This window comes from Coregonus clupeaformis, chromosome 1 (genome assembly GCF_020615455.1).
Source record: "Coregonus clupeaformis isolate EN_2021a chromosome 1, ASM2061545v1, whole genome shotgun sequence".
Taxonomy (NCBI): Eukaryota; Metazoa; Chordata; class Actinopteri; order Salmoniformes; family Salmonidae; genus Coregonus; species Coregonus clupeaformis.
Window position 1 is genome coordinate 36,297,954 of NC_059192.1, and position 1,153,433 is coordinate 37,451,386.

Genomic DNA, 1,153,433 nt, shown 5'->3' on the forward strand with positions numbered 1-1,153,433 from the left:
GATGGCCATTGTGTTTTGTGCACCTAACACAACTGTCACTAGCAGCCGACACACATTCTTGACATGCCCACAAAACTAGAGTGAATAGCTGTCCAATGGTGTAAGATTGTTGCTAACTTGGTAAGGTCTTAGCTTATTCTAACAGAGTCCCTAAAGCAGGGGTGTCAAACTCATTCCATGGAGGGCCTAGTGTCTGTGGGGTTTTGGTTTTTCTGTTAAATTAAGACCTAGACAACCAGGTGAGGGGTGTTCTTTACTAATTAGTGACCTTAATTCATCAATCAAGTACAAGGGAGAAGCGAAAACCTGTCTATACTCGGCCCTCCATGCAATGAGTTTGCCCTAAAATGGACAAAAGTTTTGTAACGACCTAACGCAACAGTCCTGAATGTAGCCCAGGTACCTTCTGTCCGTACAAGACCACAGCCTTAACCCCTACTTACCTTAGGGAGTTCACAGATCTGAAATAACTTGATATGTGCAAGCTATAACTTCAGGCAGAAGTCCACAGTCCACTGAATGGCTTGGTGGGGTGGTGGCCAATACCATATTGCTTACATGTGTCCAGTCCTTTGGGATATGTGAACACTAAAAGGACAGGGGCTAGGGACCAAAATGGAACCAAGCCCTGGTAGTTAGTTAGAATAAGCCAAGACAGTACCGTGGTCTAGAGCACTCAACAACTTTTTCATAAATTACACTGCAGAAGAGAAAAAAAAGAGTGGGATTATTTTCAAAGAAATCAACTTGAAATTTAAAGGACTTATTGGTATATAGCTTCAACAAAAATGTGTATTTAGATAAATAGAATACAAATTATGACAAGGAATTTTCACTGTCACTTTCACTTCCATTTTTACTTTAGGACATGACTCAGTCTTAGGACATTATGCACACGCGAGTACGACCACATCTTGAACAAATCATGGTTGGCCATCACAACTACAGGCAATAGATAAGCCAAGAATATAACCCTGTAAATAGTCCACATTTCAAAATAAAAGCCAATTCATCCACACTCAAATGTTGTTCCAAAATAAAACAATTTCAAATCAAGTTGATTTCACTGACCCCAAAAGGTAAAGCTCAGTCTCTGGTAATAAGGAGTTATTTGAGGACAAATAGATTGTCCCAATTTCCCTTCTTCTTAATGCAATATGAGGATTTAATAAGCCTACGTCTTTGGGTGAGAGGTCCAATCACCAGTGTTTCCAGGTCAATGTGAGCTGGAAAATGAGACTTGGGAACTGGTATGGCTTTCTGGAGCCTGGTTTTTAAAGCAACCCTATATACTGAGCTTTCTTTGTGAGTTTAGGGAGGGTGGGGAAAGATTAAAATTATCAAATTATCAAACACACACATTAAAAGACAAATAAAACAAATCAAATAACTTAAATAGAAGTGCTTAAAAACAATACAGTTCTGAGAGCCCTTTCAATAACCAGAAATAAAGCAGGGTGCAAGGGAACCCTGTCCCACCGCAACAGAAAAGGAGTGAGCGGAATAACGGTAATGTTAATACTAATTTGTCATCCAATGATTCACAGATGTACAGTTCACTTATAGGTCAGAACCCACCCACCCACCCACCCCGACCTTCCTTCCTTCCCAGATTTCCATAGTCAGTGGCCCACCCAGGTCTGTGAGCCCCATTCGCCCTCTGTTTCAAGTCTGTCTGTGCTAGAGGGAGAGCCCTCGGTCTCAGTGCATCCCCTCTCCTCTTCTGCCCTCTGATCCTCCTGCTCCTCCTTTTTCCTGCGCTCCATCTCCCACTCCACAAAGGTGTCGAAGAGGCTGGGCCAGGCCTCGTCCTCGCTGTAGTTGCTCAGGTCCGGCCCGATGGCCTGTGTGAAGTTGAGGAACATGTTCCAGGTGTCCCGCGAGATGCCCCGCACGCCCGACGGGTTCTCGCCCAGGAAGTCCAGCCAGTGCTCAAGGATGGCTGGCATGTCCTGCGTGAAGACCAGGCGCCACAGAGCGATGGCGATGTCGCGCTGCAGCGAGCGCTGGCCCTCCTCGGCGTCCAGGCCGAACTGGAAGGTGAAGCGGTACAGGTCCTTGAAGCTCTCCTCGCCCTGTGCCTCCAGCAGCATGCAGGTGAACCGGGAGCAGATGCCCTCCAGACTGTCCGCCTGGATCGCCCTGCATCCGTCCACAAACTCCTTCCTACAGACAGGCGGGGAGAAACCGGGCTGAGTTACAGACCGCAACATAATGTCAACCTTTGACTCAGGGCAATGAGCCATATGGAGTGAAACATGTCAGTTTCTTACATTTTCAGCTACAATGACAACTTGGACAATTTCAAGTCAATAGCTTAGTTGGGAAACTCTTACCTTGCGACTCTGATAAACATTACATAGGGCTCAACATAAATAAGTCAGGTAAAGTAAACAAAGAAATATCTGTGCCTTCTAAAGTCTCTCGACCTCATCAGTATGATAAAGATAAGCACGCTTTGCAGCACAGGTAGAGAAAGGGTAAGATGCCCCCTTGATGTATAGCGGCCATTTTACGGGCTCCTACTCACCCCGGACACACTGCTCACACCTGACCAGGCCTGAATCCCAACACGCGGAAGAGAAAGAGACTGCGATATAGAGGCTGACGTGCGGGCACCCTGATGAAACTACGGCAGCGAGTAAATAATCCGCCTCTATCCTCTGTTCTACTGGCGAATGTAGAATCACCGGAGAACAAACTGGACGACCTCCGTTCAAGACTATCCTATCAACAGGACCTGAAGAACTGTAATATCCTATGTTTCAAGGAAACTTGGCTGAACAAGGACAATATTCTAGTTGGTTTTTCTATGCATCGGCAGGACAGAACGGCAGCGTTGTGTAAGCTCAGGGGGGTGGGATCTCTCTCTGTTAACTACAGCTGGTGCTCAATCTCTAATATTAAGGAAGTCTCGAGGTTCTGTTCACCGGAGTTAGAATACCTCATAAACTGTAGACCATACTATTTACCAAGAGAGTTTTCATCTATATTTTTCGTAGCTGTCTATTTACCACCACAAACTGATGCTGGCACTAAGACCGCACTCAACGAGCTGTACAGGGCTTTAAGCAAACAAGAAAATGCTCATCCAGAGGTGGCGCTCCTAGTGGCCAGTGACTTTAATGCAGGAAAACTGAAATCAGTCTTACCTCATTTCTACCAGCATGTCACCTGTGCAACTAGAGGCGAAAAAAACTCACCTTTACTCCACACACAGAGATGCATACAAAGCTTTCTCTTGCCATCCTTTAGGCAAATCAGACCATAACTCTATCCTCCTGACTCCTGCTTACAAGCAAAAACAAGAAGTACCAGTGACGCGCTCAATACGGAAGTGGTCCAATGAAGCAGATGCTAAGCTACAGGACTGTTTCGCTAGCACAGTCTGGAATATGTTCCGGGACTCATCCGATGGCATTGAGGAGTTTACCACATCAGTCACCGGCTTAACTAATAAGTGCATCGACGACTTCGTCCCCACAGTGACCGTACGTACATACCCCAACCAGAAGCCATGGATTACAGGCAACATCCACACTGAGCTAAAGGGTAGAGCTGCCGCTTTCAAGGAGCAGGACACTAACCCGGATGCTTATAAGAAATCCTGCTACACCCTATAACGAACCATCAAACAGGCAAAGCGTCAATACAGGACTAAGATTGAATCCTACTACACCGGCTCTGATGCTCGTCAGGCGAGCTAAATGCCTTCTATGCTCACTTCGAGGAAAGCAACACTGAACCACGCGTAAGAGCACCAGCTGTTCCGGACGACTGTGTGACCATGCTCCCCGTAGCCGACGTTAGCCTTTAAACAGGCTAGCATTGACAAGGCCGCAGGGCCAGATGGATTACCAGGGCATGTAGTCAGAGCATGCGCTGACCAGTTGGTAAGTGTCTTCACTGACGTTTCTCAACCTCTCCCTGACCCAGTCTGTAATACCTCAGTTTTAAGCAGACCACCATAGTCCCTGTGCCCAAGAATGCCAAGGTAACCTGTCTAAATGAATATCGCCCTGTAGCACTCACATCTGTAGCCATGAAATGCTTTGAAAGGCTGGTCATGGCTCACATCAACATCACCATCCCAAACACCCTTGACCAGGGCTTTCCAACCCGGTTCCTAGAGAGCTACCGTCCTGTAGGTTTTTGCTCCAACAATAATCTAGCACACCTGATTCTAATAATTAACTGGTTGATAATCTGAATCAGGTTAATTACAACTGAGGTTGGGGCGAAAACCTGCAGGAGGGTAGCTTTCCAGGAACAGGGTTGGAGAGCCCTGCCCTGGACCCACTCCAATTTGCATACCACCCCAATAGGTTCACAGATGACAGTCTCTACAATGTGTGCAAAATTATTAGGCAAGTCAGTATTTTGACCATATCATCATCATTATTATGCATATTTCCCAACTCCAAGCTGTATAAACTGGAATGCTTATTGGATTTAAGCATATCAGGTGATGTGTAATTTGTGTAATGAGGGAGGGTGTGGGCTAAGGAGATCAACACCCTATATGAAGGTGTGCATCATTATTAGGCAGCTTCTTTTCCTCAGGCAAAATGGGCCAAAAAATAGATTTAACTGACTCTGAAAAGTCAAAAATTGTAAAAAGTATGTCAGAGGGATGCAGCACTCTTGAAATTGCTAAGATATTGGGGCGTGATCACAGAGCCATCAAACGTTTTGTTGCAAATAGTCAACAGGGTCGCAAGAACCGTGTTGAGAAAAGAAGACTAATTAACTGCCAAAGATTTGAGAAGAATCAAACATGAAGCTACCAGGAACCCATTATCCTCCAGTGCTGTCATATTCTAGAACTGCAACCTACCTGGACTGCCCAGAAGTACAAGGTGTTCAGTGCTCAGAGACTTGGCCAAGGTAAGGAAGGCTGAAACCCGACCACCACTGAACAAGACACATAAGTTGAAACGTCAAGACTGGGCCAAGAAATATCTGAAGACAGATTTTTCTAGGTTTTATGGACTGATGAGATGAGAGTGACTCTTGACGGACCAGATGGATGGGCCCGTGGCTGGATCAGTAACGGGCACAGAGCTCCACTTCGACTCAGACGCCAGCAAGGTGGAGATGGGGTACTGGTATGGGCTGGTATTATTAAAGATAAGCTAGTTGGACCTTTTCAGTTTGAAGATGGACTCAAACTCAACTCCCTAACCTACTGCCAGTTTTTAGAAGACACTTTCTTCAAGCAGTGGTACAGGAAAAAGTCTGCATCTTTCAAGAAGATCATGATTTTTATGCAGGACAATGCTCCATCGCATGCATCGAAGTACTCCACTGCGTGGCTATCCTGTAAAGGCCTTAAAGATGAAAGAAAAATGACATGTCCCCCTTCCTCACCTGACCTAACCCCTATTGAGAACTTGTGGTCCCTTCTTAAAACAGTCGATTTACGGTGAAGGAAAACAGTACACCTCTCTGACCAGTGTCTGGGAGGCTGTGGTTGCTGCTGCACAAAAAGTTGATCGTTAACAGATCAAGAAACTGACAGACTCCATGGATGGAAGGCTTATGACTGTTATTGAAAAGAAGGGTGGCTATATTGGTCACTGATTTTTTTATTTTTATGTCAGAAATGTTTATTTGTAAATGTTTTGTTGTTTGTTTATTATTCTCACTTTAACAGATGAAAATAAACATATGAGATGGGGAACTTTTCATTTTTCATTTAGTTGCATAATAATTCTGCACACTAATAGTTGCCCAATAATTGTGCACACATAGATATTCTCCAAAGAAAGCCAAAACCTCACTTTTACTTTCTTAAATATTCAGGTTTGAGGTTTATTAACATTTTGGATTGACCGAGAGCACTGTAGTTGTTCAATAATACAATTAATCCTCAAACATACAACTTGCCTAATAATTGTGCAAAGTGTATTGCACTACACACTGCCCTTCCCCACCTGGACAAAAAGAACACCTACGTGAGAATGCTGTTAATTGACTACAGCTCAGCGTTCAACACCATAGTGCTCATCATGAAGCTAAGGACCCTTGGACTGAACACCCCCCTCTGCAACTGGATCCTGGACTTCCTGACGGGACGCCCCCAGGTGGTGAGGGTAGGCAACAACACATCCGCCACGCTGACCCTCAACACAGGGGCCCCTCAGGGGTGCGCGCTTAGTCCCCTCCTGTACTCCCTGTTCACCCACGACTGCGTGGCCAAGCACGACTCCAACACCATCATTAAGTTTGCCGACGACACGGTAGGCCTGATCACCGACAACGATGAGACAGCCTATAGGGAGGAGGTCAGAGACCTGGCAGCGTGGTGCCAGGAAAACAACATCTCCCTCAACGTCAGCAAGACAAAGGAGCTGATTGTGGACTACAGGAAACAGAGGGCTGAGCACACCCCCATTCACATTCACTTGAGTTTCAAGTGTTGGTGTGTCCAAACACACCAACACAGTCGTGGAGAGGGCAGGACAATGCCTCTTCCCCCTCAGGAGGCTGAAAAGATTTGGCATGGGCCCTTCTACAGCTACACCATTGAGAGCATCTTGACTGGCTGCATCACCGCTTTTCATGGCAACTGCTTGGCATCCGAACGCATGGCGCTACAGAGAGTAGTGCGTACGGCCCAGTACATCACTGGGGCCGAGCTCCCTGCCATCCAGGACCTCTATACCAGGCGGTGTCAGAGGAAGGCCCTAACATGTGTCAAAGACTCCATCCACCCAAGTCGTAGACTGCTCTCTCTGCTACCGCATAGCTAGCGGTACCGATGCACCAAGTCTGGAACCAACAGGACCCTGAACATATTTTACCCCCAAGCCATAAGACTGCTAAATAGTTTAATAGTTAACCAAATAGCTACCCAAGCTATCCGCATTGACCCTTTTTGCACTAACTCTTGCCTCATCACATACGCTGCTACTGTTTACTATCTGACACTTTATTCCTAGTTATATGTACATATCTACCTCAATGACGTTGTACCCCTGCACATCGACTCGGTACTGGTACCCCTTGTATATAGCCAAGTTATCGTTACTCATTGTGTAACTATTATTACTTTTATTATTAAGCGTTTTACTTTTCTATTATTTCTCTATTTTCTTCTCTCTGCGTTGTTGGGAACGGCCTGTAAGTTAGCATTTCACTGTTAGTCTAAACCTGTTGTTTACCAAGCATGTGACGAATAACATTTGATTTGAGTAACTTAACCACATCCTGTCACATTGTTCTGCTGTCACTTCAGCCAGATATGTCCTCTGATATGCCTTGCTTTTCTAACCCGTTTTATACAGCAGATATTAAATCAGACTTGGCGTGAACAGCAAAGCAACAGTAAACATTTAAACGTTTCTGGCTCTAGGTAGCTCAGAAGAGAACATTTGTTAATAAGTCAAATGATGGTAATAGGTCCAATCTTCAGACTAGGTACAAGATTACATGAGAATTGAGAAGACAAAATCATCTGAGCAATAGACAATCAGAGAAAGACCGTCTGAGCCTTACTCTATTTCCTGTGTGCCCCCAACCTGTCAGCTAGCAAGTGCCCTGCAGAGCTGCTGAAAGCTGAGAGAAGTGGGGGTGGGGTGGCCAGCCAGACAAATGTTAAATGAAACACTGCACAGTGAGAGGGGAAGCTAGCCTAGAACAGACAGTGCAGGGCAGCAGTAGCCATTTTAGAATTTGGTTAGAGGTTTAACATCAGGCATTGGATCGGCCATGCTAATCAATATTATAGGCTAATATGGCCTCTTTTGGACCAATACATGACTTGAGGAATCTTCTCAGAACATGTTGTTTTCTGAATATCAGGCATCAACACATTGATGAAGCATTGTCTGGCTCATCCCCACCCCTTCCGATCCCATCCCCAACCCATCTCTCACCTTGTAAACTTGCACATCGTGGCCGCCTGGAACTTCCAGGCGAGGACCAGCACGCGGAACTCGGCGGGGTCCACGCACAGGTCGTTGCAGAACCTCTCCATGCCCTCCTCCAAGATGGCATCCTCCTGCGGGTCCTTGTAGCAGCAGAAGAGCTCCTCGATGCGCGGCAAGGACGGCCCCTCCCCATCCGCCACCGAGCGGTCCTCCTTCCTCAGGTCCCCCATCATGGCCGACGCAGGGATCACCGTGGTCTCCACGGTAACCTCCACGGCGGTCTTGGTGCCGTTGAACATGAGCTCGCTGGAGGCCTTGCTGCACACGGTGCCGGACTCCTCCTTGTGCCCTCCTCCTCCCGTGCCCCCACCTTTCTTGTGGTGGGATTTGGACCCTGGCTCCTTGTCGCCACTCTTGCTGCCGAGCGAGGACGATGGGTTCTTACACTTGGTGACGCACTGGCCCATGTCTCTCTCTCTGGTCCTCCCAGTCTGTCCTCCCCTCCTTCAGGCCCCGTCTGCCCCACCAAGACGCCTCTGCTCTGGCCTGGTGAGACGTCTCAACATGCCCTTGGGCCCTGGAACAGAGGAGGAGTCCAACACAGTCACACAGGGTCAACAACAACAGTGACAATGAGTCACTGAATCAACAAAGCCGTTAGTCACAAAGGGTCAAAAGCCACAACACGGAGGTAATAATTACTAGAGAAGACAACTGCTAAATGCTAAAGTAAGAAAATCATATGAAGACCATACAAGTAGGCTACATCACCAACGAAGAAGGGTGGAGTGTCTGGCAGTTTTTTAAAGCCTGGCCCAGGGACCATAGAAGCTTTGAAGCTGGTACTGTACCATGGAGAGGAGGGTTCAAATTAAACTAGAGGGCTGAATAAGTACTTATAGAGAAGAGCCTAATACAGCATGGGTTACCATAGAGACCCTGACTAAAATACAGCTACAACAAGATGTTGGTTACCTTAGAAACCACAAGATTTTAATGTAAGTGGTCCGGATCATACATACTACCAGCCTGCACAATACGCTACCTGAATAGCTCGGCGATAGCTAAGAAATGGGTTGGTTCTGATAATAAGTACTTACAGACACTTCCTCAGAATGCCTTTATCACTCTAGATGAAGGTGTCATCTTTTTCTGCTCCATCGTGGTGACCTTGACATCCGCAATGCTGAAAGACACACAGCATCTTGTCACCATAAGCATAATGTGATACAGGGGTATAATTTGCCCACATGTAGATTCAGTCTATGAACTTGTTGTGAATTTGTAATTTCAGATCGAGAAAGCAGTAATTTACTACATATTGCAGAGTATTTCCACAGCAGGGTAGCCTTGTGTCAAGGATTTACTACTTTTAATTGAAAGCAGCAAACTATAGAGATAAATATGCCTTCGCCCTCTCCTTTCTGAGATACCTTTTAATTACATAGGCCTACAGTACCAGTCAAAGGTTTGGACACACCTACTCATTCAAGGGTTTTTCTTTATTCTTTACTATTTTCTACATGTTAGAAAAATAGTGAAGACATCAAAACTATGAAATAACACATATGGAATCATGTAGTAACCAAAAAAGTATATTCTTCAAAGTAGCCACGCTTTGCCTTGATGACAGCTTTGCACACACTTGGCATTCTCTCAACCAGCTTCACCTGGAATGCTTTTCCAACAGTCTTGAAGGAGTTCCCACATATGCCAAGCACTTGTTGGCTGCTTTTCCTTCACTCTGCGGTCCAACTCATCCCAAACCATCTCAATTGGGTTGAGGTCTGGTGATTGTGGAGGCCAGGTCATCTGATGCAGCACTTCCATCACTCTCCTTCTTGGTCAAATAGCCCTTACACAGCCTGGAGGTGTGTTGGGCCATTGTCCTGTTGAAAAACAAATGATAGTTCCACTAAGTGCAAACCAGGTGGGATGGCGTATCACTGCAGAATGCTGTGGTAGCCATGCTGGTTAAGTGTGCCTTAAATTCTAAATAAATCACTGACAGTGTCACCAGCAAAGCACTCCCACACCATCACACCTCCTCCTCCATGCTTCACGGTGGGAACCACACATGCGGAGATCATCCGTTCACCTACTCTGCATCTCACAAAGACACAGCTATTGGAACCAAAAATCTCAAATTTGGACTCATCAGACCAAAGGACAGATTTCCACCAGTCTAATGTCCATTGCTCGCATTTCTTGGCCCAAGCAAGTCTCTTTTTCTTATTGTGTCCTTTAGTATTGGTTTCTTTGCAGCAATACAGCCATGAGGCCTGATTCACGCAGTCTCCTCTGAACAGTTGATGTTGAGATGTGTCTGTTACTTGAACTCTGTGAAGCATTTATTTGGGCTGCAATTTCTGAGGCTGGTAAATCTAATGAACTTATCCTCTGCAGCAGAAGTAACTCTGGGTCTTCCTTTCCTGTGGTGGTCCTCATGAGAGCCAGTTTCATCATAGCGCTTGATGGTTTTTGCGACTGCACTTGAAGAAACGTTCTTGACATTTTCCGCATTGACTGACCTTCATGTTTTAAAGTAATGAAGGACTGTTGTTTCTCTTTCCTTATTTGAGCTGTTCTTGACATAATATGGACTTTGTCTTTTACCAAATTGGGCTATCTTCTGTATACCACCCATACCTTGTCACAACACAACTGATTGGCTCAAACACATTAAGGAGGAAAGAAATTCCACAAATTAACTTTTAACAAGGCACACCTGTTAATTGAAACATTCCAGGTGACTACCTCATGAAGCTGGTTGAGAGAATGCCAAGAGTGTGCAAAGCTGTCATCAAGGCAAAGGGTGGCTACTTTTAAGAATCTCAAATATAAAATATATTTTGATTTGTTTAACACTTTTCTGGTTACTACATAATTCCATATGTGTTATTTCATAGTGTTGATGTCTTCACTGTTATTCTACAATGTAGAAAATAGTAAAATAAAGAAAAACCCTTGAATGAGTTGGTGTCTCCAAACTTTTGACTGGTACATTACATTTGAAATATTCTGTGACTCAATGAGGAATTCATGATGGTTCCGGCTGTTGCAAGATTCATAAGCCAACTACTGTACTACCATTCTTGTTCAACTAGTTTGTGTTTTATTTTTTGCCTGTCTTTCTTGATTTGATGATGAAACACTTAGCAACAAGAGAACAGTCCCTAATCACATTTATTGAAACTATTCATGAGGAATGAAACTTCCGTGGACATGTACAGGCAAAACACCTCCTGGAAAGCCTGCAGTGCTTTCAACCACGTTCACCCAATTCTAATATGATGGACTTTATTGTTGTAGCTAGCTGACTAGGAACACATCTGGCATGTATATATTGAGGGCAATATCTAGCTAAGTTAACTATCTAACTAACTATTTAGTTACCAACCCATTTATCAAAGTAACACTGCCAACAATAATCTTTAAACTTGGTAGCTAGCTCAGCTGGGCAGTTCTAGTTAGCATCTGAACGTTGGCTAACTTAACCCGTTTATTTTAGTTTGACCAGCTAACAACATGGCAACCTAATCAACATGACTGTCTAACAAATAAATCAGCTAAGTTCCCTGGTAATAATATAGCCTCGTTTGTGGCTGGTTATACTTCCCCTTCATCATCATACCTAGCTGCCGACTGGCAAGCTGGCACGTCATCATGTAGCTAGCTAGTTATCTGTAAAGTTAGCAATCTAGTAACTTATGCCATGAAACTAGAAACAATTTTAGAGCACGAACAAGAGAAGTAACGTTACCTTTTAAAAATAGTTGATTGTCGAGAAAATCACGTACATCACTCCAATAATATCAGTGAAACAAATAGCGAACTTAGGACACAACGACACAAACAGCCCCACTTAGCTAAAAAAGCTAGCCAGCTAAGCTAATGCTGGTAGCTAGTCAGCATCATAAACAAAAACGAGCGTTTCAGTTGACTTTTGCCTGATAAGAATGCACCTGGTTTGCAAACAACCGCCCTAAACGACTGACTTTTACTTTAAATTGACTACTAAATCAAAAAAGTCGGATGAACCAGTACGAAAGGCTTACAGTTTCTTTGTGTTTCCCCTTTAGTCATTGAGTGGTTTTCCCTGCATCACTTCCTCCCCACAGAGCACCAGAGACAGCTAGCAACTATGCTATCCACTGATCTGCACGGATTGGCTCCCCTGTTTAGATTTAGTTCAAAATTGTAGTGGCTGGCAACCTGACTAATACAGCTAAAACCCAACAAACATGAATCAACATTAATGTAATATTTGGTGAAATAGTCTTTGGGGTTGAACTTGAAGGGCTTTGAAAAGTGAATGAAAAATTGACTATTTAATTGTTTCGCAGCGACTTTGCAACACTGATTGCTGCGAACACACCTCTTAAATTACGTCAATTTAATCGTCATTTCTATGCGACATGTTATTAAAAAGCTAACAGCACAGCAGGTTGGTCAAGTAACAAATGCCAGATAATACTACTATTCGGTAAATCAGCATTATGACATGGTGTTATTGCAATGTAAACATACACCGTTAGATATTCCTACCTTAGACGTTCCTATTAAATGAACGATAAGCGTGTCATTAGCCAGGTACTTTGGCTTGTTAACCTGCTAGCTCACGTTTGCCCATGTTCAGAAGTGTGACGCACTGACCCCATTATGCCGCGTTCAAAACAACTGGGAACTCGGAAAAATACGAGGTAAATCATCACGTCAGTGATCTTCAGGTCGGAAAGTCTGAGCTCTAGAAAGATGGATGACCGTTCAAATCGATTTTTCCCAGTCGGAGGTCGTAATTTCCAGATGTTATGAACGCACTGAAGTCGGAAATGTTGGAGTTCCGAGCTCCCAGTTGTTTTGAACGTGGCATTAGATACCTAGATAACTACTAGGAACTCGGAAATCTCTGACTTCAGTGCATTCAAGGTAATTGGGAACTCGGGAAAATAAGAAGCTGGCAGCTATCTAGTCCATTGAGGTATAATAAGAACTATCTAGTCTCTGCTAATATTACTTCATTTCAGATGTTATATCGCCACCTAATGGTTTATTGAAACATGCACGTACATGTATTATTTTCCCACATTTCCAGCACTAAACCTACCTCTGTTTTAAAGCAATGTAATGGAATCTTTACTTTCACCAACCGCCATATATATTCTAAATGTATATGTTTTCACCTATCCAATTATGTTTGATCAGAGATTATATCAATTCAAACGGGGCCCCCAGTCTTTTGTGGTACTCTGGATCCTTTGGTTGAGTCTGGTGTTCGTTATATAGGGCAACTTACTCCTTGCATATATTTTTTATATTCCCTGCTTTGTATTGTTTTCAGACCAAATGACAACAGCCACACGTAATCAGGGGCCTGTTGCACAAAAGTAGAATTAAGACATCCGGGATAAATGACTCAGCTGAGCTCAATGAAGCCAAAACATGTGCGTCCAGGCTTAATTGGTTGCACAAAGACCAAGCCAGGATGAGCAGACACGGATTCATTAAGCCAGGTGAAACCAATCCTGGATAGGTGCGCGCTCACGGCTCACTCAAATAGACCCCGCCACAGATCACAGATTAACTGATTTACCATGGCAACTAGAGCCGCGTACTTTTCCCCGTCGGAAGCACAAATCCTCATGGAGGCATACGAGGAGGTAAAAGATATAATTAAGAAGAAAGGCAACACCGCCACAGTGATAAAGCAAAGAGAAAAAGCGTGGCAAAGTATTGCAGACCGCCTGAATGCGTAAGTAGTGCACAATTACACACTCACCGCTCCGCTGAAACATCACAATTACAATTCAAATATTTAATTCACATCTCCAAAAATGCAGTTGTACTGTAATTATGAAACGGTTAAATTTTTAATTGAAATGCACTGCAGATATGAGTGAAATTGTGTAAAGTAACTCCATCACACTGTATAAAGCTATGATAATTTTTTTATATTTTTACTGAAAACAAGACAAAAATACCAAGTAATTTTTTGCAGTGTGACTCCATTAAATGTGTGTGTGTGTGTGTGTGTGTGTGTGTGTGTGTGTGTGTGTGTGTGTGTGTGTGTGTGTGTAGATTAAACATGAACGGGCCAAAACGGACATGGCAGCAGGTCAAAATCAAATACAAGAACATTCTGCAGAATGGTATGGTCCCTGACTAATATTTAACAAAGCACAAGCATATATTGTACCCAGAAGGTGCCTGCTCACAATTGTCTGTACTGTTTTAGCAGTGAAAAAGAATACCCACAGACAAGGCACGGGTGGTGGGTCACCAAAGGCTGACCTTACCCCAGCAGAGGACATGGCCTTGGAGCTAAATAAAGGCAGGCCCGTCTTAGAGGGGATCCCTGGGGGAAAGAGACGAGCATAGGTTCCTCCCAAGATGCCACCCGCTTCATTCAAGGTATGTCCTTCCATCTCTACATGGGATACAACCACATTCATATTGAATCAATTTGGACTGTCTGACTTTGGTTTACCTATTGCCTTGCAGTGTCTGGCAGCACTGTGTTCCTGTTAGAGCCACCAGCACAAGCACCAGACGATGCTGATCCAGTGAGTACTCCATCAAAGGCATACTGTAGGCCTGGCATGTCTTGTCTACTAGCTTCAATATGAATCCGATTTAAATGTGATAGGGTGAAGGCCCCAGTGCAGCAGCAACAGCACATGATGGAGACGATGATGAGGAGGAGACCATCTCTCTGGATTCCAGAAGGCATGAGGTATCATGTTAAGACTGTGAAAGTACTATTTACTCTACAATGGTGAGGAGTCCTCATCAAAATCAAAAAATCTAATTTCTTTTACAGGACCCAGATGCTATACAGTGGGAAAACCAGCCTGGCAACATAGTGCGTATTAATAAAAGGACACCACATCCTGCCAAATTCCAGCTGCGCTAATTGTATTGTGTTCACAGAGCTCACAAGCTATCAGAAAGTTGTATGGCAACCACCTCCGGCGCCAAATAGAACTGGCAGACATAGACATTCAGTACAAGAAGAAAAAGATGGAAAATCTTGCACTGGAGTCCGAAATAAAAAAGAGGACAATTAGGAAACTGGACCTTGAAATAAAAAAACTTGAGAGGGAGGTGAGATATGTACACTGTATGCTAACTGTAACACAAATGTATTAATCATTATTTTTCTTTCCTCCCCCAGCTCCAAGAAGATGACACAGCTCAAAATAAAAATTAGGTATATTCTCGTAAAGTCAAGTGAGCCATGACATATGAGCTCTTATTGTGAGCACACAGGACGGTGGCATCTTTCTAAGTTTTTTTATTTTCCCAGCAATCAGTACAACCAAGTCATCGTTATAAGGCATCGCCCTCTTTTGCCCACCCCCCCAGCACCAGGTGTGGCCACTAGCCTATATGAAGGCCCAAAATTGTGTGTTCCTTTCTGCTCTGACAATGGCATGCCCATTCGTGCGAGATGTGGTGGATGAAGAAGCACTTGTGCTGAGGAGAGCCTTCAGGCGAGAAAGGGTCTTCAGGGACCGGTTGGACCCACTGGCCTTCCCCTGATGACCATCTATATGAAAGATACAGGTTTTCTGCAGATGGCATCAGGTATCTATGCAGACTACTGGGTCCCAGGATTAAGCACCGCACTGCACGGAGCCATGCACTGAGTGTGGAGCAAATGGTTTGTGTGGCCTTGCGCTTTTTTGCTAGTGGAGCCTTCCTGTACTCAGTGGGGGATGCAGAACAGCTGAACAAGGCCACAATTTGCCGCACAATAAGGAGTGTGTGTCTGGCTATCAAAGCATTAGCAGATGTCTTCATCTCCTTCCCTGGCCACAGAAGACTCTGTGACATCAAAGAGGAGTTCTATAGGATTGCAGGTAAGAGGATCTACAAATTACAGGACAACTGTTAACACATAGTAGGATACTCATTACTTTGTGTGACAGGTTTCCCCAATGTCATTGGTGCAGTGGACTGCACACACATAAGGATAAAAGCCCCCTCAGGTGCCCATGAGGCCGATTTTGTGAATAGGAAATCCTTTCACAGCATTAATGTTCAGGTGAACATAACTTTTTGATATTGTCCATTGACGAACACTCTGCATTGCCAGTGATGTGCATTGATTGGTGTAATATTCCTCATCTTATGATTTCAGATGGTCTGCAATGCTGACTGTGTGATCAGCAATGTTGTGGCAAAATGGCCTGGCTCAGTCCATGACTCCAGAATCTTTCGGGCCTCTGAAATCTATCAGTGCCTATCACAAGGTAAGCCACACAACCCCTATTTATAACCATCATGGCTGTGTCAAGAATATCACTGTGTTTATGAGGTAGTAATGATGAGATTTTGTGTTGACAGGTGAATTCTCTGGTGTGTTGCTGGGAGACAGGGGGTATGGCTGCCAGCCTTTTCTCCTGACACCTTTCACAGACCCCCAGGAAGCACAGCAGGCCTACAACCATGCCCATGCCAGGACCAGGGCCAGAGTTGAAATGACCTTTGGCCTCCTGAAGGCACGCTTTCACTGCCTTCACAAATTAAGGGGTCAGCCCTGTTAGGGCATGTGATATTACTGTGGCTTGTGCTGTCCTCCACAATGTGGCCTGCCTGAGGAAGGAGAGGGCCCCCAGAGTGCCACCAGCCATGGACTGGGACAATCCGGCAATCTTCCCTGATGACGACAGTGGTCGGCTGCTGAGGGGACCAATATGTGTTGAATTATTTTAGTTAGTATGTGTGCTTTCAATTTTGGTTAAATATGTCCTGCGGTGGCAGAGGAATTTGGGTTTTTTGGGGTTCGTTTTTTCTGAATTTGGCCTCTTATGATGTTTGTGCGGTATACTGTGTGTAATACAAGGCTGCAGGGGAGGCTACTGCATCCATTCATTTGTCTGTTCAGTTGATGTGTATGGATTTGTCCTGCATTTATTTTAGTGTGCAGACATGCAGGGTGTGTTATATACAGACCTTTGAATGTGTATGTATCATTTCGTATAATATGCTTGGATTCTGTGCTTTCCATCTTGTAGAGTCACTGTGACTTCAGTTTCGAAAGGAGCTGATGGTTTACCTGCTTTGTTTTGTCCTTATTCAATAAAGGAACATAATGTTACACATTGTGTTTTTATATTCATATGGAATGTGTATTTGTTTATATGACCGAGTACTAGGGCCACACTGAAGAAAAAGGATAAAGTCATAAATTTATGAGGCTGGTTCTTTCTTCAGAAAAGCTACATATTGTTTTTACAGTTTTGATACTTATGACAATGTGATACTTAATATTCTGGCACATCAGCATGTCTTTGTTTATGAAACCATACTGAAGTACAATTTCACGAAATGCCCCACATCTGTCATTTTAACAACTGTCCTCCTTTAAAACAACTGGTTACAATATTATGACTTGTGTTTTTTTCCCTCTGTGGCCCTAATATTCTATCATTTTATATATAGCCTTATAGTCTATGGGAAACTGTAAATTATCTAATGATAGCAACATCATCTAAAAATCATTTTTATCCAAAATCATTGAAATTAATGATCACAAACGTTTAAATAATGACAGTGGGTCTAGTTATATGTGATAACAATGTATAGTGAGCAGTGAAATAACTATTGGTTTCCATTTGTGGTGACTGCTGACTGACATTAGGGATGAGATTAAATAGATCCTGGAATTTAGCCTGGTCTGGAGCAGGCTAGCTCCACAGAATAAATCTCCATGGTAATTTATACCATAACATATCCTCCTGCCCCCTATCCATCTTTAGTGCAACCGGATTACGGATCAATTGAGCCAGGATCACCAAGATATCCTGGCTTAATCCCTTATCCTAGTTTTGTGCAACAGGCCCCAGGTCCTGTCACTGTATATGAGGGTATTTCGGATCGCCGGGGCTGGCAGTCCACACTCCCACAAGACACTGAGAGCGAGAGAAGGTACATTGTCCAGGAGGCCCAGACCCTCTTCAGACAGAACCAACAGGTAAAACGATAGACCAAAAGTTTGTCTGCTGTAGCTCGGTATCATCTTAATCTGTTTGGTTAATATGTTGTTCTGTGTATCCCTTTCAGTTGACAGATCAGGAATCAATAAAGAAGTGCATAGAAGAATGTGAGGCAAGGATAGAAATTGGTGTGTGTCAAGAAAAGCCTGGTTGACATTTTCAAATTATTTTAGTAATATAATCTCTGGATAAATCAGACACTGTTCAGTGTTCACACTTAAAGGCTTTGGTGTGAGAATCTGAGTGATGTTTTTCCCCACTCTGATTCACAGGTCTTCATTACAGGAATCCCTATCCAAGACCTGTAAGTGACAGACATCTAAACCAGAACAAATGTTTATATATCTCAGGCACTATTGTGTAATTTCACTATTGTCTAATGTAATGGTTTTATTTAGGTTGTATACCCTTCATTGCAGATCTACCTGCCTATAATGGGACTGGCAACCCAGAAAGGCAGGAAGCTGAAAGCACAGCAACGCGTGAGGAAGCAGGCCAAGCCAGTTTACTTACAGTCACATGACGAATACAGCTGATACTAGATGAACTCTATATTCTTGTGAAGGGTTCATGTTACCAAGGACAGGAGGAGAGTCATTGGCTGATCTCAGGAGTTGAGTTGATATGACTACTGCTGGAGATGACAAAAATCCATCTTTTATATTTATTTCCAATGTTCATCATGCACATCAATGTTCATCAATCACATTTCATTGTAAACTGCACTGTAGCATCCAATCCATGATGTATATGCAACAGTATACTGTACCAAGTATATTTATGCATGTGATTGCTGACAAAAGCTTTTATGTGGATGTCAGTATTGTCTGTCCTGTAAGATAAGTAGACATAAAGATTTATGATACTATTTTGAATTTATTTATTATTTAAATAAATAGAGTTTTGAAAAGCACCACTCCTCTGCATTCATTCTTTCAAGGAATTACAAAAAAGTCCGATGAAATCTCAGTCAGGTTGAAAAATAGACATAAGGATTTATTGAGTAAAGTGCATTAGACTGCATACACACAACAAAGGTTTTATTCATTTACCACCACCTTCAGTTGATCAACTGTTAGATTTAACTGATAGGAACAATGTCTTACTATCACCAGTTAAAGATTAGTAGGCTACTCTCTTAAAAGAAAAGCCGCACATTTAGCGGCTTTCACGTTTTAAAGGTAAAACTTTGATTCGATTTCATGTGCAACCACAAAAATGATATATGGTCATGTTGTAAAGTACACCATGGAACAGACAGACACACATATACTATGTATACAAAAGTATGTGGACACCCCTTCAAATTAGTGGATTTGACTATTTCAGCCACACCCGTTGCTGACAGGTGTTTAAAATCGAGCACACAGCCATGCAATCTCCATAGACAAACATTGGCAGTATAATGGCCTTACTGATGAGCTCCATGACTTTCAACGTGGTACCATCATAGGATGCCACCTTTCCAACAAGTAAGTTCGTCATATTTCTGCCCTGCTAGAGCTGCCCCGGTCAACTGTAAGTGCTGTTATTGTGAAGTGGAAACATCTAGGCGCAACAACGGCTCAGCCGTAAAGTGGTAGGCCACACAAGCTCACAGAACGGGAACGCTGAAGCACGTAGCGCGTAAATATCATCTGTCCTCGGTTGCAACACTTACTACCGAGTTCCAAACTGCCTCTGGAAGCAAGGTCATCACAAGAACTGTTAGTCGGGAGCTTCATGAAATTGGTTTCCATGGCCGAGCAGCCACACACAAGCCTAAGATCACCATGCGCAATGGCAAGCGTCAGCTGGAGTGGTGTAAAACTCGCCGCCATTGGACTCTGGAGCAGTGGAAACACATTCTTTGGAGTGATGAATCACGCTTCACCGTCTGGCAGTCCGACTGACAAATCTGGGTTTGGTGGATGCCAGGAGAACGCTACCTGCCCCAATGCATAATGCCAACTGTAAAGTTTGGTGGAGGAGGAATAATGGTCTGGGGCTGTTTTTCATGGTTGGGGATAAGCCCCTTAGTTCCAGTGAAGGGAAATTCTAACGCTACAGCATACAATGACATTCTAGACGATTCTGTGCGTCCAACTTTGTGGTAACAGTTTGGGGAAGGTCCTTTCCTGTTTCAGCATGACAATGCCTCAGTGCACAAAGCGAGGTCCATACAGAAATGGTTTGTCGAGATCCGTGTGGAAGAACTTGACTGGCCTGCACAGAGCCCTGACCTCAACCCCATCGAACACCTTTGGGATGAATTGGAATGCCGACTGCGAGCCAGGCCTTATTGCCCAACATCAGTGCCCGACCTCACTAATGCTCTTGTGGCTGAATGGAAGCAAGTCCCCGCAGCAATGTTCCAACATCTAGTGGAAAGCCTTCCCAGAAGAGTGGAGGCTGTTATAGCGGCAAAGGGGGGACCAACTCCTTATTAATGCCCATGATTTTGGAATGAGATGTTGTCCACATTCTTTTGGTCATGTAGTGTATGTAAACACACCAACAACCCTCTATGGTTTTTGCAACTGAGTAAACAGGTTAAGGGGATCAGTGGTGTGTATTCATGGATGCCAAGGGAAGCCATGCTTCCCAAAAAATTGACCAAGAAAAAAAAACATAAATGATTGTATCTTTCGTCTCTCTGTTTCATAATTGTCCTTCAATTCGCAAGAGGCTGAATGTTTCTCACAGGAGAAAGCATCCGAGCGAGCGAAACAGCGCCCCCTCTGTCTCTGTATGTGTAGCCCATCTATCTGATGCTGTCTGGTCAAAAATAGTATGACATTGTTGCTGCCCCTAGCATTGAATGCAAGGGAAGCCAGCGAGCATTTGGACTCCCTTGATAAAAAAAAAAACCGATACAATAATAGCTAAACTGAGTGAGCTCAACTGTGAATGGTCCTGGCGCACCAAAAAAAAAGTGTCAAGGCACGCAAGTTTTGATTTGGCTTCACACCAATCACATCACATTAAAATACCAAACGTCATTGACAGAAAACTTGAATTGTTGCATCTCATTGTGTTGTTGTCCTCCGGTGGCTATCTAGCTAGTGTGACGTCACGAGAGGCTACACAGCTTTCAGCGGGATTGCTCAAGTAGTGCAAGGAGACAAGGTTCAAACAAAACAAGGATTTTATTATAGGTCTTGGGAAATTAACGAAAATATAACAAAATTATGTTCTCTTGTGGCTCTTTAAGGGTTAACAGTTCAGGGATGTCTCTTCCACATCCAAAATCATAATTCTCACTCGCTCAGATAACTTTTCCCCAGCCTTACTGTAGTCCACGTTGCAGCTAGTGGCCAACCCAGCAAAAAGTCCTTCCAAATGTCTCTCACGTATTTCCACAGGTGCATATATCCAAAGGTGAATATTTCCCAAAGGTAAGTATCTCCAAATCCTTATATTCCTCATGGAAGTGGACGTGCAGCACTCTTGTCCTCCAGAGAGCCCAGGTTGGAGACTGTGTCTCTTCCCTTCCCAAACCTTCAGCTCATCAGCTCCTCATTTGTTTCAGCTGCGTGGGAAGATTGGCCATAGAGGGGTGGAGTTCCCGACCATACCAGCAGATGGAGCCATAGCTGTCTGGGTTTGCAGCCACCTCAGGGGGATGTAACGTCCCTCCAGGACACAGCCTCTCGTGACATCACACTAGCTAGAATTGGCCCATTCCTAAATTAGCCATGGATGGAGATTTTGACTTGTGGTTTTACTTAATTCTCCGTACTGGCCAATGATTATAACGGCGATTCTAATCTAACCATAAACTCATACATTGTGCCTCTGGCCTGAGAGGATGGAAGTTCAATATGTAGCTAGATGTCGTGGGCTAATGTTAACTAGCTGGCTCATCGTTACCCATGAAAGGAAGTTAGGTTAGCGAGCAAGAATTTTAGCCAGGTATCCTAGGACAACAAAAACTAAAAGCGTGTCCTGTATGACAGAGTCATAGACTGTTTCGTCAACATGAAAGAGAGGAGGATGGCATTGGCGTTAGGGTGAGTCAACTGTTGTTTTTTCTACTTGCACACACACACATACAAACACACACACACACACACACACACACACAGATAAATCAGAACCATGGACAGCCACATCATATTTAGCTTACGTTGATTGGACTAAATTGTTTTTGTTATCTTTCAGTTGTCACTGTATTAGACTAAGCATAGGTGATTTGATGTTGAAATGTTGAAGTTGAATTGGTGCTGGAATAGTGAAGGCAGCTCTTCTTTGCGACTTGCGTTAACGCTGTGGTTCTAAATCAATAGTTGTTTGAGTAGTCCGAAAATGTTGGAAACATTAAGTTGCTTGACCATGTTTTAGGTCATGTAACTGTTTTCTACATGCAATATGCTTTGTGGACTTCACCGGACAAAGGTTGCTCTCTGATTTTGTGATGAAACAAAGATGTGGTTCAATTTATTCTGCCACTGTGTCTTCTTATTGTCTCGGCCTTAGGCCTATATATCAGGGTGACAAGGCATATGAACCAACAAGTTATAGAGCAAACAACGCAATTATCACAACACATAGGTTGTAATATGGATTTTTTTCTGGCTTGGCTTCCCCAGTGACTTTACCCATGCACCGCTACTGAAAGGGATCCATCTCTATGACTGGCCTGGTACCAGTGTCTTTAGCTGACATTCCTCTCCTTGCCACTCCTTGTCATTGCCAAAGAGACTGGCCTTTCGGTTATCTTCAAATATGAACATTCTATCATTAATGAGCTTGAGGAGATCAGAGGATTCGATAACCTTCACAGCTTTCATCCAATCACAATGTTTATGCAAATTCGACTGATAGGAAAACATCCTAACTTAATTCATACATTTGATTGAAAACATTCTAACATTAGGCATTCTGATGTAATACATTTAATTGTAAACATAAACATTGGGCTTCGGGGAGAACAGAGGATTCCCGTTTATTGCATTTTTACCGCCAGCCATAATGTGATCACATTATACCAGAGAAGCTCTCGCCATTCAAACTTCCCCGCCAGTTCATTGTGAACGCTGTTGCCTATTTTATATCCAGCAAGCAAGAGCAAGGTGCTTCTTTGTGTAATATATATATATATATATATATATATATATATATACACACACAGTATATAAACTACCGTTCAAAAGTTTGGGGTCACTTAGAAATGTCCTTGTTTTCCATTAAAACATACATGAAATGAGTTTGAATAGGAAATATAGCAAAATGAATAGGAAATGTAGTCACTGACAAGGTTAGAAATAATGATTTTTAATTGAAATAATAATTGTATCCTTCAAACTTTGCTTTCGTCAAAGAATCCTCCATTTGCAGCAATTACAGCCTTGCAGACCTTTGGCATTCTAGTTGTCAATTTGTTGAGGTAATCTGAAGAGATGTCACCCCATGCTTCCTGAAGCACCTCCCACAAGTTGGATTGGCTTGATGGGCACTTCTTACGAACCATACGGTCAAGCTGCTCCCACAACAGCTCAATAGGGTTGAGATACGGTGACTGTGCTGGCCACTCCATTATAGACAGAACACCAGCTGACTGCTTCTTCCCTAAATAGTTATTGCATAGTTTGGAGCTGTGCTTTGGGTCATTGTCCTGTTGTAGGAGGAAATTGGCTCCAATCAAGCGCTGTCCACAGGGTATGGCATGGCGTTGCAAAATGGAGTGATAGCCTTCCTTCTTCAAGATCCCTTTTACCCTGTACAAATCTCCCACGTTAACACCACCAAAGCACCCCCAGACCATCACATTGCCTCCACCATGCTTGACAGATGGCATCAAGCACTCCTCCAGCATCTTTTCATTTGGTCTGCGTCTCACAAATGTTCTTCTTTGTGATCTGAACACCTCAAACTTCGATTCGTCTGTCCATAACACTTTTCTTTCCAAAAAATTGGCCAGTCTGAGATATGGCTTTTTCTTTGCAATTCTGCCTAGAAGGTCAGCATCCCAGAGTCGCCTCTTCACTGTTGACGTTGAGACTGGTGTTTTGCAGGTACTATTTAATGAAGCTGCCAGTTGAGGACCTGTGAGGCGTCTGTTTCTCAAACTAGACACTAATGTATTTGTCCTTTGCTCAGTTGTGCACCGGGGCCTCCCACTCCTCTTTCTATTCTGGTTAGAGCCAGTTTGTGCTGTTTTGTGAAGGGAGTAGTACACAGCGTTGTACGAGATCTTGAGTTTCTTGGCAATTTCTCGCATGGAATAGCCTTCATTTCTCAGAACAAGACTGACGCGTTTCAGAAGAAAGTTATTTGTTTCTGGCCATTTTGAGCCTGTAATCGAACCCACAATTGCTGATGCTCCAGATACTCAACTAGTCTCAACAAGGCCAGTTTTATTGCTTCTTTAATCAGCACAACAGTTTTCAGCTGTGCTAACATAATTGCAAAAGGGTTTTCTAATGATCACTTAGCCTTTTAAAATGATAAACTTGGATTAGCAAACACAACATGCCATTGGAACACAGGACTGATGGTTGCTGATAATGGGCCTCTGTATGCCTATGTAGATATTCCATTAAAAATCAGCCGTTTCCAGCTACAATAGCCATTTACAACATTAACAATGTCTACACTGTATTTCTGATCATTTTGATGTTATTTTAATGGACAAAAAAATTGCTTTTCTTTCGAAAACAAGGAAATTGTGACCCCAAACTTTTGAACGGTAGTGTATATATATATATATATATATATATATATATATTTTTTTTAATTGCTCAAAATAAGTGACCAAACTACACTGAGTGTACAAAACATTATGACATCCATGACCAGGTGAACCCAGAGAGAATTAGCGAACTCACACACACACACACACACACACACACACCCTCCTTTTAGGGGGGGTGTGTGTGTGTGTGAGTTCGCTAATTCTCTCTATGTCCATTCAGAAAGTTTCCTAAAGTAGCCTATCTTGACTCCATCTCTTAATATGAGAGGAGGGACAAATAATAGAACTGAAATGGCAACCTTGTCTCAGAGCATTTCGTATTATTCTGCTTGTAAATCCGAGACACTCCATTTAGTAAGTATGTTACGTTTGGTATGGTTTCATAAGACAGATGGTTATTTAAAGCAAAAATGAAAGAAGGGTGGTTGGTCAGTGTGGATGGGTGGGCATATAACGCGAACGTCTAGCAACCCAAAGGTTGCGAGTTTGAATCTCATCATGGACAACTTTAGCAAATTTTCAACTACTTACTACTTTTTAGCTACTTTGTAACTACTTAGCATGTTAGGTAACCCTTCCCCTAACCCTTTTAGCTATCCCTTCACCTAACCCTAACACTTTTAGCTAACCCTTCCACTAACCCTAATCCTTTAACATTACTCCTAAACTTAACAATAACCCCTAGCCTAGCTAACGTTAGTGCCCTAGCTAGAATTCGTACCATATCATCCGTTTTTCAAATTCTTAACATATTGTACATTTAGCAAATTCGTAACATATTGTACCTTTTTTGCAAATTCATAACATTTAATACAAAATAAGTAATGGGCATCCACAAATTAATAAATACCATATGAAACGTAACATATTCTAAGTGTCTCAGATTTACATACAGAATAATACTAAATGCTCTGAGACCAGGTTGCAACGAGCATACCAAATTGTTAAAATGTAAGCAATTTCATGATGATCAGCATATGTGCGAGGAATGACAACAGGTGCCAGTTTTGCGTTTCTTTCCTCTCATTAATGGGATGCAACTGAAGCAAACGTAGCTCGATTGACTCTTGTAAGCTAATATTTTCCGTATCATAACTTCACTCTCATTACGGAGTCCTCTCTAGTGTGACACTCTGGCTCCGGGACTTTTATATTTGAGCCAGGGTGTATTTGTTTTGTTGGGGTTTGGTGTGGTTATGTTGGGTTTTGGGTGTATTTCTTGTTTGCAGTTCTGTGGGGTTCTTTTCTAGGTTTGGTCAATGACTCCCAATCGGAGGTAACGAGTGTCAGCTGTCGGCTCGTTATCTCTGATTGGGAGCCATATTTATTCTGATTGTTTTCCTGTGGGAATGGTGGGTTTTTGTTCCTTTTGGTCAGTGTACCGTGGACTTCATTGAGTCGTCTTTTGTTTGTAGTTCGATAACGTTTATTTAATAAAGTCATGTTTCTTGGACACGCTGCGCCTTGGTCATACTTGGACGACATAGACGACCGTGACAGAAAAACCCACCATAATAGGACCAAGCAGCGTGTCAAGCGGCAACAGGACCCAGCTCCAAAGGATTCATGGACATGGGAGGAGATACTGGATGGAAAGGGTCCTTGGGCACAACCGGGAGAATATCGCCGCCCTCGTGAAGAGCTGGAGGCAGCTAAAGCCGAGAGGAGGTGGTATGAGGAGGCAGCACGGAGTCGAGGCTGGAAGCCCGTGGGTACTACCCAAAAATTTCTTGGGGGGGCTAAAAGGGAGTGTGGCGAAGTCAGGTAGGAGACCTGCGCCTACTCCCTGGACTGACCGTGGAGAGCGAGAGTACGGGCAGACACCGTGTTACGCAGTAGAGCGCATGGTGTCTCCTGTACGCAGGCATAGCCCGGTTCGGTACATTCCAGCTCCACGTATCGGCCGGGCTAGATTGAGCATTGAGCCGGATGTCATGAAGCCGCCCAACGCATCAGGCCACCAGTGCGTCTCCTCGGGCCGGCTTACATGGCACCAGCCTTACGCATGGTGTCCCCGGTTCGCCTACATAGCCCGGTGCGGGTTATTCCTCCTTCCCGTACTGGTCGGGCGACGGGGAGTATACAACCAGGTAAGGTTGGGCAGGCTCAGTGCTCAAGGGAGCCAGTACGCCTGCACGGTCCGGTATTTCCGGCGCCACCTCCCCGCTCCAGTCCAGTACCACCAGTGCCTACACCACGCACCAAGCCTCCTGTGTGTCCCCAGAGTCCTGTGCGTCCTGTTGCTGCTCCCCGCACTAGCCCTGAGATGCGTGTCCTCAGCCCGGGACCACCAGTTCCGGCACCACGCACTAGGCCTTATGTGCGTTCCCAGGGTCCAGCATGCCCTGTTGCTTCTCCCCGCACTAGCCCTGAGATGCGTGTCCTCAGCCCGGTACCTCCAGTTCCGGCACCACGCACCAGGCCTACGGTGCGCCTCCGACGGCCAGAGTCTGCCGTCTGCCCAACGGGGCCTGAACTGCCCGTCTGCCCAACGGCGCCTGAACTGCCCGTCTGCCCAACGGCGCCTGAACTGCCCGTCTGCCCAACGGCGCTTGAACTGCCCGTCTGCCCAACGGCGCCTGAACTGCCTGTCTGCCCAACGCCGTCTGAACTGTCCGTCTGCCAAGCGCTGCATAAGCCGCCCCGTCTGCCATGAGCCTTCAGAGCCGTCCGCCAGACCGAAGCCGCTAGAGCCTTCCGCCAGACAGGATCAGCCAGAGCCTTCCGCCAGACAGGATCAGCCAGAGCCTTCCGCCAGACAGGAGCCGCTAGAGCCTTCCGCCAGACAGGATCAGCCAGAGCCTTCCACAGACAGGATCAGCCAGAGCCTTCCGCCAGACAGGATCAGCCAGAGCCTTTCGCCAGACAGGATCAGCCAGAGCCTTCCGCCAGACAGGATCAGCCAGAGCCTTCTGCCAGACAGGATCAGCCAGAGCCTTCAGCCAGCCATGAGCAGCCAGATCCTTCAGCCAGCCATGAGCAGCCAGATCCGTCGGCCAGCCACGAGCAGCCAGATCCGTCGGCCAGCCATGAGCAGCCAGATCCGTCAGCCAGCCATGAGCAGCCAGATCCGTCGGCCAGCCATGAGCAGCCAGATCCGTCGGCCAGCCATGAGCAGCCAGATCCGTCGGCCAGCCATGAGCAGCCAGATCCGTCGGCCAGCCATGAGCAGCCAGATCCGTCAGCCAGCCATGAGCAGCCAGATCCGTCAGCCAGCCATGAGCAGCCAGATCCTTCAGCCTGCCATGAGCCGTCCAGCCAGGATCCGCCAGAGCCGTCCAGCCAGGATCCGCCAGAGCCAGCCAGCCAGGATCCGCCATTGAGTCCGGTGCTGTCCCTTAGCCCGGTGCTGCCCCTTATCCTGGTACTGCCCCTTAGTCCGGTGCTGCCCCTTAGTCCGGTGCTGCCCGTTAATCCGGTGCCGCCCCTTAATCCAGTGGGGTTTAGTTGGGGGGTGGTCATATGGAGGAGGCTACGGAAGCGGATAGTGACTAAGGTGGGGTGGGGACCACGACCAGGGCCAGAGCCGCCACCGTGGACAGACGCCCACCCAGACCCTCCCATAGAGTGTATGCTGGTGCGCCCGGAGTTCGCACCTTTAGGGGGGGGTACTGTGACACTCTGGCTCCGGGACTTTTATATTTGAGCCAGGGTGTATTTGTTTTGTTGGGGGTTTGGTGTGGTTATGTTGGGTTTTGGGTGTATTTCTTGTTTGCAGTTCTGTGGGGTTCTTTTCTAGGTTTGGTCAATGACTCCCAATCGGAGGTAACGAGTGTCAGCTGTCGGCTCGTTATCTCTGATTGGGAGCCATATTTATTCTGATTGTTTTCCTGTGGGAATGGTGGGTTTTTGTTCCTTTTGGTCAGTGTACCGTGGACTTCATTGAGTCGTCTTTTGTTTGTAGTTCGATAACGTTTATTTAATAAAGTCATGTTTCTTGGACACGCTGCGCCTTGGTCATACTTGGACGACATAGACGACCGTGACATCTAGCCACTTTGAACAACATGATCTTGCATTGACACTGCCTTCTCACCAGGGAATTACCGCAGCAGGTCGTAGCCGTTTTGTTTGTTGCTGTTCTTAAAATTTTAATTCTATATTGTGCCAAATCTGCCCCATGTTCCATAACGTTGTCATGGAAAATATTAATGTTGTTTCCAACAACCAACCAGCAACTGTGCCATAAATCCGGCTGCATATTGAACGTTGAGATTACCGTAAGACCAGTCTCTTTGGCAATGACAAGTAGTGTAAAGGTGTGGAATGTTAGCTAAAGAGACTGGTACCCAGGCTATATGACAGCCTGTGCAATCTTCAAAAATATCAAGAAATCGAGCTGAAAATATCCAGCATACATTTCTGTCTTTAATAGCTATTTAAAAGGAGTGAGTTGGTTGTTTGTCTCTCATAATATCTAACATCCTGCAAGCCGTCTGAGGAGCTGTGCCTAGTAATGCCTAGTCATCCAGCTGGCACAGACAGGCCACCCCGCGGTTGATCCAATGTTTCTGAGGCCGGTCGGAGGGCAGCTCGATAGGCATTACGTAGTTGGTGGAGTGGCCCGTGGTGGACAGAGTTCCGCGCCGGGCGCTGGTCTTGTACACGGGACACACGTAGATGTTCTCATGCAGGAACTTTGACATCTCCCCTGGCCTGAGCCAGATGATGGGCAGGGGGTCGAAGAGGATCTTGGGGAGGGACTCTCCTATGACCATCTTCTCCCGGTCCCAGCGTGCCCCCTCCAGGAAGAACCCCTTCACGTAGGCCCCATCATCTGGCTTCTTCTCCATGTGGGTCTCTTGCTTGGTCACCTGATAGAGATAGGGAAGTTATGTCATATCATGCATCCACTGGACACATAGATGAGGTTTACATTGTAGTTCATTGTACTCCCTTACTTCAAATTCAAAGCCGATGAAGTCGATGGGGACGGTGTACTTCCGGGCAAAGTTCTGAGATACTCCCGTGAGGAAGGACTGAGTAAAGTAGAACCCAGAGACCCAAAAGACTGGTGGTGGCCCATTGTTGATCCAGTCCTGTCAAACACACAGCCCAACTCCCATCCATCAGTATTTGTGTCTTTCAGAAGTATCAGTTTCACAGGAAACAAAATCCCTGTCCTCAAAACAACTTTAATTTAACATAACATACAAACACATTTGAATGTGTATTGTTGGGGTTGAGCAGCTCAGGACCCTCACTCTCTTGATGATCATAACTGACCTGTAGAAACTTTAGTCTGGCGAGGAGGTCGGACACATAGCTGCCCAGAGGCTTCAGAGACGGGTAGGACTTGGCCGACCACATGGTTGGCACCTTGCCCACCACCATACTGTTGAAGACGTTCTCCAGCTCAGAAGACATCACCACCTGACCCTTGAGAGCCTTTCCGATGTTTATCAGACTGATGCGTACCACCTGAGTTAACCTGAGGGGGGTCAAAGCATCATTATCAGCATGTTATAAACACTTCATAATTGCCAACCCAAATTCCTCATAGCCAAAAAGGCATGTAATGACCGTGTAGTAATGACTGCCTGTACACAGAGTACAAATCAACTGCTTATAGTGGTCATTAAATGTGGGACTAGTGTTGTAAAACTACCAGCAATTTACCAAATCTATGGTAATCTATGGCAATCTATGGTAACGTTGGTCATTTATACTTGAATAACTTCTTGTGGATAGACCATATGGTTCAAGAGAAAATAGCCTAATTAATGAAAGAAGCATCAACAATGGCATTATTTTCAGTTAACTCTGAAACTCTACCATCTATAGACTACTTTCACAACTGCCACCAGTTTGGCGCCAAAATATTTACAATAAAGACAAATTGACATAGTAAAAGAAGTAAAAGTGTATCAAAATGTGAAGGATATTTCATGCTGAAACCCTGATATTAAACACCAATGGTATTCACTAAGTTGATGGGTTATTTTTAGGATAATGTTTTACAGCTTTGTCATTCTATTTTTTATTATTTTATATATTTTACATGTGATGAAAATTCCATGTAGATAATAGGCAGAATATACCGATTAGCGAAGGTGCTGGAGGCAAAATGCTAAACTGGAGAAACAGGAAAAAGTCTCTGCACACTTCCAGTCAGACGCCCATTTATTTGAATAGAGGCTGAGCTTTCGGTCAGTCGACCTTCATCAGAGCATATCTCCACAAACAATAGTGGGACAGATAAGGCCACACAGAGGGTCAGAGATAATTACAGACACCTGTGATAATCTGAAGTATCCAAAAAGGCCACTAAATGTCATGTGATGAAAAGTCCATAAAATCCTTGAACGTTAGCAGTAATATACCCTCCCTTTGCAACCCTATGTGGGACACAAAACATTTGACTTTGCTTTTAATCAATTGACCATAAGACTCCAATTTCCATGGCCAGATGTAGAGTAAGTCTTATAAGAGTGCATTCATTGTATCAGTTTGAAAGGCTACACTTCCTGACCCCAGTTTCTTTAATCCAGATCATGATATCTACCTGTTGAAGCGGATCAGTTCCTGTCTCAGCACAGTGTTCATGGACTCCTCATACATCACTGGGTATTTGTTAATCACCATCTGGATGTCAAAGTCCGCTGGCAGCTTGGACAGGATGTCTTCCGCAAGCTCATCAACCACTTCCTGTAGTAATCAAAGAGATATAACTACCAGTTTAATAAATACAAAACAATTTAAGCTAATGTACAGAGCTGACATATCATGGCTTGTTCTGAGGCATCACAACCTCTTATCCACATAAAGTGCCGGTCTGTGAGAATGTACAGGTTTTGATCACACAGAGAATGTGTCCACTAGGGTTGAATATTATCCCGGTATTTTACAAATGTTCCATCCCGAGAATAAATCACTTTTCTCCCGGATAGTATTTCCCGCCAAAACCGGAAGTGTCATTCAAAAGCGTTATAAAGCATATAAATAGGCCTATGTCTGGATTTGATTAGAGCTTTGACCAAAAATTCAACCCTGATGCTACCTGAGACTGATGAGCCATACATTAAATACATTTTAGGAGCCCTACATTAAAGAAATGTAATGATCCCAAGCTCAAAAAAGCCCAACTGATTGTGCCGTTATCCAAAACATATATGATATAGGCTACTGCACATTACGCACGACAGAAAAACATAAAAGCCCATAGATGTAGCTAGCTATATGCTCTCTTGGGTAAATAAATGAAACTAGCTCCAGTAGGCTAATCTATTTGAGTGTGGACTGTATTACTGTATTGTATTATACTGGATTATATGACTGGAATTACGCACATCGTTCAAACCATGATAAAGCAGGGAGAGAACATGCGAGTATAGGCTAGCAGATTTGATTTTAATTTTGAAATATAATAGGGCCTATTTGTATAATTAGTAGGCTGACGCATATATACAGTATCTTTCATAACTTACAGTTAGTGAGTGCATACATTATTTTTACATACTGGCCCCCCGTGGGAATCAAACCCACAACCCTGGCGCAAACGCCATGCTCTACCAACTGAGCTACATCCCTTTTCAGAAGAACAGAATAGCATACTCTGAGTTGTCCTTATGTTAGGTCCTGATGTGGCTATGCCAAATTGCTGTGGGCTACACTAGTTCATTTAGCAGACAAGATTAGCTTAGAATTCCATGGCATTATTTTATATTACTTTATAGTATGAAGAATACAATTGAACAAAGCTGAATAAAATATAAATATTTTCTCCAAACGATTTGAGGGAGTGCGCACATGCGACTATTCTGTGTTGAGTGGTTAACAAAGAAATAGGTACTCCTATATGCTTAATTTAGAGTTATTCATGTAACTGTAGCTGTTCTACAAACGTTTGGCTATATGTTTAGATTTTTAATACATTTTAAGGCTGCATGATGCGACTCTAATGATGATTTGAAAAAAGTCACTTGAAAGGCACGAGCTCTGCTTTGTTTTTTGCGCTGGCTATACTCACTTCATTAGACAAGCACTTGATAATGCCTCTAATTTCACAGCGGCATCCCCTTTGTGGCTGTAATGCACCCAAAAAAAATCCATGTCTTTGTTGTACCCTTCTCCCTGAGTGCTGCGTGCTCCATCACGTGATCGGGTCTTTCTCACAGGCTACAAGTGAAGACAGACACATCGGGGACGCAACTGTGCGCGTCCTTATCCAATTCCGTGGTGCATATTGATGATATTGGAAGAACTGTCCACATTTACTTTTCATCAGCCAACAAGATGAGTAGGCCTAACGAACAGCAAAAGCACTAGCCTATGTCAATCTACTATCCCCCATTGTACAAAAGTCGACCTATTCTATTCTGTGCAATAAATAAATATTCCAAACATAGTCTGGGACAGTTGTGGGATGCAATAGATCCCAAATTAATACAACCACTAGCATCCCCAAACAATTTTTTACGCAAGGTGGCTGACACAACAGATCAGAACGTTTAGCTTAAAATTTTGATAAACTATTAGGCTATTTCTTCACATTATATGCGCAGCAATGCACACATAGCAATAGGTTATAAGCGGGAATGTTCTATTAACGGGAAAACACCATTACCAAAAGTGAGCGCAAATGCGATTATGCATGTAATGCTTTTATTATAAAGGTGCATTTTTACGGTGAAAATGATCTTCCCCAAACTTGAAACTCTCGCGCTGCTTATGTATGCCAGTTAGGCTCTAAACCCCTTGTAAAGCAGATGAATGTGCTTAATTTTAAGAGGTTTTTTGGCCACTTTAGTTGTGATACAAACCTTATCAAAACATATAGGCCTATGGGCTAGGCTACATGAAGGCTGGTGTGCGAATATGATTTGAGAAAGTCGCAGAAAAAAGGCTGTTTCTTATGCTGGGCATCATTCACAAGTGATAATGTCACACCAGCCTTCGCTTTGGCTCCCCCTTCTGTCCAGCTCAGACATTCGGCGTCGCCAGCCTTCTAGCTGCTGCCGAACCTACTGCTGGCAAACGCCCTTCACTCCTCAACCCCGGACTTGTCTCGTCATCATTACACACACCTGGTTCCAATCCCCACTCTCTCACTGTATATATACTCCCTCTGCCATTTGTCTTTGTCGGTCATTGTAAATGTTACTTGTTTTCCTGAGAGGAATCTCTTCTACTATTTCCTGAGTACTTTATATTTTGCACTTTGGGTTCGCCCTTTGCCTTTTTGTTTATTAAGATATATTTTGAGCACAACAGCGTTTGGGTTTCGTCCCGCTTTGATCTATGGTGCTTAAATAAATTCAGTAGTTCTAAACCTCCGACTGCCTCCTGCCTACTCCTCTCTACACCAGTGACAGATTATATATCATTCACAATTGATAGGCTAATATTGTCACCCATCAGACTATTCTTGATTTAATCTTGTCTTTACATATACTAAATAATATATGTGTGAGATTTGTTTTGATTTAGAATGGACCATTTTCATGCACAAGTCTTGAAATAGGGGCAGGGGGAAGAAATACATGTCATCTATGCACTTAAATAGCGGATGGAAGACGCTTTTCCTGTGATTCATTTTCATGCCAGCCAGGTAGGCTATACTCATGTTGTAAAGATAAGCAATGTGCTTAATAGTAGGAAAGTTGAGAAATAAATATAGTAGGCCTATCCTATTGAAAGCTGATGGGATCCTCCTCTATTTAGTAGAGACCATCACACTGTTTTCTCACGCAATTGCATAGCCTATAGAAATGTTGCGCAACATGAGCTCATGGGCTCTCATTAAGTGTTTGATTAGATTTCCGATTACATTTGCATTGATGTCAGAGTGATTAGAGGGACAATAGAGTGCTGAGTACCAGGCAGTTAGCAAGTTTGGTAGGCTACTAATGACCATGAGCAGCATCAGAGCTTGGAGAAGCCTAATTACTGTGACTAAACGGTCACATGGAATTTGACTGCCTTCATGACTCGTGACCGCCGGTGTGGCGGTAATACGGTCACCGCAACAAGGAGAGAGGCCAGCGGAGCACAGGTGCGTGTGTATTGCGCAAGAGACAGAGGCTATAAGTTAGAAGCTTATTATGCATAACCCATCATTAATTAGCCGAATATATGGCTAATACTGCATTGCATTTTTTACCTGAAATAGAGGCTAGGACATCTATATATAGGGCTATATATCAATCTAGAACAATATTATGTATTTTGGATGCAATTTGAATGGAGTTGATGGAGAGAGAGAAAGACTGCGAGAGAGTGCTCGCGTGTGCACTGATTTAAAGCAATGATATTCGAGTGATAGGCTGTTTTAAAACTCTGCAGCTGCAATATTTTATTTATTTATTTACAATAAAAAAATAAGGTGACCCACGTAAGCCAGATGGAGATGGTGTCACGACTTCCTCTGAAGCTGCCTCTTCTCCTTGTTCGGACAGGCTTCGGCGTTCGTCGTCACCGGCCTTCTAGCCACTGCCGCATCACATCTCATCATTCCATTTGTTTTGTCTTGTCTATTACACACACCTGGTTCATATCCCCTCATTAGTACATGTATAAGTGTTCCCTTGTCCTTATGGGTGATTGTTTAATGTGAGGAGAGTGTAGCTCGGTTGAGCTCTGTGTATTTTGTATTGCCGGGGTATATTTTCCCCTTGTGCCTGTTTTGTTCCAGTGCGCCTGTTTTGCGCACTGGACTGTTTGACGCTATTCTGCGTAACGCTTTATTCCGGAATAAACTCTGTATTCTGTGATTTACCCTCCTGTGCCTGACTCCTTCAAATCACCCATCACAGATGGGTAAATTAGACGCGCATTCAGTCTTTATATTACTGTAGTATAGGCTTTGCTGCAGCAAATGCAGGCCTACCTGTCACAAAAAAAAGTTACCATGATGAGATGATAGGTCTACATGTATTGTGAACTGCGCTCCATACTGAGATGGGTTGTCTGTCCCCACCCTGAGCGTTGGTGATTCATCATGCAGAGGCCGTAGAGAAGCCAGATTTAGACATCGCTTATAATTTAACAGTTCCATTTCACGCCATGCTGTTCTTATAAATCATTTATTATAATTTACTGGTTTCTCACAGTTATTTCTCCCGGAAAAAGTGAGTGGTTTTGGGCGGTAAATCCCGGTAAATCTCGGTAACCGGGTTCCCGCCATTCAACCCTAGTGTCCACTGTCCAACTAACCTGAGGGGATTTAGCCCCGCCTCCAGTCTGCCTGGGCAGAGTCAGAAGCACTCCATCCAGCAGCTGATTGGTCTCCTGGTTGTCCTTGGTGATGTCAGCATTGCTGTGGAGTCCAAACACGCCAGGTTCCGCTGCGATGGGTAGGTTGCGGATGTAATCAACATAGGTCTTGAAAAGAGAAACAGTACAAATGAGTTCAAATCCAATAAAATTGTATTAGTCACATGCTTCGTAACAAAAGGTGTGGACTAACAGTGAATGCTAACTTACGGGCCCTTCCCAACAATGCAGAGAAAGAAAATAGAGAAATAATAGAAAAGTAAAACACATAATAATAAAAGAGGCAGGGGACGAGGACAGTACAGGAGTTCGCGCTGGAGTTCCGGATCCTGGCAGCAGGGTCCGGGTGGAATGAGCGGGCCCTGATCAACCAGTTCCGGTGCCACCTACGGGAGGACGTCTGACGGGAGCTAGCCTGCTGTGACACCAGTTTGTCTTTTACCGAACTGGTGGACATGGCCATTCGTCTAGATAACCTGCTGGCAACCAGAGGACGTCCTGGAGGAGGTCTGCCCGTTCCCGCCCGACCGACGCGGATCCAGAGCTCATGGAGCTGGGTGTTACCGCACACCGAGAGAGCGGAGGACGACAGTGCCAGTGCCACTCAGATGGCACGAAGGGACATTCCACCACACGTTGTCGTCAGCGCTCTTTTGGGTCAGGAGGCGGCCGGCAGGGCACTCTCGCATCACCCCAGGTATTGAGCACCCACTCTTGTTCAGAGCCCTCTGCTGAGCACTGTACTATACCCATATATTTCCCTGATCACATGAGAGTTCCCCAGTGTAAGGAGCTAGTCGATTCAGGCGCAGCTGGGAACTTTATGGACAAAACTTTTGCACGCCGCCAGGGCATTTCATTAGTTCCCCTATCCATTCCACGCCCCATCAGAGCACTTGATAGTCGACCATTAGGGTCCGGGTTGATAAAGGAAGTCACGGTACCAGTCACCATGATCACACAGGAGACGCAATGTGAGCAGGTCACTTTTTCCATCATTGAGTCTCCTGCTTTCCCTGTGGTGTTAGGTATTCCATGGCTAGCACTCCACAACCCCACTTCCTCATGGCCGCAGAGGGTTCTCACGGGGTGGTCGCGAGAGTGTCAGGGTAGGTATATGGGTGTTTCCGTTGGTGCAACCACGGTGGAAAGTCCAGACGGTGCCTCCACTGTGCGCATTCCCCCCGAATACCATGATCTGGCACAAGTCTTCTCTAAAAATAAAGCGACTAAATTATCACCTCATCGGGCGGGGGATTGCGCAATAAACCTTCGGGTAGACGCTGTACCTCCCAGGAGTCATGTGTATCCCCTGTCGCAGGCGGAGACGGAGGCTATGGAGACATACGTCACCGAGTCCCTGCGCCAGGGGTACATACGTCCATCCACTTCACCCGCCTCCTCGAGTTTCTTTTTTGTGAAAAAGAAAGATGGCGGTCTGCGACCCGTGCATTGACTATCGACCACTGAACAAGGAGACGATTAGATTTAGTTATCCTCTCCCCCTCATTCCATCAGTGGTTGAGTCATAGCATGGAGCGCGCTTCTTCACTAAATTAGATCTCAGGAGTGCGTACAACCTGGTGCGTATCCGAGAGGGAGATGAGTGGAAGACAGCATTCAGCACAACCACGGGGCAGTATGAATACCTGGTGATGCCCTATGGTTTGATGAATGCTCCCTCAGTCTTCCAGTCCTTTGTGAATTATGTGTTTCGGGACATGCTTGGTCGCGGTGTAGTGGTCTACATCGACGACATCTTGTTGTATTCCGCTACGCGCGCCGAGCATGTGTCCCTGGTTCGCAAAGTACTGGCCCGACTGTTAGAAAATGACCCTTATGCTAAGGCAGAAAAGTGTACGTTTTTCCAGCAGTCCGTCTCCTTCCTTGGATACCGCATTTCTACCACAGGTGTGGAGATGGAGGACGACCGCATTGCAGCCGTGCGTAATTGGCCAACTCCAACCACGGTAAAGGAGGTGCAGCGCTTCCTTGGCTTCGCCAACTATTACCAGAGGTTTATCCGGGGCTTTGGCAAGGTTGCAGCTCCCATTACATCTCTGTTGAAGGGTGGGCTGTCCCGGCTCTGCTGGTCTGCTGAGGCGTACAGGGCCTTCAGTAACCTGAGGAAACTGTTCATCTCGGCCCTGGTACTGGCCCACCCCGATCCATCACTACCGTTCGTAGTGTAGGTGGATGTGTCCGAGGTTGGGATGGGAGCAGTCCTGCCTCAACGCTCGGGCACGCCACCCAAGCTCCGCCCCTGTGCGTTCTTCTCAAAGAAGCTCAGCCCGGCGGAGTAGAACTACGGCGTTGGTGATCGGGAGCTGTTGGCTGTTGTCCGAGCTCTGACAGTGTGGAGACATTGCCTCGAGGGGGCGAAACACCCATTCCTCGTCTGGACAGACCACCGTAACCTGGAGTACATCCGGGCAGCGAGGAGGCTGAACCCTCGCCAGGCCAGGTGGGCCCTATTCTTCACCCGGTTTGATTTCACACTGTCATACATTCCGGGTACGAAGAACGTGAAGGCAGACGCACTGTCCCGGCTGTATGATACAGAGGAGAGGCCCAGAGACAATACCCCCATACTGCCAGACTCCTGCATTGTGGCGCCGGTAGTATGGGCGATGGACGCGGATATAGCGCAGGCATTACGCACAGATCCATCTCCACCGCAGTGTCCAGCTAGGCTGCAGTACGTGCCTGCGCTTATCCGTGATCGTCTGATCTACTGGGCACACACGTCACCCTCCTCTGGTCACCCAGGTATCAGTCGTACAGTGTGCTGCCTGACCGAAAAGTACTGGTGGCCTACCTTGGCTAAGGACGTGAGGGTGTATGTCTCCTCCTGCTCGGTGTGCGCCCAGAGTCAGGCACCTAGGCATCTCTCAGCGGGTAAGTTAAAACCTTTACCAGTTCCACAACAACCATGGTCTCATTTGAGTGTTGATTTTTTAACTGATCTGCCTCTCTCTCAAGGGAACACCACCATCCTTGTCATTGTGGACCACCTTTCGAAGGCCTGCCGCCTCCTTCCTCTGCCCGGTCTCCCCACGGCTCTGCAAACTGTGGAGGCCCTGTTTACACACGTCTTCCGGCACTACGGGGTACCAGAGGATATAGTGTCTGACCGAGGTCCCCAGTTCATGTCAAATGTCTGAAAGGCGTTCATGGAACGTCTGGGAGTCTCGGTCAGCCTGACCTCTGGGTTCCACCCTGAGAGTAATGGGCAGGTGGAACGGGTTAATCAGGATGTGAGTAGGTTCCTGAGGTCCTATTGCCAGGACCGGCCGGGGGAGTGGTCGGTGTTCCTGCCATGGGCAGAATATGCCCAGAACTCTCTCCGCCACTCCTCTACAAACCTAACGCCATTTCAGTGTGTTTTAGGTTATCAACCGGTTCTGGCACCGTGGCACCAGAGCCAGACCGAAGCTCCTGCAGTGGATGACTGGTTTCGGCGCGCGGAGAAGACGTGGAACGCTGCCCATGTTCACCTCCAATGCGTTGTGCGTCATCAGAAGGCCCCCGTCTTTGTACCGGGGGATTGGGTCTGGCTCTCGACCCAGAATCTGCCCCTCCGCCTGCCCTGCCGGAAGCTGAGCCTGCAGTTTGTAGGGACGTTCAAAGTCCTGAGGAGAATCAACGAGGTCACATATAGGTTATTACTTGCCCCTGATTACCGTATTAACCCCTCGTTTCATGTGTCTCTCCTCAGGCCAGTGGTGGCTGGTCCGCTCCAGGAGTCTGAGGTGCGGGAGGTCCCTCCACCTCCTTTGGACATCGAGGGGGGCGCCGGCATACTCTGTCCGGTCCATCCTGGATTCGAGGTGCCGGGTGGGGGGCCTTCAGTACCTCATGGAGTGGGAAGGATACGGTCCGGAGGAACGGTGCTGGGTTCCGGTGAGGGATATCCTCGATCCCTCTCTGCTGAGGGACTTCCATCGTCGCCATCTGACTCGCCCTGCTCCGTGTCCTCCTGGCCGCCCCCGAGGCCGGTGTCGGCGCGCTGCTGGAGCTGCGCGTCAAGGGGTGGGGTACTGTCACGAATTCAGCCGAGGCTGCCCCTCCTCCTTGCTCGGGCAGGTTTCGGTGTTCGTCGTCACCGGCTTACTAGCCACTACCGCTCCATTTATCATCACTCCACTTGTCTTGTCTTGTCTTGTCAATCACACACACCTGGTACTCATTCCCTCATTAGTCTGTGTATAAGTGTTCCCTCTGCCCCTTGTCCTTTGTGAGTGATTGTTCGTTGTGAGAGTGAGTAGCCCAGCAGCCTTGCCAAGTGGTGATGCAGCCAGTCAAGATGCCTTCAATGGTGCAGCTGTAGAACTTTCTGAGGATCTGAGGGCCCATGCCAAATCTTTTCACCCTCCTGAGGTGGAAGAGGCGTTGTCATGCCCTCTTCATGACTGTGTTGGTGTTTTTGGATAGTGATGAAGCCGCAAAATTATATATAGGCTGGATAGAGATGTCATTATTACTAAGCAGATACCAGTATACTGCCCCTAACCACAGATGTAGGATCAGCTCACTCTACCCCCAAACCTAACCTAAACACTGCACTTCCTGACCCCTGAATCATTAAGGCGACAAAAAATATTTGAACCTTAAAGGGCAACAGGATAAAGATATCATAGACTATGGATACGACAGTCCACTATCTTGTATGATAAATGGATGAAGAGATGATGGAGGTGACAGTAGTACCTGGTAGGGTCCGTGAGGGGGGATATAGTACAGGTCTCCCTCACACACGTGGTAGCGTTCCTGCTCTATCAGCTCCCTGCAGTAGAAGATGGACAGTAGAGACACCAGCAGACGCCTGTCCTTGTCGTCCGTCACCCTGCCACCATAGTTACACTCACCTGAGAGAGAAAGGGAGAGAGAGAAAGAGAGAGAAATAAGTGGAATTTGTGTGTCTGTCTTCCACTAGTTCAGATTAGTAAACCCTCCTATGCTCTGATACAAACAGAGAAGGATCCTCTTTTACTTCTATGTGATACAGTCTCTCTCTCCCTCTAAACCAATTTACACAGCTGTGAGAGCCTCACCAGTTAGGTAGGAGAGGGCCTCCAGAGGAATCTCCTCATACTCATCCAGGAACATCTGGATCTGTGTCATACTGATCCTCAGGTCAGACTCATTGAACTCATACGGGATATTCCAACCTTGGGGTCAAATGCGGAAATAAAAACAATTACACAAGTTTTGACCCTTTAACTCAAGTTATATGAGAGGATATTCAATGCAGTGACATTATTCATTCATCATGACGTATACTGGAGGAAAATGTGTTTCCCCAGAAAGAGAGAAGGAATCAGAAAGGATGAGCGAAAACACCCAAATACCATTTCAGTGACTGGAAGGGGATGAAAAAAATGAAAGAAAAAGGGGTAAAAATAAAGAAAAGAGAACCATACAAGAGTGTTAGTCTCACCCAGCGGTCCGAAGGTCCTCCTCTCCTGCACTAGAGCATGAAAAAAGCAGAGACCAAACAGCAACTTCTGCCATGCCTCCTGTTTCTTGGAGCTGTTGAAGAAGGCGGGGTCGGAGATGGGGTCGCTGACGTAGGAGCGGAACAGGTTGGCCCTCATCCCCTTGGGGGGCTCGTTGGTCATCTTCACCCCGTTCTGCAGGATGCTGACCGGGAACTTGTCAGACGGGTAACTGGTCAACCACAACCTGTGGAGTTAGCAATGATAGTGTTGGTTTAGTTTGTTGCTCTGTACTTTGGTTTTATTTGTAGAAAATAGAAATGTATAGGATCATAAGCAACCAGAGTATTACAAACCCACAATAGACTGCCTGGCCAATGGCTATAATAGCTATAAAAACTCCCCCTGCCCTGCACTGCAACGGCTGACCTGAAGGTGGGGTTGGTGTTTTCGGGGGTGATGCCCTCCTCACAGATCCTCTCCAGGGCGGGCATCCAGCTGGTGCACAGATGACAGTTCTGTAGCACCACCCAGGTGCCATCCTTGATGGCAGCATCGATCATCAGGGCTGCGATGGGTCCCTGGCCCTGGCCCAGGGAGATGGTCTGGGTCTTACTGCCCCCCATCTCAAGGTCGTCAGCAAACTTTAGCAGACCTGGAGACCAAAGGAACATTTAAGTACTGGCATGAAGTCTTGAGCACTCAAAAATCCAATCAGATGTGACCTCTTTAATGCAGATGTATAATAGATGTATATAAAGTTGGTTAAAGACTAGTTTAGTTTTAATAATTTATTGATGCATCATAATTCAATAAGTTAACTGGGAAGGACACAAAAACCCCAAATCAATATCCAAAACCTAAGTTAAAGCACAGAATACAGCTCAAAAGTCACAGGTATCTCTAATGAATTACCTGCAGTGGGATCAGATCCCGGAGAGAGCACAAAGATGAGAGGAGAGCAGCAGTTGGAGTCGTTGTAACTCCCGGCCAGATCGAAGGTGGGTGGCTCAATGTAGCTGCGTCCCATGTTGTCCACAATGAACTCCTGCACCGCCGGCACCAGCTTGTCCGGCCTGAAGCAGCGCAGCACCACCATGCGGTGCATCCCCACCAGCATCCTCCAGCTGTCAGGCAGCTGCTCCTTGTGAGGCTTCCCCGAATCGTAGATCTTCTTCCACTTGGGAATGTTGTCTCGGACGTGCTCGAAGAGACCTTCTAAGTTTGGCAGCTTGGACGCTCTTACGATTTCTGACCAGGACTTGTCGGAGAGCCACTCAGGAGCGGGGTTGGGGTCGGGGTTGTCCAGAGTAATGCCACCGGTGAGGAGGAAGCGCCAGATGGTGTCGTCCACCTGGCCCTTGCCTTGCATGATGCCCACGGTGAGGAGCAAGGAGAAGAGTAGCTTGTCCTTCTCGAAGAGCGATCGGCACACGTTGTTGTAGATGCTGATGGTGAAGTGCTCCACGATGTTCTCGATGCGGGTGGCCAGGTCGTCACTCTTCAAGCTCTGGGCGATGGACTGCAGGTAGAGGTTGATGAACCAGGTGAGTGAGTACTGGTACATGGGCTCTATGTTGGCCAGCTCCGAGATGCAGAAGAACAGGATGGACGAGTGCTCGGCTACAGGCCGGTAGCCCATGCGCGTGTTGTCAATCTCCTTCTCCGTGACACTGGCGATCTTCTGCTTCTCCGAGATCTCCTCGGACAGCACCTTGGAGGAAGACAGGACCTTGATGGCCGTTTCGTCTTCTAGGATGTTACCCTCTGAGGAAGACAGGATTTTTAGGATTTTATCCTCAATCTCCTTCAGCTGCTTGTTGTTTGCGGCACTCTCCAGGATCAGCTGGTTCTTCTTCTCTTCTAGTTCTGGTTTCTCCTTGGCGGCCACGATGCCCAGAAGCTGGTCCTCCAAACCTAGTGGGGTGATCATGAAGTTGAGCAGGCAGACTTTAACTGCCACCTCGGGGAGGTAGTGCGGGCTTCTCAGGCTGGTGGTCATGTAGAAAAGGAAGTCTTTGGAGTACTCCACAATGTTCTCTCCTAGCTTCATGTACTCCACGCCTTGCTGTCTGAAGGTCTGCTTCAGCAGCACCGGTTCCAGTACTGCATCAAGTTCTTCTCCAATGTTCTCCAGCAGAACAGGGGTGCCGAACGCGATGGAGTTCTCCAGTGTTCTCACATAGTTACCGTCTGACAGCTTGATGACGGCCAGCTTGTTGGCCTTCTCCATGTTCTTGATCCACTTGTTGGCCTGGCCCTGCGGGTCGATCATGAGGGGCCAGCGGCGTGAGTTGGACACGATGATGCCGTTGTCAGTGGAGAAGGAGTCGACAGGCAGGCCGGCGATCTGCCATGCCCGGATGGACACCTGGTTGCCCAGGGTGTTGCTGAGGGTGAAGTCCTCAGAGCATGGCACCTTCTTGGCCTGGCAGAGCAGATGCCACTCCCGCTGGCATTCCACACGGTAGTCCACGGTGAAGGCCCCCAGGTAGGACACGGTGCCGGAGGAGAGGAGCACATCGCCTGTCAGGTTGGTGTACCTGATCCCCAGCAGCCGGGCTGCCTCCGTCCACCTATCCTTCTCCCCACCCAGCCCTCCAATCAGCTGCTCTGCCCTGATCAGCTTCTGCGAGCACAGCTCAATATTTTCTTCCAAGTCTTTCTTCTTGTTGCACATGGCCTCGAACGTGTCGTTCAGGTCCTGGAGCTTGTCCACCACCTCCTTCAGCTCAGCTCTCTTCACTGACAGCATCTGCATCTGCACCCCAAGCTCGTCCTCAGCCTCCTTCAGCTTCTCTATCTTGGGGGCCACCACTTTGGACACACGCTCGTACACCTCCATGGCCCGCACCCACTTACAAAGGCCCTCACAGGCAGAGGAGACGTTCTTGATGATAGAGGGCTGGAACTCAGGGTTGTCGATGAATTTGTCACGGATCTTCTTGATGTTGGCGGCGGCGATGTTGTCTTTGTCGTAGGCTTTGAGGTTCTCCAGGAACTTCATGTCTCCCAGGAGCTTCTTGGAGGGGCCCCAGAAGTCCTCAATCATCTTACCTGTAACACAAATAATCAAACATAACACATTTCTTCACAATTAAGCCCATGTTTTTTCAAACATATTTACAGAAAAGTATCTGCTTACGTACATAATTTCCTGTTTCATCTGTATAATTTAATATTACATAAATGATTTATCAGTTTGATTATAAATATTTAAATTAGGCCTATATAGTACATTACATTTTGATGAAACTGATTAAACAATATCAATGTCTTCTTCGCAATGCACTGAGTGCTTACCTGAGCCACCAGGATCGGGCTTCCTCTCTGGCTTGATGCCTTTCATGATGCAGATGGACTCCATGACCAGTTTGACCAGACCTGGAGGGTTCGACATGGACTTGACCACTGTGATGTCTGATGGTTTCAGGGTGTCCAGGGCTGACAAGGCAGCCTCAAGGGCAGGCATGGCCTCCGCCAGATCACCCTCACACTCATCCTGAACACAGACAGCAGGCAGTTACTCACTTGTAATACAGAAACTAATGTCATATGTCAAAATGTTGTTCCTTGCTAGCAGTTCTAACATTACAGATACAGAGCAAATTTTAATTGGAACATGCAACCCCAAATATGTGTCATTCACAGTATATCGTCTTTATAATTGTAGTGTGAGTTGATCTGAATGATACAAGATGTTGTAAAGTGACAGTGTAGACGTACCTTTATAGCTTTGGCTGCTGCAGCCGCGTCGTTGGCCACCTTCTCATCTGCCAACACCAGCTCTTTCTTAGCATCCACAACTACTGTCTCCTTCTCGATGTTGACCATCATCTTATCTGTCTCGGCTGATGTCTGGATCAGCTCTGGCTGCAGGGCGGTCAGCTCCTCCTGCATTATCGACACCTGTGGAACCAACATGGAGTCATTCAGATGGAAGGGGCAGAGTGCTTAAGGCTTGTAACATCATGTTAGTCAATTTAGGGACTTTACGATGTGAGTTTTTGCTCTTTTTATTAATCAACTAGGCTTTATTGTACGATAATGGGTTAAAGGTGCAATATGTAACTTTTTGGGCAACCCGACCAACTTCACATAGAAATGTGAGTTATAGAGCTGTCATTCTCCTTAAAAGCAAGTCTAAGAAGTGGTATATCTATTCTATGTGCGTTATTTCTATGCTTCCCATTCTTAAGTTTAGTTTAAATGACTTTTACTTTCAGGTTTGGACACCAGCTTCAAACAGCTGAAAATACAACATTTTTGGTTATGGAAAAGAAATGTCACAGTGTTTAGATTCTCTACACTATACTTGCTTGTTTTGTCACATAATTATATTATTATTATTATTTAAACAGAAATTATGCAAACTCCTCAAATTTTTGCAACCAGGAAATGGCGGAGCGATTTCTGCATAGTGCATCTTTAAGACGTGATGATGGTACACTGAGGCCTCATCATTCCCACAATGAGGATTGTTCTGCCAATCACATGTCAAAATAGGCCATAGTACCTTGGTTATCTGTTAACTCTGTACCAAAGCATTGTAACTCAGCAAATATAAATGGGCCTTATATAAGTAGACTTAGTTGACTAAACTATCCCACCTGAGATGCAGCAAAGTACAGCTTCTCCAGACCCACAATGTAGCGGTTTCTCTGAGTGTCCACCTCACTCCTCTTGGAGTTGAGCAGGACCTTGTATGTAAGAATGAGCTCCAGGTAGGATGTGGGCGTCACATAGTTGTGTCTCCTGAGTTGAGAGAAGTACCTCTCGGACAAGCCTCCCACGCTCTCCTGGAAGGTTTTACACATCTCCACCACTCTGAGAGACACACAAAACAATGACTTGGTAAAAAACTCCATGAAATGGGAGAGGAGTTGTGACAGTAAACAATGTGACTTTCTGTCACAATAAATTGACAAGAAGGGTCAAGCTCATGTACATTTTCATCAAGTGTGTGGTCATCAATTTGCAGAAACCTGAAGACAAATTGACTATTAACTAGTCCAGTAGCCTACCATAGACTACTAGCAGCCTAGTAGCTCATAGCCATTTCGTAGCTTGTAGCTAAATCAACAGAGAGAGACACTAGCCGGGTGTTATGAGTGGATACGTTTCTTACTGTAGCCTGACGTTGTCCTCCAGCTCCACATCCTCCAGGAACTTGTTGGCCACCATCTCCAGAGCGTCTTTAGGCCAGGCCTGGAACCAGTCGATGGTGCAGCAGTTGATGAGGGAGGGGAACATCCTCAACCGGTTTCGGAAGGCATCCCCTATCGGGCTCATTGCTGTCCAAAGACAAACACCATCACTGTTTAGACATGAATACTGTAAAGATTCTTAAAGCAAGGTAACTCTAAAAGCCACAATGGATGTGGGATTGAAACCATCACAATTACCAGTAAAGAGGTTGTGTATGGGTAACCTAGTAATAATACTAAATGTATGAAAGTACCCACCGAGCACAATGTGGAGGTTTGCCTTGACGCGCTCGATGAAGAAGTTGTACATGGAGAGCGGTGTAGCGTCGATCTTCTTGCCCTCCATGCGGGCAATGACCTGCACCTTGTCGATGATGTCGGCACGCTCGTCGGCTGGGAAGATGTTGGGCACATCGCCTGTGTTGAGCAGCATGTTAACGTCCTCCACGAAGGCCTCGTCCTTGATCTGGCTGTCATTGAACAGGAACACCATGTTCTTGCCCTGCAGGCCCGCCTTGAGCATCAACCGCTTTAGGTCGTCGCGCCACTCTGACACGCCGTAGTTCTTGGTGAATGAATAAATGAATGAATTGAACTCATGGACTTATTTCCAGACTTTCATGGACTTTATCACAAGGGCAAAAGAATGGGCAGGACTGACTGTACATTGGTCACTAAAAGCACTTTACATACAATTCAAATGGGAATAGATATAATACATACAATATACAAATGCATACCATCATCAAGACTACACAAGATACGTAGCCTAATTAGCATGACCTTACAGTTGCCCATGAGTACTTCTCAGAACCTTCTCTCAAACCCTCCCTCTGGCCCTGGGACTTAGAGACAAACTTTGTGACTTCTTACAGCTGAGGTAGGCTACCAACCCCCGACCTCAGCCTGTGACTATTGTCCTGCTGCAGAAGCCCACTTCACAGCTATGTGTTAGGGACCAAGTTGCCAGGGTAAAGAGTCAGCTAACCCGGTCAGCCAATCAGTGGCCTAACCTGGGGTTGGAGACCCCAGTCTGCCCCTGAACTCTTTAGTTGTTTCCAGGAGGGCAGGTTGAGACAACCTCTATAAACTCCTCTCCTCCACCTCAACTCACATCTGGACCCTTTCCACATGGAAAATCCTTCTTCTGGACTCAATGACTGGTGTTTAGAGCGTCTTTGACCATAAACCACTACACCACTATCACTACCACCACTACCACCTCCTCTGTAAAGTCGTGTGTGTGTGTCTATTTGGTGTGTGGCAATAAAGTGTGATTTGTATCCCTGTCTCCTGCTGGTCATTATCAGTCCTCTTATCAGTCCTCTTACCTATATATTTAAACCGGCACCTCTATCGGAGACCAGCACATGGTGGCGCTCTTTTTCACTAAGCTACATTCATTAACCTTCAGAGTTCTCTTGATCCGGTTACCTTAGTTAGCTCGATCTGGAAGAGGTCGTAGTCATTGATGAAGGTGCCCAGCTTGGTGGCGCTCTGCCGTCCTGAACCCCCGATGCCCACCAGGAGAAGATGCCCGTTGTTTTGCTTGAGCACACGGCAGATACGCGAGATGTGCTCGATGGCAAACTTGAACATGACAAGGGACATGGGCGCCTTGCTGACGTTGTTGAACTCGTCCAGGTAGTAGTCCATCACGTTGGTCAGAACGTGCAGGTCGGTGATCTCGTCGTAGGCCTTGGCGTCCGAGTCGGGCTTGGCGTAGTCTCCGAAGAACAGGCTGCGGATCGTCTCGTCCACAACCTTGCCGCTAGGCGTCAGGTGGGTCAGCAGCTACATACAACAGGGGGCAGTAGAATGGATTTAGAATAAATAACATCTGCATTGCTCTTGAACTAGTAACCATTAGACTACACTAAATAAATCACACTTACACTAATGCAGAAGCCTGACAGAAGATACATGGTCAATTTGAAAGACAATGATCATCCAACAATGAAGAACTGTGAATGTATAATAAGTGTAATGTGGAACTTACCTTATCCATGCTCTGCTTGAAGTAGCCGGAAGTCCTCTCCTTTACAATGTTGAAGAATGTCTCTCTGTCCTCGTTGTCGATGAGGCGGTCGTAGAACACACGGTAGACCTCATGGATCCACAGGCGGATCAGCTTGTCTCCCTCCTGCTCACACAGAAACAGATCATACATAAATGAATACATAAAACATTTCGAATCTCCGCATATTTGTATTTTCACAAGGTACAGTATTTAGTATAAAAGTGATATAGAAGTTGTTAGCTATGAGCTGTTGTCATCTGGTCTTGCCTGGAGGTGCGTGGGTGGGCTGAGCAGCACCCCGCGGATCACCCTGGCAAAGTCCCTGAGGTTGAAGATGTAGTGGGACTTGGAGGGGGTGGGTAGGAAGCTTTCCATGGCATCCTGATAGACAGCCATGGTGGCCTGCACCATGATCTTCCCCAGTCTGGACACACAGACAACATACAGTGCATTTGGAAAGTATTCAGATCCCTTGACTTTTTCCACATTTTGTAACGTTACAGCCTTATTCTAAAATGGATTAAATTGCTTTTTTCCTCATCAATCTACACACAATACCCAATAATGACAAAGCAAAAACATGTTTTTAGAAATTTCTGCTAATTTATTAAAAATACAAAACTGTAATATCACATTTACAGTATTCAGACCCTTTACTCAGTACTTTGTTGAAGCACCTTTGGCATTGATTACAAGCTTGGCACACCTATATTTGGGGAGTTTCTCCCATTCTTCTCTGCAGATCCTCTCAAGCTCTGTCAGGTTGGATGGTCAGTGTTGCTGCACAGCTATTTTCAGGTCTCTCCAGAAATGTTAGATTGGGTTCAAGTCCGGGCTCTGGCTGGGCCACTCAAGGACATTCAGATACTTGTCCCGAAGCCACTCCTGCGTTGTCTTGGCTGTGTGCTTAGGGTCGTTGTCCTTTTGGAAGGTGAACCTTTGCCCCAGTCTGAGGTCCAGAGCACTCTGGAGCAGGTTTTCATCAAGGATCTCTCTGTACTTTGCTCCGTTCATCTTTCCCTCGATCCTGACTAGTCTCCCAGTCCCTGCCGCTGAAAAACATCCCCACAGCACGATGCTGCTGCCACCACCACGCTTCACCGTAGGGATGGTACCAGGTTTCCTCCAGACATGACACATGGCATTCAGGCCAAATAGTTCAATCTTGGTTTCATCAGACCAGAGAATCTTGTTTCTCATGGTCTTTAGGTGCCTTTTGGCAAACTCCAAGCGGGTTGTCATGTTCCTTTTACTGAGGAGTGGCTTCCGTCTGGCCACTCTACCATAAAGGCTTGATTGGTGGAGTGCTGGAAGGTTCTCCCATCTCCACAGAGGAACTCTGGAGCTCTGTCAGAGTGACCATCGGGTTCTTGGTCACCTCCCTGACCAAGGCCTTTCTCCCCTGATTGCTCAGTTTGGCCGGGCGGCCAGTTCTAGGAAGAGTCTTGGTGGTTCCAAACTTCTTCCATTTAAGAATGATGGAAGCCACTGCGTTCTTGGGGACCTTCAATGCTGCAGAAATATTTTCATCCCTTCCCCAGATCTGAGCCTCGACACAATCCTGTCTCGGAGCTCCGTGGACAATTCCATCGACCTCATGGCTTGGTTTTTGCTCTGACATGCACTGTCAACTGTGGGACCTTATATAGACAGGTGTATGCCTTTCCAAATCATGTCCAATCAATTGAATTTACCACCGGTGGACTCCAATCAAGTTCTAGAAACATCTCAAGTATGATCAATGGAAACAGGATGCACCTGAGCTCAATTTCGAGTCTCATAGCAAAGGGTCTGAATACTTATGTAAATAAGGTATTTCTGTTTTTAATTTTTAATACATCTCCAAACCTGTTTTCGCTTTGTCATTATGGGGTATTGTGTGTAGATTGATGATGAATTTGTTTTATTTAATCAATTTTAGAATAAGACTGTAACGTAACAACATGTAGAAAAAGTAAAGTGGGCTGAATACTTTCCGAATACACTGTAAGTCAGAGGTCAGAATGTATTCCATTGAGTGAGATGATCCATTGGTCCTACATATAGGCTCAGATTGCTTGAATGTTTCATGTTATCTCTCTGTCCTTTCCTCAACAACAGGGATTGTTGGTTACATCAATTGTTGGTTACAAGCCATTTAGGGGCCATTTTAATTGAACAGATATTAATGAATGTCTCTGTTCATCACCAAGTTCATCACTCTACAACACAAATGGGCCTTAGAACTGCATAGCCTCTCAATTCTAGGTAAGGATAAGTTTTAGACATCTCACCTATAGAAAGCAGCATCAAATCCCTTGCCAAAATGCCAGTCGGTAATGGAGGTGAATATCTTGCTCAGCGTCTCATGGTCAAAGGAGTCGATAGAAACAATATTCAAATGACGGGTGAAGCGGCCTATGATTTAAAAGAGAAACTAACTGGTAAACTTTTACAACAAAATTATATACACATTGAGAAAACCTACCTACTTGAAAAGGAAAACAATTTATGCATACCAAATCACTGAAGCAAAGGGTCTTGTTCAGTACGATCAAAACAGGAGAAACTGTTTTAAAATGGAGAGGTACTACCTCAACTTGTTCAATAAGAAACACTAATTGTTGTGCCTTACTGAACACCACCCAGTACTTGACGGCAAAGAAAGAGTACCTGAAATGTCATTCCTCCCCCCACCAGGGGGCCCCATAGCAGATACGAACAGAATGTCCACAATGTCAATCCTGGAGGTGTCCTTCTTGTCGTACCAGTGGTAGTGGTCGATCCACTGCCTCAGCAGCTCAATGGGTGGTTGGGCGCCATAGATCTCCTTGGCAGGCATGTTGAGGTCATCTGATAGATCAAAGGTCAGACTGATCACTAGTGTGAATCTCAATTGTATTTCCTTGATTACTCACATCCTCTCTCCTTGCCCCCTTTTTAAAATGCATTGGCAAAGAATATTCAAGGTTCCTCCAATCTGACCTTCTCTCCAATGCGTTTTGAGCAGGGGAGAACAACTGTCCCCTCTCATTAAAGCCACGAAGTTCAAAGCTGACCATGGTACTGCAGGCATTGTTTGCAGAAAACAGGATCCCCCATTATAGTGAATGGGAAAATGGCAATCTTCGTGGTCAATCTTCATGTAAATAAATGAACAATTCTAAGACAACCATGGTACCAATAATTGCTTCTATTACACCAGATGTATGTCCTTGAACCACACATAGAAGAAGATCTACAGGGATGTAGCTCAGTTGGTAGAGCATGGCGTTTGCAACGCCAGGGTTGTGGGTTCGATTCCCACAGGGGGCCAGTATGAAATGTTTTTTTTTTTTATAATTATGTATGCACTCACTAACTGTAAGTCGCTCTGGATAAGAGCGTCTGCTAAATGACGTAAATGTAAATCTTAAGGATAATTTTATTTCTAATGGCAGCCTGCAGTACCCTGGTCGGCATTCGACTTGAGATACTCAATGAGAGGGCGCAGTACTAAGCTAGCCTGCAATGTCACTTCCTGGAGTAGCTCAAACTGCGCATGTTATGTATCCATGAGATGCCATCTTAACCATCTTTTTTGGCTTCAAATGCGCTATTGAGTCTTCATATAGGAATTAATGGTGTCACGTGATCAATGGCTTTGTCCATTCATATACAGTCATTGGTTTTGAGGAGGGGAGGAGAGAGGACGTGAGGAAACAAGGAACTGAGGTTTCATACACTCTTTAAAGGTGAAATGGTAGGGGAGACACTGGTTGTGTCCAAAATGGCACCCTATTTCCTATATAGTGCACTTCTTTTGAGGGGAAAAAGTAGTGCACTATATACAGAATAGGGTGCCATGTCAGACCTGTGTTAAGCATTGAGTAGCATGGACCAGAGTAACGTGCTCCACTGAGTGTCCTACTCATTCCTTACCCACGTAGACGACACACTTCTTTCCCATGGGTGGCCCGAACACGCCCTTCCTCCGGCGGTCCAGCTTGCCCATGATAATGTCCTGGGTCTGGTTGGCTGAGGTGCGTGCCGAGAAGTTGATGCAGTTGGGTGTGTAGCGCTCCTTAGGCAGCTTGAGCAGAAAGCTGTTGTTGATGACTGACTTGCCCGTGCCGGTGGGCCCCACGAACAGCATGGGCACCTCGTGGGCCAGGTAGGTCTGCAGGAAGAACAGCTGACGGGCTGTCTCCATGGTGGGGATGATCAGGTCTGACACCTAATAGGGGGAATAGAGAGCATGACAACCTGGTTACTCCCATTTCAATTCCTCCCAATCACTAGTAAACTGACAAGGAGAAGAGATTTTACAGAACATGGCAACCCAGTTATAGCCCCATTTGACCCCCTCTATTAGTCACACTCTTAGGTAAACAACTGACATTGGCTCCAGCGGCAATAGTGGACTCCTCCTTGGTGATGGAATCAGTCCATGTATTCCACTGCCCTGTGCCTTGCTTGTGGAAGTAGTAGTCATAGACGGTGCCTACAGAGGAGGAAAACTAAAATGACTAATTGTACCTTTAATTATTGTATTGAGCAAGTGAAAGAATCAATCAAACTTTATTATATAGCACATTTCTTACGACAAATGCATTTCAAGGTGCTTAACAAATAAAATAATAAAACGTGAAGAAGATAAAACCAAAAAGTTTCTATGCAAATATAAAATCAAGATAGACATCAATAAAATTAAGAGATCAATTGAAATCATAAAACAATAGTAAGATAACAGTGGATACGAGAGACTAATGCAGCAATAAATAAAAGGGGATAAAATTAGATACATAAAAAGGGATAAAATCAGATACATAAAAAGGGATATAATCAGTTACATAAAAAGGGATATAATCAGATACATAAAAAGGATATAATCAGATACATAAAAAGGGATATAATCAGATACATAAAAAGGGATAATAATCAGATACATAAAAAGGGATATAATCAGATACATAAAAAGGGATATAATCAGATACATAAAAAGGGATAATAATCAGATACATAAAAAGGGATAATAATCAGATACATAAAAAGGGATATAATCAGATACATAAAAAGGGATCAAATAAATAAAGTAGATAATATGGCTAATATTGGTAAAAGCACAGCTAAAAAGACATGTCTTAAGCAGCAACGCTTTGGGACTGTTGTCAGGTATGGTTGTCAGTCACAGCACAACTCATTGATAGGGTCATGTCACCTCTCTCAGGGAAGACGTTGTTCTTGGTCAGTTTGACACTTTTGGGCCGGGGGTGGTTGTCATCCATGCCCATGATCAGGTTCCTGTAGAAGGCGTCAAACTTATTGCGGCTGTCCCCGTTGATGGTCCCGCCCACACTCCACACCACAGCGAATAGGAACAGGCCCTGCAGCCACATGGTCACCTGCTGACTGGACATGGGCTCTGCGCCATTGGTCCCCGATGCTGCAATGTCGTCTGGTGAAGGAGTCCAGGCGCAGCAACACACATACAAAGGAACAGTCGCACACATACATACATACATACAAGGTCATCAATCAATGAGAAAGGTCTTCTAAACCTTCTCCAGACAGATAGAACACCAGTTTATGTCTGGAATTCATAGTTTGACAGTATCATGAAACAGCTGTGTGTTGGCTGACCTAGGAGACAGGTGTAGAGCCTCATCAGGCTGTAGGTCAGGTGGATGGGGGACGTTGACACCAGGAAACGACACTCTCTGGAGGTGAAGTCCAGACAGGGCTGGACCAGCCAGTTGAACATGTCCACAATCTGCAGAAAGACATGAGATGGTGTGTCACACATAATATAATGGAAAGGGGATACCTAGTCAGTTGCACAACTGAATGCATTCAACCGAAATGGGTCTTATAACCCAGAACACAATGGACAAAGTATGGTACAAATCATTGATTATGCTGTATGGTGATAATTACAGTTGAAGTCGGAAGTTAACATACACCTTAGCCAAATACATTTAAACTCAGTTTTTTCACAATTCCTGACATTTAATCCTAGTAAAAATTCCCTGTTTTAGGTCAGTTAGGATCACCACATTATTTTAAGAATGTGAAATGTCAGAATAATAGTAGAGAGAATGATTTATTTCAGCTTTTATTTCTTTCATCACATTCCCAGTGGGTCAGAAGTTTACATACACTCAATTAGTATTTGGTAGCATTGCCTTTAAATTGTTTAACTTGGGTCAAATGTTTCGGGTAGCCTTCCACAAGCTTCCCACAATAAGTTGGGTGAATTTTGGCCCATTCCTCCTGACAGAGCTGGTGTAACTGAGTCAGGTTTGTAGGCCTCCTTGCTCGCACACACTTTTTCAGTTCTGCCCACACATTTTCTATAGGATTGATGTCAGGGCTTTGTGATGGCCACTCCAATACCTTGACTTTGTTGTCCTTAAGCCATTTTGCCACAACTTTGGAAGTATGCTTGGGGTGATTGTCCATTTGGAAGACCCATTTGCGACCAAGCTTTAACTTCCTGACTGATGTCTTGAGATGTTGCTTCAATATATCCACATAATTTTCCTTCCTCATGATGCCATCTATTTTGTGAAGTGCACCAGTCCCTCCTGCAGCAAAGCACCCCCACAGCATGATGCTGCCACCACTGTGTTTCACGGTTGGGATGGTGTTCTTCGACTTGCAAGCTACCCCCTTTTTCCTCCAAACATAATGATGGTCATTATGGCCAAACAGTTCTATTTTAGTTTCATCAGACCAGAGGACATTTTTCTAAAAAGTACAATCTTTGTCCCCATGTGCAGTTGCAAACCGTAGTCTGGCCTTTTTATGGCAGTTTTGGAGCAGTGGCTTCTTCCTTGCTGAGCGGCCTTTCAGGTTATGTTGATATAGGACTCGTTTTACTGTGGATATAGATACTTTTGTACCTGTGTCCTCCAGCATCTTCACAAGGTCCTTTGCTGTTGTTCTGGGATTTATTTGCACTTTCGCACCAAAGTACGTTCATATCTAGGAGACAGAAAGCGTCTCCTTCCTGAGCGGTATGACGGCTGCGTGGTCCCATGGTGTTTATACTTGCGTACTATTGTTTGTACAGATTAACGTGGAAACCTTCAGGCGTTTGGAAATTGCTCCCAAGGATGAACCAGACTTGTGGAGGTCTACAATTATTTTTCTGAGGTCTTGGCTGATTTCTTTTGATTTTCCGATGATGTCAAGCAAAGAGGCACTGAGTTTGAAGGTAGGCCTTGAAATACATCCACAGGTACACCTCCAATTGACTCAAATTATGTCAATTAGCCTATCAGAAGCTTCTAAAGCCATGACATCCTTTTCTGGAATTTTCCAAGCTGTTTAAAGGCACAATCAACTTAGTGTATGTATACTTCTGACCCACTGGAATTGTGATACAGTGAATTATAAGTGAAATAATCTGTCTGTAAACAATTGTTGGAAAAATGACTTGTGTCATGCACAAAGTAGATGTCCTAACCGACTTGCCAAAACTATAGTTTGTTAACAAGAAATGTTTGGAGTGGTTGAAAAACAAGTTTTAATGACTCCAACCTAAGTGTATGTAAACTTCCAACTTCAACTGTATCTAAGAATATTAAAACTGAACCTCCTTAAGTAAAACAAAAAAGAAAACAGTGTGAGTTTTTGTATGTGTCTGTTCTCACCAGGTCCCTGTGTTCAGTGCTCAGGCTTTCAGGCAAGGTGTCCATGTAGGAGTCTCTAAGAGGGGCCCAGCCTAACTGGTGAGGCTCCATATAGATCATACCACATCTGAAGATACAAGGACAGCCAGCCATGTACGATTCATTAAATCTTAACTTCCACCTAAATCCACCTAGTCTTCAATTGACATTAATAGATGTCTAAGTGAACATTCTAGTTAAGTGGAAGTTAAGATTCACCCCTAAAAGCAGAACAATCATTTATTCATCAAAGTATCAACAACCAGCTACCAACTTGCTATCCTACACCTGGTTGACTCAACACCCAACCAGAAGAATGGTTTGCTCCTTTCTTCCAGTCACAAAATACAGTAAGCCACAACATATTGAATTTGAGTACTTCTCGAAAACAGTGTCCCCCCCCCACTCACCTGCTGACCGTAGCTGGGGAGGCCTGTTCCAGGTCGGCCGTCTCAAAGATCAGACTCATCTTAGCGCTCATCTGGATGATCTCACCACTCATCAGACACAGCTACAGAGAACAGTACAAAACCTACCTTAGTGCTTGGCACTAGACAAACAGGGCACTCATTATATCATCAATGGACACTGCACTACTGTCCAAAGAGGGTAATAATGGTAAAAGGTGACTTGTAGTCACTGGAAGAAGTGAAAAGAAAACTCTCGTAACAATTTACTCAAAGCAGACCAGAAATAATGCTTAATTACTTGTTATAAGCGTGTATGAGCCTCTATAACCTCTTATTATAAAGCTTATATGTTATGTCTCTCTATAACCAGATTTCCATCCAACCTTTTTAGGAGAGTAAAGTAAATGTGAGATTTAAAAAAAGATATGGAAATACTACAAGGTGGGATCTTTTTGTGTCGGTAAAATTAATAATGCGAGAAATTGTGCTTTTATGCGCAAATATTGATATAATAACCATCATATCGAAGTAAACTTTGAGTCACACGACTATATGTTGTGTGGTCCTCCCACTACGACTCGGGAAAGCATGCAGTTTATTAGGCTACAGATGAAATAAGTTATGATGAACTTCACAGGGTGGTGAAAGTGCACAGAGATGAGTTTGATGCTCCTTTCCAATAAATATCGAGGGTCTTATTCTGGTGACATGATGATCAATGCTTGGCCTTTTATCCTCAATAACACATCTCTGGCGGGAAAATGTTTTTATGTAGATTTTAGAATATTTGCATGAAAATCTGTTGCCAATTGAATGTAAACCTAGCTTATGAAGCTAACTCCCTACCTTCTTGTTGTCGTCCAGCACTGTGTTCATGTTCTCGATCCACACAGCGTCGATAGGCCCGTCGAAGAGGATCCACTGGCGGTCGTCCGAGGTGGATACGGCCTGCTCCCTGAAGGAGACGGCCAGCACCCCGTCCGACCACTCGTGGCTGACAGTGTCGAAGCAACCGTACAGCTGGCCCATGGTGATGGCCTTGGGGTTGATGATCCGGTAGTCGACCGCAAACTCCTCCATCAGACCAGCTGGTGGTAAAGAGGATGCCAGAGGATGGAAACATGATGACCGTAAAAATAGAATATATAGAGTGGGTATCATCATATTTTGGTGCAATTTATTTGTTGTTACCAAAACTGGCACTACTTTTGGCTTGATAATGTGGACTTTCGATGTCATAAAGATGCTGCCTGGTAGGACTAACCTTCAAACAGATCACCCAAGGCCCCAGCCAGGACTTTATAGGCAGAGGTCTTCCCACCCAGAGGGTCTCCCACGATCATGAAACCATGACGCACCAGCATCATATCATACACCTATCAACACAAAAGAACCAAAGGGAGAAGTTCTTACAGCATTGTTCCTTATTTAACCACAATATCGTAGAAAATAGGTGAGGTTGAGGTATCAGTGACACTGAGAAGGACATAGAAATGCTGGCATTTTGTTTTGGATTACCTGGATGATTTTGCCGATGAACCAGGGCACAGGCTGGAGCTGGAGCTTGGTGATGTTGTCATTCAGGGCCTGCATGAGAAGCTCGTAGTCTGGTTTGGGAAGGACCACTCCAGGGAAAAGATCCGATATGATACCCTATGGATACAATTCAAGCATACAGTCATGTGTGAAAGTGTGAGAGATATGACAGACAAGTTAAAATGTGAACTAACAGGTGAAAAGCTAAGAAAGCTCTGACAGAATTAGCTTCTGTGGAGAAGCATAAAATTACTCAGTTTATAATGATGACATTGGTGCATAGCAAATTGGCCAGTGTTACCTAGTGTTGATTTTTCAGTGTAACATTTCTAGTGTTGATTCCGGAGTGCAATTATCTCTGTAAATGTTAAATTAGCACTTATTGGTGTAAATTAACCTCAGTGTTGGTTTTAATAACCAGAGTTTAACTAAAACCACACCCATCATTATCATATTTCCCAGGATGCTCTATTGCAGGTTCATTTTTAGAATAGTTTATTTCAATATCTATGTTTTTGCATGTACATTGATTGATTAATTAATCTTATGCTACTCAAATATTAATAATATATACTACCGTTCAAAAGTTTGGGGTCACTTAGAAATGTCCTTGTTTTCCATGAAAACATCCATGAAATGAGTTTGAATAGGAAATATAGCAAAATGAATAGGAAATGTAGTCATTGACAAGGTTAGAAATAATGATTTTTAATTGAAATAATAATTGTTTCCTTCAAACTTTGCTTTCGTCAAAGAATCCTCCATTTGCAGCAATTACAGACTTGCAGACCTTTGGCATTCTAGTTGTCCATTTGTTGAGGTAATCTGAAGAGATTTCACCCCATGCTTCCTGAAGCACCTCCTACAAGTTGAATTGGCTTGATGGGCACTTCTTACGTACCATACGGTCAAGCTGCTCCCACAACAGCTCAATAGGGTTGAGATCCGGTGACTGTGCTGGCCACTCCATTATAGACAGAATACCAGCTGACTGCTTCTTCCCTAAATAGTTATTGCATAGTTTGGAGCTGTGCTTTGGAAATTGGCTCCAATCAAGCGCTGTCCACAGGGTATGGCATGGCGTTGCAAAATGGAGTGATAGCCTTCCTTCTTCAAGATCCCTTTTACCCTGTACAAATCTCCCACTTTACCACCACCAAAGCTTCACAGACCATCACATTGCCTCCACCATGCTTGACAGATGGCATCAAGCACTCCTCGAGCATCTTTTCATTTGGTCTGCGTCTCACAAATGTTCTTCTTTGTGATCCGAACACCTCAAACTTTGATTTGTCTGTCCATAACACTTTTTCCCAATCTTTCCTCTGTCCAGTGTCTGTGTTCTTTCGCCCATCTTAATCTTTTATTTTTATTGGCCAGTCTGAGATATGGCTTTTTCTTTGCAATTCTGCCTAGAAGGTCAGCATCCCGGAGTCGCCTCTTCACTGTTGACGTTGAGACTGGTGTTTTGTGGGTACTATTTAATGAAGCTGCCAGTTGAGGACCTGTGAGGCGTCGGTTTCTCAAACTAGACACTCTAATGTATTTGTCCTCTTGCTCAGTTGTGCACCGGGGCCTCCCACTCCTCTTTCTATTCTGGTTAGAGCCAGTTTGCACTGTTCTGTGAAGGGAGTAGTACACAGCGTTGTACGAGATCTTCAGTTTCTTGGCAATTTCTCGCATGGAATAGCCTTCATTTCTCAGAACAAGAATAGACTGACGAGTTTCAGAAGAAAGTTATTTGTTTCTGGCCATTTTGAGCCTGTAATCGAACCCACAATTGCTGGTGCTCCAGATACTCAACTAGTCTCAAGAAGGCCAGTTTTATTGCTTCCTTAATCAGCACAGTTTTTAGCTGTGCTAACATAATTGCAAAAGGGTTTTCTAATGATCAATTAGCCATTTAGCAAACACAACGTGCCATTGGAACACAGTCTGATGTAGATATTCCATTAGAAATCAGCCGTTTCCAGCTACAATAGCCATTTACAACATTAACAATGTCTACACTGTATTTCTGATCAATTTGATGTTATTTTAATGTACAAAATAATTGCTTTTCTTTCGAAAACAAGGACATTTCTAAGTGACCCCAAACTTTTGAACGGTAGTGTACATTTTTCTAAACTAATCCAATCTGTTACTTGGACATATTGCACCCGTTACTGAAATGGTTGTTCCAGTTTAGATGCTTTAGGTAGTCTCATATCTTATTCTTCCCAACCCTGGCAGTCATTCTGAATGCAGGTCGTGGGTGAATACAAATTCCAAATATTTGATATCCCCACTCTGGCTGGATTCTAATAGGAATTACACATCACTTTGCAAGCCAGCATAATGTGACTTGATGTGGCCTGTAAACCATGAGTTTGAGGCCACTGTATTAGGGTAAAACTAGGCCCTCAAAATAAGGCCTTATGAAATACGTATTGTAATAATCACATTTTAATTATAACATATTTGCTTAGGATCTCACCTGGTAAAGGCCACAGGACTGAACATGAATGAATGCAACCACCATTTCTCTGTCACTAACAAATACAGTCATGGGTGGTCACTCTACAATTCAGTCGAAAGGCAAGGCACACTGGGAAATGCAAATAAGGCTTTACACTAAGCAAAGTGGTAATTTAATACTGAAAAGTGTGGACCCGTATAGACACTGGAACTGTGTTAAATTTAACTCTCAGCGTTGAATTAACACTGGAGAATTTGCTGTGTGACAATGATGACATTGGTTACCTAGATAGAGAAATCCTGTAAAAAACAGCCCGATAAGATATACAAAATCAGGGTATACCAAATCAGTTGCGTTATCAACAAGAAGTGTGACAAAGCTGAAGAATGCTGAAACATAAGCGACATTACTTGAAACAGAGGCACATCCTGGGCCAGAAACTTGGCCATGTTGACATCCATCAGTGCTCTGAGCAGCAGAACACTCTCGTTCTCCTTTGGGTACTTCAGTTTTAGGTTCCCCGCGGCAGTCAGGACTGATTTCACGGCACGCATACCATAGTCGTAGTGATGCTGCGAGGACAGCTGCTCTGAACACAGGCGGTAAGTGGCCACAATCTTCCCGGCAAGACTGATAGGAACACCAGGAAAGGGAGTTTATTTAGTCAATGTGAGGAGTTAGAGAACTATGTATGACTAGACAACCACAGTAGATTAGTTATATATCAGTATGATTCATACCTGCGAGACTCGATAAAACCCACGGAGTAAAGTGAGATCTCACCAATGAGACCGTAGTCAGGCACCATCATAGCCACCGTACGGAAAAGAACCTGCAAGAGAAGATTCTTATTGTTTTTCTTGCAACAATCCTAATGATAAACTAGTTTAACTATACAATGTAAATTGTGACCTATCCCTTTAAGTTTCAAATAACTACTGTTGATCCTATAGTCAGTAGTATGTGTACAGTACCTTGAGGTTGTCTGGGAGCTCGGCCCTGCCTGCGTAGCCAGGGTTCATAGTGATGAAGACTGAGCAAGTGGGATTGAGGGACAACTCGGTCCCCTCGAACATGAAGGTCTTCAGGTCCCTGGCGATGGCCTGCTGGATACTCAGCACCTGCTGGGCCACCACAGACAGCACCTCCACTTCGATTCGGTTGAACTCGTCGAAGCAGGCCCAAGCCCCGGATTGTGCCAGTCCTTTGAAGAACTTACTCATGGCCTTGTAGTCCAGGCCATCAGAGCAGTTGAACACCACACACTGAGAGAAGCAAAGAACAAGACATAACAAATCAAATTGTAGTGAATGAATGCAATTAAATATGATACCTGAAGACTGACCAAACACAGGTAAACACTATCTGTTAGCTTTGGGTGAAAGTCAAGACACAGTAATGCATTATCATGTACCTGCTTAGCCAGGGCTTTGGCCAGATCCTTGGTGGTCTCAGTCTTGCCTGTGCCTGCAGGTCCCTCTGGGGCTCCTCCCAGGTTAAGCTTCAGAGCACCCATCAGTGTCCTATGGGAACACATAACATGCCACCTCCAATATGACATGACTGTTTTCTTTTCATTGACATACAGTGCATTTCAATATCCTTATGGAATAGCATATGTGCCCATGTATGTACAGTATCATTGCATTATAACCATGGTCATGGTCGGTTCATGACTAAGTTAGTGGTAAGTCAACCAAGTCGTGGTTACAGCTGATGACTGACCTATAGCAGCGGTCAGTGAGTGGGGTGATGACCAGACGGCCGGAGTTTCCCAGGTACTCGTAGCCGTACTTGACAGTGGTGGTGATCATACGCAGGCGCACGTCTCCGTCCTCCCAAAAGTACCTCAGCTGACTGATCCAGGAGAAGTCATTCAGGGAGGAGATACGGTCCTCAGCCAGTTTAGCTACCACGTCCCGAGCTGGGAGAGAGAGGAGAGTGTGTGAGTGAGAAAATGAGTGTGTGTGAGAGATTTGGCACTGACTTCCTCTGGGCTGTACTCAGAAGAAGAAGAAGAAGAAGAAGAAGAAGAAGAAGAAGAAGAAGAAGAAGAAGAAGAAGAAGAAGAAGAAGAAGAAGAAGAAGAAGAAGAAGAAGAAGAAGAATAACTAATATAAAGGAAAAAGTGGGACATACCGTGGACATCAATGACAGTGAGAGATCCTAAGGTCATTCTGGCCCCTCCATTCAGCTTCCCACGCACCAGCTCCACAATGTCAGCTATTTGGGCATTGCTCTTATCCACATAGGCCTTAGAATAGATCAACATATACATTCAATTACAACAGATGGTGACAATATAATGTATTAATTAATTAGAGGGAAGTTGAAAGACAACAGTGTTTCATCAGGAACTGGGTCAAGTGGGCGGGGCTACATTAGGTGAATAAGGATGTAGAGTAATACCACAGAGTTTCTAAACCCAGAGGCGCAACATCGCGAGACTTCGAGGAACGATTGCGAAGCAGACCAAGGGTTTGTGGTTAGAGAAGTCAATGAGAGAAGTGAAACATTCTTACTTAGTTGTTCATTTTCTCGATATCTAAAGGCACAACCTAGATTACAGCCAATGTCTTAAGCAGTTGAACATGTTATTACTCCAACCTGGTGAAAGTGACAAACTGACACGTTTTTATTTTAGTCAAAAACAACTTTATATCGAAGGCGTGCCTTTGATTTGACGGCCTGCACATGCAGAGTTCAAAACGAGACGACGGTTACACCCAATGACGTGTTTCTGCGCATGAGCTTAGCTATCCAACGTCGCCATGACATCGCCTACAAGAGTGATCGGGGATTTCTATTGGAGAAGCAGTTTCTGCCTATATTCATACTGTACTGTCTTCGGTAATACTATGTATTATGTGACTCACGTGCAGGGTATTGGTCTTGATGGCCTCAGAGACCTCACTGGTCCAGAAAATGGACGAGGCACAGATGACAACCTGACCAGGCCACTGCAACACCCACTTTTTCCTGGGGACCTGCAAAATAATCATGAGTAAAAAACAAAAATACTAAAAAAAAGTACATTTGAAGTGTAATTGTCCAAAAATGTCATATTTCATTTTTTTTATTTATGTCTTTAATGTACCTCGACATACTGGTCCACTCCTTTGTGGATGACATCTCTAACGCTGGTCATCATCATGCTCTCCATCTGCTGTAGCCACTTCTCCACCATACCCTGCATGGGACCACACCACACAATCCCATCAGAGTGTGTGGGTGTGTGTGTGTGCCTGCGTGTGTGTGTGTCCTACAATAGTACCTTAGCTTTGGCAGGGTAGAGCTTGGTGCTAAACGGCACTAACTCCTTCTCAGAGCTGATCATGCCAGTGATCTCCATGTCCTCGGTGAACTCCAGCTTGGCGATGCCCTCGAAGCACTTCTTCAGGTGGGGCTGGACGCGCCTCGGGTCCTTTGTCTCTGACAGGATCTCCAGCAACTCATCGTTGGACAGGAAGAAGAACCTGTGGATCACATTCAGTCAGAGGTGAGTCCGAGATGGCAGCCTATTCCCTATGTAGTGCACTATAAAAGGGAATAGGGTGCTTTTCCAGACACATCCTCAGACTCATTGCATTTTGGATTGAGCATAAGCCATTCATTGTGATGGAATTGAATTGAGATTGATCAGTTAAACACTAAATCAGTTGCACTGACAGTTCTCCAAGGGCCTGAATCTTCAAGGGCTAAATGGGCTACACAATCTTAACTCACAAGTCTCCCATTGACATGAATACATGATTGACGCAAATGCTCAAATGCACAAATTTCATGTGAGCATTAACATACAGTGGTACTTATATCTTAATCTCTTAATTTTAACTACAGTGGTACTTATAATTAAGACTATGTCAAAGTGACAGGCAATTTCGGAGAGAATGTTAATGGTTGTTAGAGTTACCTGGGGAAGTAGAGTCTCTTTTTCTCCAGGTAGGTGTTGAGGCCTCTCTGGATGTCCTCCAGAAATACATTGGCCTCCTCGAGACGGCCCAGCATATTGGCCTGGTCTGTGGCCACCAGCACACGCGTGTCCTTCATCTGAAAACACACATACAGGGTATTGGTCAAGATAAGGAAATCCCCACACACACATATATGCACACATACAGTACCAGTCAAAAGTTTGGACACACCTACTCATTCAAGGGTTTTTCTTTATTTTTACTATTTTCTACATTGTAGAATAATAGTGAAGACATCAAAACTATGAAATAACACATATGGAATCATGTAGTAAAAAGTGTTAAACAAATCAAAATATATTTGTTTTCTTTAGATTCTTGCCTTGATGACAGCTTTGCACACTCTTGGCATTCTCTCAACCAGCTTCACCTGGAATGCTTTTCCAACAGTCATGAAGGAGTTCCCACATATGCTGAGCACTTGTTGGCTGCTTTTCCTTCACTCTGCGGTCCAACTTATCCCAAACCATCTCAATTTGGTTGAGGTCGGGTGATTGTTGAGGCCAGGTCATCTGATGCAGCACTCCATCACTCTCCTTCTTGGTCAAATAGCCCTTACACAGCCTGGAGGTGTGTTGGGTCATTGTCCTGTTGAAAAACAAATGATAGTCCCACTAAGTGCAAACCAGATGGGATGGCGTATCGCTGCAGAATGCTGTGGTAGCCATGCTGGTTAAGTGTGCCTTGAATTCTAAATACATCACAGACAGTGTCACCAGCAAAGCACCCCCACACATCACACCTCCTCCTCCATGCTTCACGGTGGGAACCACACATGCGGAGATAATCCGTTCACCTACTCTGCATCTCACAAAGACACGGCTATTGGAACCAAAAATCTCAAATCTGGACTCATCACACCAAAGGACTGATTTCCACCGGTCTAATGTCCATTGCTCTTGTTTCTTGGCCCAAGCAAGTCTCTTCTTCTTATTGGTGTCCTTTAGTAGTGGTTTCTTTGCAGCAATTCGACCATGAAGGCCTGATTCACGCAGTCTCCTCTGAACAGTTGATGTTGAGATGTGTCTGTTACTTGAACTCTGTGGAGCATTTATTTGGGCTGCAATTTCTGAGGCTGGTAACTCTAATGAACTTATCCTCTGCAGCAGAGGTAACTCTGGGTCTTCCATTCCTGTGGCGGTCCTCATGAGAGCCAGTTTCATCATAGCGCTTGATGGTTTTTGCGACTGCACTTGAAGAAACTTTAAAAGTTCTTGAAATTTTCCGGATTCACTGATCTTCATGTCTTAAAGCAGGAAGTCAACGATTGCGCCCGGGCCGATCAGGCCCCGCAAACGGGTTTAATCCGCCCACTTAGATGATTTTGGAAGAATTTTTTTTTTTTTAAGTATAAAAATGCACTGCAATTTTTCAATAAAATAAACTGCTGTTCCAATTGCGTCCACTGGATGGCGCAATAGCAATTGTGTTAAGCAAGCAAACTGTTTATACGGGGCAGAGCAAGTAGGTCAAGCACGGCAGCCAATGAGCTACTTTGTTTTGCCCAGCGATATTTATTACGGCTTCCACATTTAACATTATGTGCTTTGGCACCCTCATTGCCTCAATATGTCTCTGTCAAAAAGAGAAAAGTGGACGAAGTGCAGAGTGTTCCAAGAAAAATGGTCATCCTATTTAATCACGGAATTGAATGGGAAAGCTGTATGTTTGGTGTGTTCAGAGCATGTTGCAGTGCTGAAAGAATATAACCTTTGGCCGCCACTATGTGAGTCTTCATGCCGACAAATATGACAACTTTCAAGGACAGCGAGATGAGAGAAGGTGAATGAGCTGTTGGCGGGTCTGAAGAAACAGCAGTCTGTGTTTACTCCAGCCGAGACATCAGTGACGCTGCAGTGAAAGCTAGCTACCTCATTGCTAATGAAATCGTGAGTGGCTTCAAAACCATTTAGGAGGGTGAATTTGTAAAAACATGCATGATGAAGGCAGCGGAGATTGTGTATGAAAAGCGGCAGGCTTTTGCAAATATCAGCCTGACAAGAAACACAGTTGCAGACAGGATTTCCGATCTTTCAGTGGATTTGGACAGCCAGTTGAAGCAAAAAGTAAAGTCATTTATTGCGTTTTGCTGCAATTGATGAAAGCACGGACATTACAGATGTTGCACAACTGGCCATTTTTTTCATCCGCGAGTTGATGACACATTGACCGTCACCGAGGAGTTTGTGGAGTTGGTGCCGATGACAGATACAACGACAGCAGCTGATATTTTTTACCAAGACGCGCCGGGCTGGCGCGCTGGACAGGGTCGGAGTGGACTGGTCCCGCGCTGTCAGCCTGGCTACAGATGGTGCGCCTCAATGATCGGGAAAAAGCAGGCGTTGTGACAAAGTTCAGAGAGAAAGTGCAATCTGCAAATGGAGGACGTGATTTTTTGACTTTTCACTGTATTTGCACCAGGAGGCTTTGTGTTGCAAGTCATTAAAGATGGATAACGTCATGAAGGTGGTCATCCAAACTGTTAATTTCATCCGATCCAGAAGCCTGAATCACCGTCAGTTTGACAGCCTTCTCAGAGAGAAAGACCACATCTATGGCCTGCCATACCACACTGAGGTAAGATGGTTAAGCCGAGGTGCTGTGCTGAGGCGTTTCTTTGATTTACGAGAAGAAATTGAACAGTTCATGGAAGAAAAGGGCAAACCAGTGTTAGGAATTTCATTTAGCAGAATGGATGCCGGACCTTGCATTTATGGTGGATGTTACAGAGCACCTGAATAACTTGAACAAACAGCTGCAAGGGCGCAACAAAGTTGTCACGCAGCATTATGACAGCATACGTTCTTTCAAGTTGAAGCTGTCATTGTGGGAGACGCAACTTGCCGGTGGTGATGCAGCTCACTTCCCTGTCTGAAAATGTGTGCGCGACCCAACATGTGGCAGACATGAAGCGGTTCAAAGATAAAATAACTGGACTGTTACGGAGTTTGAGCAACGCTTTCAGATTTGTGTTTATATGTTTTTATGTTGATGTGCTATTGTTTTTAATTGATTGTATTTTATTTGTATATTTAACCTATTCTTGACTCTGTGGTTCTTGCACTTGTTTGGGGAACAGGATTTCATTATTTTTATCTACATTTCTGCCTGAGAAATGACACATCTGATATAGTTCTGTGATCTGTGAGTATACTTCTGTGAATCACTGAGGCATTGTGTGTTTGTGTGTTCTTTGTCCTCAGAACTTTCAAATAACTTGAGGTGTGTTTATGATTAATAGTGATGTTGTGCTTTTTGGACACTGTCCTCAGGCTCCAGCTTTATGTTTATATGTTTTTATGTTGATGTGCTATTGTTTTTAATTGTTTTTATTTTATTTGTATATTTAACCTATTCTTGACTCTGTGGTTCTTGCACTTGTTTGGGGGAACAGGATTTCATTATTTTTATCTACATTTCTGCCTGAGAAATGACACCCTGATATAGTTCTGTGATCTGTGAAACAGTTCTGTTACTCACTGAGGCATTGTGTGTTTGTGTGTTCTTTTTCTTTAGAATTTTCAAATAAACTTGACGTGTTTTATGATTAATAGTGATGTTGTGCTTGTACTATTTTGGACACACTGTCCTCAGGCTCCAGCTTTATGTTGTATGTTGATCGTATTAAAACAAAGAAAACAATCTGAAGTTGTTGTTTTTAAGTTATATATACCATGATTTTTCCGGTCCGGCCCACTTGGGAATAGATTTTCCTCCATGTGGCCCCTGAGCTAAAATGAGTTTGACACCCCTGTCTTAAAGTAATGTTGGAATGTCGTTTCTCTTTGCTTATTTGAGCTGTTCTTGCCATAATATGGACTTGATATTTTACCAAATAGGGCTATCTTCTGTATACCACCCCTACCTTGTCACAACATAACTCAAACGCATTAAGAAGGAAAGAAATTCCACAAATTAACTTTTAACAAGGCACACCTGTTAATTGAAATGCATTCCAGGTGACTACCTCATGAATCTGGTTGAGAGAATTCCAAGAGTGTGCAAAGCTGTCATCAAGGCAAAGGGTGGCTACTTTGAAGAATCTCAAATATAAAATATATTCTGATTTGTTTAACACTTTTTTGCTTACTATATGATTCCATATGTGTTATTTCATAGTTTTGATGTCTTCCCTATTATTCTACAATGTAGAAAATACTAAAAATAAAGAAAAACCATGGAATGAGTAGGTGTGTCCAAACCTTTCACTGGTACTGTACACGCACGCACACACACACACACACACGCACACACACACGCACACACACACACAGTCATTTTGTGGGTATGTATGTCTCACCGCCTCAGCAATGATATCTTTCCAGTATCGGTCCACGATGGCAAACTTGCGTCCCTCCTCAGGCATCTGGGCGATGATGTCCTCAGAGCTGAAGATGGGCTCCAGATAGAGCCAGGTAGCCCTGACACTTCAACATGGAGTCCAAGATGTCCTGCATCATCAGCAACTTTTCCTCCCATTGCTGAGAATACGGGAGAAGGGAAAATAGAGATTTGAGATTTAAGTGAAAAGGATAAAGAAAGTGAGAGAGGTATAAGAGAAACTGAGAAGAAAGAGGGAGTGAGAAACACAGAAAGATTTAAAAACCCTTAGAATGTACAATACGAACGTACATTACAGGAGCACAGGAGAACATTGGCTCATATCAATTTACATGGCCATGAATGATCTCAACTGGGATGTCACCCAATCCAGTGGACCAGAGATTATATGTGCAGTGTGATGATCCTACCTTACAGTCAGCCTCTATGGGCTTGATGAAGGGTGACCCTCGCATGGTCTGGGTCTTGATGACGTGGTCGTCTAGGAGCACTTGGATGTCGTCCACTGCAGATACAATGCTCGTACCCTACACACGCACACACACACACACACACATACACACACACACGCACACACACACACACACACATGCGGAATAAGAGATGGCTTCTATCCACACACAACATAATTCAGCACACATCAAACTGAGCCAGTGTGGCCTATTAAAGGCCCAGTGCAGTAAAAATTAGTTTTATATATATTTCCACACTATGAGGTTGGAATAATACTGTACAATTGTGAACATGATGATAATGGCCATTTAGTGTAAGAGCTGTTTGTTTTGGTGGGAGTTTTGGCCTACCTGATGACATCACCAGGTGGTAAATTAGTTAATAGACCAATAAGAGAGTTCCAAAACTCTCTGCCAATAACAGCTCATTTTCAGTTTACCCCTCCCACTCACACCACTCCCAGACAGTCCTAGCAAAGTTCTTGCTTGAGAAATTGCTCTTGCTAAGAAGCTATTTGAAAACAATCACAATAAGGTACATAATTTTTACCCAGAAATGATTTGATATTGAGAGAAAAATGGCTGTATTGGGCCTTTTAGTAAGTTGATCCTGTCTAGGATGTAATAGTATCTATTATTGGCATACTTGGTTACTTTTTAATAATTTAAAAGTCCAGACGACAAATTCTGTAATTAGTTAATACTGTGTGTGTGTGTGTGTGTGTGCATTTGCGTGTCTGCTGCTGCTTACCGTGTCTCTGTAGGCAGTGAAGGCAAAGTGGAGCTCAGCCCATTCGGTCTTCATTTTCTCCATGGCCTTCTCCAGAGAGTACTCCTTACTGGCCGACGCCCCTATCTCCTCAAGCCTGAGAGTTGAGGGAGGAAAAGTCATGCTAGATACATCTTCACATTGTACAGTAAATCACAACATAACACATTTATGGAAAAGAGCAGAAATCCACTCAAAACTGTAATATCACTAGGGCTGGGACAATACCAGTATCGCAATATTCTTTCCATGGCAAAAATGAAAACATGAAGCAGACCAAACTCTTTGGTCCTTTATAAACCTGATGTATGTCAAATATTGTGTGCTATAGCTTGGAAAATAAATGAATGTGACTCTGGATGACAACATAATGATGTTTGTTTCCAACAATAGGGCTGGTTTCCTAAAGAAGTAAAATCTGCTTCGTGTTTTGTTTCCTTGCCACGGTATTAACGAGTATAGCGATACTGGTATCGCCCCGGCCCTAATCATCACTCAATATCACACTCTCTATTCAAAGATCAAAGATCAAATATCAAAAGAAATATAACAGTATAACACATTGAATCTCATTCTGGTAATAAACCACCAATACAGTCCCTGTTTCTCACCAACAATTGTTCGGATTTCAGTGCCTTAGAAGCCCCTCCTATCTATCGCAATGCTAAGGTAGAGTGTAGTGTAGGAATGAGGGGTTCTTACTTGTCGGAGAACTTGGACAGGCCCAGCTCTACCATGTTAAACAGTGAGGTGTCCACATCTGGCTTGACATCGAAGCCCACGATGGTGCTGATCTGGACACAGAGAAGCATCAATTATTCACCTTCATAGATCACAGGTATGCAGGACTCTGTCTGGTACTGATAAGGGTTGTACTGTGGCTACTGACTATGTTTATGATAATAACATATTTTAACGTATTTTATGATCCGTTTTCAGACTTACTCCAATTTTAGATCAAGCTGACACCGTTTTGTAATGTGTTATCGTACATCAATCGTTAAAAACACATGATATTCTGTCTCCTGGTTGAGTGTTGGTGCTCTGCTTCAGAGCTCCAGAGAGGCAGGGTTATGGTACTGACCGTTTCCCAGTGACGGTCCTTGATGCCTGGATTACAGATGGTGGTGAGGATGGGAAGGTGCTGCTTGAACTTGTCGATCTTGATCTTGAAGCTGTCGGCCACGCGGCGCGGCCCTGGCAGGTCGGAGAAGGACTTGGTCAGCTTGTACACGGTCCTCCACATAGTGACCAGCTCTTCTGAGATCTTCTCAGCATTCAGGTGGAGGAAAGGACCTGGGGAGTGAGGCGCAAGGTGAGAAAGTACACAAACAAGTAAGCAAACAATCGTTTCGGACCGCAATGTGTAGAAACAAAATATATACAGTACCAGTCAAAAGTTTGGACACACCTAATCATTCAAGGGTTTTTCTTTATTTTCTACTATTTTCTACATTGTAGAATAATAGTGAAGACATCAAAACTATGAAATAACACATATGGAATCATGTAGTAACCAAAAACGTGTTAAACAAATCAAAATATATTTTATATTTGAGATTCTTCAAATAGCCACCCTTTGCCTTGATGACAGCTTTGCACACTCTTGGCATTCTCTCAACCAGTTTTGATGTCTTCACTATTATTCTACAATGTAGAAAATAGTAAAAATAAAGAAAGACCCTGGAATGAGTAGGTGCGTCCAAACTTTTGACTGGTAGTGTAGTTATTACGGCAGCTCTTTCTATCAAAAATCTTATACGTGGAACTGTAATGTTGTAATATCAGTTGACATTTATCATAAAACTCATGATACATCTTTAGAGGGACAGATTTTGTTTTGTATTTTTTACAACATGGCCTGTGTGTAGTTCTGTACTGTTCATCCAGATCTCTGATTTGTTCTGGAAGTTGAGGGCGTTGGTCCACAGCTGGTCATAGGGTTGCTTGTTGCCCATCAGCGTCTGCAGCATGGGGAACTGGCTCTGCTCCTTCTCCAGCAGAGACTCCTCTTGTTGATGTCCTGGAGGTGACAGGAGAAGGTGACAAACCAATACCATATGAAAGTCATTCAGGTCATTCAGTAGCAAAAGCAGCAACAAAGCAACAAAACCCAGAAGGTGATCCGATCGCTGACATATTCGTTTCGCATAATGCTCCCTCAACACAAGCAGTTTCCAGTGAAGGCAGGTCCCAACTGAATCAGTGAAGTGAAACAATTCATAAACAGAAAAAAAAGAATTCAGTTTGAACCACTGTCTGATTCTCCTTTCACTCACGTCCAGTTCGGTGACGGCGGCATCCAGACGGGAGGTGAGCTCGTTGAGCTTCTCACGTTGTTTTCATCTCCTCCAGACTCATCAGCTCTTTCTTCTTGAAGGCCTCCACCTCCTTCCTCACACACTGCAACATCTGGTCAAACTCTGCTATCCTGACGAGGAGAGACAGGAGACTCAGTATGAGACTATAAGACGTTTATGGTTTTGGTCTAGTATTTCTGTTTTGGCTTAGTGTGTATTTTACGAAGAGGATTAGGCCATTACGGTGAAGTTTGAAGAGTGTGAAGAGAAAGAGGGCAGGGAGAGCGAGAGAGAGAGAGAGAGCGATAGAGAAGAGGAGAGAGATGGGAGAGAGAAAGAAGTGAAAGAAAAGAGAAGAGAAAAGAAGATGTCTCCATGCAAGTTTTGGAGGTCCCGGTTGTAAAGTTGACATGATGGTTCGGGATGAGGATTAGCCTTATTAGGGTTAGGACTGTCATTGTGTACTGGTGTGTAGCTACCTCTTGAGGAGGTGGTCCTCTGCATGTTCTCTCCTGGTGGCCAGACGGCTCTTACTGATCTCAAACACAGCCTGGATCTGCTCTGGCCAGTGGAACACACTGCTGTTCAACTTCACATCATCGTCTGGAGAGAGAGAGAGAGCACAGAGATATCATGGTAGGTATAGAATTAAACATGCAAAACCTCCACCACAATAAGCAATAACACTTAAAAGGCATTATCCATAAGATTTCAATTCAATTCAATTGAAATCTTCTGGATAACACCTTTGAGATCCATAAGATTTTCCCATTTAAATACCATTTCAGAAATGTGATTCCTAGAACGACTACTCTACATGACCAAACGACATATCTACTCTATGCATCTCAATTCTATGCCCAAATCCCCAACTGTAAACAACTATTGGCGGAGATCCTCCAGTACGCACGAGACAGGGTGGCGTAGTCCAGGAGGAAGCTGAGGCGGTTGGCGGCCTCGTTGATCTCCTCTTTCAGCTTGTGGACGGTCACCTCGCTGGTGTGCTTTAGGTACTGGTTAAGGGCCACCAGCTCCTCTGTGTTGCCTGGGGCCCCTGTGATAGTCGCAGCGATCTCGTCATAGCGGTGACAGATGCTAGGAAAAGGAAATCGGATTTCCAATTATTTTCTTCCAACAGTAACGGAGATTTCGCTCTTTGCTGTAAGTCAAACACTTCAAAGTTAGTAGTAACATTAGTACACAATAGTAGGAGTATTACATAATTGAGTCAACTGTGAATGAGTGGAATTACCATCCAGTCATTTTTGCGTGAAGTTTGGCCTTATGGGTAGTGTAGTTCTATCTAAAACCAAAGGAGTTCTTCCCTCTCTCACCTCTTGTTGAGCTCTCGGTTCTCGTCCACCTCGAAGACGATGAGCCTGTCCTTCAGCTTCTCAGCGCGGTCACACAGGTCCTTGTTCAGGCTCAAAACGTCCAGGCAAAACATGGACAGGGGCACCGTGATGTGCAGGGAGGCAATCTCCTTCCACAACTGCTGAACACCCTCGATTTTCTGAGAAGGGGTAGGTAGAAGTAGCCGTTATCATTCGATCTCCAAATGTGCCATGTTAAATGGTTGAATTTTTTTTACAGTATAGGTCTACTAGAGGTGTTTGAAGGAAGGAAAGCAGAGAGGCAAATCTACCTTAGTAAAACCTTGCAGGGAGTGTTTTTCTTTGAGGAACGCTACTATATCCTGCTTTGCAGTGTTGTCTAGTAGGTTGCTGTACTTCTTATACACGTTCAGGTACCTGGAGATCAAATTGTAATATTGCAATGAGTAATTTTCTTAAAAGAGCCTTCATCCACCAAACAGGTTCACATAAAAGTATTGGCAGAAAGAAGAATGTCAGATTGTTGACTCTATTTTAGGTAGTATACGTTTAGGTATGTCCCCATACTTCTTTGGTCCCACAGTGTTCTTCTGGAAGATGTTCTTGGCTCTGTTGATCAGGTCTGTGACCAGCAGCTCATCAGGTCTGACGGAGTGCAGATAAAGGCCCTGTCCTTGGATTTCTGGGAAAAGGTTACACTCCACCTGTACAGAGAAGACCAGACAAACTGTCAATCACAGATATAATCCTTTCCATGCTGAGCACCAGAACATTTCTGTAGACAGAGGTCACATTCAATATGTACAAATGTGAGAAAACAGTTTTAAAGCCCCCATGCAGTCTTTTTTATTACATTTTTTAAATCATCACTGTATGTTTAATAAATCACTCTGTGTTTTTTCCATGAAAATAACTCCAAATATTTGTTTAATCATTTATTTCCCTGAGCCTCCTTTTGCCATTGAAATGATCAGTCTGATTGTGTGGGTGTGTTGACACAAATGTAAATATATTTACATACACAGCCCTGACTGGTGGATAGGATCATCTAGACTCTCGAGCCTACCCCTCTTACCCCTTCAAAGTATGAGGATACATATGCAAATAAAAGATGACTGGTCATTTGTCAGAATAATCTGATCAGATTGTGATGTTATGATGTGGGCCAAAAACTCCATCCCATCCAAACTGAAATTCCAGGATTTTTTTCAAAATCTCTTACACTAAAAGGGCATTATCATAATTTTCACAATTTCAGAGTGTTATTTCAACCTCATAGGTTGGAAATATCATTTAAAAAACAGGAAAATCACGTTTTTGACTGTTAATAATGGAAATGGTTTAATTTCAGAAATAGATTGAACAGATTAAATAAACAACTGAACATGAATAATTAAGAACTGGAAGAACAGGGGAGGCTGAGAGTTATTTTTTTTTATACCCGTGGGAGGTTCTGGGCGCTCTTGATGATCTCCATGAAGCCCCGATGGATGAGCTCCCAGCATTCCTGAAGGCTGGGCAGGAAGACAATGCGCGGCTCCTCCACCCTCAGCTTGACCAGCAGCACCTGGGGCTGCACGAAGCGCATCTCGTCAAACACTTCGCCAAAGTCATTCCCGTCCTGTCCAACAAATCACAGAGAACAGAAAAGATAACATTGCTTTTCTTTATAATTAACTCATTGAAATATATAGGCACAGTATGTGTTTGTATATCAAGTGTAGGGCTGATCTTGTCTGATCAAACGGGTCTAATCGAGTTAGGGTAAACCATGTGTGTAGCTATAGACCAACTCATTTTGACTGTCTAGCTTTTGATGACTCTTCACAAGCTGGACAGAGTGAACAGGTCCATTATTATTGCAGGGGATGTTGGTAGAGCATGGCGTTTGCAACGCCAGGGTTGTGGGTTCGATTCCCACGGGGGGGGGGCCAGTATGAAAAAATAAAAATGAAAAAATATATAATGTATGCACTCACTAACTGTAAGTCGCTCTGGATAAGAGCGTCTGCTAAATGACTAAAAATGTTTTAAAAAATGTAATTATTTAGACACAGTTTTAGTCATTTGAATGTCGATTGAGATCGTTATAATTCTGGGGATAACGGGACGGATTGAATGGCCTCGCAGGCCATATGTTTGACACCCCTGGTATAGATGGTTGAACCGTGGTTGAACCCTGACAGATTTGAGTGGTTAGACAGACCTGGTGCAGGGTGAAGAACTGGAGCAGGTCCTGCAGCGAGGCGATGATCAGGCTGCGGAGCTGCAGGGACATGAGGGCGGCCACGCAGGAGAAGAACTCCTGGGCACTGACTGGGGCCACGTGGTCACTCTGGGGCACCAGGGGAAGCCACAGGTCCTTATAGGTGACAAACAGGGACACACAGCGCGGCAGCCACCTGCAAAACACAGACACTGGGGTATCATACAGTCCAAATGAGGGATTGTTGTATGTACACCGAACAAAAATATTAACACAATATGTAACAATTTCAAAGATTTTACTGAGTTACAGTTCATATAAGGAATTCAGTCAATTGGAAATAAATTAATTAGGCCCTAATCTATGGATTTCACGACTGGATACAGATGCATCTGTTGGTCACAGATACCTTAACAAAAAGGTAGGGGCGTGTATCAGAAAACCAGTCAGAATCTGGTGTGACCACCATTTGCCTCATGCCGCACGACATATGTCCTTCGTAAAGAGTTGATCAGGCTGTTGATTGTGGCCTGTGGAATGTTGTCCCATTCCTCTTCAATGGATGTGCGAAGTTGCTGGATAGTGGCAGGAACACGTCGATCCAGAGCATCCCAAACATGCTCAATGGGTTACATGTATGGTGAGTATGCAGGCCATGGAAGAACTGGGACATTTTCAGCTTCCAGGAATTGTGTATCCTTGCGACATGGGGCAATGCATTATCATGCTGAAACATGAGGTGGTGATGGTGGCGGATGATTGGCACGTCAATGGGCCTCAAGATCTTATCATGGTATCTCTGTGCATTCAATAAAATTAAATTGTGTTCGTTGTCCGTAGTTTATGCCTGCCCATACCATAACCCCACCGCCACCATGGGGCACTCTGTTCACAACGTTGACATGAGCAAACCACTCGCCCACTCGACGCCATACACGCTGTCTGCCATCTGCCCGGTACAGTTGAAACCGGATTAATCCGTGATGAACACACTTCTCCAGCGTACCAGTGGCGTTCGAAGGTGAGCATCTGCCCACTGAAGTCGGTTACGACGCCGAACTGCAGTCAGGTCAAGACTCTGGTGAGGACGATGAGTACGCAGATGAGACTCCCTGAGACGGTTTCTGACAGTTCCTGGACAGGTCCTGGGCTGGTGTGGTTACACGTGGTCTGCGGTTGTGAGGCCGGTTGGACGTACTGCCAAATTCTCTAAAACGACGTTGGAGGCAGTTTATGGTAGTGAAATGAACATGAAATTCTCTGGCAACAGCTCTGGTGGACATTCCTGTACTTAGCATGCCAATTGCACTCTCCCTCAAAACTTGAGACATCTGTGGCATTGTGTTGTGTGACAAAACTGCACATTTTAGAGTGGCCTTTTACTGTCCCCAGCACAAGGTGCACCTATGTAATGATCATGCTGTTTAATCAGCTTCTTGATATGCCACACCTGTCAGGTGGATGGATTATCTTGGCAAAGGATAAATGCTCACTAACAGGGATGTAAACAAAGTTGTGCACAAAACTTTAGAGAAATGTGCTTTTTGTACGTATAGAAAATGTCAGGGATCGTTTATTTCAGCTTATGAAACACAGGACCAACACTTTACATGTTGCGTTTATATTTTTGTTCAGTGTATATGCCCCCAGAGGTTGAATAGAGGCTTGCTGGCAGCGGTGTGATGCCATTTTGACACCAGTGGTTGATAGGAGAGTTGCCACCAGCGTTCTGCCACCGACAGTGGTCTGATACAGTAGGTGCTTGCTTGCTAGTCCCCTGTATGTGTGTACTATTGTTGTGACACATATACCCCTGTATGTCTGTTATTGTATGACATGTAGTTTCCGCCTCCAGAAAAGGGACAAAACCTAGCAACTGGTGCAATGTTTTGGCATTTCAACAGAACCACACCAGAACATTATGTCCTTTGGCTCTACTGTGGTTGGCAAGGGAGACTGAACTATCAGAGAACAATGGTATCCAAGCAGGCACAAACTCAGGAAAAAAATCTACACATTTTTGTGAAGTTTCAATGGCTCATATTTCAGCCACAAATCACGTTTACAGGTCCCTTGCTCTAAACACAGCAGGTTGCAATGGAATCCTTAAGTGAGAAGACGGTCAGCTAATCTCCACAAAGACACGACAGGGGTATGACACGGGTTTAACACAGTGAACAAGGAGGAAACATGAGACTTTCACTACAACACTGGGATTAGCCATGCAGACCTTGGCCTACCTGCCTACCTGTATGTCAACCTGCCTGTCTGTCTACCTGGCTGAATGACTGTCTTACAGGCTCTGACTGTCTGTCTATCTGGTTGACTTGACTGACTGTCTACCTGTCTGTCTGTCTGGCTGGCTGTCTGACTGGACAGACAGACTGACTGACTGTTTCACTGATTGTTTGATTGACTGTCTGACTGACTGAAGACATTAGGCTACTAACCTATTAGCCAGGTCGTCCCTGGTGATTTGGCACTGTCTCTGAACCAGGTCCTCAAATTCGGTGGGCAGCAGGGGGAAGTTGGCAGAGAAAAGGTCCCCCATCCTCACAAACCTCAAGGAGGAGAAACTGAAAGGAGGCGAGAGAAAGAAAGAAAGAGCGACATAAGGGTTAACTTGTACCATCTGAACTGTTAGTGTCCACTTTAATTTTGTACACCGATCAACTCTTATTTGAGACATTTAAGATATGGTTAGTAACAGTAGGGTTCATGGTGATCCACTTGGTTTGATCAACTAATGCAGGTTAATACAGGAGTTCAACAGTGCACCATGCATAGGCTCAGGAAAGTCCATTACGTAACTGTATCTGAAACTCTATCATCTGACCCACAGAGAGGAGATTAGCTCTTAGAGCATTTAAACGATTGTTTTAGCTTGTTTTATGGTACTGAGCATGGTTTTGCTTCCTTATGTTTTTTTGGTAAACAGTTCATATGCCATTTTGAGATTGGTTGCCAGAGCAACAGTGTATTCTGCCACACATAGACCTACTACCAAATGTGATCGGTGACTTAGGGGAATGTAAACCTACGCATACCATTTTATTGCCTAGTTTACTGGAACTACAAACACTGACACAAAATGGAACACGGTTACAGTTCACGCTCATTTAGAGCCAGTCTTGGCTCAGGCTACTAGGCTACCTGTTGACCCAGAGGTCCTGCAGGTGGAACATCATGGGGTTGAGAGTGAAGAGGTGCTGGCTCTGCCAGGAGTGGGCCTGGCTGTAGTTGCAGGCCCAGGGGACGGGCCCTCGGATCACCCTCCTGGGGAAGGGCCTGGGGATGCTGGAGATGAACAGACGCTGTCTCTCCGATGGGTCCCTCAGGATGTAGTCAACTGGTGGGGTCCAAGAGGGGAGACACAGAAAACATGGCGGCAAGGGAACTTTCAGTGGGTTTAGGGCGATTTGATAGACAACCACATTGCTTTGATAGGAATGTTTGCAAATATGTGTAGGCTATATTATCTTAAGTTGTTGCTGGATAGTAAAATTAAAATTACTATCTACATTATTAGTACACTCATTACAAGTAGTGTATTAATAAATGAAAGTAGTATTGTAGTACATGTAAGAAACATTGCAGTCATGTAACAAATCCTCCTGCTACTGGTAGTATTTCTCACCTATGCTCTTCCGGAGACTGAAGCCGTAGTCTTTGTTGACCTCGTCTAGCAGATTCCCCTTCAGTATCTCCATGTCCCTGCTGCTGTCCTGAATGCCAGGGGGAAGGAGCTTCATGATGTTCTTCATCTGCTGGGGGGGCTGGTGGGCCAGCATTGTGCTGTGGACCCCGTTACTAATGTAGTACACGTACCTCTGTAGAAATCAGCAGAACACTTCACATCAAGTAAACACCCTAAAATAACAAGCTGCCAAAAGAATGAAAGCAATGGAACAATTGAGTGACTAAATTGGTTGAATGGACTGGAGGCGATACTATTCTAATTCAATTCTATTGCCTGCTCTATTCTATTCCCTCTATTTTATTATCCTCTATTCTATTACATTCTATTTCATTCTATATTATATTCTATTTCCTTATCTATTCTATTTGGACGCTTACCTCCAGGTCTCTTTCTGTAGGTTCTGTCTCAAAAAGCCACATCTGTTCCTCTTGGCTCCGCATGATGTCCAGCTGCTGTTTGGGGGTCAGGGGTCGGCTGATGGGGGGCAGAGGCTCTCTGGCGCTGAGCTTAAGTCCAGGTGAGCTCGAGGTGCCAGGAGCTGAATCCCTGGGATTGAGATGACAAAGCATTACAAAGACCACTTCCATGTCACCACTTTGTCCAGATTTCAGTGGTCAACACTTAATGTTGATGTATTTTATAGGTATCTTACCTTCCCCTGGGGGTGAGTTTATGCCTCTTCTCAGCTGGGCTAGATGCTAAAATGAGAATTAAGATCAAATGTTCTATCTTGTTTTGGTTATTATTGCCTTGATGCCACTCAATTCAGCACCGGTCAGGTTGTCAGCAAAGTAGCAACAATGGGATGAATCAGAATAAGACTTATTCACATTTGAAAATTTCAAAAGGATACAAGGTGCAGGTGCATCCCCAAGCGAGTCTTTGACGGTTCCAGGTCTCCTCTGTAGGTTTCTGATCTTCAGGTGACGAGCCTGGGGGCTGTAGTTGTTCCCAATAGACTCACTGGGGGTGCGATGGTGCCGTTGTTCCTTATAAGGGACAGCCAGAGTCCAAGAGGTGTTCTGGAGGATGGGTGGGTGATGGCTGTGCCTGAGAACTATCTGGAACAATTTAAAAGTAAGGAGTTAACTTGCAGGAATAACATGGAATCGTCCTAGTAGGTATGCACACAAAGGAACACACTAATACTTTTCCACCTATCAATAGCACTTTAGGGACTGGCTTCTTTACATAAAGGTCTTACTTGGTAAAGCTCTGAAGGTTCCTCACTAGAGGCCTGGGGCTGAGGTGGGACACCAGGTAGTCCTCTTGCATGACTCATGTTATATATAGAATCATCCTTCATCTGCAGTTCAAATAGAAACTCTCACTCAGGTGTGCAATGCTCTCTGGCCACTACATTCACAAACACACTTATGTGGTATGCATAATTTAGTTATCAAAACAAAGCATAGCCTACCTCTTTTAAGCGTTCCATTTTAATTTAGGAAATTGTCAATTAAATAAGTAACGTCAAGCTAGAGGCAGTGGTTATACAGCGGTTATAACTAGTTTTAAGCCTAAACCCTTTAAAATATTTGTCTAAAACGCACGAACCCACTGCAAAACCTGCGCATACCAATGTGCCATAAAATTGTATCCACACATAATGATTTGAAACATTCCAATACACCCGAAACGTTCAATTACATTATGTCATAATTAGCCTACCTGTCGCTGGTGCTTTCGCGACAGTATTTCCATTCTGACACCATGTCGTTTGTTAGCAAATGCCATTCCTAAAATGTATCACAAAGCTTCGTTTGTGACATTTCTCAAGTGTTTTTCTTCGTCATGAACAGTTACTAAGTTACTTGTTGCATGTCTCACACAGTTTTCACAAAGTGCCACTGCCACACCGCTTGAAAGACCACATCTGGCTCAAATTCATACAGCTATTGTCATGATGAATTGTAGGCGAAGTAGCTACTGTAGTTCACCAAGCTACCCAGCTAATGTAATAATGGGAAAGTCAATGTTGATGACACTATTCTGTAGCTAAAGAACTACAATCAACTACAATGTCTCTATCCGGGGACTTCTCTCCCATGGTAACATCTGTCGTTACCTAGCAACATGAGGCACGAAAACATTTAGGCATATGTTTCAATCAAATGTTTTTACTAGAACGACCAGCAAATAGTACCAAATCTTGTGCTTGAGCTGGACTAGATAGACAGCTCTTAGCCTGTCATGAGATTTTGTTCTGACAGAGAATTGACAGAATACATTTTACTGAGCCATACATATTGGATTTGAACATTTATTTGTGCATGCAGTCATCCATAAACGCAATCATATTATGCTTCAACATGAGATGATTGTTGATAGGGAGATGTTGTCCAGCTCCCTATTGACATGGACAATTGCATGGGATTCCCATGCGTAAAATCAGTATTGCTAATTTATGAGGAACATCGATTTACAAACATTTTCTCATGGCCACCAGGGGTCACAACAAGGTAGTTCCTGGTCCACTGTGAGGTCAGTGAAGGTTTGGTTGCGCTGATGTGACAAACAGAGGACAAGCTTATTCAACTATTCTCTGAGATTTAAAAGAAAGCAAACTTTGGGATATTTGAAGATTAATATTGTTGTTTCAAGGTTGCAGAGTGAAATTGAAGACCTGCATATCAATTCACGAGAGACAAAAAAATTACTTCTCATCCTACATTTCAGGTAGGCATACGATGCCTACTTTTGCTTTTTTTTTATGCCTGCTTTTGACGAATTACCATAGTGATGAAACTATAGTGAGTGCAATATGAGTCATTTATTTTCTGTGCTGTTCTGACTCCTCTCTGGTACAGCCCGTGCTGTGCATTATGGGATACCTGTGTCTAAATCTCTTATAAAACTCAAAAAATCACCTTCAACACCCAACATGGTGCAAGCAGATTATGTCAAACTCTACCGAACTTGTCGAGTCAGGGTCATTCCAACTGTGTTCACAATTAGATTCACTCAGAGATAGACAAAAAAAGTTACAAAAACAGGTTTTGTGAACATGACATTATTTTCTTTATATTGTATAGATTAGCAGTTATATTAGCTTTGCCTGACACAAAGCTAATATAACTGCCAGTGCCACTCTATACAAGACAAGAACAGAAGAGGACTGGACTGGTAACAAACAGACATTACATGATTTGTTGTGTTCTTTCAGGCTCGTCTGGTGTAAATAAGCACTAGTGAGTACTATTTCTCCCTTATTTTTCCATTATTATGAGTGACCAATGAGGCCAATAAGTGCTGGTTGCAGCATACCTCAGCTTTACCTTGAGAGTGTGACTTTTACATGTAAAGTTCTGTTTAAGGCCATATAGGTTACAGGTAATTGTTTGGGAGTTCATTCAAGTTCAACTATAGTTTTTGGCCATACATGGGCACGTCCAGGTCTGTCTGTCGGGGAATGGCTTTTATACACATACATGATAGATGAGACAGACCCCAGGGCATTTGAGATTTTCAAAATAAAAGTCCCTGAGCAGGCCTATGATCAATTTTCGTTGTGATGTGCCATAAAGCGAATCATAAGGAAACAGGCGTCTTTTTCAGGCTTGCCTGATGTAAATATAGGTGCTTAGACACTCTCGCCTGAGAGCAATGTGGCATTACAGGGATGATGAATAAGTAGTAGGTAGCACAACAAGAGTATAACTGGCCTGGAAAGAGAAGAAGGGCGATCCATCACATGCCCCCAAAGCCCTTCACTCTGTGTCTATTATTTAAGGGATTTCAGAGAAACCCTGGGGGAATGAATGAGGGGAAGAATACTAAATAAAAGGAGGGAGGGAGAGGGAGATGGGAATGTGGTTTTGAAGAGCGCGAGAGAGAGAGAGAGAGAGAGAGAGAAGAGATCGAGGATTGACTAAGACCAGAAATCAGTTTTCTTAGAAGAACCCCATCAATACCCCATTGGTAATGTGCTGTGGTTTTTCTCTCTCACTATGGTCTATGAATGACTGCATGATCTAGGACAGCCATACTCAATAGGAACGGGGTCAGTACAGACCGCGGGTCCCGTCTTCAAAAAATTAATAACAAATAAACACCCCCCGCCCACCCAAGTTAAGGAACTCAGTCAAGCTTTCAACTTACTACTTACTTTGTTGTAATGCTTTAGCAACTCAGATATCATATGCAGTGGCGATTTTAGCATGTCAATCTTGGTGGGGCAAGCAAAAACATTTTTTTTTAGATGCATGCCAGCAAAGCCACTACACGACACAACACAACACTAAACAATACATTAATTGCACTAGAACGGTGACAAACGGTGCCCACAAACTGTTAGGGCCTACATAAAGCTGTCCCAACAGCAGTCCCAACACCTTACCACTGCTACACCTGGCTATCAGCGGAGCCTTGTCTGGCAGCAAAACAGTTAATTCAGCCTCATTTACTGCCTTATAGCTGATATGGCTGACTTGCTTAAACAAATGTGGTTTCTACTGACAATTGAGATTTCCCAGTTGTAGAACTCACTGAAGTCTGACATTTCCCAGTTCTGAGTTTCCAGTTGTTTTGAGCGTGGCAGAAATCATGCTGGATTGACAGCATGGCCAATGTTGAATGTTTATCCTTTTAAGCTTGGAAAAGACACCCTTAAATCCAGACTTGGACCACACACCCACTCCACTGAATAGCAGGCTAGTGATTGCTTTGCAATGCTTGCAGTTAGCCACTGATTCCTTCCGAACCACTCATTGTTGAATTTGCGATTTCCAACTTGTTGTGTAATGTTTATGTCCAATGGCCGAGGAGCACCGATACGTTTTAGCTATAATTTATCTTAATATGACAAGGATGTAAAAGGATTTGCCAGTAGATTGTCGACTTTATTCATGATGATGACTGCTACGGTAGATATAACGTGATTTGACGTCATTTCATCTGTGGCCAATGACCTTGAGCCTTCTTGGATGGGCACTTCTAATGTAACTCTATGGCAGCACCCAAGGGGCTTGAATTTTCGAGCTTTACCCGTAGATTTTGCGGTGACGTAGTGTCCCCATGAGTGACAGAACAATGAGCCAATCTCGGCGCAACTAGAGAACATTACCAACCCCTACGCTCCGTATTTTCCGATGGCTGCCTCACCACCACAGAAAGCACTGAGCTAGGCTGAAACACCTGCATTTTGGAGCTGCCTTACTCAAGAAAGCAAAAAAGAGACCAAGTTTGTATGCGGCTTTATTAACTCAATTATTTTTATTTATTTTTTACATTGTTTGCAAACTGATATGTGACATATATTAATGCCAAAATAACATGCAAAACAGGCAATTTTTATTTGACGGGTCGCCACTGATCATATGAACACACATAAGACATGTATTCTAAAATGTATAGAATTGCAGGAAATTTGTTTTAAAACTGGAACATTTTCTCTCAGCTCAGCCCCATGGCAAAATGTGCAGAAATACAGGAAATAAGCTTTAAAACTGCAAAATGTTCTCTCCGCCAACAAGAGGGGTGTGAACAGTTTGTGTCATGGACAGTTTGTTTGTGTGTGTGTTGTGGTGATAGTGACACTTAATCATTCGAGCCAACAAGAATAGTCCTGTCAAAATAGAATGGGCCATTATATGTAGGGATGTTTTTAGGTAACACTTTATTTGGATAGTCCATCCCCTTACCCTAACCCTTATTCTAAACCTAACCGTAACCGTAGCAAGCAGTTGCTTATCAACATAGTTTGTTGATAGTATGACCATCTGTAGAGCATCTACAGGTTGAAAATCCAGATTATCCAAATAAAGTGTGACCTGTTTTTACGCTGCTCTCCTCTTCTCTTCTCCTCTTCTTCTTTTTCAAGTGACACAATAGGAAATGAAACACAAAAACCCAGAGCTACTGTTCTATGACTAAGCATTTAATTACCCTCCCTCTGAACCAGTATTTATATGAACCTCTCCTCTCCCTCCTACTCTCTCCTTTGTTTTACTTATATTTTAAACTGTCATCATCTGAATAGTCCCTTCTTGTTTTCTTCAGTTTTCTTCCATTTGGTACGTAATGAACACGACCCAGACAGAGACTATTGTAGCCCCCTGCGGGTGCAACAGTGTCTGTAGTAGTTGAACTCTCTAGGAAACGATAACTTGGCCGTGCTAGCAGGGGACACTGCAGGTCAGAGACGGCAACCTGTGACATAATCACCCTCAAGTGTGGCTCAAGTCCTTACTCGGAGAAGATAGATGACCGTACTGTGAGCTGCATTCTTAGTAAACAGTTGCTGATATTACACGACTGTGTACGTCCATACAGTGACTTTGCACAAGTCCATGACAGAGCAGTACAACTTCTATAGTTATCCAAAATGGTTATCTCTGAACAACTACATTGCATGCCTCAAGCTTTTTGTGTAATATGCTATGATACTGTATAACATTTACAGTCTCACATCAAAATCTAATCAAAATCAAACTTTATTTGTCACATGCGCCGAATACAACAGTTGTAGAAATTACTGTGAAATGCTTACTTACAAGCCCTTAACCAACAATGCAGTTCAAGAAAGAGTTAAGAAAATATTTACCAAATAAACTAAAGTAAAAAATAATAAAAAGTAACACAATAAAATATTAATAACGAGGCTATATACAGGGGGTACCGGTACCGAGTCAATGTGCAGGGGTACAGGTTAGTCAAGGTAATTTGTACATGTAGGTAGAGGTAAAGTGACTATGCATAGATAATAGACAGTGGGTAGCAGCAGTGTAAAAACAAATGGGGGGGTAGAAGCTGTAAATAGTCCGGGTGGCCTTTTGATTAATTGTTCAGCAGTCTTATGGCTTGCGGGTACAAGCTGTTATTTTGAGCCAAGGGTGTGCTACCAAGGAATGTGGATATTATATGCTACATACAGTGATGTGTCCAGAGATGATGGGAGTCTGTGTAGATCACAGACATATGTACAGTTGAAGTCGTAAGTTTACATACACCTTAGCCAAATACATTTAAACTCAGTTTTTCACAATTCCTGACATTTAATCCTAGTAAAAATGCCCTGTCTTAGGTCAGTTAGGATCACCACTTTATTTTAAGAATGTGAAATGTCAGAATAATAGTAGAGAGAATTATTTATTTCAGCTTTTATTTATTTCATCATATTCCCATTGGGTCAGAAGTTTACATACACTCAATTAGTATTTGGTAGCATTGCCTTTAAATTGTTTAACTTGGGTTAAACGTTTCGGGTAGCCTTCCACAAGCTTCCCACAATAAGTTGGGTGAATTTTGGCCCATTCCTCCTGACAGAGCTGGTGTAACTGAGTCAGGTTTGTAGGCCTCCTTGCTCGCACACACTTTTTCAGTTCTGCCCACACATTTTCTATAGGATTGAGGTCAGGGCTTTGTGATGGCGACTCCAATACCTTGACTTTGTTGTCCTTAATCCATTTTGCCACAACTTTGGAAGTATGCTTGGGGTCATTGTCCATTTGGAAGACCCATTTGCGATCAAGCTTTAACTTCCTGACTGATGTCTTGAGATGTTGCTTCAATATATCCACATAATTTTCCTTCCTCATGATGCCATCTATTTTGTGAAGTGCACCAGTCCCTCCTGCAGCAAAGCACCCCCACAGCATGATGCTGCCACCCCCGTGCTTCACGGTTGGGATGGTGTTCTTCGGCTTGCAAGCAACCCCCTTTTTCCTCCAAACATAACAATGGTCATTATGGCCAAACAGTTCTATTTTGGTTTCATCAGACCAGAGGACATTTCTCCAATAAGTACGATCTTTGTCCCCATGTGCAGTTGCAAGGACTCATTTTACTGTGGATATAGATACTTTTGTACCTGTTTCCTCCAGCATCTTCACAAGGCCCTTTGCTGTTGTTCTTGAAGGTAGGCCTTGAAATACATCCACAGGTACACCTCCAATTGACTCTAAAGCCATGACATCATTTTCTGGAATTTTCTAAGCTGTTTAAAGGCACAGTCAACTTTGTGTATGTAAACTTCTGACCCACTGGAATTGTGATACAGTGAATTCTAAGTAAAATAATCTGTCTGTAAACAATTGTTGGAAAAATTACTCATGTCATGCACAAAGTAGATGTCCTAACCGACTTGCCAAAACTATAGTTTGTTAACAAGAAATGTGTGGAGTGGTTGAAAAATTAGTTTTAATGACTCCAACCTAAGTGTATGTAAACTTCCAACTTCAACTGTACAGTGGGGAAAAAACGTATTTAGTCAGCCACCAATTGTGCAAGTTCTCCCACTTAAAAAGATGAGAGAGGCCTGTAATTTTCATCATAGGTACACGTCAACTATGACAGACAAATTGAGGAAAAAAAATCCAGAAAATCACATAGTAGGATTTTTTATGAATTTATTTGCAAATTATGGTGGAAAATAAGTATTTGGTCACCTACAAACAAGCAAGATTTCTGGCTCTCACAGACCTGTAACTTCTTCTTTAAGAGGCTCCTCTGTCCTCCACTCGTTACCTGTATTAATGGCACCTGTTTGAACTTGTTATCAGTATAAAAGACACCTGTCCACAACCTCAAACAGTCACACTCCAAACTCCACTATGGCCAAGACCAAAGAGCTGTCAAAGGACACCAGAAACAAAATTGTAGACCTGCACCAGGCTGGGAAGACTGAATCTGCAATAGGTAAGCAGCTTGGTTTGAAGAAATCAACTGTGGGAGCAATTATTAGGAAATGGAAGACATACAAGACCACTGATAATCTCCCTCGATCTGGGGCTCCACGCAAGATCTCACCCCGTGGGGTCAAAATGATCACAAGAACGGTGAGCAAAAATCCCAGAACCACACGGGGGACCTAGTGAATGACCTGCAGAGAGCTGGGACCAAAGTAACAAAGCCTACCATCAGTAACACACTACGCCGCCAGGGACTCAAATCCTGCAGTGCCAGATGTGTCCCCCTGCTTAAGCCAGTACATGTCCAGGCCCGTCTGAAGTTTGCTAGAGTGCATTTGGATGATCCAGAAGAGGATTGGGAGAATGTCATATGGTCAGATGAAACCAAAATATAACTTTTTGGTAAAAACAACTCGTCGTGTTTGGAGGACAAAGAATGCTGAGTTGCATCCAAAGAACACCATACCTACTGTGAAGCATGGGGGTGGAAACATCATGCTTTGGGGCTGTTTTTCTGCAAAGGGACCAGGACGACTGATCCGTGTAAAGGAAAGAATGAATGGGGCCATGTATCGTGATATTTTGAGTGAAAACCTCCTTCCATCAGCAAGGGCATTGAAGATGAAACGTGGCTGGGTCTTTCAGCATGACAATGATCCCAAACACACCGCCCGGGCAACGAAGGAGTGGCTTCGTGAAGAAGCATTTCAAGGTCCTGGAGTGGCCTAGCCAGTCTCCAGATCTCAACCCCATAGAAAATCTTTGGAGGGAGTTGAAAGTCCGTGTTGCCCAGCGACAGCCCCAAAACATCACTGCTCTAGAGGAGATCTGCATGGCGGAATGGGCCAAAATACCAGCAACAGTGTGTGAAAACCTTGTGAAGACTTACAGAAAACGTTTGACCTGTGTCATTGCCAACAAAGGGTATATAACAAAGTATTGAGAAACTTTTGTTATTGACCAAATACTTATTTTCCACCATAATTTGCAAATAAATTCATTAAAAATCCTACAATGTGATTTTCTAGAAAAAAAAATCTAATTTTGTCTGTCATAGTTGACGTGTACCTATGATGAAAATTACAGGCCTCTCTCATCTTTTTAAGTGGGAGAACTTGCACAATTGGTGGCTGACTAAATACTTTTTTTCCCCACTGTATATGTTGATGATGTGAGTCCGAGACCTACAAACAGTCTGAGGTGTTAAACAATGACTCCACGGCTCTCTTGAAGCCCAATCCCAGGCCTGGGTCACAAGGTGACTGTTCGATAGGTAACTTGAAGAAGCCATCAAATATTTAGGTGGCCTCCTTTTCATGATCGTAGTATGTAAACAAGCATATTCTCTGCGTGATTGATGCACGATCTATTGGCCCTGGCACGGCAGTGAAAGCTCATACACCCCCTTAGTGTAAAAGTAAAAGAGGGCTACAGAGGGTAATTCATTATCCACTGAAGTCTTTTCAGATGTGATAAGACCGTTGGGTCGATCGTCAAGGTGTTATAAGATATTATGGACAAAATCTACTTTTGGGTAAATTCAAGGTTAAAGAAAATATGGTGCTCTTGCTCTACACACTTAGAAAATAGGGTTATTATTTGGCAAGAGTGATGGTTCTATGTAGAACCATAATGACTCAAAGAACCCTTGGAGCCATTCAAGGTCTCTTGATCCTTTTTTTGTGATAATACAAATGTAAGGGCGGCGGCTCATTAGAATATTTTGCTGCGTGTTTTGCTCACAGCTCTTTTTGTGCAACCATGAGTGAGTGTCATTCCAGTTGATCTAATCTGTTGCACATGATTACGGACAGTAATGGTGTCTTGTTAAAGACTCACGTAAGGCCTTGTGTCAATTAAGAACTGTTGTCTAAATCAGTGGTTCTCAAACCTCTCGTGGACCCCCAGATTTTCCATGTATTTGATCTATTCCAGAGATTGCACACTTGATTAAACTTGTCAACTAACACAATACCCACCGGGCACAAACGTCAGTTCAACGTCTAGTTTTTATTTACATTTGGTTGAGTTGTCAACTAACGTGAATTCAACGAAAAATCCCCCCCAAAAAGTCATTGGATTTAGGTTAAAAAATACAAAATTCCCTTATGTTAATGACTTTTTTTTAAATCCAATCAGTTTTCCATGTTGATTCAACGTCATCACTTTGAATTCAACCAGTTTTTGCCCAGTGAGTAATAACTATGGAATTTTAATTCAACACAAAAACAATGGGCTTGTTTGAGCGGATCAATTTTGTCTAGTCAGTGACCATCATTGGTCACCGCCTTTGAAAGTGTGTTGCATTATGGGGATAAAAGTTATCTGACTTGCGCTTACATGGCGACTGCATGAACTTTACAAAAAACATGTGATCAAAGGTCATGCAGGTTTTAATGAAGTCAGCAGAATAGTTATGCACGCTCAAGTTCTGTTTTTTTTGTCTTATTTCTTGTTTGTTTCACCAGAAAGAATGTTGCATCTTCAAAGTGGTAGGCATGTTGTGTAAATCAAATGATATAAACTCCCAAAAAATCAATTTTAATTCCAGGTTTTAAGGCAACAAAATAGGAAAAATGCCAAGGGGGGTGAATACTTTCGCAAGCCACTGTAGATTATAGAGAAACTTTTTTATGGTTCTTTACAGAACCTTAGGAAAGGGTTCTATATAGCACACTGTAAAAAAGCCAACTTAACCAATTGCTTGATCAGCATTATTCTGTGAGTTGAGTGCATTTCAAAAGGACAAGACTTTGAGATTATGTGTTAAAGTTTGTTTACGTAACAAACTCTGCTCGAAGTGAGCTGAATTTGTTTGCTCAAAACCACGCCCATCATTATCATATTTCCCAGCATGCTCTATTTCAGGTTGATTTTGAGAATTGTTCTTTTTAATCTGTGTTTTTGCATGTACATTGGTTGGTTGATTAATCTTATGCTACATAAACATAAATAACTAAACATTTTCTAAACTAATCCAATCTCTTAGTAGTTTGACTTTTTACACACATTACTGAGATGGCTGTTCCAGTTTATATGATTTTGGTAGTCTCTAATCAGTCTTCCCTATCCCGGCAGTCATTCTCAATGCAAGTTGTGGATGATTAAAACTTGTTGGCTATTTGTCTGGATTCCAATAGGAATTACACATGGGCCATTCAGCAGGTAACGGAATTACGCAGAAACTCTGAATTTTCAGATTAACAAACCATAAAACTCTTTGACTCTGCACTGTTCTTAAAGTAAATGTGTTTTTGTAAATCTTTTAGTGCAAATTGGTAAAAGTAGTCCTTGTGCATAGAGTTATATGGTTTGTTAAACTTTGAAATCAATGGATTTTGTTTGGCATACATTGTAAAGTAAGAAATCAGAGTCTCAGCGTAATTCTGTAACCGTGGAATTACCCACATCACTTTGCAAGCCAGCATAATGTGACTTGCAGGCCTGATGTGGCCTGTAAAGCAGGTGTTTCAGAACACTGTGTTAGGGTGTAACTAGGCCCTCTAAGAAAGGCCTCATGATATATGTAATGTATTGTCATAGAGTTACATTTTACACTGGGAAATATGCAAATAAGATCAAATACATTCTCAAGTTGAATTGTATGTTCACTCAACCTAAAATTCAATGTTGAGTGAAAATACAATTCAATTTGAGAATTTATGTTGGTTGGTTCAGCTACAGTATACAGTGCATTCGGAATGTATTCAGACTCCTTCACTTTTTCCACATTTTGTTAGTTACAGCCTTCTTCTAAAACTGATTAAATTCATTATTTTCCTCATCAATCTACACAAAGCGAAAACAGGTTTTTATTTATTTTTGCACATTTATTATAAATAAAAAACAGAATTACCTTATTTCCATAAGTATTCAGACCCTTTGCTATGAGACTCGATATTGAGCTCAGGTGCTTCCTGTTTCCATTGATCATCCTTGAGATGTTTCTACAACTTGATTGGAGTCCACCTGTGTTAAATTCAACTGATTGGACATGATTTGGAAAGGCATACACCTGTCTATATAAGGTCCCACAGTTGACAGTGCATGTAAGAGCAAAAAACAATCCATGAGGTCGAAGGAATTGTCCGGAGAGCTCAGAGACAGGATTGTGTCGAGACACAGATCTGGGGAAGGGTACCAAAAAACTTCTGTAGCATTGAAGGTCCCCAAGAACACAGTGGCCTGTATCATTCTTAAATGGAAGAAGTTTGGAACCACCAAGACTCTTCCTAGAGCTGGCCGCCCGGCCAAACTGAGCAATCGGGGGAGAAGGGTCTTGGTCAGGGAGATGACCAAGAACCCAATGGTCACTCTGACAGAGCTCCAGAGTTCCTCTGTGGATATGGGAGAACCTTCCAGAATGACAACCATCTCTGCAGCACTCCACCAATCAGGCCTTTATGGTAGAGTGGCCAGTGCCTTGGAGTTTCTCTGGTCTGTCTCTGGTCTGATGAAACCTAGATTGAACTCTTTGGCCTGAATGCCAAGCATCACGTTTGGAGGAAACCTGACACCATCCCTACGGTGAAGCATGGTGGTGGCAGCATCATGCTGTGGGGATGTTTTTCAGCAGTAGGGACTGGGAGACTAGTCAGGATCGAGGAGAAGATAAACGGTTCAAAGTACAGAGAGGTCCTTGATGAAAACCTGCTCCAGAGCGCTCAGGACCTCAGACTGGGGCGAAGGTTCACCTTCCAAGAGAACAACGACCCTAAGCACACAGCCAAGACAATGCAGAAGTGGCTTTGGGACAAGTCTCTGAATGTCCTTGAGTGGCCCAGCCAGAGCCCGGGCTTGAACCCGATAGAACATCTCTGGAGAGACCTGAAAATAGCTGTGCAGCGACGCTCCCCATCCAACCTGACAGAGCTTGAGAGGATCTGCAGAGAAGAATGGGAGAAACTCCCCAAATACAGGTGTGCCAAGCTTGTAGCGTCATACCCAAGAAGACTCAAGGCTGTAATTGCTGCCAAAGGTGCTTCAACATAGTACTGAGTAAAGGGTCTGAATACTTATGTAAATGTGATATTTTTATTTATTTTTGCTAAATTTCTAAAAACCTGTTTTTGCTTTGTCATTATGGGGTATTGTGTGTAGATTGATGAGGGGGGAAAACAATTTAGTCCATTTTAGAATAAGGCTGTAACGTAACGAAATGTGGAAAAAGTCAATGGGTCTGAATACTTTCCGAATGCACTGTATACCCAAATGTTGAGCAAACTCACAATCTTATTGCTGCTGGTTGCCTTACAATTGTACGTTGAATCAACATATTTGTTTTTACAGTGCACCAAAAACAGTTCCGCTATTCTTACAGGCCAAATAACCCTTATTTGACACTATATAGAACCATTCTTTTTAAATGTGTACCTATGTCATGGTGAGAAGTGAACTACAGTGAACTGTTACAGTAATAGTATTATATATTTTCCCATACCAAGTCACTCATCTTTATCAGTAAGGTAAGACTTTATGATTGCTGAGTTGCTTCCATTTTATGACAATGCATGACTCAAAGTGATAAAGAAAGGGGAGACAAAACGTGAATTTAGAGCCCTTTACTTTGCCTGTTCATGTTTCTTCATTTCCCATTCCTATGGCCATCCCTCTGCTGAAAAATGTCACCTCAAGTTGTACATCCTGGTCTGTTACACACTGCCTCCTCTTTCCTTTACTTCATACTGTATAACAGCATATTGTGGGGGCCACAACTAAATTAAAGCAATTGGGCAGAATACATACAGTATTTTCCATTAATTGCAGATGATAGTGGTGTGTAGTGGATGGAAAACTCATTAAAGTTTGGGAATGAATAATGAATTAAGGCGAGCTGGTATTGTGGTAGCTTGGTTTACATCTTCGCTGGGTCTGTTATGTCTCCCATGGGGAGGCAGAGAGGTGGGGAGGTGGCTAGGGGGCAGCCGGTGACAAAGCGAGGAAGGGAGACGGGTAGGCAGAGGGCCATATCAGCTTAGCACTCCAGGTGAAAGTGAGGAGTAGGCCGTGCTGATTGGCTAAGCCAGCGCTAGGCTCATCAGGCAAAAATGGAAAAAGGCTCAGCTAGCCAGGTAGACACTGAGCCGAAACATGTGGTCTGCAAGGGAACCATGACCACCGGCAGCCATTACAGTAAACACAATTTACCCTCTTTGTAGTTCAGTATTTGAGAGAGAGAAAAACTCAGTAGTGCTTACTGCAACATGAGAGGGGATGTAGATACCTGATTATGAATGTGAATGGGGTCTTAAAATACGATTTTATATAAAGGCTGCTGTTTTGTTATTTTTCTTGTATAGAAAAAGATATGGCTGACTTAAAGAGTTGATAAATCATGATGTCAGTGACTGTTTCCAAACATTGTTGTAAGACTATGCTCCATGAAAACTTGTGTGCTGATGAAAAACAATTTACCAAGTTATTTTTCAGTAAGAGGTGGAATGGGTTTGGATATGCGAATTCATATAGTCTTGTCATTTTAAACTAGCTATACCTTTCAAATGTTTGATAAGACATTTGTAATCTCAAAAGGTACCCTAACCTGTCCACCTTGCGGGGTTGCGAAAGTGACATGTGACACATAGTGGTCACATGGTGCCAGTGAGTGCCCTGTCTCATGTGACCAGCCTCAAATGGTCAGAGAAGTAAATGGAGCTGGTGTCCCCCTCGGAGAGTAAGGACACTGGCAGAGTCTATCCTCAAAATGGAGACTTGACTGGTCATCCTCCACTATCTGTATGACCTCAGTGACATGTAAGTTGACAAAAGTGATACCTGTTTCCGATTCACTGAAACTCAACTGTAGTTTAGGCAAAGATTAATAGAATTGGCACATTGTCATTGTGTGTTACCACCACACATTGTCATTGTATCAAAGGATCATTGTTGAGCCTTGGTTTCACTGGGCTAGGGTGTCACACAGCAGCAGCTGGTCAAGCCAAAGGTCAAACCACAAACTTGGATGAACAGAACAAAGAACCAAGGCACACCTAAATATCTTGTTTGACAAAGTCGGGATTTAGGAATCATAATTCTATCCTGGTCCCAGATCTGGAGTTGGCAAAACAGCACAATCCGGGACGAGGCTATGAAAATGCTATCTTGCTTTTCTTTCCCACTCATGTCATATGTCATATGATGGATAGACAATGTCCTCCTCCCCCCATCTCTCACATGTTGTTCACAGCAAGGTCTGATGTTGAGGAAGCTTTTGATAGAGTTTAGCTACTCATTACGCATTCTAACTAACAAAAGACACCTCACTTTCCATTGCAGCCCGCACATTGGGAATGCTAATCTGTCTTTTCATTGCAAGCCTTTTTAGCATTTCAGACAGAACCTCTTTGATTATTCTGCTTTACTCAATCACCATCAGTCACCATCCTATCTATAAATAAATAAAGTTAGAAATCACGTCGGTGAAAGAGGTAAGAGGAGCTGATTTCTCTCTACCTGTGGAGCACTCTATTTTAAATGTCAGATAAGGGGGTGGTAACGGAGAGGGGGGAAGAGGAGGAGGCTTAGCTTGGGTTCAGGTTGGTATGGTGCCATGACCTCTGCTGTGGGTAGACTCGGCACCCTGGTCAGGGACAAGGTACTCAACCAGCAGAGGATGATTCATTTGGTTGGAGTGTCTGTGATTGCAGAGCCCTAAGAGGAGCAGGTTAGAATGAACACTCTAGATGAATAGTCATCCCAATGCTAGCTCCCTGAAAATTAGCCATCTCTGAACCAACTCTAAGCATACAACACAGATGAATAAGAATAAGAAATTGAAACTTTGTGAATTTAATCCTTGTTGATAACCATGTGAGTTTGATTTATTGTACATGAATATGAATGTAAGTTGTAGATTAATGTAAGAGTGTGCTGTGCACCATCAAACTGCAGGGAAACCCTCATTACATGAATGCACAGACACTGTCTGGATACTTTGCACTAGCTAGTAGGTTGGACTTAAATGAACTGAACTAATAGCTATAGGCTGGACATTACAATCAGTCAGTCTATACGGGTCATAGGGACTGCATGGCAACGACGACCTAGTTGCTAAAAATGTCTCTGCCGCATAATTAGTGAGGTAACTAGATTACACGGCGTGATTGGAGAGGAGTGGACAGAGGAGTCTGGAGGAGAGGGAGAGAGGAGAGACCGGAGATTAATACAGCCTGTTCATTATATTATATATCACATCACAGGAGGCTGCAGAGGGGAGAACGGCTCATAATAACGGCCAGAAAGGCACAAATGTCATGCATCAAACACCTGGAAACCATGTGTTTGATGAATTTGATACCATTCCACTGAATCCGCTCTAGTCATTACCATGAGCCCGTCCTCCCCAATTAAGGTGCCACCATCCTCCTGTGGTTCACATGTAATGTAACTACAGTATCTCCCTTCCTCTGTAGTTAACACACAGGCAGTTGGCTGACAAAGGTAATCACAGATCAGCAGTCTTGCATTGTTGATCATGGAGGTAGTTAGAGTGTATGTGTGAATGAGTCATCATAAAGATAACAACATCAAATTGGTATACAGTTAGCCTATGAATAATATTCAAATGAGGTTGATTTCCATCATAAGAGGCAAAGCTGTTATTTTTCATTACAATAATTACCATAATCACTGCCATTTGATCCAAATTACCTTAACCAGAGCGACTTTCAGTTACTGATGTCAGATCTTAATTTGACCAATTTCATTGCAGGAAGAAAATAATCCTGCAGCAGGAGCATTTTAATGAATATTGAATATTTACACTGAACAAAAATAAAAACACAACATGCAACAATTTCAAAGATTTTACTGAGTTACAGTTCATATGAGGAAATCAGTCAATTAAAATAAATTCAGTAGGCCTTAATCTATGGTTTTCACATGACTGGGAATATAGATACAGATGCATCTGTTGGTCACAGATACCTTTAAAAAAAAGTAGGGGCGTGGATCAGAAAACCAGTCAGTATCTGGTGTGACCACCATTTGCCTCATGGAGTGAAATTAGCCATGGATTAGCCATGGATGGAGATAGGGATTTGGACTTGTGGTTTTACTTAATTCTCCGTACTGGCCAATGATTATAACGGCGATTCTGATCCAACCATTAATTCATAAATTGTTGTGCCCCTGGCCTGAGAGGATGGAAGTTCAATATGTACAGTAGCTAGATGTAGAAGGCTAATGTTAACTAGCTAACGTTGCCCATGAATGGAAGTTAGGCTAGCGAACAAGCGTTTTAGCCAGGTATCCTAGGACAACAAAAACTAAAAGCGTGTACTGTATGACAGAGTGATAGACCATTTCGTCAACATGAAAGAGAGGAGGATGGCATTGGCGTTTCTCTACAAGTAGGGTGAGTCAACATGTTTTTCTACTTGCATGAACGCGTGCGCACACACACACGCGCGCGATCAGAAATCAGAACCATGGACAGCCACATAATATTTAGCTTATGTTGATTGGACTAAATTGTTTTTGGTATCTTTTAGTGGTCACTGTATTAGACTAAGCAGAGGTGATTTCAAATAAAATAAAATAAAATTGTATTTGTCACATACACGTGTTTAGCAGATGTTATTGCGGGTGTAGAGAAATGCTTGTGCTTCTAGCTCCGACAGTGCAGTAATATCTAACAATTTCACAACATATACCCAATACACACAAAACTAATAAGGAATGGAATTTAAGAATATAGACATATATGGACAAGCAATGACAGAGCGGCATGGACTAAGATACAGAATAATATTATAGAATAGAATACAGTATATACATATGAGATGAGTAGTGCAAGATATGTAAACATTCTTAAAGTGACTAGTGTTTTCAATAGGCAGCAGCAGCCTCTAATGTGCTAGTGATGGCTATTTAACAGTCTGATGGCCTTGAGATAGAAGCTGTTTTTCATTCTCTCGGTCCCAGCTTTGATGCACCTGTACTGACCTCGCCTTCTGGATGATAGCAGGGTGAACAGGCAGTGGCTCGGGTGGTTGATGTCTTTGATGATCTTTTTGGCCTTCCTGTGACATCGGGTGCTGTATGTGTCTTGGAGGGCGGGTAGTTTGTCCCCGGTAATTTGATGATGTTGAAATGTTGAAGTTGAAATGGTGCTGGAATAGTGGAGGCAGCTCCTGTTTTCTTTGCGACAACTCTCTGTGGTTCTGAATCAATAGTTGTTTTAGTGGTCCGAAAATGTCGGAAACATTAACTTGCTTGACCATGCTGGAGGTCATGTAACTGTCTGTTACTGTACATGCAATATGCTTTGTGGACTTGATAGATTAATTATTAATGACTAATTATTACACCCTGAAACTGTGTATAATGTATTAGAACTGTGTGAGTGTAGGACCAGTAAAGGCTATGGCATTGAGCCACTATTTAGCAATGTGAGTAAGAGTTAGGCCAGACAACAAAGGACCAGGATAACTGTCTACAGACAACTGAGAAACTAAGATAAAGAGGCTTCCCAATTTAGGGAGGGGAGAAACTGTTATGAAAACATGGTGCAGAATATTGTGAGAACGGCAATAACTGAGTTATGCAGGGAGTAGGCTATGTGTGTGTGTGTGTGTGTGTGTGTGTGTGTATGTATGTGTGTATGCATGTGTGTATATGTGTGTGTGTGTGTGTGAACTGATGGTCAGGAGAGCAGTTTTAGAGTGGAAAACTACAGCCCGCCTACAGAGGGGAGGGATTTTTTTTGTATGACGTATGAGTATAAAAGATGGACTCTGAAATTGTGATGGCAGAATTCTCAATGAATAAATCTCTGACTATGCAGATCGAGACTCTGTCCGTTACTTAAATCCCAAAAGACTTACAACCTTTTGGGAGACGCACAGAGACACTGAAATAGTTTGTTAAATAATTAACATAACAGCTTGGTCCTTCGAGCCGGATTCCAATACCCTGCTTCCAGTGGCGGCTCCTGAAAAAATTCTCAGGAGGGGCAATTTTTCTGATGATTTAGGTGACCTACACACATTTTAAAAAAGATATGTCCAGCAACAACATGAAGACAGGGGCAGCATATAAGTCAATACTGTCAGAGTGGTGTGTGTAGATGAGTGGAAAGGAATCAAGCGCAGGAACCAGGATGACTTCAACCGTCTTTTATGTTACTGTTCAACACGTGAACAAAGTAGTCGCCTACCCAACCGGGTGGCGCAGAAACAATTACGCACAACACAGTGCGAAAATACACATGAAAAGCGCACGCAGTGCGAACTCTCGCGGACAAGCCAACAACGAGAGAAAATAGACCATACAGAGGCAGTCTGACAACAAACAATCACGCATAACACCTGACCCAAACACACGAACTAAATAAGGGAACAATAAAGACACAAATAAGGGACAGGTGTTATGAACAGACAAAACCAAAAGAACATGAAACATAGAACGGTGGCAGCTAGTACTCCGGAGACGACGACCGCCGAAGCCTGCCCGAACAAGGAAGAGGAGCAGCCTCGGCCGAAACCGTGACAGTACCCCCCTTGACGCGCGGCTCCAGCCGTGCGCCGACCAAGCTCGGGACGACCCGGACGACGCGGAGCAGGGCGCGCAGGATGACCCCGATGGAAATCGGTCAGTAGGGACTGGTCTAAGACGTCCCTCCTTGGCACCCAGCACCGCTCCTCCGGGCCGTACCCTCCCACTCCACGAGATATTGAAGACCCCCCATCCGGCGTCTAGAATCCAGGATGGACCTCACGGTGTACGCCGAGCCCCTCGATGTCCAACGGGGCGGAGGAGTCTCCTCAATCTCAAAGTCCTGGAGTGGACCAGCTACCACCGGCCTGAGGAGAGACACATGGAACGAGGGGTTAATATTTTTGTAATCAACAGGTAGTTCTAACCTATAACTCACCTCGTTCAATCTCCTCAGGACTTTAAATGGCCCCACAAACCGCCGACCCAGCTTCCGGCAGGGCAGGCGGGAGGGGCAGGTTTCTGGTTGAGAGCCAGACTCGATCTCCAGGTGCGTACACTGGCCCCTCACTGCGGTGTAGGTCGGCGCTCGTCTTCTGTCGACGTATGGCACGCTGCAGATGGACGTGTGCAGCGTCCCCACGTCTCCTCCGAGCGCCGCACCCACTCATCCACAGCGGGGGGCCTCGATCTGGCTCTCATGCCATGGTGCCAGAACCGGCTGGTACCCTAACACACACTGAAAAGGGGTTAGTTGGGTGGAGGAGTGGCGAAGAGAGTTCTGTGCCATCTCGGCCCAGGGCACATATCTCGCCCACTCCTCCGGCCGGCCCTGACAGTATGACCTCAGAAACCTACCCACATCCTGGTTGACACGTTCAACCTGCCCATTACTCTCGGGTGGTACCCCGAGGTAAGGCTTACCGAAACCCCCAAACCGTTCCATAAATGCTCTCCACACTCTAGAGGTGAACTGGGGGCCTCGGTCAGACACTATATCCCCGGGTACCCCGTAATGCCGGAAGACATGGGTGAACAGAGCCTCAGCGGTCTGTAGGGCAGTGGGTAGACCCGGCATGGGAAGGAGACGACAGGCCTTAGAGAACCGATCCACAACGACCAGGATGGTAGTATTCCCTGTGAGGGGGGAGGTCGGTAACAAAATCCACCGAGAGGTGGGACCAGGGTCGTTATGGAATAGGCAGGGGTTGTAACTTACCCCTGGGCAAATGTCTGGGCGCCTTACACTGGGCACACACCGAACAGGAGGAGACATAAATCCTCACATCCCTAGCTAACGTTGACCACCAGTACTTCGTGCTAAGGCAGTGCACTGTCCGGCCGATACCCGGATGGCCAGAGGAGGGGGACGTATGAGCCCAACAAATGAGGCGATCGCGTACCTCGAGCGGAACGTACGTCCGACCCACAGGACACTGTGGAGGACTCCGGGTCGGTGCGTAACGCCCGCTCGATCTCACCATCAACCTCCCACACCACCGGAGCAACCAGACAAGACTCCGGTAGTATGGGCGTGGACTCAACTGACCTCTCCTCTGCGTCATACCGCCGAGACAGAGCATCTGCCTTCCCGTTCTGGGACCCAGGGATGTATGTGATCTTAAACACAAACCGGGCTAGGAACATAGTCCAGCGAGCCTGGCGAGGATTCAGTCTCCTAGCTGCCCGGATGTACTCCAGGTTACGATGGTCAGTTAGAATGAGGAAAGGGTGTTGAGCCCCCTCGAGCCAATGCCGCCACACCTTTAGGGCCTGTACCACGGCTAACAGCTCCCTGTCTCCTACGTCATAATTCCGCTCCGCCGGACTGAGCTTCTTTGAGTAGAACGCACAGGGACGGAGTTTAGGTGGAGTGCCAGAACGCTGGGAAAGAACGGCCCCTATCCCGGCCTCTGACGCGGTCCACCTCTACTTGGAACGGTAAAGAGGATCCGGATGCGCCAACACCGGCGCCGAGGTAAACAGGTCCTTTAGTCTCCCAAATGCCCTGTCCGCCTCAGCTGACCACCGCAAGCGCACCGGACCCCCCCCTTTAACAGAGACGTTATGGAGCTGCCACCTGTCCAAAACCCCGGATAAACCTCCGGTACTAATTCGCAAAACCCAAGAACCGTTGCACCTCCTTCACAGTGGTTGGGGTCTGCCAATTACGCACAGCTGACACCCGGTCTACCTCCATCTTCACCCCTGACGCAGATAACTGGTAACCCAGAAAGGAGACCGACTTCTGGAAAAACAGACATTTCTCTGCCTTGACATATAGGTCATGCTCCAACAGCCTCCTCAATACTCGGCGCACCAGGGCTACATGCTCAGCACGGGTAGGACTATACACCAGAATGTCGAGTCGATGTACACAACTACTCCCTGTCCCTGCATGTCCCGGAAAATCTCATCGACGAAGGATTGGAAGACTGAGGGAGCATTCATCAACCCATATGGCATGACTAGATACTCGTAGTGTCCGGAAGTCGTAGCTAAACGCTGTCTTCCATTCATCGCCCTCTCGAATGCGTACCAAGTTATATGCGCTCCTAAGATCCAATTTTGTAAAGAACTGCGCACCGTGCAGTGACTCCGTCATAGTCGCAATCAGAGGAAGTGGATAGCTGTACTTCACTGTGATCTGATTGAGACCGCGGTAATCAATACACGGGCGCAGACCTCCATCCCTTTTTCTTCACAAAAAGAAACTTGAGGAAGCGGGTGAAACGGAGGCCCGTATGTATCCCTGTCTAAGAGACTCAGAGATGTATGTCTCCATAGCCTTTCTCCCTCTTGAGACAAGGGATACACATGGCTCCGCGGAGAGCTGCTCCTGACTGGAGATCTATCGCACAATCCCCCGTCTATGAGGCGGCAGCTGCGCCGCCCTAGTCTTACTGAACGCCAGTGCTAAATCCTCATACTCGGGGAATCTGCAGTGCTGGCATTAGATTCGGACTCTCCACCGAGGTCGCCACTATGGAAACACCCAGACACCGCCCCTCACATTGAGCAGACCACCCTTTAAGAGCTTTCTCTCACCCCTAATAATAGGGTCATGAGTCATCAACCAGGAAGACCCAGCACTACCGGATACGCAGGAGAGTCAATCAGATAGAGCTGAATTCTCTCCTCATGACCCTCCTGCGCCGTCATCCGAATGGGTGCTGTGACCTCCCTAATCAACCCAGACCCTAACGGACGGCTATCTAGGGCATGGACGGGGAAAGGCTTATCCACTGGAAGGAGGGGAATCCCTAACTCTATACAGAACTGGCGATCTACAAAATTCCCAGCTGCGCCTGAATCTACCAGCGCCTTATGCTGGGAACGAGGTGCAACCTGTGGGAAACAAACAGGCAAGGTTAGGTGCACGACAGAAAGCTCTGGGTAAGCAGGGCGCCTACTCACCTGGGGGACCCCCAATGCGTGACCTGCCATCTCCTCACTGGAGGACCCGCCCCAACACCTAGCCGCGGTGTGCCCTCCACGACCACAGTTGGTGCAAGGGCCGGGTCCCCTCGGGCTCCTCCTCCTCCGTTCCCTAGCGCCAGCACCTCCGAGCTCCATAGGGCTCGGCTCGGGAGGTGCTGGAGAGTGGAATGGGCGAACCCCCCCTCCGGGACGCCCACGGGTGGCGAGCAGGGTATCCAGCCGGATGGCCATGTCGACCAGCTGGTCGAACGTCAACGACGTGTCCCTGCACGCCAACTCTCGCTGGACGTCCTCCCGGAGGCTGCAGCGGAAATGGTCGATATGGGCCCGCTCATTCCACCCTGCATCAGCCGCTAGGTCCGAAACTCTAAGGCAAAGTCCTGGCGCTCCTCATCCCCTGTCGGAGGTAGAATAGAGCGTTCCCCCGCCGCCTTCCCTTCCGGTGGATGGTCGAACACAGCACGGAAGCGGCGGGAGAACTCCGCATAGTTCGTGGTAGCGGCGTCCATTCTCCTCCACTCGGCGTTGGCCCACTCCAACGCCTTGCCGGTGAGACAGGAGATGAGGGCTGAGACGCTCTCGTGTCCCGAGGGCGCCGGGGTGTACGGTGGCGAGGTAGAGCTCCACCTGCAGCAGGAATCCTTGACACCCGGCAGTGGAGCCGCCGTACGCCCTCGGGAGCGAGAGCCGAATCCCACTAGGTTCCGGAGATGAGACAGGGGGCTGACCGATGGGGCTGGTTCGGTTCTTGGAGATGTGGGAACCCCGCTGGTCTCCCATCGGTGCAGAGTATTCATCACCCCCTCCAGGGCATGACAGACCTGGTTGATGCGGTCCTCCTGACCACGAAGACGTTCAGCCATCTCGGCTGTCGGCGCGGTCGCTCCTGCTGATTCCATGGTGAAGATGCGTGATTCTGTCAGAGTGGTGTGTGTAGATGAGTGGAAAGGAATCAAGCGCAGGAACCAGGATGACTTCAACCGTCTTTTATGTTACTGTTCAACACGTGAACAAAATAGTCGCCTACCCAACCGGGTGGCGCAAAACAATTACGCACAACACAGTGCGAAAATACACATGAAAAGCGCACGCAGTGCGAACTCTCGGGACAAGCCAACAACGAGAGAAAATAGACCATACAGAGGCAGTCTGACAACAAACAATCACGCATAACACCTGACCCAAACACACAAACTAAATAAGGGAACAATAAAGACACAAATAAGGGACAGGTGTTATGAACAGACAAAACCAAAAGAACATGAAACATAGAACGGTGGCAGCTAGTACTCCGGAGACGACGACCGCCGAAGCCTGCCCGAACAAGGAAGAGGAGCAGCCTCGGCCGAAACCGTGACAAATACCAGAAGCATTTATTGACTGATCTGGGGAGATGGATTCCAGTTTCTGTGACAGATTATAAATAATCTCTGATGCCTTTGTTATATTAGCTTTTGGTTGAATGTACTGTCGTAGTAAATATATAATGTTATAGCTTGGTCTGACTAAAATCTTGTGCATGACCCATTTTGTGTTGGGCGTTTGTTTTCAATCAATGCTGTTCCTATCCTATAACAATGGACAAAAGAGTCCTATCTTGTCAGCCTTGTCAGCAGGTGGCCAAGGACAACACCCACGCCATAGGTCTCTCAGTTCTTCCAACTCACGAGTTCTTGCTCTGAGGACACACACACACACACACACACACACACATCATCACTGATAACACACACACACACACACATCATCACTGTTAAACACACACACACACACACACAAAAATCCCCTCTCTTTAGGCTGAACATTTGAAGACAGAGAACCCGACTCAGAGCCAATGCAACAGTGGAGGGGACTCGCCTAACTCATCAGGACCAATCAGAAGATCAGAACTACTAGATTCAACCTACATCATTTATTGTATAAAATGTCTGCACACAATGTTTTCGGGGCTCTCTTCAGATAGCTCCCCTAAGAGTTTGACGAACGCAGTCCGTGCACGCGATTCCAGATATCTTTACCTCTGAATAAACTGCCTTTATTATACCATATCCACCCTGTCCAAAGTCTCTACTTGGTCTCAGTTCTCCAGTAAACTTGTGATTATCAACAGTACACAACGGTAACAAACAATTGGGGGAACTCACGGGGCAGATAGTAAGGTCGCAGTGACACAGAAAGCAGTTCAATGTCGGGGTACAGAGTCGCTCTCTTACCAGGATCGATTTTCCCTGTGACTGTGTCAGATCGCGGTCCGCTCTGACCAGGGTGAAGCCGGCCGGCTCCACTTCTCTGTCCGGGACTCTGTCATCCAGCCAAGTCTCCCAGCTGTATTGGATTCCGCTGCCAGCAGCGTTTTCATTATTTAGTCCGTTCAGTAGCGGGTATGTACACGATCAACAAGATCAGTCCAAAACCCACCACTGGAAATCCATGGTTGGCAGAATGTTTGTAAACTAAGTGTACAAATTAAAAACATAAAATAACGCCACTAAGTGTACAAATTAAAAACATAAGATAACGCCACACTGCAGGTCGCAACAGAGACGCTGCTAGCCGCTATTTTCTTAGTTACGTTCATGGTTACGTCACGTATGACGAAAGCGCGTAAGTGCAAGCCCACAGACACCCATAGAGATTGTATTGAAAGCTTTGAAATTTGAAAAAATAGATTTTACATGGGAGTCTATGACAGACTTCTGGGCGATTTTCAACATGACTGAAATCGCCCCAAAAACGGGCGGGGCCATTTGAAGCACGACTTTAGCCTGATTTGACATTTAGTGGCAGTCAGATCAGATTAGAACACTGATAACTACTGTTGCCGTGATATAATTGATTAGAAAAAAAATCCCTTCCTTTTCCCGTTTGGCAGTGCGTCGCCCATATCGCCCTATTGAACACACCGCCCCTGCCTGCTTCTGTCATTCCAGGTAACTCTGAAAACCGTCGACGGGCGAATGATACATTCGTAAATAGAAAGTCCTGCCCTTTGACATTAAGGGTTAAAACAGGCCAGAGGACACCTGATTAATGACAGAGACGGTGACGGAATCCAAACCTACATTGAATCTCGGCTGCAAGGATAAGGTCAGTAGTCTTTATTCATTACTTGGTGAAATTGATTTGAGAACTTGCTAAAATATTGAAAAGTAGCAAATTGATCAATGCGTAGCCATTTTAAGTGAAATGTAGGGGACTGTCAGGAATTATCAAGATTACATTGTGGGGATAAATTCCTCCGTAGAGTAGGAGATAATTCTGGGGGACTAGTCAACCTGTTGGTGGGTCCGTAACGATTCACGGTAATAGGCCATTACCAAAAGAAACTACCCGGTGTTGAAATAGAAGGAACTATTAAAAGTACACCTATGGGATGTAACCTGTAAGAGATTATAGAACAGTCAACAAATAATCCGGGTTAAACAAATACAAAAAGTACACCAGAAGGAATTAAAATAGCATGTGTGAGAAATAGAATATTAGTAAAGTCAAAAGTCACAAACAACTGTAGATTTTGCTGTAACTCTATCCGTTCTGGAGCCTTATAAACTCCGGGTTACCGATGGTGTTAACCAATAATCATGTAAGGTTGTATACGTGTGAGACCTAATGTTTGCTCAAAAGTCACATCTATGAATAATTCCAGGTGGTTGTATAGAGAAGAGGGAGAACCCATTCCTGTTGTATGAGACTGTCAGGAATAATCAAGATTACATTGTGGGGATAAATCCCTCCGTAAAGTATGAGATAATTCTGGTGGACTAGTCAAGATTACATATACAGGAAGGGGTGAATCCAGGTGTTGTGGTGTGAAGCTGTTTTTAATTACTTGTTAAATTGACTTGTTATATAGAAGAGGTGGCTAAGGGATTTTTAACAGTACCAACCGTGGGGGGAAAATCCTCACAAGAGGTCCCAGAATTTACTGGGGACGAGAAATACTTGATGTAATTAAAATCGAATCCAGGGATAGAAGAAATCTCCATTATGTAACCAGGTGGAGGGAGAGGTATGGTTTTGAGGGACGTCTGGACGCAGGTAAACTCGAATCCATGCTTAAACAGATACATAAGATGTGTAAAGGAGAAAGAAGCAGTGAGAGAGAGAGAGAGTAGGAGGGGGCCAGTACCCAACTGATAGCCTTACCTAATCTATTGGCACGGAATGAAGGGGCCCCAGCAACCTTAGATGTATACAGTAATAATAATAATATGCCATTTAGCAGACAGGCCATGAACACAGAGGACGTGGCCAGAGCGGTAGAAGGAATGACCCACCCCAAAACAGGAATAGTAAGGTTTGGGCTGCCGTTAGAGGGCAGTGGGTTTCAGGGGATGCCCAGAGGACACTTTTGCCATGGGCCGATCACGGAGAGTATGTTGGGAAAATAACTGAATTGTGTAATAGCCTCAGAGAGACATGCAATCCATCATGAGCAGAATAACAGACAGGACAGAGCCAAGAAAGAAGAGGAAGATGCAGAGTACCTAATTGCCACTCTGGGAGAGATGGCGGGTAGAACTAGAAACCTAGGAGAGAGAGGAGATAAGGAAGGAAAGAGTGAAGGCCACGGGGGGAGAATAGGGGCTTTAACTGTAACAAGGGAGGGCACTTCGCCAAAGAATGTGAGGCCCCGTGTAAATACTGTGGCAAGATAGGCCATAACTTTTCCCGCTGCAAACATAAAGGAGAGGGCAAGAAGGGAAACCGGGGAGAGAAAAGAGAGAAAAGAGAGAAGCCTAACAGACGTCCATCCCCCAGCTTTGAGAGTGAGGGAGAAAGAGTAGACTCTAGTGAGGGGAAGACTAAGGAATCCTTTGATCCAAATTGTGAGGTGTTTGAATTGGCTACTATTGACTTAACACTTCAACAGGAACAGAAACCTTATTTGACATTGACAGTAATGGGTAAGAAAATTTAATTCCTTTGTGATACGGGAGCCTGCAGGACAGCAATCTGTGCAACAGACAAGCCAGATGGAGTCAGGATTGATGGGGAGAAAATCATAGTGTGATCTGCCTCTGGTCATCAATCTATTGAAAGGTTATCAGCTCCAATAACCCTAAAACATGACCAATCAGGAGGAGAGGCAACCATACCCATCCTGATATCTAAGCTGTGTCCGGTAAATTTACTAGGACGTGATGTAATGACTAAATTGAATGTGGCCGTCATTTCCACTGAGAGGGGAATGAAAGTACACATAGTCAGAGACAATATGGTGGTCTGTGGGGAAGGGGAGCCATGTTATTGGTATAGGCAAGATTTGTTAATGGGGGGAATAACTGATATTCCCCGAACCTTGATGGAACTTGCTGATGATGTAGTACCAGGCCCCACTAAAATGTCCCCCGATGACCTACACTGTACTCTCTGGTATAACAAACACCCAGGTCCAGATGCAATCTATGAGGAAGCATTATTTAAAACCACAGAAAGGACAATAGCCTTGAAATGGTTTCACTATGACAACACCCACGCAGCAGTGGAGGTGGAACTAGGGCCCCAAAGTTCAGGGAAAGATGGAGCCCACATGTGTCCCTAGCAAAGGAGCCAGCAGAGGACTGGAAAGACATGGGCCAGTGGGTATCCAAGGGTAAGAGGATCACTGATTGGGTCAATATTGTGAGTGGCGATCAACACAGCCCATCCACAGATAGTACATTTAGATGAGAATAGCAGATGCTGAGGAGAGGAATACCTGTTGACAGAACAACAGGAGTCAGACTTAAAAGAAGTTCCAGAGCATTTGTGGTCCAGGGGTCCAGCAGAAGTAGGATTAATAAAAGGGGTAATTCCAGTACAGGTGATACCCAAATCTAATCATAGGCCATATCAGAAGCAATACCCTATGAAACCAGAAGCAATAAAAGGTTTGCAGTTTACCAAGAGCAGATTGGGAGGGACCTTGAGGGAGGACCAATTCTCGGGGAGATAGTGAGGCCAGAAACAAAGGTGCAGTGTCCTGGAAATCACAGTCTGTTTTGTTTTTTTCAGTTCTGCTGGGAGTACATTTGATGATGGGGTTTTGTGTTGAATTAGAGGCTAGAGACTTCATAAAATAATAATTGGAATAATAATTATATATTAACTTGCTCACCCAAACGTAGACATACGTCATGGGTGAGACATAATTAATATAATATTGTACAAAGCCAATTTAGGGTTTCCATTAACATTTTAGTCATTTAGCAGACGCTCTTATCCAGAGCGACTTACAGGAGCAATTAGGGTTAAGTGCCTTGCTCAAGGGCACATCGACAGATTTTTCATTAAGGAACGTCAATCACTACATTGGATATTAATACTATGGAGATAAATTCAATATATGCTGGTCAACTACGGCATGTGTTTGGTGTTATTTGTAGCCTACTTAGAAAGGACAGTTACCTATATCTGCTGTATTCTAAACAATGACAGATTGGGGGTTTCATAAGAGGTGGCTATAATTTTTGTTGATAACAGAGGTAATTAGATTTGAGAAAGGTTGAATTGCATTGTTTAAGCAAGAATGGCATTAAATTCATGCTTTCTAGTTATGTGTATGCAAATATGTTATTCATTTTTGGTGGTGTGTGGATAGAATTTACTAATGCCAGGATTTAGTAAACGAAGCAGAGAGATGTAGTGAGAGCAGTGGAAGGGATACCCCACCCTAAGACAGGGGTACACCAGTTCAGAAGAGATATGGAAGGGCTGACCGCCAGCTTTAAGCTGAATACAGGGGTTCTAGAGTGGGCAGAAGGAGGGGCTTATGGAGATAAATTGGCACAACTCTGTGATAATCTGAGAGAATATTATCACAGACATGCCGACTTCTCCAAAGTCCACAAGTGTAAGCAGGGAGACAGTGAGACTATTAGTCAATACCTAGGAGAGAAGAGAGGTTACGGTAGCAAAGACAGACAAGAAGGAAACGGTAATAGTGGAGACAGGAGTGAGTGGAAGTGTTACAATTGTGACAAAATGGGACATTTTGCTAGAGAATGTGAGGAACCGTGTAGTTACTGTGCAAGGAAAGGGCACCAGTTAAGAAACTGTAGGCAGAAGGGGAAGAGAGAAATCAGGAGTCCTCATGACCTGGCTGTTTGGTTGTTGTTTTTTAATTGGGGTTTTCAAATAAAAAACAACACACCTAGTATGATGTTTATAAAGGGTTGTTGTTTCAATTTTGGGGGGTTTTCAGCAGGTCAAGGGTGATAGGTCTTGGAGGAGCACGCACAGTGAATTTTATGGAGTTTTTCGGTTTTGGCTGAGTTTGGGGTATATATGATTTCTTATGAGAATGAATGTCATGAGGACTTAATGAACACTTGGGATAAGTAACATTTATGAAATATTTAGAATAATGGTAATGTTTGGTATACTATGGGATGGAACAGTTCGTTGAATAATTTCAATTGCCTCTGAACTCTGTTTTAACTTTCTGGTGTTAATTAATCATCCACACTGGTCAATTCTAAAGGCATGAGAGGAGTACTTTAAGATAGTTAATTTTACCAAGTTGAGGGTAATTTATAATACTGTGAAAAGTGTGAAGAAGATTATAATTTGGTAATAATATATATGATTTGAACCATAAAATAACAGAAGAAGAGAGAGAGCTTTCCCTGAATGAGGGATACCTGTTGCTAGTCAATTGTACTAATCTTGGATTACTTTTATGGGATAGAAGTAAATTGAGGTATTATCAAATGTTGTCATTTAAATTTCATTTTTAGTATGCTTTAATAAACAACAAGTTGGTATTTGAAACTAAATTAATGCAATGAGCTGCAGTAATCAGAGGAAGGCACAATCTAATGCGAAACAGCTATTACCTAGATCATTTATTTAGTAATGGGATCAGGAAGATAGGAGCAATAAAGAAGCAAGGGACAGTCTCAAAAATAAATAAGGGATGCAATTGGATGATAAATTACAAATATTACCTAAGTGATTGTTTAGGTAGGTGGTAATATTGACACATGGGCAGTGACATGTGTCAAAAGGAGGGATGGATGGTAGAGCAGATTAGACAACACTTTGTTGCATATGGGATTACTACTTATTTAAAAAATAATAATAATCAAAATAATCACCAGGGCAGACAAAGGGCACCTCAGGGTGAGTATCCTCCGGCTAAGTACCCTTTCCAGCAATTGGAAATGGATTTTATAGAGTTATCACGGAGTGAAGGGAAGAAATTTAGAGTAACCCCAGATAAAGATGGGTTATCCCCCTTTGAGAAAGTGTTTGGAAGACCTTACAGAATGCCACAGTTGGCAGGACCAGACAGGCAGACATAGAACTAGAGAGAACCCTAGCAGAACACGTGAGAAGGTAGTTTATTAACCACACCTGTATGTCAGAGGTTTTGTGCACCACAGGTGAACTAAAGGAGAAGGTAACCCACTCCATCCAACCAGGTGACTGGGTGTGGATCCAATCCTTAAAGAAGAAAAACTGGAAGCAGCCCCGTTGGGAAGGTCTATATCAGGTCCTGTTGGTGACGGCCTTCGCTGTAAGAATCGCCGAAAGATCCACCTGGGTGCATGTCACACACTGCAAAAAGGTAAACCCAGCTACACCTGACGAACAAACACAGAGTTAGGAGAAAGAACCGATCACCACTAGGGCTCGGGGTTGGCTCCTTAACGAAGATTCCCTTACCCTGTCTGATCATCCCTGTGTGAGTTCGATAGAAGGTAAAGCAATGGGTTGGCCTCTGGCGTCTGACATGTTCTCAGGGCGAGGGTGGGGATTCACAGATCTCCTGACGGTAGGTAGCTGTCTGATTGTGGGGGCCATATTCCTAACACACTCAAACCCTGCTGATCCGCCAGAAGTAGTAGTTAACCTAACACAAGTTGATAAAATAATACCTGAGCACAGTCTACGAAGGCATAGGAGACAGCTAGACGTAGGGAAAGGGGAAGTACTAGGGATTGTAGGGAAGGACATCACCTTTTGAGGTCTTTGCGGACCAGTTGGGGAGTTGGGGACTACTGGCTGGTAGTATCGTAAAGGATGGGAGATATATATGTATGCCACCATGTACATCCTGGGACTATGTAGTTGCTCATACCGAGCGGGGGGGATATGTCAATCTCCATACACAGTTTAAGGACAGGTGTAGTATTGTGAAAGTAGGGAATTACCAGAAATGGCAGTGCGACTCATATAAGGGTAGGTACTGTCTGAAAGTCCGAATTACGCTAAAACAGGTTACAGACCTGACAAGTGAGATATCCTCTTCAACTGGGGCACCCTATAGAGTAAACCTCTCTGAGGGAGGTAGTGAGACCGGGGCTGTGGTGAAGATAGACCTGAAGGAAGTAGTACAGGTGGAGACGGGGTATAGAGATCCTAACCTGTGGTTGGAATGGATTCAGTATACGGCAAGAACTATGTCTAAAGAGGACTGTGGGACAGCCAAACCAAGGTTAACAACTACTCCGTTCCCCTTGACAGGCTTTAACTCTCCGTCAGGTTTATCCTCCATGATTAAATTGTTCAAGCCACCTGGGAATGTGGTGAAGGAATCTTGTAGTAACTTGCACTATCTGTATCCCCCGATAACAAAGTCACCACGACCTAGGTTGCCTCCGTTTGAAGTCTCAGGGGATTCTTATTATTGTTTTTCTAGGACTAATAAGATAGGATACAGGGTAGGGCATCTTAGCTTCTGCTCCCACACAGAGAATGTCACAACTAAAGAGACCATGACTAATCTCTCCTCTTTGTTGCAGCCAGAGGATTTTAGGAACCAAAACCAGGCCCGTGCTGACATCTGGTGGTTGTGTGGTGATAACAGATTGTGAACTCACCTACATACGCAAACAATCAAACGTGTCAGAGACTGGTGAGTTGTCACGTAGAAAGTGGGACCTCCTCCCGGGATCCTTTGATGAAAGGATATATATTGATGGGATGGGAGTACCTCGAGGGGTTCCAGAAGAATTCAAAGCTAGGAATCAGATCGCAGCTGGGTTTGAATCAAGTCTTTTCTGGTGGTCAACAATTAATAAAAACGTAGATTGGATAAATTATATTTACTATAACCAGCAAAGATTTATAAACCACACTCGTGATGCAATAAAGGGATTGGCTGAGCAGACAGCGGCAACTAGCTTAATGGCATGGCAGAATATAATAGCTTTAGATATGCTTTTGGCTGAGCGGGGCGGAGTTTGTGTTCTGTTTGGATCTATGTACTGTACTTTCATCCCCAACAATACAGCACCGGACGGGTCCGTGACCAAAGCGCTTCAGGGACTCACCACGCTGGCGAACGAACTGGCTGAGAACTCTGGTATTGATAGCTCCCTAAACGGTTGGTTTGATAACATATTTGGTAAATGGAAAACTATTGTTGTAACTATTCTGGGTGCAGTTATAACTTCTATGGGTATACTTGTTCTTTGTGGATGTTGTCTTATTCCCTGTGTCCGAGGGTTGGTGAGCAAGGCGATGGAGAAGGCGGTTTCCCAACAGATGGTGAGATACGGCCCAATCCCGGACTCCGACCTAAGGAATGAAGGATATGACCTACCAGGCTCGGTGGAGGACGACGACGATCCAGATAGTTTGAGACTGGATGTTTTCCTAGAACTATAAATCTCTAGTTTAAAAGTTATTGTAATGATATTTTGTGTATTAAAGTCTCGTTTTAAGTATGATGTACTAGTTACCATTTACCATTGCTAAAAAGTAACGTTACGCTTTTAATCATATAAGTATTTGACCCCCTCTCAATCAGAAAGATTTCTGGCTCCCAGGTGTCTTTTATACAGGTAACGAGCTGAGATTAGGAGCACACTCTACACAATACACAGGACGAGACCCATAAACAACAAGAGCACAATACACGGTAGCTCAATTGGTAGAGCATGGCGCTTGTAACGCCAGGGTAGTGGGTTAGATCCCCGGGACCACCCATACGTAAAAATGTATGCACACATGACTAAGTCGCTTTGGATAAAAGCGTCTGCTAAATGGCATATTATTATTATATTATTACTCACGAGACCAACGGACATGGGACAATAATCGACAAGGACAATGGGGAACAGAGGGCACATACAGTGGGGAGATCAAGTATTTGATACACTGCCGATTTTGCAGGTTTTCCTACTTACAAAGCATGTAGAGGTCTGTAATTTTTATCATAGGTACACTTCAACTGTGAGAGACGGAATCTAACACAAAAATCCAGAAAATCACATTGTATGATTTTTAAGTAATTAATTTGCATTTTATTGCATGACATAAGTATTTGATACATCAGAAAAGCATAACTTAATATTTGGTACAGAAACCTTTGTTTGCAATTACAGAGATCATACGTTTCCTGTAGGTCTTGACCAGGTTTGCACACAGTGCAGCAGGGATTTTGGCCCACTCCTCCATACAGACCTTCTCCAGATCCTTCAGGTTTCGGGGCTGTCGCTGGGCAATACGGACTTTCAGCTCCCTCCAAAGATTTCTGTTGGGTTCAGGTCTGGAGACTGGCTAGGCCACTCCAGGACCTTGAGATGCTTCTTACGGAGCCACTCCTTAGTTGCCCTGGCTGTGTGTTTCGGGTCGTTGTCATGCTGGAAGACCCAGCCACGACCCATCTTCAATGCTCTTACTGAGGGAAGGAGGTTGTTGGCCAAGATCTCGCGAAAGAGTTCAAACAGGTGCAGTTAATACAGGTAATGAGTGGAGAACAGGAGGGCTTCTTAAAGAAAAACTAACATGTCTGTGAGAGCCGGAATTCTTACTGGTTGGTAGGTGATCAAATACTTATGTCATGCAATAAAATGCAAATGATTTACTTAAAAATCATACAATGTGATTTTCTGGATTTTTGTTTTAGATTCCGTCTCTCACAGTTGAAGTGTACCTATGATACAAATTTCAGACCTCTACATGCTTTGTAAGTAGGAAAACCTGCAAAATCGGCAGTGTATCAAATACTTGTTCTCCCCACTGTATATACACATACTGATCAAGGGGAAGGGGAACCAGGTGTGCGTAATGAGACAAGACAGTCCGGGGTTGGTGGTAATGATCCATGTCAGTGACGCCTAGAAAGCTGGTGACGTAGACCTCCGGAATGAGCAGCAGTACCGGGAGGATCTGTGACAGTAATCCCCCCCCAGTCAGCGAAGCGTCCAGGATGTCCACTGCAGGAACCCAGCAACGCTCCTCTGGGCCGTACCCCTCGCAGTCGAGGAGGTACTGGAGACGCCCCGCCCGACGCCTCGAATCCAGGCTTGGTACACCGGACCTCCCCCACACTTTTTGTGGAAGGAATGTAGGGAGTGTGGTGCCAGGAAAATAACCTCTCACTCAACGTCAACAAAACAAAGGAGATGATCGTGGACTTCAGGAAACAGCAGATGGTGCAACCACTATCCACATCGACGGGACCGCAGTGGAGAAGGTGGAAAGCTTCACATCACTGACAAACTGAAATTGTCCACCCACGCAGACAGTGTGGTGAAGACGCCGCAACAGAGCCTCTTCAACCTCAGGAGGCAACCGCAGGGCTCTCCAGAGGGTGGTGCGGTCTGCCGAACGCATTACCAGGGGCAAACTACCTGCCCTCCAGGACACCTACAGCACCCAATGTCACAGGAAGGCCAAAAAGATCATCAAGGACATCAACCACCCGAGCCACTGCCTGTTCACCCCGCCATCATCCAGAAGGCGAGGTCAGTACAGGTGCATCAAAGCTGGGACAGAGAGAATGAAAAACAGCTTCTATCTCAAGGCCATCAGACTGTTAAACAGCCATCACTAGCACATTAGAGGCTGCTGCTGCCTATTGAAATCACTGGCCACTTTAAGAAATGGAACACTAGTCACTTTAATAATGTTTACATAACTTGCATTACTCATCTCATATGTATATACTGTATTCTATAATATTCTACTGTATCTTAGTCCATGCCGCTCTGTCATTGCTCATCCATATATGTATATATTATTCATTCCATTCCTTACTTAGATTTGTGTGTATTGGGTATATGTTGTGAAATTTTTAGATATTACTTGTTAGATATTACTGTACTGTCGGAGCTAGAAGTTCAAGCATTTTGCTACACCCGCAATAACATCTGCTAAACACATGTATGTGACAAATACAATTTGATTTGATTTGGTGTCCAGAGGAGGAGGCGGGGCATCACTGGGTCCAGCCTCAGTGAGGGGACCAGGCACCACTGGCCTGAGGAAAGACACATGAAAAGTCGGGTTAATGCGGTAATCAACAGGGAGTTGCAAATGGTACGTTACCTCATTAACCCTCCTCAGGACTTTAAACGGCCCCACAAACCGCGGGCTCAGCTTCCGGCATGGCAAGTGGAGGGGCAGGTTCCGGATGGAGAGCCAGACCCGGTTGCCTGGAGAGAAAACAAGCGCCTCACTGCGTTGGAGGTTGGCCTGTTCCTTGTGCAGATGCACGGCCCGCTGGAGACGAGTGTGCGCAGCGTTCCAGATCTCCTCAGCGCGCCGAAACCACTTGTCCACTGCAGGGGCCTCGGTCTGGCTCGGATGCCAAGGTGCCAGGGCTGGCTGATACCCCAACACGCACTGGAAAGGAGTGAGGTTAGTGGAGGAGTGGCGGAGGGAATTCTGCGCGTACTCAGCCCAAGGTAGAAAATCCACCCACTCCCCCGGACGGTCCTGACAGTAACACCTCAGGAACCTGCCCACTTCCTGATTGACCCTCTCCACCTGCCCATTAGCTTGAGGATGGTACCCGGAGGTGAGACTGACCGTGACCCCCAGGCGTTCCATGAATGCTGGCCACCGTGACACCCGTGGGCACATAGGCACGGTTCTCTGGGCACTGTGCAGGTGTGGGTTCCGTACGCAGGGCCTGCCGTATGTCGGCGTCCACGTCCCACACCACTGGCACGATGATACGGAACAGAGGGATGATGGGGGTCTCCTCTTCCTGCCTCTCCTCTGCCTGGGTTGGAGCAGGGGAATTCCCTGGCTTGTCACCTCCTCGCCTATTAGTGGATAGAGGGCAGGTAGGAGAGAAATCACCCCTTTCTGCACCATAGGAGCAGAGGCCCAGATTCCTCCTTCTCCTACGCTCTGCCTCGGGCAAACATGCAGAGCACACCTCCATCGGCTCTGTCCACGGAGCAGGTGTAGCCATGGGCTCTGGATTCCGCGCAGGTCTTTTTCTGGGCCGCAGGAGGTTCTCCAACCGGATCGCCATGCTGATGAGCTGGTCGAGTGACAGGTTGTCATCACGGCAGGCTCCCTCTGTACCTCCTCCTCCAGTCCACTGCGGAAAACAATGACCAGAGCCGACTCGTTCCATCCGGTGGAGTCCGCGATGGTCCGGAACTCCAGGGCGAACTCCGAGGCGGTCCTAGATCCCTGGCGTAGTCAGCGTAGACGCTCACCCCCCTCTCGGCCCCTCACAGGATGATCAAACACCGAGCGGAAGAGGAGGGTGAAACGCTCATAGGACTCGAACTCGGATCCGCCCGTTTCCCAAACCGCGGCACCCCAGTCCAGGGCCCGTCCGGTCAGTGCCGAGCTGACTGTGGCAACCCTGTCTCTCCCGGAGACAGTCTCGGCGTAGCGAGCGAGGTACAGGTTGCATTGCAAAAGGAACCCTTGCATCTCGTTGGCGCGCCGCCAAAGTGCTCTGGGAGGGACAGGGGTATTCCGCGGACTGGCACAGATGGAATGGAGGCAGGTAGTGGTGGTATGGGGGCTGGTGCCGGAACCAGTGCTGGAGACTGGAGGGACTGCACTTTCCCCTCCAACTGCAGGATGGTTGCCAGCATTATGTCCATGGCGCTGCCGAGTCTGGAGAGACAGTCCTCATGATGATGGACTGTCTCTACGATGGTCACCAGCTCTGCCTTTCCCGCTGTCTCCATTTTTATGGGTTGATTATTCTGTCACGTTGTATAATGATTAGAAGATAGGCGCAGAAATACGTATTCATTTTTTTTTATTTCTCCACCCAACACAAACACGTACACTACCATTCAAAAGTTTGGGGTCACTTAGAAATGTCCTTGTTTTCGAAAGAAAATCAATTTTTTTGGCCATTAAAATAACATCAAATTGATCAGAAATACAGTGTAGACATTGTTAATGTTGTAAATGGCTATTGTAGCTGGAAATGGCTGATTTTAAATGGAATATCTACATAGGCGTACAGAGGCCCATTATCAGCAACCATCAGTCCTGTGTTCCAATGGCACGTTGTGTTTGCTAATCCAAGTTTATCATTTTAAAAGGCTAATTGATCATTAGAAAACCCTTTTGCAATTATGTTAGCACAGCTGAAAAGCAATAAAACTGGCCTTGTTGAGACTAGTTGAGTATCTGGAGCATCAGCAATTGTGGGTTTGATTACAAGCTCAAAATGTCCAGAAACAAATCACTTTTTTCTGAAACTCGTCAGTCTATTCTTGTTCTGAGAAATGAAGGCTATTCCATGCGAGAAATTGCCAAGAAACTGAAGATCTCGTACAACGCTGTGTACTACTCCCTTCACAGAACAGCGCAAACTGGCTCTAACCAGAATAGAAAGAGGACTGGGAGGCCCCAGTGCACAACTGAGCAAGAGGACAAATACATTATAGTGTCTAGTTTGAGAAACAGACACCTCACAGGTCCTCAACTGGCAGCTTCATTAAATAGTACCCGCAAAACACCAGTTTCAACGTTGACAGTGAAGAGGCGACTCCGGGATGCTGACCTTCTAGGCAGAATTGCGGTAGGCCTATATATGCAGGCCTAACCGCTAGACCACTCCAGGCCTGTTATTTTCCTTGAAGCGGGCAAAGAAGATGTTTAGCTTGTCCAGGAGTGAACCTATCGCCCCGTAGCACTCACTTCTGTCATCATGAAATGCTTTGAGAGGCCAGTTAAGGATCATATCACCTCCACCTTACCTGTCACCCTAGACCCACAATTCGCATTACGCCCCAATAGATCCACAGACGATGCAATCGCCATCACACTGCACACTGCCCTATCCCATCTGGACAAGAGGTATACCTATTTAAGAATGTTGTACATTGACTACAGCTCAGCCTTCAACACAATAGTACCCTCCAAGCTTATCATTAAGCTTGGGCCCTGGGTCTGAACCCCACCCTGTGCAACTGGGTCCTGGACTTCCTGACGGGCCGCCCCCAGGTGTTGAAGGTAGGAAACAACACCTCCACTACGCTGATCCTCAACACAGGGGCCCCACAAAGGTGCGTGCTCAGCCCCCTCCTGTACTCCCACTTCACCCATGACTGCGTGGCCACGCACGCCTCCTACTCAATCATCAGGTTTGCAGACAACATCACAGTAGGAGGCCTGATTAGCAACAATGACGAGACAGTCTACAGGGAGGAGGTGAGGGCCCTGGCTGAGTGGTGCCAGGAAAATAACCTCTCCCTCAACATCAACAAAATGAAGGAGCTGATCGTGGACTTCAGGAGACAGCAGAGGGAGCACGCCCCCATCCACATAGACGGGACTGCAGTGGAAAAGGTGGAAAGCTTCAAGTTCCTCGGCATCACTGACAATCTGAAATGGCCACCCACACAGGCTGAAGAAATTCAGCTTGGCCCCTATGACCCTCACAAACATTTACAGATGCACCACTGAGAGCATCCTGTCGGGCTGTATCACCACCTGGTACAGCAACTGCACCACCCGCAACCGCAGGGCTCTCCAGAGGGTGGTGCGGTCTGACCAACGCATCACCGGGGGCACATTGCCTGCCCTTCAGGACACCTACAGCACCAAAAGTCACAGGAAGGCCAAAAATACCATCAAGGACATCAACCACCTGAGCCACGGCCTGTTCACCCCGCTATCATCCAGAAAGCGAGGTCAGTACAGGTGCATCAAAGCTGGGACAGAGAGACTGATAAACAGCTTCTATCTCAAGGCCATCAGACTGTTAAATAGACATCACTAGCCGGCCTCCGCCCAGTACCCTGCCCTGAACTTAGTCACTGTCACTAGCCGGCTACCACCCAGTTACTCAACCCTGCCCTATATATACAGTACCAGTCAAAAGTTTGGACTCACCTACTCATTCAAGGGTTTTTCTTAATTTTTACAATTTTTTACATTGTAGAATAATAGTGAAGACATCAAAACTATGAAATAACACATCTGGAATCATGTAGTAACCCAAAAAGTGTTAAACAAATCAAAATATATTTTATATTTGAGATTCTTCAAATAGCCACCCTTTGCTTTGATGACAGCTTTGCACACTCTTGGCATTCTCTCAACCAGCTTCACCTGGAATGCTTTTCCAACAGTCTTGAAGGAGTTTCCACATATGCTGAACACTTGTTGGCTGCTTTTCCTTCACTTTTCCGACTCATCCCAAACCATCTCAATTGGGTTGAGGTCGGGGGATTGTGGAGGCCAGGTCATCTGATGTAGCACTCCATCACTCTCCTTCTTGGTAAAATAGCCCTTACACAACCTGGAGGTGTCTTGGGTCATTGTCCTGTTGAAAAACAAATGATAGTCCCACTAAGCCCACACCAGATGGGATGGCATATCGCTGTGGAATGCTGTGGTAGCTATGCTGGTTATGTGTGCCTTTAATTCTAAATAAATCACAGACAGTGTCACCAGCAAAGCACCCCCACACCATAACACCTCCTCCTCCATGCTTTATGGTGGGAACTACACATGCAGAGATCATCCGTTCATCCACACCACATCTCACAAAGACACGGCGGTTGGCACCAAACATCTCCAATTTGGACTCCAGACCAAAGAACACATTTCCACCAGTTGAATGTCCATTGCTCGTGTTTCTTGGCCCAAGCAGGTCTCTTATTATTATTGGTGTCCTTTAGTAGTGGTTTCTTGCAGCAATTTGACCATGAAGGCCTGATTCACACAGTCCCCTCTGAACAGTTGATGTTGAGATGTGTCTGCTACTTGAACTCTGTGAAGCATTTATTTGGGCAGCAATTTCTGAGGCTGGTAACTCTAATGAACTTATCCTCTGCAGCAGAGGTAACTCTGGGTTTTCAATTCCTGTGGCGGTCCTCATTAGAGCCAGTTTCATCATAACGCTTGATGGTTTTTGCGACTGCACTTGAAGAAACATTGAAAGTTCTTGAAATGTTCCGTATTAACTGACCTTCATGTCTTAAAGTAATGATGGACTATCATTTCTCTTTGCTTATTTGAGCTGTTCTTGCCATAATATGGACTTGGTCTTTTACCAAATAGGGCTATCTTCTGTATACCCCGCCCTACCTTGTCACAACACAACTGATTGGTTCAAACGCATTAAGAAGGAAATAAATTCCCCAAATGAACTTTTAAGAAGGCACACCTGTTAATTGAAATGCATTCCAGGTGACTACCTCATGAAGCTGGTTGAGAGAATGCGAAGAGTGTGCAAAGCTGTCATCAAGGCAAAGGGTGGCTATTTGAAGAATCTCAAATACTTGTTTGCTTACTACATGATTCCATATGTGTTATTTCATAGTTTTGATGTCTTCACTATTATTCTACAATATAAAAAATTGTAAAAATAAAGAAAAACCCTTTGATGAGAAGGTGTGTCCAAACTTTTGACTGGTAGTGTACATAGACTTGGAATCATTGGTCACTTTAATAATGTTTACATACTGTTTTACTAATTGAATATGTATATACTGTATTCTACTGTATTCTAGTCAATGCCACTCCAACATTGCTCGTCCTAATATTTATATATTTCTTAATTCCATTATTTTACTTTGAGATTTGTATTGTTGTGAATTGTTAGATACTACTGCACTGTTGGAGCTAGGAACACAAGCATTTCGCTACACCCGCAATAACATCTTCTAAATATGTGTATGTGACCAATTACATTTGATTTGTTTTGAAATTACTTACTCACGTCGGCCACGGAGAACGAGATTACACAGTCCTCGTGACTGTGAGGGCCTGCATTGGCTAGTCAGTGTTATTTTCCTCGAAGCGGGCAAAGAAGATGTTTAGCTTGTCCAGGAGCGAGGCATCGGTGTCCGCGATGTGGCTGGCTTTCCCTTTATAATACGTGATTGTCTGGAGTCCCTGCCACATACATCTCGTGTCTGAGACGTTTAATTGAGACTACACTTTGTCCCTGTACTGTCGTTTTGCCTCTTTGATTGCCTTACGGAGGTCATACCTGGTCTGTTTGGACACGTCCATGTTCCCAGTCACCTTGCCATGGTTAAATGCGATGCTTCACGCATTCAGTTTTTTGCGAATGCTGCCATCTATCCACTGTTTTTGGTTTGGATAAGTTCTAATTGTCACAGTGGGAACAACATCCTCTATGCACTTCCTGATGAACCCAGTCACTGAGTCAGTGTATACGTTGATACTATTCTCAGAGGCGACACGGAACATTTCCCAGTCCGTGTGATCAAAACAATCTTGAAGCATTGATTCCGATTGGTCAGACCAATGTTAAACAGTCCTTACCACGGGTGCGTCCTACTTAAGTTTCTGCCTATAGGTGGGGAGGAGCAGAATGGAGGCTCGATCTGATTTGTCGAAGGAAGGGCAGGGGACGGCCTTGTAGCCGTCCCGGAAGGGAGAATAGCAATGATCCAGAGTCCTCGATGCGTGTGTTGTACAGGAGAGTAAGGCGAGTAATATACTCGGAAGCGTTGGATGGTATGCACGCCGCATGAGTCTGACTAGGGCCCCACTTCTTCTTCCTCTTCTCCGATGTAAGCATTTTGGTGCAGCCCCCGGGATGAATAGAGCTGCCTCGGGAAGTTCAAACAAAGGATCCATGTCAGGGAAGTCCAATTTCTGCTCGAATTTCTGGTGAGTGACAGCCGATCAAATATCCAAAAGTTATTTTCAGCTGTAGGTAATAATACAAGAAATGTTCTGAGCAAATAATGTGAGAAATAGTTTTTTAAAAGTTGGCTAGGAGCTAGAAACAGGGTGACCGTGATCTTATCATGAGACTTCCAGTGTGTTGACATTGTGTGTGTGATTAGACCTGAGAACCCCACGCGTACCGATCATCTCCTCAGCAGAGCTCCAATTACCCAGGAGATCACACAATGTTCCCTGGAGTGAAAAGGAGAGAAACAGGGAACCCAAAAGCTACAGCAGTTTCAGTGGAAAAGTTACATTTTCCACTGAATTTTCACGTTGACAGGGATTAAGGACATTCTTGAGAATTTCTCACGTCTCAAACGCTACCTCCAGAGGTCGCACATGACACTCGCTCGACAGTTGCCCCGTCTAAGCAGAGCAGTTTAAGTAGAATTGTCTCGCTGAGCCTAACTTTCCTATAGTAAAAATTGTAATAGCAGAGCAATGTTTTTGAAACAGCTAAAATGTATAGACATTTTTTATTATATTTGAGATTTGTTTTATTGAGTTTTCAAGTAATGTAACAGTTTAACAGCCTGTTACATTATGAAATTGTTGTGGTGGCTTTAAGAAACGAAATCTCAACTGTGTTTTTTTCCCCGTTGGCTGCAGTGCTCTGAGCCACCATCCAGGCAAGAAGCCATACGATCTAGCTATGCAATCAAGAAGGTGATCAACTCAATTATCAATGTTTTCGGTCGCAATTTGCATTTACCTCATATAATGACTTCCATGATATTAATAAAATGAAGTCTGGTTTGTTCTAAGGTAACTTTAATGCACTGAAATTGTAATGTAGCTCGGCCAAAGTAAGAGGTTTCTAGTTCAGCATGTCAGCATTCAGCTAACTAGCTAGTAGCTAGCTATTATGATGTAGCTAGCTAAGGAGAATGCCTAAATTATTTTGTTTAGCTTGCTACCGCGCAAGCTCTGTACTGTACTATGAACTAGACTGGATGATAACGTTACTGTACTTTCATATTCGTAAGAGAGGGGTTTGATATTCTAACGTTACTAGATATCAGTAGCTAGCTAGCTGTGCTGTATTGTTTCTGGCAAGCTACATTTAATGTGTGTACGAACGAGAAAATAAACCATTTAATTGTCTGCACATGCTTGTGGATTGTTGCATTATTTAAGAGTGTAATTTGATTTGGTTGAATTATTCAAGAGTGTAGCTAACATGTTTTAAAGGAAAAATTGCTTGCATTGTTGAATAATGCTTAGCTACTAACTAGTGGCTACTGTGATACTGATATTTTCTGTAAATTTAGAGCTGCAGAGCAAGAATGTCATATTTCCAGCCACAACTAAAGGTAAGGCAAGGATGTCATGGAAATTGAAAAGTTGATGTATACTGAACAAAAATATAAACGCAACATGTAAAGTGTTGGTCCTATGTTTCATGAGCTGAAATAAAAGATCCCAGAAATGTTCCATATGCACAAAAAGCTTATTTCTCTCAAATGTTATGCACAAATTTGTTTACATCCCTGTTAGTGAGCATTTCTCCTTTGCCAAGATAATCCATCCACCTGAAAGGTCTGGCATATCAAGAAGCTGATTAAACTGCATGATCATTACACAGGTGTACCTTGTGCTGGGGACAATAAAGAGCCACTCTAAAATGTGCAGTTTTGTCACACACACACAACACAATGCCACTGATGTCTCAAGTTTTGAGAGAGTGTGCAATTGGCCTGCTGACTGCAAGAATGTCCACCAGAGCTGTTGCCAGATAATTCTATGTTCATTTCTCTACCATAAGCCCCCTCCAACGTTGTTTTAGAGAATTTGGCAGTACGTCCAACCGGCCTCACAAACACTGACCACATGTAACCACACCAGCCCAGGACCTCCACGTCTGGCTTTTTCACCTGCGGGATCGTCTGAGACCAGCCACCAGGAGAGCTGATGAAACTGTGTGTTTTCACAACCAAAGAATTTCTGCATAAACTGTCAGAAACCGTCTCATCTGCATGCTCGTCGTCCTCACCAGGGTCTTGATCTGAATGCAGTTTGGTGTCGTAACTGACTTCAGTGGGCAAATGCTCACCTTCAATGGCCACTGGCAACCTGGAGAAGTGTGCTCTTCACAGATTAATCCCGGTTTCAACTGTACCGGGCAGTATGGCGTTGTGTGGGCGAGCCGTTTGCTGATGTTAACGTTGTTGTTACGGATACAGGTATCCTGTGTGTGTTTTTGTGTTTTTCCTCTCCTTCTGCCCTAATCACAGGTGTCCTTTATGTTCCTGATTGGTGGTCGTTGGGATGTCCCACCTGTCCGACATCCGTTTGTCTGCTGATTGCTGAGGTGGACCAATCAGTAGACATTCCTCTGTATTGCATCACCTGTTTCTGGTTTTTCACTTACACCTCCCATTGTTTTAAAAGCCAGTCAGTTGTGTTTGTTGGGAGACTATTTTTGTATGTGAGTATGGATACTGTGGTGTCCTGTTTTTTGTGTACTCACTCATTTGCTGGTTACTCTGTTTGGTAACTATGTTGTGTGTTTCTGGGAAAAGGGGGATTTAAGCAAGTTGACCTTGGGCATACATTACCCGTAGGAAGAAAATTGTCTAAAAACACTAGTTAGACCTGAGCGGACCACCCACTGTATTTTTTGTATGATTAGCAGTAGCTTAGCGGTTCTAGAGGCACGCAAGATCAGTTTAGTTTTTTTTTACATTATTGTTTCATTCCTTGGGTCCTGCTCAGCCCTTTTTCCCAAACCTTTACCGTGTGTTCAAAATAAACATCTTGTGTTTGACGGTAGCTTATGGTTGTCGGTGTATTTTTTGTTCTCACTGATTCCATGTCATGATTCTAATTTGCATGAATTATGTTACGGGTCTCTTTTCCATCCACCCTAGACTTTTAAAGCCACAGGGTTTGAACAGAGTGCCCCATGGTGGGGTTATGGTATGGGCAGGCAGAAGCTATGGACAACAAACACAATAGCATTTTATCGATGGCAATTTTTATGCACAGAGATTCCATGACGAGATCCTGACATCCATTGTCATGCCATTAATCCGCCGCCATCACCTCATGTTTCAGCATGATAATGCATGGCCCCATGTTGCAAGGATCTGTACACAATTCCTGGAAGCTGAAAATGTCCCTGTTTTTCCATGGCCTGCGTACTCACCAGACATGTCACCCATTGAGCATGTTTGGGATGCTCTGGATCGACGTTTACGACAACGTGTTCCAGTTCCCGCCGATATCCAGCAACTTCACACAGCCATTGAAGAGGAGTGGAACATTCCACAGGCCACAATGAACAGCCTAATCAACTCTATGCGAAGGAGATGTGTCACTTATCAAGAGAGCATCCCTGGTCATCCCTACTGCCTCTCATCTGGCAGACTCACTAAACACAAATGCTTTGTTTGTGTCACGATCGTTTACGAACGAGAAGGACCAAGGCGCAGCGTGATAAGCATACATGTTTATTTAAACGAATAAACACCCGACAAAACAACAAACGAAACGTGAAGTCCAAGGTAGCATACAAACAACATACCTTACACGGAACAAGATCCCACAACTAACAGGTGCCAAAAGGCTGCCTAAGTATGGTCCCCAATCAGAGACAACGAGCAACAGCTGCCTCTGATTGGGAACCACACAGGCCAACATAGATCTATACATTCTAGAATCTACACCATAGAAACAACATAACACGGAATATACACACCCTGACTCAACAAATAAACGTCCCCTGAGTCAGGGCGTGACAGTACCCCCCAAAGGTGCGGACTCCGACCGCGCCACATAAACATAACAGGGTAGGAGCCGGGTGTGACCACCACTTACTCTCCACCTCCCTGTTGCGCCCCTGGTCTGGTCTGGACCTCGGCGCGCTGCTTCCCCTCTCCTTCCTCCCACGACGTACCAAGCCCTGTCTGGACCCTGGTGTGGGAGACCCCGAACCTGGAGAGGGGCTGACGTCTGGGTCTGGACTGGAACCGCTGACTGGAGCTGGACCCGACGACGGTGGATCGAACTGCTCTGGCTCCGGAGTGGAACCGCTGACCGGAGCTGGATCAGGCACCGGTGGAGTGGACTGCTCTGGCTCCGGAGTGGAGCGGCTGACCAGAGCTGGACTGGATCCCGGTGGATCGGATTGCTCTGGCTCCGGAGTGGATCCGCTGACCGGAGTTGGACCGGACCCCGGTGGAGCGGATTGCTCTGGCTCGGAGTGGAGCAGCTGACCGGTGCCGACCAGGCACCGGTGGAACAGGCACGGGCCGCGTGCCGACTGGACACACGCACCACTGGCTGGTGCGGGGAGCAGGAACGGGCCGGACCGGGCTGACGACGCAGCACCACTGGCTTGGTGCGGGGCAGGAACGGGCCGGACCGGGCTGGCGACGCGCACCACTGGCCTGGTGCGGGAGCAGGAACAGGCCGGGCCGGGTTGGCGACGCGCACCACTGGCTTGGTGCGGGAGCAGGAACAGGCCGGACCGGGCTGGCGACGCGCACCACTGGTCTGGTGCGAGGGAGCAGGAACAGGCCGGACCGGGCTGGCGACGCGCACCACTGGCTTGGTGCGAGGGGCAGGAACAGGCCGGAGCGGGCTGGCGACGCGCACCACTGGCTTGGTGCGAGGGGCAGGAACAGGCCGGACCGGGCTGGCGACGCCGCACCACTGGCTTGGTGCGAGGGGCAGGAACAGGCCGGACCGGGCTGGCGACGCACACCACTGGCCTGGTGCGGGAGCAGGAACAGGCCGGACCGGGCTGGCGACGCGCACCACTGGCTTGGTGCGAGAGCAGGAACAGGCCGGACCGGGTGGCGACGCCGCACCACTGGCTTGGTGCGAGGGGCAGGAACAGGCCGGACCGGTTGGCGACGCCGCACCACTGGCTTGGTGCGGGGAGCAGGAACGGGCCGGACCGTACTGGGAACACACACCACTGGCTTAGTGCGGGGAGCAGGAACGGGTCGGGCCGTACTGGGAACACGCACCACTGGCTTAGTGCTGGGATCAGGAACGGGCCGGACCGGACTGGCGACGTGCACCACTGGCCTGGTGCGGGGAGCAGGAACAGGCCGGGCCGGGCTGGCAACGTGCACCACTGGCTTGGTGCAGGGAGCAGGAACAGGCCGGGCCGGGCTGGCGACGCGCACCACTGGCTTGGTGCAGGGAGCAGGAACAGGCCGGGCCGGGCTGGCAACGTGCACCACTGGTTTGGTGCGAGGGACAGGAACAGGCCGGACCGGGCTGGCGACGCGCACCACTGGCTTGGTGCGAGGGACAGGAACAGGCCGGACTGGGCTGGCGATGCGCACCACTGGCTTGGTGCGAGGGGCAGGAACAGGCCGGACCGGGCTGGCGACGCACACCACTGGCCTGGTGCGGGGAGCAGGAACAGGCCGGACCGGGCTGGCGACGCGCACCACTGGCTTAGTGCGAGGGGCAGGAACAGGACGAACCGGGCTGGCGACGCGCACCACTGGCTTGGTGCGAGGGGCAGGAACAGGCCGGACCGGGCTGGCGACGCACACCACTGGCTTGGTGCGGGGAGCAGGAACGGGCCGGACCGTACTGGGAACACACACCACTGGCTTAGTGCGGGGAGCAGGAACGGGTCGGGCCGTACTGGGAACACGCACCACTGGCTTAGTGCGGGGAGCAGGAACGGGCCGGACCGTACTGGGAACACACACCACTGGCCATGTGCGGGAAGCAGGAATGGGTCGGGCCGTACTGGGAACACGCACCACTGGCTTAGTGCGGTGATCAGGAACGGGCCGGACCAGACTGGCGACACGCACCACTTGCTGCCTAACCAGCTCCTCTCGCCGTGCCTCTACACTCTCCTTCTCCCTTATAGCCTCCTGTAGCTCCTCCCTCTGACCAAATAACTCCTGCTCCCTCTGAACCAATAGCCCCCGTAACCTGGTGGCCTCCTCTCCTAACCTGCAGAATCGCCCTGTCGCTGCCTCCTGCTGCCTCGTCGTCCACACCGTGTGCCCCCCCAAAAAATGTTCTTGGGGTTGCCTCTCGGGTCTCCGTCGTCGGCACTGTTGGCGCCGTTTCTCCTCTCCTACCTGGGCATCCTCATTCATCGCCCTCCGGTAACGGACGGCCTCTTCCTCCGTAATACTCCCCCAACCGAGGAGGACATCAACTAATGTAACCTCCCGTTGAATTCCCGCCGTTTGCTCCTGAACACGCTGCTTGGTCCTATTTTGGTGGGATCTTCTGTCACGATCGTTTACGAACGAGAAGGACCAAGGCGCAGCGTGATAAGCATACATGTTTATTTAAACGAATAAACACCCGACAAAACAACAAACAAAACGTGAAGTCCAAGGTAGCATACAAACAACATACCTTACACGGAACAAGATCCCACAACTAACAGGTGCCAAAAGGCTGCCTAAGTATGGTCCCCAATCAGAGACAACGAGCAACAGCTGCCTCTGATTGGGAACCACACAGGCCAACATAGATCTATACATTCTAGAATCTACACCATAAAAACAACATAACACGGAATATACACACCCTGACTCAACAAATAAACGTCCCTTGAGTCAGGGCGTGACAGTTTGTAAATGATGTCTGAGTGTTGCAGTGTGCCCCTGGCTATCTGTAAATTTTAAAAACATACTTTTACTTTTGATACTTAAGTATATTTAAAACCAAATACTTTTAGACTTTCACTCAAGTAGTATTTTAAGGTATCTTTACTTTTACTAAAGTATGACAATTGAGTACTTTTTTTTACCGCTGATAGGAATACCCCTAAGGTGCAAGGACATTTGCCTTTGACAGACACTGTCTGGGTTGTCCGGGTCTTTGTGTGTCTCACATAGATTTGACCTTGTCAGATGCATATTTATGGGGGGATGAATACTTGCCAATGTTGTCTTGCAGCATTGTTGTGCCTACTGGCAAGGAGATCAAATCTCTTAAACAAAACATTTTTCCATAAATTTTGTCCATACAGATTATTCTGTCAATCAAGCTTTGTAAAGATCACTATCAATGGCAGAATAAATGGTTAATCACTATTGTAAAAAATACTACTTAAGAAGTGTTATGAGAATCATTACTTGATTAATGAAGAGTAACAATCTGTAACAACTTTAAAGGGGCAGTGCAGTTAAAAACGTGTTTTTATTGTTTTAAAAAAATGTTATTTCCAGTGTAAGAGCTTTTTTTTGGGGGGGGGGGGAATGCCTGGATTTTCTGACCAATGACCAGTCATCTTTTACTTGCATATGTATTCTCATTCTCCTACTTTGAAGAAGAAAGACAAATAAGATGTGATTTGGGGGGGGGGGGGCAACTCAATATACTTTAAAATGACTAAAACCAAATCGAAACTGTGTAGAAATGATAATGGACCTACATTTATACAGTTTTTCGACTGTGTCCAGCTCACAAATAATCACCGAAATTAAAGCTAGACAGTCAGGGATTATTGATAGCAAAAGGAGGCTCAGGGAAATACATGATAAAAAGTGTTTGAGTTATTTTCATGAAATACACAGTATAAAATGTATAAGATTGCATGGGGCTCAAAAGTCATGTTGATATTCTTTCAAAACAGTAACTCTTGCTTAAGGTCACATGTCCTCAAAGTGGCCAGAAGAGATGGTGGTCTATCAGTGGGAGCTCGGCCAATCCCCAGGCTTCATGCTGGTGTCCTGCTGCCTCGGAAACTCAACGTGACACGAGGCTCAGTCCGCACAACACACCACACAAAGACACTGAGCCTCAGTGACAGCACCATACACTGCTCTCTCTCTCTCTCGCTCTCTCTCTCTCTCTCTCTCTCTCTCTCTCTCTCTCTCTCTCTCTCTCTCCATTTTCACTTTTTAAAACTTTCTCATCTGCTTTGGGATTGACAGGAACTGTCCCAATGACTCAGAAGAGTTTGAGATTAAGTTGAGGATGAGCAGAAATGAAGTTATTTACAGTTTCTTTCAGACTTCATATCTAGTTTGATTTTGAGGGAGTTCAGGCTCAGATAAAAAAGGATAGGTGCAGTGAAATGTGTTGTTTTACATGGTCAGCCATAGTAGTACAGCACCACTGGAGCAAATTAGGGATAAGTAGCTTTTTCACCTTGTCAGCTCGGGTATTCGAACCAGCGACTTTTCGGTTACTGGCCTAACCGCGAGGCTACCTGCCGCTAGGCAGTTACTGCTGAAATGTCCCTATCACTATCACTTAACCCTCACTATGGGGTCTCCAAGGGGGTCAAGCCACGAGCCTAGCGGGAGAGAGGAGATGGTTTTCAGGAAATAAGATCTAATGGCTAGAGGTACTTGCTGACATGGCTCTGACAAAGCTGTGGAGGGGATGATGGTGGATGGAGTGTTAGAGATGGGGACTATGGGTGCCACCGTGGAGCCCTCATGCCACCTCAACCCTCTCCTTCCTCACACTGCAATTAAACTAATTAGATGATACTTTATAGCTGGTGAGGGATGAAATGCTGTGGCCTGTGGTTTGTCCATCATTTACTGTGGCCTTGCAGGTTTTTCTGTTTTGTAGTGACTTTGTAATAATGTTGTTATAACATTATGTTGTTATATCATAACATTTATGATAACATTGTTATAACCTATGGTGTTATGTGAGGAGTACAGACACAGTACTGTACAGTGCTGTAATATTATGGTATTTTAAAATTAGCATGTATTAAAACTTGCCACAACTCATTCGCAATGCAGTTGAGCAATTTTGCCACATTTTTTGTTGTTGCATGAAAACAATAATGTACAGTATACCCATAACCACTTTCACTATCTTTCAGTGTAACTGTACTTACATCACTCAGCAGTGAGAATACGCTGTGCGTCCCAAAATGATGGTACAGCGAGCCCCATCTGTCACGCCTTAATGACCGGACCAATGAGGTCGCTCGCTGTACAGTTGTGATCAGTACGGGCACTTGAGTGCTTTTGTGCATGGCGGACAAAGCCAAAAATAAAGCAAGACCTCAAAAAAGGAGAGCGTGGAGCAGCGTCGCTGGAGATCTTACTGTCCTACACTGTTATTGGTTCTTACCAAAAAGTTCTGATGCAACAATGCTGGATAATCCTCGAACAAAGCTCTTACTGCACATTTCTCCCAAACTGTGTACTAGCCTTGATGTGACAATGACCATATGACCATATGTGGCAGCACAAACAGAACAATCAGTGCTTTCCGGGATCCTTAGGACGTCCCTACCCTAAACCCTAACCTTAACCCTTACCCTAACCTTAACCCTTACCTTAAGCATTTCAAATTTAAACTTCAATGGGGGGGGGGGGTATGGACGTCCCAAGGATCCCAGATAGCATGGACCCAAACAGAACAGGGACCAGGCTCAGAGTGTACCTGTTCTAAATACAGGAGCTCAAAACTGAATGCTGTTCAGATGGATAGATTGCTGGTATCAAATCCTAGATGCCATTGCCTGCCGTTGTGCCCTTGAACACTTAACCCCCCACAACAACATCGCTGCAAGCGCCAAGTGTGGCAGCCCCCCGCACCTGAATGTGGATGTACAGTATGTGTCTTTCAGAGTGGTTGGGTTAAAAGCGGAAGTCAAATTTCGATTGGACCTTGTATGCAATTGACCGATAAAGTGATCTTAATCTTAATAGTGGTACAGATAAGTCAAACCAGCTGACACCGGGGGTTAGGGAGGCCCATTAGTGAGCCAGTGACCCTGAGAGAGGGGATGTGGATAGACCAACAAAATACCAAAAGTGGATAGGCTGAGGGTATAGATTGGATAGAGTAAAGGTTTGTAGTAAGTCCTGCACCTGAGGTTCACAGAGGGACCTGGGGTAGAAGGCACAGGTGTTTGCAGGAAAAGCCAACTACTGGTGTTGAAGTGCACATTTGGTGAAACATTATAATGTAAAATCAGGAAGAGAAACTCTGTAATAATACCATAGAGATCTACTGTCCAGTAATGTATTGCATTGTATGTTCATCCAAGGATGTGTCAGGCTCATAATTATTAGTTACACTAATGTACAGGAAGTACATTAGTACATACCAATGCAACATCACTCCAACTGTCTCATTACTAGGGCCATGAGTTTTTCCTGGTCAGGTCTATCAGTCAGGAAAAACTCAGAGCCCTAAATCCCACACATTCCAGAAACCTCACATCAATTTGTACATTTAACAGCAATCCAATTAAGGGGGTTACAAAGGGGCAGGAAGTATTAGAGGTGAGACAAAACCTCAGAGGGTGTTCAATTTCCTGGGTCTTATTCACCGTCTATTGTGACTTTAATGGCATCCTCTCCCCTTTAGTGTGCTATGGAGATCACTGTGCACTGTCCGTTGGCACCTCCTCTTTCATACTTGTTAAGGCCTAAACATAATGGTGACATGAGGACTCACCCGAGGGCTCATTTTGGTAATGAGCACCACCCCACCGGTCCACCCCAATGCCTCCTGCTGTGTTGGATTGGGTTAAAGTTGCACTGCAAAGAACCAGTCCTTAAAAAAAAAAATGTGAGACAGGTTAGGAGTTTTCTTTGGTGGGGAAAGGCACTGTAGTGGGGAAGGAAGATATTAGTGTTTTGGAGGGAAGTGTGATGGTTTACGTAATACGGGTGTTTAGTTCAGGTCCATTGTTGTAGTTGGGGATATCAAGATGCCGCTGTACATTTTAAAAAGCAGACATATACACTCTTAGAAAAAAGGGTTCCAAAAGGGTTCTTTGACTGTCCACATAGGAGAACCCTTTTTGGTTCCAGGTAGAACCCTTTTGGGTTCCATGTAGAACCCTCTGTAGAAAGGGTTCTACCTGCAACCAAAAAGGGTTCTTTAAAGGGTTCCCCTATGGGGACAGCCGAAGAACCCTTTAAGGTTCTAGATAGCACTAGTTTTTCTACGAAAGTAGGCTAGAAATCTTTGGAACCCAACATTTCCAGGTGCATAAGGAAACATATGTAATTTTGCTGAACTAAATTTGCTGATCCCTTTAATGTCTGCTATCTCCATGAGCACCCACTCGCTACCATATGAAGTTCTCACTCTGCTTATGTAGCATTTTAGCTAATCTTGGGGGTGATGTCACTAACACTAACCCAGAGTCAGATTCACTGACCAAAGTCACGGACAGCATTTCAGAGGTTCCCCTAAGCGCCTCCCCACTATTACCGCATAGGCCTTCTGAATGAAAATGAGAACTCGGCAGAGAAGTGATGGGAGTCTTTAATGATCTCACATTAGTTCAAATAGACTATGGTAATCACTTGTTTAAGATGAGAATGTATTTCAACAGGGGATATTCTATGGATGTTCATTGTACTCCTCTAAACAGCTCCAATTAAAAGAGGATTGGTGAAGTATGTTAAATTAGTGACAAGACGTATTCCTTTCTCTTCCAAGTTTTTGTCTTATGTTCTTTTATGCATTATGTCAGTTTCCTTATGCTGTGACATCCACAAACAGAAGACAGTAAAATAATGACAGTGTACCTATGGGTTTACCGTAGGTCATTGACATCTAGGTTAGATCTGATTGTAGTGGCACACTAGCACATTCACAAAGCATTGACACGCACACCTTACAATTATTCGCAACTCACTGCAAACGCAATTCACAAAAAAAAGTGAATTGCGCCTCCTCGCCTCCATGTGCATCCTCGCCTATTCCCGGACCATCCTTTAAATCCGGCTTCTCTCCCGGGAACAATGGGGGACATATTTGGATTTTGGAGCCGGTGACTGGAGCCATTGAGCTGCCCCGCTCTGGGATCGGATGCAGTGAATTAGTGTAAAGCCTCGGAGAGAAAAGGGCTGACACAACGGTCAGCTATGGCCCCTGCCCTGGTTTCAGCTAACTTCCACGCAAAGCGTCTTGACCCAACCGGACCACTCCACTGGTCCCCTGGACCCCTGCTGTGGATCCATAGGATAAAAATAAGTTGATATGAGTTTGTTGTAATCTAGAGGGTGTATAGAGATAATGTGATGTAATACTATGGTAAAATTATTGATATAATAATATTGTACTAAGGAGGTCCATACAGTCCTGATGTTGGAGTGTTTAAGCAGTTTATGAGTTAATGAGTAAAATAATGGATTAATTTATTTAGGATAAAAACGATACACCTTGTATGTAACATTGTTGTAACATTAGCATCTTAGCATTAGTTCTGTGATTGAGATCAATTCTAAATGTGACAAAATAATATCATTCTTGTCTTTCATTCAGTTCTGCATTGGAAGACCTATCTTGAAGAGGTAAGCGGTTCATTCCCAGCCATTGTCAGTCGTTCTCTGGCTCTCCTGTGCCAAGGCTTGTTAGCCCAGCCTTATGAATGGCCCCTGTTCTCCTTCTCCAGAAACACCCCGAGCAAATGAGGCTTGTGGCACACCACCATATGCCTGACCAAAACGGCCATATGACTCACTGTTTAATTCATGTGTCTGTTTTCTTTTTCAGCATATCACAATGTTTCACAATGTCAAACCAGCGTATAATAAAGAAAACAGTGGATGACTTCAACAGTCTAAACTCAGTTACGTGTAATAAAATAGTTATCATTTCATCCTGTCTTGTATTAATCATAATAACTGTTATATTCCATCCTCTTGAGCTTCTCAATGTCACTGCATCTATCAGGTTAATTAAATAAAAACGCCCTGTGTAATTACATTTGTAAATCCCCTGATTATATCTACAGACTGTGTGTGTGTGTGGGTGTATGTGTGTGTGTGTGTGTGTGTGTGTGTGTGTGGGTGGGTTTGTGTGTGTGTAAGATAGATAGATAGAATGAGAGCGAGAGCAAGAGAGAGCTAGAAAGAGAAAGAGAGTCAAAGAGAGAGAGAGGACTGGTTAGATGCTAACAGACAATAGTATGCAGGCACTCCATTGTGCCGGTGTGAAACGGGGTCAGTTGATGAGTCATTCCACCAATTAGGTAGGTGCCTTTTGAGTTGTGTAATTTGATGAAAAAATATATATACACTACCAGTCAAAAGTTTGGACACACCTACTTATTCAAGGGTTTTTCTTTATTTTTACAATTTTTTACATTGTAGAATAGTAGTGAAGACATCAAAACTTTGAAATAACACATATGGAATCATGTAGTAAACAAAAAAGTGTTAAACAAATCATTCTCTCAACCAGCTTCACCTGGAATGCTGAGCACTTGTTGGCTGCTTTTCCTTCACTCTGCGGTTCGACTCATCCCAAACCATCTCAATTGGGTTGAGGTCGGGGGATTGTGGAGGCCAGGTAATCTGATGCAGCACTCCATCACTCTCTTTCTTGGTAAAATAGCTCTTATTCAGCCTGGAGGTGTGTTGGGTCATTGTCCTGTTGAAAAACAAATGATAGTCCCACTAAGCCCAAATCAGATGGGATGGTGTATCGCTGTAGAATGCTGTGGTAGCCACGCTGGTTAAGTGTTCATTCTAAATAAATCACAGACAGTGTAACCAGCAAAGCAACCCCACACCATAACACCTCCTCCTCCATGCTTTACGGTGGGAACTACACATGCAGAGATCATCCGTTCACCCACACCGCGTCTTACAATGAACCGGACTCCAGACCAAAGGACACATTTCCACTGGTCTAATGTCCATTGCTCGTGTTTCTTGGACCAAGCAGTCGCTTCTTATTAATGGTGTCCTTTAGTAGTGGTTTCTTTGCAGCAATTCGACCATGAAGGCCTGATTCACACAGTCCCCTCTGAACAGTTGATGTTGAGATGTGTCTGTTGCTTGAACTCTGTGAAGCATTTATTTGGGCTGCAATTTCTGAGGCTGGTAACTCTAATGAACTTATCCTCTGCAGCAGAGTTAACTCTGGGTCTTCCATTCTGTCACGGTCCTCATGAGAGCCAGTTTCATCATAACGCTTGATGGTTTTATGCGACTGCACTTGAAGAAACTTTCAAAGTTCTTGAAATGTTCCGTATTGACTGAGCCTTCATGTCTTAAAGTAATGATGGACTGTCGCTTTTCTTTGCTTATATGAGCTGTTTCTTGCCATATGGACTTGGTATTTTATATATGGATAATATGGACCCCCCCCACCTTGTCACAACACAACTGATTGGCTCAAACGCATTAAGAAGGAAAGAAATTCCACAAATTAACTTTAAAGAAGGCACACCTGTTAATTGAAATGCATTCCAGGTGACTACCTCATGAAGCTGGTTGAGAGAATGCCAAGAGTGTGCAAAGCTATTTGAAGAATCTCAAATATAAAATATATGTGTTATTTCATAGTTTTGATGTCTTCACTATTATTCTACAATGTATAGAAATAGTAAAAATAAAGAAAAACCTTGGAAAGAATAGGTGTCCAAACTTTTGACTGGTACTGTATATATTTCACCTAATTTTAACATTTTGTCATAAAGAGCACGTGTTCAAAAAAATTACTATAAAGTAACAGGGTTGACGACTTCATCTTAAATCATCCATAAATCCCCTCGTGACAGGGGAATGGAAGCTTGTTGTGTGCAACAGGGAGGGGCGATTGAATGCAAGCTTCAAAAAAAAACGAACATTGTTAAAACATTTCTAGCCTGTCTACCTATGCGTAACAGCGTTGACTTGTTATTCTCAACCCACTTGGGGTTAAGTGCGTCAAATTCTTCCTAAACGTCACAGAGGATGCTCAGAGGACATGTTGGATTTTAGCATTTAGCAAGTCTTTATTCATATTCAAATCACTTCCTTTCATATAATAGACTTGTCAAATTCAATATTTGTACACAATTTCTACTTAAAATATCAAATGGATGCAAAAAAACACTCATTTTGTGGAACGAACCCTATTGGTCAAATTAGGCCTGTACTCAGCACTGGGCTAGGCTGTGTGGAATCGACAGATGGAGAAAGGAACCCAGAGAGCCCAGACCTGCCACAAATAGCTCCAAACACACTCGCAAGCACACACATGTGATCACGAACACACACACACACACACACACACACACACACAGTGCAACCTAAGCGGAAGACAACAGGTACTCTATAGCTGCCAATCCTGTCACAATCACAAACTCAACATGCTACCTGACTATCACTGCTTCCATTGAAAGCCAGTGACTAGACTATTAATAAAACATTCCATCGGAATCAGAAAACCTCCTGAAGGAAATACTAAGCAGGATCAATGAGTTAGCCAGCTGACTTTGATAAATGGACAGAAATAATGGCTGATTTTCTGGTTCATTAAGAAAGCTAAACTTGGATGTATTTATTTTTTTATATATTTTTTGGGGGTCAATTAGACCATGCCCATTTCAAGCTTATCAAAAAATATAAATAATAATAATAATATTTTGTTAACTAGTAATATATAACTCCTTGATCCTGCTTTTTAGCATACCTCTCTGTATTCAGACAGACCTGGCCTGGTTTTGCCTGGCTTTGCCTGATTTCCTGAGGCTGGCGCTACGACAGTCCCTCTTCCTGAGCTCAGTGCTGGGGGCTCCATAGGAGCTGTCCAATCATATTGCAGTTAAGGCATCAAGGTCAGGGCAGAGAGACAGGAGGAACACAGAACTCTGGCGGCCTCACGACACTCCGACTCGCTCCCCTGTCCTGGTTATAACACAAACAGTGGGCTGATATGATGAAATCCTACGGTTTTATGTTTGTTTACAACTTCCATTAAAAAAGGAGATACATTTGTTCTCAACATTTTTGGCAGAAATAGCTATTTATATACTGTACATTGTCACACATTCACTCTTCACTCCTCAGTCGTAGGTAGAGACAGTTTTAGAATAATGATATAGCACTTGGACATCGGAAGAGGTGGGAAACCAGTGGTTGTGTGAGAAAACACTCATAATGAGCATGTTTTTGTTGAATTGTGCTCTAAAAATAGCAGGCAGAAACGCCTAAAGGGAGTCAGTAGAGAGAGATCAAATACATGCCATGAGTGACATCTGTTATAATGAACAGGAGAAGCCACAGAGGGGAAATAAGGTCAACTGGTACTGTATTTATACTGTCTGGTTATACTTTATTAGGGTACATGACACTACATTTTACATTTACATTTTAGTCATTTAGCAGATGCTCTTATCCAGAGCGACTTACAGTTAGTGAGTGCATACATTATTATTTTTATTTTATTTTTCATACCCCCGTGGGAATCGAACCCACAACCTAGCGTTGCAAACGCCATGGCTCTACCAACTGAGCTACATCCCCTGCCGGCCATTCCCTCCCCTACCCTAGACAACGCTGGGCCAATTGTGCGCCGCCCCCATGGGTCTCCCTCGCGGCCCGGCTACACAGAGCCTGGATTCGAACCACTACAGTAAGTAAGGGCTGCCTGTCTTTTAGACTACTTTAGCTAACATAATGTTTAAAGCAGACCACCATAGTCCCTGTGCCCAAGAACACTAAGGTAACCTGCCTAATAGACTACTGCCCCGTAGCCCTCACGTCGGTAGCCATGAAGTGCTTTGAAAGGATGGTCATGGCTCACATCAACACCATCATCCCGGAAACCCTGGACCCACTCCAATTTGCATACCACCCCAACAGATGACGCAATCTCAATCGCACTCCACACTGCCCTTTCCCACCTGGACAAAAGGAAAACCTATGTGAGAATGCTGTTCATTGACTACAGCTCAGCGTTCAACACCATAGTGCCCACAAAGCTCATCACTAAGCTAAGGACCCTGGGACTAAACACCTCCCTCTGCAACTGGATCCTGTTCTCTCTGCTACAGCACGGCAAGCGGTACCGGAGCACCAAGTCTAGGTCCAAAAGGCTCCTTAACAGATTCTACCCCCAAGCCATAAGACTGCTGAACAATTTATCAAATAGCCACCCAGAATATTTACATTGACCCCCCCCACCCCTTTGTTTTTACACTGCTGCTACTCGCTGTTTATTATCTATGCATAGTGACTTTACCCCTACCTACAAATTACCTCGACTAACCTGTACCCCCCACACATTGACTTGGTACCGGTACCCCCTGTATACAGCCTCATTATTGTTATTTTACAGCATCAGGAGGATTTAAAGCTGCAATATGTAACTTTTTGGGCGACCTGACCAAATTCACATAGAAATTTGAATTATAGATATGTCATTCACATTGAAAGCAAGTCTAAGAAGCAGTAGATCTGTTCTATGAGCGCTATTTCTATGCTTCACGTTCTTAAGTTTTGTTTTTCGTCTTTTACTTTCGGTTTTGTACACCAGCTTCAAACAGCTGAAAATAAAATATTTTAGGTTATGGAAAATATATAATACAGCGGTTTAGATGGTACAATGATTTTCTACACTATACTTGCTTGTTTTGTCACATAAACTGAAATGAGAATTTTTGCAACCAGGAAATGGCGGAGCGATTTCTGCATAATGCACTTTAAGAGGAGGATGAAGAAAGTGCATAATTTCAGCCAGCCAGGGCTAGAGGTCACGGTCAGGAAAGTAGGAGGGGCACCAGGGTGTAAGGGTGATATAGGGGACACAGGATCCTGAGCCGATTATTTTTCACACCCCCTGGGGGTGGCTGGCAGTAGACAGACAGGCGGGAGCTTTTCTCGGGATCCTGGATGTCAGTATCAGGCCCCCTGGGGGCCAGAATGAAAACCCTAGACCCAGCCGAGGCCCCCAAAGACCTGCCACCCTGAGCCTAGCACAGCCCATTAGGTAATTAGAGGTCCTGAATACATGTGGAGAAAAAGGGCACAGGGTTAGATGGAATGTTATCAAAATGCTGTTGTAATGTTACCTGTACACTAGCACTATAAGGGCTGATATTGGGCTAAGGGCTATATACTGTAGATAGTGTTGCTAATGAGACGCCTTTATGTGATGTGGCTACAGGGTTAGACAAAAGGTCAGCAGAACGCTACTGTAATTTTACGTTAATGTTATTGCAATTGAAGGAGCAATCTGCAGTTGCTACCTCCATTTTTTAAAAACGTATAATTGAATGATATGCACCCATTGATTCTTGAAGAAAATAATGTATAAATGCCTCATGAGCTCAGCTCAACTGTTGTACCCCATCAGAACCCAAAATATAAGTTTGTTTTACTCCAATGTTAGTAAACAAAGTACATGTAAACAAACACTGTATAGCCTCAAAACATGGTTAAAACTATAATCTTGATATCATGGATGGCCAGTCCTTGCATCCATATTGCTGTCTAGAAATGTGAGATTGGTTATATTTCTCCAGCCCCAACCCTCAGCTTTTTACCGAAACAGTGGCGGGAGTGCACTTTGTTATTGTTTCAACCGTGGATTGCCCCTTTAAGGCTGAAATTATACAGTGCTGTTATACTGGGACAAGTTCATATCCTTCAAAGAAACTGGTGAGTCCCGCAAATGCTATGCAAATGTAAACTGTAGTTTAAGAACTAATACAGAGTTTAAAGTGGGAGGCAAATAAATAATTAAAGTTGAGCATCCAGTTGTTGTTGGGCACTCTTTCTTTTGGTTCTGTTTGAATGTAGAAAAGTTTGAATGTAGAAAAAGGCCTGCAATCGGTAGCCTACCATCCCTCACACCCCCCTGGCCTCCGTGTCATTGTGGCCTGCGAGGCTGCGATAGAGAGTCAAGTGCTTGGACATCGCTGGAGCGTGAAAGCTCCCGTTCATCCTGTTTAATAGAGTGTACTCAGACCCTCCATTGATCCAACAGCAGTCCACCAGTTGACCACCCAGTCATAATGAGCCACAAATAGCGTCTCGCTTGCATAACTGTGTGTAACAATAGGGTTGCCTTTCTGCCCCAATGGACAATAAATTATAACAATTCCCCATCGCTGGTCGCTCATAGACTGACCGGAACACAGGAATGAGTGGGAGTTGGGAGCCGAGCCACGTTTCTCATCATGGGAGCACGCAAGGCTTTTTCCCACCACAGCAACTTCCTAAATAACTTATCTCGCCTCGCTAGCTCAGTCGCCATAGAATGAACATTAGCATTAGCGAGGATATAGATACGTAGTGAATAGAAGTGACATTAGCATTAGCGAGGATATAGATACGTAGTGAATAGAAGTGACATTGTTATGTAACACAGGATCCTAGAGGTCAGAAAGAGCCAAGAACTATGCTAATGCTAAATGCTACGATAACAACACTTTCAGTTGGTTGTTTACAGTATGCTGTGTACCTAATTGTGTGCAGTAGGGTCACAGGAAAACTTGTGGTGAGGTGGCATTTGCCATAGCCTTTTTTTATTTAGGTTAATCAAATATATCGACGCAAACTGTTAAACGGGCAAAGTGATGTTTTTAGACCGATTTGCCTCATGACTTGTCAACTCATTTACAATTTCTCTGTCCTTCACATGGAGTGCTGCTGCAGGCTCTTTGCATGTCTTGACTGATCAGATTCACGGAAATCGCAGGTCGCACGGGCCGGGCACAACGCGCAAAGCTCAAGGCACTATCTCTACTTTCCACTGTTATTTATTTAGCAAGCGTGATAACACATCACTCCCGATGGACACAAGCAAAAACTCTTACATAAATGTTGCAGCCTATACACCTAAACTTGAGCAATCTGACATGCTGTATTGTATGGAAAAAACAATTTTTCAGTCTGATCTACTGCAGGCTACTAACAGCAGCTGCATAGTGTAGCCTAGGGTTTCCCAAACTCGGTCCTGGGGCCGCCCCCCTGGGTGCACGTTTTGGTTTTTGCCCTAGCACTACACAGCTGATTCAAATAATTAAAGGTTGTAGCTGAGGCAAAAAACAAAACTTGCACCCGGGGGGACCCAGGACCGAGTTTGAGAGGGGGGCAGGACCGAGTTTGGGAAACCCTGGTCTAGCCTACTATGTGCCCTGTTCCTCTGGCCATGGTAAACAACGCCGTAGCGTTGTGTATTTATAGCCCATTTGTTTGTGAGAAAATGCGAATGGGATAAAATGTGGTTTATATTCAAACTGACTGGGCTACCAAAACCTTTTCAATCCCAAATTATTAATTGGAATTAATCAATAAACCCAATAGCTGACAGACTGTAGCAGGACTACATGATGCAAACCCTGTGAGTTTTATTGTCCAATCATGTTGCTTTCTCTGTATCTGTGTATAGGAAACCCCACCCTAGTCCTTCTTTTAGATAAAAATCATATGAACAAATGCAAGGTTGATGCAGTTTGACAGGGTTTTCATCCTCCCCAAGGCCAGGAGTTTTTCCAGGAGTTTGTTAAAACCATGTGACCTGATTAGAAAAACTCTGGTCCCATCAAAGCACATATTAAACCTTTTTACAATGTCACACCTCTGGTGTGCAGAACAGGTAACCTTAGGCTGTATCTAATTGAGCCTTTCCTGTTACAGTGTTCAGCTTGATGATGCTAGTTTCTCTAGCGATGTCTTGAGGTCATTTTATGAAAAGTGGCTAATCCATCACCAAAGGAGTATTTTCTTCTCCATCTCTCCACATTGATCTTCTCAAAATATAAGCAACTAAATCAATCATTGTTGTTCTTATAATGGTTTCATACTGGTCTCATAGCCCCTTAAGGCTTAATTCTACCAAGTCAATGACATGGCTTCCAATCAATTCAATAATATTATATTTTCTAGCACATTGTGTTGACTAATTGGGAAACTAATATGCACTCTATTCCTAAGATTTCTTAATGCAGGGCTCCCTTGGAAAGAGGCCTTGGTCTCAATGGGACTCCCTGCTAAAATAAAGGTTAAATAAGAATGAGTATTTTCATATCACTAAAGACAGCTTTAGTGTCTTTTCATCTAACAAACCAATTTCACAGTCCTTTCTTCAATTACAAGCTTTAGTCAATACACCAAGTATACACATTTTCAGATGTGAGGAATTCACAATCTCAAGCTAAGAAACTGCTTGGAAATAGTGCATAAATTGGTGAGACAGAGACTTTTCAATGAACAGTGGAAGGGCAAAATGATAAAATACAGTAATGACAGTTCTTTTTATCACTGAACAGTGAACACTCATCTATGAGTGTTGAAAAATAATCTAATTTACTACACCAGCATCCACTCAACCAAACCAGACGCTCAATTTCCATCAAACCTAATCTAATGGGAACATTCTCTGCTATAACTGAACTTTATTTGCATTGAGAAATCATTTTTCAGCTCTTACATTCAGAAACTGTGGTACGTTAAGAGCCGTCATATATATTCAAATGCCATAACAGAGACACAATTCGTTGGATGGAAGATTCTACCGTGGCTGCAGTATTAGTCTTGGGCAGGACTCATATCAGTGTTTATGGAGTTGACGAAGCAAGATAATACATCAGTCACCAGATCTCAATCTAATTGAACACTTGGGAGATTCTGGAGTGGCACCTGAGACAGCGTTTTCCAACACCATCAAGAAAACACCAAATGATTGAATTTCTTGTGGAAGAATGGTGTCACATCCCTCCAATAGAGTTCCAGACACTTGTAGAATCTATGCCAAGGCGCATTGAATCTGTTCTAACGGCTCGTGGTGGCCCAACGCCTTATTAAGACACTTTCTGTTGGTGTTTCCTTTATTTTGTCAGTTACCTGTAATTTGCGTAAGAGGTCAGTGAATATTCTATGGCCGTGCCAGTGAAGGTCGGGCGGAGTGTGGAGGCTAGTTATAGGAGATAAATGACTATCGGATCAAACCTTCATCATTATCCTCTTTCTGGACAACATAGAGCAGAGAGAGAGAGAGAGAGCTGGGGAGGAAGGAATGATGCAATAGCATTAACCGTCTTTAGCCTCACATGATACAAACATGCATGGCTCATTTCACTGAATGAACAGTACAATACACTGTACACAGGGTTGATCTCGGCACTTGTCATCAAAACTCCAAAGTTGGGTAAATTCATTTGGTCAATCGTTTCTCTCAGCAGTACATCTCAGGTATATCCTGGTAGTACCATGAATGATAACAATGGTGATATCACATCACTAATCATGTTTAATTCACACAGCCATATTACGAAGGAAATGAAGAGAGTAGGAATGAAATGGTCCCCCAAGCCTGAAATAGCGTTGTCAGCCGGGAGGCACGGAGAGTAATGTAATTGGGGTGCTTAGTGACAGCCAGAGCAGGGGAGGGAAGTAGGGGGGACAGTTCAGCGCTCTCCTGGGCTTTTACACAATAGAGCTATATCCGGTGTGGGATGAGGAGATGATCTGTTCTTTTGCCTTTCCTTTCGTCACTGGTAGCAGGCGACGCAGCACAGTTGAAAGGTAAAGTAGTGAGAGAGGACGATACAGTATTAGTGTATAGTCATCCACATTTCCAAACTGAGGATACCCCCACTGGCGGACTAAACATTAGGCAGAAGATGCAATTGCCTCAGGCCTCACATCATCAAGGGGCCTCGTGAGCTGGAAAAAACGAAAAAGTTTTTAACCTCTACGGGATCGGTGTCCCGTATACGGGACGGTTGATCTAACGTGCGCTAATGTGATTAGCATGACTGTTGTAAGTAACAGCAAACTTTCCAGGGCATAGACATGTCTTACAGTGAGGGAAAAAAGTATTTGATCCCCTGCTGATTTGTACGTTTGCCCACTGACAAAGACATGATCAGTCTATAATTTTAATGGTAGGTTTATTTGAACAGCGAGAGACAGAATAACAACAAAAAAATCAAGAAAAACGCATGTCAAAAATGTTATACATTGATTTGCATTTTAATGAGGGAAATATGTATTTGACCCCTCTGCAAAACATGATTTAGTACTTGGTGGCAAAACCCTTGTTGGCAATCACATAGGTCAGATGTTTCTTGTAGTTGGCCACCAGGTTTGCACACATCTCAGGAGGGATTTTGTCCCACTCCTCTTTGCAGATCTTCTCCAAGTCATTAAGGTTTTGAGGCTGACTTTTGGCAACTCGAACCTTCAGCTCCCTCTACAGATTTTCTATGGGATTAAGGTCTGGAGACTGGCTAGGCCACTCCAGGACCTTAATGTGCTTCTTCTTGAGCCACTCCTTTGTTGCCTTGGCTGTGTGTTTTGGGTCATTGTCATGCTGGAATACCAATCCACGACCCATTTTCAATGCTCTGGCTGAGGGAAGGAGGTTGTCACCCAAGATTTGACGGTACATGGCCCTGTCCATCGTCCCTTTGATGCGGTGAAGTTGTCCTGTCCCCTTAGCAGAAAAACACCCCAAAGCATAATGTTTCCACCTCCATGTTTGACGGTGGGGATGGTGTTCTTGGGGTCATAGGCAGCATTCCTCCTCCTCCAAACATGGCGAGTTGAGTTGATGCCAAAGAGCTTGATTTTGGTCTCATCTGACCACAACACTTTCACCCAGTTCTCCTCTGAATCATTCAGATGTTCATTGGCACACTTCAGACGGGCCTGTATATGTGCTTTCTTGAGCATGGGGACCTTGCGGGCACTGCAGGATTTCAGTCCTTCACAGCGTAGTGTGTTACCAATTGTTTTCTTGGTGACTATGGTCCCAGCTGCCTTGAGATCATTGACAAGATCCTCCCGTGTAGTTCTGGGCTGATTCCTCACCGTTCTCATGATCATTGCAACTCCACGAGGTGAGATCTTGCATGGAGCCCCAGGCCAAGGGAGATTGACAGTTATTTTGTGTTTCTTCCATTTGCGAATAATTGCACCAACTGTTGTCACCTTCTCACCAAGCTGCTTGGTGATGGTCTTGTAGCCCATTCCAGCCTTGTGTAGGTCTACAATCTTGTCCCTGACATCCTTGGAGAGCTCTTTGGTCTTGGCCATGGTGGAGAGTTTGGAATCTGATTGATTGATTGCTTCTGTGGACAGGTGTCTTTTATACAGGTAACAAGCTGAGTTTAGGAGCACTCCCTTTAAGAGTGTGCCCCTAATCTCAGCTCGTTACCTGTATAAAAGACACCTGGGAGCCAGAAATCTTTCTGATTGAGAGGGGGTCTAACACTTATTTCCCTCATTAAAATGCAAATCAATTTATAACATTTTTGACATGCGTTTTTCTGGATTTTTTTGTTGTTATTCTGTCTCGCACTGTTCAAATAAACCTATCATTAAAATTATAGACTGATCATTTCTTTGTCAGTGGGCAAACGTACAAAATCAGCAGGGGATCAAATACTTTTTTCCCTCACTGTATATGGTCAGAAAGCTTACATTCTTGTTAATCTAACTGCACAGTCCAATTTACAGTAGCTATTACAGTGAAAAAATACCATGCTATTGTTTGAGGAGAGTAGTCAAAAAACGTATCACGGCAACTGGTTTGATACAGTCACCTCTGAAGGTAAATAATGTACTTACATTCTGTAATGTTTGTCATCCTAAGGGTCCCAGAGATCAAATGTAGCATAGTTTTGTTTGATAAAACTATTTTTATATTCAAATGTAGGAACTGGGTTCTACAGTTTGAACCCTTGCTGTCTCTGGCTCCACACCCACCCCGCCCGGCCATCTTGATGTGTGAAAGTTAGTGTATAAACTAATGATCCATCATGTATGACATTTCTGGGAGTGTGTAAACTTACATTTTATATTACCATATCATTTTTGTATGTTTCTCTATAGTTATGTACTTGAAAATGTATCAATTGACCAATTTGGCACATTTGGGCAGACTTGATACAAAATAGTCCAGTATTGCAATGCTTCACTGGATCAATCTGAAACATTGCACACACACTGCTTCCATCTAGTGGCCAACATTTAAATTGCGCCTAAACTGCAATATTATATTGTGGCCTTTCTCTTGCATTTCAAAGATGATGGAACAAAAAAATAAATAGAAAACACATTTTTAATTTTTTTATTATCTTTTACCAGATGTAATGTGTTATATTATCCTACATTAATTTCACATTTCTACAAACATCAAAGTGTTTCCTTTCAAATGGTATCAAGAATATGCATATCCTTGCTTCAGGTCCTGAGCTACAGGCAGTTAGATTTTGGTATGTCATTTTAGGTGAAAATTTAAAAAAAGGGTCCTATCCTTAAGAAGCTTCTGATAGGCTAATTGACATTTGAGTCAATTGAAGGTGTACCTGTGGATGTATTTCAAGGCCTAGTAAGCCAATAAAATTTGATTTGATTTGAATTAGCATATCAGAAGCTTCTAAAGCCATGACATCATTTTCTGGAATTGTCCAAGCTGTTTAAAGACACAGTCAACTTAGTGTATGTAAACTTCTGACCCACTGGAATTGTGATACAGTGAATTATAAGTGAAATAATCTGTCTGTAAACAATTGTTGGAAAAATTAAGTCGGAAGTTTACATACACCTTAGCCAAATACATTTAAACTCAGTTTTTCACAATTCCTGACATTTAATCCTAGTAGAAATTCCCTGTCTTAGGTCAGTTAGGATCGCCACTTTATTTTAAGAATGTGAAATGTCAGAATAATAGTAGAGAGAATTCATTATTTCAGCTTTTATTTCTTTCATCACATTCCCAGTGGGTCAGAAGTTTACATACACTCAATAAGTATTTGGTAGCATTGCCTTTAAATTGTTTAACTTGGGTCAAACGTTTCGGGTAGCCTTCCACAAGCTTCCCACAATAAGTTGGGTGAATTTTGGCCCATTCCTCCTGACAGAGTCAGGTTTGTAGGCCTCCTTGCTCGCACACACTTTTTCAGTTCTGCCCACACATTTTCTATAGGATTGAGGTCAGGGCTTTGTGATGGCCACTCCAATACCTTGACTTTGTTGTCCTTAAGCCATTTTGCCACAACTTTGGAAGTATGCTTGGGGTCATTGTCCATTTGGAAGACCCATTTGCGACCAAGCTTTAACTTCCTGACTGATGTCTTGAGATGTTGCTTCAATATATCCACATAATTTTCCTTCCTCATGATGCCATCTATTTTGTGAAGTGCACCAGTCCCTCCTGCAGCAAAGCACCCTCACAGCATGATGCTGCCACCCCCGTGCTTCACGGTTGGGATGGTGTTCTTCGGCTTGCAAGTCCCCCTTTTTACCTCCAAACATAACGATGGTCATTATGGGCAAACAGTTCTATTTTTGTTTCATCAGACCAGAGGACATTTCTCCAAGAAGTACAATATTTGTCCCCATGTGCAGTTGCAAACGGTAGTCTGGCTTTTTTATGGCGGTTTTGGAGCAGTGGCTTCTTCCTTGCTGAGCGGCCTTTCAGGTTATGTCGATATAGGACTCGTTTTACTGTGGATATAGATACTTTTGTACCTGTTTCCTCCAGCATCTTCACAAGATCCTTTGCTGTTGTTCTTTGATTGATTTGCACTTTTTGCACCAAAGTACGTTCATCTCTAGGAGACGCATCTCCTTCCTGAGCGGTATGATGGCTGCGTGGTCCCATGGTGTTTATACTTGCGTATTATTGTTTGTACAGATGAACGTGGTAATAATAATATTATTATAATAATATGCCATTTAGCAGACGCTTTTATCCAAAGCGACTTACAGTCATGTGTGCATACATTTTTACGTATGGGTGGTCCCGGGGATCGAACCCACTACCCTGGCATTACAAGCACCATGCTCTACCAATTGAGCTACAGAGGAACACGGTGGTACCTTCAGGCGTTTGGAAATTGCTCCCAAGGATGAACCAGACTTGTGGAGGTCTACAATTTTTTTTCTGAGGTCTTGGCTGATTTCTTTAGATTTTCCTATGATGTCAAGCAAAGAGGCACTGAGTTTGAAGGTAGGCCTTGAAATACATCCACATGTAATAATAATAATAATGCCATTTGGCAGACGCTTTTATCCAAACACTTACAGTCATCGTGCATACATTTTTTTTGGGTGGTCATGCCCCACGTGTACACCTTCAATTGACTCAAATTATGTCAATTAGCCTATCAGAAGCTTCTAAAGCCATGACGTCATTTTCTGGAATTTTCCAAGCTGTTTAAAGGCACAGTCAACTTAGTGTATGTAAACTTCTGACCCACTGGAATTGTGATACAGTGAACTATAAATGAAATAATCTGTCTGTAAGCTACTTTTTGAAGTGATTTGTTTGACAATCAGATGAAAACATCATGACTGGTTGTGTTCATGGCACAATAAAAGGTAATACATTTTTACAGTTAAATTACATGTCTTTACTATAAATCACATTTAAAAAACTTGGTGGTTGAAGTATTCTGATGGATGCACCCACATGAAAAAATATTACTGTTTAATATAGAATACTGTACTTAACTGTAGAATACTATACTCCACACTGTAGTATCCCTCAATTATGCAGTACTTACTATAGAATTTGGTAGTATACTGTAGAATATTATACTCCACATTGTAGTATCCCTCGATTGTCTAGTGTTTAATATGGAAGTTTGTAGTATACGGTAGAATGCTATACTACCCACAGTACTATCCCTTGATCATGTGTAGTACTTACTATAAAATGTTGTAGTATACTGTAGAATACTATAGGAAATACTACAGTATTATCCTTTAAAAACAATTTTGTGGACATTACTGTAAAAATACAGTAATGTCCACAAAAACACTACGGTGTTTTATTTACATATACTGTACCTCACTCATTCCCCTCCCTCATATCCCAATTTGTGCCACCCATGAGTGAGAAACATACATGCCAAGTATAGACCATATATTTTGTTCCCTACAGGTTATAGAAAAGAGCAGAAGCTCTTAACTATCCATTCGGACTCCAGTCTTACCTACGGGTTATGGAAAATGTGTTAGTTAAATATTTTTTCCAGTAGGTTTTCTCAAGGAGAAAGCCCGACGTGTCAAAGAAAATAAAATAAAAACACTACAGTAAATACTAAAGTATACTACAATCATGTCCTCAAAAACACTACAGTAAATACTACAGTATACTAGTCATGTCTGCAAAAACACTACAGTAAATATTACAGTAAAGTCCGCAAAAACACTGCAGTGAATACTATAGTATATAAATATACTAATACTGGGGCGGCGGGTGGCTTGGTGGTTGGAAGCGTGGTGCCGGTGGCCGAAGGGTCGCTGGTTCTAGTCCCTGAGCCGACTGGGTGAAGAGTCTGTCGATGTGCCCTTGAGCAAGGCACTTAACCCTAATTGCTCCTGTAAGTCGCTCTGGATAAGAGCGTCTGCTAAATGACAAAAAATAAAATAAAATAATAATAAATAAATAAATAAATACTATACCATAGTATACTATAGTATTTTTTCATGTGGGCACCTCCACGGCTCCCACCGTGGTCACATACTTTTGTAACTTTGTTTACTTAGAAATTGGAAATAATTGATAGTTTCTTTTACACGGAGGACTTCTGAATATTTTTGATTGTTTTTAGTTTATGGACGACTGACCTCTACTTCCCTGTAGGATCCTCCTGTACTGCATAAAGCAGTTATTGGATCAAAATAAATACAGATTAAAACGGACACAATAGACAATTTAAATCACAATTACAGTACACGTACACCTGGATGGACAAATAAATCTTGATTACATGTTCAATTAAAGGGCTAAATTGTCCACTTTTTAGATGTACATTACCGTGTCTGTGTAAAAGGGCCTAAATGAGATTCCCTGACCATGATGAAGTAGAATAGAGCCATCAGCCATAATAAATCAATAACCCTTAGTAGAATGACAGAGTCTGTGTCCCAAATGGCACCCTGTTATATAGTGCACTACTTTCGACCAGAGTCCTATGGGCCCTGGTCAAAACGACTTAATTATAATAATATATGTGGTCTTTTGTAGCTCAGATGGTAGAGCATGGCGCTTGTAACACTAGGGAAGTGGGTTCGATTCCAAGGACCACCCATAAGTAAAATGTATGCACACATGACTGTAAGTCGCTTTGGATAAAAGCATCTGCTAAATGGCATGTATTATTATTAAAAGTACTAGACTATAAATGGAATGGGGTGCAATTTGGGACACAGACAGACTGTTGTCTTTGGGCGGCGTGGTCATTGGGAAAAGGATGACATGACACAATCACTATTATAATTATCAAACACTAGTGTCACGTTGCCATACCTCCAGCCTGGTTCTTGACGAGGCTAATCAAACGCTTATTCATAGGAGCCTTGTGATTAATGCAAATTAGACCTCGCTGCTGAGTACAGCTGGCTGGCAGGAGTGGGTATCTATTGCTCTCTCTCTCCTCCCTTGTGTTCTCCCTCTCTCATAGTCTCTCTCTTGTCTCTTGTGCTCTCTCTCTCCTCTTTTTTTCTCTCTCTCTCCATCTCTCTCTTCTCTGGTCCTCTCACGCTCTCGCTCTCTTATTTTTCTCTCTCTATATCTCTCTCTTCTCTCGGACGACGAGACATGGTCAGAGTGGGTCTCTGTTTGGGTGAGTGAGGGGCGGCTGGAGCGCTTTCCTCTCTTTCACTATGGTGGTATTCTCCAGTGTAGCACCGGGCAAAACAACATGGCTCATTATACTGTATGTGTGGTCCCTGTATCCATGGAAGCCGTATATCTCACTCACACCTCTCCCTAGAAGACCAAACCCTCTTGAGCAATGGATGTGTGAAGAATGGCCATACAGTACATACACTACCACCTGTCTTTCATTGGTGTTGTTCTTGTGTTCTTTACTCACACTTCATAGTGAGGCACTGAAGCAACAATACAGTGAAGTCACGCAATGGCACATTGAAGAAACCTGTGTCCTCTAGACCTCTAGCTAATTGACAGCCTTCATCATCATCTCAATGCAATGACACTAGATGACCATTATGAAGAATCAGGTTGTCCCTGATCACATTGAAAGATAAAGTCAGAGGATAGGTTGAGTTTGGGGGAAAAGAAAGAGCACCCTCAAAAAAGAGAAAGATAACATAAAAACGCACCAGAAAATGTGTGCTGATGATTCATAAGTGATAAAGATGGGCTGTATTTAGAATCTTCTCACTCTCCTCCTCCCCCTGAATAATTGTCATCTCTTTTAGGATTTGACTGATGACTGGCTCTCTGATAAATGTGAGAAAAGGAGAGCGTGCTAGCCTCGCCGAGCGTCGTCAAATATAGTGTCACTGCTTTGAGTTGTCAAGGGTAACGCAGTAAAATGTTACACAACATCAATAGCCAGGAGAGCTACAGGTTGAAATGGTTCTTAAACACCTTGAAACCAAACAAGGCACTGCTTCATTCTTCTGCATTAGAATAAGGATGGACAATTATTTACAGTTATGTGCTATAAACTCCAGACAGACCTCAGAAAGACTGCCTTAATAGAGACATTTGAAATTGAAAGGCTCTTACTGATGACTCACTGTTTTCCTTTATTCCGGAGACAGAGGAGAAGCAAACAAGAAATTAGGCCACCTGTTGATCTCCTTGTAAAACCTAATAAGTCTAGTTCAACACAGAAGGAAATTCCACTTTCGCGAGAGTGCTAGGATGCCATACATGTTGCGGGATGCCAAAACCTTCACCCTGTCCGCAGACAGACACACACACACACACACACACACACACACACACACACACACACACACATGCCCTGGGTCAATACGGATTACACACTGGGCAAGTGTGAAGGGCGTCTCTCCACACCGAGTCACCCAGCTCAGCTGCGTGGTCTATCAATACACTGTATCCACTCCATCGACACAGCGACACACTCCCACAGAGCACCAAATAATGCATGGGATACATTTAAAACAGGCATGCATGTTGAAAACACTCAACATCCTCAGCATCCTCACCCCTGACTGAAAGAGCCAGTTCAGTAACACCTGACAGTGTAGTAACCTGGGAACACAACTGATATGACCACGTTGTATGTGGAGCTATCTGATATGACTTTGTAGTCGTCATGAAATTAAACTGTGACAGGGGGCATTGAGAGGACATGAACATTGGGCAGTCAGTATGTAGCAATGTGTGAGAGCCCCAACATTAACACTCTGTGGTTCTGTAATTTACCTAAATAAAAACAATTCCCAATGTGATCAGAAGCAATCATGTATACACTGCTACACTGTTCTGGGCATTTGAATGATACGTCTGTCGATCAAGTTACTGTCCACTGACTGTGCCATGCTGTGGGAGTGGGAGAGAGAGAGAGAGAGAGACAGGGAGGGAGGGAGGGAGGGAGGGAGGGAGGGAGGGAGGGAAACGGTGGCTGCAAATGGCAGCTTCTGTGACACAACGAGAGAGAAAGGGAGTGGGAGAAGAGATGCAGGGAGCGAGTGAGTGAGAAAGAAACTGTGAGAGAAAGAGAGAGAGAAAGAGAGAGAGAGAGAACTGCTGCCAGCAGAAATAGATCAGATTGCAAATATTGATAGAGAGGCTGTTCAGCTAATAAGCAGAGGTAATTATCTTTTTTAATTCTCCATTTTTATGGGAAATGTGACAAAGGACTTCAATGTTACTAAAGATTCTCAATGAACAGAAGTGCTGAGGGAATTCAGAAGATGGGGACACAATGCCTTTTTTCACATTGGGAAATTGTTAGATACCTTTTTTACGCCCAACCGCGGAGGACAAACTGAGGACAGAGTGTTTCAGTCAAAGAAAAGAAAATGCACACATTTGTCATGATTCTGTTCTTTGTGGGGACCAATTGACCACAGTTGCATTTCATGTATGTGCAATGTATGTAGGGAGAACTCGCTGACTGACAACAACAGAGGAAGGACAGAAAGCAGATATAGAGCTCAATGATGAAGAAATTCAAAGGGTTTCTGTGTCTGTGGCTCAAGAGGATGGAGTGGTTCTACCCTTAGGAATCACAGAGGGAGAGATCAGCTCTGGTAGCTTAAACTCGGAGGGAGAATGATGCTTCACTTTGGTTAGCTGAGATATGAGCCAGGAGGAAACTGTGTTTCAGCTCAAAGTGGGGTAGAAGAAGAACCAGGTGGATAATATAAGGTAAGAAACTTCACATCATGTTTGACTCTGCTCTTTAATCGAATGCTTTTCCTCATCATTGGTGTGATATTGGAGGCGACAGCAATTACGTAATGGGGTTTAGTGTAATTATAAATACAATGTCCCTTATTTTGTCCAATCTAAATTCATATAGTACATGTATGTTGTTGTGTAAAAGAAAATGGCAACTCTTCTAGTCGATATGAAGAGTTTATTTCCAAAACGCTATATCCACCAATTTTTTACATTCGTGTTATTTCATCAGAAATGATTGCTTATAGGTACTTTCATGTGTGTATAAAATATTACTGTTCTCAGATTTTTTATTCATAGATTTTAGATGTGTATGAAAATGTTTTTAGTTTTTTTTGCAAAATGCTATATATCCATTGTTTAGCTGGAATGGAATGTTCGTATCCTGTATATTTGACCGTGATATGTGGTTTTCTCACCTAGCTATCTTGTGATGAATGCACTTACTGTAAGTCGCTCTGGATAAGAGCATCTGCTAAATTTTACATTTTAGTCATTTAGCAGACGCTCTTATCCAGAGCGACTTACAGTTAGTGAGTGCATACATTTATTTTCATAAATGACTAAAATGTCAAATGTAAATGTTTTACATACAGATCTCATATTACTGTATTGAAAAGAAAGTAACTTTTTTTTTATATATTGATGCCACCAATGTATCATTTGTACAGTTCTTTATTAAAAATGTAGTTTTTTGTTGCGTTTGACTGTGTAAAGCCTAGCTTATTTCTACTTATTTCTCTGAGAGTGAGGCGGATATATAGCATTTTGAAAAAAAAACATGATTATTTGTCTCTGAAATGAAACCATCAAGTGATACATTTTAAACAATACATATCTGTCATTGACCAACCCCATGCCATGATTAGATGATGAAAAAACACACCAATCTCTTTTTTATAATTTATTTAAGCAATAAAAGCTAATTTACCAACATTTCTGAAAATTGATATATAGTGTTTTGGAATGAAACTCTTCATATAGTGAAGTGTTCCTCATTAACAGCCCAGTATATGGGTCGTGTATATGATCCTTCTGACACCTACAGTATCACTTCACATCTACAGCTGGTATGAGATGGCTGTATGATGCTCAACTTACACCTGTTCCAGACAGTGCTACATCTAAAAATACATTGCAGTCCACATATGATGCATATATTCTACCCTCAGAATTATAAGCAAATGTCTGAGTACCAAATCAACACATATTTCTCTAAGGTTAAATCCATTAAGGAGATCATATACAATGATTATGGACCACTAGTTGCATTCGTGACAGGAGTTTTTGGCATGATGTGCACTTTGGATATACTTGAATATTCAACCGAGCATAATAACAATGTTTTATCATCGCAAAATGAAAATAGTTCATTTTTGATAATGCATGCAGGGTACCCTTGATCATGTACAGTGGGGGAAAAAAGTATTTAGTCAGCCACCAATTGTGCAAGTTCTCCCACTTAACAAGATGAGAGAGGCCTGTAATTTTCATCATAGGTACACGTCAACTATGACAGACAAAATGAGAAAAGAAAATCCAGAAAATCACATTGTAGGATTTGTAATGAATTTATTTGCAAATTATGGTGGAAAATAAGTATTTGGTCAATAACAAAAGTTTCTCAATACTTTGTTATATACCCTTTGTTGGCAATGACACAGGTCAAACGTTTTCTGTAAGTCTTCACAAGGTTTTCACACACTGTTGCTGGTATTTTGGCCCATTCCGCCATGCAGATCTCCTCTAGAGCAGTGATGTTTTGGGGCTGTCGCTGGGCAACACAGACTTTCAACTCCCTCCAAAGATTTTCTATGGGGTTGAGATCTGGAGACTGGCTAGGCCACTCCAGGACCTTGAAATGCTTCTTACGAAGCCACTCCTTCGTTGCCCGGGCGGTGTGTTTGGGATCATTGTCATGCTGAAAGACCCAGCCACATTTCATCTTCAATGCCCTTGCTGATGGAAGGAGGTTTTCACTCAAAATCTCACGATACATGGCCCCATTCATTCTTTCCTGAACACGGATCAGTCGACCTGGTCCCTTTGCAGAAAAACAGCCCCAAAGCATGATGTTTACACCCCCATGCTTCACAGTAGGTATGGTGTTCTTTGGATGCAACTCAGCATTCTTTGTCCTCCAAACACGACGAGTTGAGTTTTTACCAAAAAGTTATATTTTGGTTTCATCTGACCATATGACATTCTCCCAATCCTCCTCTGGATCATCCAAATGCACTCTAGCAAACTTCAGACGGGCCTGGACATGTACTGGCTTAAGCAGGGGGACACGTCTGGCACTGCAGGATTTGAGTCCCTGGCGGCGTAGTGTGTTACTGATGGTAGGCTTTGTTACTTTGGTCCCAGCTCTCTGCAGGTCATTCACTAGGTCCCCCCGTGTGGTTCTGGGATTTTTGCTCACCGTTCTTGTGATCATTTTGACCCCACGGGGTGAGATCTTGCGTGGAGCCCCAGATCGAGGGAGATTATCAGTGGTCTTGTATGTCTTCAATTTCCTAATAATTGCTCCCACAGTTGATTTCTTCAAACCAAGCTGCTTACCTATTGCAGATTCAGTCTTCCCAGCCTGGTGCAGGTCTACCATTTTGTTTCTGGTGTCCTTTGACAGCTCTTTGGTCTTGGCCATAGTGGAGTTTGGAGTGTGACTGTTTGAGGTTGTGGACAGGTGTCTTTTATACTGATAACAAGTTCAAACAGGTGCCATTAATACAGGTAACGAGTGGAAGACAGAGCCTCTTAAAGAAGGAGTTGCAGGTCTGTGAGAGCCAGAAATCTTGCTTGTTTGTAGGTGACCAAATACTTATTTTCCACCATAATTTGCAAATAAATTCATTAAAAATCCTACAATGTGATTTTCTAGATTTTTTTTTCTCAATTTGTCTGTCATAGTTGACGTGTACCTATGATGAAAATTACAGGCCTCTCTCATCTCTTTAAGTGGGAGAACTTGCACAATTGGTGGCTGACTAAATACTTTTTTCCCCCACTGTATGGAGCTTTGTCCAGCTGACAGCTGTCATTATCAAATCCACAGGGAACCTGTATTATCTGAGTGCATCTCCTAAAAGCACTGTACTCAAGATACAACCAAAGAGTTATATTATATTTAGCAATACCAAGAGCATTCAAGTTGATGTACAGCAGTGCTCTGTGTTTCCCAGATGGATCAATGGTCAGATCCTGCCTACCTGTCATCTCAATAGCACACCACAAACCTTAGCTTCATATTAAGTACATACCTGATGCCATTAGCTTGTATTGGATGAATCCATTCATTATACACACTTGATTTTACATTTGAATATGTGTTCAGATATGAAAATCTAATTTAAAATTCAAGACATTTAAGCTGTATTATATAATGTAGGCTACTCCTGGCCTACGCAGCATGTTGCACTATGTGCAATACAGATGTAAATCTATATTAGAGAATATGCATAATAAAGTTCATATTTTATATTTTTAAAAGTACTGAGTGGTTCTCTCAGTGACTAGAACATCGAATCACATACTAAGTGTAAGTGGGTATGAAACATGGACTACTTACATACTACATTTATTCAACTAGTGATTTCATCCCAAAACATTATATGTTGGTAAAGTAGCTTGTATTGTTTAAAGAAATTATGAAAGAGAATGGTGTGTTTTTTCACTATCTAATAAATGGCATGGGGTTGTTTAATGACAGACATGTATTTGTTTAAAATGTATCACTTGATGGTTTCATTTCAGAGAGACAAATAACCATGTTTTTTGCAAAACACTATATATCCGCCTCACTCTCAGAGAAATAAGTAGTACTGCTAGGTTTTACACAGTCAAATGTAAAAAAAATGACAACATTATTTTATAAAGAACTGTACAAATGATACATTTGTGACATCAATATAAAATAATAATAATAATAATAATAATAATAATAATGAAATACAGTAATATGAGATCTGTATGTAAAACATTTCCATTTTCCATTTTAGTCATTTAGCAGATGCTCTTATCCAGAGCAACTTACAGTAAGTGCATTCATCTTAAGATAGCTAGGTGAGACAACGACATACCACAGTCAAATATACAGGATATGAACATTCCATTTCAGCAAAAAATTTGATATATAGCGTTTTGCAAAAAAACACGTTTTCATACACATCTAAAATCTATGAATAAAACATATTTTCTGATTTAAAATACGCAAATGTGATATAGCATTTTGTAAATAAACTCCTCAAAATGTTCACTTGCTTGGTGTCATAAGCTAAGAGGTAAATTAACTACCTAAACAGCATGTGGTGTCCTTGCCATAGACTTTTATTGATCCTAGCCTTTGGGATGCCCCCTAGTGGGATTGGCCTGTAATCACTTAATTGATCAAGAGAATAAAGATGGATAAAAAACTGACCACGGGAGATATTCAGCCAGATTGTCTTTTCCAGTAACACATAAATGGAAGAGACGATGGGATGATCGTTAAATCAAATTAAACGGTGACAAAAAGAACACAGATTTGCCCTAAAGCAATGAATGATTATGATACACCCTGCATAAACACAAATACACACGCACACACACACACACTTATCTCTTTGGTTTCAGCTGAACAGTAACTTCAGATGGCTTCTCAAACACAAAATATTGTCCTAGCCGGTAGAGTTTGACTTATCAGTCTGTCTTTTATCAGGAGAGACACATACTGTTAAAGAAAATGATGGACTTTATCAGAGTTGACCTTTCCATTGCCATGGTCAAATCCTGTCTATGATAGAAATAGAATGAATAGCGGTCATTATTATATTGGCGAATGCATACAATGTAGTAACTGACTGCCCATGTAACTGCCAATGGCAGATGTACAGTACTGTACTACAAAGGCATGCTCCCTAATTGTGTCCACTGCAGTTAAGTGGTGAGCTACTCTATAGGAAAATATGTAGGTCATTTGAGACTATACGAGTGAAGAGGTGAGCCATAGGAAAATACAATGACACCTGATCCTGAGCTCTTCCTTGACAATGGACAAAGGGTGCTGGCCGCGATCCCAGTCGCCGTGTTCGATTTCCTGCTTTCCTTGAGATGGAGTGCCCCCTTTTCCTCCCTGCCTCGTGTTCCACCCCCCATCCTTTGTCATTTTTACACATAATCGAACCCCATTAGGATCATTCAAAAGCATTTCACCTTACCTGCGCACTCAAATCACCTCCATGCTTTGTTCACCTGTGTGTGATCCTGTGTGTGATCCTGTGTGTGATCCTGTGTGTGATCCTGTGGGTAATCCTGTGTGTAATCATGTGTGTAATCCTGTGTGTGATCCTGTGAGTAATCCTGTGTGTGGTCCTGTGTGTAATCATGTGTGTAATCGTGTATGTAATCCTGTGTGTGATCCTGTGAGTAATCCTGTGTGTGATCCTGTGTGTGATCCTGTGAGTAATACTGTATGTGGTCCTGTGTGTGATCCTGTGTGTGATCCTGTGTGTAATCCTGTGTGTGATCCTGTGTGTGATCCTGTGTGTGCAATGCAACTGTACTGAGTTATATTTGAGTAATAACCACATTGTGCTTTCTACAAAGATGCCCTCATGAGTTATACTTTGGTTGTTATTTCAGACATAACAAAGTCATCCTGAAGTCAGGTTATTTGAAAGTGAAAGGAATGACAATGAACGACTTACCAGAAATAGAAATGTAGCACAATTCTGTCACACAAGGTATGACTTCCCTCACGTGCCGTGGTATTCTTGGCATCGACTCTGCAGACCTGTCTTTTCACACACACACACAGAGGTATGCTGTATATGTTCCCTGGAACGTAAAGGAAACTACTACATTTTGCCACATTTCCATATCTCAATGAAAGCTATCTAACACATAAAGCAAATAGAGCTAAAGGCAGAGTTATAGTTGGTCTACTGGTCTCTCACGCATGTGTTGCATTTATAACATAGATAGATATAAAGTAAGGTAAGAGGATTGGTGACACTCTATACTGTATATCATGGTCATCCCCAAAGCCAACACCTCCTTTGGCCGCCATTCCTTCCAGTTCTCTGCTGCCAATGACTGGAACGAATTGCAAAAATCTCTGAAGCTGGAGACTCTTATCTCCCTCACTAACTTTAAGCATCAGTTGTCAGAGCACCTTACCGATCACTGCACCTGTACACAGCCCATCTGAAATTAGCCCACCCAACTACCTCATCCCCATATTGTTATTTATTTTGCTCTTTTGCACCCCAGTATCTCTATTTGCACATAATCTCTTGCACATTTAGCATTCCAGTGTTAATACTAATTGTAATTATTTTGCACTATAGCCTATTTATTGCCTTACCTCCATAACTTGCTACATTTGCACACACTGTATATATATTTTCTGTTGTATTTTTTGACTTTATGTTTTTTTACCCCATATGTAACTCTGTGTTGTTGTTTTTATCGCACTGCTTTGCTTTATCTTGGCCAGGTCGCAGTTGTAAATGAGAACTTGTTCTCAACTGGCTTACCTGGTTAAATAAAGGTGAAAAAATAAATAAAAAAAAGACTAATCTAGATTCAGCTGTGCTATAAAGATTTCACCAAAACCACCTACTGTCGGATCCGAAAAACCTTGGCATTCTAACATTCTCTGATACTTCCGAGCGACTTCTAAATCAAAGTCCACTGCCTGCAAACCTATTAATGCAGCACGTTGCTAAATACTTTCTTCAGCATAGATCTGGAGGCACTTAACTAATGACTTGAAGCACACACAGGGGGTTTTACTTTCATTTGGTATATTACTGGTATATTACTACAGATAGTATGATATGAGGACCATTGTTAGCTAGAAGATGACATAGGATACACACATAGTGAAATGCTGAATCCTTCCGTAGACTCTGTATTCATCTATGTACATTATAAACGGTGTTTTACGATATTAGTGATTAGGGAAAAAAATAGATTGGTTCAAATGATATATTGTAAGTGTGCTGTAACGGTAGTGGTGAGACGTTATCAGGGGATAATCAAATCCTTTGGAAGAGGGCACAAAAACAGACATGGCTATCTGACAAGGGGCTCTGTTAGACCTGGCTGTAGAGTACAGCCGACTGCTGTGTGTTCATGGTGAATAGAGCGAGACTGAGAGGCTGTGGTAGGGAGTGGGATGGACCGGAGGGATTTGGTAGTGCACGTCAGTGGACAGTAGTACACCGTCAAGCCTTCAGAGTGTTGATCCGGGGGATAGGGACGGGACAGGAACGTAGCCAGGTGATAAAAACTGGGGATCCAGAGGGACCTGTGGCTGGCTACTGGGGGCCTATAGACACTTTGACCCCGCTCTGCTGGTTACTCAGGAGACTGGACATGATGTGGACCAGGTGACGTCTGTGGCCCAGGTCACGTCTGTGGCCCTTGGTAGCCGAGGTCTAGTCAATTAGTAGACAATATCTACACAGAGGTGGATAAATCATTACAGATTGGCAAAGGTGTTTGTAAACCTAAGGCTAGTGTGTAGTATGGCATGTGTGTGGCGCAAAAGACGTCCACAAAATGTTATATACAGTGTGTGTTTCTCTGTGTGTTTCTCTGTGTGTTTCTGCGTGTTTCTGTGTGTGTGTGAGTAAATCTGTCATTCTTTAGTATGTACATGTTTAATTTCATTCTATACAAATCAAATGTTTTAAAATGTGAATGATTGATCCCTTAACCATGAGAAAGATTTCCGTCTAGTATTGGACATGCACACAAGCAGAGGGTGGGTAAATTCAGTATACATATACAGTATATATAGGAGGCGGTGGGAAAATGCTATAAATCTTACACCACCCCCGTTGCGTGATTAATAATATTGCAAATTATAGAGAATGAGGTCAAGTAAATGGAGCTTGAAACCTGGCTAAGTAGTGACAGAACATTTGAATTTTTAGACCAAGTGTGTCTCTCCCTCTCCCTCTGTCCCTGTGCTTAACATCTGGGATGGCGCAACCATGAAAACTGTGGCACAGGAGTCCCCTGGGAGTCCCGGATTAAACACATGCATGCACACACACAGGCAACAAAAAAAAAGACGTTCAAATGAAGTGCAATGCTGACACGACAGCCAGAAGAGCTCAGTACATAAATGAACACACCACTGAGACAGGAAGCTTTACCATGTTGAACTTTCCACTATGTCCTAGTGTTGAAGTAGCTGAGAACTGATCATTCTGCTGACCGTGTGTACTATAGTGTACAGAAGGCTGCAAAAATCGAACAGAAAATCATAAACAACTAGTGAATGATGTCTGGTTGCATCTCATCGGTGCTAAGCAAGTACATAACCGATAAAAGCACAGGAAATGCCTCGCGATAGAAGTGTCTGGATCTAGCTAGTTCCTCTCCACTTTGCCCAGCAATCAACAAAAATACTTCTGAAAGGGCCATTTGGAATGAATGTGTGAGTCGTGATCAGGCTTCTGAAGCAGGAGGTAAAGGGATGGGGTGGGGGACGGGGTGTGAGTCTGATGCCATTCATATTGAAAACGATTCATGATAAGAATCTAGCATCTTGTCAAGAGTCAAGGTAACAGCACTAAGGCCATAATAATAAGACCATAATGTACAAAACATTGAAGGAATCTTATACGGCATAGTGACTCTGTCGTAGCCGGCCGTGACCGGGAGACCCATGGGGCGGCGCACAATTGGCCCAGCGTCGTCCAGGATAGGGGAGGGAATGGCCGGCAGGGATATAGCTCAGTTGGTAGAGCATGGCGTTTGCAACGCCAGGGTTGTGGGTTCGATTCCCACAGGGGGCCAGTATGAAAAATAAAAAAATTATGTATGCACTCACTAACTGTAAGTCGCTCTGGATAAGAGCGTCTGCTAAATGACTAAAATGTTAAATGTAATGTAATGTATTGGTGTCAATGGATTATGTGAAATGTGGTTATGTGGCAATAACCTGAAGACTACCTATGAAAGTCCAGTGGCATAATGGATTATGTGTGCATGAATTACGCCAAATAAATGTCTTTGTAGTGCAGTTCCCCAGAGTCTTAAATGGTGGAGTATGATGATACTGATATGTGTAATATGACCGTTATTTCTAAGTACTGACATCCGTATCCCTCTCCTCTCTCCTCAGGGAGTGGTCGGCCCAGAGTACAACGACCCACAGCCCACCTTCTCCCTGGCTATGACCGGCTGAGATGGGGCTCTGGCAGTGATACCACTGGGAAGGACCTCTGAGTGATCAGACACTGGGACTCAGGGACCGCCCACCTACTCCGACCCTGCAGCCCGGCCTACGTGGCCAGCATGAGCGTGGGGCGGATCAACCGTTACAGCATTGTGTCATCTGAGGAGGAGGCGCTGCGGCTCACCAATATGCACGGCGGCAGCAGCGGTGGCATGAATGGCTTTGGCAACGGCAAGATCCACACGCGCCGCAAGGTCCGGAACCGCTTCGTCAAGAAGAATGGCCAGTGCAATGTGCAGTTCACCAACATGGAGGACAAGTCATCGCGCTACATGGCCGATATGTTCACCACTTGCGTGGACATCCGTTGGCGCTACATGCTGGTGCTGTTCACGCTGGTGTTTGTGCTGTCCTGGCTGGCCTTTGGCCTGGCCTTCTGGGTCATAGCGTTGCTCCACGGCGACCTTGACAACCCGGCTGGAGATGACAACTTCACGCCCTGCGTCCTGCAAGTCAACGGCTTCGTGGCCGCCTTCCTGTTCTCCATCGAGACCCAGTCGACCATCGGCTATGGCTACCGCTGCGTGACGGAGGAGTGTCCGGTCGCAGTCTTCATGGTGGTCTTCCAGTCCATCGTGGGCTGCATCATCGACTGCTTCATGATCGGCGCCATAATGGCCAAGATGGCACGGCCCAAGAAGCGGGCACAAACGCTGCTGTTCAGCCACAACGCAGTGATCGCCATGCGCGACAGCAAGCTGTGCCTCATGTGGAGGGTGGGGAACCTGAGGAAGAGTCACATTGTAGAGGCCCACGTCAGAGCTCAGCTCATCAAACCCCGGATCACTGACGAAGGGGAGTACATCCCCTTGGACCAAATAGACATCAATGTAGGCTTTGACAAAGGCCTGGACAGGATTTTCTTGGTTTCGCCCATTACGATTATCCATGAGATCGATGAGGATAGTCCGCTCTATGGGATTGGGAAAAATGACCTGGAGACAGCAGACTTTGAGATCGTGGTCATACTGGAAGGAATGGTCGAGGCGACTGCCATGACCACGCAGGCGCGCAGCTCCTACCTGGCCACGGAGGTGCTGTGGGGTCACCGGTTCGAGCCGGTGCTCTTCGAGGAGAAGAACCTGTACAAGGTGGATTACTCTCACTTTCACAAGACCTACGAGGTACCGTCCACCCCACGCTGCAGTGCCAAGGAGATAGTGGAGAACAAATTCCTGGTGCCCACCTCCAACTCCTTCTGTTACGAGAACGAGCTGGCCTTCCTCAGCAGGGACGAGGACGAGGAAGAGGATGTGGTGGGCGTGGGCGTGGGCAGTGGTGGCGGTGTCAGAGTGCTGGCCAACCTGAACAGTCCGGACCGGACCAGTCGACACGAGTTTGAGAGGCTACAGACCACTAGGGGACTGGACCAAAGGTCGTACCGCAGAGAGTCGGAGATATGACCCCTGACCTTTGACCTAACTGGGGTCAACTTTTGATACGTTTTCTTTCCTTCCAAGGGTAAAAATGCAGAACAATGCAAAGTGCCATAGGAAAAGCTGACTACTGTAATAGGATGGAAAGTAAATAGGGGGAAAGAGGGATGCTGTTTGGAACGAATAGGTGAAAGCAAGAGTACGCAGCTCGTAAAACTGTGGTAAAGAATGTCGTCAACAAAAGGAAAAGGCCAGTGAAGGACCTTATTCCTTCATGTAAACTTGAATATTTTTTTCATAATGTAATTTCAGTTGAGAGTGTTCAATGATGCATTGAACAGGTATTATGACAAGACCTAATAATCAGATCCTTGGTGTAAATATTATTGCTTAGATAAGTTATGTTTTGTGTGGAGTATTGTTTTTTCAAAAAGCATATTTATTTTAATTTTTTGCTATTTCAACTTGCTGTTAGGCACAAATGATAGTGTTACAGTTTAAAGCTACCCATAAGCTTCCCACATTGCTGGAATTCACAATCGCTGTAACGGAGTTCAATGACACATTGAAAATTCCTGTAAAAGTGCATTGCAGCATTTAGAAGCAATGAACCATGCTAAATCATCAAACCATCCATGAGCCATTGAAGCACAACATAGTTTCACAACTTGGACTTAATTTTAACCAGTTGTGATGAATACATATAATTTGCACTATTAGCCGTACTTAGGAGTAGGCCCTATAGTAATGCAGTAAATTAATTTAGAATGGGTAGGGGGGAACATCTCAAAATTCTATAAACTGAAAATAAATTGGTCATTTTGATACCCCTTGCTTAAAACATTAAAATAACACAGGATTATTCTGATCTCAACGAAGTTGGAAACAACTATAGGGAAAATATCATTATTTTATTTTATTTTTGTTTTATTCTCTTTAAAACGAATCTATGCACATCATTAATGATATCAGGGGACAGAAACTGAATGGAGTTCTGTAGAAGATGTTATGATGTCATCCAATCGTCATTGCATAATTCTACAAATAGAATGGGTTTGATGAAAGTGTGTCTGAACTTAATGAGGATTGAGGGCCTTCACATGTAAAACGTGTTTACCCTCTAATATCTTTAGAAGTAAAGAGCAATTATTGTATACTATCAAATCCCTTTTGATAGAAAAGTTCAAATAGTATGAGGTGCATGCAGAAAGAATGGGACTTTACCAGGTAAATTGATGTGTGTTAAAGGAATAATCCACTCATGATGATGGTGCAAATTACAATTTGCTTTTTGAAAGTCCTATATCTTGATTGCTGACATATAAACATTTCCGGACTGTATCAACAATGGACTAATGAAAAAAAAATACTAAATATCGTTTTTCAGTGTATTACTACTTCAAGTTTTGCTCAAAAACGGTCATCAATATTTTCCTAATGGTCTACAAGGGGTATGCATGTGGGACACGGTTACATTTTTTAAAATGATTAATCCCATGCTTTTAGAGACATACTGTAAGGGCCAAGCTATTAACCTCTATCAAGCACGAGAAACTATCTGTGATATGTTGAAAAAAGTATTTAGTTCATTTGATTCAATTACATCTAAGAAGCAATAGGCTTACATGATCAGGTGGATAGACAATATGAAAAGCAATAATACTGAAATGTACCTCCCTGTTATGTACTAAACATAAATGGTGAATGGCACAGAGCTGAATTAGGCTATCTAGAGTTTATTTGTGGAACCCACTTGGAGAGTCTAGTGACTCTATTCTCTTGTGGTGCACCTGTTATATAACTGGCACCATACTCATCTCTCTGACAGTGATGTTTCGAGGAGAGCTTTCACCAAAACATCACGCATAGACATCCTTCATCCTTCATTTACTGGAGTGCTCTTCAAAGTTAGAGAATTCAAGAAGTAGCTGAGCAGCTGAGTTAAGTTGGGTTTGGTACAACATTATAGTAAGAATGAGTACAATAATATGGGCAAAATTATTTGTAAGGTGTGTTGCTATGATATGGAAGCCTAAAGCTACCAAAACTCAATTTATAATGCAAATTGGATAATTATGCTTTGGAATGGAAGTAACAAAATGAGTCATAATTAGGAAAGGTAAATGTGTCTTGAATGTAAATAATCTAGGTTCAACTTCAAGCACAATATCAAGCAAAACATTTCTACATTCTAACCAAATAAATGTCATCTTTAAGTATCTACAGATTTGTTTTTGTCTTAGTTACATATACTGAGTAGTTTGTAATTTATCAGTATCTAGGTAAAGCAAGAAAACGAAGGTGCATGACAGACTAATTTTAATCTTTGGCATGAATCGTAGCATATGAAATGTATACCTTGAATTTATGCCTACCCATAATGCACTGCTCTACAAAATAGCACACAATTTATTATGCTGTGTCATGAAAAATATGAAGTATATTTCTTCCTCATTGAAATGTTGAGTTCATGTCCCCTAAGATACTACTTTTCCTCTTACACCAAAATCACTGCCCTTGTGTCTAAGAAAGGGGGAAATAGGAGGTATAGTACTGTAAGACTAGCATATCAAAGCAAGAAGAAAAACCATGGTGGTCATTCAGCTGGCTACAATGACTGATATTTTCTTAGTGGTCCTTTTATCCCAGGGGTATGCTTTGCCCTAAATAATTATATATAATGTGTTGCTTTTTAGAACCTTTAGGATAAGAGAGATTTTTGGGTGAGATGAATTAAGCCTTTTTGTCCCAATCCTAGCCGTTATGCTCATTGCCTTCTGGGAAGGCTCTGGTATCCAAATGTGTGACACCTTTGTACCTACTTATAATGTTTCGGTGGTATCCATGGTAAAGCATCATCAGCTTCTATGCTGCATCATCAGAATGCAAAATTCCATCATGCCTTTTTCTTTTTTATCTGAGGGATTTTGTTATGTTTTAATGTTACACAACCTGACCCCATGAAAACAGAGAATGCACTAGCTGTACACAACGTCAATAAACTATATTAGGTAACAGCTAAATACACACAAATCAACACATGTTTTAAAATTAAGTTATTTTTAATATGACAGTATTTCATTGTGATACAGTAGAACAAAGTCATCCATATTTATCGATTTTTGTACCAGAAGAAAATCTGAAGAAGAAAGAGGCAAAAATGTAATTCTTGTCTCAGGTTATCAATGATTTTGTTTCATTTCAGCACAGAAGCTTATGATTAAACAGGTATTTCTCTTAAAGGGATGATTGGAAAACCTTTGACCTCTGTAGAAGTCTTCCTATGGCCCAGGTGAAGAAATGTGCCCTGGGCTTTTTATTTTAATGAATAATGCAAAGTCAATTAAATTATTCAATTAAAACCTAATTGTAAATGAAAACTGGTTGGAGTGCATATTTTGTTAAATTAGCTTACTTCATGTACTTACCATTGTAAAACTGAAAACATTGGTATTACATTACTGTAGTAGCCCACAACACAACAGCGGCTGTGAATGAATGTAATATTCCACCATTTTGTTTCTCCCACCTAGCAAATTTCTATGTTGCGAATCAACCCTAAATGCCTGACTAATCAATCGACCAACTAACAGAGAGATGTATCATGATGACGAATGTGATCAGACTGAGATCACAGATCAACATCTGTGTTACCGCGTGACCAGATGCCTCTCTGGTCTATGGACAATTATTAGATCCAGTCGATCAATAAATCACTGTGACATACACTCACACAAACAGCCTGGCGGGTCCAGGTGCCTTTTGGGCCCCCAGGGACCCCAGGGACCAGAACTGGAGGCCAACCAAAGACAGATGTAGAGAGAGAGATCAATGGAGGAAACAGCAAGATGCATCATCATTACTCTACTGACAAAGAATAGAGAAAATGTTGGTTCTATTTCTAATACTCGTTTCAATGTCTCACTTCTGGGATTCTCTCTAGCGGATCACTAACTTGAAAAACCAATCACACAACGTCTGTTGGAGACAGACAGGTCGAGTGGCGAATGAGGTGAGCCCCTCCCCTCCTTTTAAGGCACCACTCGCCCCTCTGGTCATTGCGCCACTTTTCCTTGCGAAAGAGATCACCAACGCTCCTGAGGCTCTCCTCAGCACAACTTAATCCCGTCTTCCTACTGAACTGTTCTCAGGCGACCGTGAGTTTAACACTGCCGAATGTAGGACCTCAGCTCCTGTCGCTAGTATTGAGTACTGACCAAAAGGAAAGTTTTGCTTCGAGTAGAATTTATTTTCTACTCCTCAGTCTCCGGTAGAAGCTAGCGTCACACGGCTAGCTATCGAGACTTGGTTAGCCCACGCCGCAAGGCTTTAGCTAACTTGGCTAGCTAGCTGGAAAGCTAGGGAGCGCGTTGGAGGGAGCGCGTTGCTTACGCCCAGTTTCCAAGCCTTTAGCCCCATCTTGGGACTTGCCTATTGTGCTTGAGGCAATTTCACAGCAGCCTTTTGAGCCGCTGGAAAGCGTGGAGATGAAATCTCATCTCCTTTAAAACAGCTTTACTAATTGCCCTTACATCCGCAAAGCGAGTGAGTGAGCTGCACGCACTGTCAGTCCACCATTCGTGCCTACAGTTCTCCCCAGGGTTATCCAAGGTAATATTGTTGCCCAACCTCGTCTTTATGCCTAAGGTCAGTGGCAATTGCAATTGTCTGTAACGATTCCGGCAGTCTGAGTCGGTTCCTGTCTGTGTATTAGTTTTTCTGCTCGGGATCTCCAGTTTCCCGAGGGTTCTGGAACGCTCCCTGCCTGGTTGCCGGGCTACGTTGCTAGGCGGGAGCTCTCCTGATTTCCACACCTGCATTCCATCAGCAATCTGCACACCTGGCCCTGATCATCACCTTCATAAGCTCTGACCTGACATCCATTCCCTGCCGGATCGTTAGCCATGAACAGTATGTTTATCAGTGGATCAGCCTTAGAGCATGTAGCGTTAGTTTTGTTGTTTTGCACCTTGTTTGCTTGTTTTGTACTTACCTCCGTTTTGTTCCATCTGCAGTCACTCATCCGAACCTTCACCCAACCTCTGCCTGATGGTCGGCGGCTGCCGAGCCATTACTGGACCTACCACTGCACCCTCAACAACCCATCCACGCCACCCGCTCTGTTCCCTGGATTATTCAGCCTCACTCGTGGATCTATTAAATAAACACTCACCTTTGTTTCAACCTACCTTGTCCTGGTCTGCTTCTGGGTTCTGGCTTAGTAAACCGTGACAGAACGATCCGGCCAGTAATGAACCCAGCGGACCTGGACTCTGTTCGCCATGCCATTACCCATCAGGAGAAGATGTTGGGCCATCATAGCACGGTACTACAGGAGATCGCGTTGTCAGTTCGGAACCTTTCTACCGGTCTGACGGAGGTCCAGAACCAGCGCAAGTTTCCGGTGGAGGATCCACTACCGGTTTCACCCATCTCGCCTGCCGCTTCTGGAGCTGTGTCCTTCCGTGAGCCCAAGGTTCCGACGCCGGATAAATATGAGGGGGAGCTGGGAAGATGCCGTTCCTTCCTTATGCAGTGTGGGTTAGTGTTCGATCTACAGCCCTACTCTTATGCCACAGACAAGGCTAGGATAGCCTTTGTGATTGAGTTGCTGCGTGGTCGAGCGCTGGAGTGGGCTTCAGCCGTTTGGGAACGACAGGATCCCCTGCATGGCTTCATACCAGGGGTTCACGGCCGAGATGAGGAAGCTCTTCGACCATTCCGTCCGAGGGAGGGACGCAGCTAGGCGCCTGTTTTCGCTTTCGCCAAGGAACTCGCAGCGTGGCCGACTTCGTGATCGAGTTCAAGACGTTGGCTGTGGAGAGTGGGTGGAATGAGGAGTCTCTGCAAGCGGCCTTTTACCAGGGTCTGTCGGAGCAGCTCAAGGATGAGTTGATCTCCTATCCGGAGCCTAGTGACCTGGACAGCTTGGTAGCCTTGTCTATTCGGGTGGATAATCGAGTCCGAGAGCGAAGGAGGGAGAAGCAATGGGTCCCGTCCAACCGATCAGCTTCTCAGGTTCCAGTCGGGTCGGGATTGGACCAGAATACGTCCCGATCATCGTCCACCACACAGGATTAGTGGAGAGGTCCTGTCTCCCGATTCTGAACCCATGCAAGTGGGGCGGCACGGGTTAACCAAGGAGGAGCGCCAACACAGACGTAGGACTAACTGTTGCCTCTACTGTGGTGGTTCGGGATATTACCTCGCCACTTGTTCCCGGCGGTCGCCAAACTGCGCGGCTCGCTAAAGTTGGGAGGACTTTTAGCGAGCCAGTTTCGACCTCTCAATACCTCTGTCAGACCCCGTTTCCGGCTACCCTTATGAACAGGAATCAGAACTTAGCGATTAACGCTTTTATCGATTCAGGTGCCGATGGAAGCTTTCTTGATGCCGAGTTGGTGGAACAGCTGGGGCTTTCCAAGGAGCAATTGCCGGAAGCCATTGAAGCTACCACTCTGGACGGCAGTAGTCTGCGCACGTATCACGATGAGGACTGAACCGGTTAAGATGCTGTTGTCGGGGAATCATTCTGAGATGATTTCATTCTTCATTCTGCCGTCTTCCCATGTTCCTCTGGTCCTTGGATACCCCTGGCTGAAGGAACACAATCCCACGTTCGATTGGGTGACGGGCAAGGTAACGAGTTGGAGCCTTGATTGTCATGCTAACTGTCTCAAGACTGCCTGTCCCCATTCGGTTCCCAGTCAGGTGATTGAGGCTAAACCCCCCAGATTTGTCCCTGGTTCCCGAGACATATCACGATTTGGGGGAAGTGTTCAGTAAGCAGAAGGCTCCTGTCACTCCCTCCCCACCGACCATATGGATTGTGCCATCAACCTGTTCCCTGGAGCTGTCTACCCCAAGGGAAGGTTATACAGTATCTCCCGACCTGAACGTGAGGCTTTGGAGACCTACATCAAGGAGTCCCTAGCTGCTGGTCTCGTTCGTCCTCGTCATCACCCCTGGGGGCAGGATTCTTCTTTGTGGGTAAGAAGGATGGCTCTCTTCGACCGTTATTGATTATCGGGGGGTTGAATGACATCACGGTCAAGAACAAGTATCCCCTGCCCTTGATGAGTTCTGCCTTCGACTCCTTACAGGGTGCTACGGTGTTCACTAAGCTAGACCTACGCAATGCGTATCACATGGTCCGGATCAGAGAGGGGACGAGTGGTTGACGGGTTTCAATACACCGATGGGTCACTTCGAGTATCAGGTGATGCCGTTTGACTGACCAATGCTCCAGCGGTATTCCAGAGTATGGTGAATCGACGTCCTGAGAGATATGATCGGTCTCTTTGTGTTTGTTTACCTGGATGACATTCTGATCTTCTCGAAGGAACCTTCCGACCACGTCCAGCATGTCCGGCAGGTTCTGCAGCGATTGTTGGAGAATCGCCTGTTCGTGAAGGCCGAGAAGTGCGAAGTTTCACGCCCACACGACATCCTTCCTCGGGTACATCATCTCCAGGGAGAGATTAGGATGGACCAGGAGAAGGTTAGAGCGGTTCTGGAATGGGCCCAGCCCGGTACGAGATTGCAGCTCCAGAGATTTTTGGGGTTTGCGAATTTCTACCGCCAGATTCATCCGGGATTACAGCCGTGTGGCCGCTCCGTTAACTGCCCTTGACTTCCAGTATCAGGACCTTCAAGTGGAATCCGGAGGCGGATCGAGCGTTTCTGGATTTGAAGAGGCGATTCACCAACGCACCGATTCTCTCTCAACCGGACACGGCCCGCCAGTTCGTCTTGAAGTGGACGCGTCTGATGTGGGAGTTGGCGCCATCCTGTCGCAGCGATGCTCCACGGACAGTAAACTCCATCCCTGCGCCTACTACTCTCGTCGCCTTTCGCCTGCGGAGAGGAACTACGATGTGGGTAACCGGGAGCTTCTCTCGCGTGAAACTTGCCTTGGAGGAGTGGCGCCACTGGTTGGAGGGGGCGGAGCAACCGTTTATTGTCTGGACTGACCACAAGAATCTTGCTTACGTGCAATCGGCTAGACGTCTCAACTCCCGTCAGGCCAGGTGGGCGTTGTTTTTCGGACGATTCAATTTTTTCCCTGACGTTCCGACCTGGATCTAAGAACGGCAAGGCGGACGCCTTGTCCCGGATGTTCTCCAAGACGGAAGAGAGAGTGGGTCCAAGACCGAGACAATTCTCCCCCGGAACTGCGTCGTGGGAGCAGTTATGTGGAAGATTGAGGAGGAGGTGATGGCGGGCCTTCGGACGCAGCCCGGTCCCGTAACGGTCCACCCGGTCAGTTGTTTGTGCCTGAGTCGGTTCGTCCTGCTGTCCTCAAATGGTCCCACGCCAGCAAGATGGCTTGTCACCCTGGCGTGGCTCGGACGATGGCGTTTCTTCGCAGACGTTTTTGGTGGCCCGCCATGGCCGAGGATACTCGGGGTTTTGTTGCTGCCTGTCCAGTGTGTGCGCAGAATAAGAGTACCAATCGGCCCAGCTCTGGACTACTTCACCCCCTTCCTATTCCCCGCGACCATGGTCGCATCTGGCCCTGGACTTTGTCACTGGGTTGCCCTCTTCTGAGGGGAACACGGTCGTTCTGACTATCGTGGACAGATTCAGCAAGTTCGCCCACTTTGTGCCAATTGCCAAGCTTCCCTCTGCCTCGGAGACGTCCGAGATCCTGGTTAGGGAGGTTTTCAGGGTCCACGGTTTGCCCAGTGATATCGTTTCCGACCGTGGCCCTCAGTTTACCTCTGCTGTCTGGAAGTCCTTCTGTTTGGCCATTGGAGCTACAGTCAGTCTCACATCTGGTTTTCACCCCCAATCTAATGGTCAGGCGGAGAGAGCCAACCAGAAGATGGAATCCACGCTACGCTGCCTTGTCTCCTCCAACCCCACCTCCTGGGTCTCTCAGTTGCCTTGGGTTGAGTATGCCCACAATACTCTCCCTACATCTGCCACTGGGATGTCTCCCTTCCAGTGCCTGTATGGCTACCAACCTCCCTTGTTCCCTTCTCAGGAGAAGGAGCTCTCAGTGCCCTCTGTTCAGGCCCATATTCGTCGTTGCCACCGGACCTGGCATCGGGCCAGAAAGGCACTCCTTAGAGTTTCGGACCGGTATCAGCTCCAGGCGAATCGTCGCCGGATCCCCGCTCCCACCTATACCATCGGAGATAGGGGTCTGGTTGGCCACACGGGATCTTCCTTTACGGACTGAGTCTAGGAAGTTGTTACCGAAGTTCATTGGTCCGTTTGTGGTGGAGAAGGTGATCAATCCGGTGGCAGTTCGACTCAAACTACCGAGGACGCTCAGAGTCCATCCCACCTTTCATGTCTCCTGCCTCAAGCCTGTTTTCCTCAGTCCTCTGTTGCCTCCTCCGCCTCCTCCTCCTCCTCCTCGGATGATCGGAGGTGGTCCTGCCTACACGGTGCGACGCATCATGGATTCCAGACGGCGGGGCCGGGGTTTCCAGTATCTCGTGGACTGGGAGGGGTATGGTCCTGAAGAGAGGAGTTGGATTCCGCGGCGACAGATCCTAGATGCTGACCTCATTCGTGACTTCTACCGCCTCCATCCTGGCGCTCCGGGAGTCCGCCCGGTGGCGTCGTCGGAGGGGGTACTGTAACGATTCCGGCAGTCTGAGTCGGTTCCTGTCTGTGTATTAGTTTTTCTGCTCGGGATCTCCAGTTTCCCGAGGGTTCTGGAACGCTCCCTGCCTGGTTGCCGGGCTACGTTGCTAGGCGGGAGCTCTCCTGATTTCCACACCTGCATTCCATCAGCAATCTGCACACCTGGCCCTGATCATCACCTTCATAAGCTCTGACCTGACATCCATTCCCTGCCGGATCGTTAGCCATGAACAGTATGTTTATCAGTGGATCAGCCTTAGAGCATGTAGCGTTAGTTTTGTTGTTTTGCACCTTGTTTGCTTGTTTTGTACTTACCTCCGTTTTGTTCCATCTGCAGTCACTCATCCGGAACCTTCACCCAACCTCTGCCTGATGGTCGGCGGCTGCCGAGCCATTACTGGACCTACCACTGCACCCTCAACAACCCATCCACGCCACCCGCTCTGTTCCCTGGATTATTCAGCCTCACTCGTGGATCTATTAAATAAACACTCACCTTTGTTTCAACCTACCTTGTCCTGGTCTGCTTCTGGGTTCTGGCTTAGTAAACCGTGACATTGTCTCATCTTAGAGCTTATGGCTTTGCACCCATCGCCCTTCACTTTTACGGAAGAACAGTGTCTCCACTGTTTATGTCCAGTACAGCTTTGCATATCTACTTGGATAAAACGAGAGCATGTTGAAAGAGTGACCAGCTCTTTGTGTCTTGGGCATCCCCCTGCAAGTGTGGGAACCTCTCTCATCAATGGCTATCCCATTGGATAGTGAAGGCTATTATATTGGCTTAAAATAGCAAGGGTTTATAGCCCTGGAGGGACTGAGGGCTCATTCCACCAGAGGTAGGCAATGTTCTAAGGCATCTCATTGTGACAGATTTGCAATAAGGCATGTTGGGCCACTCCCTATGAGGTTTTACTGACTGGATGTCACTGCACCTTCGTTGGTGCATACTGTTCTCAGTGTCGGAGACTCTGAGGGGTGATGCTGTTGGGACTACACTGACTTCGGAGAGCATGTCTGCGATATGCGAATTGGCCATATCCCATAAGTGAGACATCGAAACGAGTATTAGAAATATAATTTAGGGTTACTTGCGTAAGCCAAGTTCTACGAGAATATGAGTGAGATGTCTCACCGCATTTCCATGTTCGCAAGAGCACAAGGAAGAGAGGCATGCTTGAGAATGACCAGAGGACGGGCGATTTTAAAGAACTGATTGTAGCACTGAAAGATTCCAAACAGTGGGCAATTATTTCAGGTCTGGTACCATCGCTGGGCCGCGGGTGTGAAAGATTCAGCAGGCTACTGGCATTACACAGCTGGCTAAAAGATTACTGTAGCTCTGTTTGACACCTTCTGTAAACAGAAGATACTCTAAAGGAATGACGGAGTCCATCCAAATCATCTTGGCTCCTGGACTCTGTCCACGCATTTCAAGGCTGCATTGAGACAATGATTTATCAATGACCCAAGACCAGCTCAGTTAATCCCTACCATTGTGTCGCTGAGTTATCATAATGCTGCAGCAAATGTAAATTATCCCAGGGGCGTTGGCAGACACAATGTAAGTAACTTAATTTATGTCCCCCTAACTGCCCTGAATGCCTCTGTTGATCCTACAGCTATTGTATGCAGTAATCATGTGCCTATGAACCAGAGTTATACTGTTAGCACTGAGGAGGTGTGCCCTAGTAGGAAGTCCACTGTGTGCTGCTCACCATGCACTATAATCTAAAAAATAAATAACGTGAGCATGTCTACATCTGATAAGCTTCCCAGTAAAGCAATAAAAAACAATCAAGCATCCCAGAAAAGTGCTAAAAATAACCCACATTAACATATGTAGCTTAAGAAACAAGGTTCATGAAGTCAATAACTTGCTAGTAACAGATTACATTTATATTCTGACTATCTCTGAAACTCACTTAGATAATACCTTTGATGATACAGTGGTAGCAATACATGGTTATAACATCTACAGAAAAGACAGAAATGCCAATGGGGAGGTGTTGCGGTCTATATTCAGAACCACATTCCTGTAGCTTAGAGAGGATCTCATGTTAAATACTGTTGAAGTAATATGGCTACAGGTTCATCTGCCTCACCTAAAGCCCATTCTTGTGGGAAGCTGCTATAGACCACCAAGTGCTAACAGTCAGTATCTGGATAATATGTGTGAAATGCTTGATAATGTATGTGATATCAACAGAGAGGTATATTTTCTGGGTGATTTCAATATTGACTGGCTTTCATCAAGCTGCCCACTCAAGAAAAAGCTTCAAACTGTAACCGGTGCATGCAACCTGGTTCAGGTTATCAGTCAACCTACCAGGGTAGTTACAAACAGCACAGGAATGAAATCATCAGCATGTATTGATCTCACCTTTACTAATGCTGCAGAAATTAGCTTTAAAGCAGTATCCAAATCCATTGGATGTAGTGATCACAATATAGTAGCCATATATAGGAAAACTAAAGTTCCAAAGGCTGAGCCTAATATAGTGTATAAGAAGTCATACAATAAGTTTTGTAGTGATTCTTATGTAAATAATATGTGCTGGTCTGTGGTGTGTAATGAGGAGCAACCAGACGCTGCACTTAACACATTTATGAAATTGCTTATTCCAGTTACTAATAAGCATGCACCCAATAAGAAAATTACTGGAAAAACTGTTGAATCCCCTTGGATTGATGAGGAATTGAAAAATTGTGTGGTTGAGGGGGATAAGGCTAAAGGTATGGCAAATAAGTCTGGCAGCACAACCGATTGGCAAACATACTGCAAATTGAGAAATAATTTGACTAAACTGAATAAAAAGAAGAAGAAACTATACTATGAAACAAAGATAAACTATAAAAAGAATGATAGTAAAAAGCTTTGGAGCACCTTAAATGAAATTTTGGACAAAAAGCCAAACTCAGCTCCATCATTCATTCAATCAGATGGCTCATTCATCACAAAACCCACTGATATTGCCAACTACTTTAATGATTTTTTCACTGGCAAGACTAGCAAACTTAGGCCAGCAACAAACGCTGACATCCAAGTATATCTGACAAAATTATGAAAGACAATCATTGTAATTTTGAATTCCGTAAGTGAGTGTGGAAGAGGTGAAAAAATTATTGTTGTCTATCAACAATGACAAGCCACCGGGGTCTGACAACTTGGATGGAAAATTACTGAGGATAATAGCGGACGATATTGCCACTCCTATTTGCTATACATTTAAGCCTACTAGAAAGTGTGTGCCCTCTGGCCTGGATGGAAGCAAAAGTCATTCTGCTACCTAAGAATAGTAAAGCCCCCTTTACCGGCTCAAATAGCTGACCAATCAGCCTGTTACCAACCCTTAGTAAACTTTTGGAGAAAGAAAATTGTTTGACCAGATACAATGCTATTTTACAGTAAACAAATTGACAACAGACTTTCAGCACGCTTATAATGAAGGACATTCAACAAGCACAGCACTTACACAAATGACTGATGATTGGCTGAGAGAAATTGATGATAAAATAATTGTGGGGGCTGTTTTGTTAGACTTCAGTGTGGCTTTTGACATTATGGATCATTGTCTGCTGCTGGTAAAACTGATGTGTTATGGCTTTACACCCCCTGCTATATTGTGGATAAAGAGTTACCTGTCTAACAGAACATTAAAGGTGTTCTTTAATGGAAGCCTCTCCAACATAATCCAGGTAGAATCAGGAATTCCCCAGGGCAGCTGTCTAAGCCCCTTACTTTTTTCAATCTTTACTAAAGACATGCCACTCACTGGCTTTGAGTAAAGCCAGTGTGTCTATGTATGCGGATGACTCAACACTATACACGTCAGCTACTACAGCGACTGAAATGACCTCAACACTTAACAAAGAGCTGCAGTTAGTTTCAGGATGGGTGGCAAGGAATAAGTTATTCCTAAATATTTGAAAAACTAAAAGCATTGTATTTAGGATAAATCATTCACTATACCCTAAACCTCAACTAAATCTTGAAATGAATAATGTCGAAATTGAGCAAGTTGAGGTGACTAAACTGCTTGGAGTAACCCTGGATTGTAAACTGTCATGGTCAAAACATGTTGATACAACAGAAGCTAAAATGGGGAGAAGTCTGTCCATAATAAAGCGCTGCTCTGCCTTCTTAACAACATTATCAACAACACCGGTCCTACAGGCCCTAGTTTTGTCGCACCTGGACTGCTGTTCAGTCGTGTGGTCAGGTGCCACAAAGAGGTATTTAGGAAAATAACAAATTGGCTCAGAACAGGGCAGCACGGCTGGCCCTTAAATGTACATGGGGAGCTAACATTAATGATATGCATGTCAATCTCTCATGGCTCAAACTGGAGGAGAGATTGACTTCATCACTACTTGTTTTTGTAAGAAGTGTTGACAAGATGAATGCACCAAGCTGTCTGTATAAACTACTAGCACACGGCTCGGACACCCATGCATACCCCACAAGACATGCCACCAGAGGTCTCTTCACAATCCCCAAGTCCAGAACAGACTATGGGAGGCGTACATTACTACATAGAGCCATGACTAAATGGAACTCTATTCCACATCAGGTAACTGATGCAAGCAATAGAATAAGATTTAAAAAACAGATAAAAATACACCTTATGGAACAGAGGAGACTGAAGAGACAAACACACAGGTACAGACACGCATACGCACACAAACGCTAGCACACGCACTCTACACACACGTACATTGTAATATTGTTGTATGGTGGTATTATACATTTTGTATTGTAGATATGTAGTGGTGTAATAATGTTATATGATGTACTGTTTTATATTTTGTTTAATGTGTAATGTAAGTGCCTTAACGTTTTTGGATCACAGGAAGAGTAGCTGCTGCCTTGGCAGCAGCTAATGGGGATTCCTAATAAATACAAATACAAAATACAAATAAGGAGGGGAGGGGCTCACCTCATTCGACCTGTCTGTCTCCAACAGGCGTTGTGTGATTGGTTCTTCAAGTTAATAATCCGCTAGAGCAAATCCCACAAGTGAGACATCTCACTCATATTCTCATAGAACCGGGGTTATGCAAGTAACCCTAAGTTCTGCTGCTTTGAAACCAGCCTTTAAAGTATTTTTTCATTTTCTTATGATACTATGTTGTTGAAAAAGCACATGCTTAGTTTTACACCACTCATGTGGTAAAATACTCCTGTGTAGAGTATAACAGTGGAGGCTGGTGACTTGAAAAATGTAGGAGGATGGGAGACCCGCGGTATATGCGCGGACTACACGGAAACGACGAAACGTGTTTCAAAAATCATCAAAGACAAATTATTTTAGAACCCTTTCCTGCAGCCTCATTTTTCATAGTTAATAAACATTATTTCAAAAAACCCATCGAAAATCCGCAGTTTCTATGTCAAACTGTTTTGTTACATTTCAGTCTTCTGTGATAAAAAAAATCTAATCAAATCAAATGTTATTCTGTCACATGCGCCGAATACAACAGGTGTACCGTGAAATGCTTACTTACAAACCCTTAACCAACAACACAGTTCAAGAAATACAGTTAAGAAAATATTTACTAAATAAACTAAAGTAAAAAAAAAAAAACTGTTACACAATAAAATAACAATAATGAGGCTATATACAGGGGGTACCAGTACCGAGTCAATGTGCAGGGGTACAGGTTAGTCGAGGTAATTTGTACATGTAGGTAGGGGTAAAGTGACTATGCATCGATAATGTAAATAGTCCGGGTGGCCATTTGATTAATTGTTCAGCATTCTTATGGCTTGGGGGTATAAGCTGTTAAGGACACTTTTGGACCTAGACTTGGCGCTCCGGTACCGCTTGCCGTGGTAGCAGAGAAAATAGTCTATGACTTGGGTGACTGGAGTCTTTGACAATTTTTTGGGCCTTCCTCTGACACCGCCTAGTATATAGGTCCTGGATGGCAGGAAGCTTGGCCCCAGTGATGTACTGGACCATACGTACTACCCTCTGTAGCGCATTACGGTCAGATGCAGAGCAGTTGCTATACCAGGCGGTGAAGCAACCGGTCAGGATGCTCTCGATGGTGCAGCTGTAGAACTGGGGACCCATGCCAAATCTTTTCAGTCTCCTGAGGGGGAAAGGTGTTGTCTTGCCCTCTTCACAACTATCTTGGTGTATTTGGACCATGATAGTTTGTTGGTGATTTGGACACCAAGGAGCTTGAATCTCTTGAACCGCTCCGCTACAGCCCTGTCAATGTGAATGGGGGCGTGTTCGGCCCTCCGTTTCCTATAGTCCACGATCAGCTCCTTTGTCTTGCTCATGTTGAGGGAGAGGTTGTTGTCCTGGCACCACACTGCCAGGTCTCTGACCTCCTCCCTATCATTGTCGGTGATCAGGGTTACCACTGTTGTGTCGTCAGCAAACTTAATGATGGTGTTGGAGTCGTGCTTGGCCACACAGTCATGGGTGAACAGAGTGTACAGGAGGGGACTAAGCACGCACCCCTGAGGGGCCCTCGTGTTGAGGATCAGCGTGGCAGATGTGTTGTTGCCTACCCTTACCACCTTGGGGTGGCCCGTCAGGAAGTCCAGGATCCAGTTGCAGAGGGAGGTGTTTAGTCCCAGGGTCCTTAGCTTAATGATGAGCTTTGTGGGCACTATGGTGTTGAACGCTGAGCTGTAGTCAATGAACAGCATTCTTACATAGGTGTTCCTTTTGTCCAGGTGGGAAAGGGCAGTGTGGAGTGCGATTGAGATTGCGTCATCTGTCGACCTGTTGGGGTGGTATGCGAATTGGAGTGGGTCTAGGGTTTCCGGAATGATGGTGTTGATGTGAGCCATGACCAGCCTTCCAAAGCACTTAATGGATACCGAAGTGAGTGCTACGGGGCGGTAATCATTTAGGCAGGTTACCTTCACTTTCTTGGGCACAGGGACTATGGTGGTCTGCTTGAAACATGTAGGTATTACAGACTCGGTCAGGGAGAGTTTGGAAAGACAGTCAGTGAAGACACTTGCCAGTTGGTCCGCGCATGCTCTGAGTACACGTCCTGGTAATCCATCTGGCCCTGTGGCCTTGTGAATGTTGACCTGTTTAAAGGTCTTGCTCACATCGGCTACGGAGAGCGTGATCACACAGTCGTCCGGAACAGCTGGTGCTCTAATGCATGCTTCAGTGTTGCTTGCCTCGAAGAGAGCATTAAAGCCATTTAGCTCGTCTGGTAGGCTTGTGTCACTGGGCAGCTCGCGGCTGGGTTCCCTTTGTAGTCCGTAATAGTTTGCAAGCCCTGCCACATCCGATGAGCGTCAGAGCCGGTGTAGTAGGATTAAATCTTAGTCCTGTATTGACGCTTTGCCTGTTTGATGATTCGTCTGAGGGCATAGAAGGATTTCTTATAAGCATCAGGATTAGTGTCCCGCTCCTTGAAAGTGGCAGCTCTAGCTTTTAGCTCGGTGCGGATGTTGCCTGTAATCCATGGCTTCTGGTTAGGATATGCACGTACGGTCACTGTGGAGACGACGTCGTCGATGCACTTATTAATGAAGTCGGTGACTGAGGTGATATACTCCTCAATGCCATTGGATGAATGCCATTGGATGAATCACGGAACATGTGATATTGAGATGCAAACTCAAAATTGAAAACATTCAACTCTATATCTGACGTGGTACATGTGTCTTATTTTTTTAAGCCCATAACCATGTGTGTGAGGTGTATACTTTTGTTTAAAAATAGATTTGTTTAAGACTACCAAGAAACACTGTGTCACCCTGATTTAGCCCACTGCAGTAAAAGGTTAACCTAAAACATTGTAATAATATTATGGGGAATGGAATGGAAATGAGAGGGCTACTGCACAGTGTTTGGGAAGGGATCACAACAGTGATTGAATGAGGGTATGAGGCATGAGTTGAGGTATTCAGAGGCTTGACTTCAGTGCAGGACAGGGGTTGAGGTGTTCAGAGGCTTCAGTGCAGTACAGGCTCATCATGGATGAATGGTGTAGGAGAAGAGCTCGACTCTTCAACTGAGGGCAGGACAGGATTTTCCTGGGAAGGCAAAAAAAATAACAAGATAGTTAGACAAAAGAGCTAAGAATGAGTTAGTTAAAGCAAGGATTAAAATCACATTAAAATAAAAATAGCAGACACATTCCATTACAAGTTTCTCCATGAAGTTATACTCAGACATCTAAGAATTCACAAAGTCAAATAGACTGCCCAAGAAACGTTCCTGAATAAAGCCCTGATTATCCACATACCTGACGATAACTGACAACTGCGAGTGACAGCTGATGTCTGTAGTTTCATCCATTTGCCATGTGAAAAAATGTCACCGCTTCAACCTCTTTTAATCTCACTTTTAAATGGATGATGCAATGGAAGCTATCAAATAATTCTGAATTGATTTCGACATCCCAGAGAAGACAGTAGAAACTTCCATATGCTCAGCAAGTAAAGCATAGTAACATGCAATTAACTCTGAACTTTCCCTCCCGTAAAAGCCAACTCTTACATGTCCGAAAATGCAGTAGTGTTGATGAGCTGCTTGAGAACATCCCTGTTTCTTCTTACCTTCTCATTGTGTTGCGCAGTTTGAATACGCAGACCTTCTTCCATTACATGATCAATGCATCTTTTTCCCAGAAGCTTGTATCTGATGTGGGCTATGAAAGGGGTTCTTCAACAAAAAATCCACTACATTGTCGTTAGTGTTAGCTAGCCATTCTGGCAGAGAAAACTGCACTCTGCTAGCTACTAAAGTTAGCAAGACAAATTGAAATAAATTGCACTCATTTGAAATAAAGTCCTAAAACCAAGAAAACAATATATAATCTACCTCCTCCGTCTCCTGTCGTTTGAAGAAACAAATTTGAATTGAATAATATCCTAAAATGCTCAACTATCACTATTCACTATCTCAATCTATCCAACAATGTCATCAACTCACCAAGTTTCTAAATCACACATGCGTAGTACTATATTCATTCTCTGATCCTTTGATTGGATTTCAGCTCATACTGAAAAAGCTTTGATTGGTTAGAGGACATCCTCCAGAAGTCGACATAATTACCATATAGGTCTATGAAAAGTGTTTGAGGAGCATGAGCCTCCTAGGTTTTCTAATGAAGTCAATGTAGCGAGAGGAGGACAGAAAATAGCTGTCCTCCGGTTATACCATGGTGATACCCTAGACGGTGCTGTTGAGACTACTGTAGACCTTCATCACAAAACAGTGTTTTAATTAGGTATTTGGTGACATTAATATATTTAGTATAGTTTTATCTAAAAAGGAAAACTTTTTTATGTTTCATATTTTTTTATTTTTCTGAAATTCACTAAGTAGGATGGTCCTCCCCTTCCTCCTCTGAGGAGCCTCCACTTATCGCAGTGGGTTTAACATGACAGCCGAGTTGAGCCGTTCGCTCCTAGTTAGGCAAGCTTTGTCATTGGTGTACATTAACAACTTTTTGTCTTGTGATAAATAATCCGCCGTGCTTTGCATTAGAGCCCTGGACACCAACTCTAGTAAATAATTGAGATTGGAGTGATTAAGTCAACCTCCAGTGAGTGACAGATGTAGGATTAGCGTAGCTAGCTTGGGTTGTGGTGAGCTCAGGGAGGAAGTGACACAGGGATCACAGGGTCTGGAGAAGAATCAGCTCATGGAGTTATATAATGGGGTTTTGTTGTGTTGATGAGAGGCTTTGGGGGGTTTTGGGATGTCAGTGTCACACGTATGGGGGAAGCTGCCATATGTTGGATTACTGGTGGATAGTAATAATGGGTACATACGGTATCACATGAAAACAGCCCTCTATGACGGTAACTGCAAGACATGGTCAGTGAGGTTCTGTGCATGAAAGGTAGCACACACAGATCCAAAATGGCTATCATCGCAAAATGTTAATAATAGCTGTCATGCTGATTCAAAGTTCAAGCAATGTTGTAACATGGATTTGTGTTACATGGGAGAAGATAAGCTCTTCTGTAACTGAGACTAATGAGACAAGGGTCACTTTAATTTCAGATATGTCAGACACATGTCACTCTGAAAAACTCTGACCTAAAGGACCTATTCATGGTTAATATATCAGAGTATGGAAGGGTTACAAATCTACTTTGGTTAACAAGAATGATATATGTTTGTTTGAACTTGCAATGTCTATTCCAGGGGCGGATTTAGCAGTTTGGGGGCGCGTTTCAAAATGCTGTTAAAAATAATGAACTATATAGGCCATATACAGCTGTTTTTAACACTTTTGCATTCAAAATCAGTGAGTGTGGGCCCCCTGGGCAGCTGGTGCCCGTTTCAATTGAAACCTATGAAACATAGCAAAGTCTGCTTTTTGTCTATTCTACTCATTACCCTTACACATATAAGTTTGATGGTGCTGGGAACCAAACATGGCAGAATATTACAAGGAAAAAAGGTTGAATGTGTTCTGTGTTCTTAATATTTGGCAAAAGTTAAGTAAAAAAACTAAACCACAAAAGCATACGAAAGGTGTCATTTTCTTCAGATTCCAGCATGTTCCTAGCTGTACCCCCTGTGGCTGAAAAGGCTTGAATTCTAATAGGTCTATTAGCAGCAGTCTGAGCCCCTCAGGTGAGAGTGTCACCACTGCCCCGACCTCTCCCTTGACACCCACGCCACGGTCCCTGTGAATAAAACCTATTACAGTTTTTCTCAATCGCGTACAAGCAATTTTTGGATCTGTGTTGAAAAGTATCTATAGCAGAACAGCAATGGTCAAATGCTTAAATACATTTACAGAACTTCTGATAATTTTCTTGTCTTAGTTCCTCTTGCATATCTTAAACCACCTTTTGCAAAACTTTAAATACAAAGGTCATCAGTAAATAAAAAATTCACTGATAATGATGACTATATGCTAGATGAAAAAATTCACAGATATTGTTTCTCACACAAGGCTATTGTTGCCCACACAAACTTCCTTTATTTATAGGATTGATATGTTTGGTTGTAGGCCCACCTCTTTCAAACTCATTTTGGAGTACTCTGTAGGTTCACACTTCCTTGGAACCACGAAGTCTGACAACAGGGAAAGCTCCGGTCCTTCCCAGCTCAAAGGTGTGCTTACTGCACCCTGTGTTGCGTGGTGACGTCTCCTCGAAGTTGTAGGTCCTCTTGGGTCATCTGATCTCAGGACCATTCTCCTTGGTAACCCCAACTGAGAGCCCTGTCTTCTCAACACTGCTCTCTGAAGTTCTGGGATGTCGTTGTAGTCCTTTGCAGTTTTCAATGCGTAGACACTTCACCTTCGAGACTTGTTATTGTAGATTATTGGAGTGTTGTGTTAGCTGGGGCTGTGTCACCAATCAAGCCCCCGGGGACTGGAGTTGACCATCTCTGACCTAGATCAGAGATAAAACTAGCTAGTTTTACATTTTAGTCATTTAGCAGACGCTCTTATCCAGAGCGACTTACAGTTAGTGAATACATTTTTTTTTTTATACTGGCCCCCCGTGGGAATCAAACCCACAACCCTGGCGTTGCAAACGCCATGCTCTATCAACTGAGCTACATCCCTGCCGGCCATTCCCTCCCCTACCCTGGACGACGCTGGGCCAATTGTGCGCCGCCCATGAGTCTCCCGGTCGCGGCCGGCTGCGACAGAGCCTGGATTCGAACCAGGATCTCTAGTGGCACAGTTAGCACTGCGATGCAGTGCCTTAGACCACTGCGCCACTCAGGAGAATGTTGTGTTGTACAACAGCTGACTAAAGACTGGGCATTCAGATCAAGAACAGGAGATGTGCAGTTGAGAATGTTTCCATGGTAACGGTGCCACTTTACAATTTCGTGATGAAACTTTGAAACAAGGTTGCCACTTGTTGTAGCAAACGAGTGTCATGAAATACATGCACCAGAAACAGGGTACAGTTTTAGACTTTAGAAATGTTAGCAAGCCAGACTAGCTGTGTACAGCAAAATAGCTAGCTAGCGCTCTGCTTGGCTAGCTAGTTAGCTGCTTAGCTGAACACAGAATGTTAGTGCACTGTTTCTTTGAATGGCTAAATGGATCCATCTCATCGCAAGACTTTGGCTAAAGTTGATATGTTGAATCTTGAATACTCCAGCCAATGACATGAGACGTTCTAAAACTAGACCGTTCAGATCAAACAAACTGTTGCGTCGCGTCTCATCTTATGTATCTGAACTGGGCTTTGTGGCTATTCCGTGCCAGTACACTTGTGTGAACTGAAGTAGCTAGCTAGCTAGCCAATATCAGCATGGTTTTCAGGCCACAGACATCAGAAATGTAACAAGGTCAAGTAACATTATCACATAAGGTAGCTAGTTACAACTAACTAGTGAAGCAACATTTTATATTCAAATGAAACAAACCAATGTCGCAGTCTGCTAACAAGCTACTAGATAACATTAGCTAGCTAATACAAACTATTGGACGCGTGTCTTGAAAACAATCAAAACAAGTCATCCAAAATACTACTCGCATACATATTTACAACTAAATATCAACATTTCACTTTATACCTAGCAAGATATATCCTCGAGCTAGCTATGTCTTACCCTTTCAGCAGAAAAATATCAAATTCTGGGTCGGTTATGAATCCCTTCAACTCACCTTAGTTCTCTCCAATGTGTGAACGCAAATCCGAGGTTTACTCTCATCTTGGCCCGGGCTCTGTCTCTTTCCCTTTTTACCTGTATGCTCTCCAAATGTCTGCCTAAGAACCGCTGCATCATTGCTGCTGGGTCAGGTTGTTTGGCCATCGCATCTGCAATGTCTGTAAGCTAGCTATCTCTGCTAGCCATTAGCCAAGTGTTGGGCATGGGCTAAGCTACTAGCTAGCTATCACACCCCCTCCTCACTGACGGAAAACACGTCACTCATTGTGCGTGCCACAAAATCTGGTGGGAAAATCCGACCCAACTGGGAAAATGAATATCAGTGAATACAGCGGTTCTCAGGCAGGCAAGGGGTGCACTATTGTTACTGTTGCATCACATTGGATGACCACTAGTGACTTATTGGAGCTTTTGAACATAAAAAAAAAATACAAAAGTTACATATTGCAGCTTTAAGTGTTCTGTTCACAGAATATAACACAATGTTTTCAACAAATCAGAAATGTGTGCAAATGTGTTCACTGTTTCCGCCAATCAGTAAATACTACTGCACAACATTTTAAATAAACCCATCAGTGTCATGCCATGTACAATATTTGGAAAGATCTAGGCAATGGGGACTGTCTGATTGTTATGATTATTTACAATATTGCGGACAGGCAGAGATGCAGAGATGCAGAGAATAAAGTTGGGTTACTCCCAAGTCATCATCTTCGACATTGTGACCTTCCATTATAGAGCTTTGCTCTGATGTGGATTTTTTTATTTTTTATTTAACCTTTATTTAACCAGGTAAGCCAGTTGATAACAAGTTCTCATTTACAACTGCGACCTGGCCAAGATAAAGCAAAGCAGTGCGATAAAAACAACAACAACACAGTTACATATGGAATAAACAAAACGTACAGTCAATAACACAGTAGAAAATCTATATACAGTGTGTGCAAATGTAGTAAGTTATGGAGGTAAGGAATTAAATAGGCCATTGTGCTAAATAATTACAATTTATTATTAACACTGGAGTGATAGATGTGCAGAAGATGATGTGCAAATAGAGATACTGGGGTGCAAATGAGCAAAATAAATAACAATGTAAATAACAATATGGGGATGAGGTAGTTAGGTGGGCTAATTACAGATGGGCTGTGTACAGGTGCAGTGATCGGTAAGTAATCAGATTGAGACCTATACATTCATATCATTCATATCATACTATGTTCCTCCATTGTATTCACCTTTCCTTATTTCTATTGTCAATAGTGTTTCTGTGCACCAATTGAAAGTCTACAAAACAATGAGCAAATCAGCCTTTGTATTGAATACATGGAAATAGATTGTTATGGTACCAATGAATTAATCCTGCACACAATGTGCTTTTTTTTCAGGAATAATATTTTATTTGATGTGTATGAAATTGTTTGGTGAAATATGCATAAAAGGAGAGTAATTGCCCATAGTTTTGCACCTTTGGCTCAGGGCCGGCTCCAGGCATAAGCGACATAAGCGGTCGCTTAGGGCCCCAGGAACTCAGTCGGGGTCTCAACTTACTATTGAGAGTTAGAATAGTAGAATACAAAAGGTGCAAGTTCAAAATTTGGTTCTGTATCACCAATTTTTATTTTGTTATGTCAGTCACTGACAGTCACTCAATTAGCCATGTCAGCTAATTTTTAGATTGGTAAGTTAGTCTAGCCAGCTACCTAAACTCATGGCCGAATACCGACCAGGCAAGCAGAGCACGTGCCGAGGGGCCCTGACATCCAGGGGGCCCCCATTGATTTTGTTAGTCACTCTCACTTAGATATCATCAATATGGCATAAATCATAGCAACATGTATAGAATTGCAGGACATTTGCTGTAAAACTGAAAAAAAAGATCTCTGCCCCATGGCAAAATTAGTAGAATTACATTAAATTTGTCATGAAATTGGGGTGGGAAGGCTAGAGCCGGCCCTGCTTTGGATAGTTGTACTTCCAATTTTGATCATCATTTAGTGACTGCAAAGAAAATGTATTGATTTACTGGGATTTTTTAAAGACAGATTAACTCTCTGTTTTGTCTGCTTGGACTCAAGCGTTAATCTTTTTGCAGGCAGTAGTGTTCTTTTGATGAATCTACTTGTATTTATGTTTTGAGAAGGCAACTACATTTTGAAAACGCATTCACTGTTTTGCAAAAGGCCCCAGAGTTCTGTGACGGTGAACTCTGTTTTTAAAATCGACAAAAAAATGTTTGTACGCAATTGAGAAAAACTGTAATTAACATATGGAGGCTCCCGCCTGCCACGTGACCCACCGGCCAAGAAAAAATAGCCCGCAGCTGGGGAACCAAACACAACCCAAACACTGAGACCCACTCACCAATGTGTGCCTGCCTGGCCCTCTGCTTTATACGTTTCCCCCCTGTTTTTTGAAGCACCCAGAAAATATGTCATCAGGTTTTGACCATTAATGCACTCAAAACGTCCTACTATTCTGCTAAAATGTATAAAGAGTGAAGATGATACCCATGACCCCCAAGGGAATGTCTGCCCCTTCTGTAGTCCAAGTTAGCATATCCACACACGCCCATGCCAGCTGGAGCCTTTGATTCACATGCTATGAAACAAGGAACACACACTTTTGAAGAGAGGAGACTGACTGACTATGGGAGCCAGAGTGTGTGGTACATTACTGTATAGCCAGCCATGCTCGCTGTGTGCCTGCCATATAGGTTAATTGGCCCCACATCACACTCCCAATGGCTGGGGCTCTGGCAGGGGCTCTTGGTGACAGTAAAACGATGGGGAGTCGTGTTGAAGGGGCTATATAAAGCACTACCATGTCAAGCTGTACGGCTCTCCGGCCGATTTCATTGCTCAAAGTACTCGCTATTAGTTACCGAGATGATATCCCTGAGTGATAGAGACTTTTAGCTCGGAGGTCTCTAGCTATTCAATCAGCCTACCTCCGCTTTTAAATACAGTAATAGAACATTCTTCCACTGCAAATCGAGCACCTTGTGAGGAGTGTTTGATACCACAAGGTGCTGGATTATTATCATAAGTACATTTGCATCACAATTAGGCCTAATCTAAGTGGTAAACATAGCCCTGAATCCAGGGGCTTTGCACCAAGGTAGCAAAACATGATCCATTTATTCTAACATGAGAAGCATTAGCCAACTTTATCACAATGAAATTCAGTATCAATGGTTTCTTGAGTAACTTTAGTTAGCTCTATCTCAGCCAAGTATAGTGCCCTGTGTGGTGAAGTCATGAGAAAAGACCAGCAGCTCTTTGGTCTGTCTGGGAGTGGACTGGCGTCTGTCATCACCTGCTCTAATAGCCCTTTCACTGGGAAAGAGCAGGGATGGGATTCTCATCTCTTTAGCCCTCCATCCACCCCTCCCTTCTCTCCATCCATGCCAGCAGGAGTAGCGTCTTTCTATTACAGATATCACTGTGTTCCAGGTGGACACAGGCCCTGCTCCGGCCCAGACAGAGTCTCCTGTGTAAGGCAGAATGGGGGCCATTGTGGAGGGGGGCTCTGGGGAACAGAACGTCCACACAAAGACAGGCTGCTTTGGAGGCGAGGGGTGTTTGGGGGAGACAGCACCTCGTCCAACCCGTCTATGGCTATATCCCTTTAAGGCGGGCACAACAACATTTAGGAAACCTGACCTCACAGGACACCTCACTTGTGTGGGAGGTCCACTTTCAAAACATAGTCATGATAGGACTGATGTTATTACCCTATTAGTGATAATCATGACGACATGGTATCATGTTGAGCATAAAATAGTCTAGTTTGGCACAAGCAAAAATATGCTAAAACTTGCCAGTAACATTCAAGATTGCCAGTCAAATGGAGTTTCAGTTAGAGTCCTGCATTTAATGGCATGCACTTCACTACCTTTCAACTCCAATGGTTTGTATGGTCACTAAGGGCACTTATTAAGGATGGGCCATTGGCAGAACTCTAATATGTCGCCTGAGACAGGCACACAGAGGGCATTGCTGTTGACAAAGACAAGTGAAACTGGAGACACACAGTGACAGTTCCCCATTGCTACAGACAAGGACCTTACTGAGAACCCCAAAAATGAATGGCCCTATTACATAAGAATTCCATTCTTTCTCAAGTCATTCATTCACTCTTTGGTAATCTACTGTGGTATAGTTACATTATGTAAGATGTCAGATAACACTTGTTGTTGTTCTTAGGTTTTCCAACATTAATTTAACTAGTCATGGTCTATTGGCCGAATATTCAAAACACCTCTGAAGGGTGGGGGGGGGCAGTAGGTCTATTGTGGCCTTTTTAGTGTGATATGATATACCATTAAATTAGTAATTGTGTTTCCATGTCAGCTTTATTGTTATTCTACACCTAACCTGTCCTCTGATGATTTGTTCGCATTCACAGTTCTCAGCTAAACAGTGGCAAGGAGCTCAACATAAGTGTGAAAGTGGTGACATCTAGTGCCAAAAATGGTTAATGAGCGGTTTGAACGAAAGTAACCAATGGGCCTGTTGTTCACTCAGAACTGTTTATCTTGACCAATCAGTGCATACGATGTTGTTCTTAGTTTTAAAATAGATGGCATTCATTGTCTTGTAAATCTGGATCCAATATTAGGCAACATTTATCTATAAAATTCAAACATTCTCGACGTTTCATGTAAGTATTAATTTAACTGGTTGTTTATCTAGCTAGCTACATATCTCATAGTATTCACATTGAGTACGCCAAGGCTCTCGTTGCAAGCCCCTCGTGCAACTTGCTGTGTATAGCTAACAACAGTAAGCTTGCTATGCTAAGTACTTTGCTGGGGAAGACAGATTGCTAACGAGTCATTGTTGTTGGTAGATATGTCTCAAATGTACATTGCAATACGTGAACAAGTTTCTTGCAAACAGTCTACACGGTGAACAACAAAAAGCTATATAGAAAGCCACACTCGGTACGGTAGGACGTGCATGAGCATAATATCTCTGGTCCATGGCGTTACGTGCGGCTGAGCCTTCTCTAAGAAGTTCTTCAACATCACCTTTCCAGAATTTTGTTTAGGGATGGCTTCAATATACTTTTGTTACTCGCCAAATAGTGAAGAGAGACTTCTCACCAAAGTAAAGATGTTGGTAGTGTGTGGACGAACTGTTATCTGTTAGCTTCGACCGCAACTAAGGATTCTGAGGGGACATTGCATTGGAAGGGTGTTGGGGGTCAAAATGAAACTTTGGTTCTGGTGTTGTACTTTGTATCCCGTGTTATAGACCAACTTTTCAGGAACACAGAACACTTTTTTTTCTCACGAGGATATGACTTATTTAGGTCAATATACCTAAATAATTAAATAAAATGCATTGTTGGAAGGGCTGTAAGTAAGCATTTCACGGTAATGTCTACACCTGTTGTATTCGGCGCATGTGGCAAATACAATTTAATTTGATTTGATTTGATATATACTCTTAAGGTGGTCCTTATGTTCTTTTCAGAGACAGACTGGCTCTGGCAGCCAAAACAGCCAAATACTCCATCTAAAAGTGCATCGAATCTCAATTGCGATACGGCCCTTTACTTTCATATCACATCAAAATATTTTCACAAATGCAAAATACACACTTTGTACACTGTTTTAACCAGCTTTATCACAGTTGCAGCCAACAGTATTTTTCAGTGACAACACGTTTCTGGCGGCCTTCTGTTACACACAGGTGTTCAGAGCATTTCAAATAGCTAATTAGCACAGGTGGTCCTCTGGCTTACTTAAACACGCGATGTAACATGGAGATGGCTGTGTGGGAACACTAACCCTATAAAATTCTGTATTGTCAAAGTTGCGTCAATTCAAATCTGGCATTAGGAACAAAAGAGGTCAATACACGTCTTCTAAATAGACTAGTATTTTAATTAATGCAAAACCTTCAATGGTAAATATGATGTTCGTATATACGGGCTCCTTGAAATACCTCGCAGGGCAGACAGAGAACTAATCCATTGTTTCAGATTGTTCTTCAAATACTCTTGACAGTTCTCAGTTCCCGCTCTCTGCTGGCCAATCAGAGTAGAGGCTGAGCGTGGTTTAGACTTACTCAGCCTATCCGTTGACGCACGGGCTAGTCCCAGACCCTTGGCGCATCCCGGTTGCCAGGCATAAGTTTATCATAACAACCTGTCATGGTGAGAAGAGCCAGCTCCCCTAGACACCATTCCTACGTCCAAGGAAGGTTCACAGATCACAAAGGACCAGTATAGTCTAGTATTTGGAGACACAAATTATTATCTCATTTTACCCCCTAAAACAGCTCTTCACATCAATCACAGCTTGCCAGGTGACACAACCCACATCAGCACAGTCTAGAATGCATTTTTTCTAAGTTAGTCATCCCATCAATTATGAGAATAATAAATCCCTCACAGTATCAATTGAACGTTAAGTTTTTTGGAAAATTATTTATTGCTGATATGAAAGATAAGGTCCTTGTGCCTACAAAACCAGAGGGTTGGGGCTCTTTACAAAACCCCCCCATACAGAAGAGGCCTTCCTCCAATGACTCTTATGTGTAATGTAATGGAAGTGAGAGTCATGATCAAGAGCTAGGACTTGCTATGAGATATCTTATTTTCATGTGATCAGAAAAGGTAAAAAGGTAGCGGACAGGTCAATGATTGATTCCCTTGTCAATAAGGCACCAAATCACCAGTCTGGAATCTTACATTCCAAAGAGAATTGTATTTCTTACATGCTTCCTAAACAACAGGTGTAGACCAACAGTGAAATGCTTACTTTCGGGGTCCTTTTCCAATAATGCAGAGTTAAACATAAAATTAAAATATAAATAGTGACACAAGGAATTAATAATGAGTAAAAATAACAATGTCTATATACAGGAAGTACCAGTACCGAGTTGATGTGCAGGGGTACGAGGTAACTGAGGTAGCTATCTACAATGGGGAGAACAAGTATTTGATACACTGCCGATTTTGCAGGTTTACCTACTTACAAAGCATGTAGAGGTCTGTAATTTATATCATAGGTACACTTCAACTCTGAGAGACGGAATCTAAAACAAAAATTCAGAAAATCACATTGTATTATTTTTAAGTAATTAATTTGCATTTTATTGCATGATATAAGTATTTGATACATCAGAAAAGCAGAACTTAATATTTGGTACAGAAACCTTTGTTTGCAATTACAGAGATCATACGTTTCCTGTAGGTCTTGACCAGGTTTGCACACACTGCAGCAGGGATTTTGGCCCACTCCTCCAGACAGACCTTCTCCAGATCCTTCAGGTTTCGGGGCTGTCGCTGGGCAATACAGACTTTCAGCTCCCTCCAAAGATTTTCTATTGGGTTCAGGTCTGGAGACTGGCTAGGCCACTCCAGGACCTTGAGATGCTTCTTACGGAGCCACTCCTTAGTTGCCCTGGCTGTGTGTTTCGGGTCGTTGTCATGCTGGAAGACCCAGCCACGACCGAGCTTCAATACACTTACTGAGGGAAGGAGGTTGTTGGCCAAGATCTCGCGATACATGGCCCCATCCATCCTCCCCTCAATACGGTGCAGTCGTCCTGTCCCCTTTGCAGAAAAGCATCCCCAAAGAATGATGTTTCCACCTCCATGCTTCACGGTTAGGATGGTGTTCTTGGGGTTGTACTCATCCTTCTTCCTCCAAACACGGCGAGTGGACTTTAGACCAAAAAGCTCTATTTTTGTCTCATCAGACCACATGACCTTCTCCCATTCCTCTTCTGGATCATCCAGATGGTCATTGGCAAACTTCAGACGGGCCTGGACATGCGCTGGCTTGAGCAGGGGGACCTTGCGTGCGCTGCAGGATTTTAATCCATGACGGCGTAGTGTGTTACTAATGGTTTTCTTTGAGACTGTGGTCCCAGCTCTCTTCAGGTCATTGACCAGGTCCTGCCGTGTAGTTATGGGCTGATCCCTCACCTTCCTCATGATCATTGATGCCTTACGAGGTGAGATCTTGCATGGAGCCCCAGACCGAGGGTGATTGACCGTCATCTTAAACTTCTTCAATTTTCTAATAATTGCGCCAACAGTTGTTGCCTTCTCACCAAGCTGCTTGCCTATTGTCCTGTAGCCCATCCCAGCCTTGTGCAGGTCTACAATTTTATCCCTGATGTCCTTACACAGCTCTCTGGTCTTGGCCATTGTGGAGAGGTTGGAGTCTGTTTGATTGAGTGTGTGGACAGGTGTCTTTTATACAGGTAACGAGTTCAAACAGGTGCCGTTAATACAGGTAATGAGTGGAGAACAGGAGGGCTTCTTAAAGAAAAACGAACAGGTCTGTGAGAGCCGGAATTCTTACTGGTTGGTAGGTGATCAAATACTTATGTCATGCAATAAAATGCAAATTAATTACTTAAAAATCATACAATGTGATTTTCTGGATTTTTGTTTTAGATTCCGTCTCTCACAGTTGAAGTGTACCTATGATCAAAATTACAGACCTCTACATGCTTTGTAAGTAGGAAAACCTGCAAAATTGGCAGTGTATCAAATACTTGTTCTCCCCACTGTACATATAGGTAGGGGTAAAGTGACTAGGCAACAGGATAGATAAGAATGAGCTGTAGCAGCAGCGTATGTGTAGCAGTAGCAGCAGAGTGTGTGTGTCGTCAGAATGCATGTGGGCGCATGTGATGTGTGTGTGTGGACGTATGTAGTGTGTGTGTGTGTTGGGGTGTAAGTATGTGTGTGGGTAGAGTCCAGTGTGTGTGCATGGTCAGTGCAAAAGAGTTTGTTAATAAAAAGGGTGAATGCAGGTAGCCCGGTTAGCCATTTGATTAGCTACAGTGGGGAAAAAAAGTATTTAGTCAGCCACCAATTGTGCAAGTTCTCCCACTTAAAAAGATGAGAGAGGCCTGTAATTTGCATCATAGGTACACGTCAACTATGACAGACAAATTGAGGAAAAAAAATTCAGAAAATCACATTGTAGGATTTTTAATGAATTTATTTGCAAATTATGATGGAAAATAAGTATTTGGTCACCTACAAACAAGCAAGATTTCTGGCTCTCACAGACCTGTAACTTCTTCTTTAAGAGGCTCCTCTGTCCTCCACTTGTTACCTGTATTAATGGCACCTGTTTGAACTTGTTATCAGTATAAAAGACACCTGTCCACAACCTCAAACAGTCACACTATAAACTCCACTATGGCCAAGACCAAAGAGCTGTCAAAGGACACCAGAAACAAAATTGTAGACCTGCACCAGGCTGGGAAGACTGAATCTGCAATAGGTAAGCAGCTTGGTTTGAAGAAATCAACTGTGGGAGCAATTATTAGGAAATGGAAGACATACAAGACCACTGATAATCTCCCTCGATCTGGGGCTCCACGCAAGATCTCACCCCGTGGGGTCAAAATGATCACAAAAACGGTGAGCAAAATCCCAGAACCACACGGGGGGACCTAGTGAATGACCTGCAGAGAGCTGGGACCAAAGTAACAAAGCCTACCATCAGTAACACACTACGCCGCCAGGGACTCAAATCCTGCAGTGCAAGACGTGTCCCCCTGCTTAAGCCAGTACATGTCCAGGCCCGTCTGAAGTTTGCTAGAGTGCATTTGGATGATCCAGAAGAGGATTGGGAGAATGTCATATGGTCAGATGAAACTTTTTGGTAAAAACTCAACTCTTCGTGTTTGGAGGACAAAGAATGCTGAGTTGCATCCAAAGAACACCATACCTACTGTGAAGCATGGGGGGTGGAAACATCATGCTTTGGGGCTGTTTTTCTGCAAAGGGACCAGGACGACTGATCCGTGTAAAGGAAAGAATGAATGGGGCCATGTATCGTGGAGATTTTGAGTGAAAACCTCCTTCCATCAGCAAGGGCATTGAAGATGAAACGTGGCTGGGTCTTTCAGCATGACAATGATCCCAAACACACCGCCCGGGCAACGAAGGAGTGGCTTCGTAAGAAGCATTTCAAGGTCCTGGAGTGGCCTAGCCAGTCTCCAGATCTCAACCCCATAGAAAATCTTTGGAGGGAGTTGAAAGTCCATCTTGCCCAGCGACAGCCCCAAAACATCACTGCTCTAGAGGAGATCTGCATGGAGGAATGGGCCAAAATACCAGCAACAGTGTATTAAAACCTTGTGAAGACTTACAGAAAACATTTGACCTGTGTTATTGCCAACAAAGGGTATATAACAAAGTATTGAGAAACTTTTGTTATTGACCAAATACTTATTTTCCACCATAATTTGCAAATAAATTCATTAAAAATCCTACAATGTGATTTTCTGGATTTTTTTTCCTCATGTTGTCTGTCATAGTTGACGTGTACCTATGATGAAAATTACAGGCCTCTCTCATCTTTTTAAGTGGGAGAACTTGCACAATTGGTGGCTGACTAAATACTTTTTTCCCCCACTGTATTTAGCAGCTTTGTTTAGCAGTCTTATGGCTTGGTGGTAGAAGCTGTTCAGGGTCCTGTTGGTTGCACACTGGTACCGCTTGCCAAGTGGTAGCAAAGAGAACAGTCTATGGCTTTGGTGGCTGGAGTCTTTGACAATTTTTTGGGCCCTTTCTTAGACCCTTAGACACCGCCTGATGTAAAGGTGCTGGATGGCAGGGAGCTCAGCCCCAGTGATGTACTGGGCCGTATTCACCATCCTCTGTAGCGCCTTGCAATCGGGTGCCTTACAGTTGTTGTACCGAGCAGTGATGCAGCCAGTCAAGATACTCTCAATGGTGCAGCTGTAGAACTAGTTGAGGATCTGAGGGCCCATGCCAAGTCTTTTTTTAGCCTCCTGAGGGGGAAGAGGTGCTGTCGTGCCCTCTTCACAACTGTGTGGGTGTGTGTGGACCATGTTAATTCCTTAGTGATGTGGACGCAGGAACTTGAAGGTCTCGACCCACTCCACTACAGCCCCGTCGATGTAGATGGGGGCGTGCTCGCCCCTCTGTTTCCTGTAGTCCACGATCAGCTGCTTTGTCTTGCTGACGTTGAGGGAAAGGTTGTTGTCCTGGCACCACACTGCCAGGTCTCTGACCTCCTCCCTATAGGCTGCCTCATCGTCGTCGGTGATCAGTCCTACCATCGTCGTGTCGTCAGCAAACTTCAGCGGCCACACAGTCGTGGATGAACAGGGAGTACAGGAGGGGACTAAGCACACGCCCTGAGGGGCCCCTGTGTTGATGGTCAGGGTGGTGGATGTGATGTTGCCTACCCTCACCGCCTGGGGGCGGCCTGTCAGGAAGACCAGAATCTAGTTGCAGAGGGAGGTGTTCAGAATTCAACACTTTTTGTCCAATATCTCAAGATACAGTGGTCATATTGTTATGACATTTTCAGGGCTGATGATTTCAAATAAAAGTAAAATACACACACACCAGGGGTGGTAACATATTACATATAATTGGGATTTTCATGAACAAAAAGCAGAGTTACTATTTACCAATTAGTAACGTTTTGGCTGTATATGTCACAGTTCTGTTGTATTCAGTAGCCCAACTGATTAGGCCTAGAGAGACAAATAATATGCCCAACTCTGCGCCCTTGCCACCTGCATGCGCACACAGACACACACACACACACACACACACACACACACCACACAACGCTCTCTCTCACACACACACACACCACACAACGCTCTCTCTCACACACACACACACGCTCTCTCACACACACACACACCACACAACGCTCTCTCACACACACACACACACACACACACAACGCTCTCTCTCACACACACACACACACCACACAACGCTCTCTCTCTCACACACACACACACACACCACACAACGCTCTCTCTCACACGCACACACACACACCACACAACGCGCTCTCACACACACACCACACAACGCTCTCTCTCTCTCACACACACACACACACACACACACACCACACTCTCTCTCTCTCACACACACACACACAGCTTAACACAGACACAAACTTCTCAGTATCCCCACACATTCACATAGCACCCCCACCAACATACACACCAGGGTTTGAAAAGCCGATAAAACTTCAACTGTTGCCGGCCCAAAAGAATTCCATTGCAAAATAATGTTTTTTATTCATTGCTGGAAATACCAGTGGGGTTGGGGGGTAGAAGGATTACTTTATCCTATCCCAGGTATTCCTTAAAGAGGTGGGGTTTCAAATGTCTCCGGAAGGTGGTGAGTGACTCCGCTGTCCTGGCGTCGTGAGGGAGCTTGTTCCACCATTGGGGTGCCAGAGCAGCGAACAGTTTTGACTGGGCTGAGCGGGAACTATGCTTCCGCAGAGGAAGGGAGCCAGCAGGCCAGAGGTGGATGAACGCAATGCCCTCGTTTGGGTGTAGGGACTGATCAGAGCCTGAAGGTACGGAGGTGCCGTTCCCTCACTGCTCCATAGGCAAGGACCATGGTCTTGTAACGGATGCGAGCTTCAACTGGAAGCCAGTGGAGTGTGCGGAGGAGGGGGGTGACGTGAGAGAACTTGGGAAGGTTGAACACCAGACGGGCTGCGGCATTCTGGATGAGTTGTAGGGGGTTTAATGGCACAGGCAGGGAGCCCAGCCAACAGCGAGTTGCAGTAATCCAGACGGGAGATGACAAGTGCCTGGATTAGGACCTGTGCCGCTTCCTGTGTAAGGCAGGGTCGTACTCTCCGAATGTTGTAGAGCATGAACCTGCAGGATCGGGTCACCGCCTTGATGTTAGCGGAGAACGACAGGGTGTTGTCCAGGGTCACGCCAAGGCTCTTCGCACTCTGGGAGGAGGACACAACGGAGTTGTCAACCGTGATGGCGAGATCATGGAACGGGCAGTCCTTCCCCGGGAGGAAGAGCAGCTCCGTCTTGCCAGGGTTCAGCTTGAGGTGGTGATCCGTCATCCATACTGATATGTCGGCCAGACATGCAGAGATGCGATTCGTCACCTGGTTATCAGAAGGGGGAAAGGAGAAGATTAGTTGTGTATCGTCAGCGTAGCAATGATAGGAGAGGCCATGTGAGGTTATGACCGAGCCAAGTGACTTGGTGTATAGGGAGAAAAGGAGAGGGCCTAGAACTGAGCCCTGGGGGACACCAGTGGTGAGAGCACGTGGTGCGGAGACAGCTTCTCGCCACGCCACTTGGTAGGAGCGACCGGTCAGGTAGGACGCAATCCAGGAGTGAGCCGCGCCGGAGATGCCCAGCTCGGAGAGGGTGGAGAGGAGGATCTGGTTCACAGTATCAAAGGCAGCAGACAGGTCTAGAAGGACAAGCGCAATTTATCCTACAATGTCTACAGTTCTGCGTGCACGTTATGATTTTCATATACTCATTTTCGTGGAGCACTCGTACCCTATAGGCCAATGCAGCATTGCGCTTTCACACCGAGGATTGGTGATTATGGAGGGGGAGTTTGATGGAAAGATTTTTCATATAGCTTACTGTGAGGAACTATAGTTGTAATATATTATCATTTGCAGCAGCAGGCCAGGTAGTTATATCCATGCTCAGGCGTACACGCTCCCTCAACATTATCAGGACAGAGAAACCAGACACATGCTCATTGCTCACATGGCGCATTCCAAACAAAAGACAATGAAAAAATTGACACATCTAGTAAATTATGGTTATGAAATAAACCAAAACTTGTTTCTCACAAGGGGAGCAGGTTGTGAACTCTGCAAACAATGTTTCCAATCCGAGAATTAAATTAATGTGCCCAAATTGCAGGCTTCCCAAATAGGCATAGACCTATGAGCTTGTGATTTGAAACAATCAACAGCTATTTGTTTAAAGAAGCTAATGATCCTCGATTCCTCTGTGGCTAAGTCATGCTTTCTGGTGAAGTATTTTGAAGTATTTTATTTATTTCTGTATAGAAAGGAGTAATTACACTGTATAGAAATAAGTATTTACACTGAACAAAAATGTAAACGCAACATGCAACAATTTCAACGTTTTTACTGAGTGACAGTTCATATAAGGAAATCAGTCAATTTAAATAAATTCATTAGGCCCTAATCTATGGATTTCACATGACTTGGAATACAGATATGCATCTGTTGGTAACGGATACAGTAATAAAAAAAACAAAGTAGGGGCGTGGATAAAAAAAAAGGTTGGTATCTGGTGTGACCACCATTTGCCTCATGCAGCACGACATCTCCTTCACATAGAGTTGATCAGGCTGTTGATTGTGGCCTGTGGAATGTTGTCCCATCCTCTAAAGTGGCTGTATGAAGTTGGCGGATTTTGGCGGGAACTGGAACACGCTGTCGTACACATTGATCCAGAGCATCCCAAACATGCTCAATGGGTGACATGTCGGGAGAGTATGCAGGCAATGGAAGAACTGGGACATTTTCAGCTTCCAGGAATTATGTATAGATCCTTGCGACATGGGGCCGTACATTATTATGCTGAAACATGAGGTGATGGCGGCGGGTGAATGGCACAAAAATGGGCCTCTGGATCTCGTCACGGTATCTCTGTGCATTCAAATTGCCATCGATAAAATGCAATTGTGTTTGTTGTCAGTAGCTTATGCCTGCACATACCATTACCCCACTGCCACCATGGGGCATTCTGTTCACAATGTTGACATCAGCAAACTGCTCGCCCACACTACACCATACATGTAAACCGAGATTCATCCTTGATGAGCACACTTCTCCGGCGTGCCAGTAGCCATCGAAGGTGAGCATTTGCCCACTGAAGTCGGTTATGATGCCGAACTGCAGTCAGGTCAAGACCCTGGTGAGGACGACAAGCACTCAGATGAACTTCCCTGAGATGGTTTTTGACAGTTTGTGCAGAAATTATTTGTTTGTGCAAACCCACAGTTTCATCAGCTGTCCGGGGGGCTGGTCTCAGACGATCCTGCAGGTGAAGAAGCCGAATGTGGAGGTTCAGGGCTGGCGTGGTTACACACAGTTGTGAGGCCAGTTGAACATCCTGCCAGATTCTCTAAAACGAAGTTGGAAGCGGTTTATGGAAGAGAAATTAACATTAAGGTCTCTGGCAACAGCTCTGGTGGACATTCCTGCAGTCAGCATGCCAATTACATGCTCCCTCAACTTGAGACATCTGTGGCATTGTGTTGTGTGACAAAAAAGGTGCACCTGTGTAATGATCTTGCGGTTTAATCAGCTTCTTGATATGCCACACCTGTCAGGTAGATGGATTATCTTGGCAAAGGAGAAATGCTCACTAACAGGGATGTAAACATTTGTGCACAACATTTGAGAGAAATTAGCTTTTTGTGCAAATGGAAAATTTCTGTGATCATTTATTTCAGCTCATGAAACATGGGACCAACACTTTACATGTTGTGTTTATATATTTCTGTTCAGTTTATATAATTTTGGCAAATTTATTTCCATATACTTCCATATACACCGCTATGCCATTTCTTTCCTGTTCTATTAATATAAACTTTATTTCGTTGTCCAGAAGCCAAGCCAAAGGCACAATCCTAGTCATTAACAACCCATCTTAGTTGTTGCATCTATAGATTCACCCTCTTTCTAAGTTTCTAACAGAGATTTTCATCTGTCACATATAGAACCGTTCTCAGGTGCGCTGTTTAGAATGATTTTCCCGCAATTTGGATTTTGGCAAATGTTTGAAAATGACGTTTGCATGTTCGGTTAAGATGTATTACCATAATATAAATGTGATTTCTGTCGTTTTGAGCACTGTTGGTGGACGCCCTAATGGGTTATGCACCCAATGCTTATGGGTCTGGTAAATTTCTCAAATGGCCGGCAAATTAAAATCTTCCCGGTCACGTTGTCCGGCGCCACATTTTCCTAAGGGAAACCCTGGCATGGAAAGGGTACACCCTGATGGTCATTGTAAAGCAATGCATTTCCTTCTCCATCCAAATGACCTTGTATCCATGGTTTCTGACACCGTTATCAGAATCCCACAGTTATTACCTTTCTAACAGGACTAAACATGTGTTTGTAGGACTTCGTTATTTTCAACCGAAATGTACTTAATGAGGGTAGTAAAATGTAAACGTAATGTAGTATATAATGTTATGAGTCGTTTAGAAAATGCCACCAGAGGGCATCAGAGTTTAAGACGTTAACAAAACTCCCCCGGTCAGAAGATACTATCGTCAATAGGCGCTAAAGTAGTTAGCGTCTATGAATGGGGTAGTTTCACACAGGTCCATCTATCTTGCTGTGCAGCTGGCTAGCAGGCAGCTCACTCTGTCTCTTCTGATCCTTGGCAAATTATTTGCTGTAAACGATGCAGTTTATCCTCCCATCACTGGCACTCTTGGCATTCTCTCAACCAGCTTCACCTGGAATGCATTTCCAACAGTCTTGAAGGAGTTCCCACATATGCTGAGCACTTGTTGGCTGCTTTTCCTTCACTCTGCGGCCCGACTCATCCCAAACCATCTCAATTTGGTTGAGGTCGGGGGATTGTGGAGGCCAGGTCATCTGATGCAGCACTCCATCACTCTCCTTCTTGGTAAAATAGCCCATACACAGCCTGGAGGTGTGTTGGGTCATTGTCCTGTTGAAAAACAAATGATAGTCCCACTAAGCCCAAACCAGATGGGATGGCGTATCGCTGCAGAATGCTGTGGTAGCCATGCTGGTTAAGTGTGCCTTGAATTCTAAATAAATCACAGACAGTGTTACCAGCAAAGCACCCCCACACCATCACACCTCCTCCTCCATGCTTTACGGTGGGAACCACACATGCAGAGATCATCCGTTCACCCACACAGATTTCCACCGGTCTAATGTCCATTGCTCATGTTTCTTGGCCCAAGCAAGTCTCTTCTTCTTATTGGTGTCCTTTTACTAATGGTTTCTTTGCAGCAATTCGACCATGAAGGCCTGATTTCACACAGTCTACTCTGAACAGTTGATGTTGAGATGTCTGTTACTTGAACTCTGTGAAGCATTTATTTGGGCTGCAAATTCTGAGGCTGGTAACTCTAATGAACTTATCCTTTGCAGCAGAGGTAACTCTGGGTCTTCCATTCCTGTGGCGGTCCACATGAGAGCCAGTTTCATCATAGCGCTTGATGGTTTTTGCGACTGCACTTGAAGAAACTTTCAAAGTTCTTGAAATGTTCCAGATTGACTGACCATCATGTCTTAAAGTAATGATGGACTGTCGTTTCTCTTTGCTTATTTGAGCTGTTCTTGCCATAATATGGACTTGGTCTTTTACCAAATAGGGCGATCTTCTGTATACCCCCCCTACCTTGTCACAACACAACTGATTGGCTCAAATGCATTAAGAAGGAAAGAAATTCCACAAATTAACTTTTAAGAAGGCACACCTGTTAATTGAAATGCAATCCAGGTGATTACCGCATAAAGCTGGTTGAGAGAATGCCAAGAGTGTGCAAAGCTGTCATGAAGGCAAAGGGTGGCTATTTGAAGAATGTCAATATAAAATATATTTTGATTTGTTTAACACATTTTTTGGTTACTACATGTGTTATTTCATAGTTTTGATGTCTTCACTATTATTCTACAATGTAGAAAATAGTATTTAAAAAAATAAAGACCCTTGAATGAGTCGGTGTTCTAAAACTTTTCACCGGTAGTGTACCTCATTTACATAAGTATTCAGACCCTTTGCTATGAGACTCGAAATTGAGCTCACGTGCATCTTGTTTCCATTGATCATCCTTGAGATGTTTCTACAACTTGGTTGGAGTCCATCTGTGGTAAATTCAATTGATTGGACATGATTTGGAAAGGCACACACCTGTCTTCATAAGCAAAAACCAATCCGTGAAGTCGAAGGAATTGTCCGTAGAGCTCCCAGACAGGATTGTGTCGAGGCACAGTTCTGGGGAAGGGTACCAAAAAATGTCTGCTGCATTGAAGGTCCCCAAGAACACAGTGTCCTCCATCATTCTTAAATGGAAGAAGTTTGGAACCACCAAGACTCTTCCTAGAGCTGGCCGCCCGGCCAAACTGAGCAATCGGGGGAGAAGGGCCATGGTCAGGGAGGTGACCAAAAACCAGATGGTCACTCTGACAGAGCTCCAGAGTTCCTCTGTGGAGATGGGAGAACCTTCCAGAAGGACAACCATCTCTGCAGCACTCCACCAATCAGGCCTTTATGGTAGAGTGGCCAGACGGAAGCCACTCCTCAGTAAAAGGCATATGACAGCCCGCTTGGAGTTTGCCGAAAGGCACCTAAAGACTCTCAGACTATGAGAAACAAGATTCTCTGGTCTGATGAAACCAAGACTGAACTCTTTGGCCTGAATGCCAAGCGTCACATCTGGAGGAAACCTGGCACCATCCCTACGGTGAAGCATGGTGGTGGCAGCATCATGCTGTGGAGATGTTTTTCAGTGGCAGGGACTGGGAGACCAGTCAGGATCGAGGGAAAGATGAACGGAGCAAAGTACAGAGAGATCCTTGATGAAAACCTGCTCCAGAGCACTCAGGACCTCAGACTGGGGTGAAGGTTCGCCTTCCAACAGGACAACGACCCTAAGCACACAGCCAAGACAACACAGGAGTGGCTTCGGGACAAGTCTCTGAATGTCCATGATTGGCCCAGCCAGAGCCCCGACATTAATCCAATCGGACATCTCTGGAGAGACCTGAAAATAGCTGTGCAGCGATGCTTCCCATCCAACCTGACAGAGTTTGAGAGGATCTGCAGAAAAGAATGGGAGAAACTCCCCAAATACAGGTGTGCCAAGCTTGTAGCATCGTACCCAAGAAGACTCGAGGCTGTAATCGCTGCCAAAGGTGCTTCAACAAAGTACTGAGTAAGGGGATTGAATACTTAATGTAAATGTTGTTTTTCTTATACATTTGCAAAAATATCTAAAAACCTGTTTTTGCTTTGTCCTTATGGGGTATTGTATGTAGATTTGATGAGAAAAACAACAATTTAATCAATTTTAGAATAAGGCTGTAACGTAACAAAATGTGGAAAAGGTCAAGGGGTCTGAATACTTTCCGAATGCAGTCGACGTTTCATGTAAGTATTAATTTAACTGGTCATTTATCTATTTAGCTAAGTATTATAGTATTCATATTGAGTGCAACAGGGCTCTCATTGCAAGCCCGTCGTGCAACTTGCCTGCAGATTGCTAACGTTAGCTAGCTAGCTAATAACAGTAACAGCTACTTTGCTGGGGAAGACTGCTTGCTAGCTAGTCATTGTTGTTGGTAGATATGTCTCAAATGTACATTGTAATACGTGAACAACTTTCTTGCAAACAGTCTACAAGGTGAACAACAAAAATCTAGCTAGAAGGCCACACTCAGTACGGTAGGATGTGCATGCATAGTAGCTCTGGTCCATGGCGTTACATGCGGCTGAGCCTTCATCAACATCACTTTTCCAGAATTTTGTTTAGCAACTGGCCTCAATATACTTTTGTTACTCACCAAATAGTGAAAAGAGACTTCTCACCAATGTAAATATGTTGGTAGTGTGTGGACGAACTGTTCTCTGTTGACTTCGACCGCAACTAAGGATTCTGCTGGGATCATTGGGCTTATGTCCCGTCAGTATAGTTGCGTAGCTACGCAAAATGGTATGCAGCATCATCTGGATATGTGTGCAACAAAAGTTCAACATTCACCTTCTGCTACCATTTCTGTCTAGCCGTCTTCGCATACAATTTGAGGCATACATTCGATAAATCCAGCGTATGCACCACACAGAACGCACTGCAACTGCCTCTTCAATGCAATGCAAAAGGCAAACGCAGCGTTCCATTCGAAATTAATGTACTTCAGGTGTACCATGACGCTGTAGGTGTGATCGAGGCGTTAGTTGCTGTTAGCTTCATCCTGCAACTAAGGGATTCTTCTGGGACATTGTGCAGCGCTGATACAGAACCAGAATCCCTTAGTTGCAGCAGAGTCCCTTAGTTGCGGGACAGAGCTAGTTGCGGTTGAATAAGCTAGTTCTTTGTGTATGCAGGGTGTCATTTATCCAAAATACGAAATAAACTACTTTTGAACATTTTGTTTACCGCCAGACTACTTCTGGTTCATGTGCATGTGTTGGATCTGCACTACGAGCTTCATTGCGCATTCAACGCTACATGCATGGCCTTGCATCAAAGTCGTGGACCAGCAGTGTCACTAGGCACTACTTTGTGGCTACAGTTTCACCAAGAAAAACGTACATAATGGAGCTGATGCATCTTATGACATTTTCACATGCTAAAAACTCATGCATGTGTTTGATAATGTGTTTAGCTCTTGTCGGTATGAAGGTGGTCAATTTGAAACAAGCCATCCTCCAGGCTTGGAAGGAGCGCTGGAGCGACTACCAGTGGGCCATCAACATCAAAAATAACTTCCCAAAGGGAGCCACATGGGACTACCTCAACCTGGCAGGTCAGCTGACTTATGTTGATCATCCATGTAAATGCATGCGAAGTGGAAAGTAAACAATGAATTAATATGATTTCAGGGTATGAAATAAGTAATTTCTTTATTTCCCTATGTTCCAGAGGCTATTATGGAGCAGGCAATGATTGGCCCTTCTCCCAACCCACTCATCTTGTCCTACCTCAAGTATGCCATCAGTTCCCAGGTAAGGTTGACATTTTGAAACCCGTATTTTACCCTTTACATAGCGTCAAAATAGACATATACGATCTGTATTCTTTGGTTGTAGCGATATTAAAGGGTTAATCTTCATATTCTGCACATAGTAGGAAAGACAGTGTTCAAGATTTGCTGGTGTGCTTGATTTATTATGCACAATAATTACAAATGGAAACCATTGTCTTTCCTCAGATGGTGTCTTATTCAAGTGTCCTCTTAGCCATCAGTAAGGTGAGTTTGGCCTCCTTTTTCTTTCTCTCTGGCTAATACCAACTGTCTGACTGCTACTAGACATGCATACTTTCATCGGAGGACAACTTGTCTGACAAATGCCCCTGTTTCTTCCCAAGTTTGATGATTTCTCCAGAGAGCTCTGCATCAAGTCCCTGTTGGAGATTATGGACATGTTCTCCCACCGTCTCAGGTACGCATCCTTTTATATTAGTCCTTCCTTTAAATTTGGCAGCGGTGTTAGCCCTGGAAAATGTTTCATCCTGGCTCTGCGTATCAAGAGATGCAACCTGACAAAGATGACATACCTTCTATTTACCATTTGTTATTAAATATGGTTAAAGCACTAATAGTTATGAGTCTGCTGGTCGAAGGATTTTCTCAGAGCATCAGACAGTGAGTGCATTTCTGATGTCAAGTCACCTTTTGATATTGAAAAAGAATCCCCAGAATAATCCCAAACCTCAATTCTACCCCAACCCACCCTCCACCCCAGTTGCTACGGGAAGGCGGAGGAGTGCATCGGGCTTTGCCGGGCCCTGCTGGGCATTGCAGTGTGGTTGCTGACAGGCTGTGCCTGGTACTGCGAGAGGCTTAGGGAGCTGGGGCCGTCGGCCAGCACAGAAGACAGCCTGAGGGCCTGCCAGGAGAGGCTAAGGGACCTGGTGAACAGCACCAAGAACAGGGCCCTGGTCCACATTGCACGCCTGGAGGACCAAGGTCAGTCAGGGGCTACGGAATCTTCTAAGGGGTTTTCCTATCACTACCTGTGCTTGGCTGCATATTATTTGGATCAAACTGAAATAACAACAATATATTCATATTGTTGTTGTAGCATTTGATTTGAATTAATTTCATTGGTATGTTTAACTGCACATCATATCTGAGGGCTTCGGTTTCACCCAAGTCTTGGCTCCGTCCATTGTATGTGTATTCTTTCAGTTTAGTAGGATAAATCTTATTTTGTCTTATACCGATTTTCTGCTTTCCCCCTGATATGTTTCAAAAGCCTCTTGGACCAATGTGGAGCAAGCTTTGCTCAAAGTGACAGAGGGCCTCAGCAGTCTAACCAATCAGACATTGAGAGGCAAGCTGGAGGAGTGTATTTCATTGGTGAAGAGGTGAGAATGTAGCACTTTTGGAGCACAAGCCATTGCCTTTGTAAACAATAATTGAAGCCACAATGGCTGTTTTTTAAAATAATAATCTGACCTATCTTCCCCTTCAGTATTCCTACGATGCTGTCGGAACAGTCAGACCCCCTGCACCACTCGTCGTTCCCTTCGGTCCACGCCTTCATCATGCTGGAAGGAACCATGAACCTGACGGGCGAGACCCAGCCACTGGTGGAACAGCTGATGATGATCAAGAGGATGCAGGTGAGCCTTGATTGGTCTAGAGCAGGGTTTCTTAAATATGTGTCTGGAACCAAAGTGGGCCCTGGGCATGTGAGAGGTGGATCACGAGTTATGAGAATAAATCTATAATCACACACTATTTCTTCTTAATTTGGGTCACGGGAGGACGGTCTACTTATAATTTGCATCTCGAACTGAAAAAGTTTAAGAACCCCTGGTCTAGAGTTAACGTATGCAATGCGAGTTTCACTTTTAGTTGAGGGAAATTGTAATTCAGTTTACTTCCTGAATTGACTGATTTGAAATTGAATATTGACCCAACCCCCCCAACCCTGGTGCGTTCCCCTGTGCGTTCCCCTGTGCAGCGTATCCCTGCGCCACTCTTTGTGTTGGAGATCTGGAAGGCATGTTTCACTGGCCTCATTGAGTCACCAGAGGGCACTGAAGAACTTAAGTGGACCGCCTTCACGTTCCTCAAGGTACTGGATAGTTAGTGAATGTTTTCTTTTCATTGGAGCCGATGAATTGTCACCATCTTACCATCTCTCCTCTCATCTCTAGATCCCCCAGGTTCTCCTCAGGCTGAAGAAGTATCCCCAGGGAGAGAAGGTACAGGTATAGTACTGAGTTATTCTCTTGACATCCATAACAATCAATGGTTATAATGTCTGTTTCAAGTTTATTTACCAGTAATAAATACATTGGTAATATTACTCAATCACCACTGAATGATATGAATGTAGGATAGTGAATACTGCTGGTCTAGTCTCTGTGTCAATCTGCAGCAGGACTTCATGGACGACGTGAACATTGCCTTTGAGTACCTGCTGAAGCTCACACCACTACTGGACAAGGCTGACCAGCGATGCAAGTGAGTGAAAACAAAAAACAGAACATAAGAAGCATATTATCATGTTTTATACAATGGCATTGTTGAATACTCGTTTCTGATTGGCTTGAAGGGCATGCTAGAGCGTGCATTATTTCCCTATAACGCACGATATATCAGCACGGTAGGATTCAATGGCTATAGTTAATGCTTACATGTTCTATGTTTGAGCTGCTTTTGAAAGCAAAAGTCGAATTGAAAACATTGTTGAATTCGATTTTCATAATAGCAAGCTAGGACTGATGGTTTGGTTAGCTAAACCAAATATTTGTATAACTAGACCAAGAGACCACAGCCTGTCATTTCCAATGAGGTGGGCAGAGCTAAGCACGAGTTAGTGAGATCCTATTGGCACGTTCTAGCATACGTCTGCCTATTTCCGTTAGGGAACGCCTACTCTGTGAAGTGCAATAACTCAATTTTCCATTGCACACCTAAACAACGCAATTTTTAAAAACTTTTACAAAGGGGAAACTATACAAAACTTTGTCCATACATATAGTCGTTTTGGGAACAGAAAATTGTATTGAGAGAAAATATTTAATCAATGACAAAATGAGAGGAAGCTTCCTCTCACTACCATATTTGGTAGTGAGTGGAAACGCCAAGCGGATGCTTCACATTTACACCTCTGGTGAAATATGTCTCATTGTTCTATCTGTGGCTAAACTAGCAAGTCTGTTTGTTTGGTTGCCAAGACAACTACTGTAGCTATCTAGTAAACTTGCTAGCTACTTCAGTGGATGTTGAACACATTTCTAGTGGCAAATGTGTTTAATTATAGCCATGGTATAAAAGGGATAATCAAGGGAAAGGGGATACCTTGCCAGCTGCACAACTGAATGCATTCAACCGAAATGTGTCTTCCGCAATTAACCCAACCCCTCTGAATCAGAGAGGTACGGTGGGGCTGCCTTAATCAATGTCCACGGCGCCCGGGGAGCAGTTGTTGTTGGGGGTTAACTGCCTTGCTCAAGGGCAAAACAGCAGATTTTTCCACCTTGCCGGCTCGGGGATTAGAACTAGCGATCTTTCAGTTACTGGCCCAACACTCCATGTCTCTTTTTTTTTACAGCTGCGACTGTCTAAGCATGCTACTGCAGGAGTGCAATAAGCTGGGTCTCCTATCGGACTCTAACACGACCAACCTCACTTCTAAACGGTACGTACAGGTAGCCATCCTGCCCCTTCAGATGTGTAACATCACTGGAAGAGAATGATACAGTATAAATACATCAAGTTTGGCGCTAATATCTTTCATTCTGTCTCTCCTCCTTTCACTCTTTCCTCTCACTAAATCACTGTCTGTCTGTCAGTCTCGCTCCTCTCGCTCTCTCTCGTGTGTAACCTTTTCTTCAGGGGTGAGGACAGGGAGTACGCCCCACGGCTGAAGACTGCAGAAAATGCCAACATCCAGCCCAACCCAGGCCTCATCCTGCGAGCCGAGCCCACCGTCACCAACATCCTCAAGGTCCTCCTTCTCCCAATGCCAACCTAGCCTTACAGTCAGCAGGGTCATGTTGTTCAAGAGGAGGTTCATTGCTAAATGTTTTGCTACGGTGTATCCTAATGACCACGAAGCTGACTTTTACCCGCTACTATATCCCTGGATTAGTACTGATGATAAGACTGTTAGTTCACCTCGTCCTAAAGCCATATCACACTGTCATCACTGTATCTGTCTTCCCCTGTTGTGTTAGACGGTGGACGCAGACCACTCCAAGTCTCCAGAGGGCCTGCTGGGTGTGCTGGGACACATGCTGTCTGGAAAGAGCCTGGACCTCCTCCTGGCTGCAGCCGCAGCCACGGGAAAACTCAAATCCTTCGCCCGGAAGTTCATCAAGTGAGACAGACATCAAGCCATTGACATGTATTATATTAAAGTCCATTAGGACAGTTCAATCCACTGTATTGACAGACTCAAACTATGTTACTGTGGAGAGTCTTAAAGATACAATCTGTAATTTGGTATTGGTTACTCCAGCCCCATTCCTCAGCCCCATTCCTCAGCTTAATAGAAAACCAAGTGGTGGGGCTGCCTTTTTGGTTGAGAAACAAATGACAGATTGTGGCTTTAAGGGCCAAATGGGAAAGTCCAAATGATGTAAGAGGGACATAATGTTATTATTATTTATTTATTTATTTATCTTTGCTCTTCAGGCTTAATGAGTTTCCGAAGCACATCAGTGGAGAAGGATGTGAGTACATGAGTTAAGAATGTCTGACAGTTCCAGTGTTACTGAGTATGGGACTTTTTGAATTAGATTTTACATTAATGTTGGGGACTTGCTGAGTGTGGGACTTGTTGAAACAGATTTGATAGTGACATTTGTCGTGGAAATTCTAATCAATAATGAGGAGAGACAAGGTCAATCACCAATCAGGATATTACTTTATTCAAAATGTATTAATAAGGTAGTAAGTGAGGCTGGTCGACCCAACACTCTTGACTGTTGGGTTGAGAACTCTGACATACAGACAATACAAATATATTTTATAGTAAAGATACACTGTCTCAGTCTACATGACTAACAGCAGATGTGTGGAATGGGTCAAAAGGTTAGGATTTGTATGAAAGACATGAATAATTCACAGCAGACAGTATCTGCTTTGAAGACTGTTCTCATTGTGTGGAAACCAGGGTTTGGCCCCCAAGACAAGGTTCTTACTAACATTATCCATACCCGAGCCATCTCTCCCTAGTACCTTACATTACACAAACACCAATTCAGGCTATGAAAATGCAGGCTCAGTCAGGTCAGAGACATCTCCCTCTCACACACCATTAATCATGAAATGGAATGTGGCTGTTGGTTTTATCACCTAGCCATCCCTAAATCAACTGCCAGGCCCAGCTTCAGAGGCTCATCTCAGTTCACACAGACACAGAAGAGAGAGTTTCTAAGAACCCTATTCTATTGCATAAAACAGTATTCAACATAATCTTCACATTTTTTGGTGACTATTTGTTCTATCTCGTTGCAGCCAAGTCGGCCTCTGTGCGAGCCCTGCTGTTCGACATATCCTTCCTCATGCTATGTCACGTGGTGCAGACCTACGGATCAGAGGTTGGTCTCACACCTAGTACTAATGCTATCTATCATAGGGATGTAGGTAAGTATTCATAAAGTGTCACAGAGGAGGAGAGCTGATCTAGGATCAGGTCCCTCCTGTCCATGCCAAATAACAATTACACTTTTCCTGAAGAGTTTGCATCATTGTCCTGCTCTTTCAGCACGCCACCACTAGGTGGCCAAACACCCAATAGCTTTCTGCCTGTGCTATCTGAGTGGCACAGCTGCATGTGTCTTTGCCACATTTATATGATGTGTAGTATGATTCATGTAACATAAGTGTCATGGTCAAAACCTCGTCCTCATATAAATGGATGTTATGTCCCCCACTCCATATTATTATATGATATCAATCTACGTTGTGACCCCTCCAGGTGATCCTGTCGGACCCCAGCCCCTCGGGGGAGACCCCGTTCTTTGAGACGTGGCTGCAGACCTGCATGCCGGAGGAGGGCAAGACCCTGAACCCAGACCACCCCTGCTTTAGGCCGGAGTCTGGCAAGGTGGAGAGCCTGGTGGCCCTCCTCAACAACGCCACTGAGATGAAGCTAGTGTGAGTCATCTTTCACTCTAGGGTCAGAATCAGACTGGCATTCAGTGTTTCTCAGCTGCTGGGTGAATAAGGAGGAAGGAAGAAGCCCAGACTATGGTTAAAATGTTGTTCCCCATGTTCAAACTCTTTTTTATGAGCGTAATTTAAACCAGTGAGTCCTTTCTGCACCTTCTCTTTTCCCTCGTAGAAATCTAGCTATTGGCATGACTCATTGTTTTCCTGAAGCTGTACTGATTGTTTTGTTCCGCTGTGTGTGTCAGTCAGATGAAGTGGCACGAGATCTGCCTCAGCACACCTGCGGCTATCTTGGAGGTGTTGAACGCCTGGGAGAACGGCGTGCTGTCTGTGGAGGCCGTGCAGGTGATTCCAGTATTATGTGTCATGGTCTATTTTGGCCTACTTTGCTCTCGAAACCATGTCGACGGTCAACCGTTGAATCACAGAAGTGAACTTGCTCTTACCATAGGGAAAATGAGTGGTCATAGCGTATGACTCTGAGGTAGCGTGTGTGTTATTTTTTGTCACTTCCTCATTTAAACCATTCATAAAGTTCATTCATTTGTCGAATGAGCGGCCTGGAAGCATGTTCAGAGTTCACACTTCATCTTCCCCTCTTCTTTTCTCCCCTCCCCTCCCCCTCTCTCCCCCTCCCCCTTTTCTCCCCCCCCTCTCTCTCCCCCCTCCCCCTCTGGCCCTCTCCCCCACCCCCTTCCTGAGTGTAGAAGATAACAGACAATATTAAGGGCAAGGTGTGCAGCATGGCTATCTGTGCTGTGGCCTGGCTGGTAGCCCATGTGAGGATGCTGGGGCTGGACGAGAGGGAGAAGCCCCAGACCATGATCCGTCAGCTCATGACCCCGCTGTACGCGGAGAACACACTGCAGTTCTACAACGAACGGTACACATACGCACACACGGATGGATGCTCGGTACACACACACAAGATCTGGGCTCAAATACATGTGTATTTGATTATTATTTAATACTTATTTTCTGTGTATTTGAGTATTTTCAAATAATGTGGCCCGAATCAACTACTTCTATTGGAAGTATTTTCAATAGTACCTGGGTTAAATGCATAGGAGTGTATTTGAGTCAGTTTATTTGAGTATTTTCAAATACATGCCAATACTTTCCAAGTGTATTTCTAAATACATTCCAATATTCAACTATATATTTGTCTATTCAAATTAAACATATCTGAATACTTCAAAATGTATGTGAAAGTAATTGAGATCTTTTAAATAGTATTTGAACCCAGGTCTGACACACACATACAGCTCGCTCTACACGTTCACTGCCGCTGTACAATGGTTTAACAACCAAAGCATTAGCCTTATTGTTTAGCCGCTGAGCAGATGTCTTATCAACCAGCCACATTCTAGTTGTTTACACCAGGGGAGAATGACAGCCCCCTCTCATTGAAGCCATGGAAGTTCAAGGCCGACCGCGGTACTGCAGGCATTGTTTGCCCATTATAGTGAACTGAAAAATTGCAATCTTCGTGTGAAAATAATACATAATTGAAGACAATCATGGTACCAATAATTGCTTCTAATACACCGGATGTATGTCCTTGAATCGATTATACAAAAAATCGCACACAGAAGGATCATTTAGTTGCTAATGGCAGCCTGCAGTACCCCGGTCGGCCTTCGACTTGAGTTACTCAATGAGAGGAGGCAGCACTGAGCTAGCCTGCAATGTCACTTCCTGGAGTAGCTCAAACTGCGCATTATGTCTCCAAGGTGCTAAATTTTTTTTTGAATTTTTGCATTATTTCAAATATATATATCTGGCGCTAATAATGGAATGATAGTGTTTCACAGTATTACGTACCCGCCAGTGTTCTGATTGGCTGTGATATTCGCCTATTGATCTTTCCTGCCGGAGCGGAATCTGTTATCAAACTGGGAAATCTGTTCTGACTTTGTGGCTGTGTTATGTAATGGAAATTGCTAATTTCCTGCTTGCTAAAATTCTACACTGTTCGCTCAATTTCAGTTTATGTGAGAAAACAAGCACTGAATAGTGTAGGGAATTATTGTACGATCAAAATCGTTGTGAAATATATTTTCAATAACAAAAAATATTGTTTTTACATCTGTTTGAAGCTGGTGGACCAAAACCGCAGTTTGAAGCTGGTGGACCAAAACCAAAAGTAACATTCGTTTTGGTCCACCAGCTTCAAATACCTGTAAAAACATTTGTTTTTCAAATCAAAAATATATTTCACAGCGATTTTAGATGGTGCAATTATTTATATAGCGCCTTCCGTAGTGTTCAAACCGCTTCGCATCTTAACCAGGTAACTCACATACAGGGTTGGGTAGGTTACTTTCTAAATGTAATCCGTTACAGTTACTAGTTACCTGTCCAAAATTGTGATCAGTAACGTAACTTTTGGGCTGCCCAAACTCAGTAACGAAATCTGATTACATTCTGTTATTTTAGATTACTTTCCCCTTAAGAGGCATTAGAAGACAAAAATGTATGTTACCAATTGAACGACATCTATTGCAGGATAAATCAATGTTTAAGTTTACATAGCTGGCCATATATGGATGTTAAGTTTTACTTTATGGGTTGGTTATGTAGGCTTCTTCTAACCCAGGGGTGTCAAACTCATTTTAGCTCAGGGGCCACATGGAGGAAAATCTATTCCCAAGTGGGCCGGACCGGAAAAATCATGGTGTATATATAACTTAAAAACAACAACTTCAGATTGTTTTCTTTGTTTTAATACGATCAACATACAACATAAAGCTGTAGCCTGAGGACAGTGTGTCCAAAATAGTACAAGCACAACATCACTATTAATCATAAAACACGTCAAGTTTATTAGAAAATTCTAAAGAAAAAGAACACACAAACACACAATGCCTCAGTGTTTAACAGAACTGTTTCACAGATCATAGAACTATATCAGGGTGTCATTTCTCAGGCAGAAATTTAGATAAAAATAATGAAATCCTGTTCCCCAAACAAGTGCAAGAACCACAGAGTCAAGAATAGGTTAAATATACAAATAAAATAAAAACAATTAAAAACAATAGCACATCAACATAAAAACATATAAACATAAAGCTGGAGCCTGAGGACAGTGTCCAAAAGCACAACATCACTATTAATCATAAAACACCTCAAGTTATTTGAAAGTTCTGAGGACAAAGAACACACAAACACACAATGCCTCAGTGATTCACAGAAGTATATCACAGATCACAGAACTATATCAGGGTGTCATTTCTCAGGCAGAAATGTAGATAAAAATAATGAAATCCTGTTCCCCAAACAAGTGCAAGAACCACAGAGTCAAGAATAGGTTAAATATACAAATAAAATAAAATCAATTAAAAACAATAGCACATCAACATAAAAACATATAAACATAAATCTGAAAGCGTTGCTCAAACTCCCGTAACAGTCCAGTTATTTTATCTTTGAACCGCTTCATGTCTGCCACATGTTGGGTCGCGCACACATTTTTCAGACAGGGGAAGTGAGCTGCATCACCACCGGCAAGTTGCGTCTCCCACAATGACAGCTTCAACTTGAAAGAACGTATGCTGTCATAATACTGCGTGACAACTTTGTTGCGCCCTTGCAGCTGTTTGTTCAAGTTATTCAGGTGCTCTGTAACATCCACCATAAATGCAAGGTCCGGCATCCATTCTGCGGAATGAAATTCTAACACTGGTTTGCCCTTTTCTTCCATGAACTGTTCAATTTCTTCTCGTAAATCAAAGAAACGCCTCAGCACCTCGGCTTAACCATCTTACCTCAGTGTGGTATGGCAGGCCATAGATGTGGTCTTTCTCTCTGAGAAGGCTGTCAAACTGACGGTGATTCAGGCTTCTGGATCGGATGAAATTAACAGTTTGGATGACCACCTTCATGACGTTATCCATCTTTAATGACTTGCAACACAAAGCCTCCTGGTGCAAAATACAGTGAAAAGTCAAAAAATCACGTCCTCCATTTGCAGATTGCACTTTCTCTCTGAACTTTGTCACAACGCCTGCTTTTTTCCCGATCATTGAGGGCGCACCATTTGTAGCCAGGCTGACAGCGCGGGACCAGTCCACTCCAATCCTGTCCAGCGCGCCGACGAGTGCGGTAAAAATATCAGCTGCTGTCATTGTATCTGTCATCGGCACCAACTCCACGAACTCCTCGGTGACGGTCAATGTGTCATCAACTCCGCGGATGAAAAAATGGGCAGTTGTGCAACATCTGTAATGTCCGTGCTTTCATCAATTGCAACCGAAAACGCAATAAATGACTTTACTTTTTGCTTCAACTGGCTGTCCAAATCCACTGAAAGATCGGAAATCCTGTCTGCAACTGTGTTTCTTGTCAGGCTGATATTTGCAAAAGCCTGCCGCTTTTCAGGGCACACAATCTCCACTGCCTTCATCATGCATGTACAAATTCACCCTCACTAAATGGTTTTGAAGCCACTGCGATTTCATTAGCAATGAGGTAGCTAGCTTTCACTGCAGCGTCACTGATGTCTCGGCTGTGAGTAAACACAGACTGCTGTTTCTTCAGACCCGCCAACAGTTCATTCACCTTCTCTCATCTCCGCTGTCCTTGAAAGTTGTCATATTTGTCAGCATGAAGACTCACATAGTGGCGACGAAGGTTATATTCTTTCAGCACTGCAACATGCTCTAAACACACCAAACATACAGCTTTCCCATTCAATTCCGTGATTAAATAGGATGACCATTTTTCTTGGAACACTCTGCGTCCACTTTTGTCTTTTTTGACAGAGACATATTGGGGCAATGAGGGTGCCAAAGCACATAATGTTAAAAGTAGAAGCCGTAATAAATATCGCGGGCAAAACAAAGTAGCTCATTGGCTGCACGTGCTTGACCTACTTGCTCTGCCCCGGTATAAACAGTTTGCTTGCTTAACACAATTGCTATTGCGCCATCCAGTGGACGCAATTGGAACAGCAGTTTATTTTATTAAAAAATTGCAGCGCATTTTTTGACGTAAACAAACAAAAAAAAATCATCTCGCGGGCCGGATTAAACCCGTTTGCGGGCCTGATCTGGCCCGCGGGCCGTACGTTTGACACCCCTGTTCTAACCCATCACGTTCTACTACATATAATAATACGATTAAATTATATCTTTACATTAAAAACCAAAGTCTATCAGAATTCCAGTCATTCCAATAAATGTTATACTTCTTGATCTTCAAGAATAGGACTTGGAAATATTTTACATTTTAGTCATTTAGCAGAAGCTCTTATCCAGAGCGACTTACAGTTAGTGAGTGCATACATTTTTCATACTGGTCCCCCGTGGGAATCGAACCCATGGAAGTATAGATGAGCCAAATTGTTTTACATGAGCATAACCCCAAAACGAAGGACTTATTAGCCAGCCCTACTCTGTTGTTTATGATTTTGTTGTCATGGAGGACTGATTGGCTCATTGAATCGAGTTGAAAAATAAATGCTGCGATCATGGAATGGCATGCTTTGAGCACTACTGAAAAGTGCTATTTACATGTGAAAAATGAATTCCATTTGCTATATGCCTATTGTTTACCTTTTTGTTGGTGACACTTTGATATCTTGATAATATGCAGCTGTTTAAAGGGCAAATCCACAGATGAAACAATAACCAAACGGGTGCCCTGCCTCTGTTTTGGTAAAACGCTGAGGGATGGGCCTGGAGAAATGTAACCACTCTCAGATTAATAGACAGAGCTATGGATGTAAGGACTGACCATCCATGATATCAAAATTACTGTTTTAACCATGTTATGGCGCTATACAGTGTTTGTTTATATTTACAATGTTTACAAACATTGGATAAAAACAAGCTTATATTTTGGGTTCTCATGGAGTGTGACAGTTGAACTAAGCTGGTGAGGCATTTATAAGTTATATTCTTCAAGAATCAATGGATATATATATATACACTACCAGTCAAAAGTTTGGACACACCTACTCATTCCAGGGTTTTTCTTTATTTTTACTATTTTTTACATTGTAGAATAATAGTGAAGACATCAACACTATGAAATAACACACATGGAATCATATAGTTACCAAACAAGTGTTAAACAAATCAAAGTATATTTTATATTTGAGATTCTTCAAAGTAGCCACCCTTTGCCTTAATGACAGCTTTGCACACTCTTGGCATTCTCTCAACCAGATTCATGAAGTAGGCACCTGGAGTGCATTTCAATTAACAGGTGTGCCTTGTTAATTTGTGGAATTTCTTTCCTTCTTAATGCGTTTGAGCCAATCAGTTGTGTTGTGACAAGGTAGGGGGGGTATACAGAAGATAGCCCTATTTGGTAAAAGACCAAGTCCATATTATGGCAAGAGCAGCTCAAATAAGCAAAGAGAAATGACAGTCCATCATTACTTTAAGACATGAAGGTCAGTCAATCCAGAACATTTAGAGAACTTTGAATGTTTCTTCAAGTGCAGTTGCAAAAACCATCAAGCGCTATGATGAAACTGGCTCTCATGAGGACCGCCACAGGAAAGGAAGACCCAGAGTTACCTCTGCTGCAGAGGATAAGTTCATTAGAGTTAACTGCACCTCAGATTGCAGCCCAAATAAATGCTTCACTGAGTTCAAGTAACAGACACATCTCAACATCAACTGTTCAGAGACTGCGTGAATCAGGCCTTCATGGTCCAATTGCTGCAAAGAAACCACTACTAAAGGACACCAATAAGAAGAAGAGACTTGCTTGGGCCAAAAAACAAATTAATCCAAATTTGAGATTTTTGGTTCAAACCGCTGTGTCTTTGTGAGACACAGAGTAGGTGAACGGAGGATCTCCGCATGTGTGGTTCCCACCGTGAAGCATGGAGGAGGAGGTGTGGGGGTGCTTTGCTGTTGATACTGTCTGTGATTTATTTAGAATTCAAGGCACACTTGACTAGCATGGCTACCACAGCATTCTGCAGCGATACGCCATCCCATCTGGTTTGCGCTTGGTGGGACTATCATTTGTTTTTCAACAGGACAATGACCCAACACACCTCCAGGCTGTGTAAGGGCTATTTGACCAATAAGGAGAGTGAGGGAGTGCTGCATCAGATTACCTGGCCTCCACAATCACCCGACCTCAACCCAATTGAGATGGTTTGGGATGAGTTGGACCGCAGAGTGAAGGAAAAGCAGCCAACAAACGCTCACATGTGGGAACTCCTTCAAGACTGTTGGAAAAGAATTCCAGGTGAAGCTGGTTGAGAGAATGCCAAGAGTGTGCAAAGCTGTCATCAAGGCAAAGGATGGCTACTTTGAAGAATCTCAAATATAAAATATATTTTGATTTGTTGAACACTTTTTTGGTTACTACATGATTCCATATGTGTTATTTCATAGTTTTGATGTCTTCACTATTAGTCTACAATGTAGAAAATAGTAAAAAAATAAAGAAAACCCCTTGAATGAGTAGGGGTGTACAAACTTTTGACTGGTACTGTGTGTATTCCATAGGATGGGATCCACACTATGCAGCTGTTGCAAGAGCGCATTTTTCACTGGCTGTCCACTGGTTTCAAAAACAATGATTGATAGGCAGCTTAAACTTCTTGAATTCAACCATTATTGGGTTCAAATACACATTTAGATTCGTAAACAGCCATCCACAACAACCACAATCCCTAAGGCGCAAATAGCTAAATGAGAGCGCAGCAGTGTGATTCACATCAATGCGCTATGTAGATATCAATAATAAGTGATATCCGTATCGCCGTAGACTACACCACTGCTGTCATCTTAGGGCGGCAGGTAGCGTAGTGGTTAAGAGCGTTGTGCCAGTAACCGAAAGGTTGCTGGTTCTAATCCCCGAGCTGACTAGGTGAAAAATCTGTCGATGTGCCCTTGAGCAAGGCACTTAACCCTAATTGCTCCTGTAAGTCGCTCTGGATAAGAGCGTCTGCTAAATGACTAAAAAAAAAAATAAATAAAAAAATCCTTACCTCAAGCGTTTAGTCAAATTGCATAATCTTTGGATGCCGACAGCAGTCGCACCATTGGAAGACATAGCTTGGACTGTAGCATACAAAAGCCTATTCCTGCTATTTTCCCGCGATCCATCAAACCCATTTGGTGTGTCATCATAGTGGTCTCTAACTTGTGGTCAGACTCGCTGAGGTGGAACAAACTTAAACTTGCGCCTTTTTTCAATGCTGATTTGAATGTCATTGAGAAAACAACAGAGAAGTGTCCGATTTTTTTTTTCCACAAGCATCCTTTCGGAATTTAAAATTAATCCTCTAAGTAATCATCTAGTTAATCTGATTACACATTTTTGCTGGTAACGTAACGGATTACAGGTCGTTTTTGTTGTTGTAATCCTTTACATGTAACAGATGACATGTCATCCGTTACTCCCCAACCCTGCTCACATAATTCACCACCAGTGTATAGTAGCCAGACTGAAAATCATGTAAGCTCAAGACATGTTCATTAACCCTTCCTCTCTCCCTCCCTCCCACAGGGTGGTGATCATGAGTTCCATCCTGGAGCACATGTGTGCTGACGTGTTCCAGCAGACAGGCCTGGCCCTGCGGCCGCCAATCGAGGGCCAGGAGCCCATCCCCTACCGCAACCTGCTCCCGGCCAAGGAGCCCATCCACGAAGCCCTCAGAAAGCAATTCCGCTCGATACTATGGAAGGGCTGGGTGGACAGCCACGCGCTGCACCTCTTCGAGAGCCTGCTGCACACGGGAGGGGTGTTCTGGTTCACCAACAACCTGGTCAAGGTTAGTGAACGTTATGGGAATGTTGTTTGACGGACGTATGGTGAACTTAGTTATTGAAGGGGAAAGTAAACAGAAGGTGGGGGTTGCCCTATGCAACAGTGGAGTTACTGTGACAATCAATGGGCTACGATGTCTTTCAGTGTTTTCAAGCCTACAAGATTTTCATCAAAGATATGGCACTAGTTATAAATTTTTATGCTTAATGGCTTATAGCACAATATGGATTAGACACAACCTTTAGACAAAAACACAAAATAATTCCCTGGTAATCAAATGGTCTATTATGGTTCCATGGGGAGCTGAGGTTTGTTACGAACTCCAAAGCTCTCACCCATTACTGTACCCTCTATATGAGAGTGGGCTGGCCTTCCACAGACATCTCCCATTTTATCTGTGTACCTACATTGTCTAGCAGACAATTGACAATAATCGCCTACGCTCACATGACTGTATTTTGTTGACTGTGCCTGCCCCTTACACTTGGAACAAGCTACAAAATGACATGCAATTACAGGAGCTTGTCTCTTTGAATGAGTTTAAAGCTAGGGTAAAAACTATGGTGGCAATGAAGTGGAGGGCTGTCAATGTTTTGACCTCTAGATGCACCATACCTCCCCAAAGCACCTTGCCTGCTCAATGTGTAAAGTGGTGTTTTAAAGCTGTAGTCCTTTGTGTTTTACAGAGCCTTCAGAAAGTATTCACACCCCTTGACCTTTTCCTTATTTTGTTGTTACAGCCTGAATTTAAAATGTATTCAAATGTGTCACTGATCTATACACAATATCCCATAATGTCAAAGTGGAATTATGTTTTTTTGGCATGTTTACAAATTCATAAAAAATAAAAAGCTGAAACGTCTTGAGTCAATAAGTATTCAACCTTTTTGTTATGGCAAGCCTAAATATGTTCAGGAGTAAACATGTGCTTGACAAGTCACATAATATGTTGCATGGACCCACTCTGTGTGCAATAATAGTGTTTAACATGATTTCTTTAATGATTACCTCATCTCTGTACCCCATAAATTGATCTGTAAGGTCCCTCAGTTGAGCAGTGAATTTCAAGCACAGATTTAACCACGAAGACCAATGGTTCGCAAAGAAGGGCACCTATTGGTAGATTAATAAAAAATGAAGCCAACATTAACCACGTTTCCATCCACAGTTTTTATGTGAGTAAAGTAATATCGTATAAAAAAAACAAATCACGACAGCTGATGGAAACGGGAAGTTTCGGTGTAATTTTATAAATGCTGACAGATAATTTGTTTGTTTGACATGGTGGGATCTTTTTGTGTCTATAAAATGTGTTGTGCGTTGGAAACGCCTTTGTGCAAATATTGATATAATAACCATCATATATCAAAGTAAATTTGGAGTCACGCGATGATATGGTGTGTGGTCCTCCCACTTGGGAAACCATACAGTTTATTAGGCTACAGATGAAATAAGTTATGATGAACTTCACAGGGTGGTGAAAGTGCACGGTGATGAGCTTGATGCTGCTTTCCAATAAATATTGAGGGTCTTATTCTGGTGACATGATCGATGCTTGACTGACGTTTGACAAATAAAAATATTCTTGCTCTTATCCATAATAATATCTTCATGTAGATAGCCTACCCACACTGTATCTGCGAGCTGTTGGCTGGTTTGCAGGTGCAAAGACCAGAGTAGGCACATTTGCTATATACAGTGAGGGGAAAAAGTATTTGATCCCCTGCTGATTTTGTACGTTTGCCCACTGACAAAGAAATGATCAGTCTATAATTTTAATGGTAGGTTTATTTGAACAGTGAGAGACAGAATAACAACAAAAACATCCAGAAAAACACATGTCAAAAATGTAATAAATGTATTTGCATTTTAATGAGGGAAATAAGTATTTGACCCCCTCTCAATCAGAAAGATTTCTGGCTCCCGGGTTTCTTTTATACAGGTAACGAGCTGAGATTAGGAGCACTCTCTTAAAGGGAGTGCTCCTAATCTAAGCTTGTTACGTGTATAAAAGACACCTGTCCACAGAAGCAATCAATCAATCAGATTCCAAACTCTCCACCATGGCCAAGACCAAAGAGCTCTCCAAGGATGTCAGGGACAAGATTGTAGACCTACACAAGGCTGGAATGAGCTACAAGACCATCGCCAAGCAGCTTGGTGAGAAGGTGACAACAGTTGGTGCGATTATTCGTAAATTGAAGAAACACAAAATAACTGTCAATCTCCCTCGGCCTGGGGCTCCATGCAAGATCTCACCTCATGGAGTTGCAATGATCATGAGAACGGTGAGGAATCAGCCCAGAACTACACGGGAGAATCTTGTCAATGATCTCAAGGCAGCTGGGACCATAGTCACCAAGAAAACAATTGGTAACACACTACGCCGTGAAGGACTGAAATCCTGCAGCGCCCGCAAGGTCCCCCTGCTCAAGAAAGCACATATACATGCCCGTCTGAAGTTTGCCAATGAACATCTGAATGATTCAGAGGAGAACTGGGTGAAAGTGTTGTGGTCAGATGAGATCAAAATCGAGCTCTTTGGCATCAACTCAACTCGCCGTGTTTGGAGGAGGAGGAATGCTGCCTATGACCCCAAGAACACCATCCCCACCGTCAAACATGGAGGCGGAAACATTATGCTTTGGGGGTGTTTTTCTGCTAAGGGGACAGGACAACTTCACCGCATCAAAGGGACGATGGACGGGGCCATGTACCATCAAATCTTGGGTGAGGACCTCCTTCCCTCAGCCAGGGCATTGACAATGGGTCTTGGATGGGTATTCCAGCATGACAATGACCCAAAACACACGGCCAAGGCAACAAAGGAGTGGCTCAAGAAGAAGCACATTAAGGTCCTGGAGTGGCCTAGCCAGTCTCCAGACCTTAATCCCATAGAACATCTGTGGAGTGAGCTGAAGGTTCGAGTTGCCAAACGTCAGCCTCAACCTTAATGACTTGGAGAAGATCTGCAAAGAGGAGTGGGACAAAATCCCTCCTGAGATGTGTGCAAATCTGGTGGCCAACTACAAGAAACGTCTGACCTCTGTGATTGCCAACAAGGTTTTTGCCACCAAGTACTAAGTCATGTTTTGCAGAGGGGTCAAATCAATTTATAACATTTTTGACATTCGTTTTTCTGGATGTTTTTGTTGTTATTCTGTCTCTCACTGTTCAAATAAACCTACCATTTAAAATTATAGACTGATAATCTCTTTGTCAGTGGGCAAACGTACAAAATCAGCAGGGGATCAAAACCTTTTTTCCCTCACTGTAACGCAACAGTTTTTGTGACAATACTATTGGTGGAGTTGAAAATGCGATGGAATCACATTGAACAGGAGTGGCTTCGGGACAAGTCTCTGAATGTTCTTGAGTGGCCCAGCCAGAGCCCGGACTTGAACCCAATCGAACATCTCTGGAGAGACCTGAAAATAGCTGTGCAGCGACGTTCCCCATCCAACCTGACAGAGCTTGAGAGGATCTGCAGAGAAGAATGGGAGGAACTCCCCAAATACAGGTGTGCTAAGCCTGTAGCATCATACCTAAGAAGACTCGCGGCTGTAATCGCTGCCAAGGGTGTTTCAACAAAGTACTGAGTAAATGGTCTGTATACTTATGTAAATGTGATATTTTTTTTATTTATTTTTTTCTTAATAAATTAGCAAAAATAGAAAATAAACTGTTTTTGTTCTGTCATTATGGGGTATTGTGTGTAGACTGAGGGGAAAAAAACAATTTAATCAATTTTAGAATAAGGCTGTAATGTAACAAAGTGGAAAAAGCCAAGGGGTCAGAATACTTTCTGAATGCACTGTACATTAACAAAATGTATTAAACTAATTTCCATGGCATTTCATGACCTTACAAATCCTAATTTGACAACTTGGAACAGCGCATCATGTGCATTCAGGCTAGCGCATTTTCAATCTGCGCAATCTTCATTCAGCCTACTGTCACTCACAGATTCACAGACTTAGCAGCAAATAAACATGAACAATGTGGAATCAGGAAATGAATGCCCACTCTTCATTGCTATTCAATGCAGATCCCGCCTTCATTCTGCTTTGATCAAACTTTTTTGCCTCTGTATGAATCTGGGCCGGCGATAAGTTATTTTGTATTATAGAGGAGCAGGTACACAATTCCCCAAAAATTACAGGTGCCGTTAAGTCGCTCCGGACAGCCCTGGCCAAAGTCAAGCTCTGGGGATAGAAGCTGTTCATCAGGGTCCTGTTGGTTCCAGACTTGGTGCACTGGTTCCTCTTGCCATGCGGTAGCAGAGAGAACAGTCTATGGCTTGGGTGGCTAGTCTTTGACCATTTTTTGGGCGTTCCTCTGACCCCGCCTGGTATAGAGGTCTTGGATGACAGGGAGCTCGGCCCCAGTGATGTACTGGGGCCATACTTTCAGTTGCCGTACCAAGTGGTGATGCAGCCAGTCAAGATGCTCTGAATGGTGCAGTGTAGAACCTTTTTAAACTACAGCCCCGTCGATGTGGACGGGGGCGTGCTCGCCCCTCCATTTCCTGTAGTCCACAATCAGCTCCTTTGTCTTGCTGATGTTGAGGGATAGGTTGTTGTCCTGGCACCACACTGCCAGGTCTCTGACATCCCTATAGGCTGCCTCGTCATCAGGGATCAGATCTACCACCGTCGTGTCTTCAGCAAACTTGATGATGGTGTTGGAGTCGTGCGTGGCCTTGCAGTCGTGGGTGAACAGGGAGTACAGGAGGGGACTAGGCACACACCCCTGAGGGGCACGTGGGGGATATGTTGTTGCCTACCCTCACGGCCTGGGGGCGGCCTGTCAGGAAGTCCAGGATCCAGTTGCAGAGAGAGGTGTTCAGTCCCAGGGGTCCTGAGCTTGGTGATGAGCTATGGTGTTGAATGCTGAGCTGTAGTCAATTAACATCATTCTTACATAGGTATTCCTTTTATTCAGGTGGGTGAGGGCAGTGTGAAGCGCAATCGAGATTGCGTAATCTGTGGATCTGTTGGGCCGGTATGCGAATTGGAGTGGGTCCAGGGTGTCTGGGATGATGATGGTGTTGATGTGAGCCATGACCAGCCTCTCAAAGCATTTCATGGCTATAGATGTGAGTGCTATTGGACGATAGTCATTTAGGCAGGTTACCTTGGCGTTCTTCGGCACGGGGACTATGGTGGTCTGCTTGAAACAAGTTGGTATTACATACCGGGTCAGGGATAGGTTGAAAATGTCAGTGAAGACCCTTGCCAGCTGGTCAGCGCATGCTCTGAATATGCGCCCCGGTAATCCGTCTGGCCCCATGTCCTTGCGAATGTTGACCTCTTTTTAAAGGTCTTACTCACATTGGCTATGGAGAGCAATATCCCACAGTTGTCCTTAACACCTGGTGTTCTCATGCATGGTTCATTGTTGCTTGCCTCAAAGCGAGCATAGAAGGCATTCAGCTCGTCTGGTAGGCTTGCGTCGCTGGGCAGCTCGCGGCTGGGTTTCCCTTCGTGATCCGTGATAGTTTGCAAGCCCTGCCACATCAGTCGAGCATCAAAGCCGGCATAGTAGGATTTGATCTTAGTCCTGTATTGACGCGTTGACTGTATGATGGCTCATCGGAGGTCGTAGCGGGATTTCTTATAAGTGTCCGGATTAGTGTCCCGCTCCTTGAAAGCGGCAGCTCTAGCCTTTAGCTCAGTATGGATGTTGCCTCTAATCCATGGCTTCTGATTTGGATATGTACGTACGGTCACTGTGGGGACGACGTTGTCGATGCACTTATTAATGAAGCTGGTGACTGATGTGGTAAACTCTGCAATGTTATCGGATGAATCCCGGAACATTTTCCAGTCTGTGCTAGTGAAACAGTCATGTAGCTTAGCATCCGCTTCATCGGCCCACCTCCGTATTGAGCGCATCACTAGTACTTCCTGTTTGAGTTTTTGCTTGGAAGCAGGAGGATAAAGTTATGGTCTGATTTGCCAAATGGAGGGCGAGGGAGGGCCTTGTAAAGAGTAATCTAGAGTTTTGTCACCTCTAGTTGCATAGGTGACATGCTTGCCCTCGTTCTTCAGGTCGGCAAACAGCTGGAAGAAATAGTGCGGGTCCGTTTTCATCTGGAGCATGTTGCCACTCATCAGGTTGATGATGGACAGGCAGCTGTCCCAGAAGATCTCCCTGAAGCTCTCCACCAGGAAGGGTCTCAGTGGGTAGGAGGTCTCATTGCCCATATAGGAGCAAGTCAGGTAGAGGCAGGTGATCACCACGTCCTGCAGCTGGTGCTCTGTGGCCACCTCCGAGGAGACCACGTTGCGGCAGCGCATCTAGACGAAAACCACGTTGGCCGGGGCGAGGGTGCTCTGGTTTCCCCAGCTGTGGTCGAGCAGGAAGCGGTCCACGCTCTGCAGCCACAGCCCTGGGTCGTTGGGGGGACAGGTTCTGGAGCCGGTAGCAGTGCTGGCACAGGAACTAACCCAGGCAGCTGGACCATCACCCTCTTGGGTGTGTCGGGGGCCTCAAATGAGTTGTTCAGGGGGGCCTTCTTGATCGGTGAGGAGGCGTTGTCAGAGCTCTTTACTAAGTCTGGGGTGCTCTGACTGATCCTGGGTGAGGGTGGACAGGTTGGTGCAGGACTGAGGCTTCTCCAGGGTCTCGTTGTTGAGGTGGATCACGTTCTGGTTGTTCTCGTTGGGCTGCACCTTCTTGGAGCACTTCTTCCGCTTGATTTTGATGAGCGAGCGGCGCTTCAGGTTCTTGTCTTTGGCGTTGTTGCTGTTCTGAACTGCCATGTTGTGGCCCACCGTGGCCGGCCCATCTCCGTCCTACATTTTCCCACTCATTCAACGGCATTGTGCATCGACATTAGGTTTATGTGTGTTCGTAAACGTGAGAAATATAATACAATTGATTTTGATTTAGATTATGCTTACTGATTTCAAGTCGATATGTCAAAATTACACAATGTTTCAATAATTTTTTTATTGATTAAGAGTTAACTTGTGTACATCGACTGCTGTCTAAGTTCTGAAATGTGAGTGTTCTGAAGACGAGCATCTTGTTGTAATAAAGGAGCACGTCATAGCGTTGCTGTAAACAATGAAGCAGATGTTCGTCGTGATAGACCTTTTTAACATGTCGCACTCTGTCTGCTAATATTCTTGCCTAACATTTCCTATGTTCCTGTCTTGGCTAACTAAATTACTTTTGTGTGGCTGCTAGTGCTAGCAAGCCTGTAGCGTTGCATTTCAGTCGACAGTGTATGAATAGAATGTTTGCCGATGGTTTAGCATTTGTCCCAAAAGTTTTGTGGAAACTGTGTTAGGTGCACGTCATTTAATCCCTCTATTTGAAGTGAGTGAAAATATCAAACAGTTGTAATGTGTCAGGCCTCACTGGAGGGATAAATGCGCTACAAACATACATTGCTTTTTCATGTGAAACACAACATAAGATAATTTAAATAAACTTGAAGATAACACAATCGCATTGTGTGCACATGTGCCGCGTTCACGTGCTAGTCGTAACTAGGAAACTCAGAAATGTTCGACTTGCTAACTGGTTGTAGTTATACACGTGCCGTGTTCAACCAGTCAGCAAGTCTGACATTTCAAAGTTCCAACTAGCACGTGAACGTGGTATAAAACCACCAAAAGACGCAGCCTAATTGTAAACCAAGCCACGTGTCATAACTACATTCAAAAGTAGTAGTTTTTTTTTTTTTTTTTTTTTTGGTAATGGGATGGTCTATCCTTGCATGTAACAAAAGTCACATGGATATAGATTTTTTTATTTTGACCAAGCTTTTATGTTTTTAAATGGCCTACACTTTTCGCCCAAAAAATGACTTGTCATTAAAGTATTTTTTTTATATTAAATTATTTGAACGTGTGTCTCTGTCTCTGTGTGTGTATTTACTCTAACTGTATATAATTTAGGGTATGTATCAATCCATTCCTCATTCCTACTTTCTATGTGTCTCAGGAGCTGCTGAAGGAGACTCGCCAGGAGTGGGCCAATCGGGTGGTGGAGCTGCTTTACAGCATCTTCTGCCTGGACACCCAGCAGATCACCCTCACCCTGCTGGGCCACATCCTGCCCAACCTGCTCACAGACTCGGCCCACTGGCACAGCCTGGCAGACCCGCCCGGCAAGGCCCTGGCCAAGTAAGACTGAGTCCTCCTAGTGTAGTTTCTCAGATTCTCAATGACAATGCAATGGAAATGTGCCATGTGCTAGCTAAATCATAGGGACTAGCTACCTGTCTTAATAGGTGACTGTAGGGGCCCTTTTCCAGAACACAGATTAAACCTAGTCCTGGCCAAAAAATCACTTTCAATTGAGATTCCCCATTAATCCAGGACTAGGCTTAATCTGTGCCTGGGAAGCCGGCCCTAGTTATACATGGTCCCTGTACAGCAGGGTTCCCCAACTGGCAGCGTGGGCCAAATTTGGCCCACGGGTGGTTTTATTTGGCTCCCCAAGTTTTCTGTTCAATTTGCAGTCTACAAGTTATTTGTAATTACGTTCTGGCCCCCTGACCATCCGCTCAAGAAAAAATTGGCTCGCGGCTGAATCTAGTTTATAGTCCCTGCTGTACAGTATGTAGGTAATGAATTACTGAATAAATCGGTTAGGTCGCTTTTCCTTAACCTTATTTTAACAAATGCATCTTTACTGTCGTTGGCTTTGGCTGTGTTCCGTTGTTGATGTCCAGTTGAAAGTTTTATCCAATTGTTCTCCAGGCTGGCTGTATGGTGTGCTCTCAGCTCCTTCTCCACTCACCACAAAGGCCAGGCCTCGGCTCGACAACGCAAGAGGCAGCGGGAGGATATAGAGGTAACACCACAGACAGTCAGACGGACGGACAGACAAACCGACCAAATCACAATTTATTTAAAGTGAATTTAACAAAGTCACAACACACTTTATACACGCGCACACACACACACACTATATTGTCATGTTTCCCCAGTGCCATGGGTATTGTAGTCTAACATGCCTCTCGTTAACCCCAGGACTACAGTAGCTTGTTCCCTCTGGACGACACACAGCCCTCCAAGCTCATGCGTCTGCTCAGCTCTAACGAGGACGAGCCGGTGGTCCTCTCTAGTCCAGGTTAGTCTGCTGCCCTCTGGTGTCAAACAAAGTACAGCAGGGACAGGTTCAGCAGGCAGACGTTGTGGAATGTTGCAGATATACATTTTATGAAAGAAAGTTATAGAACATGCTGCCGCCACAATACTTGAAAATACAAAGGGATCAACAACATTACATTCACTCCATATTACTGGCCGTTATGACAAGGTGAAAAGAAAGAGGCCTGTGTTAAGAAATCCACTCCAAATCATTGATTATGTTTGCAACAAGGCTGTTAAGTAATAATGCAAGACAACACAGCAAATCAATTAACTTTTTGGCCTAAATTAAAAACTACAGGGTTGGGTCAAATCCAATACAACACAGAGTGAAACCCTCTCTATTTTCAAGTATTGTGATTGCATGTTGTTAGTATGCTTGTCATCATCAAAATAAATATGAAAGGAGCAAAGCCCAGGTAAAACGTTAGAGGAAACCTCGCCTCAGTCTTCTGAAAATCTTATTTTTCAGCGAGACAATTACACAACTGTTTATGCCAAAAACACACCAGAATGGCTTTCAAAGCGGTGTTGAGTGTTCCTGAATTGTTTAGTCTCAGTCCTGACTTAAATGTGCTTGAAAATCAGAGTCAAGGTTTGAATATTGCTATCCATCAATGTTCCCAACCAAATTTAATGAGCTTGAGCAATTTTGACAAAAGTAATGGTTATATATTTCCCTATGAGTTGTGCAAAGTTGGTAGAAATTAATGGAGTTATCCCCCCAAAAAATTGGGAACATTTTCTATAACTTTCTTTCATTTTGAAAATGTGGAGGAGGTTGTGTAGATCAGTATGAAAAAATATATAATTTAATACCTTGTTAGATTAAATTTTAAGGTAGCAAAATGTGAAAAAGGTAGACTTTTCATATCTATGGAGAGCCAAGTTTGAAAATACTTTTTACTGTGCCTTAGGGGTTGATTGCATTCCATTAAGGTTTTTAAGACAGAGTAGGGTTCTGAACCGACATCAACAGCAAGTAGACACAAGTTCTCTAAACCAAATGACAGGCGAACAAAAGCTTTTTGTTACTTTGGGAAAAAACTGTGCTCAACAATAACAACGGTTTTCATATCGAAAGAAAAAGGGTAACTTTTTTTCCAATGTCACCAGGGTGATATGGGCAATTGCAAAAGCCCCACTAGGTAACCGTAATTGACTTGCGTTAACATGATTTAAACCTGCCTTAAGGTATTTGGGAAAAACTGTGATCACGGAGTACATTGACATTTGACCAATCGTGGCCACTCTGCATAGAAACAAAACTTCCCTGCGTCAAATCACACAGTATATTGCATTACTCTGGAAAGCAATTGTACACTTCTGTTGAATGACGAGGTGTAGTGGAGTAATTAGTGTCAGGTAGAAACCCAATGTGCAAGGAGGTGGTGTAGAAGGACATTTAGGAAAAACACACACTTTAAATGAAGTGGGATGTCATGTGTAGAGTACTGGAGGGGACAAGGTCATTTAGAAACTTGTCTTTCCCCACTATGGACTTGAAATGGGAGGAAGTGTCCTTATAGACTCACTCATATGATAAGACATTTTGTTTTAATTTCTTACACCAGTCCTTCAATTGAAATCTATAAGGGAAGAGGACCAGTGAAAACTTAGGGTGCCTGCCACAAGTCAAAATTGGCTATATTATAAAAAATTCATTCAAACTAAAATGTTGGTCTTAATTTAAGGTTAGGATTAGGTTTAAAATCTGATTTTAAGAAGATAAATTGTAGAAATAGGCGGGGTTTAGCCATAATTATGACTTTGTGGCTGTAGTAACTAGTGACGACCCAATTTAGGGCAAATTAGAGAATTGAGAAGTAAAGAGATTCTTTGAGTAAGGAAGTTATGTCAGAGCAGTGACGCAATGATACAATGAGTACATTTACAGTTGAAGTCGGAAGTTTACATACACCTTAGCCAAATACATTTAAACTCAGTTTTTCACAATTCCTGACATTTAATCCTAGTAAAAATTCCCTGTCTTAGGTCAGTTAGGATCACCACTTTATTTTAAGAATGTGAAATGTCAGAATAACAGTAGAGAGAATTATTTATTTCAGCTTTTATTCCTTTCATCACATTCCCAGTGGGTCAGACGTTTACATACACTCAATTAGTATTTGGTACAATTGCCTTTAAATTGTTTAACTTGGGTCAAACATTTTGGGTAGCCTTCCACAAGCTTCCCACAATAGGTTAGGTGAATTACTTGACTTTGTTGTCCTTAGGCCATTTTGCCTCAACGTTGGAAGTATGCTTGGGGTCATTGTCCATTTGGAAGACAAACATAACAATGGTCATTATGGGCAAACAGTTCTATTTTTGTTTCATCAGACCAGAGGACATTTCTCCAAAAAGTACGATCTTTGTCCCCATGTGCAGTTGCAAACTGTAGTCTGGCTTTTTTATGGTGGTTTTGGAGCAGTGGCTTCTTCCTTGCTGAGCGGCCTTTCAGGTTATGTCGATATAGGACTCGTTTTACTGTGGATATAGATACTTTTGTACTTGTTTCCTCCAGCATCTTCACAAGGTCCTTTGCTGTTGTTCTGGGATTGATTTTCATTTTTCACACAAAAGTACGTTCATCTCTAGGAGACAGAACGCGTCTCCGTACTGAGCGGTATGACGGCTGTGTGGTCCCATGATGTTTATACTTGCGTACTATTGTTTGTACAGATGAACGTGGTACCTTCAGGCGTTTGGAAATTGCTCTCAAGGATGAACCAGACATGTGGAGGTCTACAATTTGTTTTCTGAGGTCTTGGCTGATTTCTTTTGATTTTCCCATGATGTCAAGCAAAGAGGCACTGAGTTTGAAGGTAGGCCTTGAAATACATCCACAGGTTCACCTCCAATTGACTCAAATGATGTCAATTAGCCTATCAGAAGCTTCTAAAGGCATGACATCATTTTCTGGAATTTTCCAAGCTGTTTAAAGGCACAGTCAACTGGAATTGTGATACAGTGAATTATAAGTGAAATAATCTGTAAACAATTGTTTGAAATATTACTTGTCATGCACAAAGTATAGTGGGGAAAACAATTATTTAGTCAGCCACCAATTGTGCAAGTTCTCCCACTTAAAAAGATGAGAGAGGCCTGTAATTTTCATCATAGGTACACGTCAACTATGACAGACAAATTGAAAAGAAAAAAATCCAGAAAATCACATTGTAGGATCTTTAATGAATTTATTTGCAAATTATGGTGGAAAATAAGTATTTGGTCACCTACAAACAAGCAATATTTCTGGCTCTCACAGACCTGTAACTTCTTCTTTAAGAGGCTCCTCTGTCCTCCACTCCTTACCTGTATTAATGGCACCTGTTTGAACTTGTTATCAGTATAAAAGACACCTGTCCACAACCTCAAACAGTCACACTCCAAACTCCACTATGGCCAAGACCAAAGAGCTGTCAAAGGACACCAGAAACAAAATTGTAGACCTGCACCAGGCTGGGAAGACTGAATCTGCAATAGGTAAGCAGCTTGGTTTGAAGAAATCAACTGTGGGAGCAATTATTAGGAAATGGAAGACATACAAGACCACTGATAATCACCCTCGATCTGGGGCTCCACGCAAGATCTCACCCCGTGGGGTCAAAATGATCACAAGAACGGTGAGCAAAAATCCCAGAACCACATGGGGGGACCTAGTGAATGACCTGCAGAGAGCTGGGACCAAAGTAACAAAGCCTACCATCAGTAACACACTACGCCGCCAGGGACTCAAATCTTGCAGTGCCAGACGTGTCCCCCTGCTTAAGCCAGTACATGTCCAGGCCCGTCTGAAGTTTGCTAGAGTGCATTTGGATGATCCAGAAGAGGATTGGGAGAATGTCATATGGTCAGATGAAACCAAAATATAACTTTTTGGTAAAGAACACCATACCTACTGTGAAGCATGGGGGTGGAAACATCATGCTTTGGGGCTGTTTTTCTGCAAAGGGACCAGGACGACTGATCCGTGTAAAGGAAAGAATGAATGGGGCCATGTATCGTGAGATTTTGAGTGAAAACCTCCTTCCATCAGCAAGGGCATTGAAGATGAAACGTGGCTGGGTCTTTCAGCATGACAATGATCCCAAACACACCGCCCGGGCAACGAAGGAGTGGCTTCGTAAGAAGCATTTCAAGGTCCTGAAGTGGCCTAGCCAGTCTCCAGATCTCAACCCCATAGAAAATCTTTGGAGGGAGTTGAAAGTCTGTGTTGCCCAGCGACAGCCCCAAAACATCACTGCTCTAGAGGAGATCTGCATGGAGGAATGGGCCAAAATACCAGCAACAGTGTGTGAAAACCTTGTGAAGACTTACAGAAAACTTTTGACCTGTGTCATTGCCAACAAAGGGTATATAACAAAGTATTGAGAAACTTTTGTTATTGACCAAATACTTATTTTCCATCATAATTTGCAAATAAATTCATTAAAAACCTACAATGTGATTTTCTGGATTTTTTTTTTCTCATTTTGTCTGTCATAGTTGACGTGTACCTATGATGAAAATTACAGGCCTCTCTCATCTTTTTAAGTGGGAGAACTTGCACAATTGGTGGCTGACTAAATACATTTTTTCCCCACTGTAGATGTCCTAACCGACTTGCCAAAACTATAGTTTGTTAACAAGAAATTTGTGGAGTGGTTGAAAAATGAGTTTTAATGACTCCAACCTAAGTGTATGTAAACTTCCGACTTCAACTGTACATGCACGCTAATAATTAGATTTTAAACTGATTATGACAGTAGGCCGAGTATGGCATTTTACATTTTTTACATTTTAGTCATTTAGCAGACGCTCTTATCCAGAGCGACTTACAGGAGCAATTAGGGTTAAGTGCCTTGCTCAAGGGCACATTTACGTCATTTAGCAGACGCTCTTATCCAGAGCGACTACAAATTGGTGCATTCACCCTATAGCCAGTGGGATAACCACTTTACAATTATACTTTTTTTTTTGGGGGGGGGGGTAGAAGGATTACTTTATCCTATCCCAGGTGTTCCTTAAAGAGGTGGGGTTTCAAATTTCTCCGGAAGGTGGTGAGTGACTCCGCTGTCCTGGCGTCGTGAGGGAGCTTGTTCCACCATTGGGGTGCCAGAGCAGCGAACAGCTTTGACTGGGCTGAGCGGGAACTATGCTTCCGCAGAGGAAGGGAGCCAGCAGGCCAGAGGTGGATGAACGCAATGCCCTCGCCTGGGTGTAGGGACTGATCAGAGCCTGAAGGTACGGAGGTGCCGTTCCCCTCACTGCTCCATAGGCAAGCACCATGGTCTTGTAACGGATGCGAGCTTCAACTGGAAGCCAGTGGAGTGTGCGGAGGAGGGGGTGACGTGAGAGAACTTGGGAAGGTTGAACACCAGACGGGCTGCGGCATTCTGGATGAGTTGTAGGGGTTTAATGGCACAGGCAGGGAGCCCAGCCAACAGCGAGTTGCAGTAATCCAGACGGGAGATGACAAGTGCCTGGATTAGGACCTGTGCCGCTTCCTGTGTAAGGCAGGGTCGTACTCTCCGAATGTTGTAGAGCATGAACCTGCAGGATCGGGTCACCGCCTTGATGTTAGCGGAGAACGACAGGGTGTTGTCCAGGGTCACGCCAAGGCTCTTCGCACTCTGGGAGGAGGACACAACGGAGTTGTCAACCGTGATGGCGAAATCATGGAACGGGCAGTCCTTCCCCGGGAGGAAGAGCAGCTCCGTCTTGCCAGGGTTCAGCTTGAGGTGGTGATCCGTCATCCATACTGATATGTCGGCCAGACATGCAGAGATGCGATTCGCCACCTGGTTATCAGAAGGGGGAAAGGAGAAGATTAGTTGTGTATCGTCAGCGTAGCAATGATAGGAGAGGCCATGTGAGGATATGACAGAGCCAAGTGACTTGGTGTATAGGGAGAAAAGGAGAGGGCCTAGAACTGAGCCCTGGGGGACACCAGTGGTGAGAGCACGTGGTGCGGAGACAGCTTCTCGCCACGCCACTTGGTAGGAGCGACCGGTCCGGTAGGACGCAATCCAGGAGTGAGCCGCGCCGGAGATGCCCAGCTCGGAGAGGGTGGAGAGGAGGATCTGATGGTTCACTGTATCAAAGGCAGCAGACAGGTCTAGAAGGACAAGAGCAGAGGAGAGAGAGTTAGCTTTAGCAGTGCGGAGAGCCTCCGTGACACAGAGAAGAGCAGTCTCAGTTGAATGACCAGTCCTGAAACCTGACTGGTTTGGATCAAGAAGGTCATTCTGAGAGATAGCAAGAGAGTTGGCTAAAGACGGCACGCTCAATAGTTTTGGAAAGAAAAGAAAGAAGGGATACTGGTCTGTAGTTGTTGACATCAGTGGGATCGAGTGTTGGTTTTTTGAGAAGGGGTGCAACTCTCGCTCTCTTGAAGACGGAAGGGACATGGCCAGCGGTCAAGGATGAGTTGATCAGCGAGGTGAGGTAGGGGAGAAGGTCACCGGAGATGGTCTGGAGAAGAGAGGAGGGGATGGGGTCAAGCGGGCAGGTTGTTGGGCGGCCTGCAGTCACTAGTCGCAAGATTTTATCTGGAGAGAGAGGGGAGAAAGAAGTCAAAGCATAGGGTAGGGCAGTGTGAGCAGGACCAGCAGTGTCATTAGACTTAACAAACGAGGATCGGATGTCGTCAACCTTCTTTTCAAAGTGGTTGACAAAGTCATCCACAGAGAGGGAGGAGGGGGGAGGATTCAGCAGTGAGGAGAATGTGGCAAAGAGCTTCCTAGGGTTAGAGGCAGATGCTTGGAATTTAGAGTGGTAGAAAGTGGCCTTAGCAGCAGAAACAGATGAAGAAAATGTAGAGAGGAGGGAGTGAAAAGATGCCAGGTCGGCAGGGAGTTTAGTTTTCTTCCATTTCCGCTCAGCTGCCCGGAGCTCTGTTCTGTGAGCTCGCAATGAGTCATCAAGCCACAGAGCTGGAGGGGAGGACCGAGCCGGCCGGGAGGATAGGGGACACAGGGAGTCAAAGGATGCAGAAAGGGAGGAGAGGAGGATTGAGGAGGCAGAATCAGGAGATTGGAGGGAGAAGGATTGAGCAGAGGGAAGAGATGATAGGATGGAAGAGGAGAGAGTAGTGGGAGAGAGAGAGCGAAGGTTGCGGCGGCGTGTTACCATCTGTGTAGGGGCAGAGTGAGTAGTGTTGGAGGAGAGCGAGAGAGAAAAGGATACAAAGTAGTGGTCTGAGACATGGAGGGGAGTTGCAGTGAGATTAGTAGAAGAGCAACATCTAGTAAAGATGAAGTCAAGCGTATTGCCTGCCTTGTGAGTGGGGGGGGATGGTGAGAGGGTGAGGTCAAAAGAGGAGAGGAGTGGAAAGAAGGAGGCAGAGAGAAATGAGTCAAATGTAGACGTGGGGAGGTTGAAATCCCCCAAAACTGTGAAGGGTGAGCCATCCTCAGGAAAGGAACTTATCAAGGCGTCAAGCTCATTGATGAACTCTCCAAGGGAACCTGGAGGGCGATAGATGACAAGGATATTAAGCTTAAATGGGCTAGTGACTGTGACAGCGTGGAATTCAAATGAGGAGATAGACAGATGGGTTAGGGGAAAAATTGAGAATGACCACTTGGGAGAGATGAGGATTCCTGTGCCACCACCCCTCTGACCAGATGCTCTCGGGGTATGCGAGAACACATGGTCAGACGAGGAGAGAGCAGTAGGAGTAGCAGTGTTTTCAGTGGTAATCCATGTTTCCGTCAGCGCCAGGAAGTCGAGGGACTGGAGGGTAGCATAGGCTGGGATGAAGTCAGCCTTGTTGGCGGCAGAACGGCAGTTCCAGAGGCTGCCTGAGACCTGGAACTCCAGGTGTGTGGTGCGTGCAGGGACCACCAGGTTAGAGAGGCAGCAGCCACGCGGTGTGAGGCGTTTGTGTAGCCTGTGCGGAGAGGAGAGAACAGGGATAGGCAGAGGCATAGTTGACAGGCTGCAGCAGATGGCTACAATAATGCAGAGGAGATCGGAATGAAATGAACTAAACATCAGGGAAAGGAGAGAGCAGGCCTCCCTCACCAAAAAAAAAAATATATATAACTCTCCCAACTTCCACCTCAGAAACTATAATTGTTTCACTGAACCACCCGAGTAAAACTCTCCCAACTTCCACTTTAGAAATTAGAATTGTTGTAAACTACAGCAGACTGTTATCAGTAGCTGTAATTAAGTACAGCAGCTACCAACCACCTAACGTTAATGCCTCGGATGAGGTTAGAAAAACAGCTGAATGGTAGCAGCTAGCTGGCTCAATCACAGGTACTCTTAAGCATGAAATAACATTGGAAACAATTAACCACAGTTGCAAAAAGTTACCAGTAACTACCCGCTAGCTAGCTAGCTTTGTTGGTCCAAGTAGTGGGTAAGCTAGCCTCGTGCTTCGCCGGGGTCCGCCGAATACAGTCCTTACCTACAATAATTACCTACAATAACTACCTGAGTAAACTACCTATAATACCTAACTACAATACCTACCTACAATCTAAATACATGGTTTAAGCTTTACTCAACACCATATAAGAAGCCAAGCTTACCTCCTGCTAGAGAAAACACAACCTCTCCCGTCAGTGGGTCATCGGAAAGTCAAATAGTTTTCACAGAAATAACATGGTTGCTGTGGTAGAACATTTATTTTTATTGCCTATTTTCGGCATTTATCAAAGACCTGTCAGGTAGCCTGATTTCAGATGTGTCCATGTAAACAGGATTATTAGGGAAGTCATTCTTCTTGCAAAAATATAAACACAACATGTAAAGTGTTGATCCCATGTTTCATGAGCTGAAATAAAAGATCCCAGAAATATTCCATACGCACATAAAGCTTATTTCTTACAAATGTTGTACACACATTTGTTTACGTCCCTGTTAGTGAGCATTTCTCCTTTGCCAAGATAATCCATCCACCTGACAGGTGTGGCATATCAAGAAGCTGATTAAACAGCATAATCTTTACACAGGTGCACTTTGTGCTGGGGACAATAAAAAGCCACTCTAAAATGTACAATTTTGACACACAACACAATGCTACAGATGTGTGCAATTGGCATGCTGACTGCAGGAATATCCACCAGAGCTGTTGCCAGTGAATGTAATGTTCATTTCTCTACCATAAGCCGCCTCCAACTTCGTTTTAGAGAATTTGGCAGTATGTCCTGCGGCGATCGTCTGAGACCAGCCACCCGGACAGCTGATGAAATTGTGGGTTTGCACAACCGAAGAATTTCTGCACACTGTCAGAAACAGTCTCAGGGGAGCTCATCTGTGTGCTCGTTGTCCTCACCAGAGTCTTGATCTGACTGCAGTTTGGCGTCGTAACCGACTTCAGTGGGCAAATGCTCACCTTCGATGGCCACTGGCACGCTGGAGAAGTGTGCTCTTAACGGGTGAATCCCAGTTTCAACTGTACCGGGCAGATGGCAGACAGCGTTTATGGCGTCGTGTGGGAGAGTGGTTTGCTGATGTCAACGTTGTTAAGAGTGCCCCATGGTGGTGATGGTATGGGCAGGCATTAGCTACGGACAACGAACACAATTGCATTTTATCGATGATTGTCACTATAATAAACTTTAATCTTTTCCCTGTCTCCTGTGTTTGTGTTGTAGGTGACCGCTCCATGTCCACCTCCCTCTCAGCCTCCCAGCTCCACACGGTCAACATGAGGGACCCTCTCAACCGCGTCCTAGGTTAGAACCATGCACCTGTCTCAAATCTTTAGCACCTATTAGGCATTGTGGCTTACCAGTATGGCTTACCAGGGCATGCCTTTAATGTTTTAGTGCTTCTCATAACGATTTCATTCGACCTTATATGTTTGATTAAGTCGCTCTGGATAAGAGCGTCTGCTAAATGACTAAAATGTTAAAATGTGATTTTAAAAAAACGCTTAATAAATCTGGCCCCTCCATCCACCTTACTCTCTCTCTCTCTCTCCCTCTAAAGCCAACCTGTTCCTGCTGATCTCATCCATCCTGGGCTCCAAGACAGCGGGGCCACACACCCAGTTTGTGCAGAGCTTCATGGAGGAGTGTGTAGAGTGCCTGGAACAGGGCAGCCGCGGGAGCATCCTGCAGTTCATGCCTTTCACCATGGTGAGTGGGAGAGAGGGGAGTTGAGCGTGGGGGTGATGAACTGTGGTAGTCTAGGGGAGGGAGAGAAGTTTAAGTCGTGATAACATTTTCAAAACATTTATTTAATTTTTCTATGTATGTTTCTTAATATTTTGTAGTCTTTTCTTCTTTCTTTTTTTTTTGGGGGGGGGGGGGTAGATCAGCTTTAATATTGCAGATAGATTCTAACTTCCATCAATGTAATTGTCTGCATCACTTCCAATCCCCCCTATGGTTTTTTTTTCGCAAATATAAATATGTATATACAGTTGAAGTCGGAAGTTTATATACACTTAGGTTGGAGTCATTAAAACTCGTTTTCCAACCACTCCACACATTTCTTGTTAAAAAGCTATAGTTTTGGCAAGTCGGTTAGGACATCTACTTTGTGCATTACACAAGTAATTTTTCCAACAATTGTTTACAGACTTATAATTCACTGTATCACAATTCCAGTGGGTCAGAAGTTTACATACACTAAGTTGACTGTGCCTTTAAACAGCTTGGAAAATTCTAGAAAATGTCATGTCTTTAGAAGCTTCTGATAGGCTAATTGACAATTGGAGGTGTACCTGTGGATGTATTTCAAGGCCTACTGTCAAACTCAGTGCCTCTTTGCTTGACATCATGGGAAAATCAAAAGAAATCAGCCAAGACCTCAGAAAAAAAATGGTAGAACTACACATGTCTGGTTCATCCTTGGGAGCAATTTCCAAATGCCTGAAGGTACCATGTTCATCTGTACAAGCAATAGTACACAAGTATAAACACCATGGGACCATGCAGCCGTCATACCGCTCAGGAAGGAGACGCGTTCTGTCTCCTAGAGATGAACGTACTTTGGTGCGAAAAGTGCAAATCAATCCCAGAACAACAGCAAAGGACCTTGTGAAGATGCTGGAGGAAACAGGAACAAAAGTATCTACAGTGAGGGAAAAAAGTATTTGATCCCCTGCTGATTTTGTACGTTTGCCCACTGACAAAGACATGATCAGTCTATAATTTTAATGGTAGGTTTATTTGAACAGTGAGAGACAGAATTACAACAACAAAATCCAGAAGAAAGCATGTTATAAATTGATTTGCATTTTAATGAGGGAAATAAGTATTTGACCCCTCTGCAAAACATAACTTAGTACTTGGTGGCAAAACCCTTGTTGGCAATCACAGAGGTCAGACGTTTCTTGTAGTTGGCCACCAGGTTTGCACACATCTCAGGAGGGATTTTGTTCCACTCCTCTTTGCAGATCTTCTCCAAGTCATTAAGGTTTCGAGGCTGACGTTTGGCAACTCAAACCTTCAGCTCCCTCCACAAATTTTCTATGGGATTAAGGTCTGGAGACTGGCTAGGCCACTCCAGGACCATAATGTGCTTCTTCTTGAGCCACTCCTTTGTTGCCTTGGCTGTGTGTTTTGGGTCATTGTCATGCTGGAATACCCATCCACGACCCATTGTCAATGCCCTGGCTGAGGAAAGGAGGTTCTCACCCAAGATTTGACGGTACATGGCCCCGTCCATCGTCCCTTTGATGCGGTGAAGTTGTCCTGTCCCCTTAGCAGAAAAACACCCCCAAAGCTTAATGTTTCCACCTCCATGTTTGACGGTGGGGATGGTGTTCTTGGGGTCATAGGCAGCATTCCTCCTCCTCCAAACACAGCGAGTTGAGTTGATGCCAAAGAGCTCGATTTTGGTCTCATCTAAACACAACACTTTCACCCAGTTCTCCTCTGAATCATTCAGATGTTCATTGGCAGACTTCAGACGGCCCTGTATATGTGCTTTCTTGAGCAGGGGGACCTTGCGGGCGCTGCAGGATTTCAGTCCTTCACGGTGTAGGTTGTTACCAATTGTTTTCTTGGTGACTATGGTCCCAGCTGCCTTGAGATCATTGACAAGATCCTCCCTTGTAGTTCTGGGCTGATTCCTCACCGTTCTCATGATCATTGCAACTCCACAAGGTGAGATCTTGCATGGAGCCCCAGGCCGAGAGAGATTGACAGTTATTTTGTGTTTCTTCCATTTGCGAATAATCGCACCAACTGTTGTCACCTTCTCACCAAGCTGCTTGGCGATGGTCTTGTAGCCCATTCCAGCCTTGTGTACATCTACAATCTTGTCCCTGACATCCTTGGCGAGCTCTTTGGTCTTGGCCATGGTGGAGAGTTTGGAATCTGATTGATTGATCGCTTCTGTGGACAGGTGTCTTTTATACAGGTAACAAACTGAGATTAGGAGCACTCCCTTTTAGAGTGTGCTTCTAATCTCAGCTCGTTATCTGTATAAAAGACACCTGGGAGCCAGAAATCTTTCTGATTGAGAGGGGGTCAAATACGTATTTCCCTCATTAAAATGCAAATCAATTTATAACATTTTTGACGTGCGTTTTCTGGATTTTTGTTGTTGTTATTCTGTCTCTCACTGTTATAATAAACCTACCATTAAAATTATAGACTGATCATTTCTTTGTCAGTGGGCAAACGTACAAAATCAGCAGGGGATCAAATACCTTTTTCCCTAACTGTATATCCACAGTAAAACGAGTCCTATATCGACATAACCTGAAAGGTCGCTCAGCAAGGAAGAAGCCACTGCTCCAAAACCGCCATAAAAAAGACAGACTACGGTTTGCAACTACACATGGGGACAAAGATCATACTTTTTGGAGAAATGTCCTCTGGTCTGATGAAACAAAAATAGAACTGTTTGGCCATAATGACCATTGTTATGTTTGGAGGAAAAAGGGGGTAGCTTGTAAGCCGAAGAACACCATCCCAACCGTGAAGCACGGGGGTGGCAGCATCATGCTGTGGGGGTGCTTTGCTGCAGGAGGGACTGGTGCACTTCACAAAATAGATGGCATCATGAGGAAGGAAAATTATGTGGATATATTGAAGCAACATCTCAAGACATCAGTCAGGAAGTTAAAGCTTGGTCGCAAATGGGTCTTCCAAATGGACAATGACCCCAAGCACACTTCCAAAGTTGTGGCAAAATGGCTTAAGGACAAAAAAGTCAAGGTATTGGAGTGGCCATCACAAAGCCCTGACCTCAATCCTATAGAAAATGTGTGGGCAGAACTGAAAAAGCGTTTGCGAGCAAGGAGGCCTACAAACCTGACTCAGTTACACCAGCTCTGTCAAGAGGAATGGCCCAAAATTCACCCAACTTATTGTGGGAAGCTTGTGGAAGGCTACCTGAAACGTTTGACCCAAGTTAAACAATTTAAAGGCAATTGTACCAAATACTAATTGAGTGTATGTAAACTTCTGACCCACTGGGAATGTGATGAAAGAAATAAAAGCTGAAATAAATCATTCTCTCTACTATTATTCTGACATTTCACATTCTTAAAATAAAGTGGTGATCCTAACTGACCAAAGACAGGGACTTTTTACTAGGATTAAATGTCAGGAATTGTGAAAAACTGAGTTTAAATGTATTTGGCTAAGGTGTATGTAAACTTCCGACTTCAACTGTATATATACACACTACCGGTCAAAAGTTTTAGGACACCTACTCATTCAAGGGTTTTTCTTTATTTTTTACTATTTTTACTCCCACATATATTTCCCTTTATTACTTTCCAACCCAACCACCCCTCCCCTAATTGGAGTAAACTAGTGAACAACAACGCTTAGGCCTCTACTTCCAGCTTATACATACTATATACATTTAATGGACACAGTCAATTTTACAATAATTATATTTTGATTGTTAGTTCTACGCAACTTTGGTAAGATATGTGACCACTGACATGGGATTTTTACTCAACACATTCTGGGAAGACATATTCCCGCAATGATGAGTTTTAGTTATTTTATATATTTTTTTTTGATAACGATAAGTTAACAATTTCATTCTACCTTCTATGTTTGATTTTTTGTTTTTGTTTGAGTAGATCTGTCCCCTAGTCTCTAGCTGACCTCGTTCTTACATCCACACTTTTATAAAGATGCTTTTTAATGTATGATTCGTTTTTTTCTTCACTTCTCCTTCCTCTTCTTTCTTTTTTTTTGTACTTTTATTGATTTTTATTATTTTATGATTTGAAGAGCTATATAAATAGTTATAATTGAAGAATGTGGAGAATGCCACAGCTGGTAAGAAGTGTGTGTCTGTGTCTGACTGCCCTCCCCCAGGTCTCAGAGCTTGTGAAGCTTCCTGCACTGGCCAAGCCCAAGGTGGTCCTGGGCATCACTGACCTGACTCTGCCCCTGGGAAGGAGGGTGGCAGCAAAGGCCATCTCAGCCTTATAGACCCCTGATGGTTTCCACTGCCCAGGGCTCAGCTCACCCACCTCTGCCTTCTCCATGGATTATATTTCCCTAGTCACTCAGGGTCGATACCACACTTCCACTTAAATCAGCATTTTACATAGTATCACATTGACACTAATGCATGACTAAGAGAAGATTTGACGAAGTGGAAGTTTAGGATTCACCCCTCAAAGATTGGGACTCCGCATAGTGTTTCATCAGTTTGGCATAGAAATGCCAGTTTCACCATACTCCGGAGTTGGTTAACAACTGTTATGTAATCCTGATTGCGTCATCATTCATTCGAAGGCAGGTTTTCTTTCATTTTGATAGTCTCTATGGTCTGTGAAAACATTAAATTTTTACTGTTTTGTATTACTATCTTGGCATCAGTATCCATAAAAAGTGTAGATATTGTCATTTTTATAATAAATGTAAATACCTTCTACATTTCTTTTTAAAGATATTTTCAGTTTTTTTTTTCAGTATGCTGATATTTTTCAGAATTCTAATATTTTCACTTAAATACAAAGTATATACGTTAATTGACCTTCAGCACTCCTTGTGAGAGTAATGGGTTACCTACCTGTAGCATTGTTTACAGTGACTTCCTCCCATTACTTGCTTTTGTTTTTGTCGTTATCAAACATATGGCTGGTGAATGTCACTATCCCAGCACTGTGTTTTGGGTAATCATGTCACATGACCTGGATTTTAACCTTTTAAAACTTTTTCATCAAACTGTCCCCTTTTTTATGTCAGATGGTCTTGCACCATCCTCAGATTTTTTTGGTCTAATTCTCATTTCTGGAAAAGGAAAAAATCTAGGTCATATGACATGATTAACCAAAACACAGGGCCTTACCCATGATGGATGATCACATGGTATTGTTTTGAGACATACAGGGCTGTATTCATTAGAGCACATCGTAGCAAAATGTTTTGCAACTGAAAATGAAAACAAGCATTTCTTATTACTAGTTTCTCTGTTTCAGCCCGTTTTCTTTCGTTTGATGCCAAATGAATGCGACCCTGCGAAAGACCATAATAAGTAACCATAATAATCCCACATGTTCAACCTCTTCACTGTCACATGGTGGTGTGATGCTCTGTGAGTGATATTCCCCAGGCCTTTGGAGGAACACCCCATTGGTGATTCTTAGTGAGCTCGTGCTTATCAGTCATCTAGCCTTAAATAACTTCCTAAATTAAATCTCTTGATGAGGGGGGCAATAAGTGAAATCATTAGACGTAACAGTCTAAATGTTACTTTTGGTTTACAGAAGATGCTTACTCATTGTCTCGTAATCCTTCATTTCCTCTGTATATGGTCAACCAAGCATCTAGACACAAGGCTTTTAAGGAACTGCTGCTTTTAATAGACACCCCTTGTCCTGTTGGTCATATTTGGCAATTGCAAACCTAATTTTTATAAATATACTGAACAAAAATATAACACAACATGCAACAATTTCAAAGATTTTACTGAGTTACAGTTCAAATAAGGAAATCAGTCAATTGAAATAAATAAAGTAGGCCCTAATCTATGGATTTCACATGACTGGGAATACAGATACAGTGAGGGAAAAAAGTATTTGATCCCCTGCTGATTTTGTACGTTTGCCCACTGACAAAGACATGATCAGTCTATAATTTTAATGGTAGGTTTATTTGAAAAGTGAGAGACAGAATAACAACAACAAAATCCAGAAAAACGCATGTCAAAAATGTTATAAATTGATTTGCATTTTAATGAGGGAAATAAGTATTTGACCCCTCTGCAAAACATGACTTAGTACTTGGTGGCAAAACCCTTGTTGGCAATCACAGAGGTCAGACGTTTCTTGTAGTTGGCCACCAGGTTTGCACACATCTCAGGAGGGATTTTGTTCCACTCCTCTTTGCAGATCTTCTCCAAGTCATTAAGGTTTCGAGGCTGATGTTTGGCAACTCAAACCTTCAGCTCCCTCCACAGATTTTCTATGGGATTAAGGTCTGGAGACTGGCTAGGCCACTCCAGGACCTTAATGTGCTTCTTCTTGAGCCACTCCTTTGTTGCCTTGGCTGTGTGTTTTGGGTCATTGTCATGCTGGAATACCCATCTACGACCCATTGTCAATGCCCTGGCTGAGGGAAGGAGGTTCTCACCCAAGATTTGACGGTCCATCGTCCTGTCCCCTTAGCAGAAAAACACCCCCAAAGCATAATGTTTCCACCTCCATGTTTGACGGTGGGGATGGAGTTCTTGGGGTCATAGGCAGCATTCCTCCTCCTCCAAACACGGCGAGTTGAGTTGATGCTCGATTTTGGTCTCATCTGACCACAACACTTTCACCCAGTTCTCCTCTGAATCATTCAGATGTTCATTGGCAAACTTCAGACGGCCCTGTATATGTGCTTTCTTGAGCAGGGGGACCTTGCGGGCACTGCAGGATTTCAGTCCTTCACGGCGTAGTGTGTTACCAGTTGTTTTCTTGGTGACTATGGTCCCAGCTGCCTTGAGATCATTGACAAGATCCTCCCGTGGAGTTCTGGGCTGATTCCTCACCGTTCTCATGATCATTGCAACTCCACGAGGTGAGATCTTGCATGGAGCCCCAGGCCGAGGGAGATTGACAGTTCTTTTGTGTTTCTTCCATTTGCGAATAATCGCACCAACTGTTGTCACCTTCTCACCAAGCTGCTTGGCGATGGTCTTGTAGCCCATTCCAGCCTTGTGTAGGTCTACAATCTTGTCCCTGACATCCTTGGATAGCTCTTTGGTCTTGGCCATGGTGGAGAGTTTGGAATCTGATTGATTGATTGCTTCTGTGGACAGGTGTCTTTTATACAGGTAACAAACTGAGATTAGGAGCACTCTCTTTTAGAGTGGAATTTTATTCTGTCTCTCACTGTTCATATAAACCTACCATTAAAATTATAGACTGATCATTTTTGTCAGTGGGCAAATGTACAAAATCAGCAGGGGATCAAATACTTTTTTCCCTCACTGTTGGTCACAGATACCTTTAAAAAAAAGGTGTGGATCAGAAAACCAGTCCGTATCTGGTGTGACCACCATTTGCCTCATGCAGCGTGACACATCTCCTTCGCATAGAGTTGATCAGGCTGTTGATTGTGGCCTGTGGAATGTTGTCCCACTCCTCTTCAATAGTTGTGCGAAGTTGCTGGATATTGGCGGGAACTGGAACACTCTGTCGTACACATCGATCCAGAGCATCCCAAACATGCTCAATGGGTGACATGTCGGGTGAGTATGCAGGCCATGGAAGAACTGGGACATTTTCAGCTTCCAGGAATTGTGTACAGATCCTTGCGACATGGGGCCGTGTATTATCATGCTGAAAGATGAGGTGATGGCAGCGGATGAATGGCACGACAATGGGTCTCAGGATAGTGTCACGGTATCTCTGCATTCAAATTACCATAGATAAAATGCAATTGTGTTCATTGTCCGTAGCTTATGCCTGCCCATACTATAACCCCACCGCCACCATGGGGCGTTCTGTTCACAACGTTGACAACAGCAAACCGCTCGCCCACACGACGCCATACACGTGGTCTGCGGTTGTGAGGCCGGTTGGATGTACTGCCACATTCTCTAAAACAACATTTGAGGTGGCTTATGGTAGAGAAAAGAACATTCAATTATCTGGCAATAGCTCTGGTGGACATTCCTGCAGTCAGCATGTCCCCAGCACAAGGTGCACCTGTGTAATGATCATGCTGTTTAATCAACTTCTTGATATGCCACACCTGTCAGGTGGATGGATTATCTTGGCAAAGGAAAATGCTCACTAACAGGGATGTAAACAAATTTGTGCCAAAAATTTGAGAGAAATAAGCTTTTTGTGCATATTGAAAATTTCTGGGATCTTTTATTTCAGCTCATGAAACATGGGAACAACACTTTACTTGTTGCGTTTACATTTTTGTTCAGTGTACATTTGGTGAGAGCTAATGCATTGCATTTGACAAAATAAAATCAACCAATAACTCCGAGATGAAGTATAACATACAGATCCTTGCATGCAATTGTCTCTATAAAAACAGTACATTTTCATCTAACTTATGTAATACAAATGGTGGATTCATGTATCAAAATATTTTCAAATACAGTACCAGTCAAAAGTTTGGTCACCTACTCATTCAAGGGTTTTTCTTTATTTTTACTATTTTCTACATTGTAGAAAAACTCTGAAATAACACATATGGAATCATATGCGTCTCTTCTGAACAGTTGATGTTGAGATGTGTCTGTTACTTGAACTCTGAAGCAATTTATTTGGGCTGCAATTTCTGAGGCTGGTAACTAATGAACTTATCCTCTGCAGCAGAGGTAACTCTGGGTCTTACTTTCCTGTGGCGGTCCCCATGAGAGCCAGTTTCAATATAGCGCTTGATGGTTTTTGTGACTGCACTTGAAGAAACGTTCAGTTCTTTACATTTTCCGGATTGACTGACCTTCATGTCTTAAAGTAAAGATCGACTGTTGTTTCTCTTTGCTTATTTGAACTGTTCTTGCCATAATATGGACTTAGCCCTACTTGGTAAAATACCCATCTTCTGTATACCACCCCTAGCTTGTCACAACACAACTGATTGGCTCAAACGCATTAAGAAGGAAATAAATTCCACAAATTAACTTTTAAGAAGGCACACCTGTTAATTGAAATGCATTCCAGGTGACTACCTCATGAAGCTGGTTGAGAGAATGCCAAGAGTGTGCAAAGCTGTCATCAAGGCAAAGGGTGGCTACTTTGAAGAATCTCAAATATAAAATATATTTTGATTTGTTTAACACTTTTTTGGTTACTACATGATTCCATATGTGTTATTTCATAGTAAAGAAAAACCATGGAATGAGTAGGTGTGTCCTACTATATAACCCCTAAAAATACTTCCTCAATGACATCCTAGGACAAAAGTTGATAACAGCTTATGAAGCTTACTACAACGGTTGCTCACAAAGCATACAGGCGAATAATTGAGTAGGCTTGCAGTGCATTCGTTAAGTATTCATACCCCTTGACTTTTTCCCAAAAAAAATTACGTTACAGCCTTATTCTAAAATAGATTAAATGTATCTACACACATGTTTCGGAGGATGCATGACTCGACCTTCGCCTCTCCCGAGCCCGTTGGGGAGTTGCAGCGATGAGACAAGATCATAATTGGGGAGAAAAATAATATTACGTATTTACATTAGTATTCAGACCCTTTGCTATGAGACTCGAAATTGAGCTCAGGTGCATCCTGTTTCCATTGATCATCCTTGAGATGTTTCTACAACTTGGAGTCCACCTGTGGTAAATTCAATTGATTGGACATGATTTAGAAAGGCACACACCTGTCTATATAAGGTCCCACAGTTGACAGTGCATGTCAGAGCAAAAACCAAGCCATGAGGTCGAAGGAATTGTCCATAGAGCTCCGAGATAGGATTGTGTCGAGGCACAGATCTGGGGAAGGGTACCAATACATTTCTGCAGCATTGAAGGTCCCCAAGAACACAGTGGCCTCCATCATTCTTAAATGGAAGAAGTTTGGAACCACCAAGACTCTTCCTAGAGCTGGCCGCCCGGCCAAACTGAGCAATCGGGGGAGAAGGGCCTTGGTTAGCAAGGTGATCAAGAACCTGATGGTCACTCTGACAGAGCTCCAGAGTTCCCCTGTGGTGATGGGAGAACCTTCCAGAAGGACAACCATCTCTGCAGCACTCCACCAATCAGGCCTTTATGGTAGAGTTGCGAGACGGAAGCCACTCCTCAGTAAAAGGCACATGACAGCCCGCTTGGAGTTTACCAAAAGGCACCTAAAGGACTCTGACCATGAGAAACAAGATTCTCTGGTCTGATGAAATGCCAAGCGTCACGTCTGTAGGAAACCTGGCACCATCCCTACGGTGAAGCATGGTGGTGGCAGCATCATGCTGTGGGGATGTTTTTCAGCGGCAGGGACTGGGAGACTAGTCAGGATCGAGGGAAAGATTAACAGAGCAAAGTACAAAGAGATCCTTGATTAAAAACCTGCTCCAGAGCGCTTAGGAACTCAGACTGGAGAGAAGGTTCACCTTCCAACAGTACAACGACCCTAAGCACACAGCCAAGACAACGCAGGAGTGGCTTTGGGACAAGTCTCAATGTCCACAAGTGGCCCAGCCAGAGCCCGGACTTGAACCCGATCAAACATCTCTCGAGACCTGAACATAGCTATGCAGCGACGCTCCCCATCCAACCTGACAGAGCTTGAGAGGATCTGCAGTGAATGGGAGAAACTCCCCAAATACAGGTGTGCCAAGCTTGTAGCGTCATACCCAAGAAGACTCAAGGCTGTAATCGCTGCCAAAGGTGCTTCAACAAAGTACTGAGTAAAGGGTCTGTATACTTTTGCTTTGTCATTATGGGGTATTATGTGTGTAGATTAAGGGAAAAAACTATTTAATCCATTTTAGAATAACACTGTAACGTAACAAAGTGTTAAAAAGCATTTAAATTATTTTTTTCAAGCATTTTTATAAATAAACATCTAATCATAAATAGACTAAATAATAAATAGATCATAAATAAATACAAAATATATATCACCATAAAAACATGGCAATTTCAAGTCAGTTTTGGGTCAATCCCTCTCCCGATTGGCTTGGGCTATGTTCCTTAGACTGCGGACTATGTCCTGCCCAAAGCTTTGGAGCTGCACCAGGGTCAGATGTGTGGCTACCTGAACCTCATAGTCCCCAGTGAGATGAGAGGCCAGGCTTGTTGTGGCTGTGGGCTGCACCGCCACAGGGCTCTCCACCACTTGGACTGCTTTCAGCATCTGAGATAAAGAATACTCTAATTAATCAGCATTTATGTCTGAACAGTGTTTGAATCCAATGGATTTTATAATACTGTGTATGCGTGCATGATGTATAAGTTGTTTTACAGGAAGCCTCACCCTGTTGATCTGGACACGGAGATCTCTGATATCAGTCAGCAGTGCAGTGAGGCTCTCTGTGTTGGCCAGGCGTTGTACGACAGCTCTTAGCAGATCCTGGTGCAGCTGCAGTCCCTCCGACATACGACTCAGACAGGTCTCCTGATGGAGGGACCTCAAATGTCAAAGCAATGCCTTATTTCTAGGGCTTATATAATTTTCATATGCCATATTTCTTATAGTTTCTAATCAGGGCCTAGAGTTGTTCCTGGTCAGGTCTAGTAGTCACTATAGTCCTATAGACTCCAGGTAGTAACTCTTGGGAGTCAGTCAAAACTCCTGGCCCCACATATTTCATCCTGAACCTGGTTTTCATATTCACGTGAATTAGGCATAGAGGCTATAGTGCAGAGTCTGATGCTCACCAAGGTAAAGTTATCTGTCAAGGCTTTGAGTGTGGGAGCAGAGGGGATGCCAAGGTTGATCGCCAGGTATTGTAGTTTCCTGTTCTCACTTGTCGAGTTAAGAATCAGGGTCTGAGAGCCAAAAGAAGACATTATTAGAAAACCAATGTTTAGAATGAGCCCTATTGTACGTCCATTAAATACGTTACATTTACATTTAAATTGAGTGGAATTTCCAACTAAAACCATTTAGTCCACCTATCAAAAATGATGGATACATTTTGTGCGTAATAGTATAGGCTACAGTTGCAAAAAAAATTTGCGCACGGTCAGACCACCAGACATAAACACATCGTCCAGAATGGTAATAGCGTATTCAATGTTAGTGTATGCTATTAAATATCAATTTCCTGTCATGTGTAGAATGAGAGACATCTGATTGTATTAGGCCTATACAGCTCACTCTCCCCACAGAGACACAAACGGTACTGTCTGGTACAGCCTGCCACGGGCAGAAGTATTGGGCTAAGCCGAGGCCGATCCACTTACCTCAGAATGAATGCACGATTTGTGTGTCTCAGGAATAGCATCCAACACCTTCTTGGTCAAACTCTGGCTGTTTTCTACTAACAGGTTGAATTCCGGATCCTCCACTAGTTGACCGGTCTCGCCAGAATACTCCAAGATCGGTGCGCTATGACCGTAGCTGGCCATGTTGCAGAGAATGGCGAAAACTGCAGAGAAAACAACGTTGCCTCTGTTATAGCTCCGAAGTTGGCCGTGTGATGAAACTGTGTGATTATTGGCTGATATGAATATGCAATATCTGTCCCCTTTGCCCTAGCAAATTACACACATTACCCATGAGTATAACCTAGTTAAAAATAGCAACAGAGGAATATGAACTCCCCCGTCCGTTTGTCCGTCAAAAATACCTGCCACATTAAAAATAGATTCAAAGCTACAACTTCAAACTGTGTTATCTTTTACAGTGATAACTCAATGATAGCCTTGATTCCATCAGATATTTGACTTGGTCTAAAAGGTTGGTTAAAACACCCTAATGTTACACATTGCTGTCATTCTAATAAATTGTCTACTAGAATATATTCCAAAATTTGACACATTTTACTGTACTTGTTGCCTTCTTTCTCGTATCCAGTTGCTGTGCAGTCAGTCTTTCAACAGTGAAGGAGGGACTTGTACTACTCACCAATCAGAATGTTCATTGCCTTTGGGTTGATGATGACACTTCAAGGAATTCGCTGATACAATTGACCGACCAGTGAACACAAGTTGTTAGATACTATCATAGCCTTTACCCAGTATATTTATACTCGTTGATGGGAATTCCCTGGCTATCACAATAATAGCTAAACAGTATCGAGTTGAATCAGTCATCTTTTCTGAGTATTAAATGGTGTAGTGAAAGTGTTGGTGGAAGTGTAAAAATCTTGCAATTGAATGGACTGTATTTTAGACACATTTTAATTGAATACATAGATAGTACATGTATAGTAATATGAACATGAAAAGGATCTTGAACTCTGTTGGCATGGTGTTATAACTTGGCAACTGTGTGTTAAGTGACAATGGAGCCTGGGTTGACAAATTGCATATTGCCGTAATAACTTATAATGTTCATATATAACATGCATTTTATGATTTTGGTTAGGAAAAGCTGTGTAGACCAGCAGATTTTATGAAGAATATTCAAGTGAAGTGATTCAATTCTGAAACCAAAACTGTCTGGAATTTCTACATTGAGGGGTCTTATAATTGAGCCTGTCCTCAATTAGGCAATGTGAATTTATGAGGAAAACATACCTATCTGGAAGGCCCAATGAAACAGAACTGTCTGACACACTGAGTATACAAAACATTCAAAACATTCTTTCCATGACATAGACCAGGGCTCTCCAACCCTGTTCCTTGAGAGCTACCGTCCAGTAGGTTTTCACTCCAACCCTAATCTAGCACACCTGATTCTAATAATTAGCTAGTTGATAAACTGAACCAGGTTATTTACAACTGGGGTTGGAGCGAAAACCTACAGGAGGATAGCTCTCCAGGAACAGGGTTGGAGACCCCTGACATAGACTGACCAGGTAAATCCAGGTGAAAACTATGATCCCTTATTGATGTCACTTTTGAAATCCACTTCAATCAGCATAGATGAAGGGGAGGAGACCGGTTAAATAAGGATTTTTAAGACTTGAGACATGGATTGTGTATGTGTGCCATTCAGAGGGTGAATGGGCAAGATAAAACTTTTAAGTGCCTTTGAACAGGGTATGGTAGTAGGTGCCAGGCGCACCGGTTTGTGTCAAGAACTGCAACGCTGCTGGGTTTTTTCACGCTCAACAGTTTCATGTGTGTATCAAGAATGGTCCACAACCCAAATGACATCCAGCTAACTTGACACGACTGTGGGAAGCATTGGAGTCAACATGGCCTAGCATCCCTGTGGAACGCTTTCGACACCTTGTAGAGTCCATGCCCCGACGAATTGAGGATGTTTTGAGGGCAAAAAGGGGGGTGAAACTCAATATTAGGAAGGTGTTCTTAATGTTTGGAATACTCTGTGTATACTGGAGGGGGACCACCGAGAGTTCCACAGTAGTTTTCATCACAGGTCTGAAAATACTACATTTTAGTAATCCACTATTACAAAACATTACATTTCAGGAATTACATCACATTTACAAAACACATGTGCAGTGGATTCATTAATATCCCTATTCCTTAAAACTCTGGATTTGATAGTGTGGTCATTCTATTTCATGCTCTAGACCTTCTGGTTGGGGTTAGAGGGGCGTTAATTCATCTGGGTCTCTGTGGCTGAGTTTACACAATTATTGGCAAAAGATCTGATCTGATTGGTCAAAAGACCAGTAATTGGGCAAAAGATCAGAATTGGGCTGCCTGTGTAAACGCCACTTTTTTACTTAGTTTTTCACTTGTGTTCACTAAGTCTCGATTGCCATCGGTGAAAATTCTACTTAAGCGGAAGTTAGGATTTGCCCTGATGTGAGCAAGTGGAATGAGTTACAGTAAAAGAGAAATGGAATTGGGCTCTGGGGAGGTTTCATACAAGACTGCCATCGTGTGGCCTCTCTTGTTACCCAAGCCTCAGTTTCTGATTTCTCAACAGTGGCATTCATCAGCCTCTCATCTTATAGGTGTGCTTCCTAGTCTAAATTTGCTTCTTCTTCTAATGGGAAAATCTCAAGCTGACACCCAGCCACGGCTCTTCTCTTGTATGTGACTAAATCATAATGTATATAATGTTGTGTTTTATTGACTATGTTGTTATGAGTTATGTATTAATTTCAACATTATTTGTACAAATTGACCAAAGGCTGCCTTATGGATTCCAATTCTATACTAGATTCCTTGGAGTGTTTTGTCAGCACTTCTCAATCATGTCTTGTATAGTTACCTACTCCTCCTTGTAGCAGATTGGTTTAGCTCCGGGAGCTAACATGAGTCTTTAGTTCTCAGGCAAGGTCACTCATCACACATACCGTAAAGTTTGTTTTTGCACAGTCAAAGGACTGGTTGCACTTGGTGTAGACCTACTGCCTGTACACGGGTAATCTCGATTAATACAACTCTACAGCAAGTGTGCAGCCTGGAGAGATTGGCATTTCTCCCGTCTGAGTGTATGCAGGGTGAAGCAGCTTGATGTACAAGATGGCCCCCAGGACATGGGGTCTGTGTATAGAAACATTGGTCTCCCAGCAGGGCTATACCATGTGTTCCCTGATAGCGATACAAGTAATGTGAATAAGTGGTCCAAACAGCATGTAGTCAGAAAGTCAAATGTTGGGATTCGTATTTCTTTTACTTGGTAATTTCCAATTCTGACAGCCACATCCATTTTTATTTATCTCTGTGACATATCCTACGAGAATTAGGGTGTGCTGTCCTGCAGTCTTACCATAAAGCTTGAGTAGATAGGAGTCAGTACTCTGTGCTGGAAATTACAACAACCAACACTCCAATTGGAATGATGTAGATGTAATTTACTGTAATATCCTCTGACTATGATGTTGCTTAGGTAAGAGTCATGGAGGAGTTGAGCAAGAAGGATTGGTTACTATGGAAACGGGGGTAAATGTGTGTTGTGCAAGACCATGACATCAACTTCAAGAAATGGGAGACAACACTGCACGCCAAGCTATTTTGATAAAAAGTCATCCTTTTCTCAGCAGACCCAGAATAAGTATGTTCTAAAGGATATGGTTCATCCCAACCCTTCCTTCCTCTCTCCCTCGGAATTGTTAAACAGACACGCGTTCTAGTTTTTAATGTACCTACTGACTGTACTGTGTACTGTATGGACATTGAGTGATTTCATCTGAGTAGACTAGTGCATACACTTGCCAGAGTCTTGTTCAAACTTATCCAAATAAATTGCTCTCTCGTTGCAAAATCGACCCTGAGACCTATACAATTGGTGTGGTTGTCATTATTGGAGTTTTTTTACTCTGCCATCCACTTACGCATACTCAGGGACAGGGGAGCTGTGATGTACCAATAGAAGGGGAGAGAGAGTGGGGAAAAGGGAAGTGAAAAGGCTGCATCTCAACAGTCTTACACAGCTTCCTCGTCTGGTCTCCTTTCTTTAATTCACTGAAAGAATTAGACAGGTGAAAGCACATTTATTTTAGGCATCCACCATATTGCTTTCATGGGCTTCCAGATCATCATACAAGTGAAGGAAAGCAGACAGGGAGAGGAAGCAACTCTAGACTATTGAGATGTACTCAGGGACATCCTCACTCACTCCTCGTCAATAGCCTTCACTTTAGGCCGGAAGAGGAAACAGTCTGTCCATCCAGGCCCTGGTTGGAAACATTTTAATCTGCAACCCAATGCCATGTGGGGCTGCGGCGCTGCGCTCTGTGGGATTGGATGAGTAACCTTATCCCCACTTTGTGTCCCATTACCCAGCAGTTGTAATGCTCACACCAGTGTAACGTGTCTGGGGGTAGCGGGCGGGGCAAGGTGAGCTGATCTGGCCTGAAATGTAAATGAACCACAACGACAGCTACTGTATGTGCTCGGGAACACGGCGGTGTTACATTACACATATGCCACCCCACATACTCACAAAACAATACATCCAGATACACAAACACACATGCACAGGCTCACACACACACACACTCATTTGTGTTTGTTTACTCTACCACCAAGCCCCCCCCACACACACACACACACACATACCACAGCTGGCCGGTGGCACCTTAATTGGGGAGGACGGGCTCAAAGTAATGGCTGGAACAGAATACTATTCAATGGTATCGAACACATCAAACACATGGTTTCCATGTGTTTAATACCACTCCATTCCAGCCATTATTATGAGGCGTCCTCTCCTCAGCAGCCTCCTGTGACACACAGACAAGTATGTTACTGGGGAGGGCAGGACTGGCCAGCTAGCTGTGTGTGTGTGTTAGGATATGTCAGCGAGGGAGGCTTAACATCTATATTTCAGAACCTCCTGCTCGTCATGGGAGCCTGCTGTATTTGGGCTTCCTTGAGATTAGCTCTGTCAGGATCAATAACACTGTCCTGTAAAGCAAACTCAGCCAGGAGGAGTGCTGTGAATAGAACGCTGATGCACCAGAGAATCTATGTGCTCATATCAAAGCAAACAACTGATAAAAGTTCTTCCTTATTAAAGTATGTCTTAGTGTCTTTGAGTTTGCCCTCTAAACTAAGTAAAATATAGAGCAAAATGGATGAACAAGCTACTGGTGAGAGAGGACTCTTAAAGCTGAGGTGTTGCCTAAGGGACTAAGGAAGTGTAAGGCCACAAAGATCATCATACACTACTGGGCAGCTCAAGGGCACTCGGAGAGAGCTCTACCCAGACAGGACACCTCCTGGCCAGGCAACACGGAGAGGGCTAGGTGGTCCCCCTTTTTCCTCCTCACCAACAGAACAGGGTCACCCAAGTTGAAGGATTTCTTCCCAGACTTTTTCTCAAGTCTTTTTATGGCCCTCATACATAGTTTATTGGCTTGTTCTACTCTGGAGGCATGTTGTGTTTTCGACCCTTGTTGACAAACCCAGTTACAGGGTTTGCTGCTCTAACAGCCAATTTCATTATTCATCATCGTATTCTGTGTTAAATCTCACCAGTTCCTGTCGAATAGACACAAATGCAACATTTTATATGGTGTTCCTTTACTTGTCCTAATAAGAGATTCAATTAGGTATTTTGTGTCCTTTGTAACCTGCATAGTAATAATAAGGTTATTTAACACAGATAGGAGGTTTCCTTATTCCATCTTGTTTTAATGACTGGTTAAGTTTAGGCAAGAAATTCCAATTGGTTAAGATTAGGTTTAGGGGTTGGGCTACGTTTAGGTAAGACATGTGACTGGTTAAGTTTAGAGTTAGGATTCGAACCAGTGATGTTTTGTGTGGCAACCCACAAGCCTATTGTTTACTTCACTCCTACTGGGCTGACTGTCGAGCTTTCATCCAAATAATCACATTCCAAATGAATAAGGAAGCCTCAACTGAGCATGTTAAACAGGAGTTTCCTCTTGGTTTACCGCTTGCTGTGTCTTGTTCAATCTCTCCTTCTCATCTTCTCTTTCCTCTCCTACACAATTACACAGAGGGGAAATGGACATGCATTTCCTTGTGCCTGAGTCTGTCCAATTAGGCAGTTCATATCTACCACAGCAGCAACTGGATCAGCAGGTCATGGTCCCTGCAATGCAGTTTGAGAAGCCCCAGGGAAACGGCCTCGGCAGACGGTCTGGCTCCCACCATGACTCCAGGCTCTCTCAGAGACACTAGGGGGAAGAGGAGAGCAGGAGGCATCCCAATAATCTAGAGATAGCTTCCTATACCTTGTCTCTTTTTATTTGTGATATGTCTGGGCTGTTTTCCTGATCATTTGACCTTAACCTGGACATTGACCATAACTAGATTATAGGCTATAACTAGGGCCCATAATTTATCCTTGTCAGCGCACATGGTCACCAGTGCTCTTAATGGATCAAACATTTATCCCGTTCTTGTACTTATCAGTGGTATCTAAAGGGAGATATTCAAGAGTATTGGGACAGAGCCCAAGATTAGAATATCATTAGCATTTTCTGGTTTCAGGTTGGCAGTCAGTTTGTGTATTTCAGCTATCAGGTAGACTGACAGACTGGACTGACTATGTCCTACACCCCTGGGTAATAATACGTCAGTCACTGTGTTTCCCTTGTCGAAGAACAACTACGTCAGAGTATCCCAAACAATCTCATATCTCATCTCTTTCTGTTTCTTGGAACACACCACAAGGCTCATTCTGCTGAATAATCAAACTCACACAAGGGCAAGTTATTATTTTTTTTTAAAGCCCTTCGCTTCCAAATATTAAACTTCTGAATGTGTGTATTAGCTCTTATTGCCAATTTTAGTCCCAGTGGACTCAGCCCACAGTTTTGGAAGTGTTGTGCTGCGCCATGATGTGTGATTAATGCACTGTAAACCCCCACAGCAGGACCTTAATGTGCACTTTACAATACGAGGAAACAGAAGGGAACTAAAAGGAACACAGTAGGAGCACATTTTCTCACACTTGGGATGATTTCTGTGTGAAGGATCATTGTGCCCTGGTGTGTAGGCAGGAATGTTCCTGCCTGTACTGGCTGTTTCATTGTCTTGATGAGAATAACCAAAGTTTGTTACAGTACAGCTAGGAGGGGTTTCCTGTACAGACCTTCTACTACACTGTATATAACAGCAATGCAGCTTGTAGGTGTACTGTTTTATAGGTGTGTGTGTGTGTGTGTGGTGTGTGTACATCAATCAGATCTTTTTTACCGGTATGAGTGTTTCATTGATTAATGAGTATCATATTCTAGTACAGTAGCCTGAATACAACATTGACAGATTCAACTGATGGTCCAGTTCACACATGCACATACATTTGCTGAGTTTCTTGAATTTCTTGGAGGTAAAAATAGACCATTTGAACCAACGATAATTTGAAAAGAAACCCATGGAATACATTGTTTTATTGTAAAGAACTACATTTCACTGTTTATAGACTGTGTATACTGTATGGATGTTGTATGGAAAACAATAATTGTACATGGAAGGATATGGAGTGACAGAGTTGTTCATAGTATGTGTTGCTGCATGTTGCTATCCTGTTGTTCTGTTTGCTGTTTGATATGGCCAAAGGACCCTTCACAGGCCCCCTTTTGATAAGAGTGCATCAAGGTTCATGCACCACTGGATAAATCCAATTTTATCCCTTTTAAATCCCATTCACTCAGCCAACACAAACTCTTAAATGGGCCACTCCTGGTTTAATTATTCATATGGGTTACGTACAGTGCCCAGGTCTGGATTGGCTTCCTGCATACATGGACACGAATCCTAGTGCCGCCCACCTAACAGCCACACAGAACTCTCCTTGGCTGGCACTGAATGGCCTGAAGTGTGGGTGCAGCCAGGTTACGGCCCTATAATAACCACCTCCTCTGGCAGACTTAGCCCTCCAGCCTAAACTCCCCTCTGGGTTCTCCTGATCCTGGGTTATACCACAGTGCTGACGGTAGAAGAGGCCTTGGACAGGCCCGGCTTGGTGGGCAGAGACTTGAGGTACTCCAGGTGGCGGCGGGCGTCCTCCGTGTTGTGCCGGACGTAGTAGACCAGGTAGGAGATAACCATGGTGAACCAGCCGAACATGGTGACCAGCATGGCCACGTCCGTGGTCTTCTTCATCACCACGCACAGGTCCAGGTCCTGGGCCAGCAGGAAGGCCACACCCTCTGCCCCCACGTCGGGCGGATCCGACGTCTCGCACACGATGCCCGTCAGCGAGAGCGGCTCCAGATCAATGTGGGGCATGGCCATTTGCAAGCTGCAGTCGCAGTGCCATGGGTTGTTGGTCAGGTTGGCACGCGCCCGCAGCCCCTCGAAGGCCTCGGGGTTAAAGTTGACCAATTTGTTGGAAGACAGGTCCAGGAAGGTGAGTGAGGGCCCCAGGCCCCTGAAGGCCCCTCGCTCCAGCTTGGCCAGCTTGTTGTTGGAGAGGTCCAGCTCGCTGAGCAGGGGCAGACCCTGGAAAGCATTGCTGGGGACCTCGGTGAGCAGGTTGAAGTCCAGGTAGATGCGCCGCGTGTCATTGGGCAGGTCCTGGGGGATCTCGGTGAGACGCAGGTTGCTGCAGCGCACCGTCTTGCCGCCGCCGTCTCTCTCAGAGCAGTAGCAGCCCTGGGAGCAGCTGGTGGCGGCGTGGGGGAAGCAGAAGGTCATCAGCACCAGGCTGTGCAGCAGAAGACACATGACCACCGAGTGGCGCAGTAGCCAGCCGCTCGCCAGCAGGGGCATGGTGGGATATGGGCATGCTCCACGGAAGACCAACCTGGGCGAAGGGGCGGAGCCAGTGTCAACCTCCCCAATAGCTGTCAAGCCTATGGAGAAACAGGAAGCAGGATTGGTGGAGGGAGACAACACAACCCACTGATAGGAGAGGTACAATTGTTGCAATTGGTCACCAACCATGCAAAACATCTATTATAAATAGCAGATGTGCTCAAGAAAATAATGTGTTACTTCAAACACAGATGCAGGATAACTAGCGTAACTGTGGTGAGGAGGCGGAGGGGATATTGCAGTCTTCAGCACAGTTGGCTGACTAAACCATGTTTGATCCTTATGCTTTCCTTAAAGCTGTAAGTATAAAGAGTGCCATCAAGCAAAAAGTGCTTTGGTGTCAGTGTGACTATGATAATTGACATCCCTGCAGTGCTGGCCTGTTTCAGTGCATCAAATCAAATCAAACTTTATTTATCCAGCACATTTCAGACATTGAGTGCAACATAATGTGCTTTACAGGAAAAAAACGAATAAGAAAACAATGAAAATAAAAGCTGAAATATTAACTACACAAAAAACACAAGACAAAAAACAAAAGAATAACACAAACTGAACAACTTAAAAAGCACCCTGAGGAAAAGCAAAGCTAAAAAATAAGAGATCTCTTTTAAATATGTCCACAGTTTCAGCTTCCCTCAGGTCCTCTGGCAGGCTATTCCAGAGGCTGGGGGCATAATAACTAATAATAATACCCTCTCCATGCCTCTTGGTCCTAGGCTTTGGGATAGTTAAAAGGCCAGTGCCAGAGGAGCTGAGGGACCTACTCAGTACATAACTTGAAAGCATGTCTGACATTTATTGGGGTGCACAATCGTGGATTGATTTAAAAACCAATAGAATAATGAATTCTAAAACTCACAGGCAGCCAGTGCAGAGACCATAAAACCGGTGTAATGTGTGCTCTCCGTCTGGTCTTGGTCAGTACCCGTGCTGCAGCATTCTGTATGTTTTACAGTTGACCAGGAGAGCATTACAGTAGTCATACCTGCTTGTAATAAAAGCATGGATGAGTCTGACTGTATCAGCCTGAGAGAGAAACGGCCGCACATTGGCAATGTGGTAAAAAGCTATTTTGGTCACATTCCTAATGTGTGATTTGAAATTGAGTTAAGAATCTAAAATAACACCCATCTTTATTGCACGTGAATTAAAATGTGCCGCCAGATTCTCTCTCTGTGCTTTGGCTCCAACAATAAGTACCTCTGCCTTGTCTTGATTTAGCTGGAGGAAGTTGTGAGCAATCCAAGTATTTAAATCACTAATACAGTCTAATAATTTATCCGTGGAGCTAAAATCCTCTGGTGACACAGAAATGTAAAGTTGTGTATCAGCATATTGGATGACTGTCATTCATATTCCATTCACCCAGTTCAATGTAACAGCGATAGGTTTAGGCTACTACATGATACTTTAATTTTCCATATACCCATCATGAGGTTGCTACAACCTAGCCTATGAATGACAGTTTACAACGTAGGAGGACACAGGTCGAGAGACAAATTTGAGGTGACAGACAGTGACATTCAATACCGCCTTGCACACTCTTGCCTGCATCTAGCTGAAATAGGGTGTAATCATTAGTCCAACAGTTGCAAACAAGAGTTTCTATTGGACAGATTCAGGTATGTTTATCCCCGTTTTGTTCCGTTTGCTTCCATTTAAGAAACGTTTTTTAACAGAATCGGCAGAATGAATACACCCCTGATCACGCGTAAACACAGTTCACTTTCATAGCAGCCACGTTGTATTCCTTCTCGCATCTATGCACTCTTGTCCACTCACCTCTTCCCTTCGATTGTGGACTTCAATGCACAACACATCAGCTGTATGTGACCAGGCGAAAATGTATGTGACCAGGTGAAAAAACCGCTACACGCAGTCTACATCGTTGTCACCATATTAGCTAAAGTAACGTCATAGTCAGCATAGCTAATAGAACTAAAGCGTTAGTAAACCTGCTACAATCATGCAGTAATGTTACAGTGTATTAATTTGTTCAAAACTGTTCAACTACTGTCTTTCCCTCTCTTTGAGTCAACTACTCACCACATTTTATGCAATGCAGTGCTAGCTAGCTGTAGCTTATACTTTCAGTACTGGATTAATTATCTGATCCTTTGATTGGGTGGTCAGTTCATGCTGCAAGAGCGCTGATAGGTTGGAGGACGTCCTCTGGAAGTTGTCAGAATTACTGTGTAAGTCTATGGAAGGGGGTGAGAACCATGAGCCTCCTATGTTTTGCATTGAAGTCAATGTACCCAAAGGAGGACGGAAGCTAGCTGTCCTCCGGCTACACCATGGTGCTACCCTACAGAGTGCTGTTGAGGTTACTGTAGACCTTCTTTGCAAAATAGTGTGTTTTAATCAATTATTTGGTGATGTGATTATATTTAGTATAGTTTTATCTAAAAATGATAACTTTTTAAATGTTTATCAATAAAAAAAAAATATGAAATTCACTGAGGAGGATGGTCCTTCCCTTCCTCCTCTGAGGAGCCTCCACTGGGTAACATATATAAACTGAACAGTACCGGACCCAAAATATTACCTATTTTCTCTGAGCTACAGTGAGGGATAAAAAGTATTTGATCCCCTGCTGATTTTATAAGTTTGCCCACTGACAAAAACAATGATCAGTCTAAAATTGTAATGGTAGGTTTATTTGAACAGTGAGAGACAGAATAACAACAAAAAAATCCAGAAAAAAATTGATTTGTATTTTAATGAGGGAAATAAGTATTTGACCCCTCTGCAAAACATGACTTAGTACTTGGTGGCAAAACCCTTGTTGGCAATCACAGAGGTCAGACGTTTCTTGTAGTTGGCCACCAGATTTGCACACATCTCAGGAGGGATTTTGTCCCACTCCTCTTTGCAGATCTTCTCCAAGTCATTAAGGTTTTGAGGCTGATGTTTGGCAACTCGAACCTTCAGCTCCCTCCACAGATTTTCTATGGGATTAAGGTCTGGAGACTGGCTAGGCCACTCCAGGACCTTAATGTGCTTCTTCTTGAGCCACTCCTTTGTTGCCTTGGCTGTGTGTTTTGGGTCATTGTCATGCTGGAATACCCATCCACGACCCATTGTCAATGCCCTGGCTGAGGGAAGGAGGTTCTCACCCAAGATTTGACGGTACATGGCCCCGTCCATCGTCCTGTCCCCTTAGCAGAAAAACACCCCCAAAGCATAATGTTTCCACCTCCATGTTTGACGTGGGGATGGTGTTCTTGGGTTCATAGGCAGCATTCCTCCTCCTCCAAACACGGCGAGTTGAGTTGATAACAAAGAGCTCGATTTTGGTCTCATCTGACCACAACACTTTCACCCAGTTCTCCTCTGAATCATTCAGATGTTCACTGGCAAACTTCAGACGGGCCTGTATATGTGCTTTCTTGAGCAGGGGGACCTTGCAGGCGCTGCAGGATTTCAGTCCTTCACAGCGTAGTGTGTTACCAATTGTTTTCTTGGTGACTATGGTCCCAGCTGCCTTGAGATCATTGACAAGATCCTTGCGTGTAGTTCTGGGCTGATTCCTCATCGTTCTCATGATCATTGCAACTCCACGAGGTGAGATCTTGCATGGAGCCCCAGGCCGAGGGAGATTGACAGTTCTTTTAATAATAATAATAATAATAATAATAATAATAATATGCCATTTAGCAGACGCTTTTATCCAAAGCGACTTACAGTCATGTGTGCATACAGTCATTTCCCTCATTAAAATGCAAATGCAAAATGCAAAATGCAAAATGCGTTTTTCTGGATTTTTTTGTTGTTATTCTGTCTCTCACTGTTCAAATAAACCTACCAGTAAAATTATAGAATGATAATTTCTTTGTCAGTGGGCAAACGTACAAAATCAGCAGGGGATCAAATACTTTTTTCCCTCACTGTATGTTCACCAAGGGTGACAAAAAACTCTTGACCGCTTAAATAGGTCCTAAACCAATTTAGAACTGGACCGGAGAGACCAACCCACCTCTCCAGTCTGTCCAGAGGACATAATGGTCAACAGTGTCGAATGCAGCACTTAATTCTAAGAGTACAAGGATAGAGAGCTGTTTGGCATCTGTGTTGGCTCTAAGATCATTCACCACTTTAACTAAGGCTGTCTCTGTGCTGTGGTGGGCACGAAAACCAGATTGGAATTTTTCTAAAATACAGCTGGCACTTAAAAAATTATTTAGCTGTTTGAACACCAGTTTCTCCAGAATTTTCTTTAAGAATGGAAGGTTGGAGTTTGCTAAGAGCTGAAGAATCTAGATGACTTTTCCTCAGAAGGGGTTTCACCATAGCAGTTTTTATTGCAGTGGGGAAAGTGTATGTGAACAGGGAGTGATTAACAATAGCTTGCAATTCTTCAGATATGCAATTAAAAACAGTTTTGAAGAACGTTGTAGGGATAGGATCGAGAAGGCAGGTAGAAGGCTTAAGTTGTAATATCACATGTCTGTGTCAACCAGGGAAAATAAATCCATAGTCCCTTTGCGTGGTAGGCTAGGGTACATATCATCAAACTTCTCATCAGGTCTTGCTTGCCTAATGTTGGTTATCTTATCTCTGAAATATGCCGCAAACTCATCACATTTAGATGTGGAGGAAAGTTTACATAGGTTTGCGGGGGTACGATTTATCAGGCCATCAATGGTCGAGAAGAGCACTCTCTAATTATTCTGATTAATAGTGATCAAGTTAGAAAAATGAGCCCGTCTGGCATTTCTAATTGCACTGTATACAGTGCCTTTGGAAATTATTCAGACCCTTTGACTTTTTCCACATTTTGTTATGTTACAGCCTTATTCTAAAATTGATTAAATTGTGTTTTTGCCCTCCTCAATCTACACACAATACCCCATAATGACAAAGGAAAAACAGGTTTAGACATTTTTGCTAATTTATGAGAAATAAAAAACGGAAATATCACATTTACATAAGTATTCAGACCCTTTACTCAGTACTTTGTTGAAGCACCTTTGGCAGCGATTACAGCATTGCTTCTTCTTGGATATGACGCTACAAGCTTGGCACAACTGTATTTGGGGAGTTTCTCCCATTCTTCTCTGCAGATCCTCTCAAGCTCTGTCATGTTGGAGGGGGAGCGTTGCTGCCCAGCTAATTTCAGGTCTCTCCAGAGATGTTCGATCGGGTTCAAGTCCGGGCTCTGGCTGGGCCACTCAAGGACATTCAAAGACTTGTCCCGAAGCCACTCCTGCATTGTCTTGGCTGTTTGCTTAGGGTCGTTGTCCTGTTGCAAGGTAATCCTTCACCCCAGTCTGAGGTCCTGAGCGCTCTGGAGCAGGTGTTCATCAAGGATCTCTCTGTACTTTGCTCCGTTCATCTATGCCTCGATCCTGACTAGTCTCCCAGTCCCTGCCGCTGAAAAACATCCCCACAGCATGATGCTTCCACCACCATGCTTCACCGTAGGGATGGTGCCAGGTTTCCTCCAGACGTGGCACTTGGCATTCAGGCCAAGGAGTTCAATCTTGGTTTCATCAGACCAGAGAATCTTGTTTCTCATAGTCTGAGAGTCTTTAGGTGCCTTTTGGCAAACTCCAAGCGGGCTGTCATGTGCCTTTACTGAGGAGTGGCTTCCGTCTGGCCACTCTACCATAAAGGCCTGATTGGTGGAGTGCTGCAGAGATGGTTGTCCTTCTGGAAGGTTCTCCGATCTCCACAGAGGAACTCTGGAGCTCTGTCAGAGTGACCTTCGGGTTCTTGGTCACCTCCCTGACCAAGGCCCTTCTCCCCCGATTGCTGTTTGGCTGGGCGGCCAGCTCTAGGAAGAGTCTTGGTGGTTTCAAACTTCTTCCATTTAAGAATGATGGAGGCCACTGTGTTCTTGGGGACCTTCAATGCTGCAGAAATGTTTTGGTACCCTTCCCCAGATCTGTGCCTCGACACAATCCTGTCTCGGAGCTCTACGGACAATTCCTTCAACTTCATGGCTTGGTTTTTGCTCTGATATGCACTGTCAACTGTGGGACCTTACATAGACAGGTGTGTGCCTTTCCAAATCATGTCCAATGAACTGAATTTACCAAAGGTGGACTCCAATCAAGTTGTAGAAACATCTCAAGGATGATCAATGGAAACAGGATGCACCTGAGCTCAATTTCAAGTCTCATAGCAAAGGGTCTGAATACTTATGTAAATATGGTATTTCTGTTTTTATTTTTAATACATTTGCATACATTTCTAAAAACCTGTCTTCACTTTGTCATTATGGGGTATTGTGTGTAGATTGCTGAGGAAATTGTTATATTTAATCCATTTTAGAATAAGGCTGTAACAAAATGTGGAAAAAGTCAAGGGGTCTGAATACTTTCCGAAGGTCAAAAGTGGTCAAAAGTTTTGAGAATGACACAAATACTAATTTTCACAAAGTCTGCTGCCTCAGTTTTGATGATGGCAATTTGCATATACTCCAGAATGTCATGAAGAGTGATCAGATGAATTGCAATTAATTGCAAAGTCCCTCTTTGCCATGAAAATGAACTTAATCCCAAAAAAACATTTCCATTGCATTTCAGCCCTGCCACAAAAGGACCAGCTGCCATTATGTTAGGGATTCTCTCGTTAACATATGTGATTGTTGACGAGGACAAGGCTGGAGATCACTCTGTCATGCTGATTGAGTTAGAATAACAGACTGGAAGCTTTAAAATGAGGGTGGTGCTTGAAATCATTGTTCTTCCTCTGTTAACCATGGTTACCTGCAAGGAAACATGTGCCGTCATCATTGCTTTGCACAAAAAGGGCTTCACAGGCAAGGATATTGCTGCTAGTAAGATTGCACCTAAATCAACCATTTATCGGATCATCAAGAACTTCAAGGAGAGAGGTTCAATTGTTGTGAAGAAGGCGTCAGCGCGCCCAAGAAAGTCCAGCAAGCGCCAGTTGATTCAGCTGCGGGATCGGGGCACCACCAGTGCAGAGCTTGCTCAGGAATGGCAGCAGGCAGGTGTGAGTGCATCTGCATGCACAGTGAAGCGAAGACTTTTGGAGGATGGCCTGGTGTCAAGAAGGGCAGCGAGGAAGCCACTTCTCTCCAGGAAAAACATCAGGGACAGACTGATATTCTGCAAAAGGTACAGGGATTGGACTGCTGAGGACTGGGGTAAAGTCATTTTCTCTGATGAATCCCCTTTCCGATTCTTTGGGGCATCCGGAAAACACCTTGAGCGGTGAGCGCTACCATCAGTCCTGTGTCGTGCCAACAGTAAAGCATCCTGAGACCATTCATGTGTGGGGTTGCTTCTCAGCCAAGGGAGTGGGCTCACTCACAATTTTGCCTAAGAACACAGCCATGAATAAAGAATGGTACCAACACATCCTCCGAGAGCAACTTCTCCCAACCATCCAAGAACAGTTTGGTGACAACCAATGCCTTTTCCAGCATGATGGAGCACCTTGCCATAAGGCAAAAGTGATAACTAAGTGGCTCGGGGAACAAAACATTGACATTTTGGGTCCATAGCCAGGAAACTACCCAGACCTTAATCCCATTGAGAACTTGGGGTCGATCCTCAAGAGGCGGGTGGACAAACAAAAATCCACAAACTCCAAGCATTGATTATGCAAGAATGGGCTGCCATCAGTCAGGATATGGCCCAGAAGTTAATTGACAGCATGCCAGGTCTTGAAAAAGAAGGGTCAACACTGCAAATATTGACTCTTTGCATAAACTTAATGTAATTGTCAATAAAAGCCTTTGACACTTATGGAATGCTTGTAATTATACTCCAGTATACCATAGTAACATCTGACAAAAATATCTCATAACACTGAAGCAGCGAACTTTGTGAAGACCAATACTTGTGTCATTCTCAAAACATTTGACCACGACTGTATATGCCAAGTTGCTCTCTCAGAATATCATAATGGACCTGCAACTTAGACTTTCTCCACTTCCGCTCTGCTTTTCTGCAATTTCTCTTTAATTGATTAGTTTCTTCACTCTTCCAAGGGGCTCTCCATTTGGATGTGGTCTTTTTCAACTTTACTGGAGCTATGGCATTAATAGTTGCCCTTAGTTTTCTATTAAAGTTACCAATTAAATCATCACGAGGAAGGCAGAATAGGTGGTGGAGTATTGTTCATACACTCAAAATCTGTAGCAAATTCAGAGGTAAAATAGCGTTTTTTTATAATGCGTTCAGTATTACCCTGTGCTATGGGCAACAAGGTAGTAAAAAATACACAGAGGTGATCAGATAAATCAACATCAACAATAGAGGATATGTCAATAGAAAGCACCTTGTTAATAACCAGGAGAGTATGGCCGCGGTTATGGGTGGGCCCAGCAACATGTTGGAAAAGTCCATAGAGCTCAAAAGATTAATACATTCAATGGCCTTGGAGTCAGTTTCTTTGTCAACATGAATATTGAAATCGCCCAACACAATGATTTTATCATAGTTCTAAAGGACAATAGACAATAGTTCAGATAAATCAGTAAAGAAATTGGGGCAGTGCTTTGGCGGCATATACAGGGTTATGGCCAGCACTGGTGGCTGACATTTAAACAGTATAGCATGATGCTCAAAAGACCCAAAGTCACCTAATGAAACGTCCTTACAGCTGAGAGCATTAGTAAAAAATAGAGGCTGGCCCCCCACCCTTTTCTGATAGAGTATGAAATCTGTAGTCCAGGGGGAGGCTTCAATAAAAGCGGCACTACAGTCTAATGACCGCCATGTAAGAAACATGCAATCAACTTTGCACTCAGTAATGAGGTCATTTACGAGAAAGGTTTTGTTTGTGATTGCTCTAACATTTAAAAGTGCCACTGGGCAATCTGCCTCGAGATAACCAATGGAATACCAACCAAATGATTAACGTTACAACCACATTTTCTGACAGTCTCCAATCTATCACAACGGTAGGAGATGACAGTTTGTATAAACTCACTAGAAGGTGTAGTTAAAGGAACATAAATCAGGTTACTCACAATAACCATTGTGCCATTTCTACAGGAGTATGCTTTCCATGTCCTCTGTTGCTTATTCTGACAGGGAGAACTGGAGCACTACCAGACCCTGTCCGTCAGTCTCTAAAACAGTTTGCGATGTTGCTGGAAATAATCCTGGAAACCCTGTGGTTAGGGTGAATCCCATTTCTTTTAAAAAGTGCTGGTTGTAGAGCTGCTGGTTCTATTAACATAGTCCATGTTTGCACCACAGTGACAGGGATATGAACTAAATGTTTTCATCCTTAGACATATTTCAGTAAAATACCTGCCACATTATATTATACACAATGGGTATACCGCTTGTACTGTACCTCTAAATTGACATTCTACCTGCAAGGACTCCAGAATCTATAATTATCTTTGACCTTTGTATACTCTTTGTGCTATGATGAAATTGTTTACAGTATTTAGCAACACTGACAGAGCCGTTTGGCCATTTGGTCATTCAACGCCACAGCTGTGTTCAGTAGGCTAATCCATAAACTGTTTACACACTCAGAACCGGGGTCAGCGCAAGCAACACTGAGGTAACAACTTGTTTATGTGTCCTGTAATTTACACTTTTTATTTAGCATGTAAGCCTCTAAAAAATAATATGTCCTCCTACCCTAACACCCTTCATTAATACCTGAACACCAACCATCTGCTATCCCATTACTAATCCTCTTAAGGAAAAACTCACTTTACATCAATGGAACGTAATCGTATTTTGGCCACCCAACAGCATTGTAAAGATAAATGCTAAAGCTAAAAAAGGCAACAAAGGCAACCCAAACAGCCTTTGCATGTTGTGCTAGCAGCTATATCCTCTCCTGTAAAAACAATTGAACTTAAACTCTCTGACTTCGGCTGGTTCTTTAAAATGGCTGGAGACCAGAGCAAGATCCACTTACCGAGATTAAAAAATGAAATCGATCTCTAAGTACCTCTTAGTATCACATGACCGGGGGCGTCGTCTAAGGGACACATCCTAATAAGTCTCATTGCAATAGGCCAGACCAATTGAAAGATCAAGACCGTCCCTATCAGCCCTGAACTTCCAAAAGACACATTCAGATGATTATCCCCATTTCTTCATTAGAGCCAAACAAAGAAGATATAGTGGAACAGCACTGACTACAGATAATACCAAATGCCCAGGGATATGAAAAGGCTGCCTAAAGTGTTACTGTGTAAGAGAAGTACAGTGGGGAAAAAAAGTATTTAGTCAGCCACCAATTGTGCAAGTTCTCCCACTTAAAAAGATGAGAGAGGCCTGTAATTTTCATCATAGATACACGTCAACTATGACAGACAAAATGAGAGAAAAAATCCAGAAAATCACATTGTAGGATTTTTAATGAATTTATTTGCAAATGATGGTGGAAAATAAGTATTTGGTCAATAACAAAAGTTTCTCAATACTTTGTTATATACCCTTTGTTGGCAATGACACAGGTCAAACGTTTTCTGTAAGTCTTCACAAGGTTTTCACACACTGTTGCTGGTATTTTGGCCCATTCCTCCATGCAGATCTCCTCTAGAGCAGTGATGTTTTGGGGCTGTCGCTGGGCAACACGGACTTTCAACTCCCTCCAAAGATTTTCTATGGGGTTGAGATCTGGAGACTGGATAGGCCACGCCAGGACCTTGAAATGCTTCATTACGAAGCCACTCCTTCGTTGCCCGGGCGGTGTGTTTGGGATCATTGTCATGCTGAAAGACCCAGCCATGTTTCATCATCAATGCCCTTGCTGATGGAAGGAGGTTTTCACTCAAAATCTCACGATACATGGCCCCATTCATTCTTTCCTTTACCGGATCAGTCGTCCTGGTCCTTTGCAGAAAAAACAGCCCCAAAGCATGATGTTTCCACCCCAATGCTTCACAGTAGGTATGGTGTTCTTTGGATGCAACTCAGCATTCTTTGTCCTCCAAACACGACGAGTTGAGTTTTTACCAAAAAGTTATATTTTGGTTTCATCTGACCATATGACATTCTCCCAATCCTCTTCTGGATCATCCAAATGCACTCTAGCAAACTTCAGACGGGCCTGGACATGTACTGGCTTAAGCAGGGGGACACGTCTCGTACTGCAGGATTTGAGTCCCTGGCAGCGTAGTGTGTTACTGGTGGTAGGCTTTGTTACTTTGGTCCCAGCTCTCTGCAGGTAATTCACTAGGTCCCCCTGTGTGGTTCTGGGATTTTTGCTCACCGTTCTTGTGATCATTTTGACCCCACGGGGGTGAGATCTTGCGTGGAGCCCCAGATCGAGGGAGATTATCAGTGGTCTTGTATGTCTTCCATTTCCTAATAATTGCTCCCACAGTTGATTTCTTCAAACCAAGCTGCTTACCTATTGCAGATTCAGTCTTCCCAGCCTGGTGCAGGTCTACAATTTTGTTTCTGGTGTCCTTTGACAGCTCTTTGGTCTTGGCCATAGTGGAGTTTGGAGTGTGACTGTTTGAGGTTGTGGACAGGTGTCTTTTATACTGATAACAAGTTCAAACAGGTGCCATTAATACAGGTAACGAGTGGAGGACAGAGGAGCCTCTTAAAGAAGAAGTTACAGGTCTGTGAGAGCCAGAAATCTTGCTTGTTTGTTTGTGACCAAATACTTATTTTCCACCATAATTTGCAAATAAATTAATTAAAAATCCTACAATGTGATTTTCTGGATTTTTTTTCTCAATTTGTCTGTCATTGTTGACGTGTACCTATGATGAAAATTACAGGCCTCTCTCATCTTTTTAAGTGGGAGAACTTGCACAATTGGTGGCTGACTAAATACTTTTTTCCCCCACTGTAGTAGTTTTCCCATCATGATCCATGCTGCCCTGAGGAGGCGGGGGTGTGGGGAACCAAGGAAATTGGACACATGAGGAGAGAGAGAGAGAGAGAGAGAAAAAGAGAGAGATTTGAGGAGAGGAGGTAACATGACAATGGAGAAGAACACAGAGGAAGGCCCACTGAAGAGAGATTAATGAGATGCATCGAGGAAAGCGGGAGATATTAGCATGTCATGGGCTGAGGAGGACAGCTGTTAATGAAAGGTGGATGGAGGGATGACGGAGGGAAGGATATGGTGATGGAGAGATGAAAGTGAGTGAGGGATAAAGCTATGGGACAACAAGAGGAGAGAAAGAGAGCAACAACAACCTCATTAAATCAAATGATCAATAAATCAGGTTAAGTTATAAAGACATCAACAACCCAACTATAAATTACCTCTCCAGCTTTTAATTTACACTGTGCTCAAGACAAGTGCCCAAAGGTCAGTTTTGGCAGTTCATTAATTGACTGCAGTCAATATTAGAATAATAGGCTACATCTCAGTCGCCAAGTGCGCAAGAGCAATCATTTAGACAGGTCCTAAATTTGCTTCAGAACTCAGCAAAACCATTATAATCCTGAAGGAATAGAACAACAAAGTCCTCAAAGCAAACGATTGTCAAAACTGTTCATGTACTATTTTGTTGTGATTGTTCATTAAATTATCCTTCTGTCCAGACAACCAATGATAGGTCTAAATTGGCTATGCAGGTCATGAGGATGAGACAGAGACAGAGACAGAAACAGCTTTGAGGAAAATATCTAAATGTTATGTTAAGATGCAGACACTTAGATATGAGTCTAACCGTATTACCATGTTCTCCCAACACCCCTCTTCTGTTCCTATCCACCCCAATTACGAACACATTTCTGTCGGATTAGGGACTCAGATTATTGATGCCTGCCTGCCTGATTTCCATTGAAAGCCCTCATGCATTTATTCCCAGAATAATATATTCTAGTACTGGTGCTTGCCTAGCCAGCCATGTGTTAGAGGAACAGGAACACACGTTTTCATTAAAGGGGCAATCTACGGTTCAAACAATAACTAGGTGCGTCACCCAGCCACTGTTTTAGTAAAGAGCTGAGGGATGGGGCTGGAGAAATATAACCAGTCTCAAATTTATAGACAGACCTATGGATGCAAGGACTGGCCATCCTTAATATCAACATTATAGTTCTAACCATGTTTTGAGGCTATACAGTGTTTGTTTACAATTACATTGTTTACAAACAATGGTGTGAAACAAGCTTATAGTTTGGGATCTGATGGGGTAAGACAGTTTAACTAAGCTCATGAGGCATTTATACATTATATTTCTCAAGAACCAATGGGTACATATCATTAATTTAAAAGTCAAAAATGTTATTTAGCAATCGCAGATTGACCCTTTAAGCAGAACATAATTTTGATTAATCGACATGACAATTTAAAGCTGCAGGAATGAATTTACATGTTTAACTATGTGGTATCAACTCAAATGGAAGCAATAATTAAAGGATTAATAATAACGTTTTTTTTATTTAAATTCAGTTGTTCACTTTGAAGGGAATTCAGATATACAATAAATTAATGAATACAAATAATGTTTAGACTATTACTTGGCTATTAATCTACTATTGTTACTTACACACACAAATATTTTACCTACTCCTTTTCTTTGGTGTAATATTCACTATTTTCATTGTAAGCAACAAGCGTGTCAATAATAAACTCTTATTGAGTGTAGGCTACACCAATGCCTCCTGGGGAATTGATAGCCTTTTGAAGTTAGTCTTCTATCTTGTCAGGCTAAATACGGTAGGTAATAAGTTCTGTTCGCCCCATTCTTCAACAAGCATTTTTGGAGCCTGAATGTATTAAACAAGCTGCAGTTATTTCCCGTTATTTCCACAATCATAAAAGCCTTATAAATAGCCTATATCACCGCGTGCTGTATTTAAAAGTAGATGTAAATGTATGTCTATCAAATGCATGCATTTTGAATAAGAACATGCAGAAGCATTACTTACATCTTTACCGTTCTTCCTCTACTTCGCATGGCGTGTGTCACACAACAGAATCACTTTAGTTTCAAGACGCCCACTTTCAAATCTTCAAAATAGATCATTATTCATTCCACTCCAAACTGCAATTAGGTCACTATTTTCGGTCGCTTCCATGAGGTCCTCTGTTGCATATCGCCCAAACAACGGCGCGCAATGCACCTTGATTTGAGTGCTCGCTCAATGCAGCCTTTTAGTTTCCACGCAACCAGAACACTAATATTGCTGTAGCCATCGGAAAATTGGCAGGGACACAACACGCAAGGGTACCCGCCTATGGATGGCTTCATCCAAGTGTGATCCTGCCAATTATGACAAATAATTATACTGCAAGTGCAGCCACGGAGCGCAATGCATTTTAGACACTGAAAAGACGTAGTCTTCTGAAATCTGAAATCATTGTCCTAAGTGGGCACATAATAATGAAACCCCATTTGTTTGGTATTATACTCTTGTCTTCCATGAGCTTGTGTTTTGACCAACAGTTTACAGATTTCAATATATATTTGAGTTTTATTAGAACACACATACACACAGACACACAATATAACTTATAAATGCCTCATGAGCTTATTAGTTCAACTGTCATTCCCCATCAGAACCCAAAATATAAGCTTGTTTTACTCCAATGTTTGTAAATAAAGTAAATGTAAACAAACTGTATAGCTTCAAAACATGGTTCAAACTATCATTTTTATCTCATGGATGGTCAGTCCTTGCATCCATAGGTCCATCTATGAATTTGAGAGTGGTTACAGTATGTTTCTGCAGCCCCATCTCTGAGCTATTTACCAAAACACTGGCGGGGTCCCCACTTTGTTATCGTTTGAACTGTAGATTTCCCTTTTAAGAAAGTGGGGTTTGACTAATCATGTTTGATCTGCAGGTTGTTGTTTCAGTACTGTGTTGCCAGTGCTGTCTATCTTTGGCTGTCTCCGGGTCTCTTCCTGTGTGCTGCCAACCGATAAGGAAGCCATCCAATCAAAACCACAGTGTGATAACAGACACAGGCTGGGGTCCGAGAGTGGCTGCCAAGCAAAAAGGGTATTAATGGAATTTAAATCAATTGAAACACCCCACCTAAGTCCCCCTCAATGTCCCCTCAAACCATCAAATCAATGTCAATGACAGGATGTGTGTGTGTGTGTGACTGAGTGATGAATGTATGTTGCTTTTGCATAATAGCTCAAGAATAGACTTGATGGGAATTAATTTGTGTTTTATCACCCGGGAAGACTAAAGATGCTATTGTGATGTATTGGCCACATAATTACAGTGCTCCGTGAGAGTGGATTATGCCGCTTTTCCTTGTCAATTAGATACGGATTAGATATGAGGACGAGCTTATGAAGATGAAACAGCAGAACATTTGACTAGTTTTTTTATCATCGACAGGTTTTATCATCGACAGGTGCTGCGTCCCAAATGGCACCCTTTTCCCTGTATAGTGCACTACATAGGGAAAAGGGTGCCATTTGGGATGCAGAGGGAGAGGAGGAGATAGCAGCACTTCCAGTCAGTCAAATGCCTTGCCTTCATCTTCTCCATGCAGCATCAGATTACTTCAAAGGCTCGCAATGGTGGACGTAGTCATCCTGCATTAACAGAGTATACCTAACAGTGGAGGCTGCTGAGGGGAGGACGGCTCATAATAATGGCTGGAAAGGAGCAAATGGAATGGCATCAAACACATGGAAACCATGTGTTTGATGTTGTTTTTACTGTACCTTTCCCCCTATTTCGCTCCAGCCATTACCACGTGCCTGCCCTCCCCAATTAAGGTGCTACCAACCTCCTGTGATACCTAATACTGATAGACTACACTCCAAGTGTTCCAACTCCTTCAAGTGAATCAAAGTTAATTCTCCCCTCTCCGATCCAATCAGCTGAGCCCCTAAGGAGGAAGAGTAGCCTGGATCGCTCACTCCCATCAACATGGTGGTGCTGGAGTGCTGCTAAGTGTGAACTCAGCTGAGGTGCATACTGTATGTGTTAGGACATCCCTGGGAGGTTGCTGTAACGTTGTATTAACAACGGCATGGGAACGTTGTGCCAAGATTAGCGAGGCTACGCTTCGCTCTCTCTGGCACAAGAACAAAAGGAGAGTTATTAATGAGATCCAGGGTCTGTGGTCCTCCCCTCCGTCTCTCCCTCTCTCTCCGTCTATCTCTCTCTCTCTCTCTGTCTGTCTGTCTGTCTGTCACTCTCTCTCTCTGTCTCTTTCTCACTCTCGTTCTTTCTCTCTCTCTCCCTCTCTCTGTCTCCTCACTGCTCCCAGCTCACTCCAAGATCAAAGCCGTGGCTTGTCTTTGTGAACATGACATTACTTCCAACTTATTTATTTATTTCCCTGGATGTTTCACATTTCTTTATCAAAAGCGACAAAAGAGTATGTACAAATAATTCCCCCTACCACCTTGGGGAACAGAGTTACTCCAGGTCAGCCTATCTGTGAGGAACGCTCGCATCAAAGTCTACAATGCAGTTAAACAATGCACCTCACTGTGAAAATTGGACATAGTTATACTTAGTTTCCTTTGAGTTGTTATATGAATTCCCCATTGAGGCGTTGAGCAATCTAAGTCTTTTTCCAAATGTGACAGAAATAATAATAATAAATAATATGCCATTTAGCAGACGCTTTTATCCAAAGCGACTTACAGTCATGTGTGCATACATTTTTACGTATGGGTGGTCCCGGGGATCGAACCCACTACCCTGGCTTTACAAGCGCCATGCTCTACCAATTGAGCTACAGAACTAGAATTACATTGACAATGTCAGCTACCATGTCAGCCATATTGAGTGTAAGGCTATGGTCTAAGGGGCTTTACCCGTTCTAGTAATTCTATATTTATATGGGATTGATCGACCTTGTTCCTAGATAGTTTATCATATCTCAGGATGATTCCTTCATCACAAGGGAAATGTTCAGTGTGCTATATGACAAGCTTATGACAACGCTATTCAAACTTCTGCACATATGACGTGAGAAGCAGAGGCAATCAGGGTTGGGGTCAATTTATTTGAAGGCAAACTGAAATTACAAATGAATAATTGAAACAAGGGCATTTATTTTCAATTTCTCATTTAAACTGAAAAGTAGAACCTATTTAATTGAAATTATTTTAATTCAAATCACTTCCTGAATTGACTGCCTTTAATTCAAATTGACCCCAACCCTGCAGGCAATGTAAAAATGATGGAGACCCGAATGGATTTGTGAATCAAGTGTTGGTGTCTGATAGTTTGTTAAGGGCATGTAGAGATGGGGATTCGATTGACACAGACACGATGACACACGCACACATCCACTCCCAGACTGTCTAATTTAGCTTCATCTCCCTCCGAGCCTTAGTCAGACATAATCTGTCAACAGGAGTGGAGGGAAAATGTTTGTCAAAATGTGTCAAAATCAATGCAAAACAACGTCTGATTTTTCACTTCTATATTATGGCCTTGTTGAAATCCAGTCCATGCACTCGTGTTATGTTTAAATAGTGGGACAACAGTAGGCTTATGTGGCTAATGGACTTACATTGACTGGGTTGGTTTCAGTATGGGTCTATTATGTAAAGAGTGACTGAGGTTGTAAGCTAGTGCACAGTACCTCAAAGGTGAAATTATTATGGTAGCCATTGCCATCGCCTGGCCCTGTTTCCTAATGGCCTGTTTCCTAATGCCCTTTCCTATGCGCATTGTGTCAAGCATATTCACAAAGGGAGGCAGGGAGGGGCATGCACTTCAAAGGTCACTGCATGCATACCTCTCCAAATATACTTATTCTGGGAGTGACTTGGTCAAAACAGGAGTGGGACTTAAAATGTTGTCAGGTCAGATTTCAGGATGTATTAACTTTGTATATGATATTGGATAATTATCTATTTACAATGGTACTATCTACATGACTCTGTTAAAGAGTGGAGACCCTCGTGTGAGCTGAATTACATTTTTACACACCCTGAACATTTTTCATAGACATTTCTGACATGTTTCACAACTGCTCAGTAAAACGCTTTTGGAGAGTTCATTGCAAGCAGATGCTTAAAAAAACGTTGGTCTACCTCTATCCCCAACACCCACTATCCTTGTCTGGCAGAGGACATCAAGCAACTCCAGAGATCGCTGTTAGACAGCTATATCCAGCTATCCGCAGATCTGCGACAAATCCCATTTCCGTCTCCCCTGCTGCTACAACAGTCAGACTGCATCAAGGCCCAAAAAACACGCCATCAATAAGTAAACAGGAAGGGAGGCAGGCAGCGAGTGTCCATCTCACTACATTACCAATGTGCCTCTTCAACTTCAAATGGGATTCTATTTTCAGATGCTTAGCGTGCTTCTGTACTCTGAAGTCTACCCCCTGGTCTGTGTCTGTGAGAGACTGTGTGTGTGTGTGTTTTTGTGTGTGTGCTTTTGTGCGTGTGTATGTGTGTGTCTGTGTCTGTGTGGGTGTTTGTCCCTCCAGTATTGGTTCATTCAGAAAGTGGATAGTCTGTTGTACTGATTGAAACAACCACACACTTTGCCACTGAGTACACAAAGTCTCACTGCACCACTTTATACATGGACATGCCAGCTAACATTCTGTAGGTGAATAATTAATCATGCAGTTCATTTACAGCTGCTAGGGGATCCTTAAGGACCATTAACAAATTAGCATCTTGGAGTTTCTCTTGAGTATGCAGTCTGCATCATATCTGTGTATCTACAGTATTTTGTGTTGCACAGGAGGTTGGTGGGACCTTAATTGGGAGGACAATTAAGCGGAATTGGTGGAATGGTATCAAATATATCAAACATATGGTTCCATGTGTTTGATGCCATTCCATTTACTCCATTCCAGACATTATTATGAGCCGTCCTCCCCTCAGCAGCCTCCACTGTTGTGTAGGTAGAACCTGCACTTTCAGCCATATATACAGTATATACTGTATTATATGGGTCACAGCATCATCCAGTATAGTATTCACTATAGTTCTGATATAAAATAAAACATTGCCAAGACTTTGACATTATAATTCTTAGCAGGAAAACAAACCATGAAGCCATGGCCACTGACTACTAGTGAGATAAACCCATTTAGTACTGAGGGGCCTTGAGCCATGGGTAAAAGCAGAGGCTAAAAGGGCTCCCTCTCCTGGTCAGGCAGCACTCACAGTAGGAAACAAACAAGGAAACAAACTCACTCTCTGAAGATTATTTGTAGGCTTCAACAGCAGGTTAACTAAACATTGGAATGCAATTTCTGGTAATTTGCACTCATGTAAAGATAATGTCCCCCTCCCTACTATCTAAAGAACAAGTGCCTAAAGTCCCTGTCAAGTGATCCAGTACCTTTCTTTACTACTACTGCTAATTTATCGATCCTGAATCGAAGGCATTCGATTGATGTGATATTCCAGTCTCACTGATTGGGCGACAAATTCAAAGTAGGTGGAGTTTATATTTTCCCTCATTATTTTAACTTTCTTTGTTCTAGAAATGGGCGGTACAGTAATGCTCCTGGTTAGAGATCATTGGCTTACGTTGGAGGGAAAAAATCTTAACCTGTCTGATAGGTCCATCTTGTTGGCGGGAGCAAAAACGTTCGAAGTTTGAACATTTCAAATGTGCTGAGGGAAGGAATACAAGCGCACGTTAGAGTTTGCAGATATTAAGTACAGAAAGTGAATAACGTTTAGGGATATAAAAACTAGCTAGTTAAATAGGTCAGAGGCTCAGAAAATTCAAGTTGTCAAGCTTACGGGACAGAATACAGCAGAAGAATGGCTGAACCATTGAAGGTAAGATAGTTAACGTTAGCTAGCCAACTCGTGTTTGAAGGTTGATACGATAGGCTACAACTTTAACACGATGTACATGTATTTTGCATGAAAGTTAATTTCTTTCCATTTTAAAATGTTCATGGCTTTTCTGATGACTTACTATATTTTAGCTAGCTGGTAAGTGGTAGTTAGCTGGCTAACTATTATTGACAGTAAAGTAACGTAAGCTAGGTAGCTAACTAGTCATCTCAGTAGCGACAGTAACGTTAGCTTTATGTATGGCATAAACGTTTAACTTTATGTATGGCATGTTTTGACCTGATGCATAACAGTCTGGCCCATCTAAGGTAACCAGCTAAACAATCAGCCTGGCCTCAGACTAGACGTAACACGGTAAACGAACATCTGTGACACTCACATTAACATATGTTACGTTTGGTATGGTTACATAAGACTAGGGATGGTTATTTGAAATTAAAGTATTCGAATTTCTAGTTTTTATTTTATACTTCAATGGAGACTTGCTCGAACGACTCCTCTGCTTGTTTCAGCAGAAGGGTGGGGGAGGGGCGAGAGAAGAGCAGGGGCCAGTGTGTTACTGTACAGTCTGTGGCATGGCGGGAGAAAGAACAGAGACAAACCGACTCGCGCTAGTAACACAAACTTCGTGCAGCCATAACGTACCTTTACATTTACATTTACGTCATTTAGCAGACGCTCTTATCCAGAGCGACTTACAGTTAGTGATTTTATTTTATTTTATACTGGCCCCCCGTGGGAATCGAACCCACAACCCTGGCGTTGCAAACGCCATGCTCTACCTATCATGCCATCTAGTGCCTGTCTTGACTGCATCAAATCGTTGTAAAGAAACTAGCTTCATTAGCCATCAATAGCTAAAGTGGCTATTTTGCTGCGCTCCCTGTTTTTTAAAATTATTTTGTATTTTATTTAACCATTATTTAACTAGGCAAGTCAGTTAAGAACAAATTCTTATTTGCAATGTATACAACTCCATTCATATGAAACAGTCTACCGACCTGTTAGTTGATCATTGTAGCTTAATCCTTCTCATTTAGCCAGCTAAATTTAAATTCCATTTAGCATTGATTAGAAATCTCCCACTTCACTTCCTACACATGGAGCCTCTGACTGTAGCGCCCCATTTATTGACGAACAATAACAACAAGCGAAATGTGTAGGCTACAGGTGCTTTTTTTATGGGGTGCACGCATAAAAAACAGTATAAACCTGTTTTATAAAAATGGCGAATGGAATGGTCTGCCCTTGTAGGCTTTGTAGCCATGTCACTGATCATTTTAGACGATGCACCCCCCCCCTTAAAAAAACGTATATCCCAAGAAATCGAATACTAACATCCATTCGGATAACAATGGCCATCTCTACATAAGACCGAATGTTACTTAAGGCCAAAACTAAAGGAGAGAGTATGGGTGGCCTATAATATTTTTTATTTTGCAGTGGTGGCCATGCAAGGGAAACACTCCTCCTAGAGGTTAATCACCCCCCCATTGATTTCATACAGAGCTTGTTTGAGAACAAGGCGGTAGAGAAGACCAAGAAGAACCCTAACCGCCTGTCAGTGGAAAGGATATACCAGAAAAAGACTCAGCTGGAGCACATTCTGCTGCGTCCAGACACCTACATCGGCTCTGTGGAGCCTGTCACACAGGTAACGAGTGCCACACTGCCTCAATTTTCACCCAGGAAACTCAGAGCCCTGTTTGTACAGAGGCATACACATATTTCATTGTGGGGCAGGTGTGTCAAATTGGAGTAAAATATAGGCAGACAATGCTTGTCTTTAGAACACATCCCATGGTTGCTGGTTCCCGTTTATTGTTAGAATTGTCACTAACGCATACTGTCAATTTCCTCTCCAGCAATTGTGGGTGTTTGATGAGGATGTTGGAATGAACTGTCGAGATGTGACCTTTGTACCAGGTCTCTACAAGATCTTTGACGAGATCCTTGGTGAGTAAACTACTATTAAATGAGTAATGTTACTGTATTCATTTCACGGATGGTGTACTGTACAGTTAAATCATCACCATATGAAAATCCCGTAAAAGATTGTGAAGTGACTATTCTCATATTTCTTCTAACCACAGTGAATGCCGCCGATAACAAGCAAAGAGATAAAACCATGTCCTGCATCAAAATAAACATTGACGCGTGAGTATTCTCGCATATTAAACATTACACTGTTTAATATTAATCCTGAAATATTAAAGCAGGGATGACGGCTGTCCTATGAAATGGAAACATTCAAGTGTATTATACCATACTGTATATGTCACTATTGGGCTATACAAAGTTAATTAGCTGTTTAACGGTTGAAGGACAATGCATCTGGTGTATTAGAAACTATTATTAATACCATGATTGTCTTTTAAACATTTTGTTATTTACGCATAGATTCAACACCAGAATGTTATTTTTTTCCCCATTCGCTGTAATGGGGGATCCTGTTTTCTGCTAACAATGCCTGCAGCAGCGTCCGTGGTTTAATGAGAGGAGGCAGTCGTTATTAGAAATGCCAGAACTATGCATCTGAAAAAATGAACTGTGCCTAAAACTCTTCAACTCTTTCAATGGTGCTATCCAACACCTGACATCAATGTAGTTAATTGGGGGGGGGGGGGTTACCCTGACCAGGACTCAAACTGTGGTCCCTGTGACGGTCATTCCAAAACCCTTACACCAAAAGGCTAAAATCTCTTGGTACGGTCACTGTTGTACTAGGGTTGCTTTAGTATTTTTACAAGGGGTCAAATTTTTTATTCGCTCGCTCGTCTCCATTTTCAAAACATGAAATCCGTTAAACAGTTAATGGACTTTGTATGACCTTACTTAGCCTGTGCTTGGTGTTTCAGTGAGAACAACTCCATCAGTGTGTGGAACAATGGGAAGGGCATCCCTGTGGTGGAGCACAAGGTGGAGAAGGTCTATGTGCCAGCTCTCATCTTCGGACAGCTCCTCACCTCCAGTAACTATGATGACGACCAGAAGAAGGTCACCGGTAAGACTAATGCAATCAGACACTTATTGTCAATCATTCTTTACTCTCCCAGAAAAAGCGTAGAGAAGTCTTGCATAGTTTTTTGTTGCTGTTCCGATGGTTAGCTTTCTATTTCAGAAATATGTTGACGTAATTGGGCGTATTAAAAACCTGCAATCTATATCTTCACATGTTGTTGTACTCCATCTTTAGGTGGACGCAACGGATATGGTGCCAAGCTTTGCAACATTTTCAGCAACACGTTTACTGTGGAGACTGCCTGCAAGGAGTCCAAGAAGACCTTCAAGCAGGTCAGTCAAACTAGGCCAATGGCACCATACAAAACACATCAATTTCTTGAAGTCTGCTCAGGTTTGTGACGATGTATCCTATTACCTAAACCTTAATTCTATTTGTTCTTACCTGTGCTCTTTGTGCCCCTGCAGACGTGGTATGACAACATGGGGCGGGCTGGGGAACACAAGATCAGGTCGTTTGAAGGCGATGAGTTCACGTGCATCACCTTCCAGCCGGACCTGGCCAAGTTCAAGATGCAGACCCTGGACAAGGACACGGTGGCTATCATGACCCGACGGGCTTACGACATCGCCGGTGCCACCAAGGGGGTCCGCGTGTTCCTCAACGGCAAGAGGCTACCTGTAAGTGCAGGCTAACCTACTAGTAATCTAAGAACGATTGCCACACTAACAATTACTCTGCACTATAGTCACTTTAAAAAGACCCCAACAAGAGGATAACCTTTATTAAACGACAATCTGTCCATACTGAAGTCTCCAAATGTATTCCTTTGACGGTTTAAATGCTGTTGGACTACAATGTTTGTTTTGATATTAACATCTCTCTGTCCCCCTAGGTGACGAGTTTCCGTAACTACGTGGACCTGTACCTGAAGGACAAGTTGGATGAGCTGGGCTCACCCCTCACAGTGGTCCACGAGGTGGTGAACGAGCGCTGGGAGGTGTGCCTCACAATGAGCGAGAAGGGCTTCCAGCAAGTCAGCTTCGTCAACAGCATCGCCACCACCAAGGTAAAAAGGACAGTTGTCTAAGGGGCATGTGGTTTTGTGACGTGTGTACAATGTTGTGTTTTGGATTGAGCTGCGGTATGGAAGCTAAAGGCAAATGTGAATTTTACTCTTAACTGGACAATAAGGTTACGGCTTACCAACCACTTGGTTTAATAATCGGAGTCATTTCCCATTTTTGGCAACAATATTTCACCATATTGAGTCCTTTTCCAGATCTCATAATCTCAATATAGTATGTGGGACTGCTGTACATGGTTTCTTACTGTTCATGTTCTCTGGCCCCAGGGTGGAAGACATGCTGACTATGTGGCAGACCAGGTGACATCCAAGCTCATTGAAGTGGTCAAGAAGAAGAACAAGGCTGGAGTGGTCGTCAAGCCTTTCCAGGTATCTATGCCATTTAGCAGACACTTCTATCCAAAGTGACTTAGTCATGCGTGCATACATTGTACGTATGTGTTGTCCCGGGAACCACTACCAACTAAGCTAAAAAAGGACTGGGTACCCCACCATACTGTCAACCTGACCATTCTCCCTGAGATCAGATAAAACCTTATTCTCCAGAACATTTTCATAATATGGCCAATTTAATAAGATTGTACTTTGTCCAACTCTCCCCAGGTGAAGAACCACATGTGGATTTTTGTCAACTGCCTGATTGAGAACCCTACCTTCGACTCCCAGACCAAGGAGAACATGACCCTGCAGCAGAAGAGCTTCGGTTCCACCTGCCCCCTCAGTGACAAGTTTATCAAACAGGTAAACAAAGCCTTGAGTTCATTCTCACCATAGAAAGTCCATTGACATTCGTACAAAACATACTCGTTTGTATTCTTGATTGATTTTGTACATGGCTTATTTTCAATCAACCAGGCCAACTCCTGTGGGATAGTGGAGAGCATCATGAACTGGGTGAAGTTCAAGGCCCAGACGCAGCTCAACAAGAAGTGCTCTGCCGTCAAGCACACCAAGATCAAGGGCGTGCCCAAGCTGGACGACGCCAACGACGCAGGTAAATCAAATTCGTTTTGATATGCTTTTTAGTCAAGTCTGTCATGCAGCAAATGACTTATTTTCAGCGGTTAGCCCTTATAGTTTACGCCTAGTTACTTATAATCTATATAGCTGTTTTAAAACAAATCAATAAAGTTGTACATTTAGTAATGACGACATACGAATCAAAATGGTTAAGTTGTGGTGTTTCCCTGCCACCAGGTGGTAAGAACTCCAGCGGCTGCACTCTAATCCTGACGGAGGGTGACTCGGCCAAAACGCTGGCCGTGTCTGGTCTGGGCGTGGTTGGCAGAGACCACTACGGGGTCTTTCCTCTCAGGGGAAAAATGCTCAACGTGCGGGAGGCCTCGCACAAGCAGGTCAGAACAGGCGTAACAAAATGCATTACTAAAACCATTGTTAACTATTAATAAAAGTTTGTGCGCACCATAGCCATCTTATACGGTTCTGCTGGGCATAATTGGGAGTGCAATTAATAATGACTGTGGGGAAATTTAGTTCGGTGTTGAATCGATCCTCACCATATGTTTTACAAAGGGCCTCCCCTCTAGCATGTTAGGCATTTCTGTGGTCGTCCACTATTGAACTAGTTGTTAATGGTTTGATCCCTGTCTGTCCCCTGTATCAGATCATGGAGAATGCTGAGATCAACAACATCATCAAGATCCTGGGGCTGCAGTACAAGAAGAACTACAGCGACCCAGAATCCCTCAAGTCCCTGCGCTATGGCAAACTCATGATCATGACCGATCAGGTCTGCAGTCTAATGGCAAATTCTCAGTGGAATTTAGAGCTTCTCATTTATTTGTGTAGCTCATTGGAATGTATTTTTTAAAATGTAACCTTTTTATGTAGTCATGAAGTCTTATTGATTGAGATTAGTTTTCCGATGGTGACCTAGCCAGTAAAGCAGCTCTACTCTAGAACTGAAATAATACTTTTTGTCAGTGTAGACTAGTTTTCTCACTGACTAAACATTGCTCCGATCATTGATGCTCTCCTGTGTGGTTGTCTGACAGGACCTGGATGGCTCCCACATCAAGGGGTTGCTCATCAACTTCATCCACCACAACTGGCCCTCGCTGCTGCGCCACAACTTCCTGGAGGAGTTCATCACCCCCATCATCAAGGTACATGGTACGGTCCAGCTGAGACCAACGGTTGCTGTTTTGGGCACTGTGATACTTCAAGGCAACTCCCCATAGTGAACATCAATTTTTAATACAGCTATATTAAATACAGCCACGCCAACTCTGTGTACAGAACTAAGATAACGTAGAAGCTTGCTTGTACAGTATCCTGAACTAGTCTTTACATGCGACACCAGTGCCATCTGTTGGTGACACATGTAACAGTAACAAACACATACTGTATATTATAGTTTTACAGTAGCAAGCATTTTGAGATTTTTTGCAAATATAGAGATACCAGCTAAATCGGGTAATATTTACAAGTATAGCGACGAGTCAAATGTCCATTTGAATTTTTCCCAGGCCACTAACAAGAAGCAGGAGCTACCCTTTTACAGCATCCCAGAGTTCAATGAGTGGAAGGAGATGCAGCCCAACATCAAATCTTGGAAAATAAAATACTACAAAGGTTTGTGCCCTGTGGTAGTGAAGCTGAACACGTAAGCAGCCACTTGATATTTTTCCCATACCTGCCCCAATATAAGGCGGCGTTTCCAATAAACCCCCCTGTATTTAGATGTGCTTCTAACATCACCACCTGTATCTGTCCAGGTTTGGGTACCAGCACTTCGAAGGAAGCGAAGGAGTACTTCTCTGACATGCACAGACATCGCATCCCCTTCAAGTACGCTGGACCTGCCGACGACGAGGCAATTACCCTGGTACGTTGACCATTTACCTTCATTTGAATCCCTATATAAATAAAGGTTACATAATTTTTGCGTCTTACTGAAACAGGCAAGGTGTTGTAGCAAACGAGTATTCGGTTGTCTAGGCCAGGGTTTCCCAAACTCTGTCCTGGGTACCCCTTTGGATGCACTTTTTTGTTTGTTTTTTTGCTCTAGTACTAGGGCAAAAAAGTACTAGTACTACACAGCTGACTCAAATAACCAACTCATCAACAAGCTTTGACTAGTACTAGGCAAAGATACTCAGTGACCGGGTTATGTACACCACCCCATTCACAAAAATGCTTTGCTCCTACAGACATTGAGTCACGTGGCTTGCTGTATAAAGCGGGCATCGAGGCATTCAGTTACTGTTCGATTCGACGTTAGAATAGGCAAAAACGAGTGACCTAAGCGACTTTGAGCCTGGTATGATCGGTTGTGCCATGCGCGCCGGTTCCAGTATCTCAGAAACGCCCGGCCTCTTGGGCTTTTCACGCACGACAGTGTCTAGGGTTTACTGAGAACGGTGCGACAAACATCCAGTCAGTGGCAGTCCTGTGGGTGAAAACCGCTCGTTGATGAGATGTTGAAGGAGAATGGCAAGAATCGTGCAAGCTAACAGGCGAGCCACACAGGCAAATAACGGCGCAGTACAACAGTGGCGTGCAGAACAGCGTCTCGGAACGTACAACTCGGCGGATGGGCTATTGCAGCAGACGACCACACCGGGTTCCACTCCAATCAGCCTGGTACTAGATGTGCTATTCAAACGGTTATTGAGGTGACCGTGTTCATTTGGATGACCAATAACGGTCATCCAAAATTCCATGACTGTCACAGCCCTACCAGTAGGGGGATGTTTGCGATTTTATTGCAACAGTGTTTTTGACATCAATCGGTAGAGTTGAAAATGCGATGGAAACATTGAACTTCTGCTTTTTATTTGGTACATGGAAACTTAAACCCCCCAAAATGCTTTTTATTTGGTACATGGAAACTTAAACCCCCCAAAATGCTTTTTATGTGCATTACGTCATCACGCACACCATCTTATCCACACGTCAGTTTGATGGAAACACCACTGGTGTTTTTTTTTTAAATGCCGATTTTAAGAAAAAGAAAAAAATCCCAAAAAAATATTTCGCATGAGCTCTGTCGCCAATTTGGATTGAAACCTAGCTTATGATTCTGTTAGCAGTACTTTTTCCATCTGTGATGGACTCTTACCCTTTTCTATTTCTCTCCCCAGGCCTTTAGCAAGAAAAAGATTGAGGAACGTAAAGAGTGGCTGACCAGCTTCATGGTCAACAGACGCCAGCGCAGAGAGCACAACCTGCCCGAGGTACGTCACTGGTGACCTTTGACGCTTTAGAGCACAGCCCAACCATAGAAATGTAATTAGTAGAACAGATATTCCCAGTCAAGTCAACGTTCCGTGATGGGTGGCTCATTCTAGTAATTCTATTTCTGAGCCTAATTCTACCCTCTGTCATACCACCTGTCTCTTTGTGTCCCAGGAGTACCTGTATGGTCAAGCCACCAAGTCCCTGTCCTACAACGACTTTGTCAACAAGGAGCTTGTGATGTTCTCCAACTCAGACAACGAGAGGTCCCTCCCCTGCCTGGTCGATGGTTAGTGGCGGAAGGGAGTTATGTCAAGTTGAGCTTAAACAGTAGCTGTGAAAAAGAGGGTGGTGCCTGCAGCTAACATGAATAAAAAAATTGTTTGTATATTTTGTGTGCGAACCACCCTCTTTTTCTCACCGAACTGTTTGTTGGTTTTACATTGCACCAGCCAAAGTTCATCACTATAAACAGTTACTTAGTTCATCCAGAAAATATATAAATCTATGCCACTTGAAACGTTAACGATGTAGACTTACACTAGGAGAGGTAAATATGACAGTATATCAGTTTTGATTATGTGTGTCTCCCAGGTCTGAAGCCGGGCCAGAGGAAGGTGCTGTTCTGCTGCTTCAAGAGGAATGACAAGCGGGAGGTGAAGGTGGCTCAGCTGGCTGGTTCCGTGGCCGAGATGTCAGCCTATCACCATGGAGAGGTTAGACCCACGGAACTGTGAAATGTAGAGGGAACTTTCAAGATCCCTCGATTCAATTTGTGGTGTTCTATTTTGTATTTATTGTTTCATTGGTATTGTAGTCGAATGAATGCAATACTCTATCATTATTGATGGTGTGACATACCATGATAAAAATCAGGCATTTATATTATAAGTGAGACTATTACAACATGTAGACTAGAGTTTGCCTACAACCTCTTTCTGAATGGACTGTCATCCTCTGTATCCTTCTCTTTCAGGTCTCTCTCATGATGACCATCATTGGCTTGGCCCAGAACTTTGTGGGCAGCAACAACTTGAACCTGCTGCAGCCACAGGGTCAGTTTGGCACACGGCTGCACGGTGGCAAGGACTCTGCCAGCCCCCGTTACATCTTCACCATGCTCAGGTCAGCTCCACAACATGCCCTGGATATGCCACTCCCTGTTAAGTTGGCGTTATGATGCAGCGTACTTTGTTCCTTGGCTATGACTCCATAAAGAGACATGAAGCTTTTAGAATCGCCTCCATACGAAATGACTAGCCTAAACTACTGCTGCGGTCTTGGCAATGCATGGATGGTGGGCTTAGTAGGTCACTTCAATTCCAGAGATTTACATTAGCACAGTTTCGACCACTGTCTTCGCCAGGCTGCCGTGTTTCAGTAAGTGACGTAGGACTACTCTCTCCCCTCCTCCCTACAGCCCCCTGGCTCGTCTACTCTTCCCCCAGGTGGACGACAACCTGCTGAAGTACAACTATGACGACAACCAGCGCGTGGAGCCCGAGTGGTACATCCCCATCATCCCCACCGTGCTAGTGAACGGCGCCGACGGCATCGGGACGGGCTGGGCCAGCCGCCTCCCCAACTTCGACGTCCGCGAGATCGTCAATAACCTCCACCGCATGCTCAACGGGGAAGAGCCACTGCCTATGGTGAGGAGGGGAGATTAGTTAGTAAGGGCCTATGGATGGGAGCTAGGAGTTGGGGTGGGTTTTTAGATCAAATGCACTATGTGCATTCAGAATGTGTACAGGACAAGTCAATCATCAAGACATAATCAAGAATCCCATACTCGGTATTTCTTCTTTCAGATATGAAATCTAGATAAATGATGTTTATGTGAAGGTTCCTTTGCAGGTTTGGGATTGGCCCATAGTTTATCAGAGCCAGTTATAGGTTATTGACATTTGGTTACAACCAAGTTCTCGAATCAAACTGTTCCTTCTCAATGATTCAAAAATGACTTGTTCTGTTCAGCTCCCCAACTACAAGGGCTTCAAAGGCACAATTGAGCAGCTGATGACCAACCAGTACATGAACAGTGGAGAGGTGGCCATCATCGACAGCACCACCATCGAGATCTCTGAGCTGCCCGTCAAGACATGGACACAGGTTGGTACATATTAATACCCTGGTCTTGGGTAGATCAGTTGGGTGGTTTGTCTTTACTTGATAGAAGTCTGTGTCAAGTCACTGTCCTGCTATATGAATATACAGTAGCATATGGTATTGCTGTAGTGCCTTGGATCCATAAGGATAATGTTTAGAATCTAGTCATCTGTGTTTGCGTACAACGGAAAACGTAAATCTCTGTTCTTATTTGACAAGTTCAGGTAGTACCTCTCTGTTTCAAACATTTTTCACCTACTGAATACAACCCATGTACATTTCCATGTCTTTTTTTTTCTCCTCTCTGCCCTCACCCTCAGGCCTACAAGGAGAACGTTCTGGAGGCCATGCTGAACGGCACAGAGAAGGTCCCGGCCCTCATCACCGACTACAAGGAGTACCACACGGACACCACGGTGCGCTTTGTGGTCAAGATGACCGAGGAGAGGCTGAGGGAGGCCGAGGCGGCTGGCCTGCACAAGGTCTTCAAGCTGCAGCAGTCCCTCACCTGCAACTCCATGGTAATGATCACCCTACCCTACCACAAACATGCTACTACTCCCTTGAATAATGTTTAGTCCCAACCAGAATTATTCGCTACTGTCTCTGACTCCATTTTGTAATGATTGTTTTCATTTGTTTTAAATTGATACTCTGAAGGGTACTACTCATTCCCATGAAATATAATACTGCAACAAGGCCTTTTATTTTTATTTTTTAAGTGTCTATAATTATAAGAACATCATCATTATAAAAATATGTATCTGAATAACCTCTCTCCTTGCCCCTCAGGTGCTGTTTGACCATGTGGGCAGCCTAAAGAAGTATGAGTTGGTGCAGGATGTGCTGAAGGACTTCTTTGAGTTAAGGATGAAGTACTACGTTCTGAGAAAGGACTGGCTAGCCGGCATGCTGGGAGCCGAGAGTGCCAAGCTCACCAACCAGGCCCGTTTCATCTTGGAGAAGATCCAGGGAACCCTGGTCATCGGTGGGTACCAGCGCCCTCTCCTTCCCCTATAAGGGAAATGTTTGCATATCGGTCAGGTGACACCAACATGTGGGAGCCATATTGGGACTCTGCTGGGACCCCTCAGATCTGCAAACATCCAACAGTTGATTCTGTGTTTAATCCTCAGCATGTTCAAGTCCACATAAAAAGGATCTGTTTTCATTCAGCCTCGGATTGGCATAGGCAATGTAGTATTGAAAGTATTGTTAGCTGTTGTACTATTTCTGTTAATTTCCTGAAACGCCCATACCGTTGTCTCAGGTGACATTTTGTTTCTTGCTTTTAAAAGGTAGCTATTGTATGTCTCTCTCCCTTTCTCCAGAGAACAAGCCAAAGAAACAGCTGATCCTCATGCTGACGGAAATGGGCTACGACTCTGACCCCGTCAAGGCCTGGAAAGAGGCTCAGGAGAAGGACAAGGTAGTTAATTTCATTCCCCCTTATCTGGCCATACTCCTAATTTAAAGTGTTCTTGTTTTTTGTCATATAATCCAATGTACAACCCACAGTTGCTACGATATCATGAGCATAAATGGTAGCTTTTATCCTGGAAAGTAAGTTGATTTCTCAACATACATTGACTTTTAGGAGGGATTGCATGACGATTAGATTAGCAACCGCGTGACGCAGCATGACAACATTAACGCGATTGGTTGACTTTTATTTTTCTCCCCTATTGAAGACTGTGGAGGAAACGGGGGATGATGATGATGAGGAGAAAGAGGAAGACACCACTGGACCAGACTACAACTACCTGCTAAACATGCCAATGTGGTACCTCACCAAGGAGAAGAAAGAGGAGCTGTGCAAACAGAGGGATGCCAAGGTCTGTCCTCTTGCTGTCCTGTCCAGTGGCCATGTATCAGTTAAAGGGAAAAATCCACTCATGCTTTTAATTTACAATCTTTTTTTGTGAACAAATGTTTCATTTTGGTGTTATATTAAGGTTGGTAGCATCATGGGAAATTGTTGTGGAAATCTGTTGCAGCTCAAGTCGACTACAAAATCCGCAATGCTCTCTCATTGGGCTGGCTAGGTAGCTAGCAAGCAAACGTAGCTACACACAATAATACCAAAGACAATATCAGCATGTAAAGTAGCTAGTTAGTGCAGTTTAGGCGATTTTTACAGCTATCAATTTAGGAGTCTACAATCTCACCATGTTCAACCTGCAGATCGATGTGCCTCAGAGCGGAGTTTGAAATTCTCAATGGTAGATATACTTTTGAGGAGAACGTTGCCCATGCTACGTCAATGGGCTGCGCAGTGCATTCTGGGTGATTCTGGGACAAGGAGTTCTCTCCTTCAGAGTGAATGGGAGTCTATTGGGTGCTAGTTCAAAAACCCAACATTGGCACAAATTTCATCAACAAGAAGTACATTACAAATCTTTTTTGAGATGTGAAATAATTAACTTGCTATCTGTGATATCGTATAGCTTTGGAATCGTGACATTATGTACTTTCTAGGAAAATAGGCACATTTCTCGACATACATTGACTTTGAGGAGGGATTGCGTGACGATTAGTTTAGCAACCGTGTGACACAGCATGACAACATTAACGCGATTGGTTGACAATCTGCTGGGTGGGGCGTAATACGTTCCTTCATTCATTGGATTCCTATTCCCTTTCTATAATATCTCTGGCAACTGCACCATGCAATGCACCCTGGATTAAAGAGGCAGACAAATAGGAAACATTTGCTAGACCCTCCTTTTAAATTACAAGTTTCTCGGTAGGAATATCGCACAAATATGATAAATGGCTCTTTCGAGAGAAGACATCCTCCCGTGTTATGACATCAGCTAGTATTGAAATTTGACATGTATGATGTACATCTTCGCAGTCTAAAAGTCGTATTCCTGTTAACTTCCAATGTAGTGAGAGCGACTTTATCACAGTGCTACGTCATAGCGAACTGATTTCTGCCTGCTTTAACGCCAATAACTGAGAACATCAAATGACCCAGGGAATCGATAGAACATCACTCAGATGCACAAAAACAATATAACATTCAAAATGTGTGAACCTTTCCTTTTAACAGTACATCATTTTAGTTCCTTGTGGCTACATTCTGATCCTGTTACGTGGTGATGGTTCTCACCATCATAACTTCTATCCTCTCATGCAGTTGACCGAGCTGAACACCCTAAAACAGAAGAGCCCGGCTGATCTTTGGAAGGAGGACCTCGCGGCCTTCACTGAGGAGCTGGAGGTAAAACAGCATCCCCAATCAAATGTCATTCCGTAACAACACTCGTTCTTATGGCATGAATGTTACAGAATGACTATTCATGGGTTGCACGTTTCGTCACTATTGTTTTGAATACTGGGCATTCTACTCAATGCATCTCAATGAGCGCTGATTAGTCTAAAGTGCATTACTGTGGCTTGGAAACAAATGACAATTAGTAGGATAAATTATCATTGTGATGTCACCAGACTGACTTTAGATGGAGTCTAACTCTAGTTAGCTAAGATTGAGGGGACGGCACTGAATTTTAGCTCGCTAATGTTAGCATTCCAAGCAATTTTTGACAAACTTTGCTAGTTAATGGCAACCTTGCCCTCTCTATAAAGTAAGTTTGACGACAAAGACAGAACATTGTTTTTCTGTAACATTGTTATGCTGTAACGACACCACTTATTCTGTAACATGCTTTATCATTCCATAACACTTAATGGTTTGAACCTCGGTCTCATAGTTGCCGTTGTTATGAACGTTCTACAGACGCCGGAGCCATATTGGTGCCCGACTGATGTCTGAACGGAAGCTCTTTCATCTAAATTACAGATGGCTTGGAAATATGATGACTGTGCTAAAGTAGGCAAATAATTAGTAGGAAACAACTTTTCCGTCATTGTCGTCAAATTTACTTTATAGAGGGCAATGTTGCCATTAACTAGCAAAGTTTGTCAAAAATAGCTAGGAATGCTAACATTAGCGAGCTAAAATTCGGTGCTGTCCCTTCAATCTTAGCTAGCTAGCTAAAGTTATACCCCATCTAAAGGCAGTCTGGCGACATCACAATAATAACAAACGTTTTTCCTACTAATTGTCATTGTGTTTCTACGCCACAGTAATGCACTTTAGATGAATCAGCGCTCATTGAGATGCATTGAGTAGAATGCTCAGTTTTGCATCGGTCCTAAAACGAACATTCAAAACAATATAGTGACAAAACGTGCAACCCATGAATAGTCATTCTGTAACATTCATTCCATAAGAACAAGTGTAATTCCGTAACGTTCTGTCATTTCATAACACCTGGGTCAAGTAATCTGCACTGTCACCGTAACATTTGACTCTCTCTCGGGTTACTTCCACAGCGTGTGGAGGAGAAGGATCGGGAGAACGCCACCATGCCTGCGGTGAAGGGCAAGGCTGGCAAGGGCAAGGTGGTGAAGGTGAAGCAGGAGACCATGCCCACACCCCAGGGGCGCCGCGTCATCCCACGCATCACCAGCACCATGAAGGCTGAGGCCTCCAGGAAGGCCGTTGTCAAGAAAGGCAAAAAGGTCAGTGCCTCTTCTGGAAACTGGTGTCAAACACTAACTAGAGTACAATAATAATTGTAGACTTTATGTAGTTCACTGGTAATGGAACTTGTTGGAGATGGTAATTGACTTACTATTTGCTACTTCTGTATTTTTTTATAATTCCATTTTGATATTTGTGTGTTTTTTAGGGTGAGGAAGTGGTGATGAAGATGGAGTTTGAGGATGGAGGAGAGAATGGAGAGGCTGCTGCTGAGGAGATGGGCCTGGCAGCGCGACTGACCAAGAAACCCAAAGCACCAGCCAAGGACAAAGGTGAGGATTATGATTCCAGCAGAAATGTCTTGTTTATTGGTTAATTGAAACCAACAAGGACAATATTCCTGAATGGGAAACTCTGGTTTATTCTGTTTCAATGGTAGATTCTCTATGGGTCATTATTGAAATCCTGTGGCATTTGCGTCCCTTGCCTTTGCAACCATGAAAAACACTTTAAAATGAAAAATAGTTACCGTACACATCAATGGTTTTGTTTTATATTGAAATGTTTACTAATTATAAAACATAATGCAAGTCCTTTTACGTTTACATTTTAGTCATTTAGCAGACGCTCTTATCCAGAGCGACTTAGTGAGTGCGTACATTTTTCATACTGGCCCCCCGTGGGAAATGAACCCACAACCCTGGCGTTGCAAGCGCCATGCTTTAAACTGCAAAACCTTTTTTTTAATGCATTGTTTAAAGTAACTAGGGCAAGCAAATGGGCTTCTCCCAGTATTGATGAGTAGAGGTGTAGTGACATGTTTTGGGGATTTAGAGATCTATCTATTATTTTGTATGCTAGGAAGTAAACAAAAGTATTTAATTTGTTATATAGATCAGGCGTGTCGAACATACATGTTCAATCCGGCCCACGGGTGGTTTGAGTAAAACGATCTCAATTGACATTGAAATGACTAAAACCAAATCGAAACTGTGTAGAAATGATAATGGTCCTACATCTATACTCTTCACTCTGTCCTGCTTGTTAACAGTCATGGAAATGAAAGCTAGACAGGGTGTATCAAATTCAATACGTGATGTATAGAGGACTGCTTTTGCTAATATTGATGTAGAGGAAATGTAATACATTTTAGATTCGGCCCTCCAGACCTCGGTGGAGACCGAATGCGGCCCCTGGGGCAAAATGAGTTTGACACCCCTGGTATAGATCAATAAAACAAAGGCTATTAAAATACAAATTTGTCAATACAAAAAAAAAAAAAAATGTTTTTACAAATATTGTGTCTATATGTCATTGGTGTTACAGCCTACATCATTTTCAAAGGTATGTGTATGTATATATATATATATATGGACCTTGAGAATTCCTTCCATTGGCAAACTGTTATTGGGAGAGGGTCAACGTCTATATTAAATAAATTATAGACCGGGATGTAGCTCAGTTGGCAGGGTTGTGGGTTCGATTCCCACAGGGGGCCAGTATGAAAAAGAATGTATGCACTCACTTAACTGTAAGTCACTCTGGATAAGAGCGTCTGCTAAATTACTAGAATGTAAATTATTAATCGCACCATTTTAGTATGTCAGAAATTTTAGGATTCTGTTGATTTTGTATAAATAGTGTCATTGGTGTTGCTCAATTTAAAAGAAGAGGAAACAACATAGTGAGAAATGATTAGTAATAACACTTTAGGAAATTATGTATGACCTGAGATTTGTGCATCTGTCGCCTGAGGCTGAATCCTCAATTTGTCATTGGTGTCACTACTCCTACTTGTGGCATAATGTTATCATAATGGTTAAAAAAAACATTTACATTTAAACAAATGCCACCGCAATTCAAGAATGAGCTCTATGTATGTACCAATCTGTGATTCACTGACTAACCAAAGACCATATTCCCCTGCAGTATCAAAGGCATTGGGCAAACAGACCACCCTGTCGTTCAAGCCCATGGCAGCCAAGAAGGCCAAGAGGAACCCGTGGTCTGACGCATCTGGCTCAGACAGTGAGATGGAGATTCTGCTGGAAGTTGACCCAGTGGTACCCAAGGAGAAACCTGAACGCAAAGCCAAAGGTGAGACGCTATACAGAGAGGAAGAGGCAAACTTTAGGCTACTTTGGTGAATTTGAGGCATGCAAGACAATTAAGATGCAGATTACCAAGACATGCACACAGTTCTGCCTGCCCCTCTCTCAGCCTACCTGCTCTTTCTCTTCACTAATGACGCTAGTGTGTGTTCAGTCTTCGGTCTGTTGCGTGTAGAATATCCTAGTTTAGGCTATTCATGGGATCAACGTCACCGGGCCAGTCTTGCGAACACAGGCTACTCTTCGTTGCTGAATGGGTGGGGGTGTTTTTGTCTCGTATGAAATTACAGTAGGTTACCGGTATAGCCTGTATCGATGACCCTTTTCACGTATAATTGTATGTGGATGTGGCCCCTTGAAAGCGCTATGGCATATGTGTCTGTTACGGTAGGCTACACTACAGCTTTTTAAACTCCGACAACTTTCTCTGGAGACATGAATGGCATTTTACTTGTCTGTAAAGCAATGCCCCTTCTGAAGCGGGACTAACTTCCATCAGTAGGCGTCCAGAACTGTCAATCCACAGACCTCTTTCCTAAAAAAAAGTTTGTTAAATATCGTGACTTACCAAGACATTTAGTAGAAAGAAAGCACATCTAGCTATCCTACCATTTAAAAAAACATAAACATAGCAGCACATCAATCATCAACGTTTATTGTTGTCAGGGAAACGATAGAACATTCTATGCCAGAGCAGAATTCTACTGTCTGAAAAGGTAAATACGCTTCTGATGCAGCACTTTTTTAATTGTCTGAAAAGTAATCAATTATCGACATGTTACTACTGTAATGAGTTCTGTCTGTAAAGGGTCCGGGTAGATATAACTTCATTGCCAGGCCCTAGCGGTAACGCATGCGTAATAGGACCATTATTCTGCATTGTGAATTGATGTGTAATTATGTTTTTTTCTTTTTCCTTACCGATTTTTATTTTGTTTTATTTTAATGTCAGTTTTAAACATTAAGATTGTATTCCCATTTGTCACATCCCTATTCGGAACCACCCAAACTGAGTTTAAATCGGCAATTGCATTATCCAGCAGTCACTTATATTCTCATTAGCATCCCATACTCGCGTGTAATTCATCAAGCCCACCAGGCAATAAGACAGTATGGACAGTCCCGGTGCCCCAAAGTGTTATGTCTGGCTGCTTGTTCTGTTTCATGATTGGGGATCTTTGAAGACTCGACCAGAACATGCCAATGTATCTATAGCATCACTTCCTCTGCGTAATTAGCTGCACTACTCACTTCTGATTAGGCTCGTCTCAGACCTTAGATAGCTTGATTACTTCCCCATGACTCTCCTACATCCATACAGGAAGCTGTTATTTTAGCTCAACATAACAGCGACATTTTGTCTAACAGTTGCCATTTTCTACAAGGGTAGAAAAGGAAGCCTACCTTCAACAGCATGCGTTGCACTAAGTTGATGGGTGGCCTGATTAGTAAGAAAATAAAATGTAGCCAGCTAGCCGCACTTTGTGGCTCTGATCGAATACATTTATTAACCAACTTTTCAACAACAAGCTGCCTTCATCATGGGTTTGTGGTTTGACTCCCGAGTGGCGCAGTGGTCTAAGGCACTGCATCGCATTGCTAGCTGTGCCACTAGAGATCCTGGTTCGAATCCAGGCTCTGTCGTAGCCGGCCGTGAACGGGAGACCCATGGGGCGGCGCACAATTGGCCCAGCGTCATCCAGGGTAGGGGAGGGAATGGCCGGCAGGGATGTGTGGGTTCGATTCCCACGGGGGGCCAAAAAAAAATAAAATAATGTAAATAATTATAAATAATAATTGGTCATTTAGCAGACGCTCTTATCCAGAGCGACTTACAGGAGCAATTAGAGTTAAGTGCCTTGCTCAAGGGCACATCGACAGATGTTTCACCTAGTGGGCTCGGGGATTAGAACCAGCGACCTTTCGGTTACTGGCACAATGCTCTTAACCACTAAGCTACCTGCCGCCCTCACTAACTGTAAGTCGCTCTGGATAAGAGCGTCTGCTAAATGACGTAAATGTAGTAGTGTTCATGCAGTGTTAATGCAACAAGTGTTGTCTTTTCCCAAAGCTGCTGTGAAGTACAGCATGTCCAGCAGTGAGGATGAGTTTGACTGTGGGATGAGCGCCCCCAAGGCTGCAGCAGCCATTAGTGACGATGACGACGGCTTTGTCCCCGAGCCCAGCGCTGCAGTCGATAGTGAGGCAGACTCTCCACCCCCTAAGGCTCCTGAGCCCACGTGAGTCTATATACAGTATAGTTTAACAGGAGTTTTGTAAGCTTGGTGACACTGGTGATAATTGTTGGGGGTAATGCAGTGAGTTAAGCCTACACAAGCAATAGTCTAAACTCTGCACATTTTATTTAATTGCGAATCCTGACAGCAGTGAAACTGTTGCTCTCTCTCCATATAGAAAGAAAGTGGTGAAAAGCAAATCAGCGACTGTAAAAGAAGCTAAAAGCAAATCCAGCTGTAAGTATATTCCATACCTATTCCTCCCCCCTGGGGATCAATAGTGATCAAATCAAAATCACTACCTCAACTGTATAACTGAATTGATCTAACATCACAAATTTGCCACACAATTAGATGCTGACTTTCAAAATACAACATGAAATGGCACACTGTTGCAGACAACTGAGGAGATTCTCTGACTAGCACAGTTGAAAATATAATCTGAACTTGTTTCTGTGTTCTGCAGCTCAGTCTGATGGCGACGATGCGACGGCCTCTAAGCCTCCAGCCAAGCCCAAGGCAGCCGCCAAGAAACCAGCAGCTGCCAAGAAGCCAGCCGCCCCCAAGAAGAAGGCTGCAGGTACTATAGAACAGCACCTCCAACCCTGTACTAATAATGCAGTAGTTGTGACATTAGATTTCTGCTTCAATGAGTAATAAAACATATATACAGGTAACTGCCAAAATAAAGGAAATGCCAACATGGGGTCTTAATGGGGCGTTGGGCCACCAAGACCGCCAGAACAGCGTCAATGCGCCTTGGCTGGATGCGACACCATTCATCCACGACAAATTCCATTAGTCAGTAATATTCATAAAAATATACACTACTGTGCAATAGTTTGGGGTCACTTAGAAATGTCCTTGTTTTCGAAAAAAGCTTCTCTTTTTTTGCCCATTTTTAAAATAACATCAAATTGATCAGAAATACAGTGTAGTCATTGTTAATGTTGTAAATGGCTATTGTAGCTGGAAACTGCTTTTTTTTAAATAATTTTTTTATGGAACATCTAGGCGTACAGAGGCCCATTATCAGCAACCATCAGTCCTGTGTTCCAATGGCACGTTGTGTTTGCTAATCCAAGTTTATCATTTTAAAAGGCTAATTGATCATTAGAAAACCCTTTTGCAATTATGTTAGCACAGCTGAAAACTTGTGCTGATTTGAAAGAAGCAATAAAACTGGCCTTCTTGAGACTAGTTGAGTATCTGGAGCAAAAGTAATTGTGGGTTCGATTACAGGCTCAAAATGGCCAGAAACAAAACTTTCTTCTGAATCTCGTCAGTCTATTCTTGTTCTGAGAAATTAAGGCTATTCCATGCGAGAAATTGCCAAGAAACTGAAGATCTCGTACAATGCTGTGTACTACTCCCTTCACAGAACAGCGCAAACTGGCTCTAACCAGAATAGAAAGAGGAGTGGGAGGCCCCAGTGCACAACTGAGCAAGAGGACAAATACATTAGAGTGTCTAGTTTGAGAAACGGACGCCTCACAGGTCTTGAACTGGCAGCTTCATTAAATAGTACCAAAAAAACACCAGTCTCAACATCAACAGTGAAGAGGTGACTCCGGGATGCTGACCTTCTAGGCAGAGTTGCAAAGAAAATATGTGTTATGGACAGACTAATTGAAGTTCAAGGTGTTCGGATCACAAAGAAGAACATTTATGAGACTCAGACCAAATGAAAAGATGCTGGATGAGTGCTTGATGCCATCTGTCAAGCATGGTGGAGGCAATGTGATGGTCTGGGGGTGCTTTGGTGGTGGGAAATCTGTACAGGGTAAAAGGGATCTTGAAGAAGGAAGGCTATCACTAAATTTTGCAACGCCATGCCATACCCTGTGGACGGTGCATGATTGGAGCCAATTTCCTCCTGCAACAGGACAATGACCCAAAGCACAGCTCCAAACTATGCAAGAACTCTTTAGGGAAGAAGCAGTCAGCTGGTATTCTGTCTATAATGGAGTGGCCAGCACAGTCACCGGATCTGAACCCTATTGAGCTGTTGTGGGATTAGCTTGACCGTATGGTACGTAAGAAGTGCCCATCATGCCAATCCAATTTGTGGGCGGTGCTTCAGGAAGCATGGGGTGAGATCTCTTCAGATTACCTCAACAAATTGACAACTAGAAGCAAGGCTGTACAGTGAGGGGAAAAAAGTATTTGATCCCCTGCTGATTTTGTACGTTTGCCCACTGACAAAGATATGATCAGTCTATAATTTTAATGGTAGATTTATTTGAACAGTGAGAGACAGAATAACAACAAAAGAATCCAAAAAAAAACATGTCAAAAATGTTATAAATTGATTTGCATTTTAATGAGGGAAATAAGTATTTGACCCCTCTGCAAAACATGACTTAGTACTTGGTGGCAAAACCCTAGTTGGCAATCACAGAGGTCAGACGTTTCTTGTAGTTGGCCACCAGGTTTGCACACATCTCAGGAGGGATTTTGTCCCACTCCTCTTTGCAGATCTTCTCCAAGTCATTAAGGTTTCGAACCTGACGTTTGGCAACTTGAACCTTCAGCTCCCTCCACAGATTTTCTATGGGATTAAGGTCTGGAGACTGGCTAGGCCACTCCAGGACCTTAATGTGCTTCTTCTTGAGCCACTCCTTTGTTGCCTTGGCCATGTGTTTTGGGTCATTGTCATGCTGGAATACCCATCCACGACCCATTTTCAATGCCTTGGCTGAGGGAAGGAGGTTCTCACCCAAGATTTGACGGTACATGGCCCCGTCCATCGTCCCTATGATGCGGTGAAGTTGTCCTGTCCCCTTAGCAGAAAAACACCCCCAAAGCATAATGTTTCCACCTCCATATTTGACGTTGGGGATGGTGTTCTTGGGGTCATAGGCAGCATTCCTCCTCCAAACACGGCGAGTTGAGTTGATGCCAAAGAGCTCCATTTTGGTCTCATCTGACCACAACACTTTCACCCAGTTCTCCTCATTCAGATGTTCATTGGCAAACTTCAGACGGCCCTGTATATGTGCTTTCTTGAGCAGGGGGACCTTGCGGGCGCGAGTTTGGAATCTGATTGATTGCTTCTGTGGACAGGTGTCTTTTATACAGGTAACAAGCTTAGATTAGGAGCACTCCGTTTAAGAGTGTGCTCCTAATCTCAGCGCGTTACCTGTATAAAAGACACCTGGGAGCCAGAAATCTTTCTGATTGAGAGGGGGTCAAATACTTATTTCCCTCATTAAAATGCAAATCAATTTATAACATTTTTGACATGCGTTTTTCTGGATTTTTTTGTTATTCTGTCTCTCACTGTTCAAATAAACCTACCGTTAAAATTATAGACTGATCGTTTCTTTGTCAGTGGGCAAACGTACAAAATCAGCAGGGGATCAAATACTTTTTTCCCTCACTGTAATTGCTGCAAATGGAGGATTCTTTGACGAAAGCAAAGTTAGGACACAATTTATTATTTCAATTAAAAATCATTATTTCTAACCTTGTCAATGACTACATTTCCTATGCATTTTGCTATATTTCCTATTCAAACTCATTTAGTGTATATTTTCATGGAAAACAAGAATTTCTAAGTGACCACAAACATTTGAACAGTAGTGTATATATTTTGATCTGGCCTGGACCACACTTTGAGAGTCCCTGCTTTAAACCCCCCTATGCTTCGAGACCCCTCTTTCAAAGTCACAGAGCTCTTCTAGCCATGGTAGCCAAAATAATGGGAAACTGGGCATTTTTTATACATGACCATAGTCAAATTGTATTGGCCACATACACATATTTAGCAGATGTTATTGTGGGTATAGCGGAAGGCGATGTTCCCTCTAAGCTGCGCCTGTGTGGGGCCGCGCACGTCCTCCAGGACTGCCAAGCAGAAGAAATGCCAGGCCGTGCGGAGACGCAAGAGATTGAACTTCACTGAGTTCACCCTGTTAGTTTACACTATATAGATCAATGTTTTTTCTGTGATCGAATCAACATTATAAACAGTGGTTTGAGCCCTGAATGTTGATTGGCTGACAGCCGTGGTATATCACACCGTATACCACAGGTATGACAAAACATTTATTTTTACTGCTCTAATTACATTGGTAAACAGTTTATAATCGCAATAAGGACCTCAGGGTTTTGTGGTTTATGGCCAATATACCACAGCTAAGGGCTGTATCCAGGCACTCTGCATTGCGTCGTATACCACACACCCTCGTGCCTTATTGCTTAATTATATCAGCCCCTTTTCAATGCAACAAAACAAATGTAACTTTGCAAGATTGAGTCTGTTGTATGCAAAGCCAGAGCACAACTGAGTAGAATTATATTGGCTGGGGTAGGCCATGAGCGGTCTTTCAGAGCCACACGTGTGCACATTTGTTGATATTCTTTGCTAGTTAGCGAGTTATTAGCCCAGTTATAGATCAGTATAGGTCAGCAATGGGCAGTTACTGCTTCCTACAAGAGCACAAAATGTGTAGGCTACATTTCAAGCTGTCTTTGAAAAGCCAGTCAGGTAAAAAGCTTATGTCTTCATTAAAGGGGCAGTGTTATATTTTGATACAGGCTTGAATAGCCTATATTGTCGAATTATCTGTATGGCAATAATAATGAATCGTATTTTGTAAAGTGGTTTATTACATAATAAAACACAATGCAATTTACAGTCACCTATTTGGCATGTCGTGTTACAGACAAGTAAAGAGCCATTCATGTAGGCCTGCATTGAACACCACAGGCTACTGTAGGCTGTCATAGAAATCTAAAGCTATTTCCATGTGAAATGTTATGGGATTTGCTCTACATTATGCTCAAATAGCCACAATAGCCTATTGGCCACTGTCTAAAACTGTAAGGGTACAGCTTCAATGTTCACTGTAAATGCGTGCTAGAAGAGGCACAATTCTCACAGCTTTCAAGTTTCTGCTCACAAGACCAAAAATTAGCTCAGTGCCCCAAAAATGTGAGGGAACATTGACTGTAAGAATGTTAATTGCTTAATTAACTCAGGAACCAAACCTGTGCGGAAGCACCTGCTTTCAATATCCCTCATTTACTCAAGTGTTTCCTTTATTTTGGCAGTTAGCTGTATATTTACATAATGTTGTATATTCTGGATGATGTTATATTGAGAGGGGTTATGCTTTGAGCGTATAAAGCATTATCAATAATACACTTATTCTGAACAGACTCCTAACACTATCTCCCTATCAGCCCCTCTAGATGCGACGCAGCCGTCCATCATGGAAGCTCTGTCCAAGCCCAAGCCAACCTCCAAAACTGCTGCCATGAAGATCCCGTCGTTTGACTCCAGTGGCTCGGAGGGCCCGTCCAATGCCCCTGCCCCGTCTAAGGCCGCGCCGGCCAAGCGCAAGGCCCTGGACAGTGACGACTCGGACAGGAGCTCTGAAGACCTCATGTCCCGCATCAAGGGCAAGAAGACTTCCATCGCCAACAAGGTGAGTCCAAACCGAGTGGAGGTTCTAGCATTGACGTGAGCCAAGTTGTTGATAATGCAATGATATGCTGAGACATTGTTTGCCAGCTTTTACAATTGAAAAGGTGCTGGAAAATATAAACTTAAGCTTGTTAACCATGAATTCAGGTTTGCACCCTCCCACCCTGTCATATGTCAGATCCATCACTCTGAAATAAATGAACTTCAATTTGGATGATGTATTCTTCTTCCTGCGTGTCCTCGTAGAAAACCAAAGTATGGGACGATGAGAGCTTCCAGATGTCAGACGAGGAAGCTGTAGCTCCCAGGAGCAAACCAGTCCGTGCCAAGAAACCAATCGCTTATAACTTTGACTCAGACTCTGAAGAAGACTTTTAGATTGGAGCTTCCTATTCTCTTATGATCAATGTCTCCTGTTATCAAGGATATTACAACTGAAGTCCCTTTTATTGAATCAATGCTTTTATATACTCTACTGCCACTTGGCCATTTATGGCTTTGCTTTGTAACATTAGAAGTCTTGACAGCTTTTGCACAGTAGACAGTTGGTTATGTTAGAATTTTATCATAACTGGGGGGGGGAATATTACATTTAAGAATTGTTTAACTCATAGGCAGGATTATTCTTGCATTTTGCAAATAACAATATATTTGACATGTTATGCTGAATAATTTCACTAGTTTTAATCTATTTGTTACATGTTCAGTCTTCGGTTTTCATCTTTTTATTCATGTTGTGTCTTGTCATGTAAATATTTCATTGGATGTCTTTTGATATTTGTTTTGTTAAATAAAGTAGTTGCTTATGTTATCATGTGGTTGTGTGTTTGTTAGTAACTGGGAGGAGTCCCATGTAAATTTGAAATCACGCAATGTTTAACATCTTTTGGAATTTAGCGTTCCCTGTGCTATTTGCTTTGACACGTCTCAGTACAGATGTGTACCTTATCCCAAATGGGCAGAAGTGTATTCAGTGATGTGGAAAGAATAGAGCTGACATGATCCCCCTATTGTCTTACACACCTGTTCTACATGATACAGAATGTTCAGATAGAAATGTAAGGTTACATCCTCCCGAGCAGGCCCCTGAAGGAGTTGAGCTTGCCCATTCCGATCAGGCAACCATTTCAACAGTTCTACGACTCATCTTCTCTACAAACTAATTCCGGGTGAGTACTGTATCATAAGAAGTTTTGAGTCCGACAAGGATTAGGTATTGTTACCCTGTGAAATGAGAACTCATACCCTACTTGCGTCATGGAACATGGATAATCTTGAGCTGATACCTTTTGCACTGATTTGCTATGGCTGTTTTCATCAATCTAGCAAGAAGGCAATATTTTGAGTAGTTGTCGTCCCCGTCCCATATGGGTTGAAAATACACATTTCAACCCATATGATTTATTACGAAAGTATAACCAAGCATATACAAATATGATATCATAGTGAGTTCATGACGTGAATGAATAAACCATTTCATACATTATACACTGTAGAAAACATTAACACCTGTTCCTGATGTAATAACAGCCCCACTTCAGAGGCAGGATGATGTACATGAGGCCTGGAACTTGGGCAGAGGCATGAGCAGTATGAGGTTCATGAGCAGAGGCATGAGCGGTATCATGGATTCCTGGTACTAAATTTGATGTAGCCTACCCTTAGCAAGAAAAGCCATTTAATAAAATAATTCACAAACGTATTTGTCTCCCTTTTTATGGGTGACAAATGTACCTACTGGTTTCTTGTTTACATACCTGCTCCCCGTATCATATAGCTGAGACCAATTATGCTAACATAATACAATATACACTGTGCACAAAACATTAAGAACACCTGCACTTTCCATGACAGACTGACCAGATGAATCCAGGTGAAAGCTATGATCCCTTATTGATGTCACTTGTTAAATCCACTTCAATCAGTGCAGGTGAAGGGGAGGAGACCGGTTAAAGAAGGATTTCTAAGCCTTGAGACAATTGAGACATGGATTGTGTATGTGTGCCATTCAGATGGTGAATGGGCAAGACAAAATATTTGTGCCTTTGAGGGGTATGGTAGTAGGTGCCAGGTGCACTGGTTTGTGTCAAGATCTGCAACGCTGCTGGGTTTTTCATGCTCAACAGTTTCTTGTGTGTATCAAGAATGGTCCACCATCCAAAGGACATCCAGCCAATTTGACAACTGCGGGAAGCATTGGAGTCAGTCAACATGGGCCAGCATCCCTGTGGAATGCTTTCAACACCTTGCAGAGTCCATGCCCTGAATAATTGAGGCTGCTCTGAGGGCAAAACTAAATATTAGGAAAGTGTTCCTAATGTTTTGTACATTCAATGTATGTCTATATATAATTTAGTTACAATCAGTTTAAGGAACATCTACACAAAATATTTCACCTTTATTACTTTATCCAAAATATCATGACAGTAACCATGTTTCCATACACAGTTTTTATAGCCTCGTACGAACCATCCTGATCTCGCAAGCTTAGATCAGGATGGTTTGTAAGGCTACAGTTTTTATGAGTAAAGTAATGTTGTATAAAAAAAATGACAGCTGTGATGAAAACAGGAAGTTTAGGGGTCATTTTATAAATAGAGACAAATAGTAATGGCGTCTGTCTTTTTGTTGGCACTAACTCTTCCATGGTTCGTTGGACAAAGCCTATGGGGAAATGAATGGAGTTTTTGGATAAATGCCGAAAATAAGGTCTGTGGTCAACACAGGTTTAGGAGATTTTATACGTTTTGTTCTATGATATAATCTTCATCAGCTAATGTAACTTTTTGTTAATTTTGAAGCATTTGTCATTTAAAAAAGCACATAAAAGGCTTCATAATTAATACATGTCATGTTAACTGCATGATATTATCTCATAGATCAAAACGTATAAGATCTCCCAAACCTGTGTTAACCTCAGACCCTATTTTCAGCTTTTGACCATAAGCATACTGCTAAGGCAACACTTGAGTGGTTTAAGGGAAAACATTTAAATGTCTTGGAATGGCCTAGTCAAATCCCAGACCTCAATCCAATTGAGAATATGTGGTATGACTTAAACATTGCTGTACACCAGCGGAACCCATCCAACTTGAAGGAGCTGTAGCAGTTTTGCCTTGAAGAATGGGCAGAAATCCCAGTGGCTAGATGTGCCAAGCTTATACAGACATACCCCAAGAGACTTGCAGCTGAAATTGCTGCAAAAGATGGCTCTACAAAGTATAGACTTTGGGGGGGTGAATAGTTACAGTTGAAGTCGGAAGTTTACATGCACTTAGGTTGGAGTCATTTAAACTTGTTTTTCAACCACTCCACAAATTTCTTGTTAACAAACTATAGTTTGTCGGTTAGGACATCTACTTTGTGCATGACACAAGTCCTTTTTCCAACAATTGTTTACAGACAGATTATTTCACTTATAATTCACTGTATCACAATTCCAGTGAGTCAGAAGTTTACATACACTAAGTTGACTGTGCCTTTAAACAGCTTGGAAAAATCCAGAAAATGATCTCATGGCTTTAGAAGCTTCTGATAGGCTAATTGACATCATTTGAGTCAATTGGAGGTGTACCTGTGGATGTATTTCAAGGCCTACCTTCAAACTCAGTGCCTCTTTGCTTGACATCATGGGAAAATCAAAAGAAATCAGCCAAGACCTCAGAAAAAAAATGGTAGACCTCCACAAGTCTGGTTCATCCTTGAGAGCAACTTCCAAACGCCTTAAGGTACCACGTTCATCTATACAAACAATAGTACGCAAGTATAAACACCATGGGACCACGCATACTGCTCAGGAAGGAGATGTATTCTGTGTCCTAGAGATGAACGTACTTTGGTGCGAAAAGTACAAATCAATCCCAGAGTAACAGCAAAGGACCTTGTGAAGATGCTGGAGGAAACCTACAAAAGTATCTATATCCACAGTAAAACGAGTCCTATATCGGCATAACCTGAAAGGCCGCTCAGCAAGGAAGAAGCCACTGCTCCAAAACCACCATACAAAAGCCAGACTACGGTTTGCAACTGCACATTGGGACAAAGATTGTACTTTTTGGAGAAATGTCCTCTGGTCTGATGAAACAAAAATATAACTGTTTGGCCATAATGACCATCGTTATGTTTGGAGGAAAAAGGGGAACGCTTGCAAGCCGAAGAACACCATCCCAACCGTGAAGCACGGGGGTGGCAGCATCATGCTGTGGGGGTGCTTTGCTGCAGGAGGGACTGGTGCACTTCACAAAATAGAATGCATCATGAGGAAGGAAAATGATGTGGATATATTGATGCAACATCTCAAGGCATCAGTCAGGAAGTTAAAGCTTGGTCGCAAATGGGTCTTCCAAATGGACAATGACCCCAAGCATACTTCCAAAGTTGTGGCAAAATGGCTTAAGGACAACAAAGTCAAGATATTGGAGTGGCCATCACAAAGCCTTGACCTCAATCCTATAGAAAATGTGTGGGCAGAACTGAAAAAGCGTGTACGAGCAAGGAGGCCTACAAACCTGACTCAGTTACACCAACTCTGTCAGGAGGAATGGGCCAAAATTCACCCAACATATTGTGGGAAGCTTGTGGAAGGCTACCTGAAACTTTTGACCCAAGTTAAACAATTTGCAGGCAATGCTACCAAATACTAATTGAGTGTATGTAAACTTCTGACCCACTGGGAATGTGATGAAAGAAATAAAAGCTGAAATAAATCATTCTCTCTAATATTATTCTGACATTTCACATTCTTAAAATAAAGTGGTGATCCTAACTGACCTAAGACAAGACATTTTTACTAGTCAGGAATTGTGAAAAACTGAATTTAAATGTATTTGGCCAAGGTCTATGTAAACTTCCGACTTCAACTGTATGCACGCTCAAGTTGTCCGTTTTTTTGTCTTATTTCTTGTTTGTTTCACAATAAAAAATATTTTGCATCTTCAAAGTCGTAGGCATGTTGTGTAAATCAAATGATACGAACCCCCAAAAATCTATTTTAATTCTGGGTTGTAAGGCAACAAAATAGGAAGAATGCCAAGAGGGGTGAATACTTTCGCAAGCCACTGTAAATCCATTTTACCTCATTTCTACCAGCATGTTAAATGTGCAACCAGAGGGACAAAAACTCTAGACCACCTTTATTCCACACACAGAGACACGTACAAAGCTCTCCCTCGCCCTCCATTTGGCAAATCTGACCATAATTATATCCTCCTGATTCCTGCTTACAAGCAAAAACTAAAGCAGGAAGCACCAGTGACTCGGTCAATAAAAAAGTGGTCAGATGAAGCAGATGCTAAGCTACAGGACTGTTTTGCTAGCACAGACTGGAATATGTTCCGGAATTCTTCCGATGGCATTGAGGAGTACACCACATCAGTCACTGGCTTCATCAGTAAGTGCATCGATGACATCGTCCCCACAGTGACTGTACGTACATACCCCAACCAGAAGCCATGGATTACAGGAAACATCCACACTGAGCTAAAGGGTAGAGCTGCTGCTTTCAAGGAGCGGGACTCTAACCCGGAAGCTTATAAGAAGTCCCGCTATGCCCTCCGACGAACCATCAAACAGGCAAAGCGACTAAACACCTCCCTCTTCAACTGGATCCTGGACTTCCTGACGGGCCGCCCCCAGGTGGTAAGGGTAGGTAAAAACACATCCGCCACGCTGATCCTCAACATGGGGGCCCCTCAGGGGTGCGTGCTCAGTCCCCTCCTGTACTCCCTGTTCACTCATGACTGCATGGCCAGGCACGACTCCAACACCATCATTAAGTTTGCCGATGACACAACAGTGGTAGGCCTGATCACCGGCAACGACGAGACAGCCTATAGGGAGGAGGTCAGAGACCTGGCCGTGTGGTGCCAGGACAACAACCTCTCCCTCAATGTGATCAAGACAAAGGAGATGATTGTGGACTACAGGACAAAGAAGAGGGCCGAGCATGCCCCCATTCTCATCGACTGGGCTGTAGTGGAGCAGGTTGAGAGCTTCAAGTTCCTTGGTGTCCACATCACCAACAAACTAACATGGTCCAAGCACACCAAGACAGTCGTGAAGAGGGCACGACAAAACCTATTCCCCCTAAGGAGACTGAAAAGATTTGGCACGGGTCCTCAGATCCTCAAAAGGTTCTACAGCTGCACCATTGAGAGCATCCTGACTGGTTGCATCACTGCCTGGTACCTCATCCCTATATTGTTATTTATTTTGCTCATTTGTACCCCAGTATCTCTATTTGCACATCATCTCTTGCACATCTATCATTCCAGTGTTAATACTAATTGTAATTATTTTGCACTATAGCCTATTTATTGCCTTACCTCCATAACTTGCTACATTTGCACACACTGTATATATATGTATTTCTGTTGTTTGACTTTGTTTTGTTTTACCCCATATGTAACTCTGTGTTGTTGTTTTTATCGCACTGCTTTGCTTTATCTTGGCCAGGTCACAGTTGTAAATGAGAACTTGTTCTCAACTGGTTTACCTGGTTAAATAAAGGTGAAAATAAAATATAAAAAAATAAAACACTAAATGTAATTTTTCGCTTAAGTTTTCATGTACCGAATAAAAATCTAACGTTCAATGTGTTTCCATTACATTTTCAACTCTACCGGCAGGAATAAATAAACTAATATCCAGTCTTTGCTCTTTTCTTCGTTAGTATGCTGATGATTTCAAGTTCTATCGGATTTATGACATTGAACACATGTTGTTTTGTATATTTAGTACATTTAGTATGTTTAGTTTAGTTTTCTCTGTGAAAAGCAAGCTCATTTTAGTTTACTTTTCTCTGTGAAAAGCAAGCTCATTTAAAGTTATATGTGATTTGGTTTATGTAGATACAAAATGTAAATGTTAACACATAGTAACCAAAAACCTGATCTAATTTGCATTTCATACTGAGTTTGCAGCAAATTTGCAGCAAACAGTAGAATGTTCATCACAAGTTGGGGCCCCGTGTAGCTCAGTTGGTAGAGCATGGCGCTTGCAACGCCAGGGTTGTGGGTTCGATTCCCACGGGGGGCCAGTATGAAAAAAAATAATGAACAAAAAATGTATGCACTTACTAACTGTAAGTCGCTCTGGATAAGAGCGTCTGCTAAATGACTAAAACATTTTTTAAATGTACGTTTGCCAGAAGTTCACAAGTCGACAGTTTGCCACAAAACTAATTTGCATGTGAAAATATGAGCTTGTGGCAAATTGGCCAAAGGTTTGCCACAACTGTTTGCCAGAAGCCTGTTTTTTCGGTAAGGGTGTCTGTGTTGTGAGCGAGTCGACCAGGAGAGCAGCATTTCTAAGGACCGCTTCTTTGACATGACGTGGAAACGAGCTGACAAAATTGATTGTAATGACGCAGCTGACCACTGGATGGAGCCAGAGACATGTTTATTTGACGGAGAAGCCTCCGAGTGTCCTATAACTGTCTAGTTTTTGTTTTCTGACTTACATTATCAGTAATTACCAGTAAATCTAGTGGTTGAAATCGGCACTGTAGTCTTCAGAGGTTATAACCTGTTTAATTCTTTGAAGTATTTTTAGTATTTAGTAATCGATTGTTGGGGGTGAATACTATTTTTATCATTCACATTTTTACATTTTAGTCATTTAGCAGACGCTCTTATCCAGAGCGACTTAGTGAGTGTATACATTTTTCATACTATCATGGATAAATCAAAATAGACTTAGTGGTAACCCTTTTTGAATGGCATGACCACATTATTCTAATTTACCAAGTTGGCTGCTCTGTACTTTTTCTTATCTGTCTAGGTTTTTAGCTCTGGAGAAATGTCACCTTCTGCAAGCTGAATTTGTCTCCCAACTTCAGCCAAGTAACAACAGCTGGTTGACTTTTATTGGGATGTCCTGGAGGCAGAGCTGAGCGGTTTCCGCTAGGTGGGCCAGCCACAAAGTCAAAATTGTCTTTATGGTAAAAAATTCATGAAAACAAAAATGTGCTTTTTGGTCATAATTTAAGGTTAGGGTTAGGCATAAGGTTAGCAGTGTAGTTAGGGTTTGAAATCAGATGTTATGACTGTGGCTAGGCCAGCACGTGACCACTGCAGAGCAGCATCCCAATAAATGCCAACCTGCATATCGACATGGAAGGCTATGATACCAAACACGGTTAATGTAACTAAATAATCTAATCTGTAACAGGGCAAGTAGCAATTAAACAATTCACCTCAGCCCACAGTTTCAGCTGATACTGACAGAAAACTAAATTTACACCTCCCACACATGATTATGGGCTTAAAAACAGAAGACACCTGTACTATGTCAGATATAGAGTTGAAATGTGTTCCATTTTGAGTTTGCATCCCAATATTACACTTCATATATATCACAGAAGATTGAAATATAACAAAACAATTCGTTTGACATAGAAACACCGGATTTTAAGCAGGTTGTTTGAAATAATGTTGATTAATTATGAAATTATGAAAAATATTAATAACATTCCACCCATGAGGCCACTAGAGGGCGAATTTTTCATTTGACTGCAAGAAAGGGGTGTAGCCTATTTGAAACCTAAAACAAAGTCAGGGACTGGCCGGCCCACCCAATTCCAATACAAAAGCACTGGCAGCTGTTGTAACAGTAGGTCTACCAGTGCCCACTGGGCACAGACTTCAGTTCAACGTCTAGTTTTGATTTACATTTGGTTGAGGTGTCAACTAACGTGAATTCAACATGAAATCAACAAAACATTTCACCATGTCATTGGAGTAAGGTTAAAAGTTGGGTGAAAAAATATGAATTTCCCTTATGTTAATAACTTTTTTCAAACCCAATTAGTTTTCCACGTTGATTCAACTTCATCACATTACATTTTTTTGGGTTGAGATTACGTGGTAGCAACGTTGATTCAACCAGTTTTTACCAAGTTGGTGGTTTATTGATGCTTGGGTGTTCCTGTGTTCTCCCTTGTGAACTGCTCAGGCCTGGCCGATTGGGAAGTGCTGACTCTTCCTGCCATTAGAAAAAGCTGTCTTCAATCAAGAGTATGCACTCTTGGGTAAACATTAATTATGTTTGTGTACTTTGATATTCCAGATAGGACATGACAGGAATTTCCTTCACCGTTGACGCCCTAGCAAGCCAACTATTAAAAGCCAACCATTATCACTGTCTAATGTGGAGTTAGACTGTGGTAATAGTCGGCTTGCTAGGAGAAGCACACTGAAGGAACCAACACAAGTTGGCTCCAATTTTTGTGATTGCACCTTTAATAGATGGACGATATAATTCCAAATGATTCAACTTTTATCCTTTTTATTGACTGACAATATCTTGATGACTCATTGATTGCTACCAATTGATTCAAGGCTGCCTCAGGCTGAAGCACCAAGTCAAAGAAGGCACCTTCCCCCTAAACAAGGCACCCAGAGCGTGTATACCAGAGGCTAAAGTGTACTTCTACCAGCCTTTTACAGGAATCAGCTTGTTATGACGATCTACGATGTATATGGATGAAAAGTTTGGTATGTTCTCTCAGTATGTTTAACCTCTATGTGAGCAAGTTAATTATTTGTGTGGGTCGTTTTGTATGTAATATTAAGTACATTCAAGAATATACCTATGTTGTGTTGCCTATGTGCTTCTTAACGAATCCAAACCTCTGTTTTTCAATCTCATTTAAGATCACATGAGGAGCAGAGGTTTTCACTGAATTGGTTGATTTCCTAAGCTAAAAAGGAGTTGAAGCAACCTCTCATCTCCTACAGGTATTTGCTTGTGTTAATTAATTAAATGTAATGTGGATGAGGGAATATATTGGAATAGCTATTTTTATAAGTTACATACAAACTAGCTGCTGGTATTGAAAAAATACTAAATACTTGTTTCTGCATGTTACACAATCAAATATTTGATCTGTCTTGTTTCAGGTCATGTGAAGGACACATGTCCATGGAATTAGCCTTTGATCTGTAAATGAATCTGTTCAGATTTTATAATCCATTTTAGTACTTCTTTAAGGTAGGGCTTTTGAGCAGACTTGGCATTTTGACTTGGAAAGCTGACACATGACAAACCTCCGTGCCAGTAACTCATGAGGGATAACTATTTCTGAAAATGGACTGAATATAAGTTCCACTAGACCTCCAGAGACCCCCAGAGAGCCAGGAGGAGTAGCCCAGGCCGAGTCCTCGCATCATGGGTGAGTGGAGCTTCCTCAGCGGCCTCTTCGATGCCCTCCAGGTCCACTCCCCCATGCTGGGCCGCTTCTGGCTGCTGCTCATGCTGGTCTTCCGCATCCTAATCCTGGGCACTGTCGCTGGTGACCTGTTCGAAGACGAGCAGGGGGAGTTTGCCTGTAACACCCTGCAGCCGGGCTGCAAGCAGGTGTGTTACGACGATGCCTTCCCCATCTCCCAGTACCGCTTCTGGGTGTTCCACATTGTCCTCATCTCCACGCCGTCCCTCATCTTCCTCATGTACGCCATGCACCACCACAACAAGAGGACCACGCGGTTAAGCCAGCCAAGGTTCAGCCAGCTGAGCAGAAACGCCGCCAGGGAAGAGCGCCACCTCCGACAGCTCTATGTTATAAACGTGGCCTTCCGTTTGGTGACAGAAGTGGGATTTCTGGTAGGTCAGTGGTGGCTGTACGGCTTCCGGGTGGAGGCCCAGTTCCCATGCAGCCGCTTCCCATGCCCCTACACAGTGGACTGCTTCGTGTCACGCCCCATGGAGAAGACAGTCTTCCTCTGTTTCTACTTTGCAGTGGGAGTGGTGTCTGCCTTGTCCAGTTTCGTAGAGCTCCTCTACGCTTCATTGAAGTGGTTCCGTCCCACCAGGGAGCAGCCCGAGGAGCAGGTATGCGTCTGTCAGAACCTCCGGAACCTACAGCAGGAGGAGGCTGAGAGGGGGATGGAGGAGGGGGAGGAGCAGAAAAGGAGGGGAAGGACCATGTCCGAGGGTGGTGGTAATAGCGTCAGAATGAAGGAAGGGCCTGTGAGGGGCAGCGCAAGCAGGAAGGTGTCCAGCATTGGACGTAAGAGCATCGGATACCAGGGCAGCAACCAGAGCACCAAGACCAGTGTTTCTCCTATATTCATTTAGCAGATGTGGAAATTGTTGCCATTGCTACAGAAAATTATGATGGACTTTTTTGTTTTAATATATGTTTCTGCCGAGACACACTTTTAAATGGATGGTCGTTGGCTCAATGACTGGAAGTCTATGGGAACAGCTAGCATGTCATTGCGCTAACGCTAGTAGAAATGCACCCCCACTACCTTTGCCACCACTGCTGAAAAAAATCCTTTGGGAAACACTGAAGACACATTGTGTAATTTAGATTAATTTGAAAGAAGTCATATTCAATCAGACAGTGGATTTGAGTACATTTTGATTTGATTTATTATGATCCCCATTAGCCGACGCCAATGGCAACAGCTAGTTAATGCATTGTTGGTATTACTACAATAACTGTAACTGCAGTAACAACTTCTTCCCTTTTCGATTACAAGACGGGGAAATGAGAGGAAAGGAAATTGGCCCACACTTAAACTTATTTGCATTGGATTTACACCAATGAAGGCCCTGTGATAGGCTAGTTCCTGTCCAGGGGGTGTATTTGTCCTTCAAACTGCATCACACTCACGCTACAGATACAGGCGATAGGCTCCTGCCCAGTGGGCCATTCTGGCTTGGACAAGGCTACTTACTTACTTTACACAAAGGAAAGGAAAGTGATGTAATGTTATTAGGGTACGTAACAGGTTTGCAATTTCATGCACTTGGAGTACTTATTCAGTTTTTTGTTGTTGTTGGTATTTAGACATAAGTTATTCCCCTAAAATGAACATAAAGGAAATACTATTTTCTCTAATGTAAAGTGTAGCCGGAAAAGGTTTGTGTCAATACTCCATACAGGAACTGCTTGGAGACAAGACCTGTAAGGAAGTCATAACAAGACCGATTGGTCAACACTCAGCAGGATGTATGAACAACAGGGGGGACTGATATTTGGAGCATGGACACAAATAATCTCTGAAGTGCGTACAGTATTTGGCACTGTCATAACCGTGGCTCCTTGGTTTTCAATAAGACCTTCCTACATGTTTAGATTGATGGTACATCCAGCAAATGTATTTCAGGATTCTTTTGTATGGACAGTGATATTTTCCAATGGCATTCAAATGTGCTGGATTATACCAAAGTATTCTGCTGTTGGCGTTACAGCACTGTCTTATTAATCTTCATCAATTTTATGCAGAACAAGAGTGAGTTAAAATGAGGTGCAATACAGATCAAATAACTTGAATTTAATATACTGTAACTTGATATGTGTGGTTTGTATGAATCTAGCGTGCCAAATATTACCTATATGAGATCCATGGTTACATAATTGTAATCATTTAATCACTGCTCGACTGAACCTTTGCACCTGTGGAAAGAGCTAGCTACATAGTACTATGCGAGGTTTTCCATTGAGTGAGTTAAGAATGTTGCACACTGTCTGATACCATCGGTATTGTGAGACTGAGAAATATCTTTCACTGACAGTATAAAAAATGTATTGTGTGTGAGTGTGCACGTGTGTGCATGAATATGCACAAGGGTATGCAAAGCTGTTTTTGTGACATGGAAATAAAGGTTTTAGAATCAGTCTTGTGTACCTTTGTCTTATTTTAAATAGATACAGTTTGTAGGACTCTCAAAATAACATAGATGTACCTTTGTTATTACGACTATGTAATCTACTTGAATGCAAGAAGGAAACAACTTTCCTTTCCTTTACTCATCAAGCTGAGAGGCTAGGCCTGACCAGTAGCTGGTTTCTGTGGACTCAGCTAGTGTCTTTTGTTAACTGCTGTGTGTATCAGGGAACAATAGGGGTCAGCAGAGTCATAGCTATGTGGCCTGGCCTCATTTCTCATAGGCTGCGTTTAGACAGGCGTCCCAATTATTATATTTCTTTCACTAATAGGTCTTTTGACCAATCACATCAGATCTTTTCGCATCAGATATTTTTCAGAGCTGATCTGATTGGTCAAAATACCAATTAGTGAAACAAAGATCAGAATTTGGCATGCCTGTCTAACGCAGCCACGATAAATCAGAATTATACTCAACAGCAGTTACACTGAACCTGACACAAACTGCCTGGGTTTTCAGACCTTCAGAAAGTATTCATACCCTTTGACTTATTGCACATTTTGTTGTGTTGCAGCCTGAATTCAAATGGATTAAATATATTTTTCTCACCCATCTACACACAATACCCCATAATGACAAAGTAAAAACATGTTTATATACTTTTGTACTCATTTATTGAAAATGAAATACAGAAATATCTCATTTTCATAAGTATTCACACCAGAGTCAATACTTTCTAGAAGCACCTTTGGCAGCGATTACAGCTGTTAGTCTCTAAGAACTTTCCAAACCTGGGTTGTGCAACATTTGCCCATTATTCTTTTCAAAATACTTCAAGATCTATCAACTTGGTTGTTGGTCATTGCTAGACAACCATTTTCAGGTCTTGCCATAGATTTTCAAGTAGATTTAAGTCAAAACTGTAACTCGGCCACTCAGGAACATTCACTTTCTTCTTGGTAAGCAACTCCAGTGTAGATTTGGCCTTGTGTTTTAGGTTATTGTCCTGCTGTGTCTGGTGAAAAGCAGACTGAGGCAAAAAATATATATATGGAGAGTCGTACTCAGTAATGTGTTGTATTGGATTTGCCTCAAACGTAACACTTTGTATTCAGGACAAAATTTAATTGCTTTACCAGATGTGTTGCAGTTTTACTTTAGTGCCTTATTGAAAACAGGATGCATGTTTTCGAATATTTTTTATTCTTTACAGTCTTCCTTCTTTTCACTCTGTCAATTTGGTTAGTATTGTGGAGTAACTATAATGTTGTTGATCCATCCTCTGTTTTCTCCTGTCACAGCCATTTAACTCTGCAACTGTTTTAAAGTCACCATTGGTCTCATGGTGAAATCCCTAAGCGGTGTTTGAAATTCACTGTTCAACTGAGGGACCTTACAGATAATTGTATGTGTGGAGTACAGAGATGGGGTAGTCATAAAAAAATCATGTTAAACACTATTATTGCACACAGAGTCCATGGAACTTATTATGTGACTTGTTAAGCACATTTTACTCCTGAACTTATTTAGGCTTGCCATAACAAAGGGGTTGAATACTTATTGACTCAAGACATTTCAGCGTTTAACTTTTGTAAATGTTTTCGAAAAACATAGTAGTAGAGTAAATAAAGTGGTGCCATAATTTGTACACAGATACTAATATGAATTCCTGTTCACACTTTACAAGAAGGTACCGCTAAATCTCTTTATTTTGTTGTTGTAAACTACTTACAGTAACTACTTTGCTTTTGGAAACCCTTTATTAATTAAGGGTTCCTTTAAAAATAAGTGTTACCAAATTTGTTTTTGTGAGGAATTAACAAATTAATGGATTGCTAATGTATTTGAAATATTAAAACATTCAAAATAACATTTCTTAAATTTTGTAAGAATTTATCTCGTATCATGGTTATGAAAAACAAAGGTTAGTTAAGTAACTCACTTTTGATTATGTATTAAATAAATGTTTTATTGTCACACACAGGACAGGTGCAGTGAAATGTGTTGTTTTACAGGGTCAGCCATAGTAGTACCGCACCCGTGGAGCAAATTAAGATTAAGTGCCTTGCTCAAGGGCACATCAACAGATTTGTCGGCTCAGGTATTTGAACCAGCAACGTTTCAGTTATTGGCCCAACGCTCTAACCTTTAGGCTACCTGCCACTGTATTCACTGGTTAGGAATGTCGGTACAAAAGATGAATAATAGTAAATCGTTTAACCTAACAGGTTGACCCCAGGATTTCACTCTTAAGGAAATATGTGTGACTTCTAGTATTTTGCTTAAATAAAATGAGCTTACAATATAACATTGCCATGTATTATCAATATTTTATAAAAGGCATCTTTCAAATAGGCTTACAAAACTTAGGAAAGTATTGCACAATGCACAGAGAACTTTCAATGTCAAGGCTGCTACTAGCTGTTGTAAACTCTCAAAAGGCTTTATGTTACTTTGTTTGAGAAATAGACAATTGAGAAACAGCCTTTCTAAAGACTGACGGGTCCAGTCCCTGGAAATGTGGACGTCACCTCAGTCCCTTCAGTAGGCCTCTGTAGCATGTTGCTGGGTCAGGGGTTTGAACAATGGGGCTAGGGATTCTTTTTTATGTTTGGTCAGGTATAAAAGAAAGGGTTTAACCAGGTAGGAAGTCAGTTCAGGAGCAGCAACCAGCAGCACAGTTAGCAAACATGTCCAACACCAGAATGAACATGGGCAAGGTAAGCACTGGGAAGGTTTCTTATATGTTTTTTTTTTAATATATACATTAATTGTCATAGATTTATATACAAAAGGGCTCTGACTAGTGTTCTAGCACCACAAGCTACAACATCATAGTTTTACTTATCCCAATATGCTGCTGGTTACCAGTGTGACTGAATAGCATCCCACATTTTTGTTTCATACAATTGTTTAATTAGGGATTCACAGAAAAGCTGTGAAAACTATTGTTATTTTTAGATTTATTTTCCTTTACATCAAATAACTCAAGCATAGATTGGTTTAAAAAAAATCTAATTTGGCACACAGAAACTAGAGGCCACGAGTAACTCGGTAAAAAAGAATGGCACCGATTGCCCTATAGGTGGCGCTGTTATAAGCAGTCTTACTTAAACCCTCATATCCTCCACCCTGTTTGACCTAGAGACTTGAAACTTTGTATGTTGGTGTCTTTCCTCATGCTGAACAAATTTGCCTCAAGGACCCATAAGGTCCTTCAGGATAGATTTTCCTCAATCTTGGACATTTTGGAAAACCTTTGAAAAACGTATTGTCATGAACCATAAGTCAAAATGACACCAAATTGGAATGTAGGCCTATGGTACATGTATTATCTTAGTTTGAGAAAAGCTAAGGGATTGGTCAAAAGATGGCTGAGTTTTTTACATGTCCATCTGATTCATCTGGGCTCCCGAGTAGCGCAGTGGTCTAAGGCACTGCATCTCAGTGTTTGAGGCGTCACTACAGACTCCCTGGTTCGATTCCAGGCTGTATCACAACGGGCTGTGATTGGGAGTCCCATAGGGCGACGCACAATTGGTCCGGGTTTGGCCGGTGCAGGCCATCATTGTTAATAAGAATTTGTTCTTAACTGACTTGCCTAGTTAAATAAAAGTTTTAAAAAAGATACGTGTCCATGTAAATCCACTCCACAGAGGCCTATCAACTTGAAACTTGTACTTGTTATCATGGATGTCCCAATGATGAACCACACTGAATTTGGTATTTAAAAAAAAAACATGGAAACTATTAACAACTCATTCTTTGCATATGTAACTCTAATGCACAAAATCATCTGCAATCATCAGATTTGGTATATAGACTCAATGAATTAGCCTCTAATGAATTTGAGAATGAGTAGTTGCTTCATTCAAACAAATTAATCTCTAATGAGTTTAACGAAAGAAAGTCCCAGAATTAAAAGATGACCCCAATATACCAATACACTAACGCTGAAAATATTTCACAAATCTTAACATAAACCATTAGTCAAATTGACCCCAGAATTGGTATAAAAACTCAAAACATTAAGTATTGACTTTAAGAATGATTACCTGCTGCATTCAAAGATAACCAACCTACAGCACTAGAATAAACTTAACTTGTGTCATTCTTGTGGTATTGAGAGATAAACATGATTTCACTGATTGCACATAAAGGAAGATAATGCCTACATGATAGAGTGCTTGCTTTGTTATCCAACTGATCTTGTGTCCTTTCTGTCATCATGTGAACCCCGTTCATTGCTGCTCGCAGCTATATTTAAAATAGATTATTCCTTTTTATTTTCAGATCATCTTCTATGAGGACAGGAACTTCCAGGGTTGTTCCTATGAGTGCAGCAGTGACTGCACTGACATGAGCTCCTACCTGAGCAGGTGTCACTCCTGCAGGGTTGAGAGCGGTTGCTTCATGGTCTACAACCGCAACAACTACATGGGAAACCAGTACTTCATGAGGAGGGGCGACTACCCTGACTACATGCGCAACTTTGGAATGAGTGACTGCATCAAGTCCTGCCGCATGATCCCCATGGTAGGTTGAAAATATTTCTGCTTAAAATAGTCACATCTTGTCATTGAAATTAAAACATATATTAATGGTTATACTCTCATATTAAGCAATTTTATAAATAATGTATCTGATCAATGAAACCTGTACTTTTATCCTAACAGCACAGAGGAAACTACCGGATGAGGATCTACGAGAGGGAGAACTTCGGAGGTCAGATGCACGAGATGATAGACGACTGTGACTCCATCATGGATCATTACCGCATGTCCGACTGCCAGTCCTGCAATGTGATGGAAGGCCACTGGCTGATGTACGAGCAGCCCCACTTCAGAGGCAGGATGATGTACATGAGGCCTGGAGAGTACAGGAACTTCAGCATGGGAATGGGAGGCATGAGCAGTATGAGGTTCATGAGCATGAGGCGTATCATGGATTCCTGGTACTAAATTTGATGTAGCCTACGCTTAGCAAGAAAAGCCATTTAATAAAATTATTCACAAATGTATTTAATGTCTCCCTTTTTATGTGTGACAAAAAATGAAACTACTGATTTCTTGTTCACATACCTGCTCCCTGTATCATATAGCTGAGACCAATTATGCTAACATAATACAATATGTGGTTCATTGCTAATATGACTAGCTGTACCACTTTATTGAGTTAAAAAACGTTTGGATAACCCTTTATTTGAAGAGTACCTACATAAGGACTTCATCATAACACATATATAACTTTTTCTATAGAAATATACATGTCATTTTTTTTCTCCATCAAATCAGGATTTTACCACATTGTTGGCCCCTCATTGAGAAACAAAATTTCTACAATTAGAGTTAAAATCTGAATTGCCACAACCCCTAATATGCCACAAACCCTACAGGATTATGAGGAGACCACAGCTACTCTGGACTGTTTTACACCCCTGATTTATGTTGACATGGTTAAACTTATTATGCGCTCCAAGCCTACCACCTGCCAACATGACCCCATACCCTCAAAGCTGGTCAATAGGCCAACCAATGCTCAGCCTTATAAACACATCTCTCCAATCAGGGATAGTTCCTGAATCTTTCTAATTGGCTGTAAAATGAACCACCTGAAACAAAAACTAGATCCAGATTAACTAAAAAACTATAGGCTGATCTCCCCCAAAGAAATCTCCCCTTCATTTTTTTATTTTTATGTGACCAACTTTTTATTTCCTTTGTCCTTCTTTCAGAAGGTAAAAGGTATAACATTCGAAGTCATATTAATTCAGATATATTAATTTACAGTGCATTCGGAAAGTATTCAGACGCCTTGATTTTTTCCACATTTTGTTATGTTACAGCCTTATTCTAAAATTGATTAAATTGTTTTTTCCCCTCATCAATCTACACACAATACTCCATTATGACAAAGCAAAAACAGTTTAGACATTTTTGCACATTTATTAAAAATAAAAAACTGAAATACCTTATTCACATAAGTATTCAGACCCTTTGCTATGAAACTCGAAATTGAGCTCAGGTGCATCCTGTTTCCATGGATCATCCTTGAGATGTTTCTACAACTTGATTGGAGTCCACCTGTGGTAAATTCAATTGATTAGACATGATTTGGAAAGGCACACACCTGTCTATATAAGGTCCCACATTTACCGGTGCATGTCAGAGCACCGGCCACTCTTCCGTAAAGCCCAGCTCTGTGGAGTGTATGGCTTAAAGTGGTCCTATGGACAGATACTCCAATCTCCGCTGTGGATCTTTGCAGCTCCTTCAGGGTTATCTTTGGTGTCTTTGTTGCCTCTCTGATTAATGCCCTCCTTGCCTGGTCCGTGAGTTTTGGTGGGCGGCCCTCTCTTGGCAGGTTTGTTGTGGTGCCATATTCTTTCCATTTTTTAATAATGGATTTAATGGTGCTCCGTGGGATGTTCAAAGTTTCGGATATTTTTTTATAACCCAACCCTGATCTGTACTTCTCCACAACTTTGTCCCTGACCTGTTTGGAGAGCTCCTTGGTCTTCATGGTGCTGCTTGCTTGGTGCTGCCCCTTGCTTAGTGGTGTTACAGACTCTGGGGCCTTTCAGAACAGGTGTATATATACTGAGATCATGTGACACTTAGATTGCACACAGGTGGACTTTATTTAACTAATTATGTGACTTCTGAAGGTAATTGGTTGCACCAGATTTATTTAGGGGCTTCATAGCAAAGGGGGTGAATACATATGCATGCACCACTTTTCCATTATTTATTTTGTAGAATTTTTTGAAACATGTTATTTTTTTCATTTCACTTCACCAATTTGGACTATTTTGTGTATGTCCGTTACATGAAATCCAAATAAAAATCCATTTAAATTACAGGTTGTAATGCAACAAAACAGGAAAAATGCCAAGGGGGATGAATACTTTTGAAAGGCACTGTAACTGCAGGGCACTCTCACATTATATGAAGGAATGTGTCTACCTTATTTAGGGGACACAGTGAACATTGGAAGTCGGGGCCAATTTCATTATAAAACGTTTCTTGGGTGTTAGATCAAGTCTGTGAACAAGCTTGAAATTAATGAATTGATGGTTTGGATTACAGGATGCCAAGGTCATGTGTTTCCATATTCTGGTCGAGTTAAAGTATGATTCAGTTACATTTAAATCTGTGGGCCATACTTGTTTAATGGCTAGCTCAGAGTATGAACTTTCCAATAGTTGTTAATACACTGCTCAAAAAAATAAAGGGAACACTAAAATAACACATCCTAGATCTGAATGAATGAAATAATCTTATTAAATACTTTTTTCTTTACATAGTTGAATGTGCTGACAACAAAATCACACATAAATTATCAATGGAAATCAAATGTATCAACCCATGGAGGTCTGGATTTGGAGTCACCCTCAAAATTAAAGTGGAAAACCACACTACAGGCTGATCCAACTTTGATGTAATGTCCTTAAAACAAGTCAAAATGAGGCTCAGTAGTGTGTGTGGCCTCCACGTGCCTGTATGACCTCCCTACAACGCCTGGGCATGCTCCTGACGAGGTGGTGGATGGTCTCCTGAGGGATCTCCTCCCAGACCTGGACTAAAGCATCCGCCAACTCCTGGACAGTCTGTGGTGCAACGTGGCGTTGGTGGATGGAGCGAGACATGATGTCCCAGATGTGCTCAATTGGATTCAGGTCTGGGGAACGGGCGGTCCATAGCATCAATGCCTTCCTCTTGCAGGAACTGCTGACACACTCCAGCCACATGAGGTCTAGCATTGTCTTGCATTAGGAGGAACCCAGGGCCAACCACACCAGCATATGGTCTCACAAGGGGTCTGAGGATCTCATCTCGGTACCTAATGGCAGTCAGGCTACCTCTGGCGAGCACATGGAGGGCTGTGCGGCCCCCCAAAGAAATGCCACTGACCCACCGCCAAACCGGTCATGCTGGAGGATGTTGCAGGCAGCAGAACGTTCTCCACGGCGTCTCCAGACTCTGTCACGTCTGTCACATGTGCTCAGTGTGAACCTGCTTTCATCTGTGAAGAGCACAGGGCGCCAGTGGCGAATTTGCCAATCTTGGTGTTCTCTGGCAAATGCCAAACGTCCTGCACGGTGTTGGGCTGTAAGCACAACCCCCACCTGTGGACGTCGGACCACCCTCATAGAGTCTGTTTCTGACCGTTTGAGCAGACACATGCACATTTGTGGCCTGCTGGAGGTCATTTTGCAGGGCTCTGGCAGTGCTCCTCCTGCTCCTCCTTGCACAAAGGCGGAGGTAGCAGTCCTGCTGCTGGGTTGTTGCCCTCCTACGGCCTCCTCCACGTCTCCTGATGTACTGGCCTGTCTCCTGGTAGCGCCTCCATGCTCTGGACACTACGCTGACAGACACAGCAAACCTTCTTGCCACAGCTCGCATTGATGTGCCATCCTGGATGAGCTGCACTACCTGAGCCACTTGTGTGGGTTATAGACTCGGTCTCATACTACCACTAGAGTGAAAGCACCGCCAGCATTCAAAAGTGACCAAAACATCAGCCAGGAAGCATAGGAACTGAGAAGTGGTCTGTGGTCACCACCTGCAAACCAGTCCTTTATTGGGGGTGTCTTGCTAATAGCCTATAATTTCCACCTGTTGTCTATTCCATTTGCACAACAGCATGTGAAATGTATTGTCAATCAGTGTTGCTTCCTAAGTGGACAGTTTGATTTCACAGAAGTGTGATTGACTTGGAGTTACATTGTGTTGTTTAAGTGTTCCCTTTATTTTTTTGAGCAGTGTATATTACAGAGATTAGTCCTTTCGGGAGACCAGGTAATATGTTAATCTACAAATGCCATCATTGGATGGTTTGACAGCTGGGTTTCCCATGGAACTCCATAGGTCAGCGGGGCTAACCTAAGTTGGAGATAAAGAAAAAAATATTTACTTGGTAATATAAATGCTTATTTCAGATCTTGCAATGTCCTCACACAATTACTATCCATGATATCACTAAGGGTATGGATTACGGATACCGCATTTGGACCATTGGGGCAATGTGAAAGGCCATCCTCCCAATCGCAAGGCATTATTGTTAAATATTGGAGGCTGGGCATGCCATTTAGTTTCCAGTTGCATAGTTTTAAAATGTTGTGCCAAATATAAATAGTTTGAGCAATAATAGGGCCAAATCGTAGTTTACATTTTTAAAGACATAGGTCAATGAACACCACTTCTTCCAGGGCAATGGGAGTCATCATAGTTCTCTCTATTCTCAGCCAGGGAGGGGCAATTTATAATTGGGCAAAATGTTAGTGCTTGGAAATACAATTTGAAGTTTGGAACAGATAGCCCTCCAGAGTCTTTCCCTCCTTGTAAATGTGTTAATTTAATCTGGGATCTCTTACCTTTCGATATACATTTTGAAAATGCACTGTGGATTTTATCCCAATAGCCAGAAGGGGGAAACATAGGAAGCATTGAACTCATTAAATTCAACCAAGGCAATATATTCATTTTAATAATGTAAATTCTAGAAACTGGGATGTTAGTACATCTGCTGCGGTCTGGATGAATTGATTTGAGCATTCTGTTTAAGTTTTTGGCAATGGTTTTATCTAAAGAAGGAAATATATCTATTCCTAAATATTTAAAATGAGAAATGATTGGGATTCCATAATTAGAGATGGGGTCCTCTGTCAAGTTCTTGAGGGGGAGTAGGACAGATCTGGTTAGATTTATTTTATAACTTGAGATGGAGCTGAATTTGTCTATGATCTTCAAAGCGTTTGGGAGAGATTGAAATACATTGTCTAGATAAAGTAAGATATTGTCAGCATATAATGAGATTATGTGTTGTCCTGTGCAGTTCAGTTGGTAGAGCATGGCGCTTGCAACGCCAGGGTTGTGGGTTTGATTCCCGTGGGGGACCAGTGCAAAAAAAGTATGAAAATGTATGCACTCACTACTGTAAGTCACTCTGGATAAGCGTGTCTGCTAAATGACTAAAATGTAAATGTGATCTGTAGAACTGAGAGATATTGGTGTAAATACTTTTAATTGTCAAATTGCCTGGACCAGGGGCTCTATAGACAATAAAAATAGCAGAGGTGAGATGGGGTCACCTGGCCTTCTACTTATTCTGAACGGAGCAGAGCAGGTATTGCCTGTTATTACTATGGCTGAGGGATTGGCATATAGTATTTTAATCATATTAATGAAATTGGAGCCAAGTCCCATTTGTTTCAAAACTGACCAAAGAAAAAGTAGGATCATTGTAGAAGCTTTTTCAAAACCTTTTTTCTGCGTCAGATACTAGAGAAGACAGTAGCCCAGCAGCTTACATCATTTAAAAATTCAAACAGTATCTTTGAAACCTACCAATCCGGTTTTAGACCATTTCACAGCACTGAGACTGCGCTTGTCAAGGTAGTGGATGACCTACTGCTATTCTTATTAGGAGGTTGGAAGACTTGGTTGTTCTACGAGGACAGGTTCTTAACTGGTTCAAATCATACCTCTCTGAGCTGTCAGGTAAGAGGGGCAGACACTATTGAGGTTTTTAAATCACGTTTAAAACCTCACCTGTATAGCCTGTTCTTTAATCAGTGATTGTTTTAGACATCCTCTGTGTTTTATGTTCTTTTATTCATACTTTTTACTGCTTCCTTTGACTTTTTTCCTTTTATTGTTTAATGTAAAGTGAATTGCAATTTCAAATGCACTTTAAATAAAGTTTGATTTGATTTGATTTGCTACTTAGACACAGGGAATGAAAATTGTGGTTGTGACATACTTAGCGAATAATCATTCTACCCAAGGTACTGTTTTCTAACACAGTTTTAAAAAATGCTAAACCCTTATGTTAATCCTTATGTTAATCCCTTATAATATAATGCATAATATCCTGTGCACAGATACAGTTGAAGTCGGAAGTTTACATACACCTTAGCCAAATACATTTAAACACAGTTTTTCACAATTCCTGACATTTAATCCCTAGTAAAAATTCCCTGTCTTAGGTCAGTTAGGATCCCCACTTTATTTTAAGAATGTGAAATGTAGAATAATAGAAGAGAGAATGATTTATTTTAGCTTTTATTTCTTTCATCACATTCCCAGTGGGTCTGAAGTTTACATACACTCAATTAGTATTTGGTAGTATTGCCTTTACATTTTTTTACTTGGGTCAAATGTTTCGGGTAGCCTTTCACAAGCTTCCCACAATAAGTTGGGTGAATTTTGGCCCATTCCTCCTGACAGAGCTGGTGTAACTGAGTCAAGTTTGTAGGCCTCCTTGCTCGCACACACTTTTTCAGTTCTGCCCACACATTTTCTATAGGATTGAGGTCACTCCAATACCTTGACATTGTTGTCCTTAAGCCATTTTGCCACAACTTTGGAAGTATGCTTGGGGTCACCAAGCTTTAACTTCCTGACTGATGTCTTGAGATGTTGCTTCAATATATCCACCTAATTTTCCTTCCTCATGATGCCTTCTATTATGTGAAGTGCACCAGTCCCTCCTGCAGCAAAGCACCCCCACAGCATGATGCTGCCACCCCCGTGCTTCACTTTTGGGATGGTGTTCTTCGGCTTGCAAGGCACCTCCTTTTTCATCCAAACATAACAATGGTCATTATGGCCAAACAGATCTATTTTTGTTTCATCAGACCAGAGGACATTTCTCCAAAAAGTACAATCTTTGTCCCCATGTGCAGTTGCAAACCGTAGTCTGGCTTTTTTATGGCGGTTTTGGAGCAGTGGCTTCTTCCTTGCTGAGCGGCCTTTCAGGTTATGTCGATATAGGACTCTTTTTACTGTGGATATAGATAATTTTGTACCTGTTTCCTCCAGCATCTTCACAAGGTCCTTTGCTGTTGCTCTGGGATTGATTTGCACTTTTCGCACCAAAGTATGTTCATCTCTAGGAGACAGAACGCATCTCCTTCCTGAGCGGTATGACGGCTGAGTGGTCCCATGGTGTTTATACTTGCGTACTATTGTTTGTACAGATAAACATGGTACCTTCAGGCATTTGTAAATAGCTCCCAAGGATGAACCAGACTTGTGGAGGTCTACAATTTTTTTTCTGAGGTCTTGGCTGATTTCTTTTGATTTTCCCATGATGTCAAGCAAGTTTGAAGGTAGGCCTTGAAATACATCCACAGGTATACCTCCAATTGACTCAAATGGTGTCAATTAGCCTATCAGAAGCTTCTAAAGCCATGACATCATTTTCTGGAATTTTCCAAGCTGTTTAAAGGCACAGTCAACTTAGTGTATGTAAACTTCTGACCCACTGGAATTGTGATACAGTGAATTATAAGTGAAATAATCTGTCTGTAAACAATTGTTGGAAAAATTACTTGTGTCATGCACAAAGTAGATATCCTATCCGACTTGCCAAAACTATAGTTTGTTAACAAGACATTTGTGGAGTGGTTGAAAGACGAGTTTTAATGACTCCAACCTAAGTGTATGTAAACTTCCGACTTCAACTGTATATCAATATTATTCTTTGATCCTGTCGATTCCGACATGTTGGCCTACATTGTCAGTTCCTTGTGATTATTCCTCAAATGATTCATGTTGTAAAACAGTTTAAATCTCCCAACGTTCTAAATCTCCCCAAGAAGTATTTCTAGCTCAAACCTCCTCCCTCTCAGCTCCCTCTATCTTTTCCCTGGACACAGCATACAGTATATGCAGATTGTAAGGCGGTGGTGCAAGGCTTTGATGTTTCATAGAACAGAATTATAGATGTCTTTTATATAACCGCTCACTGGAGGAGAGGAAAAGAGAGAGGAAAGGAGGATTATCGGCCCAAAGTTTTCACCACTCTCTCTCTCGATCTCTCTCTCTCTCTCTCTCTCTCTCTCTCTCTCTCTCTCTCTCTCTCTCTCTCTCTCGCGTGCTCTCTGTGAATCCTGGGAGGCTCCTGTATGTGTTTCTGTCTGAAGTTGAATGTAGGTCGGCTGTTTGAGTGATTCCCTCTGTAGATTAGGAAGAGAGGAGAGGAAAGAGAGGTAGCATATTTACCCCTCTCCCAGGGCCTTTTCTTCCCTGGCCAGACATCTCAGGGATCCCCCAGTCAACACCTGTAGCCCCCTCTGCCTCCCTCTAGGATGGGGTTCAGGACTGTCGCAGTACACTGACAGCTCCATGTGGTTGACAACCAGCCAACTGATTTCTCGGCATCTCTTCCTGTATATTCTGTCCAGTACTGATATTAGCTTACAAAAACGCAGGATGTGAATATGTACTTTTCAGTGATGTGCATGGTTGACTATTCCACAGTTAATGTGACTTCAGTAACCTTGGTCCTCTGTAGCTCAGCTGGTAGAGCACGGCGCTTGTAACGCCAAGGTAGTGGGTTCGATCCCCGGGACCACCCATACACAAAAAAAATGTATGCACGCATGACTGTAAGTCGCTTTGGATAAAAGCGTCTGCTAAATGGCATATTACTATTATATTATTACAAGTTAACATGCATGTGAGTGTACCATACAGTGTGTGTAGGGTAGATATAATGGTCTAATGAATGTAACCTATGTAACACCTAGCTTAGTGCCTACCATAGAAATACAATGACTAGAACAGTCAAAGTCCCTTTAATTCTACTGTGGTAGCCCCTCTGGCCTCTGATCCCAGCCATAGAGCCCGGGGTACCTCTGTCCGGTTCATCTCACTGGAGAGTACTCCTCAGTCTATGGCGTTGCTAGAGAACACGGGTCACTGCACATCACACATCTCTGATGTATCCCCTCCCTCCGTTTCTCCTTCTCTCCTTTCCTCTTTTATCAGAACCTCAGGGTTGCTACTGTGTAAAAGTGGTACTGCTATTTTTCACCCATCACATCCCATCTCTCTCTCTCAATTCAATTCAATTCAACTCAATTTAAGGGCTTTTTTGTCATGGGAAACATATGTTAACATTGCCAAAGCAAGTGAAGTAGATAGTAAACAAAAGTGAAATAAACAATAAATATTAACAGTAAACATTACACTCAGAAGTTCCAAAAGAATAAAGACATTTCAAATGTCATATTATGTATATATACAGTGTTGTAACAATGTGCAAATAGTTAAAGTACGAATGGGAAAATAAATAAACATAAATATGGGTTGTATTTACAATGGTGTTTGTTCTTCACTGGTTGCCCTTTTCTTGTGGCAACAGGTCACAAATATTGCTGCTGTAATGGCACACTGTGGTTTTTACCCAATATAAGGAGTTTATCAAAATTGGGTTTGTTTTCGAAATCTTTGTGGATCTCTGTAATCTGAGGGAAATATGTCATTCTAGTTTGCTCTGTTTTTTTGTTAATTCTTTCCAATGTGTCAAGTAATTCTCTTTTTGTTTTCTCATGATTTGGTTGGGTCTAATTGTGTTGTTGTTGTTGTCCTGGGGCTCTGTGGGGTCTGTTTGTGTTTGTGAACAGAGCCCCAGGACCAGCTTATGTAGGGGACTCTTCTCCAAGTTCATCTCTCTGTAGGTGATGGCTTTGTTATGGAAGGTTTGGGAATCGCTTCCTTTTAAGTGGTTATAGAATTTAATGGCTCTTTTCTGGATTTTGATAATTAGCGGGTATCGGCCTAATTCTGCTCTGCATGCATTATTTGGTGTTTTTCGTTAGTACACAGAGGATATTTTTGCAGAATTCTGCATGCAGGGTCTCAATTTGGTGTTTGCCCCATTTTGTGAATTCTTGGTTAGTGAGCGGACCCCAGACCTCACAACCATAAAAGGCAATGGGTTCTATAACTGATTCAAGTAGTTTTAGCCAGATCCTAATTGGTATGTCGAATTTTATGTTCCTTTTGATGGCATAGAAGGCCGTTCTTGCCTTGTCTCTCAGATCGTTCACAGCTTTGTGGAAGTTACCTGTGGTGCTGATGTTTAGGCCGAGGTATGTTTAGTTTTTTGTGTGCTCTAGGGCAACGGTGTCTAGATGGAATTTGTATTTGTGGTCCTGGCAACTGGACCTTTTTTGGAACACCATTATTTTTGTCTTACATTTACATTTACATTTTATTCATTTAGCAGACGCTCTTATCCAGAGCGACTTACAGTTAGTCTTACTGAGATTTACTGTCAGGGCCCAGGTCTGACTGAATCTGTGCAGAAGATCTAGGTGCTGCTGTAGACCCTCCTTGGTTGGTGACAGAAGCACCAGATCATCAGAAAACAGTAGACATTTGACTTCAGATTCTAGTGGGTTGAGGCCGGGTGCTGCAGACTGTTCTAGTGCCCTTGCCAATTCATTGATATATATGTTGAAGAGGGTGGGGCTTGAACTGCATCCCTGTCTCACCCCACGGCCCTGAGGAAAGAAATGTGTGTGTTTTTGCCAATTTTAACCGCACACTTGTTGTTTGTGTACATGGATTTTATAATGTCGTATGTTTTTCCCCCAACCCCACTTTCCATCAATTTGTATAGCAGAACCTCATGCCAAATTGAGTCAAAAGCTTTTTTGAAATCAACAAAGCACGAGAAGACTTTGCCTTTGTTTTGGTTGGTTTGTTTGTCAATTAGGGTGTGCAGGGTGAATACGTGGTCTGTCGTACGGTAATTAGGAAAAAAGCCAATTTGACATTTGCTAAGTACATTGTTTTCACTGAGGAAATGAACTAGTCTGCTGTTAATGATAATGCAGAGGATTTTCCCAAGGTTGCTGTTTTCGCATATCCCACGGTAGTTATTGAGGTCAAATTTGTCTCCACTTTTGTGGATTGGGGCGATCAGTCCTTGGTTCCAAATATTGGGGAAGATGCCAGAGCTAAGAATCATGTTAAAGAGTTTAAGTATAGCCAATTGGAATTTGTGGTCTGTATATTTTATCATTTCATTGAGGATACCATCAACACCACATGCCTTTTTGGGTTGGAGGGTTTGTATTTTGTCCTGTGGTTCATTCAATGTAATTGGAGAATCCAGTGGGTTCTGGTAGTCTTTAATAGTTTATTCTAAGATTTGCATTTGATCATGTATATTTTTTTGCTGTTTGTTCTTTGTTTTAGGGCCAAAAAGATTGGAGAAGTGGTTTACCCATTCATCTCCATTTTGGATAGATAGCTCTTCGTGTTGTTTGTTTAGTGTTTTCCAATTTTCCCAGAAGTGGTTAGAGTCTATGGATTCTTCAATTACATTGAGCTGATTTCTGACATGCTGTTCCTTCTTTTTCCGTAGTGTATTTCTGTATTGTTTTAGTGATTCACCATAGTGAAGGCGTAGGCTCAGGTTTTCTGGGTCTCTAGGTTTTTGGTTGGATAGGTTTCTCAATATCTTTCTTAGGTTTCTGCATTCTTCCTCAAACCATTTGTCACTGTTGTTACTTTTCTTTAGTTTTCTGTTAGAGATTTTTAGATTTGATAGGGAAGATGAGAGGTCAAATATACTGTTTAGGTTTTCTGCTGCCAAGTTTACACCTTCACTATTACAGTGGAACGTTTTGTCCAGGAAGTTGTCTAAAAGGGATTGAATTTGTTGTTGCCTAATTGTTTTTTGGTAGGTTTCGACACTACTTTCCTTCCATCTATAGCATTTCTTAATATTTTTCAGTTCCTTTGGCTTTGATGCTTTGATGTAGACTGTGATTTTGCTGTGGTCTGATAAGGGTGTCAGTGGGCTGACTGTGAACGCTCTGAAAGACTCTGGGTTGAGGTCAGTAATACTGCCAAGAGATGAGCTATAGGTGTACCTACCATAGGAGTCCCCTCAAAGCCTACCATTGACTATGTACATACCCAGCGTGCGACAGAGCTGCAGGAGTTGTGACCCGTTTATGTTGGTTATGTTGTCGTAGTTGTGCCTAGGGAGGCATATGGGGGAGGGAATGCTGTCACCTCTCTCTCTTTCAGAAATCATGTTTACATCCAAACATTTTTGTGGATGTATTACCTAACGCATGGATGGAAATGGCAAATGTCAACAAAACAAAATACGCTAGACAAGGGTAGATATTATTTTGTTGTTGAAATAGATTATGCGACAATTGCGATGGAAACGCTTTTATGTGCTAATAATGATGTAATGACCATCATGTCGAAGTAAACTTGGAGTCACGCAATGATATGTTGTGTTGTCCTCCCACCACGACGTGGGACGTGGAAAAAGCATAAAGACTTTATTAGGCAGATGGAATAAGTTAGGCAGAACTTCACATGGTTGCATGGTTAAGTGAGTGGTGATGAGCTTGATGCAAATATCCAATAAATATTGAGGGTATTATTTGTATGCTGGTGACATGATGATCGTGTTTGGCTGCCAATTATCAAATAAATATGATCTTGCTCTTATCCATATCTCCTAATGTAACCTACCCTCTTCCCTTTGTCAGCGAACTGTTGTCTAGAGAGCATGCACCAAGACGAGATCGTCGAAGTTAGTTTTTGTGACAAAACCATCAGTGAAGTTGAAAATGTGATGGAATTGACGCATTTAACTTCTGTTTTTTATTCGGTACATGGAAACATATGCGGAAAAGTGTTTTTTATGTGCACTAAGTCATCACGCACAGCTTTTCATCCACAACAAGCCAGTTTGTTGGAAACCCTCCTATACTTTGAAATTATATTTTTTTTACGCGGATATTTGATAGTGTGTGTTTGTGCATGTGTCCTTCTGCGCTCATATGTGGACCTATGCATGTCTGTGTCCATGTACATGTGTGTGTGCATATGTGTGTGTGCGTTAGCGACCTTGTGCACTCATACATATGTGTGTGTATGTCCTTGTGTATTCATTTGTAGCCTTGTGTGTGTGTGTGTGTCTGAGTGTGTATGAGTGTGTGTGTGTCCTTGTGTGCGCATATCTGTGTGTGTTAGCGCGGGGCTCGCGCAGTGTGCAGAGCCTGTCCAGAGCGGTGTGCTCAGCAGTCGTGCTCCGCAGCACACTAACGCGATGTGACAGGGCAGAAATACCAGCTCCACCGCTCACGTCCACACATCGTCTCCTCTCACCGCGCTACACCCAACTCCCATTGGCTCCTCACCTCCGATGCTCTTGTCTTCTGCTTGGAGACAGGAGGACCTAACCTCCACTTTCCCATCCCTCCATAGCCTGTTCAACCAACTTCACACCATTAGCTATAGGTCCAGGAATTGTTAATATCATGTGGTCAGTGGTAGCTGGTATTGGATCAAACACATCAAACGAATGGTTGCCATGAGTTTGATACCATTCCATTCCAGCCATTGATGTCAGTCAGCTCACCTCCATACCCCTCACTCATTCTCTGAAGGCATTCTTGTTATTTTGTTATTTCTTTCTCCTCTGCTTGGTTGCTTTACAACAAGCCAAGGTGACAATCATGTAACATGTCATTTCACCTTTGTGGCTGTCAATGATTTGACCTCTGACCTTTAACCTACATGTGTTTGATCAGTGCTGTAGTATAGATCATAAAGGATGAGTGGCCATCAGTGGTGGCTGGTGGCACTTGAAATGGAGAGGACGGCTCATAGTAATGGCTGGAACTGAAACAATGGAATGGTAGCAAAAACACATCAAACACCTGGTTTTCCATATGTTTGATACCATACCATTAACATGAGCCGTCCTCCCCTCACCAGTCTCCTCTGGTGGCCATACATAATTCTTATCAGTTCTTGATTCTTACCTAATAAGCACTGTATTTTATAGCTGAGTGGGGAATAAAAAGGCAGATCCCCCGAAGCACAAATAGAAGGACTGTAGAAGCATTGCTCTCTTGACATTCAGATTAAAGGATAAAAGCTTCGATATTAAGTACTCTGCCTCTGTGCATACTGGTGTAGGTTATACAATATACTTTAAGGACGGTGCCCTTTAAGAAATGGCCTTCTCATTTGTTTGACATTCATATAACATGTTATTTGACCTTAGTGGTTGTCAAAATTTGACATTTCACCTACTGTAGAATATACAGCACATCGGCATGACACAATCTTTCCCACTGGGCAAACACTGGTTGAATCAATTTTGTTTCCACGTCATTTCAATTAAATGACGTTGAACCAATGTGGAATAGAAAAACAATTAAAAAATATATATATAAAATAAAAAAACGTGGAATAGACGTTGAATTGACGTCTGTGCCCAGTGGGTTGATTCTTACCAAATAAGAAGTGTATTCTATCGTTCAGTGGGGTTATAAAATGGAAAATCCCCTGAAGCACAAGTAGAAATAGAAACATTGCTCTCTTGACCTTCTCTTAAAAGCTTCTATATTAAGATGAAGACTCTCTTTTCTCCCTTTAGCTCTCTCCTTCTAAACGATGCTTTTCTGTTTCCTCCTCTCTCCTCCCTTTCTCTGTACTGTATATGTACTTTCTTTATTTCCCCCCCTCCCTCCCTCCATCTCGCCCTCCATATCTCTGTGCTGTTTTTCTCTCTGTCCTGTGGGAAAGGAGAGGGCTACATGCAGACATGGTGTGGATCACTGAACTTTAAGACAGCGCCTCTGAAGCCCTCCATTTCTCTAGATTACGGTTTCGAAAGCGCTAAGTGGGATGCAGGAGCCTGATATGATGTTCTGTACTCTGCTATTGTTACTGTACGGGGGCTACTGCTCATGTTGGGACGGTGGATTTTGCATTTGTGCTGCTCATATATAACATTGTCCGTCTACCCATGTGCTTGTCATATGTATGGTATTAACTTGTGTTTCGATATCCCTTTGTTGTTACCCCCTCTTCAAACAAAAATATTGGGTTTTACAAAATACGGTGTATGCGTATAAAACTAATCTTTTAACTTAATCCTTGGATAGAGGTCCATACTTTCGACTGCATTCTTCTCCAGTCCAGTGGGCATATTCCGCGGCTCTTCCTCAACTCATCTTTTTTCGATTCCTAAATTCTATCTCCTTGTCTCCTTCTCAACCATATTGGAGAAGAAGATTCAAGCTCCACTCGGACCTTCTTCTCCCATGTGTTTTGAGAATCAGACGAGGAGGAGCGAGCATGCGAGGAATCTTAGAAAGATGAATTGAAAAAGAGCCTGAGCCTTCGAGCCTCCCAGGAGCCCCTCTGCTGTCCATTACCCAATGTAATGACTTGATTGCCTAAGTGGACGTGTAAAATACTATTTGTAAGCTGTGGGCAAATTGGGATAAATGTACATTTAAGTCATTTAGCAGACGCTCTTATCCAGAGCGAATTACAGTTAGTGAGTGCATACATTTTTCATACTGACCCCCTGTGGGAAACAAACCCACAACCCTGGCGTTGCAAGCACCATGCTCTACCAACTGAGCTACAGGAAGAATGGGAACAACCCTGCAGAATGTGATATGTGGTTGTCACACCTAGCTATCTTAAGATGAATGCGCTAATTTTTAGTCGCTCTGGATAAGAGTGTCTGCTAAATGACTAAAATGTAAAAAATAACATGTTTAAACTGGTGGAGACATGAGATAAATCTGCTATGACACCCTTTCTCCAGAAAGTGCGCTGCTTTTGACCGGAGCCCTGGACTATTGGGGGAATAGGGTGTATAATTTGATATGCAGCCTTGGTAATAAACATAACTTGTGAAACTAAACTGTAAATACATTTGATTAATTCCTCCTTGAACGAGCTACACAGTTTTTCTTTAACTATTCACATGATGTTAGAGACCAATTCTGAATCTGACATCTACCAGTAGGTGGCGATATTGGCTGTACTGTTCTTAGGTCAAACCCAACAACTCTTTGGAAGCAATGAGCCCTTTCAGAAACTTTGGCGTGCGTGTGTGCGACCGTGCGTGTGTATGTCTGCAATGCACTGTGTGAGGATGAGGATCAGAGAGTTCATGTAGTATGCCAACGCAAGCATGTGACAAGCAAGGCAGTGAATTTCTGAATTTTAGGAAGTTTGTGCCCATGCTTGCACGTCTGTGTGTGACTTGCCTGTCCTCTAGCCCCGCTCTCTGGGTAGGTAACCTTTAGTGACTGTGTGTGACCTGCCTGTCCTCTAGCCCCGCTCTCTGGGTAGGTAACCTTTAGTGACTGTGTGTGACCTGCCTGTCCTCTAGCCCCGCTCTCTGGGTAGGTAACCTTTAGTGTCTGTGTGCCTGCCTGCCTGCCTGTCTGTCTGTTAGCGATCCGCACTGAGCCATGTGGTGCGCCCTTGTCCTTTTCCCAGGGTTCCGGGAGATGTGATGTGACATTGGGGGTGAGGAGGAGGAGGAAGGGGTGTAGTGGTGGAGCTAGGGAGGTAGGTAGTCCCTATCAGGTCCTTATGCAATGGGATCACGGAGAAACTGCCAGACAAGTACATAGAATAGTCCATATACAGACAGCCAAGCCTACAGCTAGAGTTACCCATGTGACAGTACAGACACTATGCACAAAAGCACAAAATCACATAGATAGGCCTACACAGTCACAGAGCCATGTATAGCTCTATATTGTATATGGTTTATGTACGGTAGGATGTCCAATCAAAAACGCATATTTTGACCAATGGGTAAACTGATTATGTTAATACTGTAGATACGCATCTAAGAAAACGATTAGTTACCGGAGTGTAACTCCAGTTCTATGAGTGGAGCGGAGCCCCATAGGGGAGCTCTGCTCCTATTGGTTTACCCACTGCCCTAAGGCAGCATCAGCCTGAGACAAAATTATGCACACACCTGCAGCCAATAGGAGTACAGGTGTCCCTATAAGAGGGGATGCCTCCCCTCAATCAGCCTCCCGAGATATTTATCTTCAGCGAGACTAGAGAGGGTCGGCAGGGCCTTAAGTCCTATGGGGCTCCGCTCCACTCATAGAACTGGAGTTACACTCCGGTAACTAATCGTTCTATATCGTGGAGCTCCGCCCCCATAGGGGAGCTCTGCTCCTATTGGTTTAAGGCGGAGCGTAGCGCTCCCAAAATGTACTCCCTGCCGAGCCCAACACTTCCCATCAAAATGAAAAGGTCAGGCCTAGCAATGGCTGCAACCAATTCCCGCAGTACTGTAACCACTGTCACCCTACAAGTGTCACAATATACTGCGTCATCGGTTAAAAACCCGCCCCACCTAGTCCAATGGCAACACCAATGACTAGTGGGCAGATCACCAGAATACAGGCCATACTAATCTGTACTAGCAGATAGATGGTACCTCAATATCCTGTTACAATACTACCGACCACTAATGGAATGACACCAAGTGTCACTCTACATTGTGTACACAGTAGGCCGCCTCACTCAATCAATGGAACCCCAGAGATTAGTGGGCAGATCCCAGAACATGATTCATACTAATCTGAACAAGCAGATAGATGACATCACATTCCGTCAAATTGTCATGACCGGTCTAATAGTATCGTAAACAAGTTACTACTATTATCCCCCATCATTCCGCCTCACTCCAGTGAATCACCGGTGGGCAGATCAATACATGCCCTCTACTGTACTGAACCTGTCAGTCAGGAGTCATGCCAAAAATATGTCCTTCTATCAGAAACGGACCTGATAGAGACCTTGTCTCCACAGTCCTGCATTCCTCTCCTCCTAGCTCAAAGTCTCCCTTCAGCCACGCTGAGTACAGACTGAGCCAAAGAGTTAGAAGACATATCCAAGAGATAGAAACTGATAAATGGAGACGGTGTTGACCATGACGCCGCTCTACATATATCCTCTACCCCTGTTCCTCTGAAAAGGGCAGTAGAAGCTGCTACTCCACGAGTGGAGTGAGCTCTGATACCCTGAGGCAGTTGTCGCCCCGCTGCCTCATAAGCTGTCTCAATGCCCTCACAAAGCCAATGAGACAGACGCTGTTTCGAAAGTGGTCTACCTAGTGCAGCAGCACCATGACACACAAACAGCTGAGGCGATGACCTAATCGCTGTTGTGCGCTCGACGTAACACGCCAAGGCGCGTACTGGGCACAGGCGATGGAGCCTTTCCTCACTCCTCTCTCTATGAGGAGGAGGAGAAAAAGCCCACAGTTCCACGGTCTGTGATCTATATGAGCTCTTAATAACCTTCGGCACAAATGCCGGGTTAGGACGTAACACCGCTCTGCTCAGATCGCCATTAATGGCCAGGCAGTCGGGTCTCGTCGAAAGAGCACACAAATCACTAACACGCTTAGCCGTAGTCAAATCGAGCAACAGTGCTGTCTTCATAGACAGCATCTTGAGGGGTATTTGATTCAATGGTTCGAACGGCGACTTACATAGCACTTCGAGTACCAAAGCCAAATCCCACTGAGGAAGCGTGGCTCTAGGTGTTGGCCTAAGCCGCCGCGTTCCTAATAGGAAACGTTTCACTAGAGGGTGACTAAAGACATTGTCTCTGCCAAACCCCTCGTGACAAGCTGAAATCGCTGCTGCAAACACCTTAATGGTGGCGGGCGATCGCTGCTTGTCAAACATAAGCTGTAGGAAAGAGAGAATACTCTCAACCTGACAGCTCATGGGGTCTACACCTTGTGTGACACACCATTGTGAAAACACGTTCCATCTACTGGCATACATCTTAGAAGTGGAACTGGCACGTGAACCCTGTATGGTCCTGATCACTGCATCAGATAACCCACGGCGCTCTAGCCTGTCCCTCTCAGCAGCCAGGCATTTAGTGGTTGGCCGATTATGGGCAACTGCCCTATCGTGCCCCCCGCCTGAGACAACGCGTCCCGTCGATGTGGAATTGGCCAAGGTGGCGCAATCAACATCTGACTCATCTCCGCAAACCAAGGAGCCCCTGGGCGATCGGGGGCTACCAGTATCACTGACAGCCCTCCTGACCTCACCCTGGCTAACAGTGGGAGAATGCAGGACAGCGGAGGGAATGCATACAGAAGAACTCTCGGCCACGGGTGGTGCGCAAAAGCGTCTCTTCCCAGTGGCGGTTCTTCCTGTTCCCTCAGAGAGAACCATAGGGGACATTGCGCGTTCACACGTGACGCGAATAGATCCATCTCGGCTCTCCCGAACTGTTCCCAAATTTGGAGAACAATGTCCGGATGCAGACACCACTCGTCGTCTCGAGGACCCCCTCTTGACACGAGGTCTGCTCCTAAGTTCAAGTAGCCCGGAATGTGTGCTGCTCTCAATGAGCGAAGGTGCTTGTGAGCTCACAGCCACAATTCCTCTGCCGCCCGATGGAGAACAGGAGACCTGACTCCTCCTTGGCGATTTATGTGAGCTACTGTGGTCCGGTTGTCTGACCAGACCAGCAAATCGCGACCCTGAAGGGTAGACGCGAAGTGGGTCAAAACCAGTCGAACCGTTTCCAACTCCAAGAGGTTGACGTGGCGACTCGAAAGAGGCCACACACCTCCTATCGCTTGGGTCTGACATGTCCCTCCCCATCCCGTCAGAGACGCATCTGTAAACACTGGGAGGACACTTTGCCTATCGGGACTCCGTGCGTGAGAACGCGCTGGTTTCTCCAATAGTTCAGATCTGCACTGAGCGAGAGGGGAACCACCACCAACCGATGACGTTGACGCAATGGGTCTAGTCTTAGTTGGCGAACCATCGCTGCATCCTGCGCATGTGCAGGAGTCCCAGCGGAACCACAGAGTGGGCTGACGACATGAGACCCAAAAGTGACATGATCGACAGCGCCGTCACCGTGTGATTCGGACGACACTTCCTCAGGGCTAGCAACAAGGCTACCCTTCGGGGTCCGAAATCGAGCCCTCATCATTACAGTGTCTAGCTGTATCCCCAGGTAGACAATCTGATGACTGGGCCAGGGCGCGCTCTTTTTCCAATTCACAGCGAACCCCAGACGTGTGAGATGAATCACTGTCTGTGTTGTTTGAGTGATCGCCAGCTCTGCTTACGGGGCGAGAACCAGTAGGTCGTCTAGGTAGGCTAGTAGCCGTATTCCCTGACGACGCAACGGTTCCAATGCCGCCTCCACACACTTGGAAAACGTGCAAGGTGCCAGGGCGTACCCAAATGGCATCCTCGTGTATTCGTACGCCACCCCTTGAAAGGCGAATCGCAGAAACTTCCTGCGACGCGGCTGTACCGGCACATGAAAGTACGCGTCCTTTAGGTCTATGCTCGTACAAAAGTCTCCTTTCTGGACACATTCCAGCAGACGTTTTGTCGTTAGCATTCGAAAGGGCCGTTTGGTTACGCTCTCATTGAGAATGCGTAAATCCAATATTGGCCTCATTCCCCCCGTCTTTTTGGGCACCAGGAAGTAGGGCGAATATAGCCCTTTGTTCCTTTGCTCCTGGGGAACCACTGTGACCGCCTCCTTCGCCAAAAGTTTCGTAATCTCTGAAACCAGAGCGGCCACTTTTTCGGGTGTTTTCATCACCGTCTCCACCACTCCCCTGAATGGGGGTGGGGTCCGATGGAATTGGAGAGCATAACCCTTCTGCAACGTCTGTTCTAGCCAGCGTGAGAGGGTGCAGCTTCGCTGCCACTGCCAGCAATGCAGAGAAAGCGGCCGAGCGCGAAGCTGTGGTACATTCAGTAGGAAGGACCTGTATTCCTCTATGGCCCTTGCCGCCGCTGTTCCCCAACACTGAGGTGGTGGAACAGCCCAAGGCGGGCCTCCCATGAAAGGGAGAGGAAACATTAGTGCGTTCTGAACAAGAAGGAGGGGCAGAGACGTCAGTTAAACCCGTAACCGTCGTATTCCTGCCCTCCGTGAACGCAGCGCGGGTCTGAATTGCACTGACCGAGGCCACAGCCTGCGACAGGGCACCATCCCCAGCAAGCGATTGCCTCATCGTAGATGACTGCAATTCTCTATTAGAGCCCCTCACTACAATACTCCTAGGAGTCTGTAATATGAGTTCTCTATGAGGTAACACAAGGTGGCGCCTTGATACCTTCTTAACCTTCACCTTCTGTGTGTGTTCAACTCTGCACCTCTGGTGGGTTGAGTCACGTTCAGTGTGGTGAGTATTAGCGCGTTCTGTAAGAAGTGGGGACGCCGATACATTGGTTATACCCGTAACCCTAGTAATCCGGCCCTCCGTGAACGCAGCATGGGTCTGAATCGCACTAACCGAGACCTTAGTTTGCGATAGTGCGCCATCCCCAAATAGCGGCTGCGTCATCATGTCTCCTGACTGAGACTGCAGCCTGCTATGAGAGGCACTCACTACAGTACTCCTTGGAGTCTGTAATGTGAGGTCTCTTTGAGATAAACCAAGACGGAGTCTTGGTATCTTTCCTCCTTTCACCTCCTGTGTGTGTTCAGCTCTGCACCTCTGGTGGGCTGAATTACACTCAGTGTGGTGAGCATTGGCGCGGTCAGAAAGAAGTGGGGGCGCCGATACGCTGGGCACCTTCGTGACCGTGGTAATCGGGCCTTCCGTGAACGCAGCATGGGTCTGAATCGCACTAACAGAGACCCTAGTCTGTGATAGTGCGCCATCCCCAAATAGCGACTGCGTCATCATGTCAGAGTCTGACAGAGACTGCCGCCTGCTATGTGAAGCACTTCTTATACTTCAAGTGTTATGTGTACCTACTCTGAATGCCTGTTCAGCAACGCACCCCTGGTGGGCTGAATGGCGCTTAGAGTGGTAGGGGAGAGAGGGTGAGATTTGAACGCTCTCGGACGTATTATGGAAAAGGGGCTCTTTTTTGACAAAGTCAGGTGGAGCCAACTCTTTATTAAACACATCAACCAAAGCATTAACATCATCACCCATCCCTTCAACCGAAGGGTGGGGGGGAACAGTGGTCACGTTCAAGAATGACGTGTCCTCCATTCGCTCCCCCGCGTCCCGTCATGTGCGCCTCCTCTTGTGGCCTCCCTTAGGGGCCCAGGTCGGCACTCTCACCACCTCCCTCGCTGGCTGCAATGGGGCCACCGTGGCTGCTGGGGGGGCTGGGCCCGCCCCCCTGCCTCCTGCGGCCGCCGACTGGCGCCGGATACGCCGCCTCGCTGTAGAACCTTGTCTACTCTGGGGGGCGGAAGTGGATGGTCTATGTGACGGTGCAGGGCCTAACCTCCCTGCCAGTGGCAGGTGCCTGGCCAGCTGCTTCTTCTCCTCGTCCAGCTTTGAAAACCTCTCAGTCGCCTCTTTGACGGCGACTCCGAAGAGCCCGTCGTCAGAGAGGGGGGCGTTCAAAAGGGACGTCCTGTCTGCTTCTTTCATGGTTGTCAGGGACAACCAGAGGTGTCGCTCTGCGACCACCGAGGTGGCCATGGACCTCCCCGAGCAGACGGCCGATGCCTGTGTTAGGTGTAGGATGGCGCCAGAAATCCTAGATGCCTCCTCCACCTCCTCTGGCTCCAGCTCTGTCTTACCCGTGGTTAAACGGGACAGAGCGGCTGCCAAGAGGGCAATGTTATTAGCTGCTGCTACAGCTTGGGCTCCCAAATTGAAGGACTTCTCTAACAGCTGTGCTGTGAGACGGTCCTTCTGAGACGAACCCGGTACGAGATACGCCGCCATGGCGCTCTCTAACCTGGGGATTCCCTTAGCTTGGCCCTGGAACCTTCCCTCCACTCTAGTGAATGGGAGGTACGATTTAGCCGGCGAACGCGCCGCTAAAGGTGCCTCCCATGAGCCCTCGACGTATTTTGCCAATGAAGGCATGGCTGGAGCTAGTGGCTCTGCCGCTCTTCTTGGCCTGGAATAAGGGCCGCCCTCCATTAAATCAACCTCCGGTGCGGAGGGAATAGGGGGCAGCGGTATTTCCAGCCGTGTAGCAGCTCTCTCAATGAGACCAGGAAAGTCAGTTCTCAGAGACGCTGCGGCGAAGGACAGGGCTTCTGATTTCTCAGAGCCCGTGTCGTCATCGCCATAGGAACTACAAGCCCTCTCGCTAACCAAAGGAAAGGGGGGCTTGAATGTATGAGGGACGGGGTCTGACTGTTCCATAGGAATGTCTGCCTCCTCCTCATAGTCCCCATCATCCCCTGAGTCTGCGCCGTCAGATGACGCCTCTGAAGCAGAGGCTAGTATCGACAGCACGTCCTCTAGGGGGATGTCCTCCCTAAAAAACGCCCAGCGCTGCTTCCTCTCCTTTGTAGAAAGGAGGGCGCAGGAGGCGCAGTTAGGGGGACTGCAGACGCCCTCTTTGGCATGCTGGGACCCTAAACACACAAAACATAAGTCGTGGGAGTCGCCGGCCGCCATGGAGGAGCATCTGCATTGAGCTCTGAAAAGAGCTTTTGGGAGTGGAAAATCTCCTGGTGTTCTCATTGCTGGACGACGTCGATGACTGGAAATTCGACGCCGTTTTCGTCCTGAGTCTTCTCTTCTTCTCTTCGTCTCTTCTTGGCTTCTCCAGTCTAGTCCAGTCGCTGAAGATAAAGGGAGGCTGATTGAGGGGAGGCATCCCCTCTTATAGGGACACCTGTACTCCTATTGGCTGCAGGTGTGTGCATAATTTTGTCTCAGGCTGATGCTGCCTTAGGGCAGTGGGTAAACCAATAGGAGCAGAGCTCCCCTATGGGGCGGAGCTCCACGATATAGAACCAATAGTCCAAACCTCATGTCTCTATCATAATGCGTTCAAAAGTTATTGGCGTTTTACCCTTGTAGGATGGCCAAGATTAGGGGGACTAAATCAATAAAGGCAAGACAAAAAAATAAATCTGGAAAATAGCAGTAAGGAAAATCGACAGGCTCACGGTTGAACTCGTCATCTTTCTTCTCGAATCCGGAGGACATAAAACAATATAGAGGTAAGATAGATATCGATGACGTGTTGTAATTTCATATTTTACTATGCAGTTTTCATATTAATTCAAAATTCCTCTTATTTTTCAAAGATTCCTCAGAAAAACAAGCGTATCTCTGTGAAACGTCAACAGAGCAGTGAGCGTAAAGCAAGCGTTTTTATTTTCAAAGCCTTTCACATTTATTCAAATTCAGCTCGTATCATGACAATTTAGTCGCTGCGAGAAGCTGCACTGCTCTGTCAACTGAGCTCGGTGCTTATTACTGGATGTATTAGGTTACGAAATACGACTTTTTGATAAAATTTTAATGATATGTTAGAGAAAGACCCAACTGAATGATTGTATTTTATAACATAAAGAAGTGACATTTCATCACCAAAGCGTGTTTTCACCCACTCTGGGCAGAGTGGGTGGACACCCTACATAATATAGCTCTGGGCCTACATATATTATACAGTATAGAAATCCTTACCCATACTGCATCCAACAACAGCACTTCTGGATACATGTGAATATGCATTGGCCTAAGCCAATATGATGTAACTCTTTGGATAAAAGCGTCTGCTAAATGGCATATATGATTTGTATTATTATTATTTTATTCACTCACATGGTTTGATACATTGATACAGAATATTTGTCTCTGTATAACGGACAGAGTCCAATAGACCCTTTTACCCCTCCTGCAATAACAACCCCACTGCTCAAACTCAAAGTCACTGAAACGGGGAGGCATTTGGGCGCTGCACACAGATGGGTAGAAAAAATTAAATCTATTAGTCTGACAGGCCTCCTAGAAAGCCCAGACATACCTCCTGGGAACTGCTGGGAACTGCTGGGAACGCTTAGCGAAAACCAGAGAGGATAGAGAGAGTGGGCCAAGCAATCTGAGGGAGAGGGAAGAGAGAGACAGCGATAGAGAGAGAGGTAAAGAGAGTGAGAGGGGGAGGGAAGGAGAGAGAGAGTGAGACAGAGATAGTTGGTCAAACAATCTGAGAGAGAGTGAGAGAGAGAGAGAGAGAGAGAGAGAGAGAGAGAGAGAGAGAGAGAGAGAGAGAGAGAGAGAGAGAGAGAGAGAGAGAGCGAGAGAGCGAGAGAGAGAGACCCTTAGCCAGCCAGCTGAGGAGAAAACTGCAGAGCTGAACAAAGGTGTGTGCTTTTCTCTCTCCTTCTATTGAAGGCTACTGGGATGAGAATGTTCCATCTGTCAGATCACAAAGGGGAGAGGGAGACGGTCTCTCACTGGACTGGGGCTTCAACGCTGGCCAGAGGTGAGAGTGCAGCACTGAGCTGAAAAAAAAAGAGGCAACTTTGAGCAGAGAGAGGTACAGTATGCCATAGGAGAGGGGAAATGGACAGACAAACTGTCTTTCTTTTATCTTTCACACTTTTTCTTTTGCTCTCTTTTACATCTTTGCTTTCTTTCACTTATTCATTCTTCTATATTTGTTCTTCCTTAGTTGTGAAGAGGTTAACCCCACCATAACTCCTCTGTACTGAGCTGTACTGTGCTCTACTGTACTCTGACACCCAAGTCTTCATCTGCTCCATACTGAACCCCTGTTTCACCCCAGCCCCTGCCTCAGCGTCCAAGTCCCAGACCCTGATCATGTGATTCTGACCTGCTATGTTTTACAAGGCTGCAGTGCAGCGGCAGGAGCCTCTGGAGGAGGGCTGGGCTGCGTTCAATAGCAGCAGGAAACAAAATGTTGCGTAGAGGGGAGTGGAGGAGGAGGCAGAGGGCTCTCGTCCAGTAGTGGTGTTTTGCTTCTTGAATGTCCACTGGTCTTTCAAATAAGGTTATCCGTTGAAATAGTGGGGATGCGTCTGAAATGGTTCCGTATTCCCTATAGTGCGCTACTTTTCACCAGGGCTCATGCACCCTATTCCCTATGTAACACACTACTTTTGACCAGAGCCTACTATAGGCCCTTGTCAAACGTAGTGCACTATATAGGTACTAGGGTGCAATTTTGGACTTTCCACTTAGTGACTGTGTGGTTCTTTAAAGCCCCTTATAAGTGAGGGTTCGTCTAAGCATGTAATTGGGAGTTAATCTTCTCCCTCTCTCCCTGGATTAAATCTGTGGAATCTGAAACACTGCACTCCTCTCCTCCTCTCCTCCTCTCATCCTCTCATCCTCTCTTGCTCTCATCCCCAAATGAGCTGACCTCTGCTATCATTCAGTTCTGGCAAGCAGTAACTCCTCTACCCTCCTCGCTTTCTTTCTCTACAGCTGTAATATATGCCTGTAGACATAGACATATCCTGTTGCTCCCCAGCCCCCTATATACACACGCACGCACGCACGCACACACACACACACACACACACACACACACACACACACACACACACACACACACACACACACACACACACACACACACACACACACACACACACACACACGCGCACACACGCACACACGCACACACACACACACACACACACACACACACACACACACACACACACACACACACACACACACACACACTCACTCACACACGGCTACATCTGTGTAATTCCTGAGAGATTTTGGCCCATTAACCAAGTGAAGTCCAGAGCAGCAATCGTTCAGATCGCTGCCGTTCCCCTTCTTTGTTCCCTCAAATCAGAAACAGCTGCAGTCGTCCACCGTTGTAAGTCACTCATTCATTGGAAATATATAAGCCACTAACTGAACCCCTCATCGCTAACCTGCCCCTTTACACAAGGAGGTAGGGTGTATGTGTGTGTGTGCACGTGTGTGCGTGCATTTGTGTGTGTGTGTACTCTACTTTGCATACTGTGCTAGGTTATACAATATACTTTAAGGATGGTGCCCTTTAACCTTTTACTGCAGTGGGCAAAATCAGGGTCACAGAGTGTTTCTTGGTAGTCTTAAACAAATCTATTTTGAAACAAAAGTATACACCTCACACACATGGTCATGGGCTTACAAAAGAAGACACCGGTACCATGTCAGATATAGAGTTGAAATGTATGACATTTCGAGGTTACATCCCAATAGTACACTTCATATACATCACAGAAGACTGAACTATAACAAAACCGTTTGACATAGAAACACCTGTTTTCGGCAGGCAGAAAAAATGAAAAGTTCATTCCACTGCAGGAAAGGGGTCAAAGATCGAATCGGCATTATGGGAAACAGCGCCGCTGTTCGCCCCCAGCGCCTTTGTTACTATTTTTGTTTTGATGTGGAAACAGAGGATAAACAGAGCCTCAGGCAGTGTGGTATTTTTTTGTTGCAGTATTGCTAAATGGCATATATCATTTATATATATATATATACAGTGTGGGGAAAAAGTATTTGATCCCCTGCTGATTTTGTACGTTTGCCCACTGACAAAGAAATGATCAGTCTATAATTTTAATGGTAGGTTTATTTGAACAGTGAGAGACAGAATAACAACAAAAAAATCCAGAAAAACGCATGTCAAAAATGCTATAAATTGATTTGCATTTTAATGAGGGAAATAAGTATTTGACCCCCTCTCAATCAGAAAGATTTCTGGCTCCCAGGTGTCTTTTATACAGGTAACGAGCTGAGATTAGGAGTGCACTCTTAAAGGGAGTGCTCCTAATCTCAGCTTGTTACCTGTATAAAAGACACCTGTCCACAGAAGCAATCAATCAATCAGATTCCAAACTTTCCACCATGGCCAAGACCAAAGAGCTCTCCAAGGATGTCAGGGACAAGATTGTAGACCTACACAAGGCTGGAATGGGCTACAAGACCATCACCAAGCAACTTGGTGAGAAGGTGACAACATTTGGTGCGATTATTCGCAAATGGAAGAAACACAAAATAACTGTAAATCTCCCTCAGCCTGGGGCTCCATGCAAGATCTCACCTCGTGGAGTTGCAATGATCATGCGAACGGTGAGGAATCAGCCCAGAACTACACGGGAAGGATCTTGTCAATGATCTCAAGGCAGCTGGGACCATAGTCACCAAGAAAACAATTGGTAACACATTACGCCATGAAGGACTGAAATCCTGCAGCGCCCGCAAGGTCCCCCTGCTCAAGAAAGCACATATACAGGCCCATCTGAAGTTTGCCAATGAACATCTGAATGGTTCAGAGGAGAACTGGGTGAAAGTGTTGTGGTCAGATGAGACCAAAATCGAGCTCTTTGGCATCAACTCAACTCACCGTGTTTGGAGGAGGAGGAATGCTGCCTATGACCCCAAGAACACCATCCCCACTGTCAAACATGGAGGTGGAAACATTATGCTTTGGGGGTGTTTTTCTGCTAAGGGGACAGGACAACTTCACCGCATCAAAGGGACGATGGACGGGGCCATGTACCGTCAAATCTTGGGTGAGAACCTCCTTCCCTCAGCCAGGGCATTGAAAATGGGTCGTGGATGGGTATTCCAGCATGACAATGACCCAAAACACACGGCCAAGGCAACAAAGGAGTGGCTCAAGAAGAAGCACATTAAGGTCCTGGAGTGGCCTAGCCAGTCTCCAGACCTTAATCCCATAGAAAATCTTTGGAGGGCGCTGAAGGTCGAGTTGCCAAACGTCAGCCTCGAAACCTTAATGACTTGGAGAAGATCTGCAAAGAGGAGTGGGACAAAATCCCTCCTGAGATGTGTGCAAACCTGGTGGCCAACTACAAGAAACGTCTGACCTCTGTGATTGCCAACAAGGGTTTTGCCACCAAGTACTAAGTCATGTTTTGCAGAGGGGTCAAATACTTATTTTCCTCATTAAAATGCAAATCAATTTATAACATTTTTGACATCCGTTTTTCTGGATTTTGTTGTTGTTATTCTGTCTCTCACTGTTCAAATAAACCTACCATTAAAATTATAGACTGATCATGTCTTTGTCAGTGGGCAAACGTACAAAATCAGCAGGGGATCAAATACTTAATTCCCTCAATGTATATATATACACTGCTCAAAAAAATAAACGGAACACTTAAACAACACATCCTAGATCTGAATGAATGAAATCATCTTATTTTAATAAAATTAAAGTGGAAAACCACACTACAGGCTGATCCAACTTTGATGTAATGTCCTTAAAACAAGTCAAAATGAGGCTCAGTAGTGTGTGTGGCCTCCACGTGCCTGTATGACCTCCCTACAATGCCTGGGCATGCTCCTGATGAGGTGGCGGATGGTCTCCTGAGGGATCTCCTGGACAGTCTGTGGTGCAACGTGGCGTTGGTGGATGGAGCGAGACATGATGTCCCAGATGTGCTCAATTGGATTCAGGTCTGGGGAACGGGCGGGCCAGTCCATAGCATCAATGCCTTCCTCTTGCAGGAACTGCTGACACACTCCAGCCACATGAGGTCTAGCATTGTCTTGCATTAGGAGGAACCCAGGGCCAACCGCACCAGCATATGGTCTCACAAGGGGTCTGAGGATCTCATCTCGGTACCTAATGGCAGTCAGGCTACCTCTGGCGAGCACATGGAGGGCTGTGCGGCCCCCCAAAGAAATGCCACCCCACACCATGACTGACCCACCGCCAAACCGGTCATGCTGGAGGATGTTGCAGGCAGCAGAACGTTCTCCACGGCGTCTCCAGACTCTGTCACGTCTGTCACATGTGCTCAGTGTGAACCTGCTTTCATCTGTGAAGAGCACAGGGCGCCAGTGGCGTATTTGCCAATCTTGGTGTTCTCTGGCAAATGCCAAACGTCCTGCACGGTGTTGGGCTATAAGCACAACCCCCACCTGTGGACGTCGGGCCCTCATACCACCCTCATGGAGTCTGTTTCTGACCGTTTGAGCAGACACATGCACATTTGTGGCCTGCTGGAGGTCATTTTGCAGGGCTCTTGCAGTGCTCCTCCTGCTCCTCCTTGCACAAAGGCGGAGGTAGCGGTCCTGCTGCTGGGTTGTTGCCCTCCTACGGCCTCCTCCACGTCTCCTGATGTACTGGCCTGTCTCCTGGTAGCGCCTCCATGCTCTGGACACTACGCTGACAGACACAGCAAACCTTGTTGCCACAGCTCGCATTGATGTGCCATCCTGGATGAGCTGCACTACCTGAGCCACTTGTGTGGGTTGTAAACTCCGTCTCATGCTACCACTAGAGTGAAAGCACCGCCAGCATTCAAAAGTGACCAAAACATCAGCCAGGAAGCATAGGAACTGAGAAGTGGTCTGTGGTCACCACCTGCAGAACCACTTCTTTATTGGGGGTGTCTTGCTAATTGCCTATAATTTCCACCTGTTGTCTATTCCATTTGCACAACAGCATGTGAAATGTATTGTCAATCAGTGTTGCTTCCTAAGTGGACAGTTTGATTTCACAGAAGTGTGATTGACTTGGAGTTACATTGTGTTGATTAAGTCTTCCCTTAATTTTTTTGAGCAGTGTATATATATTATTATTGAACAGTGCAGAAGAAAACCTCCCCCAACAGTAATTTTTTCTCATCAGGATCAGAAAGAAAGGAACGCCACTCAGTCGTTTCTTTTACACCTGCTACGTTAGGTTACTTTATGAAACACTTTGGAAGTGTTGTTCTCTCCCTGTAGGTTTTTTTTGACAAGCGAGTCATTTCACAGTGGTTATTTTTGTTGTGACTTGTTCAGAGTAAACATGACCTTACGTGACCCAGACTGTGACACCTCTTGCTACCAAACAGGAAAGGGTACAAGTTTTTATACCAGACCACCTCTGCATACCTGTCACCCAGTGAGTGTACTATGTACACTAATCTACATACTTCAGCCTAAATGTTTTACTTACATGCTGATGCTAACAGACATGGGACCTTGTGCTAAGAGAATGGTGTATAATTCAACAAACTTATAAGGAGGCCATTTCTTAAAGCTGAAATCCTTAATTGGTGAAACTGCCACGTCCGTTTGGGATAATACAACAACAAAGAAGTTACTGTAAACATCAAACACTGTTTTTTTCCCTCGAACATCATTGCATAAACAACCACTGTGAAATTACTCGCTTGTCAAAAAAAAACCTACAGGGAGAGAACAACATTTCCAAAGTGTTTCATAAAGTAACCTAACGTAGCAGGCGTAAAAGAAACGACTGAGCGGCGTTCCTTTCTTTCTGATCCTGATGAGAAAAAATTACTGTTGGGGGAGGTTTTCTTCTGCACTGTACAATTTATTATAATATATATATATATATATATAATATGCCATTTAGCAATCCAGTAAATGCGGAGTAGTTAAGAGTGTCGCCTTGTTAACGTCCAAAAGCAGAAGTTGCGTCACAGGCTCTATTTCTATTTTGCCCTGAAAACCGGATGCATCCAGTTGTTTCTGACCCCGAAGAGGGTGTTCATAAAGCAACCCCTTCACTATAAGCCTGGTGTTGAAATAGTTATGGAGAAATGGAGGGTTGGCAAGGGCAACAATGTTAATGTTTTGGCGTATTACTCAAAGCCCTGTCTTTCTGTTATTTTCTCTTTCTCCCCCCTCCCTCCCTCCCTCCGTTACCTCCCGTGGAGATCTCTAATTTCCTGCAGACCCAATGTTGATTTCATACTGGAGCTCAGGGCTTATACTGGGAGACCAGGAGAACTGGGGAGAGAGGTGTGTGCGTGCGTCTGTCTGTGCTTGTGCAGGCGTGTGTGCGTTCCAAGGTATTGTACAGGTTCCCCTTGGCACCATTTTAAGGTATACAGACGTCCCATAAGATAAGATGGTGGCTAAGTCATGCTATTTCCAACAGATATTAAAGTTGCACCACACTGTACCCACCCCAAAATAGGAATTGATAGTCAGATTTATGTGTGTAAGCCACAATAGTTTCAAAGGTGAGGGCTCAAAGTGGTAGTTTCACTACTGGGTGGATATGTTGCTGGTGTCAATAACACCCACTAGCTGGTTGGCTGAGTATGACTCATATATAGGAAAGATATGCTTGCTATTTCACACGTTTCTTCCTTCCTTCAGCAGCTGCAGCCGCCAAGTTTTGTTTCTCCTTTTTCTGAAACTACACATGTGCCACAACAAGTTCCCCAAACAGACCATCTCATCGTACCCTCTCCTCCCCAAAACACTGAGAAGTGTGTTTCAACGGCATCAAACTGAAAAGACAGTAGGGAAGTAGTGTTTCACGTTACGCTCAAGCACTCCAGCATTCCCATAGTAAGATTTAGACTTATGGAATTAGTCCAAACAGTTTGTGTCATGCGGTAATTCATTTGGAAAAAGTCTCACCACACCCAATGATGGTGTGGAATTAAGTTTGATGTGACAGGAACTATCGACACACTAATGATTAGAATGGCTCTTCAGGTTTGGGCATAGATCAATGAGGTAAAAGACTGCAAGAGCTGAAGGCAAATTCAGCTCTTGATTCAGTCTAGTCCGCTAGGCCCAGAGTTAGGAACATTGCTACACAGCTTTGTTGTCTCCTGCTCTGCTGTGGATACTAAAGTAAAGATTCCTAAAATCAAGATGTTGTTGGTGTCCTTCATTTTCTTGTGGTACCTTGTGGTAAGCTGTATACAAATGATGTTTCCAAAGCCCTGACGACCAGGCTCATAGGCAATGCAAAGGAAGAATTCTTAGAGTGATTGTTTTAGTAGATTCGATTGAAGTTGTGTGGGAAATGAGTGTCTTCCCATGTGCACCCTTAATCTAGATGATTATATTTCTATCTCTAATGGGGAAATTGAAGATCTTAGTAATTATGCTGGTCATGTGTTTAGCATTTCTCTGAAATTATGTAAGGAATTGAATACTTTATACAGTTGAAGTCGGAAGTTTACATGCACCTTAGCCAAATACGTTTAAACTCAGTTTTTCACAATTCCTGACATTTAATCCTAGTAACAATTCCCTGTTTTAGGTCAGTTAGGATCACCACTTTATTTTAAAAATGTGAAATGTCAGAATAATAGTAGAGAGAATTATTTATTTCAGCTTTTATTTCTTTCATCACATTCCCAGTGGGTCAGAAGTTTACATACACTCAATTAGTATTTGGTAGCATTGCCTTTAAATTGTTTCGGGTAGCCTTCCACAAACTTCCCACAATAAGTTGGGTGAATTTTGGCCCATTCCTCCTGACAGAGCTGGTGTAACTGAGTCAGGTTTGTAGGCCTCCTTGCTCGCACACGCTTTTTCAGTTCTGCCCACAAATTTTCTATAAGATTGAGATCAGGGCTTTGTGATGGCCACTCCAATACCTTGACTTTGTTGTTCTTAAGCCATTTTGCCACAACTTTAGAAGTATGCTTGGGGTCATTGTCCATTTGGAAGACCCATTTGCGACCAAGCTTTAACTTCCTGACTGATGTCTTGAGATGTTGCTTCAATATATCCACATTATTTTCCTTCCTCATGATGCCATCTATTTTGTGAAATGCACCAGTCCCTCCTGCAGCAAAGCACCCCCACAGCATGATGCTGCCACCCCCGTGCTTCACGGTTGGGATGGTGTTCTTCGGCTTGCAAGCAACCCCCTTTTTCTTCCAAACATAACAATGGTCATTATGGCCAAACAGTTCTATTTTTGTTTCATCAGACCAGAGGACATTTCTCAAAAAAGTACGATCTTTGTCCCCATGTGCATTTGTAAACCGTAGTCTGGCTTTTTTATGGCGGTTTTGGAGCAGTGGCTTCTTCCTTGCTGAGCGGCCTTTCATGTTATGTTGATATAGGACTCGTTTTACTGTGGATATAGATCCTTTTGTACCTGTTTCCTCCAGCATCTTTACAAGGTCCTTTGCTGTTGTTCTGGGATTGATTTGCACTTCTCGCACCAAAGTACGTTAACCTCTAGGAGACAGAACGCGTCTCCTTCCTGAGCGGTATGACAGCTGCGTGGTCCCATGGTGTTTATACTTGCGTACTATTGTTTGTACAGATGAACGTGGTACCTTCAGGCGTTTGGAAATTGCTCCCAAGGATGAACCAGACTTGTGGAGGTCTAAAAAAAATATTTCTGAGGTCTTGGCTGATTTCTTTTGATTTTCCCATGATGTCAAGAAAGAGGCACTGAGTTTGAAGGTAGGCCTTGAAATACATCCACAGGTACATCTCCAATTGACTCAAATGATGTCAATTAGCCTATCAGAAGCTTCTAAAGCCATGACATCATTTTCTGGAATTTTCCAAGCTGTTTAAAGGCACAGTCAACTTAGTGTATGTAAACTTCTGACCCACTGGAATTGTGATACAGTGAATTATAAGTGAAATAATCTCTGTAAACAATTGTTGGAAAAATTACTTGTGTCATGCACAAAGTAGATGTCCTAACCGACTTGCCAAAACTATAGTTTGTTAACAAGAAATTTGTGGAGTGGTTGAAAAACAAGTTTTAATGACTCCAACCTAATTGTATGTAAACTTCCGACTTCAACTGTACGTACTCAAGTTAGTCCGCTATGTTTAACATGGCTATTTCACACTGTAACAAATTGTCGAGGATATGTGACACAGGCAAACAGACACATCACACACACGTACCTCTCACCACTCACTTCATATGTCACATTTCCGGTTCTACGTATCATGGCTGTAGGGGCCCCTATCCCTCACTCACTCACACACACACACACACACACACACACACACACACACACACACACACACACCGCATGCAAACAGACACACTCACACTCACACACACACACATACACACGCACACACACACACGCACACGCACACTCACACAAACATACAGTGAGGGAAAAAAGTATTTGATCCCCTGCTGATTTTGTACGTTTGCCCACTGACAAAGAAATTATCAGTCTATAATTTTTTATGGTAGGTTTATTTGAACAGTGAGAGACAGAATAACAACAAAAAAAATCCAGAAAAACGCATGTCAAAAATTTTATAAATTGATTTGCATTTTAATGAGGGAAATAAGTATTTGACCCCCTTTCAATCAGAAAGATTTCTGGCTCCCAGGTGTCTTTTATACAGGTGACGAGCTGAGATTAGAAGCACACTCTTAAAGGGAGTGCTCCTAATCTCAGTTTGTTACCTGTATGAAAGACATGTGTCCACAGAAGCAATCAATCAGATTCCAAACTCTCCACCATGGCCAAGACCAAAGAGCTCTCCAAAGATGTCAGGGACAAGATTTTAGACCTACACAAGGCTGGAATGGGCTACAAGACCATCGCCAAGCAGCTTGGTGAGAAGGTGACAACAGTTGCCGCGATTATTCGCAAATGGAAGAAACACAAATGAACTGTCAATCTCCCTCAGCCTGGGGCTCCATGCAAGATCTCACCTCGTGGAGTTGCAATGATCATGAGAACGGTGAGGAATCAGCCCAGAACTACACGGGAGGATCTTGTCAATGATCTCAAGGCAGCTGGGACCATAGTCACCAAGAAAACAACTGGTAACACACTACGCCATGAAGGACTGAAATCCTGCAGAGCACGCAAGGTCCCCCTGCTCAAGAAAGCACATATACAGGCCCGTCTGAAGTTTGCCAATGAACATCTAAATGATTCAGAGGAGAACTGGGTGAAAGTGTTGTGGTCAGATGAGACCAAAATCGAGCTCTTTGGCATCAACTCAACTCGCCGTGTTTGGAGGAGGGGGAATGCTGCCTATGACCCCAAGAACACCATCCCCACCGTCAAACATGGAGGTGGAAACATTATGCTTTGGGGGTGTTTTTCTGCTAAGGGGACAGGACAACTTCACTGCATCAAAGGGACGATGGACGGGGCCATGTACCGTCAAATCTTGGGTGAGAACCTCCTTCCCTCAGCCAGGGCATTGAAAATGGGTCATGGATGGGTATTCCAGCATGACAATGACCCAAAACACACGGCCAAAGCAACAAAGGAGTGGCTCAAGAAGAAGCACATTAAGGTTCTGGAGTGGCCTAGCCAGTCTCCAGACCTTAATCCCATAGAAAATCTGTGGAGGGAGCTGAAGGTTCGAGTTGCCAAACGTCAGCCTCGAAACCTTAATGACTTGGAGAAGATCTGCAAAGAGTAGTGGGACAAAATCCCTCCTGAGATGTGTGCAAACCTGGTGGCCAACTACAAGAAACGTCTGACCTCTGTGATTGCCAACAAGGGTTTTGCCACCAAGTACTAAGTCACGTTTTGCAGAGGGGTCAAATACTTATTTCCCTCATTAAAATGAAAATTAATTTATAACATTTTTGACATGCGTTTTTCTGGATTTTCTTGTTGTTATTCTGTCTCTCACTGTTCAAATAAACCTACCATTAAAATTACAGACTGATCATGTCTTTGTGAGTGGGCAAATGTACAAAATCAGCAGGGGATCAAATACTTTTTTCCCTCACTGTATACAAGCATGCGCACACACACACACGCGGTAGGCACATTGCGTGACTGAGGCTTCACACATCACTCTCTCTTGGTTGGCTGAAGCATGAACAAGCCTACACCCACAGTAATGTGAGAAGTTGACACTGTGGTGTAGTGTGTGTTGTGGCATACAGACACAGGCCTGACTGGGCCCTCATCTGCACAAACACACACACACATGCACAGACCTTCCATAGCCCACATAGCTTATCTCACACTGCCGTGTCCCCTGCTTGCTGGTTCTCACGTCCTCTCAATCCTACTATGGATCAAATCCTACTATGGATCAACATTACACACCTAACGCATTAATAAACACTCATTCTACGCTGTGACATTTGGTAATAACGCCCCTTGTTTGGGAAAGAAATCACAGATGATATCCCAAACTAAAACCCTTTTTATCTACAGTTCAGATACACAACTCAGACCCAATAAACTTTAACGTTCTGAATAACCTACAGGACACAGTAGCCTTTAGTCATTTTTGTTTAAAAAGTACATTATAGATCCAAAATGGGAAATCCTTTTTTTTTTTTTTTTTTTTTTTTTACAATACAAAACATACACATACAAACGACAACATACAGACGCTCACAAACATCCACAAAATCACCCCTGCCCAGACCCACCAGCTCACACCCCCATCTCCAGCGCCCATATCACTCTCCGCCACATGGCCTCAAACTGCACCATTTAGTTTTCTCTCCGTTGCCCACGCACTTTCAACATTTAGATAATAAAGCCTTTAACCTTTCCATTGTGTTAACGATGGACTGGTTGATTTCCAGTTTTTTCAAGATGATTAACGAGAAAAGTGGGAAATCCTGTAGACATAGTTTATTACAAAACCACTATGTCTAGTTGGCTAGTATAACTCTTCCTCTTCCTCTCTCAGCATCCTCTTGTTGCTTTCCACCTGTCTGTGCCCAGGGTTTTGAAAGGAGGCGTCTTGTGACTGGGTGGCAGTGCCCGCAGAGCCTGAGTGGTTAATTGAGCTATTACCAGGGCAGGCCTGTGACAGCGTGCCACCCTGTGCCAAGATGGGGGGTTCTCAGGGCAGCAGCCCAAGAAGAGGCCTTTCATGCCCCCGTAGCATGTCCAATCGCCAGGCCCCTCTGGCACAGAGAGGGGGCACTCACTGGCAGACCCAAAGGGCATTTCACTTGTAGACCCGCATTGCAAAAAGAGTGCACTTAACCTATGCACTTTTGAGTGCACTTTAAGTGACAGTATGTGAAAGGGGGAGGTACCGGCAGGTCCGCCAATGCACACTCACTTTGAGTGCACACTTTAAAAGAGCTATTTGGAAAAAGGGATTTTTCATCAATGGCCTGTTGAGAGTGTGAGATGTTGGAGGGAAACAGAATTTCTATTTTTAATTTTTTTTGTAGCCTGTAGTTTATGATAGACTTTATTACCATTTCAGCACCTTTCAGTTGACATTTGGAGTATGAAGCTTGACATCAGAGAGTGGGAGAGAAGTGGAAACAGAAAAAAAATGCACCCAAGCATTTTCTCCAGCATAGTTGTGTGTCCACTGTGTGTGTGTTTGTATGTGTGCGTGTGTGTGCTTGCGTGTGTTTGTGCACGCATATGTGTGTTCGTACGTTACATAATTATGTGTGTGTGTGTATGTGTGATAAATCAGGACGTGTGGGTTGGTTGAGTAGGGAGTGGGCTGATCAGAGAACAGGTGGAGGCTGGAGTAATCGTTTTTGGAGGAGGGAGGGACAGAGGGGTGTGGGGGAGGATCCTTCTCCGGCTGCGAGGGATCAGTTGCAGGATTGTAAACACACTGCTCCACCCCCAAACTGCTTCATTTGAAATGTTTGAGTCATGGGTGTGCTCTTACCCCCGCTTCCCTCTCCTCTTCTGGCTAGACTCCTTTGACAGATTTACAACTTTGGGGTCAAAGTTTTCCGACGGCAGCAAGTAAATCTAACACCACCCCCTCTCGGCTACTCCCCCACCTGATAAACAGACACATTCTGAGTAGGAACCTATTCCCCTGAATCCTTTCATGTCCAACGCAAAACCAGCAACCGGCCTCTTGGAGAAAAGGGGGCTGTGTGTGTGTACACGTGTGTGTGTGCACATACACACATTGTATGTGTGTTTCGGGAGGTATGTGTGTGCCATTGTGTGTGTGAGCCAGGGTAAGTGCCTTGCAGTTTTGTGGTTAGGGGGAAAGAATGCGGGACATTGTTTTTGAACCATAAAGACAGACGGTTCATGTTTCAAGCGTTCGGGGGTTGATGATTTTTCACTCCATCTCCCATCAGATTTTTATGTTTCGCTTTGTATGATATTCGCTCTTCTCCTCCCCCAGATGGATACGAGCGGGAGTATGCCTCATTCCAACAGGATACCATCATCTGTCTTCTCTCTCTCTCTCCTCCTCTCCCTCTCTCTCTCTCTCCATCTTTCTTTACCTCTCTCTCTCTCTCTCTCTCTCTCTCTCCTCTCTCAATTCAATTTCAATTTCTCTCTCTCTCTCTCTCTCTCTCTCTCTCTCTCTCTCTCTCTCTCTCTCTCTCTCTCTCTCTCTCTCTCTCTCTCTCTCCTCCTCTCCCTCTCTCTCTCCATCTCTCTTTACCCATCTCTCTCTCTCTCTCTACCTCTCTCTCTCTACCTCTCTCTTTTTCTCTCTCTCTCTCTCTCTCTCTCTCTCTCTCTCTCTCTCTCTCTCACTCTCGCTCACTCCATCTCCCATCAGATTTTTATGTTTCGCTTTGTGTGATATTCGCTTTTCTCCTCCCCCAGATGGATACGAGCGGAAGTATACCTCATTCCAACAGCATACCATCATCTGTCTTCTCTCTCTCTCTCTCTCTCTCTCTCCTCCTCTCTCTCTCTCTCTCTCTCTCTCTCTCTCTCTCTCTCTCTCTCCTCCTCTCCCTATAACATACATTTATTTTTATTTGCCTGCCTTTTATTGCTGTATCTGTGTCGAACATCCGTTGCTCTCAGCGAGAGATAGAGGAGAGTATTGAAGGCCTGTCACAGTGGGCCTGGGGCCATGGTAATGCCCTCCCTTACATAGTGATCTCCACTTATCTACTATACCACTGATGGTGGGGGTGATCAGCGTTAATGCCGACAAGCAATTTTGAATTTATCAGGCTTTCATAAACCCTCCAACTCCAACCAATAGATTCCATAACAGTGTTATGGGAAGAGAGTTTTCTACTAATAGTGACATAATTGTCAGAGTTTCTTATATCTTCCTTCACTAGCGCTGTCTAGCATTTGCATTGTCAGTGGGTCCATTCATGCATAGGCTATGTGTACTATAGATAGTGGTCTGTATAGTGCATACAGATATGCGGCATGTAGCCTAGCGGTTAAGAGTTTTGGGCCAGTAACCGAAAGGTTGCTGGTTTGAATCCCAGATCTGACTAGGTGAAAAATCTGCAAATGTGCCCTTGAGCAAGGCACTTAACCCTAATTGCTTCTGTAAGTCGCTCTGGATAAGAGCGTCTGCTAAAAAGTATCCTTTTTCGCCTGCGTTTTGATGCGTGGAGAGCAACGTGGCATCAAGCAGGTCCCGTGTGGCTCAGTTGGTAGAGCATGGCACTTGTCAGGGTTGTGGGTTCGATTCCCATGGGGGACAAGTACAAAAAAGTATAAAAATGTATGCACTCACTACTGTAAGTCGCTCTGGATAAGAGTGTCTGCTAAATGACTCAAATGTAAAAATGTAATTGCAAGTTTTTCTTCTAACATCCTTTGCCCTTGGCCTGGTTGTGGAAACTGTAAATATATCCACCATCATTCCTCAGCCGCTGTGAGCCTTGTAAATCTCATGCTGTTTTATTGAGTAAGGGGAGAGGATACATTACCTCACCAAAGCCCTCTATGGAGACAATCACTCAAGAGTGAGCTCTGCTTATTGTTACCATGAATGTATCTACGATTCACTGTAAGCCTTTTATGTTTCTGCTCACACACTGACATATACAGTGCATCTCTAACACACACACACACATGAACACACACTCACACACACACACAGTCACGTGCTGTGGGATCAATGGAAATGAATGATCTGCTCTGGTGTTGGCAGCCCATTCCGATCAATGATCACTTGGCTGGTAGCCAAGGTTCTTCCTACTGATTCACAAAATGTACAGAAATGTGTGCCTTCCTTCCATGCCTGTTCTTGACTATTTGAATATGTGTCAGTGTTATAAAGTGTATATTTACTGTGATATATGCTATGAGTGGTGTATACAGTAAGCAATTTTCAAAAGTAATCAATTTTCAAAAGAGCACGGTCTAAGTCATTGTCTTCTGACAGATGGTGTCATTCTAACTCAACCATGTTGCATTGCAGACGGGGTCATTGCGCTATCTGATGTAAGATAATGCAGTCTACGTATACTATTGATATATAATAATAATAATATGCCATTTAGCAGACGCTTTTATCCAAAGCGACTTACAGTCATGCGTGCATACATTTTTTTTTTGTGTATGGGTGGTCCCGGGGATCGAACCCACTACCTTGGCGTTACAAGCGCCGTGCTCTACCAGCTGAGCTACACTGTACACTGAGTGTACAAAACATTAAGAACACCTGCTCTTTCATTACATAGATTGACCAGGTGAATCCAGGTGAAAGTTTGTCAAGAACTGCAACGCTGCTACTACCATACCCCGTTCAAAGGCACTTCAATCTTTTGTCTTGCCCATTCACCCTCTGAATAGCACACATACACAATCCATGTCTCAATTGTCTCAAGGCTTAAAAATCCTTGTTTAACCTGTCTCCTCCCCTTCATCTACACTGATTGAAGTGGATTTAACAAGTGACATCAATAAGGGATCACAGCTTTCACCTGGATTCACCTGGTCAGTCTGTGTCATGGAAAGAGCAGTTCTTAATGTTTTGTATACTCAGTGTATTTACAGTTTAACATGGCCCTCATAGCAATGACTAGTACATGACTCAGACTTTCCATCGTATTACAGAAGTGTGATCCTAGCATATAAACTCTTCTTCATTGTAAACAGTCTCCTCATCAGACACACCCACATATCTAACGCAACAGAGTCAAGCTGTTAGTGTATCGCAACCAGTGTGTTTTATAATATCAGAATCATGTTGAAATAGATGAAATATTACAACATTTCAGAAGCTTCACCAAACAATGTCTATAGTTATTATCACAAGTTAAAGTCATGACCTTAAAAGTTAAAAAGACCTCTTCGTAGTGGACTATTTCCCAAATACTCTCTATATGTCCTTGCCACAGAAGTGAGTGATTTGATGGAAGGAGAGACAGAATGACGGGGGTGGTGGGTACAGGAGAGAGGGGGAGGATTGAAAGGTAAAAACGGCCGGGGGTAGTTGGAGAGTGGTGCGGGTCAAGTCAAGCGTCTGACGTTCTCCAGAAGTCTTCTTATCTACAGATGTAGGATCTTAATTTAATCCCTCTTTTGTTGCTGAGAATTTTCCTGCACAGCAGGAAATGCAAACTTTTAGTGTATTCAAGGTTTAAAAAGGATTCTAAAGTTTGTAATTTCCACTTTAAAATGACAGACTTCATTTCCCCTAATGAAAAATGTATCAACCCCTACAACAAATATCCATTAATTATAATCCACATAATAATTCACATTTTCTGTTGCTGCAGGATTATTTTCCTGCTGTAGCAAACTGGCTCAAATTAAGATCCTACATCTGTAGCCCTGCTTTTTACTGGAGCGAAAGATTGGGATGAACAGATCAGGGGTATGGGGGTTTAGGGGATTAACGAATGAACAAACCTGTTGTCCTCCTTCCTTCCCCCTCTCTCTTTCTTTCTCTCTCTCTCTTTCTTTCTCTCTTACCTCTCACTCCCTCTCTTTTCCTCCATGCACCCCACTATAGCTCAGAGTCCTCGTGTAACCTTTTGTCAATTATTGCCTGTCTTTTCTCAAGTTTTCTCAAACTTTGCATTAATGGATTAAGATTTGGTTGGTGGTGCAGCCTCGAATATCCTCCCCCTTTCTCTACCTCCAACCCTGCTCTGGTCCAGTCCCGAGGGGGAACCCTGCCTAGTCCATCCGTCTGCTTTGATCGTTTATGGTTCCCTTGCTTCCAAATGTCACTCCACTGGTCCACGATTGGACGTAATTGCTAGGCGACTTTCCACTTCACCAGGCCTGTGTCCTTAAAACGAGGCTCTAAACAAGAGGGAAGCGAGAGAGCAACCAGAGATGGAAGTATAATGAGATGTGTTGATGGAGGGGTGGCAGATCGAGGTGGAGGGAAGGAGGAAAGGGAAGGGTGGGAATGGGAGGGAGTGTGGGAAGGAGGAAGGGAGGTGCAGAGGTTGATCCAAACTATGAGAGTTAGCTTGACCTTTGGGGATGAAGTTTGAGGTTAACTTTGCTTGATTTGCTCTGTGGTTTAATGCTGGACTGATGTGCATTCCTGAAACTCAGGCACTCACTGTCCAGAAATCTGAATTTGTGTTCCCTTGGATGATTCCCTAGAGGAGCTTCCCAACCCAAGAGGATACTGGGAGTTTGATTTCAGCTCACCTTACCCTCCTTCGACCACCACATCAGACAGACTGTCAAATCCTCATTCTTCCACCTCCGCAACATTGCCAAAGTCAGGTCCTAACTCTCCCGTCCTGCCGCTGAAACCCTCATCCATGCATTCATTAAATTGAATTGACAATACTACTTTGGAGAATAGGAATATACCAATCACCTTTAATGTGAATATGAATTTAATAAAAGATGAGTAACTCTTTCTAACTCTTCTCTTAATTCCCAATCTGAGAGTCCTATTCTTCCTCAGTAACGCATTATGCCTCTCAATCTCCTCCGTTTCAGGTTGTCCTCTACCCCTCACAGCTTGACACTGTGATCAATAAGCAGTTCAAAGGGACAACATCACTGGGCTCTGCTTACCTAGTTCTACTGGGTGTTTTTACACTAAACTGTGGATGTCCATATGCTTGGAAAGGGCTAATCATAAGGACTATATGACAGCTTCATAAGCAATGCATACTGTAGCACTTTCATAAACTGTGAATCATGAAACGAACTGGCTGCAAATTGGTTCGTAACCATTCCTTTACTGTCCATCTCTTGTAGTTGACATACTGACATGGATGTTTATGTGCTAATGAGAATATGATTGATTGCTTAAAAATGTATTGAGGAGTGGTCATTTGTAGGATCCCATGCACTAAAATGTAAATGAAGATATAGAGGATATTAGAATGTAAAGAAGAAAATATGATTGTTTTGGGGCTATGGTGGCAAGGGATGTGGTCACAAAAGCACCAACGTGTGAAAAAAGAAGAATGGAAAATGTGCACACGGTACAATTAGTATTTTTCAACCTCTAATTCTCCTCTTACATGACCAAACGTCTTCTTCTCTTTCTTCTCAGCCGGCACGTCTCCTTCACTCATACTAATAAGTACAGTACATTTAGACTACCCAGTTTAGACAGCGTTGTCTGAGGCATGGTGTCAGAGAGATGTGTTTATGCTTTGTGTTGTCTGAGAAGACTGCTGCACTCTGTGGTGGGAGTGTGTGGCCTGTTCTATCAGAGTGCTGACACACAGCTTTAGTCGTCTGGCCTGACAAGGCAGATGTCTTCTGTCAGCGGCACCCTCTCTCTCTCTCTCTCTCTCTCTCTTTTTTTATTTTATTTCTTTCTCTTTCTCTCTCTCTCTCTCTCTCTCTCTCTTTTCTTTCTTTCTCTTTCTCTCTCTCTCTCTCTCTTTTTTTTCTTTCTTTCTCCTCTCTCTCTCTTTTTTTCTTTCTTTCTTCTCTCTCTCTCTCTCTTTTTTTTTCTTTCTTTCGCTTTCTCTCTCTCTTTTTTTTCTTTCTCTTTCTCTCTCTCTCTCTCTCTCTTTTTTTCTTTCTCTCTCTCTCTCTTTTTAAAATGTATTTCTTTCTCTCTCTCTCTCTCTCTCTCTCTCTCTCTCTCTCCTTTATCTCTCTCTCTCTCTCTCTCTTTTTTTCTTTCTTTCTCTTTCTCTCTCTCTCTCTCTTTTTTTTCTTTCTCTTTCTCTCTCTCTCTCTCTCTTTAAGAGGTTCAAATAATATGTGTGTGTGCACGCATGCATGCATGGACGTATGATTGTGCGTTCGCTCGTGTCTGTCTGTGTGTTACAGCACAGATGAAAGAAAAAAAGTACAAAGCTGGTGTGTTTTGGATTAATGAGTGGGATAAAGAAAATCAGCTCAGTTGCTAAGGTCCAATCCCCCCACCCTTTTATATCGCTCCACAGCTTCTCCTCCCTTTCTCTAACACTCCTCCCTTTTACAGGCTTCCATTTCCACTAAATTAGTGCCCAGGGTTTTAATTGCAGTTTATAAAGCTCAGTTATTGGTGCGAGAGTGTGTGTTTGTGTGATCTGGCATCCAACGAGCCTGGCTGGGCCTTGGGCTTCTCCCAGCTGCGGTTGTTCTTTCCTCCCCCCTCCTTTTAACACCAGAATGTTGTTGTGCCTAACCGTGCTGCTGTTTTTACAGAGAATTGGCCCTCCTCATACCCACGCCTGGCTGTGTGGCTCACATTGTAAGTGGTCCCTTTAAATCGTCCCTCCGTGTTAAAATTGCTGGGGCACGCGCCATCAGTGAGTCGAGAGCCTAGTTTGTTCCTCGGCTTTGGTTCCAATCATAATACAACTACAAGACGTCAGATACTCAGGTATGGCAGGTAGCGTAGCGGTTAAGAGCATTTGGTCAGTAACTGAAAGGTCGCTGGTTTGAATCCCTGAGCTGACTAGGTGAAAAATATGTTAAGGTGCCTTTGAGCAAGAGCTCCTGTAAGTTGCTGTGGATAAGGGTGTCTGCTAAATGACTAAAATGTAAATGTTATTGTATGTAAATGTCTATGTTATTCATCTTTCCAATGGCACGATGGACCTTCTCCCAAGACCTCTCTCTCGCTGCAGCATTCATAACACTGGCAATGATGCGACCGAGTGACGGAGGTGGAACCCATACTACTTTGTCTCTCTCTCTGTCTCTTTCCTCCCTCTCTTCCTACATCTCACCTTCTCTCTATCTTCCTCCATCTCTCTCATCGGGTTCTGGAGGCACCCTGGAGGCTAATTGAGCCTTAATTACATTTGTTGGAATTGATTTGTGATTTAGTCTTGCCTCTGTTGTTCCAGCTCATTGGCCCCCATAGAAATGTCATTAATGCACCATTATTTTCACAGACAGTCTAATTAAAGGGACATATTCTCTGGGTTTCCGCTGATGAGCTGGTGGGAAAGGGGGCATGTTGGCGACTGGCCCCCCAATGATCCAAAATGGCTTCCGCAACAGGGGGCACATGATCTGCACTGCAGGGTAAATCTTCTGCAGAGATAAGTCAATTTGGAAATGACTGTAGAATGAAGGCAGTGACATACGTAACTGGGGATGTAGTATGGATCAAATGTTAATGGCTTGATAGGAGATGAAGGGGCAAGATGATGTCAGAGACCTTTATGTATTCTGCTCTGTTCTTTATCATTTCACCTTCCTCTGTCAACGCCGAGCTACCGTGGTTTCACCTTGCTTGTCATCCCTGTCACTGTCAACTCCGTAACATGTCATCGTCAACCCCGTAACCCCACTGGGCCGTAGCTGCAGTAACCTTGGCTTGCTGACATTGCGTTGGAGGTCTGACAAAAATGTATTTGATCAAAAGTGCCTGGTTGGAAGTTCGAACCCAAAGTCTGGCACTTCAATGATCTTTCCCCCCTAAAATATATTGTAAAAGGCAGAAATTAGAAGGGATATACACTGAGTATACCAAACATAAGGAACACCTTCCTAATATTTAGTTGCATCCCCCCTCCCCCCCTTTCTCCCTCAGAACAGCCTCAATTCGTCAGAGCATGGACTCTACAAGGTGTCAAAAGCGTTCCACAGGGATGCTGGGCCATGTTGCCTCCAATGCTTCTCACAGTTGTGTCAAGTTGACTGGATGTCCTTTGGGTGGTGGACCATTCTTGATACAAATGGGAAACTGTTGAGTGTGAAAAACCCAGCAGCGTTGCAGTTCTTGACACAGACCGGTGCGCCTGGTACCTACTACCATACCCTGTTCAAAGTCACTTAAATATTTTGCCTTGCCCATTCACCCTCTGAATGGCACACATACACAATCCATGCCTCAATTGTCTCAAGGGTTAAAAATCCTTCTTTAATCTGTCTCCTCCCCTTCATCTACACTGATTGAAGTGCATTTAACAAGTGACATCAATAAGGGATCATAGCTTTCACCTGGATTCACCTGGTCAATCTATGCCATGGAAAGAGCAGGATGTTCTTAATGTGTTGTACACTCAGTGTATGTGGAAATGAAAGTCTCACCCCTCCAAACATTGACCTTAATCCCTTCTGGCCAGTAGCCCAGGCCCAATAGCTCATATTCCCTTAATGGGTCACCTGAGAAATACTGAGAGTATTATACTGCTAGTTGCTTTGCATCGCCGCCCATAGGAGTCAGATATGGTTGATTCCCCATCCCCTCCCATAAGACCAAAGCAGATTTGAGGCAGCGCTGGCAGTTATTTTGCTTGTTTTAAAACACTGGTCCATCCTAAGGGAGGGCTGTGGGAGGGGAGCAAAGGGGAGATTGGCGTTGTGGTGCATTCACATGTGGAGCACAAAGTAGCAGCATGTACTCTCTCTCTCTCTCTCTCTCTCTCTCTCTCTCTCTCTCTCTCTCTCTCTCTCTTTCTTTCCCTCAGCTAAGAGCCCCGAGCAGCACCAGCAGCAGCTCTCAGTCAGTCAGTCAGTCAGTCAGTCAGTCAGTCAGTCAGTCACTGACGTTTTTCCTGTGCTTTTCGGTGTTGTCTGCATATACTCTTTCTGTCTGTTACTATTGTGTATAATGGGCTTCAATTCAGAGTGCTGGCTGGCAGGCTGACGGGCGTGTTGAACAACTGCTTCACAGTTGGCTGAGGGAGGGAGGGACTGTCGGAGGGAGAAGGAGAGCAGGGAATGGGGTCACTTGAGTTTGTTGCTCATAGGATATCAATCAGCTCTGTGTCTCCACCCCCGGAGCAGTGGAGCTGTTCTGTTACCGCCCTCTTCTACCTCATAAAACCGCCATCTTTGGGAGCGTTATATCAACAATAACAGAGTCCGTAATAAAACTGCACAAGTAACTGTATTGTTTTGATCTAGGTTTATGTATGCTATATGGAAACAAAGATGATTTGAGTATTACTAAGCTTAAACCTTTCTTTCTTTTATATTGCATTTGCTGACTGTGATATCTCATATTGCATACGCTTCATGACAACATGAAGTTGTTGTAGGCCAGATAAAACCAGAGATGTTCCTATTTGTTGCAGGTTGCTTGGGAAACAAAGAAAAGAAAACAGCCGAGGACAGGAGTTCCAAGGAGACGGGGGAAAAAGTTACCATGTCAGGAAAACGTATCATCGCTCCGCAAAGGTGTTTTTCTAATCTTTGTCAACGCCATGCTTTCGCTGAGTCATCTGGAAAAAGCTGGGCTTTTCAACATTCCGTAAAACTTGTGTAATGCAGCATAAGTGTACCTCATCTTTATCCTTACAGTCAATTACATTCAACCACACTTCAACAGGCTCCAATACTTTGAAAGTAACACAAATCGGCAGAGAGGGGCGATAAAGGTTTTGCAGGTTTTTGGATATTGCTCAAACCTTCTCCCGCGAAAGCCCTGTTAATATACGTTCTCCTCCGGCTCTGGCCAGGAAGGAAGGGGTTAAACCTGTCTGCGGACCACATCTGGGAATCATTTGAGACATTCCACAAGGCTTACCACATGTTCTTAGATGGACTAAATCCCGCGAAAGGCTCGGTTGTCAGTGGTTTGAAAATGTTTCTTTTTTTGGGGGGGAAAGAAAAAAGTGATTCCCAAAAATGCAACTTTATAATGGTGTTCTTTTTCGCAGGTGAGCCGAGATAGAGGTGTGGGTGGGTGATAGATAAGCATATATTCCTGTATGTGTGTGTTTGTATGTTTGTGTGTGTACTATGTTGTTGGCATGTTATGTGAACATGTTGAGAGTGAAACTGCTCCCCTAACAGCCGTTTTCAGCAAGGGAGGATTCTGGACCACAGTAACCAATTCCATGCCTCTAATATAATCTTGTCTGATTTTTCCTCTGATCCTCACAACCTACAACCATAAAGTGGACTGACACATAAAGTGGACTGACACATAAAGTGGACTGACACATAAAGTGGACTGACATGAAAGTTGTCTCCTTTTAACGCGCGTGTACACATGCACTTATAAACAAAAGGGACACATATTCAGATACTCCAATACATTCATCGACCATCTTATTTTATTGTATCCAGAAGGACTCTTGTGGGTACCAGCCTTGTCACAAAGAGCCTTGCCCGATGGTTTCACCATTACAGAGTGCCATGTCTATGGATGACAAGCTAATAAGGGGCCTAAAGCAGTGATGAATGGTTGGCTGCTGTGAGGTAGAGAAATTGGTTGAATCAGGGGCGGAGGGATATTAATGGTGAGGGAGTATGTGGGTCTTGATTGACCACAGAGCCTTGGCACGGCCCTGCCCTCACGTCTCCCTTCACAGCTTTCTCTCGCTGTAGGTCTGGGCCGTATTCATAAGACGTGTCAGAGTACGAGTGCTGATCTAGAATCAATTTTGCCTTTTGGAATATAATGTATAACATTACATGGACAAAGGGACCTGATTTTAGATCAGCATTCCATAAAGTGTCTCAGAGTGGAGTGGCAGTGCTGATCTAGGATCAGTTTTGCCTTTTACATTATAATGAATAAGAGGGGAGGAGACCTGATCCTAGATCAGCACTCTGAGACATTTTATGAATACCGGCCCTGGTCTTGAGGCAGATCTGAAACATTCTCCAAACCTACACCGAGCTGGCCTGCAAGGTGATAGCCTCTCATTATCATTGAAGTAGGCCACTTAGGCTCTCATGTGTCACATGGTGCATGGGGCATCTCACTCTATTTGTCCACTGACATTTGGAGACCCTGGAGATGTTGCTCTTGGGTGGGTGACACTCATGTGATGTGTGGGTGTCACATTGTCACCCTAGTCTCCCGCTCTGGCTGTGACTGGTGTGATGGCATGCGGCCCATGCTGTTGGTCAGCCACTGGAAATAGCCGGGCCAGTAAATGGTATCCTGCGTTTACAGGAGGTTGTGAGGTGGACTCAAACACCTGCTGGGGGCTTGACAGGTGCCTTGTTAAACTGAAACAGGAGAGACTATGGGACTTCTTCTTGAGAGCTGCTCCTAAAACTAGGTTGTCAGGGAGTATTTGGGACTATTTGTGCTAGCGCTGGCACTTCCCCTAAATAAAAATATGGAAAGCCGGGGGAACGAGGAGAGCCAAGGAGCAAATGTTTTTGTTGATCTATCCATTTTACAGGATCAGGATAGTACCGTGAAGTCTCTCTAAGCGCCATGCATGTCAGGCCTCTTAAAGGGGCTTATTCTTGATGCTAAAAGGATGAGCGTTTACAATGTGCGGAGTGAATGATGAATCGTGGCTAACCTTAAATAATTTCAGTCTGCCGCTTCAAAAAACGCAACCTCAGTGCTAGTCAGCAAAAATGTCATGCCAACCAAAGCCAAATATATAGGCTAAATGCATACATATGTCGACGTACATAAATCACAGTCAGCCTTTACTGACAGCTGTGTCACTCCTTGTCACATCAGGTGTGAGGTTTTAAAAAAAAGAAGCGGTTCACATTTGCAGCCTTTCAAATCAAATAAAATCAAATTGTATCGGTCACATACACATATTTAGCAGATATTAGCATGTCAAACCCTTGATTTCTCCCTTGTGCATATTAGTTTATTCAAAGCATTAAATGAAACGTGCGCTGCGTAACCCTTGACATCCCTGAGCCTAATTGATTTAGGTGTAAAGTGGATTATGCAAAGCATGCATAAAACATGCATGACATGGCACTGCACTATACACTATGCTTGACATATCTGCAGTTCTTCCATTAAGAGACAGTACAACACTCCTCCTAACATTAGAGGGTAACCTGCTGCGTCCAGGATGCAACTGTACTGAGGACACGCTGGGGGCCTTCCAACCAAACCTAGAGATAATGTCGAGGAAACACTATGGCTGCCAATAGAGTAAAGTCCCGCTGTCTGTCTGCAGGCAAATGGTAGTCTACTCTACATCTGTGCACACAAAGATATCACGCCAGGGCTCAATTTCACCTGCCACAAATCGTGTGAAAAGGCTTATCTCACACTCATATTCACTATTTTGACAGCAACCACTTCCACCAAAACATGCTTTGAGCATTTGAAGGCCTTTCACTCCGCTTCCACCCACGTCACCCCCAGCACAGCAGTCCTCATTTGTGTGCTGATGTGTGACAGTTGACACAGCTCAGTGCCACTCAAGGCTTTGTTGCAGCAGCCTCAGAGGGATTGTTGGAAAAACATCCAGGGAAGACAGGGAATCCAGTGTAGCCTCCCGCCATACAAAGCTTGCAGGGAAAGAGACAGACAGTCAACTTTGAGGTGGGCTGCTTGCAATGGGAGAAACGTATAGTATCTCACTGACTATATTGTGTCCTAGTGTGACCAAAAACACAACAATCACTCATAGAAATTGTCTTATTTCTGGCAGTAGGTTTTGACGTGGAAAGCAACAAACAAACCTAAGGGCAGAAACGTGTGCTCTCTGTCCATTGTTCACGCAACAAAATAATGGTCAGCTGACTGTACCTAATTACATTCAATTACTGTCTTTGAACTATTATAGTTGCCGTGTCAAGATTTATTGGGGAGCTGAGTTTCTAAACCATACTGTACTGTCTTTGGAAAAACTGTCCGAACATCTGGAGATAACAGGACATCCCCTTTCAGAGGAGCACCCCATAAAAGTAGAGGGGGCGGGGAAAGTGGGTTGTGTTGGAGTTCACAGCCGGAGCACGTGACCTCAATGGCTGCGGCTGCGAAAGCCGTGCAGAACTTCTCTGCACACTGAAAGCCTTTCACAGACGAATTGCCGCAGGGTAGTTTGGCTCGACACCCGTTGCTATCCACCGTTGCTAATTGTTTTACAGGTAACAACTTTGGAGAGAGTATCAAAATAATTATACGCGTCTCAACTTCCACCAACCACGGAATCAGGAGGAGGAGTCAACAGGTCAAAGGTATTTGACATTACATTTGTCGTTGGAGGTGGCGTATCTTGTCAACATTTGACAGTTTGCTGTACAGTGCAAGATTAACATTAGCTAATAGGTAAATGTCATGAATAATTGAAGTCCTTCAATACGAGGAGATTCTAACTTTCAGTTGCGCCATGCATTGCCAGTTTATTATGTGCACGAACCTTATACTGTACGATTTCGATATCATGCATACAGTTCGGCAGAGTGTTAGATGTTATGAATCTCGTGCTTGACAGTAGCTATCAACAAGCACGCCTTATCTAGTTTGATAATAAAACAGAGTTATTTGATTTGCTGTATTAATTTCCCATAATTGATATAGAGCAAGCAAGCAACAAAATCTAAACGTTGTAATAAGGGGCAGCAAGCTAGCTATAGTTCGTTGGCTTGTCTTCTATCTGGATTTTGACAGGCTGACAGTTGTCTCGACATTTAACTACATCGCTACTCCATGTCGCAAGGTCAACCAATCAGCTTGCTAACGTTTTCACAGTATTTATTTACCATGTTATGAGACAAGTGTACCCACATAAACAAGATCTAACGTTAGTGGTTTTTAGCTGCAGTTTAGCGGGAGCTAGCCATTGAACGTCAAGACAATGGAATATTAATGTTGAACAATCCCAAAACTCTGTGCACAAACCTATTCCCAAGACAGTGTGCACAAAAGTATTTTGTTCTCTGCAAATAACTTAAATGTAAGTCACACTGTGAAACAGATGCCTCCCCCAATTTGTTTACACCTTTGATGCACCTTTGTCAAGATAATATGCCCACATTTGCAGCCTCCTCAGAGGAGCATCTGACAAAATTAAATGTCACGTTTATGTATGACATAATTATTAACATTGTGGCAATGTGTTTAGTCAAAGTCTAATGTAATTTCGAAATTGGACCAATTAGGATTTCCCCATAACAGTCAACTTTATTATTACCAATTTCTTGCGAATATTTTATTAAGCTTTTATTAAGTCCTTAATTTCTGCGTGATTAAAATCCATTGTTTCCTATGTAGATCTGTAATAACATTTTCATTGGGATTCGGTATGATTATGAGGTAGCCTTATCATGGTTTTATGATATCTTATGGTGCATGATTGATATATATTAATAATGCCCTCATATCGATTAGGATGGGAAATCTGCTGCTGATGGAGCTCAGGGGCTTGGCCTCTCTGAGCTGGATCTGTTTGAGCTGACATGTGTGTGTCCTCGTTATGAAATGATCAACTTTACCCTGCATATCTAAAAATGACCATAATACATTGATTGTTTCTATTTCAATGCCCTGTCCAAGACTGGCTGCATAATGTGTACAACACAATACTGTTTTTGTTGTGAAAAAGTAATTTGCCATTTTCTCCATAAAACCTGTGACATTCAGAGCAAGATGCATTAGAGGCTTAGTCGCTGAGTGTGACATTTGGTGTGTCTGGGGATTTTCCCACCCTGTCACCTTCCCGCTTGGTGTGAATCACAGTTGCATGTTGTGCCTAGGTATGTGCAAATTTCCCTTTCAAGACGATTCGATACGCATCTAGATGCATGGGCTCCGATACGTTTTAGTTTGAATGGATGGAGCTCATGGGCTTGGCCTCTCTGAGCTGGATCTGTCTGAGCTGATGTGTGCATGTCTTTGTTATGAAATGATCAACTTTACCCTGCATATCTAAAAATGACCATAATACATTGATTGTTTTAAGCAAAACTACCAAAACTATTGCTGATGGTGAACCTGAACAATCAAAATAAAATCGAATGTAAACCCTGATCAGCATGTAGCCTACCTATAGCCAGATGAGAGTTGTCTCTGGTGGTAGCTTAGGCTACTTTTATGCCAGTAAAACACCATTTTCAGTAGCCTAGCAAATTACATTGGTTGTCACTCGACTAATAAAGCCTAATATTGCTTTACATACATTTGAATGCGTGGTTTGACTAGGCTACTAATATTGCCTGGGGTTGTTCGGCATGCAAAATGACTTGTAGATCAATGGCTGTCAAAATAATTACATGCTTAGTTCGACACTGAAGGAGAGGAGGCATTTGTCACAAAATATGAGAGGTATTTTCAGAAGGTAGAAGGAAAGTAATTTGAGAAAAAAATGTAAGTGAACCGGCGATTCGTAACGTTTTAATCGACATTCTAACCGATGCATGCTACATTTGGATCAGTGGTTTGGTGTCCCGCAGACCGATGCACTCGTATATCTTAAACATTTGAACCAGGGACCGATGCGTATCGGTGAATCGTTACATCCCTAGTTTTGCCATAACTGCAAAGACCCTAGTCAGCTTGTCAAGGCTCTGATGCGGATGTGGTGTGGAATCAAGTGCAGGACACAGGAGCTAAGTCAACCAGACTTTACTAGAATAAACAAAATAACAAACGGCTCAAATAAACCCGGAGGCGAACAATACGCAACAGTGCGTAAAACTCCAAAAACCGACTGCGCACGAAACAACAGTGCGACGGTACAAACAAGCGACTGGCAAAACTGAACAGCACCAACAGACAGGTGAAAACAATTACGCACAACACATGCCAAACAAATGGAACACTTATAGGTTACATAATCACACTAACAGGGAACAGCTGTACAAAGAAGACAAAACCAAACAAACATCGAAACATACAACGGTGGCAGCTAGTACTCCGGGGACGACGACCGCCGAAGCCTGCCCGAGCAAGGAGGAGGAGCAGCCTCGGCCGAAACCGTGACAGTACCCCCCCCCCCCTTGACGCGCGGCTCCAGCCGTGCGCCGACCCCGGCCTCGGGGACGACCAGGAGGACGCGGAGCAGGGCGCGTGGGGTGCCCCCGGCGGAACTCTGACAGGAGAGACGGGTCTAGGATGTCCCTCCGCGGCACCCAGCACCGTTCCTCCGGGCCGTACCCCTCCCACTCCACGAGATACTGGAGACCCCCCATCCGACGTCTCGAGTCCAAGATGGACCGAACGGTGTACGCCGGAGCCTCCTCGATGTCCAGTGGGGGCGGAGGAGTCTCTCCTATCTCACCTTCCTGGAGTGGACCAGCTACCACCGGCCTGAGAAGAGACACATGGAACGAGGGGTTAATATTCTTATACTCAATAGGCAGTTGTAACCTATAACACACCTCGTTCAATCTTCTCAGGACTTTAAAAGGCCCCACAAACCGCCGACCCAGCTTCCGGCAGGGCAGGCGGAGGGGCAGGTTTCTGGTCGAGAGCCAGACTCGATCTCCAGGTGCGTACACCGGCCCCTCACTGCGGTGGAGATCGGTGCTCGCCTTGTGTCGACGGATGGCCCGCTGCAGATGGACGTGTGCAGCGTTCCACGTCTCCTCCGAGCGCCTTACCCACTCATCCACCGCAGGGGCCTCGATCTGGCTCTGATGCCATGGTGCCAGAACCGGCTGGTACCCTAACACACATTGGAAAGGGGTTAGGTTGGTGGAGGAGTGGCGGAGAGAGTTTTGGGCCATCTCTGCCCAGGGAATATACCTAGCCCACTCCTCCGGCCGGCCCTGGCAATACGACCTCAGAAACCTACCCACATCCTGGTTCACTCGTTCTACCTGCCCATTGCTCTCCGGGTGGTACCCCGAGGTAAGGCTCACCGAGACCCCCAAACGCTCCATGAACGCTCTCCAGACTCGGGAGGTAAACTGGGGACCTCGATCAGACACTATATCCTCGGGTACCCCGTAATGCCTCAGCGGTCTGTAGGGCAGTAGGAAGACCCGACATAGGGAGGAGACGACAGGCCTTAGAGAACCGGTCCACAACGACCAGGATGGTGGTATTTCCCTGAGAGGGGGGAAGGTCTGTAACAAAATCCACGAGAGGTGGGACCAGGGTCGTTGTGGAACGGGCAGGGGTTGTAACTTACCCCTGGGCAAGTGTCTGGGCGCCTTACACTGGGCGCACACCGAGCAGGAGGAGACATAAACCCTCACATCCCTGGCTAACGTTGGCCACCAGTACTTAATGCTAAGACAATGCACTGTCCGGCCAATACCCGGATGTCCAGAGGAGGGTGACGTGTGAGCCCAATAAATGAGTCGATCCCGAACCTCGAGCGGAACGTACGTCCGACCCACAGGACACTGTGGAGGGCTAGGGTCGGCACGCAACGCCCGCTCTATTTCAGCATCGACCTCCCACACAACCGGTGCCACTAGACAAGACTCCGGTAGTATGGGAGTGGGCTCAACGGACCTCTCCTCTGTGTCATACTGCCGGGACAGAGCGTCTGCCTTACCGTTCTGGGACCCAGGGATGTACGTGATCTTAAATACGAACCTGGCTAGAAACATGTTCCACCGAGCCTGGCGAGGGTTCAGTCTCCTAGCTGCCCGGATGTACTCCAGGTTCCGATGGTCAGTCAAAATGAGGAAAGGGTGTTGAGCACCCTCAAGCCAATGCCTCCACACCTTAAGGGCCTGTACCACAGCTAACAGCTCCCTGTCCCCAACGTCATAATTTCGCTCCGCCGGGCTGAGCTTTTTAGAGTAAAAAGCACAGGGGCGGAGTTTAGGTGGCGTGCCGGACCGTTGAGAGCGAACGGCCCCTATACCGGCCTCAGACGCGTCCACCTCTACCTGAAAGGGTAAGGCGGGATCCGGATGCGCCAGCACCGGAGCCGAAGTAAACAGGTCCTTCAGTCTCCCAAAAGCCCTGTCCGCCTCAGCTGACCACTGCAAGCGCACCGGACCCCCCTTCAGAAGAGACGTTATGGGAGCTGCCACCTGTCCAAAACCCCGGATAAACCTCCGGTAGTAATTCGCAAAGCCCAAGAACTGCTGCACCTCTTTAACAGTGGTTGGGGTTTGCCAATTACGCACGGCTGACACACGGTCCAGCTCCATCTTCACCCCTGACGCGGACAACCGATAACCCAAAAAGGAGACCGACTCCTGAAAAAACAGACATTTCTCTGCCTTGACATACAGGTCGTGCTCCAACAGCCTCCTCAATACACGACGCACCAGGGCTACATGCTCGGCTCGGGTAGAAGAGTACACTAGAATGTCATCAATGTACACGACCACCCCTTGCCCCTGCATGTCCCGGAAGATCTCATCCACGAAGGATTGGAAGACTGACGGAGCATTCATCAACCCGTATGGCATGACGAGATACTCGTAATGACCCGAAGTGGTACTAAATGCTGTTTTCCATTCGTCGCCCTCCCTAATGCGCACCAAGTTATATGCGCTCCTGAGATCCAGTTTTGTGAAAAACCGCGCTCCGTGCAATGACTCCGTCATAGTCGCAATCAGAGGGAGTGGATAACTGTATTTCACAGTAATCTGATTGATACCATGGTAATCAATGCACGGGCGCAACCCTCCATCCTTTTTCTTCACAAAAAAGAAGCTCGAGGACGCAGGGGAAGTGGAGGGCCGTATGTATCCCTGTCTCAAAGATTCGGCTATGTAAGTCTCCATAGCCTTTCTCTCCTCTTGAGACAAAGGATACACGTGGCTCCGTGGGAGCGCTGCTCCTGCCTGGAGGTCTATCGCACAATCCCCCTGTCTGTGAGGAGGCAACTGCGTCGCCCTCGCCTTACTGAACACAAGTGCCAAATCCCCATATTCAGGTGGAATGTGCATTGCGGCCACTTGGTTTGGACTTTCCACCGAGGTTGCCCCCACGGAAACACCCAGACATCGCCCCTCACACTGAGCAGACCACTCCTTGAGAGCTCTCTGTTGCCACGAAATGGCAGGGTTATGGGTACTTAACCAGGGAATTCCCAGCACCACCGGGTACGCAGGGGAGTCGATCAGATAAAGCTGAATAGTCTCCTCATGACCCCCCTGCGTACACATCCTAAGTGGTGCTGTGACTTCCCTAATCAACCCCGATCCCAACGGGCGGCTATCCAATGCATGAACGGGAAATGGATCGTCAACAGGCAGGAGGGGAATCCCTAAATCTAAACAAAACTTCTGATCAACAAAATTCCCAGCTGCGCCTGAATCTACTAGCGCCTTATGCTGGGAATGAGGTGCAACCTGTGGAAAACTAACAGGTATACAAAAGTGCACAACAGAGAGCTCTGGGTAAGTGGGGCGTCTACTCACCTGGGAAGGCTCCCCAGTGCGTGGCCTGTTGTCCCCTCCTCCTGGAGACCCTCCCCAGCACCTGGCTGCAGTGTGCCCTCCACGGCCACAATTGGTGCAGGGGACAGCCCCCCTCGGGCTCCTTCTCCTCCTCTCTCTAGCGCCAGCACCCCCGAGCTCCATAGGGCTCGGCTCGGAGGTGCTGGAGGATGGAATGGACGGACCCCACTCGGGATGTCCACGGGTGGCCAGCAGGGTGTCAAGACGGATGGACATGTCGACCAACTGGTCGAACGTGAAATTGGTGTCCCTGCAGGCCAACTCACGTTGAACGTCCTCCCGTAGACTACATCGAAAGTGATCGATGAGGGCCCGTTCATTCCACCCTGCATCTGCCGCTAGAGTCCGGAACTCCAGTGCGAACGCCTGTGCGCTCCTCCTCCCCTGTCGGAGGTAGAAGAGACGCTCCCCCGCCGCTTTGCCCTCAGGTGGATGGTCGAACTCGGCCTTGAAGCGACGGGAGAACTCCGCGTAGGAGATGGTGGTGGCGTCTATCCTCCTCCACTCGGCGTTGGCCCATTCCAACGCCTTGCCCGTGAGACAGGAGATGAGGGCGGAAACGCTCTCGTGTCCCGAGGGCACCGGGTGTACCGTGGCCAGGTAGAGCTCCACCTGCAGGAGGAACCCCTGACACCCGGCAGCTGTGCCGTCATACGCCCTCGGGAGCGAGAGCCGAATCCCACTGGGTTCCGGACCTGGGATGGGCGGACCGACCGATGGTGGTGGTGGTGAGGTAGATGGGGGTGTGGGTACCCCTCTGGACTCCCATCGGTGTAATGTGTTGATGACGTCCTGCAGCGCGGTCCCAAGCTGACGGATCTGATCATCCTGGCCGCGGACGTGCTCCTCCAGCGACTCAGGCGCTGCTGTTGCTCCTGCTGATTCCATTAAATTGGTGCGTAATTCTGTCAAGGCTATGATGCGGATGTGGTGTGGAATCAAGTGCAGGACACAGGAGCTAAGTCAACCAGACTTTACTAGAATAAACAAAATAACAAACGGGTCAAATAAACCCGGAGGCGAACAATACGCAACAGTGCGTAAAACTCCAAAAACCGACTGCGCACGAAACAACAGTGCGACGGTACAAACAAGCGACTGGCAAAACTGAACAGCACCAACAGACAGGTGAAAACAATTACGCACAACACATGCCAAACAAATGGAACACTTATAGGTTACATAATCACACTAACAGGGAACAGCTGTACAAAGAAGACAAAACCAAACAAACATCTAAACATACAACGGTGGCAGCTAGTACTCCGGGGACGACGACCGCCGAAGCCTGCCCGAGCAAGGAGGAGGAGCAGCCTCGGCCGAAACCGTGACACAGCTGTAACCTAACCAGGCAGTAGGTTCACTTACAATTGCTACGACTATCACTAGAGTGGCCTAATCCTGAAAGGTACTGTTATGTAATGATCAAACAGCCCGTTGTGCCCCTTTCCCACCCCCCAGGACGCCTCTTCCCCAGATCTAAACAAATGTACCACGTTTTGCAAAGGTTTACTTCTGTAGTAACTAAGTTGAAATATAAACGACATGATCGACATGTTGTAGCCTACAAACTTGTTTTGTAACTATAATAAACGTAATGATCGTAACCGACATGTCGCAGCCTGCAGGGTGCTTTTTTAATAAAGTAAGATCAAAGCCGAATCAATGTCAAGATCACATAATGATTCATTAGTATTCTACATAATCACACACCAAAACTTTTCAAATTTTCAAATTAAAAGGCTATTGCACAGAAAAAACGTGGACAGTCAGGTGCATCGCAAATTCAGAACTGCTGGACAGCAACATAATTAACTAAAGCACTGGTCATTGGGAACGAGATCAGAATGACTGCTAAGGCTTTATCCATAAATTAAATAATTAAAAAGGTAGCCTAGCCTACAAAACTAAAACAATCCATATATTTAAATCAAAAGGCCTGATAAACATGACATGAACAACGCAGCCACATCCCGAGTCCCTGGTGCTGACACATTCAGAAATCAAAAGATGGTTTAAAAGCTCTGACGAAGGCCAAGAGAACAACAAACACTTTTCAATGAGAAAACAGAAATCCACTTTGGGTAAAAAAAATACAAATGATGTAGCCTACGATGCAATACTCGTGATCATTTTAAGGAGAACAAAAACTACTTAGCCTACATTTGAACACCACCCGGAAGCTTTGCTATTCGGTATCTTCCCAATTAAGTAGCCTAGTTTTGTTGTTTGGCTAATTCAAGAGAACTAGTGCCGATCACTCGCAGCCCACCTCTTTCAATGCACTGTGGAAAAGTGTACATAGAATTCTACTAGATGTAGAGCCGAAATGAGTATAACATCCTCGCATTTAAAACATACCGATTTTCGAAAATTCACATACTATAAAACATAACATTTAAGCATACTGAGAATACGTCATGCGCGATTGTGTTGTTTCCCACTAATCGTTGATTTCGGTAGCGCATCCCCATATCTAATTGATCAGCTGTTCTCAAAGCCGAAATTATTACGACATCCGGGCATTTAAAGTATACTCAATTTTCGAAATGTTACATACTATTAAACTTCATTTTTTTGCATACTCAAACGGCCTACTATTTACAATGCAAGTTATGGGTATATGGACACGGCCACTGACTGTTTAAAGCAAAACTACCAAAACTATTTCTTATGGTGAATCTGAACAATCCTCTCGTTGGTGTGAGTAGCTTTGTCTCCAGCACTGTGCACACAGTTGTTATCTGACAGCTGTTACATGCATATAAACGTTTGATAGGCTACTGAACTGAAGGAGAGGACACATCAATTCAGTCACAACAGATAAGAGGTATTTTCAGAATAAAACCATAGGAGTAAAAAATATTAGTGAACTGGCGATAATGTTTGAATCGGTTTTCTGACCGACGCATGTTTAATTTGGATTGGTTTGGGCTCCCTCATCTTAAACATTTTAACCGGGGACTGATGTGAATCGTTACATCCTTATTCGAATGGTCACATTTATTTCCCATGTGGCCAAAACTCTGCAGCGCGCACCGTTAGGCAAAATATGTGCTTTCAAGAAGATCTAAATGCGTATTCCCATGAAACTGATTGAGATCAAATGGTTGGCATGCAGATGCTGCATGGCCGCTTTACCAGTAAAACGGGAAGAATTATCATAAATAATATTATTATCGTAAAGTAGCACATGCGCAGAAGGTACGGTTGTTTAGCTATTGGGACAAGGCGTCCAGAGAATCCAGTCACGCAGCCACTCCGTATGTAATATTACCTGCCCTTGGCTTTCGGTCCTTCAGGTCAGTGGAAAATGAAACAATCATAGAAGTTTAATTTGCTGTGTCACTGTCGCAAACTCATGTTACAGGATGAGCCCTATAGGAAAGAGTAAGCCTACTGATTGGCCTGGTACCTGTGTACGTCAACAATCCAATCGTCCTTGGGTTTCGCCTGTTCTCCCTCAAAGGCAAGAGGATCTGAGATGGGTTCACCGTGTTATGAGTTTGGCAACTAAAAATCATGGTTATTAATATGGAGTTGGTCTGCCCTTTGCTGCTATAACAGCCTCCACTCTTCTGGGAAAGCTTTCCACTAAATGTTGGAACATTGCTGCAGGGCCTTGCTTCCATTCAGCCACAAGAGCATTAGTGAGGTCAGGCACTGATTTTGGGTGATTAGGCCTGACTCGCAGTCTGCGTTCCAATTCATCCCAAAGGTGTTCGATGGGGTTGAGGTCAAGGCTCTGTGCAGGCCAGCCAAGTTCTTCCACACCGATCTCGACAAACCATTTCTGTATGGATCTCACTTTGTGCACAGGGGCATTGTCACGCTGAAACAGGAAAGGGCCTTCCCCAAACTGGAAGCACAGAATCGTCTAGAATGTCATTGTATGCTGTAGCGTTAAGATTTCCCTTCACTGGAACTAAGGAGGCTAGCCCGAACCATGAAAAAGAGCCCCAGACCATTATATGGTTGAAATAGCCAAATCCACTAATTTGAAGGTGTCCACATACTTTTGTGTAGTGTAGTTAAAATGATGTGATCATAAGTTATCAACTTCAGCCTTGCAGGCACCTCAAGTCAATGTGTTCATCAGCTTCTCTTGTGGCAGATACTCTATATCTAGTCTATAGTGCAGACGTGCTATTGTTGGGTGATTGTCTATTCTAAGTTTTAGGGTTAGACCATACAATGAGTTTTAGGATTGCAGAAAACTCAATTGTATAGCCTAGTACTGTATTTTGAGTATAGATAGAATTGGAGCATCTTTTGAGCGACCGTCAAACCCCAGCGACTTGTTTGTCTTCTACGGGATGTCGGTTTCCTTCTTGTATGAGAGATGCCAGTTAGAAACCTCACTACTTGGTTTCACATGGCGGTAAATGTGTCATCACTCACTCACTTTGCCGCCTCGTCATACCTCCTCTGAAGTCAGACAGAACCCCCCCCCCTTTTCCTTCCTCTTCAAAATCATAAAGTCTAAGTGTGACACTGGAAAATGTTCTTTGATAGTGATAAACATGATAGTATGATAGTGATTCAAATGTGCTGACACTTTCTCTTTTTTCTTGTAACCTGTGGAACAAATAGTTTTTAAGTTCAAACATGTATTGACTCAGGGGGTTGAAAACGTATCTAATAAAGATATATTAGTGTTTTATTTTATTATTTATTTTTCATACATTATTTATTTTTCGTTCACTTTGACATTACAGAATATTTTGTGTAGATCGTTGACAGCAACATCACAATTAAATCCATTTGAATCCCACTTGAACACAACAAAACTGTGGAAAAAGTCAATGGGTGTGATCAATGTTCCCTCTAAAAAATTTCAGCACTGAGCAAATTTCAGGTCTGCTCAGCGCAAACTTTGTGCAACTTCTGGCGCATGTTTACTGTGAACACTGAGGCTGTACCCGCTTTAAGTTACAGTTATAACAGTGGCCAAGTAGGCTAATGTGGCTTTTTGATCATAATGTAGGCCTACCAGAGTGGCCTACCATAAAAAAACATGCATCCCGAAACAATTTAACATGGAAATGTTCTATTATTCAGCCTACTGTAGCAGTGTTCAATGTAGGCCTACAATCCATGAGACTTTTGAAAATAACATGTAGCGATTGATATGTGAACCTGAACAATCCTCTCGTTGGTGCGAGTCCTTCAGACAAGGTGACTGAAAATGTTGTGGTGTGTGATACAAGAAACCACTTTACAAAATAAGGTTAATTATTATTCCCATACCATTATTACAGAGAATCAGACAAATTATAATAATATGCTACCCTCTGCCTATTGGCTATTTAGCTTATTCAAGCCCTGCTCAAAATACAATACTGCCCCTTCAAGACAGAAAAAATGCTCTTTACCCGACTTGCTTTTCAAAGATGGCTAGAAATGCACACGTTTTGTGCTCAAGTAGGAAGTAATCACTCCCCTATTGCTGACTACAAATGATCTATAACTGGGATAATAACTCACTAACTAGCAAAGGATATGAACTAAATGTGCACACGTGGCTACATGCAGCTCTTGCTTTGATCTCAAAACAAATGCATCCTCATGCTGTAAACACAGTCCAGTTCAAAGGGAATGGCACAGATCCATATATGGCAATGGTCTTTTTGCATACAGTGGGGAAAAAAAGTATTTAGTCAGCCACCAATTGTGCAAGTTCTCCCACTTAAAAAGATGAGAGAGGCCTGTAATTTTCATCATAGGTACATGTCAACTATGACAGACAAAATGAGAAATAAAATTCCAGAAAATCACATAGTAGGATTTTTAATGAATTTATTTGCAAATGATGGTGGAAAATAAGTATTTGGTCAATGACAAAAGTTTCTCAATACTTTGTTATATACCCTTTGTTGGCAATGACACAGGTCAAACGTTTTCTGTAAGTCTTCACAAGGTTTTCACACACTGTTGCTGGTATTTTGGCCCATTCCTCCATGCAGATCTCCTCTAGAGCAGTGATGTTTTGGGGCTGTCGCTTGGCAACACGGACTTTCAACTCCCTCCAAAGATTTTCTATGGGGTTGAGATCTGGAGACTGGCTAGGCCACTCCAGGACCTTGAAATGCTTCTTACGAAGCCTCTCCTTCGTTGCCCGGGCGGTGTGTTTGGGATCATTGTCATGCTGAAAGACCCAGCCACGTTTCATCTTCAATGCCCTTGCTGATGGAAGGAGGTTTTCACTCAAAATCTCACGATACATGGCCCCATTCATTATTTCCTTTACACGGATCAGTCGTCCTGGTCCCTTTGCAGAAAAACAGCCCCAAAGCATGATGTTTCCACCCCCATGCTTCACAGTAGGTATGGTGCAACTCAGCATTCTTTGTCCTCCAAACACGACGAGTTGAGTTTTTACCTAAAAGTTCTATTTTGGTTTCATCTGACCATATGACATTCTCCCAATCCTCTTCTGGATCATCCAAATGCACTCTAGCAAACTTCAGACGGGCCTGGACATGTACTGGCTTAAGCAGGGGGACACGTCTGGCACTGCAGAATTTGAGTCCCTGGCGGCGTAGTGTGTTACTGATGGTAGGCTTTGTTACTTTGGTCCCAGCTCTCTGCAGGTCATTCACTAGGTCCCCCGTGTGGTTCTGGGATTTTGCTCGCCATTCTTGTGATCATTTTGACCCCCACGGGGTGAGAACTTGCGTGGAGCCCCAGATCGAGGGAGATTATCAGTGGTCTTGTATGTCTTCCATTTCCTAATAATTGCTCCCACAGTTGATTTCTTCAAACCAAGCTGCTTACCTATTGCAGGTTCAGTCTTCCCAGCCTGGTGCAGGTCTACAATTTTGTTTCTGGTGTCCTTTGACAGCTCTTTGGTCTTGGCCATAGTGGAGTTTGGAGTGTGACTGTTTGAGGTAGTGGACAGGTGTCTTTTATACTGATAACAAGTTCAAACAGGTGCCATTAATACAGGTAACGAGTGGAGGACAGAGGAGCCTCTTAAAGAAGAAGTTATAGGTCTGTGAGAGCCAGAAATCTTGCTTGTTTGTAGGTGACCAAATACTTATTTTCCACCATCATTTGCAAATAAATTCATTAAAAATCCTACAATGTGATTTTCTTGAAAAAAAAATCTCAATTTGTCTGTCATAGTTGACGTGTACCTATGATGGAAATTACAGGCCTCTCTCATCTTTTTAAGTGGGAGAACTTGCACAATTGGTGGCTGACTAAATACTTTTTTCCCCACTGTATAGGGATACTGCAGTGCTGATTGGTTATGGTGCACCTGTCTGTGTAGAGTACAAGCCGTGATGTGCCGTGCCTGTCAATGCAATAGAATCCTACTCCAATGTGCTCTGCCTACAAGAAAATCTCTTGCATAGTTAGTTTTTTTTTCCGGTATGTTGTATTGAAAGTGGCTAATATTGCGTTGATTCGATCACAATTCGCACAGTAGAGGGAAACGTTGATAGTTTTAACTAAAGGGGAAAACTAGAAAGATGAGTGAAGTTCAATCTCGTGCTTCTCTGCGCGGGCTGATATTTCTTGTACCAGGGAACATTGAGTGTGATTACTTTCTGAAGGCACTGTACAGGGGTACTGGAGTGGTTGAGGTAGGTTTATTTACATTTTTACATTTTTAGTCATTTAGCAGACGCTCTTATCCATCTGTACGGCCTTCCGGTCGAGGGCGGTGCAGTTGCCATACCAGACAGTGATACAACCAGTCAGGATGCTCTCGATGGTGCAGCTTTAAAAGTTCCTTAGGTTCTGAGGTGCCATGCCAAATTATTTTAGCCTCCTGCGGGAGAAGAGGTGCTGCTGTGCCTTCTTCACGACTGTTTTGGTGTGAGAGGACTATGTTAAGTCCTCAGTGATGTGGACACTGACAAACTTGACACGCTTGAGCAGATTAAGTGAGATGGGTTATTGGAGGATGGTGGGAGAGTGTTTACACTTTGAGACCTTTTCTGCAGGACATGAGATTAGTACAGATAGAACAATGAGATGGATGTATAAATGTGAAGCATCCGGTTGGCGTTTCCACTCATTACCAAATATGGTAGTGAGAGGAAGCCCAGTGGGAGAAGATGTAATGAGATGGATTTGTTACGAACAGAGTGGACAAAGTTTTGTAGACTTTACCCTTTGCCAAAGTTTCAAAAAATTGCGTTGTTTAGAAGTCGTGCAAAGGCGAATTGAGTTATTGCACACATGCACTTCACAGAGTAGGCGTTCCCCAACGGAAATATGCAAATGAATGCTAGAACGCGCCAATAGGATCTCGCTAGCTCGTGCTTGGCTCTGCCCACCTCCTTGCTTGTTCTGCCCACTATGGCTCATTTGTTCCCATTTGAAACGACAGGCTGTGGTCTATCTTGGTTTAGTTATAAAAAATATTTGAAATTAGAGCCGCTGATTTGTGGTGTCATTTTGTATTTGCGAACACCCAGTGTTATTCCTAAAAGTGGCCCTTTACTCTCTGTAGATTGTCATTCAGTGTTTATTGAAGGTAGAAATATGAGTTCAAATGATACGGTAGCTAAATAGTAAGCCTATCTACCAAATATACTCATGCCTAGCAGAATGTGGGCAGCAAGACGCCTAGCAATGTGGTGTGGTTCAGAGATTGGGAGAAATGTTTGCACAACTGATTGTAGCGATAGAAAGTACAGCTAAAGGCAACAAAAAGGCAACCTCAACAGATTTGAACTTTGGTTAGCAGAGGAACACAGTATGTATAGCCATACCACAGCCCTATCTGTCCCTTGTGTTCAGTTCAGCTGGTGACTGCCTGCTTCCCAAGGCTGAGACTGTGCAGGAGAACCTCATCAGGCTGTGACAGATGAGACAGGTCCCCCACAATGGCAGGTTACCCAGGAGATGTCACACGGCGCTCGCTAAATGGTAAACACCTCAACCGAGTCGACCCACTCACGCTGAGATGCCGGGGTTTGTGTGGGTTTTATTTTAAGAGTGAGGAGCTCCGATCTGAGCGAAACCACAGTTTCGAGAGCTGAGGCTTTGGTTCTCTTTTATGAAAGCAATACATCAGTCAGTCAGACATTTTGGGAGTTTGTTATAATGTGTGTCAGTCTTCCAACTCGCTGATGTTGTTTTTCATGGAGTTGTTTCTTTGCCATTGACTAACTGTTTACATAGGGAGAGAAACACTTGCTGAATAGAGAAGGTAGGAGTTGGAGTGCAGCTAAATAGTGTGGCTGACACTAATAAAACCAGGCATTGACCTAAATGAAACAGGCCTCAGCCCTCTTCAGAATGAGTAGAAATAAATTGCAATGTTATAGTTGTTTTGGCCGTGGTGCTCGCTGACGTAGCCGCTGCCTTTGGGAATGGAGCGAGTGTGGGAAAAGACTGAGGAGGAGGGTGGGAGCTGCTACCATGGGAGTGGAGCGTACTGGGGATTGGGGAAGTTAGGCCTGTGATGTAGGAATATGGGAGCTCTAGTCAGCCTGGCTGATGGGAGTTTGACAGGCCAGCTCACGCATACTGATTCTGTCTCCACCCGGTCCACCGTCTGCTTCCGTACTCTCCTATTCCTCCCTGGGAGCCATGAAAGGGTTAAGTCATCCCTCCTTTTATATTGCTCCCTTTATGGCTTTGATGGTATTAAATAATCTTTACGTGTCAGAGTGCACAGCTCTCCCGTGTTCATGTAGGAGAGCAATTAGATCAGAGTGGTAGCTAGAATAACTCTGCTTCATTCAAGTCTTAAAGTGGCAGGGCACCTCCCCTCAAGTTACTATTCGAATATACCTAAACCCAGATGGGAACTCAGAGATCCAAGGCCATTGTGTTACCTAAGCAGTGCTAGGAGGGCAGTGCTAGGAGGCTACGGTGAGAGATCTTTAATATTATCAGCTATTGTGTAATCTCATCAGGAAAAATGGCCTAGAATGGATAATCAGTTATGATATTTTAAGTCCCTCACCAGTTTAATATGCCTGAAGAATTAGGTCAGTTTTGTCTTCTTTTTAAATGAGGCTAACCTTAAGACTGCTCACTGAGCTATTATTGTGATTTATTGTATTGGATGTGATTGAAAAGACAATTGATTTAGACATTGAGATTATGAGCAGATTTAGCCTACATAAAGTTGTTTTTCGGATCTCTGTGTGAAAGACGAAGCTATAGTTAATTAGTACTTCATTAGTACCAATTCATTTGGTAAAGCTTACTACTTTGTCTATATTGAGTTCATACTGTCTATTTTGGTACATTTCACTTTGGTCTGGCATTGTCGTACATGCACACACTGTCGGCCTAATCTATTCTACCACATGAGACCTATTGCATTTCACAATTTGTGTGGGGATATTGTGGCAGTGTCATTTTTCCACATCCATTTTGTGCCTTGGCTTTCATAGAAGCCTCTTTTGCCCAGTCGGACAGTCCCTCAGCTTGACGGCTGACATTTCCAGTGAAAGAGCTCTATTGTCGTCAGTTAATCCACCCCCCCCCCCGCCCCTCCATAAAACAATGGTATCAATTGCTTCCACTGAGTACATCCACACTGCTGTAAAGAGCCAGGCTCATTCTCCTCCCAGCCAGGCAGCCAGTCAGCCACTCCAGGCAGGCAGTGAAACCTCATCTTCATTCCCAGTGACAGCCCCTGGTAGTTGTACAACACTAACCAATTCCAGCCCAGGCAGCTAGTCTAATAATATCTCTGTAGCATGAGAACCAACCTTTAATCGTGGCTGGCCTGCCACCTCGGAAATGCACGATTAATAATGGTCTCTGTATATATTTATTTTCCCGGGGCGGCTATCAGCGTGGCGAGACTGGCCGCTCTGGGCTCTCCTGCCCCTTTTCTAATGAATGGCTTCCATTCCATTTTCCTTCATTTTCCCCTGGACACTGACATTAACGTTGACAGATGGTATGTTCGTTCATTGAAATTGAAACTGGGATCTTAAGCACATTGTCATTGAAAATCGTATTCACCCTCCCACCTCCCTATGCTCTCATTCGCTTTCCCTTCTCTCTCGCTCTCTCTCGTGCTCTCTCCATCTATCCTTCCTCCTCTCCCTGTCTCAGTGCTCTCTGTCAGCACCCAGGGACATGCCTTTAATATTCTTGTTAGAGCAGCTCCGCTGCACAGGCTGAGGAGTTAACCCCCTCCTGCCAACAGCTAGCCTGGCGGTCACTTCAGCACAGAGTACTACACCAGCTAGCTCATTTTCTCCCAAAGGAAATAGTCCTACTAACCAAACACATAAATGTAGCTTGCACAGTATGTCTCTGTTTCATTGTGCTTGTATTTCTGGGGACCTTTTACTTGTTGGTCAATCAATCACTTTTGTAGTTGTGAAACTGTACTTCTGGGCTTCTATCAAGGCAGAGACATTGACATATTATCTGGTTGACGTCCTGCATTCCATGGGCCTTTTTAGAATGGTTGTCTGTGTATAACAGGTTCTGCCGTGTTGGCGGATGCCAGGCGGGCATAGAGGGCGGCATCACCCTGCTTCCTGCCTGCACATTAGATGAGGCCGGTGCCAGATCTGTGGGAACGGGAGGATAATGACTCAGGATGGATCTGATAATGCTTTGGCTGCTGCCTCTGCTGCTGCAAACTGAAAAGCTCAGCTCATAGCGTCATTATCATACTGCGTGCTCTGCCCTGCTCACTTCAGCCAAACCTCTTTTGTGAGCTGCTGCCTGCTGCTCCCACTGTCTCTATGGTCTGTCAACACAGCAGAGCCGGGGAGAAGCCATCCCATCTCTCTGGATCTCAGTCATGCTACACCGCTTCAGAGAGGCTGCTGTTGTTCGCTAGCTGATGAAATTCCAGTGCAAGGATCCAGAGCGGAGCTAAGTTAAGCCTCAAGTGACCAGACTCGGACCACATCAGTCTTTAATGGGCAGAATGGGTACAGGCCTTCACTGTGCCTGTGGTGATGTCTGACCATGTCAGCTGACATGATTTAGCAAGCTGATGAGAAACTTGCTGTGTAAGTGACGTAGATCGTAGTACACAGTGTGTATTGCCATTGGCCTAGGTTGTGTAAGTAGGCCTAAAGAAATCCCACTCACACATTGAGACAGTGACTTAATTGCCTTGTATCCTCTGTGTCATTTCACATCAACACGACTTTCTTTAGTTTTTGGTTAACGGAATGACCATGTAATATACCGTTCCGACAACTACACTATATATACAAAAGTATGTGGACAACCCTTCAAAGTGACTTTCGATGTGGCACTGTCATAGGATGCCACCTTTCCAACAAGTCAGTTCGTCACATTTCTGTGCTGCTAGAGTTGCCCCGGTCAACTGTAAGTGCTGTTATTGTGAAGCGGAAACGTCTAGGAGCAACAACGGCTCAGCCAGGAAGTGGTAGGCCACACAAGCTCACAGAACGGGACCGGCGAGTGCTGAAGCGCATAGAGCGTAAAAAATGTCTGTCCTCGGTTGCAACACTCACTACCGAGTTCCAAACTGCCTCTGGAAGCAAGGTCAGCACAATAACTGTTCGTCGGGAGCTTCATGAAATGGGTTTCCATGGCCGAGCAGCCGCACACAATCCTAAAATCACCATGCACAATGCCAAGCGTCGGCTGCAGTGGTGTAAAGCTCGCCGCCATTGGACTCTGGAGCAGTGGAAACGTGTTCTGTGATGAATCCTGCTTCACCATCTGGCAGTCTGATGGACGAATCTGGGTTTGGCAGATGCCAGGAGAACGCTACCTGCCCCAATGCATAGTGCCAACTGTAAAGTTTGGTGGAGGAGGAATAATGGTCTGGGGCTGTTTTTCAAGCCCCTTAGTTCCAGTGAAGGGAAATCTTAACGCTACAGCATACAATGACATTCTAGACAATTCTGTTGCTTCCAACTTTGTGGCAACAGTTTGGGGAAGGCCCTTTCTTGTTTCAGCGTGACATTGCCCCCGTGCACAAACCGAGGTCCGTACAGAAATGGTTTGTCGAGATCAGTGTGGAAGAACTTGACTGGCCTTCACAGAGACCTGACCTCAACTCCATCGAACACCTTTAGGATGAATTGGAATGCTGACTGCGAGCCAGGCCTAATCGCCCAACATCAGTGCCCGACCTCACTAAGGCTCTTGTGGCTGAATGGAAGCAAGTCCCCTCAGCAATGTTCCAACATCTAGTAGAGAGCCTTCCCAGAGGAGTGGAGGCTGTTATAGCAGCAAAGGTCGGACCAACTCCATACTAATGCCCAAGATTTTGGAATGAGATGTTCGACAAGCAAGTGTCCACATACTTTTTGTCATGTAGTGTATATAACGAATTGCAGCCTTAATGTTGATGAGTTTATTTCACCCAGCCTTTGTCGTTTATCAAGCTGTCGTTTCTTGTCAGAGACCATGTTGTCTTCTCCATGTAATACACACACTGCAGCAGGCACATTAGCATTTGAATTCTTACTGATTCATGACATTGGGAGAAAAGCATATTGATAAATACCTGGAGTACTCACTCATCGAAATTGCTAAACTAAATTGGGCAGAACTGAGACTTAAGCGACGCAGTAAATTAAACAAGCAATCTTCTCTGCTGGGTGACAGCACAATGGTGATTAGGCTTTCGTGTTAGTTGCCATTCATTATTTATGACTGTGCTGTGGGCTGCCTGCAGTTAAATAGACCCGCAGTCCATTGACTGGGCACATTATCGGAGACAGAGCGAGCGCGAGAGAGTTAAAAATTGCCTTATTTCCTCTCGAGGAGTTCCATTTTCATGAAAATGAACGTGGAAACCCCAAGCATGTAGTTTGACGTCCTGCGTGTGTGAAATGTGGGGAGTTTGCACCAGGAGGTGTTCGCTGCTTTGTGTTCCAGGGCTATTTCCAGAACGTCTTTCGTTTTGTACACACATCAGCCACTCGTCGTTTCTCAAAGACCTCTCTGCCTCTAACTTGCTGCTCCCTCCCTAACATAAGGGTATCTTCGTCTCGTCTGTAGCGCCGTGTACGTTTCCCCACAACTCGTACTTATCTTCAGAGGCTTGCTCTGTTTAACTTTTAACTATTTTCAGTTGCTTACATAACTGTGTTCAGCAAACACTAGAATCCTACATGATGTCAACATGATTTTGCTGAGCACAAGTGTTGATGATAAGGGAGTCTGAGCGGGATTGTTAAGATTGTCTTGTTTCATAAGGTTTGAAGGATGTCAAGGTTTCGTAAGCATAGGCCTATTTGATGAAGAGTGTAACCTACTTTTCTTGGCTGTCCAGTCCACACACTGTCTTTGTAGACCCAGGAATAGGCCTATTGCCAATATTTGTATTTTCTGTCTTTTTTGTCAACATGTTGACTTCACTGTGGGAATGACCTTGTAGCCTGTTATGTTGTGTTGGAGTGCTCTGTTTTTGGAATGCTCTATTACCGTATAATGTGTTGCAGTGCTCATATTTTGTACAATTATATTTGGCCTCAATAGAAAATAGCAGCAACAACGAAAAATAGATGTGACCTAATGGAAATACATGTGAGCTAATTGCCTCTCAGAAAACTGTACATTTGCTCTGTGTTAGGCAAGGCTGGACAGAATCTTATAAAAGATGGAATGCCGAAATGGAATGCATTTTCACATTGCATGCGTTTGTTCATTTGATAATTTAAATCACCAAGGAATTTTCTGCCCACACACAATTTATGAAACGGGAGCTGAAAGGAATGCTATGTTTGTTTTGCTTGTTGAATTACTGCTGTAGCTGCGTGAGCATGTCCCTCTCCATTGTCCCAGTGTTTGCGGGTCCCACATCGCACAACAGGATGCGGTCATTCTCAGTTGGCGCCTAGCCTGCAGTACCCACTCACTTTGCTCTTCTCATCCATTTTGGGCTGCACACTGTTCTGTGGGAAGGACCCCCAGGGGTGGGGTGTTCTCTGATAAGCATTTTCCAAATCTATTTCTCACATTGGTTCATCTGGATAGTTGCTAGCGCTCACCACAACACACACCTCCGGCATTGTTTTCCTATCAAGCCAAATTTAATTTTAACTGCCCTCATGAAGCATGAGATACTGGGCTTTATATTGACTCTAGCAGGTATTTAAACTTCTGATAAGATCCAGACCACATTCATTAAATCGTCAAACTGACGCAATGTTTCATTGCTGCTGCCTGATGCCAGCATGGCATGTTTTTCCATTCAGGGATTCCAATATTTGTCTCTCTCATAAACACTGGGCATCTGGTTGCCTGTAGAAAGTCTTCATTAGCGTAGAGGTTGACGTAGAAATGTGGTTGAAATTCTTTAGAGAAAGTAGTCTCCTTGGTTCTCATTTAGAAGCTAGCGGAGAAATGATAAATGCAGCCATCACCTATTGACCCATGGAGGTCAACTTGGTGCCCTTAACCCCGAACCACCTCTATCTCAGTCAGCCCGTGGATACTCTGCACCAGGCCAAATTTGATTTGATTAGATTTTGTATTTTACCTTTATGTAACTAGGCAAGTCAGTTAAGAACAAATTGTTATTTACAATGACGGCCTACACTGGCCAAACCCGGACGATGCTGGGCCAATTGTGCACCGCCCTATGGGACTCCCAATCACGTCCGGTTGTGATACAGCCTGGAATCGAACCAGGGGGTCTGTAGTGACGCCTCAAGCACTGAGATGCAGTGCCTTAGACCGCTGCGCCACTCGGGAGCTCAATTTGATTAACTATTTTTACTTTTTGACAGTTGTCTTCTACTTTGCTCTAACTTATAATTACAAGCTAACTGTGTACTGCCTTGTTTACAGTTCTCTGTTAGATTCTTCCCCAATTCCTCTTTGCAGAAATACATATTATTTGGCCTTCAGGGATGATTATTTGGCCTTCAGCAATATTCTCTGTTTTGATCTCAAAATAGGCCATCCACGTGAATCGTATAGATCTGAAGAACAAAGTTATGTTTCTCATATCGAAATCATCCCTACTCGTTCTACAATGAGAATATCAAACCGAGTTCAGAGCGTGGTGTCAGATACGTCAGATCAGAATGAGTACTTCATCCAATATCAGCTGTGATCAGCTAGCCGCATCCCATTACTCAGCCATTACTCAGCCATTACTCAGCCATTACTCAGCCATTACTCACCTGCTTCTCCGTCCGCTCTTTCTGCTCATCTCCATCAGTTTTAAAATGTAATTTAGCCGTGATGGCGAGCTGGGTTGTGCAGACAGTGATGAGTCTTACATTTTAGTCATTTAGCAGACGCTCTTATCCAGAGCGACTTACAGTTAGCGAGTGCATACATTTTTCATACTGGCCCCCCGTGGGAATCAAACCCACAACCCTGGCGTTGTAAACGCCATGCTCTACCAACTGAGCTACACGGGGCCCAGGCTCTTCTGTTGTTACGTTTGTTTAATTATTGGAGCAGCTCGCGGTGTGAGTGAAGTAGATGCACTATCTTTTAATTTAGCCTGTAAGAACCAAGAGCGCAGGCTAGTCTGACTAGGCTTCGCTGTCACGCAGCCTCTGTGTGCCATAGAGTAACAAACGGAGCACAGTGACAGTCGTGCTTATGCCTTTACATTGCTGAATACCGCGTGTCTCTAGCCCAAGCCATTCAAAAGTTATTCCCCATATCACCAGAGCTATCTTTCCACTTTCTACTTCAATTCACACGCGTTTTATATAATTGAATAAACCATGTCACGCGCCGTTTTAAACTACTGGCAGGCCACTAATTGTTGGTTTGATAACAAACAACCTTGTTTAGTCATGTTACCTAGCTAGCTAAAAACCTGGTAACTTGACCAGTAGGCTATGCCTACATTTGGACAGCACAGGGAGAACGGAAAAGGATAGATGGCCTACTCAAAGAGATCTGCTTCAAAGGTAGGATGCATATGCCTAATCAATGTCATTCTAAGCTACAGTATCTTAATAAAAAATTGTTTGATTTTTCTGTTGGTTAAATTCTGTTTTGTGCCTAACTTTTCAAAAGTTTCATAATTATGGCACCCTTGATAAATAATCTCTTATCAAGGGTGCCAATAATATGGACATGACTGTAAATGCATAATGATCTGCATGTCATTTTGGCAGCAAGGGAAAACGCACTATATGAAACAATCTTTAGCCTACTATTCAGATAACTTTATACCATCACACACACACACACACACACACACACAGACACACACACACACACAAACTGCTCCCCTTAGAAAAGTTAGGCACCAAACAGAATTGAACTAACACCAGAAAATGAGAGCATAGAATTACATTGATTAGGCATATGCATCCTACCTTTGAAGCAGATCTCTTTGAGTAGTAGGCCTTTTCCGTTCTCCCTGTGCTGTCCAAATGTATGCATAGCCTACTGGTCAAGTTACCAGGTTTTTAGCTAGGTAGGTAACATGACTAAACAAGGTTGTTTGTTATCAAACCAACAATTAGTGGCCTGCCAGTAGTTTAAAAGGATATCAAGGATCTGGAAAGATTCTGTATGAATGAATGGTCTAAGGTCCCTCCCAACATGTTCCCCAATCTCATAAAACATTTTAGAAAAATACTCAGTGTCGTTATCCTTGCAAGGGGAGGATGCTAGAGTATTGAAAAGAGGGGTGCCAATAATTTTGATAATAAAGATATATATATGTGTGTGTGTATATATGTTTTTAATTACTTAAACAATCTCTTTCTCTGAGCAATTCTATTAGTATAATATAATTGTCAAAAAAATGTTGTCGCATACAATATAGTTCAGTACTTATATTTAATTTATACAGTATTTTTTTGCTAAACTTTATCAAGGGTGCCAATAATTATGAACCTGACTGTAATTCCTTACTACATTATTCCTGCCAAATCACAGGCAGGCCTTTTGGATATGAGCAAATCAACAATTTCTGCATCATTTCTGCAGTAGCCTATTCTACTATACAGTAAACCGTGTGAAGTTAAATTCAATGTGTTGTATTGAGTATAGGTGTGAATATCAGGGACAGGTTTTTGTGAAGAACGTGCAGAATGTACAGAAAACGGAAACAGGCGTCCTGGGGGGGCGGGGCGAATAGGACGCTAATAATTCTCCCCCACCCCGTGGTATCACAATACTACTACCTATTGTGAATCTTGGCCTTGTATCGCGTCATTAGTCAAACATTGGTATCGTGACAACCAGTGCTTGACTTGGACTGAAATAGGTTCCAGGACTCATTTTGAGTGCCTGTACGGTTGTATATTTAGGTACAGGAAATCCACAGTACGTTTGAGCTAATATTCTATAAGAAGAACAGGAGCTCAAGCAGTATAAAATGTGAGGTGCTCTGTTCCGGTGAGATCCTGCCAAAGTCACTGGACAACACAACATTTTCCGTGTGGGGAAAAAAACGCACCAGTTTGGGCGTCGCCAGTTTGCATCCCTGGCCTTGTACCTTCTGAAGTAACTTTGGCTCGAGATACAAAATGTTTAGCCAGATATCCTCTCCTCCCTCAGCTTTGGTCTGACCTTGGTCCTTGAATATTGCAGTTTTTTTGGATCTGACCACGGAAATGGGGGAACCGTGGGAGATTATTGCGAAAATCATATTTAGCAAATTTGGATGAAGGAGGGGAGTGGCGCAGAGAAACTGCATAGTTGGATTCTGTTTCCCCCCTTTCCAGTCAGCAGTGTAAATAATAATAAATAAAGCAGCTTTTGTTCTTTTAAAAATCCACCTTATAATGTCTACAGCTGGCTCCGTGTGTGAGCTAGTCTGATTAAAAACCGTCCTCCAGTGCCCAGCCATCGCTACACAATACACCACCACCCTGCCCTAGATTCTGCTAAACCCAAGCCAAACTGCTCTCCACTGTCAAGTCCTCTGGAAGAAGTATATGGTACAGGTGACTGAGACAATACCATAGTGTCTTTAACACGCTGCCAAGTTGGTTTTGCTCAGGTCTACAGATAACCCTCCCCCCACTTCAGTGTTACGAGTCCCACTTTATAATGAAAGAATACTGCTAAATCAAAGCTTGACAAATCTACTTTCTCCATGTCCTCACATTGAGGATTGGGAGGATTAGACAAAATATTTTGTGGCACTATCTTTTCAGCTGCTTTTAAGAATTAGTTCCAAATAGCAAAAAGTGTTAATACAATAAAGGGTGGGGGAGTATTGTTAGGGGAGCCGGCTCTGTGAAAAGGATATTATTATCTAGCAGTTAAGCCCAAAATGTACATGAAAATATCTAGAAACTCTTTGCAGCGGTTTCGGCACCAGGCAGTTGTTAAGCGGAAGTCTTCTGAGGAGTTTCTCAAACCCCCCTCTCATGTGGCCCAAGCAGTTTGAGATTACAAATCCCGAGTGGCGCAGTGGTCTAAGGCACTGCATCGCAGTGCTAGCTGTGCCACTAGAGATCCTGGTTCGAATCCAGGCTCTGTCGTAGCCGGCCGTGACCGGGAGACAATTGGCCCAGCGTCGTCCAGGGTAGGGGAGGGAATGGCCGGCAGGGATGTAGCTCAGTTGATAGAGCATGGCGTTTGCAACGCCAGGGTTGTGGGTTCGATTCCCACAGGGGGTATGAAAAAATAAATAATGTATGCACTAACTGTAAGTCGCTCTGGATAAGTGCGTCTGCTAAATGACGTAAATGTAATGAAGTTTTTGAAATGCCACGGATCATGAAGAATTGAAGAGGACTTTTTTTTTCACTCAGTGGCGTTTTCCCTAGCTTTCCTTCGAGACCTAGATCCTGATCTGAAGTGCTGGAATGAACAGCGTAGTGCTTGTGTGCAGTCGTCTAGTTACAGACTGACTTACTGCAAGTCAGCACAGCAGGAAGTTTGTCTAGATGAGACAACCCAACTTTTCTAGAGAGGGTGACTTGTTCGAAGGTAGGACATCTAAATGGTGACAGTTGTGGCCTCTCCATCTACGATGTGTTTTGCCACTGACGCACCATCAATACAAACAGGTGTCAATATCCATCCAGACTCCCATTTAAAACAATGACAATGTGTGGCGTTTGCTGCGCATTCAGCACTTTTGAAAAGCCATCAGGGTATTGATTCGCCATTTCCTTCAAGGTCCGCATCAATTCCTCCCCTCTCTTTTGTCTGTGACAAGTGACAAACGACAAGGGGCAAATGTATGTATGTATGTATGTATGTATGTATGTTTAAAACCCAGCGCTGCTCACTCACTCAATGCACCCCTCATAAAAATCACCAAGGCAGTTTCTCTGTGATTGCCTCGCTTGAAAACTTCTCATCAGAGGAGTGTTTGGGGTGATTACGTGATTAATCAGGATATTGACCAATGAAGGCAGATGGGGGAGGGGTTAGTTAGGGTCAGGGTCTTTATGTTGGTGGTGGTGATCACCGTCTAGCAACACCCCCAAGGGCAGGAATGTTTGAGATGCGTTGTACGACAGGTGGCGAAGAGACTAATTAATTAATGATCATGGTGATATACGATCCATCCTCTATTTTCCTCCCTACAAAAACTAAAAGCAGAGAACGCCAGTGTCGCCCTGAATCATTACCAACTAGGCCAGTAAAAACCCAAACAGTTTTCTACATTGGCATATGAAAGGGAGCGGGAAATGGAGTACCGTCCTTCCAAGCTTCTGTGGTTTACCTTTAGTGAATGCAGTCGAAAAACTGAACAAGCTCTTATTTTGGTGGAACGTGGGAAATTATAATCTCATCATAATACTGACCAACCAGCCTTATCACATTATAAAGACACAATACGATTTACTATCTTGGCGTTTTTTCCATCCTGCCCTGGGGGCAAACATTACTAAATTAAATATTGGTGCAAAAATAGCTTCCCTACTTCAGTGGCTTGGTCAGATTAATGGATTGACCAATGTGATACTTTTTATTGTGTACCTTTAATTATTTTATGATTGATACTGTTCGCTTAAAATGACAGGACAAATAGTGTGAACGTTGAAATCCCTCTCACATTATTGTAAATCAGAGAAACTCTGCTATCCCCACCCGGTCATATTCTGCACATTCTGTCACATCTCATTGTCACAGAGATTGAGAGGTTCTGTTGGAGTGAGCTGTGTGTCTCTACTGACAACCCTAATTTTAGTGCTTTGAGGTTCCACAGGGTGGCGTTGCGTAACCCTCCCTGTTTGTTTTGAAGGGTCTGAAAGACAATGGCGGTCTGCGACCTTGGCGTGAATGTACATCTTTCGATCACAGCGCCATCCTTTGGGACGTGAAGGGTCCATGGCTGTGGGGGCACCACTGAGAGCCAATGGCCTGGGGGTGCGCGTGGATTTATATAGCGGGTCTGGTTAAAACAACACGTTGTGTTTGTCTAATGCGAGCTCATGACTCTGGCCACAGGGCTGCCATTTCCAGATGACCCCCAGTGAGGAGACGACTGTTGTAACAACGCTTCACTCCCTCTGCACTCATTTATTCACACTTTCATATTTCATGGCCCAGCCGCTGTCAGAATGAGTTAGAGCTGACTCCGGCCTCCTGTTGAGGGGCCCAGTCTCTTGCAGGTGGAGTCAGAGCCGTGCTCTCGATCGGCCCACTGTGTTATCATTTCAAACCCTTGCGACGGATACCTCCCGATTGAGCCGAGCCAAACGGTGTGGGTCACGGCTATCGGGTTCCATTTGAAAAGCAGATGTATGTGTTTGGCAGCCGTCCAACCTGCCCCTCCATTTGTGTGTTAAGAGGTGAGCGTCTGCGAGAGCGTGGTCTCCAACAGCAAGGATAAAGATGTGATTACCCCAGGCTACTCCTGTCTATTCTCATCAGGGTTGGCTCAGAGCCTGACACCCACCCACTCCCAGCCGTATGCAGCCACCCCCTCTGTAAATGAAGCCATGATGGACCTAGTGGACCAGCAAAAGGCCAGCCATTACAAGCAAAGCTGACACGCTGTGCCAGCAGCAGCTGAGAGGAACGTGGAGCAGAACTCTACTCAGACACAGGCCAGACGTGCAAACAGGAAGAGAGAGCTGCAGCGACACAGGAAGTGAGGTCGTGGGTTACATGGGGCCCTAGCGTGGGGCAGCTAATTGTCAGATTGGAGACACAGGATACCAGAGGAAGCGGAGCAGGGAAACTAGCTTACAGCACAGATTTTCTAAACCAAGAAATGCAACATCGTGAGACTTCTGGGAACGCTTGTCAAGCAGACCAGGCTGTGGTTTGAGGAGTTTATAATTGAAACTAGAAGTTTCTTAGTTGTGCTTTTAGATAAAAAAAAGAAATGACAACCTAGATTCAAACCAATGTCTTAAGTAGTTGAACATGTTATTACTCCAACCTCGTGAAAGTTGCATACTGACACGTTTTTATTTTAGTCAAAAAAACGTTATATCGAAGTGCCTTTGATTTGACGGCCTTCACATGCGCAGTACAGCACGAGACGACCGTTAGAACCGATTAGGTGTTTCTGCGAATGAGCTTAGCTAGCCAACGTAGCCATGACATCGCCTACAAGTGCGATCGGGGATTTCTATTGGATTTCTAGTCCTACTGTACTGTCTTTGCTTACAGTTATTATATTTGACAAAACTATTTTCCAGGATCCTTAACGGCAGTCCAAAACAGTTTTGTTATTCTTAAGGATTCAACTAAGATATCAATGTCTTTTAGGATGTCTTTTTAGATATCCAGGGCTGCAATTAATGTCATGTTCCTTTTGGTGAAGTATGGCCTGGCACATGCCACATTTCCAGTTTTCCCCTGCAAACGTGGCATGAATTATAATTTACATTTGTGGTGGGACATATTAGTAACAGTTATTTTAGCAACGGCTTCTTTAGCGTAAACAAAACCGATGCAACTGTACAAAGCGTCCCAATCAACCAAGAAGTCCCCTGGCTGAAGTCTTCTTTGTCCCTTGTCATGCTGAGGGGGATTTCTAGCCTCTGCCACCTGATTCACATTGCTGTAATTGAGTTGCAGCCGTTCACACTGCGAACTCATAGGCCTTAGGTAATCGGCACACACACCACAAAAGCACTTTTTTCTCCCACTTTCACATGATGTCGAGAGGAAAAAAAAGAGCGCCCAATCTGGTGGAACGAGAGATTACCCAGAGAGCGAGCGAGGGAGGGAGGGGGAGAATGTGAGAGAGAATTGTGAGTGAGGTGACTGCCGCTGCCGCGGTACAGAGCGAGGGAGAGATTGAGTGAGGCTGCAGCTTGTGGATAAGGACCAAAGCTCTCAGTTTGAGGGGCTCACTCTCCCAGAGCTGAGGAGCTGCAATCGATTGACTGGGAGATTTCCTTGGCCAAAAGGATTGACGTTTTTGGGGTAAGCCCGAATTTGTAGGCCCTGTCAAACTTGGGGAGCGATCAGACCGAATCCTTCTAAGAGGCAGCGAACGCTCATTTGTTTCATTTGTCTTATTCGTTGCATGCCACTGTTTATATTAGGGGGTTTTGTGGTTGATTTGTTTATGTTTAGAGAGCAGTGTCTGTTAGCTAGTTTTTCCTCTGCCTTGTCTTCCCTTGTGCTGACATGGTGAAGGTCACTTACCGTTGTATTGTTGGAATGTCTTCAAAGACTTTACCCTATTTGTCAAACTCAACACACTCACCCATTACGTACCCAGTGACATTTGGCCTATGATCTGCAAGTGTCGGATCAAGTGTAAGTTCAGTAACAGTTTTTTCCCAAGTTAAAATGGCAAAGACAAAGCAGAAATGAACAGCTATTCATTAGGTTTAGGCAGAGCAAGTCAAGTTGCGTTGGTGACCTTACAAGTGAATAGGGTCCAGTGCCCTACTTTAGGCCACAGCACACAGTAAAGCAGGACAGTGTTTATTTCAGTCAGCCAACCAGACGGTGAGTAGAGGGATGGGATTGCGGGTTTGTCCTGCCAGCACCACAGGGAGGTGATCAGGCCCTTCCAGGCAGTAACAGGAAAGACCGATAGGATGTGCATGATGACGCCAAGGCCAGCCCTACCCTGCCCCCTGCCCCAGCCCAGCCCTGCCCCCTGCCACCTGCTCCAGCCTGCAGCCAGAAGTATGCCAGCCTCTAGACAGACTGTGTGCATCCACAGAGGATGTCCCATGTGTCTAAACTATGGCTGACAAGTCACCTGGCAAAACCCCCATTAGGCTAGCTAACCACATTCGAACTGGTCTGGACTGGCCCACTGGTCTCCTGTCTTACTTTCTGTCCTTTCTATACACTCGGGACATATTTTTACTCTAGCCTTCCTATCTCATATGATTTTGAACCCTAGGAAATATCACACTACTACTCCTGGTTCCTCTTTGAGTTTGCTTCAGGGTTGAAGCAACATTTAACTTGTCTCTCAGAAGTCACAGCTTTTAGGTCGTGAGCAGCTCCAGCAGCTGATGTATAACACATGCCTTTAATGATTCTCACTCTGTGTGCGGTCTGCAGCAAGCGGTTACCTTGGTCTTCTTAATGGAAAGTATTGTGGAGTTTTCATTGTCGGGGTATAATATTGTGATTTAAGAAAAATGAAATCCACAGAGTGTCAGGCCCATTGTGCGAGTCCTAATGGAGCTTAGAATGGCTACATTATGGTATTGCTATCGCAATTCCTTTGACACTCACTCATTTTCAGGTATTATGTGATTTCTTTGGAAACGTTTCTACAGTATAGGCCTAGTTGTTGAATGGTTCAGATATTTATGTGTGTTCTTACAAAGCCCTCTGCCCTTGAATGTGCCGATATTATTGAGCGATTCCATGAAAGTCAGTAATGGAATGTTTGATTTATTGTGTAGGCTAACAAAGAACTCCACTAAAGTATTGTTTCTATGTAGCCTATGCTGACACAAAGACCGCTTTGTCATCCGTGAATTTAGCTGATCATTATTGAGTGTTGTTGCCGACAATTGAGTGGTTCTCTGCTCCGTAATTTGTTGGCGGTTAACTTCCCCTAAAGCTGTGGAATGCTGGGAATCATCACTCCCCTCTGGCGACGTGACATGTGACAGAGTGGCCCACCCAAACCTCATCACTGACAAGAGATTGCGTCCTGTTTTTGTATCACACCCGTCTCCATATCTTGTCCTCCTCCATAGTCTTTTGTTTCCCTCCCTCTATTCTTCCTCCGTCTCGCCATCCTTGGTCACACACCCCTTCCTGTCCCCTCATCTGAACCTCCTTCACCCTCCTTCCCCCCCTTTACACACCTCTCCATCTATTTCTATCTCTAAACTGTCTCGAAATGAAGACACAGTCCCGGTGCTTGACACGGCTACAGTGCCTGGACTGTAGTAGGCCAGCATAGGGCTTGAGAAGTTCAGAGGCTCATTCCTGGCCTACTGTGTCTACTGTAGAGTCTGGCTAGTTAATGGTGAGGAGAGGGAAAGTGGGGCAAACTCTCTGACCCGGAGTCATCCATAAGGGTCCTTCACAGATATGAGAAGTACTGTAATGTTTGGGATTGTCTGACGCATGTCTGGGCAGTGGTGACACTAAACTGGAGCCTGTGAAGATGTTTTGTGAAGTAAACACAACACGTTGTATGTGAATACTGTAGTACTTCGACTAAAGATAATTTAAAAACTTGATTTGGTTTTGATGTTTATCACAGACACCGCCCTACTTCCTCCATTGCACTGAGGCAGTCTGTTAAGAGCTATTGTGGAGCGAGAGTGTGGGGGGATGGGGTTAGGAGGGGTCCTCTCCAGACTCATGGAGCCCCTTCCTTATAATGAAAGCCAAACGATACAAATCCCCACAGCAGCCGTGAGCATGCAGGCGAGAGGGCGTTGCTAGCTAGAGACTGAACAGTCTGCAATTCCTCTTCTGGAGCTTTGGGGCTCCTCCTGACAGGATCTTGGCAGCGGGAAACATAAACAAATTCTCTGTGCCACTCCGGAGCGGCGGCTTGCTGAGGCTCTCCCTGTTACTCTACATGCACAGCACAGCTCGGCGTGGGCCAGCTGTGGAGAATGACAAGCTGTTAAAGGGCCAGGTGCCCCCTCAAGGCCTTAAAGGGGCGGCTGTGCCTCTTCCACGGACCGGAGCTCTGTACTGCAGCCTTGTTGCAGTCTGACAGTGATGTGTGTTGCTGCCCGGCCGGTAGACTTCCTCTGAGATTACGAACAACAAGGCTGTATTTTGCCGAACCAGCGAAAAGGCGAGAAAGATCTCCCAAGTGGCGCAGTGGTCTAAGACACTGCATCGCAGTGCTAGCTGTGCCACTAGAGATCCTGGTTCGAATCCAGGCTCTGTCGTAGCCGGCCACGTCCGGGAGACCCATGGGGCGGCGCACAATTGGCCCAGCGTCGTCCAGGGTAGGGTAGGGGAGGGAATGGCTGGCAGGGATGTAGCTCAGTTGGTAGAGCATGGCGTTTGCAACGCCAGGGTTGTGGGTTCGATTCCCACGGGGGGCCAGCATGAAAAATAATAAAAATAATGTATGCACTCACTAACTGTAAGTCGCTCTGGATAAGAGTGTCTGCTAAATGACTAAAATGTAAATGTAAAATGTAAAAAAAGTCATCAGAAATGTTGCAGTCTGGGGATGTGGAGCAAGGAAGGCCAGGCCCTGTAATCCAGTATGGAAGAAAGGGTGTGGAGGGCTCCTTCTCATAAAGCCTCGAACGAGCCAGACTCTCGCTCTCTCCCCCCTTTCATCCCCCCCCCACCCCCACACTCTCTCACTCACACACGAAGCACAGTACTGTATTGTGTGTGAGCGCTAGCTGCCCTGGTCACCCGCCAAAGCCAAGAACCCAGATCGCTGCAACAGAGGGCCCACAGCCACACAACTAAAGGGCGGGGAGGCAGGAGTTGTGATATGGTCCTGTGGACGGCCAAGCCAACAGGCACCACTCACTATAGCCATCAGAGCCCAGCAGCACTTCAGCAAAAGAGGGGGAGCCAGTTAAATAGATCTTTCACCAGCTGGAGGCGTTTTTTTCGACAGGGGAAGCAACTGGTAAAGGCATTTGCCTGGCTTTTAATAGTCACTGCGTCTCCATAACATCATCCAAACTCACAGTTTTCATCTCGCTCCTAGTGATGGTGGCGAGATATGTGATGGTGTGCAAGATCTGTGATGGTGTGCGAGACCTGTGAATGTTGTGCGATATCTCTGATAGTAAGGCGAGATCTGTGATGGTAAGGTGAGATCTGTGATGGTACCTGTGATGGTGTGCGAGACCTGTGATGGTGTGCGAGACCTGTGATGGTGTGCGAGACCTGTGATGGTGTGCGAGACCTTTGATGGTAAGGCGAGACATGTGATGGTAAGGCGAGACCTGTGATGGTAAGGCGAGACCTGTGATGGTAAGGCGAGACCTGTGATGGTAAGGCGAGACCTGTGATGGTGTGCGAGACCTGTGATGGTGAGGCGAGACCTGTGATGGTGTGCGAGACCTGTGATGGTGTGCGAGACCTGTGATGGTTTGCGAGATCTGTGATGGTGTGTGAGTTCTGTGATAGTAAGGCGAGATCTGTGATGGTGTGTGAGATCTGTGATGGTGTGCGGGATCTGTGATGGTAAGGCAAGGTCTGTGATGGTAAAGGCATTTGCCTGGCTTTTAATAGTCACTGCGTCTCCATAACATCATCCAAACTCACAGTTTTCATCTCGCTCCTAGTGATGGTGTGCGAGACCTGTGATGGTGTGCGAGACCTGTGATGGTGTGCGAGACCTGTGATGGTGTGCGAGACCTGTGATGGTGTGCGAGACCTGTGATGGTGTGCGAGACATGTGATGGTAAGGCGAGACCTGTGATGGTAGGGCGAGACCTGTGATGGTAGGGCGAGACCTGTGATGGTAGGGCGAGACCTGTGATGGTAGGGCGAGACCTGTGATGGTAGGGCGAGACCTGTGATGGTAGGGCGAGACCTGTGATGGTAAGGCGAGACCTGTGATGGTAGGGCGAGACCTGTGATGGTAGGGCGAGACCTGTGATGGTAAGGCGAGACCTGTGATGGTAGGGCGAGACCTGTGAAGGTGGAGGAGAGAAAAAAGAACAGGCTAAATTGAGTTTAGTGCCGTATTATTATATTATAGTGAATCTTGGGGAGACACTGGGGTTTTTCCTACACTGCTGGAGCTGCCAACGACACATCCTGCATCATTTATTTATTTTACTGGCCTATTGAGAGGGTCTGCAGGTCTCAAATCGCCTGATATATATATATATATATATATATATATCTCATGTTTTCAATCTCAGCTTCTTGATGGAGTGTCGACAGGCTACCCCATAGAGGTTTTAAATGTCAAGTTACAAACTAAGAGGGTTTGATCGTACATTACCCTACATTGTGTCTTAATTTAATTGCCATATCAAACTGGAAGGCCTACAGCATTGCAATGTGAAATGGCACAGACACTACATTTGTTTTAAAACAAAAAAAGACACTATGCTTAGCATTAGTTATGTCATCGGCACACATTTTGTAATACGGAAATGCAGTAATACCATTTTTCTCTCCGAATCTGACAAGACCGAGGAATAGAACATTCAGTGCTCCCTGACTATGTGCAGTCGGAGTGCGTGACAGAGTCTTAGGATCAAGCTGTTCCACTGACAGCAGGGCCCAGACAGTGGTGATGGAGCAAAGCACAGGAGGAGTTAGTCACAGCACTCAGGAAAGAGAGGGGGGGATGAGAGAGAGGGGGGGGATGAGAGAGAGGGGGGGATGAGAGAGAGGGGGGGATGAGAGAGAGGGGGGATTAGAGAGGGGGGGATGAGAGAGGGGGATGAGAGAGAGGGGGGATGAGTGAGGGGGGGGTGAGAGAGAGGGAGGGGGGGGATGAGTGAGGGGGGTGAGAGAGAGGGGGGGATGAGTGAGGGGGGGGGATGAGAGAGAGGGGGGATGAGTGAGGGGGGTGAGAGAGAGGGGATGAGAGAGAGGGGGGGATGAGTGAGGGGGGATGAGAGAGGGGGGGGGGATGAGAGAGGGGGGGGGATGAGAGAGGGGGATATGAGAGAGAGGGGGGGGGGATGAGAGAGGGGGGGATGAGAGAGGGGGGGGATGAGAGAGAGGGGGGGGGATATGAGAGAGAGGAGGGGGGGATGAGAGAGGGGGGGATGAGTGAGCGGGGGAATAGCAAGCGGCTCAACTCCGTGTTCTCCCGTTGTAGGGAAGACTGAAAGTGGAAGAAGCAAGAGATGAAAGGGGGATAGACAGAGAAAAAAACGAGGGAGAGAGAGAGAGCGACGTGACAAGCTCCTAGTGTGGTGGCGGTGGTGATATTCTCCTGGGATGCCACTAGCTAGCTGGTGTGCCCCCTCACTCTGTGGAGCGGAGCCTGCTTCAGTGGCTCCAGTGGAGGAAAATCTCCAGTAGACAAGGGAGGTAGTGACAGCGGGGAGGGCCCCAGCTGCACTCAGGCCCCACTGCACACATCTCCCATAATGGCCGCCTATCGATCCCCGGGCCCTCCTTGTCCGCACTCAATGCAGATCGATGCGCACCTAACAAAGAGTCTCGGGAGGCTACTTCACATCATGCGGTGTGTTTCTCCACCATAGAGGGGAGGACAGCTCTCAGTTTGTGTGTGTGTAAAGGGGGGCCACATACGCTTATGTGTTTGGGTACGCTGTGTGTCCACTGTCCTATGTGTGCTCACTGTGGTGTGTTAGTGTGTGGGCGTGTGTGTATGACTGCATGTATTGAAAATATTGTCCAATCACGTTAACAGACCTTGGCTGGATTGGAACAGGCATGCAACAGTTGCTAGTGTCAGAGCAAATAAAGCTTAACATAGTAAAGGGTGCAGTCACCATTACCATCGAAACTCTACCACATGACGACGTTAGCCTAGTGGAGAAAATCAGACACACAGAAAACTGTTTCGCCATGTTACAGTCCACATTCTCTCGCATCACTTCAAAACCCCAAAAGCAGAGGGAATACGAAGATGAAAAAAAAAACTATTTGAAAACGGATTAATCAATCGAGGAGCCACATAAAACTTTGCTTGTTATTGTTAACAGTTGATTTATTAAAGGTCTTGGATGTGGGTCAAGCACCTCCCTCCCCTCCTCTGTTCCTCCTTACCCAGCTCGGCTCTCACCCACCCCCCTGGTCTCTTCCCCGCTTCCCTTCTCTTCCCTTTGTCTCTCATCTGGTTCTGTGTTTTTGTTAGAGGACACTTGATTAATGATGCCAAAGCAAAAGACTCCAGTTTGAGCCCGGGCCATGGCCCAGATAGAGCTAAGGTAAATAAAAACACATGTGCTTTGGACAGCCACCGAGAGCAGGACAGGGGAGGAGAAATTGATGACAGGGCTTCGTCTGATATATTAATTTATATAGCCCTTCCTTGAGTGGGAAAAGTAGTGAGTCAAAATTCTATTTATGCCATGGGCAGGCCTAGAATGTCTGTTTGCTGTGTGTGTGCCCAACTGGCAGTGTGGACAGCTCAACAGTTGCCGTGTCATGTGACTGGGATAGAGGTCATAGGCTTTGTACATACACTACATAACCAAAAGTATTTGGAGACCTGCTCATTCCAAAATCATGGGCATTAATTTGGAGTTGGTCCCCCCTTTGCTGCTATAACAGCCTCCACTGTTCTGGGAAGGCTTTCCAATAGATGTTGGAACATTACTGCGGGGACTTGCTTCCATTCAGCCACAAGAGCATTAGTAAGGTTGGGCAGTGATGTTGGACGATTAGGCCTGGCTCGCAGTCGGCGTTCCAATTGGGGTTGAGGTCAGGGTCAGGCCAGTCAAGTTCTTCCACACCGGTCTCAACAAACCATTTCTGTATGGACCTCACTTTGTTCACGGGGGCATTGTCATGCTGAAACAGGAAAGGGCCTTCCCCAAACTGTTACCACAAAGTTGGAAGCAACAGAATCGTCTAGAATGTCATTGTATGCAGTAGCATTAAGATTTCCCTTCACTGGAACTAAGGGGCCTAGCCCGAATCATGAAAAACAGCCCCAGACCATTATTCCTCTTCCACCAAACTTTACAGTTGGCACTATGCATTGGGACAGGTAGCATTCTCCTGGCATCCACCAAACCCAGATTTGTCTGTCGGACTGCCAGATGGTGAAGCGTGATTCATCACCAGAGAACACGTTTCCACTGCTCCAGAGTCCAATGGCGGCAAGCTTTACACAACGCCAGCTGACGCTTGGCATTGCGCATGGTGATCTTAGGCTTGTGTGTGGCAGCTCGGCCATGGAAACCCATTTCATGAAGCTCCTGACGAACAGTTATTGTGCTGACCTTGCTTCCAGAGGCAGTTTGGAACTCGGTAGTGAGTGTTGCAACCGAGGACAGACGATTTTTACGCTCTACACGCTTCAGCACTCGGCGGTCCCTTTCTGTGAGCTTGTGTGGCCTACCACTTCCTGGCTGAGACGCTGTTTATTATTTTTATTTTTTTGTGTATTTTTTTTTCTATTTTCTATATATAGATATATATATATATATATATTTTTTTTTAGGCGGTAGATCAGATTAATATTGCAGATAGATTGTAACTTGCAGATAGATTGTAAATTATCACTTCCAATCCCCCTGTCACGCCCTGGCTCTAGGGACTCTTTTAAGTTGAGCCAGGGTGTGTAGAGTTTATGTTTTGTGCTCGTTGTGTCTAGTCTAGTTTTTGTATATCTATGTTGGCCAGAGTGGTTCTCAATCAGAGGCAACGAGTATCAGCTGTTGCTGGTTGTCTCTGATTGGGAACCATATTTAGTCAGGTGGTTTTCCCACAGTGTTTGTGGGATCTTGTTCCGTGTTGTTTGTTGTTTTCCCTGTCGTCGCACTGTACTGTTTTCGTGCGCCTTGGAATACTAGCCTTTTGCGCATTGTTGCGCATCGTCCGCCTCTTGTTTGTTTTGAGGCCAGTGTTTTGTATATTTTTGGTCGTGTTCAGTAAAGTATTGGACTTAGCTTCTGTGTCTGCGTTTGACTCCTTCACCACATCTACATCAGCTGTTGTGACACCCCCATATACACATATACATACATACATATATACACTTACATACATACATACATACATATCCTTTAAAAAATATATATTCCCCTTTATTACTTTCCAACCCCACCACCCTTTCCCTAATTGGAGTAAACTAGTGAACAACAATGTTTAGGCCCCGTTGTTGCTCCTAGACGTTTCCACTTCACAATAACAGCACTTACAGTTGACCGGGGCAGCTCTAGCAGGGCAGAAGTTTGACGAACTGACTTGTTGGAAAGGTGGCATACTATGACGGTGCCATGTTGAAAGTCACTGAGCTCTTCAGTACGGGCCATTCTACTGCCAATGTTTCCTATGGAGATTGCATTGCTGTGTTCTCGATTCTATACACCTGTCAGCAACGGGTGTGGATGAAATAGCCGAATACACTAATTTGAAGGTGCGTCCACATACTTTTGGTGTATATAGTAGGCCACCATTATTCATTTTCATCTGTATCTAGGCCTATGTTATGCAGCATATACGTTTTCTTTTCAGTACCATGAAAATAAGTTTCAACACCTGAATGCTTCTGTTCTCTTTCAGGCTTTACAGGAAAGAGGCTTTTGTCAGCGAGGATGTTGTAAAGAAAATTGCTCCGTTGAATGAGAAGGAAACATCCTTTATTGCAAGTCAGAGAATATTGATGTCTGTAGCTTTTAGTGTTGACAATAGTGAGGCTTGGTGCAGTGTCTTATAATAATAATAAGCGACTTACAGTCATGCGTGCATACATTATTTTTTTTTTGTGTATGGGTGGTCCCGGGGATCGAACCCACTACCCTGGCGTTACAAGCGCCGTGCTCTACCAGCTGAGCTACAGAGGACTTACTTTATTAGCCTGGGGTGTGTGTGTGTGTGTGTGTGTGTGTGTGTGTGTGTGTGTGTGTGTGTGTGTGTGTGTGTGTGTGTGTGTGTGTGTGTGTGTGTGTGTGTGTGGCAGCAATGACACAACTATAATTGGGCAATTCCACTGACACTCAGAATTTTCTCTTAAAATGTATTCCAAACAAAAACCATTGATTTCAAAGTTTAACAAACTATACAATTCTATGCACAAGGACTACTTTTAACAATTGTACACTGAAAATGTTACAAAAACACATTTACTGGAAGAACTGTGCAGATGCAAAGTTGGGTAACAGTATTTCTGTAAAATCTCCCTCAGTTTTTTTATGTGACCATATCTTCTCCGAATTAAGATTCTTCAGAAAGAATGGGGTGTCGGCTATGACGTGACTCCGTGAGTTAGAAAAAACTCTCCTTTGGTTATTGAAGTACAGTAAGTGAAGTGGATTTACATCCGGGAACAGAATTGCGATAATGGAATTTCATCATGGGTCCCTGATCTGTACTACACAGAAATACATAATTATGGATATGAATGTTATTCTCTTCATGGGGATGTATCCTAAATAGGTGAGAGAGAGAGAGAGAGAGAGAGAGAGAGAGAGAGAGAGAGAGAGAGAGAGAGAGAGAGAGAGAGAGAGAGAGAGAGAGAGAGAGAGAGAGAGAGAGAGAGAGAGAGAGAGAGAGAGAGAGAGAGAGAGAGAGAGAGAGAGAGAGAGAGAGAGAGAGAGAGAGAGAGAGAGAGAGAGAGAGAGAGAGAGAGAGAGAGAGAGAGAGAGAGAGAGAGAGAGAGAGAGAGAGAGAGAGAGAGAGAGAGAGAGAGAGAGAGAGAGAGAGAGAGAGAGAGAGAGAGAGAGAGAGAGAGAGAGAGAGAGAGAGAGAGAGAGAGAGAGAGAGAGAGAGAGAGAGAGAGAGAGAGAGAGAGAGAGAGAGAGAGAGAGAGAGAGAGAGAGAGAGAGAGAGAGAGAGAGAGAGAGAGAGAGAGAGAGAGAATTATCCTAAACTAAATATGTGTTCATATTAGTTGGCAAGGGTCTTTACATCATTGTGTTTTCAATTATTTCTAATGCCTTTTAAGACTTTTTCTGGTACATCTTTTATAAGATCCCTTTTCCCTCTGTTTGACAAGAAATCAAAGCCTTTGCTTATTCAAACATTGACATGCTCCTATGAACCTCACATGTTGTTGCTCATGCGTTATCTTTCAGGAAATATCCAGCTAATAACAAACATGTGCTCTGCTTTTACAGCTTTCAAACGAGTGTGTGTGTTCGTGTGTAATGTACTACACAGAGGGAACAATGACACGGAGTGACATACAGAGAACTTCGCACAGCAGTAGTAGATGTAATAATAGTAGTCGTCATCACGTTACTGTTTGTCACCATTCACCATCCTTAAACTTTTATAGGCCCGTTCCCTCGAGCAGCTAAATCCAAACTAGGCTATTCTTGTCTCTCTCTCGCTCTCGCTCTCTCTCTCTCTCTCTCTCTCGCTCTCTCTCCCTCCTTTCATTCGGTGTGTTGATGTTTTAAGTATTTACTCATCGTCACCACTTTACCCTCCCATGTGCCTCTGCTTGGCTGAACAGATGACTATACAGCCAAGGGTGAAGCTACAAATACAGCCAAGGGTGAAGCTACAATCCTTTTAGTCGTTTTTATCCGTTCTGTCGATCTCATCCTCCCCCTCCCTCTGTTCTAAAGTTCCACTGATGTGTCTTCGGCGCTGAGCTCTTTCCGTCTTTCCCCCAGAGGGTGTTTGTTCCTTTCTTTTTCGGGGCATTCTTTTCATTTTTGTTATGTATGCACCTGATGCCTTTGATCGCAGCCCTCCTCTGTTTTGTGTACATTGCATAACCACCCGCTGCCACCATGGCTAGATGTGTACCCTCCCCTCCTGCCCTCCCTCCCTCTCTCGTTCTGCCTCTTCTGTTTCTTGGCAGCAATCCAGGTCACCCTCTTCCTTCCTCACTCCCTCCCTCCCCTGTTCCCAAACCTTGAAAGTCGGCTCAGTTGCTCTCTCTCTCTCTTCTCATTCTCCCAGTTGTCTAATTAGCTGCCGAGGAGCCTCTGTGTATGTCTCCTCCCAGGCAAAGTCTCACTTGACTGAGCGGGCCATTGCCGTAGCAGGGTGCTCGGTACATTATTACCACAAAACTGTCGCCAATAGTATGAAGTAGCCTCTCCGCCTTGAATGAACACAGAGCCTCTTAACAACACCACAACACACACACACACTTACACACCACCCACCACCCAATCACTCTCTTCCTGGGTGTTTTGGGCACCCAACCTATGTGGTCCGAGGTGAGGAATGCACTGTGGTGGATACTGTTCCATCTTCCTCCCTGCGTGTGTGTGACAGTCAGAGGACAGTCATTGGCTCAGGTTTCAGGGTTGTGCTGGAATGGGCCTCTGCCTCATTGGCACCCTGACCCCCAGGGGTCATCGTCCATTACTACATGAAACTACATAAATGTCACCGGCCCTTCTGCTAAAGCCATTTGTCTTCTCCCGGGTCATTCGTCCACATCCCAGACCCCCACCTGCTTCAGTCTGACCAGCTCTCTATCTCTCAAACACACACACACACACACACACACACAGCATGCACAGTCATGGGCGCACACACACACAAGAGCAGAAGCGCACACACACGCCTTCCCACCATCCGAAGAAGATAAACCCAACCGCTCCACTTCAAACAGCATCAGAGGAGCAGGGGGGCTCATCCTTCCATCCTTCCCTCCCGCCGGAATAAAAACACACTGTTGAGCGCAATCTTATCTGCTCCCATTGTTCTTCATCACACACTGATACTTCACTCTGAAGGCCTTTTTGAAGTTGCAGTGTCTATTGATGCATCCCCAAGTCTTTAGGATAGTGAATGATTGTCCAAATGACCAAGGAGGTCACTTAACCTCTGACCCTCTTACCTTAGCTTGATTCATGTGGTCGTCTGAAGATTCATGTGGTCAACAGACAGAGATGGAGTTGCACTCAAACATTCAGTAGTAGTACGTGTTGGTAGTAGTAGCTCGCATATTGTCATCACAAACACATTGGGCCTAATGGAAATCCATGAGGCTGTTTTTGTAAACATGTCATACCAGGTAACATGACTCCATTCACATTCAATAGCCTTTTCACCATTATTTGAGCGCAAAATAGTTGGTTTAACCATTAACCTACATAGAAAGCCCAGTGCATTATCAGTGCACAAGGCATACATGATTACTCAGTATTATAGACCCTATCAATGGTACTTATCCATACTTATGCCAGAAGCGTACCACCCTGCATCGCACTGCTGGCTTGCATCTGAAGCTAAGCAGGGTTGGTCCTGGTCAGTCCCTGGATGGGAGACCAGATGCTGCTGGAAGTGGTGTTGGAGGGCCTTCAGAGGCACTTTCCTCTGGTCTCAAAAATATATCCCAGTGCCCCAGGGCAGTGATTGGGGACATTTCCCTGTGTAAGGTGCTGTCTTTCGGATGGGATGTTGAACGGGTGTCCGGACTCTCTGTGGTCACTAAAGATCCCGTGGCACTTATCGTAAGAGTAGGGGTGTTAACCCCCGGTGTCCTGGCTAAATTCCCAATCTGGCCCTCAAACCATCATAGCCACCTAATCATTCCAAGCTTCCAATTGGCTCATTCATCCCCCCTCCTCTCCCCTGTAACTATTCTCCAGGTTGTTGCTGTAAATTTGAATGTGTTCTCAGTCAACTTACCTGGTAAAATAAGGGGGGGGGGGGGGAATATATACTGAGTGGTTGTTTACAGGAAGCTGTCAGGCGCGCGTCTCGTTGATGATAAATATACAGGGAAGCGTCCTCCCTAATGATGGCGTACACCCAGCAATGCCACGTATTGATTGAATGTGCCTCTCAAGGGCCTTTCCAACATGAAGCATCACTCCATTGCTGTTTTTTTCTGCCTTTCGTTTTACCCCCCCTTATTTATCTTAGACGTCCACATTGGCTTCAGGAAGGGAAAAATGAACACATTAATCACTGGGGGATACCGATAGAGAGAAAGTTGGTAATATGAATGAAGAGAATGTGATAACAGATGGATAGACTATCACCCAACAGCCCGAGAGAAGTGTTTGCTATAGTGCTTACATTTTCAAATGGAGCAGTTTTTTTGTTTTCAACTGTCTTTCTTTTGAAATGAGTGGGTTAGATAAGCCGTTGACATTGTATAGTGTAGGCTATAGCTGAGTAGAGGTTAATTTCATAAATGTCGGTCAATTCAGGAATTTAACTCTACTCTTAATAATGAATTCCATGTGTCGTTCAACTAAGAATGTAAATGGAATTGACTCCAACTGCCTATACTGTCATAATGCAATGAGAGCTGCATTTTCTAGTCTGTTTTATGTACATTTCCATCTGCTCCTAGATTTCTAAAATTATGTATTGTTTCTCTCCCCTCTCTCTGTTATATGCGTGTAGAGCTGATTGTGTCTGGGGACCAGAGGTGTATTGTTGTTTTCCTATAGCAATTTTAGGAATACGTTTGTTATTTTTATCTCTGGTTCTTCTCATGCTGAGATCATAGAAAACCCTATGTTAATATGTTGGTTTGTTGAGTAGCTCAGGGAGTGCTAGTTTTTAGGTTCTCCACAGTTTCCCTACGGTTCATTTTCAGTTACAATATGAAATCAAGAATCTATTTAAACTATATCCTTTTTCTGTTGTCTCCGTCTTTGACCTACTTTAATTCTATACAGTGGGTATAGAAAGTCAGCACCCCCTTTCAAAATGTTCAACTTTTGTTGCCTTACAGCCTGAAATGAAAACACATAAAATCAGACTTCAAAATCAAATTTCCTTTATTTACACACAGTAACACACAATATCCAAGTGGAGAAAAAAAATCTAAAAAACTCTGAAAATTAATTACAATTCAAACAGTAAAATACCCTATTTGGATAAGTGAACACCCCCCTGAGTTAATACTTGGTGGAACCACCTTTTGCTTGAATTACAGCCATGAGTCTCTTTGAATACGTCTCTACTAACTTTGCACACCTAGATTGTGCAATATTTGGCCATTCTTCCTTGCAGAATTGTTCAAGCTCAGTCAAATTGCATGGTGACCGCTCATGGACTGCACTCTTCAAGTCATTCCACAGATTCTCGATGGGATTTAGGTCGGGGCTCTGACTAGGCCACTCAAGGACATTCACCTTCTTGTCCTTCAGCCACTGTACGGTTGCTTTGGTGGTGTGCTTTGGGTCATTGTCATGTTGAAACGTGAACCATCTTCCCATTTTCAACTTCCTGGCAGAGGGCTGCAGGTTCTCCTCAAGAGTCTGTCGATATTTTGCACTGTCCATTTTCCCTTCTATCCTGACAAGTGCTCCAGTCCCTGCTGAAGGGGTGAGTGTATTGGTCTGGCTGAGAGGGGGTCTCTTTAATGTTTAGTTTTTCAACAGGCCTAGTAATGTGGCTGCTACGCTGCAGCGTCGGACCTGGGAGGCAGGCTCTGACAACCTCGACCCCGGCATCATTTGTTTGGACGAGGACCCGTCAGCGCCTGTCGCACGGCCCATGATGAAGTGTCACCCGGTAATTGTCCCGCGAAGCATCCACATCTCCACGGGGCTGGGAGGAGGGGGAGAGAGGGAGTGGTGGGGGGAGCCGACAGGCAGAGAAATGATCCCCTGGGCTCCTCCTAGTCTCTCTCAGCTCCACCTTTTTTAGGGGGATGCCGTGTGATTCCAGTTTTACCAGTGAGTTCCAAAGAGTTTGCTCTGATCAGTTGTTTCAGCAGAACAAAGCATGTGTGCAGCGTGTGAATACTGTATTTGTGTGAAAGCTTATCGTAGCCTACAGTAACAGGATAGAGAGCCTGTGTGTTAAATCAAAGCAGATCCATACAAACCCCATACACACATTTCAATCTTACCGTTATATACCATAATTCTCTCTTTCCGCTTTCTGTGTTTGCATTGGCTGAAAACACGCCATACATACCGCACTTAGAATTCAAACCATATTTTTATCCTATTCCACCGAAAAAATGACACTACTCTGCTATCGGTCCCCCCAAAAAATCCATTTGTAAGGCCGGCACGGTTAGTAAACAGATTTAGCGGCTATCGATCGTGAGATGTCTCGATGTAATGAAAAGCTTTTACAGGGACACGCGTGGCTATTTATAGGCTGATCCATAACGTTGGCTGTACAGTGGGGCCTAATGTGCCTTTCTCTGGCGGCCGTTGCATAAATTGTCAGCGGGAGCATTAAGTCAGAGCTACCGCAGTAAATGGCGGGACCTGTGATGGAGAGGGTATAGGAGAGGGAGGAGATTAGGAAAGGGAAGAAGGTAGGAGGAGAGAGGAGGAGGAAAACGGAAGGAGGGATGAGAGTGGTAAGATGAGGGAGGGAGGAGAGATCAGGCCATGGAAGGAAGAGGAGAACAGTAGTACAGTAGTAGTGGGGGATTTTACAAGAGGATAAAACAGGAGAGAGACTTGAGACTTAAGAGGAGGAAAAACAGCTGAAGTGATTGTAGACCTATATTCGTTTCTATGGTTGCAGAGCAGCAGTGTGGCCCTGGCAGTGCCTCTCTAAATCAGGAGAAGGCCTCCCTTTAATTGAGGAGAAGGCCTCCCTTTAATGGGCTAGCCTGGGGCTCTCTCTCTCTCGTTCTCGCTCACGCGTTCTCTCTCGCTCGCTCTCTCGCTCGCTCGCTGCAGCTCCCCACTGGGTCTGCAGCATTAACTCCGACACACAGGGAGAGGAGAAGCAATAATGCAGCCCAAATGACCACGAAAACGCACACACACACAGCCAAGATGATGATGGATATCTCTGCTGATGAGTTAGCTTAGCTAAGGAGGGAGGGAGGTGCTCAGGCAGAAATTAGGGTGCAGATTATGTGGAGGATAACTGTATCTTCAGACACTGCTTAACAGTTGAAATTAAGGAGGGGTACTACTTCAATTTGGGGCTTCCCTGAATAGACAAGTTGCTGTTCGGGGAGATGGGCAAGTAGGGGGTACTCATCCCCATGGATCAATGAAGCTTTACACCTGGGCCCATATTAGCATCTCAGTGTAAGTGCTGAGCTAGGATCAGATTAGCCTTTTAGCTCATAATGAAAACTGATCCTAGATCAGCACTCCTGCCCTGAGACTCTTTTTGAGTACGGGACTTGATGGTCCCGTGAAGGACCATCTCCTCCACAGCTTTCACACGACAAAGAGCCTCTATTATCCAAGATGGTTGTTTTAATTAACACCGTCAAGACCCTCTTCATTAGAGGAAGTCCTCTTCAGTGGAGGGATGCTGAGCCTCCTATTAACCCCAGATGGTTATATACAATAGGAGCTAATGGTAGCTAGGCTTTAGAAGCTAGGCTAATGGAAAAGGGGTGTCTTTAATTGTGTCTTGGATGGGATCCTCTCCCCCAACACTGCTCCCAGGGCTCCCAGCTGCTCTGACGCGGCTGGATAACTGACTGCTGAAAGATTCCTCGAGCCAGAGCTTAGAGACCAAACGGTATTGGTTTGGAGGGCCTCCGCTAGCTCGGCGGTGAAATAAACGAGTCGCGGATAAGCCAATTTCCTCTGGCACGGCACCACCTGGGCCGCACAGTGATTGGCCCTGGCAGTGCGGCGTAGCGTTCGACTCATCAAAGTTTACTGAGGTATTGTTGAACCCAATTTGGTGGTTTGAATTGAGGAAAAATGTTTACTGTAAGAGAACATTTGGGCGTTTGTCTCAGAAACCCAAAGACCAATGTTGTTATTGTTCCCCTGGTAGTGTAGACAGTATGCTAAATGAGCTAAATCAACTGGGATTCAACCATCTGTAAAATCAATGTTTTTTTTCACCCATCTGATCCTCATTGGGCTCTTTGGAGGCTTCAGTTCAGCATAGTGTTGCTTTTGGTTTGGACTGAATTAAACTAGTTGGATTAATTGAATCTGGCATGTATTTCTCTGTGTTTGTGTGAAATGTTCTCTCTGTGTGGTCAGGGCTCAGTGGTCAGCAGTGGCCTAAGGATCTAGTTCACTGTGCGAAGACTGGGTACGGTGAGTTGGGAACATGGCTGTGTGTTTGTCCCTCCATTCCTCCTCTCCTCATGGAGGATCATGGATGGATGACTGCATGTTGGCTGGAGTACAGGAGAGCTGATTGCATTTGATGATAGAAATACATATCTTAGTGTGTGTGTCTGAGGAGGGGGGTGTATCTGTGTCTGAACAGAGGCAGGCTCACACGAGGGGTCTTCACAGTCCACTGCCCAGATCTGTTTCTGGCGGGCATATGTGCTTTCCTGGCCCTCTGTGCCCACTGCCTAGCCCCCTCATCTTTCTCTCTGTCTATCACTTCCCATCTATCTCTCTTTCTCTCTCTGACTCTCCCCCCCCCTCCCTCTTCATCTCCCTGCTCTCTTTATCTTTCTTTCTTCCTTCCTTCCCTTCTCCCTCCATCTCTCTTGCTCTTCATCCTCTCTCTCCTTTCCTCTACCTCTCTCTCGCTCCCTCTCTCCATCTCTCTTTGGTCACCCTGTGCTCCCTGAAGTCAAGTGTCCTCATTGTTCGGCAGTCAGCTGAAGAGGGCCCTGATCTGCTCCTTGGTATTTGGCGTCCTCTAATTCAGTTGGCGTCACTTGGCATACTCCATAAATCCCAGCTTCAAGAGAATCACGCCATTGTTTCCCACCAAATGAGAGAGTGTGTGTTCGTGTGCGTGTGTGCGAGAGTTTGTGCGTGTGTGTGTGAGAAGGGAGTTCTCTGATTCGATCGTTGGACGATTACGCTGCTGCAGCCTCATAAAGAAACAAATCATAAAGCAACAGTATTACCTCCTCTCTCTCTCAAACCCACTGCCAGGTTACATGCATCATATCTGGTCTGATCCTTCATTCATTGTGCTTTGTTGTGTTCTCATCAACAAAGAGTGAATGCGTAGCTAGCCTATCAGAATGCCAAGGGAGTCAATAAGTATGCGGAGCTAGCCAATAGGAGTGCGTAGCTAGCCAATAAGAATGCGTAGCTAGCCAATAAAAAGCAAATAAGCTTCATTCCCAGAGCCAAAGGTTATAATGAAGTAATGTGTCTTCAGTGTGTTTGACAGCTGCATCAGTTCTCAGCGAACAAACAAACCGTCTAACAGGTAACATGGAACAAATCACTTTCCAGTTCTGGCACATTATACGGTTCTACTGGGCTACCAATCAATCCAGCAGTCCATGTCTTCATTTGAGATGCAGCAGGCAGGCATCAAAATCGTTACCTTTGCTCTGTCTGTAGGACCAATCGAGGCCTGTGTAGAACTGCGCCCTGTAGTTAGCTGTTGCACATGCGTTGCACTTTAAATCTTCCTGAGCGCTTGCTTTTACAAGAGCCGAATCCAAAAAATGACCCCTCTTGTTGCAAACCGCAAACGAACCACCACCTGCACTTCTAGAGGCAGGAACAGCCAGCCTGGTAAGGAGAGAGGGAGAAGGGGAAACGAAAGAGAGAGGGATGGAAAGAAGGAGGGGAAAAAGACAAGGAACTGAAATATGAAACAGTGGAAGCTCTCTCTCTCTCTGACACACACACACACACACACACACTCCTCTTACTCTCCCTAGTGTGTGTGTCTTTGTTCTGAGTCGGTCTCCTCTTGGCACGTAAATCATAATGGATATCATTAACCAGCTGGGTCGGTTGGGCCTGTCTGTCTGGTTGCTGTGGTGCTACTGCCTACCATTTCTCTATCACACGCACCAGTCGATCACTATGTATACACACACACACACACACACACACACACATACACACACACACACACACACACACACACACAGATAGACATACTGTAGTAAGATACGTTTACTCGTACACACACACACACACACACTCACACACTCTTGTGCCAGACACGCATTTAGTCGGGCCCTCCTCGCCAGACACAATGGACATTAGTGGCTCAGCTTGCCTTCAGACTGGATGGGGGGGATGAAAAATGGAACTTATCCTGTTTTTCCCCCTTATCCACACCCCCCCACCCTCCCTCTTTCCCTCTCTCACTCCATCCCATATCTGTCACTTGTTTGGAGGACACAGGCAGCTGTGGGCTCGTCCCCTGAGGTACAATACAATACATGGGACTGAATCTCCTCTCCCTATATTAAAGACTGGGCTTTTCAATATGACTGAAGCCATGAATCCATGGTCATATTCATTAGGTACCAAACAGAAGAAAATTGACCAAAACAGGCAGGGACAACATAAACCTGTACAATAAGAAGTGTTTTCGCTACGGTGTACCCTAATGAATACTTAGTTGCCCAACAAAACACATTGCCAGTGAGTGAGCACTTTGTAGGGCTCTCAGCCTGCAGCCGACGCCGATCTATGAATTTAAAGCACTGTGTCCTAACGTTGTTACAGTAGCAAAATTTGTCAGTGTGAGTGACCATTAGGAAACCGAATGAAGTGAGGTATAGTGAGTGAGTAAGCTGTAATGTAATGTAATGTAATGTGTTCCCGTCATGGCTGACCTTCCCAGCTGACCCAGGCCCAAATGGCTGTCATTTGTGGGGGAGACTGCAAGGATACCTGGGAGCCTAGGGGTAGGAGTGGTGGTGGGGGGGGGAAGGCTCTGGCCCTCCCTGACTAAAACAGCTAATAAACTTCATTTAAGTGAATGTCCTTTTCCTTTTGTCCCTCTCTTTCGGTCTCTCTCCTCTCTCTGTCTTTTGCTTTTTTCCCCTCACTCTCTTGATCTTTTCCCACTTTCTTTCTCTCGCGCTCGCTCTCTTTTACTCCCTCTCTTTCTCTCACTATTGCTTGCTCTCTCGATTTTTTCCTGCTTTGTTCTCGCTCTCTCGCGCTCTCTCTCTCATAGAAGAGGGGTACCCATGCTATCGATGCCACCTGCCATCCACCCGGAAGCACAGTTGGCCGGTGAGCAGACCACTCCATCAGTCTGAGCACTGTCATTAGAGCAGGGGAGAGGAGGAGATCACCGGTAGGCATGCACACACACACACACACACACACACACACACACACACACACACACACACACACACACACACACACACACACACGAGACGATTACAGCTTACTGTATCACAAACACTGCACTGTGTCCTAATGGTAGTGAAAGCTACTCCTTATGGGTGATGTTGTATACACTTGTGGTTAGTTTTTGATTGCTGTGCGTGTGACATGATTGCTGTGTTTGCGTGTGTACACTTACTCTCTCCCTATAGATTCTGTGGTAGTGGGCTTTCACGCACTCGTTGGAGTGTAAATGCACTGTTGTGTGTTCATTTGGAGAGGAAGCTGGACTCGCACTGTGGTGGAGGGTAAGATGGAAAATGGCATAGGTACAGGCCCCTGTAAATGTGGTTGTTCTTTGTTTGAATGTCAACTCTGTGGCAAGGCGAGGACAAGCAAGCTTTATATTTAGCAACAGTTTCTTTTTCCTGCCGATTGCGTGTGTTACACAAGAGGAGAGAATACATGCTCACCGCTTGTACTGGAAAATGGTACGCAGGTAGATTACATTTTCGTCGTCCTTTGGATGTCAAAGTACGAAAACTCTTTCACATGACCTGTGTGTACCACCATGAATACCAGAAGATTTGCTTTACAAAATATACCAGTACATCTTTCCTCCAGCTTCCCCTAAAGTGGAATCATCTTCCCATGTGCCACAAGTCAGGACCTGTTAAGATCAACTTAGACCCCAAGAACAAGCATTTACAGGCCAAAATTAAGATAATCAGATGTGTCTACGACGAGAATTCCCCTGAGGTCGACATATCTCCTCTTCAATTTAACTCAGATCATGTATTAGATCCGGATACATAGACATTTCTATTTTCTTCTCGTGAGCAAAGCAGTCTGGGCTCCATGGATCTTGCCCCCTCATGTTGATGAGGCGTGATAATTTTGACATGTGAAATGCGAGGCTGTTCCGACTGTTGAGTATTTTGTGCAGAAAACCTAATAATATCATCTCATTTGCCGCTGAACACCGTTCCACAGGGATTTCCCTCTGCCCCTTTGATGTTGTTGAGGCCTACTCCACGCGAGAGAAACACAATGTTTAATTTCTCCGAGCTGAAAGCAGGAAGGTGGTAGGAGAGGGAGAAGGGAAAAGCGGAATCTCATGACCATGAATTATAGATCTCTGTAATTCTTGTTGGACACATTTTAAGTGCAAATGTCCTTCCGTTGCCCGTGTGTGTGTTTGAATTGGAGGTCTATTACTGTGTGTTGTCGGGACTACAAGATTTCGAAGAAATCCATAAGAAAAAGGGCTGAGGTGTGAGCTTGCCAGTCCGTCCACCTACAGGGCTCTGTGTCTACCAGTGGTAACCCACCCAGACGCGTCTGTATTTTTAAATAACGCAGCAATAACAATCAATCCTACAGGCTAATCACCCTCGGCTCTCGCCTCCAAACCGGAGCGACGCAACATTACCCAGCGCTCCCTTCAATTAGGCCATTCATCATGCGTCTTATCTGGGCGTGGGTTTGATTGAGTGTTGCGAGGGGAGGCATCGAGGCTGCATTTCGACGTGATGGGGGTGGGGAGGGAGGGGGGCTGTGGGGGGTGTTGATGGTAATGGAATTGGGAATGGTGGGGGTGTGGGGGGGTAGAAGTGCTCTCTGGAGGTGAGGGAGGGGGGTGAGGGGAAGGAGGTGAGGGAGAGATGTGAAGGAGGGAGGTGCGAGCCAGACTGAACCAGATCGACAGGAGTGTATAAATCAAACCAGATGATAGGCTCCCATCCCGCTACTCTGATTTGCTCATCTGAGCCGGCAGATTTTTCTCTACTCTCCCCTGTTATGTGTGGACGTGTGGGCTGGCTGGTAGTCCAGGCCTCCCTCTTTTTCTCTCCCCCTGAAACAGATTTGTCTGGGGCCCCTGCCCAATCTCCAGCCACGCTGGGTGTTGCGAGACAGGCGACACATTTTAATAACCTACTCGGAGGTGTAATTTAAGGGCCTGCGAGGAAGATTGGGCTGATTTATGTGGGCCAGCCCTAATGGCAACACGGATATGGCTCCCAGCCTAAATTGGTGGTAATGAAAGTTTTGTGCAAATAGAGGCTGGGAAAAGGCGTCTTCTCCCAGTCCCTGGCTGTCCATCTCTATTTCTTCATTCTCTTTCCCCCCATTTTCTTGAGATCGATCTGTCTCTCTATCCCGCTCTGTCTCCCTCCCTCCTTACCTACAGTGTCTGACTACATTATATCTCTCCCTCTCTCTTCATCTGTCCCGCCGTTTCCTTCTCTCTCTCTCTCCCTCTTTCTTTTTCAGTACTATATCTCTCCCTCCCTCTGTCTCTGTGTGGAGATGTGGGGGGTTGGTGCAGATGGGTTGAGGGACGGGGGGACGGGGGGCTCTCCGGTGTTGTCAAGACAGATTCATCCATAACCACTGACAGATGGCTGTCTCCCTCTCCTTCTGTCCCTCCCTCCCTCCCTCCCTCCCTCCCTCCCTGGAATCACTTTCAGCTGGCCTGCAGCACCGACAGTCCTGCTTGAAATGCACCAGACCAGAGATATAGATATTTGAAGCTGTTCACTATATCATCATGTCGACCTACCTCATCTTATATTCACTTTGATTTTTGCAGTATGTGTCAAGGAGCCACATGGTGAGCAGGGATCTTACTTCTGGTTAGACCCAGTTGTAGTAGACAATGAAACTAATATCGATGTGAGGATGATGTTGGTCCAGACTGGTCCTCGACTTCCTCTGACCATCATCATCGCAATAAGAAAGAAGAAAAGAGTGGGAGAGAGTGAAATAGTGAGTGGACAGAGATGGATAGAAACAGGCAGAAACAAGCACAGGGTAGGAGGATAGAGGAGTGACAGACAAAGCTGGAGGGAGAGAAGTAGTAAGAGATGATAATGAACGTTCCTGTATCATTTTTTTTATTTATTTTTATTTTTATTTTTCATTGGTGCTCATGGTTCTGAGAGATCATCCCCAGAGAGAGAGAGGGGAGGACACAGAAGAGGGGATAACTCCCATGGGAGGAGGAGAAGAATATAATGTCTTTACCGCCCCTCAATGCAACTGAACAAAATCGAATCAAATCAGATTTGATTTGATTTGAACGCGTGCCTTCCAGGCCCAGCACTGTTCCTTTCTCCCACCTCCTACCACACACACGTCTCATGTACGACTTATGCAAATGTTTTTAAGCAGCAGTGTTGGTCGCCTCCCCTCATGTCCTCTGCCACGTTGAGTTATGCACAGATCTATGATTAATAATCCATTAGCATTTTCTCTGAGGTGGTAGTGTGGCACACATAGTGCTACTTGGAAAAACAAAATGGATTTCATTATTTTAACCATGTAATAAGACTGAAAAAGGCTTTACATATAGCCTATACTAGCTACAGTACACATACAGTATAGCGAGCGGACACACAGATAAGAAAGAAGGGTTGGAGGTAATACTGTGTGTGTGGGAGTTATTGTTTCCACTAACAAAACAAAGACATCACATAAGGCACCAGAGATCTGCCAACTCTCCCCCTCCCCTCGACCGCGGCCCCCTATAAAGCCAATTTTCTAACTCAAGACGTATTGCACAACAGGCATATCCTTCTGCAACATCCTGAGCAAATATGAACAAACAGCACAGTTCGTACCACACCACACACCACACTAGTTTCCTGCTCTTCACCCAATCAATGACCAGCGTTGTGCGGTGTGAGATTATTCTTCTTTTTTCTTCAGCCAACCGTGTAAATAGTGTGACAATAGCAACCCTAGTGACGCGGAGCGCCGTCGTCGCGCTCGCCCGGGCCTGGACAGCGGTCGACGCGGCCTCGTAAATGAGTGGCGTCCGCTTGTGAAGTTGACCTTGGCCGCCGTAGAGCCGTTGATTACTCCAGCAAGTCTGCGGCTGGCTCCCAAAACACTGCTCTCACACACACACACAAACACTGCTTGCTCAGTCCTCTGAAATGGCACTAAAATGCATTTTGGGCTATGATCATACCACTAATTCAGCATCCTGTTAACGGTCCCACATGTCTGTCAGGCTCTGGTGGAGTGGCTCCATGTTCTGGGGAGCGTTGTTGCTTTGAATTGAACAACTTTTTTGTCCAAGAGATGTACTTATATTGGATACTGGTGAAGGATGGAGGGTTCCTCACTGGCTTCGGTAAAGGAATGGATGGTGCTTTCTCTCCCCCACCCATACTGTACGTTATATTAGTGAATGGTGGCGCACAGAGAGAGGTGGGGGTGGTTCTGTTGATATCTGTTACCACGTGGTGGAGGCATGGAGACAGGTTGGCATTTATTGGGATGACTCATGGACTGGAGGTAGCTCTGCAGAGTGGTCACTAGCTGGCACAGCCACAAAGTCATAAAATCGGATTTTAAAACTAACCTTAATCACACTGCTAACCCTAATGTCTAACCATAACCTTAAATTAAGACCATAAAGCCCATTTTTGTTTTCATAAATCTTTACGATAAAGCCAATTTTGACTTTGCAGCTGGCCCATCTAGCAGAAACCGCTCAGTTCTGCCTCCAGAGCAAGATTCATGACAAACGTCAACCTGCGGCATGGCGGGGACTGGTGGAGGAGGGGGGTGCCTTAGCAAAGGCGCTGATGGGAAAGAGATGAATTGCTCGCCGATGTCAGAAAGGGTCACATGACGTGGGGGGGTTGACTGATTAACCTGTTTACCTCCCTGAAAATGCTCTGGGCGCCATTCTGATTAAAGTTCAGACTTCCATCTATCACCGCCACCGCCCTAGCCACGCTGTGCAGGCAACCGGCCCCACCACCACAACAAAATGGGTGGGATCTGTGCAAAACCTAATATTGTTTGCCGGGTGGAATTATTTGCATTTGGCCATCATGATCTTCTCCGTAATGGAGGTATAGAAAGAAAATTCACTTGCAATTGCTAATGGCTTTACCCTATTCATCTTTCTCTTTCTCCATCTCCAGTTCTATCTTTCTCTCTCTTCAGTTCCACCCTTCCCCCTCTCTCTTTCTCTGGCTGTGTCATTTTTTGATTAAAAGTCCCTGAAAATGGCAGTTATGTGTTCTACCGCTGGTGACATAAGCTACATTTCCCCAGCTTGCGTCCGACTCTTAGTGCCTCCAACATAATATGATTATGCATGAATTGGAATGATTTTGTCAGTATGTTGCTAAACATAGCTCTCCCAAACCCGAAAAAGTAAGGGGAAGAAATAGAACGCTGCAGTAGCGATTGCACACAATGTTCTGGTCATTCATGCTCAAACGGGAACCCTTTAAAAGCTTTCATCGGTGTGTGTAAGGACACTGTGGGACGTGTGAGGTAGCAAGGCTCATGATCTCATAGTGGGGGAGAGCGAGAGAGAGAGACACACACACACACAGTTTTATTCAGGACATGAAATCTAAACCCATGTTGTTGTCTTTGCCTTCCCCCACACCAATCCTCATTAATCATGGAAGAATACGTCATCTTCCCCGATTTCAGATCCCTCTCAAATGTTGCTTGCTGATCTTTTTCCCCCTTCCTCCCTATCTGCGGCAGATAGAAATGAGGTCAGTATTTGATCACCATGACACTTTGTACCTTTTTCTTCATCTCCGGGAGTCCAGACTGTTTTATTTTAGGAACGCTTCTTTGTTTTACTGTTCTCTCTCTCCCCCATTGCTTATGCTCTCTCACTCGCTCTCTCGCGCTTTGTCTCGCTTTCTCTCTCTCTCTCTCTCTCTCGCGCTTTGTCTCGCTTTCTCTCTCTCTCTCTCTCTCTCTCTCTCTCTCTCTCTCTCTCTCTCTCTCTCTCTCCTGCTCACCATCTCTCTCTCTCTCTCTCTCTCTCTCGCTCGCCATCTCTCTCTCTCTCTCTCTCTCTCTCTCTCTCCTCGCTCGCCATCTCTCTCTCTCTCTCTCGCTCGCCATCTCTCTCTCTCTCTCTCTCTCGCTCGCCATCTCTCTCTCTCTCTCTCGCTCACCATCTCTCTCTCTCTCTCTCTCTCTCTCTCTCTCTCGCTCGCCATCTCTCTCTCTCTCTCTCTCTCGCTCGCCATCTCTCTCTCTCTCTCGCTCGCCATCTCTCTCTCTCTCTCTCTCTCTCTCGCTCACCATCTCTCTCTCTCTCTCGCTCGCCATCTCTCTCTCTCTCTCTCGCTCGCCATCTCTCTCTCTCTCTCTCTCTCGCTCGCCATCTCTCTCTCTCTCCTCTCTCTCTCTCTCTCTCTCTCTCTCTCTCTCTCTCTCTCTCTCACCATCTCTCTCTCTCTCTTTCTCACTCTGTGTGTGCCTCATCCATATGCCATTAAAAACTGACTGGAAACATATGTGCACGGCCCTGCCTATTCATGTCTATTCATTTGATTCCTGTTGTCATCTACTCACAACAAGTGCTGTTGTGGTGTCCTTCATACATTTGATCCATGTTTAATAGGCCTACTTCATCGTAGGAAGCCAAAATGAAATAGAATGTAACTTCCGTGCTGTTTTATAGGCTAGTTCATTTAACTTTGCACTGTATAGAGGAAAGTAATTCAATTCAAAGTCATATAGGGCTCTATTTTCGGCTGGCTTTAAGCAAGTGCCAAATGCATGCTCGTTGGCAATTTCGACTGGTGCTCGGCTATTTTCTCAAACAGTTGCGCCAGGATTGGCGATTTACCTGTCTTATATGAGCTTGCTTTCGTTGAGGTGGGAGGGGTGGCGAAATCTTAGGTGTGTCCATAGAAATGTGCGCCAAAGTGCCAATTTCAGGCAGAGCTGGTGGGGATATTTAAGACCAACCAAAAGCTGGTCTTCGCGGTAACGCAGTTGGTTATGGCATGGATTTTGACAGCGGAAGCACAGCCATGATGCACATTGCCCATATGCGATGTGCTATTTGTGCCCCTAAACCTCGTATTCACACAGGCCTACCTGCAGTGCATACTCCATTCGGCTTGTATCCATCCCCATTTCAAAAGAACGCCTCTTGTCCGGTTACCCCCAAACATATTGAAATTATTCAGTCCTATAACGCCATAGCAATGGAAGACCTGGGCTATATCTTGCTTATTGAGAATGTGTCTAACACACAATACAAGTTACGGGAGCCTAGTATTTTTTTATTTTGAGGAAAGTGCGATGCGTAAAGAACTGTAGGCCTATGCTCGTTGAAGCCAATTTCAACAATGTTGACTGTCAACACTCCAAAAATATTGAGCAAACACTGGATGTTTATTTTATTTACTGTTGTTAATACCTACTCGTTACTGTAGCCTATGCTATTTAATAAACTGTAGTATCAATCCACAACGGTCTAGGATGAGAATATTCTGTGCTCCCTGCCAAATTGGAGTTGATGACAATGCAAAGACCGTCAATAACCTACAGAATCAGTGAGTGGCCAAGCCCTCGTCATACCTCCAATTTATTTATTCATCAAAACCCAGCCCTTTTGAGCCACTAACAGCTACTGTGCCCATAATTCAGGTTGTGAAAATAGCAAAAAAACTATAGCTGTCAGTGTGATGTGTTAGGACGAAGTCAGGCGCAGGACAAAGAGCTAATCGAAAACGTACTTTACTCGTATGTAACGTAAATAACATAACCTCCACGCAGGGAGGAAACAAACCCGCTCACCAGACGACAACCAAACATGAACAAACACGCACAACATACAGTGGGAGCCAGAGGGTTAAATAGGGACGTAATCAATACCTAATGGGAACCAGGTGTGAACAATAAAGACAAGACAAGTAGAACACAGAAACATAGATCGGTAGCAGCTAGTACTCCGGTGACGACGAACGCCGAAGCCTGCCCGAGGATGGAGGAGGAGCAGCCTCGGCTGAATCCGTGACAGTACCCCCCCCCTTGACACGCGGCTCCAGCCGTGCGCCGACACCGGCCTCGGGACGGCCAGGAGGGCGCGGCGCAGGGCGAGTCGGATGACGACAGTGGAAATCCCTCAACATGGAGGGATCGAGGATGTCCCTCCTAGGGACCCAGCACCGTTCCTCCGGACCGTACCCCTCCCACTCCACGAGATACTGCAGGCCCCCCACCCGACGCCTCGAATCCAGGATGGAACGGACCGAGTACGCCGGTGCCCCCTCGATGTCCAGTAGGGGCGGAGGAACCTCCCGTACCTCAGACTCCTGGAGTGGACCAGCTACCACCGGCCTGAGGAGAGACACATGGAACGAGGTGTTAATACGGTAATTCAGAGGAAGCTGTAACCTATAACAAACCTCGTTCAATCTCCTCAGGACTTTAAATGGCCCCACAAACCGCCAACCCAGCTTCCGGCAGGGCAGGCGAAGGGGCAGGTTTCGGGTCGAGAGCCAGACCCGGTCCAAAAGGTGCATACAGCGGGGCCTCACTGCGGTGGCGGTCGGCGCATGTCCTTTTGTCGCCTGATGGCCCGCTGCAGGCGTACATGGGCAGCGTTCCAGGTCTCTTCCGAGCGCCGAAACCACTCATCTACCGCAGGAGCCTCGATCTGGCTCTGATGCCAAGGTGCCAGGACTGGCTGATAACCTAACACACACTGAAAGGGAGAAAGGTTAGTGGAAGAGTGGGGAAGTGAGTTTTGGGCCATCTCTGCCCAGGGGATCAAACCCGACCACTCCCCTGGCCGATCCTGGCAATAGGACCGCAGAAACCTACCCACATTCTGGTTAACTCTCTCCACCTGCCCATTACTCTCGGGGTGAAAACATGAGGTCAGGCTGATCGAGACCCCCAGATGTTCCATGAACGCCCTCCAGACCCTTGAGGTGAACTGGGGACCCCGATCCGATACAATATCCTCAGGCACCCCGTAGTGCTGGAAGACGTGTGTAAATAGGGCCTCAGCAGTTTGTAGGGCCATGGGAGACCTGGCATAGGAATGAGACGGCAGGACTTAGAAAACCGATCCACAACGACCAGGATCGTGGTGTTCCCTTGTGAGGGGGGAAGGTCCGTAACAAAATCCACCGATAGATGGGACCACAGCCGTTCTGGAACGGGTAGGGGTTGTAATTTTCCTCTGGGCAGGTGTCTAGGTGCCTTACACTGGGCGCACACCGAGCAGGAGGAAACGTAAACCCTCACGTCCTTGGCTAAAGTGGGCCACCAGTACTTCCCACTAAGACAGTGCACTGTCCGACCGATGCCAGGATGACCAGAGGAGGGTGACGTGTGAGCCCAATAGATCAATCGATCACGAACCTCGAGTGGCACGTACATACGACCCTCTGGACACTGGGGTGGAGTGGGCTCGGTACGTAACGCCCGCTCGATGTCCGCGTCAACCTCCCACACCACCGGTGCCACCAGACACGACGCCGGAAGTATGGGAGTGGGCTCAATGGACCTCTCCTCTGTGTCATACAGTCGGGACAGGGCGTCTGCCTTAGCGTTCTGGGAACCTGGTCTGTAAGTAAGAGTAAACACAAAACGAGTGAAGAACATGGCCCACCTTGCCTGGCGAGGGTTCAATCTCCTCGCCGCCCGGATGTACTCCAGATTGCGATGGTCAGTCAAAATGAGGAAAGGGTGTTTAGCCCCCTCAAGCCAATGCCTCCACACTTTCAGGGCCTTAACCACAGCTAACAGCTCCCGGTCCCCCACATCATAGTTGCGCTCCGCCGAACTGAGCTTCTTAGAAAAGAAAGCACAGGGGCGGGGCTTTGGTGGCGTACCCGAGCGCTGAGACAGTACAGCTCCTATCCCAGCCTCGGACGCGTCCACCTCAACCTGGAATGCTAAGGAGGGATCCGGATGAGCCAGCACTGGAGCCGAGGTAAACAGGTCCTTCAGATGACCAAAAGCCCTGTCCGCCTCAGCTGACCACTGCAGGCGCACCGGTCCCCCCTTCAGCAAGGAGGTAATGGGAGCCGCTACCTGACCAAAGCCCCAGATAAACCTCCGGTAGTAGTTGGCAAAACCCAAAAATCGCTGCATCTCCTTCACCGTGGTTGGAGTCAGCCAATTACGCACGGCCGAAATGCGGTCAATCTCCATCTCCACCCCTGACGCGGACAGGCGGTGCCCTAGGAAGGAGAAGGACTCTTGGAAGAACAGACATTTCTCCACCTTCACATACAGGTCATGCTCCAACAGTCGACCAAGCACTTGACGCACCAGGGACACATGCTAGGCCCGTGTAGCGGAAGATATGAGAATGTCATCAATATACACCACTACACCCTGTCCGTGCAGGTCCCTGAAAATCTCATCTACAAAGGATTGAAAGACTGATGGAGCGTTCATCAACCCGTATGGCATGACGAGGTACTCATAGTGCCCAGAGGTGGTACTGAATGCTGTCTTCCACTCATCTCCCTCCCGGATACACACCAGGTTGTATGCACTCCTGAGATCCAATTTTGTGAAGAAGCGCGCCCCGTGCAATGACTCCGTCATACTAGCAATGAGCGGTAGTGGATAACTGTACTTGATAGTGATCTGATTGAGACCGCGGTAGTCAATGCACGGGCGTAAACCTCCATCCTTCTTCTTCACAAAAAATAAACTAGAGGAGACAGGTGAAGTGGATGGCAGAATGTATCCCTGCCCCAGAGATTCGGAGACATATGTCTCCATAGCCTTTCCTGTGACAGGGGATACACGTGACTCCAGGGAAGTGCAGCGCATACCTGGAGATTTATCGCACAATCCCCCTGTCGATGGGGTGGTAATTGAGTCGCCTTCTTTTTACAGAAGGCGAGAGACAAATCGGCATATTCGGGTGGAATGTGCATGGTGGAGACCTGGTTTGGACTTTCCACTGTAGTTGCCCCTATGGAAACACCTACACACCTCCCCGAGCACTGACTTGACCATCCCTTGAGAGCCCTCTGTTGCCATGAAATCGTGGGGTCATGAGAAGTTAACCAGGGAAGCCCCAACACCACTGGAAACGCAGGATAATCAATCAGATAGAGACTAATTTTCTCCTCATGACCCCCCTGCGTTTTCATCCAGAGTGGAGCTGTGACCTCCCTAATCAGGCCTGACCCTAAAGGGCGACTATCTAAGGCGTGTACAGGGAAGGGCACATCCACAGGAACAATAGGAATCCCTAAACTACGGGAAAACTGACGATCAATAAAGTTCTCAGCTGCGCCTGAATCCACGAGCGCCTTATGCTGGGAATGAGGGGAAAACTCTGGAAATACAATATCAATACACATATGCGCAACAGGAAGCTCTGGGTGAGTCGGGTGCCTACTCACCTGAGACGGTCCACCAGTGCTCTGCCTACCGCCTCGACTCCTGAAAGACCCTCCCCAGCACCGACCAGCAGTGTGTCCTCTGCGGCCACAGTTGGTGCAGGAGATGGCCCTCCTTCCGGTCTCCCTAAGTGCAGCACCTCCGAGCTCCATAGGAGTAGGGTCGGAGGTGCTGGGGGATGGAATGGACGGCCCCTGATCCGGACGTCCGCGGGTTGCCAACAGGTTATCCAGCCTTATCGACATGTCCACCAGTTGGTCCAGGTTAAGGGTGGTGTCCCTGCAGGCCAGTTCCCGACGAACGTCCTCCCGGAGGCTGCATCGGTAGTGGTCGATCAGGGCCCTCTCATTCCATCCTGCGCTGGCTGCCAGAGTCCTGAAGTCCAGTGCAAAGTCCTGTGCGCTCCTCCTCCCCTGTCTGAGGTGGAATAGACGTTCCCCCGCCGCTCTCCCCTCCGGTGGATGATCGAATACCGCCCGAAAGCGGTGGGTGAAATCCTCATAGCGTACTGACGCTGCGTCTATTCCTCCTCACTCGGCGTTGGCCACTCGAGCGCTCTTCCAGACAGACAGGAGATGAGTTCGGACACGCTCTCGTATCCTGAGGGAGCCGGGTGGATGGTAGCCAGGTAGAGCTCTACCTGGAGCAGAAAACCCTGGCACCCGGCAGCTGTACCATCGTATTCCCTTGGGAGCGAGAGCCGAATCCCACTGGACCCAGGTGACGAAGGGGTGGACAGCGGTGTGGGTGGTTGTGTAGTCTCTCCCATCGCTCCATAGTGTTCAACACGCGCTCCATTGCGGTGCCGAGAGTCTGGATCATGGTCGCCTGCTGTTGGACACGTTCCTCCATTGATCCGGACGAAATGAATGTACCTGCTGACTCCATATTTTGGTGCGTGTTTCTGTCAGGGTGTCAGTGTGATGCGCAGGACACAGAGCTAATCGAAAACGTACTTTACTCGTATGTAACGTAAATAACATAACCTCCACGCAGGGAGGAAACAAACCCGCTCACCAGACGACAACCAAACATGAACAAACACGCACAACATACAGTGGGAGCCAGAGGGTTAAATAGGGACGTAATACCTAATGGGATCCAGGTGTGAACAATAAAGACAAGACAAGTAAAACACAGAAACATAGATCGGTAGCAGCTAGTACTCCGGTGACGACGAACGCCGAAGCCTGCCCGAGCAAGGAGGAGGAGCAGCCTCGGCTGAATCCATGACAATAGTGCTACCGCCAGCGCTAAGATTTATAGTTGCGTTAGGTTTGTTAAAATAGAGCCCATAGTCAAGCCATCAGGAAAATCAAAAATTCATTGATCTTTTAACCCATTTTCGCACAAAATGAACTGCCATCTATACTTTTTTTGTAATTTTAGTCTTGTAAACACACACACACACACACACTCTGTAAAGGAGAGGGGTCACAAGAGGCTAGTACAATCTCCTGGCTCGGTTGAAGGTTATTAATGCCAGACAAGACCAGCTACAACACCCACATCTCATATCTTCATTCAGAACTGGATCTGTTTTGCTGCTTGACGCGTTCGTCCTCGTGTAGGAGATCAGTAGTAATTTAACTTTATGTAGTGGCTTAATGTTTAGAGCCTGGCTCCTCTCTATGTTTCTTCCTAGGTTCCTGCCCTTTCTAGGGAGATTTTCCTAGTCACCATGCTTCTGCATCTGCATTGCTTGTTCTTTGGGGTTTTAGGCTGGGTTTCTGTATAAGCACTTTGTGACAACTGCTGATGTAAAAAGGGCTCTATAAATACATTTGATTGATTTTGATTTACTTTGTAACAGTATAGTAGCATGTGTCTGTATGTATGCCTATCTGTCATTGTTGAATGTCTGCTGCGGTGGGTATTGGGTACGCGTTTGACTGCTGTCTCTTTTTGATCTGCTTATTAGATATCTTCCCTTTACCCGTCATCCTATCTCTCTATTTTGCATTCTTCCCCCTTCCTCTCACAGATGGGGCTCTCTTAGCTTCTCAGTTAACTATAACATTGAGCTGGGAGCAATGTGTGCATACAAGTTTGAAGAAAGATTTTGGGCAGGGTATATGCAAATTAAAGCTGCAATATGTGACTTTTTGGGGCGACCCGACCAAATTCACATAGAAATCGATGTTATAGATCTGTCATTCTCATTGAAAGCAAGTCTAAGAAGCGGTAGATCTGTTCTATGTGCACACTTTCTACTGTATGCTTCCCATTCTTAAGATTCGTTTTTGCGTCTTTTACTTTCGGTTTTGTACACCAGCTTCAAACAGCTGAAAATACAATATTTTGGGTCATGGAAAATATATTTCACAGCGGTTTAGATGGTACAATGATTCTCTACACCAGGGTTCTTCAATTCCAGTCCTGGAGGTCCGAAACACCTCTGTTTTTCATCCTCTCCTTCTAATCAGGGGCTAAATCAGACCTGGGACACCAGGTGAGTGCAATTAACTACCAGGTAGAAATAAAAAACAGAAGTGTTTCGGCCCTCCAGGACCGGAATTGAATAACCCTGCTCTACACTATACCTGCTTGTTTTTAGCAACCAGGAAATGGCGGCGTGATTTCTGCATAGTGGATATTTTAAATACTGTAGTATTACTATAGTTAAAAAACGGTAGTGCTTTTATGAACATTACTGTAGTATTTACTGTAGTGTATTTGCGGACTGTAGTATTCTGTAGTATTTACTATGGTATTCTACAGTATACTACAGCATTCTATAGTAAGTACGACACATGATCGAGTGATACTACAGTGTGTAGTATAGTATTCTACAGTTTACTACAGCATTCTATAGTATGTACTGTAAAATTCCTTTGGCCTTGGTGCGTATAATTATTGTGTATGTAACACTTCTATCCAGCAAGCATCTCATTCTTATTGTGGTATTGTCTTACTGTATGCCATCATGTAGGCTAGCTTTTCAATGTTGTAAAGTAGCTGTTGACTTAGGCAGATAAATCAGACTGTAATACCAGCTGAAACTAAGCACTGCAAAAACTTGGAAAGTTTCCTTACATGCCAGAATGTTGAATAAAATTACATTTGAACTTACACTACCTGTTGTGTATGCGGTTGGTCCTTCTGCTGGTCGGAATTTGAGACAAAATATCCACGGGAAAGTATTATTTACCCAACTGTTTAGAGCGCCGGTACTGCCGTTGAGATTTCTATCAGCACATGCGCAAAACCTTGTAAACACCTGCAACAAATATTGATTGCCACACACAGAGACCTGCGTTTTGAAGTCAGTTTAAAATAATACTTTCCTGTGGATATTTTGTCTAAAATTTCAACCCGAATAAGAACCAACCCAACGGACAATTGGCAGAGTAAGTTCAAATATAATTGTATTAAACATTTGTGACAGACAAGCGACGTTTAGGTTTAAAATAAGTCATAACAGTAAAACATTATTTTTTGTGGATGGAAACAGCTGACTAAAGACGGGACGGCCGGTCATTTGTGCAGCTGAGTCCTTTTCTGCGGTAACATGGACTCTTAACAACATTATGAAACTTTGTTGCTTCTTGCTGAAACAATCAAGGTGTTGTAGCAAATGAGTCTTCGGTAGCCTAGGCAACACCCTCCTCCCTGCAGCAGCAGCACACATAGAAATATAATGAATAGAATGGGCTTGGAACCTCTAACCCTGGCAATTTGACTGGTAAACTCTGGTATTGTGATGCAATAATTTCCATGGTAATGTAAATGTTCATTCAAATAATGTTAACTGATGTGGCTCATGCAATGGAATGTATTTTTTTGTAATGTCAGTTGAGTTAAATCAACAATCACAGCATATATTTATTGATGGGTACACTTCTTGCTTTTACTTCCTGCTTTGCTCCTCGCAATGGCTGCCAGTCCACCCATTATGCCATCATTGACTTGAATGGGGACACCCGTTCTGTTCATTCTATTTATATGGCAGCTCATGCAGTCGGGAGCGGAGGATATTTTTTATTTACATTTGTTTGCTATTTCAACGGTTATTACGGTGACCACGGTCATTTGGCTGGCCAATATCCGTCATCCAAAATTCCATGACTGTCACAGCCCTAATTATGTTGTTGACTCACTGTCTCCCAGATGCCAATCAATCAATTAACCAATCAATAGTAATCTAGTAAGCCCCCGAGGACAGAGGAAAAGACTCATAGAACCACTACACTGCAATCAATTACTTTTCACCTCTTAGCTGCACAGGCTAAAGACTTGGCTAGCCAGAGAGAGAGGGTCCCCACAGCGCGCGCGCACACACAAACACACACACACACACACACATTCTGAGCTTTGAGCAGTGTGATGACACTGCAAGGGAACAGAACAAATGAGTGTGAGATTCTCAGCTAGCTCCCAGCTTTAATGTGAGCCCACAGCATAACGCAGCTAATGGATAGCCTGGCAGTGTATAGCCCTCTGTATTTTTAAATGGGACTTTTACGACCGTGAGGGGGAATTTGCTTCATATTTATTCCCTCCATATTTGTGCAAATATGGTCTTTAATGTGCCTATGTTTTATTCTCCGTCAGTGGTTACTTTAGGCTATTTCGAGAGCTATGTTTAAGGCTATGGAATACTGTACAGGAGAGCAGGATGGAGCGTGTGGCTTTAGCGCAGTCATTTGAACGCGTTTCAGTTTGAATGAGGTATGGAGGCCACACTAGAGGGAACTTGTGTGACAGTAAATGCCTATTAAAGGTTTACCCTTCCAGCCTCTAGTCTACGTCGTGTGTGTGCATGCATGCGTCTGACAGTGAAGGTCTTTGAGTTTACCCTTTGACCTTCCAGCCTCTAGTCTAGGTCATGCTGCCATTGCTGACCACTCTACCATACTGTAGCCCTATTAAGTAACATTGAGAGGAAAATGGCCTATTAGGTCATTGTGTTTAGTGGGCGTCCATCTGGTAGTGTGTGTGTGTGTGTGTGTGTGTGTGTAAGCATCCAGCTGCTATTCTCAATTTGCTTAAGCGTATTTTGGTGTGTGTACTGTACTTTATACAGTTGCCATTCTCGTGTGTGTGTGTGACTTCCAGTGTACAGTCATTGGTTATTCTGTACAGTATGTCAGCTGTACAGCTGTGAGCCTATGCACAGTGTGTCTAATGTGACTGACAAAGTAAGGTCATGGTATGCCATTGCCTAGCTGCAGCCTCCATCTGCTGCCCTCAACCCTCAACCCTGACCCACAAACCCCTGGCCCCATGGCATTCCATTCCACTACTCTACACACACACAGAGACGCACAGAGACAGACAGACACACGCACACACTGCTCCAGGCTATGCTGACATGGCCGACATACCACACTGGCCTACCACCACACTAGCCTACCACCACACTGGCGACAAGCCATGGAAGTTCATAAATCCAACACCGCTGGATAGGGAGTCATACAGTGGAGCAGTTAGCTCCGGTCCATTGCAGATAGGCTACTTACAATGACAGTAGGGAGCGACAAGAGAGGCTGATGCCAGAGCTGCAGAAAGGTAGGAAATTAGTAACATGATCTTGCCTTCTAGGGCTGTGGCGGTCATGAAATTTGGTCAGCTGGTGATTGTCATGCAAATAACTGCCGGTCTCACGGTAATTGACCGTAATTAGCATAAACACATTTAGCATCTCCTGGCTCCCATGCATAGTCTACAAGCCACTGATGCAGACCATTGGAACATTTACATTTTAAAAAGTCTAATAAATCCATTTAATATAGCCTACACCCTCACAATAAATCCATTATTTATTTTAGACAGGTCTAAAGTAACATGATGTGAAGAAAATGTAGCCAATTTCAGAAGAACAGAATAGCATATTCTGAGTTGTCCTTGTGCTCTGATCTAGCTATGCCATATGGCTGTGGGCTACACTAGTTAATTTAGCAGATATGATTAGCTTAGAATTCCGTGGAATTATGTTATATTATTTTATAGTATGAAGAATAGGCCTATAATTGAACATAACTGAATAAAATAGAAAGGATATTTTCTCCAAATGATTTCCGAGGGAGTGTGCACATGCGGCTATTCTGTGTTGCGCAGTTAACAAAGAAACAGGTCCTCCTGCATAATTTAGAGTTATTTATACAACTTTGGTTGTGATCCAAACGTTAGGCTATATGTTTATGATTTTTAATACATTCTAAGGCTGCATGATATGACTAATGATGTTGCATGAAAGGCATTAGCTCTGCTCTGTTTCTTGCACAGGCTGCACACACTTCATCAGTCTCTCACAATTTGACAAGCACTTGATAATATTCTCACCCATCAGACTATTCTTAATTTAATCTGGTCTTTACATATAGCCTATGGGTGGAATTATTTTTTATTTAGAATAGCCCACAAAAAAAAAGTAATCTGTAGCCTGCACTCGAATAGCGAATGGAGGTTATGTGCGGTTATGTTTTTAATATGCAAGCATAGGCAATGCATCCATAAGGCTAGGGGAAGCTAAGCTTTTCCTAAAGTAAAATGAATTAAATTGCCAAAATTATATAGCCTAATTAGCCTACTCCTGTCTATACAGAAAGAAAAAAAAAAAACATTCATGATAGGCTACTAAAGCATGATTTGGCTACAGAGGATCATTAGCTTATTTTAAAAAAATCAGCTGTGGATTGTTTTAAATCGTATTGCCTACAGTCGGAAGGAAAGGCCCAATTTGGCCAGATTATTGTTTAGTTGCGACTGTGTGTGAAAAGTAGTGCCCAAGCCAGGCATATGACAATATTTCAAAATACAATCGCAGGAAAACATAGTTTGGAAAGCAAATGGTTATTGCTGTAAAGAGAAGACAATGAAAATACTAATCTGTCTTTTAGTTATCAAAATTCTCAACTTAATTGAGCGAACAACAGTATAGCCTATCTTATTGGCACCAGCGGAGCGCATTTGCAACATTTCCTATTTATCATTGTTGGGTCAGTGCAACTTAAAAGTTAGTTTTTTTTTTTACAATAATTTCCTCCTCCTGTTTACATGGATGTCATATTCTATTTGTGTCTCCCCTTCTCGTAGGCAGAATTGCATGAAATGTGTTTATACATGCCACATTTTTCCCATGCAAAGAAAGTAAAAGCCTATCTGATATAGCCTAGGCCTACTCTACGCTATAAGTGCTCAGCCATGCATTGGACAGTCTTTGTTTTGTGAACAGTGATTGAGTTATATTATTAGCCTAAATTATGACTATCCAATCTGCTCATCACATGACAAATAGTAGGCTATCTTACATAAGTCTGCAAATGCCATGATGCATGGAATGCTTTATTATAAAGGTGCATTTTTGTGGTGAAAATTAGTTTCCCCAAACTTGAAACTCACACGCCGGCTATGTATATGTAATGACTGGGCTTATAAGAACTCGTTTCACTAGGCTCTGTAGGCTATGTGCTCTCTAACCGTGTTCCAGGGGTCCTAGGCCTATAGGCTACGTTTGGAGTTACTTGGCCACTTAAGTTGTGAAACAAACCTTATCAAAACATATACGCCTATGGGCTAGGCTACATGATGTGTGCGACTATGATTTGAAAAAGTCGCAAAAAAAAGGCCTGCTGTTTCTTGTCTTACTGCACATGCTGGGCGTCATTCACAAGTGATAATATTGTCACCCATCAGACTATTCTTAATTTAATCTCGTCTCTACATATACTAAATAATATATGTGTGAAATTAGTTTTGATTTAGAATGGACCATTATCGTGCACCTGTTGGAACAGGGGCAGGAGAAAAAAATACATGTCATCGATGCACTTAAATAGCGAATGGAGGACGCTTTTCCCGTGGTTCTTTTTCATGCCAGCCAGGTAGAGCGAAGCAATGTGCTTAATATTGGGAAAGTTGAGAAATAAATATAGTAGGCCTAGCCTATAGAAAGCTGATGGGATCCTCCTCTTTTGAATGGAGGCAATTGCATAGCCAATACAAATGTTGTTCATGGGCTCTCATGAAGTGTTTGATTTGATTTTCAAATACATTTGCGTTGATGAGTGACTCTCATTGCGAGCTTACAGAACAGGGCTGCGGGCAGTTGAGCGAACATGGAGGAAAACTAAACTTCCGGAGGACCTATCATCCTTTCACTCCCTCCTCTCTACCTTCTCTTCCTCTGTAGCCGATGCTAAAGCGACTTTCTATCACTCTAAATTTCAAGTTTATGCCTCTAACCCTAGGAAACTCTTCCACCTTCTCCTCCCTCCTTTTTTATTTTTTTTTATTTTTATTTTTTTTAGTCATTTAGCAGACGCTCTTATCCAGAGCGACTTACAGGAGCAATTAGGGTTAAGTGCCTTGCTCAAGGGCACATCGACAGATTTTTCACCTAGTCGGCTCGGGGATTAGAACCAGCGACCTTTCGGTTACTGGCACAACGCTCTTACCCACTAAGCTACCTGCCGCCCTTAATCCTCCACCCTCCTCCCTCTCTTTGGATGACTTTGTCAACCACTTTGAAAAGAAGGTTCACAACATCCGCTCCTCATTGAATCCACTGGTCCACACAGAACTACCCTACGCCTTGACCTCTTTCTCCCCTCTCTCTCCAGATGAAATCATGCGACTAGTGAGGTCTGGCCGCCCATCAATCTGCCCGCTCGACCCCATCCCCTCCTCCCTCCTCACTTATAATATAATATGCCATTTAGCAGACGCTTTTATCCAAAGCGACTTACAGTCATGTGTGCATACATTTTTACGTATGGGTGGTCCCGGGGATCGAACCCACTACCCTGGTGTTACAAGCGCCATGCTCTACCAATTGAGCTACAGAAGACCACTTCCCTCATCAACTCATCCCTGGCCACTGGCTGCGTCACATCTGACTTCAAAATTGCCCGAGTTGCTCCCCTACTCAAGAAACCAACACTCGACTCATCTTACGTCAAAAACTATAGACTTGTAGCCGTTCTTTATTTGATTTCCAAAACACTTGAGTGTGCTGTCTCTGATCAACTCTCTCGTTCTCTCTCTCAGAACGATCTCTTGACCCTAACCAGTCAGGCTTCAAGACTGGTTACTCAACCGAGATAGCTCTTCTCTGTGTCACGGAGGCTCTCCGCACTGCCAAAGCTGACTCTCTCTCCTCTGTTCTCATCCTCCTAGATCTATCCACTGCCTTCGACACCGTGAACCATCAGATCCTCCTTTCTACCCTCTCAGGGTTGGGCGTCTCAGGCTCTGCACACTCTTGGATTGCATCCTACCTGGCAGGCCGCCAGGTGACGTGGAAAGGATCTGTGTCTGCACCACGTACTCTCACTACTGGTGTCCCCCAGGGCTTGGTTCTAGGCCCTCTCCTCTTCTCTCTATACACCAAGTCACTAGGCTCCGTCATATCCTCACATTGTCTCTCCTATCATTGGTATGCGGATGACACTCAACTGCTTTTCTCCTTCCCCCCTTCTGACACCCAGGTTCATGCTCTACAACATCTGTTGAGTACAACCCTACCTTACACAGGAAGCGGTGCAGGTCCTAATCCAGGCACTTGTCATCTCCCGTCTGGACTATTGCAACTCGCTGTTGGCTGGGCTCCCCGCTTGTGCCATCAAACCCGTGCAACTTATCCAGAATGCTGCAGCCCGCCTGGTGTTCAACCTTCCCAAATTCTCCCATGTCACCCCGCTCCTTCGCACACTCCACTGGCTTCCAGTCTAAGCTCGCATCCACTACAAGACCATGGTGCTTGCCTACGGAGTAACAAGAGGAACTGACCCTCCCTACCTTCAGGGTATGCTCAAATCCTACACCCCAACCCGAGCACTCCGTTCTGCCACCTCTGTTCTCTTGGCCCCTTGAATGCACTAACTGTAAATCGCTCTGGATAAGAGTGTGCTAAATGACTGTAATCACTCGGACATTTACATTTTACATTTGAGGGACAATAGATCGCTGAGGACCAGGCCATTAGCGACGGCAGTTAGCAAATTTGGTTGGCTACTAATGACCATCAGCAGCATCAGAGCTCAGTTTTGGAGATGTGTAGTTACCGTGACTAAACGGTCATGTGGAATTTGACTGTGGTCATGAATTTGACTGTGGTAATATGGTCACCGTAACAGCCCTAGTTGGGGGAGACAGACAAATAACTCCTTGTGCAACCTTCTTCTTCCAACTCGTCTGCTTGCCTGCTTACCCCTTTTACACACACATACATACATATACACACTCACACAACAACCCCCCCTCCCCTCCCCCCCGGTCCACTTGAGCCATCCTTTGAATTGAATTCACTTTAATTGCTCCGGACCCGAAGCCGCTCCAAGATGCGAACGTCCCAGTAAACAAGCTTCTAAAATAGGCCCTCTGTAATACATGTGACATTTAGGTTGGCAAGCTGGACGTGTTTTTTGCCCGGCAATAAAAACAACAGCAACACTAAAACACAGCGGACTGGTAGCCATGTGGCAGCACTTGTCACGCTGTTTAGCGGGGCACTGGTTTGGGTCAGTACACACAAGTAGACACAGTGCACACACACACACGCGAGTATGCATACACACACACACACACACACAAGTATGCATACACACACACACACACACACACACACAGTGAAGGCCTAGACTGGTGTAAGGCCTCTGCTGTGCTTTGGCGCGCCATTGGATAATTTGTCATTGGAGCTTTATTTTTATTTTTGTATTATACTTCATACAAATAACTTTTTTCTGTTGCAAGAAAATGGAGGTTATACAAAACATTTCACTATGTTTCAACATAACTCCAAGGTTATACAAAACACTTCACCAGATTTCAACATAAAATCTCCAATGACAAAATAACCAATGACGCACCAAAGCACAGCAGAGGCCTCTTCCTGTTTTTAGAAAGACTCAAGTAGATAAAATAATTTACCCAGACGCATGTCTTACACATGTTTAGGCCTTCAGTGTGTGGGTGACGTGCTCCGTCCACAGACAGACACAGCCGGATATTAGGAAATTATTGAATATTAGGAGATTATTGAATGAGAACAATAAGACATCCTCTTTAGCCAGCTGTGTCACTGCTCATGAGATTGAAAAATGATGTAGTCGTCTCTTCGAGGTGTGTATGTGAGTGTGTTTGTCTTGAGTGAGTGTGTGTGTGTGTGTGTGTGTCAGTGGGTGGGGGAGTGTTGAGTCTAGCTGAAGGGGCTGTGGTTGTGTTCAGCAATATGGACCTGATTAGGAGTGGGCCTTTCCTGCACAGTGCGACGGGGGCTGGAAGCCCTTCTGCTGTGGAGAGCTGTTGTCCTCTTCCTGGAAGTGATAGATAGCTGGAAGATGGCTGTCTCTGTGTGTGGAGATGAATGTTCAAACACACACAAACACACACACACACACACAAGGGTTAAATTAATGGTATATTAGTGTTTTGCTCTTACATCTAGCCTCCCCAATTCCCAGAAGGGTTACTCCACTCCCAGTGCACAACCTTGTGATGCAGAAATTGAAGATTGAAGAAATGTTTCAAGTGTAGATAGGCCTTCTATTTAGGATTGTCTGCGTAGTTGCTGGTGCGCTGTTGAATTCTACACAGCTGACTCAACTCTTCAGGCAAGCAGGGAGAAATTACCTCTCAAGAAGACATAGAAACCAGGGAGATTCAGAGACTGGCGCCGTTCCAATACTCTGGACAAAGCTGCCTTCTCTCCTTCTCTCCTTCTCTTTCCTTTCTTCCCTTTCTTTCCTTTCTTCCCACGTGACTTGACCAAGAGAAACTCGGGGCCCTCCTGTGTAACCACTGATTAGATAAATAAAATAATTTCACAGTCATATCTTGTCAGGTTAGACTAGTGGTTGTGAAGGAAAGGAGACGAGGTCGGTAAGCTTTTGAAGACTGTTGGGACCTAGCCAGAGAGGCAGTGATGGAGGTAGTAGAGGGTAGAACTGAGTACGGAGACGTTAGCTAGTATGGGACTGACTGACTGACTGTGGGGGAAGAATAGCAAAGACCACAACCCTAGACCACAGGAGCACAACCTCAGTGTTTCTCTCTCTCCCTCTTTCTTTCTCTTTCTCTCTGCTTATCCCTTTTATTGTCCCTCTTCTCTCCCTCCTCTCTCTCGCTCTTTGTCTCCCCCCTGCCTCTCTTCCTCATGCACACCTTTTCACTGCTGTCTCCTTATATTCTCTCGCTCTCTACATTTAGCCTTTAGCTTCGCCTCCACACTGGCGCTGTATGGTATGCAAGTGATGCTTCGTTTTCCAGGAAGTAGCCTTGTAGTTTTTGAACTCTTGTAGGCTTTTTGAATGTTATTCAATGGGCAGAAACGTAGCGCAATGGATCTTCAGCGCAACAGCATAAATATAATTGTGCACCTCTTAAATGACCGTATTTTCCCGAATTTGATGATATAATTGTCAAGTGCATTCAAAAGGTTGGGGGACATGATACGGAAGTAAAGCAGAAGAGGCCCTTACTTTCACAGGGTATTTATCTCTCTACTACTCTTCTCTACTTGGCTCTCTCTCTCCCCCCCTTTTCTTCCCGCTCCCGCTCACCGCTCTGCTCTGTTCATATTTCATATGAAGCAATCCTTTCCATACGACCAGCTGTGTAAACAGTGGGACCAGCCCTTAATGTTTTCTCAGAGAGAAAGGCAGAATTGATGCCGGATAAACTTGGACACAGCGTGTGTGTGTATCTGTATGTACGTTTGTGCATATTTTTTACTGGATGTGGGCCTGTGTGTGTGTCTGTTTTTTAACTGGATGTGGATTAATGTTGTCACGATACTAGTATCGCAATACTAAGAAGTAAGGAAGCAAAGGAAACAAAACATGTTTACTTCTTAGTATCACGATACTGGTATCGTGACAACATTAATCCACATCCAGTTACTTACTTAATTTGAGGAAAGCAGTCCTAATGTTGGAAAAAACAGCATTATGTTGTCAACCTAAGTCACATTTGTTTATTTTCCAAGCTATAGCACACAGTATTTTACAAAAGTAGGTTTTAAAGTACCATAGATTTTTTTTTTTGCCAAGGAAAATCTAGTATCGCGATACTGGTATCGTGACAACACTAATATGCATGTGGGGTAGTGTGTGTGTGTGTGTGCGCTTTTTAAATCTTTCTAAACGCCACACTCTTTTGTGTGCATTTACACAGGAAATAGTACTTATTCATCTTCTCTGCTGTTGCCAGACCTACAGATACCCTAGCAACGTTGATTAGAAAGATGGAAAGGTTGATAAATGGAACAAAGCTTTGCTGTTGTGTGTTCTCTTCACACTAAACCATTGGTCTGATGTCAATCATGTGATTCTTAATATAGCTTTGTGATTTTTAGTATGGTGGTGTGATTCTAGGAATGGCTGTATGTCAGTGATTCTGATTAGTGGGTGGCAAGATGCTTAGTCTGATGGCTTACTCGGTGTGTGAGTGTGTGTGCCCGTGTGTGTGCATGCATGTATTGGTCGTAGATCTGCCAGTGCAGTGGTGTGTGTGTGTGTGTGTGTGTGTGTCTAATACGGCAAGGCTAGGAGAGGGCCACCACCCTCGGCACACACACACACACACACACACACACACGGACACACACAGAGATCATCCCTGAGCCTATTTTTGCAGGTGCATGCTTGCTGGCATTTGAGATAATTAAAGCTTGACCTTTTTGATGGGAGGCAGAAATGTCACTGTTCCTTTCTGCCTCTTCTGCTGACAAGTGGAGTCACCTCCTGTCACCTCTCCGTTCAACTACGCACGCACATGCTCACATGCGCACACGCACGCACACACAGTCACTGAGGAGGCAGGGTGCTACGCTGACATCCTTTACAAGTAGGACGTGCTCCTAAGTTGAAAATGTTAGGAGCACACAAGTAAATTGAGGCGCGCAATGAAAGTATGTGGGGAAGAGTGTTTTTATGATAAGTCACTAAAGGTTGATGAATAAAAGGTTTTTAGAGTGTTCCGTGCTCAATCATTTATAATGTACCCTCAAATATTTGAGTCACTCAGGTCAGTGGTTCCCAAACTATGGGGCGCGCACCCCCCCCCCAGGGAAACTCCCCTTAATATTTATGTAAATAGGTTTTCTATTTTTAATAAATGTGCAATAATTTCTAAAAACCTGTTTTCACTTTGTCATTATGGGGTATTGTGTGTAGATCGATGTGAAACCTTTTTAATTTTATCAATTTTTTGAATAAGGCTGTAACGTAACAAAATGTGGAAAAAGTCAAGGGGTCTGAATACTTTCTGAATGCACTGTATAAGGAAATCAGTCAATTGAAAAATGTATTAGGCCCTAATCTATGAATGTCACATGATTGGAAATACAGATATGCATCTGTTGGTCACAGATACCTTAAAAAAAAGGTAGGAGCGTGGATCAGAAAACCAGTCAGTATCTGGTGTGACCACCATTTGCCTCATGCAGCGCAAAATCTCCTTCGCGTAGTTGACCAGGCTGTTGATTGTAGCCTGTGGAATGTTGTCCCACTCCTCTTCAATGTCTGTGTGAAGTTGCTGGATATTGTTGGGAACTGGAACACGCTGTCGTACATGTCGATCCAGAGCATCACTGACATGCTCAATGGGTGACATGTCTGGTGAGTATGCAGGCCATGGAAGAACTGGGACATTTTCAGCTTCCAGGAGTTGTTTACAGATCCTTGCGACATGGGGCCGTGCATTATCATGCTGAAACATGAGGTGATGGCGGCGGATGAATGGCACGACAACGACCTCAGGATCTCGTCACGGTATCTCTGTGCATTCAAATTGCCATCTATAAAATGCAATTGTGTTGGTTGTCCATAGCTTATGCCTGCCCATACCATAACCAATAATCTGTGGCATTTATAGTGGCCTTTTATTGTCCGCAGCGCAAGGTGCACCAGTGTAATGATCATGCTGTTTAATCAGCTTCTTGATATGCTACACCTGTCAGGTGGATGGATTATCTTGGCAAAGAAGAAATGCTCATTAACAGGGATGTAAACAAATTTATGCATAACATTTGAGTAATTTCTGGGATCTTTTATTTCAGCAACTTTACATGTTGCGTTTATATTTTTGTTCAGTGTAGTAATGTTTGAGTCACTCAAATACCACGTGTCACGATCGTCATACACAGAGGACCAAGGCGCAGCGTGGAATGCGAACATACTTTTAATTTGAATGATCACACGAACAAAACAACAAACGATACGAAACGTGAAGTCCTACGGTTACACAAACCAAACGGAACAAGATCCCACAACACACTGTGGAAAACAGGCTGCCTAAGTATGGTGCCCAATCAGAGACAACAAGCAACAGCTGATACACGTTGCCTCTGATTGAGAACCACACCGGCCAACATAGAAACAAAAGAACTAGATAATAACCCTAGCACACAAAACACATAGAAACAACACACCCTGGCTCAACATAACAGAGTCCCAGAGCCAGGGCGTGACAGTACCCCCCCCCAAAGGCGCGGACTGCGACCGCGCCAAACATAAACCGAACAGGGGAGGGCCGGGTGGGCATTCCTCCCCGGAGGCGGTTCCGGCTCCGGCCTTGACCCCCACCCTCCCACAAACCCCCCAAAGCGTCCCTGGTCCGGTCTGGCCCTGCTGGCCGGAGCTGGACTGAACACTGGTGGAGCGGATTGCTCTATCTCCGGAGTGGAGCAGCTGACCGGTGCCGGACCAGGCACCGGTGGAACAGGCACGGGCTGTGCCGGACTGACGACGCGCACCACAGGCTTGGTGCGGGGAGCAGGGACGGGCCGTACCAGGCTGACGAAGCGCCCCACTGGCTTGGTGCGGGGAGCAGGAACAGGCCGGACCGGGCTGACGACGCGCACCACAGGCTTGGTGCGGGGAGCAGGGACGGGCCGAACCGGGCTGACGAAGCGCACCACTGGCTTGGTGCGGGGAGCAGGAACAGGCCGGACCGGACTGACGACGCGCACCACAGGCTTGGTGCGGGGAGTAGGGACGGGCCGAACCGGGCTGACGAAGCGCACCACTGGCTTGGTGCGGGGAGCAGGAACAGGCCGAACCGGGCTGACGACGCGCACCACTGGCTTGGTGCGGGGAGCAGGAACAGGCCGGACCGGGCTGACGACGCGCACCACAGGCTCGGTGCGAGGGACAGGAACAAGCCGGACCGTACTGGGAACACACACCACTGGCCCTACGCGGGGATCAGGAACGGGCCGGACCGGACTGGCAACACACCCCAGTACCTCTCGCCGTGCCTCTACATTCTCTTTCCCCCTGGTGACCAGTGACTCCCGTAACCTGGCGGCCTCCCTTGCCAACCCGCTGAACCACTCTATCCCGGCCTCCTGCTGCCCCGTCGTCCACGGCGTGAGCCCCCCCCCTAAAAAATGTCTGGGCGTCTCTCCTCCCCGTGGGCCAGGCCTCCATGGCTCTCGCCAGACTCTCGCTCCTCTGCTCCCAAGTCCAGCCTCTCTCCTCCTCCCGCGGCTTGACCCAGTCGAGGTTAATATCCTTTAGAGCCCTCTCTGGCGTTGGCTCCTGGACACGCTGCTTGGTCCAGTTATGGTGGGATCTTCTGTCACGATCGTCAAACACAGAGGACCAAGGCGCAGCGTGGAATGCGAACATACTTTTAATTTGAATGATCACACGAACAAAACAACAAACGATACGAAACGTGAAGTCCTACGGTTACACAAACCAAACGGAACAAGATCCCACAACACACTGTGGAAAACAGGCTGCCTAAGTATGGTCCCAATCAGAGACAACAAGCAACAGCTGATACACGTTGCCTCTGATTGAGAACCACACCGGCCAACATAGAAACAAAAGAACTAGATAATAACCCTAGCACACAAAACACATAGAAACAACACACCCTGGCTCAACATAACAGAGTCCCAGAGCCAGGTCGTGACAACATGAATACACATTAGACATGGCAAAATGTATAGAATTGCATTAAAATTAGCTTTAAAACTGCAAAATGTTCTCTCCGCAAACAGGAGGGGTGTGAGCAGTTTTTGTCATGAACAGTGCTTGTGCCCCTAGAAATAGACGTTGCATGCTCGTGCGGGGGAGGTGGGGGGGAATTGTTCCACAATGCTGGAATGGGGTCTGAGTGAAAACGTTTTGGAACCCCTGACTTAGGTGAGACAAAAAAAATTCAGCTGCCCCTTTAAGTGGCGGGACGCTACCGTTGTAACAGTGGGACTCATGTCTGTCAGAAATTTGAGCAACCTCAAACTAACATTGAAAAACAACCAAGTGTATGAGCAAGACTATGTAAATAGCCAAGAAACACAAGGGCGAAGTCACACTTTAATAGACTTTTGGGTAAATTTGGCCAGCTTCTATGCCTGTGTGCTTCTAAAAATGAATCTTTCAGCATTTCACATTGCTGCGCGAGGTGGGATAGCTGTATGGTTTTCGTAGTGATTAGCTACCAGCTGAAAAACAAAACGGAAGAAATACTTTGAAAATAAAATAAAATGAAGCAACTTTTTTTGCTATAAATCACACCTCGCACGTGCTCATACTTGACTTTTTCAGTTCGCACACATCTATTTTTAGGCGCATATGCGTGTAAAATGGTCGCACTGTAAAGCCAGTGTCTTTCCTTCCTCCCTAGCCAAACTCTGCCAGCTACAGTACAGTGAAGTTGTGCTGTAATGTCACACTGTCCTGAGGGATACTGCCATGACATGCCTAATGTGCATTTTAATTGGGGACATTACTTTTCACGTATAGTGTGTGCTGGCTTCTGCACAGACACAGAAGCATGTGCGCACACCCACACACCTACACACCCACACACCTACACACAATTGATCTGGTATGTATATGCCTTCCCCTTTATCCGCCCACACAGCCCTCTCCTCATAAAAGTTTCAGTGCATCGTGCCGATGCCGGAGCCGCTCTGTACTCTGTGTGCCAACTGCCAAGCCATATTCACTCTACTGTATATTTTCTATGAAGCAGCTGATTTCGTCATTGTGCTAAGGTGACTCTGTTACATGAGCTGATATTTGCCCCCCCCCCCCACCAGCCACTGTGCCTGAGCTGACGGTCATCACGACTGTCACGACTTCCGCCGAGGCTGCCTCCCCTCCTTGTACCCCCTCATTAGTCTGTGTTAAGTGTTCCCTCTGCCCCCTTGTTCTTGTGGGGGATTGTTTTATGTGAGTTGAGTGTAGCTCGGTGGAGCTACCCGTACCTTGTATTGCCGGGGTAGATTGTTTTCCCCTGTGCCTGTATTTTGTTGTTGCTATCCAGCGCAACTGTGTACGACGGAATAAACTCTGTATTCGGTGATTTACCCTCCTGCGCCTGACTCCTTCTAATCACACTCATCACAATGACTCTGTTTTCTTTAGACCATTCACCTCCGGGTGCGTTGTTGTAGAAACAGAGGCATGTTGCAAACATTCGGGTTGTGTAATGGTTGTAATGGCTCAGCAACCTCGCTGACCTCTTTCACACTTAGCGTAAGCTACAGTTGCGTAATGCAAAACACAGTACTGTACATGCTTGCAGCTTTTCCTGATGATTTTCCCAAGACAATAACATTGTGTACCAGACTCGCTGATCTTCAGGGGCAGGCTAATCCTCTTAGCATGTTAGCATAGCGTTAGCCTATTATAGGGTTTGTAGACTATCTCTTAGACTATGGATAGGTCTAGGACAGTAGGGCTAGTTTCATTGAACTGTGCTAGCATTAGCGCCACGTTAGCGTCATCATGCGATCGGGGTCAATCAGCCAAAGATCCCCCCCGCTTGTTTTCCAGGGCCATAGCTCATGTTTGTTTCTTCACTGACGTTGACCTTTTTACTCAGATTGTGTCTGCATGCGTATGCCTTTGCCATTCCCTGCAGACATGTTACGAATCCAGCCCTCACCTAACCCCCTCTGCCCATTGGACATTTTCGATTATTAATTCTGCATCGGCTATCAGATCCTCTTAAAGTAACTGGCTCCTGCTACTACATAACTTAACCTCCGAACTGCATTCTCCCAACGCACACGCGCGTGCACACACGCACACGTGTCAGTGCATCACAGGCACAAGAAGTGATCCATAATGTTTGTTTAGTGTGGCTCTCATCCTTTCTCCTAACAGATCAGATGCAGTCCCTTAGGACTCGGTGTCTAAATGCACTTGAGATGCGCTGAAAGAAGAACATTGAAATAGTAAACAGAACTCGAAAGAAATAGATATAGGATGGATAAATGGATGTCAGAGAGAGAGATGTCTGACTAGATAGAGGCTTTTTCATAAGTATCCATTATTAGAGAGCCCTTTGAAGGTCCCAGTATCCCCAGCCACTCGTGAGTGTGTGTGTACATACGTGTGTGTGTGTGCGTACATGTGTGTGTTTCTATGTGTGTGTGTTTTTTTGTTCCAGGGTTAGCCGTCCGTTTGATCACTATGCAGCCTGACAGCACAAGGACGTTCAGTATGATAGCCCTGTAGGGCCCCAACCATCCTTGATAGCACTGACCTTCTATGCCAGCCCTATCATATAGAACACATAGATCACATGACATGGGACAGGAAGGAGATTGGGGGTTATACATGGTAAATTGAGAGAGAAGGAAGGGGTGGAGGGGAGGTGTGTGTGGATAGTAAAAGAAGGGGAACATTTCGCTGTTCCCCATAAGGAAAAAAGTGTATTTTAGGCTTAGGGGTTAGGTTTAGGGTTCCAGTTAGCGTAAGGTTTAGTTTTAGGGTTTGGGGTTAAGGTTAGGGTTAGGTTAAGGGTTAGGATTAGGATTAGAGGTTAATGTTTTTGAAAACAAACGTGTGCTTGTGTCTGTGTGCATGCGGGTGTATATGTAGACTTATATAATAGTCTGTGTGATATAATTTGTGTGTGTGCGTGCATGTGGGACGGAGGGAGGGATGGGTAGTACATGCTGTGTGTTTGTAGAGTGCATGTCATCAGCTCTGTACAGTTTGTGTTGCGTGTGCCTTTTTCATGGAAGAATTATATAAACCTTCTTTCAGTCATGCCTTGATTACTCGTGTAGTGTGTGTGTGCGTATGTGTGCGTGTGTGTGTGCGCATGACAGCGGAGGACCCTGCGTGGTACAGGGATTACGTGTGCTCAATTACACTTCTCCTGTCCACAGAACACTGCTATGATGTGTGATTGCATGTGTTCGAAAGCCCTGAACGGCTGTCACTATGACTTTGAGAATTCATCCGTGTACATACATTTTTAAGAGTTTGAATGCATGCGTGTTTTACAATTCTAATTTGTATGTGTTTGTGAATATGTTTGTGCTAGTTTGCACTTGTATGTGAGTGAGTATGGTACTGTTTGTTTGAACTTTGCCTCACAAAACTGACTGTTGCATACAGTATCCTAGGCACTTGTTGCCATCTTTCTTGGTCCAAATGAAACAAGAGCCTAAGACTGAGTTTTTAGCTTAGGCTTATGTCATACACTTGTATAAGAAATGTCCTCTTGAGATCTACCAAGATAATGCCTACACATTACAAAATCCTATGTGCTATTTTCCATTTCAATGCCTTATGTTACCATGTGACATTCAATACATTGTCACCTTTAAGTGAACTGTAGACCTATCTCTCTCCCAGGCTTCCACGTATCGACACACAGAGAATGTAACGGAGATCTCTCCAACACAGTGAGAGCAGCTAGATGTGAGAAATCCGTATTTCTTTACAAGGGGTCTGTTGTAAGGTCATGTAGCTTATGGTTTAAAATGGCCGGCTTAGGTGACGTACGTGCCAGATGGCTTGGTGATAGAATACGTAGCAATTGACCCATTTTCATCCTGCAACCTTTCCTTGGACCTCGGTTGGCATGTTGTTGGTACACAACCTATAGCCTATAGCTAAGCTACCATATCTAAATATGCAGCAAACATGCATTTCCATGATTGTGCTGTGTTTAAGCCTGGTTATATGATTTACACTGATGCTTTGACATGTGAAACAGACCAATATGTAACTGAACCTTGGCTATTATGTAGCCTATGTCCTCTCAATATGGCTCTAAACAACAGTAAAACAGGTGGGTAGTACAAGGGAGGTTTTAAAAGTGAAATGAAACGATGAGCAGCTCCCTTGGGCTTTTAAAGATGTTCTTAAAGCTCTTTAGCTAATGCAAATACGCCCTTCGTGCAGAGCCCTCTGTTTTTACTGGAGAGAAAATGTGTGTTTGTGCGCATGTTTGTGAGTGTGAGACCGTGTGTGTGTGTCACTGTGTATCCGTGTGTCTGTGTGTGTTTCCGTCGGCGCGCATCCTTGTGTGTTTGTGGTATCCGTGTGTATCCGGCTGCCCAGCGATATGACAGGGAGAGCACTTTACCCCCCCCGATCAATAAAAATAAGGCAGTTTATATAAGGCCAGAGCCCATAAAGCCATGCTCTCAGCCTGATGAAGAGACAGAGACACACCAGGTGCAAGGCTCCATATAGACCATGTCTGGGAGATGGACTTAAACAAACGTAAACTACATGACCAAAAGTATGTGGACACCTGCTCGTCGAACATCTCATTCCAAAATCATGGGCATTAACATGGAGTTGGTCCCCCCTTTTCTGCTATAACAGCCTCCACTCTTCTGGGAAGTCTTTCAACTAGATATAGGAAAATTGCTGCGGGGACTTGCTTCCATTCAGCCACAAGAGGATCAGTGAGGTCGGGCACTGATGTTGGGCGATTAGGCCTGGCTCGCAGTCGGCATTCCAATTCACCCCGAAGGTGTTCACTGAGGTTGAGGTCAGGGCTCTGTGCAGGCCAGTCAATTTCTTCCACACCGATCTCGACAAACCATTTCTGTATGGACCTCGCTTTGTGCACAGTGGCATTGTCATGCTGAAACAGGAAAGGGCCTTCCCCAAACTGTTACCACAAAGTTGGACGCACATAATCGTCTAGAATGTCATTGTGGCCCTCTGTAGCTCAGCTGGTAGAGCTGGTAGAGCACGGCGCTTGTAACGCCAAGGTAGTGGGTTCGATCCCCGGGACCACCCATACACAAAAATGTATGCACGCATGACTGTAAGTCGCTTTGGATAAAAGCGTCTGCTAAATGGCATATTATATTATTATTATTATTGTATGCTGTAGCGTTAAGATTTCCCTTCACTGGAACTAAGGGGCCTAGGCCAAACCATGAAAAACAGCCCCAGACCATTATTCCTCCTCCACCAAACTTTACAGTTGGCACTATGCATTCGGGCAGGTAGCGTTTTCCTGGCATCCGCCAAAACCAGATTAGTCCGTCGGACTGCTAGATGGTGAAGCGTGATTCATCACTCCAGAGTCCAGCCTATATCAAAATCTTTAATAATACCATATAAGTATCATGACATTAGCTTTTATAACCTTCAATCTGTTTTCTTTTTATATTTTGGACCAGAATGAGTCTCTCTCCACGACCTATTGTTCCTGCAGTGAGGATTCAACATCTTCATTGAATGTTTTCATAATTTATCTGCAGATAATCGCCATAAAACAGTAGTAGCCTACCAGTCTGGAAATGAGGGCGCCAAATGAACGGTCGTCAATCAAAGAACATTGAATAGCCTATGCGCCCCGACTCCGTGGCTGTCTATATAGGCCTATGAAACAAGCGAAATAATTGAATGTGGCACAATACATTTATTAAATGGATTTCATTTCATCGTTACCACCTACATTACATGGGGCATGCAAATTCACTCACAGGAGACAATGAAGAAGCATCATGCTCTCCCTCCTCCGTGAAAATAAATTTGACCGCAGCCAACCACAACGCTCAAAAATAACATAGGTACCGAGAGGCGGGACTGACAAACCAGCAGTGCTTCCCTGTCATCGTTCGCTTTGTGACTGACAGGCACCTATCCTATCATTAGATCGCTAGAAGACGCATATCGTTCGTTCTAGAGGGAGAAGGCTATACAGACTTTTCTGACTAGGGAATTGAAACTTTTAAGTGAAAAGAAGCCTAGTGAATGAAGTGAAAAAAGTAGCCATTGAGTCTGTTATCGGCGCTTATGGAAAACACTGCACACACACACACTCTCTCTCTCTCTCTGACACACACACACACAAACACACACACACACACACACACACACGTACACTCTCATTGACATACTAGTTTCTCAGAATTTCGATAGATTCTTCCCCCTTGCATGATTCATGTGTGTGTAATGCTTGCTTGAGCAATTCATTTAACCAAACCCCACACCTCCATCCTCCTTGGTGAGAGGGAATAAAGTGGTTGTGTGAACCCGTTGTTAAGGTTTCTCAGGACGTTGCTCCGTGTATGTTAACACCCTTGACTCATGCCAGGGTCATTACGGGCAAAATATAAAGTCATGCAAATGTCATAAAACTGTCTCCCTGAATTATACAGAGGCCTCCTGTAGCTAGACATGCTCCAGTGTACCTGGCTGTAGCTAGACATGTTCCTGTGTACCTGGCTGTAGCTAGACATGTTCCTGTGTACCTGGCTGTAGCTAGACATGCTCCAGTGTACCTGGCTGTAGCTAGACATGTTCCTGTGTACCTGGCTGTAGCTAGACATGCTCCTGTGTACCTGGCTGTAGCTAGACATGCTCCAGTGTACCTGGCTGTAGCTAGACATGTTCCAGTGTACCTGGCTGTAGCTAGACATGTTCCAGTGTACCTGGCTGTAGCTAGACATGTTCCAGTGTACCTGGCTGTAGCTAGACATGTTCCAGTGTACCTGGCTGTAGCTAGACATGTTCCAGTGTACCTGGCTGTAGCTAGACATGTTCCTGTGTACCTGGCTGTAGCTAGACATGTTCCAGTGTACCTGGTTGTAGCTAGACATGTTCCTGTGTACCTGGCTGTAGCTAGACATGTTCATGTGTACCTGGCTGTAGCTAGACATGTTCCTGTGTACCTGGCTGTAGCTAGACATGTTCCTGTGTACCTGGCTGTAGCTAGACATGTTCCAGTGTACCTGGCTGTAGCTAGACATGTTCCAGTGTACCTGGCTGAAGCTTGAGACAAGACACGTCTGAGTAATGGACTAGAATAGATAGTGTCTTATATTCTGTTTGTCTAATGTTGGTAAAACAATGGGTATTCTTACATTACATATTCTGACATTAAATGATGTATAGAGACTCAGTTGACTATAATGTGTGTGTACATGTGTGTTGTTCAAACCTGCTCTATGGCTTTGACGTGTGTGTGTGTGTGTGTACCTGTGTATCAGTGTGTCTTACACGCCTTGGCCTGTGAGTAAACACTGCCACAAAAAACTCCCATGTGTTTAATATAACTGGGCGTTAGGAAAGACCGCGGGGATAACAACAGTCATAATTAGTGAAGTTTTCTTTTGTTTCATGTTCACTTATGTCTCTGACTTTTCCCCAGGGTTTTCACTCTGCCTTGATAATGAGTGTGTGTATTGGTAGAGCTACTGTATCACATACCCACGCATTGTGTTCATGGCTTTTAATGCTCCATAAGATAATTAAGCTGAAATTGTTGTTTTTGTACCATTTCAGATGAGACATTTCCAGTGATTAAATAAAGAGGGAAAATATATTGTTATCTTCTTAATATAATGAACTCGCTCTGTCTCTGCCCCCCTCTCTCTCTCTGTCTCTCTTTCTCTGTCTCTCTTTCTCTGTCTCTCTGTCTCTCTCTGTGTGTGTGTTGCAATTGACCTTGCTTCTTTTGCAGGTGTATATATGTGAGGGATGAAATTGAATGTTTTTTTAATGTGTTTTTGTTAGGTATGACATTGTCCCAAAGGGGTTTGTAAATTCTAAATGATCTCAATCTCTCTTTCTCTCTAGGTGAAGATTGAGGGACACTGAAAAATAGAGTTGAGACACTCTGAATGGTTGGAGCTATACCAGAGAGGACTATTCCATAGTCATAATGCCTTTACACATTCCCCATCTCTGGAACCGACTCCACAGTGGAAGACTCATTATAACCTCCTTGTGAAGCTTCATAACCACCTTCATAAGCACTATCACCACTATCCAGCACCTCTCCTCTCCATCAGTCAAAGGAGGTAACATTTTGTGGAATTCCACAACTCTAGTTTCCTAATTGAACGCATTTCTCCAAAGTCACCACGCCACTAGAATACCCCACACGTCCATCACCCGTATGGGGACTAAAACCACTCCGTAACCCACACTGACTCCATTCTGAGCCCTGTATTGCCGCAATATAATTGTTTGGGTGTCGTAATCGGTGGCGGTGGATTGAGCCAAAATGGCTGGGAAGAGCAACCCGATCCCGGGCCCCCACCTCAACGGCTTCCCCATGCCCCACTACTCTTACTTCTTCCCCCACATGCTGGGGGGGCTCTCGCCCCCCACCCTACCTGGCTTGTCCCTCAGTGGCTACAGCACGCCATCGCCAGCCAGTAAGTACCCCTACTGTACGTCCTTAAAACCTTCTCTCTGCTGTTTCATTGGACTGTGTGGTGTATTGTTAGTGCTCGCTAAAGCACATGTGTTTTGGCTGCATTGTTGACCTGTTTACCTCAGAACATTAGCCTGTTTCTGGTATAGCCAACTCCTTTGTTACTGCCATGTCAACCATAGCAGAAACAGGCTGGCACTCAAGGTATCAGAGTATTGGCCTTTTGCAGTATTTTGAGTCTGAGCATTTAGGCCTAAACAGCCTACCACTAAAGTTATTGTAGAGACTGTTTGAAAGGTCCTGTATAAAGGATCAGAGTTTTACGTTGTGAGGCTCTGAGTGGTTCTGCTCCTCAGAAAAGGGTTTCTACATTAGCAGAGAAAATGTCTCTGTGTTGCTGTGCCATGATGTCTGATGAATGGCTGTCTCATCTGTAGGTTGATGGCGGGGAATGGAATGCTATAATTTCAGTGTTACCGGCCTCCTGCAGTTGTTGGCATATTTGCCTCAACAATTTAGCTTAGCTATGTATTGATTATTGAATGTTGGAGAGACAGGAATTCAACAGAGATGCTGAGAGTGTATTGTGTGTGCGGGTGAGGGAGCTTTCATCCTCTCCTGTTTAGATCCTAAGTGAAATACTGTCTGTGTGATGGTAAACCGAGCATAGCGCCACACACTGCCTACAACACTCACTGTCCTTAGTACTCAGGCCCTCACACACACACACACACACACACACACACACACTGAATACTACCTAGATCAAACAGGACAGGAGGACAGGGTAATCAACCTGACATCTCAAAATGGACACGCCTCTAAAGCCAATCTTATCTAGCCTATGTAAAATGACTACAGATTGCTATAGGAGATGTAGTCTCCACTCTCCGGCCAGCCAGGTGGTTTGGGGTCAGTGTATTAACTTTCCATCTGGTTGTATTAGCATGGTGTTCATTGGGATTAGCAAGAGGAGGAACTGTGAAAAGTAGTCAGTCATGTCCACTTCCCCATTATTTCTCATTTGAGTTGTATCTGTATCAATTTGAATAAGGAACATTCAGATGGTAGTGGTACATTGCATAGTGTGTGTGTGTGTGGGGGACTGCATTGTTGTATGCGGCGTGTGTGTAGTGTGTGTGTAGTGTGTGTCTTGTCAGGACTCGCTCCCAGTGTTTGGCGAGAGCGGTGGCGGGGTTCCTTCCCTTTCGCAGAACAAACATTTCCTGTCAGTAAACACTGGAGAGCCAGCCAGGGACGCTGACCACCGCTTCCTACCCACTCACTCATTCATTCATCCATTCATTCACTCACTCACTGACTCACTCACTAGGAAGAGTAGCTTCTGCTAAAGCTAATGGGGATCCAAATAAACACACACTAATGCGATGCAGTGTACAAACACTCACAGACGTACACTCTCTCTGACATAATAGTTCCCCAATTTTTTTTTGATTTTCCTTCTAGCATGAGTCATGTTTTTAATGATAACTTGAGCAATCCTTTTTACCAAATGTCACATATCCTTCATCCTTCCTCTGAAGGAGTGAGGTGGTTGTGCGTATCCGTTGTCAAGGGTTCTCATGCTGCTGTGCCTGACTCATAACGGGGTCATTACGGTCAAAATATGATGTCATAAACATTTCATAAAACTGTGTCCATGAATTATATCGAGGCCACCTGTAGCTAGACATGTTCCTGTGTACCTGGCTGTAGCTAGACATGTTCCTGTGTACCTGGCTGTAGCTAGACATGCTCCAGTGTACCTGGCTGTAGCTAGACATGTTCCTGTGTACCTGGCTGTAGCTAGACATGCTCCAGTGTACCTGGCTGTAGCTAGACATGTTCCAGTGTACCTGGCTGTAGCTAGACATGTTCCAGTGTACCTGGCTGTAGCTAGACATGTTCCTGTGTACCTGGCTGTAGCTAGACATGTTCCAGTGTACCTGGCTGTAGCTAGACATGTTCATGTGTACCTGGCTGTAGCTAGACATGTTCCTGTGTACCTGGCTGTAGCTAGACATGCTCCAGTGTACCTGGCTGTAGCTAGACATGTTCCAGTGTACCTGGCTGTAGCTAGACATGTTCCAGTGTACCTGGCTGTAGCTAGACATGTTCCAGTGTACCTGGCTGTAGCTAGACATGTTCCAGTGTACCTGGCTGTAGCTAGACATGTTCATGTGTACCTGGCTGTAGCTAGACATGCTCCAGTGTACCTGGCTGTAGCTAGACATGCTCCTGTGTACCTGGCTGTAGCTAGACATGCTCCAGTGTACCTGGCTGTAGCTAGACATGTTCCAGTGTACCTGGCTGTAGCTAGACATGTTCCAGTGTACCTGGCTGTAGCTAGACATGTTCCAGTGTACCTGGCTGTAGCTAGACATGTTCCTGTGTACCTGGCTGTAGCTAGACATGTTCATGTGTACCTGGCTGTAGCTAGACGTGTTCCAGTGTACCTGGCTGTAGCTAGACATGTTCCTGTGTACCTGGCTGTAGCTAGACATGTTCCAGTGTACCTGGCTGTAGCTAGACATGTTCCTGTGTACCTGGCTGTAGCTAGACATGTTCCAGTGTACCTGGCTGTAGCTAGACATGTTCCTGTGTACCTGGCTGTAGCTAGACATGTTCCTGTGTACCTGGCTGTAGCTAGACATGCTCCAGTGTACCTGGCTGTAGCTAGACATGCTCCTGTGTACCTGGCTGTAGTTAGACATGTTCCAGTGTACCTGGCTGTAGCTAGACATGTTCCAGTGTACCTGGCTGTAGCTAGACATGTTCCAGTGTACCTGGCTGTAGCTAGACATGTTCCTGTGTACCTGGCTGTAGCCAGAGACACGCATAAGGAATAGATAGTGTCTTATATTCTGTTTGTCTAATGTTGGTAAAACAATGGGTATTCTTACATTACATATAGTGTGTGTGCGCGCTTGCATGCTCAATGGCGTTGACTGTGTGTGTGTGTGTGTGTGTGTGTGTGTGTTTGCACATGTGTATCAGTGTGTCTTGCATGTTTTGGCCTGTGAGTAAACACTGCCACAGAAACCCCCCCATGTGTTTAATCAGGGACTAACAACAGTCAAAATTTGTCAAGTTTTCTTTTGGGTAAATCCATTTCAATTCAATCACTTTTTGACAGCACGCCTTTTGATTTGAACAAAATCGTCCAAACATATTTGCCCATTGTAGATGTGGTCAGAAAGTGACTTTTTGGACCTGAATGCCAAACCATTCAAGAGATGATAAAGGTGCTCAAAGTTGACCTATTTTGCATACCCAACCATACCATGAGACATCCATGTCTTCATCACTGGAAAAGATAAACGGTTGAGATTTATATAATTTAAAAGCTTACAAACAGGGTTGTCAAACTATTTTATAATTTCTTGAAAAAAAATACAATTGTCATTTTCTAATCTTAAACATACATTATCTAAAAACGCAGAAATTCAGTTTTATTTTTTATTCGCACATGTTTTAGTTTAGACCCTGTTTTAATAAAAATTGAAATTTCAACTTTCAAAGGGTACCACAAAGATGGTTGGAGGTCCACACATCAGAAGAAGTTTCTTGAATGGGAATATCTTCTGTTTTAAATTATACTGTCAATCCTCCATAGGAAAAACCTATTGAAATCATAGAAATATAGATAATGGAATCGACATGACCATTTAAGTTGTCATTCAATGGTGGGTGGCCCGGCGGCCATCTATGTGGTAGTAATTAAAGTTTACATTTCAATTTTTTTTTTACTCTGTGGTGTACCAGCTAAATTGCTGTGGTCTGAAGGAATAGATCCATTCTATAAATTATATTTACATTTTACATTTTACATTTAAGTCATTTAGTCAATGTCTTATCCAGAGCAACTTACAGGAGCAATTAGGGTTAAGTGCCTTGCTCAAGGGCACATCGACAGATTTTTCACCTAGTTGACTCAGGGATTAGAACCAGCGACCTTTCGGTTACTGGCACAACGCTCTTAACCACTAAGCTAAATGACACCCACCCTGTATTCAAGAGCATGTTGTGCCCGCCATCGGTTGAGAGACAACACAAAAACCTCAGATGTAATGTAGGGTCTAAACTACAACATATGTGAATATGAAAAAACATGGAGCTTATGCATCTTTAGATGATTGACGTTAAAGGTTAAATGTAAAAGTTGTATTAAAAAAATATATATTTCAAGAAATTATAAAAAGTTTTACAACCCTGTTTGTAAGCTTTTAAATGATATTAAACTCAACCTTTTTTATTTTCCAATGATGAAGACATGTCTCATTGTATGGTGGCATAAGCAAAATGGGTAAACTTTGAGCACCTTTATTATCTCCTGAACATTTTGGCATTCAGGTCCAAAAAGTCACTTTCTGACCACTTTTTCCATGGGCAAATATGTATAGAAAGTTTTATTTAAATCAAAAGGGATGCTGACAAAAAGGGATTGAATTCAAATGGATTTACCTTTTTGGTTTCATGTTCATTTATGTCTCTGACTTTCCGCCAGGGTTTTCACTCTGCCTTGATAATGAGTGTGCGTATTGGTAGAACTATCGCATGCTGTCCATTGCTTTTAAAGGACAGTTCCACCTAAATTAACATTTGGGTTGTTATTATGAACTATTTAGGGATGTCCTACACATTTTCAGTCTCATTTGATGATTTCATGTCTATTGACTGTGTAGTCCTGAGCAAAATGGGAGACAGCTGCTCTATGACATAGATGAGTAGGATCCCTGCCATGATGTCATTTTTAGCGACCTACAGTTGAAGTCGGAAGTTTACATACACCTTAGCCAAATACATTTAAACTACGTTTTTTACAATTCCTGACATTTAATCCTAGTAAAAATGTCCTGTCTTAGGTCAGTTAGGATCACCACTTTATTTTAAGAATGTGAAATGTCAGAATAATAGTAGAGAAAATTATTTATTTCAGCTTTTATTTCTTTCATCACATTCCCAGTGGGTCAGAAGTTTACATACACTCAATTAGTATTTGGTAGCATTGCCTTTAAATTGTTTAACTTGGGTCAAACATTTCGGGTAGCCTTCCCCAAGCTTCCCACAATAAGTTGGGTGAAGTTTGTCCCATTCATCCTGACAGAGCTGGTGTAACTGAGTCAGGTTTGTAGGCCTCCTTGCTCGCACACACTTTTTCAGTTCTGCCCACAAATGTTCTATAGGATTGAGGTCAGGGCTTTGTGATGGCCACTCCAATACCTTGACTTTGTTGTCCTTAAGCCATTTTGCCACAACTTTGGAAGTATGCTTGGGGTCATTGTCCATTTGGAAGACCTATTTGCAACCAAGCTTTAACTTCCTGACTGATGTCTTGAGATGTTGCTTCAATATATCCACATAAGTTTCCTTCCACATGATGCCATCTATTTTGTGAAGTGCACCAGTCCCTCCTGCAGCAAAGCCACCCCCACAGCATGATGCTGCCACCCCTGTGCTTCACGGTTGGGATGGTGTTTTTCGGCTTGCAAGCTGCCCCCTTTTTCCTCCAAACATAACGAAGGTTCTATTTTTGTTTCATCAGACCAGAGGACATTTCTCCAAAAAGTACGCTCTTTGTCCCTATGTGCAGTTGCAAACCGTAGTCTGGCTTTTTTATGGCGGTTTTTGAGCAGTGGCTTCTTCCTTGCTGAGCGGCCTTTCAGGTTATGTCGATATAGGACTCATTTTACTGTGAATATAGATACTTTTGTACCTGTTTCCTCCAGCATCTTCACAAGGTCCTTTGCTGTTGTTCTGGGATTGATTTGCACTTTTCGCACCAAAGTATGTTCATCTCTAGGAGACAGAACGCGTCTCCTTCCTGAGCGGTATGATGGCTGCGTGGTCCCATGGTGTTTATAGTTGCGTATTATTGTTTGTAAAGATGAACGTGGTACCTTCAGGCATTTGGAAATTGCTCCCAAGGATGAACCAGACTTGTGGAGGTCTACAATTTTTTTTCTGAGGTCTTGGCTGATTTCTTTTGATTTTCACATGATGTCAAGCAAAGAGGCACTGAGTTTGAAGGTAGGCCTTGAAATACATCCACAGGTACACCTCCAATTGACTCAAATGATGTCAATTAGCCTGTCAGAAGCTTCTAAAGCCATGACATCATTTTCTGGAATTTTCCAAGCTGTTTAAAGGCACAGTCAACTTAGTGTATGTAAACTTCTGACCCACTGGAATTGTGATACAGTGAATTATAAGTGAAATAATCTGTCTGTAAACAATTGTTGTAAAAATTACTTGTGTCATGCACAAAGTAGATGTCCTAACCGACTTGCCAAAACTTTAGTTTGTTAACAAGAAATTTGAGGAGTGGTTGAAAAACGAGTTTTAATGACTCCAACCTAAGTGAATGTGAACTTCCGACTTCAACTGTATATAACATGTCTGTATTTTTCTGATCATATACGAACTCCCTGGTATATGTTGCTCTGGTTGTCTTCTCCTAATAACATCTGTAAATATTTTAAATACAGGCTCAAAAACCTATAGAATTACATTTATAGTCAGCTTACGCTAATATTTTTCTGTTGTTCAAGGCTCAAACTCCCATGATTCCAGTTGGCAAAACCACTCCCACCACCAGAGACTATAGAGAAAGCGAGACATTTCATTGGCTCCTTTTTTCTGGTTCAAATACAGTCAATGAACTAAGCAGACCAGACCCAGCTGCTATATCATTGTTGCCTATGGGAGAGCCACCCCTTAAGCAGACCAGAACCTTTTTTTTTTTTTTTTATGGTAATCTACCATCTTTGCCACCACCACCAACGGAGTTCTAGCTTCGGGAGCCATTGCACCCTTTCAAAATTGCCTAGATTTTCATAGTGATGTACTTGTAAACTTTTTTATTAGTTCTAATAGTGTTGTTTGGACTAATACTGTCCTTGTGCTATACCGGAGGATACGGCACACGCACAGAGATCCCCCCTCTTCTCTTTCCCTTTACTCATTATCTCTCTCCGTCTCTCTCTCTCTTTCTCACCATCACTGTCTTTCCCTGACACACACACACAACCACTCGCACGAAACACACAGTTAAGCCCCGGCCACTCAATTCATTCTGCAACAAAAAAAGTGGGAAAGAGAGAGAAAGTTTGTTTGGAGCTTAAGAATATGGGGATTTACAGAATGTCAGATTGTTGGAGAAAGTCCAATCCTTTTTGGGGGTTTATGGATTTCAACGCTGCAGTGTTCCAAATGTAGGCTGTAACACACAGAACTGGACGTTTTAGGGAAGCGATTTGTCTCTCTCGGGCTTCATAATTCTATTGCAGATCTGTGGGCAGAAATGTAGTGGACATTCTGTTAGTCCTAGCAATAGCACTGGCATCGACACAGCGCATGGCTGCCAAGTAATTTGTTTGTGTGTAGAGCATATTTTTCACTTATGAAACTTTTTTCCCTTAGCAACATGGTGTATCGTGGACTCCCCAGCCACAGGGTGTTTTGGGATTGGCAGGACGATTTAGGATCATTTATAAAATAAATGGCCTACTTCATTAGAGGATGACATAGCCAAATTATCATCAATTTCAACTGCCACCCTAATTTCTCTTTACTTTGCCAGCATTGATTCCAACATGGTTGCACACAAAACACATGACCAACTGGGTTGAGTGAAATATTATATGATCATTCAACTGTCATTTCACTATTTTCAGATGGATTATACTCACACGTTCTGACTCGCACCCTAGTAGACCTGGGTTCAAATGCTGTTTGAAATCATTTTAAATACTTTATCTGTGCTTGATTGAGCTTTCCTGGCTTAATGGACCAATAGAGTAGTCCCAAAACTGCAAACCCAGCCCATCTGGCACTTCAGGCAGGCTAGAGCAAACACTCAAAGTATTTCAATGATTTCAAATACTAGTTGAACCCAGGTCTGCCCCCTAGAGAGCCCAGCCAGTCCAGTCAGTCAGTGTTCCAGGTGCTTTTGCCTGAGTGGCCAGAGAGCAGTCACCTGGTTCAGACATAGCTGTTCTCTAGTTCAGCCCCTGCAGGCCAATTATTGGGGCCAAACAGAGCAGAAGGGTTAATCCATCCATTCTCGGCTAACACACAGCCCAGCCCAGCGCGGAGTAACCTTACCTAACCTCCAGAGGTGTCTTTACCTCCATTATCGGAAAATTGTTGGCGAAGGCAACCAACCCTGGAACTAGTCCCTAACCTAATCCATCCTTTCTTTCAGTAGGCAGCTCATTTAGCGTTTAGCATTTATGCTGCTAGGGAATGGGAAACTAGGCTAGCGGCTAGGCTACCTGTCACTCCTGGCTAATGTTTTGATGTTGGTATTATCATGAAGCTAGGCTAGGCAAGGCAACTGGGTCAACGATAATTTCTGGCTATTGTATTGATGTTGTTATTAGCATGAAGCTAGCCACGCTAGATGACAGGTTTATAAGCTAGTTAGCTGAACATTGTTACATCAGATGTAGCATGTAGGCAAACCATAGTGGCTCTAGTATTACTGGGAAACTGGTTACATCATTCCTGGCTACTGATGTTGTTATTATACCCTTATGGTGTAGTTGGCTGTATTGTTTTCTCCCCCATAGAACTCACTGTTTCGGTCTATACTCCAGTCATTGCTTGGTGGGGAAATCCAACCCTGGCCGGGCCAGTGTGTGCTGTAGATTTTGACTTTACGAGCGGCAAATTGGCATGTATTAAGCCTTTCAGAGGGGTGGGGGAATATGAAATTAGATTTTCAGAGGCCGGAAACATTAGGAGCCCTGTTCAGTTTGTGTGTGTGTGTGTGTGTGTGTGTGTGTGTGTGTGTGTGTGTGTGTCAATGTTGGCGACCTCAATAGTGTTTTAAACTGTACAAGATGGAATGTCCTGATGTGAGTAAATATGGATATGGTTGTGTGTGTGTGTGTGTGTGTGTGTGTGTGTGTGTGTGCGGCGGCCTGGTCAAACAGGTGGTGTGTCTGTCTGCGCTGGTGGTCCGCGGCACTCTGGGGACATCCCAGGGACAAGCCAGGATGCCATGTGGGTGGGCGGGGGCGCAAGCCAAAGAGGAAACTTTTGGGTTCTCTCTCTCCTTCCATTGCTGAGGGCTGAAGCAGCCAGTCACTTTTTAGTTTGTAGGTAAACTGAAAGTGGACAAACAAACAGCAGATGATAGTTTACTAGTCGGACCATATATACGCTGAAGGGAAGCCACAGTTGCAGGCTGGAATGGACAGGTTAACTCCAGATTTGGGCCTTGCACTGCACGCACGCACACACACACACACACACACACACACAGACACACACGCGCGCGCTGTTTGTGCTGTAGGGATAAAGATAACGTTGAGTAGCCTACCACTTGTGAACCACACCACACCCATTCATTTGCCACCTACTTCAACACAGGTCACACACACAATGTACCCCCAATGTAAAGCCCAAGTGTGTGACTTTGGAACCACATTGAATGTTATCTCAGGCCATATCACCCATCAGTATAGATCAATCCTGCCTATATGAGTATAGAAGGCAATCAACACAGTAGCATTGAGGTACACACACACAGAGCGAGAACCTCTCAGGAGATCAGGTCATTATTGGAAAATGGAAACTCATTTGAGCACTGCTCATGCTATGATTTAGAGGATGCATGCTTATTAAGCACGGCATGTAAAACACATTTCTCCCCAAGCCGGCTCTCCCTCATTTAGTCATTTAGCCCTAATGACTGATTAACGGTTGGTAATTAACTGCAGAGTCGAAAAGAGCATCAACTATGCTGTGATACTTTTCATTTGTACAGTAAATACCCTCAGAAAAACTTTTGGCATCATCAACTATGCTGTGATACTTTTCATTTGTACAGTAAATACCCTCAGAAAAACTTTTGGTTTTGCATTCACTCTATCTTTCATTGAACGAGGGCTGAAGTTGTGCATGTCAAATGTAGAGTACCAGTCCAAAGTTTGGACACACCTACTCATTCATTTTACATTTTTACATTTTAGTCATTTAGCAGACGCTCTTATTCAGAGCGACTTACAGTTAGTGAGTGCATACATTTTTCATACTGGCCCCCCGTGGGAATCGAACCCACAACCCTGGTGTTGCAAGCGCCATGCTCTACCAACTAGACCGCTACCCAGAGAATGGGACAGCTGTGGTCTGGTAATGTCATTCAAGGGTTTTTCTGTATTTTTACTATTTTCTACATTGTACAGAAGATAGCCCTATTTGGTAAAATACCAAGTCTATATTATGGCAAGAACCGCTCAAATAAGCAAAGAGAAATGACAGTCCATCATTACTTTTAAGACAAGAAGGTCAGTCAATATGGAACATTTCAAGAACTTTGAAAGTTTCTTCAAGTGCAGTCGCAAAAACCATCAAGCGCTATGATGAAACTGGCTCTCACGAGGACCGCCACAGGAATGGAAGACCCCCAGAGTTTCCTCTGCTGCAGAGGATAAGTTCATTAGAGTTACCAGCCTCAGAAATTGCAGACCAAATAAATGCTTCACAGAGTTCAAGTAACAGACACATCTCAACATCAACTGTTCAGAGGGGACTGTGTGAATCAGGCCTTCATGGTCGAATTGCTGCAAAGAAACCACTATTAAAGGACACCAATAAGAAGAAGAGACCTGCTTGGGCCAAGAAACACGAGCAATGGACATTAGACCGGTGGAAATTTGTCCTGTGTTCTGGAGTCCAAATTTGAGATTTTTGGTTCAAACCACTGTGTCTGTGAGATGCGATGTGGGTGAACGGATGATCTCTGCATGTGTATTTCCCACCGTGAAGCATGGAGAAGGTGGTGTTATGGTGTGGAGGTGCTTTGCTGGTGACACTGTCTGTGATTTATTTAGAATTCAAGGCACACTTAACCAGCATGACTAACACAGCATTCTGCAGCGATACGCCATCCCATCTGGTTTGGGTGGGACTATCATTTGTTTTTCAACAGGACAATGACCCAACACCCCTCCAGGCTGTGTAAGGGCCATCTTACCAAGAAGGAGAGAGAAGGAGTGCTGCATCAGATGACCTGGTCTCCCCCGACCTTAACCGAATTGAGATGGTTTGGGATGAGTCGGACGGCAGAGTGAAGGAAAAGCAGCCAACAAGTGCTCAGCATATGTGGGAACTCCTTCAAGACTGTTGGAAAAGCAGATGCTGCTGGTTGAGAGAATGCCAAGAGTGTGCAAAGCTGTCATCAAAGCAAAGGGTGGCTATTTGAAGAATCTCAAATATAAAATATATTTTGATTTGTTTAACACTTTTTTGGTTACTACATGATTCCATATGTGTTATTTCATAGTTTTGATGTCTTCACTATTATTCTACAATGTAAAAAATAGTACAAATAAAGAAAAACCATTGAATGTGTAGGTGTGTCCAAACTTTTGACTGTTACTGTATGTCGGTCATGTTTCAACTATGAAAATGTTATACCCTAAATGTATGTTCTATTGCAACAATATGGCTCCGAGATGCCAGTTGTCACAACGAGGCCACCAGTCTGATGCGTTTCTGTCTGGTCATCAGATCCCAGACCAGTGTAAGCTCTGCTAATGTCATCTGAGCAGTTAGCCCTGGAGCCTAGCTGGCATGATTGCCACTACGACAGCTCCAAGGTGACTCTGCTCTGGGTGTGTGTGGTGTGAGTTCTTTATCAGGAGGCTGGGGACATCCCCTCCGGACACCACACAGAGGGGAGGGAGGGAGAGAGAGAGTGGATAGGGGGATGAAGAGAGAGGGAGAGATGACAGAGAGCAAAAGAGGGTGAGAGAAAGGCTGGAAGAGAGAGCGAGAGAGATGGAAAGAGAGAGGGAGAAAGATGGAGAGATGGAGAGCGAACCAGACAAGGCCCCCTGTGCAGAGGCAGCAGAAGCGGGCGCCTGGGGCGTGCACACACAGGCTTTGGCAGGGGCAGTATTGTTGGTGAGAGCTGCCAACCACCAGCAGCTAAGCCAACAGTGCTCCCACAAGAGAGGCCGCAGCCCTCGGTGCCTTTCCCTCTCTCCCTCCCTCTCTCCCTCCTTTTTATCCTCCCTCCCCCCACATCAGCCTGATAGTGCTATCATTATTCCACTTAATTACTAATTTCACATTATTTCCATTTGCTTTGAGGGAACCAGGGGCCAAAACATTTTCTTGTCCCGAATACTTGAACCTAGCTGAAGCATTGTTCCGCATCCATTGGCTTGGCAAGTGTCGCCATCCCTCTCTCTTCCTCTCTCTCCCTCTCTCTCTCTCCCTCTCTCTCCCTCTTCTCCCTCTCCCTCTCTCTCTCCCTCTCTTCTCTCTCTCTCTCTCTCTCTCTCTCTCTCCCTCTCTTCTCCCTCTCTCCCTCTTCTCCCTCTCCCTCTCTCTCCCTCTCCCTCTCTCTCTCTCTCTCTCTCTCTCTCTCTCTCTCTCTCTCTCTCTCTCTCTCTCCCCTCCTCTCTCTCTCCCTCTCTTCTCCCTCTCTCTCCCTCTCTCTCCCCCTCTCTCCCCCTCTTCTCCCTCTCTCCCTCTCTCTCCCCCTCTTCTCCCTCTCTCCCCCTCTTCTCCCTCTTTTCCCCCTCTCTCTCCCTCTCTTCTCCCTCTCTCTACCTCTCTCCCTCTCTCTTCCTCTCTTCTCCCTCTCTCTCCCTCTTCTCCCTCTCCCTCTCCCTCTCTCTCTCTCTCTCTCTCTCTCTCTCTCTCTCTCTCTCTCTCTCTCTCCCTCTCTCTCTCTCCCTCTTCTCCCTCTCCCTCTCTCTCTCTCTCTCCCTCTCCCTCTCTCTCTCTCCCCCCCTCTCTCTCTCTCTCTCTCTCTCTCTCTCTCTCTCTCTCTCTTTCTTTTCTGTAGGTATTTTTTTTGCAGCCGCTTATGCAAATGAGGAACCTCCTTTTCAAAGAGCTGTCTTCTGATAATCCGGTGGATGGCTCCATTTTCTGAGCCCCACACACATTGATATACACACATACAGACACACTCACTGACACTGACACACACACACACTCAGTAAATGTAGGGCTAGTTGGACCATAACAACTTCAAAAACACCATCCTGCCGCTAGCAGCTATGCGGCAGACTAGTAAACAGAAATCTAAATCTCCCCTCTGATGTTGCAGGAACTCAACTCTCTTTATTTAAGCTTTCTTCAAAGAGAGTGTGTGAGTCAATACAAGGGTAAAGAGATACAACTCACACACACATACACTCTCGACACCCCCTTTGATGTTCTATGTAGGGTTGGGCGGTATCCAGATTTTCATATTGTCATACGGCCCTTCTCTCATCCCGGGATTTGCTAACGAGCAAATGAAAATAAACGAATTGCAAAGACAGGTAATATAGCTCATAAAGTTATACATATATAGGTAGGAGCTACTGAATGTCATTTTCGGTGAGTTTGGAAATGTACAAGCGAATGTGAACGAGAGACATTGTGCAAATGAACAAAATGTTGACGCATGCTTGTCTGAAGGAAGAACAGTACTGGAGTCTGGAGCAGCATGTGTACACACACTGTCTGTGTGGAGTCGCAAGGGGAACGGGCCTGCCTGCTCTGCTCGGAGAAGAAGGGGGAGGAGTAGACAGTCGAGAACGGAGAGGGGAAAAAACGCAAGGAAATCAAGATAGCAGTGGCCAATGTTCCCTCAAATGATTTGGGCCACTGAGCAAATTTGTGAGCGGAAACTTGAACGTTGTGAGTATTTTGTGCAACTTCCGGCATGCGTTTACAGTAAACATTGAAGCTGTACCCTTACAGTTTTAGACAGTAGCCAATAGGCTATTGTGGCTATTTGAGCATAATGTAGGCCTACCAACAAAACCAATGGAAATAGTTTTTTATTTCTATGATATAGCTTACAGTAGCATAGATGTGGTGTTCAATGCAGGCCTACATTGCATGAGACTTTTAAAAACGTTTTTACATTATAAAGCACTTGATATTATTGTATTGTGTTGTATGATGCAAGAAACCACTTTACAAAATACAATTAATTATTATTACCATACAGAGAATTAGACAATATAGGCTACCCCTCTGCCTATTGGCTTATTTACATATTCAAGCCTGTCTCAAAATACAACACTGTCCCTTTAATTAAGACGTAAGCTTTTTACCTGACTGGCTTTTCAAAGACAGCTTGAAATGTAGCCTACACATTTTGTGCTTTTGTAGGAAGCAGTAACTCCCCATTGCTGAACTATACTTATCTATAACTGGGCTAATAACTCGCTAACTAGCGGGTGATTGAAAGACCGCTCGTGGGCAACCCCCGCCAATAGAATTTTACTCCGTTGAGCTCTGGCTTCAACAAACTAACTGGGCGAACTCAGTGAAGTTCAATCTCTTGCGTCTCTGCTCGGCATTGGCGTTTCTTCTGCGCTGCAGTCCTGGAGGAGGTGTGCGGCAGCTTAGAGGGAACATTGGCAGTGGCAGCTGTACAGATAACTCATCCAAAGGGCTTTGACTTCTCAAACACGGCAGAAAGATAACACAATATGATGCCCCATCATCTTATTAAATGAGCCACTTACTTATACTGACCAAAAATATAAACACAACATGCAAGAATTTCAAAGTCATATAAGGAAATCAGTCAATTGAAATAAATGAATTAGGCCCTAATCTATGGATTTCACATGAATGGGAATACAGATATGTATCTATTGGTCACAAATACCTTTAAAATGCCTTGTCACGGTATCTCTGTGCATTCAAATTGCCATGGATAAAATGCTATCGTGTTCGTTGTCCGTAGCTTATGCCTGCCCATACCATAACCCCACCGCCACCATGGGGCACTCTGTTCTCAACGTTGACATCAGCAAACCACTTGCCCACACAACGTCATACACCTGGTCTGTGGTTGTGAGGCCGGTTGGACGTATTACCAAATTCTCTAAAACGACATTGGAGGCGGCTTATGGTAGAGAATTGAACACTCCATTTTCTGGCAACAGCTGTGGTGGACATTCCTGCAGTCAGCATTCCAATTGCACGCTCCTTCAAAACTTGAGACATCTGTGGCATTGTGTTGTGTGACAAAACTGCACATCTTAGAGTGGCCTTTAATTGTCCCCAGCACAAGGTGCACCTGTGTAATGATCATGCTGTTTAATCAGCTTCTTGATATGCAACACCTGTCAGGTGGATGGATTATATTGGAAAATGATAAATGCTCACTAACAGGGATGTAAACAAATTAGTGCACAAAATGAGAGAAATAAGCTTTTTGTGCGTATGTAACATTTCTGGGATCTTTTATTTCAGCTCATGAAACATGGGACCAACAATTTACATGTTGCGTTTATATTTTTGTTCAGTGTAGATAACTAGCAAGTTAAACAGAATTTCTGCATTTTTCTGGCAGGAAAAAAATATCTAGTTTTGTAAAGGCAAATCTAAAATGCTTCTTATTGTAATTTCTGTTCGGCATCAGACTAATTTAGTGGTTCAGTTGCACTTCTCCACTCGGATGAGAATTCACAAACAGGCCTTCTATCAGCAGACAGCAACCTGACTGATGTGTCGCTACTTTTCTCTGGCACTTTTCTCGGTATAGCCAGCCTACATTTCTCTGATAAAATGCTAGGTTAACTTTAAGAAAAACATTAGGAAATGTTGCTGGCTACATTCTTTCTGTGATAAACTTTACAAATATGATGGCCATGCATTATTTTTACAAAAAATAGACTTGCCTTTTCATTGTAAGCTCATTTACTTGTGTGGCTGCCAGCCAAATAGTGTTGCACTTCTGTTGTCATCTGATGAAAATGAAGCCATTTTCTGCCGAATGTGTTGCACTAATGTATTTTCTGTGAAGGAAAACCATAGTTGCACGTCCCTGATCACTCTATTGAAGCCAAAAAAACACCAGACTTTCAATACACAGCTGGACTCACCTGCTCCCGCTTTCTCCCATTCTGCTATTTACAAACAAACGTGAATAGCTCTCTCCTAACGTATTGCACAAGTTGACTGCAGGTATTTACTTAAAAAGTAGCTACAAAGCTTATTGAAAAACGTCACATAATTTATTTAAAAGGTGTTGAAAAACCATCCCGTGGCTATTTCCGAATACCCCAGTATACACGGTATACCGCCCAAGTATAGTTATATGTATTCAGTTCTAATATACGTAAAATGCAGTCCCATATCATTGAGTCTTCATTAAGTGTATTGCGCTGACAGTGTGTTTGAAGGTCGGTCACAGAAATATGGGCCAGTTACCTAAGGGGAAGAAAGGCATGAGGGAAGGGGAGGGGTGGTCGGATGAGAGTCATTGAATTATCAAGCAGAGGGCCCTGTGCTCATTGTCGGGGTTTGGGAACCCTTTTTTAGCGGGTAATGTGCTTTTTCACTACTCTACAGGAGCCACGGCATTGAGCGGGGGTAATTAAGAGGTCTGCTGTGCTGAGATTATTTGGGGCCAGTGGCGAGGGAGAATGGGACTGCTCTGAGGGCCCCACACCATTTACATTTACATTTTAGTCATTTAGCAAACACTCTTATCCAGAGTGACTTACAGTTAGTGAGTGCATACATTATTATTATTATTAGTATTTTTTAATTCATACTGGCCCCCCGTGGGAATCGAACCCACAACCCTGGCGTTGCAAACACCATGCTCTACCAACTGAGCTACATCCCTGCCGGCCATTCCCTCCCCTACCTTGGACGACGCTGGGCCAATTGTGCGCCGCCCCATGGGTCTCCCGGTCGCGGCCGGCTACGACAGAGCCTGGACACCACTCCACACAAACACACACACGCGCGCACACACACACACACAAAGCCAATAGAGATAAGAAGCCCCATTCATTGCTGAGGGTGTGAGTAGCACTTCATAAACAGATCTCCCTCTCACTCCCACCCTGCCTCTCTCCTGCTCTTTTCTTGATCCCCCTCTTTTGCTCTCCCTTGCTCCCACTTTTTCTCTCTCTGGTTCTCACTTTGTAGCACTCGGACCTTGACAGATCACATCCACAGCGCTCTGTTTGATTAGGTAGCTGTCCAGCTCCACTCTGATCAGTAGACTGACCTGAGGTCTACCAGACCCCATCTCTCTCTGAGGGATACCTAAACAGATGTTCTCTGTCTCTGTGTGTCTGTCTGTCACTTAACCCTATGAGACTTGCCCAAACTGCTCTGTTTGGTCCTCTGTATTGTACATTCCTATGGGCTTGGATGAGATGTCACTGGGTTTGCTGTGTTAACTTCGACCAGTCACCTCTTATGTTATCACTTTTGATCTGCACTCATAGCCAGGTCCCCCTGAAGAGATTAATAAAGTTTAACTGAATGGAATTTTATCCCTATCCTGCAGATTTGTTATCTGATTGGTGGTTTTCAAGTCCCATAAAAAAAAACACAGTGTCAGTTTCTCTTAGCTAGTGTTTTAGACCTGAGGGACCAGGAATTCGGACGCTGGGAAATGAATGACATTGATTAATTAAGTACCGTTAGAGAAGACGCAAAGCTGGCAGTGTCCTCCAGGACTAGAGTAGAACGCACACACACACACACCTTCTCATACTGTTAACACAGAGCCTACTCAGGATAAGGCAACGATGTGTTTGTGAGTAGCATTGCTCTCAATAAACATGTTTTGCTGTATTGCTAATCAGTTATTAGATAAACGATTATCTAAAGGCATACCAATTGTCAAAGTTCACTTCCCTGAGACGCTATGCAGATGTTTACAGTAGTGCTTCATGGTTGACATTGACAGTGCTTTACATGAACAGGTCTGCAGCAATCAAGGCTTCTATGTGATTGTATGTATTTAGCTGAATACCATTTTGTCCTTCAGCTCCAACTTTTGTGTTTCCACCTCCACGGCCCGGCTCTGACACACGCACACAACTGATCCTTGTAGTATAAGTACATGGACGGAGGAGAGCGGGTGATCTTGTCTTTTCCATCAAAGAGAGATCAATGTGATTAATTACCTAGAGGGAGAGCAGCCACATACCTTTAGTCCTGCAGAGACACACCCAGGAACTCCCCCTCTCACCTGGAGCCTTCTCCTCACCCATCACATCATCCATCTCACCCCCACAGAACAGAAGGAGACAGGGAGGAGGGAAGGGAGGTAACTGTGGGCCCTCCAGGCATCTTAAATCAGTCATGGCCCAGATGCACCCTTCACCAAAGAATCAAGGGACATGTGTGTTTCACATGGACTATGTGAACTACTATTAGAATGGGATGTCCAACCAAAAGTAGGTTAGTCTTTCATATGCCCAGATGGTCCAAACTGATTTTGGACACATGATCAAGTTGGATTTACGTTATCTAAAACTGTTAGTTGTTATCAGTACCTTGATTGTACTGCGTCTGAATACGAGAGGTGTGTTTACCCACCAGAAACAAGGTCAATCTCCTCATAGTGCGTATTGCTACGGCAGAGAGAGATGAGATGTGGTGGAGGTGGGATTTAGCTGATTCTATGTTTCCTGTGGGCATAAGAGCATCTCTCGCTCGCTCGCCTGCCCTCTCTTCTCGCTTTCCCCTCTAACTTTCCCCCTCTTGTTCTACTCTCTCCTAACCCTCTCCTCTCTTCCCCGCTCTTCTTTTCTCCTCTGTGTCAGGATCCTCCCTCCATAGGGGAATCTGTAATGAGGCAGAGGCCAGGCAGGGAGAAGACAAGTGAAGTGCCTCTAACTGTGTTGTTTCAAACTGATTTGATAATTGAGCTGTTTACACAGTGTGAGATGCTAGACAGGCCAGCTGGTTTGATTACATTGACGGAAGTGTGTGTGTGTGTATGCATTTCTGTGTGTGTGTGTTTGGGCGTGAGTGTGTGTGTCTGTGAGTGTTTCTTTGTGTGTGTGTGTTTAGAGGATATGTATGTGGGCGTCTGTGTGTGTGTGCTTGCATTTCTGTGTGTGGGTATGTGTCTGCAGGTGTATGTGTGTGTGTGTGTGTGCATGTTTTGGGAGAATGTCACCACAAATAGGGGCTTTGCTGGTTGTCTTCCCACGTCTGGGTTGGATTAAATGGTTTTGGTCGGGGGACAAGTATTAGTTCCCCGACCAAGAGCGTAAAATGAGACTCCAGCTGTACTATGTCACAACTGGCTTTTCTCAAACTCTTAAAGTCTCAGCCTTGAAAAATATCTCTCATGTCAAAAACAAATACACTACATGGCCAAAAGTTTGTCAAACATCTCATTCCAAAATCATGGGCATGAATATGGAGTTGGTGCCCTCTTTGCTGCTATAACAGCCTCCACTCTTCTGGGAAGGCTTTCCACTAGATGTTGGAACATTGCTGCGGGGACTTGCTTCCATTCAGCCATGAGCATTAGTGAGGTCGGGCACTGATGTTGGGCAATTAGGCCTGGCTCGCAGTTGGCGTTCGAATTCATCCCAAATGTGTTCGATGGGGTTGAGGTCAGGTCTCTGTGCAGGCCAGTCAAGTTCTTCCACACCGATCTTGACAAACCATTTCTGTATGGACCTCGCTTTGTGCACGGGGGCATTGTCATGCTAAAATAGGAAAGGGCCTTCCCCAAACTGTTGCCACAAAGTTGAAAGCACAGAATCGGCTAGAATGTCATTGTATGCTGTAGCATTAAGATTTCCCTTCACTGGAACTAAGGGGCCTAGCCCGAACCATGAAAAACAGCCCCACACCACTATTCCTCCTCCAACAATCTTTACAGTTGGCACTATGCATTGGGGCAGGTAGCGTTCTCTTGGCGTCTTCCAAACCCAGATTCGTTCGTCAGACTGCCAGATGGTGAAGCGTGATTCATCACTCCAGAGAACGTGTTTCCACTGCTCCAGAGTCCAATGGTGGCGAGGTTTCCACTGCTCCAGCCGACGCTTGGCATTGCACATGGTGATATTAGGATTGTGTGCGGCTGCTCAGCCATGGAAACCCATTTCATGAAGCTCCCGACTAACAGTTCTTGTGCTGACGTTGCTTCCAGAGGTAGTTTGGAACTCGGTAGGGAGTGTTGCAACCGAGGACAGCACTCGGCGGTCCCGTTCTGTGAGCTTGTGTGGCCTACCACTTCGCGGCTGAGCCGGTGTTGCTTCACAACACGTTTCCACTTCACAATAACAGCACTTATAGTTGACCGGGGTAGCTCTAGCAGGTAATCCTGCTATTCTACACATTTTGACATGAAGCTGAGAGAAAATTTTGCCGTTTTAAAGCAAATTACCTGCTATTCTACACATTTTGCTATGGGTTATTCCCTTTTCAAATGCTATCTGAGCAGGTATCTGATATCTATCTAGCATTTTGGTCCCCTAACTTTTGGTTGGGGGCCTCCCCAACTGCTGTCAGAAATAATAATAATTGGGTTTGGGGGCTCCCTGCGTGCCTGTCAGTAATACGGCCCTGACTACCACTGGTGTACAGAGTGAGACAGGCAAGTGCAAAGGCTATTTGCATATTGCTGGATTTTTTTAAATTGTCATTGGGAGTGAATAGGAAAGACAGGAAGATAGATCAAGATTTTACCAAACATGTTCTGTAGGTATAATAAAACCATTATTTAATTTAGTGGGGGAAAAAATGGGTAATTTAAAAAATATATGTTTTTCTCAAAGTTTTACGCGGACCCCCGCCCCCTTTGCGGACCCCAGTTAGATAACCACTGGACTAGCCTACATATGAACAGACATCAGACAAAGAATGGGGGACAGTGATTCTCTTTATCTTTAAGCCTTTCTATCCCCTCTCTCTCTCTCTCTCTCTCGCTCTCTCTCTCTCTCTCTCTCTCTCTCTCTCTCTCTCTCTCTCTCTCTCTCTCTCTCTCTAAGCCTTTGTCTTTTCCCTCTATCTATTTTGTCCTCCTTTAACTCAAGATAGGCCAAGTCTCTTGTTGCGCTCCCCTCTTCCCTCTCTCTGTCTCTCTCCCTCCGTCTATCTATCTTGCTAATTAACAGCAGCTCTTTGCCGGGGGAAGAGGGAGAAGAGAGGGGAGAGGGGTCAGACAGCTACTAATTGTGTTTCATCCACATGTGGCTCGTCCTCCATCTCGGATCTAATTGTTCCTCCCATCTCTCTATCCCTCCCGCCATCCATCCATCCCTGCCATACCGCATCTGTTCTTGATAAATGGGCTATTGGTCATAATACTTGAAGGATAGGTAGTGGGACGGAAATGAAACCGAGATATTTATTCATACTGGAAAGAAACACTCCTGATTTTTTCCGGGCAATATGCACTTGGTTTGATTAAATGGCCACCATACACCACCTAGCCTGTCGACTACCTTGTCATTTTAAGATTATGATTATCATTACTCTACTATATTGTAATGTAATATAATATTAAAGGTATATTAGGCTTTTTTCTCACTCTGTTTTAATACACTCAGTTTTTTTCACTCTAATAGCAGGCCTGTATGGTATGATGGTATTATTTTACGGTAGTTTCTTTATTCACCCTGACACACTATTCTAATAGCAGGCCTGTATGGTATGATGGTATTATTTTATGGTAGTTTCTTTATTCACCCTGACACACTATTCCACATAAGGACTACCTATTCCCTTTATAGTGCATTATGGGCCTTGGTCAAAGTAAAAGTAGGACGCCGTTTTAATGTGGTCTGTCTGTAACTAGGAGGAGTGAGAGGTGTTTAAGGTAGCACTTGCGTGTAATTTGTCTAGCCTGCGGTCTTCATAGTTGTCCTACTTGAAGCAGGTTCCAGATGTTAGGAGAGGAATGCACAGCAGTAAGACATGCACACACACACACACACACACACACACACTCTCTCTGGAGGGTTGGGGCCCAACAGGCAAGCGTGGCATATTAAGGGGGTAGAATACCCACCTCAATACACACACAAACATTCAGATAAACACACACATAAGCACAGACACACACACACACTCATAAGCAGGCACACACACACACACAGATGCACATATTTACGCATGTACACAGGCAGGCAGACACACACGGTGAGAGGGAGAAAAGCCTCCTCCGTCCTTCCTCCTTCAGTCTTTCCAGAGGCCTTCCCTTCAACTTCAAAGCTCTCAGCTCCTTGTGGACTTCAAACGCTGGCGGGAGCATTAAAACAGATCATTTATTTTCTGTAAGGTCCTGATTTATTTGATTGAAAAATTAAACCACAAACCAAACATACATTATTTTCCTTCCCTGACCTGGTTCACCAGGAGACCCCAAATCGCTACCAGGTGTGATTCCACCTAAAATGGCCCAAGCCTAGTCTGACTCAGAAGACCTTTAGCTCTCTGCTCTTTCTCTATTTTTGTCTATCTATCCCTCGCTGTTCTCTCCCTCTTTAGTCATTCCTTCATTATTGTCAGGGATGGATAGATGAGTTTAAAGTCATACACATGCACTCACGCGCACACACACTAATGTTAGGGAGACTGTGTCTGCATGTAATCCCACATACACACCATCTCTCTTTGCATCTGCTAATGCTAGACTACGGAGACAGAGGCTGTGTCCCAAATGGCACCCTGTTCCCTATATATGGTCAAGAGTAGTGCAAAAGTAGAGCACTATATGGGGAAAAGGGTGCTATTTGGGACTTAGTGTCTGCGTGTAATCAGTGGTATTAGTGTGTGGAGTACAGTATGATGGATGAGGCTGGATTAAAGGTGATCAGTCTCTTTCAGGGAGATCTGTGTCTGGTCTAACATCTATAACATCTAACCGCAGCCAGCCAGTACTGTGTTACTGCACTGGACATACACTACCGTTCAAAAGTTTGGGGTTACTTAGAAATGTCCTTGTTTTCGAAAGAAAAGCAATTTTTTTGTCCATTAAAATAACATCAAATTGATCAGAAATACAGTGTAGACATTGTTAACGTTGTAAATGGCTATTGTAGCTGGAAATGGCTGATTTTTTTATGGAATATCTACATAGGCGTACAGAGGCCCATTATCAGCAACAATCAGTCCTGTGTTCCAATGGCACGTTGTGTTTGCTAATCCAAGTTGATCATTTTAAAAGGCTAATTGATCATTAGAAAACCCTTTTGCAATTATGTTAGCACAGCTGAAAACTGTTATGCTGATTAAAGAAGCAATAAAACTGGCCTTCTTGAGACTAGTTGAGGATCTGGAGCATCAGCAATTGTGGGTTCGATTACAGGATCAAAATGGCCAGAAACAAAGAAATGTCTTCTGAAACTTGTCAGTCTATTCTTGTTCTGAGAAAGGAAGGCTATTCCATGCGAGAAATTGCCAAGAAACTGAAGATCTCGTACAACGCTGTGTACTAGTGGTCCTCTGTAGCTCAGCTGGTAGAGCACGGCGCTTGTAACGCCAAGGTAGTGGGTTCGATCCCCGGGACCACCCATACACAAAAATGTATGCACGCACGACTGTAAGTCGCTTTGGATAAAAGCGTCTGCTAAATGGCATATTATTTATTATTATTTACTACTCCCTTCACAGAACAGCGCAAACTGGCTCTAACCAGAATAGAAAGAGGAGTGGAAGGCCCCGGTGCACAACTGAGCAAGAGGACAAATACATTAGAGTGTCTAGTTTGAGAAACAGACGCCTCACAGGTCCTCAACTGGCAGCTTCATTAAATAGTACCCAAAAAACACCAGTCTCAACGTCAACAGTGAAGAGGCGACTCCATGATGCTGACCTTCTAGGCAGAGTTGCAAAGAAAAAGCCATATCTCAGACTGGCCAATAAAAATAAAAGATTAAGATGGGCAAAAGAACACAGACACTGGACAGAGGAAGATTGGAAGAAAGTGTTATGGACAGACTAATCGATGTTTGAGGTGTTCGGATCACAAAGAATAACATTTGTGAGACGCAGACCAAATGAAAAGATGCTGGAGGAGTGCTTGATGCCATCTGTCAAGCATGGTGGAGGCAATGTGATGGTCTGGGGGTGCTTTGGTGGTGGTAGAGTGGGAGATTTGTACAGGGTAAAAGGGATCTTGAAGAAGGAAGGCTATCACTCCATTTTGCAACGCCATGCCATACCCTGTGGACGGTGCTTGATTGGAGCCAATTTCCTCCTGCAACAGGACAATGACCCAAAGCACAGCTCCAAACTATGCAATAACTATTTAGGGAAGAAGCAGTCAGCTGGTATTCTGTCTATAATGGAGTGGCCAGCACAGTCACCGGATCTCAACCCTATTGAGCTGTTGTGGGAGCAGCTTGACCGTATGGTACGTAAGAAGTGCCCATCAAGCCAATCCAACTTGTGGGAGGTGCTTCAGGAAGCATGGGGTGAAATCTCTTCAGATTACCTCAATAAATTGACAACTAGAATGCCAATGGTCTGCAAGGCTGTAATTTCTGCAAATGGAGGATTCTTTGCCGAAAGCAAAGTTTGAAGGACACAATTATTATTTCAATAAAAAATCATTATTTCTATCCTTGTCAATGACTACATTTCTTACGCATTTTGCTATATTTCCAATTCAAACTCATTTCATGTATGTTTTCATGGAAAACAAGGACATTTCTAAGTGACCCCAAACCTTTGAACGGTAGTGTACATGTGGGTAGGGGTAAAAGTGACTAGGCAAACAGGATAGATAATAAGAAGAGTGTCTGTGTGTGTGTCACAGAGTCTATTAACTGGAGGGAACAGTTACTGCTCCTGCATCCAACTTGATGACTGCGACGGTAGGCAGGCAGGCAGGCAGAGAGGCAGGCAGGTCTCCATCCATGTGGCTCGGCTCCAGCCTGCAGAGTGGAGAGACAGAGAGGGAGGGGGTAGGGAGGGATCATTACTGCAGCCTGAAACTGGCCCAGAGATGAAGCCATCAGTCAGTCATCACACCACGCTCATTTACTGAGATGAGCAGCCGAGAGATTGAGTGTCTGAATGTGAGGGATAGAGGGAGAGGGGGGGAACGAACGTGGGTGTGTTGTGTTTGTAGGAACATATTGGTGGTGTTTGTGCGTGTGTGTGTGCATTTGTGTGTGTGTGTGTGGAGGCAGAGTTTATGTGAGTGTATAGCGAGAGTGTGTGTGTATGTGTACTTTTGCATGTCTGTCTGTCTTCTCATTAGTGCATCCAAGTGTGTGTGTGTGTGTGTGTGTGTGTGTGTGTGTGTGTGGTGGCCTACACGTGTGTTTGTTGATGGCATTGTCTTCTTCTCCCGGAGGTGTTATCTCACTTCCTCTGGGCTTGGGACCAGACCGCAGAGCAGAGAGAAAAGGAACTGCTTTATTGGCACGCCTGTCAGGCTTTCCTCTGGGTGGGTGTGTGGGTGTGTGGGTGTGTGGGTGAGTGGGTGAGAGGTCTGTTCCTTTGTTTATCTATATGCTGTGCATTGTAGCACATTTTCAAGGATGTGTGGCGAGGCTAGATCAGGGCTCTCCAACCCTGTTCCTGGAGAGCTTCCCTCCTTTAAGTTTCCGCTCCAACCCCAGTTGTAACTAACCTGATTCACCTTACCAAACAGCTTATTATTAGAATCAAGTGTGCTAGATTAGGATTGGAGTGAAGACCTACAGGAAGGTAGCTCTCCAGGAACAGGGTTGGCGAGCCCTGGACTAGATCATTCCTTGTTGTACATTAGCCTCTTCTATTACAAGCAAACATACTGAGAAATGTGATGGAAAACTAATTGTGAAAGAAAAATACAGTTGTATCCTTTGTTGCCATCTAACTTTGCATCAGTGGATCCGCACTATCAAGCAATGCGAGCTATTTAATTTATGTAACTCCAAGTTGACCGAAAGTCTTGTTACAGTTGATCACCTTACATTTCATGAATGTGGTGTCCATGTGTTTGCCTCTGGGTAAGTTTGGACATCGGGTTTTAAATCTGTCTCTGTAGTACAAAAATACCTTGCCAAGAGATTTGACTTTCGTGGAATCCATATCCCCTGCCACATTTTCAGAACAGAACTGGATCCCTCTCTCTAGGGTGTGTGCAACCTAGTTTGGTCCCTGTACAATATGTTGAGTATGTTGAATATGAGTACTGCGTGAGCTGGATTAACTAAACAATGGTGAGGTTGGACTTGAATTTTGGGTGATATCGTTCCATAGAGACGTTAACCAACTGAACATCCTTTCAACTTGCATTGATCAGTTGTTTGGCATACTGAATATGGGATGGATTGAAAAAGGCCTGTCTTGTGTTTGAAGTTGAATCTGCCCACCTATAGCCTTCGCTACGTTAGCTAGCATTGCTGCACATATGGACACATGCCACCAGTCATCCACTCACCTAGCCTTCGCTAGGCTACCTAGCATAGCCGCAAAGCAGACATGCACACATGCTGCCACCAGTCATCCACTCACCTAGCCTTCACTATGCTAGCTAGCATAGCCACACAGCACACATGCACACATGCCACCAGTCATCCACTCACCTAGCCTTCGCTACGCTAGCTAGTATAGCAACACATAACAGACATGGAGACATGCCTAGGGCTGGTCAGCAGACATGGATACATGCCTAGGGCTGTTAAGGTGACCGTATTACCGCCACACCGGCAGTCAGGAGTCATGACCACAGTCAAATTCCATGTGACCGTTGAGTCACAGTAACTAGGCTTCTCCAAAACTGCGCTCTGATGCCTCTGATGGTCATTAGTAGCCTACCAAGCTTGCTAATGGCCAGTCGCTAATGACCGGTATTGTCCCTCTAATCACTCTGACATCAATGCAAATGCCATCGAAAATCAAATCAAACACTTCATGAGAGCATTGGCGTTCAGAGTTTGAGCGGAATAGGATCACCTGTCGCACAGCGAGAGCCAGCTCCTCATAGATGGCTGATGCATGGAATAAAATAAGTGTTCCTGTTGAGCAACATTTCTATAGGCTCTGCTATGCAATTGCATGAGAAAACAGAGTTTTGATGGCCTCTATTAAAAAGAGGAGGATCCCATCATCTTTCTATAGGCTAGGCCTACTATATTTATTTCTCAAATGTCCATATATTAAGCACTTTGCTTCGCTTTACAATCAGAGTAGCCTACCTGGGTGGCATGACAATGAACCGCAGGAAAAGCGTCCTCCATTTGCTAGTGCATATGGATTACGTCTTTTTTTTTTACCCTGCCCCTGTTCCGACAGGTGCATGATACTGGCCCATTCTAAATCAAAACTAATTTCACACAAATTATTTAGTATATGTAAAGACCAGTGCTTAATTTGTAGCTCAGTTGGTAGAGCATGGCGCTTGCAACGCCAGTGTTGTGGGTTCAATTCCCACGGGGGGCCAGAATGAAAAATGTATGCACTCACTAACTGTAAGTCGCTCTGGATAAGAGCGTCTGCTAAATGACTAAAATGTAAAATGCAACAAAAAGTGATCTCGAGAAGGGGGTGACCTGGGGAGCTCTGAGGTACCGGAATGCATGAGAAAAATCACCTTTATAATAAAGTATTACATGCATCGCATTTACGTAGTGGTATAGGGCAGTAGAGTTGGGGAACATGTTTAGTAGCCTAGGATCCCAGAAAAATGTGTCCTTTTATAAACGCATTTCTTGCAATTCTGTCGTTTTACATGACTGGAGACTGGCAGAATCTTTTTTAATACCGCACAAATTATCGAAATGACAGGCTACTTTGACACTGAGAATCTGAGATCAGTAAAAACGACCTCGTCTTCAAACCATCAATAGCCTAGGCCTAGGTGTGTGTGGAGACGCATCTGCACTCGAAATTAGGATTTTTTTAAATCACGGAAGCAAATAAATTGTACTCGAATTTCTGTCATTGACGTTACTCCACAGCAAGTTTGGACTCTGCTCTTGATAAAGTCCGGGCTATGGACATACGTGACACATTACAAGGCAAGCACTATGAAAAAGAACAATAATTTTCTGTGGTGGGCTGTACCGCATACATTTACAGCTCTGACATTAAGAACATTATTAGACAACACTGGCATGTATATTACGAACTGTGGGCTCTGTTTCATGATCTCCCCCTGTTCACTCATTCTAGGTCCCGCAACCTAACGGACATGCTGGTGCGTGCAGACACTTATAATAATAATAATATGCCATTTAGCAGATGCTTTTATCCAAAGCGACTTACAGTCATGCGTGCATAAATTTTTTTGTTGTTGTGTATGGGTGGTCCCGGGGATCGAACCCACTACCTTGGCGTTACAAGCGCCGTGCTCTACCAGCTGAGCTACAGAGGACCACTTATGGCGCATTGAAATCTCCTAAGGAACATCTGGATGATACCCGTGGTTTCTTCCCCTGCCGGCTTAATGAGGAATTGGACCTCGTATGTTTCTTGTAGTTTTGTCTACACGCAGCAGCTCTCTGAGGTTTTTAGCCTGCTGAGTATTTCACATCTATTGCTTCTGATATTGCTATGTCGCCCAGACTGTTGTCTTTCCAATTATATGTAACATTTGAATTGTCAATTTTTGATACTCTTCTATATATTCCTTGTTAATATGCATTGACTCCCGATTCGTCTCTAATCAACTATTTGCTTGCACCTGTTGCGCCTGTTACGCACAGCAGGTGTGTCTTCTTAAGTACATGTCTTCTTCATTTGTTTGTACAGCAGTGATGAAGGCGTAAGGCGGAAACGTATGCTCCGTTCCTTTTATTTTAGGTTTATATAGCACCTTACACTTCCTGTATTCTTTCGAGCATGGATTCAATTAATTATAGTATTTTTGCATCTCGGCCTCCTTGGGTTATTCCTTTTCATGGTTTTGAGTGCGAGTACTTTTTGAACTCTACAGATACGCACTGCCGCCTTACATTCTAGCCTAAGCACAAACCCTCATACTGGCTTTCTACGTAGAATATGAGCAGGAAATTATAGTCTTAAAAATGCTTTCCAGTTTCACTGACTCACCCAAGGATGCGCAGCTCACTCGCCAGTGATGGCCGATGCGCTCGTGCCAAAAGCCCATCTCTCTTGTTTTACTTTGTAAAACAATATTTGGAAGTTGATCAAATATTTTGGTACCCTACAGCATACGATTAGACTTTTCTATTTTCAGCAGGAGCGATTTGCTTTCCAACCTGTGTTATCCCACGATTGTATTTGAAATAAAAGGTGTGTTTTGTCTGCATGTTGTTTACTGACAGATTTTCGCTACACACAATATATAGCTAGGCTATTTTGTAAAAGAAGCTATTGATCCTCTGCGGCTAAATTATAGGCCTTCTCATGGTGTAGTATGCTATTCTGAATTATTTCATTTCTTCCTGAACAGACAGCAGTAATTCTATAACTTTGGCAAATGTATTTCAATTTGTAAGCCCAGTCATTGAGCAATCGCAATGTTTTGACTGGCCACTAATAATAAAAGCGGATCCCAGCTTTCTCGTGCTGCTATATTTATTGCTCAATTCTAAAAAATTAGGTCAGTTAGGATCACCACTTTATTTTAAGAATTTGAAATGTCAGAATAATTGTAGAGAGAATTATTTATTTCAGCTTTTATTTCTTTCATCACATTCCCAGTGGGTCAGAAGTTTACATATACTCAATTAGTATTTGGTACCATTGCCTTTAAATTGTTTAACTTGGGTCAAACGTTTCGGGTAGCCTTCCACAAGCTTCCCACAATAAGTTGGGTGAATTTTGGCCCATTCCTCCTGACAGAGCTGGTGTAACTGAGTCAGATTTGTAGGCCTCCTTGCTCGCACACACTTTTATAGTTCTGCCCACAAATGTTCTATAGGATTGAGGTCAGGGCTTTGTGGTGGCCACTCCAATACCTTGACTTTGTTGTCCTTAAGCCATTTTGCCACAACTTTGGAAGTGTGCTTGGGGTCATTGTCCATTTGGAAGACCCATTTGCGACCAAGCTTTAACTTCCTGACTGATGTCTTGAGATGTTACTTCAATATATCCACACATGCACCAGTCCCTCCTGCAGCAAAGCACCCCCACAGCATGATGCTGCCACCCCCGTGCTTCACGGTTGGGTTGGTGTTCTTCGGCTTGCAAGCGCCCCCCCCCTTTTCCTCCAAACATAACGATGGTCATTATGGCCAAACAGTTATATTTTTGTTTTAATGATTACAACCTAAGTGTATGTAAACTTCCGACTTCAACTGTATACAAAAGTATGTGGATTCGGCTATTTCAGCCACACCCGTTGCTGACAGATGTATAAAATCGAGCACACAGCCATGCAATCTCCATAGACAAACATTGGCTTTGACCTGCTAGAGCTGCACCGGTCAACTGTAAGTGCTGTTATTGTGAAGTGGAAAAGTCTAGGAGCAACAACATCTCAGCCACGAAGTGGTAGGCAACACAAGCTCACAGAATGGGACCGTCGAGTGCTGAAGCACATAGCGCGTAAAAATCGTCTGTCCTCGGTTGCAACACTCACTACCGAGTTCCAAACTGCCTCTGGAAGCAACGTCAGCACAATAATTGTTCGTCAGGAGCTTCATCAAATTGATTTTCATGGCCGAGCAGCCGCACACAAGCCTAAGATCACCATGCGCAATGCCACGCATAGGCTGGAGTGGTATAAAGCTCGCCGCCATTGGACTCTGGAGCAGTGGAAACGCATTCTCTGGAGTGATGAATCACACTTCAGAAACTGGCAGTCCGACGGACGAATCTGGGTTTGGCAGATGCCAGGAGAACGCCACCCGCCCCAGTGTATAGTGCCAACTGTAAAGTTGTTGGAGGAGGAATAATGGTCTGGGGCTGTTTTTCATGGTTCGGCCTAGGCCTCTTAGTTCCAGTGAAGGGAAATATTAATGCTACAGCATACAATGACATTCTAGATGATTCTGTGCCTCCAACTTTGTGGCACAGTTTGGGGAAGGCCCTTTCCTGTTTCAGCATGACAATGCCCCCATGCACAAAGCGAGGTCCATACAGAAATGGTTTGTCGAGATCGGTGTAGAAGAACTTGACTGGGCTACACAGAGCCCTGACCTCAACTCCATCTAACACCTTTGGGATGAATTGGAACGGCGACTGCGAGCCAGGCCTAATCGGCCTACATCAGTGCCCGACCTCACTAATGCTCTTGTGGCTGAATGGAAGCAAGTCAACACAGAATAGCCACATGTGCACACTCCCACAAAAATCGTTTGGGGAAAAATACCCTTTCGATTTTATTCAGCTATGTTCAATTGTATTGCTCTTACTATAAAATAATATAAAATAATGCCAATTATAAGCTCATCTTGCCTGCTAAATGAACTAGTGTAGCCCACAGCCATATGATATAGCCAGATCAGGGCCTAACATAAGGACAACTCGGAGTATGCTATTCTGTTCTTCTGAAATAGGCTACATTTTCAAATCATAATGTTTCTTTAAACCTGCCTAAAATAACTAATGGATTTATTGTGATGGTGTAGGCTATATTAAATGGATTTAGACTTTTTAAAATGTAGATGTTCCAAAGGTTGGCATCAGTGGCTTGTAGGCTATGCGTGGAAGCCAGGAGATGCTAAACGTTTTCATTAACGGTCAATTACCGTGAGACCGGCAGTTATTTGAATGACAATCACCGGCTGACAATTTCATGACTGCCACAGCCCTAGACATGTCACCAGTGATCTTTCACTAAGCTACACTAGCATAGCAGCACTGCTCAGCACAGCAGGAGGACCAGCATTAGGCACTCACCCCGGTGTCGGCAGTGCACAGCGGGCCCAAGTCAACGCAACGCAGAAGAACAACATTGCCATTTCAGAACGCAGTCACATTGCACTTTGGGAAATGATTTATACACTACAGCAGCTGGCCTAGGGGACATCCTCCTCTTCCTCCTCCTCCTCTTCTCCTCTCTGCTGAGAGGATGAATTAGGGATGACAGAGCCTAGGTGCAAGCTTTTAGAGAAGAGAGAGGGAGGAGGGGGAAAGGAGTCACTAACGCATGATGATTTAACCGGTTTGATTTAGCGGTGTGCCTTTCTGCCATCTCAGGGTATCCTCCTGTGGATTGGGGAGGAGAGAAAGAGGGGGAGGGAGAGAAGGGGCGATTTTTCCTTTTTGCCATTTCCCTCCTTCTCTTTCTCTCGATCTGTTACTTGTGCTGTCTCTTTCTTTCTCTCTCTTTCGTTCTCTCTTTCTCTCTCTCTTTCTCTCTCTTTCTCTCGCTCTTTCTCTTGCTTTTCTTTCTCTTTCCCTCTCTCTCTTTCTTTCTCTCTCTCTCTCATCCTCCCTCCCTTTTTCTTAGCTACCCTTCGTCTCTCTTTCCCCCCCTCACCCTCTCTCCTCCTCCTCCTCTTACATTAAGATTTAATGCCCTCCAACAAGCTTTCTGTGTCGTTCCCACTGAGAGTGTCAGCAGGGGCGCTCTGTGCCCCCCTCTGCCTCCGCTGTGTGAGTATCGCTCTCCGAGCCGCTTACTCTCGCGCACATACACACACACACACACCGGCTTCGCCTCAGGACAGTGCTACTGCACAGCACGGCCGGCCCTCTCTCCTCTCTCTCTTTCTCTCTCTCTCTCTCCCTCCCCCTCCCTCTCCTCTCTCCTCTCTACCCAACAAATATGCTCCAATCAATAGGGACCTCAGTCCTATCTCCACCACATCATCTAGCTCCCATCTAGGCCAATCACATTTCACCCTGCCTCGGGGGTCCTACTGGGCACCACAGGGGGCCCAGCCAGCAGGAATTAGATCATGGAGCCCTCGAGTATTGGATTTGAGCTACACCCCTCCTCCTCTCCTCCCCTAGTCTCCTCATCTCTCTCGCTCCCCTACCTCCATGGTTCCCCATAGGCTTCGTTTAACTTCTCCCCCTCCTCTCCTTTCTCCTCCTCTCTCTCTGTTTCAGTTATGACGCTAGAGATCTCAAGGAATACGGGCCTATGTCTTTGGCCCTCCCTACCTCTCCTTTGCCCTGCTTCTCTCACTTCTCACTGTGCTTTCTTCTCCTCTCTCCTTTCCTTATTCATCCCCCTCTCCTAAAGCCCTTAATCAGAGCCCCCTCCTCCCTGTGCCCCCTGGCTTCCCAATATCCACCCGAGTGAATAATGGATGTCGGCAGGCTGACTTGATTAAAATAACACATCAAGCTTATCCCACAACCACTACCACTCCATTGAAGAGAGGCGTGAGTCAATGTATGCGTCCCAAATGGCACCCTATTCCCCTTATAGTGCACTATTTTTAACCAGGGACAGAAGTACTGCACTGTAATGGGAATAGGGTGCCATTTGGGATGCAGACAATAATGAGCAACCAGTACTGTCCCTGTCATGATGGAATGTAAGGGAGAAATGTATTGTCATTATTTTTCATTTTAGACACACTCGGATGTCAAAAAAAAATATTAGCATATTAGCTCAGTAAAGGGGAAGTATGACAGTTTCAGACTATAGGTACACAATGTGTTAAAAGTTATTCTCCCCTAATGTCGAGCTTGTTTGTGTGTAAGCGTGTGCATGGAACAGACAGTCACACAGTGTTCCCACCAAAACCCAAACCCCCCGCCAATTACCATACAGGCCTTGAAGAAGTTCCCAGCCCCAAACCCAGCTCCAGTCTCTACCCCCTGTGTGAGTTAAAGAGAAGAAGATCAAGATCCCGGCTGACACATGATGCATGTTCAATTTAGCTAATTATGTCTTAGTTCTGCGCTGCCTGGATGTCTCCTTTGATTCTCTGCTCTAGCAGCTGTGCGCCAATGTCAGCTCTGCTCTCTCTCTCTCCCCCTGCCACATACTGTACTGTAGGAGTTGTCTTTGGAAAGTAATATAAAAAATATTAGATTACTTGTAGGACTTATTGAGGCTAATGTCTAACCAGGTGGAAAATATTTGTGATTCAGTCATTGTTGCTTGCAGTGTCTTGTGTGTGTGCAACGGCATCGCTCTAGATCAGGGATAGGCAACTTTGATGGGGGTGGGGGCCACGATAAAACTGAACTCATCATGAGGGGCCGCAGGTCTGCGTACCCACATCTTGCGAGCAAAACATTCTGCACATTTTGCCATGGGGTGTAGAGAAAATGTTGCCGTTTTAAAGCAAGTTTGCTGCAATTCTATACATTTTACCAGGGGATGGAGAGAAGATTTTGCAATTTTTTAACTAATTTCCTGCAATTCTACACATTTTGCCAAAGGGTGGAGGCAAATGTTTGCAGTTTTTATTATGATAACTGATGATCAATGGGCCCCACCCCGGTCGGTAATTCGACCATGCTTACTACAAGTTTAGATAGCTGGCCGCTAGACTAATTTACCAATCTAAAATAAAATTGCTGACATGGGCTAATTGAGTGACTGCTGATGCACAACCACATTTCGAAATTGCACCTTGTGTATTCTATTGTTCTAACCCTCAACAGTAAGTTGAGACCCCAACTGAGTTCCTAAAATACAAAAATGTTGTTGTTGAAATTGGTCCCTGCGGGCTGCCAGTTGCCAACCCCCCCATACACACACACACTACCACTACAGTCAGTCAGGCTCTGTCTGCCACTGGAGGTCATTGTTTCCTGTATCCAAGGCAGTCCGTCTCTCCCTCTCTCTGTGTGTCAGTGTGTTGGTTTTTGTGGCACCAGGCCAGCTGTCCTATCAGGAGTTTACTGGAAGACGTTGTGTATATTAGAGATGACATTTAGGCCTCAGCAGGAACAGGAAGTTGGCTATTGCTTTAGGATGTTTACTGTCCTACTGGGCCAGGAGTCTAGCCTGATATGGATTATGCAATGGGACACTTGTTACATCATCGATTTGACCTATTCTGTATATTGTACTTCAGCCCCTGTCCAGATTCTGCATGTGAAGGGTTTGGAATATTATCCCATTTTCTCTCTACATCTTGTCTGCTTGGTGCTTCTTTAGCAACCCCAGTACCATACGCTATAATAATAATAATAATAATAATACAGTCATGTGTGCATACATTTTGACGTATGGGAGGTCCCGGGGATCGAACCCACTACCCTGGCGTTACAAGCGCCATGCTCTACCAATTGAGCTACAGAGGACCACGCAAGCACGTGCACACACACCCTTGAAGTGTTCAAGTGTTGTTTTTACAAGCTTCTCTCTCTCCCTTCCTCTCTCTCGCTCTCTCCCTCCCTCTCTCTCGCTCTCTCGCTTTCTCCCTCTCTCTCTTTCTTCCCTCGCTCTCTCTTTCTCCCTCGCTCTCTCTTTCTCCCTCGCTCTCTCTCTCTCTCTCACAGTTAAATTAAACTCAATTCAATGGGCTTTATTGGCATGGGAAACATATGTTTACATTGCCAATGCAAGTGGAATAGATAATAAACAAAAGTGAAATAAACAATCACAAATTAACAGTAAACATTACAGGATAGAGACATTTCAAATGTCATATTTTGGCAATGTACGGTGTTATAACGATGTGCAAATAGTTAAAGTACAAAAGGGAAAAAACAATAAACATAAATATGGGTTGTAGTTCTTCACTGGTTGCCCTTTTTTGTGGGGACAGGTCACAAATCTTGCTGCTGTGATGGCATATGGGATTTTATCAAAAATGGATTTTTTTCCCAATTCTTTGGGGGTCTGTGTAATCTGAGGGAAATATGTGTGTCTAATATGGTCATACATTTGGCAGGAGGTTAGGAAGTGCAGCTCAGTTTCCACCTCATTTTGTGGGCAGTGTGCACATAGCCTGTCTTGTCTTGAGAGCCAGGTCTGCCTACAGCAGCCTCTCTCAATAGCAAGGCTATGCTCACTGAGTCTGTACATAGTCAAAGCTTTCCTTCATTTTGGGTCAGATATTCTGCCACTGTTTACTCTCTGTTCAGGGCCAAATAGCATTCCATTTTTTTGTAAATTCTTTCCAATGTCAAGTAATTGTCTTTTTGTTTTCTCATGATTTGGTTGGGTCTAATTGTGTTGCTGTTGCTGTCCTGGGGCTCTGTGGGGTCTGTTTGTGTTTGTGAACAGAGCCCAAGGACCAGCTTGCTTAGGGGACTCTTCTCTAGGTTCATCTCTCTGAAGGTGATGGCTTTGTTAAGAAAGGTTTGGAATCGCTTCCTTTTAGGTGGTTGTAGAATTTAACATCTCTTTTCTGGATTTTGATAATTAGCGGGTATCGGCCTAATTCTGCTCTGCATGCATTATTTGGTGTTTTACGTTGTACACAGAGGATTTTTTTTACAGAATTCTGCAAGCAGAGTGTCAATTTGGCGTTGGTCCCATTTTGTGAATTATTGGTTTAGTGAGCAGACCCCAGACCTCACAACCATGAAGGGCAATGGGTTCTATATCTGATTCAAGTATTTTTTTCCAGATCCTAATTGGGATGTCAAATGTTATGTTCTTTTTTGATGGCGGAGAAGGCCCTTCTTGCCTTGTCTCTCAGATCATTCACAGTTTTGCTGATGTTTAGGCAGAGGTATAATTTTTTGTGTGCTCTAGGGCAACGGTGTCTAGATGGAATTTGTATTTGTGGTTCTGGCAACTGGACTTTTTTTGGAACACCATTATTTTTGTCTTACTGAGATTAACTGTCAGGGCGCAGGTCTGACAGAACCTGTGCAGAAGTTCTAGGTGCTACTGTAGGCCCTCCTTGGTTGGGGACAGAAGCCACCAGATCATCAGCAAACAGTAGACATTTGACTTCAGATTCTAGTAGGGTGAGGCCGGGCACTGCAGACTGTTCTTATGCCCTCGTCAATTTGTTGATGTATATGTTGAAGAGGGTGGGGCTCAAGCTGCATCCCTCTCTCACCCCACGGCCCTGTGGAAATAAATGTGTGTGTTTTTTGCCAATTTTACACTTGTTGTTTGTGTACATGGATTTTATAATGTCGTAGGTTTTTTCCCCCAAAACCGCTTTCCATCAATTTGTATAGCAGACCCTCATGTCAAATTGAGTCAAAAGCTTTTTTGAAATCAACCAAGCATGAGAAGACTTTGCCTTTGTTTTGTTTTGTTTATTTGTTTGTCAATTAAGGTGTGCAGGGTGAATACAGTCCATTCAGAAAGTATTCAGACCCCACATTTTGCTACTTACAGCCTTATTCTAAAATGGATCAAAAATAATATTTCTCATCAATCTAAAATCTAGACACAATACCCCATAATGACGAAGAGAAAACAGGTTTTTAGAAATGTTAGTAAATTTATTACAAATAAAAAGCAGAAATACCTTATTTACATAAGTATTCAGACCCTTTGCTATGAGACTCGAAATTGAGCTCGAAATTGAGCTCAGGTGCATCCTGTTTCCATTGATCATCCTTGAGATGTTTCTACAACTTGATTGGAGTCCACCTGTGGTAAATTCAATTGATTGGAAAGGCACACACCTGTCTATATAAGGTCCCACAGTTGACAGTGCATGTCAGAGCAAACACCAAGCCATGAGGTCGATGGAATTGTCCGTAGAGCTCCGAGACAGGATTGTGTCGAGGCACAGATCTGGGGAAGGGTACCAAAACATTTCTACATCATTGAAGGTTCCTAAGCACACAGTGGCCTCCATCATTCTTAAATGGAAGAAGTTTGGAACCACCAAGACTCTTCCTAGAGCTGGCCGCCTGGCCAAGCTGAGCAATCGGGGGAGACGGGCCTTGTTCAGGGAGGTGACCAAGAACCCAATGGTCACTCTGACAGAGCTCCAGAGTTCCTCTGTGGAGATGGGAGAACCTTCCAGAAGGACAACCATTTCTGCAGCACTCCACAAATCAGGCCTTTATGGTAGAGTGGCCAGACGGAAGCCACTCCTCAGTAAAAGGCACATGACAGCCTGCTTGGAGTTTGCCAAAAGGCACCTAAAGGACTCTCAGACCATGAGAAAGAAGATTCTCTGGTCTGATGAAACCATGATTGAACTCTTTGGCCTGAATGCCAAGCATCACATCTGGAGGAAACCTGGCACCATCCCTACGGTGAAGCATGGTGGTGGCAGCATCATGCTGTGGGGATGTTTCTGAGCAGCGACGCTCCCCATCCAACCTGACAGAGCTTGAGAGGATCTGCACTGAAGAATGGGAGAAACTCCCCAAATACAGGTGTGCCAAGCTTGTAGCGTCATACCCAAGAAGACTCAAGGCTATAATCGCTGCCAAAGGTGCTTCAACAAAGTACTGAGTAAAGGGTCTAAATACTTATGTAAATGTCATATTTCCGGGTTTTTTTTATACCTTTGCCAAAATGTCTAAAAACGTGTTTTTGCTTTGTAATTATGGTTTTTTTTTGTGTAGATTTATGTATATATTTTTTTTATCCATTTTAGAATAAGGCTGTAACGTAACAACATGTGGAAAAAGTCAAGGGGTCTGCATACTTTCCGAATGCACTGTACGTGATCTGTCGTACGGTAATTTGGTGAAAAGCCTATTTGACATTTGCTCAGTACATTGTTTTCACTGAGGAAATCTCAGGAGTCTGCTGTTAATGATAATGCAGAGGATTTTCCCAAGGTTGCTGTTGACACATATCCCACGGTAGTTATTGGGGTCAAATATGTCTCTACTTTTGTGGATTGGGGTGATCAGTCCTTGGTTCCAAATATTGGGGAAGATGCCAGAGCTGGGGATGATGTTAAAGAGTATAGCCAATTTGTGGTCTGTATATTTTATCGTTTCATTTAGAATACCATCAACGCCACAGGCCTTTTTGGGTTGGAGAGTTTGTATTTTGTCCTGTAGTTCATTCAATGTAATTCTAGAATTCAGTGGGTTCTGGTAGTCTTTAATAGCTGATTTGTAATTGATCATGTATATGTTTTTACTGTTTGTTCTTTGTTATAGAGCCAAAAAGATTGGAGAAGTGGTTTATCCATACATCTCCGTTTTGGATAGATAACTCTTCGTGTTTCTGTTTGTTTAGTGTGTTTCAATTTTCTGACGTGCTGTTCCTTTTTCCGTAGTGTATTTCTGTATTGTTTTAGTGATTCACCATAGTGAAGGCGTAGGCTCAGGTTTTCTGGGTCACTATGTTTTTGGTTGGATAGGTTTCTCAATTCTTCATCAAACCATTTGTCATTGTTTTTCTTAGGTTGTCTGCTTGAAATTGTTTGATTTGATAGGGAAGCTGAAAGGTCAAATATACTGTTTAGGCTTTCTACTGCCAAGTTTACACCTTCACTATTACAGTGAAACATTTTGTTCAGTAAGTTGTCTAAAAGGATTGAATTTGTTGTTGCCTAATTGTTTTTTGGTAGGTTTCTACACTACTTTCCTTCAATCTATAGCATTTCTTAATATTGTTCAGTTCCTTTTGGCTTTGATGCCTCATGATTTAGTATTGCTCTGTTCAAGTAGACTGTGATTTGGCTGTGATCTGATAGGGGTGTCAGTGGGCTGACTGTGAACGCTCTAAGAGACTCTGGGTTGAGGTCAGTGATAAAGTAGTCCACAGTACTACTGCCAAGACATGAGCAATATGTGTACCTACCGTAGGAGTCCCCTCGAAGCCTACCATTGACTATGTACAGACCCAGTGTGCGACAGAGCTGCAGGAGTTGTGACCCGTTTTTGTTGGTTGTTTTGTTATAGTTGTGTCAAGGGGGACATATTTGGGAGGGAATAATGTCACCTCCAGGTAGGTGTTTGTCCCCCTGTGTGTTGAGAGTGTCAGGTTCTTGTCCAGTTCTGGCATTTAGGTTGCCACAGACTAGTACATGTCCCTGGGCCTGGAAATGGTTGATCTCCCCCTCTTGGATGGAGAAGCTGTCATCGTTAAAGATACCACACAGATCTTTCTCTGTTGAGATAATTTCCTTCTTAATTTCTAGCCAGATGTAAAATGTTCCTGTTTTGACACATTTAATAGAGTTGGTTAGGTCTGTTCTGTACCAAATTAGCATACCCCCTGAGTCGCTTCCCTGTTTCACACCTGGTAGTTTGGTGGATGGTACTACCAGCTCTCTGTAACCTAGAGGGCAACCAGTGGGTCCATCTCCTCTATACCATGTTTCTTATAGGATGACAATGTCTGTATTTCCAATGTCTTTGATGAAGTCCAGGTTCCTGCTCTTTAGGCCAAAGGCAGATGACATCAGACCTTGTATATTCCAGGATGAGATGTAGCTCTCCTCCCTGAGAGAGAACCATAATAAAGCTTTATTAGAGCCGGGACACAGTAAACTGAAGGGGTGGAGGGAGGGAGGAGGGGCTGTTGGGGGGGTGGATGTAAATTACACTAACAGCGTCGTCCAGGGTAGGGGACGGAATGGCCGGCAGGGATGTAGCTCAGTTGGTAGAGCATGGCGTTTGCAACGCCAGGGTTGTGGGTTCGATTCCCACGGGGGGCCAGTATGGAGAAAAAATAAATAATGTATGCACTAACTAACTGTAAGTCGCTCTGGATAAGAGCGTCTGCTAAATGACTAAAATGTAAATGTAAATGTAAACAAAACTCCCTTCACTGGCATTCAGCCCCCAGAGAGAGGGAGAGAGAGAGACTGTACATAGCTGATAATATAACACTTGAAATGTCTTTATCTTTTGGAAACCTTTTTGAGGTTTTTGTTGATGTTGTTTGGTCTTCTCACTTTTGTTTATTGTATTTCACTTGCTTTGGCAATGTGAACACATGTTTCGCATGCCAATAAAGCCCCTTTGAATTGAATTGACAGAGAAAGAAAGACCGGGAGAGGGAGGAGAAGGGGTGGGGAAGCTCTGGGGAAGGAGAGAGAGAGTAGAGAAAAGACAGAGAGAAAGAGGGAGGGGAAGAGGTGGAGAAAGAGGGAAAAGAAAGAATCAAGAAAAACAGAGTGAGGAGGAAGCGAGAGGGTGGAGATGTAGGGTGGAGAGAGAGAGTGAGGAGAGAGGAGGGGGTCTGGTCTTAAAGCCCCAGACATTCTTCCAACAGCCTGCCACACCAGGCAGCGATGCTGCAGGTCACTGAGCATCTGGGCCCTATTCTTAGACCTTTTTATGTCCCTGATGACAAACCCCCCAGCCTGGCCAGCCGCACCCGTGCTGCTGCTATCTTAACAAGCCTCTTCCCCTCGCCATTCCTTCCTCGCCATCTCTTCCTCTGTCCCTCCCTTCCCTTGGCTCAATAGGCTCTAGTCTCCAGGCAATGGGCAGCTGATGGGGATTGAGCTTATAGCCCAGGAAGTAGCCCAGTCAGGGTGTATGGGCACAGCTGAGCAGCACGCCTCATGGCAGGCAGCACACAGACATGGCCTGGCCCAAAAACACCATCAGCAGACGGCAAAGCAGTTAAGTTAATTATATGGACTGGTATGGATCCCTAGTGAGAGGAAAGAGAGGGAGAGAAAAAAAAAGAGAGAGGTATCTTCCTGACCTCTCCCCCAGTCTCCCATTAGTGTGAGGAAAACAAAGGATAGCACCTGGGAAATACCGATTTCTCCTCTCCTCTTCCACACCGAACTTATCTAAGGTCAGTTTTCCCAACAGGTATAATGTGTTATAATGCAATCATGTCCGACTTGTCGTAAGCACGTATAACCCATTTATAATGTCAGAAAATCATCTCATCAGCCTCTAACAGAAGCCACATAGTGGGTGCGTCAGATATTGTGTGGACAGTGAACGGTCCTAACTCCCCCAGGCTTACAGAGCACAGTGTGGTGGTGGGGGGGTGGAAAGGCCTTGATGTTGTCCCACTCAGCTGTTTTGCCAGCCCACTGCTCTTTTGGCAGAGCAGCGGCCCATCCGCCATTGTTGTAATGTTGCTGGAATGGTCGCGCAGGTGCACGTTGCTGATGATGTGCTGCTGTTTTGTGTGGGGTTTGTTTGCCGCGTCGGACTGTGTGTCTGTCTATTTGGTCAGTGTGTGAGCTTTGTCCATGAGTCTGTATTTCTGTCTATGTACAGTAAGTAAATGTGGTGTGTGTGAGCATCGGTACGTATTTACCGTGAAACACTGTTTGTTGGCAGAGCGCTCCACACACAGCAGACAGTTGCCGTTCAGTCAGCGGTAGGTAGCATTTGCCAGCCCTCCTCATCATACATACCCAGCCTTGTGTGTGTGTGTGTGTGTGTATGGCCAGTGATTAGCCATTGTTTGTGATTAACCATTGTTTGTGGTGGCTCCACTCATATTGCAATTAAGGCCCACAGGTGGGGAGGCAGGTGGGTGGATGGCTTGAGGGGCTGCAGGGCTGACTAATCTCTAGTGCTCAACCGGCTCTCTGGGTAATTCTTTGCACTTGACCTCTGAGCTGACGGGCTGGGGAGGCAGGTGGGTGGATGGCTGCAGGGCTGGCTGATCTCTAGTGCCCAACTGACTCACTGTAGTAATCATACTGGGTATTGAATAAGCAAAAGGCTTACATACAAACACAGTAGGGGTGGGAATTGCCAGGGACCGATACGATATGTATTGCGATTCTCACAAATCTATATGTATTGCAATTCGATATTGCAATTTTGATGTTCAAAACATATTGCTCACTATATGTATGCTGCAGAGAGCATGACAAAACAACAGGTTTTGATCAGTAAAAATGAAAGTGCTGAAAACATGTTGGCTCACTATTACAAAGAAGATGGAGAACATGTACGTCCATAAGTGCGCTTGTGTGTGTGTGTGCATGTGTGTACCAGCATTTGTGTGTGTTCCTCCCTACTAACCGGGTTATTTAATGAGAATCTTTATGTGGGGCAGCTGAATGTCAGCAGATCCATTATCCTTAGAGAGTGAGAGAGAGATGTAAAAACAACACTCGAACACTTCAAGGGGGAAGGGTGTGTGTGTGTACATTGGATGTGTGGATGGAAAGGCCGCTGGTGTCCTGTGACTAACACGGCCCTGTTTACTGTCCTCTCTCTTTGTCTTTCTCTGTCTCTCTCTCTCTCTCCATCTCTCTCCTCAATGAATTATTCACACGTTATTTCCTCACCTGTGTCATGCACTCAGTATCTCTGCTCCAGTACCGAGAACTGCACACACACACAGACGAGAAGAAAGGCATACACACACACACACACACACACACACACACACACACACACACACACACACACACACACACACATACACACATACACACACACACACATACACACACACACATACACATACACATACACACACTCAGACAGACACACACACACACACACACACACACACACACACACACACACATACACACACAGACACACATACACACACATACATACATACACACATACACACACACATACACGCACACACACACACACACGCACACACACACATACACACATACACACACACAGACGAGAAGAAAGGCATACACACACACACACACACACACACACACACCACACCACACCACACTGGTGCACTGTGCACGCTTTGCACACACACATACACACACACACACACACACACACACACACACACCACACCACACCGGTGCACTGTGCACGCTTTGCACACACACATACACACATACACATACACACATACAGTTGAAGTCGGAAGTTTACATACACTTAGGTTGGAGTCATTAAAACTAGTTTTTCAACCACTCCACAAATTTCTTGTTAACAAACTATAGTTTTGGCAAGTTGGTTAGGACATCTACTTTGTGCATGACACAAGTAATTTTTCCAACAATTGTTTACAGACAGATTATTTCACATATAATTCACTGAATCACAATTCCATTGGGTCAGAAGTTTACATACACTAAGTTGACTGTGCCTTTAAACAGCTTGGAAAATTCCAGAAAATGATGTCATGGCTTTAGAATATTCTGATAGGCTAATTGACATAATTTGAGTCAATTGGAGGTATACCCGTGGATGTATTTCAAGGCCTACCTTCATACTCAGTGCCTCTTTGCTTGACATCATGGGAAAATCAAAAGAAATCAGCCAAGACCTCAGAAAAAAATTGTAGACCTCCACAAGTATCTATATTCACAGTAAAACGAGTCCTATATCGACATAACCTGAAAGGCTGTTCAACAAGGAAGATGCCGCTGCTCCAAAACCGCCATAAAAAAGCCAGACTATGGTTTGCAACTGCACATGGGGACAAAGATCGTACTTCTCTGGTCTGATGAAACAAAAATAGAACTGTATGGCCATAATGACCATTGTTATGTTTGGAGGAGAAAGGGGGTGCCTTGCAAGCCGAAGAACACCATCCCAACCATGAATCACGGGGGTGGCAGCATCATGCTGTGGGGGTGCTTTGCTGCAGGAGGGACTGGTGCATTTCACAAAATAGATGGCATCATGAGGAAGGAAAATTATGTGGATATATTGAAGCAACATCTCAAGACATCAGTCAGGAAGTTAAAGCTTGGTCGCAAATGGGTCTTCCAAATGGACAATGATCCCAAGCATACTTCCAAAGTTGTGGCGAAATGGCTTAAGGACAACAAAGTCAAGGTATTGGAGTGGCCATCACAAAGCCCTGACCTCAATCCTATAGAAAATGTGTGGGCAGAACTGAAAAAGTGTGTGCGAGCAAGGAGGCCTACAAACCTGACTCAGTCACACCAGCTCTGTCAGGAGGAATGGGCCAAAATGCACCCAACTTATTGTGGGAAGCTTGTGGAAGGCTACTCGAAACGTTTGACCCAAGTTAAACAATTTAAAGGCAATGCTGCCAAATACTAATTGAGTGTATGTAAACTTCTGACCCACTGGGAATGTGATGAAAGAAATAAAAGCTGAAAGAAATCATTCTCTCTACTATTATTCGGACATTTCACATTCTTAAAATAAAGTGGTGATCCTAACTGACCTAAGATAGGGCATTTTTACTAGGATTAAATGTCAGGAAGTTTAAATGTATTTGGCTAAGGTGTATGTAAAATTCTGACTTCAACTGTACACACACACACACACACACACACACACACACATACATACACACACACACACCACACCACACCACACCGGTGCACTGTGCACGCATTGCACACACACACATGCAAGCATGCACACTTGCAGATTGCGCGCAAGCTTGACGCGTGCGCACACACAGGCCGGGGCCTGCCCCCTGTTATCCCTGCATAGCTGGCCTGCCAGGGCCTGATGACTCATGTGTACTCAGTGAGAGCCTGTCTCCCTCTGATCACATCACACTGTGGGTGGATGAACTGGAACATGACACTGCACCAGCAGCCTGAAACTGTCATCAACATACTACATAGGAATATGACTGACCTACTAGTAATGGATTACATTTTATACAGGGTTTTCCCACTTGGTTTCAAAGCACTTTACAGTACACTGTATGGTTGTCACTCACACCATGGAATGTCCCTTTGTGCTAGACCACTCACCACACATTGTCTATCACAGAGGAGAAGTTTACTACTGCTAGTAGTATGATTATTAATTGCATGGTTACTACTACCAGATAACTAGGCCTACTACTGTCACTGAAACCATTACAACTACTACTGTACCTTACTATTACACAACACATGCTGCTACTACTGCCACCGTCATATCACTAACACTACCACTATATCCCTAACACTACCACTATATCCCTAACACTACCACTATATCCCTAACACTACCACTATATCCCTAACACTACCACTATATCCCTAACACTACCACTATATCCCTAACACTACCACCATCATATCACTAACACTACCACTATATCCCTAACACTACCACCATCATATCACTAACACTACCACTATATCCCTAACACTACCACCGTCATATCACTAACACTACCACTATATCCCTAACACTACCACTATATCCCTAACACTACCACCATCATACCACTAACACTACCACTATATCCCTAAAACTACCACCATCATATCACTAACACTACCACTATATCCCTAACACTACCACCATCATATCCCTAACACTACCACCATCATATCACTAACACTACCATCATATCCCTAACACTACCACTATATCCCTAACACTACCACTATATCCCTAACACTACCACCATCATATCCCTAACACTACCACCATCATATCCCTAACACTACCACCATCATATCCCTAACACTACCACCATCATATCCCTAACACTACCACTATATCCCTAACACTACCACTATATCCCTAACATTATCACTATATCCCTAACACTACCCCTATATCCCTAACACTACCACTATATCCCTAACACTACCACTATATCCCTAACACTACCACCATCATATCCCTAACACTACCACCATCATATCACTAACACTACCACTATATCCCTAACACTACCACTATATCCCTAACACTACCACTATGTCCCTAACACTACCACTATATCCCTAACACTACCACTATATCCCTAACACTACCACCATCATATCCCTAACACTACCACCATCATATCACTAACACTACCACTATATCCCTAACACTACCACTATATCCCTAACACTACCACTATGTCCCTAACACTACCACTATATCCCTAACACTACCACCATCATATCCCTAACACTACCACCATCATATCACTAACACTACCACTATATCTCTAACACTACCACTATATCCCTAACACTACCACTATGTCCCTAACACTACCACTATATCCCTAACACTACCACTATATCCCTAACACTACCACTATATCCCTAACACTACCACCATCATATCACTAACACTACCACTATATTCCTAACACTACCACCATCATATCACTAACACTACCACTATATCCCTAACACTACCACCGTCATATCACTAACACTACCACTATATCCCTAACACTACCACTATATCCCTAACACTACCACCATCATACCACTAACACTACCACTATATCCCTAACACTACCACCATCATATCACTAACACTAACACTATATCCCTAACACTACCACCATCATATCACTAACACTACCACTATATCCCTAACACTACCACCATCATATCACTAACACTACCACTATATCCCTAACACTACCACCATCATATCCCTAACACTACCACCATCATATCACTAACACTACCATCATATCCCTAACACTACCACTATATCCCTAACACTACCACTATATCCCTAACACTACCACCATCATATCCCTAACACTACCACCATCATATCCCTAACACTACCACCATCATATCCCTAACACTACCACTATATCCCTAACACTACCACTATATCCCTAACATTATCACTATATCCCTAACACTACCCCTATATCCCTAACACTACCACTATATCCCTAACACTACCACTATATCCCTAACACTACCACCATCATATCCCTAACACTACCACCATCATATCACTAACACTACCACTATATCCCTAACACTACCACTATATCCCTAACACTACCACTATGTCCCTAACACTACCACTATATCCCCTAACACTACCACTATATCCCTAACACTCACCACCATCATATCCCTAACACTACCACCATCATATCACTAACACTACCACTATATCCCTAACACTACCACTATATCCCTAACACTACCACTATGTCCCTAACACTACCACTATATCCCTAACACTACCACCATCATATCCCTAACACTACCACCATCATATCACTAACACTACCACTATATCTCTAACACTACCACTATATCCCTAACACTACCACTATGTCCCTAACACTACCACTATGTCCCTAACACTATCACTATATCCCTAACACTACCACTATGTCCCTAACACTACCACTATGTCCCTAACACTACCACTATGTCCCTAACACTACCACTATGTCCCTAACACTACCACTATGTCCCTGATAATACCACTATGTCTCTGTAATACCACTATGTCTCTGGTAATACCACTATGTCCCTGATAATACCACTATGTCCCCGATAATACCACTATGTCCCCGATAATACCACTATGTCCCCGATAATACCACTATGTCCCCGATAATACCACTATGTCCCCGATAATACCACTATGTCCCCGATAATACCACTATGTCCCCGATAATACCACTATGTCCCTGATAATACCACTATGTCCCTGATAATACCACTATGTCCCTGATAATACCACTATGTCCCTAACACTACCACTATATCCCTGACAATACCACTACAGTTGAAGTCGGCAGTTTACATACACTTAGGTTGGAGTCATTAAAACTCGTTTTTCAACCACTCCACACATTTCTTGTTAACAAACTATAGTTTTGGCAAGTAGGTTAGGACGTCTACTTTGTGCAACAATTGTTTACAGACAGATTATTTCACTTATAATTTACTGTATCACAATTCCAGTGGGTCAGAAGTTTACATACACTAAGTTGACTGTGCCTTTAAACAGCTTGGAATGGGCCAAAATTCACCCAACTTATTGTGGGAAGCTTGTGGAAGACGACCCGAAACGTTTGACCCAAGTTAAACAATTTAAAGGCAATGCTACCAAATACTAATTGAGTGTATGTAAACTTCTGACCCACTGGGAATGTGATGAAAGAAATAAAAGCTTAAATAAATCATTCTCTCTACTATTATTCTGACATTTCACATTCTTAAAATAAAGTGGTGTCCTAACTGACCTAAGACATGGAATTTTTACTAGGATTAAATGTCAGGAATTGTGAAAAACTGAGTTTAAATGTATTTGGCTAAGGTGTATGTAAACTTCCGACTTCAACTGTATATCTCTGATAATACCACTATATCTCTGATAATACCACTATGTCCCTGATAATACCACTATGTCCCTAATAATACCACTATGTCCCCGATAATACCACTATCAATCAATCAATCAATTTTATTTTATATAGCCCTTCTTACATCAGCTAATATCTCGAAGTGCTGTACAGAAACCCAGCCTAAAACCCCAAACAGCTAGTAATGCAGGTGTAGAAGCACGGTGGCTAGGAAAAACTCCCTAGAAAGGCGAAAGCCTAGGAAGAAACCTAGAGAGGAACCAGGCTATGAGGGGTGGCCAGTCCTCTTCTGGCTGTGCCGGGTGGAGATTATAACAGAACCATGCCAAGATGTTCAAAAATGTTCATAAGTGACAAGCATGGTCAAATAATAATCAGGAATAAATCTCAGTTGGCTTTTCATAGCCGATCATTAAGAGTTGAAAACAGCAGGTCTGGGACAGGTAGGGGTTCCATAACCGCAGGCAGAACAGTTGAAACTGGAATAGCAGCAAGGCCAGGCGGACTATGTCCCCGATAATACCACTATGTCCCCGATAATACCACTATGTCCCTGATAATACCACTATGTCCCCGATAATACCACTATGTCCCTGATAATACCACTATGTCCCTGATAATACCACTATATCCCTGATAATACCACTATATCCCTGATAATACCACTATGTCCCTGATAATACCACTATGTCCCTGATAATACCACTATGTCCCTGATAATACCACTATGTCCCCAATAATACCACTATGTCCCCGATAATACCACTATGTCCCCGATAATACCACTATGTCCCCGATAATACCACTATATCCCTGATAATACCACTATGTCCCTGATAATACCACTATATCCCTGATAATACCACTATGTCCCTGATAATACCACTATGTCCCTGATAATACCACTATGTCCCTGATAATACCACTATGTCCCTGATAATACCACTATGTCCCCGATAATACCACTATGTCCCCGATAATACCACTATATCCCTGATAATACCACTATGTCCCTGATAATACCACTATGTCCCTGATAATACCACTATGTCCCTGATAATACCACTATGTCCCTGACAATACCACTATGTCCCTGACAATACCACTATGTCCCTAGTAATACCACTATGCCCCTAGTAATACCACTATGCCCCTAGTAATACCACTATGCCCCTAGTAATACCACTATGCCCCTAGTAATACCACTATGTCCCTAGTAATACCACTATGCCCCTAGTAATACCACTATGCCCCTAGTAATACCACTATGTCCCTAGTAATACCACTATGCCCCTAGTAATACCACTATGCCCCTAGTAATACCACTATGTCCCTAGTAATACCACTATGCCCCTAGTAATACCACTATGCCCCTAGTAATACCACTATGCCCCTAGTAATACCACTATGCCCCTAGTAATACCACTATGCCCCTAGTAATACCACTATGTCCCTAGTAATACCACTATGCCCCTAGTAATACCACTATTTCCTCCAAATGTCCATAATAATAGTATCAGGATGCGGTCTCAGGAAAGAGGGGAGGGAGGGAGTGATGAAGGATCTATAGAAAGAAAAGAAAGAAAGAGAGGAAGATTGAAAATGCAGGGCCCTCAGCCAAGTAGGTTATGGGTCAGTGTTTATTTCTGCCCAGTTCTCAACTCACACACACACACACACACACACACACACACACACACACACTTATCCCTGTAGGTATAACAGAGAAGCTTGTGATTTCAATTAGCTTGTGGTCTAAACTTATCTATAGTGTAATTATTTTATAACAACTAACTTCTTGTAGCAGGCATTATGTAATTATACAGAGGTCTCATAAACAATCTCTTAAGCACAAGCCCACGTGCTAGTGACTAGCCAGCTAATCTTTATATGACAAGTTTAGCCAACTTTGATCTATTTGCTAGCAAACAAGGCAGAACAGTTTAATTGTTATGAACACACCCTTATGTCAGTCTCCAACAGTCTGAATAGCATGCTAGCCTGTACACTTTGTTCAGATGTTGTAATCAAGTGGCCTACCTTATTTCTCAGATTGAGAATGAGTTGCCAATTCCTTATATAATTGTGTTTTATGCTTATTGCCCATTTATAAAACACAGACTAGACAGTATAATAGTCTCTGGCTAAAATGCTGCTAGCACCGCAATGCCGCACATTACAAACTGACAATATATTTTTCAGAGTCAATGTTCATTGATACTCTTGTTTTAGTAGTGTCTGCTCTGCGTACAATTTGAGGAGTTGAGACATAAAAAGGTTATTGTTAGAAAGGTTAGCTACTCCAGGACCACACCTCAAATGCAAATAGCGAGTTAAAACCGCTTGTCAGAGAGGAAGAAGTGATATCTCATCTCTGTTGTTGTGAGTGGCAGGGGTTGGGGCTTGGTATGTGTGAGTGAATGGGAAGGTGCACACATCACAGAATGGAGTGACAGAGACAAGACCAAAAAGACATGAGAATTAGCAGACATAAACGGAAACAATGTGATTCTTGTGAAACGGGCATTTGGAATATCGCGCTAAATCATACATTTGAATTAATCAAATCGATATATTGCCAAGCCCTAACTGATACACACACACACACACACACACACACACACACACACAGCGCCCCACCAGCCCATTAGGACACCTCTACAGCCCATTTAATGGCTGAGGCCCCAGCAGCGAGCAGGGCATTTCAGGAACACACCAGATAACATACCGCCAGGCCATCCACCTGGCAGACCCAACTGAGGGTGCTTCAATGAGAACATAAGCCAGCCTACTGCCCAGCCAGCCAGCTGAGAGGGATGGATAGATAGACGGAGAGGTAGAACAGTTGTTTAAGTGGCAGAGAAAGAAAAGAAAGAGAGTGGTAGTGAGAGAAAAGAGATGGGGTAGGTGAAAGGGAGAGAGAGAAAAGAGATGGGGTAGGTGAAAGGGAGAGAGAGAAAAGAGATGGGGTAGGTGAAAGGGAGAGAGAGAAAAGAGATGGGGTAGGTGAAAGGGAGAGAGAGAAAAGAGATGGGGTAGGTGAAAGGGAGAGAGAGAGAAAAGAGATGGGGTAGGTGAAAGGGAGAGAGAGAAAAGAGATGGGGTAGGTGAAAGGGAGAGAGAGAAAAGAGATGGGGTAGGTGAAAGGGAGAGAGAGAGAAAAGAGATGGGGTAGGTGAAAGGGAGAGAGAGAAAGGAGATGGGGTAGGTGAAAGGGAGATAGAGAAAAGAGATGGGGTAGGTGAAAGGGAGAGAGACAAAAGAGATGGGGTAGGTGAAAGGGAGAGAGAGAAAAGAGATGGGGTAGGTGAAAGAGAGAGAGAGAAAAGAGATGGGGTAGGTGAAAGGGAGATAGAGAAAAGAGATGGGGTAGGTGAAAGGGAGAGAGATAAAAGAGATGGGGTAGGTGAAAGGGAGAGAGACAAAAGAGATGGGGTAGGTGAAAGGGAGAGAGAGAAAAAAGATGGGGTAGGTGAAAGGGAGAGAGACAAAGGAGATGGGGTAGGTGAAAGGGAGAGAGACAAAAGAGATGGGGTAGGTGAAAGGGAGAGAGAGAAAAGAGATGGGGTAGGTGAAAGGGAGATAGAGAAAAGAGATGGGGTAGGTGAAAGGGAGAGAGAGAAAAGAGATGGGGTAGGTGAAAGGGAGAGAGAGAAAAGAGATGGGGTAGGTGAAAGGGAGATAGAGAAAAGTGATGGGGTAGGTGAAAGGGAGAGAGAGAAAAGAGATGGGGTAGGTGAAAGGGAGAGAGAGAAAAGAGATGGGGTAGGTGAAAGGGAGAGAGAGAAAAGAGATGGGGTAGGTGAAAGGGAGATAGAGAAAAGAGATGGGGTAGGTGAAAGGGAGAGAGACAAAAGAGATGGGGTAGGTGAACGGGAGAGAGACAAAAGAGATGGGGTAGGTGAAAGGGAGAGAGAGAAAAAAGATGGGGTAGGTGAAAGGGAGAGAGAGAGAAAATAGATGGGGTAGGTGAAAGGGGGAGAGAGAAAAGAGATGGTGTAGGTGAAAGGGAGAGAGAGAGAAAAGAGATGGGGTAGGTGAAAGGGAGAGAGAGAGAAAAGAGATGGGGTAGGTGAAAGGGAGAGATTAATCTGTGAAACACTCCCTAATTAATCTGTAAAACACACAAGTTTTGTTCCAATTTACTTGAAGCTATCACAGATAAACACAATCACTTTCAGATACAGATAAACATGCAGACACACTCATAGGTATGCATTTGCACACCATTTCACACACATGGGCACAGAAGCCTGTATTTCCCTGTGAGAAGTAGACAGGGAGGGAGAGAGAGAGAGAGGGAGGGAGGGAGAGAGAGGGAGAGAGAGGAAGGGAGGGAGAGGAAGGGAGGGAGGGAGGGAGGGAGGGAGGGAGGGAGAGAGAGAGAAAGCTTTAGCAGCCGGTGAATAAAGAGTGTTTTTAAAAGGTGCTGCGAGGATGACTTGGATAAATCACTTCTTCTTTCATCCAAAGAGCCAGGCAGAGAGCCACGGGGTCAGGATGGGTGGGGCAAGTGTGTGTGTAGTGCGTGTGCACGCCTCTGTGTGCTTATGTGTGTGTGAGTGAAGAGAGACTTGTTTTGTTACCCCTGACACCGCCATAACATATTATGTTTTTTCTGCTAACCCCTCCTTTGAGAAGTGAGTGGGAAAAGTAATGTACTTCAGAGGGGGCATGTAAGGTGGAACAATGGGCCTAAAATGTTGAATAAGGAGTGAATGGTGGTCGGGGCTGGCATGACAATGGGGAACGACCCAGGGGTGAAGAGAGCGGGGGAGATTGATGATACATCTCCCCTGGTTAAATATTATCAGGCTCTTTTCTTCATGTATCAAACCCCCCCCCCCAAGAATAGAATGGTCCACCAGGCTAATGATCTCTCCTTCTGGGCCATTCACTTTGTAATGCACTGTTTACCAACTATTGAGAGACTGGCGCTCTCTCTTTCTCTATGCTGCTTTGCAACACAGATGGTTTGACTATCCATAGTGATTATGTATGTCTGTCACTGTCAGCGAATCTGGGAAGCATTCAGTCTCGGTTTAGAAGTTAACCATTTCCCAAGACGATAGTAAATTGATCAAAACTTGTTTTGAAGATCGAGAAACCTCTCAGAAAGAAAGTTAGTCCAGCACTATTGGCAAAATAAAATATTATTTCTGGATCTTGGTTGATTTGTTGTCTGCTAGATCTTCATTTATGGCTTTATTGAGTCGCTCCCTTGTTGCCGTTTGAGTGAAGGTTTTATTTATATTATTATTATATTATAAGGTTTTATTTGCGCATGCCTAAGCTGTAAAACGCCAGTGAAGGCCATGTAAATCTGATGGCTTGGTGACAGGTGGCTTTACAGTGGGCTATATATTTTCTTCAGACCAGATTCGAATAAATGTTCTATTCAAAACTAGGCACACAGCCACATGTGAAGCTGAAAGAGTTTGATAATGTTTTCCGGTGGTGCATTCTCAAAGTCCGACAACAGTTTATGTCATTACATTTTTTATTTGCCTCCTACTAGCTAATTTAATTAGTCAAGGGCAGGAATATGAGTGGAATTCAGAACGCATTATAATATTTTCACAGAATTTCTCCATTAGTCGTTGCGGCTAAGGACAGCCATGTTTCCTCACTTAGAGAGATATGTCAAGGGACTTCTCAAGGCTCTTCCACTGTTGAAGCTAGCAGAATGGGAGCTATAAACTGGATGAAAAGTCTCTCTCCTCTGATAGTGCACTTCCACTGTCAGGGTTGTCTCCAGTGAAGTTGACCCACACCTACCCCTGGGAGTTGTGGGTAAAAGGGCAAGCTTTTATCCAATTAACTGTTCTCTTCCAGTGGAGGAGGGATGGAGGGAGAGATTCTTCTCTCATTGTCCCCTACACACACAGGGTGACAGGCTAGTATCATCATCAGGCTCTACAGAGCCACAGGGCTTCTGCTGGGGCTGGAGAGGGGATGGAGGAATGGAGGAAGAGAGGGAGGGATGGGGGAGGAGCCCAGCCACCACTATCATCTGCATTCTCTGGCCCCCATTCTTTTGAAATGCTGATGATTGCACCCTCCACCTCACCCTCCCTCACCTCTCTCCACCACCACTCCCCATCATTGCTTCATTTCTCTTTAATGTGATTTGGGGCAATGGAGTTATCCATTCCATTACCACCTCCCCCCACCACCACCACCACCACCAATGGGTTAAACCCTAACCCCCCCCAACTCACCACACTATCAACCCCCAGACCCCAACCCTAATAGCAGCAGCTGTTGCTCTCTTCGACTGGCTTTTGTTCCCCACAACCTGCTGGCTAAGCAGGGGATTTTAGATGTTCCATTAACATTTTAACTGGCTCTGCACATTTTTACATTTCACATCACTCCCCTCCCCTCCCTCACCAGGTTAGGCCTCGACTGGGTGGATGGAAGGAAGGAAGGGGTGGTGTGGGAAGCACGAATATCACTGTACTCTACAGTATAGTACCACCACAAACAGGGCATTATGCCTAATGATACCTGTACAGCACAGCCCGGCGCTGTGCGCTCACTGCACTGTGCATCCATCCGTCCACCCACACACCAATCCGTCGGCTCACACTTCGGTTTTGTGCCGCGCAGCAATCAGCCATGGCCAGAAAAAGCTGTCACGTCCCGGGGCACGTCTCAAGTGGAGGTCACTGGCGGGGGTGTCATAATGCCATGGGCCTGGGAACAACACGGGGCAAGGGGAAAGGGAAAATCCACTTAAAGCGAACCCCGCTGGCCAGCACTTCTCAATGGGAAATCCTCCTCTTCAGCGCTCTCTTCACTTCAGTTCAGACTCCAGGCTCTGAGAGAGAGAATAAAGGGCCTAAAGCTCTGAGATGAGGCAGACTGAGACACAGCCTGCCAGGCAGCAAGGCAGGCCTGAGATCTCTGTTGGGGAAGATGGAGATGAAAGACTAAAGAGAACTACAGAGGAGAGAATCAATGCCAGCCAAGTCGGTTTTGATGAGGAGGGCTCAGACTCTGTTTTTGTCCGTTTTGGACTTCGGTGAGGGTTTTTTCGGCCGTTCGGGCACACACATTTTTTTCTGGAGGCAAGCCGAAGTTCGGAGCCGAAGTCTACGCTCCTTTGTTGTTGATTGGTCAACAGTAGAGATTATTCAATAAAGTCTTCGTTGTCATTCAACGAGAGATTACTAGTTTTCATGCACATTTTTGCATTGAGAAATCTTAGTTAGATGTAAAATTGCGCGACTAAGATCTCCTCTGCAAAAACGTCAAAATTAAAGACAGATTTCTTGAGTTATCTTTGATTAATTCTGACTATTTTGAGGAAATGTATACTGGCTACGGCGTCTCAAAATGGACAAACCGTACTATTGCCACTTTTTTCAAGCGAAGGTCTGTTAAGGGAGTATACGAGCACACTTGTTCGGCTAGCTAAGTTTGGCTAGGCGCCAGCCGAACTGAAGTATGCTGACACCTTAATGAGGTAGTAGGGCCTTGGTAGAGCAGGGCTTTTTCTGCCAGCCAGCCAGCAAGCCTGATCCATCTCTTCCTCCCTCCCTGCCTGCCTCGGCTCTTTGTCATGATTGAATCATCCTTCTCCTCAGTTAGCCCTAAGGCTCCTAAGGCTCCAGTCCAGTGTAGGTGGGTTAGGCCTAGAAACAGTGGTGTCCATTTGTGTGTGTATATACATAAGACAATGTCTCAATCCCAGTTCATGACCCATTCTATTGGCTATATTTCTAGGTTGACCTTTCGAGGTGATCCCTCTCCAATTATTTACTATCGCACATAGGCCCAATGGCCTTGTCTATGGTAGATTTTCTTCCTGAAGGCTACATAGATAATAATGTCCTAGAAGCTGAGCCAGAACAACAACCGCTTCCTCCCAGCCCTAGATCTTCAGTGCAGAGTTTTTTTCAGAATGCCTGATGGATTTATGAGCTCCCAATACTTTGGTAAACACCAATGTCAGCCTTCTTTGTCCTCCCGGCTAGTGATATAGTGAAGGTCCCCCATAAAGCAGGAAACCGGGTTATGGCCACCATAGACTGGGCCAAACAATAAAAGCATTTATGGGGAGATAGGCCTGTACCATAAATGCCAGAATCTGCTGTTTGAGGCACATTAAAGGGGATAATGACATGGGGCTTTCACAAATATCCCTGCAAGCAACTAAACAGCCCTTTAGAAAATCTCCACACCCACCACACACATACGTGCTCACATGCACACACACACACACACACACATATGGGAGTGCCTCTTCTCTGATGTTGGATCCATAGGAGGCTCCTGCCCTGTGTCCGATGGATCCATAGGAAAAAGGGGGAAGAGGTGGAAGTGGGGCGATGTCCATCGATACCGCGGCTTGTTCTCACATGCAGGGCCGGGTCTTTTACACCATCGACACACTGTCAGCGAGCGCAGCTGCTGTTTTTTTCTGGCCGCGACAAGCACGCGGGCTGCGGAAAACCAGCTGTGTAAACACACACACACACAGCAGGCAGCAGGGTGATAACAGCAATGTCACTGAGCCCATGCCGTCTCAGGTATAGTGAAAACACCTGGGCTTGTGGGCCAGACAGACAGAAACACGCAGCTCACTGTAAAGTGGAACACTGGCATGAGGAAGTTTTCCATGCAGCGATGCCAGCCGTGGGAGTGGCGGATTAAGTACTGAGCTGCACAGTCTCATAATGGCAGAGAAATGCAGGGCACACAAACTGCTGCAACACCGAAGAGTATAGAGACAAGAGCATGCACTATCTGTGTCTCAATACCTTTGCGTTTTATGTTGCGAAGCTAGTGCACCTTCTTGCCTCTACTTCCTCCTCTTTCTCTCTTTGGCCTCTCCTGCTGTTCGGCCTTATTAGGTCGCACATAAGATACTACAAGAGAGATGGAAAGCTTTGCTGAGCTGGCTTCCCCCAGCTACAGTGGGGGAAAAAAGTATTTAGTCAGCCACCAATTGTGCAAGTTCTCCCACTTAAAAAGATGAGAGAGGCCTGTAATTTTCATCATAGGTACACGTCAACTATGACAGACAAATTGAGAATTTTTTTTCCAGAAAATCACATTGTAGTATTTTTAATGAATTTATTTGCAAATTATGGTGGAAAATAAGTATTTGGTCACCTACAAACAAGCAAGATTTCTGGCTCTCACAGACCTGTAACTTCTTCTTTAAGAGGCTCCTCTGTCCTCCACTCGTTACCTGTATTAATGGCACCTGTTTGAACTTGTTATCAGTATAAAAGACACCTGTCCACAACCTCAAACAGTCACACTCCAAACTCCACTATGGCCAAGACCAAAGAGCTGTCAAAGGACACCAGAAACAAAATTGTAGACCTGCACCAGGCTGGGAAGAATCTGCAATAGGTAAGCAGCTTGGTTTGAAGAAATCAACTGTGGGAGCAATTATTAGGAAATGGAAGACATACAAGACCACTGATAATCTCCCTTGATCTGGGGCTCCACGCAAGATCTCACCCCGTGGGGTCAAAATGATCACAAGAACGGTGAGCAAAAATCCCAGAACCACACGGGGGGGACCTAGTGAATGACCTGCAGAGAGCTGGGACCAAAGTAACAAAGCCTACCATCAGTAACACACTATGCCGCCAGGGACTCAAATCCTGCAGTGCCAGACGTGTCCCCCTGCTTAAGCCAGTACATGTCCAGGCCCGTCTGAAGTTTGCTAGAGTGCATTTGGATGATCCAGAAGAGGATTGGGAGAATGTCATATGGTCAGATGAAACCAAAATAGAACTTTTTGGTAAAAACTCAACTCGTCGTGTTTGGAGGACAAAGAATGCTGAGTTGCATCCAAAGAACACCATACCTACTGTGAAGCATGGGGGTGGAAACATCATGCTTTGGGGCTGTTTTTCTGCAAAGGGACCAGGACGACTGATCCGTGTAAAGGAAAGAATGAATGGGGCCATGTATCGTGAGATTTTGAGTGAAAACCTTCCATCAGCAAGGGCATTGAAGATGAAACGTGGCTGTGTCTTTCAGCATGACAATGATCCCAAACACACCGCCCGGGCAAGGAAGGAGTGGCTTCGTAAGAAGCATTTCAAGGTCCTGGAGTGGCCTAGCCAGTCTCCAGATCTCAACCCCATAGAACATCTTTGGAGGGAGTTGAAAGTCTGTGTTGCCCAGCGACAGCCCCAAAACATCACTGCTCTAGAGGAGATCTGCATGGAGGAATGGGCCAAAATACCAGCAAGTGTGTGAAAACCTTGTGTAGACTTACAGAAAACGTTTGACCTGTGTCATTGCCAACAAAGGGTATATAACAAAGTATTGAGAAACTTTTGTTATTGACCAAATACTTATTTTCCACCATTAATTTGCAAATAAATTCATTAAAAATCCTACAATGTGATTTCCTGGATTTTTTTTCCTCATTTTGTCTGTCATAGTTGACGTGTACATATGATGAAAATTACAGGCCTCTCTCATCTTTTTAAGTGGGAGAACTTGCACAATTGGTGGCTGACTAAATCCTTTTTCCCCCCACTGTATCTCTGATCTCCTCCCATTCTGGCTGCTGGTACAGATGTGGGATTCCAGTTTGCTACAGCAGGAACACAATCCTGCAGGAACAGGAAATGTGAATTATTATGTGGATTATAATTAATGGAGGTTATTCGTAAGGGAAAATCAAGTCTGACATTTCTAAGTGGAAACTACAAAATTCAGAAGCCTTTTTAAACTTAAAATACACTACAAGTTTTACATTTCCTGCATTGCAAAAGGGTATTCATATTAAGATCCTACATATGTATTAACCATCTGTTGGCACATGTGAGAGCTAGCGTGGTGGAGGAGGAAGGTGTGGAGGACTGGGATCTGGGAACTAGCGGAAATCCAAAATTAGATGAGCAGGGCTGGACCGACTCAAATATGTCCGTCCTTATCTTGTTAGCCGATAGGTCTACTCCCTGCCAAGTGTTGTCGAGCAGACTAGCTGATGGAAACACTACTTGGCCGGCTTTTCTCCACTTTTTCCGGATTTAGCTGTAGAATACTTGACTTTTCCCTGACTTTTTGACGAATTTATGGTATTTTGATTTGATTCGTTTTGTCCACTCCGCTAAACAACATATTGTCTAATTGACTATCTGTAGCCATGAAATGCTTTGAAAGACTGGTCAAGGCTCACATCAACACCATCATCCCAGACATCCTGGACCCACTCCAATTTGCATACCGCCACAACAGATCCACAGATGACGCAATCTCTATTGCACTCCACACTGCCCTTTCCCACTTCGACAAAAGGAACACCTACATGAGAATGCTGTTCATTGACTACAGCTCAGCGTTCAACACCATAGTGCCCACCAAGCTCATCACTAAGCTAAGGACCCTGGTACTGAACCAGGTTGGAACGAAAGTGATCTATACTGTTCCGGAACAGCACCGTTATTTTAAAAGCACGGGAACCAGTTCATAATGTTCTTTTACGTTCCGGGCATTCTTTTCCACTCTGACAAAAAGCCCTCACTTTGTCATTCAGGAACTTATTCCAGTGTCTGCCTGCCTGCCTGCCAGAAAATCTTTGGCAGTGTGTGCCAGGGTTTCTGTTAGGAACATTTGGCGACAGACAACGTGATTGGGAAGATTTTAATTTACCGGACATTTGAGAAATTTACCGGACAACCATATGCATTCAGAGCTGACCTGGCGCTGCCAGCGCCATCAATTAGTGAGGGATATTGGCGAAATGAGCCACATTTACGTGTCCTTAAACAGCCTATAACACATTTACAAAAACACTTTCTTGTGTTTCGATGTGTAACATATGCTAAACGATTTTTTGTTTTATAACTTTTTTTCCTAAAACAATAATTGTCCACCTCACGGTTCAGCTGTTGGAGATTTGAGCACTAAATGCATCAGGGCATTGCATGTATAGGCATATAGGCTTAGGTGTCCACTGTATGATATTAATATTACAAAATATATATGTAAAGTAAGAGAAGCCTAGGCCCAGAGAGATAGAGAATTTGTTTTTATTTATGTGTTTTATTTAACCTTTATTTAACTAGGCAAGTCAATTAAGAACAAATTCTTATTTACAATGACTGCCTACCAAGAGGCAAAAGGCCTCCTTTGGGTACAGGGGCTGGGATTAAAAATAAAAATGAAGGACAGAACACACATCACGACAAGTGATACACCACAACGCTACATAAAAAGAGACCTAAGACAACAACACAACATGGCAGCAGCACAACATGGGAGCAGCACAAACATTGTACAAACATTGTTAGGCACAGACAACAGCACGAAGGGCAAAAAGGTAGAGATAACAATACATCACTGGAAGCAGCCACAAGTGTTAGTAAGAGTGTCCATGATTGAGTTTTGAATGTAGGGATGGAGATAAAACTTTCCAGTTTGATAGTTTTTTTGCAGCTCGTTCCAGTCGCTAGCTGCAGCAAACTGAAAAGAGTAGCGACCCAGGGATGTGTGTGCTTTGGGGACCTTTAACAGAATGTGACTGGCAGAATGAGTGTTGTCTGAGGCAGAGTATTTGAGCGGAGCTGGAGCGGAGCGTGCCCAATTTGACTGGAGCGCGACGCGAGATTCCCAAAGGCTGGCGCGTCGGCCTTCTCGCCCGCTCCAATTTCGCTCCAGTAGTGCTCACTTCACCAGCTCAGGGCATGCCCGGCCCAGCATGCATTTGTAGTCTACTTGTGTGCTGCTATAGCCCCTTGCTTTAGCTACTGTCATGGAGTTCACTAAATATTTTCATAAAGAAACTGATAAAACACACAGGTGCAAAATCAAGGTGACTTACAAAGATGAGGACCAAGAGCAAGAGAGGGAGTGCGGTGATGTAGTGTCCACAACTGAATAATCATTGTGGAATCTGAAAAGACACGTATCCTGAAAGCATGATGGTGTACTTACTACGTGCACATGCTAAAAGAAAGGAACGAGATGGGTAGATAACCAAGTGTGTCATTGTAGCAAAGTATTTCTAAACAGAAAAAATCTGATCTCTTAAATGTTTCGTTCATTTTTTTCTACTATCTATACAATAGGCCATAATTGATTTTGGCGCAATAGGCCTGGCATATTCCCATGTTTAAGGAGCTTTCCGTTTTGATTGGGATATTTTGCCTAAAAACCTTTAGGCCTACCTATAGAAAAAAAAAACTAAAAACAACTCTGCATCTCTGCCCAGCCTGGCAAGAGTGGCCAAAAGAGTGTTTAGCATCCCCAGTGGCTCTGCAAGTGAGGAGAGGATATTCTCCACTGCTGGCCTGCTCTCCAGGCACCATCGCATGAGCCTGAAGTCACAGACTGGCCAATTCTAAAAATGAATTCAAAGGCACTAATAAGTCATTTTTCGTTAATTTGTATTTAATTATAAGTAAGTCACAGCCTATATGCGTAATTTATAGACTATAATGATTTAATACAACAAACATTTTAAATGCTGAGTACTTTTATGTCCCTACCAGCCTATTGTGTCGCACTGGCAAATGCTTCACAGTGTATTTCTTTGTAGGCTATAGCCTTGAAATAATTGAAATAATATAGACTAAATAATTCATTTTTGTTCCTTCTTAGGCTCCCTGTCTGGCTCCTGACATATTTAGAGTGTTTATATGCTGTTTAATATGACATGTAGCCTATTTGAAATGATGAGCACTTCATACATTCACCTTTTCATGTTTATTCAAATACTTTTCATAAAAATCCAAATGGTTTGGTTTCAATACTTCAAAACCAAATGATAGGTCCAGGTAGTCACAAAAATAGATGGGTGTTGGTTAAATTGTGATTTTGATGAATGGAGTGAATTTTGAGCGGCAGCTCTTTTTTGTTTTTGAGTGCGGCGCGGTATTTAGCGATGTGGTTGGAAAGGGAGCGGTGGCAAGCATGGAGCGATGAGCTGGATTTCCAGCTCAACTCTGCTCACATGCTCTGGTCTGTGGAGGAAGAGGGTTGCAGTAGGTGGCATGCTACGACACCGACATGCATTTCTTTTTGTCAGATGGGTACTGCGTCTGCTATACAGATAAAGGCGTACAGGAGGCTAATTCGTAAAGTTTAGATTAGAATATTTTGTATAAAGAGAAGCATTATATTGTTAGATTATAGGAGTAAATCTGGTAGGCCTTAAAACGCTCTTCCTCACCTCAAGTTCAAATGTCGTAGTCAGTTGAAGCGCCGGTGCGCACTGCCTTCATATCATAGGCTTGCAGTAGCTAAACCTTAATAATAGCCACACCACACCAAACCTTCACAAAAGTTTTTAAACTTTATTAGGGTAAAATCAAAAGTAAGTCAAGCCATTGTTTATAGGTAAAATACGAGCAGGCTATTATATTACAGCAAACACAGCATTACAGTTAGAACTGAATTTGCATATTTAAAGAACTGGTTTCGAGGTTTACAATAATAACAATGATCTACAAAAATAATAATAAATACGAAAATAAATAAATGTCACTTCCGAAATTGCATCCTACCTGAGTTGCACAGTAGCCTGCATTTGGCCGCACCAACGTTCTTCTCCTCTTAGTCCACTACGATATTAAAACATTCCTCTTGTAGGCTTTTCACTGTAGGCATACTCTTTTACCTCTTAATGTGGTTTTAGTTCAATGAAAAAGGCCTTGATTTTGACCTGGGCCAAGGCTCCTCTTTTTTATTACATGTTTTACTTTTCTATTATTTCTCTTTCCATTGTCTCTGCGTTTTTGGGAACGGCCTGTAAGTAAGCATTTCACTGTTAATCCACACCTGTTGTTTACGAAGCATCTGACGAATAACATTTGATTTGAAGTGGAGCAATAAAAGTGTGAGAACACAAGCATCAAGGGACAGCTGATTGCAGATGTTGCTGAATCATTGCCAATTTTAGCTGAACATGAAAAAAACCTTACTCCTTTTGCATGGTTCTAAGCCTGTATGCCTAGATTTTGCGATGGTTTGTTTGCCGAAGAACCCCTTTTTGTTTTGCCTTCTCAGCACTATAGCAGTTAGCCCAATGGCATACTGACCCATTGTTTGTTCTAAGCTGTAGGACTATAGCTAGCTATCACCTGTCCTGTGGGGGGAATGGTGAGGGACCAATTTTTACTGCTTCCTAACACCCTTGATTGCGGCAAGGAGAGAGGGGCTGTAAAAATAGTTTGCCACCCTCAAGGTTCAGGCCACAATCTCCTCCGCCCTCACTCATAAAGCTCTTTGAATTCCCTCAAACCACCCCTTCTTCCACTCGCTCTCTCCCTTCTCTCCCCATCCCCCCATCCAATCTCTCCTCCATTTCTCTCCCTAAACAAGGACATCATATTCCTCTATTATTTTGTACGTACATAACAGTGCTATTTCTGCCAGGCAATAATGCCTGAATGGTGCTTTAAACAAGGCCTTTCCATCAGTGGGCTGTTGAGGCTTTAGAGGGATAGTTCAGGATTTTGGCAATGAATTTTTATGTATCTGCGTCCAGTTTGAAGGAAGTTAGAGGTAGTTTCACGAGCCAATGCTAACTAGTGTTAGCGCAATGACTGGAGGTCTACAGGAACATGCTAGCTGTTCCCATAGACTTCCACGCATTGCGCTAACGCTAGTTAGCAACTTCCTTCCATCTGACTCTGAGGAAGTAGATAAAGGGTGTCATTGCCAAAATCCCAAACTACCCCTTTAAATAACCATCCTTTGAAGCCTGAGCCGTGCAGCAGAGTAGTACACACACTCTGGTCCAATCTCTCTGAAGCCTGAGTAGCTTTCCGGATTCTCAGGAGTGTGGAGCTTTTGAAGCCGCTCTCTCTGTCTCCGGCATATTTGAACGGGTTTGTTAGCTGGCACCAGCTCCTCCTCCTCCTAGGCTTTGCCTTCACACACGGCTGCTATATTGTGCCAGAAGCCACTGACCACATTCACTTAACTGGCCGAGCTTGGCTCCTTTGGCTCAGTGTTGCGTGTGACAGTCCCTACTCTCTCACCTCTTAATGTCAAAACAAGCCACCAGGGTTGGGTAGGTTACTTTCTAAATGTCATCTGTTACGGTTACTAGTTAGCTACCTGTCCAAATTTGTGATCAGTTACGTAACTTTTGGGTTACCAAACTCTTAACGTAATCTGATTACTTTCAGTTACTTTTGGATTACATTCCTCTTAAGAGGCATTAGCAGAAGACCAAAAGGATCCATCAAACGCATTTGGTGTGTCATCATAGTGGTCTCTGACTTGTGGTCAGACTCACTCAGGTGGGGGGGTGCTGAGGGACATTTTTGTCATGGCAGTATGCCAGCAACCTCATTCTCCCAGCTAACGCTGATGTAATACCCCTATGCCGAAAGGGACAAAGTACATTCCCTCTTCTCTCTCTCTGTTTTTCTTTCTCTATTCCCCACTCTCTTTTACTCTCCTCTATCTCCCTCTCTCTCTCTTCCCCTCCTATCTCTCTCTCAATTCAATTCAATTGAAGGGCTTTATTGGCATGGGAAACATATGTTAACATTGCCAAAGCAAGTGAAATAGATAAGAAACAAGTGAAATAAACAATAAATATTAACAGTAAACATTACACTCAGAAGTTCCAAAAGAATAAAGACATTTCAAATGTCATATTATGTATATATACAGTGTTGTAACAATGTGCAAATAGTTAAAGTACGAATGGGAAAATAAATAAACATAAATATGGGTTGTATTTACAATGGTGTTTGTTCTTCACTGGTTGCCCTTTTCTTGTGGCAACGGGTCACACATCTTGCTGCTGTGATGGCACACTGGTATTTCACCCAGTAGATAAGGGAGTTTATCAAAATTGGATTTGTTTTCGAATTCTTTGTGGATCTGTGTAATCTGAGGGAAATATGTTTCTCTAATATGGTCATACATTTGGCAGGAGGTTAGTTTGGGCTCCCGAGTGGCGCAGTGGTCTAAGGCACTGCATCTCAGTGCTTGAGGCGTCACTACAGACCCCCTGGTTCGATTCCAGGCTGTATCACAACCGGCCGTGATTGGGAGTCCCATAGGGCGGCGCACAATTGGCCCAGCGTTGTCCGGGTTTGGCTGGTGTAGGCCGTCATTGTAAATAAGAATTTGTTCTTAACTGACATGCCTAGTTAAATAAAGGTAAAATTAAAATAAATAAAAGGAAGTGCAGCTCAGTTTCCACCTCATTTTGTGGGCAGTGTGCACATAGCCTGTCTTCTCTTGAGAGCCAGGTCTGCCTACGGCTGCCTTTTTCATTAGCAAGGCTTTGCTGTACATAGTCAAAGCTTTCCTTAGGTTTGGGACAGTCACAGTGGTTAGGTATTCTGCCAATGTGTACTCTCTGTTTAGGGCCAAATAGCATTCTTGCTTGTTCTGTTTTTTTGTTAATTCTTTCCCAATGTGTCAAGTAATTCTCTTTTTGTTTTCTCATGATTTGGTTGGGTCTAATTGTGTTGTTGTTGTTGTCCTGGGGCTCTGTGGGGTCTGTTTGTGTTTGTGAACAGAGCCCCAGGACCAGCTTGCTTAGGGGGACTCTTCTCCAAGTTCATCTCTCTGTAGGTGATGGCTTTGTTATGGAAGGTTTGGGAATCGCTTCCTTTTAAGTGGTTATAGAATTTAACGGCTCTTTTCTGGATTTTGATAATTAGCGGGTATCGGCCTAATTCTGCTCTGCATGCATTATTTGGTGTTTTTCGTTGTACACAGAGGATATTTTTGCAGAATTCTGCATGCAGAGTCTCAATTTGTTGTTTGTCCCATTTTGTAAATTATTGGTTGGTGAGTGGACTCCTGGCGCCTGCATATATTCAGAATGATTAGTCATGTTTTTAAGGAATTCTACAAGTCACTATTTGGCATTGACGTCTGCTTCTTTTCAAGTCCCTGCAATGTGACTTTTGTCTTTGAAGGCCTGAAAAGGAGGTTGGTCTCTCAAGCTTTCCCATGCCTCCTCTCCATTATAAACAATGATCAACAATCCATTATCTCCCGCTCTGGCTGTGCCATCACAACATAGAGGTCAAATAAATACTGCCCAAGCTGAGAAGAAAAACAGGCAAAGAAAATTAGCATTTTCTGACACCATTACTCATTGTGGCTAATCCTGTGAAGGAATTTCTCCTGTGGTATCTGCCCAGAGCCCAGAGCTGGCTCTCTGCTGAGTTATCAGTCAAAGTAAACAGTCTGGTCCCTGCATTAAATAAGTGTCACAGTCAAAGGTGGAGCAGGCCAACCCTGCTGTGGACAATGCCAATAATTCCTCTAACACCTTTTCAGTCAGGCCTAGTCATGGCCCTTTGGTTCAGGTGTGGACCAGAGGCTGGGATGTACCAATAATGAGCCCCTGATGGAGGATGAGGCACTGGCTAAACCCTGCCAGTACCGTGATATGCAGAGGTTTCAGGCCTGAAACATCATGTATTAATCAATTGGTCATCATAGTTTTGGCGTTATAGAGTTTGTATCATCTATTGTTTGGATGTCAATGGATAGTCTTGTTTCAACATGCTATTTGATTGGTGTTGTAATGGTTATTACAATGGAATAAAAACTAGTGTTGTGTATTTCTTTTTTTACAACATTTTTGCATGCTTCTGTAAGAATGTTGCATGGTTATATTCAGTAGGATGTGGCAACAATGTTGCAACCTCACCAACTTGATGTAGCAAGTTGCTTCATTCTAACTATTTTAGAACACTTGAAAACAACTTTTATATACACTACACAAACGTATGTGGACACCTGCTCGTCCAACATCTCATTCCAAAATCATGGGCATTAATATGGATTTGGACCCCCCTTTGATGCTATAACAGCCTCTACTCTTCTGGGAAGGCTTTCCACTAGATGTTGGAACATTGCTGCGAGCATTAGTGAGGTCGGGCACTGATGTTGGGTGATTAAGCCTGGCTCGCAGTTGGCTTTCCAATTCATCCCAAAAGTGTTTGATGGGGTTGAGGTCAGGGCTCTGTGCAGGCCAGTCAATTTCTTCACACCGATCTCAACAAACCATTTCTGTATAGATCTCGCTTTGTGCACAGGGGCATTGTCATGCTGAAACAGGAAAGGGCCTTCCCCAACCTGTTGCCACAAAGTTGGAAGCACAGAATCATCTAGAATGGCATTGTATGCTGTAGCGTTAAGATTTCCCTTCACTGGAACTAAGGGGCCTAGCCTGAACCATGAAAAACAGCCCCAGACCATTATTATTCCTCCACCAAACTTTACAGTTGGCACTATGCATTCGGGCAGGTGTTCTCCTGGCATCCACCAAACCCAGATTTGTCCGTCAGACTCCCAGATGGTGAAGCATGATTCATCACTCCAGAGAACCCATTTCCACTGCTCCAGAGTCCAATGGCGGCAAGCTTTACACCACTCCAGCCGACGCTTGGCATTGTGCATGGTGATCTTAGGCTTGTGTGAGGCTGCTCGGCTATGGAAACACATTTCATGAAGCTTTCGAAGAACAGTTAATGTGCTGACATTGCTTCCAGAGGCAGTTTAGAACTTGGTAGTGAGTGTTGCAACCGAGGACACACCATTTTTACGCGCTTCAACACTCTTGGTTACAGTGCCTGGTTGACTTCTGGTTTCTGCTCGGACGCTATTTGCGCTGGTTCAGTGAGAGCAGTATTTGAGGAAAGTTGATTGTGTAATAGCAGGTGTACAAGGTGGGAAACATTGAATGATGTCAGATAAGAAACGCAGAGGCGAATCCGAGTCATTGTGTGGGTCATTTGGGGGTGAGGCTACTTGCTTCCGTGGGTTCAAGAAAAGTTCAGCCACATAGTATTAGGCAAATTAGCGAGACAGGGAATGAGGGAGAAAAAATCGGAGGGTAGTCAACGATGAGAGCATGGGGAAAGGGGTCAAATTAGTTGGAAGGAGGAGCCCACATTTCTAGGAAAAGAGGTAGCCTACAGGCTCATGGAAAACTCAATTATGTTCATAAACTATCTGAAAAGACATTCGAGGTTCATTTGGGAGTTTACGTAACTTAACTCTTTCAATACGTTACTTTTTAAAGTCCCACTCACTTATACATTATAAAGCGAGGCGAGGAGCCAGCGTCCTTGTGTTCTCGCTTACATGTCCCGCTCTGTTTGAGTGGTGTGAAGGGTTAAATATGGGAGGAGCCACCAATGAAAAGGGAGTGAGGAAAAATAAGCGATTGTAGGTGGAGCCAAAGCCCAGCTGCTGTGCCTTGTCACATTCTGCAGGACATGATAGCCACACAATTTGTGTGGGAACGAATTCGGCTCCTCTCGAAATACAAACAAGAAGAACCGATTGTGTTTTGCGAAACTGTACATTGAAAAACAATAAGGGCAAGATATCTAACAAATCAAGTCGTCGTGCATTGGTGGTGTTGCGCGGTGGACAACATAAGTGGATAGGCAGACAGACAGCAGGCTGATAGTCTGCCCTTCAAGGCAAGAGCTCAAACGGGACAATCTTCCTTATCCCGGAGGACGAGTTGGAACTAAATACGGAATTCCATTCTGATTGATCTGCAACTGCTCTCTTTTGTGTGTTCTGATGTGGTTGCAGTGTTATTGAAATTGTCTGGGACCCCTTTGCGTGATTTCAGGTATTCTTGGAATTTGTAGGGTAGCCTATATTGGTTTGGATCTAGTTTATTATTTGAGCAAGGCCATTGAACTGATCTGTCGGGCTGAAGTTATTCCTGTCGGCTTTTTCGATCAAACAAATCATTCGGCGCATTCCAAACCTCACATTTGACATCATGTTGACCATTCTTTTGAACGATGTGTTCAAATTGAGTGTAGGTGAATATTCCATACAATTATTATAGGTGTGTATCGGATTGACTCTACCAACTAGTGGATCCGAAACCTCAAGTGTTGTGTCTATGAACGGATTTATTCCCTTTCTTTTGAATGTATTGCCGTTTTGACCATTTTGCACCATTTCTACTACCTCTGCTGGTAGCAAACTGAAAACCACAAGGCTGCTGCTCCTATTTTCTTGTGCCCAAATCGTTGAGCGCAGCAGACATTATTTCTCTCATCGGACAATAATCCTCACGCTTTCTCTCTACATATGATGTATGAGAGTGTGGACGTCGTGGGACTGAATCCCAGCCCGAACCCGTTTTTAATGATGGATTACTACAACCAGAGCAGAGGATGTTTGATCCCGGAGAAAGGACTTGTGCCTGGAGTGCCCCATCCCTACAGCTCGTCCATCAGAAACCAACACTGGAACGGCTCAAATCACTGTAGGTGGCATTTTCACTGCCTCGTTAACTTCATTTCACTAATTGGCGAAGTTAAGGCAAAGCCCTTTGCGCAAAACTATGCCACTGTTTTTCTATAACTGTTCATGATATTTGTTTTATGAAGTGTAGGGAATTATTGCATACATATATTATGCCTATTAACTTGATTAGAACGAATTTAATAAACACATTTATATCCCATGTAGCCTATTACACGGTCTTTACTGTACTATTTACCTCATAACACTGCCTTATAGTTGACGTATTTTTGTTATCCCAGTCTTATATAACCCACGTTTAAATATGATTTGAAATCATCTAAAATGATCTCTGTCAGTCGCATAATAGCCTACAATAGCCTATGATACAGGCAATGTTCTCCAAGCTATTGTATTTTGATTAATAACCACGAGGTTTTATCCAGGCATGCCAAATGTAATCAGATCAAACTTTGCTATCATTAACCTTCGCTGCTGCAATAATCTATTCTAGAGCCATTGCTGTAGATATGTAGCCTTGATATACTCCTCGTTCAAAATGATTAAATGCTTTTCAAATGAGGAGTGTAAAATAATAATAAAGATTAATTTGAAAGCATAGAATTTACCGATAATTATGCGGCATAATTATGCAGATCTGTAATCATTATATAGTTATTGATACTGTATTAATATCTCCATGCACGGTAAAAACAAAACAAACAAAAAAACAGAAAAACTACCATGTTGCTTTTGTGGAGTTTGCACTTTTGCAACGACATTTGGAAGAACTTTAGTTGTTTGTGTCAGACTCTGCTCTGACACTCATGTCTATGGAGTAGGCCCATATGTTAAATGGGGGCACAAGGATAGTGATATATTGCTGAACATCTAGCATTTTTCATGATTTGAGTCCAAGTCCATTTAAAAATGTTATCAGATGGAAGTTATTATTTCCTCTTGAAACACAGTAGTTTACACGTGGAGGGAAATAGTCACCCCTGCTGCACTTGCAGAATTGGCTATAGAGTGCATCTGTAGCAATTGAGATCATTTTATTGTGGCAACAAAGTATCATTTAAAGGGTCATTTCATTCTGTACCTCCACAGGGGTAACCCGCTGTGCCACTCAGTCACAAAGCACAGTGTGACTTTATGGTAGAAGTGGTCTGCTTGTTGATTACAGCTGAATGACCATAACAGCCAGGCACTCTCATATCCTGAGAAGGGATCATTTCCTCATTAAATCTGGGCTATATAAATGTACAAGAGAAGTAGATGAAAAAGTGTGTGTTTCTCATCAGGATATTGAAATATGTGCCCAGGCCCCAGGGTTTGTATATGAATATCTGTCCTGCCTGACCTGATTCTGTGTTTACTTAAGTCATGAGGTTTGGACAGAGATGGGGACTGGACATTGAGAAACACATCGACAACAACACCAATCACAGACAGAAACTGCTCACATGCTGCTGGTTTTGTTTAGGAGGTCACATCTCTACTAGGGTTAAATCAATACAGCTCCTCTGAACACAACACAGACAGCACCAGCCCTCACTGAGTTGCGGACTCCAACCCGAACGCTATTATCGTATTGGCCCAGTGAACGGCTCTAGTGGCGGCATTGATTCAAACCATGTGAGCTAATATGCGAGAGGCTAGCAGAGGGGGGGACCAGGAAAAGACCTCTGATCCCAAGCTCTGGTTCACATTGTTGTGCTAAACCAAAGAGGGCTGGGATAGTCAAACAACGTCTGGTGCGCCTATCTCCTCTTTTTATTGGCCTGTTTTTATCCCGTTCTTTTAAAAGGAACTAGCAGGGAGTCCTATGCTGTGTTATCCACTGCACATGGTTTATTAAATAGATTATACACTTTTCCCTTAGCGGTGTGGTTCATTTTAGAGGGCAGGCCTCATAGCAATATAATGTATTTTCCTTGGCATGCCTCTTCTGCATGGATCTACAGCAATTAGGCTATTCATCAGATGACCCTTCAGACGTTCTCTCAACTCTTGAGTACATTCAGTGACATCTCCACTGGAGTGAAACTGGGCTCAAAGTGCCTCTTAAGGGCTCAGACCAACTGGTAGCGTTTGCCGGCAGAGAGTACTTAGCATCTCTGAACAGAGTGCTGGCTGTAATTTGCAAACCTAGTGCGTGAAAATGTCGGAAGGCAGACGTCCACCAGCGGGTAGTCCCTAAAACGTATCGCTCTGAACGAACGGCAGATCAACATTCGGTGCAGTGTGTGTTGTCTAAGACTCAACATTATCAGCTACTACTACTCACGGTATTATATATTTACAGAATATTTCATTTCTGCTCCAAGCGAACTGTGTTATCTCTATCCAGCCATGTCAGTGAGTCGTGTTCATCATAAGGAACAGCAACAGTAACACCAGTAGTAATCTGACTGTTATTGTGCTGAAGAACAATTCCCAGTCTCAGCGAAGGGTCCAAGCAGATTAAATGCACTTGATTCCATTCCTTTCAGAGGGCTGCTTACAGCAATTACAGGCTCATGCATGAAGGAATGTGCATGGCTTTTTTCACATGACTGTCACACACACTGCACGGGGAGGGGGGTTGGTGGGGGGGGACACAAGGTGGGCCCTAGTCACAGTGAGACTCCCTCTCTCAGGCCTATTGCTTTTTCCCAGGCTGTCGTATGGCCTGTAGGGTGTGCGCCAACAGTAGCCCAAGGAGCCGAGCTTTGACTTTTTCTCAAGGCAGAGCTGGCAAATAGTGGCCTATTGGCTCTAATCACCTGTATTGGAGGGAGTTAACTGCTCGCCTAATCTGAATCATGTGGTATTTAAGTGCGGAAGTCCTTTCGGTGGGGGGTGGGGGGGGTAAAGAAGAAAAAACAGATGGTATTTTTATTCTTTTCCAACAGCAGGAGCAATTTTGGGCAGGGCGAGTGAGGGGGGGGGGCAAGAGTTTGAGGGGAAGAGTTCCAGTTTGCTGGTGAAGTGTAAACCCATGCGGTTTCTCCAAGGGTTGAAGTCTTGACGCGTCAGACGGCGTAGTGAGACCGCCTGGGAATTGTTTGTGCTGTTTTTACAGTACATGGAAACTGTGGCTGATGTGTTTGGACCCAGCGCTTGCCAAACCATTGCAGTGTTGGCTTTGCGAATGAGCTACGGATATTGTTTTTGCCCCTGACGTACAAATTGCATCTGGCAGCGTGCACCAGGGACTTGAAACCATCCATAAGCAACTTAGCATAAAAAAACGTCAGTTCCACTAAACCACAAATTGACATGGCCAAAAGCTGGTGGTTTGTGACAATGCAATGTAGAGATGCTGAGCATAACAACTGGGGGAAAATGGTCGTCCTACCAGGCTTGTTCTAGTATGGATTCACATTGTGAATCCAATGATCTACAGTGGGGTCTGAAATTGACACCCTTGATAAAGATGAGCAATAATGACAGTTAAAAATAAATAATTCAGATCCTGAGGTATATTGTATGCTGAATTTCTTTGGGAAATGATTTTCTTTAATACGAATACAACTGCTTGGAGAAAGAGATTTTGTTTACAAGTAATATTATTTTTTTCTCTAAAAGGTAGGGGGTCAAAATTCACACTGCTAAAGATTCTTATAAATAAAGTAGTCAAGTTTAGTATTTGGTCCCATATTCCTAGCACGCAATGACTACACCACTGTGATTATTATTTGACCCTGCTGGTCATCTATGAACGTTTGAACATCTTGAAGAACAATCTGGCCTTAAATGGCCATGTACTCTTATAATCTCCACGCGGCACAGCAAGAAGAGGACTGGCCACCCCCTCAGAGCCTGGTTCCTCTCTAGGTTTCTTCCTAGGTTCCTGCCTTTCTAGGGAGTTTTTCCTAGCCACTGTGCTTCTACATCTGCATTGCTTGCTGTTTGGGGTTTTAGGCTGGGTTTCTGTATAGCACTTTGTGACATCTGCTGATGTAAAAAGGGCTTTAAAAAAAAATGTTGATTGAATTTGATTGATCAAGCTTGTGACTCTAGAAACTTGTTGGATGCATTTGCAGTTCGTTTTGGTTGTGTTTCAGATTATTTTGTGCCCAATAGAAATGAATGGTAAATAATATATAGCAACATTTTAGAGTCAATTGTATTATAAATAAGAATATAATATATTTCTAAAAACTTCTACATTAATGTGGCAAAGATCATACCCCCAAGACATGCTAACCTCCCCTGTTATTGGTAATGGTGAGAGGTTATCATTACTTAAGGGTAGGATCTTTGACCCTCTGTAACTTTCTCACTCATCCTTATTCCCGATTTGAATTCAGGATTATCCGTAATCATGGTAGCATCCACATTAATGTAGAAGTGTTCAGAAACATATTATATTCTTATTTACAATAAAATTGACTCCAAAATTACACAATACATTATTTACCATTGGGCACAAAATAAATAATCTGAAATGCAACCAAAACTAACTACAAATACATCCAACAAGTTTGTAGAGTCACAAGCTTGATGTAGTCGTTGTGTGCTAGGAATATGGGACCAAATACTACACTTTTGACTACTTTATTTAGAAGAATCTTTAGGGGTGTCAATCATTTTGACCCATACCTTTTTGAGAGAAAAATGTATTACTTGTTAAGCACATCCTCTTTATCTGAGCAATTGTATTAGTATAAAATAATAACTTCCCAATTGCTCATCTTTATTAAGGGGTGTCTAATTTCGGACAACAAAACAGAAAATCACTGGTCATGCACTTGAGTTTAGGTGTTTGTTCGTTCAATAGAACACTGCAGGACTTGTTCTACCCTACCATTTTGAACTATCGCATTTGCCCTTTGTGTCAATGCCATGTCCCTATATAGTTTCTGCATTCTCTTTCATGTCCATACTTCTCGAGGACCTTTTAGTGCTTTTATGGACAGAGGATTTTTCCCTTGAGGCTATGTTGATGTGAACTTGATGGGACAGGCTAGATGGATGGACATGCTTGTGTTGGGCAAGGTCCCCTGTTTTAACAGGGTGAGCAGCAGACACACAGTCTCACATGCGTCTGCCTGATCCTGTCAGCCCCACAGACACAGTGATTTAGTGGCCCAGCCGGATGGCTGAAAGCAGAGAGTGCTGTGTCCCACAGAACGACCTGCTTTGTCATCAAGGTATGTTTGTAATGGCGCAGGGTGAAAGGAGTTCAGTGCCGTGCCTGGGAAAGGCCGCGGGGCAGCATTTCACAACCTGCCATCACTCGCCTCCCCAAATGGCACCCTGCCGTCAACCTTCAAAGCAGTCATCGCTTTAATGCGATGCATAATTTACCAAATACAGACGCCTCTCGGAACTGGGCGTTCGCCAGCCCAAGGTTACCAGGGGCAACCTGGTCACGCGGCGCGCTCACGCGTTCATGTTTTTTAAAGATGCGCCAAACGGGTGTGGATCGTCACCTTGAGTATTTGCTTCATGTACACACAAACAACAGCGCTGACTTCAACGGTTTTATTAGCTGTGAGCGGCCCATTGCAAAAACCTTTAGAGGTCGAGCATGAGGGAAATTCAGCATATTTGTGCGGAGATGGTGTTTGCACTCACGCTTGGATCCACCAACAGGCCTTGGCTTGTTTGCAGAGAGAATTAGTCGGGGGCATTGGTCAGAGGACTGTACGTGAGCTGGGTTTGACGTTAAATCCCCTAACAAGGGTGGGTTTACTCTGTAAAGCCCACTTTCATGAACAAAGCAAAGTGGACAGAAAGGATTCAGCCAGTGTCATTGATTCACCAGAGCTTAAAGTAGACAAGTAATTGCAGACATAGTGACAACAGGCCGTAATCTCACTATCAATAATTACATTCTCCCTCTTGTCCCACACACACACACACACACACACACACACACACACACACAGAGAGAACAGGAGGAGATCGAAATGGCTTAGGTTAAAGGGGTTCCACTCTAAAATATTCATAGCCTCTTCATTTAAATCAATTCGGGGTATATGGAGGCAGTCAAGCGTCAGACTGTCAGAAATTGGGCCGGCCTTTTGTAATCACTTCTTTACTTATCTCTACAGATGGTTTGCGCGCTGCTTGGCTGGCTATATAGCACATTGAGAAGAGCTCTCTCTCTCTCTCTCAATAACTCTCTCCTCCACCATCTTCGTGTCTCATCCACACTCACTCATAATAGAACATGCATAAATTCATTGAGGTATCGAACCAAGGACATTTATCAACCCAGACTTCATCTACCATGCATTCTCATTCCCATTTTTTTCCCTTCTTTTGGTTGCATTCTTTAGCATGCTGCCGAGGTGGTAAGCTAGAGCCTGGCAGTCCGTGGTATTATTCATCTTTTAAGGTCGGCTGTCCTCATTTCTTTCTTATTCTACAATCGTTTCCTGTTCATTTGCTCTCTGTATATGGGGTTATTACAGGGAAAGTCGCCTTATTTCATCAGAAACTTGTGCATAATTCTCACAGGGTGAAAGCCCCCCCCACAAACTCTCTCCCTCTGACCCAAACAAGATGGCCGTCTGCCCATCCCCATGCCCTCTGGTCCTCCTCTGGAGAGTCAGCGTGTTGCTACATCATCACACGGAGGGCCAGCCAACTGTGTACGTCTCAGGTTGTCTGTCTCCACACAATGGAATGCCCTCCTATTTAGAGAGTGGGACATCCGTACCAAACGCAGCGAAGGGCCCAGAAAATGGGCCAGAGGTTAGCAAGCTAAAAATACTGGCAGGATTCCTGCTTCTGTGAGAGAAAATAGCATAGTGTGGCCACTCGAGGAGCTTATAATACGTTTACATTATAGAGTTAGTATACTGCTATTACATCCATTTTTAGAGAAATTGGAGGTCATATCATATAACCACAATCTGCTTTATTTCTTGTCATGAAAGTGTATCCGTCTCGTTTTCTGCACCAGGACGTAGTTTTAATAACATAGCGGGCCGACCCGTGCCTGAACACAAAAAGAAACGAGACATTGAGTCTCTGTGGTCCAGATGATCTCATTGCGGTTACAGAAGCCGGGTCCTTATTTGCTTTGCCGTCACAATAGCGTTGTGTCTGTGTGTGTAAGGGCCCTCCGTGTTCCTGGGCTGGGTAGCTCATCTGAGGAAGATGAGCCGATCCTGTCCCCTGATTTATGAGCAGCTTCTGGTGGAGTAACTTAAAGGCCCAGACAGTCATAAATGTGAAAACACCTGTGTTTTATATATATTTCTACACTGAGGTTTGAATAATACTGTGAAATTGTGTAGATTATGATAATGCCCTTTTAGTGAAAAGACCGCCTGAAATGTCTGCCTGTTTTGGTTGGATGGCGTTTTAGCCTTCAATGGTGACATCACCATGAGGTAAATTTAGTTAATATACCAATAAGAAAGAGTTCCAAACCTCTCTGCCAACAGCCGCTAATTTCCTGTTTCCCCCTCCCCACTCAGACCACTCCCAGACAGTCCTAACAATATTCTTGCTTGAGAAATTGCCATTTGCTAAGAACCTATTTGTTTCTTTTTGACCATTCTAATTAAAAACAATCACCGTAAGGTACTTAATTGTTACCCAGAAATGATTTGATATTGAGATTAAAAATGGCTGCATTGGACATTTTAAGATCCCTCCACTCAATCCGGCTCCAGCTGGAGAGAAACCCTGCATGTCTGGAACAAGTCAGTCTTTCTCTGGCCAGCGACTGACTTACTCCGCTGTATCATTTGATATTCATTAGGCTCTTTTCACCCACTGTGTCTGACATTTGAGGGTTAAAGGCCCACCTGGGAACTCCTTTAACCGCCATCCAGAGATGTGGTGGTGGGAATAAAGTATGAACAACACCTTTTTAAAAGATGGAGAATCTAGAGAAGAGACGGTCTCTTACCTCCCCACCTCTTATGAAGGATATGACGGCATGCGAGGGAAGGAGAGGCTCGACAGACGGATCGTTCACCGTCTAGTGTTGAGGATATTAGTGAGGCTCGCATTGTGAGAAGTGAGAAATGTCCTCTAGCTCTACAGCTCAGAACACGTGTGGTTGGGGAGAGGTGAGAGACAGACACTATCCCTATCCTGTTTACTATGAATGGCGTTAGTGTGTAAAGTAGGATCTATGCCCATCATTAGATATAGTGTTTGTCTCTAACCGTTGCACCTTAGGCGAATCAGAGAATGGGGCCTACTGTCTTACTAAGGACATAGTTAGTGTTTCCCATGATAGTAAATGTGCAGATATCACAGTAGGTTAGCAGTAATGCTAGCTAGATAGAGAGAACCCATCTCCTAAAGAAGCATAATATCTAGACTAAAGCTCACTGCTTCATAGTCCACTTACTGGCTATTTGATATGAATACAGCCACCTACGGCTATTTCTCCTCTGAAGACATTAGACAATGTGCAGTGAAAGCGGAGAAACGACACCATGGTGATTTGAGCCTACAGCTACCAATGTTTTTGATATTTCAGACAGACATCGAAGTGGCTGTGACGGTCTGTTCCTCATTGAAGCCATCTTATTTAAACGACTGGCTGTTATCTCGGATCTGGGAGAAAAGGGAAAGTAGCGTTTGTGCCATCTGCGCAGTCGGGAGTCTGGTTGGGTTTTTTCAGGGGGAATTTCTCAGTTACCTGAGGAAAGCTTTTTATAGTAGGCTTTCTTAGGAGGGCAGAGAAAACGAAAAGGCATTTATGTGTCAGTTTATCTCACGGAAGTTAATAGCTTTTGATATTATTCTGTTTCAACTTTTATTTCGCCATCACTCTGTTCCGTTTTAGGCAAACAAACACCTCACTCTATAACAACACCATCTCCCAATGTTCCCGTATCACCGAAGTGTTGCCCAATGATAGTCACACAATGTGCTGAAAGGAGGATGTCTGGGCTTTACTGTACAGTAGATCCATCCACAAATATTACTTTGCTGCTCACACACGGTGAGTAATGCTTGCACACACTTAAGACCAGAACTGAGTGCTCTACTGTACAGCATACCACTGATCATATCAGTAGTTAGGGAAACAATCTTACTACAGGTGTTTACTTTTCTCCTTTCTCTCCACCCGAGGATGTGACTAAACGGAGAAGGAAGGTGACACTTGTTTGAACTGTAGTGACCGAGCCACTACACAGCGTAAACTAGTTTCGCTCTGCATTGGAGTATAGTGGAGTCCCGCTGTGTCTCTGACTCCCTGCTGCCTCCACGTGCCACTCGCAACACGGTGTGCTGATCCCTCATACCGTGCGTGTGAAACCTTTGCACAGTCGCGGCTGTTGCACAATAGTGCTGAATTTCTATGTCTGTACGATCAGCACCCTGAGCGGCGAGGTTTCACTCGGAGAAAAGGGGCTGCGGGAGCTGCCATTTTGAAACCCTCATCCCTCTGGCGCAGTCGCAGGGTTGAATGTCATTTTTGAGTGGGTTGAGAGATGAAAAGAGGGAGAGAGCGAGGCAGGAAGAGAGTGAGAGCTGAGGCTTTGCTAGGATGACTCATATTATTTGAATGCTCTCAGTTTCAAGTGATGGAGACTTGGCCTGGATCCAGTTAGATGTGAAACAGGCCGGTTGGAAAATGTAGTCTGGTATAGAATGGCCTATATCCCTGTCCTATTTAGCAGCGTTACACTGTTGCCAGTGTTTGTTTTCACCTGCCTGCCCCACCACCTCACATTGTCTCCTGTGACATATGGAGCCAAAGCCTCACACGGTCTTAATGACCCAGCAGGGTTGATTCTAGCCTTCCCACATGGAGCCCTCCAAACAGGGCAGTTTCCATCGACACTGCTCCACAATTTGGAAACCGCGTCCATGTTGCCCCAAAACGGAGGATGATACCGGCATACCATCGGTGTGCTGCGTGAAGCGAGATCCACTGGCTGGGTGAAAGCATGAAGCCATGCAGCCGTCACTTGTCACCTAGGGTGCCGACTGCATGGTTGCCCAAATTCTCTCTTGTGCGCAGAGTAGTTCAGTAGTAATCCCCCCCGTGTGAATTTTGGATTGGGTGTAATGCAGGGATTAGGCCCCACAAACTTCCTGGTCCAGCTGCGCTGTAGTTGGTGCATAGGTGACCAATTAGGTGCCTGCAGCAGGAGGCAGGAGACTGGAGCTCTCTGGGCCACAGAGATGAAAAGTTAGGAAAAGACCAGCTTTAAAGACCCCCTAGCTGTCCTCAGCTACTCTCCTCACCTTACATCCACAGCTGAAACGTGCAGAGGTAGACTGAGGTAAGGAATATAGTTTGAATATATATACAGTCAATTATTTGCACCCTTGATAAAGTTGAGCAAAAAAGACTGTATAAAATAAATAATACAAATACTGAGGTATATTGTATGCTCAGAAAAAATGGAAAATTATATTATTTTATACTAATACAATTACCCAGAGAAATAGATTTTGGTAAAGAAAAGTCCAAGGGCCACATTTGGAAAATTACAGAACTTGGTGGTAACTTGGGGTCTACAAAACTACAATTAGACGCCACCTTCATTCGAACAGGTTCTTTGAAATCGAAATCTGTCAGTTTAAGTTGAGATATCTGTTTTTTTGCATGGGCTGCGTCTCATTCCACAGCATCCGCTGATGTCACCCTTCCGCATGTGCGGTTAAAGGTGGCAGAGCTAGAGCGGTGTTTGTCAGACCATGAGACATCCCGGAAATTAGTCTTGTCACGAAAACATCTGTAGCGTCCAAACATTTTGGCCTACAAACTATTATGAACCCTCTAAGATGAGACTCTCACGAACACGATGGTGTTCTCCGTTTTGCTCTACGACCCCCACAAGCGTAAGTCGGTACAGCCGATCTGCCAACTTCTGTCTGTAACGTCCAAACAGTTTGGGCTACATACTAATATGACCCCTCTGGAAAGGTGAGTCTCTCACGAACACGTACATGTCTTGTTTTGCTGTAGCGGCCCAGAAGCCTCACAAGACTAGTCTAAAGGTAGCCGGGTACCAGTTTAAAAAATGAATGGAAGTATACAGTGCATTCGGAAAGTATTCAGACCCCTTGACTTTTTCACATTTTGTTACGTTACAGCCTTATTTTAAAATTGATTAAATTGTTTTTTTCCCTCATCAATCTACACACAATACCCCATAATGACAAAGCAAAAACAGGTTTTTAGAAATTTTTGCACATTTATTAAAAATAATAAACGGAAATATCATATTTACATAAGTATTCAGACCCTTTACTCAGTACTTTGTTGAAACACCTTTGGTAGCGATTACAGCCTCGAGTCTTCTTGGGTATGACGCTACAAGCTTGGCACACCTGTATTTGGGTAGTTTCTCCCATTCTTCTCTGCAGATTCTCTCAAGCTCTGTCAGGTTGGATGGGGAGTGTCGCTGCACAGCTATTTTCAGGTCTCTCCAGAGATGTTCAATCGGGTTCAAGTCCGGGCTCTGGCTAGGCCACTCAAGGACATTCAGAGACTTGTCCCGAAGCCACTCCTGCGTTGTCTTGGCTGTGTGCTTAGGGGCGTTGTCCTGTTGGAAGGTGAACCTTCGCCCCAGTCTGAGGTCCTGAGCGCTCTGGAGCAGGTTTTCATCAAGGATCTCTCTGTACTTTGCGCCGTTCATCTTTCCCTCGATCCTGACTAGTCTCCCAGTCCCTGCCGCTGAAAAACATCCCCACAGCATGATGCTGCCACCACCATGCTTCACCGTAGGGATGGTGCCAGGTTTCCTCCAGATGTGACGCTTGGCATTCAGGCCAAAGAGTTCAGTCTTGGTTTCATCAGACCAGAGAATCTTGTTTCTCATGGTCTGAGAGTCCTTTAAGTGCCTTTTGGCAAACTCCAAGCAGGCTGTCATGTGCCTTTTACTGAGTAGTGGCTTCCGTCTGGCCACTATCATAAAGGCCTGATTGGTGGAGTTCTGCAGAGATGGTTGTCCTTCTGGAAGGTTCTCCCATCTCCACAGAGGAACTCTGGAGCTCTGTCAGAGTGAGCATCAGGTTCCTGGTCACCTCCCTGACCAAGGCCCTTCTCCCCCGATTGCTCAGTTTGGCCGGGCGGCCAGCTCTAGGATGAGTCTTGGTGGTTCCAAACTTCTTCCATTTAAGAATGATGGAGTCCACTGTGTTCTTGGGGACCTTCAATGCTGCCTACATTTTTTGGTACCCTTCCCCAGATCTGTTTCTCGACACAATCCTGTCTCGGAGCTCTACGGATAATTCCTTCGACCTCATGGCTTGGCTTTTGCTCTGACATGCACTGTCAACTGTGTATAGACTGGTGTGTGCCTTTCCAAATCATGTCCAATCAATTGAATTTACAACAGGTGGACTCAAGTTGGTGGACTGAAGTTGTAGGAACATCTCAAGAATGATCAATGGAAACAGGATGTACCTGAGCTCAATTTTGAGTCTCATAGCAAAGGGTCTGAATACTTATGTAAATGTATTTCAGTTTTTTTATTTTGTATAAATTTGCCCAAAAAATCGGAAACTATTTTTGCTTTGTCATTATGGGGTATTGTGTGTAGATTGATGAGGGGAGGGGGGGCTGAAATAAGGCTGAAACCTAACAAAGTGGAAAAATGGAAAGGGTCTTGAACACCTTCCGAATTTACTGTATATGGAGATAGTTTAGTGCCTAAAATAAGGGGTTAAATGCATGTAAAAATACCTAATAGTTTCCTGATCTCTCTTATCTCGCTCAGATATAGGACAGACACTTCAGAACAAACTTCCTTTGGATTTTGAACTATGAACTATCTGTTGTTCCATATATGAAGCTGTTATTCTTTTTTTTTATATATACCTTAAGGGGTCCTGAAATTCAAAATCAAATAGATAAATTGTGTGTGCCATCTTAACCCCCCCCCCCCCCCTTCTTGGGGCCCTTGTTAAGAAACCCTGTTTGCCTCTGCTTGGAGGCTGAAACTTGTCTGCACATCAAAATCCACAAAGAAATGGTTATTTGACCACAAAATCTAAATTGTACAATGGCCATCTCAGTCTCCGGACTTAAACCCCATTGACAACCTGTGCTTTGAATTGAAGAGGGCAGTCCATAAGCGCAGACTGAAGGATCTGGAAAGATTCTGTATGGAGTAATGGTCTAAGATCCCTTCCAATGTGTTCTCCAATCTCATAAAACATGCCTTTATCCTCGCAAAGGGAGGGTGCACCAAGTATTGAAAACAGGGGTGCCAATAATTTTGACACATCATTTTGATAAAGTATTATTTGTTAAACAAAATCTACACTGCTCAAAAAAATAAAGGGAACACTTAAACAACACAATGTAACTCCAAGTCAATCACACTTCTGTGAAATCAAACTGTCCACTTAGGAAGCAACACTGATTGACAATACATTTCACATGCTGTTGTGCAAATGGAATAGACAACAGGTGGAAATTATAGGCAATTAGCAAGACACCCCCAATAAAGGAGTGGTTTTGCAGTTGGTGACCACAGACCACTTCTCAGTTCCTATGCTTCCTGGCTGATGTTTTGGTCACTTTTGAATGCTGGCGGTGCTTTCACTCTAGTGGTAGCATGAGACGGAGTCTACAACCCACACAAGTGGCTCAGGTAGTGCAGCTCATCCAGGATGGCACATCAATGCGAGCTGTGGCAAGAAGGTTTGCTGTGTCTATCAGCGTAGTGTCCAGAGCATGGAGGCGCTACCAGGAGACAGGCCAGTACATCAGGAGACGTGGAGGAGGCCGTAGAGGGCAACAACCCAGCAGCAGGACTGCTACCTCCGCCTTTGTGCAAGGAGGAGCAGGAGGAGCACTGCCAGAGCCCTGCAAAATGACCTCCAGCAGGCCACAAATGTGCATGTGTCTGCTCAAATGGTCAGAAACAGACTCCATGAGGGTGGTATGAGGGCCCGACGTCCACAGGTGGGGGTTGTGCTTACAGCCCAACACCGTGCAGGACGTTTGGCATTTGCCAGAGAACACCAAGATTGGCAAATTCGCCACTGGCGCCCTGTGCTCTTCACAGATGAAAGCAGGTTCACACTGAGCACGTGACAGACGTGACAGAGTCTGGAGACGCCGTGGAGAACGTTCTGCTGCCTGCAACATCCTCCAGCATGACCGGTTTGGCGGTGGGTCAGTCATGGTGTGGGGTGGCATTTCTTTGGGGGGCCGCACAGCCCTCCATGTGCTCGCCAGAGGTAGCCTGACTGCCATTAGGTACCGAGATGAGATCCTCAGACCCCTTGTGAGACCATATGCTGGTGTGGTTGGCCCTGGGTTCCTCCTAATGTAAGACAATGCTAGACCTCATGTGGCTGGAGTGTGTCAGCAGTTCCTGCAAGAGGAAGGCATTGATGCTATGGACTGGCCCGCCCGTTCCCCAGACCTGAATCCAATTGAGCACATCTGGGACATCATGTCTCGCTCCATCCACCAACGCCACGTTGCACCACAGACTGTCCAGGAGTTGGCGGATGCTTTAGTCCAGGTCTGGGAGGAGATCCCTCAGGAGACCATCCGCCACCTCATCAGGAGCATGCCCAGGCATGGAGGGAGGTCATACAGGCACGTGGAGGCCACACACACTACTGAGCCTAATTTTGACTTTTTTAAGGACATTACATCAAAGTTGGATCAGCCTGTAGTGTGGTTTTCCACTTTAATTTTGAGGGTGACTCCAAATCCAGACCTCCATGGGTTGATACATTTGATTTCCATTGATGATTTTTGTGTGATTTTGTTGTCAGCACATTCAACTATGCAAAGAAAAAAGTATTTAATAAGATTATTTCATTCATTCAGATCTAGGATGTGTTATTTTAGTGTTCCCTTTATTTTTTTGAGCAGTGTATTTCTCTAAACAGTTGTATTATTATAAAATAATAGACTTTTACAAGTTTTTTTTTTTTCTCAGTATTTATCTAGGGTGCCAATAATTTTGAAGGTGACTGTATATCACCTTTCTCTGGCCCGAAGCCTGATCAACCTGCTTCTTCCCCTGACCTGGCCTACTTGGAGCCTGGCTGTAGTCAGTCAGTTTGAACTCATTTTGAAGCAGCCAACAAACCCAGCGGAGGCCTGGCTGAGAGAGAGAGGCAGCAGAGGCTCCTTGATTCCCTCTCTCGCGCCCTATTCAGCTCCCATCTCTCAACCCCCTCTGGGGCTTTGTTACAGGGCTCTTGTTTCCTTACTCATAGCAGACTTGCGTTCATATTGTCCTCATTCCCCCAATATCCTCATTAGATTCAGGCTTTGTAGTGTATGAATGGTTGTCTGTCCTATCATGTAGTTTAGCATAGACACTATGGTCTCTACCTAGAGTATACTACACTACATTATACCATGGAATTGTTGAATACTCCGTTCTGATTGGCTTGAAGGGCATTCTAGAGTGTGCATTATTTCCCTTTAACGCCACTATTTATGGCAAGCTCCCGCTCTGAATAACACATTGGGGAGGCTTGCATTATGGATGGACCACTTAGCTTAATGGACAGTTAACTGGGAAGGGCCGGGATGCTCGGGTGTCGCTGCTACACACAGTACACACACGGTCAGGCGGCCATGGGTTCAAACATTGAGTTTAAGGTCAGGCGTGCGAGCAGGTTAACAGGGCCCCAGGGGGGAGGGATTAACGCCTCTCACCTGGCCGACCGCAGGCTCAGGTTACCACCCAGTTAAGTAGTCCATTGAACACACACACTCATACGCACGCACACACACGACTAGGAAAAACTAAACGCACACTGACAGAGGAAGCTAAACATGTCATTCATTAAATTCTGGAAACGTCCCTTTGCGATCCCTCTGCCTACACCGCTCTGTCTGCTCTCATCAGCCATTTTTCCTAAGTCTCTGGATAGGCCCCGGCTCCACCGACCCATAGGGCTCTGGTCAAAAGGAGTGCACTACATAGTCTCAAATCGCACCCTATCTGTTTTTCCGCATTAGCTCCCAGTGCTAAAGACAAATGAGTGCTGCTCAGCCCTGCCCTCCCCTCGCTCTGCCCAAATCCGCCGCTAAGGAGACCTCTGACTCGGCTCGGCAGACAGCTGAATGAAATGTGTGTCATCAGTCATCATTAGTGGGAATGAGGAGGAGGCTCATCTGAGGGCCGGGGCAGCGGTACTCTGCTGTCTTGTGGTCCTCCGTAATGACAGCCTAGAGCTAGGCGGCTGGTGTTCAACTACAAATGGACCTCTGTTGCTAGGTCTGTGCTGTCTGTCTTTGGTAATAATAGCACGGTTACTGTCTCTCCCCTATCTCAACCCACCCCTCACGTCACGTGGATAGTCTTAGGATTTACCACAGCAATTATGGCATGTTTTTGGCCTGACCTTGTACTTGAGGTAATCAAATCAAGTGTTATTTGTCACATGCGCCGAATACAACAGGTGTAGACCCTACCGTGAAATGCTTACTTACAAGCTCTTAACCAACAATGTAGTTTTTAAGAAAATAGAGTTATGAAAATATTTAATAAATAAACTAAAGTAAAAAAATGTAAATGTACAAATATAAAAATAAAACATAAATAAAATAATGAGGCTATATACAGGGGTACCGGTACCGAGTCAATGTGCGGGGGTACTGGTTAGTCGAGGTAATTTGTACATGTAGATAGGGGTAAAGTGACTATGCATAGATGATAAACAGAGAGTAGGAGCAGTGTAAAAACAAAGGGGGTGTGTCAATGCAAATAGGCTTGGGGGTAGAAGCTGTTAAGGAGCCTTTTGGACCTAGACTTGGCGCTCCGGTACCGCTTGCTGTGCAGTAGCAGAGAGAACAATCTATGACTTGGGTCACTGGAGTCTTTGGCAATTTTTTGGCCCTTCCTCTGACACCGGCTAGTATATAGGTCCTGGATGACAGGAAGCTTGGCCCCAGTGATGTACTGGGCTGTACGCACTACCCTCTAGCACCTTACGGTCGGATGCCGAGCAGTTGCCATACCAAGCGGTGATGCAACCGGTCAGGATTCTCTCGATAGTGCAGCTGTATAACTTTTTGAGGATCTGGGGACCCATGCCAAATATTTTCAGTCTCCTTGGTGTGTTTGGACCATGTTTGTTGGGGATGTAGACACCAAGGAACATGAAACTCTCGACCCGCTCCACTACAGCCCTGTCGATGTGAATGCGGGCGTGTTCGGCCCTCCTTTTCCTGTACTCCACAATCATCTCCTTTGTCTCGTTGAGGGAGAGGTTGTTGTCCTGGCACCACACTGCCAGGTCTCTGACCACCTCCCTATAGGTTGTCTCATCGTTGTCGGTGATCAGGCCTACCACTGTTGTGTTGTCAGCAAACTTAATGGAGTCGTGCTTGGACACGCAGTCGTGGGTGAACAGAGAGTACAGGAGGGGACTAAGCACGCACCCCTGAGGGGCCTCCGTGTTGAGGATCAGCGTGGCAGATGTTGCCTACCCTTACCAGCTGGGGGTGGCCTGTCAGGAAGTCCAGGATCCAGTTGCAGAGGGAGGTGTTTAATCCCAGGGTCCTTAGCTTAGTGATGAGCTTTGTGGGAACTATGGTGTTGAACGCTGAGCTGTAGTCAATGAACAGCATTCTCACATAGGTGTTCCTTTTGTCCAGGTGGGAAAGGGCAGTGTGGAGTGCAATTGAGATTGCGTCATCTGTGGGGGCGGTATGCGATTGGAGTGGGTCCAGGGTTTCCGGGAGGATGTTGTTGATGTGAGCCATGACCAGCCTTTCAATGCACTTCATGGCTACCGACGTGAGTGCTATGGGGCGGTAGTCATTTAAGCAGGTTACCTATGCTTTCTTGGGCACAGGGACTATGGTGGTCTGCTTGAAACATGTAGGTATTACAGACTCGGTCAGGGAGAGGTTGAAGACCACTTTCCAGTTGGTCTGTACATGCTCTGAGTACACGTCCTGGTAATCCGTCTGGCCTCGCGTCCTTGTGAATGTTGACCTGTTTAAAGGTCTTGCTCACATCGGCTACGGAGAGCGTGATCACACAGTCGTCCGGAACAGCTGGTGCTCTCATGCATGCTTCAGTGTTGCTTGTCTCGAAGCGAGCATAAAAGGCTTTTAACCCGTCTGGTAGGGTTGCGTCACTGGGCAACTCGCAGCTGGGTTTCCCTTTGTAGTCCGTAATAGTTTGCAAGCCCTGCCACATCCAACGAGCGTGAGAGCCGGTGTAGTAGGATTCAATCTTAGTCCTGTATTGACGCTTTGCCTGTTTGATGGTTCATCTGAGGGCTTAACGGTATTTCTTAAAAGCGTCTGGATTAGTGTCCCGCTCCTTGAAGCGGCAGCTCTAGCCTTTAGCTCGGTGTGGATGTTGCCTGTAATCCATGGCTTCTGGTTGGGATATGTACAGTGGGGAAAACAAGTATTTAGTCAGCCACCAATTGTGCAAGTTCTCCCACTTAAAAAGATGAGAGAGGCCTGTCATTTTCATCATAGGTACACGTCAACAAATTGAGAAAAAGAAAATCCAGAAAATCACATTGTAGGATTTTTAATGAATTTATTTGCAAATTATGGGGGAAAATAAGTATTTGGTCACCTACAAAAAGGCAAGATTTCTGGCTCTCACAGACCTGTAACTTCTTCTTTAAGAGGCTCCTCTGTCCTCCACTCGTTACCTGTATTAATGGCACCTGTTTGAACTTATCAGTATAAAAGACACCTGTCCACAACCTCAAACAGTCACACTCCAAACTCCACTATGGCCAAGACCAAAGAGCTGTCAAAGGACACCAGAAACAAAATTGTAGACCTGCACCAGGCTGGGAAGTCTGAATCTGCAATAGGTAAGCAGCTTGGTTTGAAGAAATCAACTGTGGGAGCAATTATTAGGAAATGGAAGACATACAAGACCACTGATAATCTCCCTCGATCTGGGGCTCCACGCAAGATCTCACCCCGTGGGGTCAAAATGATCACAAGAACGGTGAGCAAAAATCCCAGAACCACACGGGTGGAGTGTGCTAGAGTGCATTTGGATGATCCAGAAGAGGATTGGGAGAATGTCATATGGTCAGATGAAACCAAAATATAACTTTTTGGTAAAAACTCAACTCGTCGTGTTTGGAGGACAAAGAATGCTGAGTTGCATCCAAAGAACACCATACCTACTGTGAAGCATGGGGGTGGAAACATCATGCTTTGGGGCTGTTTTTCTGCAAAGGGACCAGGACGACTGATCCGTGTAAAGGAAAGAATGAATGGGGCCATGTATCATGAGATTCTGAGTGAAAACCTCCTTCCATCAGCAAGGGCATTGAAGATGAAATGTGGCTGTGTCTTTCAGCATGACAATGATCCCAAACACACCGCCCGGGCAACGAAGGAGTGGCTTCGTTCAAAGCATTTCAAGGTCCTGGAGTGGCCTAGCCAGTCTCCAGATCTCAACCCCATAGAAAATCTTTGGAGGGAGTTGAAAGTCCGTGTTGCCCAGCGACAGCCCCAAAACATCACTGCTCTAGAGGAGATCTGCATGGAGGAATGGGCCAAAATACCAGCAACAGTGTGTGAAAACCTTGTGAAGACTTACAGAAAACGTTTGACCTGTGTCATTGCCAACAAAGGGTATATAACAAAGTATTGAGAAACTTTTGTTATTGACCAAATACTTATTTTCCACCATAATTTGCAAATAAATTCATAAAAAATCCTACAATGTGATTTTCTGGATTTTTTTTCTTCTCATTTTGTCTGTCATAGTTGACGTGTACCTATGATGAAAATTACATTATTTCCTCTGGTTGCACATGTGACATGCTGGTAGAAATGAGGTAAAACGGATTTCAGTTTTCCTGCATTAAAGTCCCCGGCCACCAGGAGCAACGCATCTGGATGAGCATTTTCTTGTTTGCTTATGGCCTTATACAGCTCGTTGAGTGCGGTCTTATTGCCAGTGTCGGTTTGTGGTGGTAAATAGATGGCTATGAAAAATATAGATAAACTCTCTTGGTAGATAGTGTGGTCTACAGCCTATCATGAGGTTCTCTACCTCAGGCGAGCAATACCTCGAGACTACCTTAATATTAGACATCGCACACCAGCTGTTTTTGACAAATAGACAAACAGCCCCACCCCTCATCTTACCAGACGTACAGTGCCTTGCAAAAGTATTCATCCCCCTTGGCGTTTTTCCTATTTTCCTCTAAGTGTCACATGATCTGTCACATAATCTGAGTGTATATATACACCTATTCTGAAAGGCCCCAGAGTCTGCAACACCTCTAACCAAGGGGCACCACCAAGCAAGCGGCACCATGAAGACCAAGGAGCTCTCCAAACAGGTCAGTTACAGTGTTGTGGAGAAGTACAGATAAGGGTTGGGTTATAAAAATGGAAAGAATATGGCACCACAACAAACCTGCCAAGAGAGGGCCGCCCACCTAAACTCACGGACCAGGCAAGGAGGGCATTAAACAGAGAGGCAACAAAGAGACCAAAGATAACCCTGAAACTCCACAGCGGAGATTGGAGTATCTTTCCATAGGACCACTTTAAGCTGTACACTCCATAGAGCTGGGCTGTACGGAAGAGTGGCCAGAAAAAAACCATTGCAGAAAAAAGCCATTAAAGAAAAAAATAAGCGAACACGTTTGCCAAATGCCATGTGGGAGACTCCCCAAACATATTGCCATCAAGGAAAACTCTGTCTGGCGCAAACCCAACACCTCTCATCACCCCGAGAACACCATCCCCACAGTGAAGCATGATGGTGGCAGCATCATGCTGTGGGGATGTTTTTCATTGGCAGGGACTGGGAAACTGGTCAGAATTGAAGGAATGATGGATGGCGCTAAATACAGGGAAATCCTTGAGGGAAACCTGTTTCAGTATTCCAAAGATTTGAGACTGGGACGGAGGATCACCTTCCAGCAGGACAATGACCCTAAGCATACTGCTAAAGCAACACTCGAGTGGTTTAAGGGGAAACATTTAAATGTCTTGGAATGGCCTTAGTCAAAGCCCAGACCTCAATCCATTTGAGAATCTGTGGTATGATTTATAGATTGTGGTACACCAGCGGAACCCATCCAACTAGAAGGGGGGTTTATGCACGCTCAAGTTGTCCGTTTTTTTGTCTTATTTCTTGTTTGATTCACAAGAAAACATATTTTGCATCTTCAAAGCGGTAGGCATGTTGTGTAAATCAAATGATACAACCCCCCCCAAAAAAAATCAATTTTAATTCCAGGTTGTAAGGCAACAAAATAGGAAAAATGGGTGGGTGAATACTTTCGCAAGCCACTGTAGCTGTTCTGTCATGCCGATGCACGGAAAACCCATCCAGCTGTATATTATCTGTGTCGTCGTTCACCCACGACTCAGTGAAAAATAAGAGATTACAGTTTTTAATGTCCCGTTGGTAGGATAGTCTCGTACGGAGATCATCCAGTTTATTCTCCAGTGATTGCACTTCTCCCGTGATTGCTAATAGAACGGATGGTAGAGTTGGGTTACCCACTCGCTGACAGATTCTCACAAGGCACCCTGATCTCCGCCCCTTGTATTTCCTTCTTTTATTCATGCAAATGACGGAGATTTGGGCCTTGTCTGGGAGCAACATTATATCCTTTGCGTCCAAGTCATTAAAGAGAGAATCTTTGTCCAGTTCGAGGTGAGTAATCGCTGTTCTGATATCCAGAAGCTCTTTTCGGTCATAAGAGACGGTAGCATCAACATTATGTACAAAATAAGTTACAAACAATGTGAAGAAACACACAAAATAGCACAATTGGTTAGGAGCCCGTAAAACGGCAGCCATCGCCTCCGGCGGCATTCTTGTAAACATTTTATTTTTTACAAATCTATGAAAATACAGTTTTTGTCCTGTACGTGGGGCGTACACTGTAAAGAACAGGAATGTGAACTATTATCTAGCTGTGAGTGACATGATATAGAGATAAAAACATACAAAAATGAAATTATTAGGGTTTATATCACGTTGACAAGTGTTTGAAGCAATTGCGGTTATCTGCGATCTAACGTCGGAGATGGAAGCGAGATGACCCGGTCGCGATGCTAAACACATGTCAGTCAGTCACACACGAAAATTATCCAACACACAAACACTGCACTCTCGACCTCACTCCCTCGTCTCCAGTGTCAGTGTCAGGCTGAAACTAGCAGTTGAGGAGATCAAATGGTACTAATCCTGCCCCCTGTGATTGACTATTGTCTTCCACACAGAAGGAGAGGAAGACAAAGAGATAGAGAGAGGCGGGGAGTTTTAGTTTAACGTGACAAAGCCTGATTTCAGCGACCCACTCCTTCACTCCTGACTCTCTCTCTCTTTCTCTCGATCCCTTGTTCACCGAGCCCCCTCTTAACCCTCCCCTGGCTCTCCAAGTCCACTTCAACTCTCTAATGCAAATAGCCCTTTGGTCCCCTTGCATATATTTATGACCCACTTCCTCTAGTGTTGAATATGCGCTTGAGAACAGAGGGCTGAATAACTGCCAGTCACAATGGATTAGGCCCTATCAATGAGCAGATAACCTCTCTGTTTAGAGCAAGTGGAGAGCACACTTGGGTATGTTTGAGCCTCTGTCGGCTCTCACAGACATGCCCACCCTGTCACTGAGTGTGGTGTTGGGCTAGTGCAGTTTATTAGCCCTAGTTAAAATACAACTTAAGGCAGGTAGTCTAGTGTTGGGCCAGTAATTGAAAGGTCGCTGGTTCGAATCCCAGAGGTGAAATATCTGTCGACGTGCCCTTGAGCAAGGCACTTCTTAACCCTAATTGCTCCTGTAAGTTACTCTGGATAACAGCATCTGCTAAATTACTCAAATGTAACTGAAGGATGCTAGCGTACAAACATGGCATAGTAAATCCTTAGAGGGTTTTATTCATATGATTAGGCAAAATCTTTAATAACGACTGTGCTGTCCTAATCTTTAGTACCTTTTTTGTTTACTTTAGAAGAGTGAGAACTTTGGAGTGGGGATGTGTTTAGCTGTTTGCTAGTGTACAGTACAGACTGAAGAATATGGCGCCAGTGCCACCACTCTGAGGGCATCTCCAGACTTAACCTTGGCAGCATTGCATTGCCATGCCCCGCCATGCCCCATGTCCGCTGGCACAGGCCTTGTGTGTCTGCAGCTGCACATCAAAGAGAGAGCGTGTGAGAGAGAGAGACACACTCTTACATAATTCATCCAGTTAACACATCTTTTATAAGGAGGGATCATCTCAATGTTTGATGCAGCACTTTCACACTTGACACAGTTCTCATTTAAAAGCTGGTTTGATAAGACATCAGCCTAATTCACAATTGTGCATGATGATCATTGGTGTGGGCAGCATCGCTGTCCCATGACACTGGCTAGGGCTAGGCTATCCACAGCAGAAGTGTGTCACGAGGTATGAGGCGGTAAAGGCCAGGGAGTTGCCAAAAGAGGCTGTAGTTGTGCAAACACACACACACACATACACACGCATACACACATTTTAAATGTTTACATTTTAGTCATTTAGCAGACGCTCTTATCCAGAGCGACTTAGTTAGTTAGTGCATACATTATTTATTTTTTCATACCCCCTGTGGGAACACCAGTGGTGTAGTGGAGGGTAAGCGTAAGTAAACACATTTAACTTTTTTTTGCCCAACAGTATCAAATAAAATGTTATTTGTCACATGCTTCGTAAACAACAGGTGTAGTCTAGTCCTGGGCTGTATACGGTATATACCATATACTGGGGTATTTGGAAAGAGCAACAGGGTGGTTTTTCAATACCGTTGAAACAATTTACTTTTTAAGTAAATACCTGCAGTCCAGTTGTGCAATATGTTAGGAGATAAAGCAGATGCCATTATTCATTTCACCTGTCACATTATTATACATGGAGTTGACCCAGTCATATGTTGTTTGTAAATAGCAGAATGGGAGAAAGCGGGAGCAGGTGAGTCCAGCTGTGTATTGAAAGGGGTCGCGTTTTATATTGGAAGGCAATAGTGTTTTGTTTTTTTGCTTCAATTCAGGGATCAGGGACCTGCAGCTATAGTTTTCCTTCACAGAAAATAAATTTAGTGCAAAACTTTCGGCAGAAGATAGCTTCATTGTCGTCAGACGACAACAGAAGTGGCTGGCAGCCACCCAAGTAAATGAGCTTACAATGAAAAAGCAAGGTCTTTTGTTGCAAAAAATTATGCATGGCCAGCATATTTCTAATGTTTATCATAGAATGTAGCTACATTTCATTGTAGAGAAGTGCAACTGAAGCACAAAATTAGTTTGATGCTGAGCAGAAATTACAATAAGAAGCATTTTAGATCTGTGTTTACAAAACGCAGCAAGATATTTCTTATGCATTTTATATATTTTTTCCTGCGTGAAAAACTAAGAATACTGCGTTAGAGCGATCCCTCAGTTTAACTTGCTAGTTATTAATTCAGCCACTTACTTAGATAAGGTCACAGGGCATCATATTGTGTTAGCCTTCTGCCGTGTTTGAGAAGTCAAATCCCTTTGGATGAGTTATCTGTACAGCTGCCACAGCAACTTGATTTCCTTGCGTTTTTTCTCCTTTCGTTCTGGGCCATCTGCTCATCCCCTATCCCCTATCTTCTCTGAGCAGAGCAGGCAGGCCCGTTGCCCTAGCGACTCCCAGACTCCAGTACTGTTCTTCCTTCAGACAAGCATGCGTCAACTTTGTTCATTTGCACAATGTCTCTCGTTCACGTTCGCTTGTAAATGTCCAAACTCACCAAAAATGACATTCGGTAGCTCCTACCTATATATGTATAACTTTATGAGCTGGATTGCCTGTCTTCGCATTAGTTTATTTTCGTTTGCGCTCGTTAGCATATGTAGCTAGCAGCCTCCATGGAAATTCGCTATTAGTTGTGCTAATTTTGTTAGCATTCTGTTAATAGACACCAATGGGCTTTGTAGCTTTTTATTGGCGCCCCCTTGTGGACTAAGCTGGTAATACTGTAAATCCCGGTGTGAGAGAAGGACGGTATGAGGATATGAAAATCTGGATACCGCTCAACCCTAGTGTAGACTAGCAGTGAAATGCTTACTTATGGGCCCTTCCCAACAATGCAGAGAGAGAAATAGAAAGATAATAACATGGTTCAGATCATCATGATTTCCCCCATCCCTCTCCTTGCACTCCGCTCCATGGTTTGAGCCTGTGCCTGCGTCCCAAATGACACCCTATTCCGTTTCTTGTGCACTACTTTTGACCAGGGCCCATATGGCTCTGATTTACATTTGACATTTTTGTCATTTAGCAGATGCTCTTATCCAGAGCGACTTACAGTAGTGAGTGCATACATTTTCATACTGGTCCCCCGTGGGAATCGAACCCACAACCCTGGCATTGCAAGCGCCATGCTCTACCAACTGAGCCACACAGGACCAAAAAGTAGCGCACTATATAGGGAATAGGGTGCAATTTGGGACGCTGCCTGTGTCACTGCAAAGTGGATGTTAATGGCTCCTATAGAGACTCATTCTGACTCAGTCTAAGTTGCACCAACACTGGACAGCATCATGTGTGAAGGGCAAGAGTCTCCATGCCCTGGCATCCCATGGTACGGCTGCCCTTTTCCCCCTCACTCAGCCTCTGGGTTGCTGTTGTCACCATGTTGTCCCATCAGCTCATGTCTCATGTCTCTTATCACCCCGGGCAGGTGTCAGCACACATGACCCCGACGTCAATCAGCAGCTATACGCAGCTGTTGGATTGAGTTACTACACTGAACAAAAATATAAACGCAACATGCAACAATTTCAAAGATTTTACAGTTACAGTTCATATAAGGAAATCAGTCAATTGTAATAAATTCATTAGGCCCTAATCTATGGATTACACATGACTGGGAATACAGATATGCATCTGTTAGTCACAGATACAGTAGGGGCGTGGATCAGAAAACCAGTCAGTATCTGGTGTGACCACCATTTGCCTCATGCAGCGCGACAGATCTCCTTTGCATAGAGTTGATCAGGCTGTTGATTGTGGCCTGTGGAATGTTGTCCCACTCCTCTTCAATGGCTGTGCGAAGTTGCTGGATATTGGCGGGAACTGGGGCGGCAGGTAGCTTAGTGGGTAAGAGCGTTGTGCCAGTAACCGAAAGGTCGCTGGTTCTAATCCCCGAGCCGACTAGGTGAAAAATCTGTCGATGTGCCCTTGAGCAAGGCACTTAACCCTAATTGCTCCTGTAAGTCGCTCTGGATAAGAGCGTCTGCTAAATGACTAAAATGTAAATGTAAATGGAACTGGAACACTCAGTCGTACACGCTTTCGATCCTTGCGACATGGGACCGTACATTATCATGCTGAAACATGAGGTGATGGCGGTGATGACACGAAAAATGGGCCTCGTCACGGTATCTCTGTGCTTTCAAATTGACATCGATAAAATGCAAATGTATTCGTTGTCCATACCATAACTCCACCGCCACCGTGGGGCACTCTGTTCACAATGTTGACATCAGCAAACCTCTCGCCCACACAACGCCACACACGCTGTCTGCCATCTGCCCGGTACAGTTTAAACTGGGATTAATCCTTGAACACTTCTCCAGCGTGCCAGTGGCCATCGAAGGTGAGCATTTGCCCACTGAAGTCGTTTCCGACGCCAAACTGCAGTCCGGTGAAGACTCTGGTGAGGACAACGAGCACGCAGATGAGCTTCCCTGAGACGGTTTCTGAAACCTTGTGCAGAAATTCTTCGGTTGTGCAAATTCACAGTTTCATTAACTGTCCGGGTGGCTGGTCTCAGACGATCCCGCTGGTGAAGAAGCCGGATGTGGAGGTCCTGGTCTGGCGTGGTTACAAGTGGTTGCTGTTTTGTGGCCGGTTGGACATACTGCCAAATTCTCTAAAACGACGTTGGAGGCGGCTTATGGTAGAGAAATGAGCATTCAATTATCTGGCAACAGCTCTGGTGGACATTCCTGCAGTCAGCATGCCAATTGCACGCTCTCTCAAAACTTGAGACATCCGTGGCATTGTGTTGTGTGACAAAACACATTTTAGGGTGGCCTTTTATGGTCACCAGCACAAGGTGCACCTGTGTAAAGATCATGCTGTTTAATCAGCTTCTTGATATGCCACACCTGTCAGGTGGATGGATTATGTTGGCAAAGGAGAAATGCTCACTAACAGGGATGTAAACAAATGAGCGCACAAAATGAGAGAAATAAGCCTTTTGTGTGTATGGAACATTTTTGGGATCTTTTATTTCAGCTCATGAAACATGGGACCAACACTTTACATGTTGCGTTTATATTTTTGTTCAGTGTATATATAAAGTTATTCTGCCAGAGAATGTTGTTTGCCCACACTGAATAGTAGGCCTCAGCTATGTTGACCCCCTTTAATCTGGTTCAATGAACTGTAGAAGACTGTTAGCTAAATTGATGTATTCAGCTCCGAAAATGGTTCTATAACAACTCAAAAGCTGTTCTTACAGCTTAATCTTCAGATGTGGTAGACAACACGGCAATTGCAACATCGAAGCTATCTGTCGAACTCTTCTAATCTGGGTCAATGGATTGTAGACTGTTTTGTTGATGTGTTCAGATCCAAATCTAGAACGATTCAAAAGCTGTTCTTACAGCTGAAGGGTATCTCAGCTGTGGTAGACTAGACAAGGCTATCGTACCGTCAGATCCGATGAATACTTAATTTAGGATGCCTAAGATACTCTCACTCTCACTCTCACTCTCTCTCTCTCTCTCTCTCTCTCTCTCCCCACCCCCAAGTGGCCTCACCTTTACCATCTTCTCTCCTATCCTCTTCTTCTTTCCCAGTCTGGCCATATATGGTCAGTCTCCTCCATTTGCCTTTTCACCACCAAGTGATAGGCTGATAGTGAAACCATGTGCATTATTGCAATCCTGCCAGTGACGGGAAGTTATCTTGGGCCCCTGAGAAGGGGACTGGTAACATAAAGGGGAACATAAGCGGGGTCAGAGTCTCCGAAACCCTTGGCTGATTCAAACCAGACCTGGTAGATAAGAAACAGCTCACGCCACACACCCCCTCCCACTTCACTCACGTGTAAAGGCAACATAAATTATCCTCCTAATACGGAGCCTGCCGCGTTTGCCCCAATTCAGGCCCTACACAAACACTGCCATTTCCTGCCTAAGAGGAGCAATCCTGGCCCAGGCAAGAATGGGGCCTCTCTTACATGCCCCATACACGTCTGCTTCTCCTGGGGCCCTCGTCCATCAAGGGGCCATCGTCCATCAAGGGGTGCGTGCGGGTTTGACTGTGTGTTTGACTTACGATGTGGCACTTGTGTAAAGATTGGCGAGTTATTGCGAACCAATGCAAAGCACTATTCATCACTGCATGTAGGGTGAAGTAAATTAATGTAGGCAATAATAGTTTTTTAGAGTCGATGCATTACTGAGAAACTGAAAGCTGTCCACTCAGTATATTTTCCCCCCATTGCAATCTAATAGTGCCCAGACCAAAAGCGATAGGACCTAATTTCTCACTCTCCCAACCAATCGTATTAAAACAGGATTAAGGTCTGAAGTTTGATCTGATCTAAAAACAAATAATCCCCTTCCAATCTGGCTGGGGGCGGGTCATCTGGGAGCTGGTAGGGCTGTGGTTGTTGGGTCTGGGAGGTGGGGGCGGGTCATTTGGGAGCTGGTAGGGCTGTGGTTGGTGGGTCTGGGAAGCGGGGGCGGGTCATCTGGGAGCTGGTAGGGCTGTGGTTGGTGGGTCTGGGAGGCGGGGCCGGTCATCTGGGAGCTGGTAAACTGTGGTTGGTGGGTCTGGGAGGGGGGGCAGTGGCGGTTGTATAAATCTGGTATGTCGGTTCCCATTTAACCCGGTTAGAGTGGCGTGAGCCTCATGTTGACTGACGGGGCCCGCTCGCTCCTCCTCATCACCGGAGCACATGTGGCTGAGATGGACAGGGAGCCAGATTCACCGCAGACAAGCAGCTGCTTTGTGGGGTGCTACCAGGCAGGGGGGCACTCACTGGTAATCCTCAAGCACGCAAACACACATGCATGCACCACTCACGCAGGTATACACACACATACAGCCATGCAAAGTGAGGAAAGAAAGCTGAGGAGGAAGGTAGACATATTTGCTGGTAGAGCGAGAGGAGAGAATGTAGATCGGAGATATTTTCTGGCTGAAAGAGAAGGACAGAAGAGGAAGAGAATACTTTCAGACCGTGAATAGAAGAGACGGGAGGCGAGAGAATGCCAGCCACAGCAGGGGCGCACAGGTAGACCGGGTCGGAGAGAAGGGGGAGAGGAGAGAAAAGGAGAGGTGGAAGAACTGGGTCTCATAGTCCGAGAGCATCTGGTCGTCCCGGTGATGGCACAGGGCTTCTAATTTCTCTCTTATCCCACACTCACCTTTCCATCTCCTCATTTGAATTCCATGCTGTCGCTGTCACTTGCCCACTCAAGCTTAACATTGTGTCATCTATTGCCCACCAGGTGCCCTTAGAGAGTTCCTCAATGAGCTTGACACCTTGATGAGCTCATTTCCTGACAATGGCTCACCGCTCTTCTTACTGGGCAACTTCAACCTCCCGATGTCTGCCTTCAATGAATTTCTTTCCAACTCTTTCTTTCCAACTCTTTGTTTCCCTTCCTTGCCTCTTTTGACCTCACCCTTTCCCAGTCTCCTCCCACTCACAAGGCAGGTAGCACGCTTGACCTCATCTTTACTAGAGGCTGTTTGCCTACTAATCTCACGGCAACCCCGCTCCAGGTCTCTGATCACTACTGGGTTTCCTTTTCTGTCTCCCTCTCCTCCAACCCTAGCCACTCAGCCCCTACCCAGATGGTCATGCGCGGTCGCAATCTTCGCTCTCTTTCTCTCCTACTACTCTCTCCTCTTCTATCCTATAATTTCTCCCTTCTGCTAAATCCTTCTCCCTCCTGTCTCCTGACTCTGCCTCTTCGACCCTACTATCCTCCCTATCCACGTCCTATGACTTGCACTGTCCCCTTTCCTCCCAGCTGGCTCGGCCCTCCCCTCCGTGGCTGAGTGACTCATTGCGAGCTTACAGAACAGGGCTGAGGGCAGCTGAACGAACATGGAGGAAAACTAAACGTCTGGAGGACCTATCATCCTTTCCCTCCCTCCTCTCTACCTTCTCTTCCTCAGTAGCCGATGCTAAAGCCTCTTTCTATCACTCTAAATTTCAAGTTTCTGCCTCTAACCTTAGGAAACTCTTTTCAACCTTATCCTCCCTCCATAATCCTCCACCTCCTCCCTCTCTGCAGACAACTTTGTCAACCACTTTTGAAAAGAAGGTTGACAACATCCGCACAGCCTATTGAGTCCACTGGTCCCACTCACACAGAACTACCCTACGCCTTGACTTCTTTCTCCCCTCCCTCTCTCCAGATCCTCCAGATCCTGCAGCTACAGTTGTGGTCAAAAGTTTTGAGAATGACACAAGTATTGGTCTTCACAAAGTTTGCTGCTTCAGTGTTTTTTAGATATTTTTGTCAGATGTTACTATGGTATACTAAAGTATAATTACAAGCATTCCTTAAGTGTCAAAGGCTTTTATTGACAATTACATTAAGCTTATGCAAAGAGTCAATATTTGCAGTGTTGACCCTTCTTTTTCAAGACCTCTGCAATCCGCCCTGGCATGCTGTCAATTAACTTCTGGGCCACATCCTGACTGATGGCAGCCCATTCTTGCATAATCAATGCTTGGAGTTTGTCAGAATTTGTGGGTTTGTGTTAGTCCACCCGTCTCTTGAGGATTGACCACAAGTTCTCAATGGGATTAAGGTCTGGGGAGTTTCCTGGCCATGGAGCCACTTAGTTATCACTTTTGCCTTATGGCAAGGTGCTCCATCATGCTGGAAATGGCATTGTTCGTCATCAAACTGTTCTTGGATGGTTGGGAGAAGTTGCTCTCGGAGGATGTGTTGGTACCATTCTTTATTCATGGCTTAGGCAAAATTGTGAGTGAGCCCACTCCCTTGGCTGAGAAGCAACCCCACACATGAATGGTCTCAGGATGCTTTACTGTTGGCACGACACAGGACTGATGGTAGCGCTCACCTTGTCTTCTCCGGACAAGCTTTTTTCCGGATGCCCCAAACAATCGGAAAGGGGATTCATCAGAGAAAATGACTTTACCCCAGTCCTCAGCAGTCCAATCCCTGTACCTTTTGCAGAATATCAGTCTGTCCCTGATGTTTTTCGTGGAGAGAAGTGGCTTCCTCGCTGCCCTTCTTGACACCAGGCCATCCTCCAAAAGTATTTGCCTCACTGTGCGTACAGATGCACTCACACCTGCCTGCTGCCATTCCTGATCAAGCTCTGCACTGGTGGTGCCCCGATCCCGCAGCTGAATCAACTTTAGGAGACGGTCCTGGCACTTGCTGGACTTTCTTGGGCGCCCTGAAGCCTTCTTCACAACAATTGAACCTCTCTCCTTGAAGTTCTTGATGATCCGATAATTGGTTGATTTAGGTGCAATCTTACTAGCAGCAATATTCTTGACTGTGAAGCCCTTTCTGTGCAAAGCAATGATGACGGCACGTGTTTCCTTGCAGGTAACCATGGTTAACAAAGGAAGAACAATGATTTCAAGCACCACCCTCCTTTTAAAGCTTCCATGATCTCCAGCCTTGTCCTCGTCAATAGTCACCTGTGTTAACGAGAGAATCACTGACATGATGTCAGCTGGTCCTTTTGTGGCAGGGCTGAAATGCAGTGGAAATGTTTTTTTGGGATTCATTTTCATGGCAAATAGGGACTTTGCAATTTATCTGATCACTCTTCATAAGATTCTGGAGTATATGCAAATTGCCATCATCAAAACTGAGGCAGCAGACTTTGTGAAAATTAATATTTGTGTCATTCTCAAAACTTTTGACCACGACTGTAGTGAGGTCCGGCTGCCCGACAACCTCCCCGCTCGACCCCAACCCCTCCTCCCTTCTCCAGACCATCTTTGGAGAACTCATCCCTGACCACTGGCTGCGTCCAATCTGATTTCAAAATTGCCCGAGTTGCTCCCCTCCTCAAGAAACCAACACTCAACCCCTCTGATGAAAAAAAACGACAGACCGGTATCCCTTCTTTCTTCTCTATCCAAAACACTTGCGTGTACTGTCTCTGACCAACTCTCTCGCTTTCTCTCTCAGAACGATCTTCTTGACCCTAACCAGTCAGGCTTCAAGACTGCTCTTCTCTGTGTTAAGAAGGCTTTCCACACTGCCAAAGCTGACTCTCTCTCCTCTGTTCTCATCCTCCTAGATCTATCCACTGCCTTCGACACCGTAAACAATCAGATCCTCCTCTCCACCCTCTCAGGGCTGGGCGTCTCAGGCTCTGCACACTCTTGGATTGCAACCTACCTGGCAGGCCGCTCCTACCAGGTGACATAGAGAGGATCTCTGTCTGCACCACATACTCTTACTACTAGTGTCCCCCAAGGCTCAGTTCTAGACCCCCTCCTCTTCTCTTCTCTCTATACACTGTCACTCGGCTCCATCATATCCTCACATGGTCTCTCCTATCATTCCTATGCGGATGACACTCAACTACTTATTTTCTTCCACCCTTCTGACACCCAAGTGGCGACACGCATCTCTGCGTGCCTGGCAGATATCTCAGCTTGGATGTCGGCCCACCACCTCACGCTCATCCTTGACAAGCCGGAGCTGCTCTTCCTCCCGGGGAAGACTTGCCCTCTCCAAGACCTGTCCATCACGGTTGACAACTGCACGGTGTCCCCCTCCCAGAGTGCAAAGAACCTTGGCGTGACCCTGGACAAAACCCTGTCATTCTCTGCTAACATCAAAGCAGGGACTCGCTCCTGCAGGGAGCATCCGTAGAGTACAACCCTACCTCACACAGGAAGTGGCGCAGGTCCTAATCCAGGCACTTGTCATCTCCCGTCTGGACTACTGCAACTCGCTGTTGGCTGGGCTCCCTGCTTGTGGAAACAGCTTCCCACTGAAGCTAGGACAGCAGAGTCCCTGCCCATCTTCCAAAAACATCTGAAACCCTACCTCTTCGAAGAGTATCTTAAATGGCTCGTCTGTTCGTCCGTGCCTTCGTCCGTCCGTGTGTGTCTGTGTGTTGAGATGATATTGATCTATTAGTTGTTTGGGAACTGGCATCAAGTTGTGCTGTTGAATGGCAGGATTTCCCTGTGAGGTAGAAAATGGACGTATTTCCCCCCTAGCAGTTAGTAGAACGCTGACAATGCAGGCTCCTGTGTTCGTCTTCCCTGCTTACCCACATTTCTGACACAGAAATCTTTTGTCATCCATCTTAGGCCCCTCTGTGATTTCCTCCTCTAAACCATACAGTAATTGACTGCACATCAAAGGTCTCTAAATGTGAAGCATGTCTGGTCTCTTGAGACCTATGATACTTTTGACTAAAACTATATGCCGCTTGGCTATAGACGAGACACTTTCCATCCCTCAATCATGTTGTCAGTTCATTATTTTGGTCAGACTTCAAAGCATCCCTAATATGTCTCGTCTGTGTCTGCCAGCCTGTGGCATAGCCTAGTAGTCTGGTGGTCTGGACTAGAGTAGTGTCTGGAGACCGAACAGAGAGACAAATGGTTCTTAGTGACGACAGCCTGCTGTGTGTGTGTGTCGGGGGTCTAATCTAATAGGAAACACAGAAGCCTGTGACTGGTCGTAAAGGACAGTACACTGGAAGACCCCGTGAATTCCCCCTCACCCCACCTGACGACTGCTAGCCCCGCCAGCCTGTTGGCTAATGTAGTTACCATTCCCCCTAATAATGCTGAAATCTCATTAATATGCTTCACAGCTGGGCCCAATCACCCATGGGGATGATGTTAATCAAATCTCCCTAGCCTATAACCCAGACCTGAACCTTACACAGACCAGGAATAGGACAACAAATGAGGCCTGCTTTGAGCCACTCAGGCCCAACTTTACAAGATGGCCAGTAGGGTTTTCTGTATGGTTGTCTTTATACAGTCTGGGTGTCAGTCTGTTTCTCCTCTAGCCAATGACAGAGGAGTTAAACTGACTGGTTATCAGGCTAGTTTCAATTTATTGTCAGAACTTTTGATATAGCCTATTGTTTTTGTGATTATTAGATGAAATGCCTCTTCTTTGAATTATCTCTTTGTCCTGCTGTTCGGCCTAATCTACAGTGTAACTGAGTACTGAAAAGATGTCTAATGTGATCACAATGGAGTGTACTTGTGAATCTGAAGAGTGACATTGTGAACGCTCAACACTCGAGCTAATGAAATCGCTGGTGCTTTGGGTGCTGCTGCCGTGTAAGCACATTAAGTTAACCCATTAACATGTTTTGGCTGCCGACAAACACAACACACACTGTGTTTTTGAATGTTTGTCTGGGAATGTGAACATCAAAGGGCATTCTGAGAAACCAGAGAGAGAGATGTATCATGGTTAGTGCTGAGCGATTCATGCTTTTTGAGGTAGGTCCGGTTTAAAAAAAATAATAACTTTTAAATGTTATATATATTTTTTTACAATAAATGCATTATGTGGGTTGAATGCTGTAACAACACAGAATAAAACAATTGAGTTAACTTCCCATTAGGCTCTAACTATCATTTATTCACATTACTTTACTTAAATAAAATATTTTGGTTGTGTATATTACAGATTTGTTTTTAGTATGATGATGACTTTATTATTTCATTAATAAAAACCCAATGATGGTAGTGATTGCCCATTACTGCTTATCACTTATTAATAAACCATCCTTTATTCACATTACTTTAATAACATATTTCAGTTGTGTGTGTGTATATATAAATATTTTTATTTGACTTATTCCAAGTCATCATCTCATCTCTGTTCAGGCAGTAGCAGTCAGCCAGCCATCTATGACGGTGCTTCCCAAAGAGTTATCCCATTTAGGCTAGTAGTCTAGCTCAGGGTTTCCCAAACACGGTCCAGGGGCCCCCCCCTGGGTGCATGTTTTGGTTTTTGCCCTATCACACTACACAGCTGATTCAAATAACCCACTCATCATCAAGCTTTAATCATTTGAATCAGCTGTGTAGTGCTAGGGCAAAAACCTAAACATTCACCCAGGGGGGGCCCCATGACCGAGTTTAGGAAAACCCTGGTCTAGCTGGCTTGCTGCCTACTGTCTGACGAAATCACTACTTCAGTAGTTCTTCAAAGCACATAAGGAAGGCCTCCCGAGTGGCGCAGTGGTCTAAGGCTGTGCCACTAGAGATCCTGGTTCGAGTCCAGGCTCTGTCATAGGCCGCGACCGGGAGACCCATGGGGCGGCAGGGATGTTCTTGTCCCATCGCGCACTGTTCTTGTCCCATCGCGCACTAGCGACTCCTGTGGCGGGCCGGGCGCAGTGCACGTTGACACGGTCGCCAGGTGTACAGTGTTTCCTCTAACACATTGGTGCGGCTGGCTTCCAGGTTAAGCGGGCACTGTGTCAAGAAGCAGTGCGGCTCGGTTGGGTTGTGTTTCGGAGGATGCACCACTCTCGACCTTCGCCTCTCCCGTGTCCGTACGGGAGTTGCAGCGATAGGACAAGACTGTAACTACCAATTGGATACCACGAAATTGGGGAGAAAAAGGGGGTAAAATACAACAATAACAAAAAAAAGTACATAAGGCATACTTTTATTACTGCTGAACAACAACTATCAATTAGATGCATTGTCAGGTAGAGAAACCTAAGCAACTGCTTTCTATCCTTCTCGTTCGCGTCACGTCCTGTGTGAATTTCTGTCCCTCTCTTCCTCTCTGTGTCTGTCTGCTGGCCCTACAGGCTTGCCCGTGCAAGAACCAATGAGAACAGCTGTTATTTAAAAAACTAAAATAAACTGAAATTTTGACTAGTCGCTCCGCACTAATTATGGTCATACTGGTCATAGAGACTAGGAGGTTCACTGAGGTCGAGGTGATTCCGATAGAGCAGCTCGGCTAGATCCACTTCCATCTAGACGATATCTCTATAGATGATGCATTAACATTGTCCTTTACCCCCTTCAGTACAGCTCTTATCATAGACGGTTCATCAACCCACTGCCACTCCAATGAAGTACTGTATTTACAGGACTAGGGACAGCCTAGCTGGGCCTTTATACAGTATAGCGAAGCTAGCCTCTCTGTCATGGTGTCTACAGTGGCGAGCTAGCCTTATCAGTGCTAGGGAACAACAGACAGACCAATGGCTGTAGCACTGCCCAGAGGTGCTCTATTGACTGCTGTGGTAGAGCTGGTGTGCAGCCGTAGCAGCAGGCCCTGTGGGCTCGGTCTTCTGAGTCAGCCCCTCCATCCCACAGGGCCACCATTGTTCTGTTCAATGCCCCAGCTCTGCGCTCCAGAACTGGGCCATTTGTGTTTAATTACAGTAACCAGTCCCCTCGCAGACTCTTGTCCTGTGTCCCAGATTGTGTCCATTTAAAAAAAAAAGTGCTCTCATTAGGACAGTTAGTGTGTGTGCGCGTGCCTGTGTAGGTCTGTGTGGCAGGGGGGCTCAGTGGATAGCTGAAGGGCTGTTGTGCGCTTATGTACTGTACGTGTATGTGTGTGTGTGTGTGTGTGTGTGTGTGTGTGTGTGTGTGTGTGTGTGTGTGTGTGTTTGTTTGTATGCATAGTTGCATACGTCTAATGAAGGCAGCTTGAGTAGGGGTGAATAGGTCTGTGGACCTGGTAATAATGCAGGGTTGTAATATGAAGGGAAAGGGTGAATGGGTTTTTGCTAATGAGAGAAAATGTGGTGCGTTACGTAAAGAGAGGTTTAATTAGTTTGACATGAGCGCAATGACTGCCAGCCAGGGCCAATGGCATCAGCAAAGACTGAACGCTGATGACCACACCAAAGGGCAATGAAAGCGAAATATTTCCCTCTACATCCCTCCATCTTTCCTCAACCCTTCATCCCACCCCAAATGAAAAAGAGGGTGCTTTGAGTGCATCTCTCTTTAACTGCCCCTGAGACATTTATTACTATCTAGCTGATATATGGGGAAGTTTTGTTTACTAGCATGTGACCTGTTCCCTGATCCACATACTGATGGGAAGAAGAGTCTCTGAGCTCGGAGCGATTACCACACCCTGAGCCCGCTCACTTCTTCTTGTGTCCCCCCTAATAGCGGACCCTATTTCATTAATGCAGTGTTTACTGTATTTTGACTTTTCTCTAAGCTTGTCCTCTGGGTACATTAAATAAATACATAACAAGGTTAATACTGTATTTCATTTGGGTGAGCTTACAGAATGAAGCACTAGAAACTGGTGTATCAGAGCGGTAGGTATACATAACATTACGTTTTTCCTGCTCTGCCCCTCTATCACTCGTTCACTCTCTCATTCTCTCTCCGTCTCACTCCTTCTCTTTCAGGGCCATGGTGGAGGGCCATGTGAGCTGCAGTGAGTAAGACTGCAGTAAACAGTCACTGTGCCTCCAGTCTTGCCCAGGAGGGCTTATATTTAGGGGAAAGGGGGATACCTAGTCAGTTGTACAACTGAATGCATTTAACTTTAGCTATACTTTATATAGAACCTTTTTACTTTTCTTCATGCAGACTCGCTTTTGGCCATACAGGTGCTTCTGTATTGGGTGCATCCTTTAGTAGTTAGCCTATATTTCAGTACGCCTGTATCCCTTAGGCTTTGAACCCTAGTCATTTTTTGGATAATTTTCCAATGACAATAAAAAGGCCTTTTAAAATAACCAAGTGAGTGCAATGGGGGCACATACAGTGGGGAGAACAAGTATTTGATACACTGCCGATTTTGCAGGTTTCCCTACTTACAAAGCATGTAGAGGTCTGTAATTTTTATCATAGGTACACTTCAACTGTGAGAGACGGAATCTGAAAATTGTATGATTTTTAAGTAATTAATTTGCATTTTATTGCATGACATAAGTATTTGATACATCAGAAAAGCAGAACTTAATATTTGGTACAGAAACCTTTGTTTGCAATTACAGAGATCATACGTTTCCTGTAGGTCTTGACCAGGTTTGCACACACTGCAGCAGGGATTTTGGCCCACTCCTCCATACAGACCTTCTCCAGATCCTTCAGGTTTCGGGGCTGTCGCTGGGCAATACGGACTTTCAGCTCCCTCCAAAGATGTTCTATTGGGTTCAGGTCTGGAGACTGGCTAGGCCACTCCAGGACCTTGAGATGCTTCTTACGGAGCCACTCCTTAGTTGCCCTGGCTGTGTGTTTCGGGTCGTTGTCATGCTGGAAGACCCAGCCACGACCCCATCTTCAATGCTCTTACTGAGGGAAGGAGGTTGTTGGCCAAGATCTCGCGATACATGGCCCCATCCATCCTCCCCTCAATACGGTGCAGTCGTCCTGTCCCCTTTGCAGAAAAGCATCCCCAAAGAATGATGTTTCCACCTCCATGGTTCACGGTTGGGATGGTGTTCTTGGGGTTGTACTCATCCTTCTTCTTCCTCCAAACACGGCGAGTGGAGTTTAGATCAAAAAGCTCTATTTTTGTCTCATCAGACCACATGACCTTCTCCCATTCTTCCTCTGGATCATCCAGATGGTCATTGGCAAACTTCAGACAGGCCTGGACATGCGCTGGCTTGAGCAGGGGGACCTTGCGTGCGCTGCAGGATTTTAATCCATGACGGCGTAGTGTGTTACTAATGGTTTTCTTTGAGACTGTGGTCCCAGCTCTCTTCAGGTCATTGACCAGGTCCTGCCGTGTAGTTCTGGGCTGATCCCTCACCTTCCTCATGATCATTGATGCCCCACGAGGTGAGATCTTGCATGGAGCCCCAGACCGAGGGTGATTGACCATCATCTTGAACTTCTTCCATTTTCTAATAATTGCGCCAACAGTTGTTGCCATCTCACCAAGCTGCTTGCCTATTGTCCTGTAGCCCATCCCAGCCTTGTGCAGGTCTACAATTTTATCCCTGATGTCCTTACACAGCTCTCTGGTCTTGGCCATTGTGGAGAGGTTGGAGTCTGTTTGATTGAGTGTGTGGACAGTTGTCTTTTATACAGGTAACGAGTTCAAAATGATGAGGAGACCACCCTAGGTTGTACAGTAGCAAGCTAGCCACATGGGCTAAATAAGCTTCAGTTTGTCCCCTAATGCTAAAGCACTAAGAGGCCAAAGTAATAGTGGAACAGTATTCTCACATGTAGCCTCCCGAGTGGCGCAGTGGTCTAAGGCACTGCATCACAGTGCTAGCTGTGCCACTAGAGATCCTGGTTCGAATCCAGGCTCTGTCGTAGCCGGCCGCGACCGGGAGACCCATGGGGCGGCGCACAGGGTAGGGGAGGGAATGGCCGGCAGGGATGTAGCTCAGTTGGTGGGTTCGATTCCCACAGGGGGCCAGTATGAAAAATAAAAAATTAATAATGTATGCACTCACTAAGTCGCTCTGGATAAGAGCGTCTGCTAAATGACAAAAATGTAAAATGTTACAATATGCTGCTGGTCTGTTGAAGACAGCAGCCAATGGATCAGCCATACTGTAGGAACCTACATAGTGTAACCCACTTTTAAAGACTTCCACTCACTCCATCATTCTTCCTGTTTTGAGTCAGAGACTGGGGTTAGATTGTCTTTATATCCTGGGTCTGATTAGTGTTGCAGTTGGTCCCTGCAATGTGAGCTTCATTGGTGTTGTCTTTACAGTTAGCTGCGTTACTGCTATCAGGATATCTGAACCTCGGGGCTATACTGGATGTTTGCCTCATGATAAGGGAGATATTGGGAGAATTTGGGGTTGGTTTTAACAACATTTCTTTAATGTTTTTCTAGCGGTGAGCGTGTGCATATTGGTGTGCATCAGCCTGGTGTATTTGGGTGGTCTGAATGTACTCTTTCCAATAGTTTTTCGGGAGCATGCACACTGCAGAAACATGCACAGACACATTACAAAGAGAGCGCAAGCTGTGAGTGACAGAGGGAGATTATGTGGATGATGGACATAAGTGTGTTTGCGTCTGTGCACGCAAGACAGTGATGTTTCCATCCAGAGCGGCTGTCTGCTGCGTCACGTGGAGTCTGTCCCCAGCTGTACTGCAAGCCTGGTGAACCCGTGAGCCTTGAGTTAAATATAGTTTGTTTATTTACACACGAGTGCCGCCCGGGCCTCTGGGCAGCTCCGAGACCGAGACGTCACAATTCCAGTTCAATTTGTTTGTGTGTGTGTGCTACAGTGTATGACCGACGTGTGTGTGTGTGTGTGTGTGATTACAATGGTTTTGTGAAACACACAGATGATATTAAGGGCAAAGTCCACCATGCCTGTTACTTCAACCCAACAATAGCATGTTTCTACCTCCACCCTCCCAGAGGCCTGCTGTTTACTTACATTCTACAGCCCATATGCCATGCCCTTGGATTAACAGCTGAGTGCTGCTGCTCACCTGGCCCTTTAATAGCCTATCTATCTCAAGAATAATAATCTTAGGTATCATATCAAGGGCTCCGGACAGACTGTCTTCGTTAATTTGCCCGTCTTTAGCATCTTAGAGAGAGAGAGAGAGAGAGAGAGAGAGAGTCGACGTGGACAGCCTTGGGGTGTCTGGTTCTTAATGTCCACCTCGACCTTAGCTTTTGTCACCTTCCCTTTTCTCTCTATGTGAAAACATGATGATACCACTCGATTTCGCCTGGTGACAATATACACCAGGACTCGTATATCTTATACAACAGAACATTATTCCTCGCTAGAAGCACCATTCATTCACACACAGCCTAGAGAGAATACTGTTATCTGTCAAGTTCCTTCCCAGATGGGTAAACCAGTTCCTTTATACAGCCATTCAGGACATCCTTATGTGATCTCCTCTGCTGACATTGTCTCGATTGATATGTGGAACCCCCAACGTTACCGGTAAACAAGGATGGCCTGCTTTTCTCTTCGGCTCCAGCCTTGATTTGATTCACTGTGTAGGCCTATTTCTTGCCAAGTGCTCTGAGAGAGACTCTCTCAGCAATACCCAGAGTAGTCTTTCTTGTCCAAGATACGAAAGTGGCCTATCAAGATATTGTCTTATCAAGATATTGTCCTTGTCGTCTCTGTCGCTGAATGTGTTGTTAGGAAGTGTGTGTGTGTCTGTTTTGACTGTGTGTGTGTGTGTATTAAGTAGTGCGTACTAAGTGTGTGTCTCCCCCTCTTCTCTCTCCCACAGCTATAGAGACGCAGAGTACCAGCTCAGAGGAGATAGTGCCAAGCCCGCCGTCGCCCCCTCCTCCCCCGCGGGTCTACAAGCCCTGCTTCGTGTGCCAGGACAAGTCCTCAGGATACCACTATGGAGTCAGCGCCTGCGAAGGCTGCAAGGTGAGACACCACCTAACCTAATAACGATATTATATTATATGCTATATTCCATTCTATTCTATGCTATATTCCATTCTATTCTATGCTATAGTCCATTCTATTCTGTGCTATATTCCATTCTATTATATGCTATATTCTATTCTATGCTATATTCCATTCTATTCTGTGCTATATTCCATTATATTCTGTGCTATATTCCATTCTATTCTATGCTATATTCCATTCTATTCTATGCTATATTCCATTCTATTCTGTGCTATACTTCATTCTATTTGATCCAGAGTTCAAATTGTACATTGATTCTGGGGGGTGTTCTGTAAATGGTGGGCTGGCCCAATGTTCTCAATGCATATAGGGGTGCCCATGTTGACATTTCTAACACATATCCTGCTTGTCCTGGTTTGGAACGGGAGTAACCAGTCCCAGGGGCCATCACCCCAAGCCACCCCTGAAAATTCAAACGCATGCTATGCATTGCATTTCCCATGAACTTTATCCAAAGTTCATAATATATATAGACCGGTTGGGGTGGATTTGGGGGTGCCCTAAAAATAGTGGACTGGACCATCGCTTATTCAGACCTCCTATATCTAGGGAAGGGGGATAGTCAGTTGCACAATTGAATGCATTCAACTGAAATATATCTCTGAATCAGAGAGGTGCGGGGGGCTGCCTTAATCGACATCTATGTCATCGGCGCCCGGGGAGCAGTTGTTGTTGAGGGTTAACTGCCTTGCTCAAGGGCACAGCAACAGTCGAAGCGGGGATTCAAACCAGCGACCTTTCGGTTACTGTCCCGACACTCTTAACCACTAGGCTACCTGCCGCCCTATACGCTATCTATACGTGATGGGACTGCCAGATGTGGGCTATGCTTCAATAATATTGCGCTATACAGTTCTCATAAACTATATGAAGAATTTCTTCCGTTTAGTGGTTTTAGTTTGAGTGTGTGTATCTGCTGTATCTGTCCAACTCCAAATGAAGTCGTTATCTAAAGTGGGTGCAGAAGAGGGGCGGCAGGTAGCTTAGTGGTTAAGAGCGTTGTGCCAGTAACCGAAAGGTCGCTGGTTCTAATCCCCGAGCCAACTAGGTGAAAAATCTGTCTGTGCCCTTGAGCAAGGCACTTAACCCTAATTGCTCCTGTAAGTCGCTCTGGATAAGAGCGTCTGCTAAATAATGTAAATGTAAATGTAAGAGTGCATAAGAGCTGCACCCTCATTCAGCAAGTGTCAACGTGTACACTTATCATCCCCACTCTCCGTGTATGCGTCCTTCACCCCTTCTCTCACCATTGATCAGGCCTAGCGAGCCTTTCAAGTGGTTATGTGAGACGTGTTATGAAAGCAGCAGGTACACTGACTTCCACACTGTCCTGTAATTAGGCAACCGTCTGCACTCTGAAGTGGTATCTGGCCGCCTTATCTGCAGTACTGTGTTTCATAAGACAGGCATGTGGGGTTGTGTAAGCTTGTGAAAGCAGTGGTGCGCTGGGGGACTCGCTGTTCATCTGTAATGCATGGAGGTTGAGGGCTATGGGGCTGAGGGTTTAAGGGGATGGTGGTTGAGGGGTTGAGGGCAGGGCGATGGTCTGAGACTGGCAGGCAGAGAGGGAGGCTGGATGACTGGCTGTGGTGGTGACAGGTGACCATTAGGCTTGCCTCACATGGCTGGGCCCAGGGAAGATAACACCTGGCCTGGAGGGAGGGAGGGACAGAGGTGCTGCAGGAGTGAGCCCAGTTGACACTCAAAGGAAGATGGGTCACTGCATCCAGAGTGGAGATGAGAGATGAGAAAAGGGGGATTAGGAAGAGAGCGAGGAGGAAAGAAGAGCAGGAAAGATGAGAAAGAGAGGACATAAGGACCGGAGAGGAGGAGAGGAGAGATGACCGGAAGGAGAAAACAAAGAGATGAGTGGAGTTTCTGGAGCACACAGTCCTTTTTTTAATGTATAGCATTATTATGTTTTTTTAAAATTTAATACATTTAAAAAAAAAAAAATTGCCCCCTTTTTGCTCCCCAATTTCGTGGTATCCAATTGGTAGTTACAGTCTTGTCCCATCGCTGCAACTCCCGTACCGACTCGGGAGAGGCGAAGGTCGAGAGCTGCGCGTCCTCCGAAACACAACCCAACCTAGCCGCACTGCCTCTTGACACAATGCCCGCTTAACCCGGAAGCCAGCCGCACCAATGTGTCGGAGGAAACACTGTACACCTGGCGACCGTGTCAGCGTGCACTGCGCCCGGCCCGCCACAGGAGTCGCCGGCCAAACCCTCCCCTAACCTGGATGACGCTGGGCCAATTGTGCGCCGCCCCATGGTTCTCCCGGTCGCGGCCGGCTACGACAGAGCCTGGACTTGAACCAGGATCTCTAGTGGCAAAGCTAGCACTGCGATGCAGTGCCTTAGACCACTGCGCCGCTCAGGAGGCCCCAGAGTCTTGTTTTAACACATTAGCACGAGGCAAGGTCTCGCCTCTGTGTGCCTTCAATGAAACTTAACCTGCCCTCTAAAAGAGACTTAGAAAAGTTATACAGCTGCACCATCGAGAGCATCCTGACTGGTTGCATCACTGCCTGGTATGGCAACTGCTCGGCCTCCGACCACAAGGCACTACAGAGGGTAGTGCGTACGGCCCAGTACATCACTGGGACCAAGCTTCCTGCCATCCAGGACCTCTATACCAGGCGGTGTCAGAGGAAGGTCCTAAAAAGACTTCAGCCATCCTAATCATAGACTGTTCTCTCTGCTACTGCACGGCAAGCGGTACCGGAGCGCCAAGTCTAGGTCCAAAAGGCTTCTTAACAGCTTCTACCCCCAAGCCATAAGACTCCTGAACAGCTAATCACATGGCTACCCGGACAATTTGCATTGCCCCCCCCACTTATCAATTTTTTACTTAACACTCATTTTTCTTAAAACTGCATTGTTGGTTAAGGGCTTGTAAGTAAGCATTTCACTAAGGTCTACACCTGTTGTATTTTGGCGCATGTGACAAATACAATTTCATTTGATTTGAAAAAGTTAACAAAAAAAAAAGAAAACCTGCCCTTTTATGGGGGAAGAAAAGCCCCACTTGACGGAGTTGCCGGTTGCACGTCCTCAATAGCTTTTAATATGTCTCTTAACTTCACACTGCTCCTTGTTGTCTAATAGTCCCTGATTAAATAGGCTAATGACTGAATACTAGTTACTGATGGAGAGCTGTAGAGTGTGTTTGTGTGTGTGTGTGTGTGTGTGTGTGTGTGTGTGTGCGATGTGAAAGCATGGCTAAGACTTCATGTTGGCTATATCAGAAACAAACTGGCTAAAACTCACTGACTCACTGGGTGCTGTGCGTACACGTGAGCGTGCGTGTGTACATCCCTGCCGGGTGGTAGCTACCCCAGCGCCAGCTGCTAGTCACTGCCCCCAGCCGGGCGTCCCGGGGAGAGCAGAACTTTCAAAAATTCAGCATCTGCCTCCCCTCTATCCTAGTCTTCTTCACAGGAGGTGAGTGAGCTTGGCATTCGTAATAATTCAACACTACAGGCATATTCATGTAAAGACGGCCAGTCATCAGAGACTGGGGTAAGTTGAGGGTTAGCAATTTAGCATCGCCTTAACTAGCCCAACTACAAAGCCCAACCCTGGGGGGGGCGTTGAGGGATACGGTCGGACCAAGCTACTTAGAGATGACTCGTTTGTTGTTGAAGTGGAGTCTCTCTCTCATGTTCCCTGTCTTTCTCCCAGATATATAAACACTTTAGCATAACATTTGCATGCTCTCTCTTCATATTTATGTTTTTGCCTCAGAGGCATTGGTGCGCAGCATGAACCCTCTTTTTTAATGCGAAAGAGACTAGCATCTTAAACCCCCACCATTACTCGTCTCTCTGATGTTGTTGCAGTGTTTTTGGCTGTCCTTGTTAGTCACATCTTTAGGAATGTGCCTGTCGCAGACGCCGAGCGGGAGACGCAGAGTCTCTGGACATTTTCAGATGGTCGCACGAGGACACCTGCACACTCAGTGGGAGTGTGGGAAGTCTGGCTTTACTCTAGGCACAGTTTGTAACGTACGAGAGGATTCATGCTTTTCCTGTGAAGTTTCAGACCTTTCCCACTCAATCAACCGTTACCACACACACAGTTACAGTCAGGTCCCAAATTATTGGCACCCTTGATAATGATGAGCAAAATCATATAAATACTGAGCTATATTGTATGCTCCAAAACATTTGAAAATAATACAATTGCTCATAGAAAGAGATTTTGTTTAGCAAGTAAAACATATTTTTTCTCAAAAAGATATTGGTCAAAATTATTGGCACCCCTGTTTTCAATACCTTTCAATACCTCACGAGGATAAGGGCAATAACTCATGAGGATAACGGCACTGCGCCTTTTTCAAAAATGTTTTATGAGTTTGCAGAACACATTGGGAGGGATCTTAGACCATTCCTTAATAAATAATCTTTCCAGATCAATGATATCCTTTGTCTGCACTTATGGGACCGCCCTCTTCAATTAAAACCACAGGTTTTCAATGGGGTTCAAGTCCGTAGATTGAGATGGCCTCTTGTGGTTGCTGCCGTCCCTTACAATGTGCCACGTTTTTGCAATAACACTTTAATCGATGGATCAAACACACATAGCAGTGTACTGTAGTAATACTGTTCATCTCCTCCTCCTCTCGATCACCTTCAAATAGGATCACTCCCCACCTGTCAGCCTGCCATTTCTCCTCTCAGGAGGGGAGGACGAGGACGAGGAGAGCGAAGGATAGCCGATGATCCAGGAAGGACAAATTATTGGTTTTAGTCCATCTGTCGGCCAGAGAGCTAATCTCCTCCTGGAATTGTGGCGCTCCCCTGCCAGCCGGGCCCACCCAAACATGACCCACCCCCTCTCCTCCATGATTCAATATGACCCACCATCGCTCCTCCGCCCATCAATATTACCAGTGATTAACCCATTGAGTGACTAATGAAAATAACTAGAAGAGTTACCCACACTGTACTTGATACTGACGGTATCATCTACAGTATCTGCCTTGCCAGATTCTTGCCAGAATATACAAAGGGGGTAGATGCCTCGAATGGTAGATGCACTGTTTGTGAACTATTGTTATGTTTTTTTAGGTTTCGGAGCTTTGAGACGCGTGGTTTGGGGATTTTGTGTATGTGACACCCTCCTGTCCTTTAATTTTGTTTCAGATATCCGCTGAAACAAAATGATCCGCGGAGAGTGGTTTTGTTTTGGTTCTGAGATCGCTTGTAAGCATTTTAAACCAACGTTCTCTCTCTGTAATGATTTTCAGTTGGCCCCGACCCAGAATTTATTTTTGCTGGGACATTTAAATATATAAAGTAGGTCATGGATAGGTAGCTAGAGGCTCATTGGCCTCTGTGTTTCATATCCCCAAACCGGTTTGACTTACTTAAAGTCCTAAAAGCATCTCTCAATGTCCTAATGGGCCATTACCAAGGTACATGGGTGATCTCATGAGATGGCAACAGGAGTTAATATTTCTGCTCCTACAGATTATTCATTGCTATGTCTTTCAAGAGCTTAGTGTTTGGTAGTGCATTGTGGAGCACTCTGGGGATTGTTATCTATAGGTTCTTGAATCTCCCCACACTCACTGACAATGTCTTTCTCTTCTTCCCATCTCTTCTCATCTCTCTTTCTTTTTCTCTCTCTCCCTCTCCTCGCTCACTTTCTTCCTTCCTCTGTCCTCAGGGCTTCTTTCGGAGGAGCATTCAGAAGAACATGGTGTATACGTGTCACCGGGAGAAGAACTGCATCATCAACAAGGTCACCAGGAACCGCTGCCAGTACTGCCGGCTGCAGAAATGCCTGGAAGTGGGCATGTCCAAGGAGTGTGAGTAGTACTGCACTACTATACTATACTATACTATACTATACTATACTATACTATACTATACTATACTATACTATAACATCCTGCCAACCCTAACCTCAGTACACTATACACTACACCTCCCAGTCAGGACATCAACCACAGTCAGAGGCCATGCCATTATCTAAACTATGCACTGACAATCAGTTAATTTCCGTTCAACTGCCATCTGGGATGAAATGTCTGGGTATTTGATTGAGTTCTGATTGATAGGATAGCATGCATCACTGAACTACACTACACTACACCATCCAGTCAAGCCTGTACTACACAACACAAACTCGGATCACAATCATCATTCTCTATCTTCTTGCCCTTTTGTGCTGTTGTCTGTGCCCAATAATGTTTGTACCATGTCTTGTGCTGCTACCATGTTGTGCTGCTGCCATGTTGTGTTGCTACCATGTTGTTTTCATGTTGGGTTGCTACCTTGCTTGTGTTGTTGTGTGTTGCTGCCATGCTATGGTGTTGTCTTAGGTCTCTCTTTATGTAGTGTTGTGTTGTCTCTCTTGTTGTGATGTGTGTTTGGTCCTATATTTATATATATTTATTTAATCCCAGCCCCCGTCCCCGCAGGAGGCCTTTTGCCTTTTGGTAGGCTGTCATTGTAAATAAGAATTTGTTCTTAACTGACTTGCCTAGTTAAATAAAGGTTAAATAAAATAAATAAAATAATTGAGCATCAGAACAGTGTGTGTGTAGTGTACACTGCCCCGATACACAGTTTGGCTTTGCACAGTAATAGTGGTAGCATAGTGAGTCTTAGTGGACCTCTGTGATGAATATGTTAGCACCTGCGGAGAGTGAAAGAACAGGCGCCGCCTCTGATCAGTGCATCCCTGGGGCTGTGTGAACACACGCCCTCCCCTCACACACATACACACACACACACTGTCAGACCAGATGAGCTAATTGGTGGAGGTGAGAGGAAAGAGCTATGACCGGAGGGGCCTTACCTTGGCCTAACGACACACACACACAGGTCCACACTGTATACATTGTAAATATACACACGCACAGGCGGGCACACTCCTCCCTCCATCCCTCTCTCTCCCTCTGTCGTCTCTCTACTATGGTATTTACCCTCTTCATGGAGCTGTAAGCGCTCTGCGAGTTTCCCACATGGCTGGCCGTCTGAGGCCTACTGTAAAGTAAGTTATCCTCAGCGCTCCTTACCTCTGAATGGGCCCATTAATCATGATTATGAGGATTATGGCAGGCAGCTCTGCAACACCCACCACAGGGACAGACGGTGGATAGGTTGAAATGACACTGCCATCTTGAGGCTTGAATTTGGTACTGCATGGCTGAAGGTAAATAGACAGGATAGGTAGAAGTGGAACCTAACAACTGATATAGGGTCAGATGTTTTTTCTGTTCATCTCCCTAATGGTTAAGGGCCAACTTCTATCTCAAGTTCAAAAGGTAGCCATATAGGTTCACTCTTAAGGCGTCAGCATGCTTCAGTTCATTTGGCACCAAGCTAGGCGAACCGAATGAGTGTGCTCGCATACTCCCTTCAACCTTCGCTTGAAAAACAAGAAAAAAGCGACAATAATGTACTTTTTGTCCATTTTGAGACACCGTAGCCAGTATATACTTCCTCACAATAGTCAGAATTATCTAAGATAACTCAAATCTGTCATTAATTTTTACGTTTTTGATCTTAGTCGCGCAATTTTAAGATGTTTGGTGCAGTATTTCTCAATGAAATAAATTGCATGAAAACGAGTCATCTCTTGTTGAATGATTGAATGATAGCAGACTTTATTGAAGAATCCCTACTGTTGACCAATCACCGCCGAAGGGGCATAGACTTCGGCTACCGACTTCGGCTTTCCTCAAGGAAAATTGTTTTGTGTTCCCGAACAGCCGATAAAACCCTTACCAAAGTCCAAAACGAACAAAAACGTCACAAAATGTCATCATAATATACAGTTGAAGTCGGAAGTTTACATACACTTAGGTTGGAGTCATTAAAACTCGTTTTTTAACCACTCCACAAATTTCTTGTTAACAAACTATAGTTTTGGTAAGTCGGTTAGGACATCTACTTTGTGCATGACATAAGTAATTTTTCCAACAATTGTTTACAGACAGATTATTTCACTCTTTGCCTGACGACATGGGAAAATCAAAAGAAATCAGCCAAGACCTCAGAAAAAAGATTGTAGACCTCCACAGGTCTGGTTTGTCCTTGGGAGCCATTTCCAAATGCCTGAAGGTACCACGTTCATCTGTACAAACAATAGTATGCAAGTATAAACACCATGGGACCACGCAGCCGTCATACCGCTCAGGAAGGAGACGCGTTCTGTCTCCTAGAGATGAACGTACCTAGGTGCGAAAAGTGCAAATCAATCCCAGAACAACAGCAAAGGACCTTGTGAAGATGCTGGAGGAAACAGGTACAAAAGTATCTACAGTAAAACTAATCCTATATTACATTTACATTTTAGTCATTTAGCAGACGCTCTTATCCAGAGCGACTTACAGGAGCAATTAGGGTTAAGTGCCTTGCTCAAGGGCACATTTACGTCATTTAGCAGACGCTCTTATCCAGAGCGACTTACAAATTGGTGCATTCACCCTATAGCCAGTGGGATAACCACTTTCCATATCACTTCCTGTGTAAGGCAGGGTCGTACTCTCCGAATGTTGTAGAGCATGAACCTGCAGGATCGGGTCACCGCCTTGATGTTAGCGGAGAACGACAGGGTGTTGTCCAGGGTCACGCCAAGGCTCTTCGCACCGCTCAGCAAGGAAGAAGCCACTGCTCCAAAACCACCATAAAAAAGCCAGACTACGGTTTGCAACTGCACATGCGGACAAAGATCATACTTTTTGGAGAAATGTCCTCTGGTCTGATGAAACAAAAATAGAACTGTTTGGCCATAATGACCATCGTTATGTTTGGAGGAAAAAGGGGGCTGCTTGCAAACCGAAGAACACCATCCCAACCGTGAAGCACGGGGTTGTCAGCATCATGCTGTGGGGGTGCTTTGCTGCAGGAGGAACTGGTGCACTTCACAAAATAGATGGCATCATAAGGAGGGAAAATTATGTGGATATATTGAAGCAACATCTCAAGACATCAGTCAGGAAGTTAAAGCTTGGTCGCAAATGGTTCTTCCAAATGGACAATGACCCCAAGCATACTTCCAAAGTTGTGGCAAAATGGCTTAAGGACAACAAAGTAAAGGGATTGGAGTGGCCATCACAAAGCCCTGACCTCAATCCTATTGAAAATGTGTGGGCAGAACTGAAAAAGCGTGTGCGAGCAAGGAGGCCTATAAACCTGACCGTTACACCAGCTCTGTCAGGAGGAATGGGCCAAAATTCACCCAACTTATTGTGGGAAGCTTGTGGAAAGCTACCTGAAACGTTTGACCCAAGTTAAACAATTTGCAGGCAATTGTACCAAATACTAATTGAGTGTATGTAAACTTCTGACCCACTGGGAATGTGATGAAATAAATAAAATCTCTCTACTATTATTCTGACATTTCACATTCTTAAAATAAAGTGGTGATGCTAACTGACCTAAGTCGGGGAATTTTTACAAGGATTAAATGTCAGGAATTGTGAAAAACTGAGTTTAAATGTATTTGGGTAAGGTGTATGTAAACTGTATGCACGAACTCTTCCGAATGGTTTCGACTGGGAAGCATGTGGACGGACGCCTTTACTCCCCTTCTATTTATTATCTGTGTGTGTACTAGAGGGTTATGTGAGGGTGTAGTGTTGTGATGTCTTTCTCCATGTGTCCCTGTGTCCTGGCCGATGACTTTGGTTGTGTTGCGGGGCTCCGTCGGAGGGGGAAGGAGAGGATCTGGCCATCTGGGGGCCTGCAGGGAGCTACCGAGGAGGCTGGGAGGGCGGGCCGGCCGGCCGCTCTGCTAGGGGACGTCTCAGTGACCTTGCGTCCGCTCGACAGCTCCGACAACACCGTCAGGACCAGTGCCAGGTGGCCGTGCCAAGGCAGAGGGGGAGAGAGAGTGAAAGAGAAGGGAGGGATGGGGGTTACCAGGGAAAGCCTGGGAGAGGAGTCAGTGATGTCGAGGAAAGGCAGGGCTGGCCTGCAGTTTTTGGGGAAATGCTCTTTTTCAATGTCAATGTTGACTATTTTTGTTTCCTTAGGCGTGCCGTTAAAACTCAGCTGGTGACTACTGTATGCGTGAATGTAGAGTTGATTCATGTCATGAAGTTGTGGGGTTTTGAATTTGGTTTCTAACTAAGTGAGCCTGATGTACTACACGTTTGTATGATGTCTACTGGTGAACTTGTGTTTAGAATACAGTCTGTGTACGACAGAGAATGTGCCCATTCAAGTTATAGGATTTGTTGTGTTTTGAATTTGGTTATTACCATTCAGATTATATGATGGTTCATTTCATTGTACATGACCCCATCCCATCAGCGTAAACGTTCCCCGCTGTGTTACTGTGGTTGGGTGTGTAGCTCTGTTAGTTAGTGTGTGCCCTGTCGAGGGGGTAAACCTGTGCCCCTCCTTGTCGCCTCAGCTCCTCGGTCCAGCTCCAAAGGCGGGATGGCGTTGGGCCCCCAGCCGCCGCCCCCACCCTTGGAGACCGGGAGGGGACAGACTGGGGCGCCAGGGGCAGACAGGGCAGCTCCCCCGGGTAAGCAGCCACCCCCCTCCTTCCCCAACCCCCCTTCCTCCGTCCCCGCTTTCCCTCCATCCATCCCTCATCACCTGTTTTCATCTCCTGTGCAGTGCCCTAGCATCTCCAGCATCTATGAAAGGAGGAGGAGGAGGAGGGTAGGAGAGGATAGAGGGAGAATAAGTTTCATCATTGTCCGGCCGCAACAGAGCAGCGAGAGAGAGGCAGGCAGGAGAAGCAGGGGAACATTGACATTTTTATCTTTCCATTGAATTTAATCTGAGTGATGGACGACCTGTCATGGCTTTAATTTTCCTCCTTCAAATTATCCCTCTCTGTCAGCTGGCCCCCTCTCTCTTTCTCATACACACACACACACGTGCACGCACCCACACATTCATACACACACACGCAGACACATTGTCAAACCTTTTATATTATGAAATCCACTATGAGTACAAGTGATTGATTGATGGAAGTGTGTGTATTGCTTCTAGCATACCCTACACAATACAATACTGTACGCTACAATGAAGATACTGCTAGTATGTGGTTCATATCAGTAGGAAACACAATTCCACACGGTCATACCATTTTTAGAATGCTAGAAAGAATCCCTCATAGCTCAAACACATTCATATTCAAACAAAGCATTCATGTAGACACATTCCACGATTTACACACACACACACACACACACACACACAAAAGAATGCGGTCGGCTGAATTACTTCTCCCCCTCGCTAGCCCAGTTATGGATCGCCCTCCAGTTATTGCACACAGCATTTCTCTGTGAATGATCGCGAGTCCCGGCTAATAGTTATTTAATGACTGCATTAAATTGTGTTGTGCAGCTTTTGATTGCAGTGTCAATTTGTCAGCATGGGTAATGTCTCTGCATTAAGGATGCTCCACTTTTATTTAGGGAATTCATTTAACGTCTCCAGCGGGGGTGCTGAGTCGCTTTGACAGCCACAGAGAGCGGGGGAGGGCCTGAGACACACATATATATACACACACACACACACACACACACACACACACACGCATGCACAAACACACATCATTCGCAACTCTCCTCACCTGTCAACTCCTTTAAAGGTGGATGGACTTTGTGGTAAGGACAAATAGCTGTTGGCAATGCATAGTTGTATAGATGTAAGGAAGTGCTTTACTTGATTGCTTTTTATTTGTTAGTGATGCATATGAATGAACATCTCTGTAATTGTGCCAAATTTTGACAAAAGTCACATTTTCATCTGCAGTCCCTTGGGTCTTAGTGATGTGATGGTGTGCTTACTTAGCAAAGCAAGATCTGCTGTTGTGTAGTGTGTGAGCATCAGACCTGGATCCCCCTTGTCTCTCTGTAAGTTATCCCAGGGAGGGAGGCCTGTCTGTGGTCAGTTCTGTGTACCCTTATAATGGTTAGGATTTGGACAGGGGAAGCTGATCCAGGATCTGTGCCTAAGGGTAACCTCTGGGTCGAGGTCTGGGACTACTGTGTCTGCACAGAACAACCCCACTAACTGGGACTCGAGCTGGGGACTGGGGAAAGTGGGAGAAGAGGAAGAAAAAAACACAGGGAAGTCCTATCAGAGAACAAGTGAAGCTTGGAGCGAGAGAGGGGGACAGAGGGAAATAAGCTAGCTATTGAGGATTAAAGAGAGGGAGAAGAGAGGAATGCGCAACAGTGATAAAGAAAGAAAGAGAGAAAGAAAGAGAGCGAATGCTAGAGGGGGTTATGTAGCTAGTAGGAGCGGGGGCTCAGTCGAGCCCTTTAAACCATTACCGCCTGGATATTTGTCATATTATGTTATTAGATTAGCCAGGGCCTCTAATGAAAGCAGTAGCAATGTGTCAGCATTATGAACGACCTTATCCGCCAACGCAATTTATCACCTAACCTGCCCTCCCTCGTCAGACCTATACACCCCAGGGTGGGTGAGGGGAGGGGGGAGGGGTAGTAGGGAGGAGGGAGAGAGCTGGATATACCCTAATGGCTTTCCAATGCTAAACACAGCAGCGGCTGGTGTATTTGTCATTTCGGGAGTGAGTGTACCTACTTTCGCAGCAGCGGTCGACGCGCCGCAGGGAATGGCATTTCTCAGGCTTTCCTTTTGGATTATTTCCTCAGTAATATCTCTGTCCCCCCTGGGCCGACCTCTCATGGTCGTTTATCTTCCCGGATGGGATCAGAGCTGGAATGTGTTCTGGTTGCTTCTTAGCTACAGAGGCCCTCGGAGCCTGTTGTTCTCCTACCTTCACTTAATCATCCTCTTCTATCGGGTATCTGTCCTGCTAGCTAGCCTACCTACACCACCTCCTGTCCTTTTGCTACCTCAACTTTATATCTCAATCTCCATCTTAGTTTCGGTCTAGATACCGCCACAATTAAAATACTGTTCCACGATTCTTCCCCCAACACAAGTGAAATCCTGGGTGCTTTACCCGCAGTTTCATTTCACTGATGGTCTTGCCATTTGATTTCAGTTTTATTCCTGTCTTTGATATCACAATTGCTTTCTAGTTTAGGCGGGAAATGCAGTATCCTTCCTAGACTGTTTGTAAACCAACCAACTGAAACCGAGACAAACTCAATTTACCTCAGAAGCCCCCTTCTTTTTAACACACCTTTTAGACATTCCACTGCTAAATGGCCGCCCTGTTCCTAAACCCTGCTTCTCTTCCTTCTCTCTCCCGTCAGCGGTGAGGAACGACCGGAACAAGAAGAAGAAGGATGAAAAGAAGCCAGAGTGTACTGAGAGCTACGTGCTGAGCACTGAGACGGAGCAGATGATCAACAGGGTCAGCAAGGCGCATAAGGAGACCTTCCCTTCGCTCTGCCAGCTGGGCAAATACACTACGGTGAGCACCACAATACTTAGAGACAGAGGTGTGTGTGTTTCTGTATGTAAAATCTTACAGACAAACCAGGACAGTGCATTCGCTCATCTGTTGTGGTTGGTATTTTAACTGAATGATTCTTCAAAGTGTTGTTTAAGTATAGCTTCAGAACCATGTTGATGCTGCTACCTGTGATTCTCATAACCAGAGTACATTCATTTGATTTATTGTGTCATTCATGTTGTCTGTGTGGAGCCTTGAATGCAGGGGCGCAACTTTGGTTTTAGAAGTGGGGGGCATTTAAAGCTCATTTCCTGCATTTCTACACAATCCAATATGACCCATGGCCCTTCTAGCCGTCTCTATTTATAACAACAAAAACTAAATAAAAATTTCCCCAGTCATCAAGCTAGGTAAGAGATCATTTTAAAATATGTTTAAGTGATCAGACTGAACTAGATCAAAGCTAATTCAATTATCAATATTATTGCACCTTTAACCAATAGCTTAACAAATGAACAAATCTTTTAAAATAATTAAGTACATAGACTTTTGAATGTCAAATTTCAGCCAGACCGCCCAGCCAACCCCAACCAGTCTAGTCAATAACTCAACTCTCTTCCAACACAATTTTTTACTTTCTTTATTTTTTATTCCCAAGAGAAAGGTTTGGAAATAAAGTTTTACAAACATTTTAAAATAAACGCACACCTACACATATACATATTTTATTTCAGCTCATGAAACATGGGACCAACACTTTACATATTGCATTTATATTTCTGTTCAGTATAGTTTCAATCTTTTGAAGCATCTGGCTTGTCCAGTGTTTGCTGCACAGAGAGAATAAAGTGTTGTGTCTGCAAAAATTCACCTCAGCTCCATCACAAACTGGTCTTCCCTGGCTGCCTGACCCTGCTGAGGCATGACAAATAATGACCTTGGTGTACATTTATTTATACATTTTATTCTATTATTGGATAATATAATGGTTCAATAATTGAAATGAACATTATTCCCAGATCCCAGACTGTAGCTTTAAGCTTGAGCTACTGTAAGTCTACCTATCAATTAAAGATGGAACTTTGTATCATTCACTGATATTGTTAATATACTGCAAAATTCACCTGAGCTCCGTAGACTGGTCTTCCCTGGCTGTCTGACCCTGCTGGGACACCTATCACCATCTGATCCTGCTATGAAATGATGATCATAGTGTTGTGTACTGACGATGCACCATGACCGTGAAGCCTGTAGAGCTGTTTATTACTGTGTCAGTGTGAAAAGTAGGGAATTAGCTAGGGAAATTGACAAATCAATAAGATTACATTGCTATACTGACTTTAATAAAAACTCACATTGCACAAAATAAAGTAAATTATCGGTCTTCAATCGTTTGGCCGCTGGTTTCATCTCTCGATTCAGGTCTAGTGTGAATGAGGCAAAATAATACCTACTTTTGGCCAGCTCTCTCACTCTCTTTGTACATCAACTGGCGAAAGCAAGCTAAGTTAATTTACTTCTGTTGAAACGGGACAAAAATGCTACAAAACATTTCCATATAAACAACAGCTGTTAGATAGCGATATGAGGTGGCTATTATTACTATCTGATACCGATAGCTACAGGCTAGACTAGAGCTAAACTGGCTGTGGTAGCTACTAGCTAGCTAATTCATTCACCTCAGTCAAGAGGGGATGAAAAATGTGCTAACGTTACATGTCAGTTACACGACTAGCTCAGCACTGGGGGGGTACTTGACTCAATTCAGACAGAAATGCAATTTCAGAATGTGAGGTGGTCATGACCCCCCCAGTGAAAGTTGTGCCCCTGCTTGAATGTAACACCATCTTCATCCAATAAAGACTTGTTGTCTCTCTCTCGTTCACAGAGTAACAGCTCGGAGCGGCGTGTGGCTTTGGACGTGAACCTGTGGGACAAATTCAGTGAGCTGTCCACCAAGTGTATCATCAAGACGGTGGAGTTTGCCAAGCAGCTGCCCGGCTTCACCACGCTCACCATCGCTGACCAGATCACCCTGCTCAAGGCCGCCTGTCTGGACATACTGGTAAGGATCGCTTTTGGTTAGCTCTACTAATGGTGGTCTGGAACAAATGCCTACACACCCTCTCGGATCGCTCTTCATGATCAGAGTTGGTCGCTCACCAACCTTGGTCCTGGTCCATCTGAGAGGGAGTACAGGTGTTTGTTCCAGCACTAAAACACCATATCACCAACGAATCACCTTGTCAGTAGGAACTTGATTAGTTGAAACGGATGTATGAGTGCTGGGGTGGTGTAAAAACCTGTACACATCTCGTTTTTTCAGGCCCAGGATTAGTGAGTGGTGACCACTGTTATTAAATAAGATCTGTTCATAGAATTGTTGAAGTTACTACAGCTACTTATCGATTCATACCCCGTGCTATTGCATGATTGGCCTATGCATTTTATTTTTGGCATGCTCAACCAATCCTGCACTCTGCTCCCTCAGATTCTGCGGATCTGCACGCGCTACACGCCGGAGCAGGACACCATGACGTTCTCGGACGGCCTGACGCTAAACCGGACCCAGATGCACAATGCCGGCTTCGGACCACTCACCGACCTGGTGTTCGCCTTCGCCAACCAGCTCCTCCCCCTGGAGATGGACGACGCTGAAACGGGGCTGCTCAGCGCCATCTGTCTGCTGTGTGGAGGTACTGCGGCTGTTTGGATTTAACACACACCCATACACACTCAGTGATTGAAGCTGATAATGACATTGTGCCCAAGTAGGGTAGGGGTTAATCTGCCTCATCTTCATGTGGCTGTGAAGGTGTCGCTGTCTAAAACAAATAGGGTTGGTCAAATCACTTCTCATTATAGGCAATTGTCACTGTACCGTATTCCAGCATTCACATATTGGACAGGCTCAAAATTATACTGAACAAAAATATAAACGCAACATGTAAACGGTTGGTCCCATGTTTCATGAGCTGAAATAAAAGGTCCCCGAAATTTTCCATACACACAAAAAGCTTATTTATCTAACATTTTGTGCACACATTTGTTTATATACCTGTTAGTGAGCATTTCTCCTTTGCCAAGATAATCAATCCACCTGATAGGTGTGGCATATCAAGAAGCTGATTAAACAGCATGATCATTACACACTTGTGCTGGGGACAATAAAAGGCCACTCTAAAATGTGCAGTTTTGTCACACAACAAAATGCCACAGATGTCTCAAGTTTTGAGGGAGCGTGCAATTGGCATGCTGACTGCAGGAATGTCTACCATAGCTGTTGCCAGAGAATTGAATGTTCATTTCTCTACCATAAGCCGCCTCCAATGTTGTTTTAGAGAATTTGGCAGTACGTCCAACTGGCCTCACAACCGCAGACCACGTTATGGCATTGTGTGGGCGAGCGGTGTGCTGATGTCAACGTTGCGAACAGAGGTGTGCCCTATGGTGCCGGTGGGATTATGGTATGGGCAGGCATAAACTACGGACAATAAGCACAATTGTATTTTATCTATGGCAATTTGAATTAACAGAAATACCGTGACAAGATCCTGAGGCCCATTTTTTAAAGGTATATGTGACCAACAGATGCATATCGGTATTCCCAATCATGTGAAATCGATAGATGAGGGCAAATTAATTTTTCAATTGACTGATTTCCTCATATGAACTATAACTCAGTAAAATCTTTGAAAATGTTGCGTTTATGTTTTTGTTCAGGATAGAAACGTAGACTAGTGCACCATCTAGTGGTTAATAGTAAACATATAACAATCTGTACTTAGAAATTCTCATTGACCTACCTGGAGAAAGTTCAGGAGGGTGCACACTCACTGCAGCGTTAAAGAACATTCAGATAATGTAGCTAATGTAGTAATATAGTGCAAATATGATGGCTTGCCATGTAGAATACAGTTTTAGCGTGAGTTCTATTTATTACATTTCACCTCACTGAACACACCCCTGTATTGTGTTTGTGGCTATGTGTAGATCGGCAGGACCTGGAGCAGGCAGACAAGGTGGACGTACTACAGGAGCCCCTACTGGAGGCTCTGAAGATCTACGTGAGGAAGAGGAGGCCTCACAAACCACACATGTTTCCCAAGATGCTGATGAAGATCACCGACCTGAGGAGCATCAGCGCCAAAGGTGAGAGGCAGTCAGAGACATCCATCTACACCATTGACCATTTCTTACTTGTTCAAAGGTTGTCTGAAATAGGGCTAAATCAGGCATCTTGCAATTGGTTCAATAACTGTCGGTAACGGACAGGACACAATGTGTGCTTACTACCAGTATCAAATGTAGTTTCCTCAATATTACGAAAGGTGTGCCGCAGGGGTTGATTTTGGGCCCTGTTCTCGTCACTGTTTATATCAATAATATTGGTGTATCTGTTAAAACCTGTAACATTCATCTCTACGTGGATGGTACAGTTATTACTGTTATTTTGTCCTGTGCCCCCTCAGTACAGCAGGCCATTCATGACCTTCAACATGGTTTGACTCAATTCAAAAATCACTTACTGATCTTGAAACTAGTGCTAAATGCTAATAAAACCAAATTGATGTTGTTATCTTGGTCTTTGCATATTTGCATGTTCCCCATTATAAGTACTTGGGTATTTGGATTGTTGATAAACTCTTAAAACAAACATGGAAAAACTGACCAAAAAGCTGAGAATTAAGATTGGTTTCTTTTATAGAATTAAATCCTGCTTCACTTTGAAAAGTAGAAGGAAGATTGTTCAATCAACGCTTCTCCAATTACTTGATTATGGTGATATAATCTACATGCATGCCTCTGTTTTTTAAAACCTTTAGACTCAGTATATCACTCAGCACTGCGTTTTATCACTGGGGACAATTTTCGTTCACATCACTGCATTTTGTATAGTTCTGTTGGCTGGGAGCCTCTGACTACCAGAAGGGCCCAGCATTGGCTACTTTCTGTATATAAAGGATTTAATCCAGGCTCTTTCGCAGCCGGCCGTGACCAGGAGACTCATGGGCGGCGCACAATTGGCCCAGCGTCGTCCAGGGTAGGGGAGGGAATGGCCGGCAGGGATGTAGCTCAGTTGATAGAGCATGGCGTTTGCGACGCCAGGGTTGTGGGTTCGATTCCCACGGGGGGGCCAGTATGAAAAATAAAAAAATTATGTATGCACTCACTAACTGTAAATCGCTCTGGATAAGAGCGTCTGCTAAATGACTAAAATGTAAAATGTAAAGTGGTTCTTCAGAGACTCCCCCCCTTACTCAGCTCAAGTATTAATTGGAGATCCAGAAAATTCAGACCCGCTCTCTGGACTGGCTGGTTCTGGTGGTACCGCGGATCTCCACTGAGCTGGGGGAAAATGCTTTTATCCCCAGCTCGTGGATAGCCACATTGAAGCTGGACTCGCTGGTCTCAATTGGACAGTTTAGATCAATTTTGAGGAAGATAAGGTGATAGTTGTTTGTTGTGATTAATCTTGTTGTATTTATTGTATTGATGTTGCTATTTTGCTTTATGTTGTATTGAATTATGTGTTCATGTTCACAGGGCGCCCTTGAGAATGAGACCCTGGTCTCAATGGTGACTCCACTGTTTAAAAGCTTTACAAAATACACAAATAAAATACACACAGCTGTGGATTAGCCATATACAGTACTGTTTCAATAAGCCTTATATTATAATTGTCTACTATATATAGTAGTTAAAGCTGCAATATTAAGCTTTTTGGGCGACCCCGACCAAATTAACATAGAAATGGGATTTATAGATTTGTCATTCTTATTGAAAGAAGTCTAAGAAGCATAGATCTGTTCTATATGCGCTATTTATATGCTTCCCGTTCTTAAGTTTCGTTTTTGCGTCTTTTACTTTTGGTTTTGTAAACCAGCTTCAAACAGCTGAAAATACAATATTTGTGGTAATGGAAAATATATTTCACAATGGTTTAGATGGTACAATGATTATCTTGCTTGTTTTGTCACAAACTGAAATTAGGCAAACTATTCTAATTTTAGTAACCAGGAAATGGCGGAGCAATTTCTGCATAGTGCACCTTTAAGGTACTTACCTTGCAACATCCATAAAGGTTTAAACTCAATTGTAAAGGTCTACATTTTCTATTCTGTCAACTGCAATTGTAATGTAGGTCCAAGTCAAATGTGACTCATTCATATAAAGGGGTTGAATGTCCACAACTGAGGACAGTCTAACACCATATCTTGGTCCTCCCCTCCTCAGGAGCCGAGCGTGTCATCACCCTGAAGATGGAGATCCCGGGCTCCATGCCCCCTCTCATCCAGGAGATGCTGGAGAACTCTGAGGGTCTGGAGAGCGGGGCCACAGGCTCCCGGACCAGTGGGGCCCCCCCAGGCAGCTGCAGCCCCAGCCTGTCCCCAAGTTCCGCCCAAAGCAGCCCCAGCCCCACCACGCAGTCACCGTAGCAAGCCGCCCTCTTTCTCTCATCCCCCTCTCTCTCCCTGTGGTTGGGGGGTCCTGGATGGACACAGAGACTGGCGTGTTCTTGAGTGTTCCTCCCCATGTGCGACACACCCTCTCCTGCTCCACCCCCTCAAAGACACTGTCTAGAAAATGGCGGAAGGGCGGCGGCGGGATTTCTCAGTTTTCTGGAACACTGCTGATATCTCCTCCGTCCCTCACCTCACCCTTCTCTCTCTCTGTCTCCACCTGAAAGACTGAGGGAAGGAACTGAAAGGATCACTCAGAGGGGCTGGCGGGAAAGGGGGAGACGGACAGACAAACGGACAGGAGAAGCGGACAAAACTAACACCAGACACTTCTCGTTTCTCCGAGGCGGACTGCAGGCATGGACTTGTCAAAGAAGACCACACATAAAAAGACTGGGTCGTTCTCCTTTTCCATCTTTGAAAAACAGATTTCGTACAAAATATATATAAATATATATAGAAAAGTAAGGAACTATTGTGATTTGACTTCTTCTTGATGGAATAATAGGTTGAGAAGGAAAACTACTTTTTTGTGTGTTTTAATTGTTTTATACCCATGAGGGTATCAAAAGAGAATTGTTCCATTGTTTTATCACATACTGATGTTTTAATTAACAAAAGTAAAGAAGTTGAAATTACTTTTTCAATTTAAAGACAGACACACACAAATGTGCACAGAAAAGAGTTGCGATAAATATCACAAACTATTCCAGGTTGGGTTTGCTTTTTCTCTCCTTTTTATTTTCTGCTGCAAAGAGAATGGGAAAAAATGATTGTATGAGCTTGGATGTATGATATGGTCACAGGTCCTTCAAGAAATCAAATGAATGAAGTTAAGGTGTATTTTAAGTAGCCTTTGAGTTCATGTATATAAGCTGTATTCATTTCTTTAAAAAAACAACAACAAAAAAATGATTATCTTTTATGTGTTTTGTTCATAGGTTTCTGTTTCAAGAAAAAATATTTTAAGCACATTTTCCTGAAGGAAACACATCTGTTAGTTTGTCCCCTTAAATGTGGGACAGGTCCATAGAAATCACTATGGTTCTTAAAAACAGCAGCCACAAATTTAGTTCTCTCACCCCTTAAATTACAAAAGATTTCCATGAATACAAAAAAAGAAAACCAAAGCACTCATATTGGGGCTTTTTGGTGATTGGTAGCTAAAGAAAGATGTGGAGTTGGAGGGTTGAGAGCCAGGTGCTGGGTTCGTCCAGCAAGGCACAGAGACGAGACACAGCATAGGTTCCCAAATGGATTACAGTGTGAAGGATGGAGTACAGTACACTGTATTTTCAAGACAAGTGATTCCTATAAGAATCTCAACAATGATATGTGGGCGAGGGGAACTTCAGTGATCTAGTGTTCCCTCTTGATGGTGAAGAAAGTTGGCCTTGTTGACTATGCTCTCACAACTACACCAACAACCTGGGTCATATTCATTAGGCATTAAAAAGTCAAAATAAGTGATTGACAGAGGGAGAGTCTACCCCGCTTGTAAAACGTTTTACTACAGTGTGCACTAATGAATATGACCCCGTTTTGGGAAACGGGACCTTTGACCTTTGCCTCAGAACAATACCACCTGTGATTCTTCATAGAAGCCCCAACATCACCACTGAGGCTAGTTTTTGATTCTCACACGCAGCTCGCTCAAACATTCATCACTGTACACAAACACACACCGATGTCTCAGGAAGGAATCATTCTGTATGCTTTGCTTGTTCTTTGTAAGAGTTTCCACTGTGCTGCACCCCACCGCCTATCACACACACATGGACACACATGCGCATGCTACTGAGCCTTTGAATTCTACAACTCTACAATCACTCATCTCTGCTAGGCCAGTACTTTGCAGAGAGACTGGTCCGAACAACGAGAGCTTTGAAGAGGATGTCAATATGGATTCTGTTGGAATCATAAATGTGTGAATTTTTTTTTTTCTTTATTTGTATGGTCAAAGCTGCTTTTTTCCTCAATTAGGACTATACCTGTCCACAACAGCGCACAAGCCTCTCTCCCCAGCAAATCTGGAATAGCAACACACACCCCTCGATTTGAGAAGTATAGAATATGTAGCCATTTTTTCTAGATTTATCAGGCGACTTAAAATAAAAAATAAAAACAAATTGAATAATTGCAGTGATTTTTTGTGTGTGCCTGTATCAGTGTTTGATTACACATACATTTGCGTTAATACATCAAGATGTGTACCAAAATACTTTTTTTTATAGTCTTAGCTCAATTGGTAGAGCATGGCGCTTGTAACGCCAGGGTAGTGGGTTCGATCCCCGGGACCACCCATACCTAAAAATGTATGCACGCATGACTAAGTCGCTTTGGATAAAAGCGTCTGCTAAATAGCATATTATTGTTATATTATTATTATACTGCCATCTAGAGGAGTCTTCTGCACCTGAGCCTTGTACTTTGAGAAGCATTACTTGGCGTGTAAAGAAATGTCTGATAGATGAGTAGGCCTCTTCTGATAGAAGAAATACAGTGATAGCAGCAATGGCTACCATTTATTGACAATCATAATGTAAGTACGCAAGAATAAATGGGTTCCATGGTATGGTATATGTGCCGTTGCAGACTGCAGTACAATACAAGGACAACCATACAAACGTTAGGCCCTCAAACACCAATGAAGGATACTGAGTTCTACTGGTAGCAAGCAGGCCATTGAGAGCAGTTATTTGTCATCTGCCATAGAAAGTTCAATATCACTCTCGTCACAGACAGTAAACTAACACAGAGCATACTACGTCTCTGCTTGTGATTGTACTAGTTCTAGTAACTGCATGTGATAATTACAGCTTTTCAAATTTGTCTAGAAAAATGTTTGATGCAGTTACTCAAATGGCTTTATCATTTGATTGGTAGCAGATAGTGTTCCTCATTTTTTAGGAACAGTGTAAAGGTCTCTTACTTATTTTGTATTATCAGCCTTTTGAACTTTTATCAGCCTTTCCCCTCCACACTCCTGGTTCACAAGGATTTATACACTATAATAATACTGGTTATGTTTTTATGCATGGTTTGGTTTATATTATATTTTAATAAAACCTAGCGGTCAAACAGGGAAATGGTTCCAATAGTTTTTCCACCATTTATTTTTCCCAATAGGGGATTTTAGAAACACTTAAAATAAGGGCAGTGTTTCGTGTAGGCTTACCCTGGTGTGATGTTTTGTCAATCTCTTTCGGACAAGGTGACTTTTATCAATATATTCAGCTCTGTTTATTCTCAGATTCCAAAATGCTAATTAGCGTCAAAGTAGACATCATGCAAAACTACAAATCCCTGCAAGTTCCATCATGTCATCTCTAGCTGACACCTTTGCTAACAGGTATTGTGTCCATTTAAAACTTGCACAAGACAGTTCACAGAATTGTCGATTTTAAAGAAATGTAGCCAATTTATTAATTACTACATTTAACTAACATTAGATAGTTAATCCAGAGAGTCTTACCTTTGCCTCGATTCGGCAGTCTCGTCCAGATCATCATGGCATTTGTAGTTCTTTAGATAGCCACATTTGCAGCTAATTAGCATTTCATTTTAGGGTGGTAAATACAGACCAATATATTGATAAAAGTCACCTTGTCCTAGAGAGATTTACACAGTTATCAAAAACTTCACGCCAGGGTAAGCCTACACTTCTTCTTCGATGAGGTTTACACTACAATTCACTTTTTTTTATTTTTTATAAATAAATAAAACACCACCCTACTCTTATTTAAATTATTTAAATCTATTTAGTCCTACTTCAGGCCACCAGCCTGAAAGGATGGGACACCACCACTTAACACACCCTGTAACTCTTCTGGTGTCAAGTCTCGCACACCCAAATACCTCTCTGCAGCTGCAACTACAACCTCAATTTTCTGCGACTTACGCTCCATCCCTGCAGTACAGTTGATAACCATTGCTATAAAAGCTAAAAATCCAATCTTACTGAAACATATATCACTTGTTGGCCTATCCATCTGGACTGGTACACACACCCGTCGCTATGGGCGGGCCATAGGGGGCCGGGCCCGCCCCCAAAAATGCTTGTGCCCCCCCCCCACTTGAGGGAATGTATTATTAAATATACGTACTGTAGGCTAATAGACCACTTCTGGTTACCCTCACTGATTCCACAGCACCCAACTCTGTTTTCACCCACCCTGAAACCACAAATGGATCAGCCAAAAGGCAAGGGTCCACTTTTTCCAAAAACTTCACTCCTACTGTCACAGACTTATCTTTATCCTGACCCTCGGTGCAAGCCTCAGGCTCCGAGAACTTCACCACACCTACCACCTCTGATAATTTGCCCTTATTCAGCTCAATCTGCCTACACTTTCTACCATTCTTCTTTAACAAACCATCTCCCTTTTCCCCACCATTTTTAACCGACTTAAGCTCACCCTCCCTCACTCTCTCTCAGACCTCCTCTGCCTCTATTTTTCCCTCCATTCCTCCTCCATATTCCAAGTATACGTCTCCTTATGATAATACTGCACTTCTCCTGACATACATCTTGTTCTTGCCTTCTCAAGGGACGCCATTTAACCAGCTGTCACAATCTCAGTACAATCAGCACGAACCCCTCGGGATGTAACGCTCAACAGTGCATCCCACCGCATCTGGTAAGCCTACACGAAACACAGCCCTTATTTTAAGTGTTTCTAAAATGCCCTATGGGAAAAATGTATGGTGGGGAAACTATTGAAACCATTTCCCTGTTTGACCGCTAGGTATTATGACTCATACTGTGGTACTCTATTGAGTTGTGTGACAAAACTGCACATTTTAGTGGCTTTTATTGTCCCCAGCACAAGTTGCATCTGTGTAATGATCGTGCTGTTTAATCAGCTTCTTGATATACCACACATGTCAGAGCGAGCCTCTCTCTTTGGTGTGAGTGAAGTGAGTTCGGAACAATTGAATGTATGCGCCTTAGAAGTAGTTTTCACATACAAACTTTAGTTGTGTCCGAACTCTGAATCAAATATGCTTCCCAAAAATAACATGGTCGCTGTGGTAGAACGTTTATTTTGATTGGCGATGTTCTGCATTTATCAGAGTGCCATCAGGTAGCCTGATTTCAGACGTGTCCATGTAAATATAATTATTTGGGAAATCGTTCTAATTGCAAAGCATGTAAACGTTTTATAATCGAACTTTTTTTAAAATCTGACTCTCAACTATAATCGCATTATTGTATTTCTCCAGGAAATTTATTTTCAAGTTAACGTTACCTTACTCACAAATTAATTTGTTTGGTATTTTGATTAGTTCACATTGAGCATTCAGTTACAAGGAACGAAAAGACTAAACGTACCTTTTTGTTTTGGGGAATTTTTTACTTTTAACATAAAATCACTTGTTTGTCAGCAGTGTACACATTTAACTACATTGTATCACAGATAACTGTATAATTTCTTACAACATCATTCAACAAATCCGCTCTGCCTCCTCACCACTGTGGGTGTACCTTTAGAAGGATTTCAGCCAATGGACACACTTCGCGCGGAATTTCAAACGTTTTCAAATGTCTATCTGTTAAGGCGAAGAAGTGCTCCGCCGGGCTTGTAAACAAAATAGTCCTTCATATTTTAAAACACATTTGACACTTAAATGTGTAAAACGGGGTATATGTTTTACAAAATATAATATCCAATATATTTTATGACCTACCAAGTCCACCGCACAACTATGTGTTTTAAGTAGATTGAGTTGGGCGGAAGGATTTAATGTACACTGAAGTACGCTTGCACAGTTTTGCCAAGACCAATAAGGAACGGTCCACATCTACACATTAGCTAAAGCTAGGTAGGGCAAGATAACGACAAACTATTTTAGGAAGGTAATGCGAGCCTTTTAATAAGGCTGATGATTTTATCAATCATTGTTATAGTTTAATAAAGGGTAAAGTATTATCCTGTAGTTTATGGACGACCAGCTGTTTTGAAGAATATTTGAACTGCCTCAGGTAACGTTAACATAAAATAAAGTATCCTTGCTTGCTAATTTAGCTAGCTTACGCCAGCCAAAAGTTTACGACAAGGTTGAAATACCCATTCTAAATTGGTTTGTAGTTGGCTAAATATGCTTATTCTGTTAACCTTATCGATAATTCGTTGACATTGAAGCGCGTGGGTAGTTAGCTAGTTAATTTGTTGGCTAGATACTACTAGCTAGGTTAGCGCGGTGCCATGCGTGTTGAATACATGTTGGTGGGCGATTAAATTTTAAACCCAAATGTAATTACTACCAAGGCAACAGACGCTAACGTTACAATCGTCAAACGTATCCTTGCTTGGCAGTTGTAACCAGTTGGCACACAGATTATTGGTCAAATTGTTGTCTTTTTGTTACAAATCAGATCAATGTGGGTAACTACAATCATTGTTGAATCAGTCACATTTGACACGATTGCTCAATGTCTTAACGTTTATTTCTTTGTATTTAGGTAACGTTGAATTAAAAATGCCCCTGCACGGGAAAATTGTTGTTATCAAAAGGAGTGGAGGAGATGGGACTGAGTTTCCTCTGACTGCATCATGCTTATTTGGAAGGTAAGAAAAATCCTTTAAAATCTGTCAATGCGTGCAATGCTGTAGTACTGTGTCAAAATTAAATATATTCTCGGTTTTTATAGGTACTGTTAAATGTATGAAAGACCACTTTTGCGGCATGTATGGAACGTGTTTTTTACTCGGTGGTTCAATGTTGCAGTCTAGCCATTTTAAATTTGTTTTAGGCGGGCTTTCTGCTGCTTACTTCGGTCGTTGAGCTTTGTTCACTATTACAGCGTTTCATAACGTTTCAAAAGACATGTCACCGCACACACCCTAGCGATCTATTCAACTTTATCCACTGAAAATCAACAATGGATTGGATTAAACCCACTCATGTTGATAAATTGTCACGCATTTACTCAACTGGACTGTTCCTGTATGTGCTGTGTGAACCCCAGGAAGTGTAGTTGTTGGAAGAGTTTATGGTAGTGTCCACCTATGGGTGAAAACGTGCTTTGGTGATAATTTCACTTCATTATGTTAGAAAATACATTTTTATCAAGAAATGACTATTCATGTTCTAAATCTTTCAGTGGGGTCTTTCTCTAACATAACATTAACATTATATCAAAAAAGTCGGATTTGGTAACCTAATGTATCCGATAATAAGCACCGAGCTCTGACATAGCAGTGCAGGTTTCTCATAACTTGAGGATTTTGTGTTCATCTTCGGGGTTGCAAAATTAGCACGACTTGAGCTGAATTAAATGTATAAGGCTTTGAAAATAAGACGTTTGGTATACGCTCAGTTGACATTTCAGACATTGTTTTATTGAGATAAAAATCGTTTTTTTTTTTTATTCGAAAAGCGTATAGTAAAATATGAATATATTACATGTCATGTCTCAAAATAGATATCTATCTTAGCTCTAAATAGTTATGTCCTCCAGATTCGAGAAGAAAGTGAGCCTGTCAGGTAGCCTTAATTCTTGCACAAAATCCAGCCTAGCTGATGCAATGCCATTTATTTTTTATGTATCACTTTTTCTCTGGCCTCCATTTATTTAGTAACCCTAATTTTGGCCAATCTACAAGGGTAAAAACTCCCATAACTTTTGAAAGGATTATGATAGACATGAGGTTTGGACCATAGTTTTTCTCAGGATGATCTACACAATTAACATAGAACTGGAGTTACACTCCGGTAACTAATTGTTTTACCCATTGGGCAAAATAGGCTTTTTTGATTGGACACCCTACTTCTGGTGTTATGAAATATAATTGACATGCCTTCAACACTAAACATTTTCTATTGACAGAACCAAATATTTGTTTATGTATCAAAAAATGTACACAACCTTTTTACAGAATATTATGGTATTTTTGTCTCTTAGGAAACCTGACTGCGACATTCGCATTCAACTTCCCCAAGTCTCCAAGGAGCATTGCAGGATTGAGTTGAATGAAAATAAAGAGGTAACTACAGTCAGTCAATATCATTGCTGCCTTCAGTAAGTCAGTCAGTTTTTTATTTTACTGTCTGTAGAGCAAGTATTGAAAGACTGTTTTTTTTTCTTACAGGTTATTTTAACCAATTTGAGTTCAGTGAACCCGACCCGTGTCAATGGGGAGGTTTTTCAGCAGTCTGAATGTTTGAAACATGGAGATCTAATCACAATTATTGACCGTTCTTTCAGGTTTGTGCATCTTATGTCAGTTTATAACATAGTCAGAGAAATATAATTTTGATGTGTTTAATCTGCTTACTGTCTGTTTAAAATTTGATGGACATCATGTCATAATTGGACAAGCATTTTATACATACACTTGGATAGACAATATGATAATGGGTCTTTGTTTTTTTACATTTCATTTTTTATTTTTCAGGTTTGAATACCCTCCTGCACCCACTCCAAAGAAAAATAGATCTTCTACTGCTAGCAAAAGTGAAACTCCTCAGGTATTATGCATGTTATACACTAAAGTAAAAGCCTGAAGCATATTTGGTAATAAAGCATTACTTACTATTTATATGCACCGTTGAGGAAATCTACTGCATGAATCTCCCTAGAAAGTCTGTGCTCAAGCTGTCTCTGTTTGTCACAGGTTTTACATGAAACCCAAGCGAGGGATACCAGCGCTAAAGATGGAACCAACACTTCTGATGTCAAACCCAAGGAGGATGGAAGTCTTGAACAGAACAAGCCGAGCTCCCCCTTCTGTGAGCTGTACCAAATGTTCAAACAAGATCTGGATTCCAAGACTCCAAAGAAAGCACCTGGAACACCTGCTTCAAGGCTTTGCCCACAGAACCCTATCTCAACCAAGAAAGTGGATGGGGCGTCTGTCATTTCCACACCCAAGAAGGCGGAAACTGAAAATGTGTCACCTATCACTGGAGTGACTCCAAAATCAGCTCAGAAGAAGCGAAAGTCCCTCAAAGGTTTGGTTGTTGAGGGGAATGTGCCAGTTGAAGATTTCACCCAACTGCCTCAATCTATTCAAGATACTCCCAAAGGTAAAAGGCGTTCTTCAAAGTCCAGAACACCCACTACGGTTGAAGAAAAATCCACCCCTGTTTCTCAGAGGAAAAGTCGCCCGGCAACCCCCGAGAAATTCACTGCTCGTGAAGTGGTTGAGCATATTTCTGAGTGTCCGACTGCAGAAACCCATAAGACCCCCACTAGAAGGAGGAGCAAAGAAGCCACTCCTATCAAATCTTTGGTAACTGGGGTAGAACCACCTGCTGATGCTGTCATCTCAAACCAAGACCAGGCCGTACTAACTGAGAATTCCACGCCAAGTACTCCTAAGACAGAGTTCTCCCGCTCTCCAAGGTCTGCTGGGAAAAAGCTTCAAGCTCATGATGTGCTTTGTGAGCTGGAGGCGACCACACCCACCAATGGTGAGAAAACAATGCAAGGTTATTTCCCAATGGCGGTCACATTCTTTACGCATACATTTAATGAGTTCAATAATTATTAGCCTACTTTGTTTTAGTTTCAATGTCAATTCTTTGATTATTACATACTGTACGATTATTATGTTTAACCTAATGCCTGTATATACGTATGAACAAAGTTATCGATCACGTGACACCATTCATTCCTATGTGAACACTCAATAGTGTATTGAAGTCTGTTAAGATGGCTCTCATGGAGGCAACATGTGCAGTTTGAGCTACTCCAGGAAGTGACTTTGCAGGCTAGCTCAGTGCTGCCTCCTCTCAATGAGTAACTTGAGTTCAAGGCCGACCAGAGTACTGCAGGCCGCCATTAGCGACTAACTTCTTCTGTGTGATATTTTTTAATAATTGGTTCAAGAACACATCTGGTGTATTGGACGCAATTATTGGTACCATGATTGTCTTCAAAACATTTTATTTACACGAAGATTGCGATTTTTCAATTCACTATAATAGGGGATACTGTTTTCTGCTAACAATGCCTGAAGTACTGCTGTTCGCCATGAACTTCTGTGGCTTCAATGAGAAGGGCAGTCGTTCTCCCTTGGTTTAACCTAAGGGGTGCATGCCCTCTTGTGATTGAATGTGTTTGACCAGTATAATAAAAAAAAATTCATTTCCATCTTCAGTTAAACAGTCGTCTGCTAAGAAACGGAAGAGTGGAGAACTTGAAACTGAATTTCCAACACCGCTGTGCAAGAGGAAAAGGGTTTCATTCGGAGGTCATTTGGAGCCGGAACTGTTCGATAAACGTCTTCCTCCTGACTCCCCACTATGCAAAGGAGCCACTCCTGGACGGCGAAGCCTGTGTGTCCCCAAAACGAAACAGTCACTCCTCAGGAGAGCGTCTGCAATTGGTCTGATAAAGGTACGTTCAATAATATACTGTAGGTTGTGTGCTGACTTTGCTCCTCATTTCACATATATTGATGATGAACTGATTCTGACTCAATTTTTTTCATTTCATAGGAGCATGAACAATCTGCCCCAGAGAGTCTTAAAGTGAAAGGAAGTCCAGGAAAGAACGCATCTCCCAAGACTCCCTCGCCTGCCAAGAAGTCACCGAAGGCAACTCCCAAGACTCCCTCACCTGCCAAGAAGTCACCGACGGCAACTCCCAAGACTCCCTCACCTGCCAAGAAGACACCGAAGGCAACTCCCAAGACTCCCTCACCTGCCAAGAAGACACCGAAGGCAACTCCCAAGACTCCCTCACCTGCCAAGAAGTCACCGAAGGCAACTCCCAAGACTCCCTCACCTGTCAAGAAGACACCGAAGGCAACTCCCAAGACTCACTCATCTGCCAAGAAGACGCCGAAGGCAACTCCCAAGACTCCCTCACCTGCCAAGAAGTCACCGAAAGCTAAAACTCCATCTCCAGGTAAAGAGAAGACCCAGAAAACCGCTGTGAAGACTCCATCTCCTGCTCGAAGAAAGTCTCCATTAAAAGATGGATCTCAAACACCCAAGGCTGGAAAAACTCAGAAGACCCCTGCAAGTTTGCCTTCAGCCAACACAACACCCACCATGCAAGGCCGGTTCTCAGTGTCCCTCATCAGCACCCCATCACCCACCACAGACCAGGACTCTGTCCTACAGACTTCTGTCACTGTAACGCCTCGTGTTCCCTTGAGGCGAACAAGCATGAAGTCTACCTCGAAGACAATAAAGAACAGCGCAATAACGAATGCCCTGCAAGTCATCCGTAGAAGAAGTGGTGTTTCTCGGGCATCAATGAAAGGTATGCATCTATTTACTTTATTTTCTCTTTGGGATTCAATAACTTTTTGTTGATTGGGTATTGATTTTATTTTGATTGCAATCTAAGTGTTTAATTTCCATTGTTTCGAGTTGTGAATTCCTGGGCTGACATTGTGAAGTTTGGCCAGACCAAGGCCCAAGCTGTTATCCCAACCAAGAGAACTTCCACCCGAGTGACTAAGACGAAGACTGTTGTACCAAAACCCAAGGTATGCTTCGATAGTATTTTGCCCTCCATGACTGCACTTCATGAAATTTGTCTAGTGTAGCAAATATGAAGCTTGTTGTTAAGTTGACTTCAATGGTTTTGTCTTGATTTAGTTTTTCTACATTACCTAACCTGTTGATGTTAATTATGTTACAGACGCCTACGAGGAAACTCATAGGACATGTCAGCACTGGTCATGCAGATTCACCTGTGACCATTGTTGTGGGCAAAGCTCACAGGCTGAAAGCCATTCAGCCAAGTGGGGCTGCCCCAAAGCTTGTCCACAACATTGCACTGCTAAGAAATAACATGAGAATGGATGAGGATTTGTCAGGTAATTAGTCAAATTTCCTAATCCCACTACTCTATGTGCATATGTTTTTCATATGGGGTGTGTTAGTAAATTCACTCTAGTGTCAGTGCGCACTGGGACGTTCGTAAATTCACAGAGTTGTTAAGATTGTCCGTTCCTAAATTCAGAGCATTTCTCTCTGGAAGTGCACTCTGGCCGAGGAGTAGGGTTGATCCGAGCGTTCTGACCTCACAACGGCAGTCAAGCACCCAAGCTAACTGGCTAAAGTTAGCTAGCTACTTCCAGACACATGAGAGAACATCTCACTCTGAATATTTTACTCACCCTAGCAGAGCTGATCAGTGTTTTCATGTTATGAAGAGGGTTAGTGACTAACTCTGTTACTGGCAACAATTTAATTACTTTTTTAAGCTTATGTTTATGTAAACCTGTCTTAACAAATGAGTTTAGGGCCTTCGAAAATTCCTCATTTATTCTGCACTCTCAAACCAGGGTGCTCAGAATTCGGAGTAGATTGCCAGGGTGAATTTACGAACGCACCCATGGTATATAAAGGACTTGTTGCATTGTCATATTGTGCTCAAGTAAAGCAACTAGGTTTTGTTTGTGGTTTCAGGAGTTGCAGACATGTTCAAGACCCCTGCAAGGCAGAGTAAGTCTGTGGTCAATGTGCAGAGTGCCCTCAAGACCCCCCAGAGATCCCAGTCTACATCTATGATTGACTCATCACTGATGAATACCCCAGAGGAGACTAGTAAGTGATTTTGGGAGAATCTCAATTGCATACTCCTGTCCTCTCGCCTCTTCTCAAAATCCATTGGAGAAGGTCAGAGGGGCGGGACCTCTGGCTTTCTCATCTAATGGGTATTTAGGAGGAGAAGGGATGCAAGGAGTATGCAATTGAGATCATGTCAAGATGAGTAGGAATTATGAAGAATCTGGTGTGAGGGATTTCTTTGAATTGTACACTGTGTATTAGATGTTTCATACATTGTTTTCATGCTCGTCAAACTATTCATTGACCACTCGTGCCCTGTGGATGGGGGCATTGTCATCCTATGGGGGAGTAGCCAAAATAATGACCTGCCCAGCATTTTTATACATGACCCTAAGCATGATGGGATGTTAATTGCTTAACTAACTCAGGAACCACACCTGTGTGGAAGCACCTGCTTTCAATATACTTTGTATCCCTTATTTACTCAAGCATTACTGTTATTTTGGCAGTTAACTGTATCAATCATGTTGAAATCAGTTGACACTAAATATACCCTATCTGTTTATTCTCTATCTTCGCAGGTGAAATGGTGGTGTCTCCACTTTTTGTTTCTACTGCTCAACGGGGAGCATACAACAGCGATGCAGTCACTAGACTCCTTCGGGATGATCAAGAATCCAGTTTCATCACTGCAAATGCCACTGAGGAAGCTGACTCACATACTGCACAAAATGAGATTCCTGCCTTAGAGATGTCTTCCGAAGAATCGAAGGAAGAACAGCAGCCAGAATCGGAAAAAATGATTTTGACTCCCAAACAGAAGAAACCTGAACAACCCGAGTGTCTCACTGGAGTGAAGAGGATTATGAAGACCCCAAGACAGAAGGTTCAACCCATTGAAGACCTCAGAGGAAAACTGTTGAAAACTCCCAAACAGAAACTTGAGCAACCCGAATGTCTCACTGGCGTGAAGAGGATCATGAAGACCCCAAGACAGAAGGTTCAACCCATTGAAGACCTCAGAGGAAAACTGATGACAACTCCAAGAGGGCCTAAGGCTGCTCAGGAAGTAAGCTTAGATGGTATGAAGGAACTCCTGATGACCCCCAAACAAATCGCTGAACCTGTTGAAGAGATTTCTGGTAAAGCCCAAGATGATGACAATGTCCACAGCGAGACAAAAGAGGTAAAGGCAACACAGGGCTATTTCTGTGTAGTTTCAACTCATTTTTTGTAACACAGATGTTATTTGGTATAATGGTATATTTACATACCAAAATATGTAAGCATAACTTATTTGCCTGTAATGTTTATTTCATCTTATCCCATGGCTACTATAATAGGTTCTTATTTAAACTTTAAACTTTATCACATTTTTAATTACAAAGGTCTTATTTTGTTTCATTTTTTTTTTTAGATTCAAGGCGACTCTATTTCTCCTAAATGCCTCTCAGGTAACGTATATCTGCTTGCTTGCTAGCTAACATAAGCATTCACAATGCACAGTGACAATAACAGTTAGCTTTGCCCGTCAGTCCACATCAATGTTGGAATAGAAATTCTAAATTGGTGTTTGAAGCTCTGCTTATTCTGCTACCGGTAATTCGTTTACACTGAAGCGCGTGGTTACTTGGCTAGCTAGGTTGGTTAGCATGGTGGCATGCGTGTTCAATGCAGCAATGCATGTTGGTTGGCGATTTCAATTTTTAACTCATGTAACCTACGATTAGTTAACTACTATCAAGAGGCACTGCAATCATTAAATGTATCCTTGCTAGGCAGTAGTAACCATTTTGCACACAGATAATAAATTGTTGCCGTTCTTTTACGAATCGGAAGAACTTGGCTGGCTAGCTAGCGCCAGTAGCTATAATGATTGAGTCAGACACATTTCACACGATTGCTCAATGTCTTTTAACATTTGTTTCTTTTTATTTAGGTAACGTTGAATTCAAAATGCCCTTGTACGGGAAAATTTTTGTAATCAAAAGGAGTGGAGGAGATGGGACTGAGTTTCCACTGACTGCATCATGCTTATTTGGAAGGTGAGAAAAAGCATTTCAAATCTGTCAATATGTGCAATGTCATAGCAGTGAGTGCCGTTGTCTAAATTTAATATATTCATCGTTTTGTATAGATACTGTTAATTGTATCATCATCAACTTTTCCTGCACGAATGGAACATGGTTTTTACTTGGTGCTAGGCTTGGGCGAAACCCCGGTGTACGGTATATTTTGAAATACAGACAGTATGATTTTCAATACTGTAAAAAAAACGTTATCTAAGATGTCATATAATATTAATTATATCTAGCTCCAGCTATGCATTTGGTTTGCTAACTTGCTAGCCAACCAAGCTTCTTGGTTACAGCAGAGACATTCAGTCCCCTCCTGCGTAAAAAGTGTATTCTGTAACCAAGAAGCTTAATCTTGGCATCTAGCCACTTAGCTAGCAAGTTAGCAAACCAAATGCATAGCTTGAGCCCTGAGCTGGGTATGATTTATTTTACACGTCATAGATTTCTTATAGTTATACTGAACTTCTAGTTGTAAGCAGTTGCAGTTGTATTCTTTTGTTGAAATGGCGCCCCCTGTGCCCATATTCGGCAATACCGTATACCCCGGTGTGATAAAGAAATGGTATGAATGTCTGGATACTGCCCAACCCTACTTGGGTCCATTTTTAAATTTGTAAAGAGGCGGGCTTTCTACTGCTGTCTTCGGTTGTTGAGCTTTGTTCACTATTGCAGCGTTTCATAACGTTTCAATAGACATGTCACCACAGACCCTAGAGATCCATTCAGCCTTATCCACTGAAAATGAATTATGGATTGGATTTAGCCGGCTCTTGTTGATAAATTGTCAGGCATTTAGCATTTACTCAACTGAACTTTTGTTTCCATATGTGTGCTGTTTGAACCCCAGGAAGTGTAGCTGTTGCTTTAGTAACAGCTTATGGGGATAAAGATAAACCATGAAATAAAATGTAAATGCCTTAAACAGTAAAACATAATAATGACAGAATCCTATATTTGCATAGCTGCTGACAGGTATACAAAAATGTTGACAACCTTTTTACAGAATATTTATTATGTTCTTATTGTCTCTTAGGAAACCTGACTGCGACATTTGCATTAAACTTCCCCAAGTATCCAAGGAGCATTGCAGGATTGAGTTGAATGAAAATAACGAGGTAATTGCAGAGTCAGACAATATAATTGCTGCCTTCAATAAGTCAGTCACTTTAATTTTAGTCTCTGTAGAGCAAATGTTGAAATGCAATTTTTTTTTCTCTTACAGGTTATTTTAACCAATTTGAGTTCCGCGAACCCGACCTGTGTCAATGGGGAGGTTTTGCAGCAGTCTGAACGTTTGAAACATGGAGATCTAATCACAATTATTGACCGTTCTTTCAGGTTTGTGCATCTTATGTCAGTTTAACGCAATAGTCAGAGAATAATAATTTATTTAATGTGTTTAGTCTAGAGGCCGACCTATATGGGATTTTTGGATCCGATTTTAGTGGAAAATTCACTGTCAACGATATCTGCCTATTCTTTTTATTTTATATTTTATTACTCTAGCTGTATAGGAAAAAAATAACATTTTCTGTATGGATCGTGCTTAAAACAGCCCTACAAAGATACTCAGAAAACGTACTTACTCAATTTGATTAAAGAACGTTAATGTAAGCACCACACAAAATTTAGGAGCACCAGAATGACAATTTTTTTTTGTGGAAAAACTGTTACTGTAGTGAAAGGAGGATAAACTGCACAGATTCCAGCAAATAAATTTGCCTCTGAAGACCGCTGCCTCATGCTAGGCTGCTGGAAAACGACATGGGACACATTTTCAATGTATTGGTATTTACTGTAGCTATGTTGTCAACAGCTGTAGCCATTGAATTCTGGTAGTTGTCACTTAAAATGACAAACATCAATCATAACATTTGCCTCTGGCATATTGATGCGCGTTGCCTCAGTGAACGGTCCTTGCTACCCCATTGAAGTTTAAATGTAAAATGGTAAGGGTTAAGGTTCGGCATAGGTAAGGGTTATGGTTGGGGCAAGGCGAGGCGCATCAATATGCCAGAGGCAAATGTTATGATTGATGGTTTTCATTTTAAGTGACACTGCAAAAAAATATTTTAGAAGCTATAGAAATGCATTTATTAATGTCTACATTATTTTTTACCGCATTTATTCTATTACAGACACCTTTTAATTCATACTATTAAATTATGTGATCTAAGAATGCCCCCCCACACTTGACTTTTTCCACATATTGTTTGGCATGTTAAACCACACACTTGGATCCATATGGTAATGATTTACTGTTTTTAAGATTTCATTTGATATTTTCCTTTTCAGGTTTGAATACCCTCCAGCACCCACTCCAAAGAAAAATATATATTCTAAACAGAACACTCCAAGAGGGCCTAAGGCTGCGCAGAAAGTAAGCTTAGATGGTGTGAAGACCCCCAAACACATCGCTCAACCTGTTGAAGAGATTTCTGGTGACGCCCAAGAGATTTCGGATGCCATGACGACAGTGGAGGTAGTGGAAGAGCTTGCTGCTGCTCCTTCTGAGGCAGTGGAGGAAGAACAACTTGCTGCTCTTGCTGAGGCAGTAGAGGAAGAACAGCCTGCTGCTTTTGCTGAGGCAATGGAGGAAGAACAACCTGCTGCTCTTGCTGAGGCAGTGCAGGAGGTAGAAGAGCCAGTTGCTGCGCCTGCTGAGGCAGTGGAGGTAGTGCCAGTTGCTGCACCTGCTGAGGCAGTGGCGGTAGAAGAGCCAGTTGCTGCACATGCTGAGGCAGTGGCGGTAGAAGAGCCAGTTGCTGCATCTGCTGAGGCAGTGGCGGTAGAAGAGCCAGTTGCTGCACATGCTGAGGCAGTGGAGGTAGAAGAGCCAGTTGCTGCATCTGCTGAGGCAGTGGCGGTAGAAGAACCAGTTGCTGCATCTGCTGAGGTAGAAGAGCCAGTTGCTGCATCTGCTGAGGTAGAAGAGCCAGATGCTGCATCTGCTGAGGCAGTGGTGGTAGAAGAGCCAGTTGCTGCATCTGCTGAGGTAGAAGAGCCAGTTGCTGCTTCTGCTGAGGCAGTGGCGGTAGCACATCTGAACAGTGAAGAGCCTGCTGCACCTTCTGTTCCAGTAAAAGGTAGAAGAGGCAAGAAAACGGAGGGGATTGTTCCACCACCTGCCAGACCATCTGCTAGAGGGAGAGCGGCAAGGCGTAATGAAACCAGTAGCGTTGAGGCACCAGCGGAAACTATGGACTCTGTGGATGTCCCAGAGAAAATGGCAGCTGACCCAGGTCCTGCTGAAAAGCCAAAGAGAGGAAGAAAGGCCAAACAGGCTTCTGTAGAGAAAGTTGAAACAGTGCAGGAGAATGCTGTTGAAAGTGAGAGTGCTGAAATTCCTCCAATTGAGGACCAACAGCCAACTTCTGATGTCCCTGTGGAAAAACCCAGAAGAGGAAGAAAGGCCAAACAGGCTTCTGTAAAACAAGTTGAAACTGTGCCGGAGAACACTGTTGAAGCCGTGAATGTTCCTGTCACTGAGAAGGTTGAGGCCCAGACTCCAGTCTTTAGATCTAAGAGAGGAAGAAAACTGGATTCAGTAGAAAAAGTTGAAGCGGAGGTTCTTGAAATTCCTCCAATTGAGATTGTGGAAGCCAAGGAAATGCCTGCTAGTGTTGCTGTTGAGAAACCACGGGCAAGAGGAAGACGGGCTAAACAGGAGTCTGAAGAAGCCAAAACAATGGAAGAAAATGTTGCTGAAGTTGTGGCGGTTGATATTCCTCCTACAGAAACGGTGGAGGCCCTAGTCCCTGTTGCAAAACCCAAAAGAGGAAGAAAGACTAAGCAGGAGTCTGTAGAGCAAGTGGAGTCTGTGAGTGGTGAAACTCCCATCGAACAGGTTGAGGCACAGGAGCAGGCCACTGTGGCTCCAGTTGAGAAACCCAAAAGAGGAGGAAGAAAGACTAAGCAGGCTTCTGTAGAGCAAGTTGAGGATCACCCTGTTGAGTCTCTGACTGTTGAAGTCCAGGAGCAGACTAACGTGGCTCTGGTTGAGAAACCCAAAAGAGGAGGAAGAAGGACTAAACAGGACCCTGAGTGTGTCGTCCCGCCAGTATCCACAGAGACTCCGGAGGAAACGTCTGCTCCCCCTACCGAGAAACCTAAAAGAGGAGGAAGAAGGACTAAGCAGGCTTCTGTTGAGCCTGTTGAGGATCACCCCGTTGAGTCTCTGACTGTTGAAGCCCAGGAGCAGACTACCGTGGCTCCGGTTGAGAAACCTAAAAGAGGAGGAAGGACTAAACAGGACCCTGAGAGTGTCGTCCCGCCAGTATCCACAGAGACTCAGGAGGAAACGTCTGCTCCCCCTACCGAGAAACCTAAAAGAGGAGGAAGAAGAGCAAAGCAGCAGAAGGTTCCTGAAGTGGTGGAAGTTGAGAACATGGTAGTGAAGGAGGTCCACCTTTCTGCACAAACTGAGGAGGTTGATGCTAAACCAGAGCGTGAAGAGACCGTTGCTGAGGCTGAAGAACTGCTGGAAGCTCGTGTTGTCAAACCAGGATGGGGAAGGAAGGCAAGAGCTGTTGTGAAGGATGAAGTGCCTGCCAAGCGGGCACGCAGAGGAGCAGCTGATTCCACAAAGGTGACCACTGCTGCAGAAGCAACTGTCGAAGTTCCAAATGAGCCTGTCAAGCGAGCCAGAAGGGCAGCTAAATCCAAAGTCTCTGCGGATGAAACCACCATTGCAGCCGAGAGCGCTCCATTGGAGTCTGAGGTAACAGACACTGAGGTCATGACTGTTGTGGTTAAAAAAGGAAGAGGAAAAGCCCCTAAAAAGGGAAATGTTTCTGAAACTACCTCTGACAAGGCAAATTATATTGAAGGCATGGAAACCATTGACGAAGACTCAAAAAATAACTCAACGTCTGTGAATTGGAAACCTGATTTGGAAGTTACACACAAGGTCACCCCTCTTCCTAAACAGAAGAAATCCAGACGGAATGATACTGTTCCTGTTACTGAGGTTGAAGAACAGCCTGAACGGATTGAAGAACAGCAGGTTGTGAAGGCAGTGCGAGGAAGAAGGGCAAGAACTAATGTCGAGGTCAAAGAGGAGACTGTACAATCAACACCCTCAAAAAGGGCACGCCATAGCGCCCCAGAGACCGCCGCTGCTGAAGCCACGGTCCCCATTTCAAAGCCTGTAAACAAAAGAAATATGAAAACTGAAGAGCCAGATCTCTCCGATAAAGCTGTTCCGAAGGAGCCTGTCAAGAAAACAAGAGGAGCAGCAAAGTCTACTGATGCAGCTACCATTGAGGCCACTAGCACTGCTCCTGCTGTCCCGGAGGAATTGCCAGAGACCGTCTCAGAAGCCACAGTTGTGACAGCTACAAAAGGAAGAGGTAAAGCGCCAAAAAAGGGAAAAGCTGTATCTCAGGAAATTGACATTGAGCAAGCTACCGAGTCAGAGCAGCCAAGTAAGCCCCGCAGAGGTAGAGCGGCAAGAAAATAGAGCATAGGCATTCATAGATTTTTGTTTGTTTAATACTTTGGTATAAAAATGCTAATGCGTGATTGCTCAATTTATTATTTTTATTTTTTGTTGTCTGGTGTTATAGTTAGATGTATAATTGAAGTCCTTAGCAGTGCTTTACTAGATTTAGATTATTGGTCTTAATTGTGGTTATTTTTGCTACATTGTCTTACAATCCTTTTAAAATGTAAAAAAATATTATGGTTTTCTATTCAGTCTGCAAATACTTTGGGGGAAAATGGTTCATATTAAAAATCTTAAATTAAGTTGTCAGAGAATTTCTTACTGTGTTGTAGCATTATTGAGGAGGCATGATTGTTTGATTCTCACAAATTGAGTAGGCTCTGGTACTATACATTTTTATATTTGTCTTTGATTTAACTCGAACACATACAATACCACATGCATGGATGTTATCCCCCACATATAATTCATTCAAATTATTGAGGATAAATTCACTGATTTAAACATTTCCATTGTGGTTGTCTTGGCTAAAACGGCATGCCTGTTAAAGGAATAACAAGGCTTTAATGTTTGACACAACACACACAAATAAAGCAAGGAGGCAGGTCTTATATAAAGTGGCTCCAACAGAACCTGTGAAGAGAACAAATGGTGCAAAGCTCCCCATCTCTGCCCCAGACCCTCTGAGGAAACAAGTGGTCATCTTTACTGTCAAAAAGAAGCCCTGTGACATGTTGTAAGCTTTAAACATTTACCATCTGCTTAAAGCATGTGTCAAACTCATTCCACGAACGGCCGAGTGTCTGCGGGTTTTCGCTCCAACCTTGTACTTGATAGATGAATTGAGGTCAATGATTAGTTAGGAACTCCCCACATCTAGTTGTCTAGGTCTTAATTGAAAGCAAAGAACAGCAGACACTAGGCCCTCCATCGAATGAGTTTGACACCCATGTCATAAAGGAATGGACATGCTGTCTGTCACAGTTGTCTGGGAGTAAAAAAAATAAGCAATATTTCAAAAGTTCACGTACTGTGCAGAAAAATGCATCGTGGCCTAGCCTAGACTACCTCTGACTGCGTCCAGAAATAAAGATAAAGATGCAGTTTTCAGCTGCAAGTATGTTGTCCCTGCCAGATATTGTATTCCTCGTAGTTATAATTTCTAGTCTGTGCAAACAAGCGGTGTAGGCAATGTTCCATGTCTTTTAGCTGCATTATAAACATACAATAATTGTGAGTATGATCATTGACCGTCTTCTACCGAGTAGGAAGGAAGTGCATCTCCCCTAAATATCGCAGAAAGACATGCAACATTATCTGACCCATCCAGAGATAGAGGGGATGCAGTTTATAGCAGATACTCTGTGAAACAAGTTTTACATGCCATGTCTATCTTAGGTTATTAACATATTTAGATTTTAATTTGTATAGAAAAATGCAAAACAGAATGCAATATTTCCATTTCAAATTATGAAATTAATATTTCTAGCGGAACTAATAATTGAGGTTTGCACATTTACCCGGACGAGAGAGCGGATGGACTAAGGAGAAGAACGCACGGTGAACGACGGAGGGAGATTTGACTGAAGTTTTTTTTCAATAACTTTGCTGAATTGTTTATTTGTTTTCTTTCAAAATGGAAGATTTGGACAAGGACATACGAGCCACTGCGAGAGGTTTTCATTGCATCCTATGCAATGTGAATGTACCAAATAGTAAGTGAATGTCGTAGTTTAGCTATTTGATTGCAGTTAGCTAGCTAACGGCTAACCACAAACCAACCAGCTATATGGCTAACTTACTTTGTAAGATAGCTAACGTTAGCTAGCTTAACTAGATAACTGTTAACTAGCTAGTTCATTACCCTATCGTCTCTGTAAACTAATAAGCCAATCTTACAGGTGGCTAGGACAGTAACGTTAGCTAGCTAACCTTTTAGAATTTCTATGATATTTTAGCAATTTCAGTTAGGCTTAGCTAACTATATCAATTCATGACAATTGATATGCACGCTGGCTTAGTTTTACACATGTCTGCTGGATAATCTAACGTTATGCATATCAGTTTTGTGAACAATTTTCTTTACTGACTGGAAAACACTGAATCAACAGAGGCCAGTCTGGATGCCCATGTGAAAGGGCGAAAGCATGTGAAGCTGAGCACTGTGCGGGCGACTCGGAAGGCTCAGGTGGAGAACAGTGTGTTTGTCAGTGGGATCAAACCGGATACAGCTCAAGCCGACCTTGTAGACTACTTCCAAAGGTTTGGACCAGTGTCAGAGGTCATCATGGACAAGGACAAGGTGCGCTCTCTAAGTAGTAGGAGTGCTGATCTAGGATCGGGTCCCTTCTGTCAATATAATCTTATTCATTATGGTCTAAAAGGCTAAACTGATCCTATATCAGGATTCCTACTCTGACACTCCTTGTGAATATGGTGTGTTTGAGAGCAGTATGAAAGCTGGTTGGGTAGTAGCTATGGAAATAACCTTTTTATATTGCGATGGATTATCCTTGTTATGGCTTGGAATGGGATTAGTTTTCAACCAACCTTTATTTGGCGATACTTCCTTAATTCTCGACTTGGAAGGCACCAGTTCTAAACTTCCATAGTTTGTTGCAGGGGAACTTTGGAATTTAGGAAATGCTCTGTTATTAAATGAAATACATTTTTGCACCATGGAGTATTCCAACAATGTATATCTTTTTGATTTCTGATCTTCTCTCAATTATCGAGACAGGTGGGTGTCCGTCCCAAAGTGCTACACGCCATGACTGGACTCAGAAATCAAGTGTCGCTTTGAATGGCACTCGCCTTAATCGATCAATGAGAAAATATCAGAAATCGAAAAGATGGCGGCATATACATTGTTGATTACTTCATGACGCAAAACTTAATTACATTTAACGGAGCATTTGCTAAATTCCAAAGTTCCACCTGCAACTAGCCATGTGAGTTTAATAATAATATGCCATTTAGCAGACGCTTTTATCCAAAGCGACCTACAGTCGTGTGTGCATACATTTTTACGTATGGGTGGTCCCGGGGATCGAACCCACTATCCTGGCGTTACAAGCGCCATGCTCTACAAATTGAGTTACAATTGAAATCACTGGTGACTTCCAAGCTGAATTAAGGAAGTATCGGCAAGTAAAGGTTGGTTGAAAAAGAATGCCTGATGGATTGAACATCCCAAACCATAACTATTAAAGGAAAACTCCACCCAAAAACTATATTTTGGTATTTGTTTCATTAGTCCATTGTTGATATAGTCCCAAAATGTTTTGCATGTCAGCAATCAAGTTTTCAAGACATGTAACTTTCAAAATACAGAAATCTGGCAGATGTCTTTATTTTGAAAGATACGTATCTTAAACTTGATTGCTGACATGCAAAACATTTAATGGTAGGATAATCTATTGCATTATAAAGGTTATTTCCATAGCTAGCCGGAGAGGAATATTCTTTGCAGTATTCTTATGGCCCCCCACCCCTAACAGTTGGTTAATACAATCCTCGGACATACCCCTTGTCATAAGTCTATAATCCATTGTGTTCCTTCCACAGGGTGTGTATGCTATCGTGGAGTTCAGTGAGAAGGACAGTCTGCAGGCCACGCTGTCCCGGTTAGAGCATGACATGAATGGTCTAAAGCTGCGGGTGAAACCCAGGGAGAACAAGGAGTTCAAACTGATCCCTAAGAAGAGGCAGGATTCCAAGAACCTGCAGCAGATACTGGAGCGGCTCACCCCAGAGCTGTGCCAGACTGCTTCTGTGAGTGTTCTTTAGTTTAGTATCTCTCTTCATTTCATGTTCCATTACTCTTTCACTCTGGTATGCGCTAGTAAGGCTTTATTCCCTGTAAGGAATGATAAAGAGGGTAAGTATTAAAGTGCTGATGAATATGATGTTATTGAAGTGGTCCTCTGTCTCCAGGTGAATGAACAGATGCAGAAGGTGGTGGAGCGATTCCAACTGGGGGAGAATGAGAAAAAGGCCAGAGAGTTACTGGTGCAACTGCTCCAGGAGGTGTTCACAGAGTTCTTCCCAGGTAGGCCAACTCTTATTGAGCCCAACTCTCATTGAGCCCAAACATGTAGCTTGAAGTACAAATTGCCCCTAACCACAGATCAAGGATCAGATTACCCCCACTCATAATCTTAACCACAAGGGGGATGAAAAATAGCTAACCCCGTGTCAGTGAATAGGGGCAGAAATTGTGGCCGTTGATGTTTGTGTGTTGTCTTGGTGCAGATAGTCAGATCCTGGCCTTCGGTTCCTCCGTCAACACATTTGACATCCACTCCTGTGACTTGGATCTGTTCCTGGACCTGGACAACACCAAGGTGTTCCAAGCTCGGGCCAAGAGTTCTTCCGAACAGGTGTGGTGGTGTCACCTTTTATAATGTCCCCCAGCGTCTCAATGTCTTTTAAATTAGCACTCCTCTTCCTCTGATGCCCTCCAGGCAGGGGAAGGTCCGTCGGACGACGCCCGCTCTGAGGACTCCATCCTGTCCGACATCGACCTCTCCACCGCCTCGCCGACCGACGTGCTGGAGCTGGTGGCGGCAATCTTGAAAAAGTGCGTCCCTGGGGTGCACAAGGTCATGCCGGTCAGCGGCGCTCGCCTCCCTGTTGTTAAGTTCATCCACAAGGAGCTCAATCTCCAGGGGGACGTGACTATCAATAACAGGTCAGCCTATACGATGCTACTGTCATAATTAAATAGAACAAGTCATTTAATGTATCTCTATTGCTACTGTACTGTATGTGGCCCAGACCCAAACTGACCCCTAGCCCTACATCCTAGAAACCCAATAATGATCAGAAAAGTCCCCGACAACAACTCTTAGTATTTCGGGTATGAAGATAAGCGTGATGGGTCCCCACCAACCAACCTTCCTAATCTCTCTTCCTCCATCCCTCAGACTGGCGGTGAGGAACACCCGTTTCCTGCAGCTGTGCTCAGGGCTGGACTCCAGGCTGCGCCCTCTGGTCTACACCATCCGCTACTGGGCTAAACAGAAGCAGCTGGCTGGTGAGTGATCTTCACAGCACCCTGTATGAGAAACTAACATCTTAGATCAAAACCATTTTGAACTGTATTCTGTAGGGGGCAGCAGAACCTTGCATGTGGACTTTCTATCACCTTTTTGGTTACAGACAAAACAGTATTATGCCTCTTTGTGCCACATGCTTGTCATGACTGTTTTGTTTCTATGCTGTTTCTCCCATAGGTAATCCCAGTGGTGCTGGACCCTTGCTGAATAACTATGCTTTGACCCTGCTGGTGATATTCTATCTGCAGAAGTGTGACCCTCCTGTTCTCCCCACATTGGACCAGCTGAAGGGCATGGCCTGTATGTACTTCTTCCTGTCTGCACCGCTTTAAAGCTCAACACAAATACCACATGCATGCTGATAACACACATCTCATCTCAAGTCATTTCTAAACTAAACAAAAATATAAATGCAACATACAACATGTCTGGTGAGTATGCAGGCCATGGAAGAACTGGGACAGTTTCCGCTTCCAGGAGTTGTGTACAGATCCTTTAGACATGAGGTCGTGCATTATCATGCTGAAACATGAGGTGATGGCGGCGGATGAATGGCACGACAATGGGCCTCAGGATATCGTCACGGTATCTCTGTGCGTTCAAATTGCCATTGATAAAATGCAATTGTGTTCATTGTCCGTAGCTTATGCCTGCCCATACCATAACCCCACCGCCACCATGGGGCCTTCTGTTCACAGTGTTGACATCAGCAAAGGCGCCCACATGACGCAATAGACGTGGTCTGCAGTTGTGAGCCCGGTTGGAAGTACTGCCTCATCCTCTAAAATGACTTTGGAGGCGGCATATGGTAGAGAAATTAACATAAAATTCTCTGGCCACAACTCTGGTGGACGTTGCTGCAGTTAGCATACCAATTGCACGCTCCCTCAAAACTTTTGAGAGAAATACACTTTTGGTGATTATTGAACAATTCTGGGATCTTTTAATTCAGCTCATGAAACATGGGACCAACACTTTACATGTTGCGTTTATATTTTTGTTCAATGTAATTAGCGTGTACATGACTTCTATTACTATTATGACTAGTATTTGTACCCTATATTAACCGACATAGTCCACTATATGGCAGACAATAGGTTTAACCTGAGGATGTGTATAGTTTTGTACTTAGTGAATTCAATTATTATTTGTGTTCATGTTTTTTTCACTGTTCTTCTCTTCCTCTAAGGTGAGGAGGAAGTATGTGTGATCGAAGGCTGGAACTGCACCTTCCCCAGTCAGCCCATTGCTGTGCCCCCCAGCAAGAACACCCAGGATCTGTGTAGGTTACACCAGAAATTGCATGAAAAATACATCCAACCATGCAGGGAAAAAAAGAATGGGCCGCGTAAAATTATTTATATACAGTGAGGGGAAAAAAGTATTTGATCCCCTGCTGATTTTGTACGTTTGCCCACTGACAAAGACATGATCAGTCTATAATTTTAATGGTAGGTTTATTTGAACAGTGAGAGACATAATAACAACAAAAGAATCCAGAAAAACGCATGTCAAAAATGTTATATATTGATTTGCATTTAATGAGGGAAATAAGTATTTGACCCCCTCTCAATCAGAAAGATTTCTGGCTCCCAGGTGTCTTTTATACAGGTAACGAGCTGAGATTAGGAGCACACTCTTAAAGGGAGTGCTCCTAATCTCAGCTTGTTACCTGTATAAAAGACACCTGTCCACAGAAGCAATTAATCAATCAGACTCCAAACTCTCCACCATGGCCAAGACCAAAGAGCTCTCCAAGGATGTCAGGGACAAGATTGTAGACCTACACAAGGCTGGAATGGGCTACAAGACCATCGCCAAGCAGCTTGGTGAGAAGGTGACAACAGTTGGTGCGATTATTCGCAAATGGAAGAAACACAAAATAACTGTCAATCTCCCTCGGCCTGGGGCTCCGTGCAAGATCTCACCTCGTGGAGTTGCAATGATCATGAGAACGGTGAGGAATCAGCCCAGAACTACACGGGAGGATCTTGTCAATGATCTCAAGGCAGCTGGGACCATAGTCACCAAGAAAACAATTGGTAACACACTACGCCGTGAAGGACTGAAATCCTGCAGCGCCTGCAAGGACCCCTGCTCAAGAAAGCACATATACATGCCCGTCTGAAGTTTGCCAATGAACATCTGAATGATTCAGAGGAGAACTGGGTGAAAGTGTTATGGTCAGATGAGACCAAAATGGAGCTCTTTAGCATCAACTCAACTCGCCGTGTTTGGAGGAGGAGGAATGCTGCCTATGACCCCAAGAACACCATCCCCACCGTCAAACATGGAGGTGGAAACATTATGCTTTGGGGGTGTTTTTCTGCTAAGGGGACAGGACAACTTCACCGCATCAAAGGGACGATGGACGGGGCCATGTACCGTCAAATCTTGGGTGAGAACCTCCTTCCTCAGCCAGGGCATTGAATATGGGTCGTGGATGGGTATTCCAGCATGACAATGACCCAAAACACACGGCCAAGGCAGCAAAGGAGTGGCTCAAGAAGAAGCACATTAAGGTCCTGGAGTGGCCTAGCCAGTCTCCAGACCTTAATCCCATAGAAAATCTGTGGAGGGAGCTAAAGGTTTGAGTTGCCAAACATCAGCCTCGAAACCTTAATGACTTGGAGAAGATCTGCAAAGAGGAGTGGGACAAAATCCCTCCTGAGATGTCTGCAAACCTGGTGGCCAACTACAAGAAACGTCTGACCTCTGGGATTGCCAACAAGGGTTTTGCCACCAAGTACTAAGTCATGTTTTGCAGAGGGGTCAAATACTTATTTCCCTCATTAAAATGCAAATCAATTTATAAAATGTTTGACATGCTTTCTTCTGGATTTTGTTGTTGTTATTCTGTCTCTCACTGTTCAAATAAACCTACCATTAAAATTATAGACAGATTTTCTTTTTATAGACTTTTTTTCATTTCTTTGTCAGTGGGGAAACGTACAAAATCAGCAGGGGATCAAATACTTTTTTTCCCTCACTGTATACACTACCAGTCAAAAGTTTGGACACCTACTCATTCAAGGGGTTTCCTTTATTTTTACAATTTTTTACATTGTAGAATAATAGTGAAGATGTCATAACTCTGAAAGAACACATATGGAATCATGTAGTAACCAAAAAAGTGTTAAACAAATCTAAATATTTTATATTTGAGATTCTTCAAATAGCCACCCTTTTCCTTGATGACAGCTTTGCACACTCTTGGCATTCTCTCAACCAGCTTCATGAGGTAGTCTCCTGGAATGCATTTCAATTAACACGTGTGCCTTGTTAAAAGTTAATTTGTGGATTTCTTTCCTTCTTAATGTGTTTGAGCCAATCAGTTGTGTTGTGACAAGGTAGGGGTGGTATACAGAAGATAGCCCTATTTGGTAAAAGACCAAGTGCATATTATGGCAAGAACAGCTCAAATAAGCAAAGAGAAACGACAGTCCATCATTACTTTAAGATAGGAAGGTCAGTCAATACGGAAAATGTGAAGAACTTTTAAAGTTTCTTCAAGTGCAGTCGCTAAAACCATCAAGTGTTATGAAACTGGCTCTCATGAGGACCGCTACAGGAATGGAAGACCCAGAGTTACCTCTGCTGCAGAGGATAAGTTCATTAGAGTTACCAGCCTCAGAAATTGCAGCCCAAATAAATGCTTCAGAGTTCAAGTCACACACATCTCAACATCAACTGTTCAGAGGGGACTGTGTGAATCAGGCCTTCATGGTTGAATTGCTGCAAAGAAACCACTACTAAAGGACACCAATAAGAAGAAGAGACCTGCTTGGGCCAAGAAACACGAGCAATGGACATTAGACTGGTGGAAAGTTGTCCTTTGGTCTGGAGTCCAAATTGGAGGTTTTTGGTTCCAACCGCCGTGTCTTTGTGAGACGCGGTGTGGGTGAACGGATGATCTCTGCATGTGTAGTTAGGCGTTATGGTGTGGGGGTGCTTTGCTGGTGACACTGTCTGTGATTTATTTAGAATTCAAGGCACACCTAACCAGCATGGCTACCACAGCATTCTGCCATTCCCATCTGGTTTGGGCTTAGTGGGACTATCATTTGTTTTTCAGCAGGACAGTGACCCAACACACCTCCAGGCTGTGTAAGGGCTATTTGACCAAGAAGGAGAGTGATGGAGTGCTGCACCAGATGACCTGGCCTCCACAATCCACCGACCTCAACCCAATTGAGATGGTTTGGGATGAGTCGGACGGCAGAGTGAAGGAAAAGCAGCCAACAAGTGCTAAGCATATGTGGGAACTCCTTCAAGACTGTTGGAAAAGCATTCCAGGTGAATCTGGTTGAGAGAATGCCAAGAGTGTGCAAAGCTGTCATCAAGGCAAAGGGTGGCTATTTGAAGAATCTCAAATATAACATATTTTGATTTGTTTAACACTTTTATTGGTTACTTCATTATTCCATATGAGTTTATTCATAGTTTTGATGTTTTCTCCAGTATTCTACAATGTAGAAAATAGTAAAAATAAAGAAAAACTGAGTACTGTATATATCCATTTATCAGACACTTTTATCCAAAGCGACTTAGTCATGTGTGCATACATGGGTGATTCCGGGAATCAAACCCTCTATCCTGGTGTTGCAAGCGCCATGCTCTACCAACTGAGCTACAGAAGACCAGACCAAGCTACAGAAGATGTGAGAACAGTTAGCACCTTCAATTCTACTATTGATATTCTATTTGGTTTAGAGAAAAACTTAGAGGACCAAGCCGCTCTTCATAAAAGTAATTGAAATGCCTTAGTTGTATTGGCAGATAAAATCTGTTTTTAGACAGATTTTTAAAACTCTGCCGCCGTTTGGCATTCGTTAGGGCGTGATGGTGGAGTTGGATGTATTTTTTTCAGGTTCTTAATGAAATACGTCCTCCTCTTGCCCAACTTGCCCCAAGTAAATCTTTGGTTTAACACCCTCTGATGTTTTTCCACTGATTGATTTTAGGCTGAAGAATAGTGTGAAGCTTTCATTTGTTTTTCTCTGTAGGTGCCCTGCTGTCGGGCTTCTTCTCCTTCTACGCCCAGTTCGACTTTGCCAGCTCTGTCATCTCCATCAGGGAGGGCTGCTCTCTCCCCATCACCAGCTTTCTTAGCCTAGACAAGGTAAAGGGGGAAGGGGCGGCCATGGAGCAGGAGAGGTCCTCAGGCCCTAAGCTGGGCCCCCTCAACGTGCTGGACCCCTTCGAGCTGCACCACAATGTGGCGGGAAACCTAACGGAGCGCAGCCAGAGAAGCTTTCAAAGGGAGTGCCAGGAGGCAGAGAAGTACTGCCGCAGCCTGCAGTACAAGCGCAAGTCCACCAAAGGTAAGGTGTGGGGCCTGGTGCGCCTTTTCACCCCCCGGGACGAGGGCCCTCACCCCCACCACCACAAGAGGGCTGAGGGGGCGGAGAGGGAGCTAGCCATCAGCATCCCCTTCAAGGCGGCTTCGCTCCCCGAGGTGGTCCGCAGCCAGCTGCGCTCTGCAGGGGATGGCTTCCGCCTGCTCTGGTTCCAGAGGGTGTGCTCTGCAGTGGAGGGGGTGTTTCAGGGAGTCCTCAAGTGCAGCCTAACTAACACATGCATGGGGGAAAGCACTGGAGCTGAAGGAATGGATACTGCATCACCGATTGGCAAATCAACAAACAACAATGGTGAGGACACCAGCCGCCGTGCCTCCAGTGACTGCAGCCCCCAGAGCAAGGCCACCCCGGGAGCCAAGAGAGCCCTGCTGTCCTCTGAGAGCAGCGACGCCTCCGTGTCCCCGCAGGGCAAGAGGCCCAGGCTGGACAGTTACATTGGGCCCCAGCCCGGGTCTCCACGCTGGACCTACGTCCAGAGGCACAGGGTGTGGGCGGGCCGTCGGAAGGTAAGGAGGGAGCTGCTAAAAGGGGTGATGGACATGGACTCCAGGCCAGAGGGCAGCAGTGTGGAGCTGGAGACCCAGGTGACTCAGAACATAGTGGACAAGGAGCCGGAGGACAAGGAGCCGCTGGAGTTCCAGGTTCAGGCCCAGGTGGTGGGCGGCACAGAGAGCACCAAAGCCATGATCAAGTTCCGACCCTCTGCCGATTGCGCTGGACTGTTCCAGGACTTCTTTCACTTCTTGGAGATGTTCTTGCCCAAGATGGCCGACACACTGATGGGGAAGACTGGGTAGAAGATGGCAGATGATGCCGGACTGTTTTTTAAAAGGGTTCTGTGTGTTCTGATAATTATCCCTTTTTCTTTTTTTTTTCTGGAAAAGTGGCCATTTTACATTATTTTCATATTATTAGATTTTTTTGTTGTTGATAAAAGTAAAGAAGTTGTCTCTTCTTGAAAGCTGTTCCGACCAAGATGGCTCTGAAGTGTTATGAAAGGGCTTGAGTAAAGCTTGTATTGATAAAGCCATGAAAAATATTGATTGTGCGCTGTTATGGAATTAAGTTGTGTTTTATTTGTCTTAGATTAAGGTTGGCCAGTGTTTTATTTGAAGTGCCCTGCAGCAATACTCCTTTGTATTGTTTCAGTGATTTGTTTGATTTGACCTCTTGTTTTAGTGTGCCCCCTTATGAGGGGCAAAAAATTGTTTGAAGGGAATTAATGTAAGTAACAGACATTGCCTCTGCACACAACCACCATTAACTGAGGCTATTGAAAACTGTTCTCAACAGTTGGAATTAAATGAAAAACAACTTTATCAAGCAATAGGACAACTTGAATCTTTTTTTAAATTGATTTTTTCATACGCCAACTTTTGCGCTCTGTCCTGGCGGCGTTGTGCCACAGAATCTATCCAATGTTTAAGTATTGTAGAAGCTCCCATGTCCATAAATCACAATGGTAGGCAGTCCACTTTAGGTCTCCAGGAGGACTTGTCTGTTTGTTACACAGGTCATAAATACATGGTGCATGCATCATTGACCCTCTGTCCACCATTGAAACAGCCTGGCAGACACAGGTCTATGCCAGGGGAAGTGTGTTTACTGGAAGCCTGGTCCAGATAGGCCCCTCTGCTCATACGACTCAGACAAACAACTGCAGTTGTTAGTTTGAATCCCTGAGCCGACAAGGTGAAAAATCTGTCTGTGGCCTTGAGCAATGCACTTAACACTAATTGCTTCAGGGTCGCCATTGATAATGGCAGACCCTGGCCGTGACCCCACTCGCCAAACCAAATAGGACAAATATAAGCACCCACCGAATGTGTATTATTGTTATTAAGCAGGAGCCACAGCTCCGGGAGGCGCAGCGCTCACAACCCCATACTCAGATTAACATCGTACATCTCATCTTTTGGCCAAATCAGATTAATAGCAGTAGACTTCAGCTATCATATGTGTCTGTTGGTGGCCACTGGTCACATTATCTGTGTTTGATGTTGGTGTCTAGCAATGTTCTTCTTGGATCCAACCTCATTTAAATTAGAACTATGCCATGATTATGAATGGCTGGCTTGGAACCCATTTTTTTTCTCCAGTGGAATAAAAGCACTTGATAATGATGGACACCTGTGTATATTTTACAAAAATAATGTGGACACCCCTTCAAATTAGTGGATTCGGCTATTTCGGCCACACCCGTTGCTGACAGGTGTATAAAATCGAGCACACAGCCATGCAATCTCAATAGACAAACATTGGCAGTAGACTGGCTCGTAATGAAGAGCTCAGTGACTTTCAATGTGGCGCCGTCATAGGATGCCACCTTTCCAACAAGTAAGTTCGTCAAATTTTTGCCCTGCTAGAGCTACCCCGGTCAACTGTAAGTGCTGTTATTGTGAAGTGGTAACGTCTAGGAGCAACAACGGCTCAGCCGCGAAGTGGTAGGCCACACAAGCTCACAGAACGGGACCGCCGAGTGCTGAAGCACGTAAAAATCGTCTCTCATCGGTTGCAACACTCACAACCGAGTTCCTAACTGCCTCTGGAAGCAACGTCAGCACAAGAACTGTTCGTCAGGAGCTTCATGAAATGGGTTTCCATGGCCGAGCAGCCGCACACAAGCCTAAAATCACCATGCGTAATGCCAAACGTCGGCTGGAGTAGTGTAAAACTCTCCGCCATTGGACTCTGGATCAGTGGAAACACGTTCTCTGGAGTGATGAATCACGCTTCACCATCTGGCAGTCCGACAGACAAATCTGGGTTTGCCGGATGCCAGGAGCACGCTACCTGCCCGAATGCATAGTGCCAACTGTAAAGTTTGGTGGGGGAGGAATAATGGTCTGGGGCTGTTTTTCATGGTTTGGCCTAGTTCCAGTGAAGGGAAATCTTAACGCTACAGCATACAATTACATTCTTGACGATTCTGTGCTTTGTGGCAACAGTTTGGGGAAGGCCCTTTCCTGTTTCAGAATGACAATGCCTCTGCACAAAGCGAGGTTCATACAGAAATGATTTGTCGATCGGTGTGGAGGAACTTGACTGGCCTGCACAGAGCCCTGACCTCAACCCCATCGAACACCTTTGGAATGAATTGGAATGCAGACTGCGAGCCAGGCCTAATCTCTAAACATCAGTACCTAACTTCACTAATGCTCTTGTGGCAGAATGGGAGCAAGTCCCCGCAGCAATGTTCCAACATATAGTGGAAAGCCTTCCCAGAAGAGTGGAGGTTATTATAGCAGCAAAGGGGGGACCAACTCCATATTAATGCCCATGAATTTTTAATGAGATGTATGACGAGCAGCTGTCCACATACTTTTGGCAATGTCGTGTAGCTACTAGAACCATGCCATCACTAAAGACTGAAGTGTCCACAGAACATAATGTACTGTAGCATGTTCAATACATGAAACAAAGGCTAAAGGTTCTGTCACAATTGCCAATTCAGTGAGCACCCATCATTCCTGTACAGTCTTTGAAGCCTGTCTTGGCAGCTACATCAAAGACTCACAGAAACTCTGCTTCTTTGTGAGATGTTTTACACATTTCCTAGAACACAGCTATGTCAGAAAATAACAAGGCTGGAAGAAATTGAATAAAAAATGGAGTTTTGCCATATGGCAAAATACCTGCTATTGTCCTCAATGATCAGTCCCAAAGAAGTCCAACAGGGAAGCTCCATCATTGAACCCCTCACAAACCACCTAATTTAATATTCAGTGTCATTGGTGTCCATGTACAGCCACTGCGTCCATTTGTTCCCCAGACACCCTACATTCCTAGGTATTCAGACCAATGGCATCATCAATTAGTCCTAACTCCCAATAGACTTTGAGTCAATCGAAGTTACCCATGAAAATAAGGTTTATGTGGCCGTCTTTTCTGTCATCAACAGAAATATCAGGTGGCTTTCTATTAGTTTAATTAGTCAGATCTGTTTTTAAGGAGGAAAAAAAAACAGTTAATTGCTTCTACAGGCAGACTGGCTTTGTTCCTCTGGAGATGACGATTTGCATCTGTTGTGAGGGAAATCAAAGCAACGTTTCTCATCCATAGCTAGCAGAACTGATGGCTGCCGATTTGTGGTGAGAGACATGGAGTTTAATATGTTGCGTGGGTGTCATTATGAGAAGTAATATGTATACATAGAGGGATTTATGTGTAAAAAGAGTAAACCCTTTTTGGACACATAAGCTACAAATGACATACCGATAGCCAGGCATTTCTTACTATACCTATTCTCTTCCATGTGTGGTGACTCAAAGGTTATATTCCTCACATTAAAAGGATAACCCCGTCTCATTGTTTGGTTAGTGTCTTTCGATAGTGCTTCTGAGTGACGCTCAGAGGGTTTTCAGGGCAGTTCATGTATTCATCAATTATTGCGCTAACAGTCGTCAACCTCCGTTTTCTATCCAATGAAGAAGTCTGCAGTGCAAACAGACCGGGTTGACTGGATCACTGGAAAGCACTCTGCTCACATTAGTGGCTGCCTCACTTGGAAGATAAGGCTAAATAAACCTCGCAATACTACCGGAAGGAGTCAGAGATTTCTTTGGGGAGACATCCATGATATGAAGCCAGTGGGTTTCTGTCAGTGTATTAGTCCTCCCTCTACTACACTACTATATTTAGAAGCAGCAAGCGTCATGAGTACAAAATAGGGTACAATCATGTTGTCTAGTCTTCAAAGCGAGAGGTTTTTCAAACAATAGAGGATTTTGGTCTAGCATTCTAACATGCATACTAACATAGTATTAGCATATCTGGTTTTCCATGGAATATATTTATATTTAAATATCAAATGTTCACTGTTAAAGAAGGATCATCAGCACATAAATTGGTATCAGTTATATCTGTAATTGAGTAGTGGGCACAACAACATTAGTAACAAAATATGGCAAGGCCTGATGCAGATGTGAAACATCATAAATCCAGTGTACTGTAATCTCAGCCAGATTCTGTTGGCATTGAGCCAGGTTGTGACTGAGTTGGAAATGAGTTGTATCTCCTGCTGTCTTGGAGTGCATTAGCCTGAGACTTATCTGGGGGAGTTTATTGGGCCCGATGAGCCATGGAAATACTCAACTGTTTGCCTTTTTGTTATCTTCCATCACTTCTGAATGTTTACCCGTAGAGACGGAGATCTAGTGAGGAGATGAGTTTGCCTTCTGCCTGTTGTTGTTTCTTGTCATTGACTTTTATTGCGAGTAGGGTAAACAGAAAGAGGCAGCAGATTGTGATCACGGGAGAGCGGACAAGTTGTAGTGGGATACACTGTGCTTTTACTGCTATCCCATAGACAAGATGTGAGGGGTGCAAGAGAAAGGTACAGTGGGGTCCCAAATTATTGACACCCTTGATAAAGATGAACAAAAATGACTAAAATAAATAATGCAAAACTGAGCTATTATTGTGTGCTCCAGAAAATTGGGAAATTATATTTTATATTAATACAATTGCTCAGAGAAAGATATTTTGTTTAACAAGTAAAAATTATATTTCTCAAAAAGGTAGGGGTCAAAATTATTGACACCCCTGTTTTCAATACCTTTCAATACCTCACCTTGCAAGGATAACGGCACTGAGCCTTTTTCTAAAACGTTTTATGAGTTGGAGAACACATTGGGAATGATCTTAGACCATTCCTCCATTCAGAATCATTCCAGATCCCTGATATACTTTGTGTACTGTAAAATATGGTGGCAGGTCTTTTATGTTATGGTGCTATTTTGCTTCTACTGGTCCTGGGGCCCTTGTTAAGGTCAACAGCATCATGAACTTTACCCAGTACCAGGACATTTTAGCCAAAAACCTAGTTGCCTCTGGCCGCAAGTGGATCTTCCAGCAAGACAATAACCCCAAGCACACATCAAAATCCACAAAGAAATCAACATTTTGCAATGGCCATCTCAGTCTCAGGACTTGAAACTAATTGAAAACACTTTGGGTTTCTACAGCACAACAGCAGAGTCATGCCGTAAGTGTAAAACTAATAATGACTCAATAATCCATGCTTTCTGGGAATGCTATAAAGTCCAGAAATTGTGGGCGGAGCTAGAAAGCTGGCTGTCAGAAGTATTACAATGTACATTTTTAATCTGTGTGTCTGCATATTTCAAGACATGGCATATGGGGGTGTAGTGAGAGAGCCAATGGGCTGGACCCATCACACATCTTGAAAAAATGTGGAAATCAATCAATCTGCCATCATTAACACAATGGAAAAGTCAAATGATTATTGAAATATTGAAATAGCATGGGTGACTGAGAAAAACAAATGGATACAATTTGCAGGCAATAATGCAGGCGCTAGGAATGGGGGCGTGAACATGCGGGTCTGGGAAGATTAGATGCAGTCATTGTTTGCGTCTGTAAGTTGTTGTTCGTATGAATATGTTTTTATATGGAGTTGATAAAAAACATTATCATAATTGAAAAAAGAAAACCTGTGGTTTGAATTGAAGAGGGCAGTCCATAAGCGCAGACGAAGGATATCAAGGATCTGGAAAGATTCAGTATGGGGGAAGGATCTAAGATCCCTCCCAATGTGTTCTCCAATCTCATAAAAAAATTTTTTTTAAAGGCTGTCGTTATTCTTGCAAGGGTAGGGTGCTGGAATACAGAAAACGGGTGCCAATCAATTTTACCCCTATCTTTTTTTAGATTTTTTTTTATTACGTGTTAAACAAAATCTCTTTCTCTGTATTAGTATAAAATAATATAATTTCAACAAAAACAATATCATACAATATAGCTCAGTATTAGTTTTTGTTTGTTTTTGATACAGTATTTTTTGCTCTTCTTTATCTTTATGAAGGGTGCCAATAATTAATTAATTTGTATACCTAATTCTTATGAGGGATTCTCTATATATCATTTAGCATTTGTTCTCAGCAATGATTCCGATTATGCAAAAATCCTGGTATTAACACGTTTCATATTGCTTTTCAGGCTAGATAAGAGGGATACACTTGGGGATGAGCAGTCGCAAACATAGTTTCTTCCCCCATCTCTCTATGTATCGACATCACAGTCAACTTCTCAGACACCAGGAAATGAGTCTCCATGTCTCACACACACACACACGTCATAAGAATATATGCACTCACACATGCAAAAGAATGTACGCACTCCCACACGCACACCAATCTTTCTGCCTACGTACCATTACTATAACTACGTAAGTGCTGTGACTCAGTCTAATGTGTGGGACCAGGCCAATGGCCTCTGTTTATCTTAGATCTTCATGGTCAAGAACATTATGCCTATTACATTTACATTTACGTCATTTAGCAGACGCTCTTATCCAGAGCGACTTACAAATTGGTGCATTCACCTTATAGCCAGTAGTACAACCACTTTACAATGTAATTTTTTTTATTTTTTTTTATTGATTTAATTTTAAAAATTGTAATTTTTAAAAAAAAATTTAGGGGGGTGGGTTGGGGTAAGGGGGGGGTAGAAGGATTACTTTATCCTATCCCAGGTATTCCTTAAAGAGGTGGGGTTTCAAATGTCTCCGGAAGGTGACTCCGCTGTCCTGGCGTCGTGAGGGAGCTTGTTCCACCATTGGGGTGCCAGAGCAGCGAACAGTTTTGACTGGGCTGAGCGGGAACTATGCTTCCGCAGAGGAAGGGGAGCCAGCAGGCCAGAGGTAGATGAACGCAATGCCCTCGTTTGGGTGTAGGGACTGATCAGAGCCTGAAGGTACGGAGGTGCCGTTCCCCTCACAGCTCCATAGGCAAGCACCATGGTCTTGTAACAGATTCGAGCTTCAACTGGAAGCCAGTGGAGTGTGCGGAGGAGCGGGGTGACGTGAGAGAACTTGGGAAGGTTGAACACCAGGCGGGCTGCGGCATTCTGGATGAGTTGTAGGGGTTTAATGGCACAGGCAGGGAGCCCAGCCAACAGCGAGTTGCAGTAATCCAGACGGGGAGATGACAAGTGCCTGGATTAGGACCTGTGCCGCTTCCTGTGTAAGGCAGGGTCGTACTCTCCGAATGTTGTAGAGCATGAACCTACAGGATCGGGTCACCGCCTTGATGTTAGCGGAGAACGACAGGGTGTTGTCCAGGGTCACGCCAAGGCTCTTCGCACTCTGGGAGGAGGACACAATAGAGTTGTCAACCGTGATGGCGAGATCATGGAACGGGCAGTCCTTCCCCGGGAGGAAGAGCAGCTCCGTCTTGCCAAGGTTCAGCTTGAGGTGGTGATCCGTCATCCATACTGATATGTCTGCCAGACATGCAGAGATGCGATTCGCCACCTGGTTATCAGAAGGGGGAAAGGAGAAGATTAGTTGTGTATCGTCAGCGTAGCAATGATAGGAGAGGCCATGTGAGGATATGACAGAGCCAAGTGACTTGGTGTATAGCGAGAATAGGAGAGGGCCTAGAACTGAGCCCTGGGGGACACCAGTGGTGAGAGCACGTGGTGCGGAGACAGCTTCTCGCCACGCCACTTGGTAGGAGCGACCGGTCAGGTAGGACGCAATCCAAGAGTGAGCCGCGCCGGAGATGCCCAGCTCGGAGAGGGTGGAGAGGAGGATCTGATGGTTCACAGTATCAAAGGCAGCAGACAGGTCTAGAAGGATAAGAGCAGAGGAGAGAGAGTTAGCTTTAGCAGTGCGGAGAGCCTCCGTGACACAGAGAAGAGCAGTCTCAGTTGAATGACCAGTCTTGAAACCTGACTGGTTTGGATCAAGAAGGTCATTCTGAGAGAGATAGCAAGAGAGTTGGCTAGAGACGGCACGCTCAATAGTTTTGGAGAGAAAAGAAAGAAGGGATACTGGTCTGTAGTTGTTGACATCAGAGGGATCGAGTGTTGGTTTTTTGAGAAGGGGTGCAACACTCGCTCTCTTGAAGACGGAAGGGACATAGCCAGCGGTCAAGGATGAGTTGATCAGCGAGGTGAGGTAGGGGAGAAGGTCACCGGAGATGGTCTGGAGAAGAGAGGAGGGGATAGGGTCAAGTGGGCAGGTTGTTGGGCGGCCTGCCGTCACAAGTCGCATGATTTTATCTGGAGAGAGAGGGGAGAATGAAGTCAAAGCATAGGGTAGGGCAGTGTGAGCAGGACCAGCAGTGTCATTTGGCTTAACAAACGAGGATTGGATGTCGTCAACCTTTTTTCAAAGTGGTTGACGAAGTCATCCACAGAGAGGGAGGAGGGGGGATTCAGCAGGGAGGAGAATGTGGCAAAGAGCTTCCTAGGGTTAGAGGCAGATGCTTGGAATTTAGAGTGGTAGAAAGTGGCCTTAGCAGCAGAAACAGATGAAGAAAATGTATTCCATTTCCGCTCAGCTGCCCGGAGCTCTGTTCTTTGAGCTCGCAATGAGTCATCAAGCCACGGAGCTGGAGGGGAGGACCGAGCCGGCCGGGAGGATAGGGGACATAGAGAGTCAAAGGATGCAGAAAGGGAGGAGAGGAGGGTTGAGGAGGTAGAATCAGGAGATTGGAGGGAGAAGCGATTGAGCAGAGGGAAGAGATGATAGGATGGAAGAGGAGAGAGTAGCGGGAGAGAGAGAGCGAAGGTTGCGACGGCGCATTACCATCTGTGTAGGGGCAGAGTGAGTAGTGTTGGAGGAGAGCGTGAGAGAGAAGGATACAAAGTAGTGGTCGGAGACATGGAGGGAAGTTGCAGTGAGATTAGTAGAAGAACAGCATCTAGTAAAGATGAGGTCAAGCGTATTGCCTGCCTTGTGAGTAGGGGGGGACGGTGAGAGGGTGAGGTCAAAAGAGGAGAGGAGTGGAAAGAAGGAGGCAGAGAGGAATGAGTCAAATGTAGACGTAGGGAGGTTGAAATCCCCCAGAACTGTGAGGGGTGAGCCATCCTCAGGAAAGGAGCTTATCAAGGCGTCAAGCTCATTGATGAACTCTCCAAGGGAACCTGGAGGGCGATAGATGACAAGGATATTAAGCTTAAATGGGCTAGTGACTGTGACAGCATGGAATTCAAATGAGGAGATAGACAGATGGGTTAGGGGAAAAATTGAGAATGTCCACTTGGGAGATATGAGGATTCCTGTGCCACCACCCCGCTGACCAGATGCTCTCGGGGTATGCGAGAACACATGGTCAGACGAGGAGAGAGCAGTAGGAGTAGCAGTGTTTTCAGTGGTAATCCGAGGGATTGGAGGGTAGCATAGGCTGGGATGAACTCTGCCTTGTTGGCAGCAGAACGGCAGTTCCAGAGGCTGCCTGAGACCTGGAGCTCCAGGTGAGTGGTGCGTGCAGGGACCACCAGGTTAGAGAGGCAGCAGCCACGCGGTGTGAGGCGTTTGTGTAGCCTGTGCAGAGAGGAGAGAACAGGGATAGGCAGAGGCATAGTTGACAGGCTGCAGCAAATGGCTACAATAATGCAGAGGAGATCGGAATGAAATGAACTAAACATCTGGGAAAGGAGAGAGCGGGGCCTCCCTCACCACAACTCCCAAATATAACTCTCCAAACTTCCACCTCAGAAACTATAATTGTTGTAAACTACAGCGGTTCAATGTTTTCTAGGAATAGACTAACTCAGCTAGCTAACTAGGCGCAGCATTATTCCGTGAACAGCTAGTTAGCTAGAATAGCTAGCAAACTAGCTAGCCATTGCTTTCAGACAAAGAAGAACCCCTCCTTTCACGGCACGAACACACAGAGAGAGCCAAACTAACGTTAACTAGTCACCCATGTCCCGAATTCCCTGAACGACTCGGGCTATCAATATGTAAAAAACAAAACACAAATGTAGGTTATGACTGTCAAAGTCGCGTCAATTCAAATCTGGTATTAGGAACAAAAGAGGTCAACACGACTTCTAAGGTATACTAGTTATTTTAATTAATGCAAAAACCTTCAATGGTAAATATGATGTTTCGTATATACGGACTCTCTGAGATGTCTCGCAGGACACTCCAGAGAACTAACACATTGTTCCAGAAACAATACCCAAATACTCTGACAGAGGAAGTTTCCCACTTCTCTGCTGGCCAATTAGAGTAAAGGACTGAGTGTGGTTTAAACTTACTCAGCCAATCCATTGATTCAGAGGTTGGTCTCATCTCTTCGGCGCCATTTGTTACACACTTCAGCCAGGCACAAGATTATCATAACAACCTATCATAGTGAGAAGAGCCAGCTCCCTTAGACATCATTCCTACGTCAAAGGAAGGCTCACAGGTCACAAATAACTATTATAGTCTAGCATTTGAAGACACAATCCTTATCTTATTTTTACCCCCTAAAACAGCTCTTCACATCAATCACAGCCTTGCCAGGTGTCACAGCCTACATTAGCCCAGTCAAGAATGCATTCTTTCTAAGTTAGTCATCCCATCAGTTTAGGAGAATAATAAATCCCTAATATGACTTACCCCTAGCAGCTACTGTTAGCTAGTGTCGTAGTAAATATAATTTGTTATAGATTGGTCTGACTAAAATGTTCTGTAAGACCCATTTGGAGCCTGTTTTCAATAAATGCTGTGCCAGGTCAGAGAGCAAAAGGTCAGAGAACAAAGGGCAGGAGAACACCTTATCTTCTCAACAGATGGCCTAGGAATGCGATAATAGGACAACACCCCCACCTCCGGCCATAAATCAACAGAGATGCCTCACCAGTTCTTTGACACACACAGACGTCTCACTGTGGACGCACACTCATTCTCAAACCCCCCCTTCTACTGGTCGGGTGCCAAGGGCAGAGGACTCTGCCGTGCACCAATGGGGCTTCTACTCTGGACAGAGCAGACCCGCCTCCTACGCCTCGGGAACCAATCAGGGACTAGAAGAAGGACCCCTTCCTTTATGTTACATTGTATAAAGTAATGCTGTAAACTCTGTTTAATCATCCTTCTCAACTGTCTCCATAAGAGGCAATTGATTGGGGTCCATGCATGTAGCTTGAGCAGGACAAGATCTCTCTGTTTTAATAAACTGCCTTTTTGCATTAAGCAAATTCCTCTCTGTCTAGCGTCGATGGTTTGTACTCCCTCTCCTGAATTATGTGTTCACCAACACTAGCCAAGTGCAAAGCTAGCCACTGAATTGACTCAGCCAGTTCGCGTCTGTTCGCTAGGTCGTTCCAGCTATTGTTTACTAGTAGCTATCCAGGTAGCAACAAGCTAGCTATATTTCAAGCACAGTAGCCACTTGCTACCTAACGTTAACGGCCTATGTCCCTACAGTCCTTATTGTAGGGTATTGATATCAGTCAACTTGTTCCATTTAATTCAAATAACTTTTATTTCCTGAGAGGGAACTTCATGTGTGGTGACGGATTGGTACACACAAGACACATAACAACTTAGAACACAAAATCATGTTCAGTATTAAAGGATTAGAAGCATTCTATGCAATTACAGGTTATACACATTTATATTTGCTATGATAACGTAGAGATGTGTAAGATTGTTTGTGTGTTCTTTAAGGCTGTATTTTTATATGATCAGACTAACAACCATATTATTATTCTGTGACTAGTCTTTGATTCTGACCTCTCACTCCACCAGGTCATATAGAGACCGCGTCATACAGTCATTCTATCTACAGTGCATTCAGAAAGTATTCAGACCCTGAATAATGCTGTAACGTAACAAAATGTGGAAAAAGTCAAGGGGTCTGAATACTTTCCGAATGCCCTGTATAATGCAAACTGGAATTATGAGTGTTTATATTCAAAGCACAGGTGTAGGCCTACAGAATTACTGCTATTTTGGGTTTATTTGTCCCTCAGCTGGTGTATTTTATAGGCTACTTCATATGAATATTTCAAAAATAAATGACTCATTAGGGTAATTCATACATACACCCACACCAATATGGGTGCTTTTATGATAGTTTTACGCATTTCTCTGCAATTGCAAATACAACGATTTATTGGCTATTCTTGTCTACACATAACTGACTTATTTGGGTATTGTAAGCATGCAACAAAGTTATCAATGTAACATTTGTTGAAGAAAAAAAATTATAGGCCTAGTTTTGATATTAAATGAAAGAATGTAGGCTTTTATGCACTGGCCTATCCTGTTACCAAATTACACATGGAGCTAAATTCCCATTAATTACACATCCACAGATGAGACTGGAGTCAATAGAGACAATTTGAACACTGATTATAATCTTCTCCCGAGCAGCGACTCATTAAAACAAATGCTCCAGATTAATTAAACAAGCTCCTCCTGTAGGCTGGTATTACTGAACCCGCGCGCCATCCCACTGGGCACACACTTGTTGAATCAACGTTGTTTCCACGTCATTTCAATGAAATGATGTTGAACCAACGTGGGATAATCAAATCATTAATTTTTTTATTTTTTATTTTTATTGATTTTTTTGTCATTTAGCAGACGTTCTTATCCAGAATGACTTACAGTTAATGAGTGCATACATTATTTTTTTATTTTTCATACTAGCCCACTGTGGGAATCGAACCCACAACCCTGGCGTTGCAAACGCCATGCTCTACCAACTGAGCTACATCCCTACATTGTCACTACATTGTCACATGCGCCAAATACAACAGGTGTAGACCTTACCGTGAAATGCTTACTTACAAGCCCTTAACCAACAATGCAGTTTTAAGAAAAATAAGAGTTAAGAAAATATTTACTAGTTAAACTAAAGTAAACGCCCAGTGGGATGGCTCCAAATTAAATCGACAAAGGTCGCGTGCGGGGTGTAGTGTAGTCTCAATCAATGATGTCAACATGTGACTAATTTAGAGTCCCACCATTCACTCCTAAAGATCATTCTAAATACGAGAACTGGAGAATTTCCATTGCAATGCAGAACCAGATGGCGAATAGTGAATGGAGGGAGTTGTTTGGTGTTCAACTTTCATATTTAAATGTTTTATTGGCCCATCCACCACTCCCCCTATTCGGAGGACAGAAATAACTTTTAATTTTTTGTTACATGTACATTCTACACACATTTTACAAACATGGCACTTTTTTACACAGTAGTTACATAGCAAAAATATAGCAATTTGATATACATCACATCTGGATACATAGTACTTAAACACATCCGGTATACATTATATGCAGTGCCTTGCAAAAGTATTCATCCCCCTTGTCGTTTTTCCTATTTTGTTGCATTACAACCTGTAATTTAAATATATTTGTATTTGGATTTCAGGTAATGGACATACACAAAATAGTCCAAATTGGTGAAGTGAAATTTAAAAAATAACTTGTTTCAAAAAATTCAAATAAATAAATAAAAACAGAAAAGTGGTGTGTGCATAGGTATTCACCCCCTTTGCTATGAAGCCCCTAAATAAGATCTGGTGCATCCAATTACCTTCAGAAGTCACATAATTAGTTAAATATAGTCCACCTGTGTGCAATCTAAGTGTCACATGATCTGTCACATGATCTCAGTATATATACACCTGTTCTGAAAGGCCTCAGAGTCTGCAACACCACTAAGCAAGGGGCACCACCAAGCAAGCGGCACCATGAAGACCAAGGAGCTCTCCAAACAGGTCAGGGACAAAGTTGTGGAGAAGTACAGATCAGGGTTGGGTTATAAAAAAATATCTGAAACTTTGAACATCCCACGGAGCACCATTAAATCCATTATTAAAAAATTGAAAGAATATGCCACCACAACAAACCTGCCAAGAGAGGGCCGTCCACCAAAACTCACGGACCAGGCAAGGAGGGCATTAATCAGAGAGGCAACAAAGAGTCCAAAGATAACCCTGAAGGAGCTGCAAAGCTCCACAGCGGAGATTGGAGTATCTGTCCATAGGACCACTTTAAGCCGTACACTCCACAGAGCTGGGCTTTACGGAAGAGTGGCCATTGCTTAAAGAAAAAAATAAGCAAACACGTTTGGTGTTCGCCAAAAGGCATGTCCAAACATATGGAAAAAGGTACTCTGGTCAGATTACACTAAAATTCAGCTTTTTGGCCATCAAGGACAAAAAGCCATAGAGTTACATTAGAAGTGCCCATCCAAGAAGGCTCAAGGTCATTGGCCACAGATAAAATGACGTCAAATCACGTTATATCTACCATAGCTTTGATTGGACTGATCATGTGTCACGACTTCCGCCGAGGCTGCCTCCCCTCCTTGTTCGGGCAGGTTTCGGCGTTCGTCGTCACCGGCTTACTAGCTACTGCCGATCCCATTTTCATCACTCCACTTGTCATGTCTTGTCTTGTCAATCACACACACCTGGTGCTCATTCCCCTAATTAGTATGTGTATAAGTGTTCCCTCTGTTCCCCTTGTCTTTGTGAGTGATTGTTTCATTGTGAGAGCGAGTAGCTCGGTTGAGCTGTTATTGCCAAGGTGGAATATTTCCCTTGTGATAGTTTCGTTTTGACGCTTGGTGCGTTTTATTCTCTGGACTTCGGTGTTTAACCTCCTGCGCCTGACTCCTTCATTCACACCTCATCACAGAATCACTCACCCGCTGAATGGAGTCAGCAGGAGAAGACGGCATGCCTGGAGTTGTGGCAAGGGTCCAGGAGCATTCCTCGATGCTGGTCAGCTTGGGGGAAGCGATGGATCGGGTTCTTCAGGTAGTACAATGCCTGGAGAAGAGAGGACCCGATCTATCAAGACCAGCTGGTCAACCGGATCCAGCCACCTACACCCCAGCCCATGGACGGATCCAGATATCCCGGCCACCGGCGTTTGATGGGACGGCAGCGTGATGTAAGGGATTTCTGCTCCAACTAGAGTTATGTTTCTCCAGCATCAGGCCGACGCCACTGGAGCGGGAGAAGGTATCTGTCCTCGTTTCCTGCCTTTGTGGGAGAGCCCTGGAGTGGGCCAACACGGTGTGGAACGAGGGAGGTGCCGCGTTGGAGGACTACGGGGAGTTTGCTCGCCTCTTTCGGGCTGTTTTCGATCACCCGCCTGAGGGTCGAGAGGCGGGCGAACGACTGGTCCATCTGAGGCAGGGGCAGAGGACCGCACAGGACTACGCGCTGGAGTTCCGGACGCTGGCAGCGGGGTCCGGGTGGAACGAGCAGGCCCTGATCGACCATTTCCGGTGCCACCTAAGGGAGGACGTCCGACGGGAGCTAGCCTGCCGTGATGCCATGCTATCGTTCTCCCAACTGGTGGACATGGCCATCCGGCTGGACAATCTGCTAGCAGCCAGAGGACGTCCTGGTAGGGGTCTGCCCGTTCCCACTCCGGACAACTCTGACCCCGAGCAGATGGAGCTGGGGGAGCCGCCACTCGAGAGAGCGGAGGAGGACAGCGACAGTGCCACTCTGGTGGCACGAAGGGACAATCCACCTCACGTCGCAGTCAACGTTCCTTTGGGTCTGGAGGCGGTAGGCAGGGTACTCACACATCACCCCAGGTAACGAACACCCAAACTTGTTCAGAGCCCTTTGCAGCTTACTGTACCTTATCTACAGTGGGGAAAAAAAGTATTTAGTCAGCCACCAATTGTGCAAGTTCTCCCACTTAAAAAGATGAGAGAGGCCTGTAATTTTCATCATAGGTACACGTCAACTATGACAGACAAAATTAGGAACAAAATTCCAGAAAATCACATTGTAGGATTTTTAATGAATTTATTTGCAAATTATGGTGGAAAATAAGTATTTGGTCAATAAGTAAAGTTTCTCAATACTTTGTTATATACCCTTTGTTGGCAATGACACAGGTCAAACGTTTTCTGTAAGTCTTCACAAGGTTTTCACACACTGTTGCTGGTATTTTGGCCCATTCCTCCATGCAGATATCCTCTAGAGCAGTGATGTTTTGGGGCTGTCGCTGGGCAACACGGACTTTCAACTCCCTCCAAAGATTTTCTATGGGGTTGAGATCTGGAGACTGGCTAGGCCACTCCAGGACCTTGAAATGCTTCTTACGGAGCCACTCCTTCGTTGCCCGGGCGGTGTGTTTGGGATCATTGTCATGCTGAAAGACCCAGCCACGTTTCATCTTCAATGCACTTGCTGATGGAAGGAGGTTTTCACTCAAAATCTCACAATACATGGCCCCATTCATTCTTTCCTTTACACGGATCAGTCGTCCTGGTCCCTTTGCAGAAAAACAGCCCCAAAGCATGATGTTTCCACCCCCATGCTTCACAGTAGGTATGGTGTTCTTTGGATGCAACTCAGCATTCTTTGTCCTCCAAACACGACGAGTTGAGTTTTTACCAAAAAGTTCTATTTTGGTTTCATCTGACCATATGACATTCTCCCAATCCTCTTCTGGATCATCCAAATGCACTCTAGCAAACTTCAGACGGGCCTGGACATGTACTGGCTTAAGCAGGGGGACACGTCTGGCACTGCAGGATTTGAGTCCCTGGCGGCGTAGTGTGTTACTGATGGTAGGCTTTGTTACTTTGGTCCCAGCTCTCTGCAGGTCATTCACTAGGTCCCCCCCCGTGTGGTTCTGGGATTTTTGCTCACCGTTCTTGTGATCATTTTGACCCCACGGGGTGAGGTCTTGCGTGAAGCCCCAGATCGAGGGAGATTATCAGTGGTCTTGTATGTCTTCCATTTCCTAATAATTGCTCCCACAGTTGATTTCTTCAAACCAAGCTGCTTACCTATTGCAGATTCAGTCTTCCCAGCCTGGTGCAGGTCTACAATTTTGTTTCTGGTGTCCTTTGACAGCTCTTTGGTCTTGGCCATAGTGGAGTTTGGAGTGTGACTGTTTGAGGTTGTGGACAGGTGTCTTTTATACTGATAACAAGTTCAAACAGGTGACATTAATACAGGTAACGAGTGGAGGACAGAGGAGCCTTTTAAAGAAGAAGTTACAGGTCTGTGAGAGCCAGAAATCTTGCTTGTTTGTAGGTGACCAAATACTTATTTTCCACCATAATTTGCAAATAAATTCATTAAAAATCCTACAATGTGATTTTCTGGAAAACATTTTCTCAATTTGTCTGTCATATTTGACGTGTACCTATGATGAAAATTACAGGCCTCTCTCATCTTTTTAAGTGGGAGAACTTGCACAATTGGTGGCTGACTAAATACTTTTTTTGCCCACTGTATCTCCTTTCCCGATCACCTGGTAGTTTCCCAGTGTAAGGCGCTAGTCGATTCAGGCGCAGCTGGGAACTTTATGGACAGGGCATTTGCACGCCGTCAAGGCATTTAATTGGTTCTCCTATCCATTCCACTCCCCATCAGAGCACTTGATAGTCGACCATTAGGGTCCGGGTTGGTTAAGGAGGTTACTGTACCAGTCACCATGATTACACAGGAGACGCATGTTGAGCAGATCACTTTTTTGATTATTGAGTCTCCTGCTTACCCTGTAGTCTTAGGTATTCCGTGGTTAGCCCTTCACAACCCCAATTTTTCATGGCTGCAGAGGGTTCTTACAGGGTGGTCGCGTGAGCGTCCGGGTAGGTGTCTAGGTGTTTCCGTTGGTGCGACCACCGTGCGCATTCCCCCCAAATGCCATGATCTGGCGCTCACGTTTTCCAAGACGCAAGCGACTAAATTACCACCTCATCGGGAGGTGGATTGCGCGATAAACCTTCGGGTAGACGCTGTACCTCCCAGGAGTCATGTGTATCCCCTGTCGCAGGCTGAGACGGAGGCTATGGAAACATACGTCACCGAGTCCGTGCGCCAGGGGTATATACGTCCCTCCACTTCACCTGCTTCCTCAAGTTTCTTCTTTGTGAAGAAGAAAGATGACGGTTTACGCCCATGCATTGATTATCGACCACTGAATAAGGTGACGGTACGATTTAGTTATCCTCTTCCCCTCATTCCTTCAGTGATTGAGTCAACGCATGGGGCCCATTTTTTCACCAAATTAGACCTCAGGAGTGCCTACAACCTGGTGCGTATTCGGGAAGGGGATGAGTGGAAAACAGCATTCAGCACAACATCGGGGCATTATGACTACATGGTGATGCCCTACGGTTTGATGAATGCGCCATCCGTTTTCCTGTCCTTTGTGAACAAGGTGTTTCGGGACAAGCTTGGTCGCGGTGTGGTGGTCTACATCGATGACATCCTGGTGTATTCCTCTACGCGCGCCGAGCATGTGTCCCTGGTTCGCAAGGTACTGGTCCGACTGCTGGAAAATGATCTTTATGCCAAGGCAGAGAAGTGTGAGTTTTTCCAGCTGTCAATCTCCTTCCTCGGATACCGCATTACTACCACAGGTGTGGAGATGGAGGGAGATCGCATTTCAGCCGTGCGTAATTGGCCGACTCCAACCACAGTGAAGGAGGTGCAGCGCTTCCTTGGCTTTGCCAACTACTATCGGAGGTTTATTCGGGGCTTTGGCAAGGTCGCAGCTCCCATTACCTCCTTGTTGAAGGGTGGGCCGTCCCGGCTCCGCTGGTCTGCTGAAGCTGATTTGGCCTTCAGTAGATTGCGGGGTCTGTCCACCTCCGCCCCGGTACTGGCTCACCCCGATCCATCACTACCGTTCGTAGTGGAGGTGGATGCGTCCGAGTTATGGATAGGCGCTGTCTTATCCCAACGCTCAGGCACGCCACCCAAGCTCTGCCCCTGTGCCTTCTTTTCAAAGAAGCTCAGCTCGGCGGAGCAGAACTACGGTGTTGGTGATCGGGAGCTGCTGGCTATTGTCCGAGCTTTGACGGTGTGGAGGCATTGGCTCGAAGGGGCGAAACACCCTTTCCTCGTCTGGACAGACCACCGTAACCTGGAGTACATTCGGGCAGCGAGGAGGCTGAATCCTCGCCAGGCCAGGTGGGCCCTCTTCTTCACCCGGTTTGATTTCACACTCTCATACATTCCGGGTACGAAGAACGTCAAGGCAGACGCACTCTCGGCTGTATGACACAGAGGAGAGGCCCAGAGACAACACCACCATACTCCCGACCTCATGCATTGTGGCGCCAGTAGTATGGGTGATGGACGCGGATATAGCGCAGGCATTACGCACAGATCCATCTCCACCGCAGTGTCCAGCTGGGCTGCAGTACGTGCCTGTGTTCATCTGTGATCGTCTGATCTACTGGGCACACATGTCACCCTCCTCTGGTCATCCAGGTATCGGTCGTACAATGCGCTGTCTGACCGAGAAGTACTGGTGGCCTACCTTGGCTAAGGACGTGAGGGTGTATGTTTCCTCCTGCTCAGTGTGCGCCCAGAGTAAGGCACCTAGGCATCTCCCAGCGGGTAAGCTACAACCTTTACCAGTTCCACAACGACTATGGTCTCACCTTAGTATTGATTTTCTTACTGATCTTCCCCTCTCCCAAGGTAACACCACTATCCTGGTCGTTGTGGATCGCTTTTTGAAGTCCTGCCGCCTCCTTCCTCTGCCCGGTCTCCCCACAGCCCTACAAACTGCGGAGGCTCTGTTTACTCACGTCTTCCTGCACTACGGGGTACCAGAGGACTGGTTTCGGCACGCGGAGGGGACTTGGGACGCTGCCCACGTTCGCCTCCAGCGCGCCGTGCGTCGTCAGAAGGCGAACGCTGACCGCCACCGCAGGGAGGCCCCGGTTTTCGTACCAGGGTATCGGGTCTGGCTCTCGACCCGGAATCTACCCCTCCGGCTGCCCTGCCGAAAGCTGAGCCCACGGTTTGTGGGGCCGTTTAAAGTCCTGAGGAGGATAAGGGAGGTTACATACAGGTTGTTAATCTCCCCTGATTACCGTATTAACCCCTCGTTTCATGTGTCTCTCCTCAGGCCGGTGGTAGCTGGTCCGCTCCAGGAGTCTGAGGTGCGGGAGGTTCCTCCACCTCCTCTGGACATCGAGGGGGCCCCGACGTACTCTGTCCGTTCCATACTGAATTCGAGGCGTTGGGTGGGGGGCCTTCAGTATCTCGTGGAGTGGGAGGGGTACGGTCCGGAGGAACGGTGCTGGGTCCCAAGGAGGGACATCCTCGATCCCTTCCTGTTGAGGGATTTCCACCGTCGCCATCCGACTCGCCCTGCTCCGCGTCCTCCTGGCCGTCCCCGAGGCCGGGGTCGGCGCACTGCTGGAGCCGCGCGTCGGGGGGGGGGTACTGTCACGACTTACACCGAGGCTGCCTCCCCTCCTTGTTTGGGCAGGTTTCGGCGTTCGTCGTCACCGGCTTACTAGCTACTGCCGATCCCATTCTCATCACTCCACTTGGCATGTCTTGTCTTCTCAATCACACACACCTGGTGCTCATTCCCTTATTAGTATGTGTATAGGTGTTCCCTCTGTTCCTCTTGTCTTTGTGAGTGACTGTACATTTCAAAAGTGCTGAACAAATAGTTATATTGACTACGTCCGTCCTAGCTCGCTCATTAATGTCTTAATCGAAATTACGGGTTGCCTCTTATCCGCTTGTCGTCCCCTTATGCCATAGTTTGTACATCTCAATTGTCAGTAGAAACCACATTTGTTTAAGCATGTCAGCCATATCAGCTATGTTTTTTTAAAGGCAGTAAATGATGCTGAATGAACTGTTTTGCTGCCAGACAAGGCTCCACTGATAGCCAGGTGTAGCAGTGGTAAGGATTCACTCCATGGTGCTGAAAGGAAAGCTCTGCTGTTGGGACAGCTTTATGTAGGCCCTAACAGTTTGTGGGCACCGTTTGTCACCGTTATAGTGTAATTCATGTTGTGTTGTGTAGTCTCATGCATCTAAAAAAATGATGGGGAGTTAGCTCCACCAAGATTTACATGCTAAAATCACCACTGACTACATGGCTAAAAGGATGTGGACACCCCTTCAAATTAGTGGATTTGTCTATTGCACCCACACCCGTTGCTGACAGGTGTATAAAATCGAGCACACAGCCATGCGATCTCCAAACATTGGCAGTAGAATGGCCCGTACTGAAGAGCTCAGTGACTTTCAAAGTGGCACCGTCATATGATGCCACCTTTCCAACAAGTCAGTTCGTCAAATTTCTGCCCTGCTAGAGCTGCCCGGTCAACTGTAAGCGCTGTTATTGTGAAGTGGAAATGTCTAGGAGCAACAGCAGTTCAGCCTTGAAGTGGTAAGCCATACAATCTCACAGAATGGGACTGGCGAGTGCTAAAGTGCTAAAGCGCGTAAAAATCGTCTGTCCTCGGTTCCAACACTCACTACCGAGTTCCTGTGGAAGCACAAGAACTGTTCATCGGGAGCTTCATGAAATGGGTTTCTATGGCCGAGCAGTCGACACACATAAGCCAAAGATCACCATGTGCAATGCCAAGTGTCGGCTGGAGTGGTGTAAAGCTCGCCGCCATTGGACTCTGGAGAAGTAGAAAAGCGTTCTATGAAGTGATGAATCGTGCTTCACCATCTGGCAGTCCAACGGACGAATTTGGGTTTGGCTGATGCCAGGAGAACGCTACCTGCCCCAATGCATAGTGCCAACGGTAAAGTTTGGTAGAGGAGTAATAATGGTCTGGGGCTGTTTTTCATGGTTCAGGCTACGCCCCTTAGTTCCAGTGAAAGGAACGCTTAACGCTACAGCATACAATGACATTCTAGACGATTCTGTGCTTCCAACTTTGTGGCAACAGTTTGGGGAAGGCCCTTTCCTGCTTCAGCATGACAATGCCCCCGTGCACAAAGCGAGGTCCATACAGAAATTGTTTGTCGAGATCGGTGTGGAAGAACTTGACTGGCCTGCACAGAGCCCTGACATCAACCCCATCAAACATCTTTGGGATGAATTGGAACTCGCCGACTGCGAGCCAGGCCTAATCACCCAACATCAGTGCCCACCTCACTAATGTTCTTGTGGCTCAATTCCATATTAATGCCTATGATTTTGGAATGAGATGTTAGACAAGCAGGTGTCCACATACTTTTGGTATATCGTTCATGACATTTGGACGGTTGCTACAATCCATTTATAATAGAAAAAACAAATATTATGTGTGTCGTTATTGCTTGAAATCATTATTGCTTGAAATCAGACAAAAGTAGGCTATCTCTGGCTGCACTGATAAAACATATATATTTTTAAATTGTCAAGACTCCAGCCACCCAAGTCATAGACCAGGTGTTCCCAAATATAAATTGAAAAATTATATTCCCTAGTTAACGCTGTTTGATCATATTCACTCAATTTTGGGTCTGGCATGCTGTCCCAAATCATAATAACGACATGAAAGTGCATTAAAGTCCTTTAGTTGACACTGAAAGGTTGTATTTTATGCTTCGCACAGCAAGCGGTACTGATGCACCAAGTCTGGAACCAACAGGACCCTGAACATCTTCTACACCTAAGCCATGACTGACAAATAGTTAGTTCAATAGTTAACCAAATAGCTACCCCGAGTATCTGCATTGGCTCTTTTTGCACAACTTTTTTGACTCATCACATTAACTGCTGCTACTGTTTATTATCAGTCACTTTATTCCTAGTTATATGTTAAAAGTACATATCTACCTCAATACCCCTGAACATCGACTCGGTACTGGTACCCTGTGTATATAGCCAAGTTATCGTTACTCATTGTGTATTTATTATTACTTTTAGTATTACGTGTTATACTTTTCTATTATTTATCTATTTTCTTTCTCTATGTATTGTTGGGAAGGGCTCGTTTATGAAGCATGTGACGAATAAAATTTGATTTGATACTTTCAATCCGGAAAGAATGCTTCCGTACTCTGCTCGTTTTCGCTTGCGTAAATTTAGTTGAAAACGTCATTTTGCGGTGTCTCATGGCGCGCGCATCAGGTAGCCTTGTCTATATAAACCATTCGGATTTGGGAATTACAAAACACACAACAAGAACAAAGTGAAAACCGGTTAAGCAAGTCTGCTGCAGAGTGAGTAATGAATTACTTTTTGCTCTCTGTGACTAGGCTGAGTTTGGGAGGTTTTGACTGTTGAAGTAGTTTTAGCAATTGGGTCGTTTTTGAAATGCGGTGGCATTTGGGCATGCCATTTAGGAAAGAATTAACTACATTTTTCTTTATATTTTTCTTTATTTAAATGTAGGCTATTTGGGTATCTTCCCATTCTAAATCAACTAATATGGCAGCTTAATGACGACTATCAGTAACATTTCAACTATCTACTAACCCTAGCCCTAACCCTAAACTTAATCCTTATCCTTATCCTAACCCTAAACTTTACCCTAGCCCTAACTCTAACCTTAACCCTTACCCTTATTCTAAACCTTACCCTATAACACTAATCTAATTTTAGGAAGCACTTGCTTATCAACAGATAGTCAGTTGCTTATCAACAGATAGTTTGTTAATAGTATGACCGTACTATCCAAATAAAGTGTGACTAATAATGTTTACCATTATGATAACTTTGCACATACTACAAAGTAGGATCAATGAGTTAGCCAGCTAACTTTGATAAACAGCCAAAAATAACCATTGATTTTCTGGTTCATTATGAAAGCTAAACTTAGATATGTGTTTTTGTTTGTTGAGTGAATTACACCATGCCCAAAATAAAAAGTTATTTCAGAACATTTTGGCAAGTTAGTTGGCTAACTCCTTGATACTGCGTTGTAGTTAGTACACCCTACAGGTGTAGTGGAACGTTTGTGCTTGAGGGTAGTGTACTATGGTAATTTAGCAACCTAATCACTACAGATGTTATCGGATTGTTGCTGAATGTGTACTGTGCAGCATTTGTATCTAATGAAGGAAATGTAATTTCCTTTATTAGATATTCTAAAATACATAAACATATGTTATTTTAGTAGTTTATAACATCTCAAAATTGATTCTACTAGACGCTATATAGCACATAAACAGTATAGTATGATGGTGGAAGATATTAAGAAGGAAATAACAAGAGTAGAAAAGAACATGTAAGAAAGGAAGTATAGAAATGAGACTGAATTTACGAAAGGGGTCAGCATTTGGGGAATAATAGAGCTGTTTTGTGATCAAGTAAAAGCTGTGCAGAGTCCTTTAGTTCGATTTTCACCAAGAGCTTGGAAGGTCCCCAAATACATTTTACAAGGGCATGGAGAGGGTCTAGTATAATGTCATTGACACAATTGTTAAAACAGAGTGTGTTATATATAAGCCTCTACAAAGTCTCTTTGATGATTTCATAACAAGTGGCAGGTGAAGTGGGACATTCATGTATTTCTAATGAGAAAATAGTGCCCCACTTCATCTACTAAAGGGTCCCACTACAACTGAAAGACACGCTTTAGCAAAAGTAGGGGTCTGATGATGTTTTAGGGATTGTAGCATCCACAGAATAAACAGTTATCCACTTGTTTCGTCATAAACATGTAGATAAGACCTTCATTAATTAAAATAAACATTACTTGAGTAGGGTAGGCTGATTTTGATTGTCTACATAGCGATTTACCAAAACTGTCCCTCTAATGCTGACTTCACCCTAGGAGTAGTAGACTGTGCCTTAAAACAGCTTGGAAAATTCCAGAAAATGATGTCATGGCTTTAGAAGCTTCTGATAGGCTAATTGACATCATTTGAGTCAATTGGAGGGGTACCTGTGGATGTATTTCAAGGCCTACCTTCAAACTCAGTGCCTCTTTGCTTGACATCATAGGAAAATCAAAAGAAATCAGCCAAGACCTCAGAAACAAAAATGGTAGACCTCCACAAGTCTGGTTCATCCTTGGGAGCAATTTCCAAACGCCTGAAGGTACCACGTTCATCTCTACAAACAATAGTACGCAAGTATAAACACCATGGGACCACGCAGCCGTCATACCGCTCAGGAAGGAGACGCATTCTGTCTCCTAGAGATGAACGTACTTTGGTGCGAAAAGTGCAAATCAATCCCAGAACAACAGAAAATGACCTTGTGAAGATGCTGGAGGAAACAGGTACAAAAGTATCTATATCCACAGTAAAACAAGTCCTATATCGACATAACCTGAAAGGCCGCTCAGCAAGGAAGAAGCCACTGCTCCATAACCGTCATAAAAAAGCCAGACTACGGTTTGCAACTACACATGGGGACAAAGATCATACTTCTTGGAGAAATGTCCTCTGGTCTGATGAAACAAAAATATAACTGTTTGGCCATAATGACCATCGTTATGTTTGGAGGAAAAATGTGTAGGCTTGCAAGCCGAAGAACACCATCCCAACCGTGAAGCACGGGGGTGGCAGCATCATGCTGTGGGGGTGCTTTGCTGCAGGAGGAACTGGTGCACTTCACAAAATAGATGGCATCATGAGGAAGGAAAATGATGTGGATATATTGAAGCAACATCTCAAGACATCAGTCAGGAAGTTAAAGCTTGGTCGCAAATGGGTCTTCCAAATGGACAATGACCCCAAGCATACTTCCAAGGTTGTGGCAAAAGGGCTTAAGGACAACAAAGTCAAGGTATTGGAGTGGCCATCACAAAGCCCTGACCTCAATCCTATAGAAAATGTGAACTGAAAAAGCGTGTGCGAGCAAGGAGGCCTACAAACCTGACTCAGTTACACCAGCTCTGTCAGGAGGAATGGGCCAAAATTCACCCAACTTATTGTGGGAAGCATGTGGAAGGCTACCCGAAACGTTTGACCCAAGTTAAACAATTTAAAGGCAATGCTGCCAAATACTAATTGAGTGTATGTAAACTTCTGACCCACTGGGAATGTGATGAAAGAAATAAAAGCTGAAAGAAATCTTTCTCTCTAATATTATTCTGACATTTCACATTCTTAAAATAAAGTGGTGATCCTAACTGACCTAAGACAGGATTTTTACTAGGATTAAATGTCAGGAATTGTGAAAAACTGAGTTTAAATGTATTTGGCTAAGGTGTATGGAAACTTCCCGACTTCAACTGTAAATAAAATACAACGGTATTTTAATAGCCTTCTTTGTTTTTATTGATCTATACAATATATTAAAGACTTGTGTTTACTTTCTAGCATTCAAAATAATAGATAGATATCTCTAAATCCCCAAAACATGTAACTACAACTCTACTCATCACTACTGGGACAAGCCAATTTGCTTGCCCTAGGTACTTTAAATAATGCATAAACATAACCTTTTGCAGTATAAAGGACTTGCATTATGTTCTATCATTGATAAACACACAAATATAAACAAAAACATGTAGGATGTTTAAGTATTTGTAATTTGAAAGTGTTTTTCATGGTTGCAAAGGCAAGGGACGCAAAGCCACAGTAATTACAGTCGCAATTAGCAAGAGTAAAGAAGCGATTCTTCATTATCATTACTTAACACAATATAATGTTCCATAGCATTGTAGAATCAATAGGTTGAAGACCAATTGATTTCTTTCGTAAGCAACTTTGGCACACATTTAAGCACCATAGATAGTGCACCTGCTAATGTGTCTCTGATAAAGCCTGCTGTCAAAAAGACGAAATCTTACTCATCAAAAAGCTTTGCCTAAAACAAAACTGATGATAACTTTATGATTCTGATGTCAAGAATGCCAAGCTTTTGTTAAAGTCCAGCAGTCGTCAGGGAAATGCTAGTCTACATTCTTTAATTACAGATGGCCAACATACTGAGACCCTGGTTGATCCTCGTAGCCCTCGTGCTGTGCGTGCTGGTTTGTCTGGGCACCTTCACGGATGCCTACTCGACCAAGCCGGTGAGCCCCGACAACAACGCGCCTCCGGAGGAATGGGCCAGATACAACACGGCGCTGCGACACTACATCAACCTCATCAACAGACAGAGGTGAGTGAGTTCAGCACTCTGTAGGCTAACATGTTATCAACATGGGAAAACCTTGTCTTAGATATGGCACAAGAGTCAGAGATAATGCAACGTTTCAGCCTATTAGGGGGGAAAACAATTTATCAAACCAGGTTTATGGGAATGGAACCTCCTACTGACAATCAATAGATTGATAGCATATTCCTTCACTCAATTTTAATACAAAGGCAACAAAAAAATCCCACTCCTAAATTCCAATAAAATGTTGCTGATATTCTTAAGAGGGTCAAATTACCACTATAGCCAAGGTCACAGGAGAAGTTCTGAGGGGACAAGAGACATTTGAACTAAGCCTGAGAATAATGATGTTCTCTTGGCTTTCCAACCAGCCTGTTGTTCTGAACACTGTTATAACATAACTTCATTCCAGTTTTGGCAAGCCACATATGCAGCAGCATTATACAGACAGAGAGATTAGTATTTTGAGAACAGAGTGCAGTTATTAAAAATAATGATGGTATGGACAGGAAGGAAAAGGAGCCTGGTTTTGCTATAGGCATTAAGTTAATGTCCTGCCTCTGTGTTTTGTGGGCAAGAGGAAAGATCAACATGAATTGCTCCTGTCTCTCTCTGTGTGTGTGCGTGTGTGTGTGCGTGTCCGTGCATCCATGGTGTGTGTGCATATGTGTGTGTGCTGTATATGTATATGGGCTTGTACGTTTGTGGCTCAGAGATTTCATGTAGGCCTATAGAGTTTGATGGATCCTGAAACCAATCCAGTCTCAGACTGCAGTCTATCATTAAATAGATTATCCGGTACTTTTGTATACTTTTTAGGCAGTAGTTCTAAAAGCAGCACTCATGAGCCAAAAGTGGTCCCCGAAAATTGCTTACGTATGTACCTATTGCGTACATATTGCGTACATATATGCACTACGTCATTGCTCTCTCTCTCTCTCTCTCTCTCGCTCTCTCTCTCTCTCTCTCTCTCTCGCTCTCTCTCGCTCTCTCTCTCTCTCTCTCTCTCTCTCTCTCTCTCTCTCTCTCTCTCTCTCTCTCTCTCTCTCTCTCTCTCTCTCTCTCTCTCTCGCTCTCTCTCTCTCTGTGCTGTGTCTACTGAGCCATTGGGCACGCCCTGCAACCTCAATGGATAACGCTGGGCCGACTTCTTGCTAGCTGTCACTCAAATGCGAGGGGCTGAAACTCATTGGCTAGAACTCGAATTGCTAGGGGGCAGGCACACGTGGGGGGAAATTTAGGGAAAATGGCACGGCACAGCTTCAAGAAAACAGTCGCTTTCAAACTAGGGATTTCGTGGCTAATTGAGGTAAAACAGTAATTCTGCTCATAGATTATGCATGTATGAACTACACATTGACACATCCAGCCCAAAGCGCAAGGTTTAAAAAATACTTTCTTAGTCGTCAATGAACCGGAGCATGTCTTTAAGAGGGCTGGAGCTGTCAATGCACTACAAGGGCTGTGTGCCATGCAGTTCAGCCCCTCTTGTTCTCACACAAAGGGAGATTCACTCCTCATTGGCAAAGCATTGATTTCAGTAAAGATGATTTAAAAGCCTTGGCACTGTCTGTGGAGCCGAGGATTGCTTGCCTTGCTGAGCATTGGGCATTGGACTTTCAAATCTCTCCTTGTTTGGAGCTAATTGCTTGAGATATGTGTTCTTGCCTCTGGAGATAAAAAGGGTATAGGTGATTAGTGAGTACACACACTCGGGCAGGGGTCCCCATTACATTCAGCCGTGGGCCTATTTTTCCTTGCGAGGATGGTCGGGGAGCCGGAACACACAGTAGTTATAAATCATTTGTACACTGCAAATTGACAGCAAGAATTCCAAACAGATATAGTATTTGACAAAAACGGAATAATGACATACCTTCATTACATTGGGATATGATCACAAATTCCTCGCTATTTATGCGTGGGAATACTTGGGAACAGATTTCCTAAATTAAAATCACTTTGAGCTGATTTCCTGGTGATTTTACAGTCTTTTATGTCCAACAATAATATTTATCAAATATTTTGCTCAGAAGACTTGGGGGGTCAAATAAAATCCCCTGTGGGCAGAATTTGGCCCACGGGCCGCCTATTGGGGAACCCAGCAGTAGGGTATTCATACCGATAATGCCTATGTATTTTCTTGAAACTTTGGCTCTTTCTCAATACATTTTTCCTCGATTCTTGGCATCCTCTTTCTTAAAACGCATTGAGAAGGAGTTCTGAAGGGAAGGACCTCGGATCTTCTCCTCCTCCAATACGGTTGCGAATAAGGCAAGAACACGAGGAATCTCGGAAAGACAAATTGAGGTAGTGCCTTGGAATACATGGGGCTGTCGACGATGAGGTGGGCAGGCTATTCATTGCCACAAGGGGACACGATATGATCATAGGATCCCTGTTAGCATACTCCAGCAAGTAATGTAAATCTCTTGGTGACATACAGTATGTGATGGTCTCTGTGTCCACTAGGTATGGGAAGAGGTCTGCATCTGAGTCAGCTCTGGCGTGGTTGCTGTTCAGAGACGAGTCGGAAGGCGACTTAACACCACGGTGAGAGAATAAAGAGACTGGGGGAAAGGGTGATTCAAAGTGACTGTCTGCTATTTGTTACAACAGACTCATACCTTGAGTATATCAACATGACCCGTGCACACACCTGCAGTAGCAATGTGTCAGTCCACTCAGAGTTTCCAAAAAGTAGTGCCCACACTGGATAGCAATATCTAAGTTTGATCACTTGATATTGAGTTTAGTGAGTTTGAAAGGGCAGGTACTGACTTTTCTATGACTTTTCTAACAGTTTGGATGGCAGTGATCTAGGATAAATCTGGGTCCTGTCCCACTGGCATGCTGCTCTGCTGTTCCACTCAAATGGTGGGCCTTACAACAACTCAAATAGGCGGCCAACTGGAAACCTTCACTGGACTGTGTGGCACACTATTTATTTTCGACATGTATGCATGCATCTCTCTCTCTTTCTCGCTCTCTCATGCCAACACATAATTGTCTGAATATGTTTTGACATAATTTGTAATTAAATTAAACAGTGAATAATAAATACATGTGTTATAATACATCTTGTCACAGTGAGCTTTTGTTGAAAGCCTTTCTTTTTCTGTAACTCACCAGATAAGCAAAACCATATTTATATCCAAAAGCCATGATTGGAAATTATCCTCGACCACCCACCACTTCAAGCCTATTATTAACCATGGTTACAAGAGTAACATCATTGTGTGTGTCATATTCATACCACTAGGTGACAGTATATTACAAGGAAGTGCAGTTACTGCAAACATTTTCTCTTCACCTTATTTGCCATTGGAGTTGTAATTTATGCATTAGACCACATATTCTACTGACCTTGCTGCAGGACATGGACAGCCTACACATTTACCATAATTCCTCACAATGGTATTGAAGTATCAGCATTTTAATACAGTTTCCTATGGTGAAGATGAAACTCATTATTTCGAAACTTTTGGAAACAGTATAGTGTACTATTTTCTTAATTTGTTTATGGTACATTGTATATTATATTGTCTTATCACGTGTGATATTCCCCTCTTTAAATCGTCTAGACTCAAGACCTGCATTCAAACCGCAGTTCGGTGGGATCTGCACTGTGGCAAACATACGGTTTCCCCTTTTATCTTCAGCAACCGTGCTCAGGGATTTGACATTTCATCCGCGCGGTCTAGCTCTCGGCTCGAATTGGACAGTGGAAGCAACAGAAGCAAGGTAACCTAATATGAGCTCCTAAAGTAGTAATTTGTTGAATACAATGAATGATGTTGTTGATATAGAAGATGATCATTTCTTGTCGCCATCGTTTTCTTCTTTGTACCCCGGCTATTTAAAATCTATTGTGATTCTGCCGTGATGCGCGCGTGGCACCAGGTGGTTTGTTTTACGCTAGTATCCATCATATGACGAATGAATGGACTGTACATTGTGAATTGTTGATAGTGGTGGTATCGCAATATCAAGAATGATGATAGTGCACATAATAGCATACTCCCAGCACTTTACCTCCTCTAGTTTACGCTACGTCCATAGGCGATGGTTATGGTTATTACGCAGGAGCCTATTGGTGTGCATACAAAGCCCACAGATGGTGAGGAATAGTCTAAGAAAAAAGCATTTAAGCAAACTATTTTAGATTTATTTTCTTATCCCACGTACGGTACTCAATAGGTGGCAAGTTGTGTGAAGGTATACAATGTAGTCTAACTCTTGTCCGGTCTTCCATCTTTTGTGCTCGTGAACAATATATCACTGACTTTACAAGTATGAACAATAACCTATGAGTTAATGATTAATAATCAATCATACTCTTGGAAATGCAATTGGGACTGGGAGAGAATGGCTGTTTTACAATAGCAGAATTCCAGACCTTATGTAGCCATAAGGACAGTCGGATCGGACATCAAAATGAACCTGTTCCCTGGTGCATGCCACGTCACCCCCTACGCACCACATTTCGCTTACAGTTTGAATCTGATTATATGAATAAACAAACATAAAACAAACACATGATAAGGTGTAATTTTGTTCTGAGAGTAATAGCCTACAGTAGCTTATTGAGTAATAACATATTGTAGCAAATTCGAGGGGTAGCCCCGACCGGGACTCGAACTAGGGTCCAGGACTGTCAAGCAAACACTTTAACCCAGAGATGGGCACCTTGCGAGCAAACATTTTTAGAGGCCCCCCCTCTTGACAGTGGAGAGAACGTTTTCGAATTAATTTCCTGCAATTCCCTACTGTGCACAGACTTCAGTTCAAAGTCTAGTTGGTTGAGTTGTCAACTAACGTGAATTCAACGTGAAATCAACAAAACATTTCACCTTCATTGGATTTAGGTAAAACGTTGGGTGAATTCTTTTCTCCTTACATTGATGACTTTTTACAAATCGAATCAGTTTTCCACAAATGTATTTTTTGTTGAAATAACGTGGAAACTCAACCATACCATTCAATCAGAACATCATACCTGGTGGATGAGACCATGATGTAAACACTTTCAATTCATTTTGACCACTTCTCTAACAAAGTAATTGGGAGAGGGAGTAGTCTAGCTCACCTACTGAATGAGCACTGAGGAAATGGCTGGCAGGAAGAGAGGACCTTTTCAACCATCATAGTGTCCTTTAAATGTTACACTCACATTTACAGTGAGATGATTATGTCTAAAATCATAGATCATATCATATTAGGTGCTTGGGTGGAGATGAGTTGCAGCAGTTATTCAAGTCTTCTAATACAGTTTTTTACACATCAAAACTGTGAAAAGTCTTATTCTGGAGTGCTTTTAGCTCAGATTAAAGGAACTTCATCCTTCTTAATAGTCTCCTTTTGAGAACTTGCAGCTGCAACATGATTTTTGGCGGGTTTGACAGCTGTGTGATGCTGCAAGATCAGTGGGCTCCACAGAAATGCTACCTAAGCGTAGTCCCCTGTAGCTCAGTTGGTAGAGCATGGCGCTTGCAACGCCAGGGTTGTGGGTTCGTTTCCCACAGGGGGCTAGTATGAAAAATGTATGCACTAACTGTAAGTCGCTCTGGATAAGAGCGTCTGCTAAATGGCTAAAATGTAAATGTAAGCACTTCCTTACACAGTATGAAAACACAGCCAGATTTGGGGTGATTCTCAATTGGGGAAGGTCTGTCCTCTCCTAGACTCCTCTGTCATCCTCTCCATGACCGGGAAACCTATAAGTGGTCGCCATATGTAGGAGTGTCAATTTGTTAATAGGCGAATGGAGGAGTTTGCTCCTCTACTCGATTGCCTCCTCCGGCGAAGGATGTTCAGGTGTATCCTACCGCAGAAGAGTTTTGAAATCTGCCACACCCCCTTTGAAACAGCTGTTGTTTTCTCGGATGAGAAAATCATGCACACATTTAAAAACGATATGCTACTTATCCTTTTATTAATGTGTAGCACAACTAGCTACATTTCTTTTGACCATTTTACAGATGCATTTTGGGATTCCACGTCTGTAAACGTCATTTGCCTGATGACGCACTAGAGTAGGATAGCCTCATTTCATATACAAGCGCATTTGTTTCCACATTTCCTTGCCTCCTCTCCTTGATTACCTTTGACCTTTTTCAAAAGGAGACGAGGCGAAGACGTGAGGAATAGAGGAAATCCAATTGAGATTCTCCCATAGTCTTAAGCCTTCCTTACTTCTTCCTTCTATCCTTACTTCCTTTCTTCCTTGAGGCAATGACTGCAAGGTAACCAGTTTATTAATTCACAATCCAACCGTGTCAGATCAGTGATTAAGGAAGGAAGGAAGGATCTCTAAAATATTTAAACAGGGCCTAGGATAGCCTCAAATCTCACAATTGTAAGGTTATGATGGGGTAACCTAACATAGCAGGCGTAAAATAAACATTTACGTCATTTAACAGACGCACTTATCCAGAGTGACTTACAAATTGGTGCAGTCACCTTATAGCCAGTGGGATAACCACTTTACAATGTTTTTTTATTTTTTTTGGGGGTGGGGTGGGGTAAGGGGGGGGGGTAGAAGGATTACTTTATCCTATCCCAGGTATTCCTTAAAGAGGTGGGGTTTCAAATGTCTCCGGAAGGTGGTGAGTGACTCCGCTGTCCTGGCGTCGTGAGGGAGCTTGTTCCACCATTGGGGTGCCAGAGCAGCAAACAGTTTTGACTGGGCTGAGCGGGAACTGTGCTTCCGCAGAGGTAGGGGAGCCAGCAGGCCAGAGGTGGATGAACGCAATGCCCTCGTTTGGGTGTAGGGACTGATCAGAGCCTGAAGGTACGGAGGTGCCGTTCCCCTCACAGCTCCGTAGGCAAGCACGATGGTCTTGTAGCAGATGCGAGCTTCAACTGGAAGCCAGTGGAGTGTGCGGAGGAGCGGGGTGACGTGAGAGAACTTGAACACCAGACGGGCTGCGGCATTCTGGATGAGTTGTAGGGGTTTAATGGCACAGGCAGGGAGCCCAGCCAACAGCGAGTTGCAGTAATCCAGACGGGAGATGACAAGTGCCTGGATTAGGACCTGTGCCGCTTCCTGTGTAAGGCAGGGTCGTACTCTCCGAATGTTGTAGAGCATGAACCTACAGGATCGGGTCACCGCCTTGATGTTAGCGGAGAACGACAGGGTGTTGTCCAGGGTCACGCCAAGGCTCTTCGCACTCTGGGAGGAGGACACAACGGAGTTGTCAACTGTGATGGCGAGATCATGGAGCGGTCAGTCCTTCCCCGGGAGGAAGAGCAGCTCCGTCTTGCCAAGGTTCAGCTTGAGGTGGTGATCCGTCATCCATACTGATATGTCTGCCAGACATGCAGAGATGCGATTCGCCACCTGGTTATCAGAAGGGGGAAAGGAGAAGATTAGTTGTGTGTCGTCTGCGTAGCAATGATAGGAGAGGCCATGTGAGGATATGACAGAGCCAAGTGACTTGGTGTATAGCGAGAATAGGAGAGGGCCTAGAACTGAGCCCTGGGGGACACCAGTGGTGAGAGCACGTGGTGCGGAGACAGCTTCTCGCCACGCCACTTGGTAGGAGCGACCGGTCAGGTAGGACGCAATCCAAGAGTGAGCCGCGCCGGAGATGCCCAGCTCGGAGAGGGTGGAGAGGAGGATCTGATGGTTCACAGTATCAAAGGCAGCAGACAGGTCTAGAAGGACAAGAGCAGAGGAGAGAGAGTTAGCTTTAGCAGTGCGGAGAGCCTCCGTGACACAGAGAAGAACAGTCTCAGTTGAATGACCAGTCTTGAAACCTGACTGGTTTGGATCAAGAAGGTCATTCTGAGAGAGATAGCAATAGAGTTGGCTAAAGTCGGCACGCTCAAGAGTTTTGGAGAGAAAAGAAAGAAGGGATACTGGTCTGTAGTTGTTGACATCAGAGGGATCGAGTGTTGGTTTTTTGAGAAGGGGTGCAACTCTCGCTCTCTTGAAGACGGAAGGGACATAGCCAGCGGTCAAGGATGAGTTGATCAGCGAGGTGAGGTAAGGGAGAAGGTCACCGGAGATGGTCTGGAGAAGAGAGGAGGGGATAGGGTCAAGCGGGCAGGTTGTTGGGTGGCCGGCCGTCACAAGTCGCAAGATTTTATCTGGAGCGAGAGGGGAGAAAGAAGTCAAAGCATAGGGTAGGGCAGTGTGAGCAGGACCAGCAGTGTCATTTGACTTAACAAACGAGGATCGGATGTCGTCAACCTTCTTTTCAAAATGGTTGACGAAGTCATCCACAGAGGGGGGGGGGGGATTCAGCAGGGAGGAGAAGGTGGCAAAGAGCTTCCCAGATGCTTGGAATTTAGAGTGGTAGAAAGTGGCCTTAGCAGCAGAAACAGATGAAGAAAATGTAGAGAGGAGGGAGTGAAAAGATGCCAGGTCCGCAGGGAGTCTAGTTTTCCTCCATTTCCGCTCGGCTGCCCGGAGCCCTGTTCTGTGAGCTCGCAATGAGTCTATTCACCATTTGGCCCGCGGGCCGAAGGTTGAGGAACCCTGCCCTACTGTACATACTGTTCTTGACGAGAAGAAAAAAACTGTCGGTGGAGGTTCTCTTCTGCACTGTTTAACCAATCCAGTAAATATGGATGAGGAAGTTGCATCACAGGCTCTCTTTCCATTTCCTCTGAAAACCGGAACAGCCGGTTGTTGACAACTCGGGTAGTGTAATTTATGTAATTCGTTTTGGGGAAGCTACTCTGAAAATGTTGTTTACCAAGCTACCAATTACTTCACACTGGAACAAGTTAAGCTAGACTAAAGCTAGCCTTTATTTTAAAAAACTAAAAATATAGTTTACTTAACTTGTTCCAGTGTGAAGTAATTGGTAGTTTTTCAAAGTAACTTTAGTTAAAGACATGTTCCGGAACTTTGGCGACTGCTAAGTAATTTTTAAACCTCCCACCTTGGGCTGGATGTGTCAATGTGTAGTTCATACATGCATAATCTATGAGCAGAATCAATGTCTTACCTCAATTAGCGACTGTTTCTGGAAGCTGTGCTGCGCCAATTTCCCAAAAATTTTCCCCACGTGGGCCAACCCCCTAGCAATTTAAGTTCTAGACAATGAGCAAGATGCACACACAGCAGAGCGAGAGCAATGACCTGGTGCACATATCTGCACATATGTGACGTAATACGTATGTTTTGGGGACCACTTTTGGCTTGTGAGGGCTACTTTCAGAACTACTGGCTAAAAAAAAAAACGGGCGGATTGTGATACAGCCCCGAATCGAACCAGGTTCTGTAGTGACGCATCTAGCACTGAGATGCATTGCCTTACACCGCTGCGCCACTCGGGAGCCCTACATCGTGAGAACACTTGCGAAACAGACCAAGCCGACCAGGCCGGGGTTTGGGGTTTGAGAAGTCAGTAACCAGTTTTTATGCGAGTAAAGTCATACCGTATAGAAAAATCACGACACCTGTGATGGAAACAGGTCTAGGTACAATTTTATTAATGCCTACAGATAATTTGTTCGTAAACATGGTGGGCTCGTTTTGTATCTGTAAAATTAATAATGCGGGAAATGGCAGTGGAAACGCCTTAACGCACAAATATATTGGTATAATAACCATCATATCAAAGTAAACTTTGAGTCACGCGATGATATGGTGTGTGTTCCTCCCACTACGACTCGGGAAAGCATGCAATTTATTATGCTACAGATTAAATAAGTTATGATGAACTTCACAGGGTGGTGAAAGTGCACAGTGATGAGCTTGATGCTCCTTTCCAATAAATATTGAGGGTTTTATTCTGGTGACATGATGATTGATGCTTGATTGCCGTCTGCTCTTATCCATAATAATCTCATCATGTAGACTAGCCAACCCGCACAGCCTACTCGCACAGTATCTGCGAGCTGTTGGCTAGAGAACAGGTGCCAAAACCAGAGCAGGCACATTTGCTATTTAACGCAACAGTTTTTGTGACAAAACTATTTGTAGAGTTGAAAATGTGATGGAAACACGTAAGAAAAATGTATTCAGTACATGAAAACTTCAGCGAAAAAGTACATTTTGTGTGCACTACCTCATCATGCACTGATTTCTATCCGCAACAAGTCGGTTTGGTGGAACACACCACTGGTGGGAATATACGCATATTTTCTTTATGCAGATTTTAGAATATTTGCATGAAAATCTGTCGCCAATTGGATGGAAACATAGCTGGTGAGAGAAGTGAAAAAGTATTCCTTAGTTTTCTTGAAATCCAAAGGCACAACCTAGATTCGAGAAATGTCTTAAGTAGTTGAACTTGTTATCACTCCAACCTGGTGAAAGTGACAAACTGACACGTTTTCATTTTCGTCAAAAACAACTTTATATCGAAGGAGTGCCTTTGATTTGACAGCCTGCACATGTACAGTTCGGCGCTAAACAACGTGTTTCTGCATGAGTTTAGCTAGCCAATGTCGCAATGTGATCAGAGATTTCTATTGGAGAAGTGTTGATGATCACAAGTTTACTGGAGAACGGAGACCAAGTAGAGACTTTCGGACAAGGTGGATAATTGTATAATATGAGGCAGTTTATTCAGAGGTAAAGATATCTGTAAATAGCGTGCACGGACCCGTTCGTCAACCTCGTAGGGAGATATCTGAGAGAGCGAGCCCCTAAACATTGTGTGCTGACATTTTATACAATAAAATAAAGTAGGTTGATTCTAGTAGTTCTGATCTTCTGATTGGTCCTGATGAGTTGGTCGAGGTCACTTCCATTGCATTGGCTCTGAGTCGGGTTCTCTGTCTTCAGATGTTCAGCCTAAGAGAAGGGGGTTTTTGTGTGTGTGTGCTTAACAATGATGATGTGTGTGTGTGTGTGTGTGCGTGTGTGTATGTGTGTGTGTGTGTGTATGTGTGTGTGTGTGTATGTGTGTGTATGTGTGTGTGTGTGTGTATGTGTGTATGTTTAACAATGATGATGTGTGTGTGTGTGTGTGTGTGTATGTGTGTGTGTGTGTGGGGGTGTGTGTGTGTATGTCCTCAGAGCAATAACTCGTGAGTTGGGAGAACTGAGAGACCTATGGCGTGGGTGTTGTCCATAGCCACCTGCTGATAAGGCCGACAAGATAGAAGTCTTTGTGCATTGTATTAAATCCAAAGGCCCAACACAAGATGGGTTATGCACAAGATTTTAGTCAGACCAAGCTATAACATAATATATTTACTACGACAGAAGCAGTTTCTGCCTATCTTTAAACTGTCTTTGCTCTAGTGGCCCTGAGTTTTTCCAGAGCACGTGAGCTCACCTGAACAGGAAGAAAAACTCCTGTCCCTATACAGCCAATCCATACAAAAGAATGCAGCAGCCATGCCCATTTTACACTAGCTGTGTCACCATGGTTACAACCCCTAAATCCATCCAGACTGGTCTGTTGTGGTAGTGGCAGGGGAGACATAAGCATTGTTCACACTGCAGGCCATAATGGTCAAATCAGTTTTGCTTTTCAAATCCGTTTTGGAATACTGACTGTCTAAACAGCAAGTTACAAGTGACCAAATCGGATTTGTGTGTGTTCAGACAGCAGTAATTTGCTGACATGGCTACGCTAGTTGTCATAGTAACGACAGGTGTGTGCACTGTGGTGTAAGCTGATTGGTGCTGGTGCTCGTGCTTTCTATCATTCCTTATGTAGCAATCTAAGGTGACAACAATACCTGCCATGGACGTTTCCCAGTTGCTTTAAATGTGGAGCGAAGGGTGATGGGCGAAGGGGTGCCACAGGAATAGTTGCTGTACACCGTCGCTGGTTAATCTCCATGCCGACTCACCGTGCCAACAATTATGGTGGATAAATGAAGATAGTTCCTTTCAGGCCGTTTACCCTTTTAAAAAAAAGGTCACTTCTGGTCTCCTTAACGGGTGGGTCTCCCATAGATCCCAATGCAATAGCAGCTGGGTCTGGTCTACTTAGTTCATTGACTTTCATTAAAGCAGAAAAAACAGCGAGGGTGTGTTTTGCTTCCTCTTCTGTGTCTGGACATACCTCTGCACTTTCTCTGCCGACAGCTGATTCAGCCAGAGAAAAAATCAAAGCCTGGGAGGCTCAGTTCTCTCTCAGCAACACAGTCTCTCCCTACAGCTAAGGATACAGAGCTATGGAGCGGCAAAAGGAGAATAGTTCATATGAATATAGGCACAATTAGGTTTAGTATTCAAGATAGAAGTTGCCAATAACCTTTCGTGGACAGACTACATAAACATCAAAGGTACAAATTACGTGAGATTTTAGTCCTGGGTTAACTGAGATGACTGATAACCAGATCTAGGATCCAGTGTTGGGGAGTAGTGAACTACATGTAGTTCAACTAGTAATTTAACTACAAATTTGCAGTAACTTGGTGGTAGTTGAACTAAATTCAAATCTTGCCATGTAGCGGTGTAGCTAACTACTGGAAACTACACACTATTTCTTTGCAAAGTAGGCAAGAATTTCCTTTTTTTTGACAGCAGACCTGCCTAATTCTCACTTGAAACTGTTTTTGTGTTTAATCGGCTAAATTACACATTCTGTTATTAACATCTGACTTCAGAATGATCTGTTCTTGCAATTTGTAGTCTATGACATTTCAGATTTAGATATGATAATTTTTCAAAAAAACTATACATTTACATTTACATTTTAGTCATTTAGCAGACGCTCTTATCCAGAGCGACTTACAGTTAGCACATACATTATTTTATCGAACCCACAACCCTGGCGTTGCAAACGCCATGCTCTACCAATTGAGCTACATCCCCTGCCGGCCATTCCCTCCCCTACCCTGGACGACGCTGGGCCAATTGTGCGCCGCCCCATGGGTCTCCCGGTCGCGGCCGGCTACGACAGAGCCTGGATTCGAACCAGGATCTCTAGTGGCACAGCTAGCACTGCGATGCAGTGCCTTAGGCCACTGCGCCACTAGAGTACCAGAGAATCTCTTTAAGTAAACTCATCCAGAATGCCGCAGCCCGCCTGGTGTTCAACCTTCCCAAGGGCGGCGTACAATTGGCCCAGTGTCGACCGGGGTAGGCAGTCGTTGTAAACAATAATTTGTTTTTAACTGACCTGCCTAGTTAAATAAATAAAAATGTGAGCCTCTGGGTTTAGAAACTCTATGACTAGAGTATCACATCACAACATTGCCTTTGAAGGCCTCATATCGTATCTGATCAAATTGTATATCATATCATACTGTATCGTATCTGTAAAATTTGGTCAGAAACTCCCATTGCATCTTCAGTCAAGAGGTATGTTGGTGACATTGAACCAAGGCCTGTCATTACTCAGTCTTATTCCATCAGTACTTCCTTGACTGAATTACCTGCAACAGGGACCTTGACTGAATCACCAGCTACAGGGACCTTGACTGAATCACCAGCTACAGGGACCTTGACTGATTTACTGGCAGTAGAACCACTTCACTGCTAAGGCTATTGTGTGTATGGCTAAAATGTTATTTTCCAGTTGAGTTGGGGCTATCACTGTCTATCTCCGGGCAATTTAGGTAGCTAACTATAGTAACACCTTGTGTGCATCAATATACATGAGGTGCTGAGAATGAAAACAGTGTTGAACATGCATATCTCAGATCTCAGTCAACCATGTGGCACGTACTAGCTTCAAATGACATTTAAATTAGTTTGTTTCTCCTCCCTACCAAATACTATTTTGTTTTGATGTTGTCATTTCAATTTATTTTGGGCTGCTGTTGTGTGACGCAGAGTCACAGAAGGTAAAGTTAGAATAATTAATTAATTTGAGCTTGTTTAGGAGGAATTTAGGTCACACCTGATTTCACAGCTATTAAATCAATTAAGTAAAACATTTAATCTGTTATTTAAAAGCTCCTTATAAATGTTCTGGAATTCTCTACCTTTAGGTTTTCATGGAGAAATCAGGGCGGTGTCAGAGCCGGTCTCAGAGTGGGATCGGGTCCTTCCTGTCCATGTAATCATATTCATTATGATCTAATAGGCTAAACTGATCGTACATCAGCACTCTTACTCTAAGACACTTTATGAATACCGCCCTGGCCCCAGGCCAAATACACCATACGCTTGCCACTCAAATATTGCACCAGTGGACCTGAATATAAACTATATAAACTGTACAATCAGACACACACCCCTGAAGTTTATTCAAGCACTTTGGTGAGACATGATACATATCTGAAATCTGAAATCAAGTTAATCAGTCTTTCGGGTGAGAGAGTACATTCACAAATACATTTTTCATTGAGAGCTTTCATCATATACCTCTGACTTGGCCTTTTAAACTGCCATCAAAGCCAAACCTTGTGATCCAGCTTGTGTATCTCACTGTGCTGTGATCGATTCCACTGTGATTAGTTTTGAAGGCAATACTCTGGATTTCAATGGTGCTGTTCACCCTCTACAATTCATTCTCAGTATTGTTTTGATATAAAAACTACAACACAATAGCAAAGATACATTAAACTACTACCATTTACTTTTCATTTTCCCCCAATTGAGTACAATTGCAATTCGCTCTCCCCTTATGATTATTTTACGAATTTTTCCTTGTTGCCATGGCAAACCGGTGGAAAAAAGGAAAGAGGTCCTTGCGGTTGTCTTGGATACGAGCATTTTCCCCTTGTGAAGTAATGAGAGGAGGAGAGGAACCTGTGGGAGTGCGGGCAGGGTTATTTTTAGGCATGACGTGAGCCACGCGTGGATTAGGACTTGTTTGGTTGTGGTGTGTGTGTGTCTGATTCTTTCATAGTAGGTGTATGTCAGAGAGTCTGTGTGTGTCAGTAACAGTGTGTGTGTGTGTGTGTGTTAGCATCACAGCTTTAAGGTGGAATCTTCCTGGTGGGGGTAGATATAACACCTGTGTGCCAGTGCCACACATTAAGGAAGTAGGTGCTGGCTCCTGTGCAAGGGGGGCCAGTATGAAAAAAATGTATGCACTCACTAACTGTACGTCATTCTGGATAAGAGCTTCTGCTAAATGACTAAAATGTAAAAATTTAATGATGACACTCTAATGGATCCAAGACACCTAGCTTATGTAATAACAAACCTATTAAAAAGATATATCAGAGACCTGTAAATGACTGTATAGAAATGGAAACGCTACCCTCTCTGAGATTATGTGGGCTAATCCTGTTGTCGTCCGTCCCTCTGTTTGTGTGGCCCTGGCCAAGTGTCAGTATTTCTCTCCACTACAGCTGGGCTCTTCTCTTAATTGGGTAGCAGTGTGGAGAGATGATGATTGCAGGCCTGCGCTGTGAGCATGATGTCATAGCAGCTGTGGTGTAGGTGTGGCCTCGGCTCAGTATGACAGAGAACATGGGACTTTGGAGGCAGAGACAATGGATGGTTGGGTGTGTGTGTGTGTGTGTGAGTGTGTGTGTGTGTGTGGGGGGAATCCAGACAAAGCAGTTCACACAATCAATAAAAAAGACCTACCAGGAACATTTAACTCTACAAACCCTGATCTCTGTTGTAGAATCTAATGCTACTATTGTACATTCATATACCCTTATTATTTAGATTGGAAAGTGCTTTATTAAGGCTTAATCGCTTGATTGCAATTTCATCAGTTTTCATAATAGGCTAAGAAAACGATATCATTTGATGTGCAGCGTCATTGCAATCGGCTTGACTCCTAAGCTGCCTGTATACTTTTAACAAGCTCTGTAATTTGTGTGTGTGTGCGTGTTTGTTTGTGTCTATGTGTGAGAGAGCAACTGTGTGTGTGTGTGCGTCTGTGTGTGCTTTATCATGTGTGTGCGTGCGTGTGTGCTCTGTCATTTCCCAGTGCAAACACCGGAGGGCTGGGGAGGGCTGGGGAGGGCTGGGGAGGGCTGGGGAGGGCTGGGGAGGGCTGGGGAGGGCTGGGGAGGGAGGGATAAGCTGTGGGGACTGGTGTGAACGTTTTAAGAGCCAGATCTGCATAGATCAGAGTTATGCAAAGCCCTGGGCAGTGGTAGAGTACATCTCACACTCTGGGTTTCAGTATGTTTCAATGGTACAGCAGGAACTACAATTCGAGCTTCTGCCTGTTTAAGTGTTAATGTGGTGGTAATCTACTCATCTGCACAGACACACATTTTTTAGATGATGATTGTGCTTTGTGCTTTATACTGTAAGAAGTGTGTGTGTGTGTGTGTGTGTGTGTGTGTCTGTGTATCTCTGGATGAGGGGGTTGAATGATAGACTTTCCCTCCTATTTGGCTGCCACCCCTTCACCCTGACCACAGTCTGCAGTATATTGTCATGGCAACCAGGACTTAGCATCCTTGGATACTGTTCTCCCTCATCGACTTCTCTTTTTCCACCTTTGTTCCATCTCCATTCTCTCTCTCTCTCGTCTCTCACACACTCCCGTCTCACTCACCTCTTCAATCCGTCTCTACTTGTCCTTGATCTCGCACTGCTGTAATGTAATGCAATTCTTTAAATCTTCTTTGCAAATCTATCAGCAAACTATTTATTTAGCCCATGTCTGAAGTTGTTGAGCCTCTCTAGCCAGTTCCTGACGACATTAGGCCAAATGCCAATGGGTTCAATCAGATGCCTTAACGATCCTCTCCAAGCTAGTACAACATCTTATCCTGCCCACTCACTTACTGTAGCCAACCTCTCTAACTAGCGATAGTAGACTTCGTGGAAACTGAGTTGGACAGTGTGGGTGTTACCTATAATTAGACACTGACAACAGGAGAATGGGCATGTGTGGGCATGGGAAACTATACTGGGACTGGGTGGGTGTAAATAACATGAGGGAGAACTCCCTCAGTCTCCCTCTACTGCTCTTTGTCAGCTTCTCTTATCCTCCCTCCCTCCCTCCCTCCTCTTGGTCCATTTCTCCAGTTTGGGGTTTGAGGTTGGTCATATTCATAACTGATCAATAATTAATGTGTGTTTACCATGTTCTTCTCCTTCTTTTTCCCCTCTCTCATTCTCTCTCTCCAGTTGACCTAACAAGATTCAGAGAAGAGGATTTGGGAAGACCAGATTTCCAAAATGCCCGTGGCATCAGCCAGCTCAGACTCTGGTAAGTGGCTTGGCCTCACCGTGACAGAGAGATAGAAAGAGACAGAGACAGAGAGAGAGAGAAAGAGGGGTGAAAAGTGTGTCTGTGTCTGTGTGTGTGTATATGTATGTGTGTGTGTGTTTGTATGTGTGTGCGTATGTGAGAGAGAAAGAGAGAGAGAGAGAGAGAGAGAGAGAGAGAGAGGGTAGAGATCCAAAGTTTTAACCGTGGACAGGTTTTAACCTTGGGTGAGGTGAGCGAGAAAGAGAGAGGGTGAGAGCGAAAAAGAGGGTGAGGGAGAGAGGGATGTTTCAACCTTCTCTGATGAATGAAACTGGATGACTGACCCCCCACTCCAGCATATTTCCACATAACATGAGAGGGATGGAAGAGAAATGATGGAGGGACAGAGATAAAGCGTTAAAGTAGGAAAGAGAGAGAGAGAGAGAGAGAGAGAGAGTAGGGAGGGACAGTTTATCACGTGGGGCCCTGCAAGATATCTCCACTCGCACTAATGATGTGCCTAATGGAACAGTGAATTCGGACTCCAACTCAGATTTATCAGTCTGGCTGTCTGGAAGAATCTGTCTGTTATTAGCCCTCACTACTCTCCAATGGAGGCACACTGACCTTGGTGCATGCCCCCCGACGAGACTTCTCTAGTGGGTGTTAGTGTTGGGGTGAGATGGGGGTTTGGTCGTTTTGGGATTGGGTGATGAGCATTATTAACTCTTCAAATAAATGCTTTAAATTCCCTGATTGTTTGGCCAGGCTTTGTACCTGTTTTGTGGGCTGATTTATGTGTTTGCTATTGGACAGGGAGAGGGAGTGGGAGAAGGACATTGACAAGGACAAGGACACAGACAGACTTGGACAGACACATACACAAGGACAAAGACAGAGACAATAAGATCATATACATTTATCTAACCACTGGGAGGGCAAGTGAAGGAGAGAGAGATGGAGGAGAGGGAAAATCCTCTTATTTGAAGTGTTTTCACCAATGGTTGGCTGACTCAATGTATTACCGGAAGTTTTATGGCGTCTGATGTGCAGTACATGTATCTCAGGAGTTTGAGCTGGCGAGGAGAGGAGGGGAATTTAGATTTATGGCAGTTCAACTCCCCTGAGATATTGAATGTGCATTAAATCTGTTTTTAGAAATGGCCCGCATGTCAATCTCTATTTGTAAACTAGCCAAGGGAGAGGTCTCATTGACTGACGTTTTCAGTAACCTAGAATAAATTGTGCCTCGAAACAATTTCATGTCTCCTGGTTATCAAAAATGGTTGCATTTAATATTATGGATATTTTTTGGCACTGATATGCAGCCGGATACAATTACACTTTTATTTGTATTGCACTCAGTCAATGAAGCCGTAATGTTTTTATGTGTACTGCTTCGTGAGCAAAATGCTAATAGATAGCTACAGCCACAATAAAGTGCACAGAGAAGGTTAGAAATAGTTTATTGAGTTTCATAGCTTTCCCAGTCTCTCTTATTACTTGGATTTTGGCTACGTGTCGATTCTCCACCCTTTTCCAGAAGCGTGCATTTGCACAGTCCTGTCATGAATTTAAAAGTATAGGATTGGTTGGAAGGAGTTTTCATCATTGTTAAATTCATGTGGAGAATCCGGACACAGCCAATGTGTGGTGAACCATGATGATGTCACTAAACAGGAAGGAAGTTCTTGATATAAGCGCCAATCAGAAGATTCCTCCCTCAGCCCCCAAGCTCTCCCTCCCTCTCAACACACACGGTAGTGGTTAGTAGAATATCATTGTGCCTTGCCTCACCCTTCCTTTCCAAGCATCACACCCCCCTTGTGAGATGCATCACTCTACCCCTCCTCTTTCCCCCCTCTATTTCTCTCTCCCCCCTTCCTCTCTCCTCTGAGAGGCTTCCGTTCAGTGGGAGAGGCTCAGTCATCCTTGGCAGCTCTCAGGAGCTGCAGGTATTGAGAGAGAGAGAGAGAGAGAGAGAGAGAGAGAGAGAGAGAGAGAGAGAGAGAGAGAGAGAGAGAGAGAGAGAGAGAGAGAGAGAGAGAGAGAGAGAGAGAGAGAGAGAGAGAGAGAGAGAGAGAGAGAGAGGGAGGAGCTTTTCTCAGGAGCTTGTCTCAGGTGTGAGTGTGTGAGTCGTCGCTAGGTGTGTGTCGTGGTGGTGTGTGTGTACCACATGGCTGGCAGCCTGTTTGGAAGGTTCTCCCTGGAGGAGGAGGACTCTGTCATGTCCCTGGAGTGCCTGGAGCTCAGTGGGGAAGGTAAGGACAGGCGGCTGGGGTGATGCTGATGGTGATGGGGGTCATAGAAAGGATGAGGGTTTTAATGGTTTATCTATGGTGAAAGGATGAGGGTTTTAATGGTTTATCTATGGTGAAAGGGTGAGGGTTTTAATGGTTTATCTATGGTGAAAGGATGAGGGTTTTAATGGTTTATCTATGGTGAAAGGATGAGGGTTTTAATGGTTTATCTATGGTGAAAGGATGAGGGTTTTATTTGTTTATCTATGGTGAAAGGATGAGGGTTGAACTCTGTTGATAGGGGTCATAGATAGGATGAGGGTTTTGACTCTGTGGTTCATCTATGGTGAAGGGATGAGGGTTTGGATTCTATGGTTCAGCTATGTTTGGACGTGTTCCACTTACTCCTTGTATGTATTGGTCTAGAACTAGAAGTGAAGTGTGGTTGTGAGAATTATGACCTATCTGGGAGAAACAAGGGAGACAAATGAGTACTCAAGGCAATAGGGTGTGGATGTGCGAGACTCATTGCTAAGGTGTGAAACTGTATAACAGCGGAATCTCAAGCATACAATAATAATATGCCATTTAGCAGACGCTTTTATCCAAAGCGACTTGCAGTCATGTGCGCATACATTTTTACGTATGGGTGGTCCCGGGGATCGAACCCACTACCCTGGCGTTACAAGCGCCATGCTCTACCAATTGAGCTACAGAGGACCACATATGGGACTACTTATCATTTTTCATTTTGTATGGTATTCCTGTCCTTAATTTGACCATTGATCAAGTGGAATTATTACATACTGGCTAAACTAATGTATGTATCGATCCAGTGTCCCTTATGACTGAAGGAAAATGAGAGAGTGCATAGAGAGAAAACATGTACTACTTTACACAAAGCCCTCATATAGCCATAGAAATATAATCAATCTATTTGATTCTATTTCTATGATAATAACCATTATACTCTTTATGACAAATATGGCTGCCCGTAACAGTAAATGGCCGTGTGTTACAATAACCAGAAGATAGATAGTGACAGCCTCCCATAGAACAAAGCTGAATGATAATACATTGATAATACTGTATGTGCTCTCAGTGTGTGGGGCAAGTGCTCTTGTAGATTCTATCCATAATTGATGGTGGTGTTACAAATTGCATTTATTGCATACTATACTGCATCCGTGTCCATGCTGTTCACATTGATTGTTGTTTGTCATACTATTCAACATTATGTTCAGTCAGTGAAATCACAGCCGCTAAGGAAATGTATCACTGTACAAATGGATAGTGGTTGAAATGGAACATGAAGGGAAATGGGATACCTAGTCAGTTGCACAACTGAATGCATTGAAGCTTTCACAGGATGTACTCGAATCATATGCCTTTGCTAGACAAAATGTTGCGTCAACGATCATAATATGTCATTATATAATATACATTATAGAAACAGCAAGAGAGAGAGGTGAATGAGGAATGAATAAGATAACGCTTGTGGTACGTACTGCTGTACAACACAGTGCGGTCGAGATGTATCTCCTAATACCATTTGACGTGACAGACAAGACAGTCTGTCAGTTCATTCACATTAGTCCTTCATTGACGAGCTCCCTCCTACCCGGTGCATTGTGTATTCTCTATTATGAGATTATTCCTATGCAACAGTGCGCTTCTCAGAGCGGTCACATTCTGAGAAGCGTCCCAACCTTCAAATAACATCCCTCTCTGGACCAGGACCTGTCAGATGAATGCTCAATAAGTAATGTCCCAGGAAAGAGATCATTGCTTATGTCCCAAATGGCACCCTATTCCCTATATAGTGCACTACTAACCATAGGACTCTGGTCAGAAGTTGCTTACCATAAAGGGAATAGTGTGCCATTGAGGACGCACCCATCATCAACACCATTGATGATGGGTAAGGGGAGTTTTCGTGTATGACGAGGCTGTGTGGTGCCATAGAATGGTGACTGCTGAGTCCATTCTTTCTGAGTGAATTGGACTCACTGTGATGGTCTTACATCCTGATTTGATTATGTGGTTTGGTAATCCTAACAATAATACCTGGGTTTTATATAGCCATTTTCAAAGACCCAAAGATGGTTGGTTTGGTGACACAATGGTGACATCTTCCATCTCTGTCATGTTATCTCATGTCATATTGCTATTGAAATGTTATTATAAACTGGGTGGTTGATGCCCTGAATGCTGATTGGCTGACAGCCGTGGTATATTTAAGCAATAAGGCCCGAGGGGGTGTGCTATATGGCCAATATACCACGGCTAAGGGCTGTATCCAGGCACTCTGCGTTGCGTCGTGCTTAAGAACAGCCCTTAGCTGTGCTATATTGGCCATATACCACAACCCCTCGGGCCGTATTGCTTAAATATACCACGGCTGTCAGCCAATCAGCATTCAGGGCATCAACCACCCAGTATGACTACAAAGTATGACTACTCCACACATTTGTCTTTGTTTCTTTCCTGACAGCCATCATATAATAGGCCTGTTGTTCCATTCCTGTCATCTTTTCCTGGACATACTACGATTCAATATAATGGGAGGTGCAAGAGTGAAATGTCACTAAATATCACTGGTTGTTGTCTGGACTGATGACCTTCAGCTTGGTAATGAGGTTGGAGCCCTTCTGAGGCACGCAGACTGGGAGCAACGACCATCACCATGGTTTCAATGGCTGCTATACTGTAGGCCCTTCAGAGGGTTTGTTGTGCTCTCAACAGGGAAGGGGGTTTGGTAATATCTGACTGTCAGGAGGTGTTACACACATATATTGTATACTTGCATTAGACACAGGCACATGCATGCACACATGAACACACAAATGTATGCAAATACACACACACTGCATGCACACGCACTGTATGCAAAAATCAGCCCAAATCAATTGTCTTAACAGTAAACTTACTGTGTCACTGTGTGAATGTTGATTTCAACTCTGAAATCTACAAACTAGAACTCTGTTCACACACTAGGCTGGTTCAATTTATAATACAATACCTTGTGTTGGATGACATTTTGGATTCTATTTGATGTAGCCTAGATCTCAATTGACATTAAAATGACTAAAACAAAATCAAAACTGTCTAGAAATGATAATGAACCTACATTTATAGTCTCCTCACTCTGTCCAGCTTGCTAACAGTCATGGAAGCGAGAGCTAGACAGTCAGGGACCATCGAAAATTGAAAAAGCTATTTTTTTGGCAAATTGTAACGGCAAGGAAATATAATACATTTTAAATGTTGCCCTCCAGCCCTCAGTGAAGACTGAATTCGTCCCGTGGGGAAATTGAGTTTGACACCCCTGACCTAAACCATCTAAACTAGAACTATGCTGGTCTATACTGTTTTTTTCAGCAGGGAGGACAAGCTATTGATTAAAAGTGCATGTTCCATCATAAATTGTTCATCAGTGACAGATCACTCAGGAATAAGCTCCACTCCAAGACATTTACTGAATATTGTCTACTGACACTCATCTTTACCTGAGGCCTTAGTTTAATTACACAACTCTGTAGGAAAGCAGGGGAAATTATTATATTACAGTTTCATATCTCTGTCAAATGTAATGTTTTAAAGTTCTTACTCCCGATAGGTAATCTAGGCGAATTTGTCAGTCATTGTCAATGTGGAATTTATTTGATTTATAAATCGCTCCTAAGCAGTGCACTCACTTAAAAAAAGCCATTTAACAGCAATTACTTACAGTCATATCAAACACCTCATTGATTTACTTAGAGGGAGCAAAGTCGAAGAGGATTTCAGGGAAACGACCCATATAGCTTACAGAAACACTACCTGTTAAGACCCTCGAGACATGCCAGAATGAATTACTGAGTAGTCCTTTAGCACATTCAAATCCCACATTTTGGCTGTCTTCAAATGCTTTATCTCTAGACATCATTAGTCTGTATTTCCTACATCCTTCAAACCTCTACAAAACCAATATCCACTGTACATCCTGTTGTTATTGTCAGGCGCTCCATAGGGGAGTGTGTATGTGTGTGTGTGTGTGTGTGTGTGCGTGTGTGTGCATGCATGCACTAGGAAATGGCCCTGTGTAGCTCAGTTGGTAGAGCAAGGCGCTTGCAACGCCAGGGTTGTGGGTTCGATTCCCACGGGGGGCCAGTATGAAAATGTATGCACTCACTAACTGTAAGTCGCTCTGGAGAAGAGCGTCTGCTAAATGACTGAAATGTAAAACCAGTGTCTGCTCCTCTGTGCCCGGATCTGTATGTACTTTAGCCAACCCCTCTGACATATGTATGGCAAGACAACGACAGACAGATCTCAGACCAGTATATTCCCTATGTGGATTCACTACACAACAAAAACACCCACATCCCTGTCTCCCTCACTGGAGCTGTAGTGCTCCATAGCAACCGGTTGCCTCCACTAATGCTGAGCTTAATGTTCCCCACTGTGGTCCTGAAGCAGTAACCTAACGTAGCAGGTGTAAAAATGTCAGTTCTTTCTTTTCGGTCCTGACGTGCGAAAAAAAACTGTCGGCGGAGGTTATCTTCTGCACTGTTGAACCAATCCAGTAAATGTGAAGGAGGAGTTAAGATGGAGTGTTGCCTTGTTAACGTCCAAAAGCGGAAGTCGTGTCACAGACTCTCTTTCCATTTCCCCTGAAACCGTATGCATCCGGTTGTGATAATCCTGCAGAGGGTGCCGAACCACAAACAATAAGAACTTTGATTGTTTCGGTGATGTGCAACATTGGTGCTTTAATTGCAGCTCTTTTTAGAGGTGACCTCACCGCATAGCATGAGAATGCATGAGTGGGTGTGTAACTCAAGGTAGTCCCCTTTCCCTATTATATTCTGAGCTATTTTCAGGTTTAAAGACGTCTACCAGTTTCTCTAAAGCAAACAGAGGTTATTACAACCGTTATTACATCCGGTTGTATGGTTTTCGTTGTGGGACCTTAACGGCTTCCCGATGAGATCAACTGAAGCTTAGCAGTCAAAGGCTGGTCACCTGTGGCCTCATGGTGCTGTTTTGGGTGAAAACGGACAAGGAGGGAGCATTCTTTGACGTAGTTTTACCTTTTGTGATGGGGTAGCCGCCAAGCCTCCGTCTGTCTGCCGTCTTAGGCTGTTAATAAAGCCAGTGGAATGTGGTAATCTTGCTGACTGCTCTACACACTTATACAGGGCGCAACTTTGGTTTTGGAAGTGGGGGGGACAACATTATTTTATTATTTTAATTTTTTTAATCCAGTCGGATAAACACACCAAATAGCCTTCCTGACGCTCTGAGCAGTTGCCTCATTTTGTATCACATTCCAATAATAAAACTTGGGGGGACAAAAATGCAATTTCAGAATATGGGGGGACGTCCCCCCCGTCCCCAGTGAAAGTTGCACCCCTGCTCTTATTTTTTTAAAAGGGTTATTCGGCTGTCCCTATAGGATAACAATTTTTTATTCCAGGAAGAACCCTTTTGGGTTCCATGTAGAACCCTCTGTGGAAAGGGTTCTACATGGATCCCAAAAGGGTTCTACCTGGAACCAAAAAGGGTTATTCAAAGAGTTCTGCTATGGTGACAGCTCTGTGGAAAGGGTTCTACATGGAACCCAAAAGGGTTCTACCTGGAAACAAAAGGGTTCTACCTGTTGTTGAGCCTTGCGCTTCAACGCTCTTAGTTGTTGCGGAAATTGACCCACTATACTGTTTACTTTATGCATCTATGTCATATCGCTGAGTCTGTCTTTAAACCGTAATTCAAAGCAACACTGTAATAGTTGATTATTGTACAAATGCTTGCGTTTTTGACTGTTTTTACTGTGTATATCAACTGTGGGATAGAGATAAATGAGTACTTCTTTAGCGTGGTTGAAACTATTATTCTTGGCAATGGTAGTTGGACACAGTTCATAGGGGAGGATTTCATAGTAACCGGTCCCCTAGTAATTTAATATTCTGCATAAAGATTATACTGCTTTTTAATTTGAAACACAATAGCATGCATTACACAGATTCTGCAGGTCATATACTATGGGAAAGGGATCATCTGAACTAATACTGACATCTAAACCTACATATGTTGGTGAACTTCTGACCTGTACTCTTCTTATACAACTCTTTTATTGTAGTGTAGGTCAGGGAAAGTGAGCGAGGCAACCCAATCTGGCAACTGACACAGAACAGCAAGGCAGTGAGACACAAGAAGGAGGCCATGTTGGATTTGTAAAAATAAAACAATGGCAGCAGTAACCAACATACACACTGTTGAATAGGGACATTATTCTCTTGTCGCGTTACATTTACATTTACATCATTTAGCAGACGCTCTTATCCAGAGCGACATACAAATTGGTGCATTCAACTTATGATAGCCAGTGGGACAACCACCTTTATTTATTTTTAATTTTTTTATGGGGGGTGGGGGAAGAAGGATTACTTTATACTATTCCAGGTATTCCTTAAAGAGGTAGGGTTTCAAGTGTCTTCGGAAGGTGGTCAGTGACTCCGCTGTCCTGGCGTCGTGGGGGAGCTTGTTCCACCATTGGGGTGCCAGAGCAGCGAATAGCTTTGACTGGGCTGAGCGGGAACTGTGCTTCCGTAGAGGTAGGGGAGCTAGCAGGCCAGAGGTGGATGAACGTAGTGCCCTCGTTTGGGTGTAGGGTCTGATCAGAGCCTGAAGGTAAGGAGGTGCCGTTCCCCTCACTGCTCCGTAGGCAAGCACCATGGTCTTGTAGTAGATGCGAGCCTCAACTGGAAGCCAGTGGAGTGTGTGGAGGAACGGGGTGACATGAGAGAACTTGGGAAGGTTGAAAACCAGACGGGCTGCAGCGTTCTGGATAAGTTGTAGGGGTTTAATGGCACAGGCAGGGAGCCCAGCCAACAGCGAGTTGCAGTAATCCAGACGGGAGATGACAAGTGCCTGGATTAGGACCTGTGCCGCTTTCTGTGTAAGGTAGGGTCGTACTCTGCAAATGTTGTAGAGCATGAACCTGCAGGATCGGGTCACCGCTTTAATGTGAGCGGAGAATGACAGGGTGTTGTCCAGGGTCACGCCAAGGTTCTTTGCACTCTGGGATGAGGACACAATGGAGTTGTCAACCGTGACGGCGAGATCATGGAGCGGTCAGTCCTTCCCCGGGAGGAAGAGCAGCTCCGTCTTGCCGAGGTTCAGCTTGAGGTGGTGATCCGACATCCACACTAAAATGTCTGCCAGACATGCAGAGATGTGATTCGCCACCTGGTTATCAGAAGGGGGAAAAGAGAAAATTTATTGTGTGTTGTCTGCGTAGCAATGATAGGAGAGACCATATGAGGATATGACAGAGCCAAGTGACTTGGTGTATAGAGAGAATAGGAGAGGGCCTAGAACTGAGCCCTGGGGGACACCAGTGGTGAGAGCACGTGGTGCGGAGACAGATTCTCGCCACGCCACCTGGTAGGAGCGACCTGTCAGGTAGGACGCAATCCAAGAGTGAGCAGCGCCGGGAATGCCCAACTCGGAGAGGGTGGAGAGGAGGATCTGATGGTTCACAGTATCAAAGGCAGCGTATAGGTCTAGAAGGATAAGAGCAGTGGAGAGAGAGTTAGCTTTAGCAGTGCGGAGAGCCTCCGTGACACAGAGAAGAGCAGTCTCAGTTGAATGACCAGTCTTGAAACCTGACTGGTTTGGATCAAGAAGGTCATTCTGAGAGAGATAGCAGGAGAGTTGGCTAGAGACTCTAACCCAGGGGTGTCAAACTCATTTTAGCTCAGGGGCCACATGGAGGAAAATCTATTCCCAAGTGGGCCGGACCGGAAAAATCATGGTATATATAACTTAAAAACAACAACTTCAGATTGTTTTCTTTGTTTTAATACGATCAACATACAACATAAAGCTGGAGCCTGAGGACAGTGTGTCCAAAATAGTACAAGCACAACATCACTATTAATCATAAAACACGTCAAGTTTATTTGAAAATTCTAAAGAAAAAGAACACAAACACACAATGCCTCAGTGATTAACAGAACTGTTTCACAGATCACAGAACTATATCAGGGGGTCATTTCTCAGGCAGAAATGTAGATAAAAAGAATGAAATCCTGTTCCCCAAACAAGTGCAAGAACCACAGAGTCAAGAATAGGTTAAATATACAAATAAAATAAAATCAATTAAAAACAATAGCACATCAACATAAAAACATATAAACATAAAGCTGGAGCCTGAGGACAGTGTGTCCAAAAGCACAACATCACTATTAATCATAAAACACCTCAAGTTATTTGAAAGTTCTGAGGACAAAGAACACACAAACACACAATGCCTCAGTGATTCACAGAAGTATATCACAGATCACAGAACTATATCAGGGTGTCTCATGTAGCACTTTAAGTGGGGTTGCATAGTTTATTTGACTCCTGATACCTGGCATCTTTTAGCTTTCACCAGCGCATCAATATCAGGCGTCACATCCTGAGTGGCAGCCAACTTCAGGATGTGATTCAAGTGCTTGTGCGTGAGCCTTGAGCGCAGCTTTGTTTTATTTATGCTCATTACAGAGAAAACTTGCTCACAAAGATATGTGGTACCAAACATGCACAACAGTTTTGTAGCGAGGGCTGTCAAGTTGGGGTAACCTGGCAAGAGATTCTGATTAAATGTGTCCAAGCCAGCTGCGGCAAATTTGCCCTTCAAATCCGAGTCACACTGCAAGTCTATTATTTCAAGTTGGATGCTGACGGGAAGATCAGAGGGTTTCACGGTGAATGGCGAGCAAAAAACATTGAAGTCTTTCTCCAGTTCACCAAAAATCTGAAAGCGTTGCTCAAACTCCCGTAACAGTCCCGTTATTTTATCTTTGAACCGCTTCATGTCTGCCACATGTTGGGTCGCGCACAAATTTTTCAGACAGGGGAAGTGAGCTGCATCACCACCGGCAAGTTGCGTCTCCCACAATGACAGCTTCAACTTGAAAGAACGTATGCTGTCATAATACTGCGTGACAACTTTGTTGCGCCCTTGCAGCTGTTTGTTCAAGTTATTCAGGTGCTCTGTAACATCCACCATAAATGCAAGGTCCTGCATCCATTCTGCGGAATGGAATTCTAACACTGTTCAATTTCTTCTCGTAAATCAAAGAAACGCCTCAGCACCTCGGCTTAACCATCTTACCTCAGTGTGGTATGGCAGGCCATAGATGTGGTCTTTCTCTCTGAGAAGGCTGTCAAACTGACGGTGATTCAGGCTTCTGGATCGGATGAAATTAACAGTTTGGATGACCACCTTCATGACGTTATCCATCTTTAATGACTTGCAACACAAAGCCTCCTGGTGCAAAATACAGTGAAAAGTCAAAAATCACGTCCTCCATTTGCAGATTGCACTTTCTCTCTGAACTTTGTCACAACGCCTGCTTTTTTCCCGATCATTGAGGGCGCACCATCTGTAGCCAGGCTGACAGCGCGGGACCAGTCCACTCCGACCCTGTCCAGCGCCCGACGAGTGCGGTAAAAATATCAGCTGCTGTCGTTGTATCTGTCATCGGCACCAACTCCACGAACTCCTCGGTGACGGTCAATGTGTCATCAACTCCCGCGGATGAAAATGGCCAGTTGTGCAACATCTGTAATGTCCGTGCTTTCATCAATTGCAACCGAAAACGCAATAAATGACTTTACTTTTTGCTTCAACTGGCTGTCCAAATCCACTGAAAGATCGGAAATCCTGTCTGCAACTGTGTTTCTTGTCAGGCTGATATTTACAAAAGCCTGACGCTTTTCAGGGCACACAATCTCAGCTGCCTTCATCATGCATGTTTTTACAAATTCACCCTCACTAAATGGTTTTGAAGCCACTGCGATTTCATTAGCAATGAGGTAGCTAGCTTTCACTGCAGCGTCACTGATGTCTCGGCTGTGAGTAAACACAGACTTGACCTACTTGCTCTGCCCCGGTATAAACAGTTTAATTGCTTAACACAATTGCTATTGCGCCATCCAGTGGACGCAATTGGAACAGCAGTTTATTTTATTGAAAAATTGCAGCGCATTTTTATACTTTACAAAATCATCTCGCGGGCCGGATTAAACCCGTTTGCGGGCCTGATCCGGCCCGCGGGCCGGACGTTTGACACCCCTGCTCTAACCTTAGGAAGCTCTTTGCCACCCTCTCCTCCCTGCTGAATCCTCCTCCTCCTCCCCCTCCCTCCTCCCTCTCTGTGGATGACTTCGTCAACCATTTTGAAAAGAAGGTTGACGACATCCGATCCTCATTTATTAAATCAATTGACACCGCTGGTCCTGCTCACACTGCCCTACCCTATGCTTTGACTTCTTTCTCCCCTCTCTCTCCAGATGAAATCTTGCGACTTGTGACGGCCGGCCGCCCAACAACCTGCCCGCTTGACCCTATCCCCTCCTCTCAGTGTGAGCAGGACCAGCGGTGTCATTTGACTTAATATATGAGGATCGGATGTCGTCAACCTTCTTTTCAAAATGGTTGACGAAGTCATCCACAGAGAGGGAGGAGGGAGGGGGAGGAGGAGGTGGATTCAGCAGGGAGGAGAAGGTGGCAAAGAGCTAGGGTTAGAGGCAGAGGCTTGAAATTTAGAGTGGTAGAAAGTGGCTTTAGCAGCGGAAACAGAGGAAGAGAATGTAGAGAGGAGGGAGTGAAAAGATGCCAGGTCCGCAGGGAGTCTAATTTTCCTCCATTTCCGCTCGGCTGCCCGGAGCCCTCTTCTGTGAGCTCGCAATGAGTCGTCAAGCCACGGAGCAGGAGTGGAGGACCGAGCTGGCCGGGAGGATAGGGGACATAGAGTCAAAAGATGCAGAAAGGGAGGAGAAGAGGGTTGAGGAGGCAGAATCAGGAGATTGGAGGGAGAAGGATTTAGCAGAGGGAAGAGATGATAGGATTGAAGAGGAGAGAGTAGCGGGAGAGAGAGAGCGAAGGTTGCGACGGCACATTACCATCTGAGTAGGGGCAGAGTGAGTAGTGTGAGCGAGAGAGAAAAGGATACAAAGTAGTGGTCGGAGACTTGTAGGGGAGTTGCAGTGAGATTAGTAGAAGAACAGCATCTAGTAAAGATGAGGTCAAGCGTATTGCCTGCCTTGTGAGTAGGGGGGGACGGTGATAGGGTGAGGTCAAAAGAGGAAAGGAGTGGAAAGAAGGAGGCAGAAAGAAATGAGTCAAAGGCAGACGTAGGGAGGTTAAAGTCACCCAGAACTGTGAGGGGTGAGCCATCCTCAGGAAAGGAATTTATCAAGGCGTCAAGCTCATTGATGAACTCTCCAAGGGAACCTGGAGGGCGATAAATGATAAGGATGTTAAGCTTGAATCGGCTAGTGACTGTGACAGCATGGAATTCAAATGAGGAGATAGACAGATGGGTCAGGGGAAAAAGAGAGAATGTCCACTTGGGAGAGATGAGGATTCCTGTGCCACCGCCGCGCTGACCAGATGCTCTCAGGGTATGCGAGAACACATGGTCAGACGAGGAAAGAGCAGTAGGTGTAGCAGTGTTTTCTGTGGTAATCCATGTCTCTGTCAGCACCAAGAAGTTGAGGGACTGAAGGGTAGCATAGGCTGAGATGAACTCTGCCTTGTTGGCCGCAGAACGGCAGTTCCAGAGGCTGCCGGAGACCTGGAACTCCACGTGGGTCGTGCACGCAGGGACCACCAGATTAGAGTGGCAGTAGCCATGCGGTGTGAAGCGTTTGTATGGCCTGTTTAGAGAGGAGAGAACAGGGATAGACATACACATAGTTGACAGGCTGCAGAAAAAGGCTACAATAATGCAAAGGAGATCGGAATGAAATGAACTAAACATCTGGGAAAGCGAGAGAGCGGGGCCTCCCTCACTTACGTTTCACTGAAACACTCAAATATAATCTCCCTATTTCCACTTTAGAAATTATAATTGTTGTAAACTACAGCGGTTCAATGTTTTCTAGGAATAGACTCTAACTTAGTTTATTCAGCTAGCTAACTTGGTATAGTATTCTTCCGTGAAAACTGTCCAGGGCACCGAATCCTATGACGCCATAGCCAACTAGCATGCCAGCCTCCAATAACACGGTTTAGCACCAATACTCGGTTACAACAAACCACCAGTGTGTTAACACGCCAAACAGATCATTTGTGTCCGTGTCTAATGTTGTATAAAGTTTTGGGTTAGTTTTGACAGTTTGAGTGAGTACTTCGTCAGCTTATTCAGCCAGTTAGTTAGCTAGAATAGTTAGCATACTAGCTAGCCATTGCTCTCTGCCAACGAACCAACCCCTCCTCCCACGGCACGAAACACAGAGAGAGCCAAGCTAACGTTAACTAGTCACCCATGTCCCGAATTCCCTTGAACGACTCTGGTTACCAGTATGTAAAAACAAAACAAAAATAAATGTAGGTTATAACTTACCCTTGGTAGCTACTGTTAGCCAGTTAAGTGCAAAGCTAGCCACTGAATCGATTCAGCCAGTTCGCGTTCACACCTTCGCTCGTAATCTGCCAAGACAGCAAACCTATTCCAAAAGCATGGCTAGGCTACTTATTTCCCCCCTCCGTTATTTAGCTCTCCTTCATATCTTACTCAAGCCATGTAAAGAGCCTACTGTGTAACGTTACATGATGTCAGCATTGTAGGAACTGATGGGAATAGGAATAATAATAAGCCATTTAGCAGACGCTTTTATCCAAAGCGACTTAGTCATGTGTGCATACATTTTTACATATGGGTGGTCCCGGGGATCGAACCCACTACCCTGGCGTTACAAGTGCCATGCTCTACCAATTGAGCTACAGAGGACCAGGAGGGATTGCGAGGAGAGAGAGAGAGGATGAGAGAGGATGTGTGTGTGAGAGAGAGAGAGAGAGAGAGAGAGAGAGAGAGAGAGAGAGAGAGAGAGAGAGAGAGAGAGAGAGAGAGAGAGAGAGAGAGAGAGAGAGAGAGAGAGAGAGAGAGAGAGAGAGAGAGAGAGAGAGAGAGAGAGAGAGAGAGAGAGAGAGAGAGAGAGAGAGAGAGAGAGAGAGAAGCAAGGAAGGGCCCTGTAAACTAAAGTGTAAACAAACTCTGTGTGAAGCCGAAGCGGAGTAGTAGAACCGACGTTTCATGGGAAAGTGCAGAGTGGGCACACTGCGGTGGGTGTTGGTGATTAAAGACAATTATGCAGGGCCTGGAAAAGCTGGGTCGGCATTTTGATCTGTTCTCTGCAACCTCCGCTCCAGATTTTGATCTGCAACCTCTGCTCCAGATCTCCAGATGACAGTAAGGGTTTAGGGGGAAGAGGAGAAGAGAGGATGAGGGGAGAAGGGGAGGGATAACAAGCTTTTACCACTGCACGCTACATCTAATTATTTGTTTAGGGAGGCAGAGGGAGGCTGGGTTTTGTAATCATGGAGGGTCTTCCTTCCTTCCTCTTCCTTCCTTCCTTCCTGTCCCGGTGGAAACCAAGACCAGGGCTGCATCTTTATGTTTTGCTATTGACATCTGTGGGTGGATGTGTTGAAACTGCAGAAGCTGTCTAGGATGAGTATAGCTACAGTAATATCTATATTATTGGGGAGAGGTCTGTAATGATAGGACAGATGTAAAAAAATGATAGGGAACGCAACACAAACCATGAATCAGTATCCTCTTGAAAATGAACAGTATTATTCTGACCATCAGGGATTTTGTGGTAACAGACCCTTTGTGTGTGTGTGAGATTCATCATAGATTCGTAGCACGTTTCTCTTAAAATGTGACATGCCTGAGGATTTGGAGTAGACTAGAGTGTGTGACTTCCATTTATTTTGACACAAGTCAAGGCTGTGTCTGATGTACAATGCATGACAGACCTCAGAGCTCTTTATAGCCTTACTGTGATTGTGTCTCTACAGTGAGTACAGAACTACTTGTAACTCTTGGCCATGATTCACACTGACCCTCATGTTGGAAAAGATGCACAACTTCTTTACTCTACTCTCCTCTTCTCTCTATATTTTATGTCATCTTACCCGTCTGTGTCACCAGAGCTATAGTGATATGAACTAAAGTGGAGTTAGTAGAAGTTGCTCCTAGCCACTATTACAGGGTCAGATGTTCTCTTTCTTTATTGTTAAAAAGAATCTTTATTAAAGTTGTTTTAATGTTTGATTTTACAAACAAAATAGATTAATTAATATAAATACAAATCTGTTTTCACATCAAAACATAGGTTCATTATTAGGCTACTTAAATCATTTGCATATTTCATAGTGTCCAGCTTTCTAATTCTTTTTAATTCCGCTTTGATTTGTTTACAAAAAATGTTTGAGGGGACAAAAAGTGATTTTATAGTCATCATACATCATCATACATCTTGTCCTCCAAATCTTATTGTTCACAATAGATCTTTAGTGTTGTCATCCATGTGAGTATCAAAAACACGTGCCTCCCCCTTGCTTGAGGAACAATAGAGGAGCAATAGAGAACAAAAGAGGAAAGGCCCACCCCCACACTTGTGATATTTCATGACTTACCTGGACCACCTATTGAGATGTGCCTTTTGTTAAGTAAATCAGGTGATAAATTAGCTGAAAACTGGAGTAGGACTTTAAGGTTTGGATCTGTTTTATAGTTTTTTACGGTCTCTGGTAGGGTAGGGTAATCATATCCTTGATCTGTGGTTATAAGAAAACAATATTATAGTGGGAGGCAGTAAATGATCCAGGGTCGTTGTGTCTCCAAATTTGCAGCACAGTCACTCCTAATGGAGGTGATTAAATTGATAAGCTGCGCTCTAGTTGGACAGGTCATCTCTGAGTTACATATCACGCCCTCATTAGGGAATGATGCCTCGTTAGCAAGTGATGACATGGGAAAAATAGCTCTAGTGCAGGGGTTCTCAAACCTTTTGGGGCCGGGGACCCCTTTTTATGATAGCAAATATATCATGGACCCCCTCATAATGAGAACACAACTCGAGTCAGGGGCGCAACTTTGGTTTTAGAAGTGGGGGGGGACATAATTATAATTTTTATCAAGTTGGATAAACACTCCAAACAGCCTACCCGACCGCTCGGAGGTGTCCGCATGGTGGTAAAGCACACCGTTGCCTCGTTTTGTATCACATTCCAATTATAAAACTGGAGGGGGAACAAAAATACAATTTCAGCATGTGGGGGGGACATGTCCCCCCGTCCCCAGTGAAAGTTGCACCCCTGACTTGAGTGACACAGAAAAAGCATACAAGGAGTTTTACTATGACTTTGGCAGTGCATGGCAGGACAAACCAAGTCTCGGGCCCTGGGAAGGAACATTTTAAAGGCCTGCCTCTTGGCATCGGAGAGAAAATGTTGCACATTTCCTGCAATTCTACAAATGTTGTCATGGGGCAGAGAGATTTTTTGTTGTTGCAGCTTTGAAGCTAATATCCTGCAATTCTACATATTTTGCCATGAGGCAGAGAGAAAATGTTGCAGTTTTAAAGTTTAAATTACAATGCATTTATGTTTGATAAAAAAACTGCAAATTTGGGAATACAATAAGTATTGAGTTAAAAATGTATAATTGGTGGAGTACTGCAGTGGATACCAATATACCCGTGAGCCTCCCAGGCCCATGATGCCCAAGGTTAAGAACCTAAATTGTAGATTAATGATATATAATGATATTACATTGTATTATTGTATTACACCCTTTAAACTTATTCCACGGATCCCTTGGCCAAAATGTGTTTAATCTGTTGTTGTTAGTAATATTCAGTAAAAAAATGTAATGCATATACACTACCGGTCAAAAGTTTTAGAACAGCTACTCATTCAAGGGTTTTTCTTTATTTTTACTATTTTCTACAGTCTTGAAGGACTTTCCACATATGCTGAGCACTTGTTGGCTGCTTTTCCTTCACTGCTTTTCCTTCACTTTCCAACTCATCCCAAACCATCTCAATTTGGTTGAGGTCGGGGGATTGTGAAGGCCAGGTCATCTGATGCAGCACTCCTTCACTCTCCTTCTTGGTAAAATAGCCCTTACACAGCCTGGAGGTGTGTTGGGTCATTGTCCTGTTGAAAAACAAATGATAGTCCCACTAAGCCCAAACCAAACCAGTGGTAGCCATGCTGGTTAAGTGTGCCTTGAATTCTAAATAAATCACAGACAGTGTCACCAGCAAAGCACCCCCACACCATAACACCTCCTCCTCCATGCTTTACAGTGAGAACCACACATGCAGAGATCATCCGTTCACCCACACCGCGTCTCACAAAGACAGGGTGGTTGAAACCAAAAATCTCAAATTTGGACTCCAGACCAAAGGACAACTTTCCACCGGTCTAATGTCCATTGCTCGTGTTTCTTGGCCCAAGCAAGTCTCTTCTTCTTATTGGTGTCCTTTAGTAGTGGTTTCTTTGCAGCAATTCGACCATGAGGCCTGATTCACACAGTCTCCTCTTAACAGTTGATGTTGAGATGTGTCTGTTACTTGAACTCTGTGAAGCATTTATTTTGACTGCAATTTCTGAGGCTGGTAACTCTAATGAACTTATCCTCTGCAGCAGAGGTAACTCTGGGTCTTCCATTCCTGTGGCGGTCCTCGTGAGACCCAGTTTCATCATAGCGCTTGATTGTTTTTGCGACTGCACTTGTTCCGTATTGACTGACCTTCATGTCTTAAAGTAATGATGGACTGTCATTTCTCTTTGCTTATTTGAGCTGTACTTGCCATAATATGGACTTTGTCTTTTACCAAATAGGGCTATCTTCTGTATACCCCCCTACCTTGTCACAACACTACTGATTGGCTCAAATGCATTAAGAAGGAAATAAATTCCACAAATTAACTTTTAAGAAGGCACACCTGTTAATTGAAATGCATTCCAGGTGACTACCTCATGAAGCTGGTTGAGAGAATGCCAAGAGTGTGCAAAGCTGTCATCAAGGCAAAGGGTGGCTATTTGAAGAATCTCAAATATAAAATATATTTTGATTTGTTTAACACTTTTTTGGTTCCATATGTGTTATTTCATAGTTTTGATGTCTTCACTATTATTATACAATGTAGAAAATAGTAAAAATAAAGAAAAACCTTTGAATGAGTAGGTGTTCTAAAACTTTTGAGCGGTAGTGTATACAGTTTATTATTTTTTTGATCTGGCCGTGGACCCCCAGTTGGCGGAGATACTGCAGGGGGGTCCACGGCAAGATATAAAATATATATACACTACCGTTCAAAAGTTTGGGGTCACTTAGAAATGTCCTTGTTTTCTAAAGAAAAGCAATTTTTATGTCCATTAAAATAACATAAAATTGATCAGAAATACAGTGTAGACATTGTTAATGTTGTAAATGGCTATTGTAGCTGGAAACGGCTGATTTTTTATGGAATATCTACATAGGCTTACAGAGGCCCATTATCAGCAACCATCAGTCCTGTGTTCAAATGGCACGTTGTGTTTGTTAATCCAAGTTTATCATTTTAAAAGGCTAATTGATCATTAGAAAACCATTTTGCAATTATGTTAGCACAGCTGAAAACTGTTGTGCTGATTAAAGAAGCAATAAAACTGGCCTTCTTGAGTTGTGGGTTCGATTACAGAATCAAAATGTCCAGAAACAAAGAACTTTCTTCTGAAACTCATCAGTCTATTCTTGTTCTGACAAATGAAGGCTATTCCATGCGAGAAATTGCCAAGAAACTGAAGATCTCGTACAACGCTGTGTACTACTCCCTTCACAGAACAGCGCAAACTGGCTCTAACCAGAATAGAAAGAGGAGTGGGAGGCCCCGGTGCACAACTGAGCAAGAGGACAAATACATTAGAGTGTCTAGTTTGAGAAACAGACGCCTCATAGGTCCTCAACTGGCAGCTTCATTAAATAGTACCGGCAAAACACCAGTCTCAACGTCAACAGTGAAGAGGCGACTCCGGGATGCTGACCTTCTAGGCAGAGTTGCAAAGAGAAAGCCATATCTCAGACTGGCCAATAAAAAGAAAAGATTAAGATGGGAAAAAGAACACAGACACTGGATAGAGGAATATTGGAAAAAAGTTTTATGGACAGACAAATCGAAGTTTGAGTTGTTCGGATCACAAAGAATAACATTTGTGAGACGCAGACCAAATGAAAAGATGCTGGAGGAGTGCTTGATGCCATCTGTCAAGCATGGTGGAGGCAATGTGATGGTCTGGGGGTGCTTTGGTGGTGGTAAAGTGGGAGATTTGTACAGGGTAAAAGGGATCTTGAAGAGGAAGGCTATCACTCCATTTTGCATTCGCCATGCCATACCCTGTGGACGGCGCTTGATTGGAGCCAATTTCCTCTGTAGTTGCTGCAAATGGAGGATTCTTTGACGAAAGCAAATTTTGAAGGACACAATTATTATTTCTATTAAAAATAATTAATTCTAACCTTGTCAATGACTACATGTCCTATGCATTTTGCTATATTTCCTATTCAAACTCATTTCATGTATGTTTTCATGGAAAACAAGGACATTTCTAAGTGACCTCAAACTTTTGAACGGTAGTGTATATATATGCATTACGACTTTGAGAACCCCTGCCCTAGTTGACTCCCACTGTGACTTCTCTGACAATTTACATGTCTGATGCATTGCTATAGGTTGGGGATGGGACAAGACAGTGAAGATGAACGAAAAGCTATCCAGCATAATGAGGGAAGAATAATGTCGTTATTGTAAAAGAAAATGTGTTCTCAATGACATACCTGGTTAAATAAAAGCCACTCAGTCAGTCAGTCAGTTAGTGACAGTCCGTCAGTTAGTCAGTCAGTCAACTACTATGATGTGTCCCTTTTGTTGTATAAAATCAGTGGACGAACTGCACTGCCAACCTTCCTAGTTATACAAGTGGAGTTGCTTTGAAGGGAGTTGTTGACGTGACTTCCTCAGATCGTACAGTTCCTGCTGCCCCGACTCTCTCTCTGTGACTCTACCGCAGAGAGATAAGAGAGAGAGAGAGACGGAGGGGAGGTGAGATGTGGTCCCCACTGACTGAAATAAACTTCACAGGGAATTGACTGACAGTGGTGAGATTGCTTTGGAAAGGATGTGAGACATTTCATCTCTCTCTCTGTATGTCTTTACTTTTTCTCTAGGTCATTTTGCTCATGCTTCCGGTGAACATCTCTATTCTCTCTCTCTCTCTCTCTCTCTCTCTCTCTCTCTCTCTCTCTCTCTCTCTCTCTCTCTCTCTCTCTCTCTCTCTCTCTCTCTCTCTCTCTCTCTCTCTCTCTCTCTCTCTCTTCATTCTCTATGTGTTTATTTTCCTTATGAGCTGACCAATGGTGACTAATCAAAAGAAAACCATTGCACTCTCCCAAAGGGTTAGTATGTGTGTAAAACCAGCGAGTATAGATATACAAACAATATAATAGATCTGCACTCAAAAAGTTGCTGCAAAGAGCTTACTTAATTATTCATTTTTGTAAAATGATATTCACTGCACAGGGGGAAAAGTGGAACGGTGAGTAACCTGTAGTCCTAACTGTCCTCTTCTCTCCTGTGTCTGTCTCCAGCTATGCAGCAGGTTCTGGACACTCTGAGTGACAGCACCAGCTCCACCATAGCCAATGACCTGGACCTCATCTTCCTCAAGGGCATCATGGAGAGTCCTGTGGTGAGAATATATGTATACCTACAGTGCACTTACTTTTCTATGGATCTGTTCCACTGTGTTGGGTTTGTCGGTATAAGGCTATAGCTTTCTTGAACAAAAGACAACTGTATTGTCATGGGCGTTTTGATTCAAGGACATTATGAACTTCCTGTATGAGACACAAAGTAACTTCTCTGTACAACCTTACGAGGCACAAAGTTCACCAAAAAGTACAAAGAAGCCACTTTCTTGTGAGAGAAGAGATACCAAAACAATAACTTGCCTTATCCACTATTCTTTTTAATGATGACTGCAACTAGTTTTCCAACATACAGTGGGGAGAACAAGTATTTGATACACTGCCGATTTTGCAGGTTTTCCTACTTACAAAGCATGTAGAGGTCTGTAATTTGTATCATAGGTACACTTCAACTGTGAGAAAATCACATTGTATGATTTTAAAGTAATTTTATTGCATGACATAAGTATTTGATACATCAGAAAAGCAGAACTTAATATTTGGTACAGAAACCTTTGTTTGCAATTACAGAGATCATACGTTTCCTGTAGGTCTTGACCAGGTTTGCACACACTGCAGCAGGGATTTTGGCCCACTCCTCCATACAGACCTTCTCCAGATCCTTCAGGTTTCGGGGCTGTCGCTGGGCAATATGGACTTTCAGCTCCCTCCAAAGATTTTCTATTGGGTTCAGGTCTGGAGACTGGCTAGGCCACTCCAGGACCTTGAGATGCTTCTTACGGAGCCACTCCTTAGTTGCCCTGGCTGTGTGTTTCGGGTCGTTGTCATGCTGGAAGATCCAGCCACGACCCATCTTCAATGCTCTTACTGAGGGAAGGAGGTTGTTGTCCAAGATCTTGCGATACATGGCCCCATCCATCCTCCCCTCAATACGGTGCAGTCGTCCTGTCCCCTTTGCAGAAAAGCATCCCCAAAGAATGATGTTTCCACCTCCATGCTTCACGGTTGGGATGGTGTTCATGGGGTTGTACTTATCCTTCTTCTTCCTCCAAACATGACGAGTGGAGTTTAGACCAAAAAGCTATATTTTTGTCTCATCAGACCACATGACCTTCTCCCATTCCTCCTCTGGATTATCCAGATGGTCATTGGCAAACTTCAGACGGGCCTGGACATGCGCTGGCTTGAGCAGGGGGACCTTGCGTGCGCTGCAGGATTTTAATCCATGACGGCGTAGTGTGTTACTAATGGTTTTCTTTGAGACTGTGGTCCCAGCTCTCTTCAGGTCATTGACCAGGTCCTACCGTGTAGTTCTGGGCTGATCCCTCACCATCCTCATGATCATTGATGCCCCACGAGGTGAGATCTTGCATGGAGCCCCAGACCGAGGGTGATTGACCGTCATCTTGAACATCTTCCATTTTCTAATAATTGCGCCAACAGTTGTTGCCTTCTCACCAAGCTGCTTGCCTATTGTCCTGTAGCCCATCCCAGCCTTGTGCAGGTCTACAATTTTATCCCTGATGTCCTTAAACAGCTCTCTGGTCTTGGCCATTGTGGAGAGGTTGGAGTCTGTTTGATTGAGTGTGTGGACAGGTGTCTTTTATACAGGTAACGAGTTCAAACAGGTGCAGTTAATACAGGTAATGAGTGGAGAACAGGAGGGCTTCTTAAAGAAAAACTAACAGGTCTGTGAGAGCCGGAATTCTTACTGGTTGGTAGGTGATCAAATACTTATGTCATGCAATAAAATGCAAATTAATTACTTAAAAATCATACAATGTGATTTTCTGGATTTTTGTTTTAGATTCCGTCTCTCACAGTTGAAGTGTACCTATGATAGAAATTACAGACCTCTACATGCTTTGTAAGTAGGAAAACCTGCAAAATCGGCAGTGTATCAAATACTTGTTCTCCCCACTGTATATGGGATAAGTGTTCTTCGTTTGAGTTCAATTTGGAGCTTTTCAGCTTTTGAAGAGACTGAGGATGGAGGGAAGGAGGAGGGTGAGGGATAAAGGGAGTTGGGAGTAGCAGACTGGCTATTGAGAGCAGCGCCCCACTGAGCTCTGAGTTGTCTTTTTTATCCCAGAATTTAAACGTCCTAATTTTCCCGAAAAGAAAAGTGCATGATTCCAAATTTAACGCCCTTAAAAATATTTTAATTTTACAAAAGCTATTAGAATGAAAAGTTCACAGTTGATAAACAACATAATAAAAAGTCAATTTAAGTTTAGAACCTTGAGAAGGAAATTAACAAATCAAACTTGACATTAACATTGTAATTATTAAAATTACAACATAGTTCTGATTGTTACATCATCTATTCAAATGCAGTTGAGACCTAGGAACTGTCAGAAGCTCAGAGCTTTTACAGTCCCATATCCTGGGGGATACTCTGTTCTTTGCCATGCTCTCAAAGAAAGAACAGACTCGCAGGCTCACTAATGCTGTGTGGTCTTTCTCTCTCTCCGATTCAGAGCATTCAGACAGAATGTTTTCTGGAAGCGAGAAGGAGATGAGAGCTCTTTGGGGAGCACTGCATCAAATGCATCCAGTTGCATCTCTCTCTCGCTCTCACTCTGTCCTCCACTCCGCTTCTCTCAAGGCTGATTTATATTCTGGGGGAGATTTATTATTTGTGCGTGTGTGTGTCTATCTGTGTGTGTGTGTGCCCATTTTGTCTATCTATATATGGAGAACTCCTAAAGGATTAATTCACAGATGCATGCTGTAAGAACATTGTTCTATGTTCAAGTATTGAAACTGGCGTTTTGAACAGAGTGTACTGTAGCTTGCCATTGACCTCCAAGCAGGTCTATTGTATTATTCTTCATGGTATTCTTCATAGAGCAGCTATGCCAAAAGCCATTCACAAAGCTACAGTACATCATGATCAATTATCAACGTGGCAGCTACTGCTTGGCTCCTTATCAGAACTATTGCTCCTTTATTGAAACATTGAAGTAGCTCATGAGATAACAAGCGGGCAATTGCTCTTGCTCTCACTCACGTATTGAGGTGGCCTATGTCTTTTAAATGAGACGACACAGACTTAATATGCTACACTATTAGAAGAAAAGGTGCTATCTAGAACCTATAAAGGTTCTTCTGCTGTCCCCATAGGATAATCCTTTGAAGAACCCTTTTTGGTTCAAGGTAGAACCCTTTTGGTTCGGTTCCATGTAGAACCCTTTCCACAGAGGGTTATATATGGAACCCAAAAGGGTTCTCCCTGGAACTAAAAAGGGTTCTACCTGGAACCAAAAAGGATTATCCTATGGGGACAACTGAAGAACCCTTTTGGAACCCCTTTTTTTCTAAGAGTGTATGCATACAGTCCTCTCTGTGTTTGTTTTGTCAATGCTCCCATATAATATTTCCAATTTGCATATAAAGTAGCTTACAAAGCCAGACAACAACAACAGAGACTAAAGGTAGCTATTCTCGTCAATTTAGGTGGTCTACAGAATGTATTTTAAACAAGACAACAAAGACTTAAAATGCACATGCAGGTCTTTCGCTCTATTTGGATTCTTCAGCCTCCCATATTTTCAATTTGCCTGTGAAGTAGCTAACATAGCCAGACAACAACAGCAGAGAACCAAGGTAGCTATTCCACGGGGGCTGAACCTTCTGGCTGTCTGTCTCCCCACCCCCTGATCTAAGCAGCAGTATTTGTGTTGTTCTGCTGTCCAAGGGCCACTTTCTGACAGCTTGCTCCACCAGGTTGCCAGACCCGTGCCAAAGCACATTGAGTAAACCCAGTCCTCCTGCAGAAGAATCCTACACAGTGTGTGTGTGAGTGGAGGTGTTTGTGTGGGTGTGGGTGTGTGTGTCTCTTTGAGTGTGTGTCTGTGTGTTTGTGGGTCTCTTTTTCTGTCTGCCTGTATGTTCTGTCTGTCTGTCTGTCTGTCTGTCTGTCTGTCTGTCTGTGTTTCTGCGTCCGAGCGAGTGTTTGTGTGTATTCATATCCTGTTCAACAGCAGGGGTGCGTTCCCTTCCCTCACGTAAACAAACAGCCATAGCTGCCAGACCAGACAACAGGCCCATGGGAGCATGTCTCTGTGGGATTTACTGTCTCTGTGAATCTACCCACAAAACAACATGTCTATTTGTGTCTGTTTGGGAGTAATGTAGCAGGGCGGTGGAATGGTAAATGATATATGATCTATCTTTATAGTCTATGCAGCAGCAGATGAATTGCTATGCATAGAGATCCTTATTTGAGTTGACTTCTTAGTGTTCTTATTAATTTCTCTGGTGCTAATTTGAATCAACACTGTAATTACACTGTACTTGCCTCAACACTGTAACACTGCCTCAACATTGTAATTACACTGTATCTACTGTATAATGGTTGAAGCCAGCATAAGTTGATATAAAGTGGAACCATTTAATTAAGCACTATACAGCGTTTCAAACTTCTAAATGAATTAGAGGATTTTCTGTTAATGGGAAATAAACTCTTGGAGATTGAGGGGCAGGAGCACATTATGATTTAGTTCACAAGTCCAACATGGGTGGTGGGTCAGAGGCCAGTTGTGTTAAAAGGTGAGGACATGTTCAGGAAAGTAGTCCCAGTGCCCTCGGTGCGAGAGACAAAGTGAAATATTCATATAAACTAAAATATTGATGCTCCACAGCACAAGGAGAAAACACACAGTGTATATGACTGTTTTAGGGCAGACGCATATTTTTAGGTGAATCGTGACTCAAAATGGTTTGTTGCTGCACTGTGTTTCTTTAGGTGTTTTCTGTCTTTTTACAGTACATTGACTTTATTGCTAGAAAATAACTGAGTTAATAGTAAATACTATGTGACTATTTGTACGGCCTAAGTATGTCGTGAGATTTGGCATACATTTTCTATAATTTGGTACTAATGGTCCTGTGTGGCTCAGTTGGTAAGAGCATGGTGCTAGCAATGCCAGGGTCGTGGGTTTGAATACTAAAATATATACACTCACTGCACTGTAAGTTCCTTTGGATAAACGTGTCTGCTAAATAGTACATATAAATAATTACTGCAATGGGCTAAAATGACCAACAAAGATTGCTAGTTATTAACAATAACTTTTTGACCTTCAGTTCCCGTCTCCCTGCTACCCGCAGGCCCATGAGAGACTGGAGGAGCCCAAGCTGGAGGCAGTGAGTGAAAACAACATGGAGCTGGTGCAGGACATCCTGAAGGAGCTCACTCCCCTCACGCACAGGAGCAAGGCCGCAGACGAACTGGCACGCATATTGAAGGAGCCACACTTCCAGGTCGACACATTCAATGTTTTAGTTCATGCTTTATATCATAGCTGATCTAGAATCAGGTCCCTCATGTCCATGCAATCTTATTCATCATGATCTAAAAGGCTAAACTGATCCTAGATCAGCACTCCAACTCTGAGACTTCTACTCCATTCTCAAAGAAATACCTTATTGAGGGGAAACTGACCTAACTGATATAGCTACCATGGATGCCATGCTACTTTGTTTAATGTATCCAATGCAGTCTTCTTAAGATCAGTTGTGAATATTACTGTCTTACTAGAACAATTCTATCCTACAGTATGTGCCATGCCATCATCAACATCATGATCCTCTGCCCCTATTGGTCCACAGTCTCTCATGGAAACCCATGATTCGGTGGCCTCCAAGACCTTTGAGACTCCTCCTCCCAGCCCCTGTTCCTTCATGGACGCTGCCTTCAACAACCAGCCCGTGCCCCCAGACGCAGTCAGGATGGTGGGCATCCGCAAGGTGTCTGGAGAGCACCTGGTAAGACTCAGTGAGGGACAAGAAATGCTGGACACCCTGGCAGCCATTTTGAAATGGCTTACTTTACAGGGGTTTACAGTGCAACTGTTTGTTGAGTTGTGGTGTGGTTCTTTATGAAACTAAGAAACAAAATGGTGGTCCTTGTTAAACCTTTGTTAGTACTTCTATTCATGGTCATGGATGTTTTCCTCTTCTTTGACTCGGCTCAGGTAGGTAAAAACCAATGGAAACAGTAATGTAAAATAAAGTGCTACATCTTTGTCTTTGTAGGGTGTGACATTTCGGGTGGAGAGTGGAGAGCTGGTGATCGCCCGCATCCTTCACGGCGGGATGATCGACCAGCAGGGCCTCCTCTACGTGGGTGATATTATCAAGGAGGTGAATGCAAAAGAGGTGGGCAATGACCCCAAGGTGCTCCAGCAGATGCTGAAGGAGGCCAGCGGCAGCGTGGTGCTCAAGATCCTCCCCAGCTACCAGGAGCCTCACACCCCACGCCAGGTGAGTTGAGCCCTGACCCTTGATCCCTCTGTGACCCCATACATTGACCCATATGACCTCAGCAACGGCTGCCGAAGAGGTGGGGAATGACCCCAAGGTGCCCCAGCACAGAACTACTCCCTTCACAGAACAGCACAAACTGGCTCTAACCATTACATTTTACATTTACGTTTACATTTACGTCATTTAGCAGACGCTCTTATCCAGAGCGACTTTCAAATTGGTGCATTCACCTTATAGCCAGTGGGATAACCACTTTACAATATATATATATATATATATATTTTTTTTTTCTTTCTTTGGGGTGGGGTAAGGGGGGGTAGAAGGATTACTTTATCCTATCCCAGGTATTCCTTAAAGAGGTGGGGTTTCAAGTGTCTCCGGAAGGTGGTGAGTGACTCCGCTGTCCTGGCGTCGTGAGGGAGCTTGTTCCACCATTGGGGTGCCAGAGCAGGGAAAAGTTTTGACTGGGCTGAGCGGGAACTATGCTTCCGCAGAGGTAGTGGGGCCAGCAGGCCAGAGGTGGATGAACGCAATGCCCTCGTTTGGGTGTAGGGACTGATGAGAGCCTGAAGGTACGGAGGTGCCATTCCCCTCACAGCTCCGTAGGCAAGCACCATGGTCTTGTAGCAGATGCGAGCTTCAACTGGAAGCCAGTGGAGTGTGCGGAGGAGCGGGATGACGTGAGAGAACTTGGGAAGGTTGAATACCAGACGGGCTGCGGCATTCTGGATGAGTTGTAGGGGTTTAATGGCACAGGCAGGGAGCCCAGCCAACAGCGAGTTGCAGTAATCCAGACGGGAGATGACAAGTGCCTGGATTAGGACCTGTGCCGCTTCCTGTGTAAGGCAGGGTCGTACTCTCCGAATGTTGTAGAGCATGAACCTACAGGATCGGGTCACCGCCTTGATGTTAGCGGAGAACGACAGGGTGTTGTCCAGGGTCACACCAAGGCTCTTTGCACTCTGGGAGGAGGACACAACGGAGCTGTCAACCGTGATGGCGAGATCATGGAACGGGCAGTCCTTCCCCGAGAGGAAGAGCAGCTCTGTCTTGCCGAGGTTCAGCTTGAGGTGGTGATCCGTCATCCACACAGATATGTCTGCCAGACATGCAGAGATGCGATTCGCCACCTGGTTATCAGAAGGGGGAAAGGAGAAGATTAGTTGTGTGTCGTCTGCGTAGCAATGATAGGAGAGGCCATGTGAGGATATGACAGAGCCAAGTGACTTGGTGTATAGCGAGAATAGGAGAGGACCTAGAACTGAGCCCTGGGGGACACCAGTGGTGAGAGCACGTGGTGCGGAGACAGATTCTCGCCACGCCACTTGGTAGGAGCGACCGGTCAGGTAGGACGCAATCCAAGAGTGAGCCGCGCCGGAGATGCCCAACTCGGAGAGGGTGGAGAGGAGGATCTGATGGTTCACAGTATCAAAGGCAGCAGACAGGTCTAGAAGGACAAGAGCAGAGGAGAGAGAGTTAGCTTTAGCAGTGCGGAGAGCCTCCGTGACACAGAGAGCAGTCTCAGTTGAATGACCAGTCTTGAAACCTGACTGGTTTGGATCAAGAAGGTCATTCTGAGAGAGATAGTAAGAGAGTTGGCTAAAGACGGCACGCTCAAGAGTTTTGGAGAGAAAAGAAAGAAGGGATACTGGTCTGTTGTTGTTGACATCTTAGGGATCGAGTGTAGTTTTTTTTAGAAGGGATGCAACTCTCGCTCTCTTGAAGACGGAAGGGACATAGCCAGCGGTCAAGGATGAGTTGATGAGCGAGGTGAGGTAAGGGAGAAGGTCACCGGAGATGGTCTGGAGAAGAGAGGAGGGAATAGGGTCAAGCGGGCAGGTTGTTGGGCGGCCGGCCGTCACAAGTCGCAAGATTTCATCTGGAGAGAGAGGGGAGAAAGAAGTCAAAGCATAGGGTAGGGCAGTGTGAGCAGGACCAGCAGTGTCATTTGACTTAACAAACGAGGATCGGATGTCGTCAACCTTCTTTTCAAAATGGTTGACGAAGTCATCCACAGAGAGGGAGGGGGGGGATTCAGCAGGGAGGAGAAGGTGGCAAAGAGCTTCCTAGGGTTAGAGGCAGATGCTTGGAATTTAGAGTGGTAGAAAGTGGCTTTAGCAGCAGAAACAGTGGAAGAAAATGTAGAGAGGAGGGAGTGAAAAGATGCCAGGTCCGCAGGGAGTCTAGTTTTCCTCCATTTCCGCTCGGCTGCCCGGAGCCCTGTTCTGTGAGCTCGCAATGAGTCGTCAAGCCACGGAGCAGGAGGGGAGGACCGAGCCGGCCGGGAGGATAGGGGACATAGAGAGTCAAAGGATGCAGAAAGGGAGGAGAGGAGGGTTGAGGAGGCAGAATCAGGAGATTGGATGGAGAAGGATTGAGCAGAGGGAAGAGATGATAGGATGGAAGAGGAGAGAGTAGCGGGAGAGAGAGAGCGAAGGTTGCGATGGCGCATTACCATCTGAGTAGGGGCAGAGTGAGTAGTGTTGGAGGAGAGCGAGATTGGTTCCCAATCAGAGACAACGAGCTACAGCTGCCTCTGATTGGGAACCAACCGGCCAACATAGAAAACACGATCTAGAATCTAAACATAGAAAACACAACATAGAACAAACACATAGAAACTACACACCCTGGCTCAACATTTCAGAGTTCCTAGAGCCAGGGCGTGACAGTACCAAAGGCGCGGACTGCGACCGCGCCACACAAACACAACAGGGTAGGGGCCGGGTGGGTATTACGTCTCGGAGGCGGATCCGGCTCCGTGCGTGACCACCAATTTCTCTCCACTTCACCGTTGCACCCCTGATCTGGTCTGGCACCGCTGACTGGAGCTGGACCCGACGACGGTGGATCAAACCGTACAGGCTCCGGACTGGAGCCGCTGGCCGGAGCTGGACTGGACCCCGGTGGAGCGGATTGCTCTGGCTCCACCGGTCCAGGCACCGGTGGATCAGGCACGGGCCGTGCCGGACTGGACACACGCACCACTGGCTTGGGGTACTATTTAATGAAGCTGCCAGTTGAGGACCTGTGAGGCATCTGTCTCTCAAACTAGACACTCTAATGTATTTGTCCTCTTGCGCAGTCGTGCACCGGGGCCTCCCACTCCTCTTTCTATTCTGGTTAGAGACAGTTTGCGCTGTTCTGTTAAGGGAGTAGTACACAGCGTTGTACGAGATCTTCAGTTTCTTGGCAATTTCTCGCATGGAATAGCCTTCATTTCTCAGAACAAGAATAGACTGACGAGTTTCAGAAGAAAGTTATTTGTTTCTGGCCATTTTGATTCTGTAATCGAACCCACAACAAGTTTTATTGCTTCTTTAATCAGCACAACAGTTTTCAGCTGTGCTAACATAATTGCAAAATGGTTTTCTAATGATCAATTAGCCTTTTAAAATGATAAACTTGGATTAGCAAACACAACATGCCATTGGAACACAGGACTGATGGTTGCTGATAATGGGCCTCTGTAAGCCTATGTAGATATTCCATTAAAAATCAGCCGTTTCCAGCTACAATAGCCATTTACAACATTAACAATGTATTTCTGATCAATTTGATGTTATTTTAATGGACAAATAAATTGCGTTGCTTTCGAAAACAAGGACATTTCTAAGTGACCCCAAACTTTTGAACGGTAGTGTACATGAAATTCAATTAGGCTTTTCAGATAATACTGTAAAGCCAATGTTTGCCTCCTGCAGTCTTTAACCTTGTGCAAGAATACGCATCCACTGCAAACTCCTCAAGTGGGCTGGCAATTTTCCTTTGACCTCTTTTACCATGTTTTCAAAATATTTGGAGAGCTTAATCCTACTAATGGCTTTTCACTCATGAATAATGAATTAGCTACTGGAGTCACCATGAGTATGATTTAGAGCAACCCAAAAACAACCCGGGAAAAAAACGGATCTGTACAGTAGATCTGTTCCAACTACAAGGAAAATGTTTCGATGTGTGATGTATGATTTCCAGCCACAGCCTCAGCATTTCAGCTGACAATTTTTTTTGTATATAAGAGTTTTTAAGACTTGCACACCATTTGCAAGAGTTTTAACTTTTACAGTTAGTAAGTTATTCGAAATAGTGGATTGTTCCCCTTAGTATGCACCCTCAAGGAATAGACCCAAAACACATTACTGGTTACTATAAGTCCTCTTAAACTTAATCCCTTTCCATTTAGAGGCCCATTCTTTGAATTTGTTGTTGGTATAGTGTCCTTAGCCTTGTGAGTGTTTAACCCTGGAGATTAGCTAATGGACACAGGGTCTCTAAGGAGCCAAAGAGTGTGATAGACTGAATGTACACAGCGACCGCATGGCCCAAATGAAGGAGAACAAGGAAAAACTCACACCTGTCTCAAATAACAGTAATTCATGTAATGCCAATACCCCACAGTTCTATACTGTCCATCCGTTCCACTGACCTGCCAAGGCCCAATATGAGCTGGACAGCGGCCCTGGGCCAGACGCCCTTTTGAAAGAGTGCCTTTGAATCGGCCCCTCATGGCTGACTGGATAACATCAGATCTGGACTATTCCTTTAGAAATCATTTTGCCCGCATTTCAAAAGGTTCGGACAACAAAAGAGGTTACTGTCTTGAATTTCTTCCTGACGACCAACGAGGGTCCATTTTGAATTATTTTGATTGCCGGAGGCGACTTCAAGCTGTCCAAACCGAGAGCTGCTGCAGAATGTTATCTCTGAAAGGGAGAGAGATGACAGATAAGAGACGATTGTCTGTTTGTACAGACATTTCCCTTGCATCTGAAAACTGCTCCATCATCACAGCACGTTGCCAACCATGAGAAAAACTGTTTGTCAAAACACAATTCCATTCCATATAAGGATCTACGTGCAGGTGGGTGCTACAGTACATGTTGATAGTAGATAATATATTCCCCTTAAGTGCTTAATAAATCCAGTCCATTAAAGAGATGTTCAACTCTGTATATTACACAGTATCAACAATAACCATCTCTCTGTACTGTGTTCTGGTGTATGCTGAGGTGACCAAGCTAAGTAGACAACTCCTTTTACCCAGTGCCCTCTCTGACTCCTAGTGCCACGGTGCTAAAGTCACTGTAGAAGGGGTGATGGGGGCTAGAGTATCTCAGGGGCTGAGGGGAGCATTTAATTCACGCTTCAACTCACTGGCTTTGGAAATCACTGTAGAGCATAGGAAACGGTTGCCATGGCTACCCGTTTTGGCTCTACCTCCTTTCGACTTTTCCATTTTTAGGAGAAGGGATACATGGGTGGTGCTCTAGCTTTGTAATGTCTGGGAAAGTAAGAGGCAGATGAATACGTTTCAAGTGAGCAAGGCCGTCTGATTTATATGGTCTTGAGCAGATACTGTAGCTATTCACCAGGGACCATTGAGACCACACACTGGTTGACAAGATTGTGTTTATAGTAGTATGGCATGTAAACTACGGTAGTTTGACTATAATGTACTAAAGTGTTCAACTTTGCATTTTGTAAAAAGCAGTATATTGAGCAATGGATATGATATATTATGACACACATGATAAGACACGCACTCTTCACAAACGTACACATGGATGTTGTATTGTGTATTGTAAATATGTGAGAGTGGAGTAGTGGCCTGAGGGAACGCACTAAATGTATTGGGTAAAGTGTTATGAAATGTAATGTCATGTAATATTTTAAACTGTATATAACTGTCTTAATGTTGCTGGACCCCAGGAAGAGTAGCTGCTGCCTTGGCAGCAGCTAATGGGGATCCTTAATAAATACAAATACCTCTACTCAAGCTCTGATAATGGTGCCGGAGGGGATGGCTGCCGGTTTACAGGCTCCTAACCAACTGTGCCATTTTGTGTGTTTTTTCGCATTGTTTGTAACTTATTTTGTACACAATGTTGCTGCTACTGTCTCTTATGACCGAAAAGAGCTTCTGGATATCAGGACAGCGGTTACTCACCTCGAACTGGACAAATCATTTTTCTTTAATGAGTCCGACGCAAAGGATATACTGCTTCTCCGAGATCGTGGTGCCTTGTGAGAATTTGTCGGCGAGTGGGTAACCCGCCTCTACCAACCGTTGTATTGGCCAACGTGCAATCACTGGAGAATAAACTGGATGAGCTCTGTTCAAGACTACCCTACCAACGGGACATTAAAAACTGTAATATCTTATGTCTCACCGAGTCGTGGGTGAACGACGACATATAACAGCTGGTGCCCGATGTCAAATATAAGGAAGTCTCGAGGTATTGCTCGCCTGAGGTAGAGTACCTCATGATAAGCTGTAGACCACACTATCTACAAAGAGAGTTTTCATCTATATTTTTCGTAGCCGTCTATTTACCACCACAAACCGATGCTGGCACTTAGACCGCACTCAACGAGCTGTATAAGGCCATAAGCAAACAAGAAAATGCTCATCCTAGTGGCCCGGGGACTTTAATGCAGGCAAACTTAAATCCATTTTACCAAATTTCTACCAGCATGTCACATGTGCAACCAGAGGAAAATAAACTCTAGACCACCTTTACTCCACACACAGAGATGCATACAAAGCTCTCCCTCGCCCTCCATTTGGCAAATCTGACCATAATTATATCCTCCTTATTCCTGCTTACAAGCAAAAACTAAAGCAGGAAGTACCAGTGACTTGCTCAATAGCGCCGGAAGAAGATGGCTGCCGTTTTACAGCCCTCTAACCAATTGTACTATTATGTGTGTTTTTCCGCGTTATTTGTAATTTATTTTGTACATAATGTTTCTGCCATCGTCTCTTATAACCAAAGAGAGCTTCTGGATATCAGGACAGCGATTACTCACCTCGAATGGACGAAGACTTTTTCTTCAACGAGGCGTTCGCGAAGGATATCATACAGACACCCGACAAGGCCCAGATCCCCGTCATTCGCGTGAGGAAGAGACGGAGATATCGTGGACGCAGATCCGGTGCCTTGTAAGGATCCGACGGCGAACGAGTAAACTACCTCTCCCATCAATCCTATTAGCCAACGTTCAATCTTTTGAGAATAAAATTGACGATTTAAGATTACGGTTATCCTACCAACGGGACATTAAAAACTGTAATATCTTATGTTTCACGGAGTCGTGGCTGAACGACAACAATGACAACATTCAGCTAGCGGGCTATACGCTACATCGACAGGACAGAACTGCAGACTCTGGTAAGACAAGGGGTGGCGGTCTGTGTATATTTGTAAACAAAAGCTGGTGCACAAAATCAAATACTAAGGAAGTCTCAAGGTTTTGCTCGCCTGAGGTAGAGTATCTTATGATAAGCTGTAGACCACACTATTTACCAAGAGAGTTTTCATCTATATTTTTCATAGCTGTCTATTTACCACCACAAACCAATGCTGGCATTAAGATTGCACTGAATGAGTTGTACAAGGCCATTAATCAACAGGAAAACGCTCATCCAGATGCAGCGCTCCTAGTAGCCGGGGACTTTAATGCAGGGAAACTTAAATCCGTTCTACCTCATTTCTACCAGCATGTTAAATGTGCAACCAGAGGGGAAAAAACTCTAGACCACCTTTACTCCACACTGTGACGTCACGAGAGGCTACACAGCTTTCAGCGGGATTGCTCAAGTAGTGCAAGGAGACAAGGTTCAAACAAAACAAGGATTTTATTATAGGTCTTGGGAAATTAACTAAAATATAACAAAATTCTGTTCTCTTGTGGCTCTTTAAGGGTTAACCGTTCAGGGATGTCTCTTCCACATCCAAAATCATAATTCTCACTCGCTCAGATAACTTTTCCCCAGCCTTACTGTAGTCCACGTTGCAGCTAGTGGCCAACCCAGCAAAAAGTCCTTCCAAATGTCTCTCACGTATTTCCACAGGTGCATATATCCAAAGGTGAGTATTTCCCAAAGGTAAGTATCTCCAAATCCTTATATTCCTCATGGAAGTGGACGTGCAGCACTCTTGTCCTCCAGAGAGCCCAGGTTGGAGACTGTGTCTCTTCCCTCCCCAAACCTTCAGCTCATCAGCTCCTGATTTGTTTCAGCTGCGTGGGAAGATTGGCCATAGAGGGGTGGAGTTCCCGACCATACCAGCAGATGGAGCCATAGCTGTCTGGGTTTGCAGCCATCTCAGGGGGATGTAACGTCCCTCCAGGACACAGCCTCTCGTGACATCACACATCCCCCTCCTCGGGACCGACGTCCTCGTCGGGGTAAAGGCAGCGAAGAAGGCATCACGCCGGGAGAGGGCGTCCGCATTGCCGTGGTGCTTGCCAGCCTGCTCTCTCTTCAACTCCTCCACCTCTAGGACCAGGGACTCAGCCTCCTGTTGTCTCTCCTTGAGTTTCTTACTGAACGCATCAGCCTTGGTTTTAGCAGAGTTTAGCTTCTGTTGAGCAGCTTTCAGTTCCTTCTCTCTCTCTGCCTCCGCATTCTTCATCTTGTTCTCCAACACCTTGTACTTCTCCTCTGCCTTCTTCTGGACCTCCTTACTCCTGCGCAGGGTCTCCTCACACTCCTCGATGGTCCTGCGCAGCCTCTCCAGCTCCTCCTGTTGCTTAGGGAAGGAGCTCTGTTGGAGTTTAGCCTGGAGGATATCTAACTCTTCTGTCTTCATGTCTAACTGTTGCTTTAACAAACGATACCTCTCAGCGGTCCCCTTCAGACCAGACAGTTCTTTGTCCAGATTCTGTAGCTCCGTCTCTGTGTCGGTCTGGGCACCTGCCATCCCTATCAGAGCCCGGGCGGGAGTGAGTAACTCGGAGGATTGCACCGGAGCCTTCCCAGGATGAGTCTTGCCTCTCCGTTTCCGAGGTACTCGGGTTATCCTCTCCTGAGACTCTCTCCAGAGTGGGTAAAAGGCTGGGCAGTCTCGTCCAATTAGGACAGGGACGGGGAGGGAATCAACCACCCCCGCCGTCGTGTGTATGGTTCCCCGTGTGCTGGTCATTGTAAGTTCAGTAATGGGGTATTCTCTGGTGTCCCCATGGACACAGGAAACTGGGAGGACTTTCCCGGGGGTCAAACACGTTGGGCCCACCAAATCCTTACGCACCAGGGTGGCCCGGCTACCAGAATCCAGTAAGGCCTCCACATCATGGTGATTCACAGTTACCGGGCAGGTGGGGGTCGATCTGGGCCGCCATCTACGACTCCCAAGAGCGAGGCAAACGGTGTGTGGGTGCTGAGCTGGAGGACTCCGCAGTGGGCATAGGTTCATCGGCTGGTTTCCCACACTGCCAGGAGATATGTCCCATCTCCCCACACCGGTAACACTGTCGAGTTTCCCCCCTCCTGGTGTACTCTTCTTGGACCCGCCTGGTTTCTGGCTCCCCCTGGAGCCGGGATAAGTCCTGACGTGGCTGGGTTCGAGACCTTGGGGTCCTTTGGACGGGTTCTTCCCATTTGTGGTGGGGCCGCCCTCCTGGGGTCTTTTCGGGAAGCATTCAGCATCTCCGCTGTGGCCTGGTACTTTTCCACAGCTTCCACGGTCAGATCAGCCGTGGTCAAGGCCTGTTGACTGATGAACCGTTTTGCCTCATAAGGCAGGGCGCGTAGGTAACGATCCAGCACAACGGCCTCCACCACCGCCGCTGCTGTATTCCTCTGCGGATCCAGCCATTTCCTTGCGATTCGGACAAGTTCATGCATCTGCGCCCGAGGAGGTTGGTCTGGTTGGAAGGTCCAACTGTGAAAGCGCTGGGCCATACCAAACTTTGTGAGTCCATATCTGCTGAGGATCTCAGACTTCAGGGCATCATAGTCAGTAACCTGGTCAGGGCCCAGGTCCCGGACAGCATTCAGCGATTCCCCGGTTAGAAAGGGGGCTAACAGACCAACCCACTGTTGCTTGGGCCAGGCTTCCCTAGTGGCCGTGGCCTCAAATGCATGCAGGTATGCCTCAATGTCATCGGTAGCTCCCATCTTAGATATAAAGTCACTTGCCTTTATTGGGCGGGTATTTTGGACCACCCTCTGTCTCTGCAACTGCAATTCCTCTGCCTTCAGAAGGTTGGCTTTCTTTTGCTCCTCCAAGAGAGCCACGTTTGCTTGCATCTGGGCTTGCTGGCCAGCAACAAGGGCTTTCAATATGTCCTCCATTTCAGTCGGCGGGGAGCCTACGGCCAACTTGGAAAACTGGGTGATCAAACCTTCGGTATCCTCCTCTGACATGCACTATTAACGCTTGAGCGTGCCCGTATTCTCCACCATCTGTGACGTCACGAGAGGCTACACAGCTTTCAGCGGGATTGCTCAAGTAGTGCAAGGAGACAAGGTTCAAACAAAACAAGGATTTTATTATAGGTCTTGGGAAATTAACTAAAATATAACAAAATTCTGTTCTCTTGTGGCTCTTTAAGGGTTAACCGTTCAGGGATGTCTCTTCCACATCCAAAATCATAATTCTCACTCGCTCAGATAACTTTTCCCCAGCCTTACTGTAGTCCACGTTGCAGCTAGTGGCCAACCCAGCAAAAAGTCCTTCCAAATGTCTCTCACGTATTTCCACAGGTGCATATATCCAAAGGTGAGTATTTCCCAAAGGTAAGTATCTCCAAATCCTTATATTCCTCATGGAAGTGGACGTGCAGCACTCTTGTCCTCCAGAGAGCCCAGGTTGGAGACTGTGTCTCTTCCCTCCCCAAACCTTCAGCTCATCAGCTCCTGATTTGTTTCAGCTGCGTGGGAAGATTGGCCATAGAGGGGTGGAGTTCCCGACCATACCAGCAGATGGAGCCATAGCTGTCTGGGTTTGCAGCCATCTCAGGGGGATGTAACGTCCCTCCAGGACACAGCCTCTCGTGACATCACAACACACAGAGACGCATACAAAGCTCTCCCTCGCCCTCCATTTGGCAAATCTGACGATAACTCTATCCTCCTGATTCCTGCTTATAAGCAAAAACTGAAGCAGGAAGCACCAGTGATTCGGCTAATAAAAAAGTGGTCAGATGACGCAAATGCTAAGCTACAGGACTGTTTTGCTAGCACAGACTGGAACATGTTCCGGGATTCTTCAGACAGCATTGAGGAGTACACCACAACAGTCACTGGCTTCATCAATAAGTGCATCGATGATGTCGTCCCCACAGTGACCGTACGTACATACCCCAACCAGAAGCCATGGATTACAGGAAACATCCGCACTGAGCTAAAGGGTAGAGCTGCCGCTTTCAAGGGAACGGGACTCTAACCCGGACGCTTATAAGAAATCCCGCTATGACCTCCGACGAACCATCAAACAGGCAAAGAGTCAATACAGGTCTAAGATTGAATCATACTACACTGGCTCTGACGCTCGTCGGATGTGGCAGGGCTTGAAAACTATTACAGACTACAAAGGGAAGCACAGCCGCGAGCTGCCTAGTGACACAAGCCTACCAGACGAGCTAAACCACTTCTATGCTCGCTTCGAGGCAAGCAACACTGAAGCATGCATGAGAGCACCAGCTGTTCCGGACGACTATGTGATCACGCTCTCCGTAGCCGATGTGAGTAAGACTTTTAAGCAGGTCAACATTCACAAGGCCGCAGGGCCAGACGGATTACCAGGACGTGTACTCCGAGCATGTGCTGACCAACTGGCAAGTGTCTTCACTGACATTTTCAACATGTCCCTGACTGAGTCTGTAATACCAACATGTTTCAAGCAGACCACCATAGTCCCCGTGCCCAAGAACTCTAAGATAACCTGCCTAAATGACTACCGACCCGTAGCACTGACGTCTGTAGCCATGAAGTGCTTTGAAAGACTGGTCATGGCTCACATCAACAGCATAATCCCAGAAACCCTAGACCCACTCCAATTTGCATACCGCCCCAACAGATCCACAGATGATTCAATCTCTATCGCACTCCACACTGCCCTTTCCCACCTGGACAAGAGGAACACCTACGTGAGAATGCTATTCATTGACTACAGCTCAGCATTCAACACCATAGTGCCCTCTAAGCTCATCACTAAGCTAAGGATCCTGGGACTAAACACCTCCCTCTGCAACTGGATCCTGGACTTCCTGACGGGCCGCCCCCCAGGTGGTAAGGGTAGGTAACAACACATCTGCCACACTGATCCTCAACACGGGGGCCCCCTCAGGGGTGCGTGCTCAGTCCCCTCCTGTACTCTCTGTTCACCCATGACTGCATGGCCAGGCACGACTCCAACATCATCATTAAGTTTGCCGACGACACAACAGTGGTAGGCCTGATCACCGACAACGATGAGACAGCCTATAGGGAGGAGGTCAGAGATCTGGCCGTGTGGTGCCAGGACAACAACCTCTCCCTCAACGTGACCAAGACAAAGGAGATGATTGTGGACTACAGGAAAAAAAAGAGGACTGAGCACGCCCCCCATTCTCATCGACGGGGCTGTAGTGGAACAGGTTGAGAGCTTCAAGTTCCTTGGTGTCCACATCACCAACGAACTATCATGGTCCAAACACACCAAGACAGTCGTGAAGAGGGCACGACAAAGCCTATTCCCCCTCAGGAGACTGAAAAGATTTGGCATGGGTCCTCAGATCCTCAAAAAATTCTACAGCTGCACCATCGAGAGCATCCTGACTGGTTGCATCACCGCCTGGTATGGCAACTGCTTGGCCTCTGACCGCAAGGCACTACAGAGGGTAGTGCGTACGGCCCAGTACATCACTGGGGCAAAGCTCCCTGCCATCCAAGACCTCTATACCAGGCGGTGTCAGAGGAAGGCCCTCAAAATTGTCAAAGACTCCAGCCACCCTAGTCATAGACTGTTCTCTCTGCTACCGCACGGCAAGCGGTACCGGAGTGCCAAGTCTAGGTCCAAAAGACTTCTCAACAGCTTCTACCCCCAAGCCATAAGACTCCTGAACAGCTAATCATGGCTACCCGGACTATTTGCACTGCCCCCCACCCCATCCTTTTTACGCTGCTGCTACTCTGTTAAGTATTTATGCATAGTCACTTTAACTCTACCCACATGTACATATTACCTCAACTACCTCAACTAGCCGGTGCCCCCGCACATTGACTATGCAACGGTACCCCCCTGTATATATAGCCTCCCTACTGTCACTTTATTTTACTGTATATATAGCCTCCCTACTGTCACTTTATTTTACTGTATATATAGCCTCCCTACTGTCACTTTATTTCACTTCTGCTCTTTTTTTCTCAACACTTTTTTGTTGTTGTTTTATTCTTACTTTTTTGTTTAAAATAAATGCACTGTTGGTTAAGGGCTGTAAGTAAGCATTTCACTGTAATGTCTGCACCTGTTGTATTCGGCGCATGTGACCAATAAAATTTGATTTGATTTGATTTGATATGGAAGTGGTCAGATGACGCGGATGCTACGCTACAGGACTGTTTTGCTAGCACAGACTGGAATATGTTCCGGTATTCATCCAATGGCATTGAGGAGTATACCACCTCTGTCACCGGCTTCATCAATAAGTGCATCGACGACGTCGTCCCCTCTGTGACCGTATGTACATATCCCAACCAGAAGCCATGGATTACAGGCAACATCCGCACCGAGCTAAAGGCTAGAGCTGCCGCTTTGATGCTTGTCGGATGTGGCAGGGCTTGCAAACTATTACGGACTACAAAGGGAAACCCAGCCGCGAGCTGCCCAGTGACGTGAGCCTACCAGACGAGCTAAATGCCTTTTATGCTTGCTTTGAGGCAAGCAACACTGAAGCATGCATGAGAGCACCAGCTGTTCCGGACGACTGTGTGATCACGCTCTCCGTAGCCGATGTGAGCAAGACCTTTAAACAGGTCACCATTCACAAGGCCAAGGGCCAGACGGATTACCAGGATGTGAATTCAGAGCATGCACGGACCAACTGGCAAGTGTCTTCACTGACATTTTCAACCTCTCCCTGACCGAGTCTGTAATACCTACATGTTTCAAGCAGACCACCATAGTCCCTGTGCCCAAGAAAGCGAAGGTAACCTGCCTAAATGACTACCGCCCCGTAGCACTCACGTCGGTAGCCATGAAGTGCTTTGAAAGGCTGGTCATGGCTCACATCAACACCATCATCCCAGAAACCCTAGACCCACTCCAATTCGCATAACGCCCCAACAGATCCACAGATGACTCAATCTCAGTTGCACTCCACTCTGCCGTTTCCCACCTGGACAAAAGGAACACCTATGTGAGAATGCTGTTCATTGACTACAGCTCAGCGTTCATCACCATGATGGCCACAAAGCTCATCACTAAGCTAAGGACCCTGGGTCTAAACACCTCCCTCTGCAACTGGATCCTGGACTTCCTGGCGGGCTGCCCCCAGGTGGTAAGGGTAGGCAACAACACATCTGCCACGCTGATCCTCAACCCGGGTGCCCCGCAAGGATGCGTGCTTAGTCCCCTCCTGTACTCCCTGTTCACCCACGACTGCGTGGCCAAGCACGACTCCAACACCATCATTAAGTTTACTGACGACACAACAGTGGTAGGCCTGATCACCGACAACGATGAGACAGCCTATAGGGAGGAGGTCAGAGACCTGGCAGTGTGGTGCCAGGACAACAACCTCTCCCTCAACGTGAGCAAGACAAAGGAGCTGATCGTGGACTACAGGAAAAGGAGGGCCGAACACGCCCCCATTCACATCGACAGGGCTGTAGTGGAGCGGGTCGAGAATGTCAAGTTCCTTGTTGTCCACATCACCAACAAACTATCATGGTCCAAACATACCAAGACAGTCGTGAAGAGGGCACGACAACACCTTTTCCCCCTCAGGAGACTGAAAAGATTTGGCATGGGTCCCCAGATCCTCAAAAAGTTATACAGCTGCACCATCGAGAGCATCCTGCCGGTTGCATCACCGCCTGGTTTGGCAACTGCTCAGCATCCGACCATAGGGCGCTACAGGGTGGTGCGTATGGCCCAGTACATCACTGGGGCCAAACTTCCTGCCATCCAGGACCTATATACTAGATGGTGTCAGAGGAAGGCCCAAAAAATTGTCAAAGACTCCATTTACCCAAGTCATAGACTGTTCTCTCTGCTACCACATGGTAAGCGGTACCGGAGCGCCAAGTCTAGGTCCAAAAGGCTCCTTAACAGCTTCTACCCCCAAGCCATAAGACTGCTGAACAAATAATCAAATGGCCACCCGGACTATTTACATTGACCCCCTCCCCCTTTGTTTTTACACTGCTGCTACTCGCTGTTTATTATCTATGCATAGTCACTTTACCCCTTACCTCGACTAACCTGTAAGCCCGCACATTGACTCGGTACCCGTACCCCCCTCATTATTGTCTATTTCTTGAACTGCATTGTTAGTTAAGGGCTTGTAAATAAGCATTTCACGGTAAGGTCTACACCTGTTGTACTCGGTGCATTCGACAAATAACATTTGATTTGATTTGATTTGACCTACCACCAAGCTCCCTCTCCATCTTCCTCAGGCATATGTGAAGTGTCACTTTGACTACGACCCGTCCCATGACAACCTAATCCCCTGTAAGGAGGCAGGCCTGGGCTTCAGCAGTGGAGACATTCTGCAGATCTTCAACCAGGAGGACCTCAACTGGTGGCAGGTCAGTCACTTCTAATGGACAACCACTCTTAAGTCTTTCACTTTATCGTGTTCATCCTAAATAGTTTTCAATGTATTGTTGTTTAATGTAGTGATAGAACAGCTTTATGTATTTATTTCCTTCACAGGCATGTCACCTGGAGGGGGGCAGTGCAGGCCTCATCCCCAGCCAGCTCTTGGAGGAGAAGAGGAAGGCTTTCGTCAAGAGAGATCTGGAGCTGGTTACAACAGGTACTGTAAATTATATATGCATTATTCCTTATACTGTATTATAACCCATAAGGGCTGGAGGACACAAAGTAGCTTAACATCTTCTACACATTAAAGATAACGCTCTCAATTCCTAAGTTGAAAACATTTACTCCTCGACATTTGTCATGGAAATAACATAAGGCAAGAAAAACTCAAATGGGATAAGGTATGATGATACTTTTTTATTGTCTGAATGTGCAAAAATATGGTCCACAAAACAAAAATAACATGAAGCATGATGGAGACAATGGAGACAATAGAAAGGTTTGTTGCTCTGGGTGTTTTGTGTGTACACTGTGCACGTATACGCTTTAGCCGCCTGCTTGTCCCCCAGTCAACCTTCAAGACGGTTGTTTCATCAGTGAAGAGGGACTAGCAATAAGCAGCAGGCTTAGAGAGATATGACTCTCTAAGGCAGGCTGATTCAATCTGTTCCTCATTAAGCTCATTCTAAACAGAGGGGTCAGGTCACATTCCTACTGTAGCACACTAGGACAGATGGTGGGTGGTGAGTCAGCCTGCAGCTACATTCACTTCACTTGTCCCCTGTGGCTCAGTTGGTAGAGCATGGCGCTTGCAACGCCAGGGTTGTGGGTTCGATTCCCATGTGGAACCAGAAAAAAATATGAAAATGTATTCACTCACTACTGTAACTCCCAGAGTGTCTAGTAAAAGTAACTTCAGTAGGTGGCAGTCAGCTAAGGTGCTAAGACTGCTCTTGGGCCTGTTGTAGACACTTGTGGGGGCTATTCACGCAGTATATGATATAAAATCCCAAGCTACTTGTATTGATTGTATAAAGTCAATATATGAATCAAACACACAACAGTAGTGTTGCCATGGTCCTACTGACTGAGCCATTGGAACCAGCATGCAGTATATGATCACGATTTCAATGTGATCGAGCCATATTTAAAAAGCAGAAGTGATCATTGTCAAAGGGCCAGCTCTTTTAATGCATTCCATCAACATATTGATCCACTGTGTCGATATCAAAGTCGTATATCTACTCAACAAAGAGACACACATCAAAAGGTTATGTCATGCCCATTGTTGTCCCTGCTTCAAACAAACGTCCTCAAAGCCCACCTGCCAGCTATACTGAAGAGACGACTGGGCAGTGACAGTGATTCCCAGTTGTACTGTTGTAATCAAATGGAACTGCCATCCTTACTGTAATGCATAGGCATACTGCCCTCTGGTGGTACATGCTATCTATTGCACCCTCAGCAGACCGGATTTACGATTCAGAACAGCAACACTGTAAAAGGCAACAGACCCTGAATGGCAGGCGCTGTTCATTAAATAGATAAAGACTCAATTGAAGTGGGTTGAGAAGTACTGAATGAAGACCGAACATTTTGTGTGTTGCCTTTCTCAGGTCCTCTTTGTTCTGGAATGGGTGGGAAGAAGAAAAAAAAGATGATGTATCTAACGACCAAAAATGCAGGTACGTTTTTTGCACCAAAATGCCAATTTGTAAACGTAACAATGTTTGAAACTGCTGCGAATGTAGTCTTTACTTGTAAACATTGTTAGACAAAAGTGTAAACTCTTGTCAATGCAGTATGCTAGATTGTGTATGTGCAGCATTAATTAGATTAGGTAAAGTAATACCGTTAGTAATGCGGGTATCTGATATGAATATGTTGACTGTTCAGAGTTTGATCGGCACGAGCTGAGGATCTACGAGGAGGTGGCCAAGGTTTCCCCTTTCCGTCGGAAGACGTTGGTTCTGATTGGAGCACAGGGAGTGGGCCGCCGTAGTCTGAAGAACAAACTGTTGGTGTCAGACCCCATGCGCTATGGGACCACCATCCCCTGTGAGTAGTACTAACGTTCAACACTGACAGAGCCACTAACACTGACACTTTGATTTACTCTGGTTTTCTGTAATCTATGCCATATTAGAAAAGTATACAAAAAAACATAAACAATTAAAAAATACAAATACGGTATACACATTTCTATGAGATACAAAGACTACATTTGTGATTCTGTGTGCGTTGTTCAGCACTGTATTTGTCGGTTGCTATACCTTAATGTACGTAACCAAACAACAACCATCAATCTGTCTTTATCACCAGTTACCTCGAGGAAACCCAAGCTGGATGAGAAGGATGGACAGATGTACTCGTTCATGACTCGCAGTGAGATGGATTTGGACATTAAGAACGGGCGCTTCCTGGAGCACGGCGAGTACGACGGGAACCTCTATGGCACCAAAATCAACTCCATCCACGAGGTGGTGGATGCTGGCAAGATCTGCATCCTGGATGTCAACCCACAGGTAGACTATAGTATCTGGGGATCTTTGTTCATTCAGATATTATCCTCTATAAAAAAAATATGGTATCAATGTCCAGGGAAGAGGTTGATCTTTACCGTTTTTTATTTTAAAGGACAACTGAATTCTGTCCCCCCTTCGTATTTTATTGTTTTGTTGAGATTGTTGGCTGCATTACCACTATGCCAAACTTCGGCACATAGATCAGTAAAGTAATAGGGTTAATATTAGCTAGCTGTGCCACTAGCTAGCTGTGCCACTAGAGATCCTGGTTCGAATCCAGGCTCTGTCGTAGCCGGCTGCGACCGGGAGACCCATGGGGCGGCGCACAATTGGCCCAGTGTCGTCCAGGGTAGGGGAGGGAATGGCCGGCAGGGATGTAGCTCAGTTGGTAGAGCATGGCGTTTGCAATGCCAGGGTTGTGGGTTCGATTCCCATGGGGGGCCAGTATGAAAAAATTATGTATGCACTCACTAACTGTAAGTCGCTCTGGATAAGAGCGTCTGCTAAATGACTAAGACGTAAATGTAATATATAATGTTCTCATAGTTTAACTAAAGCCAGAGATTGAATTACAGAGCTGAAACTGAAGGAATGGAATCCTTTAAGGAGACACATTTTCAAGTGATTCATGGCCAATTTGATTAGCTCGTTACGTCATTAGGATCTAATAATAATATATTATTACAGCTACTTTTCAACTATTGAATTCCTTGCTGCAGGCACTTAAGGTCCTGCGGACGTCAGAGTTCCTTCCCTACGTGGTGTTTATTGAGGCTCCAGATTATGAGGTCCTCAAAGCCATGAATAAGTCTGCCAAAGAAGCCGGCGTGATGACCAAACAGTTAACGGTGAGTCCCAGACAGACTGGACAGTTGTATTACAGCTACATCATTGGTCCTGTTACTGTTAGCAGACCATGTTGTTAGACACTCAGTAAAATGTAGGGTTGGTATGTTCAAAATGCATTAACCCTAGCAATTCATCATCTTTAATAAGCCCATTCACGCCAATTAATTTCTGACTGTGGACCACCAATCTCAGTGTTTACATCGTCCCTTGTTACCTTCCCAGTCATGCCATGGGATCAGTTTGGCCTTTTAGATCACAATCAATAAGATTGTATGGACAGGGAGGACCTGATCCTAGATCAGCACGTCTACTCTGAGATGCGTTTTGAATGGGCCCAATTATTCATACGCAAACAAGTCATAGTTGTCCATGATGACCACTATCATCACCCTGTTGTTCTTCCCATGCAGGACTCAGAGCTGAAGAGGACAGTGGATGAGAGCGAGAGGATCCAGCGGGCCTACGGACATTACTTTGACCTGAACATCATCAACGACAGCCTGGAGGGGGCCTTCTGCGGCCTGAAGACGGCGCTGGAGAGACTGGGCTCAGAGCAGCAGTGGGTTCCTGTCAGCTGGGTCTTCTAAAGGCCAATCAGAGGTCAGAGCTAGAGGTCAGGATGTCATCTGGAGGTCATGAGGAGGTCGGAAGAGGCGTCAAAGGTCTGAGGAGTTGGTACAGGCTGCAGGTAGAGCGGTACCATTCAGGAGAGAGTAAATTGCAAAGGGGTAGAGCTTCCCTCCACAGCTTGTGATGCTATTGGTTGGAGGTCTGTTGTAAAGGGCCAATCCCGATGTTCCAGTGCAAGGGGTCTGCCTCATGGTAGACTTTTGCACAAATTATAGTTCCTCTGCAGACATGATGTCAAACTGCAATTTTTGTAAAAACAAAAAACAAAAAAGATGTTAAAAATAAATGAATAACAAAATATATGTTGGTATTTGTTGAGGAGGCTTTAGAGGTGATTTGACGTACAGTGCGTAGCGTGTGAGTGACAGTATATTATATATGTTGAAGTAGGCTTATATATTTTGCAAATACTGTGCTGGCGGTCTTGGAGTATAACGAATATTGTTATACTACCAGGAGTTCACTGAAAATGTTTAGCCTTCCCAAATCTTTAAAAAACTATGTAGTGCAATGTTTACATTGAATGTTTCGTTTTGTGGCCGATTTAAAGAATACAAAGGTACCAACTGTCACACTATTCTTTATATAAAATTCGGTTTATTTTGTCATATGAGCGTACGATTGTAGATAATTGACAGCTGTCCTGATGTTACTGTACTTAATCTTATTTATGTTCTCTTTGTTGAAAAAAAGAAAGCATAGCAATACATGATCTGAGACGAATACACAAATGCACGCATGAATGCATACGCATACGCACTCACACAAAGACATACACACAGCAATCAACAATGCATACACATCAATATGCTCTATTTTCTCACTCTGAGAATTGAATATTTGAATGTCATCTTTCATTTCTTTGTTCTTTGTTACCATGTTTTTATCTATTTTCTTTGTTTTTTAATCAGTTTATTGTGTGAGATGTTGGAATTTAGGCCCCTAAGAAATGTTTTAGATTATTTAAACTATGTTTAATTGAAACTGTGTAATTGTTTGATTACTGTACACACAGTTTACTTAATGTGGACTATCACTTACAGTGTCTGACTCTTTCTGGGTAGAAAGTTTGTTTTGATGGACATATTTAGTTTATTTTCAATGTTGATTATACAGGTTATATATATATATATATATATATATATAATAAGTGGCTTCCAACATGCTTACTTTGCCTTAACATGGTACAGAGGCCAAGGATATACTGTACACTAGTTATAGGTTGAATTGTTATCTATTTTTCACATGCTACAGCATGATTACTGTATGTTATCCCTCTCCCTAAGATAAAAAAAAAAATAATAATGTATAATTCCAGTGATTTAATCTCAGAATTTCGTAAATATTGTACTGTAACAAAGGTTATATATAAAGAAACACTTTAGTGCTCTGGGTTACTATACTACTGTGTTGAGGTAGTGGGGCAGCTACACAAGATTGTAATTCTGATGTTCATAGAAAAATATTAAAGATGAAAAATCTTGTAGAACATTGACTCGTCCTCATGGTTTAAGGTAGATTTTCTTCTAAATGTGCTTCCTTGTGTTACAAATGGAGGTTAGTTAAGGTTAGTTAGTAGTTAGGTGTACAGGTAGGCTGAATCCCAAACCAGCCCCTTCCCCTCACTCCTCGGCTCTCCATTTGGGCGTTCACGTACACCTCCGCCATATGCACAAGTGTCCCAAAGCTGAGGGAGTGAAAATAATTGAGGGTGTAGGTGCTAATTAGAACCTCCGATAGCCACTTCGACCAAACCAGCAAGGCTGGAGACTCCAGGCGAAGTGATATCCCAACATGCACTGCAATGTGTTTGGAGTTTGCGTAATTTCATTCAAAAGAATGGAGAGGCGTGCCTAATTATATGTCACGTGCATTTGTTTGTGTCTGATTTCGAGGCTTGACACATGTAACAAATGAAATTCCACCCAAATTAAATATTTAACTGTTACTGAGGTTTACATCTTGTAAAAGTACAGGGGGGATATGTTCATTTGAATTTCATGCTTGTTTTATTATTTAAATATGGAGCATGAATTGCATCATTCAAGTCACCAGTGTGTCCCAAGGTTTATGGGTTTATTTGATCCGCTTGCCACTCTGGAAGTCAACCTTTGAGTTTCGTCAGTGAACAAGGTACAAGGGAGGGCCCACCGAGCGAGTAGGTAGGGGCGAGGGGCTGGTTTGGGACACTGCACTTCCACACTCCATCTCTAGGTGGCAGCAGTAACCGGGTCAGGTGCTGACCTCTTCCAGGAAGCCTTGATAAGTGATGATTCCACAGGTGTGTGTGTGTGTTTGGCAATCAGTAGCTATCTATTTACCGCCACAAACCGATGCTGGCACTAAGACCGCACTCAATGAGCTGTATAGGGCCATAAGCAAACAAGAAAATACACATCCAAAGGAGGCGCTTCTCGTGGCCGGTGATTTTAATGCAGGGAAACTGAAATCCGTTTTACCTCATTTTTACCAGCATGTCACCTGTGCAACTAGAGGAAACAAAACTCTAAATCACCATTACTCCAACACACAAACGCATACAAGGCTCTCCCTCGCACCTCATTTGGCAAATCTGACCATAACGCTACCCTCCTGATTCCTGCTTACAAGCAAAAACTCAAACAGCAAGTAACAGTGACGGGCATACTGCCCCAACAGATCCACAGATGAAGCAATCTCTATTGCACTCCACACAGCCCTCTCCCACCTGGACAAGAGGAACACCTGTGTGAAAATGCTGTTCATTGACTACAGCTCAGCCTTCAACACCATAGTGCCCACCAAGCTCATCACTAAGCTAAGGACCCTGTGACTGAACACCTTCCTCTGCAACTGGATCCTGGACTTTCTGACGGGCCGCCCCCAGGTGGTAAGGGTAGGCAACAGCACATCCGCCACGCTAACCCTCAACACGGGGGGCCCTCAAGAGTGTGTGCTTAGTCCCCTCCTGTACTCCCCGTTCACCCACGACTGTGTGGCCGCGCATGACTCCAACACCATCATTAAGTTTGCTGACGACACGACGGTGGTAGGCCTGATCACCTACGATAATGAGACCGCCTATAGAGAGGAGGTCAGTGAACTGGCAGTGTGGTGTCAGGACAGCAACCTCTCCCTCAACGTTAGCAAGAAAAGGAGCTGAAGGTGGACTACAGGAAACGGAGGGCCGAGCACCCATCCACATCGACGGGGCTTTAGTGGAGCGGGTCGAGAGCTTCAAGTTCCTCGGTATCCACATCACTAAGTAATTAACATGTTCCACACACACCAACGCAGTTGCGAAGTAGGCACGATAATGCCTCTTCACCCTCAGGAGGCTGAAAAGTTTTAGCATGGACGCTCAGATCCTCAAAAAGTTCTACAGCTGCACCATTGAAAGCATAATGACTGGCTGCATTACCGCTTGGTTTGGCAACTGCTTGGCATCCGACTGCAAGACTCTACAGAGGGTAGTGCGTACGGCCCAGTACATCACTTGGGCCGAACTCCCTGCCATCCATGGCCTCTATACCAGGCGGTGTCAGAGGAAGGCCTTAAAAATTGTAAAAGACTCCAGCCACCCAAGTCACAGACTGTTCTCTCTTCTACCGCACGACAAGCGGTACCCAATGCACCAAGTCTGGAACCAACAGGACCCTAATCAGCTTCTACCCCTAAGCCATAACACTACTAAATAGTTAACCAAATAGCTACCCAGACTATCTACATCTAACTATATAACTATTTTGACTCATAACAAACGCTGCTGCTACTGTTTATTATATATACTTTTGCCTAGTCGACTCGGTACTGGTACCTTGTGTATAGCCAAGTTATCCTTACTCATTATGTATTTTATCCTTGTGTTATTATTTGTACTATATTTTTCTCTCTGCATTGTTGGGAAGGGTCCGTAGGTAAGCGTTTCACTGTTAGTTTACACCTGTTGGTTACGAACTCAATCATCAAGTTTGCAGACGACACAACGGTAGTAGGCCTGATTACCAACAATGACGAGACAGCCTACAGGGAGGAGGTGAGGGCCCTGGGAGAGTGGTGCCAGGAAAATAACCTCTCACTCAACGTCAACAAAACAAAGGAGCTGATCGTGGACTTCAGGAAACAGCAGGGGGAGCACGCCCCTATCCACATCGATGGGACCGCAGTGGAGAAGGTGGAAAGCTTCAAGTCCCTCGGCATACACATCACTAATGATCTGAAATGGTCCACCCACACAGACAGTGTGGTGAAGAAGGCGCAATAGCGCCTTTTCAACCTCAGGAGGCTGAAGAAATTTGGCACCTAAAACCCTCACAAACTTTAACAGATGCACAATTGAGAGCATCCTGTCGGGCAGTATCACCGCCTGGTTTGGCAACTGCACCGCCCGCAACCGCAGGGCTCTCCAGAGGGTGTTGCGGTCTGCCCAACGCATCACCGGGGCAGAAACAGCTTCTATCTCAAGGCCATCAGACTGTTAAATAGCCATTACTAGGCAGCTTCCACCCGGTTACGCAACCCTGCACCTTAGAGGCTGCTGCCCTATACAGATATCCTTGGAATCACTGGTCACTTTAATAATGGAACACTAGCCACTTTAATAATGTTTACATATTTTTGCCTTACTCATCTCATATGTATATACTGTATTTTATTATATTCTACTGTATTTTAGTATATATATTTCTTAATTCCATTCTTCTACTTTTAGATTTGTGTGTATTGTGTGTATTGTTGTGAATTGTTAGATACTACTGCACTGTTGGAGCTAGAAACACAAGCATTTCGCTACACTCGCAATAACATCTGCTAAAAATGTGTATGTGACCAATACAATTTCATTTGATTTGATTTGAAGCATGTGACAAATACAATTTGATTTGAGATGGACAGGAGCCTCCTGGCATGGTGGGGCCTTCTCTGAGTTTGTTTGTGTAAATACTTTTGTATTTTCCTTTTTGTATGTTATTGTTTGGTCAGCACAACTTAAAGGACTATAAGCTTATTGGGCTGGAGGAGTCAGAACTAAGCTAGCTCTCTAGAGCGCCATACAGCCATTGGGTTCTCATTCAAACCATTGACCACAGCGCTGCCAATGTGTACAACAGTCCTGACGCTTTGTCTAACCGTTAATAATCATCGCTTGCAATGCGGTTTTGGAAACCCCAGAAACTCTACTTTCATATCGCTCCAAAATAATTACAGATACACTTACTGTGCGCCATTTTAACATGATTCCCACAGAGTTGTTTTGTGTTGCACACCTTTGGGAATACCTTTGGGATTGAAATGGTTATACAGTACCAACTGTTACAAAACCACCTAGCCAGCCTACTGCTAACGCTAAACTCGCCAGGTCTAGTGGGTGCTAGGCCTGTCTGTATGTGCATTAACATGATAAGTAAGAGTATGCGGTCCATGTTGTATGTGGGTTTATAGTAGACAGCAAACTTTTGGGCGCCCTAAGAGAGATTTGGTCGGGGGGCCCCCCACCCTGCAGGCAAAATGTTTTAGTGAGTGTATATGAAGAGGTGGCTCTGAATCTAATTAATTGAATTTGGTAGCATACACAGCCTACCTTAGGAACAATTCATTCAAGACACTGTGACAAAGGGGATCTTACATTTACATTTAAGTCATTTAGCAGACGCTCTTATCCAGAGCGACTTACAGTTAGTGAGTGCATACATTATTGTTTTATTTTTCATACTGGCCCCCCGTGGGAATCGAACCCACAACCCTGGCGTTGCAAACGCCATGCTCTACCAACTGAACTACATCCCTGCTGGCCATTCCCTCCCCTACCCTGGACGACGCTGGGCCAATTGTGCGCCGCCCCATGGGTCTCCCGGTCACGGCTGGCTACGACAAAGCCTGGATTTGAACCAGGATCTCTAGTGGCACAGCTAGCACTGCAATGCAGTGCCTTAGACCACTGCACCACTTGGGAGGACATCTTGGCAGTGTTTCACTCCTATATGGAGTGGATAATGTCTTTTGTTTTTAGATTTGCTGCAGCTTCTTCCTTGAGTGCTGTATCCGCATTAGAAAGAAACAGGAGGCATCATCAGGTATAAAAGTGTTGCATAGTTTTTTTTCTCATTTTGAATAGAAATTACATCAAAATAATGTACATTAATGTAAACAATATAATTTATATCAGCACTATTTGTCAAAATATGACAAATATAAAGGTGCATTAATTCACCATTATACCTTCTTCGCTAGAAACTCTTTCCAAAAGATAAAGAGAAAATACTCCATGCAGTGTTCATTTTGGCACTCTTTTTTTAGATTTAGTCTTTTCTTAGTCATTTTGACTAAAATATCATTAAGTCTTAGTCATATTTTTGTAATTTGAATAACTATTTAGTCTAGTTATTGTCAAAATGACAAAAACAGTGGGCCATTTTAGTCAACTAAATCCCCTTTCATTTTAGTTACATTGTAGTCACATCACATTTGCCTCAACTTATAGTAAACACAAATCACTTACTTCCATGTGCACAAACATACATAACATTGTCCTACTGACATATTTTTCTGCATAACATCCTATTCTCTTCCCAACAGCAGAAACATGACAAACATATATAATAATTATATTATATAACAATTATCTGGCCATGTAAATTCCTAATTCAGCCTACATAGATATTGCACATTACATACAAAACAAACAGACAAGAGAGAGAGACAGACTCAATCACCAGATGGTGCCGCAAAGTATGAGTTGCACCTCCATCACTCGGTCGTGTCATTACCAATGTTATCAATGTTCCACAGATGCCACATTGATCTCCAAAAGTAAAACAGGGGCTAATGATTTTGGAAGGGAGCTAATAACTGTTTTGCCCAGTTATTAAAATGAGTCACTAAACCTCGAGTCTGAATCGAGTCCCAAGTTCCCTGTGCTCGAGTCCAAGTCACAAGTCGAGTCACAAGTCCCTATGGTTGAAGTCAGAGTCCCAGTGCTTGAGTCTGAGTCACTGGGTCCACACATTAACTCAAAATATAGTTATTTACCCAGTCAGATTTAGCGTGGTGTCTAGAATAACTTTGTCAATAAATTGTTTGCTATCCATTTTCCTTTCTGTGCCAGAAAATGTTTGCATATAGGCTACTGGTAGTTAGCTATAGCTAGCTAATGAAGTAACATGACTGAACAAGGTGTAGCCTAAACAACTGGTTAACGGTCCGGTCCGCAAGTAGCGTAGTTTTAGAATGACCTGCAATATGCTTTATGAATGTAAAATGTGGCCTGCCAGTGCACGATAGAAGAAAGATAAATGGAGCGCCGGTATTATGGGTCATGTCTTTTGAATGGTAGCCTAAAGGCTTAAATCAAGCCGTTTTCTCTGTGGAAAAGAGGGACACTTGACTACAGAACCTGTATATGAAATGCAGTGGGAAAAGTGGGAGGGTTGAAGGAGACTACAAATTCAAAGACTACTTTTCTATAGCCGACTCAATGCTGCTATTGTTTTTAATTTGGTAAAGCAGCTTGTATTTCTTAACCAGCAAAGAGTATTCTAGCTAAGAAGGCTGGTGGTGGTGACTGGTTAAGGTGAAGCAAGAGTATTGCCTGGGTGATGTGTATAATCAGAGGCGGAGCCAGAGTGGAGCCTGTCTGCCTGTCTGCCTGTCTGCCCACACTCATTGCTTGCTCCCCCACAACTCACCAGCTGATGAAGGCTGTGTTTGCTGTGCTGCTAATATTTATTGTGCTTATCACTGAAAAGCTCTCAATCTCTCCAAAAACTCTTGTCCAGTCCACTTAGTAGTCAGATTATAGTCACAGAGATAATTTTGTCTCATCTCGTTTTAGTCAACTGAAACAATCATTTTCGTTAAAAAAAATTCTGGGTCTATTTAGTCAGTTATAGTCTCGTCAATTGCTACTGAAAAATAGGTGTTTGACTAATATTTTAGTCACTATTTTTGTTGACGAAATTAACAATGACTACATGATGGCCCAGTCTTCTACACAAGCCAAACCAGATACTTTACAGTACAATGTCACGTCAGTGACCAAAAGTGTTCAATTTAAATAAGATACCACTATACAGTATTTCAGGTCCCGAGTTTTCACTAACCGGGAACAACTCTAGGCCCCACCTGTATCACATAAATCCAAAGTTTCCTCAAAAACATAGATTAATCAGCATTGTTCTTTGGATGGCCTGCTTATGTATGTTCAGAGCTCTATATGAACCCAATGGAGTTAGCAGACATAGCCTGGTCCCAGATCTGTTTGTGCTGTCTATAGGTGTTGGCAAGACAGCACAAACAGATCTGGGACCAGGCTGTAGCAGTGCTGTGGGATAAAACGGAATTCTCGATTGTGCAAGTTGCGTCCATGTTAGGGTCTTGGTAACGGGGGTTGGGCATAACCTGGACTTGGGTATAAGGGGGGTGAGACTGGGGGCAGTGGCGGATACCAGACAGATGGAAGGTCATCTGGCACCACCACTGCTGAGTAGACAGGTGGTATGTCCTCTATCACCGCTCGGTAGGAAGGTGGAACGTCCTCTGAGTCCTTTGGGTCAAACTGCAATGGAGAGGAGTCAGGTTCATGTTAGTGCCAAGTTGAAAGGTTATAGTCACTGATACCTCTGTTTGTGTGTAGTTTCTGTTTCTTCAAGAGTAGTAGATCACTGAATGTGAAGTGATCATATGTTTCTAGTGGTTCGGTCACTGGACTGCTTAGAAGATTGCACTGCCTGTGTTTTTAAAAGCAAGTTCTTTTTTTCTATCTTGATTCAAGTGAAACATAGTGAGTACAGCATTCAGTCTGGTTTTGCAAGGCTGATGTTTCCACCCTAAATTACAAAATGGGGGAAAGCATTGACAGCCGCTGAATGTCTTTATAATCAAGATGTCTGTTGACAGTTTGAGGAGGTCAACCTAGCAGTGGAGTGATGTCGTACCGGAGTGTATGGTGGTGCGGGGTTGATGAGGTCCACTGAGCTATACGGCGGCAGTTCCCTATAGGGAGGTCTGTAGACAGTCGTGGGTAATGGTGGAGGGGTTGGGGCCCTTGAGGGCCGAGGAGGTCTACTGGGGGGCCTTGGCTCCTCTCTCCGTCCTTCTGTCCTCTCTTCTTCATGCATAGGGATGACATAGATAGAGGAGTCATCTGACTCTTCTTCCTGAGTGCATAGCCACTTGCTACGGCAACAAAGCAGGTACAGCGCTATGCATATGAAAGGCACGATAAAGAACCTGGGAATGGTAGTTTGAGGAATGTAGGATTTAGTCAGGAGTCAGACAGTCTACTAAAACCACAACTATATATTACACAACCTCTTAAACGTCCCTATATTTGGGGACCCTATTTGATTTTTATTATTCAGTCTGGTATGAGAACGGTAGCCCCTATCTGCAAAAGCAGGGTCTGCGGAAAGCTGAGTATCTTGGCTATTGATCGGTGCCTTCAAATCTTTGGTGTGACTTACTACCATATATGGGCATACGAATTTATAAGGGCAGGCCGAGCCGACGACCTCATTTCAAGACGCCTACTACCTACATTCTGGTTAGCGTTGTGAAGCATAAACAAAATAAACATGGAATATGTTGATACACACCGAAAGCCGGGACTCCACAGATCATGATGATATCTTATTTGTCTGCCTGTGAACTACTGTTACTGATCACCAGCCCAGAGAGTCAAAATGTTTATTTTACACAACGTTTTCACCAAACAGCAAACATCTTACAAGGTAAGCTTCGATTTGGTCTGTGTTTGAACTATAGCTACATGGGGGGTATCAAATTAATCCATAGGTTGGTAGGAACAAATCTAGCCTATTGCCATCTGATGATGTATGACTTAATGCAACATCGAATGTCCACTGAGTGACTATATCTTTGCGCATCAAAAATATGATGTTACCTGCTTACGCGCTGTAGGCGTCCATTACACAGGTGATTGGCTACTATGGCATCTTGACAGTCTTGTAGCCAATGAGATAAGCTTTCCAGGGATATGCAGTCAACCTGGGTGGGACAAAGCAAGGCCTAGAACCTTTTATGCGTAATGCAAACTATTGCTACCTGGCTCAGAGACTTAGAAACGTCCCATGACCACACCTGACAACACTTACTAAAATATCGGCCCATTTCTAGTTGTTAGGTCTATCAATCCCATTTTTTTCTGATATTGTTCACATGTTGTGGAAGCCATCTGATGTGTTTCCAGCTCTAGATATCAATAATTCACTTATAGCTTGTCAATGAAAGATGACTTTCAAAATAAGAAATTATAAAAACGGGTATTTTGTGTGTGCTTAACTTTGTGTATTCTGAACTATGTAACTCCTATCTATCTTCTGATCATTTCCTCGTAATCTCCCAGATGTCTTCTTTCCAAATATACCACGTTTTTGCATGACAGAATCATGTAATTACACATGAATAGCAGTTACTTTTGGGTATGTCTATTTAGGCGAAATCTGGATCGTCACTTAGTTTTGCTCGTTGACATCTTTGTTAAACTATTCCCTGTACTGTATATCATGAAATCATAATTTTAAGTGGTCTCTCTATTGCCAGGCGAAGTTGGGCAAGTCAAACTAATGAATGTGCTCTTTTGAATGGGATTGTGTAACATAGTGCTTTAGTACAGTACATTAACAAGGTGTAATTATAGACATGCGGTGATGGTACATTTATAATTATTTTCAAATTTTTTGTTTATTGGATAGGACAGAAGAAGAGAGTAAAAATAGAGGAGAAGGTGTGTTGAAATAGCAGTGGGCCAATTTCGAACCCATGCTGAAGCAGTATGCGTGATCCGGAGGCAGCTGCTTGACCACCCTAGGTCAGATCTGCAATTATTTTTATAGTAATATAACAAAGAGCCTTTTCTAAATACAGCAACTCTTTTTGTCTTGTGTGAGGTCTGTTGCAATGCTTTGGTAGAAAATCTGCAGATATCAAAGAAACTAGAGGTAGGCTAACTTAAATGGGGAATCTGCAGTTCAAACAACTACAGTTTTGGTAAACAGTTGAGGGATGGGGCTGGAGAAATGTAACCACTCTCAAATTCATAGACATACAGTACCAGTCAAAGGTTTGGACACACCTACTCATTCAAGGGTTTTTCTTTATTTTTACTATTTTCTACATTGTAGAATAATAGTGAAGACATCAAAACTATGAAATAACACATATGGAATAATGTAGTAACCAAAAAAGTGTTAAACAAATCAAAATATATGTTATATTTGAGATTCTTCAAATAGCCACCCTTTGCCTTGATGACAGCTTTGCACACTCTTGGAATTCTCTCAACCAGCTTCACCTGGAATGCTTTTCCTACAGTTTTGAAGGAGTTCCCACTATAAAAGTAATCCTTCTACCTCCCCCACCCCCCCATAAAAAAAGTGGTTGTCCCACTGGCTATCATAAGTTGAATGCACCAATTTGTAAGTCACTCTGGATAAGAGTGTCTGCTAAATGTAGTAAGGTGGATTTACATGTAAATGTAAATAGAGTGAGCATTTGTTGGCTGCTTTTCCTTCACTCTGTGCTCCGACTCATCCCAAACCATCTCAATTGGGTTGAGGTCGGGGGATTGTGGAGGCCAGGTCATCTGATGCAGCACTCCATCACTCTCTTACTTGGTAAAATAGCCCTTACACAGCCTGGAGGTGTGTTGGGTCATTGTCCTGTTGAAAACAAATGATAGTCCCACTAAGCCCAAACCAGATGGGATGGCGTATCACTGCAGAATGCTGTGGTAGCCATGCTGGTTTAGTGTGCCTTGAATTCGAAATAGATCACAAACAGTGTCACCAGCAAAGCACCCCCACACCATAACACCTCCTCCTCCGTGCTTTATGGTGGGAACTACACATGCAGAGATCATCCGTTCACCCATACCACGTCTCACAAAGGACACATTTCCACCGGTCTAATGTCCATTGCTCATGTTTCTTGGCCGAAGCAAGTCTCTTCTTCTTTGCAGCAATTCGACCATGAAGGCCTGATTCACGCAGTCTCCTCTGAACAGTTGATGTTGAGATGTGTCTGTGACTTGAACTCTGTGAAGCATTTATTTGAGCCGCAATTTCTGAGGCTGGTAACTCTGGGACTTCCATAATGAACCTATCCTCTGCAGCAGAGGTAACTCTGGGTCTTCCATTCCTGTGGCGGTCCTCATGAGAGCCAGTTTCATCATAGTGCTTGATGGTGTGGTCCTCTGTAGCTCAGCTGGTAGAGCATGGCGCTTGTAACGCCAGGGTAGTGGGTTCGATCCCCGGGACCACCCATACATAAAAATGTATGCACGCATGACTGTAAGTCGCTTTGGATAAAAGCGTCTGCTAAATGGCATATTATTATTATTATTATTATGGTTTCTGCGACTGCACTTGAAGAAACTTTCAAAGTTCTTCACATTTTCCATATTGACTGACCTTCATGTCTTAAAGTAATGATGGACTGTCATTTCTCTTTGCTTATTTGAGCTGTTCTTGCCATAATATGGACTTGGTCTTTTACCAAATAGGGCTATCTTCTGTATACCCCCCACTACCTTGTCATAACACAACTGATTGGCTCAAACGCATTAAGAAGGAAATAAATTCTACAAATTAACTTTTAAGAAGGCACACCTGTTAATTGAAATGCATTCCAGGTGACTACCTCAAGAAGCTGGTTGAGAGAATGCCAAGTGTGTGCAAAGCTGTCATCAAGGCAAAGGGTGGCTATTTGAAGAATCTCAAATATAAAATATATTTAGATTTGTTTAACACTTTTTTGGTTACTACATGATTCCATATGTGTTATTTCATAGTTTTGATGACTTCACTATTATTCTACAATGTAAAAAATAGTAAAAATAAAGAAAAACCCTTGTATGAGTAGATGTGTATGAAAACAAAAATGTATGCACTCACTAACTGTAAGTCGCTCTGGATAAGAGCGTCTGCTAAATGACTAAAATGTAAATGTGATGTGTCCAAACTTTTGACTGGTAGTGTATATAGCTATGGATGCAAGGACTGAACATCCATGAGATCAAAATAATAGCTATAATTTGTACGCCAAATTCATCACATTTTATATTAAACTTTTATATTTGGATATTGTCTTTTGAAAATTATAAACTGGGTGGTTCAAGCCCTGAATGCTGTTTGGCTGAAAGCCGTGGTATATCAGACCATATACCATGGGTTTGACAAAACAGTAATTTTTACTGTTCTAATTACGTTAGTAATCAGTTTATAATAGCAATAAGGCACCTCAGGGGTTTGTGGTATATGGCCAATATACCATGGCTAAGTGCTGTATCTAGGCACTCTGTGTTGCGTCGTGCATAAGAACAGCCCTTAGCCGTGGTAGATTGGCCATATACCACACCCTTCATGCCTTATTGCTTAAATATAACTTCATGTTATTGCACACATACTGTTGTAATGTGTAGTATACAGTACATCCACATTTCTGTATTAATTGGAACATCAGTATGTTTGTTTCCCTTTGGTAGAGGTGATCACAAAAAAAATATGAAAAAGATAAATGAAGACTTACTTTATTATATCAAGTAACCAACTGTCAATCTGCATGATGCACAGTCTGTTGTTGTGACAGGCCTCGGTCTCCATGTGGAGAATACATAAAAGAGAATTCTAAGGTACAGTTCAAGGAAATTCCTTACATTTCTATTCAGCAGCCTTCTCATCATTATAACTTTCAAAAGATCTATGTGAACCAACAGTAAGCGCTTGTCAATCGGTCATGTTCAATTCCTATTCAATGTCAGAATCAGCTTCATGACCCAGAAATAACCCATCTCAACGCCTTTTTGTGACCGGTTGAGAACCACTTACATAGTACATTCTCAGAAGTCATTTCATTTTCTAGGTGCCCCAGATTACATAAGATGTACAGTACCAGTCAAAAGTTTGGGCACACCTACTCATTCAAGGGTTTTTCTTTATTTTTACTATTTTCTACATTGTAGAATAATAGTGAAGACATCAAAACTATGAAATAACATATATGGAATTATGTAGTAACCAAAAAAGTGTTAAACAAATCAAAATATATTTTATATTTGAGATTCTTCAAATAGCCACCCTTTGCCTTGATGACAGCTTTGCACACTCTTGGAATTCTCTCAACCAGTTTCGACCATGAAGGCCTAATTCACACAGTCCCCTCTGAACAGTTGATGTTGAGATGTGTCTGTGACTTGAACTCTGTGAAGCATTTATTTGGGCTGAAATTTCTGAGGCTGTGGTAACTCTAATGAACGTATCCTCTGCAGGAGAGGTAACTCTGGGTCTTCCATTCCTGTGATGGTCCTCATGAGAGCAAGTTTCATCATAGCGCTTGATGGGTTTTGCGACTGCACTTGAAGAAACTTTCAAAGTTCTTGAAATGTTCCGTATTGACTGACCTTCATGTCTTAAAGTAATGATGGACTGTCATTTCTCCTTGCTTATTTGAGCTGTTCTTGCCATAATATGGCTTTGGTGTTTTACCAAATAGGGCTATCTTCTGTATACCCCCCTACCTTGTCACAACACAACTGATTGGCTCAAACGCATTAAGAAGGAAAGAAATTCCACAAATTAACTTTTAAGAAGGTACACCTGTTAATTGAAACCCATTCCAGGTGACTACCTCATAAAGCTGGTTGAGAGAATGCCAAGAGTGTGCAAAGCTGTCATCAAGGCAAAAGGTGGCTATTTGAAGAATCTCAAATCTCAAATATATTTTGATTTGTTTAACACTTTTTGGGTTACTACATAATTCCATATGTGTTATTTCATAATTTTGATGTCTTCACTGTTATTCTACAATGTAAAAAATTGTACAAATAAAGAAAAAACGTTGAATGAGTAGGTGTGTCCAAACTTTTGACTGGTAGTGTAGGTAAGAATTACACAAGTCTATCAAGTCTGCTTCCTTGAAATGTATTCTAAAGGCCAAACGCAGCGGACTTTGAGCAGGCCACTGATCACTGATCAGCAGAGATAGATGTGACCAGGGGTGTATTTATTACGGAAACGGTTTACCGTTAAAGAATCAATCGGAAGCAAACAGAGCAAACGGAACGAAACGGGAAGGGACTTACCTGAATTTGTCCATTAGAAACTCTTGTTTACGTTTTCCTTTTGAAGTAAACAGTTTATGTTGCTAAATGTTTTGCAACAGACAAAACGTTTTGCAACAGAATCGGCGTAATGATTACACCCCTGAAGTCACAGACAACCGAATAAGCTACATTTAATTGTACTAATTTGACCTCTTTTACAAATTAAAACAAGTAAACTGGAGCATAAACCTTTGACCCTTTTGTCCATAAATGCCCAATGACAAAGCCCCTGTCAACAGCCCTTTAATACAATGCTACAAGCTAATGGAAAAGTTGTGCTAAAAAGCACGCTTTATATACTGTTACAAAGAGGGAGGCGTAGTTTTTATGCTGCCTCCCTCTACCAAACCATGACCATGTTAAAATAATTGAACTGGGTTGAATGATTTTGGTACTTGTATGATGTACTAATGTACTTCAAGGTCTAAATGAAAATCAGTTGGATTTGGAGTAAGACAACAGTCATACAATAGCATGCCACCAATGCATGATTACTACATTATTACTGCTTTTCATATTAATAGATGTATTCAAAATGCACCTTACCTTAACAACCAAGACCTCTGAATGTACAGTAACCTGTATGTCAACCTGTGAGTTGCTTTCATAATCTGTCACAGGAAGTACGCAAATACAAACACTTTTACAGCCGTTATTGACCTGTTCGATGACACAGCACCCTAAGCCTGTTTACTGTCAGGTACTATCAGTGACTCACAACACTTTGAAGCTACATCGGCATCCCAAATGGCACCCTATTCTCTATTTAGTGCACTACTTTTGACCAGAACTGTACCCATAGGGCTCTGGTCAAAAGTAGTGCACTATATAGGGAATAGGATGCTATTTGGGACATAGCCTACATCGGCCAATTGCTTTGAGGCACATAAAATGGAGACTGAAATGGAGATAATGCTATTAAACATACTGTATAAGAGATATGATATACACTGCTCAAAAAAATTAAGGGAACACTAAAATAACACATCCTAGATCTGAATGAATGAAATAATCTTATTAAATACTTTTTTCTTTACATAGTTGAATGTGCTGACAACAAAATCACACATAAATTATCAATGGAAATCAAATTTATCAACCCATGGAGGTCTGGATTTGGAGTCACCCTCAAAATTAAAGTGGAAAACCACACTACAGGCTGATCCAACTTTGATGTAATGTCCTTAAAACAAGTCAAAATGAGGCTCAGTAGTGTGTGTGGCCTCCACGTGCCTGTATGACCTCCCTACAACGCCTGGGCATGCTCCTGATGAGGTGGCGGATGGTCTCCTGAGGGATCTCCTCCCAGACCTGGACTAAAGCATCCGCCAACTCCTGGACAGTCTGTGGTGCAACGTGGCGTTGGTGGATGGAGCGAGACATGATGTCCCAGATGTGCTCAATTGGATTCAGGTCTGGGGAACGGGCGGGCCAGTCCATAGCGTCAATGCCTTCCTCTTGCAGGAACTGCTGACACACTCCAGCCACATGAGGTCTAGCATTGTCTTGCATTAGGAGGAACCCAGGGCCAACCGCACCAGCATATGGTCTCACAAGGGGTCTGAGGATCTCATCTCGGTCCCTAATGGCAGTCAGGCTACCTCTGGCGAGCACATGGAGGGCTGTGCGGCCCCCCAAAGAAATGACACCCCACACCATGACTGACCCACCGCCAAACCGGTCATGCTGGAGGATGTTGCAGGCAGCAGAACGTTCTCCACGGCGTCTCCAGACTCTGTCACGTCTGTCACATGTGCTCAGTGTGAACCTGCTTTCATCTGTGAAGAGAACAGGGTGCCAGTGGCGAATTTGCCAATCTTGGTGTTCTCTGGCAAATGCCAAACGTCCTGCATGGTGTTGGGCTGTAAGCACAACCCCCACTTGTGGACGTCGGGCCCTAATACCACCCTCATGGAGTCTGTTTCTGACCGTTTGAGCAGACACATGCACATTTGTGGCCTGCTGGAGGTCATTTTGCAGGGCTCTGGCAGTGCTCCTCCTGCTCCTCCTTGCACAAAGGCGGAGGTAGTGGTCCTGCTGCTGGGTTGTTGCCCTCCTACGGCCTCCTCCACGTCTCCTGATGTACTGGCCTGTCTCCTGGTAGCGCCTCCTTGCTCTGGACACTACGCTGACAGACACAGCAAACCTTCTTGCCACAGCTCGCATTGATGTGCCATCCTGGATGAGCTGCACTACCTGAGCCACTTGTGTGGGTTGTAGACTCCGTCTCATGCTACCACTAGAGTGAAAGCACCGCCAGCATTCAAAAGTGACCAAAACATCAGCCAGGAAGCATAGGAACTGAGAAGTGGTCTGTGGTCACCACCTGCAAAACCAGTTCTTTATTGGGGGTGTCTTACTAATTGCCTATAATTTCCACCTGTTGTCTATTCCGGTAGCTTAGTGGTTAAGAGCGTTGTGCCAGTAATCGAAAGGTCACTGGTTCTAATCCCCACGCCGACTAGGTGAAAAATCTGTCGATGTGCCCTTGAGCAAGGCACTTAACCCTAATTGCTCATGTAAGTCGCTCTGGATAAGAGCGTCTGCTAAATGACGTAAATGTAAATCTATTCCATTTGCACAACAGCATGTGAAATGTATTGTCAATCAGTGTTGCTTCCTAAGTGGACAGTTTTATTTCACAGAAGTGTGATTGTCTTGGAGTTACATTGTGTTGTTTAAGTGTTCCCTTAATTTTTTTGAGCAGTGTATATATGTAAGACTATTAGAGGGAGGGAAATTAAGAATAAAAGGATCATGAGAAAAACAAGGGGTCCACGTTAAGGCATGTAACTGAGGAATGCAGCCTGGGCATTGTTGGGACACGTTCGGGGTAGTTTGAATGAGCTGCTTTACATCGGTAGGAATGTGCACTTTTGGAGGGGATTTTGTGAAAGATATGTAGGCTACAGTAGCCTGGTCCCAGATCTGTTTGTGTTGTATGGTCTTCGTAGTGGTATTGTTGTTGTCAAATGAATATTAGAGTAAGTATATAACTGTATAACTGAATTACCGTATAACGGAATAACTGTATAACGGAATAACTGTATAACAGAATAACTGTATAATTGAATGACTGAATAACTGTATAACTGAATGGAGGACCATAACATAACACTGGTGGCCATAGAGGTAATTTCTGCAATACACAACAAAGCAAAATATAGATGTAAAAACTTAATTTTATGCAGAATCCTGTCATCAATATACTTGCAAATTGAAATAAATCAAATTTTGTTTTATACATATTCATAAAAACTCAATCATGATCACACACTCTATACCTGTTACATACCATATTCAGTTCAATTCATTGCTGTGCCATGTTATCATGTAATCCTTACATAGCAGAAGGTAGATAGGGAAGACATAACAATATACGTTATGGAAGAGGAGGAGGTGGGGGTGGTGGAGGAGGTGGGGGCACCTTAGTGGAGGTACCAGGGAGAGGAGGAGGTGGTGGAGGAGGAGGAGGAGGAGGAGGAGGAGCATTACCCATTGAACCAGGTGGAGGAGGCGGAGGAGGGGGGAAGCTATTTGATGAGCTGGGAGGAGGGGGGAAGCTATTTGATGAGCTGGGAGGAGGTGGAGGAGGAGGTGGAGCATTACCCATTGAACCAGGTGGAGGTGGAGGGAGTAAGCTATTTGATGAGCTGGGAGGAGGTGGAGGAGGAGGTGGAGCATTACCCATTGAACCAGGTGGAGGAGGTGGAGGAGGAGGAGGGGGGAAGCTATTTGATGAGCTGGGAGGAGGTGGAGGAGGAGGAGGGGGGTAGCTATTTGATGAGCTGGGAGGAGGTGGAGGAGGAGGTGGAGCATTACCCATTGAACCAGGTGGAGGAGGTGGAGGAGGAGGAGGGGGGAAGCTATTTGATGAGCTGGGAGGAGGTGGAGGAGGAGGTGGAGCATTACCCATTGAACCAGGTGGAGGTGGAGGGAGTAAGCTATTTGATGAGCTGGGAGGAGGTGGAGGAGGGGGTGGCGGAGAGGGAACATTAGGGGATGCATTCGGTGTAGGAGGAGGGAGGTTATACGATGAGGTCATGGAGGGTGTAGGAGGAGGAGGTGGAGGAGGACCAGTGCCCATGGAGCCAGGTGGTGGAGGAGGAGGAGGTGAGATGTTGGAGTCAAACGTGGATCCAGGAGGGGGTGGTGGGCAGTCTTGGGTGAGGTTTGAGGAGGCTGGCACGGTGGGCACTGATGGTAGGGCCACATTAATGCCAAGATTGGACCTGGGAGGGTAGAATGAGAAGGTTCCATTCAATGAATGTATCCCCTTTATATTTGAGACAGTTAAAGCGATGTAATACTAACAGGTGTTACTGGTTATAAGGGCATTATTGGATTTCATGATGAGTTTAACTACAGTATGCTAACTGGTCCATATCCCATCACCACTCACCACCCTAACTAGTGCTGTGCTTACCTATAGAGATCCTTATTGACGCTGGCTGAGGAGGGTTCCCCAGGCTGGGTATCAGGAGCAACAGGACAAGCCACAGGGCCACAGCTCCTTGTACTCCGCACGCTCTCTGTGGTCCCCGTTCTTTTCCGAGGCTGCAACTCATTGAGCTGGGGAAGACAATACATTGAGAAAAACACCACAACAATATTACTGCTCTAAAGTCATCATCATCTAGATGGCCCAATAGCATTGCTCTGGCGGGATTGAATTACAGACAAAGTAAGTAGGTGCTAATAAGTAACTAAGTGCTAGTAAGTCTAATGACAGTAATGTAGACTGCTATTTATTATCTGTGGACAGAATTGTTCATGTGCTGCTGGCATTGTAGAATCAATATCATATTACAAAAAAACTAAAATCTATGCTAAGTCTAATGGGATAAATGTATCCATAAGGGAAACATTGTCCCAGCTCTTCTCACATTAAAGCTGTGGCCCAGTGTGTCCAGTTCGGTGAAGGATATCGATCTTCTGATGTAGCAACCCTCCGGCTCCCGGCCAGCTTTGGGAGGGCTCATTAATTTGGTGCAAGCCAACTTCGTTACTATGGTGAAAACTCCCATCTCTCTCCGAGACACCTTCTCCTGATGGATAGCTACAGCCTGGGAGATAGCACAGGTATTACAACACTGAGTTTGGGTCCCAAATGGCACCCTGTTACCTATATAGTGAGGTAGTGCACTATATATGGAATAGGGTGCCATGTGGGACGCGAAACTGTACTGTACTTCGTCTATTGAGCAAAAGTCCCATACTGCACTGTAGTCTCATGAACTAACTGACCCATAAAGTGGCAGTGTTTCTCACCAGAGAGAGGAGGTTGAGGGAGTTCTCCATGTCTTTCAGCTGCATGGCCTGGGTGTCCAGCAGTCTCAGGACAGAAGTGGCTAGGCTGTTGATCTGGTAGGCCACACTGGCCAAAGCCTGAGTGGTCAAAGCCTTGGTCTCCTCCAAACCCCTCCATGTGTCCACATCCTTAATCATTTTTCAAGCATTATTTTCTTGGCAAAGATATGGTATATCAAAACTTCTTACAGTGTTCCTATACTTTTCGACACAGTCAGAATACTATGATATACAGAAAAGGGCACAACTTGCCCTTTCATATGCCTCTATGTTCCCTCAAAACGTATAGGCCTAACGCTTTAACTTAAAATGTACAATGTTTTATAACTACGTTATAAAGAAGGCATTGTACAGTTTTTGTTCCAAAGACAGAAAGAGAAAGATTACACTAAGCAAGTAAAAGTAATTAACAATTTCCCCAAAATATATTCAATAAACAAATAAATAAACTAAGCCTATTAGAATAATTAAGTTAGTTAATTCTGTTATCATTGCCAACAATGCTCACCTGTAGGCCTAAATAATTATTTTCACAGTAATCGGCCACTTTGTGAAGGTTGTTGTAGTTGTCAATAAGAGCTTTTCTCGACGTGGGAGCCTCTTTTAATATTTGCGTAGCAAGTTCAGAACACTTATTTTGCGCTGTCATTTTGGACTTTGTTCGATCCGGAAAGAATGTGCAGAAGTTAACTCCAAAGTAAAGGTGTGTCAAACTCGGTGGGTGTGTTCTTATTTCAATAGTCGAGGAGGACGAACGAAAGCGTCCCGCCAGCAAGCCAGACTACAGGGGTGCATTCATTACTCCAATTCCGTTGCAAAGGGTTTGATTTTTTTGCAAAACGTTTTGCAACGGAAAACGTTTACTCCAAACGGAAAACGTTTTGCAACGAAAACGAGTGTTTCTATTAGACAAATGCAGGTAGGTCTCTCCCCGTTTCGTTCCGTTTGCTCGGTTTGGTTCCGTTTGGTTCCTAGAGTAAACCGTAAACGGCTTCCGTTGCAAAACGTTTTGCAATAGACCAAACGTTTTGCAACGGAGTCCGACAATGAAGACACTCCAGCTGAAGTGACACAGGCGAGGCATGCTGTTGCAAGGAGTTGCTGCTGAATGCGGAATAACCGCAGGGTATGAGTTTTGACTCCAACTAGGCTACGGTGTTAATATTATAGGCTAAACGTAATAACCAACCATACGATTTAGCACGGTGGATAATAATCTAATTAGGTAGCCGAAAGCTAGGCTACTTGGATAATCATCATTTTATACAGTGAAATTATTAAATTTATAGGCCTACGTTTTTAATGTCAGCACCCAAATATATATTTTTTTATTTAATTAACAACATTGCTTAGGCTCGCCTTTTTGGTTATTTTTCTAACCTAGTCTTTATTTCAAAGACCCCAATGAAAGGAAAAGTACAAGGTCCATAAATACATGGACAAGATAATGCTATAGCCTACTCTACTGAACCTCCACTAGAGGTCAGTCTTATAATGCATTTTCTACTATGGCCTCAGCAGTTCAAATAGGTCCCTTCTCATTAGCTACCTGCCTGCCTGCCTTCCTGTCTGTGTGTCCATCTATCTTTTTGGGCTATGTGGCTAATTCTCTCTATACATCCATCTAAATCAATAGCCTACTCTATCTCCATAATGGCATAAAATGATAATAGTCAAATCTATGTTTTTACATAAAAAACCTTGTGCGTCCATAAAGGGTGCTTCCTCCTGTCTATGTGCTGCATTGTAAGGTACCTTCCTTCTTGCCATCATCCATAGATAGGCTCCTAACAAACAAGCCTGCAGCGAAGATTGTAAATCAATCAATTAATCAATCAAATGTATTTATAAAGCCCTTTTTACATCAGCAGATGTCACAAAGTGCTATACAGAAACCCAGCCAAAAACCCCAAACAGCAAGCAATGCAGATGTAGAAGCACAGTGGCTAGGAAAAACTCCCTAGAAAGGCAGGAACCTAGGAAGAAATCTAGAGAGGAACCAGGCTCTGAGGGGGTGGCCAGTCCTCTTCTGGCTGTGACGCGTGGAGATTATAAGAGTACATGGCCATTTAAGGCCAGATTGTTCTTCAAGATTATCAAACGTTCATAGATGACCAGCAGGGTCAAATAATAATCACAGTGGTTGTAGAGTGTGCAACAGGTCAGTATCTCAGGAGTAAATGTCAGTTGGCTTTTCATAGCCTAGCATTCAGAGGTTGAGACAGCAGGTGCGGTAGAGAGAGAGAGTCGAAAATAGCAGGTCCAGGACAAGGTAGCACGTCCGGTGAACAGGTCAGGGTTCCATAGCCGCAGGCAGAAAAGTTGAAACTGTAGCAGCAGCACGACCAGGTAGACTGGGGACAGCCAGGAGTCATCAGGCCAGGTAGTCCTGATCCTAGGGCTCAGGTCCTCGGGGAGGGAGAGAGGGAGAGAGAGAGAATTAGGCACCAGATAAGACAGGAGAATTACACCAGATATAACAGACTGACCCTAGCCCCCAGGCACATAGACTATTGCAGCATAGATACTGGAGACGGAGACAGGGGTGGGTCGGGGGACACTGTGGCCCCTTCCGACGTTACCCCCGGACAGGGCCAACCAGGCAGGATATAACCCCACCCAGTTTGCCAAAGCACAGCCCCCACACCACCAGAGGGATATCAACAGACCACCAACCTACTACCCTGAGACAAGGCTGAGTATAGCCCACGAAGATCTCCTCCACCGCACGAGCCTGAGGGGGCGCAAATCCGGACAGGAAGAGATCACGTCAGTGACTCAACCCACTCAAGTGACGCACCCCTCCTAGGGACAGTATGGAAGAGCACTAGTAAGCCAGTGACTCAGCCCCCGTAATAGGGTCAGAGGCAGAGAATCCCAGTGGAGAGAGGGGAGCCGGCCAGGCAGAGACAGCAAGGGCGGTTCGTCGCTCCAGTGCCTTGCCGTTCACCTTCGCACCCCTGGGCCAGACTACACTCAATCATAGGACCTACTGAAGAGATGAGTCTTCAGTAAAGACTTAAAGGCCGAGACCGAGTCTACGTCTCTCACATGGATAGGCAGACCATTCCATAAAAAAGGAGCTCTATAGGAGAAAGCCCTGCAGTCCAGCTGTTTGCTTAGAAATTCTAGGGACAATAAGGAGGCCTGCGTCTTGTGACCATAGCGTACATGTAGGTATGTACGGCAGGACCAAATCGGAGAGATACAGTGGGGGAAAAAAGTATTTAGTCAGCCACCAATTGTGCAAGTTCTCCCACTTAAAAAGATGAGAGAGGCCTGTAATTTTCATCATAGGTACAAGTCAACTTGACAGACTTAGATTTTCTCCGAAAATCACATTGTAGGATTTTTATGAATTTATTTGCAAATTATGGTGGAAAATAAGTATTTGGTCACCTACAAACAAGCAAGATTTCTGGCTCTCACAGACCTGTAACTTCTTCTTTAAGAGGCTCCTCTGTCCTCCACTCGTTACCTGTATTAATGGTACCTGTTTGAACTTGTTATCAGTATAAAAGACACCTGTCCACAACCTCAAACAGTCACACTCCAAACTCCACTATGGCCAAGACCAAAGAGCTGTCAAAGGACAAAATAAACAAAATTGTAGACCTGCACCAGGCTGGGAAGACTGAATCTGCAATAGGTAAGCAGCTTGGTTTGAAGAAATCAACTGTGGGAGCAATTATTAGGAAATGGAAGACATACAAGACCACTGATAATCTCCCTCGATCTGAGGATCCACGCAATATCTCACCCCGTGGGGTCAAAATGATCACAAGAACGGTGAGAAAAAATCCCAGAACCACACGGGGGGACCTAGTGAATGACCTGCAGAGAGCTGGGACCAAAGTAACAAAGCCTACCATCAGTAACACACTACGCCGCCAGGGACTCAAATCCTGCAGTGCGAGACGTGTCACCCTGCTTAACCCAGTACATGTCCAGGCCCGTCTGAAGTTTGCTAGAGTGCATTTGGATGATCCAGAAGAGGATTGGAAGAATGTCATACGGTCAGATGAAACCAAAATAGAACTTTTTGGTAAAAACTCAACTCGTCGTGTTTGGAGGACAAAGAATGCTGAGTTGCATCCAAAGAACACCATACCTACTGTGAAGCACGGGGGTGGAAACATCATGCTTTGGGGCTGTTTCTCTGCAAAGGGACCAGGACGACTGATCCGTGTAAAGGAAAGAATGAATGGGGCCATGTATCGTGAGATTTTGAGTGAAAACCTCCTTCCATCAGCAAGGGCATTGAAGATGAAACGTGGCTGGGTCTTTCAGCATGACAATGATCCCAAACACACCGCCCGGGCAACGAAGGAGTGGCTTCGTAAGAAGCATTTCAAGGTCCTGGAGTGGCCTAGCCAGTCTCCAGATCTCAACCCCATAGAAAATCTTTGGAGGGAGTTGAAAGTCTGTGTTGCCCAGCGACAGCCCCAAAACATCACTGCTCTAGAAGAGATCTGTATGGAGGAATGGGCCAAAATACCAGCAACAGTGTGTGAAAACCTTGTGAAGACTTACAGAAAACGTTTGACCTGTGTCATTGCCAACAAAGGGTATATACCAAAGTATTGAGAAACTTTTGTTATTGACCAAATACTTATTTTCCACCATAATTTGCAAATAAATTTATAAAAAATCCTACAATGTGATTTTCTGGATTTTTTTTCCTCATTTTGTCTGCCATAGTTGACGTGTACCTATGATGAAAATTACAGGCCTCTCTCATCTTTTTAAGTGGGAGAACTTGCACAATTGGTGGCTGACTAAATACTTTTTTCCCCCACTGTAAGTAGGAGCAAGCCCATGTAATGCTTTGTAGGTTAGCAGTAAAACCTTGAAATCAGCCCTAGCCTTAACAGGAAGCCAATGTAGAGAGGCTAGCACTGGAGTAATAAAATCACATCTTTTGGTTCTAGTCAGGATTCTAGCAGCCGTGTTTAGCACTAACTGAAGTTTATTTAGTGCTTTATCCGGGTAGCCGGAAAGTAGAGCATTGCAGTAGAAGTGACAAATCTAGAAGTGACAAAAGCATGGATGTCACGCCCTGACCTTTAAATGCCTGTTGTTTCTCGTTGGTTTGGTCAGGGTGTGAATTTCTATGTATAGATTCTATGTTATTGTATTTCTATGTTGGCCGGGTGTGGTTTCCAATCAGAGGCAGCTGTCGATTGTTGTCTCTGATTGGGGATCATACTTAGGTAGCCATTTTGCCTACCTATGTTGTGGGATCTTGACTCTTGTTTGTGTGTAGCCATTGTGAGCTTCACGTTACGTTGCGTTTGTTGTTTTGTCGTGTGTTAACTTCGTAAATAAACATGTATGCATTCCATGCTGCACCTTGGTCCAATCCTGTATTCAACGAACGTGACAATGGATTAGCTTTTCTGTGTCATTTTTGGACAAAAAGTTTCTGCTTTTTGAAATGTTACCAAGATGGATAAAAGCTGTCCTTTAGATATTCTTGATATGTTAGTCAAAAGAGAGATCAGGTTCCAGAGTAACACTGAGGTCCTTCAGTTTTATTTGAGACTACTGTACAGCTGTCAATATTAATTATCAGATCCAACAGCAGATCTCTTTGTTTCTTGGAACCTAGAACTAGCATCTCTGTTTTGTCCGAGTTTAAAAGTGAAGCATTTGCAGCCATCCACTTTATGTCTGAAACACAGGCTTCAAGGGTAGGTCATTATTGGGCTTCACCATGTTTCATCGAAATGTACAGCTGTGTGTCGTCCGCATAGCAGTGAAAGTTGACATTGTGTTTCCGAATGACATCACCAAGAGGTAGAATATATAGTGAAAACAATAGTGGTCCTAAAACAGAACCTTGAGGAACGCCAAAACGTACAATTGATTTGTCAGAGGACAAACCATCCACAGAGACAAACTAATATCATTCTGACAGATAAGATCTAAACCAGGCAAGAACTTATCTGTGTAGACCAATTAGGGTTTCTAATCTCTCCAAAAGAATGTGGTGATCGTTTGTGTCAAAAGCAGCTCTAAGGTCTAAGAGCACGAGGACAGATGCAGAGCCTTGGTCTGATGCCATTAAAAGGTAATTTACCACCTTCACGAGTGCAGTCTCAGTGCTATAATGGGGTCTAAAACCAGACTGAAGCATTTCGTATACATCATTTTCTTCAGGAAGGCAGTGAGTTGCTGTGCAACAGCTTTTTCATTTTGTTTTTAGAGGAATGGGAGATCCGATATATGTCGATAGTTTTTACATTTTCCGGGTCAAGGTTTGGCTTTTTCAAGAGAGGCTTTATTACTGCCACTTTTAGTGAGTTTGGTACACATCTGGTGGATAGGGAGCCATTTATTATGTTCAACATAGGAGGGCCAAGCACAGGAAGTATCTCTTTCAGTAGTTTAGTTGGAATAGGGTCCAGGATGCAGCTTGACGGTTTAGAGGCCATGACTATTTTCATGAATGTGTCAAGAGATATAGGTTTAAAAAACTTGAGTCTCTCCTTTGAACCTAGGTCCTGACAGTTCTGTGCAGACTCAGGACAACTGAGCTTTGGAGAAATGCGCAGATTCAAAGTGGAGTCCGTAATTTGCTTTCTAATGATCATGATCTTTTCATCAAAGAAGTTCATAAATGTATCACTGCTGAAGTGAAAGCTATCCTCGCTTGTTGAATGCTGCTTTCTAGTTAGCTTTGCGACAGTATCAAAAATACATTTTGGGTTGTTCTTATTCTCCTCAATTAGGTTGGAAAAATAGGATGATCGAGCAGCAGGGAGGGCTCTTCAATATTGCACGGTACTGTCTTTCCAAGCTAGTCGAAAGACTTCCCGTTTGGTGGAGCGCCATTTCCGTTCCAATTTTCTGGAAGCTTGCTTCAGGGCTCGGGTATTTTCTGTATACCAGGGAGCAAATTTCTTGTGACAAATGTTTTTTGTTTTTAGGGGTGCGACTGCATCTAGGTTAAATTACGATCCTCGATTTTTGTACTCCGATGTCCTTGGGTAGGTGGAGGGAGTCTGGAAGGGCATCTAGGAATCTTTGGGTTGTCCGACAACTTATAGCACGGATTTTGATGATCCTTGGTTGGGGTCTGAGCAGATTATTTGTTGCGATAACAAACGTAATAAAATAGTGGTCCGATAGTCCTGGATTATGAGGAAAGACATTTAGATCCACAATATTTATTAAATGGGACAAAACTAGATCCAGGGTATGACAGTGGCAATGAGTAGGTCCGGAGACATGTTGGACAAAACCCATTGAGTCGATGATGGCTCCGAAAGCCTTTTGGAGTGGGTCTGTGGACTTTTCCATGTGAATATTAAAGTCACCAAAAATGTGAATATCATCTGCCATGACTACAAGGTCCGACAGGAATTCAGGGAACTCAGTGAGGAACGCTGTATACGGCCCAGGAGGCCTGTAAACGGTAGCTATAAAAAGTGATTGAGAAGGCTGCATAGAGTTCATGACTAGAAGCTCAAAAGACGAAAACAGTCATTTCGTTTTTTGTAAATTGAAATTTGCTGTCATAAATGTTAACAACACCTCCGCCTTTACCGGATGTGCGGGGGATATAGTCACTAGTGTAACCAGGAGAATAGGCCTCATTTAACACAGTACATTCATCAGGATTGAGCCATGTTTCAGTCAGGCAAATCACATCAAGATTATGATCAGTGATTAGTTCATTGACTATGACTGCTTTGGAAGTGAGGGATGTAACATTAAGTAACCCTATTTTGAGATGCGAGATATCACAATCTCTTTCAATAATGGCAGGAATGGAGGAGGTCCTTATTCCAGTGAGATTGCCAAATCGAACACCGCCATGTTTTGTTTGCCCAACCTAGATCGAGGCACAGACACGGTCTCAATGGGGATAGCTGAGCTGACTACACTGACTGTGCTAGTGGCAGAGCCCTGTCTATGTTCATAGATAAGATGAGAGCACCCCTCCAGCTAGGATGGAGTCGGTCACTCCTCAGCAGGCCAGGCTTGGTCCTGTTTGTGGGTGAGTCCCAGAAAGAGGGCCAATTATCTACAAATTCTATCATTTGGGAGGGGCAGAAAACAGTTTTCAACCAGCGATTGAGTTGTGAGACTCTGCTGCAGAGCTCATCACTCCCCCTAAATGGGAGGGGGCCAGAGACAATTACTCGATGCCGACACATCTTTCTAGCTGATTTACTCACTGAAGCTATGTTGAGCTTGGTGACCTCTGACTGTTTCATCCTAACATCGTTGGTGCCGACGTGGATAACAATATCCCTATACTCTCTACACTCACCAGTTTTAGCCTTAGCCAGCACCATCTTCAGAATAGCCTTTACGTCGGTAGCCCTGCCCACTTGTAAAGAGTGTATGATCGCTGGATGGTTATTTTTAAGTCTAATATTGTGGGTAATGGAGTCGCCAATGACTAGGGTTTTCAATTTGTCAGAGCTAATGGTGAGAAGCTTTGGCGGCTCAGATCCCGTAACAGGTGGAGGAGAGACCTGAGAAGGCTCGTCCTCTGACTCTGACTCGTTGTTTTAATGGGGAGAACCGGTTTAAAGTTCTGTCAGCTGAACGAGCGACACCGGTTGAGCATGCCGACAGCATTTCTTTCCAGAAGCCTTTAGAAAATTGTCCAGCTGCGTGGGGATTTATGCTACTATCTGGTGGCACAGACGCTGTTTCATCCTTTCCTACACTTAAATTGCCCTTGCCTAACGATTGCATCTGAAGCTGTGCTTGCAACACGGCTATTGATCCACATTCAATGAGGTCAATCAATAAGTGAAGTGGTGCCATGTAGCAATGTCTAGGGCCGGACTGGCCATCTGGCATTTTGGGTAAATGCCAGATGAGCTGGTCCATTTTTAGCCCAGTGGGCCAGTCTGACTTGGGTTTTTGCCCAAAATGATCATTATCTGGCTAATAATGGGGCTGGTGTGTTAGTAAGATGGGTTAAAGAAGGATTTTAAAGCCTTGAGACAATTGAGACATGGATTGTGTATGTGTGCCATTCAGAGGGTGAATGGGCAAGACAAAATATTTAAGTGCCTTTGAACAGGGTATTGTAGTAGGTGCCAGGCATACCGGTTTGTGTCAAGTACTGCAACGCTGCTGGGTTTTTCCATGCTCAACAGTTTCCCGTGTGTCTCAAGACATCCAAAGGACATCCAGCCAACTTGACACAACAGTGGGAAGCATTGGAGTCAACATGGGCCAGCATTCCTGTGGAATGCTTTCGACACTTTGTAGAGTCCATGCCCTGATGTATTGGGGGGGGTTGCAACTCAATATTAAGAAGGTGTTCCTAATGTTTGGTATACTCAGTGTACATCTGTTGGCGATGAAATGGACTACAGATTCAATTGGAATTGTTTAGCTCGTTGAACATGATTGTAGCTGAGAAAAATAAAGCACAATAATAATGAAGTCTCCAATCATTGTTCAAAGAGAATTACAATTGGGTTGCATACAAATATAATACCTTTCATATTATGTAGTTCAGTCAGTCTATTGAGAGGTAGATACAAATAAGAGCAGAAGTTTAGGGGTCCTTTCCTTGTTCAACATTAAGCAGTAGAAGTATACTTTGTTGCATATTTACATTTACATTTTAGTCATTTAGCAGACGCTCTTATCCAGAGCGACTTACAGTTAGTGAGTGCATACATGTTTCATACTGTGCAGTATCTCCCTGAGGATGCATTCATTTGTATAAGAATACTCCCGTTTCTTCCTAATAGAGTGTTTTGTGCAGCACTAAGCGTTCCCCCCAGTCTGACATTGAGTAATGTCTGTTATTTCATAGCAAGGGTTTGTTGTTCTGATCCGTTTAATAAGCCTTGTAATGGATACCCACAGAGAGAGTAGCTTGTTACAATACGATAACACTGACTACATTTAGAATAAATTAAGCAATTATTCATATTGTGAATGATGAATTGTGATGAAATATGAATGCTTAAAAACGAATTATAATACAACGCCCTTGTTGTTATGCCGGGGACAGTCCACACTCATGTACCATAGAGACTACAATAATGTACTATAGAGAGACCACACTGATGTACCATAGAGACTGCAGAGAGACCTCAAGGTTGCTCTCTTCAGTGTTCCTCTCACTGTGTTCCCATTGACCTCTAGTCATTACATCAGTAGCTCTCTGAGCTTGTTGAGTGCAGAACAGGCCTTTTGGAACCATTAAATCAAATCAAATCAAATTGTATTTGTCACATGCGCCAAAAACAGTGTAGACCTTACAGTGAAATGCTTACTTACAAGCCCTTAACCAACAATGCAGTTTTAAGAAAGAATACCAAAAAAAATCACACAAAAATACAATATAAAATAAAACTAAATAAAAGTTACAAATAATTAAAGAGCAGCAGTAAAAATAACACTAGCGAGGCTATAGGCTATATACAGGGGTTACCGGTACCAAGTCAATGTGCGGGGGCACTGGTTAGTTGAGGTAATTTAGGTAATATGTACATGTAGGTAGAGTTATTAAAGTGACTATGCATAGATAATAAACAGAGAGTAGCAGCAGCTTAATAGAGGGGGGCAATGCAAATAGTCCAGGTAGCCATTTGATTAGTTGTTCAGGAGTCTTATGGCTTGGGGGTAGAAGCTGTTTAGAAGCCTTTTGGACCTAGACTTGGTGCTCTGGTACTGCTTGCCGTAAGGTAGCAGAGAGAACAGTCTATGACTAGGGTGGCTTGAGTCATTGACAATTTTTAGGGCCTTCCTCTGACACTGCCCGGTATAGAGGTCCTGGATGGCAGGAAGCTTGGCCCCAGTGATGTACTGGGCCGTACGCACTACCCTCTGTAGTGTCTTGCGGTCGGTGGCTGAGCAGTTGCCATACCAGGCAGTGATGCAACCAGTCAGGATGCTCTCGATGGTGCAGCTGTAGAACCCTTTGAGTCTCCTTAGGGGGAAAAGGTTTTGTCGTGCCCTCTTCACGACTGTCTTGGTGTGCTTGGACCATGTTAGTTTGTTGGTGATGTGGACACCAAGGAACTTGAAGCTCTCAACCTGTTCCACTACTTAATGATGGTGTTGGAGTTGTGCCTGGCCATGCAGTCATGAGTGAACAGGGAGTACAGGAGGGGCCTGAGCACACACCCCTGAGGGGCCACCGTGTTGAGAATCAGCGTGGCGGATGTGTTGTTACCTACCCTTACCACCTGGGGGCGGCCCATCAGGAAGTCCAGGATCCAGTTGCAGAGGGAGGTGTTTAGTCCCAGGGTCCTTAAATTAGTGATGAGCTTTGAGGGCACTATGGTGTTGAACGCTGAGCTGTAGTCAATGAATAGCATTCTCACATAGGTGTTCCTTTTGTCCAGGTGTGAAAGGGCAGTGTGGAGCGCAAAAGAGATTGCATCATCTGTGGATCTGTTGGGGCGGTATGCAAATTAGAGTGGGTCTAGGGTTTCTGGGATAATGGTGTTGATGTGAGCCATGACCAGCCTTTCAAAGCACTTCATGGCTACAGACATGAGTGCTACGGGACGGTAGTCATTTAGGCAGGTTACCTTAGTGTTCTTGGGCACAGGGACTATTGTGGTCTGCTTGAAACATGTTGGTATTACAGACTCAGACAGGGAGAGGTTGAAAATGTCAGTGAAGACACTTGCCAGTTGTTCAGCGTATGCTCAGAGTACACATCCTGGTCATCCGTCTGGCCGTACGGCCTTGTGAATGTTGACCTGTTTTAAGGTCTTACTCACATCGGCTACGGAGAGCATGATCACACAGTCGTCCGGAACAGCTGATGCTCTCATGCATGTTTCAGTGTTACTTGCCTTGAAGCGAGCATAGAAGTAATTTAGCTCGTCTGGTAGGCTCGTGTCACTGGGCAGCTCGCGGCTGTGCTTTCCTTTGTAGTCTGTAATAGTTTCAAGCCCTGCCACATCCGACGAGCGTCGGAGCCAGTGTAGTACGATTAGATCTTAGTCCTGTATTGATGCTTTGCCTGTTTGATGGTTCGTCGGAAGGCATAGTGGGATTTCTTATAAGCTTCCGTGTTAGAGTCCCGCTCCTTGAAAGCGGCAGCCCTACCCTTTAGCTCAGCGCGGCTGTTGCCTGTAATCCATGGCTTCTGGTTGGGGTATGTACGTACAGTCACTGTGGGGACGACGTCATCGATGCACTTATTGATGAAGCCAGTGACTGATGTTATGTACTCCTCAATGCCATCGGAAGAATTCCGATTCCTATTCCAGTCTGCGCTAGCAAAACAGTCCTGTAGCTTAGCATCTGCTTCATCTGACCACTTTTTTATTGACCGAGTCACTGGTACTTCCTGCTTTAGTTTTTGCTTGTAAGCAGGAATCAGGAGGATATAATTATGGTCAGATTTGCCAAATGGTGGGCGAGGGAGAGCTTTGTACGCGTCTCTGTGTGTGGAGTAAAGGTGGACTAGAGTTTTTTTCCCTCTGGTTGCACATTTAACATGCTGGAAGAAATGAGGTAAAACTGATTTAAGTTTCCCTGCATTAAAGTCCCCGGCCACTAGGAGCGTTTTCCTGTTTGCTTATGGCCGTATACAGTTCATTGAGTGCGGTCTTAGTGCCAGCATCGGTTTGTGGTGGTAAATAGACAGCTACGAAGAATATAGATGAAAACTCTATTGGTAGATAGTGTGGTCTACAGCTTATCATGAGATACTCTACCTCCTTAGATATCGTGCACCAGCTGTTGTTTACAAATATACATAGACTGTCACCCCTTGTCTTACCAGAGGCTGCTGTTCTATCCTGCCGATACAGTGTATAACCCACCAGCTGTATGTTATTAATGTCTTCGTTCAGCCACGACTCTGTGAAACATAAGATATTACAGTTTTGAATGTCCTGTTGGTAGGATATTCGTGCCTGTAGTTCGTCCACTTTATTATCAAGCGATTGTAAGTTGGCCAATAGTATCAATGGCAAAGGCAGATTAGCCAATCGTCGCCGGCTCCTTACCAAGCACCCCGATCTCCTTCCGCGATATCTCCTTTTCTTTCTACTGCGAATGACGGGGATGAGGGCCCTGTCGGGTGTCTGGAGCAAATCCCTCTCGTCCAACTCATTAAATAAAAATTATTTGTCCAGTTCAAGGTGAGTAATCGCTGTTCTGATGTCCAGAAGCTCTTTTCGGTCATAAGAGATGGTAGCAGCAACAGTATGTACAAAATAAGTTACAAACAATGCGAAAAAACACACAAAATAGCACGGTTGGTTAAGAGTCCATAAAACGGCAGCCATCCCCTCCGGCGCCATCTTCACCATTAATGACTTATTTTAGGATTATGCTGAACACTGATTACTTTGCTATGATGAAGCACTTTCTAGCTGCTATGTTACGAAATATTGTTTTTAAGATTGCAAACAGTAGTTCCGGAAGGTTCCACGTGTTATGGAAAGATCATCTCTTGGCTTGAGAATAAGGTACAGTTTCACATTTAATTTGACAAAAATCGCTAGGCTTATATCGAGGCCAGTGTGAAGTTAAATAGTACCCAGTGTGGCAGATCAGGGGGTTTGGTCAGCTGTTTGAGACCGTCGTAGTTAACGACAAACACGCGGCTAAGGTCCCAATACGCGTTTTGGGCATTCCCGGACAGGAACGGGGCCAGCAGACTGGCCCATTTCGCCCTTGGCCACCCTTCCCGGAGCGCTGTCCGTTCAAACGTGCAGAGGTATGTTTCGACGTCATCGTCCTCCGTTAGCTTAATTAAAAACTGGTTTGGATGCTATTCAGTAGGCGCTCCTTCTTGTAGCTTCCTGATTTCCTCAACCAGGCGGACATTCTGTAGCCGCTGTTCCTCCAGCGTTCGTTCCTGAACCACCTTTTGCGCTTGTTGGGTCTGGACGAACTGAGCTATCAACTCGTCCATGCTGATGCTGTATAAACGTCAACCCTGAACTGACCACGTTATCAGATTGCCCGCATTCTCAACCACTTGTGGCAGATCCGGGGGTTTGGTCAAGACGTTTACACTGATCAGACACGGACACAAGTGTGATAGCTCGGTTTCAAGGGTGTTTATTTAAATAAAAAAGAAAGAGAATGGAATAGGTCTCCTCCAGGAGACCTCCTTGGATACCGTCTTCTGGGCTCTGGGGTAACAAACCGAACTCCCTCCGTTGTCTGGTTCTGAGCACGACTATATGGGAGTAACCTCTCTTCCCCAGTTCCAACCTCCCGTGTGCTGCCTTTCTGGCAGCTTTATGGGACATGTCTGGCTGGTGAGCAATCAGCCCCTTGATTACACACCAACCTCAATCAGCACCAATTAGTCCTGGCCAGAGAGCCCGTCGAGACCTGGCACATCCAGCAGAGGGAGCCATCGTCTGCCACCAGGCCTCAACGAGTCTCCCCCTGGTGGCTAACCTGCGGTACGCCACACCAGACATTGCTATTTGAGTAATGCCATAACCACCACAAGGCAACCAATTATTTTTCTTCAGAATCTGTTTCACAGCAGTATCCCATGCATGTGTTTCTTCTACAGCCAAGAGGCTAGGATATAATATTACTCATTGGGTATAGTCATTATAGAACCTATACGCCATGTACATTCCATGTAAATTCAGCCATCCATGGACATTTAATTGGATTAAACCTTAAATGCAAATAAAGTGCATCACAAAATATTCCCAAGAGATTAAACTTCCTCAACACATATTATAATTATTTTATGATGAGGGCCAGGGAGGCTGAAACGTCTGTTAAGAAATTGATCACGATATCCTTATTGAAGTGATTTGCACTTCTATTTTCTATCATATACAGTACTACTATACTATAACCATACCAAAGACACTGATGGTATTTTGATGTTTTCTAAGATGTCACTGGCAGAAAATAATGTCAATGTTGTGTGCATCATGTTATTGTGTGATATGGATCGTATCTGCCAATCACAATCCACCGGAACAATGAAGATAGCGAATTGATTGAAAACCCCCCCACGAATAATCAGGATGTGGAGATGAGGAGAGTAGGGGACCGTGACAACATCTCTGTTTACTCCAATCCCTGCTATAGCCTCACAATATGGGCAGAGAAACGAGACACAATCCATAACAGAGTCGATGAGTGAACCATGTACACTGTGCTCTCGGACAAACCAATCCCCCCCCCCCCATCCACACACACACACACAATCCATACCCAATAAACCTATGCCTCTTTTATTTGTAGTGATTGGATGCCCAGGGCTATCACGGCTTTGCCACACTTCACAGAGTTCCATTACAGCTTCTCAATTCAATTATAGTACTGAGTGGAGGAAGGATTGACTGGGGTTGCCTTGCATAGATGGTAGTAGACAGACACTATCATTACAGCCAGCTTGCTGTCTGACACTGTTGGCCCAGGACACTTTTTTGTCCCCAGGTAACATTGACCTTTGATCCAATTCTGATGGATTATCCAACTAGCTCTCACAGTCTCACGTCAGAATTAGACGTTCATCCATGTTTCTCAAACGTGAAGTTTCAAAGTTATTGCAAATTTTAAATTTCAAAGTGTTTAAGGTTAAGTTTAGGCATTAACTCCCCCATCCCCCATCCACGACGTTGAAACCTACTTAAAAGTAACAGTGCTCACTGTTGCCCCTAGTGGCCGGTTTCCATGTCATCTCCCGACATCCTCAGACATGGATGGACGCCCAATACTGGCTTGTATCAGGGGTGACCTGGCTGGGATTATCAACTTCAGATTTACAGCACTGATTTCTCAAGACCTCAAGGCTTCTTATCTCCACTCAGTTTAGTTTGTAAATGTGTTGTTTCAGTTAATACATTTGCAAAAAAAACAACCAAAAAACAGCTTTTGCTTTGTCATTATGGGGTATTGTGTGTAGATTGATGAGGAAAAAAAGCAATTTAATCAATTTTAGAATAAGGCTGTAACGTGTGGAAACAGTGAAGGGTTCTGAATACTTTCCGAATGCACTGTACATCAATCTACACAATACCACATAATGACAAAGAAAAAACAGGTTTTTAGACATTTTAGCAAATGTATTAAAAATAAATAACTGAAAATATAACATTTACATAAGAATTCAGACACTTTACTCAGTACTTTGTTGAAGCACCTTTGGCAGCGATTACAGCCTCGAGTCTTCTTGGGTATGACGCTGCAAGCTTGGCAGACCTGTATTTGGGGAGTTTCTCCCATTCTTCTCTGCAGATCCTCTCAAGCTCTGTCAGGTTGGATGGGGAGCGTCGCTGCACAGCTATTTTCATGTCTCTCCAGAGATGTTTGATCGGGTTCAAGTCTGGGCTCTGGCTGGGCCACTCAAGGACATTCAGAGACTTGTTCCGAAGCCACTCCTGCGTTGTCTTGGCTGTGCGCTTAAGGTCATTTTCCTGCTGGAAGGTGAACCTTTGCCCCTGTCTTAGGTCCTGATCGCTCTGGAGCAGGTTTTCATCAAGGATCTCTCTGTACTCTCTGTACTCCGTTTATCTTTCCCTCGATCCTGACTATTCTCCAAGTCCCTGCCGCTGAAAAACATCCCCACAGGATGATGCTGCCACCACCATGCTTCACCACAGGGATGGTGCCAGGTTTCCTCCAAACGTGACGCTTGGCATTCAGGCCAAAGAGTTCAATCTTGGTTTCATCAGACCAGATAATCTTGTTTCTCATGGTCTGAGAGTCCTTTAGGTGCCTTTTGGCAAACTCCAAGCGGGCTGTCATGTGCCTTTTACTGAGGAGTGGCTTCCGTCTGGCCACTCTACCATAAAGGCCTGATTGTTGGAGTGCTGCAGAGATGGTTGTCCTTCTGGAAGGTTCTCCCATCTCCACAGAGGAACTCTGGAGCTCTGTCAGAGTGACCATCGGGTTCTTGGTCACCTCCCTGACCAAGGCCCTTCTCCCCTGATTGCTCAGTTTGGCCGGGCGGTCAACTCTAGGAAGAGTCTTGGTGGTTCCAAACCTCTTCCATTTAAGAATAATGGAGGCCACTGTGTTCTAGGGGACCTTCAATGCTGCAGAAATGTTTTGGTACCCTTCCCCAGATCTGCGCCTAGACACACTCCTGTCTCTGAGCTCTATGGACAATTCCTTTGACCGCATGGCTTGGTTTTTGCTCTGACATGCACTGTCAACTGTGGGACTTTATATAGACAGGTGTGTGTCTTTCCAAATCTTGTCCAATCAATTGAAGAAACATCTCAAAGATGATCAATGGAAACAGGATGCACCGGAGCTCAATTTCGAGTCTCATTGCAAAATGTCTGAATACTTATGTAAATAAGGTATTTCAGTTTTTTATCTTTAATACATTTGCTAAAAAAAAACTGTTTTCCCTTTGTCATTATGGGGTATTGTGTGTAGATTGATGAGGAAAAACATTTATTTTAATATATTTTAGAGTAAGGCTGTAACGTAACAAAATGTGGATTTTGTTGCACTGAATGCACTGTATGTAGCTATGGCAGAACTGCCGCTTAGATATTATCAAATAGACCAGCTAAAGTCATCCTACCATTAGAAGACTGTATACTAAACGCAGCAAAAAAAGAAACATCCTCTCACTGTCAACTGCGTTTATTTTCAGCAAACTTAACATGTGTAAATATTTGTATGAACATAACAAGATTCAACAACTAAGACATAAACTGAACAAGTTCCACAGACATGTGACTAATAGAAATTGAATAATGTATCCCTGAACAAAGGGGGGGTCAAAATCAAAAGTAACAGTCAGTATCTGGTGTGGCCACCAGCTGCATTAAGTACTGCAGTGCATCTCCTCCTCATGGACTGCACCAGATTTGCCAGTTCTTGCTGTGAGAAGTTACCCCACTCTTCCACCAAGGCACCTGCAAGTTCCCGGACATTTCTGGGGGGAATGGCCCTAGCCCTCACCCTCCGATCCAACAGGTCCCAGATGTGCTCAATGGGATTGAGATTTTTTTATTTCACCTTTATTTAACCAGGTAAGCCAGTTGAGAACAAGTTCTCATTTACAACTGCGACCTGGACAAGATAAAGAAAAGCAGTGCGATAAAAACAACAACAACAACAACAACACAACACAGAGATCCGGGCTCTTCGCTGGCCATGGCAGAACACTGACATTCCTGTCTTGCAGGAAATCACACACAGAACGAGCAGTATGGCTGGTGGCATTGTCATGCTGGAGGGTCATGTCAGGATGAGCCTGCAGAAAGGGTACCACATGAGGGAGGAGGATGTCTTCCCTGTAACACACAGCGTTGAGATTGCCTGCAATGACAACAAGCTCAGTCCGATGATGCTGTGACACACCGCCCCAGACCATGACGGACCCTCCACCTCCAAATCGATCCCGCTCCAGAGTACAGGCCTCGGTGTAACGCTCATTCCTTTGACGATAAACGCGAATCCGACCATCACCCCGGTGAGACTAAACCGCGACACGTCAGTGAAGAGCACTTTTTGCCAGTCCTGTCTGGTCCAGCGATGGTGGGTTTGTGCCCATAGGCAACGTTGTTGCCGGTGATGTCTGGTGAGGACCTGCCTTACAACAGGCCTACAAGCCCTCAATTCAGCCTCTCTCAGCCTATTGCGGACAGTCTGAGCATTGATGGAGGGATTGTGCGTTCCTGGTGTAACTCTGGCAGTTGTTGTTGCCATCCTGTACCTGTCCCACAGGTGTGATGTTCGGATGTACCGATCCTGTGCAGGTCTTGTTATACGTGGTCTGCCACTGCGAGGACGATCAGCTGTCCGTCCTGTCTCCCTATAGCGCTGTCTTAGGCGTCTCACAGTACGGACATGACAGGGTCCTGAAAAAGGGAAGTTTATGTGTGAATATTAGCCATGTGTAGCATGAGCTGTGCAGCGTATGTCTTATATTCCTCATATGACGCACAGCCGGATACCATCGCTTGAGGCAAGATGAGGTGTCATCTTGGTATATCGGAATATTTTACCTAACTAGCAACTGTAAGCAGTACGAACCCAGCTGCCCTGGAGACGCACCACCGGGTGCTCTTACTGAAACTAAATGAGTAATCATCTGGTGGGTCTACATAAAAAAATCTTGTCTAACAAGCAACCTTAAGTAATGTGACCCAGCCAACCCCCTGTAGCTATATGCAATGTACTTTATATCATGTTGCCAGCAAAGACGGCAACATGTAGGCTATTGACCACGGCTGACGCCATCATAGCAAACTTAATGAGGCATGGTACTGGCAGGTAAACTCATCACCATGTAGGTGTGCTCAATAGACCAGTGAAGGTCATTCTACCATTACATGACTGTCTACTAGGTATGTGTGTGAATTCTAACTATGTGTAGCATGAGCTAATGACATACCATCACATAGCATAAAACAACGTACAGTATACTAACAACACCCCCAAAACTGCAACTAAACGGTAGCTACGTATATAACCACCTGTACTATCTAATTTGCCTAATATAACTGATACATTCAGCAGTAGCTGATGCTTCTGCAGCAAGCACGAGCGTGCACAGTGAGAGTGACATGATAATCTAAAACCTAGGCCTACAATATAGAGTCTACCTGAGCTGAAGGCTATGTCTAACGTATATGCCGGTAAGCCATGAGAGAAGATAGATGATGACCTGATAACAAGAAATAGACCCCATAGATACTGAAATATGCCAGCATATTAGAGTGTCTGAAATCAGCTCATAACAGGGGTTTCCATTTGGGGCGATGAACTCTTGATCGCCAACACCTGATTGCCATGTGGGTGTTTAGCAAGCCCATGTCATGCTAGGTAGTGCTAGTATCAACAGCCAATCCAACACAGCTGGAAGCTATAGTGAGCCTTGATTGGTCATTACACCACGATACAACGTCAGCTTTCCCACTACGGTCCAAAGTGATAACTAAAATCAGAGGAAAAAAGATTAGGGTTAGCAGCAGTAATCATTTAAAAATGAGATTCTGTGAAATATATGCTAAAATGATGTATGACCCGGGAATGTTTAGCCGGTGACAGACTAACGCCATCCGAGTATCACAAGATATCACGCTGCTCGACCTGCTGGATAGCGCACGTAGCAGCCCACAGCATTTGGGCCAGCACAATGGTGGAAGATATGAGTCACGCTCAGCTACAGAAATGACTGTAGCAGAGTGAGCTGCATCAGGCTATAAGATGTATGCATATGCACAATGTACAAGTATGCATGATAACTCACGTAAATGGCTACTACTATGCTAAAAATAGTACACTCCTAAGATATGCTTAACCTGATGCTTCATGAGCACTACAGCGAGAATGAAGATGACAGAACTAATTAGTAGAAAACTGAAAGAATGCATGTTTATCCTGTAAGGGGGCAATCTGGGATAAACCAGATGATAAAATTGATTGCACCAGCCACTACAAACATCACAATGATACAGAATAAACACAAGACAAACTCTAAAAGCAGCACAGAGTTAATGAATATATACACTAGTGAGTGTGCGAATATCACCACAGCATTAAGAGTTGCAGTATAGGCGCTAAAACATGATACTTGAATGAAGCGATCATTACAATTAGCATACAATACAATAGCATATGGTAGAATAGTTGTCACTATGCTGTCACTGAAAACTACTAGACTACGAGACGGACCGACAGGGAGAGACTACTTATGTAAAATGCATGACATATGATTAAACATGGCTAATAAATACAGGGCCTACACCTACTGCTGCAGATAAGATGACTAGCCTGACTGAAAGATAATGTTAAAATGTATGGTAATAGTGTGACTCCTTGCAACAGCATGCACTAATGAGCTTGCAATTGTAGCAAGTGTAGCTATACAAGCACACTACTCCAGACCAATCTGTACTTTAAATTGAATGTGTTTCTAGCTAAACGTATAATGGAAGGTTCCAGAATGAGAAACCTAAAGTCAGAATATGTAAACAATTTTAAGTGCGACTGCCTGCGCAAGTCACACCAGTTCATGTTACTTGAAGACACCATAAATGTATTGCTGATACTAAAGTGTCTTGCATTGGTTTCGTGAACTGCGTGACACATAACTACTATCAATATTGATTGCTGCACTAAACGAATTAGAGGCCGCATGAGACCAAATGCTATCAAATCACAGTGATAAGCACCATCTCCTTGCTCATGTCATCAAGAAAACATTATGACTCACTGTATATCGATGCATATAGGTTTGCCTAGCTACTTCCTCCTATATGGGGAGGGCTGATTCTCTGTGAAAAGCTTATTTCTCTCAAATGTTGTGCACAAATTTGTTTACATCCATGTTAGTGAGCATTTCTCCTTTGCCAAGATAATCCATCCACCTGACAGGTGTGGGATATCAAGAAGCTAATTAAACAGCATGATCATTACACAGGTGCACCTTGTGCTGGGGACAATAAGGTCACTCTAATATGTGCAGTTTTGTCACACAACACAATGCCACAGATGTCTCAAGTTTTGAGGGAGAGTGTAATTGGCATGCTGACTGCAGGAATGTCCACCACAGCTGTTGCCAGAGAATTGAATGTTCATTTCTCTACCATAAGCCGCCTCCAACAATATTTTAGAGAATCTGGCAGTTCGTCCAACCGGCCTCATAACCGCAGACCACGTGTAACCACGCCAGCCCAGGACCTTCACATCCGGCTTCTTCACCTACGGGATCGTCTGAAACCAGCCACCCGGACAGCTGCTGAAACTGTAGGTTTGCACAACCGAGGAATGTTTCTGTCAGTGTGCAGACAGTCTCAGGGAAGCTCATCTGCGTGCTCGTCGTCCTCGACATGGTCTTGACCTGACTGCAGTTAAGCGCCGTAACTGACTTCAGTGGGAAAATGCTCACCTTCAATGGCCACTGGCACGCTGGAGAAGTGTGCTCTTCACGGATGAATCCCGGTTTCAACTGTACCGAGCAGATGGTATGACGTTGTGTGGGCGAGCGGTTTGCTGATGTCAATGTTGTGAACAGAGTGCCCCATGGTGGCGGTGGGGTTATGGTATGGGCAGGCATAAGCTAAGGAACAACAAACACAATTGCATTTTACCGATGGCAAGTTGAATGAACAGAGATACCGTGACGAGATCCTGAGGCCCATTGTCGTGCCATTCATCCATCACCTCACGTTCCATTCAGCATAATAATGCACGGCCCCATGTTGCAAGGATCTGTACATAATTCCTGGAAGCTGAAAATGTCCCAGTTCTTCCATGGCCTGCATACTCACCAGACATTGAGCATGTTTGGGATTCTCTGGATCGACGTGTATGACATCTTGTTCCAGTTCCTGCCAATATCCAGCAACTTCGCACAGCCATTGAAGAGGAGTGGGACAACATTCCACCACAGGCCACAATCAACAGTCTGATCAAGAAGGAGATGTGTTGCGCTGCATGAGGCAAATGGTGGTCACACCAGATACTGACTGGTTTTCTGATCCACGCCCCTACCTTTTTTTAAAGGTATCCGGGACCAACAGATGCATACCTGTATTCCCAGTCATGTGAAATCCATAGATTAAGGCCTAATGCATTTATTTAAATTGACTGATTACCTCATATAAAATATTTTAAATTCTTGCATGTTGTGTTTATATTTTTGTTCAGTGTATGTTCAACAATATATTGAACAATTAGCAAAATCAAAAATTGTATATCTTCTATAATTATTTTGTTTAGATTTGTCAATATTCATAAATGAATGTAAACATTTTTTTAAATTGAAATCAAAATACTACTCATATTACAGATATTCAGTAAAGCTTTACATGACACCCATTTTGCTTTGTAGCACCTACAGATGAAACATTATGGTGTCTTAAAGGAGGCCTGGGTAAGGTCAAAATGTCATAATTATGCTTTAAGATACAAATATGAACTATACAGTATGTCAACAATCCTTCCTGCAAAGGATTACATTTAGTGAAAATCCACCAAATCAAGGTATAATTTTGTCTGGGTTTCTCTCTCTCTCTGTATCTCCCCCCCTTCTCTCTTCCAGTGGCGGTCGGTGCCGTTTAAGATGAGGGAGGACAATTATTTTTTAATGAGCATGGCCTTATTTCTATTACAGCATATTGGATGACTGTCATGCATATTCCATTCACCCAGCTCAATGTAACATCGATAGGTTGAGGCTACTACATGATACTCAAATTTTCCCTATACCCATCATGAGGTTGCTACAACCTAGCCTATGAATTAAAGTTTACAACGTAGGTGCACAGGTCGAGATAAATTTGACTAATCAAGGTGACAGACATTGACACATTCAATACCGCCTTGCGCAATCTTGCCTGCATCTTGCTGATCTAGAGTGTAATCATTAGTCCAACAGTTGCAAACGAGAGTTTCTATTGGACAAATTCAGGTACAGTGAGGGAAAAAAGTATTTGATCCCCTGCTGATTTTGTACGTTTGCCCACTGACAAAGAAATGATCAGTCTATAATTTTAATGGTAGGTTTATTTGAACAGTGAGAGACAGAATAACAACATAAAATCCAGAAAAACGCATGTAAAAATTTTTATAAATTGATTTGCATTTTAATGAGGGAAATAAGTATTTGACCCCTTCTCAATCAGAAAGATTTCTGGCTCCCAGGTGTCTTTTATACAGGTAACGAGCTGAGATTAGGAGCACACTCTTAAAGGGAGTGCTCCTAATCTCAGTTTGTTACCTGTATAAAAGACACCTGTCCACAGAAGCAATCAATCAATCAGATTCCAAACTCTCCACCATGGCCAAGACCAAAGAGCTCTCCAAGGATGTCAGGGACAAGATTGTAGACCTACACAAGGCTGGAATGGGCTACAAGACCATCGCCAAGCAGCTTGGTGAGAAGGTGACAACAGTTGGTGCGATTATTCGCAAATGGAAGAAACACAAAATAAATGTAAATCTCCCTCGGCCTGGGGCTCCATGCAAGATCTCACCTCGTGGAGTTGCAATGATCATGAGAACGGTGAGGAATCAGCCCAGAACTACACGGGAGGATCTTGTCAATGATCTCAAGGCAGCTGGGACCATAGTCACCAAAGAAAACAATTGGTAACACACTACGCCGTGAAGGACTAAAATCCTGCAGCGCCCGCAAGGTCCCCCTGCTCAAGAAAGCACATATACAGGCCTGTCTGAAGTTTGCCAATGAACATCTGAATGATTCAGAGGAGAGCTGGGTGAAAGTGTTGTGGTCAGATGAGACCAAAATCGAGCTCTTTGGCATCAACTCAACTCGCCGTGTTTGGAGGAGGAGGAATGCTGCCTATGACCCCAAGAACACCATCCCCACCGTCATACATGGAGGTGGAAACATTATGCTTTGGGGGTGTTTTTCTGCTAAGGGGACAGGACAACTTCACCGCATTAAAGGGACGATGGACGGGGCCATGTACCGTCAAATCTTGGGTGAGAACCTCCTTCCCTCAGCCAGGGCAATGAAAATGGGTCGTGGATGGGTATTCCAGTATGACAATGACCCAAAACACACGGCCAAGGCAACAAAGGAGTGGCTCAAGAAGAAGCACATTAAGGTCCTGGAGTGGCCTAGCCAGTCTCCAGACCTTAATCCCATAGAAAATCTGTGGAGGGAGCTGAAGGTTCGAGTTGCCAAACGTCAGCCTCAAAACCTTAATGACTTGGAGAAGATCTGGAAAGAGGAGTGGGACAAAATCCCTCCTGAGATGTGTGCAAACCTGGTGGCCAACTACAAGAAACGTCTGACCTCTGTGATTGCCAACAAGGGTTTTGCCACCAAGTACTAAGTCATGTTTTGCAGAGGGGTCAAATACTTATTTCCCTCATTAAAATGCAAATCAATTTATAACATTTTTTACATGCGTTTTTCTGGATTTTGATGTTGTTATTCTGTCTCTCACTGTTCAAATAAACCTACCATTAAAATTATAGACTGATCATGTCTTTGTCAGTGGGCAAACGTACAAAATCAGCAGGGGATCAAATACTTTTTTCCCTCACTGTATGTTTATCCCCGTTTCGTTCCGTTTGCTTCCGTTTAAGAAATGTTTTTCAACAGAAACACCCCTGATCACACGCAAACACAGTTCGCGGATAAAGTTATGGAGAAGTACAGATCAGGGTTGGGTTATAAAAAAATATCAGAAACTTTGAACATCCCACGGAGCACCATTAAATCCATTATTAAAAAATTGAAAGAATATGGCACCACAACAAACCTGCCAAGAGAGGGCCGCCCATTAAAACTCACGGACCAGGCAAGGAGGGCATTAATCAGAGAGGCAACAAAGAGACCAAAGATAACCCTGAAGTGGAGATTGGAGTATCTGTCCATAGGACCACTTTAGGCCGTACACTCCACAGAGCTGGGCTTTACGGAAGAGTGGCCAGAAAAAAGCCATTGCTTAAAGAAAAAAATAAGCAAACACGTTTGGTGTTCACCAAAAGGCATGTGGGAGACTCCCCAAACATATGGAAGAAGGTACTCCGGTCAGATGAGACTAAAATTGAGCTTTTTGGCCATCAAGGAAAACGCTATGTCTGGCGCAAACCCAACACCTCTCATCACCCCGAGAACAAAATAGGAAAAACGCCAAGGGGGATGAATACTTTTGCAAGGCACTGTAGCTGCGTTTGCTAGATAAGTAAGTGAAAGTGAAATTTGTTAAATTTAATTAATTTGTTAAAAACTGTTCATCTATTGTCTTTCTCTCTCTTTGAGTCAACTACTCACCACATTTTATACACTGCAGTGCTAGCTAGCTGTAGCTTATGCTTTCAGTACTAGATTCATTCTCTGATCCTTTGATTGGGTGGATAACATGTCAGTTCATGCTCCAAGAGCTCTGATAGGTTGGAGGACATCCTCTGGAAGTTGTCATAATTACTGTGTAAGTCTATGGAAGGGGGGTGGCAACCACGAGCCTCCTAGGTTTTGTGTCCTCCGGCTACACAATGGTGCTACCCTACAGAGTGCTGTTGAGGCTACTGTAGACCATTGCAAAACAGTGTTTTAATCAGTTATTTGGTGACGTGAATATATTTAGTATAGTTTTATCTAAAAATGATAACTTTAATGTTTCACTTCTTTTATTTTGATGAAATTCACTGAGGAGGATGGTCCTCCCCTTCCTCCTCTGACGAGCCTCCACTGCTTTCTTCCCTCCCTCTTGGTTGTGTTTTCAGTAGTGAATGACTTTTTTGCCATGTAGTGGTGTAGCTAACTACTGGAACTACACACTATTAATACAAAAATGAAATAAAACATGGGTAAAGTAGGCAAGATCTTTTTTGGTATCAGACCTCCCTAATTCTCACTTGAAACACAGTGCATTCTGAAAATATACAGACCCCTTGAGCTTTTCCACATTTTGTTACGTTACAGCATTATTCTGGATGAAATAGTTTTTTCCCCCTCAATCTACACACAATACCCCATAATGACCAAGCAAAAACTGGTTTTTAGATTTTTTTGCAAATGTATAAAAAATCAAACTTAAATATAACATTTACATACACTACTGTTCAAAAGTTTGGGGTCACTTAGAAATTCCCTTGTTTTCGAAAGAAACACATTTTTTTTCTATTAAAATAACATCAAATTGATCAGAAATACAGTGTAGACATTGTTAATGTTGTAAATGGCTATTGTAGCTGGAAACGGCTGTCACGTTCGTTTAAGGACGGGTCAGACCAAGGCGCAGCGTGAAATGCGTACATGTTTATTTCACCGATAAACACACCAACAAACCAACTAAACGTGAAGTCCTAAGGCTAAACACAAAACAAGCCTACTCACGGAACAAGATCCCACAACTAATGAGTGCCAATAGGCTGCCTAAGTATGATCCCCAATCAGAGACAACGAGCGACAGCTGCCTCTGATTGGGAACCACACCGGCCAACATAGATCTACACATACTAGATCATTCACATAGATATACACAACATAGAATATTCACACCCTGACTCAACATATAAGAGTCCCCTGAGTCAGGGCGTGACAACAGCTGATTTTTAATGGAATACAGAGGCCCATTATCAGCAACCATCAGTCCTGTGTTCCAATAGCACGTTGTGTTTGCTAATCCAAGTTTATAATTTTAAAATGCTAATTGATCATTAGAAAACCCTTTAGCAATTATGTTAGCACAGCTGAAAACTGTTGTGCTGATTAAAGTAGCAATAAAACTGGCCTTCTTGAAACTAGTTGAGTATCTGGAGCATCAGCAATTGTGGGTTCGATTACAGAATCAAAATGGCCAGAAACAAATAACTTTCTTCTGAAACTCGTCTGTCTATTCTTGTTCTGAGAAATGAAGGCTATTCCATGTGAGAAATTGCCAAGAAACTGATGATCTCGTACAACGCTGTGTACTTCTCCCTTCACAGAACAGCGCAAACTGTCTCTAACCAGATTAGAAAGAGGAGTGGGAGGCCCCGGTGCTCAACTGAGCAAGAGGACAAATACATTTGTTTCTAGTTTGAGAAACAGACACCTCACAGGTCCTCAACTGGCAGCTTCATTAAATAGTACCCGCAAAACACCAGTCTCAACATCAACAGTGAAGAGGTGACTCCGGGATGCTGACCTTCTAGGCAGAGTTGCAAAGAAAAGCCATATCTCAGACTGGCCAATAAAAATAAAAGATTAAGATGGGCAAAAGAACACAGACACTGGACAGAGGAAGATTGGAAAAAAGTGTTATGGACAGACCAATCAAAGTTTGAGGTGTTCGGATCACAAAGAAGAACATTTGTGAGACGCAGACCAAATGAAAAGATGCTGGAGGAGTGCTTGATGCCATCTGTCAAGCATGGTGGAGGCAATGTGATGGTCTGGGGGTGCTTTGGTGGTGGTAAAGTGGGACATTTGTACAGGGTAAAAGGGATCTTGAAGATAGAAGGCTATCATTCTGTTGTGGGAGCAGCTTGACCGTATGGTATGTAAGAAGTGCCCATCAAGCCAATCCAACTTGTGGTAGGTGCTTCAGGAAGCATGGGGTGAAATCTCTTCAGATTACCTCAACAAATTGACAACTAGAATGCCAAAGGTCTGCAAGGCTGTAATTGCTGCAAATGTAGGATGTAGGCAAATGTTCTTTGACGAAAGCAAAGTTTGAAGGACACAATTATTATTTCAATTAAAAATCATTATTTCCTATGCATTTTGCTATATTTCCTATTCAAACTCATTTCATGTATATTTTCATGGAAAACAAGGACATTTCTAAGTGACCCCAAACTTTTGAACGGTAGTGTAAGTATTCAGACCCTTCACTCAGTACATTGTTGAAGCACCTTGGCAGCGATTACAGCTTTGAGTCTTCTTGGGTATGACGCTACAAGCTTGGCACACCTGTATTTGGGGAGTTTCTCCCATTCTTCTCTGCAGATACTTTCAAGGTCTGTCAGGCTGGATGGGGAGCATCGCTGCACAGCTATTTTCATGTCTCTCCAGAGATGTTCAATCGGGTTCAAGTCCGGGCCCTGGCTGGGCCACTCAAGGACAGTCAGAGACTTGTCCCAAAGCCACTCCTGCATTGTCTTGGCTGTGTGCTTAGGGTCATTGTCCTGTTGGAAGGTGAACCTTCGCCCCAATCTGAGGTCCTGAACACTCTGGAGCAGGTTTTCATCAAGGTTCTCTCTGTACTTTGCTCCGTTTATCTTTCCCTCGATCCTGACTAGTTTTCCAGTCCCTGCCACTGAAAAACATCCCCACAGCATGATGTTGCCACCACCATGCTTCACTGTAGGGATGGTGCCAGGTTTCCTTCAGGCGTGACGCTTGGCATTCAGGCCAAAGAGTTCAATCTTGGTTTCATCAGACCAGAGAATCTTGTTTCTCATGGTCTGAGAGTCCTTTAGGTGCCTTTTGGCAAACTCCAAGCGAGCTGTCATGTGCCTTTTACTGAGGATTGGCTTCTGTCTGGCCACTCTACCATAAAGGCCTGATTGGTGGCGTGCTGCAGAGATGGTTGCCCTTCTGGAAGGTTCTCCCATCTCCACAGAGGGTCTCTGGAGCTTTGTCAGAGTGACCATTAGGTTCTTGGTCACCTCCCTGACCAAGGCCCTTCTCCCCCGTTTGCTCAGTTTGGCTGGGCGGCCAGCTCTAGGAAGAGTCTTGGTGATTCCAAACTTCTTCCATTTAAGAATGATGGAGTCCACTGTGTTCTTGGGGACCTTCAATGCTGCATACATTTTTTGGTACCCTTCCCCAGATCTGTGCCTCGACACAATGCTGTCTCTGAGCTCTACAGAGAATTCCTTCGACCTCATGGCTTGGTTTTTGCTCTGACATGCACTGTCAATTTTGGGACCTTATATAGACAGGTGTGTGCCTTTCCAAATCATGTCCAATCAATTGAATGTACCACAGGTGGACTCCAATCAAGTTGTAGAAACATCTCAAGGATGTAACGTAACAAAATGTGGAAAAGGTCAAGGGGTCTGAATACCTTCCGAATGCACTGTATGAAGGGCCTACATATATCACATTTCACAGTATATATTCTAGTTAATACATTTTGTGCGAATGAATTTAACATCACCAAATGCATTATAAAACAAATATTGCATCCATTTAATGCAACCCTTGCTGTTAATAGATCGCAAAGCAGCATACAACTGAGCTAAACATTTGGAAATGACAAGTTCACTTTCTCATTCATAGCCTGAAAATGCATATCAAGTGCAAGTGTGCTGTTTAGCTCACATCTGAAGGCTGGGGGGTATTTAACACGTCTTCTACTGCGGATCGCTAAAATATCCTAATGATTATGATCACACTTCCTTAATTCAAATATTATGGTGACACTATACAAAAGATGGTTTCGAAACTTGGGAACCAAGCTCGAGTTATCAGTGTAGCCAGTTATCGCCCTGACTTGTTGAAATACCTGTATCTTCATGCCTAGAAAAAAAACTCCAGGCTTCCATCATAACTGTCAATTTATATAAAATTGACAGTTTTATAGATAGATAGATAGATAGATAGATAGATAGATAGATACAGTGGGGAAAAAAAGTATTTAGTCAGCCACCAATTGTGCAAGTTCTCCCACTTAAAAAGATGAGAGAGGCCTGTAACTTTCATCATAGGTACACGTCAACTATGACAGACAAAATGAGGAAAAAATTCCAGAAAATCACATTGTAGGATTTTAATGAATTTATTTGCAAATTATGGTGGAAAATAAGTATTTGGTCTATAACAAAAAGTTTCTCAATACTTTGTTATATACCCTTTGTTGGCAATGACACAGGTCAAACGTTTTCTGTAAGTCTTCACAAGGTTTTCACACACTGTTGCTGGTATTTTGGCCCATTCCTCCATGCAGATCTCCTCTAGAGCAGTGATGTTTTGGGGCTGTCGTTGGGCAACACGGACTTTCAACTCCCTCCAAAGATTTTCTATGGGGTTGAGATCTGGAGACTGGCTAGGCCACTCCAGGACCTTGAAATGCTTCTTACGAAGCCACTCCTTCTTTGCCCGGGCGGTGTGTTTGGGATCATTGTCATGCTGAAAGACCCAGCCACGTTTCATCTTCAATGCCCTTGCTGATGGAAGGAGGTTTTCACTCAAAATCTCACGATACATGGCCCCATTCATTCTTTCCTTTACAGGGATCAGTCGTCCTGGTCCCTTTGCAGAAAAACAGCCCCAAAGCATGATGTTTCCACCCCCATGCTTCACAGTAGGTATGGTGTTCTTTGGATGCAACTCAGCATTCTTTGTCCTCCAAACACGACGAGTTGAGTTTTTACCAAAAAGTTATATTTTGGTTTCATCTGACCATATGACATTCTCCCAATCCTCTTCTGGATCATCCAAATGCACTCTAGCAAACTTCAGACGGGCCTGGACATGTACTGGCTTAAGCAGGGGGACACGTCTCGCACTGCAGTATTTGAGTCCCTGGCGGCGTAGTGTGTTACTGATGGTAGGCTTTGTTACTTTGGTCCCAGCTCTCTGCAGGTCATTCACTAGGTCCCCCCGTGTGGTTCTGGGATTTTTGCTCACCGTTCTTGTGATCATTTTGACCCCACGGGGTGAGATCTTGCGTGTAGTTCAGATCGAGGGAGATTATCTGTGGTCTTGTATGTCTTCCATTTCCTAATAATTGCTCCCACAGTTGATTTCTTCAAACCAAGCTGCTTACCTATTGCAGATTCAGTCTTCCCAGCCTGGTGCAGGTCTACAATTTTGTTTCTGGTGTCCTTTGACAGCTCTTTGATCTTGGCTATAGTGGAGTTTGGAGTGTGACTGTTTGAGGTTGTGGACAGGTGTCTTTTATACTGATAACAAGTTCAAACAGGTGCCATTAATACAGGTAACAAGTGGAGGACAGAGGAGCCTCTTAAAGGAGAAGTTACAGGTCTGTGAGAGCCAGAAATCTTGCTTGTTTGTAGGTGACCAAATACTTATTTTCCACCATAATTTGCAAGTAAATTCATTAAAAATCCTACAAAGTGATTTTCTGGATTTTTTTTTCTCATTTTGTCTATCATAGTTGACGTGTACCTATGATGAAAATTACAGGCCTCTCTCATCTTTTTAAGTGGGAGAACTTGCACAATTGGTGGCTGACTAAATACTTTTTTTCCCCACTGTAGATAGATAGATAGATAGATAGATAGATAGATAGATAGATAGATAGATAGATAGATAGATAGATAGATAGATAGATAGATAGATAGATAGATAGATAGATAGATAGATAGATAGATAGATAGATAGATAGATAGATAGATAGATAGATAGATAGATAGATAGATAGATAGATAGATAGACAGGAGAATTACAGGGGGCAGTTTGGAAAAAATTAATCCCGTCCAAATCGTCCTCTAGAATAACGGACATTCAGGGGTAATAAATACATAACCAACGTTCTCTAGTAATACTAGTCCCGTGCAAATAGAGCTTAAGCCCCGTCTAAGCCGGGGGAGGGGGTGGGGTTCTACTAAGCTATATGGAATTGTTTTAAGAAGGTCATACCAAGGACCATTTAGCTATTTGATTTTGAATTTGAAGACCTCTTGAAGTATCAAAAAATATATAACAAAATAATTTGATGAACATTTGGCACATACTGCTATTAGCCCATACAAACGCATTGATAACAGATTCATGGAAGAACTGGGACATTTTCAGCTTCCATGAATTGTGTACATATCCTTGCGACATGGTGCCGTGGATTATCATGCTGAAACATGAGGTGACGGCGGTGGATGAACGGCATGACAATGGGCCTCAGGATCTCGTCACGGTATCTCTCTGCATTCAAATTGCCATCGCTAAAATGCAATTGTGTTCGTTGTCTGTAGCTAATTTGATGAGCATTTTTATTTGGCGTTACTGCTATTTACCCATACAAACGCATTGAATAACCGATTCACTACATGGAACAACAGATAGTTCCCCCACCCCAAAAAAAATCGAAATTAAGTTTGTTCTGGAGTGTCTGTCCTATATCTGAGAGATATAAGAAAGATCAGGAAAAAATTTTTTCCCATGTATTTAACCCCTTGTTTTTGGCACTAAATAGTCTACATATATACAGTGGGGAGAACAAGTATTTGATCCATGCATTTTTTTTCATCTAGGTGATGGCGGCAGATGAACGGCATGACAATGGGCCTCAGGATCTCGTCACGGTATCTCTCTGCATTCATATTGCCATCGATAAAATGCAATGGTGTTCGTTGTCCGTAGCTTATGCCTGCCCATACCATAACCCCACCGCCACCATGGGGCACGTTGACATCAGCAAACCCCTCGCCCACACAACGTTGTCTGCCATCTGCCCGGTAAAGTTGAAACCGGGATTCATCCATGAAGAGCACACTTCTCCAGCGTGCCAGTGGCCATCGAAGGTGAGCATTTGCCCACTGATGTCGGTTACCCACTGCAGTCAGGTCAAGACCCTGGTGAGGACAACAAGCTTCCCTGAGACGGTTTGTGCAGAAATTATTTGGTTGTGCAAACCCACAGTTTCATCAGCTGTCCGGGTGGCTGATCTCAGACGATCCCGCAGGTGAAGAAGCCGGATGTGGAGGTCCTGGGCTATCGTGGTTAAACGTGGTTTGCGGTTGTGAGGCCGGTTGGACATACTGCCAAATTCTCTAAAATGATGTTGGAGGTGACTTATGGTAGACAAAACTGTTGTGTGACAAATCTTCACATTTTAGAGTGGCATTATTGTCCCCAGCAAGGTGCACCTGTGTTTACCGTATTTTCCGCTTGGCCCCAGTGATGTACTGGGCCGTACGCACTACCCTCTGTAGTGCCTTGCGGTCGGAGGCCAAGCAGTTGCCATACCAGGCGGTGATGCAACCAGTCAGGATGCTCTCGATGGTGCAGCTGTAGAATCTTTTGAGGATCTGAGGACCCATGCCAAATCTTTTCAGTCTCCTGAGGGGGAATAGTCCCACACCACTTGTGTGTGTATAAAGACCCCAAAATGGCACCTTTCAAGAGACACGCTTACGACGCAGAGTTCAAGCTCAAGGCTGTCGGTCATGCAGTAGAATATGGGAATAGAGCAGTAGCGAGAGAATTCAACATTAATTAATCAATGGTACGGAAGTGGAGGAAGCAAGAAGATGACCTGCGCCAAGTAAAGAAGACTAAACAGAGTTTCCGAGGGAACAAAGCGAGATGGCCACAGTTAGAGGACAAACTTGAACAGTGGGTTGTTGAACAGAGAGCAGCAAGTAGAAGCGTCTCTACAGTCACTATTCGAATGAAGGTAACAGCGCTAGCACGGGACATGACAATCGATGAATTTTGAGGCGGTCCTTCTTGGTGCTTTCGTTTTATGAAAAGACGTAATCTCTCCATCGAACTACCATCTCGCAGCAACTGCCAAAAGATTACCAAGAAAAGCTGGTCACTTTCCGCGCATACTGCAAAAAGAAGATCACTGAAAAGAAGATCCGGCCAGAGCACATCACCAACATGGACGAGGTTCCACTCACCTTTGATATTCCCGTGAACCGCACTGTGGAGAAAACGGGGACCAGTACGGTGTCTGTACGCACCACAGGGAATGAGAAGTCATCCTTCACTGTAGTTCTCGCCTGCCAGGCTAATGGCCAGAAACTTCCACCCATGATTATTTTCAAGAGGAAGACCTTGCCAAAAGAAAACTTTCCAGCCGGCGTCGTCATCAAAGCTGGATGGATGAGGAAAATATGAGTGAGTGGCTGAGAGAAATTTACGTCAAGAGACCGGGTGGCTTTTTCCACACAGCTCCGTCCCTATTGATCTTACGACTCAATGCGCGCCCATATCACCGATGCTGTCAAAAAACAAGTGAAGCAAACTAATTCGGAGCTTGCCGTCATTCCGGGTGGATTAACTAAAGAACTCCAGCCGCTAGATATTGGTGTCAACAGGGCGTTCAAAGCTAGACTGCGAGCTGCGTGGGAGCAGTGGATGACAGAAGGCGAACACACGTTCACCAAGACGGGGAGACAGCGCCGGGCGACTTACGCCACTATCTGCCAATGGATCGTGGATGCCTGGGCTGATATATCGGTCTCAACTGTGGTCAAAGCTTTCACGAAGGCAGGAATAATCTCTGAACTGCCAGGCAACAGCAGCGACACTGACTCGGATAATGACGAGAGGGAGCCGGGCAGGTTGGATGCCGTAGTCGCCCAACTGTTCAATTCGGACACTGAAGAAGAAGAATTCGAGGGGTTCGTGGACAGGGAATGAACTGAAAAAGTGATCTTTACGTGTTATATGTAACTGAACAATGTTGAGTTATGCACTAACGTTTGATTTAGTGGTATCAGACGGTTTCTTTTACGTGTTTACTGAATCAGGGAAAGGTTCCCCTCCACGTTTGGGAGAAGAGTGAGCAAGGCTGGGAGATATTGTTAATATGCACATTAACATTTGAACAATGTTACCATGGGAGTGAACGGAGTTGTCAGAACGCTTAAAGTTTGACTTTATCTGACTGTTTTGTTGACATTCCTTTTAGCACAGCTCCATCTAGTGGATGCATAACGCAACCCCAGTCAAACGTTTGACTACAGTATCTTCTATTCTATGCGCTTTATAATCCGGTGCGCCCTATATATGAAAACAGTTCTAAAATAGGCCATTCATTGAAGGTGCGCCTTATAGTGCGGAAAATACGGTAATCAGCTTCTTGATATGCCACACCTATCAGTTGAATGGATTATCTTGGCAAAGGAGAAATGCTCACTAACTGTGATGTAAACACATTTGTGCAGAAAATTAGAGAAATACGCTTTTTGTGTGTATGGAACATTTCTGGGATGTTTTATTTCAGCTGATGAATACAACACTTTACATGTTGTATTTATATTTTTGTTGTGATGAGGTGTGAATGACAGAGTCAGGCATAGGAGGTAAATCACCGAAATCCAGAGTTTATTCAGTGTACATGAATAAAGCGCAGCAAGCGTCAAAACGAAACTAGCACAAGGGAAAAAAAATCCACCTTACTACATTTAGCAGACGCTCTTATCCAGAGCGACATACAAATTGGTGCATTCAACTTATGATTGCCAGAGGGACAACCACTTTTTTTTTTTTTTTTTTTATTGGGGGATTACTTTTATACTATTCCAGGTATTCCTTAAAGAGGTAGGGTTTCAAGTGTCTTCGGAAGGTGGTCAGTGACTCCGCTGTCCTGGCGTTGTGGGGGAGCTTGTTCCACCATTGGGGTGCCAGAGCAGCGAATAGCTTTGACTGGGCTGAGCGGGAACTGTGCTTCCGTAGAGGTAAGGGGGCTAGCAGGCCAGAGGTGGATGAACGTAGTGCCCTCGTTTGGGTGTAGGGTCTGATCAGAGCCTGAAGGTAAGGAGGTGCCGTTCCCCTCACAGCTCCGTAGGCAAGCACCATGGTAGTAGATGCAAGCCTCAACTGGAAGCTAGTGGTGTGTGCGGAGGAGCGGGGTGACATGAGAGAACTTGGGAAGGTTGAACACCAGATGGGCTACAGCGTTCTGGATAAGTTGTAGGGGTTTAATGGCACAGGCAGGGAGCCCAGCCAACAGCGAGTTGCAGTAATCCAGATGGGAGATGACAAGTGCCTGGATTAGGACCTGTGCCGCTTTCTGTGTAAGGTAGGGTCGTACTCTGCGAATGTTGTAGAGCATGAACCTACAGGATCGAGTCACCGCTTTAATGTTAGCGGAGAACAACAGGGTGTTGTCCAGGGTCACGCCAAGGTTCTTTGCACTCTGGGAGGAGGACACAATGGAGTTGTCAACCGTGATGGCAAGATCATGGAGCGGGCAGTCCTTCCCAGGGAGGAAGAGCAGCTCAGTCTTGCAGAGGTTCAGCTTGAGGTGGTGATCCGACATCCACACTGATATGTCTGCCAGACATGCGATTCGCCACCTGGTTATCAGAAGGGGGAAAGGAGAAAATTAATTGTGTCGTCTGCATAGCAATGATAGGAGAGACCATGTGAGGATATGACAGAGCCAAGTGACTTGGTGTATAGAGAGAATAGGAGGGGGCCTAGAACTGAGCCCTGGGGGACACCAGTGGTGAGGAGACAGATTTTCGCCACGCCACCTGGTAGGAGCGACCTGTCAGGTAGGACGCAATCCAAGAGTGAGCAGCGCCGGAGATGCCCAACTCGGAGAGGGGGATCTGATGGTTCACAGTATCAAAGGCAGCAGATAGGTCTAGAAGGATAAGAGCAGAGGAGAGAGTTAGCTTTAGCAGTGCGGAGAGCCTCCGTGACACAGAAGAGCAGTCTCAGTTGAATGACCAGTCTTGAAACCTGACTGGTTTGGATCAAGAAGGTCATTCTGAGAGAGATGGCAGGAGAGTTGGCTAGAGACGGTACGCTCAAGAGTTGGAGAGAGAAGAAAGGAGGGATACTGGTCTGTAGTTGTTGACATCGAAGGGATTGAGTGTAGGTTTTTTGAGGAGGGGTGCAACTCTCGCTCTCTTGAAGATGGAAGGGACATGGCCAGCGGTCAAGGATGAGTTGATGAGCGAGGTGAGGTAAGGGAGAAGGTCTCCGGAAATGGTCTGGAGAAGGGAGGGGATAGGGTCAAGAGGGCAGGTTGTTGGGCGGCCGGCCGTCACAATTCGCAAGATTTCATCTGGAGAGAGAAGGGAGAAAGAAGTCAAAGCATAGGGTAGGGCAGTGTGAGCAGGACCAGCAGTGTCATTTGACTTAATAAATGAGGATTGGATATTTTCAAAATGGTTGACGAAGTCATCCACAGAGAGGGAGGTAGAGGAGGATTCAGCAGGGAGGAGAAGGTGGCAAAGAGCTTCCTAGGGTTAGAGGCAGAGGCTTGAAATTTAGAGTGGTAGAAAGTGTCTTTAGCAGCGGAAACAGGAAGAGAATGTAGAGAGGAGGGAGTGAAAAGATGACAGGTCCGCAGGGAGTCTAGTTTTCCTCCATTTCCGCTCGGCTGCCTGGAGCCCTGTTCTGTGAGCTCGCAATGAGTCGTCAAGCCACGGAGCAGGAGGGGAGGACCGAGCCGGCCAGGAGGATAGGGGACATAGAGTCAAAAGATGCAGAAAGAGAGGAGAGGAGGCAGAATCAGGAGATCGGAGGGCGAAGGATTTAGCAGAGGGAAGATGATAGGATGGAAGAGGAGAGAGAGAAGGTTGCGACGGCACATTACCATCTGAGTAGGGGCAGAGTGAGTAGTGTTGGAGGAGCGCGAGAGAGAAAAGGATACAAAGTAGTGGTCGGAGACTTGGAGGGGAGTTGCAGTGAGATTAGTAAAATCTCTAATCTAGTAAAGATGAGGTCAGGCGTATTGCCTGCCTCGTGAGTAGGGGGGGACGGTGAGAGGGTGAAGTCAAAAGAGGAAAGGAGTGGAAAGAAGGAGGCAGAGAGAAATGAGTCAAAGTCAGACGTAGGGAGGTTAAAGTCACCCAGAACTGTGAGGTGTGAGCCATCCTCAGGAAAGGAACTTATCAAGGCGTCAAGCTCATTGATGAACTCTCCAAGGGAACCTGGAGGGCGATAAATGATAAGGATGTTAATCTTGAATGGGCTAGTTACTGTGACAGCATGGAATTCAAATGAGGAGATAGACAGATGGGTCAGGGGGAAAGAGAGAATGTCCATTTGGGAGAGATGAGGATTCCTGTGCCACCGCCGCGCTGACCAGATGCTCTCGGGGTATGCGAGAACACATGATCAGACGAGGAAAGAGCAGTAGGAGTAGCAGTGTTTTCTGTGGTAATCCATGTCTTCGTCAGCGCCAAGAAGTTGAGGGACTGGAGGGTAGCATAGGCTGAGATGAACTCTGCCTTGTTGGCCGCAGAACGGCAGTTCCAGAGGCTGCCGGAGACCTGGAGTGGGTCGTGCCTGCAGGGACCACCAGATTAGAGTGGCAGCAGCCATGCGGTGTGAAGCGTTTGTATGGCCTGTGCAGGGAGGAGAGAACAGGGATAGACATAAACATAGTTGACAGGCTACAGAAAAAGGCTACAATAATGCAAAGGAGATCGGAATGAAATGAACTAAACATCTGGGAAAGCGAGAGAGCGGGGCCTCCCTCACGTTTCACTGAAACACTCAAATATAACTCTCCCAACTTCCACTTCAGAAATTATAATTGTTGTAAACTACAGCGGTTCAATGTTTTAGGAATAGACTAACTTAGTTTATTCAGCTAGTTAACTTGGTACAGTATTCTTCTGTGAAAACCGCCCAGGGCACCGTATCCTAGGGCACCATAGCTAACTAGCATGCTAGCTTCCAATAACACGGTTTAGTACCAATACTCGGTTACAACAAACTACCAATAGTGTGTTAACACGCTAAACAGATCATTCGTGTCCTTGTCTAATGTTGTGTAAAGTTTTGACAGTTTGAGTGAGTACGTCGTCAACTTATTCAGCCAGTTAGTTAGCTAGAATAGTTAGCATATTAGCTAGCCATTGCTCTCTGTCAACGAACCAACCCCTCCTCCCACGATATGAATCAGACAGAGAGAGCCAAGCTAACGTTAACTAGTCACCCATTACTTGAATTCCTTTTGAACGACTCTGGTTACCAGTGTGTAAAAATAAAATTAAAAGTAGGTTATAACTTACCCTTAGTAGCTACTGTTAGTTAAGTGTAAAGCTAGCTACTGAATACTACATACAACCGAGCTACTCACTCTCACAATGAACAATCACTCACAAAGGACAAGGGGGCAGAGGGAACACTTATACACAGACTAATGAGGGAATGAGTACCAGGTGTGTGTGATTGACAAGACAAGACAAGACAAGACAAATGGAGTGATGATAAATGGAGCGGTAGTGGCTAGTAAGCTGGTGACGACGAACGCCGAAACCTGCCCGAGCAAGGAGGAGGGGCAGCCTCGGCCGAATTCCTGACATTTGTTCAGTGCATTTTAGGATATTGTGTATACCTGGAAATAATCAGAATTCATTTAAACATTTTTGAAAACATAGCTTGCCCCCAGGTATGGGGTAAGTTGAGCATAAGGAGAGAGTAAGTTGAGCTTGCCTGGCTACCCAGATTCCTTGCGTCGGCCAAACGCTACCCCACGCCCACAGATGTTAGTTTCTTCTCTGCAATGAGTCTGGATCTGAGTAAACCAATGGTTTGGGCCAGAGTGGGAACACGCATGGGTAATTTGGCGGTTCAAAAATTAATCATTGGCATTGATACTTTGATTGCTTAGAGATTATCCAATCACTGATGACTTTTTTTTACAACGCCCCTCGTGACCACAAACTAGTTCTATGATGGCACTCTCAGACTTCAGTATGGAGCAAACGACAGAGCAGCGGAATAATTTACTGGGAGTTGTCAGGCTAAAGTTAAGCTGCCTTGGGATAAGTAGGTGATGGTGCTGGTAGGTCAAAGTTGAATTCATGGAATGGGGGTGTGGTATATTGTATATCATAAATGTATGCCTACATTGAGATATAGAGCTCTCTGTTCAATTTCACTTACCCTTCCATTTCTTGACCAGTTGTCTGGGACAGGGATGTTGTTTTGATGTGCCAATTCGTAAGTTCTCTGCATTTGAGGCTACGCAAGATTCTTCATATGTTCAGCAAGCTCAGACTCCATGTCATCAGAATACCTCTACCTCAGTGTACCTCTGCTACTCTATCATAGCCTCTCTTTCACACAGGCACATTAGTTCTTTTTTTGTCAGTGTCATTCAGTCTATTTTTTTTCATCCCTTTCTGCTGCTCAAATGGATTTCTTCCCTTCTCTCACTTCCTTGTCCACTCTCAAGAAGCTCAACCCCTGCTTGTTTTACGTTAATATACAAGGGCCATGATGTAACAGAAAAAGTACTATCTTGAGTTCATATGCATAAAACTAAAAATACTATGCATAAAACTGACGAAATGTAATCATAATTTGTATGGGGTATGGTGGCCATTGGCTCAACCCCAAGGCAAACATTTTGACTATATTGGCACACACAGCCACAAGGATGCACTTTCATGCTAGGTTTAGGACCTCATATTGTAGCTTATAGAGACCCAAACTGATGTATAAAACAATCTTAAAACGAATGTATCTATATACTTTGGTTTAGATACAAGCATCATGAAACCTATAATAATACATTAATTTGACTTTGTGCAAAAAGATGTTGGGTACCTAACTTGCTTAACACTTTTTCCATGTGGTTTCTTCCTTCAGACTCCATGACCTCTTCCTAAATATTTGGTCACATGATAACATTTTGTGTATGGTTTCCTAGAAACTAGGGGAAGATCTCAATTGCACACTCCTCGCATCCGCTCTCCTCGCCTCCTTCTCAAAACCCATTGGATGAGAGCGCCAGAGGTCCCGCCCCTCTGACCACCTTATCCAATGGGTTTTGAGAAGGAGACGAGGCGAGAGCATGCGAGGAGTATGAAATTGAAATCTTCCCAAGGGGTGGCTCAACTAACCCTTTGAAACAACTTACCCCACTCTCCCCTACTGTTAGTAAGTGTGCAGGCAGGCAGTGCTGTAAAGTGGAAAGGGGAAGGCTGCAGAAAAGTGTGGGCTGGGTTAGACTGCTAGCCACTTAAAAAAGGAGCCGGCTGTGGCAGCTCAGCATTTGAGGAACCGACAGAGGCAGTAGGAGAAGAGAAGCAGTAGGGAGACTTGGATGTGACAAACACAGGGAAGGTGTTACTCTACTCTCTCAGCAACAAGTGTATTTTTAGCCTCCTGCTCTGACCTTCTTCTCCACTTTTCTCTAGGGCCGGAATGGCCAGAATGCTTTGGGGAGCGGTGGTGGTGTTACTGCCACTCTTGGGATTCTGTCAATTTGTCCTGCCACCCGAGTGGGTGCCAGGGACCTTCCCTGCCACAGAGGCCGGGGCCGAAGACTTTGTCACTGCCTACAATACCACCGCTGAGCTGGTTACCTACCAAAACCAAGAGGCCAGCTGGACATACCAGACCAACATTACGGCCCACAACTCCAACAAAAAGGTAGGACCCCCTCCCCCACTCAGCACACAGAGGTGTTTGAATGAAAGTTTGACAATTGTTTAATTACTTAGTTGTTGGCCTCTTCAGTTCAATGCTAACCACAATGTACAAGTTAGTTGTGGGTAAATGTGAGAGAGCTAACTGTGCTTCCTCACTAGTCCCATTTCACAGTATACATGTTGATATAATTGTTTGGTCACCTCACCAAACATTCATTTTCATTGAGTGTGTTAGCTATGTAATCTAAACTAAATCATTCTTGAACATTGAAGATAAATAACAGTAGGGGAGAGTGGGATAAGTTGAGCAATTTTTTTGCATTCAGCATCGCTTAGTCAAGGGAAATATTATTCTTTCTAACGAAGTTATCTACATATTTCAGGATGTTTTGTATCCCTGTAAATAATCAGAATTCATGTGAACATTAGTTTTGAAAACATAGCTTGTCCAAAAAGTGGTCCATTGGGACAATTTTCCCTGGGTTTGGGGTAAATTGAGCCGCGGGACTACAAATGTCTGTACTGAAATAAATACTTTTTTAACTACCTTTTTAAAACCTTGTCCATCTTTATTTCCCAAACACAATCATAATCGCATTTATCTTTTAATCATCTTTTAAGACAGGCCGAACACCAAACACTTTGTACTTTTTTAAACACTTTTAACGTAGGCCCTGTTACCTCATATCCCAGTAATAATGCCTTGCGTTACGCCTGGGAAGAAAACACTTCAATTTCCTCAACTTGCAATTTGCTCAACTTACCATTTGTTCAACTTACCCCATGGCTCAACCCTACTTGTCACACCCTGGCTCTGGGGACTCTATATGTTGAGCCAGGGTGTGTAGATTCTATGTGTTTTGTTCTATGTTCACAGTCTAACTTTGTATTTCTATGTTTGCCAGAGTGGTTCCCAATCAGAGGCAACGAGTGTCAGCTGTTGCTGGTTGTCTCTGACTGGGAGCCATATTTAGACAGGCTGTGTTCCCACAGGTGTTGTGGGATCTTGTTCCTTTTGGTTTGTTCCGTGTTGGTTGTGTTTAACCTAGGACGTCACGTTATCGTTTATTGTTTTGTTCGTGTTTATCACTTTGGTTAATAAAGTATGTTTGCCTTCAACGCTGCGCCTTGGTCTACTCCGTTCAACGATCGTGACACTACTCAAAAAATCCTATAGGATTCCAATAAAAAAAAATCATATAGAAAATCCTAACAGAATTCTATTGGATTATAATGATTGGAATCCTATAAAATGCAATGCTATAGGATAAAATCCCATAGGAGTCCAATAGGACTGGGTCCAAAATCTGATAGGATTTCTCTATTGGTCATGCTGCAAATGAACTTGCAACCTTCAATCACTCCAGGATTGTGATGGCGTGTTGAAGAGGGTGAGAACATCAGGGAATTATCACTGGTGTGAGTAGGCAAAGATATGGATATTGTGCTCTGGAGACACGCGAGAGAGGCTGTTCTTCAGTTTACTGGTCTTTAATCTCGATTACAGTTTAGCATAAATGTTCAGGTTTCTGTGCGATATTTAGCTGTGAGGTTGTCCAATAAAGCTGTATTTATCTAATTGTAGTGTCCATACACTGTGGTCTGAAATAAGAATGAATAGAATAATATCAATACAATGGCTTGATGGGTTATACTAAGTAGGCAGGGCGAATGAACGAGCTGCTGCACAGTCACTATGGGGCTCTTTCTAGAGCGGCCGGTTAAATTGTGCATAACAGAATGTTTTAACTCTGTAAATGGTTAAACTAGTGAGAAATATGTGTACACAATCAGCCTAAATTGAAATGATGATTTATTTGGACTGTGCGTGTTACTACGTTACACAACCTCATGTTTTGACCACATCGAATTGAGGATAATTGCACATCCTTTTTACCTCTGGTTAGTGATGTTAGTATAAACGTTTATAGTGATCACAATGACGCAAAATCGATTGCTTAAAACAGATCAATATCATTGGTTTTGTACCGCTGATTTTTGTCATACATGCTGGTGGTCTTAGGACGTAGTAGAATGCTGGTTGTCTTCAGCATGTTGTCCTCTAACGAGTGATACACAATATTTCCGGTTCCATGTGGTTTTTGAATTGTGTTAGTTTCAAGAGCGCATGCAACCTGATTTCCCCCCTAATCAATATGAGTGATTAATTAACACTTGTCAAAACAACAGGATTTTTTGGTGCACATGCAGATTAAGGTGCTTGTAAAAAATATAAATAAATGACATGATTACTATTGTGGCACATGTACAGTACCAGTCAAAAGTTTGGACACACCTACTCATTCAAGGTTTTTCTTTATTTTTACTATTTTCTACATAGTAGAATAACAGTGAAGACATCGGAACTATGAAATAGCACACATCGAATCATGTAGTAACCAAAAAAGTATTAAACAAATCAAAATATATTTGAGATTCTTCAAAATAGCCACCCTTTGCCTTGATGACAGCTTTGCACACTCTTGGCATTCTCTCAACCAGCTTCATGAGGTAGTCACCTGGAATGCATTTCAATTAACAGGTGTGCTTTGTTAATATGTGGAATTTCTTGTGTGTGTGTGAATGTGAAGAACTTTGAAAGTTTCTTCAAGTGCAATCGCAAAAACCATCAAGCGCTATGATGAAACTGGCTCTCATGAGGACCGCCACAGGAAAGGAAGACCCAGAGTTACCTCTGCTGCAGAGGATGAGTTCATTAGAGTTACCAGCTTCAGAAATTGCAGCCCAAATAAATGCTTCACAGAGTTCAAGTAAAAGACACATCTCAACATCAACTGTTCAGAGGAGACTGTGAATCATGCTTTCATGGTCGAATTGCGGCAAAGAAACCACTACTAAAGGACACCAATAAGAAGAAGAGACTTTCTTGGGCCAAGAAACACGAGCAATGGACATTAGACCGTTGGAAATCTGTCCTTTGGTCTGAGTCCAAATTTGAAATGTTTGGTTCCAACTGCCATGTCTTTGTGATGCGGAATAGGTGAACGGATGATCTCTGCATCTGTGGTTCCCACCGTGAAGCACGAGGAGGAGGTGTGGGGGTGCTTTGCTGGTGACACTGTCTGTGATTTATTTAGAATTGAAGGCACACTTAACCAGCATGGCTACCACAGCATTCTGCAGCGATACGCCATCCCATCTGGTTTGGGCTTAGTGGGACTATCATTTGTTTTTCAAAAGGACAATGATCCAAAACACACCTCCAGGCTGTGTAAGGGCTATTTGACCAAGAAGGCGATTGATGGAGTGCTGCATCAGATGACCTGGCCTCCAAAATCACCCGACCTCAACCCAATTGAGATGGTTTGGGATGAGTTGGACCGCAGAGTGAAGGAAAAGCAGCCAACAAGTGCTCAGCATATGTGGAAACTCCTTCAAGACTGTTGGAAAATATTTCCTCATGAAGCTGGTTGAGAGAATGCCAAGAGTGTGCATTTTTCGTGCGTCATGTCCAAATCATCCGAAAGTATCTCAAATGTATTGTGAAGCTCACCAATGTCACTTATAGATGATTTGAACATTATGCGCGAAAAATGCCAATATCAGTCCCATGGCTTGAATGGGAATTGTGCCACAGTTCCAGCCATATCCAGGGAAACTAAACCAATGGATGGATTGCTGTAAAACCCTGTACATAGACTGCTTACAGGGTAAGGAAACCAATGTGTCATTTTGTAATTTGGGTGAACTATTCCTTTAAAATAAAAACCATGCACTGGATATTCTACTTCCTGCCTCTCCTTGCTCACAAATACCAGTCAGACAGCCTGAACCATCCAGGGCAAGTAAGGGGCCTACCATCCACCCTTACAGTAACACTTTACTGTATCCTCCCTTATGTATGCATTCATAAAGGCTTTGTGAATGTTGCATAGCTGGTATAAAGGCTTTATGGGGGTACTGTAAAATGTTACTGAGTTGTGTTTGCCAGAGCCGGACTGGTTCCTTGTATGACAACAGCACCCATAGAGGGATGTTTGTTGGGTTGAGCCCCGCACGGCTTTACAACCAACACTATTCATCCTCATCCAAAATGATATGCTCAGTTCCTCCCATTTCTGCCAACTCGGCTTGTGTGTTTTCTGAAATCATCAAAAGGACCCAAACACATGTGGTTAGAGCGTCTCCGAGTCTTGAATAAAGCCTGAGGGGGGTGGGGTGTGTGTGGAGAGGAGAGAATGGGGGTAGTTATTTTGTTAAGTTCAAAAGCCTGATTTTATTTTCCAAGCTTTGTACTGGTACACTAGCAAAATGCAATTTCACAGGTTGATGCACTTGACATTTGATAACATGGATTTCCTAAGATAAACAATAAAATACTGTAGTGCGGTTTAAATTGGACTTTTCAGAGTGGAGTAATGAGACATTTGCATGCTACTGCCACCAGTTTATCTTTTACTGCTCCTCCTGTCTCACCATATGCTAGCAGGAGTACATTTGCATAACCGTATGGGCTGGGGAAGTTTGCTAGAGAAACTGCAGAGGTGTGAGGCAGCTCTGAGAGATAAAAACACACACACACCAGGCATCGAGCGTCTTTGCCTCAGAGAGTTATTCTCCCTAGCCAGACTACTGTCTCAACAGGGTTTTCCTCCACTCACCAGGCTTAGAATGGAACGATGGCTCCACCACATGTTAGCCACAACAGGTGTACCTCTCTGGAACCCAGCCTGTGTCACTGGGGTCAACTTACACAATGCCAGCTGCTTTTCTCTATCCAACAGTGAGCCGAGGATGTGAGGTGAAAGAAAAGCAAGCTCTGGCCCGACCGGTAGGTTGCCAGTTATGAGCGCTATTGTTGACTACACATCAAAGATGGGATCAAAGGGAATCCGGGGCTTTGAGTTCTATAAGATCTGGCAGGCAGAGGGGAGCCTGCCTGGTCTCTCTCCGAGTCTCCTCCCCACAGGCCCTGCCACTGAATTGGCATGACCGTCACATTGACTGGCGGGGATGTACTGAAGAGTTAACCCCAACATTCCAGTCAACTTGGGCTGGGATTACCACGTCACTGAGTTAATCTTTGTCTCCGTCCTTGTCTCAGAAATGAGCTTTGTCATAGTGGATTAGACTGATGTGCAGAATCTGAGGCCATATGTTCTCTTTATACTGTTCCATAGTAAAGCATGGTAGGCAATTGAATTAGGCTAGATGTATTCCCCCCTGCACCTCTATGTAGACGCACGCATGCACACACATAGCGCACACACACCTATGATAACCTTGCAGTCTCAGAACACATTATTTCATCTCAGCGCAAATGAGCCCAGGCCGAGGAGAGCAAAGGATCAAACAGCAGAAAATGTGTTCGGAGGGTTAATATCAATTAGGCTCTAAAAATTAAACACTCAAAGAGCACCGCTGGTTGTGGGCAACCATCAGTTACTTTGAAACGCCGATAGAATATCAACTACCCAAAAAGTACATGCAACGTGTGCACCCAGGGCTGTCAAAGCAGGTCCAAATCCATGGTGTGCTGCTTTCAACAAGGCTTCTTTAACTTTCATAGAGCACGTTTGAATGAAGCATTCGTTCTCAGAAAATCTGAAATCTTACGAAGCGATGATGCAGATTTTCTGAGAAATGAATACTTAATTTAGCCAAACACTGAGAGTGCCACTTGAAATTGACTGTGGTTCCTAGTTTTTCTGTATTTCCAATGTAAAATTGGATGGGAACATTTGACTGACTCGTGAAAGGAAATCTTTCCCTCCCCATTCCCCTCTTCACAAATTAACTTTATATTGACGAGAGGCTTAACAAGAGTGAACCACTGGGCCCTTTGTGCAACGACACTACCCTGCAAACAATAATAAGTAGGTAGGATGTCCACGGGACGTCACAAAATGGGTCTGTCTAGTTCCCGGTTGGTCCCGGGGACGTCCCTGAGGACGTTTTTAGGACGTTCTTGGGACGTTGTGTCATGGTCTCCTGGAGGTTTTGTGTAGTTCCCGGTTTGTCCTGGGGACGTCCCCAAGGACGTTTTAAGGACGATTTTGCCACCATGTCTGTACCAATGACTGATTTCACCTGTAGGCCAATTCTTACACTTTGCACTTCAATGTCAATCTTAGCTCTGTTAAAAATACACTGAACACAAACTATTATATTTACATAGTAATTCAGGGCTAACATTAAAACAGAATAATATTCCCCACCAAGTATAGTAAAACTCAAATTGTTGAAATAAGTAAATGAGAGAATAGTCAGATTAACTGATCATTTAAATAGCAGTGCAGATGTCATTATTTTGCAGAGATGTATTATAGGTAATGAATGTGTAGGGGACTTTGTGGCGCAGCAGAAAGATCAGCATACCCTAAATCATATTGGGGTACATAGTCAGTACTAAGTGATCATTTCAAATGTAATCATATTGTCATTTGATTCAATATCTTTACACTATTTTAGTTGAACAGCGTACTACTTACCTTAACCCTGATACCATTTCATTATTTTACTTATGATGGTTTGGGACACCTGGGACAATCAGGGGAGCTTCCTGGGCACAATAACACAACGTAACAAGAACGTCCTAAAAACATCCTTGGGGACGTCCCAGGGACCAACCGGGAACTAGACAAAACCTCCAGGGGACCATGATACAATGTCCCAAGAACGTCCTAAAAACGTCTTTGGGGATGTCCCCGGGACAAACCGAGAACTAGAAAAAGGTCCCCCAGAGAACATTCCCAACTTCACGCGACGTCCTAAGGACTAGTAAAATGTAAACATCCTGAGAACATCCTATAAAGGTCCTGACATGGTCCTCTATGAAGTCCTTGGAACTTACAGGGAACCAGACAAAGGTCCCCCAGATAATGTTCCCTTGGGACCATTACGCAATATTCTTAGAATGTTCTCAGAACGTCAGAGGGATAACGTCGCGCCGAAACCCTTAAGGGACATGGTGGAAACATTGTCGAATGGCCTCAGGACGTCCCCTGTTTGCTGGGTATACTATACAGTCAGGGCCTTCGAATTAGAGTCAAGCTTTCATAAGCGAGTGAACACATTCAACGGGCTTGAGAGAGAGAGAGAGAGAGGAGGGCAGTCAACAGCTTTTCACCTTATCTTTATTATCCTATAGAAAAATAGAAATGTAATTGGGTGTGGGGCAGCAAAACAGAGGTTCAAAAAGAGAGGCAAGGAGGGGGGAGGGGGAGAAAGGTCAGAGTTAATGCCTCAACACTGTTACCAGTTTTCCGTTCAGCCCACTGTTAATCAGTGGTGGTAGAGACACATTAGATAAGCTGAACCTCAATGAAAACATTATAGCAACAGAAGCTACTTTCCTGCCAGCCCTGACAGGATGTCTATGTCCTGGGATGTGACTGCAGACAGCCCCAGTGTACTCAGTGTCCTGACAGGGACTCTTTGCTCTGTGGTTAAGATAACATATAACACAACTACTGGACTGGAGTTTCTTCAACCCCTAACACATTGGAGGTAGACGGAGTGCACACAAAGGGCCAGTTTACTAAGGCCAGTCTACCCAGTTTAGGAACAAACACCTCAGGAGGGAAAGGAGTTGCTTTGTGTTTTCCCCAAATGTGATACTAGAGTAAACAGAAACCCCAAACTACTGTAGCTGGTGGCATATTCACACTAAGGGAAACATTGTAATGCATCCGTGTTAGCATGTGTGACTGTGTGCCATATTGAGGTTAGCATACACCCTGTGTTGCTGGTGAGGAATTCACTATACTGTATAAACACCCTAAACTGATAACAAAAACAACCCTATCTAATCTGTTTGTGACAGTCTAGTTTTTGGCATTATTGGTAAAACACATCAACTGTCAAAAGCAGGAAGCTATGGTGAACTGAGGCGGCATGGCTAGAGCCTCTCAACCCTGTGATGCATCTGCAATGCGTCAAAGAACTGAAAGGATAACATGTTATGTACTATGTGTGATGTTTTGAGTGGCCTTGCCTTCCAGTGTCCATCATGTATCATCGTTATAATAAAGTAGTAAGAGCAAGAGAACAATATAATGTCTGTATACCATCCTTGAGCTGTGAGTGATGGTGCTTTCCCAGTTCAGTAGCCGTCTCCAGTTCTTATGCATTAGGCACTCTGTTTTTTTTGATCCGGCGGCCAGGGTTCTCTAGCTTTGTACTCCCACTCAACCCCTGTGCTTTAACTGTTGCCACAAAGAGGGCCTTCTGGCCCCACAGCTAATTGTCATAATCCCCATTAACATTCAATATGCTGTGGGCCTTTTGCTTGTGATTGGTGCAATCAGTCTAACAACCCTAGACCAGAAGTAGGGAATAAGAAAAATACAGTAAGAAAATAATTGTGTGAGTGGCCATTATATAAAAAGGGCGACTACAGTTCATGGATTCCTTGTTTCTGGCAAGTAGTTTTGTTAGGGTTATTAATAGTTTTCTGAACAAAATATATCAATGTCCAAAATGATTGGATGTCAATGGTACCTGTGTGGAATATTTTCACCTTGGACTGTGACCACTAGTTACGTGTGCTACTTTGCCCAAGATACGGGATGCTGTGAAGCGAGGGCTGTTGGGCAGCTACACTATATAACCTCATCACTTTTCTGTGTCTACAGGTGGAATCTGATGGGATGAAGCAGGCCTTCACAGAAGCCTGGGGTAAGAAGGCCAAAGATAACTTCACTCCTACTCTGGTGGCCACCTTCAACACTACTCTGCAGAGGCGTATCAAGAAGATCAACATCCTGGGAGCGGCTAACCTACCTGCAGGAGAAAGAAATGAGGTCAGTCTCATATTGTCTACATCTTATCGGAGGAGTGTTATCACAAGCTTTGAGTCAGACTCAGAATCAGATGTGGTGTATAATGTGATTCTGAAATGTCAGAATATCTGTAGAAGATGTTATAAGACATAATAAGTTTAGTTCAGCTGTTGAAGGACGGCATCAGCAAGGTCTGAATGAAGTCAGAGTAATTGTGTATTTTCACAATCTCCTTATTTCCCCAGTACAACGTCATATTAAGCAAGATGTCTGAAATATACTCTACCACCAAAGTGTGTCCAAAGACGAATGAATGCTGGTCTATCGAGCCAGGTGAGTGGTTGTCTTCATGTAATTACAGTTAAAGACATGCTCCGGTACTTTGGTGACTAAGAAAGTATTTTTTTAAACCTCCTGCTTTGGGCTGGATGTGTCAATGTGTAGTTCATACATGTATAATCTATGAGCAGAATTATTGTCTTACCTCAATTAGCCACGAAATCACTAGTTTGAAAGTGAGCTTCAGCCCCTCTCGTGTGTGTGTGTGTAACAAAAGTACCAGAGACAAAAAGTAAAACATTTATTTAAAAATAGTAGGGGAACATCTTAACAAAGAGGGGTCTAGTTGTCCAAAAAAGAAAGACGAGAAGTTAGAAAAACCAACAGAATGGGGGCAATTACTTTGAAGAGGTCTCTGGGGGACGTGGTTCAATTTCAGCTCTTTAGGAACGTTGAAACGTCCTGCTACTGGTCATCAGACTACAGTGCAGAGCACGTCGACTTCATCAGTCATTCCCAATTACCTAAGTGTTGGTTTAAACCCTGGCCAGTGCTTTGTGAGCTGTGCCCGCCCAAAAACTATCATGATTGCCAAAACACATTATAGATGTGAGAGAAGTTTGTGTGAAGGCATTTCCATGCAAAATTCAGTAATGCACCCACAAAATCACTTTTGCACTTACTGTAAGTCATTTACCAATGTTATGCAGTGTAATGGACGGAAATCAAACATCAACAAAAACACTCTTACAGACCTGCTACACTGCATACATGTTGATGCCCTAATCTACATTTCAATCTATATCATGGAAATGGTTTCTGCTAATGTGTTTACACTCCAAAATGAGAGTCCACTTCCGCCCAAGATGATTCCTAATTTCACAATCTACTAAAGTAAACATTGGGTGGTCCAGGGTTACTCTAAAGAATCTGACCGGTGTTGCCCATCACAGAACAATGCTTTGGGTTGTATTATAATAACAAACAGGGACCCCAGTCATTGGATCATCGCTTTTTCCCCCACCAAACTCACTTTGTTCAGTGGCCTTCAACTTTCCTCACCTTCACTTCCTATGCCCAACCTGTAAAATACAGTGCCTTCAGAAAGTATTCACACCCTTGACTTCTTCCACATTTTGTTGTGTTACAAAGTGGGATTAAAATGGATTTAATTGTAATTTTTGGTCAACGATCTACAACAAATATTTTAATGTCAAAGTGGAAGAAAAAATCTAACATTCATAACAAATAAAACACTAATATCTTGATTAGATAAGTATTCACCCCCCTGAGACAATACATGTTAGAAACACCTTTGGCAGCGATTACAGCTGTGAGTCTTTTTGGATAAGTCTCTAAGAGCTTTGCACATCTGGATTGTACAATATTTGCCCATTTTATTAATTTTACAATTCTTCAAGCTCTGTCAAGTTTGTTGTTGATCATTGCTAGAAAGACATTTTCAACCCTTGCCATAGATTTTTAAGCCAATTTTAAGTCAAAACTGTAACTTGGCTACTCAAACATTCAATGTCGTCTTGGTAAGCAACACCAGTGTAGATTTGGCCTTGTGTTTTAGGTTATTGTCCTGCTGAAAAGTGAATTAGTCTCCCAGTGTCTGTTGGAAAGGAGACTGAACCAAGTTTTCCTTTACGATTTTGCCTGTACTTAGCTGTATTCCGTTTATTTTTATCCTAAAAATCTCCCTAGTGGATTTGCCCCAAACATAATGCTTTGAATTCAGGTCAAAAAGTTAATTTCTTTGCCACATCTTTTGCAGTATTACTTAAGTGCCTTGTTGCAAATCGGATGCATGTTTTGGAATATTTTTATTCTATACAGGCTTCCTTCTTTTCACTCTGTCCTTTATGTTAGTATTGTGGAGTAACTACAATGTTGATCCATCCTCATATCAGAACCGTTAAACTCTTTAACTGCTTTAAAATCACCAATGGCCTCATGGTGAAATCCTTGAGCAGTTTCCTTCCTTTCCGGCAACTGAGCTCAAAGGGATATTCAATGTCTCCTTAAAAAAAAAAAAAAGGTCAACACACCTACCAATCGGTGCCCTTCTTTGCAAGACATTGAAAAGCCTCCATGGTCTGTGCTTGAAATTCACTACTCGACTGAGGGACCTTACAGATAATTGTATGTGTGGGGTACAGAGATGGGGTAGTCATTCAAAAATGATGTTAACCACTATTATTGAATGAGTCCATGCAACTTATTATGTGAATTGTTAAGCAAATGTTTACTCCTGAACAAAGGGGTTGAATACTTATTAAACATTTTTGAAATACTTATGAATACTTATTGAAAAATGTCTACATTGACATTATGGGGTTTTGGGTGTAGAATGTAAATCAGTGACACAAAATCTCAATTGAATCCATTTTAATTTCAGGCTGTAACACAACAAAATGTGGAAAGAGTAAAGGTGTGTGAATACTTTCCGAAGCCATATGTGTTGTTTTTAGGCCAGTCTTCCGCTGTTGCATCATCATAACTCAAGGCTAATCTCTTAGAAGATGTATCTGTAATGCACCTCTCACATTGAGAGGAGATCATGAAGTCATCTAAACACTTAAATGCCTAATTGTTTAGGAAAGTTAAAACTATTTTTTTCTTTTCGTTGGCGCTGTTTGGAAATCCAGTAGTCCCCTGTGTGCTGTAGCATTTTCTGTATTCCGTAACTGAGGGTGTCTTTGACTTTGGCTCCACAGAGCTGACAGAGATCATGGCCAACTCACGGAGCTACAAGACACTGCTGTATGCTTGGGAGGGTTGGCACAATGCATCGGGTGTGTCACTCAAGGCAGAGTATCCAAAGTTTGTGGAGCTTAGCAACAAGGCCTATAAAACTGATGGTAAGAATGTGACGTTGACCTTACATATGTGTCTCACTGTGAATGTCATTATTTCTAACATACAGTATTTCAGAGGTATTTTAAGTTATGGCCATAGCTGTAGTGAAAGAGACAGGAGAGGTAGATGAGGTGAAATGTCATTGTTGATAAACATTATGGTTGTATCCTCTCTAGGTTTCGATGACACGGGAGCATACTGGCGTTCGTGGTACGAGTCAAAGACTTTTGAGAATGACCTGGAGGCTATTTACAAACAGATGCAGCCGCTCTACCAGAATCTTCACGCCTTTGTGCGTCGCAAGCTCTACGACCACTACGGCCCGAAATACATCAATCTTAAAGGACCTATCCCTGCTCACCTGCTAGGTGAGTTTACCTTTAAATGTCTGTGTTCCAGTATTTAAAAAATAATGTATGCACTCACTAACTGTAAGTCGCTCTGGATAAGAGCGTTTGCTAAATGACTAAAATGTAATGTAATGTTAACTTATAGCCAATGCAAAATGTCCAGTCACTGATTTATCAGCCATTTTTCAAACTTTAACTCAGTCCATCGCTGCTTAGCATTAGCTTTAGCTAGGGTTGATTTTAAACCTAACCTTAACCACACTGCTAGTGCTAACCCTAATTTAAAATGAAGACAAAAAAGCTATTTTTTATCATGAATTTTTACGACATAGACAATTTTTACTTTGCAGCTGGCCCATCTAGCGGAAATCTCTCAGTTCTGCCTCCAGGGCAAGATTCATGACAATAAATGTAAACATGCGTCAAGAAACCTGAGGTGCTAGCTATAACGCATTAGCGGTATTTGCTCAGTGTCTGAATAGGAAGGCTCAACCAGTAAATGTATCAAGCCTCTGGCTAATGCTAAGTGCCTGTGCTTCAATTCCTCAGGAAACATGTGGTCGCAAACCTGGAACAACATCTATGGCATGATGATCCCCTTCCCCGGCAAACCCAATGCAGACGTGACGGATGAAATGGTTGCCAAAGTAAGCTGGTGAAATTTGAGATGTTGTTATTACTGTAGATCAGTTTACTTGTAGAACAGTGAGAAATAGTGAGTTGAAAGTTAAGGAGTGACATTATATCCAAAAACGACATCCAAAAACTCTGTTTGTTCAAAATAAAATCCCAAACTCTTATCTAGCCTAGTTGAAATCACTTTAACCAAATTATTCCTAATCACTTTAACTCAGGTAAAAGTCAAAGTTTGTCCATTGGAAGTCTGTTAACATGAGCTTGGCCGTATATACCTGAAATACAATGATTTTCCTCCTCCTAGAACTGGAATGCTACTCACATGTTCCGGGTGGCTGAGGAGTTCTTCACATCCCTGGGCCTCATCAAAATGCCCCAAGAGTTCTGGGACAAGTCTATGTTGGAGAAGCCAGAAGGTCGGGAGGTGGTGTGTCATGCATCTGCCTGGGACTTCTACAATAGAAAGGACTTCAGGTGAGCAAGTGGAAATGTAGTTATGGAAATGAACTCATGGAGTGGAGAAAAGAGAGGGAGGGGATGAGAAAGAAGTTTTCCATTACCCCATGCTATGAAGTTCAAATGTCTTCATATGTGATGTTTCCTCACATTCAGGATCAAACAGTGCACCACAGTCAACATGCAGCAGCTTTTCACAGTGCACCATGAGATGGGCCATATTGAATATTACCTGCAGTACAAGGAACAACCTATAAGCTTCCGCGGCAGTGCTAACCCAGGCTTCCACGAGGCCATTGGTGATGTCATGTCTCTCTCTGTGTCCACACCTAAGCATCTGGCCAGCATCGGGCTATTGTCCAATGCGACCAATGACCACGGTATGCCCCAATATTTATTTGGTACCCTGTTTTGAAGTATATACAATTAATGAAAACAATTACATTTTTTATGGTCAGTAAGTACAGTGTTTCCAAGTAAATAAGTAAGTAAGTAGTAAATAAGTTTGTAAGTAGTAAGAAAGTCAGTAGCTTAAATAAGAAAGTAAGTCATTACGTAAGTTAGTTAGTTACTTACTGAGTAAGTTACTTAGTTACTTACTGTTATTATTGTTGTGGTAATTTTTTTTGTGTGATTTTAATTGGCTTGTTCATTGTAGAGAGTGACATCAACTACCTGCTAAAGATGGCTCTGGAGAAGATGGCCTTCCTTCCCTTTGGCTATCTCATTGACCAGTGGAGATGGAGTGTGTTTAGTGGGCGCACCCCCCCAGAGCGCTACAACGCAGACTGGTGGCTCCTCAGGTGAGTGCCACGAAAATATTTAACCTCTACGGGATTGGTGTCCCGTATACGGGACGGTTGAGCTAACGTGCGCTAATGTGATTAGCATGACTGTTGTAAGTAACAGCAAACTTTCCAGGACATAGACATGTCTTATATGGGCAGAAAGCTTAAAATCTTGTTAATCTAACTGCACTGTCTAATTTACAGTAGCTATTACAGTGAGAAAATACCATGCTATTGTTTGAGGAGAGTGCACAACAACAAAAAACGTATCATGGCAACTGGTTTGATACATTCACCTCTGAAGGTAAATAATGAACTTATATTCAGTAATCTTGCTCTGATTTGTCATACTGAGGGTCCCAGAGATAAACTGTAGCATAGTTTTGTTTGATGAAATCCATTTCTATATTCAAATGTAGGAACTGGGTTCTACAGTTTGAACCCCTGCGGTCTCTGGCTCCACACCCACCCCACCCGGTCATCTAGTGTGAAAGTTAGTGTATAAGCTAATGATCCATCATGTATGACATTCCTGGGAGTGTGTAAACGTACATTTTATATTACCATATCATTTTTGTATGTTCTCTATAGTTACGTACTTGAAAATGTGTCAATTGACCAATTCGGCACATTTGGGCAGACTTGATACAAAATAGTCCAGTATTGCAATGCTTCACTGAATCAATCTGAAACTTTGCACACAGACTGCTGCCATCTAGTGGCCAAAATCTAAATTGCACCTAAACTGCAATATTATATTGTGGCCTTTCTCTTGCATTTCAAAGATGATTAAAAAAATAAAAAATTGTTTGTTTGTGTTATCTTTCACCAGATCGAATGTGTTATATTCTCCTACATTAATTTCACATTTCCACAAACTTCTAAGTGTTTCCTTTCAATATGCTTATCCTTGCTTCAGGTCCTGAGCTACAGGCAGAAATTGTTTATATCCAAAATAATAGTGCATTTTATATAATGAAAATATGTTTCAGAAAATACTGTCAATTTTCCTTCCCTTGTTCACTTTTCAGGACAAAATACCAGGGTATATGTCCTCCCACCAAACGCACAGAGGAGCACATGGACGCTGGAGCGAAATATCAAATTTTAGGAAACACCCCATACATCAGGTAGAATTCTCTTTCAAACCATCTGTCACTTTTCTTCCTCAGATCCATATACAGGAGGATTATTATGGATGATGGATATTGTCATTTCTCAACACACACTTTAAGAATAAAGACCACTGAGGGAATATAAATATTACAAATACACATTAATACAAAATCGATCTTCAAACACCATCAAAATGAATTTGACATTTTGACAACATGTTTGATTAACGGTGTTGTTTTCTCTCCTGCAGATACTTTGTGAGCTTCATTCTGCAGTTCCAGTTCCACAAGAAGCTATGTCAGGCAGCCAATCAAACTGGACCCTTGCACACATGTGACATCTACCAGTCCAAGGAGGCGGGAAATATTTTAGAGTATGTATACTGTTATTGCCTCTCTTAGAAAATTCATTACAGCCACGTACACTATAGTGTTACCTGATCAAGTGAGGAGATGACATACACAAAAGATGGTCATTCAATCTCTTAATCACTCTAAGAAATAAATTGATACTTTTTCACATCTTAGACTGTAATTTGAACTGTGTGATATTTTCCCCCACCTGAATCAATCATAAAGCATTGTCCCTAGACTTGCTAAAGCTAAACCATACAAAGTTATAGTAAATGAGGCATGACACATTTCCCTAAGTGCCTCTGTTGACTTTTACAGGACTGTCTTTAAATCCGGAGAATCCAAGCCCTGGGAACAGGTGCTCCAGGAAGCCGTCGGGACAAACAAGATGGACGCCAGCGCCCTGATGGAATACTTTGGTCCCATCATCACATGGCTGGAGGAACAGAATGCAGCAATGAATGAGACCTTGGGCTGGCCCGATTTTAACTGGGTTCCACCCATACCAGAGGGCTACCCCGAGGATATTGGTAAGCCAGTAAACAGGTTTAACTGAAGGAGGATGCTATTTCAATAAAACATGGAGAATTTCCTTTTATGGAAATGAGGATGATGTTTCAATAAAATAATGGAAATAATTCCTTTAAGGGAAATTATCATTTTTCAATGTGATTTGTATGGTTCTTTTTGAAATCTGTAATGAAATCTGAGTATACTATAATTAGCATTTTAACGTGGTTCTTTTGTATTGAAAGTCTGCCCCCCTACTTTTGGCAGATGGATAAAACAATATTTTCCCACTTCAAACAACAAAATATAAATTCAGTTTATAAGATTGCAGGATCTATGATTTTTGTTCTGTTTGAACATTGATCTTTCGTTATGTATATTTACATATTTTTTATTTAGCTATTTATTTATACTTATGTATTCATTTTGTTGTTCATTTTTCATTAAATGTTCACTTTCTGACTAATTATGGTGTTACAAAACTCTATCTAAATCTATAGTATGAACGTTTCATTGTTGGTGATGAATGTCTTTGTTGATTGATTCCACTTAAATTTGATGAAATTGTAGACAGTGCAATTATTATTGTGATTGTTGTAATCGTTATTATTAATGATCATGATAATAATTGTAGTTATTATTGGTGATGGGTATTTTTTCCCTTGTTTGGACATTTACATTTAGAACTCTCATTGTTACAATGTGCATTGAAACGTCATGCTGAAAATCAATACAAATAGATTTACTTCTCTCTTAAATTGTGTATGGATGACATTGAAAGATGAACTTGCATACAAATACAAGCTATACTCGCTTAAGTTAGAATCGGGCCACGGTCACATAGCCATGTAGCTTGAGATACAAGAGCTATTCTGCCTTACGTGTACCTTTCTCTCTATACCCAGACATGATTGCAGATGAGGTGCTGGCGAAGAATTTCCTGGAGGAATACAACAGCACTGCGGAGGTGGTCTGGAATGCCTACACTGAGGCATCGTGGGTCTACAACACTGACATTAATGAGAAGAACAAGCAGAACATGGTAAGAGTTGTCTGGTGTCTGAATGGAGAATCTCTCGCACTCATACTGTACACATAGGCATTCACACAACAAAAAAATCCAGAAAAACACGTCAAAAATGTTAAAAATTGATTTGTATTTTAATGAGGGAAATAAGTATTTGACCCCTCTGCAAAACATGACTTAGTACTTGGTGGCAAAACCCTTGCTGGCAATCACAGAGGTCAGATGTTTCTTTTAGTTGGCCACCAGGTTTGCACACATCTCAGGAGGGATTTTGTTCCACTCCTCTTTGCATATCTTCTCCAAGTCATTAAGGTTTCGAGGCTGACTTTTGGCAACTCGAACCTTTAGCTCCCTCCACTGATTTTTTTATGGGACTAAGGTCTGGAGACTGGCTAGGCCACTCCAAGACCTTAATGTGCTTCTTCTTGAGCAGCCACTTTGTTGCCTTGGCCGTGTGTTTTGAGTCCTTGTCATGCTGGAATACCCATCCACAACCCATTTTCAATGCCCTGGCTGAGGGAAGGAGGTTCTCACCCAAGATTTGACGGTATATGGCCCCGTCCATCGTCCCTTTGAAGCGGTGAAGTTGTCCTGTCCAGTTAGCAGAAAAACACCCCCAAAGCATAATGTTTCCACCTCCATGTTTGATGGTGTTCTTGGGGTCATAGGCAGCATTCCTCCTCCTCCAAACACTGCGAATTGAGTTGATGCCAAAGAGCTCAATTTTGGTCTCATCTGACCACAACACTTTCACCCAGTTCTCCTCTGAATCATTCAGATGTTCATTAGTAAACTTCAGACGGCCCTGTATATGGGCTTTCTTGAGCAAGGGGACCTTGCGGGCGCTGCAGGATTTCAGTCCTTCACGGCGTAGTATGTTACCAATTGTTTTCTTGGTGACTATGGTCCCAGCTGCCTTGAGATCATTGACAAGATCCTCCCGTGTTGTTCTGGGCTGATTCCTCATCGTTCTCATGATCATTGCAACTCCACGAGGTGAGATCTTGCATGGAGCCCCAGGCTGAGGGAGATTGACAGTTATTTTGTGTTTCTTCCATTTGCAAATAATCGCACCAACTGTTGTCACCTTCTCACCAAGCTGCTTGGCGATGGTCTTGTAGCCCATTCCAGCCTTGTGTAGGTCTACAATCTTGTCCCTGACATCCTTGGAGAGCTCTTTGGTCTTGGCCATGGTGGAGAGTTTGGAATCTGATTGATTGATTGCTTCTGTGGACAGGTGTCTTTTATACAGGTAACTAGCTGAGATTAGGAGCACTCTCAGCTCGTTACCTGTATAAAAGACACCTGGGAGCCAGGAATCTTTCTGATTGAGAGGGGGTCAAATACTTATTTCCCTCATTAAATTGTTTTTAAAAACTTTATTTAGTAAATATTTTCTTAACTCTATTTCTTGAACTGCATTGTTGGTTAAGGGCTTGTAAGTAAGCATTTCACGGTAAGTTCTACACCTGTTGAATTCGCCGCATAACATTTGATTTGAATTTGATTTGAAACAGGGTTCAGGGGAGCTACAGAATGAGCAGGCTTTTGTTCCAGCCCAGCAGTAACGCGCTTGATTCTATGGCACATCCTGTATCTTTTCTGGCACATTTCTTGCACTTGGACAAATCAATGGCTAGTTGTGTTGTTTATTCTGTCTCCAGCTGCAGAAGATGTTGGACATGTCTAACCACACACTGACCTACGGAAACGAGGCCCGCAAGTATGACACCACAGACTTCCAGGACGGTGCCGTGAAGCGTATCCTGAATAAACTCGGTGACATCGAAAGTGCAGGACTTCCCGATGAGGAACTGAAAGAGGTAAGAATTATCGGAGTGCTTTTATTGATCAGAGACCTTCAAATGATCCCCTATTCACACACTAAATCCAGAGCAAAATCACACAGTACATTGACCTCAATGTTTAATGAAATTATTCTAAAGCAATTTAATAAGTAGGCCTATAAAAAAACTTGAAATCGCATTGGGCAGTTACAAGTTCTTATGCTGTTGGTCATTGTTTTTCTCTCAGTACAACAATTTGCTGGCCAACATGGAGACCAACTACAGTGTGGCTGAGGTGTGCAGAGCCAATGGGACCTGCCATCCACTGGAGCCAGGTAAGATCCCACAATACATTTGCCCAATCCCATGCCTGGTTCAGGGCCTTAAAACACTTGCCTAATTGAGTCCATGTGATATTTTTTTTGACATACAATATATAAAAACTATCATCTGGAGAAAAATTGAAGGAGAGGTTATTTTCCTGACACCACTCCGCCAGGGCCCTCAGCTCCTCCCTGTAGGCTGTCCCGTCATTGTTGGTAATCAGGCCTTCTACTGTTGTGTCGTCTGCAAACTTGATGATTGAGTTGGTCTGCTTTGCCACACAGACATGGGTGAACAGGGAGTACAGTCTTATAACTCATGTGGTCAAGATGCACAAACCTTTTTTAAATAGTTGGTCTGGGTCTTGTTCTTTTACATTTCTTGGTCTCGTCATGTCTGGATACACTGGTTCTGGGTCTCAAGATGTTGGGTTTTGGTCTGGGTCTCCAGGGGTCTGGTCTTGGTTTGGGTCTCGAGTTCTGGGCCTGGTTTCCCGATAGCGATGGAACTTAGGCTTATGAGTGTTTTTAACGATGCATCGTTCCTACAACAGCCGAAGATGTAACATGCGTTTCCCTAAACACCATGCAGAAAGAATGTTTGCCAAGTGTGTCGTTGGGGCGATATTGAAAGGATCGAAAGAAAGGCATAGCTGTTCTCGGATCAGCTTTCTCCATTCACATCTTACCGTAACATTAGAGTAATTCCACAATACTGAGTACGAATAAGCACCAAGAGATATATTATCACCTATATGGCTGCAAATAACTTATTCTAGCCTAATGCTTAGCCTACCCTATAATAACGCACTAAATCGTAGATTTGGCACATCATTGCACACATGTTACACCATGAAATATATTGAGGCAAAAATTTGACAGTAGCCTACAATTAGCAAAATAACATGAAATTGATTTCAATATGATTGTAATACACTGAGCATACCAAACATTAGGAACGCCTTCCTAATATTGTGGAGCCAGAGACAACAGGGGTTCAAACTGTAGAACCCAGTTCCTACATTTGAATATAAAAATGTATTTTATCAAACAAAACTATGCTACATTTTATCTCTGGGACCCTTAGGATGACAAATCAGAGCAAGATTACCGTATACAGGACACCGATCCCGTAGAGGTTAACCTGTCTCCTCCCCTTCATCTACACTGATTTGAAGTGGATTTAACAAGTGACATCAATAAGGGATCATAGCATTCACCTGGTCAGTCTGTCATGGAAAGAGCAGGTGTTCTTAATGTTTTGTAGACTCAGTGTGTATATAGGCCTATGTATCTTTCAATGCAGTCATCTCGGTTTCCATTTGAAGCATAATTGTATCCTTCACTTGTTTGTAACAATTGCAAAGACGTTGGCAACTTTGTATTTGTAGTCAACTTCGTTCTGAAGTTATCGGTGGTCACAGAGAGACAGAAAAACAACCTGATTTTATGTTTATTGGAGATCTCATGTGTATAAAATGACGTAGAAGGGCAAAAAAGTATCTAATGACGCAATTAGCTGTTCTACATGTGGTCTGAGGCAGTCAGTAGATAACGAGCGTTTTCAAGTGCAACTGTAATAACGATGGTTTTGTGAAACAGCTCTGAGATTTAACGATGCTCCTATGAAGGTACTTACGATAAGCATAGTCTTAAGATGCTTTTGGGAAACCGGGCCCTGGTCTTGACTCCATCTCTGGTTTGTCTCTTGTTTCAGACCTCCAGAAGATCATGGCTGAGTCCAGAGACTACAATGAGCTGTTGTTTGTCTGGCAGGGCTGGAGAAACGCCTCTGGCAGAGAACTGCGACAGGACTTCAAGAGATATGTTCAACTGGCCAACAAAGCTGCCACTCTTAACGGTAAGGTCTTCAAAATAACAGACCCATTCCTAAAGACATTTCAACAGAGGCTGGCAGTTACGAAGTTTTCTAATTGGTGCAGGCAGGTTTCAAGTGCTAACACAAATAAAAGAGGTGATGGGGGAAGCCTTGTCGGTTTCTGCAAATGACTTATGTGCTATTCTGGCACTGAATTCACCCTCACCCTAATGCTGTCTGTTCATAGGACACTCTGACAATGGGGCATTCTGGCGCTCCCTGTACGAGACCCCCACCTTCGAAGGGGATCTGGAGCATCTGTGGAAGGAGCTGGAGCCCCTCTATCTCAATGTGCACGCCTACGTGCGCAGGTGTCTCTACAGGAAGTATGGAGGCAAACACATCAACCTGAAGGGACCCATCCCTGCCCATCTTCTAGGTGAGACTCCATCAGAATCCACCATGGATTTCAGCAACAAAGGCCAAAACTCCTTTTACATTATGTATGACCATTGCACATTGATGTTCTGCAGTTTTGTGGATGTTTCTGGGGGAATCAGCTGGATTTCATTTGCTTTCAGAAGCATTGCGCGTGACATTGTGTGTGACAGTGACAGGCTAGGGATTGAGCTGGCTCTGAATCTAAATCCACTGGTTTGAGCTCTGTCAGTGGTGCAAGGCTGGAATATACAGTAGCTTATCCGTTTAACATTTTGTTTAGTTATGGATAAAACAGCACAGTCATGTTTCTCTTGTCCTATCAGGTAACATGTGGGCGCAGACCTGGTCTGGCATCATGGACTTGGCCATTCCGTACCCCGATGCCACTCAAGTAGACGCCACACCAGCCATGATAGCCAAGGTAAGAAAAACTTCACCACTGCAGGTTTTTCTGTTTAAGGGCTGGATATTATTACGTTTCCATGTGACCTGACCAGGAAAAACCTTTTGGGGGTTTTCCCCACAGGGCTGGAATGCCACCAGGATGTTCCAAGAGTCAGACAACTTCTTCACTTCTCTGGGGCTACTGCCCATGCCTCCAGAGTTCTGGGCCAAGTCCATGCTGGAGAAACCCAATGATGGACGCAACGTGGTGTGCCATGCCTCCGCCTGGGACTTCAACAACCGCAAAGACTTCAGGTACTTTGGAGGGATGTAGAGCCTGTAGCTTCCTTAGTACATTACAACGCCAGAAACTTTGTCAATAATTTTGGAACTCTTGGTCTAATGACTTTTCTATTGGAACTGACATGTACAGGGTTGCAGGTTCTAGTCCCGCTCAAGCTACCCCCACCGTAGTCTTTGTATTTCACCTTTCAAGATGAGTTTGTGTTCACCATGAAAAACAAAGATGACTGCCCATTAAAATGATGAATTCTTATCCTTCATTTCCAGGATCAAACAGTGCACCGTGATAACCATGGATGACCTCATCACTGTGCACCATGAGATGGGTCATGTGCAGTACTTCCTGCAGTACAAGGACCAACCTCTTTCCTTCCGCGATGGCGCCAACCCAGGCTTCCACGAGGCCATTGGTGATGTGCTGGCCCTGTCCGTCGCCACTCCCAAGCATCTAAAGGAGATCGGTTTACTGGATGTGGTGGAGGACAACCAAGGTGAGCTCATACTAATTCATTGTTTTGACACTGCCCTGCTTTTTTCACTTTCATAAATATGAGGATTTTTTTTTTAATGTAAGACCTTCTGCCAACCAGAAAAAAGGGTTATGTGGTGACCGCTGCAGACAAAGCATTAACAAAATATTATTTTTTAAAGCAATCTGTGTGGTAAACATAAATTAACTATCTATATGCTGTGATTGCACTGTGAATGTGCTATACCACTTTAAACGTGAATGTATCTGTTCATTTTCACAGAGAGTACGATCAATTACCTCATGAGCATCGCCCTGGACAAAATCGCTTTCCTGCCCTTCGGCTACTTGATGGACCAGTGGAGGTGGAAAGTGTTTGATGGACGCATCTCTCAGGAGGAGTACAACAAGGAATGGTGGAACATGAGGTAAAGGCTACTAAAAATATATATATTATAATAATAAAAAACGGAAAGGAATAATAAAAATAGACTACTACTTTTAGTGAATATCTCCATTCTCCATCCTCCCTATCTCATCTATGTAAAAGTAATAAAAACTGAATCATTTCTTTGTACTGTCTGTCCCTTCCAGAATGAAGTACCAGGGCTTGTGTCCACCTGTTGCCCGCACTGAGCAGGACTTTGACCCAGGTGCAAAGTTCCACATCCCTGCTAATGTTCCCTATGTCAGGTGTGGTGTCTGACACATTTATTACTCTTTAACTAGCATAGATCTCTTAGCGAGGTACGTCGAGGAAAATTTGATGAAATCAGTGGTACAATGTACATGCAGAAAAACAACAGTGAACCAAACATTCAACTGTAAAGCCACCTAACTTTCATTTGATCACTTTTCTTTCTTGTTCATAAAACACAAGTAGGCCTACATTGCGTTTACTGATATTCTTACTGTGTCTACCAATATAGCTGACATTCATTAAACAGATCCGTTTTGTATGTGGGATGCAGTGGGAACGTCATGTGACTGAGTGTCTTCCTATCAGGTACTTTGTGAGCTTCATCATCCAGTTCCAGTTCCATCAGGCTCTGTGTAACGCTGCCGGGCATGTAGGCCCTCTCCACGAATGTGATATCTACCGCTCCAAAGAGGCAGGGAAACTTCTAGGGTCAGTACTGTACACCCTCAATCAAGTAGCATTCTATTACCAGGACAGCACTGTCAATCTTTTAATGTGATAGATGATGTCGTTTGTATGTACATTTGTTTGACGTTATCGTTCAGATATGTGGAATGTTGTGTAGTATATAAATTGTTGCATCCGAAACATATTTGTTAGACTGTAGAAACATAGGCAGTCTTTCTGATAGACTTTTGGAGTGACTGTTTCATCCATTTCCTGTGTTTTGCAGTGACGTGATGAAGCTGGGTTTTAGTAAGCCCTGGCCTGAAGCGATGGCATTGATCACTGGAGAGCCTACCATGTCCGCCAAGCCATTGGTACAGTACTTCAAACCTCTCACTGATTGGCTGGAGGCAGAGAACAACAAAAATGGCGAGGTCAGAGGCTGGCCTGAATATGACTGGAAACCACCAAGTAAGTCTGATTGCCAGGCCCAGTGTTGGCGGGCTTAGGGGGCTGTGCCCACCCTACCGCACTACTTTGCCGATCTAAATAAAATGGTTGAATAAAATTTGGCATGACTGATTTTTGGTTGTTGTTGCTATAACAGTTAGGGTGGGTTGCACCAACATGGATTAACACTTAAACTGGGTTAAATCAAGGTTTATCTATTAATCTTGTTGCACCAAATTTTAAAACTAGGTTTTAAATTAATCCTAGTTAAATAAAATCCTTCCTCTAATCTAAATTTAGTTTTCACTTTAAACCTGGATTAATTTTAAGCCTGTTGCTCAATAATACAAAAAAAGGAATACAAATTTAGATTGGAGATTAATTCTAAACTGCCACTTGAGGTGGTTTAACTGATAAAATGGCAGCATATCTACTGTGGAGAGACCAAAATGACAGAGTTCCTCAGAGAATAATTAGAGACAGGTTAAATCCTGTTGAATTGTATGATAATGATGAGTTTAAGGCGATACCGCTTCTTCAAGGACTCTGTAATGCAACTGGAAAGAAAGGTTGGACCAACCATTAAGCATCGGAGTGATAGGAACGCAGCTGTACCCCCATTAATTCAGCTCTTGGTGACCCTGCAGTTCTACGCAACTAGATGTTTCCAGATGGTGGATGGGGACCTTTTTGGACTCCACAAGTCAACCATCTGCAGGATTGTAGTCAGTGTCCAGTGCTATTGCCAGTCTGAAGAATCAGTACATAAGGTTCAAGCCTACAGAGGAAACAGCAGCTGCATTTTACAGGAGAGCTAGATTCCCAGGTGTCCTAGGGGCAATAGACTGTACACACATTCCTATTCCCAACCCTGGTGGTGAGAATGGAGAACTATTCCGTAATCTGAAAGGTTACTGCTCCATCTACGTGCAGGCTGTCTGTGATGACAGAAATAGAAATGCTGTGAGGAGAACCTTGATTGAGAACCATTTTGCAGCCACCCTCCGGTCTGAAATAGCCCCTGCCTCTCCTCTGCCGCATTCATTTTGGCTTTCGCTTCTAAATTTTTCCAGCACGCCTTCATCCGATTTGGGTCCCTCTTCTCTTTAATCCTAGTCGATCCATTAAATCTGTCGCATAAAATGGCCCAGGTGTCTTCCTTTTTGACAGTGGTCTGTCTTTTTATCCTCCAGTATGTTACTAAATTCCTCCATCAGCTCCGACAAGGTTTTTTTCATAAGCGGAGAAATGTGAACTTCTTTTGACGTGCCATGATCAGGTGGCTAGCGGACAAATAATAAATGGCTAAATAACGTTAAGTAATGACAATAATACATAATATTTTATGCTAGCTAGCTTGGTTTATAAACTAGCTAGCTACGGTAGCTAACATTAGCTAACGAATGAGTTTTCTGTCTAGTACTGGTAAATAACAGATTTTATTTCAAATCAGCCAACCCATGAGAACCTTTCACGATGGAGTTACAGTAGTTCTAATGTTACTTTGTTATTATTTTATCAAGGAACAGCAACTTTGTGGCCTCATTTGTCATGTAGGCTAGCTACTTTGTTTCAACTCACGAAATACCTCATAATGGTGTAACGTCACTAATCATAGTTTAAAACCGTTAATCATACATTTGTGGTGCAACACATCTGATTAATTATAAACCTAGATTAGCTCTAATCCTAGATTAATTGCAACCCACCCTTAAACTATGTATTTAGCCCATTTAAAGTTTAAATTACCAAAAAAATTATTGTATTGTTGAATTAAATACGGCTCGTAAATATGACTGACGGGTTTTAGACCTATCGTGAATGCATCATGAAGTGCACGTCTCTTTTTACCCACCCTCAGCGGGCTAACATATGGAATTGTTTTAAGATGGTCATACCATGGATCATTTGGTATGATTTTGAATGTTAGGACCCCTTTAAGTATCCCCCCCAAAATATAGAATTTGGCCTTTACTACTATAGACCTTAGAAACGCATTGAATAACACATTCATAAATGGCAAAAAAGACAATCAAAAAACAAATCATAAGGTTTTGAAGTGTCTCTCCTATATCTAAGAGATATAAGAAAGCTCAGGAAATAATTTAGATATTCTGGACACATATTTTAACCCCTTATGTTTGGCACAACTACCTCCATACTTCCATTCATTTGTATGGGTTACCTTCAGATGAGTCCCATGACGTGTTTGCGAGTCATCTTTCCATAGAGTTGTCATATTAGTTTGTAGGCCAAACGCTACAGACGTTTTTGTGAGAAGAACGATTTTCGGGATGTATCCTGGTCTGACAAACACCGCTGTAGCTCGGCCACCTTCCACCACAGATGTTGAAGGCCGACATAGGCGGATGCGCCATGTAAAAAAACTAAACTGATGGATTTTGATAGGGATTGTTTTATTATGTTTATTATGCACAGACGGGTGCATCAATAGACTCTTAAGGATTAAATAGTGTTGATAGGCACGATAAGGAGTGCACACAGACATTCCCCTATATATCGTGCGCACACCGTGGGTGTTGAAGTTCAGTCACCTGCCGACATGGCAGTCATGTTTGCTACCTGCACTATCTAGTAAATGGCCTAAACTTACCCTGCTGCCGCCTCGTTATTGGATTGCACTTTCATCACGTCACGTACATAATACTGGCGACAGTGGATTCGGACTAGAGAGTAAAACGCCAAAGTGGATTTTCCTCTGCCGGCGTGATCATGGTTTTGTTTGGGACGATTGAGGAGTTTGTTGATGAAAAGGATAACTCCTGTTGAAAGGCTGGAATATTTTTTTGTGGCTAATGAAATTGATAATGCCAAAAAGAAATGAGCTGTGCTGCTGAGTGCGGATCTGCCTACTGCAAAGAGTTATGATGATGCCTGCCTGTATGACAGAGCTGGCCATACCCCGTGCACATCAAGAGGTTAAAATAATAACTGGACGGATGGAGATTGTCAGAATTCAAAAAAATATTTATTCGCCTATAAAACTGATGGTTTTAAAGGGGGTAAAACACAGGTCATGCTAAACGGTTATTAAAATAACAAAAACCTTTCCTGCTGAGTATATAGCATGTCTACCTCTTCCAAGCATTTATTTTCCCACTGTTCAAACATACCACCTTTCAAGACACACCAATTAAGATCAGGTGTGGCCAACACACTCAAAAAGACAAACTACTGACTGTTGAAGATGACGTTTATGGTAAATGTATACATCACAGGAGGCTGCTGAGGGGAGGACAGCTCATAATAGCTGGAATGGAGTAAATGGAATAGTATCAAACATGGAAACCATGTGTTTAATGATTAAGGTGCCACCAACCTCCTGTGGTATATATGGAATGGTTTGAATAATGAAACTGTTTTGGACCCAATTAACATACAAGTAACAATCACACATTTTAAAAAGGTATAAGCGAAGATGCATTGAATGCAATAAAATGCCATCTTCACAGCCTGCTTCACCCTGAAAGACCCAGTCCCCCAACTGTGTCTGGAGCATGTAATGGAGGTTGACTCAGGCTCTGGACGTTCACTGATTAGTGAGGAAACTTACCATGCATTGTGGCCTGATGAGCCACTGGAGCTCTTGCAATACAGTGGAGTGTTAAGGCAATGATCACAGGCCCAGTTAGAGGTGCGGGGAAGGATTCTTGTGGACGTGAGCTATCGAGGCGACCACAGAAGGCTACCCCTGTTCGTCATCCAGGGCTCAGGAGCCAGTTTACCGGGCCCTGACTGGTTTGAGCCTTTGGCCATTGAGGTCACAGGGGTTTATCACATGCAAAACTCACTGGATTTGATTATAAAGGAGGATGAAGAAGCTTTCCAGGGGCATGGGATTTGCAGGGGCCCCCCCTGTGTCCATAGCCACCCTAAGGTGCCATCTAAGTTCTTTAAAGCTCGCCCAGTACCCTTCACTCTCCGGCCGAAGATCGATGAGGCTCTGGATAAACTGGTGGCTCAGGGGGTTTACAAGCCAGTGGAGTACTCTAAGGCTGCGTTTAAACAGGCAGCCCAATTCTGATCCTTTTTTCACTAATTGGTCTTTGGACCAATTAGATCAGCTCTGAAAAATATCTGATGTTTTTAAAGATCTGATGTGATTGGTCAAAATACCAATTAGTGGAAAATAATCTACATTAGGCTGCCTGTGTGAACACAGCCTTTGTGGGTTACACCAATTGTGCCTGTGACCAAGAAGGATGGTAGCCTAAGGATATGTGCGGACTGTCGCTGCACAGTGAATACCGCAGTAGTCTTTACTCTCGGCTGAAGCACAGCTCAATAAAGTTGCCCTGGCAATAATTTTTGCTGTCAAGAAGTTCCATCAGTATTTGGCAGGTTGCCATTTTGTGGTCTATACTGACCATAAGCCCTGGTTGGGCCTGATTCATCATACTGTATGAAGCCCATGCCCCAGATTCTTTCCCCTTGAATGGTCAGATAGAGCCTGATACTGGGAGCCCATAGATATGAGCTCTGCTATCATCCAGGCAAGCAGCTGGCTAATGAGGATACCCTGAGTCGCCTTCCACTCGCTACCCACTTGTCTGAGCCACAACCTCCCTGGGAAGTGATGCTGTTGGAGGGGATGCCTGATGCCCCTCTCCATGCTTCTAGGATAGTCGCACTGACCTTGAAGGATCCTGCCCTGTCCCGGGTGCTTCGCTGGATTCTGCATGGATGGGCCTCCGAGTTTCCTGGCAGTCAGTTTGGGCCCTACTCGGAACGAGCTATCTGTTGACAAGGAATGTGTGTTTTGGGGCAGTCGGGTGGTGGTGCCTGGCCTGGTGAGGGAAGGGGTCCTTTCCATGCTGCATGATTTGCATCCTGGAATAGTGAGGATGAAGGCACTGGCCCGGAGCTATGTGTGGTGGCCTGGGATGTCCATGGAAACTGAGGCCATGGTGCGCAGCTGTGCCACTTGTCAGGAGTAACGCTATGATCCGCCCAAGGCCGCCTTGCACCCATGGGAGTGTACAACAAAGAAATGGTCTCGTCTTCATATAGACTTTGCTGGGCCGTTCCAAGGAAATACTTTCCTTATTATAGTGGATTACCACTTGAAGTGACTGGAAGTAGCCATAGTTAGCTCGATGTCCTCTACTGCTGTGATAAGCACCGTCCCCGTCTGATGTTTGCCACTCATGGTTTGCCTGACATCCTTGTGTCAGACAATGGAGATGCATTCAGTTCTGCTGAGTGTAGCCCTTTCCTGCAGTCAAATGACCTAGCAGCCTCAATGGTGGAATGTTATTAATATTTTTCATAATTAATAAACATAAATGAAAATCTGGTGTTCTTATGTCAAACGGATTTGTTATATTTCAGTCTTCTGTGATGTACAGTACCAGTCAAAAGTTTGGACACACTTACTGATTTCAAGGGTTTTTATTTCGTTTTTGCTATTTTCTACATTGTAGAATAACAGTGAAGACATCAAAACCATGAAATAACACATATGGAATCATTTTAGTAACCAAAAAAGTGTTTCACAAATCAAAATATATTTTATTTTTGAGATTCTTCAAAATAGCCATCCTTTGCCTTGATGACAGCTTTGCACACTCTTGGCATTCTCTTAACCAGCTTCATGAGGTAGTCACCTTGAATGCATTTCAATTAACAGGTGTGCCTTGTTAAAAGATCATTTGTGGAATTTCTTTCCTTCTTTATGCGTTTGAGCCAATCAGTTGTGTTGTGACAAGGTAGGGGGGTATACAGAAGATAGCCCTATTTGGTAAAAGACCAAGTTCATATTATGGCAAGAACAGCTCAAATAAGCAAAGAGAAACAACTTTTAAGACATGAAGGTCAGTCAATCCGGAACATTTCAAGAACTTTGAAAGTTTCTTCAAGTGCAGTCGCAAAAACCATCAAGTGCTATGATGAAACTGGCTTTCATGAGGACCGCCACAGGAAAGGAAGACCCAGAGTTACCTCTGCTGCAGAGGATAAGTTCATTTGAGTTATCTGCACCTCAGATTGCAGCCCAAATAAATGCTTCACAGAGTTCAAGTAACAGACACATCTCAACATCAACTGTTCAGAGGAGACTGCGTGAATCAGGCTTTCATGATCAAATTGCTGCAAAGAAACCACTACTAAAGGACACCAATAAAAAGAAGAGACTTGCTTGGGCCAAGAAACACAAGCAATGGACATTAGACCGGTGGAAAACTGTCCTTTGGTGACACTGTCTGTGATTTATTTAGAATTCAAGGCACACTTAACCAGCATGGCTACCACAGTATTCTGCAGCGATACGCCATCCCATCTGGTTTGCGCTTAGTGGGACTATCATTTGTTTTTCAAAAGGACAATGACACAAAACACACCTCCAGGCTGTGTAAGTGCTATTTGACCAAGAAGGAGAGTGATTGAGTGCTGCATCAGATGACCTGGCCTCCACAATCACCCAACATCAACCCAATTGAGATGGTTTGGGATGAGTTGGACCGCAGAGTGAAGGAAAAGCAGCCAACAAGTGCTCGGCATATGTGGGAACTCCTTCAAGACTGTTGGAAAAGTATTCCTCATGAAGCTGGTTGAGAGAATGCCAAGAGTGTGCAAAGCTGTCATCAAGGCAAAGGGTGGCTACTTTAAATAATCTAAAATATATTTTGATTTGTTTAACACTTTTTTGGTTACTATGTGATTCCATATATGTTATTTCATCGTTTTGATGTCTTCTATTATTCTACAATGTAGAAAATAGTAAAAATAAAGAAAGACCCTTGAATGAGTAGGTGTTTCCAAACTTTTGACTGGTACTGTATATACACATACACAGACATACATACCCACACATATCTATATATATATATATATATATATATATATATATATATATATATATATATATATATATATATATATATATATATATATATATATATATACAGGAGTGTTAAGTGTATTAAGTATAGTGGTGATGGGCACGTTAAGGAGCGCGCATGGACAGTCCCCTATATAGCATGCGCGCACCGTGGGTGTTGCACAATCTAATAAGTAACCTACATTTACGCTGCTGCCTCCTCGTTATTGGATAATACTTTCAACATGTCATGGACATAATACTGCCCACGGAAATGAACTGCACGGTAACACAGACCATTCAGTGCTTTCAGGGTGTGTATTTTCATAGTGGCAAGTGAAAATAATAGGCAACTTCCATGTAGCCTACATGTAGTGAAAAATAATATACACAGAAACTTGTAGTTAAATGCAGCAATTCAACAACAAACGCCTGCCTTTCAGCCTGCACCTATTTTACAGCATGCCATTGCTTGCATCGTTGCTCAAGTGGTTTGCAAGTGATTTCCATTTTTCTAATGGTTGTTAATTCGTTTTGGATCTTCTTTTTCACTCTGCGCATCTCTGGCTGTCGGGGGCAACCATTTGCAATGCATCAGTGCCCCAATGTTATCATCACCGCCAAAGGCACTCTCTATCCTCGACAGTTCAATTGGCCTATGCTTACGAAGCCTATAGCCTATTGCGCACAGGAACAGCTGGAAGCGAGAGGATCGAGATGTGTGGATAAAATATTAAGCTAAATATTAGCTAGATATTAGGCCATTCATTAGCTAAATATTAGGGCTATAAATATTTACCTGTCAAAGTGCAAGAAAGAAAAGTTAACAGATTATGAAATGTGCATTCAAATCTGCTATTCCCGTGCACGCAAAGCTCCACTATTGATTAGGCAATTTTTTTGTTGTTGACAATAACATTTATTGTACCTAGGCTACAACATTGTTATCAAGTGAGTAAATTCATTCTCTAGGCTGTAAACTGCAGTGTCTAATTTGAATAACCGCTCGAACATCCTCTTTTGAATGCATGTTTCATGCGGAAACTCCATATAGCCTAGGTCTGATTATGCACTCATTTGGATCAGTTGCGTGTCTATTCTCGACAGTTCACAAGATCATCAGTCTCCCAAGTCGTCCTATAATTAACGTGGCCATCAATATGCTCACGTGGCATGCCCAGTTATTCAGGAAAGCTCACCGTGCGTTCTGCCTACTCATCACTCCCACACTCCTGGAATCTCTCCTGGACAGGCTAGTAGTAGTAAATAAAATGCTTGAAGTGTACAACAAGCTAATGTAGTCTAGCTTTTCTTGAGGCTCCAAAAGCTAAGAGGAATATCTGTAGCTGAGAGGCAGCGGAGAGGCAAGTTGCATAATTGCACAAAGAGAACCTTGAAGACAGGCTAGAGACTAAGTTAGACGCGTATGCATATTAACCCATCATTCATTAGCTATATTAGGCCTAACACTACAGTGAATAGCCTATACCCAATTAATTTACATAGTGAAATATTGTTTTTATGAAATGACAGGTAGCCTAGGATACAGGCTGGGCTCCCAGTCCCAACAGACACCAAGCTCGACAATCTCCCAAATTGATTAAGCTTTTTAGGGATAAGAAAATGATCATACCTAGTCTATATAGTCATATAGTCCCCTGTAGCTCAGTTGGTAGAGCATGGCGCTTGCAAGGGCAGGGTTGTGGGTTCGTTTCCCACGGGGGGCCAGTATGAAAATGTATGCACTCACTAACTAAGTCGCTCTGGATAAGAGCGTCTGCTAAATGACTAAAAATTTTACAAAATGTATAACAGCACAATGCAATATTTTTTTCTTTTTCTAGTGAGTAAATTATTATAGTCTAGGCTGTAAACAGCTAAACATCTCAATAAAGTAGGCTGTTGGCACCACCCTGTCATCCATAGCCACATGCTATGAACATGTGTCTGTTATTCATTCAGGGTTGTGTTTCTGTGATACTCAGAGGCTGAGAAATTGGTGATTGAGCTAATATGACATACCGGTACGACCTAAGATGGCTACCGATATGGCCGATTTAGGCGATATGGACGCCAGTTCCATCACACTTTTAGCTCTATCTTTGGAACGCTATGGGCTATCAACTCGGTTCCAATTGCATCTGAAAGATGTAACTCTCGACTTGATGTAGAGACATTGACTGTGTCAGGAAACTTTCAAAGTTCTTGACATTTTCCGGATTGACTGACCTTCATGTCTTAAAGTAATAATGGACTGTTATTTCTCTTTGCTTATTTGAGCTGTTCTTGCCATAATATGAACTTGGTCTTTTACCAAATAGGGCTATCTTCTGTATACCCCCCCTACCTTGTCACAACACAATCAATTGGCTCAAATGCATTAAGAAGGAAAGAAATTCCACAAATTAACTTTTAAGAAGGCACACCTGTTAATTGAAATGCATTCCAGGTGACTACCTCATGAAGCTGGTTGAGAGAATGCCAAGAGTGTGCAAAGCTGTCATCAAGGCAAAGGATGGCTATTTTGAAGAATCTCAAATATAAAATATATTTTGATTTGTTTAATACTTTTTTGGTTACTAAATGATTCCATATGTGTTATTTCATGGTTTTGATGTCTTCACTGTTATTCTACAATGTAGAAAATAGTAAAAACTAAAGAAAAGCCCTTGAATCAGTAGGTGTGTCCAAACTTTTGACTGGTACTGTACATCACAGAAGACTGAAATATAACAAATCCGTTTGACATAGGAACACCAGATTTTCGTTTTTTATTTATGTTTATTAATTATGAAAAATATTAATAACATTCCACCATTGAGGCTGCTAGGTCATTTGACTGTAGGAAAGGGCTACACTCAGCAGAACTGAATGAATCTCCATTGTCTGACATAAGGATTAAATTGTTTGTTTTTCCTCAGTCTACACACAATAACCCATTATGACAAAGCAAAAACAGGTTTTTAGAAATGTTTGCAAATGTATAAAAAAAAAAGGAAATATCATATTTACATAAGTATTCAGACCCTTTACTCAGTACTTTGTTGAAGCACCTTTGGCAGCGATTACAGCCTCAAGTCTTCTTGGGTGTGATGCTACAAGCTTGGCACATCTGTATTTGGGGAGTTTACCCCATTCTTCTCTGCAGATCCTCTCAAGCTCTGTCAGGTTTGATGGGGAGAGTCACTGCACAGCTATTTTCAGGTCTCTCCAGAGATGTTCGATCGGGTTCAAGTCCGGGCTCTGGCTGGGCCACTTAAGGACATTCAAAGACTTGTCCCGAAGCCACTCCTGCGTTGTCTTGTCCGTGTGCTTAGAGTCATTGTCCTGTTGGAAGGTGAACCTTTTCCCCAGTCTGAGGTTCTGATCACTCTGGAGCAGGTTGTCATCAGCGATCTTTCTGTACATTGCTCCGTTCATCTTTCCCTCAATCCTGACTAGTCTCCATTCCCTGCCACTGAAAAACATCCCCACAGCATGATGCTTCCACCACCATGCTTCACCGTAGGGATGGTGCCAGGTTTCCTCCAGACGTGACGCTTGGCATTCAGACCAAAGAGTTCAATCTTGGTTTCATCAGACCAGATAATCTTGTTTATCATAGTCTGAGAGTCTTTAGGTGCCTTTTGGCAAACTCCAAGTGGGCTGTCATGTGCCTTTTACTGAGGAGTGGCTTCCGTCTGGCCACTCTACCATAAAGGCCTGATTGGTGAAGTATTGCAGAGATGGTTGTCCTTCTGGAAGGTTTTCCCATCTCCAGAGAGGAACTCTGGAGCTCTGTCAGAGTGACCATCAGGTTCTTGGTCACCTCCCTGACCAAGTCCTTTCTCCTCCGATTGCTCAGTTTGGCTGGGCGGCCAGCTCTAGGAAGTGTCTTGGTAGTTCCAAACTTCTTCCATTTAAGAATGATGGAGGCCACTGTGTTCTAGGGGACCTTCAATGCTGCAGAAATGTTTTGGTACCCTTCCCCAGATCTGTGCCATGACACAATCCTGTCACAAGGAGCTATATGGACAATTCCTTCAACCTCATGGCTTGGTTTTTGCTCTGACATGCACTGTCAACTGTGGGACCTTATATAGACAGATGTATGCCTTTCCAAATCATGTCCAATCAATTAAATTTACCACAGGTGGACTCCAAGTTGTAGAAACATCTCAAGGATGATCAATGGAAACAGGATGCACCTGAGCTCAATTTCGAGTCTCATGGCAAAGGGTCTGAATACTTATGTAAAGGTATTTCAGTTCTTTATTTGTAATATATTTGAAACATTTCTAAAAACCTATTTTTGCTTTGTCATTATTGGGTATTGTGTGTAGATTGATGAGGAAAAGTAATTTAATCAATTTTATAATAAGGCTGTAACGTAACAAAGTGTGGGAAAAGGTAAGGGGTCTGAATACTTTCCGAATTGCTCCATATTACCACAGTATTCATGATAAATGTTGTTTTATTGTTGGTAACTAGTTGCTTGACAAACTCCTAACATTTCCGAAGGATCAAAAAAGCTTTTCGAAATTGACCCCTGATTACGCTTTTTAGGGTTAATTAATTTAACTGAATTACTAAATTAAGAGTCATAGTTTAGAAGTTAGGCATTGTAGCTCAGTTGGTAGAGCATGGCGCTTGTAACGCCAGGGTTATGGGTTCGATTCCCACGGGGGACCAGTATGAAAATATATGCATTCACTAACTGTAAGTCGCTCTTGATAAGAGTGTCTGCTAAATGACTAAAATTTGATGACTTGGAGAGATGTATGTTAGGTGACAAACTATTAAGGCCTTGTAGCGTCATATTTTTAATGACACTTTATCAGAGTAGCAGTTCAGCTGACTCAGGACAGTTTTGGAACCAAAGCCAGAGGAACCTAAAGCTCAATATTGACATTATGATAAGATGGAAGTACACATTTCCTCAACAACAAAAAAAATCCAATGCACTAGAAGCACTCTTTCCAATGTACCCAGAGGGCAGTGTTTCAGTACTGCAGTTTAGCTGAAGTCGAGCCCAAAAAGACAATTCCCATAGACAAGTCCAATTTGAACATTCCTAAAAATACACTTTCGTTATCACCTTTGTGCTGAGGCCGTTTTTTAATTTTTTAAAATACTTTTTTACTCACAGCCGAAGATATTAACATTTTATTATAATAATAATAATAATAATAATATATTCAACTAATGTCTGCCATGTACAGTTGAAGTCGGAAGTTTACATACACTTCGGTTGGAGTCATTAAAACTCGTTTTTCAACCACTCCACAAATTTCTTGTTAACAAACTATAGTTTTGGCTATCTATCTACTTTGTGCATGACACAAGTAATTTTTCCAACAATTGTTTACAGACAGATTATTTCACTTATAATTCACTGTATCACAATTCCAGTGGGGCAGAAGTTTACATACACTAAGTTGACTGTGCCTTTAAACAGCTTGGAAAATTCCAGAAAATGATCTCATGGCTTTAGAAGCTTCTGATAGGCTACTTGACATCATTTGAGTCAATTGGAGGTGTACCTGTGGATATATTTCAAGGCCTACTTTCAAACTCAGTGCCTCTTTGCTTGACATCATGGGAAAATCAAAAGAAATCAGCAAGTATGTAAACTTCTTACCCACTGGGAATGTGATGAAAGAAATAAAAGCTCTCTACTATTATTCTGACATTTCACATTCTTAAAATAAAGTGATCCTAACTGACCTAAGACAGGGAATTTTTACTAGGATTAAATGTCAGGAATTGTGAAAAACTGAGTTTAAATGTATTTGGCTAAGGTGTATGTAAACATCTGACTTCAACTGTATTTGGAAGATGTGATGACATCATTGCTGCTCGCACTGGGCTCTAGTGTACAGTGAGTGCTAGTGTGCAAGCGTTATGGGCTCTGTAATGCAGATGGCAGCCTCCACGAAACGGCATATGCGAATTTGAAAATTCAATGTCCGACCGGCCTCACAACCGCAGACCACGTGTATGGCGTCATGTGGGCGAGCGGTTTGCTGATGTCAACGTTGTGAATAGAGTGCCCCATGGTGGAGGTGGGGTTATGTTATGGGCAGGCATAAGCTACGGACAATGAACACAATTGCATTTTATTGATGGTAATTTGAATGCACAGAGATACTGTGACGAGATCCTGAGGCCCATTGTCGTGCCATTGTCGCAAGGATCTGTACACAATTCCTGGAAGCTGAAAATGTCCCAGTTCTTCCATAGCCTGCATACTCACCAGACATGTCACCCATTGAGCATGTTTGGGATGCTCAGGATCGACGTGTATGACAGCGTGTTGCAGTTCCCGCCAATATCCAGCAACTTTGCACAGCCATTGAAGAGGAGTGGGACAACATTCCACAGGCGACAATCAACAGCCTGATCAACTATATGTGAAGGAGATGTGTCGCGCTGCATGAGGCAAATGGTGGTTACACAAGATACTGTCTAGTTTTCTGATCAACGCCCCTACCTTTTTAAAAAGGTATCTGTGACCAACAGATGCATATCTGTATTGCCAGACGTGAAATCCATAGATTAGGACCTAAATAATTTATTTGAATTGACTGATTTCCTTATGAACTGTAACTCAGTAAAATCTTTGAAATTATTGCATGTTGCGTTTTATATTTTTGTTCAGTGTAGTTTACCCAGGTTCAATCAGTAAGGCTGGTCTGAATGCTCTTTAACTTTATCCAGTAAGTACAACATAATTCACATTGTTTCCTATTCTAGGGGCATAGTGGGAATGTATACAAACGTATCATCAGCATATGTCTTGTTTCATCTTCTCTTTTACTATTTTGCCATGTGTGGAATGTCATTCACCCATATACCTTTTAGCCTTTGAGCACGGCACAATAATGCACATTCCTTACGCTTGTTGTTTACCTATGGGTACATCACTTTTCTCTCTCTCCACCAATGGGCGTAAATCTTGGGATGTATTTGTATGTCAAACTTACCCATGTTCTTTCACTTGCGTGTTACAACAAAAGTTAACGAAAACCCTCCACCTCCCCACCACCACCACCAGCTATAATATTAAAGGTAGACTCAGCAAAATTACGTTGCCACGAGCAGCACCACAAATATTGAGATGAGCGAGATACACGACTTCACACAGTGTCTATGCATGTGCACATGTTCGTTTCACGCTGTTTACAGCGTGGAAGCCAGGGCAACAAAACAGTAGAGAAGTTGAGCCTCGCCCTACAACGCTCTTAGTTGTTGCGGAAATTTACCCACAATGCTGTTTTCTTTCTGCATCTACGTCATATCGCTGAGTCTACCTTTTTAAAGGAAAGATTCACCCATTTTCAATGTTATATTGTATTTGTATAGTTCTAGCGATTCCCGTGGTAATTTTCATATAATGCAAAACTCGTCATACCGGCTGTATTTCTGCCTGCTTGAATGGGGAATAGCTCAGATACACATGAAAACATGAAATGACCCTGGAAATCGATAGAACATCACTCAGAGATGTACAAATATGATAAAACATTCAAAATGGGTGAATCTTTTCTTTTAATGCCCGTCATTGGAACTCCTCCCAGACGGCTACCTGTCATCTGGATCCAAGGATCATTCCTCGGAGACGAGGCCATTCCCCAACCTATTTAATAAAATGTAATATTGCATTCCGTCTCTGTTGTTCATTAATTTAAGCCTAGTACTAGATTGAAACAGGATAAGAGTAAGTCTTCTGATTCGCCTCACTCACCTCTGTGTGTGTGTTCCCCAGGTGATGGCTCAGACACATCCCCCCCAGCCCCAATCCCAGTCCCAGATAATGGTAAAGTGGATTTTCTGGGCATGAGTCTGGATGGTGCAGCAGCTGCAGCAGGCCAGTGGGTCCTACTGGTCCTGGGCCTTGTGCTCCTAGTGGCCACCATCCTCCTGGGCTACAAGTACAAGAAATCAAAACGGAATAATCTGTCCTCATCTGAGCTGGAGCTGAAGTGAGGCTGCACTTACTAGCCTAATGGGAAGATCACCTTCACCCGGTAACAGCAGTGTCATCATCAGCGTTTGTTTGTACCTTGCATCCTGATTGGTTTTGTTTATTATTTTGTCTGCTTCTCTCCTATGTTGGATGTCTTGTATATTTATTGTATACATTTGGAGTCAAAATAATTTTGACTATGCAAAGAACAAAGAATCTTAACAGTTTTGTAATTTATTTGTAATATTCGAAACGCCGAGCCTGGGGAACAAATGTTTCAACTGATTGTTTGTAAAGTAATTATTGTGTATGCATTGTTTTTGGAAATATTTGATTTTATCAGTGAATACTCTGCCTTTCGAGAATAAAGAGAGAGAAATGTAAATTTGCTCTGTATTCATTGGTCAATGAGGTTCTGTGTGGCAAGATAAGCTGGATAAAACAATTACATATTAATGTGGTCAATCGTGCCGGTAATAACAAGTGATATATTCAATCAAATAACGGGTAGTAATAAGGGGTATAAGCTGTTTAATTACAGTACATTGAAACAGCATGGTATAAAATAACACCACTAAACATCCCCCCTCCCTCCCCAGCCACTGTGCGAGTCAATGGAACCTCTGTAGCAACGACTACAGATGACCAGTTAAAGAATCTCTTCGTAGAATATCTCTGGTGCCTCAGGTGATGGCTACTGTAGTAGGCACACAACTGTCTGGCTGCATACCAAATGGCTATCCCCTATTTATTGCATTACTTTTGACCAAGGCCCATAAGGTCTGGTCAAATGTCATTAGTGGAAAAAGTACCCAATGGTCATACTTGTGTAAAAGTCTAAAAGTATTTGGTTTAAATATACTTACAGTGCATTCGGAAAGTATTCAGACCCCTTGACTTTATCCACATTTAGTTACGTTACAGCCTTATTCTAAAATGTAATAAATTGTTGTTTTTTCTCATCAATCTAACTTCTTCCATCCTGTCTCGGAGCTCTACGGACAATTCCTTGGAACTCATGGCTTGGTTTTTGCTCTGACATGTACTGTCAACAGTGGGACCTTATATAGACAGGTGTGTGCCTTTCCAAATCATGTCCAATCAATTGAATTTACAACAGGTGGACAAGGATGACCAATGGAAACAGGATGCACCTGAGCTCAATTTCGAGTCTCATAGCAAAGGGTCTGAATAATTATGTAAAATAAGGTATTTCAGTTTTTTATTTTTAATACATTTGCAAACATTTCTCAAATCTGTTTTCGCTTTGTCATTATGGGGTATTGTGTGTAGATTGCTGAGGGAAAACATTTATTTAATACATTTTAGAAAAGGCTGTAACGTAACAAAATGTGGAAAAAGTCAAGGGGTCTGAATACTTTCCGAAGGCACTGTAAGTATCAAAAGTAAATGTAATTGCTAAAATATACTTAATTATCAAAAGTAAAAGTATAAAATATTAAGCAAACCAGACAGCACAGTTTTCATGTTTATTTTATTTACGGATAGCCAGGGGCACACTCCAACACTCAGACATCATTTACAAATGAAGCATTTGTGTTTAGTGAGTCCACCAGATCAGAGGCAGTAGGGATAACCAGGGATGTTCTCTTAATAACTGTGTGAATTGGACCATTTTCCTGTGCTGCTAAGCGTTCAAAATGTAACGAGTACTTTTGGGTGTCAGGGAAAGTGTATGGAGTAAAAAGTACATTATTTTCTTTAAGGAATGTAGTGAAGTAAAAGTTGTAAAAAAAAATATAAACAGTAAAGTATAGATACCCAAAAAACGACTTAAGTAGTACTTTAAAGTATTTTTAATTAATTACTTTACACCACTGTCAAAAGTAGTGCACTATGTAGGGAATAGGGTGCCTTTTGGTATGCAACCAGACAGTTGTGTAACCACTCCAGTAGCTGTCTACACTCTGTTGACTGAGAAATGCTCTGTGGGCATTAGTGATGCAGGTTGACAACAACAAGAAAGCTCTGCTGCCTACCAAACATTCCAAATAACTTCACAATATGAAGCACAGTAATGAACGACGGAAGAAACCACACAAGTAAAATGTTACTATGTAAATGATTCAGGAGAAACGCAGTCATTCAAACAGTCAGTCATTCACACACTAGGGTAACTTACTAAGAGAATCCATAAAATCCTGTTGCTCACGCTCACAATCTACAGTACACTGTGTGGTACAGCGTTTACCGTGAATGCAGTCTCCGCTAACGCGGGAACATTGCCTTTAAATGTAAATCACACTGTAACGCTGAACTTCCACGATACGGATTGAATAGAGCCCTAAGTGTAGTGTCTGTAGCCCGCTGACATTGCTGTCACGTACAGTAATCTCATGGCAGGCCAAAGACCTGTACATTAAGTTCAGTGTTACGACTCCCTCTATATGATTACAACTTGAACAACCTACTCTCTACTCTACTGTCGTAACCACACAGTTCAGTCAAATAAATAATCATTTAGAGAAGTGTTCATCTCCTGTCGGCCATTCACAATTCAAGTTCACTACAAACATCCCATCCCACCACTGAATATTGGCTAGTTCCAAAGATGGAGCATAAAAACAAGCAACTACTAGGCTATTCTATGTCATGCTGGAGTGCTTAGGGGCCATTGTGAGAAGTAGATATGCAGAGGATGGATAAGGCTAGTAGAGTCACGTACAGTATGTACAGTCGTGGTCAAATATTTTGAGAATGACACATGTATTGGTCTTCACAAAGTTCGCTGCTTCAGTGTTATGATATATTTTTGTCAGATGTTACTATGGTATACTGAAGTATAATTACAAGCATTCCATAAGTGTCAAAGGTTTTTATTGACAATTACATTAAGTTTATGCAAAGAGTCAATATTTGCAGTGTTGACCCTTCTTTTTCAAGACCTCTGTAATCCGCCCTGGCATGCTGTCAATTAACTTCTGGGCCACATCCTGACTGATGGCAGCCCAGTTTGTCAGAATTTGTGGGAATTTGTTTGTCTTGAGGATCGACCACCAGTTCTCAATGGGATTAAGGTCTGGGGAGTTTCCTGGCCATGGACCCAAAGTTTCGATGTTTTGTTCCCCGAGCCACTTAGTTATCACTTTTGCCTTATGGCAAGGTGCTCCATCATGCTGGAAAAGGCATTGGTCGTCAGAAAACTGTTCTTGGATGGTTGGGAGAAGTTGCTCTCGAGGATGTGTTGGTACCATTCTTTATTCATGGCTGTGTTCTTAGGCAAAATTGTGAGTGAGCCCAATCCCTTGGCTGAGAAGCAACCCTACACATGAATGGTCTCAGGATGCTTTACTGTTGGCATGACACTGGACTGATGGTAGCGCTCACCTTGTCTTCTCCGGACAAGGTGTTTTCCGGATGCCCCAAACAATCGGAAAGGGGATTCATCAGAGAAAATGACTTTACCCCTGTCCTCAGCAGTCCAATCCCTGTACCTTTTGCAGAATATCAGTCTGTCCCTGATGTTTTTCCTGGAGAGAAGTGGCTTCTTTGCTGCCCTTCTTGACACCAGGCCATCCTCCAAAAGTATTTGCCTCACTGTATGTGCAGATGCACTCACACCTGCCTGCTGCCATTCCTGAGCAAGCTCTGCACTGGTGGTGCCCGATCCCGCAGCTGAATCAACTTTAGGAGACGGTCCTGGCGCTTGCTGGACTTTCTTGGGTGCCCTGACGCCTTCTTCACAACAATTGAACCTCTCTCCTTGATGTTCTTGATGATCCGATAAATGGTCGATTTAGGTGCAATCTTACTAGCAGCAATATCCTTGCCTGTGAAGCCCTTTTTTTGCAAAGCAATGATGACGGCATGTGTTTCCTTGCAGGTTACCATGGTTAACAGAGGAAGAACAATGATTTCAAGCACCACCCTCCTTTTAAAGCTTCCAGTCTGTTATTTTAACTCAATCAGCATGACAGAGTGATCTCCAGCCTTGTCCTCGTCAACACTCTCACCTGTGTTAATGAGAGAATCACTGACATGATGGCAGCTGGTCCTTTTGTGACAGGGCTGAAATGCAGTGGAAATGTTTTTTGGGGATTAAGTTCATTTTCATGGCAAAGAGGGACTTTGCAATTTATCTGATCACGCTTCATGACATTCTGGAGTATATGCAAATTGCCATCATCAAAACTGAGGCAGCAGACTTTGTGAAAATTAGTATTTGTGTCATTCTCAAAACGTTTGACCACGACTGTACTGCCATTTCATACCGCAGGTGAACATTTGTCATGAGTCTTGTCCTTGAGGCAGAACAAAGCAATTTCTCCTTAGATGCCAGCTACAAAGTCAAATTATTATATTATATTGTAAAATAATATATCAAAATATTATATTGTAGAATTTCAGGAAAACAAAAATTAGCTTTTTGGTCTTAATTTAAGGTTAGGGTTAGGCATTAGGGTTAATAGTGTGGTTAAGGTTAAGGTTAGGTTTAAAATCAGATTGTATGACTTTGTGGCTGTGTAGTTAGTGACCACTCTGCAGAGCAGCCTCCACAACAAGATTCATGACGAAAAACGCTAACCTGCTTTCATACAACTTATTTTTCTAAGTTCCCTTATGTAATGTGCTTTCTGTCTATCCAAGATCTACTGGAAATAACAGGGACTTTAAACTCTAACTTTAAACCCTGCAAATATACTATTTGTCTAAAGCTGTGCAGATACAATTTTCCTGTGTGCAGTGCACCAATATTAAACTGCTTGACCCTGCACTGGGGGGTACTGCAATACACATACACACAGTGCCTTCAGAAAGTATTCACACCCGTTGACTTTTTCCACATTTTGTTGTGTTACAACCTGAATTTAAAATTGAATAAATTGAGATTGTGTGTCACTGTCCTACACACAATACCACATAATGTGGTGGCGGCAGGTAGCTTAGTGGTTAAGAGCGTTGTGCCAGTAACCGAAAGGTTGCTGGTTCTAATCCCCGAGCCAACCAGGTGAAAAATCTGTCGATGTCGATAGTGTTTAACTTGAACATTTCTGAATGACTGCCTTATATCTGTACCCCACACATACAATTATCTGTAAGGTCCCTCAGTCAAGCAGTGCATTTCAAACACAGATTATACCACAAAGACCAGGGAGGTTTCCCAATGCCTCGCAAAGAAGGGCACCTATTGGTAGATGGGTAAAAAAAAAAAAAGCAGACATTGAATATCCCTTTGAGCATGGTGAAGTTATGAATTACACATTGGATAGTGTACCAATACACCCAGTCACTACAAAGATACAGGCGTCCTTCCTAACTCAGTTGCCGGAGAGGAAGAAAACCGCTCAGGGATTTCAGCATGAGGCCAATTGTGACTTTAAAACAGTTCCAGAGTTAAATGGCTGTGATAGGAGAAAACTGAGGATGGGTCAACAACATTGTGGTTACTCCACAATTCTAACCTAAATGACAAAGTGAAAAGAAGGAAGCATGTACAGAATAAAAAATATTCCAAAACATGCATTGTGTTTGCAACAAGGCACTAAAGTAAAACAGCAGAAAAATTGGCAAAGAAATTTACTTTATTTCCTGAATACGAAGCGTTATGTTGCGGGCAAATCCAACACATCATTGAGTACCACATATTTTTCAAGCATGGTGGTTGCTGCATCATGTTATGGGTATGCTTGTCGGCAAGGACTAGGGAGTTTTTTAGGATAAAAAGAAACGGAATAGAGCTAAGCACATGCAAAATCCTAGAGGACCTAAAACACAATACACTGGAGTTGCTTACCAAGACAACATTGAATGTTCCTGAGTGGCCTAGTTACAGTTTTGACTTAAATCGGCTTGAAAATCTATGGTAAGACTTGTCTAGCAGTGATCAACAACCAACTTGACAGAGCTTGAAGAATTTTAAAAATAATCATGCGCAAGTAAAATCCAGGTGTGCAAAGCTCTTAGAGACTTACCCAGAAAGACTCACAGCTGTAATCGCTGCCAAAAGTGATTCTAACATGTATTGACCCAGGGGTGTGAATACTTACGTAAATGAGATATTTCTGTATTTAATTTCCAATAAATTAGCAAACATTTCTAAAAACATGTTTTCCCATTGTCATTATGGGGTTTTGTGTGTAGATGGGTGAGAATGTTTATTTATTTAATCCATTTTGATTTCATACATGTAACACAACAAAATGTGGAATAAGTCAAGGGGTATGAATACTTCCTGAAGGCACTGTATAAGTGTCAACACTGAATCCATCTCTTTTAAGGCACTGTTGTTGTTCTGTCATAACAAAGTCATCCTGATGATCAATAAAGCTCTGCACAGTTCAAAATAATCTCCCAAACTACTGTTGTAGTGACATCATCGCTAAACCACTGACAATCAGTGACATTCTAAAACAAAGAGATACGAAAGGAACATGGACAAGTACATTTACATTCAATAATAATTTTTACAGACTCTCTACAGACTCATTCACCTGATTAAAAAAGGAAACAGTGACGACAAAAAACAACTTTGCTCAGGAACTTGCAAATAGATCATTTGGAAGAAAGATATACATGCAAAGGTATTTCTTTTTCAGTACTTAAATATGCAGTGGTACGAAAATAAATCAATTTACAACCAAACTGGGATTTTTAAACACACTTTCAATGTACAACACTGCTTTCATCAAAATACTTTAAACATAGCAATTTCTGAAACAGAATATTTGGCATATTGCACAAAAAAAGAAAAAAAAATATTTTGATGAAATCTACAGAGACTTATACATAGGGGAGAAACGTTCCAGAATCAATGTGGTCAGTATTCACAGTTGGTCTGTGTGCTGTGCCCTCCAAGTTGTGTGACATCCCAGAAACCCTTGTGTCCTTCCATCACAATGCTTCTGAACTTTGGCAGGGGTCAAGAGTTCAGAGTTCAGGGTCATAGGTCAGGGTTTCAGTAGTAGTAACGTTGCATCTCTGTCCAGTTGGTGATCCAGTACTTCTTGCCTGGATCCTCCGGCTGGAAGCCCATGTTAAACTGGTAGCGCTCCTCCTTACGGATTTTCACTCCATGGTACTTTGGCATAATCCGGTAGTAGATGGCTCGCTTGAAGAAGCCAAGCTGTTGGGAAGACAGACAGGCAGACAACACAGCATTAGGGAAAGCCATATAGTGTTGAACTGTTGATCATTTATGTAAGAATTGGAAAATCTGGAGGCTAAACTCAGGAATTAGACAAAGTTAGACAATTTATGTTAGTACAAGAAATACATTTTCCCATAGAGGAAAAAAGCGATTGAAGAGGAGAGAGAGTAAAGTCATTCATCAGGAGAGTGAGAGATGCTGTAGAATAGATACTTAGTAAATACGGTAGAAAAGACAAGGAGAAAATGTTAGGTACAGTACACTCTATCAGCCTGAAAAAGAAGGGAGACACAAAAGCTAGTTAGAATTGACAATGAGGAAATGTTAGTATGGAAGAAATCCAAATTCCCCTTATACACATTACTAGCCTACAACCAACTACATTCCACAATCTACAAGGCGTTATGTCTAGTGTGCTAGACGCTGCCCGTGGCGGAGGCCGGAGGACTGCATTACCCAGGAGCCCTAGTGGAGTGTAGCATCGCCCCTCAGTGGGGGCCTCTCCTGTCTCAGTAGTCCTCAGTCAGCCTCTCCGTCTCTGAGGGCTGGCTCTTCATCTCAGCCTTCTGGCCTTTGGCCTCGTACATCTCCCTCCTGCTGGCCCTCCTGAAGAAGCCACACTGGGGGACCACGCGGTACAGTTAGACTGGAGCTACATGGAGAAGCTAACGGCTAGCTAGCGGTAGCGAGCTAGCGCTATTGAGTTTAATGGGGCAGCACTTATACTGTAGGCTATTCGCTAGCAGTAGCATGCTAAAATTAGCCAGCTAGCGCAGTTGAGTTCAATGGAGTATTACTGATAGGTACAGTATAACATACTTCATACAAATACAGTCAATATGAAAAGGCAGTCACACATGTAGGCTACATAGAATAATTTATTTTACTGGTGCATTGGAGTAAACAGGATACTATTGCAAGCAAGCTGTGTACAACAGGCATGTCATAACAGGTTTACATTCAAACATGATAGCCACAAATAGTATAGTTATAGTATAGTTATTGATCAGAAAGTCCTTAGGGTTCTCACCTTCCATAGTATGATGCTGATGATTCCTAACAGCAGGATCCCTGCTCCCACGGCAACGATGATGATCCACAGGGGAACCTCGTAAGGTGTCTCCACCCCAAGAACTGGGTCAATGTCCACTCTGAACTGGAGGATAGAAATGAGAGCGACAGAGAGAGAGAGAGAGAGAGAGAGAGAGAGAGAGACAGGGGAATATTATGAGCAATATCCATATCATCCATACCATAGTAAAAAGACCATTCGTCTATCAATCAATCAATCACATTTTATTTATAAAGCCCTTTATACATCAGCAGATGTCACAAAGTGCTATACAGAAACCCAACCTAAAACCCCAAACAGCAAGCAATGCAGATGTAGAAGCACTTTGTGGCATCATCATCCTTAACCATTATCATCATCATCATTACGACACTAACCTCTCTGGTCTCACTTTCCATCTTGATGGTGGGGTTGTCCGTCACAAGTTTCAGTGTGGCCTGACCTCTAACCTCAATCCTCAAAGCATTTTTGTAGTCCTGCCAAACACACACAACCCCAAAAGGTATAGTCATGACCCTATTCGGATTTGGCAATTTGACCCTTTTGGTCCAAGAGTCTTGCTGTTATGTCTGACCTCTCACCTCTAGCATAGTACTGTTCCACACCCGTGACCTCACAATGATCTTGGCAGAGGTAGACATCTTGATCAAGGGACAGGTGAATGTCACACAGCGGGCCGTCGACTTTGAACAATCCTTCACAACAAAAACAAGCCCAGAATTAGGACCGGACACTAGACACTATATTTGCCATTATTTTTTGTGACTGACTGAAGTGAAGGCTCATCAATAGTGCTTCTAGAGCCCTTAAATTAACATTAGTGTCTGGATGAGCTTCCATGATCACAGCATCCGAAATGGTAGATCATGGACTTATGGTTAAATAGTCTAATGTCCTCACCAGATAGTAGGTCTCTTTACGAGGAGTCAGCACGGTAATGACCGCCTGCGGCTCGATGATATGAGGCTGTTCGCCCTCCACCCCTCGCTTGGAACGTTTGCTCCTGTTCTTGGACAACTGGGGAGAGAGACGGACAGGAGAGGAGGAGAAAAGGTAGAAGAGGAAGAGACAAAGAAGGAGAGACGACAGACAAAGAAGCACATTACATCATGTTACAACGCTAATTACTGGAATAGAAATAACTCCTACTAACTTCTCAAAATATATTTGTGCAGACATAGGGCTCTATTCAATCTGTATAGCTGAAGCGTTACAGATTCCAAGACAGAAATGTAAAAGTAATTTCCGATTGAGCCGACATATGCAACATTTCCCATGAATGCGGTCTCTGCTAAAGCGGGAACGTTGCCTTTAAATTTCAATCATGGTGTAAAGCTGAACTTCCGCGATGCGGATGGGCTCGATTCAATCAGATCTGCTTTACCCGACATCCGCATAGCGATTGTTTTGGCGGTGTCGGAGGTGGAACTGCGTTAGAACTGTCAAATCCAAAAGTGTCTCCTGGCATTATACCGAAAGCGGACATTGCCAGTCGAATGAAGAGAAACCCAATGCAGCCTGGATGTCAGTAGCTGAGTGTAGATGCGGTGTGGAAATCAAGCGCAGGAAACACGGGCGTTCGTGAACAGACTTTAGTAAACCAAAGCAGCACCAAACAGGCGGACAGCCAACCCAACCGGGAGGCAAAATACAAATTACGCACAATAAACACAGTGCGTAAAATGACAATAGCGCACACAGTGCGGACTCTCGAAAAACAACAAAACACGAGAGTAATACAGAGAGCAACAGCTTGACAATAAACAATACCACATAACACCTGGCCCCACACACGAAAACTAAATAGGCAACCAAATCAAACACTAACAAGGGACAGGTGTACAAACAGACAAAACCAAACAAACATGAAACATCGAACGGTGGCAGCTAGTACTCCGGGGACGACGACCGCCGAAGCCTGCCCGAACAAGGAGGAGGAGCAGCCTCGGCCGAAACCGTGACAGTACCCCCCCCTTGACGCGCGGCTCCAGCCGTGCACCGATCCCGGCCTCGGGGACGACCAGGACGACGCGGAGCAGGGCGCGTAGGATGACCCCGATGGAACTCGGTCAGCAGGGACAGGTCTAATATGTCCCTCCTCGGCACCCAGCACCGCTCCTCCGGGCCGTACCCCTCCCACTCCACGAGATATTGGAGACCCCCCATCCGGCGTCTCGAATCAAGGATGGACCTCACGGTGTACGCCGGAGCCCCCTCGATGTCCAACGGGGGCGGAGGAGTCTCCTCTATCTCATAGTCCTGGAGTGGACCAGCTACCACCGGCCTGAGGAGAGACACATGGAACGAGGGGTTAATATTCCTGTAATCAATAGGCAGTTCTAACCTGTAACACACCTCGTTCAACCTCCTCAGGACTTTGAATGGCCCCACAAACCGCCGACCCAGCTTCCGGCAGGGCAGGCGGAGGGGCAGGTTTCTGGTCGAGAGCCAGACTCGATCTCCAGGTGCGTATACAGGCCCCTCACTGCGGTGGAGATCGGCGCTCGTCTTATGCCGACGGATGGCCCTCTGCAGATGAACGTGGGCAGCGTTCCATGTCTCCTCCGAGCGCCGCACCCACTCATCCACCGCAGGGGCCTCGATCTGGCTCTCGTGCCAAGGTGCCAGAACCGGCTGGTACCCTAACACACACTGGAAAGGGGTTAGTTGGGTGGAGGAGTGGCGGAGAGAGTTCTGCGCCATCTCGGCCCACGGAACGTATCTCGCCCACTCCTCCGGCCGGCCCTGGCAATAAGACCTCAGAAACCTACCCACATCCTGGTTGACACGTTCAACCTGTCCATTACTCTCCGGGTGGTAACCCGAGGTAAGGCTCACCGAAACCCCCAACCGTTCCATAAAGGCTCTCCACACTCTGGAGGTGAACTGGGGGCCTCGATCATACACTATATCCTCGGGTACCCCGTAATGCCGGAAGACATGGGTAAACAGAGCCTCAGCGGTCTGTAGGGCAGTAGGGAGACCCGGCATGGGAAGGAGACGACAAGCCTTCGAGAACCGATCCACAACGACCAGGATGGTAGTATTCCCCTGTGAGGGGGAAGGTCTGTAACAAAGTCCACCGAGAGGTGGGACCAGGGTCGTTATGGAACGGGCAGGGGTTGTAGCTTACCCCTGGGCAAATGTCTGGGCGCCTTACACTGTGCACACACCGAACAGGAGGAGACATAAACCCTCACATCCCTGGCTAACGTTGGCCACCAGTACTTAGTGCTAAGGCAGTGAACTGTCCGGCCGATACCTGGATGTCCAGAGGAGGGGGACGTATGAGCCCAATAAATGAGGCGATCGCGTACCTCGAGCGGAACGTACGTCCGACCCACTGGACACTGTGGAGGACTTGGGTCGGTGCGTAACGCCCGCTCGATCTCTGCATCGACCTCCCATACCACCGGTGCCACCAGACAAGACTTTGGTAGTATGGGAGTGGGCTCAACGGACCTCTCCTCCGTGTCATACCGCCGAGACAGGGCATCTGCCTTCCCGTTCTGGGACCCAGGGATGTAAGTGATTTTAAACACAAACCGGGCTAGAAACATAGTCCAGCGGGCCTGGCGAGGATTCAGTCTCCTAGCTGCCCGGATGTACTCCAGGTTACGGTGGTCCGTCAAAATGAGGAAAGGGTGTTGAGCCCCCTTAAGCCAATGCCTCCACACCTTTAGGGCCTGTACCACGGCTAACAGCTCCCTGTCCCCTATGTCATAATTCCGCTCGCCGACTGAGCTTCTTAGAATAAAAAGCACAGGGGCGGAGCTTAGGTGGTGTGCCAGACCGTTGTGAGAGGACGGCCCCAATACCGGCCTCGGACGCGTCTACCTCTACCTGGAATGGTAAAGCGGGATCCGGATGCGCCAACACCGGCGCCCGAGGTAAACAGGTCCTTCAGTCTCCCAAAAGCCCTGTCCGCCTCAGCTGACCACCGCAAGCGCACCGGACCCCCCTTCAACAGAGACGTTATGGGAGCTGCCACCTGTCCAAAACCCCGGATAAACCTCCGGTAATAATCGCAAAACCCAAGAACTGTTGCACCTCTTTCACAGTGGTTGGGGTTTGCCAATTACGCACAGCTGACACCCGGTCAACCTCCATCTTCACCCCTGACGCAGACAACTGATAACCCAAAAGGAGACCGACTTCTGAAAGAACAGACATTTCTCTGCCTTGACATATAGGTCATGCTCCAACAGCCTCCTCAACACTCGGCGCACCAGGGCTACATGCTCTGCTCGGGTAGAACTGTACACCAGAATATCGTCGATGTACACGACTACTCCCTGTCCCTGCATGTCCCGGAAAATCTAATCGACGAAGTATTGGAAGACTGAGGGAGCATTCATTAACCCATATGGCATGACGAGATACTCGTAATGACCGGAGGTCGTGCTAAACGCTGTCTTCCATTCATCGCCCTCTCTAATGCGCACCAAGTTATATGCGCTCCTGAGATCCAATTTTGTGAAGAACTGAGCACCGTGTAATGATTCCGTCATAGTCGCAATCAGAGGAAGTGGATAGCTGTACTTCACCGTAATCTGATTGAGACCGCGGTAATCAATACACGGGCGCAGACCTCCATCTTTTTCTTCACAAAAAGAAGCTTGAGGAAGCGGGTGAAGTGGAGGCCCGTATGTATCCCTGTCTCAGAGACTTCGGCGATGTAAGTTTCCATTGCCTTCCTCTCCTCTTGAGACAAGGGATACACATGGCTCAGCGGGAGGGCTGCTCCTAACTGGAGATCTATCGCACAATCCCCCTGTCTATGAGGCGGCAGCTGCGCCGCCCTAGTCTTACTAAACACCAGTTTCAAATCCTCATACTCGGGGGGAATATGCAGTGCAGGCATTAGATTCGGACTTTCCACCGAGGTCGCCCCTATGGAAACACCCAGACACAGCCCCTCACACTGAGCAGACCACCCTTTAAGAGCTTTCTCTCGCCACGAAATAGTAGGGTCATGGGTAATCAACCAGGGAAGCCCCAGCACCACCGGATACGCAGGAGAGTCAATCAGATAGAGCTGAATCGTCTCCTCATGACCCCCCTGCGTCACCATCTTAAGGGGCGCTGTGACCTCCCTAATCAACCCAGACCCTAACGGACGGCTATCTAGGGCATGTACAGGGGAAAGGCTTATCAACGGGAAGGAGAGGAATCCCTAATTCTACACAGAACTGGCGATCTACAAAGTTCCCAGCTGCGCCTGAATCGACTAGCGCCTTATGCTGGGAACGAGGTGCTACCTGTGGAAAACAAACAGGCAAGGTTATGTGAACGACAGAAAGCTCTGGGTAAGTAGGGCGCCTACTCACCTGGGAGGACTCCCCAATGCGTGGCCTGCCTTCACCTCCACCGGGGACCCTCCCCAACACCTAGCCGCGGTGTGCCCTCCACGGCCACAGTTGGTGCAGGGGACGGCCCCCCTCGGGTTCCTACTCCTCCTTTCTCTAGCGCCAGCACCTCCGAGCTCCATAGGGCTCGGCTCGGAGGTGCTGGAGGGTGGAATGGGCGACCCCCATCCGGGACGTCCACGGGTGGCGAGCAGGGTGTCCAACCGAATGGCCATGTCGACTAGTTGGTCAAACGTCAACATGGTATCCCTGCACGCCAACTCTCTTTGGACGTCCTCTCGGAGGCTACAACGGAAGTGGTCTATGAGGGCCCGCTCATTCCACCCTGCATCTGCCGCTAGAGTCCGGAACTCCAGGGCAAAATCCTGTGCGCTCCTCATCCCCTGTCGGAGGTAGAACAGACGCTCCCCCGCCGCCTTCCCTTCTGGTGGATGGTCGAACACGGCCCGGAAGCGGCGGGAGAACTCCGCATAGGTGACGGTAGCGGCGTCCATTCTCCTCCATTCGGCGTTGGCCCACTCCAACGCCTTGCCGGTGAGACAGGAGATGAGGGCGGAGACGCTCTCGTGTCCCGAGGGCGCCGGGTGTACGGTGGCGAGGTAGAGCTCCACCTGTAGCAGGAACCCTTGACACCCGGCAGCGGAGCCGTCGTACGCCCTCGGGAGAGAGAGCCGAATCCCACTGGGTTCCGGAATGTGGACAGGAGGACTGACCGATGGGGATGGTCCGGTAGGTGGGGGCGTGGGTACCCCGCTGCTTTCCCATCGGTGGAGAGTGTTCATCACCCGATCCAAGGCGTGACCGATCTGGTTAATCCGGTCCTCCTGCCCACGAAGACGGTCCTCCATGACCTCTGTCGGCACGGGTGATCCTGCTGACTCCATGATGTGATGTGGTATTCTGTCAGTAGCTGAGTGTAGATGCGGTGTGGAAATCAAGCGCAGGAAACACGGGCGTTCGTGAACAGACTTTAGTAAACCAAAGCAGCACCAAACAGGCGGACAGCCAACCCAACCGGGAGGCAAAATACAAATTACGCACAATAAACACAGTGCGTAAAATGACAATAGCGCACACAGTGCGGACTCTCGAAAAACAACAAAACACGAGAGTAATACAGAGAGCAACAGCTTGACAATAAACAATACCACATAACACCTGGCCCCACACACGAAAACTAAATAGGCAACCAAATCAAACACTAACAAGGGACAGGTGTACAAACAGACAAAACCAAACAAACATGAAACATCGAACGGTGGCAGCTAGTACTCCGGGGACGACGACCGCCGAAGCCTGCCCGAACAAGGAGGAGGAGCAGCCTCGGCCGAAACCGTGACACTGGAATGTGCGATGTAATCCACATTATTTTGTTTATGACAATTTTAACATCATTATTTCTATATAGCCTACACTTTCTTGTTCTGAACTTTTAACGCAAGTGGGATGGGTGTGGCTTCGTGACAATGGTCAAGACCCAGCTAACAATTCTAGGGAGAGAGAAAATGTTTATAATGTTACCCATAATGTTCCCCTAATGTTTGAGTGTCCAGTTTTCCGTTAGTTAGGGGAACATTCTATCTATGTTAGCAAAGACCTTCTGAGAACCTTTTTAGCATGTTTTGGTGATAAAGTTAGGAGAACATTCCCTTAATGTCACACAGAACATGGTTGCCATGTTCTCAGAATATACAATATTAATGTTCTAGACACGTTTCATGGGAACGTTGCAAGAACATCCATGTGTCCAGTTTTCTGAGGGTTAGGATAATATTCCACCAATGTCCCACTAAACATACACAGCACATTATTGCCATGTTCTCAGAATATACAATATTAATGTTCTAGACACATTTCATGGGACGTTGCAAGAATATTTATGTGCTTCAGTTGTCAGGACGTGGATCCAAAGAAACATTCTTCCCCTCAAAAAAAGTCATTACACATCGTTACTGTTGAAATATTGATCCATTCACAGCTCTTTATGTCTGTCGGCAAGGTTAGAGATACCTACACACACACACAGTGCTATTAACATACAGTGTTTTCAACTTACATATTTGACATACGTGATTACATTGTGCTTGTTCATTTATACAGTAATTATTATTTAACATGTCCTCACCTGGTATTTGAACTCACAACCTCTTGGTTCACAGCTTTCGTCCTGCTACGCCACCATGTCTCTTTCAGCTATCAATTAGTTTGACAATTCTCATCACTGATTAGATTTTTCTTATTACAACAATTTAAGGAATTTCTATATAGTTGTCTAATGTTGGTGGGGCATATTAACCTGTTTTAATGATACTCCTGAATCACTATGATCAATACAAGTTTTTCTTAAGTGTACTTTTAACAGAGCTGAGATTTACTTCAAAGTGCATTCACCGTATTGCTTACACGTATCAAGTTGTTTCAGATCCACGTGTCTAGGGTGGAGGGGTTAGGGTTTCTTCTGGACAGGGCCTAACTATACTGACCCAATACACATGCTCTAGAGATATCCCTTATTGGGACTGTAACTAGGGTGTTCGTCATTGGTGGTGGCCTGGATTCTAGACCCGGTAGTGGAGTCACCCTACTCTAACTTTCTTAGCAATAGATGTTAATGTATTAATTTGGCAACAGTTACAACACACCTATCTGATCTAATTAAAATTAGTTTCTCATTGAAAGATGGGAATCGGTAGAAATCTAGATAGCTGAGCATCTCAAAGAGAACTCTATATCGTATTTTTGAAATCCACACAACATATATACTATGTAGAACAAACATGTGTCTCTGATAAGGAATCACATCAGCTCTCGTCATTGCGTTTCTATCTGTAACACTCCTAATTTGTTGCTGAAACATGGCCGAGGCAGTAGTGTTGCTTCTGATAGAAACATACTCAGAACATGGTTGCCATATTCTCAGAATATCAGAACTGTGTATATTTACAGTAGCATGTCTGTACTTTCTCACATTTGCCATTTAAGCAATGATGATGCCAGTTAAATCAAAACAATACACAACACAGAGTTCCATCTCCAAGTTTTAATGTGGAAAAATAGACAAATTGCAACAGAATCACTTGAGACCAATGTTGGAGGAAATACAGTGGGGGAAAAAAGTATTTAGTCAGCCACCAATTGTGCAAGTTCTCCCACTTAAAAAGATGAGAGAGGCCTGTAATTTTCATCATAGGTACACGTCAACTATGACAGACAAATTCAGAAAAAAATATCCAGAAAATCACATTGTAGGATTTTTAATGAATTTATTTGCAAATTATGGTGGAAAATAAGTATTTGGTCACCTACAAACAAGCAAGATTTCTGGCTCTCACAGACCTGTAACTTCTTCTTTAAGAGGCTCCTCTGTCCTCCACTCGTTACCTGTATTAATGGCACCTGTTTGAACTTGTTATCAGTATAAAAGACACCTGTCCACAACCTCAAACAGTCACACTCCAAACTCCACTATGGCCAAGACCAAAGAGCTGTCAAAGGACACCAGAAACAACATTGTAGACCTGCACCAGGCTGGGAAGACTGAATCTGCAATAGGTAAGCAGCTTGGTTTGAAGAAATCAACTGTGGGAGCAATTATTAGGAAATGGAAGACATACAAGACCACTGATAATCTCCCTCGATCTGGGGCTCCACGCAAGATCTCACCCCGTGGGGTCAAAATGATCACAAGAACGGTGAGCAAAAATCCCAGAACCACACGGGGGGACCTAGTGAATGACCTGCAGAGAGCTGGGACCAAAGTAACAAAGCCTACCATCAGTAACACACTACGCCGCCAAGGACTCAAATCCTGCAGTGCAAGACGTGTCCCCCTGCTTAAGCCAGTACATGTCCAGGCCCGTCTGAAGTTTGCTAGAGTGCATTTAGATGATCCAGAAGAGGATTGGGAGAATGTCATATGGTCAGATGAAACCAAAATAGAACTTTTTGGTAAAAACTCAACTCGTCGTGTTTGGAGGACAAAGAATGCTGAGTTGCATCCAAAGAACACCATACCTACTGTGAAGCATGGGGGTGGAAACATCATGCTTTGGGGCTGTTTTTCTGCAAAGGGACCAGTACGACTGATCCGTGTAAAGGAAAGAATGAATGGGGCCATAAGAAGCATTTCAAGGTCCTGGAGTGGCCTAGCCAGTCTCCAGATCTCAACCCCATAGAAAATCTTTGGAGGGAGTTGAAAGTCCGTGTTGCCCAGCGACAGCCCCAAAACATCACTGCTCTAGAGGAGATCTGCATGGAGGAATGGGCCAAAATACCAGCAACAGTGTGTGAAAACCTTGTGAAGACTTACAGAAAACGTTTGACCTGTGTCATTGCCAACAAAGGGTATATAACAAAGTATTGAGAAACTTTTGTTATTGACCAAATACTTATTTTCCACCATAATTTGCAAATAAATTCATGAAAAATCCTACAATGTGATTTTCTGGATATTTTTTTCTCATTTTGTCTGTCATAGTTAACGTGTACCTATGATGAAAATTACAGACCTCTCTCATCTTTTTAAGTGGGAGAACTTGCACAATTGGTGGCTGACTAAATACTTTTTTCCCCCACTGTATATTACTTTTATGATTAACGGAGTAATATAACGAGTTAATGTCTTCAAATACTGTAATATTATTACAGTTACTTTTTCAAGTAAGCCGTATATTACTTTCAGAAATATATCTCTACCAGCGTGTTATATATACAGTTGAAGTCGGAAGTTTACATACACTTAGGTTGGAGTCATTAAAACTTGTTTTTCAACCAATCCAAACATTTCTTGTTAACAAACTATAGTTTTGGCAAGTCGGTTAGGACATCTACTTTGTGCATGACACAAGTAATTTTTCCAACAATTGTTTACAGACAGATTATTTCACATAATTCACTGTATCACAATTCCAGTGGTTCAGAAGTTTACATACACTAAGTTGACTGTCCCTTTAAACAGCTTGGGAAATTCCAGAAAATGATCTCATGGCTTTAGAAGCTTCTGATAGGCTAATTGACATCATTTGAGTCAATTGGAGGTGTACCTGTGGATGAATTTCAAGGCCTACCTTCAAACTCAGTGCCTCTTTGCTTGACATCATGGGAAAATCAAAAGAAATCAGCCAAAGCCATAGGAAAAAAATTGTAGACCTCCACAAGTGTGGTTCATCCTTGGGAGCAATTTCCAAACGCCTGAAGGTACCACGTTCATCTGTACAAACAATAGTACGCAAGTATAAACACCTTGGGACCACGCAGCTGTCATACTGCTCAGGAAGGAGACGCGTTCTGTCTCCTAGAGATGAATGTACTTTGGTGCGAAAAGTGCAAATCAATCCCAGAACAACAGCAAAGGACCTTGTGAAGATGCTGGAGGAAACAGGTACAAAAGTATCTATATCCACAGTAAGACGAGACCTATATCGACGTAACCTGAAAGGCCGCTCAGCAAGGAAGAAGCCACTGCTCCAAAACCGCCATTAAAAAAGCCAGACTACGGTTTGCAACTGCACATGGGGACAAAGATAGTACTTTTTGGAGAAATGTCCTCTGGTTTGATGAAACAAAAATAGAACTGTTTGGCCATAATGACCATCGTTATGTTTGGAGGAAAAAGGGGGTTGCTTGCAAGCCGAAGAACACCATCCCAACCGTGAAGCACGGGGGTGGCAGCATCATGCTGTGGGGGTGCTTTGCTGCAGGAGGGACTGGTGCACTTCACAAAATAGATGGCATCATGAGGAAGGAAAATTATGTGGCTATATTGAAGCAACATCTCAAGACATCAGTCAGGAAGTTAAAGCTTGGTCGCAAATGGGTCTTCCAAATGGACAATGACCCCAAGCATACTTCCAAAGTTGTGGCAAAATGGCTTAAGGACAACAAAGTCAAGGTATTGGAGTGGCCATCACAAAGCCCTGACCTCAATCCTATAGAAAATGTGTGGGCAGAACTGAAAAGCGTGTGCGAGCAAGGAGGCCTACAAACCTGACTCAGTTACACCAGCTCTGTCAGGAGGAATGGGCCAAAATTCACCCAACTTATTGTGGGAAGCTTGTGGAAGGCTACCCAAAATGTTTCACCCAAGTTAAACAATTTAAAGGCAATGCTGTCATGAGCCCTCTCACTCCACTGGGTTACCACCTTAATTTTCTTCCACTCTGCTCACCACTCTCTCTACTCAGCCTAACTAGCTCCACCTGTCCCTGCTCTGCTCGGCTCTAATTACTCTGCCAGCTGCGCTGCATTACCCACTAACCTCTCCCAGTATTTATAGCCCTGTCTTTCAGCTCTCCTTTGTCAGATCGTCTGCAAAGCTCACACCCGAACCTGTGTGCTCGCGCTCTGGCTCACCCTTGTTTTGTGACCCCGGACCTGCCTGATTCCTGGATACTCTTCTGCCCCAGGAGAACCAGACCTGCTTCCTGCCATTACGACTCTGACTACTCTTCGACCCCGGTAACTCTGACCAGCCTTCTGCCTTGCTACTACGTATTTGGATTTCCCTTGAACTGTACTTCTGCCTGTTTTCATCCGCCGTTAGTGTCTGTGTTTCTCCCCCCCAGGACTTCTGGACCACCAACCACCGGCGTCATCGGACGACCGCTGCCACTGGGGGGAGGCACAGACCCAGCACATCGGACGGGATAACCCCTGGAGCCTTCACTCACTCCCTACATCCTTTTCCCCTTAAGTTTAAATAAACTTTCTGGTGTGACGCAATTGTGGTCCTCTTGTCGCCTGTCTGAACCGTGACAGTACGATCTGACCATTATGGACTCAGCGCACACTTCCCCGACATGGAAACCGAAGAACCTGAGCAACCCACCGCCATGCTACGCCTGGAACACACTGAGAGAGAGAGCTTAGGCCGCATGAGCGGCGACATCACCCTCTGCTTCAGGCCGAGCACCAACAGCATCAGCAGTTCCAGCAGCACCAGCAGCAGTCCCAGCAGCAGCAACAACAACTCGCCATGATCATTCAACTCCTCACCAACCGACCCCAGCCAGTCTGCCCACCAGCCCTGCCCCCGAGTTACCTGCCCCGGTCATTGCAGCCGCTGCCCGGGAACCCAAGATTGGAAACCCCGAGCGGTTCAACGGCGATTCTACCCAGGTCCGGCCATTCCTGACTAGCTGCCGACTTCAGTTCTCTTGCAGCCAAGGACCTTCGCCACGGAGGGGGCTAAGGTTGGGTATGCCATCACTCACCTGACGGGCCGAGCTCGACTCTGGGGAACAGCAGAGTTCGAACGTCAAACCCCCGCATGTGCAACCTTCGACCTGTTTGCTGAGGAGATGCTGAAGGTGTTTGACCTGGATTCACCAACCGCAGAGGCGTCTCGTGAACTGTTCAGTATTCGACAAGGCAGACGTACAGTCGCAGACCATTCCATCGACTTCCGAACCCTGGCTAGACGAAGTTCTGGAACACACCATCGTTGGTGGACGCGTTTCTTCCATAGTTTGGCTGACTATATCAAGGACGAAGTTGGTCTCCCAGGAACTGCCTTCCACTCTTGATGAAGCCATCGCACTGACTGTCAGGATCGACAGAAGGATACAGACCCGTCAGCCGTGAGAGGGGGCGCCAAGGTCCACCTACTACCGGCATTCGGAGAGATCCGACTGGGTTCCTGTCATCTACTGCCACTCACCCAGGTCAGCTTGATCAGTCTGAGCCTATGGAGATTGGGCGAGCCTCTCTCACTCCTGCAGAGCGCCAGCGACGCTTCACCTCAAACCTCTGCCTCTATTGTGGAGGTGACGGACATCGTGGTGGTAACCTGCCCTTTAAAGGGCCGAAGCTCACCGGGCATAGGGGGAGTCCGGTTGAGTTCAATGACCATCCAGTCCTCCGACCGCAAACCCCTGCTGCAAGTTCACCTCCGCCTCTCTGACTCAACTCACACCCTGGCTGCTCTGGTGGATTCTGGCGCCGAAGCCAACATAATGGACATCAAGCTGGCACACCAACTGGGACTGGAGAACCTCCGCTTGACACCTCCTATTCCTGCCCGGGCACTGGACGGACACTTACTCGGATCGGTCACTCATGTCACGGCCCCGGTCTCGATGGGTCTGTCCGGAAACCATCAAGAAACTATCCAGTTTCACCTGCTCCCCTCTCCAGGCCAACCCCTCATCCTGGGTTACCCATGGCTCCGCCGGCACAACCCTCAGCTCGACTGGGTGACCGGGGTGATCAGGGAGTGGGGAGAGGACTGCCACCGAACCTGCCTGCTTGCTGCCGCACTACCCCCTCGGCCAGTACCTACTAACTCCGCTCCTGACCTCTCCAATGTCCCAGAATGCTACCATGGTCTCAGAGAGGTGTTTAACAAAGCTAGAGCCACACTCCTCAGATCCGCTGCCAGCTACACTACCGGGGCCAACCGTCGGAGAATTCCTGCTCCCACCTACCATGTTGGTCAAAGGGTGTGGTTGTCATCGAAGAACCTGCCACTCAGGGTGGAGTCGCAGAAGCTGGCACCTCGGTTCATTGGCCCATTCCCTATCATAAGAGTGATTAGCCCAACTGCTGTCCGGCTCCAACTGCCTAATTCCCTGAGGGTGCACCCCACTTTCCATGTGTCTAAGATTAAGCCCGGCCCATGAGAGTCCGCTGGTCCCTGCTGCGCCTTGTCCTCCTCCTCCACGGCTCGTCGATGGTGGTCTGGTTTACACCGTCCCGCCGCCTGCTTCGGTCCAGACGGAAGGGTAGGGGTCTCCAGTACCTCATTGACTGGGAGGGCTGTGGACCTGAGGAAAGGACCTGGGTGCCAGCTAGTCGGATTGTGGATAGGACTCTCATCACCGCTTTCCACCAACGGCATCCTGATCAACCTGCAATCCGTAGGGGCCGCCCCCAGAGGGATCCCTAACCGTCCTGCCCGCTCGGCTTCCTGTCCTGTGCCTGATCCTGTCTCGGGACCTGTCCCATCTCCCCGACCACGGCCCTCCGGCTTCCTCCGAGGATGAGGACGTTCGCTCGGACCGTTCGGAGGAGTTCTAGCCCTCCTCCGGCTCCCCCTCCCGCCCGGCGTGGTGTTGCTCTTGGGACTTCTGGGGCCGTCCCTTGGGGGGGGGGTTCTGTCATGAGCCCTCTCACTCCACTGGGTTACCACCTTAATTTTCTTCCACTCTGCTCACCACTCTCTCTACTCAGCCTAACTAGCTCCACCTGTCCCTGCTCTGCTCGGCTCTAATTACTCTGCCAGCTGCGCTGCATTACCCACTAACCTCTCCCAGTATTTATAGCCCTGTCTTTCAGCTCTCCTTTGTCAGATCGTCTGCAAAGCTCACACCCGGAACCTGTGTGCTCGCGCTTCTGGCTCACCCTTGTTTTGTGACCCCGGACCTGCCTGATTCCTGGATACTCTTCTGCCCCAGGAGAACCAGACCTGCTTCCTGCCATTACGACTCCTGACTACTCTTCGACCCCGGTAACTCTGACCAGCCTTCTGCCTTGCTACTACGTATTTGGATTTCCCTTGAACTGTACTTCTGCCTGTTTTCATCCGCCCCGTTGTGTCTGTGTTTCCTCCCCCCCCCAGGACTTCTGGACCACCAACCACCGGCGTCATCGGACGCATCGCTGCCACTGGGGGGAGGCACAGACCCAGCACATCGGACGGGATAACCCCTGGAGCCTTCACTCACTCCCTACATCCTTTTCCCCTTAAGTTTAAATAAACTTTCTGGTGTGACGCAATTGTGGTCCTCTTGTCGTCTGTCTGAACCGTGACAAATGCTACCAAATACTAATTGAGTGCATGTAAACTTCTGACACACTGGGAATGTGATGAAGGAAATAAAAGCTGAAAGAAATCATTCTCTCTACTATTATTCTGACATTTCACATTCTTAAAATAAAGTGGTGATCCTAACTGACCTAAGACAGGGATGTTTTACTAGGATTAAATGTCAGGAATTGTGAAAAACTGAGTTTAAATGTATTTGGCTAAGGTGTATGTAAACTTCCAACTTCAACTGTATATTTTTAAAGCCTTTTCTCATACTAACGGAATTCATGCTGTAGGCTAACATGTTTCCAATAGGCTATTGTAAAACAGAAAATCAAAGGAAGATGGCAGCTGTGTTCTTACCCTGCTTAACCTTTTCCTTATTGAAATGCTCCCATTATTTTGAGTTAATCGAGGAGAAAGAGAACAACATTTAAGTCAAATGCAAACTCTGCAAAGGCAGCATTGATCTCTTCCTCCAGAAACACCACATCAAACCTGAAAAAGCATCTGGAGGTCGTGCACAAAGGCACAGAAATGCGTGAAAGAGGAGATATCTATACACATTATGGTAATAAACGAAGATGCATAAATAATATTTACAAGTGTTCTAACAACATTTCCATATAAACAATCTAAATGTCTGATAAATGCAATTCAAATGCCAATAATGACATTAACTGCTAGAACGTGAGAGTAGGGTGACTCCCTAGCAGGTCTCAAACCCAGGCAACCAGCACCAATGACGAATGCCCTAGCCACGGTCCCAATAAGGGATATCTCTAGGGAATGTGCTTATTGAACCAGTCTAGTTAGGCCCTGTCCAGAAGAAACCCTACCCCTCCTCCATTCGCACTTATGTAGATCTGATTGGCTCAGCAACAGTAACAAGATGTGATGTGTAATAATTTTTGGGGGAAACATGAATGTTCTTGCAGCATTCCCATGAAACGTGTCTAGAACATTAATATCGTATATTCTGAGAACATGTCAACCATGTTCTGTGTATGTTTGGTGGGACGTTGAGTGAAGATTCTCCTAACACACAGAAAACTGGACACATAAATGTTCTTGGAACATTTAACCTGTCTACGGGAAAAAAAGTATGAAAATGTATGCGCTCACTACTGTACTGTAAGTCGCTCTGGATACGAGCGTCTGCTAAATTACTAAAATGTAAATGTAGAACATTAATGCCTTATGTTCTGAGAATGTGGAACCATGTTCTTTGTATGTTTGGTGGGATGTTGATGGAATATTCTCCTAAACCACAGAAAACTGGACACATGAATATTCATGCAACGCTCCCATGAATCGTGTCTATAACATTAATATCTTATGTTCTGTGAACAGGGTAACCACGTTCTGGGTAAGTTCTATTTGACATTAAGGGAATGGTCTCTTGGAAACATTCCTTGCACATCATGGGAACATTCTTATGAAAACATTAGTTAATGACCTAATGAGACTATGATGGGAACGTTCTCTAAAGTTGTGGAAACGTTTGTTGTTAGCTGGGGAGCAGCTGATCACCGATTTGACAGCTCCAACGCAATTACACCTCCGACACCGCCAAAACATCAGCTATTTGGGTGTCGGCTATCGCCGGTTAACAGTTGAACTGATTGAATCTAGGCCATAATGAATATTTAGCCTATTTTAGACTTGTGAGTCAGGTTCAAGTCTGGTTTTATTGGCTGCTTTGTTCCAAACAGTACTCCTTATTGAAAATATTACTGATTAACTGTGGGTGTAAACAGAGATCGAGGAGTACTGCTTTAATCATGTTTTTGTAACACACTGGTCCCAGTTGGCCATAGAGATACAATATAATTCTGTGGCCTATATAGAGCCTCAGAAAGACTCTGGTAACTCACCGTGAGGTTGAGAAGATTGACGATGTCCCCTGGAGGGACACAGTGTGTCTCAGTTGTCCCCTTGGTGATGATCTCAGTCAGGTAGAGAAGCCACTTCCCATTGGTCACCTCGAAGGGCCACTGAAACTCCACGGCCAGGGTCCCCAGCGCACCCAGAGGCTCTCCCTCCACTGACACCTGGTGGTAGGAGTGTGGTATCAACGTCACCACAGGACAGACACATGGCAACAGAACAGATATGGAAATAGAAATACAATGTAAACAGGATTCCTCATTCTGTGACAGCAAAGCATGTCTGTTCTACATAAAGAATTGGCTAAATCTTTCCACCACATATTACCTCACAAAAGTGTTACGCCTACAATTACAGGTCAGAATTCAAGGGAAACATTACTCAAAGCCCACAACATGGCTGACGTTAGCTAAGTGTTGGTGTCTCACCTTGAAGGTGTATTCCACAAGACTGCCCACAACATGGCTGACGTTAGCTAAGTGTTGGTGTCTCACCTTGAAGGTGTATTCCACAAGACTGCCCACAACATGGCTGACGTTAGCTAAGTGTTGGTGTCTCACCTTGAAGGTGTATTCCACAAGACTGCCCACAACATGGCTGACGTTAGCTAAGTGTTGGTGTCTCACCTTGAAGGTGTATTCCACAAGACTGCCCACATCACTGGTGGTGTTCATAGCTGACTCTCCCGTCACCGCCCCGCTGAAGTAGGTCTGGACCAGGGGATTCTCTCTGTTTAGAGAGGGGCAGGAGAGAAAGGAAGAGGAGGAAGAAGAAGAAGAAGAAGAAGAAGAAGAAGAAGAAGAAGAAGAAGAAGAAGAAGAAGAAAAAAGAAAAGAAGGCAGGGGGGGAGGGGGACAATGGAAGTTAGTTAGTTACAGTGTTATACTTCATTATCCATTAAGACATTATTTTGAATTAATGCAGGCACACAGCACGGCATCAGGACAACATAGCGCATGTGTCCGAAGTTACACTTACATGGAGAAGGAGGTCTGGATGGAGGTCTCTATCAGCAGGACCACAGGCACAGGGTACAGGTCATTCTGCTTACTCAACCTGGGGAAACAACACCGACATAAGTGTTTATTCAGATAGTTTATTCACTTAATCATATTCATATTTCCCACTTGGACATAAAGACTGACTGTTGCTAATCTGATAATGAGTTCACGATATAGAGCAATGACAAATATCTCCTGTTACTTACGTGGACAACAGCAACTGAGACTCAATCTCCCTGGTTTGGAGGTTGATCCCTGATGTTTGAAAGATGAGCTGCAGAGAGACCTGCAAACCACGGGAGGGTCATGATTTTAACTACCACAAATCAACATTCCGATAGGGTCAAATCAATGATGTAATACACTGTATAATCTCTACGTGGAATAACAGTATGGCCTTACCATCTCATTGCTCCTCAGTGGATTCCCCAGGTCACACATTACAGTCTCCCCAGCACGGCATTCTACGTCAGGATCCTACACATAATAAACGTATGATACTACAATCTGCATGTACAGAACATACTGTAGTTAATGGAGCAATTATAGTCAATGTACCTGTCAAAAGCCAGAATTCACCTAACCCTCTGTCACCCTCCAGTGGACTTACTTGGGAGCGCACGCCATAGTAACTGAGCGTGGCTGGGGTGGAGATGTTGAGCATGGCCTGGTGGGCGTCCTCAGCTACCTTCCCAGGGCCTGGCATGTTAGTCACCTCCACTAGTAGCATCACCTTCTTCACATTACTGCTGTACTGCAGCAATTGGCGGTTCCCCTGACTGCATACAAACAGACAGAGAGCATCACAGTTCATGTATTAGGGGCCATGTACAAAATATTGCACCAGAGAGAGATTGTGTGAATCTGAAGCACTGTTGTACAACCCTATTTTTGGTGGGGGTCTACCCGGTCACACTTTAAGAGTTAGGGCTAGAGTAAGAGTTCAGTTTAGTGTTAGGATAATGGTTAAGGTTAGGGTTAGGGCTAGGGTTAGCGGATAGTTAGTTGAAATGTTACTGATACTCTTATGACAAATTCAGCATTCATTTGTATAAAATGTGTCTGTTCCCGAACATAAGTAAATAAGTAGACATATAAATGTGTATAAAATGATAAAGGGGAAATAAAGGTGCAATTGGTTGATATGTATATTGGTGCATGTGTCCACGTGTGTATGTTAGTGCAGGTGTAAGTGTGCAGATGTGTGTACTGTTTAATTTGTTGGTGTATAGATGTGTCACCATCTATTGTACATGACTGGGATCGAGTCTCGATGAATTCAATTACAACATACAGTTATTAGAGTAACATTCATTTTCAACGTATTCAGACTGACCATCTGCCCGATACCCCATGTGTTACATATCTTCCTCTGTGTTTACCACATACCTGGGGTAAGGCTTCAGTCCCTCGTTAGCAAACGTAGCTGTTAGCTGCAGGTTACTGGTGCACATGTTGTCTGAGCCACACTCCTTCTGGAAGTTGATCTGCAAAGTAGGAGAAAGCACAATTTTCATTACATACTCAATGGAATCAGGTTATTCCTAAGTCAGTAACATACCTCTTTCCTCTCAGTGACTTTCTGTTTGTGGCTCAGTACAGGGTAGGAGTCCAGGTTCTGCAGGGCCTTCCTGACTTTGAGTTTCTGCTCATCCAGGGACACGTTGAGAGAGAAAACCACCGGCTCCAGCTTGTCCCTCACAGGATCCTGGAGAAGATGATACAGATGAGTGTGTGTGTGTGTGTGTGTGCGTGCGTGCGTGTGTGTGTATATGTGTGTGTGTGTGCATTCGTGCGTGCGTGTGTGTATATGTGTGTGTGTGTGTGTGTGTGCGTGCGTGCGTGCGTGCGTGCGTGTGTGTGTACAGTATTTACCTCTACTCTGAGCTCCAGCACCTGACACTCGGTCTTGGGAGATGGCATGGTAAGGAGGCCTGTGTAGGTGGCAAGCTTATTGACAAGGAAGAGAACTCGAGGGCTCCGGCGATGTATGTCAGCTTCCACTGTGTACTTCACCACTGCACAGGGAGGAAAGACAAAAGTAGTTAGATGTACTGTATGTATTTAGACAGTGAAGCTATATATTTTTTATTTGTCTCTATACTCCAGCATTTTAGATTTGAGAGACAATGTTTCATATTAGGGGACAGTATAGCATGTCAGCTTTTATTTGAGGGTATTTTCATACATATCTGTTTTACAGTCCTCCCCATTTAAAGAAGTCATATGTACATTTCAGCAGACACTCTTATCCAGATCAACTTACAGGACCAATTAGGGTTAAGTGCCTTGCTCAAGGGCACATTGACAGATTTTTCACCTAGCCGGCTCAGGAGTCAAACCAGCGACCTTTCGGTTACTGATCCAACGCTCTTAACCGCTTGGCTACCTGCCGCCCCCTTTATTTGTACCCGGACAAATTGACTTAGAATGTATTAAAGTAGTCAAAAGCTTATTATTGGGTCCCATATTGCTTGCATGCAATGAATACATCAAGCTTGTGACTCTACAAACTTGTTGGATGCATTTGCAGTTTGCTTTGCCCAGTAGGAACTGAATGGTGAATACTGTCTTGTGCCAAATTGTAAATGTTAGCATGAATAATGATATGTGAGAAAGTTACAGAGGCACAAAGATCATACCCCACCCCAAAATGCTAACCTCCCCTGTTCTTGGTAATAGTGAGGGGTTAGCATGTTTTGTTGTATCCTCGGAACAGAATCTGACTAATCATTATTTACGATTTATTCATGACTTTTTAAAATCATGGCATTATCCGTTTGAATTATAAGTGTTTAGAAACATCTTATCTACCCACTTAGAAAGAAAAGTACTCCAGTCATCATTCACCATTCAGTTACTATTGGGCAAAAAATTACCCAAAACACAACCAAAACAAACAGCAAATGCATCCAAAGAGTTTGTTGAGTCACAAGCTTGATGTAGTCATTGCATGCAAGTAATATGGGACCATACACTAAACGATTGAGTACTTTATTACACTATAAATGAATTTGTCCAAATACTCATGACTTATCCACATGGGGAGACTAGAACATAAAGTGCCTTCATTTCTAAACGGTAAAACAGATAAGCAAAAAAAATATACCCTCAAATAAAAGGTAACATTCTGTATTCTCACCTCATATGAAACGTTTGATCTCAAATCCAAAATGCTGGAGTATAGAGCCACATTGTAAACATTAGCTTCACTGTACAACCCAGGAGGTTGGTGGCATCTTAATTGGGGAGGATGGGCTCGTGGTAATGTCTGGAGCAGAATGAGGGGAATAGTATCAAATACATCAAACACATGGTTTCCATTCACTCCGTTCCGGCCATTATTAGTAGCCGTCCTCCCTTCACCAGCCTCCTGTGCTGTCCAAATACATATGAAGGGGAGTGCATTAGGTTGTATTAGAAAGGGAATGCCACTCACTGATGTTTTTCTTGAAATCTTTGTTTCCATTGCTGAGTGTGTAGGAGAAACACACTGTCACAGTCACACTGTAGGAGACATAGAAGACACATTAGTAAAATAACAGTTGACGTTAATTGACTTTATACAGTGTGATCTGAGAGGAACCTTTCTCACCAGGATTTATTTCCAGAGGGACAAAGTTTAGGGTCCACAATCTTTGGCAGCACAGTGAAGTTCTTAGAGAGATGGATAACTGGACGAGCCCTGGAAATGAACCATGTTAAAAGATTACACAAAGAATAAGAATACATACACAAAAATAAGCATATTACTATCAAGAGAAGACATGTTGGAGGGACAGATTACATAAAATGAGACAGAAACAAGATCATGGATGAATATATCCAAGTTTGTTATGGCAGTTTTAGTTGATTCAATTCAATACATACTGTATTTATTGTCCACTACTTACCTGAGAAGAGCGATGCGGTCATCCAGAGAACCAACCAGGATGTCAGGGTAACTGTTCTCATCCATGTCCATACCGCCACTGATGGAATAGCCAAAGGTCTGGAACCCACCATTACCCACTGACTTCCCCTCAATCACCTATAGGGGGCAACACGGACACGTTACTAAACTACATAGATCACGATACAGTATCTTTACCCCATTTCCCTGCATTCACCTCCCTGTCCTTTTGGCTTCATAGCAAATAATGTATTGTGCATTACTGGGTGAATATTAATGAACTATGATCTATAAAACAAATCAAACGAGTCTAATTCCCTAATGGGTATTATTACTACTGTACCTGTTTTCATCTGATTGTCAAACAAATCACTTCAAAAAATAGGTTACCTTCGCACATTCATCCAAAATAATTCCAGCATCCGAACAGTGCACTGTGCACCGCCAACTTTCCTTTTATTCTCAAATGGCTGGAACTATCTCACCGGAGAAAGCATCGGAGCGAGCGAAACAGCGCCCCTCTGTCTTACCATATATAGCCCATGTATCGGATGCTGTCTGGCCAAAAAGAGTATGACATGCCATTCTCTTTTTTGGCTAGAGAGCATCAGATACATGGGCTACACATACATGTACATGTCCTCTGCCTCGACGACGATGGCAGTATTACCATCAGCACCTGTCTTTTTACTAAAGAAATGCGTTTTGTATCCCCCCTAGAGTCTAAGGGCCCAGGGCTGAGTTTCTACTAAGCTAACATATGGAATTGTTTTAAGATGGTCATACCAAGGATCATTTAGCTATTTGATTTAAAATTTTAGGACCACTGTAGGTATAAAAAAAAACGTATTTGATTAAACATTGAATTTGGCCTTGCTGCTAGTAGCCCATACAAACATTGAATAACAGATTCACACATGGAAAAAAAGATAGTAAAAAATGTAATCAAAAGGAAGTATGTTTTGAAATGTCTGTCCTATATCTGAGAGATATAGGACAGACAAAATAAATCAGGAAAATAAATCAATCATTTTTACCCGTATACCTTTTAAGTGGAAATGCCCTATTCACTTCCATTCATTTTCGGCAGGGTACCGGGTTACCTTCAGACGTGTTCCGTGACACTTTGTGGGTGTCGTAGAGCAAAACGGACAACACTACCGGGTTCATTACAGTCTCATATTTCCGTAGAGGGGTAGCCCAAACCGTGTGTAGCCCAAACCGTTCGGACTCTACAGATGTTTTCGTGAGAAGACCGATTTTAAGGATGTCGCCTGGTCTGACAAACACCGCTGTAGCTCTGCCCTAGCTCTGCCACCTTCCACCGCAGACGCGGAAGGCCGACATCGGCGGATGCGGTGGATTGAGACGCATTCCATGCAAAAAAACGGATAGCTTAAAAATACGGATTATTTATTATATATACAGTATATACTTTTTCTTTATGCCCAGCTCACGAGGCCCCTTGATGATGTGAGGCCTGAGGCAATTGCCTCTTCTGCCTAATGCTAAGTATGCCAGTGTGTACCTGACTAGGCTCCTCAGAGATTCCCTTCTTGCTTCCCATCCAGATGTAGACCTTCCCAGTCTCATGGAATGGGGCTCCTACTGCAAAGTCTATAAAGGAAATAGAATCATTGGAAATACATGACCATACATTTTGAAAATGAGCAATTAAGTTTGCTCAAACAATTAATCATCTGCATATTTAATGCGTATAATACATGAAGTAAGTAGTGTGTAGAAGACCATCTCTGATAGGCATATAGCAGAGAGGAAGAGGCAAAGTGAGAGGTTTTACTCTCGCCAAAATGTATTTCTATGGGCTTATTTTGGACCTAAGCTTGCCTTCCTGCCTTTGGGAAAACGACTTCCATTGTTAGGGAAGAGATATGAGCGTCTCATCATTATTTACAGATCTCTGCCTTAAGTTCCAGTGTAAGCCCTTGTGCTGGCTGTATTTAGCCACTAGGTGACAGCAGCATGACAGCAGATTTTGGGATCTACGTCCTCATTGCGGTACAGTTCCACACCTTTCAAATTCTTTAAAAGTGCATCTTTCCTCCTCCCTTCTTTGAAGAAATCACTGATTAGAATTGACTGGAGAGGTGTGGCGGAGCCCTTGCGTTCATCTGTCCAATCATGTCAAATCAACGATTACATCAAGTAAAGGAGGAAGGAATGACGCACTTTAAAGAAACCCAAAAGGTTACCCGTTATGTTAGGCCTACCTTGGAATCCATCTTGGTTGACGTCGCCAATGGCTGCCACGGCGAATCCAAAACCAGATGCCGTAGGACCCTTCAGTACCATGCTAGGTTTCTTCTGGAAAGATCCGTTCTCATTCATGAAGACGTACACCGCTCCTCCCTCCTCCTTCTGACGGTCAAAGTAGAACGGGGCACCTACGATGAGGTCATTCCAGCTAGGATGGTGAAAATTAAAAATAGCACACACAAATATTAACACACAACCATACACATACTGTATCATTGTAGCATATATAGTACATGGATCATAATCAGTATATGGTTTACCAACCATTTTACCCACCTTATTCTTCATTCTTATGTGCTTTTAGAGAGGGCGACATAGCCTATAACATACTTCACATCTTTTGGCTTGTCTTTTGTATAGCCAAAATATTTTTCTTGACAATGTGTTATTCAGTATAATCTTTTTTCTCTGACATGCTGACAGACTATGAAGACAAATGCTCAAGGTTTTATTCATGTATTATGAGAAAGAGAGAGCACACATGCCTCAGCCGTGATATCATGACAGATACCGTATCTGAGGTGGTGAAACGACAAGGACAGCCTCTCCAATTCAACCACTACAGCACAGTATTCTCTGCATCACTGGTCAGGTAGAGTGTGTATGCCAAATAGTAGAGGTAAAAGCTACAGATGATGGGCTATTGGTACATTTGTATTTTATAGAGTGATATAATTCAAACTCAATCAATCCCGTATCAAAAGAATAACAAACTCTTCTCAAAAGATTAGCATATGCTATTATTTTGCCTTTGTTTTGATTCTGACTGCTAGATAATCAAGCTATTGGCATATGGAACACTGAGAGACCCACTAATGCTGGGGATTTCCTATGGACGGTGGTGACATACTTGTCATTGTCGAGGTCGGTGACAGCTAGGCTGTTCCCAAAGTACGAGCCCACTTGTTCTCCTGGGATGATGAACTCGGTCACCAGCTCTGTGTTGCCCTTCTTAGCCAGCATCACTGAGCCCTTGGATTCATCTCTGGGAGACCCCGTCACTACCGTGAAGTCGTCTCGACTCAGCAGCTTCCTGTCCTCATAGACAGAGTAACCTGTGGTGTTAAAACAACATTAAAACAATGTTGTAACAACGTTACAGTACCATTTATGGTAGGTAGGCCTAATCATTGGCCTTAAATCTTTCAACACAAAGGTCAAAGGTAACTTCCTGTGACACAATTGCCACTATGCTAAACAGAGCGCCGCCATCTAGATAGCATCGGTAGTTCCTCTTTCTAGTTCTCTTTCAAGACATACATTCAAAGAGATGTTTATCTTTCTGAATGGGGGAGTGGTTATGTTTGAGAGCATTTTGAAATGAAAGAGCATGAGACTCTCCCTTACAGTAGGCTTCCTAGTCTACCCTGTTAATCCAGAAATGGCTCTACTAGCCAGGTCAATGATAGAGCCATACCCATGTAGCTGTATCGTCTGTTCAGTTGCCCAAAGTCTTTGTCAGTTGAGTCCCACGAGTTTCCTGGATCAGGGTCTCGCCACGTTACATGAACGTTGCCTAGGTAACAAAGACAAAAGAGAACAATACAGTTTCACATTCATTTTTAAGCTTACAGAATAAGCCTTGTTTAATATGTTACGTCTAGTCTATGAGACCAGGCTGTACAGAAGAAGCCTTGTTTACTATGTTACGTCTAGTCTATGAGACCAATCTGTACAGAAGAAGTCATGAGGCTGCAACTCTTTCTCTTTGAACTCCTTTTGCTGCCCACCTTGCCACACGTAGCTTCCCACTGAGCCGATGTAGACGTCCGTGTCGGTCATGCCCCCCGAGATGCCCATGTTGCACAAGCCCTCCAGCTCCACATCAAAGTTGGGGTTGCACACCTCGTAGCTGTAGGCCTGCCACTCATCGTTGGGGTCGAAGGTCAGGTCATTGCCCCTGACGTAGCACTTCCCCACCATCCGCCGCTGCTCCTCAATGCCCCCCGGCACCACCTTCACGTAGCGGTGCCCACACGCCTGGACACGAATTAGACATTACAATGCAGGAGTGCTATTTTGTTCTAGTAGTGGTATAGTTGAGTCAATTTCACATTTGTTTTACAGTTGCAGGTGTAATAAGATGCGTTTGCTGTAAAACCTTAGTGCATATGTCAAATGTAGGGTAGGGCTGCTCATTTGAATTTCCTGTCTTTATATGTCAATTAAAATGTAGTTTTTGTATTTAATATTATATCTTTATTGACCAAACAACAACCTTTTATTCCCATACTGTTGCATTGTGGCCATATCACTGTAGTAAATCATGAACTGTCAGTGCAGCTGAACACTGCGTCACAGTGGACATATGCAGACCCAATACATTGTCAGACAGCAGGCCACAGAGACTCTGAATATGTGACCTGTGTACTAACTTACTAGTGTTTTTCATACTGCGTGTATATAGTGTATTGTGTTTGTTTATTTGTATGCAGATTTCACAAAAATGAATTTCTATGTAAATGGACAATAAAGTATATTGTATCATATATTGTATCGTATCTAGTGTCAAAGCCTATGCTTTATCTATGGTTTTTAATTGACCTTATCTTACACTCACTTGGCTAGCCTTATCATGAACAAACTTGACGTCCATAACTCAAACTTTTGCATAAATCATGAATTGATGTCACTGTCAAAGACAGATTTGTGCGAAAATGTGAGTTATAAGCGTCTAGTATCTCAAGATAGGAGATGGTCCACTTTCAATGAGGAAAGAGAACCAGAGGGTGTTGTCCCACTCTCACCAGCACTCGGCCCCCTGGCAGGTCTCTCTGGCTGGCCACGGTCACTCCCAGCCACATCCCCTCCACCATCTCAGACGAGTCCGCTGTGGGAGACACACGTCACACTCATTGCTTTAAAGGGCAATTGTTCATGCTTTATGGTAAATAGAAGCATAAAGCTGTTAGATGTTGTCTTCTGTGACTGTTAATTATATATATTGTCATGACCGTACAGTCACGTCAGAAGTGATCAATACAAAGTTACTGGTATTTTATGTAATTAAAAGATTATAAAGCTTCCATATTTACTTTTTTTTTACACTTCCATGAAAAGTGGCAACAGAGCAGACGTACATACGGCAATGTCTGACTGTTATTTGAAACTTAACGTTCCAACTGAACAAACCCCAAAATATAACAACAGGACGATCATCATGAAAGTAAGACACCTAGCAACAAAAACAGCAGCATTCTCATCCAATGTGGATCAAGCCTGAACAAGTGTAAACCACAAAAATTTACAGAGACTGACTAACATCAAAAGTACATTATCATTCTTACTTTCAGCCTCTGAGGCTATAAATGCCTCCTAGGTGAGTCAGTCTACCATAACCTTTAATTAAGACTAATTCAATATGTTCCTATTTGGAGCATGTCTTTCAGAAATGACAGAGGTTAATATATGTTGGTTGGGCGTAGCAAATCAGGGCACAGATAAGGGTTTGGGAAGCAGGGGAATTTGTTCAATTTGATTGTTTGACAAGTCTACCTTTGGGAGCAGGAGGTATTCTGCTTGGTCTGGAATAAGTATGAGATAGCTCGACCTTGATATCAAATACAGGCTATCCTACAGTGTTTTTTTATTTATTATTTTACATACAGCGCAGTGCCAGAAACTGATCTGAGTATTGTTAACAGATTACTCAATAAAGACAATAAATGCTTTGGCAAATTTGTATGGATTGTTTTTGAAATTTTGAAAGCATTGAAAATCCCACATAGAAAATTCCACTCAAGGGGGAATCCCCACTCAGGTGAGTGAACCCAGTCTCCACTGTAACAAATGACATACAAAGCATAATTCAGTGGTTATAACAAACAAACCCTTATCTAACCACCTAAAAAGCCCTTCTCTACCATCCCAACCAAGCCCAATGTCACCCATTCAACCAGGATAACTCTTTCATATGGAGAGGACACTGTAGTGACAGTGAGTGCCAGTGCTTACTGGAGCTGACCAAGTCCATCCTTTCACAGTCGTTGAGCTCTGTGGTGACGGGGCAGGAGTAGATGGCGCCCGTCTCATTGACGTTCCTCAGAGCCAGTGCTTTCTCCTTGGGTGCTCCTGATAGGAGACTGAGTACAGACAGACATGCAGACAGAAGATAACAGCTTAAATCACAGTAATTTCCTGTTTCCTGAGACTATATAACAGAGACATAACTTCTGTTAGGTTTATAATATATATAGACTACTGTATATCAACATAGGGAACATAGGCATTCATGACAGGAACTATAATTCATGGATATTCATGATTAGGAACTATCACTCTAGGAAGTCAGAACTATTTGATACAGGAACTATTTGATACAGCAAAAACATTATTGTTCATCTTGTACAACAACTTGGGACACGTAGCTAGAGACATTTTACCTCACTTAATAATTTGGTCAGCCCGACCATGTCTTCCCCTCAACCACCCACAAAGCCTCTGGGCTGGGAGAGAGCAACCACATTACCTTTAAAATAACTCAGAGGGATGAGATCAGAGAGTGGGGGAGCCAGAGCGTGAACTGTGAACCGTGGTACAAGTCTGGACGCAACAGACAGCAGCTTAGGGAGTCAACCCTGTCTTTTTCTTCACTCACCCAGACAGCCACAACATTAGCACCAGGGTAAAAAAGCTGTGAAGCAGCCAGCGTTATCTACAAGGGAACCGAACCTGGCTAGCTGCAGCTTTCACAGTCAGCACACGATTTATCAAGCCTAATTTGTATAAATTAAGTAAGTATGTATGTATGAGGTACATTTGTATGAAATATGGTTAGCGATTAGCTAAGATGCTAACAATGAATCAATGTTGTCAATGAAGAAATAAAGAACTGAGGTGACTATCTGTTGTGAACATTCACAGCTCAATGGTCAAAATGTACTACTCTATTGCTGAATTTGGGTAATGTTACTGGCACAACTCTCTGACATCAACAGGAATACAGTGAGTCAAGTGTTTTTGGTGCCTAATATTCCCTGGAACCAGGTGGTGAGAGAACAAGGGAAGAGTTAAAACTCAAGTCTCACACCCATGTAAATATCAAGTCTCACACCCATGTAAATATCAAGTCTCACACCCATGTCAATATCAGGGCTCATACCTCACTGAGAAGTAAAAGTAAATACATTGCACTGTGGAGAGATAAGAGTCGTCCCAGAAGAAATACAGCCTTCCTTCAAGGAGAGTGCTTTATGTTGAGAAATACTACTAACAAAGCATCTGTCAAAGAGAGTTTCTAAGTAAATGTCTGAAGCTTTTGAGGGGAGTGGCAGGATTTCATTTGAGGTATAGGCATTTGAAGGGAGGAAGAGATAGTCCAGGTGAATATTTCAAAGATGTCCAGACGTGATAAAAATGACTCAGATAACATATTACAGTACACCTTGTGAGGCATACTGGTGAGAACATTAAGGGGTGGTTTGTGTATATAAAGTGGGCTAGAGTGGAGATTGTGGACCGTGTGCCTGGCACCACCACAGGCCTCAGTGTTTATTCACTTACCACAACAGCTAGCTAACCTTCTCACCCGCCCATATCAGGCAACCTTATTGCTTATCAATATATGCCATTTCCCAGACACTTTTATCCAAAGCAACTTACAGTCATGTGTGCACACAGTTTACATGGGTGGCCCTGGGAATTGAACCCACAATCCTGGCATTATAAGCGCCATGCTCTACCAACTGAGCCATACAGGACCACATTAGAAAGGTGAACGCTAACAGAAGTCTACACATAACACTTAGGCCTATACTATGTCATACACCGGCCAAGGGGTTTTTCCTGGTCGTGTGACCTGAGCAGGGAAAACCTCCTGTCCCATGTCATACAGCGACAATGAACAGAAGTCTCCCACTACTAAATGGACCAAGGTAATTCAGCCCACATAAGACTATACAATAAAGATGGCCCTGAAAGAGATATAAAGACAGATTACTGGTGCAAGGGTATCCTACTCCCAACCATTACAGGAAGTAGGACTGGCATCCCCTCTCCCAAGAGCATGGCTCTGACATACTTGAGCTAGAACAGCAATCACTGCCTTATCTGAAACACGTACGGGAGGCAATTATCCCTCCTTTCTTCTGATGTGCATTATCAGCCATTAATCAATTACCTTGCCTTGGTGATGACAACCGGGGCCAATGTGACCCAGGTCTGCACAGTGTGCCTGACACTGTGCATCTTACTGGTGCTTATGACAAGTGCTCCCACACACAGTAGGCGCCTTAGGGAGGCAGAGAGACCTTGGCTCTGGTGGTCACTCAGTAGCCAGGCTTTATCTGAGATTTCACAGACGGTTGGAGGACCGGGACCACTGACAGATACATGGGGAATCAAGGCTGTTGTAGGACCCAGCATTAGGTTTAAAGGAAGGAGAGGAGAGGCCCATTATGCAGCAATTATGTGTGTGTGTGTGTGTGTGTGTGTGTGTGTGTGTGTGTGTGTGTGTGTGTGTGTGTGTGTGTGTGTGTGTGTGTGTGTGTGTGTGTGTGTGTGTGTGTGTGTGTGTGGACGTGTTTAACTATTCTTGTGGGGATCATAAGTCCCCACAAGAATAGTAAACAAACAAAAATTTCACCAACTGGGGACATTTTGTTGGTCACCACGAGGTCAAATGCTATTTCTAGAGGGTTTAGGGTTAAGGTTAGAATTAGTGTTAGGGTTAGAATTACGTTAAGGGTTAGGGTTAGGAGCTAGGGATAGTTTTAGGGTTAGGGTAAGGGTAAGAATACGGGTTAGGGTTAGGGTTAGGGTTAGGTTTAGGGTTAGGGGTTAGGGAAAATAGGATTTTGAATGGGACTGAATTGTGTGTCCCCACAAGGTTAGCTGTACAATACTGTGTGTGTGTGTGTGTGTGTGTGTGTGTGTGTGTTTTCTGTGTGTTTCTGTGTGTGTGTGCGCGTGCGTGTGTGCGTGTCTGTTTGAAGAGTCAGACACCTATGTGTGCCTTTGTGTGTGTGTCCACACACTGGAATGTGCAGTAGCTTGTTTGAACATATGTCTGGCTGCTAAATCTTGAGACAAGGCCACCCAATGACTTATTCAACTGAAAAGTTACACCAAGTGTGAAAACAAGGACTTATGGATAAAGTCCTTTATAAATGTCAAATATGGGGCTTGCTATTCCTGTGGGAAAACTCAACACCATTTACATGGATTAGCCGACCTCGACAATACCCGGGCGACAATAGAGTTATAAAACAGTATGAAACAGGCAAAGAAGGAACCAGGCTGACCTTTGCACATTGTGAGAAGGTAAACAAAACAATACACAAAACACTAGATTCATTATTGTTGTCCAAAGCTGTGAGGAATTGGGGCACAGAGTTTGCCAACTGCTTATCTGGGAAATGGAACTGCTAGTACAGCACACTACTGAACAATACTGGATCAGTTTGACCTCATTCACAGACACATGTCCCCACAAAATGGAATTTTCTCACTATCCCTCATCTCCAGTACTGCAGCACGTGGGTCACCTTTTGTTTATTTTGGCAATTCAACCCTGCTGCTTGACAGACTTCTCACCCATAACAATTCTCACATGTAGACCACAGGAGGTTGGTGGCACCTTACTTGGGGAGGACAGGCTCGTGGTAATGGCTGAAGCGGAATAGGTGAAATGGCCTCAAACACATGTTTGATTCCATTCCATTCGCTCCATTCCAGCCATTATTATAAGCCGTCCCCCTGTTTTTGAAAGTCCCCTTAGACAACATCGAGGAAATATAAATAGAGTCAAAGTTACTAATCTGTTGCATTTAACCTCTACGGGATCGTAAAACTGAAGCGTTACAGATTCCGTATAGGGGATGGTTGAGCTAACGTGCGCTAATGTGATTAGCAAGACTGTTGTAAGTAACTGCAAACTTTCCAGGACATAAACATGTCTTCATTTTTAATCTAACTGCACTGTCCAATTTATAGTAGCTATTACAGTGAAAAGAGTGCACAACAACAAAAAACAGGCGCCTCACAGGTCCTAACTGGCAGCTTCATTAAATAGTACCCGCAAAACACCGGTCTCAACTTCCACAGCGAAGAGGCGACTCCGGGATGCTGACCTTCTAGGCAGAGTTGCAAAGAAAAATCCATATCTCTGACTGTCAATCTTAATCTTTTCTTTTTATTGGCCAGTTGGAGATATGGCTTTTTCTTTGCAACATTGTAATGTATTTGTCCTCTTGCTCAGTTGTGCACCGGGGCCTCCCACTCCTCTTTCTATTCTGGTTAGAGACAGTTTGCGCTGTTCTGTGAAGGGAGTAGTACACAGCGTTGTACGAGATCTTCCGTTTCTTGGCAATTTCTCTCATGGAATAGCCTTCATTTCTCAGAACAAGAATAGACTGACGAGTTTTAGAAGAAAGTTATTTGTTTCTGGCCATTTTGAGCCTGTAATCGAACCCACAATTGCTGATGCTCCAGATACTCAACTAGTCTCAAGAAGGCCAGTTTTATTGCTTCTTTAATCAGCACAACAGTTTTCAGCTGTGCTAACATAATTGCTAAAGGGTTTTCTAATGATCAATTAGCCTTTTAAAATGATAAACTTGGATTAGCAAACACAACGTGCCATTGGAACACAGGACTGATGGTTGCTGATAATGGGCCTATGTACGCCTATGTAGATATTCCATAAAAAATCAGCCGTTTCCAGCTACAATAGCCATTTACAACATTAACAATGTCTACACTGTATTTCTGATCAATTTTATGTTATTGTAATGGACAAAAGGACATTTCTAAGTGACCCCAAACTTTTGAACGGTAGTGTACATTCAGTAATCTTGCTCTGATTTGTCATCCTAAGGGTCCCAGAGATAAAATGTAACATAGTTTTGTTTCATAAAATCCATTTTTATATTCAAATGTAGGAACTGGGTTCTGCAGTTTGAACCCATGCTGTCTCTGGCTCCACACCCACCCCGCCCGGCCATCTAGATATGTGAAAGTTAGTGTATAAGCTAATGAACCATCATGAATGACATTCCTGGGAGTGTGTAAACTTACATTTTGTATTACCATATCATTTTTGTATGTTCTCTATAGTTATGTACTTGAAAATGTATCAATTGACCAATTCGGCACATTTGGGCAGACATGATACAAAATTGTCCAGTATTGCAATGTTTCACTGGATCAATCTGAAACTTTGCATACACACTGCTGCCATCTAGTGGCCAAGATCTAAATTGTGCCTAAACTGCAATATTATCTTGTGTCCTTTCTCTTGCATTTCAAAGATGATTAAAAAAAACTTTAAAAAGCATGTTGTTTTGTTTGTATTATCTTTTACCAGATCTAATGTGTTATATTCTCCTACATTAATTTCACATTTCCACAAACTTCAAAGTGTTTCCTTTCAAATGGTATAAGGAATATGCATATCCTTGCTTCAGGTCCTGAGCTACAGGCAGTTAGATTTGGAAATGTCATTTAAGGCGAAAAATTGACCGGTGGCGCTGTTTCCCCTTTCATCTTTAAGGAATAGGCTACATAAAAGAAATGTGACAACCACAAAACATACTTTGTAAAGAAAGTAGCTATCCTTATTGATGATATATTACACACAACACTCAATATATTATTAATATATAATATATAATAATAAATATATCTCTCAATATAAAACATCTACTGTATTCTGTAAGCAGCTGAGCTCAAAAACAATGTCATGTTCTCTATTCTTGAACTTCACTCACTGATGTTCTCTCTCTTAATCAAAATGAAACAATATGGCCACCCATATTTCCCACTCTGCTCATCACCTTTTAATAAACAGTCTCAACTCTCTCTCTGGATCAGGAACAAGGAGGTTGGAGCTGCATTCCAACTCAAAGGACATGTTGAAATGTGCCCCTCTGGCCTGCCTTAACCAAACATTTGCTATAGATCACAAGGTGCATCGCCTCCGCATTCTTGACATGTAGGGCTCTACTCAATCTGTAAAACTGAAGCGTTACAGATTCCGCGATAGAAATGTAAAGGTCATTTCAGATTGAACCGACACATGCAGCGTTTACCGTGAATACAGTCTCCACTAAAGCGGGAACGTTGCCTTTAAATTTCAATCACACTGTAAAGCCGAACTTCCGCGATGTGGATTGAATAAAGTAAAATAGAGTAAAATAAGTTGAAAAGAGAAGGAGTGAATGAATGAATCACATTCTTATCAAACGGTTGAAATAATGTGATAACATTTTCCACAAAGAGTCGCTGAGTCACAAATGACCATTCTATGCCAGACTTCCATACGACAAGGTGTCATCTTAGAACAGAGGAGGGAGAAAGAAGAGAGGAGTAGAGAAGAGAGGGGAGAAGGAGAGGGCTAGAGAAAGGCAAAGAGAGAGGAGAAGGGTGAGAGAGGACAGAGCAGCTACGTCTGGTAAGACGAGGGGCAGGGTTGTGGGTCTATTTGTCAATAACTGCTGGTGCGCGATGTCTAATATTAAAGAAGTCTCAAGGTATTGCTCGCCTGAGGTAGAGTACCTCATGATAAGCTGTAGACCACACTATCTACCAAGAGAGTCTATTTATCACCACAAACTGACGCTGGCACTAAGACCGCACTCAACGAGCTGTATAAGGCCATAAGCAAGCGGCACTCCAAGTGGCAGGGGACTTTAATGCAGGAAAACTTAAATCCGTTTTACCTAATTTCTACCAGCATGTCACATGTGCAACCAGAGGAAAAAAAACTTTAGACCATCTTTACTCCACACACAGAGACGCATACAAAGCTCTCCCTCACCCTCCATTTGGCAAATCTGACCATAATTCTATCCTCCTGATTCCTGCTTACAAGCAAAAACGAACAGGAAGTACCAGTGCTCAATACGGAAGTGGTCAGATGACACGGATGCTACGCTACAGGACTGTTTTTCTAGCACAGACTGGAATAAGTTCTGTGATTCATCCAATGGCATTGAGGAATATACCACCTCAGTCACCGGCTTCATCAATAAGTGCATCGACGACGTCGTCCCCAAAGTGACCGTATGTACATATCCCAACCAGAAGCCATGGATTACAGGCAACATCCGCACCGAGCTAAAGGCTAGAGCTGCCGCTTTCAAGGAGTGGGACACTAATCCGGACGCTTATAAGAAATACCGCTATGCCGTCAAACGAACCATCAAACAGGCAAAGCGTCAATACAGGACTAAGATTGAAACCTACTACACTGGCTCGTCGGATGTGGCAGGGCTTGCAAACTATTACGAACTACAAAGGGAAACCCAGCTGCGAACTGCCCAGTGACACAAGCCTACCAGACGAGCTAAATGCCTTTTATGCACACTTCGAGGCAAGCAACACGGAAGCATGCATGAGAGCACCAGCTGTTCCGGATGACTATGTGATCACACGCTCCGTAGGCGATGTAAGTAAGACCTTTAAACAGGTCAATATTCACAAGGCCGCTGGTCCAGACGGATTACCAGGGCGTGTACTCAGAGCATGCGCGGACCAACTGGCAAGTGTCTTGACTGACATTTTCAACCTCTCTCTGACCGAGTCTGTAATACCTACATGTTTCAAGCAGACCACCATAGTCCCTGTGCCCAAGAATGTGAAGGTAACCTGCCTAAATGACAACCGCACCGTAGCACTCACGTCAGTAGCCATGAAATGCTTTGAAAGGCTGGTCATGGCTCACATCAACATCATCATCCTGGAAACCCTAGACCCACTCCAATTCGCATACCGCCCCAACAGATCCACAGATGACGCCATCTCAATCGCACTCCACACTGCCCTTTCCCACCTGGACAAAAGGAACACCTATGTGAGAATGCTGTTCATTGACTACAGCTCAGCGTTCAACACCATAGTGCCCACAAAGTTCATCACTAATTTAAGGACCCTGGGACTAAACATCTCCCTCTGCAACTGGATCCTGGACTTCCTGACGGGCCGCCCCCAGGTGGTAAGGGTAGGCAACAACACACCTGCCACGCTGATCCTCAACACCGGGGCCCCTCAGGGGTTAGTGCTTAGTCCCCTCCTGTACTGCCTGTTCACCCACAACTGCGTGGCCAAGCACGACCAACACCATCATTAAGTTTGCTAATGACACAACAGTGGTACTCCTGATCACTGACAACGATGAGACAACCTATAGGGAGGAGGTCAGAGACCTGGAAGTGTGGTGCCAGGACAACAACCTCTCCCTCAATGTGAGCAAGACAAAGGAGATAATCGTGGACTACAGGAAAAGGAGGGACGAACAGGCCCCCATTAACATCGACGGGGCTGTAGTGGAGAGGGTCGAGAGTTTGAAAGTTCCTTGGTGTCCACATCACCAACAAACTATCATGGTCCAAACACACCAAGACAGTCGTGAAGAGGGCACGACAACACCTTTTCCCCCTCAGGAGACTGAAAAGATTTGGCATGGGTCCCCAGATACTCAAAAGGTTCTACAGCTGCACCATCGAGAACATCCTGACCGGTTGCAACACCGCCTGGCGCTACAGAGGGTAGTGTGTACGGCCCAATACATCACTGGGGGAAAGCTTCCTGCCATCCAGGACCTATATACAAGGCGGTGTCAGAGGAAGGCCCAAAAAATTGTCAAAGACTCCTGTCACCCAAGTCATAGACTGTTCTCTCTGCTACCACACGGCAAGCGGTACCAGAGCGCCAAGTCTAGGTCCAAAAGGCTCCTTAACAGCTTCTAACCCCAAGCTATAAGACTGCTGAACAATTAATCAAATGGCCACCCGGAATATTTACATTATTTACACTGCTGCTCCTCGCTGTTTATTATCTATGCATAGTCACTTTACCCCTACCTACATGTACAAATTACCTCGACTAACCTGTACCCCCGCACATTGACTCGGTACTGGTACCCCCTGTATATAGCCTCGTTACTGTTATGTCATTTTATTGTGTTCATTTTTATTGTATTTTTTACTTTAGTTTATTTAGTAAATATTTTCTTAACTCTATTTCTTGAACTGCATTGTTGGTTAAGGGCTTGTAAGTAAGCATTTCACGGTAAGGTCTACACCTGTTGTATTCGGCGCATGTGACAAATACAATTTGATTTGATTTGATTTGAGAGAGGGGGGGGAGGAGGCGATGGGGGAAAATGAGAGGGGAGCGGAGAGGAAGAGAAGAATAGAGGGGAGAGAGAACTGCATAGCCAGACAAAGGAGAAAGTGACACTACAAGCAAGGTGGAGGGTGTCTTGTTTTGGTAAACAGTCCTCTGTCTTCCAGACACCTAAGCCAACACACTTCCAGTCGTACCCCTACAACACGTTGGAATGGGGCCATATAATCTCCTTCAGTGGCCAACCGCTACCGACTCTCTCCTTCCTCAGCCTCAAATCAAACTTCTTACGGCCTTTGAGTACCTGGGAGAAGACATCATTCTGTGGAAGAAGATCCTACTACAGTCTACAGCCACAAAAATAGTTTAAATTGATGGGGTTATTTCTCCTGTTCATCTGAATGCTGCAAAATAATTCAAAGACAAAGTGAGTCCAGGCTCCACACAGTGCCAAAGAGACAGGTCTACAAAAGAGCATAGCTCCTGTCAGGGTGGATCCATCTCTCCCCAGTCTAAACAGTGGCGTGATAAGGCATGACCCAGGTCTGGTGGAGATAGATGATAGCCATCGGCCCAGCTGGACTGGCACCCTGCCCAAAGGAGGTGTGAGTGGGGGTGTGTGTACGCATGATTGCATGCGTGTGTGTGCTAATGCATGTGCCTGTGTTGTGTGTGTATGTGCATGCGTGAGTGTTTGTGCGTGCCTGTGTGTGCGTGCATGCATGTATATGCAGGTGATTGTTCACCCGTCTAGATAATCGCAGGGAACCTGTTCGTCATGGGGACCAATAGCAGGTCTGAGATCAGGTTTACAGGGACCGCATGGCGTTGAGGTTTACATGATAACCCAGTGTTCACTGCCAACCAGTGACGTGCAGTCAGGGTAGTAGGCAGGGTACGCAGGGTAGGTAGTGCTTACCATGTGATAATCTAATAAAAAAAGCTGTTATGAAAAGCCAAATAATTATTTTTGGTTATCTAATGTTTTTTTCTCAATGATTCTGGTGGTTGTTTTGCAAAAAATCTCAAAATGTGCTAAAACTGCATCAGAACCTCAGGAAAGGCACCAGGGCATTCATGCTTTCCTTTCCAGCCATTCAAATACATTCAAATCGTTGACGCCGTGGCTGATCTTGAGTCCAGTCACTGTTAATGGACAGGGTCAGCATAGGCGTCGCTGCTTCGCCTAGCTTAAAGTAGCTTCATTGAGGCGATTTCATATTTTGCGCATGCATATTGCCTAAACATGTTGCGTGGGTATTGCCTAGGGTAAGCTGTGTACATTTGGGCGTGTCTACATAATTTGGCGCTCGTTTCCCTTGAACTGAACAAAGCTAGCTAGCTAGCAAAAACAATCTGACAAATGGACACTATTGCACCTCAAACTATTTTCCATATAAATGGGGTAGTAATACTGAATTTAATGTAACGTACTGTTTGGAAAATCAGAGTTGAAGAGTGGAACGTCAACTATAATTAAAGTTAAGACCAGACAGAGGCAGCATACAGGAGCTCTACACACAAGACGTGACATGACAGGCAACCACCATGACACCATCTCCCTCACTGCTAGCTGTCAGGTAGGCGAACAGCGAGTACTGGACTGTCCACTTACCTGAAACATCATTACCCATTAATACTTTTTACCCAGACTTTTACACATCTTAGACGTTTACTTTTACTTTGTGGACGTAATGGGAATGGGAATTACTTTTTGTGTCAGTGTGAAAATGGAACCAAAGGAGGCCTTGGGGATGTGTCTCCCTGCTGTGTGCATGCAACATAATGGACACTGTGTTCTGCTTTGACTTCTACAACGCTGTCACGAGAGGTTCACCAGATGAATGGACTTAATTTCCAAGTAAAGGTAGGCCTAAATGCATTTTCCTTTGCAATTTGCAGGTTCAGCTACTGTTGAGTCATGAGAACAGACAACATCCCTTTGAATGCATTTGATTTATCAAGCAAGAATATTGTTTTGATTAAACACCCTTTTCAGTCATTTCGATTGTTGATATGGAAATTTCATTAGAACCTTATGTATTATGTGTGTGTAATTATGTGTGTGTAATGATATTTTGCATAATAATATTATTATGTGTGTATGTGTGTGTGTGTTTGCACACGCGGCACATTGGAAGACTTGTAAATCCATTATGAAAGGCTATGGAGTTTGCGTTGCGAATTATTCGGATGAAATGTGTCCATATATTGGTATTTTAGTGGCACCTATCAGTTGCAACTGTGGATGCTACATCAGTCTATAGCTGAGCTGAGTTGAGCAGTGTGTTATTTTTTCGGAAAATATCATATATGCCGCCATGGGAGGCTATCTATTGTGTTTCTTGGCTACATTGTATTTATATTAGGTGAACATTTTTGTCAATTTCAGGTTAATATCCTATGTCACTCTGGTTGTTGGGGCTATCTGTTGTATGGTGAACTTGAGATTCATCAAGATATATTTGTGAGTAAATCTGGCTTTGATAATAGCCAGTGCTTACCCAGCAGCGACCTCACTGCACGTCACTCCTGCCAACCATGCAGCTCTTACTGAATGACTCTAAAGAGTGCCACTGACATTGAGTTGGCGGCAGACAAAACCAAGACACAGCAAACAACACAACAACTAGATAGATAGTGTATACAAAGAGCAAGGTGCCTCACCTGCATTGTGACAGTACCAGTGTGTGGGCCTTGAAGAATAAACCAATTACATTATAGACGAGCAATACGACCAGATCGATTCCTGGAAAATGTTGTCGTTTGACCCGCTAAGCTAATAAATGGGGTAGTAATACTGAATTTAGCTCGACTCAATTAGCAGATTCGATTTTGCATTAGAACAAGGGGAACAAGGTTTAAAATCTATTTATCTCTTTGTAATGGTGTAATGACTGCTTTGAAAGAGCAGTAATGTTGAAATGCTAGCTACAGGAATACACAGTCCGACTCCACCCTGACTGGAAAGGGACATCTGTATCCTGTCCTCACTTGAGATGAAACGCTGTGTGTGTGTGTGTGTGTTTGTGTGTGTGTGTGTGTGTGTGTGTGTGTGTGTTTGTTTGTTTGTGAGTAGGTGGGTGGGTGGGTGGCTGAGAGAGAGAGAGATAGGAATATGTATGAAAAAAAATTGTATGCACTCACTAACTGTAAGTCGCTCTGGATAAGAGCGTCTGCTAAATGAATAAAATGTAAATGTAAAATGAATACTTATTTTCTGTGTGGGGGAGGGCTATTTGAACACAATATTCTCTGTAATTGATGTATTTTCAGCAAATACCTGTCTTTTCTTTGAACGCACACACCCTTGCATTCAGAAAACCCACGAGGGTACACTTTGCTATCGGAATATTCACTGTGTGCACACCTAGCTGTTAGCACATTCTTTGTGCACACACACATAGCTTTCAGATGAGTCTTGACAAGGCAAACAGTTTAGTTGAAACAGGCTAGTTGAAACACCTGCTGCCTCTGGAACTGTGGTTGGTTGGCAGACAAACATGCCTCCAACATTATTCATCTCCTATGATGCACTAGGTATCATTACTGACTTAGTTGACTTGTTCCTTCCAGATCCCAGTGAAGCAAAGGTCCTCAACATCATGAGTACATTGAAAATACACAAAAGCACTCACATTATTTAATGGAATTACCCTATGCAGATAGGAAACACTGACATCATGCTACTTCCACCAGATATGAAAGTGATGAAATAATAAATGCACTCAGTAGTGTGTTCATTAACTTTGTGAATGATCCCTGGATGGGGGGCAGGTAGCTTAGTGGTTAAGAGCGTTGTGCCAGTAACCGAAAGGTTGCTGGTTCTAATCCCCGAGCCAACTAGGTGAAAAATCTGTTGATGTGCCCTTGAGCAAGGCACTTAACCCTAATTGCTCCTGTAAGTCGCTCTGGATAAGAGCGTCTGCTAAACGACAAAAAAAAAAAAAATGGTGGCTAGTGGTGAACCACCTACTAATAGTAGTTGTTGTGGCTGAAATACAGCTTCTCATTCAAAAACTAGAAGTGATAGCAGGATATAGTTAAAATAACATAATATTTTGAAGGTAAATGCTAGTTTTCTTGCAACCAAAAACCAGCCAAAGATCTTTTTGAACTTAGTAAACCCACTGAACACAAGAAGGGGTCTAGATCAAATTTCAGCTAGATATCTCCAGGCTAGCTGACTGCCACTGACGCTAGGTTGCGGAGGGGAGAGTTGGCCAAGCATTTTGTTTGCTTTCCCGTCTCACTTCTTCTCTAGTCTTCTCTAGTCTTTCCAGAGGCACTTTTCACATCACTCCGCTGGTCAAACATCGCTCTTCACAATGGTGTCAGACATTTTAGACAACATTCCAGGAAACACTTGGATATGCATACAAGGCAATGGACACGTCCCAAATGGCACCCTATTCCCTATATAGTGCACTATATAGGCAATAGGGTGCAATTTAGGACGCATCCAATGAGTGAACGCCGGGGATACAGGAAATTAATGAATGCATCATTGGGATCAATGTCAACAATGCCGCGAGGGGTCCATCTAATCGGACAGGAAATACATGTTAAGAATAAGTGTGTTTTAATACGGTGCTGTACATCACAGGAGGAAATGACACACTATCCCCCTGACACGGAACAAAGACATGTTTGAGGAAAAGTTCATGTTAGGCTTCGCTTGACTGGAACATTGAATAACTCTGTCTGGTTTCTCTTTCACACAGTCACAGACCTGCATACGTCTACGCACGCACGCGCATAGGCCTACACAGACACACACACACACACACACACACACACACACACACACACACACACACACACACACACACACACACACACACACACACACACACACACAGGGGCGTAAGCATGTATACACACACTGTTTTTTTCTGGTTCAATGAAAGTCAATGAACTAAGTAGACCAGACCCAGCTGCTATTGCATTGGTGTCAATGGGAGACACACCCCGTTAAACAGACTGGAACTGAAAATGTTTTCAATGGTAAACGGCCTATTAACATATATTAATTTATCCACCATCTTTGGTGTCGCCTTAAAGTCCAAAAGCGGACGTTGCGCTACAGGCTCTTTCCATTTCCGCCGAAAACCGTATGCATCCAGATATTTCCCACCCCGCTGAGGGTGCCATTGGTCAAACAGTGACAGGAGAGCAAACTCTCATTTGGAGCCTGTGAAATAAATAGAGGGTGGTAGGTCACTCTATCATAATATACAACATATGTTTTAGTGTAACTGTCAAATGTGACAATGGCCTCACAACAAGCACTGAATGTGATTTAAACAGGGATTGAATTCCATTGACATCAATGGTTTGGCCCTTAAAGCACTGGAACACCTCACTCCACTATGCCTCACACTAAGTGCTTTACCAGACTGAGTGATGTCACAGGGTGACCATCGTTGGGGTTCCCTAATCCCTACCCTACCACTATAGACGCATAACACTGATCTATTAGAATAACTTTATTTTTCCCAAGGGAACTTCAGGAACAGTTGTTGGAATCATACCCCAACCATGCACTGTACCATGGTCCCCTGACTAGAACCCACACAGCTAGAAGTCTTGAGTCTGGACATGTGTTTCTGGGTTGACCTGGGAGATCTTTGGCCTCGAGGTCTCTAATCTTTACAAGGCTGCAAAATCAGTGGCCCACGTTGAGCAAACCAGGAACAGCCACTTCCACCTCACTCACTGCCCCCACAAAGCCATAAAGTTCCACATCGTGGAATTTCCAGCAAGTTAACCCTGAGTTGATCAAACCTGTCTTGACCACAATGTTTAGCCATGTTAGGGGGGATACGGGGGATACAGGTGGGACGGCTCAGGGGGTTATTTAAAGGCTTTGACAGTTTGCACCTGGCTAATGCCATGTTAGTATGTTTGGCTATTGAAAATGGTCGTTATGCTTTGAGTGTGCGGATTGAATGGATTGTTTCGGTGTGAACTTTGTATGATACTTCAAGACCACAACGTTTTTGTCACAGGAAACATGTAATGAAGCCTACTAAACTATCACAATAGTTACATTTGAAAGCTTCTCAAGTACCCTGTTCTGTTCTCAAGTAGCAAGAATAACTGCAAAATCATTGAAATAAAGACAGCACGTAACCTACTGATATTGTGCACTGTTTAATGAAATAAAGACAGCATGTGACCTACTGATATTGTACACTGTTTAATCCGAGGAGACATATTGACACAGCTTGTTTGTGTTCATTAAAAGGGCGACCACCAGACCAGTTATCTCATACATAGCCAAACTACAGTATCTCCCAACTGTACAATGTAGAGAGAGAGGTGCAGAGATACATGCCAAGTGTAAACGGATCTCTTCATCCATATCTCATTACCCTTCCTGAGATGAAAAACGACATGCAGAGTGAAAGATAGCATGTTGCTCCCTTGGCGACCATATATACCCCATTAGGGACCTAAGGCACCATGGCAAGTCGTAACTCCATGCTTTTTTAACCTGTTTATACAACCAGAGAGGGGACAAAGGATGTGTTCCTGTGTTTGTAGGGTAGAAGCAGAGTCATCTCTGCAGGTAGTCCCTAGTGAAAGCCCCTCTAGAGGGATTTTCCATGGTAGAGATACTGGGCGATAGTGTGTGTGGGGGGGGGGGGGCTAATGACCAGCTGGGGTTCATTCATCACAACATGTTATTAGAAGCAGTCATTCATTCTAATGTTACACACACTGAGGGATGCCATGCTATCTCTAAGCAATTTGATACGGATCGTAAATGCCATTATGACTATTGTTCATTGCCATGGATAGTCATAATATACTCAAAAATCCCATGAAATAGCAAGGAAATATGCCTACAGCAAATTTGACCCAGCATAAAAATAGACTATTTTTTTCCATTATGAGATACTGTCTAAACTAATCACAGTGTACATATGTAGGATCTTAATTTGAAACTTGTTGTGTATTTAAAAAAGCTTCTGAAGTTTGTAATTTCCACACATTTCAGACTTGATTTTCCTTTATGAAAAATGTATCAACCCTTACAAAGATGTCCATTAATTATAATCCAAATAAAAATTCAAATTTCCAAAAGGGTTCTTCAGCTGTCCACATAGGAGAACCCTTTTTGGTTCCAGATAGAACCCTTTTTGGATCCAGGTAGAACTCTTTTGGGTTCCATGTAGAACCCTCTGTGTAAAGTGTTTTACATAGAACTCAAAAGGGTTCTACCTGGAACCAAAAGGGTTCTACAAAATGATGTACTGTATATAAACCCTGGATTGATTATGTTATCTATTGGCCATTGAGAGGCTTTGAAGCAACCGGTCGGACATATTGGCACACCCTAGTAGGAGTAGTCCTCCATAGGAATGAATGGAATTCTACAGTATTTCAATTAAATGTATTAACGTTTTTTTTTTTTTTTGGTGTAGTGGGGACAATAACATTAGTTATCTCCAAAAATTATACTTTAAGGAATTTTCTTAAATATATACAGAACCAGTCAAAAGTGTGGACACACCTACTCATTCCAGGGTTTTTCTTTATTTTTACTATTTTCTACATTGTAGAATAATAGTGAAGACATCAAAACTATGAAATAACACATATGGAATCATGTAGTAACCAAAAAGGCTGTGTAAGGGCTATCTGACCAAGAAGGAGAGTGATGGAGTGCTGCATCAGATGACCTGGCCTCCACCCAATTGAGATGGTTTGGGATGAGTTGGACCGCAGAGTGAAGGAATATGTGGGAACTCCTTCAAGACTGTTGGAAAAGCATTCCTCATGAAGCTGGTTGAGAAAATGCCAAGAGTGTGCAAAGCTGTCATCAAGGCAAAAAGTGGCTACTTTGAAGAATCTAAAATCTAAAATATTTGTTTAACACTTTTTTGGTTACTACATGATTCCATATGTGTTATTTCATAGTTTAAAATCAAATCAAATCAAATTTTATCTGCCACATGCGCCGAATACACCAGGTGTAGATGTTACCGTGAAATGCTTACTTACAGCCCTTCACTATTATTCTACAATGTAGAAAATAGTACAAATAAAGGAAAACCTTTGAATGAGTAGGTGTGTCCAAACTTTTGACTGGTACTGTATATATTTTTATATTTTCATATTTTATAATTTTAAACTATGCATTAAGGTGTCTGTAATATAATAAATGTGGCAAAATTGAATGTAGACATTAATAAATGCATTTCTATAGGTTCCAATATGTTTTACAATTGTGAGGGAGTGCCAAGATGGAGGCACAGTGGCTTCAACACAGTGCCCCCTATCAGTCATCTGGTGTATATATAAATCATTGGTTCTACCTGGAACCAAAAAGGGTTCTTCAAAGGGTTCTCCTTATGGGGACAGACGAATAACCATTTTAGGTTCTAGATTGCACCTTTTTTTCTAAGAGTGTAGGCTAATAACTGCTGCTCATAATCTAAACTCTAAACTAATCAAAAATTATAAATAATTCTGTCGATTCAATGCTACAAGATCAAGCTTACATCCCATACATTACTGTGCTTTTAAAAGATGTATCTTGGAAATAGCATTGGCACTGACTTATGGATTTTGCCAATGTCCTAATGCACTACAACGGTAGACAACAGAGAAAGTTACAGAAGGCTAATGCACTAACGACGACAACTATTGACATGAATAAATTCCCATTTCCCCTGCATCAAAGAATCATCATTTACACTTCACAGCTGCTGAGACTTTCAATGAAGGTCTTATTTCAAGAGATTACTTTATGGATAAAGAATAGGTTACAGTGACTCATAAATATATTTTACTGCAATTCTCATGAAGAAAAAAAGACTTCAGATGAGTTCCGTCACAAAGATTTGACAGCAAACATGATCTGTATAGAATATCATGTCATACATGTATGTGGGCCTAATGGACACATGACAGCACAGGTCTCTGATCAGCCAGTCTTGTCACTGTGGCATGACGTTGGTGCTTTGAAAGGCCTACTTCTGAAGACAAAGCCTACAACCAGAGAAGAAATGTTGGAGCCCAGCCAAGTCCAACAAACCAGTCTTCCTCATTTGGCCATCATGTGGAAGGACATTTTTCTGCCCTAATTATTTTGTTAGTCCATATTTTACAGTTCTCAGGCAGTGGAGAAATTAATTGGAAGGAAAAAAGTAGGCCAAGCCTATAATGTACAACAATGAATCCTCATATTGTTTTACATAGAGCCTAAGCACAGCGAGAGAGGGAGGTGACATACAGTGCCTTCAGAAAGTATTCATACCCTTTGACTTATTCCACATTTTGTTGTGTTACAGCATGAATTCAAAATGGATTGAATATATTTTTTTCTCACCCATCTACACGCAATACCCTGTCATGAAAAAACGGAAAATGTCTTTACAAATCTTTGCAAATGTATTGAAAATGAAATACAGAAATAGCTCATTTACATAAGTATTCACACCCCTGAGTCCATACTTTGTAGAAGTACCTTTGGCAGCGATTACAGCTGTGAGTCTTTGTGGGTAAGTCTCTAAGAGCTTTCCACACCTGGATTGTTTAACATTTGCCCATTATTCTTTTCAAAATTCTTCAAGCTCTGTCAAATTAGTTGTTGATCATTGCTAGACAACCAATACATTTGCAAAAATTTCTAAAAACATGTTTTCACTTTGTCATTATCGGGTAATTAGTGTATATGAGTGAGAAAAAACATATATTGAATACATTTTCAATTCAGGCTTTAACACAACAAAATGTGGAACAAGGGGTATGAATACTTTCTGAAGGCACTGTATGTGTGGGGTACAGAGATGAGGTAGTCATTCAAAAATCATGTTAAACACTGTTATTGCACACAGAGTGAGTCTAAGCAACTTATTATGTGACTTGTTAAGCAAAGTGTTACTCCTGAACTTATGTAGGCTTGCCATAACAAAGGGGTTGAATCCTTATTGACTCAAGACATTTCAGCTTTTCATTTTTTATTAATTTGTAAAAACAATTAAAAACATAATTCCACATTATGGGGTATTGTGTGTAAGCCAGTGACAAAAAATCTCAATTTAATCAATTTCAAATTCAGGCTGTAACACAACAATGTGGATAAGGTCAAGGGGTGTGAATAAATTCTGAAGGCACTGTAGGTGAACTGAACTGAACCGAAGCTCAATGCTTTTTCAAACACGGGAACCTGTCAGAACAGCAAACCTGCAGTTTGTCTATAAAAGGTCTGACAGCAATCTACAGTACTTTGCACCTCAGTGAAGAGAGGAGAGAAATAGGGGAAGGCCCCATCAAATTAAAGGCAGAGTTTTCATGGCCAGGGGCCACGGCCCTCAGAGAGATGAGATGGCTAAATTGCACCTCTCCCCTCTGATTAAAAGCATTGGAGACGTGAGGAATGATGACCATTGATTGGCCTATTTAGGAGTGCTGTGATTCATAAACTTAATCTAGGTTGGGAAGTGACAGACCAGCTTGTCTGTCTATTGCTGAAGTTTGAACAAGACAGAAGATTGAAGACACGTCCAAGAGTTGCTGAATTGTGAATTCCCCCCAAACTCATTTCATCCATGTCCCAACCTGCAACCAGGCAGGTCGAGTGTTCGGGGAAGGGTGAAACATTCCAGGCATACCACGGGTCAGAGGCCTGAAAGGAGCCAATCAGAGACCAGCTGACAGCATTGCTACCTCCTCCCTCCTCCAATAGAGAACAAGAAAGACCCTCTGCAGAAAGAAATCTCTGAAGTGTGTGGTGGATGTGAATGTGATAGGAAGGGAGGGGTGAGGGTGCAGGGAAGAATGCCATGTTTGGCTTCAGACAGGTACAGGTACTGTGTGAGGAATGTGCAACGCTATCCAGGCACCAGATCTTGACTTGGGGGGTCTGAGTTTTCTCTATCTCCATCAAGCTTCTCCACAATGGCCAGAGAAACTCTCAAATCTCGTTGCTTCATCTGAGTTTAAGTACTGTCCTGGAATCAGTCAAACTGGATGACGGCATTCACTTTAAACCAGTGGTCACCAAATGGTTGAACGCGATCGACTGGTCGATCTCCAAGGCATTCGTAGTCGATTGTGAAAAATGTATATAAAAACAACGATAAAGCCTTGCATTCCTTTTTTCTGTCTCGCACTGTTAGCAGTAGGTGCACTTGTTTCAGCTGCCCTGCACGCCGGGTAGGCGAAGTGTGCCCATTTTGAACCATTTCATGTGTCTGAAGATACAAATTCCGCCTACTCGGCGTGCCTGGAGAGCAAATCAAGTGCACCTATAGGCCTACCGCTAGCCAATCGGATCGATCAGATCACCGTGTCTGCACTCTGCAGCTTCCTTGAGCACACAGCAAAGTAAGTTGATACTGTGATTTCAAAACGTCTAAAACCATGACTAGAGAGAAACTGTCAACGAATACAGCAAAGAGCTGCTGTTTTATGAGTGAGTTTATGTTTAAGTTTTTATTCAGCACTGTCAACACTTTTTATTCAACACTGTTATAAGCCATGAAATGCGCATCTCCACTCGCGCTGCAACCAGCACTGCAGCTTCAATGAATGAGTAGCAAAGTGTATCGATAGGCTTGCGTTATCATTATTATTAGCGACTGTGTGTTTTTTAATAATGAGGAATATTTCACTTTCTCTGGTCAAAGGAGTAACAACATTAATTTTTGCATGAGCCAGAAATAATGCGGTGTGACACGAGTTTCGCCATCAGCTCGAAGACGGTTTCCCCTTTTTGGTCAGTATTAGCGAAGGGGGGAGAGCTGAGCGATGGTCCGACGGTGAGAGGAGGACCCTCTGATGCTCTCCGCTGAGACTGGGTCGTCACTAGTTACCAAAGCCACAAAGTAATAAACCCGCCTATTTCTACCATTTATCTTCTTAAAATGTGATTTTAAACCTAACCCTAACCTTACCCACACTGGATCTTGGCATGTATTATGACTTAGAAAGTGATCTCGGCTCAGAAAAGTTTGGTGACCACTGCTTTAAACCATCCCAGCTCTTCTCCATTGCATGAGACAAACTGTCTCGAAACCCTTTAATCCTATCCTTGACCTGACACATACATACAGTTGAAGTCGGAAGTTTACATATACCTTAGCCAAATACAGTATATTTAAACTCCTGACATTTAATCCTAGTCAAAATTCCCTGTCTTTGGTCAGTTAGGATCACCACTTTATTTTAAGAATGTGAAATGTCAGAATAATAGTAGAGAGAATGATTTATTTCAGCTTTTATTTCTTTCATCACATTCCCAGAGGGTCAATTAGTATTTGGTAGCATTGCCTTCAAATTGTTTAACTTGGGTCAAACGTTTCGGGTAGCCTTTCACAAGCTTCCCACATTAAGTTGGGTGAATTTTGGCCCATTCCTCTTGACAGAGCTGGTGTAACACTGAGTCAGGTTTGTAGGCCTCCTTGTTCGCACACACTTTTTCAGTTCTGCCCACAAATGTTCTATAGGATTGAGGTCAGGGCTTTGTGATGGCCACTCCAATACCTTGACTTTGTTGTCCTTAAGCCATTTTGCCACAACTTTGGAAGTATGCTTGGGGTCATTGTCCATTTGGAAGACCCATTTGCGACCAAGCTTTAACTTCCTGACTGATGTCTTGAGATGTTGCTTCCATATATCCACATAATTTTCCTTCCTCATGATGCCATCTATTTTGTGAAGTGCACCAGTCCCTCCTGCAGCAAAGCACCCCCACAGCATAATGCTGCCACCCCCGTGCTTCACGGTTGGGATGGTGTTCTTCGGCATGCAAGCGACCCCCTTTTTCCTCCAAACATAACAATGGTCATTATGGCCAAACAGTTCTATTTTTGTTTCATCAGACCAGAGGACATTTCTCCAAAAAGTACGATCTTGTCCCCATGTGCAGTTGCAAACCGTAGTCTGGCTTTTTTATGGCGGTTTTGGAGCAGTGGTTTTTTCCTTGCTGAGCGGCCTTTCAGGTTATGTCGATATAGGACTCGTTTTACTGTGGATATAGATACTTTTGTACCTGTTTCCTCCAGCATCTTCACAAGGTCCTTTGCTGTTGTTCTGGGATTGATTTGCACTTTTCGCACCAAAGTACATTCATCTCTAGGAGACAGAATGCGTCTCCTTCCTGAGTGGTATGACGGCTGCGTGGTCCCATGGTGTTTATACTTGCGTACTATTGTTTGTACAGATGAACGTGGTACCGTCAGGCGTTTGGAAATTGCTCCCAAGGATGAACCAGACTTGTGGAGGTCTACAATTTTTTTTCTGAGGTCTTGGCTGATTTCTTTTGATTTTCCCATGATGTCAAGCAAATAGGCACTGAGTTTGAAGGTAGGCCTTGAAATATATCCACAGGTACACCTCCAATTGACTCAAATGATGTCAATTAGCCTATCAGAAGCTTCTAAAGCCATGAGATCATTTTCTGGAATTTTCCAAGCTGTTTAAAGGGACAGTCAACTTAGTGTATGTAAACTTCTGACCCACTCAAATTGTGATACAGGGAATTCTAAGTGAAATAATCTGTCTGTAAACAATTGTTGGAAAAATGACTTGTGTCATGCACAAAGTAGATGTCCTAACCGACTTGCCAAAACTATAGTTTGTTAACAAGAAATTTGTGGAGTGGTTGAAAAAACTAGTTTTAATGACTCCAACCTGAGTGTATATAAACTTCTGACTTCAACTGTACACAAAGAATGCCCACTTTAAATTTTATACATGTCGTGACTGGTTGGTTTATTAAGCCCTCAAACATTTTTCACATATTCGCACTCTCTCTCTCTCTACTAATGGGGAAATGTGTGTAATGAACAACTTTGTGGTCAGCCCTTACTGTGGTGACACTAGACCCATACTGTAAAGCCCAGACAACACAGAGATGGAACAGACAGGACATTGAAATCCTCCTGATTTAAACATTCTCGTGTCTCTTCAGAATTGTCCAAAAACATGCCAAATTAACTTATCCTCCAGTAAATACTGTATAGTATCATACAAAAGCATGCTGGTTCACATACTTTGCATGAATGGCATAGAATAAAGACAATATTTCATCTATTATACTTACACTAGTTAATTTATACATTGTTATAAATCTGTAATGACTTCAGTGGGATGTGCTGTTGTGAAGGTAAGGAGTTAAGCTAAGAGTGTAAATAACACTGCACTAAAAGGTGAAACCAGTGATTACATTTTGGCTGCAGGGTCTTCCACTCCTTCTACTGATAAATCTGTTACAGCTCCAAACAGGGGCCTTGTCACCAAGTCCCACAGGCTTCCAGCCTCATTACCATGGCCATGTGGTCCCCTTCTTATGTTGCAACTTCTGGACGATGACACCATCCCTCAGGGGACAGAGCAAAGATGGTGCATCGATCAAGTGTCAGCATGACACAACCATCCATTGCATTGACTGACCAAGAACGAACTCTCAGTTTAACACATCAATCCACCACTTAGAGCAGATGAAACAGACAGGCGGAGGCTTAATCGGACAAAGGGAGGCGTCATCAATTCCCAGTTCTGCGCGTCAATGGTTAGCTCACAGGAAGTGCAGGGCTTGGTTTACAATTCTCTTTCCTGCTTAGCACACGCAATAAATTACTAGCAATTACGACTAGCACAAAACAAAAATCAGAGATCAAAGGAAATACACTTCTCATGGATGCTGCAGAATGATATGGCCAGTTTAATTGGCAAGAGGAAATCCTAAATACAACTGAGGTAGTCTAGGGTTCTTCAAAGAGCACACAAAAGGACAACACTGTTTGCTGTTTGGAGGGAGATCTATCAGAGCCTCAAATATGTAGCTGTTAGGAGAGAGCAAGTTAAACTTGCCTAGAGAAGCAAGCAACCACCAATTCAAACATGCAAAAAATTCCTAACGAAATGAATGAAAAAGGAAAAGTCTGAAGGCTGACGCTATTTCTATTGCTAATTATTTCTTACTTTTTCTTATGTAAATTACTCCATACAAGCACTTCGGTAATAACAACCTCCCTGCATTGGTTACTGGCCAAGGCCAATGAACACTGTATTGCAAAACACAAACCAAGGTCTCAGCTGAGTGAAATGGCCTGGGGACATGTGGAAAGTAATGTGTGCCCTGTTTGCATTCTATAATGACTGCAAGGTACAGTGCCTTCAGAAAGTATTCATACCCTTATTCCACATTTTGTTGTGTTACAGCATGAATTTAAAATGTATTGAATAAAAAAAATGTCTCTCACCCCTTCTACACATTACCCCAAAATGACGAAGTGAAAGCAGGTTTTTAGAAATGTTAGGAAATGTATTGAAAATGAAATAAAGGAAAATCTAATTTACGTAAGTATATTCACACCCCTGAGTCAATACTTTATAGAAGCACCTTCGGCAGCGATTACAGCTGTGAGTCTTTGTAGTTAAGTCTCTAAGAGCTTTCCACAACTGGATTGTGCAACATTTCCCCATTATTGTTTTCCAAATTATTCAAGCTCTGTCAAATTGGTTGTTGATCAGTGCTAGACAACCATTTTCAGGTCTTGCCAGAGATTTTCAAGTAAGTCAAAACTGTAACTTGGCCACTCACGAACATTCACTGTCTTCCTGGTAAGCAACTCCAGTGTCGATTTTTGGCCTTGTGTTTAGGTTTCTTTCCTGCTGAAAGGTGAATTCATCTACCAGTGTCGGGTGGAAAGAAGAATGAACCAGGTTTTCCTCTAGGATTTTGCCCGTGCTTAGCGCCATTACGTTTTTTATTTCTCCTTGAAAAACTCCCCAATTCTTAACGATTACAAGCATACCCATAACATGATGCAGCCACCACTATACTTGAAAATATGGAGAGTGGTACTCAGTAATGTGTTGTATTGTCACGCCCTGGCTCTGGGACTCTGTTATGTTGAGCCAGGGTGTGTGGTTTCTATGTGTTTTGTGTGCTAGGGTGATTATCTAGTTCATTTGTTTCTATGTTGGCCGGTGTGGTTCTCAATCAGAGGCAACGTGTATCAGCTGTTGCTTGTTGTCTCTGATTGGGAACCATACTTAGGCAGCCTGTTTTCCACAGTGTGTTGTGGGATCTTGTTCCGTGTTTGGTTAGTGTCTATTGCCAAGGACGTCACGTATCGTTTTGTTGTTTTGTTCGTTGTGGTGAATTAATAAAAAAGTATGTTCGCATTCCACGCTGCGCCTTGGTCCTCTGTGTTCGACGATCGTGACATGTATTGGATTTTCCCCAAACATAACACTTTGTATTCAGGACAAAAAGTTAATTGCTTTTTGCAGTATTACTTTAGTGCCTTGTTGCAAACAGGATGCATGCTTTGGAATATTTTTATTATGTACAGGTTTCCTTATTTTCACTCTGTCAATTAGGTTAGTATTGTGGAGTAACTACAATGTTGTTGATCCATCCTCAGTTTTCTCCTATCACAGCCATTTAACTCTGGAACTGTTTAAAAGTCACCATTGGCCTCATGGTGAAATCCCTGAGCGGTTTCCTTCCTCTACGGCAACTGAGTTAGGAAGGACACCTGTATCTTTGTAGTGACTGGGTGTATTGATACACCATCCAAAGTGTAATGAATAACTTCACCATGCTCAAAGGGATATTCAATGTCTGCTTTTTTATTTTTTTTGTACACATCTACCAATAGGTGCCCTTCTTTGCGAGGCATCGGAAAACCTCCCTGGTCTTTGTGGTTGAAATTCACTGCTTGACTGAGGGACCTTACAGATAACTGTATGTGTGGGGTACAGAGATGAGGTAGTCATTCAGAAATCATGTTAAACACCATTATTGCACACAGAGTGAGTCCATGCATTTACATTTTAGTCATTTAGCAGACGCTCTTATCCAGAGCGACTTACATGAGCAATTGGGGTTAAGTGCCTTGCTCAAGGGCACATCGACAGATTTTTCACCTAGTCGGCTCGGGGATTAGAACCAGCGACCTTTCGGTTACTGGCACAATGCTCTTAGCCACTAAGCTACCTGCCGCCTCCATGCAACTTATTATATGACTTGTTAAGCAAATCCTGAACTTATTTACGCTTGCCATAACAAAGACCTTGAGTACTTATTGACTGAAGACATTTCAGCTTTTCATTTTTAATTAATTTGTAAAAATGTCTAGGCAATACATTTCTAGGCCAATTTGACATTATGTGGTATTGTGTGAAGGCCAGTTACAAAAAAATCTAAATTCCATCCATTCTAAAGTCAGGCTGTAATACAACAAAATGTGGACAAAGTCAAGGGGTGTGAATACTTTCTGAAGGCAATGTACATGTTCAAGACAGAGAAACTCCAATGCATATAAATCATACTTAAGAGAAAAACAATAGTTGCTTTTCCAATCCTTTAGCCATAATAAGTTAAACCCTTGGGGATACATTTTCTTCGGCATAGTGCACTCACCACACAGACATGCTGCAACCTGGCCACACCTGTTTCACCTGCAGCCAGGGGTGTCATGCACTACAATAATCTGAGGGGGCACAAAGTACATGAGGATTGCTGGGGGGCAGAGGGGGCTAGGCCCCCTGTCTGTAAATTGGAGTATTTTGCATTTTTCAAACACCTGAAACAGCGTTTTTACTGAAATCTAGAGCCATAATCATTATGCTTCATTCTATGTAAAAAAAAAATATATATATGTATATTTTTCTGCATATCTAAGCATACCTATTGAACTGTCTGTATCCTCTTGACTGGTGGTTCTTTTTAAAAAGAAACTAAATGTGCTGCACTGCATCTCTGCTAAATGTGCTGTGCTGCATCTCTGCATCACAGCCCACTTAATAAGGAACACGCATTTAAGTACTGATCTTATTCAACAGCTCTGCAGTTGTTTATAGTTTATAATCTCTTGGCCAGATAAATGTGCAATGTTTATTATTATTAACATCTTACAGCCTTGTAATAACCATTGTGTAGAATGAAGAGTATGGATTGTTATGACAGCCAATGAGGGACAACATCATCAATTTAAGACCATTCATATTATCATAATGGGACAAAGCCTTATTCGTTGAGCAGCAAGTTCTGCTTTTAACCACAGGCACCAAACCCATTGTTTCTCTCACACTTACTAACCAGAGAGAGCAATAGAACTGAAATTAAAGAAAGTTGAGGAAACGTGAAAATGTGTGATAGTAATGTAGGCCAACACTAAATGTAGGCTTCTTCTCAGGGGTTTGACAAAATATTTTTTTCTGGATACAGGTAAGCTACTCTTTATCCGTTCAAAAAGGTGTAGCGATATTGGTGGACCTTATTTCATGAATTGCATACACGCAAGCAAGGACAGCCTTCAGTAGGCTATGGTCACTGAAGTCTATGTTATAGCCTATGTTTCTTTTACTTCTGTTAAATTAGATTATAGGCTATGTGATGTTTATATAAAATAAGCATTTTGTGCAATTGACCAAATAAGAAGCTCTTGAATGAAAGTACAGGGTCGTTGGTTCCAGAGTGCGCACAGGTGTCTGACATGTTGAATTTGCACTGAATTATGAGATTGTAGCCAGCAGAACATAAAACACGGCGCCGATACCCGATTATTTTGGACAGGTGTTCTAGTGAACTTCATAAAGAAAGTTGGCTAATCTTAACAGGCTTTACATCAAAAACTATTGAAGTTTCAAATAACTTGGAATCTTTCCGAAACATTAAAGACTTGCGCATGAACGGAAGAAAAGTGTTTTAAAGAGCAAGAACAGATGGAACTTCTAAGTAGCTCGTTTTCATTTTATTTCGGTTCTAAACATATGATACCTATCCAAATGGAATTATCAGTGGAACGCCACAATTTATGGCGCCTGAAGAGGATAGAACACTTGCATAGGAGGTACACCGCGGATACTCACAGGTATTTTGTGGACCCTTCCGTCTGTTTGTGCAGGGCAACAGCAAATCCAAAGAAACTGCCCTTGGTTTTCCCTTCTTTGATAACTGGAAACCGTGAGTCTATATTAAATCCATTGCAGGTTAGAATCACACAAAACAAAGCGAAGGCCCCGTGGAGATATAGACTTGGGGCCATGTTTATTCCTTGTTCGCAATTATGCCTTCCCGCAGCTCCACGATCAACGACGGAGTGAAAAATGTTTCTACCACACTGAGGTCCCTGTACAGGCTATGGTTCAAAATATGCAGTCCATTGAGAAACGTCTATCCCCTCTCGTCTTGTGGATGTAACTGCCACTGCCTAGGTGTCGATGTCTGCCTCTCTCCTCCGTCCCCTCCCTCTTCTCCGCTCCTCCACACCCATTTGAACAAGTAGCCTACACACAGAATTCAAACCTGTCGCCTGAGCACTTTCACCAGTTCTTTCCGGTAGGTTGGAAGCATACAGTGATCAGTGGATGGTGGTCAGTGGATGGAATTATTGGCTTGATGGCTTGATATAAGATGTTGGTACAGCAGTGCACAGCACTTTGATAATGGCAATGCACTTTATACAATTAGATGTGTAAATTCACATCAGGGACTCTCTCTTTCTCTCGCACTCACACATGCATGCAGAACACACACACACACAATACTTGATTCCTCCAGTTGCATTTGGCTAACTTTCAAACATACCGAGCTCTGGAAGTATCAGTAAATATACTATTGATATTTCCTCAAGGTGTAGCGTCCTGTTTGGTAATTAGATGTCATACACACAAACAGCCCCCTTTTTATTTCTCTACATGGGTTGAATTAGATTTATTTGATTGTAGTAAACAATCATGTGAAGCATAATCCCAGAAGAGCTTGTTGTGCTGGAGTAGCCTTATCTGACTGGAGGTCATTCTGAGCTGAGAGAGCCCTCAGCTGGTCTCTAATGAATGTTTGTGGGAGCCAGCCTCATAAGAGCTGGGCCTCCCTCCTGACTCTCCTTCTCCAGGCCAACTGATTGGCATCGGCCTGCCCTCACATGAGTGCCCTGATAAGAGCCACCCTCCACATTCACTCCCCAGCCTGTCATTCAGACCCCTGACCTGCAATAGCCAGTTCAACCCTTAATCCCTTTAAAGACTTCAGAGAGGGGGTCGTGGATAAGAACGTACCCCCCTGCTAACTTGTTTCCCCCAACCCCCCAACCCCCCAATTCTTCTTAATTTGACTCCCTTCCTGGACCCAAAGAGTACTGGAGGGAGACAGGGAGACCACCCTCCCCTGAGACCATACTCCATCACCCTCCCTGATGATTGGGTGATTGTGTCCGCAAGGCAATATGTGATACCTCAAGATATCTGTTGTGTTGTTGGATGACTCCTGGTTCAGATCTTGTATCACTGCCCCCCTAACTGCTGAGCTCCGCTTCTGCTTTCTGGCAGTTTTTAGCTCTGGGTGTAATCTCTTCTTTCCTCCCCAAATAAATAATGACTTTGGAGATAACAGTTCAGTTCACATTCCAATGCGAACTAATAAACTGTTGTCACTTACACTGAACAAAAATATAAACCCAACATGCAACAATTTTAAAGATTTTACTGAGTTACAGTTCATATAAGGAAATCAGTCAATTGAAATAAATTCATTAGGCCCTAATCTATGGATTTCACATGACTGGGAATAAAAATAGGCATTTGTTGGTCACAGATACCTTTTTAAAAAATGGTAGGGGCGTGGATCAGAAAACCAGTCAGTATCTGGTGTGACCACCATTTGCCTCATGCAGCGCGACACATTTCCTTTGCGTGGAGTTGATCAGGCTGTTGATTGTGGCCTGTGGAATGTTGTCCCACACCACTTCAATGGCTGTGCAAAGTTGCTGGATATTGGCGGGAACTGGAATATGCTGTCGTACAAGTAAATCCAGAGCATCCCAAACATGCTCAATGGGTGACATGTCTGGTGACTATGCAGGCCATAGAAGAACTGGGACTTTTTCAGCTTCCAGGAATTGTGTACAGATCCTTGCAACATGGGGCCATGCATTATCATGCTGAAACATGAGGTGATGGCGGCGGATGAATGGCATGACAATGGTCCTCAAGGATCTCGTCACTGTATCTCTGTGCATTCAAAGGGCCATAGATAAAATGCAATTGTGTTCGTTGTCCGTAGCTTATGCCTGCCCATACCATAACCCCACCGCCACCATGGGGTACTCTGTTCAAAACGTTGACATCAGCAAACCGCTAGCCCACACAACGCCATACACGTGGTCTGCGGTTGTGAGGCCAGTTGGACGTACTGCCAAATTCTCTAAAATGACGTTGTAAGCGGCTTATGCTAGAGAAATGAATATTCAATTCTCTGTCAACAGCTCTAGTGGACATTCCTGCAGTCAGCATGCCAAATGTACGCGCCCTCAAAACTTGAGACATCTGTGGCATTGTGTTGTGTGACAAAACATTTTAGAGTGGCCTTTTATTGTCCCCAGCACAAGGTGCACCTGTGTAATGATCATGCTGTTTAATCAGCTTCTTGTTATGCCACACCTGTCAGGTGGATGGCTTTTGTGCATATGGCAAATATCTGGGATCTTTTATTTCAGCTCATGAAACATGGGACCAACACTTTACATGTTGCGTTTATATTTCTGTTCAGTGTAGATATGTTAGATATGCTATTTTTAAGATGTGCTGATATTGTTGATCTCTCATATATAACTTGTACTGTCGGTCCATAAATGGACATGCCAATTGGTTGACAGTGGCACATTTATAACATGGTTAAAACATTGTCACATGCATTCTTTACTTTAACGTCTGTCTAAAATGTATTTTAGTACAAAACAGACATAGATAGCTTTATTCATAGTCATCTCTCTACATGTTCTCAAGTTATCTCACAAGGTCCAGTAATAGTATTTAACCCAAAGGTGAGTGCACAACACACCTGTGTATAAAGTGTCAACAACCTGACGCTGCATTATCACAAATGCATCTTGTACAGCAGTGATGTTGAACAGATCCACGCAATAATGTAAACAAAGACTACAACTCTTGACCTCTCTGACTCGCATCAAGACAGACGTCCGTGTGAGACCTGAGTTGATCTCTTAAAAGGACATTGGGCGAAGGAATTTGAGATAACTAAACGAAAATAGACAAGCTACATGAATACCTCACGATCAATGCCGACCCCATTATCTCCAGAGAGAATTTACATAGGTTTGTATCACGGCTGAGTACATCCCACCCAAGCCAACACCACGCTGCCACTCAAGGAATTGCACAGGACATTATACAAACTGGAGACCGCATATCCTGAAGCTGCATTTGTTGTGGCTGGGGACTTTAACAAAGGATATATGAGATAAATTCTCCCGAAATTCCACCAACACATGAATGTGCAAAGCTTTGCACACTCTTGGCATTCTCTTTGCACACTCTTGGCTTCACCTGGAATGCTTTTCCAACAGTCTTGAAGGAGTTCCCAAGTATGCTGAGCACTTATTGGCTGCTTTTCCTTCACTCTGCAGTCCAACTCATCCCAAACCATTGGGTTGAGGTCGGGGGATTGTGGAGGCCAGGTCATCTGATGCACCACTCATCAAGGCAAAGGGTGGCTAGTTTGAATAATCTCAAATATAAAATATATTTTGATTTGTTTAACACTTTTTTGGTTACTACATGATTCCATATGTGTTATTTCATAGTTTTGATGTCTTCACTATTATTCTACAATGTAGAAAACAGTTAAAATAAAGACAAACCCTTGAATGAGTAGGTGTGTCCAAACTTTTTGACTGGTACTGTATATATATATATATATATATATATATTTACAACAAATATATATGGGGGATTTGAAATGATGCAGACAATTACATTGATGGAAGCTACAAACAAAAAAGTGTATCTGGTAGTGGTTGGGCTGGGTCTAATGCAGAGAAGTGCACTTAGGAAAGAGGGAAGGCCTGTTCTATATATACTCCTCCTCACTTCCTTGTTTCCTGCCCTTCCTTTCAGTTACCTCATGCCTGGGTCAATTGTAAATAGATTGGAGACCATGTAAATGGAAGCACACAGATCAACCAAATGGCCTGGGAAATGAGAGGAAACCTCATAAAGAGAAAAACAAACAAAATGCCCACCTAGAAAAAACACAGTTACAATAGACTGTAGCCTACAGTAGCCAACAAAATGGCTACCTCAGACAGCAATGAGCTTGAGAACAATAATAAAAGCCTTTAGCTACGTTGTACGTTATACTGTAAGTGTGAATTCAGACCGATTTGAGGCACGAACACAGTGGTCGATGGTCATTAGTGGAATAGGAAACACAGCACGCTCTCCAGCCAAGTTCTCTCAGCACCTCAGCGAGAGAGTCAGCCGTTGCCATGGAGCTCTCAGTTGCTATGTGGCCAGAATGTTGCTTGCAGTGGCTGCATTGGGAGGAAGACACTGCCGTCTATTTAAACTAAATACAGTATCTCATATTCTGAGATTTGTCCAGAAACCACCCCTGCACCAGGCCTCGATATGCACAAAAACATGCGTGAATTGCCATAGGAAGCCATATCATGTAACAAAAAGCATTGATTACTTGCATTATAACTAAGATTTAGGGTTAGGCCTAGATGTGTTTGTATGTAATTCAGTCTGTGTAATTAGTTCATGAGATTTGGCATTATGCACACTTAAGCACTTGGCTAGAGTTCAGAATATTAAGTATTACATAGTAACTCTTTCTATACCCAGAGGAGACACTTTTTTCAGTTACATTTTTTTCAGCAGAAATTTGACACAAATGGCCCAAACAAGATCTAATTTTAGAGAGCAAAACAATTTCCCGATAAAATTATTTCCCGATAAAAAAAAACTTAGAGGAAGGGAAAGGTGGTGATGTACAGTAGCATCTGGAGAGCCTATTACTCTTCAAATCAACGTTTATTGGTCGCGTACACAGATTTGCAGATGTTATCACAGGTGCAGCGAAATGCTTGTGTTCCTAGCTCCAACAGTTCAGTAATAATACCTAGCAATACAAAACAAAACGCACATCATCGAAAAATTTAAAGAAAGAAATTAAGAAATATCAGAACGAGCAATGTCAGAGTGCTGAATATTAATAAATAAATAAATATATATACAGTGGGGTAAAAAAGTATTTAGTCAGCCACCAATTGTGCAAGTTCTCCCACTTAAAAAGATGAGAGAGGCCTGTAATTTTCATCATAAGTACACGTCAACCATGACAGACAACACGAGAAAAAAAAATCCAGAAAATCATATTGTAGGATTTTTTATGAATTTATTTGCAAATTATGGTGGAAAATAAGTATTTGGTCAATAACAAAAGTTTCTCAATACTTTGTTATATACCCTTTGTTGGCAATGACACAGGTCAAACGTTTTCTGTAAGTCTTCACAAGGTTTTCACACACTGTTGCTGGTATTTTGGCCCATTCCTCCATGCATATCTCCTCTAGAGCAGTGATGTTTTGGGGCTGTCGCTGGGCAACATGGACTTTCAACTCCCTCCAAAGATTTTCTATGGGGTTGAGATCTGGAGACTGGCTAGGCCACTCCAGGACCTTGAAATGCTTCTTACGAAGCCACTCCTTCGTTGCCCGGGCAGTGTGTTTGGGATCATTGTCATGCTGAAAGACCAAGCCACGTTTCATCTTCAATGCCCTTGCTGATGGAAGGAGGTTTTCACTCAAAATCTCACGATACATGGCCCCATTCATTCTTTCCTTTACACGGATCAGTCGTCCTGGTCCCTTTGCAGAAAAACAGCCCCAAAGCATGATGTTTCCACCCCCATGCTTCACAGTCGGTATGGTGTTCTTTGGATGCAACTCAGCATTCTTTGTCCTCCAAACATGACGAGTTGAGTTTTTACCAAAAAAGTTCTATTTTGGTTTCATCTGACCATATGACATTCTCCCAATCCTCTTCTGGATCATCCAAATGCACTCTAGCAAACTTCAGACGGGCCTGGACATGTACTGGCTTAAGCAGGGGGACACGTCTTGCACTGCAGGATTTGAGTCCCTGGCGGCGTAGTGTGTTACTGATGGTAGGCTTTGTTACTTTGGTCCCAGCTCTCTGCAGGTCATTCACTAGGTCCCCCCGTGTGGTTCTGGGATTTTTGCTCACCGTTCTTGTGATCATTTTGACCCCACAGGGTGAGATCTTGCGTGGAGCCCCAGATCGAGGGAGATTATCAGTGGTCTTGTATGTCTTCCATTTCCTAATAATTGCTCCCACAGTTGATTTCTTCAAACCAAGCTGCTTACCTATTGCAGATTCAGTCTTCCCAGCCTGGTGCAGGTCTACAATTTTGTTTCTGGTGTCCTTTGACAGCTCTTTGGTCTTGGCCATAGTGGAGTTTGGAGTGTGACTGTTTGAGGTTGTGGACAGGTGTCTTTTATACTGATAACAAGTTCAAACAGGTGCCATTAATACAGGTAACGAGTGGAGGACAGAGGAGCCTCTTAAAGAAGAAGTTACAGGTCTGTGAGAGCCAGAAATCTTGCTTGTTTGTAGGTGACCAAATACTTATTTTCCACCATAATTTGCAAATAAATTCATTAAAAATCCTACAATGTGATTTTCTGGATTATTTTTTTTCAATTCGTCTGTCATAGTTGACGTGTACCTATGATGAAAATTACAGGCCTCTCTCATCTTTTTAAGTGGGAGAACTTGCACAATTGGTGGCTGACTAAATACTTTTTTCCCCCACTGTATACAGTTGAAGTCGGAAGTTTACATACACTTAGGTTAACACATTTCTTGTTAACAAACTATAGTTTTGGCAAGTCGGTTAGGACATCTACTTTGTGCATGACACAAGTAATTTTTCCAACAATTGTTTACAGACAGATTATTTCACATAATTCACTGACTGTGCCTTTAAACAGCTTGGAAAATTCCAGAAAATGATCTCATGGCTTTAGAAGCTTCTGATAGGCTAATTGACATCATTTGAGTCAATTGGAGGTGTACCTGTGGATGTATTTCAAGGCCTACCTTCAAACTCAGTGCCTCTTTGCTTGACATCATGGGAAAATCAAAAGAAATCAGCCAAGACCTCAGAAAAAAAATTGTAGACCCCCACAAGTCTGGTTCATCCTTGGGAGCAATTTCCAAACGCCTGAAGGTACCACGTTCATCTGTACAAACAATAGTACGCAAGTATAAACACCATGGGACCTCGCAGCCGTCATACCGCTCAGGAAGGAGACGCGTTCTGTCTCCTAGAGATGAACATACTTTGGTGCGAAAAGTGCAAATCAATCCCAAAACATCAGCAAAGGACCTTGTGAAGATGCTGGAGGAAACAGGTACAAAAGTATCTATATCCACAGTAAAACTAGTCATATATTGACATAACCTGAAAGGCCGCTCAGCAAGGAAGAAGCCACTGCTCCAAAACCACCATAAAAAAGCCAGCCTACGGTTTGCAACTGCACATGGGGATAAAGATTATACTTTTTGGAGAAATGTCCTCTGGTCTGATGAAACAAAAATAGAACTTTTTGGCCATAATGACCATTGTTTTGTTTGGCGGAAAAAGGGGGTGGCTTGCAAGCCGAAGAACACCATCCCAACCGTGAAGCATGGGGGTGGCAGCATCATGCTGTGGGGGTGCTTTGCTGCAGGAGGGACTGGTGCACTTCACAAAATAGATGGCATCATGAGGAAGGAAAATGATGTGGATATATTGAAGCAACATCTCAAGACATCAGTCAGGAAGTTAAAGCTTGGTCGCAAATGGGTCTTCCAAATGGACAATGACCCCAAGCATACTTCCAAAGTTGTGGCAAAATGGCTTAAGGACAACAAAGTCAAGGTATTGGAGTGGCCATCACAAAGCCCTGACCTCAATCCTATAGAACATTTGTGGGCAGAACTGAAAAAGCGTGTGCGAGCAAGGAGGCCTACAAACCTGACTCAGTTACACCAGCTCTGTCAAGAGGAATGGGCCAAAATTCACCCAACTTATTGTGGGAAGCTTGTGGAAGGCTACCCAAAACGTTTGACAATTTAAAGGCAATACTACCAAATACTAATTGAGTGTATGTAAACTTCTGACCCACTGGGAACGTGATGAAAGAAATAAAAGCTGAAATAAATCATTCTCTCTACTATTATTCTGACATTTCACATTCTTAAAATAAGGTGGTGATCCTAACTGACCTAAGACAGGGAATTCTTACTGAGTTTAAATGTATTTGGCTAAGGTGTATGTAAACTTCCGACTTCAACTGTATATATATATACAGTGGGGAGAACAAGTATTTGATACACTGCCGATGTTGCAGGTTTTCCTACTTACAAAGCATGTAGAGGTCTGTAATTTTTATCATATGTACACTTCAACTGTGAGAGACGGAATCTAAAACAAAAATAAGTAATTAATTTGCATTTTATTGCATGACATAAGTATTTGATACATCAGAAAAGCAGAACTTAATATTTGGTACAGAAACCTTTGTTTGCAATTACAGAGATCATTCGTTTCCTGTACGTCTTGACCAGGTTTGCACACACTGCAGCAGGGATTTTGGCCGACTCCTCCATACAAACCTTCTCCAGATCCTTCAGGTTTCGGGGCTGTCGCTGGGCAATACGGACTTTCAGCTCCCTCCAAAGATTTTCTATTGGGTTCAGGTCTGGAGACTGGCTAGGCCACTCCAGGACCTTGAGATGCTTCTTACGGAGCCACTCCTTAGTTGCCCTGGCTGTGTGTTTCGGGTCGTTGTCATGCTGGAAGACCCAGCCACGACCCATCTTCAATTCTCTTACTGAGGGAAGGAGGTTGTTGGCCAAGATCTCGCGATACATGGCCCCATCCATCCTCCCCCTCAATACGGTGCAGTCGTCCTGTCCCCTTTGCAGAAAAGCATCCCCAAAGAATGATGTTTCCACCTCCATGCTTCACGTTTGGGATGGTGTTCTTGGGGTTGTACTCATCCTTCTTCTTCCTCCAAACACGGCGAGTGGAGTTTAGACCAAAAAGCTCTATTTTTGTCTCATCAGACCACATGACCTTCTCCCATTCCTCCTCTGGATCATCCAGATGGTCATTGGCAAACTTCAGACGGGCCTGGACATGCGCTGGCTTGAGCAGGGGGACCTTGCGTGCGCTGCAGGATTTTAATCCATGACGGCGTAGTGTGTTACTAATGGTTTTCTTTGAGACTGTGGTCCCAGCTCTCTTCAGGTCATTGACCAGGTCCTGCCGTGTAGTTCTGGGCTGATCCCTCACCTTCCTCATGATCATTGATGCCCCACGAGGTGAGATCTTGCATGGCGCCCCAGACCGAGGGTGATTGACCGTCATCTTGAACTTCTTCCATTTTCTAATAATTGCGCCAACAGTTGTTGCCTTCTTACCAAGCTGCTTGCCTATTGTCCTGTAGCCCATCCCAGCCTTTGCAGGTCTACAATTTTATCAATGATGTCCTTACACAGCTCTCTGGTCTTGGCCATTGTGGAGAGGTTGGAGTCTGTTTGATTGAGTGTGTGGACAGGTGTCTTTTATACAGGTAACGAGTTCAAACAGGTACAGTTAATACAGGTAATGAGTGGAGAACAGCTTCTTAAAGAAAAACTAACAGGTCTGTGAGAGCCGGAATTCTTACTGGTTGGTAGGTGATCAAATACTTATGTCATGCAATAAAATGCAAATTAATTACTTAAAAATCATACAATGTGATTTTCTGGATTTTTGTTTTAGATTCCGTCTCTCACAGTTGAAGTGTACCTATGATAAAAAATTGCAGACCTCTACATGCTTTGTAAGTAGGAAAACCTGCAAAATCAGCAGTGTATCAAATACTTGTTCTCCCCACTGAGTGTACAAAACATTAGGATCACCTGCTCTTTCCAGGTGAAATCTATGATACCCCACCTGTTAAATCCACTTCAATTAGTGTAGATGAAGGGGAGGAGACAGGTTAAAGAAGGATTTTTAAGCCTTGAGACAATTGAGACATGGATTGTATGTGTGCCATTCAGAGGGTATATTATCTTTGATGAAATATTTAAGTGCCTTTGAAAAGGGTATGGTAATAGGTGCCAAGTGCACCGGTTTGAGTGTGTCAAGAACTGCAACGCTGCTTGGTTTTTCACTCACAACAGTTTTCTGTGTGTTTCAAGAATGGTCCACCACCCAAAGGACATCTAGCCAATGGCAGGCCAGTGGTCGAAACCAAGTCATTGATGAAAGAGGACAAAGGAGGCTGACACGAATTGTGCAGAGCAACAGACGGGCTACAGTTAGTAAAATGACAGTCGAGTACTACATTGGTGCCCAAAGACCCATTAAAGAATGTACAACTTGTCATACCTTGACACGAATGGGGTATGGCAGCTGACGACCTTACAGAGTTCCACTTCTTTCAGCAAAAAACAAGAAACTGCCGTTGCACTGGGCTAAAGAACAAAAACACTGGACACTGGAGAATTGGAAAAACATTGCCTGGTCAGATGAATCCCAGTTCCTGCTGTTTCACGCTGATGGGAGGACTAGGGTATGGAGAAAACCATGAGTACATGCATCCATCATGCCACTGGTGGTGATTGTGTGGTGGTGTGTTTTCATGGCACACATTGGGCACCTTGATAAAAGTGGAGCAACGTTTGAATGCCACAGGATATCTGAACATCATTGCCAATGCCTTCATGGCAGCAGTGTATCCATCTGCGAATTGATATTTTCAGTAGGATAATGCCCCATGCCACAAGGCTAGTATTATCCAGGAATGGTTCCATGAACATGACAGTAAATTCAGCTTACTGCAGAGGCCTGCCCAGTCACCAGATCTCAGTCCAATTGAGCATATGTGGGATGAGTTGGAACGAGCCATTCGGAGTAGAGAACCACTACCAGCCAACATAACACAACTGTGGGAAGCATTGGAGTCAACATGGGCCAGCATCCCTGTCGAATGCTTTCGACACCTTGTAGAGTCCATGGCCCGACAAATTGAGGCTATTCTGAGGTCAAAAGGGGGTGCAACACAATATTAGGAAGGTGTTTCTAATGTTTTGTACACTCAGTGTATATATACAGTGCATTCGGAAAGCATTCAGACCCCTTTACTTTTTCCACATTTTACGTTACAGCCTTATTCCAAATGTAATCCGTTTTTTTTTTTTATCATCAATCTACACACAATACCCCATAATGACAAAGCGAAAACAGGTTTTTAGAAATGTTTGCTAATTTATTAAAAATCAAAAACAAAAATACCTTATAAGTATTCAGACCCTTTGTTATGAGACTTGAAATTGAGCTCAGGTGCATCCTGTTTCCATTGATCATCCTTGAGATGTTTCTACAACTTGATTGGAGTCCACCTGTGGTAAATTCAATTGATTGGACATGATTTGGAAAGGCACACACCTATCTATACAAGGTCCCACAGTTGACAGTGCATGTCAGAGCAAAAACAAGCCATGAAGTCGAAGGAATTGTCCGTAGAGCTCCGAGACAGGATTGTGTAGAGGCACAGATCTGGGGAAGGGTACCAAAAAATGTCTGCAGCATTGAAGGTACCCAAGAACACAGTGGCCTCCATCATTCTTAAATGGAAGAAGTTTGGAACCACCAAGACTCTTCCTAGAGCTGGCCGGCCGGCCAAACTGAGGAATCGGGGGAGAAGTGCCTTGGTCAGGGAGGTGACCAAGAACCTGATAGTCACTCTGACAGAGCTCTAGAGTTCCTCTGTGGAGATGGGAGAACCTTCCAGAAGGACAATCATCTCTGCAGCACTCCACCAATCAAGCCTTTATGGTAGAGTGACCTGACGGAAGCAACTCCTCAGTAAAAGGCACATGACAGCCCTCTTGGAGTTTGCCAAAAGGTACCGAAAGGACTCTCAGACCATGAGAAACAAGATTCTCTGGTCTGATGAAACCAAGATTGAACTCCTTGGTCTGAATGCCAAGCATCATGTCTGGAGGAAACCTGGCACCACATCATGTTCTGGGGAGGTTTTTCAGCGGCAGGGACTGGGAGACTAGTCAGGATCGAGGGAAAGATGAATGGAGCAAAGTACAGAAAGATCTTTGATGAAAACCTGCTCCAGAGTGCTCAGGACCTCAGACTGGGGCGAAGGTTCACCTTCCAACAGGACAACGACCCTAAGCACACAGCCAAGACAATGCAGGAGTGGCTTCGGGACAGGTCTCTGAATGTCCTTGAGTGGCCCAGCCAGATCCTGAACATGAACCCAATTGAACATCTCTGGAGAGACCTGAAAATAGCTGTGCAGCGACGCTCCCCGTCCAACCTGACAGAGCTTGAGAGGATCTGCAGAGAAGAATGGGAGAAACTCCCCAAATACAGGTGTTCCAAGCTTGTAGCATCATACCCAAGAAGACTTGAGGCTGTAATCATTGCCAAAGGTGCTTCAACAAAGTACTGAGCAAAGGGTCTGAATACTTATGGCTTGCGAAAGTATTCACCCCCCTTGGCATTTTTCCTATTTTGTTGCCTTACAACCTGGAATTAAAATTTATTTTGGGGGGGTTTGTATCATTTCATTTACACAACATGCCTACCACTTTGAAGATGCAAAATCTTTTTTATTGTGAAACAAACAAGAAATAAGACAAAAAAAACAGAAAACTTGAGCGTGAAGAACTATTCACCCCCCAAAGTCAATACTTTGTAGAGCCACCTTTTGCAGGAATTACAGCTGCAAGTCTCATGGGTATGTCTCTATAAGATTGGCACATCTAGCCACTGGGATTTCTGCTCATTCTTCAAGGCAAAACTGCTCCAGCTCCTTCAAGTTGGATGGGTTCCGCTGGTGTACAGCAATCTTTAAGTCATACCACATATTCTCAATTGGATTGAGGTCTGGGCTTTCACTAGGCCATTCCAAGACATTTAAATGTTTCCCCTTAAACCACTTGAGTGTTGCTTTAGTAGTATGCTTAGGGTCATTGTCCTGCTGGAAGGTGAACCTCAGTCCCAGTCTCAAATCTCTGGAAGACTGAAACTGGTTTCTCTCAAGAATTTCCCTGTATTTAGCGGCATCCATCATTCCTTCCAGTTTCCCAGTCCCTGCCAATGAAAAACATCCCCACAGCATGATGCTGCCACCACCATGCTTCACTGTGGGGATGGTGTTCTCGTTGTGATGAGAGGTGTTGGGTTTGCGCCAGACATAGCGTTTTCCTTGATGGCCAAAAAGCTGAATGTTAGTCTCATCTGACCAGAGTACCTTCTTCCATATGTTTGGGGAGTCTCCCACATGCCTTTTGGCGAACACCAAACGTGTTTGCTTATTTCTTTCTTTAAGCAATGGCTTTTTTCTGGCCACTCTTCCGTAAAGCCCAGCTCTGTGGAGTGTACGGCTTAAAGTGGTCTTATGGACAGATACTCCAATCTCCGCTGTGGATCTTTGCAGCTCCTTCAGGGTTATCTTCGGTCTCTTTGTTGCCTCTCTGATTAATGCCCTCCTTGCCTGGTCCGTGAGTTTTGGTGGGCAGCCCTCTCTTGGCAGGTTTGTTGTGGTGCCATATTCTTTCCATTTTTTAATGATGGATTGCTCCATGGGATGTTCAATGCTTCAGATATTTTTTATAACCCACAACTTTGTCCCTGACCTGTTTGGAGAGCTCCTTCGTCTTCATGGTGCCGCTTGCTTGGTGGTGCCCCTTGCTTAGCGGTGTTGCAGACTCTGGGGCCTTTCAGAACAGGTGTATATATACTGAGATCATGTGACACTTAGATTGCACACAGGTGGACTTTATTTAACTAATTATATGACTTCTGAAGGTAATTGGTTGCACCAGATCTTATTTAGGGGCTTCATAGCAAAGGGGGTGAATACATATGCACGCACCACTTTTCCGTTATTTATTTTATAGCATTTTTTGAAAGAAGTAATTTTTTTCATTTCACTTCACCAATTTCAATTATTTTGTGTATGTCCATTAAATGAAATCCAAATAAACGTCAATTTAAATTACAGGTTGTAATGCAACAAAATAGGAAAAAACGCCAAGGGGGATGAATACTTTTGCAAGGCAATGTAAATGTGATATTTCAGTTTTTGCTTTGTCATTATGGGGTATTGTCTGTAGATTGATGAGGAGAAAAAACTATTTAATCCATTTAAGAATAAGGCTGTAACATAACAAAATGAAGAAAAAGTCAAGGGGTCTGAATACTTTCAGAATGCATTGTATGTAACTACAGCTGATTGACCCGAGTGGACCGGACCACAGCTTTGCATAGGCTATAGCATATTTACATTAAACATTTTAGTAATTTAGCAGATGCTCTTATCCAGAGCGACTTACAGGTGCAATTAGAGTGAAGTGCCTTGCTCAAGGGTACATCGACATAATTTTTAACCTAATTGGCTAGGGATTCAAACCAGAGACCTTTTGGTTACTGGCTCAACGCTCTTAACCGCAATGCTCTTAACCACTAGTCTACCTGCCGCTGATAAGGTGAATTTGTTGTGTTATAGAAGGCCTAGCCAATATATAAAGACGTATTTGATAACCAAAAGAGCAACTTGGCAGCTAAACATACTTTTTTTGTCACTTGGGTCCAATCGGTTCTGGTCTAGATCCATACCCGTTAGTGTACGGGTCGGGTCTAGGTTGAGTTGTCCATTTGGGTCCGGGTCTGATTCAGGAGCTTATCGTGGACTACAGGAAACAGGGCGGGAGAACGCCCCTATTGTCATTAACGGTGCTGCAGTGGAGAGGGTCAAAAGCGTCAAGTACCTTGCCGTGCACATCACAGATGACCTGACATGGTCCAATCACACCACCACCGTGGTGAAGAAGGCGCAACAGCGCCTCTTCAACCTCAGGCGACTGAATACATTTGTCATGGGCCCTTGGATCCTCAAGAAGTTCTACAGCTGAATAATTGAGAGCATCTTGACCGGCTGTATCACCGCCAGTTACGGCAACTGCACCAGCCTCAACTGGAAGGCTCTACAGAGGGTGGTGCGGACGGCCCAATAGTTCACTGGGTGCGAGCTCCCTGCCCTCCAGGACATCTACTCCAGGCGGTGTCTGAGGAAGGCCCAAAAGATAATCAAAGACTCCAGTCACCAGAGCCACCGACTGCTTACTTTGTTACCATCTGGCAAGCTCCTGAGTGGCGCAGTGGTCTAAGGCACTGCATCGCAGTGCTAACTGTGCCACTAGAGATCCTGGTTCGAATCCAGGCTCTGTCGCAGCCGGCCGCGACCGGGAGACTCATGGGCGGCGCACAATTGGCCCAACGTTGTCCAGGGTAGGGGAGGGAATGGCCGGCAGGGATGTAGCTCAGTTGATAGAGCATGGCGTTTGCAACGCCAGGGTTGTGGGTTCGATTCCCATGGGGGGCCAGTATAAAAAAAACAAAAAAAAAAACATGTATTCACTAACTGTAAGTCGCTCTGGATAAGAGTGTCTGCTAAATGACATAAATGTATATTGGAGCATCGGGTCTGGGACCAACAGGCTCTGAGACAGTTACTACCAACAGGCCATCAGACTGTTGAACAGCTAACCCTAGCTGTCTCCCTGCAGAGTCCTGCACCTTAGAGACTATTTGCACTGACTACACACACATCCAACCCTCACACACTTATGCTAGTCCATTGTATCCGATGATGACTTCCACTTAAGTTAACAGTTAATTATTTGGTTGCTGTAGAGTCCAATCCGAGATCCACAAACGTTATTGTAGGTGGGGCATATGCAGTCTATGTTAGCGGGGGCTGTCTCTTCGTGCTCCTCTCCTCCCACCTCTGTACACCGCTCTGGCAGAGATGCCGCAAGGTGGAACTGTCGGCAGCTGCATCCTCCAGGTCTGTGGGTTTGATGTTACACTTCTTCAGCTATGTTTTCAGCAGGTCCTTGTAGCGCTTCATCTGCCCCCCTGCACACCGCCGGCCAAGCTGTAGCTAGCCATTTTTTTTGTTTTATTTCACCTTTATTTAACCAGGTAAGCCAGTTGAGAACAAGTTCTCATTTACAACTGCGACCTGGCCAAGATAAAGCAAAGCAGTGCGATAAAAACAACAACACAGAGTTACAGATGGGGTAAAACAAAACATAAAGTCAAAAATACAACAGAAAATATATATACAGTGTGTGCAAATGTAGCAAGTTATGGAGATAAGGCAATACATAGGCTATAGTGCAAAATAATTACAATTAGTATTAACACTGGAAAGATAAGATGTGCAAGAGATGATGTGCAAATAAAGATACTGGGGTGCAAATGAGCAAAATAAATAACCATATTTGGATGAGGTAGTTGGGTGGGCTAATTTCAGATGGGCTGTGTACAGGTGCAGTGATCGGTAAGGTGCTCTGACAACTGATGCTTAAAGTTAGTGAGGGAGATAAGTGTCTCCAGCTTCAGAGATTTTTGCAATTCGTTCCAGTCATTGGCAGCAGAGAACTGGAAGGAATGATATATAGGATCTTCTGCGGAAAGTGCTCCTGAGACATTCTAATGACATGCCCGAGCTAGCGCAGTTGGTGTTGGGTGACCATGGCCTTCATACTCTTGCAGTTGGCCTTAGCTAGTGTTTACGTATGGGTCACACGGTCACGCCAGGTGATTCCCAGGATGCGCTGCAGGCATCCTATGTGGAATCGCTCTAGCTGCTTGTTGTGGCGACTGTAGGGTAAGGCTTGTAGGGTCAGGCCTGTAGGTGACCCAGGCTTCACAGCTGTAAAGAAGTGTGCTGATGCAGACGGCATGATGGAGGTGGAGATCCCTGTTTTGGAAGACCCTGTGTCTGAGTTTCCCAAAGGCAGCTGAGGCTTGCTTGATCCTGTTTTGAATTTCGGAGTGGATGCTGCCCAGGTATTTGAATGACGGGACTATTGTCAGTGATTTGTGTTCAATGGTGAAGACAGGCATGGTGGGTGGAGGGATGGATCTCCATTGGCAGACCACCTGTCTTGGTGGTGTTGATAGACAGTCCCATCCTGCTATAGACCCTCACAGCCGTTACAAGGATGGACTGAAGATCTTCCGGAGTGTGGGCCACAAGAGCACAGTCATCAGCATACTGCAGCTCAAGAACCCGCTCCGTCGAAACCTTGGGGGTTGCTTGGAGCCTCCTGATGTTGAACAGGTTTCCATCCAACCTGAAGTTGGAGAAGCTGGTTGACACATAGGAGGAAGATGTTAAAGAGTACAGGTGCCAGTACGCACCCCTTCCTCACACCAACGCATACTTCAAAGGGCACTGACTCCTGCCCTCCTATGGCCACCCGAGGCATCATCCCATCATGGAACTGGCAAAGGTTGTTGACCAATTTGCCTGGACAGCCCCATAGTAGTTCCCTGCTCACAGTGCCGAAGGCCATGAAAAGGTCTTGATGTTGTTCACGGCACTTCTCCTGGAGTTGCCGTGCCGTGAATATCACAAACATGCACACACACACACACAAACATAAACACACAGTCTTGTATAACAAACCTTGTGGGGACACACAATTCAGTCCCATTCAAAATCATATTTTCCCTAACCCTTACCCTAAACCTAACCCTAACTTTAACCCTAACCTTAACCTGAAAACCTAACCTTAACCCTAACCCTAAACCTAACCCTACCTCTTAACCCTAAAACTAACCCTAGCTCCTAACCCTTACCCTAAACCTAATTCTAACACTAATTCTAACCTTAACCCTAAACCCCCTAGAAATAGCATTTGACCTTGTGGGGACTAACAAATTGTCCCCAGTTGGTCAACTTTTTGTTTGTTTACCCCACAAGTATAGTTAAACACGTCCCCATAAACACACACACACACACAAGCACCCACATGCTGTCACAACTTCCTCCGAAGCTGCCTCCTCTCCTCATTCGGGCAGGCTTCGGTGTTCGTCGTCACCGGCCTTCTAGCCACTGCCGCTCCTCATCTCATTATTCCATTTGTTTTGTCTTGTTTATTACACACACCTGGTTCATATCCCCCATCAGTACCTGTATAAGTGTTCCCTCTGCCCCCTTGTCTTTGTGTGTGATTGTTTATTGTGGAGAGTAGTGGAGCTCGGTGGAGCTCCTTGTATTTTGTATCGCCAGGATATTTTCCTGTGTGCCTTGTATTTTCCAGTGCACCTGTTTTGCACACTGGAGTGTTTTGACACGTTCCTGCATAACTCTGTAGTTGCGGAATAAAGCTTGTTATTCTGTGATTTACCCTCCTGCGCCTGACTCCTTCAACATCACCTCATCACAGAATCACACACCCAAACATGGAGTCAGCAGGGGAGGAGCACCTGCCTGGAGTCGTGGCACGGGTCCGGGAGCATTCGACTATGCTAACCAGCTTGGGAGAAGCAATGGATCGGGTTCTCCAGGTCGTCCAACGCCTGGAGAGGAGAGGACCCTGGAGGACCCTGGAGTGGAGGACCCTGGAGTGGGTGTCACTCTTGTGGCATGGGAGGACATTCTGTTGCACGCTGTCGTCTGTGTTCTTTTGGGTCTGGAGGCGGCAGGCAGGGCACACTCGCGTCACCCCAGGTATCGAACGTCCACACTCGTTCAGAGCCCTCTGCTGTGCACTGTACCCTACACATCCACTTTTCTGATTACACGGTAGTTCCCCAGTGTAACGCGCTGGTCAATTCAGGCGCAGCTGTAAACTTAATGGACAGGTCATTTGCGCATAGTCTAGGCATTACATTGGTTCCCCTATCCATTCCACTCCCCATCAGAGCACTTGACAGTCGACCATTGGGGTCCGAGTTCGTTAGGGAAGTTACCGCACCAGTCACTATGGTTATGCATGAGACTTATCAAGAGCAAGTCACTTTTTTTTATTATTGAGTCTCCTGAATTCCCTGTTGTATTAGGTCTTCCCTGGTTAGCACTACACAACCCCACCTTTTCATGGCCGCAGAGGGTTCTCACGGGGTGGTCGCGAGAGTGTCAGGGTAGCTGTCTAGCTGTTTCCGTTGGTGCAACCACGGTGGAAAGTCCAGACACTACCTCCACCGTGCGCATTCCCCCCGAATACCTCGATTTGGCGCACAGGTTTTCCAAAATGCAGGTGACCAAATTACCACCTCATCGGGTGGGGGATTGCGCGATCAACCTCCGGGTAGATGCTGTGCCTCCCAGGAGTCATGTGTATCCCCTGTCAAAGGCTGAAACGGAGGCAATGGAGACATACGTCTCCGAGTCCCTGCACCAGGGGTTTATACGTCCCTCCACTTCACCCGCCTCCTCAAGTTTCTTTTTTGTGAAGAAGAAAGACAGAGGTCTGCGCCCTTGCATTGATTACCGATCACTGAACAAGGGGACAATATGATATAGTTATCCTCTATCCCTCATTCCATCTGTGATTGAGTCAATGCATGGGCGCGCTTCTTCACTAAATTAGATCTCCGGAGAGCGTACAACCTGGTGCATGTCTGAGAGGGGGACGAGTGGAAGACAGCACAACCACGGGGCATTACGAATACCTGGTGATGCCTTACGGTTTGATGAATGCTCCATCCGTCTTCCAGTCCTTTGTGAATGAGGTGTTTTGGGACATACTTGGTACGGTGTAGTGGTCTACATCGATGACATTCTGGTGTGTTCCGCTACGCGCGGCAAGCATGTGTCCCTGGTTCGCAAAGTGCTGGCCTGACTGTTGGAGCATGACCTTTATGCCAAGGCAGAAAAGTGTCTGTTTTTCCAACAGTCCGTCTCCTTCCTCGGATACCGCATTACCACCTCAGGTGTGGAGATGGAGGGAGATCGCATTTCAGCCGTGCGTAATTGGCCGACTCCAACCACGGTAAAGGAGGTGCAGCGCTTTATTGGCTTTGCCAACTACTATCAGTGGTTAATCCGGGGCTTTGGCAAGGTCGCAGCTCCCATCACATCTCTGTTGAAGGGTGGGCCATCCCAGCTCCGCTGGTCTGCTGAGGCTGACAGGGCCTTCAGTAACCTGAGGGTTCTGTTCACCTCATCCCCGGTACTGGCCCATCCCGATCCATCACTACCGTTCGTAGTGGAGGTGGATGCGTCCGAGGTAGGGATAGGCACTGTCCTATCTCAATGCTCGGGCAAGCCACCCAAGCTCCGCCCCTGTGGCTTCTTCTCCAAGAAGCTCAGCCCGGCGGAGCAGAACTACGACGTTGGTGATCGAAAGCTGTTGGCTGTTGTCTGAGCCCTGACCGTGAGGAGGCATTGGCTCGAGGGGGCGAAACACCCTTTCCTCGTCTGGACGGACCACTGTAACCTGGAGTACATCCGGGCATCGAGGAGGCTGAACCCTCACCAGGCCAGGTGGGCCCTATTCTTCACCCAGTTTGATTTTACACTATCTTACATCCCGGGTACAAAGAACGTGAAGGCAGACGCACTATCACGGCTGTACGACACAGAGGAGAGGCCCATATACAACACCCCCATACTGCCGGCTTCCTGCATTGTATCGCCGGTAGTATGGGCGATGGACGCGGACATAGAGCGGGCGTTACGCACAGAGCCATCTCCACCTCAGTGTCCAGCTGGGCTGCAGTAAGTGCCTGCTCTTGTCCGTGACAGTCTGATCTACTGGGCACACACGTCCCCCTCCTCTGGTCACCCAGGTATCGATCGTACAGTGCACTGCCTGACCGGAAAGTACTGGTGGCCTACCTTGGCAAAGGACGTGAGGGTGGATGTCTCCTCCTGCTCGGTGTGCGCCTAGAGTAAGGCACCTAGGCACCTCCCAGCTGTTAAGTTACAGCCCTTACCAGTTCCATAACGGCCATGGCCCCACTTGAGTATTGATTTCCTTACTGATCTTCCCCTTTCTCAAGGTAACACCACCATCCTGGTCGTTGTTGACCGCTTTTCCAAAGCCTTCCGCCTCCTTCCTCTGCCCGGTCTCCCCACGGCCCTGCAGGCTGCGGAGGCCCTGTTTACACACGTCTTCCGGCACTACGGGGTGGCAGAAGACATAGTGTCCCCAGTTCACATCCAGGGTCTGGAAGGTGTTCATGTAACGTCTGGGGTTCTCGGTCAGCCTGACCTCTGGTTTTCACCCCGAGTCTAATGGGCAGGTGGAATGGGTGAATCAGGATGTGGGTAGGTTCCAGCGGTCCTACTGCCAGGACTGGCCGGGGGAGTGGTCGGTGTTCTTGCCATGGGCCGAATATGCCCAGAACTCTCTTCGTCACTCCTCCACTAACTTAACACCATTCCAATGTGTTTTAGGTTATCAGCCGGTTCTGGCACCGTGGCATCAGAGCCAGACCGAGGCTCCTGCTGTGGATGACTGGTTTCAGCGTGCGGAGGAGACGTGGAACGCTGCTCACGTCCACCTCCAATGCTGACCGCCACCATCGCTGACCGCCACCGCAGTGAGGCCCCGGTCTATGTACCAGGTGATCGGATCTGGCTCTTGACCCGGAATCTGCCCCTCCGCCTGCCCTGCCAGAAGCTGAGCCCGCGGTTTGTGGGGCCGTTCAAAGTCCTGAGGAAAATAAATGAGGTTACCTATAGGTTATTACTCCCTCCAGATTATCGTATTAACTCCTCCTTCCATGTGTCTCTCCTCAGGCCGGTGGTGGCTGGTCCGCTCCAAGAGTCTGAGGTGCTGGAGGTCCCTCCGCCCCCTCTGGACATCGAGGGGGCCCCGGCGTACTCCATCCGTTCCATCCTGGATTCGAGGCGTCGGGTGGGGGTCCTTCAGTACCTCGTGGAGTAGGAGGGGTATGGTCCGGAGGAACAGTGCTGGGTCCCGGTGAGGGATATCCTCGATCCCTCCCTGTTGCAGGATTTCCACCGTCCTCCGAAGCTGCCTCCTCTCCTGGTTCAGGCAGGCTTCGGCGTTTGTCGTCACCAGCCTTCTAGCCACTGCCGCTCCTCATCTCATCATTCCATTTGTTTTGTCTTGTTTATTACACAGACCTGGTTCATATCCCCTCATCAGTACCTGTATAAGTGTTCCCTCTGCCCCCTTGTCTTTGTGTGTGATTGTTTATTGTGGAGAGTAGTGAAGCTTGGTGGAGCTCCTTGTATTTTGTATCACCGGGATATTTTCCCGTGTGCCTTGTATTTTCCAGTGCTCCTGTTTTGCGCACTGGAGGTCTCCCGAGTGGCGCAGTGGTCTAAGGCACTGCATCGCAGTGCTAGCTGTGCCACTAGAGATCCTGGTTTGAATCCAGGCTCTGTCGTAGCCAGCCGCGACTGGGAGACCCATGGGGCGGCGCACAATTGGCCCAGGGTATGGGAGGGAATGGCCGGCAGGGATGTAGCTCAGTTGGTAGAGCACAACAGGGTTGTGGGTTCGATTCCCACAGGGGGCCAGTATGAAAAAAGAAATAAAAAAAGAATGTATGCACTCACTACCTGTAAGTCGCTCTGGATAAGAGCGTCTGCTAAATGACTTAAATGTAAAAATGAGTGTTTAGACGCATTCCTGCGTAACTCTGTGGTTGCGGAATAAAGCCTGTAATTCTGTGATTTACCCTCCTGCGCCTGACTCCTTCAACATCACCTCATCACACACACATTCAGAACTCACAGTCAACACTGCTGTTCTTTTACATACTATTTATTCTACAGCGGAATCAAGTCATTACCCACTTTATATTTGTAAATTCAGGGTAATATTGTCTATTATTACTATGCATATTACCTCTCTTATTACTTCTATTACTTGTTATTTTTGACTTTACTCTTTTTATTGTTATTATTGATTATTGACTAATGTACTGCATAGTTGAGGGAGCTAGCACATAAGCATTTCGCTGCACCTTTTATACCTGTAAACTGTGTATGTGACAAATAAAAAATCCCAGACCCAAATGAAAGCCAGCACCAGTTTCTGTGAACTCCAGGACAAAGGGCCTAATGCAACTGCCACTACACCTAGAGACCCCCTACCCCAGACCACAACCAACACATTTATCTCCCAGTTTTCCCTCCATTCCCATATTTCGGAAAAACAAGATTTACTCTTCCATCTCATTATTTCTCTGTTTTACCTCTTGGTTATAATATCTGTCTAATAGAAGAGGTTACTTCTATATGTTTTCCAGCTTTCGTTTGGAATTTGCTTTGTGGTTGTCCCGGTCCCAAATGACTACAGTGCCTTCGGAAAGTATTCAGACCCCTTGACTTTTTCCACATTTTGTTACGTTACAGCCTTATTCAGAAATGTATTACTTTTTTTTTTCTCTCATCAATCTACACACAATGCCCCATAATGACAAAGCAAAAGCAGGTTTTTTAAAATGTTTGCAAATGTATTAAAAAGAAAGAACGGAAATATTACATTTACATAAGTATTCAGACCCTTTACTCAGTACTTTGTTGAAGCACCTTTGGCAGTGATTACAGCATAGAGTCTTCTTGGGTATGACGCTACAAGCTTGCCACACCTGTATTTGGGTAGTTTCTCCCATTCTTCTCTGCAGATCTTCTCAAGCTCTGTCAGGGTGGATGGGGAGCGTCGCTGCACAGCTATTTTCAGGTCTCTCCAGAGATGTTCGATCGGGTTCAAGTCCGGGCTCTGGCTGGGCCACTCAAGGACATTCAGAGACTTGTCCTGATGCCACTCCAGCGTTGTCTTGGCTGTGTGCTTAGGGTCGTTGTCCTGTTGGAAAGTGAACCATCGCCCCAGTCTGAGGTCCTGAGCGCTCTGGAGCATGAAGGATCTCTCTGTACTTTGCTCCGTTCATCTTTGCCTCGATCCTGACTTGTCTCCCAGTCCCTGCCGCTGAAAAACATCCCCACAGCATGATGCTGCCACCACCATGCTTCCTCCAGACGTGACACTTGGCATTCAGGCCAAAGCGTTCAATCTTGGTAACATCAGACCAGATAATCTTATTTCTCATTGTCTGAGAGTCTTTAGGCTGTCATGTGCCTTTTACTGAGGATTGGCTTCCGTCTGGCCATTCTACCATAAAGGCCTGATTGGTGGAGTGCTGCAGAGATGGTTGTCCTTCTGGAAGGTTCTCCCATCTCCACAGAGGAACCCTAGAGCTCTGTCAGAGTGACCATCGGGTTCTTGGTCACCTCCCTGACCAAGGCCCTTCTCCCCCGATTGCTCAGTTTGGCCGGGCGGCCAGCTCTAGGAAGAGTCTTGGTAGTTCCAAACTTATTCCATTTAAGAATGATGGAGGCCACTGTGTGGGGACCTTCAATGCTGCAGACATTTTTTGGTACTCTTCCCCAGATCTGTGCCCCGATACAATCATGTTTCGGAGCTCTACAGACAATTCCTTCGAACTCATGGGTTTGTTTTTGCTCTGACATGCACTGTCAACTGTGGGACCTTATATAGACAGGTGTGTGCCTTATCAAATCATGTCCAATCAATTTAATTTACCACAGGTGGACTCCAATCAAGTTGTAGAAACATCTCAAGGATGATCAATGGAAACAGGATGCACCTGAGCTCAATTTTGAGTCTAATAGCAAAGGGTCTGAATACATTATGTAAATAAGGTATTTCTGTTTCTAATTTTTTATAAATTTGCCCCAAAATCTAAAAACCTGTTTTTGCTTTGTCATTATGGGGTATTGTGTGTAGATTGCTGAGGATAAGAAAATAAACATCAATTTTAGAATAAGGCTGTAACTTAACAAAATGTGGAAAAGGTCAAGGGGTCTGAATACTTTCCGAAGGCACTGTACATAAAGTATTCTCTAGGAGACACTTTCAAAGGGAGCAGAGGGTGGCCGGGTGGGTGGGTGTGATTGTATCAGGACTTCCTGATTGTGAACATGTGCAGCAATGAATATAGTAAGTGTATCTGTGCAACAAGATCTCACTGTCTCAAGACAGAATTAGAAGTTCATCCATGTTTCTCAAACTTCAAATGTTACGTTGTTCCAAACATCAAATTTTGAAGTGTTTGGTTACTTCTCTGTATCGTACCAAGGTTAAGTTTAGGCATTAACTCAGAATTCTTAAGATTAGGCATTAACTCAGAATCCTTAAGGTTAGGCATTAACTCTGAATAGTTAAGGTAAGGGTTAAGGTTTGGGATAGGCTTAAAACAAAAATATAGAAAAACACTTTCTATCACTGGATTCAAACATGCTACCTTTGGAACCAGATGCTTATGCCCATCTGCCATCCCCATCCACAATGCCCCAGCAAAACCAAAGCCTACTTGAAGGTAACAGCGGTCACTGTTGCCCCTAGTGGCCCGTGTCCACATCATCTCCTGACGTCCTCAGAAAATGGATGGACGTCGAATACTGACTTTTATCACTGGTGACCTGCCTGATCTGGTAGTGGTTGGGCAGCGTCTAATGCAGAGAAGTGCATGCCTGGGTCAATTGTAAATAGATTGGAAACCATGTAAATGGAAGCACACAGATCAACCAAATGGCCTGGGAAATGATAATAAAGAGAAAAACAAACAAAACACCCACCTAGAAAAAACATGTATACAATAGACTGAAGCCTACCGTAGCCAACAAAATGGCTACCTCAGACAATAACAGTAATGAGCTTGAGAACATTAATAAAAGCCTTTGGCTACATTGTACGTTATACTGTAAGTATGAATTTAGACCGACTTGAGGCACGAACACAGTGGTCGATGGTCATTAGTGAAATAGGAAACACAGCACGCTCTCCAGCCAAGTACTCTCAGCACCTCAGCGAGAGAGTCAGCCGTTGCCATGGAGCTCTCAGTTGCTATGTGGCCAGAATGTTGCTTGTAGCCGCTGCATCGGGAGGAAGACACTGCCGTCTATTTAAACTCCAGCCAAGTCTCTCTGTGTGCTGATATGAAATACAGTATCTCATATTCTGAGATTTGTCCAGAAACCGGCACTGCACCAGGCCTCGATGTGCACACAAACGTGCACGAATCGCCATAGGAAGCCATATCATGTAACAACAAGCATTGATTATTTGCATCATAACTAAGATGAGGGGGGGCGATATATACTTCTCCCATGGGCAAAGAAACTCAAAAGGGGTGATGATATTAATTAACAGTAATTTCGATCCGAATGTGCAAATGTCCAAACAGATCCGCAAGGTAGATGGATTATTTTAAATATGTTATTGGACCATAAACAGATATGGCTTATTAACCTTTACGGACCAAATAATTATGATCCACACTTCTTTGACAATATACAGTGGGGGAAAAAAGCATTTAGTCAGCCACCAATTGTGCAAGTTCTCCCACTTAAAAAGATGAGAGAGGCCTGTAATTTTCATCATAGGTACACGTCAACTATGACAGACAAAATGAGAAAAAAAATCCAGAAAATCATATTGTAGGATTTTTTATGAATTTATTTGCAAATTATGGTGGAAAATAAGTATTTGGTCACCTACAAACAAGCAAGATTTCTGGCTCTCACAGACCTGTAACTTCTTCTTTAAGAGGCTCCTCTGTCCTCCACTCGTTACCTGTATTAATGGCACCTGTTTGAACTTGTTATCAGTATAAAAGACACCTGTCCACAACCTCAAACAGTCACACTCCAAACTCCACTATGGCCAAGACCAAAGAGCTGTCAAAGGACACCAGAAACAAAATTGTAGACCTGCACCAGGCTGGGAAGACTGAATCTGCAATAGGTAAGCAGCTTGGTTTGAAGAAATCAACTGTGGGAGCAATTATTAGGAAATGGAAGACATACAAGACCACTGATAATCTCCCTCGATCTGGGGCTCCACGCAAGATCTCACCCTGTGGGGGTCAAAATGATCACAAGAACGGTGAGCAAAAATCCCAGAACCACACGGGGGGACCTAGTGAATGACCTGCAGAGAGCTGGGACCAAAGTAACAAAGCCTACCATCAGTAACACACTACGCCGCCAGGGACTCAAATCCTGCAGTGCCAGACGTGTCCCCCTGCTTAAGCCAGTACATGTCCAGGCCCGTCTGAAGTTTGCTAGAGTGCATTTGGATGATCCAGAAGAGGATTGGGATAATGTCATATGGTCAGATGAAACCAAAATATAACTTTTTGGTAAAAACTCAACCCGTCGTGTTTGGAGGACAAAGAATGCTGAGTTGCATCCAAAGAACACCATACCTACTGTGAAGCATGGGGGTGGAAACATCATGCTTTGGGGCTGTTTTTCTGCAATGGGACCAGGACGACTGATCCGTGTAAAGGAAAGAATGATTGGGGCCATGTATCGTGAGATTTTGAGTGAAAACCTCCTTCCATCAGCAAGGGCATTGAAGATGAAACGTGGCTGGGTCTTTCAGCATGACAATGATCCCAAACACACCGCCCGGGCAACGAAGGAGTGGCTTCGTAAGAAGCATTTCAAGGTCCTGGAGTGGCCTAGCCAGTCTCCAGATCTCAACCCCATAGAAAATCTTTGGAGGGAGTTGAAAGTCCCTGTTGCCCAGCGACAGCCCCAAAACATCACTGCTCTAGAGGAGATCTGCATGGAGAAATGGGCCAAAATACCAGCAACAGTGTGTGAAAACCTTGTGAAGACTTACAGAAAACGTTTGACCTGTGTCATTGCCAACAAAGGGTATATAACAAAGTATTGAGAAACTTTTGTTATTGACCAAATACTTATTTTCCACCATAATTTGCAAATAAATTCATTAAAAATCTTACAATGTGATTTCCTGGATTTTTTTTTCTCATTTTGTCTGTCATAGTTGACGTGTACCTATGTTGAAAATTACAGGCCTCTCTCATCTTTTTAAGTGGGAGAACTTGCACAATTGGGGGCTGACTAAATACTTTTTTCCCCACTGTATATAATAAATGATCAACCCTGCAAGCAATACAATACTCTATTATTATGGTGGGAGATTATAATACCGTTTAAATAGCTCAATGGACTGTAAAGGAAGTCACACTACAAACTATCACCCTCATGCTCTTAAGGAAATCGTGAATGTCATGGATACAGTAGAACTAGTAGATATATGGAGGCTTAAATATCCTGATCTAGTGAGATATACATGGCGGAGTCTCAATCAAGCTAGTCATCTTGACCTAATCAAAGCCTATTGGACGATAACTTGTTTTTAACTAGGACAGAGGAATTTATAACTGATTTTATCCGACATAACGTAGGTACAGCAAATCCCCTTATTGTATGGGACACTTTTAAATGTGCCTTTAGAGGCCATGCAATTCAGTACTCATCTCGAAAACAAAAGCAATTTAGGTCAAAAGAGTCCATACTAACAAAGGAAATAGAAGGTCTAACAGAACAGATAGATAGCAATAAAAACTGTAACATAGAGGCTCAGAATAAAGAGGAAAAACTAAAATAAATGGAGAAAGTTATTCAAGAAAGATCAAGTGTAATATATTATAAAAAATAAAGCAAACTGGATGGAATATGGGGAAAAATGCACCAAATTCTTTTTTAATCTTCAACATAGAAATGCTACCAAAAATAATTTACGGAAACTGGTTACAAATGACGGAGTCACCCATGATTCACCAAATGATATCTTGAAGGAGGAAACAAAGTACTTTAAGCATATGTTTTCATTTCAGTCGCCTCCATCTCCTCTAACTGAAGCTAATTGTAGAGATTTGTTTTCTATTGATAATGTAAAATTAACAGCCATACAGAAAGACTCATGTGAAGGTGAAATTTCAGAGGAGGAACTTATGGATGGAATTAAAGACTTTAAGTCCGGGAAAACTCCAGGGTTGGATGGCATGCCAGTCGAGGTATATCAAACCTTTTATGATATACTCAGAGGACCGTTATTAGCATGTTTTAACCACTCCTATGTAAATGGTAGATTATCAGACACTAAAGAAGAAGGTCTGATTTCATTATTACTGAAACAGGATACAAGTGTAAAATATAAAGATCCAGTCCATAAAAAAATTGGAGGCCCCTTGCAATTCAGTGTTGTGATGCAAAAAGTCTAGCAAAATGTATAGCGCATAGAATTAAAAATGTATTGTCGGACATTATTAATTCTAATCAGACAGGTTTTTTACATGGACGATACATTGGAGATAATATAAGGCAAGTACTGGAAACAATAGAACACTATGAAAAATCTGGGAAACCAGGCCTGCTATTCATAGCAGACTTTGAAAAGGCATTTGATAAAGTACGACTGGGGTTTATATATAAATGCCTGGAGCATTTCAATTTTGGAGAATCTCTTATAAAATGGGTTAAAATCATGTATAGTAACCCTAGGTGTAAAATAGTAAATAATGGCTATTTCTCCTAAAGTTTTAAACTGTCAAGAGGAGTGAAACAAGGTTGTCCACTATCGGCATATCTATTTATTATGGCCATCGATATGTTAGCTATTAAAATCAGATCCAACAATAATATCAAGGGATTAGAAATCCAGGGCTTAAAAACAAAGGCGTCATTGTACGCCGATGATTCATGTTTTCTTTTAAATCCACAACTTGAATCCCTCCACAGCCTCATAGAGGATCTAGACACATTTTCTAAACTCTCTGGATTACAACCAAATTATGATAAATGTACTATATTACGTATTGGATCACTAAAAAGTACAACTTTTACATTACCATGTAGTTTACCAATAAAATGGTCTGATGGTGATGTGAATATACTCGGAATACATATCTCAAATGAAATAAATGATCTCACTCTAATACATTTTAATAGAAAGTTTGCAAAAATAGATAAGATCTTGCTACCTTGGAAAGGTACATACCTGTCAGTTTGTGTGAAAATCACCCTGATTAACTCTTTAGCATTATCCCAGTTTACCTATTTGCTTATGGTCTTACCTACGCCTATTGAACAGTTTTTAAATTATATGAGAAACAAATATTCCATATTATTTGGAACGACAAGCCACACAAAATTAAATGGGCCTGTTTATATAATTAATATGAATTCGGAGGACAGAAATGATTAAATATTAAAGTATTAGACCTATCACTAAAAGCTTCAGTCATACAAAAGTTATACTTAAATCCGAACTGGTTCTCTAGCAAATTAGTTAGATTGTCTCACCCAATGTTCAAGAATGGCCTTTTTCCCTTTATTCAGATTACAACCTCTCACTTTCAGTTATTTGAAAAGGAAATCATCTCCCAAATATCACTATTTCTAAAACAAGCCATAGAAAGTTGGTTGAAATTTCAATTTAATCCTCCAGAAACTACAGAACAAATAATGCAACAAATATTGTGGTTAAACTCAAATATACTAATTGATAAAAAAACATTATTTTTTGAAAACATGTTTTAAAAAGGTATAATCTTCATAAATGTTATCATAGGTAGGACTGGTGGAGTTATGTCGCACATGCAGCTAACAAAAGCTTATGGAAATGTCTGCTCTACCCAAAATTACAACCAAATAATTGCAGCATTACCGCAAAAATGGAAGAGGGAAGTGGAAGGAGGAAAAAGTAAGGAACTTGTCTGTCGGCCCTGCATTAAAGAACATAATTGGTTAAAGAAAATTGTGATGGATTGACAGCCGTCCCATATAGATTGCAAAAAAGTTGTGAAGAGATTTTTGACGTACCGATTCCGTGTTTATGAACTGATGCGCAAAACAACGCCGGATTCAAAACTTAGAATTTTTCAATTTAAATTATTACACACAATTCTTGCTACCAATAGAATGTTATTTATATGGGGGATACAATCTTCCCAGCTCTGCAGATTTTGCTGCGAAGAGACAGAATCATTAGCTAATTTGTTTTGGTACTGTCCATTTGTAGCTTGTTTTTGGACACAGGTCCAGGAATTGCTGGAGGATTGCAATATTTACCTGGAGCTAACCCTGCAGATAGCAGTACTGGGTGATCTGAAAAGTCATAGTCAATCGATCAGTAATATAATAATACTTTTAGAAAAAAAAATATTTTAAATTTACAATCTGTAGAAACAATGAGAATAGAAGGGTTCAGAACTTTTTTTAAACATCACAGTACAGTTGAAAAATATATGGCAAATAGAAATCCAATATGGATGGTGTTAAGAGATAGATGGGTGGTGTTGAATGGAGTTGAAGGATGGGACCAATAACAACTAACAACAACTAATAACAACAAGATAACTAATGTAAAGCATACTGTGTCCATAATAAGTATATAGGTTGAGAGCTTTGGTGAAAGAGCACAGTTAGAAAGATATGGCATATAGAAGCAAACCGGATGGACATCATGAAAATGATCAGAGAGGTTGAGGGTAGAGGAAGTTCAGGAGTAAAAACAAACAAAATAGAATTATTGTAAAATTGACTGTGTCCATAAAATGTATATAGTATGTATAAGCTGGAAGTAGAGGCCGAAGCATTGTTGTTCACTAGTTTACTCCAATTAGGGAAGGGGTGATGGGGTTGGAAAGTAATAAAGGGAAATATATTTTTTTAAAGGATATGTATATATATATATATATATATATATATATATATATATATATGTATGTATATGTATTTATATGTATGTATGTGTATATGTATGTATGTATGTATGTATATGTATATATATATACACTGCTCAAAAAAATAAAGGGAACACTTAAACAACACATCCTAGATCTGAATGAATGAAATAATCTTATTAAATACTTTTTTCTTTACATAGTTGAATGTGCTGACAACAAAATCACACAAAAATGATCAATGGAAATCAAATTTATCAACCCATGGAGGTCTGGATTTGGAGTCACCCTCAAAATTAAAGTGGAAATCCACACTACAGGCTGATCCAACTTTGATGTAATGTCCTTAAAACAAGTCAAAATGAGGCTCAGTAGTGTGTGTGGCCTCCACGTGCATGTATGACCTCCCTACAACGCCTGGGCATGCTCCTGATGAGGTGGCGGATGGTCTCCTGAGGGATCTCCTCCTAGACCTGGACTAAAGCATCCGCCAACTCCTGGACAGTCTGTGGTGCGACGTGGCGTTGGTGGATGGAGCGAGACATGATGTCCCAGATGTGCTCAATTGGATTCAGGTCTGGGGAACGGGCGGGCCAGTCCATAGCATCAATGGCTTCCTCTTGCAGGAACTGCTGACACACTCCAGCCACATGAGGTCTAGCATTGTCTTCCATTAGGAGGAACCCAGGGCCAACCGCACCAGCATATGGTCTCACAAGGGGTCTGAGGATCTCATCTCGGTACCTAATGGCAGTCAGGCTATCTCTGGCGAGCACATGGAGGGCTGTGCGGCCCCCCAAAGAAATGCCACCCCAAACCATGACTGACCCACCGCCAAACCGGTCATGCTGGAGGATGTTGCAGGCAGCAGAACGTTCTCCACGGCGTCTTCAGACTCTGTCATGTCTGTCACATGTGCTCAGTGTGAACCTGCTTTCATCTGTGAAGAGCACAGGGCGCCAGTGGCGAATTTGTCAATCTTGGTGTTCTCTGGCAAATGCCAAACGTCCTGCACGGTGTTGGGCTGTAAGCACAACCCCCACCTGTGGACATCGGGCCCTCATACCACCCTCATGGAGTCTGTTTCGGACCGTTTGAGCAGACACATGCACATTTGTGGCCTGCTGGAGGTCATTTTGCAGGGCTCTGGTAGTGCTCCTCCTGCTCCTCCTTGCCCAAAGGCGGAGGTAGCGGTCCTGCTGCTGGGTTGTTGCCCTCCTACGGCCTCCTCCACGTCTCCTGATGTACTGGCCTGTCTCCTGGTAGCGCCTCCATGCTCTGGACACAACGCTGACAAACATAGCAAACCTTCTTGCCACAGCTCGCATTGATGTGCCATCCTGGATGAGCTGCACTACCTGAGCCACTTGTGTGGGTTGTAGACTCCGTCTCATGCTACCACTAGAGTGAAAGCACCGCCAGCATTCAAAAGTGACCAAAATATCAGCCAGGAAGCATAGGAACTGAGAAGTGGTCTGTGGTCACCACCTGCAGAACCACTTCTTTATTGGGGGTGTCTTGCTAATTGCCTATAATTTCCACCTGTTGTCTATTCCATTTGCACAACAGCATGTGAAATGTATTGTCAATCAGTGTTGCTTCCTAAGTGGACAGTTTGATTTCACAGAAGTGTGATTGACTTGGAGTTACATTGTGTTGTTTAAGTGTTCCCTTAATTTTTTTGAGCAGTGTATATATACAGTGGGGAGAACAAGTATTTGATACACTGCCGATTTTGCAGGTTTTCCTACTTACAAAGCATGTAGAGGTCTGTAATGTTTTATCTTAGGTACACTTCAACTGTGAGAGACGGAATCTAAAACAAATATACAGAAAATCACATTGTATGATTTTTAAGTAATTCATTTGCATTTTATTGCATGACATAAGTATTTGATCACCTACCAACCAGTAAGAATTCCGGCTCTCACAGACCTGTTAGTTTTTCTTTAAGAAGCCCTCCTGTTCTCCACTCATTACCTGTATTAACTGCACCTGTTTGAACTCGTTATCTGTATAAAAGACACCTGTCCACACACTCAATCAAACAGACTCCAACCTCTCCACAATGGCCAAGACTAGAGAGCTGTGTAAGGACATCAGGGATAAAATTGTAGACCTGCACAAGGCTGGGATGAGCTACAGGACAATAGGCAAGCAGCTTGGTGAGAAGGCAACAACTGTTGGCGCAATTATTAGAAAATGGAAGAAGTTCAAGATGACGGTCAATCATCCTCAGTCTGGGGCTCCATGCAAGATCTCACCTCGTGGGGCATCAATGATCATGAGGAAGGTGAGGGATCAGCCCAGAACTACACGGCAGGACCTGGTCAATGACCTGAAGAGAGCTGGGACCACAGTCTCAAAGAAAACCATTAGTAACACACTACGCCGTCATGGATTAAAATCCTGCAGCGCACGCAAGGTCCCCCTGCTCAAGCCAGCGCATGTCCAGGCCCGTCTGAAGTTTGCCAATGACCATCTGGATGATCCAGAGGAGGAATGGGAGAAGGTCATGTGGTCTGATGAGACAAAAATAGAGCTTTTTGGTCTAAACTCCACTCGCCGTGTTTGGAGGAAGAAGAAGGATGAGTACAACCCCAAGAACACCATCCCAAACATGAAGCATGGAGGTGGAAACATCATTCTTTGGGGATGCTTTTCTGCAAAGGAGACAGGACGACTGCACCGTATTGAGGGGAGGATGGATGGGGCCATGTATCGCGAGATCTTGGCCAACAACCTCCTTCCCTCAGTAAGAGCATTGAAGATGGGTCGTGGCTGGGTCTTTCAGCATGACAACGACCCGAAACACACAGTCAGGGCAACTAAGGAGTGGCTCCGTAAGAAGCATCTCAAGGTCCTGGAGTGGCCTAGCCAGTCTCCAGACCTGAACCCAATAGAACATCTTTGGAGGGAGCTGAAAGTCCGTATTGCCCAGCGACAGCCCCGAAACCTGAAGGATCTGGAGAAAGTCTGTATGGAGGAGTGGGCCAAAATCCCTACTGCAGTGTGTGCAAACCTGGTCAAGACCTACAGGAAACGTATGATCTCTGTAATTGCAAACAAAGGTTTCTGTACCAAATATTAAGTTCTGCTTTTCTGATGTATCAAATACTTATGTCATGCAATAAAATGCTAATTAATTGCTTAAAAATCATACAATGTGATTTTCCGGATTTTTGTTTTAGATTCCGTCTCTCACAGTTGAAGTGTACCTATGATAGAAATTACAGACCTCTACATGCTTTGTAAGTAGGAAAACCTGCAAAATCGGCAGTGTATCAAATACTTGTTCTCCCCACTGTATATATATATTTGCGAGAAAAAAAACATGGGGGATTGGAAGTGATGCAGAAAATTACATTGATGGAAGTTACAATCTATCTGCAATATTAAAGCTGATCGTTAATAGTAATAATAATAATAATATCAGAACGAGCAATGTCAGAGTCCGGAATATAAATATAATATATACAGTACCAATCAAAAGTTTGGACACACCTACTCATTCAAGGGTTTTTCTTTATTTTTACTATTTTCTACATTGTAGAAAAATAGTGAAGACATCAAAACGATAAAATAACACATATGGAATCATGTAGTAACCAAAATATTGTTAAACAAATCAAAATATATTTTATATTTGAGATTCTTCAAAGTAGCCACCCTTTGCCTTGATAACAACTTTGCACACTCTTGGTATTCTCTCAACCAGCTTCACCTGGAATGCTTTTCCAACAGTCTTGAAGGAGTTCCCACGTATGCTGAGCACTTGTTGGCTGCTTTTCCTTCACTTTGCGGTCCAACTCATCCCAAACCATCTCAATTGGGTTGAGGTCGGGGGATTGTGGAGGCCAGGTCATCACTCTCCTTCTTGGTCAAATAGCCCTTACACAGCCTGGAGGTGTGTTGGGTCATTGTCCTGTTGAAAAACAAATGATTGTCCCACTAAGGCCAAACCAGATGATATGGTGTATCACTGCAGAATGCTGCGGTAGTCATGCTGGTTAAGTGTGCCTTGAATTCTAAATAAATCACCAACAGTGTCACCAGCAAAGCACCCCCACACCATAACACCTCCTCCTCCATGCTTTATGGTGGGAAATACACATGCGGAGATCATCCATTCACCCACACCGCTTCTCACAAAGACACTGCGGTTGGAACCAAAAATCTCTCATTTGGACTCAAGACCAAAGGACACATTTCCAGCAGTCTAATGCCCATTGCTCGTGTTTCTTGGCCCAACAAGTCTCTTCTTATTATTGTTGTCCTTTAGTAGTGGTTTCTTTGCAGTAACTCTGGTCTTCCATTCCTGTGGCGGTCCTCATGAGAGCCAGTTTCATCATAGCGCCTGATGGTTTTTGCGACTGCATTTGAAGAAACTTTCAAAGTTCTTAAAATGTTCCGTTTTGACTGACCTTCATGTCTTAAAGTAATGATGGACTGTGATTTCTCTTTGCATATTAGTTCTTGCCATAATATGGACTTGGTCTTTTACTAAATAGTGCTATCCTCTGTATACCCTACCTTGTCACAAGACAACTAATTGTCTCGAACGCTTTAAGAAGGAAAGAAATTCCACAAATTAACTTTTAAGAAGACACACCTGTTAATTGAAACGCATTCCAGGTGACTTCCTCATGACGCTGGTTGAGAGAATGCCAAGAATGTGTGTTTAACACTTTTTTGGTTACTACATGATTCCATATATGTTATTTCATAGTTTTGATGTCTTCACTATTATTCTACAATGTAAAAAATAGTAAAAATAAAGACAAGCCCTTGAATGAGTAGGTGTGTCCAAACTTTTGACTGGTAGTGTGTATATATATATATATATATATAATGCTGTGTATAGACAGTATATGAATAGAAAAGGTGTGTACAGCAGTAGTTATATAGGATGAGCGATGACTAGCATACAGTATACTGTATCCATACACGTATACAGTGGGTAAAACAGTATGTAAACATTTTTAAGTGACCAGTGTTCAATGTCTCTATGTACATAGAGCAAAGGAGTCTCTAAGGTCGTGTCTATACTTGACACTTACATCCGATTTCTGCTATCAGAATAGGAAGATCGCTTTGAAAAGACAGGTGTAGACGTACAAAAGTCTCTGTGGTCTGATTGTGTTCAGATCTGTCTGACCACTTCAGGAGGTGGTCAGGGATGCATTGTGTGCAGATTTCTCCTCAGTCTGGACGCAATCAGGCTATTGAAAGCGCATACAGTGGGCGACGTCATCAGCACTCCTCTCACAAGTCTCCAGAAAACTTGTGTTTTGGGACCGAGAGGCACCTTTTCATTATAACGTTGAAGGAAATACATTCCTAGCATGTGAGGAATGTGTTTGCTGGCCTCATAAATGCTTGCCAGTTAGCTAATATTTAAAAGGAAAAAAGATTGGTTTGGCTAAAGTTATGCTAACACGTTTACAATCCCTTTAGCGTTGCTTGCTAGCTTGCTGGCTAGCTAAATCAAATCACATTTTTATTGGTCGCATACACATACAGTGGTTTGCGAAAGTATTCACCCCCCTTAGCATTTTTCCTATTTTGTTGCCTTACAACCTGGAATTAAAATTGTTTTTTGGGGGGGTTTGTATCATTTGATTGACACAACATGCCTTGCACTTTGAAGATGCAAAATATTTTTTATTGTGAAACAAACAAGAAATAAGACAAAAAAACTGAAAACTTGAGCGTGCATAACTATTCACCCCCCCAAAGTCAATACTTTGTAGAGCCACCTTTAGAAGCAATTACAGCTGCAAGTCTCTTGGGGTATGTCTCTATAAGCTTGACACATCCAGCCACTGGGATTTCTGCCCATTCTTCAAGGCAAAACTGCTCCAGCTCCTTCAAGTTGGATGGGTTCCGCTGGTGTACAGCAATCTTTATGTCATACCACAGATTCTCAATTGGATTGAGGTCTGGGCTTTGACTAGGCCATTCCAAGACATTTAAATGTTTCCCCTTAAACCACTCAAGTGTTGCTTTAGCAGTATGCTTAGGGTCATTGTCCTGCTGGAAGGTGAACCTCCATCCCAGTCTCAAATCTCTGGAAGACTGAAACAGGTTTCCCTCAAGAATTTCCCTGTATTTAGCACCATCCATCATTCCCAATTCTGACCAGTTTCCCAGTCCCTGCCGATGAAAAACATCCCCACAGCATGATGCTGCCACCACCATGCTTCACTGTGGGGATGGTGTTCTCGTTGTGATGAGAGGTGTTGGGTTTGCGCCCAGACATCGTGTTTTCCTTGATGGCCAATAAGCTCAATTTTAGTCTCATCTGACCAGAGTACCTTCTTCCATATGTTTGGGGAGTCTCCCACATGCCTTTTTTTCTGGCCACTCTTCCATAAAGCCCAACTCTGTGGAGTATACGGCTTAAAGTGGTCCTATGGACAGATACTCCAATCTCCACTGTGGAGCTTTGCAGCTCCTTCAGGGTTATCTTTGGTGTCTTTGTTGCCTCTCTGATTAATGCCCTCCTTGCCTGGTCCGTGAGTTTTGGTGGGGGGCCCTCTCTTGGCAGGTTTGTTGTGGTGCCATATTCTTTAAATTTTTTAATAATGGATTTAATAGTGCTCCGTGGGATGTTAAAAGTTTCTGATATTGTTTTATAACCCAACCCTGATCTGTATTTCTCCACAACTTTGTCCCTGACCTGTTTGGAGAGCTCCTTGGTCTTCATGGTGCCATTTGCTTGGTGGTGCCCCTTGCTTAGTGGTGTTGCAGACTCTGGGGCCTTTCAGAACAGGTGTAAATATACTGAGATCATGTGACAGATCATGTGACACTTAGATTGCACACAGGTGGACTTTATTTAACTAATTATGTGACTTCTGACGGTAATTGGTTGCACCAGATCTTATTTAGGGGCTTCATAGCAAAGGGGGTGAATACATATGCACGCACCACTTTTCCGTTATTTATTTTGTAGAATTTTTCGAAACATGTTATTTTTTAAATTTCACTTCACCAATTTTGACTATTTTTTATATGTCCATTACATGAAATCCAAATAAAAATCCATTTAAATTACAGGTTGTATTGCATCAAAACAGGAAAAATGCCAAGGGGGATGAATACTTTTGCAAGGCACTGTATTTAGCTGATGTTATTGCGGGTGTTGCGAAATGCTTGTACCAAGTGACGGAGGTTAGCTGGCTAGTTAGCTACAGTGGTTAGCTACTGCCATCAGTTGTTGTGTTATTATCATATTTAGCCTATTCCACCATTTTTAGAATGCATACTGGCATTTAAATAAAGCACAGGAAAAGGGAATCTGGACACACTGGGGACACGGTAGACACATTTAAATGTAGGTGTAGACGCATGACACATTCAGAATTCCATGATCAGAACTTTATGATCAGAATACTAAAAGCTGCATGTTCAAGTCTAGACAGGTTCAGGGTAGAGTACCGGGTGGTAGCTGGCTAGTAACAGTGATTAAGGTTAAGGGCAGGGTACTGGGCGGAGGCCGGCTAGTGGTGACTGTTTAACAGGTTGAGGTTGAAGAAGCGCTATTGCGCCATCTTCACCACACTGTCTGTGTGAAGGGACCATTTCAGGTCATCAGTGATGTGCATGCCGAAGAACTTGAAGCTTTTGACCCTCTCCACTCCGGCCCTGTTGATGTGGATGGGGGCGTGCTCTCTCTGCAGTCTCCTGTATTCCACAATCATCTCCTTTTTGTTGATGTTGAAGGGGAGGATATTTTCCTGGCACTACTCCGCCACGGCTCTCACCTCCTCCCTGTAGGCTGTCTCATAATTGTTGGTAATCAGGCCTACTACTCCTGTTGTATCAAATCAAATCAAATTTTATTGGCCACATGCGCCGAATACAACAGATGCAGACATTACAGTGAAATGCTTACTTACAGCCCTTAACCAACAGTGCATTTATTTTAAATAAAAAAGTAGAATAAAACAGCAAAAAAGTGTTGAGAAAAAAAGAGCAGAAGTAAAATAAAATAACAGTAGGGAGGCTATATATACAGGGGGGTACCGGTGCAGAGTCAATGTGCGGGGGCACCGGCTAGTTGAGGTAGTTGAAGTAATATGTGCATGTGGGTAGAGTTAAAGTGACTATGTATAAATAATTAACAGAGTAGCAGCAGCGTAAAAAGATGGGGTGGGGGGGCAGTGCAAATAGTCCGGGTAGCCATGATTAGCTGTTCAGGAGTCTTATGGCTTGGGGGTAGAAGCTGTTGAGAAGTCTTTTGGACCTAGACTTGGCACTCCGGTACCGCTTGCCGTGCGGTAGCAGAGAGAACAGTCTATGACTAGGGTGGCTGGAGTCTTTGACAATTTTGAGGGCCTTCCTCTGACACCGCCTGGTATAGAGGTCCTGGATGACTGAGTTGGAGACGTGTGTGGCCACGCAGTCATGTGTGAACAGAGAGCACTGGAGGGGGCTGAGCACGCACTCATGTGGGGCCCCAGTATTGATGATCAGGTGGAGGTGTTGTTGCCTACCTTCACCACTTGAGGTCGGCCCGTCAGGAAGTCCAGGACCCAGTTGCACAGGGAAAGGTTCAGACCCAGGGCCCTGAGCTTAGTGATGAGCTTGGAGGGCATTATGGTGTTGCATAAGTATTTTTCTTGTCCAGATGGGATAGGGCAGTGTTCAGTGCAATGGCAATTGGGTCTTCCGCGGTATGTAAATTCTAGTGGGTCTAGGTCAGGGTTCTTCAATTCCGGTCCTGGAGGGCCGAAACACCTCTGTTTTTCATCCTCTCCTTCTAATCAGGGGCTAATTCAGACCTGGGACACCAGGTGAGTGCAATTAACTACCAGGTAGAAATAAAAAACAGAAGTGTTTCGGCCCTCCAGGACCGGAATTGAAGATCCCTGGTCTAGGTTGTCGGGTAAGGTGGAGGTGATATGGTCCTTAACTAGCCTCTCAAAGCATTTCATGATGACAGAAGTGAGTGCTACGGGGTGATAGTGATTTAGTTCAATTACCTTCACTTTCTTGGGTACAGGAACAATGGTGGACATCTTGAAGCAAGTGCGAACAACAGACTGCACATGCTCTGAGGACGCGGCTTTTGATGCCGTCCGGGCCGGCAACTTTGCAAGGGTTAACATGCTTAAATGACTTACATCGGCCACGGAGAACGAGAGCACACGGTCCTCGTGAGCGGAGGGGGCCTGCGTCGGCGGCTCGATGTTGTTTTCCTCGAAGCAGGCATTAGCTTATCCCGTCTAAGACGGTTAAATTGTGACTCCACTTTGTTACTGTACTGTCGTTTTGTTTGTACACCACCATGTTCCCAGTCACCGTGCCATGGTTAAATGGGGTGGTTCGCTCTTTCTAACCACAGTTATTGGTTTGGAGAAGTTCTAATCGTCACAGTGGGGAAAATAATCTCTATGCACTTCCTGATGAACCCAGTCACCGAGTCAGTGTATATGTCGATACTATTCTCAGAGGCGACCCAGAACATTTCCCAGTCCACAAGATCAAAACAATCTTGAAGCATAGATTCCGATTGGTCAGACCAATCAGATTGGTCAGACCAAGCTCTGCCTTGTACCCTATTGTACTGAGCAGTTGCTTGAACAAGAAGCAAGACTCCTCATTGCGTCTGCCCATTGCTGACAGATTGGCATTACATACTGTAAAAACACACTGCTGTTGGGAGTAAGTCATATTAGTATTCCATCTATGTGTTCAATTCCTCCCTAACAAATGTTCACATTCACAACAGTGGGAAAGACAAATTATGCAGCTTTATCTACCAATTGCTTGTGGCATGAAGGGGAAAGTAGTCCATATAAATATACTTTGTTGTTATTTCAAACATCCATTCATCCATCTATCCTCCAACCTTCCGAACAAAAGACAGTGCATGAAGTTATCGTTTCAATTTATCCAAATCATGACTGTCATTGATATTAATCAATGTTGATCCATGAGAAAAAGTGGTGATAATTTGTTGGGTTTGATATGTTTGAATAGCCATCTACGTATCACATATGTTATATGCATTCAATAGTATGCAATAAGCTATTGTTATATGATACCACTCCCATTGGCTGCATGATGAAATCACATTTTATAGGTTCTCATGGTTCCTGAGGTTTTCTTCTCCCTCTCTAATCTCTTGTTAAATCTTCAGAATGTGGTGTGTAAGTGTGTGTGTGTGTGTGTGTGTGTGTGTGTCTGTGTGTGTGCGCATACATGCATAAGCATTCGTATGTCTGTCTGTGGTGGAACTGAAGTGCGGCAGAGGTTTGGGACCCATACAACAGGATATTCCTCAGGTTTTACATGAGCTGAATGACTAGCTATAGGAAGGGGGGGGGGGCACATCTACAGTACTGGGTTTTGGAAACAAAACAGCTGTTACTCCAACTCATATGTAATCTATATAGCCATAATCCATGAAAGACAGATTTATAAACTGACAGTATTTGTTATAGGAGTGGGTCGCAGTTCCGGAGCGACCCACTAGGTGTCATCCTCCAACAACCATAGGCACCTCCTCACTCACAGTCGGGACTAATTATCTGTCTATTGGTGTTACCCGTGACTATCTGATTCACCTGTGTATTTATGCCCTCACTTGCCTGTGTTCCCATGCTCAGTTTTCTCTGCTAGTTCCTTGATGTCAAGCAGTACGTATCAGTGTCGGATCACGTGACAGAGTTACAGGTACTCGAGAAGTGTTCTCCCTGTGTCATTGTGTTTTTCCAGTCAGAGTTAGTATTTCGTATTGTTTGCTGTCAGACTGTTTTTTGGAGACCTATGTGCTCCTCATTTGTTTTCGTGAATAGTCCGTTGTTTTGTATCCTGGCTTTTGGACCACCAGTAAAGATCCATGTTTCACCATCCTTGCCTACTGCCTACTGTCTATTTTGCCCCGCACCTGGGTCACACCTCACACCAACCCTTACAAGTATTTGAAACTTCCTGGTTTTCCAATGTCATGGAATTGGAGCCAAAGGGCAGCATGCCATTAAGTCATTGACAAATTTAATACAGTACAACTGCCCACATTATCAGCCTTTTCAATATGCAAGAGGAAGCAGATTTCCGACTGGAATTTAGCATTTTCTAAAAATTCACTCAGCGCTGATTCATTCAGTCTCCATCCTCTGCCAATTTAACAACATAGAGTAGGCTATTGGCAGCAGGGGGAACTGTAATTCATCATGATAGTCCTATTTCAAGCTCTTCTTCCAATACGATGTGAGGGCTACTAAGATATTTTTGATGATGTTGCAAATTATGTTGTAGCGTGTTGTAATGTTGTGGAGAGTTACATATTTCTGGGAGGGGAAAATCGAAAATGTGTGCTGCAGATACTTTTCAACAGTACTGAATCATATCAGCAAATAGGGGAGGGTGTCGCAGCAAACATTCCTTTAACCGTCTAAAAAATATTGCTGAAAGGCAACAGGTCTAGTGAATGTATTAGTTCCTTTGGAGGAGTGATAGAAATGAAAATACAATCTTTAGGGAGTTTGAACTGGCTGATTGCCCAGAAGTGTGAACACATAGTGCATAGGGTGCACTTTCAGAGATAGAGAAATGCTGGAGTCTGAAGGAAATGTTAAAGAAATGGTAAAATACACATATATTACCATAAAGAGTAAGTCTTCAAGCTAAGTTTAGCAGTGTGCACGTTAAGGGCTCAACTTAATCTGGATTGCTGAAGGTCATTTGCCCTGTTTCGGCAAAAAGCTGAGGGATGGGGCTGGAGCAATGTAACCACTCTCAAATTCATAAACAGAGCTATGGATGCAACGACTGACCATCCATGATATCAAAATGATAGTTTTAACCATGTTTTGAGGCTATACCGTGTTTATTTACATTTACTTTGTTTACAAATATTGGAGTAAAACAAGCTTATATTTTGGGTTTATGATGGGGTACGACAGTTGAACTAAGCTCATAAAGCATTTATAAGTTATATTCTTCAAGAATCAATGGGTATATAACATTAATTTATAAGTCCAAAAATATATGTAGCAACTGCTGATTGCCCCTTTAAAGGCAATTGTCCCACAGAGACTGCATTCACGGTAAACGCTGCATATGTCGGCTCAATCGAAAATTGTCTTTACATTTCTATTTTGCAATCTGTAACGCTTCAGCAATACACATTGAATAGAGCCCTAGCTGTGCTGTGTATAGACTTTTAGAGAGAGAGAGCGAGAGAGAGAGACAGTGGACAGGGTAACAGGCTATCTCACTCTCTAACTCCAGCTTGACATCTGCTTGACTGCTACATCACAACACCACTCTGTTTAGGTGTGAAAGAAACGATCCCCCATTCACAGTGCCCTGAAATACAATAACATTTCTGAGGTGGCCTGTTCCCATAGATACACTGGGCAGATAACTCCACTTAAGAAAATAGAACCAGCCAACACAAAAGTCCACTCAAGACATTAGAACCTGTAGTAATGGTTTGGTCAAGGTTTCTTAAACGGCACTCATTGGATTTATTCATCCCATGGGATGCGTTACTCCAACTCGTAACTTCACACGTAACAACTTTGCTGTCTCCACACACTGACACTTGCCTGTAATGTTTACCAAAGGAGAGCTCTTTGTAAGACTTAACCTAAACATTCTCCTTTAGGGGCTCAGACCTCCTTGGACAGGGCAAGTTCTGCATTACCTTTATGGTGGTCGTCACTAGTTACCACAGCCACAAAGTCATAAACCCTGCCTATTTCTACAATTTATCGTCTTAAAATGTGATTTTAAACCTAACCCTAACCTTAACCCTAACCGTAATCCCATTGCTAACCTTATTCCTAACCCTAACCTTAAATGAAGACCAAAAAGCAACATTTTTTTTTTCATGAATGTTTCCAATACAGCCAATTTTGACTTGTGGAAACCCTTTATGGTAGCCCACAGGAAGGACAAGACTGTAGAGGAAATACAGATACAGTGGGGAAAACAAGTATTTAGTCAGCCACCAATTGTGCAAGTTCTCCCACTTAAAAAGATGAGAGAGGCCTGTAATTTTCACCATAGGTACACGTCAACTATGACAGACAAATTGAGGAAAAAAATCCAGAAAATCACATTGTAGGATTTTTAATGATTTTATTAGCAAATTATGGTGGAAGATAAGTATTTGGTCACCTACAAACAAGCAAGATTTCTGGCTCTCACAGACCTGTAACTTCTTCTTTAAGAGGCTCCTCTGTCCTCCACTCGTTACCTGTATTAATGGCACCTGTTTGAACTTGTTATCAGTATAAAAGACACCTGTCCACAACCTCAAACAGTCACACTCCAAACTCCACTATGGCCAAGACCAAAGAGCTGTCAAAGGACACCAGAAACAAAATTGTAGACCTGCACCAGGCTGGAAAGACTGAATCTGCAATAGGTAAGCAGCTTGGTTTGAAGAAATCAACTGTGGGAGCAATTATTAGGAAATGGAAGACATACAAGACCACTGATAATCTCCCTCGATCTGGGGCTCCACGCAAGATCTCACCCCGTGGGGTCAAAATGATCACAAGAACGGTGAGCAAAAATCCCAGAACCACACGGGGGGACCTAGTGGATGACCTGCAGAGAGCTGGGACCAAAGTAACAAAGCCTACCATCAGTAACACACTACGCCGCCAGGGACTCAAATCCTGCAGTGCCAGACGTGTCCCCCTGCTTAAGCCAGTACATGTCCAGGCCCGTCTGAAGTTTGCTAGAGTGCATTTGGATGATCCAGAAGAGGATTGGGAGAATGTCATATGGTCTGATGAAACCAAAATATAACTTTTTGGTAAAAACTCAACTCGTCGTGTTTGGAGGACAAAGAATGCTGAGTTGCATCCAAAGAACAACATACCTACTGTGAAGCATGGGGGTGGAAACATCATGCTTTTGGGGCTGTTTTTCTGCAAAGAGACCAGGACGACTGATCCGTGTAAAGGAAAGAATGAATGGGGCCATGTATCGTGAGATTTTGAGTGAAAACCTCCTTCCATCAGCAAGGGCATTGAAGATGAAACGTGGCTGGGTCTTTCAGCATGACAATGATCCCAAACACACCGCCCGGGCAACGAAGGAGTGGCTTCGTAAGAAGCATTTCAAGGTCCTGGAGTGGCCTAGCCAGTCTCCAGATCTCAACCTCATAGAAAATCTTTGGAGGGAGTTGAAAGTCTGTGTTGCCCAGCGACAGCCCCAAAACATCACTGCTCTAGAGGAGATCTGCATGGAGGAATGGGCCAAAATACCAGCAACAGTGTGTGAAAACCTTGTGAAGACTTACAGAAAACGTTTGACCTGTGTCATTGCCAACAAAGGGTATATAACAAAGTATTGAGAAACTTTTGTTATTGACCAAATACTTATTTTCCACCACCATTTGCAAATAAATTCATTAAAAATCCTGCAATGTGATTTTCTGGAGAAAAAAAATCTCATTTTGTCTGTCATAGTTGACGTGTACCTATGATGAAAATTACAGGCCTCTCTCATCTTTTTAAGTGGGAGAACTTGCACAATTGGTGGCTGACTAAATACTTTTTTCCCCCACTGTATGTCTGTAGCTTATCGTAGCTCACACATGGAATTTTCCTCTCCAATCTAATTATATTGTGAAAGGGGGCCTACTATGTGTTTCTCCACAATTGTCCCCATAACTCAAGTTGTCACATTGAGATATTACCAGCGTTTCGCCAGATAATTATTTTCGCATCAACCCCCATTTTATCCTATTTACTGTGTCCATTCTTCATCTCCACTCGGCTATTGTTTAGAGTTATAGTGCAGTGAAGGTGATGTATAGTCACTACGATGAGGCCTAATGTAATCTAGCGGATGGGCCAGTGAATAATGACACAATTAGAGGGGGGGTGGCAGTGAATCCAGTCAGCTAGGACAGTGCTGGAGCACCCCCTTGATTGACAGGGTCTCCTTCCTTTAAAGCCACCTTCCTGTCTGTTCACCGTTAGATGTCTGTGAGATGTCTGCTGCTGCTGACCCTGGCCCCTTCCATAGTTAAACATGGTTACGTGGTCAAACCCCTTAGTCCTCTCATAAGCACACAGAGCACTTCCTATCGCCCTTCCTGTTTCCTGTCTTGCTTTGATAGAATGTGTCGAACGGCTCCTCAGTGACCACATGGGGCCTATAGAGGGTGTTTGTGACCCAGAAATGAATACACAGACATAAAAGGATGGGTTTTTATTGAACACACCTTCTCTCATGTTGTCTTTCAATAACTGACTGGGTTGGCTGGGTCATGGCTAGAAGGGATCCAGCTTTTGTCCAATTAATGTCAGATTTTACATTTCGTAGCAGGTTAGGAAACTTACGCAGCAGGTTAGGATAATTAATGTAGCAGGTTAGGATAATTAGGTTAGGAAAAGGGTTAGGGTTAGCTAAAATGACCCCAAAATTCTACTTTTTACATTAATTTGACAAAAGCTGGATACCTTCTAGCCATAACCGGTTGGCTGAACCTTTGGTTTGGGTCCGTGTTTACTGCAAGGTGGAATGGGCAGATGTTTCAGATTGGGTCTGCTGTATTTTCCTAAGATTTATAAACTTGAGTGAATCCCAAAAATATTATTCTCTGCATGGTTTGGGTATTGTATTGTTTTAAACTGATATTTCAAAGCAAATGAAGAAAGGGGAGGTGTTTGAGTTAGTGTGGGCAGATTTGACTGTACCACAAGATATCTGCTCCTAAATCAAACATAGGAAGTCACTCGTTAAGTTCTATTGTAACTTGTAAGATAGTGATAAATTGATTTTTTAAAATCAGCATGCTAAGTATATTTATTGTAAAGTATGATCTTCTTATTATATCAATATCACCTTGTATCACTTTAAAAAAAGAAGCACTATTGAAAATCATGAAAATCATGCATTATAAATCACTATTCAGTCCTAAATCCAATATGGCCACATTGTTTTATGAACGCACTCCTTGTTCCAGAGGGTTGAGTAGGATTAGGCTAACAGGATCTGGAATGTGAAGTGTTACAATCATAGCCACTGGATCCTCTCTACTCCACTCACCGTATGTGTGTGACTATGTGTGTGACTATGTGTGTGTTCAGCCTCTTTACCCAGTGTGTGAATACACTCTCTCTCCTGGGTGTGTATGAATGCAGAGTGAGGCCTTTGTTTTCCTGTGACAGGGGGAGCCGCGCTCCACAGAACTGCACATTTTCCATTCAATTGAATGGCTCTCTCAGATCATTAAATATCCGTTCATTAGTGCTGGGGAGCCTTGGGGACACTGCGCAAGACAAACACATGGAGCCCCGACTGGGTGGCATTGTCTCTCACCGGCTAACTGGCCCGATAACAATACACTTCAGTATGTGGTAGGTAGCGGTTTAGATACTTCAGTTTAGACAGTGTAGACAGTGAACGATTTACGGTTAGATTTATGGTTTATTTACGGTTTATACTGTAGACAATGGTCATTCTATTTATGCAAAGACCACATGTAATATTTATGATATTACAGGCAAATAAATCAAATGTAGTTGTAATTTGTTGTCTGTATTATAGTTTTGAAATCCTTTCAGTGACTTAAAGGTTCCCAAGGGTCATATTGCATATTTATTCAACCGGGTGACACAGTACTACTTACAGTCAGCAGGTGCAATAACGTTCTCAAATTTCACAAGCACAATGGAATTATGTTAAGTATGTAAGGCCTACTGTAAATAGGATGACCCATTAAGAGATCTCAGTCAACCCACAAGTCAACCCTCATACTGTACTTCCTGTCTGTGTATATAGTAAGTATAAAATATAAATAAAATATATATTGTCTAGAGATACACATAAATTCTGTATCTATGGTATGTCTATTGGTCCTACTCAGTGGGGACTCTGGGGAGGCTTCTAGAATGTCAATCACCCCATTGGGAATACTAGACACAGTATGTGACTGGGAAGGAGAGGACAGTAGGGCTGGGGCTATTGTGTTATTAAGTATTTATGCAACAGCTTTTTCACAGCAAAGCTCAGAGGTATTGTTGACTGACACCGACAGCACTGCTTATTAACCTCACTAGATGTGTTCCCTAATTTTGATGGTCATCTACTGCAGTGTTCCTCAACCTTTTTTGTGCTAGGGCCCAAGCTATGTTGATTCCTCACGGAGAGGACCACTTAGATTAAAGTGTAACTATCTTTTGAAATGGTCTAAATTATGTCAGCTGACCCATCTGAAGGACTGGGGCCAGAAGGTCCACAAACCAAACGCTAAGAAACACTGATCTATCATGGTCTATCATGGAGTCAGTTTGGCTAAGTTTTGTGTAGGCTGTTGAGGTGGAAAAGGGGAGGTAATTCCCCCAAACCCTCTGTGCTGAGACATTCCCAGAGGAATGACACTTCTAGTCTCCACACGGTCAGTGTTAACAAGCTTACAAAATAACAAGGTGCATGTCAAAGAAATCCTTTCACAAGACTGTGCTGTAATTTTCCTCCCTTGCACAGAACTCAGTCAAAGAGCTTTTTAAATACGGTTGAGTGACTGACTAACTTTGACTGACACAAACCTACACAAAGACACGTCCAGATTGAACACGTTGTCATGGTTCCTGTCATTATTTCCTGTCTACCTCCGTCACTGAGGCGCGGTCAAGTGTGTGGGCCTAACTGAACACGGAATTAAACGTACTCCAAATTAAATGTACTGTATATGACTAATGCACAGCTGAATCCTGAGTTGAGTTCATAACGGATTCACACACGCCTAGACGCAGCTGAATTATACATAATTTTCCTGCCGCATACAATGAATTAGCCTGGAGAATCTGGAATGAATGCGATTATCACTATTTTTCAACTGCCATAACCAGTGTTCTTATTTACACTCAAAAGTGTGCCATTTTTCTTTTGGAAAGATCAAGTTTGGCATTACTTACGTTTTACTACCAGGTGCTCTGACAGCCTTTACACCAAAAGCTGAGCCATTGCTCCTGGTCTGCTACGCAGTGTCTTTGTACAGTCATATCTTACTAAGATCATAATATGGTGTCAGAAGTGCTTCAACCTTGTCAAATATAAGACCAGAACATTGTCCAAGTCAGCAGGCAAGATTATTTCACAGAAAATAAAAAAGAGTAACAAAACAGCTAACAACTCTATCATGTCTAGCAGCCCAAAGAGGAGCCGTTGCTATGGATACTCACACATGCAGAGCGCATGGAGCGGGAGCAGCGCAGGGAGCGGGGGACAGACAGAGACGAGCAGCTAATAGATATCCTAACGTAGGAAGTTAGTGGAAACTATCGGGCCCGGGTAGGGTAGGGCCTAAACGTCACGGGCATGGGTAGGGCTTACATTTCATGCCTGTGCAGGGCTCTAGTGTAAACAGTCGTCTTGTCACAGGAAAGTGTGTAGCCTAACTCCCATCCAGAGATGTGTTGTGAGGAGATATGCCAGTGTCACTCAGCGTGCTGATGTCATGGAGATAAGCGGAGGACACCGTTTCATCTAGTCCCCCTCCGTGTCTTAACCCCAGCCAAAACAAACAGAGACGGATCAGCCAGGGTGTGGCTTCCTGGCCCTTCACTGGGAGGGCATCTCGACTGCGCACAGACACTCAAGGAGAGAACACACAACATAGTAACTGAAGCTACATGCTCACAATTCTCCAACAACCAATAGGACTGGTGGATCACCGTTAAGGGTGAGAGGTTAAAGCCTATAGAAAACCAGTAGGGGTTCAAAGTTCAAACCGTAGAATGCTGGGCTGGTCTGTGGATTTGTAGTCAGAGGTTGTTGCTTTATAACCTCTGAAGAACTTCCTTAATTGCTGTTAGAGAATTTTGCAATGCCATTAAGTTTGGAAAAGCCCAGTGATCGCTCATAAATCAATGCACCACTCCAGAGACAGCCACTGCTGAGCCTTCTTATTGCCTTACACGGCCCTCCCTTGGCAGCCAAACTCCCACTCAGAAAGAGGCCATTGTGAATAAGAGGAGTTGGAGTGGCTGAGGGAACAAAGAGGTGGTAAAGAATTGGAGACTCTTTTGATCACTTCCTCAACAGCTGTTTCTAGCCACTCTGGGATAAGTAGGGCTCCAGTCAGAATAGATTGTGCATTCTTGCAGGCGGTGCCGGAGTTGCCAGGATGTTGGAGGGTTTGATGCCTCTATATGTGTGCGTGTGTGTGTTTGTGCACGCTTAGGTGTGCACACAAGTAAGTGTGTGCGTGTTTGAGACACAAAGAGAGACAGAAAAAAAAGAAAGAAAGAAGGGGATTAGATAGACAGAAACGATAGAGAGATGTCCATTCAGCCAAAGGGGGAACAACAGGGCCTATTCTTAATGAAGGGACAAGTTGGACAACCAAAGGGAAAAGATGCAGCCTGGCAGCATGGGCAGAGCCTGGGTACAGACAGACAGCCGAGACATTATTGGTCTTTCAACAAGAAATGCTTCACTGGGAGACAGTGACATTGTCCAGCATGCTGGGTTGGCACTTCTCACCGCAAGTTGGCATACAGTGCATTTGGAAAGTATTCTAGTCAAGGCTCATCCTACATAACTACTGTTGTACACACCTTTTCTATTCATATACTGTAAATACTGTCTATACACACCATTATATATATACAGTGCATTCGGAAAGTATTCAGACCCCTTGACATTTTCCACATTTTATTACGTTACAGCCTTATTCTAAAATGGATACATTATTTTTTCCCTTCATCAATCTACACACAATAACCCATAATGACAAAGGGAAAACAGGTTAAAAAACATTTTTGCAAATGTATTACAAATAAAAAACAGAAATAGCTTATTTACATAAGTATTCAGACCCTTTGCTATGAGACTCGAAATTGAGCTCAGGTGCATCCTGTTTCCATTGATCATCCTTGAGATGTTTCTACAACTTGATTGGAGTCCACCTGTGGTAAATTCTACTGATTGGACATGATTTGGAAAGGCACACACCTGTCTAATCAAGGTCCCACAATTGACAGTGCATGTCAGAGAAAAACCATGAGGTTGAAGCAATTGTCCGTAGAGCTCCGAGACAGGATTGTGTTGAGGCACAGATCTGGGGAAAGGTACCAAAAAATGTCTGCAGCATTGAAGGTCCCGAAGAACACAGTGGCCTCCATCATTCTTAAATGGAAGAAGTTTAGAATCCCCAAGACTCTTCCTAGAGCTGGCCGCCCGGCCAAACTTAGCAATAGGGGGAGAAGGACCTTGGTCAGGGAGGTGACCAAGAACCAAATGGTCACTCTGAGAGAGCTCCAGAGTTCCTCTGTGGAGATGTGAGAACCTTCCAGAAGGACACCCATCTCTGCAGCACTCCACCAAACAGGGCTTTATGGTAGAGTGGCCAGACGGAAGCCACTCCTCAGTAAAAGGCACATGACAGCCCGCTTGGAGTTTGCCAAAAGGCACCTTAAGGACTCTGACCATGTGAAACAAGATTCTCTGCTCTGATGAAACCAAGATTGAACTCTTTGACCTGAATGCCAAGCGTCATGTCTGGAGGAAACCTGGCACCATCCCTACAGTGAAGCATGGTGGTGGCAGCATCATGCTGTGGGGATGTTTCAGTGGCAGGGACTGGGAGACTAGTCAGGTTTGAGGGAAAGATGAATGGAGCAAAGTACAGAGAGATCCTTGATGAAAACCTGCTAAAGAAGCTCTCAGGACCTCAGACTGGGGCAAAGGTTCACCTTCCAACAGGACATCGACCCTAAGCACACAGCCAAGACAACGCAGGAGTGGCTTCGGGACAAGTGTCTGAATGTCCTTGAGTGGCCCAGCCAGAGCCCAGACGTGAACCCGATCGAATATCTCTGGAGAGATCTGAAAATAGCTGTGCAGCAACGCTCCCCATCCAACCTGACAGAGCTTGAGCGGATCTGCAGAGAAGAATGGGAGAAACTCCCCAAATACAGGTGTGGCAAGCTTGTAGCGTCATACCCAAGAAGACTCAAGGTCTAATCGTTACCAAAGGTGTTTCAACAAAGTACTGAGTAAAGGGTCTGAATACTTATGTAAATGTGATATTACATTTTTTTTTTTTTTATACATTTGCAAAAATGTCTAAAAACCTATTTTTGCTTTGTCATTATGGGGTATTGTGTGTAGATTGATGAGGGGGAAAACAATTTAATTCATTTTAGAATAAGGCTGTAACGTAACAAAATATGGAAAAAGTCAAGGGGTCTGAATACTTTCCGAATGCACTGTAGGTAACCCTTTCCTGCAGTCAAATGACCTAGTGGCCTCATGGGTGGAATGTTATTAATATTTTCATAATTTCATAATGAACTAACTTTTTTTATTTTACACAGACCATCTGGTGTTTCTACTCTACCGGTCAAAAGTTTTAGAACACTTACTCATTAAAGGGTTTTTCTTTATTTTTTACAATTTCCTACATTGTAGAATAATAGTGAATAAATCAAAACTGAAATAACACATATGGAATCATGTAGTAACCAAAAAAGAGTTAAACTAATCTAAATGTATTTTATATTTGAGATTGTTCAAAGTAGCCACGCTTTGCCTTGATGACAGCTTTGCACACTCTTGGTATTCTCTCAACCAGCTTCACCTAAAATGCTTTTCCAACAGTCTTGAAGGAGTTCCCACATATGCTGAGCACTTGTTGGCTGCTTTTACTTCACTCTGTGGTCCGACTCATCCCAAACCATCTCAATTTGGTTGAAATCGGGGGATTGTGGAGGCCAGGTCATCTGATGCAGCACTCCATCACTCTCCTTCTTGGTCAAATGGCCCTTACACAGCCTGGAGGTGTGTTGGGTCATTGTCCTGTTGAAAAACAAATGATAGTCCCACTAAGCCCAAACCAGATGCGATGGCGTATCGCTGCAGAATGCTATGGTAGCCATGCTGGTTAAGTGTGCCTTGAATTCTAAATAAATCACTGACAATGTCACCAGCAATGCACCCCCACACCATAACACCTCCCCCTCCATGCTTTACGGTGGGAAATACACATGCAGAGATCATCCGTTCACCCACACCGCATCTCACAAAGACACGGCAGTTGGAACCAAAAGTCTCAAATTTGGATTCCAGACCAAAGGACAAATTTCCCAAAATGCATGTGGGAGACTTCCCAAATATATGGAAGAAGGTACTCTGGTCAGATGAGACTAAAATTCAGCTTTTTGGCCATCAAGGAAAACGCTATGTCTGGCTCAAACCCAACACCTCTCATCACCCCGAGAACACCATCCCCACAGTGAAGCATGGTGGTGGCAGCATCATGCAGTGGGGATGTTTTTCATCGGCAGGGACTGGAAAACTGGTCAGAATTGAAGGAATGATGGATGGCACTTAATACAGGAAAGTTCTTGAGGGAAACCTGTTTCAGTCTTCCAGAGATTTGAGACTGGGGCGGAGGTTCACCTTCCAGCAGGACAATGACCCTAAGCATACTGCTAAAGCAAGGGGAAAAGGGGAAACATTGAAATGTCTTAGAATGGCCTAGTCAAAGCCCAGACCTCAATCCAATTGAGAATCTGTGGTATGACTTAAAGATTGCTGTACACCAGCGGAACCCATCCAACTTGAAGGGGCTGGAGCAGTTTTGCCTTGAAGAATGGGCAAAAATCCCAGTGGATGGGGGGGTGAATAGTTATGCACGCTCAAGTTTTAAGTTTTTTGTCTTATTTCTTGTTTGTTTTACAAAAAAAAATATTTTTCATCTTCAAAGTGGTAGGCATGTTGTGCAAATCAAATGATTCAAACCCTCCAAAAATCAATTTTAATTCCAGGTTGTAAGGCAACAAGATAGGGAAAATGCCAAGGGGGCTGTTTTCGCAAGCCACTGTATCTCTGAGTCTTCCATTCCTGTGGCGGTCCTCATGAGACGAGTGGCGCAGTGGTCTAAGGCACTGCATCGCAGTGCTAGCTGTGCCACTAGAGATCCTGGTTCGAATCCAGGCTCTGTCGTGGCCGGCCGCGACCGGGAGACCCATGGGGCGGCGCACAATTGGCCCAGCGTCGTCCAGGGTAGGGGAGGGAATGGCCGGCAGGGGATGTAGCTCAGTTGGTAGAGCATGGCGTTTCCAACGCCAGGGTTGTGGGTTCGATAAAATAATGTATGCGCTAACTGTAAGTCGCTCTGGATAAGAGCGTCTGCTAAATGACGTAAATGTAAATGAGAGCCAGTTTCATCATAGCATTTGATGGTTTTTGCGACTGCACTTAAAGAAACGTTCAAAGTTCTTGACATTTTCCGTATTGACCTACCCATGTCTTAAAGTAATGACAGACTGTCATTTCTATTTGCTTATTTGAGCTGTTCTTGCCATAATATGGACTTGGTCTTTTACCAAATAGGGCTATCTTCTGTATACCTTGTCACAACACAACTGATTGGCTCAAACACATTAAGAAGGAAAGAAATTCCACAAATTAACTTTTAGGAAGGCACACCTGTTAATTGAAATGCATTCCAGGTGTCTAACTCATGAAGCTGGTTGAGAGATTGCCAGGAGTGTGCAAAGCTGTCATCAAGGCAAAGGGTGGCTATTTGAAGAATCTCAAATATAAAATATATTTTGATTTGTTTAACACTTTTTTGGTTACTACATGATTCCATATGTGTTATTTCATAGTTTTGATGTCTTCACTATTATTGTACAATATAGAAAATAGTAAAAATAAAGAAAAACCCTTGAATGAGTAGGTGTTCTAAAACTTTGGACTGGTAGTGTATGTTAAACAGTTTTGTTATATTTCAGTCTTCTGTGATGTATATCAATTGTAATATTGGGATGCAATCTCAAAATGTAATACATTTCAACTCTATATTTGACACGGTACAGGTGTCTTCTTTTTTTTAAGCCCATAACCATGTGTGTGAGGTGTATACGTTGGATTTGTTTCAATGTAGATTTGTTTAAGACTACCAAGAAACACTCTGTGTGACCCTAATTTAGCCCATTGCAGTAAAAGGTTAAGTCAATTAGCCCAATACACTGTTACAATGTTGATTGGCATGGAATGGTATAGGGGTCAGAGAGACTTTAAAGAAAGTATCACTGCCTCCTTCTCACAAATGATCCAAAAAATATAAAAATTAAATAAAGTTGGTTCAACACAGTGGCGGGTCATTTTGACCCTAGGACAACGGGAGGGTTAAAGTGGACACTTGTTTAAGTACCCTCTAGTGAGTCATGAATAGACTAGCTAATAGCTCCATTATCATCAATGAAGAAAGCAAATCTGTTTAGCAGGTACTACACCCACTCAGTTTATCTCTCATGTAATGATCAGATATATTTGGATTCATCTGCTGAGAGTGCCCATTCATATTACATGATTGAAATCCAATATGTTCTCTGGATCTCCTCTGATGCAAGTCACAACCTTTTTCAAAGCACACGGCTGTGGGATGGGATGTCATGGAGAGTTGCATGCACCTGCCTCTAAGACTGTGTGCACACACATATGCTCACACACACACACACACACACACACTCCAAGGGTCATCTTAAATGGGCTGGACTGTGGGGAAACATTGGGAGCGGAAGTGTGTTAACTCTTGAAAACATTTACAGAAAGAGGAATGTCCTTTAAAGCCTATTGCAGCCAGCAGATGGCCAATACGAGTGGGCCTTTGTCTCTGGTGATTTATACATGTGGGGGTGGTATCACTGGGGTTAGGGGGACTTTTAGACAGCATCCACTGCAGGGTGTACACCACGGTTGCCCAACTGGCCCGTGGGTGGTTTTATTTGGCCCCCAAAGTTTTCTGAGAAAAAAATAAATAAATTATATATTTATTTTTTTCCGTTGTAGGACAGAAAAGACTGTAAAAACACCAGGAAATCATCTCCAAGAGATTTTAATTTAAGAAATATGTTCCCAAGTATTCCCACACATAAGAGAGACACGTGATCGTATGCAAATGTAAGCAAGGTTTTAATTATTGTGTTTTAGTCAAACATTATACTGTATTTGTTTTGGCTTCTTGCGGTCAATTTGCAGTCTACAAATTATTTGTAATTGTGTTCGAGCCCCCCGACCATCCGCTCAAGAACAAATCGGCCCGCGGCTGAATCTAGTTGATGATCCCTGGTATACACTATGTGTGTATGTTCATGCTTGCATATTTTAGTCTACAGTGTGTGTGTGTTTGTATGTGTGTGTGTGTGTGTGTGTGTGTGTGTGTGTGTGTGTGTGTGTGTGTGTGTGTGTGTGTGTGTGTGTGTGTGTGTGTGTGTGCGTGTGTGTGTGTGTGTGTGCGTGCGTGTGTGCATACACGTGTTGTGCTGGGCATGTAAGTATGCACATTTCCTCTCCTTGTGGGTGTTTTCTTGCGCTTGCAGGCATGTCGGCACGTTTGCACATGCCTGGAGAAATAGGCCTGCCTCTATAATAATCTGCTATCATTCTAAAGCTCAACATGAAACTTTCCCCTCTGTATCACCATAGGGGAATATTAACTAAATTACCTACAAGTGTGAGGGTTTTTCCTTCAAGCAGAGAACATGAGAACAGATCAGTCTCCTGAGAGGAGAAGCAGACTAACAATAACAAAAGGCTGAAAACTAAATAGGTACTTTGTGTGGAACAAGAGAGCAACGAGTGACATAGAGGGTAGACAGATCATTCAAAGAGCTGACAAATTGTTCTGTTCAACTTCACAGGTGAAGTACCCAGTCTTGTTTTAGGTAGTGGCTCCACTCCAATTGTCTCAGCACAAAAGTATTTTCTCAAAGTGTAATTTCTCCAGCAAAATCAACCTCCCCGCATTTGGTTTGAATGTGACCATTGTCATATTACAGTCCTAAAGTCTTGTAGTAGGAGTTCCAAAAGTCTGTCTAATGTCTCCACTTGCTGTAGTCTGCTGGTCAGTCGGTACAGTACATAATGACACCCCTTTAGGCCTAGGGGGCTACCATAATGACACAGCTGGCTCTTAGACGGATTTGAGAGGTTTGGCAGAAAATTACTCTCCTCAAGGAAAATGGCTCCATTTAGAATGTCTCCCACAAAAGGTAAGCTCAATCCAGTTAGTCAATGGACCAAACCCTTGTTAGCCGGTAATTACTGGTTTACAGTGAGATGCCCGAGCCTTTGTCCTATTCTGGAACACATCCAGATGCTCCAGTTTAACACATTACCCTATAGGGAAGTACAAAATACTTCCTTGAAGCTACTTTTTACCGTGATATATATAGTTGTTGTGAGAGTATATTCTGCAGCTTGGTCTACTGTACAAAGGAAATTCAGAAAATAATGTCTGCCTAGGATACTTACTAACAATGAATATTTCATTTGCTTCTGTTCTCTAACCATTCCAGCAGAAGCCTTCATGACATCAGATCTAGATAACACAACATTCCACCAGAAACCATAGTAGGCATGTGAATACAATATACAATGTCTTTGGGTGTGTGTGCTTGCGTGCCTGTGTGTGTGCGAGAGAGAGTTGTAAAGCTTAAAGATGTGACATGTACGCCACCTGTTGGATGGTCTGTAGCACTACAATGATGTTCTCTAATCTCAAAACTGACATACATTACCTGTAGGTTGTCTCTGATCAGGTCTTGCTGGCTGTATTCCATGGGACAGGGCACAATCTGTGGCCAAAGACAAACTCCAGTGGCAGAAGATTGTTGTGTCCTTATATCCCACTCGGGACGAGGAAGACTAAGTATGTAAGTATTCTTCTTTGGTGACGAGTTTCCTAGAATTAAAGCAGCTATATAAAGTAATTAATTATCCCTCTTACAGATCGCAATATATATATATATATATATATATATATATATATATATATATATATGTATATATCAGCACATCAACTTTTGCCACAATCATTAAACCATACACTAGGGAGCAGTGTTGCCCATGCTTTCAACATTCGCTCACAAGAATAACTAATAATTTAAAAAATAAAGACATTTTTTGTTTGAGTGTTTCTTTAATTATTTTTAAATTGCGTAGAATATCATGGAAGGTTTTCAAAATGACTAGAACCTTGGGGTAGACTAAAGACCATGGATGATGACAATATCACCAAAAAACGACAGAACCTGGAAGTAATGTTACTTCATGCATCTACTTCATATAATTTTTGATGAGCACTCCTTTAACAGAATGACAATAACAGTAACAGTTTGTTGTTTTTGGAGACTTACATAGATTTTGGAACATGCACACACACACACACACACACACACACACACACACACACACACAACAAAATAATTACCCCAAAGCCAGTCAATGGAATGGTTTCCTTATCCTTTTGATCTCTTCTAATTTTGAATTAGAATGGATAGACTAGGGGCACAGTTTGGACCCTTTGAACAAGTAAATACGTTGTCGTAACTCTGTATCTTAGCTCTTCTCAAGAATAAGGACAAGGAATGAGACAAACGTTCTGGCTACAGTGGGATACGTAGTAGGCCACAATATTGCCAGTACTCTTTGAGCTCCATTTCAAACAAAGCACAGAATCACTCAAGAAGCCATGCAAAGTTTGTTTATAGCTTTTTTGCTATGCTTTGGAGTGATGCTGTCAACAGCTAAATAACGCTAACTTGTCTCAAAAAGCCAGACTTTACGCGCCAAAAGGCATGCGTGTTTAGGCACTTTTGGCCAAGGGTAGGTTTTTACGTACTGAGCGCAACCATTTCGCCTTGAGGACAAGAGGGAGAGGAAATAAAGTATTGACTGGAGCCAATGAAAACGCAGTATCCAACCCAGCGCTCTATAATTCATTTTCACCGGGGTAGAGCGCTGCCACAACTGAGTTACTACAGCTAGGAGAGTTTGAGGACTTGCTCTCCAAGGACTTGCGTTTAGGGCGCACATCTGACTACATCTCTTCACTGCAATTTATTTTAACACTACTGCACAAACTTTCTGTATTTACGAAGTATCGTGGACTTTCTTGTCTATAGAGGGCTGCGACCCATGATGAGTGGACAGATTTATGAAAAGAAGATAGCGAGCATTTTGACCGATCTCCCCGGATCTATGAGTTGCCATCCGAGCTCCAAGGACTCTCCGACTCTTCCCGAGTCCTCAGTCACGGACATGGGCTACTACAGTGGACAAACGACTCACAGCCATCACGAATATTACCAGAGTCAAACATACGGGCAACAAATGAATGCCTACCATCACCAATTTAATCTGAATGGAATGGGTGGTGCGGGAGTTTATCCCACCAAGTCTGAATACCCTTACACAAATGCCTACAGACAATATGGACATTACAACAGAGATAATCTGCAGGCTTCACCTCAAAGCTCAGGTAATACTGAACAATATTTGAATTATTTCGAAGTTTACTCACTGAATTGTTTCCGTGTATGCGTAAAGAGAGAGAGGATAGGCTACACACATACTCTGAAAAAAACATTAGTGTAGCTTCTTGGGTAGTTTTATGTTGTATAGGTTTGCTCTATCTGAGAAACATTTGCGTAACATATATTGGTTGACTATTGCAGTTAATCGAAATAGAAGGAGATAGCAGAGATAGCGAAAACAATTAAAGGGCCTGCTCTATCATAGTCATATTTGGGTTTCAGACATATAATTCATTTCAACTGTAAAAATCCTATTTTCTATAGGTGGGATTTATTACATGTTAGTATAGAGTAAAACTACAATACTGAAGTTGGAACCAATGTGCTGATTGATAGCCTTTGATTAAGAATATAGCCAGTTATTAACAGCTAGTCATAAACCATTATGGTTAGTAATTGCAGTGATAGCAACTGTCTGCGAATCACTTGCCAGATATTTAGGTATTATATAAAATGTTGACCGACTCTTGAGGTTATTATAGCAGGCTGAGCATGATCGAGACTTTTTCCATATCTTTTAGCATTGCAACATGGAAATATTGCTATTGCTACTTCAACTAGCATATAACAATGTAATAATGATAATAGTAATAATATATTATCACAATAATAACATGAAATGTATAATGATGATGACTTATTATTATTATCATTATTATTATTACATTGTTTTGGCATTGTTAAATGTTTTTCATAAACTGATACTGAGAACTAACAATACAATTGTTGCTTCTTTCTTTAAAGTGAAAGAAGAACCCGAGCCTGAAGTTCGTATGGTGAATGGAAAACCAAAGAAAATCCGCAAGCCGAGAACAATTTACTCCAGCTACCAACTAGCAGCGTTGCAGAGACGTTTTCAGAAAGCGCAGTACCTCGCCCTCCCCGAGAGAGCCGAACTTGCTGCTCAACTCGGTCTGACACAGACACAGGTAAATATCAAATTATTCATAGGAAGCCTACGCTATTTTTTCATTGTATTGTAAAAAATAAGAAATAAAAATAAAAAGCATAGTTTATTAAGATATTGCATTTGAATATGGGCAACGACAACAAAAGTTCACACAAAAACGTTTTTTATGTGTTTTCTTGAGCCAGGTGTCCTTATAATGTGGGCCTGTAGGCCTACTTTTATATGTAGGCCTAGGCCTGCTGATGCTATGATTGTTTTAAATGCAGATGTTTTGTTGAAATAATATTTTCCTCTTTGAAAACGATACTAGTTATTTAGGCTATTATCAAAATTACGATTTTCATTGTTTGAACATGACTTTCAGGCTAATAACATCTCTTTCCTAACAGGTCAAGATTTGGTTCCAAAACCGGAGGTCCAAATTCAAGAAGCTTTATAAGAACGGCGAGATTCCCCTTGACCACAGCCCAAATGCCAGCGACTCCATGACGTGCAACTCCCCGCCATCGCCTACGGTCTGGGACAATAACTCTCTCACTAACCCGCCCAGCAGGTCCCAGGTCCCGCAGCCGCCCCGCAGCTCGTCGCCCCCCTACCTGGAGGATTATAACAACCACTGGTACCAACAGGGATCGCATCTACAGCACCCCGGCGCAGTGCATCACCCAGTACCACAGCAAAGCGTTGGGGCTGTTTATTAAAAGACTAAACATAGAGTTGTAATATGAGGCCCTTCCACATCAACTGAACTTTACAGAGCTCTAAAAAGTATAAGCTGGCGCTGGCTTGTTTTGGACGTAGACCTGACAAAGGTGAAAGTAGGTATTTCCCTGAAACGCTGTGTAACCCATTTTTACTGTAGGCTAGCTTACCTACCACGGGAAGAATAATGACAAAACTGTTCAGTTGATCCATATTAAATCGTGGATATGTGTTTGCAGAACATGAGTCAGAAACTCAGGTCATAATTTATATAGATTTGTACAAAATGTAGAAGGCTGTACATAGGTGTTAATAGAAAGCAGAACCACTAAGATCATATTTGTTTGGAATGGAAATACCGCACTGTGGTGCTGCGAACCTTTTATATTCATGTTGTAATTAGTATGTTATTATTGCCTTTCTATCAAAAAGAATAAAGATATCAATTGAATATTGTGTTTTGAACTGATGGCAAATTTTTTCAACGTTTTACCTCACTTTAATCACTTCTAAATAAATATATCATATTTCTTCTGTGTTTCGCTGGTCCAGTCGACAGGAAATAACAGACACAAAAAATAGAACAAACATGGCAGCTTAATTCTAAGCATATCTGAGATTTGTTGATGTATCTCGTAAATGTTTAATTTATGTAATTGTTTTCTTCATTGCTGAGTGTTGCACCAAATATTTTATGGCCAACACCCGGAAGGGGTTACATCTGTCTGTGTGACAGCTTGCCTGCCTCCCTGAAGCTTGATGCAGTCAGTATAGGTCCAGGTTTGGTTTTTGGGCTGCGTACAAAGAGGCTGTAGGAGGCGAATGGCAAGCAGACATCATGGAGTCGCTTTATTTTACTAGTATTCTGTTGCCAGATAACAAGAAAGAATACAGCCGACGGAGGCTGTTGCCTCAGGGATACACACACACACAAACACCCACACACTCATAGACACAAAACAAGAGAATCAGAGGATAGAAAATGTGCCAAATATTTTTAACCCATTCTTTGCTGGAGTAATTCAGGAAAGCCTTGGTTGTGTTATCTCTAGATTCAGTCAACAGGTGATAACACATTTTGAGGACGACTGTATACTTCATTGTACATTTAAGGCGTGTGTGTGTTTGTGTGTGTGTGTGTGTGTGTGTTTGCATTGCGTGCGTGCATCTGCATAGACCTATAGGAAATTCAACCAATTACATCTTGAATTATTACATTTTATTTTGAAGAAAAAAGATAAGAGGACCATATAATCTCATAAGCAAAATTCAACATCAATCATCACGTTTCGTAAATAAAACTGTCACCAATGTAATATGTTGACAAGATGCCACAGATATTTCATAACATAACTTTTGTGCAATAGATAACATATCGTATTTTCCATAGTAAAGAATGTGACTTCATATCACAAACTACAGTCATTGGTTTCTCTATTTTCTTGTTCTTTTTAATTCGCATGCCCTTAACACTGACCACATAACCTCAAGATTATCAAGTATCTTGCTAAAATCATACGATATACAAACCGCTAATGGTTGATAGAACCAGATGGACCACCAACGACACTACTGCACTGCATGGGCGCCATTGCGCACAAAAACATAATTTACGTGTACAGCAAACTCACCCTGTGGAATCCCCCCCATCCAGTTGTTTTACACAATAAAACTGTTTTTAAATTTGTAATAAGAATAAATGCCATAATTTAGGCAATTTCAATACAGATGACTATTCAAAGAAATACAACTGTTCACCATGCAACATAACACACCTTTAAAAGACTATTCACTTTCAAAACCAGTTAAGCCACATACAGCACCTCAGTCATAACCATCCCATTTTAAAGCCATATAGCATCACTGACTATATTTGCTTGTAATTACAGTAACATTAATTTACTTTGGGTTTTTACTGTAAGTATCATGATCGAAAATGGCTGACATGATACACACTATACATATCGCTGCTATCTTTGACATCTCATATATACACACATGACCTTCCCTCTGTGCCTCCCTCACCATGTGTGGCCCATGGACGCGCTAGCTGCTTATATGTCGTCAGGGGATCTATTTCTGCTGAAGACAAATGCACCGGGTGGCTTCTGGCTCTAGGCTGGTGTGTGTGGGCCAAAGCGGTCACAAAGGTGTCTATGTAATCTCAAAACTTTAGCAAGTATAAGTGCCCTGGCTGCTCGTGAACTGTTGAACTTGAATGTGATATGGCATGGAAGTTGCATGGCAACACATCAGAACAGCCCTAAATAGGGATTGTGCCAAGGATCCTGAGCTCTTCTCCTCCCCTAGCACAGTAACAGTCAACAGCATGGTGTCACAGAGGTCTCTGAGGTTCCAGGGAATGGGTTGAACTGGGGGTTGACATGTAGTCAGGATGGCAAATGTAGCCATGGAAAGACTGTTTGCAGCTGCCCACACGTATTCAAAGCCTGATGTCTCCCCCTTGCATTGGAATCACTCACCAGCACCATTTTGCTGCAAATGTAAATGAAATGAGAAAGGCATTCTTGACAGCTGTGGACTCCTGAACCCCAGTTGACCTCAGGGCAATGGAGGGTGGTGGTACCAAAGCCAGTTAGATCGTGATTGTTGGTAGATTTGATAAACCATGATTGTGGCGTTTACTTGGTAGGCTGCCAGCATAAACATTGATGGGAGTGTCATCATATTTTTAATTTTTTGTTGTGAGCAAAGGTTGAAGTTTGCCTCTCTCTCTCTCTCTCTCTCTCTCTCTCTCTCTCTCTCTCTCTCTCTCTCTCTTGTGTGTGTGTGTGTGTGTGTGTGTGTGTGTGTGTGTGTGTATGTCATAATTCTAATCCCTCCAAAGTGTAGCATTGTGCCCAAGAGTCAACCATTCCCTCAAATGAAACCAAACCTGGTCATTCTCTCCAAATGGGAAGCTGCACACAATTACACTAGATGTCAGATCACTCAAGTTAATAACAATAATCACCATAGAGCAGCTTTGCTATTCGGACGCCGCTGAAGCAACTGGGATTTACTGTAATAACATCCCCATTTTCCTTCTCATTGCTATCCTGCAATTAAAATCCATCAGACACACTGTAAACCCCAAGGCATTTTTAACTCAAATACTTCTAGTAAATTGAACTTAAAGTCAATGAAAATTAATTATTACTTTGTAAAAATTGTGGTATGGACTCAAAACTAAATGAGAAGTCACATCAACTCTATTTTTTAAAGTTATGATAACAAATTAACTTTTTTCCCAGCATGCTCTACTGCATGCTGATTTTTTGGAATGTTTTTAATATCTGTGTTTTTTCATGTTCATTGAGTGATTGATTAATCTTATGCTACACAAAGATAAATAACAACATATTACGAAACTAATCCAATCATTTAGTTAGATTTTTTGTACCCGTTACTGAAACGTTTTTTCCAGTTTCAATGGTTTAGGTAGTTTCTTCACACTGTTTCCAATCCTGGCAATCATTATGAATGCAGGTTGCAGGTGAATAAAAATTCCAACTGTTTAATATTCTAACTCTGGCTGGATTCCAACAGGAATTACACATCACTTTGCAAGCCAGCAGAACGTGACTTACAGTTATGGTTGCAAAATGCTGGTACATTTCCCAGGTTTTCCAGAAATCCCGGTTGGAAGATTACTGGAAATGCTTCAACCAGATGTAATTTTTTTATTTGGGGAAAGTTACCAAAATGTTGCTAGGCCTCAAAATAAGGCCTTAAGAGATATGTAATGTCATAAAGAGTTTAATTATAACGATAAGACTCGCTTAGGAACTCACTTGGTGAAGGCCACAGGACTGAAAGTTAATGAATTCAACAACCATGTACTGTATGTCTCTGTCACTAACAAACACAGTCATGGGTGATAACTCCACAATTCACTCAAAAATGCAAGGCACACTGGGATGTTATATTGGGGGCGTGGCTTGGTGGGGGAGCGTTACTCAACATTTTCAAGCTGATACAAGTCAAATCTGGACCCCCTACAGGGTCACAGTGACTATCGGTTTGAGTAAAAAAAAAATAACTTTAAGTAACTGTACTCAGATATATTAAGTGCAAAAGTTTTGAGTAATGACAGCACATTGGGGTTTACAGTGCACCTCCAATCCTGATAAGCCAGGCAGGCCTCCATAGCTTTGATCCATTATAATTTATTTTATCCACATCATCACCCATCTCCCACTCTCCCTTCCCCTTCTGTAGCATGAACAGTCTTTTGAGTTTCTCTTGAATCTGCCTGATAATTGCCCTGTTTGAAATGCCCTACTCTGTCCAATTTGAGCACCCATTATTCTAATCTTGAGATGTGAAATTGCCTATAATTTTGTCTGATGCCCCGTCACTTTATTCAGCAACACTTGCCTCCTCTTCTTCTTCCCAGGGCACATGGAGAAAGGGAAAGTGGGGTATATATAAAGAAAGAATGCAGGGCGAGGAAATGTAAATGAAACACAATAGTTCTCTTTATCTTGTTGCAGGAGGGGGAACATAAGGATATTTGTTTTTTCCCATTTTTCTACTGTATGGCATCGGGAGACCCCTGTTAAAGGTAAGTCTATGCACAGTATGTCTATAACAATCGCTGAGGCAGTGGTGATATGATTTTGGTGGATCAACAGTGTTTCATCCTGTGTTATTATATTTCTATGTTTCCATATTGTTTGTTCATGATATATACGAAACGAACTATAATTAAGGAAAATTAAGTTTAAGACTAAAATCTAGAATTATTCAAAGGTATTCATAGACATCTCTGCAAACAGATCGTGTTGTATTTAATCACATTTCGTATGAATAATTTAGCAATGTTGTTAATTTTGCAGTTAACCTTATACTATGATCTCAATTAAAGTATGCCGTGTTCTGTGAACTGAACAAGGTCACAGAAGGTCATCATTGCCTTGGGCCCCAAAATGACATCATATTCAAAGAGACTCGAAATGCTATTTTATCTCATGCCTACCAAAAAAACGCTCAAAAACAACCACCGTATAATATTCTTATGATAAAAACAACCCTGAATGCAATTATTAATTCAAGTAATCTTACATTTTTAGGCTACAAGTAAATTAAAATGTTAATAATGGATTTTACAGAACGGACATATTTTTGACAAGACCCTGAAAACAAGAGGTGATCTGTGAAAAATAAGAAAATACTTGTTATTTGCTTCCAAAACGTGTGCATTCGATGTCATTAATCAAGCTCACCACGACGCAATTTGCACCATACTGAATTAACATCAGTTCGCTCCAGTGGATACTGATTAAAGTAACATAAATAGCTTGTTCCCGATGTTTAAACAGTTTAAACGCCCGACTGTGCAAATCAGTACGAAGTACTATTAATCAGGCACTGCTTCGTGATCGAATAATGCACTCATTTATCATTTTATTATGACAAAGACAGTTTTCTTCCTGGATTTAATCAAAGAGAGAGAGGGGGGAAATACAGTTAGAAATGTGGCAATGCCTGCTCCCTTCTACTCACGACGTCTTCTTTTGTTATACAAAAAGGCAAACAGCGCAAAAAAGTGAGGAAAAAAGTGAGGAAAACCTCACATCCTTATACGTCCCTTACAAAATGCAAAACAGAAAGGGTTCCCTTATAATTCCACGGTGTAAACAAAAATATGCAGAAAAAGATTCCCCCTCCATTGTAATTAAATGAACATGCTTTAATTGTCTGTTTTCTCATAGGCTACATGAAAATGTCCTCACCTTATTGGAAACGTTTTATTTACCGGTGTCATGACTATGTAGGATAATGACTATTCATAATCAATTAAGAAAACATCTAATGTGACACGTTAGCACTGCCCTGCTGGTATAGGCGAACACCTGTCTCGTGCGAATGGTGGTAAACGTTCCCTGTCCCCTCAGTAGGACAAGGCCTATTTCTCCTCGTGGACATTCGTCCTTTCTTCCACTTATGAGGAGTGATATTTTGTAGACTTTGAATAGCTGGTAATTATCCCGCACGAATGAATGCTTTATTCAACAAACACTGTCGAAATGACCTTTTTAGGTGGGTCCATTCAACGAAGCACTGACGATGTCTCACTCATCCAGATGTTATGAGAGCAAAGCTTTGACCTCCTTAATTGTACAGAGAGGGGCTCGCATTTGAAATTCCGTGCAAGCAAAACAAGCATACTCTGTACATTAATAAGAAACACAATTATACATGTATCATGTTTAAAAACTAATATTTGATTGGTTTTCCGTATAGATTCGAATTGTTGATAGTCATTTTGCAATTCAGATTAAAGACCAATGGCACGGCTCTTGTCATATTTATAATGTCAATAAAATCTAACTAAATACAATATACTGAACATTGACGGCTTCCAATATTGTAGGCTTAACTAATCTGAAAGAAGTCTAGGTCTATATCTTTATTGACGAGTAGGCCTATAGGCCTACCCACGCGCGTAATCATAATTTATTTCGAATACTCTATAAAATAAAGACAAAATAACAACTGCCCTACACTCTTAGAAACAAATGGTTCTTTGGGGTTCTATATGGAACTTTTTTTTCAAGTATTCTATAGTGTTAAGAAAGATATGCTACTATGCAGACAGTAGTTTTTCGATAGAATATCAAGACAGAATCATTTCAATTTGGACTCGAACAGCTGCCGATATTTACACGCGTGTCCACGTCACTGCAGGCTGGAGTAAAACTCCCACTATCTCCCACAGACGCACCAGCTCTGGTAGCACGCCGTGATCGTGTTAGTGGTTAGTACTCTGCGTTATGGCCGGAGCAACCCCTGTTCGATTCCGGGTCACGGCACTGCCAATACAATATCACGGCAAAAGGGTTTCTTTTGAATTAGTAGGGTAAACTATTTAGTACAGTAGGATATTACCCCACCTTGGCTTGCAGTTTTGTAATAGCTAAGTGATTATATTTTCATTGATTTGCATTATCATATTTTCACCATACATCATTTAATTTGAGGTGTATTGCATCCAGGCTATATATCTCCCACAAAGCACTTGAAAATGATCAAAAACTATTGACACCTTCACAATAATTGACGCTGTAATTCAATACTGTTTATGTCAAACATTTCTGACATTTATTTGCATAATGAGTTCCTATTTGCTGAGACTAGGAATTCAAACGTGGACTGGTGCACTCCTGTTAATCACATCAATAAAACGGTCATAACCAGTCGACACACATATTCAGGTGCATGTACCCTGCTGGAATCAAATCATAAGCATGTTGCCACCTGCCAGCACAATTCTCAACAAAGCCGTTCCAATCTAAAGAACAGTGCATAAAGTGGACGCATAAGAAATAACCATAGGCCTACGTAACAAATCGTCATCCAAAAACATACATTGCAATAAAAGAAAAAAATACAATTTACATTTAACACACGTTTACACACAATTCAAACTTGATAGATGAAACACGTTTGCGTTTGGGTATAGGCAGCCTATAGGCCTTTAGGCCTTTAAAACGTTCTAAATGGCTGGGTGGCGTTTTACAGCACCGCGCAATGTGTTGAGATGGCTCGCTCACAACATTTGAGGTCTGGACATAGCATCCTGGTGATGGTTTGGGTACCAGTGACCAAAATTGTTCATGTAATTGTTGGGGTGCATAGGGGTCCCTTTGTTTGCCATTGACACCTCCCAAAATTGGGGCATCCCGGGTGAACAGGGAGAGATAGATGACGTACTGTGGAGATGTTCCCCCTCCGGTCCGCTGCCATGCTTCATTATCTTCTTATATTTCGAGCGCTTATTTTGAAACCATATTTTCACCTAAAAAGAGAAAATATGAGGGGAAAGCAGCACATTACAGCCTACGCCATCACACCCCACTACCACCACCACCACCACAATCATTAAACAATTATCTTCACAATAGAAAGTATTTTCATTTGAAGGGGACTTGTTACATTTATATTCACATTTTATCATTTCGAAATTACATTGATATTTGGGCCATAATAACGAAAGGAAAATGGCCCGGTTTCAAGATGGCATTCGTTCTTGAAACTTCTTATAATTTGAACACATTTCTTCGTCCAGAACCATTTAGCAATTCGGCTAAATGGATGAGCGACACTTCACTAGTTCATTAAATGCTATCGCCCCCATTGTTCAACATTTTATGAGGCCAATAATGCTTGAGTCTAGCAACAACAATCCCATGCTAAAAGTATAGTAAAATAAAAAGGAGGGACGTCAGATGTATTTCTATTTATGATGTATTCTGCTGAGTCAGAACAACATGCGATTTTGATCGATTTTACAACGGTATAAAATATTAATAAAAACCCAGAGAGCCCGAGGTGGTCAAACCATTCTCAAATATGGCAACAGGACACAAATCCAAATCAGACCCAGATAGGATAGTGTGTTTCACCATTTTGATTTAGCCAGGGAGTGTTTTGAATGACAGCTTAATTCAGTCAACCTTTACGTTTACATATAAACGCTATTGATTTAGATCTGGAATAGAAGAGTAGCCTATAAAATATATTGAGCAAAACAATGTTTTAAGGCTTGAAGATTGATTCCATAAGAGACAGATGTGCATAGTGAGATGTTGGACCGAAACATTATGCTCACCACCTGTTTATGTGCCTTCCATTATGTTTACCGATCCAAGGAAAATGGTTGCCATGACTTCCTCCTTAGATTTCATAATTTCACCTGACATAAATGAATAATGCCAACAAAGGCTTTAGTCTGATGATAAATATATAGATAATCTGCATGACAGTCCTATTTTTCCAGTTAAAATGTGTAAACCGTGTATGTATGTGTGTATGTGTGTGTGTGTATGTGCCCACTGCCCTCATTGTACTACTCTATATGCATTTCTGCGGTAATGTATGTAAGTGTGTTTTAACATTACTTTATCCAAATGATTGGTGGTAATTGTAGAAAAACATTGCTAGACACTGTTGTTTAGAAAGACAACACATATGCCTATACTTTAGAGTGGCGAAATATATTTCTGTCGTTCTGTTACTCGGTTAGGCCAATTTGTACATGCAATATTTCAATTGAGTTATGTTCGCTTTAAGCCACAGACAGCTCTCAGAGAAGGTTTCAGCCACAATGGTAATATAAGACTAAGAATATGTGTAGAGAATAAAGCTGCATTAAGAGATTGACGTAGCAAAGCTCTCCAATTAGCCGTTTCATTTGGTCTTGCAGTGCAGAAAGCCGCAATAATACCCACAGATCTGTGATCCATCTTAAACCCAAAGATCTGTGATCCATCTTAAACCCCCATCCCCATTCAACCAAGGGGGAAGGTTGTTTTATGTTTTTCTTCAATCAACCACAAACATAAACTTGTGGAAGTATTAGTGTCAACATTTCTGAAACATTTTGTCATAATGATGTTAGACAGCTTTGCATAATATTTAATTCTCTCTCACTTCTGTCAACAAGGCTATTAATTTGAACTGTGCACAAATTTACATATAGTCTAGTCTCGCAGCAGAATTAAGATATGTGAGGGTTTTAGATCTTTGATTTTATTTGAAGCAAATTTGAACAATGGATATTCCAAGATTGAAATGAATAAGGGAAAAGTTAAATAATTTTTTATTTAATTAAAACAATTAATTAGATGTTTTGTACCTATAGCTTGTCGGCACTCCACTTTAATTGTTATAAACCATTTGGTTTGTTAGGCCTACTTAATAAAATGTAGATTAGGCTGAAGACATAACACAAGGTCTGAACATAAGGATGGCCTAGAAATAAAACATTTTATTTTAATTTGGTAATTAGCCTACTGAGATAAGATATCGTTTTAAAATCCCATTTGCTTCTCTTGATGAGTTAAATTTAGCCCACCTGTGTTTGGGTCAGCCCTAATTTTGCCGCCAGATCCGCGCGCTCGGGTAAGGCCAGGTACTGGGTCTGCTGAAACCTCTGGTGGAGCGCCTGTAGCTGAAGACTGGAGTAGATGGTCCGAGGTTTGCGTATTTTCTTTCCTTTACCATTCAGGCGAATTTCCCCGTTCTCAATCACTGTAGACTTCTCATGGTCTGTGGATAGAAGAGATAATTTCAGTCTAGCTGCGCTGAACAGTAGCCTAGTAGCCTAGTCTGTCGTAGCCTGGGCCTACATTCACTTTGATTTACAACTTTCCACTTTACATCAGGGCAGAAGAAACGATTTACAGGAGAGTTGTTATCGCACGCTTGAACTTCCTTTCGACTGTGACAGATAATGGAAAGACAACTCTTATTATCATAAAATTAGATATAGGCTATATTTCAAACATATAATGAGGAAGACAGATATTCATATCTCAGGGACTCATATGTTTTTTATATAGGCTAGTCTAGTCTGAAATGGTCAATTTCAAATGTAGGCCTAGCCAAACCCATTGCCTATAGCCTTACAAACAACTTCATGAGAAGGCCTGTCTCTGGGTAAGATATAAAAGCCCACCTGCACAACAGGAAGCCTATGTGGTTTCAGAACAGATTCAATGTAATAATATATTGTTCTCTTTTGTTCTAAGCCTATTCGCTGTACACAGGCCTATTTATCTACTTGAGAGTTCGTATCAACATAGAAATTCACAGCCTGGAATTCAGGCTGCATGCCCAAATGTCTGATAAGCTATTTAATGAAAACGCCAGCGTTTAACAATAGACAGTCAATAAAATGATAAACTAGAAAGGCCACTGACATAGAATACATTGGTTTTAAGTGTTAAAAGTGTATTTTCGGGAATTGTTTTGTTAATCTGGACTAATAATGGGATTAAAAACGAACGGCTGTTTCTGAGGTAGCCTACTCATGCATAATCGAGCTAACCCGCAGAAAATAATGGTCAATAAAATTAATGACACCATCTGCGTTCATTATGGAACATTAGCAGTAGGCCTAAAGACAACCTCAAATGCCTGAAATGCATTTAAAGTTCGAAAACATTTTGATTACCGTAACACTGACTGTAAATTGCTTATTCAATGTATTGCCTTTTAGCCCAACTTTGATTCGGACAGTCTTTTGTCATTTTTGTAATCAAAGATGTAGACTCACAGCGTTATAATGCACGTAGGCCTATATCTGGGGTAGGCTATAGGCCTACCGTAGCCTAAAAAGAAGTGTCTGATAATATGCAGCCTACAATTGCAATACATTATATAGAACAGTTCCATAGAATCCATACTCCTTTTACCGTTAACCCTACATTGCACGCATGCGATAGCGCGCTGCCTTTGCACACTGACGTTACAGACAATACATGTTATAGGCCTATGACGAACAAGCAGATATTGATATTACACGTACCTGTCTCCTCTAATCTGGAGTGCGCCAAACTGTGATTGTTGTGCTGGTAGGGCATGTAGGCACTCGGGGGATGAGCGTTCACCGCGCTGGGGTAGGCGTAGCCCAGGGAGCGGCCATAGGAGGACGCACTGGGGGAGAAGGGACTACCGTGTTGAGAATGTCCGGCAGAATGTAAGCCATTAACGGGGTAGATGTGAGAGATTCCTTGGGAATGCTGCTGGTGCGCAGGGTGCTCGTACCCAAACTCTAAAAATGCCGATTTGGAGGGGTCTGAAGCATTCAAACGATCAGGCATGAAACCCATAGACATCATTAGTTAATACAGAAGTCCATAAAACCGTCGGTCTAAAGAGGAATGCATTGAGCAATATCGGATAGCGAAGAAAAGTTTAACTGGATCCACCATCAAGTCAATAACATTGCCTGTATTAAAAAAGGTATTCCAAACGAATAAAATGTATATCCAGGGCTCTGTGAAACGAAATAAAAACGAAATAAAAGGCAATCCTTCTTCACATCATTTGTAGGTTACACCTCACAATATTCTCCAGACACCTCTTGCATGTAGAGCCGGTGTGCCTCAAACCCATTGCCTTCCATCAGCGCGCGCTCCGATTGGTCTGGAGCACCTATGATGTCACTGGAGCCTGCGGGAAAGCCTCATTAAGTTCATTAACATATGTTTTTGAATGCACTCCTTCAGCCACTGATGTAATGTCACTTGAACGATTTGATAAACAATATCTTGTGCACTGTGTGTGCCTTGATTTACATAACATAATAAACAACTTATTTTAAACAGAAAGTCCAGAATTATATTTACTGAATAATTTAAATATAGCCCAATGGCATTTAGAACTATTTTTGCCGTAAAAGGTCCGTTCCATGTAAACTCAAAGTCGAAATGCCATTCATTAATCAAATACTTTTAATAAAAAATGGTTTGCTATAATTAATTGTTTGCAAATCAATTAGGTGGTCTCCTATGTACAATTATGTGTAATTGGCCATCCTTTGGCATACGATTGGTTTAGATTAGGCTACCAAAAATTCGATGCATAAATCAGCGCAAAGTTTTAGAAGTATAATTGATAATGGACACCTAATGAAGTTGGTGCATGCGGGCCCTGAGACAAGCAGGGATTTTGGCTTTGAGAGGTCACTTGTTGGCAATATGCGTATTGCCCGCTAATCGCAACCGATCAGATACCAATAACAACGAGTAGTATATGCCTAGGGATATTTCTAGTTTACTCTCATTCGAGTAGATGCAGATGTATACTTTTTTTTATGTTGACATTACAGGCCTGCAATGGAAATTGGCTAATTCCATGTAGGCTATAGACATTAAATTAAAAACTTTGACAGTCAAATTATAAACCTAAACTATCCGCTATAATAAAAAATAAAAAACATATAGACAGTTATAACATGTTAATGAAAACATGGCAGGTGCATTGTTGATCTTAATTGGACTAACACAATTATATAAAATGGCACATGCGATTTCAACCATATTTCACACTATGGTTCGTTATCCTGTATTTTACCAAATTATAACCAACAGTAGGCTTTAATTAACCCTTAATAATAAACGTTATAACTATAATATTCACTAATGTAAATGTTAACCTATCAGGCCTATACCTGCTTTTTTAAAGGATAAAATTCCAATCAGAACGACCAATTCAAACTCAATCGAATGAACGATATAAATATCTGATCCTGGTGAATTACCTGCCCCCTAGGCAAACCAGCTTCTTAATCACACCACAGCAGTTTGACAGCTCTTTGAATATGTCAGTCCTCTGTAATTCTCACCGTGGCGCGAGTTAAAGTTTGAAACCAACTCAAGTATTAGCAAAGCCTTTCTTGCACATGAAGGTGACACTGAAAATCGCCTAGTTGCCTAGTATCTATAGGCTATGTTTTGTCCTCCTATTCATGATGTTGTCAGCATGATAGCATCATGGTGGTGGAATAATACAATAGCCCAGAACGTCCCTCTGTCATCTCTCACAGCACAGCTCGCAACTTGACAGCACAGTGATGCATGCACTAATTTTATCATTAGGCCTAGATATTAACCATCATAAAACCGTTTGACTCAGTAGGCCCATGTAGCCTACAAGGTAAAGGCTCACTCGCTGCTAACCACTGCTAACCGCTGTTAATGAGAGGCAACGCGTGTCAAGAAGTTTTGCCCCCTTTATCAAGTGCCAAGATTCTCCCGCCCTTTACTGAGCCTAAACTGGAATCCATTGGAAAGAAGCTTATAGGTTATTTTTTATAATGTTGACATTATTATGGAATTACTTTTATAAGTTATTAGTAAAGAAGAGTAGCCTATTAGGGCCAAGTGAAGAGAAGAAGAAAAACTTGCTGGGTGGTACTTTGATTTTTTGGGGAGTTGCACTGTAGTATTTCAAAAACTCGAAATACTTCCAGAATAAATGGGGTCTCCTTTATTAATTTTCTAGAATACAGTCCCAATTAAATTTAGTCAATAAAGCCACAACATGTGGAGGTATAATATTGGGGAAATGTAGCTGGCAATAGTAAATGATCCTCATCATAATTAGCTATGATTAAATTCATTTAAATGACAATGTTGTTAGTTAATATAATATAATATTGGCACTCCACTCGCCATATGTAAATACAACCACTCCACTTACTGGATCTGGGCTAACCCATTACAATGTTAGAATTCTACTACTTGACTAGGGGAGGGGTGAGGATTGAAAAGAAGTAGTGATACTTGACTAGTGCAGGGCTGATACTTGACTAGGGGAGGGGTGAGGTCTGAAGAGTAGGAATGAGTAAATTCCTAATATGTATTTCGTACAATACTGTCGATTTCACTTTGCACAAAAGCCAATACCTCATCCAGGTCTGTGTGGTTCGTCCTTCTGAAAAGACCCAATCTGCAGCACAACCTCTTCCTCCTAATACTTATAATAATATGGTTATTTTGTGTTAAAAGAGCAAGGATGTCCTTGTTACTAGAGCCAGGTCATATAATTTAGGCATTTCAACAGGGAGCCAGAGAGGCATGCAATTAACCAAACACCCTACTTGAATCTTGAAATATAACCGACTTTATTCTGGAAACGTTGACTTTCTCAAAATTACACTTCGAGTATATTCTCGAAATATTTCGACTTTATTCTCGAAGTTTAATTTCGACTTCATTCTCGAAATAATGCCACTTTATTTACGAAATTTCTAGATTTTTGTAGTAGCCTATTATCACTCAATAAATAAATAAAAAGAATGATCTAAGTAGACATGCATCATTTGTTGTTGTTTTTCTTTGCTTGGCCCCAATACTCTTCCATACATTAAGAAATAAAATAAAGATGTCTGAAAACATGTTTGTGTGATCTTTACATTGCTATAACAAACATACAAAAAAAATCGAACATATTACCTAACATGACATAGACTAATAGCGTACCACAGTGTTGTTGTCATAATACCCATAAAACCTAGTAGTCAAATCGTTTTGTCACCATTCATTTTTCCCATAGGGGATTTTAGAACCACTTCAAACAAGGACTGTGTTTTGTGTAGGAGCTCTATTTACTCTCAGATTCGAAAACGCTAATTAGCATCAAAGTAGACATCCTGCAAGACTACAAATCCCTGCAAGCTCCCACGTCATCTCTAGCGGACACATTTGCTGTCAGCTAACTAGCTACCTTGATCCAAAACGAAATATATATTTAACATTTTAATTTACTGTTCCATATTTTATTTAACTAATATTTGTTGGCTTATTTATCCATTTGGTTTTGTGTCTTGTGCAGAATACTTGCAGCAGTCAGACATTTACAATGTGCAATGAATAGCCTAGTTTTCTGCAAAGAAGCTAGCTAGCTACCTAGCTACCTACATAGATGATATTAGCAACATACCCTTATTTTATCAGATTCTCTTCTCCTTCAGCCGGTGGAGATCTAATATTTAATCCTTTACAATTTCTGCCAACTATATGAAGGAGGTGAAATCTATTTCAATTCATGGTGTTAGAATGCATTGCTGTATTAAACCAATTTAAGAAGCAACTTGTTGACATGTTCTGTTGCAGATTCAAAGCCAGAGATTAACTCATTGCAGAATGTATCCATAATCATAAACGAATACGCATATTTTTTGACAAGAATGAACCTAGTCACCCATCAATCACATCAAACACATGAACTCCAAGAATTGCATTTTTTTTAAATAAATATTTTAAATCTAATATACATAACATAAGCATCTGACTTGAAGTAAAGATTAAACAATTTATTAATCAATGCCACAAACCTGGGACATCGAAGAGCACCATATTAAGTATTATTACTATTCAAGAGCACACATATTATTCTGCTTTTCCATTACAGGAATTAGACCAACACAAATAACACATGTAAAACAGTATATTGTGCTTTTTGGTGGGAGAGTTACAAATGGACAAACAACTGGATGCGTAAGGTAGGTTTAATACAAAATACTAGGTCAACTCCAGAAGAATGAGAAACAGAAATGCACACAACAGATTTTAAACAAGGGCGCCATGCCCATACGCAGCTATATCAACACCCTTCTTGTCAATTTAGGTCCATGTTGCTGCTGCCAATTATGAGCAGCACATTTACCACTGCATTCAGTCTGAACCTCAGAATAAGCAGGAGGACAGCAATACACAGGTGGGAAAAAGGTAGCAAAAACAGTACACCACAACACTTAGAAGCATGTAACTGAGTCTAGATGTTATCAAATCGGGAGAAGAACAACTGAAGGAAAATGGATGAGGGTAGGGTGGGTGTATAGATCGTGGTCATCGTGTGTCTGTGAATCACAACATTAAAGACGATGAGTGATCAGAGCATTGAGACATCCACAATACAATTTAAACATTGAGGACAGCATTTTGTTGACATCATGGTGGTTTACACTGTGTCTATTGTGTGTGAATGATGGAAGAATCTTACCCCAGCTGTAGGTCCATTTGAGTGTGTGTGTGGTCACTTAGGCCTGCACATCAACCAGTCATACGACCATTAGAGACTTGGGATGCTTGCTCTCAAAGTGTTGCTTGAATATCTTCGGGCCTGCGTCTATAAAGGTCAAGTACAAAATGGAGGACATGAACAATCTGTGGCTTAGATTACATTCAAAGTTGACACAATTAATACACTAAGCAATACAATGCGACAAACTACTACACATATGAAAGACTACCACACAGGCCAGTACAATAGCCTAAAGGTACATACAGTATCAACCAATACTACTCACTCACCCAACAGACAGGGAAGGTGTGGACCAGTGCTGCCTTGGCTGCAGTCTTCTGGTCTGCTGCTGCTGCTCCCTTCTTAGCAGCCGCCGCCTTGGCATCAGTCAACAAGTTCAATTTCAACTTGAGAGTGGAGCATGCGTTATATATCAATAACATCTAATACTCCCCCAGGTCCAGATCTGAATGGCAGGAGTGTGTTTAAGATTGTTCCAGCCCAGCTCATACCTGATAACAAATCATAGCCTATCGTCGTGATTCGTTAAGTTGATTATATAAGTCGGGTGTTAGAGCTGGGCTGGGACAAAACCCTTCACACACTTCCTGCATTGACTGAAACAGACCCAAGCAGGAGAATAGTGTTCCAGGTTGAAACAGCTATCCTAGTTGAGAGGTGATAAGACTAAGGCACACCCATTGGTTCTGGAATAGAGAAGGTGAAAAGAAGGTTTGTAATTTGGCATCAATAACATGACAGTAATTCTACCTCAAAAACAAACGTGTGAATACCAATTCATTTAAAACCCACCATAGCAGGTAAATAAGGTTACATCAACTTGCCTACTATCTGTAGTAATAAGCGTCTGCTGTCCAGAGGGTAACAGCAAACAGATCAAGAGAGGATGCTAATCAGTCCATCTCTGAAAATGTTCAAAAAGCCAGACCAAAATAATACAGCTAGCTAGGTTTCACTCTGGCCCCACTTCCAGCATTGGGGAACATCCCGCCCCCTGCTCTGCGAGCACATGCCATGTCTATTTCTATGGGCACAAGCACTGTTCATGACACAAATTGTTCACACCCCGTTTGTTGGTGGAAATAATTTTGCAGGTTTGAAGCTTATTTCCTGCAATTCTACACATTTTGTCATGGGGTGCAAAGGAAATGTTGCAGTTTTAAAGCAAATTGTCTTGCAATTCTATACATTTTGCCATGTCTAATGTGTATTCATGTGATATTTCAGTGACAAAAAAATTACAACAATATATATGGGCTGAAAAAACGAAATACAAAAACGTTAGCTGACATGGGCTAGTTGATCTAGACAGTTCTGACAAGTTATAAATAGCTCTTTAAGGTATGCAATGAACTGATGATGCACCACCCAATTTCGAAATTGCACCTTGTGCATTACAACTTTCAAGAGTAAAGACGGACTGAGTTCCCCAAGGCCCCCCTGCCGACCCCTCGTGCGCCCCCGAGGGGGTGCGCCCCGCAGTTTAGGAACCACTGAGCTAGATAACAGGTATTGTCTAAACTTCTAAACTTGCCCAAGACAGTTCACAGAATTGTCAATTTAAACAAAGTTAGCCAATTTATTAATTACTACATTTAACTAACATTAGATAGTTAATCCAGAGATTCTTACCTTTGCCTCGATTCGGTAGTTTCGTCCAGATCATCATGGCCCTGGTGATTGACGTGAAGCTTGCGACTGGCATGTGTAGTTCTATATGATAGCCACATTAGTGGCTAATTAGCATATTATTTTGGGGGGTAAATACAGGCGAATATATTGATAAAAGTCACCTTGTCAGAGAGAGATTTACACTGTTATCAAAATGCCACGCCAGGGTAAGCCTACACGAAACACATACCTTATTTGAAGTGGTTCTAAAATCCCCTATGGGAAAAATGAATGGTGAAAAAATGATTGGAACCATTTCTGTGTTTGACCACCAGGTTTTATGGGTATTTTGACTAATATTGTGGTAGTCTATGGATGTGTTGCATAATCTGTGCACATGTGATGGGGCAAGTTAAAAAATGTTAGAAAGTGTGAAAGCAACCTCTCAACATCTCAGCTTCTGATACACTGAACTCAAACACTCTGATCAAATTCACAAATATCAAAGCAAACATTAAGGACACATTTGTAAACAATGTAAATATTTTGTAAAATTTCAACACATGCTTCATCAATGTTTAAAAAAAAAAATCCCTGCTGATGAGAGGTGTATCTATTTTTTCGTTACAGCAAAACAAAAAGTGGAAGTTTGGCCTGTACCTCAACTTAATTATAGTCAAAATGTTAAAAGAGGGTGTCGGTCAAATATAGTGTGAAGCTGGTGTACGACCTATTCATTTAGGTAATGTCTTACCCAGTGCTATCCCTCCCTAGGCGTGCTTGTAGTAGCGTACACCACCAGTGGGTTAGGGCTGGAACGACTTTGCCTCCTCCTTTCCCTCTGACACAGAACAGAGCCTTCAGCCAACCAGCCTGAACAAAGCCACAAATTATATCATAGAAAAATTGAAGTCAGTAAAAATTACAGTAAAGCGGAAATTCATAGGGCTTTGTTACCAAGCGCAGCTATAGCTCCACACAAGGCCTGAGCTGGATAGGCTCTCGAATTGGAAACCTTGGTGAATTGACCATGAGAATTCCCTGTGGCATCACTAAAATGGAGCAATAATATGGCAAACTATTATACTGTTACCTACAGTATCTGTTCAATCTGTTACTGAAAATAAAGCAAGATTTTTGCTGTGACTAAAACAATAGCTAGTTATAAAAAAGGAACCTAGACAATGATACTATCCATACACAAATGGGCAGAGAAGCATGTGCTACTCCTAGACTATGTGCTACTCCTAGACTCTGAATTCTTTAAACAGGAGAACAACCAATATGGAAATCCTGCACATGAAACTGACAGCTTGACACATTAATGGATCAATAGGCCAAATGAACAGAAACAGAAAAGAAAAGACTACAGTGCCTTGCAAAAGTATTCATCCCCCTTGGTGTTTTTCCTATTTTGTTGCATTACAACCTGTAATTTAAATGGATTTTTATTTGCATTTCATGTAATGGACATACACAAAATAGTCCAAATTGGTGAAGTGGAATGAAAAAAATAACTCAAATAACTAAAAATTCTAAAAAATTAATAACAGAAAAGTGGTGCGTGCATATGTATTCACCCCCTTTGCTAATAACATCTGGTGCAACCAATTACCGTCAGAAGTCACATAATTAGTTCAATAAAGTCCACCTGTGTGCAATCTAAGTGTCACATGATCTGTCACATGATCTCAGTATATATACACCTGTTCTGAAAGGCCCCAGAGTCTGCAACACCACTAAGCAAGCGGCACCATGAAGACCAAGGAGCTCTCCAAACAGGTCAGGGACAAAGTTGTGGAGAAGTACAGATCAGGGTTGGGTTATAAAAAAAGATCTGAAACTTTGAACATCCCATGGAGCACCATTAAATCCATTATAAAAAAATTGAAAGAATATGGCACCACAACAAATCTGCCAAGAGAGGGATGCCCACCAAAACTCATGGACCAGGCAAGGAGGGAATTAATCAGAGAGGCAACAAAGACACCAAAGATAACCCTGAAGGAGCTGCAAAGCTCTACAGCAGAGATTGGAGTATCTGTCCATAGGACCACTTTAAGCCGTACACTCGACAGAGCTGGGCTTTACGGAAGAGTGGCCAGAAAAAAGCCATTGCTAAAAGAAAAAAGAAAGAAAAAAATGTTGGTGTTCGCCAAAAGACATGTGGGAGACTCAATCCAATTGAGAATCTGTGGTATGACTTAAAGATTGCTGTACACCAGCGGAACCCATCCAACTTGAAGGAGCTGGAGCAGTTTTGCCTTGAAGAATGGGCAAAAATCCCAGTGGCTAGATATGCCAAGAGACATACCCCAAGAGACTTGCAGCTGTAATTGCTGCAAAAGGTGGCTCTACAAAGTATTGACTTTGGGGGGGTGAATAGTTATCCATGCTCAAGTTCTGTTTTTTTGTCTTATTTCTTGTTTGTTTCCCAAAAAATATTTTGCATCTTCAAAGTGGTAGGCATGTTGTGTAAATCAAATGATACAAACCCCCCCAAAATCAATTTTAATTCCAGGTTGTGAGGCAAGAAAATAGGAAAAATGCTCGCTGCTTATAAAGGCACTTAGTTGCTCAATCAATGGCTAAGCCCTGATCTGAATGTCTGCCGTAATCGTGCAGGGTGAGGGCCAAGGGTTTGGGGCAGACGTGTGAGAGAGAGAAAAGGAAAGGTAGACGCTCTTTAAGGCTTGTAATTATTTCTGTGTTACTGGAGGAGAACAAAGGTGAGCCCTGCAGTCATAGCACTGGGACGTGTCCTCGCTGTGGCTGTCTTAATACACGCAAGGGAACATTTTAATAACAATACTCCTGAGCAAGTCCCAGACTCACTGGCGTCTTCCTAGCCCAAATGGTGCGCACGGGCATGGGGTGTTTGTGTCAGTCCATTTTGTCCATCACGCTGCACTGATACAGAGTGACAGCATTGCCCATTTACAAATCAAGTGCACATTCTCATGCAATGCTGTGGCTGTGATCTCCCCTGTGGGCACGTCATGTTTTACAAGCAAGGCTCTCTTAGAGGAGTGAGGCCTAGTTGGTGTTAGAGTGACTGACACTCCACTGCCCCTGACAGAACATCATGGACGCATGGGATCCGATCAGAACAAACAAGAAAATTGAGATTATGCACGTCACGTGTATCAGTTTTCCACAATTAATTGTGGCAAATAAAGTATATTCTCCAAGGGTTAAATGGTACCCAAAATAAATGTGCAATTATAGACAATTTATGGAAAAAAATCTGTTTAATTTTAACAGGTAATATTGTGTTTTTGTAGTTATAATTGAGGCAGAGATATCAGAATGTCTATCACAGAACTGGACTATTTGACATACTGTACATGTTACAGTGCACATACCACCGTAGACAACAGGATTTGCTCTTTTCCATTCATGTTCTCGCCCTAGGAAAGAAAACAAAACAGAATAAGAGCTTATGCCACAGAGGATGAACTCTATAATCTCTCATTCTGGCACCATTTGACTGAGAATAACACTAATGTCTGCGTGCTTAGTCCATCACTGTCATTCCAGCAGTGCAGCCATGTTGTTTCTGATGGGTCCTTCCCATAGAGATAGTTAGAGGACTCAACATGTATATGTATATGTCCCATTGTGGTGTCTCAGGCACTGCCATTGAGCATTTCCATTTTGAAGTAGTACATTTTGTTCTTCTACTACTTCTATGAGTTAATAAACAAACTGAAAGGGTGCATACTGCCACCTAGAGTGTGTTGTCTGAACAGGTATAAAGCCAAGGTTGAAGATTTACTGCCACCTGCAGTTATGGAATGTTTTCTGACAAGGATAATTCATTTGCTGATCCCTCCTGATTACCTGGCTGGAATTATAGGGCGGCAGGTAGCCTAGCGGTCAGAGCATTGGGCCAGTAAGCAAAATGTCGCTGGTTTGAGAACCTGAGCCGACATGGTGAAACATTTGCTCCAGGGGCGCCGTACTACTATGGCTGCATACTCCTATCCTTTTTTTTCCTATTTTTTTTATGTCATCCTTTCTTAACCCATAGGAAGTCTCACCCAGTTGACTACTTCAAAATGGTGAAAGTCCTCAATGGCGCTGCCCATGCTAAAACAGGCTTTTGGGCCCTAGAGTCCTCTATCTATCTCTATGGTCCTTCCTCTGAGGCTGTTTGAGGGCTGGGGCTATTCTGTGAACAATGAATATCTCTGGTGTTCTCTCTCTCTCTTACAGAGCCATTCAAAGTCCTAAGCCATGTATAACACTTAACATACTCATATCATGTTACTACAATCTACAGTATGGCTCATTGGATACATTATTTGAAAGGACTATTATTTGGCTAATAAAAAAGTGGTCCAAGCTTATGGGAAACAATATTTTTATTTATTTTAGGAAATATATGGTTTTAAGAGAACATTGGTAAACTAATCAAAAGTATTCTTATAAAGTATATATCCCACTGGGCACACATTGGTTGAATCAACATTGTTTCCCATTTTGAACCAACTTGGAATAGACTTTGAATTGACTTCTGTGCCCAGTGGGATAGTAGCCTATGACATGTGTAATGACCAGTAGAACTTGTGTGTTATGAATGCAAGCACATATTCATATCGTTTTTGTGCATTCAAAATTATAGTAAAATGGCTGTGCAAATGAAAAGACATGTAAACATATTGTCAGGATTTATTGTAGTTCCAGTAATGCAGTTCTTGCCACCTTAATTTAATACAACATTATTTTGTAGGCATAATATACAACAAATATACGTTTATACAACGAAACATTAGATCGAATAATCAATGCAAAACATAAACTCAAAAAGACACAAAGAGTCATAACCAGACAGAAACAAATACATAGAACACGCAACGTCTAATTTCAGCTTTCAGAAATGTTTTATTTGCCTGGTAGGCTATATTAAATTGATTATTTGCAGATATTTGTAAAACATATTTTGCCTTTATTTTATCATGAGTCATACCCAGATATGATTAATATAATGAATTAATAAATATTAGAATGAATGAATTAGATGATTCAAACATGCCAGGGTTGTGGGTTCGATTCCCACGGGGGGCCAGTATGAAAAAAAAATATGAAAAAAATGTATGCACTCACTAACTGTAAATCGCTCTGGATAAGAGCGTCTGCTAAATGACTAAACTGTAAATGTCATTATTTAGATGTATGACCAAAAGGAATAATGTAACCTGCTGAATTCGAATAAATCAACCTTCCATTGTTCATGAACGACTGACTCATGCGGCCTGGACCAAATGGAGCTAGCATGGCATCATTTTACGCACATCAATATGACGGATTCGGTTCGGAGCTCGCTACTAACAGCAGGAACCCCGACCAAGCACCTGCATTGAGAGAAAGAGGGGTAAATAGACCTATAATTAGCCTCCAAACCTGACTGACTGAAGAGTGGCGGAATACCGCTCTACGTGACTGGGAAATACCATGTGCGTCTGGTCTTTGGCCAAAGCTTTGAATTCATCACTGGAGTAATTGTTGCCAGAAAGCAGAGCGAGGAGAGCGCTTAAGCAACGCACCTCGCAACTGACGGACTTACATTTGTAATTGATTGGCTGCGTAAAGGCCCACAGTTTATAGCCTACCCGAATAACCGTCTGGATTCCGTTAGGCGCAATGGCATGCGGAGGCAAAACATATACAATGCACAAGCGAATATACAAACGCATGCACATGATCTGATGCATTTATAATCTATTGAATTGGCATATGGAAATAACTAATTACATTATAGAATAGCCACACTATAGATAATCGACCTGTTTCCAGTAGAGATAATACCCTAAATGATGTAGAATTAGTCTACAGAGTATTGCAAATGAATTGGAATTTTCCAGAATTTGTCATTTGTTTCATGTTATCATAGGGCCTTTATAAACCCCACAAATACAAAATTCAAACAGAGAGGAGGAAGGAGAGATGGAAAGAGAGAGAGAGAACAGAGAGAGAGAGGTGATGGACTGCCATTGTGACATCAGTAGCTCTGGATTGGGTTGCAGCAGCCTTCTCTCTCCATGCCTGCATCACATCTGGGGCTGGGACTACCCTGTGTTTACAACATTCTGTTGTGTTCTCACACTCCTTGCAAAACTCCAGACCCAACATACATTCCAGACACACCAGCTCAACACTTTTTCCACTGTAAATCTTAAATCCAGCCCTGTCCCAGTGGCGGCTGGTATATTTTAATATAAGGAGGAGAGGTGGTGGCCTGGGTGTCTGGCTTGGATCAGTGGGGTGTCTGTCTGAGAAACGGAGAATCCATCCAGGTTCTGTGGCTTTGAGGTTGCAGTGCGGTTCAGCTGAGGTCACGCCAGCAGGAAGGGTGGCATGTCTGTTAACTGTTTGTTTATAGACATCAAGGAGGCATCTACGCAGCCTAGACGATACATCTGAAGAATCCCATTCCTCCAGGACAATGAGAAGGCAAACAAAGAGAACAGACTGTTTTTAACAAATCGTTATACATCAGTATAACAGTATTTAGCTACTGGTGTTAAGTAGCACTAGCAGAATATGCTGTACAGTAGCACAGTAAAACACTCAGTATTTCGTAACTTTCCCCATGTTTCATTCTCCCTGGTTTGCATCCTCTTCACAGAGCAGTTGAGACAACAGACGGAGATGAACATACTCCAGCTGGAGAACGATGATTGGCCCAGGGGACTTGGACTGAGGGAACACGTGCTGACCCAATCAACAGACAATACCGCGCGGCTTGAGGTTGCTTGGTGTTGGCAGGTAAAGACAGTAGGCTCTGCAAAAACCGGTTTAACAGGTCCACGGATTATCCTTCTGAGGTTACCTAGCTAGCTACTGGTAACGTAACCACCCCCTTTGTGGTCCACAGGGCACAGTAGGGGTTCCATAAACGTTGGTTTGAGCATCTGGGGTGATAGGGTCATGGAAGATGGAGGAAGACATCTGTCTGGATGACAAGGACAGGACAGGTCAACCTGTTTCACCTCAAGGGCTGCTGGCTATGGGATAGATGATAGCACCAGAACATAGATAATATGTTCCTCAAAATATATGAAGTTCTATAAAGCCATCCAGAACTATAGTATGTGAAATTATGTTTAGTCAAGTTACGTTGGAAATCCCCACTTACTGTGTTTAATACCGATGTATGCAGTGGCCTAGCAAGACATAACTCTTTTAGATATTCTACATGTGATAATTTTTCTTACTGTAGCTATATGCATTATTACTATCTGTGTGTTTAGAGTTCATGTGATATGATTTGCCCCAGGGTCAAATCCCTCTCTTTATAAACTGGGTGGTTCGAGCCCTGAATGCTGACTGGCTGAAAGTTGTGGTATATCAGACCGTATACCATGGGTATGTCAAAACATTTATTTTTACTGTTCTAATTACGTTTGTAACCAGTTTATAATAGCAATAAGGCACCTCGGGGGTTTGTGGTATATGGCCAATATACACTAAATTACCTAAAGTATGTGGACACCTGCTCGTCGAACATTTCATTCCAAAATCATGGGCATTAATATGAAGTTGGTCGCCCCCTTTGCTGCTATACAGCCTCCACTCTTCTGGGAAGGCTTTCCACTAGATGTTAGAACATTAATGCAGGGACTTGCTTCCATCCAGCCACAAGAGCATTAGTGAGGTCGGGCAATGATGTTGGGAGATCAGGCCTGGCTCACAGTCGGCGTTCCAATTCATCCCATAGGTGTTCAATGGGGTTGAGGTCAGGACTCTGTGCAGGCCAGTCAAGTTCTTCCACACCGATCTCGACAAACCCTTTCTGTATGGACCTCGCTTTGTGCACAGGGGCATTGTCATGCTGAAACAGGAAAATGCCTTCCCCAAACTGTTGGGAGCACAGAATCATCTAGAATGTAATTGTATGCTGTAGCGTTCAGATTTCCCTTCAATGGAACTAAGGGGCCTAGCCCGAACCATGAAAAACAGCCCCAGACCATTATTCCTCCTCCACCAAACTTTACAGTAGAAAATATGCATTCGGGCAGTAGCGTTCTCCTGGTATCTGCCAAAACCAGATTAGTCTGTTGGACTGCCAGATAGTGAAGTGTGATTCATCACTCCAGAGAACGTGCTCCCACTGCTCCAGAGCACAATGGCGGCAAGCTTTACCACACTCCAGCCAACACTTGGCATTGCGCATGGTGATCTTACGCTTGTGTGCGGCTGCTCGGCCATGGAAACCCATTTCATGAAGCTCCCGACGAACAGTTATTGTGCTGACGTTGCTTCCAGAGGCAGTTTGGAACTCGGTAGTGAGTGTTCCAACCGAGGACAGACGCGCTTCAGCACTCGGCAGTCCCGTTCTGTGAGCTTGTGTGGCCTACCACATCGCGGCTGAGCCGTTGTTGCTCCTACACGTTTCCACTTCACAATAACAGCACTTACAGTTGACCAGGGCAGCTCTAGCAGGACAGAAATGTGACGAACTGACTTGTTGAAAAGGTGGCATCCTATGACGGTGCCACATTGAAAGTCACTGAGCTCTTCAGTAACGCCATTCTACTGCCAATGTTTGTCTATGGAGATTGCATGACTGTGTGCTCAATTCTATACACCTGTCAGCAACGGGTGTGGCTGAAATAGCTGAATCCACTAATTTGAAGGGGTGTCCACATACTTTTGTATATCTGTGACTCATTTCAGGAAACTTCACAGGAGAGCCATTTGAACGTAAACTTTTTTTAAAAATCAAAATGCGTTTTTTGGCAGAAATGCCTTCTGGAACATGTGAACTTTTATGTGCCTTAATAACAAACTTGTAAGCCATCTGTAAATACGAATACAATTGTTAAATTACGAGCCTAGTTGGTTAAGCCACAGAAAAAGACAGCAACCTTCCCACTAGCCATGATTGGCTGAGATAATGAGTGGGCTGGAAATGCCGAGAGAGGAGTTCTGATTGGTCTGCCATATAGAAGGCTTCTGTCTATTTGAGCTGGTCAGTATGTGTAGGTAATCCTGTCCAACGCAGCTTTAAAAAATTTTTTATTGTGTAGTGGAGCTGCATAAGTGTTGCTCTCCACTTTCTGGAGGATCAAGTTTTGAAATCAGTGGAATTAGAGTATGACAGGCAAAGAGATGGAGAAAACACCTGTCTCCGGATTACATTTTCAAACTAAGGGCAACCATGGCATCCGTGACAGGGAGAGGCGTCCATCATGCATGATGTATACGGGTAAGATAGTCTAGCTAGCTACATTTTCAGATATTACACATTTCTAATTTTGACAGAAAGTGGTTTCATTTCAAGTTAAAGTGTACTGTTAGCTAGCTAGCTAACGTTAGCTGGCTGGCTCTCTAGCTAACGTTACGTGTATGATGTTATTATTCGTATCTCAAAGCCATTTGCTTGGCTAGTTAGAGCCTAATGTTAGCTAGCTAACATTGAACCTGGTTGGTTAGCTACCAGCAGATTCATGCAGGGTAGTAAAGTCATGAGTTGGCACTATGGTTCATTGTTTAACTAGCTAACGTTAGCTGGCTGGCTCGCTAGCTAACGTTACGTGTCGTGTATGATCTTACACGTTGTTTACCTAGCTAGGTTCATTGTTTACCTGAACGCTCCGAGAGCGAAACGAGATGGGTGGGGCTAAAGCTTAAGAGGGTTTGAATGATGCTGAATGGGTGTAGACAAAGAAGAGCTCTTCACTAGGTACCAAAACATTCAAAGACCATTTTCTCAAAAGTGAGATTACAAGTTGATCAACTTTCAAAGCAGAATTACTTTCCCATTGTTCCCTTAAATGCAGTGTATGATATACCATTATGTAGCTCTGTGTCTCTGCTTTTATCCAATGTAAAAAACACAATTTCAAATTTTGCTACAGAAGACCGAATCAAGGCGTTCGGTCACATATAGTGTACCACGGCTTAGGGCTGTATCCAAGAACAGCCCTTAGCTGTGGTATACTGGCCATATACCATACCTCCTCGGGCCTTATTGCTTAATTATAGCTCTTCACTGGGAAGAAACCAACAGGATCAAGTTCCGCTGCTGACAAGAAGCCCCAGCTGTGTCAAGTGTTAAGTTCCATTGTGACCTACAATGGCACACAATAGTCCCCACAGCACACGGCCTGTCCCTACTGCCTATTGAATAACACACAGCGTCGCCCAGCAAGGAGACAAGGAAACGTGTCAAACTGATATCAAAAGGGTTTCTGCATTGTAGTCATGTCATTGTCACTTATATGGTAAGTGTGATAAGCAACAGGAAGGTAAGTTACTGTGAACTCAAGAACCAAATGTCACTTTGGTCAACATAAACGATAAACCACGATACAATCGTGTCTCCTGTGTTATATAACCATAGTGAATGAAATTATAATAACAGGTGGAATGATATCTGCTGTCTTGCACTACAAAAATGTTCTAATTATCTTAATTATCTACTGCAGAGCAAATATCGAAATGCTGATAGCTATTATGGCTCTATAGATCAATATTATATGTGCATGTGTGTGCATATACTTTATAATATCAAATATTCCCCACATAGATGAATAGTGAAACCACTTAGACCCATGGCCATAAAAGGTCCATAACGGCCATAATGAAATGCCAAGGAGCACAGTGTTAAAAGCTGCCCTCCTGACCTCTAACCCCTGCTCCGCAGCAGCCATTTTGCTGAATTGCTTCAGGTGTTTAACCTTGTCATATTAAAGTGCTTGTCACTGGAGGGGGAGAGACTACTGGGGCCAGGACGGTAGAGGGATTTAAAAGGGCTGTGGTGCTCAGATTGTCTATGGCTGTCTGTCTGAGGTCTAGCTGCCAGAAGACATCAAAGGCTCGCTCATTCGCTTATACCATCTTTGAACCCCAAAAACACGCCCTCTTGTTTTCCCTTCCTGCATTATTGACCTACCTCTGTTGTTGTTTTTCTTTCATGATGTTCACTATTGTAGGCCTGTACTATGTTCTTAATTGACAAAGTATGCTTGAAGCAAAGTGTGTACTTTATTGTCTTTTGAACAAGCTCTTACAAACCCATTTTTGGGGACAGTCCAGAGCAGTCTAAAACATTCTCTCCCACGAAAAGCATGACTAACAGCTAAGTTGCATCTGATTATCATTCTATGTACTTGAGTTCATCACCATTTGCTAGTTTAGAGGATTCAGAACATATCACCTCACATCACTGTTCCTTCAAAGAGGGAAGTGGGGGTGTTCTAGGTCTGAACAAGCCTTTTCTGACAGAGCAGCCCTCCCATCAACTCCCAGTCTAGATTGATGGGTATGAAAGAGTTACCTGAGGGAGAGATCAAAGTACCGCAGGAGACGTATGCCTCGCAGTTTAACTCTTTCATCTCAGCTTATCTATGTTGAGTCACGACCCTTCACTGTTGATCTGGTTGACCCTCGGTTGACAAACAGAGAAGGCACCTGTAGGTTAAAATGCCAACTTAGTGTTTGATATACAGGGGTAGAAACAGCAACCTTATATGTTGAGAATTCAAATCACATTTGCAGGTTCTCAATTCAATGTAGAGACAAGACGGACCATAGGATAATAGGACAGGAGGCCGCCTCATTCACCACATTGACACCAAGCCTCCTATTGTACCACAATAAATAGGGAACTTCAGGTTCTTCGGTGTGGAGCTCTCCTCCTCACATCGGAGGACTGTAGTAGTAGTGGAGGGCTATTTGCATTCCAGCAGTTTGAGTGAGGGAAATTAAGCCGTTTCCCCTCCAATCTATCTCCCTCCAGCCAGCCAGCCAGGATCAATGGAGGCTCATGCTGCAGCTGCACAGCCCCATATGTGCCAGGCCCAGGCAGACAGAGCAGAGGAGAAGATTGGGGTTAACCCCTCCCCCTCAGATTTGGCGGGGGGTGGGGGGGTGGGGGGTGGGGGGCACCACAGCTGTATTTATTTTCTTAACCATTCGAGCAAGACGCCTGTGTTTTGTATTAATCAAGATATATTCGTGACCAGGCCCCTCAGTAAACATCTTAATTGGAGCTGAGAAGGGAAAACCGCTGGAGATTCAGACCAGGGCTGGTTTTACCACCTGTATTGCCTTTTGAGAGAAAGCAGTGGTTCCCCACCATCACCTTCCGCCACCACCTTCCATCGCAATCCATCTGAGCCACTCCCCAGGCACTCAGACCAGCCACTCCAAACTCAATTAGCCAAATCACATTTCACAAAAGTAGATTGAGTTCACCTTCCACTAGCCTGCTTCCTTCGGGTGAGAAAGAGCCTGGCTTAGACCTGGAGGCCGTGGGCTCCGGTCGAAGAATGGCTTGGGATTAGGCCTAACAAAGAGCCACAGATATCCCTCGACACCCGTGTAGCTAGGGTTTGGAAGACCACTAATAGGCGAGAGCATTTGGTCCAATTGGCAGGTGGTCAGAACTTAATCTCAGAGCTCTCGGGCCATGTAGGTATCTGTTTTCTCCCCTCTGCTTGATTCCGTGAACTTGGACACAACCGTCATGTGACAGGTATAAGGGCTCCGCAACCATCCATCCTCTGCAGCCAAATCCAGGTGATCAATCATTTACATCTGTAATTAGGAGTGGGTGTCAAAACAGAAACTGTGCACTCGCACAGGGACTCTGTGTGTGCAGTGGGTCTGACATCAGACTTGGCAAGTGGTAGGTAAACAGGCCTGGTGGGAGAGAGAAAGTGGGAAAGATGAGAAGAAGCTGAAATGTGCAGGTCTGTGGGGGACTTTGGTCTTTCTATCCTCGGGGGTTGAGCAATTCTAAAAGATATCAAATGATGTAAGAGCATATCTTTCCTTTCTATCGTAAGTGAATAAATAAAGACATCAAAGGCTTTTAAAGATTTCCATTTTTACACCTCTGGATGTGCCACAGTGAATACATTTAACACAGAGAAATAATGTAAATCCGCTTTCTGATTATTAGGATCACAGTCAGTGGGTATCAATGTAACAATCCAAAAAAACAGAGCCTGTAACGTTGTGAATGTTGTGAATAAGCTATGCATACAAGCATCTCTTAATGAACACCTCTGCTAACAAGTCACTTAACCTCACTGTTGTCTCCCTACCATTAGTTAAGTGGGTCAACTGGCTCCTTAGCTCCCAACCAGCCTTTCTCTCCACTTGAGGCCTAAACAAGGGATTATATAAAGAAACAACAAAGCCCTAGTGTCTGATGATAAACTGCTTTGAATACAATCCCAATAATCCAGTGATGTTTTATATTTCCATATGTTTCATATAACGTTTTGCATTTAGTCACATTTGTGTGATGTATTAGAATAAGGGCATGATCAGACATTTTCTGAATTTATAATACCAACACTGAATACCAACATAGAGGGTGCAGACTTTCACACTAATGCCCTCAACATTCCCCCAAAATCAGCCCTTCCCATGTCAGGAGGTGGACAGGGAATGCAGACAAGCCAACGCACAACAATCCAACCACCCATTCACCTGAGCGGGATAGGTGTGGTGCTCCAGGCACTGAGGAGGTAGGGATATGTGCAGACTACTGTGACATATTTGGACGCATCCAAACCATCACCTCAGTGCCCAGGGGGGGATTGGATTTAAAGGCCTGTCTAGGACCTGAAAATAGAGTTTCCCACACAGAGTCTAGTGTCTGCTACTGCTTAGAGAAGGGACAGACAGGGTCCAGTAATTAATTAATGTATTGTCTGCTAGAGGGAGAAGAAGCCCCTGGGTGGGGCATCACATCAAAGGAGTTTCCAATTTATTGCCTGCACCTTCAGTTCAGGTACTGTATGCAACTGGACAGAGCAGAGGGCAAGGCAGACACACTGACCCCTCCGAAGACGCTCCAGCTTCCAGAGATGGACCAGTTCTCCAAAAGTGTTTTGCACACTTGGGATGGCAGAGTTGTTAGTAACAACTTTGAGAAAAACAATCCACTTCAAAATAAATATTTTCTAGAGGGTCAGTGGTGACGTAATGAGCGTCATTAACAATAGCAAGGGCACCTGAGCTCCAAAAGTTATGCACTGTGTTAGACCGAAATAATTCAAACTACTATATTGCCAACTTCCCCTATATACTCTTGCAAATATGACAACTGAGTCATTTACATGGCATGCTGCTACCACCTGTTGAAGCCCCCCACTAGGCAGAACCAGCCACCCAGCTACGGTCTGCAGCTCAGGTGTGACTGGGAGTCAAGCTGTCAGGCACGGTCTGTCCAGTCCCGTCCACTGTGGTCAGTCTTTACAGTGGGGACTGGACTGTGGAATGCACGGACTGATCCCTCCTATTCTCTCAGGTGGCTCCATGCTGTCCTAGGGCCAGAGTGGCCTCTCTCAGGGTCATTCTCCCATGATACCCAACCCAGAGTGGGAACACCCCATGAGCTTTGATGTTAGAGCGGCCAGGTTTAGAGTATGTGGCATTGACTCAGGTAGACGCAAAGGGCCGTATACCCTTTGCGTCTACCTGGGGGGGTCAGAGTGTAGCACTATGGAATGTCTGGAATGTATTAAACAAAACAATATTATAGTATGAAGGACATGACAGATTTTCAACAATCGTTCCTAGTGTAGACCTGTCATGAGTTCGGTGGAGCCTTTGACATAACATAAAAAATTGCCTAGCTTCCAGTAACAGTTGTGCATTTTTTTATTTTCCATGCCATGAAAGTTAACCTACATCAGAAATAACTGGCTAGCACCAAGGTAGTCCCCCAAACCCCAAAACACAGAGACACTGAGAAAGCCTCCCAACAGACGACTATATCCCATAGGAGGAGTGACAGAGAAATTATGAAGGGAGGAGATGATGAACAGATGGGAGCCACAGTGTGGTCTGACAGGTCTCTCTGTACTGGATTGCTTTTTCCTGTGGGAACAGAACAGCCTCTGGTTCCCCTTCATTCTATCCAGCCTTGTCTTTCTCACCAGCTGGAACTTCTGTTCTGCTCAGTCACCTGTTTTTAATGCTATAATCACCCTGCTCCCATGCTCCTCTGCTCCGCCACAAGGGAGGGCACAATGGGTAGCAGCTTGGGCAGACTAATGTTGAATAAGGGCCCAGGCAAACTGGGAATCTAAATGATTCCCACACCTGCCGTTCTCACCAAGGCACTATGAATGGCCGTCTGTGACTTCCACTGAGGAGGAAGGCAGGTAAAGGCTGTGACTTTGGGACTTTAAGCTGTTGAAGGGACTTCTGTATTCAGATTGTGAAGCTTTTAATCTTTAGTAAATGTTCTGATTTTAGAATTCAAAATATGAAAATATACATTATTTCCCTCACAAGTTGTATGTGAATATATAAAGATACACTACATTACCAAAAGTATGTGGACACCTGCTCGTCGAACATCTCATTCCAAAATCATGGGCATTAATATGGAGTTGCTCCCCCCTTTGCTGCTATAACAGCCTCCACTCTTCTGGAAAGGCTTTCCACTAGATGTTGGAACATTGCTGTGGGGACTTGCTTCCATTCAACCATAAGAGCATTAGTGAGGTCGGGCACTGATGTTGGGCGATTAGGCCTGGCTCACAGTTGGCGTTCCAATTCATCCCAAAGGTGTTCGATGGGGTTGAAGTCAGGGCTCTGTGCAGGCTAGTCAAATTCTTCCACACTGATCTCGACAAACAATTTCTGTATGGACCTCGCTTTGTGCACGGGGGCATTGTCATGCTGAAACAGAATAGGGCCTTCCCCAAACAGTTGCCACAAAATTGGAAGCACAGAATCACAAGCACAGCTCTTTAGTAAGGCCATTCTACTGCCAATGTTTGTCTATGGATATTGCATGGCTGTGTGCTCTATTTTATACACCTGCCAGAAACGGATGTGGCTGAAATAACCGAATCCACTCTTTTGAAGGGGTGTCCACCCACTTTTGTATATATAGTTTATAAATATAGCCATCTGAACAATTATTACAAAAGGGAGATACCATGCTAACGCCATTAATGAAACATCCCACAAAGCCACAACACCAAACCACTAGGAAACCACCAGTAAGTCCTAAGAGAGGGAGAGCAACCAGGCTCCCCAAGTTGCAATTAGCCTTGATGGCTTACCTATCGGGAGCAAGTGTTGAAATCACTCAAAGAAATGATTGTCAAGGAAGGATAATAATAGGAGAGGGAACCACAAAACAATTACTAATGACATATCTATGACAACAGGGGGTTCAATAAGGCAAGCAGGAGGGGAAAACAAAATCAACACACTGGGGGACAGAGCCACAGCTGGAAAGGTGACTGGCTGTATATCAAACGTTGAAGATAAAACATGGAGGCAGGTGTGCTCTACCTAGCAACATCAATTGTGGCAAATAAAAACCACTGCTTCTCTATTCAATCTGGAGGCTCTAAATCACCAATTTGTGGTTAGCATATTGAAATCAACAGTAATGCTGATGGAAATAGAGACTTGGAGTCCATTTTGACTTCATAGGTTTGTATCTTTACTACTCTGAAACTACATTGAAGTCTGCATGGAAATTCATTGAACATGACATTCAAAATATATTGTTCAAATCTATTTTACACGACCAATTATTCACCAATCCCTATCATGTCTCCAACATGTCCATATAAAGCTTGAGCCGTTGTGGTTGACGTGACCAGGGTCAGTCAGTGATGATGTACTTCCTGTGTGTTTGTTCCCTCCAGTCACCCCGCCTAGTCTGGCTCAGGAGAGATTGGCTGATGAAGTGTAGGGCCTGACTACTTCTCATCCTCGCCAGCTGCCTCCTCTGGTTACGTTAACATGGCCCCATTAGTCATCATCTAGTCCCCAGGGCCGTGCTTCAAAAACCCTGCCTGGCAACTGCAAAGTAGTGCCGAATGAAACGCTCACTACGTGCATGACCTAAAGGGAAAAAAGAGAACATTTTATCTGATTGACTGACTGAGCTTTGGCAGTTCCCCTCACTGACTGCTGGGCCGGAAAAGAAAGTCACTCTTGCGAAGTTGAGTGTACGTGTCAAAAATAGCTACAAAAATCTGTGGCGTTAAACAAATAATGTAGACTGATGTCAGTGGCTCCCTCAGATGGTATTGCAACACTGCTGTATGTGCAGCACGTCAACCAATTCATCATTAACTTCTGCTGCATTGTGTGTGTGTGTGGTTTTTGTGCTTACTGTATGCATGAATGACTACACCTACAATCAGTTGAATAACTGTGGTATACTATTAGCGTATTCATTTGCTAACGCACCAGTGCACAGTTATGCAACAGCATTTTCAAGACAAGGAAAGACAGCAAAAGGCAAGTAATGACCTGAGGATAGAAATCTAGGACAACTGACTCGGAGCGGAGGTTTGGCAGACATGATGGACTGGGTTGATAACACTAGCAGACTGACTGATCTTCCTCATACTCCGAACATGTTACCTCTGCTTCGGCTGTGTAGGGGCTAGCTACAGTACTTCAAACGGCATCCATATTTCAGTGACAGAGGCTCCAGGGGAGGACAACCCATTTAGTGGAGAGTGGGGTAAATTAATAATTTGACCAAATATTTAGGAAGAGGTCATAATTTCACGGAGTCTGTGAAGGAAGAAACCACATGGAAAAAGTGGTAAGCAAGTTAGGTTCCAAAAACTAATTTTCACCAAGTCAAATGAGTTTGATGTTTCATGATGCTTGTATCTAAACCAAAGTAGATAACTTTAAGATTGTTCTATACATCAGTTGGGGTCTCCAAGTTTCAATATGAGGTCCTAAACCTAGCATGAAAGTGCATCCTTTAATTGTGTTAAAATATGCTTTAAATGATTAAAAGACAGAAAAGCAATTGCGATTGTGTTCAGTTGTGTTTTGGAAATAAAGATAGACATGGTTTTAAAAAGGTAGTGGTAATATTTCATTCAGTACAGAAATGTGTAGGTGGCTTAACTTACCCTGTCCTGCGGCTCAACCACTTTTTTTGGACAAGCTGTTTTCAAAACTGTAATGTTTACATGAATTCTGATTATTTCCAGGGATACACAACATCCTAAAATATATGTAGATATCTTTGTTAGAAAGAATACTATATTTTCCTTGACGGCGTGATGCTGAATGTAAAATAATTGCTCAATTTATCCCACTCTTACCTACCTGTAATCTGCTAAAAGCCTGGGAGCACAAAATGACACAGGGAAGATTTGAAGTAGGAGGAAGTGGTCTGGAATAATCAGGTAGCTAGCAGGGGAGACCATGTGAGTGACTGAAAAGAAAAGACAGAAAAACGGTAAATAGGTGAACCATAGGTGAATTGAGGTTGACCTCTTTTGTTTTTGCAGAGCCACCTCTCGCTAACTGGTGTTTTGACTTGAGGACTTTGGAGGAGCCTTGGTTCATACACACCTGTGCAGTAGAGGTCAGGCTCTGCGGCCTCATGCCTTAGAGATGAACAGAACGAGGAGTTAACCAAGCGCTGCACATACAATACCTGGTATTAACATAGCCTGTTGGGTTCCCTAACATCATCAAGTAGCAGTCAATACACGATCTCCAGTTCTAATACTGGTGGAGCATCTGGCTAAGCATTGGCTCTCATCTGGCATGGGTACAAAGAAAGGGACTGATAGCACTTTATAATAACTCCACATAATAAAGCATTTATAATGGATTAGTAAATAGTTTATTCATAATTTATAAATCATTACTCCATTCATAAAATGTTTAATATAGGTCCTTACAAACCATTTACTAATCATTAGTTAAGTATTTTTTCAACAAAACAAAATAAATATGGCTACTTTACATAATCTAATTTTAGCTGAGATTTTACAGCCAGTCCAGATAGGATTAGTGTGAAAGACCTGTAATCATCATTAAAAATAACATTTAAAAAAAGAACATGGATAGTCGAGCAGTCTACTCATCAAGTGATTTGATAAATTTCTCACAGGAGAAGTGTTGGCTATTTATACTTTATAAATACTTAGAATTTGTATTGAGTTTAAGTTAAAATCAAAATCAAATGTTATTTGTCACATGCGCTGAATACAACAGGTGTAGACCTTACAGTGAAATGCTTACTTACAAGCCCTTAACCAACAATTCAGTTTTAAGAAAATAAGAGTTAAGAAAATATTTACTAAATAAACTAAAGTAAAAAAGTAACATAATAAAAAACAATGACGAGGCTGTATACAGGGGGTACTGGTACTGAGTCAATGTGCGGGGGTACATGTTAGCAGAGGTAATTGAGGTAATATGTACATGTAGATATGGGTAAAGTGACTATGTTCCAACTCCATCAACAAAACACCAAATGATGGAATTTTTCATGGAAGAACGGCGTCGCATCCTTCCAATAGAGTTCCAGCTTTGGCTAAGAGATGTATTGACCTAGAACTTAATCACGCTGCTGACCAAATTCCGCACAATTTTAGTTTTGGGTAAACAGAGATTAGAGTGACTGCAATCCACACTTTCGTTTTGGTAGAAAAGTCACTGCCAAGAAGCGCTTATGTTAGCATTTTCTGACTATTTTACTCAGCATAGAGTGTGTCTGAAGTTACACATTACACTTTCACAACAGTGTGACTGTTTTGGAATAGAATATTCAATAAATTGTATTAAACATCCTCTATATTGTGTGCTTATTGTCCCCCATGATGAAATTGGGGAGGGGACTGTGGATCTGTCTCCGTCCATTAATATGTTAGTACGTTAGCACGTTCGTACGTTAGTCACATGCTATATTTCAGACAGCATTGGCCCGATTTTGACAAAACTTGGGTGAATGATGCGTCTTGCCATTGAAATCCGGCATTTACAAAATGACACTGATTGGCCAGATAGTGGCGCTAAAACAAGAGTTTGAAAGAAATGTACCACATTTGACCTAAAGTCGAACGCCGTGATGAATTTTGACCGATCTGCACGAAACTTGATATGTGGCATCTATGGACAAAGGTCTCAACACAATATTTCCCGGACATGTACCTAAAACAACATAGCCGTTATTGACCAATAAACATTCACGGAGGCGGTCTGGCACATAAATGCATATACAGTGCCTTCTGAAAGTATTCAGACCCCTTAAGAGACCCCTCTTTCAACATTTTGTTAGATTACAGCCTTATTCTAAAATTTATAAAATTGTTTTTTTCCCTCATCAATCTACACACAATAGCCCATAATGATGTAGCAAAAACTGTTTTTTTGAAACTTTTGCTAATAAAAAAACCCTAAAAAGACTGAAATATCTCATTTACATAAGTATTCAAACCCTTTACTCAGTACTTTGTTGAAGCACATTTAGCAGCGATTACAGCCTCGAGTCTTCTTGGGTATGACGCTACAAGCGTGGCACGCCTATATTTGGGGAGTTTCTCCCATTCTTCTCTGCAGATCCTCTCAAGCTCTGTCAGGTTGGATGGGGAGGATTGCTGCACAGCTATTTTCAGGTCTCTCTAGAGATGTTCGAGAAGGTTCAAGTCTGGGCTCTGGCTGGGCCACTCAAGGACATTCAGAGACTTGTCCCGAAGCCACTCCTGTGTTGTCTTGGCTGTGTGCTTAGGGTCGTTGTCCTGTTGGAAGGTGAACCTTCGCCCCAGTCTGAGGTACTGAGCGCTCTGGAGCAGGTTTTCATCATGGATCTCTGTACTTTGCTCTGTTCATCTTTGCCTCGATCCTGACTAGTCTCCCAGTCCCTGCCGCTGAAAAACATCCCCACAGCATGATGCTGCCGCCACACTCCACCGTAGGGATGGTGCCAGGTTTCCTCCAGACGTGACGCTTGGCATTCAGGACAAAGAGTTCAATCTTGGTTTCATCAGACCAGAGAATCTTGTTTTTCATGGTCTGAGAGTTCTTTAGGTGCCTTTTGGCAAACTCCAAGCGGGCTGTCATGTGCCTTTTACTGAGGAGTGGCTTCCGTCTGGTCACTCCATAAAGGCCTGATTGGTGGAGTGCTGCAGAAATGATTGTCCTTCTGGAAGGTTCTCCTATCTCCACAGAGGAACTCTAGAGCTCTGTCAGAGTGACCATCGGGTTCTTGGTCACCTCTCTGACCAAGTCCTTTCTCCTCCGATTGCTCAGTTTGGCTGGGCGGACAGTTCTAGGAAAAGTCTTGGTGGTTCCAAACTTCTTCCATTTAAGAATGATGGAGGCCACTGTGTTCATGGGGACCTTCAATGCTGCAGAGATGTTTTGGTACCCTTCCTCAGATCTGTGCCTCGACACAATCCTGTCTCGGAGCTCTACGGACAATTCCTTCAACCTCATGGCTTGGTTTTTGCTCTGACATGCACTGTCAACTGTGGGACCTTATATAGACAGTTGTGTGCCTTTCCAAATCATGTCCAATCAATTGAATTTACCACAGGTGAACTGCAATCAAGTTGTAGAAACATCAAGGATGATCAATGGAAACAGGATGCACCTGAGCTCAATTTTGAGTCTCATAGCAAAGGGTCTGAATACTTATGTAAACATGAGATCTGTTTCTTTATTTGTAATTAATTTGCAAACATTTCTAAAAACCTGTTTTCGCTTTGTCATTATGGGGTATTGTGTGTAGATTGCTATGGATTTTTATTTTATTTAATCCATTTTAGAATAAGGCTGGAACGTAACAAAATGTGGAAAAAGTGAAGGGGTCTGAATACTTTCCGAAGGCACTGTAAATCAGTCAAAGATATTCGTATTGTAACAAAATGTGGTACACATGTTGCAAACACTGTTAATACTCAACATATGCAAGAACATTCGTATCGACCGCATGGTGGTACTATAGCAGGCACATGTTTATATTGCTTGATCTGTTTGACTCAGTGATGAAATTTGGCACACATGCTCAGGGATATGAGTCTAGCTAACCCAGTCCATATCTCAGACACTGATTTTACACTGATTGGCCCAAGGGGGAAGCTATAGTAAACAACTGTACGCACGTTAGTCATACACAATATCTCAGACAGCACTGGCCTGATTTTGACGAAACTTGGGTGAATGATGCGTCTTGCCATGGATATCCATCATTTACAAAATTACACTGATATGCCCAAGGGGGGCGCTGTATCATTCATGGGGGACGACATGTTTACTGTTGCCTTGTTGTTTAACATTTATATGTTCTACGGGCCATTTTGAGACCTTAAGGAGCATCGGGTACTGCTGGAATGTCTACCAATTGCATGTCCATCTTTTTGTGAGGAATTACACTGGTCACTCAAAACATTTATAAAGTATTTCGAAAGTATAAATAGCCCACACTTTAGATGAGTCCACGCAAAAATACTTAACTAATGATTAGTAAATGGTTTAAAAGGACCTATATTAAACATCTTATGAATCATTGTTAAATACTTTAAAAGTTGTTTATAAATGTGTGAATAACTAGGTTACTAACATTTATACATGAAGAAGTAATGATTAACAAATGTTGAATAAACTATTTAGTAATCCATTATAAATACTTTATAACATGGAGTTATTATAAAGTGCTACCAAGGGACTTGTTTGTAGAAAGTTTTGGTCACAATGACTTGGTAAAAACGCTGATTCTCCCCTTGACATCGTTAGCTAGGACTGAGGTTGACACTTGAATATGATGCATTGCAGGTGTACATCTTCTTGCCATAACAACAGCTCAGACTCGGTTTCTCTTTTAATGCAAATTATTGTTCCATCATCGTCTGCGCTGTCATAATACATTTCAGGACTTGAAGTATGACATTCAAGTCAAATAAATCTCTCAGTGGCACACGCCTGAGGCTACTCCATCTTCTCTGCCTATCTTGTAACTGGCTCATTGTCATGCCCTGCCCAGCTCGGTGCCCTGAGGGCCTCTGGGGCCTCTAAGGGCCCATATGGCTCAGGTGGCCACCCTCTATTGTCTCCCTCAAAGCTTCCGAGACTTACAAACTCAACTTCTTCTCCTTCCCCCTACCACCCCACCAACCCCCTTACAGCTACCTAACTCCAGTGTACGCGCCAGAATGGAATGTGTATAAAGCCCAGTTGATGATTACAACAAAACACATCAACAAAAGGAATGGGCCCAGCCCAATTGAGTGGATGCCCCTCAGCAGACAATGCTACTGGCTCACCTCAATGCTTCACCCTGCCCTCCATCTCGGCCCAACCCTTGGCCCCCTGCGGACTCTGGAATGCTCAGGGACACTGAGGGGATAGCGACCTTTCGCCCCACCAGTGTCCCACCTTAGATTTCTCTGGAAGATTATCAGTTGGAATAGGGGGAGTGTTCCAAGCTGCTATCCGTAGCTCCCTCCCAACCCTGTTTGAAAGGATTCCAGTGAGACATCAAGACAGAAAGACCAGATGCTTGGTTTGGCAGAGGCTCGTCTAGGATTTCATGCCGGATTGCAAAAACTTTGTAGGGTTTTAACTTCTCATTGGTCTAGCTATTATTCAAACATAAAAACCAGACGACGTGAAAGCAGTTTCATATTACTGGGGGTTACGTCTCAAAAACTCAACACAGATTGAGACCTATAAAGCAAGTCTGTACTATACATCAACACCAGACTGTCAGCAAACATGTCATTTGTGATTGGTGACTTTATTAGTTGTGCTTAGGGACACACCTCCCTTCCGGGATTGACTTCCATAAATTGTTATTGGAGTGACGCCCAGAACCACTATGCCACTCACCTGTGTCTGTCCCAGTGGCATTGGACCATAGCTCTACCCAGGGAGTGCCATCAGGTGTGTTGATCATGGTTAAGTGCCAGCCAGACACGCTACCAATCCCTAACAGCTGTATGGGTGGTAACAGTGGCCCACCAGCTGGTGACATCACCAATTAGGAAGATTATCAACATTTTATTGGCCACAGAGTGACAGTGAGCTAGGGAGCATCAACTGTTGGTATGACAAAGACCGACACCAATAGAAATAAGATCTGAGCACATGAAAACATATTTACACAAACATATTCATTAATAGGTATTTGGCTGCATTAATCGTTTTGGCAAATTGCTAATAATTTGTTCAAAAAAAGCAACTGAATTTGGAGAGCAGTACAACGTTTTCTATTGGCAAAGGTGAGTCAATTTTAATGCGCTAATAGTATTGCGTGTATCCATTTCACATGTATATGCTCATATATGCTCAGCTTCTACCCCCAATTGAACAATTAATCAAATGGCCACCTGGACTATTTACATTGACCCCTTTGTTTTTACACTGCTGCTACTCGCTGTTTATGGTCTATGCATAGTCACTTTACCCCTACCTACATGTACAAATTACCTCGACTAACCTGTACCCCCACACCGGTACCCCCTGTTTATAGCCTCATTATTGTTATTAAATTGTGTTATTGTGTTATTTAATTTTTTACTTTAGTAAATATTTTCTTAACTCTATTTTCTTAAAACTGCATTGTTGGTTAAGGGCTTGTAAAGTAATCATTTCACGGTAAGGTCTACACCTGTTGTATTCGGCGCATGTGAGAAATAACATTTGATTTGATTTGATTTAAAATCCTTTCTTGAATACTGTTGCTAAACATTTATTCTACTGTATTGATAGAAGATGTGATTATGAATGGTACGTGTTTTGAGGGGCTTGTTCATATCCAATAAACTATTAGTATATTATAAATATGAACAAATTCATCTTAGGTGAACATGAGACACACCGTCTTTGCAAATGAAAGTCTATGTGCTACAAACAAGTGCCAGAGACTGGAGCAGTCCACCATAATGTAGGTACTATAATATTTAGCTTGTATCATAAGCGACTTGCAGTCATACATTTGACATATGAGTGGTCCCGGGAATCGAACACACTACGCGCCATGCTCTACCAACTGATCAATAAAGGACCACAGGTACAGTACACAACATATTCTAAGCATTACACTTACCATTGTAACCATCTGACCACGTCACAAAGGGAAAAACAAAAAAGAACAACAAAAGTGACAACACACAGGAAATGAAACAGTCTGCATGTGCAGCGTTTGGGTGTAACGCCAACAGACCAGACCAAAACCAAACGAAACACTCAACATTTTCCGCAATTAAGGGTTTTCAATGGCAGAAAGTTTAAAATTCCAAGCCAAAGATAAAAGAGGAATATATGGAAAACACACTCCTGATAACCAGGGTGAACAGCCATTATTCTAAAATGTTACCAGATGCTTCAATAGCACGGTCACTGAGAGAGGTTATCGTATCTTTGCGCTTTATTTTCAGCATATCACATCTACCCCATGCTCCATTGCCTTCAATGGGCAAGTAAATCAATATTAAACCCAACCTATTTTGCATAACTGATTTTGGCCTTATTCTCTCATACTTTTCATATTTGAATAAAAATTCAAACTATTTTGGATACTACGCATTTTGCTGTTGGGGGAATCCTAGACTCTCATTTAACCTTGTGTTGCTCTAGTTCAATATTTGAGAAGAGTAATCTCTGATCCCAGTTCACTCTATTTATATTGTAAACAGACAGACAGGTAGAGAGCCTCAACCACATTGCCAATCACTTTCCCTAGAAGAGAAATTACTGTACCTCCCTTTGTTTACATGCCTAACAAATGGATACTCAACATGACAATCATACTGTATTGCTCGAGACTTTGCAAGAGGGTCTTCCTTCCAATCCTTCCCTTTATTTGCAAATGCAGACAGAAAACTGACAGCGGTGAAAAGGTTTAAACAACTAAAGTAAAGACAGGGTAATGACCATCTATGCTCTTCCCATGGGAGATGTTGGTCACTCTCAGTTGAATGGGGGCCACGTGACTGACCGATCTGGGATCTTGTTAGTTTCAAGCTGACTGACAGTTGGGTGGGGGCCCGGGGCAGGGGAATAACAGAGTAATAACAGGGTAATAACTGGCCTAAAGCCTCTGGTCCTCACGCCAAGGCATTCAGAGGCCCCATGTCTTAAGCCGTCAGGAAAGAGGACTAATGAATGAACAAGGGATGGGTTTAAATAAAAATTTGTTTTTCAAATCGACCAAGCTTGAGAGGGGGATAGGGATATATTTTTCTCTTCTACCGCCAATGAAGAAAGGGTGCATAATCTAAAACTGAATTTAGAAGATTTGACCAATGTCGATATTAAACGCTCAAAACAATATGATTCCTGTAGTTTTACCTGTCAGTTACCAGTCAATGCCACAATCCCGATTAAAAACACTTTTTATTCATGTGGACAATTTAGTCGCTATTCCACTGCAGAGTTGGGCTCATGAACCACTACTGTAATACTTAACTAAGTATTTAAGCAGGCCGTACAGGAATAACACCATATAGCGTCTCTCCTTACACATGATCTACAGCTGAGCTTCAGCTGTACATGGATAGCATTACACTGTGGACAGGGATCTCGATTTCAAGGAGTATGGAGAGGGGCATTTTCCTGTGGTGTGGTAGCTATGTTTATACCAGTGGAGGCTGATTGGAGGAGCTATAGCCTCAGTGTAATGGATGGAATGGTACCAAACACATCAAACACATCCATGACAATGAGCCCGTCTTCCTATAGCTCCTCCCACCAGCCTCCTCTGGTTTATATGCATACAATGGTTGGAGAATAACTCAGCACATCTTTGATTAAATATTAAGAAAACATTGTTAATGCATAGTATGTTTTTCCAGTGTCTCTTTAAAATAAGTAAACAAAACTGCATCATGAGAAACATATTTAAGGAATGTTTTGGGAGAGAGCAGGATCCAAGCCACTGTGACCACCCTCATAAAGACATGATTTATTATAAACAAGAGTGTTAAAATCATTTTGGTAGAACTGCAAATCTCTAGGTTTTTTGTTGCATATTGGGAAAACAAAAACCCTGACCAAAAGTGATGACAAAATAGAATGCAGCTGTATTTATGACCTGCCTTGTTGCATTTATATTTTTATTTTGTCATAAAGCAGACACTCTTATCCAGAGCGACTTACAGTTAGTGCATTCATCTGTTGCCGTAACAGCATCAATTCACTGCTTTAATGTGATAGTCTATTGTCCATTTTCTACAAAGCTAGTGATTCTTGAAGTTGGAGGAACTAGGAAGGAAGCTGTAGGATGGTTGCTGCTCTGCTACAGATGTAGGATCTTAATTTGAGGCAGTTTCTACAGCAGGAAAAAAATCCTGCAGCAACAGGAAATGTGAATTGTTATGTGGATTATAATTAATGGACATTTTTGAAGGGGTTGATACCTTTTTCAAAGTAATTACAAACTTCAGAAGCCTTTTTAAACCTCAAATACACTACAAGTTAAACATTTCGTGCAATGCAGAAAAGTTATCCTGCCACAGGGTGATCAAAATTAAGATCCTACATCTGTAGGTAGGGAGGGAGGAAACCCAATCCATCAGGCCAGTGCTAGCTACTAGCTAGGCGGGTGGGCTCGAGGTGTCTGACGATTACCAGAAGCCTGCCTGACAGAAGCCGTGGCTTCTCTACTGACACACACGTGTCACAAACAACACAAGATAGGAGAGAGCGCACAGGAGGCATTCAAAAAGAACAAGCGTTAGACCGGGGGGACAGACAGTACCTTGCATTTGGATTTTGAAATAGATCTGGTTTGAGAAATAGTTTGAAAAATAAATGGAACAAGATCACATAATCTAAGGGGTTCCACAAATATGAGAAAATCCAAAGAGGAAAAAAATTACTAATGTAGACCTACGCAGAAACTAAAGCAACATATTGTATCTATGGGAGCAAGCAAGATGTACTTTACCAGCCAGAAAAGGGCCATCAATACTATGCAAATGAAGGATGGACACCCAAGTACCATAGATTTTCCAGCGTCCTGGCTGGTCCAGTGAGTGGGAGATCTCTAATTGTCCTGATTAAATGTCCATTGCACCTCTAACACTCTAAGACTAAACAGAGCCGTGCATATGTTCAATACAGACCCCATTCGTTAATCCTCAAGCAGCTTCCTACTCCAATCAAACCCCTGTAAATCAGACAAACATGGCTGCCACCACCTCGCTGCTTTATTTCAAACCCCTCCACCGTCTCTGACCACAAATAGGCCCAAATAGACCCAATTACTTACTGCTTCCTTAAGTGCTCTAACTAAATTCACTGATACTCCCCAGTGATAACCACTTGTTTGGTTTATTTGTTTGTTTTGTCTTCCTGTGCAGCCACATCTACATGTGATCTACAGAGATTTCAATGACATTTGAAGTAAATGTTTGATATCAGCGTTTGGACGTTTCGTATTGGATTTTGAGACATTTATGAAAATCATCAGAGTTCTCCCTCATTCTCCCATAGGCCACATCTTTTCTTAAATAGAAATGTTTCAAATTTCAGACAGTGACTGAAAACGAATTTCAATTCACCTGTTTACAAGTATTTTCTGGATTAGAACACATTCCCAAAGGTAATATTTTTGGTCAGCAAACTAATAAACATGATAGCAGAAGTGTATATTAACACAAACCTCTCTTCCATGAGCCACCCCAGATAGTGAGTCGAGTCCACAGAAAGTAAGTGGGAGACAGTGGAGGTGACAGGGGAGACAGGGGAGATTCTCTCTCTTTGGTAGCATGTGGTAACAATCGGAGGGAAAGAAGTGAGAGGGGTCTGCCTGGCCAGTGGTAATTAGACGACAGTCCTCATGTTCATGTTTCTTTTAATAGCTCCACATTGCCCTGTTTGGACTAAAAATAAACAGGCAATTAGGGGGCGGCGAGGAAGCCCGTCATGTTAGGGGTCCGACCTTTGACCTTTGGGTAAGAGCCCCATAGAGGTGTCCGTGTGGACCACCTGCCCCCAACTAGGACCCAGTTGCAGGGGAATGGATCCATGTTGTGTTTACGCTAGGGGTCAAGGCATAGTAAGGAAAGCTATCGCAAGTTTCTATTCATATCTAAAGATCGAAACGTCCCACTGGGCACAGATGTCAATTCAACGTCTAGTTTTGATTTACATTTGGTTGAGTTGTCAACTAACGTGAAATGTAATTAAAAAAATCCCCACGTCATTTGATTTAGGTTAAAGGTTGGGTGAAAAAAACAAAATTCCCTTACGTTTATGACTTTTTGCAAATCCAATCAGTTTTCCACGTTGATTCAACGTCATCCCATAGATTATTTTGGTTGAAATGATGTGGAAATAATACTTGGAGTATACTTGGAAATAATTTACCCAAGGTGCATTGCTAGGACCTTCAGAGTTTGCAGGAGGCCTTGGCAGTTGGCTGGGAAGAAACATAAGTGCCTTGGTGGTTTACCATCAAATATCATCCTCCAAATAAGAAATGTGTTTCCTGAACTTTTTGGTGGGTCTCCAACAGCATATCAAGTTGTATGAAAAACATGGAAGGAAAATATGAGACATGTTTCATATAGTAAGGTTGCATTAGGAACCGAAAACCTTCAATTCATAACACTGGGAAATTCAATTCCCCAATCCCCGTCCCCACCCCAGAAAGTGTACTTTTGCTAAATTACCCTCCTTGTTTGGCTGGAATTTGCAGCCAAATTCAGCTTGAATCTATTCCACTGAGCTGGCTAGTGGTCCGGCGCAGATGTTCAAATAAGCCCAAGAACAACAAGGAGATCCTTTCACACCTGGCAACTCTCAATACAGAACGTGGCACCAAAGAACGTGCAAGGTTGTCCTAGATTGACCTCTCACCTCTGGTGATGTCAATGTATCCGTCAGCCAATCATGGGACTCGACGCTGCCCTTGGATTTGCCTGCCCAGACACAAAGACAAATGATTCTATCAGATTAAATGTTTTTTAATGGCAGGGACTAAATGTGGACCTTGCTGGAAGGAAAGCCATATGTGGATTTTTTCGCATTATTATGAGACTAATTTGTAGCCAATCTTTGAATGGAGGGTTAAGCTCCCGCTTAGCAGGGCCAATATGAGGAAACAGAGTTGTTTGTTGGTCCATGAACCAAATGCTATATTTCATATTGTCAGTGTTGCCTGACCATAAACTCAATGAAGCGAAAGCATGTAACAGAATTGTTAATTTACAATGTGAATTCCCCAGTAAACTAGAAAGACAATAAATCATATCATGTCATGTGGCACATGAAGCGGATTATGAGCAATATGTTCTGACCTCAGGCCTCCAGAAGAACTAGCAAGAGCAAAACCACATATCCAAAATGCATTGCTATTTTCAACTCAATTTGGAGAGCTTGGCGTAAGCCACAGCAAAGGCCGTTGGAGCCCTCATCCAACCCAACACAAAGAGATTTTCATGTAGCTGAGGCTTCAAAGGAGCACCAAGGTCAAGTTCTGTATTTATACTTCTGGATGAACTAAATGTAGTAGACACCGTCTTGCCAGACTGGTATTGTTAGGACTACGCACTCAGCAAGCAGTGATAGGTGTGTGTCTTAATTTTAAAAAGCTCAGGTACCCGTCTCACACACAAAAGACACACACACCACCTATGTTACCTATGATCACCCAGGCATAGCCCAATTATTCGGGGAAGGGTCTGGGGGTTACAGGAGGAACCTGCACCCTGGCCATGGGATGACATGCTCACTCATTCGCCCTGTATGTGGACCCTGTCCCTTGACCCTCTGAAGACAAGCAGACCACCATGCCACTTATTAAACGTTTGTTCTTCCTGGCATGCCCCAATTGAGGATAATTGTCTCTTTCAGATCCTAGGGCTCTGTGATCTCCCATCCATAGAAACTGAAGGAGGCAACAAGTCTATTTGGGGAGCAGGGTTGGATAGTGTTAGGATTCAATAAAGACATAAGTGTACAGATTAAAAGCTGTCAATATAGACTTGATTTAGTAATGTCAATATGTTGATCTAATGTCATAGGTCAAGGTTAAGCTAGAGAGTTTAGAGTTGAACGTTTCATTATGTAATCAAAGTCACTGACTAACTGTGCAACATCAGCGGGGTTCAGTCATGCAGGTATTCAGATCGTAGCATATTTCACGTCATTGAAGTTCAAACGCTAATATGCTAAATATGCTCTTCTCACACACGCACACACACACACAGTGGGAATGGCTTGTTAGAATTTGCATCCAGCCTGGCTGACGTCAGTGGGCTAGAGACGAGAGGGTTCCCTTCCTGCATTTCCTCTCCCCATCCTCCTCCACACCTGCAGCTGGTCAGATAATAGACTCCCAACAAGAGTCAGTTAACCCGCCAACTGTGTGCTGCACCACCAACCATAGCATCATTTGTGAAATTAGCATTAGCCAAGGTACTTTAAAACCTACTGACATCAGCACACTGTAACACCCTGTAACATAATGTAGAAGTCCCAAACAAACGGATGGATTTATGTCGTAAGTATATACTGTAAACCATGAAAGCCTACATTAGCATGGGCTCCTCCGCCTCACAAATCCACTGTATTTGGAGAGACAGGGACAGTCCACGCATAATGTGTCAAGTGTTGACTCCTGATGCCATCCCATACTTTTTGACTCCACTAACCGATCACAGAACGCACGCACACACGCTCAAGCACACACATCCCTCAACACCCCCACACTGAATTGTCCGGGCCCGTCGGTCGGTCGTGCCTCATGTGGGGACAATGTGTAGCTGTGCTGTGGTGGAAGTCTTTAAATGAAGGAAGTGCGGGAAGTGGAGGAAGAGAGGGAGGGCTGCTGTAGCCTGGAGGAGGCCGACTCAGTCCCAGGGAGGGAGGGAGGGAGGGAGGGAGGGAGGAATGTTTATCCTGTCCACTGCCTTTCATCTCTTACTGTTAATCACTTCCTGCACACTGTACATGAACTGCAGCACTGTGCCACAGGGGAGAGGAAGGAGGAGGGGCGGCCATCTTAGAATCTCACTATACTGCCCCCGTATGAGGATGGTAAGAGGAGAACTCAGTGGGATCACGACGACGACAGGATGTGTGGCTATATCTAAATAGTGCTCTGGTGGTTCTCTTCATCTGGCCTAGGGCTTCTTGTGAGATTTAATTCAGCTTCATTGTGATTATAGTCCACCTGTATACAATTAATGATTCATTGCAAGTGTAGTATGTACATAAATCCAAAGAAGCTTTCTTTGGCTGACAAGGAGGACAATGACTTACAATAAACCAGCTTGTAGTGACTTATGAGAGCTTACAGTAATGTGCATCTATCGTGCCCTATGGGACTGGTTCCCATCAATGGCTGGCTTGTTGTGGCTTTATAAATTGTTGTGGCTTTATAAATGAAAAATTCTGTCAGTGTTACAAAAGTATTGTTGCCTCACAAAGGATTGGAGTTTTCAGCTGACCCCCACCAAGAACACAACTGACACACAGACACACTGCCCCACACAGGATCTCCAAGACCCAAGGCACTACCCCCCCGCCTCCCTTGCCACAAGCATATGAGAGCACTTACGCAGCGTAGCAACCGCTCGGGGAGACTACCCCACACCTGGCAGATGAAATGGGGACTAGAGCCAAGGCCTTTTGGGGTTAAATGAACAGACCATGTCCCAGACCCCCAGACACAATCACGGTTTAGTCGCTGTTATCACTGCGCCAGCCAAAGGCAATGGAAGAATACAGAGCTGACATGACACGTTGACTCTATGCCAGGAACAACAAAGGCAGTCCATCACCAGTGCCACGCCCATACCACACAGGCTGGCGTTGGCAGTTGGCACATGGCAGGCCTGTTGTGTGCCTGTGGGTGGATGGGCGATGAGAAAGAAAACCGCTTTTGTCTCCACGTGATTAACCTGAATTGTTCTGGGTGGGTTTATTTTCATGGGAACGTTTACATGGGTCTATTGGGTTGTGAACTATTGAGCTGAAAGTTCACAATAATATCTGTCTCTTGTGACGACAAAACTAACCCGAGACAGACTTGGAGGTGAAACTTGGGAGTGCTCTGTACATCGATATTTGTAGATAGGTTGGAAGGGTTACAACAGGTGAAAGGTGTGTGTGTATGTATGTATGTGTGTGCCTCCATGTCTTCGTGTGTTTATGCATGTTTGTGTATGTAACGTATGTGGCATTTGTGTGTGCATAAGTATGTGTGTCACCGCAGCGCTGGTGAAAAGGTTAACGCCTCTCCTATCAGTCAGTCAGCAATGCCCTGCAGCCTGTTCCCAGCCTGTGAGACTGACTGGGGCTGGCTGTCTGTGTGTGTATGCGGACCTTCCTACCCAAGCCCTCCCATCTCCACTCCCTAGCTCCAGCCCAGAGTCACTGGTGCGGCTCTACTCAATCATTTAGTATCTGGGAGTTTCTATCATTTCAAAGTTTGAAGAACTTTGTGATGACATTGATATCCATTTGGAATTCAAACGCAAGCTCCTGCAGTGCAAAGAGGTGTGTTGCTTCACTCTCCAGACTTTTAAGGATTTTTAGATACAACTGCAATATCTATAGGCTACAAATAACCAACACAGAAACTACAGTATAACCGTCACTGACAACAACATGAAACCACATTCCACAACAGAGTTTATCCAGAGCCTCCTCTGACTCATATACTGTGTATGTGTGTCTGCATGTGTGTGTGTGTGTCCGCATGCCTGCTCTGATGAGGTTGCGTGACTAGAAAAGGAGTGTGAGTACAAAGTAGAAAGGTTTCTGTCCTGCCTAAGGGAAATAGCAGTACACTATGTGCAGGTAGCTAACCTATTTTAACCCCAGAGAACCTGTAAAAAGCCATGTAAAACAGCCCAGCCTTAAGGTAGGTAAACAAGTTGGTGGATTACAATGATGGGTAGCCCAGTTCAACACCAGAGTTCACTGGTAAGCTTTTGGGCTGCCGCAGTGTGACATTTCACACATAAATCCAATTGTGTAAAACTATGAGTATGACAGTTCCCATGTGTGGTTCAAAATTGCCTCACACTCTTGTCACTTACAGCAACAGATTCACAGGGCAGTTCAATGGTTGTCAGTCAGTCAGTTAGGCTAAACAGCAGGGGAGTGCCTCACACCATCATCGTCACATCACCACTACTGGGTATAACCGCCATACTGGACACTGGTGACTCATATACTGTATGTTGTCTTTAACAACCACAAAAGGGTGCCATGGAGAACAGTAATCAATAGCCTAGGCTCCCTACAGAGAGATGGGCCTGAGTAAGGAAGGAAGTTAATCACCTGGGAATTGGAGGCCTGGACCAAATTAGAGTCAGCCATCTTGTTTAAAGGAGAGGTGAGAAGTCGGTATAGGCTGTAATAAATGTGTGACGAGAGATGTATTAACAAAACAATCTCTGCATAGACTATATATTTCTCTATATGATAGAGGTCAATAAGGTGAATTAAACGTCTCATTCCACTCACAATCTTCCTGAATAAGGAATAGATTTCGAGTTTAAAATAGGGAGGCAGAAGGGGTAGTATCAATCTGGGGGTTGGGGAGGGAAGGAAGGAAGGAAGGAGAGAGGGAGAGACCCATCTGGTTCCCAACCCAGGTGACAGTAGTGACAGGTGGAGGAGGGTTGGCAGTGGGTGTGGTGGGTGTGGTGGGGGACAGAATGGGGAGACCAAGGGGAGGGTGCGGCCAGGGGGAACAACTCTGGCTCCAAGCCCTGTCGGGCCACAGGGACAGTGGGGCTCACCTGTTTCACTCATGTCTGGACAGGTAGCCGCCCACCTACACACACACACAAACACACAAACCAGTACTCTCTCAGCTCTACAGGGGCCAATGTTTCCTCACACACAGGAACATGATGGCAGACTTAAAGGTTCCCATCTGCCGACCTTGACTAGCTGCCAGAGGAGCTGAGAACTGCTGGAAGAAATACAGGGAATGCATTTAGTACAGAATACAGATGTATTCACACTTCATGGTCTCTCTCTCTCTCTACACCCACTTTGTGGATTTTAATACTGTTACATTAATTTCAGTGTGGCGAGACCGTACCTTTGCAGTGTCTGAGTATTTATTGATTTTCCAACAGATGTAGGATCTTAATTTGAGCCAGTTTGCTACAGCATGAAAATAATCCTGCAGTAACAGGAAATATGAATTATTATGTGGATCATTTTTGTAGGGGTTGACACATTTTTCGTAAGGGAAAATCAAGACTGAAACTTCACAGTGGAAATTACAAACTTCTGAAGCCTTTTAAAACCTCAAATACACTACAAGTAGTACATTTCCTGCATTGCAGAAAAGTTATCCTGCAACAGGGTGATCAAATTAAGATCCTACATCTGTATATAAAAAAATGGTGTCCTTCCACACGGTACATAGTAATGTGATAATGAACATAGTATATGATGAAAACATAAATTATTTTTATTTATTTTTTGCATGATGCACATACGTTGCTAGAAAGCGGCTCCTGTATCTTACAGTCCTATGGAAATATTGAGCCAAAAGGAGTCTAAATTCAGCGGAGGTGTCAGAGTGTGCTGGGGGAATGGACCTCTCTTTATGTTCCTCCGTCCACTCTCCATGCCTGCCTGGTGGGTGTACGAAGCAGTCAAGTGGTGGCCCGGTGCCATGACACACACAGGACCTTTGTCTGTGGGAACCGGCCTCAGGTGTAGCTGACCCCTGACCTCTAGAGCCAGCAGGTGGAACAAAGGGCCATTAAGGAAGGAGATGGCATGTCACCACAGCAGGCAGCAGCCAACTGATATAAGTTTACAGGAAGTGTTCACTGTCCACTCCAGAGGATTCTGACTTTTAAAAAACAATGAATGGACATTAACCAACTGACCTAAATTCAAATGTTTTTAGTAGACAAGTTGTGTAAATTAGTATATGTGCGTCAAGCGTTCATTATCAGTATATTATGACTCCTTCACCCTCATACGTTACTTAGAAATGGCAATGCCAAAAGGTTGCCCTATTCTTCAGTCACTCACACTACTTCTAACCACTACGATCGCCCGTCAGAGACGTGATGATGTCGACCATCGACACCAGTGAATCCAGACTGGGTCATTCAATGATCATCTGACCATTCAAACAGGCTTCCCTTGGTTGGCTTGGAAGTGTCCCCCCATCGCTGTCACCACTGACAAAGAGAAGAAGTGGCTTTGTTTCCCTGGGATGGTGACAGACAGGTTACTTCCCTGGCCACAGCACAGCTGGTCACTGGTCAGGGGACAATGCCTCCAGTCTTTTTGGGCGCTGGGCGCATAGGGAACAATGGGGTCACTCAGGTATAATGGGGGGCAAGGTGGTACGACCCAGGGGGAGGTGGGGGGGGGGGTTCTGTATTCTCTGAGTGCCTTTACACCTAAGATGCAGGTGGTTATTGGGTAAAGAACAGATTTTGACCCCAGTGGCATCCTCTTTTGGAAAAATGTAATGTCTACCACTGCCAGTATGTAGTACCCTGAGATTGTCTGGAGAGAGAAAAATAAAATATTTTTTATGTTTCTTTGTTCAAAGATGTGATGGCCCAATTATGTTTGGGCTAGATACAATCTTCTATATGTTGATCATCCACATAACCATATTCCTCTCCTTATTGTTCTTTGCTTTTCTCTGATCTATCATACATCCCATACATACTGTAGGTACTTACTGGTTCAACACTCCCACCTAGTGTTAAAACACTGAACAACATATGGCTGGGAGAGTTGATGCCTGATGCCTGAGGGAGTTTGGCTGTTTTTATTTATTTTATTTTATTTCACGTTTATTTAACCAGGTAAGCCAGTTGAGAACAAGTTTTCATTTACAACTGCGACCTGGCCAAGATAAGCAAAGCAGTGCGATAAAAACAACAACACAGAGCTACATATGGGGTAAAACAAAACATAACGTCAAAAATACAACAGAAAATATATATATACAGTGTGTGCAAATGTAGCAAGTTATGGAGGTAAGGCAATAAATAGGCTATAGTGCAAAATAATTACAATTAGTATTAACACTGGAATGATAGATGTGCAAGAGATGATGTGCAAATAGAGATACTGGGGTGCAAATTAGTCAAATAAATAACAATATGGGGATGAGGTAGTTGGGTGGGCTAATTTCAGATGGGCTGTGTACAGGTGCAGTGATCGGTAAGGTGCTCTGACAACTGATGCTTAAAGTTAGTGAGGGAGATAAGAGTCTCCAGCTTCAGAGATGTTTGCAATTCGTTCCAGTCATTGGCAGCAGAGAACTGGAAGGAATGGCGGCCAAAGGAGGTGTTGGCTTTGGGGATGACCAGTGAGATATACCTGCTGGAGCGCATACTACAGGTGGGTGTTGCTATGGTAACCAATGAGCTACGATAAGGCGGGGATTTGCCTAGCAGTGATTTATAGATGACTTGGAGCCAATGGATTTTGCGACGAATATGTAGTGAGGAACAGCCAACAAGAGCGTACAGGTCACAGTGGTGGGTAGTATATGGGGCTTTGGTGACAAAACGGATGGCACTGTGATAGACTACATCCAATTTGCTGAGTAGAGTGTTGGAGGCTATTTTGTAAATGACATCGCCAAAGTCAAGGATCGGTAGGATAGTCAATTTTACGAGGGCATGTTTGGTAGCATGAGTGAAGGAGGCTTTGTTGCGAAATAGGAAGCCGATTCTAGATTTAACTTTGGATTGGAGATTCTTAATGTGAGTCTGGAAGGAGAGTTTACAGTCTAACCAGACGCCTAGGTATTTGTAGTTGTCCACATACTCTAGGTCAGACCCGTCGAGAATAGTGATTCTAGTCGGGTGGGCGGGTGCCAGCAGCATTCGATTGAAGAGCATGCATTTAGTTTTACTAGTGTTTAAGAGCAGTTGGAGGCTATGGAAGGAATGTTGTATGACATTGAAGCTCGTTTGGAAATTTGTTAACACAGTGTCCAATGAAGGGCCAGATGTATACAAAATGGTGTCATCTGCGTAGAGGTGGATCTGAGAGTCACCAGCAGCAAGAGCGACATCATTGATATACATGGAGAAAAGAGTCGGCCCAAGAATTGAACCCTGTGGCACCCCCATAGAGACTGCCATAGGTCCAGACAACAGGTCCTCCGATTTGACACATTGAACTCTATCTGAGAAGTAGTTGGTGAACCAGGCGAGGCAGTCATTTGGGAAACCAAGGCTATTTAGTCTGCCAATAAGAATGCGGTGGTTGACAGAGTTGAAAGCCTTGGCCAGGTCGATGAAGACGGCTGCACAGTACTGTCTATTATCGATTGCGGTTATAATATCGTTTAGGACCTTGAGCATGGCTGAGGTGCACCCATGACCAGCTCGGAAACCGGATTGCATAGCGGAGAAGGTACGGTGGGATTCGAAATGGTCGGTGATCTGTTTATTAACTTGGCTTTCAAAAACTTTCGAAAGGCAGGGCAGGAAGGATATAGGTCTGTAACAGTTTGGATCTAGAGTGTCACCCCCTTTGAAGAGGGGGATGACCGCGGCAGCATTCCAATCTCTGGGGATCTCAGACGTTACGAAAGAGAGGTTGAACAGGCTAGTAATAGGGGTTGCGACAATTTCGGCGGCTAGTTTTAGAAAGAAAGGGTCCAGATTGTCTAGCCCAGATGATTTGTAGGGGTCCAGATTTTGCAGCTCTTTCAGAACATCAGCTGTCTGAATTTGTGTGAAGGAGAAGCGGGGGGGTCATTGGCAAGTTGCAGGGGAGGGTGCAGAGCTGGTTGCCGGGGTAGTGGTATCCAGGTGGAAAGCATGGCCAGCCGTAGCAAAATGCTTGTTGAAATTCTCCATGGACTTTACAGTGTCCCAAAACTTTTTGGAGTTAGTGCTACAGGATACACATTTCTGTTTGAAAAAGCTAGCCTTTGCTTTCCTAACTGCTTGTGTATATTGGTTCCTGACTTCCCTGAAAAGTTGCATATCTCGGGGGCTGTTCGATGCTAATGCAGTACGCCACAGGATGTTTTTGTGCTGGTCAAGGGCATTCAAGTCTGAGGAGAACCAGGGGCTATATCAGTTCTTAGTTCTGTATTTTTTGAATGGTGCATGTTTATTTAAGATTGAGAGGAAATTACTTTTAAAGAACAACCAGGCATCCTCTACTGACGGAATGAGATCTATATCCATCCAGGATACCTGGGCCAGGTCAATTAGGAAGGCCTGCTCGCTAAAGTGTTTTAGGGAGCGTTTGACAGTGATGAGGGGTGGTCTTTGACCGCGGACCCGTTACGGACGCAGGCAATAAGGCAGTGATCGCTGAGATCCTGGTTGAAGACAGCGGATGTGTATTTAGAGGGTAAGTTAGTCAGGATGATATCTATGAGGGTACCCATGTTTACGGATTTAGGGTTGTACCTGGTAGGTTCGTTGATAATATGTGTGAAATTGAGGGCATCTAGTTTGGATTGTAGGATGGCCGGGGTGTTAAGGATATCCCAATTTAGGTCACCAAGCAGTACGAACTCTGAGGATAAATGGGGGGCAATCAATTCACATATGGTATCCAGGGCACAAGTGGGGGCTGAGGGGGGTCTGTAGCAAGCGGCAACAGTGAGAGACTTTTTAGAAGTAGAAGCTCAAACTGTTTGGGCACAGACCTGGATAGTATGATAGAGCTCTGCAGGCTATCTCTACAGTAGATTGCAACTCCACCCCCTTTGGCAGTTCTATCTAGACGGAAAATGCTGTGTTGTGTTAGGTTGACAAGATGAGCTCACTGGAAGTGAAATACACTCTGTAGCACAGCATGATATTTTCCATTGCAACCTGGAGAGAGTATACTTAGGCCCTCCTTCTCTACCCTGCAAGCTAATAAAGGGAAGTGTTCGAAACATAAAATCAGATACCCCTAAAAATGCTTCAAGGTTAAAAGTGTACTTTTTCACTATTTTATTGTACAGTACTTCAATAGCTATTGCTCGCCATTTTTTATTGGAAAATAATTGTGACAGTACTACAGGTCTAGGAATGAATGAATCCATCAAGCATTTCGCCACTCAATCATTCAGACATTAAACGAAGTAGCTGTTTCCTTTCAAACCCGGTTTCTTGTAACCGTCATTCTATACGAATGAGAAAGTGCTAGCGATCCATTCCAAGTATGGGGTCTTTGAACAAACTAGACCATGTTGGAGTTGGATACACAGAGCCTTCTCTTCCCCCGGACGTGTAAGAGAGGAGACCACAGGAAACCTGATCATATTTTATCATTCACAGCAACACTAAAACCCCTTAACCTCTCCCTCTCAGTTAGGTCTCTAAGACCTCTGGCCTAATGCTAGTTTCTCACTTTAACACAACTAATTGTCTCTCTACATGGTAGAGCAATGGGGCTAGCTTATAGCTAGCATTGCTAACCTAGCCCCATAGACGGGGATAGCCGATCGAGTCAATGGCATATCCATCCAAACTCAGATGGATGTGGTGATAGATAGCATTGTAGGAGATGTGTAAAGTGTGCGGTTGTCATGCATTAAGCGGGGTCAATGAGTCAATTTGCTTCCATGTGCATTTTGTCTCCATTTCCTTAATTAAGCCGTGTGTGTGTGTGTGTGTGTGTGTGTGTCCTAGCGTCCCGCAGCTAGACTATCTGCTAGCTGCTGGGGCATAAATTGTTGTTCCTGGCAGAGTTCAGGGGACATGATGCGACAGGACAGGGGAGGGGAGCTGCTGATGAATTATAGATGTCCCAGCGGCACCTCAGAGCATGACTAATTCCACGACGACACAGCCTCTTGACACGAGAGGCTGAGGCTTAGCCCTAACATTAGCCGTCTGACTCCTGGCCCTCCTTACTCTACGTAGTAGTAGCTAAGTTGGCAAGAAAAGCGCCAGAGGGGACTGTCCTAGGTGTGTGTTTTTGTGTGTGTGTGGGTGCATGTGCATGTGTAACAGATACTTCGTAACTCTTGCATTGTGTTTACCAAAAATGAATGTCCAGCCAGTGATCCAAGTTTATTGGTGTTTATTCTGACAATAGACACAAGGAAGCACATTAGATGTGCAGAACACAAGGCTAGAGATTCGAGATTCATCGCTTGCATGTATATATCAGACTGGGAAGAATTGACGTTCGCGATCTCCCCCTATCTGCAAGCGTAGCCAATGAGATTACACCTTATTGACGTCTAGATTGAACCAAGCGATCGGAATACGTGAACATCGAAATACATATTCCTGCAGTATATGTATTGCATATTCCGGCAAGTGGAAACATAACCAACCCTGTTACATGTGAGTGACAATGCGTGCGTGCAATAGTGCCATTTCACAAATGTGATTTAACCAGGTAACTTGTGGTTGAACCAGTTAAGTTGAGAAAATGTTTGGTAATGACTTGGCAATACAACACACAAGTTTGTCTACAAATCAAATGTATTTATAAAGCCCTTTTTACATCAGCAGATGTCACAAAGGTCTTACACAGAAACCCAGCCTAACACACCAAACAGCAAGCAAGAGATAATCAGTTAATCGACAAGAGATGAACCCTGTATGAGAACTCAAATATTGAGTTAATCTAAGGACAGGCACATAGTACAGTGTGTTCCCCTCCATTCAGTTATTGGCAGCACGGCAAGTGAGGCCTCTTCTTTCTAGTCTATGACGCAAGTTAGCATTTTCTGTCATTAATCTTGTTCTGGAGGAAGCTCTGCAGAGTGGTCACTAGCTGGCACAGTCATAAAATATGTTTTAAACTATTTCAAGCCAAATCCTAACCTTAACCCTAATGCCTAACCCCAACCTTAAATTAAGACCAAAAAGCACATTTTTGTTTTCATACATTTTTACAATATAGACAATTTTGACTTTGCAGCTGACCGATCTAAGAGGAAATTGCTCAGTTCTGCCTCCAGGATGATGTGTATTTTTAATGGATTATCAGATAAAATTGAGTTAATCATGAACATATAGTTAACATTCTTTGTGGCTAACTGAATTGGGTCATTTCGCTGTGTGTGTGGGTAAAAGAGGGAATCTGACATAGGGTCAGATTGCTCCCTTTTGTCTCTCTCCTCACACAAAGTGATAAAGAGCGGTGCCAGGGTTGAACAGAGTTTAAACTAAACATGAGTGTTTTTGCAAGATAAGGGATTGATTGAGTGTATTACTATTGATTCTGAACTGAATGAAAGTCGAATGTAGCCATCACCATAGACGAAGGGAGTGGGTGGAGCAATTAAAGAGCAGGAAACTGAAGCAGAGACTATATAAGATGGAGGGAGAGCGTAAGGGGGAGTGCCACTCTGCAGACTGGTATCGGCTTTGTTGAAACTTTAATAAAGTCATTTTCTTGATGCAACAAAAACTCTGTAAGACCTTATTTGTAATAAAGTATAGTGGTTATTTTCCACAACAAGGACAAGACTCATGACATGTCAACTACAGTGGGGAAAAAAAGTATTTAGTCAGCCACCAATTGTGCAAGTTCTCCCACTTAAAAAGATGAGAGAGGCCTGTAATTTTCATCATAGGTACACGTCAACTATGACAGACAAATTGAGAATTTTTTTCTCCAGAAAATCACATTGTAGGAGTTTTATTGAATTTATTTGCAAATTATGGTGGAAAATAAGTATTTGGTCAATAACAAAAGTTTCTCAATACTTTGTTATATACCCTTTGTTGGCAATGACACAGGTCAAACGTTTTCTGTAAGTCTTCACAAGGTTTTCACACACTGTTGCTGGTATTTTGGCCCATTCCTCCATGCAGATCTCCTCTAGAGCAGTGATGTTTTGGGGCTGTCGCTGGGCAACACGGACTTTCAACTCCCTCCAAAGATTTTCTATGGGGTTGAGATCTGGAGACTGGCTAGGCCACTCCAGGACCTTGAAATGCTTCTTACGAAGCCACTCCTTCGTTGCCCGGGCGGTGTGTTTGGGATCATTGTCATGCTGAAAGACCCAGCCACATTTCATCTTCAATGCCCTTGCTGATGGAAGGAGGTTTTCACTCAAAATCTCACGATACATGGCCCCATTCATTCTTTCCTTTACACGGATCAGTCGTCCTGGTCCCTTTGCAGAAAAACAGCCCCAAAGCATGATGTTTCCACCCCCATGCTTCATAGTAGGTATGGTGTTCTTTGGATGCAACTCAGCATTCTTTGTCCTCCAAACACGACGAGTTGAGTTTTTACCAAAAAGTTATATTTTGGTTTCATCTGACCATATGACATTCTCCCAATCCTCTTCTGGATCATCCAAATGCACTCTAGCAAACTTCAGACGGGCCTGGACATGTACTGGCTTAAGCAGGGGGACAAGTCTGGCACTGCAGCATTTGAGTCCCTGGCGGCGTAGTGTGTTACTGATGGTAGGCTTTGTTACTTTGGTCCCAGCTCTCTGCAGGTCATTCACTAGGTCCCCCCGTGTGGTTCTGGGATTTTTGCTCACCGTTCTTGTGATCATTTTGACCACACAGGGTGAGATCTTGCGTGGAGCCCCAGATCGAGGGAGATTATCAGTGGTCTTGTATGTCTTCCATTTCCTAACAATTGCTCCCACAGTTGATTTCTTCAAACCAAGCTGCTTACCTATAGCAGATTCAGTCTTCCCAGCCTGGTGCAGGTCTACAATTTTGTTTCTGGTGTCCTTTGACAGCTCTTTGGTCTTGGCCATAGTGGAGTTTGGAGTGTGACTGTTTGAGGTTGTGGACAGGTGTCTTTTATACTGATAACAAGTTCAAACATGTACCATTAATACAGGTAACGAGTGGAGGACAGAGGAGCCTCTTAAAGAAGAAGTTACAGGTCTGTGAGAGCCAGAAATCTTGCTTGTTTGTAGGTGACCAAATACTTATTTTCCACCATAATTTGCAAATAAATTCATAAAAAATCCTACAATGTGATTTTCTGGATTTTTGACTAAAAACTTTTTTTCCCCACTGTATGTATCTATGACACACTATAAATGCCACACCCGCTCAGACCACAGAAACGTCTTTAGACGTTTGATCATGCATCAGCTTATTTGTGTAAGCACATATTGTAACCAATCTGCTTGAATAAAAACAAGTTTCAGTTTTAAGTTAATGTCACGTGCACAAGTAGAGGGAAACGCCTTTCTTGCAAGGTCTAAACCCAACAATGCAGTAATGAATAACAATGTAATACTAAAAATAACATAAGGAGAAAGTAAGTAAGTATAATATATACAGGGTCAGTCATTTCCAGTAACATATTTGCAATGTGCAGGGATATTGGAGTGATAGACGTAGATATGTATAGGGGTAAGGTGACTAGGCATCAGGATATGATAAACAGAGTAGCAGCAGCCTATATGATGATTGTATGTGAGTGGGTATGCGTGTGTGTAGTCAGTATTAATGTATGTGTGTTTGTGAGCAAATTATGAATTGAGTGTTTGTGTGTTTGAGTGTCAGTGTGCGTGAGTGTGTAGGCCCCTGTTAGAGTGCATAGAGACCGTGCAAAAAAATAAAATACAAGGGTCAACTTAGACAGTCTGTGTAGCCATTTTGTTTGCTATTTAGCAGTTTTATGGCTTGGGGATATAATAACATTCGCCTTTGTTTTTTAATAGAATATTGTAAATCACAAAAGCTACACTTTTGTTTTGCATCTTTCAAAAATCACATGACTTGGTTCACTGTCTGTGAGAGGGTTCGGTCGGTGTTGGGAATATCTGTTATTAGCTTAGCCGCGGTTGCTAATAACTAGCTAATGTCATATTAAACATCATAACATTCAACACCATTAGCATAAGCTAACTCACTCTGCTAAACACCTGGTGGAATGTAATGAAGCAGGTCTCCTGTCGTTGATAATTGAGGGCAATTAGAGATTCCGCTGCTATCTGCAGTGAGTCCTGAAAGAGCCTGCTATTATTACACAACACCGCTATGTTAGCAGTAGTAGTCACCCCAGGGTGTAGGAGCTACCACCAGCTTATCTTAATGATCATATCATCTCACCTCAATTAGCCTGACAGCCCTAGACCATGTGTCTATGGGGCAGCTAATGTAAATAATTGACAAGTGAAAAACAGGTAATTAGAAGATAATGACTGCTATTATGAGGCCAATGGATATGCGACCTGTAACCATTACCACACACAAACAAACACACACCCTCTGTGGGCTTTTTGATAGTAAAGCATGTAGGCATCACTCTGTTGGAACCCCAGTCAGTGCAACAACAGTAGCGACAAATAGCAGCAGACAATCAGACAAACAGTGGCTGCTAAGGTGTGGTGGTAAAAATGTGGGTGCAGGTAGGAGTCAACTCTCTGGCTCTGTCTTCATCGGTCTTGAGCAACCTTTCATGTTCTGTTTCATGACAGCCGACGACAATCATGGCTATTGTTTGTCACGCAACGCCGAGGTTCAACGTTACGACCCCTGTACTTTCACATAACCAAACCCTCCTTTTGTCTCGGCGTTGTCACGGAGACCGGGATAAATAATACCTTCAAGTACCCAACCTTGAATTTAGGCCACTTTGTCAGTTGGGACCCACACTTGAAAGAAGATAGCTAGTGAAAATAAGAAAACTAAACAGTGTCATGGGAGAGAAAGAGGATTTTGAATGATATCAAAACAATGTAACATGAGTAAAACCCAAAAGAAACATAAGTTAAAGTATAGTCTTCTAAAGGAGTGAAACAAAGACACTTAATGGGGGTATAAACAACATGAGAAGAGAAGGAGCCAAAAGAACGATGAGAAATAGCATGCACTAAAGCTCTTGTTTTTCGGTACACAGCAGCCGAAGCGACAGACACAGTAAAGTGTTTGTTTTCGGGGCCAGTCATAAGCCCTCAGTCTATTCTATTTCCCTGACGTCTGCTTTGGTTCTCATGGGTAGGATGAGAACACACACAAACAAACACACACACCGCACACAAACACGTGTTCCATCCCTATTCACCGCCATGCCACCACCGTCCTGCAGTGGCCACCACAAAAACACTCATTCTGACTTTCACATCACTCCCCCAACACCCCCATGTACACTAAAAGCATCTCCTAATGCGATGGTGGTGCTGACTGACGCCATACTAAGCCACCCCAGTTCTGCTGAGGAGTGTACTTTTGCAAGGCCTGTCGTCTACGTCTAGCCGTGACAATCATGAGAAAATCACTAGGTGCCTGGATGGGAGAGCTCCCAGGTTACAGGCATGCCTGTTGAAACATGCCAAATCCCTCTGTTTCTTTCTCGGCCACAGTCAGGTCTGCTTCTCGTGTGCACAGTGAGACACGGTGAAACGCCCTGTCTTAACCGCAGACATCAGACATCAAACAAACATGCCAACCGACCCAGAGCAAAGCTAGACTTGTTGGGTCACGTGGTTGGTGGCATCATTTGATTGGAACCTAACGAACACGCATGAATGCGTGTGCAGACACACAAACACACACACACACCTCTAGCAGTAGAAGTCACGCCACCAGTCAGTCAGGCCCTGTGTTGTGTTGTGCTGCCCAAGCCTCAGCCATGTCTGCTGTGGGAGAGGAGCGGCTGATGGATGGAGAGAGCAGGAACATTCCACTGGCAGGTGACTGGAGCAGCAGTTATTTGATCTCCAAAAGAGTGCAGAGAGAGCAGGAAGACTAAGAAAATGATGTCTATGGTGATTCAGATTTATGTCACAGGTGACAGGCCTGCCTTAAAAGGATTAGTAGGAGTGAAACATTGCTTTACAGTAGCTATCTAGGCAATAAATAATAATTCTGGACATGACATTGATATATGTGTGTAAAAAGTAGCGTAAAGGTTGACCACCATTGTAGCCTTTCTTAGTTGTAAGTTGTGTATGGTTGCAACATTGGCGCTGACATCGGAACAAATTACTGCTATATAGTTCAGCTATTTGTCTTTTCAAAACCACATTGTGTCCATTACAATGCACATGACTGTGCTGACCAGTCTGAAACCCTGGTACCTTTACAGTGGGCAGAGAAGAGTTTGCCCCAGTATCTGTGTGTTAGAGATGTCGACGATGAGTATGACGTGTCTCCTCTCAGGAAGCTCCGATTAAAACGCCCATTAGACAGCTCTGCAAGCATTATAATTTCAAAATACACTACATGGTCAAATTAGTGGATTCGGCTATTTCAGCCACACCCGCTGCTGACAGGTGTATAAAATCGAGCACAGAACCATGCAATCTCCATAGACAAACATTGGCAGTAGAACGGCCCGTACTGAAGAGCTCAGTGACTTTCATCATGGCACCGTCATAGGAAGCCACCTTTCCAACAAGTCAGTTCGTCAAATTTCTGCCCTGCTAGATCTGCCACAGTCAACTGTAAGTGCTGTTATTGTGAAGTGCAAATGTCTAGGAACAACAACGGCTCTGCCGCGAGGTGGTAGGCAACACAAGCTCACAGAACGCGACCGCCGAGTGCTGAAGCGCTTAACACGTAAAAATCGTCTGTCCTTGGTTCCAACATTCACTACCGAGTTTCAAACTGCCTCTGGAAGCAACGTCAGCACAATAACTGTTCTTCGGGAGCTTCATGAAATGTGTTTCCATGGCCGAGCACAAGCCTAAGATCACCATGCGCAATGCCAAGTGTCGGCTGGAGTGGTGTAAAGCTCGCCGCCATTGGACTTTGGAGTAGTGGAAACGCATTCTCTGGAGTGATGAATCACGCTTCACCGTCTGGCAGTCCGACGGTGAATCTGGGTTTGGCGGATGCCAGGGGAACGCTACATGCCCGAATGCATAGTGCCAACTGTAAAGTTTGGTGGTGGGGGAATAATGGTCTGGGGCTGTTTTTCATGGTTTGGGCTAGGCCCCTTAGTTCCAGTGAAGGGAAATCTTAACGCTACAGCATACAATGACATGCTAGACAATTCTGTGCTTCCAACTTTGTGGCAACAGTTTGGGGAAGGCCCTTTCCTGTTTCAGTATGACAATATCCCCACACACAAAGCGAGGTCCATACAGAAATGGTTTGTCGAGATCGGTGTGGAAGAACTTGACTGGCCTGCACAGAGCCCTGACCTCAACCCCATCGAACACCTTTGGGATGAATTGGAACACCGACTGCAAGCCAGGCCTAATCGCTCAACATCAGTGCCCGACCTCACTAATGCTCTTGTGGATGAACGGAAGCAAGTCCCCGCAGTAATGTTCCAACATCTAGCGGAAAGCCTTCCCAGAAGAGTGGAGGCTTTTATAGCAGCAAAGGGGGGACCAACTCCATATTAATGCCCATGATTTTGGAATGAGATGTTCGATGAGCAGTTATCCACATACCATGTAGTGTACGTTCGTTGCTCACCAAATATGGAGTGTCGCTGAGCAACTGTCCTCATTTACTCCCGTTACGGCCAGTATGTACTTCCAAAAAAGGTCTAAATAAAAATGTACAAGCAACCGAAAAAAAATGCATATTGGGCACCTCCAATGTTGTAAATCACTCATTACTGCCAAGCACAGGTCGGAAGTCTACAACTGCTCAATACATTGGAGGTGCCGAAGAGGCATTTTTTCGGTTGCTTGTCATTTTTTATTCAGACCATTTTTGGAAGTACATACCGGATACTATTTTTTATGCAGCTTTGGTGACGGAGGGAGAGTAGATACCTAGGGAACATGGACAAGTCCAGCCGTGGGTGAAATAATGATGAAAAAGGGGTTGCCATTTCAAAAGACGTCCTGTAGCACTGTAGTAGTACCAGTGCCAACACAGGTTTTCACCACAGAGGCTATTCCGGACTTCATCTTCAGGGGAAGTATGTGGAGTTCCATCAACAACCTTTCTTTTTTGTTTTCAATTGCCAGCTATCTGTCAGACAACCAGTTACAACAACAACCTCACATTCACACCTCATAAGACATAAGCTATACGTTTCCAAGTCAATACTGGAGAAATGTTTAATGTAATGTAGTAATATCTAGTCTTAAATATAAATGCAAGTAAACTTCACTGGTGTCACAGAATGCCACAGTATGCCTTGTATTTCTGGACATTGTCAGCGAGGAGTTGAATGAATTCTGGTCTTGTGGCACCAGTCTTTCTGGTAAGCGAGGAATTGCATCACACGATGTCCTCATAAACAAGGCCATCTAGTATTTCCTGTTGCTCGGCACGACACCCTCCTGTAAGTCCTGATATACTGTATTGTTCTGGCTGCAGAAGAGAAGTTGAGATGGATCAGTGTGTGTGGTGTGTGTGTGTGTGTAAGTGGGTGTGTGCGCGCATGCATGCATGTGCAAGTGTATAGAGGGGTGTAGTTGGGAGAACGAGTAGGGTGGTGTGTGTGTTAGGGGTGGGGGGGTGGGGTGGATGTTGGTTTGTGGAGGGAAGGTGGTTCAGCCACCGCCCCTGACTGACTTCCAGGCAGCCCCACATAACCACAAACCCTGGTTCCCCCCTCAACTTGCCTCTGCGACCAGTGCCAGATTCAACAGAATATCCAAGAAACAAACACAAACTCCCACTGTTCTGTTCTACGTGGCTCACAGAGGTTGTGTAAGAAGGGCTTAGAAACTCCTCGTTTATATCCTAACGTCAATATAGATCCATGAAGACAACCTTGAATTCCAACGCTATGTCTACACAAGGAATATACATCATAACACACACAACACAACCAAATGAGGCAAAATTCAAATCTAAAAGCTTTTCACGAATAGGCCTATAGGTAGGACACAACTGCAATATTTCTGCCATCATTTTACATTTACATTTACGTCATCATCTCCTCATACATTTGTAATTCATCCAAGCATCATTCCAAAACTAAACATCCCTTTACATGTTCACACACTATTTTCCCCTGGGGTGTGTATGAGTGTGTGATATGGTGGTGTGTATGAATATTTGGTTAGAGGCCTGCCTGTCAGATTGTTAGTTACTAGAGGGCTGGTCCCCACTCGGTCCCCCCTCTCTTAAAAACCTCCAGCACACCTCCGAGTCTGGGGAGCCATAGTCTGTAATTGTGGCGAAGCCACAGCACACAGCTCGACATACAGTGGGGAAAAAAAGTATTTAGTCAGCCACCAATTGTGAAAGTTCTCCCACTTAAAAAGATGAGAGAGGCCTGTAATTTTCATCATAGGTACACGTCAACTATGACAGACAAAATGAGAAAAGAAAATCCAGAAAATCACATTGTAGGATTTTTAATGAATTTATTTGCAAATTATGGTGGAAAATAAGTATTTGGTCAATAACAAAAGTTTCTCAATACTTTGTTATATACCCTTTGTTGGCAATGACACAGCTCAAACGTTTTCTGTAAGTCTTCACAAGGTTTTCACACACAGTTGCTGGTATTTTGGCCTATTCCTCCATGCAGATCTCCTCTAGAGCAGTGATGTTTTGGGGCTGTCGCTGGGCAACACGGACTTTCAACTCCCTCCAAAGATTTTCTATTGGGTTGAGATCTGGAGACTGGCTAGGCCACTCCAGGACCTTGAAATGCTTCTTCTGAAGCCACTCCTTCGTTGCCCGGGAGGTGTGTTTGGGATCATTGTCATGCTGAAAGACCCAGCCACGTTTCATCTTCAATGCCCTTGCGGATGGAAGGAGGTTTTCACTCAAAATCTCACGATACATGGCCCCATTCATTCTTTCCTTTACACGGATCAGTTGTCCTGGTCCCTTTGCAGAAAAACACCCCCAAAGCATGTTGTTTCCACCCCCATGCTTCACAGTAGGTATGGTGTTCTTTGGATGCAACTCAGCATTCTTTGTCCTCCAAACACGACGAGTTGAGTTTTTACCAAAAAGTTCTATTTTGGTTTCATCTGACCATATGACATTCTCCCAATCCTCTTCTAGATCATCCAAATGCACTCTGGCAAACTTCAGACGGGCCTGGACATGTACTGGCTTAAGCAGGGGGACACATCTGGCAATGCAGGATTTGAGTCCCTGGCGGCGTAGTGTGTTACTGATGGTAGGCTTTGTTACTTTGGTCCCAGCTCTCTGCAGGTCATTCACTAGGTCCCCCTGTGTGGTTCTGGGATTTTTTCTCACCGTTCTTGTGATCATTTTGACCCCACGGGGTGAGATCTTGCGTGGAGCACCAGATCGAGGGAGATTATCAGTGGTCTTGTATGTCTTCCATTTCCTAATAATTGCTCCCACAGTTGATTTCTTCAAACCAAGCTGCTTACCTATTGCAGATTCAGTCTTCCCAGCCTGGTGCAGGTCTACAATTTTGTTTCTGGTGTCCTTTGACAGCTCTTTGGTCTTGGCCATAGTGGAGTTTGGAGTGTGGCTGTTTGAGGTTGTGGACAGGTGTCTTTTATACTGATAACAAGTTCAAACAGGTGCCATTAATACAGGTAACGAGTGGAGGACAGAGGAGCCTCTTAGAGAAGAAGTTACAGGTCTGTGAGAGCCAGAAATCTTGCTTGTTTGTAGGTGACCAAATACTTATTTTCCACCATAATTTGCAAATAAATTCATTAAAAATCCTACAATGTTATTTTCTGGATTTTCTTTCCTCATTTTGTCTGTCATAGTTGACCTGTACCTATGATGAAAATTACAGGCCTCTCTCATCTTTTTAAGTGGGAGAACTTGCACAATTGGTGGCTGACTAAATACTTTTTTGCCCCACTGTAAATACCCACTTCTCCCAGCCTGTCAAAGTAAAGTTTGTGCATGGAGAGAAGAAATACGACTGTTTCGGTGGCCCTCTCCTCCACCTTGGTGCCTATTTCGGGCCGGGTTCTACCAATATCCTGAAACGGTGTAGCTTTAAATATGATATAAGTATAGCATGTGTCTATATGCAGTGAATTGGTGAAGGTCTTCAGCCATTTGAGTATTGACATTAGGTTAACAGCAAACTTTCCAGGACATAGACATGTCTTATATGGGCAGAAAGCTTAAATTCTTGTTAATATAACTGCACTGTCCAATTTACAGTAGCTATTATAGTGAAAAAATACCATGCTATTGTTTGAGGAGAGTGCACAACAACAAAAAACTTAGCACGGCAACTGTTTTGATACATTCACCTCTGAAGGTAAATAATGTACTTACATTCAGTAATCTTGCTCTAATTTGTCATCCTAAGGGGCCCAGAGATAAAATGTAGCATAGTTCTGTTTGATAAAATCAGTTTTTAAATTCAAATGTAGGAACTGGGTTCTACAGTTTGAACCACTGCTGTCTCTGGCTCCACACCCACCCCGCCCAGCCATCTAGATGTGTGAAAGTTAGTGTATACAGTGCCTTGCAAAATTATTCATCCTCCTTGGCATTTTTCCTATTTTGTTGCATTACAACCTGTAATTTAAATGGATTTTTATTTGGATTTCATGTAATGGACATACCACAACAAACCTGCCAAGAGAGGGCCGCCCACCAAAACTCATGGACCAGGCAAGGAGGGCATTAATCAGAGAGGCAACAAAGAGACCAAAGATAACCCTGAAGGAGCTGCAAAGCTCCACAGCGGAGATTGACGTATCTGTCCATAGGACCACTTTAAGCCGTACACTCCACAGAACTGGACTTTACGGAAGAGTGGCCAGAAAAAAGCCATTGCTTCAAGAACAAAATAAGCAAACACGTTTGGTGTTCGCCAAAAGGCATGTGGGAGACTCCCCAAACATATGGAAGAAGGTACTCTGGTCAGATAAGACTAAAATGCAGCTTTTTGGCCATCAAGGAAAAGGCTATGTCTGGCGCAAACCCAACACCTCTCATCACCCCGAGAACACCATCCCCACAGTGAAGCATGGTGGTGGCAGCATCATGCTGTGGGGATGTTTTTCATCGGCAGGGACTGGAAAACTGGTCAGAATTGAAGGAATGATAGATGACGCTAAATACAGGGAAATTCTTGATGGAAGCCAGTTTCAGTCTTCCAGAGATTTGAGACTGGGATGGAGGTTCACCTTCCAGCAGGACAATGACCCTAAGCATACTGCTAAAGCAACACTCAAGTGGTTTAAGGGGAAACATTTAATGTCTTGGAATGGCCTAGTCAAAGCCCAGACCTCAATCCAATTGAGAATCTGTGGTATGACTTAAAGATTGCTGTACACCAGTGGAACCCATCCAACTTGAAGGAGCTGGAGCAGTTTTGCCTTGAAGAATGGGCAAAAATCCCAGTGGCTAGATGTGCCAAGCTTCTAGAGACATACCCAAGAGACTCCCTACTGTTATTTTATTTTACTGCTGCTCTTTAATTATTTGGTATTTGAAAAAAAAAAAATCTTAAACTGCATTGTTGGTTATGGGCTTGTAAGTAAGCATTTCACTGTAATGTCTACACCTGTTGTATTCGGCACATGTGGCAAATAAACATTGATTTGATTTGATTTGCAGCGCTAATTGCTGCAATAGGTGGCTTGCTGCCATCTATTGGTCAAAATCTAAATTGCGCCTAAACTGCTATATTATATTGTGGCCTTTCTCTTGCATTTCAAAGATAATGGAACAAAACAAAAGATAGAAAATTCATGTTTTTTTGTTTGTTTTATCTTTTACCAGATCTAATGTGTTATATTCTCCTACATTAATTTCAAATTTCCACAATCTTCAAAGTGTTTCCTTTCAAATGGTATCAAGAATATGCATATCCTTGCTTCAGGTCCTGAGCTACAGGCAGTTAGATTTGGGTATGTCATTTTAGGCGAAAATGGAAAAAAAGGGTCCGATCCTTAAGAGGTTAAGAGAGGTTAAAGAGAGATGGAGGAACTCCAACAAACTAGCAAAACAAACAACTAAAAGCAAAGGTAGTTCTTCTAATCTTTATAATATAATAATATGCCATTTAGCAACTTCTATCCAAAGTTACATGCGCGCATACATTTTACATAGGGTTGGTGCAGGGAATAGAACCGACTGTACTGACGTTGCATGCGCCATGTCTACCAACTGAGCTACATAGGACCATAGCATGGCATATTTCATGCTGATATCCTAGCATTGCATCTTTCATGCTAATATCCTAACATGCTACAGTATACGCCTTCCAACAACAGCCAAGGTTGTTCAACTATTTCAAGCTAACATGCCAACATGGTATAAGCTACAAGCCTTCCAGCAACAGCAAAATGTTGTTCAACTCTTCCATGCTAACATGCTACAAGACTTTCAACAAACAGCAAAGGTTGTTCAACTCTTTCATGCGGCACATTAACATTTACATGATTAATATATTCAAGCAAACAATTCCTATATTATTACTCATTTGAAATGCTTACCATAAGGACACTTTCAAACAATGGAAACCAAACTGACATTGCCACCTGCTGTATGCCCCATAGCAGTTTCACGACATGCCTGATTGCAGTTGCCTTTTAAAAGTGATAGTAGGTAATTATTTTTATTTAATCCTTAGCCCCATAGTGGTGGATATCTAAAAGGTCCCACATGTCACAAGTGGTGTAAGGTACTTAAGTAAAAATACTTTAAAGTACTACTTAAGTAGTTTTTTTGGGTATCTGTACTTTACTTTACTATTTATATTTTTGACAACTTTTACTTTTACTTCACTACATTCGTAAAGACAATTATGTACTTTATACTCCTTACATTTTCCCTGACACCCAAAAGTATTCGTTACATTTTGAATGCTTAGCAGGACAGAAAATGGTCAAATTCGCACACTTATCAATAGAACATCCCTGGTCATCCCTACTGCCTCTGATCTGGCGGACTCACTAAACACAAATGCTTTGTTTTTAAATGATGTCTGAGTGTTGGAGTGTGACCCTGGCTATCCGTAAATAAAATAAAAATAAAATTGTGCCATCTGGTTTGCTTAATATAAGGAATTTTACATGATTTGTACTTTTACTTTTACTTTTGATACTTAAGTATATTTATAACCAAATGCTTTTAGACTTTTACTCAAGTAGTATTTTACTGGGTGACTTTCACTTTTACTTGAGATTTTAGTACCTTTTCCACCACTGCATGTCACACTATCATGCTACAAGCTACAAGCCTTCTAACAACAGCAAAGGTTGTTCAACTCTTTCATGGAAACATGTTAACATGTGTTCCATGTTTTAGTCTCCATAACGACAGTGGAAAATGCCTTATTGTTTTGTCATGGTGATAGAGTTCTGAGGTTTGTAAAGATGACCCTGGGCTGCGTACACACTGGAGCCATTTGACGCACTACCTGCTTTGATCTGTGTTTTTACCGTGCCGACAGTAACCACGCCTCTGGTTCCCCACAGCCCACACACCTGTCGGTGTCTGCAGCATGTCTTGCCTCGAAAACACACACACGACATTCACCCTACAGTGCAATTGCCAGAGAAACGCACACTGTGCAGTTTCAGCAATCAGCCACATATCAAGACACCTCATATCAACATATACCACATTGTCTTGACATGCCTTACCTTAATTTGTAGAACTTACCATGACATACTATTAAATAAATCCATGTGTGTATCCCCATAGGATTTGACCCTAGATAGCAAGTACATTAGTCTGTCACGAACAGAAGAGGACCCAAGAGCGCAAGTTCAAATTCAGAGTTCTTTATTCAAGGTTACAGGCGGGAAGAGGAGTCCCAGGGGTGTCAGGGGTCTTTCAGGGTCCTCCTGTGGGTACCTGTGCTCCGGGGGTCACCAAATGTCCGGGGGTGTCCAGTCCAAGTGCTTAGTGTGTGTGTCCCCCAGTGATGGAGCGGCGTATCGGGCTGAGGGTGGTGAAACGTCTGGGCACGCTCATCTGGTGGTCGGAGACCTGGGGGAACACACACACACAACAGCAATATGAATGGCAGGCAGAAGTACAGATCAGGGCTGGGCAAATATCGTGGTGAGAGACAGAAGGCAGAAACGAGTTACCGGAGGGGCTGAAGATCGGAGAGTAGTCGAGGTCCAGAAGGCAGGTTGGGATAGACGGGGCAGTAGAACAAGGAGGCAGTCAAGAAAGGATCGGTATCACAAACAGGAGTCAGAGCGCAGACAGGCAGGTTACTGGTCCGGGTTTGAAGACGATCTGACAGGGCTTGGCTGAAAAACAGGGCTTGATATACTGGGAGAGGTAGTGGGGAAATGCAGTTCAGCTGGCAGAGTAATTAGAACAGAGTGAGGCAAGGTGAGGATGGTGAGTGGGAAATGCAGTGCAGCTGGCCAGGTAACAAGAGCAGAGCAGGGCAGGTGGAGCTAGTTAGGCTGAGTAGAGAGAGGGAGGTGAGCAGAGTGGAAGATAATTGAATGCAATTAATGTTGCTACCAGGGAGAGAGAGTGCTCATGACATAGTCATTAGAGGGTAAACATTCCATGGGAAACCTGTCATAGGAAATACTTTCTTATTGACACACAGTGCTTCTTTTTCATTCTGCAAACACTCAGCTATCCTACACACCATAAAACACACTCCCTGAGAGATGTCTTGGCAAACAGACTGCTTGCACATCAACCAGGGACCCAGTATGTTTTGATTAGGCTGGATAGATACTGTCCTGCATCTGAACCTAACTGTATTTGCATCACCCAACCACATACACATGCACACACACACACACTCACACACACACACACACACACACACACACACACACACACACACACACACACACACAGAGAGTCTCTCTCTCTCACACAGACACACACACACACGCATGCATGCACAAACACACATTGAGAGCATCTTGACTGGTTGCATCACCGCTTGGTATGGCAACTGCTTAGCATCCGACCGCAAGGTGCTATAGAGGGTAGTGCGTACGGCCCAGTACATCACTGGGGCCTAGCTCCCTGCCATTCAGGACCACTATACCAGGCGGTATCAGAGGAAGGCCCTAAAAAAATGCAAAACTCCAGCCACCCAAGTCACTCTGCTACCGCACGGCAAGCGGTACCGATGCACGAAGTCTGGAACCAACAGGACCCTAAACAGCTTCTACCCCCGATCCATAAGACTGTTAAATAGTTAACCAAATAGCAACCAGGACTATCTGCATTGACCCCATTTTGCACCAACTTTTTTTACACATCACATACGCTGCTGCTACTGCTTATTATCCATCTGGTTGCCTAGTAACCTTACCCCTACCTACATGTACATATATACCTCAATTACCTCGTACCCCTGCACATCGACTCGGTACCGGTACCCCGTGTATATAGACAAGTTATCGTTACTCACTGTGTATTTATTTCTCGTGTTATTATCTTTCTATATTTCTCTCTGCATTGTTGGGAAGGGCCCGTAAGTAAGCATTTCACTGTTAGTCTACACCTGTTGTTTACCAAGCATGTGACAAACACAATTTTATTTGACACACACACACACACAGGGAAGCCATTGCTCTCTCTCTTTTGCCTCTGCAGGGGAGGCTCTATCCTAGTGAGGAGGCAGGAAGCCATGCTAGGAGGGAGGGAAGGAGGAGAATTCGAGGAGGGAGGGAGGGAGGGGAATTCGAGGAATGCTCCAAACCCTTGGAGCTGGTGTTCTGACTCGTCCCAGACTTCATGCCGTCACCGCCGGGGTCTGTGGCCAGACCTCCCTGTGCCAGACCCACTGGCTCCAACTACCCGCCCAGCCAGGCCAGCAGAGCAAAGCTACAGCTACCGACTTAGATCCATAATTAACCCGCACAGTACTGCAAAGAGAGCACAGCTCCAGTTCCCCCTTCCACCTCTCACTATACTGCAGGCAAGGGCCCCGGCACGGGAAGCGGAAAGACTTAAAGAGCATGGCCCACTGTTCATGAGATTCATCCGGAATCGTTGATATACAACATCTTGACTTGCCTTCAGGGAACATGATGCATGATTTGTATTATCGTTCAAATGTATTGATGATGATTATGTGGGGAGTGGCATAAGCATATGCATCACCAGCATCGTATGTCAACACACCACGTCTGCTACTTTCAAGTGTAATGAATTACCCGCTCGTATTTTAGCATGTGACATTGAGTACGTAATTATAGCGAGTGGTGCTTTTTGGGTCGAGATCAAAGGCAGTATAAAACTAAACGGTTTTCTGAGGGACTTTATGAACTCACAAGCATGGATGAGAGAGGAAAGTGTGTGTGTGTGTGTGCGTTCGTTCGTCGTGCATGTGTACGTACATGTGTGTGTGCAAGAGGTACAGGCGCTTGTCTGTGTGTATCAAAAGTAATGGCAGGTTTACCTTTGATTCTCCACCACTGGCATAATTATGGCACAGCAGCAGACGTCTGATGGTGTAAACACTGCAGAAGTAAGCAGTGATCATCCTCATTCTTCTAAGGCCTTTCTCCTGTCTAGACAAGAGGAACTGACTGCTCTAGTTCTGGTGCGGTTGTCTGTGTGGATCATATTGAAAGTTTATATGGGCGCTATTCAATCAAAACCAGAATCGAGGAGTGTACAAAACATTAAGGACACCTGTTCTTTCCATGACATAGACTGACCAGGTGAATCCAGGTGAAAGCTATGATCCCTTATTGATGTCACTTGTTAAATCCACTTCAATCAGTGTAGATGAAGTGGAGGAGACATATTAAATATTTATTTTTAAGGATTTTTAAACTTTGAGACAATTGAGCCTTGGCTTGTGTATGTGTGCCATTCAGAGGGTGAATGGGCAAGACAAAAGATTTAAGTGCCTTTGAACGGGGTATGGTAGTAGGTGCCAGGCGCATCGGTTTGTGTCAAGAACTGCAACGCTGCTGGGATTTTCACGCTCAACAGTTTTCCATGTGTATCAAGAATGGTCCACCACCCAAAGGACATCCAGCTAAATTGACACAACTGTGGGAATCATTGGAGTTAACATGGGCCAGCATCTCTGTGGAACGCTTTCAACAGCTTGTAGAGTCCATGCCCTGACGAATTGAGGCTGTTCTGAGGGGGGGGTAGAAAGAAAGCAGGTAGAAAGAAGCTTTATTTGATTCATGGCCAGTTTAGTTTAAAATGTTGACATTGCTTTAGTTTTATGTTTATTCAGGGTCCCCCTGAAAACTAAATCTCAAGGGCTTTTAATACATTTCAAATACTCTCAGTGCACAAATATTGTTTTGAAACTTCCGGATACCAGTTCTGATTGATAACGTCCCTATAACTTCTGGGATTAACCGGGGCAATAAAACTGAGGAGTAATGGTTAGTCCAGTCCTGAAAGGGTTAATGCTCTTTGAGACGATAGACAGAGAAGCTCCACGGACATGTCTCTTCAGCCCTTTGAGGGGGGTGGCATGAGGCCCGTCCCATTGATTTTAAGTCAACTATCTGACCAGAGGGCTCGTAAATTTAACAGTACTTCCTAGAGGAATACCTCATCCTTTGAAAATAGAAACAGGAAAATTATACGGTGGACGGCCCACTTCTGGTTTTCTTCTTCTCTCTTCTCTCTGCTGTAATTTCCTCCTGGAGCAAGGCAGGGGTTGCCTAAAATAACCGTAACCTAATATTCACAACCCAGAGAGACTTCTTTGGAGTTGCTCGAGGTCGTCCCAACTTGGGTGGTTTACATGTTTAACGTGTAAGCGTTTGGGAGTTTATTTGGTTGCTTTCGTCTTGGATAGGCCTACATCTACAACATGCAGGGGAGGAGGTATTATTTCAGCTAGAGTATTGTAGATGAGTAAAATTATATTTTACTTGCAGTAGCTAACTTACAGTATATGTGTATTCAGCAGAAAAACTGGTTTTTCACAAAGTCAAATGAATTCATTGTGTTATAGGTTTCATGATGCTTGTATCTAAACCAAAGTAGATCGTTTTAAGATTGTTTTATACATCAGTTTGGGTCTCTATAAGCTACAATATGAGGTCCTAAACCTAGCATGAAAGTGCATTCTTGTAGCAGTGTGGGCTAATATAGTCAAAATGGTTGCTTTGGGTTAAATTGTGCCATTTGGCCAGCGGCAAGTTGAGCCAATGGCTTAACATACCCCATACAAATTATGATTACATTTTGTCAGTTTTATGCATATAAACTCAATATAGTGCATTTTATTGTTACAGAGCAGATATCATCATGCCCCTTGTATACAAATGTAAAACAAGCAGGGGTGTAGCCCCCTGTTCTTGAGAGCTGACAAGGAAGTGAGAGAAGGGAAGAAGTCCATTTGAGCAGCAGCAAGGGATGAAAAAATGGACTGAATGACACTGAAGAGGTACATTGACAAAAAAGAAAATGAACATGTACCTGTGCGAAAGAGAGGCTATGATAGAGCAGAGAAAAAAAGTGATTGTGGATTGTGTGGAACAGTGTTTGTGAAATAAAGATATACATGATTTTGAAAAGGTGGTGGTAATATTTCATTCAGTACAGAAATGTACCCCAAGGCGGCTCAACTTACCCTGTCTATATGCTCAATTTACCCCATACCTAGGTCCCTATAAAATCTGTGTTGCTGAGATCGGTGGATGGAATCACCGAATCCAGACATTAAAACGAAATTCAACAATATAAAAAAATTTGTTGAACTTAGTGGGAAATCAACTAAATGTGTTGAACTTATTATAAAGTCATGAATTTGCCCAAGTTAATCATAAAACATTAACAAAATGCATTTTCCTACAACTTTCTGAAACAGCACAGGAATACCTCTCCCTGTCTGTGCGTGTGTGCGGTGCGCACGTATGTCTACACTTTCTGTAGCCGTTAGCAATGATGCTAATGATAACTTTTTGATAGAGATGGAAAGGCTCTCCCAAAAACCTTCTCAATTAAATGTTAAAGATCCAATGCTGCCGTTTTTATCTCAATATCAAATAATTTCTGGGTAACAAATAAGTACCTTACTGTGATTGTTTTCTATTAAAATGGTGAACAAGAAAGGAGCGAAGTAATAATGATAATAGATGGCATGACGTGATAAGATAATAGGCAATTTTATGGAACATTACATTCATTTTCTTTCAAACGTTTACATTATGCACTCAGAGATTGTGCACACAAGTGCATGCGCATGCATACCTGTGTGCACGCACGCACGCACGCACGCACGCACGCACGCACGCACGCACGCACGCACGCACGCACGCACGCACGCACACACACACACACACACACACACACACACACACACACACACACACACACACACACACACACACACACACACACACACACACACACACACACACACTCCAACCCCCCCACCTCAAACCCCCTTCCCAACCTTTCCACCACACAACACACACTGGTTCTCATATGGAATATCGTGGGTGGCACTGGACCGGTACAGGGTTCTGTAAATAGCTCAGGAGCAACCCCTCCATTTGAGCAAACCCAAATCTCCTTTTCTGAGGTGAGAGCCCAGCCTGGATGTGCTGTGCAGCAAGCCTTCAGTCGCCACAGTCGACCGCAGCGGCTACGCTGACAGCACTTCACAGAGACCACGGACAGCAATGGCGGGGTGACCAGATGGCCATCCTCACTTAGGGAGGACACATACACTAACACACACACACATATAAACACACACACACACACTCCACCCATATAGACCACTCCTTAGCCTCCATCAAAGAAAACAGAATCATGTGTGTGGGGGGGCTGTTTCTGTGTTTGTTTGAATGTGTGTGAGTGTTTGCATTTGAGCGCCAGGATGTGTGTGTCTGTGTGTGTTGGGTGGCATTGGAGGTTTTATGTGAGTGTGTGTTTACCCTGTTGCAGGATAACTTTCCTGCAATGCAGGACATTTTAGACTTGTAGTGTATTTAAGGTTTAAAAAGGCTTCTGAAATTTGAAATTTCCACTTTGACATTTCAGACTTGATTTTCCATTCATTATAATCCACATAATAACTCACATTTCCTGTTTCTGCAGGATTATTTTCCAAACTGGCTCAAATTAAGATCCTGCATCTGTATATGTGTTTGTTGGGGATAAAGTTCCATAGTAGTGATGGAAAAAGATGGCAATGGGGAGACTTTGACTACAGTTACGCCACATTTCAAGTCACTTTCATCACTAGGCATTACTATTACAGCTACAGTGTGACAGACCTGACCTCATTATGCATGAAGTTTCTCCTTCCCTATAAATCCACAAACGCAACCACCAGCAAACAAATTATGATGGAATACAAACACAAGTAAACAAACAACATATACAAAAAATAGTAGTTACTGTAAATACAGTATATCAATCATACACTGTATTCACATTAACTGTTAAATAAAAGAGAAAATGAAAGTATAACTGTAGCTACAAAAGCAGAAACAAAAATGAAACTGCACATCTCTTTCTCTCTCTGTCAAAGTCATTTTGTTAGTAGTGGATGGGGGCTGAATGTTGCCATTCAAGTGGCCATTTTTACCCAGGACAATATTTTGTGAGGCTTCGGAGGGTTCCGGCTTCCCTTTCCTGTGGTTTCTGGGGCGACCGAGCAGACGGGAACAGCCAAACCCAAATGTAGATGCTCAACTTGGCAACGCCACAGCAGAGTATCCTGACCAGACAAAAGAAGAAGAAATACAGCCATTTATTTATATTTCGTGGCGGTTTTGCGTGTTGCGTTCTAGACTTCCAGACCCCGGGAGGATATTCCGACGGAGGACGAAGATAGATGAATATGGTTTCCATTGAAACTCTGAATGACATACTTATAGAACCTTCCGGACTAATGTCATATCCATGTGTGTAAACAGTACGACTCAGGGTTTTATGTGTGGTCCCCCTATACCGACCTGACGTAGGCCCTGCATCACTTACAGTTCATTACATCCCACTGGGCTCAAACTGGTTGAATCAACGTTGTTTCCACGTCATTTCAATCCCCCCAAAAACCTATGATGACGTTGAATCAACGTGGAAAACTGATTGGATTTTTTAAAAGTAATCAATGTAAGGGCATTTCGTATTTTTTTCACCCAACTTTTAACCTAAATACAATGACATGGTGAACTTTCTTTTTGATTTTACGTTGAGGTCATGTTAGTTGACAACTCAACCAAATATAAATCAAAACTAGAAGTTGAACTGACGTATGTGCCCAGTGGGAACGTTGCGTTGAAACTATAATGACAGCCAAAGAGCAGCTATGGAATTTGGGGGTGGCTGTGTCAGTGTCACCAGCTCACTATCTACCACCAGTGTAGGCCATTCTTCTCAGAGCTCAACGACCTCTGTGATGGAACATTTTATGTTGGTGCTTTTCTATTTACCAATTTCTGTGTTCTATGTTTGTGCTTTTCTAATAACCGTTTTCTGTGTTCATGCAAGTGACTGATTGAACGAACCCTCACTATCAGTATCTGCAATTTGGCAGTACGCTCAGACACTTGTTTTGAGAACGAAAGATCTCTCAGTTTCAAGGTCTCAGCTTAGAGAAGAAGCCTCGTGAGGTATTGTCACATGCATGACCCAGTATTGGTCGGTCACATGAATGAAGCAAATGTTAATGCTGAATTAATTATGAATAAGCTAAGTCATGCAAATATGACTTGTCTGCAGTATATAAGCGAACTAACGGGACTGCCCCGTTAGAGCTCCTGACAGACGTTCACTATGGTTGGAACCTCTCCAGCGCGCTGACAATAAACAGTGATTCATTTAAGATTGACTTTGAGTGTCCCTGTGTAAGAATTTCCACAACACCTCACCACTGTCAGCCAAGGTATGGAACCAATTTACCAATGCTCCCCCTGTCATCTACTGTGTTGATTGGTCGAATTCCTGTGGTGCACATCTTGGTCCGCCTCCAGCTCAGTAACAAGCAGACTCCACCATTGGGGTTGGAGGAGGGGGAAGGGGAAGGAGGTGGAGGGGGGAGCTTATTACCAAAAAACAAAGAAAACCGCAAACTCTCAAACAGAAACCAAACATGAGACTCTCTGACTCACCTAGGCTCTGAGGAAGAGCTTTACTTGGAGAAGGGTGTTTCTGGTGTTTCTACATCAGATAGGCTCCGTAGTTGGGGGAACTGTATACAAGCGTGCGCACACACACACACGCGCACATGCACACACAACTATACACACACACATACGCACCTTGCTTCACACACTCTCATTCTTTCTTTCCTTCTCTCTCTCTCTCACACACATACACACACACACAAACACATACACAGCGAGTGCCGCCATTGGCTGGACCCCTCTGGTCAGGGTGAGTGCCAAGCCCCAGCCTGAACACTGGAACACTGGCAGGCTTGTGCCTGCTTTTGGAACCGCTGGCTTTCTCTCAACCTTGTTTCAAAATACACTGTGGCTTCAAGGAACAGCACTCTCAGCAGTTGGGAGGCCAGCCACGGAAAATGTAGATGCAACAAGATGAGGAAAAAAAACGCTGGTGTAATTTATGTTCTTATACACATTTGTTGCAGTGCGCTTCTTTCTGATGCTTTTAACACGCTTTAGGGAAGAGTTGCTAGGGGCTTTGAAATAGAAAAGTGAAACGTTACTTCATCATTATTTTCAGACGATACAATACTGTTTCATGTTGCAAAACAAGTTACTGTTATTACTGTAAGAATTTCTAAATACTGTACATCTTAAGCATCAGCGTTGGGTTTCTCTGGAGGTAACAAACTATCGGCGCTGCATTCGTGGCTTTAAGTGCTACATTAACAGTCTAATTACATCTCCTGATGAGGAAGTATCATAAAAAGTCATATTTGACAGTCTAACATGTAACGCCATTGTGAATTCCCATGAGAATTCAGCCAAAGAACACTAGGCTCTCCTTCTGTGGTGAGAGTGTTGATCATGCAAAGCCTGGAGTGACACAGAGAGCCTAGCGGGTCTGACATCTCACCTGACGACTACTGCATAATAACACCTTGTCGCACTAATGGTTTGTGTAATGACTGCTTCACCCTGTAATCTCTCCCCCAGTCTGTCTGTGGTAATGTCTGAAATATCAAACCAGGCTATGATGATATTAATGATGCAACAAATCCCACTGTAGGCGTGAGATAGGTAGAGAGTCTGGATAGCCACTTTGGTCGATAACTGGTGTGATGTGTTCTTAGAAAGACAGGTTTCTAGGTTCCTGGGTTTCTCTTGAAGCTACTCTTTGATTGCGGCGTGGGAATCGACCTTGTTGGATGTTTTAAGGCAAGTCCCTGGAGAAGGTTTAGTAAAAGACAGACAAACCGACACACACTCTCACTCATCCCACACTAATTACAGTGCATCAACACAGACAGTCTGGGTCCTGTTAAGATCTTTGTTTAGTCCCTCCGCCAACTGACATTAACCTAATAACCATGGATAGTGATGCTCTGGTTTTTACTTTCCAACGTTGGTTTGTAGAGTAACACGCAGGTGAAAACATGACATAACCCACAGTAAAACATCCAGGTATGGTTGAAGAAGTAACATAAAACAACTACTGTTCCATCAGAGGCGGCAATCAAAGTACATCAAACCCTAAACAGACTTTCATTTCCTTTTCATCCTTTTATTTCCATGACTGGGAGATATCAAGGTGTTTCTACTAACTTTATAGTGTGTAAACTGTTCAAGCCCCCATAATGCCAACAGAGGAGAGTAGCAATTGTGCTTGATGATTGTCTGGATGGTCGGTCTGTCTGTCTCCTCTGTTATCCCTGCTATTTTAGGCACAACACAGAGATGTAGCCTAACTCAGAACATATAGGAAAGATAAACAGTCATAAACTATAAAGATGGGTGAGTTGAGACCTGAAAACTATAGCCAAAGAGTGCCATCTACATCCTTTTTCTTGTGTTGTATGCAGTAGTATATACGGAATATATCAATCAAATCAAATCAAATGGTATTGGTCACATACACATATTTAGCAGATGTTATTGCGGGTGTAGTGAAAGGCTTGTGTATTGTTTTATATACATTTTTACAAGCTTGAGTTTGAAACAGGCAATTTCTTTTTTCTCACAGATATTTATTTTTGATAATTCGTCAACAATGGACTCCGTATAAGACTACAAACACAAACTTGCTCCACTTTTGGAAAAGTACTGTTGATTTCTTCACTCCTCTTCAGGGGTGTGTAATGCCTGAGGATCTGCATTCAACATGTTCGGTCTGTTCTGCTCATTCACACCTACACATTCACACACCATTGAGCTATGAGTGACAGGTCATCACGCCTACGAGAAAACGGAAGAAAAAAAACTTTACAACCATTCGTCTAAAATCGGATTCACACACAGTTAAAATTTTGCCCAAAACTGAGAGGGAGAGGGAGGAGAGACAGAGAGTACGGTGAGAGGGAAAAGGGGGGAGACTGGAGAAGGAGTGAGAGAATGAGGGAAGGAGGAGGGGGGTTCTTCCTGTCGCCATTCCTCCCTGCCCACATAGACAGCCAGGGAATCTGGGGGGACTGCAGGCCACATGACATTTCAGTCCCTCTGCTGCAGAGTGATGTGTTCCTTCCCTCTCCCTCCCTCCTGCCCTTCAAAGCTTCCACATGTCATCTCCCACCACAAAAACAGAGGTGGGAAGACTCACTGGCGCTACTGCTGCCTCAGGGTGTCTGGCGCTAGAGCTGCCTGCAAATATAGCAGGGAGAGGAGGGGGAAGGGAGGGAGAGAGAGAGGGAGAGAAAGAGAGAGACAATTTGTATTAAAACGAGGCTCGTAAAGCCAAGGGCATCAAAGTGTGTGGATAGGAGCTGTTATTAAGGTGAGAGCAGAGAGGAGAGAGACGAGAGCGGTCTGTTATTAAGGTGAGAGCAGAGAGCAGAGAGACGAGGGCTGTCGGTTATTAAGTTGAGCTCAGAGAGGAGAGAGAGACGAGAGCTTTCTGTTATTAAGGTGAGCTCAGAGAGGAGAGAGACAAGAGCTGTCTGTTATTAAGGTGAGAGCAGAGAGGAGAGAGACGAGAGCTGTCGGTTATTAAGGTGAGCTCAGAGAGGAGAGAGAGACGAGAGCTTTCTGTTATTAAGGTGAGCTCAGAGAGGAGAGAGACGAGGGCTGTCGGTTATTAAGTTGAGAGTAGAGAGGAGAGAGACGAGAGCTGTCGGTTATTAAGGTGAGAGCAGAGAGGAGAGAGACGAGAGCTGTCGGTTATTAAGGTGAGAGCAGAGAGGAGAGAGACGAGAGCTTTCTGTTATTAAGGTGAGCTCAGAGAAGGAGAGAGACAAGGGCTGTCGGTTATTAAGTTGAGAGCAGAGACGAGAGAGACGAGAGCTGTCGGTTATTAAGGTGAGAGCAGAGAGGAGAGAGACGAGAGCTGTCGGTTATTAAGGTGAGCTCAGAGAGGAGAGAGAGACGAGAGCTTTCTGTTATTAAGGTGAGCTCAGAGAGGAGAGAGACGAGGGCTGTCGGTTATTAAGTTGAGAGCAGAGAGGAGAGAGACGAGAGCTGTCGGTTATTAAGGTGAGCTCAGAGAGGAGAGAGAGACGAGAGCTTTCTGTTATTAAGGTGAGCTCAGAGAGGAGAGAGACGAGGGCTGTCGGTTATTAAGTTGAGAGCAGAGAGGAGAGAGACGAGAGCTGTCGGTTATTAAGGTGAGAGCAGAGAGGAGAGAGACGAGAGCTGTCGGTTATTAAGGTGAGAGCAGAGAGGAGAGAGACGAGAGCTTTCTGTTATTAAGGTGAGCTCAGAGAAGGAGAGAGACGAGGGCTGTCGGTTATTAAGTTGAGAGCAGAGACGAGAGAGACGAGAGCTGTCGGTTATTAAGGTGAGAGCAGAGAGGAGAGAGATGAGAGCTGTCGGTTATTAAGGTGAGCTCAGAGAGGAGAGAGAGACGAGAGCTTTCTGTTATTAAGGTGAGCTCAGAGAGGAGAGAGACGAGGGCTGTCGGTTATTAAGTTGAGAGCAGAGAGGAGAGAGACGAGAGCTGTCGGTTATTAAGGTGAGCTCAGAGAGGAGAGAGACAAGAGCTGTCTGTTATTAAGGTGAGAGCAGAGAGGAGAGAGACGAGAGCTGTCGGTTATTAAGGTGAGCTCAGAGAGGAGAGAGAGACGAGAGCTTTCTGTTATTAAGGTGAGCTCAGAGAGGAGAGAGACGAGGGCTGTCGGTTATTAAGTTGAGAGCAGAGAGGAGAGAGACGAGAGCTGTCGGTTATTAAGGTGAGAGCAGAGAGGAGAGAGACGAGAGCTGTCGGTTATTAAGGTGAGAGCAGAGAGGAGAGAGACGAGAGCTTTCTGTTATTAAGGTGAGCTCAGAGAAGGAGAGAGACGAGGGCTGTCGGTTATTAAGTTGAGAGCAGAGACGAGAGAGACGAGAGCTGTCGGTTATTAAGGTGAGAGCAGAGAGGAGAGAGAGACGAGAGCTGTCGGTTATTAAGGTGAGCTCAGAGAGGAGAGAGAGACGAGAGCTTTCTGTTATTAAGGTGAGCTCAGAGAGGAGAGAGACGAGGGCTGTCGGTTATTAAGTTGAGAGCAGAGAGGAGAGAGACGAGAGCTGTCGGTTATTAAGGTGAGAGCAGAGAGGAGAGAGACGAGAGCTGTCGGTTATTAAGGTGAGAGCAGAGAGGAGAGAGACGAGAGCTTTCTGTTATTAAGGTGAGCTCAGAGAAGGAGAGAGACGAGGGCTGTCGGTTATTAAGTTGAGAGCAGAGACGAGAGAGACGAGGGCTGTCGGTTATTAAGTTGAGAGCAGAGAGGAGAGAGACGAGAGCTGTCGGTTATTAAGGTGAGAGCAGAGAGGAGAGAGACGAGAGCTGTCGGTTATTAAGGTGAGAGCAGAGAGGAGAGAGACGAGAGCTTTCTGTTATTAAGGTGAGCTCAGAGAAGGAGAGAGACGAGGGCTGTCGGTTATTAAGTTGAGAGCAGAGACGAGAGAGACGAGAGCTGTCGGTTATTAAGGTGAGAGCAGAGAGGAGAGAGAGACGAGAGCTGTCGGTTATTAAGGTGAGCTCAGAGAGGAGAGAGAGACGAGAGCTTTCTGTTATTAAGGTGAGCTCAGAGAGGAGAGAGACGAGGGCTGTCGGTTATTAAGTTGAGAGCAGAGAGGAGAGAGACGAGAGCTGTCGGTTATTAAGGTGAGAGCAGAGAGGAGAGAGACGAGAGCTGTCGGTTATTAAGGTGAGAGCAGAGAGGAGAGAGACGAGAGCTTTCTGTTATTAAGGTGAGCTCAGAGAAGGAGAGAGACGAGGGCTGTCGGTTATTAAGTTGAGAGCAGAGACGAGAGAGACAAGAGCTGTCGGTTATTAAGGTGAGAGCAGAGAGGAGAGAGACGAGAGCTGTTGGTTATTAAGGTGAGAGCAGAGAGGAGAGAGACGAGAGCTGTCTGTTATTAACGTGAGAGCAGAGAGGAGAGAGACGAGAGCTGTCTGTTATTAAGGTGAGAGCAGAGAGGAGAGAGACGAGAGCTGTCGGTTATTAAGGTGAGAGCAGAGAGGAGAGAGACGAGAGCTGTCTGTTATTAAGGTGAGAGCAGAGAGGAGAGAGACGAGAGCTGTCGGTTATTAAGGTGAGAGCAGAGAGGAGAGAAACGAGAGCTGTTTGTTATTAAGTGACACTGCCCCAACCGCACTTCCTGTCTCCTGTTTCTCTCTCAAACAGACATGCAGCGGCTGACTGAAGTCAGCTAAGTCTCATACACCCACCCACACACTGGTAAAATGAAGAGACACTGGGGACACTGTCTGTGTGGTCCTAGACCCCATCACAACCACAAAGACACAAAGATGATACCCATCAATGTTGAGGAAATTGAATAGATTGCACTGATCCTCTAATGTAAAATGAATGTGACTTGAATCTCTGTCACATTCTGTACCTGTTCCAATTAGACAGCAATATTCCCCAAGACACAGAACTTGCTGTGACTCTAAATACCTACAGTAGATGGCCATTCATGGTGAATTGATGACTCTGGCCAACTGATTGCTGCTCAAAGACCACTAAATTTGCTGATTGATTTAAGGCGCAATTATGCACTTGGCTTTTGAACTCCTGAGGGTTTATGAATGAATGAATGAATGAATTGGGTCAGAGACAAAGGAAGCACATTTTTACCAAATGAAGCAGAGCCATTGGCTGCTTGTGAGAGGACGAAGCCATGAGATTTGGCAATAAGCACTTCTCTGACTGGTCCAATTATGACCTAGCAATAAGCACATCTCTGACTGGTCCAATTATGACCTAGCAATAAGCACATCTCTGACTGGTCCAATTATAGGCCCTGGGGACCAAGTGGTTCTTACCAAGCCATTAGACATACTACTTAATCAGGCAAATATAACATGTACACCGATGACAAACAGATGAGATGAGAGAAGATAGGAGATAAGATGAGATGAAATAACTAGCTTACAGCTGCTAATATGAAATTGACTTTTTGAACAATTCTGATTCTAGGTTCAAGCTTATGAGTAGAACTGTTTCATACACTGAAGCACTCCACGTTAATATTAGCTCAAATAAAAACAAGGCATTTCCAATCAACTGTTTGTTGGCTGCCTCTTGAAAACTCTCACACACATGACCGTGTTATGTAGGCCTATGGGCATTCAGTGAGACATACAAGTGGGCGTAAAGCGTCTCCAAATACTTGGACAACTTCAAAGCCTGTAGGCCATCTATACTTCACTCGCCCCGACAGAGAGCTCAAAATCAGTCACTGAGGATACTGTTGTGTTAGTGTGTGTTGTGTTTGTGTCGCTCCAATGGGGCTGCATGCACTATCATACAGCGTAACTGAGGAGATAAGACATCCACACGGCCAGCCCCTGCCTGAGAGTGTTGCCAGGGGTCACCTTCACCGTCCACTGCATGGTGATGACGGCTTCTTTTACGTCTTGTTTGGTTTGGAAGCTGCTAATGATCTTAGTTGTGTCAAATAGGACCGTAAAGCATAAAGAAACACCCGTATCTCCTCAAGAGAATCAAATCAAATCAACCAAATGTTATTACACATGCTTTCTAAACAACATGTGTAGACTAACAGTGAAATGCTTACAATGCAGAGAGAGAGAAAATAGAGAAATACAGAAAAGTAATAACACGTAATAATAAAAGTAATAATAAATACACAATGAGTAGCAATACCTTGGCTATATACACTACATTACCAAAAGTATGTGGACACCTGCTCGTCGAACATCTCATTCCAAAATCATGGGCATTAATATGGAGTTGGTCCGACCTTTGCTGCTATAACAACCTCCACTCTTCTGGGAAGGCTTTCCACTAGATGTTGGAACATTGCTGCGGGGACTTGCTTCCATTCAGCCACAAGGGCATTAGTGAGTTCGGGCACTGATGTTGGGCGATTAGGCCTGGCTCGCAATCAGCGTTCCAATTCATCCCAAAGGTGTTCAATGGGGTTGAGGTCAGGGCTGTGTGCAGGCCAGTCAAGTTCTTCCACACCAATCTCGACAAACCATTTCTGTATGGACCTCAGCCCCAGACCATTATTACTCCTCCACCAAAGTTTACAGTTGGCACTATGCATTGGGGCAGGTAGTGTTCTCCTGGCATCCGCTATACCAAGATTCGTCTGTCAGACTGCCAGATGGTAAAGCGTGATTCATCACTCCAGAGAACGCATTTCCACTGCTCTAGAGTCCAATGGCGGCAAGCTTTACACCACTCCAGCCAACGCTTGGCATTACGCATGGTGATTTTACGCATGTGTGCAGCTGCTCGGCCATGGAAACCCATTTTATGAAGCTCCCGACAAGCAGTTCTTGCGCTGACGTTGCTTCCAGAGGCAGTTTGGAACTCGGGAGTGAGTGTTGTAACCGAGGACAGACAATTTTGTGAGCTTGTGTGCCTACAACTTCGCAGCTGAGCCGTTGCTGCTCCTAGACGTTTCCACTTCATAATAACAGCACTTACAGTTGACCGGGGCAACTCTAGCAGGACAGATATTTGATGAACTGACTTGTTGAAAAGGTGGCATCCTATGACATTGCCATGTTGAAAGTAACTTAGCTCTTCAGTAAGGCCATTCTACTGCCAATGTTTGTTTATGGAGATTGCATGGCTGTGTGCTTGATTTTATACACCTGTCAGCAACGGGTGTGGCTGAAATAGCCGAATACACTAATTTGAAGGGGTGTCCACATACTTTTGTATATATAGTGTACACGGGGTATCAGAACCGAGTTGATGTGCAGGGGTACAAGGTAATTGAGTTAGATATGTACATATAACTAGGATTAAAGTGACTAGGCAACAAGATAGATAATAAACAGTAGCAGCAGCATATGTGATGAGTCAGAAATGTTAGTGAAAAAAGGGTCAATACAGATAGTCTGGGTTTTGGTTAACTCTTTAACTAACTATTTAGCAGTCTTATGGCTTGGGGATAGAAGCTGTTCAGGGTCCTGTTGGTTCCAGACTTGGTGCATCAGTACCGTTTCCCTATGTGATGAGTCAGAAATGTTAGTGCAAAAAGGGTCAATGCAGATAGTCCGGGTAGCTATTTGGTTAACTATTTAACTAACTATTTAGCAGTATTATGGCTTGGGGATAGAAGCTGTTCAGGGTCCTGTTGGTTCCAGACTTGGTGCATCGGTACCATTTCCCATGCGGTAGCAGAGAGAACATTCTATGACTTGTGTGGCTGGAGTCTTTGGCAATTTTTAGGACCTTCCTCTGACACTGCCTGGTATAGAGGTCCTGGATGGCTGGGAGCTCGGCCCCAGTGATGTACAGGACCATACACACCACCCTTTGTAGTGCCTTGCGATCGAATGCCAAGCAGTTGCCATACCAAGCGTGATGCAGCCAGTCAAGATGCTCTCAATGGTGCAGCTGTAGAACTAGTTGAGGATCTGAGGGACCATGCCAAAACTGTTCAGCCTCCTGAGGGGGAGAAACCATTGTCATGCCCTCTTCACGATTGTGTTGGTTTGTGTGGACCATGTTAATTCCTTAGTGATGTGGACACAGAGGAACTTGAAACTCTCGACCCGCTCCACTACAGCCCCGTCGATGTGAATGGGGGCATGTTCGGCCCTCCGTTTCCTGTAGTTCACAATCAGCTCCTTTGTCTTGCTGAAGTTGAGGGAGAGGTTGTTGTCCTGGCACCATACTTCCAGGTCTCTGACCTCCTCCCTATAGGCTCTCTAATCGTCGTCGGTGATTAGGCATACCACCGTTCTGTCATCAGCAAAGTTGATGATGGTGTTGGAGTCGTGCGCGGCCACGCAGTCGTGGGTGAACAGGGAGCACAGGAGGGGACTAAGCACGCACCCCTGAGGGGCACCCGTGTTGAGGGTCAGCGTGGTGGATGTGTTGTTGCCTACCCTTACCACCCGTGGGCGGCCCATCAGGAAGTCCAGGATCCAGTTGCATGTGGATTATAATTAATCCATTTTTTTGTAGGGGTTGATACATTTTTTGGAAGGGAAAATCTAATCTTCAGAAGCCTTTTTAAACCTCAAATACACTACACGTTTTACATTTCTCCTGCAACACGGTGATCAAATTAAGATACTACATCTGTAACATGTTGTAGTAAGATAAGCTTATGGAATAAAACTCTCTAGAATACACCAACACAGCCATTCCAAAATGAGTTACCAACGGTTCTGTAGCCCTTTCTGTAAGGGTCCTTGCTATCTGGAATCCTTGGGGCTTCCCTACCCCATTGAAGTTGACATTTAAAATGGTAAAGGTAAGGGTTAAGATAAAGGTTAGGGTTAGGTAAGGGTTATGGTTCATGTTAAGGTTAGGGTAAGGGTTAAGGTTAGGCTTAGGGTTTACTGTATGGACGTACCAAGGATCCCGGATTGCACTAACCTTTCTGCAGCGGTCAAGTGTCTACTGGTACAGGGTAGGATGAAGTTGTCCACAATAGACACTGACATCAGGCCAGTTTGGCACTTTCTCTCCTAATGGCTTTGGAATGGGTAAACTGATCCTAATTCTGTACCTAGAACAACAGCTTCCAAGAGCAGTTCACGTCCCCTATCCAACATGGGAGCGGGAGCCCTCACAAAGAACCAGATTGGCCCAGCCTGCAGTGTCAGACAGTTGGGCTTTACCCTGACACAGAGAGCCTCAAAGGCCAAATGTATGGCTCTCTGGAGGAACCACACAAAAGTGCCACAGGGCACCAAACGAGAAAAACAACTTGAGGAACAAGAGAGCCAAGTGAGGCATTTAGGCCAACTCCAACAGTGAAAACTAAGATGATAATTTATAGTCAGAAAGCAGATTCATTCCAACGCCTACCATTGTGAAGGATGGGACTTTTTCTTGAAAATGTCAATCTGTGTCGGATTGTCATACAACAAGAAAGTGCTGAATGTGTAGTGGTAGCATCAGAGGTAATGCACACCTTTAATTTATGGCACAGGAAATATAAAAAAAAGATATATGTGGTTTGTGTTATGATAATGCAACAGTCATTAAGTGATTGGAAAAGCAAGATAACAGTTTCATTGTCTCCATAAACTTCAACCATTATAGTATCCACAGTGTTTGAAATTGAGATATGGCTGTTTCAGACAGTGTGCAATGTCTGTTTTATAAAGCTCTGAAATAAGAGGCTGATATAAGAGGAGCTGGAAATATGCTGACAGTATGATGTCTCAGAGATCACCAAAAAGGGTCACAACCACAAACAAACTAAAGTAATATTTAAATACATGCCTCATTCTTACTCTCAGTCCTATTCTAAGTTGAGCCACATACAGAAGAAGGTTGCAGATTGTTTTGTAGCCTGCTTGGGAATAATGTTGTGTTCAATTCTTAACAATACATGACAATGAATGAAAGAAAGCCACACACACTAAGACCTATTTAAACTACTATTGTCAATACAAACAGGCTTGTTTTAGAATTGTGAATTCAAATGACAGGTCATAGTATTTTATAGCTTTAAATGTTAGACAATACTGCCCTCTCCTGGAGAACTGAAGAAATACAGTGCGAGATCAAATTCATGGAAAGGCTGGCCAAGCTCAATAAACAGTGCTGTTGGTCCATGAGTTGTCTGTCACTTACATTTACAATTATTAATTATTCCATTTATCAATACTGTATTTAAAAATAAACATATAAAACACTGCAAGATATCTTTAAGTTCATAAAAATATATACTTCATGTAATCAATCTTATCTAAACATATTTTTTCTATTAGGGCTCCTAGCATCAAAAGTGCAAGAAGTCATATTTTTTGTTAGTGTTCCGATTATACAGTTATTTATTTTCAGACAATAACTCAACAACCGATTAGTAAAAGGTTGTAAAACTTGGCATGATGATGGAACCCGGAAAGAGTAACTGGCATGCCAAAAGTGGCATTGATTGGCCCCTAGGTGGTGCTACAGTAAACAGTCATATTCTAAAATCTAAACTGAGATGAGCAGGGTGAGCAGGGCATGTGAAAAGCAGGTGAAGAGAAGGTCAGGTTCACTACATCTTTTACTAGATGTAGCAGCAGCACAGAAGTCTACGGAGGAAACGATTGACTGTGCTCTTCTTTAGCTTGACCACATCTCCTGGAAATTACACAGAGGATCAATGTCTCATACACACTAACCTTATGGAAGTATCAAACACAGGCAAGTAGATGAGGTATATCACAGTGTGAAAAGATGTAATGACAAGGGACTCTGTGTAAACTTACCTGACTGGAGGTCAGCTGTTTCCTCATTAATTTCTCAGTGTATAGAGGTAGTGCTCAGTGGAGTTGACCCAGGAGTCCCAGGTGTTGTCAGCAGGGTAGTTGACCCAGGAGTCCCAGGTGTTAACAGCAGGGTAGTTGACCAAGGAGTTATCACGCCCACAACAGACTGAAAGCAGAAAAGACACAATACCATTTTTACATCCAATTTACTAATAGTGATAATTTCTATAAAAGCTTGAGAACTCAAAAAAGTTGTGTTGCTTACCTCAATGGTCTTTGGAGCTGGTGTCGATTCAATTGGAGTAATCACTTTGCTCTCCTTCTGTCCCTTACTGGATGGGTTCAGATCGAAGTGTGTCACAGAGCAGGACAGCTGGGGCTCGACGTCAGCCAGAAGTTTCTTGACCATCATGTTGGCCACCACTAAACATATCTCCTCATCCCCTGAGAAGGCTTCAATCCCCAGACACTGGGATGATAGTTAACACTTCAGGTATTCCCAGTAGAACATGTCAGTCCAGTAGCTCTTACTGGCAGAGTCGGTACACTTCTCCAGCTCCTCACTGAACATGCTGTGGGATCTGTCAACGATTGTCTGAACCAGCGTGCAGAGCTGCTTGGCCAAAGGGAAGGATGTTGCCGTTTGATGCAGGAGGAGAGAGCTTCTCCAGGAATCGGACGACAATTTGTTTCAGGATGACTTGTTGGCCAAAGCATGGCATGGCATTAGCGCCAAAGCATGGCGGTGGAATGGCCTGTGCCGGGGCAAAGCCTGGTGGCGGAGGGCTAAGTGCCGGGCATACATACAGTATACATTACCTAGCTCACCTCCATGGTGTTCATCATTACCAACTTCTTTGTTGTTGAAATTTCTTCGACCACAAGGTGAACCATGTGGCTAGTTAGCATGGTGGCTCTGTAAGTTGTGGCAAACTTCAAGATCTTGTCTGTGCCACAGTAGTGGTGAAGGTTGGTATGGATGTTTGTCATCTCAAGGATTTGGTCCCACCCCAGATGTCAGTTGGCTTTTTTCTTCTTCTTCTCCTCCTCCTCCTCCTCCCCCTCCTCCTCCTCTTCTTCTTCTTCTTCTTCTTCTTCTTCTTCTTCTTCTTCTTCTTCTTCTTCTTCTTCTTCTTCTTCTTCGTAACTATCACCCCACACAGTTGGTTGATGATGTCATCTGTGAGGGGCCGGCGATGCCTTTCTCCAGTGTCCCACAATAGATTAGGATGGTTGTCAGACCAATGATGGTCCTCAGGAGCTCTGAGGGGATCACCAACTGGTCAGGGCACTTTGGAGGAACCTCGTTCCTATTGGCCACTGCTTTGGCCTCTGATAACCAACCATGGATAGAGCTGAATGTAATATAATCAGCGGGAGCTTCAAACAACCTCTGGACTTTAGTGATCACAGCTCCAATGTCAGTGCTGACCAGAGTGGGACTTTGGATGAAAAGAGTCCTCCTAAGGTCCTCAGGGCTGCTTAGGCGCTGGATCTTACGGTTGAGTGTGTGGACCATCCTGACACCAGTGGAACGGGAGTAGTAGACCTGAGGGGCAGGAGGGGCCTTCAGAGTGTTAGAGGTTCTCCACCACTGCCATCATCATGGTGACAGCCAGGTCACTCAGGGCCATGGAGGGCCAGTCACAGGGGCCTTTCATCTGCCGGGGCCACAGGGCCTGGAGGAGCCTGGGCACGATGTCCACCACCACATTAGAGGAACAGCACAGCTTGGAGTAAGGATGGAAGGTCATGCTCCGGGAAATGCTCCTCAGAGTTCTTACGACCTCATCGCAGACCTCAGGGTTGCTAAAAGATACGAGCCAGAGAGAAGGAAGAGGTCCCTGCACTAGTCATTTCACATACTGTAGCATCAGTGTATAGAGCAAGGAGCTGTAACATTGAGAGTAGAGTGTATGTGACTTACAGGTAGGAGATATCAATAGTAGACTAGTTGACTAAGGTTGGGGGTTGACTAAGGTTGCTGGCCAACTCGCTGGAAGCCTGATGTTCAAGGTCCCTCATTCTGAGTTAAGCTTTCACCTCCCAGGTCTGTCACAGGAAACAGGAAGTGCCTTTGGTGTCCATGGCAGTGAGGGGAACATGTTGACATAAAAGTACAACGAGAACATCTAAAATGAGCTTCAGGCTATGTAAGACAAAAGAGCTCACTAACTGTACATCTCCACTTAATTTATACTGTAGCTAAACCTTGCGAATCTCTTACCAGGTTAGCTATGCCGTTCCCTTTCTCTACTTTCTTTCTGAGCCTTCAGATCAAATACAGAGCAACTCAACTTTCCGGCCTCTTTTTTCTTCCACAACTCTCACATTGATTTTTCATTGAGCCTATGATAGGGAATCACAGTGGTACTGTACATTCGTGTCATGGTGCGCTCCGATAGTTCATGAATCCAGATCGATTTGAAAATGCATGATGTCTGTTAACGGAATTGAACCATCATATAGGCCTAACTATAGAGTATGTTTGTTGATTTGAAGTTATTGTTCAAGCTATCAATTACAACAATTCTGCAACAAAATGTTATCTAAAACATTTTCTATCAGTGAATATAGGCCAGACCAAAATGATTATACATATAATTTTTTTAATAAACAGTCCCATGTGATGTTTTTGGTTATAATGCGCATGGAAGATGTTTTTTATGCTGATCCAAGGTCAGTTTGGCATTCTCACCTCTAACTGTTAAGGTTAGGATCTAGGGGGAATAAACTGATCTTAGTTTACATGCCCAATGCAGGCTGGCATACCAGTAGGTATTGGTTAAGAATCCTCTTAGTTTTGAGTCAGACTGGAATTCCCTCAGAGCTTCTGTCAACAGCTCAATACAGTTGTTAATATGTATATATTATAATTTCTATTTTTATAATTTCACTTTGTCCTACATTGTTGGAACGCTTAAGAATTTCACTGTACTATGTAATTACATCTGCAACCCTGTACAGGTGACTATTAAACTCTAAATCTAATCATTTACCCCTACTAGAACAGGAACTTCATCTAAGACCACTTGAATGTCAGGCCTACTGAACAGAAGGCTACATTCCACACGTGGAATTTGTAAAACGGCAAGCGGGTGTCGTCATTTAATGATTTGATCTGTTAACAAGCTAGCGTTAAACAAAAAAAAGTTGCCTAGTCTTGAAATACACAAAGTCTGTCAGGTGTTATATTGAATGATATTTGAACACAGTGTGATATAGCAAACACAAGTTGAAATCCATTCATAAATATTTTTCAGAGACCAATCAAATCCCCTCTGGACACCTCAGTAGCCCACTAAGCTATCCCTACTTAGTTCCATGAATGGACTAATTTGTTAAGATGAATCCCAGATTGTGTTTAGATAATCAATGAGGAATAAAGGCAATGAACCTTAGGGGCCATTAAAGCAGCTCTATCAAACCAATGGAAGGTGAGGATAGGCGGCATCCTGACTAAACTCACATTTTCTGTAGCAGCATGCCCATCTGATAACACACAGCATCTGTCAACGCCAGATTACAGGCCACAGCTCAGCCATTAGATGTCGTATATCACAGGTTGGTTGGTTGAGGCCTCTGTTTTGGTGAATGTACAGTGAGGGAAAAAAGTATTTGATCCCCTGCTGATTTTGTACGTTTGCCCACTGACAAAGACATGATTAGTCTATAATTTTAATGGTAGGTTTATTTGAACAGTGAGAGACAGAATAACAACAAAAAAACAGAAAAACGCATGTCAAAAATGTTATAAATTGATTTGCATTTTAATGAGGGAAATAAGTATTTGACCCCCTCTCAATCAGAAAGATTTCTGGCTCCCAGTTTTCTTTTATACAGGTAACATTTACATTTTAGTCATTTAGCAGACGCTCTTATCCAGAGCGACTTAGTTAGTGAATACATATATATATATTTTTTTTTTCATACTGGTCCCCCATGGGAATCGAACCCACAACCCTGGCGTTGCAAACGCCATGCTCTATCAACTGAGCTACATCCCTGCCGGCCATTCCCTCCCCTACCCTGGACAACGCTAGGCCAATTGTGCGCTGCCCATGAGTCTCCCGGTCACGGCCGGCTGCGACAGAGCCTGGATTCGAACCAGGATCTCTAGTGGCACAGCTAGCACTGCGATGCAGTGCCTTAGACCACTGCGCCACTCAGGAGACTCTTAAAGGGAGTGCTCAGGCCGAGGGAGATTGACAGTTCTTTTGTGTTTCTTCCATTTGCGAATGATCGCACCAACTGTTGTCACCTTCTCACCAAGCTGCTTGGCGATGGTCTTGTAGCCCATTCCAGCCTTGTGTAGGTCTACAATCTTGTCCCTGACATCCTTGGAGAGCTCTTTGGTCTTGGCCATGGTGGAGAGTTTGGAATCTGATTGATTGATTGCTTCTGTGGACAGGTGTCTTTTATACAGGTAACAAACTGAGATTAGGAGCACTCCCTTTAAGAGTGTGCTCCTAATCTCAGCTCGTTACCTGTATAAAAGACACCTGGGAGCCAGAAATCTTTTGGATTGAGAGGGGGTCAAATACTTATTTCCCTCATTAAAATGCTAATCAATTTATAACATTTTTGACATGCGTTTTTCTGGATTTTTTTGTTGTTATTCTGTCTCTTACTGTTCAAATAAACCTACCATTAAAATTATAGACTGATCATTTCTTTGTCAGTGGGCAAACGTACAAAATCAGCATGGGATCAAAAACTTTTTTCCCCCTCACTGTATAGCGCCTTCTAGATGCAAGTGTCACGGGGTTGAAAGTGACAGGTTCTAGGTCTGGGTTGAGCATGCAGAGTGAAGCAGAGGCAGACAACAAAAAGGAGAGTTAACATTTATTTCCTTAAGGCATGGTTTTCTCCACAAGTTGAAATCAAAGTTCAAGCACGTTCTCAGTTCACATTCCAGTTCCGTAAATCATATCCACACTTCGTATCATTTTCTTATACTTTTAGCTTTACAAATCATGCTATTTAAAATAAAAACTAACAAAAAGAGGTAGAGAAAGCGACACAGTCCAGCAGGCAGGCAATCATTTCTTCATACGTTCTATTTTATCATACTCCATTTTAGCCATGGTCTCTCACCAAACAAAGCCATTAGGAAAGGGAAAAGTGGATACCTAGTCAGTTGTACAACTGAATGCATTCAACTGAAATGTGTCCTCCGCATTACATGCTCTTCTCAAAGATTCCACCATGCCTCCAGCCTGCATCACTTCCTGTTGGCAGCCGCCAAGAAGCACAAAACAGGTGGGTTTAAATACGTGCAGCGCAAGTCACATGACCAGGCAATTAACCAGTAGAAATGCTTGTTAGATTAAACGTTGCAAATGAGTCACACCTGTGACATAAGTACATGTTTAGTATATGACACCTTGGTCTACCCATATGGGTTGACCAGCATGCAGGGTGAGCAGAGTTTGCCCTTCTGGGACTATTCCAATGGTTGGTTAAAATTCAATTCTCAAAGTAATCATTGAGTGTACAACCCCCACATCATTAAAAGAACGCAATAAGTTAAATTGAAGTCAGGAACGCACAAGTCACATTATTGCAAAGAGGGCTAAAATGTGATAATAGCCTATCTCCAGAGGACTCTGGAGGCCATTACCAGGTACAAATCAATTTGACATGTCCCATTTCTTAGTCAATGTACATGGTGAAGGATGCAAACAATCAAGTACACAAAAATCTTATTTGAAAGAGAACCAATTCCATGAGAGCACAGACTGTTCCTACTGTACTTGTCAGTGCAGATATACTTCATATCAAAGCAGGTACTGAAGAATTCTCCCATATTCCAGGCGTATAAAGATTTCAGAATATTTCTAGTATTGGGTGAGTCTTAGACCACCAAGAAAGTATTTCGAGGCAAAAGTACATTTTTTGCAGCTAGGTAACTGGGTTCAAGGGATTCCAAGGAAATACATTATACTTGAAATTAGATAATTTCTCGATGGAGCAATCCTCAATAGCCCTGCGATCCCTCCCTTTTCATTGAGAAGTTCGGCAGCTATGAATATAGTGAGGATGGCAGCCTCCCATTGAATTTCTGCTGGATAGTACTGTACCCAGGACATTTTGAACATGGTTATTGTAGGGCCATGATTGGACTTTGAAGTAGCGTACCGTGGCCATGTTCATAGAGTACTGCAGCGGTGCACCTGACGGAAAATGTCATCCTTACTGTTCGATGAGATGACATTCAAATGACATACTGAGACAACGCAGCAAATGGGTGAATTACCATGTTGACATTTCATTGAGTTTCAGAAATTGTAATGATACAATTTCTTTAAAAAGCATGGATAGAAGTGATGCAGTGATCCATGTCAAGTCCAAATCAATCCCCAGTGGAAGGCTGGGGTTGTTCGACTGCCACTGGTTCACTCTGTGTAACATGGAAATATAATGGCATAGTCATTATAGGACCACATTGTAGGAAGCCATTTCACATGCAAATGAAGGACCTCCGATTCCTTTTGATTTGCCACTCAGCGTTAGCCGTCGTGTCTGTGGGCACATGACACGAGGGTTGTTCTGGTGTAATTGCCTTTCAGCTCAAATTGCCCTATGTTTTCCTTGCTTAGTGGAGCACCTGTGCAGAGTTCAAAGCATTTGATGTGTGTTGCCCACATTTCAAGAGGATGTCCTTAGAACACCCGATTGACAAGTAATTGCTCCTCCTTTTTGTGGCCGGATTATGCTGGAAAAAATGTATTGCTAATAATGAAAAGGTCATATGATTGAAGTAAAACCGCAAGCATTTGAATGACTAAGCAGTAATTCATGTCTATGGACTAAGCAACCAAATATCATATAAAAGGCTTCGTTACACTGTAATTATCCTCTAGAAATAAATGGATGGCTTTTTTAAAACAATTATTAGTCGATTTGTGTCTCATATAAAAATAAATATATAAGAAAACATTTCAGCTGTTACAGCACAACATGACATTGTGGTTCGAGGGCATCGCTCTCAGCTGGGCATCACACTACCCTCAGTGCTGTAAGGAAAAACCATCTGCTCGCTATAGCCATATCTCTCAAGAAAATCCTGAAGTAGGTCACTAAAATGTGGCTTATTATTGAAGTGTAGAACCCATATGAGTGTCAGATTCTCTGGTGCTCGGTTCATCTCAGCTGAACACACTTTGGCCAACATGAGGCAATGTCACAGAGCGGTATCCAACCCGATCACTTAGGATAGTATCCCATGGTGCACACTGCTTTCTCAAGACATAGGGCTTCAAGTTCAGATGATTGAACGAGCCATATAGCAATCCACTTGGTTTGTTTCTATGTCGTTTTTTTACCTTATGTATGAGGTCTACATTCGGCTGTCCTCCTGTCCTGTAAGGACAGGTATGATTCGCTACGTCAATTGATGAACAGGTAAACACTGACTGCGGAACAGAAGCCATTATTAACAAGGCATTGTTCAAAGATGTCAGGCGCCAGTTTTCAAGCCCCCTCGCATCAAAGAGAAAGATCAGAAGGTCACAAATTAGGCTGCTGACTTACATTTTTGGCAAATATAGAGTTCCGGTTGTAGGTTTGACAAACATGGAAATTACAGAACCCAATTAAAAATGCAAATATTTAACTGTGAATCACATACATACAGATCAGATTAGAGTGCTTTCCACACAGTACGTTCTAGGAAATATAAGGCAAATCAATTTCACAATTTAAACTCAGTTCCCAATCAAATGAGGTGAGCACCAGGTAAAACCTTTAATGCAAACCAATAAATTTTAAATACAAGTACAATGGCCTTTTCTGTAAATTGGATATTGGGCATTATGCATATATCATCAGCCCAAGTGCTCAAACTGGACTACAGCTTGTTGCATTCACCTCACCTATTTCATTTACTTAATGATGTACCTGTATACTATAGGTATGCAAAAACCTATTTCATTCATCTCTCTGCATGACCTGAAAAATGTCATATTTCTTAAAAATTGCATAATAATACTATGAGCTTGATGATTTGATGGCGTTCAGAGGGGAGGGGACTGGAAGTTGTATGGGGCACACTGTATTATAAAATGGACGTTGTATTCAGTGCAGGATCAGACCGACAGGGAATAGACTCAGTCCTCTATCCATCTGAGAAGATAGCAGATCTTTTCTGAGCTCACTCAACAGCCAACTGTTATTATTGCTTTAAAATATATCTTTCTGAAGTAAAAAGAGGCTTATTTTAATATAGTTTTGCCTGGTATCATTACATTCAATGGATATTTTGAAATTCCAGCTGGTAATAGTTACCCTGTATACCCTGGTGTATACATGTCAGGGATTGTCGTTTAGTGTTGACAAGGAACACTGGGTATCCAAAGACTGGCAGGTAAGTGGAACATTTAGATTTCTATTATCAAGATATGAGTTTATATAATTTGTATATTAATGATTTGAACCAACAACAAAAAATATTACGGAGCAATAATTGTCACAATTGAAAATGTATTTTTCACTTGGACAAATAAATCAATAAAAAAAATGTTTTGAAAAATTAATCTCTTTAATCCTTTCCCCAGGATGAGCCACTGGAAGAGAGGTTGGCCAGCCAAGTGGCTAGTATGATAAAGAGATCCAAAGCCCATCAGTTCTACGGGCTCATGGGCAAACGCTCAGGTAAGCACTATAACGTTCTGCCTGTCCATAACAAGAATGAAAGACTTGAAAGGGATCTTGATTGAGGTAGACTAGAATACAAATTGTATGTGTACTGTATGTTCAGTATGTATTATATCTAATTGACAAGAAAAGCAAATATTTTGAGTGCTTATCAAGTCCCTTTAATTACAGACGTTCAGCAGCAGCCTATTAGAGTGGATAGAAGACGTAAGTATAGCACACTGGACTAATGAAAAATACTTTTTAGAATAGTGGTAGCCTATACAGTACACTCTGGTCCACATACTATATTGTAGATTATTCAGTATCTAAATCATATCAACAAAGCGACAATGCATCTCCTTTTAAATGACTCTTTCCTGGTGTTGTCTTCAACAGGAAATAAAGGGGATATGTTTGTTGGACTTATGGGAAGAAGATCACCAAGTGGGGGTAAGAATGATTACACTTCATATAAAATCCTCTGTAGCTCAGTTCGTAGAGCTTGGCGCTTGCAGTGTGGGTTCAATTCCCGGGACCACCCATACGTAAAATGTATACACGGATGACTAAATCGCTTTGGATAAAAGTGTCTGCTAAATAGCATGATTTATATTATATTAAATCTCAAGGCATTTTTTGTTTGTTGACAAAAACACAGCAGAGATAAGTAAAATCTAAAACCGGTATCAACCATTGCAGTCGTGTGTCATAACCAAATGCTATTTTGTTGCTGCAGAATCGTTCACGAGGATCATTCCAGATGCTCCAAGCACTGCGATCGATGTTGCTGAGGGGTCAGACACACAACCAGGTCTGTCGTATACATTGATGTTATAGTTAAAACCTGAGAGCACTTTGTAACATTGTAATGTACAGTTTGCACAGTAAAATATACATGTAAACTTGTATTCATGTTGACTAAATGCAAACCAAACATTTTAACTGGTATGTCATATTTTTATTTCTTCATTTGGCAGATTCACAAAAGGAATGGGACCAACTCCAGTATTACTAAAGCTAGAAAAAAATATTTGTTTTCATGACCTATACAATTTTGATATCGACTCAAAAATGACTACCATACAAAACGAAACAGTATCTCATACTTGTAAGAAGAAAATGTCTAAGGTATCAAAGTTCATGCTGATGATTGTATATTCTATCCCCAAAAATGTACTTGTCTCTGCAAACAACCGCAACTGTGTTGAATGAAATAAAATAGCCAGGAATGCTGCAGCATGTCAGAGGTGTGTCTTTCTTTTTGTGGACAAAGAAGCAAAACACTCATCATGTGATCCACTAGTGTCAGAGCTCAGACGAGATGTAACTACATTCATAGCTCATCTTTAAGTGGATCTTTTAAAACAAGTCACCAACTCAAATTCTGTAACCTTCATTGTTTAACAATATTTCAGCCAAGAATCGATTGAATGGTGACACATTACTAAAATATAAATACAAGTCGAAATGTAAAACAGGGGAAGAGAGTTCCTCCAGACAAAAAAAACCAAGTAAGGGGCAGCTACTGGGTGGGTTTAAGGATAGAAGAACATTGTGGTATTGATAGGACTCCTATCCCGGAAGGTGTGGTAGAAGAAAGTAGAGTTTATTAAGTGGCTCACTTGTGAGCCTATAGTCTATGTCCCTTTGGGCGGCGTCCATTTTAGCGAGCTGGGGTCGATGGTTTTGTTGTTGCTGCCTCTTTTCGTCTCCTTGGCTTTCCACTCATCGATCAGGTCCTGTGAGGGGGGAGTTCTGTTCAATTCATTTATTGGCCTTTTAGAGGAATTTGTCTCGGATTCAAGAGCACCGAGTCAAAGACGACATAAAATTACCAACATTTACAGACATGACATACAGTGGGTCTCATAAGTATTCATCCCCCTTGGATTATTATACAAATTTGAACAAAATAATAAAAATTAAATCACTAAAATATAGTTATTGCTTAAGTATTCACCCCCTTTCTTTATGCAAGCCTAAATTAGTTCAGGAGTAAAATGTGGCTTAACAAATCACATAAGTTACAAGGGGTTGAAATGATTTTGGAATGACTACCCCTTCCTCTGTACCCCATAAAAGTGTAAGGTCCCTTAGTCAAGTATTGAATTTAAAGCACAGATTTAACTACAAAGACCAGGGAGTTTTTCAAAAGCCTCAAAGAAGGGCAGTGATTGGTAGATGGGTAACAATAACGAATCAGACATTGAATATCAGTTTAAGCATGGTCATATTAATAATTATGCTGTGGATGATGTATTAAACCACCCAGACACATCAAAGATAGTCGTCCTTCTGAACTGAGCTACAGGACAGGAAGGAAACTGCTCAGGGATGTCACCATGAGGCCTTTGGTGATTTTAAAACAGCTACTGAGTTCAATGGCTGTGATAGGAGAAAACTGAGGATGGATCAACAACATTGTAGTGACTCCACAATAATGACAGAGAAATAGAATACAAATATTCATATTCCAAAACATGCATCCTGTATGCAACAATACACTAAAGTAATACTGTAAAAAAAAACATGGCAAAGGAATATACTTTTTGGCCTAAATGCCAAGCCTTATGTTTGGGGCCAATCCAACACATCACTGAGTAACTGCCTCCTTTTCAAGCATGGTGGTGGCTGCATCATGGTATGGGTATGCTTGATATCGGCAAAGACTGGGGAGTTTTTCAGGATAAAAAGAAATGGGATGGAGCTAAGCATAGGCAAAATCCTAGAGGAGGACCTGCTTCAGTCTGCTTTACACCAGACACTGGGAGAGGAATTCACCTTTCAGCAGGGCAATATCCTAAACCTACAACACAAGGCAAAATCTATACTAGAGTTGCTTACCATGCAGACAGTGAATGTTCCTGAGTGGCCAAGTTACAGTTTTGATAGAGCTTGAAGAATTTTGAAAAGAAAAATAGGCAAATATTGTACAATCCAGGTGCGCAAAGCTCTTAGAAACTTACCCAAGAAGATGCACAGCTGTAATCGCTGCCAAAGGTGTTTCTAACATGTATTGACTCAGGGGGTTGAATACTTGAAAGTACAGTATATTAATGTTTTATTTCACATAAATAAATAAAAAATATATATATATATATTCCACTGACATGAGTGTTTTGTAGATCGTTGACCAAAAAATGAAAATTAAATCCATTTTAAATCACACTTTGTAACACAAAATGTGAAGAAATCAAAGGGGGTGAATACTTATGATACCCACTGCAGATGACAACCGACAACCACATACAACAGATAGACAGCACTACATACACACAAGCTACAGCAAATACATGACAAACACAGTGCAAAATCAAAAGATAGCTCAAATGTTCACAGAACTCCTCCTTCCCAGGTTTTAGGTGCCTAGTCTAGTGCATGTTGAGCAGTTTGTCAAATGAAAGGAGGGTATTAACTGACAAACTGGGCCGAATTGTGATGTCACACACACTGTTGGGTACATGTGATGGGGGACAACACATTACTTAACCCTTTACACTCGGAGGAATTGGCCTATATAGATAGGCCCCAATCACGGTTGCAATTGAAAGGGAACACTTTGGAGAGGATGAGGAAACTATGTGAACAAAGGTGAGGACAACAGTTAATCTGAGACAGGACCGAATTCAAACATCACGCTGCTGATTTTATGTGCATTTGACCTTCGCTGTACTTTTTTGCAGCCATTTTTTCGATAGCGAAATCTGGAAATACTATAACTCTGGATAAATTCAATAATATAAGAATATTCATGCAAAATCTGGGGTAGATACAACATAAGACATCAAATTACAGGGGTTTGAATGAAAGGTCTCGCTGGTGTCTCCAGTGGCCACTCACAGCTCTCCAAAGTGTGCACAGTAATTTCAATACACTTTTATGACTCAGGCAGAGTAGAGCATTCAACTATTAGGTGCTTTTTTTTTTGCTTTCCTGGCTGTGCCTTTGGAGGAACTGAAGCAAGCACACTTGTAGCTAGCGGGTGGTAGTCCCGTTTAGAACGTCTGTCAGTTGAAAGCTATACATCGTAAAGCGGAGAACCAGAGATCTGATGTAATGTATACTATGCTACTGTACAGCCACTGCGTACCAATTTCAGCTCTTATCAGTGACTAAATATCCTATTTTGATCCCGTCCATGGGCTCAGAGTGTAAAGGGTTAACCGATGTTGATATCGTCATGACACACACTTACCTGTCTCTTCAAGACGAGGTGCTTTCCCTTCCAGTACTTAAGCATCTGCAGGGACTGCAGGGTGCTGACAATGTCCACTGGGTTCACAGCTGTCTCCTGGCTGATCTCTGAACACACACACACACACACAAGTACGACACACAGCTCTTCACACACTCATTAAAAATACGGAATCCTGCCAAGAGTACCATTTCATATGCTATTCCTAATCATTCAAATGCTTGGTAGTGTTCAAATGAAATTGAGGCTAACCTGAACAAGCTAAATAATTAACAATATTAAATAATCAACATTTACAAACCATAAAACAGATTGATAGGGCTATATACACACAAGCTACAGCGAATACATGACAAATACAGTGCAAAATCAAGGGTAGCCTTTCCAGGTTTACTGCATGTTGGTTAAGCAGTTTGATGCTCCACCTAGGGACTAATTAGTTCGGAGAGGAGAATTGGCCTATATATAGACAGACCCAAATTAAAACGGTTCCTAACAGAAAACATTGCAAATGCATAACCATAGTAGGAATTTAAAGGGAACACTTTGGAGATGATGTGTGAGTGTCTGTGTATGGTGTGTGTGTGAGACCTGAACAAGCTACATAATTTGCCAGCGTCATTTTCAAACCTCAACCCCAAACTAATTGTAGATTGTTTCAAAATGTGGCGTTAAGCACCCAAACATATTTGCAAAAATTCAGTCATCAGTTCTATGTCAAATCCTTTGTCACCTTTGATGGAGATCTCCTTGCCCTGGAAGTTGTACATGTAACGCAGCAGCACTTCTTTCCAGTAGCTACGGTAGCTGATGAGGCCCAGGTCCGAGAGGGGCCTCTCTGGGGAGCCCACCTTCTCCTCCACCTTGGACAGCAGGTAACCTACAGAAAGGGGATAGGGCAGGCAGGGCGGTCAGTAGCAGTTCTAATAAACAATGAGATGGACTGCACTTACATAGCAATGAGACCTGGTGGAGAAAAGCAAAACAGCTAAATTAACTGTAGTTTCTACTGCAATAACCACGTAATGTCAACACATAAAGAACTTGCTTTCAGGGCATTAAAGCCAGACATATTTTTTTACCAGCACTTTCGGTCTGTGTATTTAAAATCAGCAAGACTCTTTGTTTTCATTCCTGGGGGCTTAACAAAATATTCTGCATCTGGAAATTCCAACTGGCAGTAGTTACAAGGAGAAAACAGAGGTAGCCTATACTTACTGAAGTCAATCAGCATCTTCCCAAAGCCCTGCCTCATGTATTGGGGCATTGTCAGGATGCAGGAGACGTTGTAGTTGAGGAAAGAGTTCTTCTCCTGAAAGAACAGAGGATGTGTCTGTGTCTCATCTTTAAATCTAAAGCTCTATTATAAACCGTATCAAAAAGTTATGGGAGACAGGCATCCACTATCAATGTGAATGGAGTATAGTGGGTGGGTAGGTGGAGTATAGTGGGTGGGTACCTTAGAGAAGTATCCCACAAGATGGCAGCCTGTGTTGTCTGCCTCAGTCATAACGTAGAACAGAAAGGGTTCCACGTCGTAGTACAGCGTCTTGTGATCCAGGAAGAGCTTGGCGAGTAGACACAGGTTCTGGCAGTAGATCTGGAAAAGGAAACCACCCACCAATTAAAATTCCCCAAAGACCTTGCCAGGGACAATGTAGGGGCGGCAAGTAGATATGTCCTAAGCAAAGCACTTAACCCTAATTTGCTCCAGGGGTGCCGTACTACCATGGCTGACCCTGTAAAACAACACATTTCACCGCACCTATCCTAAACCATCTATTTATATTCTATGTAGCTTGTTTTATAGGAGTGCAAGGCACCCCTGGGGTTAGGGTCCCTGAAGAAATGTGAGACATGACAAAACGAAAGGTAATAATTCAACCATGATTATTTATTTGCTCTTTAGACCTGAGCCAATATACCTATTTTGAAAAATAAAAAGGAGACAGGAAAACAGCATTCTTTGTGTACGAGTCCAAGTTTAACACATTTACATTTTACATTTACGTCATTTAGCAGACGCTCTTATCCAGAGCGACTTACAGTTAGTGAGTGCATACGAGTCCAAGTTTAACACATTTACATTTTACATTTACGTCATTTAGCAGACGCTCTTATCCAGAGCGACTTACAGTTAGTGAGTGCATACATTATTTTCGAACCCACAACCCTGCCGTTGCAAACGCCATGCTCTACCAACTGAGCTACATCCCTGCCGGCCATTCCCTCCCATACCTGGACGACGCTGGGCCAATTGTGCGCCGCCCCATGGGTCTCCCAGTCGCGGCCGGCTACGACAGAGCCTGGAATCGAACCAGGATCTCTAGTGGCACAGCTAGCACTGCGATGCAGTGCCTTAGACCACTGCGCCACTCGGGAACAACTAAAGCGTATAGGGCCCTCACCTTGTTCTTCTTGCCGTCCACCTCAAAGACAGATATGGCTCCCTTTCTGTAGACCTCATCTCCTGGTGGATGCTTCCACACACACTTGGCCTAACAAACACACAGGGAGACAACACTATTGATTTGCTCACTCAAACCCAATTAAAAGGCCTACTCTGATATTTAGAGTCTTTTTTTTATTTATTATTTAAAACATTGATGTATACAGGAGTGATGTAGGAAAATGATGACCAGGCTGACTGTGCTGACTGTGCTACATGTACACAAAAAAAGTTGACTGACATTCTGGGCAGAGGTGCCAAGTACTGCGGCAGATAGTCTTGGTGGTCTGTTCAAGGCTTAAGTGTGTAGTTACTCAAAGCAACATGGACGCAGCTTAAGTTTTCATTTAGCTAGCAAGCTTAATTGTACAGCCAGCATTTTGTCTAACTCGATCCTTATACAATAATCAAACAGTTGGATAAACAAATAATTTGGGAAATCACTTTTGAAACTATAAATAGTTTTTATACCCTTCCCCAGATACAGTACATATCTCATCACAATTCTATCTCGGAGATCTACGGACAGTTCTTTGGACTTTCTGCTCTGACATGCACTGTCAACTGTGGGACCTTATATAGACAGGTGTGTTTCTTTCCAAATCATGACCAAACAACTGAATTGGCCACAGGTGGACTCCAATAAAGTTGTAGCGACAGCTCAAGGATGATCAAAGTAAATTGGATGCACTGGAGCTCAATTTGGGGTGGCATAGCAAAGGGGTGTGAATACCTACGTAAATGAGATATTTCTGTATTTTATTTTCAATACATTTTTAAAAAACATGTTTTCACTTTGTCATTATGGGGTATTGTGTGTAGACGGGTGAGAGAAAAAAATATATTGAATCTATTTTGAATTCAGGCTGTAACAAATTTTTTGGGGAAAAAGTCAAGGGGTATGAATACTTTCTGAAGGCACTGTATATCTTACCATGTGTCGTCTCAGAATGGTCTGGCTCTTCATGTACTTGAGGCAGAACTCGCAGACGTAGAGACGTCCCAGGCGGGCGTACTCCTCAGGGTAGGGTGAGTGGTACCACGTGTCCAGCTCGTAGCGGCCAAAAAGGATGGTCTTGATCATGTTGCTGCCCTCTGTGATCTGGCCCTGGATCCGCAGCTTCTCCTGTGGCGTTTTCAATAAGCGCGAAACGAGAGAGGAGAAATATGAAATTCTTCTAAACTACCAAGAACATCTTATCTACAATACAATCTAGATCACTATTGGTTTATTATGCATGAAGGAGGAAGGTGCACTGAGGTTTTTGTCTTACCAGATCTTCAGATGCGCGTGCCTGGGCTTTTCTGAAAAGCTCCAGGTCATAGTCACTAGTGATGTTCTCCAGAAGAGGTTCTCTGGTGTTGCCGTGGCTCTGTCGATGCTCCTGTAGACGAGATGGAAAGAAAAATGGCTGGGTGACGGATTGCTGATTGTGTCAATAAATGGGATTTATTCAAGATACTCTTTAAAAGAGGTAGGTTTTCAGATGTTTTCGGAAGATGGGCAGGGACTCCGCTGTTCTGACACTGGGGGAAGCTTGTTCCACCATTGCGGTGCAAGGACAGAGAAGAGCTTTGACTGGGCTGAGCGGGAGCTGCCCTCCTGTAGGGGTGGGAGGGCCAAGAGACCAGAGGATCCCCATAGCAAACATGATTCTCCCTCTAGTCATTTGAATGGGGAGATCTGTGCTGTGTCTCACCGTGTATTTCTCCTTCTGCTCCTTGGGTAGCCCAGAGTTCCTCCCCTTCCTCATCTCTGTCACCTGCTCTTTGTATCTTGTCTGTTTTGATGTGGGTGTCTGGTGAACACAACAGGAATTCATTGTGATTTTAACTATTTTTGTACATTTATTTTTTACATGATAAAATTAATCACCTTAAAAAGTACTCAATATTAATTTAATTCATTTTACCTGATGTCGTGTGGCGTGTCTGTTGCTTTCCTCCTGCACCTTTGTTTCTTCTTCGTGTTTCTCGCGAGTAGTTGCTTTCACCTATCAATAAAAAGGAGGAATAAACGTATTGGGCATTTGATTCTCTGTAGCTCTGATTGTACGACACAATTAAGTTAATGTACCTCAATAAGCACATAAGCAATGCCAAATATTTTTATGACATATTTACCTTGCATTCGTCAGCAGAGAGGTTATGGTAAAGAGGGCATCCTGAAACCGCAAAATGGCGTTCATGTTTCCCTGTTAGATGTCCTGCAAGAAACAAGAGAGCAATGAGTTTACATAGAATTAATTTAATTGACCAGAGATATTTCATAATAAGAATAATAACAAGAATCATTACAAGTCTTGTTGAGCAGCCACTAAAATAGCAGTAGTGCCACTAACCAAATGGTAAATTGTCTTACCCAGTGAGTTGCATCCTGGCGTGGGACACTTCATGTTAAAATTGTAGGTCTCGTGGCAGCGGCGGCGCTTGGGCCGGTGGGAGAGGTCCTTGTCTGAGTCTCTGAGGGCGGGGTCCTTGGCCACGTTTTCGTCGTGGGAGGCGTTGGGGCTGGAGATGTCCAGCTCGGACTCAGATGATGGGGCGTTGCCTGTGGGCGTCAACGGCGGAGACTCATCATGGTCGCCGACTCGCTTCACATCTGGTGTGTCTACATTGGCATGTGGGAGAAACGGCACAACACTCAGCTACACTGACAACGTAGGATACAATAATGGAATCTTCTAGCAATTGGCAGACCTCACAAGGTCTCATACACAGGTGATTGACTCGTTGTTCGCTAGCCTAACTACTACAGTTGCAATGTAGGTTTTGATTCACAGCTAAAGCATCCATCCCATGGCTTTCTTTACCTTGTGAGCTTTGGCTGAGGCGTAGAGATGCTCTTGTGAGGCGTGTTCTCTTGGGCATGTTTCCATCACTCTCTGAGCTGTTCGTCTGTTCTCTCTCAGCAGAAGAGTCTGAATCTTCAGTCCCATCAGAGCCACTCCCCAAATGCACACTCTGAGAGAATTATAGGGCTAACGTTAGCCAGGTAACTAGAAGATTACTAGCTAGCTAACTATTTACTTTTCATGATGGCTCTAGCTATATAATTGTTGCTAACGTTAGCTACTTCAAATGTATCAATTTCTCATGAATGACATATACAACTAGCTAGTTACCCTCTATAAATCTGAATGTAAACACAGCCTAACTAGGTACCTAGCTAGCTAGTCAGTTAACGTTAGTTAGCCAAATAGGGACCGCAACATAAGCAAAACACAATTGTAGCATTAGCTAGCGAGCTACCTTGCAAGCGTTAAAAAAGAGGCCATTTTAGCTAGCTAACTTACGTTATCTGCAGTAGCTAACTAGATAGTTATGCATTAAGTTAGCTAGCTAGCTAGTTAGTTAAGAAAGATAAATACCTTCGAATACATAGAGACCGCTGGCTAACAACTAGCTAACATTTTAGCAACCTTATGCTAGCAGCATAGCTAGCCAATTTAGCTTATCCAGCTAGCTAGCTAGCTAACGTAACGTTAGCTTCCGACCTACATTTTTCGTACCTGTCGTCTACGGGGCATATTTGCCTTGAGGAACGTCGGTTCCTATGCCGTCCGTCTCATAAAGCAACGCAGTTCCCCAAATGTATAATCAATGCAGTGGCTGGAACTGTTTTAGATTAGGTTTTTACTTCAAACATTTGTATGTACACACAACATTGGCTATGTCTCGCGCCACATTTTCGGTACAACACATTTCCGTTTGGAACCTTCTTCTTCTTCAGTGGGGTTTATCGGCGGTTGGCATCCAACGTTATGGCACATTACCGCCACCTACTGTACTGGAATGTGTGCCATAGACACGGATAAACTAAATATCCTACTTGCCAGCCCCGTTTCTCTTAAAAAATATAACAAAATGTTTTAGACTATATCTAATTACGTTCTACTCAATATACTCTTTAAACTAATTTCCTGTATCCCCTTCTCCCTCATACTAGATATCATCATCTCTCTTTCCCTCTGATACTGCCCACACTGTAGCAATACATGCTCCACAGTCTGTGTTTCCTGACAATAATCACACTTTCCTGTTGGATGCTTTCCTATCACATTTAATGTCTAATTCAACTGGCTGTGTCCCACCTTAATCTTGTAAAAATAGCCTCCCCTCTTCTGTCCCTTCCTGCCGTCCTCCCCTCCCCGACATTCCTCTGTACTTGAAATAAATGCCTTCCCTTATTATCTCTATTCCACTGCTCCTGCCATCTCTGCACCATCACTGTATATATCATTATTTTTGCCTCTGCCTTGTTCATTGAAACTTCAACATCAACATCCCCACTACTAAGTGCTTGTTTAGCCTGTTGATCTACTGCCTCGTTCCCCTCCACCCCCACATGGGCTGGGACCCAAGTAAATCTTATCTGAATACCCATCTGTTTAATCCTGCCATGAGTTTATAGCACCGTTTGGAACCTCTGTGTTTCTGTGTAATGTCACATGTGGGACTGTCTCCACTGGGTGGCGCTGTATAGGTGGCACGCCAGTCTTATTTTCAACTCATTTAATCAATCAATCAATCAAATGTATTTATAAAGCCTTTTTACATCAGCAGATGTCACAAAGTGCGATACAGAAACCCAGCCTAAAACCCCAAACAGCAAGCAATGCAGATGTACAAGCAAGGCAATTAACCCACTGTTCCCCGGGTGCCGATGACGTGAATGTCGATTAAGGCAGCCCCCCGCACCTCTATGATTCAGAGGTGTTGGGTTAAATGCGGAAGACACATTTCAGTTGAATGCATTCAGTTGTACAACTGACTAGGTATCCCCCTTTTCCCTTTCCTAGAAGCACGGTGGCTAGGAAAAACTCCCTAGAAAGGCAGGAACCTAGGAAGGAACCTAGGGAGGAACCAGGCTCTGAGGGGTGGCCAGTCCTCCTCTGTCTGTGCCAGGTGGAGATTATAAAAGTACATGGCCATTAAGGCCAGATTGTTCTTCAAGATGACCAGCAGGGTCAAATAATAATCACAGTGGTTGTAGAGGGTGTAACAGGTCAGTACCTCAAGAGTAAATGTCAGTAGGCTTTTCGGTCTGACGATATCCTCGGACAGGGCCAACCAGGCAGGATATAACCCCACCCACTTTGCCAAAGCACAGCCCCCACAACCCTAAAGGGATATCAACTGACCACCAACTTACTATCCAGAGACAAGGCTGAGTATTGCCCACAAAGGTCTCCTCCACCGCATGACCCCGTGGGGGTGCAAAACCGGACAGGAAGATCACGTCAGTGACTCAACCCACTCAAGTGATACACCCCTCCTTTAACATCTGATTTACTTAACAAAAGACACATCTCAATAGGTGGTCCAGGTAAATCATGAAATATCACAAGTGTGGGGGTGGGCCTTTCCTCTTTTGTTCTCTATTGCTCCTCTATTGTTCCTCAAGCAAGGGGGAGGCCGATGACAACACGACTTCCCATCAAACCAACTCCTAGAATGCCCTACTCCTTGAAGTTTGCAGTTGTGTCTAAAAACACTATTTTACAGAAAAAATTACCCTTTAGTGTGTGTACTTTACTGTATTTATACTTGGGATATCGCTTTTCAACAAGAAAAGTAAAAAATCACTAGAGGACAGACGGAAACGGACAAATTATTTCAATGGTAAACGGCCTGATTGAACTATCTACATTTATCCGCCATCTTTGCTAACACTTTCGGTCACCTATGGGTTATAGCTCTCAAATATATTTCTGAGTCTTTCTTTCTTTCTATTTTGTATGTCCCTTTCACAGTTCTACTAGCTTACATAAACTGATATGAGTTGTAAAGCTATCTGTACTATGGGAGAACTATGGGTTGTCTCATGTCAAAATCCAAAGCAGACATATCAGTGATGATTAGATGGATTATCCCGTTGATCAAATCAAACCAAACGTATTGGTCACACATACACATGGTTAGCAGATGTTATTGCGAGTGTAGCGAAATGCTTGTGGTTCTAGTTCCAACAGTGCAGTAATATCTAGCAAGTAATATCGAACAGTTCCACAACAATTATCTAATACACACAAATCGAAGTAAAGGAATGGAATAAGAATATATAAATATATAGATGAGCAATGTCATTGTCAGAGCGGCATAGGCTAAGATGCAATAGATAGTATAGAATACAGTATATACACATGAGACGAGTAATGCAAGATATGTAAACATTATTAAAGTGGCATTATTAAAGTGACTAGTGTTCCATTTATTAAAGTGGCCAGTGATTTTCAAGTCTGTATGTAGGCAGCAGTCTCTCTGTGCTAGTGATGGCTGTTTAACAGTCTGATGGCCTTGAGATAGAAGCTGTTTTTTAGTCTCTCTGTCCCAGCTTTGATGCACCTGTACTGACCTTGCCTTCTGGATGATAACGGGGTGAACAGGCAGTGGCTCGGGTGGTTGTTGTCCTTGATTATCTTTTTGGCCTTCCTGTGACATCGGGTGCTGTAGGTGTCCTGGAGGGCAGGTAGCTTGCCCGCGGTGATGTGTTGTGCAGACCGCACCACCCTCTGGAGAGCCCTGCGGTTGTGGGCAGTGCAGTTGCCGTACCAGGCGGTGATACAGCCCGACAGGATGCTCTCAATTGTGCATCTGTAAAAGTTTGTGAGGGTTTTAAGTGACAGGCCACATTTCTTCTGCCTCCTGAGGTTGAAGAGACGCTGTTGCGCCTTCTTCACCATACTGTCTGTGTGGTTGGACCATTTCAGTTTGTCAGTGATACAGTGGGGGAAAAAAGTATTTAGTCAGCCACCAATTGTGCAAGTTCTCCCACTTAAAAAGATGAGAGAGGCCTGTAATTTTCATCATAGGTACAAGTCAACTATGACAGACAAATTGAGAAAAAAAAATCAGGAAAATCACATTGTAGGATTTTTTATACATTTATTTGCAAATTATGGTGGAAAATAAGTATTTGGTCACCTACAAACAAGCAAGATTTCTGGCTCTCACAGACCTGTAACTTCTTATTTAAGAGGCTCATCTGTCCTCCACTCGTTACCTGTATTAATGGCACCTGTTTGAACTTGTTATCAGTATAAAAGACACCTGTCCACAACCTCAAACAGTCACACTCCAAACTCCACTATGGCCAAGACCAAAGAGCTGTCAAAGGACACCAGAAACAAAATTGTAGACCTGCACCAGGCTGGGAAGACTGAATCTGCAATAGGTAAGCAGCTTGGTTTGAAGAAATCAACTGTGGGAGCAATTATAAGGAAATGGAAGACATACAAGACCACTGATAATCTCCCTCGATCTGGGGCTCCACGCAAGATCTCACCCCGTGGGGTCAAAATGATCACAAGAACGGTGAGCAAAAATCCCAGAACCACACGGGGGGACCTAGTGAATGACCTGCAGAGAGCTGGGACCAAAGTAACAAAGCCTACCATCAGTAACACACTACGCCGCCAGGGACTCAAATCCTGCAGTGCCAGACGTGTCCCCCTGCTTAAGACAGTACATGTCCAGGCCCATCTGAAGTTTGCTAGAGTGCATTTGGATGATCCAGAAGAGGATTGGGAGAATGTCATATGGTCAGATGAAACCAAAATAGAACTTTTTGGTAAAAACTCAACTCGTCGTGTTTGGAGGAAAAATAATGCTGAGTTGCATCCAAAGAACACCATACCTACTGTGAAGCATGGGGGTGGAAACATCATGCTTTGGGGCTGTTTTTCTGCAAAGGGACCAGGACGACTGATCCGTGTAAAGGAAAGAATGAATGGGGCCATGTATCGTGAGATTTTGAGTGAAAACCTCCTTCCATCAGCAAGGGCATTGAAGATTAAACGTGGCTGGGTCTTTCAGCATGACAATGATCCCAAACACACCGCCCGGGCAACGAAGGAGTGGCTTCGTAAGAAGCATTTCAAGGTCCTGGAGTGGCCTAGCCAGTCTCCAGATCTCAACCCCATAGAAGATCTTTGGAAGGAGTTGAAAGTCCGTGTTGCCCAGCGACAGCCTCAAAACATCACTGCTCTAGAGGAGATCTGCATGGAGGAATGGGCCAAAATACCAGCAACAGTGTGTGAAAACCTTGTGAAGACTTACAGAAAACGTTTGACCTGTGTCATTGCCAACAAAGGGTATATAACAAAGTATTGAGAAACTTTTGTTATTGACCAAATACTTATTTTTCACCATAATTTGCAAATAAATTCATTAAAAATCCTACAATATGATTTTCTGGATTTGTTTTTCTCATTTTGTCTGTCATAGTTGACGTGTACCTATGATGAAAATTACAGGCCTCTCTCATCTTTTTAAGTGGGAGAACTTGACAATTGGTGGCTGACTAAATACTTTTTTTCCCCCACTGTATGTATGCCGAGGAACTTAAAACTTTCCACCTTCTCACTGCTGTCCCGTCGATGTGGATAGGGGGGATACTCCCTCTGCTGTTTCCTGAAGTCCACGATCATCTCTTTTGTTTTGTTGACGTTGATTGAGAGGCTATTTTCCTGACACCGTACTCCGAGAGCTCTCACCTCCTCCCTGTAGGCTGTCTCATCGTTGTTGGTAATCAAGCCTACTACTGTTGTGTCGTCTGCAAACTTGATGATTGAGTTGGAGGCGTGCATGGCTACGCAGTCATCGGTGAACAGGGAGTACAGGAGGGGGCTGAGCACACACCCTTGTGGGGCTCCAGTGTTGAGGATCAGTGAAGTGGAGATGTTGTTTCCTACCTTCACCACCTGGGGGCGGCCCATCAGTAAATCCAGGACCCAATTGCACAGGGTGGGGTTGAGACCCAGGGCCTCAAGCTTAATGATGAGCTTGGAGGGTACTATGGTGTTGAATGCTGAGCTATAGTCAATGAACAGCATTCTTACAGCATTCGTACATAGGTATTCCTCTTGTGATTGGACATTCAATACCATTGGACATTACTCACCTTTTATTGTGAAGCTCTGTAACTCTATGTAACAATACAGTCTATATGGTAACAAGCCTATTTGTTAATCAAATGATAAATAAATACATTAGCTGCTACACCATAAAGGCCTAGCTTGGCCTCTATTTGATATTGGTCTCTGGACCATTGTTTGTGGTAAATGTCTTTCATCAATATGAGAGGTTAGTATCATTGCAAAATAGAAACTGTATATACACTGTTAGTGTCATTCAATCAAACAGTAAATACCATGGCACTAGGCTCAATCATGCATACTCAGCAGCAACCTTTGCAAAGCGAGAAAAAGTTAACTCCTAGTGCTGTGCCACATTTCCTGGAGTACTGATTATGAACAGATAAAAAAGCTATGGTATGTTACAGTAATCCCTTTAATTCACTCAATCTAATTTTTTTCTCATGCTTTCTTACTTTTCTAATGTTCTATTGCTGACCAGTGCAACATCCTTTATTTCAAAAAATTAAGAAGAGAAGAAAACACACACATAGAAATGCTTTAGAAAAAACTAGGACAACCCACTGTACATAAAACAAACCAAAACCAGTAGACCTAATAGTATGAACAAATCCAATGCATTGGGCAAACCTCCAAAGAATTCAAAGAAACGATAATGTGGAAAAGTTACAAGCTTTTATTAACTGACAAACATAGCATATGGCCCTAGGCCCATAGGACATACAGCCATAGCCTATAAAGAATATGTTGGGGTAAGGGTATGCTAGAGCAGAATGTTGTCCTATATTGCCAAATGAACATACCAGAGCACACCTGGTTCTGGAAGGCTTCTGCAACCAGACTATTTATCCAACAAAACCTCAATGAACAGGAATGAGAAGCATTTAGCTTTTACATGAAGCTGACATATTTTGGGCACCTAGTAGGGCACAGTAGCTGGTCCCATCTGGTTGCTTGCAAGCGCACATATAACTTTGCTGCAAGCCCGCAAGTTCTGCAAGTGCAGTAGAGCCAGACATATCCCATGATGCATTTGTACTCTCAGCTGAGCTGAACCTGAACCAGAGACACTTTTGAGGAGATGGAATCGTGTTAATGCCCATTGCGTACTTTACCCATGCGTTGTCAATGAGCCGCACAGTGCATTCTGGGCTATTCTGGGACAAGAAGAGCTCTCCTTCAAGGAGTAAATGGGAGTCAATTGGGCGCTAGCTAAAAAACCCAACATTAGCATGCATTTCGTGAACAAGAATTAAAACATTGCAAATATTTTCTGAGATGTAATATCGTATAGCTTTGGAGTCGTAATATTGTGTATTTTCGAGGAAAATAGACAGGTTTCTCGACTCATACCCGGACTTTGAGAAGGGATTGGATGACGATTATCTTAGCAACCGTGTGATGCATTATAACAACATTAAGGCGATTGGTCGACAGTCTGCTGGGGTGGAGGCTTATACCTCATTCATTGCCCAATGGGATTCCCATCTCCTCCTCTCTGATATCTCTGCCTGAACCTAAACTAAAGATTGCAGTCACATTCGAGTGGACTTTTTTTTGTCCGGTCTCGGATTCAGGAATGTACATGTGAAATAAATGACTGTGAAATGGTATCATACGATACAATGTTGCTGTCCAAGTAGGAGTCAAACAAGAACGACAAAGCAGTGGTGGAAAATATCCTGTAATATCGCTTGTTTTGGACATCGCTAACTAGCTAGCTAGCGACGTTGACCCAACAATAAACACGGTAGGTATTTAACAGTAACTAGCTAGCTAGTTAGTAACGCTATGTTCCTTATGTTTTTCTTTCTGTGTCTTGTCAAATATACATGCATTTTTGTATTGATAGAACTATATTGTTTATTTAGCTTTCTATTAGCACATCTCTTTACGACAATACTGGGGGTTCTCAATCAGCTGATTTGTAGAAGTAAACATTGTCACTGGACATTAGGGTTTAGGAATTATATATATATATATTTTAAAGGTATGTTATTTTTGTCCACTAGATAGACACAGCCGTTAGTTAAGTGTCATACAAATTGCGATAAAGGGATGGGCTCCAGTGATTAAGCCAAAGCTTTTGACAAACACACGTTAATGCTCTCGTGAGCACTCACTGTACGTTCACGTTCCCTTCTTCCAGGAAGTTATATTCCTCACTGGTGTCATATTGTTTTCTGTGGCAATTTGTCTTACTGTCAACAAAAACCTCAGTAGACTGTGTGATTGATGTCTAAACTCGTGTCCACACGTACCATAAATGCAGATGTAAGATAAAACAGTCTTGTGATCTCTAAATTGTGTGACTCCGCAGGATGTGGAAATAGTATTTTAATCAGATTCTCTTTTCTGGCAATGAATGTCACTAACACTAGAATATTCTAGTGACAGCCCTTGATGTGTTTGTTTCCTTAAAATATGTCAAATGCCACCTAAATGGAGAATAAAGGGAGCCGGAAATTGCAGAACTACAAGGAGCACGTGTGCACATAAATTGAAAAATGTAGGCTCACACAAATACATTTAGGAGCAGAATGACAAATATTTGAGGTAATAATGCTATAATTGTAAATTTTTCTAGGCGCACTGGTGCTCCTAAATTTAAATTGCAAGTTGTACAGCAAAATATTTAGCCGCATATACAAGTAAAATGGTCGCACTGTAGAGACCTGTGACAATGTGTTTTTCATTGGGTTGTTTGTTCAGCTTATTGTCAGCATAACCACAGCAGATATCTTGTGTGTATGTCACAGCATGTCATGTGGGAGTAACTCATCCCTGGAGGCGCGATGCTAGCCACACAGACCCCAGAGACAGGGCCAGAGGCAAAAGATGTCAAGCAGGTAGGCTAAACATCTTTTACTGTTAATGGCCCACCCAATCCCATAAACCACTTCCACGTGACTCTGAAAAGGTGATCAGATCAGATCTCTCTCACAGATACTCTGTTAGGGTTTGAGTGACACATCGACTCTGTCTATGCATGACCAATGTTAGTATTTTAACAATAAGCCTATGTGAATGTTTATTGCTTAGCATAATGCTTATTGCATACTGGGATACCTTGATTTCCATAGAAACCCAGGTTACTATGTCAAACACCTTAGCCTATATGACATGGCATAGTTATTTACGTAAGTGACAGCGTGGACAAGTAGATTGGGTCGCGTTAGAGTTCAGACACAGACCATCAAAAAATCTGCTTTTAAACCATTTCACCTGCATTTCATATTGAAAGCCAAACTTGTTTTTTGCTTCAATAGAGTGATCAGGGGCTTGCAACTATGGTTTTCCTTCACAGAAAATACATTAGTGCAACACATTCGGCAGAAAATGGCTTCATTTTCATCAGATGACAACAGAAGTGCAACACTATTTGGCTAGGGCCTCCCGAGTGGCGCAGCAGTCTAAGGCACTGCAGTGCTTGAGGCGTCACTAGAGATCCTGGTTCGATCCCGGGCTATGTCGCAGCCGGCCGTGACCGGGAGACCCATGAGGCGACTCACAATTGGCCCAGCGTAGTCCGGGTTTGGGGAGGGTTTTGCCAGCCGGGATGTCCTTGTCCCATCGCGCTCTAGCAACTTCTGTGGCGGGCTGAGCGCATGCACGCTGACACAGTCGCCAGTTGTACGGTCTTTCCTCCAACACATTGGTGCGGCTGGCTTCCGGGTTAAGCGAGCAGTGTGTCAAGAAGCAGTGCGGTTTGGCAGGGTTGTGTTTCAGAGGACGCATGGCTCTCGACCTTCGCCTCTCCCGAGTCCGTACGGGAGTTGCAGCGATGGGACAAGACTGTAACTACCAATTGGATATCATGAAATTGGGGAGAAAAAAAGACATAAAATACAATATTTGGCTAGCAGCCACACAAGTAAATGAGCGTACAATGAAAAAGCTAGTTATCTTTTGCAAAAACGATGCATGGCCAGATTTCTTTGAATGTTTATCACAGAAAAAATGCAGCCAGCTACATTTCTTAATGTTTTGCTTGAAGTTAATCTTGCATTTTAACTGAGAAAAGTAAGCTACGCTGAGAAAAGTACAGGAGAAAAGTAGCGACACATCAGTCAGAGCACTGTCTGCTGATAAAATGCCCATTTATGAATTCTCATCCGATGTGGAGAAGTGCAACTAAAGCACTAAATTAGTCCGATACCGAGCAGAAATTACAATAAGAAGCATTTTAGATCTGCGTTTACAAAACGCAGCAAGATATTTCTTATGTGTTTTATATATTTTTTCTGCCTGGAAAAACGCAGAATTCCACGTTATTGCGGCCCCTGATGTAGTGACATTTTTATGTCACGGTTTGTGATTGCACTACTTTATGACAGCCGGTTTAAATAAAGTGACTCAAAGTGTCAGATATTGATTTTATGTTTGTTTAAGTTGTGTAGGCTATCTTTGCTGTTCTAGTAATACACTGCAAAACGCAGCATCATATGATGAAAAATGCATCATACCGGCTGTATTTCTGTATTTTGAAAGTTATACATGTTGAAAACTTGATTGCTGACATGCAAAACTTTCTGGGATTAAATCAATAATGGACTAATGAAACTAAAATATCGTTTTTGGGTGGAGTTTTCCTTTAACTGAACTCTGATGTTTGATTTAGGCTAGTGGCTGTGCAATGTAGTCTGTGGGATAAATATCATAGATAATCAATAATATGCTGTCATTGTCAAGTTTTCCAGACAACGTCAGTGAGGCAAAGGTTTGTTTTATGAGTTCAAACTTTAGGCTAGTTTCCATGGTTCCTATTTACTGGAGAAAATAAAGATAACAAGTGTTCCCATTTGTAGTCAGGTTGGTAGAACTTGCATGAGCAGAAGTTAGCTAGAGGACCTAAAAATAAGTAGGTTTACAGTCTATTTTAGATGTCAAAGAGCCATGTTGACAGATGCCCATAACACATTCCTGTCCAACAGTAGCTCATAAATAATCTGTTTTGTGTGTTATTGTGTAAAATGGATGGCCTCTGGCCATTTTGCTAGTGTCAGCTGACATCAGGTGACTTGCATGTCAGGGTATGTTTCATATTCACATGGCCAATGACCCCACTCAAAGTGTTGACACATCTTTTCTGCCATTAATTTCCAATATCTGGGGAAGTCCATTGTGAAATGGTGTCACTTCAAACAGTTGAAGACATTTGGAAATGTTTCAGCTGTTGGGCTAAGTCCATGTTTGTCACTATGTTAAAGGCACACATACTATATTGCTCCTTACCACCTTTATTGCAACAACATTTTGACCCGAGGCCGATCTTAAGTAATTATGTGACTGATCTGATAGTTACAATAAAGGAAGCAATATAATGTCCCGCTGCCTGTCACTTTTTGTTTCTTTATGCAAAGAGGTTTTAACTCAGTTATGTAATGTACCTATGACTGCATTGATTTCCACAATAATAGGCATACATTTCAAGTTGTCATTGAATATGAGAAAGATTGGAGTTGACTGCCCCAGTGAAATGGAAGCTGAGAAAATACTAGATATCCATTTTGGTTTAACCCAATCTTACCATTTCTTTAGTGGATCAAAGAGAAGTTGGCGTGGTCACTCAAGGCTCTGCAGAAGCGTTACGTGACAACCGATGTCGTTGTTACCAGCGAGGATGGTAACGCCAACCTGCTGTGCTGTGCACTGGAGGCCGTTTTTATCCATGGCATCAAGAGCAAATATGTTCGCTCCGAGGCCGGGGGACACGCCAGAAAAGGGGGGTCCCGGGGACCCCTCCCCCAACCTGTGTTCTGGAGCCTGCTCAAGACGGTCACTCACCGGTGGGTGGAAGCCTTAAGCTGTATAATGAGAATCCCACTTCCCCTATAGATAGCCCTACAGACGCCTGTAGTGCAGTGTCTCCATCCTCATTCACTTTAGTGTGCTAGAGAAGTTGGAAGTTCAGATAATGGAATGTTTATATCCTCTCTGTTATGTTGCAATAAGTGTGTATAACAAATCACAGAATGTTATTAATTTACAGTAGTTAAGCAGAATGCTATTTATTTTTAGTAGTTAAGCAGAATGCTATTTATTTACAGTAGTTAAGCAGAATGCTATTTATTTACAGTAGTTAAGCAGAATGCTATTTATTTACAGTAGTTAAGCAGAATGCTATTTATTTACAGTAGTTAAGCAGAATGACAATAGTAAAGGTTTCAGATCAAATGGCGTAGCTTGTTTCAATATGTGTAGTGTATACTGTACATGAAACGATTCTCTGTAATGATAAATGATGTAATGTCTCCTCCTGGTGCCCTCAGTGACGTGATCACGGAGCTGGAGAAGCTGAGCTTCGTGGGTACGGACACGGGTCGTTGCCGGGCCTGGCTGCGGCTGGCCCTCAACCACGGCCTGATGGAGTGCTACCTGGCCTCCCTGTTCCGCGAGGGCTCCAAACTGCAGGCCCACTACCAGCCCTCCGCCCTGCTCCTGGACCCTGAGGAGCGTGAGGTGCTGCTCAGTTACATCCAGGGCTTGGCCTCCCTCACCTTCAACCTCTCGTACAAGTCGGCCGTGCTCAACGAGTGGACCACCACCCCTCTGGCTCTGGCCGGCCTCTGCCCTGCCGCCCAGGCCGACGTGCTCGACCTCCCCTGTCTCACCAAGCGCAAGGAATCCTGGGATACGGTGTCACAGTCGTCCGGCGGGTCGGATACGGTTGAAGTGCAGCGTGGGGGACCAGGGGTGCTGGGGAAGGGGATTGGGGGGGTCTCAGAGGGTAGGACCCCTCTAAATTCTTCCAATTTGAGCCTGGACACCACAGGGTCGTCTCAGCTCTCCTCCAGTCTGAGCTCTGACAGTCTGCTTCATGGTCACGACCCCAAGAGCCCAGACAAGGAGCCCTGGCCATGTGACCTGGAAAACCCCTCCAACATGGAGAACAATGGCAATGCCAAGAGGCATCTCAAAGAGTAAGTCATGTGTGAATGTTGTTAGTGTGCCTCTGCTAAGGAATGAGGTCCTTGGCAGATCACCACAGCAGTATAAGACATAGGCCCAAATCATTTCTGCATTTAGCAGATGCTTTTATCCAAAGCAACATGAGGTCAATGCCTATAGGCGTACTCCTGCAAGAATGAAACCCACCGCAATTATGGTGATGTAAGCAACATGCTTCAACTAACAATGTTTAAATAAATTAATTAAAGATTTAAAGGAACTTTCTAACATTTTGTCCCTTGTTTCAGTTGGTGATTTCTGACGACCTCTGACATCTCCTGTTTTCTGTAACCATGCAGTGTTCTGGTAGACTTCAGGGAGAGTGCCCACTCCAGTCAGGACTCCATGCGCGAGGATTCGTACGTGTCCACCCCGGGCGCAGACCACCTCTCTGAGAACACGGCCTTCAGTGGCTCCGACAGCGAGACCCAGGGACATGTCACACTTCTCACTGGCCCCTCTAGCCCTGCTTCACTGGGGTCAGACCAGGAAGAGCCGTCCACTAAGACCCACGTCCCCTCCGACGTGTTCTTGCACACTGAAGGGCCCTCCAGTCTCAGTGACTGTGTGGAGAGAACATCGACAACTCCTCACCTGCCTGTCACTGAGACGCCACGGGAGAAAAAGACAGAAGATTCTGCTAAGAGCACCTCTGAGCCTTCAGCCCACATGAACCTACGCCACACTACCAGCGTGCTTAGCAGGAGGGTGTCTACAGACTCAATCGCAGTAAATTTAATCTCTCTCTCATTCCCTCCATCCCTCTGTCTGACTAATTCGTCATGTGATTGACCTGACCTTAAAGAGCGACTGCCTTTAAAAAGCAACGAATCCCTTTGAAAATGGCCTCTGTGGCATCGATATGAATCAGAAACAGTTATTCTAGTGTCAAAATTGACCACAAAGTGTAAATAGGATAATTTTGGTCATAGTCTCGCCTAAAACGGAGTTTGGAACATCCGTGCGTCACAACGGGTAAATGAACGTTGGGTTTTGATTTGATGATGTCCATTTGCCCTTAGCATGGGGTGAACAGCTGCGGTGATTGCTCGCTATCCAAAGGCATAGACAGTGAGACAGACCTGCCCAGCAGCTCTGTCTTTGTTTACATAAGACATGTTGCACTTTTTTTTAAACTTGAGAAGTACGGCACCAAACACCTTTTTAGTTAGATGTATAATTGTAATTGTGCAACTAAAACATCCTCAGTAAAAACATCTACATTCATTTTAGATTTCTTGAGTTATCTTACGTTCATTCTGGGGATTTTGAGGAAGTGAAATAGACTTCCACATCTACCGTGTCTATCGGTTTTCTAATGAGTAAAAGAAAAAACTTGTCAATCGGCGTGTTCAGTCGCTCTTTAAGTTCTTTTAGCTCTCCTTGACCTTTGCCCTAGATAATTATATAATATTATGATATATTTTCCACTGTAGTCTAGGCTGAATGGGTAGAACTCATATTGTGCAAAGCTTTGCTAAATAATAGAGCACCTGTGTGTTTATATGGTTACAAGCTGAAAGAACAATTCCATTTCCAGATTTTCTAAATTAGCAACCAATCACCACTAAGACCCATCTACCCTTTCTTAGCATTCCCACTCCTGGATCTCTGAGGATGACATCTATAAGCCACACCTTGAGGAACTGGCTGACCCCGATGACTTTTTGCTTGGGTCTGGCCCAGCTTGTGTGAACGGATTGACCTCTCCCCCCCCAGAGCCCGAGATCCCCCAGTCTCCCCCCAGCGTGGTTCACCGCAGGCAGATAGGTAAGTTCCCAAAACCAGTGACACCACCACTTCTAGCACTTCTTGAACACAGAACAGCTTGTGATGCAGTCTGTTGTAACCACCATATGAACGGCCTTGGTCATGAGGTGACAGTATGCCAAAAGATTGTTCCTAGTTTTCAGCCCTTGTTGTTCTGGTCTTTGACACTTTAGTTCAAGGGAATTGAGATGAACCAAATACTTGTTTGTTCAATGGCAGGGTTTGTCAGTCATTGGACAGTCCACAACTTCCATAATTGACCCTTTGCTAAGCCTAATTAAACACAGACTACCCCTTGCTAATCAAGAGACTGTTGAGTATGTTATGGTGGACTGTCATTACAATTGCTTCACGGGAACCTGGTACAATGAAGTTTGTAGTGTGGCTAGCTAGCCACTGAATGGTTCTGAATGCACTGTCATGCAGTCAAAGCTACTACTAGCCAACTTGTTCTCTTCACAGAATCATTGGTACTTCCTCCTTATGGTATGTTTGAACCTCGGTGTTGAATATACATTTTGCCCGGTGGTTTCATGTTCAGATAAAAGCTGTTATACAGGTTTGGTGAAACATTTCTTGATGGCATGCAAAGTTTGATCTGGACAGAGATTAGGCCCAGGCACTTTAGAGATCTGTTGTGCAGTTTTTCAATAGCATCCTCTTTCTTTCCCTCCCTGTTCTCTTTCACTCTTTCTCTCTGTCCTTCAGGCCTGTCCAACCCTTTCCGCGGACTGCTGAAGCTGGGCCACCTGGAGCGGCGGGGCACGGTGGGTATGTGGCGCGACTACTACTGCGAGCTCTCGCCCTTCGAGTTCCGCCTCTACCTGAACGCAGAGGAGCGCACTTGCTGCGACAACTGCTCCCTGCTGCGTTGCGAGGACGCCCGCGTCACCTCGGCCGAGGGCCGCTTCGACCTGGCCTTCCCAGGGAAAAGGCTCCTCATGCGGGCGGCCAACCGCGATGAGGCAGAGGACTGGGTGGACCGCATTGCTGAAGCCGTCAACAAGTGCCGCCCGCTTCACCGCCTCGATGACCAGTGGGAGGTGCTGCAGCCCACTGACAGCAGTGTAACCCCGGATGAGCCCCCAAAATCTTCCCCTTCGTCCCCCTCCTCCGTACCCGCCAGTCCCGAGCGAGGGGGGGCTGTGGTTGAGCAGGAGCTGCCACTGGAGCTGGACTGGACGCGTCCCACAGACCCAGAGTCAGACGCCATTAAGGAGACGGTGCTGTACTTCTCACAGGACTCTGAGGCTCGCAACTGGACTCCTCTGGTCTTCTCCCTCTCCTTAGAGACTCTCAAGGGCTTCCGGATGCAGGACGGGCAGAAGGTGCTGTGCTGCACCCACCCCATCGAGGGGATCCGGGACGTGGTCCCAGACGTTTCTCTGGGCGGACCAGCCTTCTTTAGGGTGGTAACGGCCAAGGATACGCTCAAGCTGAGGGCCAAGAGCTCTGAGGAGGCACGTGCCTGGAGGGGCCTCATCAGGGGAGCCCTGGACTCCTACCTGGAGAGTGGAGAAGACTGGGAGCCTGAGAGCCCTGGGGTGGCCCCTGGGGCAGGGGGGAACATCCACAGACTGGTGCAGCATAGACTGAAGGGGGACGGGGTGCTGCTGGCCCATCTATGCACAGTGCCCACAGAGAAGGGGCTGGACCTTCAGGCCTTCAAGTGTGCAGGTAGCTCTAAATCTCATCAATCTACTAGTTGTTAAGGGCAATTCCACGGTAACAGTGACACTGATACTCAAATGTTTCACTTTAAAGTGTAAGTCAAACAAAAACCAAGGATTGCAAACAAGAACATTTTACAAAAACACATTTACTTGAAGAACAGTGCAGATGCAAAGTGTCAACTGTCATTCTGTTACCAAACTTGCATCTGCACTGTTCTTCAAGTAAGTGTTTTTTGTACAATTTTCAGTGGAAATTGCTACATAGAGATTTTTTATTTTTTTTTACATACATTTTAAAGTGACAAATCTTAGTCTGTCTCAATCTGTTCCGTGGAATTGCCCTTGACCAGGCAACACTTTAGTGTCCATTACTTTCCCCTTACCGTGCCGTTACTGGGAGCGACAGAGTATGTAGTAACGCCTTTCTTCTCTGTAGGTTGTCCAAAGGCGATAGGCGTCTCCCGAGGGAAAGCCAGACTGTGTGAGTTCTCAGGGCAGTACTACTGCGACACTTGTCACCAGGGCGACGCCATCGTCATACCCTCCCGCATGGTGCACAACTGGGACCTCGCGCCTCGAGAGGTGAGTCTCTCAAGGGTCTATGGACCACACACACACAATATTTGTGCCAAAGTATTTCCATGGTCAATAAAAAAAATTAAAAAAAGATTTGCAAACATAATCATAATGGAAACATACCATAACTTCCTCCTTGCATAACTTTTGTTATTTTACCTTTGACATTAAACTAAACCAGTACTGTTGTCCTTGGATCAATATTATTTGTGTTTGTTGTTAAGATGCTCTTGTATGCATCCTTTGCCCTGGTTGTGTAAATGTAGGTCTCCAGACAGGCTGTTAAGCTGCTGGCTCAGATTGAACATGAGCCGCTGCTCAACCTTGACCTTTTAAACCCTGACCTGTGGGAGCATGCCGAGGCCATGGCCCAGGCACAGAGCCTCAGACAGCGGCTGCGTCTCCTAGGAGACTACCTGCTCACCTGCCGCAGCGGAGCATGCAAGAACATCCAGAGCAGGTGTGTGTGTGATCCACTTTTGTATGTTTGTCTTTTTTGTTTTAAGCTGTACTATGTAGCTTTTTGGGTGATCTGACCAAATTCACATAGAAATGTGTGTTATAGATCTGTCATTCTCATTGAAAGCAAGTCTAAGAAGCGGTAGATCTGTTCTATGTGCACTATTTCTAGGCTTCCCTTAAGTTTCATTTTTGCGTCTTTTACTTTCGGTTTTGAACACCAACAGAAAATAAAATAGTTTGGGTTATGGAAAATATATTTCACAGCGGTTTAGATGGTACAATGATTCTCTAAACTATACTTGCTTGTTTTGTCACAAACTGAAATTAAGCGAACTATTATCATTTTAGCAACCAGGAAATGGCAGAGCGATTTCTGCATAGCGCATCTTTAAGTATTGCAGAACTGGGTCAAATGAAAGTTTATCAAAGTGAGCTGGTTAACATATTGATCCTGCTTTCTGAGAACCCGGGTCATCCAGATCATTCTTCAGATGATCTGGACTTGGGCCAAACGGTAATGGATTAATAATTTCCACATACCAGTCAACCTTTATTGTTTAACTATTGCGTTGTTATTTTTCTCTCAAGACTGGGCCCAAGGACATACTTGTTAGAATCAAGCCATCTCTACAGCGTCATGGACTTAAGACAGGTATCAATACAGTCATTACTTAATTATCCCTGTTAGTCAATTCACTTTTACATTTAAATAATACACATTATTTACCTGCAAAACTACACCACCAGAAACCAAGTCCATGTAGGTAATAAGCTTGAATTAGCTTTTTCTCCTTGTGTGTGTGTGTTTAGATAGCGGAGGGAATGTATGTGGCCTACCTGAACACGTTGATCCAGTTTGCCTCCAACCACGTCCACCACTGTGACCTTTGCACGCAGAGGGGCTTCATCTGCCAGATCTGTCACGCCAGTGACATCATCTTCCCCTTCCAGTTCGACACCACCACCAGGTAGGGCCCTGGCCTCTCATCACTTCAATACACTGAAATGTGATCACTCACTGACCTGACCACCCCACCTCCTCACATACTCTCCCTCTGTCTCCCACAAAGATGTAAAGAGTGTAAGGCCGTGTTTCACGCAACCTGCAAGGCCAAGTCGCCTTCCTGTCCACGATGCCTGCGGCTTCAGAGGTACCTCGAGAGAGATCTGCAGGACTAACCGGCAACCCTGCAGGAATGCTCTTTGTGACCCATGGGCTTCCCGTAGATCTGCAGGACTAACCGGCAACCCTGCAGGAATGCTCTTTGTGATCCAGTGGGCTTCCTGTAGATCTGCAGGACTAACCGGCAACCCTGCAGGAATGCTCTTTGTGATCCAGTGGGCTTCCTGTAGCTGCAGAGACCTTTGAAATGACAAACGATAAGAACAGACATTGACGTCCTGCTTCTAGTTTCTTTTTTCTACATGAACTAACCTCAAGTGCAATTAGGAAGTGTGACTGTATGTACCGACCATAGACCAAACATGATCAACCGAACTGGATAGTGGTAGAGCCAGGAGCTATTCGTCAACTTGCACTAATATAGAGAGGTTTCTGCTATTGACATGATTGGCAAGGTGAAGCACACTAATATGTTCTTACCTCTCTGAACTCGCTCTACGTCTTAAGTGTCCAAGCCAAGGAATCATATGAACAGTAGAATCCAGTAAAGGATGATGCCAAGAATCTCCTTTATGCAATTTTTTGACATTTATACATTGATGTTGTCATTGTTTGGGGGCTTGTGTTGTTTTTTTAACCAGTTATTTCATGTTTACAGGAAACGCTCGCTGTAAATTTCTGTACATTTTGTACAGAACTTTCTGGGAAGCTCAAAGCAGGAAGTCACTCATGAAATAAATATTAAACTGCTTCCAGTTCCACAAGACGGGATACATATATACGCCTGCAAAAAAACTGCACTTGAAAACTTTCTCAACCTTAGATCATGCCTTCATTTTGGTTTTTACACTCAAAAACATAATGTTCCAGTCATGGTCAAAAGTTTTGAGAATGACACAAGTATTGGTCTTCACAAAGTTTGCTGCTTCAGTGTTTTTAGATATTTTTGTCAGATGTTTCTATGGTATACTGAAGTATAATTACAAGCATTCCATAAGTGTCAAAGGCTTTTATTGACAATTACATGAAGTTTATGCAAAGAGTCAATATTTGCAGTGTTGACCCTACTTTTTCAAGACCTCTGTAATCCGCCCTGGCATACTGTCAATTAACTTCTGGGCCACATCCTGACTGATGGCAGCCCATTCTTGCATAATCAATGCTTGGAGTTGGTCAGAATTTGTGGGGTTTTGTTTGTCCACCCGCCTCTTGAGGATTGACCACAAGTTCTCAATGGGATTAAGGTCTGGGGAGTTTCCTAGCCATGGACCCAAAATGTTGATGTTTTGTTCCCTGAGCCACTTAGTTATCACTTTTGCCTTATGGCAAGGTGCTCCATCATGCTGGAAAAGGCATTGGGCGTCACCAAACTGTTCTTGGATGGTTGGGAGAAGTTGCTCTCGGAGGATGTGTTGGTACCATTTCTTTATTCAAGGCTGTGTTCTTAGGCAAAATTGTGAGTGAGCCCACTCCCTTGGCTGAGAAGCAACCCCACACATGAATGGTCTCAGGATGCTTTACTGTTGGCATGACACAGGACTGATGGTAGCGCTCACCTTGTCTTCTCCGGACAAGGTGTTTTCCAATTGCCCCAAACAGTCGGAAAGGGGTTTAATCAGTGAAAATGACTACCCCAGTCCTCAGCAGTCCAATCCCTGTACCTTTTGCAGAATATCAGTCTGTCCCTGATGTTTTTCCTGGAGAGAAGTGGCTTCCTAGCTGCCCGTCTGACTCCAGGCCATCCTCCAAAAGTCTTTGCCTCACTGTGCGTGCAGATGCACTCACACCTGCCTGCTGCCATTCCTGAGCAAGCTCTGCACTGGTGGTGCCCCGATCCCGCAGCTGAATCAACTTTAGGAGACGGTCCTGGCGCTTGCTGGAATTTCTTGGGAGCCCTGAAGCCTTCTTCACAACAATTGAACCTCTCTCCTTGAAGTTCTTGATGATCCAATAAATTGTTGATTTAGGTGCAATCTTACTAGCAGCAATATCCTTACCTGTGAAGCCCTTTTTGTGCAAAGCAATGATGACGGCACGTGTTTCCTTGCAGGTAACCAGAGGAAGAACAATGATTTCAAGCACCACCCTCCTTTTAAAGCTTCCAGTCTGTATTCTAACTCAATCAGCATGACAGAGTGATCTCCAGCCTTGTCCTCGTCAACACTCTCACCTGTGTTAACGAGAGAATCACTGACATGATGTCAGCTGGTCCTTTTGTGGCAGGGCTGAAATGCAGTGGAAATGTTTTTGGGGGATTAAGTTCATTTTCATGGCAAAGAGGGACTTTGCAATTAATTGCAATTCATCTGATCACTCTTCGTGACATTCTGGAGTATATGCAAATTGCCATCATAACTGAGGCAGCAGACTTTGTGAAAAATTTATAGTTGTGTAATTCTCAAAACGTTTGACCACGACTGTAGTATTGTGTATCATGCAACATCACTGAAATTGTGCCACAAATAGAAAATGAGGAAATGGGTAATTTTTAAGTACTGTCAAAGCATAGATTGTCATTATTGAATGTTAGTTGCCAAATGTCAACATTTGTGAGTACTTGCGTCTTGATACAAATCTGTTCATTCAGAATGGGAATTTCTTAATGTCATGATGTTATCACCATCTGATAAGTTCTGACCACATAAAGAAACATTCTGCCCAAGTTATAATAACTAGTCATTAATTAAATGCGTTGGTTTAGGATTTATGCTCCGCTTTATCCTGAAACCCTTGTGCTGCAAAATATCGGTCTGGTTCCAGGCTAACATTAAAAATAAGCTTGTAGTCTGAGAAATTCTTTCCCCAACCATGGTGGTATCCTACCAGTATGATAAGCCATATGAAATAACAGAATGTTGATTAGCATAATGAAAAAAATGCTTATGTCACAGTTGCGAACCAGCTTTGTAGAGTGAGTGTTGGTTCATTAATGTTCCTGCTTCGTAACTGGACTTCTCAATGTTTAAGGATATTCTAAATCATTTTGCATACTTGCACCTTAACACATTGGTATGACCGTTTATCCTGTAGTTATTTTCATTCAATAGTTTCAGCCAGTTTTCCTCCCAGAGAAATCATGATTTATTTCAAAGGGTATATGGCCTTTTTAATTATTTTATGTATAATTTGGCGAAGGAACGCTTTTTTACCATTCAACCATTGAAAAGATGTCATTATTTTACATTTTAACTGAAGGAAATGGATGGCTTTCCTGATATCTGACGCTGAGATCATGTAAGACATCATGTGTAAAGCAGAATTGCATAGTGAAGCAGAGTCCTGAAATTATGTTACACTATGCCGCTGGATTCCAATGGTTACTCAAGAGGCGGCAGAATATAATCTCTTTTACCCATGTTTTTATGACATAATATATCAAGGTTTTATTATTAGTTACACTGTCTTGTACACATTCACAGCTAAAAGCTGAATTGCAGTATACATACAAAAAACAAAGAAAGAAGATAAAAGTTGAAGAAGAAAGAAATATGGCATGAAGTCTCTAGTCTTGACAGCTTCTGATGGTGACTGCTGTTGGTGTGAAGGTCTCAATTCGTGTATCATTTTATAAATGCTAATTATATTAATGATATAAATAAGAATAAATACATCTATCTAGTTATCGTTCTCTTTGTAGTTCCATTGCATCATTCACATTTTCCAAAATAGTTTGTCTGTGTAGAAAGTGTGTACTATTGTACTACCAGTGGAGTAAAGTACTACTTAAGTAGTTTTTTTGGACAACTTTTACTTTTACTTCACTACATTCCTAAAGAAAAGAATGTACTTTTTGCTCCATACATTTTCCCTGACACCCAAAAGTATTTGTTAGGTGATGAATGCTTAGCAGGACAGGAAAATGGTCCAATTCATGCACTTATCAAGAGAACACGTGGTCATCCCTACTGCCTCTGATCTGGCAGACTCACTAAACACATGCATCGTGTGTAAATGATGTGTTAGAGTGGACCCCTGGCTATCCGTACATTTTTAAAACAAGAAAATGGTGCCGTCTGCTTTGCTTAATATATGGAATTTGTAATGATTTATACTTTTACTTTTGATACTTAAGTATATTTTAGCGATTCCATTTACTTTTGATACTTAAGTATATTTAGAACCAAATACTTTTAGACTTTTACTCATGTAGTATTTTACTGGGTGACTTTCACTTTCACTTGAGTAACTCTATTAAGCTATCTATACATTTACTCAAGTATGACATTTGGGCACTTTTCCACGACTGTGTATTATTTTTGCACTTTCATCAGATTGAAGTAGTGTCCAGTAAACTATACTGCATCAAACAAGCATTCAATGCCTCATCAAAATACATTTCTAAACCGACCGTGTAGCACTCCAGTCCAGCAGGTGGCGATAAAGTCCATAATATGCCGTGCACCGCCAATAACGTCAAAGCGAAGTGTATGTGTCGTTTTCGTTTTTTCTGTTTTGTAAACTTTCTGTATATTTGTGTAATTAATTGATTAAAAAAACATGTTGATATTAAATAAATCAAGTTCATCACTTGTAATACACAATAAGTAGGCCTATTAGAAATGTGATAGCAACTGAAAATAATTATAGCAGTAATAGAGTGGTAATACGTGCAACATGAAACCCATAATTCATTTACAGTGAGTTTGGGGTTCCTAACTGGTAAATGAACCACTTATTCTCGTTTCCACCGGCTTTCGATTGCTGATGGATTGTTTATGATTAGATGACAAGACATTCTGGACACGACACCACCTGTAACAGAACGCTGAGAGTTATTTTTTAACAATTAAAGGAAGCCCCGCGGTAAGGCAGGGCATCAAAAAATTAGTTGATACTCATAATGTTCCTCCCCACGGAAATCTTTAGTAAAAGGCGAAAGATTTAAGCGATCTGAAGAGAAACCAGAGTGTACTGACTTGAAGAAAGTAAAACTGGGGACTGACTACACCAACATGACATTCCCCATAGCGGTAATACCAACCACGGTACCCAAATCCAAATCCCGTGCTCTGTTCAACGTGTCCAGTCATAACCATTCATTGCAGAATACTAGGGTTAGTAAAAATATATTCCTGTTTTAAAATATTACAGTAAAAATACTTAAATTATTTTACCCGAGGTGCATGATGGGTAAATGTTTACGCATGCGCAGTTAAATTTGCACTAGCGAATCTTTTCGACAGATGGCACTCTTGTGCTGATTTCGCCCTGCATTAGAGGCTGTCAGAGGTTCTAATCTCAACCATGTCTCATTGATAACCAGCTTCAGTTCCAAAGACAAAAATGGCAATGTAAAAAGAAATAAAAAAACAACTGGGTCATTTTATCTAATGAAAAGAAGAATTATCCCCAAAATAACTTTAGTATAATAACTTTTAATAGTGATTAAAACATCAAAAAATCTAATACTATTTGTCACTGCTGTATACTTTTTTTTTTTTTTATCATTTAGCAGACGCTCTTATCCATGAGCAATTAGGGTTAAGTACCTTGCTCAAGGGTACATCGACAGATTTTTCACTTAGTCAGCCAGGGGATTAGAACCAGCAACCTTTCGGTTACTGGGACAACGCTCTTAACCACTAAGCTACCTGCCGCTACTTGACCTTGAAATGCTTGCTCACGAGCATTCCAACACTGCAGAGTATACAAATTAAATAGTAACACAAGGAATAAATAAAGACACAAGAATGGAGCTATACAGTGCATTCGGAAAGTATTCAGACCCCTTGACTTTTTACACATTTTGTTAAATTTTTACATTACATTTACGTCATTTAGCAGACGCTCTTATCCAGAGCGACTTACAAATTGGTGCATTCACCTTATAGCCAGTGGGATAACCACTTTACAATATGTTTTTTTAATTCATTTTTTAATTTTGTTCTTTCTTTGGGGTGGGGTAAAGGGGGGGTAGAGGGATTACTTTATCCTATCCCAGGTATTCCTTAAAGAGGTGGGGTTTCAAGGTGGTGAGTGACTCCGCTGTCCTGGCGTCGTGAGGGAGCTTGTTCCACCATTGGGGTGCCAGAGCAGCGAACAGTTTTGACTGGGCTGAGCGGGAACTGTGCTTCCGCAGAGGTAGGGGGGCCAGCAGGCCAGAGGTGGATGAACGCAATGCCCTCGTTTGGGTGTAGGGACTGATGAGAGCCTGAAGGTACGGAGGTGCCGTTCCCCTCACAGCTCCGTAGGCAAGCACCATGGTCTTGTAGCAGATGCGAGCTTCAACTGGAAGCCAGTGGAGTGTGCGGAGGAGCGGGGTGATGTGAGAGAACTTGGGAAGGTTCAACACCAGATGGGCTGCGGCATTCTGGATGAGTTGTAGGGGTTTAATGGCACAGGCAGGGAGCCCAGCCAACAGCGAGTTGCAGTAATCCAGACGGGAGATGACAAGTGCCTGGATTAGGACCTGTGCCGCTTCCTGTGTAAGGCAGGGTCGTACTCTCCGAATGTTGTAGGCCATGAACCTACAGGATCGGGTCACCGCCTTGATGTTAGCGGAGAACGACAGGGTGTTGTCCAGGGTCACGCCAAGGCTCTTTGCACTCTGGGAGGAGGACACAACGGAGTTGTCAACCGTGATGGCGAGATCATGGAACGGGCAGTCCTTCCCTGGGAGGAAGAGCAACTCCGTCTTGCCGAGGTTCAGCTTGAGGTGGTGATCCGTCATCCACACTGATATGTCTGCCAGACATGCAGAGATGCGATTCGCCACCTGGTTATCAGAAGGGGGAAAGGAGAAGATTAGTTGTGTGTCGTCTGCGTAGCAATGATAGGAGAGGCCATGTGAGGATATGACAGAGCCAAGTGACTTGGTGTATAGCGAGAATAGGAGAGGGCCTAGAACTGAGCCCTGGGGGACACCAGTGGTGAGAGCACGTGGTGCGGAGACACATTCTCGCCACGCCACTTGGTAGGAGCGACCGGTCAGGTAGGACGCAATCCAAGAGTGAGCCGCGCCGGAGATGCCCAACTCGGAGAGGGTGGAGAGGAGGATCTGATGGTTCACAGTATCAAAGGCAGCAGATAGGTCTAGAAGGACAAGAGCAGAGGAGAGAGAGTTAGCTTTAGCAGTGCGGAGAGCCTCCGTGACACAGAGAAGAGCAGTCTCAGTTGAATGACCAGTCTTGAAACCTGACTGGTTTGGATCAAAAAGGTCATTCTGAGAGAGATAGCAAGAGAGTTGGCTAAAGATGGCACGCTCAAGAGTTTTGGAGAGAAAAGAAAGAAGGGATACTGGTCTGTAGTTGTTGACATGGGATCGTGTGTAGGTTTTTTGAGAAGGGGTGCAACTCTCGCTCTCTTGAAGATGGAAGGGACATACCCAGCGGTCAAGGATGAGTTGATGAGCGAGGTGAGGTAAGGGAGAAGGTCACCGGAGATGGTCTGGAGAAGAGAGGAGGGGATAGGGTCAAGCGGGCAGGTTGTTGGGACGCCGGCCGTCACAAGTCGCAAGATTTCATCTGGAGAGAGAGGGGAGAAAGAAGTCAAAGCACAGGGTAGGGCAGTGTGAGCAGGACCAGCAGTGTCATTTGACTTAACAAACGAGGATCGGATGTCGTCAACCTTCTTTTCAAAATGGTTGACGAAGTCATCCACAGAGAGGGAGGGGGGATTCAGCAGGGAGGAGAAGGTGGCAAAGAGCTTCCTAGGGTTAGAGGCAGATGCTTGGAATTTAGAGTGGTAGAAAGTGGCTTTAGCAGCAGAAACAGAGGAAGAAAATGTAGAGAGGAGGGAGTGAAAAGATGCCAGGTCCGCAGGGAGTCTAGTTTTCCTCCATTTCCGCTTGGCTGCCCGGAGCCCTGTTCTGTGAGCTCGCAATGAGTCGTCAAGCCACAGAGCAGGAGGGGAGGACCGAGCTGGCCGGGAGGATAGGGGACATAGAGAGTCAAAGGATGCAGAAAGGGAGGAGAGGAGGGTTGAGGAGGCAGAATAAGGAGATTGGAGGGATAAGGATTGAGCAGAGGGAAGAGATAGGATGGAAGAGGAGAGAGTAGCGGGAGAGAGAGAGCGAAGGTTGCGACGGCGCATTACCATCTGAGTAGGGGCAAAGTGAGTAGTGTTGGAGGAGAGCGAGAGAGAAAAGGATACAAAGTAGTGGTCGGAGATATGGAGGGGAGTTGCAGTGAGATTAGCAGAAGAACAGCAGCTAGTAAAGATGAGGTCAAGCGTATTGCCTGCCTTGTGAGTAGGGGGGGACGGTGAGAGGGTGAGGTCAAAAGAGGAGAGGAGTGGAAAGAAGGAGGCAGAGAGAAATGAATCAAAGGTAGACGTAGGGAGGTTAAAGTCACCCAGAACTGTGAGGGGTGAGCCATCCTCAGGAAAGGAACTTATCAAGGCGTCAAGCTCATTGATGAACTCTCCAAGGGAATCTGGAGGGCGATAAATGACAAGGATGTTAAGCTTGAATACTTGTTACTTTACAGCCTTATTCTAAAATGGATTATAAAAATTAAAAATCCTCATCAATCTACACACAATACCCCATAATGACAAAGAAAAAACTGCTTTTTATAAAAATTTGTAAATCTCAAAAAATTTGGAAATATCACATTTACATAAGTATTCAGACCCTTTACTCAGTACTTTGTTGACGCACCTTTGGCAGCAATTACAGCCTCGATTCTTCTTGGGTATGACGCTACAAGCTTGTCACACCAGTATTTGGAGAGTTTCTCCCATTCTTCTCTGCAGATCCTCTCAAGCTCTGTCAGGTTGGATGGGGAGCGTTGCTGCACAGCTATTTTCAGGTCTCTCCAGACATGTTCGATCGGGTTCAAGTCCGGGCTCTGGCTGGGCCACTCAAGGACATTCAGAGACTTGTCCCGAAGCTACTCCTGCGTTGTCTTGGCTGTGTGCTTAGGGTCGTTGTCCTGTTGGAAGGTGAACCTTCACCCCAGTCTGAGGTCCTGAGTGCTATGGAGCAGGTTTTCATCAAGGATCTATCTCTCTGTACTTTGCTCCGTTCATCTTTCCCTCGATCCTGACTAGTCTCCCAGTCCTTGCCGCTGAAAAACATCTCCAAATCATGATGCTTCACCGTTGGGTTTCCTCCAGACGTGACGCTTGGCATTCAGGCCAAATAATTCAATCTTGGTTTCATCAGACCAGAGAATCTTGTTTCTCATGGTCAGAGAGTCCTTTAGGTGCCTTTTTGCAAACTGCAAGCATGCTGTCATGTGCCTTTTACTGAGGAGTGGTATCCGTCTGGCCACTCTACCATAAAGGCCTGATTGGTGGAGTGCTGCAGAGCTGTGGTCCTCTGTAGCTCAACTGGTAGAGCACGGCGCTTGAAACGCCAAGGTAGTGGGTTCGAGCCCCGGGACCACCCATACACAAAAATGTATGCACGCATGACTGTAAGTCGCTTTGGATAAAAGCGTCTGCTAAATGGCATATTATTATGGTTGTCCTTCTGGAAGGTTCTCCCATCTCCACAGAGAAACTGTTTGCTTCACAAAGTTTGCTGCTTTAGTGTTTTTAGATATGTTTGTCAGATGTTTCTATGGTATACTGAAGTATAATTACAAGCATTCCATAAGTGTCAAAGGCTTTTATTGACAATTACATAAAAATTATGCAAAGAGTCAATATTTGCAGTGTTGACCCTTCTTTTTCAAGACCTTTGCAATCCGCCCTGGCATGCTGTCAATTAACTTCTGGGCCACATCCTGACTGATGGCAGCCCATTCTTGCATAATCAATGCTTGGAGTTTGTCAGAATTTGTGGGATTTTGTTTGTCCACCCGCCTCTTGAGGATTGACCACAAGTTCTCAATGGGATTAAGGTCTGGGGAGTTTCCTGGCCATGGACCCAAAATGTTGATGTTTTGTTCCCTGAGCCACTTAGTTATCACTTTTGCCTTATGGCAAGGTGCTCCATCATGCTGGAAAAGGCATTGTTCGTCACCAAACTGTTCTTGGATGGTTGGGAGAAGTTACTCTCGGAGGATGTGTTAGGACCATTCTTTATTCAAGGCTGTGTTCTTAGGCAAAATTGTGAGTGAGCACACTCCCTTGGCTGAGAAGCAACCCCACACATGAATGGTCACAGGATGCTTTACTGTTGGCATGACACAGGACTGATGGTAGCGCTCACCTTGTATTTTCCGGACAAGCTTTTTTCCGGATGCCCCAAACAATCGGAAAGGGGATTCATCAGAGAAAATGACTTTACCCCAGTCCTCAGCAGTCCAATCCCTGTACCTTTTGCAGAATATCAGTCTGTAACCGCTGTTTTTCATGGAGAGAAGTGGCTTTCTTGCTGCCCTTTTTGACACCAGGCCATCCTCCAAAAGTATTCGCCTCACTGTGTGTGCAGATGCACTCACACCTGCCTGCTACTATTCCTGGGCAAGCTCTGCACTGGTGGTGCCCCGATCCCGCAGCTGAATTAACTTTAGAAGACGGTCCTGGCGCTTGCTGGACTTTCTTGGGCGCCCTGAAGCCTTCTTCACAACAATTGAACCTCTCTCCTTTAAGTTCTTGATGATCCGATAAATGGTTGATTTAGGTGCAATCTTACTAGCAGCAATATCTGTCACGATCGTCGTAATAAGTGGACCAAGGCGCAGCGTGATATGCGTACATACTTTTAATAGTACTTAATACACGATACAACAAAACAACAAAACGAAACGTGAAGTCCTCGGTTAACAAACACAAACCTACACGGAACAAGATCCCACAAAATGACAAGTGCACAACAGGCTGCCTAAGTATGGTTCCCAATCAGAGACAACAAGACACAGCTGCCTCTGATTGGGAACCACCCCGGCCAACACAGAAATACACGATCTAGAAAGAACACATAGAAAACAAAACATAGACACTACACATAGAAACTAACACCCTGGCTCAACATATAAGAGTCCCCAGAGCCAGGGCGTGACAGTACCCCCCCCCAAAGGCGCGGACTGCGACTGCGCCAACTAAACCCAACAGGGGAGGGGCCGGGTGGGCATTCCGCCTCGGAGGCGGATCCGGCTCCGGGCGTGACCACCACTCTCTAACTACCCCCCCGTAGCGTCCCTAGTCTGGTCTGGCCCCGCTGGCTGGAGCTGGACTGGACATCGGTGGAGCGGATTGCTTAGGCTCCGGTGTGGAGCAGCTGACCGGTACCTGACCAGGCACCGGTGAAACAGGCACGGGCTGTGCCGGACTGACGACGCGCACCACTGGCTTGGTGCGGGGAGCAGGAACGGGCCGGACCGGGCTGACGACGCGCACCACTGGCTTGGTGCAGGGAGCAGGAACGGGCCGGACCGGGCTGACGACGCGCACCACTGGCTTGGTGCGGGGAGCAGGAACGGGCCGGACCGGGCTGACGACGCGCACCACAGGCTTGGTGCGGGGAGCAGGAACAGGCCGGACCGGGCTGGCGACGCGCACCACTGGCTTGGTGCGGGGAGCAGGAACAGGCCGGACCGGGCTGGCGACGCACACCACTGGCTTGGTGCGAGGGGCAGGAACAGGCCGGGCCGGGCTGGCAACGCGCACCACAGGCTTGGTGCGACGGACAGGAACAGGCCGGACCGGGCTGATGACGCGCACCACAGGCTTGGTGCGGGGAGCAGGAACAGGCCGGACCGGGCTGGCGACGCGCACCACTGGCTTGGTGCGGGGAGCAGGAACAGGCCGGACCGGGCTGGCGACGCGCACCACTGGCTTGGTGCGAGGGCCAGGAACAGGCCGGGCCGGGCTGGCGACGCGCACCACAGGCTTGGTGCGAGGGTCAGGAACAGGCCGGACCGGGCTGGCGACGCGCACCACTGGCTTGGTGCGAGGGGCAGGAACAGGCCGGGCCGGGCTGGCGACGCGCACCACAGGCTTGGTGCGAGGGGCAGGAACAGGCCGGCCGGGCTGGAGACGCGCACCACAGTCTTGGTGCGAGGGGCAGGAACAGGCCGGGCCGGACTGGGAACACGCACCACTAACCTAGTGCGGGGAGCAGGAACGGGTCGGGCAGGACTGGGAACACGCACCACTAACTTAGTGCGGGGAGCGGGAACGGGTCGGGCCGGACTGGGAACACGCACCACTAACTTAGTGCGGGGAGCAGGAACGGGTTGGGCCGTACTGGGAACACGCACCACTAACTTAGTGCGGGGTGCAGGAATGGGCCTGACCGTACTGGGAACACACACCACTGGCCTTGTGCGGGAATCAGGAACGGGCCGGACCGGACTGGTGACACACACGACTTGCTTGGTGCGAGGAGCGGGACTGGGTTTCCTCATAAACCTCTGCTCCCTCTGCTGCCTACTCAGTTCCTCTCGCCGTGCCTCCACACTCTCCTTCTCCCTCCTGACCAATGGCCCCCGTAACCTGGTGGCCTCCTCTCCTAGTCCACAAACTCGCCCTGTAGCTGCCTCCAGCAGCCCCGTCGTCCATGCCGTGTGCCCACCCAAATTTTTTTATTGTATCCTCTCTATGGCGCGCCTCCACCGTCTCCTCCCACGGACGGCGATTCATTCCGGCCTGGATTTCCTCCCAAGTCCAGGATCCCCGCCCGTCCAAGATCTCCTCCCAAGTCCAGGCTGTCGGCTCCTGGACACGCTGCTTGGTCCTGTTATGGTGGGATCTTCTGTCACGATCGTCGTAATAAGTGGACCAAGGCGCAACGTGATATGCGTACATACTTTTAATAGTACTTAATACACGATACAACAAAACAACAAAACGAAACGTGAAGTCCTCGGTTAACAAACACAAATCTACACGGAACAAGATCCCACAAAATGACAAGTGCACAACAGGCTGCCTAAGTATGGTTCCCAATCAGAGACAACAAGACACAGCTGCCTCCGATTGGGAACCACCCCGGCCAACACAGAAATACACGATCTAGAAAAGAACACATAGAAAACAAAACATAGACACTACACATAGAAACTAACACCCTGGCTCAACATATAAGAGTCCCCAGAGCCAGGGCGTGACAATATCCTTGCCTGTGAAGCCCTTTTTGTGCAAAGAAATGATGACGGCACGTGTTTCCTTGCAGGTAACCATGGTTAACAGAGGAAGAACAATGATTTCAAGCACCACCCTCCTTTTAAAGCTTCCAGTCTGTATTCTAACTCAATCAGCATGACAGAGTGATCTCAAGCCTTGTCCTCGTCAACACTCTCACCTGTGTTAACGAGAGAATCACTGACATGATGTCAGCTGGTCCTTTTGTGGCAGGGCTGAAATGCAGTGGAAATGTTTTTGGGGGATTAAGTTCATTTTCATGGCAAGGAGGGACTTTGCAATTAATTGCAATTCATCTGATCACTCTTCATAACATTCTGGAGGATATGCAAATAGCCATCATAAAAACTGAGGCAGCAGACTTTGTGAAAATTAATATTTATGTCATTCTCAAAACGTTTGACCACGACTGTAGTATTGTGTATCATGCAACATCACTGAAATTGTGCCACAAATAGAAAATGAGGAAACGGGCGATTTTAAGTACTGTAGTGTCAAAGCATAGATTGTCATTATTGAATGTTAGTTGCCAAATGTCAACATTTGTGAGTACTTGCTTCTTGATACAAATCCGTTCATTAGGAATGGGAATTTCTTAATGTCTTGATGTTATCACCATCTGATAAGTTCTGACCACATAAAGAAACATTCTGCCCAAGTTATAATAACTAGTCATTAATTAAATGCGTTGGTTTAGGATTTATGCTCCACTTTATCCTGAAACCCTTGTGCTGCAAAATATCGGTCTGGTTCCAGGCTAACATTAAAAAGAAGCTTGTAGTCTGAGAAATTCTTTCCCCACCCATTGTGGTATCCTACCAGTATGATAAGCCACATGAAATAACAGAATGTTGATTAGCATAATGAAAAAAATGCTTTGTAGAGTGAGTGTTGGGTCATTAATGTTCCTGCTTCGTAACTGGACTTCTCAATGTTTCAGGATATTCTAAATCATTTTGCATACTTGCACCTTAACACATTGGTATGACCGTTTATCCTGTAGTTATTTTCATTCCATAGTTTCAGCCAGTTTTCCTCCCAGAGAAATCATGATTTATTTCAAAGGGTATATGGCCTTTTTAATTATTTTATGTATAATTTGGCGAGGGAACATTTTAGTCATTTAGCTGACGCTCTTATCCAGAGCGACTTAAAGTTAATGAGTGCATACATTATTATTATATATTTCATACTGGCCCCCCGTGGGAAACAAACCCACAACCCTGGCTTTGCAAACGCCATTCTCTACCAACTGAGCTACATCCCTGCCGGCCATTCCCTCCCCTTCCCTGGACGACGCTGGGCCAATTGTGCACCACCCCATGGGTCTCCCGGTCGCGGCCGGCTACGACAGAGCCTGGATTCGAACCAGGATCTCTAGTGGGACAGCTAGCACTGCGATGCAGTGCCTTAGACCACTGCGCCACTCGGGGGAACGCTTTTTTACCATTCAACCATTGAAAAGATGTCATTATTTTACATTTTAACTGAAGGAAATGGATGGCTTTCCTGATATCTGACGCTGAGATCATGTAAGACGTCATGTGTAAAGCAGAATTGCATAGTGAAGCAGAGTCCTGAAATTATGTTACACTATGCCGCTGGATTCCAATGGTTACTCAAGAGGCGGCAGAATATAATCTCTTTTACCCATGTTTTTATGACATAATATATCAAGGTTTTATTATTAGTTACACTGTCTTGTACACATTCACAGCTAAAAGCTGAATTGCAGTATACATACAAAAAACAAAGAAAGAAGATAAAAGTTGAAGAAGAAAGAAATATGGCATGAAGTCTCTAGTCTTGACAGCTTCTGATGGTGACTGCTATTGGTGTGAAGGTCTTTATTCGTGTGGTCATTTTATAAATGCTAATTATATTAATGATATAAATAAGAATAAATACATCTATCTAGTTATCGTTCTCTTTGTAGTTCCATTGCATCATTCACATTTTCCAACATAGTTTGTCTGTGTAGAAAGTGTGTACTATTGTACTACCAGTGGAGTAAAGTACTACTTAAGTAGTTTTTTTGGACAACTTTTACTTTTACTTCACTACATTCCTAAAGAAAATAATGTACTTTTTGCTCCATACATTTTCCCTGACACCCAAAAGTATTTGTTAGGTGATGAATGCTTAGCAGGACAGGAAAATGGTCCAATTCATGCACTTATCAAGAGAACACGTGGTCATCCCTACTGCCTCTGATCTGGCACTCACTAAACACATGCATCGTGTGTAAATTATGTGTTACAGTGGACCCCTGGCTATCCGTACATTTTTAAAACAAAAAAATGGTGCCGTCTGCTTTGCTTAATATATGGAATTTGTAATGATTTATACTTTTACTTTTGATACTTAAGTATATTTTAGTGATTACATTTACTTTTGATACTTAAGTATATTTAGAACCAAATACTTTTAGACTTTTACTCAAGTAGTATTTTACTGGGTGACTTTCACTTTCACAACTCTATTAAGCTATCTACACATTTACTCAAGTATGACAATTTGGCACTTTTCCATCACTGTGTATTATTTTTGCACTTTCATCAGATTGAAGTTGTGTCCAGTAAACTATACTGCATCAAACAAGCATTCAATGCCTCATCAAGATACATTTCTAAACCGACCGTGTCGCACTCCAGTCCAGCAGGTGGCGATAAAGTCCATAATACGCCGTGCACCGCCAATAACGTCAAAGCGAAGTCAATGTGTCATTTTCGTTTTTTTCTGTTTCGTAAGCTTGCTGTATCCTTGTGTAATTAATTGATAAAAAAACATGTTGATATTAAATAAATCAAGTTCATCACTTGTAGAACACAATAAGTAGGCCTATTCTAGATGACGTGTAGATTAGAAATGTGATAGCAACTGAAAATAATTATAGTAGTAATAGAGTGGTAATACGTGCAACATGAAACCCATAATTCATTTACAGTGAGTTTGGGGTTCCTAACTGGTAAATGAACCACTTATTCTCGTTTCCACCGGCTTTCGATTGCTGATGGATTGTTTATGATTAGATGACAAGACATTCTGGACACGACACCACCTGTAACATAACGCTGAGAGTTATTTTTTTACAATTAAAGGAAGCCCCGCGGTAAGGCAGGGCATCAAAAAATTAGTTGATACTCATAATGTTCCTCCCCACGGAAATCTTTAGTAAAAGGCGAAAGATTTATGCGATCTGAAGAGAAACCAGAGTGTACTGACTTGAGGAAAGTAAAAATGGGGACTGACTACACCAACATGACATTCCCATAGCGGTAATACCAACCACGGTACCCAAATCCAAATCCCCTGCTCTGTTCAACGTGTCCAGTCATACCCATTCATTGCAGAATACTAGGGTTAGTACAAATATATTCCTGTTTTAAAATATTACAGCAAAAAAACTCAAATTATTTTACACGAGGTGCATGATGGGTAACTGTTTACGCATGCGCAGTTAAATTTGCACTAGCGAATCTTTTCGACAGATGGCACTCTTGTGCTGATTTCGCCCTGCATTAGAGGCTGTCAGAGGTTCTGATATCAACCATGTCTCATTGATACCCAGCTTCAGTTCCAAAGACAAAAATGGCAATGTAAAAAGAAATAAAAAACAACTGGGTCATTTTATCTAATGCAAAGAAGAATTATCCCCCAAATAACTTTAGTATAATAACTTTTAATAGTGATTAAAACATCAAAAAATCTAATCAAATACTATTTGTCACTGCTGTAGACTTGACCTTGAAATGCTTGCTCACGAGCATTCCAACACTGCAGAGTATAAAAATTAAATAGTAACACAAGGAATAAATAAAGACACAAGAATGGAGCTATACAGTGCATTTGGAAAGTCTTCATACCCCTTGACCTTTTCCACATTTTGTTACTTTACAGCCTTATTCTAAAATGGATTATAACAATTAAAAATTCTCATCAATATACACACAATACCCCATAATGACAAAGCAAAAACTGCTTTTTATAAAATTGTGTAAATCTCTTAAAATTAGGAAATATCACATTTACATAAGTATTCAGACCCTTTACTCAGTACTTTGTTGACGCACCTTTGGCAGCAATTACAGCCTTGATTCTTCTTGGGTATGACGCTACAAGCTTGTCACACCAGTATTTGGAGAGTTTCTCCCATTCTTCTCTGCAGATCTTCTCAAGCTCTGTCAGGTTGGATGGGGAGCGTTGCTGCACAGCTATTTTCAGGTCTCTCCAGAGATGTTCGATCGGGTTCAAGTCCGGGCTCTGGCTGGGCCACTCAAGGACATTCAGAGACTTGTCCCGAAGCTACTCCTGCGTTGTCTTGGCTGTGTGCTTAGGGTCGTTGTCCTGTTGGAAGGTGAACCTTCGCCCCAGTCTGAGGTCCTGAGTGCTATGGAGCAGGTTTTCATCAAGGATCTCTCTGTACTTTGCTCCGTTCATCTTTCCCTCGATCCTGACTAGTCTCCCAGTCCTTGCAGCTGAAAAACATCTCCAAATCATGATGCTTCACCGTTGGGTTTCCTCCAGACGTGACGCTTGGCAATCAGGCCAAAGAATTCAATCTTGGTTTCATCAGACCAGAGAATCTTGTTTCTCATGGTCAGAGAGTCCATTAGGTGCCTTTTGGCAAACTGCAAGCAGGCTGTCATGTGCCTTTTACTGAGGAGTGGTATCCGTCTGGCCACTCTACCATAAAGGCCTGATTGGTGGAGTGCTGCAGAGATGGTTGTCCTTCTGAAAGGTTCTCCCATCTCCACAGAGGAACTGTTTGCTTCACAAAGTTTGGTGCTTTAGTGTTTTTAGATATTTTTGTCAGATGTTTCTATGGTATACTGAAGTATAATTACAAGCATTCCATAAGTGTCAAAGGCTTTTATTGACAATTACATTAAAATTATGCAAAGAGTCAATATTTGCAGTGTTGACCCTTCTTTTTCAAGACCTTTGCAATCCGCCCTGTAATGCTGTCAATTAACTTCTGGGCCACATCCTGACTGATGGCAGCCCATTCTTGCATAATCAATGCTTGGAGTTTGTCAGAATTTGTGGGTTTTTGTTTGTCCACCCGCCTCTTGAGGATTGACCACAAGTTCTCAATGGGATTGAGGTCTGGGGAGTTTCCTGGCCATGGACCCAAAATGTTGATGTTTTGTTCCCTTAGCCACTTAGTTATCACTTTTGCCTTATGGCAAGGTGCTCCATCATGCTGGAAAAGGCATTGTTCGTCACCAAACTGTTCTTGGATGGTTGGGAGAAGTTGCTCTCGGAGGATGTGTTGGTACCATTCTTTATTCAAGGCTGTGTTCTTAGGCAAAATTGTGAGTGAGCCCACTCCCTTGGCTGAGAAGCAACCCCACACATGAATGGTCTCAGGATGCTTTACTGTTGACATGACACAGGACTGATGGTAGCGCTCACCTTGTCTTTTCCGGACAAGCTTTTTTCCGGATGCCCCAAACAATCGGAAAGGGGATTCATCAGAGAAAATGACTTTACCCCAGTCCTCAGCAGTCCAATCCCTGTACCTTTTGCAGAATATCAGTCTGTCCCTGATGTTTTTGTGGAGAGAAGTGGCTTTCTCGCTGCCCTTCTTGACACCAGGCCATCCTCCAAAAGTCTTCGCCTCACTGTGTGTGCAGACGCACTCACACCTGCCTGCTGCTATTCCTGAGCAAGCTCTGCACTGGTGGTGCCCCGATCCCGCAGCTGAATTAACTTTAGGAGACGGTCCTGGCGCTTGCTGGACTTTCTTGGGCGCCCTGAAGCCTTCTTCACAACAATTGAACCTCTCTCCTTGAAGTTCTTGATGATCCGATAAATGGTTGATTTAGGTGCAATCTTACTAGCAGCAATATCCTTGCCTGTGAAGCCCTTTTTGTGCAAAGCAATGATGACGGCACGTGTTTCCTTGCAGGTAACCATGGTTAACAGAGGAAGAACAATGATTTCAAGCACCACCCTCCTTTTAAAGCTTCCAGTCTGTATTCTAACTCAATCAGCATGACAGAGTGATCTCCAGCCTTGTCCTCGTCAACACTCTCACCTGTGTTAACGAGAGAATCACTGACATGATGTCAGCTGGTCCTTTTGTGGCAGGGCTGAAATGCAGTGGAAATGTTTTTGGGGGATTAAGTTCATTTTCATGGCAAAGAGGGACTTTGCAATTAATTGCAATTCATCTGATCACTCTTCATAACATTCTGGAGTATATGCAAATAGCCATCATAAAAACTGAGGCAGCAGACTTTGTGAAAATTAATATTTATGTCATTCTCAAAACGTTTGACCACGACTGTAGTATTGTGTATCATGCAACATCACTGAAATTGTGCCACAAATAGAGAATGAGGAAACGGGCGATTTTAAGTACTGTAGTGTCAAAGCATAGATTGTCATTATTGAATGTTAGTTGCCAAATGTCAACATTTGTGAGTACTTGCGTCTTGATACAAATCCGTTCATTAAGAATGGGAATTTCTTAATGTCTTGATGTTATCACCATCTGATAAGTTCTGACCCCATAAAGAAACATTCTGCCCAAGTTATAATAAGTAGTCATTAATTAAATGTGTTGGTTTAGGATTTATGCTCCACTTTATCCTGAAACCCTTGTGCTGCAAAATATCGGTCTGGTTCCAGGCTAACATTAAAAAGAAGCTTGTAGTCTGAGAAATTCTTTCCCCACCCATTGTGGTATCCTACCAGTATGATAAGCCACATGAAATAACAGAATGTTGATTAGCATAATGAAAAAGATGCTCTGTAGAGTGAGTGTTGGGTCATTAATGTTCCTGCTTCATAACTGGACTTCTCAATGTTTCAGGATATTCTAAATCATTTTGCATACTTGCACCTTAACACATTGGTATGACCGTTTATCCTGTAGTTATTTTCATTAAATAGTTTCAGCCAGTTTTCCTCCCAGAGAAATCATGATTTATTTCAAAGGGTATATGGCCTTTTTAATTATTTTATGTATAATTTGGCGAGGGAACATTTTAGTCATTTAGCTGATGCTCTTATCCAGAGCGACTTAAAGTTAATGAGTGCATACATTATTATTATATATATATATATTTCATACTGGCCCCCCGTGGGAAACGAACCCACAACCCTGGCTTTGCAAACGCCATGCTCTACCAACTGAGCTACATCCCTGCCGGCCATTCCCTCCCCTTCCCTGGGCCAATTGTGCACCACCCCATGGGTCTCCCGGTCGCGGCCGGCTACGACAGAGCCTGGATTCGAACCAGGATCTCTAGTGGGACAGCTAGCACTGCGATGCAGTGCCTTAGACCACTGCGCCACTCGGGGGAACGCTTTTTTACCATTCAACCATTGAAAAGATGTCATTATTTTACATTTTAACTGAAGGAAATGGATGGCTTTCCTGATATCTGACGCTGAGATCATGTAAGACGTCATGTGTAAAGCAGAATTGCATAGTGAAGCAGAGTCCTGAAATTATGTTACACTATGCCGCTGGATTCCAATGGTTACTCAAGAGGCGGCAGAATATAATCTCTTTTACCCATGTTTTTATGACATAATATATCAAGGTTTTATTATTAGTTACACTGTCTTGTACACATTCACAGCTAAAAGCTGAATTGCAGTATACATACAAAAAACAAAGAAAGAAGATAAAAGTTGAAGAAGAAATAAATATGGCATGAAGTCTCTAGTCTTGACAGCTTCTGATGGTGACTGCTATTGGTGTGAAGGTCTCTATTCGTGTGGTCATTTTATAAATGCTAATTATATTAATGATATAAATAAGAATAAATACATCTATCTAGTTATCGTTCTCTTTGTAGTTCCATTGCATCATTCACATTTTCCAACATAGTTTGTCTGTGTAGAAAGTGTGTACTATTGTACAACCAGTGGAGTAAAGTACTACTTAAGTAGTTTTTTTGGACAACTTTTACTTTTACTTCACTACATTCCTAATTAAAATAATGTACTTTTTGCTCCATACATTTTTTCCCTGACACCCAAAAGTATTTGTTAGGTGATGAATGCTTAGCAGGACAGGAAAATGGTCCAATTCATGCACTTATCAAGAGAACACGTGGTCATCCCTACTGCCTCTGATCTGGCACTCACTAAACACATGCATCGTGTGTAAATTATGTGTTAGAGTGGACCCCTGGCTATCCGTACATTTTTAAAACAAAAAAATGGTGCCGTCTGCTTTGCTTAATATATGGAATTTGTAATGATTTATACTTTTACTTTTGATACTTAAGTATATTTTAGTGATTACATTTACTTTTTATACTTAAGTATATTTAGAACCAAATACTTTTAGACTTTTACTCAAGTAGTATTTTACTGGGTGACTTTCACTTTCACAACTCTATTAAGCTATCTACACATTTACTCAAGTATGACAATTTGGCACTTTTCCATGTGTATTATTTTTGCACTTTCATCAGATTGAAGTTGTGTCCAGTAAACTATACTGCATCAAACAAGCATTCAATGCCTCATCAAGATACATTTCTAAACCGACCGTGTCGCACTCCAGTCCAGCAGGTGGCGATAAAGTCCATAATACGCCGTGCACCGCCAATAACGTCAAAGCGAAGTCAATGTGTCATTTTCGTTTTTTCTGTTTTTTAAGCTTGCTGTATCCTTGTGTAATTAATTGATAAAAAAACATGTTGATATTAAATAAATCAAGTTCATCACTTGTAGAACACAATAAGTAGGCCTATTCTAGATGACGTGTAGATTAGAAATGTGATAGCAACTGAAAATAATTATAGTAGTAATAGAGTGGTAATGTGAGTTTGGGGTTACAGTGAGTTTGGGGTTCCTAACTGGTAAATGAACCACTTATTCTCGTTTCCACCGGCTTTCGATTGCTGATGGATTGTTTATGATTAGATGACAAGACATTCTGGACACGACACCACCTGTAACAGAACGCTGAGAGTTATTTTTTAACAATTAAAGGAAGCCCCGCGGTAAGGCAGGGCATCAAAAAGTTAGTTGATACTCATAATGTTCCTCCCCACGGAAATCTTTAGTAAAAGGCGAAAGATTTATGCGATCTGAAGAGAAACCAGAGTGTACTGACTTGAAGAAAGTAAAAATGGGGACTGACTACACCAACATGACATTCCCATAGCGGTAATACCAACCACGGTACCCAAATCCAAATCCCGTGCTCTGTTCAACGTGTCCAGTCATACCCATTCATTGCAGAATACTAGGGTTAGTACAAATATATTCCTGTTTTAAAATATTACAGCAAAAAAACTCAAATTATTTTACACGAGGTGCATGATGGGTAACTGTTTACGCATGCGCAGTTAAATTTGCACTAGCGAATCTTTTCGACAGATGGCACTCTTGTGCTGATTTCGCCCTGCAATAGAGGCTGTCAGAGGTTCTGATATCAACCATGTCTCATTGATACCCAGCTTCAGTTCCAAAGACAAAAATGGCAATGTAAAAAGAAATAAAAAACAACTGGGTCATTTTATCTAATGCAAAGAAGAATTATCCCCAAAATAACTTTAGTATAATAACTTTTAATAGTGATTAAAACATCAAAAAATCTAATCAAATACTATTTGTCACTGCTGTAGACTTGACCTTGAAATGCTTGCTCACGAGCATTCCAACACTGCAGAGTATAAAAATTAAATAGTAACACAAGGAATAAATAAAGACACAAGAATGGAGCTATACAGTGCATTTGGAAAGTCTTCATACCCCTTGACCTTTTCCACATTTTGTTACTTTACAGCCTTATTCTAAAATGGATTATAACAATTAAAAATTCTCATCAATATACACACAATACCCCATAATGACAAAGCAAAAACTGCTTTTTATAAAATTTTGTAAATCTCTTAAAATTAGGAAATATCACATTTACATAAGTATTCAGACCCTTTACTCAGTACTTTGTTGACGCACCTTTGGCAGCAATTACAGCCTTGATTCTTCTTGGGTATGACGCTACAAGCTTGTCACACCAGTATTTGGAGAGTTTCTCCCATTCTTCTCTGCAGATCTTCTCAAGCTCTGTCAGGTTGGATGGGGAGCGTTGCTGCACAGCTATTTTCAGGTCTCTCCAGAGATGTTCGATCGGGTTCAAGTCCGGGCTCTGGCTGGGCCACTCAAGGACATTCAGAGACTTGTCCCGAAGCTACTCCTGCGTTGTCTTGGCTGTGTGCTTAGGGTCGTTGTCCTGTTGGAAGGTGAACCTTCGCCCCAGTCTGAGGTCCTGAGTGCTATGGAGCAGGTTTTCATCAAGGATCTCTCTGTACTTTGCTCCGTTCATCTTTCCCTCGATCCTGACTAGTCTCCCAGTCCTTGCAGCTGAAAAACATCTCCAAATCATGATGCTTCACCGTTGGGTTTCCTCCAGACGTGACGCTTGGCAATCAGGCCAAAGAATTCAATCTTGGTTTCATCAGACCAGAGAATCTTGTTTCTCATGGTCAGAGAGTCCATTAGGTGCCTTTTGGCAAACTGCAAGCAGGCTGTCATGTGCCTTTTATTGAGGAGTGGTATCCGTCTGGCCACTCTACCATAAAGGCCTGATTGGTGGAGTGCTGCAGAGATGGTTGTCCTTCTGGAAGGTTCTCCCATCTCCACAGAGGAACTGTTTGCTTCACAAAGTTTGGTGCTTTAGTGTTTTTAGATATTTTTGTCAGATGTTTCTATGGTATACTGAAGTATAATTACAAGCATTCCATAAGTGTCAAAGGCTTTTATTGACAATTACATTAAAATTATGCAAAGAGTCAATATTTGCAGTGTTGACCCTTCTTTTTCAAGACCTTTGCAATCCGCCCTGTAATGCTGTCAATTAACTTCTGGGCCACATCCTGACTGATGGCAGCCCATTCTTGCATAATCAATGCTTGGAGTTTGTCAGAATTTGTGGGTTTTTGTTTGTCCACCCGCCTCTTGAGGATTGACCACAAGTTCTCAATGGGATTGAGGTCTGGGGAGTTTCCTGGCCATGGACCGAAAATGTTGATGTTTTGTTCCCTTAGCCACTTAGTTATCACTTTTGCCTTATGGCAAGGTGCTCCATCATGCTGGAAAAGGCATTGTTCGTCACCAAACTGTTCTTGGATGGTTGGGAGAAGTTGCTCTCGGAGGATGTGTTGGTACCATTCTTTATTCAAGGCTGTGTTCTTAGGCAAAATTGTGAGTGAGCCCACTCCCTTGGCTGAGAAGCAACCCCACACATGAATGGTCTCAGGATGCTTTACTGTTGACATGACACAGGACTGATGGTAGCGCTCACCTTGTCTTTTCCGGACAAGCTTTTTTCCGGATGCCCCAAACAATCGGAAAGGGGATTCATCAGAGAAAATGACTTTACCCCAGTCCTCAGCAGTCCAATCCCTGTACCTTTTGCAGAATATCAGTCTGTCCCTGATGTTTTTGTGGAGAGAAGTGGCTTTCTCGCTGCCCTTCTTGACACCAGGCCATCCTCCAAAAGTCTTCGCCTCACTGTGTGTGCAGACGCACTCACACCTGCCTGCTGCTATTCCTGAGCAAGCTCTGCACTGGTGGTGCCCCGATCCCGCAGCTGAATTAACTTTAGGAGACGGTCCTGGCGCTTGCTGGAATTTCTTGGGCGCCCTGAAGCCTTCTTCACAACAATTGAACCTCTCTCCTTGAAGTTCTTGATGATCCGATAAATGGTTGATTTAGGTGCAATCTTACTAGCAGCAATATCCTTGCCTGTGATGTGATGACGGCACGTGTTTCCTTGCAGGTAACCATGGTTAACAGAGGAAGAACAATGATTTCAAGCACCACCCTCCTTTTAAAGCTTCCAGTCTGTATTCTAACTCAATCAGCATGACAGAGTGATCTCCAGCCTTGTCCTCGTCAACACTCTCACCTGTGTTAACGAGAGAATCACTGACATGATGTCAGCTGGTCCTTTTGTGGCAGGGCTGAAATGCAGTGGAACTGTTTTTGGGGGATTAAGTTCATTTTCATGGCAAAGAGGGACTTTGCAATTAATTGCAATTCATCTGATCACTCTTCATAACATTCTGGAGTATATGCAAATAGCCATCATAAAAACTGAGGCAGCAGACTTTGTGAAAATTAATATTTATGTCATTCTCAAAACGTTTGACCACGACTGTAGTATTGTGTATCATGCAACATCACTGAAATTGTGCCACAAATAGAAAATGAGGAAACGGGCGATTTTAAGTACTGTAGTGTCAAAGCATAGATTGTCATTATTGAATGTTAGTTGCCAAATGTCAACATTTGTGAGTACTTGCGTCTTGATACAAATCCGTTCATTAAGAATGGGAATTTCTTAATGTCTTGATGTTATCACCATCTGATAAGTTCTGACCACATAAAGAACATTCTGCCCAAGTTATAATAAGTAGTCATTAATTAAATGTGTTGGTTTAGGATTTATGCTCCACTTTATCCTGAAACCCTTGTGCTGCAAAATATCGGTCTGGTTCCAGGCTAACATTAAAAAAGAAGCTTGTAGTCTGAGAAATTCTTTCCCCACCCATTGTGGTATCCTACCAGTATGATAAGCCACATGAAATAACAGAATGTTGATTAGCATAATGAAAAAAATGCTCTGTAGAGTGAGTGTTGGGTCATTAATGTTCCTGCTTCATAACTGGACTTCTCAATGTTTCAGGATATTCTAAATCATTTTGCATACTTGCACCTTAACACATTGGTATGACCGTTTATCCTGTAGTTATTTTCATTAAATAGTTTCAGCCAGTTTTCCTCCCAGAGAAATCATGATTTATTTCAAAGGGTATATGGCCTTTTTAATTATTTTATGTATAATTTGGCGAGGGAACATTTTAGTCATTTAGCTGACGCTCTTATCCAGAGCGACTTAAAGTTAATGAGTGCATACATTATATATATATATATATTTCATACTGGCCCCCCGTGGGAAACGAACCCACAACCCTGGCTTTGCAAACGCCATGCTCTACCAACTGAGCTACATCCCTGCCGGCCATTCCCTCCCCTTCCCTGGACGACGCTGGGCCAATTGTGCACCACCCCATGGGTCTCCCGGTCGCGGCCGGCTACGACAGAGCCTGGATTCGAACCAGGATCTCTAGTGGGACAGCTGCGCCACTCGGGGGAACGCTTTTTTACCATTCAACCATTGAAAAGATGTCATTATTTTACATTTTAACTGAAGGAAATGGATGGCTTTCCTGATATCTGACGCTGAGATCATGTAAGACGTCATGTGTAAAGCAGAATTGCATAGTGAAGCAGAGTCCTGAAATTATGTTACACTATGCCGCTGGATTCCAATGGTTACTCAAGAGGCGGCAGAATATAATCTCTTTTACCCATGTTTTTATGACATAATATATCAAGGTTTTATTATTAGTTACACTGTCTTGTACACATTCACAGCTAAAAGCTGAATTGCAGTATACATACAAAAAACTAAGAAAGAAGATAAAAGTTGAAGAAGAAAGAAATATGGCATGAAGTCTCTAGTCTTGACAGCTTCTGATGGTGACTGCTATTGGTGTGAAGGTCTTTATTCGTGTGGTCATTTTATAAATGCTAATTATATTAATGATATAAATAAGAATAAATACATCTATCTAGTTATCGTTCTCTTTGTAGTTCCATTGCATCATTCACATTTTCCAACATAGTTTGTCTGTGTAGAAAGTGTGTACTATTGTACTACCAGTGGAGTAAAGTACTACTTAAGTAGTTTTTTTGGACAACTTTTACTTTTACTTCACTACATTCCTAAAGAAAATAATGTACTTTTTGCTCCATACATTTTCCCTGACACCCAAAAGTATTTGTTAGGTGATGAATGCTTAGCAGGACAGGAAAATGGTCCAATTCATGCACTTATCAAGAGAACACGTGGTCATCCCTACTGCCTCTGATCTGGCACTCACTAAACACATGCATCGTGTGTAAATTATGTGTTACAGTGGACCCCTGGCTATCCGTACATTTTTAAAACAAAAAAATGGTGCCGTCTGCTTTGCTTAATATATGGAATTTGTAATGATTTATACTTTTACTTTTGATACTTAAGTATATTTTAGTGATTACATTTACTTTTGATACTTAAGTATATTTAGAACCAAATACTTTTAGACTTTTACTCAAGTAGTATTTTACTGGGTGACTTTCACTTTCACAACTCTATTAAGCTATCTACACATTTACTCAAGTATGACAATTTGGCACTTTTCCATCACTGTGTATTATTTTTGCACTTTCATCAGATTGAAGTTGTGTCCAGTAAACTATACTGCATCAAACAAGCATTCAATGCCTCATCAAGATACATTTCTAAACCGACCGTGTCGCACTCCAGTCCAGCAGGTGGCGATAAAGTCCATAATACGCCGTGCACCGCCAATAACGTCAAAGCGAAGTCAATGTGTCATTTTCGTTTTTTCTGTTTCGTAAGCTTGCTGTATCCTTGTGTAATTAATTGATAAAAAAACATGTTGATATTAAATAAATCAAGTTCATCACTTGTAGAACACAATAAGTAGGCCTATTCTAGATGACGTGTAGATTAGAAATGTGATAGCAACTGAAAATAATTATAGTAGTAATAGAGTGGTAATACGTGCAACATGAAACCCATAATTCATTTACAGTGAGTTTGGGGTTCCTAACTGGTAAATGAACCACTTATTCTCGTTTCCACCGGCTTTCGATTGCTGATGGATTGTTTATGATTAGATGACAAGACATTCTGGACACGACACCACCTGTAACAGAACGCTGAGAGTTATTTTTTAACAATTAAAGGAAGCCCCGCGGTAAGGCAGGGCATCAAAAAATTAGTTGATACTCATAATGTTCCTCCCCACGGAAATCTTTAGTAAAAGGCGAAAGATTTATGCGATCTGAAGAGAAACCAGAGTGTACTGACTTGAGGAAAGTAAAAATGGGGACTGACTACACCAACATGACATTCCCATAGCGGTAATACCAACCACGGTACCCAAATCCAAATCCCCTGCTCTGTTCAACGTGTCCAGTCATACCCATTCATTGCAGAATACTAGGGTTAGTACAAATATATTCCTGTTTTAAAATATTACAGCAAAAAAACTCAAATTATTTTACACGAGGTGCATGATGGGTAACTGTTTACGCATGCGCAGTTAAATTTGCACTAGCGAATCTTTTCGACAGATGGCACTCTTGTGCTGATTTCGCCCTGCATTAGAGGCTGTCAGAGGTTCTGATATCAACCATGTCTCATTGATACCCAGCTTCAGTTCCAAAGACAAAAATGGCAATGTAAAAAGAAATAAAAAACAACTGGGTCATTTTATCTAATGCAAAGAAGAATTATCCCCCAAATAACTTTAGTATAATAACTTTTAATAGTGATTAAAACATCAAAAAATCTAATCAAATACTATTTGTCACTGCTGTAGACTTGACCTTGAAATGCTTGCTCACGAGCATTCCAACACTGCAGAGTATAAAAATTAAATAGTAACACAAGGAATAAATAAAGACACAAGAATGGAGCTATACAGTGCATTTGGAAAGTCTTCATACCCCTTGACCTTTTCCACATTTTGTTACTTTACAGCCTTATTCTAAAATGGATTATAACAATTAAAAATTCTCATCAATATACACACAATACCCCATAATGACAAAGCAAAAACTGCTTTTTATAAAATTGTGTAAATCTCTTAAAATTAGGAAATATCACATTTACATAAGTATTCAGACCCTTTACTCAGTACTTTGTTGACGCACCTTTGGCAGCAATTACAGCCTTGATTCTTCTTGGGTATGACGCTACAAGCTTGTCACACCAGTATTTGGAGAGTTTCTCCCATTCTTCTCTGCAGATCTTCTCAAGCTCTGTCAGGTTGGATGGGGAGCGTTGCTGCACAGCTATTTTCAGGTCTCTCCAGAGATGTTCGATCGGGTTCAAGTCCGGGCTCTGGCTGGGCCACTCAAGGACATTCAGAGACTTGTCCCGAAGCTACTCCTGCGTTGTCTTGGCTGTGTGCTTAGGGTCGTTGTCCTGTTGGAAGGTGAACCTTCGCCCCAGTCTGAGGTCCTGAGTGCTATGGAGCAGGTTTTCATCAAGGATCTCTCTGTACTTTGCTCCGTTCATCTTTCCCTCGATCCTGACTAGTCTCCCAGTCCTTGCAGCTGAAAAACATCTCCAAATCATGATGCTTCACCGTTGGGTTTCCTCCAGACGTGACGCTTGGCAATCAGGCCAAAGAATTCAATCTTGGTTTCATCAGACCAGAGAATCTTGTTTCTCATGGTCAGAGAGTCCATTAGGTGCCTTTTGGCAAACTGCAAGCAGGCTGTCATGTGCCTTTTACTGAGGAGTGGTATCCGTCTGGCCACTCTACCATAAAGGCCTGATTGGTGGAGTGCTGCAGAGATGGTTGTCCTTCTGAAAGGTTCTCCCATCTCCACAGAGGAACTGTTTGCTTCACAAAGTTTGGTGCTTTAGTGTTTTTAGATATTTTTGTCAGATGTTTCTATGGTATACTGAAGTATAATTACAAGCATTCCATAAGTGTCAAAGGCTTTTATTGACAATTACATTAAAATTATGCAAAGAGTCAATATTTGCAGTGTTGACCCTTCTTTTTCAAGACCTTTGCAATCCGCCCTGTAATGCTGTCAATTAACTTCTGGGCCACATCCTGACTGATGGCAGCCCATTCTTGCATAATCAATGCTTGGAGTTTGTCAGAATTTGTGGGTTTTTGTTTGTCCACCCGCCTCTTGAGGATTGACCACAAGTTCTCAATGGGATTGAGGTCTGGGGAGTTTCCTGGCCATGGACCCAAAATGTTGATGTTTTGTTCCCTTAGCCACTTAGTTATCACTTTTGCCTTATGGCAAGGTGCTCCATCATGCTGGAAAAGGCATTGTTCGTCACCAAACTGTTCTTGGATGGTTGGGAGAAGTTGCTCTCGGAGGATGTGTTGGTACCATTCTTTATTCAAGGCTGTGTTCTTAGGCAAAATTGTGAGTGAGCCCACTCCCTTGGCTGAGAAGCAACCCCACACATGAATGGTCTCAGGATGCTTTACTGTTGACATGACACAGGACTGATGGTAGCGCTCACCTTGTCTTTTCCGGACAAGCTTTTTCCGGATGCCCCAAACAATCGGAAAGGGGATTCATCAGAGAAAATGACTTTACCCCAGTCCTCAGCAGTCCAATCCCCTGTACCTTTTGCAGAATATCAGTCTGTCCCTGATGTTTTTGTGGAGAGAAGTGGCTTTCTCGCTGCCCTTCTTGACACCAGGCCATCCTCCAAAAGTCTTTGCCTCACTGTGTGTGCAGACGCACTCACACCTGCCTGCTGCTATTCCTGAGCAAGCTCTGCACTGGTGGTGCCCCGATCCCGCAGCTGAATTAACTTTAGGAGACGGTCCTGGCGCTTGCTGGAATTTCTTGGGCGCCCTGAAGCCTTCTTCACAACAATTGAACCTCTCTCCTTGAAGTTCTTGATGATCCGATAAATGGTTGATTTAGGTGCAATCTTACTAGCAGCAATATCCTTGCCTGTGATGTGATGACGGCACGTGTTTCCTTGCAGGTAACCATGGTTAACAGAGGAAGAACAATGATTTCAAGCACCACCCTCCTTTTAAAGCTTCCAGTCTGTATTCTAACTCAATCAGCATGACAGAGTGATCTCCAGCCTTGTCCTCGTCAACACTCTCACCTGTGTTAACGAGAGAATCACTGACATGATGTCAGCTGGTCCTTTTGTGGCAGGGCTGAAATGCAGTGGAACTGTTTTTGGGGGATTAAGTTCATTTTCATGGCAAAGAGGGACTTTGCAATTAATTGCAATTCATCTGATCACTCTTCATAACATTCTGGAGTATATGCAAATAGCCATCATAAAAACTGAGGCAGCAGACTTTGTGAAAATTAATATTTATGTCATTCTCAAAACGTTTGACCACGACTGTAGTATTGTGTATCATGCAACATCACTGAAATTGTGCCACAAATAGAAAATGAGGAAACGGGCGATTTTAAGTACTGTAGTGTCAAAGCATAGATTGTCATTATTGAATGTTAGTTGCCAAATGTCAACATTTGTGAGTACTTGCGTCTTGATACAAATCCGTTCATTAAGAATGGGAATTTCTTAATGTCTTGATGTTATCACCATCTGATAAGTTCTGACCACATAAAGAACATTCTGCCCAAGTTATAATAAGTAGTCATTAATTAAATGTGTTGGTTTAGGATTTATGCTCCACTTTATCCTGAAACCCTTGTGCTGCAAAATATCGGTCTGGTTCCAGGCTAACATTAAAAAGAAGCTTGTAGTCTGAGAAATTCTTTCCCCACCCATTGTGGTATCCTACCAGTATGATAAGCCACATGAAATAACAGAATGTTGATTAGCATAATGAAAAAAATGCTCTGTAGAGTGAGTGTTGGGTCATTAATGTTCCTGCTTCATAACTGGACTTCTCAATGTTTCAGGATATTCTAAATCATTTTGCATACTTGCACCTTAACACATTGGTATGACCGTTTATCCTGTAGTTATTTTCATTAAATAGTTTCAGCCAGTTTTCCTCCCAGAGAAATCATGATTTATTTCAAAGGGTATATGGCCTTTTTAATTATTTTATGTATAATTTGGCGAGGGAACATTTTAGTCATTTAGCTGACGCTCTTATCCAGAGCGACTTAAAGTTAATGAGTGCATACATTATATATATATATATATTTCATACTGGCCCCCCGTGGGAAACGAACCCACAACCCTGGCTTTGCAAACGCCATGCTCTACCAACTGAGCTACATCCCTGCCGGCCATTCCCTCCCCTTCCCTGGACGACGCTGGGCCAATTGTGCACCACCCCATGGGTCTCCCGGTCGCGGCCGGCTACGACAGAGCCTGGATTCGAACCAGGATCTCTAGTGGGACAGCTAGCACTGCGATGCAGTGCCTTAGACCACTGCGCCACTCGGGGGAACGCTTTTTTACCATTCAACCATTGAAAAGATGTCATTATTTTACATTTTAACTGAAGGAAATGGATGGCTTTCCTGATATCTGACGCTGAGATCATGTAAGACGTCATGTGTAAAGCAGAATTGCATAGTGAAGCAGAGTCCTGAAATTATGTTACACTATGCCGCTGGATTCCAATGGTTACTCAAGAGGCGGCAGAATATAATCTCTTTTACCCATGTTTTTATGACATAATATATCAAGGTTTTATTATTAGTTACACTGTCTTGTACACATTCACAGCTAAAAGCTGAATTGCAGTATACATACAAAAAACTAAGAAAGAAGATAAAAGTTGAAGAAGAAAGAAATATGGCATGAAGTCTCTAGTCTTGACAGCTTCTGATGGTGACTGCTATTGGTGTGAAGGTCTTTATTCGTGTGGTCATTTTATAAATGCTAATTATATTAATGATATAAATAAGAATAAATACATCTATCTAGTTATCGTTCTCTTTGTAGTTCCATTGCATCATTCACATTTTCCAACATAGTTTGTCTGTGTAGAAAGTGTGTACTATTGTACTACCAGTGGAGTAAAGTACTACTTAAGTAGTTTTTTTGGACAACTTTTACTTTTACTTCACTACATTCCTAAAGAAAATAATGTACTTTTTTGCTCCATACATTTTCCCTGACACCCAAAAGTATTTGTTAGGTGATGAATGCTTAGCAGGACAGGAAAATGGTCCAATTCATGCACTTATCAAGAGAACACGTGGTCATCCCTACTGCCTCTGATCTGGCACTCACTAAACACATGCATCGTGTGTAAATTATGTGTTACAGTGGACCCCTGGCTATCCGTACATTTTAAAACAAAAAAATGGTGCCGTCTGCTTTGCTTAATATATGGAATTTGTAATGATTTATACTTTTACTTTTGATACTTAAGTATATTTTAGTGATTACATTTACTTTTGATACTTAAGTATATTTAGAACCAAATACTTTTAGACTTTTACTCAAGTAGTATTTTACTGGGTGACTTTCACTTTCACAACTCTATTAAGCTATCTACACATTTACTCAAGTATGACAATTTGGCACTTTTCCATCACTGTGTATTATTTTTGCACTTTCATCAGATTGAAGTTGTGTCCAGTAAACTATACTGCATCAAACAAGCATTCAATGCCTCATCAAGATACATTTCTAAACCGACCGTGTCGCACTCCAGTCCAGCAGGTGGCGATAAAGTCCATAATACGCCGTGCACCGCCAATAACGTCAAAGCGAAGTCAATGTGTCATTTTCGTTTTTTCTGTTTCGTAAGCTTGCTGTATCCTTGTGTAATTAATTGATAAAAAACATGTTGATATTAAATAAATCAAGTTCATCACTTGTAGAACACAATAAGTAGGCCTATTCTAGATGACGTGTAGATTAGAAATGTGATAGCAACTGAAAATAATTATAGTAGTAATAGAGTGGTAATACGTGCAACATGAAACCCATAATTCATTTACAGTGAGTTTGGGGTTCCTAACTGGTAAATGAACCACTTATTCTCGTTTCCACCGGCTTTCGATTGCTGATGGATTGTTTATGATTAGATGACAAGACATTCTGGACACGACACCACCTGTAACAGAACGCTGAGAGTTATTTTTTTAACAATTAAAGGAAGCCCCGCGGTAAGGCAGGGCATCAAAAAATTAGTTGATACTCATAATGTTCCTCCCCACGGAAATCTTTAGTAAAAGGCGAAAGATTTATGCGATCTGAAGAGAAACCAGAGTGTACTGACTTGAGGAAAGTAAAAATGGGGACTGACTACACCAACATGACATTCCCATAGCGGTAATACCAACCACGGTACCCAAATCCAAATCCCCTGCTCTGTTCAACGTGTCCAGTCATACCCATTCATTGCAGAATACTAGGGTTAGTACAAATATATTCCTGTTTTAAAATATTACAGCAAAAAAACTCAAATTATTTTACACGAGGTGCATGATGGGTAACTGTTTACGCATGCGCAGTTAAATTTGCACTAGCGAATCTTTTCGACAGATGGCACTCTTGTGCTGATTTCCGCCCTGCATTAGAGGCTGTCAGAGGTTCTGATATCAACCATGTCTCATTGATACCCAGCTTCAGTTCCAAAGACAAAAATGGCAATGTAAAAATAAATAAAAAACAACTGGGTCATTTTATCTAATGCAAAGAAGAATTATCCCCCAAATAACTTTAGTATAATAACTTTTAATAGTGATTAAAACATCAAAAAATCTAATCAAATACTATTTGTCACTGCTGTAGACTTGACCTTGAAATGCTTGCTCACGAGCATTCCAACACTGCAGAGTATAAAAATTAAATAGTAACACAAGGAATAAATAAAGACACAAGAATGGAGCTATACAGTGCATTTGGAAAGTCTTCATACCCCTTGACCTTTTCCACATTTTGTTACTTTACAGCCTTATTCTAAAATGGATTATAACAATTAAAAATTCTCATCAATATACACACAATACCCCATAATGACAAAGCAAAAACTGCTTTTTATAAAATTGTGTAAATCTCTTAAAATTAGGAAATATCACATTTACATAAGTATTCAGACCCTTTACTCAGTACTTTGTTGACGCACCTTTGGCAGCAATTACAGCCTTGATTCTTCTTGGGTATGACGCTACAAGCTTGTCACACCAGTATTTGGAGAGTTTCTCCCATTCTTCTCTGCAGATCTTCTCAAGCTCTGTCAGGTTGGATGGGGAGCGTTGCTGCACAGCTATTTTCAGGTCTCTCCAGAGATGTTCGATCGGGTTCAAGTCCGGGCTCTGGCTGGGCCACTCAAGGACATTCAGAGACTTGTCCCGAAGCTACTCCTGCGTTGTCTTGGCTGTGTGCTTAGGGTCGTTGTCCTGTTGGAAGGTGAACCTTCGCCCCAGTCTGAGGTCCTGAGTGCTATGGAGCAGGTTTTCATCAAGGATCTCTCTGTACTTTGCTCCGTTCATCTTTCCCTCGATCCTGACTAGTCTCCCAGTCCTTGCAGCTGAAAAACATCTCCAAATCATGATGCTTCACCGTTGGGTTTCCTCCAGACGTGACGCTTGGCAATCAGGCCAAAGAATTCAATCTTGGTTTCATCAGACCAGAGAATCTTGTTTCTCATGGTCAGAGAGTCCATTAGGTGCCTTTTGGCAAACTGCAAGCAGGCTGTCATGTGCCTTTTACTGAGGAGTGGTATCCGTCTGGCCACTCTACCATAAAGGCCTGATTGGTGGAGTGCTGCAGAGATGGTTGTCCTTCTGAAAGGTTCTCCCATCTCCACAGAGGAACTGTTTGCTTCACAAAGTTTGGTGCTTTAGTGTTTTTAGATATTTTTGTCAGATGTTTCTATGGTATACTGAAGTATAATTACAAGCATTCCATAAGTGTCAAAGGCTTTTATTGACAATTACATTAAAATTATGCAAAGAGTCAATATTTGCAGTGTTGACCCTTCTTTTTCAAGACCTTTGCAATCCGCCCTGTAATGCTGTCAATTAACTTCTGGGCCACATCCTGACTGATGGCAGCCCATTCTTGCATAATCAATGCTTGGAGTTTGTCAGAATTTGTGGGTTTTTGTTTGTCCACCCGCCTCTTGAGGATTGACCACAAGTTCTCAATGGGATTGAGGTCTGGGGAGTTTCCTGGCCATGGACCCAAAATGTTGATGTTTTGTTCCCTTAGCCACTTAGTTATCACTTTTGCCTTATGGCAAGGTGCTCCATCATGCTGGAAAAGGCATTGTTCGTCACCAAACTGTTCTTGGATGGTTGGGAGAAGTTGCTCTCGGAGGATGTGTTGGTACCATTCTTTATTCAAGGCTGTGTTCTTAGGCAAAATTGTGAGTGAGCCCACTCCCTTGGCTGAGAAGCAACCCCACACATGAATGGTCTCAGGATGCTTTACTGTTGACATGACACAGGACTGATGGTAGCGCTCACCTTGTCTTTTCCGGACAAGCTTTTTTCCGGATGCCCCAAACAATCGGAAAGGGGATTCATCAGAGAAAATGACTTTACCCCAGTCCTCAGCAGTCCAATCCCTGTACCTTTTGCAGAATATCAGTCTGTCCCTGATGTTTTTGTGGAGAGAAGTGGCTTTCTCGCTGCCCTTCCCTTCTTGACACCAGGCCATCCTCCAAAAGTCTTTGCCTCACTGTGTGTGCAGACGCACTCACACCTGCCTGCTGCTATTCCTGAGCAAGCTCTGCACTGGTGGTGCCCCGATCCCGCAGCTGAATTAACTTTAGGAGACGGTCCTGGCGCTTGCTGGAATTTCTTGGGCGCCCTGAAGCCTTCTTCACAACAATTGAACCTCTCTCCTTGAAGTTCTTGATGATCCGATAAATGGTTGATTTAGGTGCAATCTTACTAGCAGCAATATCCTTGCCTGTGATGTGATGACGGCACGTGTTTCCTTGCAGGTAACCATGGTTAACAGAGGAAGAACAATGATTTCAAGCACCACCCTCCTTTTAAAGCTTCCAGTCTGTATTCTAACTCAATCAGCATGACAGAGTGATCTCCAGCCTTGTCCTCGTCAACACTCTCACCTGTGTTAACGAGAGAATCACTGACATGATGTCAGCTGGTCCTTTTGTGGCAGGGCTGAAATGCAGTGGAACTGTTTTTGGGGGATTAAGTTCATTTTCATGGCAAAGAGGGACTTTGCAATTAATTGCAATTCATCTGATCACTCTTCATAACATTCTGGAGTATATGCAAATAGCCATCATAAAAACTGAGGCAGCAGACTTTGTGAAAATTAATATTTATGTCATTCTCAAAACGTTTGACCACGACTGTAGTATTGTGTATCATGCAACATCACTGAAATTGTGCCACAAATAGAAAATGAGGAAACGGGCGATTTTAAGTACTGTAGTGTCAAAGCATAGATTGTCATTATTGAATGTTAGTTGCCAAATGTCAACATTTGTGAGTACTTGCGTCTTGATACAAATCCGTTCATTAAGAATGGGAATTTCTTAATGTCTTGATGTTATCACCATCTGATAAGTTCTGACCACATAAAGAACATTCTGCCCAAGTTATAATAAGTAGTCATTAATTAAATGTGTTGGTTTAGGATTTATGCTCCACTTTATCCTGAAACCCTTGTGCTGCAAAATATCGGTCTGGTTCCAGGCTAACATTAAAAAGAAGCTTGTAGTCTGAGAAATTCTTTCCCCACCCATTGTGGTATCCTACCAGTATGATAAGCCACATGAAATAACAGAATGTTGATTAGCATAATGAAAAAGATGCTCTGTAGAGTGAGTGTTGGGTCATTAATGTTCCTGCTTCATAACTGGACTTCTCAATGTTTCAGGATATTCTAAATCATTTTGCATACTTGCACCTTAACACATTGGTATGACCGTTTATCCTGTAGTTATTTTCATTAAATAGTTTCAGCCAGTTTTCCTCCCAGAGAAATCATGATTTATTTCAAAGGGTATATGGCCTTTTTAATTATTTTATGTATAATTTGGCAAGGGAACATTTTAGTCATTTAGCTGACGCTCTTATCCAGAGCGACTTAAATTTAATGAGTGCATACATTATTATTATATATATATATATTTCATACTGGCCCCCCGTGGGAAACGAACCCACAACCCTGGCTTTGCAAACGCCATGCTCTACCAACTGAGCTACATCCCTGCCGGCCATTCCCTCCCCTTCCCTGGACGACGCTGGGCCAATTGTGCACCACCCCATGGGTCTCCCGGTCGCGGCCGGCTACGACAGAGCCTGGATTCGAACCAGGATCTCTAGTGGGACAGCTAGCACTGCGATGCAGTGCCTTAGACCACTGCGCCACTCAGGGGAACGCTTTTTTACCATTCAACCATTGAAAAGATGTCATTCTTTTACATTTTAACTGAAGGAAATGGATGGCTTTCCTGATATCTGACGCTGAGATCATGTAAGACGTCATGTGTAAAGCAGAATTGCATAGTGAAGCAGAGTCCTGAAATTATGTTACACTATGCCGCTGGATTCCAATGGTTACTCAAGAGGCGGCAGAATATAATCTCTTTTACCCATGTTTTTATGACATAATATATCAAGGTTTTATTATTAGTTACACTGTCTTGTACACATTCACAGCTAAAAACTGAATTGCAGTATACATACAAAAAACAAAGAAAGAAGATAAAAGTTGAAGAAGAAATAAATATGGCATGAAGTCTCTAGTCTTGACAGCTTCTGATGGTGACTGCTATTGGTGTGAAGGTCTCTATTCGTGTGGTCATTTTATAAATGCTAATTATATTAATGATATAAATAAGAATAAATACATCTATCTAGTTATCGTTCTCTTTGTAGTTCCATTGCATCATTCACATTTTCCAACATAGTTTGTCTGTGTAGAAAGTGTGTACTATTGTACAACCAGTGGAGTAAAGTACTACTTAAGTAGTTTTTTTGGACAACTTTTACTTTTACTTCACTACATTCCTAAAGAAAATAATGTACTTTTTGCTCCATACATTTTCCCTGACACCCAAAAGTATTTGTTAGGTGATGAATGCTTAGCAGGACAGGAAAATGGTCCAATTCATGCACTTATCAAGAGAACACGTGGTCATCCCTACTGCCTCTGATCTGGCACTCACTAAACACATGCATCGTGTGTAAATTATGTGTTAGAGTGGACCCCTGGCTATCCGTACATTTTTAAAACAAAAAAATGGTGCCGTCTGCTTTGCTTAATATATGGAATTTGTAATGATTTATACTTTTCCTTTTGATACTTAAGTATATTTTAGTGATTACATTTACTTTTGATACTTAAGTATATTTAGAACCAAATACTTTTAGACTTTTACTCAAGTAGTATTTTACTGGGTGACTTTCACTTTCACTTGAGTAACTCCATTAAGCTATCTATACATTTACTCAAGTATGACAATTGGGCACTTTTCCATCACTGTGTATTATTTTTGCACTTTCATCAGATTGAAGTTGTGTCCAGTAAACTATACTGCATCAAACAAGCATTCAATACCTCATCAAGATACATTTCCAAACCGACCGTGTCGCACTCCAGTCCAGCAGGTGGCGATAAAGTCCATAATACGCCGTGCACCGCCAATAACGTCAAAGCGAAGTCTATGTGTCATTTTCGTTTTTTCTGTTTTGTAAACTTGCTGTATCCTTGTGTAATTAATTGATTAAAAAAACATGTTGATATTAAATAAATCAAGTTCATCACTTGTAATACACAATAAGTAGGCCTATTCTAGATGACGTGTAGATTAGAAATGTGATAGCAACTGAAAATAATTATAGTAGTAATAGAGTGGTAATACGTGCAACATGAAACCCATAATTCATTTACAGTGAGTTTGGGGTTCCTAACTGGTAAATGAACCACTTATTCTCGTTTCCACCGGCTTTCGATTGCTGATGGATTGTTTATAGATTAGATGAGCATCATACAGACATTCTGGACACGACACCAACTGTAACAGAACCCTGAAAGTTATTTTTTTACAAATAAAGGAAGCCGCGCGGTAAGGCAGGGCATCACAGTATAGACAGGTGTGTGCCTTTCCAAATCATGTCCAATCAATTGAATTGACCGTAGGTAGACTCCAATCAAGTTGTAGAAACGTCTCATGGATGATCAATGGAAACAGGATGCACCTGAGCTCAATTTCGAGTCTCATAGCAAAGAGTCTGAATACTCATGTAAATAAGGTATTTCTGTTTTATATTTTTAATAAATGTGCTAAAATTTCTAAAAACCTGTTTTTGCTTTGTCATTATGGGGTATTGTGTGTAGGTTGATGAGGGAAAAAAGTAATTGAATCGATTTTAGAATAAGGCTGTAACGTAACAAAATGTGGAAAAAGTCAAGGGGTCTGAATACTTTCCGAATGCACTGTTTACAGGGAGTACCAGAACCAGATCAATGTGCAGAGGTATGAGGTATTTGAGGTAGATACTGTATGTACATGAAGGCAGGGTAAAGTGACTAGGCATCCGGATAGATAATAATACGAGTAAAATAAAGAACAGAGTAGCAGCAGCAAATAATGAGTGTAAAAGTGTGTGTGAGTGTGTGTGTAATGTGTATGTGTGTGTTTTTGTTGTGTCGGTCTGCGTGTGTGTGTTATGTGAATGTGTGGGTTTTGTGTGGGAGTGTCAATGTAGTGTGTGTGGTTTGTTTATATAGTCTAGTGAGTGTGCGTAGGGTCAGTGTAAGATACAGTCAAGTTCAGGTACTATTCATTTACTATTTAGAAGTCTGGCTATTTAGCAGTCATATGGCTTGGGGATGACAGCTGTCTCAGAGCCTGTTGGTCCGAGAGCCGATGCTCCGGTACCGTTTGCCGGATGGTAGCAGAGGGAACAGTCTATGGCTTGGGTGGCTAGAGTCTTTGAAGATTTTTCAGGCCTTCCTCTGACACCGCCTGATATAGAGGTCCTGGATGGCAGGGAGCTCTGCCCCAGTGATGTACTGGGCTGTCTGCACCACCCTCTGTAGTGCTTTGCGGTCAAGGGCGGTGCATTTGCCATACCAAGCGGTGATGCAGCCAGTCAAGATGCTCTCGATGGTGCAGCAGTATAACTTTTTGAGGATCTGAAGGCCCATGCCAAAACTTTTCAGCCTCCTGAGGGGGAAGAGGATCTGCCGTGCACTCTTCACGACTGTGTGGGTGTGTGTGGACCATGTTAGGTTCTTAGTGTAGTGGACACCAAGGAATGTAAAGTTCTCAACCCGCTCCAAAACAGCCATGTCGATGTGGATGGGGGCGTGCACTCCCCTCTTTCTCCTATAGTCCACGATCAGCTCCTTAGTCTTACTGACGATGAAGAGAGAGGTTTACTCATCGCCGTTGGAGATCAGGCCTATCACCTTTGTGTCATCAACAAACTTGATGATGGTGTTAAAGTCGTGCGTGGCCACGCAGTCGTGGTTGAACAGGGAGTATAGGAGGGGACTAAGCACACATTTTACCCCTATTCGTACTATAAAATATAAAATAAATGTGTGTTGTTGACTGTGATAAAGGCATGGGATCATAGGTAGTGCGTGATGTTCAAGTTTGGGGATGCTAATTTTCACTACAAAAATGCACCTTTATAACAAAGCATTCCGTGCATCATTGTATTTGGAGATTCAGCCACTTGCGAATTGACAGAAAATTATGAAAACACAGAGAGAAGAAAGACGTATTATTTTATCATTTTCATTGCCTGGCTTCCCTTGACATCCTGAATACACGCCACTGCTGGTCAGGTTATCTATTATTTTATTAGTTGTCTCCACCAGTATTTGGACACAACACTTAAAGTCATTTTCTTGTTGATGTAACAACTGCTTGTAGAACTAGTTCTGGTCGTTTACAAGATCCTTCACCTGTGATAGAGAGACACCACTGTACTCAAACGTACTCCCACCTGCTTTGGTCTTTGTTATGGTAGCAACTTAGGCTACGCTGTTACTCCTCACAGTTCCAGACGGTGCAGGTTGCAGGGAATATGGAAACGGCAAAAAACAGCAGGGATCTAGAGACAATCACAAACTCGGGACAATTCGGGGTCCCAGCCACAAGGGCTAACCGCATCGCGGGCTACGTTCAAGCCCTCAAAGAAACAATGCTAGCTTGATAGGCAGCTAACAGTGGCAGATAGGCTAGCAGTGGCAGCTAGGATATCCTATTGGCGCGTTCTAGTGTGCATCTGCATATTTCCGTTAGGGAACGGCTACTCTGTGAAGTGCGCGTGTGCAATAACTCAATTCGCCTTTGCACTCCTTCTAAACAGATTTTTTCAAACTTTTGCAAAGGGTAAAGTCTACAAAACTTAGTTCACACTGTTCATAACATATTCTAGTTTTGGGAACAGAAAACTGTATTGCGATCAAATGTTTAATCGGTGAGAAAATGTGCAGAATGTCGGCCAAAATCCATCTCGTTCTATCTTCTCCCAGTGCCCGCCAGTGGGCTTCCTCTCACTAGCATAATTGGTAGTGAGTGAAAGCGCCAACCGGATGCTTCACATTTATACATCCAGTTCTATCTGTGGCCAAGCAGCTCATCAGACCCTTGGTCGGCAGGATCCCTGGACAGATAGCAGCAGTTCCAGCAACTGATGCCAACCGCGTCACGGGATCCAAACTCAAAAGTTAGCTAGCTAGTAACCAAACTTTTTCAATAGAACAATTTTCCAGAGACTTTCAAAACTTTCTGAGCTGTCCCTCGTTCCGCCACCTGCTGGAGGGAGACAGATTTTCCACCGAGTTGGGTTTCTTGTGCGTTGAAAACAACTGGGAATTTACGAGGTCAAATCATGATGTCAGTGATCTTCAGGTCGGAAAGTCGGAGCTCTAGAAAGTTGGATAACTAGGACCTGCCTTGTTGATAGTGTTGTTAAGAAGGCAGAGCTGCGCTTTATTATGGACAGACTTCTCCCCATTTTAGCTACTGTTGTATCAATATGTTTTGACCATGACAGTTTATAATCCAGGGTTACTCCAAGCAGTTTAGTCACCTGAATTTGCTCAATTTCCACATTATTCATTACGAGATGTAGTTGAGGTTTAGGGTTTAGTGAATGATTTGTCCCAAATACAATGCTTTTAGATTTGGAAATACAGTGGGGAAAAAAAGTATTTAGTCAGCCACCAATTGTGCAAGTTCTCCCACTTAAAAAGATGAGAGGCCTGTAATTTTCATCATAGGTACACGTCAACTATGACAGACAAATTGAGAAAAAGAAATCCAGAAAATCACATTGTAGGATTTTTTATGAATTTATTAGCAAATTATGGTGGAAAATAAGTATTTGGTCACCTACAAACAAGCAAGATTTCTGGCTCTCACAGACCTGTAACTTCTTCTTTAAGAGGCTCCTCTGTCCCCCACTCGTTATCTGTATTAATGGCACCTGTTTGAACTTGTTATCAGTATAAAAGACACCTGTCCACAACCTCAAACAGTCACACTCCAAACTCCACTATGGCCAAGACCAAAGAGCTGTCAAAGGACACCAGAAACAAAATTGTAGACCTGCACCAGGCTGGGAAGACTGAATATGCAATAGGTAAGCAGCTTGGTTTGAAGAAATCAACTGTGGGAGCAATTATTAGGAAATGGAAGACATACAAGACCACTGATAATCTCCCTCGATCTGGGGCTCCACGCAAGATCTCACCCTGTGGGGTCAAAATGATCACAAGAACGGTGAGCAAAAATCCCAGAACCACACGGGGGGGACCTAGTGAATGACCTGCAGAGAGCTGGGACCAAAGTAACAAAGCCTACCATCAGTAACACACTACGCCGCCAGGGACTCAAATCCTGCAGTGCCAGACGTGTCCCCCCTGCTTAAGCCAGTACATGTCCAGGCCCGTCTGAAGTTTGCTAGAGTGCATTTGGATGATCCAGAAGAGGATTGGGAGAATGTCAGATGAAACCAAAATATAACTTTTTGGTAAAAACTCAACTCGTCGTGTTTGGAGGACAAAGAATGCTGAGTTGCATCCAAAGAACACCATACCTACTGTGAAGCATGGGGGTGGAAACATCATGCTTTGGGGCTGTTTTTTCTGCAAAGGGACCAGGACGACTGATCCGTGTAAAGGAAAGAATGAATGGGGCCATGTATCGTGAGATTTTGAGTGAAAACCTCCTTCCATCAGCAAGGGCATTGAAGATTAAATGTGGCTGGGTCTTTCAGCATGACAATGATCCCAAACACACCGCCCGGGCAACGAAGGAGTGGCTTCGTAAGAAGCATTTCAAGGTCCTGGAGTGGCCTAGCCAGTCTCCAGATCTCAACCCCATAGAAAATATTTGGAGGGAGTTGAAAGTCCGTGTTGCCCAGCGACAGCCCCAAAACTTCACTGCTCTAGAGGAGATCTGCTTGGAGGAATGGGCCAAAATACCAGCAACAGTGTGTGAAAACCTTGTGAAGACTTACAGAAAACGTTTGACCTGTGTCATTGCTAACAAAGGGTATATAACAAAGTATTGAGAAACGTTTGTTATTGACCAAATACTTATTTTCCACCATAATTTGCAAATAAATTCATTAAAAATCTTACAATGTGATTTTCTGGATTTTTTTCCCTCATTTTGTCTGTCATAGTTGACGTGTACCTATGATGAAAATTACAGGCCTCTCTCATCTTTTTAAGTGGGAGAACTTGCACAATTGGTGGCTGACAAAAATACTTTTTTTCCCCACTGTATCTAGGACTAACTTATTCCTTGCTACCAATTTCAAAACTAACTGCAGCTCTTTGTTAAGTGTTGCAGTTATTTCAGTTGCTGTAGTAGCTGACGTGTATAGTGTTGAGTCATCCGCATACATAGACACACTGGCTTTACTCAAAGCCAGTTGCATGTCGTTAGTAAAGATGGAAGAAAGTAACAGCTACCCTGGGGAATTCCTGATTCTACCTGGATTATGTTTGAGACTTCCATTAAAGAACACCCTCTGTGTTCTGTTAGACAAGTAACTCTTTGTCCATATTATAGCAGGGGGTGTAAAGCCATAACACATACACTACCGGTCAAAAGTTTTAGAACACAGGTTTTTCTTTATTTTTACTATTTTCTACATTGTAAAATAATAGTGAAGACATCAAAACTATGAAATAACCCATATGGAATCATGTAGTAACCAAAAAAGTGATAAACAAATCAAAATATATTTTATGTTTGAGATTCTTCAAAGTAGCCAACCTTTGCCTTGATGACAGCTTTGCACACTCTTGGCATTCTCTCAATCAGCTTCACCTGGAATGCTTTCCCAACAGTCTTGAAGGAGTTCCCACATATGCTGAGCACTTGTTGGCTGCTTTTCCTTCACTCTGCGGTCCAACTCATCCCAAACCATCTCAATTTGGTTGAGGTCGGGGGATTGTGGAGACCAGGTCATCTGATGCAGCACTCCATCACTCTCCTTCTTGGTAAAACAGCCCTTACATAGCCTGGAGGTTTGTTGGGTCATTGTCCTGTTGAAAAATAAATGATAGTCCCACTATGCCCAAACCAGATGGGATGGCGTATCGCTGCAGAAAGCTGTGGTAGCCATGCTGGTTAAGTCTGCCTTGAATTCTAAATAAATCACAGACAGTGTCACCAGAAAAGCACCCCCACACCATAACACCTCCTCCTCTATGCTTTACGGTGGGAAATACACATGCGGAGATCATCCGTTCACCCACACACATTTCCACCGGTCTAATGTCCATTGCTCGTGTTTCTTGGCCCAAGCAAGTCTCTTCTTCTCATTGGTGTCCTTTAGTAGTGGTTTCTTTGCAGCAATTCGACCATGAAGGCCTGATTCACACAGTCTCCTCTGAACAATTGATGTTGAGATGTGTCGGTTACTTGATCTCTGTGAAGCATTTATTTGTGCTGCAATTTCTGAGGCTGCTAACTCTAATGAACTTATCCTCTGCAGCAGAGGTAACTCTGGGTCTTCCATTCCTGTGGCGGTCCTCATGAGACCCAGTTTCATCATAGCGCTTGATGATTCTTGAAATGTTCCATATTGACTGACCATCATGTCTTAAAAAAATGGATGGACTGTTGTTTCTCTTTGCTTATTTGAGCTGTTCTTGCCATAATATGGACTTGGTCTTTTACCAAATAGGTATATCTTCTGTTTACCCCCCCTACCTTGTCACAACACAACTGATTGGCTCAAAAGCATTAAGAAGGAAAATAATTTAAAAAATGCATTCCAGGTGACTACCTCATAATAATAATAATATGTCATTTAGAAGGCCACAGTCATAGAGCTCTGGTAAAGACTGCTTACTCCTTGAATCATATCTTTACTGGAACCCCTTTATTGAGTTGGCAGTCCTCCAAGGAGTCCGACTAAAGTGATTTTCTATCCTGGGTAACTTTAATGTGAAGCTAGGAGAAAACCCCTGTTCAGAAAAGCAACACACAATGCTTGTAGTCGAGTGGCCATTAACAGCTACCCCAACAAAAAGCACTTACTGCACACAAAAGCGGTCAATGCTTTTGTTTGGGTTGTTGTTGTGACATGTAGGCACATGTAGGGACTCATTAAAAAGTAGTTGCTGTAATTCAATGCAGAACCAGACCCCCAACTTAACAAGAACACAACACATGAAAGCAGTTTATGTGGTCGTTCTTGGCACTCAATAGCAGATCCTAGTGGCAAAACACAGTTAAGCATACCCCAAAGAGAAGCACTTATTCTTCCAGCAAAAACTGTATGCTTCCATTTAAGGTAACTTTAATGTGAAGCTAGTATAAAACCCCAGTTCAGCAACACAAAATGCATGTGGCCATTAACAGCTACCCCAACAAAAAGCACTCGCTGCACAAAACCGGTCAATGCTTTTGTTAGGGTTGCTGTTGTGACATGTAGGGACGCATTAAAAAGTAGTTGCTGTAATTCAATGCAGAATCAGACCCCAACTTAATAGCACTTTCTGTGGCCTGATAAAAGACTCTGACGTTGAGGGAGAGGTTGACTCATCGCCGTTGGAGATCAGGCCTACCACCGTTGTGTCATCAACTAACTTGATGATGGTGTTAAAGTCGTGCGTGGCCACGCACGAACAGGGAGTACAGGAGGGGACTAAGCACACATTTTTACCCCTATTCGTACTATAAAATATAAAATATATGTGTGTTGTTGACTGTGATAAAGGCATGGGATCATAGGTAGTGCGTGATGTTCAAGTTTGGGGATGCTAATTTGCACTACAAAAATGCACCTTTATAACAAAGCATTCCGTGCATCATTGCATTTGGAGATTCAGCCACTTGCGAATTGACAGAAAATTATGAAAACACAGAGAGAAGAAAGACATATTATTTTATCATTTTTATTGCCTGGCTTCCCTTGACATCCTGAATACACGCCACTGCTGGTCAGGTCATCTATTATTTTATTAGTTGTCTCCACCAGTATTTGGACACAACACTTAAAGTTATTTTCTTGTTGATGTAACAACTGCTTGTAGAACTAGTTCTGTTCGTTTACAAGATCCTTCACCTGTGATAGAGAGACACCACTGTACTCAAACGTACTCCCACCTGCTTTGGTCTTTGTTATGGTAGCAACTTAGGCTACGCTGTTACTCCTCACAGTTCCAGACGGTGCAGGTTGCAGGGAATATGGAAACGGCAAAAAACAGCAGGGATCTAGAGACAATCACAAGCTCGGGACAATTCGGGGTCCCAGCCACAAGGGCTAACCGCGTCGCGGGCTACGTTCAAGCCCTCAAAGAAACAACGCTAGCTTGATAGGCAGCTAACAGTGGCAGCTAGGCTAGCAGTGGCAGCTAGGATATCCTATTGGCGCATTCTAGTGTACATCTGCATATTTCCGTTAGGGAACGCCTACTCTGTGAAGTGCGCGTGTGCAATAACTCAATTCGCCTTTGCACTCTTTCTAAACAGAGCGATTTTTTCAAACTTTTGCAAAGGGTAAAGTCTACAAAACTTAGTTCACTCTGTTCATAACATATTCTAGTTTTGGGAACAGAAAACTGTATTGCGATCAAATGTTTAATCGATGAGAAAATGTGCAGAATGTCGGCCCAAATCCATCTCGTTCTATCTTCTCCCAGTGCCTGTGTAACAGGATTGGTTATGTTTCCACTTGCCTCTAAAGAAATGTGTATTTAATGTTCAAGCATTCTTATTGGTTGGTTCAACTCTGATGACAATAAGGCGTGTTGTGATTGGCCCCGCTTGCAGCTAGGGGGAGATCGTGAACGTCAGGTCTTCCCAGTATGAAAATGTGATGCAAGGGGTAGGTCATGTTCTGAATACTGTTTTATATTTTACAATGTGTACAAGGTTGCTGTACGTTACTGATTCATACATGTGTGGGTATATGGTACCTGTTAGGGATTGAGGGTCTTTCTGGGATGTGCTTTGGCATATGATTGCTGTAGATAAGTGTGTTAGCTAGCATACACCGACGTAATGGTCACATGAGCTCACTGCTAACACAGTTGCCTTCATGTTACAGATTTTGCCATCGACAGTCATCAATATCGTTAAGCTCTGCACAACTAACGTGCTGTTTCCCATTTAACAACAGGTATTTACACATGTTATATTTTGTATTGTATTTTTGTATTTTGTTCGCCCAGTATGAAAATGTAATGCAAGGGATTTTGCCATCGACAGCCATCAATATCGTTAAGCTCTGCACAACTAACGTGCTGTTTCCCATTTAACAACAGAAATAAATGATGCTCAACTGGGACCACTGGCTGATGTGATTTATTAAGAGAAAACACAACGTAAGGAGAGTACGATATACATCTGTTACACTGGTGTCGTGACTCGTCTTCTTGTCTTCGCCGGACATCACGTGGAGGGATCCGAGACCCGGCTTCAAGAAGTACTGTGGTTGCTGATGCACACCAGAGGCCTAGGTTTCGCTTTCTGCACAAGTGGAATTCTCAGGGAGCTCCTGGTTGCATGAGTGAGTGGGGGAAATATAATGTACTGTTTATTACTTGTATGTGGTGATGCTATGATTATTTAGTGATGTAATTGTGCTGTTATGCTAGTAACCTTCCGAAGCCAATTAACGTGAGGGCGACGCCATTTTCTACCACATGGTGGCGACAACTATTTATTAAGGCGTTTCTTGTTGAGTCTTGGTCTTGTTAGACAACTACTACTGAACTTTTATTTTGTGTGCATTATGTTGAAGCTGATTTTATAGAAGTGTTCATATTGATTGTGATAAAAAAATTGAAAAAAAAATGACTTAATATTTATTTTTATTTTTTTTTAATTTTAAAAATGGAACGTTTTGGGAGAGGTAGGGGAGTTTTCATGTTTAACCCTTCACCGCCAGTGGGTTGGGGGGCAACTATTTCTCCTGTTACTTCCACACCTCTGGCCAGGCCAACTGCACAGGCAAGTGTGCGCTTTCCACATGATTTAGAGCTACCTCAACTCGGTGCATTCGAGCCAGTTTCACCTAGTCCTAGGATGGAGGATGTGTCTATGGATTTCCTGGCGGGCATTGTTAAGCAGATAGGTTACTCCATACGAGAAAATATTGCCTCTTGTTTGGAATCAAAGGCTATGAGAGATGGGGTGGGACAGAAGGTTGATAATGTTGGTGGTACCAAGGCTGGGGCCAGCTCTAGTCTAAATGTAGTGGTGGAAAATGATGTCAGGGAACCAGTCTGTTTCAGGAGGGATGGTTCAGAGGAATGCACAGTGCATGAGTGGGAGGAGACCATAATATGCCATTTAGCAGACGCTTTTATCCAAAGCGACTTACAGTCATGCGTGCGTGCATACATTTATTTGTGTATGGGTGGTCCCGGGGATCGAACCCACTACCTTGGCGTTACAAGCGCCGTGCTCTACCAGCTGAGCTACAGAGGACCACATGTTAGTGTACATGCAGAAGAAGGGCTATAGTGGGCAGGAGAGGTCAGATGAAGTTTTGGGTAAGCTGTCAGGGCGGGCACGTGACGTGGTAAGAGTAAGCCTACGTAGTAACCCAGTTGACTTAAGCCAGGGCCCTAGTTTTTGACATTCTGAAGCATCACTTTAGCAACACAATCAACTCCGGCATGCCCCTAGCTGATGTTTATTCTACGTTGCCAATGGAAGGGGAGACTCCATTTGATTACTGGATCAGACTGAACAGGGCCATAGAGGTGGCAGAGGACTGTTTGAAGAGGCAGAACAAGGAGCTAGACAATCCATCACGTGTTCTGACTGTCATGTTCATCAAGCACTGTCCGAACCCAGAGCTGTCATTGATATTAATGTGCAAACCATTGCATGAGTGGACGGCTGCGGAGGTCCATGGCAGGCTGGAGGAGTACCAGAGGAAGTGCAAGGCTCCACGTCCCTTGCGGCTGGCCCCACTGGTCACCACACTGACGCAGGAAGTAAGTAGGCCAGTGTCGGCTGTTGTAAACTGCCCGGACCCCTTGCAGCAGCCCACAAATGGCTCATCCGAGGCATTGGATCGTGTGATTGGCATGCTTGAACGTGTCTTGGAGCAGAGGCCACAGCAACCTGTAGGCGGCTATGTTAACAGTTTCCAGAGGAGGCCCAGGAGAAGGGAGAACCCGTCTTTGCAATGCAAAGTGTGTGGGGATGCGAATCACAGCACAATGGATCATTGTTATTCTAACCACCTATGCTTCCTCTGTTATGCAGCGGGGCACACACGTCAAGAATGCCCTCGCACTTCATCGGTAACTCCCGTCGCTCCATCAGACAGCAACACGACACAGCGGCAGGAAAACTAGCTGGCCCGCACGGGATGGGGGGAAGTGCTGGGCCTTGTGAGGTGCCCCAATCAGATAGTGGTGTAGATTTAGAGTCAATATATTCAAGGGTTTGTGATGAAATCAAGTCGAACGAAAAAGTCATTATGCAAAATACACAGAGAGTGCTCCACAAAGATGAACTCTTCTATACTAGGGTGTTACTGGGGGATGTTATAGAGGTGAACGCTATGATTGACAGCGGTTCTATGGCATGCACATTGAGCTCAACAGTGGGGCCACGCCTTGAGAAAGCAGGTGTGGTCAAGAGTGGCTCCCTCAGTCCGACTGAAGTGGTGTTGGTTGGCTGCGGGGGGTTGAAGACCAAGCCTGTAGGTGTGTGTGAATTGAATCTGTCTGTGTATGGCAGCAGTGTCTCTGTCCCTGTTCTAGTAGTGGATGGCCAACATGATGAGCTTATCCTAGGCAGCAACGTGATAAAACACCTCATCAGGGAGCTGAAGACGACTGGTGACTTCTGGGAGAAGATGTCATCATCTGAACACAATGGAGATGACACACTGTTCCATCTGCTGGCTAATGTAGAGAGATGGAAAGGGACCGAAGTGCCAGAAAGAGTGGGCACAGTAAGGCTGAAGCGGGCGGTCACATTGGAGCCTATGCAGAAACATTTAGTCTGGGGCCGGCTGTGTACGCCTCAAAATGTATCCGCGGGCAGTGCTGTCGTTATTGAGCCTACGAGGGCACGCTCAAGACCAAAAAACATTCTAGTGGGGAGAACAGTAGCGACATTGTGGAGCGATGGCTGGGTCCCTGTCAAAGTTATCAATCCCTCACCAAAGCCAGTAACAGTGAGACGCAATGCCAAGATAGCGGACGTTAGAGGACTTTGACACTGACTATATGGATGGGCCCACTGTCGAACCGGTCCCCCTGGTGTAGCAGGTACACAAAATGGAGGACAATCCAGACTTTGACAATGGTAGTGGAGATAGCTTGACCGTTGACAGTACCGTCAAACCGCACAGAGTGACAAGTGAGGTGTTGCACGAGTTAGGGCTAGGTGACATTGACATTGATTCCACTCAGTTGTCGCAACAGTGTAAGGCAAGGCTAGTTCAGCTTATAGCACGCTACGAGTCTATTTTCTCCCGGCACAAACTAGATTGTGGGAAGGCTACTGGATATGTCCATCGCATCAGACTCAGTGACACTAAGCCTTTTAGGCTACCTTACCGTAGGCTCTCCCCTAACCATTATGACAAGCTCAGGCAGGCCTTGGATGAGATGGAAGAGCGAGAGATAATCAGGAAATCCAGCAGTGAGTATGCCTCCCCGCTCGTGCTGGTCTGGAAGAAGTCTGGTGATCTGAGACTGTGTACAGACTTCCGATGGCTCAATGCTCGCACTGTAAAGGATGCTCACCCTCTACCTCACCAAGCTGATGCTCTGCCGGCCTTGGGTGGCAATGCCTTCTTCTCTACAATGGATTTGACCTCAGGCTACTACAATGTGGAGGTGCATGAAGACGACAAGAAGTTTACAGCCTTCACTTCTCCTTTTGGGTTATATGAATATAACCGTCTTCCACAAGGACTATGCAACAGCCCAGCTACATTCATGAGGATGATGTTGAGCATTTTTGGGGGTCAACATTTTTCTAGCCTTCTATGCTACCTGGACGATGTGCTGGTTTTTGCCCCGACTGAAGAACTTGAATTGCAACGCTTGAAGTCCGTTTTTGAGCATCTCAAAGCCCATAATCTGAAATTGTCTCCAAAGAAATGCCATTTCATGAAGAGGTCAGTGCGGTTCTTGGGGCATGTCATCAGTGAAGGAGGTGTGGCCACAGACCCAGAAAAAGTGAAGGCTATTGCAGGGATGACAGAGAAGGATCTCATGGAGGATAACACGGACGTGCCCAAGGGAAGATTCGGTCCTTTCTCGGAATGATAGTCTATTACCAGCAGTTCATTGAGGGGTGCTCCACCATCGCTAAGCCGCTGCATGGGCTGACAACGGGGACGAAGGCACCACGCCATGGGAAAGGCAAGATGAAAAGAGGAATACATAGGAAACTCACAGCAGCAGACTGGACTGGTGAGTGCAAACAGGCCTTTAGTCAGTTGAAACAAGCTCTCCTCGATCAGGTCATGCTAGCCCACCCTGATTTTAGTAGACCTTTCTTGCTGTCTGTAGACGCATCTAGTAATGGATTAGGTGCTGTCCTCTCCCAGGTGCCAGAGGATGGGTCTGCAGCCAGACCCGTAGCATTCGCTAGCAAATCCCTTACTTATGCACAGTCAAAGTATCCTGCCCATAGGTTAGAGTTTTTTGCTTTACGCTGGGCCGTCTGTGAGAAGTTTAGTAATTGTCTAAGGTGCAAGCCTTTTACTGTATGGACAGACAACAACCCATTAACGTACATCCTGTCCAAGCCCAAATTGGACGCCTGTGAAGAGAGATGGGTTGCTAAACTTGCTCCATTCGAGTTTGACATCAAGTACATCCCCGGTCCCAAAAATGTAATTGCTGATGCACTCAGTAGACAGCCATTTGTGCAGCCGAGCGCTCTCCACTGCATCACAAGGGTTCCATACAAGGCCTTGCTGGCAGAAGCTGCGGGAGTACGTGCTGAGAAGGTGCAAGATGTGTTCCGCTGGTCGAACCACCCATTCGACCTCGAAAGCTGCTCACCGTCAATTGAGGCAGATGCCTGTGAAATTGTCATGGACTGCCAAACTACCTCCTATCCTTCTCCTGGTTCTCTGTCAAAGGAAGTGGTGTCAGCAGTCCTGAGGTCGCAAGGGGAGGCTGGTCTACATAACTGTGCGCTGCTACTGCCTCAGCTCACTCAGTGCTATCCTGTAACGACCAGAGTTGTCTTCTACGTGGACAGGGGCCGTAGACCTTCTAGGAGAGAACGTGGCCATGAACCACTCGAGGCTCTGCGGATTCTGAAGACCTGGGAGAAGCTCACTCTGAAAATGGGTGTACTATATCGCGTTACCAAAAGTTTGCTGTCAAAGAAGAAGGCGTACCAGTATGTAGTACCCACCTCAATGAGGGCAACAGTATTGAAGGGTGTCCACGATGAAGCCGGTCATCAGGGGCAACAGCGGACATTGTACTTGACGAGACAGAGGTTCCTCTGGCATGGTCTGGAGTCGGTTGTGAGAGAGTATGTCAAGACCTGCAAGAGGTGTGTGTTAAGTAAGGCCCCCGAGCCAGAGGCCAGAGCTCCACTGGAGAACATCATCACGACTGAGCCCCTCGAGTTGGTGTGTGTGGACTTCTGGTCTGCTGAAGACTCCAACAACAAGTCCTTGGATGTTCTGGTTGTCACTGATCATTTTACTAAGATGGCCCATGCCTTCTTGTGTCCGAACCAATCAGCTAAAGCAGTGGCACTTCAGCTGTGGAACAACACCTTCTGTGTGAATGGTTTTCCTCGTTGTATCCACTCTGACCAAGGGGCCAACTTTGAAAGTAAATTGATTGCTGAGTTGTTGAGTGCTGCAGGAGTCCAGAAGTCGCACACAACTCCCTACCATCCGATGGGGAATGGGGGAGTCGAAAGGTTCAATAGAACGCTGGGAAACATGATCAGGGCTTTACCTGCGAGAGCGAAGCACAGGTGGCCCCAGAAGCTGAAGACGTTGACCTTCGCCTACAACTGTACAGTCCATGAAACCACGGGCTACGCCCCTTTCCAGTTGATGTTTGGGAGAACCCCACGTCTGCCTGTCGACATGATGTTTGGTACTGTGCTGCAAGACTCAGAGGTTGTAGACTATGACGAGTACATCAAGTCCCTGACGAGAGACCTGAGGGAGGCCAAGGAGACGGTACAGGTGTCGGCAACCAAACAGCTGAATAGGCATGCGGGCCTCTATGACAGGAAGATCAGAGGAGCTCCAATGGAGGTCGGTGATCGGGTGCTGCTGGCGAATAAGGGTGAACGTGGAAAGAGAAAGCTGGCAGATCGTTGGGAGAACAACCTCTATATTGTTACGGAGAAGAATAGTGACATCCAAATCTTCAAGATACAGAACATGTCAACTGGCCAGGAGAAAACGGTTCACCGTAATCTGATAATGCCTGTAAACTTCTTGCCTCTCCCCGACACTGCCTTGGAGACATCTAATACGGGAGACCGTGAGGATCTGAGTGAGGAGATGGAGGACTCATCCCTGAACGATATACCAGAAATGGACATTGGTGAGAGGACTAGGGTGTGGGTATCAGAACAGACCTCGGGGGAAGCACAGCCGGAGCACTCTGAAAAAGAAACCCCAGATCTGCTGGAAGATGGGCCACTGGGGAGGGATCCTCAGAACTCACCACATTCTGAGGGTGCCACTGGTGGCACAAGCATGTCAGAGCTAACCTTTGGAGAACCTCCCTCTGAAGAAAAAAGGCATTCTGAAGATGCCACTGGTAGCACAAGCTCCAGCAACAGTCACAGAACCCTTTACCTTGACTATCCACTGACTGTGGACAGTGACCCACCAGTAGTGGTTGTAGGTGAACAGGTTAAACGTAATAACTCTGTTAGGCCTGTCAGGGGCTGGTCGGGTTAGGAAACGCCCAGTGAGACTCATAGAGACTATGCAAACACAGAGGGTTTTTCATACAGAATTCATTAGAATACCTGTGTGGGTGTAGGATTAGAATCCAAGTCTGTAGCCCATTTATTATTTATTTTTTACTTTCAAGAGACCCCATAGAGGTCATGGGTCAGAGGTCAAGTTGGCCAAGTTTTTTCTGTCTGAGGTTCTTATTGTCACTGAGTGTACTGAACATGTAACATGCATGTTTTCCTACGGGGTCTTTGAATTCCCCTAATTCTCTTTAGAGAATAGTCTTTGCACTGGAATATTTGGTGACATATGTATTGCAAGGTATTGCATACCTCATTTTGTTTCTTTATAGTATGCAAGTGGAATTCAGCAGGGGAGAATGTAACAGGGTTGGTTATGTTTCCACTTGCCTCTAAAGAAATGTGTATTTAATGTTCAAGCATTCTTATTGGTTGGTTCAACTCTGATGACAATAAGGCGTGTTGTGATTGGCCCCGCTTGCAGCTAGGGGGAGATCGTGAACGTCAGGTCTTCCCAGTATGAAAATGTGATGCAAGGGGTAGGTCATGTTCTGAAAACTGTTTTATATTTTACAATGTGTACAAGGTTGCTGTACATTACTGATTCATACATGTGTGGGTATATGGTACCTGTTAGGGATTGAGGGGCTTTCTGGGATGTGCTTTGGCATATGATTGCTGTAGATAAGTGTGTTAGCTAGCATACACCGACGTAATGGTCACATGAGCTCACTGCTAACACAGTTGCCTTCATGTTACAGATTTTGCCATCGACAGCCATCAATATCGTTAAGCTCTGCACAACTAACGTGCTGTTTCCCATTTAACAACAGGTATTTACACTTTTTATTTTGTATTGTATTTTTGTATTTTGTTCGCCCAGTATGAAAATGTGATGCAAAGGATATTGCCATCGACAGCCATCAATATCATTAAGCTCTGCACAACTAACGTGCTGTTTCCCATTTAACAACAGAAATACATTATGCTCAACTGGGACCACTGGCTGATGTGATTTATTAAGAGATAACACAATGCAAGGAGAGTACGATATACATCTGTTACACCCGCCAGTAGGCTTCCTCTCACTAGCATAATTGGTAGTGAGTGAAAGCGCCAACCGGATGCTTTACATTTATTCACATCCAGTTCTATCTGTGGCCAAGCAGCTCATCAGACCCTTGGTCGGCAGGATCCCTGGACAGATAGCAGCAGTTCCAGCAACTGATGCCAACCGCGTCACGGGATCCAAACTCAAAAGTTAGCTAGCTAGTAAACAAACTTTTTCAATAGAACAATTTTTCAGAGACTTTCAAAACTTTCCGAGCTGTCCCTCGTTCAACAGGAAGTGACCTCCATACCAAAACAACAAAAAACGGCACCTGCTGGAGAGAGACTGATTTTCCACCGAGTTGGGTTTCTTGTGCGTTGAAAACAACTGGGAATTTACGAGGTCAAATCATGACGTCAGTGATCTTCAGGTCGGAAAGTCGGAGCTCTAGAAAGTTGGATAACTAGGACCTGCCTTGTTGATAGTGTTGTTAAGAAGGCAGGGCAGCGCTTTATTATGGACAGACTTCTCCCCATTTTAGCTACTGTTGTATCAATATGTTTTGACCATGACAGTTTAGAATCCAGGGTTACTCCAAGCAGTTTAGTCACATGAATTTGGGTTTAGTGAATGATTTGTCCCAAATACAATGCTTTTAGATTTGGGAATATCTAGGACTAACTTATTCCTTGCTACCAATTTCGAAACTAACTGAAGCTCTTTGTTAAGTGTTGCAGTTATTTCAGTTGCTGTAGTAGCTGACGTGTATAGTGTTGAGTCATCCGCATACATAGACACACTGGCTTTACTCAAAGCCAGTTGCATGTCGTTAGTAAAGATGGAAGAAAGTAACAGCTACCCTGGGGAATTCCTGATTCTACCTGGATTATGTTTGAGACTTCCATTAAAGAACACCCTCTGTGTTCTGTTAGACAATTAACTCTTTATCCACATTATAGCAGGGGGTGTAAAGCCATAACACATACACTACCGGTCAAAAGTTTTAGAACACAGGTTTTTCTTTATTTTTACTATTTTCTACATTGTAAAATAATAGTGAAGACATCAAAACTATGAAATAACACATATGGAATCATGTAGTAACCAAAAAAGTGATAAACAAATCAAAATATATTTTATGTTTGAGATTCTTCAAAGTAGCCAACCTTTGCCTTGATGACAGCTTTGCACACTCTTGGCATTCTCTCAATCAGCTTCACCTGGAATGCTTTCCCAACAGTCTTGAAGGAGTTCCCACATATGCTGAGCACTTGTTGGCTGCTTTTCCTTCACTCTGCGGTCCAACTCATCCCAAACCATCTCAATTTGGTTGAGGTCGGGGGATTGTGGAGACCAGGTCATCTGATGCAGCACTCCATCACTCTCCTTCTTGGTAAAACAGCCCTTACACAGCCTGGAGGTTTGTTGGGTCATTGTCCTGTTGAAAAATAAATGATAGTCCCACTATGCCCAAACCAGATGAGATGGTGTATCGCTGCAGAACGCTGTGGTAGCCATGCTGGTTAAGTGTGCCTTGAATTCTAAATAAATCACAGACAGTGTCACCAGAAAAGCACCACCACACCATAACACCTCCTCCTCTATGCTTTACGGTGGGAAATACACATGCGGAGATCATCCGTTCACCCACTCCACATCTCACAAAGACACAGTGGTTGGAACCAAAAATCTAAAATGAACTTATCCTCTGCAGCAGAGGTAACTCTGGGTCTTCCATTCCTGTGGCGGTCCTCATGAGACCCAGTTTCATCATAGCGCTTGATGATTCTTGAAATGTTCCGTATTGACTGACCTTCATGTCTTGAAGTAATGATGGACTGTTGTTTCTCTTTGCTTATTTGAGCTGTTCTTGCCATAATATGGACTTGGTCTTTTACCACATAGGTATATCTTCTGTATACCCCCCCTACCTTGTCACAACACAACTGATTGGCTCAAACGCATTAAGAAGGAAAATAATTCCAAAAATGCATTCCAGGTGACTACCTCATAATAATAATATGCCATTTAGAAGGCCACAGTCGTAGAGCTCTGGTAAAGACTGCTTACTCCTTGAATCCTATCTTTACTGGAACCCCTTTATTGAGTTGGCAGTCCTCCAAGGAGTCAGACTAAAGTGATTTTCTATCATGCTCATTTTAAATATTCTTGGACACCAACTGATAGCTGTGCCGTTTGCGGTCAAGCCCCTTCCACACCTATTGTGAAATAAGTATTGGTCTTCATGCTAATGTGAGTATGCAGCTTACGACTGAAGTGCTCAAGGTTGATGAGTCGTATTCCACATTGTCAGCTAATTGTTGATATGAAAAAGAAGTGTGTGATTAGGTAGAAACAAAGCACACAACACATGAAAGCAGCTTATGTCGTCGTTCTTGACACTCAAGAGCAGAGCCTAGTGGCAAAATACAGTTATGGCTACCCCAAAGAGAAGCACTTATTCTTCCAGCAAAAAATATATGCTTCCATTTAAGGTAACTTTAATGTGAAGCTAGGAGAAAACCCTTGTTCAGTAACACAAAATGCGCTTGTGGCCATTAACAGCTAACCCAACAAAAAGTACTTACTGCACAAACCGTTCAATGCTTTTGTTAGGGTTGCTACACAAAATGCTTGTAGTCGAGTGGCCATTAACAGCTACCCCAACGAAAAGCACTTACTGCAAAAAAACGGTTAATGCTTTTGTTAGGGTTGTTGTTGTGACATGTAGGTATATGTAGGGACTCATTAAAAAGTAGTTGCTGTAATTCCATGCAGAACCAGACACCCAACTTAACAAGAACACAACACACGGAAGCAGTTCATGTTGTCGTTCTTGGCACTCAAGAGTAGAGCCTAGTGGCAAAACACAGTTATTGCTACCCTACACAAAGCTACCTTGAGGGGTTTGCACTTCCACACAGCAGGTGGGGTAACTTTTTGTATCTCCATGTATACAAGCCACTGTCATGGGTGGCCCTAAGGGGTCGGCGGCAAACTGAGGCTTGACGAGAGTGACATTATTATCTGTGTCCAACAAGGTGGCTGCATCCTGACTGCCTATTTTGATGGGGATATGGGGGGCTGCAGTTGCTTCGTGGGCCCAGAAGGTTGTGAGGTAGTCGCACCTTCTGGTAGTCTTCTCTGCGGGACTGGCCGTTGGCATGTACTCGTCGTTTCCCGTGCAGCTCCAGGCCAGGTGTCCCTCCTGGCCACAGGTGTAACACCTTCTCTGGTCCCCGCTAATTAGCAGCCGCCGCCTTGGGGGTGATCTGGGTTCAGTAATAGGAGGCCGTCTTCAAGCAGGGTTCAAATAGGGGTCTCCCTTTCTACCACGCGTTGGTTCGGCCTTGACTTCAGCTCTATCGGGCCTACTGGGCTCTGGCCTACCGTAACCTGCTGATTTTCTAATAAAGCGACCAGGGCGTCAACTGACGGGGGTTGCTCTGGGCAGCATGACGCTTTGCGTCGGTGGGGAGAACAAGTATTTGATACACTGCCGATTTTGCAGGTTTTCCTACTTACAAAGCATGTAGAGGTCTGTAGTTTTTATCATAGGTACACTTCAACTGTGAGAGACGGAATCTAAAACACAAATCCAGAAAATCACATTGTATGATTTTTAAGTAATTAATTTGCATTTTATTGCATGACATAAGTATTTGATGCATCAGAAAAGCAGAACTTAATATTTGGTACAGAAACCTTTGTTTGCAATTACAGAGATCATACGTTTCCTGTAGGTCTTGACCAGGTTTGCACACACTGCAGCAGGGATTTTGGCCCACTCCTCCATACAGACCTTCTCCAGATCCTTCAGGTTTCGGGGCTGTCGCTGGGCAATACGGACTTTCAGCTCCCTCCAAAGATTTTCTATTGGGTTCAGGTCTGGAGACTGGCTAGGCCACTCCAGGACCTTGAGATGCTTCTTACGGAGCCACTCCTTAGTTGCCCTGGCTGTGTGTTTCGGGTCGTTGTCATGCTGGAAGACCCAGCCACGACCCATCTTCAATGCTCTTACTGAGGGAAGGAGGTTGTTGGCCAAGATCTCGCGATACATGGCCCCATCCATCCTCCCCTCAATACGGTGCAGTCGTCCTGTCCCCTTTGCAGAAAAGCATCCCCAAAGAATGATGTTTCCACCTCCATGCTTCACGGTTGGGATGGTGTTCTTGGGGTTGTACTCATCCTTTTTCTTCCTCCAAACACGGCGAGTGGAGTTTAGACCAAAAAGCTCTATTTTTGTCTCATCAGACCACATGACCTTCTCCCATTCCTCCTCTGGATCATCCAGATGGTCATTGGCAAACTTCAGACGGGCTGGCTTGAGCAGGGGGACCTTGCATGCGTTGCAGGATTTTAATCCATGACGGCATAGTGTTTTACTAATGGTTTTCTTTGAGACTGTGGTCCCAGCTCTCTTCAGGTCATTGACCAGGTCCTGCCGTGTAGTTCTGGGCTGATCCCTCACCTTCCTCATGATCATTGATGCCCCACGAGGTGAGATCTTGCATGGAGCCCCAGACCGAGGGTGATGGACCGTCATCTTGAACTTCTTCCATTTTCTAATAATTGTGCCAACAGTTGTTGCCTTCTCACCAAGCTGCTTGCCTATTGTCCTGTAGCCCATGCCAGCCTTGTGCAGGTCTACAATTGTATCCCTGATGTCCTTACACAGCTCTCTGGTCTTGGCCATTGTGGAGAGGTTGGAGTCTGTTTGATTGAGTGTGTGGACAGGTGTCTTTTATACAGGTAACGAGTTCAAACAGGTGCAGTTAATACAGGTAATGAGTGGAGAACAGGAGGGCTTCTTAAAGAAAAACTAACAGGTCTGTGAGAGACGGAATTCTTACTGGTTGGTAGGTGATCAAATACTTATGTCATGCAATAAAATGCAAATTAATTACTTAAAAATCATACAATGTGATTTTCTGGATTTTTGTTTTAGATTCCGTCTCTCACAGTTGAAGTGTACCTATGATAACAATTACAGACTTCTACATGCTTTGTAAGTAGGAAAACCTGCAAAATCGGCAGTGTATCAAATACTTGTTCTCCCCACAGTACATTTGTCCATTACCAGTTGATCTATTACTGATGGCCCATCCCCCGTGGTAAGCAAACTTCTAGTTAGTCTAACCAGCTCGGCTATTTGAGGTCTTACTGGGGCGTGGCCATCATAGGCCCAGGAGTGGAACTGTTGGGCCCGGGTTGGTAGGTTGTGCCCATAATGGGCCAAGATGGCTGGAGCAGAATAAGTGGAATGGTATCAGATACATCAAACACATGGTTTCCGTGTGTTTGATGCCATTCCATTTGCTCCGTTCCAGCCATTATTATGAACCGTCCTCCCCTCAGCAGCCTCCACTGTAATAGTATTTTTGTAGGCACTAACTCCGCCATGTTTTGTTGGACAAAGCTTATGGGGAAATGAATGGAGTTTTTGGATAAATGCCAAAAATAAGGTCTGTGGTAAACACACCCTTAGGAGATCTCATCCATTTTGTTCTATAAGATCATCCTCATCAGCTGTCACTTTTTGTGAATTTTGAAAAGTGTATGTAATCAAAAAAAGCATATAAAGCACACAAAGGCTTCATAATTCATAAAGGTCATGTTACATGACTAATATTATCTCATAGAACAAAATGTATAAGATCTCCTAAGCCTGTGTTTACCTCAGACCTTCTTTTCTGCGTTTATCCCCAAACCCTATTTTTTCCACATTCATTTTCGCCCTAGGAATGGCTGAACGAACCAGAGATAACTTATTTCTGTTTTTTAGGAATACAACCTGGCGAGCTCCATTGCAACATTATTTCAAAATATATTTTTTAACTAATATCTAACAATAAAAAGTTATAATGTCAATGCCTATAAAAATTTAGTGCATGCAGTATGCATATAAAAACACTGGTCTATTGCATTTGAAAATAATTATATCAGTTACTATTTAATATTATTAACTTATTCAGTTGTTAGTGTGGACAGTTATTATAATCATCTTTCTACTTTGATAGAGAGAGGACTCATCTTAATGTCTGTGACAGCATGGGCAACGCCATTAATGGCTACAACCCATAGCAATCCCTACCCAGTTGACTACTTCATGGCGGAAGCATGGTGGAAGCCTTTATATATACATACAATCTATGGTGGAAGCCCTCAATGGCGCTGCCTGTTGTCGTAGTAAATATATATAATGGTCTGACTAAAATCTTGTGCATGACCCATCTTGTGTTGGGCCTTTGTATTTAATACAATGCACAAAGACTTCTATCTTGTCGGCCTTATCAGCAGGTGGCTATGGACAACACCCACGCCATAGGTCTCTCAGTTCTCCCAACTCACGACTTCTTGCTCTGAGGACATACACACACACACCCACACACACACACACATATACACACACACACACACACACATCATCATTGTTAAACATACACACACATACACACACACACACACACATACACACGCACACACACACACACATCATCATTGTTAAACATACACACACATACACACACACACACACACACACACACACATACGCACACACACACACACACACACATCATCATTGTTAAGCACACACACACACAAAAACCCCCTTCTCTTAGGCTGAACATCTGAAGACAGAGAACCCGACTCAGAGCCAATGCAATGGAGGTGACCTCGACCAACTCATCAGGACCAATCAGAAGATCAGAACTACTAGAATCAACCTACTTTATTTTATTGTATAAAATGTCAGCACACAATGTTTAGGGGCTCGCTCTCTCAGATATCTCCCTACGAGGTTGACGAACGGGTCCGTGCACGCTATTTACAGATATCTTTACCTCTGAATAAACTGCCTCATATTATACAATTATCCACCTTGTCCAAAAGTCTCTACTTGGTCTCCGTTCTCCAGTAAACTTGTTTTATCAACAAAAATTGGTAGCAGAGGGTGGTTTTCTAACTCTGAATTCGGTCCATAAAAGTTGATAGAGACAGGAGACAAGTAAGAGACGGATCTGAAAGGACGGGTGACCTGTCCGCAGGAGCAGCCGGGAATCCAGCTCGCCTCAGGAAACTGATCTAGACGGCCGTCAATACAAAGGTAAGCAGAACCTGTTAAAACAAAATCTGCATATTGTATTGTAGGATAAACTAAATTATGATCAGTAAGTACTGGGCGTGAGTATGGATTACTGTAAAATTTATAACATATCTATTATGACTCAAAAGGCACATATGTAAAGATATCTGAATTCTTTAGGTTTTTACTGTTGAAATGTGACTCTAAGAGAAGAAGTCTAGTTACAGTGGTTTTATTTTCTGTTGAAATGCGGCTTTCTAGTGAGGAGCCTATTACAGAGGTTTTGGTCCACAAGCGATGGACCCCTTTTATTTGATCCACAAGAGAAGGATCTGGTGACTTGATAAAAAGATTCAGATAGTCGGGTTGAGTTAATTCCGTGAGAATCCAAGTCCAGAAAAGGTTCTCCCGACTAGACGCCAGTTGAATGGTTTAAACGACTGGGAGTCTCCTTGAGGAGAATCAAAAAAATAAAAATAAAAATACAAGTTCAGATAGTCGGGCAATTGGTTGACGTGGCACTCAACTATATGTACTGTGAGGAACTTAAACTGAATTCCTGTGTTGCTTAGGTTTTTACTGTTGAAATGTGACTCTAAGAGAAGAAGTCTAGTTACAGTGGTTTTATTTTCTGTTGAAATGCGGCTTTCTAGTGAGGAGCCTATTACAGAGGTTTTGGTCCACAAGCGATGGACCCCTTTTATTTGATCCACAAGAGAAGGATCTGGTGACTTGATAAAAAGATTCAGATAGTCGGGTTGAGTTAATTCCGTGAGAATCCAAGTCCAGAAAAGGTTCTCCCGACTAGACGCCAGTTGAATGGTTTAAACGACTGGGAGTCTCCTTGAGGAGAATCAAAAAAAATAAAAATAAAAATACAAGTTCAGATAGTCGGGCAATTGGTTGACGTGGCACTCAACTATATGTACTGTGAGGAACTTAAACTGAATTCGTGTGTTGATGCTGATATGTAATGAAAATGTAATTGTTGAAATGATAACCTGAATGTTGTGTAAGATTGGCCGTTTCATGAGACTAACTAGTGGATAACTTTTAAGAGGACCACCGAGTCCTATTTTGCCTGTTATGTAGCCGCTGCGCTAAAAGCTGACTTGAACTTTTTCCCTCTTGTGGTGTTGGTATTTTCATAATTCCTAAAATTAGATTGATAATTATTTTGGAAGCGCTCGAGTTTGTTAATATATTGTTCCAAAAGGGCGATTCTGATACCTTTGGGAAAATATATAATAACTCGAATAACTGAAAAACAATAATAACTTTTGCTAAATAATTCCTAAAATTAAATTGATAATTATTTTGGGAGCGCTTGAGTTTGTTAATATATTGTTCCAAAAGGGCGGTTCTGATACCTTTTGGGAAAATATATAATAACTTGAATAACTGAAAAACAATAATAACTTTTGCTAAATAATTCCTAAAATTAAATTGATAATTATTTTGGGAGCGCTTGAGTTTGTTAATATATTGTTCCAAAAGGGCGGTTCTGATACCTTTTGGGAAAATATATAATAATTCGAATAATTGAAAAACAATAATACCTTTTGCAAAATAATTCCTAATAATAAAGTATTGAACATTTTTTGTGTACGAGGGTGGGACATCAGAGATAAATCTCAGTCAGCGCCAAGAATACATTGCTGGATTCGGCCAGTGACGGGCTAAGAGCACCAAGATAGTCTAAAAAAAACTGTATAACCATGGCAACCACTACCGTCCCAAAACTCAAGTTTAATGAATATCTAGATCAAAAAATACAGGATAGAGCGGGAGTGGTGCCGAATGTTTTTTAATTCGATCTAAAAGTTGGTGCGAGAGGAAAAGGCAAATCATCGATCTAAAAACAGACGGAAGAGTGACCTGAAAATCCTGGAGAAATCAACTATTCGTCTTGGCTCAGGAAACCTGATCAGAGCGCGCTCTTCTAAAAAAGGTATGCAGAGCCTGTTAAAACGAAATCTTGCATATTGTATTATAGACCAATACCAAATTATGATCAGTAGTACTGAGCGTGAGTATGAATACTTGTTAAATAATTTTCCATCCTAATGAATTAAGGCATACATGAGATATCTGGTACTGTGTTTTATACTAAGGAATTAAGGAATAAGGAATAAGGAATAAGGAATAAAGATCAACGTATCCAGAATGTGTCGAACTACGGATTGACGCATTGGTGGATAAGATTTGACCCACAACTAGATTCCTAAAGGGACCCAGTTTGAACTGAGACCTTTTGCATAAATCCCTATTAGGGGAGGTCCTACCCTATAGGTTGCGAGGAGGTAGAAGTTTAACTGTGGCAGAGTTCTAGACATTAGGTGGAGGGAGAGGTATGGTTTTGAGGGACGTCTGGACGCAGATAAACTCGAATCCATGCTTAAAACAGATACATAAGGTGTGTAAAGGAGAAATGAGCAGTGAGAGAGAAAGAGAGAGTTGCGAGGGGAGGGGCTGGAGAGAGCGAAAGTGTGGCTTTTGGAGCGAGGAAAGACTGGAGTTGGCTGGGAACACCACGGGGTGATTATTTGAGAGGTGCCTGTGGGTTTCTGACGAGGGATGAGATGGGTGAGAAAGTAGAGAATATTTACATTTGCATTTTTGGTGATTTGGCAGACGCTCTTGTCCAGAGCGACTTGCAGGAGCGATTGGGGTTGAGTGCCTTGCTCGAGGGCACATCGGCAGATTTTTTTGCCTGGTCGGCTCGGGGATTGGAACCGGCGACCTCTCGGTTCTTGGCGCGGCGCTACTGATCACTAAGCTGCCTGCCGCCCCATATGAGTTTAAGGTTGTGGCGTTGTTTGATCATGTGATAAGGTTTAATTTGTAATCGGACCATAACTAAAGTGGTTGTAGAAGTAATGTATAGGTAGGGGAGAGCCAATAGGGGGCTCCATTGAACTATTATGGTTTATTTGGCATTTCAATGGCATAAGGTGAAATCTGTATGCATGAGGGGAATTCGATTATGTATTATTATAGTATTATGGACACTCCGTAATAAATAAACTGAACCAAACAAGACGTTACTACAGCAATAGAGAATAGTTAATGTTGTTACGTTAGTTCTTAAACCCGATGATAGAGGAAAATGCAGAACGCTGTTAGAGTGTGTTTTATTTAGGCTACTAGGGTGTTTGAGACGGAAGGGCTGGCTAGACGGGGGTGATGACGTGGCTGGATGTGCGACGTGAAAGTATTTACTTTGTGAGAATCGTAGATGGTGTGGAGTGACTGGCGATGTCCCTGGTTCGAACACAGGTAGGGACAGTAGACAAAGCTTTCGCAGTGGGGCTATATACCTAGATTACTATGTGGATGTGAAAGGTTGAATTAGATAGCTTAAATAGAAGTATTCTAGAAAAGTCTATGAAAATATGTTATAAGGTTACCATGCGCTCTCCCCGAAGGAGCAAGGGGAGGGTGAGAGACAGTACAGTTCAGATGGTAGGAACATTATTAAATGTATGCTAATCAACGATAGCAAGTATTTGTTTTATTAATTAGGGCATAATCAGAGAGAACAGTTAAATAAATTGAATAGCGAACTGAAATGGTTTAGCGGGAAAATATAAATGTTTGGTACATGTAGCAGAGTTAGGGTAATCAATTAAATAATAATTGTATACGCGAGGAATTTTGAGTGGTTTTATAGATTAGTTATGAGGAATTAGATTGATACAAACAATTATTGATGGGTTAAGACTGGGGATAACCAGGAGAAAGAGATTAGCTCATCTCGTTGGAATGTTGCCAAGGGCTAGGGGAGCAGTAGTGAAGTTAGGCCGTATTTAGGTCATGAAAGTGAGCTACCAAATTAAGGCCTGGCTATTTGTGGTTGTTTTTCAAATTGGGTTTTCAAATAAAAAACAACACACCTAGTATGATGTTTATAAAGCCTTGTTTCAATTTTGGGGGGTTTTCAGCAGGTCAAGGGTTATAGGTCTTAAAGGTGCACACAGTGAATTTTATGGATTTTTTAGGTTTTGGCTGAGTTTGGGGTATATATGATTTCTTATGAGAATGAATGTCATGAGGACTTAATGAACACTTGGGATAACTAACATTTATGAAATATTTAGAATAATGGTAATTGTTTAGTATACTATGGGATTAAACAGTTCGTTAAATGATTTCAATGGCTTCTGAACTCTGTTTTAACATTCTGGTGTTAATTAATCATCCACACTAGTACATTCTAAAGGCATGAGAGGAAGACTTTAAGATAGTTTATTTTACTAAGTTGAGGGTAATTTATAGTACTGTGAAAATTGTGAAGAAGATTATAATTTGGTAATAATATATTTGATTTGAACCATAAATAACAGAAGAGAGAGTGGAGGAATGGCAATTGGATAATGAAATACCAATATTAACTAAAGTGATTGTTTAGGTAGGTGGTAATATTGACACATGGCCAAATCATGTGTCAAAGAGGGGGATGGTTGGATTAAATATTAAATATATACGAAGGAGAGGACAAAATACTTTATTAAATATATACGAAGGAGAGGACAAAATACTTAAAAAAAACAAACATGTATGATAGTTTATTAACCACACCTGTATGTCAGAGGTTTTGTGCCCCACAGGTGAACTAAAGGAGAAGGTGACCCACTCTATCTAACCAGGAGACTGAATCAGGCCTGGCGGGAAGGGCCCTACCAAGTACTGCCTTTGCCAGCAGAATAGCTGAGAGATCCATCTGGGTGCATGTCACACACTGTACAAAACCAGCTACACCTGACGAACAAACACAGAGTTAGGAGAAAGATCCGATCACCACTATGGTTCGGGGGTTGCCTCCTTAACGAAGATTCCCTTACCCTGTCTGATCATCCCTGTGTGAGTTCGATAGAAGGTAAAGCAATGGGTTGGCCTCTGGCATCTGACATGTTCTCAGGGCAAGGGTGGGGATTCACAGGTCTCCCGACGGTAGGTAGCTGTCTGATTGTGGGGGCCATATTCCTAACACACACGGACCCTCCTGTTTCAGCCAGAAGTGGTAGTTAACCTAACACAAGTTGAAAAGGCATAGGAGACAGCTAGACGTAGGGAAAGGGGAAATTCTAGAGTAAACCTCTCTGAGGGAGGTAGTGAGACCGGGGCTGTGATAAAGATAGTGCAAAACTATGGACCTGGAGGAAGTAGTACAGATGGAAACGGGGTATAGAAATCTTAACCTGTGGTTGGAATGGATTCAGTATACGGAAAAAAAACTATGTCTAAAGAGGACTGTTTTGCCTGTAGGACAGCCAAACCAGGGATAACAACTACTCCGTTCCCTTTGACAGGCTTTAACTCTCTGTCAGGTTTTTCCTCCAAGCAAGCCACCTGGGAATGTGGTGAAAGAGTCTTATGGTAACTTGCACTATCTGTTTCCCCCGATAACAAAGTCATCCCGACCTGGGTTGCCTCAGTTTGAAGTCACAGGGGATTCTTATTATTGTTTTTCTAGGACTAGTAAGGATAGGATACAGGGTAGGGCATCTTAGCTCCTGCTCCCACACAGAGAATGTCACACCTAAAGAGACCATGACTAAATCTCTCCTCTTTGTTGCAGCAAGAGGATTATAGGAGCCAAAACCAGGCCCGTGCTGACATCTGATGGATGTGTGGTGATAACTGATTGTGAACTCACCTACATACGCAAACAATCAAACGTGTCAGAGATTGGTGAGTTGTCACATAGAAAGTAGGACCTCCTCCCGGGATCCTTTGATGAAAGGATATATATTGATGGGATCCACAATCAGATCGCAGCTGGGTTTGAATCAAGTATTTTCTGGTGGTCAAACAATTAATAAAAATGTAGATTGGATAAATTATATTTAATATAACCAGCAAAAGATTTATTAACCACACTCGTGATGCAATAAAGGGATTAGCTGAGCAGACAGCGGCAACTAGCTTAATGACATGGCAGAATAGAATAGCTTTAGATATGCTTTTGGCTGAGCGGGACGGGGTTTGTGTTCTGTTTGGATATATGTGCTGTACTTTCATCTCCAACAATATAGCACCGGACGGGCCCGTGACCAAAGCGCTTGAGTGACCATCACCACGCTGGCGAACGAACTGGTTGAGAACTCTGGTATTGATAGCTCCATAAACGGTTGGTTTGATAACGTATTTGGTAAATGGAAAACTATTGTTGTGACTATTCTGGGTGAAGTTATGGCCTCTATGGGTATACTTGTTCTTTGTGGATGTTGCCTTATTTCCTGGCTGAGTGACTGGTTTGGTGAGTACTCTTCTATGGTGGTTACTGGATTTCTGACCCTAGTAATTGTGTTTTTGCTGTTAATGTGTTGTGCTGCTTGCATCGTCCCCTGTCTCAGGAGGTCAGTGGTAGGAGTGGTGCAGGCGTCAGGTATGATGCTGTTGTTACCGGCCCAGGATGATGCAGGTGACTCTGCTACTGACTCTGAGACCAAGCTGGATGATCCATGTTTTGCCTAGTAAAATACATACACGCATTTATTTTCAGTTCTTGCTCATTTATTACCTTACGTTTTTACTAACCACTGTGATTTTTTATTCTTCCTGATGTGAAGGTAAAGGATTCCTGGGTGGCTGGTAGCCAACTCAGTACATGTTAGGTGTAGGGGAGGAATAGAGGGTTAAAATTATTATTTTTATTTTCTATTAACATTAAATGTTGTGATTTAATTTCCATATCCTGTTATTCTTAAGGGTGATTATACTCTGTTTAGAGTGACACCATAAAATTGTTGGGTTTTATTTTTGGATCTGTATGTGATGAATAGCTTGGAAGGAATGCATTAATGAGGAGCACTATACTGATATGGATTGTTTCACATAACAGGCTGATAAGAACACTCTCTCTTTGTTGTCTGTGAAACTGTCCTTGAACATGGGTACATGGAGTACAGTTTTTGGGGGCTCGTCCTTTTGGGTGCTGACTGTTGTACTATTAATAAAAACGTCGATAGAATTAACTGCATACATTAATGTTAAAATTAGGCAATTGGACACAACAAGGTTTTGAGGCGGTGCATGGCCAGTTGGCTGCAACCTCTCTCATGGCTTTCCAAAATCGTATTGCTGTCGACATGCTCCTGGCTGAAAAAGGAGGAGTATGTGCTATGTTTGGTGAACAATGTTGTACCTTTATTCCCAACAATACAGCCACAGATGGCAGTTTGATAATTGCCCTGGAAGGGTTACGAACTCTTAATGGTAAGATGAAGAGCCACTCAGGGGTGGACACTTCAATGTGGGACTCTTGGATGGATGCGTTTGGTAAATATAAAACGCTTGTTTCTTCTATACTTGTATCCATCTCAATTTTGCTGCAATTCTAGTGCTTTGTGGATGCTGTTGCATTCCATGCATACGGACGCTGACAACCAGGATTATAACCACCGCTATTGATCCACATCCTGCAGATAACGGTCAGATGTTTCCTTTGCTTGCTATTGACGATGCTGACCAAGGATATCTGGATGATGAATAGCATTTAAGCTTGTTGTCACGTCTCTTGTGAGACGTGAAGAGGGGGAATGTAAAACTTTATCTTTTGATAAAGTTTTCCCTATTTTGCCAATTGCAGCATTTAAGCTTTTTGTCACGTCTCTTGTGAGACGTGAAGAGGGGGGAATTAAAACTTTATCTTCTGATAAAGTTTTCCCTATTTTGCCAAATTGCAGCATTTCAGCTTTATGTCACGTCTCTTGTGAGACGTGAGGAGGGGGGGAATCAAAACTTTATCTTCTGATAAAGTTTTCCCTATTTTGCCAATTACACTGTTAGCTTGTGTCACGTCTTAAGTTTTCCTTCTTTACTGTTACTTGGTCACGTCTCTGGGGAGACGTGAAGAGAGGGATTTGTCGTAGTAAATATATATAATGTTATAGCTTGGTCTGACTAAAATCTTGTGCATGACCCATCTTGTGTTGGGCCTTTGTATTTAATACAATGCACAAAGACTTCTATCTTGTCGGCCTTATCAGCAGGTGGCTATGGACAACACCCACGCCATAGGTCTCTCAGTTCTCCCAACTCACGACTTCTTGCTCTGAGGACATACACACACACACCCACACACACACACACATATACACACACACACACACACATCATCATTGTTAAACATACACACACATACACACACACACACATACGCACACACACACACACACACATCATCATTGTTAAGCACACACACACACAAAAACCCCCTTCTCTTAGGCTGAACATCTGAAGACAGAGAACCCGACTCAGAGCCAATGCAATGGAGGTGACCTCGACCAACTCATCAGGACCAATCAGAAGATCAGAACTACTAGAATCAACCTACTTTATTTTATTGTATAAAATGTCAGCACACAATGTTTAGGGGCTCGCTCTCTCAGATATCTCCCTACGAGGTTGACGAACGGGTCCGTGCACGCTATTTACAGATATCTTTACCTCTGAATAAACTGCCTCATATTATACAATTATCCACCTTGTCCAAAAGTCTCTACTTGGTCTCCGTTCTCCAGTAAACTTGTTTTATCAACACTGTGCTAAAACTGAATTTTGGCCTCTAACATTCCATTTGAATTTAAGGGGCTTTATTGGCATGGGAAGCATATGTTTACATTGCCAAAGCAAGTGAAATAGATAATAAACAAAAGTGAAATTAACAGTAAACATTACACTCACAAAAGACCCAAAGGAATAGAGCCATTCCCTATGCTTTGATAAGGTCAATCGATTATACGCCAGCAGCTCATCTGATCCTCATTTCATTCCGCCACAATCCCAGCATGCTGCTGTCTACTATTTGTTGTAGCTCCAAATCCATTTCCGGTTCCTTTCCACTTCTCCCAGCGGCAGCTGCGTGGTTTTGCTAAACACACATTTGTACGAGATTGGACATATCCTAACATGTCGTACCAAACCGAAGAAACCGAAGAAGTACGTACCTATTTTATTTTCTACAGTTTATTTTAGTTTATAGCGCGGTCCTACAGACCGGAACCTAACGTTATTTAGCCTCACCGGCTCATCACCAAGTGGACGACTCCACATTAACTAACTAGCGAACGTTAGCGACATAGCTACTACCTAAGTTAGCTAGTTAGGCGGTTGATTGTATTATATTTTTTCAGATAGTCACAAATAATTGCTGCTTTTCATGTGCTTACTAGTGTTTGTTATGAATTAACTAGCCAGTCATCCAGTTGGCGAAAACCACCGTGCCAGTTTACATAACGTAGATAACGCGTTAACTTCATGGTGGAGTAATACTTGTCTGTCTGGTTGGCTTCTGAGTGAATTTTTATTATATCAGAGAAAATATTTGCTATTATCACATTGAATAGCTTTAAGAAGAAACATACCATAAACGTTTGTCAATCATTAGTTATTTAGTTAGCTAGTTAAATGTGACATTTTAATGACACTGGTTTCACCAATTAGTATTTGGACTGTTGATGACTGCTTGTTAGTTAAAGAGGAAGGTCTCAACATATGTCATGTTGATAATAATTTACGTACTTTTCCATCTCTCCACAGTATGATCCTTATTCCTACACAAATGATGATTATCTCCATACTGGTGAGTGTGTAGTTTCATCTAGATATTTGAGTGCATATACTTGACACTCAAATGTCAGGCATGTGTTTGTTTGGTGTGTAATCACTACATACGCCTCCCTCACCCATCACAGTTAATTGTATCACAAATAGACACCAAAAAAATTGAATCACATCAATGATTCTATAGTAGAAACATAATGCACATTATCCCACCATTACCATTTCAGTGCAACACTATTCCTTAAGAACGACAGAACCTCATCCTTCATCAATCTTCTTGCAGGTGACCCTAAAGCTGACCTGGCCTACGAGCGCCAGTACGAGCAGCAGACCTACCACGTCATCCCTGAGGTGATCAAGAACTTCCTGCAGTACTTCCACAAGACTATCTCGGACCTCATCGACCAGAAGGTGTACGAGCTGCAGGCCAACCGTGTGTCGAGCGAGAGCATTGAGCAGAAGATCTACGAAATCCAAGATGTCTATGAGAACAGGTACACAGTCTTTTCTCTAGTTATCTTAACATTAAAACACTAGGGCTGTCCCCGACAAGAAAAATATTCGATTGGTCAACATTTTAAAATGTGTGTTTTTCCATATATAGACACACCCGATGTGTTTTAATAAAATCATCTATATATGCATTCTGATGCTTTAAGGGCACTGTTTGATAAAATAAGACACAAATGACTCGATGATAAAATAAGACACAAATGACTCGAGGGAGCCAGTGATCAAGATAACCAGAAGAAAGAAACCTTAACCTGTTCTGACCATTCTCCTCCCGTTCCTACTGGCTTTCTCAGATTGCTGGTAATAGGCTACACGAGGAGTTGGCAACCTTTCTCATGTGGAATGCCAATGTATCTTACCATTTCTACCGATCTGTGTGGCAGTTATGGTTTTCATATGCACATTTTTGTGGAACAGTTTCATTTAATTTATAATTACGGCTTCGTATCTCAAAGTCATTTTCATGTGGTTAATCAAAATTCTATCTAAATGAAAATGATACAAACCTAAAAAAGTAACTTCTATAGCCATTGCCAACTATGTAAAAATAGCCTATAAAGCCTACAAATAAAAACATTGCAGCCTGCAGGTAGAAAATATAATGATAAAAAATAAATATCTTACAAATCATATTGGCTATGCATGGTCTGTCTGCAACAAACTTGAAACGTATTAACTTGAGTCTGTCGAAGCTTGCGCTAGCAACATTGTATAAAATATTCCAGCCCTTCAGTTTCCCACACCAATGAGCTCGGGACAGACACAGCTGTAGTCTATTTGCGCAAGGGTTAAGAAGTAATCAGGCGCATTACATTTTTCCCTTTCATGCTGGGTGGTTATCGAAAGGGAGATTTTTCAAATACATTGAGGAACTATTGTCATTCTCAATGGATGTAAAACAGACTTTGTTTGCTTGCTGTTTGAGGTTAACAAAACATTACTTTGAGAAGCTCCACAGCTCATTAGTGGTGGTGCGTTAAGCCAATCAGAAATGCTATCAGTTCCCCAAATGGGCACGTTTATATGCCTATATTGGCGCGCAGGCCAGTTAGCCTATAGGCCTACTTCTATGTGTAATCAGGTCCTTACTCAACATTGACAGGAGAGCTCAAAACAAAAGACAATGACTAAATTGACAACTCGTAAATGGAATGAAATAAACAAAAACTTGTTTCTCACAAGTGTAGCATAGGTTTTGCACTCTGCAAACAACGTGTCCACTCCGACAATGAGAACTGTAAAAGACTGGAATAATATGTTGAATGCATTAACAAAAATGACCGTAACCAAACAAACATTGTAGATTAGATATTATAGGAATTAACAGTAAATGTACTACTGGTGATATACAGTGCATTCGGAAAGTATTCAGACCCCTTGACTTTATCCACATTTCTTCCCCTCATCAATCTCCACACAATACCCCATAATGACAAAGCAAAAACAGGTTTTTAGAAATGTTTGCAAATGTATAAACAATACTAAAACATATCTTTTTAACATAAGTATTCAGACCCTTTGCTATGAGACTTGAAATTGAGCTCAGTTGCATCATGTTTCCATTTATTATCCTTGCGATGTTTCTACAACTTGATTGCAGTACACCTGTGGTAAATTCAATTGATTGGACATGATTTGGAAAGGCACACACCTGTCTATATAAGATCCCACAGTTGACAGTGCATGTCAGAGCAAAAACCAAGCCATGAGGTCGAAGGAATTGTCTGTAGAGCTCCGAGACAGGATTGTGTTGAGGCTCAGCATTGAATGTCCCCAAGAACACCGTGGCCTCCACCATTCTTAAATGGAAGAAGTTTGGAACCATCAAGACTCTTCCTAGAGCTGTAGGGCTAAGATAAAGGATTATAGAATAAAAAACCTGCCTAGGTTCTCTATTGGAGTAGGCTTATATGATCCTAAAATAATTGTCATTATCTTTTTACATAAAAAAATTATAATCTCAATATTAAACATTTTAAAGGACATTGTTCTGATACACACCGGCAAATGGGTTGGGTATTGTCAACAGGGTTGTTGTGTCTAGTGTGTGGCGGGCTGGTTAACACTAGGTTAAACTGATTTAAAGGTAACAGTAGAGCCAACACACTAACTGGCTTATGGAAGCACTTCTCTAAGCGAGAAGTATATTATATATTTCTATATTAGCTATTTACGCAACCTTTTATATTCTTGATCCTAATGATATAGGCCTAGTTGTAAAACAGCCGAGGGATAGAGCAACAAACCTGGAATAAGAACAAAATGTGTGTGGGTGGAGAGAGGGTTGGTTTTACAGGTTTACTTGCTTTGGATTGTCAGTACTGCATGTCTTTGCTATCGTGCCATGGCTGTGGCATGGTCGATTGTAAGTTAAATGTATATATTCCTTTATGGGTAGTGTGATGCCTAAGACAAATGTTTACTGCCAGTCATTAGCGGCTGTTAGAATCTCTTCTTTTTTCTTTCTTCCTTTTTGTTGGAATAAAACAGAATATAATGAGGACTACATGAAATATGTCTTGCATGTAATGGACATAGAGAACTGGTCTTGTGATATTTATAGGTATTATTCCCTTAATGCGTTTGAATTTTTTCTAACAATTGGATCCAATGAACTGAGCAGGCTGGGCTGACATGCTTATAGCCTTTGCTTGGACTTTCTAAATATGAGCATGAATCTATAATATTGTGCTGTTATTATTTCTATTAATATGATCTATTATTGTTATTTTTTCTGACAGTTTTCCATGTTATTTGGTTAGTTCTCCTAAAAACCACCCTCATAGATATACAATAGACCTATGGGCTTTGACTGTGTGAGTGAAGGGTGGCAGTATTGAATGATGTTGTTATGGGATTGCTCATATTTCCATCTGGCGGCCAAGGGTTTACCTTAGAACGCAAAGGTGCGTCATGAGTCAGGGAGATGGTCTGATGGTCTTAGTGACAACAGACCTACAGTGCATTCGGAAAGTATTCAGACACATTTACTTTTTCCACATTTTGTTACGTTACTGCCTTATTCTAAAATTGATGAAATTGTTCCCCCCCTCATCAATCTACCTACACACAATACCCCATAATGACAAAGCAAAAACAGGTTTGTAGACTTTTTTAAATTCATTCCAAATGAACTGATATCACATTCACATAAGTATTCAGACCCTTTACTCAGTACTTTGTTGAAGCACCTTTGGCAGCGATTACAGCCTCAAGTCTTCTTGGGTGTAACACTACAAGCTTGGCACACCTGTATTTGGGGAGTTTCTCCCATTCTTCTCTTCAGATCCTGTCAAGCTCTGTCAGGTTGGATGGGGAGCGTCGCTGCACAGCTATTTTCAGGTCTCTCCAGAGATGTTCGATTGGGTTCAAGTCCGGGCTCTGGCTGGGCCACTCAAGGACATTCAAAGACTTGTCCCGAAGCCACTCCTGCGTTGTCTTGGCTGTGTGCTTAGGATCATTGTCCTGTTGGAAGGTGAACCTTCGCCCCAGTCTGAGGTCCTGAGCAGGTTTTGATCAAGGATCTCGCTGTACTTTGCTCTGTTCATCTTTCCCTCGATCCTGACTAGTCTCTCAGTCCCTGCCGCTGAAAAACATCCCCACAGCATGATGCTGCCACCACCATGCTTCACCGTAGGGATGGTGCCAGGTTTCCTCCAGACGTGACGCTTGGCATTCAGGCCAAAGAGTTCAATCTTGGTTTCATCAGACCAGAGAATCTTGTTTCTCATGGTCTGAGTCCTTTAGGTGCCTTTTGGCAAACTTCAAGCGAGTTGTAATGTGCCCTTTACTGAGGAGTGGCTTCCACCTGGCCACTCTACCATAAAGGCCTGATTGGTGGTGCTGCAGAGATGGTTGTCCTTCTGGAAAGTTCTCCCATCTCCACAGAGGAACTCTGGAGCTCTGTCAGTCACCATCAGGTTCTTGGTCACCTCCCTGACCAAGGCCCTTCTCCCCCGATTGCTCAGTTTGGCTGGGCAGCCAGCTCTAGGAAGAGTCTTGGTGGTTCCAAACTTCTTCCATTTAAGAATGATGGAGGCCACTGTGTTCTTGGGGACCTTCAATGCTGCAGAAATGTGTTGGTACCCGTCCCTAGATATATGCCTTGACACAACCCTGTCTCGGAGCTCTACAGACAATTCCTTCAACCTCATGGCTTGGTTTTTGCTCTGACATGCACTGTCAACTGTGCGACCTTATAGACAGGTGTGTGCCTTTCCAAATCATGTCCAATCAATTGAATTTACCACAGGTGGACTCCAATTAAGTTGTAGAAACATCTCAAGGATGGTCAATGGAAACAGGATGCTCAATTTTCGAGTCTCATAGCAAAGTTTCTGAATACTTATGTAAATAAGGTATTTCTGTTTTTTATTTTCAATACGTTTGCAAAAATTGCTATGTCATTATGGGTTATTGTGTGTAGATTGAGGGGGAAAAAATTAATGTAATTCATTTTAGAATAAGGCTGTAACTTAACACAATGTGGAAAATATCAACCGGTCTGAATACTTTCCGAATGCACTGTATATATGGGGAGAGGTTTTAGTGGGTGGAATATTAGGACAATTGGAGATTTACACAGTTGCAGCTACAGTATGCTTAACATTGCAAATATTATGGTACAGCTATATGGACACTTAATCATCATGGTGCTTTTTAATGTTAAGTTTACAAACATTGGTTGTGGTAAGTATAATTGAAACTTGGGTATCATTATTGTAAGCGGGGAAATAAGTATAGCCAGTTACAATTGTAAAGGCTTAGCAGATCATAAAAAATATAAAATTTTACTTGGCTAAAAGAGATATCTATTGTTTACAGGAAACTCACTCTACAAATATAGATGAGGTTGGATGGGAAAGGACTGGGAGGGAGAAATATATTTTTCTCATAGGCAAAGAAACTCAAAAGGGGTGATTATGTTAATTATCAAAAATGTTGATCCAATTATTGAAACAGATCCTCAAGGAAGATAGATCCTTTTAAATATGCTATTGGATCAAAAACAGAACTGGCTAATTAATCTATATGGGCCAAATAATAATGATCCACACTTGTAAAAAAAAAAAAAAAGATATAATAATCTATTGCGCTCACTAGCAGCGACTGAATCTGTTATTATGGTGGGAGATTATAATACGGTTTTAAGTGCCACAATGGATCATAAAGGAAATCACACTACAAAACTATCACTCTCATGCACTTAAGGAGATCACAAATATCATGGATACATTACAACTAGTAATGTATCCATGAAAAACCCTGACCTAGTGAGATATACATGGAGGATGCTTAATCAAGCTAGCCGTCGCGATTACTTCCTGGTCTCATTCTTGCTGGCATCAAAAGTTAAAGTATTATAAGGAGATCAAATAAGATCGGTCCGCCATCTAATTGGCCTCCATATAACTCTTACAGAATTTCCACGTAGACGGGATATTCGAAATCTTGTCAAAGCCTACTGGATGACAATTTGTTCTTAACTAAGACAAAATAATTCAGAATTCACTTTTTTCTGCACAACATGGGTACAGCAGATTCCCTTATTGTATGGAACACTTTTAAATGTACTTTTAGAGGCAATACAATACTCATAATTAAAACAAAAGCTGTTTAGGTCAAAAGAGAAGAGAGAACTGTAAATATTTATTTCTTAATAATGTATAATTAACAAATGTACAGAAAAACCTGTGTGAAGGCCAACTTACAGTGGAGGAACTTTTTGAGGCAATTAAATATTTTCAGTTTGGAAAAACACCAGGGCTTGATGGTATACCAGTAGAGGTACACTACCAGTCAAAAGTTTTAGAACACCTACTCGTTCAAGGGTTTTTCTTTATTTTTTACTATTTTCTACATTGTAGAATAATAGTGAAGACATCAAAACTATGAAATAACACATATGGAATCATGTAGTAACCAAAAAAGTGTTAAACAAATGAGAATAAATTATTCAAATAGCCACCCTTTGCCTTGATGACAGCTGTGCACACTCTTGGCATTCTCTCAACCAGCTTCATGAGGTAGTCACCTGGAATACATTTCAATTAACAGGTGTGCCTTGTTAAAAGTTAATTTGTGGACAAGGTAGGGTTGGTATACAGAAGATAGTCCTATTTGGTAAAAGACCAAGTCCATATTATGGCAAGAACAGCTCAAATATGCAAAGAGTAATGACAGTCCATCATTACTTTAAGACATGAAGGTCAGTCAATCCGGAAAATTTCAAGACATTTGGAAGTTTCTTCAAGTGCAGTCGCAAAAACCATCAAGCGCTATGATGAAACTGGCTTATGATTCCGCCACAGGAATGGAAGACCGAGTTACCTCTGATGCAGAGGATAAGTTCATTAGAGTTACCAGCCTCAGAAATTGCAGCCTAAATAAATGCTTCACAGAGTTCAAGTAACAGACACATCTCAACATCAACTGTTCAGAGGAGACTGTGAATCAGGCCTTCATGGTCGAATTGCTACAAAGAAACCACTACTAAAGGACACCAATAAGAAGAAGAGACTTGCTTGGGCCAAGAAACACAAGCAATGGACATTAGACCGGTTGAAATAAAGCATGGAGGAGGAGGTGTTATGGTGTGGGGGTGCTTTGCTGGTGACACTATCTGTGATTGATTTACAATTCAAGGCACACTTAACCAGCATGGCTACCACAGCATTCTGCAACGATACGCCATCCCATCTGGTTTGGGCTTAGTGGGACTATCATTTGTTTTCAACAGGACAATGACCCAACACACCTCCAGGCTGTGTAAGGGCTATTATACCAAGGAGAGTGATGGAGTGCTGCATATGTGGGAACTCTTTCAAGACTGTTGGAAAAGCAATACCGGTGAAGCTGGTTGAGAGAATGCCAAGAGAGTGCGAAGCTGTCATCAAGGCAAAGGTGGCTACTTTGAAGAAACTCAAATATAAAATATATTTTGATTTGTTTAACACTTTTTTGGTTACTACATGATTCCATATGTGTTATTTCATAGTTTTGATGTCTAAACTACCATTGTACAATGTATAAAATAGTAAAAATAAAGGAAAACCCTTGAATGAGTAGGTGTGTCCAAACTTTTGACGTGTGTGTGTGTATATAGATAGATATATACACACACACACACACACAGTTGAAGTCGGAAGTTTACATACTTAGGTTGGAGTCATTAAAATTAGTTTTTCAACCACTCCACAAATTTATTTTTAACAAACTGTAGTTTTGGCAAGTCTGTTAGGACATCTACTTTGTGCATGACACAAGTAATTTTTCCAACAATTGTTTACAGACAGATTATTTCACTTATAATTCACTGTATCACAATTCCAGTGGGTCAGAAATTTACATACACTAAGTTGACTGTGCCTTTAAACAGCTTGGAAAATTCCAGAAAATGATGTCATGGCTTTAGAAGCTTCTGATAGGCTAATTAACATCATTTGAGTCAATTGGAGGTGTACCTGTGGATGTGTTTCAAGGCCTACCTTCAAACTGAGTGCATCTTTGCTTAACATCATGGGAAAATCAAAAGAAATCAGCCAAGACCGCAGAAAAAAATTGTAGACCTCCACAAGTGTGGTTCATCCTTGGGAGCAATTTCCAAACGCCTGAAGTTACCACGTTCATCTGTACAAACAATAGTACGCAAGTATAAACCCCATGGGACCACGCAGCTGTCATACTGCTCAGGAAGGAGACGCGTTCTGTCACCTAGAGATGAATGTACTTTGGTGCGAAAAGTGCAAATCAATCCCAGAACAACAGCAAAGGACTTGTGAAGATGCTGGAGGAAACAGGTACAAAAGTATCTATATCCACAGTAAAACAAGTCCTATATCGAGATAACCTGAATGGTCGCTCAGCAAGGAAGAAGCCACTGCTCCAAAACCGCCATAAAAAAGCCAGACTACGGTTTGCAACTGCACATGGCGACAAAGATCGTACTTTTTGGAGAAATGTCCTCTGGTCTGATGAAACATAATTGGCCATAATGACTATTGTTATGTTTGGAGGAAAAAGGGGGTGCTTGCAAGCTGAAGAACACCATCCCAACCGTGAAGCACGGGGGTGGGAGCATCATGCTGTGTGGGTGCTTTGCTGCAGGAGGGACTGGTGCACTTCACAAAATAGATGGCATCATGAGGAAGGAAAAGTATGTGGATATATTGAAGCAACATCTCAACACATCAGTCAGGAAGTTAAAGCTTGGTCGCAAATGGGTCTTCCAAATGGACAATGACCCCAAGCATACTTCCAAAGTTGTGGCAAAATGGCTTAAGGACAACAAAGTCAAGGTATTGGAGTGGCCATCACAGTCAACTTAGTGTATGTAAACTTCTGACCCACTGGAATTGTGATACAGTGAATTATAAGTGAAATCATCTGTCTGTAAACAATTGTTGGAAATATTAGTTGTGTCATGCACAAAGTAGATGTCCTAACCGACTTGCCAAAATGTATAGTTTGTTAACAAGAAATGTATGGAGTGGTTGAAAAACAAGTTTTAATGACTCCAACCTAAGTGTATGTAAACTTCTGACTTCAATATATATATATATATATATACTGCTCATAAAAAACACTAAAATAACACATCCTAGATCTGAATGAATGAAATAATCTTATTAAATACTTTTTTCTTTACATAGTTGAATGTGCTGACAACAAAATCACACAAAAATTATCAATGGAAATCAAATGTATCAACCCATGGAGGTCTGTATTTGGAGTCACCCTCAAAATTAAAGTGGAAAACCACACTACAGGCTGATCCAACTTTGATGTAATGTCCTTAAAACAAGTTAAAATGAGGCTCAATAGTGTGTTTGGCCTCCACGTGCCTGTATGACCTCCCTACAACGCCTGGGCATGCTCCTGATGAGGTGGCGGATGGTCTCCTGAGGGATCTCCTTCCAGAGATACCTAATGGCAGTCAGGCTACCTCTGGCGAGCACATGGAGGGCTGTGCGGCCCCCCCCAAAGAAATGCCACCCCACACCATGACTGACCCACCGCCAAACC

The 1,153,433-nt window shown here is 43.7% G+C and overlaps 23 protein-coding genes, 7 non-coding genes and 1 pseudogene across 51 annotated transcripts in view; 16 read left to right on the forward strand and 15 right to left on the reverse strand.

Annotated features, from left to right (window-relative positions):
- Positions 1-1,575: 1,575 nt before the first annotated feature.
- Positions 1,576-13,304, reverse strand: dcun1d3 (defective in cullin neddylation 1 domain containing 3). Of its 4 annotated transcripts, none has more exons than XM_041878126.2 (4): positions 12,423-13,304; positions 8,975-9,060; positions 7,881-8,451; positions 1,576-2,166 (listed from the first exon to the last, which is right to left on the reverse strand). In XM_041878126.2, exons 3-4 carry the CDS (start codon positions 8,339-8,341, stop codon positions 1,623-1,625), a joined length of 1,005 nt encoding a protein of 334 aa, XP_041734060.1. In that variant the 5' UTR covers positions 8,342-8,451; positions 8,975-9,060; positions 12,423-13,304; the 3' UTR covers positions 1,576-1,622. The 4 variants fall into 4 exon arrangements, with proteins under 4 accessions (XP_041734060.1, XP_045076927.1, XP_045076924.1 ...); XM_045220992.1 differs by lacking the exon at positions 12,423-13,304 and adding an exon at positions 11,933-12,170; XM_045220989.1 differs by lacking the exon at positions 12,423-13,304 and adding an exon at positions 11,638-12,170.
- On the forward strand, positions 8,439-18,454 carry LOC121584969 (annotated as a pseudogene).
- Positions 18,455-28,807: 10,353 nt separating this feature from the next.
- dnah3 (dynein axonemal heavy chain 3) lies at positions 28,808-80,819 on the reverse strand. Its single transcript, XM_045221217.1, is given in 62 exon segments — positions 28,808-29,365; positions 29,453-29,590; positions 29,778-29,982; positions 31,057-31,199; positions 35,706-35,873; positions 40,476-40,633; positions 40,820-40,936; positions 41,206-41,450; positions 41,633-41,858; positions 42,119-44,260; positions 44,507-44,705; positions 44,930-45,112; positions 45,814-46,030; positions 46,332-46,497; positions 46,669-46,975; positions 47,845-48,204; positions 48,410-48,553; positions 48,698-48,854; positions 50,704-50,827; positions 51,083-51,262; positions 52,331-52,625; positions 52,789-52,892; positions 53,610-53,846; positions 54,032-54,161; positions 56,047-56,152; positions 56,475-56,575; positions 57,321-57,562; positions 57,739-57,850; positions 57,993-58,127; positions 60,879-61,098; positions 61,209-61,300; positions 61,443-61,733; positions 61,883-61,991; positions 62,194-62,392; positions 62,608-62,722; positions 63,345-63,455; positions 63,566-63,658; positions 63,743-63,944; positions 64,382-64,518; positions 68,743-68,862; positions 68,864-68,923; positions 69,194-69,310; positions 69,987-70,101; positions 70,707-70,798; positions 71,089-71,300; positions 71,884-72,027; positions 72,280-72,338; positions 72,340-72,435; positions 72,784-72,907; positions 73,215-73,399; positions 73,639-73,817; positions 73,950-74,055; positions 74,206-74,342; positions 75,080-75,259; positions 75,845-76,040; positions 78,295-78,420; positions 78,998-79,193; positions 79,482-79,674; positions 79,922-80,090; positions 80,197-80,242; positions 80,398-80,605; positions 80,775-80,819. Coding segments are annotated over 62 exon segments (12,069 nt in total). The 3' UTR covers positions 28,808-29,011.
- Positions 80,820-153,995: 73,176 nt separating this feature from the next.
- On the forward strand, positions 153,996-169,635 carry kcnj12a (potassium inwardly rectifying channel subfamily J member 12a). The gene is made up of 2 exons (XM_041878138.2): positions 153,996-154,681; positions 163,836-169,635. The coding sequence occupies exon 2, from the start codon at positions 164,009-164,011 to the stop codon at positions 165,350-165,352; it is 1,344 nt and encodes a 447-aa protein (XP_041734072.1). The 5' UTR covers positions 153,996-154,681; positions 163,836-164,008; the 3' UTR covers positions 165,353-169,635.
- A 22,430-nt stretch (positions 169,636-192,065) lies between these two features.
- On the forward strand, positions 192,066-246,848 carry LOC121567829 (mediator of RNA polymerase II transcription subunit 24). Of its 3 annotated transcripts, none has more exons than XM_041878151.2 (26): positions 192,066-192,180; positions 207,701-207,841; positions 207,958-208,040; positions 208,247-208,285; positions 208,405-208,478; positions 208,782-209,005; positions 209,295-209,406; positions 209,514-209,664; positions 210,009-210,122; positions 210,205-210,258; positions 210,429-210,514; positions 211,608-211,694; positions 211,904-212,003; positions 212,233-212,375; positions 212,693-212,730; positions 213,518-213,600; positions 213,981-214,159; positions 214,420-214,519; positions 214,882-215,057; positions 222,656-222,920; positions 230,876-231,057; positions 231,637-231,730; positions 231,910-232,009; positions 241,626-241,706; positions 241,963-242,111; positions 246,270-246,848. In XM_041878151.2, the coding sequence occupies exons 2-26, from the start codon at positions 207,712-207,714 to the stop codon at positions 246,384-246,386; spliced, it is 2,961 nt and encodes a 986-aa protein (XP_041734085.1). In that variant the 5' UTR covers positions 192,066-192,180; positions 207,701-207,711; the 3' UTR covers positions 246,387-246,848. The 3 variants fall into 3 exon arrangements, with proteins under 3 accessions (XP_041734085.1, XP_041734092.1, XP_041734103.1); XM_041878158.2 differs by having other exon boundaries at positions 210,432-210,514; XM_041878169.2 differs by having other exon boundaries at positions 210,205-210,252.
- Positions 246,849-253,001: 6,153 nt separating this feature from the next.
- Positions 253,002-254,882, reverse strand: csf3a (colony stimulating factor 3 (granulocyte) a). The gene is made up of 5 exons (XM_041878178.1): positions 254,846-254,882; positions 254,258-254,442; positions 253,730-253,840; positions 253,326-253,466; positions 253,002-253,205 (listed from the first exon to the last, which is right to left on the reverse strand). The coding sequence occupies exons 2-5, from the start codon at positions 254,420-254,422 to the stop codon at positions 253,008-253,010; spliced, it is 615 nt and encodes a 204-aa protein (XP_041734112.1). The 5' UTR covers positions 254,423-254,442; positions 254,846-254,882; the 3' UTR covers positions 253,002-253,007.
- A 6,831-nt stretch (positions 254,883-261,713) lies between these two features.
- LOC121567856 (leucine-rich repeat-containing protein 3B) lies at positions 261,714-277,219 on the reverse strand. 2 transcript variants are annotated; one of them, XM_041878190.1, is made up of 2 exons: positions 276,919-277,219; positions 261,714-263,154 (listed from the first exon to the last, which is right to left on the reverse strand). In XM_041878190.1, the coding sequence occupies exon 2, from the start codon at positions 263,069-263,071 to the stop codon at positions 262,274-262,276; it is 798 nt and encodes a 265-aa protein (XP_041734124.1). In that variant the 5' UTR covers positions 263,072-263,154; positions 276,919-277,219; the 3' UTR covers positions 261,714-262,273. The 2 variants fall into 2 exon arrangements, with proteins under 2 accessions (XP_041734124.1, XP_041734135.1); XM_041878201.1 differs by lacking the exon at positions 276,919-277,219 and adding an exon at positions 272,073-272,355.
- Positions 277,220-282,545: 5,326 nt separating this feature from the next.
- top2a (DNA topoisomerase II alpha) lies at positions 282,546-308,201 on the forward strand. The gene is made up of 35 exons (XM_041878213.2): positions 282,546-282,737; positions 284,266-284,412; positions 284,624-284,714; positions 284,852-284,915; positions 285,617-285,762; positions 285,955-286,052; positions 286,188-286,400; positions 286,616-286,789; positions 287,075-287,176; positions 287,411-287,548; positions 287,663-287,801; positions 288,005-288,162; positions 288,432-288,557; positions 288,823-288,933; positions 289,297-289,402; positions 289,546-289,655; positions 290,914-291,006; positions 291,182-291,296; positions 291,602-291,723; positions 291,984-292,132; positions 292,428-292,659; positions 292,985-293,119; positions 293,437-293,637; positions 293,909-294,104; positions 294,448-294,545; positions 294,808-294,951; positions 296,259-296,342; positions 297,458-297,646; positions 297,817-297,940; positions 299,538-299,705; positions 301,791-301,959; positions 302,135-302,193; positions 302,423-302,536; positions 307,147-307,391; positions 307,637-308,201. Exons 1-35 carry the CDS (start codon positions 282,720-282,722, stop codon positions 307,766-307,768), a joined length of 4,710 nt encoding a protein of 1,569 aa, XP_041734147.1. The 5' UTR covers positions 282,546-282,719; the 3' UTR covers positions 307,769-308,201.
- An 8,343-nt stretch (positions 308,202-316,544) lies between these two features.
- Positions 316,545-320,017, forward strand: LOC121567872 (gap junction delta-3 protein). Its single transcript, XM_041878222.2, has 3 exons — positions 316,545-316,884; positions 317,044-317,127; positions 317,290-320,017. The coding sequence occupies exon 3, from the start codon at positions 317,558-317,560 to the stop codon at positions 318,464-318,466; it is 909 nt and encodes a 302-aa protein (XP_041734156.1). The 5' UTR covers positions 316,545-316,884; positions 317,044-317,127; positions 317,290-317,557; the 3' UTR covers positions 318,467-320,017.
- Positions 320,018-322,647: 2,630 nt separating this feature from the next.
- On the forward strand, positions 322,648-325,028 carry LOC121582464 (gamma-crystallin M2-like). The gene is made up of 3 exons (XM_041898270.1): positions 322,648-322,728; positions 324,302-324,544; positions 324,685-325,028. Exons 1-3 carry the CDS (start codon positions 322,699-322,701, stop codon positions 324,967-324,969), a joined length of 558 nt encoding a protein of 185 aa, XP_041754204.1. The 5' UTR covers positions 322,648-322,698; the 3' UTR covers positions 324,970-325,028.
- A 50,717-nt stretch (positions 325,029-375,745) lies between these two features.
- On the forward strand, positions 375,746-594,969 carry raraa (retinoic acid receptor, alpha a). 5 transcript variants are annotated; one of them, XM_041878242.2, is made up of 10 exons: positions 375,746-375,984; positions 461,741-462,339; positions 572,847-572,995; positions 578,717-578,858; positions 583,421-583,537; positions 586,224-586,384; positions 588,255-588,431; positions 588,858-589,062; positions 590,360-590,518; positions 592,604-594,969. In XM_041878242.2, the coding sequence occupies exons 2-10, from the start codon at positions 462,171-462,173 to the stop codon at positions 592,804-592,806; spliced, it is 1,482 nt and encodes a 493-aa protein (XP_041734176.1). In that variant the 5' UTR covers positions 375,746-375,984; positions 461,741-462,170; the 3' UTR covers positions 592,807-594,969. The 5 variants fall into 5 exon arrangements, with proteins under 5 accessions (XP_041734176.1, XP_041734186.1, XP_041734201.1 ...); XM_041878252.2 differs by having other exon boundaries at positions 461,741-462,324; XM_041878267.2 differs by lacking the exon at positions 583,421-583,537 and having other exon boundaries at positions 375,747-375,984; positions 461,741-462,324.
- On the reverse strand, positions 398,353-398,428 carry trnav-uac. The gene has a single exon. It is a non-coding gene; the product is annotated as a tRNA-Val (tRNA).
- Positions 594,970-598,625: 3,656 nt separating the features above from the next.
- On the forward strand, positions 598,626-613,136 carry LOC121567908 (titin). 3 transcript variants are annotated; one of them, XM_041878300.2, is made up of 18 exons: positions 598,626-598,816; positions 599,297-599,402; positions 600,740-600,821; positions 600,927-601,042; positions 601,233-601,305; positions 601,452-602,250; positions 602,940-603,178; positions 603,280-604,051; positions 604,162-604,280; positions 604,436-604,613; positions 605,209-605,346; positions 605,892-606,221; positions 606,336-606,496; positions 606,728-606,764; positions 607,250-607,355; positions 608,422-608,503; positions 608,611-608,726; positions 609,684-613,136. In XM_041878300.2, the coding sequence occupies exons 2-18, from the start codon at positions 599,314-599,316 to the stop codon at positions 612,847-612,849; spliced, it is 6,603 nt and encodes a 2,200-aa protein (XP_041734234.1). In that variant the 5' UTR covers positions 598,626-598,816; positions 599,297-599,313; the 3' UTR covers positions 612,850-613,136. The 3 variants fall into 3 exon arrangements, with proteins under 3 accessions (XP_041734234.1, XP_041734214.1, XP_041734224.1); XM_041878280.2 differs by having other exon boundaries at positions 605,892-606,496; XM_041878290.2 differs by lacking the exon at positions 598,626-598,816 and adding an exon at positions 599,149-599,215 and having other exon boundaries at positions 605,892-606,496.
- A 1,235-nt stretch (positions 613,137-614,371) lies between these two features.
- tut1 (terminal uridylyl transferase 1, U6 snRNA-specific) lies at positions 614,372-624,704 on the forward strand. 2 transcript variants are annotated; one of them, XM_041878312.1, is made up of 10 exons: positions 614,372-614,549; positions 614,946-615,136; positions 616,402-616,608; positions 616,771-616,885; positions 617,089-617,216; positions 617,274-617,527; positions 617,763-617,872; positions 618,072-618,194; positions 619,084-619,176; positions 622,901-624,704. In XM_041878312.1, the coding sequence occupies exons 1-10, from the start codon at positions 614,471-614,473 to the stop codon at positions 624,049-624,051; spliced, it is 2,451 nt and encodes an 816-aa protein (XP_041734246.1). In that variant the 5' UTR covers positions 614,372-614,470; the 3' UTR covers positions 624,052-624,704. The 2 variants fall into 2 exon arrangements, with proteins under 2 accessions (XP_041734246.1, XP_041734253.1); XM_041878319.1 differs by having other exon boundaries at positions 617,301-617,527.
- Positions 624,705-646,790: 22,086 nt separating this feature from the next.
- On the forward strand, positions 646,791-653,842 carry LOC121567958 (peptide Y-like). Its single transcript, XM_041878378.2, has 4 exons — positions 646,791-646,930; positions 650,581-650,768; positions 653,238-653,318; positions 653,569-653,842. Exons 2-4 carry the CDS (start codon positions 650,581-650,583, stop codon positions 653,591-653,593), a joined length of 294 nt encoding a protein of 97 aa, XP_041734312.1. The 5' UTR covers positions 646,791-646,930; the 3' UTR covers positions 653,594-653,842.
- Positions 653,843-654,114: 272 nt separating this feature from the next.
- LOC121567935 (MAGUK p55 subfamily member 2) lies at positions 654,115-717,910 on the forward strand. 5 transcript variants are annotated; one of them, XM_041878349.2, is made up of 14 exons: positions 654,115-654,219; positions 654,350-654,509; positions 667,684-667,765; positions 689,454-689,554; positions 694,605-694,781; positions 695,130-695,285; positions 695,556-695,783; positions 711,175-711,306; positions 711,434-711,536; positions 712,939-713,007; positions 713,219-713,380; positions 713,645-713,847; positions 714,567-714,695; positions 715,107-717,908. In XM_041878349.2, exons 3-14 carry the CDS (start codon positions 667,735-667,737, stop codon positions 715,281-715,283), a joined length of 1,668 nt encoding a protein of 555 aa, XP_041734283.1. In that variant the 5' UTR covers positions 654,115-654,219; positions 654,350-654,509; positions 667,684-667,734; the 3' UTR covers positions 715,284-717,908. The 5 variants fall into 5 exon arrangements, with proteins under 5 accessions (XP_041734283.1, XP_041734290.1, XP_041734299.1 ...); XM_041878365.2 differs by having other exon boundaries at positions 654,124-654,182; XM_041878356.2 differs by having other exon boundaries at positions 654,119-654,509.
- Positions 717,911-721,183: 3,273 nt separating this feature from the next.
- On the reverse strand, positions 721,184-731,114 carry LOC121567965. 2 transcript variants are annotated; one of them, XR_006001181.2, is made up of 4 exons: positions 730,967-731,114; positions 728,848-728,915; positions 724,236-724,530; positions 721,184-723,856 (listed from the first exon to the last, which is right to left on the reverse strand). It is a non-coding gene; the product is annotated as an uncharacterized LOC121567965 (transcript). The 2 variants fall into 2 exon arrangements; XR_006661159.1 differs by lacking the exon at positions 730,967-731,114 and having other exon boundaries at positions 728,848-729,241.
- Positions 731,115-733,730: 2,616 nt separating this feature from the next.
- LOC121584984 (abl interactor 1) lies at positions 733,731-736,529 on the reverse strand. The gene is made up of 6 exons (XM_045221540.1): positions 736,239-736,529; positions 735,692-735,859; positions 735,307-735,486; positions 734,847-734,992; positions 734,243-734,652; positions 733,731-733,759 (listed from the first exon to the last, which is right to left on the reverse strand). The coding sequence occupies exons 1-6, from the start codon at positions 736,377-736,379 to the stop codon at positions 733,731-733,733; spliced, it is 1,074 nt and encodes a 357-aa protein (XP_045077475.1). The 5' UTR covers positions 736,380-736,529.
- Positions 736,530-776,708: 40,179 nt separating this feature from the next.
- Positions 776,709-816,452, forward strand: LOC121567975 (angiotensin-converting enzyme-like). Of its 2 annotated transcripts, XM_041878408.2 has the most exons (25): positions 776,709-777,095; positions 785,692-785,859; positions 786,084-786,171; positions 788,841-788,984; positions 789,159-789,350; positions 789,882-789,979; positions 790,273-790,442; positions 790,581-790,804; positions 791,083-791,227; positions 792,244-792,342; positions 792,579-792,701; positions 793,000-793,211; positions 794,097-794,233; positions 795,883-796,041; positions 796,253-796,340; positions 798,046-798,189; positions 798,395-798,586; positions 798,912-799,009; positions 799,115-799,287; positions 799,543-799,766; positions 800,028-800,172; positions 800,339-800,437; positions 800,751-800,873; positions 801,118-801,302; positions 815,867-816,452. In XM_041878408.2, the coding sequence occupies exons 1-25, from the start codon at positions 776,868-776,870 to the stop codon at positions 816,085-816,087; spliced, it is 3,879 nt and encodes a 1,292-aa protein (XP_041734342.1). In that variant the 5' UTR covers positions 776,709-776,867; the 3' UTR covers positions 816,088-816,452. The 2 variants fall into 2 exon arrangements, with proteins under 2 accessions (XP_041734342.1, XP_045076964.1); XM_045221029.1 differs by lacking the exons at positions 776,709-777,095; positions 786,084-786,171 and having other exon boundaries at positions 785,771-785,859.
- A 5,751-nt stretch (positions 816,453-822,203) lies between these two features.
- Positions 822,204-880,675, reverse strand: itga3b (integrin, alpha 3b). Its single transcript, XM_041878421.2, has 26 exons — positions 880,333-880,675; positions 852,376-852,503; positions 851,169-851,251; positions 850,152-850,401; positions 849,839-849,937; positions 849,272-849,476; positions 848,376-848,569; positions 847,673-847,761; positions 846,146-846,282; positions 845,848-845,937; positions 845,692-845,759; positions 844,128-844,270; positions 843,814-843,960; positions 843,642-843,739; positions 842,863-843,031; positions 842,655-842,729; positions 842,459-842,538; positions 842,230-842,307; positions 841,878-841,980; positions 841,239-841,415; positions 825,148-825,264; positions 824,829-824,942; positions 824,625-824,723; positions 824,206-824,331; positions 823,632-823,795; positions 822,204-823,151 (listed from the first exon to the last, which is right to left on the reverse strand). The coding sequence occupies exons 1-25, from the start codon at positions 880,506-880,508 to the stop codon at positions 823,685-823,687; spliced, it is 3,156 nt and encodes a 1,051-aa protein (XP_041734355.2). The 5' UTR covers positions 880,509-880,675; the 3' UTR covers positions 822,204-823,151; positions 823,632-823,684.
- A 58,729-nt stretch (positions 880,676-939,404) lies between these two features.
- Positions 939,405-942,038, forward strand: LOC121582473 (homeobox protein Dlx3b). The gene is made up of 3 exons (XM_041898283.1): positions 939,405-939,920; positions 940,720-940,904; positions 941,275-942,038. The coding sequence occupies exons 1-3, from the start codon at positions 939,578-939,580 to the stop codon at positions 941,584-941,586; spliced, it is 840 nt and encodes a 279-aa protein (XP_041754217.1). The 5' UTR covers positions 939,405-939,577; the 3' UTR covers positions 941,587-942,038.
- Positions 942,039-946,049: 4,011 nt separating this feature from the next.
- On the forward strand, positions 946,050-1,044,313 carry LOC121568001 (protachykinin-like). Of its 2 annotated transcripts, XM_041878471.2 has the most exons (7): positions 946,050-946,154; positions 966,171-966,310; positions 1,043,166-1,043,262; positions 1,043,437-1,043,472; positions 1,043,644-1,043,697; positions 1,043,984-1,044,058; positions 1,044,225-1,044,313. In XM_041878471.2, exons 2-7 carry the CDS (start codon positions 966,194-966,196, stop codon positions 1,044,260-1,044,262), a joined length of 417 nt encoding a protein of 138 aa, XP_041734405.1. In that variant the 5' UTR covers positions 946,050-946,154; positions 966,171-966,193; the 3' UTR covers positions 1,044,263-1,044,313. The 2 variants fall into 2 exon arrangements, with proteins under 2 accessions (XP_041734405.1, XP_041734413.1); XM_041878479.1 differs by lacking the exons at positions 946,050-946,154; positions 966,171-966,310 and adding an exon at positions 1,042,718-1,042,975.
- LOC121567996 (homeobox protein Dlx4b-like) lies at positions 948,667-953,478 on the reverse strand. The gene is made up of 3 exons (XM_041878457.1): positions 952,905-953,478; positions 951,450-951,643; positions 948,667-949,391 (listed from the first exon to the last, which is right to left on the reverse strand). Exons 1-3 carry the CDS (start codon positions 953,215-953,217, stop codon positions 949,143-949,145), a joined length of 756 nt encoding a protein of 251 aa, XP_041734391.1. The 5' UTR covers positions 953,218-953,478; the 3' UTR covers positions 948,667-949,142.
- Positions 1,044,169-1,053,601, reverse strand: LOC121567989 (histone acetyltransferase KAT7-like). 2 transcript variants are annotated; one of them, XM_041878445.2, is made up of 14 exons: positions 1,053,404-1,053,601; positions 1,052,705-1,052,855; positions 1,052,254-1,052,502; positions 1,052,016-1,052,098; positions 1,051,805-1,051,885; positions 1,051,592-1,051,690; positions 1,051,166-1,051,276; positions 1,050,826-1,051,017; positions 1,049,851-1,049,940; positions 1,048,902-1,049,042; positions 1,048,661-1,048,754; positions 1,048,176-1,048,322; positions 1,047,443-1,047,549; positions 1,044,169-1,044,986 (listed from the first exon to the last, which is right to left on the reverse strand). In XM_041878445.2, exons 1-14 carry the CDS (start codon positions 1,053,419-1,053,421, stop codon positions 1,044,885-1,044,887), a joined length of 1,665 nt encoding a protein of 554 aa, XP_041734379.1. In that variant the 5' UTR covers positions 1,053,422-1,053,601; the 3' UTR covers positions 1,044,169-1,044,884. The 2 variants fall into 2 exon arrangements, with proteins under 2 accessions (XP_041734379.1, XP_041734369.1); XM_041878435.2 differs by having other exon boundaries at positions 1,050,826-1,051,029.
- Positions 1,053,602-1,060,288: 6,687 nt separating this feature from the next.
- On the forward strand, positions 1,060,289-1,072,268 carry LOC121568009 (pleckstrin homology domain-containing family M member 1). Its single transcript, XM_041878491.1, has 12 exons — positions 1,060,289-1,060,520; positions 1,061,530-1,061,619; positions 1,064,312-1,064,559; positions 1,065,043-1,065,693; positions 1,066,021-1,066,450; positions 1,067,314-1,067,491; positions 1,068,200-1,069,168; positions 1,069,601-1,069,746; positions 1,070,007-1,070,200; positions 1,070,791-1,070,854; positions 1,071,013-1,071,170; positions 1,071,273-1,072,268. Exons 2-12 carry the CDS (start codon positions 1,061,566-1,061,568, stop codon positions 1,071,379-1,071,381), a joined length of 3,201 nt encoding a protein of 1,066 aa, XP_041734425.1. The 5' UTR covers positions 1,060,289-1,060,520; positions 1,061,530-1,061,565; the 3' UTR covers positions 1,071,382-1,072,268.
- Positions 1,072,269-1,076,119: 3,851 nt separating this feature from the next.
- LOC121585098 lies at positions 1,076,120-1,076,235 on the reverse strand. The gene has a single exon (XR_006003793.1). It is a non-coding gene; the product is annotated as a U5 spliceosomal RNA (small nuclear RNA).
- Positions 1,076,236-1,087,403: 11,168 nt separating this feature from the next.
- LOC121585082 lies at positions 1,087,404-1,087,519 on the reverse strand. Its single transcript, XR_006003790.1, has one exon. It is a non-coding gene; the product is annotated as a U5 spliceosomal RNA (small nuclear RNA).
- A 5,747-nt stretch (positions 1,087,520-1,093,266) lies between these two features.
- LOC121585105 lies at positions 1,093,267-1,093,382 on the reverse strand. The gene has a single exon (XR_006003794.1). It is a non-coding gene; the product is annotated as a U5 spliceosomal RNA (small nuclear RNA).
- A 5,722-nt stretch (positions 1,093,383-1,099,104) lies between these two features.
- LOC121585087 lies at positions 1,099,105-1,099,220 on the reverse strand. Its single transcript, XR_006003791.1, has one exon. It is a non-coding gene; the product is annotated as a U5 spliceosomal RNA (small nuclear RNA).
- Positions 1,099,221-1,104,970: 5,750 nt separating this feature from the next.
- On the reverse strand, positions 1,104,971-1,105,086 carry LOC121585092. The gene has a single exon (XR_006003792.1). It is a non-coding gene; the product is annotated as a U5 spliceosomal RNA (small nuclear RNA).
- A 38,071-nt stretch (positions 1,105,087-1,143,157) lies between these two features.
- Positions 1,143,158-1,153,433, forward strand: part of LOC121568017 (eukaryotic translation initiation factor 3 subunit L) — a 21,775-nt gene continuing 11,499 nt past the window's right edge. Inside the window, exons 1-3 of the mRNA XM_041878504.1 lie at positions 1,143,158-1,143,272; positions 1,143,873-1,143,915; positions 1,144,180-1,144,390. Coding sequence (XP_041734438.1) covers positions 1,143,243-1,143,272; positions 1,143,873-1,143,915; positions 1,144,180-1,144,390 — 284 coding nt within the window. The 5' untranslated portion in view covers positions 1,143,158-1,143,242. The remainder of the gene's footprint in view (positions 1,143,273-1,143,872; positions 1,143,916-1,144,179; positions 1,144,391-1,153,433) is intronic.

What these genes read in the sequence shown, in the direction of transcription:
- LOC121568009 (XM_041878491.1), top strand. Translation starts at nt 1,061,566, where the DNA reads ATGCTAGCCACACAGACCCCAGAGACAGGGCCAGAGGCAAAAGATGTC. An exon ending in GGGACCTCGCGCCTCGAGAG is followed by an intron (nt 1,069,747 to 1,070,006) that starts GTGAGTCTCTCA and finishes GTGTAAATGTAG; the next exon opens with GTCTCCAGACAGGCTGTTAA. An exon ending in CAGTTCGACACCACCACCAG is followed by an intron (nt 1,071,171 to 1,071,272) that starts GTAGGGCCCTGG and finishes TCTCCCACAAAG; the next exon opens with ATGTAAAGAGTGTAAGGCCG.
- top2a (XM_041878213.2), top strand. An exon ending in CCTCCCCTGCCTGGTCGATG is followed by an intron (nt 291,297 to 291,601) that starts GTTAGTGGCGGA and finishes TGTGTCTCCCAG; the next exon opens with GTCTGAAGCCGGGCCAGAGG. An exon ending in CAGCCTATCACCATGGAGAG is followed by an intron (nt 291,724 to 291,983) that starts GTTAGACCCACG and finishes CTTCTCTTTCAG; the next exon opens with GTCTCTCTCATGATGACCAT.
- LOC121567856 (XM_041878190.1), bottom strand. Translation starts at nt 263,071, where the DNA reads ATGCCCCTGCTGGCGAGCGGCTGGCTACTGCGCCACTCGGTGGTCATG.
- dcun1d3 (XM_041878126.2), bottom strand. Translation starts at nt 8,341, where the DNA reads ATGGGCCAGTGCGTCACCAAGTGTAAGAACCCATCGTCCTCGCTCGGC. An exon ending in ACGATGTGCAAGTTTACAAG is followed by an intron (nt 2,167 to 7,880) that starts GTGAGAGATGGG and finishes GCCTGTCTGTAG; the next exon opens with GAAGGAGTTTGTGGACGGAT.
- LOC121567975 (XM_041878408.2), top strand. Translation starts at nt 776,868, where the DNA reads ATGGCCAGAATGCTTTGGGGAGCGGTGGTGGTGTTACTGCCACTCTTG. An exon ending in CAAGGCCTATAAAACTGATG is followed by an intron (nt 788,985 to 789,158) that starts GTAAGAATGTGA and finishes TATCCTCTCTAG; the next exon opens with GTTTCGATGACACGGGAGCA. An exon ending in AAGGAATGGTGGAACATGAG is followed by an intron (nt 800,173 to 800,338) that starts GTAAAGGCTACT and finishes TGTCCCTTCCAG; the next exon opens with AATGAAGTACCAGGGCTTGT.
- LOC121567908 (XM_041878280.2), top strand. Translation starts at nt 599,314, where the DNA reads ATGCCCCTGCACGGGAAAATTGTTGTTATCAAAAGGAGTGGAGGAGAT. An exon ending in GCATCATGCTTATTTGGAAG is followed by an intron (nt 599,403 to 600,739) that starts GTAAGAAAAATC and finishes TTTGTCTCTTAG; the next exon opens with GAAACCTGACTGCGACATTC. An exon ending in ATTATTGACCGTTCTTTCAG is followed by an intron (nt 608,727 to 609,683) that starts GTTTGTGCATCT and finishes TTTCCTTTTCAG; the next exon opens with GTTTGAATACCCTCCAGCAC.
- LOC121582464 (XM_041898270.1), top strand. Translation starts at nt 322,699, where the DNA reads ATGTCCAACACCAGAATGAACATGGGCAAG. An exon ending in CCAGAATGAACATGGGCAAG is followed by an intron (nt 322,729 to 324,301) that starts GTAAGCACTGGG and finishes TTTTATTTTCAG; the next exon opens with ATCATCTTCTATGAGGACAG. An exon ending in CCTGCCGCATGATCCCCATG is followed by an intron (nt 324,545 to 324,684) that starts GTAGGTTGAAAA and finishes TTATCCTAACAG; the next exon opens with CACAGAGGAAACTACCGGAT.
- LOC121567989 (XM_041878435.2), bottom strand. An exon ending in CACGCGCATCTGAAGATCTG is followed by an intron (nt 1,051,030 to 1,051,165) that starts GTAAGACAAAAA and finishes TCGCGCTTATTG; the next exon opens with AAAACGCCACAGGAGAAGCT. An exon ending in CAAGGAGATCTCCATCAAAG is followed by an intron (nt 1,047,550 to 1,048,175) that starts GTGACAAAGGAT and finishes GTGTGTGTTCAG; the next exon opens with AGATCAGCCAGGAGACAGCT.
- LOC121567996 (XM_041878457.1), bottom strand. Translation starts at nt 953,217, where the DNA reads ATGATGTCTATGGGTTTCATGCCTGATCGTTTGAATGCTTCAGACCCC. An exon ending in CTCCAGATTAGAGGAGACAG is followed by an intron (nt 951,644 to 952,904) that starts GTACGTGTAATA and finishes TTCTATCCACAG; the next exon opens with ACCATGAGAAGTCTACAGTG. An exon ending in TAGGGCTGACCCAAACACAG is followed by an intron (nt 949,392 to 951,449) that starts GTGGGCTAAATT and finishes TTCTCTTTTTAG; the next exon opens with GTGAAAATATGGTTTCAAAA.
- LOC121582473 (XM_041898283.1), top strand. Translation starts at nt 939,578, where the DNA reads ATGATGAGTGGACAGATTTATGAAAAGAAGATAGCGAGCATTTTGACC. An exon ending in GGCTTCACCTCAAAGCTCAG is followed by an intron (nt 939,921 to 940,719) that starts GTAATACTGAAC and finishes CTTTCTTTAAAG; the next exon opens with TGAAAGAAGAACCCGAGCCT. An exon ending in TCGGTCTGACACAGACACAG is followed by an intron (nt 940,905 to 941,274) that starts GTAAATATCAAA and finishes CTTTCCTAACAG; the next exon opens with GTCAAGATTTGGTTCCAAAA.
- LOC121568001 (XM_041878471.2), top strand. Translation starts at nt 966,194, where the DNA reads ATGAACATACTCCAGCTGGAGAACGATGATTGGCCCAGGGGACTTGGA. An exon ending in AGGTTGCTTGGTGTTGGCAG is followed by an intron (nt 966,311 to 1,043,165) that starts GTAAAGACAGTA and finishes TCCTTTCCCCAG; the next exon opens with GATGAGCCACTGGAAGAGAG. An exon ending in AAGAAGATCACCAAGTGGGG is followed by an intron (nt 1,043,698 to 1,043,983) that starts GTAAGAATGATT and finishes TTGTTGCTGCAG; the next exon opens with AATCGTTCACGAGGATCATT.
- tut1 (XM_041878312.1), top strand. Translation starts at nt 614,471, where the DNA reads ATGGAAGATTTGGACAAGGACATACGAGCCACTGCGAGAGGTTTTCAT. An exon ending in GTTCACAGAGTTCTTCCCAG is followed by an intron (nt 616,886 to 617,088) that starts GTAGGCCAACTC and finishes GTCTTGGTGCAG; the next exon opens with ATAGTCAGATCCTGGCCTTC. An exon ending in CCAAGAGTTCTTCCGAACAG is followed by an intron (nt 617,217 to 617,273) that starts GTGTGGTGGTGT and finishes CTTTTAAATTAG; the next exon opens with CACTCCTCTTCCTCTGATGC.
- LOC121567958 (XM_041878378.2), top strand. Translation starts at nt 650,581, where the DNA reads ATGGCCAACATACTGAGACCCTGGTTGATCCTCGTAGCCCTCGTGCTG. An exon ending in AACCTCATCAACAGACAGAG is followed by an intron (nt 650,769 to 653,237) that starts GTGAGTGAGTTC and finishes TGTGTCCACTAG; the next exon opens with GTATGGGAAGAGGTCTGCAT. An exon ending in GAAGGCGACTTAACACCACG is followed by an intron (nt 653,319 to 653,568) that starts GTGAGAGAATAA and finishes CTTTTCTAACAG; the next exon opens with TTTGGATGGCAGTGATCTAG.
- LOC121567829 (XM_041878151.2), top strand. Translation starts at nt 207,712, where the DNA reads ATGAAGGTGGTCAATTTGAAACAAGCCATCCTCCAGGCTTGGAAGGAG. An exon ending in CCCAGGGAGAGAAGGTACAG is followed by an intron (nt 210,259 to 210,428) that starts GTATAGTACTGA and finishes GTCAATCTGCAG; the next exon opens with CAGGACTTCATGGACGACGT. An exon ending in AGTTCATGCCTTTCACCATG is followed by an intron (nt 242,112 to 246,269) that starts GTGAGTGGGAGA and finishes GCCCTCCCCCAG; the next exon opens with GTCTCAGAGCTTGTGAAGCT.
- LOC121567935 (XM_041878331.2), top strand. Translation starts at nt 669,924, where the DNA reads ATGGCTGGCAGCCTGTTTGGAAGGTTCTCCCTGGAGGAGGAGGACTCT. An exon ending in CCTGGAGCTCAGTGGGGAAG is followed by an intron (nt 670,009 to 689,453) that starts GTAAGGACAGGC and finishes GTCTGTCTCCAG; the next exon opens with CTATGCAGCAGGTTCTGGAC. An exon ending in TCCTGGATGTCAACCCACAG is followed by an intron (nt 713,848 to 714,566) that starts GTAGACTATAGT and finishes TCCTTGCTGCAG; the next exon opens with GCACTTAAGGTCCTGCGGAC.
- LOC121567872 (XM_041878222.2), top strand. Translation starts at nt 317,558, where the DNA reads ATGGGTGAGTGGAGCTTCCTCAGCGGCCTCTTCGATGCCCTCCAGGTC.
- csf3a (XM_041878178.1), bottom strand. Translation starts at nt 254,422, where the DNA reads ATGGCCAGCTACGGTCATAGCGCACCGATCTTGGAGTATTCTGGCGAG. An exon ending in TGACAGATAACTTTACCTTG is followed by an intron (nt 253,467 to 253,729) that starts GTGAGCATCAGA and finishes TCCCTCCATCAG; the next exon opens with GAGACCTGTCTGAGTCGTAT. An exon ending in TCCGTGTCCAGATCAACAGG is followed by an intron (nt 253,206 to 253,325) that starts GTGAGGCTTCCT and finishes TCTTTATCTCAG; the next exon opens with ATGCTGAAAGCAGTCCAAGT.
- kcnj12a (XM_041878138.2), top strand. Translation starts at nt 164,009, where the DNA reads ATGAGCGTGGGGCGGATCAACCGTTACAGCATTGTGTCATCTGAGGAG.
- itga3b (XM_041878421.2), bottom strand. Translation starts at nt 880,508, where the DNA reads ATGGCCCCAAGTCTATATCTCCACGGGGCCTTCGCTTTGTTTTGTGTG. An exon ending in CAGACGATACAGCTACATGG is followed by an intron (nt 849,477 to 849,838) that starts GTATGGCTCTAT and finishes TTAACACCACAG; the next exon opens with GTTACTCTGTCTATGAGGAC. An exon ending in CACTGAGGAGCAATGAGATG is followed by an intron (nt 842,539 to 842,654) that starts GTAAGGCCATAC and finishes CGTGGTTTGCAG; the next exon opens with GTCTCTCTGCAGCTCATCTT.
- raraa (XM_041878235.2), top strand. Translation starts at nt 531,682, where the DNA reads ATGATGTATGAGAGTGTGGACGTCGTGGGACTGAATCCCAGCCCGAAC. An exon ending in AGCTGGGCAAATACACTACG is followed by an intron (nt 586,385 to 588,254) that starts GTGAGCACCACA and finishes TCTCGTTCACAG; the next exon opens with AGTAACAGCTCGGAGCGGCG. An exon ending in CATCTGTCTGCTGTGTGGAG is followed by an intron (nt 589,063 to 590,359) that starts GTACTGCGGCTG and finishes GGCTATGTGTAG; the next exon opens with ATCGGCAGGACCTGGAGCAG.
- LOC121584984 (XM_045221540.1), bottom strand. Translation starts at nt 736,379, where the DNA reads ATGACAGCGCAAAATAAGTGTTCTGAACTTGCTACGCAAATATTAAAA. An exon ending in CACTGGGCCACAGCTTTAAT is followed by an intron (nt 734,993 to 735,306) that starts GTGAGAAGAGCT and finishes TGTCTTCCCCAG; the next exon opens with CTCAATGAGTTGCAGCCTCG. An exon ending in TCCTCCACCTGGTTCAATGG is followed by an intron (nt 733,760 to 734,242) that starts GTAATGCTCCAC and finishes CTGCTATGTAAG; the next exon opens with GATTACATGATAACATGGCA.